The sequence below is a fragment of the Schistocerca cancellata genome, chromosome 3 (genome assembly GCF_023864275.1).
Source record: "Schistocerca cancellata isolate TAMUIC-IGC-003103 chromosome 3, iqSchCanc2.1, whole genome shotgun sequence".
NCBI classification, from domain to species: Eukaryota; Metazoa; Arthropoda; class Insecta; order Orthoptera; family Acrididae; genus Schistocerca; species Schistocerca cancellata.
The window spans coordinates 956,489,296-957,642,728 of NC_064628.1; the positions used below are offsets into that span (position 1 = coordinate 956,489,296).

A 1,153,433-nucleotide genomic window follows, 5' to 3' on the forward strand; every position below is an offset into this window, starting at 1 on the left:
TATTACCAAGCAACAAACCTAGGAACCAACACAACTGGATACAGATCACAAGTATACACAACATTTATTACCAGATACCCGGAATTAAAATTTTTAACAGAACAACGACTAGCTGATCAGATCCGTGTAATAATAAAAAATAACAGGATACCCCAGTCAGAATTAGAAAACATCAAACAACAAGTACAACAAATACTGGAACAAAATAATGTGCAATCAGAAGAAGAAGAAAACACAGTAATGGACTCAAACATCCCAGAGCAAACAAACAAAGACCAACACGCATCAATTAAACAATCAGAGGAAAACGAAATCTTAAGACAGCCACCAGAACAAGCACAAATAGAACATGAAGAGACACATGTGTTAGATATAGAAGAGAAATTTCAGCTGACATATATAGAATACAAAGACACAAATACAGACATTAGACCATTCTTGCATAGACCACCAAATAACCCACAAGTCGAAACAACAATAAAAACTATCAACACAATCATACACAACAAAATAAATGAAAACACAACTATGGAAGAGTTACAACTACTGGTTTATATAGGAGCACACACTACACTAAGTATACACACTAGGCAGAGATCAGAACAAACCAACACACAGAAGAAACGCACAAAACCAGCATGGCAACACAGGTTACAGATCAGAATACAAAAACTGAGAAAAGACATCGGACAGCTAACACAATTTATAAGAAATGAAATATCAGACAAAAAACGAAAAAGGTTAGGTAAAATCTCACAACAAGAAGCAATAGAGCAATTAGATGAAAAAAAGCAGAAATTGCAAGCATTGGCCAAACGACTTAGAAGATACAAAAAAAGTGAAAATAGAAGGAAACAAAACCAAACATTCAACACAAACCAAAAGAGATTCTACCAAACAATGGATAACACACACATTAAAATAGACAATCCACCAAACATAACAGACATGGAACACTTCTGGAGCAGCATATGGTCAAACCCGGTACAACATAACAGGCATGCACGGTGGATACAAGCAGAAACAGACACATACAAGACGATACCACAAATGCCTGAAGTGATAATTTTGCAACATGAAGTCACCCGAGCAATTAATTCTACACACAATTGGAAAGCCCCTGGAAATGATAAAATAGCAAATTACTGGCTAAAGAAGTTCACCTCAACACATTCACATCTAACTAAATTATTTAACAGTTACATTGCAGACCCATACACATTCCCTGATACACTTGCACATGGAATAACCTATCTGAAACCTAAAGATCAAGCAGACACAGTAAACCCAGCTAAATATCGCCCCATAACATGCCTACCAACAATATACAAAATATTAACTTCAGTCATCACACAGAAATTAATGACACATACAACACAGAACAAAATTATAAATGAAGAACAAAAAGGCTGCTGCAAAGGAGCACGAGGATGTGAAGAGCAGCTGATAATAGATACAGAGGTGACATATCAAGCGAAAACTAAACAAAGGTCCCTACACTACGCATACATTGATTACCAAAAAGCCTTTGATAGTGTACCCCACTCATGGTTACTACAGATATTGGAAATATACAAAGTAGATCCTAAATTGATACAGTTTCTAAACACAGTAATGAAAAACTGGAAAACCACACTTAATATCCAAACAAATTCAGATAACATCACATCACAGCCAATACAGATTAAGCGTGGAATATACCAAGGAGACTCATTAAGTCCTTTCTGGTTCTGTCTTGCTCTGAACCCACTATCCAACATGCTAAATAATACAAATTATGGATACAATATTACTGGAACATACCCACACAAAATCACACATTTGTTATACATGGATGATCTAAAACTACTGGCAGCAACAAATCAACAACTCAACCAATTACTAAAGATAACAGAAGTATTCAGCAATGATATAAATATGGCTTTTGGAACAGACAAATGTAAGAAAAATAGCATAGTCAAGGGCAAACACACTAAACAAGAAGATTACATATTGGATAACCACAGCGACTGCATAGAAGCGATGGAAAAAACAGATGCCTGTAAATACCTAGGATACAGACAAAAATAGGAATAGATAATACAAATATTAAAGAAGAACTAAAAGAAAAATATAGACAAAGACTAACAAAAATACTGAAAACAGAATTGACAGCAAGAAACAAGACAAAAGCTATAAATACTTATGCTATACCAGTATTGACCTACTCATTTGGAGTAGTGAAATGGAGTGACACAGACCTAGAAGCACTCAATACACTTACACGATCACAATGCCACAAATATAGAATACATCACATACATTCAGCAACAGAAAGATTCACATTAAGCAGAAAGGAAGGTGGAAGGGGATTTATAGATATAAAAAACCTACATTATGGACAGGTAGACAATTTAAGAAAATTCTTTCTAGAACGAGCAGAAACTAGCAAAATACACAAAGCAATCACTCATATAAATACATCAGCTACACCACTGCAATTTCATAACCACTTCTACAACCCTTTAGATCACATAACATCAACAGATACAAAGAAAGTAAATTGGAAAAAGAAAACACTACACGGCAAGCACCCGTATCATCTAACACAGCCACACATAGATCAAGACGCATCCAACACATGGCTAAGAAACGGCAATATATACAGTGAGACGGAAGGATTCATGATCGCAATACAGGATCAAACAATAAACACCAGATATTACAGCAAGCATATTATTAAAGATCCCAATACCACAACAGATAAATGCAGACTTTGCAAACAACAAATAGAAACAGTAGATCACATCACAAGCGGATGTACAATACTAGCAAATACAGAATACCCCAGAAGACATGACAATGTAGCAAAAATAATACATCAACAGCTTGCCTTACAACATAAACTTATAAAACAACACGTTCCCACATACAAGTATGCACCACAAAATGTACTGGAGAGTGATGAATACAAATTATACTGGAACAGAACCATTATAACAGATAAAACAACACCACATAACAAACCTGACATCATACTCACCAATAAAAAGAAGAAATTAACATAACTAATCGCAATATCCATACCCAATACAACAAATATACAAAAGAAAACAGGAGAAAAAATTGAAAAATACATCCAACTGGCTGAGGAATACAGTTGGCATCGGGATACAGTTGACATTATACCGATTATATTATCAACTACAGGAGTCATACCTCACAATATCCACCAGTACATCAATGCAATACAGCTACATCCAAGCGTATATATACAACTACAGAAATCCGTAATTATTGATACATGTTCAATGACCCGAAAGTTCCTAAATGCAATATAACATATACCGTACAGTTAAAAGGAAGTCACGCTTGATCAAGGTCCACGTCACTTTCCATTTTTAATCAGACCTAAGGTCTGAGAAAGGAAAGAAGAAGATAATAATAATAATAATAATAATAATAGCTTTATTCAACATCGAATGATACACTGCACATGTGCAAAGCAGCAGTAATGATTAAAGTTATTTGTACAATACACAAGACACATTATTCTGAATATGTCATTAATTTACAACAAAATTACAATAAGAAGTTTACTGATTTCTATTCACATAATTTCACAAAGCATTTGTTTTCCTTCGTATAAGTATGGTACTCTTCTAATATATAGCAAGTGTGTTTTACTAAAAATTTCTTAAGGTGATTTTTCAGTTTAATTGTCGGAAGAGCCATGATTGCACTAGGCAGTGCATTAGCTAATTTTATACCTGCGTACTGAGCCCCTTTTCGTAAAGTGCTGTTCTGTGGCTGCCAATGTAAAATCTTTCTTTATTTATAGTATTGTACTGGTGGAAATCTGAATAAGTGTTTAGGTGCAGTCTTTTCACAAGCAATATTGCTTTTAGAATGTATGTGTTTATAACAGTTAAGACCTCTGTGTTTGGAAAGGAGTTGTGACAAGATTCCCTATATTTTGCTCCACAGATTACTCTCACACCCCTTTTTTGGAGAATGAGTAGCTTATCTAGATTAGCTTTGGTTGTTGCTCCCCACGTTTCAATACTGTATTTCAAGCGAGAGGAGAAAAGAGCATGGTATGCCGTCTTTAGGACTTCAGTGTCTTTACAGAACTTGCTAATAGTACTGATTGCAAATACACTCCTGGAAATGGGAAAAAGAACACATTGACACCGGTGTGTCAGACCCACCATACTTGCTCCGGACACTGCGAGAGGGCTGTACAAGCAATGATCACACGCACGGCACAGCGGACACACCAGGAACCGCGGTGTTGGCCGTCGTATGGCGCTAGCTGCGCAGCATTTGTGCACCGCCGCCGTCAGTGTCAGCCAGTTTGCCGTGGCATACGGAGCTCCATCGCAGTCTTTAACACTGGTAGCATGCCGCGACAGCGTGGACGTGAACCGTATGTGCAGTTGACGGACTTTGAGCGAGGGCGTATAGTGGACATGCGGGAGGCCGGGTGGACGTACCGCCGAATTGCTCAACACGTGGGGCGTGAGGTCTCCACAGTACATCGATGTTGTCGCCAGTGGTCGGCGGAAGGTGCACGTGCCCGTCGACCTGGGACCGGACCGCAGCGACGCACGGATGCACGCCAAGACCGTAGGATCCTACGCAGTGCCGTAGGGGACCGCACCGCCACTTCCCAGCAAATTAGGGACACTGTTGCTCCTGGGGTATCGGCGAGGACCATTCACAACCGTCTCCATGAAGCTGGGCTACGGTCCTGCACACCGTTAGGCCGTCTTCCGCTCACGCCCCAACATCGTGCAGCCCGCCTCCAGTGGTGTCGCGACAGGCGTGAATGGAGGGACGAATGGAGACGTGTCGTCTTCAGCGATGAGAGTCGCTTCTGCCTTGGTGCCAATGATTGTCATATGCGTGTTTGGCGCCGTGCAGGTGAGCGCCACAATCAGGACTGCATACGACCGAGGCACACAGGGCCAACACCCGGCATCATGGTGTGGGGAGCGATCTCCTACACTGGCCGTACACCACTGGTGATCGTCGAGGGGACACTGAATAGTGCACAGTACATCCAAACCGTCATCGAACCCATCGTTCTACCATTCCTAGACCGGCAAGGGAACTTGCTGTTCCAACAGGACAATGCACGTCCGCATGTATCCCGTGCCACCCAACGTGCTCTAGAAGGTGTAAGTCAACTACCCTGGCCAGCAAGATCTCCGGATCTGTCCCCCATTGAGCATGTTTGGGACTGGATGAAGCGTCGTCTCACGCGGTCTGCACGTCCAGCACGAACGCTGGTCCAACTGAGGCGCCAGGTGGAAATGGCATGGCAAGCCGTTCCACAGGACTACATCCAGCATCTCTAGGATCGTCTCCATGGGAGAATAGCAGCCTGCATTGCTGCGAAAGGTGGATATACACTGTACTAGTGCCGACATTGTGCATGCTCTGTTGCCTGTGTCTATGTGCCTGTGGTTCTGTCAGTGTGATCATGTGATGTATCTGACCCCAGGAATGTGTCAATAAAGCTTCCCCTTCCTGGGACAATGAATTCACGGTGTTCTTATTTCAATTTCCAGGAGTGTTTATTTTTTGACAACTCAGTTACTAGGGACTCAATGTGTGTGTCCCATTTCAGATTGCTTTGGATTGTTACGCCAAGGAATTTTACAGTAGACTCTTTCTTTACCAATTCGTTCCCAATGTATAATTTAATTTCATTATTCAAACTACTTTTGTTAAACTCCATCAGACATGTTTTACTGGTGCTTACATTTAGGTGGCTTTCATTAAAAAAACTGAACAATTTTTTTTGTCACATTAAGACACTCGGCCTCTAGTTCATTACATGATTCCTTTTTACACACAATGGACGTGTCATCGGCAAACAGAACAATTTTGGAATTTATAGTACAGTATTTAATATCATTTACATAGATCAAGAACAGAAGGGGGCCCAACACCGAGCCCTGGGGCATGCCATATTTTATGCAAGTGATCTCTGATTTTTAGACAGCACTTTCCGTTTTAAGCAGAACAAGCTGTTTTCTATTGCTCACATAACACTTTATTAAATAATAAGAGCGCCTCTAGTGCCTATGTTCCATAGCTTGTCTAATAGTATGTCAACATTCACACAATCAAAGGCTTTTTCCAGGCCTAGGCATACACCTGCCGCATGTTCCTTGCTTTCAATACCCCTAACACCTCTTCAATTAGTTGAGCAGCTTCAGTGCTAGTTGATTTACCTTTTTAGGAATCCATTTTGATTTTCAAACATCAGGTTGTGTTTGTTAAGTATGTTTATAATCCTGTTGTATATAACTTTCTCAACTATTTTGGAAAAGACAGGAAGGATTGAGACTGGTCTGTAGTTTTCTGTGTTGTTGTTGTCACCTTTCTTAAAAATGGGTGTTATCTGTGCTATTTTTAGTCTGTCTGGAAAGGTGCCTGATTCTGTTATATTATTGACTGCTACAGACAGAGTTACAGAGACATTTTGGCTACAGGCTTTTAAGGGGAGCCGGAGGTGCCTATGCTGCCCATGTTAAAATCACTAAGTTTGAGGAACATTTATGAATAAACTACCCAATAGAAAAATTTGAATTTTTTTTACGTATAGAGTGGTTTAGTATTGCAGTTATGACAGAGGGATTTTGGAGTATCTTTTCTAGTTTCCTTCCAATTATTATTTTTATTAATGACCCAAATTTTTTTTACAAATAATTGCTTTATATTTAAACTGAAATGAAACTACTGAACATATTGCCAAATTACTGTGTTACAATGTAAGTTTGACAACTAGGAGTGCTGTATAAAAATTTCATCCCTCTAGCTTGAGTGGATTTTGAGAAAATGTTCCTTATATTCGAAAAATTCTAATTTACGGGAAATGGCTATCAAAGTTTCTCAATATATTCCTGCAATACAGGATGGATTATCGGGGTCCTCTTCTTCATCCTCCAAAAGCTTCCTCTTCTGACCTGTTGTTCCATCATACTTCATATGCCTTTCTCTTCTTTCTGCTCCTCTTATACTTTCTCTGTCAATATTTCTTAGTGCTCGTACAGTGTTCACCCCAGCTGTAAATCCTAATGCCTTCAGAACTTCCCACTGTTCCCTTGGTTGTACGTTGCTATTGCATCATAAATGCCAAAGTGCAGTGTTTTTATGCTTGCAAACGCCCTTTTAGGAATCACTTTCCAAATCAAATTGTTTACGCTCTCATTAGGATTCTGCATCTTTCCGTGTGATTATTGCACTTATCACAGCTGCTGGCAAACCATGTTTGTGATCATAGTCCTTTTTTGCATTATACAACAGGAATCTTTTGGGCACAGGCTGTGTTGAGGGTATTCATTGGAAGAGGCAGTATGAAGGAACAATGCCCACACTGCTTTTTGCAAGTCACTAACATTACTAGTATTTTGCCTTATAGCATACCCATAGTATCTCTGTAGACGTTCAATCACCTCATCAGTAAGCCTGTCTCTCCCTCCTATTGTCTTTCCATCACTGAGCTCAGTTGAACCCAAAGTTTGAGAGCCTTCGAAGCCGTGCACCCATACGCTTTTGCACATGCCCAATGCATTACAACTTTTCAACTACAAATTCATTTCCATATGGTTTCAGTTCCCCTATAGTCTTGAAACCTTTGGAGTCACCATCCTCAAGGTAGTATTTGTACCTAACGTTGTATCTGGGAGCTGAATGTTCAAAAATTTGTTTCACTCCATCCACTTCCATTGCTCCACTTGATCCACTAAAATTTACCTCACAGGTTCCACTGTGCTCTCCTTTGATTTTATTTTTGAACCTACAATGTTTCGATAATATTGCAACATCTATCACTTTTGCACTATCACCACAAGTAGCAGTTACAACCCCATTCAGGGATTTATGACCCCTCTTTTGCGAGGAACCATCTAATGCCACTACCAAATCCCTAGAACCACCGTTCATTTCTACAGATTCCTCCACTGCTTCCTTCATGATTTTCAAAGCCACATCTTCAACAGAGGATCCTACCAGTTCACAGTAGTACCCAAATTTGCTTGGAGGCGATGGCAAGTTCATAATACCACAAAACAGTTTACCAGCAGCAGACCCTTTTCCAATGGATCGAAGACCATACACAAGTCGAACATTCACATCAAACACTCTAGATCGTCCATTTTCACCAAAGAGACTGGCATGTGAATTGTAGAAAGTCACTTGATACTTGCAACATGCACAGATTATCTTCATCTCACAAGCTAAACCAAAGTGCTTTGTTATCTCTAGTCCCACTCCTACACTTGAACACATTTTGCACAGAACACTATCTTTCAGCACAGAAGATAATAATCCAATATTCAGTACTTCATTAGTATCATCACTGTCACTAACATATTCACGAAATCTGTCACTACCACCAGACAGCTTCTTGATAGAAGATGTCACAGGGCTATGGCCGGCCATGTGTTGCTTAGCAGAAGAACGCACTGTTTCAGTAATTGTAGTATCGCAACTTGGTATTAGTGTTAATTTTCTTTTCCCTATATTCTTCCTCTTCTTATATACACGTTTACTAAAACGTGGCATCGTAACCAGAACAACGCTTTACACAAGAAGTATAATACTACCAACAACAGGCGCAACACTGAACTAATTCGAAGTGGTAAACAGCAGAGAGACGATGTTCCGCGCTCTTAGCGCTTCATTTGTCACAGAAAACAATGTAGGCAACCCTTGCACACTCGCTGTATGCGTAACTCAAAGACCTTGTAAATAATAACTAGACTCACTGATGGCGCTGCAGTCGCGGGATAATTTGAACCTTCGGCTGGACGCCATTATAGTGGTTGTAGTCTGATGTGTCATGTAGTGTTGTTGTTTGTGAAGACCCTGATTCAACGTTCTATATTTGTTGGGGCGTACATACAGTATTTGTTACCCCTAATTCTAATGTCTGTACGTTCCAATCAAAAGAAGTACAATGGTGAAGAGTTGTGCAGCGATGAATTGTACAAATAAATTCGAGAAAGGAACGAATATTACATTTCACAGGTATGTGGCTATTTTAAGTTGTTTTGTATGTCAGTGCACTTGCTTAATAAATGTTTTTGTAACGCGGTATTAGCATAATGACTGTGCATCTATTTGCAGGTTTCCTTTCTCAAAACCACAGCTGTTCCAAAAATGGTTACACGCTGTCAGGAGGCAAGATTTCCGACCGACAGAATACCATTTTATATGTTCCGATCATTTTGAAGAAAGTTGTTTCCTTGCAAATTACGTAAATCGCAGAAAGCTGAAAGACGATGCTGTTCCATCCATCTTTCGTTTTCCAAACCATGTACAGCAGAAGGTCAGTTTTTCTTTGTGAACCATATTTTATTTTAATTACAAAAGTTTTAAAGAGGTTGAGTTGCAAGCAACACGAAATTTGAGTTAGCAGGCTTTTTATCGTTATAAAATGCAACTGAATGTGTGTAATTGTAATCTGACTTAACAACTTCTCTCGATGGAAGTTTTATTTTTTCATGCATTTTCTGGTACAAATGGAATTTAAACACAATAAGGAAAACACAATTTAGGCGCAGAATCATCAATTCACTGTCTGAGAAATCTGTAAAATAGTTGGATACAATATGATCCATAGCCTACTAAGTGTAACAGTGTGCTTCGAAGTAAATATATTACCAAATACCTTATCTTCATAAGCTATTTGGTAATAACTTTAAACTCTCTGTAGTATAGTTCTGAACAAAAAAGTAAGTGTGGGTGTTTGTGTGTGTGTGAGTGTGTGTGTTTGTGTGTGTGTGTGTGTGTGTGTGTGTGTGTGTGTGTGTGTGTGTGTTTTGAAATGTGCTTTTTTCTGTAAATACTCAGCATATAGTTTAAGTTACAATCATATGTGTAGTATAACCCTTATACTGTGCTTATCATGATCTTTATTTTGTTTAAATCATGAAACAAGCAACTAACTAATTATCATAAGACTGTTTTGTTCTTCATTCTCCTGTTTTAGTAATGTTGATAAATATTTCTGTTTTAGAGAAATACACCACGTACCTCAAAAACTTCTACTAAAGCAGCTAGTTCCACTGCCACAGCTGAACAAGAAATGGAAGCAGAACCCACAACAAGTACTTGTAGTGTTAACAACGATCACATTTATTCGCTGCAAAAAAGTCCAAGGATGTACAAAAGACAGTGTAGTGAAACAATAGAAAAGAAGGATTGTGTGATTAGAAGCATACGAAAACAATTGTATGGAAAGAAAGTGAAGTGTGAAAGACAAGAAGAGAAAATAAAGTGTTTAAAGGAGCTTGTGACTGATTTGCAAGCCAAAAACTTAATCAGTGAGAGAACTGCTGGCCTAATTGAGGAGACTTTTTCCGATGTCTCTGTAGAATTATTTAGGAGAATGTTTTCTAGCAAGAACACTGAATACTCTGAAAAACTGAAATCATTTTCATTAACTTTGTATTTTTATTCTCCATGTGCATATGAATACGTGCGTAAATCATTAGACTTAGCTTTGCCACATCCAAATACACTAAGATGTTGGTACAACTCTGTAGATGGAAAGCCAGGGTTTACTGCTGAAGCATTTTCAGCAATTTCAGAAAGAGTATAGCGGGTAAATGGTGATGTTTACGTTTGTTTAACATTTGATGAAATGTCGATTAAAAAAAGACTAGACTGGGATGGGAATCAGTTCATTGGTTATGTTGACAGAGGTTTTGGGGTTCAGAATGAAGAGTTAGTGGAAGCCAAAGAAGCATTAGTGCTTCTTGTTGTGGGTGTAAACACTAATTGGAAAATCCCAATTGCATATTTTTTAGTGAATAGCATGTCCTCTGAAGAAAAGTTTGGTGTGGTGCAGAATGCACTCAGACTCTTGCACGAAGTTAATGTGAAGTGTGTGGGCCTCACATTTGATGGTCTAAACACTAACTTGACACTTGCCTCAAAACTAGGAGCAGTTATAAATGTTAACCATTTGCAGCCTTACTTTTTGCACCCCAGTACTGCTGAAAAAGTATTTACATTGCTTGATGCCTGTCATATGTTAAAATTAGTAAGAAATTTATTTTCAGATATGAAAGTGATGATAGATGTGCATGGAAATGTCATCAAGTGGGAACACATAGTTGCATTAGAAAAATTACAGTGTCAGGAGGGCCTAGTTTTGGGTAACAGATTGAAAAGAAATCATGTTACATTTCAGAGACAAAAGATGAAAGTAAAATTAGCTGTACAAGTGCTTAGTTCCTCAGTTTGTACAAGCCTAAGGTACTTAAGTGAAGACCTACAACTTGATACCTTTGAAGATGCTAAAGGTACAGCAGATTTTTGTGAAATGTTTGATAGGCTATTTGACATTTGCAATTGCAAAAGTCCATTAGCAGTTGGTTACAAATCTGCTTTAAGGGTCTCAAACAAACCCATCTGGGAGCCTTTTCTATCAAAGGCAGAGTCTTATTTATTGGGATTGAAAGATATTACTGGAAAAGAGATCTATAAGACACAGCGTAAAACGCCAATAATAGGATTCTTATGCATCATTCACAGTATTAGGGGGCTGTTTGTTGATCTTGTTGAGACTGATTACCTCAAATATTTGTTAATGTATAAATTCAGCCAAGATCATATAGAGATGTTTTTCTGCATGATACGAGGTAGGTTTGGTTGGAATAATAATCCTTCTGCTTTGCAGTTCCATTCTGCTTACAGGCAACTATTAGTGAGGAATGAGATAAAATGTAAAAGCACTGGGAACTGTTCATCAGAATCTGTAACTCCATTATTGTCTTGGAAAAAGGATATGTTTCAAGAAATATGGTTTGATCCCGTTATATTTTCAAAAAGTGGAGTGAATGATATTGATATAGGCCTTGTATCTGACTTGAATGAAAATTGGTCTCACATACCAGACCATGACTATATTCAGTCACCCTCCATCCTGACAGAATATTCAGAAAATATTGTAGTGTACATAGCTGGCTATGTTGTGCAGCATTTGAAAAATGTTGTAATGTGTTCAACATGTGTTTCTTCCCTTTTTGGAACTTACGATGATTTAATGTATAACAAGTTTTTAAGAAGGAAAAATAATGGAGGTTTGACAATACCTTCACATAGTGTTGTAATAATATGTTCTCAGTGCGAAATTATTTTAAGAGAAATACAAGCTGTAAATGGAGGAAAGCCACCTAGAGGCAATGTTAAACTTGTAGTGGAAATTAAAGTATTGGAGAAACTACAGCACTCCAGTGTATTTGAAGAATTAAATGTCCATGCCAGAGACAATTTACTGCCAGAAAATCATATTGTACTACTATTAAGGGCCATAATTTCATGTTATATGAAAATCAGATTGCATCATGTAGCAGGTAGTTACAATTTTACTCTTCACAAAGAAATGCTAAGGCAACACTTAAATAAATCTGTTTTGTTCCTTAATCAATAATAAAGTGGTTTAAAATTAGAATGCTTTTCATTTGTAAACTTTGAATAAAAAATCTTGAAGTTTCATAAGACAGCTTGCTGCATTTGGTTGGAATATAATACAAACTTTTGACTGAAAACTACAATAAAATTTTGCTGGTTATAACTTAGGAGCAATAACAGCAAGGTTAATTTTTTGCTGGTTGAACTTTGATTCATTATTCAGAGCAGTCACTTTTCTGTAGAACTGTCAACTACTATTTGATAACCACTGTGGGTGACCTTTCTTTTACCTAGGTAAGTGTGATGTTATCATGCAGTTAAGAAATGAAAATTTTTCGTAAGCTAAAATTGGATAGCCTTCATAGGGAGGAGGGTAGTACTATTCTTCAGGGACAGTAAAAAGTAAATATTGCTTGTGTACTGTAAGTCTAACCTTCATAGAGGGGAAAATATGTTCATGTATAACAGAAAGAGTAAATTACTCAACATGCTGTAACTCTAGATTAGATCAGGGACTTACATTTTCAGAAGTGATACGTTACTGCCTTTACATTTTTGAACAGTACCTGTTATTTTTGACAGTACTTGTGCAACTGTTTGTTTATTTCACATGTTTCATTCAGTGGGGCTGTGAAGTTGCTCAGAAACTGATGAAAAAATCCACACATACAAACTGAAGTGTACATCTTCAAAAGTAAATGTTGTGACTAGTGCGATACTGGATGCCTGCCTGAAGTCTTGTTTGATGTAGCTGGCTGATCGGTAGTGTTTTCATGGTCTATGTTAGGTTGAAACTTGATAATTTGGTCGTGAGTTGCCAAAGCACAATGGCATATATAACGCACTTCTCGTCATAAAATGTAAAGCAGGGTAGAGTCAGAAAATATCTATTAACATAGTGGGCAAATCTTCGAGTATTTTGATACATTTTGCGTACATCTATCATGAATGAACTACGAAAAATGCTAGGGGGCCAGTTAACTTTTAGCTACGGCAAATTCCATGTAATACGTAAGATAAATTCGTAAACAGTGACTAGTTGCTGTTTGTGACCTAACTCGAGGGAAGGCATTTTATAACCAAAAGCGATGTATAAACATTCGAACTCCGCGCGTCAGTTTACCACTCTAATGGCCGCCGCCCAGCTATTCAATTTGTCCGCTCTTCACAGTCGACCACTCGTTCGGTTGTGGGGGCCTGGCGTAACATAAGGCGCTGTATGCGTAACAGGCCGAGAAAATCCCAAGCAGTTCGCCAGGAAGTCACGAGAGGGTGTTAGATGCAATCAGCGGCCGCCCATTTCCTCTGCAGGCGTGGGGGAAAATGGTAATAACTTCACTTCTAGGGCGAGTAGATCAATAATTCAAAGTTTACATTAAGGAGGAATGTTCCAATTAATTTTCGGTAGCAAAAAAAAATCGTAATTTTTTGGATTTGACCACCTCCGGCTTCCCTTAAAACATTAATATTTAGGCCATCATGCCCAGCTGAATTAGAGGATTTTAGAGAGCAAATGATGCCCATTATTTCTGCACAGTTTGTGGGGGCTAGATATATACTATGGTCGCGTGTATTACCTTTAAAACTGTAGTGCATGTTTTTATGTTTGTCATTTATGGCTTCCCCTACAGAAGAAAAATATTCATTAAAAATATTTACAATTTCCAGTTGGTCTTTTATGAGCATGCCATTGTGGTTAATAGTAAAGTCCATACAGGATTTGTCATTGCAGGTTCTAAAACTGTCCAGACACCAGCGGTCATTGTCATTTATGGCTTCCCCTACAGAAGAAAAATATTCATTAAAAATATTTACAATTTCCAGTTGGTCTTTTATGAGCATGCCATTGTGGTTAATAGTAAAGTCCATACAGGATTTGTCATTGCAGGTTCTAAAACTGTCCAGACACCAGCGGTACATTGTGTGAGTTTTGAAGCTTATTTGCAACATAGTTGCTCCTGGTATGTGTGAGTAAGTCCTCATAGTGTGCCTTATAGTGTGCTTGATATATTTTGAAGACTTCCTTTAGCTCAGGAATCTCTCTATTATTCAGCATTGCGCTGTGGAGTAGTGTTAATTTTTCCCTAGCTTCAGTGACATTACTATTTACCCAAATATTTTTGTTTATATTTTTTGTTTGTTTCATTTTTGTGATTACAACCGGGCATGTTGTATCAAAGCAGTAATCGAAGTCAGCAGCAAAGCTATCATATGAAAATCTGTTATTTTCAAGCCAGTTTAAATGTGCTAGCATGCAGTTTAGTCTATTTATGTTCTCACTATACATTATTCTTTTAGTTACAAACTGTTGTTTTGTGCTGACAGCGGGGGCATCATGGAGCTCCAATTTAAGCTGTACTGCATGGTGATCTGAGATGGCTAGTTTTAAAACAGATGCACTGTGGGATAGGTGGGTCATGTTTGTTATTATGTTGTCAAGACACGTTTTACTATTGTCATTTTCTCTAGTGGGTTCCCGAATGAATGGGGTCAGGTTAAATTCATTACACAGGCGATGTAACTTTTTGGTGCTGACATCATTTGTTAATAAATCTATATTTATATCCTCTGTAACTATAATATTTACATGACCACTTGGCCTAGAAAATGTTGTGTCTATATACAGAAGCAAGTCAGAAAGGTATCTGTATTTGCTGCATGTGGCCTGTAAACACCGATAACTTTTATGTTATCTGTACCCCATTTTAGGTTTATTGCAGCAAATTCTGAGACTCCTTCCATGCAGAAGGCACTCACATCAATAACATTAAAATTACCTTCATTTACAGTGATAATTGCTACACCTCCCCCAGTCCTGTCTTTTCTACTGAAGGCTGTGCAGAATTTTTTAAGTTTAGTTTCTAGTTTTTTGTTTAGGCCTACAGTCGTTCATCAGGCGCCGTTGTTCAAATTCACACACCTTCTTATTTAAGAGAGTAACTTCAGTCTTTAGGCTCTGGATTTCACTTACCATATCGCCGACTAGTCCAGATAATTCACACCTACAGTCACAAATTTTTCCTTTATGGTAATTATCTGAGTTCTTAACGCAGCACTGATTACAATTCCAGCATGTTATACATTCATTATTTTCTTTCACAGATGTGTCCACTTTTGCACATCAAAAATGATAGGTGTTAATTACATTCCTTGCACGTGATTCCGGCTTTCAGTACGTTTCCACATTTTTTACACGTTTCCCCGTCAAAACACGAGTTTTTACGTAAGCTAAGAACTTTACCATTACTATTTGCCGCCATCTTGTGCTGCCACTCCCAAAATTCAGCAGAAAAGATTACACAACAACTGTCAACTAACGACAGTTATTATATTAAGATTATCGGACATGCAAATCACTGTTTTTTATTGTTACCCAAACATGTTTCAGCACATCTGTGTCAGTAGGTTTTATTTATTGGACAACTGTAGAAGAGAACGTATTTTAAGTTCTAACTTTACTAACAAAATGACACCTAAAGATAGTTTTTGTTCATTTTTCTTCTTATCTTGTTATGGTCTTGCAGGACAGTCTGAATATCTGATGGCTTGTCATCTGCAAACCACATTATTCAAATATGAAATTCATCAGCGATTAAACGTATTCCTTGATTTTTGAAAACGTGATTTTGGTGTAGCAACACGTTTTTTGTACATATTTGTTGTTACTTACGTTTTGTTGTGACTGATCATTCTTCTTCGCGTCCGAGGGTACCACACAGACATATTAAACGACGTTACATTGCTTATTTTCGGTTTTGCAATTCCCTTTCACTTCACAAAACGCGATGTACACTATGTTGTCATGTGTCGTAACTTCATCGGCATTAATTTGTTTCCGAGTGAGCTTGATGCGGAATTTGAATTTTGTTTACCTTTAATGTCTTAAATAATGTGCCTTTACAGAGTGTAGTGAATTCACTTAAAACTTGTTAGCCATCTGCTATTGCCTTCTGCATGTGGAAGTTTTCTTCTATTGTTAGTTTGCTGTATAGGCTGTGGCTGGATTTCAGTATTTTTAAGTCTGTTGCTATTGTAGTGGATGTGCTATGGATGCTGCTACTTTTCAGGGTTCTGAGGTATTCTGAATATCTTGTTTTAAAGTTCCAGTATGTTTGTCGTATGTTTACAGATTGGCAAGTGTTGCATGTAAGTTCATATATTCCTGATCTGTTGAACTTATCTGTGGTTCTCTCCTGTGTTTTTTCTGAGTTGTATGCCATTTTGTTTTGTGGTTGGTTTGTTGCACTGTTGTGTCTTGTATGAAGTCATTGTTCATGTGTTGTGTAAGATTTTGTGTGTGTGTGTGTGTGTGTGTGTGTGTGTGGTATGTTCATTCTTTTTCCGTTTATAAATTTGTTGGTTTACTTTCTCCATCGCATGGGGCTTGTAACCCTTTTCCTCTGTTATTTCTTTAATTGTGTTTAGCTCCTGTGTGTAATTCTGTTTGCCTATGGGTGTGATGTTCAATCTGTGATGCATGAATCTGACGTTTGCTTTTTTGCTTCTTTGTGTGCCAGGAAGTCAGCAAATGTGCTATGGCTGCTGTTACTTTTTAGGGCTCTGGGATGTTCTGTGTATCTTGTATTAAAGTCCCAACATGTTAGTCCTGTGGCTGCTGACTGACAAGCATTGCATGTTAGTTAATATATTCCTGACTGTTGAGTTTACCTGTGGGGTGTCCCCTGTGTTCTGACTTTTTTCTGTGTTGTGTTATCGGGCATGGGAATATTACCGTGATTGTGAATGAGAAGGAGCACATAGAACATCCCTGAACGACAAGAACATCACCAAACTGACCAGTGACCCTACAGCAAGGTTCTAGAGAAACATTCAACAAACACTGGAATACCTCAAAAGTATATTCTCAAAAGGCCAGATAAAAAGAATGACACAAAAACTCTAAAATCCTTACCAAAGGTGCACAAAGAACATACCCCTATAAGACCAGGCATGAACTTCAGAAATGCTCAATCATACCATCTAGCCCAACATATACACCCATTACTAAAGAAAATATAGAAAATATTCACTTCTGAAAACAACAGGAACCTAGAAAACTCAAAGGAGCTAGGATAATCAAAAACATAGACATACCAGAACCAGCAAGACTAATATCATTTGATATCACATCAATGTACATTTGCGTCCCAATTAATGAAACAATTAACACCACCATCCAAAGACTAAACCAACCAGGAAATACACCAGATTCTGTGCAATATCTAACAACTAGCTCCCAATATCATACCTTTTATTTTTTGTTATTAATTTCTTTTCCGCATTAATATTAAGAAGTTTGAACATTGCTGCAGAAGGGTAACACAACTCACACATTAATAAAACAGCAACTATACCCAAGGCCATAACAGCTCAAAATTACTTCATGTTCGACAAATAATTTTATTTCCAGCATGAATGACTGCCAATGGGATCGCCAATTAGTGGCCTCCTGGCTAACATATTCATGAATAACATAGAGAACAGTATATTCACACACACATACGGGGTGACAATTGACAATTGTTGAACTATATAAAAAACGTAATAAAATCCTGGAAACGTAAATTAGTTACAAAATGTGGCATTTACACACTTTATTCAGCACGCAAACGTCACTCCAGATAATCGGATATAGATTATGACACGTTTGATATGCCTGATATAATTGGCAATGATGTGGCGGTGACGAATAGCGAAACTCTGCATGAACTGCTGAAGTGTCAGAACATTGATGCTGTTGATGACCTCCTGAATGTCTATTTTCAGCTCAGCGATGGTTTTGGTGTTATTTCTGTATACATAGCCTTTAATATAGCCCCACAAAAAGGAGTCGCCTGTGTTCAGATCGGGAGAATATGGCGGCCAATCGAGGCCCATGCCAGTGGCCTCTGGGTACCTCAGGGCCAGAATGCGGTCAACAAAGTGCTCTTCCAGGACATCAAACACTTTCTGCCTTCGATGGGGTCGAGCTCCATCTTACATGAACCACGTCTTGTGGTCACTTTGGATAACATGGATGAAATCATCTTCCAAAACCTTCACTTACCGTTCAGTAGTCATTGTTCCATCAACAAATGTCACACAGATTATTCCGTGACTGGAAATTGCACACCACACAGTCACCTTTGAAGGTGAAGAGTCTCGTTGCTAGACGAAACCATACAGAGCATACTTATTCCCATCATGCCCCACAGCTAACAGTGCAGTTTGAAAGCCCTAACGCAAATTGTTCGGAAGTTATGACGATTTTAGTTCCTTTAGTTCAATAACTTTCACCTTGTAATACAACAAAGAAAGATACAAAGTTATATATTGGTACCATTACGTCGATGACATAATATGCCTGACTGCTGAACCACACACACACACACACACACACACACACACACACACACATATATATATATATATATATATATATATATATATATATATATATATATAACAGCTACGCAATGAAATTAAAAACTTACATCCAAAAATTCACTAAACATTAGGATCAAACACAGAGAATACACTAAATTTTCTGGATCTCACCATACCAGAAACAAGCACCCATGACTTTATCATATCCAGGAAACCAATAACCAGGAGCATCACTACTCACAATCTATCAAACCAGCTGATAGCACACAAACAAGCAAGCTTCAGATTCATGCCTTATAGATTGAACAGCATACCCTTAAGCAAACAGAATTACACACAGCAGCTAAACACAATAAATAGATAGCAGAGGAAAAGGGTTACAAGCCCCATGTGATGGAGAAAGTAAACTAAAAAATTTATAAACGGAAAAAGGATGAACACTCACACACACACACACACACACACACACACACACACACACACACACACACAAACACAGTAAAACAGAGATAAATGTAAAAAAATTCTAATTCCGCGCCAAGCTCACTCGGAAAGAAATTAATGCTGGTGGGGTAACAACACACAACATCATGAACACTGCGTTTTGCTAGGTGAAAAGGCGATTGCAAAACCGAAAATATGCAAAGTACCACGCACTTAATATGTGTGCAGTGCTCCCAGAACAAAAAGAAGAAGGATCAGTCACAACAACACATAAGTAATAACAAATATGTACACAAAACGTGTTGCCACACCAAAATCACGTTTTTAAAAGAAACAAAGGATAGGTTAACTCGCTGATAAAATTTTCATTTACATCATTTGGTTTGCAGATGAAAAACTGTAAGTGCAGGAAAATTCATGGTATACACATGAATAAAAGAGACAAAAACACTATCAGCAAATTAACTGTCGAGGAAATTATGCGAAATTCTCCACAAAGCAGTGTAAGTAAATACATTGCCATGGAATGGCAGAACCCACCAAATCAGAATCTGGGACAGAAACAGCCACTGTAGGCAAGCCAGGGAAACTTGCAGAGCCTGCTGGATAATTTGGTAGACCTAAATCATCCTGTATAGTCCATCAGGAGAAATTCAGACTTAATGTCATACATCAGAATTTCGGTAGTCTTAAAAACAAGCCCAATGATCTGGATATTATAAATATCTTGATAAATCTGAAAATATAGTCATAAATGAACATTGGTACACTGAAGATCTAATTAGCATTTGTCAACCACTCCCCATGAAATTCTGTTCTGCCTTTAGTAGAAAAAACAATTCTGGGGGTAGCACAGCAATCTTCACTGTTAAAGCAAGTAATTTCAGTGTTACTGACGTAAGTGCATTCTGCACAGGAGTCACAAAATTTGCTGTGATATATCTAAAATGGGGTAGAGAAAATATAGCAATTTTCAGTGCGTATAGCCCATCTGGGGCATGTATGGATATATTTTTCAAAACTCTATCGGACTTGCTGATATATATAGACAGCAAATTTTCTGGGTTAAATGGCGATGTAAATACTATAATAACAGGGGATCAAAATATAGATCTATTAACCTAACATCTACATTTACTCTACATCTACTCGATGATTTCAGTATGACTGCACTTATCCTTGAGCCAACTAGAGAGACTGGCAACAGCAAAACGTTCGTTCTAACACTAGCCAACCCTGATCACCAAGCAGCATGCAGCAAAACTTCGATTGGAGGCAGATGAGATGCACTTTGTCTGTAGAAAGATACTATATATAAGCAAAAAAAAGTATCATGATAATATCAACATCAACACAACATACCACAAAAGTTAAACAAACTAAAAATATAAACAAAAATATCTGGATAAATAATGATGTCACTGAAGCAAGGAAAAATTAAAATTATTCTTTAGTGGAATGTTGAATAACAGACAAAATCTCAAGCTGATGGAGGCCTTCAAAACTTATCAAGACTATTGTCAACATTATTAATACATACCATGAGTAACTATGTTGAAAAAAGTCTCAGGATTCACACAGTGTTACTACTGGTGTCTTGGGAGTGAGAAACAGTTTTAGAACAGACAGAGTCAAATCCTGTATGGACTTTATTATTGACCACAATGGGAAGGTAGTGAAAGATCAACTTGAAATTGTTAGTATATTCAACAAATATTTTTCTTCAGTAGAGGAAGCTATCAGTGACAAACACGATAACCTACAGTTTAATTCTAAGGACAATCCATCTGAACATAGCACATATCTAGACCCCTCAAATTGCAAAGAGATAATTAACATCATTAGTTCTCTAAAATCTTTCAGTTTTGCAGGGCATGATGGCGTCATTATTACTGTATTAAAATTGTACATACAAAATGTCTGTAGCAGTAAATAATATAATAGAATCAGGGATCTTCCCAGATAGGCTAAAAATATCTCAGGTAACACCAATCCTTATAAAAGTTGACAAACTCAAACTTTAGAATTACAGACCACTCTCAATACTTCCTGTCTTTTCCAAAATACTTGAAAAAATCATATACAACAGAATTCTAAACATTCTCCAGATGCACAAGGTAATGTTTGAAAATCAAAATGTGTTGTTAAAATGTAAATCAAATAGCACAGCAGCTGTTCAGTTAACTGAAGAGATAATAACTGGCACTGAGAACAAGCAACATGTTGGAGGAATACACATCAAACTTGAGAATGCTTTTGACTATGTGAACACTACTATCCTATTAGATAAGCTATGGAACATTCGCATCTGAGGCATTGCTCATGACCTAGTAAAATCTTACATGAGTAACCGAAAACAATCGGTACTGCTTAAAACTAAAGTGGTGTTCACAAATCCAAAATCACTAACATAAAATATGGAGTGCCCCAGGACTCAGTACTGGGCCCTCTTTTGTTTTTGATCTATATAAATGATAAGATAATATGCTCATAGTGCCAAAATAATTCTGTATGCGGACGATACAGGCATTGTATATAAAAAAGAAACACTTAACCAACTAGAGATTCAATGTAATAACGTGACAAATGAAACTGTTCAGTACTTCAATGAAAGCCACTTAAATGTAAGCAATAATACAACACATCTCATGCAGTTTAAAAACAGAAGTTTCAATCATGAAATTAAACTTTACACAGGCAATGAATTAGTAAAAAAACAATTTAGTGTAAAATTTCTCAGTATAACAATTCAGAGCAATCTAAAATGGGACACACACATTATCATGTAAGCTATCTAAGAACATATTTGCACTTAATATGATTAGCAAGTTCTGCAAAGACTCTGTTGTCCTAAAGATTGCATACCATGCTCTATTTAACTCTCACTTGAATTATGGAATAGAAATTTGGGGAGTAACAACCAAAGTAAATCTAAATAGGCTATTGCAGTACAATACCAGAAATAAAGCAAAATTTTACATGAGCAGCCACAGAATAACACTCTGTGAAAAGGTTCCACAATGTGCACGTTTGAAGTTAGCCAATGCACTGCCCATAAAGTTATGAACATACTCGCAAAGAAGCTTAAATTTCACCTAAAGAAATTCCTGTTAGAAAATTCCTTTTACACATTAGATGAACATCATACTTATATGCCGAGTAAGAAGTGCTTCGAAACAATATGTAAACAGTGTTAAGCAAACCATTTTATTTGTAATTTAATCATTTTGTTAGTTAATGACATATTCAGAAGAAAGCATTGTGCTATGTATCAAGAATGGTAACCTGTTTTTGTACATATACAATGAATCATTTCATGTTTAATAAAGTGTTACTATTATTATTATTATTACAAATGGTCCTACAAAACTACACTCCTGGAAATGGAAAAAAGAACACATTGATACCGGTGTGTCAGACCCACCATACTTGCTCCGGACACTGCGAGAGGGCTGTACAAGCAATGCACGGCACAGCGGACACACCAGGAACCGCGGTGTTGGCCGTCGAATGGCGCTAGCTGCGCAGCATTTGTGCACCGCCGCCGTCAGTGTCAGCCAGTTTGCCGTGGCATACGGAGCTCCATCGCAGTCTTTAACACTGGTAGCATGCCGCGACAGCGTGGACGTGAACCGTATGTGCAGTTGACGGACTTTGAGCGAGGGCGTATAGTGGGCATGTGGGAGGCCGGGTGGACGTACCGCCGAATTGCTCAACACGTGGGGCGTGAGGTCTCCACAGTACATCGATGTTGTCGCCAGTGGTCGGCGGAAGGTGCACGTGCCCGTCGACCTGGGACCGGACCGCAGCGACGCACGGATGCACGCCAAGACCGTAGGATCCTACGCAGTGCCGTAGGGGACCGCACCGCCACTTCCCAGCAAATTAGGGACACTGTTGCTCCTGGGGTATCGGCGAGGACCATTCACAACCGTCTCCATGAAGCTGGGCTACGGTCCCGCACACCGTTAGGCCGTCTTCCGCTCACGCCCCAACATCGTGCAGCCCGCCTCCAGTGGTGTCACGACAGGCGTGAATGGAGGGGCGAATGGAGACGTGTCGTCTTCAGCGATGAGAGTCGCTTCTGCCTTGGTGCCAATGATGGTCGTATGCGTGTTTGGCGCCGTGCAGGTGAGCGCCACAATCAGGACTGCATACGACCGAGGCACACAGGGCCAACACCCGGCATCATGGTGTGGGGAGCGATCTCCTACACTGGCCGTACACCACTGGTGATCGTCGAGGGGACACTGAATAGTGCACGGTACATCCAAACCGTCATCGAACCCATCGTTCTACCATTCCTAGACCGGCAAGGGAACTTGTTGTTCCAACAGGACAATGCACGTCCGCATGTATCCCGTGCCACCCAACGTGCTCTAGAAGGTGTAAGTCAACTACCCTGGCCAGCAAGATCTCCAGATCTGTCCCCCATTGAGCATGTTTGGGACTGGATGAAGCGTCGTCTCACGCGGTCTGCACGTCCAGCACGAATGCTGGTCCAACTGAGGCGCCAGTTGGAAATGGCATGGCAAGCCGTTCCACAGTACTACATCCAGCATCTCTAGGATCGTCTCCATGGGAGAATAGCAGCCTGCATTGCTGCGAAAGGTGGATATACACTGTACTAGTGCCGACATTGTGCATGCTCTGTTGCCTGTGTCTATGTGCCTGTGGTTCTGTCAGTGTGATCATGTGATGTATCTGACCCCAGGAATGTGTCAATAAAGTTTCCCCTTCCTGGGACAATGAATTCACGGTGTTCTTATTTCAATTTCCAGGAGTGTATATAAGGTAAAATCAAAGTAGGGACAAAAACAAGCAAAAACTGTCTTTACACCTCATTTTGTTAGATCAGTTACAACCTAAAATATGTTCACTTTTACAGTTGTTCAACAAACAAAATCCACTGATAATGACACAGGTGCCGAAACATATTTGGCTAACAAGAAAAACTAGTGTTTTGCATAAAGGGCAAAACCTATATCCAATAATTTAAACTGCAAACATGGAATAAATACAAGAGCTGAAAATCCAAAAGACGAATATTACGTTAAGAACTGGTTCAGTCATTGAAGTGCAGAGTTATTAATTCATAAACTTCTTTCACACAAGAAAATTCCACCGCCACTAAACTGAGTTCATTTGATGACTCTATAGCATTATTTCTGTGGTTCCACTGAACTCCATGACATAATTATCTAATGATGTGATCTCTGCATCTCCAAGTAAATATGCTAACTACATTCCTTAAAAAGCCTTTGTGTCATACTGTAAACACTTTAAACATTTACAGCAGCACACAGATGATTTTTAAGAAATGCAGTTAGCATAGTTACAAATTGTCTTTATGGTCGAGTTGTGGCATTTATATCTTGCTCACTGATTTGTTCTGTATGTCGTTAAGACTGCAGCTAGATCTTCTTTCAGTCATGTGTATCACACAAAAATTCATTTTCATGCGCTAGATTTGTTGTGATTTGAGCTTTAAATGAAAACGTGGTTCTGGTTTGTTACTAAATAACCAACTTTTGTTAGTTCACAGAGCGAAAATAGCTCGATTATACTCAAAACGAAAAATAAAGCAAAACATCACATATATAAAAGCGTCCATAGCAGCTGCACTAATGATGAATGTTCCAGCAGAGGCATTGGTTCTAAATAAAATTTCCTACACCCCCACTACAGGGAATATCTCTCAGTACTTCAGCTTCATAGTTCAATCCTTGTATTAGCTGATTATGTCTGGTTCTTGGCAGTGGCTTCAACATCATGTCTGCAACCATCCCTCTCGTTGAAATCCACTCCACTGTGATTTCTCCTGAATAAATTTTTTCTCTGAAGAAATGATGTCTGCTGTCAATGTGTTTAGTGTGGCCTTTGTATCCACTTGTGTTTGACAAAGCAATTGCACCTTTGTTGTCACAAAACAATTCAACTGGACCTTATTTTGGGAAAAGCAATATTTCTGTTTGCAGCCAAAGTGCTTCCTGACATGGAGAAGTTAATGCCATGTACTCTGCTTCTGTTGTTGAGAGAGTTACTGTAGTTTGTTTTCTGCTATTCCATGAAATTGCTGCACCTTGTGACTTAAACAAGAAGTCGGTAGTTGATTTTGTATCTTCAGGATCCCCAGCCAGTCAACATCAGTGTATGCTTTGGTATCATTGTCCTCATCTTTAGAAAATTGTAGTTTGAAGTCCTTAATTTATTTTAGATATCGTAGGATTCTCTTTACAGCTCGCCAGTGGGGTACTCCTGGGTAAGTATAAAATCGACTCAGCACTCCAACTGCATATGCTAGATCTGGCGTTACTTTAATGTTACCCAGCAGTGTGGATACCAGGTGGCAATCTTCCATGTTACAGTTTTGTAAAATCTGATTTATGTAATAGATCTGTACCAACCATAAAAGTCCATGCTTGCGATCTCTTGTTACTTGGATTCTTAGACAATTGGATACATCTCCAAGATTTTTTAGTTTAAAACGTTTTTCTAATTTCACTTTAAATGCAATTTTTTTGTTGCAGATTTATGGAAAAAATTAGCATGTCACCTACATAAATTGCTACTGTTAATATATTGCTTCCTTCATTTTTGTAGTAAACACAAGTGTCAGCTGTGGATCTACTTTGTCAGGTTTAATGTTGCAATAGCGACTTCCCTGTTGAAGTCCACAGGCTGCTTTCTTAAAGTCTTTTTATGCCTTCATCTTTAACTGTCTTGTCACGTAGACAACTGTGGGAATTTTAACATAAATTTCTTCTTTTAAGTCATCTTATGAAAAAGCTGTCACTATATCATAATAAGCAATGTCCAAGTCATATTTGGCAGCTAGACTAAATAAATATCTGAGTGAATTGTGTTGTAATACTAGCGCATAAATTTCTCCATAGTCGAAACCTCTGACTTGTACACATCCCTTGACTATCAGGCGATGTTTATGACAGGTTATTTGCTCTTGTAAGCCTCTCTTTCTCATAAAGACCCACGTGAAATAGATAGCTTCTTTGCCTGGAGGCACGATTGCTTACTCCCAAGTTTGATTTTCTGCATGCGAATTTAATTCTTCCTAAATTGTTTCAGTCCATGTCTGTGAGTCGCTAAATTGCAATGCTTCTTCCAAAGTTGATGGTTCTGATTCTTGTGAATCTTTAGTATGACAGGACACCCACCTTCTTCGGTCTTGGTATTTGGGAAGAGCTGAGTACTTTTTGAGGTGGTTTAGAGTCGTCGTTTGTTTCGACTGCGTCTGATTCTCCTGAAAAACTATTATTTGCCGTGCCGTCCCTTGAATAGTCTTGCGCCTCAATGTTCTCCTCCTTGGTTGTGAATGGAATAAATTTCTGGTTTATACGATATTGCAGTGCCTGTTTTATTCTAACGACGATGCACTGCAGCGACCACCGCTGTTAGAAACACATCAGACGAAATCGGAATTGTGCATAATGGAATGACGACAATGAAAATTTGTGTCATACCGAGACTCGAACCCGGATTTCCCCCTTAGCGCGAGTGGTTCCCCTACCATTTGGCTATCCGTGCACAAGTCACGGCCAGATCCAGACTTCCAATGTCACCAACCATATGTATACGATCTGTACTCGCACATCCATTATGCATATTCCCGTAGAGATCAGATGTTGCGCCTGAAAGTCGCTTAAATTAGCATTAAGTTTCATACGGCACTTGCCCTGCAGTGCAGCGGTGGTCAGCTCTCAATGTAACCTCCACCAACTACTGCTGTACCTGCTCTGGTGCTGCCATCTGCGTAGTTGCCAGACAGTTTACTGTATGTGATCAGCTCATACTGCAACACGAACTAAAATACTGTAGGACAGAATAATGTTTGATTTGATTTGATTTGATTTACTTTCATTCCAATTGATCCGTAGTGAGGAGGTCCTCCAGGATGTGGAACATGTCAGAAAAATAACAATACATGACAAATATTTACAACTAAAACAAATAACTAATGTACCATTCCACAGGTCCCAAGTGGAATGATCGTCATTTTTTAATGAACACTAAGAGTCATTTTGCAAATACTAATGCACTGAATTTAAAATAAAAAAGTTTTTTATTTATTTATAAGGTAATAAACATGTAATACAACTACTGTAATACTTATTTACAATACATACATTAGTGCACTGAAATGGTGCAGAAGTTAGATTATACTTACACACACACACACACACACACACACACACACACACACACACACACACAGCCACAGACACAGACACACAAATTTTCAGTGAACACATTACTGCACTGAAATTGTGCAGAAGTTATGTTGTACTTATATACAAATCAGTTGGTTTTACTAAGAAATTCATCAATGGAGTAGAAGGAGTTGGCCACCAATAAATCTTTTAGGCTTCTCTTAAACTGAATTTCATTGGTTGTTAAGCTTTTTATGGCTACTGGCAAGTTATTGAAAATGTGTGTTCCTGAATAATGCACACCTTTTTGTACAAGACTAAGTGACTTTAAATCCTTGTGAAGATTATTCTTATTTCTAGTATTGATTCCATGAATTGAGCTGTTGGTTTGAAAAAGTGATATATTTTTAATGACAAATTTCATTAAGAAATAAATATATTGGGAAGCTGTAGTTAGTATCCCTAGTTCCCTAAACAGGCTTCTGCAGGATGGTCTTGAGTTCACACCACATATAATTCTTACTGCACGTTTTTGTGCCCAGAAAACTTTAGCTTGGCTTGATTAATTACCCCAAAAAATAATCCCATATGACATTATGGAATGAAAGTAAGCATAGTATGCCAGCTTTTTCATTTTTATATCCCCTATGTCTGACAAAATTCGCATTGCAAACAGAGATTTGTTAAGACGCTTCAGCAGTTCTGTGGTGTGCTCCTCCCAGTTGAATTTATTATCAAGCTGTAATCCCAAGAATTTAACACTGTCCACTTCTTCTATCTTCTTGTCATCGTATGTTAGACATATACTCTTGGGACACCCCTTACAAATTCTGAACTGCATGTAGTGTGTTTTTTCAAAGTTTAGTGACAAAGAATTGGCTAGGAACCAGTGATTAATGTCCACAAATATGTTATTGGCTGATCTTTCTAAGACTACACTTGATTTGCTATTTATTGCAATGTTTGTATCATCGGCAAACAAAACAAACTTGGCATCTGGTAATGTTACTGATGAAAGGTCATTGATATACACAAGAAAAAGTAAGGGCCCCAAAATGGAACCTTGTGGGACCCCACATGTAATTAGTTCCCAGTTGGATGATGCCTGATAGCTTGATACATGTCTCTTTCCTAATAACACCCTTCGTTTCCTGCCAGAGATATAAGATTTGAACCATTTTACAGCATTTCCTGTTATGCTATAATGTTCTAGTTTTCTTACAAGGATATTGTGATTTACACAGTCAAATGCCTTTGACAGATCACAAAATATACCAGTTGCCTGCAATTTTTTGTCTAATGAATTAAGCACATTTTCACTGTAAGTGTAGATAGCCTTCTCAATATCAGAACCTTTTAGAAATCCAAACTGTGACTTTGACAGTATGTTATTTGAGATAAGATGGTTATAAAGACGACTGTACATTACTTTTTCGAAAATTTTTGAGAATGCTGGCAACAGTGAAATTGGACGGAAATTTGATGCTATTTCTTTATCTCCCTTCTTAAACAGTGGCTTAACTTCAGCATATTTCAGCCATTCAGGAAATATTCCACTGATAAACGACTGGTTACACAGATAGCTTAATATGTTACTTAGCTCAGAATCACATTCTTTAATTAACTTTGTTGATATTTCATCATACCCACTAGATGTTTTTGATTTTAAAGATTTTATGATGGACATTATTTCTGTTGTGAGTGCCTCATTTATTTAATTTTTGAATGAATTAGAATTTAACAATGACTTATTACACAGCTGACTGTCCTTGTGTATAAACTCATGTACAGCATTTCCCTAATGGCCATGCAAACTAACTATGTGGTGTATCTACATAACCAGTTCTACAACAGACCTCACCAGGCGTAAATCAGTTATGTATATGAGCCTTCATTGGATGGCAAATGGAGAGAGAGATTACACATTTTTTAACACTCAGTTAGATATAACTAATCTGTGAGATTATTATTATTATTATTATTATTGTGTGTGTGTGTGTGTGTGTGTGTGTGTGTGTGTGTGTGTGTGTGTGTGTGTGTGCGTGTGCACAAGTGCTGAAGACTATAGGTGAGGTGGCGTAAGGAGTCCCTGGTAGCTTGCAGTGCTATTATCAGCTTTCATCTGTGAAGCACTAACAGCTGCAGACGAAAACAGTAGCCATCTACAGTGCTGTGGCAACACTAGACTTTTACAAAAATGCTTTCCATATTGGCTGAGGTAGGCCTGCGACACAGCCATGTGCAGCCCACCATAAGTGTCAGGGAGAATTTTACACTCACTCAGCTACAGAGTTTCCTGTGTCTTCTTGTAGCCTTACTGTTGGTGATTCTTGAATTTCCCAAAATTTTCTTGGTGTTTCTTTTTTAAATACTGTAGCTACAGTTGTTAATGTATGAACAGTATTGTTTATAAAATGTTTGAGAAGCACTGAATTGTTGAACATAAAAATCTGTGTAATGAATAGTGCCCATAAATGATAATGAACAAAATATTTGCCATAATATGCCATCTGTTGGTCTTCAAACACTTTCTTCTTTTATGAAAAACCAGAAAAAGAAAAAAAACATGTGTGCAACATCCAACTTCAGTCAGGGCAGAATGAAAATGTGATCCTGTTTACTGACAGATAAGTTATTAGAAAAGTCGGAAATCCTAGGCTATATTTCTAACTGCAGACTTCTTTGTGTTAATTTACCACGAATATCAGATGGGCAGTGGCATAAACTAACGCAATTCTACTTTAAAATGAGACTGAGATGGCTACGTTATTTTAAAAATGAGCCACATTAGGGACATGTAAAATTACTTTGACGAAACCATGACTTATTGGGGCACAAATGATGTACGTAAATTAGCATCCATTTCAGAGATATTCTTAGAGTAAAAAGGTAATTAGAAAGTAAAATATAACATTTTCAGATCAATGAGTAGACTCAAATAAGGTTTCCCTTAAGTTTAAGCGATAGTTAATTCTTAATCTCAAGAATGAGTTGCTCCAAAACATGCTAGGAAATGTATTGTGCCTGGACAAAGATTATTGTATAACAGAATGATGGACTGTATAGGAACTGCTAACAACAGGTAACATGTTAAAACAGGGGCTATTTAGTATTATGAGTTAGCATAATTGCTTGAATAGCTCATATCAATAAACTGTCAACAGTCAATAAGCAACTTGTATGGCAGCAAACAACTCAAACAAGTGCATTGACAACAAAACCTTATCAGTCAAATGCACAGGACAAGATACCACAAGAACTTCCCTGGCTTGGGAAATGACAACTGGCTGCCGACTCTCTTTCTTACTACATAGGAATAACACGAAGTCCCTTCAAAAGTACCTACTATTGTTAACCTGCAAATGTTTTGTATTTTAATTCCAGCAGTTAGAAATAGATTTTTTTGGTTCTGATATAAGTGAAATGGCAAATAATTCTGGTATGGAGATATGTTCACATTAAAATAAGTCTGTGTATATTGAGTTGGCTGAATTTTCTGGCTTCCCTCCCCCCTGGTGATGCAACCTCCGAGTGGTGCACACTTTACATGCATCGTCCCTGTGACCCTGGAACAGAGTGCAGTCACAAGCTATAGGGAAAAATATAAGTGAGAAAATTAAACCCGGGGAGAGAGAAGTTGAAGTATATAATTTAGTGCGAAGTCTCATGCCAGAGAGACAAATCATTTCTTTTCAAGAACTTGAATTTGTGCTTTGCTCTCAGTTGCTCTGTTCTGTGTCCTTTTTTTGTTTGTTAAAAGTTGTATTTTTCTGCTGTTCTCATAACTAAAGCAATAAAAATGATCTTAAGCCATCGTAGTGCCAGTGACATGCAAGAAGAAACAACTTTGTCTAACATGATTTTGGAATCAGCTCCTGTCGCCAACAGGGATTGATAATGTAATATAATATGTACCAGCATGAAGAAAAAATGCTGCTATCATAACACACAAATGGCGAATATGCCCTGGGCAGAGTTGGGGTTGCAACAGAAGGGAGCTAGCTTCTCCACTTCTCTGACAGTTTTAATGACATTTAAATCAAAACATCATGCATATTCACGCCTTTTTATTTGTTGGTATTAGTGCCATGTCATGTAGTATAATGCACAATGTCAAGTAAAGTAACATGGTATATAATGTTACGTCATATAACATGATACATGCCATCACGTCATCCAACATGGCATCTGTTACATCATGAAATATGACACAATGTATCATCAAAGTTCAGGATGCATGCATCGCCATTCTGAAATACTTCCCATTGTATATGCACCCCCACTCCCAGATACTTCCTACTGTAGATATGTCCCACTCTCTAGAAGCACACAAATTTGTGTCTAGTTCCTCTTACACCCCTCACCATATGTGTAACAGGTGGTGGATTTTAGGGAGAAATGGTCCCCTAAGGGGAAGAAAATTAACCTTTCTAACCAGAAGTAAAAAAAATCGTTTTAGCATTCCCCCAGGAATATATCCACCCCCCAGAAATTTTATCCCTCTTCAGAGAAATGTTTTTATCAATTAGATTCTGCTCTTCAGCCATATAATATTATACAGGGTGATTAAACTTTCAAACCGCTGTAGAAATAACGCCACTGGTCAGAATGACGTCAAATTGCAACGAAATATTATCAGAGAAGGGGAAAAACGTATTGCAGAAGAAAAATAAATAGTTACAAAATGTAGCAATAGTTGGCGCTGTAAGCATCATAGTTTAATAGTGATCGACTACAAATGACAAATGAATCATACAACAATATCTACGTTTGACGTTAAACTGCTCAGTGTGCGTGGGTGTACAGGTGTGATACTGTTAGTTACGTAAACCCATACACCATGGCAAGGTCATATCACATTGGATGGGAAAAATCTATTTTTAATTGTTCTGAGGCCAAACACCACATAAAAAGCATTACTCACATCGGTGTTTAATTGTCCTGAGGCCAAAAACCACATAAAAAGCATCAATCACATCGGTTTTTAATTGACATGAGGTCAAAAATCGCATAAAAAGCACCAATCAAAATCAAATCAGATTATTAATTTCCGTGTGACTGGCGTAAAACGTTTTCAATATGCTGTCCACCGTTTTCTGCAACAAATTGAGATCGATAAACAGCATATTCCACAACTGATCAAAGTATTGCAGTAGTGCAGGAGCAGTGCAGTAGGGAGTCGCATATTTAGCTTTCATATTTGTTTTGTAGTTTGATTCTTAATTTCTTTCCGAGTGTTTGTGCGCTTCCATATTTAATTACATAAAATCCTTGCGTATTCTCGTATTTGAGAGGAGTTATATTGCTTATTAATAGCTATAAAGTATAAATTCGCGGAGTCGTTAGTCAGTTGTTTTGTTTTGGACAGCCACTGCTTTCTGTCTATTTCGTAGAGTCAGTTAGCAGCAGACAGAGGCCAGTGCAGTTTCATCTGTGCTTGCAGAGTGAAGTGTGCGAGCAGCAGTAGCAGAAACTAATCGTATATTCAGTTTTTCGTATTAGTTCCGCAGGTTTAATTCAAATTACTTTGTGTGTTTGTGTGCTTTCGTGCTGAGATTTTTCGGATCTTTGCATATTTTCGAATTAGAAAGGGGTAGTATCAAATTTTAATAATGGTAGAGTGTAACATCGCATAGGCGGTTGTCATTTGTACTAAGACAGGGGTGAAGATCAGTATCAGCCTGAGACAGAGCCTGAAACCGGTTCGTCAGACAAACTGGAGAGGCCTTCCGTTCAGCCCTCCGGAATGTCTTTCGCCCCCTGCCACACCTTGAGACGACCTCCCACTCTACCACAGGTGAGGGATCAGCCTCAATGCGGGCAGTATCCCGGGCAACCACAGTCGTAGTCCGATCGGGGGATGCGTGGGACGAGCTGGCCGTCCCCGACAAACCCCCATCCGGACCCCCACAGTGATGCCCATTGGCAACAGCCTCAAGCTGTGTGACCGAAGCCAACACTGCCTGAAGCTGGGAGCGAAGGGATGCCAACTCAGCCTGCATCCGAACACAGCAGTTGCAGTCCCTATCCATGCTAAAAACTGTTGTGCAAAGAACGTCTGAACTAATCTACAGAGAGCGCAAACAAAACGACACAAAATTGAAGCGGTTGTTAAAATACAAGATTGCCTAGTAAATGCAGTAAGGCTGCCACTTGTGCACTGCTGACACACTGCTCGGCGGCGGAAGGAGACTACGCGATTTAACACTATTCGAGTACTAAAACGTGATGCTACAACCCTCAAATACTATAATACGCCCGAAATTTATGAATTAAACAATGCAAGTACCAAAAACACGCAAAGAAATTAAGAATTAAACTGTGTAACAAATGAGTGAGCTAGGAGTATACGACTTGCTGCTGCAGCTGCTTATCCAACGGCGGCAGGGAGCACACTGACTGTGACCAACCGACACTGGCCGTTCAAAACAAAAACAGATGACAGACGACTACGCGAATTTACACTATTCAGGTACTAAAACGCGATGCTACAACTCTCAAATACTATATTACGCCCGAAATTTATGAATTAAACAATGCAAGTACCAAAAACACGCAAAGAAATTAAGAATTAAACTATGTAACAAATGAGTGAGCTAGGAGTATACGACTTGCTGCTGCAGCTGCTTATCCAACGGCGGCAGGGAGCACACTGACTGTGACCAACCGACACTGGCCGTTCAAAACAAAAACAGATGACAGACGACTACGCGAATTTACACTATTCAGGTACTAAAACGCGAAGCTACAACTCTCAAATACTATAATACGCCCGAAATTTATGAATTAAACAATGCAAGTACCAAAAACACGCAAAGAAATTAAGAATTAAACTATGTAACAAATGAGTGAGCTAGGAGTATACGACTTGCTGCTGCAGCTGCTTATACAACAGCGGCAGGGAGCACACTCCCTGTGATGTCGTTAGGTTAGTTAGGTTTAACTAGTTCTAAGTTCTAGGGGACTAATGACCTCAGAAGTTGAGTCCCGTAGTGCTCAGATCCATTTGAACCATTTTGAGGACAGGCAAAAGTTAGTAGAGATTCGTGCTGCTGTAAAACGAGCGATGCGTGAAGCATACAGCTACTACCACCGTCATACCTTAGCAAAAGATCTTGCTGAAAACCCAAGGAAATTCTGGTCTTCCATAAAATCGGTAAGAGGGTCGAAGGCTTCCATCCAGTCACTAACTGATCAGTCTGACATAGCAACGGAAGACAGCAAAACGAAAGCTGAAATTTTAAATGTAGCTATTGATAAATCTTTCACGCAGGAGGATCGTACAAACATACCGCCGTTTGAGTCTCGTACAAAATGGTTCAAATGGCTCTGAGCACTATGGGACTCAACATCTTAAGTCATAAGTCCCCTAGAACTTAGAACTACTTAAACCTAACTAACCTAAGGACATCACACACACCCATGCCCGAGGCAGGATTCGAACCTGCGACCGTAGCAGTCCCGCGGTTCCGAACTGCAGCGCTAGAACCGCTAGATCACCGCGGCCGGCCAGTCTCGTACATATTCCCATATGGAGGACATAGTGATAGACATCCCTGGGGTTGTGAAGCAGCTGAATGGGTTGAAAATAAATAAATCGCCAGGTCCTGATGGGATTACAATTCGGTTTTACATAGAGTACTCTACTACATTGGCCCCTTACTTAGCTTGCATTTATTGCGAATCTCTTGCCCGACGTAAAGTCCCGAGCAACTGGAAAAATGCGCAGGTGACGCCTGTATATAAGAAGGGCAGAACGATGGATCCTCAAAATTACAGACCAATGTCCTTAACATCGGTTTGTTGCAGGATTCTGGGACATATTCTCAGTTCGAATACAATGAATTTCCTTGAGACAGAGAAGTTGCTGTCCATGCATCAGCACGGCTTTAGAAAGCACCATTCCTGCGAAACGCAACTCGCCCTTTTCTCACATGATATCTTGCGAACCATGGATGAAGGGTATCAGACAGATGGCATATTTATTGACTTCCGGAAAGCGTTTGACTCGGTGCCCCACTGCAGACTCCTAACTAAGGTACGAGCATATGGGATTGGTTCCCATATATGTGAGTGGCTCCAATACTTCTTAAGTAATAGAATCCAGTACGTTGTCCTCGATGGTGATAGTTCATCGGAGGTGAGGGTATCATCTGGAGTGCCCCAGGGAAGTGTGGTAGGTCCGCTGTTGTTTTCTATCTACATAAATGATCTTTTGGATAGGGTAGATAGCAATGTGCGGCTGTTTGCTGATGATGCTGTGGTGTACGGGAAGGTGTCGTCGTTGAGTGACTGTAGGAGGATACAAGATGACTTGGACAGGATTTGTGACTGGTGTAAAGAATGGCAGCTAACTCTAAATATAGATAAATGTAAATTAATGCAGATGAATAGGAAAAACAATCCTGTAATGTTTGAATACTCCATTAGTAGTGTAGTGCTTGACACAGTCACGTCGATTAAATATTTGGGTGTAACATTGCAGAGCGATATGAAGTGGGACAAGCATGTAATGGCAGTTGTGGGGAAGGTGGATAGTCGTCTTCGGTTCGTTGGTAGAATTTTGGGAAGATGTGGTTCATCTGTAAAGGAGACCGCTTATAAAACACTAATACGACCTATTCTTGAGTACTGCTTGAGCGTTTGGGATCCCTATCAGGTCGGATTGAGGGAGGACATAGAAGCAATTCAGAGGTGGGTTGCTAGATTTGTTACCGGTAGGTTTGATCAGCACGTGAGTGTTACGGAAATGCCTCAGGAACTTGGGTGGGAGTCTCTGGAGGAAAGGAGGCTTTCTTTTCGTGAATCGCTACTGAGGATATTTAGAGAACCAGCATTTGAGGCTGACTGCAGTACAATTTTACTGCCGCCAACTTATATTTCGCGGAAAGACCACAAAGATAAGATAAGAGAGATTAGGGCTCGTACAGAGGCATATAGGCAGTCATTTTTCCCTCGTTCTGTTTGGGAGTGGAACAGGGAGAGAAGATGCTAGTTGTGGTACGAGGTACCCTCCGCCACGCACCGTATGGTGGATTGTGGAGTATGTATGTAGATGTAGATATTTCCAGTGTCACGTTCAGAATGTGTTGCAATATGTGCCTTCAATGCAGCTATGCTTGCAGTCAGAACACTGAACACATCTTTCAGATAGCCCCACAGTCATAAGTCACACAGATTAAGATCAGGTGATTGGGATGACCAGGCTGTAGGGAAATGGCTGGCGATAATTCTAGCATTTCCGAAATAACGGTTCAGCAGCTGCTTAACTGGATTTGCAACGTGTGGAGATGCGCCATCTTACATAAAAATGATTACTTCCACGCATCCACTCTGTTGGAGAGCTGGAATGATGTGCGTGCGCAAAAGACACTCATAGCGCTTACCAGTGACGGTACAGGTAACAGGACCAGAAGCACCTGTCTCTTTGAAAAAATATGGCCCTATGGTAAATGGTGGCGTAGGCCCACACCATAAAGTGACATTTTCAGGATGAAGTGGTACTGGATGATTTGCGTGTGATTTTCCATTGCCCATCTTCAACAATTCTGTATATTGAGATATCCTGTCAGATGGAAATCTTCCACGGCCAGTCATTGTCCACTTCTATGCGAGCAAGAAATTCTAAAGCAAACGTCCCTCTTGCTGGCAGGTCAACAGGATGCAACTCGTGCACATGGGTATTTATGAATGGATAGCAAAGAAGGATGTTTTGTAGGGTTTTATGCACCGTGCTCACGGGTATGTCCAATGTTCGGGCAATTCTCCATGCACTACACGTTTGCACACCACCATTCGACCACTCCTGCATTGCTGTGGCCACGGCTTCCACTGACGTCGGATCAGTTTGTTTCCTCCCTCTACCAGGTTGCACACCAAAAGAACCTGTCTTTTCGAATTTCCGATTTATTTTCTCCAGATACACGGCAGTCATCCGAACCACGCCTTTTTGCAAACCCTTCTGTGTCGGGAACTTCAGCAGAGAGACGTGTGCACAGTCCTGGCGAACATCGCAGACGCGAAAGTAGGAAAAGCCGAGTACCCGGCGTGTTTATACTAGGTTCTATGGGTAGTGCACATGACAGGAATGTTCATTTACGCACTCTGACACATACAGCGCCATATGTTGATCAATTTTCACACTGTTTTTTTCCTCTGCCATACGTTTTCCCCCTTCTCCGATAATATTCCTTTGAAATTTGACGTTATTCTGACCAGTGGTGTTATTTCTACAGTGTTTTGAAAGTTTATCTTTAATTATAATCAACCCGTGTATTGTTCACTATGGCTGGCGAATCATCTGGATTTTGGGCACAGGATCAGGGCCTTTAGCATGTCAACATCTACATGTACACAAATACTGAGCAATCCACCGTGCATCGTTTTGTGGCGGCGTTCGTAGCGACAAACACTTCGCTGTAGAAACGGCTTACGAAGTCACCGCCACACTTTTAATAGCGGGCCGACCGGTCCGCTGGAACAGTGAACAGAAAGATGAAAACCCAAACACTCTGATTAAATAAAAGTCGGTACTTATCTTTATTAATGAAGATACAGAAACACAGTAGTGAACTCCGTGTCTACAGAAATCTGTCTAGTTCGAGTCGGAGCGGCTAGGTCAGCGACGGCTGACGACAAACAACTACTCTGCTGCGATGAACACACAACTGACTAGCAAGTACACAAATCGGTGGCGAGTATACCACCGAGCGGCGAATACAGAACTGTCCTAGCGCTCGTGACTCCAGCGCTTAAGAAGCCAGAAGCCAGCGGTGGCGCGCGCAGACTTGCGGCGATTTCCTGTATCGCTGGCGCTGCTTATGCGGACGGCGTCCGGACTTTGATGCTGCCAACCTTTTGGCAGCGGGCTCGGTTGGCATTACTGGCTAGGATATAACACATCGCCTGGCAGATGGTACCAAAAAACGACTATCTATACAGGGCTATTCAAAAAGAAGGAACAGATTTCAAAATTTATTGCTCCCCAAGTACATAAGAGAGGAACAGAATTCCAACTTTCGTGGAAAGAGTAAAGTTCAAATTTTTATCCATTCAATGTCAGCAGCATGTGTTACGTGACAAATACGAAGCTACTCTCGTTATCGAATTCACAGCTTCAACAATGCGATGTTGCGCACTTTCAATAGTGTCAGGCACAGAGGGGATGAAAATGCTATCTTTTATTTAACCTCAGAGGTTAAAGTCACAACATGACCTGGGAGACCACCGACGATGAAGTTCATCTTCTGCTCCTCCTCTTCCAATCAAACATCTTGGAATGGTGTCGTTAAGGTAACGACGGACGTGCTTAGAGAAATTCCCACTTGAGCAGTACCCGAGAACAGGTCACACTAGTGTCCTATATGCGGTCCCCTTTACAGATGAACCACATTTCCTAGAATTCTCCCAATAAACTGAAGTCGACCATTCGCCTTCCCAACCACAATCCTAACATGCTCGTTCCATTTTGTACTGCTCTGCCTAGGTATTTACATGCTGTGACTGTGTCAAGCAGTATGTGTATGCTGTATCCAAAAATTGTGGGGTTTGTTTTTTGTACTCATCTTCATTAACTTACATTTTTCTACATTTAGAGCTAGCTGTCGTTCATCACATCAACTAAAAATTTTTTCTACATCATCTTGTATCCTCAACAGTCCCAGTAACAACCTATAAACTGCAATATGCAAGTCTGCGAACAACTTGCGGCTAAGAGAGCTCACTGTGCTGGGGAAATAGGCTTAACTTTTAAAACAGTGGACATATGTTAAGAGAATGTCTTTGAAGCTGCCAGATAAGTCGAAAAGCTAGTGCCCTTTTTTTTACTTCTCTAACTCTGTCCAGGGCACATCTGCATTTTTGTGCTATGATAGGAGTTTTTTCATTCTGGTTCCCAATTTTTACTCTGCCATAATTTTGAATTTAGACTTCCATAGCTTGGCAACCGATGTAGATTTTTGTTGACTCAGGCAACGGCTGACTGAGGATAGGTGTTTTTATTGTCTTAGGAACCATGTTGCTTATGTTCTGACAAACGAATAAAGCTTTCAAAAAACCAACAGGGGACCATTAATTACGTGTATTTATCCCCCCTCTTGCAAAATTTGAAACGATTTGCCCAAGTCTGAAACACAGAAGCGCTGTGCATAAAAAAACCAAGAAACGTGTTTTTACACATACAAGCCGAATGTAGCTAGATTTTTTAAAGCAAGTTTTCAGTTGTATTGTAAGAATACATTTTTATTTATTTGATCACTTTAAACTGTATCTGAGAGTTCAGCTCATGTAAGAACGAATTTTGTGTGCTACATTTAGCTCGACTTTAAACTATCGTACATCAACAACAAGTAAATATTACTGGATTAAAAATCCGTTTTGACTTTATCCATTCATTACCTTCGTAAAAAGTTTGAACTGATTCGTACAAGATCAAAGTAGAGAAGTGCCGTGCTTCAAAAACTCCCAGAAAAACGTGTTTTTTGTATGTTTTGCACTTAAAATCCGACCAGTACGCATGCAAATTGTACCATCAGTGCTATTTTTCTGGGGGGACGCTGGGGGTTGCGTACCCCTAAACTTTTTCGTCGACAAAGTAATTTTTTTACTATGTTGAGAATTTGGAAGAGTGCCAAAGATTTATTTCATGGATGTAAATTTTTTATTTATTTTTTTCGTGTTGGTAATTGCAATGCGAACGATACCAGTGCAGTTTTTGGTGGGAAAAGCGATGTCATTGACTTTCAAGCTTTTCGAAGCTGCAGCAACCGTTCTTGACAACTGAATCGCTGGCAGCCATTGTACGATACCATTTTCTTTTATTGCTCAGGGGTTGATGGGAATTGCATGCTGCATTTGAGGTGATGTAAACTGAAGTGTTCGATACCACATTCTCTTGTATGTTTGGGTGTTTCTCGGTATCGCCTGCTTCATTTGACTGTCAACTGATGAGTCTGATTCCATTTTTTTTCGTAGTTCGACATGTTGATAACGTCATGGCTAAAAGCAGACGAGTGGCATTCCTTGCTTCAGTTATAAGTAATTTTCGCTGCATTATATCCAATCTCGGAGTACCCTCAAACCTTTTTTTTTTAGAAAAAAAGCACTGTGTACCATTATTTATGTATTAGTTTTAATCCAATGCAAAAGGAATTAATCGAATTGCACAGTCTGCCTGGGCGCCAGCTCTGGCTCGTCGTTCAAACTTTGCTCAATATATAACACAGCTACAGTAAGACAGATGTTCGAATGGCTAGGCAATGGCCGCTGATCTGGATTATAGCAAAAACTTGTGACCCCATTTTCCTAGCTCAAATAGGAACCGAGCACCATGACGCTCTCCCCTCCTCCTCCCCCACTCCCGCCCCTCCCCCCTCCCCCACACACAACACCGATCACCGATCCTGAGGTCGAAGATACTTTTAGAGCGCTTTCGCGCTGTAGCGATAATAAACCGCTTTTCTTTTACGAATGTAATTAATTTCAGTTCTTTCAGTGACACTACTATGTACTTGTAAACATCAAACTGACTTCATATTGTGGGTCACAAGAAGATCACATAATTGGTATTTTTCCTCTCAAGCACTGTTTACTTCATAAACCAGCATCTGTGTTCGATGTTCGCTAAAGGATGTAAAACACCACAAATAAAACTTCTGCACCCTGCAGCTGGCGTAAAAGATTGAAAACTTATCTCACGGCACGAGAAAATACAGGGCGACGTGAGCAGGAGTTACTATTTACGTCGTTTCGACAGAGGATACCTGTTCTTGATACAGCCACCATGGAGGTAAGAATAAGGGGAGATGGCGCTACATATCCCAGCCGTACTATGTTTTGAAGCCATGGGGGCGTGGCTCGCTGCCATGACACTCTGACCAAAACATTGCCAGTGTGCTATAGCACTGCGTGTATTACAGTCGCTAATTGCACCATATACGCATGTAACGTCATCAGATTGGTTGTTTCAAAGTTTTTGTTTAAAATAAAATCTCGTAAAGGCGAAATTCCGCGTTTCTTCTGATTAAAAATAGTTTTTAATGTAATATTACGAATAGCTAGCCTTCAATGTAAACGATACAGTTTTGTTAATTCAGTAATAAACGTGTATCACAAACTAAATAATAGAAACTGAAAACTAAGTTAACTATACCCTCCCTCCAAAGCCCCATAAATACATCTTGTTTGTAGTATGTACTGGGACATTACAGTTACGTTACACTACTGGGAAACACTGTTCATTACCACCAATATTTACTGAAATATGGTACATAGAATGGCAAATCTACACAGTGTCCTGTTTAGGCCTATACTTTACGCCAGTTAATGTAGTGTTAGCTTTTAATTTGATACATGATGAAGACAAAGTGAGTTACTCAACACTTCGATTATCGACGATACGTACGTATTATACTGAAACGTGAACTTGAAAACTAAGAATTTAATTCTTTGAATTAACATACCTTTTGCAAATGTTTTGGGTGTGTAGGGAAAACTGATGGTACAGCATTTTCTCGGAGCCTTACTGTTGAAAGGGAAGTTCGGTCTATGTCCTCTTCTCGGAAATGCTGAGAACATATAGTGCTCCATTTAGACGCACGCCAATTCTTCCTCCTCACGGCATTCTCCCACAGAGCTTTCCGACTTTCATTTTTAGGAAATCTAAAATCATACAGGAGAAAAACATGCTATAGTACAAGTACCGATGTAGCACACGTTCATTCACAATGAAGTTGTAAAATCACACTTAACAATAATAATAATGATAATAATAATAATAAAGATTTTATTGTCTTTAGGCCATTACAGCAATTGACAACGTCAAATGAAGTCACAATTTATAATACAGTGTGATAAGGAATTGACTACTGAAATATTTTAGCTTATATTACAATAAATGTACAGTGGGTCATCTGTTGGATTACTGCATTTTACAGTTGAAGAATTCATTGATATCATAGAACGGGTGGGCAATAAACCATTCATGCAGTCTTTCTTTGAATGTATGTTCAGGAAGATCCTGTATGGCATGTGGCAGCTTATTAAATAGTTTGTGCCCTGTGACTTCATAGCTATTTATTGATTTTGATAGTCTGTGGTAAGGCGTATATATGTGTTTGATGCTTCTTGTGTTGTAACAATATACATTTTCTCTACGTTTCACATCTTGTAGGTTCTTCTTCGTAAAGATTAAGACATTGTGTATATAGAGGTTTATTACAGTCATAATTTTTTGTTTGGTAAATAAGGGTTTGCAGTGAGCCTTATGTGAAGAATTTGTAATTATCCTAATGGCTTTCTTCTGCAATAATAGGATGTCATGTATATGACTACAGTTACCCCACAAGATAATGCCATAGGATATTATACTTTGGAAAAATGCAAAATAAGATGATCTGATGTATGTTTCAGGTACACAATTTCTGAGTTGTCTTAATAAATAAATTACTCTAGATAGCTTACTACTAATATAGTTTACATGTTGGCCCCAGGATAACTTTTCGTCTAAATAAACTCCCAGGAATTTAACAGAACTAGGGTCATCAGATAGTGGCTTGTCTCTTAGAGTGAAGATTATCTGCTGAGTTTTATTTTCATTTAGCAGGAAACCATTTGCTCTGAACCAATATGCTGCATGAGTGAGTGTATTTTCAGCACAGGTTTTAAGATCATTAGGATTGTTACTGCTATGAAGAAAAGTCGTATCATCTGCATACAATACAGTGGTGGATGTAATAAACGAGGGGAGGTCATTGATCATTATCAGAAACAGGAAGGGCCCCAGTACAGATCCCTGAGGCACACCTACTTTAACATTTTCTATGTTTGACATTTCCTTACCAACACAAACTACCTGTTTACGGTTGTTGAGGTAAGCTTTTAATAGTCTGAGACTGTTTCCTTTGATGCCGTAGAATTCTAGTTCCTCTAGTAGTGGCGTGTGCTCAACACAGTCGAAGGCCTTGCTTAGGTCACAGAATGAGACCTGAGCAAAGCCTTTGTTCTCAAAAACTTTGAGGATGTAACTGACTACCGTGTTGATTGCATCAATGGTTGACAGATTCTTCCTAAACCCATATTGTGTAGCATTAATTATTCCTAGATTCTCAAAGTGAGATGATAATTGTTGGTACATGATGCATTCTATTACCTTGGAGAATGCGGGTACTATTGAAATAGGCCTGTAACTAGATGGAGAGTCTTTATCTCCCTTTTTGTATACTGGAACGACCCTAGACAGTTTTAACTCATCAGGAAAATATCCCTCAAGTAAGCACTTGTTTATGCAATGGGTTAAAGGGTATAGAATGCAATCACACACTTTTTTTAGCAGGTTGCATGATATGCCATGTATATCTAAGCTATCAGATGATTTCAATTGTTTTATGACCCCTTGTACATATCTAGGCATTACTTCGGAGAAGGTTAGCATGCTTGTATTTAGTGACTGTCTACCCCAATTTTGGGAGAGTATCTCTGATGGACTAATGTCTGGTTTGATAATTGCGTCTCCTATTTCTTTCACTGAATTAGTAAAAAACTCATTGAGTGTTTGTGGTGGGATATTAATTTTGTCTTTTTTAGTATCTGTGGCAGCACTGTTAATTACTTTCCAAGTGGTTTTGCATTTATTGGTGGAATTATGTATGCTGCTGGCATTGTATGTTTTTTTTGGCCTGCAGGATGGCTTTTTTGTATTCATTCCTGCATTCCACATAGGCTGATTTGGCACAGTCAGACTTCATACTATTGTATATGTTGTACAGTAACAAAACTTGTTTCTTTAGATCTGTCAGCTGTTTAGTGTAACATATATTTTGTCTGTTTTGAGATCTGAATTTGTGGCTGCTGTCCATTATTTTGATTTTCTTTATGGAAATACTATAGTTAAATAGGGTCAAGAATGCATTAAAAAATCTATCAAATATTATTTTGGCTGGCAGGTCATTACTTGAAGTGTAATGTCGATCGACACTAAAATGGCTAAACCAGTCTCTGTCAACAAGGGAATTACGAAATGTGTTGATTTTATCCTCAGTTATGGGTCAACTTACACATGAAATGTTATTCCCTTCGATTTCGCATCACAATCAGAACGATTCGTACATCCGAACACCACACAAGTCACCATAATAGCGCAAAATCCTTCCAAAAGCGAGCGACAAGCCTATGCACACAAGCTTACAGCAGCAATGTTTTAGTCGGATTGAGATGGCTCCCCTCGGCTTCACAGCTGTGACGTCACGGCGTCTCCCTCTATTCTTACCTCTATGACAGCCACGGCCGCTTCCATCAGGTTGTAACTTGCTTGCGAATGTCTTTGGAATCGGAACTGATTTGATTTGTCTAATTGAATAATGACATACTTGTTAAAAGCGCAGTCAAAAGTCAAGCCAAAATAAGCGGTGGAAGGTGTGAGAGGATTTATATGACATTGTTTCAGCCAAAATAAGCGGTGGAAGGTGTGAGAGTATTTACAAGACATTGTTTCAAAGTATCTGTCATTCAGATACGCCTTGAAAAGGATGTGCGTCTGGAAAAAGAGGAATTTCAGTTCTTAAACCGTAGCAGAGCGGAAGTAGACACAAGTATAATTTATTAAAGAGCAGTCGTGAAACAGCTTTTGATTACACTTAGTTTCCAATGTCCTGCATAGTTTTGTATTTTTCCTGAAGCAACTATGACAGTACAAAGGCAACATTACGTGCCAACTTACGTGTGTTGGTAGGCTGAGGAAGACGTTTGAAGATTGGAGGAGGAATAATTTGGTGAGTTTATATTTAAGCTCTGTTTGAAATTAAGCCTCAAGATATACAGTATCAGTGTGGTAAATGGACAAAATAAATCGACATACAAAGAATTTATTGAGTAAGATATGTAGCAGTATGTAATACTGCGATTCGTACCTGTCATGTAACGCTGTTATTTTGAAAATGTATTTATTTGCCTTTCAAACTTAGTCCTAAAGCAGCCTACAGTAATGATTAAGTTAGTGTGGGTTGGAGTAATAGTAATTTACTTAATTATGGCTGTATTGGTGGCTACTAGTAAGCAATTCCTTGTATTTGCAATTGTTCCCGTAGACGTACCCTTCCGCATTGATTGATTGACAACGTTGTGCTAAATATTCGGACGCGATGAAAAAGAATCGTATTGTAAATTTACTAGAGAAATATTCCGAAGCTAGAGAGCTGAACGCTTCAAAGTCCGCAGTAGACACTCAGACACCCCAACTTCACTTCCACTCCTCTTGTTGAACAATGTTGATGGTAGCTGTGTATTCAGTTCAACTCATTATTTGCTGTTTGCACAAATAATCGTTTTCAGCATTGCCTAATTTAGCATGGTTTTTCCCATCCCACTCCATTAAATTTTCTGTGAAACCTAAATTAATTGATTCCACAATTCCCCCTTTTATCGATCATAATTGTGGCTGAAATTCATTATGTCCACAATTACGCAGTTTTTCCCAGTGCCTGTCATTAGCTGTCAAAGAAGGAACAGTGGGTTTGTAAAGACTGCCGTTAAGATCCTGGCCAGTTGCTATATTGTTTGGCATATTTTTATTTTGTTAGATAGAAGTAGAAGATAGCAAAAGGAAGGCTGAAGTTTTAAATTCCATGTTTAATAAATCGTTCACATGGGAGAATGGTGTAAAGTACCGTCATTTGACTATCGCACAGAGTCCTGTATTGAAGATGTAGGGTCCCAGATATGTGACTGGCTTGAAGACTTCTTAAGTAATAGAGCCCAGTATGTTGTTCTTGATGATGAGCATTCGTTGGAGACAGGGGTAACATCAGGAGTGCCCCAGGCAAGTGAATACATAAATGATATGGCAGACAGGTGGGCAGCAATCTGGCAGTTCTTCATTGATGATGCTGTGGTGTACAGGAAAGTGTTGAAGATAAGTGATTGTAGTTCTATTGTATTTATTGGTCCAGTAAATCTTACATGTACAGTACAGCACATCAGATATTGGACAGGTCAAAGTATATCTTACAATTAAAACACTTTAGAAACTAGAAAATTATGTTCACAAAATTTTACAGCACTTCATATACTGGGCAAGTCAATGTGTAAGTTATAATTAAACCACATTAGAAACTTGAAGTTTACAACTGAATAGCCTACATGTATAAGCCAATATTAACGATTACAGTATTTGCATGATCCTCACTTAAGCTCTAAGGATTTTTGAGGAACTCTTCTACACTATGAATTGAAATGTACACTAGAGAATTACATTCACAGAATTTTACTTCATATACTGGGCAAGTCAGTATACAACTTATACTTGAACCCCATTAGAAACTTGAGAATTACATCTGAATGTATTTATAGGCCAATATTAATGGTTACAGTATTTGCATAATCATCACTTAGACTCTCGAGGATTTTGGAGGAACTCTTCCACACTATAAAAGCAATGTGTCAACAGATATTCTTTTAATGCTGCTTTAAAACTTTTTACAACAGTCTTTACTTTAATTTCTCTTGGCAATTTATTGTAGATAATTTTTCCATGGTGTAATGTTCCTTTTTGGCACAAACTGGTTTTTGTATGGAGTACATGATAGTCAGTTTTCTGTCTTGTATTATGATGATGAACATTTTCATTTTTGGGGAGGATACTAGGATTTGTTATTGTATATTTCTTTATAAACATTGCACTTTCAAATAGGAAAATACATGGAAGGGGAAGAATCCCCATCCTTTTAAATAATGGTCTACATGGTTTGTTCCTTTTTATTCCAGCCATGATTCTCACTATTCTTTTTTGCATCCTGAAGAGTTTTAGGCAGGATGGTGAGTTACCCCAAAAAATGATCACATATTTTAGGACGGAATGTATATTAGAATAGTAAACTGTCATTAGACAGTCCTTATGACAGCAGTTTTCTAGCACTCTCATTAAATAACACATGGTACTTAGCTTCTTTAATATGTTGTCAATGTGAGTTTCCCATTGATACCAGATAAAATTTCTAGTTGGTGTGATGAATGGCAGCTGGCTCTTAATGTATAAAAGTGTAAGTTAATTTTGATGAGTAGGAAAAATAAACCTGTAATGTTCAGATACAGCATTAATAGTGTCCTTATTGAGACAGTCACATCATTTAAATATATAGGCATAACGTTGTGAAGCAATGTGAAATGGAATGAGTATATGAGGATTGTTGTAGGGAAGGCGAATGGTCAACTTCGGTTTATGGAGAGAATTTTAGGAAAGTGTAGTTCACCTGCATATAGGATCCTAGCGTGACCTAACCTTGAATATTGCTAGACTGTTAGGGATAGACACCAGGGCAGATTGAAAGAAGACATCAAAGCAATTCAGAGGTGATCTGCTAGATTTGTTACCGGTATATTCAATCAGCATCCAAGTGTTATGGATATGCTTTGGGAGCACAAGTGGGAATCCCTGGAGGAAAATGACATTGATTTTGAAGAACACTACTGAGAAATCTTTAGAGTACCAGCATTAGAAGCTGACTACAGAATGATCCTACTGCTTCCAACATACATTTCTCATAGGGACCATGAAGATAAGATAGACTACGTGAAATTAGGGCTCATATGGAGGCATATAGAGAGTCATTTTTCGCTCACTCTGTCTGGGAGTGGAACAGGAAAGGAAACGACTAGTTGCAGTACAGGGTGCCCTGTGCCACGTACTATATGCTGGCTTGCGTAGTATGTATGTAGATATAGTCTTATCAGTAGAGATGAGATCTCTGGAGTGATCTCACTTTGAAATGTTTCATACTCAATACTTTACCTGCACTTTTTAGTAAGGGTTCACGTATTTGTTAGAGGCTTGGATGTTTGACAGAAAGTGCTTTACATTGACACGTGTATGCTTAGTGTTTTGTCTGTGCCACAGTGCTGACCTGTGGAATATGGATGACATAGTGAAGACCTTAGGGTCATTCCATGTCAAGTCATCCAGACCTTGACATCCATTATCTAGTTGTGAACAAAGATTTTGTGTACTGCTTTTGTATCTAATATCATGAAATTTTGCCAATTTTTATTGCTTTATATACATTCTGTTGGTAGCAGTTGCTGAAAGTGGGATGCAATGTGTTACTTCAAAGCAAACTAAAAATCTGAAAATTGGCTGCAGTTTTTAAACAAAATAAGGTATGCTGACAGTTTTTTCCCTGAACATCCTTTTGGACATGTAGTTTCTGAAAACATGTTAGAATTGTCCAATTAGATTTTTGTAAATTAATTTTATTTAGTTTTATTTTTAAATTAGAAAAATATTTTGAACAATTGCGCCCTCCCCCCCCCCCCCCCCCCCCCGCCCCCCGCCCCCCAGTGGGAGATAACACAGGACGAATCCCATACTTGCATTACTGTGTTACAGAATCTTTGTTTTTAGATATATTTCTCCCATGTGGAATGTTTCCCTGTGAGGGAAAAATATATCTAAAAACAAAGATTCTGTAACTTACCAAACGAAAGCATTAGTACGTTGCTAGAGACAATAACAAACACACACACACACACACACACACACACACACACACACACACACACACAAATTTCAAGCTTTCGCAACCCACGGTTGCTTCATCAGGAAAGAGGAAAGGAGAGGGAAAGGCGAAAGGATGTATGTTTTAAAGGAGAGGGTAAGGAGTCATTCCAGTCCTGGGAGCGGAAAGACTTACCTTGGGGGGAAAAAGGGACACACACACACACACACACACACACACACACACACACACACACACACACACACACACATATATATAAAGACACAAGCAGATATCTCACTTTTGATAGATTGTTTCTTTCATCAAATATTAAAGCAGGTTATGCAGTTATCACAGTCATACTGTATATTTTGCACCCAATGTTTTGCTACCAGTGTCATCGTTACAACCACACTCTAGGGTCCTGTCGAGACCCAGCCAAATGCGTAACCTGTGTTAGGGATGCTCATGAGGACGATTGTCCACCTCCTCCTCGCTGTTGTATCAACGGCTGTGGTGACCATGCTGCCTCCTCCTTGAGATTGTCCCATGTGTCTCAATGAGTGGGCTGTCCAGGAGATTTGGGTATAGGAAAAAGTGCCTTACTCAGTCGCTTACAAGCTACTGGCTAAATGCATTCCCTGCGTTCCAACATCTGGCACTTAAAGTACTGTTCTTGCTACATCTTGCTCCACGAAGGACATGGACTCACAGACATTCAACCTAAAATTCAGCCCTGCGGTTGTGAAATTATCCAGTGTCATGGTAGCATCTCCGTCTCCTCGTCCAGCTGGGCAAAAAGCCGCCAAACCTTTGCCTCACAGAGCGAAGTCACCAGCTACATGACCGGCAGGGCAAAAAGGACAGAAGGAATACTCCAGTGAAGGCTTCCACTGTCTCCCAAGCCAACAAACATCAGAGTCTTTCTCTGCCAACTGGAAAGGCTCCAAGAAGTCAAACAAAGGCAAACCATTTTCTTCTTTGCCGGCTTGGAGAACTTCTTTGACTGTGTCACCATGTGATACCCTCACCTGGCCAACCTTCTACATCTACATCCATACTCCGCAAACCACCTGACGGTGTGTGGCGGAGGGTACCTTGAGTACCTCTATTGGTTCTCCCTTCTATTCCAGTCTCGTATTGTTCTTGAAAAGAAAGATTGTCGGTATGCCTCTGTGTGGGCTCTGATCTCTATGATTTTATCCTCGTGGACTCTTTGCGAGATATACGTAGGAGGGAGTGATATACTGATTGACTCCTCGGTGAAGGTATGTTCTCGAAATTTCAACAAAAGCCTGTACCGAGCTACTGAACGTCTCTCTTGCAGATATTCCACTGGAGTTTATCTATCATCTCCATAACGCTTTTGCGATTACTAAATGATCCTGTAATGAAGCATGCTGCTCTCCGTTGGATCTTCTCTATCTCTTCTATCAACCCTATCTGGTACGGATCCCACACCGGTGAGCAGTATTCAAGCAGTGGGCGAACAAGTGTACTGTAACCTACTTCCTTTGGTTTCAGACTGCATTTCCTGAGGATTCTTCCAATGAATCTGTCTGGCATCTGCTTTACCGACAACATAATTTTATATGGTCATTCCATTTTAAATCACTCCTAATGCCTGCTCCCAGATGATTTATGGAATTAACTGCTTCCAGTTACTGACCTGCTTTATTGTAGCTAAATTATAGAGGATCTTTCTTTCTATGTATTTGCAGCACATTACACTTGTCTACATTGGGATTCAATTGCCATTCCCTGCACCATGTGTCAATTCGTTACAGATCCTCCTGCATTTCAGTACAGTTTTCCATTGTTACAACCTCTCGATATCCTATAGCATCATCCACAAAAAGCCACAACTAACTCCGATTTTATCCACAAGGTCATTTATATATATTGTGAATAGCAACAGTCCTACGACACTCCCCTGTGGCACACCTGAAATCACTCTTACTTCAGAAGACATCTCTCCATTGAGAATGACCTGCTGCACTCTGTTATCTAGGAACTCTTCGATCAAGTCACACAATTGGTCTGATAGTCCATATGTTCTTACTTTATTCATTAAACGACTGTGGGGAACTGTATCAAACACCTTGCGGAAGTCAGGAAACACGGCATCTACCTGGGAACCCGTGTATATGGCCCTCTGAGTCTCGTGGCCGAATAGCTCGAGCTGGGTTTCACACAGTCGTCTTTCGAAACGCATGCTGATTCCTACAGAGTAGATTTCTAGTCTCCAGAAAAGTCATTATACTTGAACATAACGTTCTTGTCGCCGGTGTACACCATCAACGGTTTTTCTGCCTTGGACTCCACAGATCGACAGAAGGAGAACGCTGATGCCTCAGTAGATCTGATGGAAGAGGAGCCCCCAGCCTCTGTGCCCTGTAACAGTGAGTTTTTGAAGGTTGGCACTTGGCATCCATCTAGTGACACCCTTTCATTTTTTTTTTCTCTCTCTTCCCCTCTCTTCATTTTTTTTCACTTTCTAGGTCCTATCACGTGTCTTACCTGGCAGCTCGCTGGATGTGGCTCCTCAATGTCCTATGTGCTCTCAGGGGGAGTAGATTGTACCACCCTTTTCATGTTGTACCAGTCCTTTGTCCATTCAAAACTAGATTATGTGTGTTTTATTTATGCTTCTATACGTCCGTCCCTCTTACGCCGTCTCAATATTATCCGCCATCGTAGCATCCGTTTGGCCACTGGTGTCTTCTACACTAGCTCAGTTGAGTGTCTGTATGCCACCCATCCCGTGCCGCCTCCTTCGATGACTCCTTTGAATGCAAGTATGGGATTCGTCCTGTGTTATCTCCTGGAGAGCACTTTTGGCTTCTGCTCCAGCAGCTTAACTTCACGCTATCTGCTACTTTTCCGATGGGTGTGAATCCTTCACCACCTTGGCTTTGTGCGGCAGCCCGTGTTCACCTTGGCTTTCATTTGCTTCCAAAGGACACTACTCCAGCCTCACTCTATCGCCATAAGTTTCATGACCTCTGCACAGAACTTCGCAGTAGTGACTGTGTGTACACTGATGGCTCTCGGACTGACCGTGTTGTCAGATGTGCCTTCGTCATTGGCACTAATATTTTTCAGTATCTGCATTCGGAACACTGCTCACTATTTACAGCAGAGATCTTTGCCCTGTACCAGGCAACTCAGTACGACCGGCTACACAGGCTCTGACTCTCACAGTGCCCTTCAAACCCTCTGTGTGCTGTACACCGTCCATCCCTTAGTGCAGTGGGTCCAGGAAAGCTGTCACTTGCTCACTCTTAATGGAGCCACTGTGATGTTTATGTGGGTTCCTGGTCATGTCAATCTGACAGGAAATGAGGCCACTGCCGCTGCTGTCGAGGCTGCAGCCCTTGTACCCAGTCTGCTAGTTCTTACATTCCCTCCAGTGATCTCTGTGTTGCCGTCTGTCAGCAGATGGCGTCACTTTGGTATTGCCACTGGTCCTCCCTTCATGGGAGTTATTACGGCTCTGCCAGTGGCTTGGACGAGCACCCCTCGGCCCTCTCACCATGAGGAAATCATTCTAGTTAGATTGCCTATTGGGTACTGTCATTTTAGTCATTGCCATTTCTTAAGTGGTGCATCTCCATCATTTTGTACTAATTCCATTCAACCTTTGACGGTCCACCATTTACTGACAAAATCACTTTTTTTAACCACTTAAGTTGTCGTCTGTGTTTGCTGTCTGAGCTATTGGCCATATTAGTGAACACACATTTTACTTTTTATCTGTTGTAGCAATATGTCGAAGGACATTTAATTTTTAGTTCAGGACTTCTGTTTCTCTGTGGTATATTTTATAGACATTTCTCAACGTCCCTGTTTTTAGTTGTCTTCTCTTCCATCAATTGGGATTAATGTGTCATTTTTAACTCCTCTCATTGTCTTCGTGTTGTACAGTTCTAACATGGGTGCGTATGACCCTAGTTGTTTTTGTGCCCTAAAACAAAACAAACAATTTTAAACTTTCAAGTCCTTCTGAATCACATTAATGCTGGTTTCTTACACTTAAATGTTTGCCAGTAATTTGCAAACCTGTTGAGTTTAAAGCGCAAAAGGTATGGTCACACTACAATCGCATGTAACGATCATGTTACTTGTCGGAACTGTGGCTGAGCAGCTCGAGCCAAGTGCAGAATGTATGCCTCTACCGGTATATGTTAACTGCTCCATTACACATCCAGTTTGGAGCAGAATGGATGCATGTTAATTACGCTAAAGCAAAGAAATTATTTAAGCCTTACAGCCTCCGTCATTTGTTAACTCATTTGCTTCAGTGATGAAACAGCTCACTCTTAATGTGAGCATCTCAACATGGACAGACACCAGCAGTAAATGCCATTACCGACATCCCTTCATGTTGCTGCACATGCCAGATCACAGGCTCCAGTCAGCTTGCACCTGCCAGTGGATCAGCTTCACAGACTTGTAAGACTGGCAGCATGTTGTCATTACTCTAAAAAGACAGTCACCCACCTGCACTATTTGGTTCACTAAGTCACAGTCCTTCATGTGTTTTTACCCAGAACGGGAAAGGCACTGCAAAGAGCAAGTCAAAGTCCAGTAGAATGGAAACTAAAGCAACAGTGATGAAATCCACAGCCACCTCAGGTGCTGAAAATTTGGAAATGAAAGTGGTCACTTTAAAGGACCCACCAAATTCCACTACTCCACTTCTAACCTTGGTCTTGCTGCCAAGGTACAAGAGAAAGGAAAGACAAATGTCACCAACAGATAATGGACATACTACAGTGGAATTTAAATGGCTTCAGAAATAACATGGATGAATTAAAGCTCCTGACACACTCTAGGCCTGCGTCTATATGCCTCCAAGAAGCATTGTCCTGCAGGACTGTCACCTACATAGAAAAGTTGACCTAAAAGACAAAAGGATTAAGGGAGGAGTTGCAGCGTTCATCACTAATGCTCTATACTCCTCACATGTCACACCAACTACCACTCTACAAGCCTTCACTGTACACTTTGTAATTTCAGGCTGTAGTACTCCATTTACCTCCCACCACGAGACTTACTGGATAGCAAAGCACTATTTGCACTCAACAACTAGCTTTCCCTGCTGTTCCCCCCTTTTAAGAGATTACAATGCCCATAGTGCTCCCCCCTGCGGGTTCGGGGGTTAGAATAGGCCCGCGGTATTCCTGCCTGTCGTAAGAGGCGACTAAAAGGAGTCTCACATGTTTCGGCCTTATGTGATAGTCCCCTCTCAGGTTTGACCTCCATCTTTCTAAATTATTCCGAAGAGCGAGCCAATTGGGGAAGGGCGCCTTACGTGGTGCACTGTATCCGTCGTGCATTGAGACCTTTAGCCGGCTTTTTCGTCGTTGCAATGGTGTCCCGCTCGTTTTCCATCTCTTGGGCGAGGATACGTCCCTGGGTGCGATACCCACGCTGCACTCTGCAGTGTTTCTTTTAACTGCAACGACGACCTTGGACAGTTTTGCACCTAAGATCCAGCACGGTAGCCAGTCCGTTGTGGTGGGGCCGCCATGTACCCTCTTGGTTGTAGCCCCCTGACAACACAGGGATCGCTCTACTGATGCCTGCGCCGTTAACTCCCCACGTATGCCAAGGAGTAGATGCCCGTCTCCCTGGGGCATCAGGACTCCCGGCAATGGACATCCTGCCAGGTGGCTATTGCTGCGGCTGGGTGGCGCCCGTGGGGAGGGCCCTTGGTCGGAGTAGGTGGCATCAGGGCGGATGACCCGCAATGAAGCGTGGTACATCATCTCTCACTGGCGGCCAGCTGCCAGCAGTCTCTAAGCGTTCTCGGGCTCAATTTAATGCTGAAAAGTACAATCCGAAAACGTTCCCCTCTCTGGCCACGCCGTGGGAGGAGCGTAAGTCTCAGGATGAAGGTAATAGTTATTCGCCCCGATTCTTAGTTTGTACGAGAGCTGATGGGGAGTCTTTTCTCTCCACAAAGCCTCAGTTCTTCGTCGAGCATTTAGAGGACAAGTTTGGGGAGGTGGAGGGCTTGTCAAAAATGCGCTCTGGATCGGTCCTGATCCAAACGGCATCCTCTGCCCAGTCACGACGTTTGCTTGCTTGTGACAAGTTGGGGGATGTTGCTGTTACGATCACGCCGCATAAGAGTTTAAATATAGTTCAGGGAGTTATTTACCATAAGGACCTTCTTTTGCAGTCTGATGACGAGCTGCGCGCCAACTTAGAGCGCAGGGGTGTACATTTCGTCCGGCGCGTTCATCGGGGTCCGAAGGAAAATCAGATAGCTACCGGTGCCTTCATCTTGGCCTTCGAGGGTGATACGTTACCGGACAAGGTCAAGGTGATGGTCTACCGATGTGACGTCAGGCCCTATATTCCTCCCCCGATGCGGTGCTTCAAGTGCTGGAAGTTCGGCCATATGTCTTCCCGCTGCACTTCCAGCCTCACATGTCGAGATTGCGGACGCCCGTCTCATCCCGATACTCCATGTGCCCCGCCTCCCATCTGTGTCAACTGCGGGGAGCACCATTCACCTTGCTCGCCTGACTGCAAAGTCTTTCAGAAAGAGCGCAAAATTATGGAATATAAGACCCTGGACCGGCTGACCTATACTGAGGCCAAAAGGAAATATGACAGACTCCATCCTGTGCGAATGACATCTTCTTATGCAGCTGCTACGACAACTGTGCTAGCCCCATCAGTTTTGAGACTTCCAGCCAGCTCGATAAGCAGTAAGACTCCTCCTGCCCCCTTGCCTGTGGGGGGCTCTACCCAACCGGGTGCTCCTGCACCACCTACCTCAGGAGCAACCTCCTCCCACCCGTCGGGGACGTCCATCCCCGCTTCTCAGCCGGAGAAGCGTCTAACTTCTTCGGCTACTCTCGCCCGTAAGAGTTCCCTTGGGACCCTCCCTTCCCAGGGTTCCACCAGCGGGAAGGATGACGGCCGCCAGTGGCATAAGTCCTCACCAGCGGCCGGGCGTAGGGCTTCACGATCCTCCTCTGTCCCGGAGACTGAATCGGTGAAGCCTTCCCAGCCGGTGCAACCCAAGGTTCAGCGAGAGAAGTCCAAGAGAAAGACCTCTAAGGCCAAAGAACTTGCGGTGGCGCCAACCCCACCGCACCTTTCGCGCTCTGCGTCTGAGGATGCAGTCGAGATTCTAGCGTCCGCTGAGGACCTTGATCTCGCTGGTCCCTCAGACGCCATGGATGCCTCTCGTACGGGTACTGAATCGGTGGCAGTGAGTGAACAAGCGGCGTAAATTGCCTTCGCAGTCCTTTCACGCCTTTCTCAGCCATGGACAATATCATCCTCCAGTGGAACTGCGGCGGTTTTTTCCACCATCTAGCTGAGCTCCAACAACTTATCAGCCTTCACCCTTTCTTCTGCATTGCTCTTCAGGAAACTTGGTTTCCAGCAATGCGAACCCCCGCCCTCCGTGGCTATCGGGGTTATTATAAGAACCGGGCAGCATATGAAAGGGTGTCGGGTGGCGTCTGCCTCTATGTCCTTCACACTCTGCACAGTGAGTCTGTCCCTCTCCACACACCTTTAGAGGCTGTCGCTGTTCGGGTGTGGACGCCACAGGCTGTTACCGTCTGCAGTCTTTACCTTCCACCGGATGGTGATGTCTCGCAGCATGTCCTGGCTGCGCTGATAGCCCAATTGCCGCCACCTTTCTTGCTATTGGGCGACTTCAACGCCCATAACCCTCTGTGGGGTGGGTCAGTGGCAACAGGTCGAGGCACCATCGTCGAGCATTTATTGTCGCAGCTCGATCTCTCGATTTTAAATGATGGTGCCTTCACACACTTCAGTGTGGCGCATGGCACATACTCCGCCATTGACCTTTCAATATGTAGCCCTAGCCTCTTACCGTCCGTCCAATGGAGTGTGCATGACGACCTGTGTGGTAGTGACCACTTTCCGATCTTTCTGTCACTACCACAGCGTCACTCTTCTGGGCGCCCTAGCAGATGGGCTATGAATAAGGCTGACTGGGACTTGTTCTCCTCCACTGCCGCTCTTGAGTCTCTCTCTAATGACGACATTGATGCGGTGGTTCAATCGGTCACCACCGGCATCGTTACTGCCGCCGAATCTGCCATTCCCCGTTCTTCTGGGTCCCCTCGGCGGAAGGCTGTGCCTTGGTGGTCGCCTGAGATCGCTGAAGCGATTAAAGATCGCCGGCGGGCACTCCAGCGTCACAAGCGACATCCCTCCTTAGACCACCTTATCGCCTTCAAACGGCTGCGTGCACAGGCCCGCCTCCTTATCCGCCAAGGCAAGAAGGAGTGCTGGGAGCGGTATGTGTCCACCATTGGCCTCCATGTCACTCCTTCGCAGGTCTGGGCCAAGATTCGACGCGTCTACGGCTATCGGACCCCTGTCAGCGTCCCTGCGCTCTCACTGAATGGAGCAGTTTGTACTGACTCCGACGTCATTGCCAATCGCTTAGCAGAGCATTTTGCTATGAGTTCCGCTTCTGCGAATTACCGCCAGGCCTTCCGCTCCATTAAAGAGCGGATGGAACGTCGGAGCCTTTCGTTTCGCACCAACCACCCAGAATCTTACAATGCTCCATTCAGTGAGTGGGAATTTCGCAGTGCCCTAGCTGCTTGCCCTGATATCGCTCCTGGGCCAGATGGCATCCACTGTCAGATGCTGAAACACCTTTCAGTGGACTGCCAGCGGCGCCTTCTCGATCTTTACAACCGTCTTTGGGTCGAGGGGGTGTTTCCGTCGCAATGGCGGGAAGGCGTTGTCATCCCCGTTTTGAAACCTGGAAAGACCCCTCTGGAGGTGGACAGCTACCGCCCCATTAGCCTCACCAACGTTCTTTGTAAGCTTCTCGAACGGATGGTGAGCCGGCGCTTAAATTGGGTACTGGAGTCTCGGGGCCTTCTGGCTTCGTCTCAGGGTGGGTTCCGGAAAGGCCGCTCCGCCGCCGACAATCTGGTGAGCCTGGAGTCAGCCATCCGTATTGCCTTTGCCCGCCGTCAGCACCTGGTCGCTGTCTTTTTCGACATGCGGAAGGCGTACGATACGACATGGCGTCATCACATCCTTTCTACGCTTCATGGATGGGGTCTTCGGGGCCCTCTGCCGATCTTTATCCGCAATTTCCTGTCGTATCGTACTTTCCGCGTGCAAGTCGCAGCCTCCTATAGTTCCACCCACGTCCAGGAGAACGGTGTGCCACAGGGTTCTGTTTTAAGTGTCTGCCTGTTTTTAATAGCCATTAACGGGCTCGCTGCGGCCGTGGGAAATTCTGTCTCTGCTTCCCTGTATGCTGACGACTTCTGCCTTTATTACAGCTCTACTGGCATTGCAGCTGTTGAACGTCAGCTACAGGGCGCTATCCATAAGGCGCAGTCTTGGGCTGTAGCGCATGGGTTTCAGTTTTCGGCAGCCAAGACCCGCGTTATGCATTTCTGCCGGCGCCAAACAGTCCATCCTGAGCCGCGGCTTTATCTTGCCGACGAACTCCTTGCTGTGGTGGAGACCCACAGGTTTTTGGGGGTGGTTTTCGATGCCCGGTTGACTTGGCTGCCTCATATCCAGCAGCTTAAACAGACGTGTTGGCGGCATCTAAACGCTCTGAGATGCTTGAGCCACACCCGCTGGGGCGCCGACCGCTCTACCCTCTTGCGGCTCTACCAGGCGTTAATCCAGTCCCGTCTGGATTATGGGAGCCTGGCTTATGGCTCAGCATCCCCATCTGCGTTACAGGTGCTGGACCCAATTCTCCACAGCGGGATACGCCTTGCCACTGGTGCTTTCCGCACCAGCCCTGTGGACAGCGTACTAGTGGAGGCAGGTGTACCTCCACTGCGGTTCCGGCGCCAACGTTTGCTGGCCGCTTATGCTGCCCATGTTCTAAGCTTGCCCGGGCATCCAAATTATCGTGTCCTGTTCCCGCAGTCAGTCGTCCATCTGCCAGACCGTCGGCCCCGGTCGGGTTTTCCGATCGCCGTACGCGTCAAGGAGCTTCTCTGCGGGCTTGGGTTTTTCCCTGTTCCACCTCCTTTCCGGGCGCCTCTGCGTACACCCCCGTGGTGTGTTCCTCGCCCTTGCCTTCGGCTCGACTTGGCACAGGGCTCGAAGGACTCAGTCCCTCCAGAGGCCTTCCGCCGCCGCTTTTATTCCATCCTGGCCACGTATCAGGGCTCTGGAATTGTTTACACCGACAGTTCGATGGTTGCTGGTCGTGTCGGGTATGCGCTAACTCTAGGGGACCATTCCGAACAACGGTCCTTGGCGGCTGGCTGCAGTGTTTACACTGCTGAGCTAGTCGCCATCTTTCGAGCCCTAGAGTATATCCGCTCCTGCTCAGGTGAGTCCTTCGTTATCTGTAGCGATTCCCTGAGCGGTTTACGAGCTCTCGACCAGTGTTTTCCTCGTTCTCGTCTGGTGATGGCTATCCATGAGTCCCTGCATACTCTTGCGCGTTGCGGCCGCTCTGTGGTCTTTGTGTGGACCCCCGGTCATGTCGGTATCCCGGGCAATGAACATGTTGACCGCCTGGCGAAAGAGGCCACGAGTAAACCATCTCTGGATGTTGGCCTCCCAGAGGCTGATTTGCGGGCAGTCCTCCGCCAAAAAGTTTTTGCGCTTTGGGATGCTGAATGGCGCGATCGGATTACACCCAATAAACTCCGTGCCATTAAGGAGACGACGACTGTGTGGCGGTCCTCCATGCGAGCCAACCGCAGGGACTCAGTCGTCCTTTGTCGGCTCCGCATTGGCCACTCCCGGCTAACACACAGTTATTTACTGCGCCGGGAGGACCCTCCTGTATGTCGCTGCGGGGCGGCTTTGACGGTGGCCCACTTTCTGTTGGCCTGCCCCCTTTTAGCTGTGGTCAGGCAGACATTTGCGCTGCCTGATACACTCCCTGCCGTTTTATCTGATGACCCTGTTATGGCTGCCTTAGTTTTACGTTTTATTAGGGCAGGGAGTTTTTATTCTTTCATCTGAGTGTTTCTGTTTTATTTTATTTTTTGTGTTGATTCTGGCCTTTGGCCTATGATTTTACACTGATCTTTTAATGTGTTTCTCAGTGGTTGGCTTTTCCTTTTTTATTTCTATGCTCGGCCAACCACTGTCACACTCTGTGTGGTTTTAGTTCGTTTTGTCTTGTCCTTGTCTCCGTTTCTCTTGTTCTGAATCGTCTGTGATCTATTCTGTTCCTTGTTTTTATTCTCTGTGGGTGTTCTTTGTATTTGGAAAAAGGGACCGATGACCGTAGCAGTCTGGTCCCTTTCATCCCCCAAACCAACCAACCAACCCATAGTGCTCTGTGGCACAGTAACTCAGCATGTACAGCCCCCCTGCGGGACCGGGGATTAGAATAGGCCCGAGGTATTCCTGCCTGTCGTAAGAGGCGACTGAAAGGAGTCCATCCCCCTCACAGGGGTAGTTAGCGCCTGCGTCCGGAGACGGACGGTTCCACGACCTATAATTGTGGTCTTTTTGGTTTTTCACTTCTCATTTCTTCCTTCCTTTTGTTGGTTCCTTTCTTTGCTCTTCTCCACCTCACTGTCTTCCTTACTCTTTCCCTTGACTACTCCTTGTCTTCTCATTGCCTTCTTCTCCTTGCTTTCTCATTGCCTTCTTCTCCTTGCCTTCTCATTGCCTTCTTCTCCTTGCCTTCTCATTGCCTTCTTCTCCTTGCCTTCTCTGGTCTCCGCCTCGGCGTTTGAGACAGTCTGTCCTCTTTCTCCCTCTCTCTCTTCTTTTTCCTCTTCCTTCCTTCCTGTGCGTGCCTGAAGGCCGACCCACGCGTTGGCACGCGTAGCCAGTGACGGGGTAACGCGTAATTCCCCGCCCTGGGTAGACATGTAAGGCACGGGCGTACCCCCTGGTAAAGGCCAGGCCCGGGGAGGGGTGATTGCCTGAGCTGATACCTTCTGACCATGCCGATTGGTCCCTCCGTCTGTTTCTCGGGAGGTGTGACCTGAGGTGTAAACATTCACCTAAGGCGGGAGTGCCATCTGAGAGGGTCCCCACAAGGAAGGAGCGTGCCATCGGAGACGCTGGCAATCATGGGGGATTCCTCCGCAATGGATTCTACTCCATCTCTCTCGACTTCTGCCCAAAAACGGAAACGTGACCAGCCACCAGTGACAAAAGTACTACCGCCTGCCCCACAGTTCCTTGTCGTTTCTCGATCTGAGGACGGAAAGGATTTTTCCTCTGTCAACCCTTTCGTTATCCAGAAGGGCGTAGATGCCATAGCCGGATCTGTCAAATCTTGTACCAGGTTGCGTAACGGTACCTTATTACTAGAAACTGAGAGTGCCTTTCAGGCACAAAAACTGCTTCGGGCCACACTCCTGTACACGTTCCCTGTCTGGGTGGAGGCCCACCGAACTTTGAATTCGTCTCGTGGTGTAGTCTATACTAGCTCCCTCGACGGATTGACTGACGAGGAGATTCAATCTTTCCTCGCTGAGCAGGGCGTGACAGCTGTCCATAGGGTCATGAAAAAGGTCAATAATGACCTTGTACCAACCCGGACACTTTTCTTGACCTTCGATAGTGTTAAGCTGCATCGCGCATCAAGGCGGGCTACGAGGTTATTTCTGTTCGCCCCTATGTCCCGACACCTACGCGCTGCTACCAGTGTCAGCGTTTCAATCACACTCGACAGTCTTGTTCCAATGCGGCTAAATGTGTCACTTGTTGCAGGGATGCCCATGAGGGTGACTGTCCACCTCCGTCTCCTCATTGTGTGAACTGTCAGGGTGACCATGCCGCATCCTCCCGCGACTGTCCTGTCTATAAGGAAGAACGCTGTATCCAAGAAATTCGGGTCAAAGAGAAAGTGTCCACCTCGGCTGCTCGCAAGCTATTGGCTAGTAGGAAGCCCGCACTGCTCCCAGCGGGGAAATACAGTACTGTCCTCGCCTCTCCTCGGACTACCAGGGAGGTAGCAATCCAGACATGCGATCTGACCTTCAGCACCACGGTCGTCCGTTCGGCCAGTGCTAAGATCGCACGGTCGACGTCTCCTCTTCCTCCCGTCACCCCACAGACACCAGCCCCTTCATCAGCTTCTGCTAAGACGAAGACCCCGAAGTCAGATGCACGGGCCTTCAAGAAGGAACCATCCCGTGCAGACTTCCTACGTACCTCGACCTCCCAGCCTTCGACCGGTACTTCCAACAAACGTCCTTCCAAAAAGGCTCATAGGAAGCACAGTTCTCCTCCTCCGCCACGGCGCATTTCTTCTCCTGCGCCACCCAGCGGTTGCCGCCCCAGGCCGTCATCCGTTTCGCCTGGCCGCACCGCTGGTAGCCGTACATCTGGCCGTTCAACGGTGGAGGAAGCTCCCCCTCCCGGCCATCCTCCCGAGATGGCCGATGAACCTATAGACCCCATGGACGATGACTGTCCGCCTACTGATAGCGGCGGCAGTGCTCGCTCGAAGCCAGGCCCTCAGCGGCCTTCGAGGTGACCCCTTCTTTCATCTTCCTTTTCTTACGATGGCACTTATTCGCTGGAATATTCGCAGCATTCGCTCCAACCGAGAGGACTTGAAGTTGCTGCTCCGCTTGCACCGTCCGCTCGTCGTAGCCCTCCAGGAAACGAAGCTACGCCCATGCGATCAAATTGCCTTTGCACACTACACCTCTGTGCGTTTAGACCTACCCCCTGTGGTAGGTATCCCAGCTGATGGAGGGGTTATGTTGCTGGTCTGGGATGATATTTACTACGATCCCATCACGTTGCACACCGGCCTGCAGGCAGTTGCCATCCACATTACTCTCCCCACTTTTACATTTTCCTTTTGTACCGTTTACACTCCATCGTCATCTGCCGTTACCAGGGCAGACATGATGCAACTTATTGCTCAGCTACCTGCACCATTTTTGTTAACTGGAGACTTCAATGCCCACCATCCCCTTTGGGGCTCTCCAGCATCCTGCCCGAGGGGCTCCTTGTTAGCAGACCTTTTCAACCAGCTCAATCTTGTCTGCCTCAATACTGGCGCCCCTACTTTCCTTTCGGACACATCTCACACCTATTCCCATTTAGACCTCTCTATATGTACTCCCCAACTTGCACGCCGGTTTGAGTGGTATGCACTTTCTGATACGTATTCGAGCGACCACTTCCCGTGTTCCCCCTGCGGGTCCGGGGATTAGAATCGGCCCGAGGTATTCCTGCCTGTCGTAAGAGGCGACTAAAAGGAGTCCATCCCCCTCACGGGGGTAGTTAGCGCCTGCGTCCGGAGACGGACGATCTTCACGACCTATAATCGTGGTCTTTTTGGTTTTAAACTTCTCGTTTCTTCCTTCCTTTTGTTGGTCCCTTTCTTTGCTCTTCTCCACCTCACTGTCTTCCTTACTCTTTCCCTTGACTTCTCCTTGCCTTCTCATTGCCTTTTTCTCCTTGCCTTCTCATTGCCTTTTTCTCCTTGCCTTCTCATTGCCTTTTTCTCCTTGCCTTCTCATTGCCTTTTCTCCTTGCCTTCTCATTGCCTTTTTCTCCTTGCCTTTTCTCCTTGCCTTCTCATTGCCTTTTTCTCCTTGCCTTCTCATTGCCTTTTTCTCCTTGCCTTCTCATTGCCTTCTTCTCCTTGCCTTCTCTGGTCTCCGCCTCGGCGTTTGAGACAGTCTGTCCTCTTTCTCCCTCTCTCTCTTCTTTTTCCTCTTCTTCCTTCCTCCCTGTGCGTGTCTGAAGGCCGACCCACGCGTTCGCACGCGTAGCCGGTGACGGGGTAACGCGTAAGTCCCCGCCCTGGGTAGACATGTAAGGCACGCGCGTACCCCCTGGTAAAGGCCAGGCCCGGGGAGGGGTGATTGCCTGAGCTGATACCTTCTGACCATGCCGATTGGTCCCTCCGTCTGTTTCTCGGGAGGTGTGACCTGAGGTGTAAACATTCACCTAAGGCGGGAGTGCCCTCTGAGAGGGTCCCCACAAGGAAGGAGCGCGCCATCGGAGACGCTGGCAATCATGGGGGATTCCTCCGCAATGGATTCTACTCCATCGCTTTCGACTTCGACCCAAAAACGGAAACGTGACCAGCCAACAGTGACAAAAGTACTACCGCCTGCCCCACAGTTCCTCGTAGTTTCTCGCACTGAGGACGGAAAGGATTTTTCCTCTGTCAACCCTTTTGTTATTCAGAAGGGCGTTGATGCCATAGCCGGATCTGTCAAATCTTGTACCAGGTTGCGTAACGGCACCTTATTACTAGAAACTGAGAATGCCTTTCAGGCACAAAAACTGCTTCGGGCCACCCTCCTGTACACGTTCCCTGTCCGGGTGGAGGCCCACCGAACTTTGAATTCGTCTCGTGGTGTAGTGTATACTAGCTCCCTCGACGGATTGACTGACGAGGAGCTTCAATCTTTCCTCGCTGAGCAGGGCGTGACGGCTGTCCATCGGGTCATGAAAAAGGTCAACAACGACCTTGTACCGACCCGGACACTCTTCTTGACCTTCGATAGTGTTAAGCTGCCATCGCGCATCAAGGCGGGCTACGAGGTTATTTCTGTTCGCCCCTATGTCCCGACACCTACGCGCTGCTACCAGTGTCAGCGTTTCAATCACACTCGACAGTCTTGTTCCAATGCGGCTAAATGTGTCACTTGTGGCAGGGATGCCCATGAGGGTGACTGTCCACCTCCGTCTCCTCATTGTGTGAACTGTCAGGGTGACCATGCCGCATCCTCCCGCGACTGTCCTGTCTATAAGGACGAACGTTGCATCCAAGAAATTCGTGTCAAAGAGAAAGTGTCAACCTCGGCTGCTCGCAAGCTATTGGCTAGTAGGAAGCCCACGCTGCTCCCAGCGGGGAAATATAGTACTGTCCTCGCCTCTCCTCGGACTACCCGGGAGGTCGCCACCCAGACATGCGATCTGACCTTCAGCACCACGGTCGTCCGTTCGGCCAGTGCTAAGATCGCGCGGTCGACGTCTCCTCTTCCTCCCATCACACCACAGACACCAGCCACTTCCTCAGCTTCTGCTAAGTCGAAGACACCGAAGTCAGATGCACGGTCCTTCAAGAAGGAACCATCCCGTGCAGACTTCCTCCGTCCCTCGACCTCCCAGCCTTCGACCGATACTTCCACCAAACGTCCTTCCAAAAAGGCGCATAGGAAGCACAGTTCTCCTTCCCCGCCACGGCGCATCTCTTCTCCTGCGCCCCCCAGCGGTTGCCGCCCCAGGCCGTCATCCGTCTCGCCTGGCCGCACCGCCGGTAGCCGTACATCTGGCCGTTCACCGGCGGAGGAAGCTCCCCCTCCCGGCCATCCTCCCGAGATGGCCGATGACCCTATAGACCCCATGGACGATGACTGTCCGCCTACTGATAGCGGCGGCAGTGCTCGCTCGAAGCCAGGCCCTAAGCGGCCTTCGAGGTGACCCCTTCTCTCATCTTCCTTTTCTTACGATGGCACTTATTCACTGGAATATTCGCAGCATTCGCTCCAACCGAGAGGACTTGAAGTTGCTGCTCCGCTTGCATCGTCCGCTCGTCGTAGCCCTCCAGGAAACGAAGCTACGCCCATGCGATCACATTGCCTTGGCACACTACACCTCTGTGCGTTTTGACCTACCCCCTATGGTAGGTATCCCAGCTCATGGAGGGGTTATGTTGCTGGTCCGGGATGATATTTACTACGATCCCATCACGTTGCACACCGGCCTGCAGGCAGTTGCCATCCGCATTACTCTCCCCACTTTTACGTTTTCCTTTTGTACCGTTTACACTCCATCGTCATCTGCCGTTACCAGGGCAGACATGATGCAACTTATTGCTCAGCTACCTGCACCGTTTTTGTTAACTGGAGACTTCAATGCCCACCATCCCCTTTGGGGTTCTCCAGCCTCCTGCCCGAGGGGCTCCTTGTTAGCAGACCTTTTCAACCAGCTCAATCTTGTCTGCCTTAATACTGGCGCCCCTACTTTTCTTTCGGACACATCTCATACCTATTCCCATTTAGACCTCGCTATATGTACTCCCCAACTTGCACGCCGGTTTGAGTGGTATGCACTTGCTGATACATATTCGAGCGACCACTTCCCGTGTGTTATCCATCTCCTGCAGCATACTCCCTCTCCGTGCTCCTCTAGTTGGACCATCTCCAAGGCAGACTGGGGGCTCTTTTCTTCCAGGGCGACCTTTCAGGATCAAACCTTCACAAGCTGCGATCGTCAGGTCGCACACCTCACGGAAGTCATTCTCGCTGCTGCTGAATATTCCATCCCTCACCCTACTTCTTCTCCACGTCGCGTACCGGTCCCCTGGTGGACAGCAGCATGTAGAGACGCTTTACACGCTCGTCGACGTGCTTTACGCACATTTAAACGCCACCCTACAGTGGCGAATTGTATCAATTATAAACGATTACGTGCTCAGTGTCGTCGTATTATCAAAGAAAGCAAGAAAGCCAGCTGGGCTGCTTTCACAAGCACCTTCAACAGTTTTACTCCTTCTTCTGTTATCTGGGGTAGCCTGCGCCGGCTATCTGGCACTAAGGTCCACTCACCAGTTTCTGGCTTGAAGGTCGCGAATGACGTCCTTGTGGCCCCTGAGGCTGTCTCCAATGCCTTCGGCCGCTTTTTCGCAGAGGTTTCGAGCTCCGCTCATTACCACCCTGCCTTCCTCCCCCGCAAACAGGCAGAGGAGGCTAGGCCACCTAACTTCCGCTCCTCGAATTGTGAAAGTTATAATGCCCCAATCACCATGCGGGAACTCGAAAACGCACTTGGACGATCACGGTCCTCCGCTCCAGGGCCTGATTCTATTCATATTCAGATGCTGAAGAACCTTTCTCCTGCGGGTAAAGGTTTTCTTCTTCGTACATACAATCGCATCTGGATTGAGGGACATGTTTCCGCATGCTGGCGCGAGTCTATTGTTGTCCCGATTCCTAAGCCGGGGAAGGACAAGCACTTGCCTTCCAGTTATCGACCTATCTCACTTACCAGCTGTGTCTGTAAAGTGATGGAGCGAATGGTTAACTCTCGATTGGTTTGGCTGCTCGAGTCTCGACGCCTACTTACCAATGTACAATGTGGATTTCGTAGGCGCCGCTCTGCTGTTGACCATCTGGTTACCTTGTCGACCTTCATTATGAATAACTTCTTGCGGAAGCGCCCGACTGCGGCTGTGTTCTTTGATTTGGAGAAGGCTTACGACACCTGTTGGAGGGCGGGCATTCTCCGCACCATGCATACATGGGGCCTTCGCGGTTGCCTCCCTCTTTTTATTCGTTCCTTTTTAATGGATCGACAGTTCAGGGTACGTGTGGGTTCTGTCCTGTCCGACACTTTTCGCCAGGAGAATGGGGTGCCACAGGGCTCAGTTTTGAGCGTCGCTCTCTTCGCCATCGCGATCAATCCAATAATGGATTGCCTCCCAGCTGATGTATCAGGCTCCCTTTTCGTGGATGATTTTACCATCTATTGCAGCGCGCAGTGTACACGTGTCCTGGAGCTCTGTCTTCAGCGTTCTCTTGACCGTCTTTACTCCTGGAGTGTCGCCAATGGCTTCTGTTTTTCTGCCGAGAAGACGGTCTGTATTAACTTCTGGCGCTACAAAGAGTTTCTCCCACCGTCCTTACAACTCGGTCCCGTTGCTCTCCCAATCGTGGAGACAACCAAATTTTTAGGCCTTACATTTGACAGGAAACTTAGCTGGTATCCACATGTGTCATATTTGGCCGCCCGTTGTACCCGTTCTTTAAATGTCCTCCGTGTTCTCAGTGGTATGTTGTGGGGAGCGGATCGAAGCGTCCTACTTCGTCTATATCGGTCGATCGTCTGCTCCAAGCTGGATTATGGGAGCTTCGTATACTCCTCTGCACGGCCATCCATCTTACGCCACCTCAACTCCATACAACATCGGGGTTTACGACTTGCGATCGGAGCATTTTATACTAGTCCCGTAGAGAGTCTTCATGCTGACGCTGGCGAATTGCCACTCACCTACCGGCGCGATATACTGCTTTGTCGGTATGCCTGTCGGCTACTGTCAATGCCCGACCATCCGTCTTATCGTTCCTTTTTTGATGACTCTCTCGACCGTCAATACGGGTTGTATGTCTCTGCCCTGCTACCCCCTGGAGTTCGCTTTCGTCGCCTCCTTCAACACCTTAATTTTTCACTCCCTGCAACCTTTCGAGTGGGCGAGAGCCACACGCCACCTTGGCTCCAGGCTCAGGTCCGCGTTCACCTTGACCTCAGCTCGCTCCCAAAAGAGGTCACCCCCGGTTCGGTCTACCACTCCCGTTTTTTGGAACTTCGTTCGAAGTTCATCAACATGACTTTCATTTATACAGATGGCTCTAAGACCAATGACGGGGTCGGGTGTTCCTTTATTGTCGGGGCACAAAGTTTCAAATACCGGCTCCGTGGCCATTGTTCGGTCTTCACAGCTGAGCTCTTTGCCCTCTACCAGGCTGTTCTTTACATCTGCCGCCACCGACATTCTGCTTATGTCATCTGCTCCGACTCCCTGAGCGCCATCCAGAGGCTCAGTGATCCGTACCCGGTTCACCCTTTCGTACACTGGATCCAACGCTCTCTTCAGCAGCTGGTGGACGTCGGTTCTCCGGTTAGCTTTATGTGGGTTCCTGGCCATGTCGGTATCCCTGGGAACGAAGCTGCAGATGCCACGGCCAAGGCTGCGGTCCTCCAGCCTCGGACAGCTTCTTGTTGTGTCCCTTCGTCCGATTTTAGCAGGGTCATTTGTCGGCGCGTTGTGTCGCTGTGGCATGCCGATTGGGCTGCACTTACAGACAACAAGCTTCGGGCCTTAAAACCTCTTCCCGTGGCTTGGACGTCCTCCTCACGCCCTTCTCGGCGGGAGGAGGTAGTTTTGGCCCGGTTAAGAATTGGACACTGCCGGTTCAGCCTTCGTCATCTGCTGACGGCTGCGCCGGCGCCATTCTGCCCATGTGGGCACTTGCTGACGGTTCGACACATTTTAATGTCCTGTCCAGATTTTAACACACTGCGTCTAGATCTTAACCTGCCAAGTACTTTCGATGCCATTTTAGCGGATGACCCACGAGCAGCTGCTCGTGTTCTTCGTTTTATCAATTTGACAAACCTCTCTAAGGACATTTGATGATGCTGTTTTTTAATTATATGCCTGTCAGTCTGTCTTTTATTGTGTTTTCCCTTTTAGTTGTTGTTTTAAACTTGTGCCTGGCGGTGCATTCCTAACGTAGCCTGGGCGCTAATGACCATTGAAGTTGTGCGCCCTAAAACCACAAAAAAAAAAAAAAAAAAGAGCATGCACAGGGGTTGAGTGAAACAGAATGTATTAAGATCTGTCTCTGGAAATGTGGACAATAACAATTTTTTCACAGCAACTTGGCCATTCTCTGACTTCGATCTGATGGTGTGCTCTTCTGCTCTGATGGATTTGGTCCACTGGGTTGATGACCTCCACTCCAGCGATCACTTCCTTCTTTCTGTCTGCATAGTGCAAAGAAGAGTATTAGATGGGAGCACCTCACAAGTGGATGCTATGCAAGGCAAACTGGACATATTTTAGCTAGCTGACTGCACTTCAGCAGCAAGATAGTGTTAGCAATTTGAATAGATCGCATTACCATCATGATCCGCTCTGTTGCTGATGTGATGAATCTGTACCAAAATTCTCAGGCCATAACAGTAGGCAACCTCTTCCATGATGGAATGATCAATGTTGTGCAATAAGGAACAGGTAGGCAGTGCTGCAAAATTTTCAAGGGTAATCCATTGGCAGGAAACCTCGGAGCCTTTTGGCTAGCGACAGCGAAATCCCGACGACAGTGAAGGAGAGTGAAAAATGATCATGGCATGAGCTTCTGAAGTCCATTAACTGGTCAGCTTCCACCAGTGTAGTATGGGAATAAGTAAGGGAGATCTTTGGAAAAAGGACGTCTTGTGCATTAGCTGCGTTATGGGACAACGAACTTCTGAGAGTCACACACATGAAGACAGTACAGACTGTGACATTGTTCAGATGTCCAATAACCAACCCTTTCCCATGTGGGAATTGAACACATTGCTATCTACAGCTCACTAGACTGTGCATGGTCTGGACTTGGGACCGACTTGGGACCTTAACGTTGTATTGAATGGAGTCCCACTTGCCATTCCACCACAGGGCTCACAATTCTTTTGTAAGTTCGTGTGTGATGCACGCAGGGCCCCAACCTGTTGCAGCCCAGCCTTCCTCCCTGGGCTGCATTTCCTTCCCTTGCCTCTCCCTCCCTGTCCTTGCTTATTCCCCTCTGCCCCCTCCTTCGCCTCTCTTGGTGTTCTTACATGTCAACCTAGCTACCACCTGGTTTCTTTTATTCCTTGCAGTTTTGTTCTCTTTACCTTCTCTCTTTCATCCTTCCTTTTTGGTTTTTTTGGACACCATTTGGGGTTCGAACGCCACTCTTAAATTTTTTATTCATAGTGTGAGCCATTTGGGCAAGAACTGCCTCTTTAGCATCTACGGCATGGATTCCTCCCCTCCCCCCCCCCTTCCTTCCCCTCTTCCTTCCCTGCTGCAGACCACCTCTGCTATGCTAGATCATCAGCACGTGTAGCCAGTCTGTGTGGTGGGGCTGTTAAGTACCCATCTGGCTTAGCCCCCTGACAACTCGGGAATCACAATTATGATAACAGAGCTGTTGCTCCCCATGTATGTATGGGTGTGGTTGCTTGTCATTCCAGAGTATCGAAACTCATGGCAATGCCCACCGTGTTAGACAGCCCTTCTTGTAGCTGGGTGGCTCGCGCCCATGGCGAGAGCCCCTGATTGGGAGTGGGTGATACCAGGGCAAATACGTTGCACATGAAGCGTTTCATGTTCCAAAAATCTGGCTGTCTCCTAAGGCCATCTCTTTGACGTAGTAACGGATCATTGAATGCTACTTCATATGTCCATGTGGTCTCTTCTCCCCCTCCCCCTCCCCCTGCAGATCCAGGGGTTAGAATAGGCTCGAGGTATTCCTGCCTGTAATAAGAGGCGACTAAAAGGAGTCCACACGTTTCGGCCTTCATGTGATGGTCCTCTGTAGACTTTGACCTCCATTTTTCAAAATTTTCCCAAAGAGCGAGGGCGCTTTACATGGTGCATAGTATCCATCATGCACTGAGACCTCTCGTATCCTTTGTTGCAATGGATCTGCACTTCCAGTCATTCTCCAGTAGTTGGGCGAGGTCACCCTCCAGGGTGCAATTTCCTCCATTCTCTGTGCAATATCGCTTTCTGGCTGTTGATGATAATGGATTTATTAGCTCCTTTGTGCCTGATATCCAGGACAGTCGCCAGTCCGTTGTGGTGGGGCCGACATGTACCCTGTGATTGTAGCCCCGTGACCACACAGGAATCGCTCTGCTGATGCCTGCGCCATTAACTCCCCACATATGCCAAGGAGTAGATACCCGTCACCCTGGGGCATTGGGGCTTCCGACAATGGCTATCCTGCCAGGTAGTCTTTGCTGCAGCTGGGTGGCGCCCATGGGCAGGGACTCTGGTCGGAGTGGGTGGCATCAGGGCCATGACACGCCATGATGCGCAGTATGTCATCTCTTACCGGTGGTCAAACACCAGCAGTCTCTAAGCAGTCAATGTCTAACTTCAGTGCTAAGAAATATGACCCCAAATCAGTCAGGGTCGGTCTTGATCAAAACAGTATCCTCTGCCCAGTCACGGGCACTACTCACCTGTGACAGGCTGGGGGATGTTTCTGATTCCATCACGCCCCATAAGAGCTTAAATATGATCCAGGGTATCATATTTCACAGGGACTTTCTTTTGCAGTCTGACAATGAGCTGCGCCAATTTAGAGCGGCGAGGTGTCTTTCATCCAGCGCGTCCACCAGGGTCAGAGGGATAATCAGGTTGCCACCGGTGCCTTCATCTTGGCCTTCAAAGATGACACATTACCTGGGGAGGTCAAGGTGATGGTCTACTGCTGTGACGTAAAGCCATATATCCCACTCCCAATGTGGTGCTTTAAGTGCTGGAAATTCAGCCATATGTCTTCCCGCTGTACTTCCAGTGTCACCTGTCGGGGTTGTGGATGTCCTCCACATCCCAGTACTGCATGTGCACCACCTCTCACCTGCGTCAACTGAGGAGAGCACCATTTGCCTTGCTCACCAGACTGCAGGATTCTCCAGAAATAATGAAAAAAATGGAATACAAGACCCTGGACCGATTGACCTACACAGAGAATAAGAGAAAATATGAGAGGCTACATCCAGTGCATATGACGGCAACCTATGCCGCTGGTACTGCAACGGTTCTACCATCTTCTGTTCCGCTGCGTACAGTTAGCTCTCAGAGCTGTCAGACTCCACCTACCCCCTCGATGGTGGGGGCAAATCCCTCCCTGTTGCTCCTGCACAACCTACTTCAGAAGCAACCCCCCCCCCCCCCCCACAGCTCCCCCCCCCCCTGCCCTCGATCATTGGGAACATCAGTCCCCACTTCTCAGCTGCAGAAGCGTAAGTTCTTCAGCTCTTCTTGCCAGGAAGGGATCCCTGGGTTACTCCCTTCCCAGGTTCCTACTAGTGGCACCCGCCTGTGGCTGAAGCAACCACAGGTTGCAGGGCTTCACAGTCCTCCTCAGCCCCTGAGACTGAATCAGTGAAGCCCTCCCAGCCGGACAAACCTAAGGAGCAGTGAGGAAAAACCTAGAAAGAAAAAGACCCCCAAGACTCACACCACCACTACCTGCAAGCTCTGTGTCTGAGGACCTAGATCTCGCGGGGCCCTCAGACACAATGCATGTTGATTGCACAGGCAGCAGGTGACCCTGAGGCATAGACTGCCTCCTTGAGTGTTTCATGCCTTCCCAGTCTCACGATCACGTAATCCTCTAGCGGAATTGTGGCGGTTTTTCCACCATGTGGCGGAGCTATGGGAATTGTTAAGCTTTACACCTGTTTTCTGCATTGCCCTCCAGGAAACCTGGTTCCCGTCAGTGGGGACCCCTGCCCTCCGCAACTATAAGGGATATTACAGGAACCGTAGCAACTATAATAGTGTGTCAGGTGGAATTTGCGTCTATGTCCTGAACTCAGTATGTAGTGAACCTGTGCCCCTTCAAACCCCTCTTGAAGCTGTGGCTCTCAGGATAAGGACGACGCAGGAAATAACTGCAATGTTTATCTTCCTCCAGAGGGCTGCACTGATTGATCAACTCCTAATACCTTTCCTACTTGTGTGAGATTTTAATGTCCATAACCCCTAGTGGGGTAGCACCATGCTTACTGGCTGTGGCAGAGATGTCGAAAATGTGCTGTCTCAACTTGACCTCTGCCTCTTAAATACTGGGGCACCACACATTTCTGTGTGCCTCATAGTAGTTACTCGGCCATTAATTTATCAATTTGCAGCCCAGGATTTCTCCCATCTATTCACTGGAGAGCACATGATAACCTGTGTGGTAGTGACCACTTCCCCATCTTCCTGTCACTCCCCTGGCGTCATTCCTACGGATGCCTACATAGGTGGGCTTTGAACAAGGCAGAATGGGGAGCCTTCACCTCTGCTGTCACTGTTGAATCTCCCCCACATGGTGCCATCGATGTTGTGATTGAGCAGGTCACTACAACCATAACTTCTGCAGCGAAAAACATTATCACTCCTTCCCTAGGGTGCCCCTGACAAAAGACAGTCCCTTGGTGGTTGCCGGAAGTTGCTGTGGCAATTAAAGATTGTCGACAAGCTCTACAGTGACATAAATGGAACACTTCCCTAGAGCACAAAAAAAAAATAGTGCTTAAGCGGCTCCGTGCCTGCATTCGCGAGCTTATAAAATGATGCAAACAGCAGTGTAGGGAAAGGTATGTGTCGACCATTGGGTGCCATACGTCACCTTCCCAAGTATGGACAAAGGTCTCGGTTCTCTCGCAGGGAATTAGTTGTCCTCTACGGGCTCCACATTGGCCGTTCGCGACTAATGCATCGTTACCTCTTCCGTCATGAGGACTCATCTCGGTGTCGTTGTGGCTCACAAATGACAGTTGTCCACATCTTGCTGGACTGCCCACTTTTAGCCACTCTGCGGTAGACTTTTAACTTTCCCAGCAGTCTACCTTCGGTGTTGGGCGACAATGCCACAATAGCAGTTTACGTTTTATTCATGAGGGTGGGTTTTATCATTTAATCTAAGTTTTGGCACATGTCCTTTGCCCCTGTGTCCTTGACCCTAGTGCTTTAAGGGTGGAGGTTTTAATGTGTTGCAGAGCGGCTGGCTTCTCCTTTTTACTGTCAGGGTCAGCCAGCTATGGTAATCTGATCTCTTATTTTGATCTCTGTTTCTTGCATCTCTCTGTGGTTTTCTTGTCTGATTTTGTCCATTTTAGTGTTTGTTGCCCTTCTGTCATTCTTCCAGCTGTGTTTTGTATGTCTCCCACCTTTGTGGAATTATTTTAATCGGAATGAGGGACCTATGAGTAGCAGTTTGCCCCCCCCCCCCCTCCCGTTTTTAAACCAACCAACCAAGCCTCTCCTCCCCTGACTACATCATGCGATGTGAGCCAGGTTCTCAGGCTTGGGGTGAAACACTTTCCCCACTACCTGGGCTATGCTAGGACAGACGGGGTCACATGCACTGACACAAATTACTTATTTTTTGAAACTTCCTGGCAGATTAAAACTGTGTGCTGGACCGAGACTCAAACTCGGGACCTTTGCCTTTTGCGGGCAAGTGCTCTACCAACTGAGCTACCCAAGCACAACTCACACCCCATCCTCACAGCTTTACTTCTGCCAGTACCTCGCCTCCTTCCTTCCAAACTTTACAGAAGCTCTCCTGCGAATCTAGGAGAACTAGCACTTCTGAAAGAAAGGATTTTTCTGAGACTTGGCTTAGCCACAGCCTGGGGGATGTTTCCAGAATGAGATTATCACTCTGCAGCGGAGTGTGCGCTGATATGAAACTACCTGGCAGATTAATTTTGGTGAAATGGAGTCTCTCAGTAAGATCAGGTCGTGTTCCCTGTTGATCAAAACTTCTTCTGCCACACGATCCGCAGCTCTTCGTGTTTATCATCTTGGTGACATCCCTGTGTCCATTTCACCTCAGTTATCTTTGAATGTGGTCCAGGGAGTCTTTTTCATAGGGGTCTCATCCTTCAAACTGATGAGGAACTCTGTGCCAATCTGGAACGATGGGGCATTCATTTTGTTCGGTATGTGCAGAAAGGTTGTAAGGACATAAATATCGGTGCCTTTGTTCTCGCATTTGAGGAAGGTACCCTCCCAGAGGAGGTCAATGTGAAGTGTTGTTGATGTTGTCGTGCCACCTGTGAAGCACTTTTGGTGCTTGTGTTTTGGGCACTTGTCTCCCAGATGTACAGCTGTCCCTCTACGTGATGACTGTGGACACATACCCAACGAGGGGGGACCCTGGCGTTCCGCCACCTGTGTGCGTAAATTATCACAACCTCCACTCTCCGTGGTCACCAGACTGCCTGGCTTACAAGGAAAGAAAAGGAGATACAAGAGCATAAGTCCCTAGATCGTTTATCTTACACTGAGGCTAGTCAGAAATTGGACCAACTTCAACCTGTGATGACGACTTCTACTTTTGCCTCTGTTATGTTTTTTCTCCCTCTTCCTTATCTCACTCCCATCCCCCTCTCCTCTCCCAAGTGGTTCCCACACCCTGCTGTTTGGGTGCTGCTGCCCTCTGCACTCCTCCCCCTGGCATCTCTCAGGCTGGAGGCCTGCTACCACAACTTGGCCAGGGGCACACAGTCTGTGCACCTGAAGGTCTCCCACTCTCTTTTGGTTCTGTATCTTGCAGATGCCAGCTCTCCCTCTGTGCTGTGCCCTCCTCAACCTATGAAAGAGGAGGTGGAGCACATCTTACTTACGGATGTCATCTCATCGTCGTCGGTGACGGATGGTGACCTGGTGCCATAATTGGTTCCAGTCCATTTGCCTCACATTTGGATACCTGTTCCACGATTATTCAGCCCAGTCTGTGATTATTCGACAGAACTGTAATGGATTCTGTCGTCACCTCACAGGTTTACAGTTCCATATTGGTTTTTACTCGGCAACTTGAGTCATTCTCTGGGAATCTCATTTTACTGTTTCTCACTAACCGATTGTTCATGAACTTCGCGATAGTACCTTTGTGTGACGGCTCTCGGACTGTCTGTGGTGGTCGGGTTTGCCTTCGTCATTGGCACTGGTGTTTTTTGATATTGGCTTCAGGAACTCTGCTCGGTATTTACAGAAGAGCTATTTGTCCTGTCTCGGGTTACGCAGTACATCTGGCGACACAGGCTTTTCAGGTGTGTCATCTGCTCCAACTCTCTTGGTGCCCTCGAAAGCCTCTGTGTGCTGTACACCGTCCATCCCTTTGTGCGACGGATCCAGGAAAGCTGTCACTTGCTATATCTTAATGGAGCCACAGTGATGTTTGTGCATTCCTGATCGTGTCGGTCTGACAGGAAACGAGGCCACTGACACTGCTGTCGAGGCTGCAGTCCTTGTACCTCAGTCAGCTAGTTCTTAGATTCCCTCCGACGATCTCTTGTGTTGCCGTCTCTTAGCAGGTCGTGTCACTTCGGCTTCACCACTGGTCCTCCCTTCGTGGGAACAACCTCTGGGTTATTACACCTCTCCCAGCAGCTTTGATGACCACCTCTAGACCCTCTCGCCGTGAGATTGTATTAGCTGGATTGCATATTGGGCACTGTCTTTTTAGCCATCACCATTTCTTAAGTGATGCTCTCCCACCACTTTGTACTGATTGCTCTCAACCTTTGATGGTCCCCCATTTCCTGACTGGATGCCCTTTTTTTAACCACTTATATTGTCATCTGTGTTTGCTGTCTGAGTTACCAGCCGTCTCAGTGAATGATGTGCGGACTGTTGACCACGTTTTACTTTTTATCTATTGTAGCAAAATGTCGAAGGATGTTTAATTTTTAGTTCGGGACCTCCTTTTCTCTATGGCATATTTTATAGACATTTCTCCACGTCTCTGTTTTTAGTTGTCCTCTCTTCTGTCAGTTGGGATTAATGTGTAGTCGGTTTTAATACCTCTTTGTCTTCGTTTCCTACATTTCTGACACGGGCGTGTATGACCGTATTTGCTTTTGAACACTAAAACAAAACAGACAGATGACTCTTTGTGTTCAGAGCCAGGTCGGCCCTTTGAGGGCTTCCAGTGGTATTTGCACATTGGTCTGTATGGATATTGTTAGTATGTGGATCCCACTTCGTACCACAGTGGAAGCAGTTTCTGTCTGGGTCCACTTGGACTTTGCAGTCACGATTTGCAGTCTGTACCTCCCTCCTGACAGGCCACCTACATCTGCCGGCCTGACTGTCTTGCTTCAGCATTTCCCCTCTTCCTTTCTCCTACTTGGAGGAGATTTTAATGCCCATCACACTTTGTGGGGAAGTGCTTTTTCATCTAGTCTGGGGCTCTTCATTGGCCAATTTTTTGCGGATCACAACCTGTGCCTTCGTAGTAATGGTTCTTCTACTCATTTTCTTCCCATGATTGAGCTTCTGGCCCTGACTCCATTCGTAAGCAATTGCTTCAACACTTTAATCCTTTACGATGACAGTATCCCTTCAAGGTGTTTAACTGTACGTAGCTCTCAGGATTTTTCCCATCTCTATGGAGGGACAGTATTGTAGTTCCTGTCGTTAACCTGGCAAGGATCCATTATTCCTTGATATTTACTGGCCCATCAGCCTGACAAATGTCCCCTGCAAGTTACTAGATCAGATGGTGGCTAGTTGGCCCAGTTGGGTCCTTGAATCTTGGGACCTTTTATACCTGTACCAGTACAGTTTCCAGGGGGGTTGGTTTCCAATCAGTCATCTGCTTCAGTTGGAAACCACAGTTCAACAGGCCTTTTCTCAGCACTGCCATCTTGTCTCAGTTTCATTCGACCTTCGTAAGGCCTACAACACAGCTTGGCACTGTCACATCCTCCTTACACCCAATTAGTGGGGTCTTCAGGGCCCCCTCCCGATTTTTATTTGCCAGTTCCTGCCCCCGGTTGGCACTGTTCTCAGCTCTCCCTGTATTCAGGGCTCTGTATTAAGTGGCCTTCTTTTTCTAGTCACTATTGGTGAACTTGGGGTCTCTGCTGGACAGTTGGTCACCCCTGCTCTGTATGTGAATGATACCTGTATTAGGGCTAGCTCCCACTTGGTGGTCTCTGTGGAATGACAGCTCCAGGATGTCATATGGTGTGCTTCTACGTAGACACTCTTGTATGGTTTTCAGTTTTCTCCCCGTAAATGGAGGGTCATTTCTGTCACTGTACAACAGTCCAGCTTGATACAGAGCTCTACCTTGGTGCCCAACACCTTACTGTGATCCTTCAGTTCCATTTCTTGGGTTTTATTTTTGACAACAAACGTACTTGGTTGCCCCATATCCGTCATCTGAAGATTGGCTGTTTTCGTAAACTCAGTGTTCTTCGCTTCCGTGCCCACACCTCTTGGGGTGCGGATCGTACAACCCTTCTCCACCTTTACGGGGTGTTAGTTTGGACTCGTCCGACTGTGGTTGTCAATTTCATGGATTAGTTGCCCCTTCCACACTGCTCCTCTTGGAGCCATTTCACTATGTGGTATCCGTTTAGCCACCAGCACCTTTTGCACTAACCCTGTTGATAGTCTTCTTGTTGACACTAGGATCTGTCCCCTTTTGATTCGACAGTCCCAGCTTCTGTTTTCCTAAGTTATCACTATCTGCTCTTCCCCTGCTCACCCCTACTGTTCTATTCTTTTTGCAGCTTCAAGTCATTGCTCGCCCGCTGCCCACGCTGAACCAGTTGGGTTCAGTCTCACTTCTCTCTACTGTGACGTCCATGTCCCCTCCTCGTACTCTTCTCCAATTTCTCTCCTGACCAACCCCCTTGGTTAGTTTCTCGGCGATGGTTTTGGATGGATCTCTTCTGGAGTCTGAAAGCCTTCATCACTCCAATGGTGTCCCATTCTTTGTTTCGAACACTCCTACAGGAGTTACAGGTTGCCATTGTTTTTTACAGTTGCACTGTGCTTACTGACCAAGGCAGAGATGTCGAAACTTTACTGTCTCAGTTCAACCTCTGCCTCTTAAATACTGGGGCCACTACACATTTCAGTGTGGCTCATGGTAGTTACTTGGCCATTGATTTATCACTCTGCAGCCCAGGACTTCTTCCTTATATCCACTGGAGAGCACATGACGACCTGTGTTCTAGTGACCACTTCCTCATCTTCCCGTCACTGCCTCAGTGTCATTCCCATGGACACCTGCCCAGATGGGCTTTAAACAAGGCGAACTGGGAAACTTTCAACTCTGCTGTCACCATTGAATCTCCCCCACATGGGAACATTGATGCAATGTTTGAGCAGGAGACTACAACAATCAATTCTGCGGCAGAAAATGCGATCCCTTGCTCTTCAACGTGGCCCCATTGAAAGGCAGTCCTGTGGTGGTTGCCAGAGGTCGCTGAAGCAATTAAGGAGCTTCTGCAAGCTCTACACCACCCTTCCCTGGAGCACCTCATAGCCTTTAAATGGCTCCGTGTCTGCGTTCGCCAACTTATCGAATGATGGAAAAGGAGTGTTGTGATAGATATGTCTCGACCACTGGGTGCCATACGTCACCTTCCCAAGTCTGGGCTAGGATCAAACGTATTTTCGGGTACCAGACGCCAACAGGTGTTCCTGGTCTTAACATAAATGTCTTATTATCTACCGACGCAATCGCGATTGCCAATCTCTATGCTCTAGCCTCTGCATTTCAGAATTACCCCCCAGTCTTTCGCACTCTCTTATGGCAGCTGGAAGGGAAAGTCCTCTTGTTCACTACATTCCACAGTGAATCCTGTAATGCCCCATTTACAGAGTGGGAGGTCTTCAGTGCCCTTGCACATTGCCCCGACACTGCCTCTGGGCCAGACCGGATCCACAGTCAAATGATTAAACATCTCTCTTCTGACTACAAGCGACATCTCCTCATCATCTTCAACCGGATCTGGTGCGATGGCATCTTTCCTTCACAATGGCGGAAGAGCATCATCATTCCAGTGCTCAAACCAGGTAAAAACTCACTTGATGTGGATAGCTATTAGCCCATCAGCCTCACCAGCATTCTTTGTAAGTTGCTGGAATGTATGGTGTGTCGGTGGTTTGGTTGGGTCCAGGAGTCATATGGCCTACTGGCTCCATGTCAGGGCAGCTTCCGCCACGATTGCTCTACCACTGATAATTTTGTATCCCTCGAGACTTCCATCCAAACAGCCTTTTCCAGATGCGAACACCTGGTTGCTGTCTTTTTTGATTTTACGAAAAGTGTATGACACGACCTGGTGACATCATATCCTTGCCATATTGTATGAGTGGGTCTCAGGGGCCTGCTCCTGAGTTTTATCCAAAATTTTTTGTTGCTTCATACTTTCTGTGTCCAAGATGGTGCCTCCCATTTTTCCCCCATATCCAGGAGAATGGGGTCCCGCAGGGCTCTGTATTGAGTGTATTTCTTGTTTTTAGTGACCACTAATGGTCTAGAAGCAGCTGTAGGGCCGTCGGACTTGCCTGCTCTGTGTTTAGACGACTTGTGCAATTCGTACTGCTCCACCAGTACTGGTTGCTGAGCGGCACCTACAGGGAGCCATCCACAAGGCACAGTCGTGAGCTCAAGCCCACAGTTTCCAGTTTTCAGCCACAAGTCATGTGCTATACACTTCTGTTGGCGTCATACTGCTCATCCGGAACCAGAACTTTACCTTAATGACGATCCACTCTCTGTAATGAAGACATATTGATTCTTAAGACTGGTTTTCAACACCTGACTGACTTGGCTACATCTCCTTGGTGAGCTTAAGTGGAAGTGCTGGCAGCACCTCATTGCCCTCCATTGCCTGAGTGACACGAACTGGGAATCAGATCGCTCTACACTTCTGCAGCTGTACAGAGCCCTTGTTCAATCCTGCCTTGACTATGGGAGTTAGGTTTATGGTTCGGTGGCGTCCTCAGCATTGCATTTACTCGACCCAGCGCATCACTGTGGCGTTCGCCTAGGAGCTTTTCAGACTAGTCCGGTGACCAGCATTATGGTGGAGGCTGGAGTCCCTCCATTGCAGGTTAGGTGTGCATAACTGCTCACCAGTTACGTTGCACACTTTCGTAGTTCTCCTGCGCATCCTAATTATTGCCTCCATTTCCACCCACGGCGATTCATCTCCCGCATCAACGACCCAGGTCAGGGCTTCCAATTGCACTTCGTGTCCGATCCCTTGTTTCCGAACTGGAGTTCTTGCCTTTACTACCTATACTTCAGGTCCATACATGTAAACCTCCATGGTGTACACCTAGGCCGCAGCTTCGCCTGGTCCTTGCTCATGGCCCTAAGTACTCAGTTAATCCCGTGGCTCTCCGCTGTCACCTTCTCTCAATTCTTGACATGTGCCGAGGCCATGGAGTGGTTTACACCAACGGCTCAATGGCTGATGATCAAGTCGGCTTCACGTATGTCCCCGTGCAGGACATACTGAACAGCATTCCTTGCCCAAAAGCTGCAGTGTTTCCACTGCTGAGCTGGTGGCTATATGTCATGCTCTTGAGCACATCCTTTCATGCCCTGGGGAGTCGTTTCTTCTGTGTACCGACTCCTTGAGCAGCCTACAAGCTTTCGACCAGTGCTACCCCTGTCATCCTTTGGTAGCGACCATCCAGGAGTCCATCTATGCCCTGGAATGGTCCAGTCGTTCAGTGGTGTTTGTCCGGACCACAGATCACGTCAAAATCCCAGGCAATTAACTTGCCAACAGGCTGGCCAAACAGGCCACACAGAAACCGCTTATGGAGATTGGTTTCTCTGCAACTGACCTGCGTTCAGTATTACATCACAAGGTTTTGCGGCTTTGGGAGACAGAATGGCATAACCTCAGTACGCACAACAAACTGCACGCCATTAAGGAGACTACAAATGTGTGGATGATCTCTACGTGGGCTTTTCGCAGGGTCTCTGTGGGCTCCACATTGGCCACACTTGGGTGACACACGGCCACCTCGTGCACCGTGATGAGCCCCCTCAGTGTCCGTGTGGCACCAGGCTGACAGTGGCCCATATCTTGGTGCGCTGTCCTTCTTTGGCTGTCCTGCGATGCTTTGGGTGCCCTGTGATGGACTCTTCAGGTACCGGACTCGTTGCCATTAATTTTAGCTGACAACACCTCATCGGCTAATTTAGTTTTGCGTTTTATATGTGACAGTGGATTTTATCATTCTATATAAGTTTTTGCACATGTCCTTTTGTCACTTTGCGTTCTTGACGCTAATGCTTTTAGTCTGGGTGTTTTTTATGTGTCGCAGAGTGGCTGGCATTTCCTTTTTCTCCTCGTGGTTGGCCAGCCACAGTCATCTGCTCTCTTGTTTTTATCCCTCCTACGTGTTTCTTGCTTCCCTCCGTGGTTTTCTTTTCCTGTTTTGTCCTTAGTAGTATTGGTTGTCCTTCTGTCATTCTTCAGGTTCTTCCATCCTCCTGTTATTGTGCTGTGTCTTTCTTTTTCTTCTTTCACTTGTGCAATTATTTTACTAGGAACAAGGGACCGATGACCTCGCTGTTTGGTTTTTCACTTCTCGTTTCTTCCTTCCTTTTGTTGGTTCCTTTCTTTGCTCTTCTCCACCTCACTGTCTTCCTTACTCTTTCCCTTGACTTCTCCTTGCCTTCTCGTTGCCTTCTTCTCCTTGCCTTCTCATTGCCTTCTTCTCCTTGCCTTCTCATTGCCTTCTTCTCCTTGCCTTCTCATTGCCTTCTTCTCCTTGCCTTCTCCTTGCCTTCTTCTCCTTGCCTTCTCATTGCCTTCTTCTCCTTGCCTTCTCATTGCCTTCTTCTCCTTGCCTTCTCATTGCCTTCTTCTCCTTGCCTTCTCATTGCCTTCTTCTCCTTGCCTTCTCTGGTCTCCGCCTCGGCGTTTGAGACAGTCTGTCCTCTTTCTCCCTCTCTCTCTTCTTTTTCCTTCCTCCCTGTGCGTGCCTGAAGGCCGACCCACGCGTTCGCACACGTAGCCGGTGACAGGGTAACGCGTAATTCCCCGCCCTGGGTAGACATGTAAGGCACGCGCGTACCCCCTGGTAAAAGCCAGGCCCGGGGAGGGGTGATTGCCTGAGCTGATACCTTCTGACCATGCCGATTGGTCCCTCCGTCTGTTCCTCGGGAGGTGTGACCTGAGGTGTAAACATTCACCTAAGGCGGGAGTGCCCTCTGAGAGGGTCCCCACAAGGAAGGAGCGCGCCATCGGAGACGCTGGCAATCATGGGGGATTCCTCCGCAATGGATTCTGCCCAAAAATGGAAACGTGACCAGCCACCAGTGACAAAAGTACTACCGCCTGCCCCACAGTTCCTCGTCGTTTCTCGATCTGAGGACGGAAAGGATTTTTCCTCTGTCAACCCTTTCGTTATCCAGAAGGGCGTAGATGCCATAGCCGGATCTGTCAAATCTTGTACCAGGTTGCGTAACGGTACCTTATTACTAGAAACTGAGAGTGCCTTTCAGGCACAAAAACTGCTTCGGGCCACACTCCTGTACACGTTCCCTGTCCGGGTGGAGGCCCACCGAACTTTGAATTCGTCTCGTGGTGTAGTCTATACTAGCTCCCTCGACGGATTGACTGACGAGGAGATTCAATCTTTCCTCGCTGAGCAGGGCGTGACAGCTGTCCATGATGGTCCATGATGGTGACTGTCCACCTCCGTCTCCTCGTTGTGTGAACTGTCAGGGTGACCATGCCGCATCCTCCCGCGACTGTCCTGTCTATAAGGAAGAACGCTGTATCCAAGAAATTCGGGTCAAAGAGAAAGTGTCCACCTCGGCTGCTCGCAAGCTATTGGCTAGTAGGAAGCCCGCGCTGCTCCCAGCGGGGAAATACAGTACTGTCCTCGCCTCTCCTCGGACTACCAGGGAGGTAGCAACCCAGACATGCGATCTGACCTTCAGCACCACGGTCGTCCGTTCGGCCAGTGCTAAGATTGCGCGGTCGACGTCTCCTCTTCCTCCCATCACCCCACAGACACCAGCCCCTTCATCAGCTTCTGCTAAGACGAAGACCCCGAAGTCAGATGCACGGGCCTGCAAGAAGAAACCATCCCGTGCAGACTTCCTACGTACCTCGACCTCCCAGCCTTCGACCGGTACTTCCACCAAACGTCCTTCCAAAAAGGCTCATAGGAAGCACAGTTCTCCTTCTCCGCCACGGCGCATTTCTTCTCCTGCGCCACCCAGCGGTTGCCGCCCCAGGCCGTCATCCGTTTCGCCTGGCCGCACCGCTGGTAGCCGTACATCTGGCCGTTCACCGGCGGAGGAAGCTCCCCCTCCTGGCCATCCTCCCGAGATGGCTGATGAACCTATAGACCCAATGGACGATGACTGTCCGCCTACTGATAGCGGCGGCAGTGCTCGCTCGAAGCCAGGCCCTCAGCGGCCTTCGAGGTGACCCCTTCTTTCATCTTCCTTTTCTTACGATGGCACTTATTCGCTGGAATATTCGCAGCATTCGCTCCAACCGAGAGGACTTGAAGTTGCTGCTCCGCTTGCACCGTCTGCTCGTCGTAGTCCTCCAGGAAACGAAGCTACGCCCATGCGATCAAATTGCCTTTGCACACTACACCTCTGTGCGTTTAGACCTACCCCCTGTGGTAGGTATCCCAGCTGATGGAGGGGTTATGTTGCTGGTCTGGGATGATATTTACTACGATCCCATCACGTTGCACACCGGCCTGCAGGCAGTTGCCATCCGCATTACTCTCCCCACTTTTACATTTTCCTTTTGTACCGTTTACACTCCATCGTCATCTGCCGTTACCAGGGCAGACATGATGCAACTTATTGCTCAGCTACCTGCACCATTTTTGTTAACTGGAGACTTCAATGCCCACCATCCCCTTTGGGGCTCTCCAGCATCCTGCCCGAGGGGCTCCTTGTTAGCAGACCTTTTCAACCAGCTCAATCTTGTCTGCCTCAATACTGGCGCCCCTACTTTCCTTTCGGACACATCTCACACCTATTCCCATTTAGACCTCTCTATATGTACTCCCCAACTTGCACGCCGGTTTGAGTGGTATGCACTTTCTGATACATATTCGAGCGACCACTTCCCGTGTGTTATCCATCTCCTGCAGCATACCCCCTCTCTGTGCTCCTCTAGTTGGACCATCTCCAAAGCAGACTGGGGGCTCTTCTCTTCCAGGGCGACCTTTCAGGATCAAACGTTCACAAGCTGCGATCGTCAGGTCGCACACCTCACGGAAGTCATTCTCGCTGCTGCTGAATATTCCATCCCTCACCCTACTTCTTCTCCACGTCGCGTACCGGTCCCCTGGTGGACCGCAGCATGTAGAGACGCTTTACACGCTCGTCGACGTGCTTTACGCACATTTAAACGCCACCCTACAGTGGCGAATTGTATCAATTATAAACGATTACGTGCTCAGTGTCGTCGTATTATCAAAGAAAGCAAGAAAGCCAGTTGGGCTGCTTTCACAAGCACCTTCAACAGTTTTACTCCTTCTTCTGTTGTCTGGGGTAGCCTGCGCCGGCTATCTGGCACTAAGGTCCACTCACAAGTTTCTGGCTTGAAGGTCGCGAATGATGTCCTTGTGGCCCCTGAGGCTGTCTCCAATGCCTTCGGCCGCTTTTTCGCAGAGGTTTCGAGCTCCGCTCATTACCACCCTGCCTTCCTCCCCCGCAAACAGGCAGAGGAGGCTAGGCCACCTAACTTCCGCTCCTCGAATTGTGAAAGTTATAATGCTCCATTCACCATGCGGGAACTCGAAAACTCACTTGGCCGATCACGGTCCTCCGCTCCAGGGCCTGATTCTATTCATATTCAGATGCTGAAGAACCTTTCTCCTGCGGGTAAAGGTTTTCTTCTTCGTACATACAATCGCATCTGGATTGAGGGACATGTTCCCGCATGCTGGCGCGAGTCTATTGTTGTCCCGATTCCTAAGCCGGGGAAGGACAAGTACTTGCCTTCCAGTTATCGACCTATCTCGCTTACCAGCTGTGTCTGTAAAGTGATGGAGCGAATGGTTAACTCTCGATTGGTTTGGCTGCTCGAGTCTCGACGCCTACTTACCAATGTACAATGTGGATTTCGTAGGCGCCGCTCTGCTGTTGACCATCTGGTAACCTTGTCGACCTTCATTATGAATAACTTCTTGCGGAAGCGCCCGACCGCGGCTGTGTTCTTTGATTTGGAGAAGGCTTACGACACCTGTTGGAGGGCGGGCATTCTCCGCACCATGCATACTTGGGGCCTTCGCGGTCGCCTCCCTCTTTTTATTCGTTCCTTTTTAATGGATCGACAGTTCAGGGTACGTGTGGGTTCTGTCCTGTCCGACACTTTTCGCCAGGAGAATGGGGTGCCACAGGGCTCAGTTTTGAGCGTCGCTCTCTTCGCCATCCAATCCAATAATGGATTGCCTCCCAGCTGATGTATCAGGCTCCCTTTTCGTGGACGATTTTACCATCTATTGCAGCGCGCAGTGTACACGTGTCCTGGAGTGCTGTCTTCAGCGTTCTCTTGACCGTCTTTCCTCCTGGAGTGTCGCCAATGGCTTCTGTTTTTCTGCTGAGAAGACGGTCTGTATTAACTTCTGGCGCTACAAAGAGTTTCTCCCACCGTCCTTACGACTCGGTCCCGTTGCTCTCCCAATCGTGGAGACAACCAAATTTTTAGGCCTTACATTTGACAGGAAACTTAGCTGGTCTCCACGTGTGTCATATTTGGCCGCCCGTTGTACCCGTTCTTTAAATGTCCTCCGTGTTCTCAGTGGTATGTCGTGGGGAGCGGATCGAACCGTCCTACTTCGTCTATATCGGTCGATCGTCCGCTCCAAGCTGGATTATGGGAGCTTCGTATATTCCTCTGCACGGCCATCCATCTTACGCCGCCTCAACTCCATACAACATCGGGGTTTACGACTTGCGATCGGAGCATTTTATACTAGTCCCGTAGAGAGTCTTCATGCTGACGCTGGCGAATTGCCACTCACCTACCGGCGCGATATACTGCTTTGTCGGTATGCCTGTCGGCTACTGTCAATGCCCGACCATCCGTCTTATCGTTCCTTTTTTGATGACTCTCTCGACCGTCAATACGGGTTGTATGTCTCTGCCCTGCTACCCCCTGGAGTTCGCTTTCGTCGCCTCCTTCAACACCTTAATTTTTCACTCCCTGCAACCTTTCGAGTGGGCGAGAGCCACACGCCACCTTGGCTCCAGGCTCAGGTCCGCGTTCACCTTGACCTCAGCTCGCTCCCAAAAGAGGTTACCCCCGGTTCGGTCTACCACTCCCGTTTTTTGGAACTTCGTTCGAAGTTCATCAACATGACTTTCATTTATACAGATGGCTCTAAGACCAATGTCGGGCTCGGGTGTTCCTTTATTGTCGGGGCACAAAGTTTCAAATACCGGCTCTATGGCCATTGTTCGGTCTTCACAGCTGAGCTCTTTGCCCTCTACCAGGCTGTTCTTTACATCTGCCGCCACCGACATTCTGCTTATGTCATCTGCTCCGACTCCCTGAGCGCCATCTAGAGCCTCAGTGATCCGTACCCGGTTCACCCTTTCGTACACCGGATCCAACGCTCTCTTCAGCAGCTGGTGGACGTCGGTTCTCCAGTTAGCTTTATGTGGGTTCCTGGCCATGTCGGTATCCCTGGGAACGAAGCTGCAGATGCCGCGGCCAAGGCTGCGGTCCTCCAGCATCGGACAGCTTCTTGTTGTGTCCCTTCGTCCGATTTTAGCAGGGTCATTTGTCGGCGCATTTTATCGCTGTGGCATGCCGATTGGGCTGCACTTACAGACAACAAGCTTCGGGCCTTAAAACCTCTTCCCGTGGCTTGGACGTCCTCCTCACGCCCTTCTCGGCGGGAGGAGGTAGTTTTGGCCCGGTTAAGAATTGGACACTGCCGGTTCAGCCTTCGTCATCTGCTGATGGCTGCGCCGGCGCCATTCTGCCCATGTGGGCACTTGCTGACGGTTCGACACATTTTACTGTCCTGTCCAGATTTTAACACACTGCGTCTAGATCTTAACCTGACAAGTACTTTAGATGCCATTTTAGCGGATGACCCACGAGCAGCTGCTCGTGTTCTTCGTTTTATCAATTTGACAAACCTCTCTAAGGACATTTGATGATGCTGTTTTTTAATTATATGCCTGTCAGTCTGTCTTTTATCGTGTTTTCCCTTTTAGTTGTTGTTGTCAACTTGTGCCTCGCGGTGCATTCTTAGAGTAGTCAGGGCGCTAATGACCATTGAAGTTGTGCGCCCTAAAACTACAAAAAAAAAAAAAAAGTGCAATGTATAAAAAGTGTGTGATTGCTATGACCAGTTTTTTAATATTTTAAGTGGGACTTATGTGTCCCATTAGTCATTAGGTGGGAGTATTGCAAAGGTTTGGATAAAAAGAGAGCATAAGAGAGAACATTCAATTTCAGCTGCAACTTTTACAAAAAATAATTAATTTTTGTGACCAGTTTATACAAATACAAGGGTTATATTGCAAATGATGATTGATGTTGATTTTACCAACGCCGATATCAGTAACATATATTTCCTATGAAATTCTTTGAAGCAGCTGTGCCCATAGAGAAACTTTGCATTGTATGCACATCGTGTTGGTTCGTACTTCCTTTCGCTTTGTGCTGCAGAACCTGCAGCGTTTCCTTGTGTCTTTTACTGGGAAATGTTTTCCAGTTTGAAGGCGAACTTCATCTGGTTTGCTCTTGACACCCGGCTTGTTTGTTTTTTCTTCTTAGGAAATTTGGTCTTCCTCTTCTTTTGATTTCATGACCTGCTGTTGTCTGATAAGTGAAAGGCAAAAGGATAACTGCTTATGTCCTCCTCCATGCTTACAGTTCCACATTATGAAACTGTTAACAATTGCCAGGTCAATTACGAAAATGAAAAGACGATGCCACCACTTAAGAGATCGCCTTCCAATTGCATATCTCTCGTGCACCTGATCAAAGTGATCCACACATGCCATAAATGTATTATACTCTGAAACTGCTTTAGGACAGAAGACCTCTGATGAAGTACCATCTCTGTTTTTCCTATTGACAAAGGTTACATCTTTTGGGCTATGATAATTACTTTTGTTTTGAACATAAACTTCCCCCATTGTAATTTGTCTTGTTTCTTCATCATACCAGGAAGTCCCTTCTTGTTTGTCCTCACTGTTCCAACTACAAAAAGTTCTCTTTCATTTAGCGACTTCATCAGATTGTACGACGTGAAGAGATTATCGAACACAATTAGTCAGCAAGACTGCGTATATGACTCAGTAAGATGGAACACAACATTTTCTCCCAAACTGAACAATGAGTCTTGGGTGTTCTTCTTTCCAGTATACACCTCAAACTGGGTTCTGAAACCTGTTTTTGAATTGGCAAGACACCAAATTTTGTAAACTCATTTTACAGGTTTCATTAGAAGGTACTGCTTTATAGAACAACACCCTTTGAATGGGACCATACTTTCATCAACAGCCATAATACTTGATGGAGTGTATACATCTTTCAGATTGTTATTGACAGCATCAATTATTGGGCGTAATTTGTATAGTCAATCACAGCCAGCTTCACCTCTTGGTACTGCTGTAGTATTGTAATTGCAATGAATGTTTTCAGTCAGTTTTTTGAATCTGGTTTTACCCTTTAGTTGATAAATTGCACTTACACCTAAAAGTGGGTCGGTGGACCACTAGTGACTCAGCTCAGGCCGCCTATGTCTTCCCATTAGAATGTAAATGCCAATAAAATATTTTATTTCTTCAACATAAATATCTTTCCAATTGCAGCTGGCCTGTCTTACCCTTTTACCTCTAGTAATGTTGTTACATATTTGAATTGCATAGAGGTTAGTCTCATCTTTGACCTTCCTCAAACAATCATCAGTAAAAATTGTAAAAAATAATCTATTTCTTTATCATTTTGTCCAAAATCTAACTTTATATCTGCACTTCCATCAAGAGATGCCGATAAGTTTTCAGAATAAGTTAAGTCGTCAGTCCACTCTGTTTCAGTTTCATTGACATGTTCAGCCCCATTCTCTTGTTCTGCACACATAATAACTTCATTTGTAGTGTCATTGGTAATTTCAGTGACATTTTCTTTTACTGCACACACAATACCATCATTTTCAGCCACCTCCATCTAGCACTGTCACCATTGTCGTGACGATCGTAAGTAGGTGACTCAGCCAATGTCCTAGATGGTGTAGTATCAATAGATGCACTATTGGATGCATCAAAATGGATGAGTTCATCTGCAGTTTTATCATCACCTCCTTCCTCGAAAAATTCTTCGTTATCAGGAAGCAAAAAGTAAAACTCAAGAAGTTCTTCATCTTCCAGACGTGACATTTCTAAAAAGGTCTGCAATTGGGCTAGCACACTGTATTGTGCAACAAATTATTGTTATTGTTATTATTATTGTTGTTATTTTTATCATTATTTTATGAAGACTTTAATGATCCAAGTGATGTAGCATCACACAGAAAAAGAAAGAAAGCCAAAATGTCTAATGTGTAACGAAATTATAAATAATATGTGGAACAAATATGTCCCACTTGCCATGTGACTGATATTTCATGCAGTCAAGAACTAAAAACTATTTACCAAGTCATTCAGATACATTTTACACTGAAATTCCACCTAATATTTACAAATAAATGATGAGAAACACACTAAATATGGTTATTATGCTTACCATGATTATTAACAAAAGAAAAGTTGAAAAATATGCAAAAACTTTCACAGAAGCGATTAAACAAGTGCACTGCATCGAAAAAATTCCAGCAGAATGCAGCTGTTTGGCGGGAAGAAGTCTGTAATGGTTTCAAGTTGAAGTAGAAGTTTATTGTCTCACAACATACAATTTCAAGCCATTGACTTACAAGTACAGCAGACTCTTCAAAACACAAAAACTTATTTACAATTTTCCTTGTAATACCAATAATATACAGTACTGAATAATTACTTAATTAAGCAATTAATATTTTTTCTTCAAAGTAACAAACTTTTAAGATTAACAGTCCTAAGTATTTGCTCTCTCCTGCTCAAATTTTCAGGTTGTCATTTATGAATTCTTCTACTGAATAGTAACATTTCTGCACTAGTTTCTCATCTATGGATTTTTTCAGTGTTTCTAAATTTATGGTGAGTAATTCTCTTCCTTTCACTTTGTTATAAATTTTAATACCCGTATAATGTGGAGTTTGAGTATAAAGTTTTAAACGGTGGGTGAGCAGCATAAAATTACTTTGATTTCTGGTGTTCTAATCATGTTGAAAAAGATTTGCTACAAATAAATCAGCGTTACTGTGTACAAAGATATTCAGCTCATATATGTATAATGAGGGAACACTTAGTATACTCAGATTTTTTAGGAGTGGGTGACATGATTTTCTTTGCTGTACATTGTGCGTATTTCTAATGATTGTTTTCTGAAGTTTTAGTAATCGACAAATATGGATTAAGTTACCCCAAAATACAATTGCATACCTTATTACTGACTGAAAGTAGCTGTGATACACTACTTTTCGTATGCCCATACTGATAGCATTGTACAATTTATACTACGTACTTTTCTTATGCCCTTACTGGTAGCATTGTACAATATTCTCATTGCATATGCTAGCCTATTTAATTTATTTGCAAGGTACTGTATGTGTGACCCCCATGATAGATTTTTATCTAGTTGCATTCCTAAGAATTTCACACAGCTAGCTTCCTGCAAATCCTGGTTTCTGTGACTGGCCTGAATATCATTTAATTTTACCAGAGAAGGAAAGTTGCTACTCTCCATATAGCGGAGATTCACACAGTTATAGCTTTTGGCCATTAAGGCAGTCAGCAGCGCGCACACACACACACACACACACACACACACACACACACACACACACACACACAACCCCCCTGCGGGTCCGGAGATTAGAATAGGCCCGAGGTATTCCTGCCTGTCGTAAGAGGCGACTAAAAGGAGTCCATCCCCCTCACGGGGGTAGTTAGCGCCTGCGTCCGGAGACGGACGGTTTCACGACCTATAATCGTGGTCTTTTTGGTTTTAAACTTCTCGTTTCTTCCTTCCTTTTGTTGGTCCCTTTTTTTGCTCTTCTCCACCTCACTGTCTTCCTTACTCTTTCCCTTGACTTCTCCTTGCCTTCTCATTGCCTTTTTCTCCTTGCCTTCTCATTGCCTTTTTCTCCTTGCCTTCTCATTGCCTTTTTCTCCTTGCCTTCTCATTGCCTTTTTCTCCTTGCCTTCTCATTGCCTTTTTCTCCTTGCCTTCTCATTGCCTTTTTCTCCTTGCCTTCTCATTGCCTTTTTCTCCTTGCCTTCTCATTGCCTTTTTCTCCTTGCCTTCTCATTGCCTTTTTCTCCTTGCCTTCTTCTCATTGCCTTTTTCTCCTTGCCTTCTCATTGCCTTCTTCTCATTGCCTTCTTCTCATTGCCTTCTTCTCATTGCCTTCTTCTCCTTGCCTTCTCTGGTCTCCGCCTCGGCGTTTGAGACAGTCTGTCCTCTTTCTCCCTCTCTCTCTTCTTTTTCCTCTTCTTCCTTCCTCCCTGTGCGTGTCTGAAGGCCGACCCACGCGTTCGCACGCGTAGCCGGTGACGGGGTAACGCGTAAGTCCCCGCCCTGGGTAGACATGTAAGGCACGCGCGTACCCCCTGGTAAAGGCCAGGCCCGGGGAGGGGTGATTGCCTGAGCTGATACCTTCTGACCATGCCGATTGGTCCCTCCGTCTGTTTCTCGGGAGGTGTGACCTGAGGTGTAAACATTCACCTAAGGCGGGAGTGCCCTCTGAGAGGGTCCCCACAAGGAAGGATAGCGCCATCGGAGACGCTGGCAATCATGGGGGATTCCTCCGCAATGGATTCTACTCCATCGCTTTCGACTTCGACCCAAAAACGGAAACGTGACCAGCCAACAGTGACAAAAGTACTACCGCCTGCCCCACAGTTCCTCGTAGTTTCTCGCACTGAGGACGGAAAGGATTTTTCCTCTGTCAACCCTTTTGTTATTCAGAAGGGCGTTGATGCCATAGCCGGATCTGTCAAATCTTGTACCAGGTTGCGTAACGGCACCTTATTACTAGAAACTGAGAGTGCCTTTCAGGCACAAAAACTGCTTCGGGCCACCCTCCTGTACACGTTCCCTGTCCGGGTGGAGGCCCACCGTACTTTGAATTCGTCTCGTGGTGTAGTGTATACTAGCTCCCTCGACGGATTGACTGACGAGGAGCTTCAATCTTTCCTCGCTGAGCAGGGCGTGACGGCTGTCCATCGGGTCATGAAAAAGGTCAACAACGACCTTGTACCGACGCGGACACTGTTCTTGACCTTCGATAGTGTTAAGCTGCCATCGCGCATCAAGGCGGGCTACGAGGTTATTTCTGTTCGCCCCTATGTCCCGACACCTACGCGCTGCTACCAGTGTCAGCGTTTCAATCACACTCGACAGTCTTGTTCCAATGCGGCTAAATGTGTCACTTGTGGCAGGGATGCCCATGAGGGTGACTGTCCACCTCCGTCTCCTCATTGTGTGAACTGTCAGGGTGACCATGCCGCATCCTCCCGCGACTGTCCTGTCTATAAGGACGAACGTTGCATCCAAGAAATTCGTGTCAAAGAGAAAGTGTCCACCTCGGCTGCTCGCAAGCTATTGGCTAGTAGGAAGCCCACGCTGCTCCCAGCGGGGAAATATAGTACTGTCCTCGCCTCTCCTCGGACTACCCGGGAGGTCGCAACCCAGACATGCGATCTGACCTTCAGCACCACGGTCGTCCGTTCGGCCAGTGCTAAGATCGCGCGGTCGACGTCTCCTCTTCCTCCCATCACACCACAGACACCAGCCACTTCCTCAGCTTCTGCTAAGTCGACGACCCCGAAGTCAGATGCACGGTCCTTCAAGAAGGAACCATCCCGTGCAGACTTCCTCCGTCCCTCGACCTCCCAGCCTTCGACCGGTACTTCCACCAAACGTCCTTCCAAAAAGGCGCATAGGAAGCACAGTTCTCCTTCTCCGCCACGGCGCATCTCTTCTCCTGCGCCACCCAGCGGTTGCCGCCCCAGGCCGTCATCCGTTTCGCCTGGCCGCACCGCCGGTAGCCGTACATCTGGCCGTTTAACGGCGGAGGAAGCTCCCCCTCCCGGCCATCCTCCCGAGATGGCCGATGATCCTATAGACCCCATGGACGATGACTGTCCGCCTACTGATAGCGGCGGCAGTGCTCGCTCGAAGCCAGGCCCTAAGCGGCCTTCGAGGTGACCCCTTCTCTCATCTTCCTTTTCTTACGATGTCACTTATTCACTGGAATATTCGCAGCATTCGCTCCAACCGAGAGGACTTGAAGTTGCTGCTCCGCTTGCATCGTCCGCTCGTCGTAGCCCTCCAGGAAACGAAGCTACGCCCATGCGATCACATTGCCTTGGCACACTACACCTCTGTGCGTTTTGACCTACCCCCTATGGTAGGAATCCCAGCTCATGGAGGGGTTATGTTGCTGGTCCGGGATGATATTTACTACGATCCCATCACATTGCACACCGGCCTGCAGGCAGTTGCCATCCGCATTACTCTCCCCACTTTTACGTTTTCCTTTTGTACCGTTTACACTCCCTCGTCATCTGCCGTTACCAGGGCAGACATGATGCAACTTATTGCTCAGCTACCTGCACCGTTTTTGTTAACTGGAGACTTCAATGCCCACCATCCCCTTTGGGGTTCTCCAGCCTCCTGCCCGAGGGGCTCCTTGTTAGCAGACCTTTTCAACCAGCTCAATCTTGTCTGCCTTAATACTGGCGCCCCTACTTTTCTTTCGGACACATCTCATACCTATTCCCATTTAGACCTCTCTATATGTACTCCCCAACTTGCACGCCGGTTTGAGTGGTATGCACTTGCTGATACATATTCGAGCGACCACTTCCCGTGTGTTATCCATCTCCTGCAGCATACTCCCTCTCCGTGCTCCTCTAGTTGGACCATCTCCAAGGCAGACTGGGGGCTCTTTTCTTCCAGGGCGACCTTTCAGGATCAAACCTTCACAAGCTGCGATCGTCAGGTCGCACACCTCACGGAAGTCATTCTCGCTGCTGCTGAATATTCCATCCCTCACCCTACTTCTTCTCCACGTCGCGTACCGGTCCCCTGGTGGACCGCAGCATGTAGAGACGCTTTACACGCTCGTCGACGTGCTTTACGCACCTTTAAACGCCACCCTACAGTGGCGAATTGTATTAATTATAAACGATTACGTGCTCAGTGTCGTCGTATTATTAACGAAAGCAAGAAAGCCAGCTGGGCTGCTTTCACAAGCACCTTCAACAGTTTTACCCCTTCTTCTGTTGTCTGGGGTAGCCTGCGCCGGCTATCAGGCACTAAGGTCCACTCCCCAGTTTCTGGCTTGAAGGTCGCGAATGAAGTCCTTGTGGCCCCTGAGGCTGTCTCCAATGCCTTCGGCCGCTTTTTCGCCGAGGTTTCGAGCTCCGCTCATTACCACCCTGCCTTCCTCCCCCGCAAACAGGCAGAGGAGGCTAGGCCACCTGACTTTTGCTCCTCGAATTGTGAAAGTTATAATGCCCCATTCACCATGCGGGAACTCGAAACCGCACTTGGCCGATCACGGTCCTCCGCTCCAGGGCCTGATTCTATTCATGTTCAGATGCTGAAGAACCTTTCTCCTGCGGGTAAAGGTTTTCTTCTTCGTACATACAATCGCATCTGGATTGAGGGACATGTTCCCGCATGCTGGCGCGAGTCTATTGTTGTCCCGATTCCTAAGCCGGGGAAGGACAAGCACTTGCCTTCCAGTTATCGACCTATCTCACTTACCAGCTGTGTCTGTAAAGTGATGGAGCGAATGGTTAACTCTCGATTGGTTTGGCTGCTTGAGTCTCGACGCCTACTTACCAATGTCCAATGTGGATTTCGTAGGCGCCGCTCTGCTGTTGACCATCTGGTTACCTTGTCGACCTTCATTATGAATAACTTCTTGCGGAAGCGCCCGACCGCGGCTGTGTTCTTTGATTTGGAGAAGGCTTACGACACCTGTTGGAGGGCAGGCATTCTCCGCACCATGCATACATGGGGCCTTCGCGGTCGCCTCCCTCTTTTTATTCGTTCCTTTTTAATGGATCGAAAGTTCAGGGTACGTGTGGGTTCTGTCCTGTCCGACACCTTTCGCCAGGAGAATGGGGTGCCACAGGGCTCAGTTTTGAGCGTCGCTCTCTTCGCCATCGCGATCAATCCAATAATGGACTGCCTCCCAGCTGATGTATCAGGCTCCCTTTTTGTGGACGATTTTACCATCTATTGCAGCGCGCAGCGTACACGTGTCCTGGAGCGCTGTCTTCAGCGTTCTCTTGACCGTCTTTACTCCTGGAGTGTCGCCAATGGCTTCAGTTTTTCTGCCGAGAAGACGGTCTGTATTAACTTCTGGCGCTACAAAGAGTTTCTCCCACCGTCCTTACGACTTGGTCCCGTTGCTCTCCCAATCGTGGAGACAACCAAATTTTTAGGTCTTACCTTTGACAGGAAACTTAGCTGGTCTCCACATGTGTCATATTTGGCCGCCCGTTGTACCCGTTCTTTAAATGTCCTCCGTGTTCTCAGTGGTATGTCGTGGGGTGCGGATCGAACCGTCCTACTTCGTCTATATCGGTCGATCGTCCGCTCCAAGCTGGATTATGGGAGCTTCGTATACTCCTCTGCACGGCCATCCATCTTACGCCGCCTCAACTCCATACAACATCGGGGTTTACGACTTGCGATTGGAGCATTTTATACCAGTCCCGTAGAGAGTCTTCATGCTGACGCTGGCGAATTTGCACTCACTTACCGGCGCGATATACTGCTTTGTCGGTATGCCTGTCGGCTACTGTCAATGCCCGACCATCCGTCTTATCGTTCCTTTTTTGACGACTCTCTTGACCGTCAATATAGGTTGTATGTCTCTGCCCTGCTACCCCCTGGAGTTCGCTTTCGTCGCCTCCTTCAACACCTTAATTTTTCACTCCCTGCAACCTTTCGAGTGGGCGAGAGCCACACGCCACCTTGGCTCCAGGCTCAGGTCCGCGTTCACCTTGACCTCAGCTCGCTCCCAAAAGAGGTCACCCCCAGTTCGGTCTACCACTCCCGTTTTTTGGAACTTCGTTCGAAGTTCATCAACATGACTTTCATTTATACAGATGGCTCTAAGACCAATGACGGGGTCGGGTGCTCCTTTATAGTCGGGGCACAAAGTTTCCAATACCGGCTCCATGATCATTGTTCGGTCTTCACAGCTGAGCTCTTTGCCCTCTACCAGGCTGTTCTTTACATCTGCCGCCACCGACATTCTGCTTATGTCATCTGCTCAGATTCCCTGAGCGCCATCCAGAGCCTCAGTGATCCGTACCCGGTTCACCCTTTCGTACACCGGATCCAACGCTCTCTTCAGCGGCTGGTGGACGTCGGTCCGCCGGTTAGCTTTATGTGGGTTCCTGGCCATGTCGGTATCCCTGGGAACGAAGCTGCAGATGCCGCGGCCAAGGCTGCGGTCCTCCAGCCTCGGACAGCTTCTTGTTGTGTCCCTTCGTCCGATTTTAGCAGGGTCATTTGTCGGCGCGTTGTGTCGCTGTGGCATGCCGATTGGGCTGCACTTACCGACAACAAGCTTCGGGCCTTAAAACCTCTTCCCGTGGCTTGGACGTCCTCCTCACGCCCTTCTCGGCGGGAGGAGGTCGTTTTAGCAAGGTTAAGGATTGGACACTGCCGGTTCAGCCATCGCAATCTGCTGACGGCTGCGCCGGCGCCGTTCTGCCCATGTGGGCACTTGCTGACAGTTAGACACATTTTAATGTCCTGTCCCGATCTTAACCAACTGCGCCTCGATCTTAACCTGCCTAATACTTTCGATGCCGTTTTAGCGGATGACCCACGAGCAGCTGCTCGTGTTCTTTGTTTTATCACTTTGACAAACCTCGCTAAGGACATTTGATGTTGTTTTTTAATCCTATGCCTGTCAGTCTCTTTTAGCGTGTTTTCCCTTGTAGTTGTTGTCCACTTGTGCCTTGCGGTGCATTTTTAGAGTAGTCAGGGCGCTAATGACCATTGAAGTTGTGCGCCCTAAAACCACACAAAAAAAAAAAAAAACAAAAAAAAAAAAAAAACAAAAAAAAGAAACACAAAAGCACGTGTGCACGTGCACGCAAATGCAACTTGCACACTTGTATGTGTGTCTACTGCTGACAAAGGCCTTAATGGTCGAAAGCTGTAATTGTGTGAATCTTTTTGTTGTGCCTATCGAGACTCAGCATCTCTGCTATATGGTGAGTAGCAATTTTCCTTCTCTGGTATTATTACATTCCATCCTGGATTTTCCATTGTTTGATATCATTTAATTTTGCTTCTTTTGTTTTAAATTGCATTAACTCAATCTTTTCCATGTTTAATTTTAACCCTTTTAAATCAAACCAGGTATCTAAGTTTTCTGAAGTATTTAATACAGTTTGTGGAATTTGATCTGTAATATGACTTTTAATGATTGAAGATATCATCTGCAAATAAAACTGAATGACGCTTAATATTAAGTGACAGATCATTTATGTAGAACAAAAACAGAATGGGACCTAATACAGAACATTGGGGTACTTCATGTGAAATTGTTTTCCATTTTGAAGTATAAATTCCTCTCTCTGATGTTATAACTACTCTTTGTTTTCGGTTGGTTAGATAGGATTTAAACCATTCTAATACCGTGCCCTTAATTCTATACTTTTCCAGTTTACAGAGTAGCAAGGAGTGAGTCACACTATCAAAGGCCTTTGATGGGTTACAACAAATTCCTGTCATGCAGTGAATTGTCTAGAGACAAGCTAATTTTATCAACAAATTTATTTATAGCAGATATTGTGGTTTTGCCTTTTTGAAATCCATACTGATTTTTTGAGATTATTTTAAATTTTTCTATGAAATTTTGAACTTGTGTGGTGACTACCTTCTCAAATATTTTTGACAGTGATGGAAGAAGTGAGATTGGGCGATAGTTTCTCATGTGTTCTTTTGTGCCTTTTTTGAATAGTGGCTTAACTACTACATACTTCAGTGTGCTTGTAAAATAACCTTCTTGAAGGGACTGGTTAACTATTGTAGTTAGTGGCTGTGCTATTATTTTAGAGACTGTTTTTAACACTTTTGTTGGTATGTCATCCCATCCTGCTGATGTTTTACTTTTTAGTGACAGTATTACATTTTCTATATCTTTTACTGTAGTTTTTGTAAATGCACTGAAAGATTCACCATCAAGTTGCTCACTGTTGAAGAAATTTACCGTGTCTGGATACTCTGCTACATTGACATTAGATTTGTTTACATTTATAAAGAATTCATTAAACAATTCAGAAATTTTAGCAGGATTTACAATAGTTCCATCCTCTGTCTCGATGGTTCCATCCTCTACCTGTGGCACCTGTTTCAGCTTCGATCACTGACCATAATGCCTTTGATTTCGTTTCACTATCCAATATAAATCTATTATTTGCCAGTTCTTTGGCTGCCTTTACAACATTTTTAAAAAATGTTTTTGTAATCTTTTACATAGGTAACAAAATCAGGACTTTTATTATGTTTTAGTTCCCTATGTAGCAGTCTTTTTCTTGCACTCAAGATTTTTATTCCTTCGTAATCCAATTTACTTTATTTCCTACTTTTTTATGATGTACAGTAAGGGGGAAAGTTTCATTAAAAGCGGGCAAGAATTTTTCCAGGAAAGTAGCAAAATTTTCAGAGCATGAAATACTATGATTTATAGACCACTCCACCTTATTTAATCTATGATAGAATAAGTTTATTTATTTATTTTTCTGAACTGGTGTTTGGTGTAGGTTTTTATCGAGCAAGGGTCTATTGTCCATAAACTCCATAAACAGAGCGCAATGATCGGAAAATCCTAAATCTGAACAAAACTTATTTGCCTCATTTTAAGTGTAATTGGTTAAAATATTATCTATACATGTTGCAGACACTTCGCTTACTCGAGTGAAATCAGTGAAATTTGCGCTGAAACCTGATGTTTGAATCATACCAATGAATTTTGTTGAGTTATTGACGTCACTGGCTAGATCTATATTGAAATCAGCGGTTATTATGACTCTTTCCTTGGTTTCTTTTTGGAGTTTTTGCAATAGACATTTCCAGTATTTTGCCCTAACTCTACGCAGCAGCTTTCAAATATACATTCTTCCTTAATGGAATCGAAATTGAGTCTTGCTCTACATTCCATCGATCTTTCTACTAGTATGCACGATCCTCCTCGAGTTAAATTACTTCTACAAAAGCTGCTGGCAACATAAAAATTATAAAGGTTATTTAAGCTTTTGATCTATCCTTTGTAAGCCAGTGTTCATTCAAGCATACAATCTTGATCTTCGATATATCTGACAAAATGATTTTCAAGTCGTTAAGTTTTGTTTCTCTGCCATTTGTGTTATTTGAACTTAACCCATTTATGTTAAAGTGCATTACGAATGTATTGTTACTTTTTTGAATATTCCTAATGGCATTTGGTTTGAAACGCTGTTTGTGTATTTTTGTTTCAACTTCGTTATCAATTTTTACAACCCCATCTTTACATACTAGTTTCCCTTATTAAGTATGATCTTACACATGTCACTATACATACTGCTGAATGTTGCCAATCCTAGTGTGTTTAGATGCTTCTAGTATATGGCAGCACACTACAGATGTGAGTTTCTATTGTCCCCTCGGTCGTGTAGCACAAAAAAGTGAAGTGGGACACACATGTCCCGTGGGTTGTGAAAGGGTTAATAAGCCAGTCAGTGAGGCTCCAACTCTCGCCTGATAAACATCTACAGAGCGGCGAGTTAAGCGTTTCTTTTTCTGTCTTTTCATCATAGTATGTTTATTAAATTTTATGCTTGTTTCCATTTAGGAGGTGTAAGCTTGCATTTTGTAAGTGTAAATTTGGGCAGTCTGTAGCACAGTTTTCGTTTCTTCTGATCACCCAGCTACATAGCTCATTAAGGCATCATCATTGCAAGGGTAGCAAGATGTGTATCTATATCTGCTTTTATAGTTTACTTCTTCAGTCAGTCTTGCTGGGTTGAGTGGGGCACATGCATGCTGTGTGCAGATGCAGGGGGAGCTGGCCACAGTTTGCGAACAGCCGAAAGCACTTTTGGCTACAGTCACATTCAGGCTGCTGCCTTTGGGCGTAGCTGTAGCTGAGAATCTGCCGCATTGCACGGGACACCTCAGGTGTCACTTGTTTTGCCCAGGGGCTCTGTTACTGAGGCAACTCGTAGTGTACTGGATGCAATGGATTTGCGCTCACAGCAGAGTAAGGGGTGAGTGGTAATGCATACATATCGCTGGAGGTGGAGGGCCAGTGTTTGAGACTCGTTATCTGGCCTTGCTCGTTCACTGTGTGATTGGACAGGTCGTCTCTCCTTCAGCAGGGTCCAAGCAGGCACACAGGGGAGGAGTTTACTACTTACCGGGAGCTCCAGTGATAGGCACATTATGGAGCCGCTTAGGCAGATAGTGTTCAGGGGTGGAAAGGAAGCCAATGTACACTTGGTATACCTGCTGCTGGCCTCGTGTGGGGTGCAAACAGAGCTCCCAATTTGTAGCACTTTTGCCAGGGGCCCTTTGTTTGGAGACAAGCAGAGTGTCTCAACCAAAGGATTCGTCGACTCTGAGACAGTCTTGTCTGCAGATTTCTAACATTGCATTATTGCCTGGGGATTTGTAGGACTCCTCTTGATAGGTCAGGAGTGCACTACATAAAGGAAGCAGCAACTTGGGTAGTAGAGTACTTGGGGAGTGCATGTGAGGGTTTCTTATGCTATGCAGTAGTTTGAAGTATTCTGATGAAAACTCGCTGGTTGGTATGCAGCATTCAGACTAAAGACACTTTGACTGTCAAAATTGTGTTAGTAAATTGAAGTATTTGCAACAAAGTTCCCGAATTTACTGTCCTCCAGGACTGTCTTCTCTTGAGACCGAGAACTGGCTGAAACCTGAAGTGGAAAGCTCAGAGATATTTAGCGAGTCATGGAATGTATATCAGAAAGACAGATAAGAGACCCTAGGAGGGGGAGCATTCGTCACAGTTGGCAAAAATGTTGTCTCTATTCAGGTCGAAGTTGAGTGTAACATTGAAGTCATCTGATTGTGTATAACAGGTCTAGGTGAAACCGAGCTAATTGTTGGGTGTTTTTACCAGCCACCTGATTCTGCTGTGGCAGTTCTAGAGTCATTCAAAGAATGTCTATGGTAAATACCTGGATCATGCATTACTGATTGGAGACAACTTGAACTTATAGTGTGTAGACCGGTTGTATATGGATTCATTGCAGGGTACATACACATTCAGACCAAGTACTTTCGAACACAGTTTTCTGAAAACTTTCTTGAGCAGCTAGTTTGGCAGCCCACACACAATGGAAATGTCGTAGACTTTGTAGCTACAAGTAGGCCAGACCTTGTCAACAACGTCATCATAGAAAAGGGAATTAGTGAATGTGATATTGTAGCAGCTGTGGTTATGAAGGTTTAGAAATTAGTTAAGAAGGATAGGAGAGTGTTTCTGCTAGAAAGAGCAGATAAGCATTTGTTAGCACCTCACTTAGATAGTGAATTGACATCACTTAGTTCTGATACCCTGAACTTAGAGGAGTTATGCGCAAAGTTTAAGCAGATTGTAAATCGTGGTCTGGAGAATTATATACAAGTTTCCATCATGTTGGAGTAGCTTGGGTCAGCAACATCTGTTAATCAATAGAACTAAAAGCCAGTCCAGGTGGCAAATATTTTACTTTTTTTTTTCATTTGATGACTAGTTTCGGGCTGTAACCCATTTTCAAATCAACGTAACGAAGTCAGAAAGGGAGTTTCCAAAGATTTAAAGTACATTATATATTTTTTGACATCTTCATGCTATTTTCGACTATGTTATGTTGATTTGAAAATATATCGCAGTCCAAAACTAGTCATCTAATGAATAAAAAGTAAAATATTTGCGACTTGGACTGGTCTTCTGTGCTGTTGGAGACTTATATGCCTAGTAAGTGGATTAAGGACAGCAAAGACCCATTATAGTTTAATAACAAGAGTTGTAAAATGCTAAGGAAGCAGAGGTTGTTGCACTCTCTCGGTTCAAAAGAGAACAAGCTAGTAATGACAGGCAAAGGTTAGTAAATCTTTTCATGCATCTATGATAGATCGATGTGTGAAGCATACAACTACTACCACCGTCATACTTTTGTAATAGCTCTGGCAGAGAACCCGAGAAAATTCCGGTCCTATGTAAAGTCACTGAGCCGGTCTAGGGGTTCCATTCAGTCACTTATTGACCAGATTGATGTGGCAGTTGAAGATACCAAAACGAAAGCCAAAGTTTTAAATTTCACATTCATTTGCACAGGAGAATTGTATAAATATACTGTTATTTGACCACTGGACAGACTCCCATATGGATGACATAGTAATAAGCATTCCTTGCGTAGAGAAACAACTGAAGGAGTTGAAAACAAATAAGTTACCGGGTCCGGATGGAAACCCATTTCTGCTGACCCCACCAGTCTGCCTTGGGCTCTCTCCCCATCCATACATCATCCCTCCCTGCCCCATCCTGATTGCTGCTTGCATCCCAGGTGTTGTTGCATTCCAGCCAGAGATGCTGGATTTGGCAATTGTGTGATGACGTGAGTGTGTGTGTGTGTGTGTGTGTGTGTGTGTGTGATGAAAGCTGTGGCTGAAAGCTATATGTAAGTGACTTTTAATTGTGTCTGTCTGCAACTTGACATGTCTTCTCTACTACAAGTAGCAATCTGTCTTTCCCTGCATTGTTGTTATTCTTACTTGTAGTTTCCATTGTTTATTAGAGATAACTCCTCTTCATTCAATTGAGCTACAGTTTCTTCTTTCTATTAACAGCTGTGAAAAAGTTTACTTGAATTCCTAATTGGAGGCTGAGGAGAAATGCTGATTGATTATGCAGATATTACCAAAACCATTGAAACACAACTTTGTGCTAGCAGCAGTCAGTCGATATTTAGTTCCCCTGCATCCAGCTCTAAGTATTTATGTAAATAAGCTATGGTCAGTTTTTCTGAATCAAATTGCAGCTTGCTTTCGGCCATTATCGTCTTTTGTTGCATCTGTGTGAAATTGGTGTGTGTGTGTGTGTGTGTGTGTGTGTGTGTGTGTGAGAGAGAGAGAGAGAGAGAGAGAGAGAGAGAGAGAGAGAGAGAGAGAGAGATTGAGATTGATTGATTTCCAACATATATGTTCTTACTTTCTTTCACTTTTACTTCTCCACTGAGTTAGAACTGTTTTGCAAAATGCTACTGATTTTACCCTTATGAAGCGCCTGTAATATTTTGTTGACCACTGACATTGATAAGATGATAATCGTTACATGAGAATACAGGGATTTAAACTTAGCCTTGTGTTAGGTATGTCATATGGTTTGATTTCTTATTAAGATAGCATTATCACCAATACATTATCACTTACAACACAAGTAACTTGCTGCTTTCTGAAATACCTTTTTTTCCTATCTGTTTAGCACGTTATCAACACAATGGCGAGTGAAGATGGTATTGAGTGGCTGTATGAACTTCTCCAGGATGTCCAGTTGGAACAGTTTGCGTCAAGAATCAGAGATGATTTGCAGGTACAAATTAATCACTTTTTCTGCTGAATGCCATTTGTTTTCAGATCAGTTACGTGAGTGCCATTTATTGAAGATCTTTAATTTGTACCATATTTACTTGAGTATAAGATGACCTGCCCCTTTTTTTTACTAAGAGGGTCCTAGAAAAAAATTTTAATGTATTCTAACTAAAAAAAATTACAAACTTTTATTGATGCAATGGATAACACTTTTCTAAATTTGTCATTTATTGATTGTCTACATTTTAATAATACAAGGTGAAATAAACTAAAAGAAATTGTTTGCATTAGGTTTTTCTTCACTGCCTTTCTTGTTTGCTTAGCCTGTTGTCTGGTATCTCTATTTTGATTCATCATCGTCGTGATAACAGGACAGCTGTAAGCCTCATATCTCTGTTGTTACAAATATTTGGCTTTCTTTTCCAAATATGTTGCTATTTCTGAGGTAGTGGTTACGGTGGGACTCGAGAACATAACTACCCCCCCCCCCCCCCCCTCCCTGCCCACTCTTGCACCTTACAGTGAGCAGCGACAGTATTTCTGTACGAAACATGCAAGAATAACACTGCCCCCCATGTAGCCTTTAGCATGTTCTGCAGAAATGTATGCTGTCATTGAGTATTTGTCCAATTTGAAAGTCAGTTTGATTCTGAGTGCAAAGGGATTCAGGCAATTGGCAGTTTAAACATGCTGAATGTTCATAAAAAATGAAAGTACACAGTATACAGTCTCTATTTGGCTGCACAATGAAATTTCTGCCTGCTCAACATTCCACTCCACTCCCCTCCCCTCACTCACCATAGTTCTCGGCCAAGCTGGGTCACTGTTTCTCTTCCAGTTTTCTGTAGCTAGGGATATGCTTGAGCGATAGTGAAACAGGGGTGGCAAAATCTTCTAGGGTGCAGATCGTATGTAACAGCAACAACTAATAGATAAACAAAAGTTCAAACTCCCTTTTTAGTCCAATTGTTGAAGTTTTCATCGTCCTTCGATGTAGTGATTTCTTTTTGTACTCTCTCCACAACAGGTCTTACTGCTGTAATTTATTCCATGACAATTATTACAGTCTATTTTATATGATTTGCTTCATTCTGGAATAATTTTCCTTTTCGTTTAACCTGAATGTTGTCATCTTTCTCTAATGCTGATTAATGAATGGTAACAATTTTCTCTGGCATTCTAATATGTGTAGAGTTACTGGATTTCTCATTTGCAACCCAGTTAGTAAATCATTAGTTTCTCTTAACAAAATAAAATATTTACTTGGGTTCAGAATCAAGTAATGGTTTTTGAATCACAAGATTTTTGCCTTTACCTACTTAAAAAGCAGCACAAATTTGTGCATACAGAATCCATACATATATGAGAAATTTTGTTGTAAACCCATTTAAATACAACAAAGGTTTGTAGATTGATAGAAGTTGCGACCGAACCGCTGAATCTTTCCATCAGTAAATGGGGTATGTTCTCCACTAACTCGGTTGTTTTAACCCCCTCCACTGACGGAATGACCCACTTCCCAATTCCGTATGTATAAAACCAATACGGACTTTTAGCTGTCACGCCTTTGCACTTACTGCTACGTATTTTAGCTGTAAATAGCTCAGTCCCAATGGTAAGAGGCAGTAGTGAATTCATGTAGTTAATATTTGAATCCAGCACAGCTGCCACAAGCTCAGCTCACTTTTACTCCACTCCTACCCTCGCCATTGCACCACATTAACTAGGTGCTATGTGGACCTTGCTAAATTCGCTTGCGTATACATTTTTGACCGTTACTCGCCAGTATTTACCTAATGAATAGTACACTCCTAACCGGACTATTTCCCTAAGAGCTGTGATGATTGAACGGGTTCGATCCACGGCCTACAGTGCCCTACAGTTCACACGGTAACACTGCCTACCTGACCCACTTAACTTGGTAGTGAGCTTATGTATCCAATCACCACTGCTAGCAGCAGTGGATAATCCTATCAGCACGACGAGAGCAGCAGACTTACTGTCGAATCCTCCTGAAAATACTTATAACTACGGTCGCCAGCTCTGAAGGAGCAAAAGAATAAATCAATTTTTGGGCTCGTTTCAAAGTGAAATGGCTTGAGTTGACTTTAAACTTAATTCTGAATATTACTATTTCTGATCATTCTAGATGATTCTACAAAGCAAATACTCTCTCAATTTCTGTGAGTTAGCTTGGTAATTACTACCAAGACAGGTTATGCAACTTCGGTTAACAAAATTCTATCCTTCAACTTATTTAATGATTTTGGATATTACTCTTTGGACCATTGATACAGAATTAGTTAAGTGACTTTACTTGAAAGGTTGCTCAGAAAAATTTAAGTAACTGTAAATAGGCGACTCATTCTGGTGTGACCATTGCTCTTTTCTACATTCTTATACGCTAAAGTATTCTACAACCAAAAGAATTGTAAATGAAAGAGGCGGTGGTGGCCTCAGTCTGATTTCACTATACTATGTTTGAGGTTACTACACTTTACAATGAACAACATGCGTCGTAATTTTACTCATTACTATATTCTGTCCTCTGCACTTGCATAAAAGAAAACTGGTATTCTCCTTTTACATGTATACAAAGTTCGACTTAACAATTGCAAGCAGTCTTGCCTTGGGTAGACGTGTCGGTGCTGGTGGTGAGATGCCGGTGGCTAACGCAGCTCTTCACGCCTCATGCCCTTAATGGCGGCTGGAACTACGAGCTGTAGCACTCGTATAAGCTACTGCACGTCCGCCATAAAATCTGGGCGCAGGAACTCTTACAATCAGCCCCAGTGGCATAGAGGCGGCTTCAACAACCATTCGTCGCGTTTTACTCCAAAACGGCGACGATATTCGCCTCTTCGCTGTTGCACAATTACTTTTGCGTGAGCACAGTTACGCACGTCCGATCACGTCAACACTCCCCAGGCCATTCCATTGTTCAGTCCCTGTGTCTCCAGCTACCCCTAGCTACGCTCGTATCACCAAGAGTGGGGGCGTTCCCCTACCACCTTTTTACCGAAATCATTTAGTATTTAAGAATATTTATATTTACTACCCTGGAGTCCATACCAGTCATAATAATTTACTACTAGCGTTTTACAACATTAAATTATACAGTAATAACTTATAATTACCAAGAAAAAGAATACATTTGACTCTGAGAGCTTAGTGCATTGTCTGACAGGCCGCGCTAATTCCCAGTTTCGCCAATAGATGGCATCAGGGTGCACTCCCTGGCAGTCTAACACAAGCGCGCCCGTTTCAGACGCGCGGGCTCCAAATTACTGTCAGCCCACCATCATTTCAGTTCCGTTACAAAGTTAATTTTATTTCCTCCTGTGTTTCACAAAACTTGTCCGTTTTTAAACGGAACATTATATCGTTGTAGTGGCTAGTTCATAGTTTCTCGCGTATCCCTTGCTCTAGTGCCGAAAGTCAAATGTCACCTGATTGTTCGATCTAAGTCGATACTTTATGTAGCACTTTGGCATATCGATGAATCTCGAGCCTGTTTGAATGCAAATATTGTTTAGTATGTCCTATTCTTTGGGACTGTTCAAAATAAAATTGTACAAAACCTCAGTACCCAAATCTTCATCTTGAATGTAAGATGAACGCTAATTTATTGGCTCTCACATGCTCAATATATTTTCAAACTGGCAATACATTGACCATCTGAGGGTGCATATTGTTGTATTGTCAATCCTACAAATATTAATGACCATTATTGATGGACCTCAAAATATTCTCAGTCTTGTCAAACCATGCTGAACATGTGAAGTCAAATATTGACAGTTTGATAATATCCTCCATTCAGGAACCATCCACACAGCATTAGTGTTGACCATTTATCTTTTCAATTTGCCGCATTGTATATCATACATTAGATTTAATTTTTAAGGAGTCTTTTAACACAAAAGAATTTTAAGACGCCTATACAAGGGTAATCTTGAGGATTCTCTATGACGTTGCTTACTTCTTTAATTTGAAAATCTGGTATAGATTGTTATGTTACATAGCAGTTTTGAAAACACTTCCATTTAAAAAAAAATATGTCGTATATCTGCAGTGATTAGTAAGACATCTACGAAATGTGTATTAGTTTCACCAGGTTATCACAAAGCATAAAAAAGGTTAATGTTAATTTCCGGAACAGGTGGATATAGTTACTTCACAGGTTTCCACAGAATTTTGCTAATTGTGCATGCTTATGTTGCAGAACTAAAATTTGAGCATTAGGATGACATGTCTGTTGCCAGACATGTCTAAGTTACTCCTAATCTCTTGTGAATGTGATTGCCTCTCTCCCTAACGTATTTTGATTCTCTGTTTTATCTCATGTCAACACTAATAACTTGTACAATGCAGAACTCATTGGAAAGTGATATATCAAAAGTTTTGGGTCTGTGATTCTGATTTGTCAGTAAATTAAAATGTGATCAGTCATTTCTTTTTAGCTATGGCTGATATAACTGCAGCACATGATTTCTTTTGGGTGTTTGAAACCTTAACTTTGTCAAACCATGTTGTCAGCTGACAGTTTTTGTCAATATTATTGATAGTGTGACATCACTTCAATATATTTAAGTTTTGACAAACCAGTTTTCTCAATAAATACGGAACATGTAGAGGTCCCTTTAATCTTTTAGATGCCACTTAGATTGTCATCTGTGGAGAGAGAAATGAGACGTCAGGACAATAGTAGATTTCTTCAGTTAACTTCTTTATTCAAGTCCTCGACCACAGTACATCCGGAACAGTTAGGTGGAGACATCCAGTTGTGTCTCATGCGAAACAATAACATCCGGCATTGCTGATAGTGGAGAGAGAGGGACTGAGCATGGCACCACTTGAATGCCGTTGTCAGTGACGTCTCCAGCTGCAACTGTGATGACACCGTGGTGGTGCATCTGATGCTGGCTATTACCTCTCTTCAGCAAGCAGATGGCTCCCTGCTCCAGCTGTGGCTTGTCATGACTCGAGGTAGTCTGTCCTATCTCGTGATCAAATAGCCGACCCTGTACTGCATTCCAGGGTGTCGCTCTGGGTGTCACAGGCTTGTTGTGTAGGCTGTGATACTGAGAAGAGAATATTTTAGTACATGAATAGCTGAGCAGTTGTATGCTCCAGAGTATGATTGCTTAGGTCTCAAGGCATGTACTCTAAACACTGCAAATGTTAAGTGTGTGCTATTGCTTTTCAGTGCTCTGAAGTGTTCATTATATCTGGTTCTGAAGGTCTTGCATATTTGGTCCACATATACAGATTGACAGCAGTTGCAAGTAAGTTGGTAGATGCCAGACTGGCTGTATTTGTCAGTGTTGGTGGTAATTCTTCAGAGTCTGCTCTATATTGTGTTGTTGGTTCTGTATGCTATGTTGAGTGCTTGTTTCTTTAGTATATTACCCACCCTGTGCGTGACTTTGTTGTTGTAAGTCATTATGTGCCATTTGTTGCTTACTGTCTGCTGATTTGTTATGTGATGAGTTGTGTTTGTATGTGTGTGTGTTTCATGGTTATGTGCTGTTTGTTTTTGTATTTTATGGTTTATTGTGTCTATTCTCTTTGCGTCATATCCATTCTCCTGTGCAATTTGTTTTATTGTGATCAGTTCTTGTGTGTAGTCATGCTTATTCATGGGTATTTTGTTCAACCTGTGAAGTAAATATCTGAAGCTGGCTTCTTTGTGGGTTATGGGGTGATTGGATTGGTTATGAATAATGGTGCTGGTGAGTGTGGGTTTTCTGTAGATTGTGAATTCATGTTTGTTGTTTCTCTTGTGTATAGAGAGATCTAAGAAATTAAGTTTTTCATCTGTTTGTGTTTCTATGGTGTTTCACACAAACAAATCCCCCCCCCCCCCCCCTCTCTCTCTCTCTCTCTCTCTCTCTCTCTGCCCCAGTACTCATCACACACACGCAAACCCACATAAACCACTCACCACTAACACCAAATACAATGCAAACTCACGCGCCTCACCCAGCAGAACACGCTACGAAACAAATGAACGCCACACAGCCACAACAACACGTAATGGCAGTGAAAACTCTGCCTATGTTTTGAGTAATCAAAAAACTGCATTGCCACGCAAACACAGGCAAAGAAGTAAGCCTATTTACTTCGCCAACAGCACAAGAAAACGTACCACAACTTCAAAGCTGTAAGTTACAGAAAGAAAACGTGATAGTCTTATTTCTGTTCGTAAATGCACAACATACAGAAAATAAATTATGTATTGCTGTTTGCAGATGACATGTTGTATATTGTGTTGCATAACAGCTACCAAAACAAGAGGACAATAACATAATGTAAGGTATGTTACTTTTCGCCAATTAAGTTATAAATGCAACTTTTACATAATGTTGTAAACGATGCAAAGTCAGTGGGTTTTATTTTTATTTTTAACTGTAAATTTGTTGTTGATATATATTAACAACAAATTTACAGTTAAAAATAAAAATAATATATATTAACAACAAATTTACAGTTAAAAATAAAAATAGAACCCACTGACGATAGCACAAAAGTGCTGAAACATGTATGGGTGAAACAAAAAAAAAGGTGTCTTGCATAAGGCGGAACTTCTCATCTCATTTTCTTAGCAAGCACGGATACAACAAGAACAACTGCACCACAAGATGATTATTCAGGTGAGTTATCTCTGATATCATGGGGGGCAGGAGGAAAATAGGCACCAGAATCTTGCATGCTCTTCCATTTAATAACAAACCACTGCCATTTAGTTCTAATCTCCTTGCTGATGTAACCTATTCTGCTGCTTGAAAAACTAGCCAATACTATCATTAAAGACAGAGTACAGCTAATGCACCCCACCTGCTGAAAGTACAATTCTGGCCTGATCACTTCTTTATTGCATTCTCTTACCTCATTTTGTCCCATTAGCAATTTCATTGTGCAGGAATTGTGCCCCTCTCGTATTAGTATATTTGGACAGACTGCGATTTCCCGTAGGCATTTATGTAACATTGCTTCCTCCATTTCTACATATCTTCCCTTGTCTTTTGCAACTAATAATAGTCACTGCGTTTTTACTCCTGCAAAATTCTTCAGTATCCGTCACTGGAAAGGATACACATGACCTATGTAGCACTTATGATGTACTTGTTTCCTTGCTACTGGTATTGAAATGGAAATGCAAAGCTTCACTCAATCAGTTGCCCCATTGCTGTGGCCACTTTGTAATGAAAAGGTAAGTTTTTGCACTTGGGTTCTAAACCGACCTGTTTTTCTTTACTTTCTTTAGACCGTATAAATGCTGATCCTGCAACAACAAGTGTACACCTGGCTGACCTCTTACAGTCTATTGTATAGCCAACAGCATATTGCCAAGCAATATCTTTAGGGACTGCAGCCATTTTGTCATTGCTGCTTCCCTATCAAAGATTTCTATTGTAGGCTGTAATTCCCTCACATTGTGATTAACTGCCTCTTCTGGCATACGGTATTACTTCTCCAGTCAGTTGTCGTAGCAGTTGTGTGTTGTTCAATATGTCCTCCTACAAACTTGCAGTCGGTGTAGTGTACCAATCACTTGTGGCTTTGTTTCCTTTTGCCCACTGCTTAACCTATTCTATGGTGTTGTACACTCTTCGAATGTCTTAGTCATCAGAAGCACCAAATATTGTTTTCATAAGTGTGTGTGGAATAACTGCCAGTACCTGAGTCATCTCACTCCTTAATTTCTCGCACACTCCATGTTGTTGTTGTTGTTGTTGTTGTTGTTGTGGTCTTCAGTCCTGAGACTGGTTTGATGCAGCTCTCCATGCTACTCTATCCTGTGCAAGCTTCTTCATCTCCCAGTATCTACTGCAACCTACATCCTTCTGAATCTGCTTAGTGTATTCATCTCTTGGTCTCCCTCTACGATTTTTACCCTCCACACTGCCCTCCAATGCTAAATTTGTGATCCCTTGATGCCTCAAAACATGTCCTACCAACCGATCCCTTCTTCTAGTCAAGTTGTGCCACAAACTTCTCTTCTCCCCAATCCTATTCAATACCTCCTCATTAGTTACGTGATCTACCCACCTTATCTTCAGCATTCTTCTGTAGCACCACATTTCAAAAGCTTCTATTCTCTTCTTGTCCAAACTAGTTATTGTCCATGTTACACTTCCATACATGGCTACACTCCATACAAATACTTTCAGAAACGACTTCCTGACACTTAAATCTATACTCGATGTTAACACATTCCTCTTCTTGAGAAACGCTTTCCTTGCCATTGCCAGTCTACATTTTATATCCTCTCTACTTCGACCATCATCGGTTATTTTACTCCCTAAATAGCAAAACTCCTTTACTACTTTAAGCGTATCATTTCCTAATCTAATTCCCTCAGCATCACCCGACTTAATTTGACTACATTCCATTATCCTCGTTTTGCATATGTTGATGTTCATCTTATATCCTCCTTTCAAGACACTGTCCATTCCGTTCAACTGCTCTTCCAAGTCCTTTGCTGTCTCTGACAGAATTACAATGTCATCGGCGAACCTCAAAGTTTTTACTTCTTCTCCATGAATTTTAATACCTACTCCGAATTTTTCTTTTGTTTCCTTTACTGCTTGCTCATGTATTCTCTCAAATACCCCAGCAGTTCCTTTGAGGAGTCCGTGCCTTTTCATTTCCTGATGGAATTTGTCAAATTTTTATTCCAATCTTCTCACTTTTTTAAGCATCTCCCTTGTGCTGAATACCATCTCTCTCACCCAGTGATGACTGACAATCACAAAGTCTTCCTGCTTGGTGAACAGCACTCCCCCTCGCAGGTGCTGCCACATCTCCTATCCCTGGAATAACTTTCAGACTCCCTCAAAAAGGTTTCAGCCATCCTACATGCACAATTGTCGTTCTTGTCGGCAATTGAATCTTTACTTTACTGTTGATGTAGTCTGTACCACTTCGTTATAGCCCCTCATACCGTGTAAAAAAACTTCTTTGTCTTTCCCTCTTCGGTGCGCTTCTTCCTCTCTCCAGAGCTCATGTATTGATTGCGCCCCCCGCCCCCCCCTCGCCACCCGTACTCTGTTCCAAATTTTCCTAACCGCTCTGGCAAACTCCTTTCTTCTTCATTTTCAATATGTCGAACAGTGATGGCGTTTTACAACCATATACTGCTCTGTATAGTCATAATTTTGTATTCATATGCTGCCTTTAGTTGTAGGTGGAAACAACATACATCAGACGGACATCCCAGTTGGCGTGATTAGAGTTAACGTAGTATCTGAGCATCTTCCTGAATGTCCTATGCACTTTCCCAGTTCTTCCATTGGCTTCTGGATGGAGAGAACTTAACCTTAACTTCTTCACATTCAATAATTTACATAATTCCTCAACAAGATCTGACATGAAGTTCATTCTCTGGTCTGTTAGTATTGTTTCAGGCACTCCAAACTTCAGCATAGAATTATTCACAAATGCTTGTGCCATTGTTGCTGCCTGCTTATTTGTCATCACGACCATTTGTGTGTATCTTGAAGAATGATCTATGATTCTGAGTAGGTACTTATTCCTTGCAGGTGTTTTATTGAAAGGACCTAAAATATCAACCCCAGACATTCGACTGTTGCTAATGCTTCAGGTAACCTCTGCAGTGGTACTCTTGTTAGACACACATCCACTCTCAGTTCACACTGTATGCAATTCCACACATACTGGTTTATGTCCGTCTGCCTATTCCTCCATGAATACCTGTTCGCTAACCTTCTGTTGGTAGAGCTGCAATCTCCGCCAATATGTGATTGGGAACTGCTTGTAGCACTCTATTCCTTAGCTTTATTGGTGCCACTACCTGTGATCCCTACTTGGTTTCTCTGCATAGCAACCCACCCTGTGTACAGAACTATGACTGCTTAAAGAACTGCTTATGTTCACAATCTTCTCCTTGTGCAGTTTGCCATACTTCATGCTCATTACACCCAAGGGGTAATACTGGTACGTTTCTAGTTAAGGCATCTGCATTTCCGTGCTTCATCCCAGATTTATGCATGACATTGAAATCAAATTCACTTACTCTTACTGCCCATTCTTTAACCTGAACAACCATTTTAATGCAGGATGATCTGTTATTACTCTGAACTTTTTACTGGACCGATAACATTTGAAACAGGTAATTCCATAAATAAGGCTTAACATCTCTTTCTCCATTGTGGAATACTTGCTTTCCACAGAATTTAGTTCTCTTAATGAGTAAGCTACTGGATGTTCTACATATTCCACCTCCTGTGACAACACACAGCCTAGTGCATGGTTTGATGCATCACATGATAAAACAAATTCTCTATTAAAATCTGAAAATACCAATATCGGACAAAATGTTAAAGAATCTTTTTGCTCCTCAAAAGCTTGGTGACACTCTTTTGACCACCCAGATTTAGTAACTTTTAAAAAAAATTGTGTCAGTGGTCTAGCAATATTGTTAATTGATCCATATGATGTTCCATATCACTCAGTGACACAGGCAAAAAGGAATACAAACGTCTCAAAAATGAGATCGACAGGAAGTGCAAAATGGCTAAGCAGGGGTGGCCAGAAGACAAATGTAAGGATGTAGAGGCTTATCTCACTAGGGGTAAGATAGATACTGCCTACAGGAAAATTAAAGAGACCTTTGGAGAAAAGAGAACCGCTTGCATGAATATCAGGAGCTCAGATGGAAACCCAGTTCTAAGCAAAGAAGGGAAAGCAGAAAGGTGGAAGGAGTATATAGAGGGTCTATACAAGGGCGATGTACTTGAGGACAATATTAAGGAAATGGAAGAGGATGTAGATGAAGATGAAATGGGAGATGTGATACTGTGTGAAGAGTTTGACAGAGCACTGAAAGACCTGAGTCAAAATAAGGCCTCAGGAGTAGACAACATTCCATTAGAGCTTAGCCTTGGGAGAGCCAGTCCTGACAAAACTCTACCATCTGGTGAGCACGATGTATGAGACAGGCGAAATACCCTCAGACTTCAAGAAGAATATAATAATTGCAATCCCAAAGAAAGCAGGTGTTGACAGATGTGAAAATTACCGAACTATCAGTTTAATAAGTCACAGCTGCAAAATACTAACACGAATTCTTTACAGATGAATGGAAAAACTGGTAGAATCTGACCTCGGGGAAGATCAGTTTGGATTCCATAGAAATATTGGAACACGTGAGGCAGTACTGACCCTAAGACTTATCTTAGAAGAAAGATTAAGGAAAGGCAAACCTACATTTCTAGCATTTGTAGACTTAGAGAAAGCTTTTGACAATGTTGACTGGAATACTCTCTTTCAAATTCTGAAGGTGGCAGGGGTAAAATACAGGGAGCGAAAGGCTATTTACAATTTGTACAGAAACCAGATGGCAGTTATAAGAGTTGAGGTGCATGAAAGGGAAACAGTGGCTGGGAAGGGAGTGAGACAGGGTTGTAGCCTTTCCCAGATGTTATTCAATCTGTATATTGAGCAAGCAGTAAAAGAAACAAAAGAAATAGTTGGAGTAGGAATTAAAATCCATGGAGAAGAAATAAAAACTTTGAAGTTCGCCGATGACATTGTAATTCTGTCAGAGACAGTGAAGGACCTGGAAGAGCAGTTGAAGGGAATGGACAGTGTCCTGAAGGGAAGATATAAGATGAACATCAACAAAAGCAAGACGAGGATAATGGAATGTAGTTGAATTAATTCGGGTGATGCTGAGGGAATTAGATTAGGAAATGAGATGCTTAAAGTAGTAAAGGGGTTTTGCTGTTTGGGGAGCAAAATAACTGATGATGGTCGAAGTAGAGAGGATATGAAATCAGATTGTATACGACATGGGACAACCGGGAAATCCGCTAAAAACTCGGGAATTTTTTCGTACGGGAGAAAACCGGGAAAAACCCGGGAATTTTTCATTGTTTTAGCTTTCAGTTAAATTTTTGTAATTTTTACTGCAGAATTGATTCTCTAGCAAAGAATGTTATTGTATCCTGCTACTTGAGAATGATACTGCAGCACTAAAATTTAAATGAGAGGGAAAAAAATAAAGCTTTAATGGCAAAGGAAATGTGCAATTTACAACAACAAAAAACTGTGCACGCACAAGCGTCTGCAAATAGCAAAAATATGTCGAAGACCGTAGGGCGCAGACTGTAATTCTTCGTAACAATAAACTGCTTGCTATGAGCATGACGTCACAACTGTTCACATTAGGTTCGTTTGAACAATTGCCAGCGGTGTGTTGCGCATGCGCATTTGACTCGCATATAAGCAGTACCTTCTCCCGCTACTTGAAGTTTGGCTGTTAGCTGTATGGGTAGTAGCAGCAAGCAGCCAGATGCAAACGAGAAAAATTTTTCTCGCGCGCCCTAGCTGCCAGATGACGCTTGCACAGAGTTGTAGTGGGGATGGGGTTAACCTCCAAGTGACCCGTGTTTACGTTAAGTGATTTCGCTGCTTCTCTTCGTGTACAGCTCCCACGTCAAATGAAAACAAAATGGTTTTCTGTGGCCGGGAGCTATCAAGTGAATCAAAATACATTCACATAATTACGGAGGGCAAAAATATATTATTACTTTCAGTTTTCTGATTTGATTTTATTTCCAAGTTAGTAGCAGTCAAACATTAATCGCTTTGCAGAACAGTGAAGTGATTTTTGCAAGTTAGCCAAAGAAACTTGGCTTTATTAATCTTTCCGCCGAGGCAATCATTTTATTTCAAGTGCACAGTATCATCTTCTGCCATATATGGCATTATGACATAATAAAGAACTAAAAGTGAGATCGTAGAGTACTGGTACTCCAAGAAAATGTATATCCCAAAAACCACACTGAAACGCTTATTATCAGATGGGGCCTACTTTATTGTGAATCTGGAAAAAGCCAATTTGCACTTCAAGTCAAATTATGCATTTTAGTATGGTCTACGAAATTCCTATGCTCTTTGGAGTATCCTCTGATGCCCTGTTTCTTTTATGGTGTAATGTAAGCTCTCTATGTGCTTTATACACACGAACATACTGGCTGCCTACACCACTGCAGTTACACACGCACAATAATGTCTGTTTTCTGGCACTCTCTGGCAACTGGTAAATCGAACCCATTTCTAACAGTCTCCGGATAGTATTGCGAATGGTGGTTAGAAAAGCGTTACTTTCAAAGTAAATTTCTTTTTACGCAAGATGAATTATGTTACGTGTGAGAAAGTGGGATGGATATGTAAATCACAGAGCGTTCGAAACTGAACAGTTTGAGGACCAGCCACTTACAAGAATTTCGAGCCGAGACATTTATGTCATAATTTTAAATTTACTGGCACATTTGTGTGATGTGTCTTAACCCAGATAATCCTGAATTATTTGTTTTTCAAAATTGATTTATATCTTATCTACATTCATTCACAAGGTCATAAGGAAGAAAGTAAAAACAATTTTGAGTATTTATTTTTGTTTAGTATTTCCAAAAATGGGCGTCCTTCCAGAAGGACGTCAGGACAATAAGAGAACATGTTTTTAAAGTATATGACCCTGCACAATTAACTTGTTTTGGTTTTTATACTTTCAAATAAACATAAATAAATTTGAAGTATGGGCTAAAACAGCTAATAAATACAAAAAAAACAAAGAAAATAACCTATACACATATTTTATGCACTAGTATGATTAGACAAAAAGCAACAAACATGAAGTGGTACGTCACATTTTATGCACATACGGCTAGTAGTAGTTTTTTTTGTGGCAAGTTCGACATTTCAGCTGCTTCTTGTTTTTTGTTATCTCGTCCGTTGGTAATTCAGCAACACAATACTCTCTTCCATCAAATCTAGAATCTAGTTTTGCCCTCTTACTAGGACGTCCTCTGCTGGTAGTGACTCTTTTGTTACTTTCAAGAATTGCAGTGACAATTCGACGACGAAATGTCTGATGATCTATCGGTTATTCGTTGTGCTTGTAAAGATCCCAGGCATTTTGCTCTGCAATGTCTATAAAATGTGCAATGATCGGGAAATACCACTTTTTCCCTCTTATAGAACATCTATATAGGGATTCATTTTGGTCAGTTCGATCTATGCCTCCCATATGAGTATTGTAGGAGTGTAATAAGTTAGGTTGAGGCACACTAATCCTTTTCTTTTGTTCCCTGGAAAATCTTGCTGTAGAGGGTAGTGGTTGCACTCTGTCAAAGTTGGTGGGTACAGTAACAACATTGTCATTCCAACGTACAATGGAAATCCCGAATGCTGAGCCAAAACAAATTTCATATGATCCTCTATTTTCTCTTATCATTTTATCTACAAATGATAGATTACAATTCTTAACTCTGTTTCCCCTTATTATTCTTGTTGCTTCCACGCCCCTCTTTTTTAGGTCAAGTAGCGCAGTAGCTTTGAGCTGACTTGCTGGTAATTTATCTACAGTTGGATTTTCTTCAGCACCCGAATATTCACCTGTTACGTCATCAGTTGAATTTAGAGGAGGGTGTAATGTTACATTCACACCAGTATTAGGTATTTCCTCATCTTTTGATTCTAACATGTCCAAAAGTTCCATCAGTGTACATCGTTTTCTGTGAATACAAAATGACAACGTATTACTCTGACGTCCTTCTGGGAGGACGGTTGAAAACATCATTGAATTACAACTGACGAAAACTTTCAATCGTAATATGAGCCCATAAATAATATAGGTTAATTCTTTAAGATATTATATGACAAGTTTCAGAATTATTGACGCAATATGAAAGAAAATATATATACCCATCGGTGACCAGGTCAGTCAGTTCGTCCATGGTAAAATCGGCCCTATTTTCAAGACACAGGTTCTCACTCACTGTGAACGACAGCGTCAAACTGACTGTCGCAGCGCGCAACTGACTCTGCCTATGTCATATAACAATGCGTCACAGTCCGTTGCAACAATGCGTTATTCGCAAAAATAAATAATTTCTACAGTGAGTGACGTCGTCCTTCCAGAAGGACGTCAGGGTTATCTGGGTTAAAGTATAACACACGCAAAAAAAGATCAATATTACATGTGAAAGCTTAGCTTCTGTTGTAGCGTGTTAATCTTAGAGACTAATATTATATGTGAAAGCTTAGCTTTCCTTGTAGATATACGGTACTGTGTACATTAATGTAACCGTTAACTTTTGTGTGTTCGCGCTATGTAACCAGTGAGCTTGCTATTGGCTGACTATAATACGTGTCCTATGCTCTGAATAGCTGCTGTCATCGGCTGACGAGATCTCGTGCCTTGAGATATGACTCGCTTACGAAAGGACATCGCAACCTCGGTTTCAACGCTCCGGAAACTAACGCGCTGTGTTTGGTGCAATCCGAATTTATACTTTCGTAATACGAAAATATGCAGCGTATATGTTGCTGCAAATCAAAGGTCTTTCCAAAACTTCTCTACTTTTTTATATTAAGTCTCTCCAAAACTTCTTTGCCCCGTCTTTTCTTTTTTTCCGGGAAGTTCTACGCGATTGTATAAAACGTTAACCATTCAAAGGATTGATAAGTTCTATAGTTCCAAGAGAAAATCTACGGAAAACCTACTGTCACTTAGCACAGAAAAAGTGTATTTTCGCCCGGGAGAAAGCATATTTTTAAACCGGATATCTGGGAGAAATCCGGGAATAATCCGGGAATTTTTTTTCCTTGTCCCCGTATACACCCTGAAAATGTAGACTGGCAATGGCAAGGAAAGCGTTTCTGAAAAAGAGAAATTTGTTAACATCGAGTGTAGATTTAAGTGTCAGGAAGTTATTTCTGAAAGTATTTGTGTGGAGTGTAGCCATGTTTGGAAGTGAAACATGGAAATGTGGTGCTACAGAAGAATGCTGAAGATTAGATGGGTAGATCACATAACTAATGAGGAGGTATTGAATAGAATTTTGGAGAAGAAGAGTTTGTGGCACAACTTGACTAGAAGAAGGGATTGGTTGGTAGGGCATATTCTGAGGCATCAAGGGATCAGCAATTTAGTATTTGAGGACAGCGTGGAGGGTAAAAATTGTAGAGGGAGACCAAGAGATGAATACACTAAGCAGATTCATAAGGATGTAGGTTGCAATAGGTACTGGGAGATGAAGAAGCTTGCACAGGATAGAGTAGCATGGAGAGCTGCATCAAACCAGCCTCTGGACTGAAGACTACAACAGCAACAGCAACAAAACAACAACAACAACAACAACATCATTCCCATGGACGATTATGTCATTGAGATACACTAAGCAGTGCAGTGGTTTTAAACCTCTTAAGTATTCTGTCCAACAATATCTGTAATGTTGCAAGTGCATTTTTTAATCCGTATGACATTCTTCTGAATTGGTAGTGGCCTCAGGGTGGCAAAAATGCTGCTGTGTGTCAATCCAGTGGTGCAGCAAGACAAGAAAATGAAATAAATTAAATGAATTCTTGTGTCTAATCAGAGCCTGGCACTACCTAGCCATATGCCCCCAGTGATTACACGTGTAACATTTCACTGGAACTGATTTTGTACATGCAGCTGAGTGACCGTCAGTGTTAACACTGTGCTCATCTAACACGCACTAACCAATCGTGACTTCCATTGTCTAGGCAAATCCTCTGGTTCTTGCTTATACAAAATGCATGGCCATCAAATCTCTTCTCCATGATTGAAATACAATCAGAATTTTCTGTACTCACTGTAATGTAGGCTGTAGGTTCAGACATCCCTCTTAGAAGGAAATGTCTATGTTCTGACACCAGTATTAGATGCCTCTTCGACTGTCACACTTAAAAAGTGAAATGAGATATCAGGACGATAATAGATTTGTTCAATTAACTTCTTTATTCTGGCCCTCAGCTGTGGTACAGCAGAAAGAGCTTTGTGGAGGCGTCCAGTTGCCTCTCATGCGAAACAAATGACATCCTGTATTGCTGACACTGCAAAGATGGGGATCGAGCAAGGAGTCATTTGAATGCCGCTGTCAACGCCATCTCCAGATGTGCCCATGATGACAGTGTGCCAGTACAGCTGATGATGGCTGTTACCTCCCTCCAGTGACCGGGGAGCTTTCCTGCTCTGGTGGCAGCTCTCTCGTAACTCAGGTCAGGTTTCCCCTGTTTTGTGGTCGAACAGTAGACCCTGTACTGCATTCCAGGACATCACTTTGGGTGTCATAGTGGAAGCTGCAATATCGACACCAGAATGAGTGGCTGAGTACCTACATGCTCCGTACTATGTTCATTTAAGGCTTAAAGCATGTACTCCAAACACTTCTGTGATGGAAAGTGTGGAAAGGCTTCTGTCCTGCTCGCATATTGCAGCATCTGTAGTTGCTATACTGCTTCCAGCTGGCTATGCTTTGTAACATCTGTCGGCTATGTTTTGCTTCAGCTGCCTGCAGCTGACTCTGTTGGTACTCTCTTCTGCTCTGGTGTATTTTTTGACTGAATACAGTTGATACATAACAAATATGTTAAACAATGTAAAAACGTTGACCTCGACAGTAATTGTTAATTTGTGAATATTAGAGGACCTTGTATTTTTTGTGACAAATTTGGGGAAAACCTCGTCTTATAATTACCCAATTATAAGACGAGGTTTTTCCCAAATATGGTACTTCAGTTGTAGTCAACAAACGTCATTGTGCAAAGAAGTTGTGATCTATGAACTGAGGTCACACATAATGTAGAAAAAAAGAAAACGTATTGAACCATACATTAATCTATATTTATTATTTATTTGAAAATAAATTCTCAGCGAGAATAGCAAGACTTATTAAAAAAACAGGCATATTTAAGGCAAGGATCAGGTGACACTGAAAATGAAATAAACTACATTTTATCAAATAATAATAGCAGCAAAAAAATTTGGCGAAATTTCCACACAAACTTAGTTATGTATGTAGATAGTTCACCCATCCCGAGAATCAAGAATTTTCATTCTTGTCTGTTACTGATATTAATACTTAACAAGTGAACAGACAGGCAAATAAATAACAAATGAAAAAAATAAACACATAAAAAAAACATTTCGCATCACCCCGATTCCGAGAGATCGGGAACCTGTACAGAAAATTGGAATAGAGATCAACATAAACATCATTTCTGCCCTTTTTATTGCTCATGAAAATCACACATTGCATGTTGTACCACCATACAGCGAGACCTTCAGAGATGGTGATGCAGATTGCTGTACACACCAGTACCTCTTAATACCCAGTAGCACATCCTCTTGCATTTATGCATGCCTGTATTCCACAAGTTCATCGAGGCATTGTTGGCTCAAATTGTCCCACTCCTCAACGGCGATTTGGCGTAGATCCCTCACTGTGGTTGGTGGGTCGTGTCATCCATAAACAGCCATTTCCAATCTATCCCAGGCATGTTCGATAGGGTTCATGTCTGGAGAACATGCTGGCCACTCTAGTTGAGCAACATTGTAATCCTGAAGGAAGTCATTCACAAGATGTGCTTGATGGAGGTGGGAATTGTTGCCCATGAAGACAAATGCCTTGCCAATATGCTGCCAATACAGTTGCACTATCGGTAGGAGGTGGCATTCATGTATTGTACAGCCATTACGGTGCCTTCCATGACCACCAGCGGCATATGTTGGTCCCACATAATGCCACCCCAAAACTGCAGGGAAACTCCACAGTTGCAGCTCTCGCTGGACGCTGTGTCTAAGGTATTGGTTTGCTGTATGCCACATATGTATTGGAAGAATTTCTACTGTGTCTAAGGCATTCAGCCCAACTGGGCTGCCTCCAAACATGTCTCCGATGAATGTCTTGTTGAAGGCATACGCGACATTCTTCGTTGAAGAGAACGTGATGCCAATCCTGAACGGTCCATTCAGCATGTTGTTGGGCCCATCTGTACCGCGCTGCATGGTGTTGTGGTTACAAAGATGGACCTCGCCATGGACGTCAGTAGTGAAGTTGTGCATCATTCAACCTATTGTGCATAGTTTGAGGCATAACACAATGTCCTGTGGCTGCACGAAAAGCATTATTCAACACAGTGGCGTTGCTGTCAGGGTTCCTCCGAGCCATAATCCATAGGTAGCGGTCATGCACTGCAGTAGTAGCCCTTGGGCGGCCTGAGCGAGGCATGTCATTGACAGTTTCTGCGTCTCTGTATATCTTCCATGACCGAACAACATCGCTTTGCTTCACTCCGAGATGCCTGGACACATCCCTTGTTGAGAGCACTTCCGGCGCAAAGTAACTATGCGGGCACGATCAAACTGCGGTATTGATTGTCTAGGCATAGTTGAATTACAGACAATATAAGCTGTGTAATAGGCGCTGCTCATGAATGGTTGTGTACATCTGTGGGCAGGTTTAGTGACATCTCTGAACAGTCGAAGGGACTGTGTCTGTGATAAAATATCCAGTCAACATGTATCTTCAGGAATCTGGGAACCGGGTTGATGCAAAACTTTTTTTGATGTGTGTATATTTAATGAAAACATTATTATGTTGAGTTGCAGATAGGTACAACAAAAAGACTCTCACAATTAAAGCTTTTGGCCATTAAGGCCTTTGTCAACAATCTACACATATATGCATGCACACAGACTCGTGCAAATGCAACTCACACACACAACTGCAGACTCAGGCAACTGAAACTACACTTAATGAAAATATAAAACTTAATGAAAATATACTTAATGAAAAAAAATTTTTTTTGTGTAAAATTTTCAGATTTTTTTCTTTTACTTGTTCTCTTGAAACCTTTCTTGTCAAATTTCATGATTCTAGATCAATGAGAAGTACCGTATTTACTCGAATCTAAGCCGCACTCTAATCTAAGCCGCACCTGAAAAATGAGACTCGAAATAAAGGAAAAAAAAATTCCCGAATCTAAGCGGCACCTGAAATTGAGACTCGAAATTCAAGGGGAGAGAAAAGTTTTAGGCCGCACCTCCAAATCGAAACAAAGTTGGTCCATTGCAATATGAGACACAATTTAGGTCGAATGAATGACGATACAGCTACAGTAGTTTGGTTCGAGTCGTAAGCTTAGCAGTTAAGCTTTACCAGGTAGCCATTGCTATGCGTCAGGCGCTCCGTCAGTATTTATACGGGTACCCTTCCTTTTTCACGTGCTTCGTCTGGTTTGAATCGATTGCTTATTTTGCTTTGATCTGATAAGTGCCGTTTTCTTTGTTATAGGTGTTTACGCCACTGTAAGCTGAAAATGCATTACTGTACTGTGTCATGCACTGTTTGTCGCATTTTGGTAGTGCGTGTTTACGGCCTGTCGCCGCTCGCGGCGTGGCTTGCTTTTGTGCGCGCTACCGCCGCTTACAATCTAAAAAAAAATGTGAGGAATCGTCTCATTAGCGAAACAATGGCAAGAGACTGCTATTTGTTGTTACTTACACTGCTGCTTTCTTTGATAATGATCAACAAGAACCAAATAATAGACTGCGTATGATATAACATGTTCTGAACGAGAGTTAGACGAAAATTTTTCTCCGTTTGAAAATCTTTGCGGCCGCTTCTTTAGTACATCAAATTCTGTACAGAAATTAGTCATCTTAGATTTAAAAATCTAGTCAGTTGCCGTGCTTCATTTCTGACTGTATCACTATTAGGTATAAAAATAATACGAATATAAACATGACACGATACGTATATTCTTCCGCGTTTGCTGTTGTCTCGTTCTAGTTTCGTCGTTTATTAGGCAGATAGGATTTAAATGAGATAGCAGAAAACATGAAAGAATACATGGCAAAATGTTTATATTCGATTTATTCTTATGGTGAAGAGAATAGTGCATGTGATTCACATTTCATCAGGTTCCTATTAACAACCATCTCTCCTCACAGGTAGGAAAAAATTCAGTACGTAGAGTTGGCCATATTGACAAACATCCCAGTCTTCAGTCTTGCCAGTCGTATTTTCGTAGTACATTGAAATGCTGCTACATTCGAAGAGGAACAATACTGAATTTGTATTTACTTCGTTGGATTATGTATGAAAATGGTCGAAACTCGGGACGGAGAAAAAAGGCTCGTCTTCCACCTTTTTTTAAAATTTATTTATTGACGCAGTGTCTACAAAGCATGCTACATATATTCGACGGCAGGAGTTAGTTGTGGCGGCACCTACTAACATTTTTCAGAACTTCCGCTTGCTTTGCACTCAATTCTAAGCCGCAGGCGGTTTTTTGGATTACAAAAACAGGAAAAAAAGTGCGGCTTAGATTCGAGTAAATACGGTAGCCTGTGGGTTTTTATGAGTGACTTTTGCAAGTATCAAAATGTGACATAGGTGACAATATCTTTTGATTGCACCGACTTAGAAGCTTAACTTTCTTACGCCACCAAGGTATCATAGACCTTAGTACGTAATTTTAACTTCAACTTCATATGTCTACCATGTTCTAAGAAACATGGATCTTAACAGATTGATAAATAGACTGATGGACAACAAAGTAATTCTATAGGTATTCCATTTCTACCAGTCAGGGTATGAAACCCTAAAAACTGTACAAGATGTGATGGTGACCCTGTAACTTTACAGCGTATCGAGTGACCATAAATAAAAAAAAAAAAAAAAAATCTGGCAGGATGTTGTATAAAAATATTTTGAGAATTTATTCAGAAATGTTGAAAGTACATCAGAATAATTGACACTAATCACATCTCTGAGAAAGAAAGGTGTACGAGGACACCAAAAAAAGTGGAGTTATTTAATAAAGATACCTTTGCAAACAGCAAAGATGTTGTAGATACAAGAAAGTTAAAGGAAAAATCTCACAGAATTCAACAATATATTGATAAGTATGAGAGATGAAGGGGGGCGGTTAAAGTACGAAGGAAACAAAATAGAAACTGAAATTTGGTGCATGCTACATTTCATAAGTTAAAATTGCAGGTGGCACAATAACAGGCAAAACTTTGCAAGTAGTCAAAGATTTCTTTAAATATTTCACAATATGAAAAAGAAATAGAATAAGTTAAGGAAGAAAAAGATCATATTCTGGAAGTAATAACAAATGAGCTGGACACATTAATTTGACTGATGAAAAAAGAAAGGAGCTATGACATAGTGGTATTTTAGTTGCTATTTGGATGGCTTGCAAAAAAAGTAGTACAAATAGAACTCACAAAATTGCTTAAAAATATTATTGTGCAGGAAAGCCGTTCCCCAGGAATGAAACAGTGGTGCAATTATTATATTAATAAAAAGGAGACAGGTAAAAAAATAAATTATAAGATAGCCACTGAAGTTATCAGAAAAAAGTCCACATATTAAATTTTAATCAAGCAAAGTGGTAAGCTAGCTTTAGAACTGGATACATCACAGTGGACCATTTGCTACAAATAAACAAAATTCTATAAAGAAACAATGAAAATAAATTGACCCTCTCTTTGGGATCAACAGATTATTTTTTTAAAAAAGTAAGTTTGTCATTCAACCAAACCTGAACAAACAATTCTCAACAAAGAAAATACTAATTAAAACCACATTAATGCATTGAAACATTTTTATGACAGTGCTATAGCTTAATCAGGACAGTGGGCAATGCAGAACTAGTGGAGAAACGAGTTGTAGAGAATGTACCATCAAAGCCCTTTTCTAAAGTCATAAAGAGCGTTCTCAGACCCTTACACTGGATAAATGATGATGTGTTGCCATGTGCCTCTCATGTAGATGGGCTTTGACTGTGAATGGAATAACTTCACAGAGAAAGTTTGAAAGCTGGCCCGGGACCTGGTAATTTATTTGATTTCTTCACAATGACACATTTAGTGCCAGTTAACTGTATCAGTATTACCATAGAATTCTCATGTATACAATGTCACGGTTGTATGGCACAGTTGCGAGCCTTGACAAAGGACATTGAACCTGACAGAGAGCTGTTGTGCAGAGAGAACCTTTGTGTTAGAGTAAACTTTGTGGTCTGCACAAGCTGTCTCCAGTGTAAAAGTCACCTCAAGATGGCAGCACGCACGTCAGCTGAAAATTGCAGCAAGATTTCGACATTGTCTGATTGGAATCCTGGAATCTCGTGTAATACTTATAACACCCAGAAAATTTTGAGAAATGCATGGGTCCTGAAAAGCATTGTAAATTTTTATTTTAAAATGTGATTCAGCATTACTTTTGTATTTTAGATTAATAATGAATTTTGTATTTAGGGCTGTCGAATCTGGCAACTTTGTAGAAAGAAGAGGAAGTAAACAGAATAGTAAAACTGATAAGGAGTACTTCAGGTAACCAAATGTGGCATTGCAGTATTTACTGCAATGCAGCTCTCTGCACTAGCACATTCTGCGCACAAGTACTGCAGCGTATATCCATTTGAACGTACTTACTGTAGTCAAGCCTTGGTGTCCCTCTACAATTTTTCCATTTCAAACGCCCCTCCCCCATGCAAATCCCACCTTCTTCCCTTGTCAAATGGATAATTCCTTGATGACATGGCATGTGTCCTATAAACCAGTTTCTTCTTTCATTCAAAGTTTGCCAGAAACATCTCCTCCCTGCTCTGCCTCCTCTCCCTCCCTATTCGATTCAGTTACACAATATACCCGTGTAAAAAACAGTATTTTTCTCTTGCGTCACAGTTCAAAATTTTTTCTTCTCTTCTTGTCTGAACTGTTTATCATATATCTGAACTGTTTATCATACATATTTCATTTGTGTGCAAAGATAACACTCTAAACAAATACCTTCAGAAAAGACTAACACTTAAAAGTGTTAAGGACTTTCTCTCTTTCAGTAATACTGTTTTTGCTAATGACTGTGCAGCTTTCCTGTCTCCTTTGGTGATCATCAGTCAGTTACTGTTCATATAACAAAACTTTTGTTTCCTAATCTAAATCCTTTAGAATAAGCTGATTCAATTCGACTATGTTTTGTTCCCATTGTTTCACTTTTGTTGTTATTCACTTTATAACCTCTTTCCAAGATACTATCCCTTCAACTGATATTCGAAGTCCTTTACCATCTCTGCCAAATTGACAGTGTCACTGGTAAACTTTGAAGTTTTTATTTCTCCTCCCTCAATTTTCATTCCCTTTTTAATTTTTTCTTTGTTTTGCTGTACTATTTGCTCAGTGTATAACATAGATTGTCTGACATTGGGGAAAGGCTGCACGTTGTAACATTATGTGATTGCCTCATCATTTTAAATCATTCACTAATCGAGCAGTCGCTCGGCAACAGCTACAGTTAGCAAATAATGTTGCGAGAATGTAAAAGGTGAACAACCTGTGACGTAACTTGTTTATTGTCGAAGCGCCGTCAGAGATGCAGTGAGTTATTGACTTTGAAAACCGCGGCGCGAAAAACGGACAGAAGAAGAACACTTTTACACATTTTTTTTTGAGGTACGAGATATTCTCGATGAACAGTTACTCATTCTTCTCTTGTCTCCTGTAACTTGTGTCGGACGCGCATGTCTTGCCGCCGTATTATTATTGTTAAAATTAATATTGTTCTAGTGTAAAGTAAATGTGTAATACTAAAAGTGCCTAGCAGTAGATTTATTGTGCGACGTGTATGTGAAAACATCAGAGGAATTGTTTTCATTAAGAGAAGTGCCAGTCAAAACGGCATCCATGTTAAATCCGTCATTGCAGTGTAAGTTTGTCTATTACTTGCCATAAATTCAGAGTTAAATGGAACTGGTGTATGGACTATTCATTTACTATAGAATCTGTGTCGCACTTCTTCATGAAATTATTTAATTTTTTATATGTTTCTGCCAAATAGAGAGTTCACAGTCACGAATTCTTTCGTCGAGTTCGGACGGAAGTTGCATGCGGCGAAATATTTTCTCCGCGCCATATTCTACTGGTAAAGGCATGATAAACTACGGTCCCTTAGGAAATTCATGTTGAGCTATCCAAAATAATTATATTTTGAATAGGCATTTACTCTCCTATGCAATGCAACTTCCGACTGATCAGACGATCCAACAAGAAATAGCCGCACACGGTCGGCGTTCGCAAATATGTTTCCACCGCTGATTATAGCTATATGTTACAGCACAAAAGTAACATATTGTTATAATTAGAGACTACGAACGGGGGCATTTATAACTGTATGTTTATGTATACACATTACGTAAACATATCGTTATAACGTCTGCTGCACTATCTTCTCAACTACTCCTTCCCTTTCATATCCTTCAGCTCTTATAACTGCAGTTTTGTTTCCTGTACGTTGTTGTTGTTGTCGTCTTCAGTCCTGAGACTGGTTTGATGCAGCTCTCCATGCTACTCTATCCTGTGCAAGCTTCTTCATCTCCCAGTACCTACTGCAACCTACATCCTTCTGAATCTGCTTAGTGTATTCATCTCTTGGTCTCCCCCTACGATTTTTACCCTCCACGCTGCCTACCAATACTAAACTGGTGATCCCTTGATGCCTCAGAACATGTCCTACCAACCAATCCCTTCTTCTGGTCAAGTTGTGCCACAAACTTCTCTTCTCCCCAATCCTATTCAATACTTCCTCGTTAGTTATGTGATCTACCCATCTAATCTTCAGCATTCTTCTGTAGCACCACATTTCAAAAGCTTCTATTCTCTTCTTGTCCAAACTATTTACTGTCCATGTTTCACTTCCATACATGGCTACACTCCATACAAATACTTTCAGAAATGACTTCCTGACACTTAAATCTACACTCGATGTTAACAAATTTCTCTTCTTCAGAAACGCTTTCCTTGCCATTGCCAGTCTACATTTTATATCCTCTCTCCTTCGACCATCATCAGTTATTTTGCTCCCCAAATAGCAAAACTCCTTTACTACTTTAAGTGTATCATTTCCTAATCTAATACCCTCAGCATCACCCGACTTAATTCGACTACATTCCATTATCCTCGTTTTGCTTTTGTTGATGTTCATCTTATATCCTCCCTTCAAGACACCATCCATTCCGTTCAACTGCTCTTCCAAGTCCTTTGCTGTCTCTGACAGAATTACAGTGTCATCGGCGAACCTCAAAGTTTTTATTTCTTCTCCATGGATTTTAATACCTACTCCAAATTTTTCTTTTGTTTCCTTTACTGCTTGCTCAATATACAGATTGAATAACATCGGGGAGAGGCTACAACCCTGTCTTACTCCCTTCCCAACCACTGCTTCCCTTTCATGTCCCTCGACTCTTATAACTGCCATCTGGTTTCTGTACAAATTGTAAATAGCCTTTCGCTCCCTGTATTTTACCCCTGCCACCTTTAGAATTTCAAAGAGAGTATTCCAGTCAACATTGTCAAAAGCTTTCTCTAAGTCTACAAATGCTAGAAAGGTAGGTTTGCCTTTCCTTAATCTTTCTTCTAAGATAAGTCGTAAGGTCAGTATTGCCTCACGTGTTCCAGTATTTCTACGGAATCCAAACTGATCTTCCCCGAGATCGGCTTCTACTAGTTTTTCCATTCGTCTGTAAAGAATTCGTGTTAGTATTTTGCAGCTGTGGCTTATTAAACTGATAGTTCGGTAATTTTCACATCTGTCAACACCTGCTTTCTTTGGTATTGGAATTATTACATTCTTCTTGAAGTCTGAGGGTATTTCGCCTGTTTCATACATCTTGCTCACCAGATGGTAGAGTTTTGTCAGGACTGGCTCTCCCAAGGCCGTCAGTTGTTCTACTGGAATGTTGTCTACTCCGGGGGCCTTGTTTCGACTCAGGTCTTTCAGTGCTCTGTCAAACTCTTCACGCAGTATCGTATCTCCCATTTCATCTTCATCTACATCCTCTTCCATTTCCATAATATTGTCCTCTAGTGCATCGCCCTTGTATAGACCCTCTATATACTCCTTCCACCTTTCTGCTTTCCCTTCTTTGCTTAGAACTGGGTTTCCATCTGAGCTCTTGATGTTCATACAAGTGGTTGTCTTGTCTCCAAAGGTCTCTTTAATTTTCCTGTAGGCAGTATCTATCTTACCCCTAGTGAGATATGCCTCTACATCCTTACATTTGTCCTCTAGCCATCCCTGCTTAGCCATTCTGCACTTCCTGTCGATCTCATTTTTGAGACGTTTGTATTCCTTTTTGCCTGCTTCATTTACTGCATTTTTATATTTTCTCCTTTCATCAATTAAATTCAATATTTCTTCTGTTACCCAAGGATTTCTACTAGCCCTCGTCTTTTTACCTACTTGATCATCTGCTGCCTTCACTACTTCATCCCTCAAAGCTACCCATTCTTCTTCTACTGTATTTCTTTCCCCCATTCCTGTCAATTGTTCCCTTGCGCTCTCCTTGAAACTCTGTACAACCTCTGGGTCTTTCAGTTTATCCAGGTCCCATCTCCTTAAATTCCCACCTTTTTGCAGTTTCTTCAGTTTTAATCTACAGGTCATAACCAATAGATTGTGGTCAGAGTCCACATCTGCCCCTGGAAATGTCTTACAATTTAAAACCTGGTTCCTAAATCTCTGTCTTACCATTATATAATCTATCTGATACCTTTTAGTATCTCCAGGGTTCTTCCATGTATACAACCTTCTATCATGATTCTTAAACCAAGTGTACAAGTTGAAATAATTTTATGTTCCCTGTATTTTATCCATGCTACTTTAAAAATTTCAAAGTGTGTTTTCAGTCAACATTGTCAAAAGCTTTCTTTAAGTCTACAAATGCTATAAACATAGGTTTACCTGTCTGTAACCTATTTTCTAGGATAAGTTGTAGGGTCAGTATTGTCTTGCATATTCACTGGAGCCCAAACTGATCCTCCAAGATCTACCAGTTTTTTTTGTAAATAATTAGTGTCAGTAATCTGTTGCAATCACTTATTAAAGTGACAGGTCCTTAATATTGACACCTGTCAGCACCTGTCTTCATTGGAATTGAAATTACTACTTTCTACTTGAAGTCTGAATGTACTTTGACTGTTTATGTAGGTACAGTATGTCAACACTTGTACCATTAACTAGTTTCCAAGCCACTGCAGGCTCATCATCAGATGGAGGTGTTACAGGAACATAGTTCTCTGGATCTTGTGCACCTAGACTAGGATTATGATGCTAACTTCTAGCTCCACTCAGCCCAAAAAATAATATTCCTGTAATACCCCCATCTGATGATCACCCTGCATTGGCTCACAAACTAGTTAATGCAATAAATTTTATCAAATTCAAAAAGTGACTGGTATCATTTTGTACCTATGTCACAAACTATCATTGGCCGCAGTTTTGATTGACCATGGATGTAACAATTTGAGAATATTTTATCTGTCTCGCACCAGGTGAAGTAGTTTTGTTATGGCTGCCTCTCTCAAGGATACCAGCTGTTCTGAGGGAATGTATTCTACTCCAGGGGCTTCTGTAGACTTGTATTTGGCTTGCAGCCATTCCTGCTCAGCCATCTGGCACTTTGTCAATCTCATTTTTTAGACATTTGTTCTCAGTTTTACCCTGTTCATTTGCTGCATTTTTATATTTTTTCCTTTGTCAGTTAAATCTGATATCTCCTGTGATAGCTGAGGATTTCTGCTAGGCCTCATCTTTTTACCTATGTGATCCCCTGCTGCTTTCCTATTTCATCTGTCAAAGGTGCCCATTTGTCTTCTACTGTATTCTCCCCCTTTCACTCAATCATTGCCTAATGCTCCCTTTGAAACTCTCAAAAACCTCTGGTTCATTCAACTTGTTAAAGTCCTGTCTCCGTAATTTCTGACATTTCTGCAATTTCTTTAGCTTTAATCTGCAGTTCATAATCAGTAAATTATGGTCAGTGGGCACATATGCCCATGGAAGTGTTAGCTAAACAAGATTTTCAAAACTTAGTTTCCAAAATTTCCAAAAAGGAAAGTGAATGATTGGTATATTCTTTATTGAAGTGAAAATTTGTTTGGGAAAATTAAAGAATGACGAAGAGAACAGAACAGCTTACCTGCATCTCTCCTCCAGATGATATGATGGGCATGCTTCCTGCCCTTCCTCAATCTGGTCCTTCTTCCCTAGTAATTATCTAGAAGCTCTCCCTGGCGACAGTGATGGAATTTCTCCTCCTGAAGGTACGCACAGGTCACGCAGCGTCTCTCTTTGTATTCTGTATAGAATAGCAGTTATGACTAATAATAATGGGGTGAGAACTTTTAAATACAAAAACCATTCAAAATGTAAGGAATGATCTGTGAGCGACATGGAGATGTGTGTCGGAATTCGGAAAGCTGAGAAAATGAATGGTCTGATTGGGGAACAGTCTGGTGTGGAGGACATAACTCTAAAGGATATTAGAGGTGATCAGGACTCGTAGCAAAGTGAATGGACTTTAGATGGACCAAGGAAGTTGTTTGACAGATATCCAAAGGTATTAAACGATGTCTTGAACTGAGATCAGCAGATGACATTTGAAAATGTGCAGCAGCAATGTGGTTGCATATAGCTGTGGAAATGCTTGCAAAAGACTGGAGGAGGACTCTAAGAAGCAATGGATGTCAAATGGTGATTTTATTATTATTATTGCACATACAGTTTATTGCACAGGTTCAGACAACACACACGTATTATGGAGATGCTTTCGGAACTCAGATGCAAGTCCTGGAGGGAAGGCAGCATTCTTTTTGTGGAACACTATTGAAAAAATTGAGAGAACTGTCATTTGAAGCTGATGGCAGAACGATTCTGCTGCCTCCATGAAGATAAGATATGAGAAATTAGGACTCATATGGAGGTTTATAGATGGTCGTTTTTCTTCCATTCTGTTGGCGAGTCGAACAGGAAAGGAAATGATTATTAGGGGTATGGGGTACCCTATGTCATGCGCTGTATCGTGGATTGTGGAGAGTCGATATAGATGAAGAAATGAGTTGACTATGCTGGATTTGGTATTTTATCAGTATGTTAACGGACTCTTCTGTCGGTTCTTGGTAGAACAACATTATAATAGTTTGCTTTGGAACAAAAGCAAACTAGTGCTGTTTATTTATTTCATCAATAATTGGACACTTTCCAACTGTCTAGGACTGTGTGAGGTATTGGCGGATGAGTCATGTTGATCCCAGTAAAGTGGCTTTTCCTAGTTGGCAGACACATATTTCATTGATGCTGGTGATTTTTGAGTGCCCCGTGAAACGTTTTGGCACTGCTCCCAGTGTCCTGATAGCCACTACGATCACTTTCATAGGCTTACACCAGAGTTGCTGTATTTGCATTTTGTATTCCTTGTATCTGGAAGTTTTACAGCTCTTTTCTGGTCGATTCTGTTATCTCCTGGGGTGGCAATGTCAATGATCAACATTTACTCTCTCTCCACAGTTGTGATGTGTGGTGTATTGTGTTGTTGTTGTTGTTGTTGTTGTTGTTACAATTATCCATAAATTGAATAATTGTTGAAGCTGATCCCCAGTCAGTCTCGTTGTCTATGTGGAGGCATTGTTAGTTAGTTAGTTAGTTAGTTGGTTGGTTGGTTGGTTGGTTGTGTGTTCCATTGATCAGTCGCACGGTACAGTAGCCGTTACGATGTGGAACATGTCAAGTGCACAAGAAATGTACATATGAAAAAAGATTTTTAAAATTTATTCCTATTCATTCATCTATGCTATAGAAAGAGTTGTCAAGGAGATATGATTTCAGTTTATTTTTTGAAGCTATTACTGCTGTCTGTCTACATTTTATTTCATCTGGTAGTTGTCGAAAAATTTTATAGCAGCATATTTTACTCCTTTCTGTGCCAAAGATAGGCTGGGTAAAGTATGGTGTAAGTCTTTCTTTTTTCTGGTATTATGATCATGAACATCACTGTTCTTTTTAAACTGGTCCATGTTGTTGTGAACAAATTTCATTAGCAAGTAAATGTACTGCGAGGCTGTTGTAAGAATTCACAATCTTTTAAAAAGATGCCTACAAGATGTGCGACTATGAACCCCACACATTATTCTAACCACTTTCTTTTGAGCAGTGAATACTGTTTGTCTAAATGTTGAGTTACCCAAAATAGTTTACTAGTTTCTATATCCTCAAAATTGGCAATTATTCTGATTACAAAAGTTGCTGAACCTAGTCGCTTTAGAAGATCCAAAATATGAATTTTTCCAATTAAGATTCTCCTCTATATGTACACCCAAAAACTTAGTATGCTCTACCCTGTCTACTTCCTTCTGTTGATGTGCTATATTTACTGAAGAACTGTACTTTTTGCAGCAGAAAATTGGATGTACTGTGTTTTCTCAAAGTTTAGAGCAAGCCCATTTGCAGAAAACCAATTAATGACTTTTCCAAAGACCTTATTGGTATAATTTTTAATTGGAGTTTCTTTTACTGGATTAATAATGATGCTTGTATCATCAGCAAACACTGTCAGTTCGGCTTCCTGTTTCAGATAGAAAGGGAGGTCATTCACATATAGCAAGAACAGAAGGGGACTGTTGATTGAACACTGTGGAACTCCTAATGTAATTTCACCCCAGTTAGATGAAGTGGCAAGCTTATTTAAATCATTTGACCCATATAAGGAAACTTTTGCTTCCTGATCTGTAGGTATGACTTAAACCACTCATATGCTATTCCGTTTATACCATAGAATTGTAATTTCTGTAACATAATGTCATGGTTCACACAATCAAATGCTTTGAACAAGTCACAGAAAATTCCTGTTGGAGACATTTTACTATTTAAAGGCTCTATTACGTGGGCAGTGAAATTGTATATTGCTGTCTCAGTTGAACAGCATTTTTGAAATCTGAATTGTGATTTACTAAGTATCCCATTACTGTTGAGATGGCTAACCACTCTTGAGTACATAACTTTCTTGAAGATTTTTGAAAATGCTGTAAGCAAGGATACTGGCCGATAATTATTGACATCTGTGGTGTCCCCCTTTATAGAGAGGCCTGAAAATGGCGTATTTTAAACTGTCTGGGAAAATACCTAGAGTTAGTGATGCATTACATATGTGACTCAGAATATCAGCTGTAATTGCTCCACATTGTTTTAATGTCTTATTAGAGATGTCATCTATTCTGACAGAACATTTATTTTATGTCATCTATTCTGACAGAATATTTATTTTTCAGAGATTTAATAATTTTACTTATTTCACAAGAGGTTGTTAGGTGAAACTTAATCTGACTAATTTTTTTCAAAACACTCTTCCATGTACTGCCTGGCTTTTTCTTTTGAGCTGTTCTCACCAATTTTTTCTCCTACACTTAAGAAATGGTTGTTAAATACATTAGCTACTTGTGCACTGTTGGTTAGGATGGTCTCGTTCTCTTTAATAGTAATACTATCTACCCCAGTGGTTACTTTTCCTGTCTCCCTTCTAACAACATTCCATATTGATTTCATTTTTTTGCTGGAGTTGTTAAGTTCTTCTCTAACATACATATTTCTTTACTTCCTTACAACTTTTCTCATTATGTTACAATAATTTTTATAGTGTAAAACTACTTCTCGATCTTTACTAGTTCTTGCTGTCTCATACAGTTTTCTTTTTTTTTTTCTGAAGATACTTTAATACCTGTAGTAAACCAAGGTTTCTTTGAAAAGTGTGTGGTGTTACATTTAGTAATTTTCTTTGGGAAACAATGTTCAAAATGGGATATAAATTTATCAAGAAATATGTTGCATTTATCATTAGCATTTGGCTCATTATGTACATCTTCACAATTAACATTTCGTAAGCTTTCTCTGAAGTGCTCTATAGATACCGGGTTGAACGACCTCACACTTTTACTTAAGGGTTTCCGAACTGTACACCCTGTTAGGTTTTGTAAGTCAATCAGTTGTGCATCATGGTCTGACAATCCATTTACCACAGGGAAAGAATGTGTTTGTTTTAAATCCTCTTTCTGTACAAATACCTTATCTGTTAGCGTGCTACTATCTTGAGCTATATGTGTAGGGAAAATGATCACTGATTTTAAGTTATATGTTGTTAATAACACTACTATTTCACTTTTCCTATCAAAATTACTTAGAAAGTTTACATTGAATTCACTACAGATCTTCTTTTTGTCTGACAGACAGCATAATAGGGAGTCAAACTTTATGAACAGCTCCCAGTCTCCTAATGGGGACTTGTACACTGTTGCTAATATCAATACTACATTATCTAGCTGAAGTTCACATACACAAACCTCAAAGTGCTGATCAACACAAAATTTGCTTACTTCTACAGTTTTGCATTTATAACCTTGTTTTATGAAAATAGCAACTCCTCCTTTATCCATCCTAGATCTAAAAGTGTAAGATTCTAAATTATACCCACTTATACTGACCCTATCCGTGCCCACAGTTAGTGTGTTAACTGTGAGACGGCAGAGTTGTGAGGGGAGTGCGGGGAGAGGAGGCAGCAAGCATTGGCTGGCGAGGGGAGAGGAGCCGTTGGGGGGGGGGGGGGGGGAGGGGGAGACAGTGCACGCCTACCAGTTGCAGTGCTGGCATTACAAATTGCACGTCATTCTTACATGAAAGCAGACAAAAGGCTTGGAAGTAAAACTTGAATTAAATGTTGTTCGTAAACGAAACTGAAATCGTCATGTACATTAGTATGTTTGTCTACTATGCGCTCACAAACCATTCATCTGATTGCAATGAAACTTTGGTGAGTTGTTCTGCGAACGCCCGAAAAGAGTAATGGACAATGTTTCAACAGTCACTGGAGCATGCGTAGCGCAATTGATTGCCGGCACGGTAGCTCAGTGTGTTTGGTCAGAGGGTTAGCAGCCCTCTGTAATAAAAAAACTGAGTTAATCGATCAACAACAAACTTAAACGGATGTCTTACGATGTCCGCCCCGAGCGGATGCAACGAATGAAAGCGAACAAAATGAGATAAAAAAAAAAAAAAAAATAGGTAACGGCTTGTCATGCAGCGGACCTGGGTTCGACTCCCTCTGCACGCAACTTTTTTTTTTTTTCATATTATTTCATTCCCCGCAATGTTAAGCTATTAATTATAAAATTTATGAATATAATAGAGGGAAACATTCCACGTGGGAAAAATATATCTAAAAAGAAAAGAAAGATGATGAGACTTACCAAACAAAAGCGCTGGCAGGTCGATAGACACACAAACAAACACAAACATACACACAAAATTCTAGCTTTCGCAACCAACGGTTGCCTCGTCAGGAAAGAGGGAAGGAGAGGGAAAGACGAAAGGATTTGGGTTTTAAGGGAGAGGGTAAGGAGTCATTTCAATCCTGGGAGCGGAAAGACTTACCTTAGAGGGAAAAAAGGACAGGTATACACTCTCTCGCGCGCGCGCGCGCACACACACACACACACACACACACACTCACTCACTCACTCACTCACTCACTCACTCACTCACACACACACACACACACACACACACATCCATCCGCATATACACAGAATGTCTGCTTGTGTCTGTGTGTATATGCGGATGGATATGTGTGTGTGTGTGCGAGTGTATACCTGCACACCTGACTTTATTTCAAACGATTTTGAGAGCTCTCCTCCTAGACTTTTTATCTATCCTACGAAAAACCAAAGTTCATGACAAACATTTGTGATGCTCCTCGAAATATTGCAGTTGACAACAGTACAATACACAAAACAAGAGTCCTTTAAATACCTAGGAGAGTGGATTACATACAATGCAAAAGAAACAACAGCTATCGAAACTAGAGTGCGCAAAATGGAAATACTGCTTCATATAACCAAAAACGTTTATAACAAAAAAATCCATGTCCTGGAACACGAAATTAAGACACTACTAAACAGTGGCCAGACCTGAAGCTCTGTATGCGGCAGAAAAACTTAATCTAACAAGAAATGGAGATCTTGAGGAACTAGAGATGGTCGAAAGAAGAATTTAGGGAAAATACTGGGAGCTGAAAGAAACGATAATGCTGAATACTGGTTAAGACCAAACAGAGAGCTATACTTGAAAACTGAAAAACTAACTGCTGTAATGAGGAAGAGAAGACAACAGTTTTTTGGGCATATATTCAGAATTGATAACAACAGACTAACCAAGTGGATATTCACATTACTCAATAGCTACAAATCCTAGACCACAGGGTTCATAGAGACTGAAAAGGACATGGAAAATGCTGGAATTACAATAGACACAATAGAAAACAGAACACATTTCAGAAAGGCAGTTCAAAAGGCAGAATTTCAGAACAGAAAGAAAACAAGTAGACGAATGTGGACTCAGGAAGAAAGGGAACAATACTCTAAAAGGATGAAGGAAACTTGGAATCTGAGGAGATCTAATACAATGAAGAGTAGCCAAAGTTGGTTGATCGTACCCTCCAAATGGGTTATTCGAAAGAAGAAGAAGATAGAAAGTCTACTCACCAAGCGCTGGCAGAATATGCACATAAAAGACTGTTGTGATTGGCAAGCCTTTGGAGACAGTGGCTCCTTCAGGCAGAAGGGTCGAAGGGGAAGGAAGAAGGATGAAGGAAAAGGACTGTGGAGGTCTAGGAAAAGGGGTGGATTTTAGGAAAGTCACCCAGAACTTCGGGTCAGGGGAGACTTACTGTACATGGTATGCCCCAAGATTGTCTGCACCTCCTTACAATCTACTGAGCCTATATAAATGTATATATGCTGCATGATGAGTGTGCTGTGTAAAAGCATTTCCACTATTATTCCATTATTCAACATTATCTATGAAAGAAACATCCACAGGACAGCTTTTACATGCATTTGAATAAATTTCATTGAAGGTATGATGACTAACCTCTACAGAAATCTTTGTTACTTGCCATGAACAACGATGTCTTTTCTCTTTGAAGAAAACAAATGATATTCATCTGTTTTGATTCTTACATGCCCTATTGTAGCAATAGATATCAGAATCAAGGGATGAGAGAGAGAGAGAGAGAGAGAGAGAGAGAGAGAGAGAGAGAGAGAGAGAGATAGTGTGTAACAAAACTTTCGTTACCTACCAAGAACATAATGTGATTCAGACTTAGTGTTCAGCCAATTATTCGTTAAACATTGTTAACTGATAGCTTTCAACTGCTGTGTGGTTAACTTCCTTGCTCTTACATGGCCACATTCCTAATCCTGACATTACTGAAGGATAATCCTTTTTGGCAGACAGTATGGGAGTTGATAACCAATTTCCTTGCATTACTGCCACAAAAAATTAGTAATTCCATTTCTTATTTATCTTCTTTAAAACTAGGTAAATATTGGAAATCTTAATGATTTTACATTTCATATTTAAGGTCTATTGATTGAAGATACTTCGTAATCTCACTGGCATAATTCTACAGGTAACTCGACTGTCACACTTTGATTATGTACGAACAGAAGACCTCGAGAAAATTGGCATGGGGAAGCCAGGCATCCGCCGCCTGCTGGAGGCTGTCAAGAAGCGCAAAGCGGCACAGTGGAAGCGCAATTTGCTGGCCAGGCTGGGGGCAGCTGCTGGCAGTGGAGGTGGCGGTGGAGGCAGCCGTCGTGGGGGGGAGGACTCGGCTCCCCTTCACCTCACGTGCCTGATCCGCGAGAAAGACGTCAGGTTTGTGTCTCTAATACTGTCCATACAATTTCCGTACCGTATACAAACTTTAAGCTGCAATAGCATTGTGTTCAAAAGTTTGCATTCTCCAATGAGAGAGAGAGAGAGAGAGAGAGAGAGAGAGAGAGAGAGAGAGAGAGAGAGAGAAATATCGTTCAGCTACCACCATAGATTTTTTTGTACTGCAGCCTTCAGATACATCAGAATATTTTGAAACTGATATCACAAATTTTGAACATTTCCTTTGAATTTCTTTCTTAACTGTATGACACACACTAAAAAGTATGTTGTGGAAGTTAATATGAAGTTCTGTATATGTAGAACTTGAAAATAGGAGTGTTCATTGTGAATATAATCAGTTGGATATGCCTCATATGCCCTTGTGTTGCAGTGTTACATATAATGTCTGACTAGTTGTGCTGTGGAAAATACACTGTGTTCCACTTGTGAGGCAGAACGACAGCACACATGCCACTGTTGGTTTCAGTGGCATCTCAAAACAGCCTCGGGTGGTTGTTATATATGCCATGCTTCAGAGTGCCAGCTGGACAGCTTGGGTCGCTGTCTGCCTAGACTCATTTATTGGATTGAAATTGATGGTTGTTAGGTTCTAAGCTGTGTGACCTGTTTCCTTGTATGCCACTGTTATCCATTTTTAGGGTTCCATACCTCCATATTTAACCCTTGCAGCAGTGGTTTTCAAACTGAGTATGTGGCTCCTCTGACCAGTTGTGTACTTTCCGTGGCTCTGCTATAGGATACCGAGTAAAAACTGAAATAATTGACAAGAAGTTCTTGAACTTGTCAAATTCTTGTTGTTGTGGTCTTCAGTCCTGAGACTGATTTGATGCAGCTCTACATGTTACTCTATCCTGTGCAAGCTTCTTCATCTCCCAGTACCTACTGCAACCTACATCCTTCTGAATCTGCTTAGTGCTTTCATCTCTTGGTCTCCCATACTATTTTTACCCTCCACGCTGCCCTCCAATATGAAATTGGTGATCCCTCGATGTCTCAGAATATGTCCTACCAACCGATCCCTTCTTCTGGTCAAGTTGTGCTTCAAACTCCTCATCTCCCCAATTCTATTCAATACCTCCTCATTAGTTATGTGATCTACCCATCTAATCGTCAGCATTCTTCTGTAGCACCACATTTCCAAAGCTTCTGTTCTCTTCTTGTCCAAACTAGTTATCGTCCATGTTTCACTTCCATACATGGCTACACTCCATACAAATCCTTTCAGAAACGACTTCCTGACACTTACATCTATACTCGATGTTAACAAATTTCTCTTCTTCAGAAACGCTTTCCTTGCCATTGCCAGTCTACATTTTATATCCTCTCTACTTCGACCATCATCAGTTATTTTGCTCCCCAAATAGCAAAACTCCTTTACTACTTTAAGCATCTCATATCCTAATCTAATTCCCTCAGCATCACCCAACTTAATTCGACTACATTCCATTATCCTTTTGTTGATGTTCATCTTACATCCTCCCTTCAAGACACTGTCCATTCTGTTCAACTGCTCTTCCAGGTCCTTTGATGTCTCTGACAGAATTACAATGTCATCGCAGAACCTCAAGTTTTTATTTCTTCTCCATCGATTTTAATACCTACTCTGAATTTTTCTTTTGTTTCCTTTACTGCTTGCTCAATATACAGATTGAATAACATCGAGGAGAAGTTGAATAACATTGAGGAGAGGCTACAACCCTGTCTCACTCCCTTCCCAACCACTGCTTCCCTTTCATGTCCCTCTACTCTTGTAACTGCCATCTGGTTTCTGTACAAACTAAATAGCCTTTTGCTCCCTGTATTTTACTGCTGCCACCTTCAGAATTTGAAAGAGAGTATTCCAGTCAACATTGTCAATCCAATATATTGACTTCCATTGGCTCCGGGAATGGTACCGATGATGCGGGGCACACATGTGCTGGATTCAGCGGGGACTGCCCGTCCAGACAGGGATGGAATCTGAAAGTGCAAAGCCTGCAGCAGGAGCGTGCAGTTCACAAGAATGAATTTGATTCTGACAGTGCTGCAGCAGTCCTCTGTCTGTGCAGGAGAAATGTAGAATGTTCAATACATTGTACAGTGTTGCACCGCTCCCAGCACCTCCATCTGTAAAACAATCTCTAAGAGATCGAATCGAATTGCCAGTTTGGTGCTGGAGGCAGTGCAAAACTGTTTAACCCTTTGAGCACTGTAGACATGAAATCCCACCGCGCTCCGTCTTTCTGCAGGGCTATGGACAGCATTAGCTGCTGCACTGGTGTTGCCTATGGGTGCTGCAGACAGCATTCGCTGTCATGGCCTCGCCAGTACTTGAGTCCTAATGACTGCTTTTACCATCAGCTGGTTCTGCTACCTGTGGTCCTGCAGAAGTCTAAAGCCGCTCACTAGTATTTCCATTGGATTTCACAGTTGCAGTTAGACATTAATCCTAGCTGATTCGTGTGATCATCTGCATTCTGCTTCTGTGGTGTTGTTTAACTTTCTGCTTATTCATAATGATTTTTAGAGTGCTATCACTTTTAAGTTCCACAAACAAATGGCATGTCGGCATGGTTGCACTGACAGAGATACTGGAGATATTCACAAGGAGTGACAGTGACAGTCAGTGTGGCATCTTCAGGGACTGTCGTGATGGTTCTTCAGAATAATCTTGTAGTAATATGCGTCCATGTACCTCGCCCAGTAGAGCTGACCAAGGTAGTTCTTCTTCAGATCCTGAAAGTGAAGACTAATTGGTCCATAAAAGGCCATGCCTTAGTGACAAATTTGATTGGCAAAAGCTTGATTTCATTCCAGCTCTGAATGCGTTTGATGACTCATCTTCAGGACATAATTGCCAACAAATGCGTGATTCAATGTTCTATCCTTTTTCATGCTATTTCAGTCAGAAAATCTGATGAAATTTATAGGACTTGAAACAAACAGATTTTACAATTTCACCATGGCAAATGTGTTGGAAGCAGTTCATTTGCAACTGTCCACCAGGTAAGATACTAGTTTTGAGGAACTGTATTACTTCATTGCTATTTAGCTTTTCATAGCCCATATTAAAAAGTTGAGAATAAGGGAACATTGGTCCAAAGATATACTTCTGAGCACTCAAATTTTCAATGAAGTTATGTGCTGTGGCCATTTTATGTTACTTTTGAGAATGTTGCATTCTTGGAGATGACAGTTGGTTCAAAATTAGAAAAATAATTGATACAGTTTATATGGCATTCCACAGTGCATTTAATCCATACAAAAAGCTCTGTGTTTATGGAAGCCTATTGTTCAAAGGTCACTTACCATACGAACAATTCATTCCTTTGAAACAAAGTAGGTTTGGAATCAAGACATTTGTGTTGTGCGACTGTATACTGGATACCTCTCAGATTTCATTGTATATACAGGCACAACAACAGAAGTCCATAATTTGGGGATATGTGGCGATATAGTGGCAACTTTAATGAAGCCATATTGTGAATGTGAACATACCCTCTATGTCGACAGTTGGTATAAAAGTCCAGCCTTATTCCTCTGGCTCCACAATCCTAGAACAGCAGCATGCGGTACTGTACATAGCAACAGGTGGGTAATTCCACGGAAATGCGACATTTTTGTCATAATTAAAATTTTCTTCCACTTAATCATGTAGCATGTCATATTAAAGCTCAGAATGTGTAGTTTCTGAATTTGGCAACACTGCAACAATAAACTTAGTGCGAGCTATGCAATAGAAGCCCGAATATAAACAGTAACAGTGCCTTGCACAAAAGCCATTATTGGCAGTTTTCAGTGAACTAAATCATAAGTCTTTACTCCTATATTAAACATATTTTACATGTGGCATGCTATATGGTGAACTCCCCTGTCAATTAATGTAGGTTTTCACAACCCATTGACTATTATGGTGTGTGCAGATAATAATCATAGTAGCTTTGACGTCGGTGTTATGTTAGTCACCAAACACGCAATTTTTTCACATTTGTACTGTGATTTCAGTTTTTTGAGCTATTGTATCCATACACATTAGGACAGACATTCAATATAGCATATTGAGAAAGGGGATGCGTAATATGCTTCTACAAACTCTAATAGTAGGCGTGACAAACGTAACAGGTATTTTGTGACTCACGTAACCTCCATTATTTGTTACGTTAGTCACTGGCTATACCGACATTTTATCTGCCTCACTGGAAATAACAGCTTAATTTTACGATTTAATTTCAAAGAGACAATGTTAGTGTGTGTCAAAAATAACGTATAAAATATTTATGACAATTAATAGTCTACTTTTTTTGGTAGGAAAATTAGTTGAAACATGCATCATTGGCCACAATGGCTCCAATGACACCAGCAGAACGGAAAAGAAGAAGTCGAGCTGAGCAAGGTCCACAGAAGAAGGAAATGGAAAGACAGAAAGCACGTGAAAATATGAAGAAACTCCGAGAAAGTAGGAAAGGTAACAAGAAAATTCAACAAAAGGAGAGGGAAGCTTCAAGAATCCGTATGAAAAGTGAGAGAACGCCGAAAACAGGCTTCTGAAGAAACAGCATCCCCTACAATGCCAAGTTCGTCTGAAATATCACCATACAAAAGTGCTCGGTCACTACAAAGAGCTGTCAGAAAAGTGAATGAAGCTTTACCCAGCAGTCCTAGAAAACAAAGAAAAGTGATAATGAAGTTATTTTCAACAAGTTTATGTAGCGTCTCTCTGTGTGACACAGTGTCAAGACATAGGTCAACTGCAATCACTGAAGAAACGAAACAACTTGTGCAAGTTTTCTTATGCAGTGATACAATGTCACGCCAGCTGCCTGGTAAGAAAGATGTGAAAGTTGTCAGGGATGCACAAACAAAAACAAAGACAAGCATGCAAAAGAGGCTGATGATGTTTAGTCTGAAGGAGGCCCACTTTTTGTTTAAAGAAAAGTACCCTGATGTGAAAATAGGATTGTCAATGTTTTGCCAACTGCGTCCATCGCATGTTGACTTGTTTGGCTCTTTGAGACAAGAAGTGTGTTGTTGTTTATACTGTGAGAACTTTGAATTCCTTCTTTGCCATATCCATTTGTACACAAGTGCAGAAACATCCACAAATGGCTTTGTACATTCTATTGTTTGTGATGTGCATAACAAAAACTGTATTATAGGAATGTGTCACTTGTGCTTACCTTCCGAACAATTTGTAGACACCTTGGAGTTCAAAGTGCAACAGTCAACTGAAGAACTTGAGAACTGCAAGATTCAAGTCACTCAGTGGGATAGAAGAGGTGCAGTTGTGAAGCAAGAATGGAATCTTCTTGAAGCAAGAGATGAACTAACATCTGAACTCCAGAAAGTAAAATTACACCTATATAACATATACCAACAGGCATCAGAATTGCAGAAACAGGAAGACTCTTTCCAGCCAGGAAGTGTGATACTACAAACAGACTTTGCTGAAAACTGTTGTATAAGACACCAGAATGAAGTAATGGCAGCACACTGGAACAACGATTGTGCTGTAACAATATATACTGCAGTCGTACATCATCGACCAGATTCTACCGAGGGTGTCAAGCATCAGTGTTACGCTGTGATTTCAGATTGCACCAGTCACACATCTGCAGAAGTACAGGCCTTCAACAAAGCCATCATAACACATTTTGAAGAGCACTTTGAGACAGTTGAAAAAATTACAGTATGGAGTGATGGAGCAGCCAGTCATTTCAAGAACAGGTATTCCATGGCAGCTATGTCAGTGTGCCCAAAATATTCTGCTTGGAACTTTTTTGAATCGTATCATGGTAAGGGTGCACATGATGGTGTGGGTGCTGTCGCAAAAAGATATGTGTGGAGGCGCGTCCTCCAAGGTGACGAGCATATTTCGAATGCTAGAGAGTTCTATGATGATCTTGTTGCTGGTAATTTGGATATGCAGGTACTGTTTGTCGCCGAGAGTACATACAAGAAGAAAAACGTGAACTGAGTAACTTTTTTAAACATGTAGCTCCTGTCCAAGGTATCAAGCGAGCGCATTGTGTGAAACTAGTAGGAAATTTGCAGGTTTTGTTGTATGAAAACACAGAAGATGTGGTTGCCATATCTGATAGTGTAAAATTTTACACTGTCAGTCTTCATAATAGCAATGATGATTCAGATAGCAGTATTCCCCAAGAAAGTAGTGAAGACTTTAGTAATTGGTAATTCTGATTCTATAGAACTATCTGTGCATGACTGGTGCATTGTTCAGTATGATATTCAGAGGTATCCTGGAGAAGTTGTTGGAGTGGATCCTGAGAATTCTAATTCTTTTCAAGTGTCTGTAATGATTCCTGCTGGCACATCTACATATAAATGGCCTGACAAAAAGGATCAAATAATTTATCACAAGACTGACATTGTGAAGAAACTGCAATCACCACCATGTCCACTGAATCATCGTGGTCATTTCAAGTTCAGTGGGGCTATATGAGATTTATCCAATGCTGTATGCTTTGTATTTAAACATGTGCTTCAGTCATAAGGCTGTAGCTTATTTTGAAATAAAGTTAATAGTTATGACCATTGTGTTACGTTTGTCACAGCACCTTACTGATAAAATCTTCCTACTCCACCTAATAATTAGCCACACAGCAATAAGCAGCTGGTAAGTAGTAAGGTAGAGTACAGAGGTCAAAGTCATATATCAAGGGTAAAACTAAACAGCATTGGCACTTTACAAAAGCTGTTACAACATCAGTTGGTTTTTAAAGTGTCGCGCAAATGTTAAGTTTGTCACACTTTTTTAAATTTTATCTATAAATGGGCTATTGTATTTATAGGCAATTTGTGAAACTCTCAAAGACGCCTGGAAGTCGACCTATCATGTGTAGTATAAAGGTTGTGAAAAAGTAATCATTGTTGCCAAAACGGAGGGGTTAAAATGTCTGTTGTCGCTGAAAAATATGACGTTAGTCACCATGGAATGACCCAGGTGCGGTTTGCTGAAGCTACAGAAGGAATTGAAAGAAGGGGAAGTTGAATTTAAGTCAACTGACACAATGCTTGCCATAAAGTGGTGCGACAAGAGAGAAGTGTCGATGTGCATGACCTGGGGAAAACAAACATGAAGACTGGCGAGAAAGTAATGAAGCCTCAATGTGTTGTTGATTTCAGTGCAAGTATGGGCGCAGTAGACTACTCTGACATCCTATTAAGCTCAGTTGGATCTGTGCATAAATCTGTTAAATGGTACAAAAATTTGTTCCACCAGTTATGCAAAACACCATTTTTTCCAAGTTCCCGAACATGTTTTAGCACCTCTGTGCCATCATCAGTGGGTGTCTCTTTTATGCCAGAGAAATGAAATATGAATGCAAAACATGTAACATACCCTTGTGTATTATATCATGTTTTGAAAGATACCACACAAAGAACAACTTTCCGCTATGTTGCTACATCTGGAAGATAAAGTTAAGCCCTTACTTCTGAAAAAAATATTTAAAAATAAAAAATGAAAAAAAATAATGAAAAAAAAGTATAAAAAAACTAACTTTGCCGTTTCCAGTCCAAAGCCTGGTTGAGAAAAGAGGATGGGAAATATAACAGTGCAAAATAAATAAATAAATAGATAATTAAATAAATAAAAAACAGAAATATCTTATATTGCGGAGCCTCTCCAGATGAATTACTATGCTGACAAGGAGCTTACGCACAAACATGTGAAACATCCAGTCTGTGCTGATAAACACAGGCTGGATGCTCCAAGTCTAGAACCCTAATGGAAAAAAAAGAATTATTCATATCAATCGTTCAATTGTGAGTTACAAACATCGTGAAAATCTCGTAGAAAAGAGCTCTTTCAGTATTTCCAGAATTTTCCAATTTTCTAAGCAACTTTTCCGAACTATTCTTTCTGCAAACCTTGCCTTAACAATTACAAATGCAACAAAAAGAGAATCATCCAAATTTGTTAAGCCATTTTTGAGTTTTAGTGAGAGACACACACACACAATAATTCATTTTTATATATAGTGGTGTTATGAAAGTTTCTGAGGCACAAAAGGTCATTAGGAGTTAAAGGTAACTCATAATTAGGTAGTGTACAAACTTTAGTATTTCCTTATAAAATTCTTAAACAAAAGTTATATATCATCATTTATTTGTATTGTATAATAACAATTGCATCTAAAAAAAAAATCAGAAACATTGACCTTTTTGAATTTCCCCTGAGGATAATTTATTTGAGTATTGAGCTCAAAATATGCTGATTAACTTCAAAAGTGTGTCTCGGCATCTAGACACTTCCCTCTAAAGTTGTGTGCGGGTGAATTAATACGCTAACACAAACGAACGTCAACATTTGATCATTAGGAATTCTCCAGCATTTATGTCTTAAGTTACGTACAAAAAGCTGATAATTAAGTATTAATATGTCAAATAAAACTTACAACATATACAGAGAGACCTTATGATGATTCCCAAGAAAAACTGCAAATGAAAGAAAGACTTCGATGAGGAGTTACATGTTAGCAGCGTTAGCAGTTTGTCTGCATTGACTATGGATGTGAAAATGGAAACAGATTGATACTTGCTTGAATAATTGGAAAAATTGATTGGGAAGAATAGCTGAGAAAATTTTGAAAGCAATTCATGAATCTGTGTACAATCTTGTGTGAACTTTAATTGGTACCTTTATCAACAGACCTTGAATATCATTGCATTCAAGGTCAAGAAACATAATTTGCATTATGTACTGCTGCTTCCAGTATTGTGCGGTACCAAATAATTACCGCAATCATTGAAATTGTATCAAATAATTACAACCGTTGACATTGTCGATCTGTCTATAAGTTCTGAAACACACGAAGTACAATATTTTTAGCATAAGTAAACCAAGTTAAATAGGTATCTGTCAAGTTTGAGTCATTACCTTCATATTAATTCCATTGTGTTTAGTCTTCAGTGTGACAATATCAATGCAGGAATGCTCCTCAAGATACGGCGTTAATTATTCTTGTCTGCACCGAACCTCTTGATGCAGGATCTCGGCGGTGAGTCAAATGATGAACAGGAGTGCGGCAACGCTCCAACAGGTCGTGGTGAGCGGGCGCGGACCGCAGGGGGGAATGCTTGGTACCCCAGACCGTAGACGAAACCCCCAGGAGCAGGTTTGGTGGGCGCGGACCGCAGAGGGAACACCTAGAACCACAGCGGACGGAAAACGGAGCAGCAACGCTCCAGCAGGTCGCAGGGAATGGGCGCGGACCACAGAGGAAGCGCCTGCAGCCGTTGGTGGAAGGGGAAGGCCATAGGCATAAATACTGGACCAGGTCCACTCGAGGAGCAGTCTCAGGTCGCACCTGATGAAGGTCACCAGCTACGTGACCGAAATATCGTGCAAGTACGACGCTGATATCTGGCAGAACACCCGACAACCCAAGATGTCGGGAGTAGTTCAGCTTATAACCATGCAAATAAATATTCCTTTCCTAATAACTTCTTTTAATGAACGGTTAAAATACACATCTTTAACAATGATCAAACAATGCAAATCTTTAAAAATGCTTGTACGATGGATCCAAGCATATGTCCGTATGCTACCACTTCCTGAAACAAAAGGGTGAAGATACATGAATTAATAAATTGAAGAGCGTATTTATTACTTTGTCTCATACAGATATTTAACAATGTATCAAAACATTATCCTTGCCACAAAACAACTCATTAATTTACTTTTGGCGATGTCTTTGGTTTGAAGCTCATTCAGTTTACATATAGGTTATATATAAGAAAAGAAAAGAAATAGGTTATATATAATACAAGAAAAAGAGAAATAGTACTATTCAATACAACATTATGTCTGTCAAGCAATTTATCTCCAGATTCAAAGCTATGGAATAAGTATCCAGATACACTGCGTTTATTTGTAATGTCATTGATCATACTCGGCACAGACGTCTGCAGAGATGGTTGTTAGCACAAGTAAACGGACTAGGCTACCTCAAGGGCGTGCTCGACATGGCCAGCCGGACGTGCAGATGCCAAAGGGCTAAACTCGGCAGTGACAAATTGAGGTCCATTGTCAGACACAATCACTTCAGGTAGCCCCTTGGGGCAAAAGATTGACGACAACACTAGGATTTTGGAATGATCTGTAATAGAGTGCGTAGGAACCATGAAGGAAAATTTGCTGAAAGCGTCAATGATGATGAGCTGACATGTTTTCAAATGAGGACACATGAAATTAAAGTGCAAATATTGCTGAGGTGCTTGAGGTTTGAGTCATTGAAAGAACTGCTGAGATGGGGCTGACCGATGTACAGCACAGACTTGGCAGGGCTGCTGTCGCTGGCTCACGGAAACTTGCAGTTCCATTTCTATGACACTTGTGGGATGGTATCGATACAAATCAGATCTCCCAAAAGTCAGCAGTTAAGACAATGCTGGGTTCTTTAAAACTTATAGAGCTTTTTTGGTTTTATATTTTTATTTTTTAATTGCCATGGTATAACAGGTTTAATAGGGACGTTTCTCTCTTCTCCTTTAGGAGAAATACATGTGATGCATGATACCAAAAATGTAAAGCAGTTGTTAGTTATATTTTCATTTTTCAGAACACCTTCTTTATGCGTAAAACATATTTTCATGAAGAAAGAATTTTTCCAAAGCCTTTTTTCAGTTAGAAAACCCTAGGGAAGTAAATGCATCTTCTTCTTATTATTCTTCTTCTTTTTTTTAAGGAAATTGTAATAGATTTTTAGCAGGTTTTGCAAAAAACTTTTTCGGTTGATTCACGTTCTAGCCATGTATATTTGATCAACCAAGACGTCTGAAATGATCTTCCCTTACCAGATTGTCCAGGTTTTGGCTGTGAACAGTTATCGCCTGAAGACGATGAAGCAATTGACGACACAATAATTGTTGGAGGTTGACTTGCAGTATCATCAACTTCCAAGTGCGCCTTTTTGGTAACAAATTTATCAATTGCAAACTTAATTCACAATACACAAAGTGACTAAAGTAAACGAATATAATATCGTTATATAAAATAGTCCACTAGACACTAAAGTCTGAAAACTAAACACTTCTGCAGCATGCACTGAATGAAACTGCGACAGCAGGGCGGCCTTTATATAGCTACGGCATCGTAATGTCTCGAAGTGTCAATGCGATGTGAGGCGGAGGGTTCCAGGCGCTTGTGCACCAGTCCTTTTTATGTTTCCGCGGCCGCAGCGCTGGCCCGCCACCGACAGGCTTTACCCGAAGGTTCACGCACTGGGACGAATTCTAAGTGTGCGCGCAGCACCGTAACATTATCGTGATTCACACCACTCGTTTTCAGTTAAGCTTTATACTACTATAATAATTATTTGTTTTAACTCATTACTTAATGTATTTTAAAAGGTAACTATCATCAAACAAGGAAAAAAAAATTCCAACATAATTTTGTGATTTTTACATAGCATAACTCATAATTTTCTTAAATTATTGGAGGGCCTGTGCCCCCCCCCCCCCCCCCCCCCCCCCCTTCCGCACCCACCAAACAAAATATTGAGGGGGGTTCGGTCCCCTTCAGGCCCCATGGAGTCAGCGCCTGTGAATGCAACACCTAAGACTTTATCAGGAAAGCAGGCATGAAATGTTACGTCAGAAATTATGTGAAGCACTTTCCAGACCAACTTGTTCTTGAATAAATTCCAAACGATGAGGTCAGACAATATGCTGGGATTCAGTCAATAAAAAAGTATTCAGGCTTTTAGATAGTGATATCGGGAGACCTGAGTCAGACAACTTGTAAACATCAGAACTAGGAACATTTATGCATTGCGTGATATTGTGTAAAGGCACTGAGGTGTTTAGGTAAAGAAACATCTAAATTTCTGGTCAAAATTTACCATTATTTTAATGTCTGCCCTATTCGCTGGAAAAAATTTGAAGAAATTCAGGCTTAGTGTAACATTCCTCATCAGAAGTTTTGCCAAAAGGTGACAAGGTGACTTACTTTAGCACCTGCAGCTAACAGGAGTTTGGAACAGTGTGATGGTATTCAGTATTACTTTCTGAAGCATATAACCTCAAAGAATAACAATAATAATAATAATAATAATAATAATAATAATAACCAACACTACCCATACATTGATTACCAAAAAGCTTTTGATAGTGTACCCCCACTCATGGGTTACTACAAATATTGGAAATATACAAAGTAGATCCTAAATTGATTACAGTTCCTAAACATAGTAATGAAAAATTGGAAAACCACATTTAATATCCAAAACAAATTAAAAAAAATATCACATCACAGCCAATACAGATTAAGCGTGGAATATACCAAGGAGACTCTTTAAGTCCTTTCTGGTTCTGCCTTGCTCTGAACCCGCTATCCAACATGCTAAATAATACAAATTATGGATACAATAGTACTGGAACATACCCACACAAAATCACACATTTGCTATACATGGATGATCTAAAACTACTGGCAGCAACAAATCAACAACTCAACCAATTACTAAAGATAACAGAAGTATTCAGCAATGATATAAATATGGCTTTTGGAACAGACAAATGTAAGAAAAATAGCATAGTCAAGGAAAACACACTAAACAAGAAAGATTACATATTGGATAACCACAGCGACTGCATAGAAGCGATGGAAAAAAGATGCCTATAAATATCTAGGATACAGACAAAAAATAGAATAGATAATACAAATATTAAAGAAGAACTAAAAGAAAAATATAGACAAAGACTAACAAAAATACTGAAAACAGAATTGACAGCAAGAAACAAGACAAAAGCTATAAATACTTATGCTATACCAATATTGACCTACTCATTTGGAGTAGTGAAATGGAGTAACACAGACGTAGAAGCATTCAATACACTTACACGATCACAGTGCCACAAATATAGAATACATCACATACATTCAGCAACAGAAAGATTCACATTAAGCAGAAAGGAAGGAGGAAGGGGATTTATTGACATAAAAAACCTACATTATGGACAGGTAGACAGTTTAAGAAAATTCTTTCTAGAACGAGCAGAAACTAGCAAAATACACAAAGCAATCACTCATATAAATACATCGGCTACACCACTGCAATTTCATAAGCACTTCTACAACCCTTTAGATCACATAACATCAACAGATACGAAGAAAGTAAATTGGAAAAAGAAAACACTACATGGCAAGCAGCCGTATCATCTAACACAGCCACACATCGATCAAGACGCATCCCACAAATGGCTAAGAAAAGGCAATATATACAGTGAGATGGAAGGATTCATGATTGCAATACAGGATCAAACAATAAACACCAGATATTACAGCAAGCATATTATTAAAGATCCCAATACCACAACAGATAAATGCAGACTTTGTAAACAACAAATAGAAACAGTAGATCACATCACAAGTGGATGTACAATACTAGCAAATACAGAATACCCCTGAAGAAATGACAATGTAGCAAAAATAATACATCAACAGCTTGCCTTACAACATAAACTAATAAAACAACACGTTCCCACATACAAGTATGCACCACAAAATGTACTGGAGAATGATGAATACAAATTATACTGGAACAGAACCATTATAACAGATAAAACACCACCACATAACAAACCTGACGACATACTCACCAATAAAAAGAAGAAATTAACACAACTAATCGAAATATCCATACCCAATACAACAAATATACAAAAGAAAACAGGAGAAAAAATTGAAAAATACATCCAACTGGCTGAGGAAGTCAAGGACGTGTGGCATCAGGGTAAAGTTGACATTATACCAATTATACTATCAACTGCAGGAGTCATACCACACAATATCCACCAGTACATCAAAGCAATACAGCTACATCCACACATATATATACAACTACAGGAATCCGTAATTATTGATACATGTTCAATTACCCGAAAGTTCCTAAATGCAATGTAACATATACCGTACAGTTAAAAGGAAGTAAAGCTTGATCAAGGTCCGCGTCACTTTCCATTTTTGATAACAACAGGTTTTTTGGGTGGCTCAGTGCCCTGCTGGAAAACTTTCAGTTGCACTTAGTTCAGTAACTTGTGTGCTCGCAACACTTACATCTAATGAAAAATCTTCTAAGTAACATAATTAAGGTCAAACTGTTGGACATTTATTTACAAGTTCAGATTTTGAGAGAAAAAGAAAGTCTTGACACATTCAGTACAATATTCTGAGCAACACTATGTTGTATTTAGAAACAAAGATATCATGTGAAATAAAATTCCTATTGGAGAAAGGGGACCTATAGTTTAATGTGGGAATCTGAAACACGTCATTCCTGGTAAATCTTAAAGTATTGTGAACTTCAGACTAGGATGCAGACAGACTGAGATATTCCAATATTGGGATCTGATCCTGCTATCTTTTGGTTCAATTGTAAAATGTAAACTTTCACAGCTGGAAATATCACAATTAATAAAAATATTTTGAGGTATTATGCCATGGTCGATGGATTTCCTTTTAAAACCCAACATTTCGTTCCCATCAGCAGAGGACAGTTTCAAGAAGGGTGATAGCTTCTTTGAGTGTCTGATTCACTCTTTGGCTCGCTACTGACTGCAGCAAAATTCGGCTGGCATATGCTCTTGCGCAGTGGCGTGACATCACATTCTTCAGATACACAATGTAATCAAAAGTATCTGGACACCCCCAGAAAACATAAGTTTTTTATATTAGGTGTATTGTGCTGCCACCTACTGCCAAGTACTCCCTATCAGTGACCTCAGTAGTCATTACACATCGTGAGAGAGGAGAGTGGGGCACTCCACCGAACTTGTGGACTTTGAACGTGCTCAGGTGATTGGGTGTCACTTGTGTCATACGTCTGTGCACAAGATTTCCACACTCCTAAACATCCCTAGGTCCACTGTTTCCGATGTGACAGTGAAGTGGAAACGTGAAGAGACACGTACAGCACAGAAGCGTACAGGCCGACATCGTCTGTTGACTGACGGAGGCCATCGACAGTTGAAGAGAGTCATAATGTGTAATAGGCAGACATCTATCCAGACCATCACACAGGAATTCAAAACTGTATGAGGATCCATTGCAAGTACTATGACAGTTTGGCGGGAGGTGAGAATACTTGGATTTCATGGTTGAGAGGTTGCACATGAGCCCCACACCATGCCGGTAAATCCCAAAGGACGCCACACTTGGTGTAAGGAGCGTAAACATTGGATGATTGAACAGTGGAAAAACGTTGTGTGAGTGACGTATCATGGTACACAGTGTGTGGCACTATCACAGCACGGGCCTACACTGATGTTTTAAGCACCTTCTTGATTTCCACTGTTAAAGAGCAATTCGGGGATGGCGATTGCATATTTCAACATGATCAAGCATAATGCACGGCCTGTGGTGGAATGGTTACACGACAAAAACATCCCTGTAATGGACTGGCCTGCATAGATTGTTGACCTGAAGCCTATGGAACACCTTTGGGATGTTTTAGAATGCTGAATTTGTGCCAGGCCTCACCGACCAACATCGATACCTCTCCTCAGTGTAGCACTCCATGAAGAATGGATTGACATTCCCCAAGAAACCTTCCAGCACCTGATTGAACGTATGTTTGTGAGAGTGGAAGCTGTCATAAAGGCTAAGGGTGGGCCAACACCGTATTGAATTCCAGCATTACCAATGGAGGGTGCCATAAACTTGTAAGTCATTTTCAGCCAGGTGTCCCGATACTTTTGATCACATAGTGTACCTGGGCTCAGTTGCTTGTTGTTGCTTGCCATTGTCCACTGTTGCTATCACCTCATGGTGGAAGACTCGTGCATTGAATTACATCTGGATCCCAGTGCTGAAGAATATGTGTAAGACTCTGCCACCACAAGGGGACAGTAACAGTGGAGAAGAGCAACCGACAACAGTTAATTGCACCAGGCTACTCAGAGCATGTGATGCCACACCACTGCGTGAGAGCATGGGTAAAAGGAGTTTTGCTGCAGTCAGTAGCGAGCCAGGGTATGAACCAAACATTCAAAGAGGCTCCGATGTCCTCTGCAAATGGAGACAAAACGTTGGGTTTTCATGGGACATCCATCTGACAATGACATAATAGCCTGAAATATTTTATTAATTGCATCTTTTGTTTTCTGGGCCCATGTTTTACCATAAGACTGCCAGGCCTGTCTATTCTTCAGCTGATTTCCCAAGCTTCTGGGAAATGAAAGAAATCTGAGTATTGTGCAAGGTATGGGCTGTAAATTGGTTGAAATCTCCTTGGAGGGAAAAATTCCACATGGGAAAAATATATATAAAAAACAAAGATTCTGTGACTTACCAAACGGGAAAGCGCTGATAGATAGAAAAAATAAAAAACCACACACACACACACACACACACACACACACACACACACACACACACAAATTTCAAGCTTTCGCAACCCAAGGTTGCTTCATCAGGAAAGAGGGTAGGAGAGGGAAAGACGAAAGGATGTGGGTTTTAAGGGAGAGGGTAAGGAGTCATTCCAAACCTGGGAGCGGAAAGACTTACCTTAGAGGGAAAAAAAAAACAGGTATACATTTGCACCCACACGCATGCGCGCCCACCCACCCACCCACCCTCCCACCCACACAGACGTATGTAAACGCAAAGAGGTTGGGCTTTTTGTAACACTCTGCCAAATATGACTGACGAGTTTGGTTTTTGACAACATTATATTTGTATTTGATAATTTTCTTAGCGCCATAAAAGTGGGTAACTTTGTGACAACAGTGCACTTCAGTTTTTTATTCTTAACTACTGTAATTCAGGTTAACATTTGGTAGACAGCTCTGTGGTAGGATATTCCTGCATAATACTACTATTAGTGATGGAAGCTACAAGTATGTGTATTACATCTGAGCTGGTAACAAAGCCAATTTTTTTTGTGAGGTGGAGAAACCTGTTCATAGATTTCTTGGGTGCTTTGTGCTACTGTCGAAGAGCTAAATAACTGAGGGTATGTTAACATGAGTAAGTTAATTGTGTAGATCATTCTACAGAAAGTGAAATTTTACAAAAACTCCTTCAGCTATTGGTAAGTGAGAGAAGTTACTTCCTTAGATTATAGAGATAAGTTTATAACAATACACATACCTGCAGAAACAAGTGTGCCAATTAAAATTTTAGAAAACAGGTTCTGTTAATGAAATTGGGGACATTTGTGAGGTTTAGTAGAAAAGGCAAAGTTGTATTTCACATGATAACTTTGTTTTTAAATATAACCTACTGTTGCTCAGAATATTGTACTGAATGTGTCAAGACTTTATTTTTTTTCTCATAAACTGAACCCTTAAGTAAGTGTCCAACAGTTTGGTCTTAATAATGTTATTAGAGGATTTTGTGTTAGATGTGTTTGACCTATTTTTTCTTACACGGTTTCACTGAACAGTTGTGTAAATAATTGTATAAATGTTTTATTACATTGCATAATGCAGACTACTTTCTTCCCCTCTTATAAAGGCCTATAATTTGTATTTTAAGAACATCAGAAAAGTAAGACACATCGAACTGACAAACTTTGTGACATTTCTATCTGTGTATAGATTAAACAAAACTCATAAAATGTGGCATATTTGTAACAAAGTTGTAAAGAAATGCAAGGTCAGCCCATTGCTGTGATGATGTATGACTTCATCTGCTTCCCCTGTTTTGGATTTCATGTCACAGTGTTGTCCTGAGCTGGGGATAACCTTGTGACAATTAATGTACCATATTCTAAATACCTCATTGCAGATAAAAAACTTCATTTCTGTCAAAATTAAAGGATAAAGGTTAAAAAATTCCATATATATGTGGAAACTACGTGGTGTGGTACATACTCGTACAAATTGTTACAAAAAGTTCTAAAAGTGTCACAGACTTGTCCTCTTTTACAATATCATTTTGTTAGTCAGTCATGTATAACAACCTTCTGTTTGAAATGTCTTTTATGTGCTCAAATGCAACATATTTTTCAATTTATAGCCTAATGTCAAAGCTCGGCGATGGCTCATTTGGAGTAGTTCGACGTGGAGAATGGACGACACCGTCAGGTCATGTACATCCTGTTGCAGTTAAAATACTCAAACGTGATGCACTAGGACAGCCAGGCATCCTGGAGGATTTCGTGCGTGAAGTGCAAGCAATGCATGCTCTGGACCATCCGAATCTTGTGAGGTAAGGCTGCAAATGCTGTTTAGAGATTATTATTGTATGTGAAAGTTTTGACTGTTAATAAGTACACAACTGAGATATGAATGAAGTTCATCTCAGGAGATCAGTCATAATCACACAGCAGAAATAACTTTTGCTGTTTGTGTTACAGTTGCTGCAATACTGGAGTAGTGTATTTTGTATCACTATTCTCGTCACTTTTATAGGCCTGTCAATAAGTTTCCTCACATCAGTTAACAGGAATAATTTTTTTGCTTTGTTACAATTAGAAGAAAATTTGATCAGAAAATATAATAAGGGGTTAAATATAAATCTAACAATCTGTTTCTCACAATGAAATGTAATGGGCGACTGCTGAGTTTTTCACACCTGAGCCTGGCATTGTGCATGACATTTTACTCGAATTGTCTGTCATTAGATTGTCGTTGAGTTCCAGTTTGGAGGAAATGAAAGTATGTAGTTTTATTAAGATTTTGTTTTCATAATGTGTTCATGTAAACTTGATAACAAAAACGTTTCCTGCATGTCTCAAAATTGGCAATGTCATCAGGAAATGTGTTTTCATAAATGTCCTATACTTTGTCTTAAAAATTTGTTACTGTAAATAAATGGAAATGAAAACATAGTGTAGCTTTTCCATAGCACATTAATACCAGTTACAACTTTGTACATTTAATAACCAATAGTTTTGAGCAAGTCAAATGAAATGTAAGACTACACTTGTGCTTTGTGCCAGTCTCGGAAACTCTGTTTTGCACCTCCTGTGTTAGTCCTGAAGTAATTTTAAACAGACTGTCGATACTGGATAGCAGTGCTTTTCAGTACTCGAATTCTTACGTATGGAAAATGTGAGCTACCAGGTACCAAAGTTACATGGACTAGGGTGAGCTTCTGGTAACTTAGAAGCTGTGCTGTGTCTGGGAGTAAGAGTTCTTGTATTTACTGATGTGGTTGGGAAGTTATTTATTTGTCCTGTTGTCAGTGAGGAAGATAGTTCAAATCCTGTTCAGATTATTATGAAGAAAGTCTTGTCAGAGTCCCTTGATTGTATTGCTGAATACAGTGTGATTCCTGCATTCTGTTCATATCAGAGCCAGTGGTCTGTATCTAAAGACTTCCTCAATTCCCTGACGCGCTCACTTCTGTGACATGTACAAAAAACAAGAGGTACAATCAGTATGCAAAGTAACTGATCAGAGTTATGCTAGGTGGTAGTTGTTGTTACATAGTGGTTGTTGCCGTTTGGTAGGTGAGTAATTGTCATTGTAGTCTTGTGTTGACACAATATTGTTTGCATTGGTGTTCTTGCCGTTGCTCTTGCAGACTGTTTGGTGTCGTTCTGTCTCAGCCCATGATGATGGTGACGGAGCTGGCACCACTGGGAAGCCTTCTAGATTACCTACGCAAACAGTGCCAGCACATGTCAATCACTAGTAAGTTTTATCTTAGTTTTTGCCCTCCTTTTTTATTTTTTAAAGAGAAATATTTTTTCATGCAAGGAAAAATTTTATAAGTAGAACATTGTCTGTGTGTAGGCTACTAAGTAACAAAACTTCAATGACTAAACTGTAGTTAGCAACTCCTTTTTAGGGTGCCTATATGTTACTCAGTGATGACAAGAATTGGCCTTCCTTTGTACCGATAGTCATATTCCACATAGGATTTTCCATTGTCACTTTACCACATGAAGCTACCTATACATTCAAGTTTCAAGCTACTGTTCAGATTGTGAATACTTACAAGCACTTCATACAGGGCTATTACAAATGATTGAAGCGATTTCATAAATTCACTGTAGCTCCATTCATTGACATATGGTCACAACACACTACAGATATGTAGAAAAACTCATAAAGTTTTGTTCGGCTGAAGCCGCACTTCAGGTTTCTGCCGCGAGAGCGCATTGAGACAAAATGGCGACAGGAGCTGAGAAAGCGTGTGTCGTGCTTGAAATGCACTCACATCAGTCAGTCATAACAGTGCAACGACACTTCAGGACGAAGTTCAACAAAGATCCACCAACTGCTAACTCCATTCGGCGATGGTATGCGCAGTTTAAAGCTTCTGGATGCCTCTGTAAGGGGAAATCAATGGGTCAGCAAGCAGGGAGCTAAACGTACCACAGCCGACAGTTTGGAAAATCTTACGGAAAAGGCTAAAGCAGAAGCCTTACCGTTTACAATTGCTACAAGCCCTGACACCCGATGACAAAGTCAAACGCTTTGAATTTTTGGCGCGGTTGCAACAGCTCATGGAAGAGGATGCGTTCAGTGCGAATCTTGTTTTCAGTGATGAAGCAACATTTTTTCTTAATGGTGAAGTGAACATCTGGGCGGTAGGGAATCCTCACGCATTCGTGCAGCAAATTTGCAATTCACCAAAAGTTAACGTGTTTTGTGCAATCTCACGGTTTAAAGTTTACAGCCCCTTTTTCTTCTGTGAAAAAAACGTTACAGGACACGTGTATCTGGACATGCTGGAAAATTGGCTCATGCCACAACTGGAGACCGACAGCGCCGACTTCATCTTTCAACAGGATGGTGCTCCACCACACTTCCATCATGATGTTCGGCATTTCTTAAACAGGAGATTGGAAAACCGATGGATCGGTCGTGGTGGAGATCATGATCAGCAATTCATGTCATGGCCTCCATGCTCTCCCGACTGAACCCCATGCGATTTCTTTCTGTGGGATTATGTGAAACATTCAGTGTTTAAACCTCCTCTACCAAGAAACTTGCCAGAACTGCGAGCTCGCATCAACGATGCTTTCGAACTCATTGATGGGGACATGCTGTGCTGAGTGTGGGAGGAACTTGATTATCGGCTTGGTGTCTGCCGAATCACTAAAGGGGCACATATCGAACATTTGTGAATGCCTAAAAAAACTTTTTGAGTTTTTGTATGTGTGTGCAAAGCATTGTGAAAATATCTCAAATAATAAAGTTATTTTAGAGCTGTGAAATCGCTTCAATCATTTGTAATAACCCTGTATACCGTATTTACTTGAATCTAAGCCGCACTCGAATCTAAGACGCACCTCAAAAATGAGACTCGAAATAAAGGAAAAAAAAATTTCCCGAATCTAAGCGGCACCTGAAATTTGAGACTCGAAATTCAAGGGGAGAGAAAAGTTTTAGGCCGCACATCCAAATCGAAACAAAGTTGGTCCATTGTAATATGAGACACAATTTAGGTCGAATGAATGATGATACAGCTACAGTAGTTTGGTTCGAGTCGTAAGCTTTACCAGGTAGCCATTGCTATGCGTCAGGCGCTCCGTCAGTATTTATCCGGGTACCCTTCCTTTTTCACGTGCTTCGTCTGGTTTGAATTGATTGCTTATTTTGCTTTGATCTGATAAGTGCCGTTTTCTTTGTTATAGGTGTTTACGCCACTGTAAGCTGAAAATGCATTACTGTACTGTGTCATGCACTGTTTGTCGCATTTTGGTAGTGCGTGTTTACGGCCTGTCGCCGCTCGCGGCGTGGCTTGCTTTTGTGCGCGCTACCGCCGCTTACAATTAAAAAAAAAAAAAAAAAGAGAGGAATTGTCTCATTGGCGAAACAATGGCAAGAGACTGCTATTTGTTGTTACTTACACTCTCGCTTTCTTTGATAATGATCAACAAGAACCAAATAATATACTGCGTATGATAGAACATGTTCTGAACAAGAGTTAGGCGAAAATTTTTCTCCGTTTGAAAATCTTTGCGGCCGCTTCTTTAGTACATCAAATTCTGCACAGAAATTAGTCATCTTAGATTTAAAAATCTAGTCAGTAGCCGTGCTTCATTTCTGACTGTATCACTATTAGGCATAAAAATAATACGAATATAAACATGACACGATACGTACATTCTTCCGCGTTTGCTGTTGTCTCGCTCTAGTTTCGTAGTTTATTAGGCAGACAGGATTTAAATGAGATAGCAGCAAACACGAAAGAATACATGGCAAAATGTTTATATTCGTATTATTCTTATGGTGAAGAGAATAGAGCACGTGATTCACATTTCATCAGGTTCCTATTAGCAACCATCTCTTCTCACAGGTAGGAAAAAATGCAGAACGTAGAGTTGGCCATATTGACAAACATCCCAGCATTTCCAGTCGTATTTTCATAGTACATTGAAATTCTGCTACATTCGAAGATGAACAATACAGAATTTGTATTTACTTCGTTGGATAATGTATGAAAATGGCCGAAACTCGGGACGGAGAAAAAAGGCTCGTCTTCCACCTTTTTTTAAAATTTATTTATTGACGCAGAGGTTTTGGCGCCAGTATTTATCTTTGTGTCTCCAAAGCATGCTACATATATTCGACGGCAGAAGTTAGTTGTGGCGGCACCTACTAACATTTTTCAGAACTTCCGCTTGCTTTGCACTCGATTCTAAGCCGCAGGCGGTTTTTTGGATTACAAAAACAGGAAAAAAAGTGCGGCTTGGATTCGAGTAAATACGGTATATTGTACAAAGTGCAGCTACTCATTGCGATAGCAGCAATATTCTGGGATTACTTGACACCACGTCCGCCACCAGTAGCTGACTGGTCAGTGCGACAGAATGTCAATCCTAAGGGCCCGGGTACGATTCCCGGTTGGGTCAGAGATCTTCTCTGCTCAGGGGCTGGGTGTTGTGTTGTCCTAATCATCATTTCATCCCCATCGAAACGCAAGTCGCCAAAGTGGCGTCAAATTGAAAGACTTTCACCTGGTGAATGGTCTACCAGATGGGAGCCCGTAGTCACACGACATTTACATTTACTTCACACCACCACAGTCCTCCAATTAGCTTAACTTGTTACCAGATATACGAAGTGCGTGTAATTATTCATTTTCTGTTGATGAACCTGCAGTAATTCGAAAGCTGATTAAGTGTATAAACATTTGAAAAGTATTTTGAAATGACTAGTCAGTCTCTATACAAATTGTCTTCTATGAGAATTGCACTTATCTAGTTATACATGGGTCTAACATTCCAAACATCAACATAATAATACAGTGAAATCCCTATTTTATGTTGTCATGCGGTCCAGACTTAAAAAACACGAAATTGAGGAAAATCAAACAATGGAAAATACAGGCTGGAATGTAACAATATTATGAAAAGGAAAGTTGCTGCTCACCATGTAGCTGAGATGCTGAGTCACTGAGGAAAATGCAGAATTGAGGAAAATGTTAAAACCCCCACCCCAAAATATGAGCAAAAACACATGTAATTTGCATATATAATTAAAAAATGCAACCCCCTCCAATACATTGTATAAAATGTGTCCAAGTGTAGGAAATTAAATGTACAATACAAGGAGTTCATACAATAATTTGTGGTATTAATTTCAATAGTTCTTAAAAAATTGCAGATATGTAACCGCAAGTAAAAACTCGTACAAAATTTGAAATTTTGGATCTGGGTACTAGATGGTTGAGCTATCTCCTGATGTGCTACGATTGCCAATTATACGTTCAAAGCATATGTTTTTCAGGGATCGTACTTTGTGCTTTTCCAGAAAAAAAAAAAAAAAATTGATGAACATCTTGAATTAAACCAAAAACATAACAGCATCTAAGTGGTTAAACCATGCATTAATGCAGACATCTGCTTCATGACATACTTTGTCACCATTGTTATTGTTTTTTAATGCTTTTCTTATGAGCTGCACTTCATATGCTCACCACTGTTATAGTGTTATCTTAGGCTTGATGAGAGAAACAGACGTGACAAAATGAGTTTACTTACCCAGTTGACGTTACAAACTTATTAGAAGTCAGCTCAGTGTATTTCTGTACGTTATGTAAAACTTAAATTTGAAAGCAAGCTCAGGTGCTAAAATTTCGCATCATGCCCTCTATCACTGTTGTCAATCTATACGATCTACATTGTGTGGTGTGTATCGCAAAACCCTTGTTCTATTTCTGGGTGAAAACTCTGTCATAGCTCACCACCTGCAGAAAAGTATATTTGCAGCACTTCACAAAATGCTTTCACCCCTGCCAGCATTCCCGTCGCTGAAGGGCTAATCCCCTTTTCCACACGTCCAGTAGGCAAGCTCAGTTTACATGTGTGACGATGGTGTGGTGGCTGCGCTGGCTATTGGGTGACTTAACAAGTCACCGGCCAATAAAAGTTCATTAGCCAGGAATGGGCAATGTTTCCTTGACTATGACCAAGCATATTTGTCGAGCCTAAATGTTTGAAATTAAAGGGTCAATGATTAATATTGTTGCTGAATACAGTACATCAGAAGTACATTCAAGAAAATGAAACCAGGTGGCACAAGAAAAGGTGTTGGCTGGTCCCCTTCATCACATATTGGCTCAGTTCAGAACAGTTTGCACAGACTTTCTTGTTTTTGCAGTACTGGTGCCAAATAGCAGTTGTTATATCATAATTGCGCTGTGAAGCTAAATGTTGCAAGTTGTATTGGCAACACTGGCAACACTGATTGTGGATTACATTAGCATTTCCTCTCTAACTTCTCCCCTCTCCACAGTGGCTTAAAATATTCTCTTAACTCTGCCAACACCTGTGGTGTGTCCCCCACCCCCCCTGCCCCCACCCCCTGCCCCCACCCCTCTCCCCCCTCCCCCCTCCCCCGGGGGCTCGTCTTCGAGGATTCGTGCTTGGCTACCATGGGGCCCCAGTCTTTGCAGTATCTTACCCCTTCCGTGCTGCATGTGTATCCTCTTGCTATTCTTTTTCCCTTAACTCTGTGGAACATGTCTGGGGTGCCATTGGGAATGTTCTGCATTGTCGCTGATGTAAGAACAGTCTCGTCCCTAATATTCACTCCCTTTTCCTTCCTTTGTTTTCCTTCTCCTCTCATTCCTCAACTTCGGTGTTTGAGGTTCCTGTATCTCTTCTTCCTCCCTGTGCACTCCTGAAGGCCAGCTCGTGTGTCTTAACTCATAACAGGTGACTGGGTAATGCATAATTCCCAGCCCTGGGTCAACAGGTAGGGCTTGCTTGCATCCCACGGTTCAGCCCAGGCCCAGGGAGGGATAATTGCCTGAGCTGCAACCTTCCCAAATTGCTGATTGGTCCCTCTGTGAGGTGTTCATGAGGTGTGACCTGAGGTGTGAACAATCACCTACGGCTGGTGCGCCCTCTTGTAAAGGGGGCCCCCAGTTGGAAGGTGCGCGCCATTGGAGACGCTGGCAATCGTGGGGGATTTTCTTGCAATGAGCCAATCATCTTCACAGTCAATGTCTACATAACGTAAACGTAATGAAGCTAATGATTCAAAGACCCTTCCCACTGCACCTCGGTTCCTCATGGTCTCACGCACTGAAGACTGTCAGTCTTTCACTGTGGTAAATCCATTTATTATGCACGAAAGGTGTTGATGAAAGTGCTGGCCCTGTGAAATCCTGCTCTCATTTACATAATGGTACTTTGCTTTTGGAGACTGCTTCTGATTCTCAAGCACAACAACCGCTTGCTGCCCCCCTTCTTCACAGCTACCATGTTTGCATCAAGGCCCATAGAACTTCGAATTCTTCCCGCGGGTTATTTATGCTAGGCTGCTCAATGGTCTAACTGAGGCCGAAATCCATTCTTACCTCTCTGATCAGGGTGTCATTATTGCCCGTTGGGTGATGAAAAAGGTAGGTTCCTCCTTAGTGCACACCCGCAGTCTTTTTCTCACCTTTGACAGAGTGGTGCTTCCGTCCAAGACAAAAGCAGGCTATGAAATCATCACAGTATGGCTGTACATTTCGAATCCGATGCGCTGCTGGCAGTGTCATCATTTTAACCACACTAGAACATCTGGTCGACACCCACCCAAATGTGTAACTTGTGGTAGGGATGCGCACAAGGGCAATTGTCTGCCTCCTCCTCCCTGCTGTATCACCTGCAATGGCAGACATGCCGTTTGCTGTTGGGATTGTCCCGTGTATCTTAATGAGCGGTCTGTCCAAAAGGTCTGGGTAAAGGAAAAAGTGCCTTACCCAGTCGCTCGCAAGTTATAGACTTGTCTTAAACCCTGTGTTCTTCCATCTGGCACGTGTAGTTCTGTCCCCTCACCCCATGAAGGACAGGGCCACTCAGACATGCGACCTCAAATTCAGCTCTGAGGTTGTGAAATCACCCAGCGTCAACAAGGTAGCAGCTTTTCTGCTACTCTGTGACTTGAATGCACATCATCCCCTTAGGGGTTCTCCCAGAACCTGTCAGAGAGGCGCCCTCTTGGCTGATCGTCTTAATCAACTCAACCTCTTCTGCCTTAACAACCAACTTTCCTTTCCGACTCCTTGCACACCTATTCCCATTTGGACCTATCGTACTGCACTGCCCAGCTGGCCCATTATCTTCAGTGGTCCGTTCTTTCTGATGCCTGCTTGAGTGACCATTTTCTATGTACTATCCGTTTGCTGACTCCTACCCCACCTGCATGCACACCCAAAAGCAACTTACTAAGGCCGACTGGCAGCTTACTCCTTCCTGGTGACCTTCGAAGAACAAGATGTCCCCAGTTGTGATGACCATGTGGAATACCTCACAAACGTTCTCCTTACTGCTGCAGAATGTTCCATTCCTTGCACTCCCTCTTTACCATGCTGTACCCCAGTCCCTTTGTGGACTGAGGCGTGCCGCGATGCAATTCGCACCCTGAGATGTCCTCTCTTCGTTTTTGAAAGTCATCCTACCATGGGAAACTGCACTCATTATAAACAGATGCATGCAATGTGTCGTCGCATTCCTCAGGATAGCACCAAAAAGCTAGCTGGATTTTATTCACTAGTTCTTTTAGGAGTTCCACACCTTCCTCTGTTGTGTTGGCCAACCTCCAACAGCTCTCTGGGACCGAGATCCATTACCCATTTTCCAGCCTGACAGTAGCAGACGATGTTATTATGGATTCTGTTGCTATCTCCAGCACCTTGGGCCACCATTTTGCGGAAGTTTTGAGCTCTTCCCACTATCGTCCTGCCACTATCACCCCGCCTTCCTCCATCGGAAATGAGCAGAGCAGAGCCCGGCGATACCCTTCCTTTCTCAGAATCGGGAGTGCTACAATGCCCCCTTTACTATGAGGGAGCTAGATCATGCTCTCAGTTCATCTTGATCCTCTGGCCCAAGGCCATACGCTGTCCACATTGAGATGTTGCAGCACCTTTCTCTTGCAGGCAAGCACTTTCTGCTTAACATGTACAGCCGCACCTGGGCAAGGGCACATTTCCCGGACTTTGGCATGAAGCCACCCATCATACCCATACCTAAGCCCAGTAAGGACAAAAACCTTCCTTCTAGCTACTGCTGCATCACTCTCACCAGATGTGTTTGAGAGGTGATGGAACATATGATTCATGCCTGGCTGGTATGCTGGCTCGAGTCTCGCAATTTACTAACGAATGCACAGTGTGGATTTCGAGCGCAGCGTTCTGCAGTTGACCATCTTGTTATTTTGTCCACCCATGTCATGAATCGTTTTCTGCAGAAATCCCAGACTGTGGCTGTGTTTCTTGATTTGGAGAAGGCCTACGACACCTGCTGTAGAACTGGTATCCTCTGTACTCTTTACACGTGGGGCTTCCATGACTGCCTGTCCTGTTTTCTTCAGGAATTTTTAAAAGACCAGGTTTTCAAGGTGCATGTGGGTTCTGCCTTGTTGGACACCTTTATCCAGGAAAACGGTGTGTCTCAGGGTTCCGTCCTGAGCATCATCGTCTTTGTTATCATCATTAACCCTATAATGGCCTGTCTCCTGCCAGGCATCTCTGGATCCCTTTTTGTTCACGATTTTGCCATCTATTGCAGTTCACCCCGGCCCTGTCTCAGTAAGCGGTGTCTTGATCATCTTTATTCCTGGAGCATCGACAATGGCTTCTGTTTTTCCACTGACAAAACTGTTTGTATGAATTTCTGGCAGTGCAAATGGTTTCTCCACCATCTTTACATCTTGGGCCTGTTGTCATTCCATTTGTTGAAACTACGATATTCCTGGGGCTCATGCTTGATAGGAAACTCTCTTGGTCCTCCCATGTGTCTTACTGGCAGCCCGCTGTACATGGTTCCTCAATGTCCTACGTGTCCTCAATGATATTTCCTGGGGAGCTGATCAAACCACATTCCTCCATTTGTACCAGTTCCTTGTCTGTTCGAAACTCGACCATGGGTACTTTGTATATGTGTCTGCACGTACATCCCTCTTATGCCACTGCAACACTATCCACCATCATGGTAATCGTTTGGCCACTGGCACTTTTTGTACAAGCCTGGTTGAAAATCTGTATGCTGAAGCTGCTGAACTACCACTGTCCTACCACCGTGACTTTCTCGTCAGCGGGTATGCATGCCATTTGTTTGCTATGCATGGCCACCCATCCTAAGTCGCCTCCTTCGATGATTCCTTTGATCGCCAGTATAGGTCACGTCCCTCCTCTCTGTTATCTCTTGGAGTCCGCTTTCGTCACTTGCTACGGCGGCATAACTTCATACTACCTGCAGCTTTCCTGGTGGGTGTGAACTTTTCACCACCTTGGCTTGATGAAGCGGCCCATCTTAACCTTGGCCTTCATTTGCTTCCTGAGGATACTACTCCAGCCTCACCCTATCGCCTTCAGTTTCACGACCTTTGCATGGAACTTCGCAACAGTACGTTTGTATACACTGATGGCTTTCGGGCTGACCGTGGGGTCAGGTTGTGCCTTCATCATTGGTGCCCACATCTTTCGATATCTGCTTCTGGCACACTGCTCAGTATTTACAGCCGAAGTCTTCGCCCTGTATCAGGTCACTGAGTACATCCGGCAACACAGACTTTTCAATTGTGTCCTCTGCTCATACTCACTCAGCACCCTTCAGAGTCTATGTGCACTGTACACCGCCAATCCCTCAGTGCAATGGGTCTAAGAAAACTTGCTTACTCTTGGTGGAGCCACTGTGATGTTTGTGGGTTCCTGGTCATGTCAGTCTGCTAGGAAACGAGGCTGCTGATGCAGCTGCCCAGGCGGCAGTCCTCGTACCTCAGCGCGCTACTTCCTATATTCCCTTGGATGATCTCTGTGTTGCATCTGTCAGGAGATGGCGTCCCTTTTGGCATCGCCAACTGTCCTCCCTTCACGGGAATAAGCTCCAACTTATTAAGCCTCTCCCAGTGGCTCGTTCGACCTCCTCTCGGCCCTGCTGCCAGGACAAGGAAATTTTAACTAGGCTGCATATCTGCCTTTTTAGTCATTGTCATTTGATGTGTGGCACTACCCCACCACTGTGTACACTTTGCGCCCAAGTTTTAACTGCCCATATTTTAACCATTTACGTTCCCACTTGGGTTTGTCGTCTGAGGTATTGGCTGTTTTAGTAAATGACATGTGGGCTGTCAACCTCATTTTCATTTTATCTGCCAAAGCAATAATGTGAAGACAATTTAATTTTTAGTTCTGGACCTCCATTTCTTTATGGCCCTTTCTCCGTGTCCCTGTTTTTATTTGTCTTCTGTTATGTCAATTGGGACTGATGTATAGCCTTTTTTAACTCCTCTGTGTCTTTCATGTTCTATAGTTTGACTTGCACGCATATGACTCTAGTTGTTTTTCCACCCTAAAGCAAATCAAAAGCAAAACCTGTGGTGTGAACCACCTCTCTTTTCTGTCACTCATAACTCGGTCAGTCACATTAAATGTCAATAAGAAGAAAATGGGAGGAAGCTGAGCAAAATGTCAAGTAAGAACATAGTCGAGGTCAACCTTACTAGGAAAAAATGTGAATGGGGGAATTTTTAACACTGATTGTATGGTTTTTCACAGTGGCTACAAATTTACGGTGTAGAATTGCGAAAAGTGTAAAATCGAGAATGTAAAATCAAAGTTCCACTGTACTAGCAACGAAAGACTGGCAGCCCAATAACATTACAGATTTTGTGCAGAACTTGTTCGTATGAAGCAGGAAGGTGTTCCACATGACGTGCCAGTGGTGTCTCTTTGTTTTTTGTTGCTTTTTGCATCTGAGCAGATGTGTCCCAAATCTCATACATTCTGCCCTTCTTAGAAGTACAACTTGATATATTGCTGCAATTATTTGATTTGCTAAGTTAGGATTAATGTGCAAATTCTCGGCTTATTTCAAATTCTAAGGTATTTGTGCCAGAACAAATGCACCGGTCGACTCTCATACATTATCCACGCAAAGACCCCAGCCACCCGTAACCTGTGCCTGACTTGCCCCACCCCATTCCTGCTTTCCTGCTTTGAAAACACAAGGGGGTAAGAAGTCTTTACAGTAAGAAGCATCTGCAATAGTGTAGTTGAAGTATCGCCGTGTCTGTATTAAGATGTGGAACTCAGATATTTTTCTTGTACATATCACAAGTTGCTGTGCCCTCATTTAGCGTGAATACACCAGGTGCATTCTCTGTTGAGGCAGCTTACACAGGAGCTTCAAGTTTCAAATTCAGTCTGATTTTATGTAAGAGACATGTGTGGGGAGGGCTAGCTGAAAAAGAATGACAAGTGGAAGAGTGCAGTGGTCTAAGATATTTGCTGCTGCTGTTGTTGTTTTCAATGTGAAGATGGGTTCAATGCAGCTCTCCACACTAGCCTAACCTGTACAAGTCTTCCTCTCTGCATAACTGCTGCAACTTACATTCATTTGAACCTCGATCTCAATCTAAAATTTTAACCTCCACAACTCCTCTGTTACCAAATTCATGAGTCTTTGATGCCTCACAATATGTCCTATTAACTGAGTCATTGTTAATCAAGTTGTGCCATACAGATATTTTTTACTGAATTTGGTTTTTCAGTGCCTCGATTTACGTGTTTAATATCTAGCATTCTGCTGAAGTTCCATATTTCTAAAGCTTCTATTCTCCTTGTCTGAACTGTTTATTGTCCATGTTTCACTGCTATGCAACACTTCATTTCAGACAAGTACTTTCAGAAAAGCCTTCCAAACATTAATATTTATATTTGATACTAACAGATTTTTGCTTTTTCAGAAATTCTTTCTTGCTGTTGCCAGCCTGCATTTTATATCATCCCTACTTTGGCCAACGTAATTTACTTTGTGCCTGAAAAGCAAAAAGGAAATCTCACTTACTACTTTTAGTATCACATCCCCTTGTCTAGGTTCCTGCTTTAATTAGGCTAATTTTGACTACCTTTAAGAAGTTCATTCGTGTGGCAGCAAGAACAGAAATATTTGTTTTGTAAATAAAAAACATCTTCTCTTGCTGCACTGTATTTTATTCTACCAGATGCGTTTTGCCTTTTTTCACTTTAAGGCATTGTCAGTATAATCTATAATGATACAGTTACAATACACTTTTGTTTGATATGTTATTTGTAGATTATGAAACAGTTCACTTCTGGTTTTGTTTGTAAATAAGTGATTATTTTCTACCATTCAACAATCAGTGCTGCACAGTGTTTTCTCAGAACATACTTGGGTTAAACCTATAATTTGGTGACAATATCATTCAACATTTCTTTTACATATAACATTTTTTTATACAGTCTCCATCATGTTCTATGGCCTTAAATTGGTGTTAATACATATTTGATATTGATAAAATTGTCCTGAGATTGTAGCCATACTTTCCCTGCATTCATTATGCTCTCATAATTTTCAAAGTGTGTCCCTACATAGAAAATCTGTAAGTAACCCAAACAGATGGAAGTCCATGGGTGCCAGCTCTGGTTTGTAAGGTGGAGTCAAGAATGACATCCAGCACTGTTTTATGGTGTCCCTGGTTGTGAGGCGTGTTGTGTGTGTGTGTGTGTGTGTGTGTGTGTGTGTGTGTGTGTGTGTTGTCATGTTGGATTCTTGTCAGACTGAACATGTGGGAAATGGTTCTTGTGTTTGTTCAGTCTTCATTCATGACTCTGAATAAAAGGGTAACACCTTTAGCAACACATCCACGAGAGTGACATCATCACTATCCCAAAAGACTATCATCATGACTTGGCTGCCTCAAACTTCTTTTTGTGTTGCAAGTGGTGCCATTCCAGTGACTGCTTTTTGTTGCTGACAGAAAAACCCAGGTTTCACACACACACACACACACACACACACACTCACACTCACACTCTTCCAATGCTCACTGATTGCATAAGAGCCAATTGTTGAGTTGTGATGCTGTGCCAGTCTGCATAAATAATGGCAACGTGCGATGTCATGTCATGAGCAGTGGCTGTGACTGGACATCCTAAACGTGACTTATTGTGCAGCTCAGGCTGCAGACGCAGACAACTGGAATCTTCTTAACCATTGCCCAGCAGTACTCTTATCAACTGCATCATTACCATCTACTGCATGTAACTGGTTATGGATGTTCACTACAGTTTCTTTTTGCACAACCAAGAATTCTGTTACAGCACATTGCGTGTAACGAGTGTCATGCATAGACACCATTTTCGTGGATCACTACAGCTATGTTGGAATGACTTTACGCATGTGCAGGAGAAACACCAAATTTGAAGCACCTAAAAAGACTTCTTCCTAAATATAATGGCTGCAAAAAATGGAGCTTTATTTATTGAACAATACTTTTATAATGGATAGATGGAGACTCCAAAATCTGATTTTGTACTGGAAAAAAAAAAAAAAAAAAAAAAAAAAAAAAATTCAAAGGCCAGATGGAGATTTTGACTTAAATAAAGTGACTTGCAAATTAAAACTCGAATTGTGGAAAGGTAAGAAATAAACTAGCTGGAACATGCATAAGTTGAAACAACTTGTTTGTTGAGAGTTTCGCAGTGAGCATTAGCAAATGTCTGACAGAAATAAGTGAAAGAAATAAAATAGTAGGTAAATGGGTTGAACTCTACCAGTGCAAGAAACTGCTCCATTAGTCTTGTGCTTAGGCCATGACTCTCCATGGCCTTAGTAAAAAATGCCACTTTGTCATGTCAAAGTGAAAGGAGTCTTTTGTGCACAATGTGGTTTGTGATGTTATAATCTGTTCTGCCCACATAGGGAAACACAGCAAAAGCCCTCCAATTAGTAACCATTCCTTCAACAAATTGTCCATTGCCCAGTTGTATGAGGTCTTGCATGCCACTGGTCAGCAGCTGGAAGCACGGTGCAACACTGTGGTACTGCAGTGTGACATGGCTGTGTCCACTGTCTCTGGGAAGGATGACGTAGCAGCAGTGCGAGCCGGCTGATTCGGCAGCTTCCACACAGTATGTAAGAAGTGTTGCAGCCGTGGCTTCCTGTTGTTGTCATGTGCATCTTGTTACTCCCATCATGATAGATCAAAGTGTCCCCAGCATCCGGCCATCTGTTGTAACTGTCAGAAAAAAGTTCACATTGTGGTAGTCTGCCAGGTAACAGCGCAGAATGCAGTATCAGAGAACATAGATATGGATATCCAGAAAGTGTCATTGTCAGGACCAGTTGCCAATCAGCAGTCCAACAAGCTTTTCACTGAGATTTTGACTCTCCCATGATACACTCCTGGAAATGGAAAAAAGAACACATTGACACCGGTGTGTCAGACCCACCATACTTGCTCCGGACACTGCGAGAGGGCTGTACAAGCAATGATCACACGCACGGCACAGCGGACACACCAGGAACCGCGGTGTTGGCCGTCGAATGGCGCTAGCTGCGCAGCATTTGTGCACCGCCGCCGTCAGTGTCAGCCAGTTTGCCGTGGCATACGGAGCTCCATCGCAGTCTTTAACACTGGTAGCATGCCGCGACAGCATGGACGTGAACCGTATGTGCAGTTGACGGACTTTGAGCGAGGGCATATAGTGGGCATGCGGGAGGCCGGGTGGACGTACCGCCGAATTGCTCAACATGTGGGGCATGAGGTCTCCACAGTACATCTATGTTGTCGCCAGTGGTCGGCGGAAGGAGCACGTGCCCGTCGACCTGGGACCGGACCGCAGCAACGCACGGATGCACGCCAAGACCGTAGGATCCTACGCAGTGCCGTAGGGGACCGCACCGCCACTTCCCAGCAAATTAGGGACACTGTTGCTCCTGGGGTATCGGCAAGGACCATTCGCAACCGTCTCCATGAAGCTGGGCTACGGTCCCGCACACCGTTAGGCCGTCTTCCGCTCACGCCCCAACATCGTGCAGCCCGCCTCCAGTGGTGTCGCGACAGGTGTGAATGGAGGGACGAATGGAGACGTGTCATCTTCAGCGATGAGAGTCGCTTCTGCCTTGGTGCCAATGATGGTCGTATGCGTGTTTGGCGCCGTGCAGGTGAGCGCCACAATCAGTACTGCATACGACCGAGGCACACAGGGCCAACACCCGGCATCATGGTGTGGGGAGCGATCTCCTACACTGGCCGTACACCACTGGTGATCGTCGAGGGGACACTGAATAGTGCGCGGTACATCCAAACCGTCATCGAATCCATCGTTCTACCATTCCTAGACCGGCAAGGGAACTTGCTGTTCCAACAGGACAATACACGTCCGCATGTATCCCGTGCCACCCAACGTGCTCTAGAAGGTGTAAGTCAACTACCCTGGCCAGCAAGATCTCCAGATCTGTCCCCCATTGAGCATGTTTGGGACTGGTTGAAGCGTCGTCTCACGCGGTCTGCACGTCCAGCACGAACGCTGGTCCAACTGAGGCGCCAGGTGGAAATGGCATGGCAAGCCGTTCCACAGGACTACATCCAGCATCTCTACGATCGTCTCCATGCGAGAATAGCAGCCTGCATTGCTGCGAAAGGTGGATATACACTGTACTAGTGCTGACATTGTGCATGCTCTGTTGCCTGTGTCTATGTGCCTGTGGTTCTGTCAGTGTGATCATGTGATGTATCTGACCCCAGGAATGTGTCAATAAAGTTTCCCCTTCCTGGGACAATGAATTCACGGTGTTCTTATTTCAATTTCCAGGAGTGTATTTTGTGTTGTACCGTCATCTCTCAGTCATAGAACTGAGTCCTCCTCTTCCTCCTTCTCCTTCTCCTCCTCCTCCTTCCTTCTCCACTCCACAGATGATGCTGCTCCCAGGGTGGTCGTTCCTGGGAGTTTGTGATGAGGGTCTCTACAGCTGTGCTTGAGGGTCACGTTTCCTGCACCGAAGCCTTGGCTCATAGTATTGTGTATTGGCCTGGCACTAACCAGGCGCTGGATCATTTGGTGACTGGGTGTCCTCAGTGCACTAGGACTGGGTGGCTTCTGAGGCTTCGTTTTCCCATTTTCCCCATGGCCTCCGGCAACCCAACCCTGGTAACACATCCGTGTAGGTTTTGCAGGCCTGTCTCTTGATGTATTTTGGCTGCTTGTTATTGATACATTTTCAAATTTGCCATACATAGTCTGGTGTTCTTTAGCCACTGCCAAGGTTACTACTCAGGCACTTTCAAAAATTTTTTCTGTGGAAGGTCTCCCAGTTATTCTCATTTCTCACAACCAACCTCAGATGCTATCCCAGGCACTTTGTGATTTCTGCGTGGAGCCATGTTTGCTCCCTTCCTTTTTGCCCTCAATCTAATGGGGAGGCCAAGGACACAGTTCACACTTTTAACGCCTAGATTTAAAAAAAATCTGCAGGACTCCCGCTAGGGAGACAGTATACTGGTTTTTCTGACTGCCTACCTGACAACTCGTACTGGTTCCTGTAGGACTGCTGAACATCTCCACGGGCTCCAGGGGCAGACACTGCTCCTCCTCCTCCATCTGGGTTATCACCTGCCATCACATTCCACAAAACCGTGCTTTCCACCAGGGATGGCAGTATGGGCATGTGGTTTTGGTCGGCACTCCTGCTATTTACTGGCAACCGTCATGCGTCAGAATAGTCGCCATATCTACACTCTTCAGATGGGATACTGGGAGGTTGGGTGCTATCAAAATCAGCTCAGAGTCTGGATTGTCCACCGCCCCTTTTTCTCAGTGCCTCAATATGCTGGAGTTCCTGCCACACTTTCTGCCTGCATCTCTGCTTCCTGGTGAGCCTTCAATGTCGCTGCCTCTGACAACTACTCCAGTGTTTTCATCTGACGGACATATCCCTCACTGGTTCAATGTCTCCTGCACAGCCTCAGCCTGCAGTGGAGTTGTCTCCACATTCACCACTGCTGCCGTACTTCACAACGGATTTCAGCTCGAATTGTCCATCGTTGGTCCTGTCGTCTTCTGCTCCCACGGGAGGTATCGTGATGCTCTTCACACTGGGCATTTTCATCCGTATTAAGAATTCTTTGCCGACTGGGAATTGTACTACCCTCGTGCCAGCACCTGGAGAGATTTCCATTCACAGATGCACGCACTGCCTCTACTGGCCAACTATCGGCTTGTACTGTCGGGTCCAGCAAGCCTCGCATGCATTCTGATGTTTACTTCAGCAGATGTGATCAGGAGTAAAAGTACAGTCACAACATGACAAGTGTTTTTTTCTGTATCAAGTACTTGAAGTAATAAAGTGTTGTGTTTGTTATTACCTCTGTATTCTTGTTGTCGGAACAGCAGGTGCTGCAGATGTGAATATTTAAGTACCATCTATTTAATAATTTATGGTTACAAAATATTGGTGTAAATTATTTACAGAGGAATGGGGAAAAAACTGGAAGAAAGTAACCCTGGGGAAGATAGTTCTGGATGTGAGAGAAATATAGGCTATACCTATATTACAACTTACAGGCTAAAGAAAGGCAAACGTATTAGGATTTGTGGACATAGTGAAAGCTTTTGACAATGATGATTAGAATACTTTTTTTGAAATTCTGAGGGTAGTAGGGATAAAACACATGAAGTGAAAGTTCATCTACAACTTATACAGAAACAAGACCACAGGTACAACATTTGAAGGATATCAAAGGGAAGCAGTGATGAAGAAGGGAATGAGACAGGGTTGGTAGCATACCCCCTGTGTTGTTCCATTTGTACAGTGAGAAAGCAGTAAGGGAGGAAATATAGGAGAAATTTGGAAAGGAAATTAAAGCTCAGGGAGAATAAACAAAGAATTGGAGCTGTGGTGCTAATAGTGTAATTGTGCCAGGGATGGCAAGGGCTTGGGAGATCAGTGAAATGAAATTTGTGTTGTATGGAAATGCGGTTTCTAGATTAAGAAGCCTACTAACTGATGCAAAACAAGGATAATGGAGTGGATGGGCTTTGCTGTTTGGGCAGTAAAATAACTGCAGTAGAAATGAAGAGGATATAAAGTCATGTCTGTCAGCAGCAAGAAACACATTTCTTTGAAACAGAAATTCATTAACATCAAATATAAATTTAAATGTTGGGGAGTATTTTTGAAGGAATATGTCTAGTGTGTAGCCTTGTGTGGAAGTGAACTGTGTATGATAAGCAGTTTAGACAAGAAGAAGATAAAAGCTTTTGGTGTGCGACTCTGAACCAACTCTGAATACCATATTTACTCGAATCTAAGCCGCACTTTTTTATCCGCTTTTTGTACTCCAAAAAGCCGCCTGCGGCTTAGAATCGAGTGTAGAGTAAGCGGAAGTTCTGAAAAATGTTGGTAGGTGCCGCCACAACTAACTTCTGCCGTCGAATATATGTAGCGCTACACAGGCATGCTTGTGCAGACTCAAAGATAAATACTGGTGCCAAAACCTCTGCGCCAATAAATAAATTAAAAGAAAAGGTAGAAGAATGTAAACATTATGCCATGTATTCTTTCGTATTTGCTACTATCTCATTTAAATCCTGTCTGCTTAATAAACTAGGAAACTAGAGTGAGACACCAGCAAACGTGGAAGAATATACGTATCATGTCATTATTATATTCGTATTATTCTTATGCTGGATAGTGATACAGTCAGAAATGAAGCACGGCAACTGACTAGATTTTTAAATCTAAGATGACTGTAATTTCTGTGCAGAATGTTATGTACTAAACAGACGTCTGCAAGGATTTTCAAACGGAGAAAAATTTTCGCTAAACTCTCGTTCAGAACATCTATCATATGCAGTCTATTATTTGGTTCTTGTTGATCATTATTAAAGAAAGCAGCAGTGTAAGTAATAACAAATAACAGTCTCTTGTCATTCTTTCGCTTATGTGACAATTCCTCTCTTCTTTTTATTGTAAGTGGCGGTAGCGCGCACAAAAGCAAGCCATGCCTCGAGCGGCAACAGGTCGTAATCACTCATTATCAGAATGCGACAAACAATGCATGACACAGTACAATAATGCATTTTCAGCTTAGAGTGACGTAAACACCTATAACAAAGAGAACAGCACTGATCTGATTAACGCAAAATAAGCGATCGATTGAAACCAGACAAAACATTTGCAAAAGGATGATCTGATTAAAGCAAAATAAGCGATCGATTGAAACCAGACAAAACATTTGCAAAAGGAAGGGTACCCTTATAAATATGGACTGAGCGCCTGACACATACCAATGGCTACTTGATAAAGCTTAAATGTTGAGCTAATGACTCAAACCAAACTACTGTAGCTGTATCTTCATCCATTCAACCTAAATTGTGTCTCATGTTACAATGGACCAACTTTGTTTCAATTTGGAGGTGCGGTCTAAAACTTTGCTCTCCCCCTTGAATTTCGAGTTTCAAATTTCAGGTGCGGCTTAGATTCGGGAAAATTTTTTTCCCGTACTTTCGAGTCTCATTTTTCAGGTGTGGCTTAGATTCGATTGCGGCTTAGATTCGAGTAAATACGGTATAAGACGACTTATAACACCTATGTACGTACGTTGTGCCAAATGTGACCTTAACATACAATAAGTGTAACCCTCTGGGAGGAATTTCGAAATGTTTGACCGTGAATTAACCTAATGGACAGAGGGCATTCAACATGAATTTCATGATTATAACAATTAATAGAAAGCTGAAAGACTTTACCTTAGGAAATAATGAAAGTAGTAAAATTTACGTAAATGAAATACCAAATGGTCGCCAGCCCAATTCAGTATCATAATTTGAAACATTAAGCTCAAAGAATTTAAATATAATTTTGCAAATAGGGGTTCATTCTTTCTCTCTTGGTAAGGTGCAATGAACACACACAAATACCAGACGAACTGACCCGTGGTAAACAGTAACATTTGCATAAATTGGCAATCACGGAAAGATAATTAGCACTTTACTCCTATTGATAATAATCACCACCTCATCCATTAACGAATTCATCACCAAAAGGTTATCAAAGACCTCACGAGGCTAAATGAAGTATGGCAAGAGTCCTGGTTTAACTAACACACACATCACAAATGCAGATAAATAACAATGTACAAACACTTCTTTACCCTCTCTTATTTATGGAAATATTTCAGATTTCTTTAGCAAAACAATCTTTAGTTTAACTTTCTCATAATAGAAAAGAAAATAGTCAGGACCCATAAACAGTCACTTCCTTTTTATGCAAACTATGCACACATTTCAAACAGTTTGCATCACATTAATACCGATTTCCAACCCCACTTGAAATTATTTATCTTTCAATGCTTTATAGCAATTTATACTAACAATATTCTTAATTAACTTCAGAAATAAGTTCAAGGCAAAGTTAAGTTTCAAGTAGGTGCAAGATTGCATGCCTCTTACATTACTTGTGAAGCAAGTGATTTTAACTAACAACATTTATGCCCTTTAGCATTAAAACTTTTTCACATTCAAAGTAGAAACAATTCAAAGCAAAATAAACTTTTTTATAAGTTCCAAATCATGTGCCTCTCTCTTTACCTGTGAAGTAAGTAATTTGACTAGCAACATTTATATGCTTTAGCACTGAAACTTAGGCGCATTCAAATAGAAACAAGTTAGTGGTTCTTCATAAAAAGGATACTCGGTCTTTAGCACGTTTAGGATAGGACCCTGCTTGGTTTCATAAACAGAACAGTTTCAAAGTTCAAACACGAATTTTTTATCATTGAAATTATTATTGAAAAACACTCACATCAATATACTGATCCACACTGTGATACATACCTGAACTCCTGCAGTTGGTGGAGCAGTGTCGCAATAGTGGTAGCAAGCAGGTGGTGGCAAAGTGGATCCATGCTCTTGAAGTTGAATGCTGTTTATAAATTCTCCTTGGCGATGTATTTCCTTCTTTTCAGAGCCATTCCATGATAACAAGGGCACCATACAACAGCCAGAACCACATCTGAGGCAATTTCAACATAAATTGGCTTCCAAATGCCTTACTTGGCACCCGTGTTGTTAAAGGTACAATGTCTAGCTAACAGTACAATGTCTAGCCACTGACTGCTAATGGGCTCTCTCTCTTGCCACCCAGATTGACCACCAATTCCACCTTTCCCTGCGTGCCTAGCTCCTTCCGTAGTGGAGGGGGTTCCCGACGTGTTTTAAATTACATCATACAATTTCCCTAAGTGTGAACCAGTTTCTCTATTGCGAGCATACATATCGTATAAATTTTCATTATTTTTACACACTGTTAAATATTTTCAAAATATCCATCACAAACTTCCACTTCCCTCTGGCAATTCAAAGACATTAATCAGTAAAGAGCAAACAATTCATAGTTGCATACATAAAATTACACAGTATAAATTATTTATAATCAATCTTGGTGTTATAGATTCTCCTTTTTTTACATGTTCTCACTAATCAGAATTACAAACTGTTTTATTGACATTAAGTATCTGTCTAAAACGTTTGTGTTATACCTATTTAAAACTTGGGCCATTTATTGACTGTCTACATTTTGATGATAAAAGAAGAACGAACATAAACAAAAAGTAGTTGTTTGAATTAACTTTGATCTTCGTTACCTCCTTTGCTTACTAAGCCTGTCATCCATAATATCAGTATTTTTAATCATCACCATTATCCTAATAGCACTTTTGTGAAATTCATGTCTTCATTGTCACAAATGTTTTGCTATTTGTTTAGAATACATTGAAATATCTGAGGTTGTGGTTATGATGGAACCTGAGAACACAGCCTTTTTTGCCCAATATATATTGGATTTCACTTCTATACTGAAGTGACAACATTATAATGTTTCTTGTATCCAAGCATATTGTATGCCCACTACTACCTCATTGACTCTGCAGAACCAGCTGCTGACACAGCTGGTCACAACTGCAGAATACTAACGTGAATTCTTTACAGATGAATGGAAAAACTGGTAGAAGAAGACCTCAGGGAAGATCAGTTTGGATTCCGTAGAAATATGGGAACACGGGACGCAATACTGACACTACGACGTATCTTAGAAGAAAGATTAAGGAAAGGCAAACCTACGTTTCTAGCATTTGTAGACTTAGAGAAAGCTTTTGACAATGTTGACTGGAATACTCTGTTTCAAATTCTGAAGGTGGCAAGGGTAAAATACAGGGAGCAAAAGGCTATTTACAGTTTGTACAGAAACCAGATGGCAGTTATAAGAGTCGAGGGACATGAAAGGGAAGCAGTGGTTGGGAAGGGAGTGAGACAGGTTTGTAGAGTCTCCCCGATGTTATTCAATCTGTATATTGAGTAAGCAGTGAAGGAAACAAAAGAAAAATTCGGATTAGGTATTAAAATCCATGGGGAAGAAATAAAAACTTTGAGGTTCGCCAATGACATTGTAATTCTGTCAGAGACAGCAAAGGACTTAGAAGAGCAGTTGAACGGGATGGATAGTGTCTTGAAAGGAGCATATAAGATGAACATCAACAAAAGCAAAACAAGGAAAATGGAATGTAGTCGAATTAATTTGGGTGATGCTGAGGGAATTAGATTAGGAAATGAGATGCTTAAAGTAGTAAAGAAGTTTTGCTGTTTGGGGAGCAAAATAACTGATGATGGTCGAAGTAGAGAGGATATAAAATGTAGACTTGCAATGGCAAGGAAAGCTTTTCTGAAGAAGAGAAATTTGTTAACATCGAGTGTAGATTTAAGTGTCAGGAAGTAGTTTCTGAAAGTATTTGTGTGGAGTGTAGCCATGTATGGAAGTGAAACATGGACGATAACTAGTTTGGACAAGAAGAGAATAGAAGCTTTCGAAATGTGGTGCTACAGAAGAATGTTGAAGATTAGATGAGTAGATCACATAACTAATGAGGAGGTATTGAATAGGATTGGGGAGAAGAGAAGTTTGTGGCACAACTTGACCAGACCAAGGGATCGGTTGGTAGGACATGTTGTGAGGCATCAAGGGATCACCAATTTAGTATTGGAGGGCAGCATGGAGGGTAAAAATTGTAGAGGGAGACCAAGAGATGAATACACTAAACAGATTCATAAGGATGTAGGTTGCAGTAGGTACTGGGAGATGAAGAAGCTTGCACAGGATAGAGTAGCATGGAGAGCTGCATCAAACCAGTCTCAGGACTGAAGACCACAACAACAACAACAACAACAACAACAACACCACCACAACAACAACAATAGTAAACTGCAGGAGTGTCTATAGAAAGGTCTTAGAACTGCTCTCATTAAAGAACAGTCACAATGCCCACATAGTACTAGGGACAGAAAGTTGGCTGAAACCATATGTAAACAGCAATCAATTTTAAACTCAGATTGGAATGTATACCGCCGAGACAGGCTGGACAGGGAAGGGGGAGGCGTTTTTATAGCTATAAAAATTGCAATTGATGTAGATCCGAAATGTGAATTTGGGTGGTCACGGTTAAATCAGGCTCAAACATGGTAATTGGATGTCTCTAAAGGCCCGTGGCTCAGCAGCTGTTGTGGCAGAGCACCTGAAGGAAAATTTGGAAAATATTTTGAGTAGATTTCCCCCCCCCATGTTATAGTTCTGGGTGGAGATTTTAATTTACCAGATATAGACTGGGAAACTCAAACGTTTATAATGGATGGCAGGGACAAGGAATCCAGTGAATTTTTTTTAAGTGCATTATCTGAAAACTACCTTGAGCAGTTAAACAGAGAACTCAAGGCGATAACATATTAGACCTTCTGGTGACAAACAGACCCGAAATAATTGAAACAGTTAACGCAGAACAGGGAATCAGCGATCATAAAGTGGTTACTGCAACGATTATTTCAGCCATAAATAGAAATATTAAAAAAGTTAGGAAGATTTATCTGTTTAGCAAAAATGACAAAACGTAGATTTCCGTGTACTTGACGTCTCAACACGAAAGTTTTGTCTCAAGTGCAGATAGTGTTGAGGATCAGTGGACAAAGTTCAAAACCATCGTACAATATGCATTAGATAAGTACAGGGTTATTACAAATGATTGAAGCGGTTTCACAGCTCTACAATAACTTTATTATTTGAGATATTTTCACAATGCTTTGCACACACGTACAAAAACTCAACAAGTTTTTTTAGGCATTCACAAATGTTTGATATGTGCCCCTTTAGTGATGCGGCAGACATCAAGCCGATAATCAAGTTCCTCCCACACTCGGCACAGCATGTCCCCATCAATGAGTTCGAAAGCATCGTTGATGCGAGCTCGCAGTTTTGGCAAGTTTCTTGGTAGAGGAGGTTTAAACACTGAATCTTTCACATAACCCCACAGAAAGAAATCGCATGGGGTTAAGTTGGGAGAGCGTGGAGGCCATGACATGAATTGCTGATCATGATCTCTACCAAGACCGATCCATCGGTTTTCCAATCTCCTGTTTAAGAAATGCTGAACATCATGATGGAAGTGCGGTGGAGCACCATCCTGTTGAAAGATGAAGTTGTGGCATGAGCCAATTTTCCAGCATGTCCAGATACCCGTGTCCTGTAACGTTTTTTTTTTGCAGAAGAAAAAGGGGCCGTAAACTTTAAACCGTGAGATTGCACAAAACACGTTAACTTTTGGTGAAATGCGAATTTGCTGCACGAATGCGTGAGGATTCTCTACCGCCTAGATTCGCACATTGTGTCTGTTCACTTCACCATTAAGAAAAAATGTTGCTTCATCACTGAAAACAAGTTTCGCACTGAACGCATCCTCTTCCATGAGCTGTTGAAACTGCGCCGAAAATTCAAAGCGTTTGACTTTGTCATCAGGTGTCAGGGCTTGTAGCAATTGTAAACGGTAAGGCTTCTGCTTTAGCCTTTTCCGTAAGATTTTCCAAACCGTCGGCTGTGGTACGCCTAGCTCCCTGCTTGCTTTATTCGTTGACTTCCGCTACGTGTGAAACTTGCCCGCACGCATTCAACCGTTTCTTCGCTCACTGCAGGTCGACCCGTTGATTTCCCCTTACAGAGGCATCCAGAAGCTTTAAACTGCGCATACCATCGCCGAATGGAGTTAGCAGTTGGTGGATCTTTGTTGAACTTCGTCCTGAAGTCTCGTTGCACTGTTATGACTGACTGATGTGAGTGCATTTCAAGCACGACATACGCTTTCTCGGCTCCTGTCGCCATTTTGTCTCAATGCGCTCTCAAGTGCTCTGGCGGCAGAAACCTGAAGTGCGGCTTCAGCTGAACAAAGCTTTATGAGTCTTTCTACATATCTGTAGTGTGTCGTGACCATATGTCAATGAATGGAGCTACAGTGAATTTATGAAATCGCTTCAATCATCTGTATGTGCCAAGCAAGATCGTAAGAGATGGAAAATAGCCACCGTGGTACAACGACCAAGTTAGAAAACGACTATGGAGGCAGAGGGTATTTCACAGCAAACAAACATAGCCAAAGCCTTGCAGACAAACAAAAATTACACGAAGCGAAATGTAGTGTGAGGAGGCTATGTGAGAGGCATTCAACAAATTCGAAAGTGAAGTTCTATGTACGGACTTGGCAGAAAATCCTAAGAAATTTTGGTCTTTTGTCAAAGCAGTAGGTGGATCAAAACAAAATGTCCAGCCACTCTGTGACCAAAATTGTGCTGAAACAGAGGATGGCAGACTAAAGGCTGAAATACTCTGTCTTTTTCCAAAGGTGTTTCACAGAGGAAGACTGCACTGTAGTCTCTTCTCTAGATTGTCACACAGATGACAAAATGGTAGATACCGAAATACATGACAGGGGGATAGAAAAACAATTAAAATCACTCAAAAGAGGAAAGGCTGCTGGACATGATGGGATATCAGTTCGATTTTATACAGAGAATGTGAAAGAACTTGCCCCCTTCTGGCAGCGGTGCACTGTAGGTCTTAAGATAGGAAAAGGGCACAGGTCATCCCCATTTTCAAGAAGGGACATCGAACAGATGTGCAGAACTATAGACCTATACGTCTAACGTCGATCAGTTGTAGAATTTTGGACCACATACACTCCTGGAAATTGAAATAAGAACACCGTGAATTCATTGTCCCAGGAAAGGGGAAACTTTATTGACACATTCCTGGGGTCAGATACATCACATGATCACACTGACAGAACCACAGGCACATAGACACAGGCAACAAAGCATGCACAATGTCGGCACTAGTACAGTGTATATCCACCTTTCGCAGCAATGCAGGCTGCTATTCTCCCATGGAGACGATAGTAGAGATGCTGGATGTAGTCCTGTGGAACGGCTTGCCATGCCATTTCCACCTGGCGCCTCAGTTGGACCAGCGTTCTTGCTGGACCGTCAGACCGCGTGAGACGACGCTTCATCCAGTCCCAAACATGCTCAATGGGGGACAGATCCGGAGATCTTGCTGGCCAGGGTAGTTGACTTACACCTTCTAGAGCACGTTGGGTGGCACGGGATACATGCGGACGTGCATTGTCCTGTTGGAACAGCAAGTTCCCTTGCCGGTCTAGGAATGGTAGAACGATGGGTTCGATGACGGTTTGGATGTACCGTGCACTATTCAGTGTCCCCTCGACGATCACCAGTGGTGTACGGCCAGTGTAGGAGATCGCTCCCCACACCATGATGCCGGGTGTTGGCCCTGTGTGCCTCGGTCGTATGCAGTCCTGATTGTGGCGCTCACCTGCACGGCGCCAAACACGCATACGACCATCATTGGCACCAAGGCAGAAGCGACTCTCATCACTGAAGACGACACGTCTCCATTCGTCCCTCCATTCACGCCTGTCGCGACACCACTGGAGGCGGGCTGCACGATGTTGGGGCGTGAGCGGAAGATGGCCTAACGGTGTGCGGGACCGTAGCCCAGCTTCATGGAGACGGTTGCGAATGGTCCTTGCCGATACCCCAGGAGCAACAGTGTCCCTAATTTGCTGGGAAGTGGCGGTGCGGTCCCCTACGGCACTGCGTAGGATCCTACGGTCTTGGCGTGCATCCGTGCGTCGCTGCGGTCCGGTCCCAGGTCGACGGGCACGTGCACCTTCCGCCGACCACTGGCGACAACATCGATGTACTGTGGAGACCTCACACCCCACGTGTTGAGCAATTCGGTGGTACGTCCACCCGGCCTCCCGCATGCCCACTATACGCCCTCGCTCAAAGTCCGTCAACTGCACATACGGTTCACGTCCACGCTGTCGCGGCATGCTACCAGTGTTAAAGACTGCGATGGAGCTCCGTATGCCACGGCAAACTGGCTGACACTGACGGCGGCGGTGCACAAATGTTGCGCAGCTAGCGCCATACGACGGCCAACACCGCGGTTCCTGGTGTGTCCGCTGTGCCGTGCGTGTGATCATTGCTTGTACAGCCCTCTCGCAGTGTCCGGAGCAAGTATGGTGGGTCTGACACACCGGTGTCAATGTGTTCTTTTTTCCATTTCCAGGAGTGTATTATGTTAGAGTATAATGACTTTTTTGGAGACTAGAAATCTACTCTGTTGGAATTAGCATGGGTTTCGAAAAAGACGATTGTGTGAATCCCAGCTTGCTCTTTTCGTCCACAAGACTCAGAGGGCCATAGATACGGGTTCCCAGGTAGATGCAGTGTTTGTTGACTTCCTCAAGGCGTTTGATACAGTTCCCCACAGTCGTTTAATGAACAAAGTAAGAGCATATGGACTATCAGACCAATTGTGTGATTGGATTGAAGAGTTTCTAGATACCAGAATGAAGCATGTCATTCTCAGTGGAGAGAAGTCTTCTGACGTAAGAGTGATTTGAGGTGTGCCACAGGGGAGTGTTGTAGGACCGTTGCTATTCACAATATATATAAATGATCTTGTGGATAACATCGGAAGTTCACTGATGCTTTTCTCGGATGATGCTGTAGTATATCAAGAGGTTGTAACAATGGAAAATTGTACTGAAATGCAGGAGGATCTGCAATGAATTGACGCATGGTGTAGGGAATGGCAATTGAATCTCAATGTAGACAAGTGTAATGTGCTGCGAATACATAGAAAGAAAGATCCTTTATCATTTAGCTACAATATAGCAGGCCAGCAAATGGAAGCAGTTACTTCCATAAATTATTTGGAATGACCATATAAAATTAATTGTTGGTAAAGCAGATGCCAGACTGAGATTCATTGGAAGACTCCTAAGGAAATGCAATCCGAAAACAAAGGAAGTAGGTTACAGTACACTTGTTCGCCCACTGCTTCAATATTGCTCACTGGTGTGGGATCCGTACCAGATAGGATTGATAGAAGAGATAGAGAAGATCCAACAGAGAACAGTGCGCTTCGTTACAGGATCACTTAGTAATCATGAAAGCATTACGGAGATGATAGACTCCAGTGGAAGACTCTGCAAGAGAGATGCTCAGTAGCTCGGTATGGGCTTTTGTTGAAGCTTCAAGAACATACTTTCACCAAGGAGTCAAGCAGTATATTGCTCCCTCCTAAGTACATTTCGTGCAGAGACCGTGAGGATAAAATCAGAGAGATTAGAGCCCACACAGAGGCATACCGACAATCTTTCTTTCCACAAAAAATATGAGACTGGAATAGGAGGGAGAATCGATAGAGGTACTCAAAAGTACTCTCCGCCACGCACCTTCAGGTGGCTTACAGAGTATGGATGTAGATGTAGGTTTTTGAAACCTGTCTTGCGACTCCAAGGAAATGCGTATTTTTGTCACGAAATGTGTTTTGTTGTATTGAAATTGAAATAAAATAACATCATTGGTCTTCATGAAAGACATACATCATTTGGCTTGCTTTCTTCAACTGAAAACAGTTCATTACAAACGATGTTGATGTTGAAACTTAAGATTTTTACTCACATAAGGAAACGCCATCTGCTTGCAAGTTTTTTAAGAGTTTTTTTAGATATCTGCTTGTTTGGCACAATTGTTGCTTGTAGCATAGTCGGAAAGATGGATTTAAAATACCTTCAGTTATTATAAAGAAGCTACAGACAATATGGTCACACAAATGAAGAATTTTTTTCTGAAACTTCACTTCACATTTTGTAGCTTAGCGTTTGTTACAGCACTATGGTCAGAGTTGGAGTACTGTCTAGAAATTTATCAACTCTCTCTCTCTGTATGCCCTAATTTTTACATTCTTATTTGTGTAATGCTCATGTCTCAGTTTTTCAGACAAGGTATTTCACGGTAGAATTGTATGTTTTTTTTATATGGCCATTGGTCCAGCCCCTTCATTACTTATGTAGCAACTAAAACTTGCTGCCTCTTAAAAACCACTCACTCAGAAGTGGCAAATTTAGAGTTACAGCTACATTTTTCTTGTTTCCTTATTAACATTTACTTCCTGTGGCAAAACAAAGCAAAGTTTGCACAATGTCACCTCGCTAACATCCTAATGCACTCACAGTTGTGACAGAATCCTGGAACAGTGGTTTATTAAATGAGGAAATGTGGTCAGTCCATATCTAAAGTTAAAAAAAAAAATCTCATTTTCGGTATAAAAACAAATATGTAATTTCTTAACTTATCTTGTTGCAAAGCCACACTAATTCTGGTTTCAGCAGCTATCGTAGACTTAAAAAAATTACATCATTCCATTACACGAGTTTACAGTTACTCATGCAGCATGGTAGATAAGAAAATTCCACACGCTTACCATGTAGAAAAAAACTCAAATATTTCCATGCTATCATTTGCCAAAATCTTGTTTCGATAACTCAGACCATTTATGAGGCATGAGGGACACTGTGAAAATTTTATTCTCACATTTTGCGATTACAGTCTCAAGACTGGGCCTCCACAAACACACAACAGGTAGGGGATGCAGGCATCAAAGAATCTGTTGGAAATATCTGTGACTCATTGGGTAAATCCATTTTCTGTATGGCACTCACCTTTAAAGGCGCACCAGCTTTTGATTGTTGCAGGAGTGTATTTTCATCCGAGAGAAAGTGTGTTTTCAACTGTCCTCATATACACCCTGGAATACAATCGAAGGCCCAGGGCCTGAGCAAGCTTAAGATCTGACATGATGGACACATCACTATCAGTAGGGTCGAATATCAAATTCTCTCTCTCTAGACGCACTAAAATGAGTTTAAAGGCATTTTGAATTACCTTCTGCAACTTATAAACATCTAGAGCACTAAAGAGATGTGCTATTTTGTATCAACGTAGTGGTACTTTCAAAGGTAGTACATATTTTCCACATTCTCTGGTTGTTTCAGCATTGTGGGAGTATGCAGTTCAAGTGGCCACAGGCATGGCATACCTGGAATCGAAACGATTCATCCACAGAGACTTGGCATGCCGTAATGTGCTGCTCGCCTCAGTTGATCGTGTCAAGATCGGAGACTTTGGCTTGATGCGAGCCCTCCCACACCATGAAGATTGCTACATCATGACTGAACACAAGAAGGTTCCATTTCCGTGGTGTGCACCCGAGAGCTTGAAGAGTCGGCAGTTCAGCCATGCTTCAGGTATAGTTCAGCAGCCAGTTTCATCATCTGTATTTTTCTTTAAAATTTAATGAGTTAGCACATTTAAGATTTTATATTATGAACTGATTTTTTGTTTAGTCTTTCGGTAAACATATGAGGGCTGAAAATATTTAATTCCTCTTTATGCAGAGTGTCTGATACAACCTCACTTTGCTCTGAGCTGTTACTGTGATTAGCTGCATAGTTATTGTGCCAGAAATTGGACAGTGCCTGGGTGTTCGCTACAGTGATATGGTACAAGCTGTGCAGTTATTGTGGCTGAAATTGAACAGTGTGATGGGAGTTTACTACAATGATTGCTGGGAGACTCTGTGTAGTTACTGTGGCTAAAATTGGACTGTGTAATGGTAGTTCACTAGAGTGATTGATGGGACGAGCAGTGTAGCTATTGTCACTGAAATTGGACTTTGTGACCAGAGCTGTATGGAGGTGATTGTGTGCTTTTGCCAAAACTGCCAAAGATTTTAACAAAAATGCCAAAGCTCTCTTTTCACCCCTCCTCCCCTCCGCCTCCCTCCATAAAATTACTTTTTTACAGTTGTCTCTATGCAGAATTAGCAACCTTTATCAGTGAAAAATATTGCACAGAACATATTAAAAGTATCACTTAAGCAAATAGTTTCAAAACACTCAGGGGCATGCATCTCCTGCGGCGAGCACGGGTCCCCAGTCCTCCTGCGTGTGCAGGGTTAAGAATAGGCCTGAGGTATTCCTGCCTGTTGTAAGAGGCGATTAAAAGGAGTTTCACGTGTTTTGGCCTTTATGTGATGGTCCCCTGTAGGGTTTGACCTCTGTTCTTCAAACTTTTCCCCAGATAGGGGCTAACGATTGCGGTTCGCATGTGGTCCCTTCTCTCCCAAATGGAGTCCTTCCCTTTACCACTTCTACTTGTGGTCCAGTCATGTACGCCTCCATGGTGTACACCTCGGCCACAGCTTTGTCTGGGCCTTTTGCATGCCCCTATTGACTCCATTAATCCTGCTGCTCTCCGCTGTCATTTCCTCTCGATTCTTGACGTGTTGTGGGGCTCTGAAGTGGTTTACACCGGCGGCTCAATGGCTGATGGTCACAAAGGCATCGCATATGTTCATGGAGGACATATTGAGCAGCACTCCTTGCCAGTTGGCTGCCATGTTTTCACTGCAGAGCTGGCAGCCATATCTCGTGCTCTTGAGTTCATCTGCTCATGCCCTGGCGAGTTATTTCTCCTGTGTATTGACTCATTGAGCAGCCTACAAGCTATCGACCAGTGCTACCCTCGCCACCCACTGGTAGCGTGCATTCAGGAGTCCATCTATGCCCTGGAACAGTCCCACTGTTCTGTGTTATTTGTGTGGACCCCAGGACACATTGAAATCCCCGGCAGTGAACTTGCCGACAGGCTGGCCAAACAGGCGACATGGAAACCGCTTCTGAAGATTGGCATCTCAGAAGCTAACCAGCGTTCTTCCTTACACCGCAGGGTTTTCGGGCTTTGCGAGACGGAATGGCATAACAGCACGCACAACAAACTGCGTGTCATTAAGGAGACTATGAATGTGTGGAAGTCTTCCATGCAGGCCTCTCCCAGGGAATCAGTTTTTCTCTACCGGCTCAGAATTGGCCATACGTGGCTAACGCATGGTTACCAACTCCGTCGTGAGGACCCACCTCAGTATCACTGTGCTCCCAAACGACAGTCGTCCACCTCTTGCTGGACTGCCCACTTTTAGCCGCTCTGCAGCAGACTTTTAACTTTCCCAGCACACTGCCCATGGTGTTGGGTGACAATGCCTCCACAGCAGATTTAGTTCTACGTTTTATCTGTGAGAGTGGGTTTTATACTTCTACATAGGTTTTAGCGCATGTCCTTTGTCCCTCAGTGTCCTTCACCCTAGTGCTTTTAGGCTGGAGGTTTCAATGTGTTGCAGAGTGGCTGGCTTTCCCTTTTTATTCTCGTGGTTCCCCAGCCACTGTAATCTGCTTTCATGTTTTACTCTCTTCTGTTTCTAGCATCTCTGTTGTTTTCTTGTCCTTTTTTGTTCCTTTTAGTGTTCTTTGCCTTCCTTTTGTTCTTGTGGTTTTTCCTTTCTTTCCGTTTTGTGTTATATGTTTGGTCCGTTTTATTCTCACATTTGTGGCATTGTTTTATTAGGAACAAGGGATCGATGACCTCGTAGTTTGGTCCCTTCTCCCATCTTTAAACCATCCAAGCAACCATGGACTTCTTTGCGCTTGATATCTAGCACGGTAGCCAGTCCGTTGTGGTGGGACCACCATGTAACCTGTTGGTTGTAGCCCCCTGACCACACAGGGATCACTCTGCTGATGACTGCGCCATTAACAACACCAGCAGTCTCTAAGCGTTCACGAGCTCAATTCAACGCACAGAAGTACGACCCCAAATCATTCCCCTCCCTGGCCACGCCATGAGAAGAACACCAGGCTAAGGATGTCAGCGGATCTTGTATGTTAGAGAGCTGATGGGGAATCTTTCATGGCGATGAAGCCTCAGTTTTTTGTTGATCATTTAGAGGACAAGTTTGGGAAGGTGGAGGGATTGTCAAAAATGAGATCTGGCTCAGTCTTGATCAAAACAGCATCCTCTGCCCAGTCACGGATGTTACTTCCTTATGACAAGTTGGGGGATGTTTCTGTAACCATCATGCCCCATAGGAGCTTATATATGGTCCAGGGTATCACATTTCACAGAGACCTTCTTTTGCAGTCTGACGATGAGCTGTGCGCCAATTTAGAGCGGTGAGGTGTAAGGGTCTGGTGTGTCCATTGGGCTCAGAGGCATAATCAGGTTGTCACCAGTGCCTACATCTTGGGCTTCAAGCCTTCAAGGGTTGCACATTACCCAAGGAGGTCAAGGTGATGGTCTACCGGTGTGATGTAAAGCCCTATATCCCTCCCCCGATGTGGTGCTTTAAGTCCTGCACGTTTGGCCATATGTCTTCCCGCTGTACTTCCAGTGTCACATGTCGAGATTGTGGACGCCCATCACATCCCAGTACTCCATGTGCCCCACCTCCCATCTGTCTGTGTCAGCTGCGGAGAGCACCATTCGCCTTGCTCACCAGACTGCAAGATTCTCCAGAAAGAAAGGGAAATCATGGAGTACAAGACCCTGGACCGACTGAACTACACTGAGGCTAAGAGAAAATTTGAATGCCTGCATCCTGTACACATGACATCATCTTACACTGCCGCTACAACAGTTCTGGCACCATCAGCTCTGCCAACCCCAAGCCGGAAGACTACACCTGCCCCCTCGATTGTGGTGGTGGCGGCGGTGGTGGCGGTGCATTTCCCTCCCTGTTGCTCATGCACCACCTCCTTCGGGAGCAACACCCCCCCCTCCCCCCCATCCATTGGGGACATCTGTCCCCACTTCTACGCTGGAGAAGCTTAAGTCCTCTTCGGATCCTCTCGCTAGGAAGGGGTCCCTTGGGTCACTCCCTTCTTCTGGTTTCTGCCAGTGGGAAAGATGAAACTCGCCAGTGACTAAAGAGCTCAAAAGCAGAGGTCCTCTCATCAGGTAAACCCAAGGACCAGCGAGATAAATGTAAAAAGAAGACCCCCTAAGACCAAGGAAATTGTGGTGGCACCCACACCACTGCTACCTACAAGCTCTGCATCTGACATCCTCAGATGCAGATTCTGGCGTCTGCTGAGCACCTAGACCTCACCAGACCCTCAAACAGTGCATATAGACTGCTCAGGCAATAAGTCAGTGGCAGCAGGTGACCCTGAGGTGTAAACTGCCTCAATGAATGTTCCGTGCCTTTCCAGTCTTGTGATGATGTCATCCTCCAGTGGAATTGCGGCAGTTTTTTTCACTGCCTGGCTGAGCTACGGCAACTGTTAAGCTTCACATCTACTATCTGCATTGCCCTCCAGGAAACGTGGTTCCTGGCAATGCGGACCCCTGCCCTCCGCAGCTATAAAGGGTATTACAGGAACCGTAGCGACTATAATCGAGTGTCAGATGGAGTTTTCGTTTGTCCTAAACTCAGTCTGTAGTGACACCGTGCCCCTTGAAACCCCTCTTGAAGCTGTGGCTGTCAGAATGAGGACAGTGCAGGAAATAACTGTCTGCAATGTATATCTTCCTCCAGATGGTGCAGTACCCCTGAATGTATTAGCTACACTGATTGATCAACTCCCTAAACCTTTTCTACTTTTGGGAGATTTTAACGCCCATAACCTCTTATGGGGTGGCACAGTTCTTACTGGCCGAGGCAGAGATGTTGTAACTGTACTGTCTCAGTTTGACCTCTGCCTCTTAAATGCTGGGGCCGCCACACATTTCAGTGTGGCTCGAGGTAGTTACTCAGCCATTGATTTATCAATTTGCAACCCAATACTTCTCCCATCTATACACTGGAAAGCACATGACGACCTGCGTGGTAGTTACCCCTTCCCCATCTTCCTGTCACTCCCCCGGTGTCACGCCCATGGACGCCAGCCCAGAAGGGCTTTAAGCAAGGTATACTGGGAAACTTTCACATCTGCTCTCACCGTTCAATTTCCCCTACATGGTAACATCGGTGTAATGGTTGAGCAGGTGACAACAACAATTGTTTCTGCGGCAGGAAACGCAATCCCTCACTCTTAAGGGTGTTGCCGGCTTAAGGCAGTCCCTTGGTGGTCGCCGGAAGTCACTGAAGCAATTAAGGAGCATTGGCAAGCTCTACAGTGGCAAAGCAACACATTTCCCTGGAGCACCTCATTGCCTTTAAACGGCTCCATGCCTGGATTCGCCAACTTATCCAACAATGGAAGCTGGAGTGTTGGGAAAGAAAAGTCTCGACCATTGGGTGCCATACATCACCTTCCCAACCCTGGACACAGGTCAAATCTCTGTCGGGTACCAGACCCCAAGAGGTGTTCCCGGTGTTACCATAAATGGCGTGTTATCTACCGAAGCAAATGCGATTGCTAAGCACTTTGCTCGATCCTCTGCGTCTGAGAATTACCCCAACCCATTCACACTCTCAAACGGTGGCTGGAAGGGAAAGTCCTGTCATTCACTACAGGCCACAGTGAATCCTAAAACGCCACATTTACAGAGTTGGAGCTCCTCAGTGCCCTTGCACATTGGCTCAGACACAGCTCCTGTGCCTGATCGGATCCACAGCCAGATAATTAAACTTCTTTCATCCGAGTACAACCGACATATCCTCATCATCTTCAACTGGAACTGGTGCGATGGCGTCTTTCCATCTCAATGGTGGGAGAGCACCGTCATTCCGGTGCTCAAACCTGGTAAAAACCCACTTGATGTGGAGAGCTATGCCTCACCAATGTTCTTCGTAAGCTGCTAGAATGTGTGGTGTGTCGGCGGTTGGTTTGGGTCCTGTAGTCATGTGGCCTACTGGCTCAACATCAGGGCGGCTTCCGTCAGGGCTGCTCTACCACCGATAATGTTGTGTCCATTGAGTCTACCATCCGAACAGCCTTTTCTAGACGCCAACACATGGTTGCCGTCTTTTTTTAATTACATAAAGCATACGACATGACCTGGCGACATCATATCCTTGCTACATTGTATGAGTGGGGTCTTCGGGGCCCACTCTCAACTTTTATGCAAAACTTCCTGTTGCTCTGTACTTTTTGTGTGCAAGTTGGTGCCTTCCATAGTTCCATCCATATCCAGAAGAATGGAGTTCCACAGGGCTCTGTATTGTGTGTTTGTCTATTTTTAGCAGTCATTTCCGGTCTAGCTGCAAGTGTCGGGCTCCCCGTCTCACCTTCTCTGTATGCAGACAACTTCTGCATTTTGTACTGCTGTTCCAGTACTGGTGTTGTTGAGTGTCACCTACAGGGAGCCATCCACAAGGCGCAGTCATGGGCTCTAGCCTATGGCTTCCAGTTTTCCGTTGTGAAGACGTGTGTCATGCATTTCTGTTGGCATCGTACCACTAATCTGGAACCAGCACTTTACTGTCGATTCTTAGGTCTGGTTTTTGACGCTCCTTTGACCTGGCTTCCCCATCTTTGTCAGCTTAAGTGGAAGTATTGGCTGCACCTCAATGCTCTCCGCTGCCTGAGAAACACCAACTGGGGTGTAGATCGCTCCAGGCTGCTGCAGCTTCACAGAGCCCTTGTTCAATCAGCCTTGACTGTTGGAATGTGATTTATGGTTTTGTGGCACCCTCACCATTGTGTTTGCTTGACCCATCGCACCATTGCGGAGTTTGCCTAGCGACAGGAGCTTTTAGGATGACTCCGGTGACAAGCGTATTGGTGGAGGCTGGAGTACCTCTGTTGAAGATCAGACATGCACAACTGCTCACCAGTTACGTTGCACACATTCATAGCTCTCCTGAACATCCTAACTACCATCTTCTTTTCCCAACCATGGCAGTTCACCTCCCGCATAGGCAGCCCTGGTCAGGGCTAAGGATTGCAGTTCGTGTGCCATGCTTCTGTCTGAACTGGAGTCCTACTCATCACCACCTCTCCTTGAGGTCCATTCATGTACACCTCCATGGTGTAGCTGTAGGCCGAAGCTTTGCCTAGACCTTATCGTGGCCCTATGTCTCTGTTAACCCTGCGGCTCTCCAGTGTCACTTCCTTCTCAATTCTTGAAGTGTTCCGGGGTTCTGAAGTGGTTTACACCGACGGCTCGATGGCAGATAGTAATGTCGGATTTGCCTTTGTCCACAGAAGCCATATTGAACAACATTCCTCGCCCGATGGCTGCAGTGTATTCACTGCAGAGCTGTGGCCAAAAGCTTCATGTAGTGTCTTTTTAATTGTGCCTGCCTGCAGCTTGACGTGTCTCGTTTACAGTAAGTTTCCATTGTTTGATTTTTTCCATACAGCTTTCTTCCATTCTGTGATGTCTTCCTTTGTTACTCTTCTCTATAGCTTTACTCTTCTCAGTGACTGTTCTATTCCTTCCTTCCTGTGTTTATTCAACACATTCCAAACAACATCGATTTCCAAACTACAATGTGTCAATGATAGTCGACGTACAACACAGGCTACGTGACTGCGTGGATTGTTGATACAGGAACTGGTGGCCCCGATTATTTCCTCTGATAGTTATAATTAATTTATTCCTGTTGATCCCACTTCATCCCTCATCCAGGCATAGTTTAGAGTCTTGTTTTCCACACTCGCTCATGTCACACAAGTGTGTAATCCCCAACCTAACACCCCTGCCCCTCCTCTTCCCTTACTGCGATATGCACTCACTCCCATACCTCATCCTTTCCTTTCCTTCCAAGTTTTTGTACACTTGTAACATATTTATGCATATTTTTCACGGTTTCATACAGTTTCATGCATTTTTCCATATTTTTCCATATCTGTGTATATTTTTCCATATCTGTGTGTACTTTTTCATATCTACGCATGTTTCTGTGCGTCTTTATATATTTCTTACATATCTCTTTGCGTCTTTTTGCTGATCCAGCTCCTCTCACAATCATCAACACCTATTTTGCCCATTTATGCATCATTCTCATTTCCTTTACTCCAGTCCTGCTGCAGTGGATCCCTGCTCCATCTTTCTGCACCATTTCAGAAAAGTATCTCTTTTCTTGGCTTAATGCCAGTCCCACATTCTACTTCCAAAATGCTGCATAAACCATGGAATCTCCCCAAACAGCATAACCATAAAAATTCCTTTCTCTGTATCCCACTCTTCCTTTCACTGTGACCTTCACATTTTCAGATTCTGCCAGTCTCTAGCCCTCACAAACCTGGCACTGCAAATAGATTTTGTGGCAAATATATGTGTGGGGGCCTGAATACAGGCTGTATTATGGGTAGGTGCAAGCTGAAATACGGATGCATTTGAAGAAGAAACTACACACTTGAATTTCACAGCAAAGGGGCAGAATATTTATGTTAGAGTTCCTAGCATTATTTGCATGATCCTAAGTCGAATTGAATTTTGAAAGGTCAGTTATGAAAGATGTTATCCTGTCTACTTTTGGAGGTCTATAGAGTATGCACACTAGGCAAATTTTTTTTAAAGGGATTTGATATTCATGAACATTCATTTGTCTTGTTTGTCATCACTAGTATTGGATGTGAGTAGCATGGTCTTAAACAAGTCAGTGTTTGTATACCAGTACTCCAATTCGTCATCTGTTACTTCTGTGATGTTGTAGGACAGTGGAGTCTATATTTAGGGAACTGGAGAGCACACTTGGCTTGAGCCAGGTTTCCAAGTTTGTTAGAAGAAAGACATAGATGTCAATATTCTGAAATATATGGCAGAGTTCGTCAAAGTGAGTTGAAAGTGATGGTCTACTATGTTCTACAGAAACAATACAAACATGATGGTAGAAATAGTGGCTGTATGTGTAGACAAGTTCGTAGCTCCTAAAGCACAAACTTTTAGAGTTCATTTGCACTGCTTTTTTCCAGCCTTTATCCACACCATTATCGTGTGATCTCTTGTTCACATGCTATGTAACCCAATATTGGGGTATCACATTATTCAAAACTTTTATCTTTCAGCAGCGAAATCCTCGTATATTATCAGGCTTGTCTTCGGAAGTTTCTTAATCACTATGACTGTTCAGACCTTTTCATATATAAATAATAATTAACTGAAACCTTCAGCTGCTGACAGGTGTTGTTGATATACCTTGATGGGGACAGCTGAAAATGTGTGCCCCGACTGGGACTCGAACCCGGGATCTCCTGCTTACATGGCAGATGCTCTATCCATCTGAGCCACCGAGGACACAGATGAATTGCGCGACTGCAGGGACTTATCCCTTGCATGTTTCCTGTGAGACCCACATTCCCAACTGTCCACAAGCTACATATGTAATGCACTCATTACTCGCACACACGAAGGTGACGATTCCCGTAAGAGTTCGGGCAAGCTGTGCACATACAAACTTTATGATTGTGGCTCTGTGTTTTGCAGATCACAACTTCCAACATCCTACACATTAACTTCTGATTATATAATGTGCTATGTTAATAGCAGATGTTTTAATTTTACTTGTGTACTTTCAGTTCTGCACAGCAGTGTGTTATCCACATGGCCTTCACTTAGAAGAATTAAGAGTGATGTTTGGTACCATTTTACCAAAATGGAAGAACAAGGAAAATGCCGTCACTGTCAGCAGATGATTGTTGTGGTTTCTGTTTCATCATCAAACCTGAAGAGACATCTAAAATCAAAGCATCTTACAGTACCTCTGAAACAATGTGGATCAGTAAGCCAATCAAGATCGCTGTTAATCGATGCAGACATTCGAGAAATCATTTCTGATGAACTGTCCTTACCAGTGTCTGCTTCCACCTCGGGTAGAGGTATCCTCCCAAAAAGGCAAATTGAGTCTCGAGCATTCTCCAGCCCATCAGTGTCGTCAGGTTCTGGACCAAGTCCTGATTTATCTCCTTTGTGGTGCCCTCACCCTCAACTGCTTTTCATTTACAACAACCAGTACGTAGTTTTTTTAATATTATAAAGCTGTTTGATGTGTTGGCAAATGTGCCAACACCTTGTAGATAGAGGAGGCCGAAATGCACGCTATAATCTAACGCAGACGGGCGTGAGGTCTGGAACAGGATACGTAATGAATGCTATAAAGAAAAGTACGTAGCTGCTGGAATACTTAACTTTTAATCCATCATTTGTATGCAGCGTTCTTGATGATACAAGTGAGACTCTGTATAGAAATGGTTAATGGCGCCTTGCTAGGTCGTAGCCATGGACTTAGCTGAAGGCTATTCCAACTGTCTCTCGGCAAATGAGAGAAAGACTTCGTCAGTGTAGTCGCTCGCAAAGTCGTCGTACAACTGGGGCGAGTCCTAGTACGTCTCTCTAGACCTGCCGTGTGGTGGCGCTCGGTCTGCAATTACTGACAGTGGCGACACGCGGGTCCGACATGTGCTAATGGACCGCGGCCGATTTAAAGCTACCACCTAGCAAGTGTGGTGTCTGGCGGTGACACCACACTGTTTACAGTGAGTAAATGTATGGCATTAGATGTACAGCTTTTAAAAATGATTTGCAGTAAAAATTAAAAATTTTCTGGCCACTGAAAAGGCCGTCCTCCATACATCTGATGCATGGCCGAGTGAATATAACATTGGTTTGAGAAGGGTGAACTAAAGGAATACCTTTTAGAGTGCTCACAATTTGAAGACAGACAGATTGCAAAATACATCTCAAACTGCAAACTGGGTAAAGACTGTTATCCCAAATACAATATCAATTTTTTTTTCTTTCTTTTTTTTTTTTTTTTTTAAATATATATATAAAGGCCTAAGACACTTGATGGAGAACTGGTATCCTCCGCACTCTTTACACGTGGGGCTTCCGTGAGTGCCTGCCCTGATCCTTTCAGGAATATTTAAAAGACTGAGTTTTCGAGGTGCTTGTGGGTTCTGCCTTGTCGGACATGTTTATGCAGGAAAATGGTGTGCCTCAGGGTTCCATCCTGAGCGTCATCCTCTTTGCTGTCGCCATTAACCCTATAATGACCTGTCTTCCGCCGGACATCTCCGGCTCCCTTTTTGTAGATGATTTTGCCATCTGTTGGAGTTCTCCACAGATCTGTCTCATTGAGCGGTGTCTTCAGTGATGTCTCGATCGTCTTTACTTGGAGCATCAACAGTGGGTCTCTTGTTTCCACTGACAAAACCATTTGTATGAATTTCTGGCAGTGCAAATGGTTTCTCCCACCATCTTTACATCTTGGGCCTGTTGCTCTTGCATTTGTTGAAACAACAAAATTCGTGGGGTTCATGCTCTATAAGAAACTCCCTTGGTCCTCCCACGGTCTTACCTGACCGTCCGCTATACACGGTCCCTCAATGTCCTCAGTGATACTTTTCGGGGTGCAGATTGAACCACCGTCCTCTGTCTGTACTGGTCCCTTGTCCGTTCGAAACTAGACTATGGGCGCTTTGTTTATGCATCTGCACATCTGTCTCTCTTATGCAATCTGGACACTATCCATCATAGTGTCATCCATTTGGCTACTGGCACCTTTTACACTAGCCCAGTTGAGAGTCTGTATGCAGAAGCTGCTGAACTACCACTGTCCTCTGCCATGACTTTCTCCTCAGCAGGTATGCATGCCGTTCGTCTGCCATGCATTGCCATCCATCCTATGCCTTCTTCTTGGATGACTCCTTTGATCACCAGTATTGGGCGCATCCATCTTCTCTGCTACCTCCTGGAGTCCACTTTTGGCACTTGCTCCTGCGGCTTAACTTTACACTACCTGCAAAATTCCCGGTGGGTGTGAACCCTTCACTACCTTGGCTTTGTGCAGTGGCTTGTGTTCACCTTGGCCTTTGTTTGCTTCCTGAGGGCACTCGCTCTATTACCATAAGTTCCCTGTTGTTAGCTATCTTCTCTTATGTCATTTGGGATTGACATGTAGTCATCTTTTAACTCCTCTCTGTCTTTGTGTTCTATAGTTTTGACTTGCCAGTTTTTGGCCCTAGTTGTTTTTGTACCATAAAACAAAACAAACAATATTTCCACTGTGAGTGTGGTACCTAACTGTGTGTTCCAGCTAGTTTTCAGAGAAGGTGGTAAGTAATGTTTCATAGGATGTCTCACCACATTCAGTTGCTTAACCAAACCTAAAACCTGTAGCAATGATTACAGCATGATTGTACATGCAAACTGAGGATTTCTCTAAAGTTTTCTGTTACATCAGGAGATGAATCTGGTGGACGATAGAAGGATCCAATTACCATTTTTATGCCCACCTCTGGTAGTGGCAAGGAACCCCTTGAATGTTGGGTTGGAAGTTCACTCTTTAATAAGGTTCATACGAAAGTATTGTGTTAACAGTTATGACAGGAAAAATATTAGCTACTAATGACTCACCATGTGCATCAGGAGGGGGACAGAAAATGAGTGTCCAGGGATGGCAGAGATCAACCTTCTATGGGATGTACATGTTGTTGTTGTTGTTGTTGTTGTTGTTGTGGTCTTCAGTCCTGAGACTGATTTGATGCAGCTCTCCATGCTACTCTATCATGTGTAAGCTTATACATCACCCAGTAGCTACTGCAGCATACATCCTTTTGAATCTGCTTAGTGTATTCATCTCTTGGTCTCCCTCTATGATTTTTACCCTCCACACTGCCCTCCAGTACTAAATTGGTGATCCCTTGATGCCTCAGAACATGTCCTACCAACCGATCCCTTCTTCTGGTCAAATTGTGCCACAAACTTCTCTTCTCCCCAATCCTATTCAATACTTCCTCATTAGTTATGTGATCTACCCATCTAATCTTCAGCATTCTTCTGTAGCACCACATTTCGAAAGCTTCTATTCTCTTCTTGTCCAAACTATTTACCGTCCATGTTTCACTTCCATACATGGCTACACTCCATACAAATACTTTCAGAAATGACTTCCTGACACTTAGATCTATACACGATGTTAACAGATTTCTCTTCTTCAGAAATGCTTTCCTTCCCATTGCCAGTCTACATTTTATATCCTCTCTACTTCGACCATCACCAGTTATTTTGCTCCCCAAATAGCAAAACTCCTTTACTACTTTAAGTGTCTCATTTCCTAATCTAATTCCCTCAGCATCACCCGACTTAATTTGACTACATTCCATTATCATCGTTTTGCTTGTGTTGATGTTCATCTTACATCCTCCTTTCAAGACACTGTCCATTTCATTCAACTACTCTTCCAAGTCCTTTGCTGGCTCTAACAGAATTACAATGTCATTGGTGAACCTCAAAGTTTTTATTTCTTCTCCATGTATTTTAATACCTACTCCGAACTTTTATTTTGTTTCCTTTACTGCTTGCTCAATATACAGATTGAATAACATCGGGGAGAGGCTTCAACCCTGTCTCACTCCCTTCCCAATCACTGCTTCCCTTTCATGCCCCTTGACTCTTATAACTGCCATCTGGGTTGTGTACAAATTGTAAATAGCCTTTTGCTCCCTGTATTTTACCCCTGCCACCTTCAGAATTTGAAAGAGAGTATACCAGTTAACATTGTCAAAAGCTTTCACTAAGTCTACAAAAGCTAGAAACGCCGTTTTTTCTTTCCTTAATAATTCTTCTAAGATATGTATTTCCTCACGTGTTCCAACATTTCTACTGAATACAAACCGATCTTCTCTGAGATCGGCCTCTACCAGTTTTTCCATTCGTCTGTAAAGTATCATATCTCCCATCTCACATTCATCTTCATCCTCTTCCATTTCCATAATATTGTTCTCTAGAACATCGCCCCTGTATAGACCCTCTATATACTCCTTCCACCTTTCTGCTTTCCCTTCTTTGCTTAGAACTGGATTTCCATCTGAGCCCTTGATATGCATACAAGTGGTCCTCTTTTGTCCAAAGACCTCTTTAATTTTCCTGTAGGCAGTATCTATCTTACCCCTAGTGAGATAAGTCTCTACATCCTTACATTTGTCCTCTAGCCATGCCTGCTTAGCCGTTTTGCACTTCCTGTAGATCTCATTTTTGAGACGTTTGTATTCTTTTTTGCCTGATTCATTTGTGTATTTTCTCCTTTCATCAATTAAATTCAATATCTCTTCTGTTACCCAAGGATTTCTACTAGCCCTTTTCTTTTTACCTACTTGATTCTCTGCTGCCTTCACTACTTCATCCCTCAAAGCTACCCATTCTTCTTCTACTGTATTTCTTTCCCCCATTCCTGTCAATTGTTCCCTTATGCTCTCCCTGAAACTCTGTACAACCTCTGGTTCTTTCAGTTTATCCAGGTCCCATCTCCTTAACTTCCCACCTTTTTGCAGTTTCTTCAGTTTTAATCTACAGTTCATAACCAATAGATTGTGGTCAGAGTCCACATCTGCCCCTGGAAATGTCTTACAATTTAAAACATGGTTCCTAAATCTCTGTCTTACCATTATATAATCTATCTGAAACCTTCTAGTATCTCCAGGGTTTTTCCATGTATACAACCTTCTTTCATGATTCTTGAACCAAGTGTTAGCTATGATTAAGTTGTGCTCTGTGCAAAATTCTACCAGGTGGCTTCTTCTTTCATTTCTTACCTCAATCCATATTCACCTACTATGTTTCCTTCTCTCTCTTTTCCTACTGTTGAATTCCAGTCACCAATGACTATTAAATTTTCATCTCCCTTCACTACCTGAATAATTTCTTTTATCTCATCATTCATTTCATCAATTTCTTCATCATCTGCAGAGCTAGTTGGCATATAAACTTGTACTACTGTAGTAGGCGTGGGCTTCGTGTCTATCTTGGCCACAATAATGCATTCACTATGCTGTTTGTAGTAGCTTACGTGCACTCCTATTTTTTTTATTCATTATTAAACCTACTCCTACTCCTGAACAATAGGATAAGTTTGTTTATCTCATGTGCGAATGTTTGAACCCTTTCCACAGTTTGCTGCACATCGTTAAGTTGATGCTTTGTTTGAAAATTTTTCTTACATCTTCCAGTTTTATAGCACAGTTAGAAGCTATACAATTATCCACTGCTTCCCTCGAAATCACGATAATCTATGTCACACGCATCCTGTAAATTGTATCGAGCATCCTTGAAATGCACGAACACCAGTTTTTGTAACAAGTGCTCCTTGTCCACCATTGAATATCTGTAGTTTTTCCTCATGCACTACTTCAAAATCTGATCATAGTTGTGTTTTCACTATGCTGCAGATGATCTTCCATGTACATAATGTTTAGTACCCACTCCTTGGCCAGCACTTGTCATTTACTATGTTTCACTTGGGATGGGATTTATAATTCTGTGTCTGACAAGGATGATGACCTTGCTTGATGCCTGATTTGGTATCACTTTCACTTGTTAGGCATGCTCTGTCTTCATTCTACTCATCATGTACATATTTCGCACAGTCAAGTGTACATGACACTGCACCTTCAGCTGACTTATCCTGCATTATCATTAATATTTCATGTGCCACTTCTTTCTCACTTTTCGAAATTCATTTGGTTCCTTTCTGATGAAATTTCAGCTTTGGCAACTGTTATTGTAGATCTACCACAATGTTACTTTATCATAGCCATTGCTCTGCTTTGTATCTACACCACTAACACTGTTGTGAGTTACCCACCACTAAGCAGGTCCCCCGACCTCCCAGGAGGTGGCTCACGGTTCTTTCGTGAGTACGTGCGTGGTGAGCATGGGGCCTCAAGCTATTGCAGCCTTCCTTCCTTTCCAGGGATGCATTTTCTTGCCCTTCCCCTCCTTTCCTCTCCTTGCTCCTTCCTCTCCTCTCTCTCTCTTCGTGTCCTTGTTTATGTTGGCCGCGCTATCCTCCTGGTTCTGTTGGTTTTGTTGCATAATAACCTCATCCTTTTGGCATTCCGTGGTCCCCCTCTGGGGTTTGACCTCCATTACTAAATTTCTGTTCCATAGTGTGAGCCATTTGGGGAAGAGCACCTTACCTAGTGTCTCCGATGTGTGCCCTCCTAGTTCATTCCACCTTTTCTTTCACGTTGTTGTCTGATGCTAGGGTGCATAGCCAGCATGGTAGCCAGCCCATGTGGTGGGGTCGCTATGTACCCTTTCGGTTGAAACCCCCTGAACACACAGGGATCACACTTCTCATACCTGAGCTGTGACCTCCTCAGGTAAACCCAGGAGTGGTTGCTTGTCGTCCTGGAGCATCGAAACTGCGGCAATGGCTGCCGTGCCAGACGGCCCATGCTGTAGCTTGGTGGCATCCATGGGGAGAGCCCCTGATCAGAGTGGGTGGTATCAGGGCAGACGCTATGCAAATGAAGCACACACCAGTCCAGAACTCTGGCCGTTCTTCTGTGGCTGTCTCTCTCTTTTAGTGCTACTTCTCCTGCCCCTTCGGCCTTCCGTTCCATGGCTACCCCCTGGTAGGAGGGTCAGGCTCGTCGTCTAGGGGCGAAACCTTTCCCCTGCTATCTGGTTTGCACCAGGACTGATGGGCATACTTTCACCAATACCAAACCTTTATTTTTTGTGGAACACATTGAAGACGAGTTTGGCGAAGTGGACTCTCTGAGCAAGATGCGGTCGGGTTTGTTGCTGATCAAAACTGCTTCAATTGTATTGATACTGGTGCTTTTATCCTGGCCTTTGAAGGGGATACCCTCCCTGAGAAAATAAAGATTATGGTTTATCGATGTGACATGAAGCCGTATATCCCACCACCTATGCGGCGTTTTAAGTGCTTGCGTTTTGGACACACGTCTTCCCGCTGTTCACAGGCCTCCCTCTGTGGTGACTGTGGCCGTCCACTCCATGAGGAGAGTTCCTGTGTTCTCCCTCCTGTGTGTGTTAATTGTCATTTCAATCATTCTCCACATTCACCAGATTGCTCAGTTTATAAGAAAGAAAAGAATATACAGGAGTATAAGTCCCTTGATCATTTAACCTACACTGAGGCTCATAAGAAGTATGCACATCTTCACCCTGTGTCCATGACGTCTAGTTATGCTTTAGTTACATCTTCACCCCTTCCTTAACCCAGTCCCAAACCCCTTTCTCCCTCCCCCCCCCCCCTCCCCTGCGGCTCCCACACCCTCTCCTCCGTGTGCTGCTCCCCCTCCCCAGCCAGAGAAGTGTCCCACTTCTTCGGCTTCTGCTGGTCAAGGGCTCCCCTCCGGGGATACCCCTTTCCAGCACCTTCCATGCCAAAAGTCTACTGCCACGTGATGACCGCAAGAACCACGGTCTTGGGCCCCCAGGTTGCCCGATCTCTTTCTGTTCCCGATCTTGCTGCAGCTGGCTCCTTTATGTTGCACAGCCCTCCTCGATCTCAAACAGAAAAGAAGAAGAAACATAAGTCCTGGGACAAGGAGCCTCTTGTGTCACCAGAGGTTCTATCCCTGTCTTCGCAACCTGATTCTGACCTGTTGTTCGTGGATGTCACCCCCTCCGTGGTGGTGATGGGTGGTGACCCAGCGGCATGACTAGTTTTAGCCTGTTCAACCCATTCTGTGGTTATCCAACGGAATTGCAATGGATATAACCATCACCTTCCGGAGTTGAAATCCCTTATTTCGTCTTACTCTGCAGCTTTTGTGGTTCTACAGGAATCTCATTTTACTGATGATCACTCACCGACCCTCGACGTTTTCTGTCGAAATTGGGTTGTCCCCCTGCGGGCCTTTGGTGGCGTTTGTACATTGGTGTGTATGGACGTTGCTAGCACGTGGATTCCTCTTCAAACTGCATTGGAAGCAGTTGCTGTTAGGGTCCACCTGGACTCTGAGGTCACAGTTTGCAATCTTTATCTCCATCCTGACAGGACTCTTACACCTGCTGCCTTAACTGCCCTTCTTCAGCAAATTCCTCCTCCCTTCCTCCTTCTCAGGGATTTTAATGCTTGTCATCCCTTGTGGGGCAGTGCATTTCCATCTAGACGATGTCTTCTCATAGACCAGTTTCTTGCAGACCACAACTTGTGCCTTCTTAATGATGGCTCCCCTACCCATTTCAGTGCTGGTCATGGTACCTTTTCTGCCATTGATCTTTCTCTTTCCTCTCCCTCCCTCCTCCCTTCATTACACTGGTCGCCACACGACGACCTTTGTGATAGTGACCATTTCCTGTTGATTCTCTCGCTCCCTTCCCTCTCCCCAATGGACAGGTTACCTCGTTGGTCTTTCCAACGTGCCAATTGACCTCTATATACTGCACAGATCGTTAGTTTGTATTGATGATGTCTTACATGATGTGTCTGACATGATTGTTCGCACTGCTAGCCTTGCTGTAGCATGCTCATCTGGACCATTTCACTGCAGCCAAGTCCCGTGGTGGAGTACGGCCATTGCCATTCCCATCCATGATCGCCGTTGAGCTTTACAACACATTAAGAGGAACCCATCCATTGCCAACCTTATTACCTTTAAACGCCTTCACGCTAAAGCCCGTTACTTAATCAGGCAGAGCAAACGGATGTCTTGGAAAGTTTTGTTTCTTCCCTCGGTTCTACTGTCCCTATATCATGGGTATGGGCTACACTTCGCTCTCTCCGAGGTTGCCATTGGCAGTCTACCCTCCTGGGCATTCTCCTCCCGGATGGCCTTCGCACGGACCTGTTGATTCTTGCGGAACATCTTGCGACCCATTTTGCAACAGCATCAGCATCCTATCTGGCTGCTTTCCTTCACCAGAAACAGCGGGCCGAAGCTTCTGCCTTATGTTTTACCCCTTGCCAGTCAGAATCTTATAACATACTTTTTACTGAATGGGAACTTCTTTCCACACTTTCTTCTTTTCATGATACGGCCTCTGGCCCAGACTCCATTCATAATCAACTGCTTCAACACATCAGTGCTCCACAACAGCAACATCTTCTCCGGGTGTTTAACTGTATTTGGCTCCAGGGTGACTTCCCTTCTCAGTGGAGGGATAACATCGTGGTTCCTGACCTTAAGCCTGGTAAGAACCCCCTGTTTGTCGAAAACTATCGGCCAATTAGTCTGACAAATGTTGTTTGCAAGTTACTTGAAAGGATGGTAGCCCATCGGCTCAATTGGGTCCTCGAATCTCGGAATATATTGTCCCCTTACCAGTGTGGCTTCCGAGAGGGACAGTCTCTGATCGATAATTTACTTCGCTTGGAATCCACAGTTGGCAGGCTTTTTCCCGGCACCGCCATTTGGTTGCAGTATTTTTCAACCTTCGCATGGCGTATAACACGGCTTGGCGCCATCACATCTTACAATTCGTGAGTGAGGTCTTTGGGGCCCGCTCTCGATTTTTATCTGCTGGTTCCTGTTCCATCAGTTGTTCAAGGTTCGGGTTGGTACTGTTTTTAGTTCTCCACAGACCCAGGAGAATGGCATCCCACAGTGTACTTCTTTTCCTTATTGCTATCGATGGTCTTGTGGCCTCTTTCAGTCCTCTGATCACCCCTGCTCTGTATGTGGATGATTTCTGCATTTGGGTTAGTTCCTCTTCAATGGCCTCTGCAGAGCGGCAGCTCCAGGGAGCTATATGGCGTGCCTCTGCATGGACCCTCTCACACGGGTTTCAATTCTCTCCTTTAAAATCGCGGGTGGTACACTTCTGTCGCCGTACTACGATCCACCCTGATCCAGAGCTCTATCTCGATGCACAACGATTACCTGTGGTCCCACAGTTTCGTTTCCTGGGTCTTCTTTTCATCAATAAGCTGACTTGGCTGCTTCCTATCAGACTTCTGAAGGTAGGATGTTTCCATAAACTCAATGTTCTTCGCTTCCTTGGCCACACCTCTTGAGGTGTGGACCGCTCCATCCTTCTCTGCATTTCTCGGGGTTTAGTGCTGTCTCGCGTGGACTATGGTTGTCAAGTTTATGGTTTGGCTGCTCCTTCCACACTGCACTTCCTGGATCCAGTCCACCATCGTAGTATCCGTTTGGCCATCGGTGCCTTCCCTACTAGCTACTAGCCCTGTTGATAGTCTCCTGGTTGAAGCTGGGATCCCCCCCACCCCACCCCTTTTCTGTTCGGCGGTCACAGCTTCTGGTTTCTTATGCACTCACTGTCTGTTCCTCTCCCACTCATCCTTCTAATTCTATCCTGTTCCCAGCCCATGGACGTAACCCACCTGATTCCCCCCTCGGGCAGATTTACCAGTTGGGCTCCGCCTTGCGTCTCCTCGCTGTGATTTTCAGCTTCCTTCTTTGTCCTGTCTCCCATGCTCCCTCCCCAATACCCATACCCCCCCCCCCCCCCCCCCCCCCCCCCCCGCCCCTTGGTTAGTTCCTCGGCCCCGAATTCGGATGGATCTCTGCCGAGGTCCGAAAGATTCCATTCCCCCGATGGTGTTCCGTTGTTTTTTCTGCCGAATTTTATGGGAGTTTCTGGATGCTGTTGCTTTTTACACCAATGGCTCTAAATCTGCTGATTGTGTGGGATATGCCTTCACGTCCTCTGTGTCATTTCCTGCCACCTACATGTGGGTTGTTTAATGTGGAATTGACGGCAGTTTCTCAGGCCCTTACCTTTATTAAACAGTCCCAACACAACCACGTTTTGTTATGTATGGACTCAATGAGTGGCCTTCTGACTATTGACCGTTGTTTTTCCCGCCATGCCTTGGTCTCGGCCATCCATGACCATCTCGCTGATCTTCACCGTGCTGCTTGTTCCGTTAATGTCCTTTGGGTCCCTGGCCATGTGGACATCCAAGGTAATGAGCTTGCTGATCGTTTGGCTGGGGGAGCAGTCACTTACCCCCCTTCTCTATAACCCCTCCTGCAGTGGGTTTACAGCTTCACATCAAATCCCACTTCGCACAATCATGGGCCAACTCTTGGGAGGCTGCCTCCCTGTCTAATAAATCTTTGTGCAATTAAGGTGACACCAGTCCTGTGGCATTCTTCCTCCTGCCTCTCCTGAAAGGCCTCAGCCACTCTGTGTCATCTCCACATCGGCCATACCAGGCTGACCCATGGTTTTCTTTTGCGCAATGAGCCACTCCCACTTTGTGGTTGTGGAGCCTTCCAGTCAGTAGCCCGCATTTTGGTGGAATGCCCCTTCTTTCGGCTCTGCATATTAAGTACATACTTCCCCGCACTTGACCTTTAATGTTGGCTGATGATTCCCGGATGGTCGAAATGGTTCTCAGTTTCCTCCTTGAAAGTGGTTTTTATTCTGTTTTGAGGTTTTTAATCTCACTCTGGTTTGGGGCAGGGCGGTGAGGGTTGAGGTGTCTCCCACTGTAAGTGTGTTTGGAGATTCCCGACTCCCCTCCCTGGCCAATATCCTCTTTTCTTTCCCTTTTACTCTGTTGTTATCACTTTTTAGAATTTTTTAGTCTCCTTTTTGCCTACGCACTTCTACATTCTAGCGGTTGAACGCTTTTAAATGACAGGTGGTCTTGCCTCTGCTGCTTCAGAGGTGAGATATTTCCTGCCTCTAACATAGCCTTGGGTTTGCTCTCTTGCTGACTTCCCTCATTTTGTTTTTACCATTGACGACACGACTGCTCTTTTACGATTTTTAACCACATTTGAAACAAGGGACTGATGACCTTGCTGTTTGGTCTCTTCAACCCCTATAAACCAACCAACCAACCAACTAACCAGTTCAGCTATGCTGTGTGTAGTGGTTCCACCTATTTTATTTATTTCTTCGTTTGTTGTCTTCAGTGTCGACGTACTGCATTACTTCACTGGCTGAGAAATGGGTTGCGGAGGTACAACACAGACTACTTTAAATGATGTAGCCGACAGAGGCACAGTTTAAATGATGTAGCCGACAGAGGCCAGTTGCATTTCACTGTATTTTACTTTCATTTTTCACAACCTCCAATGTTACACACTTATGGTCAGTGCACTATTGTTTAACTTTCGATAAGCCTCATTAATAGTTAGCAGGTGAACCGTCCACATACTGCTACAATAGTTTACTGTTGAAGATCTATGAACAGTAAAAGCCTAACCACAAAGTTCACAGTTCTTGAAGATTAATCAGGTATGTATTGAGCAGACACTGTCACTGTATTAACACCCTGCCTAATTGTGTAACACTTATTACACTGTTAAGTTGAGGCATTGTTGTCACTCTAACCAACACACATTCCTCGTCTGAAACTCGGCCGTGTACTGACTGTGTTGTGACAAAACACCGGCCGGGCCCTTATATACTCTCACAATAATAGGTACTGAACTTGCACATTGTTTGAAGTTAAATTTACAGAAATTACAATTAAAACTTACCTCAAACGATTAACTGAATGCATTGAAAAATTGGTTCTTTTTAACAGTTTCTTCTACTACAAGGGTTAAGCCAAATTGTCTGTTTAAGTCATGAAATTAACAAATATAGTTATGCAAACAATTCTGTTAATTACTTTAGAATTAATAGTAATTGGTGATCTAAATGCACAGGTAGGCAAATAAAGGCTAAGGAAGGAGGTGATAATTGGCCCATTTGGATATGGGAGGAAAAATGAGGAAGGAGAGGAACTGGTTTGATTTCTGTTAAAGAAACGGCCCGATTGTGGGCAACATGTGGTTCCGCAAAAAGAATAGCCAAAAGATAACAAGATATGGATGGGATGATAGACGGACAAACACAGTCATCGATTACTTTCTGATGGAAAAGAAAATCAGAGACAGTTGACGGATATAGCTACGCTCCCAGGAGAGGCTTTTGATGGAGACCATTGAGTGGTGGTGGCAAAGATGAGATTTGATGAATTGAAAGACATAAAGGAAGAAAGGGAAAGGAAAATAAAAGTGTGGAAACTAAAGGATGGCATGGTACAAGAAAAGTTTAAGGAGTTACTTAAGCGTAAAATCCCAACACCAAGTACGGCAATGTAGAAGAGGAATGGGGTAAGTTCAAAGAAGTGTTTGTAAGCTCTACTGAGAAGACCTGTGGCAGTGTGTCCGGAAGGGTAAAGGAAAAGGTGACACCATGGTGGAATGAGAGGGTGAAGGAGGCAGTAAAAGAAAAGAAGAAAGCCTCATATGAATGGGACAGAGACCGAACAGCTAAAAGTAAAAGGAAATTCCAGGATAGTAAAAATAAGTGTAATAAAATGGTAGCAGAAGAAAAGAGGAAAAGGTGTGAGAAATTCATCCGAGAGTTGGAGAAAGATGTCACTAGTGGTAAGAGAATGATATATGTAATTACAAAGAGTATGAGGAAGGAAAAAAACATCCACAAATGTAGTGAAAGGGGAAAGCGGAGAGCTATTAATGCAACCAGAGGAGATAAGAAAAAACTGGAAAGAGTATTTTGATAAATTACTAAATGTGAAGAACGGCAATGGAAATGGAATAGAAGTACAGCAGGGGGGCAGGGGTCTGGAAGAAGAGGAAGATATAGCGATGTTAGAATTGGAACTAGCTCTGAGAAAAATGAAAACAGGAAAGGCACCTGGGATAGATGAAATTACTGCGGAGATGACAAAGGCAGCTGGACTAATTGGGCTACAATGACTGTATAGACTAATAAGATGCATTTGGACCCAAAAATTTGTACCTGAAGAATGGGGAAAGGGAATAATAATCCCAGTTTTCAAGAAGGGTGAGAGGAAAGTATGTGACAACTATTGAGGGATCACACTCATATCCCAAGTAGCAAAAATAATGGAGAGGATACTGGAAAGGAGAGTGAGAGAAAAAGTGGAAGGGCAGTTAGAAGAGAAGCAGTATGGCTTTCGTCATGGTAGATCAACAGTGGACCCAATCTTTAGAATGGGAGAGTTGATGGAAAGACATTGGGAGTATGGGAAAGATCTGGTGATGACATTTCTTGACCTAGTGAAAGCATATGACAGTGTTCTCAGGGAAAAGGTATGGGCAACCTTGAAGAGAAAGGGAGTTGAAAAGCAGACACTTGAAGTCGTCCAGGCAATGTATGAAAAAAGCTCTAGTTGTGGGCAGACATCAGTTGGAAGAACTGAATGGTTTAAGAATGTTACGGGACTAAGACAAGGAAGTGTGATATCACCACTGCTATTTATAATGGCGATGGATGAAATAGTCAAAGAGAGAGAGGAAGGGGGATGAAGCTGTTACTACTTGCTGATGATATTGTGGTGTGGGGAACAAGCAGTAAGGAGGTACAAAAACAGACAGACATCCTAAATGATAAGGTCGAGAAATATGGAATGAAATTTAGTGTGAGAAAAGCAATACCATGGTTGGTAACCAGAGGGGATAGAGAGGGCAAGGGAAAAATTCATATTAAGGATGGGATACTGAAAGAGAGGACAACTTTAAATATTTGGGAAGTGTGTTAATGGGGAATGCTCATTTGGAGACAGAAATTAGCAAAAGAATACAACAGAGTAGTACATTTTACCAGTGTGTGAGGGGCTTGGTGTGGGGAAGGGAAGTGTCACTGGGGTGCAAGCTGGTGTTATACAAGACTTGCTTCATACCCATACTAATTTATGGCTCAGAGACTTGGACTATGACTAGAAGAGAGGAGAGTAGGATACAGTCCAGGGAAATGAAGTTTCTGAGAAGTATGCTAGGGAAGACAAGGAGAGACAGAGTGAAAAATGAAGATGTTAGGAAGGAAATTGGAGTGGAGAAGTTGACTGAGAAAATTGAAAATAATTGATTAAAATGGTTTGGGCATGTGAGGAGGATGGGAGAGGGAAGAATACCAAGAAGAATGATGGAGTTCAAGATTGAGGGCAAGAGGCCAAGAGGAAGACCGAGAACAAGATAGATTGATACAACATAGATGAGTTTAAGGAGGAGAAACCTGCTATGGAACCAAATTCTGGAAGAAGAATGGTGGAAAGACCGAGTAAAGTGGTGAAGTACCATTGATACCCCCAACCCGACCAGTTGTTGGATAGAGGGGAAACGATGATGATGATGATGATGATGATGATGGTGGTGATGAATTAAGGGCTCACATTCAAGGGTTTCCTTGTGAGTCTTGCCAAAACAATCTCACCTGCAACTTCAATTTTTATGTCGGTGGGACTGAGTTTTTTGTATATTGTGGCAAATACACTAGCTCAGTACGCCATCTCCATTTCACATTAGCCTCCATTTCACTTCAGTTGCACATTTGAACTGCCAACAATTTAAAGACCTCTACCCTTTGGCATTTGCCCTCTCTTGACATGGGACAAAACACGTTTTCCCCAAAACAGGTGAAGTGAGTCCTACTGGCTCAGTTTGTTTCAGTGAAAGAGAGCACTTTGAACGTGTCAGTTAGAAGGGTCGGTATAACACACTAAGCCCTGCCTGGTCCCTGTCCACCCTATACAGGATTGCTAGAGCTACCATTCAGCTGCCACTCACAACCAAGCGGATGAGTAGTGATGGATCATCACGTACTTTCTGCAGAGAAAACAGGATGCACAGGAGAGGATAGTACTTAAGGTACCTTTAGTACTAGTTCCACAGACACAGGGCTCTTAAGAGTTCTTCCAACACACCAATTAGCAGCAGCTGCCAATTGTTTGACTATAATCACGGTGATTCCCAGCTGCTTATGAACGTCAACCAACTCGTTCCATGTCAGGGAACAGCATTCAGAGGGGAGGATGTATTTTGGCTCGTGCCATGTATTATGGGACAGTGAACACACAACTTGAACTATGCGTGCTGATTATTTTTTAATCTGTAGAGCTAAAAAATTACTAATTCCTTATAAGAACTGAACCGTAACACAGACTGAGTTTTCAATTAAGGCAATAGAAATTACTATTTTCTTAAAACTTTGTGAGGTTAATTATAGTTGTTAGAAAACATGAAAATAAGGTTAATTTACAATTTAACAGAAAACTAGATGTAACACAATATGTTGTTACAACATTAGCTACAGAAACTAAATCACAGATGCTGATTTACGACAAACTAGGCTATCCACAGACAATAGTCTCAAAAATGTATATTTATTTGTGTTAATGTACTATGAAATTTGCGGTGATTTATTCTTTGGCAGTAATATGGTGATTAAAGTGATGTAGCAAAGGATTAGAAATTTTAATTGTGTAAAAGTAATGATGAAACATTTGCATAAAGATAAATAAAAGTATTTGATGCACCCTATGGGATTTGAGCCCACAATATTCAACGTACTAATGTAACGACGAAGCTGTGGTTCCATTCCAAACTTCATGCTATTTTTAAGGCTCTAGAGGATGGCAAGAAAGTATTCAGTTCCTTTTCGTCTGTGAATAATATTAGGAAATAACAGAGTGCTACTGACTGTAAAGATGGCCTGCTGAGTTGCAAGGAAGGACCAATCACTTGCACTATACATATTTTTGGGTAATTAAGAGAATTTAGTGGATAAATTTTGTTTTGTTGTATATGATATACAGGTAATTAATTTTGCAGACACGTGGATGTTTGGTGTGACTTTGTGGGAAATGCTGACTTTCGGAGAGGAACCCTGGCCAGGCCTGGATGGTGCGCAGATTTTGCGCAAAGTAGACCGTGAGGGTGAGCGACTGCCGCAACCTAATGCCTGCCCCCCAGAAATGTATCGCCTGATGCTCCAGGTACAGTGTCTTCAAACTATAAATAGATTTTAGTGTACATACTAATTGTTTTCACCCACTTTCTTGACACTGTAGCAATACTAAAAATTACATGCAGCTCTGGATATTCTGTCTCTTGTGCTGCAATAACAAAATAGGATACTTTTGGATTTATGTTCTCACAAATTGTACGGTTTATGATGGAACCTTTGAAAAGTGGTGCCTCATAGTTTATAATTTATATAGTGCGACATGACTTTACAGCCTCACAATGGTACTGTTATTGACATTTCCATGAAACAGTGATGTATCACTGAGAGTATAAGGTAAATAGATGAAAGTAGAACAATCTCTTTCCAAAATAGAGAGAAAAAAATACCATTTACAACGAAACTATAATAAATGCAAGAAGGCAATTCTGACAGAGACACCACTAGCTTTAGCGCTACTGATCCCTTCCTTGTTTAACTCTCTTTGTCTCGATAATGTGAAAATAAACATAATTTCAAACTTTTTCTTAAAATTAATCTTTATCATCATAGTAAGCAACAAATACAAGAAGAAATTGGCAAAAACAAACCCATAATAGAATTAAGAATGATGTTTTACTTTGGAACTGTTAGGACATGCGGTTTTCATCCACTTTCTATAAAGAATAACATGGAGGTTTCAGGCAGATACCACTGGGTACCCAGGTACATCCTTTCACACACATATCTAAAGACATCATTCATTCATCAGGTCATTTAGAACTCGTCAAGAAAGAAAACTTTCAGGAGTGTTGAATGGATCAGCCCACATGCTTCAAATTTTATTTTAGCCTCTTGTGAAATCGAAGAATTCTTCGTAGTATGAATAAAAGCTAATAGGCCAGAATTTGTCTATTAAAAGTAGTGGAAGAAAGGCCACATGATAAAAATTCATTGAGTAATGTGCAACATGTTACAACTAAGAAACGAGTTGTGAAACACTCGACTACTTGGCTGATTGTGTGTATGATCTTAGTTTATAATGTTCCTCCACAGCGAATTGTCGTATTTTTAATTATCAATATGAAAAGGTGCCGTTAAAGAAGTAAGACTTCAAAGCCTTCTTCTGAGAACTGAACTAACTAGATATGAGTTGATTTGTTGCTATATTTGTGTACACAAAACACATTGCTTGACAGTATAAGCCACTGAGTTACAAGAAAGTGAAAACCAACACCATTATTGCTGACTTCACAGCGGATATAAAACACCGTGTTAGAATTCAGTTTTAAGACAGAAAATCTGTATGAATGTGAATGATTGTGATCTGTTTTAACAGTAGTATGGAAAAGACCTCTCCATCTGCAGTCCCGACCTTCTTCCCTCCATTGAGTGGGGCGTCTATGATGACTTACGTGACAGTGACTATTACCCAGTTGTTTTGACCCTCCTTCAGTGTCTCTCACTCCATCACCCTTCCAGGTGGGCCCTATCTAAGGCTGATAGGGATGTCTTCTCCTCTGCTCCCATCCCCCCTGTATTGCCACACAACAGTGTTGATGAATCTACTCAGACATTGACTGCCCCCATCCTTTCAGCAGTTGTTTCAGCAATCCATTCTACTTCAGGTTCCCCCCCACCCTTTGGTGGACTCCAGAAATTGCTGCGGCCATAAGAGACTGCCTTGCTCTTCAACACTTCAAGCGGCACCCTTCTACTGCTCTTCTTCTGGTCTTTAAACGACTCTATGCCCGGGCCTGCTACCTAATCAAATTTCAGAAACGAATTTGCTGGGAACTATGTGTAGCTTCCATAGGACCCCACACCCCTTCTTCACAAGTCTGGGCGAAACTCCGGTGAATTTTTGGCCATTGTTCTCCCACCGGGGTTGCGGGAATTTCTGTACATGGTGTTGTCGTTACCAATCCAGACTTTGTGGTAGAAAATTTCGCTCAACACTTTGCTCAAGCTTCGGCATCGGCTCAGTATCCGCCCACATTCCTTCTCCTGAAAGAGCGTTCACAATGACTGCTTTTGTCTTTTGTTTCTCGCTGCTCAGAGCCATATAATGCCCCAGTTAGTGAGTGGGAATTTGCCAGCACCCTCGCCCTTTGTCCTGACCCGGCTCCTGGACCGGATCGGATACATAACCAAATGCTCCAACACTTATCGGTGGCTGGCCACTGTCGTATATTGACCCTCTTTAACTGTCTGTGGGGTGAGGGAGTATCTCCTACCCAGTGGCAGGAAAGCATTGTTGTTCCGGTGTTGAAGCCAGGGAAGCCGCCTCTTCAGTTGGATAGCTACCATCCAATTAGCCTTACTAACACCCTCTGCAAGCTCCTTCAACGCATGGTGAGTTGGCAGCTGTTTTGGATCCTGGAATTCTGCAACCATTTGTCATCGTCTCAAAGTGATTTTCGCTGTGGCCGCTCTACGGTGGATAAATTGGTGCACCTAGAGTCTGCTATCCGGTCGGCTTTTGCACCTCCTTGCAGTCTTCTTTGATCTGCATAAAGCCTATGACACCACATCCTCACCACATGAATGGGGCCTTCATGGCGCTCTGCCCATTTTTATCCGTAATTTTCTTTCTTGTTGTTCTTTTCGGGTCCAGGTTGGCTCCTCCTACAGCTCTCCCCATCGGCAAGAAAATGGGGTTCCACAGGGTTCCGTGCTGAGCCTCCCTCTCTTTCTCACAGCCATTAATGGTCTAGTGACAGCTGTTGGGCCGACAGTGTCCCACTCTTTGTATGCTAACGATTTTTGTACCTACCTCGCCTCCTCCATAATGGGCACTGTAGAATGCCATTTATAGGGGCAATCTGTCGGTCCCACTCATGGGCTCTCTCCCATGGCTCTCAGTTCTCGGCAGCCAAGACTTGTGTCATGCATTTCTACCGTCGCCGTACAGTCCATCCCCATCCGGAACTATTCCTCTATGGCCAGCCCCTCAAGGTGGTGCACACGCATAGCTTTTTGGGTCTGGTCTTCGATGCCCGGTTGACACGGCTCCCTCACCTTTGCCAGCTGAAGAGGCCGTGCTGGTCCCATCTCAGTGTTCTTAGGTGTCTCTGTAATACCACCTGGGGTGCAGACCACTCTGTTCTCCTGCGACTGTGTCGAGTGTTGATCCAGTTTTGTTTAGACTATGGAAGTCCTGTCTATAGTTCTGCGTCACCTTCGACACTGTGCAGATACTAGACCCCATCCACCACTGTGGGGTCCAACTTACAACTGGTGCTGTCCGGACTAGCCCCGTACTTAGCCTTCTCACAGAGACGGGTATTCCGCCACTGTGAGTTTTGCACCAGCAACAGCTGATATCTTATGCGCTCTGCATTCGCTGCACCACAAAGCACCCTAATTATGGTCTCCTTTATCCAGACACGGAGATCGCCCTGCCACAGCGGCGGCCACGATGTGGGCTTACCATGGCTGTCCGCATTCAGCCACTCTCTTCTGAGCTCCAGCAATTGCCTTTACCACCTCTCTTCTCCGCTCACACACGTACCCCTCCATGGCGCATCTCTTGGCCGTAACTCTGTCTTGATCTCTCAATTGATTCAAAGGATTCTGTCCCTCCGATTGCTCTTCACCATCAGTTCTCCTGTCTCTTCAGTTCCTGTCAGGGTTCAGAAGTGATCTATACTGATGGCTCCATAGTTGCTGGCCGCACTGGTTTTGCTTACACCTATGCACGACGCACGGAACTTCGCTCCTTGCCAGATGGATGTAATGTTTTTACTGCAGAATTGGTAGCCATCTTGCGCACTTTGGACCATATCTGCTCCTGCTCAGGACTATCCTTCACTATCTGTAGTGTCTCATTGAGCGGTTTGCACGCTATCGGCCAGTGCTTCCCTCGCCACCCTTTAGTCATCGCTATCCAGGACTCCCTTTCTCTCCTTGCTCAATGAGGATGCTCGGTGGTTTTCATTTGGACCTCATGCCATGTTGGGATTCGTGGGAATGAACTTGCCAATCGACGGGCTAAATTAGCTACTACCAGGCCATCTCTCACTATTGGCATTCCAGAAATAGACCTTCGCTCGGCATTACGTCGTCAGGTTTTGGGCCTTTGGGATGCAGAATGGAGCACTCTTTCTTCGCCGAACAAGCTCAGGGCAATTAAGGATTCTACAACTCCATGGCGGTCCTCTGTCGTTCTCTGCTGGCTCTGCATCGGCCATACTTTTTTGTCTCACGGTTATCTCCTCCGTCGTGAGGACCCCCCTCTCTGTCGTCGTGGATCGATGTTGTCTGCGGCTCGCATCTTATTGGACTGCCCCAACTTGGCCACCCTATGACGGAATCGCTACCCCTGGTGTTGGCTGACGATGCCTCAGTGGCGGATCTCGTTTTACATTTTATTCGTGATGGGGTTTTTATCACTTTATTTAAGGGAGGGGCCTACGACCTTATCGGTGAGTGGAGGGGATGGTAGGCTTTCATGCTCCCCCCTTCACCCCGACTGGATTGGCTTCAACTGGGGTTGGTGGTTCACCCCAGCTCTCTGCCTTTCCACTCCTTTCCTCATGGGGTCTGCTATGTCCTGAGCATCTCCCTTGTCTCCTGTGCTTCTTCCTTCATGCCCCTGTCATTAGTCACTTTCTTTCCCTCACCTCGTCTTCTGTCCTTTTCCTTCCTTCCCTGTCAATAGTTTATCATTTTATGAATGTGGGATTTTATCGGTTTTAGTTAATCTCAGGTCGGTGGGACTGATGACTGCGTAGTTTGGTCCCTTCTCCAACCAACCAACCAACCAACCAACCAACCAACTTGCATTCAGGAGGAGAAAAACTCAAATCCCCATCTGGCCATCCAGATGTAAGTTTTCCGTTATTTCTCTAAATCACTCCAGGCAAATGCCAGGATGATTCCTTTGACAAGGCACAGGTGATTTTTTTCCCCCATTCTTAACACAATCTGAGCTCGTATTCTGTCTCTAATGATCACGATGTCAGTGGGACATCAAATACAAACTTAGTTCCTTCCTTAACTCTACAGGTGTGCTATATGCTACAGAAAGTTCCAGATTTTAAGCAGTCATACACTGTGTGTTTCGTGAAAGACTGCACATTCCATTACTTCTATTGGTTTTGTTGGTAACGTATGCAGTTTCTATGTTTACTTAAAAATAATGTTGGGGACAGAAGATAGCTAGTGTGCTGAAATTCATTTCTAATTTGAGGCAATGGGATAGGCAATTTGTGATGGGTGTGATTATGCCAAGGATCATGCTTGTTGTTTGTGGGAAATGAATTGAAGGCTGATGTGGTAGAAATCTTTAACATATTGCAGCGTGTCAGCAACTGTGAAATGTACAGCAAATAAACAATGTTTTCAGCCTTCAGTTGCAAGGTAATTTTATTCGTTTACCTAGGTTTCGATTCCAGTAATGGAATCTTCTTCAGAACAACAATGAAATTATTTTGTGAGCCAAACACTGGCCATGTCACAGATTAAAAATTAAAACATTAAAGACGCATAATCATAAGAGTATGTCAGTCAAAATTAAAACCATTAGGGCGAACGTAGACGGAGCTGCGCCGGCCATAAATCAGGACCACACGTAAGCGCATGCGCATGCGCTTGGCCGCGGCCGAGCCTCGCCACGTAACGGCTCACGACGCCTAGTTTTCGAGCCGCTTACGTGTGGTCCTGATTTATGGCCGGCGCAGCTCCGTCTACGTTCGCCCTAATGGTTTTAATTTTGACTGACATAATCTTATGATTATGCGTCTTTAATGTTTTAATTTTTAATCTGTGACATGGCCAGTGTTTGGCTCACAAAATAATTTCATTGTTGTTCTGAAGAAGATTCCATTACTGGAATCGAAACCTAGGTAAACGAATAAAATTACCTTGCAACTGAAGGCTGAAAACATTGTTTATTTGCTGATGTGGTAGAGGTGTTGAGAACAGTTGGTGGACAACTAATACATTTATCATGTCAGTGAGTTGGTGTGTGTCCTGTTTGTAGTTATGGAAAACAGTAATGTTAGTGGAGTGTGTTAGACTGCAAATCCAGAGATAAAGATCTCGATCCCTGGACTGTCCTAGGATTTCTCATCACTTATGACTTCCTCTACCTCTCACAGTGATTTGTTGATATGGAAAATGTTAAGTTGCACTGTGGTTCCAAATTCATATTAAACACTAATCACCCAGATTATTGGCTGGGTATGTCAGTTTTAAAGCAAAGGAATTCCACCTCTTATAGGACTGAGCCCATGAAAGCATTGTAGTGCAGAATTAGAAAAATCACTAATGAGTCTTTTCATTCTCATCCTTATGGTAAGTCTCCCCTGACTTGCAGTTCTGGGTGACTTCCCCAAAATCTACCGCTTTTCCTAGCTGCTCCCAGTTCTTTTCCTTCACCTTCTTCCTTCCCCTTCAGCCCTTCTGCCTGAAGAAGGAGGCGCTGGCTCAGAAAGCTTGCCAATCACAACAGACTTTTATGTGTGTGTTCTGCTGCCACTTGGCAAGTAGATTTTTTATTTATCCAATTAAATAATTTCAGAAAAATTAGTACCTTAGATTGAAGGCCAAATATGCAGCAAATCTAAGAATCCATAAAAGAAGGATAAAATGTAAGAACGTATAGAAAAGGACAGCATACTGTTAAAACTGACAAAAGTATCAGTGTCCTCTAATCTGTACACACAGGTACATAACAAGTGGTAGTGATGGCTCATGTGCATCCTGTATATCCACATACATGAACTGTAAGCAGTGGAGGATGGAATGCTGAGATATATAATTAATCGGCATCTTAAATTCACTAACTTGGACAAGAATATTGATAATTGTTAATTAAAATGATCTTACATTGTTGAACTGTGTGTCTAACAATAAAACATAAAATAAAATACAATACATAGGAGTAAAATCCATATTTCAAATACAACTAAATGTATAAAAAGTGAGGAACAATCTACTAATAGAAAACATCCAAGCATGACAAATTAAAAAAAAAAAAAAAAAAAAAAAAAAGACATGGCTTTGTGTGAACATTGAGTAACTGAAGTTATGTAACTATAAATCTTAATGGTCGACAGCGTGTTCAGAAGTCTCTCCAACTGGCACTGCCTCGTGTCCTCTCTGAAATGTTCTGTTTTTTCTGTAGTGATGTGAGCAGGAGGAGGCCATTGGCCAGAGCATGTAGCTCTGTGTCGAGCCACTATGGCTGTTGGTCCTGTTCATACTGGTTTAGTAACTTCCTCGAGTTAAACTGACTCTGTTCAGTAAGCAATAACTCTGGTTGCCATTTTCTGTGTATGAAGATCTCTATTTCATGCTGTAGGTTTAATAATTGTCCTTTCACTGCTCTTTGCTACACTTCAGAGTTATCCAACATATTTTCTGATACATGTTTTTCCTTATCCAAATATGTACTGAATGCCATCTTATTTTGGCTATCCATGTATTCTCTGAAGCAAGTCGTAAAATTCCTCCCAGTGTGACTAATAGAAATCCTTTCACAGTCCTGGCAGTTAATCCTGAAGGCCCCAGGTTCCAAATTTAAGGCTCTTGGAGCCTAAATCCAATTGTACCTATTGTCTGAAATGCAATTTTAACTTTATTCTTCTGAAAGAGCAGTTTTATTGTAAAGTGCACCATAGTATGACATAACAACAAATCTCCTCTTGTGTGGACGTACTCTTCCTCATAATGTACTTTTGACATAAATTTGTTACGTAAGTTTGCCCCATGGTAGTCACTATACCCATTTGCCCTGGCTACTTGTTTCATAATGTTCAGTTCATCTCTTTTGTCATTTCAGTCAACTGGCAGCATTAAATCCTGTTAATCAGGGTTGTAAAATATGCACATCTCTACTTTTGACAGTGACAGGATTTTGTATTTATGTTGGCTTCAAAAATATGCTAATTTTTTATCTTCCATCCTTTTTAGTTACAATACCAGACTAGGAAAGTTGCTACTCACCATATAGCAAAGATACTGAGTCGCGATAGGCACAACAAAAAGATTCATACAATCATAGCTTTCGGCCATTAAGTCCTTTGTCAGCAGTACACACACACACACACACACACACACACACACACACACACACACACCCCTTGCACACTGCACATACATCTGCAGTCTCAGAGAGCTGAAACTACACTGCGAGCAGCAGCACCAGTGCATGATGGGAGTGGCAACTGGGTGGGGGTAAGGATGAGGCTGGGGCGGGTAGGGGGAAGGGTTAGTATGGTGGGAGTGGCGGTCATTGAAGTGTTGCAGTTTAGACAGAGGGCAAGAGAGAATGTGGGGAGGGGGGTAAATAGTGGAAAGGAGAGAAATAAACAGAAAGAAATAAAAAAAAATTAAGACTGGGTGTGGCGGTGAAATGACGGCTGTGTAGTGCTGGAATGGGAACAGGGAGGGAGCTGGATGGGTGAGGACAGTGACTAACGAAGTTTGAGGCCAGGAGGGTTACAGGAACGTAGGATGTATTGCAGGGAAAGTTCCCACCTGCGTGATTCAGAAAAGCTGCTGTTGGCGGGAAGGGTCCATATGGCACAGGCTGTGAAGAAGTCATTGAGATTAGGGTTATCAGGTTTGGCAGCGTGTTCAGCAACAGGGTGGTCCACTTGTTTTTTGGCCACAGTTTGTTGGTGGCCATTCATGCGGACAGACAGCCTGTTGGTTGTCATACCTACATAGAATGCAGCACAGTGGTTACAGCTTAGCTTGTAAATCACATGACTGGTTTCACAGGTAGCCCTGCCTTTGATGGGATAGGTGACATTACTGACCGGACTGGAGTAAGTAGGTGGTAGGAGGATGTACGGGACAGGTCTTGCATCTAGGTCTATTTCAGGGGTATCAGCCATGAGGTAAGGGATTGGGAGCAGGGGTTGTGTAAGGATGGGCGAGTACCAGGTGATCAAAAAGTCAGTATAAATTTGAAAACTGAATAAATCACGAAATAATGTAGATAGAGAGGTACAAATGACAACACACATGCTTGAAGTGACATGGGGTTTTATTAGAACCAAAAAAATACAAAAGTTCAAATAATGTCTGACAGATGGCGCTTCATCTGATCAGAAAAGCAATAATTAGCATAACAAAGTAAGACAAAGCAAAGATGATGTTCTTTACAGGAAATGCTCAATATGTCCACCATCATTCCTCAATAGCTGTAGTCGAGGAATAATTTTGAGAACAGTACTGTAAAGCATGTCCGGAGTTATGGTGAGGCATTGGCGTTGGATGTTGTCTTGCAGCATCCCTAGAGATGTCAGTTGATCACGATACACTTGAGACTTCAGGTAACCCCAAAGCCAATAATTGCACGGACTGAGGTCTGGGGACGTGGGAGGCCAAGCATGACAAAAGTGGCGGCTGAGCACACGATCATCACCAAACGATGCGCGCAAGAGATCTTTCACGCGTCTAGTAATATGGGGTGGAGTGCCATTCTGCATAAACATCGTACATTCCAGCAGGTGTTTATCAGCCACGCTGGGGATGACGCGATTCTGTAACATATCGGCGTACCTCTCACCTGTCACTGTAGCAGGTTTGTCGTCCAGCGCCATCTGTCGGACATTTTGTGAACCTCTTTTTTTTTCCCCCCCCCTTCCTTTTCTTTTTTTTTTCCTAATACAACCGCACATCATTCCAAGCATGTGTGTCAATTTTTACTGCTCTATCTACATTATTCCATGGTTTATTAAGTTTTCAAATTTATACTGACTTTTTGATCACCCGGTATATTGTGTAGGTTCGGTGGATGGCGGAATACCACGGTAGGAGGGGTGGGTAGGATAGTGGGCAGGACGTTTTATATTTCAGGGCACGACGAGAGATAATTTGAACCCTGGCGGAGAATGTAATTCAGTTGCTCCAGTCCCAGATGGTACTAAGTTACAAGGGAATGCTCCTCTGTGGCAGAACTGTGGGACTTTGGGAGGTGGTGGGAGACTGGAAAGATAAGGCATGGGAGATTTGTTTTTGTTCAAGGATGGGAGGATAATTACAGTCAGTGAAGGCTTCAGCGAGTCCCTCGATACATTTTGATAGGGACTGCTCATCACTGCAGATTCGATGACCACGGATGGCTAGGCTGTACGAAAGGGATTTCTTGGCATGGAATGGGTGGCAGCTGTTGAAGTGGAGATATTGCTGGTGGTTTGATATGGATGGAGGTGCTGATGTAGCCATCTCTGAGGTGAAGGTCAACATCTAGGAAGGTGTCTTGTTGGGTTGAGTAGGACCAGGTAAAGCAAATGGGGGAGTTGTTGAGGTTCTGGGGGAATGTGAATAAGGTGTCCTCACCTCCAATCCAGATAGCAAAGATGTCATCAATGAATCTGAACCAGGTGAGGGGTTTAGGATTCTGGGTTTTTAGGAAGGTCTCCTCTAGATGGCCCATGAATAGGTTAGCATAGGATGGTGCCATGCGGGTGCCCATAGCCGGACTGCGGATTTGTTTGTAGATAATACTGTCAAAGGAGAACTAATTGTGGATGAGGATATAGTTGGTCATGGCGACTAGGAAGGAGGTTGTTGGTTTGGAATCCATAGGGCGTCTGGAAAGATAGTGTTCGATAGCAGTAAGACCATGGGCATTAGGAATGTTAATGTACAGGGAGGTGGCATCAGTAGTGATGAGCAGGACACCGTGTGGTAAAGGGACAGGAACTGTGGAGAGCCGGTCGAGGAAATGGTTGGTATCTTTTACATAGGAGGATAGGTTCCGGGTGATAAGTTGAAGGTGTTGGTCTACAAGAGCAGAGATTCTCTCAGTGGGGGCACAGTAACTGGTCACAATGGAGCATCCTGGGTGGTTGGGTTTATGGACTTTAGGAAGCATGTAGAAGGTGGGACTGCAGGGAGTGGTAGGTGTAAGTAGAAAGATGGACTCTGGGGAGATGTTCTGGGATGGGCCTGCTGGATTACTGGAATGGGATCACTGTGGTATGGTTTGTAGGTGGAAGTATCTGACAGCTGACGGACTCCTTCTGCCATGTAATCCGTGCGGTTCAAAACAACGGCGGTGGAGCATTTATCAGCAGGTAGGATTTTCGGACGTAATTCTACTTTCTTACATAATTTTTCACATTTTTTGCACCACCGTGGATCCTTGCTCCTTCCATCTGCGTCAATACAGAAAAGTTTCCTTATCCGTATCCAGATCCCAGTCCCACATACTATTACTATGTTGTTGCTTGGCTCATGAGATCCCCCCTAATGGCCTTACCATCAAATTACCCATCTCTGCCTGTGCATGGTTGGGAACTAACCACATTTGTCCCACAATGTTGGTAAATATTATGTACAACCACATTATCAATATCAGCAGCAGTAACAATATAATTCACAAATTTTGAGTTACTGCGATCATCAGAACAGTTACATAAACAGAAAGAAACACTAAAGTCACAACAGTAAGTTCAATAGGTTGAAGGCCAAATATACAGGGAAACTAAAACCCACAAAAACACACAGAAAACGATAACATAACATTAAAGTATTATTATAAGAATCAACATTCAATAATCTGTACACATAGGGACATAACAATTTAACAATAAGATTTTTTTATGAAAAGGACAGATTCACAATGGGCGACAGATTTGGAGGCAGTTTAGCTGAAATGTTCATAAATAAACTGGAAAACTTGTTTATCCAACAAAATCCCAACATATGCAAAAAAACTGATGTATTACAGAAAGTATGTAGAAAGCAACATACTAATGCAGAGGTGACAAAAAAGAAACATATGAGATAGCACAAAGAATTAGAACAATTTTTTTTTCTTTTAGACAGCATAGTTGTATGGAGATAAGCAGCGATTAATTTACTGATAGTCAGTTATTCAAAATGACAGTCACAATCACATTATTTATTTTGCCGCCAACCAGTTTCAACCCACGATGTGGTCATCTTCAGGGCAATTTACACCATTCGGTCGGTCGCTGGAGTCATCACCCTGCCTGTGCACGGTTGGTCGAACTACCGATTCATGGTTGAGTGCCAGCCTAAATAGTGTTGTCATGCATTGCTGGCAGGCATGTGACATGTGGTAGGAAAACAATGCCCACAATTGCAACATTATGGAAGCACGCTCTGCTAGCCGCGGACTTGGCGCCTCTCATGCTGGCTGCGACTTAGCGCCTCTCGTGGTGGCTGCCAGTGACTCCATGGACACATAATCGACGTGTTGTTGTTGTTGTTGTTGTTGTTTCTGCTGCTGATGTGGATAATGTTGATGTACATAATATTTATCAACATTGTGAGACAAATGTGGATCAATGCCGCGCAGAGTGACCGCGCGGTCTAAGATGCCATGTCACAGATTGCACGACGCCTCCCGCCGAAGGTTTGAATCCTCCCTCAGGCATGGGCGTGTGGGTTGTTCTTACCATAAGTTAGTGTAAGTAGTGTGTAAGCCTAGGGACTGACGACCTGAGCAGTTTGGTCCCTTAGGAAGAACTCACACACATTTGAACATTTTGTGGATCAGTGTAGTAGTAGTAGTAAAAGTAGTAGTAGTAGTAGTTGTTTCTTTTTTTCCTCTCTCTCTGTGTGTGTGTGTGTGTGTGTGTGTGTGTGTGTGTGTGTGTGTGTGTGTTTTTATTTTTTTTATTTTGTATTTTTTTTATAGTGAAATGAAGTGAAGTGCTGGAGTTTGCAAGCTTGCTAAATGCAAACTACAAAGGAAGTGAGCTATTGGAAGTACACCAACAGTGTAAACTAGAGCTGTTGATAAAATATCGGTATTATTTTGCAGAAAATATTTATATATATAGGTGATACTTTTTCCACCGATATCTTGTTGTTGTTGTTGTTGTTGTTGTTGTTGTGGTCTTCAGTCCTGAGACTGATTTGATGCAGCTCTCCATGCTACTATATCCTGTGCAAATTTCTTCATCTCGCAGTACCTACTGCATCCTACATCCTTCTGAATCTGCTTAGTGTATTCATCTCTTGGTCTCCCTCTACGATTTTTACCCTCCACGCTGCCTTCCAATACTAAATTGGTGATCCCTTGATGCCTCAGAACATGTCCTACCAACCGATCCCTTCTTCTAGTCAAGTTGTGCCACAAACTCCTCTTCTCCCCAGTTCTATTCAATACCTCCTCATTAGTTATATGATCTACCCATTTAATCTTCAGCATTCTTCTGTAGCACCACATTTCAAAAGCTTCTATTCTCTTCTTGTCCAAACTATTTATCGTCCATGTTTAACTTCCATACATGGCTACACTCCATACAAATACTTTCAGAAACGACTTCCTGACACTTAAATCTGTACTCGCTGTTAACAAATTTCTCTTCTTCAGAACACTTTCCTTGCCATTGCCAGTCTACATTTTATATCCTCTCTACTTCGACCATCATCAGTTATTTTACTCCCCAAATGGCAAAACTCCTTTACTGCTTTAAGCGTATCATTTCCTAATCTAATTCCCTCAGCATCACCCAACTTAATTCGACTACATTTCATTATCCTCGTTTTGCTTTTGTTGATGTTCATCTTACATCCTCCTTTCAAGACACTGTCCATTCCATTCAACTACTCTTCCAAGTTCTTTGCTGTCTCTGACAGAATTACAGTGTCATCGGCGAACCTCAAAGTTTTTATTTCTTCTCCATGGATTTTGATACCTACTCCGAATTTTTATTTTGTTTCCTTTACTACTTGCTCAATATGCAGATTGAATCGCATTGGGGAGAGGCTACAACCCTGCCTCACTCCCTTCCCAACCACTGTTTCCCTTTCATGTCCCTCGACTCTTACAACTGCCATCTGGTTTCTGTACAAATTGTAAATAGCCTTTTGCTCCCTATATTTTACCCCTGCCATCTTTAGAATTTGAAAGAGAGCATTCCAGTCAACATTGTCAAAAGCTGTCAGTAGTTCTAATGGAATGTTGTCTACTCCTGGGGCCTCGTTTCGACTTAGGTTTTTCAGTGCTCTGTCAAACTCTTCACGCAGTATCATATCTCCCATTTCATCTTCATCTACATCCTCTTCCATTTCCATAACATTGTCCTCAAGAACATTGCCCTTTACGTACTCCTTTCACCTTTCTGCTTTCCCTCTTTGCTTAGAACTGGGTTTCTACCTCAGCTCTTGATATTCATGCAAGTGGTTCTCTTTTCTCCAAAGGTCTCTCTAATTTTCCTGTAGGCAGTATCTATCTTACCCCTCGTGAGATAAGCCTCTTAACCTTACATTTGTCCTCTAGCCATGCCTGCTTAGCCATTTTGCACTTTCTGTCGATCTCATTTTTGAGACGTTTTTATTCCTTTTTGCGTGCTTCATTTACTGCATTTTTATATTTTCTTCTTTCTTCAATTAAGTTCAATATTTTTTCTGTTACCCAAGGATTTCTATTAGCCCTCGTCTTTTTACCTTTTTGATCCTCTGCTGCCTTCACTACTTCATACCTTAAAGCTACCCATTCTTCTTCTACTGTATTTCTTTCCCCCATTCCTGTCAATTGTTCCCTTATTGTCTCCCTGAAACTCTGTACAACCTCTGGTTTAGTCATTTTATCCAGGTCCCAGTTTTACAGTTTCTTCCCATTCTATTGAATGACAGTGCGCGCACAATAATGATTCTAATCTTATCATCACAACCCCTATTGCAGCAGTATGTAGGGGGTGGTTGTATATTTATAGTCATTATTTAAAACCTTTTATTGAAGCTTTGTTCATAAGCTTTCTTGGGATGGTTTATGTTGCACTTCCCTAAAATTTCTGCAGGTGACGATGCTAAACATTTGTGAACCATTTTTCATCAGGACAGATATCTATACTGAACATCTCGAAGAAAATGCTCAGCAGAGGTGAATTTCATATTTTATCAGGAAATAACATTGAGCACCTCAAGTGGAAGAAGAACAAAGACATTCTTTTAGTGACCTCCAACTCTGAATGGCTGACGCAGTCAGCACATTGAAATGCAGAAGAAAATTGTGCCACACTAAGAAAGTAGAAAACTGTCCTGTGTTTTTAGACTATCAGGGGAGAGTGAGAGTTGTGGATTTTGAAGACAAAATCACAGCTATATTTTCAATACAGTCTTATTCTGTGAAACTCTACAGAAAAACCTTTTTTTACGTGCTGGAAATATGTATATTCAGTACCTGCATTTTGTACCACAAACTCATAGACCCGAAAAGGAAAATGCCCTCAGAGGTGGTCTCCCCATTTTTCTGAGTGTGATTGATTAATGGTGTACTTCTGAGTGCTCTGTGAAATTGTCAGACTGACCTACTTGTCTTCCTCAGGTGCTTTTGTGAGTTTTTGCTGTCACGTGTACTCACTGCCTGGAGTCTGGTCCGAGTCCAGGCAGCGAGTGCACGTGGTGGCAAAAACTCAGAAAAGCACCTGCAGTAGACAGGTAGGTCAGTCTGCAAAATGTAGTGCATAAAATGAAAATGGCAACGTAACAGAGCACTTGGAAGCACTCCACTAACCTTGTCAAATACCCATATGAACATTGTGGAACAGCTGCTACAATCAGTGCATCTACCAGAATATGGAACAGCGCAACAGTGTGTCTCGTGTTCTACATCACAGGAACTGTGAGCAGATCATTGGGCTCAGCTTCTGATGTATATTCTACTGATGGAGAAGAAAAAGAATTCTAAGAGAGGGTGTACTGCCTGCAACAGCAGAGGAAATCAAAACAAAATATCATGGCAATGCAAAAAAGAAATGCACTATAACTCTCCACGTATCAGTGTTTCGTGGTCTGCTGCACTGAAACATAGTTTTGAACCTAAATTGATTATAAGCAAAGGGTACTTGAGATACACATATGAAACTTGAATGCAGAATATTTAAAAATTAATTAAAAAAAAAAAGTATGTGCGTGTACTGATCATTTGTCCATTTAAATCTTGTTGCTAAACTGTCACTAAATTTAAACCAAAAGCAAATGGACTGATTGAAATAAAATTCCAGATGTTATCTGTTGCAGTCATGTGGCACTTGGCAATAATTAAAGAATTTAGTGATTATCACATAGTGGAACATTATATGACAATGCGATAGGCAGAGGACAGGTACATCTGTATTCTACAAGCAACTGCACAGTGTAAGGCCAAGGGTGCTTTGTGCAATTGCTAGTAGTTTTCTTTCCTGTTCCATTCACAAATGTGGTGAGGAAAAAAAGATTCCTTGTATACCTCTCATTTAATTTCTCTCATTTAGCTCTTGTGTGAGATGCAAGTTGTAGGCAGTATTACTGTAGGACCAGTTGTCAAAAATGCTGGTTCTCATACGTTTTCCAATAATGACAAAGAATTTTGTCTTCCTTCCAAGAATTTTGATTTTAGGTCACAAAGCATTTCTAACATACTGTCTTATTGACCTTGCTGATCTGTTAGCACCATTCTGAATTGCTGTGATGTCTTTCTTTAAGCTTGTCGGTTGAGGATCCTGAACACCGGAGCAGTACTTGTGACTGGGTGACATGAGCATTATTTACCCTGTTTCCTTTGTGGGGCTGCTGCACGTCCCCAGAGCTCTCCCAGTAAACTGAAGTAGGTCTTTCATCTGTTCCACAACTGATCTGATGTACTTGTTCTATTTCATATTATTGCAGCTAGGTATTTATTTGATATACAGCATACCTAAAATGTCACTGCAAACAGACCATACCGACTATGTCAGTAAAAAGAAAGGGACTAGGGACCTCGATGTTATTTTACAATGACTTTTAGTCAGGAACTCCATCCTAAAGCCTATGAGAGTTTTTGCGATCAACAGTGTGGCAAAGAGTCATTAGCATCCTACTTGCAATACAAGTGGATATTAAATAGACAGTCACTCCAATTGCAAGTAGAGTAGGAAGGGAAATGACTGGTATAGGATGTTTGATGGAAATTGTCTTCAATGATTAATTTTGTCATTTTATGCTCCTAACATGCCTTTTTCCACTTGACTTTCAGTATTCTTCTATAAAGGGAGTGAAATTCAAATAATTTGAAAGTTTGTTGAAACACTCCATTCGAGTTGTGATATCTGTGATGTTACTGGCTAGCTCACTGCTCCTACTGTCATAATGCTAATTCACAGTGATGTCTTTGACCCCAGTTGTTTTTTGTGCCCTAAAGCAAAACAAAACAAACAGCGATGTCTTGTTTTGGAATTTACGTTTTGGAAAATGGTTACAAATGGTGTGCAGTACCGTATTGTACAATTACATCTATAACACCTACTGAAAAGTTGTTTTTGAGTGTTCCAGAGAATTATATGATGTGTAAAATGTGGTTGCACTGTACAGTCAGATTGCCATGACGACGACGCACAAGTTGACTAACATAATTAAAAATGTGTTGCACTGTGAAGTAACATTAATTTACCTCTGAGATACGCTCTCCCACTGTAGCAACGGAGGATAGCATCAGTCAACAAAATTAAACTCCTAGTGAAAATTGACGTTTTGCCCAACTACGCATCAGTTATTCAGTAGCTCAGTTGTTAGAGGGGTAGACCGTTAAATTTTACAAGATAATGTCCATAGATACCTGGTTCGAATCTAACCCAAAATAATGCTTTAACTTATTTGTGAAATGGCTCAACAGTCCTCTCATATGAAAACATCATCAAAATTACAAAATTTCACTACACTGATCAGGAACAGAACATTACTGTGTTTTTCTTGCTGTTTACATGTGTTTACATTTGCAGTAACTGTTCAGACATCACGTTCAAAAAGATATTTTCTGGTTAATGTGATCACATACTTTTTACTGTATTAGAAACATTGTTTTTATCTTCGTACTGCCCAGCTAGGATCCAAACGTTTGCAGTTTTATCATCTTACATAAAGATGAAGTAAGTCTGCTTCAGACACTAACATTAGTTACAGCTCTTATGTTTGTGCCATCTGCACGTTGTACACACTTTTTCTCTCTCCTTATAATCTCATTGTCCAACACCTCGTTGTACTGTTGTATTGTAATGACTCTTCACTACCAGCAATGCTTTCCAAAAAAGTGAACTGTTTGCAAAGTAGATGCATTTATCCTCTGCTGTCCATTTCTCACATTAAGACTGATGTGAAGCTATATACAATATATCCCACAGTTGAAATAACTGCTACAATCAGTTCTTGCTAACCCTGGTTTTATATTTTGTGTAAAACTTTAAAAATATGTGACCCTTCCAGGATTTGAACATATGAACTCTTTAACTATAATCAAATGTGCTACCCATTGTGCCACCACACACACATTGGATGCCGTTTTTCAGCTAAGTATCTTCTTCTGACCAAATCAGCACTAAGTTTTGCCAAGAATAATTTTATTGTGTTATGGTTCGCAGCTCATGACTGATAGTCAATAATCTAGTTACAATAAATGGACTAATCTGCAAACATTCTACAAATCCTTAGTTTTGAACGTGTTTACTGATGTTGCAGGGAGTATGGAAAAGATGGTCTGTCATTGCACGTGCTGCCGCTCTAAATGAGGGGAGCATAAGAAAATCAGTTTTTGCAAGGCTTCTACTATCAACGTTCACAAATTCATTTCTACTTCACAAATTCATTTCTATTGTTACTTAAAAGTTTTAACTGCATTCTCCATAACTAAATAGTTAAACTGTTTGCAGACGTAGTATGTAAAAACCTTTTAACTTAGGCTGACGCTCCTGTGACACATGTATAGCTTTGTCTTACTTCTAGTCTCTGATGTCACCAGAGCGTCAGCCAGCAACACAGCATTTTTGATCACGTGAGCAGATCTTGATATTTAATGATTTTTAAGCTTTAATTGCATAAAAATAACAGATATTTTGTGAGAATATTGACTGTAAATGCTGGTTAAATGTTATAATCAGTCAGAATAACAACAATCCGAAACATATTTTTAACATAGGAAAATAGCCTATTGTATGAGGTATCCACTGCTGTGTACCATATGAGGGATTGCAGAGTATATATGTAGATTATGTATATTCTGGAAATTGAAGAGTTTTCAGTAGTTCTGGATATGCAACTTCAAAAACATAAATGACTGCAAAGTGCAAGTTACTTGCTGCAATCCATAATATCATCTGATGCAATATTGTCTGCACTAGAAACTAAGAGCTACTATCAGTTTTGGTCATCTACTGGTTATTTGTTTTAGTTCTCATTATAATTTATTTTTTAGGGAGAGACTTTGCAGCGGTCGAGAAAAAAGGTAGCATCGCAGTTCAACTCTACGTGTTCAAAAGATAAAATACTTGTAATTTCTATGTATTAATGTTTGTCCCCTGCTCACATTTATTTTGTTAATTACATTACTGTGTACTACATAATAAATTTGAAGAATGAGTGTTAAGTGAAGAATCTAGAGATATTATTCAGACCCCTATGTTTCATTCCTGTAGGAGCACAAAAACAAAATTAGATTAATTAGAGCATGCACAGAGGCATTCCTCCCCTCTCTGCATATCTGACTGGAACAGGAAGAAATCCTGACTTCCTTCATGCTAACTACCCCTGCCATGCACTTCAGTATGCATGTGGAACTAAAGTATTTTTGGGTACAAGTAGCACATTTATTGAGCAACACATTTGTGTTTCCAGTGCTGGGCTGCTGTTCCTTCAGACCGACCAACATTTCTTGCATCCAAAGAATATCTCCTTGGGTCATTTCCAGCAGTCATGAAAGCATTGCAGAAATTTGAGGAACCAGAAAAGATGACTGTTGAAAGAGGTGACACTGTTGTTGTCATTGATGGCAGGTTAGTTATTCTGGAAATTTGTCTGGTAATGTAAGAACTTTTACAATACTACAATATATTTCATTGATACATTCCTCTCTGCCTCCCCCCCCCCCCCCCCCCCCCACTACTGCCCCCCCTCTCTCCCCCCCCACTCTCTAATTACTCAAGTTCATAATAGCCAAATTGTTTGTAAAATAATAGTTGATACTAGTACAATTTTGATGCAGTAGAAACCAAACAAAAATTACATCACCTACCAGTTTATCACAAAATCACTTTTTCAGCTAGTGAACACAGTGAAATGAGTGATCTGCCTTGGCTTGGTTGGCATGGGTAGCACTAAGTATCTACGGCCAGATGACGAGTCTGGCGTAGTGGTAATAAATTATTCATGTATGTATATTTAAAAAGAAAGATGATGAGACTTACCAAACAAAAGCGCTGGCAGGTCGATAGACACACAAACAAACACAAACATACACACAAAATTCTAGCTTTCGCAACCAACGGTTGCCTCGTCAGGAAAGAGGGAAGGAGAAGGAAAGACAAAAGGATATGGGTTTTAAGGGAGAGGGTAAGGAGTCATTCCAATCCCGGGAGCAGAAAGACTTACCTTAGGGGGGAAAAAGGACAGGTATACACTCGCGCGCACACACACACATATCCATCCGCATATACACAGACACAAGCAGACATTTGTAAAGGCAAAGAGTTTGGGCAGAGATTATATTCATGTATGTATATAGATATAAAATGTTTAGTATGGAATATAACAATATTATGAAAAGAATAGTTGTTCTGACTTCAGCTGCCAGAGACTGTGGTCATGTTTATGGGACTTGCGTGCTCGTGTGTGTGTGTGTGTGTGTGTGTGTGTGTGTGTGTGTGTGTGTGTGTGTGTATTTTTGACAAAGGCCCTGTTGGCCGAAAGCTAACTTTCTACAGGTTTTTGTTGTGTCTATCTCCGACTCAATATCTCCTATGTATGTTTACTAGCAACTATCCTTTTCATAATGTTGTTATAAAATTGTCTAAATTTTCAGAATACAAGGAGACTTGTTTGTTTCGCCATAAGCAGTATTACAGGAAAGAAGTGCGCTCAGAGATGGACCTGATGCTTCTGTTCACATGTAAAGAGCTGCAAGATAAATGTTGATTGCAAGAGTGTGCAGTGTGTCCTTGCTGAAGTGATGACTGTTGAAGCATTGCACCTTAAGGATACTGATGATGACATAACCTATGCATTGTGGGAGGGAGGAGAGTTGGTGAAGAAGACAGCAGACTCAGCGAAGTTTGCTGCAGAGGTTAGGCATTGGGTCATGAAAGGAATAGCTTACCATCATATCTGGAGGATTCAGAGACAGGCCATAGCAGAAGTAAAATCTGCTGCATCCCAGAATACTGACTGACGTTAAAGTAACCTCTGGCGTGCCACAGGGGAGTGTTATGGGACCATTGCTTTTCACAATATATATAAATGACCTAGTAGATAGTGTCGGAAGTTCCATGCGGCTTTTCGCGGATGATGCTGTAGTATACAGAGAAGTTGCAGCATTAGAAAATTGTAGCGAAATGCAGGAAGATCTGCAGCGGATAGGCACTTGGTGCAGGGAGTGGCAACTGACCCTTAACATAGACAAATGTAATGTATTGCGAATACATAGAAAGAAGGATCCTTTATTGTATGATTATATGATAGCGGAACAAACACTGGTAGCAGTTACTTCTGTAAAATATCTGGGAGTATGCGTGCGGAACGATTTGAAGTGGAATGATCATATAAAATTAATTGTTGGTAAGGCGGGTACCAGGTTGAGATTCATTGGGAGAGTCCTTAGAAAATGTAGTCCATCAACAAAGGAGGTGGCTTACAAAACACTCGTTCGACCTATACTTGAGTATTGCTCGTCAGTGTGGGATCCGTACCAGATCGGGTTGACGGAGGAGATAGAGAAGATCCAAAGAAGAGCGGCGCGTTTCGTCACAGGGTTATTTGGTAACCGTGATAGCGTTACGGAGATGTTTAACAAACTCAAGTGGCAGACTCTGCAAGAGAGGCGCTCTGCATCGCGGTGTAGCTTGCTCGCCAGGTTTCGAGAGGGTGCGTTTCTGGATGAGGTATCGAATATATTGCTTCCCCCTACTTATACCTCCCGAGGAGATCACGAATGTAAAATTAGAGAGATTAGAGCGCGCACAGAGGCTTTCAGACAGTCGTTCTTCCCGCGAACCATACGCGACTGGAACAGGAAAGGGAGATAATGACAGTGGCACGTAAAGTGCCCTCCGCCACACACCGTTGGGTGGCTTGCGGAGTATAAATGTAGATGTAGATGTAGATGCACATTAGTTCTTCATTTTCCTGAGAACTGGTCTATTGCTTTGCAGAACAAAATTCAAAGTTACGACTGGCACGCATCACAGGTATCAATATTCACATGTGTTGCTCACTTTCTTGGAACATCACACTGTTTTGCTGATGTCAGTGATGATCTCATTCATGACAATGCTAATGTGTGTTACGCTGTCAGCATCGTAGTTGATGACATAGCATTTGGAGGCACTTTTTAAAGATATATATGTCACTGATGGTGCAGCATCTCGTTATAAAAACCACTTTCAGCTTTATGAGCTCCATCAGCACTGCAGTACACAGGGTGTATACGACCCGGGACAACCGGGAGATCCGGGAAAAACCTGGGAATTTTTTCATCTGGGAGAAAACCGGGAAAAACTTGGGAATTTTTTAGAACTCTGGGAAGTTTTTATTGTTTTAGTTTTCAGTTAAATTTTTGTAACTTAGATTAGTAAGAAACAATACTCTAATGAAGAATATTACTGCATCTTGCTACTGTAGAATAATACTGCAGCAATAAAACACGAACGAGAGAAAAAAGCGAATATAAAACTTAAGTTGCAAAAGAAATGCACCATATACAACAATAAAACACAGTCCTTATACAAGTGTCTGCCAACAACAAGATGTGTCAAAGGCTTTAGGAAGACTATGCAATGTTTAATAACAACAAATTGCCTCCGTTGAGCGTGACGTCACAACTGTTTACCTTCGATTTGTTCGAGCGGTTGCGAGAGAGCTTATGCACATGTGCAGTTGAGTCGTGTATGAGAAGTACCTTCTCTCGCTTCTGGTTACAGAAGTGTGACAGTTAGTTGTATAAGCAATAGCAGCAAGCAGCCAGATGCTATCCGGAAAAATTTTACTGCTGCGCCTAAGCTGCCAAATTCACGTATGCGCTAAAGGCCTGGAACTAGGGCTATGGGGCGAGGGCAAACGGGGTATCTACCCTGGGTGGCAGTTTCAAGTTGGGGGGAGGGGGGGAGGCAAATTCATATTATTGTGGAAAAATACCTTGTTTCACAAAGCGCCTAGCATCCAGCGCACGTTGGTCTATCGATTACTCGTATGATTTTTAACGCATCTCTGTTGGTTTTTTAACATTTTTGATCAAATTCTAAGTTGATTTCTGAATGAATCGTAACTTGATTTTTGAATGTGTGCATAGTGTACATGATGTGTCTCCCACGGGAATCCCCGTCGCATCTACAAATAAACTTACCTCCAGACAAAAGAGGACAGGGCTATACGAGCTGAGTGAATACAGCCGAACGGTTAAATGGCAATCACTGTTTATGTGGTTGAGTGGGTTTGCAAATGATCATGATTATTATAATTACTAGCGAATTCCATAGATTCAGACTACCAGAGTGGAAATAAATGACTAACAGAAATAACAGGCAACAAAGATTATGTATTGTCTTCTCCGGGTATCCAAGGAAATGAAATTTTGACAGAAAATTTTTGGCTAGACTGCTACACTACTAAGGGCCAGTTATACAGTCCCCAGATAACAGCCGCTAAAGTTCTATTCTGGGAGTCGCGTGGTAGACATGTTGTACAAACACGTAATAACGCCTAACTGGAGAATAAATGTGGGATAACTAAACCGGTGACTGTGACAGAGTTAGTGAAGTTAACCAGAGAATAAGTTTTGACACTGGCAGGAATAGTTACAGAGTTAGTGATGACAAGGTTGTCCGTTAGAATGAGGAAGGAGAAGAAAAGGCGACTCACAGAAAATACAGAAGAATATGACGATTCAAAATGTATATAAAAACTTCGTAGTACTACTTTTCAATATCATGCTTCATAAGCTAGAGAGTATGAATGAAATGTGAAACTGTTTCCTAACATAAACCTTTTTGCTTGTAGTGGGCCTAATAGGCATTTGATATTGGTACTCCATGAATTATATTCTGTCGTGTTAAGAAACTGACCATTTATGCCAAAACAGTCTTGTTTATTTGGTGTGTGTAACAATTGGTCCAATATTAGCCAGGCTTATTGTGTTTTATCTAGCAGACAGTGATAAAATACACGTAATCAGATCAAGAAACCACACCAGTTTTGGGTACTATTTGTATTAACAAAGTTTCTAGTATTAGACAATGACATTTCATTTTTTCATGTAGCAAAATATTGATGAACTTTGATGAGGTAATAGATTCTTTCCCAGAAAGGAAAGTACGCCATATAAAGCTGTGTCAAGATTAGAGAGAAAAAAAGCTAGTACTTAAGGATTGAAGAAATGTGTACTGTCTTGCTTGTCTTTTGTTTTTATCTGTTTTATGTATCCTATTTTTAATTTTATGCCACACAAAACAGTTCTTAGCTGACAGGCAGTAAAAACCGCAAATTTTTTGAAGAGCTCTTGTTCTGCCAGTTACAAATAATCCCATTCAGTAGTAATTGCAAGATTCTTTAAAAGAGGGGCAGGATGTCAAACTGGCCGACTGGGAGCAGGAGAGGCACCACAGGACAAAATATTGCACGTTTGAATTCCACAGAGCAAAATACAGAGACGTGTGATGGAAGAATGCTGAGTGAAGAGGCGTGGCACTGCACTTTGGCACACTTAAGACCAAATAACATGTATTACGTTCCCTAGAACATATACGTTTTATGTAACAGACTTGTCAGAATGATGAGTGCTAAAAAATGAAGATATCTTTGAAAAGTCGATTTTTTTAAATTTTTGGCGTGCTACCTCAAATGCTCGAGGGAGGGGAGTGCCACTATCTAATATTGCCCCGGTTCAGAAATATTGTAGATCCGGGGCTGATGCACAGAGCAATCTGAGTTGTAGTGGGGAGGTGGTAGTCTCCAAGTGACCAGTGTTTACGTTAAGTGATTTTGCTGTTTCCTCTTCGTTTATTGCTCTCACATCAAATGAAAACAAAATGGATTTCTGTTGGCTGGGAGCTGTCAAGTGAATTAAAATACAGTCACATAATTACGGAAGGGTAAAATATGTTATTAGTTTCAGATTGTATTTTGTTTCCACCTTTCTGACAGTCAAGCGTTGCAGAACAGTGAAGTTATTTTTGTCGCTTTGTTGCAGCCAATTTATTTGAAACAAAGCGTTTAATTCAGCACTATTTGCTAGTTTCAACTGTTCGCTGCATTTCATGTTCACGTTTTCATGTTCTAGCACGTATGGCGTTATGCCATGATAAAGAACCTAACATGAGATAATACAGTACTGATACTCCAAGAAAATTTACATCTGAATCTGGACATACAAATGTGCACTTTAAGCTGAATTTATTATGGCTCACAAAATTCCCATGTTTTGTTTCTTTTATGACATAATGTAAGAGCTTTTAATGTTTTATACGTACGAATGTACGGACTTCCTGCGTCATCGTAGCTGTGCAAGCGCAGCGACGCCTGTTATCTGGCACTCTCTGGCAACTGCTGAAACGAACCTATTTCTAACAGGTCGCGGGAAAATATTCTGAATAGTTATATGAAAAGCGTTACTTTCAAAGTAAATTTCCTATTTCGCAAGATGAACTCTGTGCTCGAATGTCCGATGAATTTCTAAAATCACAGAGTGTTCAACTCTCATTCAAAAATCAGATCTTTGAGGATGACCATTTAGAATATTTTCGAGCCCATAAGATCAGACATTTATGTCGTTGTTAAAATTTTACTGGCACATTTGTGTGATCTATCTGAAAGTGTAGCTCGCGCAAAAAAGATCAACTTTGTGTGACAGTATAGCTTCTCTTGCAGCTTATTAACCTTAGCGACCAATATTATATGCGAAAGCTTTGCTTTTCTTGTAGCAATACTATGTATATTAATTTAAACCATTACCTTTTTCTATTTGTGTGTTCGCGCTTAGTAACAGTGATGTTGCTATTGGCTGACTACATCACATGTCCTATCCTCTGAATATTCGCTGTCATTGGCTGGCGAGATCGCATGACACGAGCTACGACTGGCTTACAAAAGCGCATCGCAATCTTGATTTCAATGTTTCGGAAAGTAACATCTGGTGTTTGGTGGAATTCAAATTTATACTTTTGTAATACGAAAATATGCAGTGTACATGTTACTGCACATCAGACATCTTTCCAAAACGTGTTTTTTCGCCTGAGTTTCGTTTTCTAAAGTGCTGGGAAATTCTACGCCGGTGTATAAAACCACTATCATTGAAAGGACTGATAAGTTTAACAGTTCCGAGGAAAATTATACTGTTACTTACCATGGAAAAAATGTATTTTCATCCGGGAGAAAGTGTATTTTTAACCGGGAAATCGGGGAATTTTTTTTCCTCGGCCACGTATACACCCTGAGTATAGGAATTAAGACAAAAATGTATATTTTCAGCAATAGGTCATGGAAAAAGTGCTTATGATGGGGTAGGAGGTCTCTGTAAACAACTTGCAACAAAATTTAATCTCCAGGTTGAAGCTGTAGATGCTATAAGACATGCTACTGATTTATACACACCATATGAACATTGGTAATGAATATGAAACTCTTAATTCTAAATGGAATCCTTCCTAAACACCCAGAATCCTAAACCACTCATCTGGTTCAGATTCATTGAAGACATCTTTGTGATCTGGATCGAGGGTTATGCCACCTCTCAGTACTACACAGAGATGGATAATTACATTCTCTGTCAGGGTTTTTACTACCTCTCGTCATGCCCCAAAATGAGAAATGTCGTGACCACTATCTTTCCCACCCCTCCCACAGTGGTATTCTGCCGTCTATCGAACCTACACAATATACTCTTCCATCCCCACACAGCCCCAATCCCAACTCCCCAACTCCTTACCTCTTGGCACATTGCCCCTGTAATAGAGCTAGATGCAATACCTTTCCCGTATATCTTCCCATCACTACCTATTCTAGTCAGGTCACAAACATCACATAACCCGTCAAAGGCAGGGCTACCGATGAAATGAGTCGTGTGGTCTACAAGCTGAGCTGCAATGACCATGCTGCTTTCTATGTGGGCATGACAACCAACAAGCTTTCTGTCTGCATAAGTGGCCACTAACAAACTGTTGCCACTAACAAACTGTTGCCAAGAAAAAACTGGACCACCTCGATACTGAGCACGCCACTCATCACTTTCTTCATTTCAATGAATGCTTCACAGTCTGTGCCATATGGATACTGCCCACCAGCTTTTCAGAATGTGTAGGTCGGAGCTCACCCTGCAATATATCCTGTGTTTCCATAACCATCTTGGCCTTAACCATCATTAATCATTCTCCTCGCCCCTCTAGCCCCTTCCCTGTTCCAATTCCAGCACTAAACAACCCTCTATTCCACCAATGCACCCAGTCTTTTTACCTCTCTCCTTTTCCACCCCTCCCCACCTCACCTCTGCTCCCTATCTAACCTCCTGACTGCACATAGTTGCCCTAACGTCTCTCCACCTCGACCGAGCACGCTCCCCAGCAGCACTGCACTGTCCTCCACCCTACCCTACTATCCCTCACCCTCCCTGACACCAATCGTTCCTGCAGCAGAAAACATGATCCCTCGCTCTTTAGGGTGCCCTGGCGACAGACAGCCCCTTGGTGGTCACTGGAAGTTGCTGAAACAATTAAGGGGCATTGGAGAGCTCTACAGTGGCATAAGCAGCACCCTTTCCCGCAGCACCTCATAGACTTTAAACAGCTCCGTGCTCATGTTCACCATCTTATCAAATGACAGAAGTAGGAGTGTTGGGAGAGATATGTCTCGACCATTGGGTGCCATATGTCACCTTCCCAAGTCTGGGCAAAGATTAAACGTCTTTTCAGGTACCAGACCCCAGCAGGTGTTCCCGGGATTAACATAAAGGGCTACTAATCCAAACGTGATTCTGAGCACTATGCGTGAGCCTCTGCGTCAGAGAAATAACCCCCCCCCCACCCCCCCCCCCCCCACCCCTACCTTTCGCTCTCTCAAATGGCGGCTGGAAGGGAAAGTCGTCTCATTTACTACACGCCACAGTGAATCCTATAACGCCCCATTTACGGAGTGGGAGCTCCTCAGTGCCTGCCCAGACACAGCTCCTGGGCCAGATCAGATCAACAGTCAGATGATTAAACATCTCTCATCTGACTGCAAGCAACATCTCATCATTTTCAACTGGATCTGCTGCAATGGCATGTTTCCATCGCAGTGGTGGGTGAGCACCATCATTCTGGTGCTTAGACTCGGTAAAAACCCACTTAATGTGGATATCTATCGGCCCATCAGCCTCACCAACGTTGTTTGTAAACTGCTGGAACTTATGGTGTGTCGGCGGTTGGATTGGGTCCTAGAGTCATGTGGTCTACTGGCTCCATGTCAGGGCGGCTTCCGCCAGGGTCGCTCTACCACTGATAATCTTGTGTCCCTAGAGTCTGACATCCAAACAGCCTTTTCCAGATGCCAACACTTGGTTGCCATTTTTTTTATTTATGAAAAGCTTATGACACGACCTGGCATCATCACATCCTTGCCACATTATATGAGTGGAGTCTCCGAGGCTCAATCCCGATTTTTATCCAGAATTTCCTATAGCTTCATATTTTCTGTGTCAAAGTTGGTGCCTCCCATAGTTACCTCCTCACAGCCAGAAGAATGGGGTCCTGCCGTGCTCTGTATTGAGTGTCTCTGTATTTTTAGTGGCCATTAATGGTCTAGCAGCAGCTGTCGGGCCCTCCGTCTCACCTTCTCTATATGCAGACGACTTCTGCATTTCATACTGCTCCACCAGTACTGGTGTTGCTGAGCGGCACCTGCAAGGAGCCATCCAAAAGGTGCAGTCATGGAGGCTAGCCCACGGTTTCCAGTTTTCGGCCACAAAGTTGTGTGTTATGCACTTCTGTCGGTGTCATATCATTCATCCAAAGCAGAACTTTACCTTAATGACGATCCACTCACTGTAGTGGACACATATCGATTCTTAAGACTGGTTTTTGATGCCCGATTGACTTGGCTTCCTTGCCTTTGTCAGCTTAAGCGGAAGTGCTGACAGCACCTCAGTGCCCTCTACTGCCTGAGCCACACCAACTGGGGTGCAGATTGCTGTACGCTGCTGAGGGTCTACAGAGCCCTTGTTCAGTCCTGCCTCGAGTGTGGGAGTGTGGTTTACGGTTCATCGGCACCCTCAGTGTTTGTTTACTCAAACCAGTGCACCACTGTGGCGTTCGCCTAGCAAAAGGAGCTTTTAGGACTAGTCTGGTGACCAGTGTCCTTGTGGAAGGTGGAGTGTCTCCATTGCAGGTTAGGCGTGCACAACTGCTGGCCATTTATGTACCACACATTCGTAGTTCCTCTGCATATCTGAATCACCACCTCCTTTTCCCACCCGTGGCAGTTCATCACCTGCATCAGCAGCCCAGGTCAGGGCTTCCAATTGCAATTTGTGTGCAACCCCTTCTTTCTGATTTGGAGTCCTTGCCTTTACCACCTATACTTTAGGTCCATTCACGTACACCGCCACGGTGTACACCTAGGCCACAGCTTCGCCTGGACCTTTCACATGGCCCTAAGGAGTCAGTTAACCCCACGGCTCTCCACTCGCTGCCACTTCCTTTCGATTCTTGACAAGTACTGAGGCCACGAAGTGGTTTACAGCAATGGCTCGGTGGCTGATGCTCACGTCGGCTTTGGATATGTCCGTGGAGGACATACTGAACAGCATTCCTTGCCCAAAAGCTGCAGTGTTTCCACTGCTGAGCTGGTGGCTATATCTCACGCTCTCGAGCACATCCGTACGTGTCCCGGGGAATCGTTTTTTGTACGTACTGACTCCTCGAGCAGCCTACAAGCTATCGACCGGTGCTACCCTCGGCATCCTTCGGTGTCGTCTGTCCACGAGTCTATCTGTGCCCCGGACCAGTCCCGTCATTCGGTGGTATTTGTGTGGATGCCAGGTCACGTTGGCATCCCAGGCAACAAACTTGCGGATAGGCTGCCCAAACAGGTTACACGGAAACCACTTCTGGAGATGGGCATCTCTGAACCTGACCTGCGTTCTGACTTACGCTGCAGTGTTTTTCGGCCACGGGAGACCGAATGGCATAACAGTACGCACGACAAACTGCGTGTCATTACGGAGACTACGAATGTGTCGAAGTTTTCCGTGTGGGCCTCTCGCAGTGAATCAGTTGTCCTCTGCTGGCTCTGCACTGGCCGTGCTTGGGTGACCCACCTCAGTGTCGGTGCAGCGCCTGGTTGATAGTGGCCCGTATCCCGGTGTATTGTCCAACTTTGACTGCCCAGCGATGAAATCTTGGGTTACTGGACTCGTTGCCACTCATTTTATCTGATAGCGCCCCATTGACTGATTTAGTTTTACATTTTATTCGTGAGGGTGGGTTTTATCAGTTGATCTCAGTTTTAGGGCATGTCTGTTGTCTCTCTGTGTCCTCCACCCTAGTTCTTTTAGGGTGGAGGTTTTAATGTGTTGCAGAGTGGCTGGCTTTTCCTTTTTATTCTCGTGGTCAGCCAGCCATTGTTGTCTGCTTTGTTGTTTTACTCTCTTCTGTTTCTAGCATCTCTCTGTCTTCTTGTCCTCTTTTCTTCCTTTTAGTGATACTTGCTCATTTTGTGTTATCTGTCTCGTCTGTTTTATTGTTAACACTTGTGGCATTGTTTTATTAGGACCGATGACCTCATAGTTTGGTCCCCCCTCCCCCCCCCCCTCCTCTTTTAAACCAACCAACCAACCAACCAACCAACCTCCCTGCTCCAGCCTCCTCCTTACCCCCACCCACATGCACTCTCATCATGCACTGGTGCTGCTGCTCACAGTGTGGCTACAGTTGTCCAAGACTGCAGTTATGTGTGTGCGAGTTGCGTTTCCGCTCGCCTGTGTGTGTGTGTGTGTGTGTGTGTGTGTGTGTGTGTGTGGACAGGGTGGGCGTTGTCTGTCTGTAGTCTATGGCAACTTTCCTTTTCGCAATATTGTACAAATATTTTGACAGTTTAAGAATTTCATGCATTAATGTCAAAGCTGAGTATTAGCAGTCCTTCCACTTTATCATTTCTCAAGACAGTTAATGCCCTGTGGCTATTCATATTTTCAAAACATAATTTTGAAATTCCCAAAAGTTACAAATTTTCATAGTTTATTTTTCCAAAAAGAAAGAAAAAGAAAAAATGAAAAAACGTTTAGGAGTGTATATGAATTAATCATGTCTCATAATATTGGGAACAAAGTATTTATTGAAAATAAATTCAGGTATCTCTCACTTTTGGTTTCTTCATTACAGTTCTTCAATTTTCCCTTTCATTACAACATTTTTATAAATACTCTCATTTATTGAGGTCTGCAGTGTTTTAACAAATCATCAGAAAATCAAACATTGTAGTTTTGGGGAAGTATCATGTGGAACTTCAACATACATTTTTTCAGGTAACTTTGAAATAGTAACACATTCACTCTTGACCTGTATGATTTGAATGAAATCACTCTGGAATATTTTCACCTCTGCTACCACTATTAGCTGCCGACCACATGGAGATGATGATGGGGCAGTAAAGAATACAACTGCAGCCATTTTTTCAGTAGCTGATTTGGATATCACCTGTTCCTTGTGCCTGTCTATGATGAGACAGTACCTTGGTGATCATCAGAAATTGCAGGGCTCTCCAGCGTATAAGCTGCACCCATTGATGGAGCACCTCAATGCCTATAAATGGCTCTGTACCTGGGTATGCTGCATAATAAAATGATAACAAGAATGCTGGGAACAGCATTTCAACCAACGGTCCACATACCTCCCTTCATCAGTTTGGGCAAAGGTCAGGCATCTCTACAGATACCAGACACCTGCAGGTGTACCTACTGTTACCTTGATGATGCTGTCTGCACAGACCCAGATGCCATGGGTGGAGTGAAACCCATTGTTTTATTGTACGCCACCTGGAGCCGTACAGTGCTCCATTCAGTAACTGGGAATACGTCAGTGTTCTAGCCCACTGCCCTAATACAGCCCCAGGGCCGGACCGCATCCACAACCAAATGATCAAGCACCTCTCAGTGGATTGTTGATGTCATATCCTTGCTATCTTTAACCAAATCTGGAGTGAGGAAAGTTCCCATTGAATGGTGAGAAAGCGTCAGTACAGAAAATGGGTAAACACACTCTATAGAGGTGGGCAGTTACCATCCAATTAGTCTCTCCAATGTTCCCTGTAAGTTGCTTGAATGCACGGTCTGCCGGTGGCTGTGTAGGCTCCATGAGTCTTGGGTTCTTCTTGCTCCGTCCCAGGGTGGTTTTGGCCAAGGCTGTTACATTACTGATAATGTGGTTTACCTAGAGTCGTCATGCGAACAGCTTTGTTGCTACCTGACACGAGTGGGTTCTTTGGGGTCTGCTCCGAATTTTTATCCGGAACTTTGTGTTGCACCATACTTTCTGGATTCGAGTTGATACTTCCCACAGTACCCCTGTATCCAAGAGAATGGTGTCCCGCAGGGTTCTGTACCAAGTGACCCTCTCTTTCTAATAGCCATCGAAGGTCTAGCAGCAGCCGTGTGGTCCTCAGTATCACCCTCCTTGTATGATGATGAGTTTTGCCCCCACTATCACTCCTCTAGTGTGGGTGTCACTGAACTTGGCAGAAAATCCTAAGAAATTTTGGTCTTATGTCAAAGCGGTAGGTGGATCAAAACAAAATGTTCTTTAGTTCCTTCTCTAGATTGTCGCACAGATGACAAAATGGTAGATATCGAAATAGACGACAGGGGGATAGAGAAACAATTAAAATCACTCAAAAGAGGAAAGGCCTCTGGACCTGATTGGATACCAGTTCAATTTTACACAGAGTACGCGAATGAACTTGCCCCCCCTTCTTGCAGCGGTGTACCGTAGGTCTCTAGAAGAGCGTAGCGTTCCAAAGGATTGGAAAAGGGCACAGGTCATCCCCGTTTTCAAGAAGGGACGTCGAACAGATGTGGAGAACTATAGACCTATATCTCTAACGTCCATCAGTTGTAGAATTTTGGAACACGTATTGTGTTCGAGTATGATGACTTTTCTGGAGACTAGAAATCTACTCTGTAGGAATCAGCATGGGTTTCGAAAAAGACGGTCATGTGAAACCCAGCTTGCGCTATTCGTCCACGAGACTCAGAGGGCCATAGACACGGGTTCCCAGGTAGATGCCGTGTTCCTTGACTTCCGCAAGGCGTTCAATACAGTTCCCCACAGTCGTTTAATGAACAAAGTAAGAGCATATGGACTATCAGACCAATTGTGTGATTGGATTGAGGAGTTCCTAGATAACAGGACGCAGCATGTTATTCTCAATGGAGAGAAGTCTTCCGAAGTAAGAGTGATTTCAGGTGTGCCGCAGGGGAGTGTCATAGGACCGTTGCTATTCACAATATACATAAATGACCTGGTGGATGACATCGGAAGTTCACTGAGGCTTTTTGCAGATGATGCTGTGGTGTATCGAGAGGTTGTAACAATGGAAAATTGTACTGAAATGCAGGAGGATCTGCAGCGAATTGACGCATGGTGCAGGGAATGGCAATTGAATTTCAATGTAGACAAGTGTAATGTGCTGCGAATACACAGAAAGACAGATCCTTTATCATTTAGCTACAAAATAGCAGGTCAGCAACTGGAAGCAGTTAATACCATAAATTATCTGGAAGTACGCATTAGGAGTGATTTAAAATGGAATGATCATATAATGTTGATTGTCGGTAAAGCAGATGCCAGACTGAGATTCATTGGAAGAATCCTAAGGAAATGCAATCCGAAAACAAAGGAAGTAGGTTACAGTACGCTTGTTCGCCCACTGCTTGAATACTGCTCAGCAGTGTGGGATCCGTACCAGATAGGGTTGATAGAAGATATAGAGAAGATCCAACGGAGAGCAGCGCGCTTCGTTACAGGATCATTTAGTAATCGCGAAAGCGTTATGGAGATGACAGATAAACTCCAGTGGAAGACTCTGCAAGAGAGACGCTCAGTAGTTCAGCACGGGCTTTTGTCAAAGTTTCGAGAACATACCTTCACCGAAGAGTCAAGCAGTATATTGCTCCCTCCTACGTATATCTCGTGAAGAGACCATGAGGATAAAATCAGAGAGATTAGAGCCCCCACAGAGGCATACCGACAATCCTTCTTTCCACGAACAATACGAGACTGGAATAGAAGGGAGAACCGATAGAGGTACTGAAGGTACCCTCCGCCACACACCGTCAGGTGGCTTGCGGAGTATGGATGTAGATGTAGATGTAGATATTCACTGAAAGGCACCATAGAAAATGCACAGACATGTTCCCTCACCCATGGGTTTCGAACTTCAGCCCCCCCCCCCCCCCCCCCTCTCCCCCCTCCTCCAGGCTCACGTCATGCACTTCAGTCAGCTTAGTACTGTTCGCCCACTACCAGAACTTTATCTTGGTGACCAACTACACAATGTGGTGGACACTTGCCACATTTTAGGAGTGCTCTTCAATGCTCAGTTGACGTGGTTTTCCCATCTCCACCACCTTAAACGAAAGTGCTGGCTGCACTGTAGTACACTTCGCTGCACTGAGTAATACCAACTGGGGAGCACTACCCTTCTGCAGCTTTAGGAAGCCTTGATACAATCCCATCTTCGTTATGGGAGTCTGGCATACAGTTGGGAATTACCCTCAGTATTGAGGATACTCACACTACTGGGTTCATCTTGCGACTGGAGCCTTTCAAACTAGCCCTTGAACAGCTGGGGTCCCTCCATTGCGGATCAGGCACCAGCAACAGCTTGTCAATAGCAACAGCTACCCACATCAGCAGCTCATCCAAGCATCTGAACTACTGTCTCCTCATTCCAAACATGGGAATCCAGCTCCTGTAATGGCGACCCACATCAGGTATTATGATTGCAGTCTGCATCTGGTCTAGTCCCTCGGAATTCCAGTTGTTTCCTCTTCCATCTCCGCGCCCACTCAGGCACGCCTCAGTGGTGCATCCCTTTGCCACAGGTTCATCTTACCTATCACAAGGTCCAAAAGACTTGATTCCTCCTAAGGCCATCCACTACCAATTTTTATCCATCCTGGGAACATCCAAGGGCTCAGAAGTAGTCTATACTGATGGCTTGATGGTTGCTGGTTATGTGGGCTTTGCTTATACTCACTTGAGACATTGAATTGCGCTCCCTGCTGGATGGCTGTAGTGTTGGTAGCCATCTTTCGTACTCTTGAGCATATGTTCCTTCACTGGTGTGCTCCTTTCTCATCTGCAGTGACCCTTCGAGCAGTTTTCAACCTCTCGGCCAGTGTTACCCTTGCCATCCCTGCCGTCCAGGATTCCCTATATGCCATTGAACAATGTGGATGTTTAGTGACCTTCATCTGGACCCCGGGCCACATAGGCATCCCATGGAATGAACTTGCTGATCCTGGCTACCAGTAAACTGACTCTTGTGGTGACAGTCCAGAAACAGACCTCCGATCAGTATTACAACATTGTGTATTAGGACCCTAGAATACAGAATGGCTTACTCTGACTTCACCAAACTAACTACGGGTGATAAAGGAGACTACGAATCTGTGAAGGCCTCCATGCAGATTTCTCACAAGGACTCTACTGTCCTAAGCCTTCTGTACATCAGACATACTTGGTTGACTCACAGTCATCTCCTCCATCATGAAGACCCACATCACAGTCCACATGGTTCTTGCTTGATGGTGATCCAAATTTTAGTGGACATTCCCAACCTAACCGCCCCGCGGCAGACTCTTAACTTCCCTGACTTGTTACCCCTGTTGTTAGGAGACAATGCCTCAGCGGCTGATTTAGTTTTGCATTTTTTTCATGAAGGGTGCTTTTACCACTCCCTTTAAGGGAGAGCCACTGAAATGCATCAGCCCATTGAGGAATTGGAAAACAATCTGTTGCCTCGACTGTTGCAACTGGGCTGTGGCTGTCTGAACTTTGTGGTCCAGCTCAGTCCTCTTACTCTTTTTCTCCCCCTCTTGTGTGGTTTGTTACACTTGTTCATCTTTCGTCTCACTGTGCTTCTCTTGCCCTCCTAGGCAATTTCTGAGTGAGGTACTCTGGTAAGTGGCGGAGGCTGTGAGATTTATGTCCCCTCATTGCACTCTGCTTTCGGGTACTTCTGGTTGCTACCTAGATGGGGCACCTTGCCGCCTGTTCTTCTTCTTGTCCTTCACCTTCGTTGATCTTTCATAGAGCTTGTGATTTTCTTCTTCTTCATCGGCCTTTTGTGTGGTAGATTATCTCTGATCTACAGTCATGTAGACCTGTCTTTTCAAGGAAAAAGGAACTGATGACCTAGTAGTTTGGCCCCCTCTAACCATATGACCAACCATCCAGCCATCAGAAGGAGCACATCATTGGAGACGTTGGCAATCATGGGGGACTTTTTTTTTTTTTTGCAATGAGTCAATCATCGTCCTCTTAGTCTGGGTCTGCTAAACACAAACAGAATGAGGCTAAAGATTAAATGAGTCTCCCACCTGGACCTCGGTACCTCACAGTGTCACATACTGAAGGAAGTCAGTCTTTTGCAAAAATCAATCTGTCTGTTCAGAAAGCTGTGATGCTGTAATTTGCAGGCCCTGTGAAATCCTACACTTGATTACATAATGAGACATTGCTTCTGGAGAACACTTGTGATTTTCAAGGCCCACAACTGCTTACAGCTTCACTCCTCCACAGATATCCTGTTGGTGTCGAGGCCCATCGTATGCTGAATTCTTTGCCTGATGTTATTCACACTTGGCTGCTTGGTGGTCTGAGGGGAAATCCAACATTATCTCTCTGATCAGGGCATCACTGCATTCCTTCGCATAATGAGAAAGGCTGATGCACTCTTTTTCTCACATTTGATTGAATTGCTACCAGTGTCAGTGTTACAACCTTACTCACGTGTCCTGTCAAAACACGGCTAAATGTGTTACTTGTGGTATGCTCATAAGGGTGATAGCCAACCTGCTTCTCTCCGCTGTATCAGTTGTAATGATGGTCATGCCACCTCATCCCATCGTGTGTGTGTGTGTGTGTGTGTGTGTGTGCGCGCGCGTGCGTGCGTGCTGCATGTTTCTCCTACAGCTTGAGAAAGGAATTACATTCCGAAAACTAGCAAAGCTTATGTTCCTGTATCTGTTGTTGCTTCTGTCTTTTGCTGAGTCATCTCTTTATTCCTAAATAATTTGTCATTATCAACCAGAACTTTCCGTGCATTGTGATTTACAGGGATGAAGGAAATAGTTTATTGTTATGAGAGTTCTGGAAGGACTTCACTGCAAAATGAGTGTGAAATTTAGAGCATGATCTTAGCAGTGGCACATTACGCAAGTCTGCTACAAACTGTTTTCTTTCTATGAAGCCATTTCAATTGAATATAATGAAAATTGCAGATACACTCCTGGAAATTGAAATAAGAACACCGTGAATTCATTGTCCCAGGAAGGGGAAACTTTATTGACACATTCCTGGGGTCAGATACATCACATGATCACACTGACAGAACCACAGGCACATAGACACAGGCAACAGAGCATGCACAATGTCGGCACTAGTACAGTGTATATCCACTTTTCGCAGCAATGCAGGCTGCTATTCTCCCATGGAGACGATTGTAGAGATGCTGGATATAGTCCTGTGGAACGGCTTGCCATGCCATTTCCACCTGACGCCTCAGTTGGACCAGCGTTCATGCTGGACGTGCAGACCACGTGAGACGACGCTTCATCCAGTCCCAAACATGCTCAATGGGGGACAGATCCGGAGATCTTGCTGGCCAGGGTAGTTGACTTACACCTTCTAGAGCACGTTGGGTGGCACGGGATACATGCGGACGTGCATTGTCCTGTTGGAACAGCAAGTTCCCTTGCCGGTCTAGGAATGGTAGAACGATGGGTTCGATGACAGTTTGGATGTACCGTGCACTATTCAGTGTCCCCTCGACGATCACCAGTGGTGTACGGCCAGTGTAGGAGATCGCTCCCCACACCATGATGCCGGGTGTTGGCCCTGTGTGCCTCGGTCGTATGCAGTCCTGATTGTGGTGCTCACCTACACGGCGCCAAACACGCATACGACCATCATTGGCACCAAGGCAGAAGCGACTCTCATCGCTGAAGACGACACGTCTCCATTCGTCCCTCCATTCACGCCTGTCGCGACACCACTGGAGGCGGGCTGCCCGATGTTGGGGCGTGAGCGGAAGACGGCCTAACGGTGTGCGGGACCGTAGCCCAGCTTCATGGAGACGGTTGCGAATGGTCCTCGCCGATACCCCAGGAGCAACAGTGTCCCTAATTTGCTGGGAAGTGGCGGTGTGGTCCCCTACGGCACTGTGTAGGATCCTACGGTCTTGGCATGCATCCGTGCGTCGCTGCGGTCCGGTCCCAGGTCGACGGGCACGTGCACCTTCCGCCGACCACTGGCGACAACATCGATGTACTATGGAGACCTCATGCCCCACATGTTGAGCAATTCGGCGGTACGTCCACCCGGCCTCCCGCATGCCCACTATACACCCTCGCTCAAAGTCCGTCAACTGCACATACGGTTCACGTCCACGCTGTCGCGGCATGCTACCAGTGTTAAAGACTGCAATGGAGCTCCGTATGCCACGGCAAACTGGCTGACACTGACGGCGGCGGTGCACAAATGCTGCGCAGCTAGCGCCAATCGACGGCCAACACCGCAGTTCCTGGTGTGTCCGCTGTGCCGTGCGTGTGATCATTGCTTGTACAGCCCTCTCGCAGTGTCCGGAGCAAGTATGGTGGGTCTGACACACCGGTTTCAATGTGTTCTTTTTTCCATTTCCAGGAGTGTATATTCATAAATTTGTAACTACTGCAATCTATTCTAATTCTGACTGAAAATGTGTGTGGAAATGAGAAATGTGAATGCAGAAGATGTGCGCAGAAAAAAAAAATACCTACTGCAGGCAGGAAATTTAACTTTCAGTGTCAGATCTGTAATAAGGAAGTCTGTCTTTCTGCACATCCATAGAGAAACAATGGTATTCATTCGTATACCTGAAAGCAAGTAAAGAAATTTCAAGAAGACATTCTGTGACTTATAACAAAGCACTGACTTCAGAGGTTCATTGATTGTGTGGTAAGAATAACAACTGAATCAAAAGCATCAACCCCTGAGGGATGAAGACAGACTTTTATATAGAAAACAAAGCATTTTATTGATAGGTAATGTTTATGGGCATGTCCTGTACGACATGAGAAAAATTAGGATCAGTTACCCTGTTACACCTGTACTTAAGCTTCCTGCTCTGCGTCTGAAAACTTCACACAGTTTCTTCAGGGGTGTCTGCTTTCTCAATACAAAGCAATAACAAATCAGAGTCTGAGTAATTTCCTTGAATGTTCACGGTCTCTGTAATAAAGAATAGCACTGCATCCAACATGCATCCAAGTGCTATGAATTTTGCGAGCAGTATCTCAGGCACTGTATTGTACCATAGTATAAATTTCACGTTTGAATGTATATTTAGTGTTAAATAACAAATTAAGATTATCTTATATTTCAGTCCAATGAATATTTTTTTGTGTATCTCCAGTGTTCCTCAAACTGTGTTATGTTTAAATCTTGTGAAACCTTCTTTAAAATAACAAGAGGATAGGATTGCTGTATTTGGATGTGGAGCCCAATCGTACATCCTGCCCTCGGCCCAGTCCTGGCTTTCAGTGGCCCTTCAGCATACCATAGTTATTGTGCATTTCCTATTTGCTGAGAATTTCGTATCTCTTGCAATGTATCACATGTGCACCCTTGGATGGTGCATAGTGACAGACTGTCGGAAAGTGAGCTTTTGGCTAAAAATGTCTTTGTCGAAAGTAGGCAAAACACACACACACACACACACTAACTTGCACACACATGACCACAGTCTCTACCAGCTGAAGCTAGACTGCGAGCAGCAGCACTTGATGGGAGAGGCAACTGGTTGATGGGAGGAGGAGGAGGAGGAGGAGGAGGAGGAGGCTGGGGGCTTGGGTGGGGTTGGGAAGGTGAAGTGTAGCAGGCGTGAGTGGGGACAATGAAGTGTTACTTGTGGGAGTGTAGAGGGACGAGGGGGACTGGGAGTAGGGCAGCTAGGTGCAGTAAGGAAGTTAAACGGGAGGTGGGGGGAACAGAAAAGGAGAGAAGTAAAGAGACTGAGTGTGCGTCGGTGGAACAGAGGACTGTGTGGTGCTGTAATGGAAACAGGGAAGGGGCTAAATGGATAAGGTCAGTGACTAACAAAGGTAACGAAGGTTGTGGCCAGAAGGGACACAGGAATGTAGGGTATATTGCAAGGAGAGTTCCCACCTGCACAGTTCAGAAAAGGTGGTATTGCTGGGAAGCATCCAGATGGCATAGGCTGTGAAGCAGACATTGAAATGAAGGATGTCGTGTTGATTGCAACTTAGCTTGTAGATCACATGACTGGTTTGATGGGACAGGTGATGTTTGTGACTGGAGTGGGTTAGGTGCTGGTGGGAGAATGTATGGGACAGGTCTGTCGTCTAGGTCTGTTATGAGCCATGAGGCAAGGGTTGGGAGCACAGGTTGTGTATGGATGGACGAGGATGTTACGTAGGTGGTGGGTGGGCAGTGGAATACCACTGTGAGAAGGGGTGGGAAGGATACTGAGTAAGACACTTCTCATTTCAGGGCACGGCGAGAGATAGTCAGAATCCTGGTTGAAAATGTAATCCAGTTGCTCCAGTCCCAGGTGGTACTGAGTCATGAGAGGAATTCTCATCTGTGGTTGGATGGTGGGATTTTGATAGGTTGTGGGTACTGGAAAGATAAGGCAGATGTACTTCTTGTACAAGGTTGGGTGGGAAATTACAGTATGTGAAAGCAACACTGAGACGGTATATTTTGAAAGAGACTGCTCATCATCACAGATGCAACGGCCATGGGTGGTTCATATTCCTGTAATAGACCTGGATGAAAGACCTGTCCCATACATTCTCCCATCACTGCCTACTCCAGTCTGGTCACAAACATCACCATCCCCCAACACTACCTTGCTATCTCTTCCCCTTCCTGCACCAGCTGCCTCCTTAACCGCACCACCTGGCTGCCTCTCCCATCATGCGCAGCTGCTCGAAGTCTGGCTTCAGTTGCCATAGACTGTGGTAGTGTGTGTGTGTGTGTGTGTGTGTGTGTGTGTGTGTGTGTGTGTGTGTGTGTGTTTTGTCTATTTTCGACAAAGCCCTTGATGGCCGAAAGCCCACTTTATGACTGACTTTTTGGTGTGCCTGTCTGTGACTCAGCATCTCCACTATATGCTGAGTGGCAACCATCCTTTTCTTAATATTGTTAATATTCTATGTTGGATTTGTCTGTTGTACCTATTTACTTGCAGCATATCCATACTATCAAATACAGTATTGTATTACTCCACTGTAAGAAACATTCTTAGGCACTTGGTTCTGTGTTTTACTTCTGTGTTTTCTGTGTTTCCCATGGATTTTCTTACTCAGTTATGTGCGTGTAAGATTTTCTGTATCAGTGTACTTTGTTAAAAGTTTCTGTAAACGGGTTTATATGAGCAATGCATTTTGTTACTGGTTGACAATGCAATCATCACTATTACTGCATCCATTTATTTATTGCCAACTTCTTTATGGCACTATTTTGTGTTTTCTGTGTCTTACTTTTTTCATGTTCCATCTCTTAGGATTATACTTCATAATGGCATGTTGTTGTTGTGGTCTTCAGTCCAGGGAGTGGTTTGATGTTTGTAAAGCTGTTCCAGCTACACCTGAAGATATGCGAGAGAGAATTGTCAGAGCATGTGCTTCCATAAGTGCTGATGTGATAACGAATACCACTCCATCCGTGATAAGAAGATTGCAGCACTGCATTGATGGTCATCACTTCGACCACCTTCTGTAAATGGACGTTCATGCCACCTTTGGACCTTCGTTGACCTTCAAAGACCTTACTGTTATACATCATTGGATTTGTCTCAATAGCTGCTACCAGAAAATAAGTAACAAACTATAGCATCCTACTTAAAAAAAAAAAGGTTGACCTTCATATCTCTGACGTGATTGTACCCAGCAACAAAACACCATCATCATATTATGGCCCCCGCTGTCCCCAACTTTCAGGCTCCTATCACACTTTTGGAGCTATTCTAGGTGGCAATAGTTAGTGACTCATGCTGTATAATGGTAAGACAAAGATTAAGGAATCACATTTTAAATTGTAAGACATTTCCAGGGGCAGATATGTACCCTGACCACAATTTATTGGTTATGAACTGTAGATTAAAACTGAAGAAACTGCAAAACAGGTAGGAATTTAAGTAGATGGGACATGGATAAATTGAAAGAGCGAGAGGTTTTAGAGAGGTTCAAAAAGAGCATTTGGGAATGGTTGACAAGAACAGGGGGAAAAAATACAGTAGAAGAAGACTGGGTAACTTTGAGAGATGAAATAGTGAAGGCAGCAGAAGTTCAAGTAGGTAAAAAGACAAGGGCTAGTATAAATCCTTAGGGAATAGAAGAGATATATAATTTAATTGATGAAAGAAGAAAATATAAAAATTGAGTAAATGAAGCAGGCGAAAAGCAATACAAACGACTCAAAAATATGATTGGTGGGAAGTGCAAAATGGCTAAGCAGTGATGGCTAAAGGACAGGTGTATTGGTGTTGAAGCATATATCGCTATGGGTATGATAGATACTGCCCACAGGAAAATTAAAAAGACCTTTGGAGAAAACAGAACCATTTGTATGAGTCTTACGAGCTCAGACGGAAAATCAATCCTAACCAAAAATGGGAAAGCAGAAAGGTGGAAGGAGTATGTTGTTGTTGTTGTTGTTGTTGTGTCTTCAGTCCAGAGACTGGTTTGATGCACCTCTCCCTGCTACTCTATTATGTGCAAGCTTCATCATCTCCGAATAATTACTGCAACATACATTCTTCTGAATCTGCTTAGTGCATTCATCTCTTGGTCTCCCTCTACGATTTTTACCCTCTACACTGCCTTCCAATACTAAATCGGTAATCCCTTGATGCCATAGAACATGTCCTACCAACCAATCCCTTCTTCTAGTCAAGCTGTGCAAGAATTCCTCTTCTCCCCTATTCTATTCAGTACCTCCTCATTAGTTAAGTGATGTATCCGTCATGTGAATTAAAAAAAAGTGCAGACTCAGTAGGCATAAATTCTACATATAAATGGACAAGTGGAAAGTTCAAGAACAAAAGACGCCATTGTATGAGAAGTGTAGCTGAAAATGAATTTCTCATAATTGGCGATTCCATGTTGAAAAATGTCATAGTGCCAACCTGTGAAGTTGAAGTCCGTCCAGGAATTAGGTCCCATCAGCCCACTAACTGTTGCAAAAATATTACAAATTCAAGATAAAACATTGAAATGGAAGTGAACAAAAATTACAAAGCCGTTTTCATTCTGTTGGGACAAATTACCTCCGAGGATACAGTGAGGAGGATATTATTAACAAATCAAAAAATGTAATCCAATCAGCCAGAAAAATTTACCCTGCTTCCAGGCTAGTGATCAGTGGAATCATAAACAGGTGGTTGGTGGGCGACAATTATATCAATCAAATCAACTGCAGAATTAATGAGTGTTGTGACAAACTAGGTGCAATATTTATAAACTCAAATAAGTTTTTGGGCAAGGAATGTCTAACCAAGGATGGACTGCATCTAAACAGACTACCGTATTTACTCGAATCTAAGCCGCACTCGAATCTAAGCCGCACCTGAAAAATGAGACTCGAAATCAAGGAAAAAAAATTTTCCCGAATCTAAGCCGCACCTAAAATATGAGACTCGAAATTCAAGGGGACAGTAAAGTTTTAGGCCGCACCTCCAAATCGAAACAAAGTTGGTCCATTGTAATATGAGACACAATTTAGGTCGAATGAATGACGATACAGCTACAGTAGTTTGGTTCGCGTAGTAAGCTTAGCAGTTAGGCTTTACCAGGTAGCCATTGCTATGCGTCAGGCGCTCCGTCCGTATTTATACGGGTGCCCTTCCTTTTTCACGTGCTTCATCTGGTTTGGATCGATTGCTTATTTTTCTTTGATCTGATAAGTGCCGTTCTCTTTGTTATAGGTGTTTACGTCACTCTAAGCTGAAAATGCATTACTGTACTGTGTCATGCACTGTTTGTCGCATTCTGGTAATAATCAGTGTTTATGGCCTGTCGCCGGTCGCGGCGTGGCTTGCTTTTGTGCGCGCTACCGCCGCTTACAATTAAAAAAAGAAAAGGAGAGGAATCGTCTCATTAGCGAAACAATGGCAAGAGACTGCTATTTGTTGTTACCAACACTGCTGCTTTCTTTGGCGATGATCAACAAGAACCAAATAATAGACTGCGTATGATAGAAGATGTTCTGAACGAGAGTTTAGCGAAAATTTTTCTTTGTTTGAAAATCTTTGCAGACGTCTCTTTAGTACATAACATTCTGCACAGAAATTAGTCATCTTAGATTTAAAAATCTAGTCAATTGACGTGCTTAATTTCTGACTGTATCACTATTAGTCACAAGAATAATACGAATATAAACATGAAATGATATGTATATTCTTCGGCGTTTGCTGTTGTCTCACTCTAGTTTCGTAGTTTATTAAGCAGACAGGATTTAAATGAGATAGCAGCAAACGCGAAAGAATGCATGGCAAAATGTTTATATACGTATTATTCTTATGGTGAAGAGAATACTGCATGTGATTCACGATTCATAAAAGTTCCTATTAGCAACCATCTCTTCTCATAGGTAGAAAAAATTGAGAACGTAGAGTTGGCCATATTGACAAACATCCCAAACAGTCTTGCCAGTCGGATTTTCGTAGTACAGTACATTGAAATGTTGCTACATTCGAAGACGAACAATACGGAATTTGTATTTACTTCGTTGGATAATGTATGAAAATGCAGTGGTCGAAACTCGGGGCGGAGAAAAAATTTCGTCTTCCACCGTTTCTTATTTATTTACTGGCGCAGAGGTTTTGGCGCCAGTATTTATCTTTGTGCCTGAAAAGCATGCATGTGAATCGCTACATATGCTCGACGGCAGAAGTTAGTTGTGGCGGCACCTACCAACATTTTTCAGAACTTCTGCTTACTTTGCACTCGATTCTAAGCCGCAGGCGGTTTTTTGGATTACAAAAACCGGAAAAAAAGTGCGGCTTAGATTCGAGTAAATACGGTAGTTTCGATGACCTCCAGCAAAATGTTTATGGATATTTGTAAGATCATTAAAACTAAGGGAAACTAATATTATTGGAGGGGATGTAAAAGAAAAATGCCTGTTAGCTGAAAAGAAATCTGCTAAGGAGTGTCTACGAAAATGTACGCTTAATACCATTAAAACAAGCAAAAGTTCGTATTTGATGCTCTGGAATATAAATGGCCGAAGTTCTAAATCTTCCAGCAGCCTAAGCTACAAACTCGATGAGTTACAAATTTTTCTCTCACAATGTAAAAAAATAAAAATTATTTGTTTACATGAACACTGGCTTAGCTCTAATACAGTAAATATTTTAAATAAAATTGATGACTTCTATATTGCAAGCAGATATTGCAGGGAGGAAACATGCTGCATACTCCTTGACTCTTCTATAAGCTATGAAGTGAAAACAGATATTAATTGTTTAAATGAAGATTGCATATTTGAAAATTGTTGCATAGAGCTTAAAGACCTTAATATGTTGATCATTCCAATTTATAGAATTCCAGTAAAGGCTTTAGTCATGCCATTCCTCTCAAAATTCCAGTGCTTGCTAGATAAACTAAAGAAAGAAAGAAGAAAAAAATTGTAATGGCAGCTGATTTTAATATAAACACTACAAATGACAATAAAGCATCAACAACATTTATTGATTCCATTAAAAAGTCTGGTTTTAAACTAAGGCTTTTTTTTGGAGATCACCAGAGAAAATTTTCATTAAGCAAATGCATCAACCACATTGTAACGAATTACTACTTTGATAAGGTACATAAATTCTGTCTAGACTTAGGACTCTCTGCCTTATTTGTCTTACTACCAAAAACTGATAAAGATAATATAAGAAAAACATATATCAAAAGAAGTTTCAACAAAACAAACATTAAAATATTCTATGAGAAACTAAGTAAAGTATTCTTGAAGGATATAATGAAGCTTTCCCGCCAAGATCATATTGAAACAAAACATCAAGTGAGATAAGATGGACCACACCAGGAATAAAAATATCGAGTGTGAGGAAAAGGAAGGTACACTATCAACTGAAGTACAACAAAGAACCTGATTTTGTAAAATATGTTGGAAACTATAAAACAATTTTTTAAAAACTTTTGAAAGCTTCAAAACAAATGGCAAATAACAAATTCATTCTAGGGCAGAAAAATAAAACAAGGGCAGTATGGTCTGTAGTTAAGTCTTAATGAGGTGTCCAAAATCATAAACAAGACATTTCAGAAATCAAACTTAAGGAAAAATCGGTTGTAGATCCAGCTCAAATATCTGAGTGCTTCAATGAGTACTTCATAAATGTTGCAAAATCTGATTGAGACATAGCAAATTATGAGCAGGAAGTAAATAGTTTTGGGTTAAAGGGCAATACCAGTGAATGTCTCAAAAAATTCAACACAGTCTCAGCAAAGTTTGTTGAAAATATCATACTCTCTGTGAAAGACAAAAACTCTGCTGGCTGTGGTGGGATACCCACCAAAATAATTTAAAAAGTTTACAACATAATAGCTCATCCTCTCATAATAAACAAATCCTTTGAAGAAGGTCACTTCCATGATCTCTTGAAATACGCGGAAGTAAAACCATTGTTTAAAAAAGGTTCAAAAGATGTTATGGGAAATTATTGCCCCATCTCTATACTCCCTGTCATATCAAAAGTATGAAATAATTGCTGCTTTACAGATACAAAACTTCATCACACAGAATGATATCATTCCACATAGCTAATTTGGCTTCCAACGAGGTAGAAACACAGTAGATGATAAATGAGTTTATCGAAAAAATTACTTCATCACTAGATAGGAAAGCTAAGGCCGCATGAATATTCTGTGATCGTACAGAATCATTCAACTCTGTAAACCATGCCCTGATGCTTTTCAGACTCAACAGGTATGGAATAAGGGATATTGCTTTGAAATGGTTTGAATCATATCTCTTGGAAATGAAACAAAGGGTAGTAATCACATCAAATGGAGCAGATCACTTCTCTGAGTGCAAAACTGTGTCACAAGGTGTTTCTCAAGGCTCAATCCTTGGACACATTTTATTCCTGTACTATGTAAATGACTTGCCTCTCAATATAATTACTCATTTAACTTTGTTTGCAGATGATACTTCTGCCCTAACTGAAAATGAAAATTCTGACAATATACCACGGAGTGTCATGAATATGTTAAATAACCTGGAAACATGGTTCAGTCAAAATGGCTTAAGACTAAACATTTCAAAAACCCACATGATGAATTTACAACCAAACATTCAGAAACTGAAGAAATCTGTGTCACTCACAACAATCAAAAAATGGGAGAACTTGACTCAGTCAGGTTCGTGGGAATAAACTTAGACAGAACTTTGAGTTGGAATTGTCATATAGAATATCTAGCAAATAAATTAAACAGCCTTGCATTTGCAATGGAAATTTTAGCCTGTGCCACTGACACGGCCACCAGGAAAATAGCATATTATAGCTACTTTGAATCGGTTATTCGATATGGCATAATTTTTTGGGGAAACTCGGGAAATGTTACATGTTCCAAAAAGAATCATTTACAACATATGCTCTGCACAGCCGAGGGCATCATGTTGACCATTATTTTAAGACCTAAAAATATTAACTGTCCCCTCTTTATACATCTTTGAGATGGATCTTCCCTACACAGCAGAGCTGATCTATTAAAAAAAGAAATCATTTTGAACACTCATATGACACAAGACATAAAGAGAACTTTTTGCTCCCCTCTCATCTCTTAAAACTGCATGCCCAGACTCCTGTGATAAATTCGCAACACAATAAACGGGTGTGACATAATGAATATGAAGATAAATATTTTAAAAAGCAAGTTACACGATTTTCTAATTCAACAATGCTACTACTCTGTGGAAGATTTCATGAAGGACAAAGTGATACTTTGAGCTGGATCCCTAAAATGGAATAAAAATTTATGATAGTTATAGTAGATGTAAACACTGTAAGTTTGACAGATTTAAAGTAAGTAAACGCTCCACATAGTATTATTGCATGTGTGACAAAATTTTAAATAACCAAATTGTAACCTTGACATGTCTCATGTATATGAGACATATGTTCTGAAATTGTGTACATTATGGGATGAATAAAACACATCTTCAGCATTCTTCTGTAACACCACATTTCGATTATCCATGTTTCACTTCCATACACTCCATACAAACGCTGCCCACATGAACCATGGGCCTTGCCGTTGGTGGGGAGGCTTGCGTGCCTCTGCGATACAGATAGCCGTACCGTAGGTGCAACCACAACGGAGGGGTATCTGTTGAGAGGCCAGACAAACGTGTGGTTCCTGAAGAGGGGCAGCAGCCTTTTCAGTAGTTTCAAGGGCAATAGTCTGGATGATTGACTGATCTGGCCTTGTAACAATAACCAAAACGGCCTTGCTGTGCTGGTACTGCGAACGGCTGAAAGCAAGGGGAAACTACGGCCGTAATTTTTCCCGAGGGCATGCAGCTTTACTGTATGATTAAATGATGATGGCGTCCTCTTGGGTAAAATATTCCGGAGGTAAAAATAGTCCCTCATTCGGATCTCCGGGCGGGGACTACTCAAGAGGATGTCGTTATCAGGAGAAAGAAAACTGGCGTTCTACGGATCGGAGTGTGGAATGTCAGATCACTTAATCGGGCAGGTAGGTTAGAAAATTTAAAAAGGGAAATGGATAGGTTACAGTTAGATATAGTGGGAATTAGTGAAGTTCGGTGGCAGGAGGAACAAGGCTTCTGATCAGGTGAATACAGGGTTATAAACACAAAATCAGATAGGGGTAATGCAGAAGTAGGTTTAATAATGAATAGGAAAATAGGAATGCGGGTAAGCTACTACAAACAGCATAGTGAACGCATCATTGTTGCCAAGATAGATATGAAGCCCACACCTACTACAGTAGTACAAGTTTATATGCCAACTAGCTCTGCAGATGACGAAGAAATTGAAGAAATATATGATGAAATAAAAGAAATTATTCAGATAGTGAAGGGAGATGAAAATTTAATAGTCATGGGTGACTGGAATTCGGTAGAGAGAGAAGGGAGAGAAGGAAACGTAGTAGGTGAACATGGATTGGGGCTAAGAAATGAAAGAGGAAGCCGCCTGGTAGAATTTTGCACAGAGCACAACTTAATCATAGCTAACACTTGGTTTAAGAATCATGAAGGAAGGTTGTATTCATGGAAGAACCCTGGAGATACTAAAAGGTATCATATAGATTATATAATGGTAAGACAGAGATTTAGGAACCAGGTTTTAAATTGTAAGACATTTCCAGGGGCAGATGTGGACTCTGACCACAATCTATTGGTTATGACCTGTAGATTAAAACTGAAGAAACTGCAAAAAGGTGGGAATTTAAGGAGATGGGACCTGGATAAACTGAAAGAACCAGCGGTTGTACAGAGTTTCAGGGAGAGCATAAGGGAACAATTGACAGGAATGGGGGAAAGAAATACAGTAGAAGAAGAATGGGTAGCTTTGAGGGATGAAGTAGTGAAGGCAGCAGAGGATCAAGTAGGTAAAAAGACGAGGGCTAGTAGAAATCCTTGGGTAACAGAAGAAATATTGCATTTAATTGATGAAAGGGGAAAATATAAAAATGCAGTAAATGAAGCAGGCAAAAAGAAATACAAACATCTCAAAGATGAGATCGACAGGAAGTGCAAAATGGTTAAGCAGGGATGGCTAGAGGACAAATGTAAGGATGTAGAGGCTTATCTCACTAGGGCTAAATTAGATACTGCCTACAGGAAAATTAAAGAGACCTTTGGAGAAAGGAGAACCACTTGCATGAATATCAAGAGCTTTGTTGGAAACCCAGTTCTAAGCAAAGAAGGGAAAGCAGAAAGGTGGAAGGAGTATATAGAGGGTCTATACAGGGGCGATGTTCTTGAGGACAATATTATGGAAATGGAAGAGGATGAAGATGAAGATGAAATGGGAGATATGATACTGCGTGAAGAGTTTGACAGAGCACTGAAAGACCTAAGTCGAAACAAGGCTACGGGAGTAGACAACATTCCATTAGAACTACTGACAGTCTTGGGGGAGCCAGTCCTGTCAAAACTGTACCACCTGGTGAGCAAGATGTATGAGACAGGCGAAATACCCTCATACTTCAAGAAGAATATAATAATTCCAATCCCAAAGAAAGCAGGTGTTGAAAGATGTGAAAATTACCGGACTATCAGTTTAATAAGTCACAGCTGCAAAATACTAACGCGAATTCTTTACAGACGAATGGAAAAACTGGTAGAAGCCGACCTCGGGGAAGATCAGTTTGGATTCTGTAGAAATGTTGGAACACATGAGGCAATACTGACCCTACAACTTATCTTAGAAGAAAGATTAAGGAAAGACAAACCTACGTTTCTAGCATTTATAGACTTGGAGAAAGCTTTTGACAATGTTGACTGGAATACTCTCTTTCAGATTCTGAAGGTGGCAGGGATAAAATACCGGGAGCGAAAAGCTATTTACAATTTGTACAGAAAGCAGATGCCAGTTGTAAGAGTCGAGGGACATGAAAGGGAAACAGTGGTTGGGAAGGGAGTGAGTCGGGGTTGTAGCCTCTCCCTGATGCTATTCAATCTGTATATTGAGCAAGCAGTAAAGGAAACAAAAGGAAAGTTCGGAGTAGGTATTAAAATCCATGGAGAAGAAATAAAAACTTTGAGGTTCGCCGATGACACTGTAATTCTGTCAGAGACAGCAAAGAACTTGGAAGAGTAGTTGAACGGAATGGACAGTGTCTTGAAAGGAGGATATAAGTGAACATCAATAAAAGCAAAATGAGGATAATGGAATGTAGTCGAATTAAGTCGGGTGACGCTGAGGGAATTAGATTAGGAAATGGGACACTTAAAGTAGTAAAGGAGTTTTGCTATTTGGGGAGCAAAGTAACTGATGATGGTCGAAGTAAAGAGGATATAAAATTCGACTGGCAATGGCAAGGAAAGTGTTCTGAAGAAGAGAAATTTGTTAACATCGAGTATTGATTTAAGTGTCAGGAAGTCGTTTCTGAAAGTATTTGTATGGAGTGTAGCCATGTATGGAAGTGAAACATGGACGATAAATAGTTTGGACAAGAAGAGAATAGAAGCTTTCGAAATGTGGTGCTACAGAAAAATGCTGAAGATTAGATGGGTAGATCACATAACTAATGATGAGGTGTGGAATAGAATTGGGGAGAAGAGGAGTTGTGGCACAGCTTGACTAGAAGAACGGATCGGTTGGTGGGACATGTTCTGAGGCATCAAGGGATCACCAATTTAGTACTGGAGTGCAGCATGGAGGGAGACCAAGAGATGAATACACTAAGCAGATTCAGAAGGATGTAGGCTACAGTAGGTACTGGGAGATGAAGAAGCTTGTACAGGATAGAGTAGCATGGAGAGCTGCATCAAACCAGTCTCGGGACTGAAGACAACAACAACAACAATCTCTTCTGTTACCCAAGGATTTCTACCAGGCCGCGTCTTTTTACCTACTTAATCCTCTGCTGCCTTCACTATTTCATCTTTCAAAGCTACTCATTCTTCTTCTACTGCAATATTCACCTACTAATTTTTCTTCTCTTCCTTTTCCTACTATTGAATTCCAGACCTCCATGACTATTAAATTTTCGTCTCTCCTCACTCTCTGAATGGTTTCTTTTATCTCATCATACAATTCTTCAATCTCTTCGTCATCTGTGGAGCTCGTTGGCATGTGGTAGGCGTGGGCTTCATGTCTATATTGGCTACTATACTGTGCTCACTATGCTGTTTGTAGTAGCTTTCCTGCGCTCCTATTTTTTTTATTAATTATTAAACCTTCTGCTGTATTACCCCTGTTTTATTTTGTATTTACAACCCTGTATCACCTGACCAGAAGTCATGTTCCTTGTGCCACTGAACTTCACTAATACCCACAACATCTAAATTTAACCCATCCATTTTCCTTTTTAAACTTTCTAACCTACCTGCCCGGTTAAGGTATCTGACATTCCACACTCCGATCCGTAGAACGCCAGTTTTGTTTCTCCTGATAATGACGTCCTCCTGAGTAGTCCCTGCTGCAGATCCGAATTGGGGACTATTTTACATCTGGAATATTTTACCCAAGAAAGACCATACAGTAAAGCTGCATAGCCTTGGTAAAAATTATGGTTGTAGTTTCCCCTCGCTTTCAACTGTGTGTGGTACAAGCAGAGAAAGACCATTTCGGTTGATGTTATTAGGCCAGATATCATCCAGTCTGTTGTTCCTGCAACTACTGAAAAGGTGCTGCCGCTCTTCAGGAACCACATGTTTGTCTGGTCTCTCAACAGATACTTCTCCATTGTGATTGCACCAGGCAGGCAAGCATCCCACAATGACAAGGTTTGTGGTTCAAGGGAGGGGGGGGGGGGGGAGGGGGAGGAGCATATAGAGGGTCTATACAAGGAAAATGTATCTGAGAGCAATATTACGGAAATGGAAGATGAAGACGAAAAGGAAGATATGATACTGTGTGAAGAATTTGACAGTGCACTGAAAGACCTGAGTCGAAACAAGGCCCCGGTGGCAGCGTTAGAACTACTGATAGCCTTCGGACAGCCGTGACAAAACTCTTCCACCTGGTGAGCAAGATGTGTGGTACAGGTGAAATACCTTCAGACTTCAAGAAGAATATAATAATTCCAATCCCAAAGAAAGCAGGTGTTGACAGGTGTGAAACTGGCTGAACTATCAGTTTAATAATTCATGGTTGCAAATAGTAACACAAATTCCTTACAAATGAACATAAAAACTAGTAGAAGTTGACCCCAGGGAAGATCAATTTGGATTCCGTAGAAATGTTAGAACACACGAGGCGATACTAACCCTATACTTCTCATAGAAGATAGGATAAGCAAAGACAAGCCTACATTTCTAGTATTTGTAGACTTACAGAAAGGTTTTACAATGTTGACTGGAGTACTCTCTTTCAAATTCTGATGGTGGCGAGGCTAAAATACAGGGAGCAAATGGCTATTCACAATTTGTACAGAAACCAGATGGCAGTTATAAGAGTTGTGGGGTATGAAATGAAAGCAGTGATCGGTAAGGGAGTAGGACATTGTTGTGGACTATTCCTGATGTTCAATCTTTACATTGAGCAAGCGGTGAAGGAAACAAAACAAAAAGTTGGAGTAGAAATTAAAATCCATGGAGGAAAAATAAATACCCTGCAGTTTGCCAATTACACTGTAATACTGTCAGAGACGGCAAAGGACCTGGATGAGTAGTTGAATGGAATGGCCAGTTATTTGAAAGGAGGATATAAGATGAACATCAACAAAAGCAAAACGAGGATAATGGAATGTAGTCGAATTAAGTTAAGTGATGCTGAGGGAATTAGATTAGGAAATAAGACACTTGAAACAGTAGATCGAGTTTTGCTATTTGGGGAGCAAAATAACTGATGACGATCAAAGTAGAGGGGATATAAAATGTAGAGTGGCTATGGCAAGGAAGGTGTTTCAGAAGAAGAGAAATTTCTTAACATCGAGTATAGATTTAAGTGTTAGGAACTCTTTTATGAAAGTATTTGTATGGAGTGTGGCCATATGTAGAAGTGAAACATGAACAATAAACAGTGTCGACAAGAATAGAATAGAAGCTGTCGAAATTTGGTGCTACAGAAGAATGCTGTAGATAAGTTTGGTAGATCATGTAATCAATTAATAGACGTGGGGAGAAGAGGAATTCTTGCACAACTTGACTAGAAGAAGGGATTGGTTGGTAGGACACATTCTGAGGCGTCACGATATCACCAGTTTAGTATTGGAAGGCAGTGTAGAGGGTAAAAATCATAGAGGGAGACCAAGAGATGAATGCACTAAGCAGATTCAGAAGAATGTATGTTGCAGTAATTATTCGGAGATCTACATCTACATCTACATCCATACTCCGCAAGCCACCTGACGGTGTGTGGCGGAGGGTACCTTCAGTACCTCTATCGGTTCTCCCTTCTATTCCAGTCTCGTATTGTTCGTGGAAAGAAGGATTGTCGGTATGCCTCTGTGTGGGCTCTAATCTCTCTGGTCTCTTCGCGAGATATACGTAGGAGGGAGCAATATACTGCTTGACTCTTCGGTGAAGGTATGTTCTCGAAACTTTGACAAAAGCCCGTACCGAGCTACTGAGCGTCTCTCCTGCAGAGTCTTCCACTGGAGTTTATCTATCATCTCCGTAACGCTTTCGCGATTACTAAATGATCCCGTAACGAAGCGCGCTGCTCTCCGTTGGATCTTCTCTATGTCTTGTATCAACCCTATCTGGTACGGATCCCACACTGCTGAGCAGTATTCAAGCAGTGGGCGAACAAGCGTACTGTAACCTACTTCCTTTGTTTTCGGATTGCATTTCCTTAGGATTCTTCCAATGAATCTCAGTCTGGCATCTGCTTTACTGACAATCAACATTATATGATCATTCCATTTTAAATCACTCCTAATGCGTACTCCCAGATAATTTATGGTATTAACTGCTTCCAGTTGCTGACCTGCTATTTTGTAGCTAAATGATAAAGGATCTATCTTTCTGTGTATTCGCAGCACATTACACTTGTCTACATTGAGATTCAGTTGCCATTCCCTGCACCATGCGTCAATTTGCTGTAGATCCTCCTGCATTTCAGTACAATTTTCCATTGTTACAACCTCTCGATACACCACAGCATCATCTGCAAAAAGCCTCAGTGAACTTCCGATGTCATCCACCAGGTCATTTATGTATATTGTGAATAGCAACGGTCCTATGACACTCCCCTGCGGCACACCTGAAATTACTCTTACTTCGGAAGACTTCTCTCCATTGAGAATAACATGCTGCGTCCTGTTATCTAGGAACTCCTCAATCCAATCACACAATTGGTCTGATAGTCCATATGCTCTTACTTTGTTCAGTAAACGACTGTGGGGAACTGTATCGAACGCCTTGCGGAAGTCAAGAAACACGGCAATTACCTGTGAACCCGTGTCTATGGCCCTCTGAGTCTCGTGGACGAATAGCGCGAGCTGGGTTTCACATGACCGTCTTTTTCGAAACCCATGCTGATTCCTACAGAGTAGATTTCTAGTCTCCAGAAAAGTCATTATACTCGAACACAATACGTGTTCCAAAATTCTACAACTGATGGACGTTAGAGATATAGGTCTATAGTTCTGCACATCTGTTCGACGTCCCTTCTTGAAAACGGGGATGACCTGTGCCCTTTTCCAATCCTTTGGAACGCTACGCTCTTCTAGAGACCTACAGTACACCGCTGCAAGAAGGGGGGCAAGTTCCTTCGCGTAATCTGTGTAAAATTGAACTGGTATCCCATCAGGTCCAGAGGCCTTTCCTCATTTGAGCAATTTTAATTGTTTCTCTATCCCTCTGTCGTCTATTTCGTTATCTACCATTTTGTCATCTGTGCGAGAATCTAGAGAAGGAACTACAGTGCAATCTTCCTCTGTGAAACAACTTTGGAAAAAGACATTTAGTATTTCGGCCTTTAGTCTGTCATCCTCTGTTTCAGTACCATTTTGGTCACAGAGTGTCTGGACATTTTGTTTTGATCCACCTACCGCTTTGACATAAGACCAAAATTTCTTAGGATTTTCTGCCAAGTCAGTACATAGAACTTTACTTTCGAATTCATTGAACGCCTCTCGCATAGCTCTCTTCACACTACATTTCGCTTCGCGTAATTTTTGTTTGTCTGCAAGGCTTTGGCTATGTTTATGTTTGCTGTGAAGTTCCCTTTGCTTCCGCAGCAGTTTTCTAACTCGGTTGTTGAACCACGGTGGCTCTTTTCCATCTCTTACGATCTTGCTTGGCACATACTCATCTAACGCATATTGTACGATGGTTTTGAACTTTGTCCACTGATCCTCAACACTATCAGTACTTGAGACAAAACTTTTGTGTTGAGCCAACAGGTACTCTGAAATCTGCTTTTTGTCACTTTTTCTAAACAGAAAAATCTTCCTACCCTTTTTAATATTCCTATTTACGGCTGAAATCATCGATGCCGTAACCGCTTTATGATCACTGATTCCCTGTTCTGCGTTAACTTTTTCAAATAGTTCGGGTCTGTTTGTCACCAGAAGGTCTAATATGTTATCGCCACGAGTCAGTTCTCTGTTTAACTGCTCAAGGTAGTTTTCAGATAAAGCACTTAAAAAAATTTCACTAGATTCTTTGTCCCTGCCACCCGTTATGAACGTCTGAGTCTCCCAGTCTATATCCGGCAAATTAAAATCTCCACCCAGAACTATAACATGGTGGGGAAATCTACTCGAAATATTTTCCAAATTATCCTTCAGGTGCTCAGCCACAACAGCTGCTGAGCCAGGGGGCCTATAGAGACATCCAATTACCATGTCTGAGCCTGCTTTAACCGCGACCTTCACCCAAATCATTTCACATTTTGGATCTCCGTCAATTTCCTTCGATACTATTGCACTTCTTACCGCTATAAACACGCCTCCCCCTTCACTGTTCAGCCTGTCTCTGCGGTATACATTCCAATCTGAGTTTAGGATTTCGTTACTGTTTACGTCTGGTTTCAGCCAACTTTCTGTCCCTAGTACTATATGGGCGTTGTGATCGTTTATTAATGAGAGCAGTTCTGGGACCTTTCTATAGACGCTCCTGCAGTTTACTATTAGCACATTAATATTGTTATTCCCTGTTGCATTTTGCCTACTCCTATCTTGCCGCGTCTCAGGAGGCATCTTGTCGGGCCTAGGGAGGGGATTCTCTAACCTAAAAAACCCCCATGTGCACTCCACACGTACTCCGCTACCCTTGTAGCCGCTTCCGGCGTGTAGTGCACGCCTGATGTATTCAGGGGGACCCTACATTTCTCCACCCGATAGCGGAGGTCGAGAAATTTGCACCCCAGATCTCCGCAGAATCGTCTGAGCCTCTGGTTTAAGCCATCCACTCGGCTCCAAACCAGCGGCCCTCGATCGGTTCTGGGAACAATACTACAAATAGTTAGCTCTGATTCCACCCCGCGAGCGAGGCTTTCCGCCTTCACCAATTCCGCCAACCGCCTGTACGAACTAAGGATGACCTCTGAACCCAGACGGCAGGAGTCATTGGTGCCGACATGACGAAGCTTGCACATAATGGAGAGGTGCATCAAACCAGTCTCTGGACTGAAGACACAACAACAACAACAACAACAACAACAACAACAAACTCCTTCCACCTTTCTGCTTTCCCAATTTTGGTTAGGATTGGTTTTCCGTCTGAGCTCGTAAGACTCATACAAATGGTTCTGTTTTCTCCAAAGATATTTTTAATTTTCCTGTGGGCAGTATCTATCATACCCATAGTGATATATGCTTCTACACTATTACACCTGTCCTCTAGCCATCACTGCTTAGCCATTTTCCACTTCCCATCAATCATATTTTTGAGTCGTTTGTATTGCTTTTTGCCTGCTTCATTTACTCAATTTTTATATTTTCTTCTTTCATCAATTAAATTCTATATCTCTTCTATTACCTTAGGATTTATACTAGCCCTTGTCTTTTTACCTACTTGAACTTCTGCTGCCTTCACTATTTCATCTCTCAAAGTTACCCAGTCTTCTTCTACTGTATTTCTTCCCCCTGTTCTTGTCAACCATTCCCCAATGCTCTTTTTGAACCTCTCTAAAACCTCTCGCTCTTTCAATTTATCCATGTCCCATCTACTTAAATTCCTACCTGTTTTGCAGTTTCTTCAGTTTTAATCTACAGTTCATAACCAATAAATTGTGGTCAGGGTACATATCTGCCCCTGGAAATGTCTTACAATTTAAAATGTGATTCCTTAATCTTTGTCTTACCATTATACAGCATGAGTCACTAACTATTGCCACCTAGAATAGCTCCAAAAGTGTGATAGGAGCCTGAAAGTTGGGGACAGCGGGGGCCATAATATGATGATGGTGTTTTGTTGCTGGGTACAATCACGTCAGAGATATGAAGGTCAACCTTTTTTTTTTTAAGTAGGATGCTATAGTTTGTTACTTATTTTCTGGTAGCGGCTATTGAGACGAGTCCAACGATGTATAACAGTAAGGCCTTTGAAGATCAACGAAGGTCCAAGGTGGCATGAACGTCCATTTACAGGTGTATTGCAGGAATGTGGTGTACTTTCTACCATTAAGATTTCCTTCAATGAAATAGGGGCCTATAATTGCGTCCTCCAGAATCCCACACCATACATTCACCGACCAACCTTTTTGGTGTGCAGCTTGCCGCAGTCAACATGTATTTTCAGTTGCCCAATAATGCAAGTTATGGAAATTAACATTGCCATGGTTCATGGACGTAGCCATGTCGGTATATAAATAAAAATTAATACATGTGTCATCCCTCTGAATCTGACTGTGTGCCCATTGGCAGATTTCAGTGTGATGCATACAATCCGTACCAGTTAATTCTTGGTGGAGACTGATATGGTAAGGATGATATTTGTGGCGATGCAAACATGAACAAACTACTCTGGCTCATGCCAGATTCCCTTGCAATTTGATGCGAACTAACACAAGGATCTCGAACCACAGTGGCAATAATACCAATTTCTGTTTTCTCATTAGTAACTTTCCTTTGCTGGATATGTTTCTGATTCATTAAAGATCCAGTTGTTCTCAATTTATCATACACATATTTAAATGTACGACATGTATAGTGAGTACGTTGAGGATATCTTTTAGTGTATAAGTCTCTAGCTCTCTCTGAGTTTTGTTGGCATTCTCCATAAATTAGAAGCATATCGACTTGTTCTTCGAAACAATATATCATTCACATTTGGTTGGTTCAATGATACCAGTCTTAACATTCCTATTAGTGTTGTATTGCGAAACCATTGAATGGTGTTTACATGTCAATGGCACACTAGATGGATATGCCATATTTGGCGAATATTTACTATTTGCAAAATATATGAGAGAGAATTGTCAGAGCATGTGCTTCGATAAGTGCCGAAGTGATAAAGAATGCCACTCAAACTGTGTTGAGAAGATTGCAGCACTGCGTTGGTACCAATGGTCATCACTTCGAACATATTCTGTAAATGGACGTTTGTGCCATCTTTTGACCTTTACTGACCTTCAAAGACTTTACCGTTACACATCATTGGATTTGTCTTGATAGCCACTATCGGAAAATAAGTGCCAAATTGTAGCATCCCATTTAAAAAAAAAAGAACAAAGGTGATCTTCATATCCCTGACGCGACTCTACCTAGCAACAAAAAACCAACTTCATATTATGGCCCCCATTGTCCCAAGCAACATTTGTCCCACAAACTTTTTAGCTACTGTCACTCTTTCAGAGATATTCTAAATGGCAATAGATAGTGACTCACCGTTTATAATCCATCTGAAACCTTCCAGTGTCTCCAGGCCTCTTCTTTGTATACAGCCTTCTTTCATGACTCTTAAACCAAGTTATGCTCTTTGCAAAATGCTACCAGCCAGTTTCCTCTTTCATTCCTTACCCCTAGTCCTGATTTACCTACTACTTTTTCTTTCTTCCTTTTCGCACTATCGAATTCCAGTCTTCCAGGTTTATTAAATTTTAATCTCCATTTCTTTTATCAAATCATGCATTTCTTCAATCTCTTCGTCACCTGCAGAGCTAGGCGGCATATAAACTTGTACTACTCTGGTAGGCGTGGGCTTCATATCTGTCTTGGCTACAATAACGTGTTCACTGTGCTGTTCATAGTAGCTTATCCTCATTCCTATTTTTTTATTCATTATTAAACCTACTCCTGCATTAAAGTTATTTACTTTGTGTTTATAACCATGTATTCACATGATGAACAGTGTTGTTGCTCCTGCCACCAAACTTCACTAATTCCAGCTACATGTAATTGTAACCTATCCATTTCCATTTTTAAATTTTGTTAACCTACCTGCCCAATTAAGGGATCTGACATTCCACACTGCGATCTGTAGAACACAATTTTTTTTTTTCCCTGATAACAATGTCCTCCTGAGTAGTCCCCACCTGGAGATCCGAATGGGGGACCTCCAGAATATTTTACCTGTAATTTTTCCTCCTATCAATGTAGTTATATAGTTCTCAATTCGTTCGAGCAGTCAGTCATTCATAATATGAAACACAATCATAGCTCATTCACTCAAATGATTCAGAAATTTTACTTGTTAGAATTAAATCAGGCAATGATTCTTCTTCTCTGCAGGCTCGTGCTTTGCGGCAGTTTGCCAATCTGTACAAATAAAATGCCTCGTAATTTTGGGAGTGTTGTATAATCAGTCGGGAAACATCAGATCAAGTGGATATTTGGCTTTGATGAAGTTTAACCTTCCAAAGAAGTAATGGAGCTTTTGGATTATTAAATGCAGGTTCGTATCCAGTCTTTCGGAAGTTCCCTTCTGATTAACAACTACGCAGTATATCAATGAATATCATTAATTCTCAAATGTCAAATACACACCTTTTGTATGAAGGAGCAATATATATATATTTCTCTTTTAATCGTACAGTTCGTCTCAGTTATCTTCTGTCATAAATCTCAATATTCAGATTACAATTCTTCAAACAATGCTCAGGCTAATCGGCACGAAGACAATCTCGGAAGCTTTTTTTCTAACAACCATCAGAGAGAGTACTACAAAGAATAATTATGGGCTCATGGCATAGCTATTGTATGAAACTACTTTGCGCATGGATTCTGCGAGTATGAAGATAGAAAATTAGTAAACGTCATTCAAGGGTAGAATTGTGTCAGAATAATTCATCGAATATAAAGAGATATTACAATTGCCCCTCGCAGCGAGCAAAGTTAATGGTAATACACTTTGTGTGCTAACAGGAAAAATTTGTTGGGTTGTTTATTCAAAAGAGGAATATTTTGAATTAATAGAATTTTACTATAGATAGTATGGGTATCACGTTAAGACAGTAAGTTACGAGAATACCTGAGCTGTAGGTTTTACATGTACCGCATCCCGAGTACATAACCAGGGAATATGTAGATTGGTGTAATTATGAAAAAGGTCTACCCATTTGGGAACTGGCCTTCACAGGGAAACCCTGGAAATTCCGGAAGAATAGACCCCAGCTCAGGTATTAAAGAAAATAGGAAAGCCTAAATCCAGTAATTTTGAAATATATAGAAGCTCCATAGATTAGATCAAAGAAAAAGTGCCTCATACCCAAAAAAATTTACAATATTGCTAAAAAAAATTGTTTTTAATTCTTCTTTCGATGATGTAGCTGGCGATCTTGTTGTGAAGTCAATGGAACAGGAACACTGGGTACGGACAGCGGGTAGGCGACATACAGCGTTTGGTGGAGGCGGCACGGAGGACAGGCGATGGCTTAACGTACAGGCAGAAGCTGGTAATGTGCTGTAGAAACAACAAGATGATCTCAGGAACAGATGGTCAGGGATGTGAACATGGAACAGGTTTAAAGTGGAATAAGAAAAGGTTCTGACTGAAGAAATCCCTGGAAGAGAGTGGATTAAGGCAACAAAGTCCATATTTCATCGTTGAACTCAAAACCGGAGTGGATTCTTATATTCTTCCATCTGTACTAGACTGGAACATCCATCAGTCCTGACAACTGCGAATTTTTTTGTAGTCCTCAATACCAATTACAGCTGCTGATTGTCCAAAATATTGCCATATAGACTGTGGGCATTTAAATTTTGTTGTAGCTCATATCGAATGTATTCCTCTCAACAATTTTTTTAAAAATCTAATCTTCGTTTTGTTATAGAGCAGGTGGAAGTAGAGCATTGAATCTGTCCAAGGTTTGCTTTCAATTACAAAATTATGGATAAAATTTAAGTTTACACCTGATGAAAAATTTTAAACATAGGCATATGACACTGACTCCACAAAACGAATAATTTCTAGAAAAAAAATTTCTTTGAAAAATTTTCATTGTTCTTATAATTAATTGATTTATAGATCCACCTTCAAATAAATATCATTAATGATGACGTATGTTCATTTAACAAATCATCCACTCGCAGAATCTTCTTCATCCTCTCATGAACATTTATGGAAATATATTTCAACAATTATGTCCATAATATGAAACACACAAACTGCCATTCTTAAAATGTTAATTAAAATTCTTAAATTAATTCTCCTGGTAGAGAAGGCATAATGAAAAATCTAAAAATTATAATAATTTTCTTTCGCGCAACCAGAGAGTTTCTTCAATTGTTTGCAACAGTGACATTATCGACTGTTGCTTCATTTCACAGTTCATTTGTTTTCTCGCGCGAACAGCCCACATCATACACACAGCGTATTTACCTACGTATCCCGCACTGTTCAAGTTTCACACGCAATTCTCACATAAGTGCCGTGTCTTGAGGAAATGTAGATGCACTTTCATTGTATATCGCTGTGACTTCTGCTCATAGTCCACACTTACAAACACTAGTCATTAACAATTTCTTCTACCTATCTTAAAATTTTGTGCTAAACTATCACAGGAGTAATCTCACTGTCTCTTATCCTATCACAGGAGTAATCTCACTGTCTCTTAACCTATCACAGAAGTAATCTCACTGTCTCGTAACCTATCACAGAAGTAATCTCACTGTCTCGTAACCTATCACAGGAGTAATCTCACTGTCTCGTAACCTATCACAGGAGTAATCTCACTGTCTCGTAACCTATCACAGGAGTAATCTCACAGTCTCGTAACCTATCACAGGAGTAATCTCACAGTCTTGTAACCTATCACAGGAGTAATCTCACTGTCTCTTACCCTCTAAACAACATAAACATTTTGATATTTATATATACATTCGACTCATAATCAAATTCCGCTCTAAATTCTTCTCCATATTTGGTATCACAGATCTACGATCCTTCAAAAAATTTCTTAATATCATTATGTGGGAATAATCCCTTCTTTTCGATTCAGGATATGCCAACAAGTATGATCCAGGATTTGGTATATTTACAATAACATATAGTCCGGTATAAATAAGATTCCATTTCTTTATGTTCTTCATCAGTTTCGAGGAATGGATGTGTTGCCTCAATAAAACCTTTTCTCCATATTATTTTATTATTCTCTCTCGCATCCAGAACTAATCTTACGTTGCCTCCAGGTTTTGGAACTACTAAGAGCGGAGAACAATATTGTAGTAACACTGTTCACGTTTACATCGCACTTCACTTAGCGTAGCCCGATGTTAACTGACTGGGCATGGCCCGTGCTGCCGGAGTTGTTGTTGTTGTTGTTATGCCGGCAGAGGTCGCGTTCGAATTCTCGCGTGCCCTCTGGTGGACGGGACTCTACTTGCGGCAACTACCGTCCGTGACGCGCCGTGCCAATGTGCGCCTCCTGCGATCTTTCTGGTGGATACTGCACTCCTCCTCCTTCGGGGGGTGAAGCCACTGTGATCCACTGCGTCGGAAGTGGAGCGTCGGGCAGGAGTGATGACCTCCACATCCATTGGAAGGCCGGAGTAGAGGGGATCTGCCAACCCTCGAGCCGGAACCTTCGAATACGGCTGGAAGTGACCCACATGAAGAGGCCCCCGTCGTCCCACAACCGGAGCCCGGGACAGAACGGGTGACAAGCTGTCGAACTCTGGATCCTGTTCCACCTCGGGAGGGGCAAGACTCAGTGGCGGGGACGATGGGGAAGGGACGACCACAGGCCTGCTAGGGGGACCGGCTCTCGCTGGGGCATCTCGAACGATCCCGATACAGGTGCAGGAGCTACTGGAGGCTGCCAAGGCTGAGAACCATCGCAGTGCGGCAGAGTCACAGTGGGGAGAGGAGCTAACATTCCCTGCGAAACCAACACAGGTGCCGGCAATGGAGAAGCCGGTGTCCGAGAGGTCGGAGGGTGGGTGCCTGAACGTGGACGTAGCTAATTATGGTGACGACGTACCACCCGGTCCCCTGCCTGCAAGGTATAGAGCCGGCGGCCATTTCGGTGCAGGACCACCACCGGTATCCAACGTGGATTGCGACCAAACCCATAGGCCCAGACCGACATACCCAGTGGATAGCCAGGTACTCCGTTTTGCGAAGACTGGCGAGGACCAGGCCGGAAGAGGTGCAGCAGAGTCCTAGGTTGACGCCCATGGAGGAGCTCTGCGGGGCTGTGTTCTCCCATTGGTGTGGTCCGGTATGCCGTCAAGAAAAACATCAATGCTTCCTCCGCTTGAAATTCGTGCACATACTTTTTCATCTGCGTCTTAAATGTGCGCACCATGCACTCGGCTTCCCCATTCGATTGTGGATGGAAGGGGGGAGAGCAAACGTGCCGAATACCGAAGCGCCTACAAAAATCCTGGAAGGTCTGCGAAATGAACTGCGGTCCATTGTCCAAGACCAGGGTGATTGGCAGACCTTCCACAGAAAAGATTTTTGCTAGTGCCTGGATTGCAACTTCTGAAGTGGTTGAGGAGCAGCGAACCACATATGGGAATAGGGAATAAGCATCAATGACAATGAGCCAAAAGCCATTGAGAAACGGGCCCGCAAAATCGATGTGAACACGTTCCCACGCTTGGGTTGCCGGCGGCCATGAAGAGAACGCTGCCCTGGGAGATGCCTGTTGGTTCGCACACTGGGAACAGGCGGCCACCAAGTGCTCAATTTCTCTGTCAATACCGGGCCAGTACACATGTCTGCGAGCCAAGGTTTTAGTACGGGGAACACCCCAGTGCCCCACATGTAATAACGTGAGGACCTCCCTTTGTAAACTTGCAGGAACAGCCACACGAGGAGCTGTATCATCGGTAGTCAGAAGGAGAACTCCTTCTAAGACCGAGAGGCGGTCTCGTAGAAGAAAATAATTACGAAGAGGGTCCGAGGCCCGGCCCGGAGGGCGGGATGACCACCCCTGCTGAATGAGGCGAACTACTTGCCGGAGAACCGGGTCAGCTGCCGTTTCCCTGGCGACTTGAGAACTAGTGATTGGGAAGCCATCAACCGCTTGGCGGGACGCCACATCCAAATGAAAACACATAATCTCCTCTCGATCGAACGTAGGATCTGGGCCCACCGGAAGACGGGAAAGAGCGTCGGCGTTGACATGCTGTCCTGTAGGGCGAAAATGAATGTCATAATGGTACTTAGAGAGGAACAAGGCCCAGCGCTGTAGTCTGTGGGCCGCCCTATCCGGAATCGGAGAGGCGGGACCAAATAACGATATTAATGGCTTATGGTCAGTGATTAACTGAAATTGCGTGCCGTACAAGAAAGGGTGAAACTTGGTAACAGCGTAGACAATGGCCAAAGCCTCTTTTTCCACCTGGGAGTAATGGGCCTGCGCGGGACTAAGCGTTTTAGCCGCAAACGCCAGTGGTTGCTCGGAACCATCTGCGTTGCGATGGGCCAGGACCACCCCCGCCCCATACTGCGAAGCATCTGTAGCCAGGACCAACGGCTTATGGGGATCAAAAGTAGCCAAACAAGGGGCTGAAGTGAGGAGGCCCTTCAACGAGGTGAACGCTCGCTCGCATGCAGGCGACCAATCAAAAGGAACACCCTTGTGCAGAAGGCAGTACAGGGGGCGGGCTATAGTGGAAGCCCTATGAATGAACCGGTGGTAATAGGCCATCTTGCCTAAAAAAGCTTGTAACTCTTTCAGCGAAGTGGGCCGAGGAAGGTCGACGATACCTTGGACCAAACTTCCTAGTGGCTGGATGCCTTGCCGAGAGATGGTGTAGCCCACATACTCAATGGACGGTTGGAAGAAGGTTGATTTATGCAGGTTGCAACGCAAGCCCACAGACCTGAATTTGAGAAAGAGGGTGCGAAGGTTGTGCTGCGGCCTGTGACAATTATGTCATCCAGGTAATTAATACAATGAGGGATTGTCGACGTGACATGCTCAAGATAACGCTGGAATATCGCCGGGGCACTGGATATTCCAAAGGCCAACTGCTGGTATTGGTAAAGGCCAAACGGGGTGTTGACGACCGCCAGCCGTTTGGAGTCATCATCAAGTGGTATCTGATGATAAGCCTCCGACAGATCGATTTACGAAAAATATTGGCCTCCCGCCATGGCGGAGAACAATTCATCAGCACGAGGCAAAGGATAGGTGTCCACCACCAATTGGGAATTAATGGTGGCCTTGAAAGCGCCACAAAGACGTAATTTTCCCGAGAGCTTCCTTACAATAACGAGGGGCGAAGCCCACTCACTGGAAGAAATGGGAAGAACGACCCCTAGGGCTGTCAGCCGGTCTAGCTCTTCCTTTACCTGAGGGCGGAGAGCCAAGGGGATCTGCCTCACGCGTAAAAAACACGGGCGAGCCGACGCCTTCAATGTTAAGTGAGCTCCAAAGTCTGAAACACGCCCCAGGCCCTCCTCAAAGATATCTGGAAAGTCTGAGATCAAAGATTCCAATGATTGATAGGGAATGTCTTCGGAGACCAACTGTATGGTGTCAGCGATAGAAAAACCGAAAGCTTGAAAGGCATCCACGCCAAAAAGTTTAGCGGAGCTCGCATCACTGACAACGATAAAAGTAATATGCCGAGTGACTGATTTGTAAGTCATGTCGGTAGTGAATTGACCCAGTAGGGGAATGAACTGTTCACCATAACCGCGTAGACGCCGGTAAACTGGCGTCAACGGGGGCGATCCAAGGTTGGAATAAGTTTGTGCATTCAACAAAGAAACTGCCGCGCCCATATCTACTTGCAGTTGTAATTGGTGGGACCGAACCGACACCTTGATAAAGAGTTTGTGTGCCGATGCGTAGGGAGCCTGGCCCGATGAAACTTCCTGAATGTCAATGTCCATGTCCTCTGTACCTGCTTCCTTCGATTCTTTTGAGGCTGAGCGGCAAACTTTAGCAATGTGACCTTTTTTATTACATTTGCGACAAACGGCCCAACGCTGGGGGCACTCTGACTGATCATGATGTATATAGCACGACGCACAGGACGGCAACAGGGGCCGGTGGCCGGAATTCTGTTTACGCACCGTGCGGGAGCGGCCGTAACGGCCGGATTGTACCGCTCGCACGTCGTCCACCCCGGACACAGTGGACGCGGCCGCGCCGCCCTGAACCGCCGCGACGTCGCACCACGCTTCCAGCTGTTGACCTGCTGCGTGAGAGACTTCATATGATTGAGCAATGGACAGGACTTCCTCGAGGGAAGTGTCTTCTAACTGCAGGGCCCGTTGCCAGACCTCCCTATCAGGGGCCGAACGAACAATGACGTCGCGTACCATAACGTGGGCATACGACTCTCGCGACTGCTCCGTGACAAAATGACACTTGCGACTAAGACCGTGCAGGGTAGCGGCCCACGCCAGGTAAGACTGATGGGGCTGTTTCTTACATTGATAGAACTCGACCCTAGCCGCAACAACATGCGTGCGGCGGCGATAATATGAAGACAGCAATGAACACAATGCGTCAAAAGACATGGACGAGGGTTCCTGCAATGGCGCTAGCTGCCGCAAAACTTGATACAGCGAGGGAGATATCCAACACAAGAAGAGAGCACGACATACCTCCGCATCAGCAACATGAAACGCCTGGAAATGCTGCCGAAGGCGATGTTCATATGCGTCCCAATCCTCCGCCGTCTCGTCAGACGGGGGAAAGGGAGGACGGAACGGCGCTGAAGCAGATGGAGTGGAGAGTGTGGTGTCACCGCCAGACACCACACTTGCTAGGTGGTAGCTTTAAATCGGCCGCGGTCCATTAGTACATGTCGGACCCGCGTGTCGCCACTGTCAGTAATTGCAGACCGAGCGCCACCACACGGCAGGTCTAGAGAGACGTACTAGCACTCGCGCCAGTTGTACGACGACTTTGCTACCGACTACACTGACGAAGCCTTTCTCTCATTTGCCGAGAGGTAGTTAGAATAGCCTTCAGCTAAGTCCATGGCTACGACCTAGCAAGGCGCCATTAACCATATCTGAGAGTCTCACTTGTATCATCAAGAATGCTGTATACAAATGATGGATTAAAGTTAAGTATTAAAGAAGCTACGTACTTTTCTTTATAGCATTCATTACGTATCCTGTTTCAGACATTACGCCAGCCGGCGTGTGTAACGCGTGCATTTCGGCTACTTCCGAGTGGCGTGGCTGTCTTGCTACGCCACAACAGAGAGCAACGCCGGAAGCACTTGTTTCATGGTGGCCATGAGCTCCGTCTGCTGCTCAACCGAAACCCGCACCAAATCCTCCATACCATGGAGAAGCTGTGAAACCAGAACGACGACGCAACACGCGAAAGAACGACCCTATTCGTCGCCAATTGTGTAGTAACACTGTTCACGTTTACGTCACACTTCACTTAGCGTAGACCGGGACTGTGTCCTAGGCATGCCCGATGTTAACTGACTGGGCACGGCCCATGCTGCCGGAGTTGTTGTTGTTGTTGTTGTTGTTGTGCCGGCAGAGGTCGCGTCCGAATTCTCGCGTGCCCTCTGGTGGACGGGACTCTACTTGCGGCAACTACCGTCCGTGACGCGCCGTGCCAATGTGCACCTCCCGCGATCTTTCTGGTGGCTACTGCAAATATGGACTAGTTGATGGTCAATCAAGTTCCATTCTAACATTCTATTTATCTCCCTTTGAATGGATTGTTTTAAACACCAGGGGATCGGATAGTGTGTGTAACAGTAAGTCTGATGTGGCTTCACTTGTAGGTGACAAATATACCCTTTAATAATTCCTGGTTTCTGATCAAAAATCTCTTCATATGCCTCTAACAAATAATGAAGCTGCTGCCTTTGTTCTCTGGTAAGCTGATTTGATTCACTAGCTTTTATCATTGTTGTTTGGTTAAAGTCCTCCTGTTGTATCAAATCCTTTGAAAGCTCATTCCAACGACCGTTTGTAGTGTCAATTAATTGAACTATGGCACTGCGACAATATTTCTCATGCAGCGTTTCCTTTCTATTTACAGCCAGTCTCTTCTCCATTTAATCTAAATTTAGCTATTCCTTCCAAAAAATCAATCTGACAGTCCTATTGGACTGGTCCGATTGGTATTTGTCTCTTCAGCTACTTCAGTGATTATCGGTTGTTGTGGTGAATTCGGTCTATATTGTCTTGCTTGATTCGTGTAATTATTGTTGTTGTTCTGCTGGTGTTGGTAGAACTGTCCTGTGTTGCCATACATTGGATTATATCAATTAAAATTCCTATTGTTCCTAAAATAGCCCCTCGCTGCACCATTACTAAAGTTTCCACTATGGTAATAATTATTGTTTGCATTTTGTCCATTTCTAAGTCTCCTCGGAGAGTGTAGTTGGTTATGATTATTGTTACTGCTACCATTACTGCCATTCCCATTCGAGTTGCAGCTCGGATTCGCTTCTATTACTCTTCTTTGATATGACATTTCTCTTGCCCTTTTATTGTCCTCCTCAATTATATCAATATGATCAAGCGTAGTCATAAATGAGTCTATATCCTTATCATTTATATATAACAGCTGATTCCTTATACTGGTGGGTAGTCTGGACTTGAGTATCCTAAGTATATCCGGCAAAGGAATCGGTACATCCCAATACAAAGATTTATTAATGTATTTCTCAAAATATCTCTTTAGAGATCCTCTAGAAAATAAGAAAGACTCAGGATATAATACTTCCTGCCTAAGTCTTTCTTGTATTCCAGCAGACCAATATTTTGCTAGAAAAGCCTGCTCAAATTCTTTATAACATTTACAAGAAGATGTTTGTTTGGATGCCCACAATGCTCCTGACCCTTGTATATATACAGATACAAAACTAATCTTTTGCCATTCTGTCCAAGATCATGGAATTAGACCTCTGAAACTTCGAATGAAGACTACAGGATGAACATTCTTTTTGTCAGGGTTAAAGATTTGAAATTGTCTCTGTTTAATCATCTTTTCCTCAATGGTACTACGATTCCAAAAATCATCCTGTTCGACTTTTCCCTGTGGCTATCCGTTATATCGAATCTAACTTGTGACGTTCCAGTTCTGTCTACATCGGATCTTGACATGGATGGAATGTCACGCGCAGATTGAGAATTTTGTTTCCTACTTCTCGCTGTTTCTAAATCCTCTGTGAGAAATTTAGTGATCTATCTATATTTTCTTTCCAACGCGAGAATTCTTCGCCAAGTTGTACACGAACTTCCTTTAACCCTTTGTTGAAAAAATTCTCCTCGGAACTCTCTGAAATTGACTGTAAAGCTACTTTCACAGTTTCTTCTGTGGTTTCCGAAGGAAAATTTTGCCGCTCTAATGTCATTTCTGAAAACTTTCCCGCTAGTACATTCATTCTATGTTCCACTGTCGTCTGTTTTTCCTTCACTTCCTCAAATTGCTTCTTTAGATTATCTTGGGATTCTATAATTTCTGGTATCATAGCTACAGAACACTGTATGTCCTCTTGAGCTTGTATTACTTGAGGAAACAGTTCTACTTGTTTTTGTATCGTGTCAATTTTGACGGATACATATTCGGTTAGTTCCGCTTTTAATTTTCTATTGTTTTCTTGGCATTGTTGGCGGACCTGCTCAATTTGAGCAATAAGATTCTGTTTTGTCCTTTGTGCCTGTTCTTTTATTTCCTGTGTCTGGGTATTTAATCTCTGATCTAATTCGGTAAAGGTTGCTCTTCATTGATTTTGTAATTGTGTTTGATTTTCGGCTAATTGATTTTGGAGTTCATTTTGTATAACGGATAAGTCTCGTTTTACCTCCACTTGGCCTTCGGCTAATAGAGACAACTGTTGCATAATAACAACTAATGTGTCAACAACACACTGATCAGCTGTTGTATGAATGTTTTCTGAACCAGCAGGATTATTTATATTGCTACTGCTAGCCACAACAGTCTCAGAATTGCTATCCGTGGCCTCTGCTTTTGCGCAAACAGCTGAAGGCTGTTGCACGTCTCATTGCTGATTCAATGACATTTTAAATGCCGCTCTAGTCAATACCATTAAATAACTGTCAATACCAGGTTCTAGTCACTAAATACAGTTTTAAATTTACTGTTGTAGACACACTTAACTTTCAAATTACTTCACAGATGGTATAAAGTTCAATGTCCAGATACGAAAATCACACAATATACAGTTCTACAATCTAACTACTATCTGGAAAAAGTTCTTTCTAAATTGATTTCAAACTATTTTAACTACAGGATAAAAAAAATTAGATTTCTCTGGCCTTGTTCCTTAGTCTCGTTGTTGTCCAATAGCTGAAATCGTTTCTTGGTATCCGCAATCTTTTACTAGGGGCACCGTATCTCACTTCAGGTTCGTTACCTCTCGTTCTCGTTGGTTTTCATGAAACAAAAAAATACATATATTATATAATAATCCAAGAGAGTCCTGTCACACTGGCACCACTGTAATTTTTCCTCCTATCAATGTAGTTATATAGTTCTCAATTCGTTCGAGCAATCAGTCATTCATAATATGAAACACAGTCATAGCTCATTCACTCAAATGATTCAGAAATTTTACTTGTTAGAATGAAATCAGGCAATGATTCTTCTTCTCTGCAGGCTTGTGCTTTGTGGCAGTCTGCCAATCTGTACAAATAAAATGTCTCGTAATTTTGGGAGCGTTGTATAATCAGTCGGGAAACATCAGATCAAGCGGATATTTGGCTTTGATGAAGTTTAACCTTCCAAAGAAGTAATGGAGCTCTTGGATTATTAAATGCAGGTTCGTATCCAGTCTTTCGGAAGTTCCCTTCTGATTAACAACTCCGCAATATATCGATGAATATCATTAATTCTCAAATGTCAAATACACACCTTTTGTATGAAGGAGCAATATATATATATTTCCCTTTTAATCGTACAGTTCGTCTCAGTTATCTTCTGTCATAAATCTCAATATTCAGATTACAATTCTTCAAACAATGCTCAGGCTAATCGGCACGAAGACAATCTCGGAAGCTTTTTTTCTAACAACCACCAGAGAGAGTACTACAAAGAATAATTATGGGCTCATGGCATAGCTACTGTATGAAACTACTTTGCGCATGGATTCTGCGAGTATGAAGATAGAAAATTAGTAAACGTCATTCAAGGGTAGAATTGTATCAGAATAATTCATCGAATATAAAGAGATATTACATACCCAAGAGGACACCATCATCATTTAACCATACAGTGAAGCTGCATGCCCTCGGGAAAAATTACCACCATAGTTTCCCCTTGCTTTCATCTATTCTTAATTAAGTGACTGAAGTTTCTTCACTATACCTATGGTATCTACTTCTAAATTACTTATGTTGACAACTGTTCTTGATTTGTAAATACCATTGAGAGACTTAGAAGAGGCAGGTATAATTGATCAGGTCTGTCAGTCTGTTAGACATTATTCAAGTCATTGTAGAGAGGATCCAATAATGGGAGCATGTACCTCAGTTACTCCAAGAACATCTGGTACCATTTCCTGTCCAACTGTTCCATTTAGTTGGATTGAAACTTACCTCAAAGGCAGGTTTCCCAAGTTGATAAATAGGAAGAAATGAATAGTTGTGTGACCTCACTATTTGCCCATTATCAAAGTTGTACAGATTGCTGGAGCTCTGGAAATCTCCATGTTTCTTGTACAAGATATAATTTTGAAGTACTTAGCAACACATGTAACAGTTGACAATATTAGAAAAGTGTTTCATTTGAGACTTATCTGCGGTAATTTCACAGTGTATGACCATGCACAGGATCGCACCTTTCTAACGTATGTAGACAAATGATCTCTCAGGACAATTTAATAAACTGTTGGCAGATATGCTCTTGATGTCCACTGATATTACATTGAGAGTGTGGGGTACAATACTGCCTTTTGTGACATTTGTCTACAACATAGCAAAGAGAGTCATTTATGTTTATTGCTATTATTCCTGATCAGCAATTGGGAGGCTGAAGTGACAATGGATACTGTTTGTTTCAATATGACAGTGCTCAGGCTCATTGCACCAGATAGTAACCCAAGCTGAAGAAGCATTACAGCTGGCATGCATACGCACTTTCAGATGCCCAGGATAAGGAGTGTGCACATTGTATCACCAAACACTGACATGTAAGCTTGATATAGTGCACACTATTAGATTTGTGTGGAAGGTCAGCCAATCAGAGAAATGATTAAAGTGCTTCTGTGGCCTGTGCTGTATCCTGTGTCACTTGTTGGACGTTACCTGTGAAGCTGAGGAAACAAAAGCACAGTGAAATTGTATGTGTTGTTCAAATGAAGCTGTATCGTAGTCCTGGGTTGAAGATTGAAGGTTGGGATGTCCATTACATGGAATATGAAGGTCACATTCTCTCTCAATAATTAAATTTCTTTGAATATCAGAGAAACTTTGAGGGCTTGATAGTGGAACCAGAGCGCAAGGATGCACTACTGCTGTCATCCGTAGGACTGCTGACTGGTTCCGGGACCAGAAAGCATTACTTGACTCGAAACCAGCTGGTTGCCATTTTGTGAAGGAGGAGAGCAGTGCTGCTCGCGTACTGCGAGTTGTCTGACCAGATGTAATGAATGTAGTTGTTAGGTGACTGGCTCAATCATCACAACTGCAATTATAGATGTAATGGATGTAGTTGTTAGGTGACTGGATCAATCATCTCAACTGTAATTATGTAGCATTTAAAATTTGTATTATCTGGTGCGAGGGTAATCCCAAAAGTAAGGTCTCCTGTTTTTTTATAAGTACAGAACTCTGTTTGTGTGGCAGTTGGTCACACTGTTACGAAGAATGCTTCACGCACTGTGTGTAAACATGCGCGCGCCACACTGAGGTGCTCAGTCGTGCCTTGCCAGCCGTTGAGACTGGAGCTGCCATTGGATGTTACCGCCAAGTGCGAATTGCACGCAGTTATTCGGTTTTTGAATGCAAAGGGCACTGCGCCGATTGAAATCCATCGCCAATTGACGGAAGTGTATGGTGAGTCGTGCATGGATATCAGAAATGTTTGTAAGAGAGTTTGTAGCTGGTGAGACAGAAATTCATGACGAATAGCATCTCAGTGAGCTGGTATGACATGGGCATACAAAAAATGCCACAGCATCTACAAAAATGCATCGACAGAAATGGTGATTATGTAGAAAAATAGCTAAATGTTCAAGCTGTAAACTGATGTAAACCATTGTAGAAATAAACAGGTCTATGTACTTACAAAAAAAAATAGGAGACCTTACTTTTGAGATTACCCTCGTAGATTCTAGACCTTACCTTCATGGAATTTTGGAATTTATTGCAAAATTCTGTCTGTGTAAAAGTAGCTCCCTCTCTGTCGAGGCAGGCAACTCGGCTCCATCTGTACTTTTGTGTGTGCTCAGTAAGTGTGCTTTTTGTGTGAGGCATCAGTTTTTGTTGATGACCATGCTCTTGTAACTGTACTTTCATTTATGATAACATTAAAGTTATCCTTGTAGTCATTACCATCTGTACTGTAATTGTGTAAGTGATGAAGAATTGTTGACAAATGTTGTGAAACTGAAGAGTATTTGTAGACAGTAGTCTTTAAACTAATAATAATAATAATTGAAAATAACCTAAGTAGAAGTGAGTAAAGTAAGAATTTGTTCTTAATGAGAGCCAAATCCTATCGGATGAAGGGTAGTACTGTTACAAGCCGTAGTTATACAATATTGAAGGTGGGAATGTCTTTAAAACATGGTATGGTACATCCAATAAAACAGAAACACGTTCAGCTGCATTGTCATCCAGCACTTGGGATCCACTGTTGGATAAAGGCCTGCTCCAGATTTTATCATGTCTTTCAGTCTTAAGGTGCACTGTCCTTGTGTGTTTTCTTACATTGTCTGCTGTTCTATGTGCCAGTACATTATACTATACTATGGGATGGCATGGTATGGTATAGTATGGTACGCATGGTCGCTTATCTCTTTGAGTGCAGCGATGTCCCCCTTGTCTCACCTACCACTCTTAACTTGACTGCATGTCCCAAGTCTTAATTACAGCCATAAATTATAGATTCCACACTAGTCTGTTGCCTGCTACATTTCTCTGGTCTTCTGTCTCTCATAGTAATTCCCACCACTAGCTGGACGACCCTATGCTTTTGTATGGTACTCACATTAATAGTCACTATTGTAAATTGGAAGTGGTGATGTGCACTCATTGCTAGGTTTCCATTTTGCACACATTGTACATTTTATTTTGAAAATACTATAATTTACTGTACACTTTGCAGGCTGATTTTACTTTTCTATGCATTATTCTTATTACACACTATCTGTAATCTTCACATTCCTTAAATACAAAGACTCATCCCTGATTTTAAAACTTCATTGCTAATTTACACCATTTTATTTTCATTTTGATCTTTTTGTGTACATCTAAAGTATGTCTGTATGTTTACTCAGCAATTAACACTCAAAGGTTTGGAAGAATTACATGACTTTCTGGCTATTTGCCTACTGTCCCACTCTGACATAACACATGATAAATGACACTAATTTTGTTATGAACCTTATTGTGTAACTTTTTCATGCTGTAGTTCTGAAATCCTGGAAGCTAATCTCAATTTGGTCTAGTACATTATAATCTTGTTCAAAATTCTACTTTGCCCCCCCTCCCCTCCCCCCCCCCGCCCCCCTCCAGTGTTTAACCTGTAGCCTCTAAGGCTATGGCAAACCTAAAACATGGTCATTCCTCAGAAGACACTGCACAGATTTCACTTCCCATGCACTACATGGTGATGAGTGTCTGCCCCTTTTTACTTCAAGTGCTCATGTCTCATGCAGCGAGCCAGATGAAGTGCTGATACTCACCTAACCACCAACTGAACAGGCCTGTCCTGGGCAATATGCAAATAAATTGCTGTCTTTGGGTCACCTTCCTCACAAGGTTTTTTGTGCGGCTGTTCCAATGTAAGTTGTTGTTATTGTATTCCTTAGGTTTAATTAAAAAAGCAAACTTTAAATTTGTTGATTTGATGTGTAATTTAAAATTTAATGGAATTTCTTTGTTCCACATTACTCTGGCCATAACATACCGTATTTACTCGAATCTAAGCCGCACTTTTTTTCCGGTTTTTGTAATCCAAAAAACCGCCTGCGGCTTAGAGTCGAGTGCAAAGCAAGCGGAAGTTCTGAAAAATGTTGGTAGGTGCCGCCACAACTAACTTCTGCCGTCAAATATATGTAGCGCTACACAGGCATGCTTTGTAGGCACAGAGATAAATACTGGCACCAAAACCTCTGCGTCAGTAAATAAATTAAAAAAAAAAGGTGGAAGACGAGCATTTTTTTCTCCGCCCCGAGTTTCGACCACTGCATTTTCATACATTATCCAACGAAGTAAATACAAATTCCGTATTGTTCATCTTCGAATGTAGCAGAATTTCAGTGTACTATGAAAATCCGACTGGCAAGACTGTTAGGGATGTTTGTCAATATGGCCAACTCTATGTTCTGAATTTTTTCCTACCTGTGAGAAGTGATGGTTGCTAATAGGAACCTGATGAAATGTGAATCACATGCAGTATTCTCTCCACCATAAGAATAATACGAATATAAACATTTTGCCATGTATTCTTTCGTGTTTGCTGCTATCTCATTTAAATCCTGTCTGCCTAATAAACTACGAAACTAGAGTGAGACAACAGCAAACGCGGAAGAATATACGTATCGTGTCATGTTTATATTCGTATTATTCTTATGCCTAATAGTGATACAGTCAGAAATGAAGCACGGCAACTGACTAGATTTTTAAATCTAAGATGACTAATTTCTGTGCAGAATTTGATGTACTAAAGAAGCGGCTGCAAAGATTTTCAAATGGAGAAAAATTTTCGCCTAACTCTCGTTCAGAACATGTTCTATCATACGCAGTCTATTATTTGGTTCTTGTTGATCATTATCAAAGAAAGCAGCAGTGTAAGTAACAACAAATAGCAGTCTCTTGCCATTGTTTCGCTAATGAGATGATTCCTCTCTTTTATTTTATTTTAATTTTTTTTATTGTAAGTGGCGGTAGCGTGCACAAAAGCAAGCCATGCTGCGAGCGGCGACAGGTCGTAAACACGCACTATCAGAATGCCACAAACAATGCATGATGCAGTACAGCAATGCATTTTCAGCTTAGAGCGACGTAAACACCTATAACAAAGAAAATGGCACTTATCAGATCAAAGCAAAATAAGCAGTCGATTCAAACCAGACGAAGCACGTGAAAAAGGAAGAGTACCCGTATAAATACGGCTCCGCCTGACGCATAGCAATGGCTACCTACCTGGTAAAGCTTAAGGCTAAGCTTACGACTCGAACCAAACTGCTGTAGCTGTATCGTCTTTCATTCGACCTAAATTGTGTCTCATAATATAATGGACCAACTTTGTTTCGATTTGGAGGTGCGGCCTAAAACTTTTCTCTTCCCTTGAATTTCGAGTTTCAAATTTCAGGTGCGGCTTAGATTTGGGAATTTTTTTTCTCTTTATTTTGAGTCTCATTTTTCAGGTGCGGCTTAGATTCTAGTGCATCTTAGATTCGAATAAATACGGTAGTTGCTCTTGACACATACTTTCATATTTTCTTTAACAGTTTCCCTCCACTTGCTGATATTGATCAGCACCTGATATAAACTGGCAAGATAAATGTGGAGATGATAAAATCAGGGGAACCACTCTACCCAGTAAAACACTACCTCAAGCTAGCAACAATTCTGTGATAACTGATATTCTAGAATGCAAACAAGGTACAAAATTGTGAGTTGGAGTGATGGATGCTGTTGTCACATGTAATAGTTCAAAAGAGTATACATTAAGCTTTACTTCTATAAAATAAACACACATGAAGACACACATACACACACTTCTGTGTTGCAATAGTTGTAGTTAAAAACCTCTTTAAACAGTGTCAAACAATGGAAAATCCAGAATGGAATGTAACATTATTATGAAAAGAACAGTTGCTATTCACCATATAGCGGATATGCTGAGTCGCAGGTAGGCACAACAAAAATACTGTCACAAAATAAGCTTTCAGTCAACAAGGCCTGTGTCAATAATGGATGAAAGAAAAAAAAAAAACCACACACACACACACACACACACACACACACACACAGTCTCTGGCAGCTGAAGCTATACTATTAGCAGCAGCAGCAGCAGCGCATGATGGGACAGGCAAGTGGGTGGGGGTAAGGAAGAGGTGGTTGGGGAGGGGGATGGGATAGCAAGGTAGGGGTGGGGGACGGTGATGTGCTGCTGGGGAGCGTGCAGGGATGAGGTGGAGAGAGGGTAGGGCAGCTAGGTACAGTCAGTGGGTTAGATGGAGGGTGGGGGAGACATAGAAAGGGGGGGGAGGGGGAAGCAGATAAGGAGGGAAGTAAAAATATTGGGTGCACTGGTGGAATTGAGGGCTGTGTAGTGCTGGTATGGTAACAAGAAAGAGGGTAGATGAGTAAGGATAATGACTAATGTAGGTTGAGGCCAGGAGGGTTATGGGAATGTAAGAAGTACTGCAGGGAGAGTTCCCACCTGCACAATTGAGAATAGCTGGTCTTGGTGGGAAGGATCGATACGGCACGGGCTGTGAAGCAGTCATTGGAATGAAGAATGTCATGTTGGGCTGCGTTCTTGGCAGAAGGGTGGTCCAGTTGTTTCTTGGCCTCAGTTGGTCAGTGACCATTCATGCAGACAGACAGCTTGTTGGTTCTCATGCCCACATAGAATTGCAGCACAGTGGTTGCAGCTTAGCCTCTACATCTCATTATTCGTTCCACAGGTAGCCCTGCCTTTGATGGGATGGGTGATGTTTGTGTCCGGACTGGAACAGGTGGTTTCTTCTGGTTCATAATTCCCTGTCGTATAACTTCCAACATTGTGTTACCCATGGTATTTGGGAAGGAAAAAAGAAAGAAAGAAAGAAAGAGAGAGAGAGAGAGAGAGAGAGAGAGAGAATGAGAGAGAATGTGTTTATTGTTAAATTATCTTAACAGTGCCGTATTATTGGGGAAGTACAACATATATGTTTCAGTGCAGAGCTGTATTGGTGGAAAGGACAAAACCAGCGGACTTTCCAAATTGGCATGTTCCCACGCTGCATTGTGGACCCTATGCGTAAAAAACACCCTGATGATATTAGCAAGCCTTTGCAGAATTCATTCATACACACAGGTAATATTACTGCATAGTTCTTATTTTGATTATATTTGTATTAGACATATCTCTTCCATACCAGTAGGTACAAATTGAGTATGGTGCTCATAGAAATCTAATTATTTTGTGCAGAAATCATTTTCTGGATTTTCTGTACCTACCAAACTAACAAATTACAACTTGTCTTTTAACCAATCATGTTAAAGTGTGCATCATTTACGATGGCAGCCGAGATTAGGTTCGTTCTGCGCATCTGACGACACAAAACACAAGTCAGCCAATGAACAGAGAACGACGTTGCCAGAGCTTGACTGCAGTGCAGAGCACGGACGAGTGTCTTCAGTTTTAGAAACATTTAGTCATAAATGAAGTAATTGAATAAAAGCAATGTCTTGATAGCAGACTTTCTATAAAAGAAAGTTTGGAAAAAGCATTCTTTATACCAATTGTTTCATATTCTATTAATTAATTAGACCAAACTAAGCCTCCTAATTCAGACGATAGCAAGGAAAGGTGTTTGTATCATTCTCACTATCCACTTTTTCGCAATAAACAACAGCGGCAATAGTTTATTTTCTATTGTATTTCGGCAAAACGTGAGTAATTCATAGTCACACCAATAGTGTTTGTCAGTATTTTGCGTGATGTTTTAAAGTCGTCCGGGAGTTCCCTCGAATGATGAGCTGCGTTAGCGTAATGTAGCAGCGAAAGGGTTAATGCGGCCGTGGTGGCTTTACTTCATAAACAGCGTGCTCGCCCCTAAAGTTTGCGAACTATACTATGGCGCTGCTTCTCTTGGCGCGTGCAGCAGGCAACGCAGCAATCTCTCGTGAGGGGGGGGGGGGGGGGGGGGGGCATGCGCGGGTCGCCAAAATAAAGGAATTGAACTAGAGTATTTTCTCCAGATGTTTGTTCCACATAAAGTACAATTATACCTCGATGTTCTGTTTTGTGGCAAATTATTTCATTTAATCAATTGTATGTGTATCAAATGTCAGTTATTATGAATGAGGTTTTTGCTCTGCTGTGTACTGTGCACTGATATGAAACTCCCAGACAGATTAAAACTGTGTGCTGGAGTGAGACTCAAACTTGTGACCCAAGTTCAGTCTCGATCTGGCACACAGTTTTAATCTGCCAGGAAATTTGATCAGTCACATATTTAGCACATAAATACTGGACATTTTATACCCGCTTAATTCCATTGTAACAATTTAGGCTACAGATTGTTTAGAAAATAACTGTAGCGTTCCAAAAATGCCCCTTAAATTATATCATAAGTTTTTCTCCGTAGCTCAATGCTCATAGAATCAATGTCTTTTTAGTTCTTGTTTTATATGACACAGTGACATGAAAGTTTCATACTGCCATGAGCAGATTTAACTAGCCAGTCATTTTCAAGCGGTCAGTAGATAAGAAGAGGAGACAAAGATTAATTATTAAATCTATAGAATCTACATATGTATTTATTACTGTTAGAGTATTGAATCATGATTTTTTGAACATTTTTTGCAAATTCTAAGAAATATTTTTAAATTTTAAAATCTCAACATTTTCAAAAGACAGGACAAAGAATGAATGAGTTAGCTTCATATAATGATAATTGTTTAAATTGTACATGAAATGCACACCATTTTGTGCTGTTCGGCATTGATAATTTTATCTTTCAAGTGGCTACTTTCTGGAATGGGAGGACTCAGAGCTTCAGCAATCATACTTCTGTTGGGAGAGGAGTACTGAAGGGAGGGTGGCACTGCATCCTTGCCACATTTCTGGCACCGTAACTTGTGTTCTCACTTATAGGAAAGTAGAGGTGATACACAGAGCAATATTGGTGGGACTAGGAGGCAAATGAATATCTTCCAATTAGTGCCAGTTTTCTCTGCTTCTGGCAACACCAGTAAAAAGTAGCCAATTAGTAGTTGGCACTGCATTTGTTAAGCTGCGTAACTGTTAGGACACCGTTTCCTACTGGGTTGGAGAGGGAGGCTCTCAGCAGTCACATGCTGCAGCTGGGTGCCAGGCAGTAGTAAGATGTCAGGAAGGAGCAGCAGCTCATCTTAGATGGTGAAAAAGGCATTGATGGAAAATTTCTGTTTTTTTTTTTTTTTTTTTTTTTCCCCCAGCAATGTATCGAATCCCTTTCTTCTTGAAACATCAATCTCTATTTCTTATACAATCTTGTTAAGTGCCAGCCTCTTTTATTTTCGTGTAAGATCTTTAACTGTTCTTGAGTGGGGCTGATATTATGAGCGTCCTTTGCAAAATTCTCACCTAAAACAGTTTTATTCTCAATTATGTAGCACATTATTACAGGTTCAAAATGATAAAAGTAAAATAGTAAACATGTGAAATTTGTCAGTTGTTGAAAAAGCTACAGTTTTGTGCATCAATTTGGACCTCGAGACAACTGTGTACTGGAGCTCAGTGGACAGATTTACAAGTCTGCACAGGAGCCCAGAAGTCAGTGACAAGTCTGTACATGTGGTACCCTCACTACATTTGCTGTCCTGCTGGGTGTGGCATTGTTGCAGTCAGTCTGTTCAGAAAATTCTGTTAAAGTGAATGTATACACTTCATTAAGAGTGTAGAATATTTTATGTGCTTTTGTCATTAGTGTAATTTTTAATTAACTAAAATAATTTTAAAATTTAATATTAAAAAAATTTGAAAGAATAACTGGAATGCAATAAAATGGATTAACAGTGCCCTGTAGGACATATAGGAGGTGATGTGTGCCATAAAAAATGTAGACAAACTTTGTTTATATTCCAAATAGGTTCTTCTATATCAACAATTTGTGTGTATTATGAGAAAAAAATAATACTCTGATGCACTCGAAGTTCAGAAAAAGGCAAGTATTAAATGTTTCAGCAAAATAAAACTTGAACAAGTGCAAGTAAAACAGCTTCCTGGCTGAAAATTAATGTGATTTCTGGAAATTCCGTGTGCCCAAATTGTTACTCAAAAATATTTATCATGAATCCAGGACCAGAATCATATAACCTTGTTAATGGCATTTATACTCCTAATGAGGAAGCTATTAGCAAATTGGATTTTGCTTGTTGTAATCAGCAGGTATCACCTGCTTTGAAAATAAGTAAATTGAGTAGCGAAAAAAAGAAAAGCAAGGTACAGTGTATTTCAGACAAAATTTGAAAAGACTTAGAATCTTGCTTTAATAACACAGAGAATCTTGCTTTAATCGTGCAGATACCAACAGTATTTCTAAAACAGAATAAAACCTACCTCCAGAATCATCTGACACTGAATATGTGAACTTAATTGAGAAATTAAAAAGTAAATGTTCTGTGACAGATAGAGGGGAAAAAGTTAAAATTTTAAGTTTGTCAAGAGAAAAAAATAGTTCACAAGTTCATAGTTTCTGATAGTTTGGTTAGACTAACCTGAAAATTAGTGAAAGAGCAAGGCATTCTACCAGTTTTATGAAAGAAGAAAGGAGTAGGTGTAAGTGAAGAAACAACATAAAAGATCCAGCAGTTTTGAAGACGATGAAAATGGTAGAATGTGCTCAGGTAGCAAAAGAGTTGTTATAAATGGAGTTAAAGTAATAATGCAGAATGACTATTGCTGTTAAATTTAAATGAACTTTATGTACCTCTCAAAGATGGCCATCCTGAACACAAAATTGGAAGGTCAGAGTTTTGTGACCTTTGTCCTAAGTGGTGTTTTTTGGCTGGCTCCTCAGAAACACCCTCTGTATTTGTATGTTTATATCATCAAAATATCAAACTGACGATTGCGGATGCAGAACTCAATGATTTTAGCTACAGAGAATTACTTCATTTAATGACCTTTGACACTAACAATTGTGACTGCATGATGAGTTTGTATGATAAATGCCATTGAATTCTTTAATTAATTTGAGGAGGAAATGCCCGACAATATTACCTTCAAACAGTGGGTCACAAACAACAGGGCTGAAAAGATAACAGTGATTAAATATCAGGAAGGTTTCTTTGACTCTTTAATTGATAACTTAGAAAATCTCAAAAAGTCACTACTATGTTTCTAAAAACCCAAAGTAAGTTTTTGAGAACAAAAAAGGATGAAACACAAGGATGAAATATAAGGGTACCGCAGAGTCAATGACCATACAGCAGTGCATCCATTTGTTCTGTACTTCATGAATGAGAAAGGCATAGTTTTTAGTTCTTCAATTTGCATTCTAAGTGATTACGTGGAGCACAACACTTTCGTTGTCCATGTGTTTGAAAGGTATGTAACAAATTACATAAAAGAAAAATTGCTCAGGATTGAGCAGTTCATATACTTCTCAGATGGAAGCAGAGTTCAATACAAGAACAAAAAAAGAATTTTACAAATCTTTGCAACCACAAAGTAGATTTCAGGTTGGAGGCCAAATGGCACTTTTCTGGTCCTTGCCACGGTAAAAATACATGTGATGGAGTAGGAGGTGCAACAAAATCTGAACAAGTAAAGCCAACCTACAAAGAAAGACCACAGACCAAATTCTTACAATAGGGGACATGTATGTGTTTTGCAAGGATAATATTAAAGACATGATCTATATTTTCATCAAGAAAGAAGAGGTAGATCTTAATATCAAAACAACACTCCAAACCAGATGTGAAAACTGTATAGCAATAAAAGGAACAAAACAACTCCACAAATTCCTTGGCATTGCAGAAAACTGAGTTCGATGCAATGTAACATCAGAAACCAAAATTTACAAGGATCATTGTGTCAGCAAAATTACATCTCTTTCTTCAACATTGTATGACATACTGGCATGTGTGTGTGATGGACATTGGTGGCTTACACAGGTTGAAAGAATAAGTTTGGAAAACAATGACGTTTTTGTGCATTTTTACCAGCCTGCTGACCCAAGAACATCATTAAAAAATCTACTAGTAACAATGTTTGGATACCCCTGAAAAACATATTAAGGAAGCTGTTTGAATGTACCACAGCAACTGTGAGGTCTTATTCTATATCACTAAAGCTATCTGAAGAAATGTGTTCTTAACAGTCGCTACTAGGATTAGGAAGCACAACATCTCGAAAGTACGGTAACTGAAAATATTTGTTTCAAATTTGTCAAGATAATACAGATTCTTAGTTCAGTAATTTTTCGAGTTTCTGCATATAATTCAGTACCTTAACTTCAATAATAATTGATTACAGCTTTGCAATATTACTCACGAATCAGGCAACAACCATAAGACCAATTGTAGTGTAATGTAAATTATTTCCTCATTTTCAAAAATTCATATCTTTGTTCACAGACAAATATCAATGCTGAAATTTTTATAGTACTTTGGTATCATATAGGCATACAAAATGTGCAAAAATCAAATATTTATAATCAGTCCCACCAGACATAACTAACCCCAAACTTTACAAAAAATAAACATTTTCAAATTTCAAAAATTTATAAAAAATTAAGGAACCATTTGTCAATGTTCTTGCTTTATACAGGGCTAGTAGTTTGTGACATATACTACTACTACTACTACTACTACTACTACTACTACGCGATCAGGCCCAGTGGACCGCACGCATCTACAAGTTTCCTCCTCCACTGTATTCATCTAACAATAGAAAAAAATGCGCTCTGATAAATCACTCCTTGGCATTTATTTTTGGGTCAAGAAAGTGGATTTTCTGAGATTTCGACACCAAACTTTGGAGGTAATTTTCACTGGTTAGTTTTGAATTTAGGGTATTTTGAGTAATAAACAGTGTTGTAGAGGAGACTATCCTAAAAACAATCACATTAATTGCAATGTTGTTTCTTAGCCCAGTGCAGAGATATTCAAATTAACGTTAATGTCTCCAATTTGAAAAACTGTCATGCACTTGCAAGTAAATATGGCCACCATTCAGAAATGGTGCAAGGTAAAATTTCTTTAAAAATTATTTGAGCTTCTCAATTATAGGGTAATCACACAGGGTAATCGCATATAATCGACACGCAAGTCACAAAAGTGGCGTCAACGTGAAAGACTTGCACCAGGCAAATGGTCTACCTGATGGGAGGCCCTAGCCACACGGCATTTCCATTTTATATCACATATAAGAAAACTGAAATATTTAAAAATGGTCAAGAAACCAACTTAATTTTTATTGGATCACTTCACGTTGATTGACCCACCTGCCAGTATTTCAGAAGGTTTTGGCATTGTTTTGCATTTGAAAATGAAAATTGGATTAAGTTTAGTACCGTCAGCACAACATGAAAGGACAGCAGTGTAGTGCATTTTCTCATATCCATTTGTTTTTATAGTTTCAGTTTTAGGACCTTCCACGCTGTTACTTTGGGCATCAGATGTCAGAGGAGTTTCATTCTTTATTCACTATTTGGCATAGTTCCTCACTCGTTTTCTTTCAGTGTTGAATGATAAAGCAATGGAATGATAATATTTTCTCTTCGTACTCTTATGGCATTTTCTGAGATGGTTCGCAAGCTAAGTCCATGATGCTTCATAAGCATGTACCTTCAAGCAACTCCACCCTTGAAGTCTGGAAGTTCCTCTGTAGAGCTGGTTTACAATGGTGTATTTGAATCATTTTTGTATTAATTGCAATGCCATTTTGATGGGCTCTTTGAATCCATTTCAATACATCATTATTTAGTTTTGGCCCTTTTGCATTCAGTCCTTTATTTGCACATTTAGTGTTCCTCATTTTTTTCATGTCTGCCAATCATTTTCTGGTGGTGGGGGACCATAATGCTGCTCAGTTACTCTGCTTCCATGGTCTTTTGCATATACTGTTACTCTCAGTTTGTAACCTGCATCATATATATACCTTTTATTTTTTTCTGTTATGAAACTAGCTACTAACAAAAATATTGTACTGTTACCAATAACACAAATCACTTTCAATTCAAGTTTACTGTCACCATAGACTGCGTTGGCGCGTCGTAGGCTATACATGTTCTGGGTTTGTTATGGCGCGGGCGCGAGTGAGACGGTGTTATTGAGCTTGTGAATGTCCACAACTCATGTTTGTCACATCGGTGCACTGCTGCTACCAGTTGAATCCAATGTTGCAGATAGAGATAGGCTTTCTGCGGCATATATGGCCATTTTTAGGACTGGAGGGAATTTAAAATCAAAGACTGGACTTTTTATATTAATTTAGAATATAAGATGCACCTCAAGAAAAATGTGCATCTTACAGTCCGTAAAGTACGATAACAAATCGAGCGGTAAATCTCTGAATGGCTTTAATGTCTTCCTTTAATCCGACCAATTGGGGATCACAAATGCTTGAGTGGTACTCAAGAATAAGTCACACTAGTATTACATATGTAGTGTCCATTAGGATAAACCACACTTTCATAAAATTGTCCCATCGAATAGAAGTCGGTCATTTACCTTTCCTACTACATCCTTATGTGCTGATTCCATTTCACATCACTATTCAGTGTTACATCTAGGTATGAAACTGACATGTTTGCGTCAAGCAGCACATCACTAATGTTGTATTTGAATACGCATATTTTTCCTACTTGTTTGCACAATTTGCTTTTTCTACAGTCAGAGCGAGCTATCATTTATCACCACTCAGTCAGTTACGTTCTTCTAGTATTTTAGTGTTATTTGTTGTTCTGAAGATGATTTTTATGTTGCTGTTCCAAAACATGTTCAATTTTGCTAGATGCTCGCATTGTATACAGGAGGATTCAGCTAAACTGTTTACCTATGATGTTTCTTGAACCATTTAAGGTATCGTAAGTCTTTTCTCTCTGAAAAGAATTTTAAAAAATCCTCTCTAAATAATACCTAGTCTCTTTTCATAGCCATATTTATTACACAGGTACTGGAGTCAGCTTCACATTTTCAAATGGAGCTACAGTAATTTCTGCATGTAGTATTAAAACAACGATTTTGAGTCCCTTGTATTCTCCTAAGGGGCATATAAGTCTGTAGATGTACGCTGATTAATAAAGACAATAATAAATAATGAGACATCCTGAAAGAGGTACTCGAGCTCGTTCAGAAATATTATTCCTAAAAGCTAACAAGAACAATAATATTTTATATGTTACAACCTCTTAATCAAGTGAGACAATCTTTGAACAGGGCGGACTATGGATAGTTTACAGTACTTCGTTCAGCATTGTCTGACAGCACGAGAAGACAAATGCCGAAAAGGGGGATGTCAATGCAGGGTTTCACTGGACTGGCATCTGTATGCAAGTTTCACGAATCCACATGAAAACAAGGGAGGAGGAAGTTTGAGAATTAGGCAGACTCACCTGGCAGTCAAGAGAGCCAGTAAGGTTGGAGGGAAATCTCTCTTCAGAGAGAGAGATGGTGGAGGGGGGGGGGGGGCACAGCTGAAAACTGAGTGGCCAAGAGTAATGGCAGTGTAATGTACAATGTCATGCTGAATATTCTGGGGGGCATTGGGTGACTGGATGAGGAGAGAGGAATTCTGCAAGGAGCTGAGCATATGAGCCTGAAATCTCCAACTGTTTTGCAGCAAACATGTGAAGGAACAGGAGCTACAGTGGACGGACTTACCGGAGGTACTGTTGACTAAATGACAGCTTGCTATGTCAGCCAGTAGACTGTAATGCCCAAGGAACTAGGCACTGAGTATGGGGCTGGTAATGTCCACGACTGTGAAGGTCCACACTGAAGGCCAAAATCGAGCTAATGCATAAGCAACCTATATGTAGGAAAGGCTGAGTTGGTGACAGTGGTTATGAGGAGGGGAGGGAGGGGGGACGGGGATGGGGGGGGGGTTGTAAGAGATTTAGGAGTAGTTTGCAGGAAAATAAGGATAAATCAGAGCCAGTTTTGATGAGGTAGTGTGCAGGGGAATTGGTGTCATACAAATAGCATAGGAATAAGCCCTATGGAAGGGTACACGAAATGGGCGCACCTACTGTCAGTGGCTGCCAGGGTTTGGTGACCAGGAGCACAGGGGTCTGCAATTGGGGAAGATCTCACCAAACCTTTGGTGGTACCAGCAAGCTGCGCGTAGTTCATGGTGGTCATCAAGGGGTGGTTAGAACTGAGCCGGCTGTTTTTGCCTGTGTGGCACCAATTGGGTAGGGATGATTGGCACCTGGCAGCGGGTGCTTGAGGTTTAGGCAGGAGACACTGGCAGAAGTGCTGCCATCTCGGGGCTAAGGCACGTAAGAACCTGGTAGAGGTCGAGGGCCTGCATGTTGAGCAGAGGGTCATTAGTGGCAGGTGGGGTGAGAGACAAGATAGAGTAGCATGGAGATCTGCATCAAACCAGTCTCTGGACTGAAGACCATAACAGCAACATGAAAAGGGCGTGCAAGGAAAGAAAAACCACCTTTTGGTAATGAGACTTGGTGCTTTGGGTCACGTTGAGGTCACCTGTGAAGAAATGTTTTATAGGTTCCTTTCTATGCTCATAAGGGGCATAAATAGCTATAGATTTATGCCAGTTAATAAAGACAATAATAAATAACAAGATGCACAGAAAGAGGCATGCAAGCTGGTTTGGAAATGTTATTCCTGAAAGCTAACAACTGTTACAGAGTCATCTGACAGCACGATAAGAAAAATGCCGGGAAGGAGTACATCAAAGCCAGGTTTTGCTGGAATGATGTCCTTGTGCAGGTCTCACGAATCAACAGGAAAGGAAGGGAGGAAGTTTGAAAATGAGACAGACTTGTGTGGTAGTCAAGGGCGCCAGCACGGTTGGAGTGAGAACTCTTTCCAGTGATGTGCTTGACGGTAAAGGGGTGCCAAAACAACCGGAGATGAAATAGTAATAAACAGGCCTGGTATTCTGGTGCACACTGCACTTCACCATACTAAGTACACCACATTGCACATAGTATTCCAGGTGCTGACACAGGAGGGACGAACCAGGTGTCTGGCATAAGGCTTTGTACACATGCAGTCACAGGAAGCAAAATCTTGCTATCCGTGCATGCTCCGGGAGGGTGCAGTAGGTGATGGTTCGAGCCATGTGGTGTTGCATGAGACAAGCTGCCACGAGCATGGCTGGGAGATGTTGTCTCATTGAAGTGGGCGAAGAGCGTGGTCGAGTGACGATGCGGCGTACGTAGCATCTGGAAAGTGTCACAGTGTAAGCACTACATCCAGCTGAAGTGACCAGTGAGGGTGCTGGCTAGATGCAGTGGTACCTTGGCTGATAGGCACTTTGCTGATTGCTGGTTTTTGATCTGCACAGCCCATCTTCCGCTGCTACAAGCAGAGTTGCCACATTATTATAGTTCAAAAAAGGTGAATTCAGCAGCATTTCACACTTCAACATCTGCTTAATGTTTCCAGATAAATTACAATATTTAGGTCCTAGGATTTATATACTGTGAACATGAAACTAGTTGCTGGCTTACAGGGATGTTTGTGTTGCTACAGAGAACTATTGCATCACTCTGACAGCACAGCTGAAAGGGTGCTTAAAAAAGCAGAATACTGGAGAAATGTTTAAATTATTGTTATTATTATTATTATTATTATTATTATTATTATTGTATGATATTAATTAATACAAAAATTCATTAAGGGCAATATTGCTGTATTTCATTTCTTCTCCCAAACGTGCCTATTCATAGCATCTCCTTGCATACACCACACGGCTCCATTATTTCGCTAATATGGTCTTTCCAAGAGCATGATGGCCTGCTGTATTTGATTGCCCGGTGGTTTCCATTCAGAAATTTTCTTTGGTCACTGATAATCTGGCAGTCTCACTAAATGTCCATACTAGTTTAATGATGTATTTCAATTTGTATCACAATCCTCCTAGCTATTGTTTCATCACTATTTTTTATGTAGTTCTAACATTGTGTTGGCATGAAGGACTAGCTACTACATTTTATTATTTAGTTAATCTCCTGTCACAATTGTATACATACTGCATTTTCTCAAGTATGACGACCTTATAATAAATAAGACAACCCTCTTGATCTCCCACCCCCCTCCCCCAACCAATTATTGATTGATATAAAGTCATCATCGTCACTTTCCCTTCCTTTATTATGCATCTTCATGGATTCAGCATGTTAACCAGTTTCTGCCTGAATTTATATTCAGTTCTGAATTTCGTAAATTATACAGTATACCGTATGAAAACGAAAACAACCAATTTTTGACAATTAGTGTAATAGGATGGATAAAAAATCTACTCGCCAAGGGTGGCAGTGCGCGCATGCCCCCCCCCCCTCCCCCCTCCCCCCACACACACAAAAGAATGTTATAATTAGGCAAGCTTTTGTTATAATTAGGCAAGCTTTTGGAGCCAGTGGCTCCTTCTTCAGACAGAATGGTTGAAGGGAAAGGAAGAGAAAAAGGACTGGAGGCTGTCCTCATCCTGTCCGGTAAGCCCCCCTGCCCATCGGTTCTGAGGGACTTTTCTGAAATTTAACCCCTTTCCCAGACCTCTCCAGTCCTTATCCTTCACCCCTCTTCATTCTCCTTCAACCCTTCTGCTGGAAGATGAAGCCGCTGGTTCCAAAAGTGGCATTTCGGTCCTCCACCAACAGAAAAACTATTCTCCTTTTATGTGTGTTTCCTGCCACCACTTGGTGAGTAGATTCTTTGGTGCCAGTGAACTTGAACTGAAAGTGATTTTTGTTATTGGTAACAGCATAATATTTTGCTAGCGGCTAGTTTTGTAATGGAAAAAGTAAAATGATGTGGGTTATAAGTTGAAAGTAGTAGCATATCCAGAACAACATGGAAACAGAATTGCTGAGCGGCATTTCGGTCCTCCACCAATGGAAAAACAATTCACGATTGGCGGGCAGGTGAAGAGGAAATGAAAAAAAATGGGGAAGACTGAATGTGCAGATAGAAGACTGAATGTAAACAGGCCAAAACTAGAATATAATGTATTGAAATGAGTTCATGGACACCGTCAAAATGGCATTGAAATTAATACAAAAATGATTCAAATATACGCTCTTAAGTTAGCACTACAGTGGAATTTGACAGACTTAGAGGGTGGAATTTGTTGGTGCTACAGGTTTATGAAGGATCATGCTTAAAAACCGAAACCAAAATATCTCAGAAAATGCCACAAGAATATGAAGAGAAAATATTATCTTTCCATTGATTTATTATTCAACAAACAGGAATCTTGGACAAAACTCCTGTGACATTTGATGTGTTGAGTAACAGAACTGTTGCCATGTGCTAAAACTGTAAATATTAAAACAAATGGACATGAAAAAAATGCAGTACACTGTTGTCCTTTCATGTTGTGCTGACAGTACTAAACTTAATCCAATTATCACTTTCAAGTGCAAAACAATGCCAAAATCTTCTGAAATACTGCCAGGTGGTGGTGTTCACGTACATGACAAGTGCTGTATGGACAAGGCTGGTATGAAATTATGGATTAACAGAGTATGAAAAGAGAAGGGAAAGTGATTAATTGAAGAAGAGTTCTCTTCTTTTATTGGATTAGTTTATTAATTATTTGAAAAATTTTGTGAAAGTGAAATTGGGACAGGGAAATACAGAGCTTGCTGTTATTCCAGAAGGACTTACTTCATAACTGCAACCTCTTCATGTCTTGATAAGTAAACCATTTAAAATGTATATGAGAGAGGAATGGAACAGACGGATGATAAATTAAACCCAACATGAATTCACGCCGAAGGGAGCCTTAAAATGAACTACTGTCAAACTAGTATGACAGTGTGTAAAATAATCATGGTCTAGAATGAGAGAAGACATTATTGTTGAATCTTCTAGAAGTGTGGCATAAGTAATGCTCTCGATGGCAATGAAGGCCATCTTATGCATGAAGTGGACAACAATGACAATGAAGAGGAGGAGGAAGAAGAAGAAGAAGAAGAAGAAGGGAAAGAAGAAATTCAGATAATGATTTTCAGGGATTTTAAAGCTCTGTTCAGTTTTATAAACTTTTTCTTGTCTGGCGTTGCAGTCCAGTAATAAAAATCATAAAAACATGTTTTTCTTTAAAAAAAAAATGCTGAAAAATTAAGTCTTATAGTCAGTAGCGTTTTATAGTCCATAGAATATGGTAAGAAAAATGATAGATTTTTACTCACTGTAAAAATGACACACTGGCTTGCAGACAGCCACATTGAAAAATACGTTCATTGGTTGATTTTAAAATTATATATTCATTTGTTTAAGCACATTGCAGAAACATAATACAACAAGGTAAATAAAAAGTAATTAATAATTTAAGCAAAAGAGTGTGTAACTTGTGTGACTGTGTGGTAAAGGGAAAGGAACTGTGGAGAGTCGGGGCTGGTATTTTTTATATAGGAGGATAGGTTCCGGGTAATAGGTTGAATTGTTGGTCTACGAGAGCAGAGATTCTCTTTGTGGGGGCACAGTAACTGATCACAATGGGGCGTCCTGGGTGGTTGGGTTTATGGACTTCAGGAAGCATATAGAAGGTGGGACTGCAGGTAGTGGTAGATGTAAGTAGAGAGATGGACTCTGGGGAGAGGTTCTGGGATAGCCTAAGGATTTGAGTAATGACTGGAGATACTGTTGGATTGCTGGAATGGGATCACTGTGGCATAGTTTTTAGGTGGAAGTATCTGACAGCTGACAGATTCCTTCTGCCACGTAATCCTTGCAGTTCAAAACAACAGTGTTGGAGCCTTTGTCGGTATGTAGGATTATAAGATCAGGATCAGTTTTTAGATACTGGACTGCAGTTCTTTCTGCAGTTGTAAGGTTAGTATGCATGTTGAGGGATTTGGGAAATGGTGGAGGGGCAAGGTTCGAGGATAAGAAATTCTAGAAAGTTAACAGGGGGTGGTTTGGAGGCAGGGGGGTGGATCATGGTTGGATGGAGGAGTGAACTGAGTTAGGCAAGGTTCAGTATTGGTCTTTGGTTGAATCTGATGGATCGGCTTGGTGGCAAAAAAGTCTTTCTACTATAGGGACCGGGATAAGGAGAGTTCTTTAACTAGTCCTGAAGTTTCAGCACTCTGAGACTTCAGACGAGTGTGCAAGTTGTGTGTGTGTGTGTGTGTGTGTGTGTGTGTGTGTGTGTGTCTACTGCTGACAAAGGCCTTAATGGCTGAAAGCTATGATTGTGAGAATCTTTGTACTGTGCCTATCGCGACTCAGCATCTCCACTATATGGTGAGTAGCAACTTTCCTTCTCTGGTATTGTTACATTCCATCATGGTTTTCCCATTGTTTGATTTTTGCCTGATGGTTTTCCTTTGAACCTAACCCTGTGCTGTTTTCCTTTGTAACTACTTTCTTTTGCGTCACTATACTGAATGTGCATCCTTCTTTCTTTTCTTTCCTGTGTCCCTCTTGTTGTCTTATGAACCGCACTGCACACTCTACTTATGAGCCACACATTATCAACTGACTCTGCCGTGTGCAACAGATGGCCTCAAGACCACACTGATTGTTGGTGCAGCATCTTATGTTCCACATTACTCCCGCCGATATAATTAAGCCTATACCTTCAAACTGATCACGCTCCCTGTGTCAGGTCCCGTATTTTTGCGTGTTATCTCCCGCGCTCTTCTGATGCCAAAACGATCTTACATCTCTAACTACAAACCCCTTCCCACCCCCCACCCGTTCTATGTTCTATCCCTGCTTGCACTCACTAAATCCACCTCATCCAGTCACATCTTCCGTCCCCCTTCTTTACGTTTATCAGCCCTCAAACTTGCTACCCACAGTAATATACAGGGCTATTACAAATGATTGAAGCGATTTCATAAATTCACTGTAGCTCCATTCTTTGACATATGGTCATGACACACTACAGATACGTAGAAAACCTCATAAAGTTTTGTTCGGCTGAAGCCGCACTTCAGGTTGCTGCCACCAGAGCGCTCGAGAGCGCAGTAAGACAAAATGGTGACAGGAGCTGAGAAAGCGTATGTCGTGCTTGAAATGCACTCACATCAGTCAGTCACAACAGTGCAACGACACTTCAGGACGAATTTCAACAAAGATCCACCAACTGCTAACTCCATTCGGCGATGGTATGTGCAGTTTGAAGCTTCTGGATGCCTCTGTAAGGGGAAATCAATGGGTCGGCCTGCAGTGAGCGATGAAACGGTTGAACGCGTGTGGGCAAGTTTCACGCGTAGCCCGCGGAAGTCGACGAATAAAGCAAGCAGGCAGCTAAGCGTACCACAGCCGACGGTTTGGAAAATCTTACGGAAAAGGCTAAAGCAGAAGCCTTACCGTTTACAATTGCTACAAGCCCTGACACCCGATGACAAAGTCAAACGCTTTGAATTTTCAGCGCGGTTGCAACAGCTCATGGAAGAGGATGCGTTCAGTGCGAAACTTGTTTTCAGTGATGAAGCAACATTTTTTCTTAATGGTGAAGTGAACAGACACAATGTGCGAATCTGGGCGGTAGAGAATCCTCACGCATTCGTGCAGCAAATTCGCAATTCACCAAAAGTTAACGTGTTTTGTGCAATCTCACAGTTTAAAGTTTATGGCCCCTTTTTCTTCTGTGAAACAAACTTTACAGGACACGTGTATCTGGACATGCTGGAAAATTGGCTCATGCCACAACTGGAGACCGACAGCGCCGACTTCATCTTTCAACAGGATGGTGCTCCACCGCACTTCCATCATGATGTACGGCATTTCTTAAACAGGATATTGGGAAACCGATGGATCGGTCATGGTGGAGATCATGATCAGCAATTCATGTCATGGCCTCCAAGCTCTCCCAACTTAACCCCATGCGATTTCTTTCTGCGGGGTTATGTGAAAGATTCAGTGTTTAAACCTCCTCTACCATGAAACGTGCCAGAACTGCGAGCTCGCATCAACTAAAGGGACACATATCGAACATTTGTGAATGCCTAAAAAAACTTTTTGAGTTTTTGTATGTGTGTGCAAAGCATTGTGAAAATATCTCAAATAATAAAGTTATTGTAGAGCTGTGAAATCGCTTCAATCATTTGTAATAACCCTGTACATATATTTCTTAATGATTAGTTATTGTCTACTTTGACCTTTCTGACTTCTCACCAATTGTAGTGTGTGTTCGCCTTCCACTATCGTCGTCTTCCTCAGATTGCATCCCCCCCCCCCCCCCCCCTGCCCCCCCCCCCCCTCCTTTTCATGCTTTTCACATGTATATTTTGGGTGTATTTTTGCGTAGTTTTTCGGACGTAATTTTACTTTCTTATATAATTTTTTGAATTTTTGCACCACCATGGATCCTTGCTCCTTCCATCTGCGTCAATACAGAAAAGTTTCCTTATTCCTAGCCAGATCCCAGTCCCGCATACTGTTCCTGTGTTGTTGCTTGTCTCATGAAATCCCCCCTAATGGCCTTATCATCAAATTACCCATCTCTGGTTCCCACCCCCTCCTTCCACAATCGCCTCCATCTGTTCAGATTCCGCCAATTCTTAGCCCTCAGCAACATAGTCCTGCAAAACCATATGAACCAAACCCAATCCTCCTTGCAGTACCTTCTGTAAATCCGCAAAATTATCCTGCTATGCAATCCCAAATTCCTGGAACCCATAACACACATTGAAACCCTTGCCCTGCAGGAATGTGAGCAATATGCACAACGCCACCTCAAAAAGCTCTCCATCCTACTCCCTTCCTACTCTCGCCTCGGAGTACCACTGTCCACTACTTCTACATCCACCTCCAAAACACCCCCCCCCTTTCCCACGCCCCCTCATAGCTGACAAACCCTGTCTCGCAGACCTACAACATTTACCCCACCCTCCAAAACTCCCTCCCACCACCACACAGAACCCAGAACCTAAACAGACCTGCAACACAGTCATGGACCTTTCCTCCAGAAGCCTTAACCCCCAGAAATATCAGTCCTTTCCAAAGGCCTCTCCTTTTTGCCCCACTTCCAAATTCAGCCATACAGGACTAATTGAAGACCTTCTCTCCTTATCCCAGTCCATACAGTGGAAACAATTTTTCGCCACCAACCCGACCAATCAGACTCAACCAAAGACCAATATTGAACCTCCTCCATCCAACCATGATCCACCCCCACTGCTTCAAAACCACCCTCTGTTAACTTTCCAAAATTTCTTATCCTTAAACTTTGCCTCACCATCATTCCCCAAATCCCTCAACATGCATACTAACCTTACGTCCGCAGAAAGAACCGCAGTCCACCATCTAAAAACTAATCCCAATCTTATAATCCTGCCTGCAGACAAAGGCTCCACCACCATTATTTTGAACCGCAAGTATTACGTGGCAGAAGGACTCCGTCAGCTGTCAGATACTTCCACCTACAAACCATGCCACAGTGATCCCATTCCAGTAATCCTGCAGGATCTCCAGTCACTACTCAAATCCTTAGGCCCATCCCAGAACCTCTCCCCAGAGTCCATCTCTCTATTTATCCCTACCACTCTCCCCGCACTCCCACCTTCTACATGCTTCCTAAAGTCCATAAACCCAACCACCCAGGACGTCCCATTGTGGCCGGTTACTGCGCCCGCATGGAGAGAATCTCTGCTCTCGTAGACCAAACCTTCAACCTATTACCCAGAAGCTATCCTCCTATATAAAAGATACCAACCATTTCCTCGACCGACTCTTCAGTTTCTTTCCCTTTACCACACGGTGCCCTGCTAGTCACTATTGATGCCACCTCCTGTACACTAACATTCCTAATGCCCATGGCCTTATTGCTATCGAACACTATCTTTCCAGACGCCCCATGGAATTTACCCAACAACCTCCTTCCTAGTCCTCATGACCAACTATATCCTCACCCACAATTACTTCTCCTTTGAAGGCATTACGTACAAACAAATCTACGGTGCGGCTATGGGCAGCCGCATAGCACCATCCTATGCCAACCTATTCATGGGCCATCTAGAAGAATTCTTCCTAAAAACCTAGAATCCTAAGCCCCTCACCTGGTTCAGATTCATTGATGACATATTTGCTATCTGGATTGAAGGCGAGGACAGCTTATTCACATTCCCCCAGAACCTCAACAACTCCCCCATTTGCTTTACCTGGTCCTACTCAACCCAACAAGCCACCTTCCTAGATGTTGACCTTCATCTCAGAGATGGCTACATCAGTACCTCCGTCCATATCAAACCACCTTCCTAGATGTTGACCTTCACCTCAGAGATGGCTACATCAGTCCATATCAAACATACTAAACACCAGCAATACGTCGACTTCGACAGCTGCCACCCATTCCATATCAAGAAATCCCTCCCGTACAGCCTAGCCACGCGTGGTCGTCGCATCTGCAGTGATGAGCAGCCCCTCTCTAAATATACCGAGGGTCTCACCGAAGCCTTCACGGACGGTAATCATTCTCCCATCCTTGTACAAAAACAAATCTACCATGCCTTATCTTTCCAGTCTCCCATCACCTCCCAAAGTCCCACTGTCCGGCCACAGAGGAGCATTCCCCTCGTAACTCAGTACCATCTGGGACTGGAGCAACTGAATTACATTCTCCGCCAGGGTTTCGATTACCTCTTGTCATGCCCTGAAATGAGAAATGTCCTACCCACTGTTCTTCCCACCCGTCCTACAGTGGTATTCCACCGTCCATCGAACCTATACAATATACTCATGCATCCTTACACAACACCTGCTCCCAATCCCGTACCTCATGGCTCATACCCCTGTAATAGACCTAGATGCAAGGCCTGTCCCATACATCCTCCTACCACCACCTACCCCAGTCTGGTCACTAACATCACCTATCCCATCAAAGGCAGGGCTACCTTGATACCAGTCATGTGATTTACAAGCTAAGTTGCAAACTCTGTGCTGCATTCTCTGTAGGCATGACAACCAACAAGCTGTCTTTCTGCATGAATGGCCACTGGACCACCCTGTTGTTGAACACGCTGCCAAACGTGATACCCCTTATCTCAATGACTGCTTTACAGCCAGTGCCATATGGATCCTTCCCACCAACACCAGCTTTTCTGAATTGCGCAGGTGGGAACTTTACCTGCAATACATCCTACGTTTCCGTAACCCTCCTGGCCTCAACCTTCGTTAACCACTGTCCTCACCCATACCCATCCAGCGCCCTCCCTGTTCCCATTCCAGCACTACACAGCCGTCATTTCACCGCCACACCCAGTCTTTTAATTTATTTTTATTTTCATTTCTCTCCTCTCTGCTACTTACCCACTCCCCCCCTCTGCACCTTCTGTCCTGCCCTCCGTCTAAACTGCAACACCTCACTGTCCGCCACTCCCACCATTCTATCCCTCCCCCTCCCCACCCCAGGCTCTTCCTTACCCCCACCAAGTCGCCACTCCCATCATGCAGTGGTGCTGCTGCTCGCAGTGTAGTTTCAGCTCTCTGAGACTGCAGATGTATGTGCAAGTTGGGTTTGCATGAGTGTGTGTGTGTGTGTGTGTGTGTGTGTGTGTGTGTGTGTGTGTGTGCACGTGTGGATGTGTGTCTACTGCTGACAAAGGCCTTAATGGCTGAAAGCTATGATCTTTTGAATCTTTTTATTGTGCCTATCGCGACTCAGCATCTCCGCTATATGGTGAGTAGCAACTTTCCTTCTCTGGTATTGTTACATTCCATCATGGTTTTCCCATTGCTTGATTTTTGACTGATGGCTTTCCTTTGAACCTAACCCTGTGCTGTTTTCCTTTGTAACTACTTTCTTTTGCATCGCTATATTGAATGTGCATCCTTCTTTCTTTTCTTTCCTGTGTCCCTCTTGTTGCCTTTCGAACCGCACTGCACGCTCTACTCATGAGCCACACTCTATCAACTGATTCGGCCGTGCGCAACAGACGACCTCAAGACCACGCTGATTGTTGGTGCAGCATCTTATGTCCCACATTACTCCTGCCGATATAATTAAGCCTATACCTTCAAACTGATCACGCTCCCTGTGTCAGTTTCCGTATTTTTGTGTGTTATCTCCCGCACTTTTCCGGTGCCACATGATCTTACATCTCTAACTACAAACCTCTCCCCACCCCCCACATGTTCTCCGTTCGATCCCTGTTCACACCAGCTAAGTCCATCTCATCCAATCACATCTGCCGTCCCCCTTCTTTACACTTATCAGCCCTCAAACCTGCTACCCACAGTAATATTCATATACTTATTAATGATAAGTTATTCTCTACTTTGACCTTTGTGACTTCTCGCTAGTTTTAGTGAGTTTTCGCCTTCCATTGTCGTCGCCTTCCTCTGATTACATACATCCATCCTATTTGTACGTTTCACACGTATTTGGGTGTATTTTTGTGTAATTTATCAGACATAATTCTACTTTCTTACATAATTTTTCGCATTTTTGCACCACCATGGATCCTTCCATCTGCGTCAATACAGAAAAGTTTCCTTATACCTAGCCAGATCCCTGTCCCACATACTATTCATGCGTTGGGGGGGGAGGGGGGGGGGGGGGCGGAAAAGGAGAGAAGTGAAAAGACTGACTGTGATGGTGGAATGAGGGCTGTGTAGTGCAGGGAAGAGGCTGGCATTATGAGATCGTAGGATGTATTGCACGGAAGGTTCCCACCTGTGGAATTTGGAAAAGCAGGTTTTGGTGGGGAGGATCCTTATGGCACAGGTTGTGAAGCAGTCATTGAAATGAAGGATGTCATGTTTGGCAGCAGGGTCAGCAACAGTGTGGTCCACTAGTTTCTTGGCCACAGTTTATCGGTGGCCATTCATGCAGACAGACAGCTTGTTGGTTGCCATGCCCACAAAGAATGCAGCTTAGCTTGTAGATTACATGACTGGTTTCACAGGTAGGCCTGCCTTTGATGGGATTGGTGATGGTTGTGACCGGACTGGAGTAGGTGGTTAGTGATGGTCAGATTCTGCCAGTCCTTAGCCCTCACTATAATAGTCCTGCAACACCATATCAATCAAGCCAAACCTCCTAGCAGTATCTTCTTGCCATCTGCAAAATTCTTCTGCTATGCAATCCCAAATTCCTGAAACCCGTAACACACACTGAAACCCTTTGCCCTCCAGGAACTAGAGTAACATGCACAATGCCACCTCAGAAATGTATCCACTCTGCTCACTCATACTCCCATACTGGAGTCCACTGCCTACCAACTTTGCAACCAGCTGCAAACTTCTCCCACATCCCCTCATAGCTGACAAATCCTGTCTCGTAGATCTACTACACGTACCTCACCCTACAAAACTCTCTTCCATCACCACACAGAATCCAGAATCCAAACAGACCCATAACACACTCATGATCCTTATCTCCAGAAGTCTTAGCCCCACTGAAATATCAGTTCTTTCCAAAGCTTCACCTTTTGCCCCACTCTCAAATTCAATCGTGCAGGACTTCTTAAAGACTTTCTCTCCTTCTCACAGTCCCTACAGTGGAAACACTTTTTCGCCAGCAACCCTATCAATCAGATTCAAGCAGAGCCCAATATTGGACCCTGCCTAACTCTGTTCACTCCTCCATCCAACCATGATACACTCCCACTGCCCCCAAATCACCCTCTGTTAACTTTCCAAAATTTCTTAACCTCGAACCTTGTTTCACCGTCATTCCTCAAACTCCTCAACGTTCAAACTAACTTTATATCTACAGAAAGAACCACAGCCAACCATCTAAGAACTGATCCCCACCTTATAATCCGACCTGCGGACAAACACTCCACAATTGTTTTGAACAAAAAGGATTACCTGGCAGAAGGGCTTCGCCAGCTGTCAGATACTTTGACCTACAAAACGTGCCACAGTGACTCCATTCCAGAAATACACTAATATCTCCAGTCACTACTCAGATCCTCAGGCCCATTCCAGAACCAGAAACCCAACCACCCAGGATGCTCCAATGTGGCCAATTACTGTGACCCCACTGAGAGAATCTGTGCTGATGTAGACCAACGCCTTCAATCTATTATCCAGAACCTACCCTCCTGTATGAAAGATATCAACCATTTCCTCCTCCATCTCTCCACAGTCCCTGTCCCTGTCCATGTCCCTGTCCCTGTCCCTGTCCCTGTCCCTGTCCCTGTCCCTGTCCCTGTCCCTTTACCACATGGTGTTCTGCTCGTCATTATTGATGCCATCTCCCTTTACACTAATATTCCTAATGCCCATGGCCTTACTGCTCTTGAGCACAACCTTTTGCAATGCCTGGCAGATTCCAAGCCGACAACCTCCTTCCTAGTTGCCATGACCAACTATATCCTCATCCACAATTACTTCTCCTTTGAAGGCATTACCTACAAATGAATCTGGGTACTGCTATGGGCACCTGCATGGCGCCATCCTATGCCAGTCTATTCATGGGCCATCTAGAGAAATCCTTCCTAACCACCCAGAATCCGAAACCCCTCACCTGGTTCAGATCCATTGATGACATCTTTGTGATCTGGATCGAGGTTGAGGACACCCTATCCAAATTCCTCCAGAAATTCTCTGCCGTTTGCTTCACCTGGACCTACTCAATCCAACAAGCCACCTTCCTAGATGTTGACCTCCACCTCAGATATGGCTACATCAGTACCTCTGCCCATATCAAACCTACTAACCACCAGGAATACCTCCACTCAGTCAGCTGCCACGTGTTCCATACCAAGAAGTCCCTACCATGAAGTCTAGGCACCAGTGGTTGTCGCATCTGCAGTGACGAGCAGTCCCTTTCAAAACATACCGAGGGCCTCACTGAAGCTTTCACAGACAGTAGTTATTCTCTCAACCTTGTACAAAAACAAATCTCCTGTGCCTTATCTTTCCAGTGTCCCACCACCTCCCGAAGTCCCACGATCCGGCCAGAGATGAGCATTTTCCTCATAACTCGGTACCGCCCAGGAGTGGAGCAATCGATTTATATTCTCCACCAGGTTTTCAACTGCCTCTTGCCGTGCTCTGAAAAGGGAAGTGTCTTGCCCACTATCCTTACCACACTTGTCACAGTGGTATTCTGCTGTCCAGTGAACCTACACAATATACTCGTCCATCCCTACACAACCCCTGCTCCGAACCCAAACCCCTTACTTCGTGGCTCATACCCCTGTAAAAGAGCAAGACGCAAGACCTATCCCATGCATCTTCACACCACTATCTACTCCAGTGTGGTCACAAACATCACCTACCTCATCAAAGGCAGGGCTACTTGTGAAACCAGTCTATGTTCTACATGCTAAGCTGCAACCACTGTGCTGCATTCTATGTGGGCATGACAACCAACAAACTGTCTATCAGCATGAATGGCCACCGACAAACCGTGACCAAGAAACAAGTGGACCACCCTGTTACTGAGCATGCTGCCAAACATGACATCCTTCATTTCAGTGACTGATTTACAGCCTGTACCATATGGAACCCTCTCACCAACACCAACTTCTCTGAATTGCGCAGATGGGAACTTTCCTTGCAATACATCCTACACTCCTGTAACCCTTCAGGCCTCACCCTTAATTAGTCACTGTTCTCAACTATCCAGCCTCTTCCATGTTCCCACTCCAGCACTACACAGCCGTCATTCCACCATCACATCCATTCATTTTATTTCTCTCCTTTTCTGGTACTTCCCCCTCACCAAAATGATGAAGAGTGTCAGTATGGAAAGCTAAAGGAACAGAAAATACCAACATAAAAATACAGAATTATCCAGAAAATAGATGTAACAACAAAAGGATGAAAACCATTCCAGGGGAACTTCACAGCAATATGCCCCTGCAATTAGAAAAAAGTTTTGGAAAATAAAAAGATAGACATCATTTCCAATTAACAATATAAAATTTCATGAAAAATATAGCTTGAGAAGACTGTATGACAAATTTGATGGCTGTAGGGTGAATGAAGTAATGCAGTAAATGAAGCAGGCAAAAAGGAATACAAACGCCTCAAAAATGAGATCGACAGGAAGTGCAAAATGGCTAAGCAGGGATGGCTAGAGGACAAGTGTAGGGCTGTAGATGCTTATCTCACTAGGGGTAAGATAGATACTGCCTACAGGAAAATTAAAGAGGTCTTTGGAGAAAGAGAACCACTTGTATGAATATCAAGAGCTCAGATGGAAACCCAGTTCTAAGCAAAGAAGGGAAAGCAGAAAGGTGAAAGGAGTATATAGAGGGTGTATATAAGGGCGATGTACTTGAGGAGAATATTATGGAAGTGGAAGAGGATGTAGATGAAGATAAAATGGGAGATACGATACTGCGTGAAGAGTTTGACATTGCACTGAAAGACCTGAGTCGAAACAAGGCCCTGGGAGTAGACAACTTTCCATTAGAACTACTGACGGCCTTGGGAGAGCCAGTCCTGACAAAACTCTACCATCTGGTGAGCAAAATGTATGAGCCAGGCGAAATACCCTCAGACTTCAAGAAGAATATAATAATTCCAATCCCGAAGAAAGTAGGTGTTGACAGATGTGAAAATTACTGAACTATCAGTTTAATAAGTCACAGCTGCAAAATACTAACACGAATTATTTACAGACGAATGGAAAAACTGGTAGAAGCCAACCTTGGGGAAGATCAGTTTGGATTCCTTAGAAATATTGGAACGCGTGAGGCAAAACTGACTATACGACTTATCGTAGTAGAAAGATTAAAGAAAGGCAAACCTACGTTTCTAGCATTTGTAGACTTAGAGAAAGCTGTTGACAATGTTGACTGGAATACTCTATTTCAAATTCTGAAGGTGGCGGGGGTAAAATACAGGGAGCGAAAGGCTATTTACAATTTGTACAGAAACCAGATGGCTGTTGTAAGAGTCGAGGGACATGAAAGGGGAAACAGTGGTTGGGAAGGCAGTGAGACAGGGTTGTAGCCTCTCCCCGATGCTATTCAATCTGTATATTGAACAAGCAGTAAAGGAAACAAAAGAAAAGTTTGGAGTAGGTATTAAAATCCATGGAGAAGAAATAAAAACTTTGAGGTTCGCCGATGACACTGTAATTCTGTCAGAGACAGCAAAGGACTTGGAAGAGCAGTTGAACAGAATGGACAGTGTCTTGAAAGGAGGATATAAGATGAATGTCAACAAATGCAAAATGAGGATAATGGAATGTAGTCGAATTAAGTTGGGTGATGCTGAGGGAATTAGATTAGGAAATGACACTTAAAGTAGTAAAGGAGTTTTGCTATTTGGGGAGCAAAATAACTGGTGATGGTCGGAGTGGAGAGGATATAAAATGTAGACTGGCAATGGCAAGGAAAGCGTTTCTGTAGAAGAGAAATTTGTTAACATTGAGTATTGATTTAAATGTCAGGAAGTTGTTTCTGAAAGTAATTGTATGTGGTGTAGCCATGTATGGAAGTGAAACATGGATGATAAATAGTTTGGACAAGAAGAGAATAGAAGCTTTCGAAATGCGATGCTACAGAAGAATGTTGAAGATTAGATGGGTAGATCACATAACTTATGAGGAGATATTGAAGTGATTTGGGGAGAAGAGGAGTTTGTGGCACAACTTGACCAGAAGAAGGGACTGGTTGGTAGGACATGTTCGGAGGCATCTAGGGATCACAAATTTAGCATTGGAGGGCAGCATGGAGGGTAAAAATCGTAGATGAATACACTAAGCAGATTCAGAAGTATGTAGGTTGTAGTAAGTACTGGGAGATGAAAAAGCTTGCACAGGATAGAGTAGCATGGAGAGCTGTATCCAACCAGTCTCAGTACTGAAGACCACAACAACAACAAGGGTACGTGTTATTGATTGCAATGACAGTGATAAGTAGTTAATTGCCTGAATTGACCCCTTTTTTAATGTGAGATTTAAGGAGCATTTACAGTCACATAACGAAACTTCCATGGCATTACATTTAGCAGATATGGATTGCAGTATAGGGAGCATTGAGAATAGCATGTGGATCCTGTACAAAGATATAAAGTGCTGTGCTGTAAATTTGTTGGAGGAGCTTGAAATTTATGGGACCAAGAAACAAGAGCCAGAAAGAGTGCTCAATGGACAGAGCGATTTTGTGCCCAATGGCTACTTTGCTTTCTGTGACACTGCCCTACATTAACCATCTTACACCTTTATTACGTAGACCTGCCCTGGTCATAACCTCGTATACAGTGCATTCCGGGTCTGTTTTATTAGGTTATGCTGCTCATGTCAACCTCCTTTTAGAACGTCAAATATCTGTTGTTATGATGTGTTTCTTGTTAACTGAGGGGAACAGTAGTTCATGTTCCTTTTCTTGACGCGGCATATTGCGAGTTAAGAGAGGTAGTCTGCTGATTGTGTTTTTGTGGTCAATATTTAACTCTGCTGCACTATGGAGGTTACATTAACAAAGGTTGCTGATAACTTACTCCCATCTTAGTTTTGTTCCTTTGATGTATTTGCATTAGTTATTTTATAATTTTTTTGTAATTATGTTAGCTCCTCAACTTGTCCCTTTGGTATATCTTTACTGTCTTATCTAAAATTAGAATAAAGGCGTTTCAGCATTGCTTGTTGTCACTAATCCCATTCATTGTTAATAAATTTAAAGAAATGTACATTTGTGTTTTTAATGTATTTTTACTTTATCACTGTAAAATCTTACAACACCTTGTAATTCCAGGTTTGTTTCTATCTTATTTTATGTTTGTATTTAGTTGCATATTAGCTACTTGTTAATATATGTACTGTTTGTGTGTGTTTTTCCCCTTCACAACTGCACCCCAGTTTCCTATGAACTGTAGTGTCAATCACGTAGATTCCATTCGTACTGTGACCTAGTTTGTACTACATTATTATTTTTTGTTTGTCATGCACATGCTAATTTTGTTTTATATATATTAACGACATGACACTTTATTATAGTAGGACGTGTTTTAAAAAGATTTTTCAATTTTTTTAAGTCCATGTATTTTGTACATATGCTGTTTGCACCTTTATATCTATATCTGCAATCTCTTTCCATTCAGGTTTACTTCAGTTTTTGAGTCCTGTATATTCCTTTCAGCATTTCCTTGTTTGGTTAGTACTGGCTTCCCATCTGAGCTCTTGATGTACATTCAGTTCCCCCCCCCCTCTCTCTCTCTCTCTCTGTCCTGGGATGTGAAGCAGCCATTTAAATCAAGCATATTGTACCACAGGGTGGTCCACTTTGCTTTTGGCAACAGTTTAGCAGTGGCCATTTACATTAGCAGACTGCTGGTTGGTAGTCATACCAATATGGAAAGCTACGCAAAGACTGCAGCAGAGTCCGTATGTGACATGACTATTTTCAAATATGACCCAGCTGTTGATTGGGTAGGATAAATCTCTGACAGGACTGGAATAAGAACTGCTGGTTGGGTGTATTGGGTAGGTCATGGCAAGAGTTGGGATTGGGAGTGGCATAGGGATGGACTGAGATGTTGTGTAGGTTCAGTGGGTGATGGAACATCACTTTATGAGTTGTGGGAAGGATTTTGGGTAGGATGACCCTTATTTCTGGGCATGAAATGGATAATGAAAGCTCTGATGATGAATGTGATTCATTTGTTCTAGTCGAGGTAGTATCGGGTGCTGAAAGGTGGTGGGGGCTCCTTTGTAACTGGTTCTTCGGGTGGTGGTAGGATCGGGTGTGTGTAAGGATATAGCACGGGAAATCTGTTCGTGGGCTGGGTCTGGGTGATACTGCCTGCCTGTGAATACCTTTCAAAGTCCTTCAACATACTAAGCAAAGAGTTCTCATCACTACAGACACTCCATCCTTGGGTGGCCAGACTGTGTGGGTGGGACTTTTTGGTGTGGAAGGGGTGGCAGCTGTTGAAATGCAGGTACTGTTGGTAGTTGGTAAGTTTAATGTGGACAGTGGTGTGCATGGAGGTATGAGAGAGGAGGAGGTCAACATTGATGGTTCAAATGGCTCTGAGCACTATGGGACTCAACTGCTGTGGTCATAAGTCCCCTAGAACTTAGAACTACTTAAACCTAACTACCCTAAGGACAGCACACAACACCCAGCCATCACGAGGCAGAGAAAATCCCTGACCCCGCCGGGAATCGAACCCGGGAACCCGGGCGTGGGAAGCGAGAACGCTACCGCACGACCACGAGATGCGGGCAGGTCAACATTGAAGAACACCATTTGTCTCGCTCATATGTTGCTTTGTCTGTGCCATTCATTCAAGGAGTCCACTTTTGATTGCTCAGTGGAATTCTTGGGAAGCAATCTGTATTTATTATAATTTGCAGCTGCAGCGCATTTCGGCTTCTGCCCCTGGAACATGTGTAATCTTTCTTGTGAAATGTGGTTGTTACATTTAAGTTATTTTTTATGTAATTCTTAGAATGAGAAACAGTGTATTTGGATTATTCCTTTTCTTCTGAAATGACATGTAGGAAAGTACTGTTACATTTGGCAGGAGTGATGCACATACCACACACACATACACCTTGTCTGTAGGTCACGGTGCACCATGTGGAGAATCCTGGGGCAGCCCCGCAGCTATTGATGAAGTCTACTTACGTAATCCAATGGATCCACCAGATGTTTTGGGTTTGGCAAATACATCACCACATGGAAACCTTCCTATGCCTAAGTTGCCTGACAGAAGAAAGCGTAAGTTTATTTTTTGAGTCACTTGATTTCCTTCTCATTGTCTAGTTTTTATCATCTAATAATTTATTGTCTTGAGAGCTTTTACCTTGAGAGTATTAAACCACACCATTTGGTATTGACAAATTACAGTAACCCTGTTCAATTTTTAGGCATTATATGCCCCCAAAATAGAAACTTGTATGCCTTGTAAAGTTTCCTGCAGTCAGTGATGGTCGATGCACTTTTAAGATACCAACTGACAGGTTGTTTGTAATCTTCGTCAACCCCCAACAACAGCCATTTGTCTTCAGCTGCTGGATAATGGTGTTACCATAGAGGTTTGGCATGCATTATGGTCTTCAGCTATGTATGGGGGGGGGGACCACTTTTTAAGTTATATATTTTCTAATTGTTTACAAAACAACCTTATCCCATTAAAAATACTTACCATTACAACTAATACATTTGTCCCACCGGTGCTTCCACTGTTCAAGACATTTCTTGTATTCATCTTCAGAAATGGCTAACTGCTCCTCCTTCATTTTTTTCTTGAATTCTTCAGTGTTGCCAAATCAGTGTCTTTTGTGCCCCATTTTATGCATGGAAATAAGAAACAGTCTCACAGAGCCAGGTCAGGCAATTAAGGTGTATGTGGCAGTGGAACCATAACTTTTTAAAGCAAAAACTGTCTAACAGAGATGGCTGTGTGCAGGTGTGTTATCATGATGGAAGAACCAGTTTCCTGTCTGCCACAAGTTGAGCCTTTTGTAACGAACACAGTTGTGCAGTCTTCTTAAAACTTAATACATCTCAATCTGTATAAAACTACCCAACATATAAAGTTTAACAATACTTGCAGATCAAATAATATTATACCTAAATATATTAATGTACAGATTAAAAACAAATCTGCCAGTGCACAAAAAACAAAACAAATAGCTCAAAAAATTTGGCTACACAATGAAATCCAGTCTCTTTATGCCAAAAAGCAAATCCTAAATTGTTAACTATATAAATCACATCTTAATCTTATGAGTGTTCTGAATAATACCGCTGTTTTCTACCATCTTGTTAGCGAGATTAAAAATCATACATATGCAGTGACAGAAAAATGAAAAAAAAAAAAATCACAAAAGAAAGATTGCAAATTTAAAAGCTAAACACACACCCAACACAGCCACACATGACACCCAGTATAACAAAAAGCACCAGTTCTATCCAAGACTGGTCAACCTCACTGGGATAATTTGCATACAGAAAAAATGAAACTACCCAAAAAGGTCTCAAACACAATGTCAGCACGTGCCTAGATGAAAATTACATAGAACACCTCATTGTTGAATCAGAAAGCAATCTCACACAGGAAAACAGAAATGAAATAAATGAGGTAAACATTAGTCTGATGAGAGAGCTAGTCAGTAATGACATCAAAAACATAATGACAGAGATGAAAGAAAACAGAAGAAACTGAAACAATACAGATTCTATAACACTGACAAAACTTAGAAAGAAACTACAGGAAAACATCATCATCATCATCATCATCATCATCATCACAAAGGCAGATAAAGGAAACACAGTGGCTCTCGGGGATAAAGAGTAATACATCAGTAAGACACAAGAGTTCACCACAAAAAATAAAATTATAAATTTAAAATTGGACCTAACAAACAGATTCCAAATGAATCTGAGAAACACTCTGAAAGACATTGAACATACAGTAGAAAACAATGAAAAAGGAAAACTGATCCAAACAAATCTCAGTGCACCTTCCATCCGATGCCAACCAAGGCTACACAAGAAAGGTCTCCCTGTCAGAGCTGTTGTGAAGTATAGAAACGCTCCCACTTACCCACTTGCAAGATCCATCTTATCAGAAAACTACAAATTACAAGAAGACAGGGACTATAAGAAACACCAATTGATTCAGTACATAAAAGATACAAGTTCCAGACACAGCCACGCTCCTATCATTTGATGTAGAGAATATGTATTCCAATATACCAATAACTGAAACAATAAACATTATAGAACAGAATCTTAAGAGACACAGTACACTCCCAGATGAATACATCAAAGAAACAGTCAGGCTTCTAGAGCTAATAACATAACATAATTATTTATGAATAATAGCTGGCTTCACTGCTATATTTAAGTTGTTTATATTTTATCTCATTCACAATGAGCCCATTTCGGCAAGTTGCCAACATCAGGTGCCTGTAAATACATAGATAAACGATGGTCTTAATATATTGGTTGTAACTATGATCTGAAAATTTAATATATCATTACGTGTTTTACCTTACACGTAACACCGTTGCTGTCATGTCCTGTCTGTTTTGGAATTATTACTTTCTCTCAGCTATAGAGTGGAGATGTATTTCAGATGTTACTTGATATGCTACTTTTCTAACAGTTGGAACAGTGGGTCAGCGATGTTACATGTTTACATAGTGTAAATTATAAATAGTATAAATAGTATAAATTATAAATCATAGTATAAATTATAAATCTAGTGGCATAAAAATTGCCAAAAACTGAAAGGGATAGAGTAGAGGAAGAGTGGAACCTTTTTAAAGCATCAATAGTTAACAGTGCCGTGCAGATATGCGGCAAAACAAAGGGTAAAGTGAAAGACAAAGAAACCATTTGGTGGAATGATAGAGTAAAAGATGCAATTAAAAATGTAATATGGCAAAGGAAAACATGGAGTTTGAAAAAAGAAATTGGAACCAGGGCCTGACACCAAAAGATGAACACAACGTGACAACACTGAAGTAGGAATACTGACAAAAGAAACTCCAAGCAAAGTGAATTGTGGAAGAAGAAAAGTGGAAGAGCTGGGAAATATTCACCCAGAAACTAGAACAGGATAGCAAAGGGAATCAAAAACTGCTATATGGGTTATTGAAAAGTAAAAGATCTGATAGAGAAGACATAAAAGCAATTGATACAGAGGATGGGGATATTATCAGGGACATGGTTGGTATCAGAGAAGAGATGATGAATTATTTTGAAATCTTACTGAATGGGGAAGGTGCACAAGACAGTGACACTGAAGTCATTGAATTAGAGGAAGAGCAGGATCCAGTCTCTTCATTAGAAACTGAGAATTCCCTGAAACAGATGAAAAGTGGGAGGGCAGTTGGAGTAGATGGGCTGACAGCTGATATGATTAAAGCCACAGGAAGCCATGGAATACAGTGGTGACACTGGGTGCTGGGGGTGATATGGAAAGAGAACACCAAGTGCTGGATGAATGGAAAAAAGGAATTATAATACCATTGTTCAAGAAATGTAGTAGAAAGAAATTCATGAACTACCAAGGAATCACATTGTTATCACAATGCCTTAAGATAATGGAAAAGGTCATAAAAAAAAAAATTGCGGAAAATTCTAGAACACCAATTAGAGGAACAACAGCATGGGTTCAGAAGTAATAGGGGAACAAAAGATATCATTTTCTCCCTCCGTCAGTTAATGGAGAAATATTGGGAAAAACAAAAGGACTTGATAGTAGTATTCGTGGATTTGGAAAAAGCATATGACAATGTACCAAGGGATAAAATATGGAAATGCTTGAGAAAACAATGTTCCTGATTCATTAATTAAAAAAGTCCAGATGCTGTATGATGGTTGTGAGAGCAGTGCACAAGTAGGAGATGGAAGATCAAAATGGTTTAAGACAAAGAGTGGTGTTCAACAAGGCAGTTCACTCTCCCATTTACTCTTCATTACATTTATGGACACAGTCATGAAAGAAATCAAGGAAGAAGAAAATGAAGATCTCAACGCTTTTGTTTTTGCTGATGACATCGCCATTTGGGGAGAGGTGGAAATGGAGGTTGGTTCAGAGGAGACTAGATTACTGGAACACACAATTTAAAAAATTCAAGTTAACTGTGAGTAGGAACAAGACAGTGGCAATGAAGATGAGCAGGACACCATACCTTGTCACATCATACTGGAGGGGGAGAAGGTTGAATGTATGAAAAGCTTCAATTATCTAGGTAGCATCATATCATGCAATGGAAGTTCCAAACTAGAAGTCTTAAACAGAATAACATAAGGATCTAGCTTCTTCCACCAAGTACAAAATCTAATCCAGGACAAGGAAGTAGAGCCAAACAGACCACGTATAAAACTTATCTCATGATGTCTAGTCTAGAGGCCTGTGTCATAAATAAGAGAGAAGAAAGTCAAATACAAGCATGTGAAATGAAGTTCCTTAGATAAGCTCTACAAAAAACTAGGAGAGACAGAGTCGGGAATGATTATGTAAGGAGAGACCTGCAGGTGACATTGACTGCAGAGGAGAGAATGAATGCTTTGAGATTGAAGTGGTTCGATCATGTGAAGCGAATGCACACAACTCGAACTCCACGTCAGTATTTGGAGATGGAGGTACCAGGAAAAAGACCAATTGGGCAGTCTAGAAAGAGATGGGCAGACCAAGTTAAGGAAGATCTCAAGAGGACAGGAATAACATGGGATGTAGTGGAGAGGGAAAAGCTATACCAGGACATAAACCAATGGAGGCATATTGTTCACAAAACTCCTACCCAGCTCGCTGGAAGGAAATCCTGATGACGATGATGATGATGACCATGATCATGATGATTATGGTCACTGATGTTGTTATTTTTTTTTACCCGTTTTCCTGATATATAATGTGAATAAAGTTTTCTGTATACTTTTTGTGCTTTAGGTCAGTTTGTTCGTTCAGTAAATTTGTTGGGTTGCTGTATGCTTGTGAATATATCTCTGTTTGTCAAGGATGTTCAACAATGTTCTCTTTTGCGTAATATGGAGGATTTCTAGTGATTCGTTTATGAGTTTTACGTAGTGTTTCTCTGCAGGCTCCAAAGAACAAAAGAACAGAATTATTTTCAGTTCAACAATGAATTATATTTACAAAGTGAAGAATTAGCAATCGGATCTCCAGTGTCTGGAACCATAGCAAACATATTTATGAACCATGTAGAACAGATTATATTTTAACAAAATAGTGCCAAATAGGTACAACGTTCTATACTGGATTAGATAAACGGATTATATCTTTTGTGTGATAGATGAACCAAACAACAAAATTGACCACTTACACACAGACATAAATTCTGTTTATGATAAGATACATTTTACATTAGAGAAAGAGCAAAATAAACAGTTAAATTTCTTGAACATCACCATATAGATTCAAAACTACCAACACACATTTGCCATATACCAGAAACCGACAACAGCAGACACAAGTATACATGAGACATCACAACACCCCAATTCTTAAAAGCAGGTTGCACTTAGGTACGTGCTCCACAGACTTAACACAGTACCATTAGATACAGGCAATTACAAAAAAGTAATGAACACTATAATACAAATAGTCACAAACAATGGATACAAAGAGAACTTGGTAACAAAGCTGAACAAGAAAATCAAGAAACAGAAAACACCCATCTGTCACTAACACAAGGACAAAATCACACACAGTCACAAACAATGGATACAAAGAAAACTTGGTAACAAAGCTGAACAAGAAAATCAAGAAACAGAAAACACCCATCTGCCACTAACACAAGGACAAAATCACACACAAATAAATACGCAAAATACAAGGAGAGAAACAACGCAAAGTGTGAAAGAAACAGAAAATAAAAGATGGTACACAGTGACATACAACCACAAATACCCTCACAGAATATCCAATATTTTCAAAAAACAAGGCATAAAAATAACACACCAAACCAACAACTCAGTTCAGAAATACTTCACAAAAACAATAGGAAAAATTGATCTGTATCAGAAATCAGGAATATACTACCTGAAGCATACATGTGATGCAAGAATATACCACCCACGGTGGTCCCTGACATCCTTGTCAATGGTGTCATCTGAACTGATTCCATGGTACTTGCTGAATGTTTTGCGGCACACTTAGGTGAAATGTCTGCTTGCACTAATTACCATCCTTATTTCTTCATCCAGTAACACCTTATTGAGTGAGTGCCACCCACTATGCTTCCATGTACATGGCTCTCTATCATACAAATTCCCTTTTAGTGAATGGGAACTCTGCAGTGCTTTGTCAGTGTGCCGAATTACGGCCTCTAGACCCAACAAAATCCAGAACCAAATGCTCAAACATCTTTTTGTCGACAGCATGATGTATATCCTCGTGCTTTTTAATCATATTCGGTGGGAAGGAGAATTTCCCTCTCAATGGCAGGAAGGTGTTATTATTTCTGTCCTGAAACTGGGAAAGAACTCATATATTTGAAATAACTACCAGCCAATCTCTCTGATGCACAAGCTGTTGTAAGCCATTCAAACGTATGGTCAGTCACTGTCTTTATTGAAGCCAGAGGCCATATGTCATGATTCCCAAGTGGCTTTCAGGCTTTCCAGTTCATCACAGATCACATGTGTTGTTTGGAATGTGCAGTGCCCAGTGCTTTTGCACATTGCTGACATGTGATTGCTGTGTTCTTCGCCCTACAGAAGGTATACAATGCCACCTGGTGACAGCACATCTACATCTACATCTACATCCATACTCCGCAAGCCACCTGACGGTGTGTGGCGGAGGGTACCTTGAGTACCTCTATCGGTTCTCCCTTCTATTCCAGTCTCGTATTGTCCGTGGAAAGAAGGATTGTCGGTATGCCTCTGTGTGGGCTCTAATCTCCTTGATTTTATCCTCATGGTCTCTTCGCGAGATATACGTAGGAGGGAGCAATATACTGCTTGACTCTTCGGTGAAGGTATGTTCTCGAAACTTTGACAAAGCCCATACCGAGCTACTGAGCGTCTCTCCTGCAGAGTCTTCCACTGGAGTTTATCTATCATCTCCGTAACGCTTTCGCGATTACTAAATGATCCTGTAACGAAGCACGCTGCTCTCCGTTGGATCTTCTGTATATCTTCTATCAACCCTATCTGGTACGGATCCCACACTGCTGAGCAGTATTCAAGCAGTGGGCGAACAAGTGTACTGTAACCTACTTCCTTTGTTTTCGGATTGCATTTCCTTAGGATTCTTCCAATGAATCTCAGTCTGGCATCTGCTTTACCGACGATCAACATTATATGATCATTCCATTTTAAATCACTCCTAATGCGTACTCCCAGATAATTTATGGTATTAACTGCTTCCAGTTGCTGACCTGCTATTTTGTAGCTAAATGATAAAGGATCTATCTTTCTGTGTATTCGCAGCACATTACACTTGTCTACATTGAGATTCAATTGCCATTCCCTGCACCATGCGTCAATTCGCTGCAGATCCTCCTGCATTTCAGTACAATTTTCCATCGTTACAACCTCTCGATACACCACAGCATCATCTGCAAAAAGCCTCAGTGAACTTCCGATGTCATCCACCAGGTCATTTATGTATATTGTGAATAGCAACGGTCCTATGACACTCCCCTGCGGCACACCTGAAATCACTCTTACTTCGGAAGACTTCTCTCCATTGAGAATGACATGCTGCGTCCTGTTATCTAGGAACTCCTCAATCCAATCACACAATTGGTCTGATAGTCCATATGCTCTTACTTTGTACATTAAACGACTGTGGGGAACTGTATCGAACGCCTTGCGGAAGTCAAGAAACACGGCATCTACCTGTGAACCCGTGTCTATGGCCCTCTGAGTCTCGTGGACGAATAGCGCGAGCTGGGTTTCACATGACCGTCTGTTTCGAAACCCATGCTGGTTCCTACAGAGTAGATTTCTAGCCTCCAGAAAGGTCATTATACTCGAACACAATACGTGTTCCAAAATTCTACAACTGATCGACGTTAGAGATATAGGTCTATAGTTCTGCACATCTGTTCGACGTCCCTTCTTGAAAACGGGGATGACCTGTGCCCTTTTCCAATCCTTTGGAACGCTACGCTCTTCTAGAGACCTTTGGTACACCACTGCAAGAATGGGGGCAAGTTCCTTCGCGTACTCTGTGTAAAATTGAATTGGTATCCCATCAGGCCTTTCCTCTTTTGAGCGATTTTAATTGTTTCTCTATCCCTCTGTCGTCTATTTCGATATCTACCATTTTGTCATCTGTGCGAGAATCTAGAGAAGGAACTACAGTGCAATCTTCCTCTGTGAAACAACTTTGGAAAAAGACATTTAGTATTTCGGCCTTTAGTCTGTCATCCTCTGTTTCAGTACCATTTTGGTCACAGAGTGTCTGGACATTTTGTTTTGATCCACCTACCGCTTTGACATAAGACCAAAATTTCTTAGGATTTTCTGCCAAGTCAGTACATAGAACTTTACTTTCGAATTCATTGAACGCCTCTCGCATAGCCCTCCTCACACTACATTTCGCTTCGCGTAATTTTTGTTTGTCTGCAAGGCTTTGGCTATGTTTATGTTTGCTGTGAAGTTCCCTTTGCTTCCGCAGCAGTTTTCTAACTCGGTTGTTGTACCACGGTGGCTCTTTTCCATCTCTTACGATCTTGCTTGGCACATACTCATCTAACGCATTATGTACGACGGTTTTGAACTTTGTCCACTGATCCTCAACACTATCTGTACTTGAGATAAAACTTTTGTGTTGAGCCAACAGGTACTCTGAAATCTGCTCTTTGTCACTTTTTCTAAACAGAAAAATCTTCCTACCCTTTTTAATATTCCTATTTACGGCTGAAATCATCAATGCCGTAACCGCTTTATGATCGCTGATTCCCTGTTCTGCATTAACTTTTCAAATAGTTCGGGTCTGTTTGTCACCAGAAGGTCTAATATGTTATCGCCACAAGTCGGTTCTCTGTTTAACTGCTCAAGGTAGTTTTCAGATAAAGCACTTAAAAAAAATTCACTGGATTCTTTGTCCCTGCCACCCGTTATAAACATCTGAGTCTCCCAGTCTATATCCGGCAAATTAAAATCTCCACCCAGAACTATAACATGGTGGGGAAATCTACTCGAAATATTTTCCAAATTACCCTTCAGGTGCTCAGCCACAACAGCTGCTGAGCCAGGGGGCCTATAGAGACATCCAATTACCATGTCTAAGCCTGCTTTAACCGTGACCTTCACCCAAATCATTTCACATTTCGGATCTCCGTCAATTTCCTTTGATACTATTGCACTTCTTATCGCTATAAACACGCCTCCCCCTTCACTGTCCAGCCTGTCTCTGCGGTATACATTCCAATCTGAGTTTAGGATTTCATTACTGTTTACGTCTGGTTTCAGCCAACTTTCTGTCCCTAGTACTATATGGGCGTTGTGACCATTTATTAATGAGAGCAGTTCTGGGACCTTTCTGTGGACGCTCCTGCAATTTACTATTAGCACATTAATATTGTTTTTCCCTGTTGCATTTTGCCTACTCCTACCTTGCCGCATCTCAGGAGGCATCTTGTCGGGCCTAGGGAGGGGATTCTCTAACCTAAAAAACCCCCATGTGCCCTCCACACGTACTCCACTACCCTTGTAGCCACTTCCGGCGTGTAGTGCACACCTGACCTATTCAGGGGGACCCTACATTTCTCCACCCGATAGCGGAGGTCGAGAAATTTGCACCCCAGATCTCCGCAGAATCGTCTGAGCCTCTGGTTTAAGCCTTCCACTCGGCTCCAAACCAGAGGACCGCGATCGGTTCTGGGAACGATACTACAAATAGTTAGCTCTGATTTCACCCCACGAGCGAGGCTTTCCGACTTCACCAATTCCGCCAACTGCCTGTACGAACTGAGGATGACCTCTGACCCAGACGGCAGGAGTCATTGGTTCCTACATGAGCAACAATTTGCAGTCGGGTGCACCCAGTGCTCTCTATCGCCGCCGGTAGGGCCACCTCCACATCTCGGATGAGACCCCCCCCCCGGCAAGCAGACAGAGTGAACACTGGCCTTCTTCCCTGACCTTCCCGCTATTTCCCTAAGGGGCTCCATCACCCGCCTAACGTTGGAGCTCCCAATAACTAATAAACCCCTCCCCCCGTGTGCCTGCACGGACCTTGCTGAAGGAGCAGCCACATGTCCACTCACAGGCAGAGCGGGCGATGCCACACGGCCGGCCTCCACATTGACCCTGTCTGCACTGCATGAACACGGTTTCTGAGATAGTTTACCCATTTTTATCCAGAATTTCCTCTCTCTTCAGCTTTTTGTGGCCTGGATCGGATCGACTCTCAACAGCCAGTATGTACTGGAAACTGGAGTCCATCAGGGATCGGTTCTGATCATAATGCCGTTCGCTATCACCATCGGTGGTATCGTAAATGGAGTGTGCCCCACAGTCTCTCTGTCACTGTGTGTGGATGGTCTTTGCCTGTACTACGCCTCTGCATCACTGCGCACTGCTGAGCACTAACTTTAGGGGCCTGTCTGGAGAGTACATGACTTGACTGTGAATCACAGCTATTAATTTTCTCCTGCAAAGTCAGAGTTGTGCTTACTTAAAGTTGTTGAAATTTTTCAATTATTAGGTGTTTTATTTGACAACAAGCTAACTTGGGTGCCATATGTCTGCAGGCTCAGGGTAATTTGCATAAGAAGCTAAATGCTCTCTGTTGTCTTAGTAACTCCTCATGGAGCATGGATAGCATAGTTCTTCTGAGATTCTGCACAGCGTTGGTTTTATCTCGCGTGGACTATGGACGTGTTGCCTATGGTCCAGTAGCACCATTTATACTAAGTTTGCTGGACCTTGTTCACCACACTGGCTTGCACTGGCAACTGGGGCCTCCTGCACAAGCCCTGTTGACAGCCTCCTGATGGAAGTTGGCGTCCCACCGATGTGGGTCAGATGACAGCAGCTTCTGGGAAATTTGCAGTCACAATCTGTCAGATTCCTACTCTCGCATGTCACTCAACTCTATTCAACAACCATCATTTGACTGTACATCGCCCAAACCTGGATAGACCAGCTGGAATCCGACTCAGTACTCTACTGAAGAACCTTCAATGACCTCCTATAGCCTGTGTTCCTAGAGATACCTCTCGATTTCCCCATGATCTGTATCCTGTCCTGTGATACAGATGGACCTCTTTCGTTGTCCCAACAAGGATGCTGATCCTACCCTTCTCAGACATCTGTTTTGTTTGATCCCCCACAATCATTCTAACTTGGTATGCAGCTACATGGATGGTTTGAAAGTCAACGACAGGGTCAGTTATGCTATAGCCCGTGCAAGGGGACACGAGAGGGTCTCTCTGCAGTGTATACACTGCAGGATTGGTTGCCATATCTCAGGCTTTGCAGATCCCCAGCCTTAGCAAACTTTCTGATCTGTAGCGATTCCATGAGTTGCTCAAAAAGCATATCCCCGTTCCATCCCAAAAATCTTTTGGTTACCAATCTCCAGGACCTACTGTTAGACCTCTACAGCCCTGGAAAGACAGTGACCTTCATCTGGACACCAAACCACATAGGCATTCCAGAAAATGAACTTGCTGACCGCTTTGCTAGAAACGCAACTGCAGGAGATCAACGTGTTGTTATAACACCAACTTCAACACAATATTTTGAGGCTCTGGGAATTGGAATGGCAGGCTATTGTCACCCAAAACAAGTTGAGAGCAATTAAAGGATCCACTAAGGTGTGGCATCATCTGTCCAGGTCTCTTGGAAAGATACCATTGTGTACTGCCAACTGCACATCGGCCACATGAGACACACACGCAAGTGGCAGCTCAGATGCCAACTGCTGAAAGCGCATGCTCTTGTCGAGTGTACCCTGCTGGCCGATCTGCGGCATGCTCTCAGCATGCATACCTCATTACCTCAGATGCTTGCGGATGCTGAGGCGTCCACTACCCAAATGTTGTTGCATTTCATGTGGGAGAGCAGGGATGAGAGGGGGGGGGGGCTGTGGTAGATCCCCCCATGCAACTGTAGGTTACTTTCTTCTCCCCTCACCTTGTTGTGCCTTTAGTCCCTCTTGTGCGAGATGCTGCCTGGCTTATCTCTATTTTCTTTTACGTATCATGTTACAACTACTGTCTCAACATTTTTCAAACTCTTTGACTTGCTTATAGAGTTGGAGTACCCAAGTCTTGCTTATATAGTTGGAGCAGCCGAATCCCTACGTTTTTCGCTTTTTACCATCTTTTTACGTATTTGTCTCATGAAATGGAGGGACTGATGACCCAGTGGTTTAGTCCCTTTAAACACATAATCTTTATTGTCTTCTTCATCATCACATCATCATCATCATTGTCATTTTGGAAGTGACAGTCGCCCGATGTTTGACTGCATGGAAATGTGAGGGCAGACATGTTCATCATTGTTCATGATAGACCACCAAAAGGGAGGATCCCCCTATTGTGCACCAAGCACACTGTAACCCTAATACATCTTCACCTCCCCATCCAAGAACAAGTAATGGGCTCCTTGCAACATTCTGTGTTATCCTGCATTATGGTTTGGAGACAAGCAGCAGCTGGTAATTACTGTCCCATATGTAGGCTCCCATTAACACCTCTACAGAAACGCCTGCATTTAGAGTAGTGCCACGATTGTGAAGCATGGACCCACTAATAAATTATGTCACATTGCATTCAGGTATGATTTGTGGTTTTGCACTACCTTTGATGACCATCATCAGCGAATATGGTAATGATCTGCAGAGAGATCCCATTCTTATAATGTTTTTAAGAGGAGCAGAGGTGTTTCTCCTGATGTCGTGGTGCGGGAAGCCGTGTGGTATGACTTTTGGTCATGGCTGATAGCGATTGAAGGAACTCTGATGGCATGGACATCTTTTATCCTTGTGTGTTACCTCTTGTGCAACAGTATCCATGTGCCAGTTTTTAACAGTCCATTTTTAACAGCATATCCACACATGCCATGTGTCTGTGTGAACAGTTTGTGTGATATTGAGATACTCCAGTGGCCAGCAAGGTCCTCAGGTCTGTTCCCAGGAGACTGAGTGGAACCAGCTCAGATGCCAACTGCATCCCAAGGCCAGTATCTGGGATACTGGGGACCAGTTGCAACAGCTGTTAGCCAACTTGCCTCAGTAGAGCCTGCAATGGCTTTGACACCCTTCCCAAGCAAATCACTGCAAGGATTCAGGCCAGAGATACACATCACAATGCTGATAAGTGGGCTCATACTGCCAAGTTCTTTGTAATTGTTACTCAGTTTTCTAATGCTTGAAATAGTGTAACACCAGGCACCCTCTCAATCTGTGAAGTTTCATTTTGTTTCCTCCTCCACTTCTTGATGGGTCACTTTTTTTGTCAGGTAGTGTATGTTGGCAGAACACCCTCAAGAATCAAGTTAAGGCCTGCAGGAATTTCAAGCCTTCTGATTGGTAGTGCCCATAACCCAATACTAGTGAAATGCCAGGTGAAAATCGAGATGTTGTGAAATGATGTTAAATAGGCAGTTTCAAGAAATGAAAAATTCAAGCCAACTTATAAGAACACATGGCAAAATTTAGAACCACAGATAACAGGTGTGAGACTTAGATTAATAAAGGAACAACAAAAATGTAATAATGTCCATTAGAAATGAAAAAGCTAAAGAATCAATGTTCATATAAATTCATTTGGCTACAAAAGGATTGATGCACAAACCATACAACAACTTCCAAGATTAGATTAGTGAAATCCCTTGCTGAGAACTCGAGAAAATTCTGTTCCTACGTAAAGCAGCTAGGCGGGTTGAAGGATTCTGTTCAGTCTTTGGCAACCGATCTGGTGCTGCAACAGGAGACAGCAAAAGGAAAGCTGAAGCTTCAAATTCCGCATTAAAAAAAAGAAAAGAAAAAGAAAGGATAAAATCTTTCACACAGTAAGATCATACAGCCAGACCATTGTCTGAAAGTTGCACACACACGCTCGCATGTGGAGGGCATAGAAGCAGGCATCCTTGGCATTGAGAATCAATTGAAAGAGTTGAAAACAAATTTGTTGCCAGGTCTGGATGGAATCCTAGTTGAGATTTACAGAGAATGCTCTTTGACATTGATCCCTTACGTACCTCTCACCCAGCACAAAGTTATCAAGTGACTGGAAAAAAGTGTAGGCGACTCCCATATATATATATATATAATAGAGGTAAGTGAATGAACTGGCAAAATTACAGACCAGTATTCTCAATGTAGGTGTACTACAGAATTCTTGACCATATTCTAATTTTAAATTTCCTTGAGGAGGAAAAAGCTTTGGTCCAGAAATCATCATGGATTTAGGAAGTATTACTAATATGAAACTCTATTTGTCCTTTTCATGCACAATATCCTGTGAATCATTCATGAAGAGCAATAGGCAGATACCACATTTCTGTATATGTGGAAAGCATGTGACACAGTGCCCCAGTGCAGACTACTAACAGTGGTCCAATGTTACGAAATAGGTTCTCCGATATTTGTGGCTTGAACATTCCGTAAGTAATAAAACGTGGAAGATGAGAGTTCATCAGGGACAAGGATATTCTAAGGAGTGCCCCAGGGAAGTTCAGTAGGACCATTCTTGTTATATAAATGATAACAATCTGATGGATACGATGAGCAGCAGTAAGAAAAACAATTCTATAATGTATGCGTAGCTTATTGATGATGTGCTGCTTGACACAGTCACTTTGATAAAATCTCTAGTGTTAACAGTGCAAAGCTTTATGAAATAGAACAAGCACATAAGATTTCCTGTAGGGAAGACGACTGGTCAACTTGGATTGTTTGAGAGAATGACAGAAAAATTTAGCTCATCTATTCAGAAGACAGTGTACGGAACACCTGTGCGAGCCACTCTTGTGTGCTGTTTGAGTGTTTATGATTCTCAGTGGATGAGATTAAAGGATGACTTGAAGCAATTCGTGAGCATTTTGCTAGATATGGACCAGTTGGTTTGATCAACACACGAGTGCTATGGAAATGCTTTGTGAACTTAAATGGAAATCCTTGGAGGGAAAACGGCATTCTTTTCTTGAAACAATGCTGAGAAAATTAAGGGAATCAGCTTTTGAGACTGATGCCAAAATGATTCTACTGCTTCCAACATACATTTTGCTTAAGGGCTGCAATGAAAAGGCAAGAGAAATTAGAGCTCATATAAATAGGTTTACAGATTGTCATTTTTCCTTCACTTCATTTATGATTGGAGCAGGAAGGGGAATGACCAGCAGCGGTAAAAGCTACCCTGCACCGTGCACTGTATTGTGGCTTGTGGACTATGTATGTGAAGTAGATGTAGATAAAGATACTGGTTCCTTCATTAGGAAGGAGGCTGCGGAGGGTTACATAGGAAGGGCAGGTCATTCAGTTCCAGGGTGAGAATGACCCACATGTAATGAGTACAGGGGAAGACAAAAATGAAGAGGAATGTATTAGATGGAGGCCAGAGATGGTATATTGTTAACCACTGTACCAACTTCAGTCCAGACTAAAGCACAGCGTGAGATGATGGAAACTGAGGAATCATTTGAGTTGCACTTGAGCAGCCTCACGAAATACAAATGGAAGCAGGGAAGATCGATAACATTTAAGTGCTGCCAAAAGGTTCTCAGAAACGTAAGTCGTAAAGTTATTTGCACCTGAGTGTTGGTTGAAAAATTTCCTTATATGAAGTGCACGAAGTGTTCAGATTGCAGAAAAGCACTGTGTCTGACACTAAATTTGACTTGGTCCTGTACTTCAGACCCAAAACTGGTAAACGTGTACTTCAGACCTAAAACTGGTAAACATATCTAAGTCAAAACATTAGTAGCAGAAGGGAAGCACACAGCTAAGGAGGTTAGTATACATACAATGTCATAACAGAAGCTAACTAAACCAGGTATATGTGATGACATGTTGAGTAGCATACAGGCACGACAAAGAGACTATTTCACATTAAGCTGCCTGGAATGCTGCAACCTGACAGACTGTGTTGAACTATTTTATTTTTTCCCTGTATTACTCCACCAATTGCAATAGAAACAATTTAGGGAAACTGTGAAAAACGTGAATCTGGATAGCCAGATATGGATTTGAATTTCCTTCCTCCCAAATACTTGGTGATTTCCTTAAAGACAAATGGAAAAAAATGTACAGATGTTTCACTGACTGAGACGTATGTGGACTGATGTTAACACACCCAAGTTGGATCCAAGTGAGATGTTTGATGATATCGTGAAGGTGCAGAAGTAAGGGAAGTCACTTACAGGAAGTCTCTGTAGCTGTAGTTGTGCAAAGGTTTACACTGATATAAGTTGTTTTCTCTCAGCCAAGTCTTGCAGCATTTACCAGCTGGAATAACAACTTAATGGAAGGAAAAAGAATACTCCTTACCAATTCTTTCCACTTTGAAAAGCAAAAGACATTTTTTAAGAGACTTTCCTATATATTTAGGTTAAAATCAACAGTCAAAATTGCAATAATATTTGTTTATTTACTGGTTTCAGCTTATGTTAAAGCCATCTTCAGAATTTTGGCCCCCTGTGGCTGGTGCTGGCGGCTCCTCGGTTTTCTTGTAATACCACGATCATACTCTGTGTCCTACATTTTTCTGGTCGTGTGGCATTAGTTCAGTAAACCAGTTTTTGGAAATTATGATATCTTATTGTTTCTTGATGCGTTCTTTAAATGAAGGCAAAATATCTGAGCAGTACTTTAAATCAGCTTCTTCTTTGAGACAATACCAGACAAGGAAAGTTGCTACTCATCATATAGCGGAGGTGCTGAGTCGTGACAGGCACAACAAAAAGATTCACACAATTAAAGCTTTCGGCCATTAAGGCCTTTGTCAGCAGTAGACACACACACACACACACACACACACACGCGCGCGCGCACACACACACACACACACACACACACACACACACACACACACACACATGTAAACGCAACATGCACACACGTCTGCAGTCTCAGAGATCTTCTTTGAAACACTTAGAAAGTGTTTGCTCTCTTCGCATATGTACATTACAGATTTTTTGGTTGCACCAAGTTCTTTGCTTTGAGTCTAGAACCAAGGAATTCAGTCATTTTGTTCATTAGGACTACCTAGTCAAGCCATTTAGCATGATTTGTGGAGACAGCTTGACTGCTAAATTGTCCACAGTGCAGTGAAACGCATGAGCTTGGGTTGTCTGCACCAGATTTACTATCATTGCAGATATCCAGAATATTGTCACCAAAAACACGTGAGGCTTGTGGAAGACAAACATCTGCACTGTGGCCCACAGGCCGAATGGCAGACAGAAGATTAGGGTAGCATATTACTTTTTTATTTTCAAACAACGGAAAGGCCAGAATGGAATAATTACAACATTATGGGAAGGAGGATTGCTCCTTGCCAGGGAGTGGAGGTGTTGAGTCACAGACAATGAAAAGAACATCAGGAATTTCAAATCTGTTGCACAAAGTCCTTCAGAATAAACCCATCCTCACACACACACACACACACACACACACACACACACACTCTCGCCCACTGTCTCTGGGCACTTTTCTTCACATTTTTACACAATACTCTAATGAGCACTTGGATTGACATAGGCTATATATTTTAATGCGTATTATACTATATGTGTAATATATAAAGGGGAAGTGTTGTTAGTGAAAACCTCAAAAAATTCAGATTTTCACATGTCTAGCAAACATTTAGATGAACAAAGGCTATATGTTGTTTTAAATGACAGTGTACAGTTTCAATCGCTTTCTCGGGATTGAATTTTAACTATGATAGGAGGGTATGAAAACCATTAGACAACATGTTTCTCCCATGTATATTCTATCTTCTTGCACATATTTTCAGATGAAAATTGTGTACACAACAATGTGATGTTTTGTTTTCTTCTTTGCTGTATGCTTTATAGAAAACAAAACTGTTGTATTTACCACCATTGGCTTATGATTAGAATAGTACTTCATAAATTAAGTCACCCAAAACTTTATAATTAATATTTGAAGGTTGCGACATCCGTAATCGTGCTTTAAGGTAATTCAGTGGCAAAAAGTTGAAAATTTGTGTTAGACCATGACTAGAACCTGGATTTCCCACTTTACACAAGTGGTCACTTTAACCATGTTGTTGTCATAGCATGTGTTCTAGCTGATCCAAATTGTCAGCTAATCAATGACTATGAAGTAGTGTCCTTTTCCATTTACTTCAAGCAAATGAAGTAAATGGACAAGGATGCTAGCGTGTGAAAGTTGAGACTTTGGATTGACCAGTAAGTGTGCTCGGATAGTCAAAGCATGAAGTGGGAACCTGGGGCTTGATTCCCTCTTGGCGTGTATTTTTTTACTTTTTTCATCGAATTATTTCCATGCCTAATTGCGGATGATGTTGGTACCACCCTCAAAATGTTGATATTTATGGCTTCTGTATTAAAAAAAAAAAAAAAATGGTGTCCGTTGTGTCAGACTTTATACCCATCCACAGATTAAAACTATGTGTAATACAGTCACCAAAGTTTCTATCCAGCAGTTCGAGAGGTATCTGTTGTATCCTTATAGCAGTGATACCTACTGATTCACCTTCATTTTAAGCAACTTCAGTTCCCAGTCAGGGTTTAGTTTCCAATAACAGTAAATGAGACTCATTGTCAGAAGAGGGGCAATAGGACAAAGGGAGGGGTAGGGGATGGACATACAGAGAGAGAAGCAATAATGCACAGAGAGAGGGCCGGAGGAGGAGGAGGAGGAGGAGGCAGCAGTGGGGCACAAAGAGAGGGAGAAGGAGATTGGTAGAGAGAAGGTGGCGAAGGAGGTGAAGGAGTTTAGGATGTATATTCGGTTACCATTCCTACTTGGCACTTGCAAAGCATTGCCAGGTTTGCTAGTACATTATCTGGCCAACAATGAAAGAATTCTTTTAAGTCTTTTCTCTCTCTCTCTCTCTCTCTCTCTCTCTCTCTCTCTCTCTTTCTCTCTTTCTCTCTCTTCCCCCCCCCCCCCCCCCCCCCTTGTGGTTTCTAGTGTGCTGCATACTAATATGATTATAAAAGACCTGTACCAGCTGACATTTTTTCACAATCAACACGGTAATACTTCATACACTATTTCATTTAATAATCGAAATTTTGGTGACAGTGACTACATTGGTTAGTATATATTGTAACTACAGTTAAAAGTTCGTTGGCTATTCTTTATTGATAGCTGTTCATTTTGTAATAATGTAATCTCACTTTCTTACATTGCATTGCATTTACTTAAAACAGTGGTTAGGTGGTGGTGTCAAAACTGTCCTGAAAGTTTTTATTGCAAGTGTGGTGGGTCTGTTATTAAGATACATAAGAACTGCTTTATAAATTTCCCAAAGAAAGTATACTTCTCACACTTAGAAATAAACTTTGTCAGCAGGGTAAGTAGTGGTTCCATATGATGTTAAAATCTCGAAAAATCATAAAAAACATCCTTTTACATTTCCTGCTACAGTGATATGACAGGAGCAAAGAAATCATTCTAGTAACTTTTGCTTATGTAGCACTAAAGCTACAGTTACAACTCGAAAAATAAAAAAAAGTAACAGTATTGTGGAAAGGTCAGGTTGATGCTCATCTCCCGGAGGAAGACCTGAGTTTCAGGCAGGCACAATGAAGAAAATACTAGAAACATTTTGAATCTTTCGGACAAGGTCCTTTTTCAGAAGTATAGCTCTCACATATTCACACAACAGCTCATACACACGTGACCAGTATCTCCGGACACCAGTACTTTTTAAGATGTTTGGAAACAAAATTAAACAACGGCATTTCCCCGTATAGTAGCATCGATAACCAAAATGTCAAATGGAAAACAATAACAGTTGAGTTTTTATGTGTAGAACAGTTTCAGACACTGGCTGGATATACAGTGAAAGAAAGAAACGAAAGGAATAAAATTGCTGTGTAGTACATGTATTAAACTAAATTGAGGATTTCAAAACCGAGCTTTTGATTTGTCAGAGGAAGTTTACAGTATATGTGTTACATTGACTTTGAATCTCAAAAACAGTAAAATAACTAAGATTTACCCTGTGATTAATGAAGAGATACAAGTTGGAAATTACTAGGAGGCGCAGGAAAACAAACAAATAGATTGATTATAATGAAAGTGAATGTTGGGGAACATATGCAGTTAGGCAACTAAATGGAACATGGGTTGTCCAGCAGTGAGTGTCTGATGATTGTTGTTGTTGTTGTTGTTGTTGATGATGATGATGATGATGATGATGATGATGATGAAGTTGTGTGGATGTTTACATAATGGATGACTCATACCACTTGTCCGATTTGAACTAAACTTAGCGCACAAATACGAGGGCAGTTCAATAAGTAATGCAACACATTTTTTTTTCTGAAACAGGGGTTGTTTTATTCAGCATTGAAACACACCAGGTTATTCCCCAATCTTTTAGCTACACAACACTATTTTTCAACATAATCTCCATTCAATGCTACGGCCTTACGTCACCTTGAAATGAGGGCCTGTATGCCTGCACGGTACCATTCCACTGGTCAATGTCGGAGCCAACGTCGTACTGCATCAATAACTTCTTCATCATCCGCGTAGTGCCTCCCACGGATTGCGTCCTTCATTGGGCCAAACATATGGAAATCCGACGGTGCGAGATCGGGGCTGTAGGGTGCATGAGGAAGAACAGTCCACTGAAGTTTTGTGAGCTCCTCTCGGGTGCGAAGACTTGTGTGAGGTCTTGCGTTGTCATGAAGAAGGAGAAGTTCGTTCAGATTTTTGTGCCTATGAACACGCTGAAGTCGTTTCTTCAATTTCTGAAGAGTAGCACAATACACTTCAGAGTTGATCGTTTGACCATGGGGAAGGACATCGAACAGAATAACCCCTTCAGCGTCCCAGAAGACTGTAACCATGACTTTACCGGCTGAGGGTATGGCTTTAAACTTTTTCTTGGTAGGGGAGTGGGTGTGGCGCCACTCCATTGATTGCCGTTTTGTTTCAGGTTCGAAGTGATGAACCCATGTTTCATCGCCTGTAACAATCTTTGACAAGAAATTGTCACCCTCAGCCACATGACGAGCAAGCAATTCCGCACAAATGGTTCTCCTTTGCTCTTTATGGTGTTCGGTTAGACAACGAGGGACCCAGTGGGAACAAACCTTTGAATATCCCAACTGGTGAACAATTGTGACAGCACTACCAACAGAGATGTCAAGTTGAGCACTGAGTTGTTTGATGGTGATCCGTCGATCATCTCGAACGAGTGTGTTCGCACACTCCGCCATTGCAGGAGTCACAGCTGTGCACGGCCGGCCCGCACGCGGGAGATCAGACAGTCTTGCTTGACCTTGCGGCGATGATGACACACGCTTTGCCCAACGACTCACCGTGCTTTTGTCCACTGCCAGATCACCGTAGACATTCTGCAAGCGCCTATGAATATCTGAGATGCCCTGGTTTTCCGCCAAAAGAAACTCGATCACTGCCCATTGTTTGCAACGCACATCCGTTACAGACGCCATTTTAACAGCTCCGTACAGCGCTGCTACCTGTCGGAAGTCAATGAAACTATACGAGACGAAGCCGGAATGTTTGAAAATATTCCATAAGAAATTTCCGGTTTTTTCAACCAAAATTGGCCGAGAAAAAAAATGTGTTGCATTACTTATTGAACTGCCCTCGTAGCTCTCCATCAGGCAATGATCACTGTGTGGTTAAGATCCAGCTGCCTATCATAGTTCAGGAGATATGGTGCCATAAGCATTGAGTTGCTTGAAAAACTGCCACATAATGCATGATATTTGAATTTATTACTTCTGTGCTACTACCTCTATTCGCAATTAATTCCACACATGCAGTTCACATATGCCACTGAATCCACATACAAAACTATATCATGGTATCACACATAGTTCAAGAGGTATTATGTCATAAACACTGAGATGTGTGAAAAACTGCAACATTGTGCACAGTATTTAAATTTATTACTTCTTTGCTGCTGACTCTATTTACAACACATTTTTCAGACAGTATACACATATGCTACTGAATGTACCTACAAAATTATGTCACTATGACACGTATATCAGGAGATAAGATGTCATAAACACTGAGATGCATGAAAAATAATGCCACATCATGCATGAAGTATTAATATACAGTATTTATTCTTTACTGCCAAGACAGTCCTACTGTTCAGTCAGTTTAAGGATATCTCTGACACCTGGCAGCACTTTTGGCAGCTTTTGACTGCAGAGTGCAAATGGCTTTAGGTGAAAACAGTCTATAGAGCTACAAAGAGATATTGGCATAAAGACATTTACAGTATCCTTGTTGTAGACACGCCAAAGCAGCTGCGACCAACTGCATGGACATATAACTAAAAATATTGTTTGTAATCAAGTTCTGATTTAATAAACTTTATGGATACTTACATTGTCATTATACCATCCTGGATTTTCCTTTATAGATAATTTGTACTTTGCATACTATTTTTCTTAATTTGGATACTGTATTTATATGTTTGTACATTATGCATATTTCTTCCTATGTGTTTCATAATTTCAAGGGCATTTTCACAAATACATGGAAATGATTTTTTTCTTTATGACACAAGAAATATCTCTCTCTCTCTCTCTCTGTTTGTTTTTTATCTTATTTATAATGAGTACCTGGACAGTGTCGGGTTTATCAGCTATTGTGTTAGTAAATGGTTGTACATGTCAGACGTAGATGTCAGATAAGTTACGTATGTTTCCATTTTATTTTTAATGCTCACATGTAATACATCTACATCTACATATGTTCCACACAAGCCACTGTATGCTGGATGTACCACTACTAGTCATTTCCTTTTATGTTCCAGTTGCAAATGGGGTGAGGGAAAGACAACTGTCAATATGCCTCCGAATGAGCTCTGATTTCTCTAGTCTTTATTATCCTCACACAAGATGTAAATTAGTGGCAGTAGAATCGCTCTGCAATCGGCTGCAAATGCCTGTTCCCTAAATTTTCTCACTAGCGTTTTGTGAAAAGAAAGTTGACTCCCCCCCCCCCCCCTTCCATTTTCCCACTTTGATAATGCATGATGGTTGAATCCACTGATAACAATTCAAGCAAACTGTCTCTGAAATGCTTCAGCGTCTTACCTGATGGGGATCCCAAACACTCAAGCAGTACACAAGAATGAGCCACATGTGTTCTGTATGTGGTCTCCTCTGTAGATGAGCTATATTTTACTAAAACACTCCTGATAAACCAAAGTGACCATTTGCCTTTACTACTGTGGTTCTTATGTGCTCCTTCCATTTCATATCACTTTGCAACAATGTATGTAGATATTTAATTGATATGAATTTGTCAAGCAGCAGCACCATTGCTACAGTATTGGAACATTATGGGATTATTGTTTCTACTCGTCTGCATTAACTCACATTTTCTACATTTAGAGCAAGCTGCCATTCATCACACCAAATAGAATTTCTGTCTTAGTCGTTCTGTATCATGCCATAGCCACACCACCACCACAACAACAACAACAACAACAACACTTTCTTGCGTGCTGTAGTGTCATCAGCAAACTGTTGCAGATTTCTCCTCACTCGATCTGTCACATCATTTATGTATATGAGAATAGGAGAACTCCTTTCACATTTCCCTGGGGCACTCCTGATGACACCCTTGTGTCAGATGAACACTTGCCATCGAGAACAACACAGTAAGATCTGTTACGAAGACTTGAGCCACTCGTACATATTGAAACCTATTCTGTATGCTCAGGCTTTGTTAACAAATCTTAAAATGCCTCATGGAGTGCCAGATTTTATTCTTGATTGAGATGTTTTAAATCTGTACAATTTATAATTGGATTACATATTAATCACAGGATAATTCTTCAGTTTTTTAGATTGACATGCATTTTATATTTCTTGAAGTTTCAGTGGTATCAGCAACGTGCTTTGTCAAAAGCTTATGCTAATGTAAAGAGTAAGTCATATCTAATATTGAGAATATGTGAACATTGGTTAATTACAGTAGCCACAATTTTTGCAACCATTAATATAATGATAATGAGTCAGTTCTTTCCCTCACAGATTTCATATCCCGATGGGCAGCTGTGGACATACTTTGTGTCAGCAGTGACTTCCTTATCTAGGCTGAATTCCTGGTGCTCCACTGATTAACAGACTTGTACACAAATTATAAATTTACTTATGTTTAGCAACAAAGAGCATTAATATTTCCTTAGGTGGATCTAACTGCTTCAGATTAACATTGACGATATTACACTCCTTGTACATGTGTTAGGTGTTCAAAATTTTCTGTGGAAACTGATGGTTAATTGAGATCGTACTGCACCCTCACAACAAATAAGTAAACTGGTAGTAATGTGTGAATGCTGAATAGGTTACTTATTGGGCAGTTGATGTACTGCAGAAAAGTGTTTTACTAAATGAGTCTGATTTATGTAGATAAGCTTTCTACCATTTTATTTGTAGTTATTGTACATTGCAGCTTTATTTATTCTGCATGTTAGTTATCCTTTTCAGTTTGTCCTAAGCACACTTCAGACCTCGGTCTACACCATTTCCGTGTCATATTACAGGTCGAAACCAGCAGAAACAGTTCAACTATTCCAAACTGACGGATGAGCCGACGACACCAGTGAGCACCGGCTTGGGCGGCAGCTCTACCGGAGTACAGCTGCCCTCCCTGTGTGACCCTGGAGGGGGCCTGGGGCCTGGTGATTCTCCACTCTTGCTAGACCTTGCACCTCCATCTACAGCTGCTCCTGCTGAGAGAGTGACTTCTGCTGTGTCTCTGCTGGATCAGCCGATAGATGTGTACGAGGAGACTGTGGGTGAGTGTCACACCTGCCAGTCACTCGAGTTGAAATGCCTTTGCCTCAAACAGGTTGCTGTGTTTTGTTTCATGTGCAATGATTATTGTTATCTTTGCCACCGTGGAAGTTTTTGTAAAATAGCTTTTAAGTATTTCAAGTTGTTGAAATTTTTTAGATTATTGATAACTATGCATCTGCACTCCAAAAGCCTCCTCACGTTGTGTAGCAAAGGGTATTTCTGGTAGCACTGTCAAGTACAGGTGACAGAAGGGGCATCTGACCACCCTTTACCACTAACATTGCCACATTCGGGTTAACAGGCCAACCCTGTTTCCATACACAAGAAGGACCACAAAAAAGATGGAGACTTGCCATACTGACTTAGAATTAAAATTTCTTACATTATACTAATCTGCAGATGCAACGCTCATTTCCTTCGTTTTCCTAAATCTTCTCTCTGTTATTAACTGCAGTGCCAAAATTGCATCTTGGGTGCACACACTTCTCCTAAATTTTTGATGGATATTTTGCTAGACCGAATGTGCAATAACTTGTACATTTATTTGCTCTTGTCTTCTTATGAATTGTGTTAATTATGTTCTTTTTAAGAGCTTATGCAACTGGCAGTTAGATGAATTTCATGCATGAGCTCTTACAGTTATTAGGCTGCACACAAAAGTTCTGCTAGCTTGTGTATTTTTTCTTTCAAGTTCAATCAAAGCTTTTGGAAATTCCGGATGGAGTATCGCTTCACTCTTATCATTACTGTCTTGCACTGTGTTCTCATTTTCTCTTGACCTAATTTCTCCTGTGCAACTGTAAAGGTTCCCCAAGTTTTCTTTCCATGTTCGTGCCATATTTTCTGCTTCCGCTATCCGATCTCTGGTTATTGTGCTCATTAGTCTCTATTCACTAAAGTGGTTAGTTTGAGTGCAGCACCTTTACACTGTTTCAGATTTTTTACTGTCATGTGACACCTTTCCTGTACTCATTCTTCTTTAGCTCTTCTGTGTTACCATATAATTTCATTTCTGAGTGACATCTTTACATTTTTCTCATTACTGTATTAATTGTAGTATCTCCTCTGGTACATGTTGTTGTTGTGGTCTTCAGTCCTGAGACTGGTTTGATGCAGCTCTCCATGCTACACTATCCTGTGCAAGCTTCTTCATCTCCCAGTACCTACTGCAGCCTACATACTTCTGAATCTGCTTAGTGTATTCATCTCTTGGTCTCCCTCTCCACGCTGCCCTCCAATACTACATTGGTGATCCCTTGATGCCTCAGAACATGTCCTACCAACCGATCCCTTCTTCTGGTCAAGTTGTGCCACAAACTTCTCTTCTCCCCAATTCTGTTCAATACCTCCTCATTAGTTATGTGATCTACCCATCTAATCTTCAGCATTCTTCTGTAGCACCACATTTAGAAAGCTTCTATTCTCTTCTTGTCCAAACTATTTATTGTCCAAGTTTCACTTCCATACATGGCTACACTCCATACAAATACTTTCAGAAACAACTTCCTGACACTTAAATCTACACTCGATGTCACCAAATTTTTCTTCTTCAGAAATGCTTTCCTCGCCAACGCCAGTTTACATTTTATATCCTCTCTACTTCAACCCTCATCAGTCATTTTGCTCCCCAAATAGGAAAACTCCTTTACTCCTTTAAGTGTCTCATTTCCTAATCTAATTCCCTCAGCATCACCCGACTTAATTAGACTACATTCCATTATCCTAGTTTTGCTTTTGTTGATGTTCATCTTATATACTCCTTTCAATACACTGTCTGTTCCGATCAACTGCTCTTCCAAGTCCTTTGTTGTCTCTGAAAGAATTACAATATCATCGGCGAACCTCAAAGTTTTTATTTCTTCTCCATGGATTTTAATTCCTACTCCGAACTTTTCTTTTGTTTCCTTTATTGCTTGCTCTATATACAGATGGAATAACATCAGGGATAGGCTACAACCCCATCTCACTCCCTTCCCAACCACTGCTTCCCTTTCATGCCCCTCGACTCTTATAACTGCCATCTGGTTTCTGTACAAATTGTAAATATCCTTTCGCTCCCTGTATTTTACCCCTGCCACCTTCAGAATTTGAAACAGAGTTTCCCAGTCAACATTGTCAAAAGCTTTCTTTAAGTCTACAAAAGCTGGAAATGTAGGTTTGCCTTTCCTTAATCTTTTTTCTAAGATAAGTCATAGGGTCAGCATTGCCGCACGTGTTCCAACATTTCTATGGAATCCAAACTGATCTTCCCTGAGGTCGGCTTCTATCAGTTTTTCCATTTGTTTGTAAAGAATTCGCGTTAGTATATTGCAGCTGTGACTTATTAAACTGATAGTTTGGTAATTTTCACATCTGTCAACACCTGCTTTCTTTGGGATTGGAATTATTATATTCTTCTTGAAGTCTGAGGGTATTTCGCCTGTCTCATACATCTTGCTCACCAGATGGTAGAGTTTTGTCAGGACTGGCTCTCCCAAGGCCGTCAGTAGTTCTAATGGAATGTTGTCTACTCCGGGGGCCTTGTTTCGACTCAGGTCTTTCAGTGCTCTGTCAAACTCTTCACGCAATATCGTATCTCCCATTTCATCTTCATCTACATCCTCTTCCATTTCCTTAATATTGTCCTCAAGTACATCGCCCTTGTATAGACCCTCTATATACTCCTTCCACCTTTCTGATTTCCCTTCTTTGCTTAGAACTGGGTTTCCATCTGAGCTCCTGATATTCATGCAAGCGGTTCTCTTTTCTCCAAAGGTCTCTTTAATTTTCCTGTAGGCAGTATCTATCTTGCCCCTAGTGAGATAAGTCTCTACATCTTTACATTTGTCCTCTAGCCATCCCTGCTTAGCTATTTTGCACTTCCTGTCGATCTCATTTTTGAGACGTTTGTATTCCTTTTTGCCTGCTCCATTTACTGCATTTTTATATTTTCTCCTTACATCAATTAAATTCTATATTTCTTCTGTTACCCAAGGATTTCTACTAGCCCTCATTTTTTTACCTACTTGATCCTCTGCTGCCTTCACTACTTCATCCCTCAGAGCTACCCATTCTTCTTCTACTGTACTTCTTTGCCCCACTGCTGTCAATTGTTCCCTTATGCTCTCCCTGAAACTCTGTACAACCTCTGGTTCTTTCAGTTTATCCAGGTCCCATCTCTTCAATTTCTCACCTTTTTGCAGTTTCTTCAGTTTTAACCAAGTGTTAGCTATGATTAAGTTGTGCTCTGTGCAAAATTCTACCAGGCGACTTCCTCTTCCATTTCTTAGTACCAATCCATATTCACCTACTACATTCCCTTCTCTTCAGAAATGAAGAGTGGATGCCGAACTGACAAGTGGTGGAAGTGAGATAGAAGAATCACAAATGAAGGAATAAGACTCTTAATTTGATGTAAAATTAAAAAGAGTCAGTGTCGTCAGAGTAGAACTGACCTAATACTAATGGTGCAGTTCAAGGTATTTAGTCACTTTGGTATTTCATAATATGCGTGTAATGGCAATAACTCGGCTGAGCATCTGGAAGTACACTATTAATCAATCACACTGAACAAACCTGAGAGATCACATGACATTTTATGGTGCTATGTTGAAAGAGTAAGGAAAACAAGTGTTAGTAGTAAGAAATCATATAACGTTCTTGTTGAGTCTTGCCTGCTTGTCTCATATAGCGTGCCTAAGGGATACTGTGTTCTCAGAATGCTATACAACAATTCAAGCAAATAACATTAGTAGTTTTATTTCTATAAAGCAGATTGACAATATTTAACTTTAATGCACAAAGGTGTTGCAAGCGGTGGGCAACATGTGACATCAATCGGTTGTTGCTAAACACAATGTTCATGTAAGATTGATACACGGTTTGTGGATCACAACTAGCTGATATTGTAGCACACTCTGCTAGGCCATGCTAATACTCTGCGAATCTTGTCCACTAATGTCACTTCTGAGTACTAATGTCCGACCAAGGCTGGCAGGAGTGCCATTTCTTGCAGAGGTTGCTCCTGCCGTCACGCGGTCCTTGTCAGCAGGCTATTGACTGACATCACTGCACCGCCTTCTGTGGTCTTGCATTTTTTCCTCTTCGTTCTGGCACTTGTGGTTATGCCAGAACCATATAGGATGTACTTTGATGGAAGTAGTCCAGATTGAAGACAAGTGATACAAGCGGAACAGTTTCTGACAAGTTTTGGAATCAGAACAGCTAATAACGTAATGTGACACAGTAAAAGTAAAAAATAAAACTTGTAGGCATAATGCCTCATTTCTCTTATTTATTTATTTATTTACATATTGTAAGCTGCTCCACTCGTTCTACCACTGGATAAAATTCTGATCGCCGTCCTAAAGAATGGGCTGCACAGCAAGTTCAGAGACCTTAATTAGTGGTAGAGTCCTGTTTCAGGAAAGATCATTGACAGTCACAGATTAACTAAGCAGTTGACAAAAATAGAAAAAAAGACTAACTTTGTTTTAATGATTCCATCTAGTTTTCATGAAACATTCATCATGACAATTGTTTATTTCTGTTAAAGACCGTGCAACACTGATATACTGACATTCAAGCCTTACATGTAATGCAGCTCATACAGCATAGAAAAAATGCCAGACCAGTGTGGCCTGCTGTCTCCTGAGCATGTGTTCAAACAGCATCTCATTCATTCGTACATACATACATACATTGTCTTCTGTAGATCCCCTTAAGAAGAGCCTTCAGGGATGTGAAACTAGTCAAGGCTTATATTAACATAGGATGAAGACATCACAGAAACAGTGTCTCCTGTATTAACGATAAACAATTACTACATTTGTTATGTCCTTTAAATTTAACTTTGTGGATTAATAAGGAAGCTGCTACTTTAAAAGCAAGCAATAAGACAAGCATTATAGTTAGAAGCTCATTTATATCACTAGTAAATACCCATTTCTCAAAATACTCAAACTCCCATACATATAACAACTTCACAAATGGGTTAATTTAGTAAATATTTGGCTTTAAGCATTTAAGTGAGAAAAGTTCGGGAAAGGTCTTTATTTACCTGAAAGTTTGTCAGAAGTCACTGAGCACCCTCATTGTGAAACATTGGATGAATAAATTTGGGATGGTTTACACTCAGTTTTAAGTAAAAGCTAGTTTTTCAAGCATCTCAGTGTTACGGGGTTATAGCTCCTAAACCATATCTCGTACAGTGATATAATTTTAGGATACATTCAGTGATATATGGCTGCAAAGTGTGTTGCGAGTAGAATTATCAGCGTTGTTGTTGTTGTTGTTGTTGTTGTCTTCAGTCCCGAGACTGGTTTGATGCAGTTCTCCATGCTACTCTATCCTGTGCAAGCTGCTTCTTCTCCCAGTACCTACTGCAGCCTACATCCTGCTGAATCTGCTTAGTGTATTCATCTCTTGGTCTCGTCCTACGAATTTTTACCCTCCACACAGTCCTCCAGTACTAAATTGGTGATTCCTTGATGCCTCACATGTCCTACCAACCGATCCCTTCTAGCGAAGTTGTGCCACAAACTCCTCTTCTCCCCAGTTCTATTCAATACCTCCTCATTAGTTATGTGATCTACCCATCTAATGTTCAGCATTCTTCTGTAGCACCACATTTCAAAAGCTTCTATTCTCTTCTTGTCTAAACTATTTATCATCCATGTTTCCCTTCCATACATGGCTACACTCGATACAGATACTTTCAGAAATGACTTCCTGACACTTAAAACAATACTCGATGTTAACAAATTTCTCTTCTTAAGAAACGCTTTCCTTGCCATTGCCAGTCTACATTTTATGTCCCCTCTACTTCGACCATCATCAGTTATTTTGCTCCCCAAATAGCAAAACTCCTTTACTACGTTATGTGTCTCATTTCCTAATGTAATTCCCTCAGCATCACCCTACTTAATTCAACTACATTCCATTATCCTCGTTTTGCTTTTGTTGATGTTCATCTTATACCCTCCTTTCAAGACACTGTCCATTTCGTTCAACTGCTCTTCCAAGTCCTTCGCTGTCTCTGACAGAATTACAATGTCATCGGCGAACCTCAAAGTTTTTATTTCTTCTCCGTGGATTTTAATACCTACTCTGAACCTTTCTTTTGTTTCCTTCACTGTTTGCTCAATATACAGATTGAATAGCATCAGGGAGAGGCTACAACCCTGTCTCACTCCCTTCCCAACCACTGCTTCCCTTTCATGTCCCTCGACTCTTATAATTGCCATCTGGTTTCTGTACAAACTGTAAATAGCCTTTCGCTCCCTGTATTTTACCCCTGCCATCTTCAGAGTTTGAAAGATAGTATTCCAGTCAACATTGTCAAAAGCTTTCTCTAAGTCTACAAATGCTAGGTTTGCCTTTCCTTAATTTTTCTTCTAAGATAAGTCGTAGAGTCAGTATTGCCTCAAGTGTTCCAATATTTCTACGGAATCCAAACTAATCTTCCCCGATGTCGGCTTCTACCAGTTTTTCCATTTGTCTGTAAAGAATTTGTGTTAGTATTTTGCAGCTGTGACTTATTAAACTGATAGTTTGGTAATTTTCACATCTATCAACACCTGCTTTCTTTGGGATTGAAATTATTATATTCTTCTTGAAGTCTGAGGGTATTTCACCTGTCTCATACATTTTGCTCACCAGATGGTAGAGTTTTGTCAGGACTGACTCTCCCAAAGCTGTCAGTAGTTCTAATGGAATGTTGTCTACTCCCGGGGCCTTGTTTTAACTTAGGTCTTTCAGTGCAATGTCAAACTCTTCACGCTGTATCATATCTCCCATTTCATCTTCATCTACATTCTCTTCCATTTCCATAATATTGTCCTCAAGAACATCGCCCCTGTGTAGACCCTTTATATACTCTTTCCACCTTTCTGCTTTCACTTCTTTGCTTAGAACTGGGTTTCCATCTGAGCTCTTGATATTCATGCAAGTGGTTCTCTTTTGTGCAAAGACCTCTTTAATTTGTCTTTAGGCAGTATCTATCTTACCCCTCATGAGATAAGCCTCTACATACTTACATTTGTCCTCTAGCCACTCCTGCTTAGCCATTTTGCACTTCCTGTCGATCTCATTTTTGAGACGTTTGTATTCCTTTTTGCCTGCTCCATTTACTGCATTTTTATATTTTCTCCTTACATCAATTAAATTCAATATTTCTTCTGTTACCCAAGGATTTCTACTAGCCCTCATCTTTTTTTACCTACTTGATCCTCTGCTGCCTTCACTACTTCATCCCTCGGAGCTACCCATTCTTCTTCTACTGTACTTCTTTGCCCCACTGCTGTCAATTGTTCCCTTATGCTCTCCCTGAAACTCTGTACAACCTCTGGTTCTTTCAGTTTATCCAGGTCCCATCTCTTCAATTTCTCACCTTTTTGCAGTTTCTTCAGTTTTAACCAAGTGTTAGCTATGATTAAGTTGTGCTCTGTGCAAAATTCTACCAGGTGACTTCCTCTTCCATTTCTTAGTACCAATCCATATTCACCTACTACATTCCCTTCTCTTCGTTTTCCTACTGTTGAATTCCAGTCACCCATGACTATTAAATTTTCATCTCCCTTCACTACCTGAATAATTTCTATTATCTCATCATACATTTCATCAATTTCTTCATCATCTGCAGACCTAGTTGCCATATAAACTTGTACTACTGTGGTAGGCGTGGGCTTCGTATCTATCTTGGCCATAATAATGCGTTCACTATGCTGTTAGTAGCAGCTTACTCGCATTCCTATTTTTTTATTCACTATTAAACCTACTCCTGAATTACTCCTATTTGATTTTGTATTTATAACCCTGTATTCAATTGACCAAAAGTTTTGTTCCTCCTGCCACCGAACTTCGCTAATTCCCACTATATCTAACTTTAACCTATCCATTTCCCTTTTTAAATTTTCTAACCTACCTGCCCGATTAAGTGATCTGACAGTCCACGCTCCAATCCGTAGAACGCCAGTTTTCTTTCTCCTGATAATGACATCCTCCTGAGTAGTACCCTCCCGGAGATCCGAATGGGGGACTATTTTCCCTTAGGAATATTTTACCCAAGAGGACGCCATCATCATTTAATCATACAGTAAAGCTGCATGCCTTCAGGAAAAGTATTAGTAAAGAAGTAATAAACTAAAATGTCATGTGTGATCCTGAAGTTTTACTGCTCAAATAGCAAAACCATTGTAAGTGAAATACTGTATTCTTTTAATCACTTTGTGGGGGAGGTGTCAGCGAGAAATAATTTTCTGAAGTTTGGTACCCGTACCTGCCAATAATACCGTGGCAACGAACGCAGTACCATTGACACCAGCAGCCGGCAAAGTGGTCATGGTATTCGATGAAGGGACGCGCCCGTGAAGTGTGTGTCAGGAACTAGCTGCAGTGACAGAGGCGAGAGTGTAAGGTGACCACAGACTCAATTCACTCACCTGTTTGCTAGTTTGGAAACCAGACCTGCTAATGTTCTACTACACACAGACAGTTGTTCAGGGGTACCTTTGCTGCTTTCTAGGGTTTCTCACAAATCACTAAGTGTTCTCATTCTGAAATGCTGGAGGAATATTGTCGGAGTGTTTGCACGCCGTCATTTACAGTGCATTGAGATATGCAGTTTCCAACTGTAATACTTGTTTTATTGTGTGAACTATAAATATAATATTGTATTTCTTAAAGATCAGATTATGACAGCATTTAACAAATTTTAAATTCTTTTAATAATTTAGTGAAATACTGAAAATTAAACTTTCTTACCGCTGGATGCCATTAGATGGGCAAGTTGCAGTACTGGGCTCTGAGATACTGCTTTAGTAGACCGAGCGAGGTGGCGCAGTGGTAACACACTGGACTCGCATTCGGGAGGACGACGGTTCAATCCCGCGTCCGGCCATCCTGATTCAGGTTTTCCGTGATTTCCCTAAATCGCTCCAGGCAAATGCTGGGATGGTTCCTTTGAAAGGGCACGGCCGACTTCCTTCCCCATCCTTCCCTAATCCGATGAGACCGATGACCTCGCTGTTTGGTCTCTTCCCCCAAACAAACCAACCATACTGCTTTAGTAATGTAGATAATGCTACGATCTATGCTGCATGCAGTGTGGCACAGCACGGCTTGTGAGCTGCAGGGCACCAGTTGTTTGTTATTTAGTATTTGTCATTTTTTGGAAGGTTTCTGAAGTATTGGATGTTTGAATAAACAGCACTCTCCATCCAGAATTGCAGTTGCATTCTCACTGTACATAGCTGTTTGTAATAAAAGTACTTTCAGTAGTAAGTGTTTTACTTCATTCACAACTATGCTGTCAGATTTGGACTCCAGTGTGGTTATTATGTGACAGTAAAACTCCTGTTTATCTTGTGGTAATATTAAACATTTACTTGATTACAGTGTTGTATCAGCAAGTAACTAACAGAAATTTTCAGTCAGTGAATATCGGAATTCAGATAATATGTAGATAGAGTAGCTAGTTAAGTATGTTTCTGATTTTTCTTTTGAATTGTTAGGGATTTCCAATTTATTGCTTTGATAGGCAAGAGCTTCTTGAATATCTTATCACTGGAGTACAGAACACCAATTTGAACTGTGTTTGAGGAGACAGAGTATGTGAAAATTGTTTTTATGTCTTGTATTTTGAATGTATATTTTAGCTCAGTTGAAACTGATTATCAACACCGGCACATCCATGTATTACCTCCCTATTAACTTGTTATCCATTTGGAAACCAAGGTGTCTTACACATTGGGCTTCATTCAGGAAGAGTACAGGGAGCAGCCAATTCCGGGTGGTGGCTCATGTCAGCACCAATGACGTGTGTCACTTTGGATCGGAGGAGATTCTCTCTGGTTTTGGGTGGCTATCAGAAATGGTAAAGACTGCAAGTCTTGCTTGCGAGTTTAAGACAGAGCTCACCATCTGCAGCATCATCATTAGAACCGACTGTGGTCCTTTGGTGCAGAGCCGAGTGGAGGGTCTGAATCAGAGGCTCAGGCAGTTCTGTGACCATATACATCTACATCTACATCTACATCCATACTCCGCAAGCCACCTGACGGTGTGTGGCGGAGGGTACCTTCAGTACCTCTATCTGTTCTCCCTTCTATTCCAGTCTCGTATTGTTCGTGGAAAGAAGGATTGTCAGTATGCTTCCGTGTGGGCTCTAATCTCTCTGATTTTATCCTCATGGTCTCTTCGCGAGATATACGTAGGAGGGAGCAATATACTGCTTGACTCTTCGGTGAAGGTATGTTCTCGAAACTTCAATAAAAGCCCGTACCGAGCTACTGAGCATCTCTCCTGCAGAGTCTTCCACTGGAGTTTATCTATCATCTCCGTAACGCTTTCGCGATTACTAAATGATCCTGTAACGAAGCGCGCCGCTCTCCGTTGGATCTTCTCTATCTCTTCTATCAACCCTATCTGGTACGGATCCCACACTTCTGAGCAGTATTCAAGCAGTGGGCGAACAAGCGTACTGTAACCTACTTCCTTTGTTTTCGGATTGCATTTCCTTAGAATTCTTCCAATGAATCTCAGTCTGGCACCTGCTTTACCGACGATCAACATTATATGATCATTCCATTTTAAATCACTCCTAATGCGTACTCCCAGATAATTTATGGTATTAACTGCTTCCAGTTGCTGACCTGCTATTTTGTAGCTAAATGATAAAGGATCTATCTTTCTGTATATTCGCAGCACATTACACTTGTCTACATTGAGATTCAATTGCCATTCCCTGCACCATGCGTCAATTCGCTGTAGATCCTCCTGCATTTCAGTACAATTTTCCATTGTTACAACCTCTCGGTACACCACAGCATCATCTGCAAAAAGCCTCAGTGAACTTCCGATGTCATCCACCAGGTCATTTATGTATATTGTGAATAGCAACGGTCCTATGACACTCCCCTGCGGCACACCTGAAATCACTCTTACTTCGGAAGACTTCTCTCCATTGAGAATAACATGCTGCGTCCTGTTATCTAGGAACTCCTCAATCCAATCACACAATTGGTCTGATAGTCCATATGCTCTTACTTTGTTCATTAAACGACTGTGGGGAACTGTATCGAACGCCTTGCGGAAGTCAAGAAACACGGCATCTACCTGTGAACCCGTGTCTATGGCCCTCTGAGTCTCGTGGATGAATAGCGCGAGCTGGGTTTCACATGACCGTCTTTTTCGAAACCCATGCTGATTCCTACAGAGTAGATTTCTAGTCTCCAGAAAAGTCATTATACTCGAACACAATACGTGTTCCAAAATTCTGCAACTGATCGACGTTAGAGATATAGGTCTATAGTTCTGCACATCTGTTCGATGTCCCTTCTTGAAAACGGGGATGACTTGTGCCCTTTTCCAATCCTTTGGAACGCTACGCTCTTCTAGAGACCTACGGTACACCGCTGCAAGAAGGGGGGCAAGTTCCTTCGCGTACTCTGTGTAAAATTGAACTGGTATCCCATCAGGTCCAGAGGCCTTTCCTCTTTTGAGCGATTTTAATTGTTTCTCTATCCCTCTGTCGTCTATTTCGATATCTACCATTTTGTCATCTGTGCGACAATCTAGAGAAGGAACTACAGTGCAATCTTCCTCTGTGAAACAACTTTGGTAAAAGACATTTAGTATTTCGGCCTTTAGTCTGTCATCCTCTGTTTCAGTACCATTTTGGTCACAGAGTGTCTGGACATTTTGTTTTGATCCACCTACCGCTTTGACATAAGACCAAAATTTCTTAGGATTTTCTGCCAAGTCAGTACATAGAACTTTACTTTCGAAATCATTGAACGCCTCTCGCATAGCCCTCCTCACACTACATTTCGCTTCGCGTAATTTTTGTTTGTCTGCAAGGCTTTGGCTATGTTTATGTTTGCTGTGAAGTTCCCTTTGATTCCGCAGCAGTTTTCTAACTCGGTTGTTGTACCACGGTGGCTCTTTTCCATCTCTTACGATCTTGCTTGGCACATACTCATCTAACGCATAATGTACGACGGTTTTGAACTTTGTCCAATGATCCTCAACACTATCTGTACTTGAGACAAAACTTTTGTGTTGAGCCAACAGGTACTCTGAAATCTGCTTTTTGTCACTCTTTCTAAACAGAAAAATCCTCCTACCCTTTTTAATATTCCTATTTACGGCTGAAATCATCGATGCCGTAACCGCTTTATGATCGCTGATTCCCTGTTCTGCGTTAACTTTTTCAAATAGTTCGGGTCTGTTTGTCACCAGAAGGTCTAATATGTTATCCCCATGAGTCGGTTCTCTGTTTAACTGCTCAAGGTAGTTTTCAGATAAAGCACTTAAAAAAATTTCACAGGATTCTTTGTCCCTGCCACCCGTTATGAACGTCTGAGTCTCCCAGTCTATATCTGGCAAATTGAAATCTCCACCCAGAACTATAACATGGTGGGGAAATCTACTCGAAATATTTTCCAAATTATCCTTCAGGTGCTCAGCCACAACAGCTGTTGAGCCAGGGGGCCTATAGAGACATCCAATTACCATGTCTGAGCCTGCTCTAACCGTGACCTTCACCCAGTTCATTTCACATTTCGGTTCTCCGTCAATTTCCTTCGATACTATTTCACTTCTTATCGCTATAAACACGCCTCCCCCTTCACTGTTCAGCCTGTCTCTACGGTATACATTCCAATCTGAGTTTAGGATTTCATTACTGTTTACGTCTGGTTTCAGCCAACTTTCTGTCCCTAGTACTATATGGGCATTGTGACCGTTTATTAATGAGAGCAGTTCTGTAACCTTTCTATAGACGCTCCTGCAGTTTACTATTAGCACATTAATATTGTTATTCCCTGTTGCATTTTGCCTACTCCTACCTTTCCGCGCCTCAGGAGGCGTCTTGTCGGGCCTAGGGAGGGGATTCTCAAACCTAAAAAACCCCCATGTGCACTCCACACGTACTCCGCTACCCTTGTAGCCGCTTCCGGCGTGTAGTGCACGCCTGACCTATTCAGGGGGACCCTACATTTCTCCACCCGATAGCGGAGGTCGAGAAATTTGCACCCCAGATCTCCGCAGAATCGTCTGAGCCTCTGGTTTAAGCCTTCCACTCGGCTCCAAACCAGAGGACCGTGATCGGTTCTGGGAACGATACTACAAATAGTTAGCTCTGATTTCACCCCACGAGCGAGGCTTTCCGACTTCACCAATTCCGCCAACTGCCTGTACGAACTGAGGATGACCTCTGACCCAGACGGCAGGAGTCATTGGTGCCTACATGAGCAACAATTTGCAGTCGGGTGCACCCAGTGCTCTCTATCGCCGCCGGTAGGGCCACCTCCACATCTCGGATGAGACCCCCCCCGGCAAGCAGACAGAGTGAACACTGGCCTTCTTCCCTGACCTTCCCGCTATTTCCCTAAGGGGCTCCATCACCCGCCTAACGTTGGAGCTCCCAATAACTAATAAACCCCTCCCCCCGTGTGCCTGCTTGGACCTTGCTGAAGGAGCAGCCACATGTCCACTCACAGGCAGAGCGGGCGATGCCACACGGCCAGCCTCCACATTGACCCTCCGCCTCGTGCACCGCGAACGCCGCTGAACCCGGCACTCCCCTTGGGGAGAGGGTGGCCCAACCGCGCCCGCTACCCGCGAAGGTGTCTCGAGAGCAGGGACAGTGTGTGAAGCATGTAACACCTGGGGTGTACCCTGCGACGCACCAGACTCCCCACTGCCGCTACACTCCGAGGCAGCAGCCTGAAGACGGCTGAACGCGGCCATCAACACGCTCAGCTGTTCGCGAACAGTGGCCAGCTCCTCCTGCGTCCGTACACAGCAGTCACACATCCTATCCATCCTAAGGAATCAATTTACTGAAGAGAGTTGTTCAACCTTTAACTAGACTGCTAATTCACTAAAGGCGGCTGTTTATTCACTAAACTGGGGTTGCTAGCCACTTCTTGTAGAAAACAATGAAAATTGCACTACCTGTCTCTGGACTGTATTGAAAACAAACACTAGCACTACTGGCACTATGGTTGACTAAAGGGACTCTCTCTGACTGTATTCAAAACAAACACGAAATCTATTGAACACTATTAATAGCACCAGACAATTAAAGCTTCCTAAAAGCAAATACACACGGAAGAAGAAGTGGAAAGTAAGAAAAATACAGTTAATACTTAAATTAAGGTAGCTCGCTGCACAGCAGACGTGGAGCAGACGGCAGTTACGACGACACTCATATAGGGTGCAGATTCCTTGACTAGCAACATTGGATGGTTCCGCTTGGTAGGTCAAGAGTCTACTTCACACCAGAAGCGGCTACACGGGTAGCGGGGGCTGTGTGGAAGGGACTGGATGGTTTCTTAGGTTAGAAGGTCACAGGAAGCGACAGAAAGGTCGTCTGTCTAAAAGGGGGCTGGTAAAACACAGTAAGGTAGTTGTAGAAACAATTGGTATTGTAGTTGTAAATTGTCGTAGCTGTGTTGGGAAAGAACCAGAGCTCCAAGCCCTAATAGAAAGCACTGAAGCTCAAATAGTTATAGGTACAGAAAGTTGGCTAAAGCCGGAAATAAGTTCAGTCAAAATGTTTTAAAACGGTCCAGTGTTCAGAAAGGATAGATTAAATACAATTGGTGGTGGAGTATTTATTGCTATTAGAAGTAGTTTACCTTGTAGTGAAATTGAAGTAGATATTTCCTGCGAAATAGTATGGGTAGAGGTTATACTGGCAATCGGACTACACTATTAAATGGATTGTTTTACCAGCCCCCCAACTCAAAAGATATAGTTGCTGAACAGTTCAAAGGAAACTTGAGTCTCATTTCAAATAGGTAGCCCACTGATACAATTATAGTCAGTGGTGACTTCAATCTGTTCTTGATATGCTGGAAAAATCATACATTTAAAGCTGGTGGCAGGCATGAAACATCATCTGAAATTGCACTGAATGCTTTTTCAGAATATTGTTTTGAACAATTAGTTCATGAGCCCACTCGAAGCATGAATGGTTACAAAATCATACTTGACCTCCTAACAGCAAATAATCCTGGACAAATACGGAGTATCGTGACGAATACAGGGATTAGCAACCACTAGGCAGTTGCTGCTAGACTGAGTACCATAATAGTTGTCTTGTGACAGCCAGAGCGAGAGCACCAGCAGCAGCGAGTACTGTTTGTATAAAGCGTTTATTTTGCATTTTGTTTACGACCTTCCACTAAGGAAGGGATTCTATTTGTGTTTATCTGCTCTGCATAGTAACTAACAGTTCTTGATAAAACTTTACGTAGTTTTCGTGTTAGATTTCTTAGTGTTTTCTTGATCGTTTAGAACAGAAAGCGCCCTAAAACCGTCTTTTGTTTGTTTCGCGGCCGTTAGCCACTAGTCACTTGAATCAGCAGTTGTCTTGTGAAAGCCAGAGCGAGAGCACCAGCAGCAGCGAGTACTGTTTGTATAAAGCGTTTTTGTACTTATTTGCTGCGCTTAGCTTTTAAATAGTTTTTCTGGGAAAACCTAGCGTAGTTTTCGCGTCTCGTATTTCAGTGAGTGTTTCTTGATTATCAGAGTAGCTCATCAGAAGATTATCTTGGGAATTTGTCATCGTATAGAGTAGGGTAAACATAGTCATGTGTAGGGACTGTGGTTGTTGTGAGCGGACGCAAGGAGAATTGGCCACTCTTCGGGGGCAGGTGGAGGCTTTGTCTGTTAGGCTCATCGAGCTCGAGGCGCAGGCGTCGGCTCGTAGTGGCATTGGGGCAACTGTGGTGAGACCTATGCCTACTTCGGTGGCCTTGGAGTCGCATGGAACCCTTGATGTCGCTGCGTCTTCCGGCAGTGAGCATCTTACCGGTCAGCCATCACTCCAGGGTGAATGGCGGACAGTGGTGGGCTCGCGCGTGCCTGGCCGAAAGGCGAAGGTGGGATCTGGCCGCGTGGCAGCTGCCTTACCCTTTCCAACAGGTACGGGGTGCTTCCTAGTGGTGATGACATTGTTTCCGAGCCACCACAGGATGCCTTGCCTGTTGGGCCAGTGGCCGATTCTCCGGCAAGGTCCCGACAGTCACAGAGGGCGGGCCTATTAGTTATAGGGAGCTCCAACGTTAGGCGGGTTATGGAGCCCCTCAGGAAAATAGCGGGTAGGTCGGGGAAGAATGCCAGTGTGCACTCGGTGTGCTTGCCGGGGGGTCTCGTCCGTAATGTGGAGGAGGCCCTTCCGGCAGCTATTGAACGCACTGGGTGTGACCGGCTGCAGATAGTAGCACATGTCGGAACGAATGACGCCTGCCGCTTGGGTTCTGAGGCCATCCTTGGTTCCTTCCGGCGGCTGGCTGACTTGGTGAAGACAACCAGCATCGCACGCGGAGTGCAAGCTGAGCTTAATATCTGCAGCATAGTGCCCAGAGTCGATCGCGGTCCTCTGGTTTGGAGCCGTGTGGAGGGTCTAAACCAGAGGCTCAGACGACTCTGCGACTATAATGGTTGCAAATTCATCGACCTCCGTTATTGGGTGGAGAACTGTAGGGCCCCCCTAGACAGGTCAGGCGTGCACTACACACCGGAAGCAGCTACTAGGGTAGCAGAGTACGTGTGGCGTGCACACGGGGGTTTTTTAGGTTAGAGGGACCCCCCCTTGGGCGAAACGATAAAATACCTGACGGCTTACCAGAGAGGACATTATCATCGTTGATAAAGAACGTCCGTCCTCAGAGACCAAAAACAGGAAAAGTTAACGTAATATTGGTAAACTGCAGGAGTATCCAGGGCAAGGTTCCTGAATTAGTATCTCTTATTGAAGGAAATAGTGCACATATAGTATTAGGAACGGAAAGTTGGTTAAAACCGGAAGTGAACAGTAACGAAATCCTAGACACAGAATGGAATATATACCGCAAGGATAGGATAAACGCCAATGGTGGAGGAGTATTTATTGCAGTAAAGAATTCAATAATATCCAGTGAAGTTATTAGCGAATGCGAATGTGAAATAATCTGGGTTAAGCTAAGTATCAAAGGTGGGTCAGTTATGATAGTCGGATGCTTCTATAGACCACCTGCATCAGCAACCGTAGTAGTTGAACGCCTCAGAGAGAACCTGCAGAACGTCGTGAAGAAGTTTCGTGATCATACTATTGTAATAGGGGGAGACTTCAATCTACCAGGTATAGAATGGGATAGTCACACAATCAGAACTGGAGCCAGGGACAGAGACTCTTGTGACATTATCCTGACTGCCTTGTCCGAGAATTACTTCGAGCAGATAGTTAGAGAACCAACTCGTGAAGCTAACGTTTTAGACCTCATAGCAACAAATAGACCGGAACTTTTCGACTCCGTGAATGTAGAAGAGGGTATCAGTGATCATAAGTCAGTGGTTGCATCAATGACTACAAGTGTAATAAGAAATGCCAAGAAAGGAAGGAAAATATATTTGCTTAACAAGAGTGATAGGGCACAAATCGCAGAATATCTGAGTGACCACCATCAAACGTTCATTTCTGAGGAAGAGGATGTGGAACAAAAATGGAAAAAATTCAGAAACATCGTCCAGTACGCCTTAGATAAGTTCGTACCGACTAAGGTCCAAAGCGAGGGGAAAGATCCACCGTGGTATAACAATCATGTACGAAAGGTACTACGGAAACAAAGAAAGCTTCATCATAGGTTTAAGAGTAGTCGAATCATAGCTGATAAGGAAAAGCTGAACGAAGCGAAAAAGAGCGTAAAGAGAGCAATGAGAGAAGCATTCAACGAATTCGAACATAAAACATTGGCAAACAATCTAAACAAGAACCCTAAAAAGTTTTGGTCATATGTAAAATCGGTAAGCGGATCTAAATCCCCTATTCAGTCACTCGTTGACCACGATGGCACCGAAACAGAGGACGACCGAAGAAAGGCAGAAATACTGAATTCAGTGTTCCGAAACTGTTTCACTGCGGAAAATCGTAACACGGTCCCTGACTTCAGCCGTCGCACAGACGCCAAAATGGAAAATATTGAAATAAACGATATCGGAATTGAAAAACAACTGCTATCACTTAGTAGCGGAAAAGCATCCAGACCAGACGAGATACCCTTAAGATTCTACAGTGATTATGCTAAAGAACTTGCCCCCTTTCTATCAGCAATTTATCGTAGATCGCTGGAAGAACGTAAAGTACCTAGCGACTGGAAGAAAGCGCAGGTCGTTCCCATTTTCAAGAAGGGTCATAAATCAGATGCGAATAATTATAGGCCTATTTCGCTTACGTCAATCTGTTGTAGAATAATGGAACATGTTTTGTGTTCTCGTATTATGACGTTCTTAGATAATACAAATCTCCTTCATCATAACCAACATGGATTCCGCAAACAGAGATCATGTGAAACTCAGCTCGCCCTATTTGCCCAAGAAATTCACAGTGCCGTAGACACTGGCGAGCAGATTGATGCCGTATTCCTGGACTTCAGGAAGGCATTTGATACGGTTCCGCACTTACGTTTAGTGAAAAAAATACGAGCTTACGGAATATCGGACCAGGTTTGTGATTGGATTCAGGATTTCCTAGAAGAAAGAACACAACATGTCATTCTTAACGGTTCAAAATCTGCAGATGTAGAGGTAATTTCGGGAGTACCGCAAGGAAGCGTGATAGGACCTTTATTGTTTACAATATACATAAATGACTTAGTTGACAACATCGGTAGCTCCGTGAGGCTATTTGCAGATGACACGGTTGTCTACAAGAAAGTAGCAACATCAGAAGACTCGTACGTACTCCAGGAAGACCTGCAGAGGATTAATGCATGGTGCGACAGCTGGCAGCTTTCCCTAAACGTAGATAAATGTAATATAATGCGCATACATAGGGGCAGAAATCCATTCCAGTACGATTATGCCATAGGTGGTAAATCATTGGAAGCGGTAACGACCGTAAAATACTTAGGAGTTACTATCCGGAGCGATCTGAAGTGGAATGATCACATAAAACAAATAGTGGGAAAAGCAGGCGCCAGGTTGAGATTCATAGGAAGAATTCTAAGAAAATGTGACTCATCGACGAAAGAAGTAGCTTACAAAACGCTTGTTCGTCCTATTCTTGAGTATTGCTCATCAGTATGGGACCCTTACCAGGTTGGATTAATAGAAGAGATAGACATGATCCAGCGAAAAGCAGCGCGATTCGTCATGGGGACATTTAGTCAGCGCGAGAGCGTTACGGAGATGCTGAACAAGCTCCAGTGGCGGACACTTCAAGAAAGGCGTTACGCAATACGGAGAGGTTTATTATCGAAATTACGAGAGAGCACATTCCGGGAAGAGATGGGCAACATATTACTACCGCCCACATATATCTCGCGTAATGATCACAACGAAAAGATCCGAGAAATTAGAGCAAATACGGAGACTTACAAGCAGTCGTTCTTCCCACGCACAATTCGTGAATGGAACAGGGAAGGGGGGATCAGATAGTGGTACAATAAGTACCCTCCGCCACACACCGTAAGGTGGCTCGCGGAGTATAGATGTAGATGTAGATGTAGATACCTACAACCATCGAAAACAAAACAAAAAAATGCAAAGTATATCTATTTAAAAAAGCTGATAAAATGCTCTTAACACCTTTTTAAGAAATAATCTTAACTCCTTCCGATCTGATCATGTAAGCATAGAAAAGATGTGGAATGATTTCAGAGAGATAGTATTGATGGCAATTGAGAGACATATACCACATAAATTAATCAGTGATGGTGCTGATCCCCCATGGTACCCAAAATAGGTCAGATCACTGTTACAGAAGCAACAAAAAAAACATGCCAAATTTAAAAGAACACAAAATCCCCAAGATTGCCAAAGTTTTGCAGAAGTTTGAAATATAGCACGTACTTCAATGCGAGATGCTTTTAATAATTTCCACAATGAAACTCTGTCTCGGAAACTGGCAGAACACCAAAAGAGATTCTGGCTATACATCAGTGGCAAAAAGCAATCAATACCTTCAGTGTGTGATAACGACGGGGAAGTCACTGATGACAGTGCCACTAAAGCAGAGTTATTAAACATGGTTTTCCGAAACTCCTTCACCAAAGAAGATGAATAAATATTCCTGAATTCCAATCAAGAACAACTGCCAAGATGAGAAACATAGAAGTAGATATCCTCAGTGTAGCAAAGCAGCTTAATCACTTAAAGGGAAGTAGGAGTAATCTGCTGAATTACAGGCCCATATCACAAACGTGATTTGCAGTAAGTTTTGGACAATATACTGTGTTCGAACATTATGAGTTACCTCGAAGAAAATAAGTTACTGACACAAGGTCAGCACAAATTCAGAAAATATTGTTCTTATGATATACAACTAGCTCTTTATGATAATGAAGTAATGAGTGCTATTGACAGGGGATGTCAAATTGATTCTATATTTTTAAATTTACAGAAGGCTTTCGACACTGTTCTTAATAAGCATCTCCTAATGAAACTGCGTGCCTATGGAACGTAGCTTCAGTTGTGTTACTGGATTCGTGATTTCCTGTCACAAACGTCACAGTTCATAGTAATAGATGGAAAGTCATTGAGTAAAACAGAAGTAATATCCGGCGTTCCCCATGGAAGTGTTATAGGCCCTATATTATTCCTGATCTATATTAACGATATAGGACACAATCTGAATAGCCATCCTAAGTTGTTTGCAGATGATGCTGTTGTTTACCATCTTGCAAAGTCATCAGATGGCCAAAACAAATTGCAAAATGATTTAGATAAGATATCTGTATGGTGCAAAAAGTGGCAATTGACCATGAATAAAGAAAATAGTGAAGTTATTCACCTGAGTACTAAAAGAAATCTGCTAAATTTTGATTACGCGATAAGTCACACAAATCCAAAGGCTGTAAATTCAACTAAATACTTAGGGATTACAATTACAAATGACCTAAAGTAGAATGATCGCATAGAAAATGTTGTGGGTGTTGTGGGTAGAGCAAACCGAAATGCTTAGAAGGTGCAACAGGTCTACTAAAGAGACTGCTTACACTATGCTTGTCTGCCCTATTCTGGAATATTTCTGTGCAATGTGGGATCCACGTCAAGTGGGACATCGAAAAAGTTCATAAATGGGCAGCTCGTTTTGTATTATCGCAAAATAGGGGAGATAGTGCCACAGACATGATACATGAATTGGAGTGGCAATCATTAAAACAAAGCCATTTTTCATTGCGATGGGATCTTCTCATGAAATTTCTATCAACAGCTTTCTCCTCCAATTGCAAAAACATTCTGTTGGAACCACCTACATAGGGAGAATAATCATCATGATAAAATAAGAGAAACCAGGGTTCTTGCAGAAAAATTTAAGTGCTCACTTTTCCCGTGGGTTGTTCGAGAGTGGAATGGTAGAGAGACAGGTTGAAGGTGGTTCATTGAACCCTCTGCCAAGCACTTTATTGTGAATAGCAGAGTAATCACATAGATGTAGATGTATGACCATTCATGTCTACTTCTGATGCTAAACGCTCATTATTGCTCTTCTGAAATTGCATAATATGAATGTTTGTGAGGTTAAGACTTAAGTGTTAGCTGTGGATTACTTGTAAGTCTGTTCAATTATCATCTGAGCTGTGGCTGCAAGGGTTAAGTTTGGAAAAAGAAACAAGACTGGGCCCAGAATGGATCCCTGTTACCCCGCATATAATGTTCTCCTATTTTGAGTTTCTTTTTTCCCCCTCTGCCTGAGGTACAGTATATTAATGGAACCCTTTGCTTATGAAGGTAAGTTTCTATCCGTGAAAAAGACTTGTTTGCTAAGAAGAATTTTGTGAAACACAAAATCAGATACCTTGACAAGGTCACATAATTTATCAACAGGATATTTTTTCTTGTTTACTTCTGCTAGCATTTCATTTGTGACATCTTGTATCACAGTCTGTGTGAGAATCTTTTACTAAAGCCAAACTGAGAGGCAGTTAACAAGTTTTCTGCTTATTTAACAAGTCAGGATCCTATCATGGCCCATTTTCTCAAACACTTTTGAAAGTATAGGAAGAAGTGATGTAGGCCAGCAATAGAAGTGGTTTGCTTGTCTCCAGTTCTGTAGATAGATGTTACAGAATAATTTAATCTCTCACACTATATGGCCCAGTTCATTGATTGATGACAAAGATTGTAAGGATAATCCCATCAAATCAGCACAATATTTTAATTTTCTGTTTGACACTTCACCATAGCCAGCAGAATTAATACTTTTTAGAGACCTGATGTATTGTTGAAATTAATGACTGGTGGTGGAGCATGCAGTGTATTCATAAGTAAATCTACCACCTCTGTATTTGTCTGCTCATTGCTGTGCTCACTGTTGTTGGCCCCCACCATAAGGAAGTGATCTTTTAATTTGATGACAAGTGTTTTAAAGAGTGTTCCCATATTTACTAGAAATATTTTCTGGGGGGCTAAATTTCATGAGGGGTCACACTGTTTGATTGTTTCATCTTTAATAATGTTCCAAATAGTTTTGCCTTATTGTTAAATTGTTTCATTTTTGAACATTATGCTTGTTTTTTGCATTTTTAATGAAGGAGTGGACTGGTCGATAATACTGATGGAAATGGAGTTTCACTCTTGACTAAAGATTTTCCACTGAATTACATAGTGCTCTCTCTTTGTAAACTCACCAATCTGACTTTTGTAGTATGGTGCCACACCTTCAATAACACCCCAATCCATTGTCTTGGCACTGAAAATCTTCTTGTTAAATAAACAGTCTAGACTGCATAAAATAATTTATTTTAATTTTAAAAGGTGACCAGTGTTGATCTGGGTAAGATCATCTTCAGACCAGTTTCTTCATGATGGCTGTTGGGTTTGGTGTGCGGGAGTGGGAATCACTCTGGGAAGGTGCGAAGATCTTTGTGTCTTCCTAGAGCAATTTCTCCTCCATTCCACTGAATCCAACAGTCATCATGGAGAAACTGGTCTGAAGAGGATCTTACCCAGATTGAAACAATTCGCCTTTTAAAATAAGAAAAAATTATTTTGTGTGATTAAAACTGTTTTTCAATTTTAAAAAAGTTTTAATAGTACTTTCTGATCACTGTTATTTCCAAGAACAATGTTTCAAAAATTGGCAAATTAGTTGTTGTTTGCTCAATCATGTACACAATAGCACAATTTTGATTTCATTCTACCACATATTATTAGCCACAAAGTTCTATAATTTTAATGATGACCGGTTTTTTAACTATATAAGTGTAATATCACATAATTAAGAGTACAGTGACAGAGTTCATTGAATAAATTATAAAGTCATTGAAACACAGTTCTGTTAGTAACGCTGACCTAGGATCAGTTGTAGCAAAAACAAGTCACTAAACAAAGTGATTAAATGTGGCACAAAACACAGTTCATATATACAGCGTGGTCCATTGATAGTGACCGGGCCAAATATCTCACAAAATAAGCATCAAATGAAAAAACTACAAAGAACGAAACTCATTTAGCTTGAAGGGGGAAACCAGATGGCACTATGTATTGTTGGCCCGCTAGATGGTGCTGGCATAGGTCAAACGGTTATCAACTGTATTTTTTTTTTAAATAGGAACCTCCATTTTTTATTACATATTCGTGTAGTACGTAAAGAAATATGAATGTTTTAGTTGGACCACTTTTTTCGCTTTGTGGTAGATGGCACTGTAATAATCACAAACGTATAAGTACATGGTGTCATGTAACATCCCGCCAGTGCGAATGGTATTTGCTTCATGATATATTACTCGTGTTAAAATGGACCATTTACCAACTACGGAAAAGTTCGATATCGTGTTGATGTATGGCTATTGTGATCAAAATGCCCAACAGGTGTGTGTGCTATGTATGCTGCTCGGTATCCTGGATGACATCATCCAAGTGTCCAGACCGTTATTTAAGGAAACAGGAAGTGTTCAGCCATATGTGAAATGTCAACCACGACCTGCAACAAATGATGATGCCCAATTAGGTGTTTTAGCTGCTGTCGCAGCTAATGCGCACATCAGTAGCAGACAAATTGTGCAAGAATTGGGAATCTCAAAAACGTCAGTGTTGAGAATGCTACATCAATTGCACTCTGAGCATATTTCTATTCACCAGGAATCGCATGGCGACGACTTTGAATGTTGTGTACAGTTCTGCCACAGGGCACAAGAGAAATTACGGCATGATGACAGATTTCTTGCACGCGTTCTATTTAGTGACGAAGTATCATTCACCAACAGCAGTAACGTAAATCAGCATAATACGCATTATTGGGCAATGGAAAATCCACAATGGCTGCGACAAGTGGAACATCAGCAACCTTAGCGGGTTAATGTATGGTGCGGCATTATGGGAGGAAGGATAATTGGCCCCCATTTTATCCATGGCAATCTAAATTGTGCAATGTATGCTGATTTCGTACGTAATGTTCTACTGATGTTACTACAAGATGTTTCACTGCATGACAGAATGGCGATGAACTTCCAACATGATGGATGTCCAGCACTTAGCTCGCATGCGGTTGAAGCAGCATTGAATAGAATATTTCATGACAGGTGGATTGGTCGTCGAAACACCATACCATGGCCCGCACGTTCACCGGATCTGACGTCCCCGGATTTCTTTCTGTGGGGAAAGTTGAAGGATATTTGCTATCGTAATCCACTGACAATGCCTAACAACATGCGTCAGCGCATTGTCAATGCATGTGTGAACATTACAGAAGGCGAATTACTCGCTGTTGAGAGGAATGTCTTTACACATATTGCCAAATGCATTGAGGTTGACGGACATCATTTTGAGCATTTATTGCATTAATGTGGTATTCACAGGTAATCACGCTGTAACAGCATGCATTCTCAGAAATGATAAGTTCACAAAGGTACATGTATCACATTGGAACAACCGAAATAAAATGTTCAAACATACCTACGTTCTGTATTTTAATTTAAAAGACCTACGGTACCTGTTACCAACTGTTCGTCTAAAATTGTGAGCCATATGTTTGTGACTATTAGTGCACCATCTATTAAAAAGCGAAAAAAGTGGTACAACTAAAACATTGATATTTCTTTACGTACTACATTAATAAGTAATAAAAAATGGGGCTCCTGTTCAAAAAAATGCAGTTGATATCCATTTGACCTACGGCAGCGCCATCTAGTGGGCCAACCACAGCGCCATCTGGTTTCCCCCTTCAAGCTAGACAAGTTTCGTTCTCTGCAGTTTTTTCATTTGAAGCTTATTTCATGAGATATACATATTAAGTATCACATTTTGCGTATTGTCTTGTAGTAATCAACTGGATAAAAGTACACTGCAGTAGTTCACAGTTCAGTCCTTCATGAGAATCACCACAGTGAAGAACAGCATGTACAAATGACAATGGTAGTTCACGCCTCCTATCGATGACATTACTATTCAATCAAATTATTCATAAATGTTTTTTTAGATATTGACATTACTGAGTTTTCGTGGATACTGATTCACGCATTTCGATGAACTACTTGCACATAGCTATTGATTGAGCAGATACCAGAGCAGACTCAACAGAAATGTTACATGTTTGTCAGCTCAGCTTGCAGTGGGCGCAGGCTGCCGACTTCTGAGTGACATTAGATTAGATTCAGTTTTCATTCCATAGATCCAAAAATGAGATGATCCTTGGGAGTGTGGAAAATGTCAGACACAACATAGGAAACCTGGAACATTTGATATAATACTCACTTCCCTGATCATTTGTCAGGAGATTTTCAAAATATGTGAATATATTACAGTAAACTGGAACTGTTTATATTAACAGAATTAATACACTGTTACATAGTTATGAACTTTTGATAAATTTATCATACACAAAATACCTAACTGATGTGACTAATTGCTGTCAAAACCAAACTCTGACAGACATTTTTACCTGTGTGGATCTAACAGTCCCTGTCAAGTTATTCATCTATAGAGCAGATGTTGCCTACCAAAAAGTCCTTCAAACCCTGTTTAAGCTGTGCCTTATCTGAAACCAAGTTTTTAATGGTTTGCTGGCAATTTGTGGAAAATTTGTATTCCTGAATATTGGATCCCTTTTCAGACCAAGGTAAGTGATTTTATATCCATATTTTGATATGCAGCTCCTTGTATTGGCCATGTTTGCAGTTAAAATTTTTTGTATGTGAGGTCTGCCAGTTATGCAAAGCACCATTTTTCTCAGTTCACAAACATGTTTCGGCACCACTGTGCCATCATCAGTGGGTTTTTGTTTTTTTATTTATTCTTTACATTTGGTGTGCATGAACTTTCTGGATCACTTTTGTGTTAATTACTACAGGTATCTTGTCATGTTTTCGTGTGGCAAGCTCTTGCATTCTCCACGTCATGCTGAGATGTTGCGATGCACAAATAACGTAGTAAAATACTAGTTTTCCAAACCACTTGCACTTCTTATCGCTATAAACATGCCTCCCCCTTCACTGTCCAGCCTGTCTCTGCGGTATACATTCCAATCTGAGTTTAGATTTTCATTACTGTTTACATCTGGTTTCAGTCAACTTTCTGTCCCCAGTAATATGTGGGCATTGCGACCGTTTATTAATGAGAGCAGTTCTGGGACCTTTTTATAGATGCTCCTGCAGTTTACCATTAGCACATTAATATTGTTATTCTCTGTTGCGTTTTGCCTACTCCTACCTTGCCACGTCTCAGGAGGCGTCTTGTCGGGCCTAGGGAGGGAATTCTCTAACCTAAAAAAACCCACATGTGCACTCCACATGTACTCCACTACGTTGTAGCTGCTTCCTGCGTGTAGTGCATGCCTGACCTATTCAGGGGGTCCCTACATTTCTCGACCGAATCGCAGAGGTTAAGAAATTTGCACCTCATATCTCCGCAGAATCATCTGAACCTCTGGTTTAAGCCTTCCACTCGGCTCCAAGCCAGAGGACCATGATCGGTTCTGGGAATGATACTACAAATAGTTAGCTCAGGTTCCACCCCGCGATTGGGGCTTTCTGCCTTCACCAACTCCGCCGACCACCTGTATGAACTGAGGATGACCTCTGAACCCAGACGGCAGGAGTCATTGGTGCCGACATGAGCAACAATTTGCAATCGGGTGCACCCAGTGCTCTCTATCGCCACTGGCAGGGCCTCCTCCACATCTCGGATGAGACCCCCCAGCAAGCCTTCTTCCTCGACCTTTCCGCTATTTCCCTAAGGGGCTCCATCACCCGCCTAATGTTGGAGCTTCCAATCACTAATAAACCCCTCCCCCTGTGTGCCTGCTCGGACCTTGCTGAAGGAGCGGCCACATGTCTACTCACAGGCAGAGTGGGCGATGCCACACGGCCAGCCTCTACATTGACCGTCCACCTCGTGCGCCGCGAACACCGCTGAACCAACCACTCCCCTTGGGGAGAGGGTGGCCCAACCGCGCCCGGTACCCGCGAAGATGTCTCGACAGCAGGAACAGTGGGTGAAGCATGTAACACCTGGGGTGTACCATGTGACACACCTGACTCCCCACTGCCGCTACACTCAAAGGCAGCAGCCTGAAGATGGCTGACTGCGGGCATCAACACGTTCAGCTGTTCGTGAACAGTGGCCAGCTCCACCTGCATCCATACACAGCAGTCACACATCCTATCCATCCTAAGAAATCAATTTACTGTAGAGAGTTAATCAAGTTTTAACTAGACTGCTAATTCACTAAAGGCGGCTGATAGTTGACTAAACTGTGGTTGCTAGACATTTCTTTTAGAAAACAATGAAAAGAGCACTACCTATCTCTGGACTGTATTCAAAACAAACACTAGCACTACTGGCACTATGGCTGACTAAAGGGACTCTCTCTGACTGTATTCAAAACAAACACGAAATCTATGTAACACTTCTACTAGCACTCGACAATTAAAGCTTCCTAAAAGCAAAAACATACAGAAGAAGAAGTGACGAGTAAGAAAAATACAGTTAATACTTAAATTAACGTAGCTCGCTGCAGAGCAGACGTGACTCAGACGGCAGTTACTACGACACTTGCGATAATTTTGTTCCAAACGTTTTTGCAATTAAAGAATTGATATGTAGTTGCTACCACATTCACTTGTTGGTCATAGTAATCATTTAATGAAGTTATTACGTGTTCATGAGACAGTGCACTTGAAGTGGCATTAGGAAAAAGTTTTTGTAGGAGCCTAAACACTGCACTTCCTTCTGTTGGTAATACATAGGGAAGTTTCACAGTACCTCGTACATTGTGAGCGATGAGGTGCGCTTCAAATTGGGACAACCACTTGAGCCATTCCTCTTCTTGTTCACTAAACTGTCAAAAAGGTGGTATAGCAGCTGTAGTAGGTGGTGCTTGTTCCATTGGGCACACCGTGGTGGCCAGTAGGTGCTGCACTGTGTTGAGTAATGTGGAGATCTGTTGTGTCTGGAACTGAAACATCTGCATTAGCTGTGTGGCTATGGCACATGAGCAGGGGGTGGGACGGATGGGGTGGGCATGTTGGAAGACACAAACGCAACAAACAGACTAGGCAAGCAAGCAAAGAAAATTTTCTGCAATGCCCACATGAAAACATTGATTAGCAAAAACGACAAAAAATGGTTAAAGTAAAGAAAATGCCCTGCAAAGTAAAAAAAAGAAAGAATTAAGGCTCCAGCAAAAACAGAAAATTTCGTGGTCGTCTGGCACTGGGTTCAGCCAATACTCGTCACCAAATGTGGAGTCCAGGCCCACTCGTCTCATATAGGGTCCCTAAAGGATGCTGTGTTAACGGAATGCTACACAATAATTCAGTCAAATCACATTAATAGTTTTTAATACAATAAAGAAGATAGACAATACTTAACTTTGAATTTACAATGATGTCGCAAGCGATGGGCGACGTGCAAAGAATCAAAGTCCTCTGCTGTATACAAGGTCCATGTAAGCAATTGATATGGATAGCACGTCACTGCTAAGGTAGTGCTCTCCTATTAATGGGCGAATGCTGTCCGGCTGAGGCTGGCAGGAGCGGCGCTTGTGTTCTTTTCAGCTAGAGGGCACTCCTGTCTGGTGTGGTCCTTGTCGGTGGGCTATTGGCTGACATCGGCTCACCGCCTTCTTTGCTCTTGTGATCTCCATCTTTGTGCCGGCACTTGTTGATATGCCGAAACAGTGCGACCAGATCATGGCGGCACTATGATTGTGTTTATCAACTGTCATTTTCTAATGTGAAGTTCCTTTATCTGCCAGTTACATATTGGATTTTGCACACTCATAACTTATGAACTTTGTCCAAGGGTTGTAAAATAGATATGCAAGTGTAAACAAGTCATACATTTACTACATATGGTTTGCTCTGGGTTTAAAAGGTGTGAAGGCAGCAAGGCAGGTTGGAACACTTGTGCTGTGTGTGGACCATGTGCTTTTGGACAAAACTCATCAGTAAAGAATCTTACTGTTTCAAGAAACATTGTTCATTCTATCATGACTCATTTTCTACATTCAAGAAGTCTCAATAACTGACATGTGACAAAATAACTGTGGTACGCCATTTGCATTCAATAGACAAGGTTCATGCCATCATGTCACTCATTAAGTATTCCTACGTGGTATTGCTACTGATGTCTAGTTATGATGTCTTTATGTTAATATCTTAAGAGGAAATTGATGACTGAGCCGTAAGAGAAGACATCTCCTCCAGGAAAGGGTGGTGTGAACATAATATTTTGCCAGTGGATGTTGTACACTATGAAAACCTCCCCAGGGCTGTGCTTCGCAGCTGGTGTTTGTTGCCAGCAACTAAGAACTGTAATTCGTCATGCCATGGTAACCTTATGACAAAACTGTATTTGAATAAAACAGAAAGTAATGTAACATGAACATGCCCACAACAGTACGAATGAATGAGATATTATTCATTCTAGACTTCAAAACACTCTGTGTTTATTTGCTGTCCTATGTCAAACTGAAACAGTATGCAATATGGCATTAATTAGTTATAATTTATTTATTGATTTTGGCTCTGACTACCTGTAGCTCTGTTAGGAAATGGCTTTCAGTGAGACTGGAATGCTGACCCAAAACAATCCTTGCTTCAGAAGCAAAGACTGTAACTGAAGTGCTGCTGTGAGTGTGTCTTCTTTATTGTCCCAGTGGTGGTTAGAACTGATAAACTGCAATGTAAAAGATGAGATTAGTTGCAATTTCCACATGAAATGACCTCCCTAAACTCAAAAGCACAAATTGACACACTGATGTCACAACTTTAAGGAAAATAACCCATATTATTCAATCAAGCTGACAAGGAAATAGAAAGTGAATTTGTCACTGTTTTTACACGTCATCCACGAAGTAAATCGGCAGTTACACTGTTGCCATACATATTCTATGTTGTTACTAAGTTTCCGTTATACTACGAGCAGGAAGAATTCGTTACACCAGACAATGTGAAGCCTGGTGCGGAAGTGAGTACCTCTTGTGTATGAAAGATAAAGCGAATGAGTGACTGAATACCAAATGTTTATGTCAATGAGTGAGTTCTATTCCTGTTTCTGAGCTACAGCATGGTTACTATTAATACTCAGATGTTCTGACTGCAGATTAAACATCATAAATCAGCAACTGCCACAATTATTTCTTTTTTTTCTGTTGTAAGCACATTGAAAACTGACAAGCTAATTCACCAAATGTGATTCGCTTACCTGGAGTGTCTGGAGTAGTTGTACTGCACACATTATCTTTTTATCATTATAGATCTTGAAAAATTTTTCATAAGAATTCTGTCATCAGCAGTTCAAGGGGATGTTTGGTAAGCTGCGAATAAAATTAGCTGAAAAGCTGGCTCGAAACAACTGTGTAAATATTGACATCAGCAAATATGTGTAGTATTAGATCAACAGAAGCTGCTGCTAATGTGGAAGGAGAAGCAGTTGTCACTAGGACATGGAATAAGGAACAAAAAATGCAGACAATAATGTATGAAATAAGTCATTCTTAGCAACACTGCCATTAAGCATATAAATACTGAAAGAATGATAAGTATCTACTCATAATGATTACAGTATACTCACTGCTGATGTTTTGTCAGTAAAAGCGATGGGCATCCGTGATGAAGTCCTTCGCAACTTGCATTATGGTTAAGATGGATAGATACCAAGATGACAATATGCCCATGCTGAGCATTGTTCTAATTTTCTATGCAGTACTACACAGTTGGTGCACAGTGTAACTGAGTTCCTGGTGGTATCATTTATAAACTACACTTCTATCCTACCACAATATTCAGATGGGAATTGTAAGGGTGTAATTGGCGGCACAGGTGGACAGACAGTTCTAGCACCTGCAGAGAGCCCATATACTGCTGATTCATGAAGCTGAACCACACAGTTCCGTCATCACTCAGTCTTAATTTCTGCTCATAATAGAGTTGCTCAGCAGTGGGTGAATAGCATCCATAAGCTGGTACCCCACACATTATATGCCATTTAATCGCAGTGAAATGTCATTTTCAGGCAGCATCTCAACCCCCCCCCCCCCCTCCCCGTCCCTACCTGGGTAGACTGTCATCACATTTTAGAAGTGATAAACAACTGTTACAGCCTACCACACCATAATTCACACCCACTCCCTCTCCGTCCGACAACAACTACTATGGATGTTTCTTACAGCATGATACTGGACGCAGTTTGATGTCTACCTTATCGGCTGCTTGTTGTCATCTTCTTTGAGTGGTCATTCTGCTGTTACTCAGAAGATGAATATGTCAGATAAATACTAATATTTTACTGTGGTGAACAACCAATGTCCCCATTCTTCCAGCTCAACCATTCGAGATGTAATGAAAATGAGTGACATATATGCACTTACGACTTATAAACAATATTATAGTAGTAATTGGCAATGTGCGGTGAATTCCATCACTCATCTGATGATTATAAACTCAAGTGTTTAGTAGGATTCCTTTAGCTGATTTTATTGTGGTTGTTTTCAGTTAAAATAGGGGAAGAGGAAGAATATCTGGCTTTAAACATACATTTGTAGTGAGATCTGAACGTATGGCTGCAGTTGCAGCAGTACACAGCTACTGAGATTTCATCAACAATGTGAACATTTTCACAATATTTTAGTACAGTCTAAGGCATAAATTAGCTGCTATAATTATTTGTTTTATGTTTAATTTAACATATGGCAACCTACTCCAAGCATATTATGCACATTATTACCGTATTTACTCGAATCTAAGCCGCACTTTTTTCCGGTTTTCGTAATCCAAAAAACCGCCTGCGGCTTAGAATCGAGTGCAAAGCAAGCAGAAGTTATGAAAAATGTCGGTGCGTGCCGCCACAACTAACTTCTGCCGTCGAATATATGTAGCGCTACGCAGGCATGCTTTGTGGGCACAAAGATAAATACTGACGCCAAAATCTCAGCGTCAGTAAATAAATTTAAAAAGAGTGGGAGACGAGCTTTTTTTTCTCCACCGCGAGTGTCGACCACTGCATTTTCATACATTATCCAACGAAGTAAATACAAATTCCGTATTGTTCATCTTCGAATGTAGCACAATTTCAGTGTACTAAGAAAATCTGACTGGCAAGACTGTTTAGGATGTTTGTCAATATGGCCAACTCTACGTTCTGAATTTTTTCCTATCTGTGAGAAGAGATGGTTGCTAATAGGAACCTGATGAAATTTGAATCATATACAGTATTCTCTTCACCATAAGAATTATATGAATATAAACATTTTGCCATGTATTCTTTTGTGTTTGCTGCTATCTCATTTTAATCCTGTCTGCCTAATAAACTACAAAACTAGAGTGAGACAACAGCAAACGTGGAAGAATATACGTATCGTGTCATGTTTATATTCGTATTATTCTTATGCCTAATAGTGATACAGTCAGAAATGAAGCACGGCAAGTGACTAGATTTTTAAATCTAAAATGACTCTAATTTCTGTGCAGAATTTGATGTAATAAAGAAGCGACCGCAAAGATTTTCAAATGGAGAAAAATTTTCGCCTAACTTTCGTTCAGAACATGTTCTATCATACGCAGTCTATTATTTGATTCTTGTTGATCATTATCAAAGAAAGCAGCAGTATAAGTAACAGCAAATAGCAGTCTCTTGCCATTGTTTCGCTAATGAGACGATTCCTCCTTTTTTTTTAATTGTACGCGGCGGTAGCGCGCACAAAAGCAAGCCGTGCCGCGAGCCGCGACAGGCCATAAACACGCACTATCAGAATGCGACAAACAATGCATGACACAGTGCAGTAATGCATTTTCAGCTTAAGAGTGACGCAAACACCTATAACAAAGAAAACGGCACTTATCAGATCAAAGCAAAATAAGCAATCGATTCAAACCAGACGAAGCATGTGAAAAAGGAAGGGCACCCGTATAAATACGGACGGAGCGCCTGACGCATAGCAATGGCTACCTGGTAAAGCTTAACTGCTAAGCTTAGACTCGAACCAAACTACTGTAGCTGTATCGTCATTCATTCGATCTAAATTGTGTCTCATATTGCAATGGACAAACTTTGTTTCGATTTGGAGGTGCGGCCTAAAACTTTCCTCTCCCCTTGAATTTTGAGTCTCAAATTTCAGGTGCGGCTTAGATTCGGGAAATTTTTTTTTCCTTTATTTCGAGCCTCATTTTTCAGGTGCGGCTTAGATTCGAGTGCGGCTTAGATTCGAGTAAATATGGTAGGCCATCACGATTTTCTCAATGCTTGCTTGTGTCAGTCTCCCTCATCAACCGACACACAAGTTACAAAACTAATATTTCCCCACCTTTGCCCTGCACATTGTGTGCTTAAATTTGTGTGGAATGTGTTACTTGTGCAGTAAATTTGGCAAAGACAGTGTGTTCTGGATGTTGTGACTCGAACAAGTGCATGCAGTGATAAGTGCCCAATGTGTGTATGTTGACTGACTGACAGCCATGCCAGCACACAGTGAGACATAAAGTGGAAGACATCATCTTGGCTCTGAACGCAGTATGCCGATGTAACTATCTGCACATTCTTTGCATACCCAAAGTGAAAGTATGTTCCCACATCCGATGGAGCATGTGGAATCAGTATCATGTCATTAGGCATCAGAATATTAATAAGTGATTGACAACACTCTTATTACCCCAACAGGAAGAGTGCTTACTCGCATAGTAAGATGACATGACATCTAAATTTATAAAACACGCAAAAAGGAACCAAAGAGCATTTCTGCACTCGGTGTTGTTGTTGTTGTCTTCAGTCCTGAGACTGGTTTGATGCAGCTCTCCATGCTACTCTATCCTGTGCAAGCTTCTTCATCTCCCAGTACTTACTGAAACCTACATCCTTCTGAATGTGCTTAGTGTATTCATCTCTTGGTCTCCCTCTACGATTTTTACCCTCTACACTGCCCTCCAATGCTACATTTGTGATCCCTTGATGTCTCAGAATATGTCCTATCATCCGGTCCCATCTTCTTGTCAAGTTGTGCCACAAACTCCTCTTCTCCCTAATTCTATTCAATACCTCCTCATTCGTTATGTGATCTACCCATCTAATCTTCAGCATTCTTCTGTAGCACCACATTTCGAAAGCTTCACTTCTCTTCTTGTCCAAACTATTTATCATCCTTGTTTCATTTCCATACATGGCTACACTCCATACAAATACTTTCAGAAACGACTTCCTGACACTTAAATCTATAGTTGATGTTAACAAATTTCTCTTTTGCAGAAATGCTTTCCTTGCCATTGCCAGTCTACATTTTATATCCTCTCTACTTCGACCATCATCAGTTATTTTGCTCCCCAAATAGCGAAACTCCTTTACTACCTTAAGTGTCTCATTTCCTAATCTAAACCCTCAGCATCACCTGATTTAATTCAACTACATTCCGTTATCCCCGTTTTGCTTTTGTTGATGTTCATCTTATATCCTCCTTTCAAGACACTGTCCATTCCCTTCAACTGCTCTTCAAAGTCCTTTGCTATCTCTGACAGAATTACAATGTGATCGGCGAACCTCAAAGTTTTTATTTCTTCTCCATACCTACTCTGAATTTTTGTTTTGTTTCCTTTACTGAATGCTCAATATACAGATTAAATAACATCAGGGAGAGGCTACAACCCTGTCTCACTCCCTTCCCAATCACTGCTTCCCTTTCATGTCCCTCGACTCGTATAACTGCCATCTGGTTTCTGTACAAATTGTAAATAGCCTTTCACTCCCTGTATTTTACCTCTGCCACCTTTAGAATTTGAAACATAGTTTCCCAGTCAACATTGTCAAAAGCTTTCTCTAAGTCTACAAATGCTAGAAACATAGGTTTGCCTTTCCTTAATCTTTCTTCTAAGATAAGTTGTAGGGTCAGTATTGCCTCACATGTTCCAACATTTCTACAGAATCCAAACTGATCTTCCCCGTGGTAGTCTTCTACCAGTTTTTCCATTCATCTGTAAAGAATTCGCGTTAGTATTTTGCAGTTGATAATTATTAAACTGATAGTTTGGTAATTTTCACATCTATCAATACCTGCTGTCTTTGGGATTGGAATTATTATATTCTTCCTGAAGTCTGAGGGTATTTCGCCTGTCTCATACATTTTGCTCACCAGATGGTAGAGTTTTGTCAGCACTGGCTCTCCCAAGGCCGTCAGTATTTCTAATGGAATGTTGTCTACTCCCGGGGCCTTGTTTCGACTCAGGTCTTTCAGTGCAGTGTCAATCTCTTCACGCAGTATCATATCTCCCAATTAATCTTCATCTACATCCTCTTCCTTTTCCGTAATATTGTCCTCAAGTACATTGCCCTTATATAGACCCTCTATATACTCCTTCCACCTTTCTGCTTTCCCTTCTTTCCTTAGAACTGGGTTTCCATCTGAGCTCCTGATATTCATGCAAGTGGTTCTCTTTTGTGCAAAGACCTCTTTAATTTTCCTGTAGGCAGTATCTATCTTACCCCTAGTGAGATAAGCCTCTACATCTTTACATTTGTCCTGTAGCCATCCCTGCTTAGCTATTTTGCACTTCCTTCCGATCTCATTTCTGAGACATTTGTATTCCTTTTTGCCTGCTCCATTTACTGCATTTTTATATTTTCTCCTTACATCAATTAAATTCTATATTTCTTCTGTTACCCAAGGATTTCTACTAGCCCTCATCTTTTTACCTACTTGATCCTCTGCTGCCTTCACTACTTCATCCCTCAGAGCTACCCATTCTTCTTCTACTGTACTTCTTTGCCCCACTGCTGTCAATTTTTCCCTTATGCTCTCCCTGAAACTCTGTACAACCTCTGGTTCTTTCAGTTTATCCAGGTCCCATCTCCTTAAATTCCACCTTTTTGCAGTTTCTTCAGTTTTAATCTACAGTTCATAACCAACAGATTGTGGTCAGAGTCCACATCTGCCCCTGGAAATGTCTTACAATTTAAAACCTGGTTCCTAAATCTCTGCCTTACCATTATATAATCTATCTGATACTTGATAGTAGTTAACAAATAAATAGCGTTTCTCACAAAAATATTTTTTCGTTTACATCTCTTGTATCACAGCAAGAGTTTTATTTGTGAGTGGACCTTGTGTCACCTTACTCATTATGGCATGGGGACATGTAAGGATGGTGAACAGACTTCCAGGTCTCCCTTACTATAGTGAAAATATCTGCACATGTGTGCATTCAGCACTGACTCACCGTTGCCATGACACTTTACGCAATTCACTCCTGACACACCACAGTTGTCAGATCATTCAGACAGCATTCAGTAAGTCAAAAGGATTGTCGCTTTCAAAGTCATATTCATCCCAAAATGGAGTATTAGTCGAAGCAGTTGAGTGTTGCAGCAGTTATACTTAGATAATTACCATACAAATAACTTGATAGCCCAAAAGGGCGTGTTAGTGTGAAACTGTAGGGAATTTATTAAGATCAGACTCAAGAACTGAGGCACACTGAAAATATAAATTCTCATCCACAAGGTGCTTTTCACATTTCTTTGCAAAGCATTAGTAGCAGTTACATTGTAACCATCGGTAATAGATGATAGTGACATCTGTGTAATCAGACTAAGGCTGCTCAGAGAAAGATACAGCATCGCACTGTCCTCTGGCTTTGCACAACATTAGTGTTGGTGCACTTAATATAGCGCTGACTATTAAATAAAGGTAGCATAGTATTATCTTCCCTTCCTATGACCAGCAGCTCTTATGAGGCTCTGCCTGCATGATCCTGCTACATGAGGTATGCACTGCTGTGTGACTATGAACACCTTCGCTACCATACCACCTCACATTTCCATCAAGAACAAGCACAGGATGGAACCAAAAACCCATAATGTTTGAATGGAAATATCCGTCAATTTGCTCAGTCCAGTATGCAAGACACCTGTCATAACCTTTAATCACCAATAATTGCGTGGATATTCAAACTTAGAAACAATAGCTGGTTACATGATAACAACTCAGTATCTGTCATTCGACTGCTGTGCCATGACATGCGGCCGGCGCCGTTTGTAGCTAGGTGGCGCACCCGCACTCAGCCGAGTTGCGGAGCGCCTCTATCACCGTTTGCGCATACTGTCGTGGCAGCACTGTTAAATGTCGTGGCACTGTCACAACACTTTTCCCCTCTTGGGGGAAAAAAAAAACTCGCTTCCTTGGAGACATGGATAGAGCGGAGACATCCATGGCCTCTTGTGAGGCCCCGAGAAGATCCCACAGAGAGACACGAGAGTATGGTCGAAAATTTCCAGGACGGAAGCTCGTGCGTGGAATGTGCCTCCTGGATGAGATGATGGGTGAAAACTCCGGAGCAGCATCCCTAGGTGTCGTGGACCTGGGGGTGTGCTCCAGCAAGATGGGTCCCAGAGAAGGCGGCGTCGTGACTGAGGCCGGTTCCGGCGTACTCGGAAGCGGTAGCGACGTCGGCTGCATCAACACGTACAGTAGATCGGCAGCAGCGACAGGACTGGATCTCGGGCTGGTGGAGGCAAAGGAAGGGGCAGTGGCACCGGCGTGGCCACCACTCATGGGCGCATCTGGTCGTAATGGCGAACAACCATGCCGTCGTCCGTACGTATTTCACAAAGCCGGCGGCCGCGAAGAGCCTTGACCACCCCTGGAATCCATTTAGGGCGAGATCCATACCCTCGTGCCCACACATCGGTGCCCACCGAGTATTTTCCCGCACTAGGGGACACAGCACAAGGCCTGACAGGGTGAAGCAGGTGCAGTAGAGTGCGCGGTTGGCGGCCTTGCAAGAGTTCAGCAGGGCTGCGATCACCCAGAGGCGTGAAGCGATAAGAACTCAAATTGCAGCAGAGCATCATATGTGGAAAAATCTGGCTTTTCAAAGTGCGGACAAGGAGCTCGACCTCCCCATTCGATTACGGATGGAAGGGCGGTGCTGTAATATGATGAATCCCTTGTCCAGTAAAAAAATCACGGAAGGCCTGCGAAGAGAACTGAGGGCCATTGTCCGTGACGATCGTGGATGGAAGACCTCCTAGTGCAAAGATTTTGGACAAAGCCAGCGTCGGCGCCGCAGTGGTGGGCGACGGACATCGAACAACAAACGGAAACTTCGAGAAGGCGTCAATCAACAGTAGCCAATAAGTACCGAGGAAGGGGCCGGCAAAGTCAGCGTGCACCCGTTCCCATGGCTGTGCCGGATCAGGCCACGGAGAGGGCATTGTACGAGATGCAGCCAGTTGTTGAGCACACTGACCACACGCAGCAACCATGTGGGCGATGTCCGAATCAATACCGGGCCAATAAACGTGCCTGTGGGCCAGGGACTTAGTCCGAGAAATCTCCCAGTGGCCTTCATGCAACAGTTTGAGAACATCTTTGCGAAGAGAGGCTGGCACCACGACCTGTGGAGATGCGCCATCCATGGCCAGAAGAACATCATCATCACGAACAGACAGACGAAGGCGCAAGGTATGGTAGTAGCGAAGGGGATCCGATGCCCGGCCCTTGGTCCTGTCCGGCCAACCCCATTGAACAAAACCGATCAACTGACGCAGGACCGAGTCCCGTACAGTAGCCGGCGCGACCTGCCAACCTGTAAGTGGAAAACCCTCGACCGCACAATGTTCTTCCTCATCAATGTGGAAACAAGAGTAGTTCATCACAATCGAAAACTGGGTCGGGGCCCATCGGCAATCGCGACAATGCATCAGCGTTGGCGTGCTGGGCCGTGGGGCGGTAGTGAATCTCATAGTGAAAACGAGACAAGTATAAGGCCCAACGTTGCAGGCGGTGAGCTGCCTTATCTGGAAGTGACGCCGATGGGCTGAACAGAGAGACCAGCGGCTTGTGGTCGGTGATGAGGTGAAACTTAGAACCATACAAAAAACCGCTGAACTTTTTTAGAGCATAAGTGATAGCGAGCGCCTCCTTTTCGATTTGAGAGTAATGCCGTTACGCATCGTTGAGGGTCTTGGAAGCATAGGCGGTGGGTCGTTCCGACCCATCCTCATACCAATGGGTGAGAACAGCCCCTAGACCATACTGTGACACGTCAGTCGCCAGAACCAAGTGCTGACCTGGACGGAATGTGGCAAGACAAGGTGCCGACTGCTAATGAGCCTTCAAGCGGACAAAAGCCTGCTCACACTCGTCGGACCAACAGAAAGGGACGTTCTTGCGTAACAGCTGATGCAGAGGATGAGCTACTGCCGCGGTTGGAATGAATTTGTGATAATAAGCAATCTTGCCTAGAAACGCCTGAAGTTCTTTGACCGTAGACGGCCGGGGTAGAGCGTTAATGGCCGCAACGTGCTGACGTAGAGGATGTATACCCTCACAGGACAAGTGGAAACCAAGATACACAATGGAGGGTTGGAAGATCTGTGACTTGTCCAGATTGCACTTCAACCCAGCCGAATGCAAAACCCGAAACAGTGAGCGCGAATTGCGAAGGTGCTCCTCAGTGGAGGCCCCCGTGACAACAATGTCATCCAGATAGTTTATGCCGGCGGGAACAGAAGCCGTGAGCTGTTCCAAAAACCGCTGAAAAATGGCCGGCGCGCTAGCGACGCCAAAGAGTAACTGCTGGTACTGATACAACCCACAAGGAATGTTGATGACGAGAAATTCCTTGGAAGAAGCCATCCAACGGCAACTGATGGTACGCCTCCGATAAGTGAAGTTTGGAAAAGAACTGGCCCCCAGCGAGCTTGGTAAATAACTCCTCAGGACAGGGAAGAGGATAAGTGTCAATGAGCCTCTGAGTGTTGACGGTGGCTTTAAAATCACCACACAATTGCAGACTCCCGTTTGGTTTAGAAACCACCACGATTGGCGATGCTCATTCGCTGGAGGTAACAGAAAGGAGAATCCCTGAAGCTGTTAACCTGTCGATCTCAGCCTTGACAGATGCACGCAACGCCACCGGAATAGGGCGTGCCCAGAAAAACTTAGGGCGAGCTGTAAGTTTAAGAGTAATGTGGGCTTCAAAATCCTTGTCACGACCCAGACCAGCAGAGAACACGGACGTAAATTCAGAACACAATCCATCCAGCTGTTGATATGGAATATCCTCAGATATGAGGTGCACATCATCATCAATGGAGATCCCGAACAAGTGGAAAGCATCATAACCGACCAGGTTTTCAGTGCCCGCATGATCCACCACATAAAACGTGAGGCGCCTAACAACAGACTTGTACACAATGGAAGCATCAATCTGACCAATGATAGGAATTTTCTGTTTATTATAAGTTCTCAGATTTCGCATAACTGGAGACAAGGGAGGGGAACCCGACTCCAAATACGTGTGAGAATTAATGAGAGTTACTTCAGAGCCAGCGTCCACTTGCATGCGAATATCTTCATCCAGAACACGAACAGTAACAAATAACTTATTTGTTGGAGAAAGCACACAGTTAACATCCATGTCCGATGACTCGTCCTCATCGACAGGAACTTTAGGGGACTGACACACAGAAGTAATGTGGCCTTTTTTCCTACATGAATTACACGTGGCCCAATGTTTTGGACATGCGGCCCTGTCATGCTGTATGAAACAACGTGGACAAGAAGGAAGTGCGGAACGAACCTGCTTCTGTGGTTGCTGTTTTTGCTGCGAGCGTGGCGGCCCAACACGACGTTGTTGATGCGAGTGAACTGCCGCCACATCTTCGTTCTCCTGTGAAACAGGCAAATTGTCCATGTCGAAAGTTGACTGTACAGTGCTTACATCACACCATGCGTCTATTTGCGCGCCAGCAGCGTGAGACACTTCAAAGGATTGAGCGATGCTTAGAACTTCCGACAACGATGGGTTTGGCAGTTGTAGGGCACGTTGCTGAACTTCTTTATCAGGAGCAAGCTGTAGAATAGCATCCCTAACCATTGAATCAGCATAAGACTCATGATGAGTGTCCGTGGCAAACTAACATTTCCTACTCAGACCGTGTAGTTCCGCTGCCCAAGCCCGGTAAGATTGATGGGGCTGTTTACGACACTGGTAGAACGCCACGCGGGCGGCAATGACATGGGTGTTTTTGCGGTAATAGTTAGACAATAAGTCACACATCTTTTGGAAAGACAGGGAGGCAGGTTCCCGCAGAGGGGTTAACTGAGATAGCAGCTGATAGATCCTTGGGGAAATCCAAGATAGAAATAACGACTTACACATAGGAGTGTCGACAACGCCGAAAGCCAAGAAGTGTTGCCACAAACACTTCTCATAATCCTCCCAGTCTTCAGCGGCCTCGTCGTAAGGAGGGAATGGAGGCGGAGAAGAGGAAGACAGACATTGAGTAAGCGACGTCAACAACACCTGAATAGCAGCCGTCAGTTTGTTGTGCCTGAATAGCAGGCGTCAGCTGTGTTTGTTGTTCAATGAGCGCTTGCATAAGCTGTTCCATGTCTGCCCCGTCACGAACACACAAATCCACAACGCAGTGAAAAAAAAAATTCCATCCTCGTCGCCAAAAAGTGTTATAACCTTTAATCACCAATAATTGCGTGGATATTCAAACTTAGAAACAATAGCTGGTTACATGATAACAACTCAGTATCTCTCATTTGACTGCCGTGCCGTGACATGCGGCCGGCGCCGTTTGTAGCTAGGTGCAGCTCCCGCGCTCAGCCGAGTTGCGGAGCGCCTCTATCGCCGTTTGCGCGTACTGTCGTGGCAGCACTGTTAAATGTCGTGGCACTGTCACAACAGCACCTTTCTCATTAGTACTAAGTAGACATATAATTAATTCTTACGGTAAATACATAAATTCAGCAGATAACTGCTTAGGCAAATTACTGTCTGCTACGCAACTGAAATGACAGTCATTACACAGGTTCTATATGTTACAGTTTGTTAAGTAATCAGTTTGCTGCAGTATTGCTTCCACTGTTATGAAATATACTGCCCATAGGTTATTTGACTCAATAGACATTTCACTTTGAGTCACAAGTATATGACATGTTTTAGTTGTATCACAAGACAATGACAAACGAAAGGATGCCTGCCATTAACATCTCATTACACGCATTGTCTGAAAAACAGTTATGTATAAAATTCCGTCTGAAAAGTTTTTGGCAACCCAGTCATAGTCGATAGACTTTCAGGACTGGAGCTGAATTTCCATATCCCAGTAGATATTTGCTTGGAATTTTGATACCTAAATAAATCGTACATTATAAGCAACAGAGTGTTGGAAAATTAATGTTTTTGCCTAGCCTACAAGGTGGCCATTTTATGAGTAAATTACGAAGTCTTGTGTAATTTACTGTACAGAAAACCACCTTTTTCTCTTAATTCATTCTTGCAGGCTTAGGGACCGCAACTGTGTGGAATAATTATATCCAAATCAGTCGGATTAAGCAGTTCCATGATGTAATGTCATAGACCACTCATCCAGTATGCCGTGGATGCAGACAAAGTGTGGGTTGCCAAAAATGTAAGTGAACAACTGGCTTATAAAAAGTGTACCACATGATATCGCACCACAACATCAGAAGAAACATCTGCCACCCGCACAGGCCATAATTTCAATTGCAACTGTAACATTTGTGATACTAAATGTAACACTTCTGTCACTAAATGTAACTGGGTTTTCTCTTTTGACGCTGTCAATTGTCAGGATGAGCATTCTAAAGCATTCTGTCAGGGTGAAAATCTTAAATTAATCAATTTTTCTCTCTTAACAACATGTGGGCAAGGTGGGTTCTTCCTTGGCTCGGGTATGAGGTAGAATGAAACAGCATTTTTACATAAGATAACTTTTATTGCAAGTTTCGTACAACGGTTTTCTTACTGGATTGTACTGGCTCGGAGAGCGGCAGCTGTGTCGTTTGCGTAGCCTTCTTCTGCGGCAGCGGCGGTGGCGTCGTCGTCTGATTACGCGTAGCGGTGTGTATCTCGTGTCGCCGTCTCGCTCAGCTGACTGGAGACGTGCAGCGCGAGGTGGCCCGTTTAATTATTGCGAGCGAAGTCGTGCATCGGATGGTGATACCTTGGATGTGGCGTCCCAGTGTTTCTCTTCTCTAAGCGGCCGCGTGTGTTGTGCATCGGCCAGCGGAGCGGCGCGGCAGGGGAAGGCCAGTGTCCCGGACTCGAACAACGGACTCCCGCTTGCCAGTCTTCAGCTGTCAGACCTTCATCCCAGCTCACAGGTGACTGCTGATGTGAGGCCGTCTCCTTCCCGTCCTTACGAGTCACTCGGGTACTTAAAAATCAGACTTCAAATACCTTTTAACTTCTGTCTTCTGGCGCCGAGGCTGCTGCTTGCTATTCCATTACAGCGGTGGACTTGGTGCGTCAGTGCATGATGTAGTCTCTTCTTGCAAGACGGTCTTCAGCACCAAAACTGACTGAAAACAACTGCTACTCTTCTCTTCTTCCTTCTTCTTCTCTCGTCTCCGTCCGTCGGGCCCACTGCGTCTCGCGTATTTATTCACTTCAGTTTACTGGAGGTGAACGACTTCACGGTCATTGCCTCTTCTGTCACGTTGAAAAGCTTCTCGAAGAATCTTCTTAACGTCGGTCATTGGCTCTTATAATGTAGGCGAGGGCCTTTGATCACATGTGAAGACTGAGAAACATGTGAGCCGGTCATTGCCTCTTCTGTCATGTTGAAAAGCTTCTCGAAGAATCTTCTTAACGACGGTCATTGGCTCTTGGAATGTAGGCGAGGGCCTTTGCTCACATGCAACAACTGAGAAACACGTGAGCCGGTCGGGCGATGGCCTGTTGGCTGAATCGACAGCGCCCGCTTATGTGGAACTTGCTGATTTCACGGCCATTGTCTCTTCTGTTCTGCTGTTTTGCCCGCTGTTTGCCAGTATGTAACTCTGTAAACTAAACCAAGTTTTTCATTGATATTCTAATTTTTACTTCACTTTGATTTCACTAATTTATCTACTTAAGTACCACTCAACACAACAAACGATGAGATACAGCTGCACGTTAACAGAAGGCACCATTGCCGATCAATTTCTGGCCACTCACTGGCACCGCTTCCCTCTCAAGTACTCCAACAGCCATCCTAGCAGCTAACAATGAACAAAACAGTTCTACATTAAGACAATTTAGCTTTAAGTAACAATGTTCAGTATGAGTAAATGCCTGATGATGACCAAAACATACATGAAATGGGTTGAAATATGTTAAATTACACATAAAATAAGTAACAATTAATTTCTGCCTGAGCCTGTACTAAAATAATGAGAGAATGTTCAGTCTCGATGATATGTCACTAGCTGTGTACTGCTGCAACCATAGCCATACATACAGATCTCACTACAAACATGACGCGAGACATGTCCTCTTCCTCTATTTTAACTGAAAATGACCACAACGAAATCAGCTAAAGGAATCCTATCAAACATTTGAGTTCATAATCGTCAAGTGACTGATGGGAGTTTCTGCTGTAATTAAAGCAGAATTTCTGGTTTGATAGTGCTTTTGTAAAGTAAAATTCATAAAACAGCTCCAAAAATGTGTAAATAAGGTGAATAATTTTTATTACATTTGTGGTGAAATGACATTTTCCTCACAGAAATGCAATCTGACGCCTCTTGTGAAGACTGTCTATCAGCATTATTTCTGTGTGAAAGTAGGGTACCAGGATAAGTCTTGGGCACCACATATATGTTGCAATGCAATTTCAGTTAGACTGCGAGAACGGTTGAAAAATAAGAAATAATCTATCGCTTTTGGTGTGCCTATGGTTTGGTGGGAGCCAACAGACCATACAGATGACTGCTATTTCTGCTTGCCTCCACCTATAGAGGCAGGATTGTCTATAAAGAAAAGAAGAACAGTTCATTACCTGAATCTTGGATCTGCCAATTGATCCAGTCCACATTCAGGTAGTTTACTAGTTTCCACTTCACTGAAAATTGTGTGTTTCAAGTAGAAAATGAAGAGAGAGTGGAACAAAAAACCAAACAAACCTTCCACATCTGTGGCCATGATTTTGAGGGGAAAGATGATAAACCACAAAGACTGAGTCTAGTGGAATTGAGTGATCGCATTATAGACCTTAACCTGTCAAAGGAGAAGGCAGAAATTCTTGGGTCTCGACTACAGCAATGGATATTTTATTGTAAAAATACAGCAACCAGCCACTTTTTAATGCGTTTTATTTACGCCAATATGCATTTCGGGTTTGCACCCATCTTCAGCTGGCAAATTACATGGATCTTCAGCTGAAGATGGGTGCAAACCCGAAATGCATATTGGCGTAAATAAAACGCATTAAAAAGTGGCTGGTTGCTGTATTTTTACAATAAAATATCATTATCCACAGCCACGGAGCTCAACAGTCCAAATATAATGGACAAATTGTTACAGCAATGGAATCCTCTCGAATGTGATGTCACAATGTTACAGTACCAAAAGTGTCACTGACTCCCTTTTTGAAGAAGAAAAACAATCTTGTTGTTTCCTGCGACATTAATGGCCGGGTGAAATCTTTAAATTTTAACAATGATCCAACTGAACGGAGACTATTCAAAGACTCTTCCAAGATCAGGTTGGAAGCTGAGTTACTTCACAATGACAACCATCTTTCTTCTATTCCTGGTTGTCATGCAGTTCACAAGAAGGAGACATGCAAATATGACAGCCCTCTTGGACTCAATCAAATGTCATGAATGCAAATGGAAAATCTGTGGTGATCTAAAAGTCATAGCCATACTTTTAGGAATGCAATTGGGTACACAAAACATTGCTGTTTCTTTGGGACAGCAGGGATATGAAATCGCATTATATTAAAGCAGATTGGCCTGCAAGAAATCTGAACTCAAATGAGAAAAATGTCGTTGCCAAGCCTCTCGTGGACCCAAAAGATGTTCTTATCAGGCTGGGTTTGATGAAAAATTTTGTCAAAGGTATGAAAGAGAAGGACACACCTTCAAGTACCTAAGATAGAAATTTCCGAAATCAAGTGATGCAAAGGTGACACAAGGTAATTTTATCAAGCCATAAATTCGAGAACTTGTAAAGGATCTCGCATGTGACCAAGTTTTGGAGGGGAAAGAAAAGGACACTTGGGAAGCCTTCAAGAGAGTGGTTTATGGATTTTTAGGCAGCAAAAGACCTGATAACTACACTCAGTTGGTGGAACTGCTCCTGCAAAAACACCACCTACACTCAGGTGGTGACAGTGATCCTGGAAAAGTACCATAACCTTAGGTTCAACATGTCCCTTAAAATCCGTTTTCTCCACTCCCAACTAGACTTTTTCCCTTCTAGTTGTGGAGCTGTCAGTGATGAACATGGCAAAAGATTCCATCAGGACATTTCTGTTATGAAACAAAGATATCAGGGCCATTGTAATGAAGCAATGCGTGTGGATTTCTATTGGTCTTTGCGTAGAGTTGCTCCAGAACTCTGTTACAAGAGGCAAGCTAAAAGATTTCACTCCAACTATCTGCAAGATATTCTTCCAGCAATTTAGATCTCTTAAAATGTAACTACCATTTAAAAAAATTCAAATACACTTTCAATGTTGTTAGCATATTTAATTAAAATTTTCTCTTAATCCGTTAATATGAAATACTTTCACCTAGTGTGTAACACAGAACTAGAGCTAAGGAAATTTTTCATTGTCGTATTCACTTTTCTTTATCCAAAATGAGTAAGAATTGACTCACGAATTGCAGGAAACATTCAGAAATTGCTTTTTGTTGGTGAGTGCTAATTATCCTCAAACAGAATGCTGTAATTGCATTACAACAAGTTTGATATAATGTGAAACTGACAGATTTCTGTACACACAATCTTTATATACAGATAACACTTTCAATTTATGCCAGTACTATTTGACGTGTCTAACTGAGTACTGTGAAAGTGTTCTGAGACAGTAATTTTATATCGAAACTTTTTTGTACAAAGAACCCCACCCCGTAGGGAACTCTCATATCGATAAAAGCATTAGGCACTGGAAGGACAGTATCACGAGCACTCACAGTATTCTTTACTCGTGTATTTGTTTCTGTACGTACATTCCCTCAGTTCTCCCCACTCGGTACACGCGACTTCCGCAGTCGTGCCGTTCTCAGTTTATACAAGCACATTATAGAATAAGTGTGGCGTGCTATTTCAGGTGGTTCACCTATGTACGCCAACTGCCCTGGCCTCGACGCCCGTAACGAAAGGCCAGAATCTCCCGACCCTTTTGACACGTCGCGCACCTACTGCTCGGGTGGTGAGGCCGGGAACGGGGCCGGGACCTTCTACTACGGCAGCGGCAGCAACGGCGGGGGTGCCTTCTACTCGCCGGGTGGCAGCAGCAGCGGTGCCTTCTACTCACCGGGTAGCAGTGGTGGTGGTGAGCCGGCCGGTGCCTACTACTCGCCCGTGCCTGCAGAGTCCCCCTCCAACTACACAGGGATGCTCGGGGTGGCTGCAGAGTTTTCACGGCTCTCTGTTGCCAGTTCTTCACTTCCAGTAGCAGATGCCAAGTAGGTACTCTCATCAGTTCAGCTCAGTTAAGTTTGTTTGCCCGTGCAACAGATCGTAACTGCGATCCACAGGTAGGATATGGAATGAATGCATTTGAAGATTATAGTACAATATCTCCGACAAATATTTAGAAACGTGATGACCATTTAGACGATTGTCTTATGCTATCTTTTTTTGACAATTTATTTTTATTTATAATAATGTACAGGAACTTCCGGTTGCAAATTACGAATTATTTAGGCACAGACGAGTCGCCAAAAGGCAGAAGTGCCGTGTCATCGATAGGCTTACAAACGAAAGGTACGGAGTTTTGTTAGACTTCAGAATGCTCTTCATTTTTCTAACTGTAGAAAGAACATGCAGTCACACACACACACACACACACACACACACACACACACACACACACACACAAACTATTGGGTGGGTCAGTGAGTTATCTCAGGTTAGGTTAGAAAGGTTACTGTAGTGAAGGATGTTCTGTAGGGATAGCTCCCATCTGGTGGTGGAGAAGATTCAGATAGCACAGGTTGTGTTATGCTCTGCTGCTTGTTGTGCCACCTTGTTTTTGGCAACGGTTTGGCAGTGGTCATTCATTCTAGTTGACAGTTGGTCGGTTGTCATACCGATGTAAAATACTTGGCATGGTTGCAGCTGAAACGGTATATAACGAGGCATCTTTCACAGGTGGCCCAGCCTCAGACGGGGTAGGATAAGCCTGTGACGGGACTGGAATACGTGGCACCAGGTGGATGGATTGGACAGGTCTTGCATCTCGTGTTCCACGGGGATACGATCGACACCACCTAGAGAAGAGGCTGCAGCACACTCTTATGACGTCACACGAAGTGGGCCTATGTTGGCGTGGTATGGTGCCGAAAAACTTGAGAAGCCCGGCCTGCAAGTCTTTGTCAGACAGTTTTACCGAATCTGTTCCGTAAAAAATAATTGATTTCTGAAATACTTATAGCTTTATATGCCAGATTTGTACTGAAGTGCCCGTCATTTCGATAATGGTCATAACTATTGTTGTATTTCACATACGAGTATCAAATTCGAGAACATTGCAATCAAAAATAGGGGTCGCTATGAATTCGTGTTTGGCGCATATTACAGTGCCGAGTATGAAATACGGGTGAGATTTTGAAACTTTCGTGAAGCTTAGGATCGATATCTTCCTCTGGTCTCGAAAATATTGAGCATCTGCAGAACTTCACTTCCGATTGCCGGCATGCGGGAATGAAATTTTTGTAACACCTCTCATATCTCGTAAACCACTGGAGATATCAAAACGAGATTTTGGTAAATTATATAATGCAAAGAGGAGAGTACTTTGCCATACAGTTAAAATATGGAACTTTATCTATCGTGGTATAGCAGAAGCTGTAGTTTAATGATATATATATATAATAGAGGGAAACATTCCACGTGGGAAAAATATATTTAAAAAGAAAGATGATGAGACTTACCAAACAAAAGCGCTGGCAGGTCGATAGACACACAAACAAACACAAACATACACACAAAATCTAGCTTTCGCAACCAACGGTTGCCTCGTCAGGAAAGAGGGAAGGAGAAGGAAAGACAAAAGGATGTGGGTTTTAAGGGAGAGGGTAAGGAGTCATTCCAATCCCGGGAGCGGAAAGACTTACCTTAGGGGGAAAAAAGGACAGGTATACACTCGCACACACACACATATCCATCCACACATACAAGACACAAGTCTTTCCGCTCCCGGGATTGGAATGACTCCTTACCCTCTCCCTTAAAACCCACATCCTTTTGTCTTTCCTTCTCCTTCCCTCTTTCCTGACGAGGCAACCGTTGGTTGCGAAAGCTAGATTTTGTGTGTATGTTTGTGTTTGTTTGTGTGTCTATCGACCTGCCAGCGCTTTTGTTTGGTAAGTCTCATCATCTTTCTTTTTAAATATATTAATTCATGCTTATTTAGACTGTGGCTAGCAGAAGCTATGGTTTGGTGTTCTACATTATTTAGATATATATATATAAAAAAACAAAGATGCTGTAACTTACCAAAGGAAAGCGTTGGTATGTTGATAGACACACAAAATTCAAGCTTTCGCAACCCACGGTTGCTTCATCAGGAAAGAGGGAAGGAGAGGGAAAGACGAAAGGATGTGGGTTCTAAGGGAGAGGGTAAGGAGTCATTCCAATCCCGGGAGTGGAAAGACTTACCTTAGGGGGGAAAAAGGACAGGTATACACTCGCGCGCGCGTTCGCGCGCGCGCGCACACACACACACACACACACACACACACACACACACACATACAGACACAAGCAGACATTTGTAAAGGCAAAGAGTTTGGGCAGAGATGTCAGTCGAGGCAGAAGTACAGAGGCAAAGATGTTGTTGAATGACAGGTGAGGTATGAGTCGCGGGAACTTGAAATTAGTGGAGGTTGAGGCCTGGTGGGTAATGGCAAGAGAGGATATACTGAAGGGCACGTTCCCATCTCCGGAGTTCTGACAGGTTGGTGTTAGTGGGAAGTATCCAGAAAACCCGGACAGTGTAACATTGTGCCAAGATGTGCTGGCCGTGCACCAAGGCATGTTTAGCCACAGGATGATCCTCATTACCAACAAACACTGTCTGCCTGTGTCCATTCATGCGAATGGACAGCTTGTTGCTGGTCATTCCCACATAGAAAGCTTCACAGTGTAGGCAGGTCAGTTGGTAAATCACGTGGGTGCTTTCACACGTGGCTGTGCCTTTGATTGTGTACACCTTCCGGGTTACAGGACTGGAGTAGGTGGTGGTGGGAGGGTGCATGGGACAGGTTTTACACTGGGGGCAGTTACAAGGGTAGGAGCCAGAGGGTAGGGAAGGTGGTTTGGGGATTTCATAGGGATGAACCAAGAGGTTACGAAGGTTAGGTGGACGGCGGAAAGACACTCTTGGTGCAGTGGGGAGGATTTTATGAAGGATGGATCTCATTTCAGGGCAGGATTTGAGGAAGTCGTATCCCTGCTGGAGAGCCGCATTCAGAGTCTGATCCAGTCCTGGAAAGTATCCTGTCACAAGTGGGGCACTTTTGGGGTTCTTCTGTGGGAGGTTCTGGGTTTGAGGGGATGAGGAAGTGGCTTTGGTAATTTGCTTCTGTACCAGGTCGGGAGGGTAGTTGCGGGATGCAAAAGCTGTTTTCAGGTTGTTGGTGTAATGGATCAGGGATTCCGGACTGGAGCAGATTCGTTTGCCACGAAGACCTAGTCTGTAGGGAAGGGACCGTTTGATGTGGAATGGGTGGCAGCTGTCATAATGGAGATACTGTTGCTTGTTGGTGGGTTTGATGTGGACGGATGTGTGAAGCTGGCCATTGGACAGATGGAGGTGAACGTCAAGGAAAGTGGCATGGGATTTGGAGTAGGACCAGGTGAATCTGATGGAACCAAAGGAGCTGAGGTTGGAGAGGAAATTCTGGAATTGTTCTTCACTGTGAGTCCAGATCATGAAGATGTCATCAATAAATCTGTACCAAACTTTGGGTTGGCAGGCCTGGGTAACCAAGAAGGCTTCCTCTAAGCGACCCATAAATAGGTTGGCGTACGAGGGGGGCCATCCTGGTACCCATGGCTGTTCCCTTTAATTGCTGGTATGTCTGGCCTTCGAAAGTGAAGAAGTTGTGAGTCAGGATGAAGCTGGCTAAGGTAATGAGGAAAGAGGTTTTAGGTAGGGTGCCAGGTGATCGGTGTGAAAGGAAGTGCTACATCGTAGAGAGGCCCTGGACATGCGGAATATTTGTGTATAAGGAAGTGGCATCAATGGTTACAAGGATGGTTTCTGGGGGTAACAGATTGGGTAAGGATTCCAGGCGTTCGAGAAAGTGGTTGGTGTCTTTGATGAAGGATGGGAGACTGCATGTAATGGGTTGAAGGTGTTGATCTACGTAGGCAGAGATACATTCTGTGGGGGCTTGGTAACCAGCTACAATGCGGCGGCCGGGATGATTGGCTTTGTGAATTTTAGGAAGTAGGTTGAAGGTAGGGGTGCGGGGTATTGGTGGGGTCAGGAGGTTGATGGAGTCAGGTGAAAGGTTTTGTAGGGGGCCTAAGGTTCTGAGGATTCCTTGAAGCTCCGCCTGGACATCAGGAATGGGATCACCTTGGCAGACTTTGTATGTGGTGTTGTCTGAAAGCTGACGCAGTTCCTCAGCCACATACTCCCAACGATCAAATACCACGGTCGTGGAACCCTTGTCCGCTGGAAGAATGACGGTGGATCGGTCAGTCTTCAGATCACGGATAGCCTGGGCTTCAGCAGTGGTGATGTTGGGAGTAGGATTAAGGTTTTTTAAGAAGGATTGAGAAGCAAGGCTGGAAGTGAGAAATTCCTGGAAGGTTTGGAGAGGGTGATTTTGAGGAAGAGGAGGTGGATCCCGCTGTGACGGAGGACGGAACTGTTCCAGGCAGGGTTCAATTTGGATAGTGTCTTGGGGAGTTGGATCATTAGGAGTAGGATTAGGATTATTTTCCTTCATGGCAAAGTGATATTTCCAGCAGAGAGTATGAGTGTAGGACAGTAAATCTTTGACGAGGGCTGTTTGGTTGAATCTGGGAGTAGGGCTGAAGGTGAGGCCTTTGGATAGGATAGGGGTTTCGGATTGGGAGAGAGGTTTGGAGGAAAGGTTAACTACTGAATTAGGGTGTTGTGGTTCCAGATTGTGTTGATTAGAATTTTGAGGTTTTGGAGGGAGTGGAGCTGGAAGTGGGAGATTGAGTAGATGGGATAGACTGGGTCTGTGTGCAATGAGAGGAGGTTGAGGTTTGCTGGAAAGGTTGTGGAGGGTGAGTGAGTTGCCTTTCTGGAGGTGGGAAACCAGGAGATTGGATAGTTTTTTGAGGTGGAGGGTGGCATTCTGTTCTAATTTGCGATTGGCCTGTAGGAGGAAGCTCTGAATTGCCGGTGTGGATGTGGGAGAGGAAAGATTGAGGACTTTTATTAAGGATAGGAGCTGACAGGTGTGTTCATTGGCTGAGTTGATGTGTAGGTGAAGGATTAGGTGGGTGAGGGCAATGGATTGTTCAGTTTGGAACTGGTATAGGGACTGATGGAAAGAAGGGTTACAGCCAGAGATGGGAACTTTAAGGGAGAGTCCTTTGGGGGTAATGCCAAATGTCACACAAGCCTGAGTAAATAAAATATGGGAGCGTAATCTGGCTAGGGTGAAGGCATGTTTGTGGAAGGAATGTAAATGAAACTTAATGGGGTCATTGTGGGGATGTTGTGAGGGTGACATGGTATTAGAAGGTGGAAAGTGTAACATGAAGCTGAAATGAAAATGAAAATATATGGGGAGAGATAAACTAGAAAGCAACTGGAGATCTGGTGTGAAAAAAGTCGAAAAAATGTTGGTTAAAGCTTTAATACTCTGACTGTTTATGTGGTAGCTGTTTATAGAGCTCCCTCAGGAAAGCTGAGTACATTCACCAAGCAAACAATCACTTTTAACTCACCTGTTCTCAGAAACAAAAATAATCATGCTTTGTTATTGTAATGTAAATTTTCTTTCTTGTAAAAATGCAGCAGATTTTGAGCGTGTAATGAACGGAGTGCACTTGTTGACTGTCTCACAAGAGTTGCAAAGAACTTCATGAGCCTGATTGACAGTACTCTGTAGATACAAGAATTAGCAACATATGTGTAAGTGAAATTTTAGATGTCTTCCTGACCATGATGGTCAGGTGTTCAAAATGCTTTCTGTAAGCCATGCAAATAACAGTAGTTTTATCAAAAGGACGTGTATATAAAGCAACAGTGAAAATATGCAAACCTTCAGCAGACATTTGCAGCAGTTGGAATGAGACAATGTATCAAGTTAAAAAGTCAACAATAAATTTAACCTATTTCTAGATTAATTTATTCCATTGTTTGAAGCTGTATTTCCTAAGAGAAATTCATAAAGTGTCTACCTAAGTGACTGCAGGAAACAGTGACTCACTAAGGGAATCAAAGTATCCTGCAAAACAAAGGGAACGCTGTATATGATATGAAGAATTGTATTAAACTTCAGGACAAGGGACACTGCAATTCACATTTGCACTTTAGTAACTCCAGAGATAGATCAGAAATCACTGCTCGTGACTACAGCAAGTTTAATTCTTTGTAATATGTACACAGATTACTGTAACATGAGAATTGTGGTCCTCAGCATGCTTAAAATAATATAATTATTAACAGTTTATGTTAATGTAGGATGTATAAAACACTAGAAGTAATAAACAATAATTTATTTAAGTCAGACATACGTACATGTACTTCCTGAAAAAGCAGTTACAAAATCCAGGTCACAACATGAAAAATGACACAGTTGCAATACATGTCAGATGCATATAACATGCTGTGAGGATCACTCCAAAAGAAATGCTCACTATTTTTTTTAATCCATCTTTTATTTTACATGTTTGAAAGTTTTACAGTGTGTAGATACATCCTTTAGGAACAGTATTTTCATTTCTCCACATAATTTCCATCCCTCAACTGCCTTATGCCATCTTGAAACCAGCACCAGTATATCTGCACAGTAAAATTCTGGACCAGCCTGTTGGAGCCACTGTTTGGCAGCCTGCACAAGGGAGTCATCATCTTCAAACCTTGTTCCACGAAGAGAGTCTTTCAGTTTCCAAAAGAGATGATAGTCACATGGAGCCAGGTCTGGACTGTAAGGCAGGTGTTTCAGTGTTGCCCATTCGAGTTTTGTGATTGCTTCCATGGTTTTTTTGACTGACATGTACCCGTGCATTGTCGTGCAACAGCAAAACATCCTGCTTTTGCTGATGTGGTCAAACACGACTCAGTCGAGCTTAGAGTTTCTTCAGTGTCGTCACATATGCATCAGAATTTATGGTGGTTCCACTTGGCATGATTTCCACAAGCAAGAGTCCTTCAAAATCAAAAAACACTGTAGCCATAACTTTTCCAGCAGAAGGTGTGGTTTTGAATTTTTTTTTTTTTCCTTGGGTGAATCTGCATGATGCCGCTCCACTGATTGCCTCTTCGTCTCTGGTGAAAAATAATGGAGCCATGTTTCATCACCTGTCACAATTCTTCCAAGAAATTCATCTCCACCATTCTCGTACTGTTCCAAAAGTTCGCTGAATACCATTTTTCTTGTTTCTTTGTGAGCCACTGTCAACATCCTGCGAACCCACCTGGCACAAACCTTTTTTAACGCCAACATTTTCAGTATTCTGCAAACACTTCCTTCCCTTATCCCAACATAGCTTGACAATTCGTTCACTGTGATGTGTCTGTCAGCAGTCACCAGTACGATAACTCTCTGCACATTGTCTGGAGTGTGTGCAGTACAAGGCCTGCCACTGTGAGGACAATCCTCAATATTGCCATGCCTGCTTTCATCACGTAACCTGCTTTCCCACTGACTAACTGTACTGCAATCAACACCAGCATCCCCATACACCTTTTTCAACCTTTTGTGGATGTTTCCCACTGTCTCGTTTTCACAGCACAGAATTTCTATGACAGCACGCAACGCACGCACGAACATCAAGTGTAGCAGCCATCTTGAAGACATGCTGTGTCGGCGCCACTCACGGGAACAGGTTGAACTAAGTTTGTGAAAACAAGGGGGAGGGATGTATCTACACACTGTAAAACTTTCACACATGCAGAATGAAAACTGTATTTTTACAAAAATAGTGTGCATTTCTTTTGGAGTGATCCTCGTACTTTACCAATCTTACTGTCTATAAAATTTAATAATTGTGACTAAGGATGACTTACGTTGCTGAAAAATCTAGTAATTCAGACAGAGTAATAGAGCAACAAACAGTTTTTGGAATGTATGCACCGTGATATAAAGGTGCCACTGGGATGATGCACTAATGAAGGACACTCAACAAGGTGAAAATGTAGCTAGACATTGGAAACTAATAAGCGATGGCAATACTGAGTATGACGCCATATCAGAGCAACCTCACATTACAGTTGAATACATGATCCACAACTGAAACAACTCTTTTATATCGTTACTACACAGCTACACAACAGTTGTTGAAGCTAGAAGCTGGCTAGTTTCCTTGTAATGAACTTATGTGTAAACAAAATAAGTCAGAGGAACTAACTCTGGGATTAGTTAAAGATGTACAACATAAATCAAAACTGAAATGATTTTACATTGATTCCAAATTAAACTGAATGGTGCATGGTATAACGTCCTAGACATTCAAATAAAATGCAGCAACATGACACTCCTTAATGTTTGCAAGAATACTCTCCATGTAAATAGGTGGGAAGAACCTTACCTTAATTACTATATAAACACAACCTTAAGAAAATAAATTGTAGCACTCTTTCACTTTATTCCTGCTGCATAAATCTTAGAATAAACTGTTTCGATTAAACTGAGTGTATGGAACACATTATCTGTATTTTAATGCTGTGAAGTGATTTTCTGTAACACAAGATTCTACAGTTACTGGCAGAAACTGCACTCATGTTCATAAATTAAGGATAATTAATGCAGTTACTGGCAGAAACTGCACTCATGTTCATAAGTTAAGGATAATTAGTAAGTGTGCAGACGTTTTCAGACATGCTATTAGTGACTGTGTGTTGAAAATGACTCAAAGAACAGATATTGATTTCGTTATGAGGGGTAGAATACTAGGGCGGCTGGAGGCTGGTCAAACACAGCAGGTCATAGCACGGGCCATCCGTGTGCCAGAAAGTGTGATCTCAAGACTATGGCAACGATTTCAGCAGACAGGAAACATGTCCAGGCACTACAGTATGGGATGTCCACAGTGTACAGCACCACAAGAAGACCGATATCTCACCATCAGTGCCTGCAGACAGCCATGGAGTACTGCAGGTAGCCTTGCTTGGGACCTTACCACAGCCACTAGAACAGTTGTCTCCAGACACACAGTCTACAGACGACTGAACAGACATGGTTTATTCGCCCAGAGACCTGCAAGGTGCATTCCACTGACCCTGGCCACAGGAGAGCCCATAAAGCTTGGTGTCAAGAACACAGTACACGGTCACTGGAACAGTGGTCTCAGGTTATGTTCACGGATGAGTCCAGGTATAGTCTGAACAGTGATTCTCACCGGGTTTTCATCTATTGTGAACCAGGAACCAGATACCAACCCCTTAATGTCCTTGAAAGGGACCAGTATGGAGGTCGTGGGTTGGTGGTGTGGGGTGGGATTATGATTGGTGCACGTACACCCCTGCATGTCTTTGACAGAGGAACTGTAACAGGTCAGGTGTATTGGGACGTCATTTTGCACCAGTATGTCCACCTTTTCAGGGGTGCAGTGGGTCCCAACTTCCTCCTGATGGATGATAACACACGGCCCCACCAAGTTGCCATCATAAGATATCAGGCGAATGGAGTGGCCTGCCTGTTCTCCAGACCTTAACCCCATCAAGCACGTCTGGGATGCTCTCGGTCGACATATCGCTACACGTCTTCAAACCCCTATGACACTTCAGGAGCTCCGACAGGCACTGGTGCAAGAATGGGGGGCTATACCCCAGCAGCTGCTCGACCATCTGATCTAGAGTATGCCAACTCCTTGTGCGACCTGTTTACGTCTGATATTAAACTATTCCAAACTGTGAGTGGAATAAGCAACTACCAGAATGTAACTGTGTCTCAGTAAAATAATATAGGCACAGCAATAACTAAGTGTTACCTGTATGCAACAATACTGACAACCTGTATCAAAATTTAGATGAACAGGTGTTATGAGAAGTAACTACTTTAGGAAACACCCTGGTGTCATTCTGACGGAGGAAAATAGGAGCACTCCGTTTTTGGCTTTCCCTGTGTAGCATTGTAATATGCTACTGTAAGTTTTATAGCCTCTAATTACGTACATAGTTATAATGAACTACATGAGGTTTAATACAGAATTACCTTAACAGATTTCTTCTTGTTGGGCAGAACAGGCTCAACAAATTGAAAGGAAGATGTAAATATTTCTGCACAGAATAGCTGGAAGACATAAAGACTTTACTAGGAAAAACTGGCCCAGTTTAAACCTTAGGCCAATATCAAGGGCACAGATGGATGTGTACACAATCTGATAACATTTGACAATGATGAGATTGAAGCTAGCCATTAGTGCTGGACAAAGTATTTACTTCATCTGAATAGCTTGCACAGAAACAGTTATGACTTTTTGACATTTGAAACTGTTGGAAGCAAATTATCCAAAAACTACAGGCTATATGGACCAAATGACAATTTTTGTGCATTCAGACGAAGGTACTACACCAATATGAATTATAGGACCTTCCTCTGCTTTCACTGGACCAAATACAGTTTAAGTGAATGTGTGACACTTAGAAATTTCCTGTGACATCTGATAAATGTCCTAGCATGTAAGTGGTTCATAAATTAAAATGTGCTATGCTTCCGTTTCCTAAAAGAAGCAGTGAAGATGTCATTCTTTTTCTTAATTTAATTGTTTAATAATACATTGGTGGATGCGTTGACTAACAACTTCAGTATTTTGTCTGTCGAATGACCTTTACTGCAGAAAAAGTCTGTTAAGAAGAAACTTTTCTCTTGAACAGTATTTGTGGTTACATTTTGAACAAGCACCTTTTGACTGTTGGATGACAAAAATTTCTTATCATTAGGGGCAGATATTAATTTCTGTACAGTAATATAATTATAAATAACAACATTCACATCAAGTTCACAGGAGAGCTTCTGTAAAGTTAGGAAGGTAGGAGACAAGGTACTGGCAGAAGTAAAGCTGTGGGGACGGGGCGTGAGTCGTGCTTGGGTAGCTCAGTTGGTAGATCACTTGCCCACAAAAGGCAAAGGTCCCGAGTTCGAGTCTCGGTCCGGCACACAGTTTTAATCTGCCAGGAAGTTTCATATTGGCACACATTGCAGAGTGAAAATCTCATTCTGGAATCATTCACATCATCAGGCTGAGGGGAAAAAAACAGACCACCCCTGTCCAAATTTTTGATTAAACTAAGTTGTTGTTCAACATGCAGGCACATTTCTTTGTCTAAGAGAAGGTATTTGCTGCACACCTCACACTGCTGTTTCTTTAGTACACAATATCCTGCTAAATATGTTAATATTGGAAGGTATGTATCTGCCTGCCTGTCATCTTCCTCCAAATACGTAATGTCAACCATAAACTCAGAGTCTGTTTGTGTAGTCTCTTTTGTGTCATCATTACAATTAAAGGTAAGCCCTTCAGCAACAGACAGTTTACAAAAGTACTTGAATTCCACATGAGTGGTAACATGTTCTGCATCCTCATATTTGCTTCTACCTCAAATATCTGTCTCACAGATATGAGATACTGAGAGCCAGCCGTTGATCGGTAACTGCTAAACCTTGCTTTCAGAGAATCAGTTTGAATTTTTCCAGGCAAAAAATAAGTGAAACCAAGCTCTTCTGTATAGTACCTTGCCATCTCAATCAAACCATAGGTTGTGTGTGTCAGAGCTATACGAGTTTCCTTTGAAAGGGTATTATTTTTCAGGCCAAAGTCCTTCCACCTATCGAGCCACACAAGAAACTTTTCCAGAAAAACTAATTTTTCATCATTATTACTTAAAGACAGAGGGCACTGAAAGGGATCATTTAGTTGAACACGTTTGTGAACTGTCTTAACATATACAATTTTCCACCATGTAAGTATAATTTTAATAAATTCTGCAGTTGTCTGGTAATGTAATAAGTTTTTCTGTTCCCTTACTGTTGAAACGGCTTCAGCTGTATATTCATTGAATACCTACAAAACAAGGATCACATTCTTTTTCTCAAGAGAAGATGGATAGAGAGACTTCAAAGTAGGGCCATAAAAGTGCTTAAGTAGACCATTACATTCAATCTTATGAAGCTGCCCCAGTGGTTCAAAAGATGCCATTAACACCTGACAACCATCACTGCTTCCGTCAAATTGTGGATATTTGAGCAAAGCTTGAGAGTCCTTTTGATTAACCCATTTATTATGTATACACTTAAGGATGTGGACAGAATCAATTATAAAAAATAGTGGCAGCGTTAGATTAGCTGGCTGTGGGTAAACGATACTGAGTGCCATAGATTTCCTATTGATAGCATTGTTGTCACTAACTACACAAATAACTCTGAAACCAATGTCATGAAGGCCACATAATATTTTCTTCACATACAAAAATTACTGTTCGGCTACAAGGTTTCTCATTGGAAGGACATGCACTGCTTCTTTACAAGAAGGCAACAATGATTGTATCATAAAGACATATGCTGTAGTAGCAGCCTTGTCATTATCCAATGCTACCCCCATAATGTTTCCTCCATTATAATCAAAATAAGGTTTAATATGAATTTCATCCATCATTAAAGAAATGATACAATCACTTTCCTGCAAAGATTTAAATCTTTCCTTAATATACAGGAGCATAGCACCTTCACTTTGTTCATTATGAGGACCATTACTATATGAGGAACATATTTTCTGTAAAGTTCTTGGATGAGGAAGAATAAGATTGCCAGAAGACCTGAAAAATTTGTAGGCACGAGGGGAGATAGAATGCAGGATACAACAATATACAGAAAAATGAGGATTGAACCTATAGTTTTCCTCACTGCTACCATAGCAACTTAACTTGCTGACTTAAGAATTTAATTTGTTTCTGTTTTTCTTCATCTACAGAACTGCACATATCATTTAAAATGTCCTGTATAAGAAGGCACTGGCTTTTTAATGAATTTTATTTTGCACTTACTAATTTTTTCACTTTGTCTAATACTGTAAACAAATCATTGTTATTTGAAAGTTTGTCTGATTTTTTGCTACTGCCTATCTTTGTTATTTCAGTGTTACTTCGATAAGCGGACGTCTTAATGATGTTGGGAGAGGTAGTGTTCAGTAGTGGTAAGACCATGGGCTTGAGGGATGTTGATATAGAGGAAAGTGGCATCAACAGTGATTAATAGGGATCCTGGAGGTTAAGAGGTGAGAATGGTGGAGAGTTCATGAAGGAAGTGGTTGGTATCTTTGACATGGGGGGCTAGGTTTTGGGCAGTTGGTTGGAGATATTGTTCAAAGAGGGATGAAATTCTGTCAGTGGGTGCACAATAACCAGCTATTGATGGTGTGTCCAGGATTGTTAGGTTAGGAATTTTAGGGAGTATGTGGAAGGTGGGTGTGCTGGTTTTCATAGGGGTAAGGAGAAAAATTAAACCTGGAGGAGGTTCTGGGTAGACCCAGGAAGACCCAGGTGCAAGTTCTGCCCAGTCCACCCACCAAGCACTTTCTATTCCAGTCCTGCTGAATGCTTATCTCTACCTCTTCAGATTCTGAACCACCTGTGAAAGCAGCCAGCTCTTCTGCAGTCATTGCTAAGCTCTTTACATTTATATGAATACCAACCAGCTGTCTACAAGGTTGAATAGCCATCACCAATCTATAGCCAAAAAAAATAAATAAATAAATAAATAAATAAAAATGTTGACCACCCTGAGGCACAGCATGTAGCTGAATGTAACATGCTCGATTTCAATGGATGCTTCACAACAAAGGCCATCTGGGTTCACCCTTCGACCACCAGCTTCTTTGAACTGCAAACCTACTGCCTCCACACCCAACAGTTCCCACCTCCTCTGTTTTATCAGCTCCTCCGAATTCACATCTCCCATCCTCATCGTGCTCCACTCTTTGCCAGCATTACTGATCTTTTCCCATCTCTGCTGTTCCCATTTTCTACATCTTCCGCCCCTTTCCCCACCCCACCCCACCCCATCTCCATCACAATCTCATGACACCACACTATGCAGCCTTGTCTCGCCTCACTCATCTAGCCCCGACATACTCTTGTCAGGCAGCACTGACTCCCCCCCACCTATACCCTGCTACCCCTCCCTTTTCCCCTCCCACTCCAGATTGATGCTTCTTCTCAACACAGCACCTTTGCATTTTGTTTGGCTGCAGCAACCCAAGAGAGTGAGTGGTCATATTATTCTTTTACACTCTTGTGTGCAACAAAGACTTCCTTCCTCAGTGACACATTACTTCACATGTGATTCCTTAAGACAGTATCGGATGAAAATATAGAAACAAGTGATTTTCAGTTCAGGTTCTAAGCAGTATTAATACCTAAGACTTAAGAATATTTTGTATTGTTTATTGATGTAGTGTCAAGCATTATTTCTAATTGTTTGTTCATAATTGCTTGTATTTTGTTTTACCCAAGTCCAGTGACAGTCCATTTGCAGAGAATAACACATTAATTTTCAATAAAATATTATTTACAATTAATGGTGTTATATCTCATTATAAAGATGCTGTTTTATCGTGTACACTCCCAGGGCTTCTTAATGAAACAATCTGCATGCTCGTACACTACGTCGTCTCCGGGACGTGGAAAGAAGTTAAAGACATACTTTTAATTTAGGTTCAATACAGTGAAAAAAGATTAATAATAAATTGTACTAATTCTGATTATAAATTAACAAAAAATATTAAACTTAAGTTACTCTTCAATATGGTAGGAGGAATTGTCAAACAGAAAATTCATACATTATGTACATGACATTTAATGTGCTCTTGTAGTTTGTTGAATACGAATACCCTTGCATCTGACTCCCAAATGTACTAGTATTAAGCTGTTTGAAGTCTCAATTATTGCTTCAGGTTCTAGTCTTATATTCATGCTTTTTGCAATTTTTTGTAAAAATAAATAAATATTTTTGATTAGAAAGGGGATAAATGAATGTATGTAGTGTGAAGTAGTTGTCAAAATATTTTGTTGTTTTTTTTGGTGAATCACTTGACATGGAAAACTAGTTTGAAGATTTTTTGTCAATGTAACTCTGTGACTAGTACGTGTAATTTTTCAAGTCAAACTAGTGTGTCAGTATTGAAGGTGCCAATATATGTGTGAATTCTTGAAGGCCGTAGATTTCAGAGTTTCTCTGTATCCCCATAGTTTTTGTGGTTCCTTCAGAATCCATGTGACTGGTTGTCGTCCAGTTGTGGGCGCATTGGTTACTGACTGGGGTAGTGTGTTCTTTACTCTCACAAACTGTGACAGTTTGTGATTGATTGTCCAATGGTTCCATCAGTTACTTAGAACTGGGGAGTGTGTCAGTTCCCAGAGCAGACAGGCAACAGCACCCATTGGGTGAAAAGAGATTGACTGAGATCCACACCCGGGCTCATTTGCTGATTTTGGTCTGCTCTAAGTACTTTATTCCTCTGGTACCTGTCATATCTGGTGGGCACTCCCTTGTCCACCATCTGAGGTGATTTATGAAAACTGTTGTCCATTTGAGAAGCTATCTGCAAGAGGTTCTAGAATGCACACCGCACCACCTATTATTGCTTTTACACACTTCTGTGCAATCAACACATTTTTCCCTTGACAATGTGTTACCCCTGAATATGTCGTAAGACAGTAGTGACTGTAAATAGAAAAAATAACTTGACTCTATTACGTTAGCATCTCCAAAACCTGACTTTCATCTATAAGGCAGAAGTTGCAGAACTCAAATGTGGAAAAGATCTCTAACTAGTCACTTCCATTTCAGATTATTAAAAGTATAAACACTGAAGAATTTATAATATTCTGTCCCATTTATTGATTTATCTTCGTGCATTATTTCTAATGAAGTGGTAGGGACCTGCATGTAATCTGCATCTATTTCTATGTTTGTTCTGCAGTCAACACTCGAGTGATTGTCAGAGGGTTCATAGACCACTTACAGAATATTTTTCTACTGTTCCACTCTCAAATAGCATTTGGGAAAAATGAACATGTAAATACTACTATGCCATCTGTGATTTATTTTAACGAGGTCATTTCTACCTATATAGGTGGGAGTCAACAAAGAGTTTTGACATTCATAAGAGAAAGTGGATAAGTTGTGGGTATTTATCTCTTTACTGGATCTTTATGTGCTTCTTCCCGTCCATTTATGTATGGAGCACAGGACAAAGGACTGCTTACATGCCCCTGTTTTGTGCAGTAATTAGCCTCGTGTTTTCTGTCTGGCCCCTATGGGAGCGATATATATGAAGCTGTAGTGGGCTCCCAGATTCCCCATTTAATACTGTTTCTGGAAACATTGTAAGGAGGCCTTCTTAGCATAGCTGGCATCCATCTTTGAGCATCCGGTATTTCAGATTTTTCAACTTCTGTGTGACAGTGTCCTTAACATCAAAGGTATATTTCACCATTTGTGCTGCCCGTTTTTTTCTCTTTACATTCAGTATCCCTGTTGGTCCTACCTGGCACAGTCCCATACACTCGAGCAATATTCTCAGACAGGATGCACAAATCTTTGGTGAAAAGTCTTGTTCATAGACTACTGTATTTAATAGCCGACGGCAATTCCCGATGACATGACATGCCTACAAAATAGTGCTGATCCCTCTGTAGTGTTCACTGCTCTGCTGGCAGTTGTCTGTCTGCTGAATCAGGGAATATTGCTTGGCTGCATTGTACCTCAAACCGGTCAGTTATTAGGAATAATTTTTATCTCGACCTGCCCATGTGATTTTACATTTAGCTTGTTGTGCAGTGGGATGATTCCTCGCTGTGCAGTACTTATGACACCACAATCACAATATATCACATTTTAACAGACTGCCTTTTGATTTTAGACATTAAGCAGGGACCTGCTACATATATATTTTAGATGATGGTGATGAAAACTGTTTAAAATTCTATCTCTTGTCCAGACTCCTGTTTAACACTTACAGCACGGTGCCCGTACGCCGTACGGGCGCGTCCGCCCTGACGTTGGCGATGGCGCCCGTAAACCGTATGGGCGAGCCTTTGCTTGGCTCCGTAAGCGCTTTTAGTGCGTCTCCAAAGCAGTTTCGTCAACTAAAGTGGAGGTATTTCATTCTTCTTCCGCAAGAGGCAAGCACTTACCAGCTATCTCATCCTGGGAGCAGCTTGAACACTGCAAAGACGTAGTTACCTGCAGTTCATTCACAGGTGTTTACGATCGTGAAAATATCGCCCAGCGAGTTGACGGAGACAGAGATCTTAGATATTCTTTATGGAGACGCAGGATCTGAAATTGACGATTCTGACAAAGAGGATTCGTACTCACCAAACAAAAGTACAAGTGATGATTCAGGTATATATATGTCTCATATTCATGAAGTGAAGAGTTCATTACCGCATTTTGTATTGTGAGTAATGTTCATTACTTCACTTGTATTTAGTACCTTTTAGTACCAATCTTAGCATTTTTTTTCTGTGCAGACTGTGGTACAGACCATCAGTCACTATCTGTGGTATCTGGTCGTATGTGCCTCACTGAGCACAAAGAGCAAGGTTGGTCAGAACTAGACGATCAGCCAGCACTGCCGGATTTCCAGGAAGTAGACGGCGTAGCATTGCATTCTTCAGATGCCACTGAGGAGCTTCGATATTTTAGATATTTCTATGATGATGACGTTATTCGGCTCATCAAAAGTGAAACGAATCTGTACGCTGGTAATGTTATTACAACAATGAAACGCAAAGGTAGCCTGAAAATAAACTCTGTTTGGCATAAGTGGTCTGCAGTAAAATTGCAAGAGATTGACTGATCTCTCAGTATTATTTTGCATATGTGCATCGTCAAATGACCGAAAATCAGTGATTATTGGTCAACAGACCCGTTTCCGCAGACTGGATTTGCGAGTAAATTGTTCAGTCGCGATAGATTTTGCGCTACATTGTCGATGTTACACTTGAATGACAATGCTATGTTCATTAGCAGAGGCGAAGAAAAGCCCTACCCACTTCACGAAGTGAGGCCTTTGTTTCATTTCTTTGTGAATAAAAGCAAAATTAGTTTTTCTCCAGGCATGAATCAGACAATAGATGAGGCAATGTGTCAATTTCGTGGTAGAACAAGCATCAGAGTATACATGAAAAACAAACCCAATAAATATGGAATAAAATTGTATGCTCTCTGCGATTCATCAACTGGTTATATGCTAAACTGTGATGTATATGCAGGTTCTGCAGGCAGTGCTGACAACAGTATCCAGGGCCTTGTAAAAAGGTTGTGTACACAGTACTTTGGCAAAGGACGTTGCATTTATATGGATAGGTACTACACCAGTCCATCTCTTTTGGACATGTTGTGGGAAAATAAAGCTCCTGGAGTGGGAACTGTAATGAAAAACAGGAAAGGCTTGCGACGAATATTCAGAACACTAAAACTAAAAAAAAAGATAGTTTTTCAAAGGAAACACCATCTCTTGGCAATGAAGTGGGAGTCAAAACGAGATGTTTTTTGTCTTTCCACAAAGCATAAGTCTACCAGCACTAGTATTCAAGTGAAGGTCGAAGGTGGAATAACAGAAATTGTAAAGCCAGACGTTATTATTGGTTACAATAAGAATAAAGCTGGGGTTGACAGGGCAGATCAGTTCTCCAGCTATTATCCGTTTGCCCGAAAAACTTGGAAGTGATAGTAAAAGCTGTTTTTCCACTTGTTTATCGTGTCAACAGTTTTATTTTATATAAAGAGAACACTAGGAAGAATGTATCCCTAGTAGACTTTATTCACAGAGTGGGGAACAAATTGGCTGAGAAGGGCGGAAATATTTTTCAGCAACAAGCCGCTTCTTCCTCACAAATTGAGAGGACATTTGCAAGGCACTTTCCAGAGAAGGTCCCACCCACCGCAAACAAGGTGAATAGTACTAGGTATTGCAAAGTATGTTCAGTCAGGGGGAAGAAAGAGACGGGTAAGCGCATGAGGAAGGAAAGTAGATGATGGCACAAGGACTGTGGCATTGGCGTTCGCGTCCCACAGTGTTTCCAGGATTTTCACACAAAGGCTAACTACATCTGAACTATTAAAATACTCCAGTTTACAGGTACCTGCAGTTAGACAGTCCACTGATATTTTGTTTTAAATTTAGATACAGTAATAATGGCATTACTCAAGAGAGAGATCATGTAAAACTTTTTTATCCGCGATATTTTTGTGTTTTCTTTTTCTAATTATAACGCCCATTTGTATTTTATATTGTAAAATAAACTCACATTTATGTAAAGCTCTTAAGTTTTCCTTTTAAATGATGCAAGAACCATATTCCTATCAATTTTCTGTTCTTTGCAATCTAATTTCAAACATCCATTAAATATGCCAGTTCACAGCCAAGTGCCGGGTGTAAAGAGGGCAGTGTTGAAAGTGTTAAGCTTTTGGGCCTCAGATTTTAATGTATAGTGGGAATCTGTCTCGTCCTTTTGTTTTAGATCAGTGAAAAGCCAAGTATGTTTTTTCCGCTGTACTGTTTTAGAGCATACTCTCTCAACTCTCTCTCTTGAATCAAAAGCTTTAGAAGCAACATAAAATATATATTTAGCTAGAATTTAAGAATAGCCACACAAGCATGTGTGTCTGTGTTTGTGTGTGCATATCTGACTTTGTTAAGAGAAATGTTAAATTTTCTTTGTAGAAGAAATGTAATTTTTTATCACTGTTAACCACACTTGGCTCATAAAATTTAAATACTAGTTCAAAAGACCTAGTTGTCATGCACCCTGACACCACCACCACTAGTCACACCCTCCAGATACTTGGAATGTAAGAATTGTGTTTTCATGTTTTATTGCAAGTGTGACATACTATCTGACTTAAAACTTCCTTAAGAGTGGACTCTGTACAGTACAAAAGAATGACTTTCAAAGAGTTCAGTGTCACTGCTTTTCTTCTCTCCAGTGTCTTTCACTGTGTTAGGTAATTCTGTGTACAACACCTGAGAACACTTGAGTGGCCAATTGTAGTTGTGTTCACTGTAATAAAAGTCTCCAGTAAATTGTTTTTTAATTATCCATGAATTTCTAGTTTGGATTGTTATTACTGTTCAGATTTGCTGCAGACTTGGAGAAGCACTTGGGCCAGAAAGAAGCGAGCGCCAACACGCACATGGAGGGGACGGCACCCAGACTGCGGCTGCGGCCCCCACCGCAACAGGTGGCTCGACGCCCTTCATCACGGAGTGCTGCTCTGCCTGCCGGCTGGTCTGCCACTGTGCGCAATGTGCTCTACTCAAAGACTGTCAATTTAGAATGGCAACAGCAGCAGCAGCAGCAGCAGCAGCAGCAGCAAGAACCTCAGCAAATACAGCAACACCATGTACAACAACAACAACAACAACAACAACAACAAGGCTGTCCAGACTTATTGCATTTTGGTGTATGTAAGCAGGTAGGGTGGTTGTTGATTTTTCCTTTTTTTTCATATAGACAATGCTGTCTATTTCTGTGTCAACTTTTTCCAACCACACTTGGAAAATTTCCTGCAAAGGGAACTAAAGAAGTAGAAGCATATTTGTATGTGATACATAGTGAAGTACGTAGCCCTCCACAGCCAGTTCCATTATATGTAAAATGCCATTTTGGCGTTAAGTGCTCCATTCTGTAAAACAAAATAAAAACAGTAAGACAGAGGCTCTCAATTCAACTGAGTTTCATTGGTCCTCTTTGGAGTGATAAAACTGCTGGTCACCATGAAGAGTACTGCTGTCAGTACTTTTTATGTTTGTTGGCTTTTGTTTTATTCATATTATCTAATTTTGCAGGTTCTCACAGTTTCATTAAGAAGGATTTTATGAGAAAGATATATACTCTGTGTGAATTCTTGGCAGAAATTAAATTCATTGTTCCATTTTGAAATATAATAGCTCTGATATGCAGACATTTACTGTGCAAAAATAACTTTCGTAGTTTTCTCCCATACACCATTTTCACATTCTGACTTTGCAGCACTTCAAACTTCTTTCTCCTTTTCTTCCTTCATTAAATTAGGTGTTGTTTCAAGATTCACAGGTGCAAGAGTGTCCTGTTTGGAAATCCATATTCCTGTAAAAACTAAAACTTATCTAATGGTGTTATGGTGTCATTCTCTGGAACCATGTTCAGTAATTCTTCTGAGATGGTAATATGTTTTAACTGTGAAAAGATAAATCATTAACAACACAGTATCTGAAACATTGCTTGATTTCTTCTGCCAAATAAAATGCAGTAATATTTCATGTAACAGTTACAATTTTTTTCTGTAAATTATTGCCTATTCTTTGACTCTTTATGTTGCACACCTAAACAGAAGAGACAAATTACCCGAAACTCAAATTTACTCAAACACATCAGATCTGTTGCAGACATTGAATCTATTTTTACAAATTCTTCTTCTGAAAATATGTAACATTTTGGCTACATGTGTATTACTTCCCCGTCTCCTGATCCAATACTATTTGTCCAAAAACAAATATATTTTTATAGTGAAAATAAAGTCTCTCTGTTTCCATTCAATTAATTTTTTTTTTATGACTGATTTTCCTGTTGATTTTTTGCACCTCTGACTTGTGCTCTTTCCATTCGAAGAACCCACCTTTGATCCAAAGATGGAAGTGACTGTAGCAATTCTAAAAACTGAACTCTCCCACAGAATGTAAAATTCTGAGATATGCACCTACTCTTCAGATTGCGTCACATATCATATACAGGTTTGGACATACTGTGAAGGAAGTAACATTAGGGTATGACCGCTTCGCTAAAATATTTCTGCCTTCACCATTATGCCTCATGTCTCCTCCTCCTCCTCCTCCTCCTCCTCCTCCTCCTCTCCTCCCCTCCTCCCCCCACGTCCCCCACTACAGGGTTAGGCCTAGGCCCTGTTTCAGTCTCACCACCTCATCTGTAGTCTTCCCATATTTCTCTTTCCCAGTGGTTTATAAAGCATTGCTAGCTTAGGATGTCTTTTTGGTGACACATGAAATAGATATTCTCACCATTTTTGTTTGTATTGTTGTTTGTATTGGATTGCCTTTAGGGTTATTGATTGCATCCATAATTCTTCCCATATTACTACATTTCTAATTTGGTCTTCCCTAGTGCAGATGTGGTGTCAGATAGCATCTTGCATGTGTTAGATTTCTAAATCCTATGAGTATATAATTTAAATATTGTTGTTTATGAATACCATAGCACAGCACATCCACCCCATAATGCAGATTATCATCATCCTAAGTCCTTTACAAGACACCTTAAGTAATGGTCATGCAGATAATGATTTAATCAACTTATTGACAGCAGTATGTAGTTCTGACCTATGTGAGGTTTCTTGAGTGTATCATACAGAGGAGCACAGGAGTAATGTCCAGAAACAATGTCATGAGACAGGGAAAACACCATATTTATGCAGTTCGATTGTACTGCAGTCTCTCAGTGTCATGTCACATTTACATTCATGGACGCAGAATCAAACAATATGGAATTTGTGTAGGAACATTTTAAATATTGTCACATATTTTATTTTTTGTTTGGTATCAAGCTGTTTGGAGAGAGGTAGTGGTGTTTGATAAATCAGTAAAGGAATTTTTATGAAGCACGTCAGGTGAGGAGTACTTGTAAAGTTTTGACTATCATCTCTAAAAATAATGTTACATAATTCATTTTTGTTTATTTACAGGTACTTATCTTTAAATGTGAATGTTTAAGGTTAGGCTCTACTGTGACAGCTATTGACATTGAAATGGAACAACAAATTTACTGTTACCGGTCACCACTTATTTGTCCCCATGACATGTTTCAAAGGTGTAAACCTCAATAATCAGTTGGATTATTTCCATTTGTTAGTGTGACGTGTGTGTTGTTACCTCTTTTTTTTAGGTGGGGGGGGGGGGGGGTGGGGGGGGCTTGTGCCATTGGGCATTGTCTCCAGTGGTCACAGGTTCCTTTCACTGTTGTAACACATAGCATGTATAGTGTCATATTTTCTAAACAGATGCCATCTTTGTTCGCAAAATATGACACTACGCATGTGATGTTATGACAGTGAAAGGAATCTGTATTTGGTCTGTTTTGTGCACTTGCTCTTGTCCATTCTCATTTTCTTTCGCATTTATTGACTGGTTATGTACTGGTAAACCCTTGATTCTTTAAAGAATTGAGATCCCATGTACAAAACAGCTTCAAACTTTGGTTACTTGGCAAATCAAATAATGAGTTAAATATTTGCCTTTAAGCATGTAAGCAAGAAAAAGTTTAGGAAAGGTTTGAATTGAAGTTTAAATTTTGTTTGAAGTAACTAAGAGCTCTCATTATGAAAGTAGATGAATATAAAGTGTGTACTTTGTGCTCCTTTTTAAGCAAAAGCTAGTTTTTCACATCTATACTCTGCAAACCACTGTGAGGTGCAATGCAGAGGGTGCATCCCATTGTAGTAGTTTTTAGGGTTTCTTCCTGTTCCATTCATGTACAACACCTGAGTAATTATTGTAATCTTATCTTCACGGTCCCTGTGTGAGCGATACGTAGGGGGTTGTAATATATCCCTAGAGTAATCATTTAAAGCTGGTTCTTGAAACTTTGTTAATAGACTTTCTCAGGATAGTTTACATCTACATTCAAGAGTCTTCCAGTTCAATTCCTTCAGTATCTCTCTTGACACTCGCCCATGAGTTAAACAAACCTGTGACCCTTTGTGCTGTCCTTCTGTGTATATGTTCAATATCCCTTGTTAGTCCTATCGTGTACAGGTCGCAAAACCTTGAGCAATATTCTAGGATTGTATTCCAACAGTGACTCATTGATATTGTAGTCATAGGATACTATGTTTTCTCATTTTGTGAGGTGCAAAATTTTACATTTCTGAGCATTTAGCGCAAGTTGCTAATCCCTGCACCATGTTGAAATCTTATCATCATCTGATTGAATATCTATGCAGCTGCTTTCAGATCATACTTCATTATGGATAACTGCATCACCTGCAAAAAGCCTGGATTTTACTATTAATATTGTCTGCAAGGTCATTAATATACATCATCAACAGAAAGGGTCCCAACAGCTGGGACACACCCGAAGTTACTTGTACATCTGACGGTGACTCTCCATCCCAGATAACATGGTATATCCTTGCTACAGGTGCAGTACTGCGTCAGATGCTTTTTTGGAAATCAATAAACATGAATTTACCTAATTGCCTTGATCCAAAGCTTTCATTATGTCATGTGAGAAAAGTGGAAGTTGGGTTTCACATGATAGATGTTTTTGAAAACCATGCTGGTGGGCATTGAGGAGGTCATTCTGTTAAAGCTACCTCATTATGTTTGAGCTCAGAACATATTCTTAGATTGTACAATAAATCGATGTAAAGGATGTTGGACAGTAGTTTTGGGGATCACTACTACTACCGTTCTGTGCCATTTTACAAAAACAGGGTATGGTTTTTGTTCAAGGGATCTGTGATAGCTTATAGTGAGAAGAGGGACTAACTCAACCACAAATTCAGTATAAAATCTGACAGGGCTACCATTATGGCCTGGAGCTTTGTTCAATTTTAATGATTTCAGCTGTTTCTCAACACCACTGACACTAATACTTATTTCATTCATCTTTTCAGTGGTACAAGTATGAAATTGGGGCAGTTCTCCTGGGATTTCCTTTGTAAAGGCACATTTGAAAATGGAGTTACGCATTTCGGCTGTTGATTTGCTACCTTCAATTTAAGTTGTCTCATTCGCTAGGAACTGGACACTTTGGTGCCACTTACAGCCTTAAAAGCTTATGATGTCACATATCTGGAACTGTTTGTCTTAAAATGATGTAATTTTGAGGGGATTTAGTGGTATAGGTGGATTCTTTCTGAAAAATGTGTTGCGAGTAATGTTAGTAGTAAAGAAGTAATAAACTAAATCAGTCCTGGTACTGAAATTTGATTGCATGAGCAGTGAAAATGTAGTAAGCAACAATCATCTTTCCTTTCATCATTTTGTGTGGGTGTCAGTGAGAGAAAGTTTTGTAAAGGTTTGAAATTATGTGTAATCTTCATTGGAAATCACTAAGTGCTCCCATTCTCAAATACTGGTTGAATGAAGTGTGTGTATTTTTGCGCCATCAGGTACTCTGCCTCAAGACAAGCACAAGTTAACTGTGCTAACCTTTTAACATAAGGTTGTTTTTCATAATGAGTAGATTATGATAACATTTTACAATTTCGGCGAGAATTATGCAAAATATTGAAAATAAAATTTTTATGGCCCCTATACTGAAACTGGTACTAGGTCCTGGGGTACCATTTTAGTAATATACATACTCGAAGTGTTTATTTTAAATTATCTGCACCCATATATGTTACTTTTGGTTTTTAACATTTTTCCATTGTTTGATTTACTTTTGGTTTTGTTTCTGTGAGTATTTCTGTATGATATTTGTCTCCTTTTGATCCATTCGAAAATAAGGCAGTAATCCAAAGAGAGATTCTCAGACTATGCTGTCATATCCTTTTCCTTTCTTTTCTCTCTCTCTCTCTCTCTCTCTCTCTCTCTCTCATTTAATTACAAATGTTATGACAGAGCCTATGTTTGTTGTGTTACAGAAACTTGTCATTGAATTCTTCATATTAAGAATTTGTTCTATGCGCAGTTGCACTTCCTGGAATCCACACTGATATTTGCCAAGTTGAAGAGAGCTAATTGTAGCAATTCCCAATTGAGGAGAGCTTTTGGTAGGATTTTGTAAATTGTAAATAACTGAAAGATTTGATGGGGGGGGGGGGGGGAGAATTTGGTGTGTGTGTGTGTGTGTGTGTGTGTGGTGTAAGTGCTAATTGTTTATTAATGTACCACAGTGCTGTAGGGAAAATACAAACAAACAATTTGATATGAAACACTTGTGTTCTATCGGGCTGGGAAACAACCTCAAGTTGGATTAGAAAAGCCACCTAATCTGTAGCACATGCATGATGCGTGACTGTTTAATGTCATTTCTTCCTCTTAGGCCAGCAGCTTCCAGTAACATTAGTAAGCTAACCTTTCCTGTGACAATAATGAAAGAAAGAGACATTTACAAACATTATGCAAAAACTGTATTTCCAGTTTGATTTAGACTTAATACTTACAAGCACAGTCATCTCTTAGTAAGAAAGCCAGAGAAACAAAAGATTTGAGTCTTAATTTTATGCTGTTAAAAGACACCAAATTGTGCAGTAATATGTAGCCCCCCCATGAACCATGGACCTTGCCGTTGGTGGGGAGGCTTGCGTGCCTCAGCAATACAGATGGCCATACCGTAGGTGCAACCACAATGGAGGGGTATCTGTTGAGAGGCCAGACAAATGTGTGGTTCCTGAAGAGGCGCCTTTTCAGTAGTTGCAGGGGCAACAGTCTGGATGATTGACTGATCTGGCCTTGTAACAATAACCAAAATGGCCTTGCTGTGCTGGTACTGCGAATGGCTGAAAGCAAGGGGAAACTACAGCTGTAATTTTTCCTGAGGGCATGCAGCTTTACTGTATGGTTAAATGATGATGGCGTCCTCTTGGGTAAAATATTCCGGAGGTAAAATTGTCCCCCATTCGGATCTCCAGGCGGGGACTACTCAAGAGGACGTTGTTATCAGGAGAAAGAAAACTGGCGTCCTACGGATTGGAGGGTGGAATGTCAGATCACTTAATCGGGCAGGTAGGTTAGAAAATTTAAAAAGGGAAATGGATAGGTTAAAGTTAGATATAGTGGGAATTAGTAAAGTTTGGTGGCAGGAGGAACAAGACTTTTGGTCAGGTGAATACAGGGTTATAAATACAAAAGCAAATAGGGGTAATGCAGGAGTAGGTTTAATAATGAATAAAAAAAAAATAGGAGTAAGCTACTAAAAACAGCATAGTGAACTCATTATTGTGGCCAAGATAGACACGAAGCCCACACCTACCACAGTAGTACAAGTTTATATGCCAACTAGCTCTGCAGATGATGAAGAAATTGATGAAATGTATGATGAGATAAAAGAAATTATTCAGATAGTGAAGGGAGATGAAAATTTAATAGTTATGGGTGACTGGAATTCGAGTGTAGGAAAAGGGAGAGAAGGAAACATAGTAGGTGAATATGAATTGGGGGTAAGAAATGAAAGAGGAAGCCGTCTGGTAGAATATTGCACAGAGCATAACTTAATCATAGCTAACACTTGGTTCAAGAATCATAAAAGGCGGTTGTATACATGGAAGAATCCCGGAGATACTCTGACTACAATGTGTTGGTTATGAACTGCAGATTAAAATTGAAGAAACTGCAAAAAGGTGGGAATTTAAGGAGATGGGACCTGGATAAACTTACTAAACCAGAGGTTGTACATCGGGGAAGATCAGTTTGGATTCCGTAGAAACATTGGAACACGTGAGGCAATACTGACTTTACGACTTATCTTATCTTACTAAACCAGAGGTTGTACAGAGTGTCAGGGAGAGCATAAGGGAACAATGGACAGCAGTGGGGCAAAGAAGTACAGCAGAAGAAGAATGGGTAGTTCTGAGGGATGAAGTAGTGAAGGCAGCAGAGGATCAAGTAGGTAAAAGATGAGGGCTAGTAGAAATCCTTGGGTAACAGAAGAAATATTGAATTTAATTGATGTAAGGAGAAAATATAAAAATGCAGTAAATGAAGCAGTCAGAAAGGAATAAAAACGTCTCAAAAATGAGATCGACAGGAAGTGCAAAACGGCTAAGCAGGGATGGCTAGAGGACAAATGTAAGGATGTAGAGGCTTATCTCACTAGGGGTGAGATAGATACTGCCTACAGGAACATTAAAGAGACCTTTGCAGAAAAGAGAACCACTTGTATGAATATCAAGAGCTCAGATGGAAACCCAGTTTTAACCAAAGAAGGGAAAGCAGAAAGATGGAGGGAGTATATAGAGGGTCTATACAAGGGCGATGTACTTGAGGACAATATTATAGAGATGGAAGAGAATGTAGATGAAGATGAAATGGGAGATACGATACTGTGTGAAGAGTTTGACAGAGCAGTGAAAGACCTGAGCCGAAACAAGGCCCCGGGAGTAGACAACATTCCATTAGAACTACTGATGGCCTTGGGAGAGCCAGTCCTGACAAAACTCTACCATCTGGTGAGGAAGATGTATGAGACAGGCGAAGTACCCTCAGACTTCAAGAAAAATATAATAATTCCAATCCCAAAGAAAGCAGGTGTTGACAGCTGGGAAAATTACCGAACTACCAGTTTAATAAGTCACAGCTGCAAAATACTAACACGAATTCTTTACGGCCGAATGGAAAAACTGGTAGAAGCTGACATCGGGGAAGATCAGTTTGGATTCCGTAGAAATATTGGAACACGTGAGGCAATACTGACTTTACGACTTACCTTAGAAGAAAGATTAAGGAAAGACAAACCTACATTTCTAGCATTTGTAGACTTAGAGAAAGCATTTGACAATGTTGACTGGAATACTCTCTTTCAAATTCTAAAGATGGCCGGGGTAAAATACAGGGAGCGAAAGGCTATTTACAATTTGTACAGAAACCAGATGGCAGTTATAAGAGTCGAGGAGCATGAAAGGGAAGCAGTGGTTGGGAAGGGAGTGAGACAGGATTGTAGCCTCTCTCCAGTGTTATTCAATGTGTGTATTGAGAAATCAGTAAAGGAAACAAAAGAAAAATTCGGAGTAGGTATTAAAATCCATGGAGAAGAAATAAAAACTTTGAGGTTCGCCGATGACATTGTAATTCTGTCAGAGACTGGAAGAGCAGTTGAAGGGAATGGACAGTGTCTTGAAAGGAGGATATAAGATGAACATCAACAAAAGCAAAATGAGGATAATGGGATGTAGTCGAATTAAGTCGGGTGATGCTGAGGGAATTAGATTAGGAAATGAGACACTTAAAGGAGTAAAGGAGTTTTGCTATTTGTGAAGCAAAATAACTGATGATGTTCGAAGTAGAGAATATATAAAATGTAGACTGGCAATGGCAAGGAAAACGTTTCTGAAGAAGAGAAATTTGTTAACATCGAGTATAGATTTAAGTGTCAGAAAGTCGTTTCTGGAAGTATTTGCATGGAGTGTAGCCATGTATGGAAGTGAAACATGGACGATAAATAGTTTGGACAGGAAGAGAATAGAAGCTTTCGAAATGTGGTGCTACAGAAGAATGCTGAAGATTAGATGGGTAGACCACATAACTAATGAGGAGGTATTAAATAGAATGGGGGAGAAGAGGAGTTTGTGGCACAACTTGACAAGAAGAAGGGACCGGTTGGTAGGACATGTTCTGAGGCACCAAGGGATCACAAATTTAGCATTGGAGGGCAGCGTGGAGGGTAAAAATAGTAGAGGGAGACCAAGAGATGAATACACTAAGCAGATTCAGAAGGATGTAGGTTGCAGTAGGTACTGGGAGATGAAGAAACTTGCACAGGATAGGGTAGCATGGAGAGCTGCATCAAACCAGTCTCAGGACTGAAGACCACAACAACAACGACATGTAGACCGGTGCTAATTTTCCAATTGGTAAGTTCATGGCACTTAGCTTTCGAGACTCATGTAGGGCTGTTTGAGGCTGTTTCCCAGCTCGACAGACCACAAGTGTCTTAAGTTCAAATGGTTTGTCTTGACTTCCCTTTCACCACTATACAGGGTGGTCCATTGATAATTACTGGGCCAAATATCTCACAAAATAAGCATCAAATGAAGAAACTACAGAGAACAAAATTCATCTAGCTTGAAGGGGAAACCAGGTGGCACTATGGTTGGCCGGCTAGATGGTGCTGCCATAGGTCAAATGGATATCAACTGCATTTTTTAAAATAGGAACCCCCATTTTTTATTATATATTCGTGTAGTACATTAAGAAATATGAATGTTTTAGTTGGACCACTTTTTTCGCTTTGTGACAGATAGTGCTGTAATAGTCACAAACATATGGCTCACAATTTTAGGCGAACAGTTGGTAACAGGTAGGTTTTTTAAATTAAAATACAGACTGTAGGTACATTTGAACATTTTATTTCAGTTGTTTCAATGTGATACATGTACCTTTGTGAACTTATCACTTCTGAGAACGCACGCTGTTACAGTGTGATTAACTGTAAATACCACATTAATGCAATAAATGCTCAAAATGATGTCCGTCAACCTCAAAGCAGTTGGCAGTATGTGTAACGACATTCCTCACAACAGCGAGTAGTTCGCGTTCTGTAATGTTCGCACATGCATTTACAATGCGCTGACGCATGTTGTCAGGGGTTGTCGGTGGATCACAATAGCATCGGTAATAATGGAATTCAATATGGTTTTAGCCCACCCTTAGCCTTCATGACAGCTTCCACTCTCGCAGGCATACATTCAATAAGGTGCTGAAAGGTTTCTTCGGGAATGTCTGCCCATTCTTCACAGAGTGCTACACTGAGGAGTGGTATTGATGTCGTTCGGTGAGGCCTGGCATGAAGTTGGTGTTCCAAAACATCCCAAAGGTGTGCTATAGGATTCAGGTCAGGACTCTGTGCAGTCCAGTCCATTACAGGGATGTTATTGTCATGTAACCATTCTGCCACAGACCATGCATTATGAACAGGTGGTCGATCATGTTGAAAGATGCAGTTGTCATCCCCAAATTGCTCTTCAACAGTGGGAAGCAAGAACATGCTTAAAGTGTCAACGTAGGCCTGTGCTGTGATAGTGCCTCGCAAAACAACAAGGCGTGCAAGCTCTCTCTATGAGAAAGACACACCACACCACAGCACCACCGCCTCCAAATTTTACTGTTGCCACTACACACGCTAGCAGATGACGTTTACCAGGCATTCGCTATACCCACACCCTGTCATCGGATCTCCACATTGTGTGCCGTGATTTGTCACTCTACATAATGTTTTTCCACTGTTCAGTCGTCCAATGTTTAAGCTCCTTACACCAAGCAAGGCGTCGTTTGGCATTTACCAGTGTGATGTATGGCTTATGAGCAGCCGCTCGACCATGAAATCCATGTTTTCTCGCCTCCCGTGTAAAAGTCATAGTACTTGCAGTGGGTCCTGTTGCAGTTTGGAATTTCTGTGTGATGGTCTGGATAGACGTCTGCCTATTACACATTACGACCCTCTTCAACTGTTGGCAGTCAACAGACAAGGCTGGCCTATACGCTTTTGTGCTGTATGTGTGCCTTCACGTTTCCACTTCACTACCACATCAGAAACAGTGGACCTAGGGAGTGTGGTAGTCTCACGTACAGATGTATGACACAAGCGACACCTGATCACCTGACCACATTCAAAGTCTGTGAGTTTCGCAGAGTGCCCCATTCTGCTCTTTCACAATGTCTGATGACTGCTGAAGTCGCTGATATGGAGTATCTGGCAGTAGGTGGCAGCACAATGCACCTAATATGAAAAATGTATGATTTTGCAGGTGTCGGGGTACTTTTGATCACATGGTGCAGTATAGGAAATATGTCTTTGTCTGCAGGAGAAACAATCAAAGCTCTGATTCTCATATGCCAAGGGAGTGTGAGTTCTGTAAGGAGGATTATCTCAGTGGTGACAGGGCAAAGGATATGTCTGTCTGTAACTCTGACCTCCTCAGCCACCATCATTAAAACTTCGTAACCTTGCTCACTTGGTGTTAACCTTTTAGTAGCCTTGTACTTGCTCGGTGGCATTTGTCTTCTGATAAAAGTATCTCGTATAACTCTGCAGTATTTAATTTTCAATCTCTCCATTTTTGTGTTAATCATTGTTCCCTGTCTAACAGCCACTTTTGTCACAAGCGAGAGTCTACATATTTGAAACAGGTTTGCAAACCACATTCATTAGTACCACATCACACAGTTATCTAGTGGCAGCCTAACAGAATAATTTTTACTTTTCGCTCACAAAAAGTACACTTTGATGGTTACATTCTGATTTATACAAACCAGCTAACCTAGTCATGTGTTGTTGATGTCTTGATATCCAATTGCAGACTGAGACAGAAGTTTACATTTTGTGTGTGTGCGTGCTGCTGACTGACTGAAAGTAAATATAAACATTTTTTTAAATCTTCTGACAGGTCTGATGTGGCCCAGCACAAATGCCACTCCTGTGCCCAACTCTTCATTTCAGAGTGGCACTTGCAACCTCCATCCTCAATTACTTGCTGTATAAATTCCAATCTCTGTCTTGCTCTACAACTTTTACCCTCTACAGCTCCCTCTAGCACCATAAAAAGTTAATCCCTGATGTCTTAACACATGTCCTGTCATCTTGACTCTTCTTCTCGTCAGTGTTTTCCATTTATTCCTATCCTCACAGATTCTGCAAAGAACCACCTTATTCTTTACCTTATCAGTCCACCTAATTTTCAACGTTCTTCTGTAGCACCACATGGCAAATGCTTTGATTTTCTTCCAGTCCAGTCTTCCCACAGTGCATATTTCACTACCATACAATTCTCTGCTCCAGACATACATTCTAAGAAATTTCTTAATCAAATTAAGGCCTGTGTTTGATACAAGTAGATTTCTCTTGGCCAGGAAGGCCCTTTTTGCCTGTGCTAGTCTCCTTTTATATATTCTTCTTGCTACATCCATCATTGGTTATTTTTCTGCCGAGGTAGCAGAATTTCATCTGCTTCGTGATCATCAACTTCTCACTGATCCTCGTTACTTTCATCTTTCTTTGATTTAGTCACAGTCCATATTCTGTACTCATTAGAATGTTCACTCCATTCAACAGATTCTGTAATTCTCCTTCACTTTTGCCTAGGATAACAATGTCATCAGCAGTTCTCATCATTTATATCCTTTCATCTTGAATTTTAATCCAATTCTTGAACCTCTGTTTTATTTCTGTCAGTGCTTCTTGGATGTATAGAAGACTACTTTTCTGTCTTACACCCTTTTTAATTGAATACTTTGTTCTTGTTTTTGAACTCTCTATCGTTCCCTCGTGGTTCTTGTTTATAGTGTACATCACCCTTCTTTTCCTATAGCTTATCCCTATTTTTCTCAGAACTGCAAACATCTTGCGCCAATTTATATGCTTTTTTTTCAGGTTGACAAATCCTGTGAACGTGTCTTGATTTTTTTTTTTAAGTCTTGCTTCCATTATCAAATGCAATGACAAAACTGCCTCTTTGCTGCCTTTGCCTTTCCTATATCGAAACTGATCATCTTCTAACAGATCCTCGATTTTCTTTTCAATTCCTCTGTATATAATTTTTGTCAACAACTTGGATTCATGAGCTGTTAACCTGACTTTGCGATAATTCTCTCACTTGTCGACTGTTGCATTCTTTGGAACTGTATGGATGATGTTCCAAAAGTCTGTTGGCATATAACCAGTCTCATACATTTGACTCCAACATGAATAGTCATTTTGTTGCTACTTCCCCCAATGATTTTAGGAATTCTGATAGAATGTTTCTATCTGTTCTGCCTTATTTGATCTTAAGTCCTCCAAAACTCTTTTAAATATTGATGCTAATACTAGATCCCCTTTCTCTGCCCTTTCAATTTGTTTCTTCGTCTATCATGTCATAGAGGCCTTTACTGCATTCCTTTTACCTGTTCAATCTCTCATTTGCATTTAACAGTGGAATTCTCATTGCACTCTTAATGTTACCTCAATTGCTTTTAATTTCACTAAATGTGGTTTTGGCTTTTCTGAATGTGAGTCAGTCCTTCCAACAATGATTTCTTTTTCAATTTCTTCATATTTTTCATGTAGCCATTTCACTTTAGCTTCCCTGCACTTCCTATTTACTTCTTACCTAAGTGACTAGTATGTATGTATTCCAGAATTTTTGTGCTTCATTCTTTTGTTGATCAGCTAAAGTATTTCTTAAGTTATCCATGTTTTATTTGCAATTGCCTCCCTAGTACCTATGTCTTTCTTTCCAGATTCTGTGATTTGCTGTTTTGAGAGATTTCCATTCTTCAACTGAAGTGCATACTGAGCTGTTCACTATCACGGTATCTATAGCCTCAGAGGACTTCAAGCATATCTCTTCATTCCTTAGTGCTTTTGTATCCTGTTTCTTTGCACAAGGAAGCTTCCTGTTTAATCCGTTAAACTTCAGCCTACTCTCCATCATTACTAAATTGTGATACGAGTCTGTATCTGCTCCTTGGCGTGCCTTACAATCCGGCATGTAATTTTGGAGTCTCTAACTGAAATCTTCCTGTATTTCCTGGCGTTTGCCAAGTATACCTCTTCCTCAAGTGATTCTTCGAACAAGTATTATCTGGTTACCAACTATATAATATTGATTTAATGGAAGATATCATTTGACTGACTCTCAAAGTAGTTTACATCTTGATAGGTGGATACAAAATTACTGTGGTGCTGTTTACCATGCCTATTCATAGGCAAATGTAAAATGAAAAATTGCAAAATGTTAAAATACTAACCTATGATTGAATATTAACATAAAAATCAGGGAAATTAAAAGGGATAACGAGGCCACAGGCAAGTGAACAGTCTATTTAACTTTAAGCTGTATAACTAAAAAAAATCACAAAATTATAGGTGCTCTGTGTACGTGGGGATTACCAAAGCTCACAAAAAAGTTTTGAGAAAGTTAAATTTTCTGAATTTATTAACAGACTAACAAGTAATTCTAGTGAAAGTAGACATATTTGGGATCTGAAAAGTCAGGGCTACGAAACCATGGTACTGAAGTTTGGGAATAATCATTATTTAAGATTAGGCATTTCTAGAGCACAAAATGTTTCCATATGAATAATGTTTGGAGTACAAAGTTTGTGGAAAAGGTAGTATGTGCGTTACGAAGAAGAGAATGAGGGCGTTTAAATGAGCTATGTTAATTTAAACACAAACAACGATTTATTGACAGAAAATTTGTCAGATAGCTTTCATTTATTGTAAACCAGGAATATTTCATTGAGGTCAATGCTTACTTCAAAGTCCAATATACCATTATCATTAACAGCCAAACACTATGCTGTGAATAATGTACAGGATGATTAAAAAATAATGACCTGATTTCAAAACTCCATATTTATTGTTAAAAACATACTAAAAGATGGGTGAATTGCAAAATACAAAATCTTTGCTATTACAGATGCTCTGTGTGTCCACCAGCAGCAGCACAAACAACATATAGACAATAACTAAATTCATCATAAACTTAACAAGATGTTTAGACTTTGACAGAAGTAATGGTATCTGTTATTCCGTCCTTCACTTTTTCTATGTCGTTGGATAACGGGGAGCTGAACACATTTTACTTCACATATCCCCCACAAGAAAAAATTGCATAGGACCATGCCTGGCGATCTTGGAGGCAAAGTATACAGGGCAGTGTGTCAGGTCCCCATGCATCCTATCCTGTGTTGAGAAAGAGTGTCATTGAGGAACTGAAGTACAGTGTGCCAGTGTGGTGGAGCTACATCAGGGCATTGCCAGTTCTCTACTTTCGTAGTGAGTAGACTGTCGTGAACTCTGCTCCAACATTTGCCAAATTCTTTCCACCCTGTCATTGGAAGTGCAAGGTTGACCTGGACTCTTCCCTTCGCACAAGCATCATTTCTCTACATATTGGCAATACCTGTGATGAATGTTATTGGGTACATGTGGAACAGTGCCAGAATGCTGATGAAAAGCTTACTGGACCAAAATAACTGACTCACTCTTGACTGAAATCACCGACTCATTCTTTGCAAACTGCAGCACACAAAACCCCTTTTATTGAGTGGACACCACCTTACTTCTGACTGACTGCAAACTGAGAAGACGCATTGACTGACATCTGAAGGTGGTAAAGGATAAATACAGGTAATCAGAGTAATAAATAGTTGTGAATGACAATATAATGTCGTAGCTTGAGGATCAAAATCGGTGTGTGAAATCATAAATGTATACATATTGTTATACAGTCTATACTTGTAAATGTCTTCCACACTATTTGCTAGTTGTTCATACAAACTAATCTGTGTACATAGAAGCCTAAGAGATTCATTTACAGTTGCTCAAAAAAATATATACACTGTGTGTTGAGATAAGAAAATTCTTTGAAATGTATGACTACTAACCTAATAGTGCTTAATTTTATCAGATTCTGATAATTACTTACAACATGGTTCATAGAATGCACTCTTGAACTACTTAAAGTTTTCACATAACGAATCATGAGTCATAAAAATTAACCTTTTACAGCATTATTTAAAGTAACATAATGTGTTGTGAAGTTAATCCCCTACTTGAAAAAACATAGATTTATGTGGAATAACACTCTCCAAGGCAGTGACGACTTTTCTAAACAAATAGTTCCGTGAGTTCTTGATATAGGATAATTTCTTGGCTAACAATTTACAAATTTCAGTCACAACACTGATGTAGTTGACAGCACCTATGACCTCTTGTAAGCTGACTGGAGCAGCAAGGGTGCACCCATATAGGAGTGTGGGAGTGGATCCACCCACAACTTTCAGTTTCCTTCCTAGATTTCTCATCACAAGCTCCAACGGATAGGTAACTTCCTATCTAGCTTTCACATTAGATCCTGGAAAAATGTTTTGTGCATTAAGTATGCTGTTCAATACCTCTCTCACATCACACAGCATATGCTCTGCCTATTTACATTGAAAAAACAAGTATACAGGGTTTATGTCAGAATGGATTAAAAAGTGTTCACATATGAAACTTTTATAAACAGAGCTAAATGTAATGAAAAAATGAACTAGTATAGTGAGATACACGGATGTACTAAGATACTATTCCTATTTTTTATAGTACATATAAATAAAACAAGTTTTCACTCAATTTACCAGAACATCCATGCCTTTACACTAAAGAGTTCATGACAAATTTAATTATTTTCTGCAGAGTACACAGGAATAATAATAATAATAAAATAAACCAATCAACAAACCTAGGAACCAACACAACTGGATGCAGATCACAAGTATACACAACATTTATTACCAGATACCCAGAATTAAAATTTTTAACAGAACAACGACTAGCTGATCAGATCCGTGTAATAATCAGAAATAACAGGATACCCCAGTCAGAATTAGAAAACATCAAACAACAAGTACAACAAATACTGGAACAAAATAATGTGCAATCAGAAGAAGAAGAAAATAGAGTAATGGACTCAAACATCCCAGAGCAAACAAACAAAGAACAACACGCATCAATTAAACAATCAGAGGAAAACGAAATCTTAAGACAGCCACCAGATCAAGCACAAATAGAACACGAAGTGACATATGTTAGACATAGAAGAAAAATTTCAGCTGACACATATAGAATACAAAGACACAAATACAGACATTAGACCATTCTTGCATAGACCACCAAATAACCCACAAGTCGAAACAACAATAAAAACTATCAACACAATCATATACAACAAAATAAATGAAAACACAACTATGGAAGAGTTACAACTACTGGTTTATATAGGAGCACTCACTACACTAAATATACACACTAGGCAGAGATCAGAACCAACCAACACACAGAAGAAACCCACAAAACCAGCATGGCAATACAGGCTACAGATCAGAATAGAAAAACTGAGAAAAGACATCGGACAGCTAACACAATTTATAAGAAATGAAATGTCAGAAAAAAAATGAAAATGGTTAGGTAAAATCTCACAACAAGACGCGATAGAGCAATTAGACAAAAAGAAGCAGAAATTACAAGCATTGGCCAAACGACTTAGAAGATACATAAAGTGAAAATAGAAGGTAACAAAACCAAACATTCAACACAAACCAAAAGAAATTTTACCAGACAATAGATAACACACACATTAAAATAGACAATCCACCAATCATATCCCACGCCCGGGTTCCCGGGTTCGATTCCCGGCGGGGTCAGGGATTTTCTCTGCCTCATGATGGCTGGGTGTTGTGTGCTGTCCTTAGGTTAGTTAGGTTTAAGTAGTTCTAAGTTCTAGGGGACTGATGACCATAGATGTTAAGTACCATAGTGCTCAGAGCCATTTGAACCATTTTGAACCACCAATCATAACACACATGGAACACTTCTGGAGCAACATATGGTCAAACCCGGTACAACATAACAGGCATGCACGGTGGATACAAGCAGAAACACACACATACAAGATGATACCACAAATGCCTGAAGTGATAATTTTGCAACATGAAGTCACCCAAGCAATTAATTCTACTCACAGTTGGAAAGCCCCTGGAAAAGATAAAATAGCAAATTTCTGGCTAAAGAAGTTCACCTCAACACATTCACATCTAACTAAATTATTTAACAGTTACATTGCAGACCCATACACATTCCCTGATACACTTACACATGGAATAACTTATCTGAAATCTAAAGATCAAGTAGACACAGCAAACCCAGCTAAATATCGCTCCATAACATGCCTAACAACAATATACAAAATATTAACTTCAGTCATTACACAGAAATTAATGACACATACAACACAGAACAAAATTATAAATGAAGAACAAAAAGGCTGTTGCAAAGGAGCACGAGGATGTAAAGAGCAACTGATAATAGATGCAGAGGTGACATATCAAGCTAAAATAAAAATTGGAAATATACAAAGTAGATCCTAAATTGATACAGTTCCTAAACATAGTAATGAAAAATTGGAAAACCACACTTAATATCCAAACAAATTCAAATAATATCACATCACAGCCAATACAGATTAAGCGTGGAATATACCAAGGAGACTCATTAAGTCCTTTCTGGTTCTGCCTTGCTCTGAACCCACTATCCAACATGCTAAAAAATACAAATTATGGATACAATATTACTGGAACATACCCACACAAAATCAGACATTTGCTATACATGGATGATCTAAAACTACTGGCAGCAACAAATCAACAACTCAGCCAATTACTAAAGACAACAGAAGTATTCAGCAATGATATAAATATGGCTTTTGGAACAGACAAATGTAAGAAAAATAGCATAGTCAAGGGAAAACACACTAAACAAGAAGATTACATATTGGATAACCACAGCAACTGCATAGAAGCGATGGAAAAAAGAGATGCCTATAAATATCTAGGATACAGACAAAAAATAGGAATAGATGATACAAAGATTAAAGAAGAACTAAAAGAAAAATATAGACAAAGACTAACAAAAATACTGAAAACAGAATTGACAGCAAGAAACAAGACAAAAGCTATAAATACTTACGCTATACCAATATTGACCTACTCATTTGGAGTAGTGAAATGGAGTAACACAGACCTAGAAGCACTCAATACACTTACACGATCACAATGCCACAAATATAGAATACATCACGTACATTCAGCAACAGAAAGATTCACATTAAGCAGAAAGGAAGGAGGAAGGGGATTTATTGACATAAAAAACCTACATTATGGACAGGTAGACAATTTAAGAAAATTCTTTCTAGAATGAGCAGAAACTAGCAAAATACACAAAGCAATCACTCATATAAATGCATCGGCTACACCACTGCAATTTCATAAGCACTTCTACAACCCTTTAGATCACATAACATCAACAGATACGAAGAAAGTAAATTGGAAAAAGAAAACACTACATGGCAAGCACCCGTATCATCTAACACAGCCACACATCGATCAAGACGCATCCAACACATGGCTAAGAAAAGGCAATATATACAGTGAGACGGAAGGATTCATGATTGCAATACAGGATCAAACAATAAACACAACATACTACAGCAAGCATATTATTAAAGATCCCAATACCACAACAGATAAATGCTGACTTTGCAAACAACAAATAGGAACAGTAGATCACATCACAAACGGATGTACAATACTAGCAAATACAGAATACCACAGAAGAAATGACAATGTAGCAAAAATAATACATCAACAGCTTGCCTTACAACATAAACTTATAAAACAACATGTTCCCACATACAAGTATGCACCACAAAATGTACTGGAGAATGATGAATACAAATTATACTGGAACAGAACCATTATAACAGATAAAACAACACTACATTACAAACCTGACATCATACTCACCAATAAAAAGAAGAAATTAACACAACTAATCGAAATATCCATACCCAATACAACAAATATACAAAAGAAAACAGGAGAAAAAATTGAAAAATACATCCAACTGGCTGAGGAAGTCAAGGACATGTGGCATCAGGATAAAGTTGACATTATACCAATTATACTATCAACTACAGGAGTCATACCACACAATATCCACCAGTACATCAATGCAATACAGCTACATCCAAACCTATATATACAACTACAGAAATCCCTAATTATTGATACATGTTCAATTACCTGAAAGTTCGTAGATGCAATATAACATATACCGTACAGTTAAAAGGAAGTCACGCTTGATCAAGGTCCGCGTCACTTTCCATTTTTGACCAGACATAACGCGTGAGAAGAGAAAGAAGACTACTACTACTACTACTACTACTACTACTAATAATAATAATAATAATAATAGTAATAAAAATATTTAACCCATGAACCATGGACATTGCCACTGGTGGGGAGGCTTGTGTGCCTCAGCGATACAGACAGCCATACTGTAGGTGCAACCACAACGAAGGAGTATCTGTTGACAGGCCAGACAAACGTGTGTTTCCTGAAGAGGGGCAGCAGCCTTTTCAGTAGTTGCAGGGGCAACAGTCTGGATGATTGACTGATCTGGCCTTGTAACACTAACCAAAACGGCCTTGCCATCATTTTTCCTGAGGGCATGGAGCTTTACTGTATTGTTAAATGATGATGGCATCCTCTTGGGTAAAATATTCCGGAGGTAAAATAGTTCCTCATTCGGATCTCCGGGTGGGGACTACTCAGGAGGACGTTGTTATCAGGAGAAAGAAAACTGGCAGTCTACAGATTGGAGCATGAAATGTTAATTGGGCAGGTAGGTTAGAAAATTTAAAAAGGGTAATGGATAGGTTAAAGTTAGATATGCTGGGTATTAATGAAGTTCGGTGGCAGGAGGAATAAGACTTCTGGTTAGGTGAATACAGATTTATAAATACAAAATCAAATAGGGGTTATGCAGGAGTAGGTTTATAATGAATAGGAAAATAGGAATGCGGGTAAGCTACTACAAACAGCATAGTGAACGCATTATTGTGACCAAGATAGATACGAAGTCCACGCCTACCACAGTAGTACAAGTTTATATGCCAACTAGCTCCGCAGATGACAAGGAGATTGATGAAATGTATCATGAGATAAAGGAAATAATTCAGATAGTGAAGGGAAACGAAAATTTAATTGTTATGGGTGATGGGAACTCGATAGTAGGAAAAGGAAGAGAAGGAAACATAGTAGGTGAATATGGAATGGGATTAAGGAATGAAAGAGGAAGCCGCCTGGTAGAATTTTGCACAGAGCATAACTTAATCATAGCTAACACTCGGTTCAAGAATCATAACAGAAATTTGTATACATGGAAGAACCCGGGAGATACTGGAAGGTGTCAGATAGATTATATAATGGTAAGACAGAGATATAGGATCCAGGTTTTAAATTGTAAGACATTTCCAGGGGCAGATGTGGACTCTGGCCACAATCTATTGGTTATGAACTGTAGATTAAAACTGAAGAAACTGCAAAAAAGTGGGAAATTGAGGAGATGGGACCTGGATAAACTGAAAGTACCAGAGGTTGTACAGAGTTTCAGGGAGAGCATAAGGGAACAATTGACAGGAATGGGGGAAAGAAATACAGTAGAAGAAGAATGGGTAGCTTTGAGGGATGAAGTAGTGAAGGCAGCAGAGGATCAAGTAGGTAAAAAGACGAGGGCTAGTAGAAATCCTTGGGTAACAGAAGAAATATTGAATTTAATTGATGAAAGGAGAAAATATAAAAACACAGTAAAAGAAGCAGGCAAAAAGGAATACAAACGTCTCAAAAATGAGATTGACAGGAAGTGCAAAATGGCTAAGCAGGGATGGGTAGAGGACAAATGTAAGGATGTAGAAGAACATATCACTAGGGATAAGATAGATATTGCCTACAGGAAAATTAAAGAGACCTTTGGAGGAAAGAGAACCACTTGTATGAATATCAAGAGCTCAGATGGACACCCAGTTCTAAGAAAAGAAGGGAAAGCAGAAAGTTGGCAGGAGTATATAGAGGGTGTATACAAGGGCGATGTACTTGAGGAAGATATTATGTACTTGAGGACAATATTAAGGAAATGGAAGAGGATGTAGATGAAGATGAAATGGGAGATGTGTTACTGCATGAAGAATTTGACAGAGCACTGAAAGACCTGAATCAAAACAAGGCCCCGGGAGTAGAAAACATTCCATTAGAACTACTGACAGCCTTGGGAGAGCTAGCCCTGACAAAACTCTACCATCTGGTGAGCAAGATGTATGAGACAGGCAAAATATCCTCAGACTTCAAGAAGAATATAATAATTCTGATCCCAAAGAAAGCAAGTGTTGACAGATGTGAAAATTACCAAACTATCAGTTTAATAAGGCACTGATGCAAAATACTAACACAAATTCTTTACAGATGAGTGGAAAAACTGGTAGAAGCCGACGTCTGGGATGATCAGTTTGTATTCCGTAGAAATGTTGGAACACGTGAGGCAATACTGACCCTACGACTTATCTTAGAAAATAGTTTACGGAAAGGCAAACCTACATTTCTAACATTTGTAGACTTAGAGAAAGCATTTGACAATGTTGACTGGAATGCTCTCTTTCAAATTCTAAAGGTGGCAGGGGTAAAATACAGGGAGCAAAAGGCTATTTACAATTTGTACAGATAGCAGATGACAGTTATAAGAGTCGAGGGACATGAAAGGGAAGCAGTGGTTGGGAAGGAAGGGAGACAGGGTTGTAGCCTCTCTCCGATGTTATTCAATCTGTATATTGAGCAATCAGTAAAGGAAACAAAAGAAAAATTTGGAGTAGGAGTGAAGATCGATGGAGAAAAAATAAAAACTTTGAGGTTCGCCAATGACATTGTAATTCTGTCAGAGACAGCAAAGGACTTGAAAGTACAGTTGAACGGAATGGACAGTGTCTTGAAAGGAGGAGATAAGATAAACATCAACAAAAGCAGAACACGGATAATGGAATGTAGTCGAATTAAGGCAGGTGATGCTGAGGGAATTAGATTAGGAAATGAGACGCTTAAAGTAATAAATGTGTTTTGCTATTTGGGGAGCAAAATAACTGATGAGGGTCCAAGTAGAGAGGATATAAAATGTAGATTGGCAATGGAAAGGGAAGCGTTTTTGAAGAAGAGAAATTTGTTAACATCGAGTATAGATTTAAGTGTCACGAAGTCGTTTCTGAAAGTATTTGTATGGAGTGTAGCCGGATGTGAAACATGTACGATAAATAGTTTAGACAAGAAGAGAATAGAAGCTTTCGAGATCCGGTGCTACAGAAGAATGCTGAAGATTAGAAGGGTAGATCACATAACTAATGAGGAGGTACTGAATAGAATTGGAGAGAAGAGAAATTTGTGGATTTGTGGCACAACTTGACTAGAAGAAGAGATTGGTTGGTAGGGCATATTCTGAGGCATCAAGGGATCACCAATTTAGTATTGGAGGGCAGTGTGGAGGGTAAAAATAGTAGAGGGAGACCAAGAGATGAATACATTAAACAGATTCAGACGGATGTAGGTTGCAGTAGGTACTGGGAGATGATGAAGCTTGCAAGGATAGAGTAGCATGGAGAGCTGCATGAAACCAGTCTCTTGAAGACCACAACAACAACACTGTATTCTAAGATAAGAAAATTTATTACTAGATTTTTAATGGCATTGTCCCATTTCAAAACTGTAAATGGATCTACTTATTTAGTCTCATGCCACATACATATAAAATTCTAAAGCACAAATCAATTATAAAACATAATTATATAGTTGTATGCACCTGGAAATATAGTGTGGCACAGATTTAAACGCAGTCTATAGATGAGACAGAACATTAGAAATCACATCATCTTACATACTACATTTCTGACAAACAGAACAGAATTATATAGTTGTATGTACCTACAAATATGGTGTATATTTTCTTCCAGAGTAGGGATCATTATGCATCCATGTTCAAAGATCTTGTCTTCTATACTAAAAGTCCATAGTACCTGAGATTTTACCAATTTTCTTTGCTTACCAGTAGCTTCTCTTATCTTTACACATACAATGAACAGTTACACAAAATTCTTACGGTACTGGATCTTGTCCCTAAATTGTTCATATATATATGGGCTAACTGTATCAGTCAAACAGTTACTTGATCAGTCTTAATTTTAACATAGGTTGATTCTTACAAAGTAGAAGACAGCAACCTGCCACTACTAATACTGCTATTTATTTAAGTAAATAACGCCGTAAGATTTTGAACTGACAAGTTCATCATCAGATGGCTGTTCACAACACACCATGAATATTTTTCTACAGTGGAAGAATAAAAATCGAAAACTAACGATTATGTAAAGTGCATCTTGTAAATCTTGTGAACAGCCAGCTGATGATGAACTTGTCAGTTCAAAATGTTACGGCACTATTTACTTAAATAAATAGCAGTAGTAATAGTGGCTGGTTGCTGTCTTCTTCTCTGTTGTCACACACTTCATGCAAAAGATCACGGTCAGTTTCATAAAATGCTACATCCACACTGTCTTCACAGGGTTTTATCAGTTTTACAGGTATCGTAACAATATTTTGGCTACTCATATTGTCAGGTAAAGACTGAACACAATGAATAGATTTCATGACACATCTAACATCATTTTTTGTAGAAGGAACACGAAACATATTACTGTCAAAATTACCCTTCTTGCTTAGATCCTCTTTCACTTCATTCCACCATTTGGGATTTAAATTCCGACTAATCACAGCTAACTTATTTCAGAATCCACTTTTATCTACATTCTCATCAATCTGGTCCCAAACAAACTTCATAAAGTTTTCACCTGTATTCTCCAGGCTCACAGACACCTCACCTTTACTGTGTGGATCATTACTCTGCATGACATTAATGAAAAACTGCTTTGACTGGACTGATATTTGATGACTCTCACGTATCACATAAATCTCTTACCTGTATTGTCAACATCATTCCAAATAACTCTGAAACTTAATTATTCTTAAACTCCACAAATACCTGTACTCATCTTCATCACAAAATTACCTCATTGACATCACTAACAGTACAGGTTTGTAAGAAAAGTTTCATCTCCATCAAAGTAATTTAGCTCATCTATATTCATCTGCAATAAGCTCAGACTTACCAGTCTCAGTTATTTCACAGCTCTCATTGACATGTAGATAAAAATATCACCTAGTTCTAATTCAGTACAGTCATCACCTGATTTACATATATCAACAACACTGTTTTCTGGTCAAAAGAAGAAATAATTAGTACATACTACATCAAAAATTCCTCAACTGTCATTCTGATTCGTGATTAGCACCTACATTACCTAATTAAACATATTATCCCAAGGCTTATGATCAAAATATAAATGAGGAATCTGATTATTTCAGATACTTGTGTCATATCATTAACACTGTTATTATTGTCTAATTGCAAGTGTAACTTAAGGGTCCTGTGCTTGTTATGTTTCCTCGCCCCAAAATTGTGGACCTTCATTGAGGCGAACTGCTGTTTCCCGAGTAGTTACATCTCTGATTGTTTCTGCTATTAAATTGCCCATCGTTATCCCCATTATTCCTATCCTGCTGATGTTCAAAATTTCTCTCTCTCTTGACACTTTGATTCTGATAGAAGTTACCATTATCTCTGTTTCTGTAATTACTCCTGTTGTGATTTCTACTATTCAGATTACTATGGGACATACTTCTTTCTACTGCCCTATCCAGCCTGTCAACGTAGTGTAAAAATTGTTCAAGACAATCGTCAGGTCCAAGTAATTAATCCCACTGCAGTCTTTCTGGTGATCCCCTTTTAAGTGCGTCAGTGAAGCTCATTTTGTCAAATTATTTGTAAAGGTATGCTTATTTTTTAAGTTGGTTCTTACGAAACTCTTTCAAAGTGCTGTCTTTATTCCTATATTTAGGACCGTTCCAAAATTCGCTTTTGTTTCTCCCCTATTCAGTTTCTGAAGAAACTTAGACAAAAAACGTTTCTCAAAACTCTTGATATGTTTCCCACTGACTTAACTTTAAATTTACCCATGACATAGGTTCGCCTGCAAGACATCTTTTAACAAATTTAATTTTTTGATTGTCATACATGCCTGACACAAAACTCTCTCTGCAGTTGTACAGAAAATCCACTGCATGTAAATTATCTTACCATTGTTTGCACACATACTTTGGTTCAGACAAAATTTCATAAACTGGTGAAATTTTTTGATATAAACCAGTTACATTAGTTCACATATTGTTTTCAACATTTGAAGTTTTTTGGTTTAAACTGGTGATATTTTGTTCGTTTTTTCCACTGTGGCTTTCTATTCAGCTCTGACATCGCCAACATTCATTGATTGTTTCACTGACTCAGCTACAAACTCATTTCCCAAAACAAAAAATTTATTTTCTAAAACATCACCTTTTTCATTCACACTTTTTATCCCCTCTGATAACCCATTTTTTAGCTCCAAAACTTGATTAGTAAGTTGGTCCTGTGATTGACTATCGTTATCTGTCTTCATTTCCTCTATTTTTTCCAAAATTAACTGCAAAATATCAGTTTTTACTGTTTTCTTTACTGACTACGATTTCACCCGGCTCAGACCTGTCCTGACTGGATCCTACAGCTTTTGTTTCTACCTTACTCCTGCCCTTGTCCCTATTCATTATGTTAACAAGCACACGAGTCCACAAAAAAAATTAACTTCACAGATAGTTTGTACTTATCTTTCCTTTTTTATGTCCCTGGTTGTAGTTGTAAAGTCCTCTTTCATTCAATCCGGTCCGTCATTATTGGTAGTACATTGTTACTGTTGGTATGATTTGCTTTGGTTTTTTTGTTTCATGTGATCAGAAATATATTCACACATAAATTGTAAATTAAATAAATCAAGTAATTTACAATTTTCTTTTCTGCAACACATAAAACTGCATTATTAGTCAATTAATCCCATACGACGCCCACACTTGTTATCTACCCCTCCCTTTCTTGTTGTTGCTACTGTCCACAGTGGCGAAGTTTTTTCAGAAGATTTGAGAGGAGTAAGATTTACAGTAAACTTTTTACTTATCTTTTCTTGCACAGTTGGCTCCAGTTCTTCTCACATTTTAGGTTCTCATGGTTCAATTGACCTAAATAATTTTGAAGAATGTCTTTGCAGAACTTTTGTCTTCATGATAATTTACTGTCTCACAGTTTACTATATCACACTGTATCTTGAATTTTGGCACTACGAAAGCTGAAATTACATTGTTCATCCAAAATACAAAAATACGTCCAAAGCATGTTTACTACTACTTCACTCTGTGGTAATAACAATATTCCAAAGAATTTACAATTTTTCTTGACAAATGAATTTCTATTAGTTTGGAATGAAAATGAAGTCCCATGCTTCTTGACGGAGCATAGGGGAACGATGCGGAAGACCCACACTGCTGTACTAGGCAAGGTCCTAATGGAAGTGGTCTGCCATTACCTTCCTCCATCTACACCTACATCCATACTCCGCAAGCCACCTGACGGTGAGTGGCGGAGGGTACCTTGAGTACCTCTATCGGTTCTCCCTTCTATTCCAGTCTCGTATTGTTCGTGGAAAGAAGGATTGTCGGTATGCCTCTGTGTGGGCTCTAATCTCTCTGATTTTATCCTCATGGTCTCTTCGCGAGATATACGTAGGAGGGAGCAATATACTGCTTGACTCTTCGGTGAAGGTATGTTCTCGAAACTTTGACAAAAGCCCGTACCGAGCTCCAACCATAATGGGAATGAATGATGATGATGATGATGATGATGATGATGATGATGACACAACACCCAGTCATCTCAGGACAGTTAAAAATCCCTGACCCCGCCGGGAATCAAACCCGCGACCCCATGCTCGGGAACCGTGAACACTACCACGAGACCACGAGTGGTGTGCTTCTATTAGTTTAGATGACGATTTTATAAATGAATCCAGAAATATATGTAATAAACACTACTAAATTGCATAATTGATAATATAAATTTTAAGTGTGCCAAATACAAGGCGTGTTTTTTAAGTAAGTGAAATTCAGCAACTGTTTTATTTGTGGGTCTGCATTTTGGTGAAACGTCTTAGCATGCAAACTTGAGAGCTAACAGATCTTGATCTTTCATTTTTGCAGGGCTTTCATTTAGTACCTATCTGAATTCAGTTACACTTTGATGGCTCTGCAAGGCAGGCATAACTAAACTTGGTGGACACTGTTGACAATGAGGACATTAGTCAGATAATTTGTGCCTGCTGAACTGGCATGACATCCTGCACATGTGCTGAGGCTGGTGACCCACTGTTTTTTATTGGAATGTCTCCTCTCAGAATGAGAACTGCTCTTGAAGTCATGTATCTACTGCAGTCGTTATGATACAAAACACTCACTAAAGCATCTGCAGAGTGGCTGTTAGAAACACGCCGCTTACAACGAAACCACCCAGTGCCTGAAAACAAAATGCCTTGTGGGATTATAACTTCTAGACATTAAAATTTTGTGTTGGAATTAGAGAAGGTCATCACTGTTGCTACGTAAATCTCAATCTGATTTTAAAAATAACATAGCCATGAAACAATATACCTCTGATAACATTTTTAACTATGTTCTGTTGTACTGTGTACAGGTGGACTCAAGCAGCCAATGTATGTGGTTGTCCTGTTGTTCTTCTGTATCAAGTCTTCGAAACATACATTTTAATTTTTGTGATGCTAACAAATTTCCCTTTTTTAGGAACGTGTTCCTAGCTATTGACAATTTGCAATTTATTTTCTTTCTACTTCATGAGTTATTTTGCTCCCAAATTTGCAAGACTCCTCTACAGTGGCTGATTTCGTAATCAGATTCCCTCGGCATCACCTCATGCATTTGTCTGGCATTGCCTAATGCTCCATCTAGTTATCCATGCCCCATCACCTTAATTCCACCCCTCCCTGTGAGTCCGGGGGTTAGAATAGGCCCGAGGTATTCCTGCCTGTCGTACAAGGTGACTAAAAGGAGTTTCACACATTTTAGCCTTTATGTGATGGTCCCCTGTAGGGTATGACCTCCATTCTTCAAAATTTTCACTAAGAGCGAGCCAATTGGCGAAGGCCGCTTTACAAGGTGCATTGTATCCATCGTGCTTTGAGATTTTTTGCCTACTTTCTCGTCGTCGCATTGCAGTCCTCCCCATTCTCCATCTCTTGGGTGAGGACACCTTCCTGGGTGTGTTTTCCACCATGCACTATGCAGTGTCAATTTCTGTGTCAACGATGACCATGAACTTCTTTGCACCTGATATCCAGTACGGTAGCCAGTCCGTTGTGGTGGGGCCGCCATGTACCTGTTGGTTGTAGCTCCCTGACAACACAAGGATCGCTCTGCTGATGCCTGCGCTGTTAACTCTCCACTTATGCCAAGAGGTAGATGCTCATTCCCCTGGGGCATCGGGACTCCTGGTAATGGCCTTTGCTCCGATGAAGCATAGTCCATCATCTCTTGCTGGTGGTGAAACACCTGTAGTCTCTAGCAATCACGAGCTCAATTCAACTCACAGAAGTATGACACCAAATGGTTCCCCTCCCTGGCCACACCATGGGAGGAACGTCAGGTTAAGGGTGGCAGCGGATCTTATTCGCCCTGGTACTTTGTATGTTTGAGAGCTGATGGGGAATCTTTCATGACGCTGAAGCCTCAGTTTTTTGTTGAGCATTTAGAGGACAAGTTCGGGGAGGTGGAGGGCCTGTCCAAAATGAGATGTGGGTCAGTCTTGATCAAAACAGCATCCTCTGCCCAGTCACGGGAGTTACTCGCTTGAGACAAGCTGGAGGATGTTTCTGTAACCATCACGCACCATAAGAGCTTAAATATGGTCCAGGGTATCATATTTCACAGAGACCTTCTTTTGTAGTCCGATGATGAGCTGCGCGCCAATTTAGAGCGGCGAGGTGTACATCTTGTTCTGCGTGCCCACCGGGGTCCGAATGACAGTCAGGTTGCCACCGGTGCCTTCCACTTGGCCTTTGAGGGTGATACATTGCCCGAGAAGGTCAAGGTGATGGTCTGCCGGTGTGATGTAAAGCCCTATATCCCTCCCCCAATGTGGCGCTTTAAGTGCTGGAAGTTCGGCCATATGTCTTCCCGCTGTAGTTCCAGCGTCACATGCCGAGATTGCGGACGCACGTCATATCCCAATACTCCATGTGCCCCGCCTCCCATCTGTGTCAACTGCGGCGAGCACCATTCGCCTTGCTCGCCTGACTGCAGGATTCTCCAGAAAGAAAGGAAAATCATGAAGTACAAGACCCTGGACAGACTGACCTACACTGAGGCAAAGAGCAAATTTGAACACCTACATCCTGTGCATATGACATCGTCTTATGCCGCCGCTACAACAGTTCTGGCACCATCAGTTCCGCCAACCCAGATCACCTCTCAGAGCTGGAAGACTACACCTGCCCCCTTGAGGGCGAGGAGGGGGGGGGGGGCCATTTCCCTCCCTGTCGCTCCTGCACCACCTACTTCGGAAGCAACGCCCCCCCACCCCCCGCCTCCCAGCCATCATCCGTCCCCACTTCTAAATTGGAAAAGTGTAAGTCTTCTTCGGCTTTTCTCACTAGGAAGGGGTCCCTTGGATCACTCCCTTCCCATGTTTCTTCTACTGCAAAAGACAACACGCGCCAGTGGCTGAAGAGCCCAAAAGCAGCTGGTTGTAGGGCTTCACGCTCATCCTCAGTCCCAGCCAGAGACCGAGCCAGTGAAGTCCTCCCAGCCAGGGAAACCCAAGGAGCAGCGAGAGAAATCCAAAAAGGAACCAACTAAGACCAAGGAAATTGCAGTGTCACTGTTACCTACTAGCTCAGTGGCGAAGGATGGGGTGGAGATTTTGGCGTCCGCTGAGGACCTAGATCTCGCCACACCCTCAGACATAATGGATAGACTCCTCAGGCAATAAATTGATGGCAGCAGGTGACTCTGAGGCCTAAACTGTTCCATGCCTTCCCAGTCTCATGATGTCATCCTCCAGTGCAATTGCGGCAGTTTTTTCCACCGCCTGGCTGAGCTACGGCAACTGTTAAGCTTTACACCTGCTGGTTCTCAGCAGTGCGGACCCCTCCCCTCCGCGGCTATAAGGGATATTACAGGAACCATAGTGACTGTAATCAAGTGTCACGTGGAGTTTGCGTTTATGTCTTAAACTCGGTCTGTAGTGAACATGTGCCCCTTCAAAACCTTCTTGAAGCTGTGGCTGTCAGAATATGGACGACACAGGAAATAACTGTCTGCAATGTATATCTCCCTCCAGATGGTGCAGTACCCCTAAATGTGCCCGCCCGGTTGGCCGTGCGCTCTAACGCACGGCTTTCCGGGTGGGAAGGAGCGCCTGGTCCCCGGCATGAATCCGCTCGGTGGATTTGTGTCGAGGTCTGGTGAACCGGCCAGTCTGTGGATGGTTTTTAGATGGTTTTCCATCTGCCTTGGCAAATGCGGGCTGGTTCCCCTTATTCCACTTCAGTTACACTATGTCGGCAATTGCTGTGGAAACAAGTTCTCCACGTACGCGTACACTACCATTACTCTACCATGCAAACATAGGGGTTACACTCGTCTGGTGTGAGACATTCCCTGTGGGAGGTCCACTGGGGGCTGAACCGCACAATAACCCTGGGTTTGGTGTGGAGTGGCGGAGGGGTGAAATGGACTGTGGTAGTCATCGTGGGGTTGTGGACCACTGCGGCTGTGGCGGGGACGGAGCCTCTCCGTCGTTTCTAGGTCCCTGGTTAACATGCAACGTACCCCTGAATGTATTAGCTGCACTGTTTGATCAACTCCTTCTACATTTCCCACTTCTGTGAGATTCTAATGCCTATAACGCCTTGTGGGGTGGTACCGTGCTTACTGCTGAGGCAGAGATGTCGACACTTTACTGTCACAATTCGACCTCTACCTCTTAAATACTGGGGCCGCCACACATTTCAGTGTGGCTCACGGTAGTTACTTGGCCATTGATGTATCAATTTGCAGCCCAGGACTTCTCCCATCTATCCACTGGAGAGCACATGACGACGTGTGTGGTAGTGACCACTTCCCCATCTTCCTGTCACTGCCCCAGCGTCAGGCACACGGACACCTGCACAGATGGGCTTTGAACAAGGCGGACTGTGGAACTTTCACCTCTGCTGGCGCCGCTGAATCTCCCCCACATGGTAACATTAATGTGATGGTTGAGCAGGGGACTAACACAATTGTTTCTGTGGCAGAAAAAGTGATTCCTCGCTCGTTAGGGTGCCCGAGGCTAAGACAGTCCCTTGGTGGTCACCGGAAGTTGCTGAAGCAATTATGGAGCGTCGGTGAGTTCTACAGCGGCACCCTTCCCTGGAGCACCTCATAGCCTTTAAATGGATCCATGCCTGTCTATGCTACCTTATCAAACAAGGGAAGAAGAAATGTTGGGAGAGATACGTCTCCACCATTGGGTGCGACACGTCACCTTCCCAAGTCTGGGCAAAGATCAAACTTCTTTTCGGGTGCCAGGCACCAACAGCTGTCCCCGGTGTTACCACAAATGGCGAGTTATGTACCAATGCAAATGCGATTGCCGAGCACTTTATCGAGCACTTTGCTCGAGCCTCTGTGTCGGAGGATTACCCCCCAGCCTTTCGCAAACTCAAAAGGCAGCTGGAAGCGAATGTCCTCTCATTCACTACACACTGCAGTGAATCCTATAATGCCCCATTAACAGAGTGGGAGCTCCTCAGTGCCCTTGCACATTGCACTGACACAAGTCCTGGGCCTGATTACATCCACAGCCAGATGATTAAACATCTCTCATCTGACTACATGTGACATCTTCTCATCATCATCAACTGGATCTGGTGCGATGGTGTCTTTCCATTGCAATCATGGGAGAGCACCATCATTCCGGTGCTCAAACCTGGTAAAAGCCTGGTTGATGTGGATAGCTATCGGCCTATCAGCCTCACCAATGTTCTTTGTAAGCTGCTGGAATGTATGGTATGTCAGCAGTTGGGTTGGGTCGTGGAGTCACATGGCTTGCTGGCTCCATGTGAGGGCGGCTTCCGCCAGTGTCGCTCTACCACTGATAGTCTTGTGTCAATCAAGTCTGCCAACCGAACAACCTTTTCCAGACGGCAACACCTGATTGCCATCTGTTTTCACTTACGTAACACATACAACATGACTTGGCGATGTCATATCCTTGGCACATTGTATGAGTGGGGTCTTGGTGACCACTCCCGATATTTATCCAAAACTTCCTATCACTCCATACTTTCCATGTCCAAGTTGGTGACTCTCATAGTTCCATCCATATCCAGGAGAATGGAGTCCCTCGCAGGACTCTGTATTGAGAGTCTCTGTATTTTGAGTGGCCATTAATGGCCTAGCATCAGCTGTCAGGCCCTCCGTCTCACCTACTCTGTATGGGGAGGACTTCTGTATTTCGTACTGCTGCTACAGTACTGTTGTTGCTGACCAGCGCCTCGAGGGAGCCATCCACAAGGTGCAATCACGGGCTCTAGCCCACTGCTTCTACTTTTCAGCCACAAAGTCGTGTGTCGTGCACTTCTTTCGGCATCGTACCATTCATTCAGATCGTCGTAGCATTCATCCGGAACTCGCACTTTACCTTAATGATGAGATACTCACTGTTGTGGAGACATAACGATTCCTAGGACTGGTTTTCGACACTCGATTGACTTGGCTCTCTGATCTCTGTCAGCTTAAGCAGAAGTGCTGGCAGCACCTCAATGCTCTCCATTGCCTGAGCAATACCAATTGGGGTGCAGATCGCTCTATGCTGATGCAACTCTACAGAGCCCTTGTACAATCCCGACTTGACTATGGGAGTGTGAATTATGGTTCGGCTGCACCTTCGGCATTGCATTTACTCGACCCTATGCACAACTGTGGTGTTCGATTAGCGACAGGAGCTATTAGGATGAGTCTGGTGACCAGTGTACTCATGGAGGCTGGTGTCCTTCCACTCTAGATCAGATGGGAGCAACTGCTCGCCAGTTACGCAGCTCACATACATAGTTTCCCTGAGCATCCGAATTACCGTCTCCTTTTCCCAGCTGCTGCAGACCATCTCCCGCATCAGCGACCCACATCGGTTCTAACGATTGCGGTTCGCATGCTGTCCCTTCTCTTCGAACTGGAGTCCTTCCCTTTACCATCTCTACTTGCGGTATGTTCACGTATGCCTCCATGGTGTATGCATCGGCCGCAGCTTTGTCTGGACCTTTTGCATGGCCCTAAGGACTCCGCTAACCCCGCCACTCTCCGCTGTCACTTCCTCTTGATTCTTGATGTGTTCTGGTGCACTGAAGTGGTTTACACCGACAGCTCAGTGGCTGATGGTCACGTAGGCTTTGCATATGTTCATGGAGGACATTTGGAGCAGCACTCGTTGCCAGTTGGTTGCAGTGTTTTCACTGCAGAGCTGGCGGCCATATCTCGTGCTCTTAAGTACATCTGCTCATGCCCTGACGAGTCATTTCTCCTTTGTACTGATTCATTGTGCAGCCTACAAGCTATCAACCAGTGCTACCCTCACCACCCTCTGGTAGCGTCCATTCAGTAGTCCATCTATGCCCTGGAACAGTCCTGCCATTCCGTGGTGTTTGTGTGGACCTCAGGACATGTCAGAACCCCGGCAATGAACTTACCGACTGGCTGGCCAAACAGGCGACGGAAACCACTTCTGGAGATAGGCATCTCCAAAGCTGACCTGTATTCTGTCTTACACCGCAGGGTTTTCCAGCTTTGGGAGACGGAATGGTATAGCAGCATGCACAACAAACTGTGTGTCATTAAGGAGACTATGAATGTGTGGAAGTCTTCCATGCAGGCCCCTCACAGGGAATCAGTTGTCCGCTGCCGGCTCTGCATGGTTACCTACTCCATCGTGAGGACCCACCTCAGTGTCACTGTGCTCCCAAATGACAGTCGTCCACCTATTGCTGGACTGCTCACTTTTAGCTGCTCTGCAGCAGACTTTTAACTTTCCCAGAACCCTGCCTTTAGTGTTGGGCAACAATGCCTCCACAGCAGCTTTGGTTTAACGTTTTATCCGTGAGAGTGGGTTTTATACTTCTATGTAGTTTTTAGCGCATGTCCTTTGTCCCTCTGTGTCCTCCACCCTAGTGCTTTTAGGGTGGAGGTTTTAATGTGTTGCAGAGTGGCTGGCTTTCCCTTTTTAATCTTGTGGTTGGCCAGACACTGTAATCTGCTTACATGTTTTACTCTCTTCTGTTTCTACTGTCTCTTTATTGTTTTCTTGTTCTCTTTTGTTCCTTTTTAGTGTTCGTTGCCTTCCCTTCGTCCTTGTGGCTTTTCCTTTATTTCCATTTTGTGTTATATGTTTCGTCCATTTTATTCTCACAGTTGTGACATTGTTTCATTAGGAACAAGGGATCGATGACCTCATAGTTTGGTCCCTTCTCCTGCCTTTAAACCAACAAACCTTAATTTCACACATTTCTAGAATGTTTCCAGTTTAATGCACAGTTCACAACTAATAAATAATGGGCAGAGTCCGCATCAGATCCTGGATCTTTTTTCAGCTTAAAATCTTGTTGTGAGTATAAACAGTGTTTTGTTGGTGATTAAATTTGCTGTATGCAAAATTGTAACAGCTAGCTTTCTCTCTCATTATTTTCATCCATTGTATGTTCTGCTATTTTTTCCCCTTCTCTTCCCTTTCCTGTTATTGCATTCCAGCCTCTTGTCACAAAAACTTGATCCATTCATGTGATGGATAATTTATATATCTTTTTATACATTTCTTCAATCTCTCCATCAACTGTAGATGTAAGTGCATACTTTGTGTCTGTATTGACTATGATAATGTGGTGTCCTTCTCATTCGTCTCTTATAGGGTGCCTAAAGGATGTTGCTTTCTCAGATAGATATACAACAATTCAAGTCAATCACATTAATCATTTTTATTTCAATAAAGTGGGTTTACAATACTTAACTTTGAGTCACAAGTATTTGACAATGTGCAAGTAATCAATTGCTATATACAATGTACATACAAGTAATTCACACAAGTTCCTCAAAGTGCATTGCCATCAAGAAACTGCGACAATGGAGGGGGAGGCAGGAGTGAGGGCGCATTGCTGGACTGGAAGCTGTAGCTGCAGGGGAAGGCAAGCTTCTGGTTGTATCCCGTCATCCGGCCTTCGCTCTGGCAGAAATGTCCCCCGGAAAACAAACAGAAGGGTACGCGTCCACCTCCTGATGCCGTGAATCAGATGAAGAAGGTGGCGACTGCTGTGGTGTGGGCAGATCCAGCTCCATTGGTAGGACGAGTGGAGGCACAGGAAGTGAAGGCTCTATCTTTATGGGGTCGTCCCATGGTATCGTGATAGCATCCTCTGGCAGCTGCCGGCTGCTGTGGCTGCTCTGTCCTCAGGATTCCTGAATTTGGGATAAGACACACTGAAAGATCACCATGTACATGACAGTGGTGAAGCTGATTGTGATGTCGACGCTACATGCTGTCTGGACCTGAAATAAGATACGTGCTAGCGCCAAGTCACGTATGATCTGGCATCAATCCCAACCATCTGCTGCTGCTAAAAACCCTGTAAAATGCAATATCAGGTGGCGCAAATTGAAACTTGCGGTTCTTCTTCAGCGCCAGATGCTGCGGAGGGTGGAACAGCGTTTGACAGCGGCGGCCGTGAAGCAATTCCATCGGCAATGTTCCATCTCTTGGGTGCGAACGATAGGAGGGGAGAAACGGTTGCAATGCTTGAGCCCTGGTGTGTGCGGAGTGATGTTTGGCCATCTGCTGCTTGAAGGTTCTGACAAAACATGCCGCTTTGCTGTTTGACTGTGGATGGAACGGTGCACTGGTGAGATGCTGTATGCCATTGCATTCACAGAATGTTTCAAATTGTGAACTGAGGGCAGTTGTCTGACACTGTAACTTCAGGTAAACCTTAGAGGCAAAAAATAGAGGACAAAGGCTGAACCATGCTATATGATGCTGTTAAGTTCATTGGCACAGCGAAAGGAAACTTGCTATAAGAGTCTACCACAATCAACCAATGAGTGTTCCAAAAAGGTCCCGCAAAGTCCCTGTGCACTCATTTCAATGGTGATTGCAACTTAGGCCAAGCAGAGAATGTTTGTGGCAGAGTGGACTGATTTTCCACATATGCGTGAGATTGTGACGTCATCTGTTCTATTTGGGCATCCATACTCTGTGAAGTACAGTGTCGACACACTCTCTGTTTCGTAAGAAAAACCCCCAGTGTTGATGAAGTAACTGCACCAATTCATTTTACAAAGCTTTAGAGATCAACACACCTGACTGCCCTCTGTCATTTTGAACAAGAATCACACCTGTCAGTACAGCGAGGCTATGCCTATGGGCAAAGTATTGGCGACTACAGAGTTCTTTATGCTATACAAGGAACAAGGCCAAGATGTACAAATGTATTTTAGCAAAATGTTCAAATCTGAATCAGCTTCCGTGGCCTGTGCTATTTTCCTACAGTTCAGCAGAAGCAATTCAGAGTCCTGAGCATCGATGTGACAACAAGACACAGCAGAAGTGTCAGAGTAAGTGTCAGAGCCAATCAGAAGACAGGAAAGTGTGTCTGCAACACCATTTGAGCTGTCAGACTATACACTATCTTGTACTGGTATTGAGACAACAACAAAGCCCATCTTTGCAATTTTTGGGCAGTTTCTGCAGGAACAGATGTTGTCAGATGAAACAAGGACTCCAGTACTAAGTAGAATTTTCCGCCATACAAATAGTGGTGGAATTTGGTGACACCATACTCAATAGCCCGAGCCTCTTTCTCAATTTGTGAATAGTTACACTGAACTTTGGACAACACTTCAGATGTGAAAGCAATAGGCCTGTCATTATCACCAGTTCCGTGCGAAAGCACTGTGCTGATTCCCTTAGAGGAAGCGTCAACTTGCAATACAGCTGGTTGAGAAGGATCAAAGTGAACTAAGCATCGGTCACTGAGCAATGCATCTTTAAGTTTTTGAAAAGCTACTTGGCACTCAGCTGTCTAAACAAAGGGAACATTCTTTCAACACAAGTGATGCAATGGAGCTGCGATTTGTGCAGCATAAAGTATGAACTGAATATAATAGTTCATTTTCCCTAAGACAGACTGCAATTCTGTGAAATTGTGAGGAACTGGCAAATCTCTTATGGCTAACAAATGTAACTGAAGAGGATGTACACCTTGACTATTTGACATGACCAATACCCTGCAACTCATTTTTTAAAAAAATCACACTTGTTCAGTCTACACTTTAGTCCTGCATCAGACAAAACATGAAACAAAGCACACAAATTTGCAATATGTTATTCAGGTGTATGACCTGCAACGATAATATTGTCCAAATAGTTTGAACAGTTTGGCACTTGTGCAGTCAGCTGTTCCAAATACCTTTGGAAAATAGCAGGTGCAGAAGCACTGCCTAAAGGCAAACACAAATATGAGGTTTGGAACTTTAATAGAGGCAACTAGTTATTTACCACTTGTACACAACAGATACGTGTTTCAATATTTTACTGACCTTCAGAGTAGTCACCAGCATTGTGTATGACCCATTTCCAGCGATGTAGAAGTCATAGGATACATTTACCATTTCCAGTTGTGTTGACAGTTCGAGCAGCGTGGTCTGTTGTCCAACGAATTTGTAGCAGTTCCGAAGTGAATGCCATCAAGTGTTTCCTTCAGTTTAGAAATCGAGTTGAACTCACGAGGGCTTAAGTCAGGGGAGTGCAATAGGTGGTATAGCACTTAGCAACCCCATCAGTCAAACAAATCAGTAACAGTAATCATTTCTGTCTCTAAGCTGGTCGTAGGTTGTGTTCCAAAAATGAACAGCATAGAGACAGAAGTGATGACACTTTCTGCAGGACCTGACCATCATTTTGCAGGACAATGCTCAATCACGTACAGTCTACTGTTACTGATTTGTTTGACTGATGGGGCTGTTCGGTGCTAGACCACCTACTGCACTCACCTCACTTAAGCGGAGTGTGTGCTGATATGAAACTTCCTGGCAGATTAGAATTGTGTGCTGGACTGAGATTCGAACTCGCGACCTTTGCCTTTTGTGGGCAAGGGCTCTACTATCTGAGCTATCCAAGCACGGCTCACACCCCATTCAAATGTGTGTGAAATCTTATGGGACTTAACTGCTAAGGTCATCAGTCCCTAACCTTACACACTAATTAGCCTAAATTATCCTAAAGACAAACACACGCACCCATGCCCGAGGGAGGACTTGAACCTCCGCCGGGACCAGCCACAGAGTCCATGACTGCAGCGCCTTAGACCACTCGGCTAATCCCGCGAGGCTCACGACCCGTCCTCACAGCTTTTCTTTTGCCACTACCTCGTCTCCTACCTTCCAAACTTCAGAGAAGCTCTCCTGCGAACCTTGCAGGAAAGAAAGGGTACTGCGGAGACATGGCTTAGCCACAGCCTTGGGGGATGTTTCCAGAATGAGATTTTCACTCTGCAGAAGTGTGTGCACCGATATGAAACTTCCTGACAGATTAAAACTGTGTGCCAGATCGAGACTCGAACTCGGGACCTTTGCCTTTCGTGTGCAAGTGCACTACCATCTGAGGTACCCAAACACGACTCAGGACCAATCCTCACAGCTTTTCTTCTCCCAGTACCTCGTCTACTACCTTCCAAACTTTACAGAAGCTCTCCTGCGAAACTTGCAGAACTAGCACTTGTGTAAGAAAGGAAAGGATACTGAGGAAATATGGCTTAGCCACAGCCTAGGAGATGTTTCAAGAATGAGGTTTTCAATCTGCAGCGGAGTGTGCGCTGATATGAAACTGTGAGAATGGGATGTGAGTCGTGCTTGGGTAGCTCAGATGGTAGAGCACTTGCCCGCGGAAGGCAAAGGTCCCGAGTTCGAGTCTCGGTCCGGCACACAGTTTTAATCTGCCAGGAGGTTTCAAGGCTTGATTCTGTTCGCCTGTGTAGCCACGTGTTTAGTGACTGCTTTTGTGCCGTGGAGGGTTGTTTACTTGACGTGGCTAGCACAAGCTGTTTCCACCACAGATTGGGCTGAAACAAGGGACTCAACCCGACAAATAGCTGGCTGCCGAGATTTATTGGCTGACAGGGCAACTGAATTTGCACTACCTGCTGAAATGATGGATCAGACAGTTTCAAAATCTGTTCTCTGAATTTGACATCAGGGATATTGTACACGATTGCATCATGCAACGTAACATCTGAATATAAAGCAGTGCAGGCACATTTGAATTTGAATTTCCTTGTCATACCTTGCAAATTTGTTGCCCACTCACGATAAGTTTGTTCTGACCATTTTTGCAATTAATGAGTTGATTCGTAGCTGCTATGACATTGACTTGTTGGTCATAATAGCTAGTTAGCAACTGTACCACATGTTCATAAGTAAGTTCACTCGAGTGGCAATAGGAAATAACTTCTGAGTTAAACGGAACACTGCACTTCCTACCGTGGATAAGAAATAATGGCTTTTCACAGTACCTGCTCCGTTGTGAGTGAGGATGTGTGCTTTAAATTATTGTTATTACTCAAGCCATTCCTCTTCTCGTTCACAAAACTGTCAAAAAGATGGTATAGCAGCAAGTGGTGCTTGTTGCATTGTGCACGCAGAGTTGGCCAGTAGCTCCTGCACCATGTTGAATAATGTAGATATCTGCTGCATCTGGAACTGAAACATCAGTGTAAGTTGCATTGCATCTAATGCTTGCAGCTGTGGCGCTTGAGCAGGGGGCAGGATAGGCGGGGTGGGCATTTTGGAAGAGACAAATGCAAAACACAGACAAGGCAAGAAGAAAAAAAAAAGTACAAAAGCACAGAAAATTTCTGCACACCCACCTGAAAACACTGATTAGCAAAAACGATAATAGAGTATTAAAACAAGGAAATGGCCCTGCAAAGTAAAGATAAGAGAGAATTACGGTGCCAACAAAACATAAACGAAAATTCCATGGCTGCAGACACTGGGTTTGTCGTATAACTCGTCGCCAATGTGGTGTCCTGCCCACTTATCTTTTTATAGGGTCCTAAAGGATGCTGCTCTCTGAGATAGCTATACAACAGTTCAAGCAAATCACATTAATGGTTTTTATTACAATAAAGGAGATCGATAATATTTAACATTGGGTGACAAGCAAATGGTGACACGCATATGATTAATGTGCCTCGCTACACACAATGCCCATACAAGTGATTCGCCCAAGTTCGTATGGATCACTGATAACGGCCATTCTAGTGCTTCTCTTCTAGTGCATGGCTTCTAGTCCACGTCTGCTAGTGCTTTTGCTAGTGCACGTCTCCTATTATCTGACTGAGGCTGGCAGGAGTGGCGCTTATATTCTCTTCAGATAGAGGCTGCTCCTGTTGTGGTGCGGTCCTAGTAAGCATACTACTGGCTGACGTCTCACAGCCTTCTCTGTGGTTACATTCCTAATCTTCGTGCTGGTGCTTGTTGTTATGCCGGAACTGATAAAATGTTGACTGTGCTGTTTATAGTAATTTAGCCACCTTCCTACTCTCTTCTCTTATTCAGCTAAAATTGGTTTGTCAAGTTAGACAACTTTCCATTTTTAAACTTTCCAGTACTTGTAGTACTAATAATTGTTTTGTTTTGCTAAGAATAAAAAATACTTTGATAATTTTTGTTTACCACAATTTTTTGGGTCAGTCCACAGTTTCAATAAGGCTTCAGTCCTTTTTCAGCATGCTCTCTTTTTGTTCATAGTTCCTGTTTTATTTGGGTATGGCCTTGAGATATTTCTTTTTGAATTAGTTCTGAAATATGTACCTCATAACAAGACAAAATGATTAATGACTTTTGTGACTGTACTCGCATCATAAAGAGCAGTGATATGCATGTGGAACTGTTATTGTATATATGCGAGTGCAGGCTTTCTTGGCGAATTTCATGTATGAAGTCTTCACAGGTTGTCAGCCGAGTAGCATTGTCATCTCGTAGCAACGTTTCGATGGAAGGCCTGAAGGTGATGGAGACGCATTCCATCGAAACATTGCTACGAGACGACGATGCTACTCGGCTGTCAACCCGTGAAGACTTCATATATGTTAATGTATAATTTAACACTCTAATGATAAGCTTTTGATTGTTCAGCTGTTGTTGTTTCTCGCTGTTCTACACAATATTGAGAAGACTGTATGGACTCTAACCAGACTGAGAAGTATTTCTAGTGTCATACAGCTGTTTATAGTAGAGTGCCTGCTAAGCCCTCTGATTTTCATTTGCTGCTCTTTGTGTATTTGAGCCCAAACTGTGATAATGTAAGACATGCATTCTCTTAGCATTTTCCAGCTTTGATAAAGAAGATGACCAACAACAGCTTAAAAAATTGAGTACCAGATTCCAAGCTAAAGTCTCCAGTCCATAGACTTCGAATTGTGTGAGGTGAGGTGAGGTGAACAAAGCCTCACCAAAGAATTACATCATCTACAAATAATATTCCAAAGGAATGGGTATTGAGATTGAGAAATTCAGTTAATGCTATAGTGTGAATCAGCAGTACCTGAAAAGAGTGTGTATGGCGGGCAGGAGGAGGGGGGTGGGAGGCGTGGCTTGTAGGGAGACAATAATCATTATTGTCTTGTGCTGGCTCAGTGTCCAGGAAGGTTAGTAGAATCGTATAGAAACACGGCAAAGATAAAAAAGTCTTACTAATGTTAAAGATACTTCAGGTGTTCAAAATGCAGATATGAACTGCATTCCATATGAATGTGGCCTACCTTGCAGGTGGCTAATGGTTAGAACAGTTGAGGGGAGCTGCAAAGAACATCATTGACATACCTGACCAAAGTACTATGGAGGAGTCTGTTGAAGCAAAGATGTCGGAATGAGACAGATGTTTCAGTTCAAGCAAGGCTCATGATCTAGTAGTCATCTTAATAAGATCTCACCAGTCATCTCATCTGTCACCATTTGAAATCACCAAGAGAATGTGTGTTTCACAAATAACAGTGTGGGTTCTGAACAACAAATGACCACTCTGGGGTGTAGTGGGCATCGGTAGTCAAACTTGACAGTAAATGAAACTTCCTGGCAGATTCAAACTGTGTGCCGGACCGAGACTCGAACTCATTCCTGAGTTCGAGTCTCGGTCCGGCACATAGTTTTAATCTGCCAGGAAGTTTCATATCAGCGCACACTCCTCTGCAGAGTGAAAATCTCATTCTTGACAGTAAATGATGACATGACATCTACAATACTCACAGTACAGGCATAATGATACAGTTCTCAGCATCGAGATGACAGGGTCGGTAGTCAAAATATCATCCAGAAGAATGGAATTGACAACTTAGCCAACCGGATCACCTGAAAGCATGCCGTTAATCACTCATGAGGTCACATTGACCGTGCCCTCATTTGCCTGTCTTAATTTGAAGTGTTTCTTCCATCTTTTCATTGTGTATGTTGCTTCAATCAATCTACAACTGTGCTGTATAATGAACTAGTTTCACCCCCTCTATTTATACCATACTGTTCATCACTGTCTATATTCACAGCTAACTTTTACTTGGTTGTAGGCAATAAAAACTGATGGAAGAAGCTACAGTGTTTCTCCCTCAACTGCAGAAAATGAAGAAGAGTCTCTCGCAGCTTTGACAGCATCAGGTTGGAATGTAGATGTCGCATCACGTAATCTTAAACTCAATTCCCTACTTAGGTGAGTAACACCATAATTACTGGATCTGAGGATGAATTTTAGTACTTTTGCTGCTGTGTTAAGGAGAGGTAAAGCTGTCATCATTGTGAAAGCTGATTTTTAACACCACAGTACCTTACTAGTCATGTCCTGTTGGAAGTGGCATGCTCCTGCATTGTTCTGATCTCTAACTTAACCTGCTAGTTTTAGGGAGGCCTACAGTTTGACATGGCATTTGGACCACAACACTGTTTAGCAGTTTTCACATACAAAAGTCATTGCCTCAAGGTAAAGGAGTGATGAATTACACACACAGGGAAAAAAAAAAGTATCCTGGGGCTGCCCCAGGGATCGGTGTTGGTGCCACTCATGTTCCTTATTTATATAAATGATATGCCCTCTAGTATTACGGGTATCTCTAAAATACTTCTGTTTGCTGATGACACTATCTTGGTAGTAAAAAATGTTGTGTACAACATTGGCTCTGTGTCACATAGTGTAGTTCATGGCTTGTAGAAAATAAACTAATGCTAAATCACAGTAAGACTCAGTTTTTACAGTTTATAATACACAATTCAACAAAACCTGACATTTTAATTTCACAGAATGGGTGTATGATTAGTGAAACTGAACAGTTCAAATTTCTAGGTGTTGATATACGAGGTGCATTCAAGTTCTAAGGCCTCCGATTTTTTTTCTAATTAACTACTCACCCGAAATCGATGAAACTGGCGTTACTTCTTGACGTAATTGCCCTGCAGACGTACACATTTTTCACAACGCTGATGCCATGATTCTATGGCAGCGGCGAAGGCTTCTTTAGGAGTCTGTTTTGACCATTGGAAAATCGCTGAGGCAATAGCAGCACGGCTGGTGAATGTGCGGCCACAGAGAGTGTCTTTCATTGTTGGAAAAAGCCAAAAGTCACTAGGAGCCAGGTCAGGTGAGTAGGGAGCATGAGGAATCACTTCAAAGTTGTTATTATGAAGAAACTGTTGCGTAACGTTAGCTCGATGTGCGGGTGCGTTGTCTTGGTGAAACAGCACACGCGCAGCCCTTCCCGGACGTTTTTGTTGCAGTGCAGGAAGGAATTTGTTCTTCAAAATGTTTTCGTAGGATGCACCTGTTACCGTAGTGCCCTTTGGAACGCAATGGGTAAGGATTACGCCCTCGCTGTCCCGGAACATGGACACCATCATTTTTTCAGCACTGGTGATTACCCAAAATGTTTTTGGTGGCAGTGAATCTGTGTGCTTCCATGGAGCTGATTGGTGCTTTGTTTCTGGATTGAAAAATGGCATCCACGTCTCATCCATTGTCACAACCGACGAAAAGAAAATCCCATTCATGCTGTTGTTGCGCGTCAACATTGCTTGGCAACATGCCACATTCGTGGCACCCACCTGGATGACACTTTTCGCATTTTCAGGTCGTCATGCAGGATTGTGTGCACAGAACCCACAGAAATGCCAACTCTGGAGGCGATCTGTTCAACAGTCATTCGGCGATCCCCCAAAACAATTCCCTCCACTTTCTCGATCTTGTCGTCAGACCGGCTTGTGCGAGCCCGAGGTTGTTTCGGTTTGTTGTCACACGATGTTCTGCCTTCATTAAACTGTCGCACCCACGAACGCACTTTCGACACATCCATAACTCCATCACCACATGTCTCCTTCAACTGTTGATGAATTTCAATCGGTTTCACACCACGCAAATTCAGAAAACGAATGATTGCACACTGTTCAAGTAAGGAAAACGTTGCCATTTTAAGTATTTAAAACAGTTCTCATTCTCGCCGCTGGCAGTAAAATTCCATCTGCCGTACGGTGCTGCCATCTCTGGGACGTATTGGCAATGAACACAGCCTCATTTTAAAACAATTCGCATCTTTCTATCTCTTTCCAGTCCGGAGAAAAAAAATCAGAGGCCTTAGAACTTGAATGCACCTCGTAGATAGTAAACTGTCGTGGAAAGCCCACATTCAGGATTTTGTTCAAAGACATAATGCTACCATTTTGACTATTCGAACAGTATCTGAAGTGAGTGATTGTTCGACATGAAAATTAGTCTACTTTACTGATTTTCATTCACTTATGTCGTATGGTATTATATTTTGGGGTAACTCCCCCTATTTTAAAAGGATATTTTTGTCTCAGAAACAGGCGGTTTGGGCAATAAGTGGTGTAAGTTCATGAACCTCTTGTCGACCTCTGTTCATGAGAGTGTGTATTTTGACATCGGCCTCTCAATATATATGTTCCTTACTGTCATTTCTTGTTAACAATTTTACTTATTCCCAAGAATAAGTAGCTTTCACTCAGTTAATACTCAGCAGAAATTCAACCTTCATTTGGATTGGACTTCCTTTACTCTTGTGCAGAAAGGTGTGCAGATACTGCTGCATCCATTTTCAATAAACTACCACTCGAATTCAAAAATCTTAACAGCAATCCACACAAATCGAAACTGAAGAGTTTCTTCATGGGTCACTCTTCCTATTCTGTGGAGGAAGTCTGTAAAAAATTAAGCTGATTCTTGTTGTATTGTTGATTGTGTTTACTTAGACTTATGGATTGACTTTTTTCAGTTTCATAAATGTTTTATTTTTATCTGTTATTACTTTTATGTTGCAATTTCATGTACTGACATGTTCCATGACTTTGGAGATTTGCTCCTCAATTTGATGGTATTGGACTTGACATGTAAATATAAATACAAAAAATAACCTAGGATTGAACTCCAGCCATTGAAATCTGTAGGCTAAACATAGCCAACTAACCACATATGTAACTGTTTGTTGTCATAGATATCAAAATTTAGTTCTCCTCATGAACTGTTTGCTTTCATTTCTGATGAATCCATTATTACCTCTACTCTTTAATCTTACCTCGTCTGTTCAAGTCAGTGAAGTTGCACAAAATTTTTGCTTAGTGAGGTATGCCTTTTGATGGGTGGACTAGTTAATGTTATGAGAACAGGGAATAGCTAAAGTATTCTACTTCCTGAGGAAACATGGCTACATGTTAGATATTGTAATACTTTTAACAGTTTAAGAGTTACCGGTATATAAAGTGGCACCAGAGAATTCACAGAAAGGTTTCAGTGATACTGACATTGACCACAGAAGCGTACATTTTTATATCATTGAATATATTATTCCATTTTTCGATGCTGAACTGTTTTTTGTAATCCATGTGTAAGCTGCAAGGTAAGCAACTGGGATAGATATTGTGGTACTTCTGGTATTATCAGCACACCATCCACTTTAAGTAAAATGGCAGTTTTATCATGTGAATGTTGAACCTACTGAGCAAATTTCAGTATTTGGATCAATGTTCAAGTTTTGGTAATAATTGGGTCTTTTGAATATCAGGCATGGTATTATAGTAGAGGAAAGTAAAATTCTGAAAATGCAGAAGTGAGCAAACTCATTGTGTCTATCAGATTATAGTCACTTGCATCATCTAAATTTACAAGCACTCTGCAAGGTGTATGGTGGAAAGTATTGTGTATCACAGTCACCCACCCCTTCCTTTCTTTTTTAATCCTCTTGCAGGCTGGTCTTGGAAAAAATTCTCTAGTTTTACCATTGGGTGCCTTTTTTCCCATAATGCTCTCCTGTGGGTCAAATAAACCTCAGACCACTTGTGCCGCACTTCTTTGTATACATTCAATATCACCTATTAGTCCTATTTGGTATAGGTCCCATGTATTTAACCAGTGTTTGACAATGTGTCACACACAAGCAATATCCTTGCTAGACTGATTGCATTTTGTGACCTTCCCATCAGTAAACCTTCATCTGAAATATACAGAAACACTATTCACAATAAAAACAGTACATCACTGATACAGATGAAAGAAAGCAATTTATTTGTGCACTCTTTCAAAAGCATTCACAACACGAGAAGAATATAATATGCTGACCAAATTAAAGGAAACAAATAGAGTGAACAAAGATTAACAGGTAAAAAATATCACACACTGTTATCATGCAGCAATTGTCTTCAGTTTCCAGTTGTTGCCACACAGCTTCTCCCCTCCCCGTTTGCCGACTCCCCCCCCCCCCCCCCTCCAGTTCCTCCATACAAATGTAGAGCTACAGGTACAAAGCGGTATTGGTAGTGTACCACTATTCAGTCCAGGTACATCTGGAGATTGTTCTAGTAACACCAACAAAGTGTCAGATTGCAGCAAGAACTGTTTCCGGGGAAGGTGAAATCTCGACCTCACCTGTGTCTTCCAGTGAAAGCCTCAAGTGACGGTTGTAATTCTGGTCCATAGTAACATCCTCTTGCAGCAGATAGGCAGGCTTTTAACCCGATCCAAAAATACAATCATGGGCTTACTATTTAGTAGTATATCCAGAGTGGCTCATACCTTGCCAAAACAGGGTATGTAATGGTGCATCTCTTAATAACATAACATCAGGATACAAATTGCTTAACACAAGTGTGTATGAAAACATTAGTGTCTGTATGCCAAGGTACTGATAGTGGGTGAGATTTAGAGATACAAAGTGTTACTCGTCGAAGGAGAAATGATGGTTCTTATAGAGGACAGCCACGTCATTGCACGAAGAACTCCAGTGGAAGACAGAGGGGAGTGTCATAAATGAATTCTGCAGCAGAAGCTCTGATGTCTGCTATAATGGCCACATTCTGTCCAAATAGCCCTAGAGGTAAAGCAAATATCCACATAGTGCAGTGACACATCATAGAAGATTTCACAGTATTATCTCACAAGTCAACCATCCTGTTACTGGCTGTTGGTTTTTGAAACTACAGTGGTTGGCAAGTTCATGGAACAGTACCAATTCAGATCGTCATCCTCAATTAGTAGTGACTTTAGCTGATTGGCAGTTCTTCTCGGAACAGATAGTTGCATCAAAATGCAGTCACTTTTGTCATTTGCATAACTGCAAGAGAGCTGAATTTCCTTGCTTATTTGCCAGCATCGGATGAAACTGTGATGATATTACATGCTCAAGATACCGCACTGACATTGCGTTTTGTAAAATTCGATGCATTTGATCCACCACATGCAACTGTGAATATATGCTGTTACTATTGTTTGAAATCATAGAATTTTTAACAGTGAATAGTAGTGTATTTCAACTTCCCTAAGTAATGTTTAAGGTGACAGTAAAAATCGGACAGTGATTTGTTGTCAATAACCTTACTATTTAAGAACTCTCGCAAGTGTCAGTCCCTTGATTTACAAACACATGGAAGTACATTGTCCTTGTGGTGTTGACATTTACTCACAGCTGTGGTGGTACAAATGATGTCCGACAACAACAGTAAACTCCGAGCATCCAGTGTGCCAGTGGCTGTAGATCATTCACATGAAAGTTCCAGCATTTTGAACCATAAATGTGGCTTTCGTGCACAATCACGACTTTGCTGCTTGACACAAATGATATGATTCTGTGAGCCGGCAAATTTCTGTCAGTCAGAGGCATTTGAGAGTGGATATGGTAGTCATGTTGTTCAGTTCACTTACTGAGTATTCTGGTAAAACAGCATTTGTTGTAACCGGCATTGTAGGTTCACACTTGCTGTGCTGCTTGTTTTCATTGTTACACTGTTATACAACACTGGCCACAGGGAAGGGAACAAAAAGAGTAAACAAAGAACAACAGAACAACATATGACACACTATTCTCATTCAGCGATAGTCTTTAGTGTTTGATCAATTCTGTTTCTACACATGCTTTCCTGTAATTGAACATATATAACCATTCCATTTCACATTCCTTCAAATTGTTACTTACACCTAAATATTTGTCTGAGTTGACTAAATCCAGTTGCTATCTGTTGAAAGCAAGTTTTCGGTCTTTGCACCAATGGTATAGCTAGGTAGTCAGGCACCCAGTGCAGAATTTTAGCTTCTCAACCACTTCCCACCCACCTACACCAACCCCGCAAAAACATCAGATAATTTTTTGAAGTAAAGCAGTTATTCATACAAGTGGTTGAGTAAGAATAGCATGAAGTTTTATTTTGTAACTCATTTTTATGATTGGAAACAAATTTAAAAAAATATATTTAAATAACATTGTTGCTTTAACAATGAAGAAGTGCAAATAACCAAATATGGTTATGATAGATGACCTTAAGAAGTAGAATAGAATATTTTAGAATATTTTTTTTATTTGCCTTTCAGTATTTTTCATACAATTGGCTTCATCAAAGTTTACAATAGAGTACAGTTAAGCACAATAAACACTTACATACATACATACATACATAGAATTATTTATCTTATTTAAGAATTGAAAACATTTCTTTATCACTTATTAAAAGCTTATATTATAATGAGTATTTCCTAGGAATTCTTCAATTGTATAGAATTAATTGCATTTTAACCAATTTTGCAATACACTCTTCAATTTTTTAAATGGGGCTGTGCAAGCTGATGCCTAAATGTTTATAGTTATTATGGACAACAGCTAGCCTCAGTTATTATGGACAACAGCTAGCCTCAAGAAAGGAAAATCCAACAAGTGACTATTTCTGGTATTGTTTGTGTGTACATCACATCTCGTGCTGAATTTCTCCAGATTTTCTTTAGCATACATTAAACAGTTATGTATGTATATGCTAGGTACTGTCATCACACTAAGATATTTAAAGTGGTTTCTGCAGGAATCTTTGGTAGCTTACAATAACTTTGTATCGACTTTTTTGTATCAAATTTTGGAACTGCAACGTCAAAGTTGATATCCTCACCTACTCTTATTTTTGATTGACAAAATTACTAACAGACACAACTTGACACTTACTAACATTGACTTCATTACTTTCTGCTGCAAAGTCAGTGTCTCATCTGCAGCCTTGTATTCAGGCATCATTTTTCTCTTTCTGATAGTTTTACTTTCTTCCCGTAGGAATGCCCATATTGTCAGATATGTCCTTCACAAGTCATAGTGCTTTGTCAACAAGATAATTTCTCATCTTTCAAAAAGACTTATCATCTTTGTAAAATACATTCTAAAGCTGACTCCAACAATCTTAAAGTACTTCTGAACATGATTGATGTCTTCTAAGACCATACAGCATAAAAAAGGGGCGGGGGAGAATGATATAATATAGGCAACAGAATCTGAGCAGCTTCTCTGGTTCCTGAAGAATCAGACATTTCCTAAGTGGCATCCATAATCTTTTTAATGCACTGAAATAAAGGATGAAAAGCTCTGTAATGAGCATGCCATTCTATATGTAGTAGTCTCTTAACATTGACTCGAACACCTTTTGAGAAGGGTCATTCATCTCTGGGTAGAAGCTGAGTAAAACATGAACAAACTGCCTACTTTCTGCACAGATTGAGAGACGTTTTTATCCAGGGTACAAACAAAGTGTTAGGCTTACGATAACAGATTATTGCTTGAATGCACTCCAGCCATTGTGGAAGCATTGTGGTATCCTAGTCCCCTACACATGGTTATATCCAGACCATCATATTCAATAACAACTAAAGTATCCGCCATTATGTTAATGGCTTTCTTTACATTTCACAGAAATTACCATGTTGTTGTTGTGGTCTTCAGTCCCGAGACTGGTTTGATGCAGCTCTCCATGCTGTTCTATCCTGTGCAAGCTTCTTCATCTCCCAGTACCTACTGCAGCCTACATCCTTCTGAATCTGCTTAGTGTATTCATCTCTTGGTCTCCCTCTACGATTTTTACCCTCCACGCTGCCCTCCAGTACCAAATTGGTGATCCCTTGATGCCTCAGAACATGTCCTACGAGCCGATCCCTTCTTCTAGTCAAGTTGTGCCACAAACTCCTCTTCTCCCCAATTCTGTTCAATACCTCGTCATTAGTTATGTGATCTACCCATCTAATCTTCAGCATTCTTCTGTAGCACCACATTTCGAAAGCTTCTATTCTCTTCTTGTCTAAACTATTTATCATCCATGTTTCACTTACATACATGGCTACACTCCATACAAATAGTTTCAGAAACGACTTCCTGCCACTTAAATCTATCTGCAACGTTAACAAGTTTGTCTTCTTCAGTAACATTTTCTTTGCCATTGCCAGTCTACATTTTATATCCTCTCTACTTCGACCATCATCAGTTATTTTGATCCCCAAATAGCAAAACTCCTTTACTACTTTAAGTGTCTCATTTCCTAATCTAATTCCCTCAGCATCACCCGATTTAATTCGACTACATTCCATTATCCTCGTTTTGCTTTTGTTGATGTTCACCTTATAGCCTCCTTTCAAGACACTGTCCATTCCGTTCAACTGCTCTCCCAAGTCCTTTGCTGTCTCTGAGAGAATTACAATGTCATCGGCAAACCTCAAAGTCTTTATTTCTTCTCCATGGATTTTAATACCTACTCCGAACTTTTCTTTTGTTTCCTTTACTGCTTGCTCAATATACAGATTGAATAGCATCGGGAAGAGGCTACAACCTTGTCTCACTCCCTTCCCAACCACTGCTTCCCTTTCATGTCCCTCGAATCTTATAACTGGCATCTGCTTTCTGTACAAGTTGTAAATAGCCTTTCGCTCCCTGTATTTTACCCCTGCCAAGGGGTACTTCAACGGCAGACAGCAAAATGTCATTATCCACAGTGTTGAGAATGGCTATGATTGGGGTGGAGGGGAGGGGGGTGGCAGAGATCAGCTCTGTTCCTTATGTATGTAAATGATATGCCCTCTAGTAATAAAGGTGATTCTAAAATATTTCTGTTTGTCGATGTCACTAGCTCGGTAGTGAAGGATTTTGTACACAACATTGGCACTGTTTCAAATAGTGCAATTCATGACATAAGTTCATGGATTGTAGAAAATAAACTAATGCTAAATCACAGTAAGACACAGTTTTTGCAGTTTGTGATGCACCATTCAACAGAACCCACTGTTTTAATTTCATAGAATTGGCATATGATTAACGAAACTGAACAATTCAGGTTTCTAGGTGTTCAGATAGTAAAGAGGAAAGCTCACATTCTGGATTTGTTGTTTAAAGATGTAATGCTGCCATTTTTACTATTCGAATGGTATGTGAAGTAAGTGATAGTTTGACACAAAGAATAATCTACTTTGCTTATTTTCATTTGCTTATGATGTATGGCATTATAGTTTGGGTAACTCTTCCCAGTCTCAAACGATATTTTTTTAAGAGACGAGCATTTCATGCAATAAGTGGTGTAAGAGTGCAAACTTCTTGTCAACTGCTGTTCATTAGTCTGTGTAGTCTGTCGTTGGCCTCTCAATATACATATTCTTTACTGTCATTTCTTGTTAACAGTATCAGCTTATTACCAAGAATTAGCAACTTTCACCCAGTTTATACTAGGCAGGAATCCATTCTGCATTTGGATCGCTCTTCTTTGACTCTTGTGGAGAAAGGTGAGCTGTAGGCTGCGGCATCCATTTCAAATAAGCTACCACAAAAATTCAAAAATCTTAGCAGTAATCCACGCGCTTTCAAATCAAAACTGAAGAGTTTCCTCACAAGTCACTCCTCCTATTCTGTCGAGAAGTTCCTTGAAAAATTAAGCTGATTCCTGTGTTATATTGTTTATTGTGTTTACATAAAGTTATGGCTTGTGTTCCTTTGGGTTCATAAACATTTTATTCTACCTGTTATTACTTTTATATTGTTATTTCATGTACTGGAATGTTCCATGACCTTGAAGATTTGCTCTTCAGTTTGGTCCTATAGAAGTAGACATGTAAAATAAATAAATATATAAATAAAAATCTACTACTTTAAGTGTCTCATTTCCTAACCTAATTCCCTCAGCTTCACCTGATTTAATTCAACTGCATTCCATTATCCTCATTTTGCTTTTGTTGATGTTCATCTTAAACTCTCCTTCCAAGACACTGTCCATTCCATTCAACTGCTTTACCAAGACCTTTGTTGGCTCTGGCAAAATTACAGGTCAATGGCAAACCTCAATGTTTTTATTTCTTGTCCCAGGACTGTTATTCCTATTCCAGATCTTTCTTTTGTTTGTTTTACTGCTTGCTCTATGTATAGATTGAATGACATCGGGGATAGGCTACAACCCTGTCTCACTCCCTTCTCAACCACTGCTCCCCTTTCATGCCCCTTAACTCGTATACCTGCCATCTGGTTCTGTACAAATTGTGAATAGCATTTTGCTCCCTGTATTATCTTACCCCTGCCTCCTTTAGAATTTGAAAATAAGTATTCCAGTTATCAGTGTCAAAACTTTTTCTAAATCTACAAATGTTATAAATGTAGGTTTGCCTTTCCTTAACCTATCTTCTATGGGAAGATTTTCCCTGAGGTTGGCTTCTACCAGTTTTTCCATTCTTCTTCTGTAAAGAATTTGTGTTAGTATTTAGAAAACGTGACTCATTAAACTGATAGTTTGGTAATTTTCAAACCTATCATCACCAGCTTTCTTTGGAATTGGAGTAGTTATATTCTTCTTGAAGTCTGAGAGTATTTCGCCTGTCCCATGCCTCTTGCTCACCAGATGGAAGAGTTTTGTCATGACTGGTAATTCTAATGGAATGTTGTCTGCTCCTGGAACCTTGTTTTGACTCTATCGAATTCTTCGCGCAGTATCGTATCTCCCATTTCATCTTCACCTATGTCCTCTTCCATTTCCATAATATTGCCCTCAAGTACATCGCCCTTGTATAGACCCTCTGTATACTCCTTCCACCTTTCTGCTTTCCCTTCGTTGCTTGGGACTGGTTTTCCATGTGAACTCTTGATATTCATGCTGGTGGTTCTCTTTTCTCCAAAGGTCTCCTTAATTTTCATGTAGGTGGCACCTATCCTAGTGATATATGGTTCTAAATCCTTACATTTGTCCTGTAGCCATTTCTGCTTAGCCATTTTGCACTTCCTGTCGATCACATTTTTGAGATGTTTGTATTCCTTTCGCTTGCTTCGTTTATTGCTTGTTATATTTTCGTGTTTCATCAATTACATTCAATATCTCTCCTGTTACTCAAAGATTTCTACTATCCCTCATATTTTTACCTACTTAGTCCTTTGCTACCTTCACTATTTCATCTCTCAAAACTACCAATTCTTCTTCTAATGTATTCCTTTCTCCTGTTCTTGTCAGTCATTGCCTAATGCTCCCTCTGGAAGTCTCTACAACCTCTGGTTCTTTCAATTTATTGAGGTCCCGTCTCCTTAAATTTCTACCTTTTTGCTGTTTCTTCAGTTCCAATCTACAGTTCATAATCAATAAATTGTGGTCATAGTGGACATCCGCCTCTGGAAGTGTTTTACAATTTAAAATCTGGTTCAGATCTTACCATTATATAATCAATCTGAAGCCTTCTGATGTCTCCAGGTCTCTTCCACATATGCAACCTTCTTTCATAATTCTTAAACCAAATGTTAACTATATCTGAATAATTTCATTTATCTATTCATAAATTTCTTCAATCTCTTATCATCTGCAGAGGTAGTTGGCACATAAACTTGTACGCCATAGTGGGATGTAAATACTGTTGATACAAAATGTATGCCAAATTAACAGCTTTTATTATTAGGGTCCCATGTTATATTTCTATGTGGGCTAACAACATTATACTGTGGCCGAGCTCAAGGCTTGACTAACTGTACTGGCAGTCCCATATTTTGGCCTGTACTGCCAGTTCTCATCTTGGTCTGGATGTTCCCATACCTGGTCCTCAACGTTGTTGAGGACCAGAATGTGGAAGCTGGAGACCTGGCCTTACCCTGTCAATATGGACTGGGATGTGCATGGTGGTGGCTAAGTATGTGTGAATGAATGTAGGTGGGGCAACATGCCGAGAGCCAGGTTGATGACAAGTGTGCAGTATGAGAACAGTGCCCATCCAGGATGGTTGGAATGTTAGAGGCAGAAGTTGTAGCAGAGGGCTCAAGAAATTCTGGATATCCAAAGAGACTCACATTGGACAGCTCAGCTGCTGAGGTGTCAAGATCCCATCTCGAAACTGGTGCAGAAGCCAAGAAGCAGCCTTTGAAGTGTGATGCCATTGCTCGATCATAACGTTGCTGACCGGGTGGTTTGTGGTGGTTCAGTGATACTGCTTTGTCAGAGATGGGGAGGGGACTGACAGTGTCAATGTGAATATGGGTAAACAGCGCTGTATCCTTAGGGAAATCACCAACAGGGTTTTGGATGTGCTTGTCAGCTATGCTACCCTGACAAGTGACACAGCAGCGGGGCCAGCTGCAGCAGTCTGAGAAGATTCCAAGCCACATGTAGCAATAGTAAACAAGCCTGGAAGTACTTTTAATGCCAGAGTGGAACAAAATGTGAATGCTATCAAAGGACTGCAATGCAGAAAGAATCCAGTAGGAAAGGTCGCAAGTTGCCAGTGGGGGTGTCACATGTATGTCTGTGCCGGAGTTAGAGACCAACCTCCAGTTTGAGGCCAGAGTTTGACTCTTAGCAGTGAAGAGTCCAGCTCCGTATCGACCTCTTGTGCTGCAGCAAGTGTGGGAAAATTGATGCAACTAGTGATCCCAGCAAGTCATAACAGACAATGGCAACAGTGTTGCCCTTTCCTGAGATATGCCAAATGTCTGTTCTTAACTGAGAGATATATTCCAGTTTGTTGAACTAAGATAGTGAACAGTGGTTGTTGGTCTGCTGGAAGGCATACGTGATAAGCTTGTGATCGATACATATCATAAAGTTCCTGGCCTTCAGAGATGGGCAAAAGTAATGAATCACCTCATTGATTGCAAGCCAATCCCTGTCATAGACAATCAGTTGGTATTGTGTAGGTGTAAGCTGCTTTGAAACGAAGGCCAACAGTTACCAGCAACCATTGAAGTGTTACCAAAGCTGCACCGCCAGTGCATGTGAAACCGAAAGTGCAGCATTGACAAGGCTGTTCTTGGCAACAGTGAAGGTAGCATCCGTTTGGTCTGTCCAAGGAATGGTGTTGTTGCCCTTAATGTTCGGACTAACAGAGCATCTATAAGTTGTTTTTGAATGGAGACTGAGCCAGGGGATGATGGCAGTAATAGTTCAGTATTGCAAGAAACTGGCAGAGTTCTCGAAAAGTTCTTGGGCACAGAGTTTCCTAAATAAACTTTTTCCTAAATACTCTTTTTCCATGGAGGGGAGTGGTGCTGTCCGAACAAATTTGATACAGGAGTGTTATCTGAGAGACATCAAAGATGAATCTGCAGGGATCAGTGGTAACCCTGAAACAGTTTAACTGTTGGAACTCTGCTGAGAGATGTTCACAGAGTTGTTATGGTGAAGAAGATACACCAATATCTAGCTGAGATAGATGAAGAAAATAAGTAGGTCACATAGCACACTGTCGCTAAATTGCCGCCATGTCTGTGCAGCAGTTGGAAGACTAAATGTCATGTAAAGTAATTCAAAGAGGGCAAAGGGCATTGGGATGTATTCTGTGCAGCTGGTATCTGCATGAATCGCTTCATGCAGCTGAGGACACTGAACACTGAAGCACCACTGGGGGCATCATTGAAGTCATAAAGGTTTGGCATCAGATATCTGTCAGGGACAGTGCATGCATTAAGAACACAATAGTTTCTGCAGGGTCACCAGGATGTGTCCTCCGTCAGTACAAGGTGAAGAGAAGAGGACCAGAGGCTGTCTGAATGGTGAATTATGCCATCATGAAGCATAATCTCTCAAATTTGGTTGGAGGAGCAGCAAGTCACTCCAATGTGAGGCATCCTGGTTGTCTGCTAAAAAGCACAGGGTCAGGCATGGTGTGGATGTAATTGACTGTGCTACACCATACTTCTGTTGCTGTTCCAGATGGGAGTGGGATGGCCAGAAAATGGTCGAGCATGGACGAACTTCAGGGCGTAAAGTTTTGAACAACACAGTGGTACGCAACGGTTGTGTGACTGATGTTCTTGTCGATGAGCTGAGAGCCAGCAGCATCAGGGATGAAACTGTGCTAAGAAATTGGCATCAGTGATTGGTTCTGTGATTTCTGCAATGGTCACTTTTTGGCTGAAGGTGCAGTGCAGTCCTCAGTCCAGTTCCATCAGGTAGACACACAGGTGGCCAGAGACAAATTTTTGACAACTGACAGTCGAAACGGTGTCATCGGTCGATGTCCAGGGAGCAGCACGTGTGGACAGAAACATAGGTTTGACCCTTTGTCTTCAAGCAAACAAACCACACCTTCTCTCTGAGGTGATCACCTGTTTGTGGGCAGTGTGGAATCAGTGCACTTGCAGATGCCACTGACGTTTGGGTTGTTGTGCAATGGGTGGTACTGGGAAACTTGCTTGCCAAATGTGTGATGGTACCAACACGTAGTGAGTCAGTCTTCAGCTAGGTGACATTCATGAGAGCACCAGCAAGGATGTGGCACTGTGTGAACAGCAACTGGCTGGGCACGAAGTGCACACACTTGAGGTGTGAAGGCTTCAATCTGCCTGATAGCAGCTGAAACTCCTGGTTCGCCACAGAGGGTGCCAAAGTATTGCAGTGCACTATGTGGGAAGGTGGTGTAGCTGTCGTCTAAGAGGAGCCATAAAACAGGCCAGTAGCGACATTGCGAACTGGGCCAGAAGACTGGGCTGCAGCAAGGGCTTCAGCTACACTGTCGGTAAGCTACACTGTGTCAATATTGACCGTGCTGTGGAGATGGCACAGGAACTACGAAAGAGCTTTGTGACAATGTTGTCATCAGTAATCAGCTAAAATATGCCTTTGGCTGGGCACATAGCGTGCGCACAGGAAGAAAGGCTACCTGCGCAGGAAGAGAGAGGGCGGGGGGTCAGTGCGAGACAGTTTGAACCAGAACAGAAAATGTCCCAATGTTATTAACGGAGCTGCCTCGTGGTGGTGCCAACTGACGCAGTCTCACAGCACCCAGTGAGTCGGAATGAATGACATTCTTCGCCCACTTTTGACTCACTGGTTAATAACAGTCTATGCTTGCGGAATCAAGGCGTGTATCCTGGAATCTTTCTCAAACTTTTTATAGAAACTATTGAGTACAAAAATGATTTTTATGTTGCTTTTATCTTTGTGTGTCAGCTTCGTGGTGAAATGCCTATCATCCTCCTAACAGTCCCACTTATTGTGATCTGTGCACTTAAGTCAGACACTTCACGAAATTGAAAAAGTTTGCTGTTAAAATGTGGGTTCTCTAATTTTACGTATTACACCACATGTTGCTGTATATAAAATTCAGCTAACATATTGAATTTTTCTTTAGACTTGGGAGGTGGTCCCTATGTGCCTCTAATCTCGGAAAATGGATTTTATGTAACGCATTCACTTGCAATCACATCTGAGAGAGAGTAGTATATTCATAACATTCCCTATATTTCCTAAACCATTTGAGACACTGAAACAAGATTTTGGCAGTGATAGCACATAAGAGCAGGGTATTTTGCCATGTGGTTAACATACATAACTTTCTTATCTACATCAATATGGGTGAAACTATAGTTTTTTTCCGATCAGTTACTGTAATTTTTAAAAAGTTGTTGCTAGCTAATGGAAAGAAAATTTGCTAGTATGAAAATAAACGTGAAACTTCTTCCCTTATGTTACTACAAACAGACACAGTGAGGTTTTCTGTAAGGTATTGATGTCTCTGGTTGCCTATTACATGCTTAATAAGACACTGTTTCAAAATTTTGATGCAATGGTTATTGCAAGACGAGTTTGTGCAATTTGTACTGTGCTCTGGGAAAAAGAATAAAAATCAGGCAAAAAAAGAACAAAAAAGAAATGTAGTTTTTACTCATAATTAATGATGATTGGTTAACAATTGATGATGAATGGTTAACAATTCAAACAAAAATATGTTGCCAACTCTGTTGCAGTTTTGTGGACTCCTGTAACCCACTGTACAATTCCGAGAAATAGACTGTTCGTGTAAAGGCAAATCGCCAGGCCATTCACAAGTGTCTGACATAGATGTTTAACGCTTCCGCCATAGTTTCACAAGGAGTCTGCAAAAATCCATTCTCTGTGCAGCTCAACAGCTCAACATGCCCCTGATGTCCATCTGGTGTGCATTGCATCAACATTTACTCATAAAGCCATAGAAAATTCAGTGACTTAAAGCTCTTTGTGAAGGTGATAACATGTGGAGTTCTGTAATTTCATTCTTGACAAGACGGAGGATGACAGTTTTCTTCCATGTTTACTGTTTAGTGATGAGGCGACATTCCAGTTAAGTGGAAAGGTGAACTGTCATAATGTGAGAATATGGAGTGCAGAATATCCACATGAAGTTGTTCTACATGAAGAGGGACTCTCCAAAATTTAATATGTTTAGTGCAGTTTCGTGAGAAAAGATGTATGGCCCAGTTTTCTTTGCTGAGAATACTGTTACAGGAAACCCATACCTCGATATGTTTGAGAACTTTCTTTTCCCATAGTTGGAGACTGATTTGAATGACTTCATTTACCAACAGGATGGGGTGTCGCTGTTCTGGCATCTGGAAGCATGGGAATTTTTAAATCAAAGGATTACTGAACGATGGATCGGTCGCACTGGACCAAATGATTCACCATCACATTACTGTCCTCTAAGGTCACCACACCTGGCTGTATGTGATTATTTATTGTGAGGCTTTATAAAAGATTCTTGTTTATGTGCCTCCATTACCAACAACAATGAATGAAGTGAGACATCGTATAAAAATAGCTGTGGAAGCTATAACTCAAGACATGCTAGCTGCAGTGTGGGAACAATCTGAATACCGCATTGACATATGCTGTGCATCTCGCGGGGAGAGGGGGGGGGGGGGGGGTAATTGAAAACCTATTAAAAGATATGAAAAAAAAAATTTAGTCAATGACTGGAATGGAAACTTATCAAAGAATTTTCTCCTTGCTGTCCGTACAAGACATATGAAAATAATTCTCGGCTGGTAGTTTAGCACCGTTTTGTTCCTATCCCATTTCAGAGTGGAATGGTGAACTTCTTCACCATAATTATCTTTTGACTTGTTAAAGATAAATTATGTGTGTTTATAATCTATTTAACCTTAGTGAGTAGTCTCAAGTGATTCATAAAGTAATGACTATCATGTTTTCGTAACCTTGTTACCTATGGATAAATCTTTTCTTCCTTTACGTGATCAGGCTCAGTGGACGGCACGTTACTACAAGTTTCCTCCTCCATTGTACTCTGTCCATTGCTGCTATCCGCCATCCGTCCACATCTATTGATGCTTGGTCTAAATCTTCATGGAGGCCATCCCTCCAACACTTCTTGGGTCTCCTTGGCGTCTCTTTCCTGTAGGTGTGAAATACAGGAGTTTCCGAAGCCATCTGTGATCTTCCGTCTGGGCCCCATGGCCAGTCCACTGCTTTCATTTGGCTTTGATAGTTCCTTCTATGTTGGGCTGCTGGTAGAGTTCCTCAAGCTCTTGGTTGTGACTGATCCTCCATTCCCCTGTGTCTGCATCCAGAACCAGACCGAAGATCTTCAAAGCACTTTTCTCTCAAAAATGAGGAGTTAAATGGAAGTCCGGTTTCCGGATACTCCACATTAAACAGCCATATAGAATGACAGGCTGGTTCAGGGTTTTTTATTGCTGAATCTTGAACTGTCTGGAGAGATATCTGGACCGAAGAAGTTGTGCTAGGCCGTGGTAAGATCGATTTCCTGCTTGTATTCTGGCATTGATCTCTGCTTCATATGATGAGTTCTCACTGAAAAGTGCCCCTAGGTAATTAAATTCACACACTCTTTTGTAGGACTGGTCTCCCACCTGCAGTGATTGTAGATGAACAGCAGTCTGACTTTGACCACGCATCATAACGAGATATTCTGTCTTGACTTCGTTTATGTTCAGCTCAAATTTGCTGGCAGCCTTCTATAGTGCTCTGGTCATTTGCTCCAACTTCTCTTCAGACTTAGAGAGTAAACAGATGTCGTCTGCATAGGCTAAGTATTCCAGTATCTTTCCATCAATTTCAATCCCTTCATTCTTTTGGAAGGTCTCGCATCAGATCTTCTTGAGGGCAAAGTTGAACACGGTGGGGGACAACTCATCTCCTTGCCTGAGTCCTGTTACAATTTCAAAATCCTCAGTTACGTGATTTCCCATCTTCACCTTTGCACGTTTCACTCAGACAGATTTTTATCAGAATGGTAGAGCACTTGCCCACGAAAGGCAAAGGTCCCGATTTTGAGTCTTGGTCCAGCACACAGTTTTAATCTTCCAGAAAGTTTCAGATCTTTATCAGATTGATTAGTTTCACTGCCATGCCAAACTCCCTTAAACAGTTGTGCAGGCTCTTGTGATATATACAATCATAGGCCTTCTTAAAACCAACGAATAAAACAGGCAAATCTTTACCATATTCACCCAGTTTCGCAGTGAACTGCAGGAGGCTGAAGATGTGATCTACTGTTGACCAGAAACCTCCCTGGTATTTCCCAAACACCAATTCTGTCACATTTTAGTTTGTTGCCCTTTTTATGTATTGGAAAAATCAGAGCAGTTTTCCATTTTGTTTGTAGTTCTTCTTTAGTCCGTATTGCCAGTATCAGTCAGTGTATTCTTTCTGTAAGTTTCTCTCCTCCTGCAGGATCATTTCAGCCTGTATTCCATCTTCAGTGGGACTCTTATTCCGCTTAAGGTGTCTGATTCTAGTTTTTATCTCATTCATGGTAGGTGGGGGATAATCTGCATCGGCTGTAATTAGATACTGGAAATCCAACTGCAATTAGGGTTCATCACAGTTTAGAAGCTGTCGAAAGTACTCTTTCCGTCTCTCAGCTATATCGCTATCGTTTATCAGGATCTTATCATGGGTATCTTTGACGAATTTCTGTTTGGCCTGATGACCTTTTCAGGGGTACTTCACCTTCAGAAATATTTCCCGTAGTCTTTTGTTCTCTGAAGTCTGTTTCTACTTCAATGTTGATATCACTTATATATTTCCTCTTTGCTCTTCTCGATAGACTGTCTTTCCATTTGTGCCTATAATCACAATTTTTCTTCTTTTTTTTTTTTTTCAATTTCCCTTTTGGTTTGGCAAAAGAGTGAAATGTAATATGGAATCTAGATAAATGTACCGTATGGACTTGTCGCTCTAACGAAGTAGGCGAGTGTCAGCAATATGTGTCGTGGTCTTATCGTGGCGTGTTTATCTTCTGCCGACGATAGAAATGCCACTTGCACGCTTAGAGTAGCAGATTGACGGTGACCAGCTTTAAACAGAACTTGATTAATTTTCACGCACATTTATTGAAATAATAAAAATCATAGATATTGTGTAACTTGATTCTGGATGATATTTACAATTGACAATCTGAAGTTCCTTTGGTCTTGGTACATTAATCTTATTCTCACATATCTCTGATACTTGACAAAGGGTCTATTCATTTCTCTTCATGGCTATGTACAGGAATATGGTAATCTTACTAGGCGCAGACTGAAACTTGACTATAGACTGGTACAGACAAATGCAGACTAATGCAGACTGACTAATTGGAGGTCTGTACACTTGTTATAATGCCTCGCGTGTTCAGGTATCACTGCGCGAGTGCGATCCGCGAGGAGAAAAGGTTCTACGTTAGCAGCAATTTCATTGGCTGCGTTACGTATTAATACGCGGATCGGCGGAAGCAGAATTTGGACCATCTTTATGGCAGCGCCATCTCGTTGAGCGGAGACGGATGAGCGCTGCGCCTTCGCTGTTGTGCTTAGCGGGGCGCGCTCTAGTGGGAAAGTTGTGTGCATGCTGACTATGTGGAACTATGTACACAACAGTTACTCAAAACTCATCACTGATGACAGTTCTGAACAAAAAAAGTTAACAAGTCAGATGAAAATAAATCACCAATTCTGTTGCAATTCCAGGGTAATTCTGTTACTCATTGTATCTGTATTGCTGAATAGCTGTGCCTGAAACTTACTGAAGGATTTTCTTTCTACACCTCAGTTATATTTGACATGTAAGAAAGTACTGCAAATAGTGTACCATCTTTTCATTCCTATCCCTGTACATAGTGAGGAAGAGAATCTTCTTTCTATAACTAACTTTTAATTCTTCTGTGATACTGACATTGACAAATAGTTGGCAAGGTTCTGCAGATAGGCAAGGTTCTGCAGATAGTCAGTGCGTTCACTGCATAAGAGTTACAAAATAGTGCAGCAAAATGCAGCATTGTTTTATTAGAAAAACAAATTTAATACTTATCTGGGGATAACAAAGTTACAAGAACATGACAGTTATTACTTTGTGAACAGTGTGAGACTACTCATTAAGGTTAAAATAAATTATAAATATATGAGGTGTGTGAAAAAAGTAATGAGACTGATTTTTTTATGTGCCAAAGTTTTTATTTTTTCAAATAACAGTATTATCCGCTTCAAAGTAGTTCTCTTTGGCAGCTATACACCAGTGGAGTCATCGTTCCAGGCTTGGTAGCAATGCTGAAAGGGCCTTTAATATGTCAGTCACATTCTTTTGAATGTTTTCTAGAATCCCCAAAGTGAGGTCCTTTTAAGACATTTTTCAATTATAAAAAAGTCACATGGACTCAAATCATGTGAATAGGGGTCTAGGGAACAACAGGAATGCCTTTTAAGGTCACAAATTCCATGATGGAAGTAGATGTGTGACATGGGGCATTGTATGATTCAGCATTCACTTGTCTGCAGTGTCCGGTATCACTCAAATCACCCTTTTTGTGAGCCTCTCGAGTACATTTTTATAAAACAATTAGTTGACAGATTATCCTGGAGGAACAAATTCTTTATGCATGGCATTCCTACTGTCTAAAAAGCAAATAAGCATTGTTTGGATCTTTGGTCATTTGAGCTTTTTTCGGTTGAGGATATGTCTTACTGTCCACTTCCATCCCTGTTGCTCCTGCACAACCTACTTCAGGAACACCACCCCCACCCCTCACCCCCCAACCCCCTCGAACCATCAGGGATGTCAGTCCCACTTCTCAGCCAGAGAAGGGGCAAGTCTTCTTCGGCTCCTCTCGCCAGGGAGGGATCCCTTGGGTCACTCCCTTCCCAGGTTCCTACCAGTGGCAAAGCTGACAACCAACAGTGGCTGAAGCAACCACAGGTCGTAGGGCTTCACGGGCCTCCTCAGTCCCTGAGACTGAGTCAGTGCAGGCCTCCCAGCCGGACAAACCTAAGGAGCAGCGAGAAAAAGCTAAAACGAAAAAGACCCCCAAGAACCAAGGCACTGTGGCGGAACTCACACCAACACTACCTACAAGCTCTGTGTCTGAGGATGAGGTGGAGATTCTGGTGTCCGCTGAGAACCTAGATCTCGCTGGGCCCTCAGACACAATGGATGTTGATTGCACAGGTAGTCATCTGATGACAGCAGGTGACCCTGAGGCATAGACTGCCTCGTTGAGTGTTTCATGCCTTCCCAGTCTCACGATCACGTAATCCTCCAGTGGAACTGCGGCAGTTTTTTCCACTACCTGGCTGAGCTATGGCAACTGTTAAGCTTTACACCTGCTTTCTACAGTGCCCTCCAGGAAACATTGTTCCCAGCAATCCAGACCCCTGCCCTCTGTGGCTGTAAGGGATAGTACAGGAACAATAGCAACTATAATAGCGTGTCAGGTGGAGTTTGTGTCTATGTCCTGATCTCAGTATGTAGTGAACCTGTGCCCCTTCAAACCCCTCTTGAAGCTGTGGCTGTCAGGGTAAGGATGACATAGAAAATAAACTTTCCTACTTGTGGGAGATTTTAACGTGCATAACCCCTCGAGGGGTGGCACCATGCTTACTGGCCGAGGTAGGGAGGTTAGAAATTTACTGTCACAACTTGACTTCTGCCTCTTAAATACAGGTGCCTCCACACATTTCAGTGTGGCACATGGCATTTATCTCTCGGCTTGCAGTCCTGGCCTACTCCCATCTATCCACTGGAGAGCACATGACGACCTGTATGGTAATGACCACTTCCCCATCTTCCTGTCACTCCCCCAGTGTCATGCCAACGGTCACCTACCCAGATGGGCTTTAAACAAGGCAGACTGGGAAGCCTTCACCTCTGCTGTCACCGCTGATTCCCCCCATGTTGTCGTTGAGCAGGTCACTACAGCGATCGTTTCATGCGGCAGAAAATGCAATCCCTTGTTATTTAGGGTGCCCCCGGCTAAAGACAGTCCCTTGGTGCTCGCCGGAAGTTGCTGAGGCAATTAAAGACCGTTGGCTCTACAGCAACATAAGCAGTACCCTTCCCTAGAGCACCTAATAGCCTTTAAGCAGCTCTGTGTCTTTGTTCGCCAGCTTATAAAACAATGGAAACAGGAGTGTTGGGAGGTATGTGTTGACCATTGGGTACCTGTATCCTTCGCAAATCTGGACGAAGATCAGACATCTTTTTTGGTACTAGACCCCAACACGTGTCCCTGGCATTAATATCAATGACGTGTTATCTAGTGATGCAAACGTGATTGCCGAGCACTTTGCTGAACACTATGCTCGAACCTCTGCATCAAAGAACTAACCCCCAGCCTTTCGGACCCTCAAACGGCAGGTGGAAAGGAAAGTCCCCTCATTCACTACACACCACAGTGAACCCTGTAACGCCCCATTTACAAAGTGGGAGCTCCTCAGCACATTGCCCAGACAAATCTCCTGGGCTGGATCAGATCCACAGTCACTCATCTGACTACAAGCGACATCTCCTTGTCATCTTCCACCGGATCTGGTATGATGGTGTCTTACAATCGCAGTGGCGGGAGAGTGCCATCATTCTGGTGCTCAAAACCCGGTTAAAACCCACTTGATGTGGATAGCTACTGGCCCATTCGCTTCACCAATTTTCTTTGCAAGCTGCTGGAACGTATGGTGTGTCGGCAGTTTGGGTTGGGTCATGTGGCCTACTGGCTCTACGTAAGGGTGGCTTCCGCCAGGGTTGCTCTACCACTGATAATCTTATGTCCTTCAAGTCTGCCATCCGAACAGCCTTGTCCAGATGCCAACATCTGATTGCCATCTTTTTTGACTTACGTAAAGCATACGACACGAACTGGCAACATCATATCCTTGCCACATTGTATGAGTGGAGTCTTCGGGACCCGCTCCTGATTGATTTTTATCCAAGTCAGTGCCTCTCATAGTTTCCCCCATATTCAGGAGAATGGCATTTCACAGGGCTCTGTATTGAGAGTCACTCTATTTTTAGTGCCTATTAAAGGTCTAGCAGCATCTGTAGTGCCGTCGCTCTCACCTTCTCTGTATGGGGACGACTTCTGCATTTCGTACTGGTACTCCAGTACTGGTGTTACTGAGCGGCACATACAGGAAGCCATTCACAAGGTGCAGTCATAGGCTCTAGACCACGGCTTCCAGTTTTCAGCCACAAAGTTGTGTGTCGTGCATTTCTATCGACATTGTTCCATTCATCCAGAACCAAAACTTTACCTTAATGATGATTCACTCACTGTAGTGGAGACATATCGATTCTTAGGGCTGGTTTTCAACACCCGATTGACTTGGCTATCTCACCTTTCGCTGCCCGAGCAACACCAACTAGGGTGCAGATCACTCCACACTGCTGCAGCTCTACACAGCCCTTCTTCAATCCCACCTTGACTATGGGAGTTTGGTTTACAGTTTGGCGGCACCCTCAGTGTTGTGTGTACTTGACCCAGCGCACCACTGTGGCATTCACCTAGCGACAGGAGCTTTTAGAACGAGTCCGGTCACCAGTGTGCTGGTGGAGGCCAGAGTCCCTCAATTGCAGATCCGACGTGCACAACTGCTCGCCAGTTACGTTGCACACATTTGTAGTTCTCCTGAGCATCCGAATTACCCCCTCCTTTTTCCACCCGCGGCAGTTCGTCTCCCGCATCGGCAGCCCAGGTCAGGCTAATGATTGCGATTTGCATGCGATTCCTTCTGACTGAACTGGAGTCCTTCCCGTTACCATCTCCCATCCAGGTCCATCCGCATACATTTCCATGGTGTACACCTATGCTGCAAATTCTTCTGGACCTTACCCATGGCCCTAAGGACTCCGTTAACCCTGTGGCTCTCTGCTGTCACTTCCTCTCGGTTCTCGACATGTACCAGGGTGATGAAGTGGTTTACACCGATGGCTCGATGGCTGACGGTCATGCAGGCTTTTCATATGTTCATGGAGGACATACTGAACAGCACTCCTTGCCAGTTAGTTGCAGTGTTTTCACTGCAGAGCTGGCGGCCTTATCTTGTGCTCTTGAGCACATCTGCTCGTGCTCTGGCGAGTCATTTCTCCTATGCACTGACTCCTTGAGCAGCCTACAAGATATTGACCAGTGCTATCTTCACAATTTTTTAGTAGCGTCCATTCAGTCCATCTATGCCCTGGCATGGTCCCATTGTTCAGTGGTGTTTGTGTGGACCCAGGACACTTTGGAATCCCAGGCAATGAACTTGCTGACAGTCTGGCCAAACAGGCTACACGAAACCGCTTCTAGAGATGGGCATCTCTGAAACTGACTTCCTTCTGTCTTACACTGCAGGGTTTCTCGGCTTTGGGAGACGGAATGGAATAACAGTACACACAACAAACTGTGTGACATTAAGGATACTACGAATCTGTGGAAGTCTTCCCTGTGGTCCTCTCACAGGGAATCAGTTGGCCTCTGCCGGCTCTGCATTGGCTATGTGTGGCTAACACATCGTTACCTCTTATGTTGTGAGGACCCACCTCAGTGTTACTGTGGCTCACAAATGGCTGTAGTCCACCTCTTGCTGGACTGCTTTTAGCCGCTCTGCAGTGGACTTTTAACTTTCCCAGTGCTGGGCGACAATGTCTCAACAGCAGCTTTAGTTTTATGTTTTATTCGTGAGGGTGGGTTTTATCATTTGATCTAAGTTTTAGCACGTCCTTTGTCCCTCTGTGTCCTCCACCCTAGTGCTTTTAGGATGGAGGTTTTAATGTGTTGCAGAGGAGCTGGCTTCTCCTTTTTATTCTCATGGTCAGTCAGCCGTGGTAATCTGCCCTCTTGTTTTGATCTCTTCTACATGTTTGTTGCGTCTCTGTGTGGGTTTTTTGTCTGATTTTGTCCATTTTAGTGTTCATTGCCCTTTTGTCATTCTTGTGGTTTTCTCCTTTCTTCCAGCTGTGTCTTGTATGTCTCACATATTTTATTCCCTCCCCTGTGGAATTATTTTGAACAGAACGAAGGAATGACCTAGCAGTTTGGTTGCCCCGTCTTTAAACCAACCAATCATCACATGTGACAAAAGACTGAACAATTCATGGTCACTGGCTATCCCCTCAGGGAGATCAGCATACACACATTTCTTCGATTGTTCTTCTGCTCTGATGTGAGGTCTTTCAGCACCATTTTGGCACAAACCTTTCACATATGCAAAGCTTCAAAGTTTGACATATATTAGAAGTGTTGAAGTTTTAACAGGTCATCCCTCATATTTGTTGGTAAAAGTCAGTCTGATCTCACAAGAGTTTGCACACATTCAGTGTTTTCTTTTGGTTTTTGAAGTTGAAGGTCTCCTGAGCAAGGTTAATCTTCAACATGTTCCCTGCCTTCGGAAAATGATTTGTGCCAGTGAATAAATTGTGCTTTTGACAAGGAATCTTTCCCTTAGGCCTGTTTCAACTTTTCTAAGGTCACACTTGCAGAATCCACAAGTTTGATACAAGACTTAGTGGCACAACTGTGCTCTAAATTCCACTGTTCCATTTTCGTAATACACAACAAAGACACAACTTCGCTGATGGTGCTCTCAGAAATATGTGATGGCTGTATAGTGCTGACTGAGTATCTGGAAGGGATGAACACACTGGCATACACAAGTAGAATAAAACAATGTTCAAAGATTGCACACAGTGTTCTCAGAGTCATTACTTTTCTCACACACCTCGGATATGTCATTAAAACATCAGAAGGTATTCATGGTCAAGACATTCACCACATCACTCTGAAAGGGGATAGGAACAAAAATATGCTACACTGTTTGTTGCTATTGATTTCGGTATTTTTGAGATGAATAACAGAGAGAAAATCCTTTTGTAATATTCCATTTCTGTTGCTCATTATTAGAAATATGATGGGTTACAGAATTTCTGCAAAACTGCAACAGTACTAGCAATTAATTTTTGTCTGAATTGTTAACCATTTTTCATTTGAAGAGGCATCATCAATTACAAGTAATAGCAACATTTCTCTTGTTGACAGGTTTATTTTTGCTTCTTTTGCCAAAACGCAGTAGAAATTGTACAAAATCACCTTTTGATAGCCATTGCGACAGAATCTTGAAACTGCGTTTCTTGCTAAACAAGCAGTAGCTGATAAGAGAGATCAATACCCTAGAGAAAAATCTCCGTGTGTTAGTTTGCAGTACCATAAAACAAGAAGTTTTGCATCTATTTTTATACTAGGAAAAACTAATGACGTTTTAAAAATTACATTACTCAATTGGAAAAAAAAAGAAAAGAAAAAAAATTAAATAAAAGCTATAGCATCAGCTATACTGTTGTAGGTAATAAAATTCTATTTGTTATCCATGTGGCTAAATACTCTCCTATTCACATGCTTGCTATTCTCATGCACATGCGATTGGAAGTGAACATGTTGTGTAAAATCCATTTTCTCGAGACTGGAGGCAGATAGAGACCTGTTTCCAAGTTTACAGAAAAATTCAACATGTTAACAAAATTTCATATACAGCAACATGTGGTGTACTATGCAAAATCATAGCGACCTATGAAGCTGACATAGAAAGCTATACATAACATAAAAATAAATGTTTTTTGATGAAAAGGTTTTCTAAAATTTTGTGAGGAAGACTGCAGAGATAATGGAGCACTCGTGACATTCTGCTTCTATTGGCACTGCTGCATCTTGACTATCAGGCTAACCAGTATTCTCTCTGTACATCTGTAGGCGTGTATAGGTGCGCTTGACAGCATGGTGATTTGGCTCGCAGACTACTGGTTTTCTTTCTGTTCTTACACATAGAGAGGCGATGTATGAGCTCCCTCTTGCGGTGCTGGTATGATTTTGTGGATGCTGGTGCAATGATGTTGATGACCTCAGCGGCATAGTACTAGTCAAGACAGCTGTCAGCATAAGCACGTTTTGTAAGCTCTGGTATTATACCACTGCAGTGGAAGCTTGCCTCAGTCTGCTTGAACCAGTGTGTTGGTCATGCAGGCCAGAAGGGTGGTAGTCAGACTGTGATGCAGGAAGCTGTGGGCTGATGCGTGCTGGACAATGATGAAGCAGCAATATCAGCAGCAGTGATGCAGTCAGTGGGAAGGTTTCAGAGGCAGAACACATTTAATGTACGGGCCACATCCAGAAAGTAAGTTTTCCTACTTTTTTAAAATAGACAACATAGTTATATGGAAAACTTTACTGGCAACAGATAGAGCAATGTTTGAGCTATTTCTTGACATAGTCACCAAAAGAATTGAGACACTTGTCATATTGTGGACTCAGTTTTTGTATTCCTGTGTCATAGAAGTCTACCACCTGTGAATAGAAGTAGCATGTGACAGTCGTCTTCAGCTCTTCGTCGTTGTCAAAATGCTGGCTGGAGGACAGGAATTTCTTGAGGTGCAAGGAAAGAAGGTTCACTGGGAGCAGGATCAGGACTGTATTCTGGTTGATCAAACAGCTCCCAGCAGACAGCTAGTAATAAAATATCGTATATTGGCATTTTTTCAAAAGTGTGTGTGTGTGTGTGTGTGTGTGTGTGTGTGTGTGTGTGTGTGTGTGTGGTCCTCAAATGAGAAGTAAGAAAGGAAATAAATAGAAATGGTTCCTAAGATTGGAGAAGAGAAAGAAGATAGCCCCAAAGACAGGAAACCCTTCCCACCCCCCTTCCCCTGGATCCCTACCTTGCAGGTACCTCAGTGAGACGGCGGAGGAAGTTTGGTGTTAAATCGCCTCCTACAGAATGGACATTCCCACCTTCACCCTTGAGGTCCCCGAAGGAAATCTTAGCAACCCTATGGAAACGGCAAATGGTGAAGAACTTGTGCACACTTGTTTGTTAGGGTTGTTTGAAAGGTGTGGTGTGTGTTTTGTGTTAGTCATGATTTACGTGTTCTCGTTAACCATGCTTTCGTCCACAACACCCACCCCTTTGAAAACTGATACATACCCACCCATCTACATCACATCTCATGAAAGTATAAAATATTCTGTAAAAAGTAGAAAATTTATATACTAAAGTATCACAGTTGTTTAATTAGTCACCCAATATTGTATCTTCTGCTAACTTAATATTTCCTTCAGCTCACTAAGAAAAATATCCATCAAGAAGTATAAATTGGAACTTTGGCCCGATTATATTACATTCAGTCTGAGAATAGTATTCTCATGAATTCAGAAATTATTTCAAGTTATGTGCCAGGACACGCTTCTCCATATTTACACAGAAATATGTGACAAATGAAGAGATTACTAGGCAGCTTTCAAGAAAACCAGTGTTGGAGTCATCATAATGACACCTTATATCAATAGAACATACAAAATTGACGAGGTTGATTTCACCAAGACCTCTACACACAGGTTTGCAAAGAAACTGGTGAAGACATTACATACAAAGAACATTTCAAGCAAAAACATGACCTAAATATACATGGAGGCTGAACTGATTGAAATCGAGGGAGAGAAGAACTGACCAGGCAGACTTAATATATCTTGTCCCATACACGTGCCAAATGACAGGGATCGGAGGCAACATGTGTGCAAATTTCCACTTCATGCTGCAGCCGAGCAAAGTTGGGACGATTCGGGGTGAGGTGGGACTGAAAGGGCCTAGGGACAGGTAGGTGCAAATGCACTGTGCAAATCTCTACCTCATGCGTGCTCTTGAAAGGCACATAAGAGTAGTACCAGGCGCACATATGCAGAAGCTTCTTTAGTTCCACGAGACGTTATATAAGGAGCCAGAGGTTGTTGGTAGTCTAACTGAATGGAACAAGGAAATCCCCCACCAGGAACCCTTATGGATGACATAATCACAAATCCTAGCTGGTACGATGTCTCTCTCTCTCTCTCTCTCTTCCTCCCCCTCCCTCTCCTTTTCCCCCATAGTATCTCTGAGTGTGGGATGATAGAATAGTTTAAGATTTGGAGGGAATTCGGTGCCGGAAAACTGTTATAGAAGAAACACCGAAAACAACTCGGGATCCGACGGTCGTCACTCCGCCCATTAACTCAGAACGTTAACGTCCCTGGGGGTTATGTACAGCTTTGCATCTTTTACATCGTACTTCCCCTTCTCTGATCCAGTTGTAGCGTCTTCTAAAACTAATGTTTTAGGATGGATTACCGTTTGCACCCGGTATGGCCCTTCGTATTTTTGAAAAAAATTGTGTCTCTTTCTTCAGGGCAGAGCTTTGTAGATGTTGTTTTACTAGAACTAGATCATCGACCTTGTACTGATTTTCAACAGCTTTTTCAATATGTTTACTTACTCTTTGTTGCGCTTTTTCAATTAAATTCTTATAAACTATTTCCTGATTCAGTTTGTAATCGACAGTAGGTTGTCCAGGCCAATTAAAACATTTAATTAGATGTTCACCTACAAAGGGTTTGCCTATTCTAAAGGTGTCAACCCAGTCAATAAATGTGGTAATTCATTTAGAATAAGTTCAAAGTCTTTAATTTTCGTTGCCCATAAAGTGTGTTTTTCATGGCAGTAGGTACGGCGTAGTTTTCCAATTTCCTGCATTACTCATTCATATGGATTTTAGGATGGGTCATAGTTGGATATCAATATTTGACAAATACCTTCCCACGCTAGAAATTCTTTAAATTCGTTACTCATGAATTGCGGGTCATGATCTGTAAGAAACCGTTTTCGTTTACCTACTTCCAGAAAGTATTGTTGTGAACAGTGTATAACTGTCTGTGTAGTGGCTCTTTTGATTGGATATAGTCTACCATATTTTGACCAACACTCTATGATGACCAAAATATATGACACTCCTCCCTTTCCTTTTCGAACTGGTTCAAAAAAATCTGCTGCTGTGAGATTGTGTAACGACTTAGGAATAATCGGATACATTTTGTATTTCACAGTAGTGTTGTTCTCTTTCACCTTCTGACAGGTTTCACAAGTTCTACTCAAAGATATCATCTTACACCCTAACTTCTTAAAACAATAGAACTTATTCATATGGGTTATACACATTTTGATTCCGAAGTGTCCATATCCTGTATGAACATACCACACAAGTGCGTCTTCCATTACCTTTGGAATGCCTAAGCGACAACATTACGATGTTATGCTCTCTCTCCGAAGCAAATTATGAGCTATAATTTTCCATTTTCCTACTTGATTAGGAGGGAAGAAATTCTGGATACACATAGAAAACATTTCTGTAAAATAAGGATCATGATGGATATTTTCTTTTATTCTTTGAGCCATCTCCTGTACTCTGATGTTCAGATATTCTACTGACATAAAATTAATTGCAAAATAATGCTGGGTACTTCCATATGTTTTAATTTTTTCACTCCTATGGGTAAATTAGACAAATAATCTGGTACAATATTCTCGAAACCTTTTACATATTGTATCCTAATATTATATTCCTGTAGGAAAAGTATCCTTCGCATTAATCTACTGTGTAAGATTAGAAAGGATAGAGCTTGATGATGTGTATAAACATGGATTTCTGACCCCCATACTAGTGTTTAAAATTTTTGGATACTCCATACAATTGCCAATAGTTCTTTTTCAGTAGCCGTGTAATTTAATTCATGCTTATAATAGAGGGAAACATTCCACGTGGGAAAAATATATTTAAAAAGAAAGATGATGAAACTTACCAAACAAAAGCGCTGGCAGGTCGATAGACACACAAACAAACACAAATATACACACAAAATTCTAGCTTTCGCAACCAACGGTTGCCTCGTCGGGAAAGAGGGAAGGAGAAGGAAAGACAAAAGGATATGGGTTTTAAGGGAGAGGGTAAGGAGTCATTCCAATCCTGGGAGCGGAAAGCCTCGCTCCCGGGATTGGAATGACTCCTTACCCTCTCCCTTAAAACCCATATCCTTTTGTCTTTCCTTCTCCTTCCCTCTTTCCTGACGAGGCAACCGTTGGTTGCGAAAGCTAGAATTTTGTGTGTATATTTGTGTTTGTTTGTGTGTCTATCGACCTGCCAGCGCTTTTGTTTGGTAAGTCTCATCATCTTTCTTTTTAAATATATTAATTCATGCTTATTTAGACTGTGGCTAGCAGAAGCTATGGTTTGGTGTTCTACATTATTTAGATCCCATGCTCCTTGGAAAAGTTCTGCTGCAATACCGTAATCAGATGCGTCTGTTGAAATTTTAGTGGTTCACCCATAACTGGATGATGTAACATGGGTGATTGAACAAGCACACTTTTGACGTTTTCAAACGCATCATTTGCCTCTGGATCCCAAATCCATGGTACTCCATTCTTTAATAAACGTAAAATTTAGTTCATGACCTCGTGTGTACTGTCGATAGTATCCAGCCATTCCTATAAATCCTTTCAACTGTCTTACATTTCTAGGGTGTGGACATTCCTTAATAGCGTTGATGCGTTCTGGGTCTGGTCTAATTCCCTGCACCCCTACAATATGACGTAGAAACTTAAGCTCTTGGCGCGCAAACTACGATTTAGACAGTTTCACCATAATATCTTTTTCTTTAAATTTTTTCAGGGTTCTGCATAAGGTGAGACAATGCTCTTCCCAAGTAGCTGATATTATTAGGATATCGTCTACATATATTATTAAATCCTTCAATAAATCTCTCCCTAATGCCTCATCCAGCGCACGTATAAATACGGATACAGAAATATTAAGTCCGAATGGCAATACATTGAAATGATGTGATTTACCATTAAACAGAAACGGTGTATACTTTTTGGATTCTGGGTGTAATTTTATTTGCCAGTATCCCACAGTCAGGTCGATTCTTCTAAAAAAACTTTGCTTTTTCAAATTTGGATAACAATTCGTCAGTATTAATTGGTCTGTCTCTTTCTGTGTCTATATGCTTATTCAATGTACGAGCATCTTAACAATAATCGTACCCCACCTGTAGCTTTTCTCACCATGACCAAAGTGTTATTCATTACGCTGGAACTACATTCTATCATATTGTTATCAATCATTTTGTTGATTTCCTTCCTAACTGCTTCTTTCAAACTTATGGGTATTGGATATGGTTTGCAAAAGAATGGGGGTGTCATCTTTGATTTTGAATTAACATATGTAGTCGCTGATATTGCCTGGACATTCGGAAAACACTACTTCATATTCCCTTAGAATTTTATATGTATCTCGTCTTTGTTGTTTGGTTAATATTTGAGATTCATTGATTTTGTCTTGTATATCAGTTCGACGTGTTCCTGGATCTACATTATTGTTCTTTGGTGAGAATTGTGCTGTAACTGTTAATTGCAGACACTGACACTCCGTTGTTTGTATATCAATGTAGGTGTCTGTCTCAAATGGTATCCAGCATCTACTGTTACGTTTACCAAAACAAAGAAGATTTTCCTCAAAGTTTAAGATGACTTCAAATTCTAATAACCAATCTAAACCAAATAATACATCTCTATTAATATTTTATACTGTTAAAAGTGTTTGACAATATAGGATATTTCGAACACTGCAGTTCACTTGGGTTTCATGTTTCACAACCTTACTTTTCGTTCCTGTTATACCGACTATGTAAACTCCAGTTACTGGCAATAGCAGTAAGTGCCGTTTAGTCTGTAAGGAGTTAAAGAATCCTCTAGATATGAGAGTTACTTCACTACCTGAGTCTATAAATATGTTCACTTCAGAAGTCTCGATGGTCCCTGCTGTTATAAATTGTGGAATGTTGATAGTTATATTTGGTTCTTCTAGCAGTAACCATTCTTTTGTAGATATTCTGTGTGTGAAATTAACATAGTTAGTATGTACTAAGGCCTCCTAGTGTATTTCCATGACCTGGGCCCCAGTCCTGGATCCAGATTGCACTATGTTTTCTCATTATTAGTGATCACAGGTTGGTTACCGAATCCAGATGTTACATTACCATTTTGTGTTGTATTATTACTCGTTACAAATTCCTCTGAAGTTACTGGACCTAAATTCGAAGGTGGGTGCTTCTTTTGATAATTGTTGTTACCACTTCTTCTGTCGCACTGGTTTACTCTAGCTAGGTTAGCTCATGGTTTTTTTTTAATTATTACCACTGTTCCTTTTGTAGTTCAGGCTATCACTTTGGTATAAGTTTTCATTGCGGTCCTTATTTAATGCATCCAATGTGTCCACAAAGGACAACAATTCTTCTACTGTTATTAAAATTCTCACTAACCCTTCTTCTTCTCTCGCCTTATCTAAGTACTTTGCCCATGTTAGATGCCAGTCGAAATACTTTCTCATAGTACCCCATGTATTATTGTAATATTTCAGGTCCCACAAGTCTGATATTAATTCCTCTTGTGCACTAGCAGACCAATATTTCTCTTTATATTTCCTCTGGAAGTCTCCCCAAGAAGAAAAGTTCTCAATATTTACAATACCCCATTCTGAGGCTTCCCCTACAAGGTACCCCACAGCAAATTCAATCTTTTTAGAATCCTCCCAGTTAGTTGGCAATGCCTGGTTGAATATTTTTAAAAAATGAGTTGGATGTACATCCCTATCTGGCTTAAACTTAGGGAATTGCCTGGATAATTCTGAATTGGTCCCCATTGTAAATCAGATACCATGTTAGGAGAAGTCACCCTCTTGTCTACTTTATCCTGGATAAGTTTAAATTCTTTCCATAAATCACCTATATTCTTTCGGGTATCTGAAAGTTCAGAAGAAACAATAGGCGATACATTCCCAGAGGTTACTCTCGTAGCAACTTTGATTTATATGTCATCTACTTGTTCCTCCAAACTATTTACACTTAAGATGTCTAAGTTTGCTAGTTTCTCTTTGAAGTTTTCTTTCCACATTATCTACTCACGTACTAAAGCCTGTAATTTGTGATTGGATTATTGGCATTAACTAATCTTGGTTCCAACACTTTTAAAATAGGCAATCGTTGCTTTACAGCATCAAACTTAACATTACATACATTTTCAAATGATCCTAACTTTTCACTGATTTTGGATTCTACCATATTACATTTTCCTCGATATTAAATTCTAACTTTTTTTGTAAAATCCCGAAAATTATCATTCTGTTTTTGGTTGAATTCAGTAAACATTTGATTTGCACGAATGTTCAAAGAATTAGTTAGTTCATTCTTTAAATCTAATTTCAGATTTTCAACTTTACTATTTAGGGTATCAAATTCAGTCTTTAAAGCATCCACGCATTTGCACAGATTACTAAATTCTCTACTCTGTGCGTCAACCTTGGCATTTAGTAGACCTGTATTTATTGCTCGACTATTCAAGTTTTCAATTTGGTTATTTAGAACTTCACTCTGAGCATTTAAAGATGTACCCTGATCACCTAATTTATCATTTAATTGAGTATTTACTGAGTCTAATTTAGGACTTTGATCTTCTAATTGAGAATTCATTAAGCCTAATTATATGCTCTGAGCTTTAATTAGATTTACTAACTCTGACCAGTCAGACCCTCCTTTGGTAAATTTCATAGCTACAGTCGGTTCCGAAGTTTCTCCAACTCGCTGAACCTTATCCGTGATTTTACGAGCTTTAGACACTGTAAGCATTTAAAAAATAACTTTAAGTATAATAACTACGCTAATAAAGTTCGCACAGTAATTTGTATCAATTCTCGCTAAGGTACTAAAGTTTCGTTTTGCGCTCACCCGACGTAGACTTCTCGCAGCACAGGCGAGCGGATGTGATGGCAGGTCGGCACCGGTGAACAGCAGGTGGTGCTGGTGATGTCGGACGTAGGCCGGTTTTCGCGTAGGTGCCAGTGAGCAGATGTGAAAGTAGGTCAGCACCGGCGAACAGCAACTGGTGCCAGCGGCGTCGGATTTTGGTTGCCGTGTCTGCGTACCCGCAAAGTGTGTGAGAGCTGTATACTCCCTACACCATCTTCTTAGTCGTATCATTCTAGGCGTATCTCTTCTTAGTCTAATTCGTCAAGATCTTCTCTCCGGTTTCTCAAGTTGTGACTTTCTCACGTCTTCTCCCTTATTTGCATTTACAAATTTTCTCTTTCATATACTGCGGCATACTCCACCTTCTCTTAATGGTTCTATTGTCTTGTTATGCTCAGTTGCTATGGCAACACAATAGCTTTTTCTCTCATTTTTGTCTCAAAATTCCTTTTTTCCTTTGGTTCTTTCACACTTGTCTTCTTTGCTGCTTAGACAGCTACTGGAATCTCTAAAAACTTCTTCTCTGAAGAATGGTGCTAGTTAAAGGGACATACAAGATTCTCTCTATCTCTCTACTCGTGAAATAAGTAGCTACTTGAAGAAATACTTCTAGTTTACTCTCGGTATATTTCAACTTCCGTAAAGAACAACTGGTAATTTCTCACATAAATATTTGACTTCTTGTAAGTTGCCTATGTCATCTCCCATTAGACACCATTAAGTTACATTTACAACGGAGTTGATTTAACAGTGACGTCTCTATTACACAGGTATCAGAAACGTGTCTTTCCTCTAGCAGTCAAAGTTAAGAGTTACTTAATAGTCTTCTCAACTCAACTGTTCTTTTGTCACCAACAGTAGTCACCATTACAAAACAGCGCAGAATAACACAGAAGTTCCTTGGTTCTTCTGTGTCCTTTCACTATGACTTCCGTGGATCGACTGACAAATACTTGTCGGTGCCGTTCGACCGAGGTCAGTGATGCACCGTCCGTTTGCTGATGATGATCTGCCCGTAGACCTGACAGAGCTGACGATGAATAGGGTGCTATATTTTGTGCACTAAGGAACCTTGTCACTGACCGAACCTCACAGTCAGTGAGAGAACGAATAAGAGGCACCATTTCGGGGAACTGCTGCCACAGTACTGCCACACGGCAGGACCTATCTGGTTGGCATTTGATTGTCACATAATAGATCCATCGTGCATGCACAATTTTCCCCATTAAATGCATCATCATCGGGAAATTTACTTTCTGAATGTGTTTAATTTATTATAATTTATTTTCTATCTTATTCAATACATTGTCAGTTTTTACAGTGTACCATAAAGCTGTAGAGGAAGTCTGTAAACTACCTCAGATTGGCCTACAAATGCTACCTAAGGTACAGTGCATGTGCGTCATGCAAGATTTACAGTATTCCTTTTGCTCTCTCTGTGCAAACCGTTAGTCCTAGAGAAAAAATGAATAGGACCTTTATTGTAGCAAACTTAATGTAGATTTAATGTTGTACTGCGACATGTTTCTGCTGGGAGCCCAGGTTTTAATCCTGCTCAAGAAAAATATACAAAAGTGTAATTAAATGTATTCTTTCTCAAAAACAATTCAGAATAGAACATAGGTCCATATAAAGTTTTAGCATCAGACGATCATTTATGTCTTATCCCTGAACATTGACCATATTTCCTGGGATAACCTGTATATAGTTGCATATCTGTATGTGCGAAAGGTTATCATTGTAATTACTGATGGTGTACTATTTTTTTAACAAGAAAATTACTTGTAACTGTGTTCACATAAACAAGAGTGCTATGGTGGCAATAATGAGCAGCAATAATAAGTATCACTATCCACAATTATGTCTGCCAGTGCCAAAAGGGAACAGGTGTATCAGCACAAGTAGGTGACATTGAAATTGGACTTCAGCTGCACAACTGTGAGCACAAGAAATAAACTCGTGTTGCTGATTTTTCAGACTATAGTTGTACCTTCACTCCCTGTAATTTGAATATTGGCTGTGCTAGTGCCTACTTTACCTGCAACACTTTGGTATATCCTACCAATAAAGCAGTTTCTTCATTGCTATGTTACTATCATTCATAGTGACTAAAGTTTGATGTCAAATCGATGATAGCGTTGATTAGCAATATTCACTATATCCTTGCATTATTTCTTTCTTTCATGTGGTGTAACCTTTTCATATTTGACATTCTGAAATGGTCGAACATCGCTGAAAAGAACATTACAGTAATTTTGATCATATTTTTGTAATTACAGTTGTATGCATAATTAATTTGTTGTCTCATCTGAAATTCTCTTTTTCTTCTGTAACATTGAATATGTACTGCACCTTCTTTAGTATAATAACAGTAAACAATTATTTTCCAAAAAGTAACATTGAGTAATGATAGAGAACTCTACCATGATTGAATTCAGTTTTTTAGAAATGTTTATTCAGTCGACAAAATTGCTGTTTATTACTGGTATCAGTTGTCGTGTGTAGATGGTGACAATCAGATCTAGTAACACACTGCTATGACTTCGTTGTTTTGTTGGCTAAATAAAAATTTCCGAAATAAATGCACACACATCATGAGTGACACCTAAATCACTGAGAAAAAAAGGACACAAATCAGTTATAATCAGGGTCCATGGTTGGAAAGAATGTCTTCTGTATGTGAATTATTGGATAGGAGGATGTGAGAGACATTGCAGTGCAAGTGTTTGAACATATAAAATAAAACTTTCCATGACTGATGTGAGAGTGGCAGAGAGGAAAAACCAGTTCTTGTTGCTGGAAATTACTAGAAATAGCAGCTTATGTTCTTTCTATATGTTTATTCAAGGCTTTCATGAAGCCAACAATGTAGGAAAAAATGGATTGCTACTTACCCTAAAGAAGACACTTGAAATTGCAGACAGGCACAATTAAAGGACTCTTACATACAGGTTTTGGCCACAGCCTATTCATACAGACAAGGAAGCACACCTTACGCACACATGAGTGCCAACTCCAGCATCTTGGACCGGAATGCAACTATTATGTGGGATCTGGAGATTGCTGCTTGCATCACATGTTTTAGCTGCATTCCGGCCCGAGATGCTGGAGTTGGCGATCATGTGTGCATGAAGTGTGCTTGCTTGTGTGTATGAATGGTGTGTCTCTCTCTTTTACAGATGAAGGCTGTGGCCAAAAGCTTTATGTAAGTGTCTTTTAATTGTGCCCTTCTGCAACTTGATGTGTCTCCTTTACAGTAAGCAGAAATCTATCTTTTCCAACATTGTTGATATTCCTACATAGTGTTTTCATTCTTTCATGAAGTCAATAACATGGTGAAATAGCGGGAGAACTGGTTTCCCTTTCCATAGTGTCTGGAACGAAATTTATATACAGTGTGATTATAATTAAACTTCAAAACTGCTGTAGAAATAACGCCACTGATCAGAATGATATCAAATTGCAACAGAATATTATTGGAGAAGGGGGAAAACGTATGGCAGCAGAAAAACAAATAGTTAGAAAATGTAGCAATAGGTGACGCTGTAAGCATTATAATTTAATAGTGGTGATGTTAATTATGTAAGCCTATCCACTATCGGATGGGAAAAATCGGTTTTTAGTTGTCCTGAGGCCAAAAACTGCATAAAAAGCATCAATCACATCGACTTTTAACTGTACTGAGGCCAAAAACTACATGAAAAGCATCAATCACATTGGTGTTTAATTGTCCTGAGGCCAAAACTGCATAAAAAGCATTAGTCAAAATCAAATTAGATTATTAATTTCCATGTGTCTGGTGCAAAACATGTTCAATATACTGTCCACTGTTACCTGCAACAAGTTGAAATTGAGAAACAGCATGTTCCATAACTGATTGAAGTGTTTCTAGGGTCATGTTTAGAAAGTGTTGCGCAGTGCATGCCTTAAATGCAGCAAAGTTTGCAATCAGAACACTGTACACGAACATCTTTCAGTTAGCTCCACAGCCAGAAGTCATGTGGATTAAGATCAGGTGATCGGGATGGCCAGGCTGTGGGGAAATTGCGGCTGATAATTGTGGAATTTCTGAATTGGCACTTCAGAAGCTGCTTAATTGGATTTGCAATGTGCGGAGGTGCACCATCTTGCATAAAAATGATCCCATCCACACTGTTGGAGAGCTGGAATGACATGGTTGTGCAAAAGAAGCTCATAGCACTTACCAGTGACAGTACAGGTAACAGGACCAGAAGCACCTGTCTCTTCGAAAAAATATGGCCCTATGATAAATGGTGCCGTAAACCCACACCACACAGTGACCTTTTCAGGATGAAGTGGTAGTGGTTGATTTGCGTGTGGATTTTCTGCTGTCTGTATTCGACAATTCTGTGTATTGACATATTGTGTCAGATGGAAGTGGACTTTATCTGTCCACAAAATCTTCCACGGCCAATCATTGTCCACTTCCATGGGAACAAGAAATTCTAAAGCAAAGGCCTCTCTGCTGGCAGGTCAACAGGGAGCAACTCATGCAGATGGGTAATTTTAAACGGATAGCAAAGACGGATGTTTCGTAGGATTTTAGGCACTATGAATGTTCGTACAATTCTCCATGCACTACATATTTACACACCACCACTTGTCTCCTTCTGCATTGCTGTGGCCACTGGTTCCACTGGCGTCGAATCAGTTTGTTTCCTCCCTCTACCAGGTTGAACACCAAAAGAATTCGAATTTCCGAATCATTTTCTCCAGACCCACAGCAGTCATTGTAATACATCTTTACAAGCAGAGTGCGATCCTGCATTGAGATAGTCATGGCAAACATTGCAGATGTGAAAGGAGGAAAAACCGTGAACCTAGCGTGTTTATACTAACTTCAATGGGTCTTAGGCATGACAAGTGTTTTCATTTACATATTCTGACACATACAGCACCAGCTATTGATCAATTTTCACACTATTTTTTTCCCCACATCTCCAATAATATTCTGTTGCAATTTGACATCATTCTGACCAGTGGCATTATTTCTACTGTGTTTTGAAAGTTTAACTTTAATTATAATCACCCTGTATATATGACAATTTTTAAAACTGCACTAAAGTACTTATCATTGCATGTAGGCTTAGCTATAGACCTATCAACCTCTCATAAAGTTAATTAATTACTAAACTTGCATCCAATAACATACTAAATTGAAAACGATTTGGTTACAGTTGTTTAAGGTTGTAAAATTAAATGTTAAATTGACAAATTGTACAATGTAGTGTTTAAAATTTCAAGAGTGCCACAAATCAAGTAAACCAGTTTTAGAGGGATACTTGTATGCTTTTTTTTCCATGTTTTTCATGTAAGTCCTGACTACAAGTATGCGTAACCATCAAGTATATGGAATTCCAGTGAACTCGGAGGAATACTGATTGCATGTAAGTCACCTGTTGAATTTGCTTAATGTTTGTGCAAGCTTGACAGCTTATTAACTAGCACTGTGTGCATGAATGCTTTCTGCAGAGAGTTGGGACTGTAGGAAGGAAAGAACATATTAGGATATGTGGCAATTAATATTAGTGTTAAATCAATTGCTGTTTGAATCTCATGCTAAAAATAATTTTCTTCTATTCTCACCGATTGAGTTTTACGCTGCAGTTTTGGGCTGCCAGTCATTGGGAATATAAGGAAGTACTTAGAGGTAAAACATTTCATGCGATGCAGGAGTGAAAAGTCTGGTAGAAATTGTTTTTCAAAATTCACTCATGAATGTTTTGTCCCATAGCATTGAAATTATATGATAAAGATTTATACCAGTAATCTTTGAAATGTATAGCATAGTTCTGATAATCTGGAAAATGTTAAAACATATGTTGCTTAATTTGGATGTGTGTTAGAAGCAGGCCAACAGTGTTCCATATTTTCACTTTAACTTGTTGTAATAAAACTTTGGTGTTGTTGGCTAGAACAGTCTTGATTGCCATTTTATCAACAAAGTTTGGTTACTTTTTGTACTTGTTGTGGTTTCTCAGCTTAAAATTAATGCAGCCAATTCATTGGACATACGTTTTGAGAGCACAATTAGTTGTCAGAAGTATTGTATTATTGTACAAACACAATGTCAGAATTCCCACCAACCAACTTTCATTCCTCTTCCACTTGAAGAAATGCACCAAGACACTGACTGGAGTAGGAATCGGTACAGTCGCACTTAACCATAGAAAACATTAAAGCACAGTCTAACATATGAGCATACAATCGTCACATAAACATTAGTCTGACGAAGGGTCCTACGCGCTGGCTTATATAAGGCTGTTTTGTGCATAACAGTGTGCTTGCCAGTGTTAGGTGACCTCTTTAGTGCGACCTTGGAGGCGTGTACTGTTCGATTAGGCATGCTCCCTCTACAGGGTTCTCCTCAGGGGAAAAGTGTTCACAGTGGAAATGTCCTGTCTTCATGGGAAAAGGATGATTGCTGGAGCAGGTGTTGTGCCATCACAGGAGAATACGGTCCAAAATGGCACAGGCATGGGCAGGGATGGTACCCTCTCTTCTGCAAGAGACACTAAGGGAGCACTGGTGATGGAGGCACTGCATCCATGTCCACATCCAGGCAGGCACTCGACAGTGGAGGCAGCAGAAAAAATAGACAATTCGTTAGAGGAGACAGGCATGGCAACATCCAAAGATATAAGTTGATCTAATTCTAATTTGAGTGGCTCCTGTAAAGCTATTGGGGTTGGGCAGGCATGAAAAAAACAGGGATTGCGCTGTCCGTTTCATTGTAATGTGAGCCTCAGAAATTGGGAGTACACCCAAACCTTCTGAAAACAGGGAGGAACATTTCGAGCCATGCATGTCCAGTTGTTGGTACAGAACTTGATCCAATAACAGATGCACTTTATCCAAAGTAGAGAATTCAAACATTTTGAAGCCATTCTAACCTATATAAGTTTTCAATGTTGACATCATCTACCACTAGAAAGGTCAAAGAGCTGCTTTATAAAATACGAGAGTAGAAGACTGCCCCAATATGGGTATCTGTTGTTTGCTGTAACTCACAGGTAACTCCACATAGGGTTGAGAATTTAACAAAGTCATTGCTGCACCCGTGTCCACATGCATTTTGCGCATAACACATACATCATTATAGAATTTGTTTGGGACTACCACCATATGGAAAGCACTGTTACGTCTATGCTCATGTCCTACAAAGGAGATTCCGAGTTGCACATGGACACAATATGTCTTCTTTTTTTACAAAGGTTGCAAGTCACCCACCACCTTGGGCAAGCTGCCTGCTGATGTTGAACAAAACAATAAGGGCACGGCAGGAGAGGAGCACACGGCCATTGTTGGGATGCTGACTGCTGTTGCTGCTTGACACAGCACTGCCCCATGCAGCATGGAGGCTGCGATGTCATCTTCCCCCATGAGCTGACAGCAGTTAAGGAGGAGGAGAATAACCAACTGTGGCTACCTCACACTAAGCTTCTATCTGATTTTCTGCTGCACTAGATACTTCAAATGACTGGGAAATGTTCAAAACCTCTAAGAGAGGGATTTTCACATTGTAAAGTATGTTCATGAACTTCCCTGTGAGGGGCCATGTGTATTACAGCATCACAAACCACTGAATCAGCATATGAGTCCTGATGAGATTCAGTAAGAAATGGGCCTACAGTAACAAACTCCTTGGGGCTTTCGAGGCCGGCTGCCCCTTTTTCTTCGCGAATTTATGGCAGAGCGCACATTTAGGGTGCGGGTGAACACTACTCTCTCCCGTACTTTCTCCCAAGAAAACGGGGTACCCCAGGGTTCCGTGCTGAGTGTTGTCCTGTTTGCCATCGCCATAAATCCAATTATGGATTGTCTCCTTCCTGATGTCTCGGGCTCCCTCTTTGTGGACGATTTTGCGATCTACTACAGCGCTCAACGGACCAGCCTTCTTCAACGACGTCTTCAAGGATGTCTCGATCGCCTCCACTCGTGGAGCATCGAAACTGGCTTCCGTTTCTCACCCAGTAAGACCGTTTGTGTCAATTTTTGGCGACGTAAGGAGTTTCTTCCGCCCTCCTTACATCTAGGTCCTGTCAACCTTCCGTTTTCAGACGTCGCTAAATTCTTGGGTCTTATGTTTGACAGAAAACTATGCTGGTCCTCCCACATTTCCTATCTTTCGGCTCGCTGTCTGCGATCGCTTAACACCCTCCGTGTCCTGAATGGTACCTCCTGGGGAGCGGACAGAGTGGTCCTTCTCCGCCTCTATCGCGCCTTAGTGCGCTCGAAATTGGATTATGGAAGCATAGTCTACTCCTCTGCTCGGCCGTCTATTCTTCGGCGTCTCGATTCTATCCACCACCGTGGATTACGTTCAGTGTCTGGAGCTTTTTACACTAGCCCTGTGGAAAGCCTTTATGCTGAGACTGCTGAACCTCCGCTGTCCAATCGGCGAGCAGTCCTCCTGAGTCGTTATGCTAGCCATCTGTCTTCCATGCCTGCTAATCCAGCCCATGACCTTTTTTTCGACGCCTCCTTTGATGTAGGGTATGCAGGCCGCTCCTCCTCCCTACTACCCCCGGGAGTCCGCTTCCGTCAATTGCTCGATTCTCTTTCCTGCCGCTTTCCGAAAACCTTTTTGACAACTTGGGGTACAGCACCGCCTTGGCTCCGTCCCCGGATCTGCCTGCTCCGTGACCTTTGTCAATTTCCCAAGGATGGTACCCCTACACTTGTTTATCGTCGGGCATTTGCTGCTCTATGTGCACAAATGACGGACGCCACGTTTATTTACACCGACGGCTCGAAAACATCATTAGGTGTAGGGAGTGCCTATATTGTTGGCGACACCCCAAATCGCTTTCGACTTCCTGACCAGTGTTCGGTTTATACTGCGGAGCTTTACGCTGTTCTCCAGGCTGTCCACTACATCCGCCGCCATCAGCGGATACAGTACGTTATCTGCTCAGATTCTCTCAGCTCTCTTCTCAGTCTCCAAGCTCTTTACCCTGTGCACCCTCTGGTCCACCGGATTCAGGACTGTCTGCGCTTGCTCCACCTGGGGGGCGTCTCGGTGGCGTTCCTCTGGCTCCCGGGACACGCTGGTATCTGTGGGAATGAGGCGGCCGATATGGCGGCCAAGGCTGCAGTCTCTCTTCCTCGGCCAGCTATTCAGTCGCTTCCCTTCACCGATATACGGAGCGGTTTATGTCGCCAAGTTGCTCATTTATGGCATGCGCATTGGTCAACACTTCCCCGTAATAAATTGCGGGAAGTGAAAGCCCTTCCTTGCGCTTGGACTTCTTCCTCCCGAACGCGTCGTCGGGAGGAGGTAATTTTAGCTCGACTCCGGATAGGGCACTGTCCTTTTAGCCATAGACATCTTTTAAGCGGTGATCCTCCTCCACTCTGTCCCCACTGCTCTCAGCCGTGGACGGTCAGACACCTTTTAATTGAATGCCCCTATTTTAATCCGTTACGCTCCCGTCTACAGCTATCGCCTGATCTATCGTCGATTTTAGCAGATGACACGCGCTCAGCCGACCGCGTTCTCCAGTTTATTAATGACAGTGAAATGACGTCAGTCATTTGAAGTTTTTTTTTTTTTTGGGGACAACCACCCCCTGTCTGTACTGGATTTTTAAGCATTCTTTCTACTTTTAGTTTCTCCAATTTTATGAGTTTGTTTCCATTGCTGCTGGTTTTCAATTTCGGTTTTTTACTGTCTTAAGTCACGGGCTGGGCGCTAATGACCATAGAAGTTTTGCACCCTAAAACCACAAAAAAAAAAAAAAAAAAAAAAAAAAAAAAAAAAAAAAAAAAAAAGTAACAAACTGGCAATGATTGCTGACCACTTGAAGTTCTGCTGCCCAAGCTCTGTATGACTCCATTAATTAAAACTTCCAGGCTGAATTGCCGTGGTCCATATATAAAACTACTACTCCTTCCTGATGTTTCGTTGCGTACTGTGAGCAACATCTTCTGGGGTGAGTCGGCGACTGGCTGCTAGGCTCTGGAGGTTCCGCTTATATAGAGTGCTTAGATGGTGCCACCACTCATCACGTGCTTTCGACTTTAAAACTATCTCTGGCTAGTGCCATCTCTCTCGATTACAGGTAATCGATTGGCACTTCGTTGGTACAAAGTCAACCGCCATATCTTGTCTCGTTTTAATCCTTCTTCTTTTTTATTAAAATTATTTTCATGCTTATAGATCTCTATAGCTTCTCTATACATGCGGGTATAATAATGTGAGGTCCTAGCTATCACGTTTGTCTCACTAAATTTTATTTTGTTATCACCGTCTTTGAAAATGTGTTCCGCTACAGCTGATTTGTCAGTTTGTCCCAGTCTACAGTTCCTTTTGTGTTCAGTTAGGCAGGTATTAACACTCCTTTTAGTTGTTCGAATATAAACCATGCCACAGCTACATGGAATTTTATACACGCCTGGGGTAGCTAAGGGGTGTCGTGCATCTTTCACCGATCTTAAACTTTCACTAATTTTCTTGGTAGGTCGAAAAAGCCCTTTGAAATGGTATCAATACGTGGATGACACCTTTGTGATATGGAATCATGCTGAAGAGGAACTGAGTGATTTTTTGGTGCACATGTTACGACTCTGTACGACTGGTGTGGCCACTTTTTACAATACAACAATTTGATGCGAGTGGCAATAACATGAGTATGTTTGCAGTGATAAGTAGAGAGCAACTGGCACTTCATCAAAAGAGAGATTGGCAGGTTCCTGGAGAGGAGCTAGCTAACACAAAAGGTGATAAATCGATGGAAAAAAACCGTACACATATTGGGGTCAGTGACTAAGAAATCTTGAAAATGTTGCTGAAGATGTTTTTCATATGCGTTACAATCTTTCACACAAGCATCATATGAAGGAAACAATGGGTTTTGCGTCAACGGTGGTGAACAACCACATCAACAGTGAGAACTGACTGCTGTTCAACATTAAGTGAAGAATTTGTTCCACTGACATATTACCCACAGTGAACGGAGAAACAAAACACATGAAGTTGAATACTGCACTCTTTGCCAAAAGTATTGTAATGTTGTACAAACGTGATGACAGAATTCCCACCAGCCAACTTTTATCCCGCTTCCACGTGAAGGGATACATAAAGACGCTGAATGGAGTAGGAATCTCTACAGTCACACTTAAGCATAGATCACATTTAAGCACAGTCTAACAGTTGAGCATAGAGTTGTTGCATTGACATTAGTCTGGCTGAGGGCATGCTGGTTTATATAAGGCTCTTTTGCACATAGGTCAACGTTTGCTGTGCCATATGTGATGATGCAAGGCGACCTCTTTAGGTTGGCCATTGAGGTAGGTGCTGTTTGATTACACTCAATCACTCTGTATGGTTACAAGAAAACATAGTGATTGTGTCATCTATAAAAATATGAGATAAAATTACTGGGCAGTACTTACTTTCTAGAGGCTTGTTTCTAGATGATAAGGTCCCATACTCCAAGGAGCGTAGGGGATGATGCGGGAGACCCACACTGCCAGCTAGGCAAGGTCCTAGCTGAGGTAGTTTGCCATTGCTTTCCTCCAACTGTAATGGGGATGAACGATGACGGCACAACAACACCCAGTCATCTTGAGGCAGGGAAAATCCCTGACCCCACCGGGAATTGAACCTGGGATCCCGTGCGTGGGAAGCGAGGACGCTACTGCAAGACCACGAGCTGCAGAAAGGGTGTGATAATTTCACTCTAGTAAGGAAAATATTTAATGCTCTCTGGAGTAGGAATCATGGTGTGTGTGTGTGTGTGTGTGTGTTAGTTATTGCATGTGCCAAGGATTGTAATTGAAAGCTGCTATTGTGTTGTAGGATGAGTCAGTTTTCTGTTTACAGTAAACTTCCTCAGCAGAAACTATGGCAACAAGTCGACCATTTACATGATTTCCTCCAAACATAAGCTAATTCCCCCCCCCCCCCCCCACCCCCACCCCCCCGGTTATGTATAGCACATTACAGTTAAAATGAGAGCTGACTCACCTTGCATAGAACTCAAACAGGTATTTCATTGAGCCTTGAAGGCTGTTTAATTGTACCTGTTACTTGATGACAACAATTTATTAGACCCCTACCGGTTACCCCCCCCCCCCCCCCCCATGAACCATGGACCTTGCCATTGGTGGGGGAGGTTTGGATGCCTCAACCGTACTGTAGGTGCAACTACAATGGAGGGATGTCTGTTGAGAGGCGAGACAAACATGTGGTTCCTGAAGAGGAGCAGCAGGCTTTTCAGTAGTTGCAAGGGCAACGATGATTGACTGATCTGGCCTTGTAACATTAACCAAAATGGCCTTGGTCTGCTGGTACTGCATATGGCTGAAAACAAGGGGAAACTATGCTGTTCGTAACAGCTGACACACGCTCCTATTTTTTTATTTACTATTAAACCTACTCCTGCATTACACTATTTGATTTTGTATTTATAACTCTGTGTTCACCTGACCAGAAGTCTTGTTCTTCCAGTCACCAAACTTCACTAATCCCCGCAATATCTAACTTTAACCTATCCATTTCCCTTTTTAAATTTTCTAACCTACCTGCCCAATTAAGGGATCTGACATTACACACTCCGACTCATAAAATCATAAAATGCCAGTTTTCTTTCTCTTGATAACAACATCCTCCTGAGTTGTCCCTGCCTGAAAATCCGAATGGGGGACCATTTTACCTTGGGAATATTTTACCCGAGTGGACGCTATCATCATTTAACCATACAGTGAAGTTGCAAGCCCTTGGGAAAAATTACGGCTGTAGTTGTAGCCAAGATAGACATGAAGCCCATGCCTACCACAGTAGTACAAGTTTGCATGCCAACTAGCTCTGCAGATGACGAAGAAATTGAAGAAATGTATTATGAGATAAAAGAAATTACTCAGACAGTGAAGGGAGATAAAAATTTAATAGTCATGGGTGACTGGAATTCAATAGTTGGAAAAGGAAGAGAAGGAAACATCTACATCTATATTCATCTACATTTATACTCCGCAAGCCACCCAACGGTGTGTGGCGGAGGGCACTTTACGTGCCACTGTCATTATCTCCCTTTCCTGTTCCAGTCGCGTATGGTTCGCGGGAAGAACGACTGTCTGAAAGCCTCTGTGCGCGCTCGAATCTCTCTAATTTTACATTCGTGATCTCCTCGGGAGGTATAAGTAGGGGGAAGCAATATATTCGATACCTCATCCAGAAACGCACCCTCTCGAAATCTGGCGAGCAAGCTACACCGCGATGCAGAGCGCCTCTCTTGCAGAGTCTGCCACTTGAGTTTGTTAAACATCTCCGTAACGCTATCACGGTTACCAAATAACCCTGTGACGAAACGCGCCGCTCTTCTTTGGATCTTCTCTATCTCCTCCGTCAACCCGACCTGGTACGGATCCCACACTGATGAGCAATACTCAAGTATAGGTCGAACGCGTGTTTTGTAAGCCACCTCCTTTGTTGATGGACTACATTTTCTAAGGACTCTCCCAATGAATCTCAACCTGGTACCCGCCTTACCAACAATTAAATTTTATATGATCATTCCACTTCAAATCGTTCCGCACGCATACTCCCAGATATTTTACAGAAGTAACTGCTACCAGTGTTTGTTCCGCTATCATATAATCATACAATAAAGGATCCTTCTTTCTGTGTATTCGCAATACATTACATTTGTCTATGTTAAGGGTCAGTTGCCACTCCCTGCACCAAGTGCCTTTCCGCCGCAGATCTTCCTGCATTTTGCTACAATTTTCTAATGCTGCAACTTCTCTGTATACTACAGCATCATCCGCGAAAAGCCGCATGGAACTTCCGACACTATCTACTACGTCATTTATATATATTGTGAAAAGCAATGGTCCCATAACACTCCCCTGTGGCACGCCAGAGGTTACTTTAATGTCTGTAGACGTCTCTCCGTTGATAACAACATGCTGTGTTCTGTTTGCTAAAAACTCTTCAATCCAGCCACACAGCTGGTCTGATATTCCGTAGGCTCTTACTTTGTTTATCAGGCGACAGTGCGGAACGCCTTCCGGAAGTCAAGAAAAATAGCATCTACCTGGGAGCCTGTATCTAATATTTTCTGGGTCTCATGAACAAATAGAGCGAGTTGGGTTTCACACGATCGCTGTTTCCGGAATCCATGTTGATTCCTACATAGTAGATACTGAGTTTCCAAAAATGACATGATACTCGAGCAAAAGACATGTTCTAAAATTCTACAACAGATCGACGTCAGAGATATAGGTCTATAGTTTTGCGCATCTGCTCGACGACCCTTCTTGAAGACTGGGACTACCTGTGCTCTTTTCCAATCATTTGGAACCTTCTGTTCCTCTAGAGACTTGCGGTACACGGCTGTTAGAAGGGGGGCAAGTTCTTTCGCGTACTCTGTGTAGAATCGAATTGGTATCCCGTCAGGTCCAGTGGACTTTCCTCTGTTGAGTGATTCCAGTTGCTTTTCTATTCCTTGGACACTTATTTCGATGTCAGCCATTTTTTCGTTGGTGTGAGGATTTAGAGAAGGAACTGCAGTGCGGTCTTCCTCTGTGAAACAGCTTTGGAAAAAGGTGTTTAGTATTTCAGCTTTACACTTGTCATCCTCTGTTTCAATGCCATCATCCTCCCGGAGTGTCTGGACATGATGTTTCGAGCCACTTACTGATTTAACGTAAGACCAGAACTTCCTAGGATTTTCTGTCAAGTCGGTACCTAGTATTTTACTTTCGAATTCACTGAACGCTTCACGCATAGCCCTCCTTACGCTAACTTTGACATCGTTTAGCTTCTGTTTGTCTGAGAGGTTTTGGCTGCGTTTAAACTTGGAGTGAAGCTCTCTTTGCTTTCGCAGTAGTTTCCTAACTTTGTTGTTGTACCACGGTGGGTTTTTCCCGTCCCTCACAGTTTTACTTGGCACGTACCTGTCTAAAACGCATTTTACGATTGCCTTGAACTTTTTCCATAAACACTCAACATTGTCAGTGTCAGAACAGAAATTTTCGTTTTGATCTGTCAGGTAGTCTGAAATCTGCCTTCTATTACTCTTGCTAAACAGATAAACCTTCTTCCCTTTTTTTATATTCCTATTAACTTCCATACTCAGGGATGCTGCAACGGCCTTATGATCACTGATTCCCTGTTCTGCACTTACAGAGTCGAAAAGTTCGGGTCTGTTTGTTATCAGTAGGTCCAAGATGTTATCTCCACGAGTCGGTTCTCTGTTTAATTTCTCGAGGTAATTTTCGGATAGTGCACTCAGTATAATGTCACTCGATGCTCTGTCCCTACCACCCGACCTAAACATCTGAGTGTCCCAGTCTATATCTGGTAACGTAGTAGGTGAATATGGAATGGGGTTAAGAAATGAAAGAGGAAGCCGCCTGGTAGAATTTTGCACAGAGCATAACTTAATCATAGCTAACACTTGGTTTAAGAATCATGAAAGAAGGTTGTATACATGGAAGAGGCCTGGAGACACTGGAAGGTTTCAGATAGATTATATAATGGTAAGACAGATTAAGGAATCAGGTTTTAAATTGTAAGACATTTTCAAGGGCAGATGTGGACTCTGACCACAATCTGTTGGTTATGAACTGTAGATTAAAACTGGAGAAACTGCAAGAAGGTAGGAATTTAAGGATCTGGGACCTGGATAAACTGAAAGAACCAGAGGTTGTACAGAGTTTTAGGGAGAGCATAAGGGAACAATTGACAGGAATGGGAGAAAGAAATACAGTAGAATAAGAATGGGTAGCCTTGAGGAATGAAGTAGTGAAGGCAGCGGAGCATCAAGTAGGTAAAAAGATGAGGGCTAGTAGAAATCCTTGAGTGACAGAAGAGATATTGAATTTAATTGCTTAAAGAAGAAAGCATAAAAATGCAGTAAATGAAACAGGCAGAAAGGAATAGAAATGTCTCAAAAATGAGATCGACAGGAAGTGCACAATGGCTATGTAGGGATGGCTAGAGGGCAAATGTATGGATGTAGAGGCATATATCACTAGGGGTAAGAAACATACTGCCTACAGGAAAATTAAATAGAACATTGGAGGAAAGAGAACTACTTGTATGAATATCAAGAGCTCAGATGGAAAACCAGTTCTAAGCAAAGAAGGGAAAGCAGAAAGGTGGAAGAAGTATATATTGGGTCTATGCAAGGGCAATGTACTTGAAGGCAATATTATGGAAATGGAGTAGAATGTAGGTGAAGGTGAAATGGGAGATATGCTACTGCGTGAAGAATGACAGACTACTGAAAGACCTAAGTCGAAACAAGGCCCTGGGAGTAGACAACATTCCATTAGTACTACTGATAGCCTTGGGAAAACCAGCCCCGACAAAACTCTACCATCTGGTGAGCAAGATGTATGAGAAAGGCAAAATACCCTCAGACCTCAAGAAGAATTCCAATCCTAAAGAAAGCAGGTGTTGACAGGTGTGAAAATTACCGAACTATCAGCTTAATAAGTCATGGCTGAAAAATACTGACACGAATTCTTTACAGCTGAATGGAAAAACTGGTAGAAGCTGACCTTGGGGAAGATCAGTTTGTATTCCGTAAAAATATTGGAACATGTGAGCCAATACTGACCCTACGACTTATTGTAGAAGAAAAATTCGTTTCTAGCATTTGTAGACTTAGAGAAAGCTTTTGGCAATGTTGACTGGAATACTCTCTTTCAAATTCTGAAGATGGCAGGGGTAAAATAGAGGGAGCGAAAGGTTATTTACATTTTGTACAGAAACCAGATAGCGGTTATAAGAGTCCAGGGGCATGAAAGGGGAGCAGTGGTTGGGAAGGGAGTGAGATAGGGTTGTAGCCTATCCCCAGTGTTATTCAATCTGTATATTGAGCATGCAGTAAAGGAAACAAAAGAAAAAGGTGGATTAGGAATTCATGGAGAAGAAATAAAAACTTTGCGGTTTGCCGATGACATCGTAATTCTGTCAGAAACAGCAAAGGACCTGGAAGAGAATTTGAACTGAATGGACAGTGTCTTGAGAGGACGATATAAGATGAACAGCAACAAAAGCAAAACGAGGATAATGGAATGTAGTCTAATTAAATCAGGTGGTGCTGAGGGAATTATATTAGGAAATGAAACACTTAAAGTAGGAGATGAGATTTTGCTGTTTGGAGAGCAAAATAACTGATGATGGTCGAAGTAGAAAGGATATAAAATGTAGACTGGCAATGGCGAGAAAAGCATTTCTGAAAAAGAAAAATTTGTTGACATTGAGTATAGGTTTAAGTATCAGGAAGTCTTTTCTAAAACTATTTGTATGGAGTGTATCCGTGTATGGATGTGAAACATGGACAATAAATAGTTTAGACAAGAAGAGAATAGAAGCTTTCAAAATATGGTACTACAGAAGAACACTCAAGATTAGAAGGGTAGATCACGTAACTAATGAGGAGGTACTGAATAGAATTGGGGAGAAGAGGACTTTGTGGCACAACTTGACCAGAAGAAGGGATTGGTTGGAAGGACATGTTCTGAGGCATCAAGCAATTGCCAATTTAGTATTGGAGGGCAGTATGGAGGGTAAAAATTGTAAAAGGAGACCCAGAGATCAATACACTAAGCAGATTCAGAAGTATGTAGTGTGCAATAGTTACTCAGAGATGAAGCAGCTTGCAAAGGATAGAGTAGCATGGAGAGCTACATCAAACCAGTCTCTGGACTGAAGAAGAAGAAGACGACGATGACAATGACAACAGCAACAACCACCTGTTCCTGATGGCCTCCCCTCACTGTGGGGCATGACAGGATTCACAACAGGTGAAGTGAGTCTTACTGCCTCAGTTTCAGTGGAAGACAGCACCTCAAACTTCTCAGTTAGGGGATGAGTGCACCACCCTGAGTTCTTCATGGTCTTGTCACCCCTGTACAAGTCTGTAGGCATACCACTGAAATGACACTGGCGAGTGGAAAGTGGTGATAGTTCCTGTAGTTCCTATACAGGAGACAATATTCACAGGAGAGGAAAGAACTTGAGGTACCTTTGGTATCTGTGGTACATATCTCAGTAGTCCTCCAAACAATCCCGTTTGCAGTAGCTTCCAGTTGTGTGACGTCAGTCGGGGCAATTTCCAGCTGCTTATTAATGGGAGGCACTTATCGCATGCCTGAAACACCATTCGCAGTAGGGCTGTTTTACAGAATAAACAAATGTCTTTGGATTAAATTTTCAAATTCTCTTTTAATTTGTGGATCTGTTATGCTTTGATGATCAGAACTTCCATTATACGGATGTAAAATATGGACGATGAATAGTAGAAACAAGAATAGAATAAAAGCTTTTGAGGTGTGCCATAGAAGAATACTAAACATTTACTGGGTAGTTCAGTTAACTGAGGAAGAGGTACTGAATGAGTTCAGGGAGAATATAAATGTGTGGCACAGTTTGAATAATAGGAGGAATAAGTTCATAGGATACATCCTGAGGCATCAATGAATAGTTAATTTGGTAATGGAGGGAAGTTTGAGAGACAAAAATAAGAGAGACCTAGACTTAATTCTAGTAAACAGGTTAAAGTTTACGTAGAGTGCAGAGATGAGGATTGTACATGATAGCCCATTATGCAGACCTGCAATAAACCACCAGCCACATTTCTTCGGTGATTATTTTAGATTTTGTGTTAGTTGTGCTGAGTCTTTGTGTCAACTTCACAGAGCCCACATCAATTCGTGCTGTGTGTATGTATGGAGTGCTAACTTACTTTGAGGGGCTATTGTCTGTGGGGGGTCAGCAAGCTGCTCTGTATTTACAGTGCCATCAATTTTAATTGGTATCTTTGTGTCATTGAGAATGTAATGTTGTTGTTGTTGTGGTCTTCAGTCCTGAGACTGGTTTGATGCAGCTCTCCATGCTACTCTATCCTGTGCAAGCTTCTTCATCTCCCAGTATCTACTGCAACCTACATCCTTCTGAATCTGCTTAGTGTATTCATCTCTTGGTCTCCCTCTACGATTTTTACCCTCCACACTGCCCTCCAATGCTAAATTTGTGATCCCTTGATGCCTCAAAACATGTCCTACCAACCGATCCCTTCTTCTAGTCAAGTTGTGCCACAAACTTCTCTTCTCCCCAATCCTATTCAATACCTCCTCATTAGTTATGTGATCTACCCACCTTATCTTCAGCATTCTTCTGTAGCACCACATTTCGAAAGCTTCTATTCTCTTCTTGTCCAAACTAGTTATCGTCCATGTTTCACTTCCATACATGGCTACACTCCATACAAATACTTTCAGAAACGACTTCGTGACACTTAAATCTATACTCGATGTTAACAAATTCCTCTTCTTGAGAAACGCTTTCCTTGCCATTGCCAGTCTACATTTTATATCCTCTCTACTTCGACCATCATCGGTTATTTTACTCCCTAAATAGCAAAACTCCTTTACTACTTTAAGTGTCTCATTTCCTAATCTAATTCCCTCAGCATCACCCGACTTAATTTGACTAGATTCCATTATCCTCGTTTTGCTTTTGTTGATGTTCATCTTATATCCTCCTTTCAAGACACTGTCCATTCCGTTCAACTGCTCTTCCAAGTCCTTTGCTGTCTCTGACAGAATTACAATGTCATCGGCGAACCTCAAAGTTTTTACTTCTTCTCCATGAATTTTAATACCTACTCCGAATTTTTCTTTTGTTTCCTTTACTGCTTGCTCAATATACAGATTGAATAACATCGGGGAGAGGCTACAACCCTGTCTTACTCCTTTCCCAACCACTGCTTCCCTTTCATGCCCCTCGACTCTTATAACTGCCATCTGGTTTCTGTACAAACTGTAAATAGCCTTTCGCTCCCTGTATTTTACCCCTGCCACCTACAGAATTTGAAAGAGAGTATTCCAGTTAACATTGTCAAAAGCTTTCTCTAAGTCTACAAATGCTAGAAACGTAGGTTTGCCTTTTCTTAATCTTTCTTCTAAGATAAGTCGTAAGGTCAGTATTGCCTCACGTGTTCCAACATTTCTACGGAATCCAAACTGATCTTCCCCGAGGTCGGCTTCTACCAGTTTTTCCATTCGTCTGTAAAGAATTCGCGTTAGTATTTTGCAGCTGTGACTTATTAAACTGATAGTTCGGTAATTTTCACATCTGTCAACACCTGCTTTCTTTGGGATTGGAATTATTATATTCTTCTTGAAGTCTGAGGGTATTTCGCCTGTCTCATACATCGTGCTCACCAGATGGTAGAGTTTTGTCATGACTGGCTCTCCCGAGGCCATCAGTAGTTCAAATGGAATGTTGTCTACTCCCGGGGCCTTGTTTCGACTCGGGTCTTTCAGTGCTCTGTCAAACTCTTCACGCAGTATCTTATCTCCCATTTCGTCTTCATCTACATCCTCTTCCATTTCCATAATATTGTCCTCAAGTACATCGCCCTTGTATAAACCCTCTATATACTCCTTCCACCTTTCTGCCTTCCCTTCTTTGCTTAGAACTGGGTTGCCATCTGAGCTCTTGATATTCATACAAGTGGTTCTCTTCTCTCCAAAGGTCTCTTTAATTTTCCTGTAGGCAGTATCTATCTTACCCCTAGTGAGACAAGCCTCTACATCCTTACATTTGTCCTCTAGCCATCCCTGCTTAGCCATTTTGCACTTCCTGTCGATATCATTTTTGAGACGTCTGTATTCCTTTTTGCCTGCTTCATTTACTGCATTTTTGTATTTTCTCCTTTCATCAATTAAATTCAATATTTCTTCTGTTACCCAAGGATTTCGATTAGCCCTCGTCTTTTTACCTACTTGATCCTCTGCTGCCTTCACTACTTCATCCCTCAGAGCTACCCATTCTTCTTCTACTGTATTTCTTTCCCCCATTCCTGTCAATTGTTCCCTTATGCTCTCCCTGAAACTCTCTACAACCTCTGGTTCTTTCAGTTTATCCAGGTCCCATCTCCTTAAATTCCCACCTTTTTGCAGTTTCTTCAGTTTCAATCTGCAGTTCATAACCAATAGATTGTGGTCAGAATCCACATCTGCCCCAGGAAATGTCTTACAATTTAAAACCTGGTTCCTAAATCTCTGTCTTACCATTATATAATCTATCTGATACCTACTAGTATCTCCAGGATTCTTCCAGGTATACAACCTTCTTTTATGATTCTTGAACCAAGTGTTGGCTATGATTAAGTTATGCTCTGTGCAAAATTCTACAAGGCGGCTTCCTCTTTCATTCCTTCCCCCCAATCCATATTCACCTACTATGTTTCCTTCTCTCCATTTTCCTACTGACGAATTCCAGTCACCCATGACTATTAAATTTTCGTCTCCTTTCACTACCTGAATAATTTCTTTTATCTCGTCATACATTTCATCTATTTCTTCATCATCTGCAGAGGTAGTTGGCATATAAACTTGTACTATTGTAGTAGGCATGGGCTTTGTGTCTATCTTGGCCACAATAATGCGTTCACTATGCTGTTTGTAGTAGCTAACCCGCACTCCTATTTTTTTATTTATTATTAAACCTACTCCTGCATTACCCCTATTTGATTTTGTATTTATAACTCTGTAATCACCTGACCAAAAGTCTTGTTCCTCCTGCCACCGAACTTCACTGATTCCCACTATATCTAACTTTAACCTATCCATTTCCCTTTTTAAATTTTCTAACCTATCTGCCCGATTAAGGGATCTGACATTCCACGCTCCGATCCGTAGAACGCCAGTTTTCTTTCTCCTGATAACGACGTCCTCCTGAGTAGTCCCCGCCCGGAGATCCGAATGGGGGACTATTTTACCTCCGGAATATTTTACCCAAGAGGACGCCATCATCATTTAATCATACAGTAGAGCTGCATGTCCTCGGGAAAAATTACGGCCGTAGTTTCCCCTTGCTTTCAGCCGTTCGCAGTACCAGCACAGCAAGGCCGTTTTGGTTAATGTTACAAGGCCAGATCAGTCAATCATCCAGACTGTTGACCCTGCAACTACTGAAAAGGCTGCTGCCCCTCTTCAGGAACCACATGTTTGTCTGGCCTCTCAACAGATACCCCTCCGTTGTGGTTGCACCTATGGTACGGCCATCTGTATCGCTGAGGCAAGCAAGCCTCCCCACCAGCGGCAAGGTCCATGGTTCATGGGGGGAATGTAATGTTACCCTTTGTAAACAAAGTACTCACTTTGGGTGATACAGTTCCTCAGCAAATAAACAGGCTATGGTCTACTTTTAGGACACAGTGAAAATCAAGTTACTCAATTGGTTTGTGAAAGTCTTACATTGTAGCAGCCTGGTGAGTGGTGGTGGTGGTGGTGGTGGTGGTGGTGGTTGTTTGGATTATGTTGTGTGGCCCACCACAAATTTTTCTCCTGTTTTCATCTCAGAATAGCACTTGCAACCGATGTCGTCAGTTATTTGCTGAATATATCCCAATCTCTGTCTTCCTCTACAATTTTTACCCTCTGCGACTCCCTCTAGTTCCATGGAAGTTATTCCTTGACGTTTGAACACATGTCCAATCATCCTATTCCTGTTTTCCATACATTCCTTTCCTCACCATTTCTGTGGAGCACCTCCTCATTCCTTACCTTATCAGCCCATCTAATTTTCAGCATTCTTCTGTAGCACCACATCTCAAATGCTTCTCTTCTCTTCTGTGCTGGTATTCTCACTGTCTAGATCTCACTGCTGTACAATGCTTCATTGACCTGGTGGTAGGGGCAGTGGATGAGGCTTGTTTTGAGTCCCAACTGATGCTGCTTGAACCTAATATGTGTTATTCTTCTGAACTAGCCTGTTTGAGTGGTGGTACTATTACTTAAGGAGGAAATGTTGCACTAGAATCGTTTATAATAAAGTAGGATCTAAATTACCTGTCCTTTGCTTATCTGACAGTCAGTATTAACTGCCAAAATTTCAATACAAGTTGTGCCTGTGTTGTGGTCTCAAGAGTGAGCAGCACAACCACCTTGTTCCATCACAATGAACCACCAGTGGTGTACAGTGTTCAGCATTATGTTTGTTGGGTATGGCCATTTTTGTTTTCACATCTGATATTAGCATGACGAGTAGAAGGAACAAAGTGGTTCTTTCCATGGAAAACACGTTGAATGTATTAAAGAGAATGGGAAGTGGGAAGGAATTGATGAAAACTATGCTGCCAGAACATGTGGCACACTTAAAATTAGAAAACTTATTAAAACATGTATTTCTAAAAATGTGTTCAAATCCCGTATGTCTAGCTCAAATCATCATCATAATCATCATCATCATCATCATTTAAGAGTGATTATGCCTTTCAGTGTTCAGTCTGGAGCATAGTCCCCCTTATACAGTTCCTCCATGATCCCCTATTCAGTGCTAACATTGGTGCCTCTTCTGATGTTAAACCTATTACTTCAAAATCATTCTTAACCGAATCCAGGTACCTTCTCCTCAGTCTGCACCGACTCCTCCTACCCTCTACTGCTGAATCCATGAGTCTCTTGGGTAACCTTGCTTCTCCCATGCGTGTAACATGACCCCACCATCTAAGCCTGTTCGCATTGACTGCTACATCTATAGAGTTCATTCCCAGTTTTTCTTTGATTTCCTCATTGTGGACACCCTCCTGCCATTGTTCCCATCTACTAGTACCTGCAATCATCCTAGCTACTTTCATATCCGTAACCTCAACCTTGTTGATAAGGTAACCTGAATCCACCCAGCTTTCGCTCCCATACAACAAAGTTGGTCGAAAGATTGAACGGTGCACAGATTACTTAGTCTTGGTACTGACTTCCTTCTTGCAGAAGAGAGTAGATCGTAGCTGAGCGCTCACTGCATTAGCTTTGCTACACCTCGCTTCCAGTTCTTTCACTATGTTGCCATCCTGTGAGAATATGCATCCTAAGTACTTGAAACCGTCCACCTGTTCTAACTTTGTTCCTCCTATTTGGCACTCAATCCGTTTATATTTCTTTCCCACTGACATTACTTTCGTTTTGGAGATGCTAATCTTCATACCATAGTCCTTACATTTCTGATCTAGCTCTGAAATATTACTTTGCAAACTTTCAATCGAATCTGCCATCACAACTAAGTCATCCGCATATGCAAGACTGCTTATTTTGTGTTCACATATCTTAATCTCACCCAGCCAGTCTATTGTTTTCAACATATGATCCATAAATAATATGAACAACAGTGGAGACAGGTTGCAGCCTTGTCTTACCTCTGAAACTACTCTGAACCATGAACTCAATTTACCGTCAACTCTAACTGCTGCCTGACTATCCATGTAAAGACCTTTAATTGCTTGCAAAAGTTTGCCTCCTATTCCATAATCTTGTAGAACAGACAATAACTTCCTCCTAGGAACCCGGTCATATGCCTTTTCTAGATCTATAAAGCATAGATACAATTCCCTGTTCCACTCATAACACTTCTCCATTATTTGCCGTAAGCTAAAGATCTGGTCCTGACAACCTCTAAGAGGCCTAAAACCACACTGATTTTCATCCAATTGGTCCTCAACTAATACTCACACTTTCCTTTCAACAATACCTGCGAAGATTTTACCCACAACGCTGATTAAAGAGATACCTCTGTAGTTGTTACAATCTTTTCTGTTTCCATGTTTAAAGATTGGTGTGATTACTGCTTTTGTCCAGTCTGATGGAACCTGTCCCGACTCCCAGGCCATTTCAGTTATCCTGTGTAGCCATTTAAGACCTGACGTTCCACTATATTTGATGAGTTCCGACTTAATTTCATCCACCCCAGCCGCTTTATTGCACTGCAATCTATTGACCATTTTTTCCACTTCCTCAAATGTGATCCTATTTCCATCATCATTCCTATCCCATTCTACCTCGAAATCTGAAACATTACTGATCGCATTTTCACCTACATTGAGCAACTCTTCAAAATATTCCCTCCATCTGCCCAAGGCATCCACAGGATTCACCAGCAGTTTTCCTGACCTGTCCAAAATACTTGTCATTTCCTTCTTACCTCCCTTTCGAAGACTGCTAATTACACTCCAGAATGGTTTTCCAGCAGCTTGACCCATAGTCTCCAACCTGTTTCCAAAGTCTTCCCACGATTTCTTCTTCGATGCTGCAATTATCTGTTTGGCTTTGTTTCTTTCTTCAACATAACTTTCTCTGTCTACCTGGGTTCTGGTATGTAGCCATTTTTGATACGCCTTCTTTTTCCTTTTACAGGCTGCCTTGACTGTATCATTCCACCAAGCTGTTTGCTTCATCCTACTTTTACACACTACTGTTCCAAGATGTTCTTTAGCCACTTCTAGTACTGTGTCCCTGTACCTTGTCCATTCCTTTTCCAATGACTGTAATTGACTACATTCAACTAGCTGGTACCTTTCTGAGATCGCTGTTATGTACTTGTGCCTGATTTCCTTATCCTGAAGTTTCTCCACTCTTATCCTCCTACATATGGACCTGACCTCCTGCACTTTCAGCCTCACAATCCCAATTTCACTGCAGATTAAATAATGATCAGTGTCATCAAAGAATCCCCTGAATACACGTGTGTCCCTCACAGCCTTCCTGAATTCCTGATCTGTTATTATATAGTCAATGACAGAACTGGTTCCCCTGCCTTCCCAAGTATACCGGTGAATGTTCTTATGTTTTAAAAAGGAGTTTGTGATTACTAAGCCCATACTGGCACAGAAATCCAAGAGTTGTTTCCCGTTCCTGTTGGCCTCCATATCCTCTCCAAATTTACCCATAACCTTTTCATACCCTTCTGTTCAATTTCCAATCCTGGCGTTAAAATCACCCATGAGCAGAACACTGTCCTTGTCCTTTACTCTAACAACTACATCACTGAGTGCCTCATAAAAGCTATCCATCCTATCTTGATCTGTCCCTTTTCAATGCGAATATACTGACACAATCCTAATTTTCTTGCTAGACACTGTCAAATCTATCCACATCAGTCGTTCGTTTACGTACCTTATTGCAACTACGCTGGGTTCCATTTCTTTCCTGATGTAAAGCCCTACACCCCATTGTGCTATTCCTGCTTTGACTCCGGACAGGTAGACCTTGTATTTTCCCACTTCCTCTTCTTTCTCACCCCCTTACCCGAATGTCACTAAGAGCTAAAACGTCCAGCCCCATCTTACTTACAGCCTCTGCCAGCTCTATCTTCTTCCCAGAGTAGCCCCCATTGATATTAATAGCTCCCCATCTTATTACCATTTGTTTGCCAAGTCGTATCTTAGGAGTCCCTGGTTTGTCAGTTAGAGGTGGGACTCCGTCACCTCCAAAGGTCCGAGGCATTTTGCTCTGATTATTGCCAGCATCATATTTAGAGTACCAGGGAAACAGGTTGCTAGCCTTACTTGCCCTGAGTCCCATTGGGTTTTACCCCTAACGGCTGAGGGACTAACCGGTGGATTTGGTAGTCTTTGCCGTATGAGCACAAAGGTGACCACGACTCAGAATATGTCCAAGATGCCTAGCCTTATTCCAAGGTAAGTGGTATCCCGACTGTCGGGACCACTTACTTGGCCACTCATACGTTGCCCGTGGTTCATGAACTAGGACATGACTACAGGAACCCACACCATGAACCACTCTAGCTAAAAAAAAAAAAAAAACTTGCTGCTAAGTGACACTAGTTATCAGCACTGTACCAAGGTGCTCCTTTCCCCTGACAGTACTGCCAAAGATGCATTCATCTGCCCACCCACCACCTCCACCCCCCTCCCTGGCCTTCCAGAAAACTACCTTCCTGCAATTTTTTTCAATACAGATTTAGATAATTTTGTGTTTTGTAATGTAGGTTTGATAAAATGATAAAGCATTATTGAAAACAAGATTATTGAAGTGAACTACAAACTTACAGATTCTTTGTGGCAGCGTGATATATAAGAAAGAACTGATTTTATTTGCTTCTCACAAATGATTAATAATGCATTAATCAGAAATAAAATGAGAAAAGGCTATTATTAAATGTTGAGAACACATTGCTTTCCAAGAACTGCATTTTTATTATAATTTTATATTCTGTTTGCTTGCTTTGAGTGAAGCAAACTCATTGATTATGTCATTGAAGTCAAATTTAGCAGTGGTATCACAACACAAGACAGATGAATTTCACAGTGAGCTTTCACCCGTTGCTTGACCATGAGTAGTCCTTATATCATCTTTGTTTCATTGAAATTGCATTGACAAGATGCTAGTCACTGAAAGTATCATAGATGTCCTAAGAGCTTCTTCAATGTTTGGATAAGCATCTTGTAACCCATAGTTTGAAAGATATCTTCAAAATATTTAAATAGGAAACTGTTTCAGAGCTTTCAATCAGCTCTCCCTACTGGAATTTGAAAACTACTGTTTTGTTTACCAGCTCAGCTTTATCAATGTTCCTCCTATATGTGACACCGAAATCTACTACACATTGATAAAAATAAGACACACACCTCTCATTTAAGGCATTCCTGACAGCAAATTAAACTGAGATGAAATGATGTTATACATAAGATTGAATCAATTGCCGCATCAGTATAGTGATAATTCTGCAAATTATCAGCTGCACTAGGAAGACATGTTAACGCGCACATAAGCTGTTGGCATATGTGATGTACTCCATATTGGGCAATAGCTTAAGTTTCTTATTTCTTACTGACATTCTTGCCTGATAGAATGTAAATACTTTTTGGATTAAGGAAGATGACTCACCAAATCCGATAAGCATATACAGCAGTAATAAAACCTGCTAGCTTTTGAAGCAATCCTTTTTTGAGGTAGAGTCAAATACACACATGCAACCCCCCCCCCCCTCCAACACACACACACACACACACACACACACACACACACACACACACACACACACACACACACACACCTGCGTGTTCCACACGCGAATAGTGTGGGGGGAGAATGATTGTCGGTAAGCCTGTGTATTGGCTCTAATTTCTAAAATCTTCTCCTTGTGGTCAATACACGAGATGTATTTGGGGGGAAGTAAGAAAGTAATATGTTTTCTGACTCCTCCTGAAAAGTGCTGTCCTGAAATTTCAATATTAACTCTCTCCCTGCACAATGCCTCTCTTGTAACGTTTGCCAGTGGAGTTTATGTAGCATCTCTGTAACGCTCTCTCGCCAGCTAAACAATCCCATGACAAAATGCACCGCTCTTCATTGGATCTTCTCTTTCTGCTCCTTCGGTCCTACCTGGTAGAGATCCCAGTAGATGAACAATACTCAAGAATCGGGCGAACAAGTACCTTATAAGCCACTTCTTTCGTAGATGAGTTACATTTCCTTAAGATTCTTCCGATGTATCTGAGTCAGGTGTCTGCTTCTCCCACTATCTGTTTTATATGGTTGTTCAACTTAAGGTCACTGTGGATAGATACGCCTAGATATTTTACGGCAGACGCTGTCTCCAGCTGTTTCTTGTCAGTAGTGCAGCTGTACAGTTGTGGACTTCTTTTCTTATGTATGCGCAATACATTACATTTATTTACGTTCAGGGTCAACTGCCAGACCTGCATCAGTCATCAATTCTCTGCAGGTTGTTCCACAAATTATTATTATCTTCTAGCGTTGCTACTTTGGTATTTCCTGCATCATCTGTGAATAGCCTTAAAGAGCATCCGACACTTTCTACTAAATCATTTATATATATTGTAAAAAGCAATGGCCATATCACACTTCCCTGCGGTACTCCGGTATTACCTTTACATCTGTCAATTTTGTTCTGTTAAGAGTGACATGTTGAATGCTATCTGCAAGAAAGTCTTGAATCCAATCACAAGTCTGCTCCAATACTCCATAAGCTCATATTTTTGTCATTAAACGGCAATGTGGGACAGTGTCAAATGCCTTACTGAAATCGAGAAGCATGGCATCAACCTGAGCACTGTTGTCCGCTGCGCTGTGGATCTCGAGGAGGAACAGAGAGAGCCGAGTTTCGCAGGATCTCTGTTTGTGGAATCGATTTTGATTTTTATAGTGGAGATGGTCATTTTCCAGTCATAATTCTTGAGCATAAAACATGTTCCATAATTCTACAACAGAGTGGCGTCAATGATATAGGTCTGTAATTGTGTGGATCTGTCTTACGGCTTTTCTTAAAAATGGGAATGAGCTGTGCTTTTTTCCAGTCATTTGGTACCTTTTATTGCTCAAAAGATCTACCATAAATTACTGCCAGAAGGGGAGCAAGTTCTTTTGCGCAATCTTTATAGAATCTTATAGGTATCTTATCTGTTCCTGATGTGTTTCCATTATTAAACAATTGTAGCTGCTTTTCAATTCCGCGATTGACTGTCTCGATATCTGCCATTTCAACATTTGCATGATGATTGAAAGGAGATGGCATCTTATGATCTTCCATGGTGAAACAACTTCTGAAGACCGAATTCATTATTTTGGCCATCTCTCTGTTATCTTTTGTTTTGTAGCCAGTTGTGGTTGCTGAGAGAATGAATACATGATATTGACCCTCTTACTGATTTTACAAATGACCAAAATCTCATCACCTAGGTTTTTACTTCTCTTGAATCCGAGATGAAGTGCTCATTGTTTACGTAGCGCTTTTCTAACATGGCTATTAAACCATAGTTGATCTTTCCAATCCCTCAAAACCTTACTCGGAACATACTTGTGTAGGGCATATTGAACAGTGCCTTTAAATTTTTTCTCCACATCTTCATCCTCATCTACGAATATTTGATGCTGACTGCTGAGGTATTTTGAAATTTGTATCCTGTAACTCTTGCTGAGCAAATATATCTTCCTACATTTCTTAACATTCCTTGTAGGATTCGTCATAATAGATGCTGTCACAGCCTTATGATTACTGATACCTTCCTCTACATTAGCTGATTTGATAAGTTCAGGTCTGTTTGTTAGCTGGAGGTCTAAGACATTATTCATTACCCTCTCGAGTTCATTCTCTAACAATCTGCTCAAGGTAGTTTTTGGACAAGACATCCAGAACAATGCCACATGAATCCCTGTCTCTGGCACCAGTTTGGTGGCATAACACTCCCAATCTCTACCTGGTAAGTTAATTCACCCCCCTATTACAATGGCATGATCAGGAAAATTGCGAATGACATTCTGCAAGTTCTGTCTGAAGTGCTCTACAACTACAGATCCTGACCCAAGTTAGCTATAAAAGCATCCGATCACCATTTTTGATTGTTCTTTGCATACACACCCCTATGCCCCCACAAGCTGCCAGCTGAACAGACAGTGCCAGTGCTGCGTTCCAGCAGGTGGAACGGACTGTGGGGCAGGTAGAGGAAGCAAGAAGCAGGAGGCAGGGAGAGTGAGTAGTGGCTTGAAGGGAGGCAGCATGTTTCCTGGCTAGGATTGTGAAAGGGAGAGATGGCATGTACATGGGCTGGGTGTGTGATGTAGGGTTGTTGGGAGCATGCACAGTGAAGGTGGTATGAGGACATGAATACGAAGGAGAAACTGTTGGCTGGAGGGTGCAGGAGCAGTGAATTACCGGAGATTGAGGCTGGGACAGTTAAGGAGCAAAGGCTGTGTTGCAAGCATAACTTCCATCTGAGTTGTTCAGAGAAGCTCCTGGTGGAGGGAAAGATTCAGATGGTCTGAGCTGTGAAGCAGGCATTGAAATTGTCAACTTTGTTCTTGGCAACAGTTCGGTGGTGACCATTAATCCTAGTATACAGCTAGTTGGTAGTCATACCGATATAAAAAACTGTGCAGTGTTTGGAGCAGAGCTGGTGTATGACATGGCTGCTTTTACAGGTGGAACCATCTCTGATGGTGTAGGATAGGAAGTGCTGGATGGGTAGATAGGACAGGTCGTGCGCCTTGGGCTTCAGAAGGGATTGTTATCTGTGTGGCAAGGGGTTGGGAGTAGGAGTGGTATGGGAATGGAGTGAAATGTGTGTGTTGGCTGGGCAATAGAATACCACCTCAGGAGGGCTGGCAGTGATCTTGGATAGGATGTCCCTCATCAGTCATCGTGCCCAGAAATGAGGGATACTGATGAGCCAAAACATTGTGACCAGCTGCTTAATAGCATGATGATCCACAGTACAGCAGCAGTTGTGCCTGGCATGGAATCGATAGGGGTTTGATAGATTTCTGGAGCTACGCGACCCCAGGTGCTTGTGCACATATCACACAATTCCCATAAGTTAAGGGACAATGGTTTCTGGGCTCATAACTGGTGGGCAAAAGGTTTCCAAGTGTGTTCTGCTCCATTGGGTTCAGATAAGGAAAATTTGGTTGCTCAGACATCAATGTGAGTTCATTATTGTGCTCCTCAAATGACTGTAAGATTATTCTCATGTTGTGACTGGACAGCTATCCTGCTGATGGCATTGTCATTGGGGAAGACATTGAGTGTGATAGGATGCAGGTGGGCCGCAATAATGTCCGTATAGTTCACAGCTGTCATAGTACCGTTCATTACTGTTACATATCCCATGGAAGCCAGGGGAATGTTGTTCATAATTTAATACTGCCATCTCTGGCATGTGTCCACTGAGCAATGTAAGTTACGAGCTGTCTTTCGCCTGGATGAAAGTGTATTCAAACACAACCATGACCTGCTGTAACATGGTTTGTCTGATCGGGCAGCACATTTCTATTGATTCATGGCCCAGTCTAGATATTCCCACAGTAATTGTAATTCATGATGTTGTCAAGTCAACGTGATAATGGGTAAGAGTCGTCTACTGCGGAGCCCCGTGTTGAACATTTTCCTCCTAAACACTAGTGCCTGCACCAGTGCAGCATTCTGCTGTCAAGAGTGCCACAGATTGCCCCATTTTGCTTTACAGAGCAGGCAAGCCTATAATATCCACATTATTTGATGAAGCACAGCTGTCCAACACCTTTTTGCTTGCACATGATTTCACTGTCCTTCAACCACTTTCCACAGATATTCATGAAAGTTGCTGTGCGCCAAGCTATAACAGTCCCGTATCTGTGACTACCATCAGATGGGAGACACCCACTAACATGCAGCCGACTTGAGAGTGAGAGTGGGATACTATGATGTTGGTTCACAGGAGAATGGGGGGGGGCTAAATGAGAAGAGAAGAGAGAATGAGTACAGCAAAATGGGCATAGCATAGGGTGCTGGTGGAAGGCTGGGCTAATACTTCCCTATCTATTACTGTCCTCTCCGTGTTGCCAGAATCCCCTTCCCCTCTTTTCCATCTCCCACATCTATCTGCCCAGAAACTGACTCATATACAATCAGCACTGATGATGCATTTGTGAAGGTGAATGATGTTTGTACTTATCATTCATCTGCAGGTGACTGGATGATGTCTTTTTCCTTCCATAACAGTACAGATTTCTCACGTAAGTTTGTGAGAAGCTGAAAAGATACAATGCAAATTGTAGGTTATCTTCCTACTCCTCATAAGTGTCTCATGAGCAAGGGGTTTGTTTTGGAATTTGCCTCAATCCAGTGTGTCTCCTGGCTGCAGTACACGTTATCTTTCTCAAGTGCATCTGCACATTTTTTGGACTTTTATGTTTTTCATCCATCCCTATTGAAATGATTTGTAGATCTCCCCACTGTGCCTTAGCTGCTCTCTGTTGATGACCATAACAATATAGTGATTGGCTTCATGCGGACTTGTTGGTTCTACCTATAAAGTCCATCTGAAAAAAGGAAAAAAAGAATGTACCCTTGGTGACACACCAGTGGAATGTGCTTTGAATGAAAGACAGTAGGCTGAGGGGCATTGGTAGAGTAAAAGTAAAAATCACATACAAACTTGGCCATTATAGCACTAATGGTGTATGCATAGTGATGCTATCTATAGAATGCGAATCTTTTACATAAAATTTTATCAATGTCTGGTAAACAATGAATTCATAGTGATGGGGATTTTACTAGCTCCAGTAAAAGATGACAATGATGATGATTTAAGGTACATCCTAACATGAGTTTCGTTCAGTATGTATTAGTGACTCCTGACTTATAAAATATCATTCTTATTGTCACAGTGATACTTTCGTGTGTAGTGAGACCCAATTGGTAATTTATCGATAGTCAGTGCTGGTCGAAAACTATTCAGGTTCAGGTGCGGGACAGGATTTCTGTGTGTTGGAGTTCGACAAATACAATGTGCTGCAGCTGTTCAATGGATGTTTAGAACCACCAATAAGGAAGGTCTTTTGCCACTGGCAAAGCAAATTTGTTAAGACGGGTTGCTTGTGCCCTGCAAAGAGAAGCGTGGGTACTTGAACACAGAGCTGCCGCATTGATGGATCAGCAGTGCTACAGAAGGGGACAGCTGTTTCATGAAATGGCCTCCCCGATCACAAGATCTCACTCCATGTAACTTTTTTCTGTGGGGACACATTAAAGATCTAGTGTTTGTACCGCCTCTACCACGTGATGCAACAGAGCTTTGGGAGAGAATATAGGAAGCGACTGCCACAGTCAACAGTGCGTAGCTGGGACGGGTATGGAAGTATTCGATTACCGTATTGAGTCTGCTGGGTCACTCATGGTTTGCATATTGAATGTTTGTACAAAAAACGGCCAGAGTTTCTCTTCAAAAGCCAATATGTATGACAACTGTACAATTTTTAGTTCTTGTGCAATAAATAATTGAAAGTGTTACCAGACTTCATGTACTCACACACACAGACAGACAGACAGACAGAGAGAGAGAGAGAGAGAGGGGGGGGGGGGGAGGGGGGGGGGGGATTACTTATCTGATGTAACAGTAATTTTGTTTATGGGCCACTACAGGGAGCTAGGATTAAAATTCAGAGAGCAACATCAGTTAAGTGAGTGAGTATCATCATTATCATATTACTTAACAATTTAAACAGCACATGTGAAGAATGTTCTCAGCAGATGTGAGTGTTCTGTTCTGTATTTAATTGATGTTTGGAATAATATCTCATGGCAGTAATGGAGCTTCAAGCTCAACTGTAGTGCCAGCTTGTCTGGAGCTGCAACCATTTGCTGGCTGATTGATTGCAGTGCCAGTACAACCCAATCTGCCGAGTCGCTGTGGAGTTCGTTGTGAGCTAAGGCCACAATACCTGATATGTCCTGCATTGGGCATAATTTAGGAAGTTGGTGGTAGCTCATGCTAGCCCGGTGTTGAAGTTGGGTAGCCTTACACCTGTCTATTGTGTGCAAAAATGTTCCTCATGAATCAGACATAATTGTGAGGAGTTCTGTCATTCACTGCTAGATGTCAATGGCATTATTTTCACAGTATTGGGGTACTTCAGTTGATCATAATTCTACCAATTTGCACAAAATACTTAATATATTATATACCCAAACTTTTATTTTGAATATATTTTCAATATATTTGTGAGAACCATATCTAAATCCCTGCAGTAGTTCCTGAGATAAGACCAAAAATACAAAAAGAAAACGCAGTGGGACTTCAATTTACATATGTACCAGCTGAGAAATGAGAAAATGTCCTCCTCCTTCCCCTCTGCCTTCCCATCTCATCATCCACTTCTACCCCCCAGCCCCTATCCCCTTTTCTCTGACTTACAGAATCAGTAGATGTGTCATTTTGTAGCAAATAATCTCAAGTTTGATTCATGTCATGCAACAGCACCCCATTACACCACCAGGATTATGAACATAGTGCACAGTTAAATTGGTTTTAGCATCTTGCTGTGTTTTCTTTTTTTACGTCAAGTGAATTCTGCAACAAATGTTCAGTGTAAATTTCACACAGAATACATTAAATAACCTCCAAGTAGGCTTACAGTTAACTCTTAGCAGACTCACTTGAACTTTATTCAGACGGATTGTTCACTGCGACACAGTAACGCATGTTGATGATTATGTCAAACAGGTTAGGGAGAGCTTTGCCCGCAGTCCACAAAACTCAACCAAATGTGCATCTCATGAGGCTAGCATTCAACTTGGGATGTTTGGAGAGTACTGTGTTGTCATTTACACTGGAAATCATACAGATTTACAATGGAACAGTGCATTAGTGATGCAGATAAGGTTGACTCATAGGAAATTCTGTGCATAAATGTTGCATCGGATAGAGGACGTCAAGACATTTCTGAACAGAGTGATCTTCAGTGATGAGTCAACATTTCATGTCAGTAGTGTGGTAAACACCCACAGCTGCAGAATACAGGGCAGTGAAAATCCATATGTAATCCTGGAATATGTTTGGGACAACTCCAAAGTTAATGTGTTTTGTGCCCTTAGTAAATTGAAAGTGTATGACCCTTTCTGCTTCACAGAGAAAATTGTCACTTGCATTGTAGATCTGGATATGGGATGGATTACTACCAGCAAGATGGTGTACTACTTTATTTCCTCACAGAAGTTCAAGGTTTCCTCGATAATCACTTCCCAGTTCAGTGTATTGGCTGTTAAGGGCCAATCACATGGCCACCTTGCTCCACAGACTTGACACTACTGGATTTCTTTCTCTGGGATTTCATTAAAGACCACATGTATGTTCCTCCCCTACCAAGCAATTTGGCCGACCTGAAAGATGTCTGCTGCCGTTGCACAAGTTATGCCCAATTTGCTGCAATGAGTGTGGGAAGAAATTGATTACAGATGAAATTTTTGCTGTATCACAAATGGTTGTTGCATCAAACCAAAATTCCACTTGACACTTTTTTGTGAAATTTGAGGTTGTTCGCTACAAAATAACACATTTACCAATTCTGTAAGTCATTTCAATAAACTTATATATCTATTCAAAGTTACAAAGTCCGTTTTGAGTCACCCTGTACATTGCACAGATTTACAGGGGGTGGACAAATATATGTAAATGCTCAAAAAAACAGCGCAGTACCATGCCTATTAGGAAAACCATTGGCATTTGAAACAATTTCCTGTCATCTTGAAATAGATAAAAAAACAGGTTGTGTAAGGGAACCTTGTACCACACTTACTGTAAAATAATGACAATTTCAGTTAATGATGATGGAGGTGGATCAGGCACCCTTCTCTCTAACATAGGCAGCAAAGGATAATTTTATTGAGATCTGGTGACTGTGGTGGTCTTGGAAGACAAAATAATTCATTCTCATGCTCACAAAACCAATCCAGAATGATGCAAGTTGTGTACAGGGGTCCTGTCATCTTGGAAAACATCATTACTCTTGTGGAATAAACATTGTACCATCCATGGGATGGACCTGATCAGCCAAAATGGTCATATAATCCTTAGTAGAAAGTGACCTTGCAGGCAAACCACTATATATCAATGGTATCCTTTTCACAGTATCAGGATACTTCAATTCATCAGAGTTGGAGTGATGGGAGCTGTGAGCCACCCAGTCGACCCATCTGCGGTGCCTGTTTGACATGAGCTGGCCATTTGCCGTATATATACCATATACCACAATATGGCTGCCCTAATCACCACCAAGCTCCCACCATGTTTCACTTTTGGAACATATACATAGCCAGAAGTCGGGAACAGTGTGAAACAAGTCTCATCTGACCAAATGACATTCTTTCAGTACTCCATAGTCCACACTTTATGGCTTTGGCATCAAATTTTTCTTGCTACAGGCATTTGCGTCACTGATGAGTGGTTTCAGAATCTTGGCACCTTCCAGCCAGTTTCCTTTTTCTGGAGTCTCAGGTGCCCCCCCCCCTCCCACACACACACACACACACACACACACACACACAGAAGGGTTCATGAGTGTGACATTCATTTCAGCAGTTGGTTTTTCTGTTTTCATCCTCTTATTTTTAGTCACAATCCTCTTCAATGAAAAGTCTGTCACAGTTACTCAGCACACACTTTATCACACTGTGACTTAGTGTACAATGTTTTTCTGCTTTTTCTGTATGCGATATACTTCTTTGATACAGTCACTCGTGAAACGCCGAACATGTCAGATACCTTAGTTGTGGAAATACCCACTATATGGGCACCAGTTTGCCCAAGTTTGAATTAACTTAGCTCCAACATAGTGTACTCACAGTTACACAGAGCACTGTTGTGACCATGATTGACACTTATAGGATGTTGAGGTCATTGTCCAGATACTGTTTGTGGTCAGATACAACAGTACAACCTTTGACCTTGGCAAGCATCTGCGTGTATGTTCAAGCACGCATATCTTGTGGTTTTTCCATATTTTTAACATCCTCCTATATGTCTGATGCTCTGCTGTTTTACAGCATACAATACCAGAGTGGATGTTAGATTTGTATATGGTATTCAACTATATGGTGTGATCTTTGCCAGCAAACTGCATTGACAAAATTATTGGCTTCCTGCGGTGCTCATTCTCACCAAATGGCACAAATAAAAGACAAAGTGTACATCATACATTTAAAAGTATTCAGCGTTAACTAAATGCAGAAAATAAATACCAAATAACGCTACCCCTTCTCGTCCATCCCCCCCTCCCCCACATGCCCCTTAGTGACAGTGGGGAATCTTATTCCCATAGAGTTAATAGTAATGAAGTAATAAATTAAAATATCTTGCCTGTTGCAGCCCTTTATTCCTTGAACAGTTAAATGCAGTTATTTGTAACTTTTTCCATTCATTATTTTGTGAAGGGTGTTGGCCAAAAAAATTTTGTAAAGGTTTGAAATTTTGTATGAAGCTGGTTGCAGGACAGTAAGTGCCGTCATTCTCAAATACTGGATAAATATAGTCTGCAAATTTCCATGTGCTGTGTTAAACTTCTTTGCCATCCACACCCCATCCCTTCAAGAAGCAGTCAATTTTAACCCCACCCCCAGTCCCCTCCCCACCCGGATAGCAAGTCATATTATTTAGCAAGTTTGGTTGAAATTGATCCAATAGTTTAGGAGACGTCGCACACACTCATTTTTTATAAGACACTAGTGATCTACCCCAGCTTCGCAAGGGGAGCACTAAGTATCGGAGGCCAGACGACTTGTCTGTCATACCAGTAATTTTGTTTGTGGGGGCACTGTGTATGTTTATGATTAAAAATTGGAAAATGACTACAAGTAACTGAATGCCATCACCTTCATATAAATTAAATGATTTTAGCATCACATACCACTTGCCAGCACACTGAAGGTGTGAGCAGACTGCACGACTGCAACATACTAACAATTAGAGACATTCTGAAGGGCATTGCACTTCCAATGTTGCTCATTTATCAGTGGGGCTGTTGCACCAGTCTGCTGAATGTGTCAGAAGAACTGGAGTAGTTCCTGAGAGAGGCCTTCACAAACAGAAAGATAAAAACAATATGAGGACTGTAATTCACCAAGTGTTGAGCCAACTAGCACAAATATTTATAAATTATATAAACAAACTTCCCTTGTGGCATACCAGTCCACCCACCAAGAAAAAATCTTTGACAGTACCAGGAATTGAAGGGTCCTCTACATGGCAGCCATTTACACTGACCACTCAGCTATGGAGACAGACTTCAAAGGTTACTGCTAGGTTAAAAACCAGAGATAAAAATTTGTAGTCACTCCAGGATTTGACCCTATGACACAGTCATTGAACTACCAGATGTTACACAGTTTGAAACTTTGTATTGTTCACAAAATCGAATAATACCACTTTAATACCTCAATGGAAGATTCAAAAATGTTACTTAAGATGAAGTGAGAGAGTAGTTTGGAGAACAAGCAGAGCAAAAGTGAAAAGGAATATATACATCATGGTCACAGTAAAGAGAGAGAGAGAGAGAGAGAGAGATTAGTATGAATATAGGATCCACAGATGAAACATCATAGCTTGTAATAAGGTCTAATTCAGTAATAAGGCATCAACAGCAAGTGCTGTTTGGTGTTTCAAGCAGTTTTAGTTACAGTTTAGCCCATCCATAATGCAGGTTTGCATATATTTCCAATTTTTAATTCACTTTGTGTTCAGTAGACTCTTAATTAAAATTGCAAGTTGTATCCTATCTTGTGATGAAACCCTGCTTGAAATAAATAAATGTGCAAGAAATCATGGTTTGGAATTTGAGTTTTGGCTCTCATCAGTTTTTCCTGCCATACAATTTACCAAACTATGCCTCTCTCTCCTCCATGGTACATGATATAAACTAAATGACTGAATACCCTCGCCTATCATTCTTCTGTCTTTCGCATTTGAAATAAATTGGATGATTTGGTGATCAGGGAGCTGTGACTCAGTTGTTTATTAGTGACTGGGGAGAACCGATAGAGGTACTCAAGGTACCCTCTGCCACACACAGTCAGGTGGCTAGCGGAGTATGGATGTAGATGTATATGTAAACTGGTCAGGAGACCTATCTTCTGTCATGAATACTGTTCACTCATTGTTTCTCATATGTGTATGACTATCACATGCAAAGTAAAATGAAAATTCTGTTGTGTGTGAAGTTGGCAGTAGTAGGATGGTGCTCTTTCTTTTTTCTTTTTCCCTCCTGAAATCTGAAGTATGCTAAGCTGTGAATCACAGCAATTTGCAGACACATTAGGTACTGTCAAGCAGTCTATAGCCATTGAACTCAGAACACTTCATTGTGTAAAACTTCAATTTCTTTTCGTTGCTGTATGTTGCAAGTGCATTTGTGAAATAACTTTTGGATTAACATGTCATTGTGACTGGATTAACTAGTAAATGTGTACATTTATTGCATTTTAACTTTCACATTGTGCAACTGGGAAATTTTTTGAGATAATCATTAGACGAGAACTGCAAAAGAGGTGGGCACGTCACAGTACGTAAAGTGAGAGGGGGTGGGGGGATGCGGTGGCGGCAGATATGTTTAGCCCCAGCCTAGAGGGATTATTTATAAATAGAAGCTTTCACTCTGCAATGGAGTATGTGCTGTGAGTGAAAATTTGCAATGTATCACAAATATTTGTATGAGTTCAAATTTGGATCCTTCACAGGACATCCCACCATCTACTGGCAGTGTCTTTTAGCCAATTTGTACAGCCTTCTGAGGCACTGAACATGTAATGAATATTCTTTTGGTTTTAGCTGGTTTTGCCTCTACCTTCTCATTACTTTGTCATTCTAGTGAAGACTGTTGATATTTCTTGCCAGCTGGTAGATGGGTTTACAGGAGGTTACTGGTAGGTGGGTTTACAGAAGGTTAGTGATTGCACGGAGATGAATGAAATTTAAGCCAGATGATGTGGTGTGCACTGGTTAAATTGTTAGCAGTTTTTAATACCCCTTTACACTGAAAACGTGTTTTTCGGCACTCACCGTATTTACTCGAATCTGAGCCGCACTTTTTTTCCAGTTTTTGTAATCCAAAAAACCGCCTGCGGCTTAGAATCGAGTGCAAAGTAAGCGGAAGTTCTGAAAAATGTTGGGAGGTGCTGCCAGGACTAACTTCAGCTGCGAATATATGTAGCGCTACACAGGCATGCTTTTCAGGCACAAAGATAAATACTGGCACCAAAACCTCTGCACCAGTAAATAAATTTAACAAAAGGTGGAAGACGAGCTTTTTTCTCCGCCCTGAGTTTCGCCCACTGCATTTTCATACATTATCCAACGAAGTAAATACAAATTCCATACTGTTCTTCTTCGAATGTAGCAGCATTTCAATGTACTACGAAAATTCGACTGGCAGGACTGTTTGGGATGTTTGTCAATATGGCCAACTCTTCGTTCTGAATTTTTTCCTACCTGTGAGAAGAGATGGTTGCTAATGGGAATTTGAATGAATTGTGAATCACATGCAGTATTCTCTTGACAAGTGAGACAACAGCAAACGCGGAAGAATATACATATCATGTCATGTTTATATTCATATTATTCTTATGCCTAATAGTGATACAGTCAGAAATGAAGCTCAGCAATTGACTAGATTTTTAAATCTAAGATGACTCTAATTCTGTGCAGAATGTAACGTACAAAAGAGGCATCTGCGAAGATTTTCAAACAGAGAAAAATTTTAGCTAAACTCTCATTCAGAACATCTTCTATCACACACAGTCTATTATTTGGTTCTTGTTGATCATTATCAAAGAAAGCAGCAGTGTAAGTAACAACAAATAGCAGTCTCTTGCCATTGTTTCACTAATGAGACAATTCCTCTCATTTTTGTTATTGTAAGCGGCAGTAGCGTGCACAAAAGCAAGCCATGCCACGAGCGGCAACAGGCTGTAAACACTCAATATCAGAAAGCGACAAACAATGCATGACACAGTACAGTAACGCAGTTTCAGCTTATAGTGACGTGAACACCTATAACAAAGAGAATGGCAGTTATCAGATCAAAGAAAAATAAGCAATTGATTCAAACCTGACGAAGCACGTGAAAAAGGAAGGGCACTCGCATAAATACGGACAAACCGCCTGACGCATAGCAATGGCTACCTGGTAAAGCTTAACTGCTAAGCTTATGACTCGAACCAAACTACTGTAGCTGTATCGTCATTCATTCGACCTAAATTGTGTCTCATATTACAATGGACCAACTTTGTTTCGATTTGGAGGTGCGGCCTAAAACTTTTCTCTCCCCTTGAATTTCGAGTCTCAAATTTCAGGTGCGGCTTAGATTCGGGAAATTTTTTTTTCCTTGATTTCGAGTCTCATTTTTCAGGTGCGGCTTAGATTCGAGTGCGGCTTAGATTCGAGTAAATATGGTACATGGCATAGCTTTAAGCAATTCAAGGTGCTACTGCACCAGTTACCCCATCGGCACATCTACTTGGTTCGTTGATGCAGGGTACAGAGTAAGATAAATCGTATATGAGGTAATAAAATATTGCCTGTCACCTTCTGTTTGAGTGTCATTGATACAGTAAATTTGAATGTCATCAACCTATTCAGTTTTGGCCTGTATGCTCTCCTTTATATCCCCAGTTCATCTTGAGATCAGAAACAATTTGATCTTGGTAGGGTGATACCTCTCATTAAGCAGGTTAACATAATCATGCCATTTTGTATAGTGTATGCTGAAAGTGTTCATTTCCCCCCTGTAGGAACATTGTGTCAATTGAAAAATGGTTCATGTCAGAGACAGACATGATGAAAAAGATTGTTTAACATATTAAGCTTTCGGAAGAAGTTGTCCTTTAATAGAAAATACATGCACATTCATACAACCACAGCTGACACACACGTGGCCACTGTCTGCTGTGGAGAAGGGAGGAGGAGAGGAGAGAAATCAAGAAGCGGAAAGGGATAGAATTAGTTCTGGGATGGGAGCAGGGGTGTGTGTGTGGATGATGGAATCTAGAAAAGTTGAGAACAGGGGGTTATGGGAACAAAGGATATCTTGCAGGGAGAATTACCACCTGTAGAATTCAGAAAAGCTGGCATTGCCAGGAAGAATCCACATGCCACAGCAGTCACTAAAGTAAAGCACATCATGTTGAGCAGCAAGTTCAGTAACTGGGTGCTCCAGGTGCCTATTGGTCACAGTTTAGAGGTGGCCACTCATGCACGCTTAGAAAGCCAACTGTGGTTGCAGCTTAGTTTGTAGATAACAAGGCTGCTTTGACAGTTAGTACTGTCTTTGATGAGGTAGGAGGTGCATTTGACTGGATTAGAGTAGTTGGTCGTGGGTGGATGTATGGGACAGGTTGTGCATCTAGATGTATTGCAGGGATATGAACTATGAGGCAAGCGGTTGGGAGCAGGGGTTGGAGTAGGGATGGACAAGGATATTATGTAGGTTCACTAGGTGGCAAAGTACTACTTAGTGAAAGCCCATGGAAGTTCTTGGAGAGCCTGTGGTAGAACAGGACAACCACAGACATGTCAGGCATGTATCACATACACACAATGCTGTTTAGTTCAGGACTCACAGCTACCCCATTACTACAATGTATAGACTTTGCACAACATCCCTGCTGACACCTGCACATAAGCTATGGCATTAGGAGTAATTCGAGACATCTTGGTTGTAAGGTCCTTGTTACCTGTTCATTACAGTCTGATCAGACAGAGCAGCTCCAGTGACCCTTCTGTGATCATCTTGCAGAGCTCTTGATGTAGCCGTATGATGCCGCATGGGGTAGTAATATATGGGCAACCTTGTCCAACTTGACTTAAACACTCGCTTGACCCATCTGTGAATATTGTTAGTTTGTGTGGGACCCATACAAAGCAGGACCAAGAGAAGATATTGAACATAAGCAAAGAAAAGCTGTACATGTATTCACACGTTTCTTTAAACCACAGGAGAGAAAATTTCAAGAAAGCCAAACTGGCAGATGTTAAAAGATAGATGCAAACTGCACCAAGAAAGTAGAGTGCCAGCATGAAGTTAAAAATCTAAGAACATACCATAACAACCTACATAGATATGTTGAAACTTAGATAGTGGCAACACTACTGTGGAGACACTATGCAATGGAATCTACTACATCTACATCTACATCTATACTCCGCGAGCCACCTTACGGTGTGTGGCGGAGGGTACTTATTGTACCACTATCTGATCCCCCCTTCCCTGTTCCATTCACGAATTGTGCGTGGGAAGAACGACTGCTTGTAAGTCTCCGTATTTGCTCTAATTTCTCGGATCTTTTCGTTGTGATCATTACGCGAGATATATGTGGGCGGTAGTAATATGTTGCCCATCTCTTCCCGGAATGTGCTCTCTCGTAATTTCGATAATAAACCTCTCCGTATTGCGTAACGCCTTTCTTGAAGTGTCCGCCACTGGAGCTTGTTCAGCATCTCCGTAACGCTCTCGCGCTGACTAAATGTCCCCATGACGAATCGCGCTGCTTTTCGCTGGATCATGTCTATCTCTTCTATTAATCCAACCTGGTAAGGGTCCCATACTGATGAGCAATACTCAAGAATCGGACGAACAAGCGTTTTGTAAGCTACTTCTTTCATCAATGAGTCACATTTTCTTAGAATTCTTCCTATGAATCTCAACCTGGCGCCTGCTTTTCCCACTATTTGTTTTATGTGATCATTCCACTTCAGATCGCTCCGGATAGTAACTCCTAAGTATTTTACGGTCGTTACCGCTTCCAATGATTTACCACCTATGGCATAATCGTACTGGAATGGATTTCTGCCCCTATGTATGCGCATTATATTACATTTATCTACGTTTAGGGAAAGCTGCCAGCTGTCGCACCATGCATTAATCCTCTGCAGGTCTTCCTGGAGTACGTACGAGTCTTCTGATGTTGCTACTTTCTTGTAGACAACCGTGTCATCTGCAAATAGCCTCACGGAGCTACCGATGTTGTCAACTAAGTCATTTATGTATATTGTCGCTGATAGGACACATTGTTGACATACCCACCTTACCTCCGAGCAAGTGGACTCGCCCGTCCCACATCACCAGTGTGCGCACTATTGAGGGAAACACAGTCACTTGTGAGCGAGCGGTCCAACATAATGGTGTCACTTTGTTTTCGAAACAGGAACAACGGAGGTGAATCAAAATTGAATGTGTCAGAGGTCATACAGCATGACAGTGTCATCAAGGTCTTCAAGAGGCATGTGGAGGATTGGTATTACCGTCCAGAACAGTGGCATGTTGGGTAAAAGTCTTCAACAAAGGTCGGCAAACTGTGGCAGATGTGCATTGGGCAGGTCGTCCTAACGTCTCTGAAGAAGTAGTGCATGTTTTTGCCACATTAGTGGACAGTGAATGATGCCATATGATTCGTGAGCTCACCCACGAAACCGGGTTAGCACATACGACTGTGCTTCGCATCCTGAAGGAACACCTCGGCATGCAAAAAATTGCATCACGATGGGTTCCGCATGACTTTACGTAAATGCAGAAATGGATGCGTTACGATGCTGCTCGGACACACTTGTAGTGCTAAGAGTGCAAAGGAGAGGATTTCTTATGCCGTATCGTAACACTGGATGAGACATGGGCCACATTGTACGAGCCGAAACTGAAACGCCAATCCAATGAATGATGTCATTATGGGTCGCCGCCATAGTGGAAAGTGCGTCAGAGCCCCAGCATCGTGAAAGTTATGATGATTCTCGTGTAAGACTGTGATGGTGTTATCTTAATGCATTACGTTCCTCCATGGCAGTCCATCAGTGCCCAGTATTACTGTTTATTTCTGAAGCATCACCTGCAACCAGCTTTGCAAAAGAAGTGGCGACATGTTCTGCACAACCCACCCATCATTTTGCACGACAATGCATGGGTGCATACAGCACAAGCTGTGGCTGCTCTGTTTGGTTGATGGGACTGGGAGGTACTGTACCATCCACCATACTCCCCGGACTTAAGTCCTTTGATTTGATTCCGAAGATGAAGGAACCACTTCGTGGCATTCGCTTCAGAACGGTTCCAGAGATTCGACAGGCAGCAGACCACTCCATTTGCACCATCAATAGAACAGGCTCTGCTAACGGTATACTGTGCCTTCCACATCACTGGCAACAGGTTCTAGCCAACGCTGGTGACTACTTTGAAGGACAGTAACAGGTGCAAACATGTAACTCTGTTATTGTATCGGTTGCGAATAAATAGTTGCCACTATTTAAGTTCCAACCCTCGTATTAGTCATGTAGGGGCTGTAAAGGTGAAATTAGAATTGCGACAGCATTTGAGCAGTCAGTCTTATTTCATTCCTTATACAACTGCAAGGGGAAGAAGACTAACATATTTTACAATGGAATGTACCCTCTGCCGTGCAGAGTACAGTTACATGTGTAGAAATACAGAAAACTCTGCACAGTTGAATTAACTATCAGCAGCTCTTGCATAGAGTGTGCATGGGGGGAGGGGGGGATAAAGGAATGCTTGAGGTGCAACAGCAAATAAAAGCTCACGCTTACCTCAGTGGGTAATGTTCATGCAGTGACAACTGCTACAGTCACAACAGATTAATTTCCATCTCCTTCTAAATGTGTTACTGCTTTCAAAGTGGGATCAAGCTCAAAAATATGTGGATGGCCTTGGTGCTTGGAGAATCATTCTAATGACAATATGGGTCACAAATGGGGATATCTACTGATGTAAGATTTTTATGGGCCCCTACCTGGGAATGAGCATCTGAGAAACAGCAGATCTGGTAAGATGTTTGTGTGCTATTGTCGTGAATATCTGTGGAAAACATTTGCCAGATGGTCAAATCACAAGTAGATGATGAGGTGTCAGATGTGTGCGCTTAGCCACAGAATGTATAGGTCAGTCGATTGCCCACTAAGTTCACGATTGTGTTGTGATGCAGTGTCATCCGGGTGAACTGCCAGCTGCTTGAAAGATGTGTAGTACTGGTTGGGGCAGTATTATTCTGTGGGAGACATTCGTCTGGGCTTCTGTGGGACCTATGGTGGTAACCGAGGGCACATTGACAGCTATGTGAACATTTTTTAATAACTTCCAATGCTTGGGCCACACAGTCAGAGTGAAGCTTTTGACAGACATAGTCTTTCAGGTGTAAACTGTTATATTTTGTTTTTCAATACAAAATTCACTTTTAACACCAGACCATTGTCAAGTGCTTAAAATAGAGCTTTAGCACAAGCCAAAAACATCTGACCTTTATACAAATATTATATCTTGATGATGACCTTGTATATTCAGTTTTTTTTATAATGGCCATATTTTTACTTACAGTATGGCACTGTTTAAGCCATGTTCTGAGCATCAAAATTGGAAGCACCTATTGAAAAATAAAACATTACACTCTACAATGGAAAGCCAATGTCCTTCACAAAATATGTGCACGTTGTTGAAGACCCTTTGCATCCCATCATGCTCAATATATTCTCTGATGGTGATTGCATCTTTCAGCAGGATAATTGTCCTTTTCACAAGACAAGAATTTATGCTATAACAGTTTGAGGAACACAATAGTGAACTCACATTGATGTCTCAGCCACCAGATCCGCCTGATTTGAACCTGACAAAATACCTGAGCTCTTAAAAACCACCACCCTCTAATTTACAGAAATTGCATGACCTGAGCTTGAACATCTGGTGCTACATATCTCCAGAAACCTACCAATGCCTTGTCAAATCATTTCCATGCAGAATTGCTGCTGTATTGCTTTCCAAGTGTAAATCAACACACTGTTAAGCAGATGGTTGTCGTCGTATTATGTATGTATGTATTATATATGTATCGATCTACTACATTTTTTGTCGATAAGTTTGTCTTTCATCTTAATCACACATTTCTGGTTCCTTTATTCCAGACTTGGTTTAGCATCACGACACCAGTGTGAAATGGCCCTTACAAAGTGCGAATGGGATGTTGATCGAGCTGCTTCTTATATCCTTGATGTGGGAGATGCAAATGTGTAACATTGTTGCCGAGCCTATAGAAAGTGCAGTATTGTGTGCTGGCACTAAATCAAACTTCAGCAGTTTGTGTAATTTTGTAATATGTGCTGTAAATTGCACGTTACATTCTGCAAAAACAAATGTGTTGTACATATTATGGCAAATTGTAGAACATACCCAAACTGTTTTGTTTAAAAAGTATCTGCGTCAATGATATGAGCATATCTCTGTATTTTATACTGAATGTGTTTCCGATTGAAATAAATTAAGTATTTATTTTGTGTCATTATTCCTCTTAACACCATGTTTATTCAAATGAGTCATCCTTCTTATCCTCCGTCAAACTTGAAGACATATGAATGAGAAACACATTTCAAAGTGGACAGATGCTTTCCACCATCATATAATCAGAAATTATAACAAAATTTCCAGTAAATGAGAACTAATGAAATGTCATTCTGATTCTGTCATTCCTTGGACATACTCATTTGTAGAGATTTCGTGTGGGAAATTCACTTTGATGCTTGATGTTGTCCAAAGAATGTATATGTTTTTGAAGACAATATATGGATTATATAGATGAGGGGAGTCTCGTAAGTATTCAAGAAAAGTAGAAGTCGAAATGTTACATTTCCTTTCTGGACTAAGAAAGCAAGAAGGGTATGAAGTTCACATTGCCGCATTCGAGACAATTGTTGAGTATAGTGAGAGGAAGAGAAGAACTAAATCTTCATCAGTTAATTCAGCCGGCCGGTGTGGCCATGCGGTTCTAGGCGCGTCAGTCTGGAACCGCGAGACCGCTATGGTCGCAGGTTCGAATCCTGCCTCGGGCATGGATGTGTGTGATGTCCTTAGGTTAGTTAGGTTTAAGTAGTTCTAAGTTCTAGGGGACTGATGACCTCAGATGTTAAGTCCCATAGTGCTCAGAGTCATTTGAACCAGTTAATTCACGTCTAGCATAACTGGAAATGTGCAGTGGTGAAATAAGTACAAGCCATCCTCATTGTGGGAGAAGCCCATCTGAGAGACGGCACATTTGCAGATACTTTCACAACACACTCTTTGCCTGGGAGGAGGAAACCTGCCCCTGAAGGTGGAAAACTGAGCAGATATTTGAAATTACAGCATTTAACCCTTTGAGTGCTGCTCTGACGCATGTGGCTGGCCATGTCAAGCCTGCCCTTGGGGCCACCTAATCCGTGTACCTGCGCTGGCAGCCACTGCCGCGGACTATTGTGTGTGCTTGAGCTCTCCGCTCGGCTGTCTTCACCCTGGCCTGGATATTTCTGGAACCGCGGCGCTTCTGACAGTCTCGCAGTTAGTGTGATTGCTGACATTACAAATAAATGCAGGATATCTGGATACTTATTCCATAGCTTTGAATCTGGAGATGAATTGCTTGACATACTTAATGTACACTGAAACTACTTACACTGCTAACATGTTACTCCTCATCAAAGGTTTTCTTTCATTTACAATTAGTTCATGAGAGTCGTCATAATGTCTCAGTATACATCTGTGCTTTATTTGGCATACGGATACTTAATTATCAGATTTTTGTATGCGACTTACAATGTAAACACTGTAGAATCCGTAACAACCAAACGTTGACGTTCTTCTTTACTAGTGCAATAATTCACCCACAGACAACCTTCGAGGGAAGCATCTGGAAGCTGAGACACACTTTTAAAGCTAATCACTATATTTTGAGAGCATTAACCCAATAAATTGTCCCCAAGGAAACTTCAAAATCAAAAATTCAACATTTCTTAATTCTTTTTATATAGGATGCAATTTTTACTGTACAGTAGAAATAAACCATGATTTATAACTTTCGTTTAAGAACTAGATAAAGAGACACTCAAGCTTCTAAACTACCTAATTAAATGTCATATTTTATTCCTAATGACATTTTGTGCTTCAGAAACGGGGAGTGTGGGCAAATGACCAACGTGTGCTGAGGCGCCTTTTCCAAGTGTAGGCCTAGAATTTTTTCAAAAATCCAGTGTCCTGGAAAAATAGGACAGCAATCCGTTACTGAATATTACTTGAAAATTGTAGCCTGAGTTGCGGTAAAAGATATTTATTTAAGCGGGGACTAGTTTCGAAGCCCGTTTTCAAATAACCGTGTCAAAAAGGAATGTGACAAACACATTATATTTGTTAATAAAACCTTAGAATATCGATAACTATCCATCTTCTATGGTCTTATTAACAGCTATGATGTGGTTGTCACAGTCTTTGTTTTACATGCTAGTTTGAAAATGGGCTTTGCCCGAAACTATTCGCTTAAACTTAAATAAATATCTTTTACTGCAACCCAGGCTAAAATTCTGTAATAATAATAATAATAATGCTAAAATTTTCGGTTTAATTAATGATATTTGCACTAAGTTTAAGGTTTAACTTCTACCAAGAAGTTATGGAACAACCGATAAATTTGTACTAAGTTTTTATTTTTGCACCTTCTGTATGAACATTTGAATCATCCAGTCCGTGTTTGTCAGCACAGACTGGATGCTTCACATGTTCATACTTAAGGTGTTTATCAGCAAAGTAATTCATCTGAAGAGGCTCTTCAAGTTCAGATAATTCGGTGTTGCTGGTGCTGGTCCCCCCCCTCCCCTCACCATATATATATTTCCCATCCTCCTTTCGCATTCAGGCTTGTGGGACTGGCAATGAATATCTGCTAATGATATTTTGCTCCCTGTCACCGATCTGTGAAGAGTGTGAGCATTCAAAACACAAAGGTCCACAACATAAAAAAAAATAAACACTTTTTGTACTACTTAACAGGTTTACGCACAGATGCAACAGAGCTTAATAGCATATTGAAGTGGTCTACTGCTCCCAGATTTGCACTGTAATCAACAACACATTGCGGCTTCATTACTTTTTCATCAGTCGTCCTGTTGGTCTTTCCTGTGTCACGCATTTCTGTAGTGTTGCAGGTAGTCAGCATGAACACTTCTCTCTTGTTGAACCACTTTATGGAAAGCATTGCGTCAGTTGACATAAACTCAACTTCTCCTCATTCAGTTTCTTTAGTGGCTTCAGAAAGTTGCACCTGTTCCTACATACAGTACCGCATGCTGCTGTTCTCTGGTTGTGAAGCCAGAGGAACACGGCTGGACTTGTATACCAATTGTCGACATACAGAGTATATCCACATTCAAGGTATGGCTTCATTAGTGTTGCCACAATATCACCAGATTTCCCCAAATTATGGACTTCAATTTCTGTTGTTGTGCCTGTGTATACAATGGAATCCAAGACGTATCTAGTTTTACAGTCGCACAACACAAATGTTTTGATTCCAAATCTACTTCATTTCGAAGGACTGTATTGTTTAAAAAATAAGTGACATTTGAACAATAATAGGCTATCATCAACACAGAGTTTTCTGTATGGATTAAATGCACTGTGGAACACCACACGAACTGTATCAATTATTTTGCTAATTTTAAACAAACTGTCATCTCGACGATTGGCCGAGTCGTCACTAAAATGCAACATGCACAAAAGTAACATAAAACGGTCACGGGACGTAACTTCGCCAAAAATTGAAGTACTCAGAAGTACATCTCTGGACCAATATTCCTTTATTCTCAACTTTTTAGCACGAGAAGCCAAATACCAATGAAGCAAAACATTTTCTCAAAACCTGTATCTTTCCAGGTGGATAGTCAAGAACAAATTGATTCCGACGTATTTGCCATGGTGAAAATGAAAAATCTGTTTGTTTCAAGTACTATAAATTTCAACAGATCTTCTGATAGAAATAGCATGAAAAAGGACAGAATGCTTGAATCAGGCACTAGTTGGCAATTATGTCCTGAAGATGAGTCATCAAATGCATGAAGTGCTGGACTGAAATCATGTTTTTGCCAATCAAATTTCTCATTCTCACTATGGCTTGACCTTTTACGGATTGATTCGTCTTCACTTTCAGAATCTGAAGAAGAACTGTCCTGGCGAGCTTTACAAGGTGAAGTATGTGGAGATTCTTCTGATGACTCTTCGTCATCACTACATTCATTGAAGATGCCACACTCACTGCCACTGTGACTGTCAGTCCTTGTCAGTATCTCCAGTATAACTTCATCAGTGCAATGACGCCAATGTGCTATTTGTCTGTGGAACTCAAAAGTGACAGCACTCTAAAAATCCTGATGAAATGGCAGATAGCTAAACGAAACCACAGAAGCAGAATGCAGAAGATCACATGAACCAGCTAGCATGAATGTCAAACAGCAACTGCGAAATTCGTAGCAGAGTGTTTCCCAGATAACAGGGACAGGGACACAGAACAATAAATAGAGTACATCCATCCCAGGGAGTGCATGGGACAAAAGAACTTGCGACGGGCCGCTGGACCTGATGGGATACCAGTTCGATTTTACATGGAGTACGTGAAGGAACTTGCCCCCCTTCTTGCAGCGGTGTACCGTAGGTCTCTAGAAGAGCGTAGCGTTCCAAAGGATTGGAAAAGGGCATAGGTCATCCCCGTTTTCAAGAAGGGACGTCTAACAGATGTGCAGAACTATACCTATATCTCTTAACGTCTATCAATTGTAGAATTTTTGGAACACGTATTATGTTTGAGTATAATGACTTTTCTAGAGACTAGAAATCTACTCTGTAGGAATCAGCATGGGTTTCGAAAAAGACGATCATGTGAAACCCAGCATGCGCTATTTGTCCACGAGACTCGGAGGGCCATAGACACGGGTTCCCGGGTAGATGCCGTGTTTCTTGACTTCTGCAAGGCATTCGATACAGTTCCCTGCAGTCGTTTAATGAACAAAGTAAGAGCATATGGACTATCAGACCAATTGTGTGATTGGATTGAAGAGTTCCTAGATAATAGAACGCAGCATGTCATTCTCAATGGAGAGATGTCTTCCGAAGTAAGGGGAGTGTCGTAGGACCGTTGCTATTCACAATATTCATAAATGACCGTGTGGATGACGTCGAAAGTTCACTGAGGCTTTTTTCGGATGACGCTGTGGTATATCAAGAAAATTGTACTGAAATGCAGGAGGATCTGCAGTGAATTGACGCATGGTGCAGGGAATGGCAATTGAATCTCAATGTAGACAAGTGTAATGTGCTGCGAGTACACAGAAAGAAAGATCCCTTATCATTTAGCTACACTATAGCAGGTCAGCAAGTGGAAGCAGTTAATTCCATAAATTATCTGGGAGTACGCATTAGGAGTGATTTAAAATGGAATGATCATATAAAGTTGATCGTTGGTAAAGCAGATGCCAGACTGAGATTCATTGGAAGAATCCTAAGGAAATGCAATCCGAAAACAAAGGAAGTAGGTTACAGTACACTTGTTCGCCCACTGCTTGAATACTACTCAGCAGTGTGGAATCCGTACCAGATAGGGTTGATAGAAGAGATAGAGAAGATCCAACGGAGAGCAGCGTACTTCGTTACAGGATCATTTAGTAATCGCGAAAGCATTACAGAGATGATAGATAAACTCCAGTGGAAGACTCTGCAGGAGAGGCGCTCAGTAGCTCGGTACGGGCTTATGTTGAAGAACATACCTTCACCGAGGAGTCAAGCGGTATATTGCTCCCTTCTACGTATATCTCGCGAAGAGACCATGAAGATAAAATCAGAGAGATTAGAGCCCACACAGAGGCATATCGACAATCCTTTCCACAAACAATACGAGACTGGAATAGAAGGGAGAACCGATAGAGGTACTCAAGGTACCCTCCGTCACACACCATCAGGTGGCTTGCGGAGTATGGATGTAGATGTAGATGTAGTGTAGATGAAGCCCTGCGCAGCTATTGATGTCCTTTAGGCCCACAGGCAGCGGAACTGGCTGCAGTATAAGCAGTCATTAGGATTCAAGTACTGGCCAGGCTGTGCGGTGAATGCTGTCTGCAGCGCCCCCAGGAAAGACCACTTCAGCAGCAAACAATGTCTGCAGGCCCCGTGGCAGGATGGAGCACCACGGCATATCACGTCTGCAGTGCTCAAAGGGTTAAAAGCACAAAAAGTGTTCACACAGGACTTGCAGTTATCTGAAATAATCATTTGATGGTCACTTGCATTATTGAGAAAGATGTAGTGACAGGTGTTGGCATCATTACTAATAGGAATGTTGGTAGTAGAGTTGGTTACTGCAGACTGAAGCAAAATAAAATGCTAACTGCCTTTACCATTGCACATACGCTATTTGCACATCTACAACATGGGCTGAGGAACCAATGGTTGACTGCATACCATTTAGTGTATGACCCAACAGTAATGAAAAAAGAGGATGAAACTCGGGACAATAAAGGAGTAGCATATGAGAAAATGGAATAACAATAAATAGGAAATGTGAGTTGAAATTCATTTAACTTTGACCTCTTCATTAAGCAAGTGAATCAGTTGACAAATTTTAGGAGAGTTTGAAAGGGACTAAGCATAGAGGTCCCTTTTTTCCCTTTAATAGTCGAACCCTAAAGTCTTCCAGGACAGGAAAAGGATAGACTTGGAACATAACAAGCTAGAACCACCCCAACAGCTATGATTGCACTCATGATAATATTTAGTCTGTCCATACAGTCACCTACACTATATATATCAAACCAGTAACTAGGTAGAGATTCACTTAAATTCAGTGCTTATATGGTTACTGTGAATATGCTGTTTCCATTAATATACACACTTCTTATGAGATTTCTGATAATCACAAAATACAACTAATTGAAATTAATACTCCGTCATATACGATATGGTGAGCTAATCATTGAATCAAGATAAAGTAACTTACACCATTAAAAAGTCTGGAAGTTGAAATTTTCAATAACATACTTTAAATTACCTGAAGCTAATTAATTTGCAAGGTAAAACCAAACAGTGGAAACTCCAGACTGAAACTTCAACAGAATAAGAAAAAGATAGATAGCTATTCAATGTAAAGGTGACATACAGAGTAGCAGATTCTGAACTTCGACACTGTACTCTTTTCAACACAGTTTTTATGAACAAGGTGACATACTCCATAAATTAAGATTTTGCATAATTTAACATAATGCAAAATAAGTTTGAAGATGGCAACCATACTGATAAATAGAGTATTCCACAAGCAGATACTTAGGAAGGTTCTACCTAATTTATAGTAAGACAGTACAGTGGTTTGTAAGATACCCGAAGGCTCAAAAATTATTCAAGGTACATTCAGAATAGAAAGATCTAACCTAACCACTTTTGAATACATTACGATATAAAATTGTTCATAAGCCAGTCTTCATAAGGTCAGCCCCAACCCCCAATCAGCAGCTGTGCCTCAAAGTCACATGAAAACAATTATGTCAGTTTGCACATAATCAGTCTGTGGGGTCTAGTCATTGTGTTAACATCTCCATGAAAGTCTGTGGATGGGAAGTGACTGTATAACATGCGTGTAACTTAGTGTCGGGTGAGCTAGTAGTAACTGTAAAACATCTCGTTAGAGTCCCATGTGAGATAGCAAACAATCAATATGTCATTGTAACTGCCCCATGAAACCTGGAAATTTTAATTATGTTGTCGACTACCTACATTACAAAATAGTGTGTACTCTTTCTTTTACTGTCTTGCCACTGTGTCAAGTAATCACTGTTTTAATTCATTGTTGCGTCACTTCACTGGGATAGTGTTATCAGACATACATTTGGAGACAAAAGTATGAAGTATACCTGTATATGACTTGCACATATGAAACTGAACCTAGTCATTGCATAACTTACAGTGCTAATAAATTTGGGAAGAGCCACCTGTAACAATGGTGTTCTGTATGTCTTTTGCATGGTCCTAGAAAAACAGTTGTCGTGCATTGAGACACATTGGACACATCACATACCGGTGATTTGATGTCTGTGGCATATAGAGGGAAGAAAAGAAAACATCTAAAGGTGAGGAATTTCAATGAAGTGTGCTGAACTGAAACAGTCAGATGCCCCCATGTTTAGTCTGCAGTGGGAGTTAAATTTCTACACCAGTCTGGCAGCCCCATTCATTAAACGAATGTATACAAGTGTAAACTCTTGGATAAAATGTAAAACCAGATCTACTGTTTTTATGTTGTTAATGAACCACTAGCTTCAGTGTTGGAGCAATGTATCAGCCATTGATATAGGAGTATCAAAATGTCAGGGAGTAGAGGATGTGACCGTGACACAGCCAGGTACACCCGACATAAAGGATATTAGATTCTCTTTGGAAGGGGTGAAGGGAAGAATGCCATGCAGCTGTGGACACATTTATGGTGTGTGGCTTGTTTGTAGTGGCCATGTTCTGCACCTCCAAAAGCTGGAGATGTGACGTTGAGCACAGATCAGATCCTGGTATCCCTATCTGTCAGGTTTCCAACTCTTCAATTTTCTTTGCCAACTGGTTTACAGGATCATTTTCTGGAATCTTTACATGACTTGGTGTGCAGAGGAATAGACTTGAGCTCCCAGGCTGTTAAGTGAGTCACTACAAATTACGAAATTTTTGTGATGGAGAGTGCAAGTATAATGGAGGACTTGGATAATGGCCATTAATTCCTGTCTAGAAACACTATACAGAGACAGTAGTGAGTAGTGTTGGTGGCCCCAGAGTGTGTGGAGGCATAGCCAATGTGATTCTTTTTGAACTACCAGTATAGATGAGTCAAGCAAGGAAATTCACCAAGAACTGAGAGAAACATGCACTGAAATTCATAGGTGTCTGTCATTTTCATTTGGACCAGTGGAAAGGTCCAACTAGATATTTATGTGAGATACACAGAATGGGAAGGGGGGAGGCTTGGAGGGGTGGGTCCTAAAGGGAATCTGGGTTACGGAAGGAGGCGGAGGTCAAAGCTACTGGAACACGAGACATTGGTTGTCTTTGTGGGAGATAATTCCTTGTTGGGGAATAGAATATCGTGATTCGGATGTTCAGGATAGCTGTGTACAAAGGATAATTTAGTAGCAATTGGTGACACTGAAACCATAGAGGAGGAATCCATCCAGGCTGTGCACTGGCCCATCTGAAAGGTATCAGTTCTGAGCCAGTTTCCATAATGATGATGAACTGGGACCAGTAACTGTAACACTGAAGAGGCAAGCAAGGAAGATACCGATAATCCAGTGGGATAAAACAAGGGTATTGAAAAGATGCAATACAATAGACCAGTCCACACCCCAGGAGGTGTGACCGAGGCAGGGGAGTGCATTGAGTTTAATCTGGCACTTCGTTTGAAGCTGGCAAATATGTGGCAGCTACGTCAGTTGAGCATTAAAGGATGTCCCAAAAAAGTACATGGTGCTATCACATTCAACATGTCATTATGAAGGTGTAGTTCTGATTGTGGATGAGCAGCTGTAAGTCAGAAGAAGTACATAACATGGTGACTGAATATGTCATTTTCCCACTTACGCTGTTGTTTATTTAATTTTCTGTCTTCTCACAACCAGTTTCAACTTGTGAAGCCATTTTCTGCTGATTTTCTTGCCATAAATGCGCATACCAAATGTCGAAATATCAAGTACAGATTAATATTTATTTGTTGAAAGGGCAGATATCCATCCGAATTTATTTTCGGGTATGAAGAAAAAAAAAATTTGTTATTACATTTCATGAGTTTTCACTGAATTTTCCATTCCACAACAAAGTACTACCACTCTTAATGAGTGCAGTTGATCAGAAATCTTGTGTGATGATGTTATCACGTTTCAAACACTTGTAACAAATTTTGAAAACTTTATACTCTGGACCTGAGGCCAGGACACTTATCCTCATTCCTCTACAATCTCCACACCTTCTCTCCCATCCACTTCACCCGGTTCTCCTCCACCCATCGTGCCACTTTCCTAGACTATGATCTCATCCTCTCAAATGGCTCCACCCTCACCTCGGTATACATCAAACCTACCAATCACCAACAGTACCTGCACTTTGACAACTACTACCCCTTCCATACCAAAAAATCCCTCCCATACAACCTGGCCACCTTTGGTAGATGCATCTGCAGTGGTGAGAACTCCCTTGCCCAGTATGCCAAAGGCCTGCATCAACCTAATGCACAAACAGATATCCCATGCCATATCCCCACACAAACCTGGTCCTCACAACTATCCCAAGAACCAACCACAAGGAAGCACCCCTTCTTGTTGCCCAATGCCACATGGGACTCAACCACGTCCTTCGTAAGGGCCTTGATTATCCACCATCGTGCCCTGAAATGAGAGACATCCTACCCAAGATACTTCCATCCCCTCTCGAAATGGTGTTCTGCTGCCCACCCAACCGCCCCAACATTCTAGTCCATCCCTACACCACTACCACCCCCAACACGCCCAATCCCCTGCCACAGGGATCGTACACTTGTGGAAGACCCAGATGCAAGACCTGCCCAATGCATCCACCCGGCACCACCTACTGTAGTCCCATCACTGGCTTATCCTACCCCATCACAGGCTGGGCTACCTGTGAAAGCAGCCGTGTTATATACCAGCTCTGCTGCAACCACTGCACAGTGTTTTACATTGGTATGACAACCAACCAGCTATCAACTAGAATAATGGGCACCACCAAACTGTTGCCAAAAATGAGGTGGACCATCCAGTGGCACAACATGCAGCACAGCACCTGAGATTTCAATGGCTGCTTCACAATCCGGCCATCTGGATCCTCCCCGTAACCACCAGCTTTCCTGAGCTGCGCAGATGGGAGCTATGCTTACAGCGCATCCTTCACTTCCATAACCTCCATGACCTAAACCTAAGGTAACTCACTGTCCCCCACTCCCAACCCAATAGTGTGTGTGTGTGTGTGTGTTTCCTACACGTCTGAAAAAGGAAGTTCATTCCGAAAGCTAGCAAAGTTCTGTACCTTTTGTTTGTGTGCCTATCGACTAGACAGCACTTCTGCCTTTTGATGAGTTATCTCCTTTATTCTTAAATAATTCATAATTCTCGACCACAACTTTCCGTACATTATTGAATTAAGAAAAGGCTACTTTATTGGCCTTTTAATGCTTGTACATGATCCCACTTTTTATTAAGCTTGGAAAGAAAATTAAAAAGGAAAACATGTTTAACATGTTCATATTAGTCCTCTAATCAAGTATTGTCTTCCACCAAAGCATCCTTCAGAATGTTGACATAAAATTCACTGTAGCTGTCTTCCCAATACTGAATGAGTATGTGTAAGTCCTTCTTTCACTTTTGTATGGGTGGTTCACCAGAAGGATAGCATACATTTCTAGATAGTTCATCTTGCTGAAGATACTTTGACCAGACCATTGATGAACTGCAGTCCCACAATATAGCCATGGTTGCTGGCATCATATATGAAGTGTTGTACTGAACGTATGCCAAAATCAATTCAGGGAGATGTCTGTCCTCTTGTAGAACTTGGGCCACCAGTATTTAACATTCAAAACTTCTTTTGATAATTAATGGAAAATCTCATATAAAGATGTGAAACAAATACTAACAAAGAGATAGAGGGGCTGGCCAGTACTTACCTCAGCTCAGTACAGCCGATAGATACACATAAAACAGAACCGAAAATTACATTCCTAGCTTTCGGAACAGATGTTCCTTCATCAGGGAGGAGAGAGGGGAAAGAAAGGGAAGAAGGGAAAGGAGATTCAGTTACTCACAACCCAGGCTATGAAGCAACAGGGAAAGGAAAATAGGGATGGTAGCAAGGATGGAGGCATGGTTTCTTTTGAGCTGTCTACTTCTTTTACTGTGAACTTACACGTGGAGCTGCTTTGTATTATTAATTTAGTCAACTGGTGCACGGTATAAGTGGTGTCTACCTTCCTTAACCTTCTTGTTGCCATATGAGTGCCACAATACCAGGGAAGAAAACTGTGGCCGCTTGTGGGGAGAAGTGCTAAATCTGTTTAAAGCTTCTCGTGTTGTTTAATGCTAGAAGCAGCTGCGACAGAGTGAGATTTTTATTTTACCCAGCACAGTTGTCACTGAACAAGTGGACTTCATCAGTATGGGTTAATCTATTATTTTGCCAAATGGCCATAAAAAAGGAATAGAACAGGGCCTTTCTTGGCTTGAGCTTCAAGATATAAGTGAAATACAGATTTGTTTTTCTTTATATCTTGTATGAGGGGTTACCCAGAAGAAACCAAACAATTTTTTTCTTTGGAAGAGCTTTTTAGTATCATGTTTTGCTGCTAAGAGTGCATAGAGCAAACATTCCAGACTAATTCGGCATAGTTTATAGTGACAACTATTTAACATGATTGTCTTTCTGCAATGGCTGATTTTTGTGAAAAGTGTGCAGTGGTGAATTCTGCTTTTTGCTCAGGAAGCTCATGAAATGTTAAAAATGTCATACAAGGACAATACTATGGGAAAAGCTCAAGTGTTTTTCCCATTTCAAAAATGGTGAAATGTCAGTTAATGATAAACATCATTCTGGTTGTCTTTCCACGGCCTGAACATGCGAAAATGTTGAAAGCATACATGCACTCATCAACGAAGATTGACAAACCATTGAGGAACACTTGGAGCTTTTTGGGAGTGACTTGGAGTTCAGTGCAGTGAATTGGGACACAAAATTTGAAAATGAAAAGTGTGGCTGCCAAATTTGTGCCACATCTCCTAACTGCTGAACAAAAATGAGGTAGTGTGGGAGCTTGATGTGCTTTGAAAGAAGAGTCCCAAAATGATCCAAATTTTTTGCAAAAATTATGATAGGTGACAAAACTTGATACTATGTGTACAATTCTGAATCAAAGCAACAATCAAGCCAGACTTCAAGTTTGCCTCACCCCAAGAAAGCTCGTCAGGTGAAATAAAACATCAAGACAATACTGATTTGTTTTTTCGATGTGAGAAGAGTCGTCCTTTCAGAATTTTTTTTCACAAGATTAGACAGTTAACCAGGCTTTCTACTTGGATGTTTTGAGAAAATTGTACAACAGTATGTTGCGGAAGTAGCCTGATTTGTGGCTGTCGGGTGCCTGGTTTTTCCGTCATGAGAATGCCCCTGCTGTCACAGCCCTATCTGTATGACAATTCTTGACTGAAAATGGTATAACCCCTGTTCCTCACTGCCCATACTCATCTGTCCTTACCCTGTGTGACTTTTTTTTGTTCCCTAGAATGAAAAAAAGACATGAAAAAAAAGTGTTTTGTTGATGTTGCTGGCATGAAGAAAGAAAAAGACAGAGATGCCATGAAACAATGGAATAAAGGATTAGACAAGTGTATTAGTGCAAGTGGAGAGTACTTTTGAAGAAGGCTGAAGGTTTATGCTAAAAATGTGAATATGTAAGTTAAAAAAAATAAAACAGGGTTCCGTTTAATCTGGGTTTCCCCTGGTATGCAGAACAAAGTAATTGCCAACTTGTAACACTACCAGCTTTTACTAAATTGGCAACTGCTGATAATGCTAACCTTCTGTGATGGGTTTTAGCCGGACCGTGAGTGTACCCAGTGACAAGAAATTGGACTATAATTTTGTAATCACCAAATCCAGCTTTTCCAGTACTGCCAAAGTACTTCCATAGCGGCGGGGATTTACAACGGGTTTTACATTTAGCTTTCTTACTTATGGACCAGTAAAATAACATTCACAAAGTATTACATATGAAACCAGAGGTATAGTCACAACATAATTTCTTAAATCATCAAAATAGTCAAAATAATTGTTTCATATTTACACAACCAACGATCTTGACTATGTGGGTACACTAGTGTGCAATGTCAGCAGAGAAATTATATGAATTACACATAAATCTATTGGTTATTGGACTTACATGAGCCCTAATGTTCATTGATGTTTCCTGTTAAGGACACATCAATGAAACATCTGTAACACCTAAGCAAAATCCAACTATAGGCAAGCATAAAAAAAAAAATCATTACAAACACTTTACATAAATATCAATGAAGAACAAGGAATAACTTTGGCGTATCTACCACTTAAGCATTATATTATTTACACTTATCAAAATAATTATCATTTATGGAAAAATATCTGTATTACAAAGGAAATAGGGTAACACAGGATACAAACATAGGATAAGGACACATATAAACACATCACACTATACAAGAGGAGAAATTTACATTGCTTACCTCTGCATAAGCATGGCATACAATGTTTTTGACAATCAAAACTGTTAAAAGGATCCTTACATGGTTCTATTACTTTGCTAAGACATCATTAAATACACTACTGGCCATTAAAATTGCTACACCACAAAGATGATGTGTTACAGACGCAAAATTTAACCAACAGGAAGAAGATGCTGTGATATGCAAACGATTAGCTTTTCAGAGCATTTACACAAGGTTGATGCTGGTGGTGACACCTACAACGTGCTGACATGAGGAAAGTTTCCAACCAATTTCTCATACACAAACAGCAGTTGAGCAGCGTTGCCTGGTGAAATGTTATTGCGATGCCTCGTGTAAGAAGGAAAAATGTGTACCATCACGTTTCTGACTTTGATAAAGGTCGGATTGTAGCCTATCGCGATTGCGGTTTATCGTATCGCGACATGGCTGCTCGCGTTGGTCGAGATCCAATGACTGTTAGGAGAATATGCAATCGGTGGGTTCAGGAGGGTAAAATGGAACGCCGTGATGGATCCCAATGGCCTTGTATCACTAACAGTCGAGATGACAGGCATCTTATCCGCAAGGCTGTAACAGATCGTGCAGCTACGTCTCAATCCCTGAGTCAACAGATGGGGACGTTTGCAAGACAACAACCATCTGCACAAACAGTTCGATGATGTTTACAGCAGCATGGACTATCAGCTCGGAGATCATGGCTGCAGTTACCCTTGACGCTGCATCAAAGACAGGAGTGCCTGTGATGGTGTACTCAACGATGAACCTGGGTGCACGAATGGCAAAACGTCATTTTTTCGGATGAATCCAGGTTCTGTTTATGGCATCATGATGGTCGCATCTGTGTTTGGCGACGTCGTGGTGAACGCACATTGGAAGCGTGTATTCGTCATCGCCATCATGGCGTATCACCCGGCGTGATGGTATGGGGTGCCATTGGTTACACGTCTCGGTCACCTCTCGTTCACATTGACGGCACTTTGAACAGTGGACGTTACATTTCAGATGTGTCACGACCCGTGGCTCTACCCTTCGTTCAATCCCTGTGAAACCCTACATTTCAGCAGGATAATGCACAACTGCATGCAGCAAATCCTGCACGGGCCTTTCTGGATACAGAAAATGTTCGACTGCTGCCCTGGCCAGCACATTCTCCTGATCTCTCACCAATTGAAAACGTCTGGTCAATGGTGGCCGAGCAACTGGCTCGTCACAATACACCAGTCACTACTCTTGATGGACTGTGGTATCGTGTTGAAGCTGCATGGGCAGCTGTACCTGTACACTCCATCCAAGCTCTGTTTGACTCAATGCCCAGGCATATCAAGGCTGTTATTACAGCCAGAGGTGGTTGTTATGGGTACTTATTTCTCAGGATGTATGCACCCAAATTGCGTGAAAATGTAATCATATGTCAGTTCTAGTATAATATATTTGTTCAATGAATACCCGTTTGTCATCTGCATTTCTTTTTGGTGGAGCAATTTTAATGGCCAGTAGTGTATTTATAGGCTTCAAGTAATTAAATCTTTGTTAATAAAGATATTTGTGGCTGCTTTGAGTGTAGGGCAGTGTAGGCACACAGAATTTAGAGTAGACATAGACTGTTTTCATTGCTTGTGTTTTAAATTAGTCAATTCATTTTTAAAGACAAAACTAAAGACACAAATCTATCTAAAATAAATATAGAACTTCCTTGGTGCCTTTAAATTAAATCTGACAGTCAATTTCCACTTTTCTTATTATTTTCTGCATCAAATTCAAACACTTTGCTGTCCACTCAGGGTTATGGCAGTCCATGTTACATGTTTTGTCCTTGCTCCAGTCATTTAGCAAGAACTGAATGACTTTGGGAAAGAATATCTGGCAAACCTGATAACCAAGGAAATAAAAATCCACAAAAATGAATTCAAAACCAAAATGATAATTGCATCACCATTGCCAGATTTCATAATGAGAGCACTTCAAAAAGAGGTAAAAGTATTAGAATCATCATCAGCACCAGCAAAGCATGTAAAAAAAGGCGAAGTGTTAACAGAAAGAACAGTGGACAGCAATTTGAATGACAAGAGAACTACAGTTCCTCATCATCCAAACGGGAAAGCGCTGGTAGATAGACACAATAAAAAAACACACAAACACACACACAAAATTTCAAGCTTTCGCAACCAACGGTTGCTTCATCAGGAAAGAGGGAAGGAGAGGGAAAGACGAAAGGATGTGGGTTTTAAGGGAGAGGGTAAGGAGTCATTCCAATCCCGGAAGCGGAAAGACTTACCCTAGGGGGAAAAAAGGACAGGCATACACCGCGCACACACACACACACACACACACACACACACACACACACACGTACGGGAAAGTGCTGGTAGATAGACATAATAAAAAAACACACAAACACACACACAAAATTTCAAGCTCTCGTTTTAAGGGAGAGGGTAAGGAGTCATTCCAATCCCGGAAGCGGAAAGACTTACCTTAGGGGGAAAAAAGGACAGGTATACACCGCGCACACACACACACACACACACACACACACACACACACACACACGTACGGGAAAGTGCTGGTAGATAGACATAATAAAAAAACACACAAACACACACACAAAATTTCAAGCTCTCGTTTTAAGGGAGAGGGTAAGGAGTCATTCCAATTCCGGGAGCGGAAAGACTTACCTTAGGGGGAAAAAAGGACAGGTACACACACACACACACACACACACACACACACACACACACACACACACACACACATATATCCATCCACACATATATATTTATTTCAGAGATGCAACAACTTCATTAAACCAAGAAGGTGGTGGTAAGTCGACAGGGGCTGTGGAGGCGGCGGCGGTGGGTGAGGCGTTGGCAGAGGCAGGTCGGCAGGGAGCGGTGAGAAGTGGCTCGGGAGGGACCACACAGGCTTTAAACATTGTACCGAAACTGTACTCGGGTGGCCATTGAGCAGAATCACGAATGTATTGAACCCCCCCCCCCTCCCCCCCCCCAGTGTAATACGCGGTGCAGGCCGGAGACGGAGGTTGCAGCACCGTGCGAACCGGTCATCCCGTAACATGATGAAACCGCAAGAATTCAAGTCCTTATGAACAAACACCTGTGGCGTGTGCGTGCGAGGTAGAAGCAAGACATGTGAGCTCGCACTCATTCAACAAAGGCCGGCAGGTCGGTGGCGTCCATTGGAGAAGTGTTCTCAATGAATTCGGCAGGTGGCACAAGTGGTTCACCATACAGGACCTTCGCCAACAAAGCATTGAGGTCCTCCTTGTGCGAGGAATGGATTCCCAGCAATACCCGTGGCAGAACCTCAGACCAAAGCCCACCATGGCACATGAGTGCAGCTTTTAATGTTCTGTGCCATCGCTCGACTAGTCCATTGGCCTGCAGATGGTATGCAGTCATGTGAAATTTCACCACATCGCACAACTCACCCAGATGAGCAGAAGGCGACGTCTCGAACTGGTGGCCCTGGTCCATGGCAAGTGAGAGTGGGCAACCGAATATAGCCACCCATGCTGAAATGACCGGTCTAGCGATTGTCTCAACTGTAATGTCCACCATGGGTACCGCCTCAACCCAAGAGGTGACACAGTCGATCAAGGAACACAAGCACTTGACCACAAGTGGCAACCGTTCTGCACGCCTGGCCAGACAAAATCTTCGTTTTCGAGGCGTGTTGTTGCCCATGTTCTGGGGTAACGCGTCGACAATCCCACGCCGAAGGGGGGAAGGTACCAAGGGGTTGGACGAACCAGTAGATATGTCACAGATAAGAGGAATTGATGACCCATGAAAGGCAACAGGTCTGATGATGAGCAAAGGACTGTCGTCTGAGAGCAGACGTTGAGTGTCTGCATCTTCTGCCTGAAGTCATGCCAGTTTCTCTAAGTTCAACGGGGCAGAGATCATCAAAATGCGGGAGAGGTAGTTGGCAACTATGTTTTCCATGCTGAAGATGTAACAAGTGTCCGAAGAATGTTGGCAAATAAAACCCATGAGCCAGAAGTGGTGCAGTGGGAGATCTTTCACTGTTTTGCGCATCAAGTCAATAAGAGGTTTATGATCGGAATAGATAGTGAAAGCATGTCCTTCAACATCGCTCCTGAAATGTTTGACAGCCTCATAAACCATGAGGAACTTGTGGTCGAAGTCCGACCATTTACACTGACTCCTCATAAGCTTTTTTGAGAAGAAACGCAGCAGCTGCACTGAGTCTGCAGTGTGCTGTTGGAGGACAGCACCTACCGCTGACTCACTACCGTCAGTAGTTGTAGAAATCTGTGCCTAGGGGTTGGGGTGTGGGGGAGTGACAGCCAGCATGATGATTGATTGCTAATTGTTGAAAACGTCCAGCATGGGCCTAGTCCATTCCAGTTTATGCTTTCCAGTTGTATTTTTACTGGAGAGGGCATTGGTTAGAGCCAACAGGATGGAGGCAGCTCGAGGTTTATGTCGCCGATAAAAGTCCACCATCCCTAGGAAATGACATAGTTGTGTGTAATCCTCGGGGAGAAGCAGAGAGAGGATGTTTGCGATCTGAGTCAGTAGGGCAGAGGCCGAGACCGTATGGCCAAGGAAAGTAACAGATATGGAACAGAGCTGTGATTTGTCGTTGTTAATAACCACGCCATCGGCCGCAAAAGCCACATGAACTGCGTCTGCACATCGAACCAGCCAGAAGGCAACTGCTTAACCGGAGGATGAAACACAACATCCATCACACTATTATCATTCACTATGTCAGTGAGCAGCGTGCACTGTCCGGGTGACAGGCCCTGCTGTGTAGTAGCATTTGATGGTGGACATGTTGGGCCGGCGATGGTGAAGTGGCCTCTGGCACGGAAGGGACCAGAAAATTGTACACTTTTAACCAACTGTATATTAGGAACACTATTAAAAACACAAGCACAATTGCTAGGGTGTGATGTACTTGCACAAAACGACACTGGTAGATCCACTGTTTTCAAGACAATTTGGGCCGACACACGGAGTTCTTTACTGATGAAAGTAAGCACAAAATAATTCCCGAATGCACGATGTAGAATTCGGGGTCACCACTGGGGGTTTTATGGGGCGTAGAGCTGTAATAACACACTTTTAGAGTCAAAATGAACATTTATTTCTGCACTGAACAGAGCAAATACAGAAATGGACGTCAAACATGGCACGAGAGCCCAAAGACCAAATGAAAAGCCAAAGAGAGTAATCAGACAAGTGTCACTTTGCATCAGAGATGACACAACCATAAGTTACTAAACTGAAATCAGCATGGCTTCCAGGAAGGTAAAAATACAGAAACAGCACTAATGTGCTACACTGAACAAATAATCATAAATCTACGAAAAGATAATTGCATAGTAGGAATAAATTTAGACCTCTTCAAAGCATTTCACACTGTCAATCATGGCATTCTTTTAGAAAAAATGGAAGCACTAGGTATTCATGGAAAAGGGATTTTGTGGTTTGAATCATACCTACAAAACAGAACACAGACTGTAGCACTGATGTCAGTTTACTCAGGCCACAAAATAAATTTAGTATCAGATGCAAAAAAAGTGGAAATAGGAGTGCCGCAAGGCAGAATTCTAGGACACTTATTGTTTCTTGTCTATATAAATCACATTCAACCTCAGATGGAGCAGCAAAGGCCATACTATCGCAGATGACACTAGTGTGATAACAGGTGCACCACAGCAAATGCTACAAACAACTACTGATCAGGTAATAAAGAATGTCCACACTTGGTTCAATACAAACCGGTTGACATTAAATGCAAATAAAACAAATTATACAATGGAAAATCCACGATGGAATGTAACAATACCAGAGAAGGAAAGTTGCTACTCACCATATAGCGGAGATGCTGAGTCACGATAGGCACAGTAAAAAGATTCACACAATTACAGCTTTTGGCCATTAAGGCCTTTATCAGCAGTAGACACACACACACACACACACACACACACACACACACATAAACGCAACTTGCACACACATCTGCAGCCTCAGAGAGCTGAGACCACACTGCAAACAGCAGCACCAGCGCATGATGGGAGTGGCGACTGGGTGGGGGTAATGAGGATGCTGGGACGGGGAGGGGGAGGGATAGAATGGTGGGAGTGGCGGACAGTCAAGTGTTGCAGTTTAGACGGAGGGCAGGAGAGAAGGTGCGGAGGGGGGGCGGGGGGGCGGTAATTAGCAGAAATGAGAGAAATAAAAGAAATTAAAAGACTGGGTGTGGCAGTGAAATGACAGCTGTGTAGTGCTGGAATGGGAACAGGGAGGGGGCTGGATGGGTGAGCACAGTGACTAACGAAGGTTGAGGCCAGGTAGACCTGCCTTTGATGGGATAGGTGATGTTAGTGACCGGACTGGAGTAGGTGGTAGTAGGAGGATGTATGGGACAGGTCTTGCATCTAGGTCTATTACAGGGCTATGAGCCATGAGGTAAGGGATTGGGGTTTGTGTAAGGATGGACAAGTATATTGTGTAGGTTTGGTGGATGGCGGAATACCACGGTAGGTGGGGTGGGAAGGATGGTTGGCAGGACATTTCTCATTTCAGGGCACAACAAGAGGTAATCAAAACCCTGGCGGAGAATGTAATTCAGTTGCTCCAGTCTCAGGTGTTACTGAGTTACGAGGAGAATGCTCCTCTGTGGCCGGACTGTGGGAGTTTGGGAGGTGGTGGAAGACTGGAAAGATAAGGTAAAGGAAATTTGTTTTTGTAAAAGGATGGGAGCATAACTACGGTCAGTGAAGGCTTCAGTGAGACCCTCGGTATATTTTGAGAGGGACTGCTCGTCACTGCAGATGTGATGACCACGGGTGGCTGTATGGGAGGGACTTCTTGGTATGGAATGTGTGGCAGCTGTCGAAGTGGAGGTATTGCTGGTGGTTATTAGGTTTGATATGGGCGGAGGTACTTCTGTAGCCATCTCTGAGGTAAAGGTCAACATCTAGGAAGGTGGCTTCTTGGGTTGAGTAGGACCAGGTGAAGCAAATGGGGGAGAAGTTGTTGAGGTTCTGGAGGAATGTGAATAAGGTATACTCACCTTCAATCCAGATAGTAAAGATGTCATCAATGAATCTGAACCAGGTGAGGGGTTTAGGATTCTGGGTTTTTAGGAAGGATTCCTCTAGATGGCCCATGAATAGGTTAGCATAGGATGGTGCCATGCGGGTGCCCATAGCCGTACCATGGATTTGTTTGTAGGTAATGCTTTCAAAGGAGAAGTAATTGTGGGTGAGGATATAGTTGGTAATGGAGACTAAGAAGGAGGATGTTGGTTTGGAATCCATAGGGCATCTGGAAAGGCAGTTTTCAACAGCAGTAAGGCCATGGGCATTAGGAATGTTAGTGTACAAGGTGGTGGCATCAATAGTGATGAGCAGGACACCGTGTGGTAAAGGGACAGGAACTGTGGAGAGTCGGTCGAGGAAATGGTTGGTATCTTTTATATAGGATGATTAGTTCTGGGTAATAGGTTGAAGATGTTGGTCAATTAGAGCAGAGATTCTCTCAATGGGGGCACAGTAACTGGCCACAATGGGGCATCCTGGGTGGTTGGGTTTATGGACTTCAGGAAGCATGTAGAAGGTGGGAGTGCGGGGAGAGTGGTAGGGATAAGTAGAGAGATGGACACTGGGGAGAGGTTCTGGGATGGGCCTAAGGATTTGAGTAGTGACTGGAGATCCTGCAGGATTACTGGAATGGGATCACTGTGGCATGGTTTGAAGGTGGAAGTATCTGACAGCTGACGGAGTCCTTCTGCCACGTAATCTTTGCAGTTCAAAACAACGGTGGTGGAGCCTTTGTCAGCAGGTAGGATAATAAGGTCAGGATCAGTTTTTAGATGGTGGACTGTGGTTCTTTCTGCAAATGTAAGGTTAGTTTGCATGTTGAGGGATTTGCAGAATGATGTTTAGGCAAGGTTCGAGGTTAAGAAACTGTGGAAAGTTATAAGGGGTGAAATGGAGGCAGTGGGGGTGGATCACGGTTGGGTGAAGGAGTGAATGGAGTTAGGCAAGGTTCAATATTGGTCTTTAGTTGAGTCTGATTGGTCGGGTTGGTAGCGAAAAAGTGTTTCCACTGTAGGGACCGGGAGAATGAGAGCAGGTCTTTAACTAGTCCAGCATTGTTGAATTTGGGAGTGGGGCAAAAGGTGAGGCCTTTGGTAAGGACTGATATTTCTGTGGGACTAAGGCCTCTGGAGGAAAGGTTCATAACTGTGTTACGGGTCTGTTTAGGTTCTGGGTTCTGTGTGGTGGTGGGAGGGAGTTTTGGAGGGTGGGGTAAATGTAATAGGTCTGCGAGACAGGGTTCGTCAGCTATGAGGGAGCGTGGGAGGGGGGGTTTGGCGGTGGATGTAAAGGTGGTGGACAGTGGTACTCCGAGGCAAGAGTAGGAAGTGAGTAGGATGGAGAGCTTTTTGAGGTGGCGTTGTGCATATTGCTTAAGTTCCTGCAGGGCAAGGGTTTCAATGTGTGTTATGGGTTCCAGGAATTTGGGATTGCATAGCAGGATAATTTTGCGGATTTAGAGAAGGTACTGCAAGCAGGATTGGGCTTGGTTCATATGGTTTTGCAGGACTATGTGGGTGAGGGCTAAGGATTGGCGGAATCTGAACAGCTGGAGGTGATTGTGGAAGGAGGGGTGGGAACCAGAGATGGGTAATTTGATGGTAAGGCCATTAGGGGGGATTTCATGAGAGAAGCAACAACACAGAAACAGTATGTGGGACTGGGATCTGGCTAGGAATAAGGAAACTTTTCTGTATTGACGCAGATGGAAGGAGCAAGGATCCATGGTGGTGCAAAAATGCGAAAACTTACGTAAGAAAGTAGAATTACGTCCGAAAAATTACGCAAAAATACACCAAATACGTGTGAAAATTACGAGAAGGATGAAATGGATGCTGAAGGGGGAAAAAACGAGATGAAATCTGAGGAAGACGACGATTGTGGAAGGCGAAAACTCACTTCAATTTGCGAGAAGTCACAAGGGTCAAATTCGAAAATAACTTATCAATAATAAATATATGTATATTACTGTGGGTAGCAGGTTTAAGGGCGGATAAGCATAAGGGGGATGGGAGATGTGACTGGAAGAGGTGGATTTAGTGGGTGCGAACAGCCATAGAATGGGGAAAGTGTGGGGGGTGGGGAGAGGTTCGTAGTTAGACATCTAAGATTGTGTGGCACCGGAAAAGTGCTGGAGTTACACACAAAAATCTGGGAATTGACACAGGGAGAGTGATCAGTTTGAAGGTACAGGCTTCATTATATCGGCGGGAGTAATGTGAGTCCTCCAGAAGCTCAACAACTTTTCACCCATTTGTTTTACCTGGTCCTACTCAACCCGAGAAGCCACCTTCCTAGATGTTGACCTGCACCTCAGAGATGGCTACATAAGTACCTCCGTCCACATCAAACCTAATAACCACCAGCAATACCTCCACTTCGACAGCTGCCACACATTCCATACCAAGAAGTCCCTTCCGTACAGCCTAGCCAGCTGTGGTCGTCGCATATGCAGTGACGAGCAGTTCCTCTCAAAATATACGCCTTCACTGACTGTAATTATCCTCCCATCCTTGAACAAAAACAAATCTCCTGTACCTTATCTTTCCAGTCTCCCACCACCTCCCAAAGTCCCACTGTCTGGCCACAGAGGAGCATTCCCCTGGTAACTCGGTACCATCCAGGACTGGAGCAACTGAATTACATTCTCCGCCAGGGTTTTGAATTACCTCTCATCATGCCCTGAAATGAGAAATATCCTGCCCACTATCCTTCCCACCCCTCCTACCGTGGTATTCCGCCGTCCACCGAACCTACACAATATACTCGTCCATCCTTACACAAACCCCAATCCCTCATGGCTCATACCCCTGTAATAGACCTAGATGCAAGACCTGTCCCATACATCCTCATACAACCACCTATTTCAGTCTGGTCACTAGCATCACCTATCACATCAAAGGAAGGTCTACCTGTGAAATCAGTCATGTGATTTACAAGCTAAGCTGCAACCTCTGTGCTGCATTCTATGTAGGCAGGACAACCAACAAGCTGTCTGTCCGCATGAACGGCCACTGACAACTTTGGCCAAGAAACAAGTGGACCATCATGTTGCTGAACACGCTGCCAAACATGATATCCTTCATATTAATGACTGCTTCACAGCCTGTGCCATATGGATCCTTCCCACCAACACCAGCTTTTCTGAATTGCGCAGATGGGAACTTTACCTGCAATACATCCTATGTTCCTGTAACCCTCCTGGCCTCAACCTTTGTTAGTCACTGTCCTCACCCATCCAGCCTCCTCCCTGTTCCCATTCCAGCACTACACAGCTGTCATTTCACTGCCACACCCAGTCTTTTAATTTCTTTTATTTCTCTCCTTTCCACTACTTACCCCCTCCCCCCCCCCCCTTTTCACTCCTGCCCTCCGTCTAAACTGCAACACTTCACTGTCCGCCACTCCCACCGTACTATTCCTCCCCCTCCCCGCCCTAGCCTCCTCCTACCCCCACCCAGTCGCCACTCCCATTATGCACTGGTGCTGCTGTTCGCAGTGTGGTCTCAGTTCTCTGAGACTGCAGATGTGTGTGCAAGTTGCGTTTATGTGAGTGCATGTGTGTGCGTGTGTGTATGTGTGTCTACTGATGACAAAGGCCTTAATGGCGGAAAGCTTTAATTGTGTGAATCTTTTTACTGTGCCTATCGTGACTCAGCATCTCCGCTATATGGTGAGTAGCCACTTTCCTTCTCTGGTATTAATAAAACAAATTATATGCAGTTTGTGAAAATATGTCAAAATGTAAATCTTGATCTGTTGTTGGGTGATGAGGCCACGGACAGAGTAGCACCAATAAAATTGCTGGGGATTCATGTAGATGAATATCTTAATTTTAATGATCATGTAATGAAACTTGTGCAGAAACTTAACTCAGCCTGTTTTGCTCTTAGAATTATTGCTAATGCTTGTACTGTGGAGGGTGCCAGGTAGGGCCCACCTTGCAGATTTTCATAAAAATGCTAACTTGTATAACTATAATACCTAAAAGAGCACAGCATTCCATACTCAGTGAACAAAATAACACACACAAAGGCATGTGAGCCATATTGATACAAAGCTCTACAACAGACTGCCAGCCAACATCAGAAAGTTAGAAGATGAAAACAAATTTAATCTAGAATTTAAAGAATTTCTACTTGAACACTGTTTTTAATCAATAAATGACTATTTAGGTCAATAAATAATTCTGATAATGTTTATATTAAGGCAAAACTGAAAACACTGTCTTTCGTCCCCTAAAGTTTCTGCTAATTTTCTATATCTGATGGATAGTTGTTGAGTGTGGTAAAATGTTTACTGAATTATTGTAGTGAATGTAAGGGCTTCCTGTTTAGGGAAAACAAAAGTAAAGCCTTAGGGCAAACAGACTATTGTAACATCCACGAGATAAATTTTAGCTACAGTGCAACGAGAGGAAATTATGCCTCTAACAGTTATAAACATTATCTATTCAACATATGGAAAAACACTGAAATAAAACAAAATTATGATAAATATTAATTATTTATGTAATATTGTATGATGTAATTGGACATATCAATGTGTATCATACAAAGACAATGATATTTGTAAATTCCTTTTATGATCTGCATTCGTCTTCCATTGTTTTTACTTTTTTTTGATTGGCTTTTGTAGGTTGCGGACACAAGATGCATATCAGAATTTGTAATTGTATTGTTACATTCCATCCTGGATTTTCCATTATTTAATTATTTCTTAATTATTACTTTAGAACAGAGTTCATTACTATTATAAATATGAGTGAATAATAATTTGCACTTTAATTCCTCTCTCAATAAGCATTATCTGTGTTAATTATTTCTTTCTGCTGCAAGTAGCACAGCCATTGATGATAGCGATTTGTATCGCATTTTTATCTGTGTTTCTTACGAAAGTATCAAAGGTTTGTTTAATGAAAATTAGTCTAAATAGTACACAATATAAAAGTAAAGTTTTATTGGCATTAGTTCAGATACTTATCCTGTTAAAAGGAAATTTTCTCTAACAATAGAAAGTCTTTGTCAATTGTCTGCCACCATCTTAACAATTATCTCAGCGGCAAATTCAAATTATGCAACTTTGCAGACATAAATGCCGAAGGTAATAAAAATGTGTAAAAATAAATGTGCACCGGTGGTCCCAAACTCATTTTAATGAAAATAATTGGAGTCAGATTGCTTCTTTAAAAACAGTGCTCATAGCACGATCCACATAACAAACTTTTTCTTGCTGAAGAATATTGTTTCAGGTAACATACGTCATTGTTGTGCGCGGCTGATATTTGGTGGTTTTAATGATCATTTTACTCAAGATAACTGTTTCCATCATAATCAATAGTTGTATAGAATCTGTTATATGAACTATGATTTAGTGACACTTAAACAAGTTACAGACAACACTTTAACACAACGTTAACTTGGATTTCTTTAGCAACTTGACCAAATCTTTAGCCAGGAGAAAAAATTATTTTGCAATTACTCACTATAATGAAATAACATTATCATTTTCATTTACAAATTAGTTAAATACCAAACCACTGAATAACACAGCGAACGCCATACTCGCACCAAACGTAGGGCCACCAATGCACATTTATTCATTTCAATAATTGAAATTGTGATCTATTACAGGTACAGGGTACCAAAACAAACTATTAATCATTGTATATTTACTTGTTTCATGAGCATTGACATCTTCCTACCAAACTGCTGTCCGAATCTGTATCTGCGCTGGTGCGACAGATACGAGTAACGTCATATAAGCAGTGCTCTCCACCACTCACAATCAACAAAGGTAGGAACAGACGTTCATGTTCAGTAATTACATAGCAGCACATGATCAACAACCGTTGCGTGTGACATTTAAAGTTGAAATCAGTACCTGCAGCCATATGTAGTAATAATTGAATATTCTGGCTGCGAGAATAATATTTTGAAGTGTAGCAATTCTACATAAGATTTTGTGCCCAGAGTGAATTATTTAGATAGTGTTATTTGTGTATATGTGTTAGTTATAAGATTATTTTGTGTCAATTGGTGCTTGTCAATGATTTATATATTTGTTGTGATATATTGGTGATACAGTGGTCAAGCAAAAGAAACAGATTAAACTGAATGAGCATATTGCTGCAGAAATGACATCAGAGTCTCAGGTAGAACAATTTACCCATACTTCTGTCAAATTATTAGAAAATTGAATTATGAATGATAATTTAGTAACTGATGTCCCGAGTGATAGTAATACTGAGGAGTTGCCAAAACAAACATACACTCCTGCAGTCAACCAGTTAGGAATTAATGACACTAGTTCTTCTGGGCAAGGGGCAGAAGTTAGCAATGCTCAAGCTATGCTGATACCGGATATTATTTGAAAAGTTTACTATTAAAGAGCAAGAGCGTGAAAAACAATGTGAGCTTAAACAGCAGGAGTGTGAAAGACAACGTCAGCAGGAAAAGGAAAAACGTAGACAGGAAAAGCTTATAGAAAAACAGCAACAGGAGGTCAGGGACCAAGAAAAGGGAAAGAAATTTATGGAAAACACAAACAAAATTTTTCTGGAAAGACATAAAGAAATTGTCCGTAGGATAAATCAAGTGTTGGTCGATCATGATAATGCTACTATTACCCATTTTAAGCAGGAGATTCATGCAGTAAAATCCACTATTGAACCATTAACAAACATTCCAGTTCACGTCAGTAGCCTTCAAACTGAAGTAGATAGACTAGAGAACCAATTCAAGGCTTTGGCTACCACTGTGGAAACAATACAGGAGGACATTCCCTCGGAAACCTGAAAGCAAGTCAGAACAGAAGTAGCCAGGGTGGTGAACTCTGAAAATCAAAGCTTTGAAAATGTGACTGTATGCAGTAATGACAACACTGATACTGACAGGCAAAAGATCACAGATAATCTAACGGCAAATGTTAATGCACCACAAGGAAGACCAAATTTTGGTAATCAACTGATATTACCAGAGCAATATGTGACACCAAGGAACAATAATTGTGAAATAGAATGTACTTGCAATAAAGTAACCACACCACCTGCGAATGATAGCAATTCCGTGCACTTAACTACTTTGATGCATGAAGAAAGCCTGATTAAGCATAGACAGTTTCAAATATTTAATGGAGAAAGCAAGAAAAGCATACATCCAGTAGTTTTCATTCAAAACTTCAAAAGTGTTCTTCCAAAATCATGGTCAGTAGAACAGAAAATACAGTTTGTGGTTTCACATATTTCTGATGATGCATTGCTCTGGGCATTAAATGCAGCAGAAACTTGCAACACTTTCCACAACTTTGAGAAGGCATTCCTTGATCAAGTCTGGTCAGCGTCTACTCAAGAGTGACTCCGTAAAGTTGTTTACAATGCAGAAATGTACAATGCAAAGTCAGGTTCCTTAAGGAAATACTTTGAAAAATATATTAACATGACCCGGTACTGGGATGAGCCAGTAACCACCAGAGACTTGTTGCAAGTGTTAAAAGCTAGATTACCATTACATATTAGAGAAACATTATTTAATGTTACAGACACCAATCTGAAAGAATTTCTGTCTGTAATTGATTCTCTGGATCTAGTGCAAGAAGACGCCAGAAATAATTCTGATGTGATCAGCAATACCAATAGTCCTAATGGAAAAAATTATGGAATGGAAACAATGGAAACAGGGGTGAAGGTAGTCCAAAGAAAAATAAAAGTAAAGCATATAGTAATGGAAAATACAATAATAATAATAATAATAGTAGGAATCCATACAACCAAAATTTTGGATATCCTAATAATAACAGTAATTATCAAAAAGCCAAAGAACAACAACCACTAAATGGTAATCAGAGGCAGTACCACAATGAAAATCCAAACAATAATAGCAACTGAAAGAGACAAAATGACAACAGGTCAGACAGTCCATATAAAGACAAGCCTAAAAATATGGGGGCTGACAGTGAATATTGGCAACAGCCAGGGCCAAGTCATTGACAGCCACAGCAAAATTCTATCAATTCGGGTCAGTCAATAAATTACCTACAGGCTATACCTATGCCAAACAATCAATATCCACCGTGGTGTGATCCAAGCAGGCCACCTCCGACTGGAAACCCACAAAATGTTAGAATAGTGGAGGTACCTTCAGAAGCAAAACAAAACACTCAGACACCAATAAACTAATTTCGGTCCCTGTAGGCCTTCACCAGGTGACTGAGGCCAACAATGAAAGCAATAGGTCAACGAAACAAAAAAGTAAACATGATACGGTATCAGGATGGCAACAGGATCGGAGATGAGCTATATCAGGAACCTGCTGTCTCTGATAAGCCACAAAGGGAAAATATCCAAACAAGTGTCACCGGAACTGTAAATGGTGTAACACTACTATTCTGCTTGGCACAGGTGCAAATGTATCAGTTATGAATACACAGTTTTTCAAGAAGGTATCGGAGATAAGAAGACTGCTGATTTTGTCTGTTGCAAATTGTAAGGCTATAGGGGCATTGGGAAAAAAGGCACAGAGTATAAAATACCAGACACAGGTGGAAGTTTCCTTGGGAAATGATCGCTTATTATGCACATTCCTACTAATGGATAACTTGTCAGTACCGGTGCTTCTGGATCTTGAGTTCCTTCAGGAAAGGGAAACTGTAATTGATCTTCCCCGTGGGACATGTGCACTTAAGTACCAACAGTGACCGATAACATTAATGCTGCATCAGGAGTTCGGTACGAACCTTCCGCTGATGAGAAAAATAAATCTTTCTGTCACCAGACAGAATTTGTTAGTGTTTGATCATAAGCACCCACAGATGTGTCACAAAAATCGAAATAACGATGCACCCAGCAACGTGAGTGACATCGTCACAACAATAGAAGAGAAAGTACGGGAGGCAACTTGCATTAATGCTTCAGAGGCTAGACAATTAACAGAATTATTATCCGGCTACCTCGAAGTATACATTGAATGCCCTGGAATCATAAAAGATTACCAGTATAATATGAAAGTATATCCACACAAGACCTATTGCAGAGCATCTTACTTGGTCCCCTGGACTAAGAAAAACGAAGTGAAGGACCATATAAAATAGTTAATATCCCACATGATGGGTGCTATATACTAGAGGATGTCAATAAAGGAAAGAGGAAAGGACTGTATTGTCTTAAAGACATAAAAAAAAATTTGCAATAGGAAAACCAATTTAAATGTTGGAATATACAAAGGACCAATCAGAAGTGCAAGTGCACTATCCCATAACTGTAAATATAATATTTATGGTAAAATAATTAGCAGTAATAATGTGATACTATTATGTATGTATTAGTTTACAAGCTTTTATGTCAAGTATTACGCTGTAATATTCTTGAATTATCTCAACAAGGAGCAGCGAATCTCCATAATAATTTTATTTTTACTCTAAAAGGGATCAATAACTTGATAAAAGTTCACTTGAGTGTTATTGCATTAAATGTGAGGAATTTTACCTTTCTATACGTAGGATAGAAATGATTAAAATGCTTAAATAATATATTTGTTCATGTGTAAGAAATTTTCTTTCTAGTTGCAGCCCATTGCGTTCAAAATGGTTCAAATGGCTCTGAGCACTATGGGACTAAACATCTGTGGTCATCAGTCCCCTAGAACTTAGAACTACTTAAACCTAACTAACCTAAGAACAGCACACACATCCATGCCCGAGGCAGGATTCGAACCTGCGACCGTAGCAGTCGCGCGGTTCTGGACTGAGCGCCTAGAACCGCTAGACCACCGCGGCCGGCCCCATTGCATTACAGTCATCTCAACATACATATAGTGTTTAAAATATGAAAATTACAGAAACGCTTTAGCAAATTTACAGTGGTAACTATAATTTTACAATAGTATAGTGATGTTGACAACATGCAATGAATAGTAATATGAATTTTACAAAATAGGTACACCTCTTTCAAAATAGGTACAGTTTTTTCCAGACTTGTTTCTGAATGTATCTATACTTTTCAATTCTGTGGACATGTGGTTTAAGATCTACTGTGTTACAAAAACATAGGGGTTTCTTTGATTTTGGGTACATCAGATAGTAGGCATTATTGTGAGCGATACTTTGTACTTTAAATGGGTCATGGTTCAGTTTGATGGATTTCTCATGAGTTTTTATGAGTACATAATCTCCAACCATGAACCTAGTAACCTTGAAGTTTTTGTCACGTCAGCAATATACTCAAAAAATGACTGGGAGACAGCACTGACCTGTGAACCAGTATCCATGAGTACTTGTAGTCTAATGTTATATATGTGAACAGGAATAATGATCTGTTTAATGCTTAAATTTTCTGTATTGTTTTGCTCTTCCCACAACAAATTTTGGTCAACCATAATATCGTTCCAAGAAATGCTGTTAACCTGCATATTATCTGTGTCTGGATATTTTTCCTGTTTTTGGAGTTCAAAATTTTAATTACTTGTACTTACTGATGACTGTGTATTGTATCATCCGGTGGTTCCTACTTTTTGATTTCAGCACCTATTTCAGATTTTGTATGGAAATTTCATCATCAAGTGGTACAAAATTACTCTTAGTTACACATTCATTGGTTTCAGGGATACCAAAACGTCCGTCTTCCAAACTATCTTCTTATTCCAACCATTCTGGGTTGCTCTGGCACTAGTTGGAAAGCTTTTCTAAGACAGACACTAAGTTATTCTTCTGCCATTTCTACAGGCTTTAAATTGAACTCACAATTCTCTTCAAACTGTATTGGTTCCTGTTGATTTACTGCAGGCTCTTCTGTCGAGCTGTCATCCTATCAGCTTCAGTAACTTCCAAAGCTACCACGTATTTCATATAATCTTCATAGATGTCTAGGACATGTAGACAACTGTCTGTTTTACATTATCAGGCCTTTTGACAACAGTCTGTTATGTTTGTGAATTGTTAATAGAGATGGCTTCATTATCAATGCAGACGATTTCATTTTCCAACATACTCCTGTGCCTAGCGACCACATTATTGGCGGCACACATAGTGTGCATGGTGGCTTTTATCTCTCAGCCTACTACCCACATAGTAACAGCATGCAAACTCTGCGTGGCATTAATTACCTTCCTCTCCTCTTGATGCTCATTCTTCTCCTCTTATCACCACTAGACTTCTCGGTCACATAATTTTTCTTAAAATCCTTCCACTTGAATTGTTTTAAGCCCCAGTACAGTTCATCTATCTGTACACACCAAACCATAACCTCTGATAACTCATTTTCACCATCTACACTTTCATTGGCAATTTCTCCTCCACCTATCAATATGTCCACATTTTCTATGACTACACAATTAATATTCACTGTAGCAGGTTCATTGACTTCTGCTGTGACATCTTCACTGGGTTCCGCTGCCCTACTTGTGGCTTGCCTCAGAACAGCTGATTGATTTGCACCATCTGTTGCTAGTGGAATTTCTGCCCGTCTGCTAACACATACCAGTAACATACTGCTTGCAGGCAGTGATTCAAATCTAGGTGCATCTAATGCTTGACTGGCTGTGGCATGCCATGCTGCACAATTGCTCTCCTGCGTTCTAACTCTGTTGTGTCTACTTCGGTTTGGCTTTCTACATCTGGGCCAGTTAAATCGGTCCACGTCAGTTTGGTCCTTAAGGAAAGTGGATTTTGGTTTTCAGTGCTATTGTCATTCTTTTGGCGGAGAATCTTCTACTGCACCCTGCAGAGATGCCTCAACCTCTTCTCCGGCCTCTCTGAAACGTATTGACACCGTATCTATCACCATCATTTTGTTCATTACTATTACTGTTGTTGTGATGACTCCTGTTATTAGTATTCTGTGATCATCATCACAGTTTCCTGCCAGTGGTATTCTTCTCTTCACCTCTTTCTAGAAATGTGGAGAAGCTTCTATGGTTGCTCCCCACATCTCTCTTAGAATCTTCTGGATGTTTTTCCATAATTCCCAGATAATTTCTGCTTTGATTTGTCTGGTTCTTAAATGAGTCTGTTTATAGTACCAATATTTGCAGAAATCCTACAAAGAGTTCCTGCCTTTGTTATCAGGAAGTTTAGCCATAATAAACTCTTGCCATAAGCAATCTTGTTTTTGCTCTGACCAATACTCTTTGGTAAATTTCTGTTTGAATTTGTCAAGAGTCATATGATCAGTGTTCAGGTTCAGTCACCTTACAGTGGCAAGTAACCAGGAAAATTTCTTTCCCAGTTCTTTATAAAATCTAACAGATGCCAACCATTATGTTTCTTGGAGGGATCGAAATGTTTCTCTCCTTCCAATAATTTAGTAATTGGTGACCATTACTGACAACACCAGGTTTATCTCTCATCTTCTTTTCGAGGTCAGAAAGTTTGCCTCGAATTTGCTAAATGTTTTGGTCACAAGTCTGTTCACAATCGGTAACTTGTTTACCTAAAACTTTTTTGCTGTCAGAAACAGTTTTCCTCAAGTGTGAGATTTCAATTTGGACATGTCAACAATTTCTGTTTGCAAATGAAAAATTTTTTGGCCACTTTTGTGACTACTAAAGGTTCTACTTTCTCTTAGATACTTATAATTTCAACTTTGGACCTTTCAACATAGTTGTCATATTTGCATTTATAGTGTCAATATCATTTTTCATATCATTTACTGCATTACTCAAAGCTCCCATTTTTCCGTCTACTTTCTCAATCTGCCTGCTAATTTTAATTCCTTGTGTCTCAAGTTTACTAACTTCCCCACTAACTTGAGTTTTGAGTTAACTGTAAAGACCACTAATTTGAGTTTTGATACTGCCAACTTGCATTGCAATTTGTTTGCATCCACCAACTTGAGTTTTGAGTTGTCTATCAAGACCACTAATTTGAGTGTCAATGCTGTCAATATGCTCAGCAATTTGTTTGGATAAAAGTTTAAACAGGCCATTTGTGCTTGACGTCTTTTCGCTGTGCTGTTCTACCGAACTGTCATTTTCTGAATCTGTATCATATGCTTCATTCTGTCCTTTCTTTATTTGTAGCAAACTAAACATGTCAAGTGGTTTGTACATAACTGCTATCATCTACGAAATCCTCATCACTTGCATTGTCTTTCATTTCCTGTTTAACATGGGAGGGCTTCAACATTGGGATTTGTTCATCTACATACTCATGATGATATGTGTATGTTAACAGTCTTCTGCTGGTGCCATCTGTTATATGATCACCCCTGGGTTTGATTCACACCCTGGTTGTGGATTTTCTCCACCTGAGGACTGAGGGTTTGTGTTGTCCTCGCTATTTCATCATCATTCATGCAAGTGGCAAGATTGGTGTAATATTGGGAATTTGTATGGGCCTTGATAACTGTTTACATGAGTGCTCCACAAACCAAACATCATCATCATTATCATCATAGTCATCATTATACACACATCAAAATAAGTTTTGCATCACCTCCTCACCTCGGTTCTGAGAGTTCCAGAACCTGTGCAGAAAATTGGAATAGAGATCAACATAAACACCATTTCTGCTCTTTTTATTGCTCATGAAAATCACACATTGCATGTTGTACCACCATACAGCGAGACCTTCAGAGCCGGTGGTCCAGATTGCTGTACACGCCGGTACCTCTAATACCCAGTAGCACGTCCTCATGCATTGATGTATGACGACTATTTTGAAAGGTCTGAAGTTGAAATTATAAGTATCTAAGAGAAAGTAGAACCATTAGTAGTCATAAAAGTGGCCAAAAAATTTATCATTTGCAAACAGAAATTGTTGACATGTGCAAAAATGAAATCTCACACTTGAGAAAAACTCGTGGCATACTATCCACAAGTTCATCAAGGCACTGTTGGTCCAGATTGTCACACTCCTCAACTGTGATTCCTGTGAGATCCCTCAAAGTTGTTGGTGGGTCACAGTGTCCTTTTCAATCCATCCCAGGCATGTTCGATAGGTTTCATGTCTGGAGAACATGCTGGAAACTCTAGTCAAGTGAAGGAACTTGCCCCCCTTCTTGCAGCGGTGTACCGTAGGTCTCTAGAAGAGCGTAGCGTTCCAAAGGATTGGAAAAGGGCACAGGTCATCCCCATATTCAAGAAGGGACATCGAACAGATGTGCAGAACTATAGACCTATATCTCTAACGTCGATCAGTTGTAGAATTTTGGAACACGTATTGTGTTAGAGTATAATGACTTTTCTGGAGACTAGAAATCTACTCTGTAGGAATCAGCATGGGTTTCAAAAAAGACGGTCATGTGAAACCCAGCTCGCGCTATTCGTCCACAAGACTCAGAGGGCTATAGACACGGGTTCACAGGTAGATGCCGTGTTTCTTGACTTCCGTAAGGCGTTCGATACAGTTCCCCACAGTCGTTTAATGAACAAAGTAAGAGCATATGGACTATCAGACCAATTGTGTGATTGGATTGAGGAGTTCCTAGATAACAGGACGCAGCATGTTATTCTCAATGGAGAGAAGTCTTCCGAAGTAAGAGTGATTTCAGGTGTGCCGCAGGGGAGTGTCATAGGACCGTTGCTATTCACAATATACATAAATGACCTGGTGGATGACATCGGAAGTTCACTGAGGCTTTTTGCAGATGATGCTGTGGTGTATCGAGAGGTTGTAACAATGGAAAATTGTACTGAAATGCAGGAGGATCTGCAGCGAATTGACGCATGGTGCAGGGAATGGTATTGAATCTCAATGTAGACAAGTGTAATGTGCTGCGAATACACAGAAAGATAGATCCTTTATCATTTAGCTACAAAATAGCAGGTCAGCAACTGGAAGCAGTTAATACCATAAATTATCTGGGAGTACGCATTAGGAGTGATTTAAAATGGAATGATCATATAATGTTGATCGTCGGTAGGGCAGATGCCAGACTGAGAGTCATTGGAAGAATCCTAAGGAAATGCAATCCGAAAACAAAGGAAGTAGGTTACAGTATGCTTGTTCACCCACTGCTTGAATACTGCTCAGCAGTGTGGGATCCGTACCAGATAGGGTTGATAGAAGATATAGAGAAGATCCAATGGAGAGCAGCGCGCTTCGTTACAGGATCATTTAGTAATCGCGAAAGCGTTACGGAGATGATAGATGAACTCCAGTGGAAGACTCTGCAGGAGAAATGCTCAGTAGCTCGGTACGGGCTTTTGTCAAAGTTTCAAGAACGTACCTTCACCAAAGAGTCAAGCAGTATATTGCTCCCTCCTATGTATATCTCACGAAGAGACCATGAGGATAAAATCAGAGAGATTAGAGTCCACACAGAGGCATACCGACAATCCTTCTTTCCACGAACAATGCGAGACTGGAATAGAAGGGAGAACCGATAGAGGTACTCAAGGTACCTTCCACCACATACCATCAGGTGGCTTGCGGAGTATGGATGTAGATGTAGATGTAGAAGCGATGTCATTATCCTGAAGGAAGTCATGCACACGATGGGGGCGGGAATTGTTGTCCATGAAGACGAATGCCTCACCAATATGCTGCTGATGTGGTTCCACTATCAGTCAGAGGATGGCATTCACGTATTGCACAGCCATTACGGCACCTTCCATGACCACCAGTGGCATATATCAGCCCCACATAATGCCACCCCAAAACATCAGGGAACCTCCACCTTGCTGCACTCGCTGGAAAATGTGTCTAAGGCATTCAGCCTGACTGGGTTGCTTCCAGATACGTCTGTGACAATTGTCTGGTTGAAGGCACATGCAACACACATTGGTGAAGAGAATGTGATGCCAATCCTGAATGTCCATTCAGCAAGTTGTTGGGCCCATCTGTACCCACTCTGCATGGTGTCATGGTTGCAAAGATGGACCTTGCCTTGGACGTTGGATGTGAAGTTGCACATCACGCAGCCTATTGTGCACAGCCTGAGTCATAATATGAAGTCCTGTGGCTGCATGAAAAGCATTATTTAACTTCGTGGCGTTGCTGTCAGGGTTTATCAAAGCCATAATCCATAGGTAGCAGTCATCCACTGCAGTAGTAGCCAGTGGGCGTCCTGAGTGAGGCATTTCATTGACAGTTCTTGTCTCTCTGTATCTCCTCCATATGCAAAGAACATCACTTTGGTTCACACGGAGACAAGTGGACACTACTCTTGTTGAGAGCCCTTCCTGGCACAAAGTAACAATGCCAATGCAATACTGCAAACTGCAGTATTGACTGTATAGGCATGGTTTAACTACAGAATGCGCACCATATACCTCCTTTCTGTTGGAATGACTGGAACTGCAACTGCTGTGTTCGGATGCAGGCTGAGTTGGCATACCTTCGCTCCCAGCTTCAGGCAGTGTTGGCTTCAGTCACACAGCTTGAGGCTGTTGCCAATGGGCATCACTGTGGGGGTCCAGATGGGGGTTTGTCGGGGACGGCCAGCTCGTCCCACGCGTCCCCCGATCGGACTACGACTGTGGTTGCCCGGGATACTGCCCACATTGAGGCTGATCCCTCACCTGTGGTAGAGTGGGAGGTCGTCTCAAGCTGTGGCAGGGGGCAAAAGACATTCCGGAGGGCTCAACGGACGGCCTCTCCAGTTTGTCTGACGAACCGGTTTCAGGCTCTGTCTCAGGCTGATACTGATCTTCGGCCTGACATGGCTGCTTGTCCTGTTCCAGAGGTTGCCCCTCAGTCTGCAAGATCCCGGCGGTCGCAGAGGGTGGGCTTACTGGTAGTTGGGAGCTCCAACGTCAGGCGCGTAATGGGGCCCCTTAGGGATATGGCAGCAAGAGAGGGGAAGAAAACCAATGTGCACTCCGTGTGCATATCGGGGGGAGTCATTCTGGATGTGGAAAGGGTTCTTCTGGATACCATGAAGGGTACAGGGTGTACCCATCTGCAGGTGGTCGCTCATGTCAGCACCAATGATGTGTGTTGATATGGATCGGAGGAAATCCTCTCTGGCTTCCGGCGGCTATCTGATTTGGTGAAGACTGCCAGTCTCGCTAGCGGGATGAAAGCAGAGCTCACCATCTGCAGCATCGTCGACAGGACTGACTGCGGACCTTTGGTACAGAGCCGAGTGGAGGGTCTGAATCAGAGGTTGAGACGGTTCTGCGACGGTGTGGGCTGCAGATTCCTCGACTTGCGCCATAGGGTGGTGGGGTTTCGGGTTCCGCTGGATAGGTCAGGAGTCCACTACACACAACAAGCGGCTACATGGGTAGCAGGGGTTGTGTGGTGTGGGCTGGGCGGTTTTTTAGGTTAGATGGCCTTGGGCAAGTACAGAAAGGGCAACAGCCTCAACGGGTGCGGGGCAAAGTCAGGACATGCAGGGACCAAGCAGCAATCGGTATTGTAATTGTAAACTGTCGAAGCTGCGTTGGTAAAGTACCGGAACTTCAAGCGCTGATAGAAAGCACTGAAGCTGAAATCATTATAGGTACAGAAAGCTGGCTGAAGTGTTCATCGCTGTTAGTTGTAGTTTATCCTGTAGTGAAGTAGAAGTGGATAGTTCCTGTGAATTATTATGGGTGGAGGTTACACTCAACAACCGAGCTAGGTTAATAATTGGCTCCTTTTACCGACCTCCCGACTCAGCAGCATTAGTGGCAGAACAACTGAGAGCAAATTTGGAATACATTTCACATAAATTTTCTCAGCATGTTATAGTCTTAGGTGGAGATTTCAATTTACCAGATATAGACTGGGACACTCAGATGTTTAGGACGGGTGGTAGGGACAGAGCATCGAGTGACATTATACTGAGTGCACTATCCGAAAATTACCTCGAGCAATTAAACAGAGAACTGACTCGTGGAGATAACATCTTGGACCTACTGATAACAAACAGACCCAAACTTTTCGACTCTGTATGTGCAGAACAGGGAATCAGTGATCATAAGGCCGTTGTAGCATCCCTGAATATGGAAGTTAATAGGAATATAAAAAAAGGGAAGAAGGTTTATCTGTTTAGCAAGAGTAATAGAAGGCAGATTTCAGACTACCTAACAGATCGAAGCGAAAATTTCTGTTCCGGCACTGACAATGTTGAGTGTTTATGGAAAAAGTTCAAGGCAATCGTAAAATGCGTTTTAGACAGGTACGTGCTGAGTAAAACTCTGAGGGACAGGAAAAACCCACCGTGGTTCAACAACGAAGTTAGGAAACTACTGCGAAAGCAAAGAGAGCTTCACTCCAAGTTTAAACACAGCCAAAACCTCTCAGACAAACAGAAGCTAAATGATGTCAAAGTTAGCATAAGGAGGGCTATGCGTGAAGCGTTCAGTGAATTCGAAAGTAAAATTCTATGTACCGACTTGACAGAAAATCCTAGGAAGTTCTGGTCTTACGTTAAATCAGTAAGTGGCTCGAAACAGCATATCCAGACACTCTGGGATGATGAAGGCATTGAAACAGAGTATGACACGCGTAAAGCTGAAATACTAAACACCTTTTTCCAAAGCTGTTTCACAGAGGAAGACTGCACTGCAGTTCCTTCTCTAAATCCTCGCACAAACGAAAAAATGGCTGACATCGAAATAAGTGTCCAAGGAATAGAAAAGCAACTGGAATCACTCAACAGAGGAAAGTCCACTGGACCTGACGGGATACCAATTCTATTCTACACAGAGTACGTGAAAGAACTTGCCCCCCTTCTAACAGCCGTGTACCGCAAGTCTCTAGAGGAACGGAAGGTTCCAAATGATTGGAAAAGAGCACAGGTAGTCCCAGTCTTCAAGAAGGGTCGTCGAGCAGATGCGCAAAACTATAGACCTATATCTCTGACGTCGATCTGTTGTAGAATTTTAGAACATGTTTTTTGCTTGAGTATCATGTCATTTTTGGAAACCCAGAATCTACTATGTAGGAATCAACATGGATTCTGGAAACAGCGATCGTGTGAGACCCAACTCGCTTTATTTGTTCATGAGACCCAGAAAATATTAGATACAGGCTCCCAGGTAGATGCTATTTTTTTTTACTTCCAGAAGGCGTTCGATACAGTTCCGCACTGTTGCCTGATAAACAAAATAAGAGCCTACGGAATATCAGACCAGCTGTGTGGCTGGATTGAAGAGTTTTTAGCGAACAGAACACAGCATGTTGTTATCAATGGAGAGACGTCTGCAGACGTTAAAGTAACCTCTGGCGTGCCACAGGGGAGTGTTATGGGACCATTGCTTTTCACAATATATATAAATGACCTAGTAGATAGTGTCGGAAGTTCCACGCGGCTTTTCCCGGATGATGCTGTAGTATACAGAGAAGTTGCAGCATTAGAAAATTGTAGCAAAATGCAGGAAGATCTGCAGCGGATAGGCATTTGGTGCAGGGAGTGGCAACTGACCCTTAACATAGACAAATGTACTGTATTGCGAATACATAGAAAGAAGGATCCTTTATTGTATGATTATATAATAGCGGAACAAACACTGGTAGCAGTTACTTCTGTAAAATATCTGGGAGTATGCGTGCGGAACAATTTGAAGTGGAATGATCATATAAAATTAATTGTTGGTAAGGTGGGTACCAGGTTGAGATTCATTGGGAGAGTCCTTAGAAAATGTAGTCCATCAACAAAGGAGGTGGCTTACAAAACACTCGTTCGACCTATACTTGAGTATTGCTCATCAGTGTAGGATCCGTACCAGATCGGGTTGACGGAGGAGATAGAGAAGATCCAAAGAAGAGTGGCACGTTTCGTCACAGGGTTATTTGGTAACCGTGATAGCGTTACGGAGATGTTTAACAAACTCAAGTGGCAGACTCTGCAAGAGAGGCGCTCTGCATCACGGTGTAGCTTGCTCGTCAGGTTTCGAGAGGTTGCATTTCTGGATGAGGTATCGAATATATTGCTTCCCCCTACTTATACCTCCCGAGGAGATCACAAATGTAAAATTAGAGAGATTAGAGCGCGCACGGAGGCTTTCAGACAGTCGTTCTTCCCGTGAACCATATGCGACTGGAACAGGAAAGTGAGGTAATGACAGTGGCACGTAAAGTGCCCTCCGCCACACACTGTTGGGTGGCTTGCGGAGTATAAATGTAGATGTAGATGTAGAACTGATCAGCTGTCGGACCCCCTCCATCTAACAGGCACTGCTCATGCATAGTTGTTTGTATCTTTAGGCGGGTTTAGTGACATCTCTGAACAGCAAAGGAAGTGTGTCTGTGATACAATATCCACAGCCAACATCTATCTTCAGGTGTTCTGGGAACCAGGGTCATGCAAAACGTTTTTGATCTGTGTATGATCGCCTGACCTACTACTGCCTGCAACATTCCGCATCGCATCCTGCGCTGTGTTCTGTTTGCTTGGGTTTGTTACTGTCGTGGAATATTTCTCCGTTTTAAATATAGATTACAGTTTAATTTAATATGTAATGTTTACTGTTGTCTATCTTATTGAAGCTGTTGCAAGCTCACACTACTGGACATTCAGTGTTTGTATCACACTAGGTCATTGCTTATTATTTACGCTATTTACTGCATTATGTTAACGAAAATCTATTAAAGGAACTGCCATGCAGCACCATGTGTAATTCTACTCCTCTTTACCAAATTGGCAATTGCTGATAATGTTAATCTTCTCTGAAGGGTCTTAGCCTGACAGTGAATGCATCCAATGACAAGAAATTGTCTCACAATAACACTTCTGGTCAAAAACTACAGTGTGGTATAATGAACAAATGCAGCAGGGCACATGAACCTACTATCAAAGTATGACTGGCAATAGCATGAACTACTATTATTTTAACTAACTATCACAAAAAAGATCATGATTTTGTAACAGTCTGATCACTATAGGCTTCTGAAATCTGCACATGAGTATACTCAATGCAAATGGACAGCACAGTTATTATTTATAAGAAAAGTTTTGATGCAGAATAAATAATTGTACTGGTTGCTGCACTTGCTCAGAAAGAGCCTTTACTTTCATGTATCACATAAATTAAGTAGCATATGGGACCCATGGACTCAAAGTCAAACTGGCTTTGTAAATGACTACACAACTTGAAAAACTACTTTAAAACAAAGTATACAAAGGAACAAGCAATTACGAGTTTACAAAACTGTTCTAAGTGAAATAATAATGCTGTCTTCTTATAACTTTTATTTACAGACAGATATAAACCCTTCATATTTTTGTCATTGGTTATATTAATGGCAGCTTCTTATTTAATGAAAAGCTTTATTTATGAACACACTTAAGGAAATGTTAAAATGAAAAATTATGTGGAGCAAATCATTTACTACTGCACAGGAAACTAATCAAACCTCATATTCCACACAATTAATAAAATTACAAAAAACAGGATACTTGGACTTAATTCACTTAGAACAGACACTGTCTGGGAATGTGATGAGGGACATGTAAGTTATGACTTCCACAAAAAGTTAGTATTTAATACACAATACCTGGATCATTGGATGTAGGTATTTAGATAACAGTTTGGCAGAAGGTGGTGGCACTTGTGACAAATTATAGTGGCTATAAAAGTGCAGTAAAGCAACCATGGTTTGTGATGTTAGCCATGGCATGATATAACTCTTTTTGGTGCTGTAAGTTTAACCAAACAGGGCCAATAATGATCAAATGATCCATAGGTCATTTTACCTTCCATCTGAGGCTAATTTACAGCTTCCAGGCTCTTCTTGCCTCAATTTAGACATCCAAATTAACCACAATAGCTCATCAAGAGCTGCTTCTGACCACTCAGTGTCACAGTTAGAACTCGACTCTGCCACTCACCACAAAGGAACCAAGTGCCTTGAGTGCCAAGTCCATCTGTTCCAGTCCCACAAAACTACTTCCATAGTGGTGGTGCTTCAATATGGGTTTTACATTTAACTTCCCTACTTATGGACCAGTAAAATAGACACAAGTTTTTGCAAATTATTACCTTCACAGAGTATTACATACAAAACCAGAGGTACAGTTACAACATAATTTCTTAAAATGCCAAAATAATTATCATAATTATTTCATATTTACATGGCCAAAGATCTTGATTATGCAGATACACTAAAGAATGTCAGCAAAGGACTTATACGAAATATACATAAATCTACCAATCATTAGTTATATGAACTGTCACAGACAAAAGAGCTCCCTTAGAGAGTGAAATGTTCATCACAAAACAATATGACAATAAAAGCACATAATAATTTATTCCTTTGTTTTCATCTTCTAATTCAGTTTTAAGTATCTTGTAGAATTGTTTACTTTTTTGTTATGTACAACAAGTTCAGCTACAGCATAATGTTTAGCTATTTCCCATAATATGGGGAGATTTCATTTTCAGCTTTAATTCCTTGCAACTACAACAGCAATCCCCTTGTTGCTGACCAAATTTATAGTTGAAGTTTTCCCTAAATATTTTACAGAAGCTACTGTAGCTGACTCTCATATTTCTGCTCAAATATGTCATACATAATTTTGAGATTAAAGGATCATCTCCTTCTTCTTCTTCTGTCTCTTCAGTCTTCAATCACCATGTTGGTTAGCAGCAGTTTCCAATGCAGTTCTGTTGCTGATTTTCCTCTTGAGAGCGATATGTAGTGCATCTGGTATCCTCAATAATCTGGTTGATGTATTCTAGTCTCAGTCTGTCTCTTGCACTCTTCCCTTCTACTTTTCCTTCAATGATAATTCTGATGATACCATCGTGTCTCAGCAGATGGCCAATCCATGTGTCCCTTCTGTGTTTGATGAGCTTCAGGAGGTGAGGCTTCTCTTCTTCCACTCTGTGGAGAACCTCTTCATTTGATATCTTGTCTGTCCAGGAAATCAAAGTCTGTTGTTTTATGTTTTTCTGTTTATCTGAGTGTCCATCTTTCACTTCCGTGCTGCAGAACACTCCAAACAAACCTCTTTATGAGGTCTTTCCTGAGATATTTGTCTATGCCGCGAATGGAAGAATCATTGTCCCTCCTACAGAAAGCTATTAGCTACAGAATCCCACAGTTATCTTTACCTCCAGTTACTGTAAGTGAAGTCATGAGAGTAATTAGATCATTAAAAAATAAAAATTCTGCTGGTGTGGACAATATTTCTAGTAAAATACTGAAACACTGTTATAAATTTGTTAGTCCCATCTTATGCAACATATACAATACATCCCTACAAGAAGGGATTGTCCCTGACAGACTAAAATTGACTGTAGTGATTCGTCTCTCTAAAAAAGGTGATAAAAACAATGTTACAAACTATCGCCCAATATCCCTATTAACTACCTTCTCGAAAATTCTTGAAAAACTCATGCACAGGAGGATTGTAGACCATCTCAACTTCCACAGTATCTTAAGCAAAAATCAGTTTGGTATTCGTGCTGGTCTTTGTACTGGACAGGCAATATTCTCTTTCAGCAACCAAGTTTTGTAAGCCATTAACAAAAAAAGTCTCCAATGGGTATTTTTTGTGATCTTACAAAAGCCTTTGACTGTGTACACCAAGAAATTCTTTTGAAAAAGGCAGAATACTATGGTTTAGGTGGTACTGTTGGCTTGTGGCTACAATCATATCTAAAGTATCAGAAGCAGACTGTAATGCTAAATGGCTCTTCTGGAGAACCTGCGTCGTCTGAATGGGGCACGATAATGTGTGGTGTCCCTAAAGGCTCCGTTTTGGATCTACTGCTTTTCCTCATCTTCATTAATGATATTCCTCTTTGTTCTTAGACAAACACCAAATTTATCCTCTTCGCTGATGATACCACAATTCTAATTGACAATTTGATAGATCACAATCTTGAACAAACTACAAATACTGTTTTCAATGACATCTTAAATTGGTTCTCCTCAAATGGTCCTTCACTCAATGCAAATAAAACTCATTATATGAGGTTCCATACATCACAAAGTAATCTTGATGAAATTAACATAAAATGTAGAGATCAACCAATACAGAAAGTTGAAGATACAATTCTTGAGTTTCTCCCGGCGTATTTGATAATCAAAATATCCACGGGTATGCTGCCGGTCTATAGTGTCCAACGGGCACAATATTTCGGCGATCAAACATGTCGCCATCATCAGGTGAACTGACGGACTGAGCTCCTGTGAACGTGCCGGCACGGAGATCCGTACGCTATGGCTGCTCAGAGGGAACTGGGTTTGGTCGCGGCGGCGGCCGATTTAAATACCCTCCGCCCGCGGCGCGCTCCCTCCGCCGTCCGCGCCCAGCGCCACGGTCGCGCGGTGGAACAGATTGCGACGGCGTCTGAGATGACGTCGGTGTGATGGCTCTGTCCGCCGTGGTCGTCACAACTATACGTCTGCTCGATTTACTCTTGATTAACCCGATCGCTGGTTCCCAAGCCTTGCTAAGATTATAGCCACCGTCCCGGTTTATGAGGTCGTCATTGGTGCGAATTTCGATGGCCTCTCTAACAACGCTGTCCCAGTATCTCGACGTCTGTACCAGAATCCTCGTGCGGTCATACTCCATGGCGTGATTTTCCGACAAACAATGTTCAGCGACCGCCGACTTGCTCGGATACATCAGTCGAGTGTGCCTCTGGTGTTCACGGCATCGATCCTCGACGGTACGCATCGTCTGACCAATATACGACTTGCCACATTGACACGGAATCTGGTACACGCCGGCCTTCCTCAAACCGAGGTCATCTTTGGCGCTCCCCACCAGTGCACGAGTTTTATTTGGAGGACAAAACACAGTTCCGACCCGGTGTTTCTTCAGAATGCGGGCGATTTTCCCCGAGAGTGCGCCTGTGTATGGAATAAATGCAATGCCTACCTCCTCCCTCGTGACTTCATCCATCTCAACAGGTTGTGCTGCAGTGGGTGGGCGGAGAGCACGTTGAATCTGCCACTCTGAGTACCCATTTTTTCGAAATACAGTTCTCAGATGTTCCAATTCCTGGGGTAGACTCTCTGCGTCAGAGATAGTGCGCGCCCTATGTACTAGAGTTTTAAGTACCCCATTCCTCTGTGAAGGGTGGTGGCAGCTGTCTGCATGCAAATACAGATCAGTGTGCGTAGCCTTCCGATACACCCCATGACCTAGGGTGTCGTCCGCCCTTCTCTTGACCAAGACGTCAAGGAAAGGTAATTTACCCTCCGTTTCAGTCTCCATAGTGAATTTGATGTTGGGGTGCATGGAGTTTAGATGTGTAAGGAAGTCAAGGAGTTTATCCATACCATGTGGCCAGATGACGAACGTGTCGTCCACGTAACGGAAAAAGCAAGTAGGTTTCCATACGGATGACGACAGGGCTTCCTCCTCGAAGTTCTCCATGTACAAATTCGCTACCACCGGTGAGAGTGGGCTACCCATGGCGACTCCCTCCGTTTGTTCGTAGTATACTCCATTAAAAAGAAAATACGTGGAAGTCAAGACATGCCTAAAAAGTTCAGTGGTCTTCTCATCAAACTTCTGACTAATCAATTCTAGTGACTCTCGCAGGGGTACCCTCGTAAACAAGGAAACGACATCAAAACTCACCATGATATCTGACTCATCCAACCTGAAGCTATCAAGGCGTTTAACAAAATCCACGGAATTACGGATGTGATGAGGGCATTTACCCACATAAGGACTTAATATTCCCGTCAGGTATTTGGCCAACAAATATGTAGGTGCCCTGATGTTGCTGACAATGGGGCGTAATGGTACCCCCTCTTTGTGAACCTTCGGGAGTCCATATAGTCTAGGCGGTACCGGACCTTGGGGTAACAATTTCTTAGCGTCACCCTCCGGTAAATCTGCGTCTTTGAGAAGCGCCCTCGTCTTGTTCTCCACCTTCTTTGTAGGGTCAACGCTGATCTTCCGGTAGGAATCGTCATTTAGCAGGCTCTGCATCTTATCAGTGTAGTCCTTATGGGAGACAACAACTGTAGCATTGCCTTTGTCAGCTGGTAAGACAACAATTTCAGAGCGCTCCCTCAGATCACGAATGGCCGCCCTCTCTTTACTGCTGATATTTGACTTCATCGGCTTGGATTTCGTCAACGCACGACAAGTTTCACGACGTATTTCTTCGGCTGATTCTGGCGGAAGTCGAGCTGCAACCTGTTCAACAGCACTAACAATTTCTGCGACCGGAGTGAACTTGGGGGTGGGAGCGAAGTTGAGACCTCTCTGCAAAACCGAGACCGCATCATCACTCAACACCATGCCACTCAAATTGATGACAGTCTTGCACGGAACTTGCAGGGATGGTTTGTCAAGGAGACGTGAGAACTTAGCTGTTTGACGTCCTGTAGCCTTCTTATGGGCGGAATCAGCAGACACCCAGGTGACACCATCAATCCAATCCCAGGAACAAGAAGTGAACTTACTAGCTAGTTGCAAATGTAGTTTGAGTAATTCCTGTGAGATAAACTCAAGGCTCCGGCGGGTGAATTGCACTCTCTCACGTACCAATGCGAGGCTGGCTCGTTTCTTGATTCTTTTAGCTGCTGCAGAATCGATGTGATGCATAACCTTAGCAAAATTTGGAACAACATTCTCGGAACGACATCTCTTTAGAAAGGCAAGAGTACTTAGCAAACGACATCTACGGTGGCGCAACTTTTCAAATTTCTTCATGCTGCGATACATCTCCTCCCCGTAAAGGTGTATGATGTGATTCTTGAGTTTCTCCCGGCGTATTTGATAATCAAAATATCCACGGGTATGCTGCCGGTCTATAGTGTCCAACGGGCACAATATTTCGGCGATCAAACATGTCGCCATCATCAGGTGAACTGACGGACTGAGCTCCTGTGAACGTGCCGGCACGGAGATCCGTACGCTATGGCTGCTCAGAGGGAACTGGGTTTGGTCGCTTTTTTTTTTTTTTTTTTTTTTTTTATTTATTTTTTTTTTTTTTATTTTATTTTTTTTTTTTTTTAGCACATTTCATTCCCTTCTCGGATGGAGAAGGGCGGGCTGTTTTAGAGCATGCGATGGGCTCTTTTCAGCCATGGGTTTTGGTAATTCTGTTTTGGCACAATTTATTTTGTTTGTTGCTGGGGTGCTGGGAAAGGGGTGGATATCTCCCAATTGGGAATTTATTTGCAGGAGTTTGTTGGGGACAGTTCCGGTATTCACCTTAGCGGCCAAGGAAAACCTGCAAAACCCGGCCAGAACTGCTTGTCATGGACCTTCTCTTTATTTTCCGAGACGGAGCCGCCATTGTAGTTGGCGCTGCCGTTCCCGGTGGGCAAGGGCGGCTTCGTGTTCCGCCTCTCGCTCTCTTCTTCTTCTTTCTTCTCTCACTCTGAGGTCCTCTACCTCTGGGGAGGGAGAACTCGGAGTGAGAGGTTTGCTGCTCGTTGTCGTCTCGATTTTGTGCAGCTTCCATGGAGACCTGGTGGGCTCCGTGGCTGCCACCTCGGTTTGCGTGCCGATGGACGCCGCATCCGTCGTCTCGGTTTGGGCGCTTCGATGGCGCTTGCACCGTTTGGACGACGTCTGGGTGCCCTCATCGACACGCACGTTGGCTTCTGTGGGGATGGTTGAGGCGCCGTCGGTGGTCTGACTGGCGCGGTTGATTACCATCCTCTTCTTCTTTGTGGTGGTGTCTTCGGTCTGCGTGGCCGCGGACGCGCTGGTGTGTGCCGTCGGCCCATCACATTGAAGGCGGAGAGCCAAGGCTTCCCTCAGCAGGTGGCAGGCAGCCTCCATCTCCGCGTGGAGGGCCATCCGGAAGCGTGACTCCGCTTCCTCCATCAGCGCGGCGATGTTGTCCACACCGCTGCTGCCTGCTGAGTGGCGTCCCTCCTGCTCGCGCGAGGGCCCCCCCCCACCACCTCTGCCACTGGCGGGTGGAGGGGCCGGCCGCGCGTTGTGGCGAGGCGCTGCTGCTTTGTTCGGCGACTCGGGGGTTTCAGCGCTGGCGCGCTTCCGCCTCCTCCTCCTTCTCCTCTTCTTCGTTGTCGGCTTCTCGCAGCGGCCGTCTTCTGTGTGGGCAGAAAATGCCCGGCAGCCACGCCAGCTGGCAACATGGTCGCCGCCACAGCGAACACATGTTGGCTTCTCGTTTCGAAGCAAAGTGCACTCGCGGGTGTCGTGACCAACACCGCATTTGGCGCACTTTGCTTCGAAGCGGCAGTGCTTCGCCACGTGGCCCTCCCTCTGACACTTAAAACACTGGGGTTTCGTGTCGAGGTCAGGCGGAAGTGGCTCGATCGTAACGTCGAAACCTGCTAGGGTGGTTAACCCGCAGATTCCGACGTCTTTGCCTCCTTCCCGGCTGGAATCTTCCTGGGGCGACTCGACAGCCAGGATGAAGAGTGGCGGCCTACTCCTGTTCGTCCTGTTGTGCAGCTTAACTATGGCCTCATAGTTATGCTGCAACAGGACTTTGCGCACCGATTCCGCCGTCATGATCCACGGTAGCCCCCTCAGTAGGACCTTAAGAAGTGGTTTACTCTTCTTTGGTCCGCTGTAGGTAGGTGGCTCCATGAGGTACGCCTTCAGCCGGTCGCAGAGAATCTTACGATCCTCCTGCGAACGTGGCTGGATGGACAGAGTGGCCTCGTTGTCCAGCATCTGCACTGTTGGCTGGTAGCGTAGTTCCATTGCCACCTCGTCGTAAGTCTCCACCCAGTCTCGACCCGTGTAGCGTATGCACACAGGGAGAACTTGGGCGGAGGGTCGACAAGGTGATGGTGCTACCACCTCTTCTTCTGCGTGTGTGGTCGGTGCGACGGAGCAGCTGCGTCGATCTGAAGAGACGCTGCGCTCACTGCCGTCCGATCGCAGAAAGTCTGCGCGAGTTGGCATCTTTGCGGGAGAGTTGCGCTTCCCGCGTTTCCCTTTGCCCATGGCGAGTGCGGCGTCTCTACACGACAATTTGCTTTCGGCAACACGACAATCTTGCCGAGACGCGCACACTCACCACGGAACCGCCCTCTCTAACTCTTCACGCGGCAGTTACGGAGCGCCCTACTACATGCACCCGCACGCCACCGCTGCCCAACTCGGAATGGGGTTTGGTCGCGGCGGCGGCCGATTTAAATACCCTCCGCCCGCGGCGCGCTCCCTCCGCCGTCCGCGCCCAGCGCCACGGTCGCGCGGTGGAACAGATTGCGACGGCGTCTGAGATGACGTCGGTGTGATGGCTCTGTCCGCCGTGGTCGTCACAACTATACGTCTGCTCGATTTACTCTTGATTAACCCGATCGCTGGTTCCCAAGCCTTGCTAAGATTATAGCCACCGTCCCGGTTTATGAGGTCGTCATTGGTGCGAATTTCGATGGCCTCTCTAACAACGCTGTCCCAGTATCTCGACGTCTGTACCAGAATCCTCGTGCGGTCATACTCCATGGCGTGATTTTCCGACAAACAATGTTCAGCGACCGCCGACTTGCTCGGATACATCAGTCGAGTGTGCCTCTGGTGTTCACGGCATCGATCCTCGACGGTACGCATCGTCTGACCAATATACGACTTGCCACATTGACACGGAATCTGGTACACGCCGGCCTTCCTCAAACCGAGGTCATCTTTGGCGCTCCCCACCAGTGCACGAGTTTTATTTGGAGGACAAAACACAGTTCCGACCCGGTGTTTCTTCAGAATGCGGGCGATTTTCCCCGAGAGTGCGCCTGTGTATGGAATAAATGCAATGCCTACCTCCTCCCTCGTGACTTCATCCATCTCAACAGGTTGTGCTGCAGTGGGTGGGCGGAGAGCACGTTGAATCTGCCACTCTGAGTACCCATTTTTTCGAAATACAGTTCTCAGATGTTCCAATTCCTGGGGTAGACTCTCTGCGTCAGAGATAGTGCGCGCCCTATGTACTAGAGTTTTAAGTACCCCATTCCTCTGTGAAGGGTGGTGGCAGCTGTCTGCATGCAAATACAGATCAGTGTGCGTAGCCTTCCGATACACCCCATGACCTAGGGTGCCGTCCGCCCTTCTCTTGACCAAGACGTCAAGGAAAGGTAATTTACCCTCCGTTTCAGTCTCCATAGTGAATTTGATGTTGGGGTGTATGGAGTTTAGATGTGTAAGGAAGTCAAGGAGTTTATCCATACCATGTGGCCAGATGACGAACGTGTCGTCCACGTAACGGAAAAAGCAAGTAGGTTTCCATACGGATGACGACAGGGCTTCCTCCTCGAAGTTCTCCATGTACAAATTCGCTACCACCGGTGAGAGTGGGCTACCCATGGCGACTCCCTCCGTTTGTTCGTAGTATTCTCCATTAAAAAGAAAATACGTGGAAGTCAAGACATGCCTAAAAAGTTCAGTGGTCTTCTCATCAAACTTCTGACTAATCAATTCTAGTGACTCTCGCAGGGGTACCCTCGTAAACAAGGAAACGACATCAAAACTCACCATGATATCTGACTCATCCAACCTGAAGCTATCAAGGCGTTTAACAAAATCCACGGAATTACGGGTGTGATGAGGGCATTTACCCACATAAGGACTTAATATTCCCGTCAGGTATTTGGCCAACAAATATGTAGGTGCCCTGATGTTGCTGACAATGGGGCGTAATGGTACCCCCTCTTTGTGAACCTTCGGGAGTCCATATAGTCTAGGCGGTACCGGACCTTGGGGTAACAATTTCTTAGCGTCACCCTCCGGTAAATCTGCGTCTTTGAGAAGCGCCCTCGTCTTGTTCTCCACCTTCTTTGTAGGGTCAACGCTGATCTTCCGGTAGGAATCGTCATTTAGCAGGCTCTGCATCTTATCAGTGTAGTCCTTATGGGAGACAACAACTGTAGCATTGCCTTTGTCAGCTGGTAAGACAACAATTTCAGAGCGCTCCCTCAGATCACGAATGGCCGCCCTCTCTTTACTGCTGATATTTGACTTCATCGGCTTGGATTTCGTCAACGCACGACAAGTTTCACGACGTATTTCTTCGGCTGATTCTGGCGGAAGTCGAGCTGCAACCTGTTCAACAGCACTAACAATTTCTGCGACCGGAGTGAACTTGGGGGTGGGAGCGAAGTTGAGACCTCTCTGCAAAACCGAGACCGCATCATCACTCAACACCATGCCACTCAAATTGATGACAGTCTTGCACGGAACTTGCAGGGATGGTTTGTCAAGGAGACGTGAGAACTTAGCTGTTTGACGTCCTGTAGCCTTCTTATGGGCGGAATCAGCAGACACCCAGGTGACACCATCAATCCAATCCCAGGAACAAGAAGTGAACTTACTAGCTAGTTGCAAATGTAGTTTGAGTAATTCCTGTGAGATAAACTCAAGGCTCCGGCGGGTGAATTGCACTCTCTCACGTACCAATGCGAGGCTGGCTCGTTTCTTGATTCTTTTAGCTGCTGCAGAATCGATGTGATGCATAACCTTAGCAAAATTTGGAACAACATTCTCGGAACGACATCTCTTTAGAAAGGCAAGAGTACTTAGCAAACGACATCTACGGTGGCGCAACTTTCCAAATTTCTTCATGCTGCGATACATCTCCTCCCCGTAAAGGTGTATGATGTGATTCTTGAGTTTCTCCCGGCGTATTTGATAATCAAAATATCCACGGGTATGCTGCCGGTCTATAGTGTCCAACGGGCACAATATTTCGGCGATCAAACATGTCGCCATCATCAGGTGAACTGACGGACTGAGCTCCTGTGAACGTGCCGGCACGGAGATGCGTACGCTATGGCTGCTCAGAGGGAACTGGGTTTGGTCGCGGCGGCGGCCGATTTAAATACCCTCTGCCCGCGGCGCGCTCCCTCCGCCGTCCGCGCCCAGCGCCACGGTCGCGCGGTGGAACAGATTGCGACGGCGTCTGAGATGACGTCGGTGTGATGGCTCTGTCCGCCGTGGTCGTCACAACTATACGTCTGCTCGATTTACTCTTGATTAACCCGATCGCTGGTTCCCAAGCCTTGCTAAGATTATAGCCACCGTCCCGGTTTATGAGGTCGTCATTGGTGCGAATTTCGACGGCCTCTCTAACAACGCTGTCCCAGTATCTCGACGTCTGTACCAGAATCCTCGTGCGGTCATACTCCATGGCGTGATTTTCCGACAAACAATGTTCAGCGACCGCCGACTTGCTCGGATACATCAGTCGAGTGTGCCTCTGGTGTTCACGGCATCGATCCTCGACGGTACGCATCGTCTGACCAATATACGACTTGCCACCTTGACACGGAATCTGGTACACGCCGGCCTTCCTCAAACCGAGGTCATCTTTGGCGCTCCCCACCAGTGCACGAGTTTTATTTGGAGGACAAAACACAGTTCCGACCCGGTGTTTCTTCAGAATGCGGGCGATTTTCCCCGAGAGTGCGCCTGTGTATGGAATAAATGCAATGCCTACCTCCTCCCTCGTGACTTCATCCATCTCAACAGGTTGTGCTGCAGTGGGTGGGCGGAGAGCACGTTGAATCTGCCACTCTGAGTACCCATTTTTTCGAAATACAGTTCTCAGATGTTCCAATTCCTGGGGTAGACTCTCTGCGTCAGAGATAGTGCGCGCCCTATGTACTAGAGTTTTAAGTACCCCATTCCTCTGTGAAGGGTGGTGGCAGCTGTCTGCATGCAAATACAGATCAGTGTGCGTAGCCTTCCGATACACCCCATGACCTAGGGTGCCGTCCGCCCTTCTCTTGACCAAGACGTCAAGGAAAGGTAATTTACCCTCCGTTTCAGTCTCCATAGTGAATTTGATGTTGGGGTGTATGGAGTTTAGATGTGTAAGGAAGTCAAGGAGTTTATCCATACCATGTGGCCAGATGACGAACGTGTCGTCCACGTAACGGAAAAAGCAAGTAGGTTTCCATACGGATGACGACAGGGCTTCCTCCTCGAAGTTCTCCATGTACAAATTCGCTACCACCGGTGAGAGTGGGCTACCCATGGCGACTCCCTCCGTTTGTTCGTAGTATTCTCCATTAAAAAGAAAATACGTGGAAGTCAAGACATGCCTAAAAAGTTCAGTGGTCTTCTCATCAAACTTCTGACTAATCAATTCTAGTGACTCTCGCAGGGGTACCCTCGTAAACAAGGAAACGACATCAAAACTCACCATGATATCTGACTCATCCAACCTGAAGCTATCAAGGCGTTTAACAAAATCCACGGAATTACGGATGTGATGAGGGCATTTACCCACATAAGGACTTAATATTCCCGTCAGGTATTTGGCCAACAAATATGTAGGTGCCCTGATGTTGCTGACAATGGGGCGTAATGGTACCCCCTCTTTGTGAACCTTCGGGAGTCCATATAGTCTAGGCGGTACCGGACCTTGGGGTAACAATTTCTTAGCGTCACCCTCCGGTAAATCTGCGTCTTTGAGAAGCGCCCTCGTCTTGTTCTCCACCTTCTTTGTAGGGTCAACGCTGATCTTCCGGTAGGAATCGTCATTTAGCAGGCTCTGCATCTTATCAGTGTAGTCCTTATGGGAGACAACAACTGTAGCATTGCCTTTGTCAGCTGGTAAGACAACAATTTCAGAGCGCTCCCTCAAATCACGAACGGCCGCCCTCTCTTTACTGCTGATATTTGACTTCATCGGCTTGGATTTCGTCAACGCACGACAAGTTTCACGACGTATTTCTTCGGCTGATTCTGGCGGAAGTCGAGCTGCAACCTGTTCAACAGCACTAACAATTTCTGCGACCGGAGTGAACTTGGGGGTGGGAGCGAAGTTGAGACCTCTCTGCAAAACCGAGACCGCATCATCACTCAACACCATGCCACTCAAATTGATGACAGTCTTGCACGGAACTTGCAGGGATGGTTTGTCAAGGAGACGTGAGAACTTAGCTGTTTGACGTCCTGTAGTCTTCTTATGGGCGGAATCAGCAGACACCCAGGTGACACCATCAATCCAATCCCAGGAACAAGAAGTGAACTTACTAGCTAGTTGCAAATGTAGTTTGAGTAATTCCTGTGAGATAAACTCAAGGCTCCGGCGGGTGAATTGCACTCTCTCACGTACCAATGCGAGGCTGGCTCGTTTCTTGATTCTTTTAGCTGCTGCAGAATCGATGTGATGCATAACCTTAGCAAAATTTGGAACAACATTCTCGGAACGACATCTCTTTAGAAAGGCAAGAGTACTTAGCAAACGACATCTACGGTGGCGCAACTTTTCAAATTTCTTCATGCTGCGATACATCTCCTCCCCGTAAAGGTGTATGATGTGATTCTTGAGTTTCTCCCGGCGTATTTGATAATCAAAATATCCACGGGTATGCTGCCGGTCTATAGTGTCCAACGGGCACAATATTTCGGCGATCAAACATGTCGCCATCATCAGGTGAACTGACGGACTGAGCTCCTGTGAACGTGCCGGCACGGAGATCCGTACGCTATGGCTGCTCAGAGGGAACTGGGTTTGGTCGCGGCGGCGGCCGATTTAAATACCCTCCGCCCGCGGCGCGCTCCCTCCGCCGTCCGCGCCCAGCGCCACGGTCGCGCGGTGGAACAGATTGCGACGGCGTCTGAGATGACGTCGGTGTGATGGCTCTGTCCGCCGTGGTCGTCACAACTATACGTCTGCTCGATTTACTCTTGATTAACCCTATCGCTGGTTCCCAAGCCTTGCTAAGATTATAGCCACCGTCCCGGTTTATGAGGTCGTCATTGGTGCGAATTTCGACGGCCTCTCTAACAACGCTGTCCCAGTATCTCGACGTCTGTACCAGAATCCTCGTGCGGTCATACTCCATGGCGTGATTTTCCGACAAACAATGTTCAGCGACCGCCGACTTGCTCGGATACATCAGTCGAGTGTGCCTCTGGTGTTCACGGCATCGATCCTCGACGGTACGCATCGTCTGACCAATATACGACTTGCCACATTGACACGGAATCTGGTACACGCCGGCCTTCCTCAAACCGAGGTCATCTTTGGCGCTCCCCACCAGTGCACGAGTTTTATTTGGAGGACAAAACACAGTTCCGACCCGGTGTTTCTTCAGAATGCGGGCGATTTTCCCCGAGAGTGCGCCTGTGTATGGAATAAATGCAATGCCTACCTCCTCCCTCGTGACTTCATCCATCTCAACAGGTTGTGCTGCAGTGGGTGGGCGGAGAGCACGTTGAATCTGCCACTCTGAGTACCCATTTTTTCGAAATACAGTTCTCAGATGTTCCAATTCCTGGGGTAGACTCTCTGCGTCAGAGATAGTGCGCGCCCTATGTACTAGAGTTTTAAGTACCCCATTCCTCTGTGAAGGGTGGTGGCAGCTGTCTGCATGCAAATACAGATCAGTGTGCGTAGCCTTCCGATACACCCCATGACCTAGGGTGCCGTCCGCCCTTCTCTTGACCAAGACGTCAAGGAAAGGTAATTTACCCTCCGTTTCAGTCTCCATAGTGAATTTGATGTTGGGGTGTATGGAGTTTAGATGTGTAAGGAAGTCAAGGAGTTTATCCATACCATGTGGCCAGATGACGAACGTGTCGTCCACGCAACGGAAAAAGCAAGTAGGTTTCCATACGGATGACGACAGGGCTTCCTCCTCGAAGTTCTCCATGTACAAATTCGCTACCACCGGTGAGAGTGGGCTACCCATGGCGACTCCCTCCGTTTGTTCGTAGTATTCTCCATTAAAAAGAAAATACGTGGAAGTCAAGACATGCCTAAAAAGTTCAGTGGTCTTCTCATCAAACTTCTGACTAATCAATTCTAGTGACTCTCGCAGGGGTACCCTCGTAAACAAGGAAACGACATCAAAACTCACCATGATATCTGACTCATCCAACCTGAAGCTATCAAGGCGTTTAACAAAATCCACGGAATTACGGATGTGATGAGGGCATTTACCCACATAAGGACTTAATATTCCCGTCAGGTATTTGGCCAACAAATATGTAGGTGCCCTGATGTTGCTGACAATGGGGCGTAATGGTACCCCCTCTTTGTGAACCTTCGGGAGTCCATATAGTCTAGGCGGTACCGGACCTTGGGGTAACAATTTCTTAGCGTCACCCTCCGGTAAATCTGCGTCTTTGAGAAGCGCCCTCGTCTTGTTCTCCACCTTCTTTGTAGGGTCAACGCTGATCTTCCGGTAGGAATCGTCATTTAGCAGGCTCTGCATCTTATCAGTGTAGTCCTTATGGGAGACAACAACTGTAGCATTGCCTTTGTCAGCTGGTAAGACAACAATTTCAGAGCGCTCCCTCAGATCACGAATGGCCGCCCTCTCTTTACTGCTGATATTTGACTTCATCGGCTTGGATTTCGTCAACGCACGACAAGTTTCACGACGTATTTCTTCGGCTGATTCTGGCGGAAGTCGAGCTGCAACCTGTTCAACAGCACTAACAATTTCTGCGACCGGAGTGAACTTGGGGGTGGGAGCGAAGTTGAGACCTCTCTGCAAAACCGAGACCGCATCATCACTCAACACCATGCCACTCAAATTGATGACAGTCTTGCACGGAACTTGCAGGGATGGTTTGTCAAGGAGACGTGAGAACTTAGCTGTTTGACGTCCTGTAGCCTTCTTATGGGCGGAATCAGCAGACACCCAGGTGACACCATCAATCCAATCCCAGGAACAAGAAGTGAACTTACTAGCTAGTTGCAAATGTAGTTTGAGTAATTCCTGTGAGATAAACTCAAGGCTCCGGCGGGTGAATTGCACTCTCTCACGTACCAATGCGAGGCTGGCTCGTTTCTTGATTCTTTTAGCTGCTGCAGAATCGATGTGATGCATAACCTTAGCAAAATTTGGAACAACATTCTCGGAACGACATCTCTTTAGAAAGGCAAGAGTACTTAGCAAACGACATCTACGGTGGCGCAACTTTCCAAATTTCTTCATGCTGCGATACATCTCCTCCCCGTAAAGGTGTATGATGTGATTCTTGAGTTTCTCCCGGCGTATTTGATAATCAAAATATCCACGGGTATGCTGCCGGTCTATAGTGTCCAACGGGCACAATATTTCGGCGATCAAACATGTCGCCATCATCAGGTGAACTGACGGACTGAGCTCCTGTGAACGTGCCGGCACGGAGATCCGTACGCTATGGCTGCTCAGAGGGAACTGGGTTTGGTCGCGTGGTCGCGTGGATCTTCACGGAGATGACTGATCCTCCGATGTGTGATGGAGTTCACAGCAGTTAGTGCTTTGCCTCCCATGCATGTTGGTGTTGCGTCTTCATATGTGGATTGTCTTCTGGGGTGCCTCCTCAGCACAGGTCTGCAGAGCTAGCTATGCAGCGAGCAGGTGTGGCCAGCGGGTGGTGACGTTGCGCTGCAGTTGGCGGCCCAGCGTCCGGATTTGGGCATTGTGCGACCGGCCAGCACGTTCGTAAAAGGTGCGGGCGGTCGTCTGGAAAAGGTCACGGAGCAGAGGTACTTCCGCGACGTCATGTAGATGAGCGGTGGGAAAATCATAAGGCAGGTGTAAGGCCAGCCGAAGGATGCGGTTCTGCAATGTCTCCAGCTTCTTCAGGTTCGTGTCGGCGGCGTTCCCCCAGACGACAGCGGCATATTGGAGTACAGGGCGGAGCAGCGCCTTGTACAGGGTGATGCCCAGCCGCGGTGGTAGTTGGGAGTCGGGATTCAGCACCGGGTACAGGGTGCGGAGCCTGTTCCGCACTTTGGCCTTTACTTCGCGGATGTGCGGAACCCACGTGAGGCGGCGGTCGATGGTGACGCCGAGGTAATGCGCCGTTGGGCGCCACAGGACAGGGCTGCCACCGACGGTGAGCGGTTGCAGACCCGCAGGTACGAGTCGCCTGGTGACGATCAGGAACTGGGTCTTGGCACCGTTGAATTGGAGACGCCACTTGACTGCCCAGGCTGCCAGGGTGTCAACGGCGAGCTGCAAACGGCGGCGCATGACGGCGGCATTGAGGCTCCTGGTATAGAGAGCCGTGGCATCCGCGTACAGGGCGAGCCGCACACGGTCGATCTTCGGTGCATCAGACGTGTACAGCGAGTACAGGAGAGGCCCCAAGACCGAGCCCTGCGGCACGCCGGCGTTGACGCGGCGGACGGAGGACAAGCCCTGCGCGGCCCGCACATGGAAGGTCCTATCGGCAAGATAGGAAGCGATGAGACGGACGTGCGACGTCGGGACTCCAAGTTCAAAAAGTTTGAACAAGAGGCCGCGGTGCCACACACTGTCGAAGGCACGCGACACGTCCAGGAACACCGCGCCGAAGAACTCGCGCTGCTCGAGGGCGACGAACGCATCTTCCACTAGCCGAAGGAGTTGGTGAACTGCCGAGTGGCCCCTGCGGAATCCGAACTGCTCTTCGGGCAGGAGGCCTTCCTCGTCGACGTGGCGCTGCAGCCGCCTGATGTACACCCTTTCAAAGACCTTGGAGACGGCCGGCAGTAAACTAATAGGTCTGTAGTTCACTGGCTGCCGCAGATCCTTCCCCATCTTCGGAATCGCCACGATTTCCGCATGCTTCCAGGACTGAGGAAAACTGCAGGACCGGAGGATGACATTAAAAACGTCGGTAAGATGAGTGACGGCCACGGGTGGCAACTTCTGCAGTAGGGCGTTGGAAACGGCGTCTGGGCCCGCAGCTTTCCTGGGGTTTAGGACACGCAGGATGGACGACACCTCCTCCGCCGTCGTCTCTTCAATGACGTCGTCGTCGTCGCGTGCCTCCAGGTAGCGAGGGAGCCGGTCAGCAACCAGGTCGTCGTGGACAGCGTCGATCGGGTCTGCGATAGGCGTAAACGCAGCCTCGAAGACGTCCGCGAGGGCATCAGCCTTCGCAGCCGGTTCGCAGACAGCCTGACCATGTACCAGCAGCGGAGGGATACGTTGTGTGCGTCGTAGAAGGCGCTTCGTCGTCTGCCAGGCTGTGCCGTCTTCAAGACAAAGGGTGGCGACCTTGTTAGTCCAGTCGCGGTTGCGATGGTTGTCAATGGCGGCCCGGATGTCCCGACGCATCCTGTTGAGGAGGCGCTTGGTGTTGGCATTTCGCGTCCTCTGCCACTCCCGGTAGACCCTGTTCTTCTCGGTGATGGCGGCTAGGATGTCCGGCGGCAGCTGTCGGGAGTAGTCTGGCGGAGGGCGAGGTCGGGGCGGCGTCGCCATGGTGGCAGCGTCGATCGTGGCGGCCGCGAAGTGCAGAAGTGCTTCGTCCGCTCCAACTTCCGCAGGGGGCGGCGCGACGGCGAGTGAATGCGTCACGGCTGCTTGGAACCTGTCCCAGTCGATGCCAGCAAGTGAGATACCGCGCCTGGGCTGTTGGAGGGCGTCGAGGTCGATATCAAAAACTACAGGGACATGATCCGAAGACAGCGCCGTCCTCGTCGTGGCGGTGATCTGATGAGGGACGCCCTTGACGACCGCGATGTCAATTATATCTGGGAGCCCACGGGCAGGGAAGATTGTCGGGTCGTACGGCCCCACCACCAGCGCATTGTGACGTTCCACTACCCGGAGCAGGCAGCGGCCAGCGGCATTGGTGATCCTGGAGTTCCAGGAGACGTGTTTGCTATTGAAGTCCCCGGCGACGAACACCTGCCCCCTCAGGGAGAGCAGAGCATCGATGTCAGCAGGGACCAGGGGACGAGACGGCGGCCGGTAGGCCGCGATGAACGTGATGGCGCCCGCCGAGGTGTGAACAACGACACCAGTGGCCTCCAGCGTTGCCAGCGGGGGAAGTTGTATCACATGATGACGAATGCCGTTGCGGACGTAGACGGCTGTTCCGCCACCCGCCGTCGGTCGGTCGGTGCGATAGCTGGAATAGTTAGCCGCCCTGACGTCGACCCCAGGCTTGAGGTGTGTTTCATTAATAAGGCAGACGTCGACGGCTTCGTCACGGAGAAATTGGCGAAGTTCGCCAGCTTGAGTGCGGACGCCATTGGCATTCCACGCGACGACTGTGAGCCCTCTAACGCTGCCCATGGTGCGGCTGGGGAGTGTGGACAGCGGTCGGGGCCGTAGAGGCCATCGGCACTGCAGCGGTGAGTTGCTGCGACAGGACGTCAATCAACTTCGTAGCACTGGTCACCAGAGCCGTGAGCTGCGCGACGAGGTTGGCCAGGTCAGCGGTGGAGGCAGCCGGCGCGGCCCCGGCGCTGGAAGGGGGAGGCGTGGCTGCTTCGCTGTGAGAGTCCGTCTGGGGCTGCTCGACGGATGATGCCAAGGGCTGGGTACCCTCAGGGCGGCGACTCCCGCGCCGGCGGTTAGCGGGGCGTGGCCTGGCCGACGTCCCGGGAGAGGCAGCAGCCGGTTCCGCCACTAGCAGCTGCGCTGGAGGCGCAGGAGCATCAGGTGGCAGGACGGCCTCGGATGCGGCTGGAGCAGGAGCAGCCGGCGCAGTTGGAGCGGCGGAGGGCGCCCCTGACGTTGCCGCCGCGAAAGAGACGCCTGGCCGTCGCGTTGCTGGCCTCTTCTGACGTGGCGCCGGTGTTTGGCCACGTTGTCGAGCGATGGCACGCTTCCACACCTCACACCCACGATAACTGGCCACGTGAGCACCGCCACAGAGTGCACATGTGGGCTTCTCGGTGGGCGGACGGGGGCACGCACGCCCCGCATGAGCGCCGGCGCATTTAACACACCTGTCCGGCATGGAGCAGTGGCGCGCGACGTGATTGATCCCCTGGCAGCGAAAACACTGCACAGGGCCTCTCCGGGAGCGAAGATCTTCGGTCTGAACCGGAACGTCGGCGACCCGCGTCAATTGATAGAGTTTGCGGTTCTCCACGGTGTCAGAGCAGACGACCAGGAAGAGCGGCATATCTTCGCGTGACTTCGGCGACTTCATCTTCACGACCGCTCTGATATAGAAGCCCAGGTCAGCGAGTTCCCGATGCAGGTGATCGGCTTCCATGTTGAACGGGAGGTCGCGGAAGACAATCTTCAAGACCTTGTCAGGCGCTGAAGCGTGGGTATAGAATGGTATACCACGATCAGACGCCTCCTGAGTGACCCGTCGATAATCTTCAGTAGAGCGCAGTGTGACCCTGTACAGGTCGCGCCCCGCAGGCTTCACGGTGTACACTGCCGTTGTCCAGCTGCGCAACAGCTTCTGCAGTTCCCCATACGGCGGCCGAAATTGGAGGACCACCGGCGGGAGATGGGAATCTCTCTTCGGCGCAGGAGCGCGCGGCGGCGGGTCCGGCGCGTCTGCAAGCGCGTCGAATGAGTTGGCGACGGCAGTTGGAGGCGCCGTCGATGACAGCATGCGTCTTGCAGTGCGCCTGGCTGGAACGAAACCGTCGGCATCAGGGGCGTAATCCTGCTTGGATCGCTTCTCGAACGGCGGGCTGCGAGCAACGGACGTCGCGACAGTTGCCCTCCTCTTCTGTTTCCCGCTGCGTCCGCGTGGCTGGGGCGCGGTAGTGCTCTCATCGTCTGAATCAGGCAGCGGAGTAGACAGCGCAGTCTTCAACGTTTCCGGAGTTGTGTCCGTCAAATCCATAGCCATAGCCATAGCACCGGTCGTCATAAGTGGGGGGCCAGATGGGGCCGCCGGCGGCGCAAGCGCGGCCGGTCGGCGATCTGCCACACCCTTCGCAGTACGTAGCTCCGTTCGCTTCGACATCTCAAGCGCGAATGTCTGGCTTTGGGTTTGGTCGCGGCGGCGGCCGATTTAAATACCCTCCGCCCGCGGCGCGCTCCCTCCGCCGTCCGCGCCCAGCGCCACGGTCGCGCGGTGGAACAGATTGCGACGGCGTCTGAGATGACGTCGGTGTGATGGCTCTGTCCGCCGTGGTCGTCACAACTATACGTCTGCTCGATTTACTCTTGATTAACCCGATCGCTGGTTCCCAAGCCTTGCTAAGATTATAGCCACCGTCCCGGTTTATGAGGTCGTCATTGGTGCGAATTTCGACGGCCTCTCTAACAACGCTGTCCCAGTATCTCGACGTCTGTACCAGAATCCTCGTGCGGTCATACTCCATGGCGTGATTTTCCGACAAACAATGTTCAGCGACCGCCGACTTGCTCGGATACATCAGTCGAGTGTGCCTCTGGTGTTCACAGCATCGATCCTCGACGGTACGCATCGTCTGACCAATATACGACTTGCCACATTGACACGGAATCTGGTACACGCCGGCCTTCCTCAAACCGAGGTCATCTTTGGCGCTCCCCACCAGTGCACGAGTTTTATTTGGAGGACAAAACACAGTTCCGACCCGGTGTTTCTTCAGAATGCGGGCGATTTTCCCCGAGAGTGCGCCTGTGTATGGAATAAATGCAATGCCTACCTCCTCCCTCGTGACTTCATCCATCTCAACAGGTTGTGCTGCAGTGGGTGGGCGGAGAGCACGTTGAATCTGCCACTCTGAGTACCCATTTTTTCGAAATACAGTTCTCAGATGTTCCAATTCCTGGGGTAGACTCTCTGCGTCAGAGATAGTGCGCGCCCTATGTACTAGAGTTTTAAGTACCCCATTCCTCTGTGAAGGGTGGTGGCAGCTGTCTGCATGCAAATACAGATCAGTGTGCGTAGCCTTCCGATACACCCCATGACCTAGGGTGCCGTCCGCCCTTCTCTTGACCAGGACGTCAAGGAAAGGTAATTTACCCTCCGTTTCAGTCTCCATAGTGAATTTGATGTTGGGGTGTATGGAGTTTAGATGTGTAAGGAAGTCAAGGAGTTTATCCATACCATGTGGCCAGATGACGAACGTGTCGTCCACGTAACGGAAAAAGCAAGTAGGTTTCCATACGGATGACGACAGGGCTTCCTCCTCGAAGTTCTCCATGTACAAATTCGCTACCACCGGTGAGAGTGGGCTACCCATGGCGACTCCCTCCGTTTGTTCGTAGTATTCTCCATTAAAAAGAAAATACGTGGAAGTCAAGACATGCCTAAAAAGTTCAGTGGTCTTCTCATCAAACTTCTGACTAATCAATTCTAGTGACTCTCGCAGGGGTACCCTCGTAAACAAGGAAACGACATCAAAACTCACCATGATATCTGACTCATCCAACCTGAAGCTATCAAGGCGTTTAACAAAATCCACGGAATTACGGATGTGATGAGGGCATTTACCCACATAAGGACTTAATATTCCCGTCAGGTATTTGGCCAACAAATATGTAGGTGCCCTGATGTTGCTGACAATGGGGCGTAATGGTACCCCCTCTTTGTGAACCTTCGGGAGTCCATATAGTCTAGGCGGTACCGGACCTTGGGGTAACAATTTCTTAGCGTCACCCTCCGGTAAATCTGCGTCTTTGAGAAGCGCCCTCGTCTTGTTCTCCACCTTCTTTGTAGGGTCAACGCTGATCTTCCGGTAGGAATCGTCATTTAGCAGGCTCTGCATCTTATCAGTGTAGTCCTTATGGGAGACAACAACTGTAGCATTGCCTTTGTCAGCTGGTAAGACAACAATTTCAGAGCGCTCCCTCAGATCACGAATGGCCGCCCTCTCTTTACTGCTGATATTTGACTTCATCGGCTTGGATTTCGTCAACGCACGACAAGTTTCACGACGTATTTCTTCGGCTGATTCTGGCGGAAGTCGAGCTGCAACCTGTTCAACAGCACTAACAATTTCTGCGACCGGAGTGAACTTGGGGGTGGGAGCGAAGTTGAGACCTCTCTGCAAAACCGAGACCGCATCATCACTCAACACCATGCCACTCAAATTGATGACAGTCTTGCACGGAACTTGCAGGGATGGTTTGTCAAGGAGACGTGAGAACTTAGCTGTTTGACGTCCTGTAGCCTTCTTATGGGCGGAATCAGCAGACACCCAGGTGACACCATCAATCCAATCCCAGGAACAAGAAGTGAACTTACTAGCTAGTTGCAAATGTAGTTTGAGTAATTCCTGTGAGATAAACTCAAGGCTCCGGCGGGTGAATTGCACTCTCTCACGTACCAATGCGAGGCTGGCTCGTTTCTTGATTCTTTTAGCTGCTGCAGAATCGATGTGATGCATAACCTTAGCAAAATTTGGAACAACATTCTCGGAACGACATCTCTTTAGAAAGGCAAGAGTACTTAGCAAACGACATCTACGGTGGCGCAACTTTCCAAATTTCTTCATGCTGCGATACATCTCCTCCCCGTAAAGGTGTATGATGTGATTCTTGAGTTTCTCCCGGCGTATTTGATAATCAAAATATCCACGGGTATGCTGCCGGTCTATAGTGTCCAACGGGCACAATATTTCGGCGATCAAACATGTCGCCATCATCAGGTGAACTGACGGACTGAGCTCCTGTGAACGTGCCGGCACGGAGATCCGTACGCTATGGCTGCTCAGAGGGAACTGGGTTTGGTCGCGGCGGCGGCCGATTTAAATACCCTCCGCCCGCGGCGCGCTCCCTCCGCCGTCCGCGCCCAGCGCCACGGTCGCGCGGTGGAACAGATTGCGACGGCGTCTGAGATGACGTCGGTGTGATGGCTCTGTCCGCCGTGGTCGTCACAACTATACGTCTGCTCGATTTACTCTTGATTAACCCTATCGCTGGTTCCCAAGCCTTGCTAAGATTATAGCCACCGTCCCGGTTTATGAGGTCGTCATTGGTGCGAATTTCGACGGCCTCTCTAACAACGCTGTCCCAGTATCTCGACGTCTGTACCAGAATCCTCGTGCGGTCATACTCCATGGCGTGATTTTCCGACAAACAATGTTCAGCGACCGCCGACTTGCTCGGATACATCAGTCGAGTGTGCCTCTGGTGTTCACAGCATCGATCCTCGACGGTACGCATCGTCTGACCAATATACGACTTGCCACATTGACACGGAATCTGGTACACGCCGGCCTTCCTCAAACCGAGGTCATCTTTGGCGCTCCCCACCAGTGCACGAGTTTTATTTGGAGGACAAAACACAGTTCCGACCCGGTGTTTCTTCAGAATGCGGGCGATTTTCCCCGAGAGTGCGCCTGTGTATGGAATAAATGCAATGCCTACCTCCTCCCTCGTGACTTCATCCATCTCAACAGGTTGTGCTGCAGTGGGTGGGCGGAGAGCACGTTGAATCTGCCACTCTGAGTACCCATTTTTTCGAAATACAGTTCTCAGATGTTCCAATTCCTGGGGTAGACTCTCTGCGTCAGAGATAGTGCGCGCCCTATGTACTAGAGTTTTAAGTACCCCATTCCTCTGTGAAGGGTGGTGGCAGCTGTCTGCATGCAAATACAGATCAGTGTGCGTAGCCTTCCGATACACCCCATGACCTAGGGTGCCGTCCGCCCTTCTCTTGACCAAGACGTCAAGGAAAGGTAATTTACCCTCCGTTTCAGTCTCCATAGTGAATTTGATGTTGGGGTGTATGGAGTTTAGATGTGTAAGGAAGTCAAGGAGTTTATCCATACCATGTGGCCAGATGACGAACGTGTCGTCCACGTAACGGAAAAAGCAAGTAGGTTTCCATACGGATGACGACAGGGCTTCCTCCTCGAAGTTCTCCATGTACAAATTCGCTACCACCGGTGAGAGTGGGCTACCCATGGCGACTCCCTCCGTTTGTTCGTAGTATTCTCCATTAAAAAGAAAATACGTGGAAGTCAAGACATGCCTAAAAAGTTTAGTGGTCTTCTCATCAAACTTCTGACTAATCAATTCTAGTGACTCTCGCAGGGGTACCCTCGTAAACAAGGAAACGACATCAAAACTCACCATGATATCTGACTCATCCAACCTGAAGCTATCAAGGCGTTTAACAAAATCCACGGAATTACGGATGTGATGAGGGCATTTACCCACATAAGGACTTAATATTCCCGTCAGGTATTTGGCCAACAAATATGTAGGTGCCCTGATGTTGCTGACAATGGGGCGTAATGGTACCCCCTCTTTGTGAACCTTCGGGAGTCCATATAGTCTAGGCGGTACCGGACCTTGGGGTAACAATTTCTTAGCGTCACCCTCCGGAAATCTGCGTCTTTGAGAAGCGCCCTCGTCTTGTTCTCCACCTTCTTTGTAGGGTCAACGCTGATCTTCCGGTAGGAATCGTCATTTAGCAGGCTCTGCATCTTATCAGTGTAGTCCTTATGGGAGACAACAACTGTAGCATTGCCTTTGTCAGCTGGTAAGACAACAATTTCAGAGCGCTCCCTCAGATCACGAATGGCCGCCCTCTCTTTACTGCTGATATTTGACTTCATCGGCTTGGATTTCGTCAACGCACGACAAGTTTCACGACGTATTTCTTCGGCTGATTCTGGCGGAAGTCGAGCTGCAACCTGTTCAACAGCACTAACAATTTCTGCGACCGGAGTGAACTTGGGGGTGGGAGCGAAGTTGAGACCTCTCTGCAAAACCGAGACCGCATCATCACTCAACACCATGCCACTCAAATTGATGACAGTCTTGCACGGAACTTGCAGGGATGGTTTGTCAAGGAGACGTGAGAACTTAGCTGTTTGACGTCCTGTAGCCTTCTTATGGGCGGAATCAGCAGACACCCAGGTGACACCATCAATCCAATCCCAGGAACAAGAAGTGAACTTACTAGCTAGTTGCAAATGTAGTTTGAGTAATTCCTGTGAGATAAACTCAAGGCTCCGGCGGGTGAATTGCACTCTCTCACGTACCAATGCGAGGCTGGCTCGTTTCTTGATTCTTTTAGCTGCTGCAGAATCGATGTGATGCATAACCTTAGCAAAATTTGGAACAACATTCTCGGAACGACATCTCTTTAGAAAGGCAAGAGTACTTAGCAAACGACATCTACGGTGGCGCAACTTTCCAAATTTCTTCATGCTGCGATACATCTCCTCCCCGTAAAGGTGTATGATGTGATTCTTGAGTTTCTCCCGGCGTATTTGATAATCAAAATATCCACGGGTATGCTGCCGGTCTATAGTGTCCAACGGGCACAATATTTCGGCGATCAAACATGTCGCCATCATCAGGTGAACTGACGGACTGAGCTCCTGTGAACGTGCCGGCACGGAGATCCGTACGCTATGGCTGCTCAGAGGGAACTGGGTTTGGTCGCGTGGATCTTCACGGAGATGACTGATCCTCCGATGTGTGATGGAGTTCACAGCAGTTAGTGCTTTGCCTCCCATGCATGTTGGTGTTGCGTCTTCATATGTGGATTGTCTTCTGGGGTGCCTCCTCAGCACAGGTCTGCAGAGCTAGCTATGCAGCGAGCAGGTGTGGCCAGCGGGTGGTGACGTTGCGCTGCAGTTGGCGGCCCAGCGTCCGGATTTGGGCATTGTGCGACCGGCCAGCACGTTCGTAAAAGGTGCGGGCGGTCGTCTGGAAAAGGTCACGGAGCAGAGGTACTTCCGCGACGTCATGTAGATGAGCGGTGGGAAAATCGTAAGGCAGGTGTAAGGCCAGCCGAAGGATGCGGTTCTGCAATGTCTCCAGCTTCTTCAGGTTCGTGTCGGCGGCGTTCCCCCAGACGACAGCGGCATATTGGAGTACAGGGCGGAGCAGCGCCTTGTACAGGGTGATGCCCAGCCGCGGTGGTAGTTGGGAGTCGGGATTCAGCACCGGGTACAGGGTGCGGAGCCTGTTCCGCACTTTGGCCTTTACTTCGCGGATGTGCGGAACCCACGTGAGGCGGCGGTCGATGGTGACGCCGAGGTAATGCGCCGTTGGGCGCCACAGGACAGGGCTGCCACCGACGGTGAGCGGTTGCAGACCCGCAGGTACGAGTCGCCTGGTGACGATCAGGAACTGGGTCTTGGCACCGTTGAATTGGAGACGCCACTTGACTGCCCAGGCTGCCAGGGTGTCAACAGCGAGCTGCAAACGGCGGCGCATGACGGCGGCATTGAGGCTCCTGGTATAGAGAGCCGTGTCATCGGCGTACAGGGCGAGCCGCACACGGTCGATCTTCGGTGCATCAGACGTGTACAGCGAGTACAGGAGAGGCCCCAAGACCGAGCCCTGCGGCACGCCGGCGTTGATGCGGCGGACGGAGGACAAGCCCTGCGCGGCCCGCACATGGAAGGTCCTATCGGCAAGATAGGAAGCGATGAGACGGACGTGCGACGTCGGGACCCCAAGTTCAAAAAGTTTGAACAAGAGGCCGCGGTGCCACACACTGTCGAAGGCGCGCGACACGTCCAGGAACACCGCGCCGAAGAACTCGCGCTGCTCGAGGGCGATGAACGCATCTTCCACTAGCCGAAGGAGTTGGTGAACTGCCGAGTGGCCCCTGCGGAATCCGAACTGCTCTTCGGGCAGGAGGCCTTCCTCGTCGACGTGGCGCTGCAGCCGCCTGATGTACACCCTTTCAAAGACCTTGGAGACGGCCGGCAGTAAACTAATAGGTCTGTAGTTCACTGGCTGCCGCAGATCCTTCCCCATCTTCGGAATCGCCACGATTTCCGCATGCTTCCAGGACTGAGGAAAACTGCAGGACCGGAGGATGACATTAAAAACGTCGGTAAGATGAGTGACGGCCACGGGTGGCAACTTCTGCAGTAGGGCGTTGGAAACTTCGTCTGGGCCCGCAGCTTTCCTGGGGTTTAGGACACGCAGGATGGACGACACCTCCTCCGCCGTCGTCTCTTCAATGACGTCGTCGTCGTCGCGTACCTCCAGGTAGCGAGGGAGCCGGTCAGCAACCAGGTCGTCGTGGACAGCGTCGATCGGGTCTGCGATAGGCGTAAACGCAGCCTCGAAGACGTCCGCGAGGGCATCAGCCTTCGCAGCCGGTTCGCAGACAGCCTGACCACGTACCAGCAGCGGAGGGATACGTTGTGTGCGTCGTAGAAGGCGCTTCGTCGTCTGCCAGGCTGTGCCGTCTTCAAGACAAAGGGTGGCGACCTTGTTAGTCCAGTCGCGGTTGCGATGGTTGTCAATGGCGGCCCGGATGTCCCGACGCATCCTGTTGAGGAGGCGCTTGGTGTTGGCATTTCGCGTCCTCTGCCACTCCCGGTAGACCCTGTTCTTCTCGGTGATGGCGGCAAGGATGTCCGGCGGCAGCTGTCGGGAGTAGTCTGGCGGAGGGCGAGGTCGGGGCGGCGTCGCCATGGTGGCAGCGTCGATCGTGGTGGCCGCGAAGTGCAGAAGTGCTTCGTCCGCTCCAACTTCCGCAGGGGGCGGCGCGACGGCGAGTGAATGCGTCACGGCTGCTTGGAACCTGTCCCAGTCGATGCCAGCAAGTGAGATACCGCGCCTGGGCTGTTGGAGGGCGTCTAGGTCGATATCAAAAACTACAGGGACATGATCCGAAGACAGCGCCGTCCTCGTCGTGGCGGTGATCTGATGAGGGACGCCCTTGACGACCGCGATGTCAATTATATCTGGGAGCCCACGGGCAGGGAAGATTGTCGGGTCGTACGGCCCCACCACCAGCGCATTGTGACGTTCCACTACCCGGAGCAGGCAGCGGCCAGCGGCATTGGTGATCCTGGAGTTCCAGGAGACGTGTTTGCTATTGAAGTCCCCGGCGACGAACACCTGCCCCCTCAGGGAGAGCAGAGCATCGATGTCAGCAGGGTCCAGGGGACGAGACGGCGGCCGGTAGGCCGCGACGAACGTGATGGCGCCCGCCGAGGTGTGAACAACGACACCAGTGGCCTCCAGCGTTGCCAGCGGGGGAAGTTGTATCACATGATGACGAATGCCGTTGCGGACGTAGACGGCTGTTCCGCCACCCGCCGTCGGTCGGTCGGTGCGATAGCTGGAATAGTTAGCCGCCCTGACGTCGACCCCAGGCTTGAGGTGTGTTTCATTGATAAGGCAGACGTCGACGGCTTCGTCACGGAGAAATTGGCGAAGTTCGCCAGCTTGAGTGCGGACGCCGTTGGCATTCCACGCGACGACTGTGAGCCCTCTAACGCTGCCCATGGTGCGGCTGGGGAGTGTGGACAGCGGTCGGGGCCGTATAGGCCATCGGCACTGCAGCGGTGAGTTGCTGCGACAGGACGTCAATCAACTTCGTAGCACTGGTCACCAGAGCGGTGAGCTGCGCGACGAGGTTGGCCAGGTCAGCGGTGGAGGCAGCCGGCGCGGCCCCGGCGCTGGAAGGGGGAGGCGTGGCTGCTTCGCTGTGAGAGTCCGTCTGGGGCTGCTCGACGGATGATGCCAAGGGCTGGGTGCCCTCAGGGCGGCGACTCCCGCGCCGGCGGTTAGCGGGGCGTGGCCTGGCCGACGTCCCGGGAGAGGCAGCAGCCGGTTCCGCCACTAGCAGCTGTGCTGGAGGCGCAGGAGCATCAGGCGGCAGGACGGCCTCGGATGCGGCAGGAGCAGGAGCAGCCGGCGCAGTTGGAGCGGCGGAGGGCGCCCCTGACGTTGCCGCCGCGAAAGAGACGCCTGGCCGTCGCGTTGCTGGCCGCTTCTGACGTGGCGCCGGTGTTTGGCCACGTTGTCGAGCGATGGCACGCTTCCACACCTCACACCCACGATAACTGGCCACGTGAGCACCGCCACAGAGTGCACATGTTGGCTTCTCGGTGGGCGGACGGGGGCACGCACGCCCCGCATGAGCGCCGGCGCATTTAACACATCTGTCCGGCATGGAGCAGTGGCGCGCGACGTGATTGATCCCCTGGCAGCGAAAACACTGCACAGGGCCTCTCCGGGAGCGAAGATCTTCGGTCTGAACCGGAACGTCGGCTACCCGCGTCAATTGATAGAGTTTGCGGTTCTCCACGGTGTCAGAGCAGACGACCAGGAAGAGCGGCATATCTTCGCGTGACTTCGGCGACTTCATCTTCACGACCGCTCTGATATAGAAGCCCAGGTCAGCGAGTTCCCGATGCAGGTGATCGGCGTCCATGTTGAACGGGAGGTCGCGGAAGACAATCTTCAAGACCTTGTCAGGCGCTGAAGCGTGGGTATAGAATGGTATACCACGATCAGACGCCTCCTGAGTGACCCGTCGATAATCTTCAGTAGAGCGCAGTGTGACCCTGTACAGGTCGCGCCCCGCAGGCTTCACGGTGTACACTGCCGTTGTCCAGCTGCGCAACAGCTTCTGCAGTTCCCCATACGGCGGCCGAAATTGGAGGACCACCGGCGGGAGATGGGAATCTCTCTTCGGCGCAGGAGCGCGCGGCGGCGGGTCCGGCGCGTCTTCAAGCGCGTCGAATGAGTTGGCGACGGCAGTTGGAGGCGCCGTCGATGACAGCATGCGTCTTGCAGTGCGCCTGGCTGGAACGAAACCGTCGGCATCAGGGGCGTAATCCTGCTTGGATCGCTTCTCAAACGGCGGGCTGCGAGCAACGGACGTCGCGACAGTTGCCCTCCGCTTCTGTTTCCCGCTGCGTCCGCGTGGCTGGGGCGCGGTAGAGCTCTCATCTTCTGAATCTGGCAGCGGAGTAGACAGCGCAGTCTTCAACGTTTCCGGAGTTGTGTCCGTCAAATCCATAGCCATAGCCATAGCACTGGTCGTCATAAGTGGGGGGCCAGATGGGGCCGCCGGCGGCGCAAGCGCGGCCGGTCGGCGATCTGCCACACCCTTCGCAGTACGTAGCTCCGTTCGCTTCGACATCTCAAGCGCGAATGCTGCTGCAGTCCTGGGTTTGGTCGCGGCGGCGGCCGATTTAAATACCCTCCGCCCGCGGCGCGCTCCCTCCGCCGTCCGCGCCCAGCGCCACGGTCGCGCGGTGGAACAGATTGCGACGGCGTCTGAGATGACGTCGGTGTGATGGCTCTGTCCGCCGTGGTCGTCACAACTATACGTCTGCTCGATTTACTCTTGATTAACCCGATCGCTGGTTCCCAAGCCTTGCTAAGATTATAGCCACCGTCCCGGTTTATGAGGTCGTCATTGGTGCGAATTTCGACGGCCTCTCTAACAACGCTGTCCCAGTATCTCGACGTCTGTACCAGAATCCTCGTGCGGTCATACTCCATGGCGTGATTTTCCGACAAACAATGTTCAGCGACCGCCGACTTGCTCGGATACATCAGTCGAGTGTGCCTCTGGTGTTCACGGCATCGATCCTCGACGGTACGCATCGTCTGACCAATATACGACTTGCCACATTGACACGGAATCTGGTACACGCCGGCCTTCCTCAAACCGAGGTCATCTTTGGCGCTCCCCACCAGTGCACGAGTTTTATTTGGAGGACAAAACACAGTTCCGACCCGGTGTTTCTTCAGAATGCGGGCGATTTTCCCCGAGAGTGCGCCTGTGTATGGAATAAATGCAATGCCTACCTCCTCCCTCGTGACTTCATCCATCTCAACAGGTTGTGCTGCAGTGGGTGGGCGGAGAGCACGTTGAATCTGCCACTCTGAGTACCCATTTTTTCGAAATACAGTTCTCAGATGTTCCAATTCCTGGGGTAGACTCTCTGCGTCAGAGATAGTGCGCGCCCTATGTACTAGAGTTTTAAGTACCCCATTCCTCTGTGAAGGGTGGTGGCAGCTGTCTGCATGCAAATACAGATCAGTGTGCGTAGCCTTCCGATACACCCCATGACCTAGGGTGCCGTCCGCCCTTCTCTTGACCAAGACGTCAAGGAAAGGTAATTTACCCTCCGTTTCAGTCTCCATAGTGAATTTGATGTTGGGGTGTATGGAGTTTAGATGTGTAAGGAAGTCAAGGAGTTTATCCATACCATGTGGCCAGATGACGAACGTGTCGTCCACGTAACGGAAAAAGCAAGTAGGTTTCCATACGGATGACGACAGGGCTTCCTCCTCGAAGTTCTCCATGTACAAATTCGCTACCACCGGTGAGAGTGGGCTACCCATGGCGACTCCCTCCGTTTGTTCGTAGTATTCTCCATTAAAAAGAAAATACGTGGAAGTCAAGACATGCCTAAAAAGTTTAGTGGTCTTCTCATCAAACTTCTGACTAATCAATTCTAGTGACTCTCGCAGGGGTACCCTCGTAAACAAGGAAACGACATCAAAACTCACCATGATATCTGACTCATCCAACCTGAAGCTATCAAGGCGTTTAACAAAATCCACGGAATTACGGATGTGATGAGGGCATTTACCCACATAAGGACTTAATATTCCCGTCAGGTATTTGGCCAACAAATATGTAGGTGCCCTGATGTTGCTGACAATGGGGCGTAATGGTACCCCCTCTTTGTGAACCTTCGGGAGTCCATATAGTCTAGGCGGTACCGGACCTTGGGGTAACAATTTCTTAGCGTCACCCTCCGGAAATCTGCGTCTTTGAGAAGCGCCCTCGTCTTGTTCTCCACCTTCTTTGTAGGGTCAACGCTGATCTTCCGGTAGGAATCGTCATTTAGCAGGCTCTGCATCTTATCAGTGTAGTCCTTATGGGAGACAACAACTGTAGCATTGCCTTTGTCAGCTGGTAAGACAACAATTTCAGAGCGCTCCCTCAGATCACGAATGGCCGCCCTCTCTTTACTGCTGATATTTGACTTCATCGGCTTGGATTTCGTCAACGCACGACAAGTTTCACGACGTATTTCTTCGGCTGATTCTGGCGGAAGTCGAGCTGCAACCTGTTCAACAGCACTAACAATTTCTGCGACCGGAGTGAACTTGGGGGTGGGAGCGAAGTTGAGACCTCTCTGCAAAACCGAGACCGCATCATCACTCAACACCATGCCACTCAAATTGATGACAGTCTTGCACGGAACTTGCAGGGATGGTTTGTCAAGGAGACGTGAGAACTTAGCTGTTTGACGTCCTGTAGCCTTCTTATGGGCGGAATCAGCAGACACCCAGGTGACACCATCAATCCAATCCCAGGAACAAGAAGTGAACTTACTAGCTAGTTGCAAATGTAGTTTGAGTAATTCCTGTGAGATAAACTCAAGGCTCCGGCGGGTGAATTGCACTCTCTCACGTACCAATGCGAGGCTGGCTCGTTTCTTGATTCTTTTAGCTGCTGCAGAATCGATGTGATGCATAACCTTAGCAAAATTTGGAACAACATTCTCGGAACGACATCTCTTTAGAAAGGCAAGAGTACTTAGCAAACGACATCTACGGTGGCGCAACTTTCCAAATTTCTTCATGCTGCGATACATCTCCTCCCCGTAAAGGTGTATGATGTGATTCTTGAGTTTCTCCCGGCGTATTTGATAATCAAAATATCCACGGGTATGCTGCCGGTCTATAGTGTCCAACGGGCACAATATTTCGGCGATCAAACATGTCGCCATCATCAGGTGAACTGACGGACTGAGCTCCTGTGAACGTGCCGGCACGGAGATCCGTACGCTATGGCTGCTCAGAGGGAACTGGGTTTGGTCGCGGCGGCGGCCGATTTAAATACCCTCCGCCCGCGGCGCGCTCCCTCCGCCGTCCGCGCCCAGCGCCACGGTCGCGCGGTGGAACAGATTGCGACGGCGTCTGAGATGACGTCGGTGTGATGGCTCTGTCCGCCGTGGTCGTCACAACTATACGTCTGCTCGATTTACTCTTGATTAACCCTATCGCTGGTTCCCAAGCCTTGCTAAGATTATAGCCACCGTCCCGGTTTATGAGGTCGTCATTGGTGCGAATTTCGACGGCCTCTCTAACAACGCTGTCCCAGTATCTCGACGTCTGTACCAGAATCCTCGTGCGGTCATACTCCATGGCGTGATTTTCCGACAAACAATGTTCAGCGACCGCCGACTTGCTCGGATACATCAGTCGAGTGTGCCTCTGGTGTTCACAGCATCGATCCTCGACGGTACGCATCGTCTGACCAATATACGACTTGCCACATTGACACGGAATCTGGTACACGCCGGCCTTCCTCAAACCGAGGTCATCTTTGGCGCTCCCCACCAGTGCACGAGTTTTATTTGGAGGACAAAACACAGTTCCGACCCGGTGTTTCTTCAGAATGCGGGCGATTTTCCCCGAGAGTGCGCCTGTGTATGGAATAAATGCAATGCCTACCTCCTCCCTCGTGACTTCATCCATCTCAACAGGTTGTGCTGCAGTGGGTGGGCGGAGAGCACGTTGAATCTGCCACTCTGAGTACCCATTTTTTCGAAATACAGTTCTCAGATGTTCCAATTCCTGGGGTAGACTCTCTGCGTCAGAGATAGTGCGCGCCCTATGTACTAGAGTTTTAAGTACCCCATTCCTCTGTGAAGGGTGGTGGCAGCTGTCTGCATGCAAATACAGATCAGTGTGCGTAGCCTTCCGATACACCCCATGACCTAGGGTGCCGTCCGCCCTTCTCTTGACCAAGACGTCAAGGAAAGGTAATTTACCCTCCGTTTCAGTCTCCATAGTGAATTTGATGTTGGGGTGTATGGAGTTTAGATGTGTAAGGAAGTCAAGGAGTTTATCCATACCATGTGGCCAGATGACGAACGTGTCGTCCACGTAACGGAAAAAGCAAGTAGGTTTCCATACGGATGACGACAGGGCTTCCTCCTCGAAGTTCTCCATGTACAAATTCGCTACCACCGGTGAGAGTGGGCTACCCATGGCGACTCCCTCCGTTTGTTCGTAGTATTCTCCATTAAAAAGAAAATACGTGGAAGTCAAGACATGCCTAAAAAGTTCAGTGGTCTTCTCATCAAACTTCTGACTAATCAATTCTAGTGACTCTCGCAGGGGTACCCTCGTAAACAAGGAAACGACATCAAAACTCACCATGATATCTGACTCATCCAACCTGAAGCTATCAAGGCGTTTAACAAAATCCACGGAATTACGGATGTGATGAGGGCATTTACCCACATAAGGACTTAATATTCCCGTCAGGTATTTGGCCAACAAATATGTAGGTGCCCTGATGTTGCTGACAATGGGGCGTAATGGTACCCCCTCTTTGTGAACCTTCGGGAGTCCATATAGTCTAGGCGGTACCGGACCTTGGGGTAACAATTTCTTAGCGTCACCCTCCGGAAATCTGCGTCTTTGAGAAGCGCCCTCGTCTTGTTCTCCACCTTCTTTGTAGGGTCAACGCTGATCTTCCGGTAGGAATCGTCATTTAGCAGGCTCTGCATCTTATCAGTGTAGTCCTTATGGGAGACAACAACTGTAGCATTGCCTTTGTCAGCTGGTAAGACAACAATTTCAGAGCGCTCCCTCAGATCACGAATGGCCGCCCTCTCTTTACTGCTGATATTTGACTTCATCGGCTTGGATTTCGTCAACGCACGACAAGTTTCACGACGTATTTCTTCGGCTGATTCTGGCGGAAGTCGAGCTGCAACCTGTTCAACAGCACTAACAATTTCTGCGACCGGAGTGAACTTGGGGGTGGGAGCGAAGTTGAGACCTCTCTGCAAAACCGAGACCGCATCATCACTCAACACCATGCCACTCAAATTGATGACAGTCTTGCACGGAACTTGCAGGGATGGTTTGTCAAGGAGACGTGAGAACTTAGCTGTTTGACGTCCTGTAGCCTTCTTATGGGCGGAATCAGCAGACACCCAGGTGACACCATCAATCCAATCCCAGGAACAAGAAGTGAACTTACTAGCTAGTTGCAAATGTAGTTTGAGTAATTCCTGTGAGATAAACTCAAGGCTCCGGCGGGTGAATTGCACTCTCTCACGTACCAATGCGAGGCTGGCTCGTTTCTTGATTCTTTTAGCTGCTGCAGAATCGATGTGATGCATAACCTTAGCAAAATTTGGAACAACATTCTCGGAACGACATCTCTTTAGAAAGGCAAGAGTACTTAGCAAACGACATCTACGGTGGCGCAACTTTTCAAATTTCTTCATGCTGCGATACATCTCCTCCCCGTAAAGGTGTATGATGTGATTCTTGAGTTTCTCCCGGCGTATTTGATAATCAAAATATCCACGGGTATGCTGCCGGTCTATAGTGTCCAACGGGCACAATATTTCGGCGATCATCATATGTACTAGAGTTTTAAGTACCCCATTCCTCTGTGAAGGGTGGTGGCAGCTGTCTGCATGCAAATACAGATCAGTGTGCGTAGCCTTCCGATACACCCCATGACCTAGGGTGCCGTCCGCCCTTCTCTTGACCAAGACGTCAAGGAAAGGTAATTTACCCTCCGTTTCAGTCTCCATAGTGAATTTGATGTTGGGGTGTATGGAGTTTAGATGTGTAAGGAAGTCAAGGAGTTTATCCATACCATGTGGCCAGATGACGAACGTGTCGTCCACGTAACGGAAAAAGCAAGTAGGTTTCCATACGGATGACGACAGGGCTTCCTCCTCGAAGTTCTCCATGTACAAATTCGCTACCACCGGTGAGAGTGGGCTACCCATGGCGACTCCCTCCGTTTGTTCGTAGTATTCTCCATTAAAAAGAAAATACGTGGAAGTCAAGACATGCCTAAAAAGTTTAGTGGTCTTCTCATCAAACTTCTGACTAATCAATTCTAGTGACTCTCGCAGGGGTACCCTCGTAAACAAGGAAACGACATCAAAACTCACCATGATATCTGACTCATCCAACCTGAAGCTATCAAGGCGTTTAACAAAATCCACGGAATTACGGATGTGATGAGGGCATTTACCCACATAAGGACTTAATATTCCCGTCAGGTATTTGGCCAACAAATATGTAGGTGCCCTGATGTTGCTGACAATGGGGCGTAATGGTACCCCCTCTTTGTGAACCTTCGGGAGTCCATATAGTCTAGGCGGTACCGGACCTTGGGGTAACAATTTCTTAGCGTCACCCTCCGGTAAATCTGCGTCTTTGAGAAGCGCCCTCGTCTTGTTCTCCACCTTCTTTGTAGGGTCAACGCTGATCTTCCGGTAGGAATCGTCATTTAGCAGGCTCTGCATCTTATCAGTGTAGTCCTTATGGGAGACAACAACTGTAGCATTGCCTTTGTCAGCTGGTAAGACAACAATTTCAGAGCGCTCCCTCAGATCACGAATGGCCGCCCTCTCTTTACTGCTGATATTTGACTTCATCGGCTTGGATTTCGTCAACGCACGACAAGTTTCACGACGTATTTCTTCGGCTGATTCTGGCGGAAGTCGAGCTGCAACCTGTTCAACAGCACTAACAATTTCTGCGACCGGAGTGAACTTGGGGGTGGGAGCGAAGTTGAGACCTCTCTGCAAAACCGAGACCGCATCATCACTCAACACCATGCCACTCAAATTGATGACAGTCTTGCACGGAACTTGCAGGGATGGTTTGTCAAGGAGACGTGAGAACTTAGCTGTTTGACGTCCTGTAGCCTTCTTATGGGCGGAATCAGCAGACACCCAGGTGACACCATCAATCCAATCCCAGGAACAAGAAGTGAACTTACTAGCTAGTTGCAAATGTAGTTTGAGTAATTCCTGTGAGATAAACTCAAGGCTCCGGCGGGTGAATTGCACTCTCTCACGTACCAATGCGAGGCTGGCTCGTTTCTTGATTCTTTTAGCTGCTGCAGAATCGATGTGATGCATAACCTTAGCAAAATTTGGAACAACATTCTCGGAACGACATCTCTTTAGAAAGGCAAGAGTACTTAGCAAACGACATCTACGGTGGCGCAACTTTTCAAATTTCTTCATGCTGCGATACATCTCCTCCCCGTAAAGGTGTATGATGTGATTCTTGAGTTTCTCCCGGCGTATTTGATAATCAAAATATCCACGGGTTTGCTGCCGGTCTATAGTGTCCAACGGGCACAATATTTCGGCGATCAAACATGTCGCCATCATCAGGTGAACTGACGGACTGAGCTCCTGTGAACGTGCCGGCACGGAGATCCGTACGCTATGGCTGCTCAGAGGGAACTGGGTTTGGTCGCGGCGGCGGCCGATTTAAATACCCTCCGCCCGCGGCGCGCTCCCTCCGCCGTCCGCGCCCAGCGCCACGGTCGCGCGGTGGAACAGATTGCGACGGCGTCTGAGATGACGTCGGTGTGATGGCTCTGTCCGCCGTGGTCGTCACAACTATACGTCTGCTCGATTTACTCTTGATTAACCCGATCGCTGGTTCCCAAGCCTTGCTAAGATTATAGCCACCGTCCCGGTTTATGAGGTCGTCATTGGTGCGAATTTCGATGGCCTCTCTAACAACGCTGTCCCAGTATCTCGACGTCTGTACCAGAATCCTCGTGCGGTCATACTCCATGGCGTGATTTTCCGACAAACAATGTTCAGCGACTGCCGACTTGCTGGGATACATCAGTCGAGTGTGCCTCTGGTGTTCACGGCATCGATCCTCGACGGTACGCATCGTCTGACCAATATACGACTTGCCACATTGACACGGAATCTGGTACACGCCGGCCTTCCTCAAACCGAGGTCATCTTTGGAGCTCCCCACCAGTGCACGAGTTTTATTTGGAGGACAAAACACAGTTCCGACCCGGTGTTTCTTCAGAATGCGGGCGATTTTCCCCGAGAGTGCGCCTGTGTATGGAATAAATGCAATGCCTACCTCCTCCCTCGTGACTTCATCCATCTCAACAGGTTGTGCTGCAGTGGGTGGGCGGAGAGCACGTTGAATCTGCCACTCTGAGTACCCATTTTTTCGAAATACAGTTCTCAGATGTTCCAATTCCTGGGGTAGACTCTCTGCGTCAGAGATAGTGCGCGCCCTATGTACTAGAGTTTTAAGTACCCCATTCCTCTGTGAAGGGTGGTGGCAGCTGTCTGCATGCAAATACAGATCAGTGTGCGTAGCCTTCCGATACACCCCATGACCTAGGGTGCCGTCCGCCCTTCTCTTGACCAGGACGTCAAGGAAAGGTAATTTACCCTCCGTTTCAGTCTCCATAGTGAATTTGATGTTGGGGTGTATGGAGTTTAGATGTGTAAGGAAGTCAAGGAGTTTATCCATACCATGTGGCCAGATGACGAACGTGTCGTCCACGTAACGGAAAAAGCAAGTAGGTTTCCATACGGATGACGACAGGGCTTCCTCCTCGAAGTTCTCCATGTACAAATTCGCTACCACCGGTGAGAGTGGGCTACCCATGGCGACTCCCTCCGTTTGTTCGTAGTATTCTCCATTAAAAAGAAAATACGTGGAAGTCAAGACATGCCTAAAAAGTTCAGTGGTCTTCTCATCAAACTTCTGACTAATCAATTCTAGTGACTCTCGCAGGGGTACCCTCGTAAACAAGGAAACGACATCAAAACTCACCATGATATCTGACTCATCCAACCTGAAGCTATCAAGGCGTTTAACAAAATCCACGGAATTACGGATGTGATGAGGGCATTTACCCACATAAGGACTTAATATTCCCGTCAGGTATTTGGCCAACAAATATGTAGGTGCCCTGATGTTGCTGACAATGGGGCGTAATGGTACCCCCTCTTTGTGAACCTTCGGGAGTCCATATAGTCTAGGCGGTACCGGACCTTGGGGTAACAATTTCTTAGCGTCACCCTCCGGTAAATCTGCGTCTTTGAGAAGCGCCCTCGTCTTGTTCTCCACCTTCTTTGTAGGGTCAACGCTGATCTTCCGGTAGGAATCGTCATTTAGCAGGCTCTGCATCTTATCAGTGTAGTCCTTATGGGAGACAACAACTGTAGCATTGCCTTTGTCAGCTGGTAAGACAACAATTTCAGAGCGCTCCCTCAGATCACGAATGGCCGCCCTCTCTTTACTGCTGATATTTGACTTCATCGGCTTGGATTTCGTCAACGCACGACAAGTTTCACGACGTATTTCTTCGGCTGATTCTGGCGGAAGTCGAGCTGCAACCTGTTCAACAGCACTAACAATTTCTGCGACCGGAGTGAACTTGGGGGTGGGAGCGAAGTTGAGACCTCTCTGCAAAACCGAGACCGCATCATCACTCAACACCATGCCACTCAAATTGATGACAGTCTTGCACGGAACTTGCAGGGATGGTTTGTCAAGGAGACGTGAGAACTTAGCTGTTTGACGTCCTGTAGCCTTCTTATGGGCGGAATCAGCAGACACCCAGGTGACACCATCAATCCAATCCCAGGAACAAGAAGTGAACTTACTAGCTAGTTGCAAATGTAGTTTGAGTAATTCCTGTGAGATAAACTCAAGGCTCCGGCGGGTGAATTGCACTCTCTCACGTACCAATGCGAGGCTGGCTCGTTTCTTGATTCTTTTAGCTGCTGCAGAATCGATGTGATGCATAACCTTAGCAAAATTTGGAACAACATTCTCGGAACGACATCTCTTTAGAAAGGCAAGAGTACTTAGCAAACGACATCTACGGTGGCGCAACTTTTCAAATTTCTTCATACTGCGATACATCTCCTCCCCGTAAAGGTGTATGATGTGATTCTTGAGTTTCTCCCGGCGTATTTGATAATCAAAATATCCACGGGTATGGTGCCGGTCTATAGTGTCCAACGGGCACAATATTTCGGCGATCAAACATGTCGCCATCATCAGGTGAACTGACGGACTGAGCTCCTGTGAACGTGCCGGCACGGAGATCCGTACGCTATGGCTGCTCAGAGGGAACTGGGTTTGGTCGCGGCGGCGGCCGATTTAAATACCCTCCGCCCGCGGCGCGCTCCCTCCGCCGTCCGCGCCCAGCGCCACGGTCGCGCGGTGGAACAGATTGCGACGGCGTCTGAGATGACGTCGGTGTGATGGCTCTGTCCGCCGTGGTCGTCACAACTATACGTCTGCTCGATTTACTCTTGATTAACCCGATCGCTGGTTCCCAAGCCTTGCTAAGATTATAGCCACCGTCCCGGTTTATGAGGTCGTCATTGGTGCGAATTTCGATGGCCTCTCTAACAACGCTGTCCCAGTATCTCGACGTCTGTACCAGAATCCTCGTGCGGTCATACTCCATGGCGTGATTTTCCGACAAACAATGTTCAGCGACCGCCGACTTGCTCGGATACATCAGTCGAGTGTGCCTCTGGTGTTCACGGCTTCGATCCTCGACGGTACGCATCGTCTGACCAATATACGACTTGCCACATTGACACGGAATCTGGTACACGCCGGCCTTCCTCAAACCGAGGTCATCTTTGGCGCTCCCCACCAGTGCACGAGTTTTATTTGGAGGACAAAACACAGTTCCGACCCGGTGTTTCTTCAGAATGCGGGCGATTTTCCCCGAGAGTGCGCCTGTGTATGGAATAAATGCAATGCCTACCTCCTCCCTCGTGACTTCATCCATCTCAACAGGTTGTGCTGCAGTGGGTGGGGGGAGAGCACGTTGAATCTGCCACTCTGAGTACCCATTTTTTCGAAATACAGTTCTCAGATGTTCCAATTCCTGGGGTAGACTCTCTGCGTCAGAGATAGTGCGCGCCCTATGTACTAGAGTTTTAAGTACCCCATTCCTCTGTGAAGGGTGGTGGCAGCTGTCTGCATGCAAATACAGATCAGTGTGCGTAGCCTTCCGATACACCCCATGACCTAGGGTGCCGTCCGCCCTTCTCTTGACCAAGACGTCAAGGAAAGGTAATTTACCCTCCGTTTCAGTCTCCATAGTGAATTTGATGTTGGGGTGTATGGAGTTTAGATGTGTAAGGAAGTCAAGGAGTTTATCCATACCATGTGGCCAGATGACGAACGTGTCGTCCACGTAACGGAAAAAGCAAGTAGGTTTCCATACGGATGACGACAGGGCTTCCTCCTCGAAGTTCTCCATGTACAAATTCGCTACCACCGGTGAGAGTGGGCTACCCATGGCGACTCCCTCCGTTTGTTCGTAGTATTCTCCATTAAAAAGAAAATACGTGGAAGTCAAGACATGCCTAAAAAGTTCAGTGGTCTTCTCATCAAACTTCTGACTAATCAATTCTAGTGACTCTCGCAGGGGTACCCTCGTAAACAAGGAAACGACATCAAAACTCACCATGATATCTGACTCATCCAACCTGAAGCTATCAAGGCGTTTAACAAAATCCACGGAATTACGGATGTGATGAGGGCATTTACCCACATAAGGACTTAATATTCCCGTCAGGTATTTGGCCAACAAATATGTAGGTGCCCTGATGTTGCTGACAATGGGGCGTAATGGTACCCCCTCTTTGTGAACCTTCGGGAGTCCATATAGTCTAGGCGGTACCGGACCTTGGGGTAACAATTTCTTAGCGTCACCCTCCGGTAAATCTGCGTCTTTGAGAAGCGCCCTCGTCTTGTTCTCCACCTTCTTTGTAGGGTCAACGCTGATCTTCCGGTAGGAATCGTCATTTAGCAGGCTCTGCATCTTATCAGTGTAGTCCTTATGGGAGACAACAACTGTAGCATTGCCTTTGTCAGCTGGTAAGACAACAATTTCAGAGCGCTCCCTCAGATCACGAATGGCCGCCCTCTCTTTACTGCTGATATTTGACTTCATCGGCTTGGATTTCGTCAACGCACGACAAGTTTCACGACGTATTTCTTCGGCTGATTCTGGCGGAAGTCGAGCTGCAACCTGTTCAACAGCACTAACAATTTCTGCGACCGGAGTGAACTTGGGGGTGGGAGCGAAGTTGAGACCTCTCTGCAAAACCGAGACCGCATCATCACTCAACACCATGCCACTCAAATTGATGACAGTCTTGCACGGAACTTGCAGGGATGGTTTGTCAAGGAGACGCGAGAACTTAGCTGTTTGACGTCCTGTAGCCCTCTTATGGGCGGAATCAGCAGACACCCAGGTGACACCATCAATCCAATCCCAGGAACAAGAAGTGAACTTACTAGCTAGTTGCAAATGTAGTTTGAGTAATTCCTGTGAGATAAACTCAAGGCTCCGGCGGGTGAATTGCACTCTCTCACGTACCAATGCGAGGCTGGCTCGTTTCTTGATTCTTTTAGCTGCTGCAGAATCGATGTGATGCATAACCTTAGCAAAATTTGGAACAAAATTCTCGGAACGACATCTCTTTAGAAAGGCAAGAGTACTTAGCAAACGACATCTACGGTGGCGCAACTTTTCAAATTTCTTCATGCTGCGATACATCTCCTCCCCGTAAAGGTGTATGATGTGATTCTTGAGTTTCTCCCGGCGTATTTGATAATCAAAATATCCACGGGTATGCTGCCGGTCTATAGTGTCCAACGGGCACAATATTTCGGCGATCATCATATGTACTAGAGTTTTAAGTACCCCATTCCTCTGTGAAGGGTGGTGGCAGCTGTCTGCATGCAAATACAGATCAGTGTGCGTAGCCTTCCGATACACCCCATGACCTAGGGTGCCGTCCGCCCTTCTCTTGACCAAGACGTCAAGGAAAGGTAATTTACCCTCCGTTTCAGTCTCCATAGTGAATTTGATGTTGGGGTGTATGGAGTTTAGATGTGTAAGGAAGTCAAGGAGTTTATCCATACCATGTGGCCAGATGACGAACGTGTCGTCCACGTAACGGAAAAAGCAAGTAGGTTTCCATACGGATGACGACAGGGCTTCCTCCTCGAAGTTCTCCATGTACAAATTCGCTACCACCGGTGAGAGTGGGCTACCCATGGCGACTCCCTCCGTTTGTTCGTAGTATTCTCCATTAAAAAGAAAATACGTGGAAGTCAAGACATGCCTAAAAAGTTTAGTGGTCTTCTCATCAAACTTCTGACTAATCAATTCTAGTGACTCTCGCAGGGGTACCCTCGTAAACAAGGAAACGACATCAAAACTCACCATGATATCTGACTCATCCAACCTGAAGCTATCAAGGCGTTTAACAAAATCCACGGAATTACGGATGTGATGAGGGCATTTACCCACATAAGGACTTAATATTCCCGTCAGGTATTTGGCCAACAAATATGTAGGTGCCCTGATGTTGCTGACAATGGGGCGTAATGGTACCCCCTCTTTGTGAACCTTCGGGAGTCCATATAGTCTAGGCGGTACCGGACCTTGGGGTAACAATTTCTTAGCGTCACCCTCCGGTAAATCTGCGTCTTTGAGAAGCGCCCTCGTCTTGTTCTCCACCTTCTTTGTAGGGTCAACGCTGATCTTCCGGTAGGAATCGTCATTTAGCAGGCTCTGCATCTTATCAGTGTAGTCCTTATGGGAGACAACAACTGTAGCATTGCCTTTGTCAGCTGGTAAGACAACAATTTCAGAGCGCTCCCTCAGATCACGAATGGCCGCCCTCTCTTTACTGCTGATATTTGACTTCATCGGCTTGGATTTCGTCAACGCACGACAAGTTTCACGACGTATTTCTTCGGCTGATTCTGGCGGAAGTCGAGCTGCAACCTGTTCAACAGCACTAACAATTTCTGCGACCGGAGTGAACTTGGGGGTGGGAGCGAAGTTGAGACCTCTCTGCAAAACCGAGACCGCATCATCACTCAACACCATGCCACTCAAATTGATGACAGTCTTGCACGGAACTTGCAGGGATGGTTTGTCAAGGAGACGTGAGAACTTAGCTGTTTGACGTCCTGTAGCCTTCTTATGGGCGGAATCAGCAGACACCCAGGTGACACCATCAATCCAATCCCAGGAACAAGAAGTGAACTTACTAGCTAGTTGCAAATGTAGTTTGAGTAATTCCTGTGAGATAAACTCAAGGCTCCGGCGGGTGAATTGCACTCTCTCACGTACCAATGCGAGGCTGGCTCGTTTCTTGATTCTTTTAGCTGCTGCAGAATCGATGTGATGCATAACCTTAGCAAAATTTGGAACAACATTCTCGGAACGACATCTCTTTAGAAAGGCAAGAGTACTTAGCAAACGACATCTACGGTGGCGCAACTTTTCAAATTTCTTCATGCTGCGATACATCTCCTCCCCGTAAAGGTGTATGATGTGATTCTTGAGTTTCTCCCGGCGTATTTGATAATCAAAATATCCACGGGTATGGTGCCGGTCTATAGTGTCCAACGGGCACAATATTTCGGCGATCAAACATGTCGCCATCATCAGGTGAACTGACGGACTGAGCTCCTGTGAACGTGCCGGCACGGAGATCCGTACGCTATGGCTGCTCAGAGGGAACTGGGTTTGGTCGCGGCGGCGGCCGATTTAAATACCCTCCGCCCGCGGCGCGCTCCCTCCGCCGTCCGCGCCCAGCGCCACGGTCGCGCGGTGGAACAGATTGCGACGGCGTCTGAGATGACGTCGGTGTGATGGCTCTGTCCGCCGTGGTCGTCACAACTATACGTCTGCTCGATTTACTCTTGATTAACCCGATCGCTGGTTCCCAAGCCTTGCTAAGATTATAGCCACCGTCCCGGTTTATGAGGTCGTCATTGGTGCGAATTTCGATGGCCTCTCTAACAACGCTGTCCCAGTATCTCGACGTCTGTACCAGAATCCTCGTGCGGTCATACTCCATGGCGTGATTTTCCGACAAACAATGTTCAGCGACCGCCGACTTGCTCGGATACATCAGTCGAGTGTGCCTCTGGTGTTCACGGCTTCGATCCTCGACGGTACGCATCGTCTGACCAATATACGACTTGCCACATTGACACGGAATCTGGTACACGCCGGCCTTCCTCAAACCGAGGTCATCTTTGGCGCTCCCCACCAGTGCACGAGTTTTATTTGGAGGACAAAACACAGTTCCGACCCGGTGTTTCTTCAGAATGCGGGCGATTTTCCCCGAGAGTGCGCCTGTGTATGGAATAAATGCAATGCCTACCTCCTCCCTCGTGACTTCATCCATCTCAACAGGTTGTGCTGCAGTGGGTGGGGGGAGAGCACGTTGAATCTGCCACTCTGAGTACCCATTTTTTCGAAATACAGTTCTCAGATGTTCCAATTCCTGGGGTAGACTCTCTGCGTCAGAGATAGTGCGCGCCCTATGTACTAGAGTTTTAAGTACCCCATTCCTCTGTGAAGGGTGGTGGCAGCTGTCTGCATGCAAATACAGATCAGTGTGCGTAGCCTTCCGATACACCCCATGACCTAGGGTGCCGTCCGCCCTTCTCTTGACCAAGACGTCAAGGAAAGGTAATTTACCCTCCGTTTCAGTCTCCATAGTGAATTTGATGTTGGGGTGTATGGAGTTTAGATGTGTAAGGAAGTCAAGGAGTTTATCCATACCATGTGGCCAGATGACGAACGTGTCGTCCACGTAACGGAAAAAGCAAGTAGGTTTCCATACGGATGACGACAGGGCTTCCTCCTCGAAGTTCTCCATGTACAAATTCGCTACCACCGGTGAGAGTGGGCTACCCATGGCGACTCCCTCCGTTTGTTCGTAGTATTCTCCATTAAAAAGAAAATACGTGGAAGTCAAGACATGCCTAAAAAGTTCAGTGGTCTTCTCATCAAACTTCTGACTAATCAATTCTAGTGACTCTCGCAGGGGTACCCTCGTAAACAAGGAAACGACATCAAAACTCACCATGATATCTGACTCATCCAACCTGAAGCTATCAAGGCGTTTAACAAAATCCACGGAATTACGGATGTGATGAGGGCATTTACCCACATAAGGACTTAATATTCCCGTCAGGTATTTGGCCAACAAATATGTAGGTGCCCTGATGTTGCTGACAATGGGGCGTAATGGTACCCCCTCTTTGTGAACCTTCGGGAGTCCATATAGTCTAGGCGGTACCGGACCTTGGGGTAACAATTTCTTAGCGTCACCCTCCGGTAAATCTGCGTCTTTGAGAAGCGCCCTCGTCTTGTTCTCCACCTTCTTTGTAGGGTCAACGCTGATCTTCCGGTAGGAATCGTCATTTAGCAGGCTCTGCATCTTATCAGTGTAGTCCTTATGGGAGACAACAACTGTAGCATTGCCTTTGTCAGCTGGTAAGACAACAATTTCAGAGCGCTCCCTCAGATCACGAATGGCCGCCCTCTCTTTACTGCTGATATTTGACTTCATCGGCTTGGATTTCGTCAACGCACGACAAGTTTCACGACGTATTTCTTCGGCTGATTCTGGCGGAAGTCGAGCTGCAACCTGTTCAACAGCACTAACAATTTCTGCGACCGGAGTGAACTTGGGGGTGGGAGCGAAGTTGAGACCTCTCTGCAAAACCGAGACCGCATCATCACTCAACACCATGCCACTCAAATTGATGACAGTCTTGCACGGAACTTGCAGGGATGGTTTGTCAAGGAGACGCGAGAACTTAGCTGTTTGACGTCCTGTAGCCCTCTTATGGGCGGAATCAGCAGACACCCAGGTGACACCATCAATCCAATCCCAGGAACAAGAAGTGAACTTACTAGCTAGTTGCAAATGTAGTTTGAGTAATTCCTGTGAGATAAACTCAAGGCTCCGGCGGGTGAATTGCACTCTCTCACGTACCAATGCGAGGCTGGCTCGTTTCTTGATTCTTTTAGCTGCTGCAGAATCGATGTGATGCATAACCTTAGCAAAATTTGGAACAAAATTCTCGGAACGACATCTCTTTAGAAAGGCAAGAGTACTTAGCAAACGACATCTACGGTGGCGCAACTTTTCAAATTTCTTCATGCTGCGATACATCTCCTCCCCGTAAAGGTGTATGATGTGATTCTTGAGTTTCTCCCGGCGTATTTGATAATCAAAATATCCACGGGTATGCTGCCGGTCTATAGTGTCCAACGGGCACAATATTTCGGCGATCATCATATGTACTAGAGTTTTAAGTACCCCATTCCTCTGTGAAGGGTGGTGGCAGCTGTCTGCATGCAAATACAGATCAGTGTGCGTAGCCTTCCGATACACCCCATGACCTAGGGTGCCGTCCGCCCTTCTCTTGACCAAGACGTCAAGGAAAGGTAATTTACCCTCCGTTTCAGTCTCCATAGTGAATTTGATGTTGGGGTGTATGGAGTTTAGATGTGTAAGGAAGTCAAGGAGTTTATCCATACCATGTGGCCAGATGACGAACGTGTCGTCCACGTAACGGAAAAAGCAAGTAGGTTTCCATACGGATGACGACAGGGCTTCCTCCTCGAAGTTCTCCATGTACAAATTCGCTACCACCGGTGAGAGTGGGCTACCCATGGCGACTCCCTCCGTTTGTTCGTAGTATTCTCCATTAAAAAGAAAATACGTGGAAGTCAAGACATGCCTAAAAAGTTTAGTGGTCTTCTCATCAAACTTCTGACTAATCAATTCTAGTGACTCTCGCAGGGGTACCCTCGTAAACAAGGAAACGACATCAAAACTCACCATGATATCTGACTCATCCAACCTGAAGCTATCAAGGCGTTTAACAAAATCCACGGAATTACGGATGTGATGAGGGCATTTACCCACATAAGGACTTAATATTCCCGTCAGGTATTTGGCCAACAAATATGTAGGTGCCCTGATGTTGCTGACAATGGGGCGTAATGGTACCCCCTCTTTGTGAACCTTCGGGAGTCCATATAGTCTAGGCGGTACCGGACCTTGGGGTAACAATTTCTTAGCGTCACCCTCCGGTAAATCTGCGTCTTTGAGAAGCGCCCTCGTCTTGTTCTCCACCTTCTTTGTAGGGTCAACGCTGATCTTCCGGTAGGAATCGTCATTTAGCAGGCTCTGCATCTTATCAGTGTAGTCCTTATGGGAGACAACAACTGTAGCATTGCCTTTGTCAGCTGGTAAGACAACAATTTCAGAGCGCTCCCTCAGATCACGAATGGCCGCCCTCTCTTTACTGCTGATATTTGACTTCATCGGCTTGGATTTCGTCAACGCACGACAAGTTTCACGACGTATTTCTTCGGCTGATTCTGGCGGAAGTCGAGCTGCAACCTGTTCAACAGCACTAACAATTTCTGCGACCGGAGTGAACTTGGGGGTGGGAGCGAAGTTGAGACCTCTCTGCAAAACCGAGACCGCATCATCACTCAACACCATGCCACTCAAATTGATGACAGTCTTGCACGGAACTTGCAGGGATGGTTTGTCAAGGAGACGTGAGAACTTAGCTGTTTGACGTCCTGTAGCCTTCTTATGGGCGGAATCAGCAGACACCCAGGTGACACCATCAATCCAATCCCAGGAACAAGAAGTGAACTTACTAGCTAGTTGCAAATGTAGTTTGAGTAATTCCTGTGAGATAAACTCAAGGCTCCGGCGGGTGAATTGCACTCTCTCACGTACCAATGCGAGGCTGGCTCGTTTCTTGATTCTTTTAGCTGCTGCAGAATCGATGTGATGCATAACCTTAGCAAAATTTGGAACAACATTCTCGGAACGACATCTCTTTAGAAAGGCAAGAGTACTTAGCAAACGACATCTACGGTGGCGCAACTTTTCAAATTTCTTCATGCTGCGATACATCTCCTCCCCGTAAAGGTGTATGATGTGATTCTTGAGTTTCTCCCGGCGTATTTGATAATCAAAATATCCACGGGTATGGTGCCGGTCTATAGTGTCCAACGGGCACAATATTTCGGCGATCAAACATGTCGCCATCATCAGGTGAACTGACGGACTGAGCTCCTGTGAACGTGCCGGCACGGAGATCCGTACGCTATGGCTGCTCAGAGGGAACTGGGTTTGGTCGCGTGGATCTTCACGGAGATGACTGATCCTCCGATGTGTGATGGAGTTCACAGCAGTTAGTGCTTTGCCTCCCATGCATGTTGGTGTTGCGTCTTCATATGTGGATTGTCTTCTGGGGTGCCTCCTCAGCACAGGTCTGCAGAGCTAGCTATGCAGCGAGCAGGTGTGGCCAGCGGGTGGTGACGTTGCGCTGCAGTTGGCGGCCCAGCGTCCGGATTTGGGCATTGTGCGACCGGCCAGCACGTTCGTAAAAGGTGCGGGCGGTCGTCTGGAAAAGGTCACGGAGCAGAGGTACTTCCGCGACGTCATGTAGATGAGCGGTGGGAAAATCATAAGGCAGGTGTAAGGCCAGCCGAAGGATGCGGTTCTGCAATGTCTCCAGCTTCTTCAGGTTCGTGTCGGCGGCGTTCCCCCAGACGACAGCGGCATATTGGAGTACAGGGCGGAGCAGCGCCTTGTACAGGGTGATGCCCAGCCGCGGTGGTAGTTGGGAGTCGGGATTCAGCACCGGGTACAGGGTGCGGAGCCTGTTCCGCACTTTGGCCTTTACTTCGCGGATGTGCGGAACCCACGTGAGGCGGCGGTCGATGGTGACGCCGAGGTAATGCGCCGTTGGGCGCCACAGGACAGGGCTGCCACCGACGGTGAGCGGTTGCAGACCCGCAGGTACGAGTCGCCTGGTGACGATCAGGAACTGGGTCTTGGCACCGTTGAATTGGAGACGCCACTTGACTGCCCAGGCTGCCAGGGTGTCAACGGCGAGCTGCAAACGGCGGCGCATGACGGCGGCATTGAGGCTCCTGGTATAGAGAGCCGTGTCATCCGCGTACAGGGCGAGCCGCACACGGTCGATCTTCGGTGCATCAGACGTGTACAGCGAGTACAGGAGAGGCCCCAAGACCGAGCCCTGCGGCACGCCGGCGTTGACGCGGCGGACGGAGGACAAGCCCTGCGCGGCCCGCACATGGAAGGTCCTATCGGCAAGATAGGAAGCGATGAGACGGACGTGCGACGTCGGGACCCCAAGTTCAAAAAGTTTGAACAAGAGGCCGCGGTGCCACACACTGTCGAAGGCACGCGACACGTCCAGGAACACCGCGCCGAAGAACTCGCGCTGCTCGAGGGCGACGAACGCATCTTCCACTAGCCGAAGGAGTTGGTGAACTGCCGAGTGGCCCCTGCGGAATCCGAACTGCTCTTCGGGCAGGAGGCCTTCCTCGTCGACGTGGCGCTGCAGCCGCCTGATGTACACCCTTTCAAAGACCTTGGAGACGGCCGGCAGTAAACTAATAGGTCTGTAGTTCACTGGCTGCCGCAGATCCTTCCCCATCTTCGGAATCGCCACGATTTCCGCATGCTTCCAGGACTGAGGAAAACTGCAGGACCGGAGGATGACATTAAAAACGTCGGTAAGATGAGTAACGGCCACGGGTGGCAACTTCTGCAGTAGGGCGTTGGAAACGGCGTCTGGGCCCGCAGCTTTCCTGGGGTTTAGGACACGCAGGATGGACGACACCTCCTCCGCCGTCGTCTCTTCAATGACGTCGTCGTCGTCGCGTGCCTCCAGGTAGCGAGGGAGCCGGTCAGCAACCAGGTCGTCGTGGACAGCGTCGATCGGGTCTGCGATAGGCGTAAACGCAGCCTCGAAGACGTCCGCGAGGGCATCAGCCTTCGCAGCCGGTTCGCAGACAGCCTGACCATGTACCAGCAGCGGAGGGATACGTTGTGTGCGTCGTAGAAGGCGCTTCGTCGTCTGCCAGGCTGTGCCGTCTTCAAGACAAAGGGTGGCGACCTTGTTAGTCCAGTCGCGGTTGCGATGGTTGTCAATGGCGGCCCGGATGTCCCGACGCATCCTGTTGAGGAGGCGCTTGGTGTTGGCATTTCGCGTCCTCTGCCACTCCCGGTAGACCCTGTTCTTCTCGGTGATGGCGGCTAGGATGTCCGGCGGCAGCTGTCGGGAGTAGTCTGGCGGAGGGCGAGGTCGGGGCGGCGTCGCCATGGTGGCAGCGTCGATCGTGGCGGCCGCGAAGTGCAGAAGTGCTTCGTCCGCTCCAACTTCCGCAGGGGGCGGCGCGACGGCGAGTGAATGCGTCACGGCTGCTTGGAACCTGTCCCAGTCGATGCCAGCAAGTGAGATACCGCGCCTGGGCTGTTGGAGGGCGTCGAGGTCGATATCAAAAACTACAGGGACATGATCCGAAGACAGCGCCGTCCTCGTCGTGGCGGTGATCTGATGAGGGACGCCCTTGACGACCGCGATGTCAATTATATCTGGGAGCCCACGGGCAGGGAAGATTGTCGGGTCGTACGGCCCCACCACCAGCGCATTGTGACGTTCCACTACCCGGAGCAGGCAGCGGCCAGCGGCATTGGTGATCCTGGAGTTCCAGGAGACGTGTTTGCTATTGAAGTCCCCGGCGACGAACACCTGCCCCCTCAGGGAGAGCAGAGCATCGATGTCAGCAGGGACCAGGGGACGAGACGGCGGCCGGTAGGCCGCGATGAACGTGATGGCGCCCGCCGAGGTGTGAACAACGACACCAGTGGCCTCCAGCGTTGCCAGCGGGGGAAGTTGTATCACATGATGACGAATGCCGTTGCGGACGTAGACGGCTGTTCCGCCACCCGCCGTCGGTCGGTCGGTGCGATAGCTGGAATAGTTAGCCGCCCTGACGTCGACCCCAGGCTTGAGGTGTGTTTCATTAATAAGGCAGACGTCGACGGCTTCGTCACGGAGAAATTGGCGAAGTTCGCCAGCTTGAGTGCGGACGCCATTGGCATTCCACGCGACGACTGTGAGCCCTCTAACGCTGCCCATGGTGCGGCTGGGGAGTGTGGACAGCGGTCGGGGCCGTAGAGGCCATCGGCACTGCAGCGGTGAGTTGCTGCGACAGGACGTCAATCAACTTCGTAGCACTGGTCACCAGAGCCGTGAGCTGCGCGACGAGGTTGGCCAGGTCAGCGGTGGAGGCAGCCGGCGCGGCCCCGGCGCTGGAAGGGGGAGGCGTGGCTGCTTCGCTGTGAGAGTCCGTCTGGGGCTGCTCGACGGATGATGCCAAGGGCTGGGTGCCCTCAGGGCGGCGACTCCCGCGCCGGCGGTTAGCGGGGCGTGGCCTGGCCGACGTCCCGGGAGAGGCAGCAGCCGGTTCCGCCACTAGCAGCTGCGCTGGAGGCGCAGGAGCATCAGGTGGCAGGACGGCCTCGGATGCGGCTGGAGCAGGAGCAGCCGGCGCAGTTGGAGCGGCGGAGGGCGCCCCTGACGTTGCCGCCGCGAAAGAGACGCCTGGCCGTCGCGTTGCTGGCCTCTTCTGACGTGGCGCCGGTGTTTGGCCACGTTGTCGAGCGATGGCACGCTTCCACACCTCACACCCACGATAACTGGCCACGTGAGCACCGCCACAGAGTGCACATGTGGGCTTCTCGGTGGGCGGACGGGGGCACGCACGCCCCGCATGAGCGCCGGCGCATTTAACACACCTGTCCGGCATGGAGCAGTGGCGCGCGACGTGATTGATCCCCTGGCAGCGAAAACACTGCACAGGGCCTCTCCGGGAGCGAAGATCTTCGGTCTGAACCGGAACGTCGGCGACCCGCGTCAATTGATAGAGTTTGCGGTTCTCCACGGTGTCAGAGCAGACGACCAGGAAGAGCGGCATATCTTCGCGTGACTTCGGCGACTTCATCTTCACGACCGCTCTGATATAGAAGCCCAGGTCAGCGAGTTCCCGATGCAGGTGATCGGCTTCCATGTTGAACGGGAGGTCGCGGAAGACAATCTTCAAGACCTTGTCAGGCGCTGAAGCGTGGGTATAGAATGGTATACCACGAGCAGACGCCTCCTGAGTGACCCGTCGATAATCTTCAGTAGAGCGCAGTGTGACCCTGTACAGGTCGCGCCCCGCAGGCTTCACGGTGTACACTGCCGTTGTCCAGCTGCGCAACAGCTTCTGCAGTTCCCCATACGGCGGCCGAAATTGGAGGACCACCGGCGGGAGATGGGAATCTCTCTTCGGCGCAGGAGCGCGCGGCGGCGGGTCCGGCGCGTCTGCAAGCGCGTCGAATGAGTTGGCGACGGCAGTTGGAGGCGCCGTCGATGACAGCATGCGTCTTGCAGTGCGCCTGGCTGGAACGAAACCGTCGGCATCAGGGGCGTAATCCTGCTTGGATCGCTTCTCGAACGGCGGGCTGCGAGCAACGGACGTCGCGACAGTTGCCCTCCTCTTCTGTTTCCCGCTGCGTCCGCGTGGCTGGGGCGCGGTAGTGCTCTCATCTTCTGAATCTGGCAGCGGAGTAGACAGCGCAGTCTTCAACGTTTCCGGAGTTGTGTCCGTCAAATCCATAGCCATAGCCATAGCACCGGTCGTCATAAGTGGGGGGCCAGATGGGGCCGCCGGCGGCGCAAGCGCGGCCGGTCGGCGATCTGCCACACCCTTCGCAGTACGTAGCTCCGTTCGCTTCGACATCTCAAGCGCGAATGTCTGGCTTGGGTTTGGTCGCGGCGGCAGCCGATTTAAATACCCTCCGCCCGCGGCGCGCTCCCTCCGCCGTCCGCGCCCAGCGCCACGGTCGCGCGGTGGAACAGATTGCGACGGCGTCTGAGATGACGTCGGTGTGATGGCTCTGTCCGCCGTGGTCGTCACAACTATACGTCTGCTCGATTTACTCTTGATTAACCCGATCGCTGGTTCCCAAGCCTTGCTAAGATTATAGCCACCGTCCCGGTTTATGAGGTCGTCATTGGTGCGAATTTCGATGGCCTCTCTAACAACGCTGTCCCAGTATCTCGACGTCTGTACCAGAATCCTCGTGCGGTCATACTCCATGGCGTGATTTTCCGACAAACAATGTTCAGCGACCGCCGACTTGCTCGGATACATCAGTCGAGTGTGCCTCTGGTGTTCACGGCATCGATCCTCGACGGTACGCATCGTCTGACCAATATACGACTTGCCACATTGACACGGAATCTGGTACACGCCGGCCTTCCTCAAACCGAGGTCATCTTTGGCGCTCCCCACCAGTGCACGAGTTTTATTTGGAGGACAAAACACAGTTCCGACCCGGTGTTTCTTCAGAATGCGGGCGATTTTCCCCGAGAGTGCGCCTGTGTATGGAATAAATGCAATGCCTACCTTCTCCCTCGTGACTTCATCCATCTCAACAGGTTGTGCTGCAGTGGGTGGGCGGAGAGCACGTTGAATCTGCCACTCTGAGTACCCATTTTTTCGAAATACAGTTCTCAGATGTTCCAATTCCTGGGGTAGACTCTCTGCGTCAGAGATAGTGCGCGCCCTATGTACTAGAGTTTTAAGTACCCCATTCCTCTGTGAAGGGTGGTGGCAGCTGTCTGCATGCAAATACAGATCAGTGTGCGTAGCCTTCCGATACACCCCATGACCTAGGGTGCCGTCCGCCCTTCTCTTGACCAAGACGTCAAGGAAAGGTAATTTACCCTCCGTTTCAGTCTCCATAGTGAATTTGATGTTGGGGTGCATGGAGTTTAGATGTGTAAGGAAGTCAAGGAGTTTATCCATACCATGTGGCCAGAAGACGAACGTGTCGTCCACGTAACGGAAAAAGCAAGTAGGTTTCCATACGGATGACGACAGGGCTTCCTCCTCGAAGTTCTCCATGTACAAATTCGCTACCACCGGTGAGAGTGGGCTACCCATGGCGACTCCCTCCGTTTGTTCGTAGTATTCTCCATTAAAAAGAAAATACGTGGAAGTCAAGACATGCCTAAAAAGTTCAGTGGTCTTCTCATCAAACTTCTGACTAATCAATTCTAGTGACTCTCGCAGGGGTACCCTCGTAAACAAGGAAACGACATCAAAACTCACCATGATATCTGACTCATCCAACCTGAAGCTATCAAGGCGTTTAACAAAATCCACGGAATTACGGATGTGATGAGGGCATTTACCCACATAAGGACTTAATATTCCCGTCAGGTATTTGGCCAACAAATATGTAGGTGCCCTGATGTTGCTGACAATGGGGCGTAATGGTACCCCCTCTTTGTGAACCTTCGGGAGTCCATATAGTCTAGGCGGTACCGGACCTTGGGGTAACAATTTCTTAGCGTCACCCTCCGGTAAATCTGCGTCTTTGAGAAGCGCCCTCGTCTTGTTCTCCACCTTCTTTGTAGGGTCAACGCTGATCTTCCGGTAGTAATCGTCATTTAGCAGGCTCTGCATCTTATCAGTGTAGTCCTTATGGGAGACAACAACTGTAGCATTGCCTTTGTCAGCTGGTAAGACAACAATTTCAGAGCGCTCCCTCAGATCACGAATGGCCGCCCTCTCTTTACTGCTGATATTTGACTTCATCGGCTTGGATTTCGTCAACGCACGACAAGTTTCACGACGTATTTCTTCGGCTGATTCTGGCGGAAGTCGAGCTGCAACCTGTTCACCAGCACTAACAATTTCTGCGACCGGAGTGAACTTGGGGGTGGGAGCGAAGTTGAGACCTCTCTGCAAAATCGAGACCGCATCATCACTCAACACCATGCTACTCAAATTGATGACAGTCTTGCACGGAACTTGCAGGGATGGTTTGTCAAGGAGACGTGAGAACTTAGCTGTTTGACGTCCTGTAGCCTTCTTATGGGCGGAATCAGCAGACACCCAAGTGACACCATCAATCCAATCCCAGGAACAAGAAGTGAACTTACTAGCTAGTTGCAAATGTAGTTTGAGTAATTCCTGTGAGATAAACTCAAGGCTCCGGCGGGTGAATTGCACTCTCTCACGTACCAATGCGAGGCTGGCTCGTTTCTTGATTCTTTTAGCTGCTGCAGAATCGATGTGATGCATAACCTTAGCAAAATTTGGAACAACATTCTCGGAACGACATCTCTTTAGAAAGGCAAGAGTACTTAGCAAACGACATCTACGGTGGCGCAACTTTTCAAATTTCTTCATGCTGCGATACATCTCCTCCCCGTAAAGGTGTATGATGTGATTCTTGAGTTTCTCCCGGTGTATTTGATAATCAAAATATCCACGGGTATGCTGCCGGTTTATAGTGTCCAACGGGCACAATATTTCGGCGATCATCATATGTACTAGAGTTTTAAGTACCCCATTCCTCTGTGAAGGGTGGTGGCAGCTGTCTGCATGCAAATACAGATCAGTGTGCGTAGCCTTCCGATACACCCCATGACCTAGGGTGCCGTCCGCCCTTCTCTTGACCAAGACGTCAAGGAAAGGTAATTTACCCTCCGTTTCAGTCTCCATAGTGAATTTGATGTTGGGGTGCATGGAGTTTAGATGTGTAAGGAAGTCAAGGAGTTTATCCATACCATGTGGCCAGAAGACGAACGTGTCGTCCACGTAACGGAAAAAGCAAGTAGGTTTCCATACGGATGACGACAGGGCTTCCTCCTCGAAGTTCTCCATGTACAAATTCGCTACCACCGGTGAGAGTGGGCTACCCATGGCGACTCCCTCCGTTTGTTCGTAGTATTCTCCATTAAAAAGAAAATACGTGGAAGTCAAGACATGCCTAAAAAGTTCAGTGGTCTTCTCATCAAACTTCTGACTAATCAATTCTAGTGACTCTCGCAGGGGTACCCTCGTAAACAAGGAAACGACATCAAAACTCACCATGATATCTGACTCATCCAACCTGAAGCTATCAAGGCGTTTAACAAAATCCACGGAATTACGGATGTGATGAGGGCATTTACCCACATAAGGACTTAATATTCCCGTCAGGTATTTGGCCAACAAATATGTAGGTGCCCTGATGTTGCTGACAATGGGGCGTAATGGTACCCCCTCTTTGTGAACCTTCGGGAGTCCATATAGTCTAGGCGGTACCGGACCTTGGGGTAACAATTTCTTAGCGTCACCCTCCGGTAAATCTGCGTCTTTGAGAAGCGCCCTCGTCTTGTTCTCCACCTTCTTTGTAGGGTCAACGCTGATCTTCCGGTAGTAATCGTCATTTAGCAGGCTCTGCATCTTATCAGTGTAGTCCTTATGGGAGACAACAACTGTAGCATTGCCTTTGTCAGCTGGTAAGACAACAATTTCAGAGCGCTCCCTCAGATCACGAATGGCCGCCCTCTCTTTACTGCTGATATTTGACTTCATCGGCTTGGATTTCGTCAACGCACGACAAGTTTCACGACGTATTTCTTCGGCTGATTCTGGCGGAAGTCGAGCTGCAACCTGTTCAACAGCACTAACAATTTCTGCGACCGGAGTGAACTTGGGGGTGGGAGCGAAGTTGAGACCTCTCTGCAAAATCGAGACCGCATCATCACTCAACACCATGCTACTCAAATTGATGACAGTCTTGCACGGAACTTGCAGGGATGGTTTGTCAAGGAGACGTGAGAACTTAGCTGTTTGACGTCCTGTAGCCTTCTTATGGGCGGAATCAGCAGACACCCAAGTGACACCATCAATCCAATCCCAGGAACAAGAAGTGAACTTACTAGCTAGTTGCAAATGTAGTTTGAGTAATTCCTGTGAGATAAACTCAAGGCTCCGGCGGGTGAATTGCACTCTCTCACGTACCAATGCGAGGCTGGCTCGTTTCTTGATTCTTTTAGCTGCTGCAGAATCGATGTGATGCATAACCTTAGCAAAATTTGGAACAACATTCTCGGAACGACATCTCTTTAGAAAGGCAAGAGTACTTAGCAAACGACATCTACGGTGGCGCAACTTTTCAAATTTCTTCATGCTGCGATACATCTCCTCCCCGTAAAGGTGTATGATGTGATTCTTGAGTTTCTCCCGGCGTATTTGATAATCAAAATATCCACGGGTATGCTGCCGGTTTATAGTGTCCAACGGGCACAATATTTCGGCGATCATCATATGTACTAGAGTTTTAAGTACCCCATTCCTCTGTGAAGGGTGGTGGCAGCTGTCTGCATGCAAATACAGATCAGTGTGCGTAGCCTTCCGATACACCCCATGACCTAGGGTGCCGTCCGCCCTTCTCTTGACCAAGACGTCAAGGAAAGGTAATTTACCCTCCGTTTCAGTCTCCATAGTGAATTTGATGTTGGGGTGTATGGAGTTTAGATGTGTAAGGAAGTCAAGGAGTTTATCCATACCATGTGGCCAGATGACGAACGTGTCGTCCACGTAACGGAAAAAGCAAGTAGGTTTCCATACGGATGACGACAGGGCTTCCTCCTCGAAGTTCTCCATGTACAAATTCGCTACCACCGGTGAGAGTGGGCTACCCATGGCGACTCCCTCCGTTTGTTCGTAGTATTCTCCATTAAAAAGAAAATACGTGGAAGTCAAGACATGCCTAAAAAGTTCAGTGGTCTTCTCATCAAACTTCTGACTAATCAATTCTAGTGACTCTCGCAGGGGTACCCTCGTAAACAAGGAAACGACATCAAAACTCACCATGATATCTGACTCATCCAACCTGAAGCTATCAAGGCGTTTAACAAAATCCACGGAATTACGGATGTGATGAGGGCATTTACCCACATAAGGACTTAATATTCCCGTCAGGTATTTGGCCAACAAATATGTAGGTGCCCTGATGTTGCTGACAATGGGGCGTAATGGTACCCCCTCTTTGTGAACCTTCGGGAGTCCATATAGTCTAGGCGGTACCGGACCTTGGGGTAACAATTTCTTAGCGTCACCCTCCGGTAAATCTGCGTCTTTGAGAAGCGCCCTCGTCTTGTTCTCCACCTTCTTTGTAGGGTCAACGCTGATCTTCCGGTAGGAATCGTCATTTAGCAGGCTCTGCATCTTATCAGTGTAGTCCTTATGGGAGACAACAACTGTAGCATTGCCTTTGTCAGCTGGTAAGACAACAATTTCAGAGCGCTCCCTCAGATCACGAATGGCCGCCCTCTCTTTACTGCTGATATTTGACTTCATCGGCTTGGATTTCGTCAACGCACGACAAGTTTCACGACGTATTTCTTCGGCTGATTCTGGCGGAAGTCGAGCTGCAACCTGTTCAACAGCACTAACAATTTCTGCGACCGGAGTGAACTTGGGGGTGGGAGCGAAGTTGAGACCTCTCTGCAAAACCGAGACCGCATCATCACTCAACACCATGCCACTCAAATTGATGACAGTCTTGCACGGAACTTGCAGGGATGGTTTGTCAAGGAGACGCGAGAACTTAGCTGTTTGACGTCCTGTAGCCCTCTTATGGGCGGAATCAGCAGACACCCAGGTGACACCATCAATCCAATCCCAGGAACAAGAAGTGAACTTACTAGCTAGTTGCAAATGTAGTTTGAGTAATTCCTGTGAGATAAACTCAAGGCTCCGGCGGGTGAATTGCACTCTCTCACGTACCAATGCGAGGCTGGCTCGTTTCTTGATTCTTTTAGCTGCTGCAGAATCGATGTGATGCATAACCTTAGCAAAATTTGGAACAAAATTCTCGGAACGACATCTCTTTAGAAAGGCAAGAGTACTTAGCAAACGACATCTACGGTGGCGCAACTTTTCAAATTTCTTCATGCTGCGATACATCTCCTCCCCGTAAAGGTGTATGATGTGATTCTTGAGTTTCTCCCGGCGTATTTGATAATCAAAATATCCACGGGTATGCTGCCGGTCTATAGTGTCCAACGGGCACAATATTTCGGCGATCATCATATGTACTAGAGTTTTAAGTACCCCATTCCTCTGTGAAGGGTGGTGGCAGCTGTCTGCATGCAAATACAGATCAGTGTGCGTAGCCTTCCGATACACCCCATGACCTAGGGTGCCGTCCGCCCTTCTCTTGACCAAGACGTCAAGGAAAGGTAATTTACCCTCCGTTTCAGTCTCCATAGTGAATTTGATGTTGGGGTGTATGGAGTTTAGATGTGTAAGGAAGTCAAGGAGTTTATCCATACCATGTGGCCAGATGACGAACGTGTCGTCCACGTAACGGAAAAAGCAAGTAGGTTTCCATACGGATGACGACAGGGCTTCCTCCTCGAAGTTCTCCATGTACAAATTCGCTACCACCGGTGAGAGTGGGCTACCCATGGCGACTCCCTCCGTTTGTTCGTAGTATTCTCCATTAAAAAGAAAATACGTGGAAGTCAAGACATGCCTAAAAAGTTCAGTGGTCTTCTCATCAAACTTCTGACTAATCAATTCTAGTGACTCTCGCAGGGGTACCCTCGTAAACAAGGAAACGACATCAAAACTCACCATGATATCTGACTCATCCAACCTGAAGCTATCAAGGCGTTTAACAAAATCCACGGAATTACGGATGTGATGAGGGCATTTACCCACATAAGGACTTAATATTCCCGTCAGGTATTTGGCCAACAAATATGTAGGTGCCCTGATGTTGCTGACAATGGGGCGTAATGGTACCCCCTCTTTGTGAACCTTCGGGAGTCCATATAGTCTAGGCGGTACCGGACCTTGGGGTAACAATTTCTTAGCGTCACCCTCCGGTAAATCTGCGTCTTTGAGAAGCGCCCTCGTCTTGTTCTCCACCTTCTTTGTAGGGTCAACGCTGATCTTCCGGTAGTAATCGTCATTTAGCAGGCTCTGCATCTTATCAGTGTAGTCCTTATGGGAGACAACAACTGTAGCATTGCCTTTGTCAGCTGGTAAGACAACAATTTCAGAGCGCTCCCTCAGATCACGAATGGCCGCCCTCTCTTTACTGCTGATATTTGACTTCATCGGCTTGGATTTCGTCAACGCACGACAAGTTTCACGACGTATTTCTTCGGCTGATTCTGGCGGAAGTCGAGCTGCAACCTGTTCAACAGCACTAACAATTTCTGCGACCGGAGTGAACTTGGGGGTGGGAGCGAAGTTGAGACCTCTCTGCAAAATCGAGACCGCATCATCACTCAACACCATGCTACTCAAATTGATGACAGTCTTGCACGGAACTTGCAGGGATGGTTTGTCAAGGAGACGTGAGAACTTAGCTGTTTGACGTCCTGTAGCCTTCTTATGGGCGGAATCAGCAGACACCCAAGTGACACCATCAATCCAATCCCAGGAACAAGAAGTGAACTTACTAGCTAGTTGCAAATGTAGTTTGAGTAATTCCTGTGAGATAAACTCAAGGCTCCGGCGGGTGAATTGCACTCTCTCACGTACCAATGCGAGGCTGGCTCGTTTCTTGATTCTTTTAGCTGCTGCAGAATCGATGTGATGCATAACCTTAGCAAAATTTGGAACAACATTCTCGGAACGACATCTCTTTAGAAAGGCAAGAGTACTTAGCAAACGACATCTACGGTGGCGCAACTTTTCAAATTTCTTCATGCTGCGATACATCTCCTCCCCGTAAAGGTGTATGATGTGATTCTTGAGTTTCTCCCGGCGTATTTGATAATCAAAATATCCACGGGTATGCTGCCGGTTTATAGTGTCCAACGGGCACAATATTTCGGCGATCATCATATGTACTAGAGTTTTAAGTACCCCATTCCTCTGTGAAGGGTGGTGGCAGCTGTCTGCATGCAAATACAGATCAGTGTGCGTAGCCTTCCGATACACCCCATGACCTAGGGTGCCGTCCGCCCTTCTCTTGACCAAGACGTCAAGGAAAGGTAATTTACCCTCCGTTTCAGTCTCCATAGTGAATTTGATGTTGGGGTGTATGGAGTTTAGATGTGTAAGGAAGTCAAGGAGTTTATCCATACCATGTGGCCAGATGACGAACGTGTCGTCCACGTAACGGAAAAAGCAAGTAGGTTTCCATACGGATGACGACAGGGCTTCCTCCTCGAAGTTCTCCATGTACAAATTCGCTACCACCGGTGAGAGTGGGCTACCCATGGCGACTCCCTCCGTTTGTTCGTAGTATTCTCCATTAAAAAGAAAATACGTGGAAGTCAAGACATGCCTAAAAAGTTCAGTGGTCTTCTCATCAAACTTCTGACTAATCAATTCTAGTGACTCTCGCAGGGGTACCCTCGTAAACAAGGAAACATCAAAACTCACCATGATATCTGACTCATCCAACCTGAAGCTATCAAGGCGTTTAACAAAATCCACGGAATTACGGATGTGATGAGGGCATTTACCCACATAAGGACTTAATATTCCCGTCAGGTATTTGGCCAACAAATATGTAGGTGCCCTGATGTTGCTGACAATGGGGCGTAATGGTACCCCCTCTTTGTGAACCTTCGGGAGTCCATATAGTCTAGGCGGTACCGGACCTTGGGGTAACAATTTCTTAGCGTCACCCTCCGGTAAATCTGCGTCTTTGAGAAGCGCCCTCGTCTTGTTCTCCACCTTCTTTGTAGGGTCAACGCTGATCTTCCGGTAGGAATCGTCATTTAGCAGGCTCTGCATCTTATCAGTGTAGTCCTTATGGGAGACAACAACTGTAGCATTGCCTTTGTCAGCTGGTAAGACAACAATTTCAGAGCGCTCCCTCAGATCACGAATGGCCGCCCTCTCTTTACTGCTGATATTTGACTTCATCGGCTTGGATTTCGTCAACGCACGACAAGTTTCACGACGTATTTCTTCGGCTGATTCTGGCGGAAGTCGAGCTGCAACCTGTTCAACAGCACTAACAATTTCTGCGACCGGAGTGAACTTGGGGGTGGGAGCGAAGTTGAGACCTCTCTGCAAAACCGAGACCGCATCATCACTCAACACCATGCCACTCAAATTGATGACAGTCTTGCACGGAACTTGCAGGGATGGTTTGTCAAGGAGACGCGAGAACTTAGCTGTTTGACGTCCTGTAGCCCTCTTATGGGCGGAATCAGCAGACACCCAGGTGACACCATCAATCCAATCCCAGGAACAAGAAGTGAACTTACTAGCTAGTTGCAAATGTAGTTTGAGTAATTCCTGTGAGATAAACTCAAGGCTCCGGCGGGTGAATTGCACTCTCTCACGTACCAATGCGAGGCTGGCTCGTTTCTTGATTCTTTTAGCTGCTGCAGAATCGATGTGATGCATAACCTTAGCAAAATTTGGAACAAAATTCTCGGAACGACATCTCTTTAGAAAGGCAAGAGTACTTAGCAAACGACATCTACGGTGGCGCAACTTTTCAAATTTCTTCATGCTGCGATACATCTCCTCCCCGTAAAGGTGTATGATGTGATTCTTGAGTTTCTCCCGGCGTATTTGATAATCAAAATATCCACGGGTATGCTGCCGGTCTATAGTGTCCAACGGGCACAATATTTCGGCGATCATCATATGTACTAGAGTTTTAAGTACCCCATTCCTCTGTGAAGGGTGGTGGCAGCTGTCTGCATGCAAATACAGATCAGTGTGCGTAGCCTTCCGATACACCCCATGACCTAGGGTGCCGTCCGCCCTTCTCTTGACCAAGACGTCAAGGAAAGGTAATTTACCCTCCGTTTCAGTCTCCATAGTGAATTTGATGTTGGGGTGTATGGAGTTTAGATGTGTAAGGAAGTCAAGGAGTTTATCCATACCATGTGGCCAGATGACGAACGTGTCGTCCACGTAACGGAAAAAGCAAGTAGGTTTCCATACGGATGACGACAGGGCTTCCTCCTCGAAGTTCTCCATGTACAAATTCGCTACCACCGGTGAGAGTGGGCTACCCATGGCGACTCCCTCCGTTTGTTCGTAGTATTCTCCATTAAAAAGAAAATACGTGGAAGTCAAGACATGCCTAAAAAGTTCAGTGGTCTTCTCATCAAACTTCTGACTAATCAATTCTAGTGACTCTCGCAGGGGTACCCTCGTAAACAAGGAAACGACATCAAAACTCACCATGATATCTGACTCATCCAACCTGAAGCTATCAAGGCGTTTAACAAAATCCACGGAATTACGGATGTGATGAGGGCATTTACCCACATAAGGACTTAATATTCCCGTCAGGTATTTGGCCAACAAATATGTAGGTGCCCTGATGTTGCTGACAATGGGGCGTAATGGTACCCCCTCTTTGTGAACCTTCGGGAGTCCATATAGTCTAGGCGGTACCGGACCTTGGGGTAACAATTTCTTAGCGTCACCCTCCGGTAAATCTGCGTCTTTGAGAAGCGCCCTCGTCTTGTTCTCCACCTTCTTTGTAGGGTCAACGCTGATCTTCCGGTAGGAATCGTCATTTAGCAGGCTCTGCATCTTATCAGTGTAGTCCTTATGGGAGACAACAACTGTAGCATTGCCTTTGTCAGCTGGTAAGACAACAATTTCAGAGCGCTCCCTCAGATCACGAATGGCCGCCCTCTCTTTACTGCTGATATTTGACTTCATCGGCTTGGATTTCGTCAACGCACGACAAGTTTCACGACGTATTTCTTCGGCTGATTCTGGCGGAAGTCGAGCTGCAACCTGTTCAACAGCACTAACAATTTCTGCGACCGGAGTGAACTTGGGGGTGGGAGCGAAGTTGAGACCTCTCTGCAAAACCGAGACCGCATCATCACTCAACACCATGCCACTCAAATTGATGACAGTCTTGCACGGAACTTGCAGGGATGGTTTGTCAAGGAGACGTGAGAACTTAGCTGTTTGACGTCCTGTAGCCTTCTTATGGGCGGAATCAGCAGACACCCAGGTGACACCATCAATCCAATCCCAGGAACAAGAAGTGAACTTACTAGCTAGTTGCAAATGTAGTTTGAGTAATTCCTGTGAGATAAACTCAAGGCTCCGGCGGGTGAATTGCACTCTCTCACGTACCAATGCGAGGCTGGCTCGTTTCTTGATTCTTTTAGCTGCTGCAGAATCGATGTGATGCATAACCTTAGCAAAATTTGGAACAACATTCTCGGAACGACATCTCTTTAGAAAGGCAAGAGTACTTAGCAAACGACATCTACGGTGGCGCAACTTTTCAAATTTCTTCATGCTGCGATACATCTCCTCCCCGTAAAGGTGTATGATGTGATTCTTGAGTTTCTCCCGGCGTATTTGATAATCAAAATATCCACGGGTATGCTGCCGGTCTATAGTGTCCAACGGGCACAATATTTCGGCGATCAAACATGTCGCCATCATCAGGTGAACTGACGGACTGAGCTCCTGTGAACGTGCCGGCACGGAGATCCGTACGCTATGGCTGCTCAGAGGGAACTGGGTTTGGTCGCGTGGATCTTCACGGAGATGACTGATCCTCCGATGTGTGATGGAGTTCACAGCAGTTAGTGCTTTGCCTCCCATGCATGTTGGTGTTGCGTCTTCATATGTGGATTGTCTTCTGGGGTGCCTCCTCAGCACAGGTCTGCAGAGCTAGCTATGCAGCGAGCAGGTGTGGCCAGCGGGTGGTGACGTTGCGCTGCAGTTGGCGGCCCAGCGTCCGGATTTGGGCATTGTGCGACCGGCCAGCACGTTCGTAAAAGGTGCGGGCGGTCGTCTGGAAAAGGTCACGGAGCAGAGGTACTTCCGCGACGTCATGTAGATGAGCGGTGGGAAAATCGTAAGGCAGGTGTAAGGCCAGCCGAAGGATGCGGTTCTGCAATGTCTCCAGCTTCTTCAGGTTCGTGTCGGCGGCGTTCCCCCAGACGACAGCGGCATATTGGAGTACAGGGCGGAGCAGCGCCTTGTACAGGGTGATGCCCAGCCGCGGTGGTAGTTGGGAGTCGGGATTCAGCACCGGGTACAGGGTGCGGAGCCTGTTCCGCACTTTGGCCTTTACTTCGCGGATGTGCGGAACCCACGTGAGGCGGCGGTCGATGGTGACGCCGAGGTAATGCGCCGTTGGGCGCCACAGGACAGGGCTGCCACCGACGGTGAGCGGTTGCAGACCCGCAGGTACGAGTCGCCTGGTGACGATCAGGAACTGGGTCTTGGCACCGTTGAATTGGAGACGCCACTTGACTGCCCAGGCTGCCAGGGTGTCAACAGCGAGCTGCAAACGGCGGCGCATGACGGCGGCATTGAGGCTCCTGGTATAGAGAGCCGTGTCATCGGCGTACAGGGCGAGCCGCACACGGTCGATCTTCGGTGCATCAGACGTGTACAGCGAGTACAGGAGAGGCCCCAAGACCGAGCCCTGCGGCACGCCGGCGTTGATGCGGCGGACGGAGGACAAGCCCTGCGCGGCCCGCACATGGAAGGTCCTATCGGCAAGATAGGAAGCGATGAGACGGACGTGCGACGTCGGGACCCCAAGTTCAAAAAGTTTGAACAAGAGGCCGCGGTGCCACACACTGTCGAAGGCGCGCGACACGTCCAGGAACACCGCGCCGAAGAACTCGCGCTGCTCGAGGGCGATGAACGCATCTTCCACTAGCCGAAGGAGTTGGTGAACTGCCGAGTGGCCCCTGCGGAATCCGAACTGCTCTTCGGGCAGGAGGCCTTCCTCGTCGACGTGGCGCTGCAGCCGCCTGATGTACACCCTTTCAAAGACCTTGGAGACGGCCGGCAGTAAACTAATAGGTCTGTAGTTCACTGGCTGCCGCAGATCCTTCCCCATCTTCGGAATCGCCACGATTTCCGCATGCTTCCAGGACTGAGGAAAACTGCAGGACCGGAGGATGACATTAAAAACGTCGGTAAGATGAGTGACGGCCACGGGTGGCAACTTCTGCAGTAGGGCGTTGGAAACTTCGTCTGGGCCCGCAGCTTTCCTGGGGTTTAGGACACGCAGGATGGACGACACCTCCTCCGCCGTCGTCTCTTCAATGACGTCGTCGTCGTCGCGTACCTCCAGGTAGCGAGGGAGCCGGTCAGCAACCAGGTCGTCGTGGACAGCGTCGATCGGGTCTGCGATAGGCGTAAACGCAGCCTCGAAGACGTCCGCGAGGGCATCAGCCTTCGCAGCCGGTTCGCAGACAGCCTGACCACGTACCAGCAGCGGAGGGATACGTTGTGTGCGTCGTAGAAGGCGCTTCGTCGTCTGCCAGGCTGTGCCGTCTTCAAGACAAAGGGTGGCGACCTTGTTAGTCCAGTCGCGGTTGCGATGGTTGTCAATGGCGGCCCGGATGTCCCGACGCATCCTGTTGAGGAGGCGCTTGGTGTTGGCATTTCGCGTCCTCTGCCACTCCCGGTAGACCCTGTTCTTCTCGGTGATGGCGGCAAGGATGTCCGGCGGCAGCTGTCGGGAGTAGTCTGGCGGAGGGCGAGGTCGGGGCGGCGTCGCCATGGTGGCAGCGTCGATCGTGGTGGCCGCGAAGTGCAGAAGTGCTTCGTCCGCTCCAACTTCCGCAGGGGGCGGCGCGACGGCGAGTGAATGCGTCACGGCTGCTTGGAACCTGTCCCAGTCGATGCCAGCAAGTGAGATACCGCGCCTGGGCTGTTGGAGGGCGTCTAGGTCGATATCAAAAACTACAGGGACATGATCCGAAGACAGCGCCGTCCTCGTCGTGGCGGTGATCTGATGAGGGACGCCCTTGACGACCGCGATGTCAATTATATCTGGGAGCCCACGGGCAGGGAAGATTGTCGGGTCGTACGGCCCCACCACCAGCGCATTGTGACGTTCCACTACCCGGAGCAGGCAGCGGCCAGCGGCATTGGTGATCCTGGAGTTCCAGGAGACGTGTTTGCTATTGAAGTCCCCGGCGACGAACACCTGCCCCCTCAGGGAGAGCAGAGCATCGATGTCAGCAGGGTCCAGGGGACGAGACGGCGGCCGGTAGGCCGCGACGAACGTGATGGCGCCCGCCGAGGTGTGAACAACGACACCAGTGGCCTCCAGCGTTGCCAGCGGGGGAAGTTGTATCACATGATGACGAATGCCGTTGCGGACGTAGACGGCTGTTCCGCCACCCGCCGTCGGTCGGTCGGTGCGATAGCTGGAATAGTTAGCCGCCCTGACGTCGACCCCAGGCTTGAGGTGTGTTTCATTGATAAGGCAGACGTCGACGGCTTCGTCACGGAGAAATTGGCGAAGTTCGCCAGCTTGAGTGCGGACGCCGTTGGCATTCCACGCGACGACTGTGAGCCCTCTAACGCTGCCCATGGTGCGGCTGGGGAGTGTGGACAGCGGTCGGGGCCGTATAGGCCATCGGCACTGCAGCGGTGAGTTGCTGCGACAGGACGTCAATCAACTTCGTAGCACTGGTCACCAGAGCGGTGAGCTGCGCGACGAGGTTGGCCAGGTCAGCGGTGGAGGCAGCCGGCGCGGCCCCGGCGCTGGAAGGGGGAGGCGTGGCTGCTTCGCTGTGAGAGTCCGTCTGGGGCTGCTCGACGGATGATGCCAAGGGCTGGGTGCCCTCAGGGCGGCGACTCCCGCGCCGGCGGTTAGCGGGGCGTGGCCTGGCCGACGTCCCGGGAGAGGCAGCAGCCGGTTCCGCCACTAGCAGCTGTGCTGGAGGCGCAGGAGCATCAGGCGGCAGGACGGCCTCGGATGCGGCAGGAGCAGGAGCAGCCGGCGCAGTTGGAGCGGCGGAGGGCGCCCCTGACGTTGCCGCCGCGAAAGAGACGCCTGGCCGTCGCGTTGCTGGCCGCTTCTGACGTGGCGCCGGTGTTTGGCCACGTTGTCGAGCGATGGCACGCTTCCACACCTCACACCCACGATAACTGGCCACGTGAGCACCGCCACAGAGTGCACATGTTGGCTTCTCGGTGGGCGGACGGGGGCACGCACGCCCCGCATGAGCGCCGGCGCATTTAACACATCTGTCCGGCATGGAGCAGTGGCGCGCGACGTGATTGATCCCCTGGCAGCGAAAACACTGCACAGGGCCTCTCCGGGAGCGAAGATCTTCGGTCTGAACCGGAACGTCGGCTACCCGCGTCAATTGATAGAGTTTGCGGTTCTCCACGGTGTCAGAGCAGACGACCAGGAAGAGCGGCATATCTTCGCGTGATTTCGGCGACTTCATCTTCACGACCGCTCTGATATAGAAGCCCAGGTCAGCGAGTTCCCGATGCAGGTGATCGGCTTCCATGTTGAACGGGAGGTCGCGGAAGACAATCTTCAAGACCTTGTCAGGCGCTGAAGCGTGGGTATAGAATGGTATACCACGAGCAGACGCCTCCTGAGTGACCCGTCGATAATCTTCAGTAGAGCGCAGTGTGACCCTGTACAGGTCGCGCCCCGCAGGCTTCACGGTGTACACTGCCGTTGTCCAGCTGCGCAACAGCTTCTGCAGTTCCCCATACGGCGGCCGAAATTGGAGGACCACCGGCGGGAGATGGGAGTCTCTCTTCGGCGCAGGAGCGCGGGGCGGCGGGTCCGGCGCGTCTTCAAGCGCGTGGAATGAGTTGGCGACGGCAGTTGGAGGCGTCGTCGATGACAGCATGCGTCTTGCAGTGCGCCTGGCCGGAACGAAACCGTCGGCATCAGGGGCGTAATCCTGCTTGGATCTCTTCTCGAACGGCGGGCTGCGAGCAACGGACGTCGCGACAGTTGCCCTCCTCTTCTGTTTCCCGCTGCGTCCGTGTGGCTGGGGCGCGGTAGAGCTCTCATCTTCTGAATCTGGCAGCGGAGTAGACAGCGCAGTCTTCAACGTTTCCGGAGCTGTGTCCGGCAAATCCATAGCCATAGCCATAGCACTGGTCGTCATAAGTGGGGGGCCAGATGGGGCCGCCGGCGGCGCAAGCGCGGCCGGTCGGCGATCTGCCACACCCTTCGCAGTACGTAGCTCCGTTCGCTTCGACATCTCAAGCGCGAATGTTTGCTGCTCTGGCTGGGTTTGGTCGCGGCGGCGGCCGATTTAAATACCCTCCGCCCGCGGCGCGCTCCCTCCGCCGTCCGCGCCCAGCGCCACGGTCGCGCGGTGGAACAGATTGCGACGGCGTCTGAGATGACGTCGGTGTGATGGCTCTGTCCGCCGGCTATAATCTTAGCAAGGCTTGGGAACCAGCGATCGGGTTAATCAAGAGTAAATCGAGCAGACGTATAGTTGTGACGACCACGGCGGACAGAGCCATACGTCGTGAAACTTGTCGTGCGTTGACGAAATCCAAGCCGATGAAGTCAAATATCAGCAGTAAAGAGAGGGCGGCCATTCGTGATCTGAGGGAGCGCTCTGAAATTGTTGTCTTACCAGCTGACAAAGGCAATGCTACAGTTGTTGTCTCCCATAAGGACTACACTGATAAGATGCAGAGCCTGCTAAATGACGATTCCTACCGGAAGATCAGCGTTGACCCTACAAAGAAGGTGGAGAACAAGACGAGGGCGCTTCTCAAAGACGCAGATTTACCGGAGGGTGACGCTAAGAAATTGTTACCCCAAGGTCCGGTACCGCCTAGACTATATGGACTCCCGAAGGTTCACAAAGAGGGGGTACCATTACGCCCCATTGTCAGCAACATCAGGGCACCTACATATTTGTTGGCCAAATACCTGACGGGAATATTAAGTCCTTATGTGGGTAAATGCCCTCATCACATCCGTAATTCCGTGGATTTTGTTAAACGCCTTGATAGCTTCAGGTTGGATGAGTCAGATATCATGGTGAGTTTTGATGTCGTTTCCTTGTTTACGAGGGTACCCCTGCGAGAGTCACTAGAATTGATTAGTCAGAAGTTTGATGAGAAGACCACTGAACTTTTTAGGCATGTCTTGACTTCCACGTATTTTCTTTTTAATGGAGAATACTACGAACAAACGGAGGGAGTCGCCATGGGTAGCCCACTCTCACCGGTGGTAGCGAATTTGTACATGGAGAACTTCGAGGAGGAAGCCCTGTCGTCATCCGTATGGAAACCTACTTGCTTTTTCCGTTACGTGGACGACACGTTCGTCATCTGGCCACATGGTATGGATAAACTCCTTGACTTCCTTACACATCTAAACTCCATACACCCCAACATCAAATTCACTATGGAGACTGAAACGGAGGGTAAATTACCTTTCCTTGACGTCTTGGTCAAGAGAAGGGCGGACGGCACCCTAGGTCATGGGGTGTATCGGAAGGCTACGCACACTGATCTGTATTTGCATGCAGACAGCTGCCACCACCCTTCACAGAGGAATGGGGTACTTAAAACTCTAGTACATATGATGATCGCCGAAATATTGTGCCCGTTGGACACTATAGACCGGCAGCATACCCGTGGATATTTTGATTATCAAATACGCCGGGAGAAACTCAAAAATCACATCATACACCTTTACGGGGAGGAGATGTATCGCAGCATGAAGAAATTTGAAAAGTTGCGCCACCGTAGATGTCGTTTGCTAAGTACTCTTGCCTTTCTAAAGAGATGTCGTTCCGAGAATGTTGTTCCAAATTTTGCTAAGGTTATGCATCACATCGATTCTGCAGCAGCTAAAAGAATCAAGAAACGAGCCAGCCTCGCATTGGTACGTGAGAGAGTGCAATTCACCCGCCGGAGCCTTGAGTTTATCTCACAGGAATTACTCAAACTACATTTGCAACTAGCTAGTAAGTTCACTTCTTGTTCCTGGGATTGGATTGATGGTGTCACCTGGGTGTCTGCTGATTCCGCCCATAAGAAGGCTACAGGACGTCAAACAGCTAAGTTCTCACGTCTCCTTGACAAACCATCCCTGCAAGTTCCGTGCAAGACTGTCATCAATTTGAGTGGCATGGTGTTGAGTGATGATGCGGTCTCGGTTTTGCAGAGAGGTCTCAACTTCGCTCCCACCCCCAAGTTCACTCCGGTCGCAGAAATTGTTAGTGCTGTTGAACAGGTTGCAGCTCGACTTCCGCCAGAATCAGCCGAAGAAATACGTCGTGAAACTTGTCGTGCGTTGACGAAATCCAAGCCGATGAAGTCAAATATCAGCAGTAAAGAGAGGGCGGCCATTCGTGATCTGAGGGAGCGCTCTGAAATTGTTGTCTTACCAGCTGACAAAGGCAATGCTACAGTTGTTGTCTCCCATAAGGACTACACTGATAAGATGCAGAGCCTGCTAAATGACGATTCCTACCGGAAGATCAGCGTTGACCCTACAAAGAAGGTGGAGAACAAGACGAGGGCGCTTCTCAAAGACGCAGATTTACCGGAGGGTGACGCTAAGAAATTGTTACCCCAAGGTCCGGTACCGCCTAGACTATATGGACTCCCGAAGGTTCACAAAGAGGGGGTACCATTACGCCCCATTGTCAGCAACATCAGGGCACCTACATATTTGTTGGCCAAATACCTGACGGGAATATTAAGTCCTTATGTGGGTAAATGCCCTCATCACATCCGTAATTCCGTGGATTTTGTTAAACGCCTTGATAGCTTCAGGTTGGATGAGTCAGATATCATGGTGAGTTTTGATGTCGTTTCCTTGTTTACGAGGGTACCCCTGCGAGAGTCACTAGAATTGATTAGTCAGAAGTTTGATGAGAAGACCACTGAACTTTTTAGGCATGTCTTGACTTCCACGTATTTTCTTTTTAATGGAGAATACTACGAACAAACGGAGGGAGTCGCCATGGGTAGCCCACTCTCACCGGTGGTAGCGAATTTGTACATGGAGAACTTCGAGGAGGAAGCCCTGTCGTCATCCGTATGGAAACCTACTTGCTTTTTCCGTTACGTGGACGACACGTTCGTCATCTGGCCACATGGTATGGATAAACTCCTTGACTTCCTTACACATCTAAACTCCATACACCCCAACATCAAATTCACTATGGAGACTGAAACGGAGGGTAAATTACCTTTCCTTGACGTCTTGGTCAAGAGAAGGGCGGACGGCACCCTAGGTCATGGGGTGTATCGGAAGGCTACGCACACTGATCTGTATTTGCATGCAGACAGCTGCCACCACCCTTCACAGAGGAATGGGGTACTTAAAACTCTAGTACATAGGGCGCGCACTATCTCTGACGCAGAGAGTCTACCCCAGGAATTGGAACATCTGAGAACTGTATTTCGAAAAAATGGGTACTCAGAGTGGCAGATTCAACGTGCTCTCCGCCCACCCACTGCAGCACAACCTGTTGAGATGGATGAAGTCACGAGGGAGGAGGTAGGCATTGCATTTATTCCATACACAGGCGCACTCTCGGGGAAAATCGCCCGCATTCTGAAGAAACACCGGGTCGGAACTGTGTTTTGTCCTCCAAATAAAACTCGTGCACTGGTGGGGAGCGCCAAAGATGACCTCGGTTTGAGGAAGGCCGGCGTGTACCAGATTCCGTGTCAATGTGGCAAGTCGTATATCGGTCAGACGATGCGTACCGTCGAGGATCGATGCCGTGAACACCAGAGGCACACTCGACTGATGTATCCGAGCAAGTCGGCGGTCGCTGAACATTGTTTGTCGGAAAATCACGCCATGGAGTATGACCGCACGAGGATTCTGGTACAGACGTCGAGATACTGGGACAGCGTTGTTAGAGAGGCCATCGAAATTCGCACCAATGACGACCTCATAAACCGGGACGGTGGCTATAATCTTAGCAAGGCTTGGGAACCAGCGATCGGGTTAATCAAGAGTAAATCGAGCAGACGTATAGTTGTGACGACCACGGCGGACAGAGCCATCACACCGACGTCATCTCAGACGCCGTCGCAATCTGTTCCACCGCGCGACCGTGGCGCTGGGCGCGGACGGCGGAGGGAGCGCGCCGCGGGCGGAGGGTATTTAAATCGGCCGCCGCCGCGACCAAACCCAGTTCCCTCTGAGCAGCCATAGCGTACGGATCTCCGTGCCGGCACGTTCACAGGAGCTCAGTCCGTCAGTTCACCTGATGATGGCGACATGTTTGATCGCCGAAATATTGTGCCCGTTGGACACTATAGACCGGCAGCATACCCGTCGATATTTTGATTTGAAGATACAAAATTCCTGGGTGCTTATATAGACAACAAATGTAATTGGTCAGTTCACATTCTTCATCTATGTAAAAAACTTAGCTCAGCAACATTTGCATTACGGGTAATTTCTTCAGTGGCTGAAGTTGACACCATTAAGGCTGTCTACTTTGGCTACTTCCACTCATTGATGTCATATGCTATCATATTCTGGGGGAACCAACCACTTGCAAAAAAAGTTTTCACCGTCCAAAAAAAAAGCAATCAGAAAAATGTGTGTAGTCCATCAAAGACACTCTTGCAGGCACTTGTTTCGAAAGATAGGTATCCTAACAATTTTTCCTTGCTGACCTTTGTGTGCAAAAATTATTCTATCTAGCAAGACAATAGTAAATTCCATGGCTATAACACCAGAAACAAAAACAATCTACGAAACGTCTCACTCTGGTACAAAAAGGAGTTTACTACTCCAGCATTAAGCTGTTCAATGCTCTCCCACTACATATCAAATGTGTTCATACAGGACTGCCAAAATTTAAACAAGTTCTCAAATATTACCTGACAGATAAATCTTTTTATACTGTGGATGAATATTTGAAAGAAAATGTATACCATCACTAAAGTTATTGTGTCTAGAACTAGTTCAATTGATTTTATTGAGCAGTATCACACTTTTTGTAACAACAGATTGGCTGTACCTGCATAGTGTAAAAAAAGTTAAAATTTCACCGATAAAACAGCGTGTGTATGAATTGTAGTGATGAAATCAGAAAGTTAAATGATCGTGTAAGTAGTCATAGATATTTTTTATTCTGTTCTATTTTACATTTAGAAGCGAATTTATTTATTACCTGTATAAATAAAACTTGTGATTTCTTTTTCACTCACTATCGTGAAAGTTTTGAATGACAAAATCTGACTGAAGAAAATTACATATAGTCTTTCCCCATGGCAGTGTAACATGGTGTGGAGAGCAGAGGAGAGGAGAGGAGGAAGATTACGGTAGCCTCAGGGTGAGGTGGGAGAGGGGGGAATGTTTTATCTTTATTTTGCATTGTTATCAACTCGGGCGCGACGCAACCATCAGCTGCTATGGTACAAAAAGCACACGGAATTAACGTTTCGTGAAGACGTGGGAAATCAGAATCGTACGAGACCCAGATGGAGCAGGAATATCTACATCGTCATTAACCGCTAAATGCCTTGTTGATTAATATTGAACACACGTTCATAGAGCAGCTACAAAGCAACTGTTCGAACGTTGTTGCTGGCTGCATTTGGAAACATGACGTCATAGTCACGAAGACTACCGACTTGTGCCAAGACGTATGAAGCAGAACTATGGAAAAAAAGTGACACTGGTACGGCGGCAGGCGGTGGCAGCTGTTGTTTATATTGGGACCTTGTGGTGTTATGTTTTTGATTATAAGATATTATGGTTTAAAAACCTGAATTTCAGAACAGTATTTTCTAAAAAAATGATTTCTCATTATAAGTCTTATCACAAGTCTCTCTCTGTGGCCGGTGGAGGGGGGTGGGGTGGGGGAGGGGGCAGTGATTTACAAAATGTACATAGTTTTTTTAACTACTGTCCAAGACCTAACTTAAGTGTATTTGCTATTCTGAATGGTGCTTCTGAATCACACTAGATTTTATATGTATTTTGTATCTGATTCGTTTCCTTTTCTTATTGTTCTATAACAACCTTTTTTTTAGTTTCTTTGTTCATTTACTCGGTTACATCAACAATCAGTAAAATATACCCTCTTTGGCGTGCCGAATAGGTCACGTTCAAAACTCCATCTAATAGAAATCGGGAAAATTATTCATATTTCCTAGGCTGCTTTTGCTCATAACAAATCAGATTTACATCACGTTTCGATAAGTACTGCAGATACGCATTAGCCACGATCGTCAATACACACAATATACAGGGTTGTCCATTGATCGTGACCGGGCCAAATATCTCACGAAATAAATGTCAAACGAAAAAAACTACAAAGAACGAAACTTGTCTAGCTTGAAGGGAAAAACCAGATGGCGCTATGGTTGGCCCGCTAGATGGCGCTGCCATAGGTCAAACGGATATCAACTGCGTTTTTTAAAATAGGAACCCCGATTTTTTTATTACACATTCGTCTAGTACTTAAAGAAATATGAATGTTTTAGTTGGACCAATTTTTTCGCTTTGTGATAGATGACGCTGTAATACTCACATACATGTGGCTCACAAATTTAGACGAACAGTTTGTAACAGGTAGGTTTTTTGAATTAAAATACAGAACGTAGGTACGTTTGAACATTTTATTTCGGTTGTTACAATGTGATACATGTACCTTTGTGAACTTATCATTACTGAGACCGCATGCTGTTACAGCGTGATTACCTGTAAATACCACATTAATGGAATAAATCCCCAAAATGATGTCCGTCAACCTCAATGCATTTGGCAATACGTGTAACGACACTCCTCTCAACAGCGAGTAGTTCGCCTTCCGTAATGTTCGCACATGCATTGACAATGCGCTGACACATGTTGTCAGACGTTGACTGTGGATCACAATAGCAAATATTCTTCAACTTTCCCCACAGAAGGAATTCCGGGGACGTCAGATCAGGTGAACGTGCGGGCCACGGTATGGTGCTTCGACGACCAATCCGCCTGTCATGAAATATGCTATTCAATACCGCTTTAACCGCACGCGAGCTATGTGCCAGACATCTATCATGTTGGAAGTACATCGCCATTCTGTCATGCAGTGAAACATCTTGAAGTAACATCGGTATACATTACGTAGGAAATCAGCATACATTGCACCATTTAGATTGCCATGGATAAAATGGGGGCCAATTATCCTTCTTCCCATAATGCCGCGCCATACATTAACCCACCATAGTCGCTGATGTTCCACCTGCCGTAGCCATCGTGGATTTTCCGTTGCCCAATAGTGCATATTATCCCGGTTTACGTCACCGCTGTTGGTGAATGACGCTTCGTCGCTAAATACACTTCTGGAAATGGAAAAAAGAACACATTGACACCGGTGTGTCAGACCCACCATACTTGCTCCGGACACTGCGAGAGGGCTGTACAAGCAATGATCACACGCACGGCACAGCGGACACACCAGGAACCGCGGTGTTGGCCGTCGAATGGCGCTAGCTGCGCAGCATTTGTGCACCGCCGCCGTCAGTGTCAGCCAGTTTGCCGTGGCATACGGAGCTCCATCGCAGTCTTTAACACTGGTAGCATGCCGCGACAGCGTGGACGTGAACCGTATGTGCAGTTGACGGACTTTGAGCGAGGGCGTATAGTGGGCATGCGGGAGGCCGGGTGGACGTACCGCCGAATTGCTCAACACGTGGGGCGTGAGGTCTCCACAGTACATCGATGTTGTCGCCAGTGGTCGGCGGAAGGTGCACGTGCCCGTCGACCTGGGACCGGACCGCAGCGACGCACGGATGCACGCCAAGACCAAAGGATCCTACGCAGTGCCGTAGGGGACCGCACCGCCACTTCCCAGCAAATTAGGGACACTGTTGCTTCTGGGGTATCGGCGAGGACCATTCGCAACCGTCTCCATGAAGCTGGGCTACGGTCCCGCACACCGTTAGGCCGTCTTCCGCTCACGCCCCAACATCGTGCAGCCCGCCTCCAGTGGTGTCGCGACAGGCGTGAATGGAGGGACGAATGGAGACGTGTCGTCTTCAGCGATGAGAGTCGCTTCTGCCTTGGTGCCAATGATGGTCGTATGCGTGTTTGGCGCCGTGCAGGTGAGCGCCACAATCAGGACTGCATACGACCGAGGCACACAGGGCCAACACCCGGCATCATGGTGTGGGGAGCGATCTCCTACACTGGCCGTACACCACTGGTGATCGTCGAGAGGACACTGAATAGTGCACGGTACATCCAAACCGTCATCGAACCCATCGTTCTACCAACGATAGCGCCATCTGGTTCCCCCCTTCAAGCTAGACGAGTTTCGTTCGTTGCAGTTTTTTCGTTTGATGCTTATTTCGTGAGATATTTGGCCCGGTCACTTTCAATGGACCACCCTGTACACACGTCAAGTAGTTTTAACCAATTTCCAAATTTCTTCCCCTGCCGGATAAGGTAGAAAGGTAATAATGCTAAAGAAGAAAACTACAACAGGATAATGTAAAGAAATAAAAGATACGAAGATAGATAATAGGTGAAATAATCAGTTTAGCAAATTCATTCTTCGGCTCCACCGCTTTTAGTGTCATCCACGCGGCGTAACTTGACTTCAGTATTGAAATGTCGCACAAATCCGCTTCCAAAGCATCGTCAAATATATCTCAAAATCACGCCACGTTGACACAGCAGTAGAATATAAGCAGATTATCTCAGTCCTGAAGTAGGTATCTGAGTATTGAAGGTTTCTATATGATACTCGTGGCATAGGAAAAGTCTCTCTAAGTTTCTCGAATACAGGACCTAATTATCATTAGAAATGCATATTTCTGGACCTGGTTGACTCATAGTGATAAATAAATTAAAGTTGCTCTCCAGTTGCGAGTACCATCACTCATTTCTTTGTATATTAACTATATGTTGCTGCTTATACTCGGTGTAATCTACAGATTGTATTAGTTTTGCATCGTACATGGTTCTAGCGACTTAAAATATCAATCCTTTCAAAGCTTAACTTAGGTTATTAATTCACATATACGGACATTCTGGTCTGAATGAGCCGGCCGGAGTGGCCGAGCGGTTCTAGGCATTTCAGTCTTGACCTGCGCGACCGCTACGGTCGCAGGTTCGAATCCTGCCTCGGGCATGGATGTGTGTGATGCCCTTAGGTTAGTTGGTTTTAAGTAGTTCCAAGTTCTATGGGACTGATGACTTCAGATGTTAAGTCCCATAGTGCTCAGAGCCATTTGAACCACAGGTCTGAATGAGGGATTTAAAGAAAACCTTTACTACTTGGTAAAAAGGAGATTTGCCATAACTTAAAACTAAAGCAGCAGGTGGTACTTCGGCACATCGCTTACTCAATTCAACGAATGCAACCCTCTATGGCTCAAGAAACTTAAAACTACCTTAAAACTAAGGCAAATCTTATTTTCGAAATACTTAGAGCACCTTCTTCAATCACTTCATATCCTTCAAGCTCCATCATTACTTTGCGTCCACCTCACTCAAATGATTACGTCACCTGCAGAATGCATGTACATGCTGTTGACTCACATACTTTCTAAACAGATCACACTCTTGTTTCAAGTTGCAGCATAACATACTAAATTATTTTGTAAATGTTTTTCATGGTACTTCTTTAGGTCTACGTGGTAAAGTCCTTTTACTCGTCAACTAACTGGATCTGCCAACACATAAGAACCAATATTTGGCTTGCTGTCTCTAACAAACGGTCCTTCGTTACGATTTTTACGTAAGATGAGAGATCGTTTGAAGTGTGTCCTCAGAAGAACACACTCGTTCAAGCGATACGACAGAACTTTATTGACATGCTTGTCAAATGCCTTTTTTAAAAATTAGCATGAGTTGTGAGAGAGATCAGGGCTTTTCTTAACTTATTATCTAGGTTGACTTCTGGACCTTGTGAGGATAGGATCAGTCCATTCATTGCTTTCCTTTTGCCTGGAGATTAGTTCTGAAGGTGTGAAACCGGTCGAACTGTGCGGAAGGTTATTTACAATTTCTTCAACTGGAGTAACGAAATCGACCAACCACGTTTGCTGGTTCGGTACATATGTGCGAATAAAACGATTAAATTCTTTGAAGACTCGTACTGTCGGGTTACTTTGGGGTCAAAATATTGAAATTAGAATCTGTCTAGTACCATAACAGGCAAGAAACTGTCTCCACTCTTTTCCAACGAAGTTTGAAGCATTATCAGACAACATGGTTTCCGGCTTACCAAAACGAGGAAAATAATCCTTTTCTCTTCGTCTTATTAAGACTTCATCGCGTATAAACGCACGTGCTTAGTGAAGCTTAGCAGTTTATGAATTCGCTTATGCAGATTGGGTACGTAGCAATAGGCAGAAATCTTTCTTTTACACTTCTCAGGATAGGTGAGTGTACCATATGAGATATTCATCATACTCCTCAGGAATACAAACACACCACTGCTCCGTCAACATAGATGTACGATGAAATAAAACACCATTGTGTGATTTATAAAATTTCGAAAAACGGTGATTAGGGTTGTCTTGTAGAAGCTAACTCGCTTCCATTTACGGTCACTTTCTTGCAGAGTGCCCATCTGTCGGCAAAGACGTAGAAAATAACTACGATTCAACGGATCTTTCATAAGGAGTATCTTGTGATTAGAAATATGTTCTAAAAGTTCCGTAGGCTCCGGCATACGTTCCGACATGCGTGACAATGCACCTGCAACGATGTTGTTCTTGCCTTTCACGTAAACAATTTCGAAATTGTACTCCTGTAGAAATAGGCACCAGTCTCGGGTGATACAGCTTACACGAAAGGAGAAAGCTAAGAGCTTTATGGTCGGAATACACTTTGATCGGATGACCACAAATGTAACAACTGAAACGGCGGAACGCCCATACGACTGCCAATACTTTTAACTCCGTAACAGAGTACGATCTCTCGCGCGCCCAAGCCTTGAAATGAGGCGTCACAAGAAATGTAGAATTCTGAGTTCATATCCGGATGACTGAGGATATTGCTATTCAGAAGAGCTTGTTTGATTTTATCAAAGGCTTGCTGACATTCAGAGGTCCATACCCAATGAACGTTTTTCTTTAATAGATTGTGCAACACTGGATTGTTCATGGATTTCAAAAGAAAGACGTTAACCCTAGAAAACCTTTTAATTGTCTTTTGGTGGAGGGCACAGGTAAATTCCTTATAGCAGACAGTTTGTTAGGATCGGGAGAAATTCCCTCAGGAGAGATAATATGATCAAGGTGTTTTACTTCTTTTTTTACAAACTTTGATTTCTGTAAATTGGCAGTAACGCCAAAGTGACCAAACCTCTCGAAGATTTTCCGAATCAAGTCAAGATGTTCCTCCCATGCAGTCGAGGCTACTAAGAGATCATCGACATAGACAGTTATTTTGCCCTGTAAATCATGACCTAAGACACGGTCAAGTGCGGCAATAAAGATACCTGAACTAATTTTCAAGCCAAAGGGTACGACACAAAATTGATATGACCGACCTGCAAAGATAAAGGCCGTGTACTTCCCTGAAGTTGGCGACAACTTCACCCACTAATAGCTACTTCGAAGGTCGATTGAGGTTAGAAATTTGACACCATAAAACCTTTGTAGTTGCTCCTCCAATGCTCCCGATCGGGTACACACAGGAACAATAAATTTGTTGACGTTCCTAGCGTCTAGAACAAGCCTAACACTTCCGTACTGTTTAAATATGGACAATAATGGGCTCGAATATGGAGAGTCAGAGGGCTCAATTATTTTCCAGTTTAACATTTTGCGGATTTCCTGTCGAACTGCTTCCTTGCGGGATTGCGGAACTGCATAAGTGGTTTTACAGTAGGTGCTGTGGGGCTTAACCTTCATGTCGAATACATAGTTGGCTATTATTCCCGGTTTCTTAGAAAACACATTGATTAATTGTGTCAACAGGTCTATGTCGGCCACCTAATACGTCAGATTGATTAGCCTTCGTCAGTAATACTTGATGTGTCGGTAATATGTCTTCGTCCGCGTCTCCTGACTCGTCTAAATAATTGAAATATTGTTGTCGATATGTGAGCTTGCGGAGCTTTACTTTATGTTTTTGGCTGGACAACTTAACTTTGGTCCTCATAAGTCGAATCACTATCCTCTTATCACTGCATCTGAGAATACATGTACCTTCATACAAATCTATGATGACACGATTCTTACGTAGAAACTCCATTCCTAGGAGTCAAGGTACTGACAGATTTTTAACAACGAGAAAAGTACATGGTACGGTGTCTGCTGGAAATCTCACTGGTACATGAATTTTTGAACTAAAGTGCCTACAGCTCTGGATACAGTACACCCTTGTACTGGCAGTGACAGAACTTTTGCTACAGAACACACTTTCTTATACACACGTTAAGGAACTACCTTTCCCCGAACCAAATTTTAACCTAAGACATGATGGTAAATTTCAAAAGGAAAACTACTCCAGGAAGTAACCAATATTCCATCGCTATTCATGGCGGTGCAACTAGGCCTTTGGATTCTGGAGAGCCTAGAACATCATGTAAGGAAGAGTCGGAGCTTCCTAGTACTTCTTTAAAGATAAGACCCAATAAAAAACATCTACTGGGGACTCTGAATATCAACACACTTATGAAAGTTGGAAAACTAAAACACCTAACGGACACTCTCAATCAACGCAACATACTTTAACTCTTCAAGAAACAAGGTATCTGGATGAAAATGCATTTGAATCAGGTGGGTACAGGATCTACAAAGGAAAACCAGCCATTAAAAATTTCAATAATACGAATATATTAGGGACCGCATTTATATTCAAACAGCAACTTACGGAATCAATAACTAATTTTAGCTCCCAATCAGAACGAATTTCATTTCTGACGTTCAAGTTAGGCAATAAACGTTACACTATTATAAATGCACATGCACTTATTAACCAACATAACAGAAAAAATGCTGAAAAAGAGGAAGACTTTTGGGGAATGCTAGAACACGAAACATCCATATTACCAAAAGAACATATAAATTTTTTAGTGGGAGACTTTAATGCACAAGTTGGCAAAGAAATAAAATTTAAATCAGTAGTTGGAGATTATCCAGCACATGCAAGAACCAACAGAAATGGGGAAAGACTCATAGATTTTTGTAGACAGTTTAATCTAAAATTAATGTCGACGTGTTTCAGGAAACTTGCAAAAAAGAAAGAAACGTGGGTATCACCTAATCCAAATCAAGGTGAATATCAGTTGGACCATGTGGCAATAACGACTCGCAACTACAAGGAAATCTTGGATGTCAGAGTAAGGAAGGGCCTAAACATAGACTCAGACCATTATCTGACAGAAATAAAGACCATGTTCCAACCAAACAAACCTAAACCAAAACCAAGAAGATTTCCAAGAGTAAACGCTAAATTTCTCCTGCAAAATCAGGACAAATTCTGTCATATACTAAACACAAGAAAAATGGATAATTGGGAAGAAATTAAAGAAACAATGCTAGTGTCAGTTAAAGAAATGGGACAGCCACGAATAATACCAAATCACAGATGGTGGAACGAGCTGTGTGATGAAGCAATTGACAATCGACTAAAGGCATGGAAAAAATGGAACAGTAATAAGAAACACGAATACTGGGAAGAGTTTAGAGAAGAAAGGAAAAAGACAGCAAAAATCATCAGATCAGTGACAAGAAAATATGACAAAGACAGATTAGAAGAAATGGATTCTGACTTCAAAAGGAACAACACTAGAGACTTCTATAAGACTTTCAGAGAAGTTTTAACAGGATTCCAGTCACCAAGTTTAAATTTTAAAGATAAAAATGGAAAAATGGTTTTAAGCAATAAAAAGAACTGCCAAATTTTAGCTGAATACTTTGAAAATCTATTAAATTGTGAGGAGCCTAATGACAGGTTACAATTTCAAAAACCACAACATGAAAATCCACCATCGGAACCACCTACAGTAGAAGAAATAGAAAAGATTATCAAAGCATTGAAGAATAAGAAAGCACCAGGTGAGGATGGGATAGTGGCAGAAATGTGGAAACTAGGGGGCTTATCCGCATGTCAGAAAATTCACAAAGTACTTAAAAACATTTGGACAAAAGGAATCATATCCAGTGACTGGAAACAAGCATTGATTCACCCTCTCCATAAAAAAGGAGATAAAACAGACACCAACAACTATAGGGGCATATCCTTGTTACCAGTGACATACAAAATACTTTCTAAAGCACTTTTAAATAGAATAGAGGAACAAGCAGGACCTAATATAGGAGATTATCAAGCAGGATTTAGAAAAGGTAGATCATGTGTAGAACAGATTCTTAGTTTAAAAACAATTTTGAGAGTGAGAGCTATACAAAATAAAAATACAGTAATTACTTTCGTAGACTTCAAGAAGGCCTACGACTCAGTTGACAGACAAACACTGTTCCAGATACTTTATGAATCAGGGATAGATGAAAACACCAGAACACTTGAACAAACGCTCACAGATACAACATCAAGAATTAAGTTTCAAGACGAAAAATCTGAACCATTCAAAATCAAAACAGGAGTTCCACAAGGAGACGGACTGTCCCCAATTCTCTTTAACTTGGTTTTAGATAAAATAGTAAAAACGTGGGAAAACACATTAAAAAACAGAGGCACAAAGGGTATAAACATGGGCCAAGGAAATAACAAATTTGAAGTGAAATGTTAAGTCTTTGCGGATGATATGGCATTGATAACTGAAAACCGAAGAGACGCAACAGTTATGCTTGATCTGTTACACGAGATTACTGAAAAGACTGGGCTAAAAATATCCTATGAGAAAACAGGGTATATAGAACACAAACATAATACAGAAAAATTTATGGAAACAAAGTATGGAAAAATTAAAAGAGTTGATAGAGTCAAATACCTGGGGGAGTGGATCCAAGCCAATGGACTGGATAACACAACAAATAAAGAAAGAATAAAAAAGTTAGAATTTGCATATAAATTAACACAAAACTACTACAATAAGAAATCAATATCCATACAAGCAAAGATTAAACATTATAATTCAGTTATTAGGACACAAGCAACGTATGGATCAGAGTGCCTAACATTGAATAAGAAAGGCGAATTAAGAGAACTAGAAAAGAGAGAGAAAAAAATATTAAGAAAAATTCTAGGTCCTGAGAAAAACAAGGAAAATAGGTGGATTAAAAGGAGAAATGAATACCTATACAAAAATACAGAAAAGATCACAGATACAATGAGGAAGAGACGGCTAAAATTTTAGGGACATTTAAAAAGAATGGAAGAAACACGGATTACAAAGAATATTATTAATTACGTTAGTAAGCTGAAAAAAAAACTGTAGGATGGATAGAAGCGGTAAAGAAAGACGCCAACAAAATAGGTGTTACAGAAGAAATAATACGTGACAGGAATAATTTTAGGCTACTTATAGAAAACGCAAACTATGGAGAAGATGAGCTAAAACCTCGACCCAAGAGAGTGTGAACAGATGAGCAGAGATGAGCAGTTGGCGAGAAAATGAAGAAGTACTGGGAAGAACGGAAGAAAAAGAAACACCATAAGTCTTAAGTTGTATCCGGTCCATAGCTGGCCAAATTCATAAATAAAAACAAAAAGAAATAAAGACAAAACATTGATATTGGCACCAGTATCTATTATAGTGACAAGTGGTACATCATGAATATGAATCATAGTGAATGCCTGAACCTGGTTTTCTCATAAATCCTCACCATTCAAAACGTCATTCTGCTTCAACAAGTCATCCCGTAAGTCACAGTCATTGTCATATCGTATAAGGTTGATTTGTCCTCTAATGAAATCGTCCCCAACGTGTTCCGCAGCTTATACAAGCAGGCAAGAAAAAGAAGCTGCTTTTAGTTTTCCACATGTTTATTAGGTTGAATTTCGCTCACAATTACCTTTGAAGTACCGGGCGGTACGCTCGGTCCGAAATTTGCTTCCGTATTCCACCTAAGATGCGGGCTATTTGCCGGAATTTCAGCCAAGATGGTGTGTGTTGGCTGGTTTGTTGGGGCATAATAGATGCGAGAATTTTGAGGTTCGTGATTTTCAACTTGATTGTTAGTAAAAGATGGCGAACTATTCCTAAAGTTGGGAACACACCGTTGTTCGTATTGCTTGGAAGGATCTGGAGCATTTCACCCTTGAGAACAGTGCTGGAGTCTAGACTGGTTACCGTACCGTTGTTGACTGTTGGTGTTAATCCAACGTCCTTTTCCATTGAAATTATTATTATTATTATTACCTTGGGGATCGTTATTGTAGAGATAGCGATCATTGTAATTAACTGGTGAATTACCGTATTGCTGTTGTGTTGTCTGGTATATGGGGTGGTACCTGTTTTGATTCTGGAATTTATGTTTCTGCTTCCCTTTGCGGCGATAATAGTTGTTATTACGAGGTGCATTCAAGTTCTAAGGCCTCCGATTTTATTTCTAATTAACTACTCACCCGAAATCGATGAAACTGGCGTTACTTCTCGACGTAATCGCTCTGCAGACGTACACATTTTTCACAGCGCTGACGCCATGATTCCATGGCAGCGGCGAAGGCTTCTTTAGGAGTCTGTTTTGACCACTGGAAAATCGCTGAGGCAATAGCAGCACGGCTGGTGAATGTGCGGCCACAGAGAGTGTCTTTCATTGTTGGAAAAAGCCAAAAGTCACTAGGAGCCAGGTCAGGTGAGTAGGGAGCATGAGGAATCACTTCAAAGTTGTTATCACGAAGAAACTGTTGCGTAACGTTAGCTCGATGTGCGGGTGCGTTGTCTTGGTGAAACACCACACGCGCAGCCCTTCCCGGACGTTTATGTTGCAGTGCAGGAAGGAATTTGTTCTTCAAAACATTTTCGTAGGATGCACCTGTTACCGTAGTGCCCTTTGGAACGCAATGGGTAAGGATTACGCCCTCGCTGTCCCAGAACATGGACACCATCATTTTTTCAGCACTGGCGGTTACCCGAAATTTTTTTGGTGGCGGTGAATCTCTGTGCTTCCATTGAGCTGACCTGCGCTTTGTTTCTGGATTGAAAAATGGCATCCACGTCTCATCCATTGTTACAACCGACGAAAAGAAAGTCCCATTCATGCTGTCGTTGCGCCTCAACATTGCTTGGCAACATGCCACACGGGCAGCCATGTGGTCGTCCGTCAGCATTCGTGGCACCCACCTGGATGACACTTTTCGCATTTTCAGGTCGTCATGCAGGATTGTGTGCACAGAACCTACAGGAATGCCAACTCTGGAGGCGATCTGTTCAACAGTCATTCGGTGATCCCCCAAAACAATTCTCTCTACTTTCTCGATCATGTCGTCAGACCGGCTTGTGCGAGCCCGAGGTTGTTTCGGTTTGTTGTCACACAATGTTCTGCCTTCATTAAACTGTCGCACCCACGAACGCACTTTCGACACATCCATAACTCTATCACCAAATGTCTCCTTCAACTGTCGATGAATTTCAATTGGTTTCACACCACGCAAATTCAGAAAACGAATGATTGCACGCTGTTCAAGTAAGGAAAACGTCGACATTTTAAGTATTTAAAACTGTTCTCATTCTCGTCGCTGGCGGTAAAATTCAATCTGCCGTACGGTGCTGCCATCCCTGGGACATATTGACAATGAACGCGGCCTCATTTTAAAACAATGCACATGTTTCTATCTCTTTCCAGTCCGGAGAAAAAAATTCGGAGGCCTTAGAACTTGAATGCACCTCGTATTACATGGCACGTCGTGTCCTTTACTGTTGTTGAGTTGGCATGACATACCTGAGTCTGCGCCAACGGCGTGCTGCTGCGTAGTGTGCGGGCCAAGATTACAATTACTCCGCGCACTAGCACGCACGTCTTCTTGAATCATGTCAAGGTTGTCAAGTACTGACAGAAAAGTCTCCGTTTCGTCGTCACTGATATTTGCTAACTTCTCCCTGATTGATACCGGTAGCTTTGACTTAAGGATCATAATTACGTCCTTCGTGGAAATGGGCGTGTCCCAATATTGCATTTTTCGCAGGCATTTCTCAAAGTACCTACGGAGACCAGCACTTATCGTATTAAACGCTTCAGCATTATATACTTCATTTCTGAGGCGTTGTTGCATGCCTGAATTCCAGAATTTGTTCAGAAATTGTTTTTCGAAGTCAGCGTAATTATTTCATCTGTCAATCACTTCTGTTCCCCAGGCAGAACCCTCTCCTTGACTGTAAGCTACTATAAAGCGTATACGTTGCTTGTCATCCCAGCTCTCAGGAAAAACACCCTTAAATGACTTCAGAAAAACCATTGGGTGGATGTTGCGTTTCTCTGGCAGAAAAGGCTGGAACACGCGGTGCTTGAGAACGCTTTCTTGTTTCATGAGCTCAACAAGAACTGAACATTCTGGTTGCGTACTGGCTCTTACTGCTGTGACCATGAACAAGTGGAGAGAATTTTATACGAGGCATGGGATTTTTATTGTATTCATATTCTGAAGAAAGCAAGTGTGAATACTAACTTCTATTGTCATTAGGAAAATCATTTACTTGTTGTTTCAACTGCTCGATTTCCTCAGTGAGGTGTCATTTCCACTCGTGAAGTTCTCGGTGAAAAACTCTACAAATCTCTCCTAAATCACTGATAAGCGTATCTCCTGATGTACCTGGAGCAGCTAAAACTATATTTTGTGTTTCATACTAGAATGTCGTATTCCCAGTTTGGCACAGCTTTGCCACAGGAAACACGAAGGCTAGTTTTTGATTACGCAAAGGCTTCTATTATTTGGAAAAGAACAACCCGGATTTCTTTACGTAATCAGTATGAATTTTATAATTACCTAAGGGACCTTTAACAATGAACAATAAAAAAATTGCATTTGAAAATGAAATCATTAATAAATGGGGCAGCTATGAGTTGTATAGAAGACAAGGAGCGGCCTTCTGTCTACGACCAGGATGCCGCAGTATTCTCTGCTGTAGTAAAGGCTGTTTGACATTTATAAAAATAATATCGCATGGAGGTAAAAAAAAATAAAGGAAAAGAATAGAATAAGCAATCTGGCAAACACTAAATATATTCAAATAATTGTCACAAGCAATTAGAGCTTATTTATAAACAGTATAACTTACATAAGTAATTTTCTGACTGTACGGTGCGATCAGATTTCAGCCTGTCCTGTGCTAACTTCTTGGTTCACGTTTTTTGTCACAAATTACAGTCATTACTTTTCTCCTTCCTTCGAGACAATTCTTGCACCGTTCAACACCTTCATAACAATAACTTGCCGATTTACAGTATCGAACATAAATTACTTGAATTTTATTAATCGAGACCGCTCACTTTTGCGGCTTAAAGACGACTTACTTTACGCTTTCACATTACAAGCAGAAGTACGATAAAATCTGAAGATCTACAAAGGCTTTATACCATCATATTTCTTATTTAGATTGAAGTTCAGTTCAGCTTCTGTTAAAATGTTTCTTTGAAAATCGATGTATTCGAGTTCGCGCTAGATGCGCATCTTTACAGTTACGTAAATTATGTAAAACAAATGTCTCATCTCATAAGTTGATCATTTAATACACAGCTAGGTGAATGCCTTTCCAAGGGTACCCACAGCTTTCATACGACGGAAAGCCCAATAATATTACAGTGTCAGAATACTGAGCAATTTAAAAAGGCTTTCTTAGGCAAGTATTGGTCACCGAATATTCAAGAGAGATTAAGAAGTGAAGCTTGAACAGGAAAGCTCTAGAGGAAAGGGGAATGAGAAGTAGCAGGGTGAAAACAGAGTATATGTTTACAAAGGATGCCAAAGACCTATATGTTAACCTGCAAGGAGAACAACTGACGCTGTTCAAGAAATTTAAATACCTAGGCTCTTACATGCAAAGTGATAGAGGACTGGAGGCCGAAATACAGCACAGGATAAATAGTGGATAGATGAACTGGAGGAATCTGAGCGGAGTACTGTGCGATAAGAAGGTTAGCTGCAGAAAGGAAAGCTTTAGAAGTCTGTGGTGAGACCTGCGATGCTGTATGGTGCAGAAACTTGGCCAATTACAAAAGCCCAAGAGAATAAGATGGAAGTGGCAGAAATGAGAATGTTAAGGCGGATGAATGGGGTGACACGAAAGGATAGACTAAGGAATGAGTACATCAGGGAACAGTGAAAGTGGGGCCCATAGGGAAGAAGATCCACGAAAGTAGGCTAAGATGGTATGGACATGTGGAAAGAAGAGGGGAGTACTACATGGGGAGAAGAATTGAAGACCTAGAAATTGAAGGACCAAAGAGAAGAGGAAGACCGAAACTGAATGGAAATATACCGATGTCTCTTCTTTTCTTGTTTCTTGATCCCGGTTTCTTGAGATCAAATGGTTCAATGGCCCTGAGCACTATGGGACTTAACTTCTGAGGTCATCAGTCCCCTAGAACTTAGAACTACTTAAACCTAACTAACCTAAGGACATCACACACATCCATGCCCGAGGCAGGATTCGAACCTGCGACCGTAGCGGTCACGCGGTTCCAGACTGTAGCGCCTAGAACCGCTCGGCCATTCCGGCCGGCTTCTTGAGATCCCTTGTGAAGAGTCACGATAAAAGTTTAATAGTGGCGTGGGACAATCTGTTCTGGGTGAATTCGTTTCCGACTATTAATCTGTCCAGTTAATGTGAAATAATAATGTATGATAGAAGTGTTCAGCTCAACCTTATTACACTTCCACAAGATTTTAATAATTCCACCTGGTACAGTTTATCCTAGAATTGGAAACTGATTGCTCTGTTTTAATTAAGTAATACCCATTCAGTTATATTGGCATTTATTACTGGTTGTGATGTGAACTGCTGCTTGGCGGTGTTGATGAGCATTTAAAATCTGCTTGCAGTTAATGTTCATTTATCAAAAACAATAGTGTTCGTCACTGAAATGTAATATAAATGAAGTTACACAACAGTTGGTAATTTAACTTTTGAAACCGCTGGTTTATTGCCATTTCTGGAAAAGAACACTCTTATACTCTCACTCGATCAGCAAATTCCGTGTAACAATTTGTAAGTATAATGGGACTTATTACGCCGCAAATCGTTCTAATGAATTAATTTATTTGCATTACAGTTTTGCTAAGCAAAGTGATCAAGAAGATATGTCTCCAAATTAAAACACAACCTCCATATTTTGAATAAATTTTCGGTTCGTTTTCATCAAAAATCAGTATTTGCCTCGAAAAGTAATTTCAGACTTCGTGCATTAAGTTCAAGTACGTTTGCAATTATTATGCCCGATTTAATGGACAGCTCATTCACGCGCTAGCGTGTAACGTGTTTCAAATCGAGCGCGCAGGTTTCAATTTTTCTTGGCGGGCAAAACGACTTTTTGTAATAACGTGATGTGTCTATCTCACTAAAGTCTGGATTTGTCTCTGTTCGGCTCAAAATCACAAAACGAAATTCACCGCACTGGTCAGCGAACGGTACACGCGCACTTTTAGCCTCTAAGTGGTAACTCGTCTAAGAGTAAAAGCTGCTCATAAATTCACACTTTTTACGTGCATACAAAAATCAAAACCCTTTATGTTAAACAGATAAATTATGGCATGCAGTTACTAATTAAACATTTCCTATTCTAAATAAACTTCAAGAACTTGTATCTCATAATCAATAAAATTTTAACCTGTGAAAGAAACTATTAGTCGGCCAAAACGGTTTCAGATTACTGTCAACTCGAATCTGGACGATGACGTCACGAATTGATACTTGCTTGGAATGAACGGAATACCTTTACTGAAAAATACTATCAGTTGAGAAATTTACATACTTTTATGACAAATTTGGTATCTCTTGCACCGCTACAGAAGGACAAGGTAGTAGAGGACCTACGGGAGAGTGGATGGCTCAGAGAAGCACTGGATAGACATTTATGGAAGAGAAGGATCGAGCAAAGCAACGCCGATCCTACATGACATGGAAAAGGCTGAGATGATGATGATGATGGTGATGATGTATTAAGAATGGAGTCTATTGTCCAGAAATGTATAATCCCAGACACAGTAGAGTACGGAAATATTTTGAGAAATACATTAGTAAGACCAGGTTCTGATATGAGCCAATGATGTGATCCGGCTGCTAATGTTGAAGCTGCCCAGACATATCAAAGATAAGTTAATTAATGTTGACGAGGAAGAATTAGACGTATACCTATCAGTATTAGACAAGATTGATTTGGCACTATAGGAGACGAAGGAAGAAAAAAGAGATGCAAATTATTCGTCTTCTGCGCAGAAAAATGGCAATAGAAATAACAAACAAGGCCACAATAACAACAATGGTAAAGGTTATTATCAGCCAATTAGTAATGGAAGGCAAGTGAATGGCGATTGTTATCCGCAATTGAATAGATAATGAAAGTGGGATGACAGACCCAACACCGGATACCAAACCAATTCGAAGTGACGAAACAGCAACAGTAATAACCGAAACCAGTGGTAGAGTATTTCTGGCCACAGTGGAATCAAAACAAAAGTCCCCCACCGGGACCGAACTGTGAACAAAGAAATGAAAATCGCGGAGGAAACGTAAATCGGTAACATTGATCAGCACAGCAATCTAATATTAGGATAGTGGAGGTGTCAGATGGCAACCGTCCAGGCCCCTCCCAGACAACAAACTACACTTCTGGAAATTGAAATAAGAACACCGTGAATTCATTGTCCCAGGAAGGGGAAACTTTATTGACACATTCCTGGGGTCAGATACATCACATGATCACACTGACAGAACCACAGGCACATAGACACAGGCAACAGAGCATGCACAATGTCGGCACTAGTACAGTGTATATCCACCTTTCGCAGCAATGCAGGCTGCTATTCTCCCATGCAGACGATCGTAGAGATGCTGGATATAGTCCTGTGGAACGGCTTGCCATGCCATTTCCACCTGGCGCCTCAGTTGGACCAGCGTTCGTGCTGGACGTGCAGACCGCGTGAGACGACGCTTCATCCAGTCCCAAACATGCTCAATGGGGGACAGATCCGGAGATCTTGCTGGCCAGGGTAGTTGACTTACACCTTCTAGAGCACGTTGGGTGGCACGGGATACATGCGGACGTGCATTGTCCTGTTGGAACAGCAAGTTCCCTTGCCGGTCTAGGAATGGTAGAACGATGGGTTCGATGACGGTTTGGATGTACCGTGCACTATTCAGTGTCCCCTCGACGATCACCAGTGGTGTACGGCCAGTGTAGGAGATCGCTCCCCACACCATGATGCCGGGTGTTGGCCCTGTGTGCCTCGGTCGTATGCAGTCCTGATTGTGGCGCTCACCTGCACGGCGCCAAACACGCATACGACCATCATTGGCACCAAGGCAGAAGCGACTCTCATCGCTGAAGACGACACGTCTCCATTCGTCCCTCCATTCACGCCTGTCGCGACACCACTGGAGGCGGGCTGCACGATGTTGGGGCGTGAGCGGAAGACGGCCTAACGGTGCGCGGGACCGTAGCCCAGCTTCATGGAGACGGTTGCGAATGGTCCTCGCCGATACCCCAGAAGCAACAGTGTCCCTAATTTGCTGGGAAGTGGCGGTGCGGTCCCCTACGGCACTGCGTAGGATCCTTTGGTCTTGGCGTGCATCCGTGCGTCGCTGCGGTCCGGTCCCAGGTCGACGGGCACGTGCACCTTCCGCCGACCACTGGCGACAACATCGATGTACTGTGGAGACCTCACGCCCCACGTGTTGAGCAATTCGGCGGTACGTCCACCCGGCCTCCCGCATGCCCACTATACGCCCTCGCTCAAAGTCCGTCAACTGCACAAACGGTTCACGTCCACGCTGTCGCGGCATGCTACCAGTGTCAAAGACTGCGATGGAGCTCCGTATGCCACGGCAAACTGGCTGACACTGACGGCGGCGGTGCACAAATGCTGCGCAGCTAGCGCGATTCGAATATTAAAAAGGGTAGGAAGATTTTTCTGTTTAGAAAAAGTGACAAAATGCAGATTTCAGAGTACCTGTTGGCTCAACACAAAAGTTTTGTCTCAAGTAGAGATAGTGTTGAGGATCAGTGGACAAAGTTCAAAACCGTCGTACATTATGCGTTAGATGAGTATGTGCCAAGCAAGATCGTAAGAGATGGAAAAGAGCCACCGTGGTACAACAACCGAGTTAGAAAACTGCTGCGGAAGCAAAGGGAACTTCACAGCAAACATAAACATAGCCAAAGCCTTGCAGACAAACAAAAATTACGCGAAGCGAAATGTAGTGTGAGGAGGGCTATGCGAGAGGCGTTCAGTGAATTCGAAAGTAAAGTTCTATGTACTGACTTGGCAGAAAATCCTAAGAAATTTTGGTCTTATGTCAAAGCGGTAGGTGGATCAAAACAAAATGTCCAGACACTCTGTGACCAAAATGGTACTGAAACAGAGGATGACAGACTAAAGGCCGAAATACTAAATGTCTTTTTCCAAAGTTGTTTCACAGAGGAAGATTGCACTGTAGTTCCTTCTCTAGATTGTCGCACAGATGACAAAATGGTAGATATCGAAATAGACGACAGAGGGATAGAGAAACAATTAAAATCGCTCAAAAGAGGAAAGGCCTCTGGACCTGATGGGATACCAGTTCAATTTTACACAGAGTACGCGAAGGAACTTGCCCCCCTTCTTGCAGCGGTGTTCCGTAGGTCTCTAGAAGAGCGTAGCGTTCCAAAGGATTGGAAAAGGGCACAGGTCATCCCCGTTTTCAAGAAGGGACGTCGAACAGATGTGCAGAACTATAGACCTATATCTCTAACGTCGATCAGTTGCAGAATTTTGGAACACGTATTGTGTTCGAGTATAATGACTTTTCTGGAGACTAGAAATCTACTCTGTAGGAATCAGCATGGGTTTCGAAAAAGACGGTCATGTGAAACCCAGCTCGCGCTATTCGTCCACGAGACTCAGAGGGCCATAGACACGGGTTCACAGGTAGATGCCGTGTTTCTTGACTTCCGCAAGGCGTTCGATACAGTTCCCCACAGTCGTTTAATGAACAAAGTAAGAGCATATGGACTATCAGACCAATTGTGTGATTGGATTGAGGAGTTCCTAGATAACAGGACGCAGTATGTTATTCTCAATGGAGAGAAGTCTTCCGAAGTAAGAGTGATTTCAGGTGTGCCGCAGGGGAGTGTCATAGGACCGTTGCTATTCACAATATACATCAATGACCTGGTGGATGACATCGGAAGTTCACTGAGGCTTTTTGCAGATGATGCTGTGGTGTACCGAGAGGTTGTAACAATGGAAAATTGTATTGAAATGCAGGAGGATCTGCAGCGAATTGACGCATGGTGCAGGGAATGGCAATTGAATCTCAATGTAGACAAGTGTAATGTGCTGCGAATATACAGAAAGATAGATCCTTTATCATTTAGCTACAAAATAGCAGGTCAGCAACTGGAAGCAGTTAATACCATAAATTATCTGGGAGTACGCATTAGGAGTGATTTAAAATGGAATGATCATATAATGTTGATCGTCGGTAAAGCAGATGCCAGACTGAGATTCATTGGAAGAATCCTAAGGAAATGTAATCCGAAAACAAAGGAAGTAGGTTACAGTACGCTTGTTCGCCCACTGCTTGAATACTGCTCAGCAGTGTGGGATCCGTACCAGATAGGGTTGATAGAAGAGATAGAGAAGATCCAACGGAGAGCAGCGCGCTTCGTTACAGGATCATTTAGTAATCGCGAAAGCGTTACGGAGATGATAGATAAACTCCAGTGGAAGACTCTGCAGGAGAGACGCTCAGTAGCTCGGTACGGGCTTTTATTGAAGTTTCGAGAACATACCTTCGCCGAAGAGCCAAGCAGTATATTGCTCCCTCCTACGTATATCTCGCGAAGAGACCACGAGGATAAAATCAGAGAGATTAGAGCCCACACAGAGGCTTACCGACAATCCTTCTTTCCACGAACAATACGAGACTGGAATAGAAGGGAGAACCGATAGAGGTACTGAAGGTACCCTCCGCCACACACCGTCAGGTGGCTTGCGGAGTATGGACGTAGATGTAGATGTAGATGTAGACGGCCAACACCGCGGTTCCTGGTGTGTCCGCTGTGCCGTGCGTGTGATCATTGCTTGTACAGCCTTCTCGCAGTGTCCGGAGCAAGTATGGTGGGTCTGACACACCGGTGTCAATGTGTTCTTTTTTCCATTTCCAGGAGTGTAGTTTCGACCGCAATAAGCTCCCTGTTGTTGGTTGGCAGGCGAAGTGGGGGCACACCAAAACAGACTCGTGAAACCGTTTACCTGCTACTGTATAATGATGATATAACAATGCAGGTTGAATTATTAAACGAACCTAGTAAGTGCAAAAGCAGCAATCTAGAACAGATACACTCTGTGATTAAAACGCAGCTAGAAGATATTCCAGTCGACCAGTAAATTGATATTGGCGCGACTACTAGTGTGCTGAGTTTGGAACTGTATAAGGCATTATGTGAGACAAATAAAAGAGCGACGTATCCAGTACAAAACTGTCGGGTTTCTGGAGCTATTGGGGGACAGGCACAAATAGTTAAATTCCAGGTACAGGTTGACCTGAAATTTGGGGAAGGAGCGATCAAATGCTCTTTCCTAGTAGTTAAAGGTTTATCAGTAGCTTGTATCGTGGGTTGTGATTTCCTGAAGAGCAGAAAGGCAAATATTGACCTTTCCACCAGGGAAATTACTTTAACGTATGGTGGAAGGAGGATTGTACTGGACATGCTCAGAACGAAAGAAGTACATGGCAAGTATTGCCAGAGTATTCGAATCGAATGCCACGGGTTAAAGATTTTACAACTTAGCTGTGATTTCAAAGGGAAGGAATACCATTATCCTGAAAAGGGAATAGAGAACACTACGGAAATACAGGAAATGGTTTACAACAAGATTAACGAATCAGATTATCCTAACAGTGGCCAGCAACATCAGCTTACTCGTTTGCTGTCAGATCATTTTAATGTTTTCTCGAAGAAATCTAGAGTAATAAAGGGGTACGAATACAACATAGAGGCGTTGCCCCATGAAACTTTGTGACACGCTGCATTTTCGTACCGTGGTCAACGAAAAAGGCAGTTACAAAAGAAATAAGAAATAATAAAAAATATGACCAAAATATATAAAAAAAGATAGTGCAATATAAAACTGGAGACTTTCGCTATTGAAAAAGACAAACGAGAAATGGCAGATGGTATACATTGGGCTATACAAAATGATTGACATACGACATAATTGTAGCTTTCTCTTGTCTAACATATACGAAGACAAGATTAAAGGACTATACCCTCATATAGACATAAAACTGTTATAAAATGATTCATAATGACAATTTAGATATAAGATTTTCTTTTAGATTTTTCATGTATATAGTAGTACAGAAGTGTTTTCCGTGGTATATTTTTCTGTATTTAGGACATAGAAAGTGTCATCCATGTGAGTGTACTTGACAAAAGAACAATATTACTTGCTTTTCAAACATGCATAGGACAGACATTAGTTACTACTGAACAGTGTAACGAAGAAACACAAGTTCATGAAATTGAAGTGGAATAGTGAATATAAACGGATATGTATTTTTTTAATGAGAACATTTGATTTAATTCCATACTGTAATGTAAAGTTAGGAGTATTATTTGATTGGAAGGTTCAGCTTGCGAAAGATTTAGTAGAGATGTAAGTTTAATTTTCTTAAATATATTTATTTGGTAATATTTCAACTACTAGGGTAAAAAGGAAGATGACCATGAGTAAACCCACGTTATAGGGAGACACCAAGGATCATCAGATTTCGATGAAACAATTTCAGAATCAATCGAGAAGGTATATGTCATGCCATTTTACCGCATGACTTCGCTAGAGCTTTGGATCCATGGCTAAACCTAGATTCGGCTTGAGAAACGCGTATTTGACACTGTGTAATACAGGAAAATGCACGGCAGTCCTGAGAAAATATAAAATTGTAGGCAATTTGTTGAGTATAATGTGATAAAGCCATTATTATTGTAAAGGCAGGCCAGAGTTTGAGTACAAGTCCTGATGATCTATTGGTCAGACAAACGTGACGTGGGGTGCAGGAACGTAAACAATGAATTGTGTAATTCACAAATTGTAACACCTGCCTCTAAACGAAAAGACAGGTAATGTAAGTGACAGAATCTGTGATTAACTTGTTCTGCGGAGAAAATTTGTGGAGTCACTGAGACAGTAAAAACCGTGACTTGAACTGTACGGAACAGTTTAATTCGCAATCTGTAGTATAAGAAAGTGTTAAATGAGCGATCGCCGTACTTTGTACAGCCTTTGGCGGACGCCCTTAACAAACAGATGTTGTTAAGCGCACACAGTGGGACGAGTATGTAAAAACTGTGTAATTTTATCTCGTGTAAGCTGTGCGAACGATGTATTTGGAATAGACAGCGTTTCACGCGCAGCAACAACCAACACTCCATCGCGAAGCGGTCACTTTGTCGGCGAGTGACGTTCCGCGCTCAGAGTGATATTTTGGAAAAAGTTATAAACAGTGAATAGTCATCGTTCTAAGACACGGTGAAGTGTAGAGCGAGTGACGAGTTTAGGACGCTTATATAGCGCGAAACGTTAAGAATATAAAAACAGTGAAAAAAAGCAACAATGCTTGCAGGACTATGTTCTTATTGGAATTAACGCACGTGCGGTGTAATAAACAGTTACGAAACTGCCCTGAACAAAAAAATGGTTCAAATGGCTCTGAGCACTATGAGACTTAACATCTATGGTCATCAGTCCCCTAGAATTTAGAACTACTTAAACCTAACTAACCTAAGGACAGCACACAACACCCAGCCATCATGAGGCAGAGAAAATCCCTGACCCCGCCGGGAATCGAACCCGGGAACCCGGGCGTGGGAAACGAGAACGCTACCGCACGACCACGAGATGCGGGCTGCCCTGAGCAATGCAGTAGCAGTGATTAATAAAGTGCGCATTTTTTCCCATAGCGAATTCCCTTCTGTGTGTTAAAGAAATAATACTTCGTAATCGAACTTGTTTCATGGTCACTCTTAAGCGTTACGAGCGGTTTTGGGGAGACGGCAGTGCGGGAGGCGATGCCGATACAGCCTTGGCGGACGGTAGCGCGGTTAAGCGTCAACGCGTGGAGAGGTGCGTGCCTCCACGCAACGTCCCACGAACATCCGACGGCGCCTTCCAGCTGGCGACACCACCGACCAACGGCATCTTCGTACAACTGTCAAATTATGTATCTACTCGATCAAATGCAAACTTTGCAAATCAAGAATGCAATAACAGATAATATTTGAAACGTTAATAACAGACTGAGATGAAGAATACTTTGTTTCGCTCCACCCAGGTTTTCTGCGGTTTCCCTTAGGGTCCGCGTCCGAATGGAGAGCGATGAAAAGTAAATGTCCGCAGCTTCAGTTAATAACAGACTATTCTTGAAAACTAAAATACACTCCTGGAAATTGAAATAAGAACACCGTGAATTCATTGTCCCAGGAAGGGGAAACTTTATTGACACATTCCTGGGGTCAGATACATCACATGATCACACTGACAGAACCACAGGCACATAGACACAGGCAACAGAGCATGCACAATGTCGGCACTAGTACAGTGGATATCCACCTTTCGCAGCAATGCAGGCTGCTATTCTCCCATGGAGACGATCGTAGAGATGCTGGATGTAGTCCTGTGGAACGGCTTGCCATGCCATTTCCACCTGGCGCCTCAGTTGGACCAGCGTTCGTGCTGGACGTGCAGACCGCGTGAGACGACGCTTCATCCAGTCCCAAACATGCTCAATGGGGGACAGATCCGGAGGTCTTGCTGGCCAGGGTAGTTGACTTACACCTTCTAGAGCACGTTGGGTGGCACGGGATACATGCGGACGTGCATTGTCCTGTTGGAACAGCAAGTTCCCTTGCCGGTCTAGGAATGGTAGAACGATGGGTTCGATGACGGTTTGGATGTACCGTGCACTATTCAGTGTCCCCTCGACGATCACCAGTGGTGTACTGCCAGTGTAGGAGATCGCTCCCCACACCATGATGCCGGGTGTTGGCCCTGTGTGCCTCGGTCGTATGCAGTCCTGATTGTGGCGCTCACCTGCACGGCGCCAAACACGCATACGACCATCATTGGCACCAAGGCAGAAGCGACTCTCATCGCTGAAGACGACACGTCTCCATTCGTCCCTCCATTCACGCCTGTCGCGACACCACTGGAGGCGGGCTGCACGATGTTGGGGCGTGAGCGGAAGACGGCCTAACGGTGTGCGGGACCGTAGCCCAGCTTCATGGAGACGGTTGCGAATGGTCCTCGCCGATACCCCAGAAGCAACAGTGTCCCTAATTTGCTGGGAAGTGGCGGTGCGGTCCCCTACGGCACTGCGTAGGATCCTTTGGTCTTGGCGTGCATCCGTGCGTCGCTGCGGTCCGGTCCCAGGTCGACGGGCACGTGCACCTTCCGCCGACCACTGGCGACAACATCGATGTACTGTGGAGACCTCACGCCCCACGTGTTGAGCAATTCGGCGGTACGTCCACCCGGCCTCCCGCATGCCCACTATACGCCCTCGCTCAAAGTCCGTCAACTGCACATACGGTTCACGTCCACGCTATCGCGGCATGCTACCAGTGTTAAAGACTGCGATGGAGCTCCGTATGCCACGGCAAACTGGCTGACACTGACGGCGGCGGTGCACAAATGCTGCGCAGCTAGCGCCATTCGACGGCCATCACCGCGGTTCCTGGTGTGTCCGCTGTGCCGTGCGTGTGATCATTGCTTGTACAGCCCTCTCACAGTGTCCGGAGCAAGTATGGTGGGTCTGACACACCGGTGTCAATGTGTTCTTTTTTCCATTTCCAGGAGTGTATATTGTTTGTATGTACCAATGCTGCTGAAATTTTGTAATCTTGTTGAACGATTTAAAGTGTATTGATGTGAACTCAAACTATCAGACAATCATAGAAATCTATGGTTGGATTTATGTTAAATATTGTGATGCGAAGTGAAAACTTCAGTGAAAGTGCTTCATGTCATGTAATGTGGAATGTCATGCCCGGACATCAGAACATGTGAACATGGCATTCCAGGGGGTCTTACGATGCCCCATGGCCCAGATTAAGAGAACCAAAAATTATTAAATATTTTTCCACGATATTAAGCAATTATATTTGTCATATGTAAAAGAATTCTACTGAAAGTCAATGAATAATGCGATTATACAGAAAAACTGTTATCTGCAACATAAGTATTATTATTATCTTCGTTATTTTTGGTATCGGCGAGAAACAAAATGCTCCAGACGGACACTCTCTTGCTTGGTCTTGTTCAGATAGGAAGCCATTGTTTGCAATCTACATAATAAAGTGTGCACATGTTTTATTATTTGAGCAGTCAGCTACAATATATGTGTAAAGAATTGCTGTTGTTAATTTTAACTGTAACCTGCACCACATATTCCGTTTGCTTGTACCATCATTTTTAAGGGAATTTCAGACGCCGCGCCGGAAACAATCTGACCATCGCTGGACGGCGACAATTGGCCGCCATTACGCGGCAATTTCAATTTATCGTAATTATTATCCCGTTTTTTCTACAAATGACGCTAGAGGTCGGCGATATTATTTCTTTCATTCATGATCTATAGGAAACTGACATTTTCAAAGTACTTAACGATTTATTCAGCCTATTTATGGAACGCACAATAGGACACAGACTTGGCCTACACTAAGACGTCATTAAATCACATATAGGGCCTCACGTATTGAAAATGGTGAAGTACTTTTGTGTGTGTGTGTGTGTGTGTGTGTATGTATATAGCCTATAACTGTTTTTGAGCACGGATTCGTCTAAGCAACTTTAATAATTATGCAGGATCCCACGCTACATTTTTGTGTCAGTAAAATCTAAGAACGATCGGTGCCTTCGCATATCTTTGGAGTGAAACGAAAATCAAATTAAAAATAAAAATAAAATATAAATTAAATGAAATAAAATAATAGAACCCCACATTCACGTTTCATTCAACAACACATACTTTGATAGGTTTTATATTATATATGAGTCCCTTGCGATTTTTTTTTCTATTTTAGCCGGCTGCTGACAATGCATTGGCGTGAGATTCGTGATCAATGCGAGATAAGTAAGGAGTCAGCATCTCAGAGTACTAAGTTGCTTCTCTGCGCGAGGTATCCGCATTACAATGTCCTCCTTATGGGCATTCGTGCGATGGTCAAATGAGGTGTGTACGATCGTCCTGCGTGGATAATCTTAAACGCGGGATTTAAAACTTCGGCTTCGGCTTTGGTTTGCTCTTTTCTGTTGCCACACCAGCCTGTTCAATGAGTGACTGGATAGGTGTCTTCGACCCACTTAGCGATTTTACATAGGACCAGAATTTTCTCAGGTTCTGGCTAAAGTATTTTGCTAATGTATAACGGTGGTTGCAGTATGCTTAGCGCATCGATCTTTTACAGACGCACGAATTCGAATTTGTACTAACTTTTGTCAGTTGTCATTTGTGCGTTGTCTTTTGAGTCGAAAGTGCAACAGTCTCTGCTTCCTCAGCTAACAGTAACAACATTCAGCACTCATTGTTTCTGAACTGTGCTTGCCCTTCCCAGAAAGTTGTTTGTATCGTCAGCTATTTCCGTATTTTGTTATTAAACCACGGAGGTCTTTTCCGTCCTGATCCACTTACTCGGTCCATATTTCTGTAGAGCGCGATTAAAAATCTGTTTAAAGTTTCCCTATAATTCCTCTATACCCATCATTTTGGAACTAAACAGCGTCTGTTCATTGTCTCGTTAGGATGATAACTACGGTTTATCTGCCCTTTTTAGGAGAAGTACTTTCCTAGCCTTCTTGGTTGATTTATTAACTTTAGTAACCATTGTCGCTCTGATTAGGCATGATCACTAACCCCTGTCTTTGTACCAACATCGTTGACAAAGCCGATCCGTGTATGACACCATCGACAAGTATGGCCTATTTGAAGCTACAGGATCTAAAATAATTCCATTGTGTGTTTGCATAAAATAGTGTGGATGTCCCACACTGGGAGGGAGGGGGGTCTCTTCTGTCGGTGCCAGCCAGCAACTGGGGAGAGGGGAGGGGGGGGGGGGGCTTGACCACGCCACTGTCACCACCTCCATCACACAACTGCAGACTTTAACAGTACTTAAATTTCTTACATTTAAGTCACAGAGGTCCACAAATAAAATCATACATTGACTCTCACATTTGAAGAGTTGCACTCTATATTTGTCTCACAACTTTCATCTGCACATTATATAGCCATTATACAGATATGTCCATAAACTTGAGCGTTTCTTAATACACTCCTGGAAATTGAAATAAGAACACCGTGAATTCATTGTCCCAGGAAGGGGAAACTTTATTGACACATTCCTGGGGTCAGATACATCACATGATCACACTGACAGAACCACAGGCACATAGACACAGGCAACAGAGCATGCACAATGTCGGCACTAGTACAGTGTATATCCACCTTTCGCAACAATGCAGGCTGCTATTCTCCCATGCAGACGATCGTAGAGATGCTGGATGTAGTCCTGTGGAACGGCTTGCCATGCCATTTCCACCTGGCGCCTCAGTTGGACCAGCGTTCGTGCTGGACGTGCAGACCGCGTGAGACGACGCTTCATCCAGTCCCAAACATGCTCAATGGGGGACAGATCCGGAGATCTTGCTGGCCAGGGTAGTTGACTTACACCTTCTAGAGCACGTTGGGTGGCACGGGATACATGCGGACGTGCATTGTCCTGTTGGAACAGCAAGTTCCCTTGCCGGTCTAGGAATGGTAGAACGATGGGTTCGATGACGGTTTGGATGTACCGTGCACTATTCAGTGTCCCCTCGACGATCACCAGTGGTGTACGGCCAGTGTAGGAGATCGCTCCCCACACCATGATGCCGGGTGTTGGCCCTGTGTGCCTCGGTCGTATGCAGTCCTGATTGTGGAGCTCACCTGCACGGCGCCAAACACGCATACGACCATCATTGGCACCAAGGCAGAAGCGACTCTCATCGCTGAAGACGACACGTCTCCATTCGTCCCTCCATTCACGCCTGTCGCGACACCACTGGAGGCGGGCTGCACGATGTTAGGGCGTGAGCGGAAGACGGCCTAACGGTGTGCGGGACCATAGCCCAGCTTCATGGAGACGGTTGCGAATGGTCCTCGCCGATACCCCAGGAGCAACAGTGTCCCTAATTTGCTGGGAAGTGGCGGTGCGGTCCCCTACGGCACTGCGTAGGATCCTACGGTCTTGGCGTGCATCCGTGCGTCGCTGCAGTCCGGTCCCAGGTCGACGGGCACGTGCACCTTCCGCCGACCACTGGCGACAACATCGATGTACTGTGGAGACCTCACGCCCCACGTGTTGAGCAATTCGGCGGTACGTCCACCCGGCCTCCCGCATGCCCACTATACGCCCTCGCTCAAAGTCCGTCAACTGCACATACGGTTCACGTCCACGCTGTCGCAGCATGCTACCAGTGTTAAAGACTGCGATGGAGCTCCGTATGCCACGGCAAACTGGCTGACACTGACGGCGGCGGTGCACAAATGCTGCGCAGCTAGCGCCATTCGACGGCCAACACCGCGGTTCCTGGTGTGTCCGCTGTGCCGTGCGTGTGATCATTGCTTGTACAGCCCTCTCGCAGTGTCCGGAGCAAGTATGGTGTGCCTGGTGGCGGTCTGGCAGGATGGAGCCGCTGTGTGGGTGGGCTGCAGCGAGTGTCCTGCATTCCTCGAGCATGTGTGAGTTCTCGTGGAATGTTGCCAAGACAGAGTCGTAGGTTTTCATCGTCTAGGCAAAGAGTCCCTGCTTCTTGATGAGTGTCGAGGTACTGTTGATGTGTCATTGTGATTGCATCGATGACCTTTGCAATTCTTGAATGATAGCTGGGCATTCGTTGTCGGCATTGTTAGTTGGACCAGCGGACTCTGAGGGAGAGTGCGCTGCTGGTGGAGGCTCCAGGAACGAGGCATCGTGTCACGTGATGCATGACGGCTGCTTGTTCGAGGTCAACTGACGAGTGAAAATGTTGAACAAAGTCCACACCTAGCGCCGATTCATTTACGTCAGTAGCGAGGAAGGCCCGTGGGCAGTGAAGATTTTCGATTCGTAACACATGAGTAATCATCCCATGTGTCATCTGCAGCTTGGAGTTGAATCGACCAAGTGTCTTTAAACTTTATGAACTTGTCCTTAGGAGCAGCCGGACGAATTCAGTCTGTTCCAGTGTGGGTTTAATGCCATTGGCGTTTAGAGTGCGTCCGAGGAAGGTTACTTCTGATCTCCGCAGTTGCGATTTTTCTTAATTGATGACGGTTACGCTCACAGTGCCTGTTGTTGTAGAAATACTGATTTTCCTGTAGCGTATTTATCATGACAGGGAGCGCAAGGATGACAATTATCATGCTGGCATGTTCAGCCAGGTGGCAGATGAATGTGACAAGCTTGGAACCGTCGTGCAGCATCCACAGTGATGTGAACACACATTCCACTGATGTGAATCATAAGGATAATTGCTCAGGGGGGAATGGAGGCAGCTTAGTTAGATTGGTTGGGAAGTCTTCAGGGGCAGACATGTTGTCGTTCCACATTAAATGAATCCATAAGGACACTCATAGATATTTTATAGAAGTAACTGCGACAGTGCTTCTCACCCAAAGCTGTGCTCCTCTTACATTACTCATTTTATCACTTCCAGCTCTTCATCAACAAAATAACAGCTTATAAAAACATCCCACTGACATGGTCTGGATGGATTACTACTCAAAAACCGTATACTGTGTTCTCTTTACTCATTCCTGGACCTTAGCACATGTGTTCTAATGATACCATCGCAACTTTGTCGGATTTCTTAAGTTTGAAATCAGACTGTGCGTGTTATTATCTTCCGAATTTGTCACGAGATTTACTTATCGAACATTGACACTGCCAATTATAATTTAACTCGAAAATAATGACCACAAACAGATCTCTATTCACAAATATCTACTGCTAACCTATCTGACTAAATACCTGTTCTTAAAGTTATTCCCGTTTCCTTACTTAAATCGATCGTAAATTAGAAATACCGCAAACAGTTTTACATGTTTTGACTATTTCTCTGCCATTTTTCACATTTATCAATACGTATGGTTAAGAACAAACTATTACAAACTCTCCGACACCACACCTATATCCGATTTCGTTTTCCGTTTAATCATTAATGAATTTCGTCAGCCAGTGGCCATCTCGGCCGCGGCTCACTGCCCTATTGATGCTTTCTACGTATGACTTTATATTTGGCGTCGAATCGCGCTTCCTTGTGTCCAAAAATTACGAGCCCTCGGGCATGTGCCAATTTAAATTTACCACTCGGTTTTTATGGTGTGTATGAGCCGCTGTTGTTTACGTCCTTTGAGCAGCTCATCTCGTCAATCTCACCTGCAATTTCCGATATTACTTCGCAGATGTCGCACGTTATTTGCTCTCCTGCATCTCGCCTCAAGCGAAGCTTTTGTATTTGTGTGCTCTATTCTCCATGTCTCTCTAAAATGTGCATCGTCCTTCAGCATTATACACTACTGCGATAATATTTTGTTCCATATCAGATTTTTGGTTTGACTTGTTTCTTCAATGTTTACTCCTCTTCTCTCAGTATACTTTGTCTAAATCTTAGTCACATATCTTTTTGAACTCCCCACTGTACAATTAAATTCAATGCTTGCGTTGTCCGAATGCACCTTCATTTATTACTGACTTCAAAATATCAACTAAATTCACTTGTCAATCCCACTAATCTGTCGACTAAACAACAAACTAATCATAATTTCTCACAGTGTAAGACAACAACAAAATCAGCACAACGCTTATAATGCAATGCCAAGACGACCTAACGACAAAGACTATGAAACACAGAAACTCACAATTGAAACAGCACTTGAAATAATAGCCGACTCGAACCTGAAAGAGCCAGTGGGATAAAAACTCACGGATAAAAATCAGAAGGGGGCCGCGAAAGCCCCAGTTATGGAGGTTAACTAAATTGTGACAGCGCCAAGCCGTGTCGTATGCCTTATGGAGGTCAAAGAGCGCGACAAGGTGTCGGCAGCTAGTAAAAACCTGCTGGATTGTTGTTTCCAATCTGAGTAAATGGTCAATTGTAGGTAGTCCCTTCCAGAAGCCACACTGATGTGGGGATAAGAGGCCCCGAGATTGCAGTACCCAATGTAATCGGAAGCTAGCCATCCTCTCAAGCAGTTTCCAAAGTACGTTGGTCAGGCTAATCAGTCGGTAGCTGTCGTGAGACATTAGGTTCTTCCAGGACTAAGGAGGGGGTAATTATACTGTCTCGCCATTGCGAGGGGATGGCACCCATGAGCCCAATGCGGTTGAAGATGCTGAGTAGATATTGCCTCTGGGTAACGTCCAAGTGTTGGATCATGTGGTTGTGGATCGAATCCAGGCCTGGGAGAATTTTCAGATAGTGAAGGGTTCATTATAGGGGCTGAAAAGGAGGACGATTTCTTCAACTTGTCGTTTCTGCCAGAGAGGTAGCAGGATAGGAAGAAGAGCTGACGCTGTCACAAAGTGTGTCTGAGGCTTTCTGCAAGGACCAATGGATCACCACACAGAGCAGGACCCTGGCCAGTAGATTGTCGCTGGCGACCCAGAAGGCTACTGAGCTTGGACCAAAACTGTGATAAAGAGGCATACATCCCCAGAGAGGAAACACAGCGCTCCTATCATTCCTTTTTACTTCTATTAATAAGGTAGCTAGTCTTAGCAGGGAGACGCTTAAAAGCAATAAGGTTGGTCTGTGAAGGATGTGACTTAAATCGTTGCAGTGTCCGTTATTGCTCCTGGATAGTGACTGCTACATCCGTGGTCCACCATGGTACCAATCGACGACGAGAGGGACTTGTGGATAGGGGGATAGCAGTACTACCGGAATGAAGATAGTGACAGAGACGTCTTGCATGAGATCAATGCAATCAGAGAGAGAGAGAAATGTCGAAGTGCACAGCAGACGTATATAAAGGTCAACTGGCTCTGCAGAATGCCCAACGTGGGGGTCCGTCTACCTAGCGAAAGCAGGGGAACGATAGAATCATGGGAAAATGGTAACTGTTGCAATGATCATCATGGGGTGACAAACGCAGGGAAACCACGAGAGCAGGGGAGAAGATCGTGAGATCGACAGCAGAAACGGTGCCACGAATGGAACTGATGAGGGTAGGGCCACTGTCACTGAGGAGACACAAAACACAGTAATAAGTAAGTTAGTATGAAGACGCCTTCCCATCGAAGTCGCACCCCCCCCCCACCTCCCTCCCCCCCACACACACACAAGAGGTAGTTTGCACTGACGTCCCCGTGTAGGAGATATGGGGGCAGGAGTTGCTGTATTAAGGTAGCCAGAGCAACATAAGGAAGAGTCCTACCTGAAGAGAGTTAGACACTGTAGATGGTGATTCGTTCGCACACCGATATTGCTTCCAGGTTGGTATGAAGGCGGATCCAGTCACTAAAGACATCAATGTTAACCAATGTGCAGACCCTTCCAGAGGCTATCCCGTGCAGGAACAGTTCCCACAGAAGACCCGATAACCGCAAAATGTTGCCGAGTGGTCGTCACGGAAGTGGGTTTCGTGAAGAGCAAGACAAGACGCAGAATAAAAGCGAACAAGCCTAAATAGTCTCCACGGGTTTGCCGTCGGATCACGTAGTGCAAATTCCACAATATTTGCTCGGAGCAACTGTCCGACATCTTCGGGTGGTTCAACAACCATGCAGGTGGCTACGTACGACTGACGGTATCCGCACGTCGACGCCCCGTTTCTCGAAATGCGCGTGAAGAATGCGCAGGCGCGGAAATCGCGCATGCGCAGTGATTTGCAGATAGATGGTGCCATATTCAAACTCCTTCTGCCGGGATTTCAACTGAGTACAGCCTGGAACCATGCATTGTCTGCTATTAAATCACGACGCGAAAATCAAGATTCTTCGCCGGCCGCGGTGGTCTCGCGGTTCTAGGCGCTCAGTCCGGAACCGCGCGACTGCTACGGTCGCAGGTTCGAATCCTGCCTCGGGCGTGGATGTGTGTGATGTCCTTAGGTTAGTTAGGTTTAAGTAGTTCTAAGTTCTAGGGGACTGATGACCACAGATGTTAAGTCCCATAGTGCTCAGAGCCATTTGAACCATTTGAACCAAGATTCTTCGGTAACAGACCCGTCACAACATTGGTCTGGGTCAAATGGCTCTGAGCACTATGGGACTTAACATCTATGGTCATCAGTCCCCTAGAACTTAGAACTACCTAAACCTAACTAACCTACGGACATCACACAACACCCAGTCATCACGAGGCAGAGAAAATCCCTGACCCCGCCGGGAATCGAACCCGGGAGGTCGAAGTAGAGAGGATGTAAAATGTAGACGCAATGGCAAGGAAAGCGTTTGTGAAGAAGAGAAATTTGTTAACATCAAGTATGGATTTAAGTGTCAGGAAGTCGTTTCTGAAAGTATGTGTATGGAGTGTAGCCGGAAGCGAAACATGGACGATAAATAGTTTAGACAAGAAGAGAATAGAAGCTTTCGAAATGTGGTGCTACAGAAGAATGCTGAAGATTAGATGGGTAGATCACATAACTAATGAGGAGGTATTGAATAGAATTGGGGAGAAGAGAAATTTGTGGCACAACTTGACCAGAAGAAGGGATCGCTTGGTAGGACACACTCTGAGGCATCAAGGGATCACCAGTTTAGTATTGGAGAGCAGCTTGGAGGGTAAAAATCGTAGAGGGAGACCAAGAGATGAATAGACTAAACAGATTCAGAAGGATATAGTTTGCAGTAGGTACAGGGAGATGAAGAAGCTTGCACAGGAAAGAGTGGAACGGAGAGCTGCAGCAAACCAGTCTCTGGACTGAAGACAACAACAACAACAACAAGTGTATTGCGTGAAACGTAAAGCAATAGGCAGAAGTGTTTTTAAAACTGTGGAGCGAGACGGGTATCGATAGTTGTCGGGACGAACAGTGTGGCAGACAATCTCGGATGGCGCATGAGCGTGACGGTAAGGAAAAAGTATTGTGTGTAGTAACGGTGTGCGTTTAACGCGGTATTAATACCGGACTTTCATGTGTTAGACACGGTTTGAAATTTGAATTTATGATGCACATTCCAAACAGACGTTGTATTACGCGAACGCTGTTGGTTTTTGCAGAATGGTGCTCGTGGCAGTGACAACACTAGCGAACATACAGTATTTTCGTCGGTTTAGAATTGAACTGCATTACATAAACTGTGAATTTAAGATTGCTCATTTTTCTTGACAACGAAATATGACGTATGCTAAAACACTAACAGCCAATGTGCAAACTGTGAACTGTGTTGCTATTTGACTGTTTTCGCGGGAACAGTGTTATCATGAACAATGAATATTACCACCAGATCGATTGTCAAACTTCTCAGTTGGCAAATTATAGCAAATGGAATGATAATTTAAACACGATGTATGGACTGCGCCAAACTATCATGTGTGAAAGTTACTGAAGAACTAATACGACCTTCGAGTGCTGCATAAGCAGTTACTTTGTTCCGGCCTATGACAAATGGATGCCATGCAACTTATTATCACCGCCAGCCGAAACAGTATGTAAGGAACAAGACTGGATGAACTTACAGGATTCACATCAGCAACTTTAAACTGCTTCCACCACCGTCGCCACGTCAAGTCCACCCAGAACAAATAAGACTAAAGACAATTCCTACCTTCGACAAAGACAATTGTAACCGATTTAATCTCTTTTTGCTTTGTGACAGACTATATCTTAATGTTTTTCTCCGCAAATAAAAGTAGTGTATTGTAAAGACTGTTCACCTTCAGTGATTTTTGAGTCCACCATTAACAGCAGTTCTTGCCATCATTTATTTGTTTTTCCTTTTAGTGGATTTGTACTAGTCGTTGCATGTGCTGCGTGTGTCTTTTGGAGAGGAGTGCTTCGACATGTATATACAGTAGTTTAGGCAGGAGAATTTATGTGTTGTACTGTGAAATGTGGCCAGGCAAGTAAGTTGAGGCATTCGTCATTTAAGTTATTTACACAGACCTATTACAAAGAAGTTGCTTACTCGCGATTGATTCAAGTTATCTAACAGCTGTCAAAGTACGCAATCTTTGTTTGCATGCCACTTAACGTCATATTTCCATCAATTCATGTTTAGATGCAAATTTATCTGTGTTTAACTGTTAGTGGCAAGCAAAATTACAGTATACTGTGTACTTATTTATCAAATTAGCTTTAGAGTGTTTTACTGTTTTCACTATGAGAAAGGATTTTATCAGAAATTTAACAGGATTGAATAACTTGTCATACATGGTTTGCTTTTGAAGTTCCCGGAAGTAAAACGGGTTCTTGGGGTTTATACAATGTTAATTTACTTCGTGCAGTCTTTCTTTAAGCATTTTCTCATTACAAATTCACGGTCATAGAAAATCTCCAGGAACCGTTTTCTTCACAACCTCTGTAAACGCCCACATAAATGATCAAACATTTTATCAAACTTAACTATGCTTCCGAAGTATTTGACTGTATAGGGCACTGTTTATGTTTATCAAGGATAGATCGTGTTTGATGTATTTGCCAGAAATTTTGATTGAAGGAAAGTTTGACATGACGGCAGAGTTTATTTGTGACGATGTTTCGCCGCATTAGTTAGCGAAAAATTGTTTTGTTACAATTTATCTCATTCTGTTGTGAGTTTCCACAACCATGGAAACTACAGTAAAGCACTGACAATCACCAAAATGGTTGAGGCATAGCGTCTTTCCCAGCCGTATATTACGCATGAAGAGGTTATGAACAAAATCAATATTTTACTCATACGGTCACAAACAAACGAAAGTTGAATGGAATAAAAGAAAGTTCCATGGTTCTCCCATGGAAGATGTGGGTTATATGTTCTTATGTTGTGTATTTTAATGAACTGTCATTGGAAAAATAAGCAGAAGATAATAAATTTTAGCATACTTGTGTCTTCTTTTTCAGTGTGGAGGCGACGTAGCGCTGAACAAGTTATTGAACGTTTCTCTGTCCATCCGTAGAAAGTTGATATAATCATCAGGTACCGAATGTAAAATTTCCTTTTACCGGTTTTCAGTTGTATATTTCTCTCTCATTATAAACAATTCCCTGGACCAGCATCTTCTTTTCTCCCCTTGAAACATAGTGCCAGAGCCAGTGTTGTTTTGTGGTCTTCAGGCCGAAGAGTGGTTTGACGCAGCTCTCCGTGCTACTGAAAATGCTTTATCTGCATTTGTAGCCACTCCTTCTAATGCCAAAATACAGCATATACGAAAAGCTTCTGCATCAAAAGTAAGGTTAAATTGACAAGCTTTGTTTGCACGTGTACAGGGCTGTTTGACACATCCGTGGCTAGATAAGAGCGAACTCCTCCTAAACAGGGCCTTAACAAGTTTTTAAAAAAATCGTTACCCATTTCAAGAAAGTCATCGGGTTCTGAGGGTAATATTTCCTTTATCAGATATTCATGGTCAAATCTCTCATTCCTGGCCCAGAGATTTGTTTTCTTCTTCTGCTTCTTCTTCTTCTCATACAGTGCAAAAGTCAATTCCAGGACTCGTTTGTCTGTATTTGTGGCCATTCTCAATACTGTCACAGTACTTACGAAGACCAACAGCGACTGCTTCAAAGTGAGAGTAAACTGACAAACGTTGTTTTTACGTGTACGGGCTTGCTTGGAAAATCCATGCCTAAATAAGAGCAATTTTGTCAAACGCGTTTAATTGTTTACGGTGGCCTTAACAGTTATCTGTGACGTCACTATGGGGATCCGCTGACCGTCATGTGATCAGGAAAGATCTAGCTGCTGAATTGCACGAGTTCGACCAAGCAACAAGACCTACCAACCTTATACATGACAGATCGCATTTCTCCAACATTTTATAATCATCTATTAATATAGGTTTACGAACTGCATCTTCTACTGGAATGCGTAAATTTATACCAAGACAGATTTTCAAATGAATTTTACTTTAGAGTAGCACTACATTGTTTACGTAACGTGTACAATCAAGGCAGTAAACAACTCGGTTTCTTCACAACCTGTGTATTCTTTATCATTTACATGTCTACGTTTTATTGACAAAAGTGGTGCAGTGTGATATATTTTTGAATATCTCTTGGGTGAGCGTATTCTTGAATGGAATGTACATGGTTCCAGTTCAATAATTTAATCTCTACGCCGTGTTTCCTGCATCTGTGGCGATGCATAAAACATGTACCCTCAGCAAAAACTACCCAACGATGTTAGAAGGCGATGGCTGAAACAATCAGAAAAGGTTAATTCGGATGAGCAATATAAATACGACACCCTGTATATGTGCACTCTCTCTGTGGACGTATCTTTATCATACAGTGCGGTTTGTGGATCATACAGACAGCTTCCCTCACTTTACACCTGGATTCCCACTTCTCTGGTTAGGAGGCTTGAAGCAGTCCGCAGTTAAAAAGGATGCTTTTTAGAAACAGTGCATAAAAGGAAGTAGTGACAAAAAATTACATTTGTTTAATTACAGCATGTGGTTCATGGTGTGGGTTCCTGTAGTCATGTCCTAGTTCATGAACCACAGGCAACGTATGAGTGGCCAAGTAAGTGGTCCCGACAGTCGGGATACCAGTTACTTTGGAATAAGGCTGGGCATCTCGGACATATTCTGAGTCGTGGTCACCTTTGTGCTCATACGGCAAAGACTACCAAATCCACCGGTTAGTCCCTCAGCCGTTAGGGGTAAAACCCAATGGGACTCGGGGCAAGTAAGGCTAGCAACCTGCTTCTCTAGTACTTTAAATATGATGCTGGCAACAATCAGAGGAGAAGGTACCTGGATTCGGTTAAGAATGATTTTGAAGTAATAGGTTTAACATCAGAAGAGGCACCAATGTTAGCACTGAATAGGGGATCATGGAGGAACTGTATAAGGGGGGCTATGCTCCAGACTGAACGCTGAAAGGCATAATCAGTCTTAAATGACGATGATGATGAGTAGCTTGTGATTATACTGGAATTACAGACTAAAGTTCGATAAAATAAGATCGGATAAACGCACATTTTAGTTGGATAGGAACTTTTCTGCTACACAGTCTTTATTTAACAGAAGATGCTCAATGGAAGACGACTTTTTACGTTACTTTTTGCGCATTGCCATTTAAGATATTTATTATGCTGACAAATACATTACATTTATGAGAGTCTCACTTTTACTGCTTATTATATTAAGCTACGAACGAGCTAATTAAAATCGTCCCACATCATGAAATTAATTCTAGACAAAGAATGTGATATAAAAATTCATGAGAATCAGTGTAAAACTTACCACAATCATAACAGAAAAGCAACCTCCTCTCTCTCTCTCTCTCTCTGTCTCTCGCTCTCCCCCCACCCTCTCTCTCTCTCTCTCTCTCTCTCTCTCACACACACACACACACACACAGAGAGAGGGAGAGAGAGTACTCAGAGAGAGAGAGAGAGAGAGCACTCAGAGAGAAAGAGAGAGAGAGAGAGAAAGCTCTTAGTTGACAGTCAAAATGAAGAAAGCTAACTAAAACTGGCTCAATAAATTACTGCAGAAACAGACCACTAAATAAACTTAACTAGATTCGTGAGCAAAATAACTAGCAAATGGAACGAACAGTCAGTACTCTCCATACCAGTGTTGGGCTGGTGCCTGCTTTCGTGCGGCATGATCAGCCCCAGTTGAGCCGCTCCGTCAGGAGGGTAAATATGGCGTTGGGTAGGGCGGCCACTCTGCCAGACATTGGATTGGTTCCTGTCGAGACTATTGATAGGGGGGATTTCATAAGGCATGGCCTACACTTCAATAGGAAAGGGAAGGGTAACCTGGCAGGGTTGTTAGCGAAATCCGTAAGGGGGGACACTAGTACTCATGGATGTACCTCTTTTTTAGACTAATATCAGTGTGGATTAAAGAAAAAAGTATATTCTCACAAAAGTAAAGTAAAAAATAATGTTACCAATTTTCACCAAAATATCCCGGGACTGAAGAATAAAGAAGATGAGCTCCTGGCTTGTTTAGATGACAGTGAATCTTATAATGTAATATATATACTATGCCTGTCTGAGCATCACATTGTGTCTGATATGGAAAAGGTAAATATCAGTGGTTATAAACTAGCTGCACATATGAGTAGAGAGACTAAGGTGAAAGGAGGAGTTGCCATATATGTCATAAGTTATCACTGTGTACATTCATTCCTGGAAAACTTGGAGGCCTTGTTGTGCTATCTGTCAGATAGGGGAAAGCAAATTATTATTTCTGGGGACTTCAGTGTTGATTCACTGAAAGAGTGTAATAGGAAGAGTGACCTGGAAGTGTTGCTTGGTTCTTTCAATCTGACATCTGTCATTAATTTTCCTACTCGGGTAGTAAAGGACAGCAGCACATCGATAGATAACACTTTTATAGACCAAGATAGGTTAGAAACATAAATTCTTGTCCTGTTGAGAATGGCCTTTCTGATCATGATGCTCCGCTAGTTACAGTATATGACATAGCTCCATTCAGTAATTCAAAACTACCCTCCAAAGTTGTGTGTTCAATTAATGAGTCAACGATTAGAAATTTCAGAGAAAATCTTCAGTCTAACGACTGAGATGAGGTGTACAATGAACCCGATGCTAATTTAAAATATAGCTTATTTCATGATAAACTTGTAAGAGAATTTGGAAACTGTTTGCCTAAGAAAGTAATTAAATCTAATTATAAGAAACCATGCAAAAAACCTTGGCTTACTAAAGGAATAAAAATATCTTGTAACCACAAAAGGGAACTATATTTAACAACAAGAAAGAGTAATGACCCATAAACAGCCAAATATTATAAAAACTACTGTGCTACATTAAGAAAGGTTATTAAAAAGTCCAGAAGCATGTGCATCATGTCTGAGATTAATACCTCTGATATCAAAATCAAAACAGTTTGGAATATTATTACAAGGGAGACAGGGCAACCAAGAGTACAGGATGATGGCATCACCATCAAAGCGAATGGAAACTTGATAAACAACAAGCCGGAAGTCGAAAACATTTTGAATAATCATTTTTTAAATGTTGTAGAGAAAATTGGATCTAAATTTTCATTACAAGAAGCAAGGCAGTTAATGGAATAGGACTTACCCACACCATTTGATAAAATTGAAATTCCACACACCCCTCCTTCTGAAATTAGGAAGATAATAAACTCTCTGAAGAATAAAAGCTCACATGGAATTGATGGCATTTCCAGTAGGATAATAAAAGCTTGTTCCCAAAAAATAAGTGGGATTCGTAGCCACATATGTAATAGCTCTCTGAAGCAAGGTATTTTCCCAGATAGACTGAAGTATGCCATTGTTAAACCACTGCATAAAAAAGGGGATACGTATGATGTCAACAACTACCGCCCAATCTCTCTTCTGACTGCCTTATCCAAAATTCTTGAAAAAGTAATGTATTGTAGAGTAGCTTCACACCTTTGTAAAAATAAAGTTTTAACAAAATGTCAGTTTGGTTTCCAGAAGGATTTTTCAACGGAAAATGCTATATATACTTTCACTAATGAAATATTAAATGCTCTGAGTAACAGGAAGTCACCTGTTGGGTTTTTTGTGATCTATTGTGTAAATCATGGAATTATTCTAGATAAACTCAAGTACTGTGGTACGAATGGAACAGTGCCCAAATGGTTTAAATCATACCTAACTGGAAGAGTGCAGAAAGTTGAAATAAGCAGTTCACATAATATGCAAAAACTAGTGATTTCTCAAACTGGCAACCTTCAAGAATGGGGTGCCGCTAGGTTGGGTCTTGGGTCCTCTGATGTTCTTAATATATATTAATGATCTGTCATTCTATATTCACGAAGATGCAAAGCTGGTACTTTTTGCCAATGATACAAGTATAGCTATCGCACCCAACAGACAAGAATTAACTGGTGAAATTGTAAATGATGTTTTCAGATAATAATTAAGTGGTTCTCTGCAAATTGCCTCTCATTAGACTTCGACAAAACACAGTATATACAGTTCCATACAGTAAATGGAATGACACCATTAATAAATATAGACTTCCATCAGAAGTCGGTAGCTAAGGTAGAATATTCAAAATTTCTAGGTGTATGCATTGATGAGGGGTTGAACTGGAAAAAACACACTGAGAAGATGCTGAAACGTTTGAGTTCAGCTACTTATGCTACTGGGATCATTGCAAGTTTTGGCGATATACATCTCAGTAAATTAGCTTACCACGCCTATTTTCATTCTCTGCTTTTGTATGGCATCATATTCTGGGGTTACTCATCATTGAGTAAAAGAGTGTTCATTGCACAAAGCGTGTAATCTGAATAATTGCTGGAGCTCATCCAAAATCATCCTGCAGACACTTATTTAAAGAGCTAGAGATCTTCACTGTAGCCTCAAAATATATATATTCACTTATGAAATTTGTTATTAACAATCGAAACGAATTCAAAAGTAATAGCAGTGTACATGGCTAGAACACTAGGAGAAAGGATGATCCTCACTACTCAAGGTTAAATCTAACTTTGGCTCAGAAGTGGGTAAATTATGCTGCCACAAAAGTCTTTGGTCACTTAACTAATAGCGTCAAAAGTCTGACAGCCATATAGCATTTAAAAGGAAATTAAAAGAATTTCTTCATAAAAATTCCTTCTACTCATTAGATGAATTTTTGGATATGGTAAGTGGGCAATTTCCTCAACGCCCCCTCCCCCCCCCCCCCAAAAAAATTAAGTGTCATGTAATATTTTGTGTAATGTAATATCTTGTATAGACACCTTTTATTAACCTGACACGTTCCACATCATTACGAAGTGTCATATTCATGATCTATGGAACATGTACTAATCTAATCTAATCTAATCTGATAGTCGTAAGAAGAAGAGTTGTTTGTAACTTGGCAGCTTTGCCTTGAACAGTTTCCTCAGCATGAGGTCACAGTTCTTAATTCCACCCAGTTAACATGAATTATACAATTTCTGATGTAAATCTACATCTTTCTTATCGCTAAGGAACAGATAGAAGCGACCAAACATCTGCATTATTCTGTTCTTTTTTGAGTTTGAGACCTGGGGATAAAATCTCTTCTGTAGTATGCATCTATTCTATTACTAACTGGGTGAATCTCTGACAGTCTCTAGCTCTTTTTGCATAATGTAGTAGACCATTACCTACAGTTTTGCAAAACACAAAATAATAAAGTTACCAAACATAATATCACTTCAAGATCACACCACCCATAGATACCTTGATTAAGAAGCCACCTGCTGATGCACAGGAATGTAAACAGTGTTGTATGGAGGGTAAAACTGTCACTTTAGTTACTATTATTCTTCTGCATCTAACAAAATCCCTGACTAAATAATGAACAAAGATTCAAAACAGGCTGCATGTGCTAAATAATGTAAACCAGTGGCCTACATAGGTGATGCCCCTAAGGAAAGAGAATTATTAAACTGCACAACATTAAACTAATTATCTGAGTGTTTTATACAATAGTACATTATGCTCGACAGACAATGAATATTCTCTTGAACAGGGGACAGTACACAATACTCAGCGTTCCTTCTATGAGAAAAGAGGGTTGGAGGGGGGGTGGGGAGATACGGTAAGAAAAAGCACTCTACAAAACATAATTGAAAGTAGTGCATTATGGGTTGGATATACATACAGTACGAATTTGTTCTCAAAAGACAATATGGCAGTTAGGTACAAGCATACAGTAAACATTTTATATCTGCTTATATGAATGTACACTTAAATTTCTAGAGTTTTCTTGATTTACCTTTAGTATCTGTCCCTTTGTCATTACACATTTTCTCAAATTTATTTAGCAAGATTTTGGATGTTTTGGGTGTCCATACAATGTTACATTCTAATTCACATGATAGAGTGTCATACAGTAAACATTTACATTTAGCATCAATCACTGTGGAATCAACTAGTCTTCTGAAACTCAGGTTGTGAGCAACTGGAAGCTGCTTCCCACATGCTATGAACTGCTGCAGGTATTTTTCCAGTAGCAAGGATTCTGTGTGTCATATAGTATAGATTGCCTTCTCAGAGGGCATAGTCAGTTAACCTGTGTTCAACTTTTACAAAATCATGAGAACAGTCCAACTGCAACCATGCAGTGTATCTGTCAAACTGACACTTCTGTAAAGCTTTCATAACTGCATAACCTCCAATGTAAGTTAAAATAGGCAAAGTATCAGAGGGTATGTCTTGTAACGTAAACTTTAAATTCAGGAGATCTGAAAACATAAGTAAATCAACGTTTTCGTCTTTACAATGATAAACAGGAATTAAGGTTTCCAGGAGTACATTTTCACTGTTGGCATCAAACAATACATGATTCTTAAATCAAAGATTCCTCTCATTTTCTAAAACTTGAACATAGCTTATGTAGCATCTGGTAGGGTACAAACCGACACTCTAAATTATCAGACTAAAATTTGGCTAGCAGAAAATAATCCATTTGATATTTGTCAAATAAGTAGGGAATTACTTCCAGGAAGGATTCTGTAGTCAAAATGAAAGACTGAAATGTTTGTGCTATGACATTTGATGAGACGGTCTCAAAATTTTAAGCCAGTGAAGCACAGCATTTAGAAAAACAATGATTTGAAGGAAGACAGCAGCCTGATTCATCTGTTCAAAAATCTTATGGAAGTTTCTTGTTGTATGTTTCAGTGCTACTGGGTTATTATCAGCGAAAAGTCTCAGAGTTATTTTAACATTTTGCTTTTATATAGTCGATGGATACAAAACCTTGGTTGAAAATGTGTGGCCAAAGCTGACCAATGAGTTTTTTTTTCTCATACAGAAGTTCCATATGCTTATACTGTTCTGACAACATGACAGAATGTTTAGTCACATCAGGAAACTGCAGTGCCTTGTTCACATTTCTTTTTGTTTCCCAGTTATTTCTGACGAATTTCAGTACATCCACAGTGTCAAACATAATAAACAGCTTCCTAGAAGCATCCACAGAATGTTTTATGCTGTGTTGCATAATTTTACTTGGACTGATGGGTTGATAAGCGTTTCTGTTCACATTATTATTACTTTATCTGCTACAAGGCCGACATCTGTGAATCTTGTACTTCCTAACATGGTAAATACTTTTTCTGTTAAAGACTTCAACTGTTCTGCTGTCATATTGCTACTGACACAATAGCTACAACATCAACATATTTTGACAAAAGAGAGGAAACCATAAATACTTGGGCTGTCTTGGCACATCTCAGGATCAAAATCACTACTTCCATATATTTCACCACACTTAAAGGAAATCTGTGATGGACATAAATCTCATACTTAACAGAGAGACTATCAGTTCATGTGGATTTAAATAATTAACTCTATTTTTCAGGTAATGACAACTTTCTTATGGTGAGTTGACTAGCTGATAACTTCAAATAAGTTTCTAAAGGGTAAGTGGGTGTGGAAGAAAAATAACGTCACATTTTCGGAGAGCATTGTAGGGAGAAATTGAATGAACATATAAACAGCATACAAGTATCACGTTTTATTGCCATAATGCCTGTTGTTTTTTGATATTCGTGACAGGTTAAATTGTTCCACACAAAATTTTAAATATTCGTTTTCTTCGTAACTGGATGTAATTTGCAGACACTGGATGACATATTCTAATTTATTTTTTACACTTGGAACTAAACCCTTTTTTTCATTTGTAACACAGTTTATAAAGTGTTTATAGAGTTAAGTATCTTTGGATTATCTGAAAAAGTCTTGACAACAAGTTACATTTACACTGTAACTCAAATCAGAATATACTGTGATGAAGGAAGTGACACAAGGAGCTCCAGATTCAAGTCCCAAGAGACAAACATGCATTTTATAGTCTTCCTTTATCACAGACCACATTCTGCCATCAATGTTTCTGTTCTCTAAAAGTGAAGTTATGTCGCCGAGACTTTCCAATGAATCCTGCTGAAGATGACATACGTTTCAGTACTCTCCCGAATAGCCTTTTGCATGTTGTCTTCATCTATACCTGCAAGACGTTTTACTTTAGGCAGAGATTTCGAACAGTACCGGTACGATGGCGGTTTTGGAAATATTTGGGGCACAACATCGTCTGTTAGTTTAGGGATTACTCTTGGAAGGCTTTTAATTCTCCCTTATCCATAATTTTTTCTATTCTAATTGCATACGACTCGTCGAAATGTTTTATGCAAACACCTCGTTGTTTCACTTTGGAAAAGTCAGTTGGAATGTGTCTAAGCCAAACATTAAGTTCGTGGTTCTTCGAAATTCCTCCAAATCCAGAGATAAACCGAAACGCATATTAACATCTCTTGAAAGTAACTACCAAGATTTTTGTTCAAGGCTTATTTTACTCCTACCTCGCGACTGTAACCTCAGAACTGTAATTGCAGAACGGGTAGTATCGACATTCCTCTAGATCCCTCACATGTATGTATAAATCCTTTCTCACACTTCAGTACGGAATTCTTAATGGAATACCATGAACTCTCAGACACACTATACAAATAAGCTTAAAACTCACACTGAAATACAATAGATGCGTACGTGAAATCTGTGAGGTTAATTTGCTTGCTTCTGCAGTACCACGTATTTCGAGTATAAAATCCTTGTGTGATCGTACGATGACTTCGTTACGTAAACAGCAAGAAATTTAGTAGAAGTAGCTCACACAATGGAGTGCAATTCACTGAAAACTAGCACAGAAAAACAGTCATTGGCCACCACGAATCACAACCACAATAACAAACCTTGGCACGGCCGATCTCTTGAGCCGTGAGGCCTGCCCGAGGTGCTGACGTCACGAAAACTGGCCGCCGTGTCTTTCTCGTGGATCTCCTTTATTCCGACCATCATCAGTTATTTTGCTCCCCAAATACCAAAACTCATTTACTACTTTAAGCGTCTCATTTCCTAATCTAATTCCCTCAGCATCATCCGATTTGATTCGACTACATTCCATTATCCTCGTTTTGGTGAAGTTCATCTTATATCCTCCTTTCAAGACACTGTCCATTCCGTTCAGCTGCTCTTCCAGGTCCTTTGCTGTCTGTGACAGAATTACAATGTCATTGGCGAACCTCGAAGTTTTTATTTCTTCACCATGGATTTTAATTCCTACTGTGAATTTTTCTTTTGTATCCTTTACTGCTACAATACACTTAATAAAAGTATTTGAAAGATCACCAGAAAAAACGTAAGTCCTTTCGTAAGGAACTCCTATAGAAAACAACAAAGTAAACATAGTCACACTTCATATTCTACACTATATAACCAAATGAAAAATATTATTATCTCGTTATCAGTCATAGAATCTCTGGCTACTCCCGCGTCATTCAGTCAGCCGACTGTTGCTTTCAGTGTACTTACGCCATCTCAGATTATTCTAATCTCTTTGGGTAGACATCACATCTGCGGTATCACATTTCGGAGAATCTGTGTAAACTCTGGGAGTGAGCTAGGCGTCCAGAGCTGTGTAAAAACACCTATCCTGCAAGGTAAGTGTCATGGACAAATCACAGTCTAGACCTAAATTTGAAATTTTGGTCTGAAGATACCTTTCTCATTATTGTTTATATTAACAGGGCTTACGTATTCCAAGACTACAGACATCAGAAAGGCGTTTAATAAACGAGAGAAGCCCAGAGATCACGCAAAAAGTCGGTGAGTACCGTTGGGTTTGTTATTATCTTTCAGCACAGACATACATTACTAGACTGGCAAAGGCCCCTGAAGCCTGAGGTTTGGCGGTGCCAAGAAGTTTGTGTATGGTACTATTACGATATTTTGAAACTAAATGACGTTGTAGGCTTTACTACGTTGTTTAAACAAGTTCTGCAAACATTTGCGTAGTACTTGAGTTTAACTCATACATTGTAGAATCGTGTTACAGAAGAACATCAGTTTATATGTACACACGTTTAAAGCATAGTGCAGTTTTCGTAAAAGCACTTAGATGAATAAAAATACACTGTTGTGAACGACAAATAGTACATTCTGCTTACAGTAACACTTTCATAACGAGCATACTATTCGAAGAAAAGTCGAAGATGATAAAAAGTGGCTAAAAACATAATGAAGCTAATACTAGATTTATTAAACCACTTAAAACACACAAACTATTTAAACGATGCCGGTATTTCAGATAAGACAAACCGCAATGTAATTATTTAGGCTTACATACAGTACAATTGCAAAAATACGTAGGTTATTTCTAATTATGCTGGCACTGAGATATATTCCTTTCCTTGTACCTTCCGTCTGGTATATGAAAAATTACAGCCAAAAACGAGACACGTATTGACCATTACGTCAAAGCTCTAAATGTAATGCAGTTATGCCAGGTCATCCCAATTTCTTACTACTATTTTATCAGTAATTTAATAGCTTTTCGCACATCTTTTGCAGTTGCCGCCATACTGCGATTCTAAAGTGACACTGTATACGGTATTACGGAATATGTGTGTGTGTTTCTCACTTAGAGGATAAAAGAGGGGAGTTATTACCTCGCAGATTGGAAGCCGACGTCCGGCATCTTACATAGCCTCAAACATTGGGTTCACCATACTTGTACCTCCAGAGTTCACTGCGGTGATATTTCCCGATGATGTCATTCTGAAGTGCCCGTGCGCAGTTTCGACCGTTGGACATACCTATCAACTTTGTGGTCGTATCCTTAATAGCATCTGGTGCTTTGATTGTGTGGAGACGTATCTGTTCCATCAAAAATCTCAGTTTCTACGTTTAAGGGTATACTAATCTATCCGATCGTAATCTAAAGTTTTAGACGGATCATATCTCATTCGTAAGTGCAGCCGTTCAAGCAATTTTTTTTGTGTAGATGAATTATGGTTGCACTGTTTACTTTAATTCTTTTCTGTATTTTTTAGAGTGTCGCAGACACTCCGACATTCGAGGCACACTGTATCAACGGTCTCGCCGCCACACAACACGCGGCTACATGACCGCACTGCAGCGTCTCGTGCCTTAAATACCTGCCGCCTATAATTATTCATTGTTCACATCTCCTCCCTCTTTAAAAATATTCTTACACAAATACTGCGGTAGACAGTGGACACATGTGTGAGTTTTGTGTGTATGGTGTGTGTGCGTATGCACGCGTGCTTTTCTTCCTTTCTGACGAAGGCTTTTCCCGGAATCGTATATGAACACACACATGTCTGCCTGATGTATAATGTTGTACATAATAACAATACGCCTGATTAACGTTGTCTGTAACACAAGCAGGGATTCACAATGCTGCAACCAAAAGTTTTGATCACTTACCTAGTGATACAAAATTCTTGACAACTAGCAAAGTAAAAGTTGAAACTAAACTGAAAACGTTTCTCTTTGACAATTTTTCCTGTTCCGCCGAAGACTATCTATTATTGTACTGTGTAAATGGTGATGGGTAGGAATTACTTACTAACATCTGTCTCTCTTTCATTAAATATCAAAAAACGAATAAATTATCGGCATGGAGGCACATTTACCATAAAATTTATGTTGATATAAAAGGACTCATTCCATATCATTACAATTTATCGTGTGATGGTACACGGAACATCAAACTTCCTTATTAACTATTGGTGTACCCAAAGTCTTGTAAGTCTTATATAGTCTTATAACTCTTGTATACTCTTATATACGTTGAAAACGACACTGAAGTTCAAAAGTAAAATGAAGCTTATGTTCAGAGTAGACGTACATTCCAATTGTGATATGTTTGGTTATTCCTGAAAAACTGACAGGATTACTGGGGAGAAATATTCCAGGAAAAGAAGCAATTAGGCTACTGTTGGAAAGTGGTTCCATATATTACACAAGTTAAGGTATCAGTACTAAAGAATGACCTGCATACCTGTTAAAGAAAAATATCCATTTTTTACAGGTTCTAAGCGTTTGAGACCATTTCCTTAGTCACATTTATAGTACTAGACACTGCTGGAACGTATTAAAAAAATTATATCGTCTTTTTACCCTGTGAATTCCTATTATTGGCCACACACTGAATGACGCGTCATGGGTAAGATTTCAAAGTGAGAAGATGCATAAACCACAGTGAAATTAATGCACCGACAATCTAATAAAACAAGAACTCTGTTCTGCATTAAGGTAATCCTCTATGCAGTTCTGTTTCAATAATCGTTCACATGTACGAGATACGATATCAGGCTTTGCTTCTTTCTTCATTGCTCACGTTTATGTGCTAAAAAATCACGTAAGTTTTTTGCAAACAAGAACATTAAAAATTGTGCGTACGAGTTGAAAGCTGAAAGGCAACGAACAAGAAGTAGTACCAGGCATCAAACAAGGTTTAGATTCGAAGTTCCAGCTTCATTGGATATCGATACAAATACGGTAAAAGTGGAATTAAATGGATTGCGGAAACATGCTTTTCACATCACTTCCTACCGTTCACGGTTATTCGAAATATACTGGCACAAAATAAATTACACTGACGAGGCCAAATCTGCCGTATTACTAGAGCAAATAAGCACTCGGTAACAGAAAAACTTTCGAAATTGGCTTCCTGACTCTATGTTGTTCATGTAAACACTATAATTTTTAGAATTTAAAATAGTTGTTGCATGCGTACGACAGAAATAATGAACAAGAAGCAATCGTAAACTGTAGTCCGCTAATGTTTTGGGCTATTTAAGATGACGGAATGCCCAGTCAATCCTGGCTTCAAAGCAATGTACAGCGTAATTCTATAGCATCATCTCCCTTTTTACCGCCATGGTTTCTTAGCTTTTCATTATATCTATATGTGGAAGTATAGAAAAGAACGAATTTATGGAACACAGTAGAACCCCTGTTATTGGACCTTGGATGGTCCGTCCCTCCGGTTAGTACGACCATGCTGAGGCTCGCGAGCCTGTGCCGACTTGTCACTGACTGGACGCCTGTCAGGCCACTGTTGCGGTGTCCATCGCTGTGCAGATTGTTATACTGTACGTTATTGTGCAGTTTTATTCTTTGTTGGGATTAAAAAAAGTCTTTGCTTTATTCCGTGTTCTCTACAGTACTGATTACTGTAAATTCATTGTGTGTACAGTTGTCTGTTTTTCAACATGTCTGGATTCAAACGTAAACACTTAACTCTTTCACTAAATGAAAAATTAGCAGTGCTATAAAGACTGGAGGAAGGAGAATCGCTCCAAAAATTGCAAAGGAACTCAATGTAGATGTTACTACAATTAAGAATTGCAGGAAGAATCGGAAAGACATTGAATCCTATACAGCTACGATTGATGGTGAAAACGCACTGAAGAATCGCAAAACATTAAAAAAGCCTAAACTTCAACTGCTTGATAACGCATTGTGGATGTGGTTTTGTCAAGAAACCCAAATGTCCGGGCCAGTTCTCAAAGAAAAAGCGATAGTTTTGCACAAAAACTGGAAGCCGAAAGTAAATTTGCTGCCAGTGAAGGCTGGATTGATCGTTGGAAAACTCGTCATGGTGTCCGATTTGTTTCTATTTCCGGTGAAAAACTATCTGCCGACGCCGCAGCTGCTAAGGAGTTTTCTGTTAAGTTTCAAGAAATTTTAGAAGAAAATGAACTGTTACTCTGCCAAGTGTGTAACATAGACGAGAAATTTTAGAAGAAAATGAACTGTTACTCTGCCAAGTGTGTAACATAGACGAGACAGGGCTGAACTTTAAAATGTTGCCAACAAAAACGCTCGCAGCTTCAAATGAATCCGTGGTAGGAACGAAACTTATAAAAGATAGAATAACAGTTATTTCTTGCAGCAACGCAGATGGCACCCACAAGCTCCCCTTGTTCGTCATTGGCAAATCTAAGAAGCCAAGGGCATTCAAAAATATAAACTTATCTTCCTTGCCGGTTTATTACCGCAATCAAAAATCTGCTTGGATGGGCTGCAACCTTTTTAAATCCTGTTTTTTCGATGAGTTTGTGCAATCGGTCGAAAAGAACTTGAAGCAAAAAAATCTGCCTGTTCGTGCTCTACTGCTGTTGGATAACGCACCATCACATCCATCTGAGGAAGATTTGGTGAAAGGGGACATAAAAGCTCTCTTTCTGCCTCCTAATGTGACCTCACTCATCCATCCAATGGATCAGGGCGTTATCGAATGGTTAAAAAGGCGATACCGCAGACAGTATATCAGCTCAATCTTGGAAAAATCTGAAGGAGGTCATAACTTATTTGAGGCAATGAAATCCTTGAACATCAAAGATGCTATCTACACAATCGCTGCAGCATGGAATGAACTGAAACCTGACACACTGCGGAAATCGTGGCGTAAGCTTTGGCCACAAGTTATGACTGAAAATGAGCATACAGAAGATGAGCAAAACAACGACGCACTGGAAATCGTTAAAGATCTACAAACTTTGGAGCTGAACGTCCCTGCCAATGAAGCTGAAGAGTGGATCAACGAATGTGACAAAGACTGTGACACTTTTGAAGAATTCAATGACGACCAGTTGTTGCCGCTGTTAGCCAGGAAACTGTGAATGAGGGCTCGGACGGATTTCACATAATGATGCAAAAAACGCTTTTGACATCGCCCTTCAATACATCGAGCAGAATCCAACTTCAACTCCAATGGACGTTTTGTGGATAAAAAAATGGAGGGACACTGCATATAAATCTAAAATAACATCTGCTAAACGAAAATGTATCACTGACCTTTTTTCCAAGTAATTTGTTTTTGTTTTTACTGTAAAAACAAGGCATACAGTATAATCATTTCTTAGTTTATACCTACAGTAGTTTATTTCTTTGTAAATAATTTATTTTTGTATACAGTGCTATAAACCTTTTTTAGTTTACAGTATATATCGTTTATATGTTATTAAGTACAGAACAGTACTGTAATATGTTTGTCGTTTTTCATTTTAAAATCAATACATATTATAGTGTGGGTAGACGTTTTTTAGTTAATATATTGTTTAACACTGCGTAAAAAACATCTTTTTATATTACTATAGACGCCTTTTAGTTCTCAAATCGTTTAATTTTTTTTACTAAATGTCTTTTTATATTTTTTGCAATAAATACTAGATTTTTCGGATAATCTGGTCTTTTTTTCGTTCCGACCATGGTCCCGATCCCGAAGGCGACGAATTAGAGGGGTTCTACTGTAGGTGACGAAGGGTACTGACTAGAGCAGTGGATCACGGATTTATTTCAAACTTTGCACACCTTTAGTGGACCATAATGTGCAAGTAGCAAGGCAATCCCGAGAAAATCGCAGGAGAAGTTTTACGCATCTGTTATACCCATACACCTTGATCGAATGTAAAGAGGATCTGTTCGTCACCTCTTCTGCCGCATGCTTCATTCACGAATAGGACGCGAAGTAATAAAATAGTCGTAATTTCCGACTAAACTAGAGTATGGAAGGGAAATTGGCAACGGTAAAGTGTAGTATAGCGCCTCTTATGGATGGTCCACGAACTAGTTTCGAATAGTTTCTCGCAGAGAATATATGAAATTGGGATATCATTTCCTAAAATAACAAGGGCCTACTCGTCATCGCCGATTTAGTTCAGATTTATGGCATTTGCAGGTCTTCGCCAGAAATGAGAAACTGACATAAGTAGGCACTCCAGATGGTTAGGCGTTAAGAAGAAATAGCCTTTTTGGAGCCGATCGGATGTGGCATAAGTCACCGTAGTGCACTCGTAGTGGCTGGTGTAGCGGAGAGAGTGCAAAATAATAATCGGATGGCTTTGAAGCCGAGTTCCTGTATGGAAACCTTTCGTTATCTTCTACTTTTACTTTTCTTACACTGCAAGTAAACCGAAGAAATGTCCAATACATGTATTTATTAATATATTCATAAAAGGTATGATAAGGAAAGGCACTGGGAAATTTCTGACTGCAAATAAATTTCCAGGAAGTGATTGTAAGCCGTACACGAGAGCTTCATGTATAAAATTAGATACTTTTGTTGCTTTTTTTGTTGTTGTATTTTTTGTTGATGATTTACGGATGCTGCGGTGATATTCATTGCAAAAATAGGGAAAGCAGTAATTATATTGATATCGTGTACTCGGTATAAATGCTGCATTTTTACAATTGTGCGGTTGTTGTAAAGTTGCTATAGTAAAACAAACGTAGTTTACATACATAAAGAGGTCCTCGCTCATCACACAGTCTGGTAGCAAACCTCCCGTAATGCAACATTTCGCCAAATGTTGGCGAGGATTGCTTGCGACGTACAGTGCCATGTAATTTGATGGCTTCCTTTCTTTTTGAATCTCGATGGGATACGAGCAGCTTTGAAGCTTTCTAATCAAATCTTTACCTGACGACAAATATAGACCCAGCAAGGTTGCACTAGCAGAGTGCGTTTGAGCGTAACCACCTTAATATTGCACGTTCCATACCCTTCAATTTGAGAAACCATGTTGTTTAATTGTGGATTTATTTGCACATTCCCCACGAGTAAATTACCAGAAGAAATTTGTACTCCTGCACGCAGAGAATCATGTGCAATTCAAGATTTTCCCTTGTCTTTCCATTTCATACCTTTTATGAAAATATTAGCAGTATCCGGCTTGCGTTGTAATGCCGCGGAAAGAAGAAATAGCATTGCCCATCCGAGCGGTTTCCACTCTTGCGTCTCGCTGAATGTCTGTTCTAGATGAACAGGTTTGAGCAACACCTATTCTACATCTACATCTACATTTATACTCCGCAAGCCACCCAACGGTGTGTGGCGGAGGGCACTTTACGTGCCACTGTCATTACCTCCCTTTCCTGTTCCAGTCGCGTATGGTTCGCGGGAAGAACGACTGTCTGAAAGCCTCCGTGCGCGCTCTAATCTCTCTAATTTTACATTCGTGATCTCCTCGGGAGGTATAAGTAGGGGTAAGCAATATATTCGATACCTCATCCAGAAACGCACCCTCTCGAAACCTGGCGAGCAAGCTACACCGCGATGCAGAGCGCCTCTCTTGCAGAGTCTGCCACTTGAGTTTGCTAAACATCTCCGTAACGCTATCACGCTTACCAAATAACCCTGTGACGAAACGCGCTGCTCTTCTTTGGATCTTCTCTATCTCCTCCGTCAACCCGATCTGGTACGGATCCCACACTGATGAGCAATACTCAAGTATAGGTCGAACGAGTGTTTCGTAAGCCACCTCCTTTGTTGATGGACTACATTTTCTAAGGACTCTCCCAATGAATCTCAACCTGGTACCCGCCTTACCAACAATTAATTTTATATGATCATTCCACTTCAAATCGTTCCGCACGCATACTCCCAGATATTTTACAGAAGTAACTGCTACCAGTGTTTGTTCTGCTATCATATAATCATACAATAAAGGATCCTTCTTTCTATGTATTCGCAATACATTACATTTGTCTATGTTAAGGGTCAGTTGCCACTCCCTGTACCAAGTGCCTATCCGCTGCAGATCTTCCTGCATTTCGCTGCAACTTCTCTGTATATTACAGCATCATCCGCGAAAAGTCGCATGGAACTTCCGACACTATTTACTAGGTCATTTGTATATATTGTGAAAAGCAATGGTCCCATAACACTCCCCTGTGGCACGCCAGAGGTTACTTTAACGTCTGTAGACGTCTCTCCATTGATAACAACATGCTGTGTTCTGTTTGCTACAAACTCTTCAATCCAGCCACACAGCTGGTCTGATGTTCCGTAGGCTCTCGCTTTGTTTATCAGGCGACACTGCGGAACTGTATCGAACGCCTTCCGGAAGTCAAGGAAAATAGCATCTACCTGGGAGCCTGTATCTAATATTTTCTGGGTCTCATGAACAAATAAAGCGAGTTGGGTCTCACACGATCGCTGTTTCCGGAATCCATGTTGATTCCTACATAGTAGATTCTGGGTTTCCAAAAATGACATGATACTCAAGCAAAAAACATGTTCTAAAATTCTACAACAGATCGACGTCAGAGATATAGGTCTATAGTTTTGCGCATCTGCTCGACGACCCTTCTTGAAGACTGGGACTACCTGTGCTCTTTTCCAATCATTTGGAAGCTTCCGTTCCTCTAGAGACTTGCGGTACACGGCTGTTAGAAGGGGGGCAAGTTCTTTCGCGTGCTCTGTTCAGCCTTGCTTCTCGCCGAACGTTTGTTTCAGACGAAAGGTGTTGAACAGTGCATTCTCTAACGGTTTCCAGTCTTATCTCCGTTGTTCGTCGGTTTCTGAAGCTCCTAATGCCATACGCCTTTCTGCTTTAGCTGTAGATCGGCCAATCGCTTTTCGTCTTTACATACCATTCCGGGATAATGAATAAAACATCTTTTCTTTGCACAAAATAAACGATATTACGACAATAACACTGTTATAAGTAACTTATAACCTCGAGGTCACTTCACTTATGTCATGCTTTAATTGAATACGCGAGAGGACTTACACAAAAACTGGTACACAAAAACTCGACTGCAACGTTGTGTCAAAATTTCAAATCAATCGGTCAAGAACTCTCCAAGATTTGCTATTAAGAACAAACGAATAGAAAATGTAAATGTTCCTAATCGCAAATCACGGATAGTTCTTGACCGATTGAGTTGGAATTCTACACGTTTGCAAAATGTAATGTGAATAGATTTAATAGTAAAGAAGTAATAAAAGAAAATGTCCTGCCTGACGCGCCAGTTTCGTAACGAAGTAATCGCTCCAATTTTGATATCGAATTGATATGCTAATTAATTAAATTGATCAATTAATTACCCCCACCCCGCCCCCGAGCCGCCCATCCCCGCTCCCGGGTGACATCAAGTGTTCTTCTTAGCCTCCACATGGGTCCCAGCGATGCCCTTTCAGGGACTCAAATCCTGGTTCTACTGGATGGAAAGCCCCCCCCCCCCCCCCCAAAACACATAGAAACTCTCTAGATGCAGGAGAGGAAGCTTAGGTTAGTGTACTTTATTTATTTTGATGAGGAAAATTAAGTAAAGACAGGCCCTAATTATGTAATTAATCGTAAATATCAGGTCCAATTACACAATTATATGTGTAGCACTACTCAAGGACAGGCTAAATAGCAACACAGCTCAAAAACTGATGATACCATACAAGTGGTGTTAACCTGATGGGAAAAAAATTTTCAATACCACTCAAAGCTAGTGACAGACACACTCAAACTCTAACCTTCACCTACAAGATGGCAGGAAAAAAGGCAGGGGTGTAAGGCACTACCTTTAAACCAAAGCCAATACACACTATCACAACTGATGGACAAAATGCATCACAGTTCTAATTACACTTCAAAACTGTCATGAAAAAACCAGCACTCATAATGAATGGGTCATGATGCAACACATGTATTGAGGAAAGTCATTGTCCCAAAAGACTGAACGGGGGGTGGTAACTGAACGTGTGTTCCCCTGGGGAAGCAACCACAAAATGCCGAATATCAAGACCCTCTCACATTCCTCCTTCCCTCCATCCATCCGCATACGAGGACGACACAGGCTTCTTCAAACAGCCAGCTTCTCCACCGTGCTTTGCGCTCTACAGCCCTTCCACCTCCGCCGCGGCCGCTAACCACCTTGAGGCGACGCTCCTCTGCCAACTCAGTAGCATGTATAGTCAACTAAACAATAGGAGATGAAAAGATGGCCACCCCAATTGCAACTTATTCATCTAAAATATAGCAACAGTGCCTCCACACTTCGCCCGCATTGTCAGAGCATGACTGTGGCCGGTGACCATCCCCAGTATACATGCCTCCCTCGTCCCCAATAGCCCGCCTTTCTGCAATGGAGAACCATTCTTGAATCTACAGGCACACGTGAGTTGCTGATAGCATCACGCTCTGTGATAGAACCCTGTCTGCGATTTGGATTCGAGTCTGTCCATGCTATGGCATACTTGCGCCGGATCCTGATTCGCAACAAGAAACACCACTGTAACTTCTCATACTATCTTTTCTACTACTTCATGTTGCAGGGGAAAGCTTCGGGTTGCGCTGGCCTTACACATTGTAAATGGTTGATGGGACTATGACAACGTGTTCCGATTTCCACCGAGTGGTCAAAATGCTGTCCTGTCGCATTAACTCAGCTTGTCCTGTTTCTTCACGTGATGCAGGTCTTAGATATAGGGCTCTCTGACTTCCGTTCAGGTCCAGCTTACACTGGCGAGATCGCTTGGACGAAGCTGCAGAAAGGCGGGGCAGAATCAGAGGACAGTTACAAGTGAAGAGAGACGGTCTAAAAATGGCGCTGGAATTTTTGCTGTATGGGATGCTTAGCAGCTAGGTCTGAAAAAGGTGACTGCTTTCGAGATATGAGAGTGGCTCGAATATGATTCACTAGTGGTTGTAATAATTAAAAGACGTCTCTACAGGATCCAACACAAGTATGCAGTAGAATCGATAGACTCGATTCCAAATTACAGAGAGTGTTTCTATTACAGGGCGTAATGCTATCAGCAACTCATGTATGCCTTATGCTCAAGCTCGCTTTTTATGCAGGGTGATGGTAACATAGTCACAACGATCGTGTTTTTAATAGCGCAGTCCTTACACGAAGTGCATGGTGTGAACTGTATCATCCTTCTTCCCTCCATGGATTCCCATTTGACCTACCTGGTGAATGTATTCCGACTACTGAAAAAAAATTACTCGTCGTGCAAACTGACTCTCACGATCAATTTAATTAGTTATCCTATCAAACTCATATTTTGCTCTGATTATTGCCAGCATCATATTTAAAGTACCAGGGAAGCAGGTTGCTAGCCTTACTTGCCCCGAGTCCCATTGGGTTTTACCCCTAACGGCTGAGGGACTAACCGTTGGATTTGGTAGTCTTTGCCGTATGAGCACAAAGGTGACCACGACTCAGAATATGTCCGAGATGCCCAGCCTTATTCCAAAGTAACTGGTATCCCGACTATCGGGACAACTTACTTGGCCACTCATACGTTGCCCTTGGTTCATGAACTAGGACATGACTACAGGAACCCACACCATTAACCATGTTTCAGATTTCGAGGTAGAATGGGATAGGAATTATGATGGAAATAGGATCACATTTGAGGAAGTGGAAAAAATGGTCAATAGATTGCAGTGCAATAAAGCGGCTGGGGTGGATGACATTAAGCCGGAACTCATTAAATACAGTGGAATGTCAGGTCTTAAATGGCTACACAGGATAGTTGAAATGGCCTGGGAGTCGGGACAGGTTCCATCAGACTGGACAAAAGCAGTAATCACACCAATCTTTAAACATGGAAACAGAAAAGATTGTAACAACTACAGAGGTATCTCTTTAATCAGCGTTGTGGGTAAAATCTTCTCAGGTATTGTTGAAAGGAAAGTGCGAGTATTAGTTGAGGACCAATTGGATGAAAATCAGTGTGGGTTTAGGCCTCTTAGAGGTTGTCAGGACCAGATCTTTAGCTTACGGCAAATAATGGAGAAGTGTTATGAGCGGAACAGGGAATTGTATCTATGCTTTACAGATCTAGAAAAGGCATATGACCGGGTTCCTAGGAGGAAGTTATTCTCTGTTCTACAAGATTATGGAATAGGAGGCAAAATTTTGCAAGCAATTAAAGGTCTTTACATGGATAGTCAGGCAGCAGTTAGAGTTGACGGTAAATTGAGTTCATGGTTCAGAGTAGTTTCAGGGGTAAGACAAGGCTGCAACCTGTCTCCACTGTTGTTCATATTATTTATGGATCATATGTTGAAAACAATAGACTGGCTGGGTGAGATTAAGATATGTGAACACAAAATAAGCAGTCTTGCATATGCGGATGACTTAGATGTGATGGCAGATTCGATTGAAAGTTTGCAAAGTAATATTTCAGAGCTAGATCAGAAATGTAAGGACTATGGTATGAAGATTAGCATCTCCAAAACGAAAGTAATGTCAGTGGGAAAGAAATATAAACGGATTGAGTGCCAAATAGGAGGAACAAAGTTAGAACAGGTGGACGGTTTCAAGTACTTAGGATGCATATTCTCACAGGATGGCAACATAGTGAAAGAACTGGAAGCGAGGTGTAGCAAAGCTAATGCAGTGAGCGCTCAGCTACGATCTACTCTCTTCTGCAAGAAGGAAGTCAGTACCGAGACAAAGTTATCTGTGCACCATTCAATCTTTCGACCAACTTTTGTTGTATGGGAGCGTAAGCTGGGTGGATTCAGGTTACCTTATCAACAAGGTTTAGGTTACGGATATGAAAGTAGCTAGGATGATTGCAGGTACTAGTAGATGGGAACAATGGCAGGAGGGTGTCCACAATGAGAAAGTCAAAGAAAAACTGGGAATGAACTCTATAGATGTAGCAGTCAGGGTGAACAGGCTTAGATGGTGGGGTCATGTTACATGCATGGGAGAAGCAAGGTTACCCAAGAGACTCATGGGTTCAGCAGTAGAGGGTAGGAGGAGTCGGGGCAGACCGAGGAGAAGGTACCTGGATTTGGTTAAGAATGATTTTGAAGTAATAGGTTTAACATCAGAAGAGGCACCAATGTTAGCACTGAATAGGGGATCATGGAGGAACTGTATAAGGGGGGCTATGCTCCAGACTGAACGTTGAAAGGCATAATCAGTCTTAAATGATGATGATGATGATGATGATCAAACTCATATCAGTGACGTGCCACCTGGTGGGTGGAGGATACGTCTAGGGCACCACAGAATGATTCTTGACAGGCATATCCTTTTTTTTTGTTGCAGTGATATCTTTTAATGAAATTTGTCTCAAACCAACACAGGGCAAACAGGCTCTCATGATTTATTTCATAAATGCTAATATGTTATAGCACTGCATTGTTAAAACAGGACCTGCCATAATGTACAAAACAGCTAAATCCTCTTGAATTATAGCTTCTTGTTGTCGAATGTAAGATGAATGTGATTTTTCCGACATATAAGATGTTGGCATGAAAGATTGTATTCTCTAATGTTATTTCATGTATCTGAAATGTTTGTAGTACACACGGCATGACAGTTTATTTATAGTAACTGAACACGAGAGATGCTCTCAGGTCCTGTAATTTGTTCGGTGTGAGGCTGCAGTCAATTTAGGTGGTATGCTTTCTGTTTTCGCAAACAGCCAACTGTTGAAATAGCCGTCAGGAGTGTTCTCTGGAATTTAATTGTTTTTCGAGAAGGCTCCAGTCTTTCTGAGAAATACATTTAACAGATTGCATGAAAGAGTTGCGTTGATGTTAAGTGCAATTGTTCTCTGTCACAAAATGGCGAGTTGCTGGTGCGAGGGGGCATATCTACTGTTGGTGGATGCCGGACACAGCAATGCTCTTAACATGGTGGCTAAGTGTGGGGGCTGTGTCGCTATATTGTAGATGAACAAGTTGCACTTGGGGCAGCCGTTCTTTAATCTCCTATTGTTTAGTTGACTATACGTGTTATTGTGCCAACAGAGGAGCATCGCCTCAAGGTGGCTAGTGGCCGCGTCGGAGGCGGAATGGATGTAGAGCCCAAAGCATGACGGAGCAGCTGGTTGTTTGAAGAGGCCTGTGTTGTCCACGTAGCTGGATGGATGGAGGGAACGAGGAATGTGAGAGGGTCTCAGTTTATGGCAGTTTGTGGTCGCTTCTCGAGGGGAACACACGTTCAGTTAGCACCCCCTGTGCAGTCTTTTGGGACAATGACTTTCCTCAGTACATGTGTTGCATCATGACCCGTTAGTACCTTACATCCCTGTCTTTTTTCCTGCCATCTTGTAGGTAAAGGTTAGAGTTTGAATATGTCTGTCACTAGTTTTGAGTGGTACTGTTAATTTTTTTCCCAGTAGGATAACACCAGTTGTAGGGTATCATCAGTTTCTGAGCCGCATAGGGAATACAGGCTATTCTTGTGTAGTGCTACGCATATAGTTGTATAATTAGATCTGATATTTATGATTAATTACATAGTTAGTATCTGTCTTTACTTCACATTTCCCACGAAAATAAATAAAGTACACTAATCTAACCTTCGTTACCCGCATCTAAGTAATAGGGCAGAGTTCGTATGACTGCATTTTGTTGGTGTGCTTTGCCTACATCAGGGGCAGGTATGCATTCAGTTGCAAACCTGTTGTTCTCCTTTGATTGACAGGTACTTAACCTATTGCTCCACCTCCCCCTCCCACTCGCCTCCCCCTCCTCAGGAAACTTCACCCCACGCTGCGACTGGAACACTTTCAGGTCTGAGTTATTGGAAAAGCCCCTCTCACTCTTATCAATTTGATTGACTACTTAATTAAATTAATCAATTAATTAACCTCTCACCCACTGGTAAATGCCCTCTCCTTCCCAGAAGATGGTGGGAAGTTCAGATTCCATCAGGACAATGCAACACACCATGGCTGTCTCCACTAACCTAAGAAAATGGCAGAAAATATGGCACTTTGCCCAACTCCACTAACCTAAGTTATTCGACTGCCACCTCTTCTAGGAATTCGCTGGAAAAGGACTCAGCCTGTGGTGGATAGGATGGACATAAGTCTTTATTTTAAATCTTTATTTAAGCAATTAGAGGCAGTGCTGTCATCAAGTGTGTTCACCCCAAGATCCAGTGTCAAACTGACCTAGTACACAGTACTGCCACCAGAGGGCACTGTCGTCCCTTCCGTGATGTAATCCAAGAAGGCGGTCTGGTGGTGGAGAGCTAACAGGAAATTCGAGGGTACATTGTTTATTTAAAAAAGTCAATTTGTGTGGGTTGGATTTCTCTTGCTCATCATTCTCTCATGCACACCCTCCCCTTTGCTATTGTACCACTAACACCACATTGATAGTTATACTGATGTCACATGGCTATGTAAAATAAGAACCAAGTCGACCTCTCCAAAATTGTATAGTGTCCCAGAAATAGTTAATACTCGCTTTTGTTGGAGTTTCCGTGATGTCTCAGTTTGTCTGCATGGAATTTCTTGCTCTAACATAACATTTTTACGACAATAGCGCAGAATAACGTCGAATGCATTCTTCCTCACGGTCCTAACATGGCACCCTTTCCATAATGTGTTATCCTTCCTGCTTTCAACATATGCAAACATTCTTACCACTATGCAGACTCCTATATCCCAGCTCAAAGAATGTCTTTTGAATGAATGAACAGAGCGTTATGATTGGCTCTTATAGAATTTTCCCGCCTTATTACTGATGCCGTGTGGAAGCACCGTCCGCCATTTTTTTCCTGTAGGCAAGGCTTTCAGCGCCGAAAAACTATTTTACACAGATCGCTATATTACCCCAGACAATTAAACCCTGCAAAAGTGTCATACAGATCGTCAAATATGGAAAGAATATTACTCAATTACACTGCTCTGCCACTGAGGACAGAAGCTTAAATATTAGAGCATGAAACCGATCTCCAACCCAGCAATATATCACTGCGTACCGTGTCGGTTTAGTAAACGTACAATACAAATTTGTATTGTATAGCGATCAAATATATGTGTAGCCAGTTTCATAGGACGATTCTATCTAGGCTATGTGAGCTTTGCATGCAGTGCCGGTGACCTGTGGTGGGAATAATTCGCTATTCCCATTAACGCTAGGAGTCGTCCGAATGGAGGCCTTGTTGGAGTATACTATACAATACAAACTCATATAGCTATCATCCGCCAGACACTCATATATATAACACGAAAACAGACAACACTGTATATACTCCTCACTGCAGTAGATATTTGCCATGAGGTCGTGCAGTTATCCACTCCTGATGCGTGACCAGAACACCCTCAGTGGACCGAAGTCACTCTCAGAACTGTTGTACAAATGCTGGGTGGGCTACCCTCAACATAAAGACGTTACTGTTTCTGGTCCCAACCTGCTTGCTTGCTTTTCTACACCCATCTCCAGACTCTGTGATTACAAGAACACATGAATTTTCGCATGGTTTTCCATAATATTATACCAGTTTCGTGGTACTTCTCGATATCAAGCACACAGCAGTAGACTACTGATTGCTCACGCAACATAATTCCGAAGATACAGACTGGAAATTATTTCTCTAGAAACCCGAAACTTTTGCATGGTGGAGCATGGTGTAAACCACTGAGTAACTAGAAGCTTATCCCGTCTGTGAAGACCTTCACGTGAGAACTCGAAAAAAATATTTCCACTTGCGAATACCAATGTCGGTGATGTAGCAGATTCCAAATCACTCGTATAATTTAAAAAGTCTACTTAGGTGTTTCTCATGTCTAGAGAACCAGCAAAAGTGTCTTTCACCTGCTAGATTCACACACCACAATCGATGTTCCCTCAACTAAATAAAGGCGCGAAATGTGCAGACGCAGTTAACCAAACAATTTATGTGGTAGGGAATAACATTCCAGCTCAAACACACGTCCGTATTGAATCTTCTCAAATTTCCACGCGATTACGAAAGTTATCCAACATATACTAAGTATCAGTTCGCTATTTGGCCATCTATAGGACGACGTGGTTAAGCCAGCTACATTCCTACACTCCAACAAGGCCTCCATTCGGAAGGCTCCTAGCGTTAATGGGAATAGCGAATTATTCCCGCCACAGGTCACCGGCGCTGCATGCAAAGATCACATAGCCTAGATAGAATCGTCCTATGAAACCGGCTACCTATATACACTCCTGGAAATGGAAAAAAGAACACATTGACACCGGTGTGTCAGACCCACCATACTTGCTCCGGACACTGCGAGAGGGCTGTACAAGCAATGATCACACGCACAGCACAGCGGACACACCAGGAACCGCGGTGTTGGCCGTCGAATGGCGCTAGCTGCGCAGCATTTGTGCACCGCAACCGTCAGTGTCAGCCAGTTTGCCGTGGCATACGGAGCTCCATCGCAGTCTTTAACACTGGTAGCATGCCGCGACAGTGTGGACATGAACCGTATGTGCAGTGGACGGACTTTGAGTGAGGGCGTATAGTGGGCATGCGGGAGGCCGGGTGGACGTACCGCCGAATTGCTCAACACGTGGGGCGTGAGGTCTCCACAGTACATCGATGTTGTTGCCAGTGGTTGGCGGAAGGTGCACGTGCCCGTCGACCTGGGACCGGACCGCAGCGACGCACGGATGCACGCCAAGACCGTAGGATCCTACGCAGTGCCGTAGGGGACCGCACCGCCACTTCCCAGCAAATTAGGGACACTGTTGCTCCTGGGGTATCGGCGAGGACCATTCGCAACCGTCTCCATGAAGCTGGGCTACGGTCCCGCACACCGTTAGGCCGTCTTCCGCTCACGCCCTAACATTGTGCAGCCCGCCTCCAGTGGTGTCGCGACAGGCGTGAATGGAGGGACGAATGGAGACGTGTCGTCTTCAGCGATGAGAGTCGCTTCTGCCTTGGTGCCAATGATGGTCGTATGCGTGTTTGGCGCCGTGCAGGTGAGCGCCACAATCAGGACTGCATACGACCTAGGCACACAGGGCCAACACCCGGCATCATGGTGTGGGGAGCGATCTCCTACACTGGCCGTACACCACTGGTGATCGTCGAGGGGACACTGAATAGTGCACGGTACATCCAAACCATCATCGAACCCATCGTTCTACCATTCCTAGACCGGCAAGGGAACTTACTGTTCCAACAGGACAATGCACGTCCGCATGTATCCCGTGCCACCCAACGTGCTCTAGAAGGTGTAAGTCAACTACCCTGGCCAGCAAGATCTCCGGATCTGTCCCCCATTGAGCATGTTTGGGACTGGATGAAGCGTCGTCTCACGTGGTCTGCACGTCCAGGACGAACGCTGGTCCAGCTGAGGCGCCAGGTGGAAATGGCATGGCAAGGCGTTCCACAGGACTACATCCAGCATCTCTACGATCGTCTCCATGGGAGAATAGCAGCCTGCATTGCTGCGAAAGGTGGATATACACTGTACTAGTGCCGACATTGTGCATGCTCTGTTGCCTGTGTCTATGTGCCTGTGGTTCTGTCAGTGTGATCATGTGATGTATCTGACCCCAGGAATGTGTCAATAAAGCTTCCCCTTCCTGGGACAATGAATTCACGGTGTTCTTATTTCAATTTCCAGGAGTGTATTTGATTGCTATACTTACAATTAAATGTTATGATTGCGGCCTCAGTTGAAAGACATTCGACAATGAGCAAAGTATCGGAAATACACCATGCTGACAGTTGTGGCTATGGAAATGATATAATGTACCATTCTTATTACCTGACATACTCTGGTATCACAGTATTCCACGTCAAATCCATACCTTACTTACGACTAGACATAGTCATTTGCTTTGCATATGCTGGAACACAAACAAATACTTTATAAGCCTGATGCTCAAAGCGAACCTATCATGCATCCCCTACTATTAAGTATAATACTTTGCCAATAAATGATGGCAGACGATACGAAATAATACTGAGAGAAAATCAGTGATGGATGGACATGTCTCATAAGTTTTCTTGCTAGTGGTAGCACAGTGTCTTAGAAAGAGATGCGTAATCGTCTTACAAACCGCTATATGTTAAAGAAAAACACAACTATAATACCATCACAAGCGGTCTTGGTTCTACATGTGCACACAAGTATCCATGTTAAAAGCTATACCGGCTTTATAAATCCATGTATGATATTACTTACGAATGATGTGGTTTTTCCAGACAAATACCGTGACACTGAATATAGACAGTGATCGCTGGAGTGTATATTATCAGACCAGCAGTGCTATTATACATCATTGACGGTGCACCCTCGCAATAAAATTACCGAATTTCGAAAGTGAATTGGCTAAGGAGTGTGGTATGAAACTGGTGTTTGCAACTCCCTCACGTCGTCGCCACTGGATATTTCTTCAGTGTTTGTAACTCATTCTGTCTAGATGCCAATGTCAGAGGTTCTGCGATAAGTCCACTGAGTTATAGGCGACGATTGATTGAGAAGGATCACAAACAGTAGTAGATGGCGTGATGACTGAGGTAGAGAGAAATGTACACTAGCTTTTTAGATCTCTAGTGATAAACTTTCGGTAGAAATGATGTCTATGATTTGGAATTAATTCTTTCTATTCAACCACACACCTGCGTAAAATCCTATGGAGAAGTCCTTTAATGATTACAGCCAATAGTGAATCAGATTTCTGGCAGTCTCATATCTCGAAATGATCCGTCTTTCCCGAACCTATCTGCTACAGTAAAATTGCAACATGGTTGTAGGTAGCCCCTACGCACCTTGCAACTACCCCCGAGACTTTGCTCTACTGTTCCTGTATCTTTACACCTGTGATCGTTCCAATGTAAGTCGGAACTGAATAGAAGTTGGAGAAAGTTATATCTACCACCTTCTGCAACCCCTGAAGAAACAGTCGAAGCTGAGTTACTGTGACAGAACGGTGCTTTGACCATTCGACGGAAACGAAGCATGCTCATGCAACACAAGGTACTATAATAGACAGTACGGGAACTGGGGAAGGATGTGGATTTTGCTACTGCATTTTGGTGCTCCTCCAAAGTATAAGCAGGTACTACGTATCCACGTCCCTCAGGGCCCATTCACGTCTATCACCCCAACATTCTATCATCATTATTCTGTACCATCTACCAGAGAAAAATTACGTACTATAAAAGCTCCACTAACTTCACTCGATAGAGAACTTGATAAGATTTTTACCGCATCTCTCTCCTCCCATATATTGAAAACAAATACCACATGCATGCAGGCATCGAGCACATGTGACGATCTTATTAACTATACAGGTATTGATCCACTGCACAGACCAGTTTAAAATTTCATCACCTGTACTGTAGGAGGATGACCGTAAGTTGCAAGAGACGCTCCCTGTGACTCTGTGTCATTGTTTGAAATATTGTTTTTTGCACTACAATACGTTTTGTTTTTCCGCCACAACTTCAAGGTCTGTGTCAGGTTCTAAACTGACATTAACACCTTCTGATCCATTGCATCTCGCAGGAAACTAGACGTCGCACAGTGTAAATCATGTTGTTACTGCAGCTACCGTAAGATGCCAACACATACTGGACGATTTTAAATAAAAGACAGTTACAAAATAAGGAAACTGGAAGAGTTCGCCAGTGTGGTGGAGAGTTTCCTAACTGCAGTCCGAAGGTGATTGACGACCTCTAAATTTAAAATCATCTGTCACAGTGACAGAATAGCTGATGACTCTGCGTTCCATTCCAACTGATTCCTCATGCACATGATCACTGTTTCAGTGCTAGCCATCCCCAGAAGGTTTGCCCCTCCACCTAAACTCTTTCTCCAACTCAAACAAGCGATGTCAGTGAGTCATTATGTGGTAACAAGCAATGTGCCAGTGGATAGATGGGATGGAAAAGACACCGTCAATGTACTGTAACAATAAGCATCACCGATCGCAAGTAGACACTGCTCTAAGACCCACACAGAACAAGCTGTTGTATAAAAGTCGAACGCAGGCTATGTCACACAACTGATACATCCTGATGGAACATCAGCAAAAAATGGTCAAATTACCTGCAGCAACTTCTCCCTCCCTTTCTCTCTCTAGAATGCATCATCAGTCTACCATTAAATTGTACCTCGTTACAACTCCATCTCAACCGACCAATCCTTCCACTCTACATCATCATTTAACGCAGGTGCACATAAGTTTAGAGACAAATGGTTCTCTGTCTTCCTGAAAAGCATCAGATACAGTAGTCAACTCGCGTGTATCACTGTTACATCAATAGACATGCAGTAGAATGCTGCCTCAAGGGAAAAAAGTGACTGTTTCCCTGGTTCCCCTCGCTTCCATGTCGATGTTATCTCAGATACCTCTACCTGTCGCATGCTTGTTCCCATGTAGAAATTGTTCTGCACCAAGCAGACGCCACGCAAGTACTTCCTCAACTTCCCTGCATTTCGGTGTATATTCCATCAATAAATATGTATTTTCCGCAATTCTATCGATTTTTATGTTGGTTCTACCCATGCGATCATGACATAACCTCTCATCCTGTGTTCTAAAATTTTTTGTAAATGTAGTACACCTAGCGCAAATCCAATGATCGGGAGGTATAGTATAGCACTGTACTTGATTGTATCCAGTCACCTCCACACACTTATTCCACATTTGCTAGGCGTATGGTCTATTTCCTGTACATTTCGCACCTGAAGATCAATTTTGATGTGTGCATCTAGCAGGTGAAAAACACGTTTGCTGGTTCTCTAGACATGAGAAACACCTTAGTTGACTTTTTAAATTATAGGAGTGATTTGGAATCTGCTACATCACTGACATTGGTATTCGCTAGTGGAAATATCAGTTTCCTCTACGTAAAGGTCTTCGCAGACGGGATAAATTTCTAGTTACTCAGTGGTTTACAGCATGTTCCACCTCGTTAAAGTTTCGGGTTTCTAGAGAAATAATTTCCAGTCTGTATCTTCGGAATTATGTTGCATGAGCGATGCTGTGTGCTAATCACAGGGTCTGGAGATGGATGTAGAAAAGCAAGCAAGCAAGCAGTTTGGGACCAGAAACAGTAACGTCTTTGTGTTGAGGGTAGCCCACGCAGCCTGTATACAACAGTCCGAGGAGTGACTTCGGTGCTCTGGTCACGCATCGGGAGTGGATAACTGCCCGACCTCGCAGGAAATATCTACTGCAGTGAGGAGTATATATAGTGCTGTCTGTCTTTGCGTTATATGTACGAGCACCTGGCGGTCGATAGCTATATGAATGATGTAAAAGGGGCGATTTTGTATGGCGCAGGTTAAGAATTATATGTCTACTACATCGAAGCAGTATGCGGTGATATATTGTCGGGTTGGAGATTGGTTTCACGCTCTAATATTTAAGCTTCCATCCTCAGTGGCAGAGCAGTGAAACTGAGTATGACTATCTGTCTGACACTTTGGAGGGTTTAATTGTTGGGGTAATATGGCGATCTGTGAAAAATAGTTTTTTGCTGCTGAAAGTCTTTGTTTGCAGAAAGAAGAAAATGGTGGACGGTGCTTCCACATCGGCGGCATCAGTAATTCGGCAGGTAAATTTGGTAAGAGCCAATCATAATGCTCCATTCATTCATTCACAAGACATCCTTTGTGCTGGGATATACGAGTCTCTACATAGTGGTGAGAATGTTTGTGTATGTTGAAAGCAGGAAGGGTAACGCATGATGGACAAATTGCCACGTTAGGGCCACAAGGAAGAATGCATTCGACGTTATTCTGTGCTATTTTCGTAAAAAGGTTCTGTTAGGGCAAGAATTTCCATGCAGACAAGCTGAGACATCAGGAAAGCTCCTACAAAATCAAGCATTAACTATTTCTGGGACACTATACAATTTAGGAGAGATCGACTTGGTTCTTATTTTATGTAGCCATGTGACATCAGTATAACATTGAGAACCTTGTTTGATGCACTTGCGGTGGTGTGTAGCTAAGCGTGTGGACCTTGTGGTGATGTCTCAGCCATGCTGGACAGGTAAGCATGGCTAGACTCAGCTTGAATGTCCTGTTAGGATCGCTAGGATGAGAAAGCAGCTTGAGCTGTTATGTGAAGCAATTGAAGGTATTTCTGCAGCATCTGCAAGGTGAGTTGCTCTGCAAATAGGTGTTCGCTCCCACCTGGTTGTGTCAGCAATGGTGCCTGGGTGAACATGTAATTCGAGAGTATTTATTCAGGTGTCAAGTATGAAAGGGATGCCACAACTTCAGGCTTGCAGGACCCGAACTGACACCTACACATGGTTTGGCAGCTGATGGCCACGTCGTCACTTTGCAGGGACTGCTGGTGCATCCCAACTCCTGGGGGCATGTCCAAAGTTGACGGCGTCGGCTTCGGTCATCGAGTGGTGGGATCTGTTTTTTACTAGCGATCTTTTGTTTAAACTATATTCCATCGATTTCACCACCAGTATGATGCTATGAATTAAAATAAACGGCTCCATACATGTGAAGAATATATAATTAATTAATTAATTTGCATGATTTTTTTTATATCAATGTGGTGTTAGCAGTGCTATAGTTAAGGGGAGGGTGTGTGTGAGTGGTGACATGGAGCAGAACAGCAGGTTAAGTCCAGAACGCTGGGTTAATTTGTATAATTTTTTATGTAAAACGCAGTACAATAATTTAAGGGGGTGGATGACAAAGAAGAATGCGCAAGAAATGGCGTTCAAAAGCATGTGAAATTCGAAAAGTGTAACACAAAATGGTGGGAGGACATAACCAATCAAAGGAGAACAATATGTTTTGCAACTGAATGCATACCTGCCCCTGATGTAGGCAAAGCACACTAACAAAATGCAGTCGTACGAACTCTGCCCTACTACTCATCTAGACAGTTTCCATGTGTTTGGGGGCGGGGGGGGGGGGCACTGTACTTGGGCTTTCCATCCAGTAGAACCAGGATTTGAGTCCCAGAAAGGGCTCCGCCATTTTTAATTTCCTGCCAATTCCCAGTTCAAGGGGTGGGGTGGGAGGTCAGCACAGCCCTTGAACAAAGAAATTCCCACCCATTGGGCCAGTGTGTGTGGGGAGCAGTTGTTTCGTGACAATTGTCTGCTTTGAATGACTAACCGATCTAGTGTTGCTACTATATACGGTGCATGTGTTGTGTTTTTGGGATCTGTGTCTCTTTGTGGTATATGTATGATGGCCGATAGCTGTGTGCAAGATGCAGAAGTGATGATTTTGTATGGTACAGAATATGAACAGTGTATCTACTGCAATGATATGGTATGGTAGAAGAATCGTTTGTGGTCATATAGTCTGGTTGGAAAATTCAAGCTTTCCTCGACAGGAGCAGAGCAGTGTAATTGAAAAAGTGTGTTAGGCGATAGTTTCCGTATTTCATGATCCGTAGCCCACTTTTGCAGGGTTTACCTGCTAGTGGAATATGAGTGCTGTATGTTTTTCGATCTGTACAAAATAGTTTTCCGTTGAAATTGTGGTAATTTGTCATCTGTGAAAAATGGCAGCCAGTGCTACCACACCACCAGCAGCGATTTGGCTGGTAAATTCAGTAAGAACCAATCAGAATGCTCCATTCACAAGATATTTTATGACGTTATAGAGTCACAAGACACCTTTTATGGGAGGCACAGACCGGTTAGAACAAGAGATGGGCAAAGCAAGGTATCTATGCAAAATTCCGTGACGTCTGAGAGACACATGATGTCTTTTTTGTTCGAGTGTTCAGAGACAGGTCCAAACAGACCAAACCTCCTCCTCCAAGGCGTCTCGCCTTGTCCCACCCGCTATTGTGGCTTTAGAGCATCTCCAGACCACCAGTTCTAGGACATGGTAAATTCCTTCCTCGACAGGAACAGAGCAGTGTAATTGAAAAAGTGTCTTAGGCGATAGTTTCCGTATTTCATGATCCGTAGCCCACTTTTGCAGGGTTTACCTGCTAGTGGAATATGAGTGCTGTATGTTTTTCGATCTGTTCAAAATAGTTTTCCATTGAAACTGTGGTAATTTGTCATCTGTGAAAACGTCAAAATTCCAGCCATTTTTCTCGTCTGTAGGACAGTGTTTCGAATTCTGTGTGTGTGTTTTTTTTCCCAAATTCGTCACGAACTTCCTGATTTTCCTATCTGTGCTCAGACACTAGTGCGTGCTTCGAAAAGTGAGGAAGATAAAACGTAGGAGCCTTAACATCCCCGACTCCAGCGGCAGATATAAACTAATCCCACTCAGCGTTACAGTAAAGTGATGATCACTACAGCAGATACAGGTCTTGGAAATTTTTCTCTCTCTGACAGGGCCTTCAAACAAGCACATAAAACTCTAAAAGTGGTGAGCATCCTATTTAGAGCTAAAGAGATATTTGTTTATTTATTTCGAGTTGTAGGTGCAGCACTCTATGTATAGTTTGAATCTGCATGCTACTAGTTTCGAGTGGTACTGCGAATTGTTTTAACACCAGTCGTGTGAGATCGTCAGTTTCAAGCTGTACTGTGATTTTAGAAATAAATAAACTGTGTGGAATCCACCCCTGCAAACCATTTAAATAAACAATGATCTACACTGTCTTGTACGCTCCAAACTGTTTAAACAATACCCCAATGCCTTACATTGTTCAGTGCAATGCAGACTAGTCACCAATTCTTCCAGTCCAACACAGACTGAGCGAGATTTCATGCCATTTTTTCCAGAAGGGTGGGACATCCCCTGGTGGTGGATTTCTAATTTTCGAAATAAATAAAAACTGGGTGAAACTGTTTAAATAAATACTATATTGATCCTGCCAGTCCAGCAGCTCTACAAGAACTGGGAAAGTTTCCTGCCATTTCCAGGGATGGGGTGGTGATGGGGGGTGGTAGTGGAAGGAGAAAGGGGGGTTTAGAGGTGGAAGGGATGAGCGAGGGACAGTGGTGGAAGGTAAGCACGTGCTGGCAGTGGAAAATCCATAACGTCATCAAGTGGTGGGGGTATTCATTAATTTATTTGCACAATTCAATCATTTTTACATCAAAAGTGCACCAGAACGAACAGCATCCTACTACTGTAACAGATTGTCAAAATAAAACCTGCACTGGAGATGTTTCTTTTGTTTGAAAGTAATTCAATCAATCGAGCCAGAGGTACTGTACATTTGCCAAATGCTTTCTTATACTTCTTTCTTTTTGGATCAGTTCCATGGTATATTTTTTAAAATCCACTAAGTAACTCATTTTAATGTTTACGCACCATGCATTGTACCCAAATCTAATGGATTTTCCTTTCAGAAATTGTTTGCTTCCATGCCTGCAAAAATACTTGATCATTCTCTCATCATCTGCATCTTGTTCAGGTTGAAAGAGGAGAGAAAACACTTTTTAGGATATGTATTAACAAACGAAGTTTCCACATTTTATCAGTTACATTTAATTGTGTGTTATCATTTGAGTCAATGAATCTCATAATTGTTTCAAATCTGTCTCCTCTCATCATGTTGTGTAGTGTTTCATTTCGCATGGCCAACCATGAATACCAGTAACATATTCTGCTAGAATTAGAATTTCTAGAAAATCTTTTATTCATTCATTTGTTAGTTTGAGATCTGTGTAGTTCTTGAACAATGCCTATTTTGTTGATTCAGTGATGACAAATTTAATGATTTCATCATTCGAAAACAATTCAAAGCACTGAACTGGAAATTCTGTATTTACTATGATCACTGTCAGGAAATGTAGCGTCATCATTTTGCAGATCCTCAGTTCTCCATTTATGATTATGGGTTTTATGGTCTGAAGTTTTCCTGTATCTTCGGAATTGACATTTTCTGGTTTATCATCATCAGAGGACTCAGTCTCAGATTCACCACTTGACCTGGTAAAACCGCTTCTGCACCTGTTTTTGTTGGTGAAACCACTTGGCCCAAGATTATTTTTCCATCCCTATCTTCACTAGAATCTTCACCCGACACCACATTACCTTCAGAAGGCCCAATAAATATTTCTGTTGCAATTTCTTCCTCCTACTCTGCAAGAACAGCCTGGATTTCATGTACAGGCAGGCTTCTGAGAAAGAAGGAATCATTATATTGAGTGTTCTGCCTACCATAACTGCTTTGGAACACAGAATTGAAAACTGCATTTTGTGGCTAACCTGTATAATAAATTTCAGCACCTTTAATATTATAATAAGGGGTCATTCCATGTGAAGTGTCCTAGGGCCCCTAGCTCGACCATATTTAATTTTGATGAAATTTGTACAGGATGTACAAAAGAGCTAGACTCTTTCTTCTGGGTATAGTGGTACAACTTTGTGTGCTCTACACACAAATGTTGCACGTAGAGTTCAGAAAGCAATGCATTTGGCATAATCTCATTTCAAAGTGGGCAACAAATCATGACGCGAGAAAATTGCCCCATAGTTTGACGAGGCGTAAGGAGTGGAGAAAGTGCGCTGTAGACCTGGTCTGTTGCCAAACTACTGTCTGATGAGTGTTTAGTATATCACAAATTTTGGCTTGGCTCATGCAAATTTGTTAAAAAACATGAATGTAACAAAATATACCCATTTTCAAAGTCATGTATCTTAAAATGGACACCTACCACATCCCATTCATTAACACCATTTAACAGAGCGCATTTCATTCTATTAGAAAAACTTATTTTCATTTTGGTGTCTCTTTGGGCCTGGTGCAAAAATGTCGCCTAAAATTTGGAATTTTGTCGATTATGTCTTCATTGTTTAAATATTCATTTTGCTGTTTATTCGGTGATTTTAAACCTGTTTGTGACAGGTTCATTGCTAAATTTAACCATTTAACTGTACTAGAGACTGCTACATAATTTTTGGGAAGCTGAATGCTAATTAATTTTATTTCTTTTCTTTATTTAGTACTCGACAGTTTGATTTTGTTGTCTGAAGCACATCAAGTTGTTGCTAAAAATGAAGTACAAGATCAAGTTAATGTATCAAGTTTTGGAAATACTAATTCCCCATGCCATTTAACGACATACAGTGCCTTAAAAGGACTGAAAGCTGTAAAGCAACTTTCCTTAGAAGAACAAGAAGAATTACTTACTAGACGGAGTGGTTTCCACTCTACTGAAAATACTCAACTATGCTTCTGAAGCTTTACTCCTAAAAAGATTTGAATTTTTCAAAGATCATGCTGTAACCCATTTGACAAGAAAATCCACACTGCACCAAAAAGCTTGCGCTCAATCAACATAGAAACAACTGACCTAATAAAAAGGATAACCATGTCTGATATTAAACCAGGCCAAATAACGTGTCTTTCCTGTAGAAAAGAATTTAATACACTGAAATATTGACAAATGGACGTTACATAATAGTCAGGTGAAGAAGATTAGACTAATGTTGGTCACAATTTGAATCAAATTTAACATTTGTTGGAATATCACCATTAAAATTTCAATGAATTGGTGCAAGGGATACAAAAGGATATGCAAAGAGCAAAATACATCAAGTAGAAGGTGCAGTTATTAAGAAAATTGCAGAAGTTGGAGGACTTGATCCCAGTGAATTGGAGCAACCATCCACAAGAAAGCAATGCTTGACTTGTTCAGATTACATTGAGCTGACCCAAGACTTGAAAAAAAATTACTTATATCAAGTAATAACGAAAAAATTCAAATTTTGACCTTAGTTCCCCAAAGCTGGTCTATCAAACAGATTATGGAAGAATTTTGTGTTTCAGAAAGAATGGTAAGGAAGGCTAGAAAGTTAAAAGCTTAACAGGGAATATTGGCACAGCCTAAAGGTAAATGTGGCAAAAAGCTTTCTGAGGATGTGAAGGCAAGAGTCATAGAACATTTCTATGATGAAGAGTTTAGTCGGATTCGTCCAGGAAAAAAGGGCTGTATTACTGTTTGGATGGATGGAGAAAAGGTTAAAAAACAGAAATACTTATTACTGAGCGACTTAAAACAAATGTTTGTTGTGTATCGCATTAAAAATGGACCAGAAATTGGATTTTCCAAATTTTGCAAATTAAGGCCAAAGTGGTGTGACTGTAGGCACAGCTGGTTCCCATTCAGTTTGTGTCTGCACAATACATCAAAATGTGAAACTAATGTTGGCACATAGCCCAATAAAAGAAGATTACAAAATTTTGCTAAGCAAAATTGTCTGTAATTTGGAAACAAAGGATTGCATGCTTCGTCACTGTGAAGGATGCCCAGGAACAGAAGCTCTAAATGAATATTTGGAAACCGCTTTCGTTGCAGATATTGATCCTGAGGATACAATTCAGTTCAAACAATGGACTCGCACTGATAGAGATACACTTGAAACCAGAGTAATGACAGTTGAAGAATTCATTGAACTGTTAGTTACAAAACTGTTGGCCCTTTCTACTCACCACTACATTGAAAAGCATCAGAGCAAGCATTTGCAGTTCACTAAAGAAGGTCTCAAACCAGGAGAATTGATTATAGTAGGGCTAATGGATTTTGCAGAAAATTACTCCTTTATTGTCCAAGACGCAGTGCAGGGATTCCATTGGGAAAATAATGAAGGTACAATACATCCATTTGTCATTTACTACAAAGGTAATGACGACCTAAAGAGTGTCAGCTACTGCATAATCTGTGACTGCCTCTGACATGACACAGTTGCAGTGCATGTGTTTTTAACGTACTTGATCCAATGCCTTAAGTGCATTTTTAAAGAAATTACGCATATTCGTTGTTTTAGCGACGGTTCTGCAACACAGTACAAACATTTTAAGAGCTTCCTATAAATCTTTGCCATCACGAAAATAGCTCTAGCACCTCAACCAAGTTACAAGTGAGCCTGAAACTTTGCATATGTTCATGTAGGGCCCTCAGGTACATCCTGTGAAATTTTATTCAAACTGGGACACTTGGCATTGAATGACCCTAAGGTAAAAGTTTTAAAAATTGTTTTATATAATGCGACAGAAAATAATACTCATTTCTTATGTTGTTGTTGTTGTGGTCTTCAGTCCTGAGACTGGTTTGATGCAGCTCTCCATGCTACTCTATCCTGTGCAAGGTTCTTCATCTCCCAGTACCTACTGCAACCTACATCCTTCTTAATCTGCTTAGTGTATTCATCTCTTGGTCTCCCTCTACGATTTTTACCCTCCACGGTGCCCTCCAATACTAAATTGGTGATCCCTTGATGCCTCAGAACATGTCCTACCAACCGATCCCTTCTTCTTGTCAAGTTGTGCCACAAACTTCTCTTCTCCCCAATCCTATTCAATACTTCCTCATTAGTTATGTGATCTATCCATCTAATCTTCAGCATTCTTCTGTAGCACCACATTTCGAAAGCTTCTAACCTCTTCTTGTCCAAACTGTTTGTCGTCCATGTTTCACTTCCATACATGGGTACACTCCATACAAATACTTTCAGAAATGATTTCCTGACACTTAAATCTATACTCGATGTTAACAAATTTCTCTTCTTCAGAAACGCTTTCCTTCCCATTGCCAGTCTACATTTTATATCCTCTCTATTTTGACCATCATCAGTTATTTTGCTCCCCAAATAGCAAAATTCCTTTACTACTTTAAGTGTCTCATTTCCTAATCTAATTCCCTCGGCATCACCCGACTTAATTCAACTACATTCCATTATCCTCGTTTTGCTTTTGCTGATGTTCATCTTATATCCTCCTTTCAAGACACTGTCCATTCCATTCAACTGCTCTTCCAAGTCCTTTGCTGTCTCTGACAGTATTACAATGTCATCGGCGAACCTCAACGATTTTATTTCTTCTCCATGGATTTTAATACCTACTCCGAATATTTCATTTGTTTCCTTTACTGCTTGCTCAATATACAGATTGAATAACATCGGGGAGAGGCTACAACTCTGTCTTACTCCCTTCCCAACCACTGCTTCCCTTTCATGTCCCTCGACTCTTATAACTGCCATCTGGTTTCTGAACAAATTGTAAATAGCCTTTCGCTCCCTGTATTTTACCCCTGCCACCTTTAGAATTTGAAAGAGAGTATTCCAGTCAACATTGTCAAAAGCTTTCTCTAAGTCTACGAATGCTAGAAACGTGGGTTTGCCTTTCCTTAATCTTTCTTCTAAGATAAGTCGTAAGGTCAGTATTGCCTCACGTGTTCCAGTGTTTCTACGGTATCCAAACTGATCTTCCCCAATGTCGGCTTCTACTAGTTTTTTCATTCGACTGTAAAGAATTCGCGTTAGTATTTTGCAGCTGTGGCTTATTAAACTGATCGTTCGGTAATTTTCACATCTGTCAACACCTGCTTTCTTTGGGATTGGAATTATTATATTCTTCTTGAAGTCTGAGGGTATTTCGCCTGTTTCATAGATCTTGCTCACCAGATGGTAGAGTTTTGACAGGACTGGCTCTCCCAAGGCCGTCAGTAGTTCCAATGGAATGTTGTCTACTCCGGGGGCCTTGTTCCGACTCAGGTTTTTCAGTGCTCTTTCAAACACTTCACGCAGTATCATATCTCCCATTTCATCTTCATCTACATCCTCTCCCATTTCCATAATATGGTCCTCAAGTACATCGCCGTTGTATAGACCCTCTATATACTCCTTCCACCTTTCTGCTTTCCCTTCTTTGCTTAGAACTGGGTTTCCATATGAGCTCTTGATGTTCATACAAGTGGTTGTCTTATCTCCAAAGGTCTCTTTAATTTTCCTGTAGGCAGTATCTATCTTGCCCCTAGTGAGATAAGCCTCTACATCCTTACATTTCGCACTTCCTGTCGATCTCATTTTTGAGACGTTTGTATTCCTTTTTGCCTGCTTCATTTACTGCATTTTTATATTTTCTACTTTCATCAATTAAATTCAATATTTCTTCTGTTACCCAAGGATTTCTACTAACCCTCGTCTTTTTACCTACTTGATCCTCTGCTGCCTTCACTACTTCATCCCTCAAAGCTACCCATTCTTCTTCTACTGTATTTCTTTCCCCCATTCCTGTCAATTGTTCCCTTATGCTCTCCCTGAAACTCTGCGCAACCTTTGGTTCTTTCAGTTTATCCAGGTCCCATCTCCTTAAATTCCCACCTTTTTGCAGTTTCTTCAGTTTTAATCTACAGGTCATAACCAATAGATTGTGGTCAGAGTCCACATCTGCCGCTGGAAATGTCTTACAATTTAAAACCTGTTTCCTAAATCTCTGTCTTACCATTATATAATCTATCTGATACCTTTTAGTATCTCCAGGGTTCTTCCATGTATACAACCTTCTTTCATGATTCTTAAACCAAGTGTTAGCTATGATTATGTTGTGCTCTGTGCAAAATTCTACCAGGCGGCTTCCTCTTCCATTTCCTAGCCACAATCCATATTCACCTACTACGTTTCCTTCTCTCTTTTTTCCAACACTCGAATTCCAGTCACCCATGACTATTAAATTTTCGTCTCCCTTCACTACCTGAATAATTTCTTTTATTTCATCATACATTTCTTCAATTTCTTGGTCATATGCAGAGCTAGTTGGCATATAAACTTGAACTACTGTAGTAGGTGCTGGCTTCGTATCTATCTTGGCCACAACAATGCGTTCGCTGTGCTGTTTGTAGTAGCTTACCCGCATTCCTATTTTCCTATTCATTATTAAACCTACTCCTGCATTACCCCTATTTGATTTTGTGTTGATAACCCTGTAGTCACCTGACCAAAAGTCTTGTTCCTCCTGCCACCGAACTTCACTAATTCCCACTATATCTAACTTTAACCTATCCATTTCCCTTTTTAAATTTTGTAACCTACCTGCCCGATTAAGGGATCTGACATTCTACGCTCCGATCCGTAGAACGCCAGTTTTCTTTCTCCTGATAACGACATCCCCTTGAGTAGTCCCCGCCCAGAGATCCGAATGGGGGACTATTTTACCTCCGGAATATTTTACCCAAGAGGACGCCATCATCATTTAATCATACAGTAAAGCTGCATGCCCTTGGGAAAAATTACGGCTGTAGTATCCCCTTGCTTTCAGCCGTTGCAGTACCAACACAGCAAGGCCGTTTTGGCTATTGGCCTGATCAGTGAATCATCCAGACTGTTGCCCGTGCAACTACTGAAAAGGCTGCTGCCCTTCTTCAGGAACCACACGTTTGTCTGGCCTCTCAACAGATACCCCTCCGTTGTGGTTGTACCTACGGTACGGCTATCTGTATCGCTGAGGCACGCAAGCCTCCCCACCAACGGCAAGGTCCATGGTTCATGGGGGGGAGGTCATTTCTTTGTAATTGAAGCACAAGACACTGTCCTCTTTCTGCTTTCTACTAGCAAACACCCGTATAAATGTCAACAATAGAGCTTTCTTATCTCAGAGACATACAAAAATAGGCATTCCAAACGCATGCATTGTCGCCAACATGATAAAACTATGGCAGAATGTTTCGTGACATATATGTCACGCTAGGCAGAAACAGTTTAAAGGAAGACATCGAAGCAGTGCAGAGGCGGACTACTACATTTGTTACTGGTAGGTTCGGACAATACAGAAGTATTACAGAGATACTTCTGCAATTAAAATGGTAATCACTGGAGGGAAGGCGACGTTCATTTCGACGAGCACTACTGAGAACATTAGAAAACCGAATTTTGAATCTGACTGCTGAACGATTCTACTGCCGCCAACGTACATTTCGTGTAAGGAGTACGAATATAAGATTAGGCCTCGTACAGATGCAAATAGACAGTGTGGGGATCGAGGTGTTACGTACGGTAATATCGAACCGGACATTAAGTATTCGCTCGTTTATAATGAATTACGTTTATTTTGATCATGTCGGTACAAACACATCCGCTCGAATACAGAGTTCGGAACACACTGACTATGAGATCAACAGTTTTCAAAGAAGTTCGTTCTGAAAGATGAGGCGGACGACTCATGCAGTCGATAACCGCCACGGAGCCCCGCCGGTAGTGCGGAGCACGGTAAGGATGATGAGAGGCGTGTGTGCTGATGATGCAGGTGCGCGTGACCGATCGTGACGTCGCAGGCGCGATCGGACCGTTTCTCGATGTCTCGGTAGGCACGACCAGCGGAGTGCAAGAGGCGCGGAAGGCGTCCACAGGTTGACCGTACCACGCTGCTGATGGCACGGTCGAAGCAGAAGGCGGCGGCGTGTCGGTGGGGAGAACATCGTCGTGCCGAGGCCGTGTGGCGCAGCGGAGTTTCGATCCGATCAAAGGCGCGGAGTGCGTCGAAGATGCGATGCGACGTATTACCAAAGTATTTGCCGGCGAGCGCCGCGGTAAGTGCAACGTGTCCGGTAACAGTTTGTTATTGGCCGTATGACATAAAGGAACGAGCATGATGTGGCTTAACAGGTTGCGTAAGAGATGCTGGATGAGCAACACTCGCGGTAATGACGGAGTTACACAGGCGCTCGATGTCACAGCAGGGGAGAAATCAGCAAGCTGCACACGACTGACCGTGGCGGCGGATGACTTCGATGTAGACGGAAGCGTCACCTCAGAGTCCGTGGACGGTGAGTTTGTTACAGCGGTAGATGGCAGGATGTTCCGAGCGGAGTTGACAGTGTCGGTGTTTGGATGTGCGGAACAGCCGTGGTCGAAGGATGGGGGGCGTGGCTGTGAGCACTGTGCACGAGGCATGGCGACGGCGAGAGGTGGTGGAAGGCGGACGTGGTCGGCGAAACCGTGGTCGGAGCAGGAAGGCGATGAGACGTAATGTGAACGTGAAGAAGTCCAATCGGCGGATGAACTACTGGTCCGTGGCGGAGAGGCGTATGTGCTGTCGCAGTCGGCGCTGCGGTCGAGTCGTAAGGCTGCAAGCTGCTCGCAAGAAACTGCTACACGGTCGTGTGTCGGAGCGGACAGATGATCACTCGTCGAAGCAGAAACGGCAGATGTGTCGGTCGTACATTGCGGAGGTAGTGAAGAGGGCGGCAAAGCAGCCGGCTCTGGAATGCGGCTGGTTATGCCGTGTTACAGAAACGAAGTGTCTGGAACTACCGAGGAAAGGTGGCAGCGGCGTAAATAAGTTGCTTGTATCGCATCAGTAACGTAGAATTTCCACTTGAGGTGGCGTGATGACGACAGTTGTGACATCTGGGACATAGACCCATGTATCGTGATTGTTGTGGCGTTGCAAGACAGCCACGCCACTCGGAAGTAGCCGAAATGCACGCGTACACACACGCCGGCTGGCGTGAGGTCTGAAACAGGATACGTAATGAATGCTATAAAGAAAAGTACGTAGCTCCAAGAATACTTAACTTTAATCCATCATTGTGGTACATCGCTCTTGATGATACAAATGAGACTCTCTCCAGAAATGGTTAATGGCGCCTTGCTATGGTCATAGCCATGGACTTAGCTGAAGGCTATTCTAACTGTCTCTCGGCAAATGAGAGAAAGGCTTCGTCAGTGTAGTCGCTAGCAAAGTCGTCGTACAACTGGGGCGAGTGCTAGTACGTCTCTCTAGACCTGCCGTGTGGTGGCGCTCGGTCTGCAATTACTGACAGTGGCGACACGTGGGTCCGACATGTACTAATGGACCGCGGCCGATTTAAAAGCTACCACCTAGCAAGTGTGGTGTCTGGCGGTGACACCACAGTGATCGTCAGGGTATTAGATGTAGCTGGTAGTAACGGTGAAGGATCGTCAGCAGTCGGAGGCGAAACAGTGACACCGACACGCCGCCGCCGATGCATGCCGTTCTCGGCTGGTGTCGGCTGCAGCATGTGTAGCTGATCTTGTACCAAGTTGTATGTCGCAATTTGCTCACGTAGCTGTTGCAGTTGTTCAGGCGAAATGTATGTCGTGAAGCAGTCTGCTGTGTATCACTGAGTAAGATAGGTTCGAAATCAGAAACTGTCGCTATCAAAGGGTAACCTGACTTACAAGACAAGTTCGGCGGCACAGTAGTGACGTAACAGTTCGAGTAGAAGAGATCGTGTGTGCGATCGCGAATGTGAAACTCAGTACTCGGCGGCGGCGGAGTGAGAACACGTTCACTGCTGTATGAAGCATAGGCACGGCTGAAATCGTCTTCTGGGGTGGGTGAACAAGTTGCAGGCGCGATCGAGTAGTGAACGGCCAGGCCCAGGCGGTAAGCGTGCGTAGTGTCGGCGAGTTGTTGACAAGATGCGGGTGCGGTAGCCGTCGCCCGCATGTCGCGCAGCTGTCTGTTTTGACTGGGTCGAGGGTCAGTGAGCCAGCAGGCGGCGGCCTCGACGTCGCTGTCGGTAGCGGTCGAGCAGAGTCGGTGCGGCTCGGGTGCTGCGTAGAGGGAGGCGTGGCACGTCCAGTTGTAACGCCGGAAATGCATATTCTTCTATTTCCATTTATTGCACTGCAAATTTTTTTCCTTATTTTGTTACCTGAAGATATAACATTTCTGTGTCTTTGTGTATTGTAATTGTTTTACTATTTGTATATATTTATGAATTTATGTCGATGTATAATTGGTTTGTTTTGTGAATATTATTTGTATTTTTACGCTGGGTCTGGGCTAGGGAAAACTATGCTATCGAACAAATACATCGATAGGTCGTGTGGAGAACAAAAGTGTTTAGGATCTTTGGTAGTGTGAACTCTGTCGCGTGGAGCGTGGGCAGAGGGACTCTGGCTGAGGTGGTGCAGTGGAGCCAGTGTGTTGTGTGACGCTCCTGCGAGTAACCGCACTTTCGGGGTTTGGCAGCATGTAATTGTGCTCGACTTGCTATGATAGTTTCTGACACGGTGTTGCGGACGGGAAGCATTAGCTGGCGCACATGAAGAGCCCGTTTCGCCTGGTGACGGTGTCGAGAAGAAGGCGCGCCAACATCCAGCTTCTGCAACAGCGACGGCCAACAATGAGTGACTGTCACCACCTCCTCGATCAACGGCTTCAAACCTTCAATCAACCAACAAGGAAGACTGGAAGCACGTAAAGTTTTAGAACTGTATGGCAGACCTCAGCTTTTCAAACTGTTCCATTTTCATAACTAAACCAACAGCAACGTAGCATGAACCTTTGTTGCTCATTGTCCCAATTGAATTACCAAGCAGGGTCCCTTCCTTTCCCAGAATGAACCCGAGTGTCGTTGAAATTCAAACGCCAGCATCATTCGATTTCACTGCTTTAATTTCAAAGTTCAGTTAAGGTATTTATAGCTGGCTACAATATTTAGATTACACAAGCACAAATTAAGAGTGCGAGTTTTGTTAGCATATTTTAGCTTACCTGTGTCTGCAGCTCAGCTTGGTACGTACTAAATGTTACTATTGTTAATTGTCCAGAATCATTTAATTCAAGTTCAAAGTTAAATCTCTTATTTCTAAATTGCGTAGATTCAAGTAGATTTTGAAATGATTGTTGAGGTAGCCCAAGACTAACCTTATTTTACTGAATTTCGTAGTGCTTCAGAAACAAATCTCACTATTAATTTCAGTCACTAAATTAACTTTCAATTTTCCGGTTTTATTAATTCTTTTGTTAATTTAAGTCAGAAACTTTCTAAATTTATTACTTCTGACAAACTTTCAACCTTCAGTTGCCACGCTTTTAGTGCTAATTATATGTGCAATAACCTTTCTTTTTCAGTTATTACAGTAGTTGTCCATAGGACTGGCGACCATAATTTTCCCCAAATCTCAAATATCTTATTACCGCTAGTTAATTGTTAATGTGACGGCCGCACATTTATTTTCTTTATTAACTTTACCCCTTTTCAAAATTAATTTCCACCAGTTTCATTTGCATTTTTCCTTTCATTTAGATGTAACCCTTTCCTCCCTCTTTACCGACAAATTAACTTCGGTGACGGTTGCTTTTCCCAAATTTCCATTAGGTACACGCAGTTTAATTTTTCACTGTCATTAAGGTCGATAAGTGAGGGGGACGTTACACATGGCGACCTGGTGACAGGACAATCTTCGGATTTGAGGTTGTTCTGGACACGAATTTGGCATTGTGCAAATCTCGTAACAAAGTACTGGTTACGAAATGGTCGATACGTCAGCGAGAATATTAGTGTGAGAAATCCTAATTAGATTTGAGATTTGGCATTTATATTGAAAATTATTAAAATGAGTGAAGGCAACAATTACCAAAATTTGGTAGACTTGGATACGGAACAACCGGTCGAACAGTGGGAAACGCGCACCGCGGTACCCATTGTTCAGGGGCAGGCGGCTAGCATGAAAGACGCGACCGCCGAAACGCAACAAAGAGCAGAAATGGAATTCCAAACTTTAGAAAATGTTTCGGAATCGGGAGTGAAAATCAAATGTGAATCCCTTGATGACGAATACGGTGAGACAATTAAAGAGGAAGCCGCTACGGAAGTAAAACCGGTAGTTTCCGGGAATTTAACTGATTTATTGAATGTTTTGATTAACGAAATCACGTGTCAGTCTGAAAAATTGAACGGAAGCTAGACAATCAGAACAAAGCTATTAATGTTGTTATCAACAATGTTGGAGTTGTTAACACAAAAGTTGATAAAATCAAAGAAGATATTGTTGTGATTAATACCGAAATCGGTAATCTTAAACAGGAAATGATAGGCGTTCAGGCGGAAGTTGCGAGCATAAATACTCGTTTTTATTCCGAAATTAGCAGAATCGAGAAAAGTGTAGGAGAAGCAGTTGCTCCGATCATCAAGAATAAGGTGATGGAACAAATTCAATTAGTGAAAAAAGAGGATCAAAAGAAGATGGAAACTTCTAAGGCTTTAGTATCCGTAGTAGATACCAAAGTGACGAAGCAGGCTAATACCTGCGAAGAAAAAAAAGGGAAGTAGAAACGCTTGCGCCAACCACTTGCCAAGTAATTACGAGAGTGTCGGAATTAGAAAAGAAACTTGACGAAAAACAGAGCTATGTGCCAATCTGTGCACGTAGTTCGGAATTGTTGACGAAAGAGGAGCGGTTCGACCCCTTGAAAAAAGGCGGTATACACCCGACGGATTTCATTAAAAATTGTGAAAGAGTTTTACCCAGATCATGGACTAATGAGAGAAAAATTAATGCGGTTATTGATGTGTTGGCTGGTGATGCCAAGCGTTGGGGCTTAAACCTCAACATTACCAACCTGACTTTTGACGAGTTTAAAAATTTGTTTCTGGCTGAATACTGGTCAGAGCAAAAACAGCAAAGTGTCTGGCGCGAATTTGTCGTATCGAGGCCTTTCGATGCGAATTCGCGCGGCCCAATGAAGGAGTTTTGTGAGGGCTGGATCCGCAAGTTGGAATATTTGCGTGATCGCCGCACGGAATCCGAAATAGTCTGGGAACTCTACAAGAAGCTTTCAGATGATACAAAACGCTACATAGGAAGCAATTACAGGACAATCAATGATTTCCTGGAAAGAGTTGAGGACGAGGACAATTGGCGCAATAATCGCGATAGTGGTAGAGGCCGTGGTAGCAACAACGGGTACCACAGCAACCACAACAACGATAACCATGGGAATAATGCATACCGCAACCATGGCAGCAGTAACAATAATGGTTCGGACCGTAATAACAATCGGTACAATGCAAATAATAACAGGAATGACGGAAACCAGTATCATACTAGCGTGATACGGGCTTCGCAGAATAGTAATAACGTCAGAGGGTGTGATCAGCCGCCTCAGCAGCATCCGGGGAGCAGATCTGCTGGGACGAGACAGGGAAACCATTAGCCGCGCCGGTGAGGGGCCCGCCGGGCGTGGAGATATTTTGGAGGCCCAATAACAGGAGAAAACCCAGGTGTCGTCGTTATGAAAATTCTGTATGGAATATTCAACGGCGGGAGAGTGTGCCAGTGTTAGGAGAAAGGAGTGCGCCCACAAGTAGTAGATCATCTGTAGACACGGCGGTAGAAAATACATTCACTGTCAGTGAGAACAATTTAAGTAGTGTTTCGGAAAACGATTATAAAGTGGCAGCTGTAACACCCACAGCAGAAATGGAGATTGAGTTTAAGAATGATTCGCAATTGTTGAGAGATCAGATGTCGGATAACACGCTCGTCATTGAGCGAGGGGTGCAGAGAGGGATGAGGTCTGGTTAAGGCAGTTCAGTCGCTTATACAACGAACTAAGAGATTATAGGGGCCTGTACGGGAGAAGTGTTTATGGGGAGCGCGGGCAGGATTTGCCACGTCTCGTCCCACAGGAAGATAGTATTTGTGAAGTGATAGAAAGTTCTGGCCCTAACCGGCAGACTTTACTAGAAATAGTTGATGTTAATGGAGAGCACGAGCAAGATTCGTCGTGTTTCGTCCCGCAGGAGTTGGATGTTGAAATAGTAACGGAAAGATCTGGCCCTAACCGGCAGACTTTACCGAAAGTTATAGTGGTAGAAATAGCCGACCCATCCGACGCAAACCTCCAGTTTAAACATTGTAAGAGTATTAAGGAGAAAGATTGCGAAAATTTTAGTGATAGCCGGACACGATTGGTAGAAAAGCAAATAGATTACAGCGTGTATGAGGTTAGAGCTGACATTATACGGTCAGACGATAGCAGTGTGGGTTGCGCAGATCTAGAGGAAGTAATTGCAGATACTACTGGGCACATTCCTCCAGGTAGATTGGCAGATGAGATCAACCTGACCAAAGAGGAATCAACGAAGGTGACAATTAATGAATTGATAGCAAAGCAACATTCACTATACTCCATTCGCCGAAACAAGAGACGTACTGTAAACACGGCAAGGCGCGTGACCACAGCGCTGCCGTCGAGGGGTGTACAAGGCAGGGGCGACAGAAATTAAAAAATGAACGTCGTGTTTTTTATAATTTGGCAACTGAACATGATAAAGTGATCCGAGAACTACCTTCCGACACCTTTATTTACATTACATTAAAATTTATTGTCACTCAAAAAGAGAAATATTTAAGCTTTCAGGAAAAGTTGTTTTTTCGCGTTACTCTATATTTATCACGCCATATCTCCTAAACTGTGTGTCGCACAGCAAAATAATTTTATAATTGCCTTCAGTACTATATGTTGATGACGTCTGCAAATTTTCTGTCCAATAGAGTCTGTAATAGTGAAGTAATGAATTAAAATCTCACGTCTGATATAGAACTGTTACCAAATCAACATCCGAAATATAGTAAGCGACAAACTTTTCACCTTTAAATTTTTTTGTGGGGGTGTAAGCAAGAAAAGTTTCAGAAAGGTTTGAATTTAATTTTGTAGTTTGTTTGAATGCGACGGGTGCAACCGTTTGTCCTTTATGAGCGATACATTGTGCGGTTCGCAGGCGCGGCGCGCATTCAGTGTGGCCGTCTCAGTTGCAGGTGTGAGTTCGTTAGTGGGTGTTGTACAGCGGCGATTTCAGGATATCTTAAGTTCATCTGTAAAGACGCTTGAAAGACTCTTTGTTGATTATTAGAGTAACTATATGTGTTTGTAGTCACGCTGAGCATTCACTATTTATGTGCGCATCCAATAGCATCGCATGGTTTCTTATTTTATATATTCACTTATTTCATTAGCGTCACATACTGCTGTCCTCATTATGTCATCCACGGATTCAGCGAGCGAGGTCGGCGTGTCAGTTCTGAGTCCACCAAAGAAGCGAGCAAAGAAGAAATGATTAAGTTCTTCTGAGAAGCACATGGTGCTTAATGTGTATAAAACGGAACTTTTACATGCAGAGCAGTCGATGAGTGACATTGTTTCGAAAACAGCTGTAGCTACAGGTGTTGGACGTTCTTCAGTGCATCGTGTGATAAGTGAGTACAAGGCCACACACTCTTTGAAGTCTCCCAAGAAAGGAAAATTACGACAAACTTTCTGAAAATGATGATGACTTCGATAGAAATGCGATACGAAGGAAAGTACACGAATTTTTTTTTTTCGTAACGAATTGCCATCAATTGACAAAGTGGTTACAGTCGTGAACGAAGATGCAGATCTGGGCAATTTTCGGAGAACTACATTTTATAAGGTATTGAGAGAAATGAATTTCAAAGATGTGGGCGCGATAGCATGCTAATAGACAGGGATGACATCTTTTTATGGAGGCGGCGTTATCTTCGAACCATTAAACGGTTGAGAGATGAAGGCAGACCCATTTACTATTTGGACGAGACGTGGGTGAACGCAGGACATACCCGAAGTTACATAGATGACACTATAAATTCCTCAAAACAAGCGTTTCTGTCTGGGTTATCCACCGGAAGCAAGGGCCCATCAGGTAAAGGGAAACGTCTGATTATAGCACACATTGGCAGCAAAGCAGGGTTCGTTGAAGGATGTTTGTGGACTTTCGAATCCAAGAAAAGTGGAGATTATCATGAGGAGATGTGCGCCGAAACCTTCGAGAAGTGGTTTCAAGATGTTCTTCCTCAGCTTCAGGAAAATGCAGTTATTGTTCTTGATAACGCGCCGTACCATTCTCGGAGAAAAGAGAAAGTTCCCAATGCGAATTCCAATGAGCACGAAATATCAGAGTGGCTAAAATCTAAAAACATCGATTTCGAAGACGGTATGTTGAAGAAAGAACTTTTAGATATAGTTAAAAATCGCAGAACAGCGCACAACGAATGCGTAATAGATGAAATGGTGAAGAATGCAGGGAAAACTGTTCTCAGAATTCCTCTGTACCACTGTGAATTAAACGCCATCGAGTTAGTGTGGGCCAGAATCAGAGGCTACGTTGCAGCGGAAAACAAAACATACAAAATGCCCAAGTTAAAGTACTGCTAGAAGAAGCAGTAAGAACAGTGACTGCAGAGGATTGGAACACGTGCGTCCTCCATGTCGTAGAAAAAGTGGAAACTCAAATGTCGAAATTAGATTGCATTATAGAGGAGAGAGAGGAGCGGTTTGTTATAAACCTCAATGAAAACAGTTCAAGTTCGACAGAGTGAACCTTGTTTCGTCATTTCTCATTATTAGTACTGGTATTGTTATTAAAATTAACAATTAATTGTGTTTTAAGGGAGCGTTTTGTTAGCAACCTGAATGAAAACAAATCTACTTTGACAGAATGAACTCAGTTTAACATTATTTTAACATTGTTGTTAAATTTATTTCGCACATTGTTGCCCAGGTTTCTCACGGTCCACTGTGACAGCTCGGCAGCCAGCCGAACGCCGCCAGCTCTAAAGCGTGCGCCAAGGATTTTCCACACCCCTACGTATCACGTGAACACCGAATGCTTTCTCTGGAAACGAGCGTAGTCGCTCACGTGACACTGTTTATGTTTCGTCCCAGCTCTCAGTGAATAGACTATAGTTGACGAGTTACAGGAAAAGGTTTCGGTATTGGAGGCGAAGCTACAGACTAAGCCTCAGGACAAACGTGTTGAAATTAAAACTGTATGTGAACAGAGGCTGAAAAAGCCGCCAGATAAGCCGGATTTACGATCAAAGCCGGATGGTTTTTTCTGGAATGACCTGGATATAAACGAGGATTTATTGTGAGAAAATAAAGAAACAGTCGAGGATAAGTGTAGACAGATAGTAGTGTATGTTAATATGCACGACCTACAACTAAACGTGTTGATTGACACTGGTGCAGAATTGAGTGCTGTATCTGGGAAAATATTTGAGTTACTGAAAGACAGACCTGGATCGTAGTTATGCCAGGAACAGGAGTGAAAATTATCAGTGCTACTGGGAAGGGCAGTAAACCGGTCACAAAACAGATTTTTGTCAACTTCAAGATGTGTGGGGCACGATTTGAACAAGAGTTTGTCGTCATGCCAGACTTAACTACGGAAGTAATTATCGGGTTAGATTGGCTATTAAAGTACTGTGCAGTGATTAATTGCGAAAGCAAAACTGTGACATGTACGTCACAAGATAAAACAATAGTAGTTAATTTTGACGAGGCAGGAGACGGTGTGCATAGGCAATACCAGCCTATACACATTGTTAACTGGCCGGATGGTATTGACTTAGGTATGAATTTGAACTACTGTAATGTGAGGAATCTCGGCATTGACAATAGTGTAGAAAGTGAATTGGAAAGTAATGGGGTCGAGGTGATCCATATTTCAGCTTATTGTTCGGCTGGGAATCCCGCTGAGTGGTATATGCGCGAGCTACTCTGACTTTGCCGTACCTATTGCCATCACAACCATAGGGCATGGGGCAAATATGTAGCAGTATTTGAGAGAATTATGAACACCTTGAGACATGAATCGACGGGATTTTCTCCAGAGGAAATCCTGTTGGATGACAGAAGTAAAAGTTTAGTGGAAGAGATAATCAAATTCCCTCCACGGATTGACATTAATATTGGTGTGGAAAAAGATCGTTTGCGAGAAGTAATGAAGCTAAGAGCCGATGCACGCATATGTCATCATGACGCTAAAGTGCGTTTTGCTAAGTTTGCAATCGGAGACTTAGTACTTGTAAAAGCTCATGAGAAATCGAGCGAGATAGACAATGAAGTCTCTAAATTTAAGTTTGTTTATAATGGACCATATAAAGTCATTGGTATACCTCACACAAATGCTTATTGCTTAGAGTATCCAAGCTCTGGAAAACTATTAGGTATACGGAACATTGTAAACTTGAAATTGTACCAACCTAGGATTGATTAATACCACAGAATGGGTAATTTGTACAGTATGTAAATATAGAGTGTAAGATTTAAACGATTTGCTAGATCGCCATGCTTTTGCCTGACCAAGAGGACATTAAAGAAGTTGCAATTAATAAGTAATTAATTTTACTAAATGATTTAAGAGAGAGAGATTATTTGTCAGTTGAAAAATCCAAGCTGCTAGTTTAAGTTTTTAGCTGAGTCACAGTAGATTAAGCAATGTAAATATGATTTTGTAACTAGCTGTAAGATTTCATGAATGTGTGTTTCACTAGTCATTGCCGATGTACTTAGACGCTGTTTTAAGTTTCTGGCTAGTACATGCGTGTGATGATGGACAGTGTTGAGTTATCCACTGTGATAGTGTTAATGGACTCCTTGAGATTACTCGGGAGTGAGTTTTGCCGAAAGAATTCAGTGAAACGGACGTTCTGGAAATGCCGTTACACAGGCAAGTGAGATCAAGAGTGCCGCACAGGCGGGCGCAACAATACTGGCCAGGCAGAGCCGCTGTCTGCTCTTGTGCCGCTGCCGGCTCTTATGCTGCTGTCGGCTCTTGTGCCGCTGTCGGCATTCTTTGTACTTGCGGGTACGGAAGGCGGAGTTGTTTTTCTTCCCGGACAGCTGATGTGAAAGAATTCTGTTGTCAATATTTATGTTTTTGTCGATCTGCTGTATATTATTTTCTTGTTTAGCGTTAAGTGGACTCTCATGATGAGAATATTAATTATGAAAGGGTTATATAAAATGTGTATTCTATGTAATTAATTATTAATTTGCGTATTTTGATATATCTGTTTTCTATGACCATGTACCCTGATTAATTTTGTAAACAGTATTCCATTTCTTGATACTGTTAGGAATTTTAATGATTTTGGAATAGCTAAACCATTTTCTATGTTTTCTATGAGTTTTAATATGTTGTCAACCTGTTTTATTTTGTGCAAAATGACAGAGTGGAATAAGATTAGGAGTGTCTCCACTCGATTATTATGGTCTAAAAATTGATTTATGGTTAATTAGACGAATGCTAAATTTTGTTGATGTTTTGAGCATATGCATTTCCGCTGTTTCTTTTTTGGGACATTTTCTGAGTCTGTTTAGGTTACACGAACATCCTCAGACAATGTGGGGCACATGTAACCCCAGAAATGCATATCCTTCTATTTCCATCTATTGCACTGCAATTTTTTTTCCTTATTTTGTTACCTGAAGATATAACATTTCTGTGTCTTTGTGTATTGTAATTGTTTTACTATTTGTATATATTTATGCATTTATGTCGATGAATAATTGGTTTGTTTTGTGAATATTATTTGTATTTTTACGCTGGGTCTGGGCTAGGGAAAACTATGCTATCGAACGAATACATCGATAGGTCGTGTGGAGAACAAAAGTGTTTAGGATCTTTGGTAGTGTGAACTCTGTCGCGTGGAGCGTGGGCAGAGGGACTCTGGCTGAGGTGGTACAGTGGAGCCAGTGTGTTGTGTGACGCTCCTGCGAGTAACCGCACTTTCGGGGTTTGGCAGCATGTAATTGTGCTCGACTTGCTATGATAGTTTCTGACACGGTGTCGCGGACGGGAAGCATTAGCTGGCGCACATGAAGAGCCCGTTTCGCCTGGTGACGGTGTCAAGAAGAAGGCGCGCCAACATCCAGCTTCTGCAACAGCGACGGCCAACAATGAGTGACTGTCACCACCTCCTCGATCAACGGCTTCAAACCTTCAATCAACCAACAAGGAAGACTGGAAGCACGTAAAGTTTTAGAACTGTATGGCAGACCTCAGCTTTTCAAACTGTTCCATTTTCATAACTAAACCAACAGCAACGTAGCATGAACCTTTGTTGCTCATTGTCCCAATTGAATTACCAAGCAGGGTCCCTTCCTTTCCCAGAATGAACCCGAGTGTCGTTGAAATTCAAACGCCAGCATCATTCGATTTCACTGCTTTAATTTCAAAGTTCAGTTAAGGTATTTATAGCTGGCCACAATATTTAGATTACACAAGCACAAATTAAGAGTGCGAGTTTTGTTAGCATATTTTAGCTTACCTGTGACTGCAGCTCAGCTTGGTACATACTAAATGTTACTGTTGTTAATTGTCCAGAATCATTTAATTCAAGTTCAAAGTTAAATCTCTTATTTCTAAATTGCGTAGATTCAAGTAGATTTTGAAATGATTGTTGAGGTAGCCCAAGACTAACCTTATTTTACTGAATTTCGTAGTGCTTCAGAAACAAATCTCACTATTAATTTCAGTCACTAAATTAACTTTCAATTTTCCTGTTTTATTAATTCTTTTGCTAAATTAAGTCCGAGTGTAGCTAAATTTATTACTTCTGACAAACCTTCAGTTTTCACACAAGACGTGTCAACCTTCAGTTGCCACGCTTTTAGTGCTAATTATATGTGCAATAACCTTTCTTTTTCAGTTATTACAGTAGTTGTCCATAGGACTGGCGACCGTAATTTTCCCCAAATCTCAAATATCTAATTACTGCTAGTTAATTGTTAACGTAACGGCCGCACATTTATTTTCTTTATTAACTTTGCCCCTTTTCAAAATTAATTTCCACCAGTTTCATTTGCATTTTTCCTTTCGTTTAGACGTAACCCTTTCCTCCCTCTTCACCGACAAATTAACTTCGGTGACGATTGCTTTTCCCAAATTTCCACTGTCATTAAGGTCGATAAGTGAGGGGGACGTTACACAGTGTTGCACTGAGAAACAGCCGGCATTGTCGTCGGTGTAATTGGTGTATTGTCGTTGATCGGTAGGATGTCCTTGATGAAATTGTTCCTGTGATGTTGGTGACAGGTGCTGAATTAAAGCGGCTTTCGCTCTGGTGTACAAGTGCGGAAAAGTGGCGGAAAAGTTGGCGCGAACATTCAAACTCTGGAAGACGGCTGTGCGGAAACCGGGTCGATCCAATTTGCACGCGGCGCGGAAGACGCGGTAGCTGTGACGGGAGTTTGTGAATTCGACCAGGCATGCGATTTAGCCGTAGTTCGGAGTTCGTGCGAACTGGGTTTTGTAACATAGTCCCCGTTTGTTGCAGTCCATTGTTTGGCGTGATTGTCCGATGTCGAAGCACTGCACAAAGTTAATTCATCACAGAAAAGCAAGTCAAGATGTTGTTGTTGTTGTGGTCTTCAGTCCTGAGACTGGTTTGATGCAGCTCTCCATGCTACTCTATCCTGTGCAAGCTTCTTCATCTCCCAGTACCTACTCCAACCTACATCCTTCTGAATCTGCTTAGTGTATTCATCTCTTGGTGTCCCTCTACGATTTTTACCCTCCACGCTGCCCTCCAATACTAAATGGATAATCGCTTGATGCCTCAGAAGATGCCCTACCAACCGATCCCTTCTTCTTGTCAAGTTGTGCCATAAACTTCTCTTCTCCCCAATCCTATTCAATACTTCCTCATTAGTTATGTGGTCTACCCCTCTAATCTTCAGCATTCTTCTGTAGCACCACATTTCGAAAGCTTCTATTCTCTTCTTGTGCAAACTATTTATCGTCCATGTTTCTTCCATACATTGCTACACCCCATACAAATACTTTCAGAAATGACTTCCTGACACTTAAATCTATACTCGATGTTAACAAATTTCTCTTCTTCAGAAACACTTTCCTTGCCATTGCCAGTCTACAATTTATATCCTCTCTACTTCGACCATCATCAGTTATTTTGCTCCCCAAATAGCAAAACTCCTTTACTACTTTAAGTGTCTCATTTCCTAATCTAATTCCCTCAGCATCACCCGACTTAATTCGACTACATTCCATTATCTTCGTTTTGCTTTTGTTGATGTTCATCGTATATCCTCCTTTCAAGGCACTGTCCATTCCATTCAACTGGTCTTCCAAGTCCTTTGCTGTCTCTGACAGAATTACAATGTCATCGGCAAACCTCAAAGTTTTTATTTCTTCTCCATGGATTTTAATACCTACTCCGAATTTTACTTTTGTTTCCTTTACTGCTTGCTCAATATACAGATTGAATAACATCGGGGAGAGGCTACAACCCTGTCTTACTCCCTTCCCAACCACTGCTTCCCTTTCATGTCCCTCGACTCTTATAACTGCCATCTGGTTTCTGTACAAATTGTAAATAGCTTTTGGCTCCCTGTATTTTACCCCTGCCACCTTTAGAATTTGAAAGAGAGTATTCCAGTCAACATTGTCAAAAGATTTCTCTAAGTCTACAAATGCTAGAAACGTAGGTTTGCCTTTCCTTAATCTTTCTTCTAAGATAAGTCGTAAGGTCAGTATTGCCTCACGTGTTCCTGTGTTTCTACGGAATCCAAACTGATCTTCCCCGAGGTCGGCTTCTACTAGTTTTTCCATTCGTCTGTAAATAATTCGTGTTAGTATGTTGCAGCTGTGGCTTATTAAACTGATTGTTCGGTAATTTTCACACCTGTCAACACCTGCTTTCTTTGGGGTTAGAATTATTATATTCTTCTTGAAGTCTGAGGGTATTTCGCCTGTTTCATAGATCTTGCTCACCAGATGGTAGAGTTTTGACAGGACTGGCTCTCCCAAGGCCGTCAGTAGTTCTAATGGAATGTCTCAGGTCTTTCAGTGCTCTGTCAAACTCTTCACGCAGTATCATATCTCCCATTTCATCTTCATCTACATCCTCTCCCATATCCATAATATTGTCCTCAAGTACATCGCCCTTGTATAGACCCTCTATATACTCCTTCCATCTTTCTGCTTTCCCTTCTTTGCTTAGTACTGGGTTTCCATTTGAGCTCTTGATATTCATGCAAGTGGTTCTCTTATCTCCAAAGGTCTCTTTAATTTTCCTGTAGGCAGTATCTATCTTACCCCTAGTGAGATAAGCCTCTACATCCTTAGATTTGTCCTCTAGCCATGCCTGCTTAGCCATTTTGCACTTCCTGTCGATCTCTTTTTTGAGACGTTTGTATTCCTTTTTGCCTGCTTCATTTACTGCATTTTTATATTTTCTCCTTTCATCAATTAAATTCAATATTTGTCCTGTTACCCAAGGATTTCTACTAGCCCTCGTCTTTTTACCTACTTGATCCTCTGCTGCCTTCACTACTTCATCCCTCAAAGCTACCCATTCTTCTTCTACTGTATTTCTTTCCCCCATTCCTGTCAATTGTTCCCTTATGCTCTCCCTGAAACTCTGCGCAACCTTTGGTTCTTTCAGTTTATCCAGGTCCCATCTCCTTAAATTCCCATCTTTTTGCAGTTTCTTCAGTTTTAATCTACAGGTCATAACCAATAGATTGTGCTCAGAGTCCACATCTGCCGCTGGAAATGTCTTACAATTTAAAACCTGTTTCCTAAATCTCTGTCTTACCATTATATAATCTATCTGATACCTTTTAGTATCTCCAGGGTTCTTCCATGTATACAACCTTCTTTCATGATTCTTAAACCAAGTGTTAGCTATGATTAAGTTGTGCTGTGTGCAAAATTCTACGAGGCGGCTTCCTCTTTCATTTCTTAGCCCCAATCCCTATTCACCTACTACATTTCCTTCTCTCCTTTTTCCTACGCTCGAATTCCAGTCACCCATGACTATTAAATTTTCGTCTCCCTTCACTATCTGAATAATTTCTTTTATTTTATCATACATTTCTTCAATTTCTTCGTCATCTGCAGAGCTAGTTGGCATATAAACTTGTACTACTCTAGTAGGTGTGGGCTTCGTATCTATCTTGGCCACAACAATGCGTTCGCTATGCTGTTTGTAGCAGCTTACCCGCATTCCTATTTTCTTATTCATTATTAAACCTACTCCTGCATTACCCCTATTCGATTTTGTGTTTATAACCCTGTAGTCACCTGACCAGAAATCTTGTTCCTCCTGCCACCGAACTTCACTAATTCCCACTATATCTAACTTTAACCTATCCATTTCCCTTTTTAAATTTTGTAACCTACCTGCCCGATTAAGGGATCTGACATTCTACGCTCCGATCCGTAGAACGCCAGTTTTCTTTCTCCTGATAACGACATCCCCTTGAGTAGTCCCCGCCCAGAGATCCGAATGGGGGACTATTTTACCTCCGGAATATTTTACCCAAGAGGACGCCATCATCATTTAATCATACAGTAAAGCTGCATGCCCTTGGGAAAAATTACGGCTGTAGTATCCCCTTGCTTTCAGCCGTTGCAGTACCAACACAGCAAGGCCGTTTTGGCTATTGGCCTGATCAGTGAATCATCCAGACTGTTGCCCGTGCAACTACTGAAAAGGCTGCTGCCCTTCTTCAGGAACCACACGTTTGTCTGGCCTCTCAACAGATACCCCTCCGTTGTGGTTGTACCTACGGTACGGCTATCTGTATCGCTGAGGCACGCAAGCCTCCCCACCAACGGCAAGGTCCATGGTTCATGGGGGTGGGGGGGGGGGCAAATCAAGATAGTCCAAATTAATTCAAGTCGGATAGTCCAAATTAATCGGCGAAGGAACACTGCACTGTCCGAAAGTGAAATTACCGACGAGTTGAGCGGGCTTCGACGGACGACGTGTGCGCCCCGGTCGGATTGGCGATGTGTGAGAAGGTGACGAAAATTACCAAAATGCACGATTCACACAAGAGTCGGGAATTTAAACACTAATCACACTTCTTGTACACTGCATCCAGATGCGGCGCGATGCGAAGTCGATGGACATAGAAATCCGACAAAGGGTTGCTGCATTATTTGTCCATGTCGATGTTCCAGTACACATTTCTGGCGTCGTAAGCGGCGTTCGTGAGCGTCGGGGTCACCAGTGTGGGGATCGATGTGTTATGTACGGTAATATCGAACCCAACGTTAAGTATTCGATCGTTTATAATGAATTACCTTTATTTTGATCATGTCGGTACAAACACATCTGCTCGAAGACAGAGTTCGGAACACACTGAGATCAACAGTTTTCAAAGAAGTTCCTTCTAAAAGATGAGGCGATCGACTCTTGCAGTCGATAACCGCCACAACATGATACGAAGTGACTAGTAGTGATATAGGGTGCCCTCCGCTAAAAACCATACGGTGGCTTGCGGAGTATGTATATAGATGTAGATGTATTGAGTCGAATCTTGTCCCTGCCCCCATATGTCTGGTAGTAGCATATTCCTAAATACCTCACTTAGAGATGGTTCTTCAAACTTTTCACCGGCAGGTTCCGACAGGCTGCTTCACGCGAGCAGACCACGTGAGAAGGCTGTGGACGCGTCTCTGCGTCGCACATGAGTCCACCAAATCTGTGACAGAGTCCTGCTCACTGGTTTTGTGTATGTTCGGTATCAGTTGTTAGTAAGGCTGGTTCGAGAACGTTTTTCCACACAAGCGACAGGTCACTTGTCAGCCCTGCCCCTTCCTGCCTCAAACATATTTGCCTTTCTGTGGGCTCTTGGAAGACATTTAAAAACAAATGTAAATGTAGTAATCGTGTAAACTTTTTTCTTCAAAATAAGCACTACTTTGATATTCCTCTGTACCACAAATTAAATTTTTGTGTCTTACTCCATTGGTAAACATGAAAAGAAGAAGCAATTCATTTACATTTAACGGAGTTGCCTCAATCAGTACGAATCGTGGTCACACCTACACATGGGCGGCCCCACGCCATGCCGTCAGGAAAATGACACTGTGCCTCACGAAAATCTTCAAAATACGGAAGTTCTCCCTAAATCGCGGCCATATTCGCTGATGACGGTCATGCGGATGGTGCGCAACCATAAAGTATCTCAACTCGCTCCTCATCAGTAGCTCAAGAGACGGAATGTTCCGCGCCCATCGAAGCTTTTAATGACAAGGGAAAGAACTAGGCCCTATTATGTTGCCTTACCTTCAATAAACATGTGCTATCTATTAAACAGGATGGAAAGAATAAAAATGTAAAATTTCTGTTATTTTTTAATTTAGTAATAGAACTTCTTCGTGGGAAAAGTGGGACAGAAATACAAAAAGTTTGATCTAATTTTATATTGTCGTGTTAAACAAAAGACACTGTTTCGTAGCATGAGTTTTATGCCACAAGTGAAGATAATTTGCCATTATGTTGTTGAAAATTGATACTTTTATATGTGCAACGAAGAAGGAAAACCGAAATTTGTGATAGGAAAGAGAAATATTCTATTAACAAAAGTAATGTTCAGTTCCTACAGTAGTTCAATAACTTTAGTGACAATTTTTGTCTCGGATCCAAAATTATATTGAAAATTTTCTAGCCATTAAATTACCAAAAACTTTCGAAATACAATCTGAATCTACTAAGTTCAAAGTATCGTTTTCAGTGATTAAAATGGATCGTCCAAACAGTCGTTCGTTCTTAAGAAAAGGTTGACTGAGATACCTCTTTACCGACTGAGATTTGAAAAAACCATTTCGACACATGTAACGTGTTGAAGTAACATTGCATTTCTTGTTAAGGCGGGCCTTGAGTGAAATTTGAGCCCAATTAGATGGGGACCCATTCTGAAAGCTCTCATTTCAAATACATTTATTCCATATAGAACAAGTAATATTGGTAATTTCGCCTCAGAAACATTAGTATACGCTCAATAATGGCCTGATGGCCTGAAGTTATCAAACAATAGTAATGTAAAAAAATTAACCGTGTCATAGCAGCCACAGAATCTATTACTCTTTATCTTTACTGCTCCTCTATGTAAACGTATCGATTAATGAAATAAAAAGAATTCTGTTGTTTCAAGACAAATGAGGCCTTGAGCGCTGCACCTGTTACTGTTTCTATTTCATGAAAGGCGGACGCGGGATTTGCTGCGTTCCGCAATCTGTGTTTAATAATTTGTGGATAATATTCTGTAAATGTGCTAATTGTCTTCTCAATCAGACAACATATATGTTTACGTAATTAATTACTAGCAGGCATCATCAAGAGGACATTAATCTCAAATATTGCCTGTATTGCAAAGCTTTTGTTAACACGCCCAGCTATTGTAACTGTAATATAAAAAGGTACGTAGCATTAAAAAAACCTGTCTTATATGAAGTGTGCTTATTTAGACAAATTATCCATAAGAATCTGAATCTCCTCATTACTTGTCTGTTAATCAGTTTGTATCAGTTTGACTCCAGAACTTACGATCACGCCGATGGACCGAACGCAGCATTGAGGCAGGAGGAACATTATCGTTTTCCTATCATTTCTGAATCAATCCTTTTTTTAATTGTGTGGTGTTGTTTTTCTTTTAAAGTCAGTAAATCTTTTTGCCCCTTAGTGTCAATCCGGGTATGACTGCATCGCGGCCATAAAAGGCGCGGAAATGATAATGTTGCTTCCTAGCAATCTCAAATAAAATAATCTGCTGCTCTATGTCCAAAGAATGTGAGGTATTAAAAAAATATTGATCAGGTGAAATAATCATTACAGTGACTTGTTACTATAAGACAATACAATCAATCTCTGATTCTGTTGCCAAGTTATACACAAAATTTCATTATTACATTTTTTATAACACTACAAACAGTATTTCATACTGGCGTCAATGGTGGTTCGTAACCAGACATTCATTATCATATGACAAACGGGTGGTTGGCGGATTCACGTTTACCAGGAAGTTTTGGCTACTGTAATCATATACTTTCACCTGTTTCCGTTTTCGCTACTAGTTGTGGTACACGTTGTACACAAATTACGCACCTGGATAGCTCGGGGCCCCTCCAAGGTTGGCTTCCCAAGCGGCTACTTGTGTCGCTTGGGCCCTAAACCGGCCCAGCCTGTTAGTGCTATTTGGTACATGTCCCACACACTGAGAATAGTAACCGGAATCGGATACGACCAGGAGACGCTGGCCGACCAACCGAGGGCATCAACAGAATGACGAGACCAGAGAGTAAACCAAACCGAGAGCCTAGACGTAACAATATCCGGAACGAACAAAAGCTGAGTACAAGGAACGATACGAGAGCACTGTCGGAACACGGCCGAGGTCCGGACCGGTGCGCTGCTAGATTGACAGCGCCGGCGTGAGCGGCGCTAGGCTGTCGCGTGGCGCGTCGCCCACGTCCAGCGCTGAGGCGGCGGCAGCAGCGCTCGCAAGCGCTGGCCAGTGGTCGTCAATCTAGGTCCGTCCGTTCTGGAGGGCCTTTCAACTCGTCGTGCCGGAATACCAAACTTGAGCAATGTTATAGGACCGGTCACACGAATGTTTTGTAAGCAGTCTCCTTTGTAGATTGACTGCATTTCCATAGCATCCTGCCAATGAACTAAGGAAGTCTGCCTCCTGCTTCACTTGCGACTGAGCCTATGTAATCTTTTTACTTCATGTCCCTACTCAGTGTTACACCCAAGTACTTGTATGAGTTAATTATTCCAGTTATGACTCAATATTGTATTCATAGGATGCAATTTTTTATTTTTACTTTTTATTTTTTTGTGGAGTTTACAACTTCACATTTCTAAACATTTAATGCGAATTGCTAATCTTGGTCTCCTCTAGAAACCTTACCAAAATCTGACTGAATATTTGTGCAGGTTTTTCAGACAGTACCTGATTATTGATCTCTGGCATTATCTGTGAAAAGCCACAGGTTGCTATTAACGTTGTAGTAAGGGCCACAGCATTGTTCCCTAGGGCATACATGAAGTTACTTTTATGCTTACCGATGACTCTCCATGCAAGATAACATTTTATGTCCTTTCTAGGAAGATATCCTCTAATCAGTAACAACTTTTGTTTGATACACCCTATAATTGTACTTTGGTCAATCAACTTTGGTGACATACAGAGTCATATGTGTTTCAGATCTCAAGAAATGTTAATCTACGTGACTGCCTTAAATCATTCACATTACCAATGTTTTCACAACAAATACACTTCTTCCACTTCCATTTAGGCACGAATCCCAAACAGGAGTTTGGGAAGGGGTAATAGTGGGGTGACACCCCACCTCCCGTGTTGTTTTTGGTAGTAGTGTTTAATATTTTTACATACAGGGACTGTAGGAAACTTAAGGGAAATTTTAGATTTCTAAGAAGAATTTTATTTATTCACCTGTAACAGTGTTATCCTCTTAATAATAGGTAGCTCTGCTGGAGCGGTGGCGTTACAATTCGTGAGTACATGCTTCATGAAGGTCTTGGGTTCGATCTCAGGTTGTTCTTTTATTTTAACTGACTCAGTTATAATTCTGTACACTAAATTTTACGTATACTGCTTACACTGCATTGCTAAGTATATTTTTAAGGTCTTACCAAAGAACTTGATCTTTAAATGTATACACAACTATCCCAGTAAATCACACACTTTAAATCCCTAATAAATTATAATGAACCACGAAATTTAACAGATATTTGATGTTGTGAATGTAATGTATCGGTAGTCAGTGTTAAGGCCAAGCGTTTCAATTAATCTAAATAATCTATAAAAGTAAAGCATACAAAATTTTTGAAAAGAAAGTAAAACGTTTTGTGTAATGATTTGTGTAAGAGTATGAAACAAAAATTATTTGGGAAACGTTTGGTGCACGTCATTTTCTGTTCGTGATGTTGAACATCATTGAAAGGTACATAGAAAGTTTCTCAGATCTACTTATTTCTTTTACACAAATCATTTCATATAATAGTTGACTGATTTCTTTCATTTTCTTATTTTCAAGTTTTATTCAGAAAGCATGATCTTACTGACTCCTATTTTGCCTTCCTAACGTACTTGATTCGAAGGAAGCCATTTTGACATTTAAATACTGCAGCCAGTGTATCTTTTTATGTCCAAAGTAGCTAGGCCTTGAACACATGAAATTTTTGACACTTCATTTACGTAGCTTGGCAGCATCTTTTCGTGAAATATTACAATTTTTCCTCAACTCATTAATTAAGTTTTCGTTAATTATCCTGATAACGTTGCGAGGGGTCGGGGCAAGCAGTGTATTTAACACTAAATTCTTCTAGAATCTTCATATGGAAATGACACTCTAAGCCCCCTCTTTTCTATCTCCGACTTTTGCTGTTGCACATGTATTAAGAAGAAAGTGACTGTAATCGACCCTGCAAGTGGAGTAGAAAAGAGTTTGGCACCTCCAATAATTTAATTTGATAGAAATTAATCTAATAAAGGAAAGTTTCATTAACATAGTGAGAAATGAAAGGGTTGCTCTACCGATCTACATAATGAAAGTACTGTCCAAAATAACAATTTGATTTATTATGACTAAATTCAAAATAATAAACAAAACACATCAAATTTGATACTCAAATAAATGCTGTGAAGGTGAAGTGGTCCATAAACTAGCTTGTGACATTTATGTGGTATGTGGAGCCAATTCCTTGCAACTCAAATCTCAAGATAAACACCCAGCCAACCCAACAGTAGTGCGAACTCACACAATGAACACTCAAGACAGAAACACGTTAGAAAAGACGGGAACAGGCGTGCTCTGCTGAGCTCTGATTATCACATACCAAAATTCCCTAATCTGCCGGTGCTGTGGACATACATTACCAAGCTGTCTTCTTAACTGCAGCGACACGATCTGGCGTACCGGAGGCAATGGCTGGTTTCTTCGACATCCCATTGTGGTGATGATAATGTCGTGAGTATAGCCCGAACCAAATTATCCTGGTCTGGTTGTTCCAGACTAAAGACTTCCTTGCAATACAAATGCGCCTCAGGCGGAGAAAAGCGAAGTCACACAGTAACTCCAATACAGTCAACTTTAGCCAAAATTGCTCAAGATGGACAACATAGGTCGCTTGTACGCAGAACGCTCAATTGCCAACTGTACTCGGAAAGTTACAATGAAATCGAAACTTTGTACTCGGAAAGTTACATTGAAGTCGAAACTTTAGCAACTTAGTCAAACAGTTACAATTAAATGAAAGTACATTACCCAGTGAACAGAAGGCAGGTTGTCCAGAGCAGCGAGAGCTCAGTCTTGTAACCTACTCTGAGACTCCATACCACCAAGAGCACCCGTACAGGCCGAACACAGAACATTCCCGCCCCCATCATAGTGGCCGTGGTTAATCGTGCCAATCGGCAACTCGAAAACTGGTGGAAAAATTCCCCTCTATTGTCGAAGCACTACACCAATGAAGATACTTGGTGCCAATTTCTGGGCCAATTTTGCTACGTCACGGAGTTGTCCCCTGATCAAAGTTGTCCCCTGATCAAGCTAATTACAGTTATGGTTTTGCAGAAAACGCGGGAATTTGTCCGCCAAGACTGCCTGGGAATACAAGTCATTCCCACGCCTCGCTCGTAGCCCGTCAGAAAGCGTTTTCACTAAGTTTCTGCGAAATAATGGAATCTCTAACCCCAGCCGCACCTTCAGGCCCCTGTGGGCATGTCGCCCCCGCTCTTATGACAATGTCGGCGTCTGGACAGCATCCACTCGGCTCCCTCCCTCGCACCCATCGGCATAACTCTTTCAAGATCAGCAGAGCCCGCCTTTCACCGGACCACCCAGGTGACCAGAGATGCTGCGTGGGAAGTCCGCTTGTGAAGGAATAGCAACTTTTCACTGCATGCAATTAGAGAGGAAAATATTCATATTGTCAATACTAGCCTTGTAATGACGGTACTCGGCTATACTTCCCCAAATCGAATTACTCAGAGTAAGATATAAATATGAGAGCGGGCAAGTCACTGCGTGTATCATAAAGGCATGCCACCTCTCAACTTTCAACCAGTTAAATATTTTAATGCAAAACTAGTCCTCATGCTGGTCACTTTGATACCCCGTTTACTTGTTTCTCTCCCTTCCTTTGGCTATGAAAATTCGGGCAAAACCTCATGTGTAATTTATAGGGAGTCTTGTTTTTGCTTTGCTCACGCGTTTACAAAAACGTATCGAGTATTAACCATACGATAAAATAGTCCTTTCTGTGAGCTGTCATTTCCAAAAATCGTTGTTTCGTTACCTTGAACCGTTTATGAGATACGATGATTATTGCGACCACTGATTCCCAAAGCGCAGGAAAGGTTCGGAAACGCCGCGAGCAACCCGTCCAAGGATACAACAACCAATGTCTCCAGAATGAAAAGAGATATTATTCCTGTCCCAACTTTAAATCGAATTTAGATATATTGGTTACATTGCATATGCAATAATGTATCGCCTTAAATGAACTATACGGGAAGTCTACGCCATGTGATTTTACCTCTGCAAATTCTTAAAAATTTCGTGCAGCCGTGTACTCAATTTCGTGCAGCACAGTAACTATGATGAATAACGAAAATAAATTCAGACCTTGATTGTTTAAAGATATGCAGCTATAAGATACGGAAGAATCAAATTTTTTTCACTGAATAGGTTTCTTAAAATCGGATGACAAATATTTCATAGTTGCAGTCGCGTCCGCTCCACTGATTTGCCGAGAAGAAACGTGGCTGTCACTCTATGTCGCACGTGTAGCAGCTTTAAGATTCGAATACGGTTGAATTCAAATGTCGCCAGTTGCAGCGGGAGATAGGCAGCGAGCGACACAGATGTCGCTCACATAAGACACTTCCGAACTATACTTGCGGTTGTGTTTTGTCACCGAAGCTGTCGCATGCTGTCGGTCACTTCTGTCGCTTAAGGACGCGGCCTTAATTATGACTTCATATTCGTAAACGAATGTTTCATCACGCATTATGACACCTTCCTCTAGTTCAGCTAGCGACCCCTGAGCAACCTGCATTCGCCATTATTTTTGTTCAAACTTAAACATCTTTGGAACAAATGTTGCTGTCATACCCAAAGCATTCGAAAAATATTTCACGGCATGAGCAAACTGATTTGTCAGCGTCACCAACGACTTCTCTGGCCGCGGTCTGGCGATCATTCCTAACCATTTCTTTCTGTTTTTCCACGGTTTCTTCGGTTGATGGAGTGCTGGGGCGCTAAGGACACTCACTGCTTTCAACGTCATCACGGCTTTTACTCTTTGCAGTCTCAACAAAAATAATGTTAAACACTTCTAAAACTTTGATGAACTTTATTTCGTTCTATAGCAAAATTTATACAGATTATTTGATCAATGTTACACAAAATAAATAATAACCAATACTAGCAAAACACATGTGCTGTAATCTTCTCCAAAGTTGACAACAGACTAAATATACGATAAGGCTAACACTTTGGACTTTGGAGAAAAGAGAAGCAGCTGTACGAATATCAAGAACTCAGATGTAGCACCAATACTAAGCAAAGAAGGGAAAGCTGATAGGTGTAAGGAGTTAATGAAGAGTCTCTACAACAGAGGTGAACTTGAAGACAGGGGAACAGGACGTAGATGAAGATGAGATGGGAGACATGATACTACGAGAACAATTTGACAGAGCACTGAAAGTCGATACAAGGCCCCAGGAGTAGACAACATTCCGTCAGAACTATTCAATTCCGTATGGTGTCGAAGACGAATGAGACAGTAGAAATACCGCCAGACCTCAAGAAGAATACAATAATTCTAGTTCCAAATAAAACAGGTGCTGACGGGTGTGAATATTACCCAACGATCAGTTTAATAAATCACGGTTGCAAAATATTAACACGAACGGAATAACTAGTAGAAGCCGAACTCGGGAAAGATCAGTGTGGATTCCGGAAAAACATAGGAATGCGCGGGACAATACTAACAGTACGACTTCTTTTAGAAGATACATTAAGTGAAGACAAACCGAAGTTTGTAGTATCCGTGGACTTAGAGAGAGCTTTTAACAATGTTGACTGGAATACTCTCTTTGAGATTGCGATGGCAGAAGGTGTGAAGTACAGAGTTACATGAAATGTATTCACATTTGCGAGTACGGACAACCATCAGCTGTATAACGAAATGACAACAATAAAGATTTGTGCCGGACTGGGACTTGAACCCTGATTTCCTGCTTACTGCGAGCGGTCACTTAACCGTTAGACTATTCGAAGACGACTCACGCCGAGACGCAAACTTCCGTATGTCCGTGAACCATTTGTTTGGATCTGGCCGTAAGTCGCGATCGAATAGTCTGACGGTAAGACGACCGCTCGCGATAAGCGGGGAATCCGGGTTCGAGTCCTGATCCGGTAGAAATGTTCCTTGTCATTCCATTATACAGCTCACGGTTATCGATGTTCACAAATACATTTCATGTATTTCGTAACGCTGTACTCGCTGCAGTGGTGCGTCTCCGAAAAAACTTTGCCTTGTAATTCTGAACAGCACAGCCGTTGCAATATCTTAAAATAAAGGGAGCGAAAGGCTATTTACAACTTATACAGAAACCAGACGGCGGTTATAGGAGTCGAGTGGCGCTAAAGGGAAGAGATGTTGAGAAGGGAGTGAGTCAGGGTTGTAGCCTATCTTCGATGTTATTCAGTCTGTACATTGAGCAAGCAGTAAACGAAAGCTAGGAAAAATTTGGAGTCGGAATTAAAGTTCAGGGTGAAGAGATAAAAACTATGATGTTTGCTGATGACAATGCAATTCTGGCAGAGACGGCAAAGGACATGGAAGAGCAGTTGAATGGAATGGACAGTGTCTTGAAAGGAGCATATAAGACAGACATCAACAAAAGCTAAACAACGATAGTGGTATGTAGTCAAATTAAATCAGGTGATACTGAGAGAATTGGATTAGCAAACGAGACACCAAAAGTAGCAAGTGAGTTTAGCCGTTTTGGCAGCAAAACAGCTGATGATGGTCGAAGTAACGGGGACATAAAATGTAGACAGCCAATGCAAGAAAAGCGTTTCTGAATAAGAGAAATATGTTAACATGGAATATAAATTTAAGTGTTAGGAAATCTTTTCTGAAGGTATTTATCTGGAGAATAGCGATGTATGGAAGTGAAACATGACGATAAACAGTTTAGAAAAGTAGAGCGCAGATATTGGTATGTGGCACTACAGAAGAATGCTGAATATTAGATGGGTAGATCACATAAGTAACAAGGAGTATTGAACAGAACTGGGCAGTCAAGATGTTTCTGGTACAACTTGACTGAAAGAATGGTTCGGTTGATAGTTTAACGATGTGGACGATAAGAAGCGGTATGAAGTTGGATTGCAAATTGATCTCTCACATCGGGTGACTTACTTCATCTGCACAGCCGACTTTTTCTCTGGATTGCCGGCTCCTTCGATCTCCAAAACCTTCTTCTCCAAAGAATGTTGCTGATTAACAGGAATTTATAAGACTCTCTCTCTCTCTCTACTTTTGAAATAATTTAGTACTCGAAGAATACTTTTAGTTCAGTCTTGGCATATTTCAACTTACACAAATAACATATTCACCATTTCTCACATCAATATTCGAATGTATACACTTCAACCGATGTGTCTCGCGTTAGACTCGATAAAATACATCTGCAATAAAGTTGGTTTAACAACCACATAATTTATGAACCCGTTTTGCCTCTAGCGAGTCCAATACGTGAATTACAATTGACAATGTTTCAACTGTTCTTCTCTTTACAATAGTCAACGATATAAAACACCATAAGATACATAAACACTCCTTGTTCTTTCAATACGGCTTCCGTGGCGCTAGCGGCAAACATTTGTCGATGCCGTTCAACCGTCACGTCTACCTCATGCTCATGACTCCATTCCAGCCTACACACGCAGTATGTACGTTCTCTCACACTTGTTTTTAAAATATCTTGTGTTCGAGACGATAGAAGGGCGAGTGACTCTAGAATTTACGCGGAAATTTCTCGAATCACTACATATGCCCCCCCCCCCCCCCTCAGATCGATCACGCGTTATTTTATACATACATTTATGTACATTATATTACATATAATAACAATTCATATCTCCTTAGTACACATTCCACTTTTTTATTAACCGTGCATAACTCTTTTATTTACTATTTAGCTCTTCTTTTTTCATTCTACTTGAGCATTTCACCTAATGTTGGAGTCAGTTCTTTTATATCTAGGAGTCGTGCAGATAGCATTTCTGATTTTCAATCGTATACTCCAGGTGTCATAGACACTTGATTATTTCATTCTTTCTTCTAATTCTTTGTACTATTTTTTTCTTTAGCACGTACTAGTTTCATTGTTAACAGTAGTTTGTAGACTGGACGAAATTTGGGCAAATGAAAGTGTTCTTTCCGACACTCATAACACATAATAATGCCAGTGGTATATAGAATTCAAAGTTACCAGAATAATTCCCATAAAATATGTGACTTCTGTCACGATACTGACCTTTTTCTCTAGGATTAGTACCTATACGTTACATGTTGGTTGACCTTATGAGTGAATTTATCCTTACGTTCGGGTAGTTACGCCTCTTTATAACAAGTCCCTATCCTTCAGGCCACAGGTCGTCCTACCTCTATGTAAGTACGCCTGCCATATGTCCTTAGCAAATGCCTGGTACTCTCCCCTTATCCTTTGTGAGTAGGCCACATGGTTCAATCCCCTAGTTACATCTTTATGTATACTATAATTAAATATTTCCTGGAAAAAATAAAAATCTATTTTACACTTCTCTCTCACTTCTTGATACTTCATTGTTCCGTGGAGTTCTCCTCTACTTTACGACTTCTTTACTCTTAACAGATACTGTCTACCTATACTTCGACTCGACATTCCTTAATAATCATCACAATCGATTCCCCTCAGGTTTATACTGTCTTTCCTTACTCACGCCTTCTTCTTATATACTCGACGTGGAACACTTCTGGTGTTTTCATATATATATATATATATATGCGACATTGAATCGTCATAGTTCTTATATATATATATATATATATATATATATATATATATATATATATATATATATATATATATATATATACGTGCGACGTAAAACCGTCACAATAAACAACAATGTGTGCATATTTCCCGCTGTACACATACCTTCCCCCTCCAACACTTAACAGTTCTCTCCTTTTGACAGTAGTTTCATTGTTTGCGTACCCGTGCATCTTTGTGTGTATGATGATGTGTGTTTGTGTAGTCTGATTCTTCAGCCTTCTTGTCTGAAGATAAGTTGTAGGTTATTGGAAACTACGGAAACCAGGAAGGACTTCTGCGATAGAAGTAGATAAATATGGAAAGAGGGAAAAATGGATAGGTACTCAAAGGAGAAGTAAGAAAGGAAAAAAGAGAAATGGTTGCTAAGATCGAAGAAGAAAAAGAAGATAGCCCCAAAGACAGGAAACCCTTCCCACCCCCTTCCCCAGAATCCCTACCTCGCCGTTACTTTTAAGTGAGAAGCCAGAGGAGGTATGTTGTTAAATCGTCTCCTACAGAACGGACATTCTCACCTTCACCCATGAAGTCCCCGAAGTAAATCTTAGCAACCTTATGGAAAGGGGAAATGGTAAAGAATCAGGCACACTTGTTTGCGAGGGTTGTCTGAAAGGTGTGACGTGTGTTTAGTGTTAACCATGACTTATCTGTTGGTGTAAATCATGCTTTTATCTGCACTACCCATTCCTCTCAAAACTGATACAAACCCTTCCGTCTGTATCATATCTCATAAAAGGTATAAAATATTCTATACGAAATAGAAAATTATACACTACGATAAAATAGTTGTTCTGTTCGTCACATTATATTACATTATCCATAAATATAATATTCTACTCGTTTCATGTCTAGAGATCACTGTCTATCCGTGGTTCTCTTACGCAAGTCTTTACGTTAGTGTCATTTCCAGTTTGCTAAATACTAAAATTATAGGATAGTTTAAGAATTCAGTAATAGACTATAGAATAGTTTAAGATTTGAAGGGAATTCGGTGCAGGAAAACTATTTTGGAAGGAACACGGAAAACGACGGTCGTCACTCCGCCCGATAACACAGAACGTTAACGTCCCTAGGGGAATAGATGACTCCGCCCGTATCCCATACATCGGATATTAACTTCACTTGCGCAAGCGCAGACCAATACTTCTCGTTAAATTTTGTGTGAAAGTCTCCCTACAGCAAACCAATCACCACTTCACTCGTTAACACAACATTAGGTATAGTTATTATGTTTTCTACTATGTCCTGGATAAATTTGAATTTTCCGACAAGTTAAATTGCTGGTATTATTAAGTTTGGCAGAAGCAATAGTCGAAACGTTTCCGGAGGTTACGCTCGCGGCAACTCTTCGAACTATCATCTCTTCGAATGGTTCTGCCAAACTACATACATTTATAATATCAAAGTTGGATATATTCTCTTTGAAATTATGTCCTAAATTATTTACTCGTGCTCTGACACTTGTAATTTGCGATTCAATAATCGACATTAATTCCTTAGACTGATCTACAGTCTCTTTCGAAGTACTTAAACCTTGTCTTACATTATTGTATTCGTTATTGTATACGTCTTTTAAAGGTTCTAAGTTTTCAGTAGGTTTTGATTCTACATTATTATGTTTATCTTCAATATCAAATTCTAACTTTTTCCTCAAATTCTGAAATTGATCCTTCTGTCTCTGATTAAAGTCAGTGAACAGTTGATTTACGTGACTGCTTAAAGAGCTAGTTAATTCACCTTTCAAATCTATTTTAAGATTTTCTGCTTTAGTAGTTAAAGTGTCAAATTCAGTCTTCAAATTTCCCATACCTTCACATAAATTACTAAAGCCTGTACTTTGTGAATCTACCTTAGTCTTAACAATCCTAAAGTTTTATTCTGAACATCCAATTTATTATTTAATTGAGTATTCACTGTGTCTGTTTCCCTACTTAAATTAGCACTCTGTGCGAGTTTTTCACTTAAAGTTGCACTTAATTCATTTCTCAAAGAAGCACCTTGGTAATCTATTTTATCATTTAATTGAGTATTTACTGAGTATAATTTAAGACTTTGAGCGTTTAAAGTTGTATTTAGTTCCTTTCTTAAAGAAGTATTTTGAGCAGTTAGCTCCTTTCTTGAAGCTGCTGAATCTGCACTTTGGTCATCTATTTTATCATTTAAAGCTTTGATCAAATTAACTAATTCAGACCAGTCTTCCTTACTCACTTTCATTGCCATGGGTGGTTCTGAAGTTTCTCCAATTCTCCGTGTATTATCCATATTTCTCTTAGTTTTTGATCTAGTGATCATTTAACGAATTAACACTAAGTATTATAATTACACTAATACAGTCTAGTGACCAGTTTCTTCGACTTTATGCTCGAACAATTATTGTTTTTTCGCTCACCCAGTGTAGCCTCTCAGGCTGCTTCGGTGAGCAGGTGTGGAATGAGCAACTGGTGCCGGTGGTGTCGGATGCTGCTTCCGCGCCTGCGCCCCCGCGATGCGCGTCAGAGCTCTACACTCCTCAAGCCGGATCTTCTCACTTGAATTATTTTCGTCGTATCTCTTCTTAGTCTAACACGTCGAGGTCTTCTATCCGTTCTTTTAAAGTTATTACTTTCGTACGTCTTTCCTGTGTTGCATTCACAATTTTTTTCATTTGATTTTTGGACTTAATCCAATTACGCGAAACAGTTCTCTTGTCTTGTTATACCTGATTGCTATGGCAACACATCAAATCTTCTGCTTCGATTTCGTCTCAAAATTCCAGGTTTTTCGAGTCCTTTTCTCTGGTCACCACGTTGTAACGCTTTTTGACGATAGAACGTGTGGAGTACATATACACTCCTGGAAATTGAAATAAGAACACCGTGAATTCATTGTCCCAGGAAGGGGAAACTTTATTGACACATTCCTGGGGTCAGATACATCACATGATCACACTGACAGAACCACAGGCACATAGACACAGGCAACAGAGCATGCACAATGTCGGCACTAGTACAGTGTATATCCACCTTTCGCAGCAATGCAGGCTGCTATTCTCCCATGGAGACGATCGTAGAGATGCTGGATGTAGTCCTGTGGAACGGCTTGCCATGCCATTTCCACCTGGCGCCTCAGTTGGACCAGCGTTCGTGCTGGACGTGCAGACCGCGTGAGACGACGCTTCATCCATTCCAAAACATGCTCAATGGGGGACAGATCCGGAGATCTTGCTGGCCAGGGTAGTTGACTTACACCTTCTAGAGCACGTTGGGTGGCACGGGATACATGCGGACGTGCATTGTCCTGTTGGAACAGCAAGTTCCCTTGCCGGTCTAGGAATGGTAGAACGATGGGTTCGATGACGGTTTGGATGTACCGTGCACTATTCAGTGTCCCCTCGACGATCACCAGTGGTGTACGGCCAGTGTAGGAGATCGCTCCCCACACCATGATGCCGGGTGTTGGCCCTGTGTGCCTCGGTCGTATGCAGTCCTGATTGTGGCGCTCACCTGCACGGCGCCAAACACGCATACGACCATCATTGGCACCAAGGCAGAAGCGACTCTCACCGCTGAAGACGACTAGTCTCCATTCGTCCCTCCATTCACGCCTGCCGCGACACCACTGGAGGCGGGCTGCACGATGTTGGGGCGTGAGCGGAAGACGGCCTAACGGTGTGCGGGACCGTAGCCCAGCTTCATGGAGACGGTTGCGAATGGTCCTCGCCGATACCCCAGGAGCAACAGTGTCCCTAATTTGCTGGGAAGTGGCGGTGCGGTCCCCTACGGCACTGCGTAGGATCCTACGGTCTTGGCGTGCATCCGTGCGTCGCTGCGGTCCGGTCCCAGGTCGACGGGCACGTGCACCTTCCTCCGACCACTGGCGACAACATCGATGTACTGTGGAGACCTCACGCCCCACGTGTTGAGCAATTCGGCGGTACGTCCACCCGGCCTCCCGCATGCCCACTATACGCCCTCGCTCAAAGTCCGTCAACTGCACATACGGTTCACGTCCACGCTGTCGCGGCATGCTACCAGTGTTAAAGACTGCGATGGAGCTCCGTATGCCACGGCAAACTGGCTGACACTGACGGCGGCGGTGCACAAATGCTGCGCAGCTAGCGCCATTCGACGGCCAACACCGCGGTTCCTGGTGTGTCCGCTGTGCCGTGCGTGTGATCATTGCTTGTACAGCCCTCTCGCAGTGTCCGGAGCAAGGATGGTGGGTCTGACACACCAGTGTCAATGTGTTCTTTTTTCCATTTCCAGGAGTGTACAAACTTTATGTTTTCACCAATTAACGATGTATTGGATTATGCAGAATAACATTGTCGCGGTTCTAGGCGCTTCAGTGTGGAATCGCGCGACCGCTACGGTCGCAGGTTCGAATCCGCATTTCACATGCAATTATATCTGTTTTCTCGTATTTGACTTGTATTTCGAGCTTTAGAAACGCATTAAATTAACATTCATAAGCGAATTGGTTTAAGAACCACTCGTAATTTACGAACCCGTCTTGCCTCTACCGAGTCCAATACGTGAATTACAATTAACAATGTTTCAGCTGTTGTTTTTTCTCGTTACAATAGTCAACGATATGAAACACCATAAGAGACATAAACACTCCTTGTTCTTCCAATACGATTTCCGTGGCGCGAGCGGCAAACACTTGTTGATGCCGTTCGACCGTTACGTCTACCTCGTGCTCATGACTCCTTTCCAGCCTGCACACACAAACACTTGTCGCGCAGTATGTACGTTCTCTCACACTTATTTTTAAAATATCGTGTGTTCGAGACAGTAGAAGGGCGAGTGGTTCTAGAATGTACTCGGAAATTCTCGAATCATTACAATAGTACACATTCTGGAACATCAAGGAATCACCAGACTATATAATATTGTGCCCTGCCCGCGACGTAATAACATACTATTTTCTTTTTCTATCGGAATATTAGGGTTTAAAGATATCATTAAACCACTTAGTCAAGGAACTGCGCTGCAAGTCAGCGAATATGTACGCCCAGAATAATGAGAGCGGCGTATCATTATCATGTGTATGTTGTTCTATATAAGAATGCGCGCTCGTCTTTTCTCTTCTCTTCTTTAATCGATCGCGCACCTTTCCGACAGCATCTTACGCAATCAGACTCGTATTTCCTTCCATTTTATTCGAATGAACTAAACTTGTATTCCTGCTTGGAATTTACATCTACATCTACATGGTTACTCTACGATTCACACTTAAGTGCCTGACAGAGGGTTCATCGAACCATTTTCATACTACTTCTCTACCATTCCACTCTCGAATGGCGCGTGGGAAAAAGGAACACCTAAATCTTTCCGTTCGAGCTCTGATTTCTCTTATTTTATTAAGATGATCATTTCTCCCTACATAGGTGGGTGTCAACAAAATATTTTCGCATTCTTTAGTGGGTTTGTCTCATCTTCTAAGTGTTCTGCCAACAGCGCGCAGTCTTTGTTTCGCCTTCCCCACAATATTACCTATGTGGTCTTTCCAATTTAAGTTGCTCGTAATTGTAATTCCTAGGTATTTAGTCGAATTGACAGCCCTTAGATTTGTGCCATTTATCGTATACCCAAAATTTATCGGATTTCTTTTAGTACCCATGTGGATGACCTCGCACTTTTCTTTGTTTCGTGCCAATTGCCACTTTTCGCACCATACAAGAATTCTGTCTAGATCATTTTGTAATTGGAATTGATCGTCTGATGATTTTACTAGACGGTAAATTACAGCGTCATCTGCAAACAATCTAAGGGGGCTGCTCAATTATCACCTAGATCATTTATGTAAATCAGAAACAGCAGAGAGCCTATGACACTACCTTGCGGAACGCCAGATATCACTTCTTTTGTACTCGATGACTTACCGTCTATCACTACGAACGGTGACCTCTCTGAGAGGAAATGACGAATCCAGTCACACAACTGAGACGATACTCCATATGCACGCAATTTGGTTAATAGTCGAAACTTCCTGGCAGATTAAAACTGTGTGCCGGACCGAGATTCGAACTCGGGACCTTTGCCTTTCGCGGGCAAGTGCTCTATATCCTTTCTTTCAGGAGTGCTAGTTCTGCAAGGTTCGCAGGAGAGCTTCTGCAAAGTTTGGAAGGTAGAAGACGAGGTACTGGCAGATGTAGAGCTGTGAGGACGGGGCGTGAGTCGTGCTTGGGTAGCTCAGTTGGTAGAGCACTTGCCCACGAAAGCCAAAGGTACCGAGTTCGAATCTCGGCCCGGCACACAGTTTTAATCTGCCAGGAAGTTTCAAATCAGCGCACACTACGTGCAGAGTGAAAATGTCATTCTGATTAATAGTCGCTTGTGAGGAACGGTATCAAAATCCTCCTGGAAATCTAGGAATATGGAATCGATCTGAGATCCCTTGTCGACGAAACTCATTACTTCATGGGAATAAAGAGCTAGCTGTGTTGCACAAGAACGATATTTTCTGAATTCATGTTGGTTATGTATCAATAAGTCATTTTCTTCAAGGTGATTCATAATGTTCGAGTACAGTATATGCTCGAGAATCCTACTGCAAATTGAGGTCAGTGATATGGGTCTGTAATTCGATGGGTTACTCTTATTTCCTTTCTTGAATATTGGTGTGACCTGTGCTACTTTCCAGTCTTTAGGAAGAGACCTTTCGTCAAGTGAGCGGTTGTATATGATTCCTAAGAAAGGCGCTATTGTGTCTGCATACTCTAAAAGGAACCTAACTGTTATACCATCTGAACCGAAAGACTTGCCTTTCTTAAATGATTTGAGTTGTTTCACAACACCTAAGATATCTACTTTTATGTCACTCATGCTAACAAGCTGTTCTGGTTTCTAATTCTGGAATATTTACTTCGTCATCTTTCATGAAGGACGGTACTGACTTTTTTTGCCACTGGTGTACGTTACATACGACCTGAATCTCTTTGGATTTTGTACCATATTTTGAGACAGTGTTTCATTGTCGAAACTTAAAATCATCTCGCATTGACGTCCACACTAAATTTCGAGCTTCTGTGAAACTTAGGCAGTCTTGGGGATTTTGCGTTCTTCTGAATTTGGCATGCTTTTTTCGTTGCTTCTGCAACAGTGTTCTGACGTGTTTTGTGTATCATGGTGAAACAGTCCCGTCTCTTATTAACTATCTATTGCTGTCGATACTGTATCTTTGAATTTGAGCCATATCTGGTCTACACTTACATAATTAGCTTAGAAGGAATGGAGACTCTTTCTTAGGAAGGCATCAAGAGGGTTTTTATATGCTGTATAAAATAGGTATATATTGGTTTTATTTTTAGTGGTTTTGGTTGATATGGTTTTGAGCCTCGCTACAATGACCTTGTTATTTAATCATTATATTATTACCTCCAATTGCGAGTGCTAATATGACATTATTATGAATGCTTTATTCTTTCGCTGCAGAGTTGAGCTAAGATTATTGTAATTTCCAAGCATTTCGCAGAAATACGGCACAATTCTTTGCTATGTTCAAAACTGTGACAATTATTCACAAAATGTTATATTTCTGTACAAATTATTTACTTCGTTAAATAATAATTGTTTAATTTAACATTTCTGCTTTCATTTCGTAACAGCAGTTCCAAATTTCCAATTTACAGATGTTATAGATATTTCTTTACTACATTTTTTTTCTTACGGTGCCAACGCGATACTCACAAGATTAAATAAAATTATTCTGAATTTCTTGCGAGGCGAGAAGAGAGTCAGAAATTTCCCTGAGATTAAAAAAAAATACAAATTAACCAATTTTTAGCACGCTGCTTGCCTACTGATGTTCACTTCAAGCAAAAAAGGTAAAAGGAGTAAAATAAATTAAGAAGTGAAGTGATAATATTGTGCGTTCAATAGTATTGTGTGGATTTTCTGATAAAAATAATTTTTATTATAAAGTGAAAAAAGTGGCATGTGTGTGAAATATCTAATTCATTTGCTTTTAATAAAAGATAAGAAGTGATATCTCTAATTATTCCATATGTTAATAGTTGTGTGTGAATATTCAAGTATTAAACCTAACTAGTCTCATTCATATATTTAAATAATAGTAGAACAGAAAATTTAATTGGGGTATATTAAGTTTTTGCTTAACAGTCATTCAACTACTGAACTATTGCCAATATATGAATATACTATAAGCTTAGGTTACATTTACGCTAGCCAAAGCATAAATTCCATAGCAATATTCATCCATATTTATAAAATATGCCACAGTAAAAAATAATCAGTGTATCTACTATATGGGGTAAGCGTGCTGGAAAAAAATCGTAGAGATGAGTGCAGTAAGCAGATTCGTGAGAATGTGGACTGCAGTAGTCACTCGGAGATGAAGAGGCTCGCAAAGGACAGAGTAGCGAGGAGGGCTGCATCGAACTAGTTTTGGACTGAAGGCCACAACAACAACAAAAACAGCATAGCTAACATTGTAAATACACTTATCAGCCACGTTTGCCTTCAACAACGAAAAAATCGCTCACATCGGATTCATCCAGTATGTGATACTACAAAATTCCAATTACTTTTGAACCTCGCGCTGCATATCAGTTCCCAAATTTCACAACTAATTTTTGAGAGAGTGGAGCTGCATGGAAACTATTTATCGAAAATGAGTTCACAAGGGGAACCGGAATACCACATGGAGATGAGTAATGCGAGAACGAAAGGGGGGGGGGGGGAACTGTCTTCCTACGTGCAGCCGGAAACGGCGATAGTTTGGAGGCTAGTGGTGTCAGTCGCAGTGCTGTGTGAAGTAAATTAGCTTACTACGCCTATTTTCACTCATTGCTTTCATATGGCATCATATTTTGGGGTAATTCATCACTGAGGAATAAAGTATTTATTGCACAAAAGCGTGTAATCAGAATAATAGCTGGAGTCCACCCAAGATCACCCTGCAGACATTTGTTTAAGGATCTAGGGATATTCACAGTAGCTTCTCAGTATATATACTCTCTTATGAAATTTGTTATTAACAACCAAACCCAATTCAAAAGTAATAGCAGTGTGCATAACTACAATACTAGGAGAAAGGATGATCCTCACTATTCAAGATTAAATCTAACTTTGGCACAGAAAGGGGTGAATTATACTGGCACTGAAGTCTTTGGTCACTTACCAAATAGTATCAAAAGTCTGACAGATATCCAACAAGTATTTAAGAAGAAATTAAAAGAATTTCTGAATGACAACTCCTTCTACTCCATAGAGGAATTTTTAGATATAAATTAAGAAAAAAAAATATTAAAAAAATTAAGAATAAAAATAATAAAAAAACACAAAAAAATAAAAAGTTGATATATTAACTTAAGTATGTTGTTAAATTAAATTAATTATGTCATGTATTGGAAACTTTGACTCGTTCCACATCATTACGAAATATCGTATTCATGATCCATGGAACTAGTATTAATCTAATCTAATCTACTGCAGGTGACTGTGAGGTCACAGACCGATTTTATGCTGAGTAAATTGTGATGTTATCGAAACTGTGATAGTTGGTCGCTATTATAGATGTTAAGTTAGTTGCACGATACACATTGAACGGCCGCGGCCAGCCCTGCAGTCTCTGCCCTGCCCTGCCCTGCCCTGGGCTCGAGTGCGAGGGCCGTCGCCTGCCCGCCGGCCACCCGCTTCACAAACGCTGCTCCACGCTCGTGTGCGATCGTTAATAGAGTTTTGACGACTGGTTGCCTACCTACAGGGTGTTTCAAAAATGACCGGTATATTTGAAACTGCAATACAAACTAAACGAGCAGCGATAGAAATACACCGTTTGTTGCAATATGCTTGGGACAACAGTACATTTTCAGGCAGACAAACTTTCGAAATTACAGTAGTTACAATTTTCAACAACAGATCGCGCTGCGGTCTGGGAAACTCTATAGTACGATATTTTCCACATATCCACCATGCGTAGCAATAATATGGCGTAGTCTCTGAATGAAATTACCCGAAACCTTTGACAACGTGTCTGGCGGAATGGCTTCACATGCAGGTGAGATGTACTGCTTCAGCTGTTCAATTGTTTCTGGATTCTGGCGGTACACCTAGTCTTTCACGTGTCCCCACAGAAAGAAGTCACAGGGGTTCACGTCTGGCGAATAGGGAGGCCAATCAACGCCGCCTCCTGTATGTTTCGGATAGCCCAAAGCAATCACACGATCATCGAAATATTCATTCAGGAAATTAAAGACGTCGGCCGTCCGATGTGGCCGGGCACCATCTTGCATAAACCACGAGGTGTTCGCAGTGTCGTCTAAGGCAGTTTGTACCGCCACAAATTCACGAAGAATGTCCCGATAGCGTGATGCAGTAATCGTTTCGGATCTGAAAAATGGGCCAATGATTCCTTTGGAAGAAATGGCGGCCCAGACCAGTACTTTTTGAGGATGCAGGGACCATGGGACTGCAACATGGGGCTTTTCGCTTCCCCATATGCGCCAGTTCTGTTTATTGACGAAGCCGTCCAGGTAAAAATAAGCTTCGTCAGTAAACCAAATGCTGCCCACATGCATATCGCCGTCATCAATCCTGTGCACTATATCGTTAGCGAATGTCTCTCGTGCAGCAACGGTAGCGGCGCTGAGGGGTTGCCGCGTTTGAATTTTGTACGGATAGAGGTGTAAACTCTGGCGCATGAGACGATACGTGGACGTTGGCGTCATTTGGACCGCAGCTGCAACATGGCGAACGGAAACCCGAGGCCGCTGTCGGATCACCTGCTGCACTAGCTGCGCGTTGCCCTCTGTGGTTGCCGTATGTGGTCACCCTACCTTTCCGGCACGTTCATCCGTCACGTTCCCAGTCCGTTGAAATTTTTCAAACAGATCCTTTATTGTATCGCTTTTCGGTCCTTTGGATACATTAAACCTCCGTTGAAAACTTCGTCTTGTTGCAACAACACTGTGTTCTAGGCGGTGGAATTCCAACACCAGAAAAATCCTCTGTTCTAAGGAATAAACCATGTTGTCCACAGCACACTTGCACATTGTGAACAGCACACGCTTACAGCAGAAAGACGATGTACAGAATGGCGCACCCACAGACTGCGTTGTCTTCTGTATCTTTCACATCACTTGCAGCGCCATCTGTTGTTGAAAATTGTAGCTACTGTAATTTCGAAAGTTTGTCCGCCTGAAAATGTACTGTTGTCCCAAGCATATTGCAACAAACAGTGTATTTCTATCACTGCTCGTTTAGTTTTTATTGCCGTTTCAAATATACCGGTCATTTTTGAAACACCCTGTACATCGTCTGCACCTTCACTCACTTCCAGCAAAGAGCTACTCGTCCAACCTTCCCAAAGTAATGCCCTGTTATACGAATGTACTACACTCTTCTTGTCCAGTTTGTAATTCGGACCTGAATATTTATTTCTAATAATTTTTGTTGCGTGAAAACTCAATAAAAATACCTTTTAGTAAACATTCTTTACGACACATTTTGAGTTTAGATAGTTCTTTTATGTCTTTGATATCTTTTTGCTGTCTATGGTGACACCATGTAAAACATGGCGATTCGGGAATGAACATTATTCTTTCTATCGAGACACAGGCAATGGCTATTCATGGTTTGGTGATCGTGATGAAACTATTGGTTAGGTATTCCTGAATGCTTCTGCGTGTACAAACTGTAGTTTGAAGTATACAATGACTTGGAATTATCAAAATATCAATTTTTTAAGGAGCTCCAGAAAGTGAGTCATATGTGGCTCTTGTTTATTAGTCTGACAGCTTGTTTTTGCAGTTCCAACACATTCCATATTTGAGCATTTGCAACCCAGAACATTGAGACATAAATGATGATAGATGGTATATGTACAATATATGTTATTCTTACTCGTGAGGTATTACATGCTAAGGTTTATGTTTGTAGCGCTTATCATACTCTGCTAATTGTGTTTCTAATTACTCTGAAATGTTCAGTACATTTCACACTGAAGAGTCAAAGAAACTAGTACACTTGCCTAATATCGTTTAGGGCTCCCACGAGCACGCAGAAGTGCCACAAGACGACGTGGTATGGACTCGCCTGATGTCTGAAGTAGTGCTGGAAGGAATTGACACCATGACTCCTTTATGGCTGTCCGTAACTGGGGGGTGAGTGGGGGGGGGGGGGGGGCGTGGAGATTTCTTCTGAACACCACGCTGTAATTCATGCCAGATATTCTCAATAATGTTCATGTCTGGCGAGTTTGATGGCCAGCGGAAGTATTTAAACTCAGAAGAGTGTGTTTAAACTCAGAAGAGTATTCCTGGAGCCACTCTGTATCAATTCTGGACTGTGGGGTGTTGCATTGTCCTGCTGGAATCGTTCAGGTCCGTTGGAATGCACAATAGACAGGAATGGATGCTGGTGATCAAACAGGATGCTGAAGCACGTGTAACCTGTGAGAGTCATATCTAGACATATCAGGGTCCGCGTATCACTTCAACTGCACACGCCCCACACCTTTGCAGAGCCTCCATCAGCTTGAACAGTCTCCTGCTGACATAAAGCGCCCATGGATTCATGAGGTTGTTTCCATATACCCGTACAGGCCCAACCACTCTATGCAATTTGAAACGAGGTTCCTCCGACAAGGCAACGTGTTTCCAGTCATCAACAGTCCAATGTCGGTGTTGCTGGGCCCAGGCGAGGCGTAAAGCTTTGTGCCGTACTGTCATGAAAGGTACACGAGTAAACTTTCTGGTCTGAAAGCCCATATCGATGATTATTCGTTGAATGGTTCGCCCGCTGACACTTGTTGACGGCCCAGAATTGAAATCTGCCGCAATTTGTGGAAGGGTTCCACTGCCGTCACGTTGAACTACTCTCTTCAGTAGTCGTTGGTACCGTTCTTGCAGGATCTTTTTCCGGCCGCAGCGATGTCAGAGATTCGATGTTTCACCGGATTCCTGACATTCACGACACACTCGTGAAATAGTCGTACGGGAAAATCCCCATTTCGTCGCTACCATCGCTCGTGCGCCAAATGTAACACCACGTTCAAACTCATTTAAATCTTGATAACCTGCCGTTGTAACAGCAGTAACCGATCTAACAACAGCGCCAGACACTTGTCTCATATAAGCGTTGCCGACGGTAGTACCGTATTCTGCCTGTTTACATACTGTATTTGATCTGTATTTGAATGAGCATGCCTCTACCAATTTCTCTGACGCTTCAGCGTAATTGCTGATCGAATTACATACATAAACTTTTTATGTTCCACGGTCTCATTCTGTATTTTAAATTCCGGTGAATTACGTCTTTTGGTCTGTATTTGAATGCGCATGCCTGTACTAGTTTCTTTGAGGCTTCCGCTTAATTGCTGATAAAATTACCTCCCAAACTTATTATGTTCCATGGTCTCGTTATACACTCCTGGAAATTGAAATAAGAACACCGTGTATTCATTGTCCCAGGAAGGGGAAACTTTATTGACACATTCCTGGGGTCAGATACATCACATGATCACACTGACAGAACCACAGGCACGTAGACACAGGCAACAGAGCATGCACAATGTCGGCACTAGTACAGTGTATATCCAACTTTCGCAGCAATGCAGGCTGCTATTCTCCCATGGAGACGATCGTAGAGATGCTGGATGTAGTCCTGTGGAACGGCTTGCCATGCCATTTCCACCTGGCGCCTCAGCTGAACCAGCGTTCGTGCTGGACGTGCAGACCGCGTGAGACGACGCTTCATCCAGTCCCAAACATGCTCAATGGGGGACAGATCCGGAGATCTTGCTGGCCAGGGTAGTTGACTTACACCTTCTAGAGCACGTTGGGTGGCACGGGATACATGCGGACGTGCATTGTCCTGTTGGAACAGCAAGTTCCCTTGCCGGTCTAGGAATGGTAGAACGATGGGTTCGATGACGGTTTGGATGTACCGTGCACTATTCAGTGTCCCCTCGACGATCACCAGTGGTGTACGGCCAGTGTAGGAGATCGCTCCCCACACCATGATGCCGGGTGTTGGCCCTGTGTGCCTCGGTCGTATGCAGTCCTGATTGTGGCGCTCACCTGCACGGCGCCAAACACGCATACGACCATCATTGGCACCAAGGCAGAAGCGACTCTCATCGCTGAAGACGACACGTCTCCATTCGTCCCTCCATTCACGCCTGCCGCGACACCACTGGAGGCGGGCTGCACGATGTTGGGGCGTGAGCGGAAGACGGCCTAACGGTGTGCGGGACCGTAGCCCAGCTTCATGGAGACGGTTGCGAATGGTCCTCGCCCATACCCCAGGAGCAACAGTGTCCCTAATTTGCTGGGAAGTGGCGGTGCGGTCCCCTACGGCACTGCGTAGGATCCTACGGTCTTGTCGTGCATCCGTGCGTCGCTGCGGTCCGGTCCCAGGTCGACGGGCACGTGCACCTTCCGCCGACCACTGGCGACAACATCGATGTACTGTGGAGACCTCACGCCCCACGTGTTGAGCAATTCGGCGGTACGTCCACCCGGCCTCCCGCATGCCCACTATACGCCCTCGCTCAAAGTCCGTCAACTGCACATACGGTTCACGTCCACGCTGTCGCGGCATGCTACCAGTGTTAAAGACTGCGATGGAGCTCCGTATGCCACGGCAAACTGGCTGACACTGACGGCGGCGGTGAACAAATGCTGCGCAGCTAGCGCCATTCGACGGCCAACACCGCGGTTCCTGGTGTGTCCGCTGTGCCGTGCGTGTGATCATTGCTTGTACAGCCATCTCGCAGTGTCCGGAGCAAGGATGGTGGGTCTGACACACCAGTGTCAATGTGTTCTTTTTTCCATTTCCAGGAGTGTACAAACTTTATGTTTTCACCAATTAACGATGTATTGGATTATGCAGAATAACATTGTCGTGGTTCTAGGCGCTTCAGTGTGGAATCGCGCGACCGCTACGGTCGCAGGTTCGAATCCGCATTTCACATGCAATTATATCTGTTTTCTCGTATTTGACTTGTATTTCGAGCTTTAGAAACGCATTAAATTAACATTCATAAGCGAATTGGTTTAAGAACCACTCGTAATTTACGAACCCGTCTTGCCTCTACCGAGTCCAATACGTGGAGAGAGTCAGAAATTTCCCTGAGATTAAAAAAAAATACAAATTAACCAATTTTTAGCACGCTGCTTGCCTACTGATGTTCACTTCAAGCAAAAAAGGTAAAAAGAGTAAAATAAATTAAGAAGTGAAGTGATAATATTGTGCGTTCAATAGTATTGTGTGGATTTTCTGATAAAAATAATTTTTATTATAAAGTGAAAAAAGTGGCATGTGTGTGAAATATCTAATTCATTTGCTTTTAATAAAAGATAAGAAGTGATATCTCTAATTATTCCATATGTTAATAGTTGTGTGTGAATATTCAAGTATTAAACCTAACTAGTCTCATTCATATATTTAAATAATAGTAGAACAGAAAATTTAATTGGGGTATATTAAGTTTTTGCTTAACAGTCATTCAACTACTGAACTGTTGCCAATATATGAATATACTATAAGCTTAGGTTACATTTACGCTAGCCAAAGCATAAATTCCATAGCAATATTCATCCATATTTATAAAATATGCCACAGTAAAAAATAATCAGTGTATCTACTATATGGGGTAAGCGTGCTGGAAAAAAATCGTAGAGATGAGTGCAGTAAGCAGATTCGTGAGAATGTGGACTGCAGTAGTCACTCGGAGATGAAGAGGCTCGCAAAGGACAGAGTAGCGAGGAGGGCTGCATCGAACTAGTTTTGGACTGAAGGCCACAACAACAACAAAAACAGCATAGCTAACATTGTAAATACACTTATCAGCCACGTTTGCCTTCAACAACGAAAAAATCGCTCACATCGGATTCATCCAGTATGTGATACTACAAAATTCCAATTACTTTTGAACCTCGCGCTGCATATCAGTTCCCAAATTTCACAACTAATTTTTGAGAGAGTGGAGCTGCATGGAAACTATTTATCGAAAATGAGTTCACAAGGGGAACCGGAATACCACATGGAGATGAGTAATGCGAGAACGAAAGGGGGGGGGGGGGGAACTGTCTTCCTACGTGCAGCCGGAAACGGCGATAGTTTGGAGGCTAGTGGTGTCAGTCGCAGTGCTGTGTGAAGTAAATTAGCTTACTACGCCTATTTTCACTCATTGCTTTCATATGGCATCATATTTTGGGGTAATTCATCACTGAGGAATAAAGTATTTATTGCACAAAAGCGTGTAATCAGAATAATAGCTGGAGTCCACCCAAGATCACCCTGCAGACATTTGTTTAAGGATCTAGGGATATTCACAGTAGCTTCTCAGTATATATACTCTCTTATGAAATTTGTTATTAACAACCAAACCCAATTCAAAAGTAATAGCAGTGTGCATAACTACAATACTAGGAGAAAGGATGATCCTCACTATTCAAGATTAAATCTAACTTTGGCACAGAAAGGGGTGAATTATACTGGCACTGAAGTCTTTGGTCACTTACCAAATAGTATCAAAAGTCTGACAGATATCCAACAAGTATTTAAGAAGAAATTAAAAGAATTTCTGAATGACAACTCCTTCTACTCCATAGAGGAATTTTTAGATATAAATTAAGAAAAAAAATATTAAAAAAAATTAAAAATAAAAATAATAAAAAAACACAAAAAAATAAAAAGTTGATATATTAACTTAAGTATGTTGTTAAATTAAATTAATTATGTCATGTATTGGAAACTTTGACTCGTTCCACATCATTACGAAATATCGTATTCATGATCCATGGAACTAGTATTAATCTAATCTAATCTACTGCAGGTGACTGTGAGGTCACAGACCGATTTTATGCTGAGTAAATTGTGATGTTATCGAAACTGTGATAGTTGGTCGCTATTATAGATGTTAAGTTAGTTGCACGATACACATTGAACGGCCGCGGCCAGCCCTGCAGTCTCTGCCCTGCCCTGCCCTGCCCTGGGCTCGAGTGCGAGGGCCGTCGCCTGCCCGCCGGCCACCCGCTTCACAAACGCTGCTCCACGCTCGTGTGCGATCGTTAATAGAGTTTTGACGACTGGTTGCCTACCTACAGGGTGTTTCAAAAATGACCGGTATATTTGAAACTGCAATACAAACTAAACGAGCAGCGATAGAAATACACCGTTTGTTGCAATATGCTTGGGACAACAGTACATTTTCAGGCAGACAAACTTTCGAAATTACAGTAGTTACAATTTTCAACAACAGATCGCGCTGCGGTCTGGGAAACTCTATAGTACGATATTTTCCACATATCCACCATGCGTAGCAATAATATGGCGTAGTCTCTGAATGAAATTACCCGAAACCTTTGACAACGTGTCTGGCGGAATGGCTTCACATGCAGGTGAGATGTACTGCTTCAGCTGTTCAATTGTTTCTGGATTCTGGCGGTACACCTAGTCTTTCACGTGTCCCCACAGAAAGAAGTCACAGGGGTTCACGTCTGGCGAATAGGGAGGCCAATCAACGCCGCCTCCTGTATGTTTCGGATAGCCCAAAGCAATCACACGATCATCGAAATATTCATTCAGGAAATTAAAGACGTCGGCCGTCCGATGTGGCCGGGCACCATCTTGCATAAACCACGAGGTGTTCGCAGTGTCGTCTAAGGCAGTTTGTACCGCCACAAATTCACGAAGAATGTCCCGATAGCGTGATGCAGTAATCGTTTCGGATCTGAAAAATGGGCCAATGATTCCTTTGGAAGAAATGGCGGCCCAGACCAGTACTTTTTGAGGATGCAGGGACCATGGGACTGCAACATGGGGCTTTTCGCTTCCCCATATGCGCCAGTTCTGTTTATTGACGAAGCCGTCCAGGTAAAAATAAGCTTCGTCAGTAAACCAAATGCTGCCCACATGCATATCGCCGTCATCAATCCAGTGCACTATATCGTTAGCGAATGTCTCTCGTGCAGCAACGGTAGCGGCGCTGAGGGGTTGCCGCGTTTGAATTTTGTACGGATAGAGGTGTAAACTCTGGCGCATGAGACGATACGTGGACGTTGGCGTCATTTGGACCGCAGCTGCAACATGGCGAACGGAAACCCGAGGCCGCTGTCGGATCACCTGCTGCACTAGCTGCGCGTTGCCCTCTGTGGTTGCCGTATGTGGTCACCCTACCTTTCCGGCACGTTCATCCGTCACGTTCCCAGTCCGTTGAAATTTTTCAAACAGATCCTTTATTGTATCGCTTTTCGGTCCTTTGGATACATTAAACCTCCGTTGAAAACTTCGTCTTGTTGCAACAACACTGTGTTCTAGGCGGTGGAATTCCAACACCAGAAAAATCCTCTGTTCTAAGGAATAAACCATGTTGTCCACAGCACACTTGCACATTGTGAACAGCACACGCTTACAGCAGAAAGACGATGTACAGAATGGCGCACCCACAGACTGCGTTGTCTTCTGTATCTTTCACATCACTTGCAGCGCCATCTGTTGTTGAAAATTGTAGCTACTGTAATTTCGAAAGTTTGTCCGCCTGAAAATGTACTGTTGTCCCAAGCATATTGCAACAAACAGTGTATTTCTATCACTGCTCGTTTAGTTTTTATTGCCGTTTCAAATATACCGGTCATTTTTGAAACACCCTGTACATCGTCTGCACCTTCACTCACTTCCAGCAAAGAGCTACTCGTCCAACCTTCCCAAAGTAATGCCCTGTTATACGAATGTACTACATTCTTCTTGTCCAGTTTGTAATTCGGACCTGATTATTTATTTCTAATAATTTTTGTTGCGTGAAAACTCAATAAAAATACCTTTTAGTAAACATTCTTTACGACACATTTTGAGTTTAGATAGTTCTTTTATGTCTTTGATATCTTTTTGCTGTCTATGGTGACACCATGTGAAACATGGCGATGCGGGAATGAACATTATTCTTTCTATCGAGACACAGGCAATGGCTATACACGGTTTGGTGATCGTGATGAAACTATTGGTTAGGTATTCCTGAATGCTTCTGCGTGTGCAAACTGTAGTTTGAAGTATACAATGACTTGGAATTATCAAAATATCAATTTTTTAAGGAGCTCCAGAAAGTGAGTCATATGTGGCTCTTGTTTATTAGTCTGACAGCTTGTTTTTGCAGTTCCAACACATTCCATATTTGAGCATTTGCAACCCAGAACATTGAGACATAAATGATGATAGATGGTATATGTACAATATATGTTATTCTTACTCGTGAGGTATTACATGCTAAGGTTTATGTTTGTAGCGCTTATCATACTCTGCTAATTGTGTTTCTAATTACTCTGAAATGTTCAGTACTTTTCACACTGAAGAGTCAAAGAAACTAGTACACTTGCCTAATATCGTTTAGGGCTCCCATGAGCACGCAGAAGTGCCACAAGACGACGTGGTATGGACTCGCCTGATGTCTGAAGTAGTGCTGGAAGGAATTGACACCATGACTCCTTTATGGCTGTCCGTAACCGGGGGGTGAGGGGGGGGGGGGCGTGGAGATTTCTTCTGAACACCACGCTGTAATTCATGCCAGATATTCTCAATAATGTTCATGTCTGGCGAGTTTGATGGCCAGCGGAAGTATTTAAACTCAGAAGAGTGTGTTTAAACTCAGAAGAGTATTCCTGGAGCCACTCTGTATCAATTCTGGACCGTGGGGTGTTGCATTGTCCTGCTGGAATCGTTCAGGTCCGTTGGAATGCACAATAGACAGGAATGGATGCTGGTGATCAAACAGGATGCTGAAGCACGTGTAACCTGTGAGAGTCATATCTAGACATATCAGGGTCCGCGTATCACTTCAACTGCACACGCCCCACACCTTTGCAGAGCCTCCATCAGCTTGAACAGTCTCCTGTTGACATAAAGCGCCCATGGATTCATGAGGTTGTTTCCATATACCCGTACAGGCCCAACCACTCTATGCAATTTGAAACGAGGTTCCTTCGACAAGGCAACGTGTTTCCAGTCATCAACAGTCCAATGTCGGTGTTGCTGGGCCCAGGCCCAGCTTTGTGCCGTACTGTCATGAAAGGTACACGAGTAAACTTTCTGGTCTGAAACCCCATATCGATGATTATTCGTTGAATGGTTCGCCCGCTGACACTTGTTGACGGCCCAGAATTGAAATCTGCCGCAATTTGTGGAAGGGTTCCACTGCCGTCACGTTGAACTACTCTCTTCAGTAGTCGTTGGTTCCGTTCTTGCAGGATCTTTTTCCGGCCGCAGCGATGTCAGAGATTCGATGTTTCACCGGATTCCTGACATTCACGACACACTCGTGAAATAGTCGTACGGGAAAATCCCCATTTCGTCGCTACCATCGCTCGTGCGCCAAATGTAACACCACGTTCAAACTCATTTAAATCTTGATAACCTGCCGTTGTAACAGCAGTAACCGATCTAACAACAGCGCCAGACACTTGTCTCATATAAGCGTTGCCGACGGTAGTACCGTATTCTGCCTGTTTACATACTGTATTTGATCTGTATTTGAATGAGCATGCCTCTACCAATTTCTCTGACGCTTCAGCGTAATTGCTGATCGAATTACATACATAAACTTTTTATGTTCCACGGTCTCATTCTGTATTTTAAATTCCGGTGAATTACGTCTTTTGGTCTGTATTTGAATGCGCATGCCTGTACTAGTTTCTTTGAGGCTTCCGCTTAATTGCTGATAAAATTACCTCCCAAACTTATTATGTTCCATGGTCTCGTTATACACTCCTGGAAATTGAAATAAGAACACCGTGAATTCATTGTCCCAGGAAGGGGAAACTTTATTGACACATTCCTGGGGTCAGATACATCACATGATCACACTGACAGAACCACAGGCACATAGACACAGGCAACAGAGCATGCACAATGTCGGCACTAGTACAGTGTCTATCCACCTTTTGCAGCAATGCAGGCTGCTATTCTCCCATGGAGACGATCGTAGAGATGCTGGATGTAGTCCTGTGGAACGGCTTGCCATGCCATTTCCACCTGGCGCCTCAGTTGGACCAGCGTTCGTGCTGGACGTGCAGACCGCGTGAGACGACGCTTCATCCAGTCCCAAACATGCTCAATGGGGGACAGATCCGGAGATCTTGCTGGCCAGGGTAGTTGACTTACACCTTCTAGAGCACGTTGGGTGGCACGGGATACATGCGGACGTGCATTGTCCTGTTGGAACAGCAAGTTCCCTTGCCGGTCTAGGAATGGTAGAACGATGGGTTCGATGACGGTTTGGATGTACCGTGCACTATTCAGTGTCCCCTCGACGATCACCAGTGGTATACGGCCAGTGTAGGAGATCGCTCCCCACACCATGATGCCGGGTGTTGGCCCTGTGTGCCTCGGTCGTATGCAGTCCTGATTGTGGCGCTCACCTGCACGGCGCCAAACACGCATACGACCATCATTGGCACCAAGGCAGAAGCGACTCTCACCGCTGAAGACGACTAGTCTCCATTCGTCCCTCCATTCACGCCTGTCGCGACACCACTGGAGGCGGGCTGCACGATGTTGGGGCGTGATCGGAAGACGGCCTAACGGTGTGCGGGACCGTAGCCCAGCTTCATGGAGACGGTTGCGAATGGTCCTCGCCGATACCCCAGGAGCAACAGTGTCCCTAATTTGCTGGGAAGTGGCGGTGCGGTCCCCTACGGCACTGCGTAGGATCCTACGGTCTTGGCGTGCATCCGTGCGTCGCTGCGGTCCGGTCCCAGGTCGACGGGCACGTGCACCTTCCGCCGACCCCTGGCGACAACATCGATGTATTGTGGAGACCTCACGCCCCACGTGTTGAGCAATTCGGCGGTACGTCCACCCGGCCTCCCGCATACCCACTATACGCTCTCGCTCAATGTCCGTCAACTGCACATACGGTTCACGTCCACGCTGTCGCGGCATGCTACCAGTGTTAAAGACTGCGATGGAGCTCCGTATGCCACGGCAAACTGGCTGACACTGACGGCGGCGGTGCACAAATGCTGCGCAGCTAGCGCCATTCGACGGCCAACACCGCGGTTCCTGGTGTGTCCGCTGTGCCGTGCGTGTGATCATTGCTTGTACAGCCCTCTCGCAGTGTCCGGAGCAAGTATGGTGGGTCTGACACACCGGTGTCAATGTGTTCTTTTTTCCATTTCCAGGAGTGTATATTTTAAATACCGGTGTATTAAGATTTTTCTATACCAAGAGTTACTTCCGTTCGATAACCATTTTTTTTTCAGGCTAGCCGGCCGAAGTGGCCGAGCGGTTCTAGGCGCTACATTTTGGACCTGTGCGACTTCTACGGTCGCAGGTTCGAATCCTGCCTCGGGCATGGATGTGTGTGATGTCCTTAGGTTAGTTAGGTTTAAGTAGTTCTAAGTTCTAGGGGACTGATGACCTCAGAAGTTAAGTCCCATAGTGCTCAGAGCCATTTTTTTTCAGGCTACTTACCGTAAAGATTGACGCGGCCTTCGTCGGAAAAAGAAAAACACACACCATTACGCACAAAAGCAAGCAGATCTCTCACACACATGACTGCCAACTCCGACAGCACGGGCCAGAATTCCATCTTTACGGTAAGTCGCGGGAATTCATTAATGTAAATGAGAAACACTACTATTGTGCCTAACGCATTCCTTTGAAGTTCAGATATTCTGGATCTGGAACATGTTTCACTATACATATTGGGAACCTGGGAATTCTGTAGATTTCTACCCACTGCTCTTCCGTTGCTAGGCAAGACCTGAATTATTTATTTATGTCGCCACCCCCCCCCCCTCCCCCCCGCTCCTCCCTTACTTTTACTCCCAATGATGCATCAGTTTCACGTAGAGATAATTCACGATCAGCTATGCTGAATGCTTCACTCTTATTTGTTTTATGTTTTCTTTTACCCAGGGCATCTAAAATTATCTTTGAAGACCTTGCTACTGTAGTTTCTGTTTCCTTTACAGGTCTTAAACGGAACTGTTCTTTGCCCCCAACTTGGCATTTATTTAAATAATTCGTAAGTCTGTTTTCATAATAGTTTCTATCATTTTTCAAAAAACAAGACACTAGTGAAACTGGTGTGTAATTTAAAAGCGTCTCTAACAAACATTATCAATTAGTCAATCAAATCCATTTGCTTCACTGATTACTTGTAGTATGCAGAGCTTTTGCAGTGAAACAACTATAAGTCAATGAATAATTTAATTAGGAGATGCTTTTATGCTGCTAAGTGCTACTGCGGTCTTTTAACAAACACAATGGAAGCTTGACCAGTTCTTTCGATATGATACTTTTAGATTTATGCACGATCCCATTGTGTATTTTCTGAAGCTTTTTTTGCGTTTTGATTGCTATATTACTAATAGTAATTTACGAAATTGGCCAAGCCCTCAGGGTTATCTATTAAACTATAAGTATTTCTGATATCTGTATTTATTTGTTGTTCATTTTTGGTAACAGTTTCTTGCTTTACTGTATTTCAAATTACTTTGCTTCCGTTGCCAATTACTTTGCTTTCGTTGTTTCAGATGTGTATCGTCTTGTTATTTTCGATTCTTTCTGCATCGTACAGCAGTGTCCTATTCTTATCTAATCTATTTTTGTATCCGAGGAGAAAGTGGAAGAACGCCGAATCCCTCTCAATACCTCTGACAGAGCAGAGATATTTGAACGTTTCGAAGGATTTTCTGATACTTTTTGTTGTCCAGTTCTTTCCATTAGGTTCTCCAATGAAATATGAGTATATTATTCTAGGAAATGTCTCCTCAAATTTTATTTTGAATATCTTCGCGATGCTGTTGAATTTTTCATTTACGCGTATTCCTAAATAAACCTCATCTTGCATTCCAAACCAGTACTTTTTTATGTAGAACATAGCTTTCTCTGACTACTAACTGTATGTGCTTTTGTATTTTTCTTTGCAGATATTTTAAGTCTTGTAGCTTGTCCAAGACCGCAGGGTTTCAACAGCAACCAAACAACCTTTTTTTAAAATTAATATCAATAACTGAAGATGAAAGTTTTAATGTTGTTATTTCACCTGTTACCCATAGTGACGTACCACGAGTGTACAATATATTCAAAAATCTGCTGCTGACTTCATTTAGTTTCATCAATGGATATTTAGATTTCCACAAGTAAGAATATGTCCTTTAGAAGTACATATCTTGTCTAGGACTGATACTAATTTTGTGAAAAAGACATCGACATTGCCATTGGGACACGTATGCCCTCTGCGTGAACGCAATCTTGCAAAGGCACAGAAACGTTTTCAGTGGCCGCCGGAACATTGTTGAACTCCTGAACAATCGTTTCACACAGGTGCTGCTGACTGGTGATGCGGTTATCTACAGCTTATAGTTAAGGTAACACGTCCGGTGGGGCGAAGGCGGGAGATCGTGCTGGCCCGTCCACAACCAATCTAGCGCTCGGGAAACATGACCTACAAGAACGCTCGAAGAGTTTTGACTCCATTTGCTGCCACCACAGCTCATCAGAGTTCGATCTATTATGAAGTTCTGGTATGACAATATACCTCAGTAACTCAAGAAATATTTCCCCTGTAACGCGACTTTCCAGGAAGAAAGGGCCAGTCAATCATTTTCTTCGCCACTGCGTCAATCCTGGGAAATCGTACTCGAGGTTGACACTGTCGTTCTCTCACCGCCAGAACACGCAGGTGTGTCTGTTTACTGAGCCTAATGTGTGGAATTCTATCTCGTCAGTCCGGTCAACATTCTGCATGAGGTCAGAATCCTTGAAAAGCTTGGCGAGCTTAGCCTCAGATAACTCGAGTCACCTGTCGAAATCGTCCACATTTAAGTCCACGAAAGCTTCAAGTCACGCAAAAGGCTTAACAAACTTGTCCTCGATATGTTCAGAATGACTAACGAACGACAGGTAGAATTCGATTTGTCAAGAGAGTATGGCAGTTCCACAGCAATACGCGCTTGTGTGTCTGAAGCTCGGACAGTTCTCGGATAATCGGGATGTTTGGGATTTACAGCACTGGCATTTGCATCAAACTGCTTGTTTGTTCGAGGGATTGTGCCCCTATGGACTGAGGGCGGTCCAAATTCTACCAACAATCATGGATGGACTTCTTATAAAAGGTGAACACATTTTACACGCTGCTCGGCAGACATTCTTCTTCCTAGTACTATGCCCACTAACTGAGGCGTGCAGGCAAATCAAGATGCTGCTATCAATCGACAACTCAAGGTACTTTTCCCTTTTCTCTGTGAGTGGTTATATTATTACCTAATTGAGTATTGCCCACCTTGTACACGAGCCCGCACCTTCCTTTAATGATCTTCTATAGTCAGACGCCGATTTATAACACGTACTCGTACGTATTCAGTTTCATTTCTTTTGTACCAGTTGTCAGTAATACAGCCAACTAAACTGTCTATAGCGTCCAGTTCAGTTTCTAACGGTTGCACTTTCTTTTCTTATTGAGGGAACATTCTAGTAAAAGACTGTTAAATAATTGATTGAAGGTACTTATCACTGACGTTTCTTCTTCCTTTCTCCTATAAAAAATCCTTCAAATTGTAAGGAGGTACTGTACTTCTTTTACTCACACTGCTACACTCTGATTCTACTTTCTTTTACTCACACTGCTACATTCTGATTCTACTGTTGATGCTGCCGCTACTAGCTGTCGATTCGGACTTTCTATGTGTTAAAGTTGCTGCTCGTATTACCAGTGTTCCATCTTGGTCATCTTCCACATGAGAAGGGGACATTGCCTTCGTTTTGCATCCTAGCTCTTCCGTTGTTAACGTTACTCTGTTGTTACTGCTGTTGCAGCGGTTGTTGATGTTGCTGAGTGTAATTATACTGCTGCTGAAGTTGGTATTTCTTCCTTTGTCAGTGTAATCAAACTTGTTCCACTGCTGCTGCTGTTTCTGCGGCGTCTACGTGTAGGAGGGCACCCTTTTCTTCAGTATCCGTTTGTTGCTTGTGTACTTCAGTGTGGTGTCTTCTGTCTCTGTCTACTGCTATCTCTAATCGAATGAACTCTCCGTGTTTTTTTACATTTTTTATATAAATAGGATTTGTCTCTTTTAGTACATCACGTATTTTGTGAAGCACATTATATCCAGAACAACTGTGTCAAGAAAGAAAATATTATTCTCAAATTTCGAGATTTTTAGGTGACACATGATCATTACGTTAGATCATACCTGTGAGTTAGGTCTGTGACAATAATTTCTTGATTCTTTATTCTATTTAATACTGTCTTCAGTGTTCGAGCTGTTTCCGTAAGCTGGTTTTTATAGGGGACGTTTGCACCATCAAATATTACTTTGCTCCAGTTTTGAAATATTGGCTTACTATATCTGAACTTTAGTGGAGGTTACGCCCACTAACAGACTCGTGTATTACCTCTGTCTCTCTTTCTCTGTCTGTCTGTCTGTCTCTCTCCGTCCGAACAGGTCTCGAGAGGTCCAGCGGAACCGACCGACCGCCGTGCCATCTTCAGGCGATATGCGTCACTGGATGCGGATACGGAGGGGCATGTGGTCAGGACACTGCTCTCGCGGGAGTTGTCAGTTTTGCGACAGGAGCCGCTACTTGTCAGTCAAGTTGATGCTCAGTTGGCCTCACAAGGGCTGAGTGCATTCCACTTGCCAACAGCGTTCGGCAGACTTGGACGGCCAAGCCAGACAGCGCTAACTTCGGTGATCAGGCGGGAACCGCTGTTATCATGTAGAGCATCAAAGGCAGCGCTTAAGCGTTAGACAAATGTTGTGAGCAATTTGTTGAAACGGGATATTAAGTGGAACAGTATGTGACGTGTAATATGTGGAGAAGCACAATATTACAACGCTGCACCCGAATTAATAAGAGCTAAATCTACAAGAACACCTGAAAATTTCAAACACTAACAGGTCCAAGGGCGCACGATTTTCTGTAAAGATACTGCTACTAAAGTTTACAGAACACACAACTGTATCTCACAATTTACTACGAAATACATTACGCACAACCGTCGAAAGTGTCCGAAAATTCTGAAAAATTATCACAAAATGCACAATGAAATTAGGAACCATTATTTCAGAACAAGGTTCCTGTTGCCACAGATTTCTAAGAAGCGGATATTTAGTTTATAATTGACGGTATCGCACGAATTTTTCGCCTCTCTCGTCAAAGTTCGAAAACACGCAATGAAGGCTATTTCAGGTGCGATAGTACTTTTTTTGTGACGTCGTCGTGTAAGTTAATCTGAATAAAACAGTCTATATGACGTTGTTGCTGTTTATTTGCAACATGCTCCATTACAACTTTCTGTGATACTGCATTAATGCGAACAGCACTGAGGGGCTGCCAAGCTCAACGTCACCATCCGACGAACTGTCGACCATCGTCAGTGTCACGTGCCGTCGCTTCACGAGTCACTGCGGAGAGGTTTTGGTATTTAAACCGCGACAGTGGCGCAAAGTCTGATGATCAGGGAATTTGTCACCACCTATTCTCCCCTTGCCAACCAAGTACCAGCAGTGAAAATGTTTTCTACCGTCACGATTCGAACTAATTTACTCCGGATCCAGCGCCACCGCATAAGCGTGGGTTAGCGACCATGGCCACTTTTTTTTTTTTTTTGTCGCTTCATATACGCTCGTCTGGCGTAGCTCTAAGCTAACCACTTTCTTTTCCTTTAGCGACATTTTTGACACCATAACCACTCCTTTTGTCGCCCTAATCGCTTTTTTGCCCCTTGGCCACTGTTCTTTTTTGTTTCCCCGAGGAAAGAAGCGACGCAGGAGCAGGGCGGCGGGGAGGGCAGGGGCCGACACGCGAGGCCAGGCCTGCCGTCCCGTCGCCACACCCACCAAACGTGCTGCCTAGTGACGGCTTCAACTTTGTTTTCTCTAGGAATTGGTTTCCATAGAGTCCACAATCATATCCTTACTGTCCTGTGCGTCTTTCTCCAGATTTAGTTTACTATTTTCTGCTTGAGCAACTTGGAGCGCACTACTCACCCGATGATGATGATGAGCGTTTGGCGTCATTGGCCGGGAGGCCCCTCGCGGGGCAGGTCCGGCCGCCTTGGCGCAGGTCTTATTACATTCGGCGCCACATTGGGCGACCTGCACGCCGGATGGGGATGAAATGATGATGAACACAACACAACACCCAGTCCCTGAGCGGAGAAAATCTCCGACCCAGCCGGGAATCGAACCCGGGCCCGGAGGACGGCAATCCGTCACGCTGACCACTCAGCTACTGGGGCGGACACTCACCCGATGGAGCAACTTGAATTTCCATCGTCGTTGCTCCAGATTAGACTTGGCCACTGTTTCTATGTTTCGATACAGTGTATCGATACATGGAACTGTTTCAGTGTTTCGGAACGGTTGTGGTTTACTGTTTCGAAACAGTGGTGTTTCATTCCGCCCCTGTCTCGGACCAGATTCGATCTCGAGCCAGACACAGAAACTGTATCGTTGTTTCAAAATAAGGCTGTTTCAGTCTACCTGTGCCTGGAACGGACTAATTGTATCGAAACAGTGATGTTTCATTCCACTCTGTGTCGGACGAGATTCGGGCTCGGCACAGGTACTGAAACACAACATACCACTTCATGAAACTCTTTCAAGAGTGTCGAAATCTTTTTGACAAGCAATAGCATGAAACTTAAGATATCCGAAAATAAAGCTTCCTTTCTAGCTGTTTCGAAATGGCGTAACATCTGCTTTATAAACACTAACCAAACAATAAAACAACGGATACTATTCACATACAAAATAATAAATATGTGAAAATCATTCAGTTAAATTACACTTTCTTATAACATACGCTTCTCTGTTCATGTACAGTAATCATATTAAGAAACGCAAGTAAGCCTACAACATTTTGAATAAAAAAAGGCGTAGAGTGACAGCTATTAGACATATACATAAATTTGATGTAGGTATAATTGCAAGCAATCTGTTTGACAAATCACTGATGGTGTAATGGTGTACGGGAAGGACTGGGAAGCATGGTGAATTTATAGTAACGGTTCGAAACACCTTGAAAGACAAAAAAATTTTCTGTTATATTTTGTTATTTATTCGAATTATTTGGCGTTATTTGTGAGTCTATAGTCACTGTGCCTATTATCCACAATGATTCCCTTTGTGTAGATGGAAATTAGCAGGATGGGTATATTACCCATACTAACGGAATGTGTGTTTCTGCAGTTTGCTCCCACCTCCAGTTCCGTTCGTGGTGGTTCTTCTGTCTTCAGCTATGGTTGTCCTCAACCAATTGAAAAGTATGAAAGTCACGCGACACGAAAGCAGCGCATTTGCTGCAGGAAATACGAAACTGCCAAGACGCCTAAGTGATAGTTTCATACTTTCTGTGACATGATTAGCGCTCTCGCACCTCATTTGTGTTTATATAGACATGCTTATACAGTAGACATTCAAGATGATAAAATGTGTAGGTTTATTAGAATACAAAACACAAACTGTTTCACTGTTTCGAAACAACGTATCGGAACATTACATTGTACTGTTTCATTTGTTTCGAAACAATTACGTGTTTCAGTTTGCCCATCTCTACTCCAGATAATAAGATTTTTTTAAGAATGAAACTCAAATGGTACTACAACAATTAAACAGAAGTGTTGGTTTCAGGCATGACTGTTGCCTCACAGCTGAAATGTGCCTTTATATTTCTCCAAAGACAAAACATATTCTAAAGGCATTAACCGTGTGCCGTGCACTCTTAAATAAACGATGTTTCTGAAAATTTAAACGTAGACGTACTTGACAAGCCGATCTTCAAGAGATGCTCATTTGCGCTTACGGTGCTGTATAAAGCGCGATACTGCGTGGCTCGTACGTGTGACGGAAATGTTGTTACATGAATGTTTTGCCAAACTGTACTCCAACTGATTGTGGGGAATTTCTTCCCTAATTTGAATATACACTTATCTTCCGTCAGCACTTCATAAACTTTCTTGCTTGTATCTGCTCCAGGTAACAAGGTGCCAGTTATGGTCGGCCACATAAATTATAGGTTGTCACATGTTGAAACATATACAGGGCTATTACAAATGATTGAAGCGATTTCATAAATTCACTGTAGCTCCATTCATTGACATATAGTCACGACACACTACAGATACGTAGAAAAACTCATAAAGTTTTGTTCGGCTGAAGCCGCACTTCAGGTTTCTGCCGTTAGAGTGCTCGAGAGCGCAGTGAGACAAAATGGCGACAGGAGCCGAGAAAGCGTGTGTCGTGCTTGAAATGCACTCACATCAGTCAGTCATAACAGTGCAACGACACTTCAGGACAAAGTTCAACAAAGATCCACCAACTGCTAACTCCATTCGGCGATTGTATGCGCAGTTTAAAGCTTCTGGATGCCTCTGTAAGGGGAAATCAACGGGTCGGCCTCCAGTGAGCGAAGAAACGGTTGAACACGTGTATCTGCACATGCTGGAAAATTGGCTCATGCCACAACTGGAGACCGACAGCACCGACTTCATCTTTCAACAGGATGGTGCTCCACCGCACTTCCATCATGATGTTCCGCAGTTCTTAAACAGAAGATTGGAAAACCGATGGATCGGTCGTGGTGGAGATCACGATCAGCAATTCATGTCATGGCCTCCACGCTCTCCCGACTTAAGCCCATGCGATTTCTTTCTATGGGGTTATGTGAAAGATTCAGTGTTTAAACCTCCTCTACCAAGAAACGTGCCAGAACTGCGAGCTCGCATCAACGATGCTTTCGAACTCATTGATGGGGACATGCTGCGCCGAGTGAGGGAGGAAGTTGATTATCGGCTTGACGTCTGCCGAATCACTAAAGGGGCACATATCGAACATTTGTGAATGCCTAAAAAAACTTTTTGAGTTTTTGTATGTGTGTGCAAAGCATTGTGAAAATATCTGAAATAATAAAGTTATTGTAGAGCTGTGAAATCGCTTCAATCATTTGTAATAACCTTGTATTACTGAGAACAGCTGCATCAGACAAAGGGTAAGGAAGTTCCATTGAAATGTATAATTTATTGAGTGACAGCATGTACTAGAAGATAAGCAGGGATCCCACAAATCGAGTGGCGAAGAAAACTGCTTCGCTTATGAATGATTCTTCCTTCCCACCAGAAGTTGTTCGGAGATTGAAACCAAGTGGTGCCGTGCCTCCTAGATTTTATGGACTGCCAAAGGTCCACTAGAAAGATGTTCCTCTCCGCCCCATAGTGAGTAACATAGGCTCTCCGACCTATGACGTTCCCAAACACCTGGCATCGTTGTTGAGGTCCCTTGCTCACCGCATAAGAAACTCTGCTGATTTCATTAGTAAACTGAAATCGTTGAAAATGAACCCTTCTGATATATTAGTTAGTTTCGATGTGGTGCCATTGTTCACAAAGGTTCCCCTTCCAGAATCCCTACAACACATTGAAAAAGTTTTGACAAAGAGATTTCAGCTTTATTCAAACATGTTCTAACCTCTACATACTTCTTATTTAACAACGAATTTTTTGAACAGTCGCCATGGGTAGTCCCTTATCCGCTCTGGTGGCCAATTTATTTATGGAAGACTTCGAGGAGAAGGCGCTTGAATCTGCTGACTTGAAAACCGCGGTATACTGGAGGTATCTTGATGATACCTTGTAGTTTGGCCCCATGGTGAAGATAACGTGCAAGACGTCTTAACACATCTGAACTCCATCCACGATCATATAAAGTTCACAATGGAAATTGAAAAGGAGGGATGCCTTCCATTCTTGGATGTTCTGGTTAGGCGCAAAGAGGATGGCACTTTGGGATATGAAGTGTATCGGAAGCCGACGCACACGGATTTGTATTTACGTGCAAATACCTGCTACCATCCTGCCCAGACGATGAGTGTTCTCCGAACTTTGACCCATAGAGCGCATATTATTTCTGACGAAAGTAGTCTGCGAGATGAACTTTCCCACTTACAAAGAGTGTTTGAAGACAATGGGTACTCCTCACAGCAAATACAAAAGGCACTGAAAATGAAACCGAAAGAGGCCACAAAGAAAGCAGAAGAAGACGAAGATACCTTTAAATCGATGACCTTCCTGCCATATGTGGGTAGCCTCTCATCAAAAATAGGATGGATTCTCAGCAGACACAAAGTAAAAGTGATTTTTCGTCCTCCACCCAAGACAGCTGCACTTGTGGGCTCCGTCAAAGATGATTTGCTGCTCCAAAAATCTGGAGTTTACAAAATTCCATGTGAATGCGGCCTTTCTTGCATTGGACAAACAACTCGTACTGTCCAAGAAAGATGTACAGAACACCGGAGGTACACACGACATTTACAACCTAACAAGTCGGCAGTGGCAGAGCACTGTATTGACACTGGTATGTTGTATGACAACGTCGAAATTTTGGCAACTATATCACCTTTTTGGGACTCGATAGTGAAGGAGGCAATTGAGATTCGCTTGACGACGAACTTAATTAATAGAGATAGTGGTTTCAACCTTGATAAATCATGGAATCCAGCATTCGGTGTAATAAACTCACAATGATGTCGTCAGAGTGGAGCGCACAAGAATATATCGTCATACCAACACAGATCGACTGCGGAATCATAGATGCAACTCGCGCATTGTGCACGTCTCTGCCGCCGACCAACGTCTCTGGCGCATTTTCATCTGTGGCCGCATGCGCAGTGGCGCGGTACACGAGTATAAAGGGACGAAGCGAGCACTGGAGCGGCTGAACCCCCTCACCCCCTGGTTGCTCCTCTGCTCACCCATCCCCTCCCCCTGCCACGTCTTCACCGTTGTGTCCCCCCTACCCTCCATCTCTACACCCTACATCTCCTTTCCCAAGGTGGCTTCCATCAACTCCCCCTCCCGGACGATGCCCTCTCTCCCTCCATTTATCCTTCCTATCAACTCTGATCCTCACTCCCCCTCCTTTCCTCTGTCCTTTCCCTGGGCTCCCTCTCCCCCCCCCTTCCGTCCTGTTTTCTCCCCACTAAACCTCTCCCTACCTCCCTTCTCCCCCCCCAAGTCCTTTTGTATTCCCCTCCTCTGCCTACCCCACTCCCTGTCGCGTCTGCCCCCCACCCCTCTTATGGGTCCTCATCCTCCATCAGCTCCTTTCCCGGTTCCCCCTTCGCTTTTACTCTCATTTCCCCCCTTTTTTGTTTTCCCATCTTCTGTCCAGTTTCCCCCCACCTGCTCTCGACTGTGGTATGTCACATTTGTCAACTTTTTAGTGCAGTGTTCCAGTGACTATTCAGTGTTGTTTGTCTTTCTCGTGTTGCGAACAGAAACCATGCTGTCGCTAGGTGTGACTTTTATGTCTTTTGCGAACAGAATCCAGACTGTCGCCATGTTTTTTAATTGTCTGTCTATTGTTTTCCCTGTCTGCTTCGTATGTATTTTATTAGCATCATCATCCCTCTGTTCTTTGTTTTAAGTTCCACGATTTCTTTTCGCCATGTTACTTTAAGTCTCCGATTTTATCGCCTGTTTTTTATTGTTTATTCTCTTGATCTTTCTCACAAAGTCTGTAGGCTGAAGAGCGGCATACTAAGCTGCTGCCAGCCCCTTTATTGAAATTCAATAAAGAAAAAAAAAAAAACTGGAGCGGCAGTCTTGCAGCTCACTCTGAACGTTATACAGCCGAAATATTAGAAGAAGAAGGAGAATTCTTGCGACTGCAGATCCGAAACTTAATGGAACTTCCTTACCCTTTGTCTGATGTAGCTGTTCTCAATAATATATGTTTTAATATGTGATAACCTATAATTTATGTGGCCGACCGTAACTGGCACTTTGTTGTCTGCGCTCTCAACGTAAGCTGTGAGATTTCCATCACCTGCTGCTAGGACCTTTGCCGTCCTAGATATCAATATAGCTCTGCATTTGTCTCTAACGTTGGTGAGACCTAAACCACCTTTTGTGTCAGGTAGCGTCATGGTTTGATAATCAACCTTAAGGACTCACCCTCTCCAAATGAACCACGCTAGAGCAGATTCAATTCGTTTCCCCATTGTCTAAGGCAAAGGGAAAATACTCGCGAGGTAGTATACCTGAGGAAGTATATAGCGAGATTTACGTATGTGTGATTTTGTGCATCATATCGAGAGAACGGGTGGAGTTCTGTCGTAAGAGAAAACTGAGCTTCATTTTCCAATTCCAGGCCGCTGTCTTGATGGGACATTTGCCTAAACCGTATCCCCAGAAGTTTGATGTTGTCTGCTTGTTCAACTGGTCGTGTTTCAACGAATCCTATCCCACTGCCTAACTGTAAAATTCTAAATTTACCTACATTAATTTTATCTCCAGAACAAGAACTACATGTCTGAATCGCGTCCTGTATCTTTATAACATTGGTTGGATCAGTCATGTACACGGCCAGGGAGCTTGACAAGTAATGATCGTAGCAATGATAATGAGAACTGCAGCATCGAGGTGGGGTAGTGTAGTATCGACTGTATGATGGCAATTCCTGCTGTTCCTTGTCCACTGACAAGAATTCTTGAAGCTGCATGGGTATATAATCTCCTGATGATATTGACAAAAAATAGTTTAGTTCCCATTTTCGACATGACACGTATCAGGTAGTTGTGACGGACCCTGTCAACTGCTTCGTCTATGTATCCATGTTGGCCACTCTGTAATTGGACGCGGAGGCGACAGCCGTTACATCCCGGTATTCCTCCAACGCTTGCTGTATTGTCCTCCTTAGGGCGGCACATGACTGATATTGACCGATGAGGCGGCCAGCAATGATCTTCAATCGATGAAGCAATATCCCAGCAACGAGCTTGTGGTCAGGGTTTAGGAGCGATATAGGACGCATAGTCTGCAAATCGTTAGTGCCTCCACGTTTAGGAACCAACATTATGAGTCCTCACAGGGAATGGTGGCAGACGTATGTATTTCGTCGAGCACTGCAGTCAACGTACTTCCGACTAAATTCCAGTATTGTAGGTAAAACTCTACTCGTAACCCACCGGGTCCAAGTAATTTGTTCCTCGGGCTTCCTTGCAACGCTTCGTACAGTTATTCTGCAGTGATATGAGCTTACAGATCTGCGTTTTCTGCATACGTCACGGTCAAGCCAACGCAGTTTTTTTAGGCCTCACAATTGTCGTTGTCGTCAGTGTCCCCTTCAGCATACAGTCTCGTGAAATAATCATGGACAAACTTTGTTGGTGGATAAAGTGACTTTCAGCATCATTTTGGAGGGAACCTATGTGCAGTCGACGCCCTCTTTTTAATTCGACCAGAAGGTGGAAAAGCGCAATTTTTTCATTCTCAAGGCTGCTCTTATCTCTCGGTCTTATTTTAATTCTCTCTATTTGCTGGCGTTACAGAACGGTTATTTTGGCTTTGATCCGTTTTATTCTCATGATGTGACCTGCTACATTGGCGGATCTGCATAGGCCTATAGTTGCCTTAGACACAGGAAGTAGGATTCCATTGTGTGTCTTTCCCACCGCTTTCAAAAACGTAGCATTTGACTGTAAGGATGGTATTTTAGGTTTTGCATGTGTTACCCACCATTCAACTCGTGCTCAAGCCTAGTGTCCATCAGATGTGAGATAATGAATTTACAGACATCTCCACCCCTAAGTGTCCCTTGCCTGAGCATGTTAATCTTAGCCACAACTGCCAAATGGTCAGAATAACTTACTGGGTAAATTTCGACGTTTAGAACACTATTTTTCAGGCGACGAGAGGAGTAGATTCGGTCTATCCTCATGGAATGGCTAGTAATATCAGTGAACGCTGGATTCACTCTTGGCTGGCTGTGCCAGGTGTCGATGAGGTGCGATCCTTTCACTAAGCCTCCCAGTTCCAGGCATATGTTAGGATTGAGCGTTTGGTCCGCGGCGGAAAGAACACAGCTGATATCAGCAGCAAGGATGGTGCTCTTGTCCGCGGGATTGATTGATTCAACTGTAATTTCTTGAAAGAAGGTAGATCTATCCAGCCTGGCTTTCGAACCGGACGGAGTATAAATGTTAATAAGCTGAGCTGTGTCTGTTTCGACAGAAATACCTCTTCCACTTGCTAACTTTTTAACACCTCTAGGATTATAATCCCGTCCTTGACTAACGTGGCAGTGCCGCTTTCAGGTCCCCTATTGAGGATAGCAGTGTATCCTGCTATATGTTCCACTCTGTTTGTACACACTTCTTGTTACATGACTATGCCTGTATCGAAAGCATGTATAAAATCTCGTAAGCACTCAGTTTTAGTCAAACAAGTAATTTTGTTAATGTTAACTGTAGCTATACTACACAACTGTAAATCAGTGCTACTACACATTTGTGCCAGGCTGTGTGTTAATAGAAGTTGTCTTCCATGTCCGCATCAGTCCCACCGAGTTTCAGCGTATCGCGTCCAGCACCGTGTGTTGCCGGCGGATTACACATCTTATCTTCATGCCAAGGCGAGTTATCGTGTGGTGTTGCAGATGCGTCCGTACTGTTAGAAGCGAGATTGTCAGTACGACTATGACTGCATTCCGAACCAACAATTGCGGATTCGTTGCTTTGCGGTTTGTTACGAATCGTTTCTCCAGAGTCGGTAGATTCAGCATCTGCTGCTTGCGATGCGGGCTCTTTGACGGAGTCTCTCTCCTACGATTCTTCGTGCTTTGTCTTCTAGCGTTGGCGCCATTGCTTGGTTTGGAATACCTGATTCCTTATCTTCCTCCCGTGCTCCTGGATCGCTGGCTTTCCGTGTTCCTTTTTTCCCCTTCGGTGCGTCCGTAGGTTGGTTGTTCATGTTTGCTGCACCATTTTGAATCACTGTGGTGTTTCTGGATCCCTCGAATTCTCCAGTCCTCGGTCTGGCAGTACTGGCGTTCGTGATTTCTTCGACTTTTGTTGATGTTCTTCCTGGCTGTCCTCTGGCGTGATATGTAGTTTCTGTTGCACCTGTTTCGCTTTTTGTCTCAAGGAGGGCGCACTTTTTCCAGCTCCGCATGGGCATTCCTGCGTTTTTTGTTTTCGTTTCGTTGGTGGAGCTTGCTGTTGTTTCGCCGTTTCTCATCTGTGCTTCAGTCTCACGTGAAGACTGTTTTTCATTGTTCGGAGATACGGTTGTGCCACCGTCGTTTGCGCTGCTGAGCGCAGTATCTGCCTCGCTGCCTCATTCAGTGTCACAGGGGTGAGCTGTAACTCTATCTGCTAGAGTATCTTCTGCATTGGTCGTTCCCATTCGCGCGACCTCTTCGACGTGGCCCGTAGTGTTTTCAATGACTGCCTCTGATGCCGTAGCTGGGGTTCCACGAGCTGCTGCGACGTGCGTTGTCGGTACCTGAGGCGCAGTGGGTGGGACAGCTGGCTCCACCGTCGGCAGTTGTCACTCGGCGCTGCAGACACTCAGCGCGCACGTGTCCTGTGGAACCACGTCCAGTGCACGTCCGTGGCTGCCCCTCATAAATAACAATAGCTCTATATCTACAGGCGCTACTATGTGGGGGAATATGCTTTATTGTGTCGAGTTCATATGCACCGCACCACTTCTCAGCAATGTTGCTTGGAATGTTGCCGTTAGACATTACCGTCAGAATGTTTGAACTTTAAGTTGTTCCCATATAATTCTACAATTTGGTCACATTCTTCGGGATTCTTTAACCTAAGGTAGACGGCACTACTAGAGATGGGCAAAACTGTTCTTTTCAGAGATCGGATCAGAACTGTTCACTCCCTGAAATGAATTAGCTCTTTTTCATGACTCACCACTCATTTACAATAGAAAATAAATGGAAGGCACATTGCCCTTTAAACTTGGTTTATTCCAGTACTATACCTGTATTTTGATCTTATTTGATCCTATTTTGAAGTAACACAGATAATGAGTAAGAATTTTGTATTGTTTATTGAAATTTCCACGATATGACAAAGTTTTTGATTATTGGTTTATTTTGCACTATCGTGGTTTTTTGGGTGATCGGAAAATGTTGTAACTTGAGATTTACATTAACAATATTTTTGGCTATAATGTATTAAAATTTCATTAACCTCATACAAATACATCGCATGCCATATATTTTTAAAGTGAACGTTTCCTTCCGAAGACGCCTAAAATCGCAAAATCCGTACCAGAATAAGAAAAAAATATAAATTTGACTGTAAGACGAAAGTGCTGCATATAGCCTTACGCAGAATAAAACAAGGAAAATATTGGTGTATCACATTTTGCGATACGTTTATCAGTTCGCTCGTAATTAAAGCGTAAATTCGAGTGTCCATAATAAAAATCCTATAGTAAGAGGAGTCGTCAGGAACCTAATCTCATCAGTTTAAACAAATAAAAATAAAATAAAAATAAATGATGTATACATAACATAATAATGTAACATACATAGCGGTATTACTACGAAGAACAATATCCAGTAGAGACGAACTCCGATGCAGAAGCACTGAGTCGAGCAGGTTGATCCGCGAGCTGTATTACTGCGTGAGCTAAGACCACAGAGACCAAAGTGACACCTGAGTCGCTTTGCTCAACGCTCTCGCTAGCGTCGAGAACGGTGGGGTGAGCGTTGAGCGGGCGAGTTCCGAGGGTGGGGGGAGCGGTGAACGGCCACCACTCACCCGCTCCGAGACAAATCGTCCATTCTCTTGCGAGCAGGTTGTTGCAAGTAGTTCCTATGTTCTCCGCTAGGAGGCTCTCTGTCCTGTTGCTTGCATAAACTGCCCAGAGGTCAGGACGTGCGACTGAAACGATCGCCGACAGAGTGCGATGCTAAGTTAAGCTGCGCCAGACACTGCACGCGGCAGACAACGCACAGAGATGGCACGGCATATGTGAAACACAAAATCCAATGGGGCACTGCACAATGCAGGCAGCCAAGATAGAAGCAGGGCAGAGGCCGGCGCCGGCTGTGTTGTGTGGCGTGCACTGTGCTCTGACCAGCAGAGGCGCCGCTGATATGCTCCGTCTCTATCTCTCTCTCTCTCTCTCTCTCTCTCTCTCTCTCTCGCTCTCTCTCTCTCTCTCTCGCTCTCTCTCTGCCGTGGGAAACGTTTGGAGCTACCGTTCCTTTTTTCTGAATCACTGATTGTTCACTCCTTTGAAAGATTCAACTCTATGTATCAGTTCAGGAGCGGATCCCCCATCTCTAGGTACTACTACTGATCGACAGATGAATTCCCATTAACTTTACTACTTCTTCTAGAAAGTCCTCTCCTTCCAACAATTTGTGTCGTGCACAGTTATTGTCAAACAGAAACATCAAAGTGTCTTGTTTTTACAGGTTCTGCCATTAGAAAGCCAATCTGATCTGTGCTAATAAGTTACGCACGCTCTACGACGTCACACTCAACGACGACAATAGCGCACTGTCGCACGTGCCCTTAGCGCTAGGATTTCACCCGGAACAAGTCCCGCCCATTTACCCCCTCCACACCTATCCATAGCGTAAGGCCCTCCCCTAAACAGCCGCTAGTTCAGCAAACTGGAAGCTAAATCAAAGTTTTTATCGTCACAGTTCAACACATGTCACACTGTGATGAAATTCAGTAATGATAAGAAATTTAAGCTTTTCTGGATAGTAATTTACTATGAATTTGCATTATTAAAGAAATAAAAATATTTATAGAGAATTGAATCGCCAGCAATGGAAAACAAAAAATAACGTGATGTTATTTAAGGGCAATAAGGAAACTTTTCATTATCTAATTCACTATTTATAATACGTTTGTTTGAGCAAGCATACATTGCGAAAACAATTTTCTTGAATCTGTCATGACGGTAGTAAAGCCACAGATGTAGTCGACTAACTCTGTTGTCTAAAATCAACGTTATATAGAAATAAGTGAAAGTCGTTTTGTTTATATAGCCTCTCATAGTAACTCACGAAAATTAAAGAATATAAGAATGCCATAAAGTAGAAATGCCTAATGAAAGCAGTAAGATATTTGCTTATATGACATATTTCGTTAGTGTTTGCATGGGTAATGGGTGAATTTTAACTTGTAAATTCTTCCAATACCATATCTGCGCATTATAAACGAGGTTATAAAGAATTGTGGCTCTTTCTGTGTGATTAATGCCCTATATGCTGTTGCAAACGTCTCAGGAGAATAATCTGTCGTTATTATTTGTCCTGTCTATTTTTAACCAAAAGATTTATTAATTTCATAAATGTCATTCAAACCATTTTTTAAAAATAATAATGATGATGTGTATGTTTGTCACAGAGCAGTTATGGAGGAAATAAATGCGGCAGTGTTTCGCGGCTGTAAAACGTCCTTCATGCTGTGCTAGCTCTTCTTCCACCCCTAAAACGTTTCAGCAGAACTATTCAGTGATTAACACGCAAAAACAGCCTGGATCGATCTAGCAAGAACAAAGTAATTTTGATGCTCTCTGGAATTATAGTGAGCACTGGTACTTGTTTCGCGTATACTGTATGAGTTCTGAAACTAGAGTGTCAAGCATACCGTGGTTCCTCTTTCTCCGAGCAAATTATTCTTTGAGGGTAGGTTTTTCCTGTTTTAGCTTTGGGTGCTTTTTCTCTCACAGAAGTATGGTTCTTCATAGGCTATTCATCTGAATTCTGAGTTCTCGTATTTAAAGAATTCAGTGCTAAATTGTTTTCTCTTATGTTTGCTGTGGCACAGCTGAGGCCAATTGTGCACGTTTTTTGTAACGTGTCTTTTAACTATCTGGCAAAATTTAAGCCCTAGCAAGATATTAATTTAACATTCACTCCGAGTGCAGCCGAACGCGGTAAATCACATGGGTCAACTGAAACGATGCTCAGGCGCCAAACAAAGACCGGGAAAACCGGGGGTGGGTGGGCGGAACTTGTTCCGGGTGAAATCCTGGCGCTAACGATTCCTCACTGTCGCCAGCAGCGGTTGGCTCACTTCCGCACGCCACGGCCGCCTAGGGCCGGCTGCCACTCAGGCGGGTGATCTGTATAACGTGTGTCCTGTTTTTGTTGGTTACAGAGTGTAGCCCAAACAAATTAGTTACTTACAGAAAATGTCGAGCAAAGGCAAGAAACTAATGTCAAAGGTAATGGAACTCTCCAGTGGCTTCAGCGGAGTCTGTTTTCATTTTAAGCATATTGTTTGGACAACCATTGCAGTCGTCTTCTCCAGTTGCCGCAGCTTGTTCGGTTACGTACTATATTTCCTGCCTGGTTGGGGTCCAGGCAGCAAGACTGCGTCGGTTGTCGGAAGGCTGTGCGTAAAATGGAAACCCGGAAGTATATTATTAATCACTTCTTACGCCGAGAAGAACTGAGAGATCAACTTCAAACTTGATTATAATAAGTTCCGTCTCCGATTTCAATGCACTTTCGAATTCTCTTGACGGCATCACGTCTAGCTCTTCTGTGGTCATAGTGGCTTCCTTTTCTGTGGACACCACTGCTGATAATCCGAACAATCACTCTGTGAAAACTTGCAGAAGTTTTGGATGTGCTTGTTAAAAGACTATGGTCTACGAACTGACGTCTTCTACTTGTTTTCTCAGCACAGTGGTCCATTTACACATTCAGATCAAATTCTCGTACGACTGCTGGGTACTGCTCCATTCTCACGCTGTTTTGTGTAAAACAACAGTAAATATTCTTGAATCTCGTAATTTGCGATTAGGAAACCATCTACAAACAGCAGCAGTGTTTCCATCACAAAACTCGTACAGAAATACCATATCGCCAGCTCACCATTTGTAAATACGTCCGTCATACGTAAACGATACACAGTCCCAATTGATAAATTCAGTTATGCAAACAGAACATCTGAGAACATAACTTCACAACTAAAATAAAAAAAAAAAAAGATTACAACTTGAAACAGAGCAAGCTGGCGCCTCCCATTGCTCCGTTGCTCTTGTAACACTGTCAATACTCCTCCTTCTCCTACTACTACTACTACTAATATTAATAGTAATAATAACAATAATAATAACTTTCTTTGTCACTTTTCGGTCTTTGAGTGTTATTTGGTTCTGCTTTTCCTGCAACATGAGTATCTGGTGTTGGCATGAGTCTATCCATTTCTTATTTAGGTCAGACTTCATTCTGTTTCATTATTACAGTTCCAATCGCAGATTCTCTGATTCCAAAAATGTAATTAGTTTTGTTTAAAGCAATGCTTACTAGAAATTATACCTTATTAAAAATTCTACTACAATACCTCATGGTGAAAACATTTTGAGCTAATACATAAATTTACTTTTCAGTAACGTAGTTAACAGTCTGGGGAAATAATCAACTTACGAAATAATTAATAATAAAATTAACAAGAAGCCATATTTTTCATTGCAGATTTTGCCTCTGTGCATATTAGATTTCAACCTTTGTCATTATTGCCCTGTTATCGGTAAACTAATTTTAATACCCAAGGTGGGATAATTAATTAATCAGTTAAGCCATTAATTAAGATCTTTTCATCTAGATGGCGTTTGTACGTGTAAATAGGATATTACTGATGCATAAAATTAATTTTTCTAATTACCGAGACCACCACATATCCAGAAACTAAATTTTTATCAGTAGTTATAGTCCGTAATGAGTAGCAAAATTCAACTTATCAGTTCTTTGCAAATGATTGCGCAGTTCACGAAATAACAGTTTGTTCTGACGCCAGACTTTAAATAATTGAATGTCGCCAAAAACAGTCAATGTGCGACCGGTAACACCAGGTAACAGCTATGAGAAAGTCCTGGTTGTGTGAGTTAACGCCTACGCCAGTTTCCCCACGCTCTGCCCCTCCCCCGTGTCCACCCAACCTACAGCTATGTCCCCTAAAATACGCAAACCGGCATCCGCGGAAACTTGTAAATTGGTCCCTAATAATTTACAAGTGTTTTATTGAGTCAAGTTTGAGAATATTTTGACTAAATGGAGTTGGAGTTGGTCACACGGTCTGACCCTTTGCTGAGAGTGATGACTTTCATTACATACTGAACTAAGTGAACTACTAAGGTATACTTTTATCTGATGGGTTACTACAAGGCAGCTTTGGAATTGTGATGTATAGTGCAAATATGAGCAAAGTTCTGTACCAGACTTTATCGTTTTGATTTAGTGTCTGTTTAGGGCTGCTACTGATGGTTGCATAATGTTTCTGAAAAACTGTGCTTCAACAACTTTGCAATTTATCTGCTGAATTCTGTCATGAGACTTTTTTCTTCATTTGTGAGCGCCAACCTAGTTTATGCACTATTTGTCTTGCAAAGTTAAAAAACCTGGTGATTGTCCAAACAATAGGACCTTGAGGATCATAAAGGTGTGAAAAGTGAAACCAGAATTATGATGTGTATATTTTTAAACATACACACTCTACCACTGATAAAGATTTCCAGTTGACGAATGCAGACTGGCTTGCTGCCAAAGAGGAGATGGAACGAAACTCAGGTTGGTTGACTTAAAAACTTGAATACAACCTGTAAACTGAAACTTATCTCTGTAACGAACCGTAGTTCTGTTACCAATAAAATTTCGACATTTGTCGTATACAATGTTTAAGTCGAATTAGTCTGCACTACAACCTCATGAAATATTTATCATTCGTCCTGAAAGAGCATGTGTATCAAGATGGACACAAGCCTGCACCAAATACATGGAAGATTATGAGGACACGACACGAACAGTAAAATACTGAAATCTAGAATTTCGAATCGGACCAGTCTGGCACAGTCGGTCTCACACGAAGGAAAATCCGGAAGCTGACTTACATGTGAAGACGAAAGTGCGAAATGCACTTTTTTTTTATTTAGTTGATTTTGTGACACTTTCTACATTAGCGCGCCAAAAGATGAACAGTGTAGCACTCTACCAAGTGAGATGGTGCAGTGGGTAGCACACTGGATCGCACTCCGGAGGACGACGGTTTAAATCCCCATCCGGCCACCACATTTCAAATTTTCTGTGGTTTCCCTATAGCGCGCAAGGCAAATGTCAGGACAGTTCCTGAAAACGGTGCACGGTCAGCTTTCTTCAGCATTCTACCCTAATCCGAACTTGTCTTCTATCTCTGATGACCCAATTGTCAACTGGACGTTAAAATCTTCCTTCTTCTTTCTTGTAACATTTCATTTGTTTCTCCAATACGAACACCTGTTACTAAGCCAATATGTACAAGAAACTTCTAGTTGATTAGCACCATAAATTCTGCTTATGTAACGTCTGATAAAGTGCACTGGTGTCCAAAGTTAAAGGAACAAACGGAAATTTTGCAATGTTGCTTTCATTTTGCCACAAAACACTACAAACAGGTGATAGTGAGGAAGAAATAATGTAAAGAATACAGAATGCAATCAACTACAACATGCACAACGGTAGACAAAAATGTTCTTCTCTTTTCGCGACTCAACGGATTTGCACGCACGTTCTAACAACAGGTTAAGGGGCTCCGGAACGCCCTATACATGCAATGTTAAAATAACGCTTATAAATTACATCTTTCCTCACAAAGTATTTGAGGTAGGAAGTTGAACTTTTTACAGGTTATTTATTGGAATATGGGCTACAATTTAACACAGGGATTTTACAAAATTTTAGTTCAGTTATTAAAGATGATTTTTTTTTCAATTGTAATGAAAATTCACAACATTTTTTTGCAATTTTTTATTTATATATTCAAAAATATACAGTTTTTTGGAAAAAGGCTGTGTTAAATTATGCAGAAGGTACTGTGTAACATTTACTGAAAGTTTGAAACAAATATGTTTGGAATATCCTTAGAAAACATGTAATTAGTATGAGAAAATAAAAGTTTTGGGAATCGAGCGACAAAGATTGAATTAACTTTTTAGAGCATTCCAGGTCCATAGGATGGATTATCTTCATCCTATGCAAACTCCTCCTCCAGCTTCCTCTTGTTCCTCCTCCTGTTTACTCTTGCTTGTATTTCTAGACTCTTTACAGCCCTGTCTGCAGCCCGAAGGCGTTCCTTGTCTAAAGCAAGCATCGCTCGTACCATGTTAGAACCTATCTTCATTCCCATATTTCTAAATACCTTGCACCTTACAATGTTGCCATCATTGAAAGTCGCAACAGCATCATACACACCAAAGTGAAGTGTTTCTATTCCAACAAATACAGTCTTGGGGATTCTCGACTATATAACACTATTTACACTTTCATTGGGGTTTTGAGTTTTTCCGTGAATACACTTTTTCAACAGTTCAGGTGCTGCTAAGTCTCTGAAAATAGGTTTTATCACCTCCATTATTACATGAGGCAGACTATGCTTATGAGTTTACACTTCACCAGTTAGCAATCCTTTGTTATATTTACACCAACTGTCTTCTTCTTTGGGACACAAGCTATGTTGGGGATTTTCATCGGTTGAAGAAGTACGAAAAAAAAGAGCCCAAACAGCCTTCTTCATTTCGTCGACACTTTGTGTATTTTGCATAATAGCCATTCCATAATAGTTCTGTATTTTGTCAATTACACTGTCAGTTAACCTTCCCTTCCCATCCAACCCTTTACCATCACTGACTTTTTGTTTTTTGTACGAAGCTTTCAGTCGCCGAAGCCTTGTTCCCATTCGCTTCTGTACGTGTCCAATACACTCAAATTTCTGCACTACAACATCATCACCATAGGACTTCAGTCCTTGAACATGTTTGAAACTTTTAGAATCACCGTCACCAAGGTAATTAACATATCGCACAGCGCCACAGTGGGTCACGCCCATATAGAACACATTTCAAAAAAAATTTAAAAATAGTTGTAGTCTTCGGAATTGAATAAATTATATATCTATTAAAAGGTAATAGTCTGCAGATTCAGAAAACGCAAAAAAGTAAAAATTGAACTTTTCATGATTTTGAGCCTTTCCGGAGCCCCTTAATGAGATCAGTATGGGGTGTGACCAGCTCTGGCACCAATACAGGCCTCACAACGACGCGACACGCTGTGAATGACGTCACCAACCTCATATTGAGGCAGTACTGCCCATTCTTCCAGCAGAGCAGCTCGCAAGTCTTGGAGAGTGGTTGGTCGTTGCTGACGTGATGCAACCCGTCTGTCTGGTGCATCCCAGACATGCCCTACGGTATTCAAAACGAGAGCACGAGCAGGCCACGCCATGCACGCAATATCTTCCGTTACCAAAGAAACATGTATGAGGTCGAGCATTATCGTCCATCAGTACGAAGTCTGGGCCCACAGCATCTCGCAACAAACGCGCATGGGATCGCAAGATCTCCTCACGGTACCTGACAGAAGTTAAATCTTGCTAATTCACCCGTACAATTTCGTGAAGACGTGTTCGAGTGGTCAACGTAATCCCTGCTCACACCCTTCTCGATATCGGTCTCTTTCCACAATGTTTGGGTCTCGACATCGTGTTCCACCTGCCCTCCAGATGCGAATCCGTCGAGAGTCACTCTCCAGATCAAATCGGGACTCATCTGTGAAAAGAACATTGGCCCACCATTCGACCACCCAGGTGGCATGTTGACGGCTCCACTCGATACGTTCACTTCTGTGAAGACACGCCAGAGTTCAACAGACAGCAGGTCTCCAGCAATAAAGGCCACTCTGCTGTAGTCTTCTGTACACCGTTTGCCTCGATACGACACGTCCAGTGGATGCTGCGAGGTCAGTTGCCAATTACAATGCGGTACCAAGTAGTGTCCTTACACCCAAATAACGGTCCATTCTTTCTGATGACACACGTGGTCAGCCCTGTCCTGGTCCCCGGGATACAGTTTCGATCTCTATAAACTGTCGCTTCGTCCGAGAAACAACCGAACGATTCACGTTATGCCATCGAACCACATCAGTTAGCGACTCTCCTGTTTCCACTCCTTCTACGGCCCTCCACAGCAGAGTCTGTAGGCGTCTTCTCTGTGCCACACCGCACCGTCTGTTACTATGTACACAGCGATTGTCGATGTGCGACTACCCTACAAACACTACCCCGCTTGATAAGTCCCCTTATGTCATTGCTGGCATAGTTGCCCGTTGATCGGAATGCCATCTTCTGTGCAGTGAAATGGACACAGGAAGTGGAAATAACAGTTTTTTGCTTTAATTTTGGACACCAGTCTAATCTGGTTACACATATATATGAAACAAACGCTAATGATTGCAATTCTAATAACTACTATTCAGTTTCGTTTCTAGTCGATGAAATACGCATTTAATGTTTTTCTGTGAGCTGGACCCTCTGGCAAACTGTGGGAAAGCGAGTGACAAGCTTTTAGCGACAAGCATGTCATAAAAGTGTTCCTAGATGAAAGGCTGGCTCTGGAGGTAGGTATTCTGGACAGACAGGCATTGTCATAGAGAATTCCCACTTTCCAAGGAAAGCCTCACAAGGGCCTGAATCTTCCATTGTGAGAAGCCGAGTAGAATGCTTTCGAAAAAGATACGAATCTGGGAAAGGAAACACAATGCACTCAGGGCGTGAAGAATGTACTAGACTCAAAGGAAGTCAGCAGGAATTAATGTTTAAATTTTGTAAGACAGTCGTGCGTTTATTCACAAAAAATATTTTCGTAGTGGGAAGGAAGACTCTCGAGAGCATACATACAGCCCATATCATTGACTGTAGAGTGAAAGCGCTCTCATGGTGGGAGAGAAGTTCTGCTTTCCGCCTCACTCTAAGAGAGAAATGTGTATTACTGGTTAATCACGACGGATTCTTTAGGAGAAGGGAAATTCTTATTATTGTTGTAAACTTTTCATTGGTCAGAGCTCAGTCAGTTCATCATGAGTGGCCAGAGAGACTCTGGTGCTAGCAGGACCATCAAGATTTTTGTGTACTAGAGCAGATAGACACTTCGCCTTCGAGTTGCAGAGAGGAAATACTTTTTCTCGGATTTCCATAGAATGAACTCGTCATCTTTTGTCTTCAGAGAGAGACATATCTACCCTGGAGCTGATCGTAGATGCCGTGGCTGAACTTAAAGCTTCAGTTATCACAGCGGCCATCCACTGCATCTGAATCTTAGAGTCGTGGTAAGCACATGCTGCATTTCCATGCATCGTGACAGGGGTCGACTAATTAATTCGACAGTCATTGGGGGCTTACGTGGACATAGTTAACTATATAATTTCATTTGCAGTGTCTACTCACAGTTGCGATAATAGTCATTTCTTTCTGATGGCTAGTTGGATAATAATATCCATTTTCAAACCACGGTTTAAGATCTGAGTGTAATTATATAGTTCTCACTAATTTACATGTATAAAATATGCGTTATTCCTCAGCTTTAACCAGTGCATGGAAACAACATGATAAACCTCATATGAGCATACTGTTCTTTCCATTTGAACGCAGCAAACAATTATTATTAATTGCTTTGTCTATTCGAATCCAGTAAATGCATCTCAGCAATATACAGATTTTATTGTAATCTTTGGTTTCGTTGCGTAGTTCCATTAAAGTCCCTTATTACCTATCTCAGTTATGGTAGCCACATTTCATGTAGAATTTGGCCATCAAAGTTTAAATGCAGGTAGTTATTAGTTTCTGTTGCATGACTTTTTTCTTCTGTTTCACATGGTCTTGTTGTTGGTGTGGTCTTCAGTCCAGAGACTGGTTTGATGCAGCTCTCCATACTACTCTATCCTGTTCAAACTTCTTCATCTCCCAGTACCTACTGCAACCTACATCCTTCTGAATCTGCTTAGTGTATTCATCTCTTAGTCTCCCTCTACGATTTTTACCCTCCATGCTACCCTCCAATACTAAATTGTGGATCCCTTGATGCCTCAGAGTATGTCCTACCAAGCAATACCTTCTTCTAGTCAGGTTATGTGATCTACCCATCTAATCTTCAGCATTCTTCTGTAGCACCACATTTCTCAAGCTTGTCCAAACTATTTATCGTCCACGTTTCACTCCCATTCGTGGCTACACTCAATACAAATACTTTCAGAAAAGACTTCCTGACGCTTAAATCCACACTCGATAATAATAAATTTCCCTTCATCACAAATGCTTTCCTTTACATTGCCAGTCCACATTTCATATCTTCTCTACTTCGACCATCATCAATTATTTTGCTCCCCAAATAGCAAAACTCATTTACTACTGTAAGTGTCTCATTTCCTAATCTAATTCCCTCAGCGTCACCCGACTTAATTCGACTACATTCCATTATCCTCGTTTTGCTTTTATTGATGTTCATCTCATATCCTGCTTTCAAGACACTGTCCATTCCGTTCAACTGCTCTTCAAGTGCTTTGCTGTCTCTGACAAAATTACAATGTCATCAGCGAACATCAAAGTTTTTATTTCTTCTCCATGGATTTTAAAACCTACTCCAAGTTTTTCTTTTGTTTCCTTTACTGCTTGCTCAATATACAGATTGAATAACATTGGGGAGAGGCTACAACCCTGTCTCACTGCCTTCCCAACCACTGCTTCCCCTTCATGTCCCACGACTCTTATAACTGCCATCTGGTTTGTGTACAAATTGTAGATAGCGTTTCGCTCCCTGTATTTTACCCCTGCCACCTTCAGAATTTGAAAGTGAGTATTCCAGTCAACATTGTCTAAAGCTTTCTCCAACTCTACAATTGTAGAAACGTAGGTTTGCCTTTCCTTAATCTTTCTTCCAAGATAAGTCGTAGGGTCAGTATTGCCTCACGTGTTCCAATATTTCTATGGAATCCAAACTGATCTTCCCCGAGGTTGTCTTATACCAGTTTTTCCATTCGTCTGTAAAGAATTCGTGTTAGTATTTTGCAGCTGTGACTTATTAAACTGATCGTTCGGTAATTTTCACATCTGTCAACACCTGCTTTCTTTGGGATTGGAATTACTATATTCTTCTTGAAGTCTGAGGTAATTCCGCCTGTCTCATACATCTTGCTCACAAGATGGTAGAGTTTTGTTAGGCCTGGCTCTCCCAAGGCTGTCAGTAGTTCTAATGGAATGTTGTCTACTCCCAGGGTCTTGTTTCGACTTAGGTCTTTCAGTGCTCTGTCAAACTCTTCACGCAGTATCATATCTCCGTTGTCACCTTCATCTACCTTCTCTTCCATTTCCATAATATTGTCCTCAAGAACATCGCCCCTGTATAGATCCTCCATATACTCGTTCCACCTTTCTACTTTCCCTTCTTTGCTTAGAACTGGGTTTCCATCTGAGCTCTTGATATTCATGCAAGTGGTTCTCTTTTCTCCAAAGGTCTCTAATTTTCCTGTAGGCAGTATCTATCTTACCCCTCGTGAGATAAGCCTCTACATACTTACATTTGTCCTCTAACCATGCCTGCTTGGCCATTTTGTACTCCCTGTCGATCTCATTTTGAGACGTTTGTATTCCTTTTTGCCTGCTTCATTTACTGCATTTTTATATTTTCTCCTTTCATCAATTAAATTCAATATTTCTTCTGTTACTCAAGGATTTCTACTAGCTCCCATCTTTTTACCTACATGATCCTCTGTGGCCTTCCCTATTTTATCGCTCAAAGCTACCCATTCTTCTTCTACTGTATTTCCTTCCCCCATTCCTGTCTATCGTTCCCTTATGCTCTCCTTGAAACTCTGTACAACGTCTGGTTCTTTCAGTTTATCCAGGTCCCCTCTTCTTGAATTCCCACCTTTTTGCAGTTTCTTCAGTTTTAATCTACAGTTCATAACCAATAGATTGTGGTCAGAGTCCACATCTGCCTCTGTTTCAGACCTGGTTCCTAAATCTCAGTTTTAGCATTGTATAGTCTTTCTGAAACCTTCCAGTATCTCCAGGCCTCTTCCATGTATACAACCTTCTTTCATGATTCGTGAACCAAGTGTTAGCTATGATTAAGTTATGCCGTCTGCAGGATTCTACCAGGCGGCTTCCTCATTCATGTCTTACCCCCATTACATAATCACCTACTACATTTCCTTCTCTTACTTTTCCTACTACCTAATTCCAGTCACCCATGACAATTAAATATTCGTCTCCCTTCACTATCGGAATAATTTCTTTTATCTCATCATACATTTCATCAATCTCTTCGTCATCTGCAGAGCTAGTTGCCATATAAACTTGTACTACTGTAGTAGGCATGGGCTTCGTGCCTATCTTGGCCACAATAATGCGTTCACTATGTTGTTTGTAGTAGCTTACCCGAACTCCTATTTTTTTATTCATTATTAAACCTACTCCCGCATTACCCCTATTTGATTTTGTATTTATAACCTTGTATTCACCTGACCAAAAGTCTTGTTCCTCCTGCCACTGAACTTCGCTAATTCCCACTATATCTAACTTTAACCTATCCATTTCCCTTTTTAAATTTTCTAACCTACCTGCCCGATTAAGGGATCTGACATTCCACGCTCCGATCCGTAGAACGCCAGTTTTCTTTCTCCTGATAACAACGTCCTTCTGAGTAGTCCCCGCCAGTAGATCCGAATGGGGGACTATTTTACCTCCGGAATATTTTACCCAAGAGGACACCATCATCATTTAATCATACAGTAAAGCTGCGTGCCCTCGGGTAAAATTACGGCTGTAGTTTCCCCTTGCTTTCAGCCGTTCGCAGTACCAGAACAGCAAGGCTATTTTGGTTAGTGTTACCATTATATGATCTATATGAAATCTTTCAGTGTCTCCAGGCTTCTTTCACGTGTACAATTTTCTTTCATGATTCTTAAACCAAGTGTTAGCTATGTTCCATAAAAACACGGGAGAACTGCCGGATATCAGTAACGTCCTGCCACGATATTTCGGCGCAGAGTCTTCTGGCCATCTTCAGGTGAGTGCCACTGTAGTAGTACTGGCGAGCACGCACAAGCATGGGGCCCCTCCACGCCCACGCCAACGTGGTGACCAAACCAAAAGTTCTACTGTCACCTCCGTAAACATGTTAGTTTTTGAATCAGGCGTCACAGGATCCGGGCTGTGATGTTATCCATGCGTCTGAGTAAGATTACTCATTAACATGGTCCATCAGGAGATAGAAGTGGTCGAAAACGATTGAAGGGTAGCGGTTGTAAGGGCAGAGGAAAAAAAAAGTGCCAAGGCAAGAGCCAAGGGAAAAAAAAAAACCTCTGCGACAGTAGGACGGGTAGTAAGGGCAGTAGCGGCTTGCTAGCTGCGACAGAGCATGCAAGGTACGGTTATGTTAGTTCGAGGTATCGTGCATCGTTACCTTTGTCGTTGCTGGAGCTTGTTGCGGCGCTTGCTGCAGTTGCTGCGTCCCTGAAACAGTTCAAGGTCGTTGTAGATTAGTGGACGATCGGTCATATATCGGCTCACGGACGGTGTAGGGGGTGTGTGTGGCTGGTTTGCGTGCTGTGTACAGTACGGCTTCCCTGCGGTTGCCTGTTTTTCGGCTGGTCGCACATCTGGGTTTCCAGTAGTAACTGTATTGCAGGGGCTCGCCAGTACTGTCGTGTTAGCATTCTATGGACCATAGATGTTTAGTTCTTAGCCAGTAATGTCTTTGGTCTGTTATGCTTCCATCTATGGTTGTGGTCGTAGTTACCCAGAGAAAGGATAAACGGGTTGCGCGAGTGTCTCGTGTTATTGTACAGTCGCGTGGAGAGTTTTTGGAATACCTGCAAGATAGTATCTAGCCGGTATTCCCGGTGAAGGTCCGCGATGCGTGTGTAGCGCGGAGCGTTGCTTACGATTTTGAGTACTTTGTTCTGTATGAGCTGCAGGCGGCGCAGGCGAGTTGGCGCAGCGTATCCCCAGACAGGGGCTGCGTACGTCATCAGGGGTCTAATAAGTGTCATGTACATGGACCTAGACACCCTCCTGTTCAGTGTGCTACGCCTGTTAAGCATAGGGTAGAGTTGTTTGAGCCTCGCGTTAGCTTTGTTGGTCACGTGTTGAATGTGGTCCCCCCAGAGTAGTTTCCTGTCCAGCCAGACACCGAGGTATTTGACCTTCTCGCGGAAACGTATTGGGCGTGTGTGTAGTGTTATTGGGTTGCAGTGCTGATGTTTGCGCAGTTGCTTCGGTCGTCTAGTGAACAGAACGGCCTCGCACTTGTCGACGTTTACTCTAACACGCCATTTCACCAGCCAAGGCTCCGCCGTTCTGAGTGCAGTCTGGAGTCGTGAGTTAATGTTAGACGGCTTCCAATCTTGCGCAAGGATGGCAGTGTCATCCGCGTAGATTGCTACCGTCGTGTTATGTGTAGCTGGGAGGTCGTTAATGTAGAGGTTAAACAGTAAGGGCCCCAGGATACTTCCTTGGGGGACTCCTGCCTGTATACCATGTCGTGTCGATTGTTTGCCCTGCACGTCGGTGTTGAAACTCCTGTCCGTGAGGTATGAGTGTATGAGACGTACGAGCCCGTCGGGGAACCCTGCGTCGCTAAGTTTGCGTATTAGGCCGTTGTGCCATAGACGATCGAAAGCCTTTTCGATGTCCAGGGACACCGCCCCAGTTGCTTTGTTCGTGTTGTATCCGTGTGTTATGTATTCAACTACGCGGAGGAGTTGTTGTGTTGTTGAGTGGTGATTCCTGAAACCGAATTGCTCCGGCCTCAGGGTGTCGTTTGTGATGCAGTGCCTGGTGAGTCGTTTTAATATTACCTTCTCAACGATCTTGCTGAGCGCGCTCAGCAGACTGATGGGTCGGTAATTTTGTGGGAGAGAGTGGTCTTTCCCCGGCTTCCTGAACATCAGGACCTTGGCCGTCTTCCAATAGGCGGGGAAGTGTTGGTGCTTGAGTATGGCATTCGTGATGTGTGTTAGGTAGTCTACAGCTTTGTCCGTGAACTCCTGGAGGACACGGTTTTGAATGCCATCGTGACCAGGGGCCTTCCTAGCGGTGGTATGCATGATGGCCCATTTGACTTCTGATGTACTAGCTTGTCGGATGTTGTAGCGCGCTGGTTGGGCCAGGATGCGTGTGACCTCCTGGTCCGTATCAAGTGTGAACGCTGGGTCTGAGGGATCCAGGTTCGGTGTGAATGACGCTGCGAGTGTGAGGGCCATCAGTTCCGCTTTTTCTTCCGCAGAATATGCTGGTCCGTCGGGCCCTTGTAACCTGGGGGTGTACAGTTTCTCCCTGGTGAAATGTCGGGCTAGCTGCCACACGCCAGGTCGCGTGGTGTCCAGCCCTACGAGTTTCTGGTCCCACTGTTGTGTCCTGAATGTTTGTATTTTTTCCCGGATTATACCCTGGAGCCTGTTAATGTGCCGTTTGAAGTGCTGGCGCCTGGTACACTGCCAGTGTCTCCTGAGGCGGTTCCTCATTGAGATTAGGCTCAGGATTTCCTGGGGCAGGGCAGCACTGTGTTGTTGTGGTGTGCGGATTGGTATGGTGTCGGCTATTGCGTCGTGGACGGCGCCGGTGAGGGTTTCAGCTGCCTCGTCAATTTGGGCTGTCTCGTTAATCGCGTGGGTGGGTGGGATGCGACTGTCAAGCGTTTCCTTGAACTGGGTCCAATTCGCGCGCCTGTAGTCTAGCATCCTACGTTGTTCCATGTGCTGCAGTGTTTCTTCCATGTACAGTATAACGGGTTGGTGATTTGAGGGCAGATCGTTTTCAACGGCAACGTTGAGTGTCGTTGTTATGCCCTTGATGAGGGCCATGTCTAACACGTCTGGCCTGTGTCCCCTCCGGTAGGGAATGTGCGTCGGTTCGGTCGGCGCTAGTGTGATGTAGTTTCGTCCTAGTGCGTGTTCGTATAGTTTCTTGCCGTTGGAGTTTCGTATTCGTGAGTTCCAGTCCGGGTGTTTTGCGTTAAGATCTCCAGCGACTATTACGCGCGGTGATATGTTGAGTATTGTGCTGATGTCGCGTGTTCTAATGTTTTTAGGGCTGTTGTATGCTGACACCAGGGTAGTGTAGGCACCGTTGAACTTGACCCTGACGGCGGTTGCCTCTAGTTTTTCAAGTTCAGGGAGCACTATGTTTGTGTGTTCTGTGTCTTTGTGTATGATGATGGCTGTTCCGCCGTGACCGGAGCCGTCCGGTCGGTCGGTACGATAGACGCAGTAGCCGGTGAAGTTTAGTTGGTTGCGTGGTTTGAGCTTAGTTTCGCTCAGCAGGGCGATAAGGATACCCTTACGCTCCATGAGCGCGGCAAATTCCGCCCTTTTGTTGTTCATCCCGTCTGCATTCCAGAACAGGATCTGTGTCAGTGTCTGGTTGTTTGCGATGGGGACGGGGTGTGGCGTGTTATCCATGTATGGGTGTAAACAGTGTGGTGAACGCTGTTTGTATGGCGGCCCAGCGCTGCCCAGGTTGAGCATTGAAGAGCTGCATGAGGACTGTGGTGACGACCACCGTGATCTTCTTATAGATCTGAGCGGTCGTGTGATGGGGGAATATTGCTTCCAATATGCCCTCGAATGTTGTTTTGGTGTTGTGTGTGTCGGCCTGTGGCTCGGTTGTGGTGTTGGCGGCCGCTGGTGCGGGTGTTGGCGTTATGTGTGGGCTGGCGCTTGTGTTGTTGTTATGTGGAACATTTTGAAGTGCCTGTGTGTCAGACGTGGTGGTGGGGGGGGGGGTGGAGTAGTGTGTGTGCTGGTGTCGCTGGCTTGCTGACTGTGTATCTGTGTGTCATTGTTTTGTTGTCGCTGGGTATTTTGTTGTGGTGCACGCGTGTTCCCGCTCCTGTTTCCTCGTGTTCGCCTACGCCTTCTCTGGGTTTTCTGTTCTGGGGTTCTTTGTGTGAGTGTGTTTTCTTGTGTGTCATGTGTAGGTTCGCAGGCAGTGGTTTCAGGGGGTGGGGTTGTGTTGTTTTTGGGGGCTGGTGTTGGTACCGGTGTGGTTGCAGTGTCGTGTGTTGACTGGGACGACTGTGTTCTTGTCGCAGCGGTTGAGTTAGGTGCGACGGCGAGCACGCGCTGAGCTCCGCTATTTAAAGCCTTCTGAGGTGACATTGCGCATGCGCTGCTCAGCGTGTGCGTTCATAACGGCTCCGTGCACTGCGCCTCGCGCCCTCCACGGTGAAAGCCTGGCGTATCGGTGTCAGGTCGATTTCCATCTTTATGCAGATAACTACGTCGACTACGGTTTCTCTATAACAGGATTCCAAGCAGAGTTTAGCTGATAACCTTTATCTCGATTGATGAGAGTCTCGTTGTCAGACGATCTTATTTCCACAGAGTCATTGATAATCGAGCCGCAAAATTTTGATGTATGGACCAAAATTTTTGTGTCGTTGTAATTCATGGAATGGTCTGTGGAAATACAATGTTCGGCGATTGCGGTCTTGGTGGGTTGGAGAAGGCGAGTATGCCGTTGGTGTTCCACAATGCGTTCCTGCACAGTTCGTGTTGTTTGCCCTATATATGATTTGCCGCATTCACACGGAATTTTATGGAACAATCAGTACGCCGGAAAAGCTTTAAACATCACAAGTGTTAGCTATGGCTAAATTATACTATGTGCAGACTCCTACCAGGCAGCTTCGTCTTTCATTCCTTACACCCAATCCATTTTCACCTACTACTTTTCCTTCTCTTCCTTTCCCTACTATCGAATTCCAGTCCCTCATGAGAATTAAATATTCGTCTCCCTTCACTATCTGAATAATTTCTTTTACCGCATCATACACTTCTTTAATCTCTTCACCATCTGCAGAGTTAGTTGGCATATAAACTTGCACTACTTTGGTAGGTTGGGCTTCGTGTTTATCTTGGCTACAATAATGCGATCACTATGCTGTTCGTAGTAGCTTATCCGCACTCCTAATTATTTTATTGATTATTAAACCTACTCCTGCTAGCGTTTGATAGCTATTAGATTTTGTATTTAGCGTAATCCTGTGAGATTTTTTTTTTAAATTAAAAAACACTAATCATTATCATTGATGGGTGCAGGAGTACTGACTCTCAGGGAGGTGGGTGGGTTTACATTCATTGATGTGTGCGCCGCCATTTTGGCGGGTGACCTTGAACGAGCTTCGCTCGGCCGCCACTAGGCCGCGCAGGATCGCGCTTTAGTTTTAACATCAGGGGACTGTATATCTCACTCGTGAGGCAACAGCATGCTCATTCCCATCGAAGCAGCCGCACTCAGCACACAGCAATGCCTTACAGGAGGAGAAGAGTATATCGACGTTCACGTATGCCCGTGTACAAAACAGTTGACAGCTTTGGTTTTACACCGAATCAAGTGGCACAACAGGAAATGCTAACTGATCCACTTCCATTTGTTGGTTGTAAGATTAATTTCTCTTGTACAACTAACGAGGTTGTGGCTGGTAATTCTTGGATGACCTTGGCCATAGTACGAGGAAATGAAGAACCGCTTGCTGGATTGGAATCATATTATGACAGAGACATTATCGCCTACAGGACCTTCGCTCTTGGAGTTGTTGCTGACAGGAATTATGGAACTTGTGGTGTTACTACAGACAAGCCATTCTTTATTCATACTAGGAACAGGAGGAGAATCAACGCTAATTTTGTATTTTGTATTTATGACCCTGCATTCATCTGACCAGTAATTTTGTTCCTCCTGCCAGAGAACTTCACTAATTCCCACTATATCTAGCTTTAACCTATCTATTTGTGTTTTTAAATTTTCCAACCTACTTACTCGATTAAGGGATCTGACATACCATTCTTCGTTCTGTAGAATGCAAATTTTCTTTCTCCTGATAAAGACGTCCTCTTGAGTAGTCCCCACCTGGAGATCCGAATGGGGGACTGTTTTACCTCTGTTCAAGAGGACACCATATAGTAAAGCTGTAGTTTCCCCTTGCTTTCAGCCGTTCGTTCGCAGCACCAGTGCAGCAAGGCTGTCTTGGTTAATGTTACAAGGCCAGATCAGTCAATCATCCAGACTGTGGCCCCTACAACTACTGAAAAGGCTGCTGCCCCTCTTCAGGAACCACACGTTTGTCTGGCCTCTCAACAGATACCCCTCCGTTGTGGTTGCATCTACGTTACAGCTATCTGTATTGCTGAGGAACGCAAGCCTCCCCACCAACAGCAGGGTCCATGGTTCATGTGGGGAGGCACATGGTCTTATGGGGAGCAATCTGTTCACTGTATTGGTCATCGGAACCAGATCTTGTTAAATGTTCAATCGTAGTCTCTGATAATAATTTTGGGACTTCTTGTCTAGTATTTTTCCAGACATTGAAGGTTTTCTAATACATGCAAACACATAAAATTAAGAATATTAATGATTAACCTGTATGCTCAATCACAGTATTGAGACTTGATGCAGTATTTCAACGAGATGGTGCGGGGTAATCAGTTTCTGCTTGCACTTTACAAGCAAAAGGAATTAATAAAAATTTCTCAAACGAAATTACCACATGTGATTCAGACAGGTATCATGAAGCATGAACAACATTAATGCATTCCAGTACTTGTCACATGAACTTGGGTTCAGACAGGGTAGCAGCGTAAGTGAGCTGGTACCCTTCACAAAAGCTCACCTCGAGCCAGGACTGTATGATTCAAGAATTACCACTATTGATCATGGGGGGCACTGTACCAACCAGATGACAAACTCAATAACCAAGGATACAATGATCGGCATACGAATGGTGTAGAGGTTATTGAGATTCGGATTCCAGATCCACGAAAAAACCAGAGCGGAAAGTAATATTGAGAGACATGACTGATTGGTAACTTCCACTCTGGAAAGCAATGCCCAACATAAAAGGAAACAAAGAATACCATATGTCGATTTTTAGGAGCACAGAAGACTGTGCTGGGAGAGGAAAAGAATGTAGTTAGTTTTAGTTACCCTGTAATCAATGTAGAAACAGACAATAAAACTCTTGAGTGTGTGCTAGATTCTGGAAGCCAAATATTTGTGTTAGATAAGTACGTTTTTGATGTATGTGACTGAAAACGAGATTGGCAAGTCCGTGTTGATTTAACATGTCATGGGCATGAATATAGTTCCAATTTCAGGGTCATATGGGGAATAACCATCAGCGCCTTATTAGACCTCGATTTTATACTCAAGTATAATATGGATAATATGGCGAAGCACCTAGCAGATAGATTCAGTGTAGCGAAAGGTGCAGATCAATAAGAGAGCTTGCATTTCAACCATTACGTTGATTGAGGCAAAAGATCGAATTACATAGCTCTGGTGTATAATGATAAAGTACAGAAAGAGATTTCAGATATGGTGCATGAAGGTGTTACTGGGGAAGCAGTTACCTCTTATAATAATCGCATCCTGTATCATCCGATATATTACCAAGAAAGACTGTTCTGTTCAGCTGGTTCATGGTTCATGGCAAATTAACACCATGACTGAGACTGAGACTGACAGACCAGAAAAATTACAAGAATTTTTCTATGGTGTACATCTGCAGACAAAAGTAGATTTGAGCCATATTTACTAGCAGGTTGGAGTGTACCATGTGTGTTGACAGTATACACTATTCTATGCTTTGTGTAGTCCTATCAATTCAAGAAGTTACCATTTCGACCACATGTGTCATCAGCTGCCTTCATTGACGGGCTGAGTTCCACGATCCAAGAATCATTAATGCAAGACACATAATGATGTATGTTGATGATGCACTTATCGTGGAAAAGGTATGGGAATCCACAACACGATTTTAGACTAGTTGCTTAGTGCTTCTAAAGGTCAGGGAATTATGTTCAAGTTAATGAAGTTGGAGTTCAGACATAAGGAGGTAGGACTGCTAGGTCACGTAGTTTCTACAGATGGCAACCGGCCAGATTTGGATGAGCTTGAGACCGTTGAAAATTACTCAGAACAAAAAAGCATGTACATCCATTTCTGGGACCCTTCAGTTGTTAAAAGCGTTTGATGAAGGGTACAGTAATGAGAACAAACTGGTATTGTGGAGTTGGACAGAAACTGAACAGAAGGAATTTGTACATGTGAATGAAGTCCTGTTGAAAGTTCGACTTTTGTTCCATACTGACTCTAACAAAAAACCCGTGCGTCTCTGGCTGTCTCATAAACTGGTCTTGGGGTCTGTCTGTTCCACGAGGTGGAACAATATCGATATGTCGTCAACAGATGATCACGTTTGACAATTGCATTCTGAGTAAGGCTAAAAGGAACTCAGTGACCAAGCTGCAGACAATGGCAGTGGTTTGGGATTTACCAAGTTTGGATGCTTTTTAATGACAAGAATCACAAAAGTTTATGGTGACCATAAAAGTCTGGAATTTTTAATGAGTGCATGACTGACACACGGAAGAATTGCATGCTGGTCACTGGATCTGCAAGAATTTTGGTTCCATTTGTACAAGTGCTAGGGAAAGACAATGTTATGTCTTACACCTTATCACATACACTCATTCGGTTAACATGTGAGAATGGGGACTAACATGTGAGAATGAACTTAAGGAGACAAGTTTTGATGTATTATGTACGAAAGAAGAAATGTTTGAAACATTTGTAGGGCCGCACTTGTAGATATTGGCAAAGAAAAAGACAAAAATCCCACCTTAAAAGCCATCAGACTGAAGTGGCAAGATAATGAACTAATCTGTAGCAGGAAATACTACCTAATTAGGTACAACATATTGTTCAGGTGAACAAATCTTAGTGTGTGTATCAGACAAGTTTGTCAACAAGCTCGTATGGTACACTTAGCTTAGTTGTGCAGGTTTGGGGTATGAAAATGTTACAAGAAATCAAGAAAATACGTATCTTTCAATAATATGGACAGATGTGTTAAGGAAGTTAAGTAGATATGTGGCCCACCGAAAGCCAAACGAGGTACAGTCACTCACCAAGCACCTATGTACTCCATAATATCAAACAATTTGCAGGATTTGCAGGATAGCGCGCCTCGGGTCATTTTGGCCCTATCCACAGACTCATAGGTGACGCCTATACATCGTCAATAGAACTCACCTCGAAGGTCGTTATACTCATACCTCTGAAAACTGCCACTGGCAGGACAGTTATGAAGGCGTCCAACAGGCATGTTCTACATGTTATGTGGTCGCAGGAGTTAAAAGGATCCTATCTGGCAACGGGCAACAATTTCATTCTCGGTCTCTGATGACAAGGAAGAGGCTAAGGACTCACTATCACTGAGAGAATCATCAAACTGTGCTGTTCATATTGTCACATAAACATACGTCCTGGGACAAGCTATAAACTGCAATTATTGCACCGAAATTAGTATTGCCGAGTAAAAAGCCTGCAGGCAGAATGAGGGAAATAATTGATTATCCATCTGTCTGACAAAAGTGCCATCAGGAGGTCGTGGAGTTAGGACTAGGAAGAATAATAGAAAAGGATAAGAGATGCCATTAGAGTCAGAAGGGCACAATAAAGCAACAAAGAGGGTCATAAAGTTTTATGGAAGACTACAAAAAGATCACAGAGAGGCTAGTTACTATGTCACAAATTATTATATATCTGCAGTGGACTGTATCGGGTAAGGTTAATTACCCACGAGAATTCCGTAGCAATTGAAACACGATTTATTGAATAAAGAGAGTCTGAAACAACACACCAAAACTTCCATCTGTGGAAGGAGGTACAAAGGAGCGGGAAAAATAATTTAATCTGTGTGTATCTAGGATCTGAGTTTTGGTAAAGCAACGTTTGCCTGACTTCCCACAAAAATTGGAATAATTCTAACGGTGTGGAAGAGAAATAACAAGAATGTGTTGGACGAACTATTGGATGGATGCGCCCAATAAGAATGTTTTCTGTGTCAGAGTCTCACCTGGACCAGATTGTGTGATGCACTGTGTCATGTTTTGCTCGTAGTGAGGAAGCACCGAGCCTTTTTCAATATGTTGGTCTTCAAGTAGTGTTGTGCCATTAGGGATTTTTTTTTAAAAGAGCTAGTGGCAGGGTGCCCTAAGCCGTTGAGAATATGACTGGGAACCAGACACGCCACTTTAGCTACAGATACATGAGTCGCGTAAACCAAAGGTGTGCGATTGTCTTTATCTTTACGGTACTGTTCACATGGAGTACTACTGATATCCGGGAGAAGTCCATACGTGAGGTAATTAACAAAAAAAGATGACATGGATAAAATAGAGGCACAACCCATGGAGGGAGTAAATAAAGAAAGGAAGAATTATAATGTTTGCAGGGTGGGAACGATAAATACTGAAAGTCCATGGGCATGAAGCTAGACTTATGATAGTAGAATTATTGAAATGATGATCTTTATGAAGTGTTTTGTATTCTTTTGCCCTGAACGCTGTATGTTATGCGTATGTACATTGGGTGCTTCAGATAAACAACCTTATCGCTTACAGCAATAAATATGAATTCAAGAGTTAGAAAACAAAAACATAATAAACATACTTACAATAATGACGAGGATCTGCCATGGTGAAAGGGAATACAGCCACACATACTGCATATGCAGTAGCTGTTCTTATGGTGCCCCAAGAAATATGATAATTGTACATATATATTAGTAAAGGGAGACATCTGTCTGTGCTACAACTGGCCACTTCCTAACCATCCCTCCAGGATGGGTGGAATGAACTTTGTATTTTGTAATGGGAACACAACTTTTATTGCATATCCGGACTCTGTGCCAAACATATGTACGGTTTACTCAAACCATTGTTTCCTTTTTGTGGTAGGCGACTCTGTAATAGACGAATGTCAAGTGCTCCTGTTTTCGCAGTTAAGAAGCGACACATTTGATCCTAAATTTCATTTACGATGTAAATCTAAATATTTGTGTTGTAACAATTCATACTGATCTTAGCAGTTTACTTTTGTGTTGCAAATGTGATTTTACAATACAGATAATATGGCCAGACGTTGACATTTCTGGCAAATAAGCTACTTGCATGCTAACATGGTTTTCTTTTCCCTATGGGCGCGATTGTAGTGAGTCCCCAAACCATCGGAATGCTTTGTTTGTGTGACCACCCTCGAACCATACCATCAGGGTGACTGATTTTAATGTCTGTTTCCATCAAACCGCAGTACCTCTCACTCTGTCCGCTACGCAGCTACCGGCGGAATACGAAACAAAACTATTGTGATAAGATAAAACGCCCATAAAGTTACAGTGACACGTGCGCTTGTCATGACTCACCAAAATCAAGCATGGCGGGAGGCAAAGTGACTCATCGATACCAAATTCACAAATGGTGAGAGACAAGGGAACTCACCAAACTCAAGCATCCTGACAGTGAGAGGCAAGAGGACTCATTGAGTTCTTTCTCCCCAATGGGAATTTTTAACTAAATATTACGTAAGTTGAAGTTGGAGGGGGGAGAATGGAAAGGAAAGGGAAGGAACTTTTGATGTGAGTTATATCGTTATGTGGAATCAGTGGTGATGAGCGATAAGGTGTGCTGCATACTAGGCAGTTGTGTTAACCACTACACCAAACAGACACTACACCACCAGACACAGCTTATCGCACCTGTGCGGACTATCTTCGCCCGCCTCATGGCCAACCCACACTCCTACCTAGCGCCACGTGTCCACAATCCCCATTCATGTCCTCTATGCTCACTACTTTTAGAATCCCACAGGAGAGCGAACGTAACTGTACTTCTGCACTGAAGGTGGTGGATTCATTGTCCACCGAGGCGAATCAGCTGTATGAATGTATACTGTCTGTTTTTTCAGACATGCCAAAAGAACAGACACCACACACTTATATAACCAGATATTGAAATGGCTAACCATATTGAACGGTATAATCAAATTTACAACTCTAATGTAAATTTCAAATATACACTCCTGGAAATTGAAATAAGAACACCGTGAATTCATTGTCCCAGGAAGGGGAAACTTTATTGACACATTCCTGGGGTCAGATACATCACATGATCACACTGACAGGCACATAGACACAGGCAACAGAGCATGCACAATGTCGGCACTAGTACAGTGTATATCCACCTTTCGCAGCAATGCAGGCTGCTATTCTCCCATGGAGACGATCGTAGAGATGCTGGATGTAGTCCTGTGGAACGGCTTGCCATGCCATTTCCACCTGGCGCCTCAGTTGGACCAGCGTTCGTGCTGGACGTGCAGACCGCGTGAGACGACGCTTCATCCAGTCCCAAACATGCTCATTGGGGGACAGATCCGGAGATCTTGCTGGCCAGGGTAGTTGACTTACACCTTCTAGAGCACGTTGGGTGGCACGGGATACATGCGGACGTGCATTGTCCTGTTCAAACAACAAGTTCCCTTGCCGGTCTAGGAATGGTAGAACGATGGGTTCGATGACGGTTTGGATGTACCGTGCACTATTCAGTGTCCCCTCGACGATCACCAGTGGTGTACGGCCAGTGTAGGAGATCGCTCCCCACACCATGATGCCGGGTGTTGGCCCTGTGTGCCTCGGTCGTATGCAGTCCTGATTGTGGCGCTCACCTGCACGGCGCCAAACACGCATACGACCATCATTGGCACCAAGGCAGAAGCGACTCTCATCGCTGAAGACGACACGTTTCCATTCGTCCCTCCATTCACGCCTGTCGCGACACCACTGGAGGCGGGCTGCACGATGTTGGGGCGTGAGCGGAAGACGGCCTAACGGTGTGCGGGACCGTAGCCCAGCTTCATGGAGACGGTTGCGAATGGTCCTCGCCGATACCCCAGGAGCAACAGTGTCCCTAATTTGCTGGGAAGTGGCGGTGCGGTCCCCTACGGCACTGCGTAGGATCCTACGGTCTTGGCGTGCATCCGTGCGTCGCTGCGGTCCGGTCCCAGGTCGACGGGCACGTGCACCTTCCGCCGACCACTGGCGACAACATCGATGTACTGTGGAGACCTCACGCCCCACGTGTTGAGAAATTCGGCGGTACGTCCACCCGGCCTCCCGCATGCCCACTATACGCCCTCGCTCAAAGTCCGTCAACTGCACATACGGATCACATCCACGCTGTCGCGGCATGCTACCAGTGTTAAAGACTGCGATGGAGCTCCGTATGCCACGGCAAACTGGCTGACACTGACGGCGGCGGTGCACAAATGCTGCGCAGCTAGCGCCATTCGACGGCCAACACCGCGGTTCCTGGTGTGTCCGCTGTGCCGTGCGTGTGATCATTGCTTGTACAGCCCTCTCGCAGTGTCCGGAGCAAGTATGGTGGGTCTGACACACCGGTGTCAATGTGTTCTTTTTTCCATTTCCAGGAGTGTAAATGTCAACTGTTAGAACACAAAGCTTCACCATTACATCATGAAGGAACTTTAGAATTTAATGTGTTGTTTCTTAATAACTGCAGAAAAGGTGTACTTGACATTCGTAGATTACAATGCCATCTATCACTGATGGAAAACAATGGTCTGGGTAAACCATACATATTTTTTGGCGTAGAATCGGAATATGGAATGAAAATGGGTTGGGGGCATTTGAAAATTCGAAATTGACCATGTGCATGCATAAGGTGTGGTTAGGAGGTGGCCACTTATAGTATTGGTAGATGACCCCTTTAGTGATATCATATTTTCACTTAGAACATTACCTTTGTACAATGTGTTGCCTTTGAGATACTTGATTGTTTCAAGTTAGAACAAATACCAAATATATTCCATATGTACCATATCTGCTGTAAGCCAACTACATTATGCTTCCAGCAAAACATCTTCACCATGCGGGATGCTTACCCTCCAGAGACTATTTACTAATACCACAAGAGCATCGCCCATTGTGACCACCGTACTGTGCACAAACAGACTGCAGATACTCCACTTGTTATAAGCGCCACCAGGAGGCACCAGTCACCCATACAAGCAGTGCAGGCATTAGGAAACCAATGGCACTGCTATTAAGGAAACAAGTACTGTAAGAACATTGAATGGTCACAGACATACTTCCACCTCCTTTATACTTGAGGTGAAGCACAACATCCAGCAGCAGCATTCTACTGTTCGCTCAATTCCACGACAGGAACAAGCTACACTCACAGCTCCTCAATCGGAACTCTCTAAGACCAGCTTGGATGCTCCACCCTACATCGCATCATCTTAACACTGCTTCATGGTACTCCACATGGTGAAGCCCCTAAAGACATTCTCTTACAGTTGCTTGGGATGAGGCTTCCCTCAGACTTGGTATCATGTCAATGCATTTCAAGTCAACCTGCTGCATCTGTTGGGGTTATCAGACATTGTAGTCTAGTCTGGCTGCTGCACCCCTCCTTCAGCTGTGCCCAATGCTGCTTTGCCACTTCGAGCACTAGCTACTAAGATAAAATCGTGGCCAGTCTTCCTCATGAGGGTGGCACAGCCCAGGGCACATCATCTGGTTGCTTCGACACAATGCCATTCTCGCTGCATACAGCCTCACCTTCCACCCACTCATTGCTCCCGCTGGACGCGAGCCAGTGCTGCTTCCATCTTCCTGCACCTATGCCATGAGGATGCAGCCATGGCCGGCCTCCCTCAGTGATGTGCATCACATCTTTTGGCACTGAGCTAACTGCATACAATCTCTCCTACTGTGCCCAGCATGACATCCATGATAATGACACTATGGTGGGCTCTCTGCACACAGCACCCCAACACGACTGTCACACAGCCACTGTCCCTTCCTGGCCATACCTGATACTGTTCATTTCTAGCGCCTTTGCTTTGATGCAGCCATGACCAGACTCCATTTACAGGGAGGCGCTACACCTGCATTGGCGCAGAGCATGCATTCTGCTCTCCCTGCATCATCCCCACTTCCGCTATGGCTGAAACCAATGCCTCCCATTTTGGAGCCTGACACTGCCTGTAGACAATCGCCATCACTTCCAGTCAATGGTGTCATGGTCAACCACCTTCTATAAAGGACTGCACAGCAGTAAGTGCTTCTACTTCTTTGCAACTTGGATTATTTCTTACAGTGTAGATTCCTTTCATGCTCTTGTGCATTCTCCAGTGATGAACCTTTCACAACCACTGGCCACCTCGAGCCAGCGTCTTTCTGTGCTCCTACACATGCCATGCCAATATCCATTCTGCCACTTGCTGGATTCCCTCCATTCCATTGCTCCTATTCTTCTTCCACCCTGGGCCTCCTTTTGGCCCATGTTCTTTGTTTTTCACTTGTGCTTTACGTGGCGACGACCTTCCCACCACCCCCGGCCACTCTCCAACCAGTTTCTCCCTGTGCCTTTGTGCACTCAATATTCGGCGACATCACTCTGGTCTGTCTGCTTTCGATACTTATTTTCATTTTTATGGCGTCTCGTCACCTTCCAAGTTACACCCTACACTGACACACTCCTAATGCTCAACGAGATGCTCTTGCTAAATGCTGATGTGCACCACTGCGCCCTTATCAGGTAGTGACATCTGTCTATTGTACGCCATTGGGCTTGCCACACCCATCGCTGCCATTATACCATGCCTTCGCTTCTTCTCACGAGCTCACCCTTCACCTACTTTCGCTTAGCTTTGACCACTGTCTGCAGGTTACACCAGCGCCCACCAATACCGCATCTGTCACCACCACCATAGCTTTTGCAGCACCAGCCTTGATCGAACCGTGTTTCCCAGTGCCCTGAGCGCCATGTGCCACTGGACCCCTTTGGCCACCATCATCTTCATATCTCGCACCATGGCACCATCTGGTCCTCCATGGACCACTTGTCAGCTGATGCCTGTTTGCACTCCATGCTACCACTAATTTCCCTGCATTCTCTTTTTGCAGCAGTGTCACGTTCCTCCATACCCTTGGTAGCACCCCCTTCACAACGTCCTGGGACTGGTTCAGAGCCGCTATGAGCTCCTTGTCCTGTTGGATCACTCCAGATGGCTGGGGGAAGAACCTCTCCTGTGGGACATGCATCAGCATGTCTTCCTCACCGGCTTCATGGCCCCCCTCACGGTAAAAGTGATGCAGAATCCTTGATCTTCATTGAGAAACTATTCCTATGAGGGTATCACCTGCTGTGGACATGTTACTGTACACAAATAATCTGTTGATATTCCAGTTGTACAGGCGCCAGCACAGGGTACCAGCAATGCTTCCAAGCTGTATACACATCAGGAAACTGACGCTGCTCCTATCGAGGATATACATACCGCCTACACTTCATGTGACAATGGACACTCTTCTACCTCACAGATGTTTAAGATGAAGCACAACCTTCAGCAGCAGCATTCAACTACTGACTGAGTTCTGGGGTAGTAGATGGCTACACTCGTCACCCATGAATGAGATCTCGCAAAGACTAGTGTGATTGTTCTGCTCTACAACACACCTACTTTGCACTGCTTACTGGTACTCTGCATGGCGTGGCCTTCATGGACGTCACTCCAAAGTCCTCTTGGGGTTAGGGTTTCCTCGGACTTTGTATTAAGATAGTGTACTTTCTTTACTTCAAACTGGGAATCATTATTCGCTACTGCACGGAACTACCAGTACAGGGCTTAACAGTAACAACGAGAACAAACTCTCATTATAACACCATCTACACACCCACTTTCGGTATAGAAATAAAGTACTAATTATTAATGCACAACAGTCTGCTCATGGCTGCCAGTCAAGCTAGGATAATTGAAATCTGAATATGTAGCAGATAAGACTAGAATTCCATATGTTAATATGTGTTCATTCACTTAATGCATTCGCTTGCTCTAACAAGGGCAGGCCATGACGTTGGGATCACAGATTGACTTCAAACTATACACGCCTATAGTAGGGTGCTAAAATAGCATAATATGCAAGTAATAATGTACCACTACTCTGACAATTCTGAGAAAATCTCAAGAGAAGTTTTATGCGCCTGTTATGTGTGTTATATATCTGCACATACGTGCTGTATGTCAGAGTTCACGGTGGTCTAGTGGTTAGAGTTCGAGCTTCATATGACGAACGTGCGTGAGGCGACAGTTCGACACTCACTCAGACCTCATTATTACTCCAATTTCTTTTTCATCACTTGACATGTTATTTAATTTTTATAACATTTGAGAGATAATATAATGAAAACTAACTATGTGTATTTGAATGAAGTATTTGTATGAAGTTTCATTTCATAACTTCCATGTCTATATGATAAATACTGTCTTGAAACATGTGGTGTCGAGAGCATGTGTGACAAGTAATTGTGCATTACTCTTATAATCCGACACGGGGTGCACTCAGCCTCGTGATGCCAATTGAGGAGCTACTCGACCGAATAGTAGCGGCTCCGGTCAAAGAAAACCATCATAACGACCGGGAGAGCGGTGTGCTGACCCCATGCTCCTCCTATCCGCATCCTCATCTGAGGGTGATACGGCGGTCGGATGGTCCCGTTGGGCCACTTGTGGCCTGAAGACGGAGTGCTTTGCTAGTGCTTTTAATCTGACACATTGTCACTTACTATATCATTGATTGTAAATAATGCCTTTCGCATCATTATTTATTGAGGTCTGACTTGGCCTTTCCTAGCCTGTCTGTCGTCCTTGGAAATTTAATTACAAATAGTAGTCAAAAAAATATGAAATTCACAACATATTCATGAAAATTCACATTTTTCATTACATTACCTCTCAAACGTAATATAAATTAAATAATGTGACCAGTGATGGAAAAAATATAGACTAATAAGTTAATGTCAGCGGTATTCGAATAGTCACCTCGTCCACAATCATCTTGCACAGGGCCAACGCTAACCACTTGACCACTATGACTTGCTGCAGTCCACATCTTAGACAGGTACATCTATATCTACATCTACATCCATGCTCCGCAATCCACCATACAGTGCGTCGCGGAGGGTACCTCGTACCACAACTAGCATCTTCTCTCCCTGTTCAACTCCCAAACAGAACGAGGGAAAAATGACTGCCTCTGTGCCTCTGTACGAGCCCTAATCTCTCTTATCTTATCTTTGTCGTCTTTCCGCGAAATGTAAGTTGACGGCAGTAAAATTGTGCTGCAGTCAGCCTCAAATGCAGGTTCTCTAAATTTCCTCAGTAGCGATTCACGAAAAGAACGCCTCCTTTCCTCTAGAGACTCCCACCCGAGTTCCTGAGGCATTTCAGTAACACTCGTGTGAGATCAAACCTACCAGTAACAAATCTAGCAGCCCGCCTCTGAATTGCTTCTATGTCCTCCCTCGATCCGACCTGATAGGGACCCCAAAGGCTCGAGCAGTACTCAAGAATAGGTCGTATTAGTGTTTTATAAGCGGTCTCCTTTACAGATGAAGCACATCTTCCCAAAATTCTACCAATGAACCGAAGACGACTATCCACCTTCCCCACAACTGCCATTACATGCTTGTCCCACTTCATATCGCTCTGCAATGTGACGCCCAAATATTTACTCGGCGTGACTGTGTCAAGCGCTACACTACTAATGGAGTATTCAAACATTACAGGATTCTTTTTCCTATTCATCTGCATTAATTTACATTTATCAATATTTAGAGTTAGCTGCCATTCTTTACACGAATCACAAATCCTGTCCAAGTCATCTTGTATCCTCATCTCGTGTCACCCAACGACGACACTTTCCCGTACACTACAGCATCTTCAACAAACAGCCGCACATTGCTATCCACCCTATCCAAAAGATCATTTATGTAGATAGAAAACAACAGCGGACCTACCACACTTACCTGGGGCACTCCAGATGATACCTCACCTCTGATGAACACTCAACATCGAGGACAATGTACTGGGTTCTATTACTTAAGAAGTCTTCGAGCCACTCCCATACTTGGGAACCAATCCCATATGCTCGTACCTTGGTTAGGAGTCTGCAGTGCGACACCGAGTCAAACGCTTTCCGGAAGTCAAGGAATATGGCATCCGTCTGATACCCTTCATACATGGTTCGAAAGATATCATGTGAAAAAAGGGCGAGTTGCGTTTCGCAGGAGCGATGCTTTCTAAAGCCGTGCTGATGCATGGACAGCAACTTCTCTGTCTCAAGGAAATTCATTATATTCGAACTGAGAATATTTTCGAGAATCCTGCAAGAAACCGATGTTAAGGATATTGGTCTGTAATTTTGAGGATCCGTCCTTCTACCCTTCTTATATACAGACGTCACCTGCGCTTTTTCCAGTCGCTCGGGACTTTACGTTGGGCAAGAGATTCGCGATAAATGCAAGCTAAATAAGGAGCCAATGCAGTAGAGTACTCTCTGTAAAACCGGATTGGAATCCCATCAGGACCTGACGATTTATTTATTTTCAACCCATTCAGCTGCTTCACAACCCCAGGGATGTCTATCACTGTATCCTCCATACGGGAATCTGCACGAGACTCAAACGGCGGTATGTTTGTACGATCCTCCTGCGCGAAATATTTCTCAAAAGCTAAATTCAAAATTTCAGCCTTCGCCTTGCTGTCCTCCGTTGCCAGACCAGACTGATCATGAGTGACTGGATGGAAGCCTTCGACCCGCTTACCGATTTTACGTAAGACCAGAATTTCCTTGGGTTTTCAGCAAGATCTTTTGCTGAGGTATGGCGGTGGTAGTGGTTGAATGCTTCGCGCATCGCTCTTTTTACAGCAGCACGAATCTCTACTAACTTTTGCCTATCCTCATTCTCCCGATCTTTCTTGTACCGCGAGTGCAACTGCCTTTGCTTCCTGAGCATTCTCCGAATTGCGCTATTAAACCACGTTCGGTCTTTTCCGTCCGTAACCCACTTTTTCGGCACATACTTGTCCAATGCGTGATTTACAATGTGTTTGAAATTTGCCCATAATTCTTCCACGTCCATCGTACCGGAAATAAATGAAGTCGATTCATTTACTAAGTGGGATGCTAACAACTGCTTATCTGCTCTTTCTAGTAAGAATACTCTACTAGCATTCTTGGCCGACTTTTGAACTTTCGTAACCATAGTCGTAATGACAACATCATGATCACTAATCCCTGTCTCAACACTGACACCGTCGATGAGGTCTGATATGTTCGTGGTTACCAGATCTAGAATATTTCCATTACGCGTTGGCTGTCGATTTAGCTGCTCAAGACAGGTTTCGGATAATGTGTTACATGTTTATGTGTTAGGTACATCAGTTACCTAATAGACGCGTAAAACGTCTCTTACAATCTTCTCGGAATTGCCAGAGTAGTGCACCTTACTTCTTGCACATGACGTTTTGTACTCCCCAAACAAGTCAACATCATGTCAGTGAACAAAAAATATCATGTGTAACAACCACACTGAACTTTTAGATTGAGGTACACATGATATGATCTGTGAGCAACAAAAGTGTGACAGACATTAAAAATGTTATTTATTTTGTTTGGTGTCACGATGAACATTGCTAGGCAACTAGCTCAAGCATCAATTCTTTGTGGAGACAAACGTAATATAATAGTTTGTTACAAGTGAGCGATGGACGTGAACTGTAAGATCAAACCATACATGTGTGGCTGATGAGCCAATGGAAATCTTAAACCACACTCCCAATCAGGCTGCACTTCCGCGAAAAGAACTATAAAACTTTGCTAACATTATCCCTTCAAAAATCGTCACAATTCTCATGCCAGACTTTCGTTCAGAACTGTCCGAGTGTTGGCCAATGTGTGCTTGCTTCGAAACAGTGCAGTATATTTGTATAGATTTTTATGATGTATTTTCAGGGTCCAAATATAATTTTTGTAAGTGTACTTGTATTTTATCTAGCTATATTATCAGCAACTGTCCTGTAGACCCATCCTCGCAGACACTTGAAAATATGTGTTCTTCTACGACCATCTGTTTAGTGACAAAACGTTACCATCTTGCATGTTTTATATTTATGCTAACTCATAATGTCTTTATCATGTGCTTCTTTTATGTGAAACTCATTGTATGTTGAATATGTTCTTTTTATGTGTTGTGTTATTTAAGCGGCGCACCAATGACAATATTTTACAAACTGGTATTTAAATTTTCTGGTACAGTGACACAAATGATCTTACATACAATTTTTGTGGTATTTTGAATATTACTGCTGTATTTGACAATATATATTCAAATAACTCAATGTCAATACATTTAGGTGTATATGTTCATTGTTTTTATCATGAGCAATAGTGATAGCTGTAATTTAATGAAATATGAATGATATCCAATTGTAACACATTAAGGGCTAATGTCTAATAACTAATTGCCCTATTGACTTCGAGTATGAGTGAATTTTGATTACTAAGCCATCCACATATCAATGAAATATCGAGGCAGCACTCTTTTCTGTAACTATTATAAACATAATTTGTGATTGTGAATGGAATGTTGTGAGCTGGTTCAAAATGGTTCAAATGGCTCTGAGCACTATGGGACTTGACTTCTAAGGTCATCAGTCCCCTAGATCTTAGAACTACTTAAACCTAGCTAACCTAAGGACATCACAGACATCCATGCCCGAGGCAGGATTCGAACCTGTGACCGTAGCAGTCACGCAGTTCCAGACTGTAGTGCCTTTAACCGCTTGGCCACACTGGCCGGCTGTGAGCTGGTGCTCCCTTGGTTACATATAACCCAAATAAAAGCTTACCCTGAATCGTGTGGAGGCTAATGTTTAAGTGTGAGTGTGAATTTAAAATAAAGTTATGGTCTGGGAAACAAGATAACCAAATTTATTCAATAATTAACATCACAAAGCAAATCAGTCAAATACTAACAAAAACAAAATGAAAGAAACATAACCCAGAGCCCAAGGAAAATTCCTTTGATGTACTTCTTCTATGGACAAGCCCCAGCACAAATACATTGGCATTAATTTTAAAACCAATGAAGGAGAGATGTTACAGATCAGTTTTTCCAAAACTGCTCCATAACCTAATTAATAATTCACTACCCCAAGTTAGGCTACCAATTTCATTCAGGTTACTAGTGTCACATGAAAATGCAGATGTGAGTGAAACAAACACCAATGATTGCAAATTAATAAGTACTTCTCAGTTTCATTTATATTCGATAAAAGAGACATATAAAGTTGGTCTATAAGTTGTGCCTGCTGGTATAGTGTAGAAAAGTGAAGGATGCAGGGTTCCAGTGGCAAGTGTGCTGTGGAAATGTTCCTAGCTGGAGGGTCAGGTATGGAGAGACAGTTGCTGTCCGAGACTATCTCCCACATTCCATTAAAAGCCTGGCAAGGGCCTGAAAGAAGCATTTGACAGACCGTAAACTTCCGTTGTGAGAAGCTGAGTGTAGAAAGCTTTGGATACAGAAACGAGTCTGCAACGGGGTGGGAAAAACAACACATTATGCTTGGAGGAACATTTCCTTCCAGGTAGTAACATTACGACAGCACACTTGCCATTGAAATCCTGCATCCTTCACTTTCCTACAGTATGCCAGCAGGCCCGACTTATAGAGCTCATCACTTTTGCTGAAGGGGATTGAATTAGGCGTGATACAATGCAATTACTAGGTAACAACTCGAAAGGAATCTTAACAAAACATCCATTCTTGTGGGGTTGCAAGCTAAGTCTAATTTATGAGACTCCTGTAGAGACAGAGGAAATGTACTGGCACTTGTTCTAGCCACTGTATTAGAAACTGAAGAGACTCAAGGTGGGTGGAAAAGTGTGTGACAGAAATGATTTGTAGGTACAATGCTTGTAACAATATTGGTGGTCACTCCATCAAGCTGCTGTTGCAATACACCAGTACTGTTCTGTATGTGCAGTAGGCTGGGCTATTTTTTATTTTGGACTAATATAAACCTACAAAGTTTACGTTTAAACACAAAAAATTGTGTTTAAGTGATAAGTGGGTGTTCCATCATATTTCCTTTCGAGTCATTACCTAATCACTGTACTGTGTCAAGCCTCATTCAGTTTCTCAAGCTCAAGTGGATGAGTTAAGAATCTGAACTGAAACCATCATAGCACTGAAATGATACGTTTCTGGTCATGGGCTCCTGTTCAAAATATTATGTATTCACTTCCATCCATACGTCCTAGAAGTATTTAATGGGAATTTCCGAGTCCCTGTATTTAAATCTCCATATGAGCAAATACAAATTATAAAAAAAATTAGACAGAAGCATTAAACAATGAATAAAATACCGAAAATAGTTTATAAATAAGGAATAAAGAAAGTAATTATATAGAGTCATTTTAAGATATGGATAAACAAAAGTAGTTGAAAGATTATTACCATGAGAATGAATTATGGAACTCTGGCTACAGAGGCTTATAGCAGATACACAGTCAGAACAAACTAAATAGAAAATAACAAAAATTATCATACATCATTAATAAGAATAACACACATTAGTAAGAATACATATGCTATTTTGAAAAACATGTCAGCTTACCAAAAAATTCGAAAAGTAAAGGCCTGATATATTTTAAATTTTTACACTACAGTATAATAAACATTCAGACAGACATAGGATATATGTTTTAAATATATACAGTGTGTAGTACATATGCAGTATATGAATTGGCAATATTATTCGCAAATACTGCAGTAAGTTCTTGAATGATATAATTCAGATTTTTACTGAATACTCTGATAAACCTACAGACAGCCATAGGCTACATATTTTTAGTGTGAATACTACATAAATATACATTTAAAAACTAAAATCTAAAGAGAATTTAATTTTGTTACTAAAGGTCTAAAAGTTCTTCACCTATTTACTTCAGATTTCCACACAATCTGATGAAAATTTGGATGGATCTAGGTTATATACTTTAATATATTCAGTATATAAATAAATATGCAAAATGTATGTAATATATAAAGGGAAACGTTGTTACCAAATATCTCTAAAAGTTCTTTACCAATTTATTTCCAATTTTTACGTGATACTCTAATAAGCATTCTGGCAGATGACTATGAGATACAAAATACTATCAGATAGAAATACTATCAGATAGAAATTACTGTGCTGTGAAAATGTGTGATTTCAGGTTCTTTGCCTTGGTTTCAACTATGATACAAGGGTATGTAAACTATTAGACAAATTGTTTTTCCTATATATAGTCTTTCTCTTTATATATATTTTCAAATAAAGATCATATACACAACAATGTGCCATTTTGTTTTCTTACTTGCTGTCGATTTTACAGAAAACAGGAAAGTCATATTTATGGCTTATCAGATTACGATTATAATGTCACTAATCTGAAAGCGCCTAAAACTTTGTAATCTCACCCATCCACAAATTAAAATTATGCAGAATACTGATATTACAACTATGAGCCTCAGATATCCAGCATCTGGAATAGTGTATCTCATATCTATATACCAATGATCGAAACTGATTCACCCATTCATTGTAAGTGACTTAAATTCCCAGTTAAGGTTTCGTTTACAATAACAATTAACAAGCTTCAAATTGAGAGAAAGGCTTAAGATGGCACAGAGTGGAGGATGGAGGGGGTGAGGGGTGTGATTGACATTTTGAGGAGAGAGGAGGAGATGAATGAGAGAGTAAGTAGAGGTAATCCACAGAAGGAGGGGCAGGAGGAGGTGTGGGACAAAAAGAGAGGTTAGATGGAGATGGACACAGAGAAGGTGGTAAAGGAGTTTATAATGTGTATCCAATTCTCATAAATATTTACCAACTGCAAAGCGTTGGCACACGTGTTAGTGCTAAGCATAGAAATAAAAATATATCTGATCTCATTAAAACTATTAATAAATGTTTTCATTTTGACAAATAACGTAAAGATTAACAAAATAAACCCACAAAGAAGAAAAAATAGAGAACATAATCATCACTCAATATAGTTTAAAATATGCAAGTCTTGTAAACTGCCTGCCAGAGTGGCGGTGCGGTTCTAGGTGCTACAGTCTGGAACCGCTCTGGTCGCAGGTTCGAATCCTGCCTCGGGCATGGATGTGTGGGGTGTCCTTAGGTTAGTTAAGTTTAAGTTAATTCTAAGTTCTAGGCGACTGATGACCTCCGAAGTTAAGTTGCATAGTGCTCAGACCTATTTGAACGATTTTCTTGTAAACTGGAAATAAATTAGACTGGGTCCCACTTCTAAAAGTTCCAGGATATGAAAATATTCTGCAAAACCTGAAATGATTGGAAGAGTAACACTATCAAATGTAAGAAATATTAATTCAGTTACATGGAGACATACTGTATCAACAATACTTTTTAGTATTTTGCGAACTTTCCTTATTGGTTTAATAACAGGATCAATAATAATGCAAAGATTTCGATTATCACCTTTTTTTATTTTTAACATTTTTCATGGTATATTAGCTCTGTTTATTTACGTTACAAAAATTGCATCAAATGAAATTAAATTTTGTTAATTGCAAAATCTGGTGAACTGTAAACTACTTAGAACTATATTAGTATAAATATTTTTCTTATTTTCTTCATGTGCTGGCTGAGGGCCTGTCTTCGTTAATTTGATGTCACTCTTCTGAGTGTGGATTCAGGTGTTGGATAGAAAATTTTCGCTATTGATCAGTAGCCTGAAGTTTTTTCCTGTCATGTATGGCATCTTCTCTAATTTTACATCTTCTTGGTCACATTCTTGTATTATTTAGCTACCCTGTGTAGTTTTTTAATTTCGAAATGAAATTGAAAATTTGCTTGGTTAGCCTACTGTAATTCATGATGAGTATTTACGTTTCTCTTTTTCCACTTTTTCATATTCATCTCTTTTATATAGTGTAAACCATTCATAACTGCTATGTGGTGTCCTCTCTGCAGCTATAATGATCCTTTATTAGATCAGCTTTAGGTGAGTTTGTGTATTAATTCCATTTTCTTTAATCTTTCTCTACTTATAATGTTATGTAATCCATTTGATTGTATTTATTATTGAAAATGCTTGAACACATCGACACTTTTGAAGTTTCTGTATTATTTTTATATATAGTCTTGCCTGTTGTGCTTATATTCAATGTACCCATTTTATTATACAATATTTACAATCCAGTTTTGGCTGTAATGTTGTTAAGTGTTTATATCACTATTTTTGCATCTGTTTTGACCTTAGAAATTATTGTAATATCATTAGCAAAAGAGATTCATTTCACCTTAATCTTCCTCCATGTCCCAGATGAATTATTTCGATGTTCTTCTCTTGGTGTTCTTTCTCCATATCTTTTACAGTCAGTTGCATATAATGTGTTGGTCATTTTTATTCTCATAATATTTTTAACAGTTATTACAGATGATACAATATTTATAGGCTTTGCACATTGATAATTCAAGTAACTATCAAGTAAGAACAATATTTTGAGAAAAATTATATAATCATCCAATATTTATTTTTACAATAATAATAAAGTTTCATCTATTTTGCTATTATTAGCAATAGATAAAATTTCTAACACTGAACAAGGTTCTGATAATGAAGTATGATATACTGTAGGATGAATCCTTATGATTAAGACGCTCTTTATTTGAAATTATTAACAACTCTTTGACTGATTTACCAGCAACCCAAAAATATTTCATTCTGATGACGTTTTGGATGACTGATAGAATTACATCTAGAGAATTTTTTCTACTTGGATTTATGTTAGCTATACATGACACCTAAAATTTGGATGTAGCACTGAGAAACGTAGTTCACAATTCTTAGTATATAAATATTGGTTTAATCATTCGAATTTCACTTGTAAATGGAGCAGTTATTTTTTATCTACATTTATTGAATGTGGGATGACATTTACTCTGGCTCACATATATATATACATCCACACACATATAAATGTATATGAATAAATAAAAGCGTTAGTCTAGTGTCAGTTATAATAAATGCGTTTATAAGATATGTTTTACCTTGAGGTCAAAGTAAAGCCTGTCAGTGATTCCTTATTTAGGAAAAGATCTGGAATGTTTAATGTCTCATTAAATCGATTTTTCTCATTCCATTTTATATTGCTATTTGTTATTGCACCTATAGCTGCAAGTCCTTTATTCTTTATACATAAAACTGGATGAAACAACCCTTTAGGAATTAATGGAGCTATTGAAAAAATTCCATTATATAATTACCTTACATTTAAGGATTCATTTAATAACTATGAATTAACTTTCAGTCACATTTAATCTGTTGGCCATATTTACTCTATGTGCTATTTTCCACTGGTCTCAGTATATATGATTTATCATTTGTGCAGTGATAGAAAGGAGGGACTGTACTACAGAAAGCAGTATTCTGTATTTTTAACTTCTGTGTGTAATCGTCTGTTTCGGTGTCAGCAAGACCACAATCCACTGCACTAACGGGTTTGAACCTCCTTTGCTGGTTACAGCGCGGTGCACTGCAACATGTCGCGTGCCTACCCATGTGCCAGGCAGCGCCGTCTACATCTGCCGCTGGAGGTGGAGCCACAGCTAGAGCGCCACCAGGTGCTCGAGCTGATGTACGACCTGGCCGCAGCCGTCGCCGTTGCGCGCCCTGAGGACCCACTCATCTTCTTCCTGCAATTTCTGCAGGCCTCACAGGTAGACAAAAGCGCACCTGTGTTATCGCCAACATTCTTCCTGATCCCTGTAATCTAGAAATTATATACAATATGAGCTCCGGTCGCTGCTTGTTGTATCAATTTTATCAGAACTAGACAAGTTAGGAGTAGCCTCGAAATGAAGGTCAAGGAAATCATTGCAACATTTCATACTTTCTACTGGTGTGTCGTTAGCATCCGCGCAAAGAGCTGTGCAGAAACTCATACAGAAACTGCTCCTGTCTCAGGTTCCTTGGCTGAAGTTTGATGATTTATCGGACGTTTCAACAGCGTGGGTGACTGACGTTGTCAAAGCTTCACTCTTTATTGCTGGTCGTGGACTAGAGTGGAGCTCGTGACCGCAGATTATATGTTCCTGGCGCGCCAACGTCCAAGAGCTTTTCTGTGGTCATTTCCGGTGTTGTTCAAAAATGGTTCAAATGGCTCTGAGCACTATGGGACTTAACATCTGTGGTCATCAATCCCCTAGAACTTAGAACTACTTAAACCTAACCAACCTAAGGACATCAAACACATCCATGCCCGAGGCAGGATTCGAACCTGCGACCGGAGCGGTCACGCGGTTCCGGACTGAAGCGCCTTTAACCGCACGGCCACACCGGCTGGCCTCCGGTATTGTTCTCCCCTTGCTACGTGGAGCTGTCGTCCGCCGCAGCACAGGGATCCATGATCCGTTCATCTAGAGGCATTCTTCTTTCTTGTTGAAGCTATTGTCATTATTGTGTATTTCTATAGCTTCTCGGGACAAGTACGTATGATAGCTTTCTCTACCGCAAGATTTTCCACATCGGCGAATTTTACTACATGGTCGGTGCTCTGCTACAGCTTATTTCTCCACCTGCCCCAACACGCAATGTCGTTTATGTTCGGTGATCCTGGATTTGACAGATTTTCCAGTTATTCCAACACAGGATCTTCCACATGTACACGGTTTACAGATTGTACCAACGCCTTGACCAACGACAGAAGAAGAAAGTACTATTGGTGTCCTATATCGCCGTTTGTCGCAGTGCGGGGATGAAGGTGCAACACTAAATTTCTTGATATGTAAACGCCTATTCCCTACCACCCAAGCGCATCGTATATACACTCCTGGAAATGGAAAAAAGAACACATTGACACCGGTGTGTCAGACCCACCATACTTGCTCCGGACACTGCGAGAGGGCTGTACAAGCAATGATCACACGCACGGCACAGCGGACACACCAGGAACCGCGGTGTTGGCCGTCGAATGGCGCTAGCTGCGCAGCATTTGTGCACCGCCGCCGTCAGTGTCAGCCAGTTTGCCGTGGCATACGGAGCTCCATCGCAGTCTTTAACACTGGTAGCATGCCGCGACAGCGTGGACGTGAACCGTATGTGCAGTTGACGGACTTTGAGCGAGGGCGTATAGTGGGCATGCAGGAGGCCGGGTGGACGTACCGCCGAATTGCTCAACACGTGGGGCGTGAGGTCTCCACAGTACATCGATGTTGTCGCCAGTGGTCGGCGGAAGGTGCACGTGCCCGTCGACCTGGGACCGGACCGCAGCGACGCACGGATGCACGCCAAGACCGTAGGATCCTACGCAGTGCCGTAGGGGACCGCACCGCCACTTCCCAGCAAATTAGGGACACTGTTGCTCCTGGGGTATCGGCGAGGACCATTCGCAACCGTCTCCATGAAGCTGGGCTACGGTCCCGCACACCGTTAGGCCGTCTTCCGCTCACGCCCCAACATCGTGCAGCCCGCCTCCAGTGGTGTCGCGACAGGCGTGAATGGAGGGACGAATGGAGACGTGTCGTCTTCAGCGATGAGAGTCGCTTCTGCCTTGGTGCCAATGATGGTCGTATGCGTGTTTGGCGCCGTGCAGGTGAGCGCCACAATCAGGACTGCATACGACCGAGGCACACAGGGCCAACACCTGGCATCATGGTGTGGGGAGCGATCTCCTACACTGGCCGTACACCACTGGTGATCGTCGAGGGGACACTGAATAGTGCACGGTACATCCACACCGTCATCGAACCCATCGTTATACCATTCCTAGACCGGCAAGGGAACTTGCTGTTCCAACAGGACAATGCACGTCCGCATGTATCCCGTGCCACCCAACGTGCTCTAGAAGGTGTAAGTCAACTACCCTGGCCAGGAAGATCTCCGGATCTGTCCCCCATTGAGCATGTTTGGGACTGAATGAAGCGTCGTCTCACGCGGTCTGCACGTCCAGCACGAACGCTGGTCCAACTGAGGCGCCAGGTGGGAATGGCATGGCAAGCCGTCCTACAGGACTACATCCAGCATCTCTACGATCGTCTCCATGGGAGAATAGCAGCCTGCATTGCTGCGAAAGTTGGATATACACTGTACTAGTGCCGACATTGTGCATGCTCTGTTGCCTGTGTCTATGTGCCTGTGGTTCTGTCAGTGTGATCATGTGATGTATCTGACCCCAGGAATGTGTCAATAAAGTTTCCTCTTCCTGGGACAATGAATTCACGGTGTTCTTATTTCAATTTCCAGGAGTGTACGACAGAACAGTGAGTGAATTCATGCAACATGGAGGTACTTGACAAGAACAGATGAGGAACTTTTGAACATTTTCTATTAACTAAGTAGCAGAATATTTCGAGACGTCTGGGATAAGATCGACAAAAACACTCACACAGACATGCAGAACGAACTCGAGCACTACCCTGAGCGACATATGAAAAAGTTTGCAAGATGTGGGAAATAGATTGACACGGCGATTCCAGACATGTCGCTCACAGTGGTGAACCTCACTGAATGACAGTTGACCAAAGAGCAACAGTCTATCCTTCAAAAAGGAGTGAATTTCGATATCATCCCTGGAAATATACCTGTGGAGGACATCATTGCTTATAGCGAAGCGGCCGTTGTGGTAGTGCATTGACTGATCAGTTCAGATACTGTCGCTCACTCTCTGTACTACAACTGTATATTTTAGTTTATTTTTGATGGGGGGGTTGAGCCTTAATTCGTCTTTTATTACATTAAATGCTTAGAGTTGATACCCAATGAAAAGACACTGAATCAAAATGAGGAGAAACTAAATTCGTAGCACCAGTTGACCAGAAGTAGGGATCTGTTGATAGGACACATCCTGAGGCATCAAAGAAGAGTTCATTTGATACTGGAGAGAATGGAGAGAAGTGTGCATACATTTTCATGGTACCTTGAACCAAAATGTCTGCTTACTGGTAGGATGACAAGTACCCAACACACACAGTGCGATGTCTAGAGCACCACAGTCTATCATAATGCTTCCCTTGTTCAGGCAGCCGATGGACTTGCGCCAACAGTGGTGTGCCGAAAGACAACAGTGGACACAGATGTGGTACCACATCCTCTGTTCAGATGAATTCTGTTCTGCATATGTCATTATGACAGATTTATCCACATGTGTAGATTCTGAGAAGAACATCATTGTCAGACTCCATTCCTCATCATCATAAGATGTGATGGTGTGTTGTGCCAAAGGGTCCGAGTAGCCAGTAATTTGGACAGTAGTTGTATAACTGTGGCCTGTCCTCGAGATGTGTGTGATGTTATTTTCCAACAAGGTAACGCAAGGCTGCACGGTGTCCCTGTTGCCCAGACCAGCCTCAATATAGACAATATTCAATGGTTGCATTGGTTAGCACATTAAAAAATCTGGCCATACATTGCTGAAAGCCTGACACCCCATGACTCTTCAGTCAATACAAATTATGAACTCTGGACGAGGGTTGAACCAACTTGGAATAAAGAGATACACTATCGAAGATCGGCTCCACCTAATGTCCAGCCAATTTAGAGCAGTTGTTGCTACTGAAAGTTATACATCTGTGTACTAAATTTGACGCTATGTAAACCTGCAAATCATTTACAATTTCTTCACACTACACAGTATACGCTCAGTAAGTAAATTTTCGTTACTTACTATCATGACCGAAACTGTAATTTTAATGCACAGCAGTAACTTTTAAAGCAATATGTGCCTATAAGTCTTTGCACAACAAAAAAGGGTTCAAGTACTTCGTTGTGACTGGCATAAAGTTTGTCTAGATTGTTTAATGGGCTGATTGTTGATACTGGTACTACTTGTTCATCGATTAGTAAACCAAACAATGGAAAGGCATCTACCACATATATATTTTTAGCTGCAGGTGAGCTGCCTACAAGTGTTCGTTCTGCTTGCTTATAAATCGGACCTTGTTTGACCAATTGATGGGATCTGCTCACCACTGTAGGAGAAAACTTGCCATTTTGTCCTTTTTAGCCTAGTGACACAAAAGTTTGTGTACAAGTTGATTAACGATATGTCTCCCATGTGTCCAGTTTAAATTCTTCCTGATGGTCGTTGACACTCTGCTGAACCATTAGCATGATCAGAGTATCATATAATGGTGACACTGGGTTCATGGTGTGTAGTGAAACGTTACACGATATGAACTGTGACGATCACTTTCTCTCTAGGTGGCCCAGCTCTTTCTAGCATCCCAACTCTTGTTTTCTAGAACAATCCATATAAATCACTGTAAACGGCTCGTTAAGTTTATTGGACGTTTTATTTTTCATTAGTCTGACTAGTCTGATTTCACCTTCTGATGGAGATCAGAAGTATATGTTTAGCTGTGTGTTATCGTCACCATATTGACAAAATGAATAGATTCTCGCAGTTCTACAACGTATTTCTTTGTACCTACATTTTCACAGCTTAAATGATGGTAATCGATCATTTCTTAAACGAAACTAAGTTGCCAACACACGAATGTGTCTGTCTTTTCTGTATTTTCGTGGGTCACCCTGAACTAAACTATTTTCTTAATTTTAGTTAATTCTGGCCATTTTTATGTATGCTATTCCCTAACTTTTTCTTTACTGGTTTCCACACATTACCACCGTTTTAGTATCGCCTTATATTCTTGCATAGACCTTCAATTTCCTCTTTTTCTGTTACTACTTTCAGAAAAAATACCCACAAATATTCCTCTATAACCTGTATTTCATCTTTCTCATCTCAACTTGTTGGCTATCTGGAAAACACACTAGTAATATTTTTGGATTGCTGTAATGCATTTAATTTCAGATTGAAATAAGGAGAGTATAATGTTCGTCGAGTTAATCTATCATAAAACAACTAAACTTCTTGAAAACAATTAATACTCATTAACCAGTGTGCATGTATTTCATACAGTATCAGACATATAGTCTAAATGTCTCAAAAATACAAAATATGACTAAGGCCATATGCTCTGAAACATCTCATTGTGTACTTATTCATAGTCTAACACTTGTTTTTATTTTTATTTATCAAGAAAATCCTCTGAACAACTTTCAGAAGTTTCAAATCTTTCTGGAATATCTGCATGCCAATCTAAACTACCACCTCCCAGATGCACTAGCTATCCTTAACTTGTTCTTTTCTGCCCAATCTTCAGTAAACTGATTGTTTAATCTATAAAGGAATGGTATGGGACATTTTAATTCACTGGGTTCAGAGCTGATATGATTAGCACAGCCTGTATGTCTTACATGTATGATCATGGCCTGTACTGCAGTATCCCCTCATTTAACTTATTCTTCTAGCATTTCTGTACCTTTCTTTACATGAGAGATGGTGATCTCTAATATGACTTCCACCTCCTCGGTAACTTGCCTCTTGGAAAACCTGACCGCAATAATTCTCCACTTTATCTTGGTTTTGCCTAGACTCTTTGACTCTGCGCTTAATATATGCATTCAAGCCTTTTAGTTGCCTGTCTACTGCAAGTCTGAGTTTAAAAAGTTTATTTTGATCATAGTTTGTAGCTTCTAATATTACTTATCTGACCTCATTTTTAAATTCTACTATTTCCTCATTTTCTTTCAGAGCTTTCGACATGTGATTTTCAACTTCTTTCTTTGTATCTAGTTTAAGTTTTCTTTATTGATCTTTGGTCCTGTCAGCTGTTTGCTTCATTCTTTCATAGATTTTTCCTGGTTGCTTTGGTTTCTTTGATTTCATCCTTGACTTTTCAGTTGACCACTTTGATTTGATACTTGATCTCCATAGCTTATTTTACCACTGATTTGACTTCTTTGATTTCTATAAGTAATATATTTAATATGTCATGCATTATCTCTAACCGTTTCCTCATCATATTTTGTGCTATCTGTAATACTGTTTCTAAATTTTTACCATTAACTTTCTAGTCAACTCATGGTTGCTTGATGCATACAACCTGAAGACCAGCTCCTCTCTTCCACACTGGTAGCCATTTTTAATAACAAATGGAACAACAATCAGCTACTTGTTTCTGTGCCCCTATAAGATTACATGAATATTCGCCATCATATACAGGTTCATCATCCTCGAATAAAATATTCTCATGTTTCGTCATGAAACAGCACTATGTGTAACATGAGGGTTTGAGCAATAAAATTTTTATAAGAATAGTTGATCATATATGTAAGTGGTGTCCTAAACTTGTCTTCATAGGAATGTTGTTATTCAAATCCGTTAATGAAGAAATGGCTCAAATTTTCTCTGAAACAGTACAAAGAAATGGCTCAAATTTCCTCTGAAACAGTACCGATAGAGTGGATTTAATTCATTGCAAACTTATTTATTAACCCTCTTTTCTTTTAGGATGACTGGCAGGACATTTGATACAAGATATAAAGAGCTCATCAGGGCACAGAAGTATAATACAAACCATTCAACATTTGTAGACCACCTTAAACAGGAAACCCCACATATCAAGCACTATTGGAAAAGTTATGAACATCGAAAAAGACCTTCTACATTTCCAATAAGACTTGCTAGTACACAAAGTATTAATGCACAAAAACAGTTGCTCAAAGGGCAAATAAATATTGGAAACCAGATACTGTACTGGGTGATTTTAAAGCAGTGAAAGTTGCCAGACAAGCTGTTCATAATGCTTGATGAAAACACGAAATTAAGTACATTTGTAGGTAGCACAAAAATTAAACAAACCTGCTGTTTTCACTTCCATCATCGAAAAAGTCGAAAGCTGCACATGCAGAGCAATAAATAAAATGTGACTTAAGTGTAAAAAAAGTTAAAAATGTTAAGTTGCACCACACAAAACCTCATAACATCAAGCACACCCACCCACCCACCCACCCATCCACACCTATAGCCCCCCCCCCCCCTCACACACATACCGTTTCTATCCAAAGGTTATCAAAGTTATAAGCGTAACACTAAGTGAAAAAAAGCAGCAGCACAAAAAAGCGTTAATACACAATACTTATTCACTAGAATATGAATAAAAATATCTTATTATGGAGTCCTTATACATTCTCATCACAGAAGCAAAAATGTGCATAATAATGTAAATACAGCTCTAACTAGGGAATTAACAAAAGACGAAATTAAAGACACATTAACACAGATTAAGAGAGCAGAAAAATTCAAAGATAATTGTGGTGAATCAAAACTTACAAGCGTAAACAATAAATTGCAAGCATAAAGTATTATGACCACAGAATCTGACAAAGGCAGTAACGTTCTGTTCATGGAAATGAAAGAATCCATAGGAAAAACAGAGGAATTCATTACCAAACACAACATACAAAAGTTAAAATCAAACCAATCAAACATTTTTCACACATGTGTTAAAAACACGCTCAAAGACTAACCTCTTCGTTCCAGCAGTCCCCAAATGTGGACCTACGTTTGTTATTTTTTCTCCGCAAATGCGCGTATTTTTCTGCTTACAGACCGTTGGTCCACCAGCGTGGACCTTCTATTTCTCAGTTTCAACACGAGAGCGCAGCACCTCGCAAGGAACGACTGATGTATTTGTTTACAGCTGGTTGTGCACTCAAAATGGCTGCTACTAGAAGTTGGAAAGGTATGTAAATAATTGTAATGCTCAAATATTAGTCTAAAATGCTGTGATTTTTTTCTAAAGTTTGTCAACTCTTCTAGATGTTGAGAGTTAGTTCCGATTTGAATATATTTTGTTTATTACTATGAAACAACTCATTTTCTGAAGGTCTTCGTATGTGGACCTCAGGTCAAAATATGAATTTGCTGACTTCAATTTCGTCTTCGACAGTAGAGTACTGAAGTAATTCTGCTTTTTATACTTTACAGATATGAAGCGCTTCTGAACGACAGTAATGGGGAATTATCAGATGGGGAAGATGACGAATTTTCATTTTTGATTGGAGATTTTCCTGTTGAACCTGAAGCCAATGATGAAGATAAAGCAACAGTAGATGAGACTGTGGATTCTTCTGAAGAATTAGTCAATGGAAATGGTAGGTTCAATCCAAATAGTAATGATCAATAATATTATAAATTATGTAGTGAACTTACTCATGTTTTTTTCTTACAGTTTTGTTTATTTGTAGATCCCCAAGACGAAATTCTTGTTCCACAACACCTGCCAGTGCGATCTATGAAGTGGAGGAAGAAGGAAACGCCGTATTCGAATCCTTGTGAAAGCGAAATTCATCTTCCAGATTATGAAGAAGAGAAAGGAATTTTTGAATCTTTCTTGGTATACCTTCCTCTAACTTTCTGGGAAGAATATGAACAACAAACCAATTTGTATTCAGTTAAAAAACGACAACATAAATCTGTTAACACCAGTGGAGAAGAAATGTTGCATTTAACTGGAATACATGTTGTTATGGGAGTTCTGGGCTATGCACAAAGTAAGCTGAACTGGCAGCAAGATACGCAGGTTCCAGTTATTGCTAAGTGTATGACAAGAGACCATTTCTATGAACTGAGAAATTATATGCATTTTGTGGATAACACAAGTGAGCACAATGAGAAGCTTTGGAAGGTAAAACCTTTTCTTGATTGTGTGCAGAAGAAGTGTCTGACCCTTCCAAGATCACATCATCTTTCCATTGACGAACAGATGGTGCCATTTTCTGGTAAATGTGGCTTTGTGACTTACGTACCATCAAAACCTAATCCATTCGGTTTAGAATGCTTCATTCCGGCTGCACCTGATGGCCTTGTGTTGGACTTCATGTTTTATACTTGGTCAGGTACTGTGTCAGCTTAAGATATGAAAGAATATGGTCTCGGTGCAGCAGTTGTTAAGATGATGACAGAAAGTGTTCCTAGAGACAACCAGCATTGTGTATATACTGATAGATTTTTCGCAAGTGTAAAATCTGTAGACAAGTTGCTGGGAAGGAAAATTTATCAGACAGGTACAGTTATGAAGAACAGATTGGGTCCAATAGTGAAGAAATTGAAAAATGACAGGCCATTTCAACGAGGGGAATGGAAAGAATGGGTTAAGGAAGATGATAAAATTTGTCTTATTAAGTGGAAAGACAATAAAAGTGCCCTAATAGTCTCATCATGGGTTGGAAGCAGCCCTCCAACCACATATAAGAGATGGTCAAGAGAACAGAAAAAGAAGATAGATGTTCCTCAGCCAGTGGCAGTGAAGCTTTACAATGAAAACATGGGAGGTGTTGATCTTTGTGATAGATTTTTGTCATATTACAGATGCTACATTCGCACATCAAAATGGCCTGTAAGAATGTTTAATCATTTTATAGATCTTGTGATTGTCAATTTTTGGGTGATGTACTGCAGATGGTGCACAGAAAATGAAATACCCAAACAAAGAAGGTTGTCACTGATGGCTTACAAAATGCACGTAGGCAAAGCTATGATTAATTTCAAATATGTTGAGCCTGTAGCTAGAAGAAGAGGGTGCCCTTCTGTAATCAATTCCTCTGATAGTGAAGATGTAGATGATGTACAAAATATGGATAAAAAGCCAAGAAGAGCTCTGTCACAAGCAATTGCAGAAGTTAGGATTGACAATGTAGGCCTTTTACCAAAATTTGTTGAGGCAGAGAATGCCTCAAAATGCAGGAATCATGGCTGCAGTTCCAAGACAAGGGTCATCTGCATCAATGTGAAATGTATTTGTGTGTCATGAAAAATAATTGTTTTGAAGCCTATCACAAAAAGTAAAGATTCATTTATGGGCAATATCAAGTTATTATTTGGCAGAAATTGTTGCATGATTTTTTTTATTTTCTTTCATTTGTGGAGTATCAACAGAAACCTGTATTGGAAACACTGTATTTAAAAATATTGAAACTAAAATACTTATTTTCTGTGTAAATTAACGTATGTACTTAAGTTTACAATAAAATAATTATTTTTTGAAAAAAAAGTGTTTTTACTGAGGAAGAGAGAGAAAAATGTAATCAAAGACAAGTACATTATCATGATAACTGTGACCCAAGGTCCACACATGTGGACCTCCATTTATGCCCTAGTGAATGACCAATTTTTTTTCTTTGGCATATGTGTCATTCTTGTGTACTAGTATATGAAAAGAAAAATTTCCTGTAAATTTTTTTCATCTCAGGAGTGAAGAGGTTAAGAGCATATATTATCAGACAGAAAAAAACAGAGACACTCATCATCATCATCATCATTTAAGACTGATTATGCCTTTCAGCGTTCAATCTGGAGCATACCCCCCTTATAAAATTCCTCCACGATCCCCTATTCAGTGCTAACATTGGTGCCTCTTCTGATGTTAAACCTATTACTTCAAAATCATTCTTAACCGAATCCAGGTACCTTCTCCTTGGTCTGCCCCGACTCCTCCTACCCTCTACTGCTGAACCCATGAGTCTCTTTGGTAACCTTGCTCCTCCCATGTGTGTAACATGACCCCACCATCTAAGCCTGTTCACCCTGACTGCTACATCTATAGAGTTCATTCCCAGTTTTCTTTGATTTCCTCATTGTGGACACCCTCATGCCATTGTTCCCATCTACTAGAACCTGCAATCATCCTAGCTACTTTCATACCTGTAACCTCAGCCTTGTTGAAAAGGTAACCTGAATCCACCCAGCTTTCGCTCCCATACAACAAAGTTGGTCGAAAGATTAAACGGTGCACAGATAACTTAGTCCTGGTAATGACTTCCTTCTTGCAGAAGAGAGTAGATCGTAGCTGAGCGCTCACTGCATTAGCTTTGCTACACCTCGCTTCCAGTTCTTTCACTATGTTGCCATCCTGTGAGAATATGCATCCTAAGTACTTGAAACCGTCTACCTGTTCTAACTTTGTTCCTCCTATTTGGCACTCAATCCGTTTGTATTTCTTTCCCACTGACATTACTTTCGTTTTGGAGATGCTAATTTTCATACCATAGTCCTTACATTTCTGATCTAGCTCTGAAATATTACTTTGCAAACTTTCACTCGAATCTGCCATCACAACTAAGTCATCTGCATATGCAAGACTGCTTATTTTGTGTTCACATATCTTAATCTCACCCAGCCAGTCTACTGTTTTCAACATATGATCCATAAATAATATAAACAACAGTGGAGACAGGTTGCAGCCTTGTCTTACCCCTGAAACTACTCTGAACCATGAACTCAATTTACCGTCAACTCTAACTGCTGCCTGACTATCCATGTAAAGACCTTTAATTGCTTGCAAAAGTTTGCCTCCTATTCCATAATCTCGTAGAACAGACAATAACTTCCTCCTAGGAACCCGGTTATATGCCTTTTCTAGATCTATAAAGCATAGATACAATTCCCTGTTCCACTCATAACACTTCTCCATTATTTGCCGTAAGCTAAAGATCTGGTCCTGACAACCACTAAGAGACCTAAACCCACACTGATTTTCATCCAATTGGTCCTTTCCTTTCAACAATACCTGAGAAGATTTTACCCACAACGCTGATTAAAGAGATACCTCTGTAGTTGTTACAATCTTTTCTGTTTCCATGTTTAAAGATTGGTGTGATTACTGCTTTTGTCCAGTCTGATGGAATCTGTCCCGACTCCCAGGCCATTCAATTATCCTGTGTAGCCATTTAAGACCTGACATTCCACTGTATTTGATGAGTTCCGACTTAATTTCATCCACCCCAGCTGCTTTATTGCACTGCAATCTATTGACCATTTTCTCCACTTCCTCAAATGTGATCCTATTTCCATCATCATTCCTATCCCATTCTACCTCGAAATCTGAAACATTACTGATCATATTTTCACCTACATTGAGCAACTTTTCAAAATATTCCCTCCATCTGCCCAAGGCATCCACAGGATTCACCAGCAGTTTTCCTGACCTGTCCAAAATACTTGTCATTTCCTTCTTACCTCCCTTTCGAAGACTGCTAATTACACTCCAGAATGGTTTTCCAGCAGCTTGACCCATAGTCTCCAACCTGTTTCCAAAGTCTTTCCCAGATTTCTTCTTGGATGCTGCAATTATCTGTTTGGCTTTGTTTCTTTCTTCAACATAACTTTCTCTGTCTACCTGAGTTCTAGTATGTAGCCATTTTTGATACGCCTTCTTTTCCCTTTTACAGGCTGCCTTGACTGTGTCATTCCACCAAGCTGTTTGCTTCATCCTACTTTTACACACTACTGTTCCAAGACATTCCTTAGCCACTTCTAGTACTGTGTCCCTGTACCTTGTCCATTCCCTTTCCCATGACTGTAACTGACTACATTCAACTAACTGGTACCTTTCTGAGATCGCTATTATGTACTTGTGCCTGATTTCCTTATCCTGAAGTTTCTCCACTCTTATCCTCTTACATATGGACCTGACCTCCTGCACTTTCGGCCTCACAATCCCAATTTCACTGTAGATTAAATAATGATCAGTGTCATCAAAGAATCCCCTGAATACACGTGTGTCCCTCACAGCCTTCCAGAATTCCTGATCTGTTATTATATAGTCAATGACAGATCTGGTTCCCCTGCCTTCCCAAATATACCAGTGAATGTTCTTATGTTTAAAAAAGGAGTTTGTGATTACTAAGCCCATAGTGGCACAGAAATCCAAGAGTTGTTTCCCATTCCTGTTGGCCTCCATATCCTCTCCAAATTTACCCATAACCTTTTCATACCCTTCTGTTCGATTTCGAATCCTGGCATTAAAATCACCCATGAGCAGAACACTGTCCTTGTCCTTTACTCTAACAACTACATCACTGAGTGCCTCATAAAAACTATCCATCTTATCTTGATCTGTCCCTTCACAATGCGAATATACTGACACAATCCTAATTTTCTTGCTAGACACTGTCAAGTCTATCCACATCAGTCGTTCGTTTACATACCTTATTGCAACTACGCTGGGTTCCATTTCTTTCCTGATGTAAAGCCCTACACCCCATTGTGCTATTCCTGCTTTGACTCCTGACAGGTAGACCTTGTATTCTCCCACTTCCTCTTCTTTCTCACGCCTTACCCGAATGTCACTAACAGCTAAAACGTCCAGCCCCATCTTACTTGCAGTCTCTGCCAGCTCTACCTTCTTCCCCGAGTAGCCCCCATTGATATTAATAGCTCCCCATCTCATTACCATTTGTTTGCCAAGTCGTATCTTAGGAGTCCGTGGTTTGTCAGTTAGAGGTGGGACTCCGTCACTTCCAAAGGTCCGAGGCATTTTGCTCTGATTGTTGCCAGCATCATATTTAAAGTACCAGGGAAGCAGGTTGCTAGCCTTACTTGCCCCGAGTCCCATTGGGTTTTACCCCTAACGGCTGAGGGACTAACCGGTGGATTTGGTAGTCTTTGCCGTATGAGCACAAAGGTGGCCACGACTCAGAATATGTACGAGATGCCCAGCCTTATTCCAAGGTAAGTGGTATCCCGACTGTCGGGACCATTTACTTGGCCACTCATACGTTGCCTGTGGTTCATGAACTAGGACATGACTGCAGAAACCCACACCATGAACCACACAAAGACACTTGTATCAAAAAATCATCAGGTATCCAACATGAGATAGCAGCCAAAAATCGACAAGAAAAATATTCCTGCCTGGCTGGTAGTAAATTTTAGAGCATACTTGCAAAGCAAATGCAGTCACATCTCACCCAATACTATCAGCCTGAAAATGATGGGAGATAAGAAGTAGTATTCAATTTGGAATAAAGCCAAAATAATCCTAATTCACAATAAATGTAGCACAAAAGCAGTAATGGACTATCAACCTATTAGCCCTGTGTCCATACTGTGAACATTTTACTGGAATTTTGACTACGAGGCTAAGTACTATGCTTCACCTTGCTCAACCCATTGAACAACCTGGGTTCTGCACAACGTTTAGTGCAACTGATCATATCCTCATCTATGTGAAACGATTGGTAGAACAATTAACTCTCTCCCTTGACTTTATAAATTTTGAAAAGCATTCGATTCAATCAGTCACCCACCTGGGTTTGAGGCTGTAACAGAATGGGGAATAGAATGATCCTGTGTTAAAGTCGTATACAACATATATGAAACCTTTACATGTTCGTGAATTTTGTTGAAGAAGTCAATGCATTCGCCACCAAATAGGGCGTGAAACAATATGTATATATATCTCCAAAAATCTTTTCAGCTGTGCTAGAAAAAGCTGTGACTAAATTTCATTGGAAAACAAAGAGAGTACAAATTCTGGGAAAGAGATTAAATAACCAGATGTTTGATGATGATATTGTTCTATTCGAAAATGTTATAGGTTAACTTCGAATACGGATTAGCAAACTAGTCTGCTCAGACGTTCCTCTAAAAATGAACTATGATAAAACCAAGATGAATGAATGCACACTGGAGGAAAGTATGTTGTTGTGGTCTTCAGTCCTGAGACTGGTATGATGCAGCACTCAATGCTACTATATCCTGTGCAAGCTTCTTCATCTCCCAGTACGTGCTGCAGCCTACATCCTTCTGAATCTGCTTAGTGTATTCATCTCTTGGTCTCCCTCTACGATTTTTACCTTCCACGCTGCCCTCCAATACTAAATTGGTGATCCCTTGATGCCTCAGAACATGTCCTACCAACCGATCCCTTCTTCTAGTCAAGTTGTGCCACAAACTCCTCGTCTCCCCAATTCTATTCAATACCTCCTCATTGTTATGTGATCTACCCATCTAATCTTTAGCATTCTTCTGTAGCACCACATTTCGAAAGCTTCTATTCTCTTTTTCTCCAAACTATTTATCGTTCATGTTTCACTTCCATACATGGCTACACACCATACAAATACTTTCAAAAACGACTTCCTGACACTTAAATCTGTACTCGCTGTTAAGAATTTTCTCTTATTCAGAAACGCTTTCCTTACCATTGTCAGTCTACATTTTATATCCACTATACTACGACCATCATCAGTTATTTTGCTCCACAAATAGCAAAACTCCTTTTTTACTCTAAGTGTCTCATTTCCTAACATAATTCCCTCAGCGTCACCCGACTTAATTCGACTACATTCCGTATTCGCCCTTTTGCTTTTGTTGATGTTCATCTTATATCCTCCTTTCAAGACACTGTCCATTCCGTTCAACTGCTCTTCCAGGTCCTTTGCTGTCTCTGACAGAATTACAACGTCATCGGCGAATCTTAAAGTTTTTATTTCTTCTCCATGGATTTTAATACCTACTCTGAAGTTTTCTTTTGTTTCCTTTACTGCTGGCTAAATATAGAGATTGAGTATCATCGCGGATAGGCTACAACCCTGACTCACTCCCTTCCCAACCACTGCTTCCTTTCATGTCCCTCGACTCTTATAACTGCCATCTGGTTTCTGTACACATTGTAAATAGCCTTTCGCTCCCTGTATCTTACCCCTGACACCTTCAGAATTTGAAACAGAATTGTCTAAACAACATTGTCTAAAGCTTTCTATAAGTCTACAAATGCTAGAAACGTAGGTTTGCCTTTTCTTAATCTAGCTTCTAAGATAAGTCGTAGGGTCAGTATTGCCTCACGTGTTCCAATATTTCTACGGAATCCAAACTGATCTTCCCCGAGGTCTGCTTCTACCAGTTTCTCCATTCGTCTGTAAAGAATTCGCGTTAGTATTTTACAGCTCTGACTTATTAAACTGATAGTTCGATAATTTTCACATCTGTCAACACCTGCTTTCTTTGGGATTGGAATTATATTCTTCTTGAAGTCTGAGGGTATTTCGCCTGTCTCATACATTTTGCTCACCAGTTGGTAGAGTTTTGTCAGGTTTGGCTCTCCCAAGGCTATCAGTAGTTCTAATGGAATGTTGTCTACTCCTGGGGCTTTGTTTCGACTTAGGTCTTTCAGTGATCTGTCAAACTTCACGCAGTATCATATCTCCCATTTCATCTTCATATACATCCTCTTCCATTTCTATAATATTGCCCTCAAGTACATCGCCCTTGTATAGACCCTCTATATACTCCTTCCTGCTTTCCCTTCTTTGCTTAGAACTGGGTTTCCACCTGAGCTCTTGATATTCGTACAAGTGGTTCTCTTTTCTGCAAAGGTCTCTTTAATTTTCCTGTAGGCAGTAGCTAACTTACCCCTAGTGAGATAAGCCTCTACATTTCTTCTGTTACCCAAGGATTTCTACTAGCCCTTGTCTTTTTACCTACTTGATCCTTTGCTGCCTTCACTACTTCATCCCTCAGAGCTACCCATTCTTCTTCTACTGTATTTCTTTCCCCCATTCCCGTTGCGGTGGCCCGGTGTAATGTTAAGCTCTCTCTATACAGCTTAAGCATTTTCGTGTACTTACTTGTTGAAGAATGCTGGTTCTGCTTTCTTGCAGCGCCGATGTCTCCTGCTAGTAACGGGCGCGTCTCCGAAGAATTCACTCCTAGGAAGGGGAAATTTTCACTCTCTCACCCTCTCTCTTCTTATTTAAAAAATACGCTACTCTTGGAATATCATTCAGTGCACCAGAACATATTTATCTCCATTTTGTACAAAAAAACAACCAAACTTTATGACGTAAGCCCTCACATTACCGGGCAGAATCTGTTAATTACACATTTTTGAACACAATTAATACATAAGCTTTTATCGCGGCTGACTATCGACGTCCAGTCCACGTACTCTCAACAGCAGTTCAACGTCTAATAAACAGTCACTATTTCGAGTCTCTCCATTTGTTTTTTAACAATACAGTGCTACGTTACTCTTTGCAGCCGGCCACGGAGCTTCCGGGCCATGTTTGCTTATTCTTGGCAGGTCGCGCTGAACACTCGCCAGCGCCGACGAATTATCTCCATTCCTGTTTCGCCTGCACAAACAATAAATAGGTGCAGTATCCCATGCACATCCATACGCCCTGCTTTAAAATAACGCTTGTTCGACATGGCTGGAACACAAGTGTCTCCAGACATTCGTAAAATTCTGGGGGCACTACATATCCCTCCCCTTAGTTCGAACACTCGTTATTTTGCACACAACATATGTTTTATTAATTTTTTTTCTTAACACTTATCTTGTTAATTTTTACTACATAAAAACATTAGGTACAAAAACTCTCTTCCATCTCCGGTATTTCATTAAGCTGTTGGTAATATCTTTCATAGACATAGTAGTGTGATAAACTAATAGTACAACAAGTATTAGCTATTTCCAATAGATTTATCTACTCTTGCTTCCAGGATTGTGCCAAAATAAATCCCTCCCCTTAGCCAGTTTTAAAGTTCAGGCTTTATTCTGAGTACAGTCTTAACTTTTTTTTAAAGAAGCTGTTGCAATGATAACCACTGGTTATCACCATCGGGTCTGAAAAAAATTAGTTGTACTGGGGGTTTTCTCTTTTTATTCTGTCTCCTCGCGCAGGACTCGTCTTTTCTATTTAGAAAATTTTAAAAATTCAAATTTACCAGGAGATACTTTCTACTACAATCTGAAAAAAATTAGTTGTACTGGAGGTTTTCTCTTTTTTCTATCTCCTCGCGCAGGACTCGTCTTTTCTATTTAAAAAATTTTAAAAATTCAAATTTACCAGGAGATACTTTCTACTACAATCTCAGGTCACTATACCACCCATCCCCTTTGGGTTCCAATCTACGTAAGGGTTGATACTATGAAAACATCTTCTTCCTCATCCTTGGGTAGGTACGCCCCTTCCATTTATACTAAACTATGGTACAGGTCAATTCCCTTTTTGGTGCCCCTGCCCGCACAGTATAGGTCAGCCTCCTCTGGGACTGCCTACCTGCCTCTCTTTCTCTCATTTCATCTATATCGGATGCGCCCTCCCTATCTTCTCTAACAATTATTCATAGTCTTGCCTCTTTCGTACTCCTCTGCACACTATTTTATTTAAAATTTCCTGGCAAAATTTCTATCTACCTCTCATTTCCTCCTCCTGAGTCCTTCATCCAACCTGCTTAAATTCTTCGCTTATTCATTGCTTACAGCTCACTTATACAGCCTTAATAACTAAATATGTTTTGTCCATGGTTGTAGCTGTATTTCTTTTTTTTTCGGGCTATTCGGTCTGCACAATCCTCTCATTCATCAGAAATTTATTTGACTCAATACCTCTGGCTTAATATCTATTTCTTTTTATCTCCATTCATATTACTTTGTACTACTATAGCTATGAACACAGGTGGATATACACTTCGTGCCCCCTTGTTCCTTTAGCTTAAGTTTACTATACCATTTCACCTGAGATGTGCAACCGTCACTACTTAGCACATGTGCTCGAGCCCTTCCTGAGCACTACCTCCCCCCTTATCTGTGACGGTTGTTACATCTCCCTGTGTATTGCTTGTCTGCGTCTTTGTATTTTATTGTTTGAGTGTGGAAGTGTGATCGTGCGTCCTGATTATTCGGCCCACTAAGGTTCTTAGTTGAAGATTTATAGAAATCACGGAGAAGAGAAGGATTTCAGCGATAGAAGTATATGAATGTGGACAGAGGGAAAGATAGATTGGTACTCTTAAGAGAAGTAAGAAAAGAAATAAAAGAATTGGTTGCTAAGATCGAAGAAAGAAAGAAGACAGCCCCAAAGTCAGGAAACCCTTCCCACGCCCCTTCCCCAGGATCCCCACTTCGCCGGTATGTAAGTGAGAAGCCGGAGGAGGTATGATGTTCGGCGTCTCCTGCAGAACGGACATTCTCACCGTCACCTTTGAAGTCCCCGAAGAAAAGATCTTAGCCACTCCTAAGGAACGGCAAATGATGAAGAACCAGTCACACTTGTTTGTGAGGGTTGTATGAAGGGCGTGGTGTGTAGGTCGTGTCTGTGCCTATGCTATACACCCCTTTCAAAATTAGATACAAACCCTCCCCAATCACATCACACTTTACAAAATATATAAAACATTCTATAAAAATAGAAATTATATACACTATAATCAAATAGGTATTCAGTTAGTCACTTCACTCCATATTTCATACACATGTTCAGTTTATGTCATCTAGGTATCATTCTTCCAAAACAGTCCCATCATATTATATCTCCTGTTAGAATGTTACCCAGTTAGTTTTATCTCATGCTTAGAGGTTTCTGTTTATTGTGACTCCTTCAATTAGTCATAATCGTGTAGTCATAATTGGTCTCTTTCAATACTAATATGATAGGATAGCTTAAGGGCTATAAATAGATTACAGAATAGTCGAAGATTTGAAGGGAGTTCGGTGTAAGGAAAACTAATGTGGAAGTAACATCGAACCCAATTCGGGAACCAGCAGACGTCACTCCGCCCGTTGACACAGAACATCAAAGTCCCTGGGGGTTTTGCACATATCGTTTTATATCCTTAATATTATACATTCCCTTTTTCTCTCCCGTCACAGGATCTACTAAATATAGGTTGTTTTTGGTGATTGACTGAATACGATAAGGTCCTACGTATTTCAGAAAAAAAATTGTGCGTTTCTTTTTTCAGTGCTGAACTTCGAAGGTGTTGTTTTACTAATACTAAGTCATCTCGTGGTATTCTGGGTCAGTTGCGGTTGCATTGTATTTATCTACCCTTTGTTGGGTTCTCCTGTGTAAGTTTCTACCGTGCGGCTGATCCCGGCGGAGGTTCGAGTCCTCGCTCGAGCATGGATGTGTGTGTTTGTCCTTAGGATAATTTAGGTTAAGTAGTGTGTAAGCTTAGAGACTGATGACCTTAGCAGTTGAGTCCCATAGGATTTCACACACATTTGAATATTTTGAAGTTTCTACCAACTCTTTCCTGAATTGCTTGGTGATCAGTAGCTTTTTGCTCCGGCCATGTAAAACACTTAATTAGAGGTTCTCCTATAAATTGCTTGCCAATGGCTTGTACGGGCGTCATTCCTGTAGACAAATGCGGCAGTTCGTTTAGAATAAGCACAAAATCTTTAATTCTTTCTGCCCATGAGGTATGAGTGTCGTGGCAATAAGTGCGGCATAGCCTACCAATCTCTTTCATTACTCTTTCACTAGGGTTCGAAGATGTATTATAGTTGGATATTAAAATGTGTCGTATATTTTCCCGGGCTAAAAATTCCTTAACTTTATGGCTGGTAAACTGAGGTCCATTATCACAAAGAAAACACCCCTGTTTACTTGTAGCTATAAAATGTTCAGGAAAACACTTGATCAGGGTTTGCGCATTAGCCTTCTTAATACGATACAGTCTTAAATATTTTGACCAACATTCTATAAGTACTAATATATAAGCAACGCCTCCCTTCGCTTTGGGTATGGGTCCAAAAAAATCGGCAGCTGTGAGGTCTTGTAATGCTTTAGGAATAATCGGATACATCTTATACTTCACATGGGTATTATTCTCCTTAGCTTTCTGACAGATTTCACACGTTTTAATAGTAGCAGTTACCTTACGTCCTAATCGCTTAAAATAATAAAACTTATTCATGTGTGCTATACACTTTTTCACTCCAAAGTGGCCATACCCACTATGAATGTACTGTATTAATTTAGACTCTTCTATTTGTGGTATACACAGCCGCCAATAGCTTGACTCTTTGCTGTTTCTCCAGAACAAGTTGTGGTTTGTTACATCTACATCTACATCTACATCTACATCTATACTCCGCGAGCCACCTTACGGTGTGTGGCGGAGGGTACTTATTGTACCACTATCTGATCCCCCCTTCCCTGTTCCATTCACGAATTGTGCGTGGGAAGAACGACTGCTTGTAAGTCTCCATATTTGCTCTAATTTCTCGGATCTTTTCGTTGTGATCATTACGCGAGATATATGTGGGTGGTAGTAATATGTTGCCCATCTCTTCCCGGAATGTGCTCTCTCGTAATTTCGATAATAAACCTCTCCGTATTGCGTAACGCCTTTCTTGAAGTGTCCGCCACTGGAGCTTGTTCAGCATCTCCGTAACGCTCTCGCGCTGACTAAATGTCCCCATGACGAATCGCGCTGCTTTTCGCTGGATCATGTCTATCTCTTCTATTAATCCAACCTGGTAAGGGTCCTCTACTGATGAGCAATACTCAAGAATCGGACGAACAAGCGTTTTGTAAGCTACTTCTTTCGTCGATGAGTCACATTTTCTTAGAATTCTTCCTATGAATCTCAACCTGGCGCCTGCTTTTCCCACTATTTGTTTTATGTGATCATTCCACTTCAGATCGCTCCGGATAGTAACTCCTAAGTATTTTGCGGTCGTTACCGCTTCCAATGATTTACCACCTATGGCATAATCGTACTGGAATGGATTTCTGCCCCTATGTATGCGCATTATATTATATTTATCTACGTTTAGGGAAAGCTGCCAGCTGTCGCACCATGCATTAATCCTCTGCAGGTCTTCCTGGAGTACGTACGAGTCTTCTGATGTTGCTACTTTCTTGTAGACAACCGTGTCATCTGCAAATAGCCTCACGGAGCTACCGATGTTGTCAACGAAGTCATTTATGTATATTGTAAACAATAAAGGTCCTATCACGCTTCCTTGCGGTACTCCCGAAATTACCTCTACATCTGCAGATTTTGAACCGTTAAGAATGACATGTTGTGTTCTTTCTTCTAGGAAATCCTGAATCCAATCACAAACCTGGTCCGATATTCCGTAAGCTCGTATTTTTTTCACTAATCGTAAGTGCGGAACCGTATCAAATGCCTTCCTGAAGTCCAGGAATACGGCATCAATCTGCTCGCCAGTGTCTACGGCACTGTGAATTTCTTGGGCAAATAGGGCGAGCTGAGTTTCACATGATCTCTGTTTGCGGAATCCATGTTGGTTATGATGAAGGAGATTTGTATTATCTAAGAACGTCATAATACGAGAACACAAAACATGTTCCATTATTCTACAACAGATTGACGTAAGCGAAATAGGCCTATAATTATTCGCATCTGATTTATGACCCTTCTTGAAAATGGGAACGACCTGCGCTTTCTTCCAGTCGCTAGGTACTTTACGTTCTTCCAGCGATCTACGATAAATTGCTGATAGAAAGGGGGCAAGTTCTTTAGCATAATCACTGTAGAATCTTAAGGGTATCTCGTCTGGTCCGGATGCTTTTCCGCTACTAAGTGATAGCAGTTGTTTTTCAATTCCGATATCGTTTATTTCAATATTTTCCATTTTGGCGTCCGTGCGACGGCTGAAGTCAGGGACCGTGTTACGATTTTCCGCAGTGAAACAGTTTCGGAACACTGAATTCAGTATTTCTGCCTTTCTTCGGTCGTCCTCTGTTTCGGTGCCATCGTGGTCAACGAGTGACTGAATAGGGGATTTAGATCCGCTTACCGATTTTACATATGACCAAAACTTTTTAGGGTTCTTGTTTAGATTGTTTGCCAATGTTTTATGTTCGAATTCGTTGAATGCTTCTCTCATTGCTCTCTTTACGCTCTTTTTCGCTTCGTTCAGCTTTTCCTTATCAGCTATGATTCGACTACTCTTAAACCTATGATGAAGCTTTCTTTGTTTCCGTAGTACCTTTCGTACATGATTGTTATACCACGGTGGATCTTTCCCATCGCTTTGGACCTTAGTCGGTACGAACTTATCTAAGGCGTACTGGACGATGTTTCTGAATTTTTTCCATTTTTGTTCCACATCCTCTTCCTCAGAAATGAACGTTTGATGGTGGTCACTCAGATATTCTGCGATTTGTGCCCTATCACTCTTGTTAAGCAAATATATTTTCCTTCCTTTCTTGGCATTTCTTATTACACTTGTAGTCATTGATGCAACCACTGACTTATGATCACTGATATCCTCTTCTACATTCACGGAGTCGAAAAGTTCCGGTCTATTTGTTGCTATGAGGTCTAAAACGTTAGCTTCACGAGTTGGTTCTCTAACTATCTGCTCGAAGTAATTCTCGGACAAGGCAGTCAGGATAATGTCACAAGAGTCTCTGTCCCTGGCTCCAGTTCTGATTGTGTGACTATCCCATTCTATACCTGGTAGATTGAAGTCTCCCCCTATTACAATAGTATGATCACGAAACTTCTTCACGACGTTCCGCAGGTTCTCTCTGAGGCGCTCAACTACTACGGTTGCTGATGCAGGTGGTCTATAGAAGCATCCGACTATCATATCTGACCCACCTTTGATACTTAGCTTAACCCAGATTATTTCACATTCGCATTCGCTAATAACTTCACTGGATACTATTGAATTCTTTACTGCTATAAATACTCCTCCACCATTGGCGTTTATCCTATCCTTGCGGTATATATTCCATTCTGTGTTTAGGATTTCGTTACTGTTCACTTCCGGTTTTAACCAACTTTCCGTTCCTAATACTATATGCGCACTATTTCCTTCAATAAGAGATACTAATTCAGGAACCTTGCCCTGGATACTCCTGCAGTTTACCAATATTACGTTAACTTTTCCTGTTTTTGGTCTCTGAGGACGGACGTTCTTTATCAACGATGATAATGTCCTCTCTGGTAAGCCGTCAGGTATTTTATCGTTTCGCCCAAGGGGGGTCCCTCTAACCTAAAAAACCCCCGTGTGCACGCCACACGTACTCTGCTACCCTAGTAGCTGCTTCCGGTGTGTAGTGCACGCCTGACCTGTCTAGGGGGGCCCTACAGTTCTCCACCCAATAACAGAGGTCGATGAATTTGCAACCATTATAGTCGCAGAGTCGTCTGAGCCTCTGGTTTAGACCCTCCACACGGCTCCAAACCAGAGGACCGCGATCGACTCTGGGCACTATGCTGCAGATATTAAGCTCAGCTTGCACTCCGCGTGCGATGCTGGTTGTCTTCACCAAATCAGCCAGCCGCCGGAAGGAACCAAGGATGGCCTCAGAACCCAAGCGGCAGGCGTCATTCGTTCCGACATGTGCTACTATCTGCAGCCGGTCACACCCAGTGCGTTCAATAGCTGCCGGAAGGGCCTCCTCCACATTACGGACGAGACCCCCCAGCAAGCACACCGAGTGCACACTGGCATTCTTCCCCGACCTACCCGCTATTTTCCTGAGGGGCTCCATAACCCGCCTAACGTTGGAGCTCCCTATAACTAATAGGCCCGCCCTCTGTGACTGTCGGGACCTTGCCGGAGAATCGGCCACTGGCCCAACAGGCGAGGCATCCTGTGGTGGCTCGGAAACGATGTCATCATCACTAGGAAGCACCCCGTACCTGTTGGAAAGGGGTAAGGCAGCTGCCACGCGGCCAGATCCCACCTTCGCCTTTCGGCCAGGCACGCGCGAGCCCACCACTGTCCGCCATTCACCCTGGAGTGATGGCTGACCGGTAAGATGCTCACTGCCGGAAGACGCAGCGACATCAGGGGCTCCATGTGATTCCAAGGCCACCGAAGTAGGCATAGGTCTCACCACAGTTGCCCCAACGCCACTACGAGCCGACGCCTGCGCCTCGAGCTCGATGAGCCTAACAGACAAAGCCTCCACCTGCCCCCGAAGAGTCGCCAATTCTCCTTGCGTCCGCTCACAACAACCACAGTCCCTACACATGACTATGTTTACCCTACCCTATACGGTGACAAATTCCCAAGATAATCTTCTGATGAGCTACTCTGATAATCAAGAAACACTCACTGAAATACGAGACGCGAAAACTACGCTAGGTTTTCCCAGAAAAACTATTTAAAAGCTAAGCGCAGCAAATAAGTACAAAAACGCTTTATACAAACACTACTCGCTGCTGCTGGTGCTCTCGCTCTGGCTGTCACAAGACAACTGCTGATTCAAGTGACTAGTGGCTAACGGCCGCGAAACAAACAAAGACGGTTTTAGAGCGCTTTCTGTTCTAAACGATCAAGAAAACACTAAGAAATCTAACACGAAAACTACGTAAAGTTTTATCAAGAACTGTTAGTTACTATGCAGAGAAGATAAACACAAATAGAATCCCTTCCTTAGTGGAAGGTCGTAAACAAAATGCAAAATAAACGCTTTATACAAACAGTACTCGCTGCTGCTGGTGCTCTCGCTCTGGCTGTCACAAGACAACTCCATTGTAACCTTTTGTTTACCGGCAATGACTCTCTTATACACATGGCATAGATCTCTGTAAAATAAGGGTCATGTTTAATATTTTCCGTTATCGTTTGGGCTAACTCGTGTACTTCCCTTGCTGGATATTCTGTTGTTATAAAATTGATCGCGAAAACTACCCCAGATCCTTCTGTACGTTGTAGATCTTTCATGTTTTGAGTTAGTCGTGACAAAGTATCGGGTACTATATTCTCTGATCCTTTTATATATTGTATTTTAATATCATATTCTTGTAAAAACAACATTCACCTCATTAGTCTACTGTGTAATAATCTACTACGCATTAGGAATGACGAAGTCTGGTGGCCGGTATAAATGTAGATTTCCGAACCCCATATCAAAGTTTGGAACTTTGTATACTCCACACTATCGCTAGCAATTCTTTCTCTCTAGCAGTATAATTTCGTTCATGCTTATTTAAGCTTCGACTAATAAACGCTATAGATCTATGATCATAGATTTCTATCCCCCATTCCCCTTGGAATAATTCTGCTGCAATACCGTAATCTGTGCTATCTTAAAAGGTTCATTCATTACGAGATGTTGTAAGATAGGCGCATTTACTAAAACTTGTTTTAGTTTGTCAAAGGCTTCTTGGGTCCCTTGGTCCCAATTCCATGATATATCTTTACGTAATAATCTTAATAGTCTAGGGTCGTTCATTTCTTGGCGTTGCACATAGCGTCGATAATCTGCCATTCCCAGAAACTCTTTTAGTTGTTTAACGTTTCGAGGATATGGACAGTTTTTAATAGCCTCGATTCAATCGGGTTGTGGTTTAATGCCTTTTACTTCCACGATGTGTCCTAAAAACTTTAATTACTGCCTCGCAAAGTGAGATTTGCTTAACTTTTCCTTAAATGGCTCCAAAACTTTTTTCAATGTCCTACAATGTTCTTCCCAAGTAGGGATGTCATCCACATAAATAACTAGTTCTTTCAATAACTCTTGTCCAATAGCTTTATCAAGTGCTCTTACAAATACCGATACTGATATATTTAGTCCAAAAGGTGGTGCATTAAAGTGGTAAGATTTTCCGTCGAACAAAAAAACAGTATACTTTTTTGAATCGGGATGTAACCGGATTTGCCAGTACCCACCCGTCAGATCAACGGAGCTAAAATACTGGGCATCCTTAAATTTAGTTAATAATTCATCTATATTAACCGGACGATCTCTTTCGGTTTCAATATGACGGTTGAGAGTGCGTGCATCTTGCACCAACCTCACTCCACCTGTAGCTTTTTTCACTACTACTATGGGATTATTGTAGACACTCATACTCCTTTCTGTTATATCTTGATCAACCATTTTATTAATCTCCTCCCTAACCGCTTCTTTAAGACTTTTAGGTATAGGGTATGGTTTGCAAAAAGACGGAGTCTCGTCCTTAATCTTAAATTTGCAAACATAATCCCTAAAGTTACCCGGGTTCTCTGAAAATACTGAATGGTGTTTGGACAAAATTCTCAATAAATCCGTTTGCTGTTCAATATTTAACACTTCAGATTCACTTACCTTTTTGTGAAAGTCATCTTGTGGACATGCAGTGTTAGTTAACTATATCTCTGGAGACAGCTGAGCTGACGCGGTTAATTGTAATCTTTGGTGTTCAGATGTTTGTTTATACCAATCGCTATCCGTCACAAACTTAATGCAATGTTTATTCTCGGCTTCCCCAACATACAGTTCTCGCCGAAATTTAGTATAACATTAAAAACGGTTAACCAATCTAAACTAAACAATACGTCTCTATTTATGTCCTCCACTACTAGCAAAAGTTGTCGAAACGTCATATCACTTATACGGCAGTGTGCCAAGGTTTCGTATTTAACAACCTTACTCTTCTTTCCAGTTATACCAACTATGTATAGCCCAGTTACTGGTTGTTGTTGTTGTGGTCTTCAGTCCTGAGACTGGTTTGATGCAGCTCTCCGTGCTACTCTATCCTGTGCAAGCTTCTTCATCTCCCAGTACCTACTGCAACCTACATCCTTCTGAATCTGCTTAGTGTATTCATCTCTTGGTCTCCCCCTACGATTTTTACCCTCCACGCTGCCCTCCAATACTAAATTGGCGATCCATTGATGCCTCAGAACATGTCCTACTGGTAAAACAGGTAAATTACTTTTAGTTTTTGGTGTATTAAAGTATTCCTTAGAAATAAGTGATACATCAGTACCAGAATCGATGAATATGTCTACTTTGTGGTTTTCTATCTCTTCTGTTATAATAGGTTGTGGTGGCGTAGGTATTTTGTTCGTTTCCTCCAGTAGTAGCCACTCCTTGGTAGATACTTTATGCATAAAGGAAACCCGTACCCTCTTATTTAGGCCTCTCAATGTATTTCGGTGACCTGGGCCCCGGCCCTGGGTCTAGATCGCTCCAAGTTTTCTTCATGGGTAGCAACCATGGGACGATTTCCAAACGTCGAACTGCGTTACCCCCTGTTCCACAGCTGATGCTAGGCACGAATTCCTGCGTAGTTACCGGACCGAGGTTGGACGTTAATGGTCCTCGTGAGCAACCCCCTCTATTTACATTTCTGCTAGGTCGGTGGACTCGGGCAAGATTGGATTCATAATGCTTTGAATGATTATTATGATTCATATTATTCCTCCTAAAATTCGGATTTTCTTGCGCCTGCAAGTGCTCGTACCTGTCTTCATTGAGTGCATCGAGTGCATCTACAAAGGATAACAGTTCCTCCACCGTTTTCCACTCACTGCATAGAACATCTTTTCTAGCGTAAGTAGGTAGACTTCTTATTGAAATTCTAACTAATCCCTCTTCTTCCATAGATCGATTGAAATATTTCGCCCTTGTCAAATGTCAGTCAAAATACTTGCGCATTGTACCCCCGGCATTACTATAGTATTTAGGATCCCACAAATCTGAGATCAACTTCTCTTGTGCACTTGAAGACCAATATTTTTTCTTAAACTTTCTCTGAAAATATTCCCAGGATGTGAAATTTTCAATATTTACTGTGCCCCATTCTGAAGCTTCAGCCTCCAAACAGCCTACCGCAAACTCTCTTAGCATCCTCCCAACTTTTAGGTATGGCTTGGTTAAACCGTTTTAAGAAATGGGTGGGATGTACATCCCCGTCTGGGTTGAATTTAGGAAACTGCGTCGACAAGACTGAATTTGATCCTCATTGCAAATCAGTTTCATGTCCATATTTAATATACTATTTTGGGAAACTGTGCCTTTCTCTAGTTTCGCCAGCATAAGCTTGAATTCTTTACTCAAAGTTTCTAAGCCTTTCTTGGTGTTATCTAAATCGGAAGTTACTATAGGCGAAGAGATATCAACACTTAGTTTCTCTTCAACCTTTCGTCCTATTAATTCTTCTACTTATTCTTCCAAGCCATTCAAATTTATAAGCTCTGCAGTCATTAACTTTTCTTTGAAGTTCTGTTCTACGATTTCCACGCGTGATTTGACTCCTGAAATTTGCGCCTGTACTAGGGGGGAGCAACTTATCTTGTTTCTGGACATTGGTTTTTAGCGTAGTTAATTCTCGTTCGACCACATCAAATGTAACATTACATACATTTTTCAAAGAGTCGTATTTTTCGTTAAATTGTGTTTCCAAATTACTACATTTACAGTCTACATCATATTCTAATTTTTGAACGAACCCTTTTAGATGAGCTTCATTTCTTTGTTCTAAATCCTTAAATAAAGTATTTGTCTGTTCACTCAGGGAATCGGACAATTCTTTTTTGAATTATTTTTTCCATTCTTGCATCTGATTACTTAGGATATTAACTTGAGCGTCTAGTTTTTTGTTTTGAAAATCCAACTTAGAGTTTAATTCTGCCCTCAGTTCGTCCTGATGTGTGTTCTGTGATTCAAACGGCGCTTTGATAAACCTCATTAATTCGCCTAAATCTGGCTCCTGTTTTTCAATTCCCATAACCCGAACAGACTCTACGGATTGATGTTCTTTTTCCATTGTGTTTTGTTTTGCCTTTAATCTAGTTATCATTAAAGGTACACTCGCTGATCTCCACAACACCCCCACAGTTCACAAACGTCGGTGGAAGGCGGCGTCGGCGTAGGTGGACCACGGCGTCGGCTTTTGTGGACAGGTGTGTCGGCGTTGGTGTGATGCGGCGTCGACGTTGATGTGCGGCGGCGTCAGCTTTTGTAGACGGCGGCGTCAGCGATTTGAGACTAACTGCAGCGTTGTGCGATTTTCTTGATTCCCTTAATCATTTCACCATTTATCAACACGATATTTCTGGATAAGTATCGTGGAATCGCTCTTCAGCCTCGCTGTTATCGGTTGCTATGGCAACTCCCAACTTATTTTTTTTTCTTATAGCTTCTTCTTTTAATATTTCCCCTTTTTTCTCAGGTCCTGTCACGCTCGCCACGTTCTTGCGGTGGCCCGGTGTAGTGTTAAGCTCTCTCTATACAGCTTAAGCAATTTCGTGTACTTACTTATTGAAGAATGCTGATTCTGCTTTCTTGCAGCGCCGATGTCTCCTGCTAGTAACGGGCGCGTCTCCGAAGAATTCACTCCTAGGAAGGGGAAATTTTCACTCTCTCGCCCTCTCTCTTCTTATTTAAAAAATACGCTACTCTTGGAATATCATTCAGTGCACCAGAACATATTTATCTCCTCTTTGTACAAAAAAACAACCAAACTTTATGACGTAAGCCCTCACATTACCGGGCAGAATCTGTTAATTACACATTTTTGAACACAATTAATACATAAGCTTTTATCGTGGCTGACTATCGACGTCCAGTCCACGTACTCTCAACAGCAGTCAACGTCTAATAAACAGTCACTATTTCGAGTCTCTCCATTTGTTTGCTTATTCTTGGCAGGTCGCGCTGATCACTCGCCAGCGCCGACGAATTATCTCCATTCCAGTTTCGCCTGCACAAACAATGAATAGGTGCAGTATCCCATGCACATCCATACGCCTTGCTTTAAAATAACGCGTGTTCGTAACGTCTGGAACACAAGTGTCCCCAGACTTTCGTAAAATTCCGGGGGCACTACACTGCCAATTGTTCCCTAATGCTCTCTCTGAAACTCTGTACAACCTCTGGTTTAGTCACTTTATCCAGGTCCCATCTCCTTAAATTCCCACCTTTTTGCAGTTTCTTCAGATTTAATCTACAGTTCATAACCAATAGATTGTGGTCAGAGCCCACATCTGCCCCTGGAAATGTCTTACAATTTAAAACCTGGTTCCTAAATCTCAGTCTTACCATTATATAATCTATCTGAAAACTGTCAGTATCTCCAGACTTCTTCCATGTATACAACCTTCTTTTATGATTCTCAACCAAGTGTTAGCTATGATTAAGTTATGCTCTGTACAAAATTCTACCAAACGGCTTCCTCTCATTTTTTACTCCCAGTCCATATTCACCCACTACGTTTCCTTCTCTTCCTTTTCCTATTGTCGAGTTCCAGTCACCCATGACTATAAAATTTTCGTCTCCCTTCACTATCTGAATAATTTCTTTTATCTCAACATACATTTTTTTCAATTTCTTCGTCATCTGCAGAGCTAGTTGGCATATAAACTTGTACTAGTGTAATAGGCGTGGGCTTCGTGTCTATCTTGGGCACAGTAAGGCGTTCACTATACTGTTTGTAGTAGCTTACCCGAACTCCTATTTTTTTAATTCATTATTGAACTTGCTCCTGCATTACCCCTATTTAATTTTGTATGTATAAACCTGACCATAAGTCTTGTTCTTCCTGCCACCGAACTTCGCTAATTCCCACTATAGCTAACTGTAACCTATCCATTTCCTTTTTTAAATTTTCTAACCATCTGCCCGATTAAGGGATCTGACATTCCACGATCCGATCCGTAGAACGCCAGTTTTCTTTCTCTTGATAACAACATCCTCTTGAGTAGTCCCCGCCCGGAGATCCGAATGAGAGACTATTTTACCTCCGGAATATCTTACCCAAGAGGACGCCAGCATACAGTAAAGCTGCATGCCCGCGGGAAAAATTACGGCTGTAGTGTCCCCTTGCTTTCAGCTGTTCGCTGTACCAGCACAGCAAGGCCGTTTTGGTTACAAGGCCAGATCAGTCAATCATCCAGACTGTTGCTCCTGCAACTACTGAAAAGGCTGCTGCTGGGGGAGGAAAATATATCTGTTGGAAATACTCAACTGCAAACGATCACACAATATTTCTTTCTGGATCAACTTGTAAATATGAAAGGAGACCTAACACCAGAAATATTTTGATGTATTAAATTAGGCTGGCAATCTTATGGAAGATGCTATTCACTTTTGAAGTCCAAGAGGCAGGCCAAGCTGGAGAAAACAGTTTTTGTTCAATGCATACCGCCAGTAATTAGTTATGGGTGTGAAACACGGACATAAAATGAATTCATTGTTAGAAAACTAATAATAATCCAAAGAGAAATGGAAAGATTAATGTTGGGTTATGCAAAGAATGACAGAGAGAACGCAGTTCATTTCAGACATACAACAAAGGTGGGGACATAATGCAGAGAGTGAATATGTTAAAATGGCAGTGATGTGGTCAGGTCACTAAGAAAAGATGGCAGATGATCAAAAAAAGTACTATATTGCAGCCCAGTTTTCAAAAAAATACCAAGGGAAAGAGCTCCAGACAGATGGGACAGAGACTTAAGAAAGACAGCTGGACTGAATTGGAAACAAGAAGCTCAAGATCTGCAGAAATGGAGAAACTGCAGGGACCCTATGTTGCATGCCATCTGAAAGAGGCCACATCACAAAGTGATCGAATTGACATGATGATGATGATGATGATTATGATGATGATGGTGATGGTGACTCAGCTAACAGAACACGTAAGTGATATAAAAATCCCATGCATAGCAAAATTCCTTTCCTCGACCTAGGGAGCAGGTACAGTTACATCCCAGTTAATAAAACCGTTAAACTAATTTAAAGATCCTGAAAACATACAAACAGCTTCCTCATGAACACACAGGTGCAAAAGTAGAATTGTTGCAGTTAATAGAGCTGTGTAATTACCCGGCATAATCAGCAAGGAGACACTGATCTGTAACCTTGAATGTTTTGTACTTTATTAAAAACTTTATTTTGTTGAGATTGCCAAGCAGTGGGCAATCATTTGTAAACTGAACTGCCTACATGGTCACCTTTAGATTTGTAAAGTGCTGTAAAAGATCACAAGTCAAATATATTTCGAAATACCATGGCTTTAACAACAAAAGCTGCGACGATCTTGTGGTCTTGTGGTTAGTATTGCTGTCTCTCGATCTCAGGGGCCCAGATTTAATTCTTGGCCTGGTCAGAGATTTCCTCCACTCAGAACTGGGTGTGTGCATTGTCATCATCATCATCATCATCATCATCATCATCATCATCATCGATGCAAAAGACACTTACACCAGGTGGCCACGGATGTCTTACACACATTTCATTTTATGTGAAAGCTGTTAGGAGTAAATACAGGGATACAAACATGTGGTGTCTAAATGGAGAGAATAAGTAAGATATCATTACAGAACTGTCAAATCAACTACAGAACAAAACAGAATAAAATTACAATGACATGGTATGAAGCCAATAGCACAAAGCTACATGGAACAAAATTCCTCTGAGACATGCATTCCATTCGTATTTACAATAGACATACTTAAGACATATAGGCATGTGACTGTTGTAATGGATACTATTGCGTAGGTTAGTGAATGATTTGAATAGGTGAATGAAGTTCAGCCCTTGCAGTAATTTACAACACGTGCTTAACTGGAGTGAATAGTCATGTGACTGCTGTAATGGATGTTACTGCATAGCTTAGTGGATGATTTGATAATGAGGTTAGGTTCAAAGCTAGTCATTAAGTAATGAAGGAAATTACTATTGCAAGTTGGACGGCTTTTTGCCATTTATTGCATAATTTGGTAAATCAAACAGTTGCTGACGTCATGCATTCCGGAATCTTCGAAATAAGTAAATGTATATAGAAGTGCGATCTAATGTAATGCAGTAATTAAAAGTGGGAAAATACTAATTTAAAAACAAATAATATATTCAAAACTTGCATAATGAAACTGAAGCTGCACGTGTTGAAGATGTCTACATTTGGCGTGACGATAAGAAAAACTAATAATATTACAGATGTCCTAGTCATCTAGCATTAATTTCGGCGTTGAGAACTGACTGCAAAGATGAATAACTATTGATGTTGCTTAAGCTCATGTTGGCTTGTCGTCCAGCACAATGCTATTCCACTAAGTCTATTCTCTAAACATAAGTCTATGAAACATATACACCATTGACAATTAAGCATCTTATTCTGAACCTAGACATGTAGCATCAGTTTGATTTGCAGCTCCTTGTGTTGGCCGTGTATGCAGGTAAAATTGTTGGATGTGAGGTCCGCCAATTACGCAAAGCACCATTTTTTCTCAGTACCTAAACATGTTCCGGCACCACTGTGCTATCATCAGTAGGTTATCGTTTTTATTTATTCCAAAGCATACTGACGCGTGGCACATAGAGATACGTAACAGAAAACAGTTAACAAGCTCTTACTCTTTTTTCTAGTAACAGTACACACATTCACATACCAGCCATACAGATACCCATGGAAGCGGTGAGACTGATTATTGAATGTCATTCTCATCATATACACATATCACCCCGGTTCCCAGAACTCCTGAAGATAAGTGTTGACTGTGGATATTGTATGACAGACACAGTCCCTTTGACTGTTCAGAGATATCTCTAAATCCGCCCAAAGATGTAAACGACCATGCATGAGCAGCGACTATTACATAGAGGGAGTCCGACAGCCGATCAGTTCCAGTCATTCCACCCGGAAGGAGGTCCACGACTCGTGTTGTCTGTAGTTCAACCATATATAGACGGACAATACTGCGGTTAGATCGGGTCCGCATTGTTACTTTGTGCTAGGAAGGGCTCTCAACGAGATAAGTGTCGAGGCGTCTCGGAGGGAACCAAAGCGATGTTGTTCTGACATGGAGGAGATACGGAGACAGGAACTGTGAATGGCATGCCTTGCTCAGGCCGCCCAGGGGCTACTACTGCAGTGGATGACCGCTACCTACGGATTATGGCTCGGAGGAACTCTGACAGCACACCATGTTGAATTATGCTTTTCGTGCAGACACAGGACGCCGTGTTGCGGCTCAAACTGTGCGCAATAGACTGCATGATGCGCAACTTCACTCCCGATGCCATGGAAAGGTCTATCTTTGCACTTACGACATTATGCAGCGCTGTGCAGATGGCCCCATCAACATGCCGAATGGACCGCTCCGGATTGGCAACACGTTCTCTTCACCGATATGTGTCGCATATGCCTTCAACCAGACAATCGTCGGAGAGGTGTCTGGAGGGAGCCCAGTCAGGATGAACGCGTTAGACGCACTGTCCAGAAAGTGCAGCAAGGTGGAGGTTCCCTGTTGTTTTGGGGTGGCATTGTGTGGGGCCGATGTACGCCGCTGGTGGTCACGGAAGGTGAAGACTGTACGATACGTGAATTCCATCCTCCGATCGATTGTGCAGCATATTGGTGAGGCATTCGGCTTCACGGACGACAATTCGCACCGCCATCGAGCACATCTTGTGAGTGAGTTCCTTCAGGATAACGACATCGCTCGAATAGAGTGGCCAGCATGTTCTCCAGACATGAACCGTATCGAACATGCCTGGGATAGATTGAAGAGGGCTGTTTATGGACGATGTGACCCATCAACCACTCTGAGGGACCTACGCCGAATAGCCATTGAGGAGTGGGACAATCTGGACCAACAGAGCCTTGACGCACTTGTGGATAGTATGCCACGACGAGTACAGGCATGCATGAATGCAAAAGGTAGTGCTACTAGGTATTAGAGGTACCGGTGTGTACAGCGAGCTGGACCACCACCTCTGAAGGTCTCGCTGTATGGGGATACAACATGCGATGTGTGTTAGAGGTACTGTAGTGTACAGCGATCTGGACCACCACCTCTGAAGATCTCGCTGTATGGGGATACAACATGCAATGTGTGGTTTTCATGAGCAATAGAAATGGCGGAAATGATGTTTATGTTGATCTGTATTCCAATTTTCTGTACAGAAATTTCGGAACTGAGGTGATGCAAAATTTGGTTTTGATGTGTGTATATTACATTACATTATACTGCACAACAACATTATTTCAGGATCTACTTTTTGTATTTACAAAGCCACTAATTATATTTAGAGACTATTTGTTATTTTCTAAATTTTAGATGGTGTTTGGTGAGAGTTTGTTTTTGAGCACTTACGTTACAGTACCTTTTATAAATTTGACGTTAATATTTGTGCATGGCTTTGTAATTAATCTGTCATTGGCTGTGTAAGATGGGCACACCTGCATGCTGTTCGCACTAGTTTTCCTGCTTCGATTACACTGTTCTACAAAAAAAACTTTTTTTCTATTTCTGATAAAAAATATTGAGATTCTAGTTGTATTTTGAGTGCTGAATTGAAAACCGGTTTTGTTTTTTTTCTGTTAGGGATAGTTTATGAGTAAACGCAATTTTGTTTCTCTTTTCAGTTTCTGATATAGCACAGCAAACGTGAGATGAAATTCGACAAACAAATGCACATCTTTATGATGTTATAAGTTCATCACATTAATGGAGGGTGGGATCTAACATATAACACAGTAACCTTTGGTATACACTTTGAAGCATTTATTTGACATTAGAAATTACAGAAAATTGACAATGAGCAACTGCCTTGTAATACACATCAATTTTTTCTCTTGTATTGTGAATCTTTCTTCTTTCGAATGATATTCCAGCAATAATCTGGTAACATAGACGGTACCCACTTCCCTTCATAGCGCCTTACTATGGTAGAAATGTCTTTATGGAATCTTTCCCCATGTTCATCCGATACGTCACTACAACTCTCTGTGAAGTAGTCCAGATGAGAGTCCATCATATGTACCTTCAAAGACATATTCCACCCCAAATCCTGATATGCTTTGATCATATCCTTCACCATTGCTTTGTAGTTAGTAGCTCTTCTTCTTACGAGGAAGTTTTCCGACATCATCTTGAAACAGTCCCATGTGGTGTTTTCTTTATCAGTTAAACATGCTTCAAAATTTGCATCTTTCTGCAGCTCCCTGATTTGTGGGCCCACAAATACACCTTCCTTTAATTTTGCAGCTGAAAGACGGGGGAATTTGGTAGCTAGATATGCAAACCCACAGCCTGTTGGATCCATGGCCTTCACAAATTGTTTCATCAGGCCAAGTTTGATGTGAAGCGGTGGAAGTAGTTTATATTCAGGAGCTACCAGACTTTCACGTTATACATTCTTTTCGCCAACTTTCCATCTTCGCCTAGGCCATTTCTTTTTCACGTAGTGCGAATTTCGGTCTCGACTATCTCACTCGCAAAGAAAACAGGCATACTTTGTGTAGCCTTGTTGCATTCCCAGTAGCATAGCAATTACCTTGAAATCTGCACATATTTTCCATTTGTGTTCATTGTATTTTAATGAATTTAGCATCCTATGTACGAATTCGTAATTCTCTTTTGTCAAACTAGCGTAAGCTACTGGAACAGAGGGTATTTTATTTCCGTTATTGAGCAAAACACCCTTCAGATTTGTTTTCGATGCATCTATGAAAAGTCTCCGCTCCTGTGAAATATAAGTGAAGTTCAGCACTTTCATCAGGCCAGCAACGTCATTGCAAAATGTCAGTGCTTCGTCAGTTGAAAAATGAGAAATAAAGGCATGTTCTCTGTGCCTGAACACACTGATTTTAGTACTTTGGTGCAGTAGATTATGCTCTTGTAATCTTGAACCAAGCAACTGCGCCTTTTGTTTACTTAGTCCTAGACCTGCCTCTGTTAACAAATTTGGCTATGACTCACTTGTGCATTGATATAAAGAATCATCATCTGTGATTTCTTCAGTACTACTTATTTCACTGTCACCTCGAGCTCTTGAAGATACTGGAAGGTTGTCGGAATGCCGCACTGGCATTGTCGCTGAAGGCAGATCTGGGTAAACAATGTGCCTCTTCGACTTTTTGTTTGTAAAACCCAGAATTTTTGTTAGCCAGAAATAACAATCAGTAACATGGTCCTTAGGCTCCCTCCACACCGCCGGCCGTGGTGGCCGTGCGGTTCTGGCGCTACAGTCCGGAACCGCGGGACTGCTACGGTCGCAGGTTCGAATCCTGCCTCGGGCATGGGTGTGTGTGATGTCCTTAGGTTAGTTAGGTTCTAAGTTCTAGGGGACTTATAACCTAAGATGTTGAGTCTCATAGTGCTCAGAGCCATTTGAACCATTTGAACCCTCCACACCATGGGAACAGAAAACAACGTCACATTCTCTTTACCTTTCCACCACTGAATTAGTTTGCAGTAACATGTATCACAACAGAAATATGGTGCCCATTCTTTATCTTGGTGTCCTACTCGTTAAGACTGACACAAATTGCGGCTAACACCACTGTTGTAAACTCGATGCACCTGCCCCTACGAGGCGTGAAGCTTTACTGCCGAGGCAGCGACCGACTGTCGCCGTTCGAGTTAATGAGATGTTTCAGGTGGTCTTAATGACATAGGTGTGCCGGTGGATAACCTAATGATGTTTGATTCTTCCCACCTGCTGTTGCACAAGAAATTATCACTTTCTATCACTACTGGATGCGGCAACATACCCGTATTTCTCTATAACGTCTCTGTGTTTGCCATGAATTGTGAATATACATATATATATATATACATATTACATAAAAAGTATCCCTGACAACGATATTTTGTTTACATATTTGAATTTCCCACCATAAAATGGTCTAGAAGCACATATTTTAATACCAGAAATAGAACCCATGTCGAATAGTGTTATTATTCTATTCTATGTTGCACTGCAGAACATCAAATTCTGCCCACGGATCATGCTCGTCCCTTCGGACGACACGTCACGAAGTTTCGCCGACGTCGCGGCACTGATGGCGAAGGTGGCGGGTCTGGAACTACTGAGCCGAGAGGACCTCGTGCGGGAAGGTGTCCTTTCTAGCGACGGCGTATCACGAGCAACAGAAGAGGAGGAGGAAGAAGCAGAGGAGGAGGCAGAGGCTGAAGAGCAGGCGGAGATGCAGGGGGAGGCAGAGGTGGAGGAAGGGGAAGAGGTGGAGGAGGAGTCAGAGAGAGAGGCGGCGATGGGCAGCCTTCTGGTGGAGGGGCCGGTGGCGGAGGCGGTGGCTGTGGTGGCGGCGGCGCGCAGCACCCTGTGGCGCGTCGTCGAGGCAGCCGTGGGCGAGGCGGCGGTCGGCGCCGGCGAGGCCAGCTCCAGGCGAGTGGACGGCATCGTGCTCCAGTCACAAGTGCTTCACTTTCTTCTATTTCTGCGTTAGAGCCTCCCAGCTACTTAAGGGGCTCCGGAACGCCCTATACTTGCAATGTTAAAATAACGCTTATAAATTACATCTTTCCTCACAAAGTACTTGAGGTAGGAAGTTGAACTTTTTACAGATTATTTATTGGAATATGGGCTACAACTTAACACAGGGATTTTACAAAATTTTAGTTCAGTTATTAAAGATGATTTTTTTTCAATTCTAATGAAAATACACAACATTTTTTTGCAATTTTTTATTTATATATTCAAAAATATACAGTTTTTTGGAAAAAGGCTGTGTTAAATTATGCAGAAGGTACTGTGTAACATTTACTGAAAGTTTGAAACAAATATGTTTGGAAGATCCTTAGAAAACATGTAATTAGTATGAGAAAATAAAAGTTTTGGGAATCGAGCGACAAAGATTGGATTAACTTTTTAGTGCATTCCAGGTCCATAGGATGGTTTATCTTCATCCTCTGCAAACTCCTCCTCCAGCTTCCTCTTGTTCCTCCTCCTGTTTACTCTTGCTTGTATTTCTAGACTCTTTACAGCCCTGTCTGCAGCCTGAAGACGTTCCTTGTCTAAAGCAAGCATCGCTCGTACCGTGTTAGAACCTATCTTCATTCCCATATTTCTAAATACCTTGCACCTTACAATGTTGCCATCATTGAAAGTCGCAACAGCATCATACACACCAAAGTGAAGTGTTTCTATTCCAACAAATACAGTTTTGGGGATTCTCGACCATATAACACTACTTAAACTTTCATTGGGGTTTTGAGTTTTTCCGTGAATACACTTTTTCAACAGCGATATATATTGAACCATCACAGGTTAGCCACAACACATACTGTATCTCACATCACTAAAATGTACCTGATGATCACGAACGTTAATAATAACACCATTTGACAGCAGTTTAACAGCGCCACAGTGGGTCACGCCCATGTAGAACACATTTCAAAAAAAATTTAAAAATAGTTGTAGTCTTCGGAATTGAATAAATTATATATTTATTAAAAGGTAATAGTCTGCAGATTCAGAAAACGCAAAAAAGTAAAAATTGAACTTTTCATGATTTTGAGCCTTTCCGGAGCCCCTTAACACATTGTCATGTCATTACTTTTAGATTGCATTACTGCTGGTCTGCTTTTCGTAGCGGCTGTGGAGAACTGATGTACAGAGAATTAAAATTTACACAGTAAGAACATCGATTTAAAGCATTACTGTAGGGCTGGCTCACCCTAACGTTATTGGGGCAGTGAGCAGCTGCTTCCCGGACAGTAGCAGTGTGAGCGCTGATGGACGGTGGTGCACCTAATCCCAGTTGCTTGCACTGCCCAGTGCAAGTGTCCTTCTTCCCTCACAGTACTGCACTGCAACGAAGCTCTAGAGTGTTGCTACAATAGACATGACTACAGAGGGAGTGTGTATGAGACAGGTGAAATACCCTCAGACTTCAAGAAGAATATAATAATTCCGATCCCAAAGAAAGCAGGTGTTGACAGATGTGAAAATTACCGAACTATCAGTTTAATAAGCCACAGCTGCAAAATACTAACACGAATTCTTTACAGACGAATGGAAAAACTAGTAGAAGCCAACCTCGGGGAAGATCAGTTTGGATTCCGTATAAATACTGGAACACGTGAGGCAATACTGACCTTACGACTTATCTTAGAAGGAAGATTAAGGAAAGGCAAACCTACGTTTCTAGCGTTTGTAGACTTTGAGAAAGCTTTAGACAATGTTGACTGGAATACTCTCTTTCAAATTCTAAAGGTGGCAGGGGTAAAATGCAGGAAGCGAAAGGGTATTTACAATTTGTACAGAAACCAGATGGCAGTTATTAGAGTCGAGGGGCATGAAAGGGAAGCAGTGGTTGGGAAGGAAGTAAGACAGGGTTGTAGCCTCTCTCCGATGCTATTCAATCTGTATATTGAGCAAGCAGTAAAGGAAACAAAAGAAAAATTTGGAGTAGATATTAAAATCCATGGAGAAGAAATAAAAACTTTGAAGTTCGCAGATGACATTGTAATTCTGTCAGAGACAGCAAAGGACTTGGAAGAGCAGTTGAATGGAATGGACAGTGTCTTGAAAGGAGGATATAAGATGAACATCAACAAAAGCAAAACCAGGATAATGGAATGTAGTCGAATTAAGTCGGCTGACGCTGAAAGTATTAGATTAGGAAATGAGACACTTAAAGTAGTAAAGGAGTTTTGCTATTTGGGGAGCAAAATAACTGATGATGGTCGAAGTAGAGAGGATATAAAATGTAGACTGGCAATGGCAAGGAAAGCGTTTCTGAAGAAGAGAAATTTGTTAACGTCGAGTATAGATTTAAGTGTCAGGAAGTCATTTCTGAAAGTATTTGTATGGAGTGTAGCCATGTATGGAAGTGAAACATGGACGGTAAATAGTTTGGACAAGAAGAGAATAGAAGCTTTCGAAATGTGGTGCTACAGAAGAATGCTGAAGATTAGATGGGTAGATCACATAACTAATGAGGAAGTATTGAATAGGATTGGGGAGAAGAGAAGTTTGTGGCACAACTTGACCAGAAGAAGGGATCGGTTGGTAGGACATGTCCTGAGGCATCAAGGGATCACCAATTTAGTATTGGAGGGCAGCGTGGAGGGTAAAAATCGTAGGGGGAGACCAAGAGATGAATACACTAAGCAGATTCAGAAGGATGTAGGTTGCAGTAGGTACTGGGAGATGAAGAAGCTTGCACAGGATAGAGTAGCATGGAGAGCTGCATCAAACCAGTCTCAGGACTGAAGACCACAACAACAACAACAGAGGGAGTGCTACACTAGCGACTGAAGTGACGAGTGTGATAGAACCTGATCGCTTCACGGGGCTGCACATTATAACAAATTATTCTTCGAGTAACATTCACATCCAGTCACTACAATCCACCAGGATTGGCCTTCTTGGCACTGTAATTACTCCAGTAGTACATTTACACGGCGTGGGAAGACAGTTCATATTTCTTGCATTTCGCTTCGACTTACACATTTGGTGAGTCACCGTTACCCTTACGTGATATGCTCATGCGAATACACATCACTGTGTACATTTTTGTATCAAAAGTAACATCCTTCCGCAACCGATTTTGAGTGGTTCCGTCGCGTGCGCTCCCCATTTACCAACGAATTTTATTTTCACTTCGCACGAAACAGCTACGAGCTGTAACCTAACAAAACCGAAGCAACGTGTACCGATGTAACTACCGTTCTGAGCGATGCGCACACACACTGAGGGCTTCATTGTTTCGCCGTTCAAATTCACATGTCGAGTACCTCTTCCATCACCTCGTTCGCGCTACATTTTTGAAGAGCAAAGGGCAGTTGCAGTACCATATCTCACATACTGGAAATGAAGTGAACAAAATGAGATGATGAGAGAAAGGAGTCCGCAGCTCGTGGTCGTGCGGTAGCGTTCTCGCTTCCCGCGCCCGGGTTCCAGGGTTCGATTCCCTGCGGGGTCAGGGATTTTAGCTGCCTCGTGATGACTGGGTGTTGTGTGATGTCCTTAGGTTAGCTAGGTTTAAGTAGTTCTGAGTTCTAGGGGACTGATGACCATAGATGTTAAGTCCCATAGTGCTCAGAGCCATTTGAACCATTTTTTGACAGAAAGGAGATACATGTTACATCTTACTAGTAATATTCAAAAAACTTAATTGAAATTTCGAGAGCAAGGGGGTCAAGTTTTAGCCACAAGTACAGTAGAAAAATGGACAAAGCAGAAAAATATCGAGGTACGTGAAGCGAGGCGACAGGCTGCTACAGTGTCAGAGGGAGACCATCCGGAATGTGTGCAGGGCTTCACGTAACTAGCCTTCAGATTAGACTGTACACAGACACATTTCAACAGCAAAAATTATTTTCACGTCAAACAATACGAACGTTCGATTAATTCGGGCAACGGGGAAACATTTTTCGCAACAGTACTTTCCTTTACCATTATGATAGCTCTAAAGAGAAGTCGGACATGATACGCTTAAGAATAATACGACTGTCAGATGCCAAAGGTACCGTGGAGACCCCAAGTGTAGAACAACTGACTGGGCGCATGGAAATTTCAAGGTTCCTGGGGCTGTATTAAAGTCCTTACCGGAATGTAGGTAGCCAGAATGTGAAGATGGAAACCGACAAAAATATACTGACTAGGCCGTTGTAACGCGGGACATTGGTTCTACAGAGAACTGAGAAAAACAGCTCCGATTTGGAGTGAAAGCAGCAGAAGAAATACTTCGCTTTGAAGGCAGAAGAAAGGTGCGATAAACACCTGAAGGGCTCTGGTAATGAATTCTGGAACTTTCGACTATTTCCATACCAGAACAAAGCATTAGCAACTAATCTTGAACTCTGACATACAGCCGTACTGAAAGCAAACCATTGCCTACTGGAAAATGTGTTCAGATCCGTTTGTTTGTTAACGTCTGTGCACGCTAAAGAGCCAAACCATTATGAACACTTCCTTAAGAGTGTACTGCTCCAGCTTTGCGACGCAATGCAGCTGCGATTCTGCGTCGCACGGTTTCGACAAACCCGAGGTATGCGGCACCAGTTGGCTAAGCAAAGGGCCTAGCAATTCCCGTAAATTACCCCGCGGTGGTTTGTAGGCGCGGATTATCCCCGATAGCTCCCGACGAGTTGTCCGTTGGGCAGGGATTTTGCCAACCCATGCGAAAATTTCGAGCGCTTCCACCTCCCCCACCCCCACCACGTCCGTGCATTTTCCATTATGCCAGTCACTCGTGACGTCTTATTTTCACGTATCACACTTTCTCATACATCTTTCTGGTGCGAATAAGTCTTTAAGGCTACACGCAGGCATGGTGTACAAGCCAGTGAACCAGAAGTGAAACGTTTAGAGTGTAATACATTTTGAGTTATAACTGCTAAAATAATTGTCAAACAAAATAAAGCTACACCAGTCGCAGAATATATAACTAAAATACGTTCTTTTTTGTCGTTCTCTGAGGAGACGTGAGCGTGTGGTGCTGAGGAAGGAGCACCGAGACCGCTGAAGGAGACCAACAAGCAGGCAGTAGACTTCTCGCAGTACTGCCGGCATTCTGGTGTAAAAGATGTGGGAGTAGCAGGTTCCGTAAAAGCGCCCACTTACATGGACGTTTATATTCGTACGCGGTACTTGTTCATAATATACCACAGAGACAAAAAGACAAAGGCACACCTGTTCACTGCACAGAACGGCTGTTCAACGTAGTGACGATCAGTGACGGATCGCATACATTGGCAGAAGTTGCAAAACGTCCAAAATTACATCAGCAAGTTCCGATCAGATCTACGGGTCTCAGCAAACAAGAATAAGTGAATAGACTACAGTGCGTGAAATAGCACCTCCAACATTGGGCTTGCACAAATCTGTGACATCTGGCAACGTATTCCGCCATTAGACAAAATAATATAGGTCTTACCTACAACAAATCTTTATTAAGTCAATGAACCACTGTAAGAACATTCCGGTGTTGTGACATGCTAAGAGTTATCCTGCTGAAAGTTCGCTTCATCGTTGTCAAAGATATTGAGAGCGAACTGGTCGTCACATTTAGTCGCAATTTCTTCCTTGACAGCTGTGAACCTATCTTCCAATTTGTTAATCTGTTCCCTTAATTCACAAACACTGTCCTTCTGTTGCTCTTTCAGCTCTCTAGAGCTAGCCCCCACAAGTTTCCTTTATTCCTTCTCCCTCTCATGTTTCTCCAAAACTAGTCTTTAATTGTTCTTATAACTAGGTTTGATCTCCTTTGATTCTTTCAATTCTTCCCTTATGGAATTCGTTATTGTGTCAAATCCACTTTCTGTAAGAGTACACTCAGAGGTTAAAGCAAGACCACATGCACTCACCTGATCACTACTAGACTGCGTGTCCACAAAAACTAACTTTGACAAGTACCCCTGGCTGCTATTGTGTCACATTCGGCTGTGATGTTCTGCATTTCCAGAAGAACCACTGCAAATAAACTAACCCAACGTAGTTCCATCAATGGTGCCAGACGTAGTGCCCATTTGCCTAGGTTCCTCCTCATGTACAACACTAAACGCAACTGAGATAATCACCTGCGGTACAGGTACAGTCACAGTTCGATCTCACTTCAAGCAAGTAGCTACGCACTCACTCAGCACTCTTACTGTATTCTCTGTCTTACGTGTGAAGTTCCCCTCTACACATTTACAGAAAGTTTTAATAATTGTATATGACCTAGACCACAAAAAAAGGAAGTTATTCACCATTGTTTCACAGTAGTAAGTACCACAATCAAGGAAAGGTGCAGATAAAGTGAACAATTGCATGATTCAACCAGGATAGAATGAGACATCTACCACCCACAAAAGAAAATTCGAAACAAATCTCGATCAGATAAATCCCGACATAACTCTCATGAAACGGTAGAATATCATAAACTCATCACCATAGATCAGAAATACTATGTATCACACAAGATAAAGAGGAGACAGGCCTTGCGGAAGACCGACGAAAACACAAGGAAGCGTGAACACAAGAAACTCTTCTGGTCTGTTGTTACTGACTCAGAACCCAAGAATACCATCTCACCATGCATCAAAATTTATTCAAAGTCACAGACTCTCCAAAATTCACAAAAGAATCCAAAATTACAAAATTTCATTAATTCCAAAGCGTTTAGCAATAACAAAACATCTGAAGTCGACTATACAGTTTAATGTACAGAAGAGTTACACTTGACCCTGATGGTGGTTTTTGTCCATCACATTTCCTGGAAACACTACTGACATTTCTGAACCAAACTTTTCTGATCTGTGGTTACTGACTCCACTGCAACACTAGAAGAACAATCAATCAGGCGGACCCACACAAATAATATAAATATTCACACTGAAATATGCGACGCAGTATTACTGAAGGAAAGCGTTCAGAATGTTTAGATAAATCCCCGAACTTCAGCACGCACCGCAGTCTCACTATGTACAACTACTATGTTTCCATATAAAATAAAACTGTCGTACTTACAGGGCGTGCTACCACATAATTTCAATATAACACTCAAAGCCGGAACTACAGCAAAGCATCCACATATGAAAACCAGCTTTCTCACAGAAATAAAGAGATACTCTGCCTCACAGCCAAGCAACAAGAGGGAGAAATGAAACTGCCTAACACGGCTACTGCCACAAAATGAATTCAGTGTTTAAGATTACTTCTTACGCACACAATCCGTACAAAATTTTTACTGATCGTTACTAAGCAGAAGCAAGCTGAAGGATGGGTACGATCTTTCAAAATTATAGTACCTACCCTCATGAGTAGACCAAATGGACTTTTTCCGGTTCTATTCTCTGTCACCAAAATGTTACACTCACAAATCACTGATAGCACGTATACAAGCAAGAAATATATTTATCTAGGCCCATCGCCAAAAGCCACACAACAGTTCTCACACAGTTCAAAATGTGTGAATTTTTTAATAGCAATGAAGTCAACTTCCATCAGCACTGATGCAACATGAGAACACAAGACTCGTAATTTTTCGCTTAAAGAAAATACATGGATAAATGCTCTCATCAGCACTTGGCAGTCCAGAATGTGAATCTCAAAGCTTCGTTATACACAAATCTCTTTCCTGCGGCAGACTGTAAGAATAGTTCAGAGTACGGGTCAGCTCCACTAAAAGTCGTAGGTTTTGATACTCCAATTAACACACGGTTTTAGAAAACAGGCAGCACACAAACTGCGCCAGGCCGACGGGAAAGACACATTTGATAATTTGCAATTAAAGGGAAAGTTGATATGCATAAAACTGCAATCTTGGAATTCCTTACTATCACGCAAATGGTGTCCACACAACTGCCAGCTGGGGCTGACGGTACAACACATTCCAGCCAGCAGCTCGGCACTGACCTCGTGTCCCACGGCGGCAGGAGAAAGAAGTTGCGATACAGCTCAGAAGGTGCTCACATGCCTTCGGTGCGACCGCGAGTGGCCCGCGAAGCGCAACTGCCGCCTCTGAAACAGTAGCACGCCTGCCTCAGTGATCTGCAACCGCCATCCTGGCACCCTAAACCACCAACAACTTTCCCAATTGGGATTCTTTCGACTCTGTTTGTCCCTAACGTAGAGCTATCTTTAAGGAACACTTCATTACAATTTGATATTTATGTATTGATAATTATAGTTGGTACTAATTTTTAAATGGAACACTAAGTGCTGTTTATCCTCTGATATCTCCATTCAGTCATCGCTGTACCGTTATTAATTTACCTGAAATTTTGTACGTCGTATTGCTTTAATACACAGAATGTTGTGCTCATTCTAGCTTATACCTAAATAGCTGATACCTAAATAACATGTTGCTCTAATTTTTGATCTGAAATTTACATTTCCTACAAAAACTTGAAAATTGTTCAAGTTATCTTTACAGGACATTTGTACATCATATTTTTACGGTTCGGCACCTCATTCTGTAAAAACGGAACCCTTATTGGGACCAATTTGTTGTCCGTCTGTTCTTTGTGTCTGCCTTTCCGACTTTTTTTCAGGAAAGGGTAGTCGCACGAAGCTCACATTTGTGTCGCACATTAAGGTCTATGGTCCCTTGGCGATGTAAAAATTTTAAGCTTCTAAGTCAATGCAGTCAAAAGAACAAATTTCCTTTACTTTACGTCCATGGTCACAATTTTTTTTGTCATTAGACTACCGCTCTCAGTCTATAATGACCGTCTTCAGACCTGTTTTATAAAATTATGTCCTAATGTATTGGAGACATAGTGGCTTCGTCAAATCTTAAAGAAAAAATCAGCACCAGAATCGTCAAATATGTATAAATAACAGCATATGCAAGAATCATCTTGCCAGTTTTTTGTCACCAGACTACCGATTTCGGTCTATAATGACAATCTTCAGATCTGTTTTATAAAAAACATGTCCTAATTTTTGTTTTGAACGGTAGTGTTGCTGACAAGACGACTCTTGCATATGCTGTTATTTATATATATTTGACGATGATGGTACTGATTTTGTGTTTAACATTTGACGATGCCACTATGGCTCCAGTACATTAGGACAGTTTTTAAAAAACAGATCTGAAGATGGTCATTATAGACCGAAACTGGTAGTCTGATGACAAAAAAATTTGTGACCGTAGACGTAAAGTAAAGGAAATTTATTCTATATTTGGGACACTGTTTTATTCGAGACCATTTCGCAGCTTGTGAAAGCAGTCAAAAGATACGGCCATTTGTGTCTCATATTTTGATACTCGAAAAGTCACTCATCAAAACCTTTAGAGTACTTCCCTTTGACTTAGGTTCATAAAATTTTCCAAGAAGCAAGGTTTCACAATACAAACAAAGGAAAAGAATCAGCAGATTGTTAATTTGTAATTATGTGACACGAAAAATTTTTTTTCATTTGTTATTCGACTTCAGACTTAAAATGAAAATGTTTTCGAAAGTCTTGGAAACCCTTGGACAGACAACTTGCCAGTACCAATGGGGTTTGTGATACTTGCACGGAGTGGCACTTGTACGGAGAGGGAGCGTGTTGAGACCAGGACACAGCAGGTAGTGGACAGGGTGTTCCAGAAGTAGGATAAACCCATTTGCCGCACCAAGTTCCCTGCCCCGCAACAGTTAGAAGTGTGAGTGTTCAGTACTGTCTGCCAAGTAGTGTTCCGTCGTTTAGTGCTCAGGTACTGGAGACCACCAAGAGGAAGCGTTTACTGATTTACAAAATGGTTCTGAGCACTATGGGACTTAACATCTATGGTCATCAGTGCCCTAGAACTTAGAACTACTTAAACCTAACTAACCTTAGGACATCACACACATCCATGCCCGAGGCAGGATTCGAACCTGCGACCGTAGCAGCCGCGCGGCTCCGGACTGAGCGCCTAGAACCGCTAGACCACCGCGGCCGGCTACTGATTTACAACGGGCACCAGTGTATAGTGGGCTATACAGACGGACAAGAAGTGGTGTGTAAACTTCAAAAAGAATAAATACGAAGGAAGACAATCCACAAGAAATAACAAAGTTTTAGGGAAAGGTATTCCAGATAAGCAGATGAAGTGCGAAAACATTTGGCTAGTGCAAAGAAGCGAGAAAAGTAAACAGTTTCATCAGTTTACGTTGAAAAATTAGGGCAGCTCTTCAATCGAGGCTACGGCTTAGTAACGTCATTACCATCACACAGAAGTACGAAAACATCGTTACATCGCATTAGGCGAGAATATGGGAACTACACAAGGTCCCACCTATTCCGAAGAAAAATTCTCCCAAGAAAATAATTTACTGATGAATGATTGAAGCAATATTTTACTTGCAGATGATAACAGGGGACAGAATAGCAGAATACTGGTGTTCACCAGCGAAAAGGGTATAGCGTGTTTATCAAACTGCAAATCATTGTTTGTGGCTGGAACGTTCAGGTATTCGAGTAAGCAATGTGGACGGTTGTTTATACGCCACACCGACCTTAATAGTACTGAGGAGGAAACAAAAACCATTTACACTCTACCGACAAATAAGACATGAGAAACATACGAACTTTTTTAAAGCTTATAAAACTAACGTGCATGGATGGAGCTCTGTATCTCTCATGATGGACTTCGAACCTGCAATCGTCCAATCAGGTAACAGTTTGTTTCCTGGAACAGAGGTTATTAGTTCCAGTTATCATTTTAATCACTATTTGTGGAAACAAGTTCAATGTTGCGGGTACGTTCTAGTCTGTAAGGAAAACGAAAAAAACACGCTGTCAAACACGAATGTGTTGTGCTCTGGAATAGCTCCCCCTGGACATGTTGAATGATGGTTGGCTGTGTATTCAGGAGAGCACGCTGAAAATCAAAAGCTTCAGGACTCTTATGGCTATTTAGTGGACCAGTGGCTCGATAACGAACACATGCAAAGAGAGATGTGGAATTGCAGTGGAAGGCGCCATCACGCTAAAAACGCCCCAGAAGAATGGAACCGAAGAACATTAATATTGAAAGTTCATCCGAATGTTTGCCCATTAGTGAAAAATCTTCGAGAAGATGTAGAGTACGACGGACACCAGTTTGACCACCAATTTTAAACTTTGATGGGAAAAGAGGAAAAATGTCAGCAATGGAAACTGACAAAACGATTGAATAGGCTTTCAAGAAACTTCTAACTGATGGGGACTTATTTGGTCTCCGCACAGAAGTTACAGTGACGACTAAAACGCCAGAATCATTGAAAAACCTGTTAATATTTAAAAATAGTATAATGTAATCCTTGGCAATATTGTAAATAAATTTATTGGGGACGGAAAGAGACTATATTCTTGTGTTGTTCCCTGGAACGACACGAAGTGGGCGAAATGTCTTTTGAAATTTGTAAAATATTCTCAAAGTCTCAAAGAGAAAGCCTTTTCCAGGTAATAATTCTAGCATTCGCCTTTACAGATTCTTAAAAGTCAAAATCTGTACGGACAGACACCAGATACAAAATCTTAGCAGGAGAACTCAGGCAAATGACAAGCAGTTAAATCCATACTTTCTCCCTCCGTTAGAAGATGAGCAAATCAGCATCAAACTGTTGGAGACAAAAGAAATTATAATAAAAAAGTGACTGGTCACAGTTTTGCAACCTTTCAATATATGTTAAAACTAATTTCTAGCACATACTGTGTTAATGTTTTGGCAGTTCGTTACTGATTTAGAGCTGCATATATGAGGTTTATTGCTGTCTAAGCCGAGTTGCTCATAGAAATCCAACAAGGCATTGTGTTTAGCAGTTTTAGATATTTAGACCTGTTAGCTTTTCAGCATGTTTACCATGCAGTTGGCTGTAATTTTAAAGCATTCAGGGAAAGTACTATCGTCAATAATTTTATCAAAAAGATAAAGCATTGGCATTCTAATTTACACAATTATGCATTTTAGAACATTATTGATGAGCTCATGACAGTCCTCATTTCAAGCCAATAGGTGTATATAGGTATGGAGACAACCTCATAAATCCATGGCGCCTGCATGTGAGCAGGGGACTGTTCAATCTGGTTAAGGCTCTGTAATGGTGCAGTTGGAGTGATATGGGCCCCATGATATGTGTAGATACGACTCTGAAAGGATACTCTTGCGTAACCATCCTGTCTGATCACCTGCATGCATTCATGTCCGTTGTGCATCCTGACGGACTTGGACAATTCCTGCAGGACAATGCGACACCCCACACGTCCCGAATTGCTACAGACTGGCTCCAGAAACACTCTTATGAGTTTGAACACTTCCGCTGGCCTCCAAACACGCCTGACATGAACATTATTGAGCATATCTGGGATGCCTTGCAGCGTGCTGTTCAGATGAGATCTCCACCCCCTCGTGCTGTCACGGATTTATGGATAGCCCTGCAGGATTCATGGTGTCAAAATTGCCTCCAGCACTACTTCGGATATTAGTCGAGTCCATGCCACATCGTGATGCGGCACTTCTGTATTGCTCGTAGGAGCCCTACTCGATGTTAGGCAGGTCCACTGCTTTCTTTGGCTCTTCAATCTACTCGTAGTTCATAAATATCTACCAGAAATATTTATAAAATATAATATTCAGCATTTACAAATACGACAGTTTCTAAAAAACTATTTTAAACTAGTACTTCAATAATATTAGTTCTTCTTTATTAAGATCATGGTAATCGGTTCTGAATAATTACATGTGGGTTATTATTATAGGTGTGTGAGCAACATTTTCACCCTCGTGAAATTATAAGAATATCTCAATATAACAGAAGAAATGAGGAAGTTCCTCGCCAACTCATCAGACCAAGTCTGATTTCAACATCACTTTCATCTTTTTTCCCTCACTATTTGAGCAAACCTGGAAGTTACAGGGTTGGTCCTGAGGTAAAGAGATAGAAACATGAAGACTAAAATATTCAGGCAACTGTTCAGGAGAGTCCGAAGGAAAGGGAAATAGATTTAAAAGCTCAGTCCATTGCATCAGTGTGTGAGATTAAAGGCCAAATTGTCAGTGTTAAAATTATTTGATTTCTGGAGTATCATTAGAAATTCTACATCTGTATTGTTTGCTAAATTCAAACAGTTCCTGTTCCAGTACTTGCTGGTTAAACTCTTGATGCATCAGTATTTGTTTTGAACAAGCAAATAAACAAGTTAGGACAAAATTGGGATAAGTTTTTAACGAACATTTCAAGCATTGTTGAACTAGGTAAAGTGTTAGACCGTGGAAAATGCTGATATGCAGATTAGTGCAGCAAATAATACTCAGAAAATTTTGAGTTTTGTGTGTGACATTCTGCATACACTTCAGTTATCTGAGCATGAAATGATCGGAAACATACACTTTATCATTGAACAGCTGAAGCTACTGTCATCAAAAAAACTTTCACGTACTCCCTCATTCATGATACGTTCTTGTTTATCTTACAGAATTTCTTCATGTGCTTATAGGTATAATAGGGATTAAGTTTTTTTTTGTAGGTCCTCATCCATCAAAAGTTTAAGGAGTGTGGTCTCGTATTAGCTTAGGTCCCTGGAAAGAGCAATGTGAAAATAATTTTTCGTCATATACAAGAGCTAAATGTAACCACATGAATATCATGTCAACCTTTTAATAGACAAAATACACCCGAAAGAATATTTTGACTATAAAGGATAAAGTGTTGCTGGTATGGTTAATGGTGAATGTTCAACAGCAAATTCAGCATATAGTTTCATAATCACCAGTATACTGAGTAATTTTAAAGATGTTCATATTTTACCAGTCAAGAAACTAACAGGATGTCATCATTTTCAAATCCCCCTTCAATCTCTTATGTATACAACCGTCATAAAGATTAAACAAGACCTTTGTGTTTTGTAACTGACTCTGTACACATTATGAAGTGCATCTGGCACAACTGGTTAAAGCAAAAAATAATTCTTCTGTGATTTACTCCACATTTCAGAAGAATGATTCTTGCATGCACTATGCGTGTTTTGACTCCTTACTGTAGCTGTACCACCGTGAACATGAAAAATTGGCAAAATATTGTTATGGTCTGACTATGAAAGCAATGAGATCAAATAACTTTGAAAAACAAAATGCTAAACTCGCTCTGCAAATTTTCAGTGCTGGCACAGTGAATAACTTTCAAACCCTGGGTCCAAAGCCATTCTTACTCATTGTGTAGCAGCAGCAAATTACATTGGTTAGCTTGTCAAATGGTGGAAATGGCTAATGTGAAAACACCACTTAAAGGTAACAGGTTAAATGATGAATTCATAAGCCCTATAAAACAGTGAACAGTAGCTAACTCCAATATGTATATCTTAACAGAATGTTAGAATGGCTAAGCAGATGGGGAAAATAAATATTAGATATCCTGAGGACTCACTGACAAACGAAACATGTTCAGCATTAATGCAAACAGCACAGGCGTTTACGAAACTATCGGAATATTGCATTAATGAGTTGCAGATTTCTTTCTTTTTGCCTGGAATGCTTCAGAGACATTTGGAAAGTATAGGTGATTATGTGGAGGTCAGTGCAATCTCAGTATCAGGCAGGTGTCTCAAAGTAGAAAAGAAGCTTCGTTTGCAGTTTGTAATTAAGCAAAATTTAAAACCAACTGTTTTTGGCGAGATCAGCACACAATCCATACAGTAAATTTTCTCTGAGGTACCAAATACTGGCACTGAGATTTCTTCCCCATATCATAAAATAGTAGTTAATCCATCACAAATTACTGTAAACTGTAATGAAGATTTGCCTGTTCTGACATACATAGCTGGTTATTGTTGCTACTCTGTTTTGAAACATACAAAACGACAGTTTTGTAAAGATATCCTGGTGTTAGAAAACATTTTACATGATCAAAAAAACTATTCTCTTATACAGAATGTGAGTAGAAGAAAATTACTCATTCCTTGCTCTCAAGTTATCAGTGTGGTTGTCACTACTTACATGATGGTTACGAAGTTGCATGATAAATTTGGAACTAAGTCTCTTAAAGTACCGAACTATAGAGAACTGGTTTAAAACCTGGGTTGGAATATAATCTTAATGAATGAACTGCTTTGGGAAAGAGAATGTGGTAGTCTTAGTGCTCAAGATATTTGAGAAAAAAAGTAATATGGATTTCGACAAATGTTTTTCTTAATAGTTTCACTAGAAAGAAGAAGAAAAGAAGTTTGAAAGATGCTGTTCCTAGAAAGCCTGAATTAAGCTTCAGTTTTACAGAGTTTGCAGAATTTATGTGCTGGAATATGGTTGCAATACATTATGTACATATAAGTTATAACAATATTGTTATTCATTATCACCCTGTATTCCTCATGATTATTATAATTAGTAAAACTTTTAATTAAAAAAGACTGACTAATGGGTCAGTACATGTCAAATCAGCCAGTGGTGTGGTTCTTGATACCTTAGATTTTGATATTTTTATTTACATTATCTTCATGTATCTTCCAACTATCATTACTTTCACATTTTGATGAACTGTACAAATGCAAACAGTGTGAGTCCCACTAGCTCCAGCTATAATACAATTGTTTGGTCTTAACATAGTGAATTTTGAGAATTCAATTTGATCTGAAAAATTTGTATGCTTCTCTTAGGTTCCCAAAAACTAATCTGTTTGGAACATATGTAGGCTTGCCATCACTATCTTTCCCTACAGAAATATAATCCAGTTTATCAGGCATTCACCTGAAGGAAAGGGAAAAATATTTAAAAGCTCAGTCCATTGCATCACTGTGTGAGTTAAAGGCCAAATTTTCAGTGTTATAATTATATTATTTCTGGAGTATCATTACAAATTCTATATCTGTATTGTCTGCTAACATTCAAACGGTGCCTGCAATAAAACTCTTTCACTAACAGAACTGTTTTAGCAGACAATGACTGTCCAGGTTTATAATCAGGAGTAGAGTACACACTCTTCACTTCTACTACTTTGTCTCTTATCATTATATCGCTTAGTTCAAACTCTTTTTACATGAGTGCAAGGTCAACTTTGGTTAGGGAAGCCAACATTAAAAATTTTTCACTTTTACCAGAAATGTGAAACTTGCCTTTAAACTAGACAATTATTTCTGATTGTGTATCATAACAGCTACATATTTTCTGATATTCGCCTGTTTTCCCTGAAAGACGGTTTCACTGATACATTTCTTTATTACTGAGGATTTCTGTACGGAAGCCAAAGAGTAGTTCAGCAAATGCAAGCCTTCAGCATCCACAAACTCAGGGTCACAAGTTGTATCTTTCCCTAAGATTCTTTAGTTTCAGTTATTCCCTTTACAAGAAGTGCAGATTTTCATTCTTTCTTCAGTACCCAGGTTTAGGTCAATCATCCAGTGTGAGTTTCTTTCCAAGGGATTTTAAGAAGTATGTGTTCTTAGAGAATTAAAGAAAGATAAATCGCAAGCATAAAAAAGATGACACTTATAAGAGGTACAAAAACGTAAACTTTTATTAGCTGCAGTTGTAATTCGAATACAACCAAACCGGTTTGGAATCTAAGAGTAAACACTCCAAATATGTGAAATAGCTATTTCAAAAAATGTAATTTTAGGGTGGAGTCTCCCCTTAAAATGGGGAGTAGCTGCTTTTAAAGGGAAGGCAAGTAGCATGGTGGTTGTGTTAAGAACTTCAGAGCGGTCAGACACATCAGCATCCACATAGCAGTGCAGGATCTCTAGTCTATGTGTTCATTGCATGCGATGGTGTTTTGGTATGCTTAGTGTTTTATTAATCTGCTTCAAAACTTCGAACATTATGAAAAAATATAGTTTACAACATTACAATATATTTCCATTCAAAAGATTATGGGTACTTGTTAGGCGAATGGTGACAAGCCGATGTGGGGAGAAAAAAAATACATTTTTCTATATTTGTTTTCAGAAGGAACTCTCAGTGAATGAATCTACAGTTTGATCAAGTTACCGTACTGCTTTTCAGGTTGCAAACTGCGGAAATTTTGCTCCAGCTAGGACTTTGCACCTACAGTGTGACGTTTGTGTATTTGTTTCATAGCAAAATTAGTCTCTTAAATTTTCGTTACTTTAGAAGTCTGTAGCCGCTATTGTGTCGATGTTCAGATTTACAAGTACTTGCTGCCTTTTCACGCAATGAAGAGAACTAAATCTAGCCACAACGCCCACTGGTAGACTTCAACTGAAGAGCTTCACTTCGAATTAGCGTTACTCGAAAAGAGGAAACAGACATTGATCATTTAGCGAAAAGCAAAGTAAGTAATGTTGATTGACATTCTGTGTTTTTACATTTAACGGTTAGATAAAATTTTAAGGAAATATGAATTTGCCAATCTAAATTTCGTCCTAAAACGGCAGCCACTACAGTCTTAAAAGTAAATTCGCCACAAAACGCGTTAATGAGCCAGCCTGAAGTGATACACGATTGCTCACTGCTATGATGTCAACGCATGCCAGCTTGCAGGAGCTGCTGTGCTGAACTGCCAGATTTCTTAGCTTGCCTGTACCTATGAAAAACTGGTGAGTTGAGCAAAGGCCCTAGGCTCTGTTCAGGTATGACTCCATGCAAATGGCACTCAGTACAAGTTTCCAGCCCTATACCAATGTCGATAAGAACCAAAAATGGTCGAGATCCTCTATTGCAGGAATGGATGAACTGTCTATACATATTGTGCAATTAATACCATCACAAAATTGACATCAACATAACTCACTGCATATAATTACACTGTTAAAAACCTTATGATTGTGTATCAAGTGCAAGGAAGACGTGTGAGGAGCCATGCCAACCGGGACATTGCATCTATGCATGCTTCTTCACTGGGATGCACCATGCAATGGTGTCCGAGCTGGCCAAGGTGCCGCACTACAGCCGCTCGGGCCCGTGACCACTGTTGGCTGCTTTCCACCAGCTGTCACGTGATATTAGCACACTTCAAGCGGCTGATTCCTATTGTGTGCTGCTGCTTGGAGGAGTTCCAACCAATCAGTCGAAACCATCAGACCATGGTGTCTCAAAATAATGCATTAATTTTTTTGTGTCTGTCCATTATTTGTGGGTGATTTTTTGCAACCTCAGGTGGCTACTTCCTGTTCGTGTGTGCGTGAAACAACCTGTCCAAACTTCTCAACCAAGGTATACTAGATGACAGCAATCTAACGGGTTCCTGCCAAATTAGTGGGCAGAGCTTGAGTCCATATAAAACCTATCCTCTCCACTCCAGCCTGATTCTGCTATTGTTTGTGGCTGGGTCAGCTTTATTAGTCTGTTTGCTTTGTCATCGCCTTCTCTGTACCTACATGAAGCGTTCTGCAGCAGCATAATGCAATTGCAGAGGAATGCCGGTGGTGGAAAACGCCTGAAGAAATAGGAATTACCTGGTAAGTTAATATCCAAATTAGCGCTGTAACTTTTTCATCCACTAAGGATTTCATAGTGGTGATATTAAATACATTTCGTCTTATCGTTTCAGCATACATCCACTGAATTGTAGATGACTTGGAGGTGCAGTGGTTGCAATGGCAATGTCAGCAGCAACAGCATCGTAAATAGTACAAATGGTTCAAATGGCTCTAAGCACTATGGGACTTAACTTCTGAGGTCATCAGTCCCCTAGAACTTAGAACTACTTAAACCTAACTAACCTAAGGACATCACACACATCCATGCCCAAGGCAGGATTCGAACCTGGACTGTAGCAGCAGTGCGGTTTCTGGCTGAAGCGCCTAGAACCGCTCGGCCACAGAGGCCGACTAAATAGTCCACATAATCTTCCTTGTATACATTATATGATGCTGTTATTAAGTGGTCAGTCAGTGAGTCTTTGCTATTGTACATGATTCCAAAATCGATAACTGTAACGTTTTCGGTAAGAATTTAATAGTATTGAATACATGTCACTTTACTGTTTCATTATGCGTCCAAGATATAGGTGGTGAGCTGGCTGCTGAAAGCCGGCAACAGCAAAAGCAGTAGCATCAACATTGTAAGTAGTACATATATTTTTCTTCTTCAGAGTACTGTATGTATGTAATTTGTCGCTGTTTGACAAAAAATTTCTTTGTATATGTAATATGGTGCATATTCTTTGTTGCTGTTGTAGACTATTTCCTGGCGGAGGAACAGGAACAAGGAGGAGTATGTGTCAAGGAAAGCAGGAGCCGTATCAGGTCTCCTGCAAGTGTATATTAAAAAAAAATATTTTTTGTCATAGCGTTTTTTATGTGTGTATGTTTTCATTATTAAAAAACTAATATGGGATTTAGGTTATGTCTGTGAGATGGAGAAAGGACTCTTCCCCGTTTGAGCAGAGGACGAAATACCATAGTGAGTGGAGGAGATGGAGAGAGACCTTCGTTACCGCGAAGAGATGTTGGATGACCAGAGGGAGATACCAAGGAGCCAGAGAGAAACAGTTAATTTATACAGGGCGAAGAAAAATTCGCGCACATGACTTTGCAGCTTGATTCCTCACATACTAGCAATACAAAAATGTCTGTCACAAAATTTCGTCCTGTGCGTATTTCCGGCAGCAAATGGGTATTAAAGATTTGCAAGCTGACAACACTGTAATCATATGTATGGTAACTACCTCTGTCAGATGGTACTATTCGAGCTGTACAGTTGGTGCAGTTGGTAGCGTTTTGGGTTAGCAGGAAGGAGGTTGAGGGTTCGATTCTAGGAGGAGGCGTATCTGTTTTTATTTGCTAATTTCATTCTGCCATATAATACTGTGCTGAACACCATTTGTTAAGCCACACGTATCCGACATTTACACACTGTAATGCAGTGTTTTTTAAAGGTGAACATAACAAAAACGTGCTCAGACAAGTCAGAAATAGACAGTTGAAACAAATGACCTGTTATAGCACAGAATAACTACAAAAACAATGTAAATTTCCAGATACTAAAGGTGATTGCTTAAATAACTCAGTTATAGTACATGCAGTACCTCTGCTCAAATGTAACACATTAGTAACCAGCGACATTAATAATTTCCATATTAATGAGCGCGTAAGGCTTACAAAAGAATATGTTGTCCTCAGAACACATGCTTATTTCTATAAGCACCATAAGTACTCTCTTTAAAATTAGTCAATTGTTTCACATAAATATTGCTTCTTCATTTGTCTATCATAAGTGCTCATGCATATTCATATTATCAGTCAAACGGGAATTAACATTGTCCATTAACAGGAATCTCCTTAAAACCGCCTTTCTATATCTGTCATTTTCATCCTCGTCACTACCACTACTACTACTATTATCTTTTTCGTAACCACTACTGCCACTTTCCATCTTTCTTTTTGCTCCTTTCTCCGATACCTCCAGCTTGTCTTTCACCTTTAGCTCACAGACGCTTGAGTCAGTCACGACCTTGGACACACCTGTAAATATGTCTTCCCCCGCGAAATCCAGCTTTTGTCCCTCTCCCGGCCAACAGGTAGACGGAGCGCGCTCGGTCCTACAGGCGGCCACAATGGGACGGACCGGTTCCGGCGACGGGCTCTTTGTGGCCCACGCGAACGCGCAGTCGCTAACGGCTCACTTCGACGAGTTCTGTGACCTGTTCTGCCAATCGCTGTTCCATGTTATCCTCGTCTCTGAAACTTGGTTGAAACCAAACATTTCTTCCGACGCTATCCGAATCAATGGTTACTCTCTCCTAAGGGCAGATCGTGAAACACGACGCGGAGGTGGTGTGTGTGCCTATGTTCGCTCTGATCTCAGACCTACTGTACTATGCACATCGGATGCAAAGGGCGAAGGAGAAGCAGAGTTCTTGTTTTTCGAAATAAACACATCAAATCAGAAACTGCTAATTGGAGTAATCTATAAACCTCCAAACGTCGGTGCTATGTCCTCCTTTCAGTCTGCCCTGTCCTCGCTCGTTACACTGTATGAACACATAATCATTATGGGCGACACAAACATCGACTTACAGTTAAAATCTCCCTCTGCAGAAAAACTAAGGAGACTGTTCCACTCCAATGATATGAGTTTAACACCGCTGGACCCAACTCATCACACGCCACACAGCCATACACTCATAGATATAATAGCAACAAAGCGACCAGATAAAATAATTCGCGCCAATCAGACATCCGCTCCAGGACTCTCTGCTCACGACGTGATATTCTTAAATTACTCAGTGCATACTACCAAAGAAAAATCTCACCTGGTAACCTACAGAAACCTAAAAAATGTTAACCATGACGCTCTTCAAAAGGATTGCTCAGACATCCCTTGGCATGATATAAGCAATGAACCGACTTTAGACGGAAAAATTCGGGGATTATGTCGCAAAATTATTACACTGTATGATAAACATGCTCCTCAACGCACTGTCAAGGTAAAGAGAGCTCCCGCTCCGTGGCTCACCACTGCATTACGCCAGTTAATGAATAAACGTGATGCTGCACATAGGGCCTTCAAGCGTAACCCAACTCCCGAGGCGTACGAAGCTTATAGGAAACTCCGAAATAGAACCAAGCAAAGCGTGAGGAATGCCAAAATCAGACATGCCCGCTCTGTCGTATGCGGTATAACAAAACCTGCTGCACTGTGGAAAAAGCTGCGCAGTTTCGGTATAGGGAAGCGAAGATCTGACGCTGTTTATCTAGCGTCTGCAGAAGAATTCAATGATTTCTTCTCAACAGCTATAAACTGCCACGCAGCGACAAATTACCAGCCCCAAGATATCTATCTCTCGAGAGACAAGTTTTACCTAAAACATGTAACTACTGGCACAGTACACAAGGCAATTATGAGAATCTCTTCCGAGGCAGTAGGAAATGATGGAGTGAGCATTGGCATGATTAAGAACGTCGTAGACACTATTACTCCAGTTATCACAGACATCTTCAACCTGTCTCTTGTCAGTAGTACATATCCTACTGAGTGGAAACAAAGTTTAATTCAGCCTATACCCAAGACTGACAACCCTAAGTCGCCAGGTGACTACAGGCCGATCAGCATACTACCTGCAATATCTAAAGCCCTAGAATACATCGTCCATGAACAGCTGACGGATTACCTCAAAACTCATAACATCCACAACAAATATCAGTCAGGCTTTCGAAAGCACCATAGTACAGCAACTGCATTAATCAAAGTAACTGATGACATTAAACATGCTATGGACAGACGTGAAGCTACCATCCTAACACTGCTTGACTTTAGCAAGGCTTTTGATACAGTTGACTTTGATATATTACTAATTAAAATGAAACAGCTGAATTTCTCAAACAGCGCTATACACTGGTTCGACAGCTACCTCAAAAACAGAAGTCAACAAGTCATTTGTGGGTCGGAAAAGTCATCATGGAAAAACGTGCGCTCTGGAGTTCCCCAAGGCTCCGTCCTTGGTCCATTACTCTTCTCACTGTACATTAATGATATTTCTTCAGTGATTCACTCCTGCAACTACCATCTATATGCCGACGACATCCAACTGTACATAAGTGCAAGCCCCAAGAACATTGCTGACGCAGTAGCGAGTATGAACGCAGATCTTTGCTCTGTTTCTCGATGGGCACAGAACCTAGGTCTGAAACTAAACCCCAAGAAATCCCAGGTCATACTTATATCTCATCCAAAGTTAATCAGTCGGTACTTTCGCGAAACAGTCCCTCAAATACTCCTCAATGGTACCCAACTACCATACCAAAAAACAGTAAAAGACCTTGGAATAATCTTGGATGAACACCTAAACTGGGAAGAACAAACAGTCACAGCTTGCCGGAAATCGCTCTCCTCCCTACATGCAATTCAAAAATTTTGAAAAATATTTCCAACCCATGTTAAACAAAAATTAGTCCAAACACTAGTCTTGCCTAATCTTTACTACTGTGATGTAGTTCAACACGGCACAAATAGTGAAAATTCGAGATGCCTCGAGCTAGTGATGAATGCTTGCGTTAGATACGTATGCAATATACGGTTGTATGATCATATCAGTCCTTCATACTCCCAGCTAGGTTGGATACGCCCACATAAGGCACGCGATCTCCACACGATGTGCTTACTTCAACGATTTCTTAGCCACTGGTGCCCCCAATACTTATCTTCTCACATTAAACACCTATCATCATTCCACAACCGCAATACCAGATCGGATACATCTAGCATCTTGGCTGTACCTTTACATAACACAAAATCTTTCTCTGTGTCATTCTCCATCTCAGCCATACGACTATGGAACGCGCTCCCCTGTGATCTGCGTCTTATCCAGAACCACTTAACATTCAAGAGGGAACTCAAGACTTACATATTAGGGACGGTATAGCCACCATTGTCATGCCCCTCTCATCTTTTTCTTTCTCCTCTCCATCATAGCTTCGAATTTTACCATTCTATTTCTCCTCCTCTAACTTATCTACCTTTTCTATATCTCTTTCACCCCATTCTATCGTCTTATGTCTCTGCTTGATGAGAATAACTCACAAGCTGCAAGAATATAACGAGAAAATTTCCAACTAGCAATAGGACTGACATTCATAAAAGAAAAAATATGTTCACTTTCCTATACATAGTCATTACTATTATTATTATTCTTGATTATTATAATTACTTTTTGATTGTTATAATTATCATTGTAGTACTTTTATAATCTCTAATTTTTTCTGTAACATTAATACTGTATAACATGTTATATGTCCTTAATGTTCTGTAGAAACTGAAATTTGTTGAATCTGAGTATGCCTGGTTAGGTGTAAGAGAGGGCCTGAAGGCCCTAATCTTGCCAGGTAAAATAAATGCATAAATAAATAAATAAATAAAAGCGAGCTCTCTGCACGTTCCAACATTACACGACTCGCTGGATTATGAAGCCCTGGAATCTTCGCAACATGACTGCATCCACATATACAAGAGCACCATGAAGACGTGAGATGTCAGTTCTTTCACATGTGTCGGCAGAGAAGAACACATGTGCTCCCTCAAGGTTCCCCCACAGGAGGAAACCCAGGGGACTTACGTCAGGTGAACGCGGGACCATGCAGCTGCAGCTGGACTTCCCCGTACGAGCCATTTCCCTGGAAATTTTCTGTCTATATATCGTCGCACATTCCGAAGTGTGGAGGTGCTCCATCATGTTGGAGCATGAAATGGAACATGTTACAGTGCACCAGGCAAATAGTTTCAGAGGAATGCATGGAGGCGACTTTCATCTGCCGAGTATAGACGTGGATGTCTATGGATTAATTCTGGGGACACAGACAGTCATGCGAAATACTTTTGAACACGTTTTCTGAAAACTGTCTTGAGTAGCTAGCTAGGCAACCCACACGCGATGGAAATATCTTCGACTTCGTAGCTACAAATAGGCAGAATATTATCAACAATGCCACTATAGAAACGGGAATTAGCGATCATGATGTCATTGTAGCAACTATGATTAAGTTAACAAATCAGGTAAGAAGACTAAAAAAGTGTTTCTGCTAGATAGAGCAGATAAGCAGTTGTTGGCATCCTCATTCAGACAGTGAATTCTTATCACTTTGTTCCAGTAAAATTGATGTAGTGGAATAATTTACAAAGTTTAAGCAGATTGTATATCGTGTTCTGGAGAGTTATGTGCCTAGTAAGTGGATGAAGGATGGGAAAGACCCATTATGGTTTAATAACGAAACTTGGAGGAGCCGAGGAAGCAGAGGCGACAAGCGAATGTTAGTAGAGATTCGTGCGTCTGTGAAAAGATCTATGCGGGAAGCATACAACAACTACCCTTGTCACACCTTAGCAAAAGTTCTGGCAGAGAACCCGAGAAAATTCTGTTCTTACGGAGAAACGCTAAGCGGCTCTAAGGTTTCCATTGTTGACCAATTCTGGTGTAGCAGATGAAGATAGATGAACGAAAGCCGAAGTTTTAAATCTCACTTTCGAGAAGTCGTTCACACAGGAGGATCCCAAAAACATACCGTCGTTTGACCATCGGCAAATCCCATATGGATGATATAGTAATACGCATCCATGGCGTAGAGAAACAACTGAAAGATATGAAAGCAAATAAACCACCAGGACCAGATGGAATCCCAGTTTGTTTTTACGGCATTGGCCCCTTACCTAGCCTGCATCCATCGTGGATCTCTCGCCCGGCACAAAGTTCCAAGCGAATAGACAAAGCACAAGTGACTTCTTGTTGTTGTTGTTGTGATCTTCAGTCCTGAGACTGGTTTGATGCAGCTCTCCTTGCTACTGTATCCTGTGCAAGCTTTTTCATCTCCCAGTACCTACTGCACCCTACATCCTTCTCAATCTGTTTAGTGTATTCATCTCTTGGTCTCCCTCTACGATTTTTACCCTCCAAGCTTCCCTCAAATAGTAAATTGGTGATCCATTGATGCCTCAGAACGTGTCCTACCAACCGATCAGGTTGTGCCACAAATTCCTCTGCTCCAAAATTCTGTTCAGTACCTCCTCCACCTAATCTTCAGCATTCTTCTGTAGCACCACATTTCGAAATCTTCTATTCTTTTCTTATCTAAAGTATTTATCGTCCATGTTTCACTTTAATACATGGCTACACTCCATACAAATACTCTCAGAAAAGACTTCCTGACAGTTGTAATATTGTTCCTTCTTTACGTTTGGTATGCTGATGTGTAAGGTTTAACTTTAATTTTGGTATGCTGATATTGGAGCTAATAGACAATGAAAGTGGGTTAAAAGCCGTGATCTGTCTGGGGACGTTAAACGTGGATTACTGGGCAACTGTTTCATCAGATATTTAGTCTAGGTTTAGCAAGCAGACTAACATTAATAATAATCTTTTAATAGTCATACAAAACCGGTAATATAGATATATAAAAAGGAGAATTTAAATAAAAAGAAAGAAATCAGTTTATACTTGGAAATTTATTTTAAGATTGTTCATTGGAATTTCAGCATATTATACGTGAGTTATAACTGAGCTGGTGCCTTATTTACGATTGAAAAGAATGTGAGATTGTAATCTTACGGAACACATAAACTATGGAGCCAAGATTGGGAGACTGGATACAACACTGCATTCATAAAATAACACACGAAGAACATTGAAACATAAGCAAGAAGAAATTAACCACAACCAACAGATTCAGTTTTTTTACCCAAAGAAATTACGTTCATACCACAATCCTGTCCGTCATGTAATTACCACACACTGGTATACTAAATTCATATTAACTCTTTGTGAAGTCTTCGCAAAAAGAATAGCTGAGGGCTACTTTGATGATTACACCACATGCTCCACGTGGTCAACTTGGTTTACACAAAGCGTACAACTCCACAATAATTTTGATAATTAAAATACATTAGATCGAAAAGCACTTGACAAAAGAAAAACCTTGAACTGGTTACTAACGTCTTACTATTAACCTGATGGGTCAAACAGTTATATAAGCACGTGGTAGTGGTCTCGCAAAGTACACCCCACGTGAGCTGAACATAAAGAAAAGTTGCTATATTGAAAATATAGTCAAGACGAGACGTTATAATCACACAAACATTCGCATTTAAGATTGATGAACTTAGTTAGAGTTACTGATCAACACGTGGTTCCACTTTACTCACAAAGTAGTAACAAAGCAACTACCGCAAAATAATCTGAATTTAACACGAGAATTACACTCCGCTGCACTTTAAGATAGCATTAGATATTTTAGAGCTAAACCTGAAATCAAGGTGATTAAATTTTCAGTTAGGCTGAACTTAAGAAATCCATTGTCCTACGGACTTAACAGACACGCGCTTAGCCGGAGATCTTACCACTTCAGACGCTCGCCACGGCCACACAGCAACTGCCCTACTTCCGAGCGTGCTTCCTGAGGGGTGGCTCACAAAGACCAACGGAAGTGGCCAGAGGGGCAGCTTCCTATACCAACATGACAACGGACGGACAGGACCATACTAAGAGTAGAAACCTCTTTGCTTTTAGGAAGCGTAGCTACCTGTTCCGACGTTGGTCCTACTGTTCTCTAGCAGACAGCCTTGTCTGCTACCCTCAAGCATGCAACTAGAAATACATATGCTCATTCATCCTCTCACACAAAAGGGAAGGGGGATGACAGTATCTTATCATATGTAGTATATAAAAGAAAGCGGATGTAGGTTCCGTATGAGACTGTGTGACATGAATTACATATAAGAATTACATATAAACTGTGCTGTAGTAGTGTGACAGATCGTTCTTGTTTATGTGTAAAAGTAACACGTTCCACTGCTCAGTCTCCTCCTAGATAGTCAGAAACGCCACAGTACATTTAGAAGAGGAATTTATTCCATAAATGGCAACAGATTTAAGAATTTAAACATGAAAGGAATCTAACAGACCTTTCATAACCCCAACGCTCCGGGAAAAGACTGTGCAGGGAATTTTCTGGCCATGCTAGGACATTCCCAAGCAGGCTTCTCACACCCTACTTAAACCAAAAGTGTAAAAGAAAAGGCAAAAGGACACCAGCTACTTGCTAAAACACAATAATTTCAACACATCTTTAGAATCTACCAATTTCAAACAGAAAAAAAAGAACACAATCTGTGACACCTATTTAAAAGGTAGTGTAGACCTAATTCGGTCAGCAAGTAAAAACAATGGTTCCTGTGTCATTAATATGAAAACAATTTCTGGTTGTTACCCTTATGGAGTTCACCAGTATTTGCTCATTGCAAGAGCCAACTGATCACAGGAAATTTATGACTGTTTATTAACAAGCAAAATTTATGAGAATAGCAAAGGTGCCACAGCAATAAAAAAAGAACATCAAATAACATCGGTATTAAAAAGCAGAACATAATGCACAATCTGCAAAAGCAACTAAATGATAAGAGAAAAAAAACATGTTTTACAAAGTGGTTATCGCAAAAAAATTCTATATCGTATAAAACTAATAATTTGTAGAATTAAAATAACTATGTGGCACTCATTTAATCATTCTACTATATTTCAATTAGCTAGCAAACAATGAGCACTGTGTCATTATACTGAAACTACAATAATTATGTGATTGTTACCCTTAAGGGGTTCCTCACAGTAAATATGCCCCATGCAAAGGCTAATCGATCACAGTTCAATGAGAATAAAAAGCTATCTGACTGATAAACGAAGCAAGGCCACAGCAATGAATTTATGAAACAAAATATCACAAATCTAATACATCACACAAAAACAAACATTGATAAATAAAACAGTACAATAGTCAACATCTAAAACAAAAAAAACACCTATAAATAAAACACCTGCAAAATACAAGAGTCAAAGTCTAAAAAAGATAAATAGAACACCTGCAAAATACAAGAGTCAGTCTAATAAACACCAATAAATCGAACTCCTGCAAAACACACGAGTCAGAGTTTCTCTGACAGAAACACACGTATATGCACTGGACTAAGAACCGTATAATCACTGTTCACTGACACACTCAGTACTTCCACTGTTCCGAGGCACAATATAGGGGAAAGAGGGGGGGGTTCGTCGCCGCAGCTGTCAGTAGGGATTTTTCTGTCCATCTGTTGCGTGCGATCCCGCCGTCTCTGCCCTCTCGTGAAGTTTCTCCCGTGTCACGTCATCTCGATTTGGTTCCATGTTTGTGTTGTCAAATTCGTGCGGTATCCTCGTTTGATACGCCAGGTTGATATTCTCGGGCAAGGATGACACTTAATGGCTCTTCTTTTGTGCCACCCTTAGCGACCAGAGAACATCGCACCAAGATTTACTGTCGCTTGACAGTAGGCATCCATCAGGAAATGTCGATAGGCGTCGTAGACGTCTGAAAGTTTCTCTGGGCAGTACCTGTCAAAAGGCTCCACGCCCCTTGTGTTGTTTCACCGCGGCCGTCTCGTCACGGTCGCGTGCGTGTGGTGCGTTGCCAGCAGATGGATTTCCGCGCGGTGGACCGCTCGCCCATCTCAGGTCATCGCCTCGAGGAAGGGTCGCCCGGGGCGGCCGCCCATTAGCTCCAGGTACAAGGGAAAGTATTTGCCGCTTACTCTCCTTTTGTTGTCGGCCGCGCTCCCAAAGTGGCCCGGATGACAGCGTGTCCTGCTGGGAAACCCGCCAGTTTACAACTAGTCCGGCTGCTCCCGCTGTCTCTTAAGCGTTTTGCCGGTTCGCTTTCACGTTCTCAACTGCATTCACAGAAAGTTTTCATCATCCTTATGTGATTACACAATGTCATACACAATTTTTAAGAACAAAGTGAGACTTAATATTTTTTTTTAAATAAAAAAATTAGATGAATCGACAATATAAAATAAAATTTAAATGACTTGACAATGTAAAAAAAATAAAAGTGAAATGACTTGACATATAAAAAATAAAAATTTAAATGATCTGACAATATAATATTTAAATCCACATCACTAATGTGGTTCACTTACGTTTTAATAAATAAAATGCTATTTATTAATTCACTAAAATGAATAGGATTATGCCTTGTGCAAGTATAGGTCAGGACAGCATAGGGTTCACATGTTATTTACACACACATACATGCACACCTGTTGTCTATTCTACAAACTAACTACCCATAAACATGCATTACTCAATATTCTACTTCTATCCACTACTAGTTAAGCCAATAAGCTACTTCAATGCTACTTCAACAAAGTGTTTACACCACTACAACATTGTTCTAATTCGTCCTCTTCTTGACGCTCGCGGCATACGTCTTGTCACATGATAAATATAGAGAACTTTCCTTAAACATACACATTAAAAAGAACAATGGTTATTTACACGCCAAAACATTTATACCAGTTCGCACACCTGAAAAGAGACTCGCAATTATACATTTATCATACTCATATATTCACACATAAAACAGTAAGAAAATTTCACCTAAAATTACGTTATCACAACAATTAATCACGCAGATGACTCTGAGAAGGTTAAAAATGTTTGCATTATACAGGCTATATTACATTTTCTTACCCATTTTGCTGCGATTTCGTTCCTTCTTTACGTTACCTTTCGCTTCCAAATCAGTTATTTCGCCTGTGGTGGTTATTCTGGATTCATTTCTCATGAATGGCAAAATTGTGGTCACCTCTATTCTGTAAAACAGTATTATCTTAACATATTGAACTTACAACAGACACAAAAGATCCGAATCCTCCTGTAGTTTAAATGACAAATGTTTTGCTTTATCCTTATTACTTAAAACCAAGCATTCCTTCGTTCCCATAATCAAAATTATTTAATCATCCTCTACCTTCACGAGGGAAATTTCCTCAGTACAAATCATATAGGCTGCAGTGCATCCCGCACCAGCGAAAACAGTAAGCTGTAATGCTCACAGCATCAGCAAAACACATAAACGTCGCTTTTCTAGGAGAAGTATTAACGCAGAATAATTTTTTAGGCTTTGGCTCAACATCAATCAAGACTACAAAAAGGATCCATATTTCCGTTCCATTCTCCATTTGCTGAAAAGCTGCTCGTATTTGACTATCACAATAATATTTCAGAGCTACGTAAATTATACGAACCACAATTCTTCTTTCACCTTGAAGGGAATCAATATACTTACGAAATCCACAGACAGCACTTTACGTACTCAGCTATAAAGAACAAAAAAGACATATATCATCAATATTAACATATCATCGCATATTGGAAGCCAATGGTTCAACAATCGTATTATTGCATCCTGTTTTCAAGATTCCAAACTTACTCATTCCTTTCTCAGAGTTCTCCTATCTTAAAATATTCATACAGCACGCATACTATAGTAAGAGATCCTCATTTATACTGACAGATATAGAATAGTAATAGATAGATAGTAGCACTGAAAGCAGAAGATCGGAAACAAGGCTACTAACAGCTGGGGACCTGGGTTTGCCAGACCCATAATACCCACAGATCGGATATTCCCCTGAGTTTATGCACTAATTCAGCAACGATCTTGCTTCTCTCAGGAGCGACTCCATTCAATTTACACACAAAAAAAAAACATAAACAGCATTTTACTCGTTCACAAAGAAACCTTTTATCTTCACATTTGAATCAAACTAAATCCTAATTGCACAAAAAAAAATTTAAAACATCACTTCGATCCATCACATAGAAACATCTTTATCACTATTTTTACCAACATATTATTCAAAATGCATGTTATAAATTTAAACTAATCAATTGTCTCTCTTCGCCGTCCTCTCTACTTCTCACTGTCCTTTCTACTCATTTGCCATGTCGCTCATTTGTTCCGATTGGGCGCCTTCTGCGCTGATCGTTTGTCATTGCCGGTTTCGTTCATTTCCATTTGCTGGATTATGTCTAGGGTTAGCCGGCCGAATTTCAACATCATGAGGTGCTCCGCCTACAGTCCTATTCTCACCGTATTCATCATAGTGTCGATTCTGGTTGCCGTACCTGTAGCGTTCACGATCCTGTCTACGTCCTCGATCATTTCTGTTGTTCCACCTGTGTTCGCGACTGTCACCCCAGTTTCTATACGGCCTGTCCCGATTATTGTTCCGTTCGCGTCGCGACGACCAGTCACGCCGTTGATTAGTACTACGGCCACGACTGCGATCGCGCTGCTGTGCCCCGTAATAACTTTGTGCCTGATTAGGCGGGCATTCTCCTGTATTGTATTCCAACTCTTGGAGAAGCGTCTTGAACGTTTCCACGTCCTCTTTGCATCGTCCCGCAAGAATGACGTGCCGCAAGTGCATCGGCAATTTGGTGATGCATATCCTAATTAGTTCCGCAGGCCCGTATGGGTCGTATAGGAATTGATTTGCCTGCAGCATGTGGTCGAATAGGCGTGCAGGGCTGCCGAAACCAGACTGGTCCAAATTTGGCAGCATAATTATGCCATGTTTGACCCTATCTTGTGCCGCTTCCGATCAATAGGCGGACAGAAAGGCTTGTCGAAACTCCCGAGTGGAGTTGCAGTGACGCGCTGCCGACCTCATGCGAATCGCCGGTTCGCCTTCCAAATAGCCACACATATATTCTATCTTATGTGAACTTGCCCAGTCGGGGGGAAGACAAAACTCAAATTGCTCGAGCCATGCACGTGGATGTATTCCTTTTTGCGAATTTCGGAATATCTCAAACTTTCTTACCGTAAGGAAATGTTTGAAATCAAATCCCCGCATTTCCTCCTGGCGAGGCCCTTGAATGTTTCTGTTTCTCTCATGTCTGCCCCTTAAATTACATTCTTCCCTGTCGTCAAAATCTCCCTCGTGGCCGGAGTCCCTCTCTGCACTGTTCGTACGGCTATTTTCAGTGCTATTGGCGAGTTCGGAATCACACGCCATGCGGTTTTCCAGATGCGCCACGCGTTCTTGTAATTCGCCTGTTACAGCTTTGTGTTGTCTGTTCACTTCAAACTGTCCCTTCTGAAATCTAAGAAGCGAACGCACTTCTTCGGTCTCTGCGGCCGCTACCGGTGTAGTATTGTTCTCGCTTTCCGTCAGCTTCATCGTGCCTACAGTGTCCGCTAATGCCGCAATCTTATCATCAATTTGTCTCTTGTCCTCCGCCCCAGTCTGCTTCAATTGTTCTATTTGCTGTTCCAACGCGTGGATCGCTAAACTGTTGTCCGCTACTGTGTTGCTAACGGAAGTGGGACAATGCGTTTCCGCCTGCTGGACCCTCGAGATTACCTGCTGGTGTTCCCTTTGGCATTCTTCGCTCAGCTCTTGGAAATTCCTAAGTAGCCGTTCTTCGCTTTCTTTAGATTCGGTATCGCCCCTCCGCTTGCTCTGTTCTAAAGCTTGCAGACGATCATCGATTTGTTCAAATGTACGGCCTAATTCTTTCATAATATCACTTTTTATCTCACTTGCCAGATTGTTTATTCTTTGTGAGATATCATCGGACACTCTCTGCATCGACTTGTCGACTTTATTTGTCTGCTGGATTAGTTTATCGTCTATTTGTTCGCCTAGCTCTCGGATCGATTTTTCGGATGATTCTTTTTGTTCTCGGAACGATTTTTCAAATGATTCTTTATTTTGTTGCAATAAGGCTTTCATGAGTTCTGCCAAATCAATTTGGTTAGTTGGAGGCAAATTAATTTGTGGCTCTGATGTGAGCCCGTTCGTCCTGTCTTGCATTTCGTCTGAAGTATTCCCCATTGCATTTTCGGAACCGCCCGACGCGTTAACATTCGAAATTAAATTATCCCCTTGGTCCATGTTGCTTAGGTTGTCGGACCGCTTACTTTTAGTTTGGTTACGTGTCTGCATTAGTTCAATTTATGCCCGGTACGCAACACACTAATCAGAATAAATGTGTCCCACAAAAATTACGACAGTCACACGAAAGATACCCAACCTAGTACGCACTTTTTCCCACGCAAAACAAATTTTTTATCTTAGATCGAAACAGTGGAATTTACAAGCGAGAATAAAAAACACACAGACATATAAAACACACAAGTATAAAAAACAAAACAAGACAAACAACGCAACGCCGATCAACAACGCCGTGAATCTTTTGAAAGTCTGCTCGGAAACAACACAGAAGTTGTTTGAGCGCTGTAGGAAAAAAAATTAAGATTATAACGCGCTCGCAATCTAACGTTTCAGAGATTCCAGAGTCTAGCGGAATCACAGAACAGGGTCGCCATGTGTAACGTTGCTACTTTAATTTTGTTAGCTGAGGTGTAATATTGTTACTTTAATTTGGTATGCTGATATTGGAGCTAATAGACAATGAAAGTGGGTTAAAAGCCGTGATCTGTCTGGGGACGTTAAACGTGGATTACTGGGCAACTGTTTCATCAGATATTTAGTCTAGGTTTAGCAAGCAGACTAACATTAATAATAATCTTTTAATAGTCATACAAAACCGGTAATATATATATATATATAAAAAGGAGAATTTAAATAAAAAGAAAGAAATCAGTTTATACTTGGAAATTTATTTTAAGATTGTTCATTGGAATTTCAGCATATTATACGTGAGTTATAACTGAGCTGGTGCCTTATTTACGATTGAAAAGAATGTGAGATTGTAATCTTACGGAACACATAAACTATGGAGCCAAGATTGGGAGACTGGATACAACACTGCATTCATAAAATAACACACGAAGAACATTGAAACATAAGCAAGAAGAAATTAACCACAACCAACAGATTCAGTTTTTTTACCCAAAGAAATTACGTTCATACCACAATCCTGTCCGTCATGTAATTACCACACACTGGTATACTAAATTCATATTAACTCTTTGTGAAGTCTTCGCAAAAAGAATAGCTGAGGGCTACTTTGATGATTACACCACATGCTCCACGTGGTCAACTTGGTTTACACAAAGCGTACAACTCCACAATAATTTTGATAATTAAAATACATTAGATCGAAAAGCACTTGACAAAAGAAAAACCTTGAACTGGTTACTAACGTCTTACTATTAACCTGATGGGTCAAACAGTTATATAAGCACGTGGTAGTGGTCTCGCAAAGTACACCCCACGTGAGCTGAACATAAAGAAAAGTTGCTATATTGAAAATATAGTCAAGACGAGACGTTATAATCACACAAACATTCGCATTTAAGATTGATGAACTTAGTTAGAGTTACTGATCAACACGTGGTTCCACTTTACTCACAAAGTAGTAACAAAGCAACTACCGCAAAATAATCTGAATTTAACACGAGAATTACACTCCGCTGCACTTTAAGATAGCATTAGATATTTTAGAGCTAAACCTGAAATCAAGGTGATTAAATTTTCAGTTAGGCTGAACTTAAGAAATCCATTGTCCTACGGACTTAACAGACACGCGCTTAGCCGGAGATCTTACCACTTCAGACGCTCGCCACGGCCACACAGCAACTGCCCTACTTCCGAGCGTGCTTCCTGAGGGGTGGCTCACAAAGACCAACGGAAGTGGCCAGAGGGGCAGCTTCCTATACCAACATGACAACGGACGGACAGGACCATACTAAGAGTAGAAACCTCTTTGCTTTTAGGAAGCGTAGCTACCTGTTCCGACGTTGGTCCTACTGTTCTCTAGCAGACAGCCTTGTCTGCTACCCTCAAGCATGCAACTAGAAATACATATGCTCATTCATCCTCTCACACAAAAGGGAAGGGGGATGACAGTATCTTATCATATGTAGTATATAAAAGAAAGCGGATGTAGGTTCCGTATGAGACTGTGTGACATGAATTACATATAAGAATTACATATAAACTGTGCTGTAGTAGTGTGACAGATCGTTCTTGTTTATGTGTAAAAGTAACACGTTCCACTGCTCAGTCTCCTCCTAGATAGTCAGAAACGCCACAGTACATTTAGAAGAGGAATTTATTCCATAAATGGCAACAGATTTAAGAATTTAAACATGAAAGGAATCTAACAGAGACCTTTCACAGTTAAATCTGTACTTGATGTTAACAAATTTCTCTTCTTCAGAAACGCATTCCTTGCCATTGCCAGTCTACATTTTATATCCTCTCTTCTTCGACCATCGTCAGTTATTTTGCAACCCCAGGTAGAAAAATTAATCTACTACTTTAAGTGACTCATTTTCTAATCTAATTTCCTCAACATCATCTGATTTAATTCGATTACATTCCATTAATCTAGTTTTGCTTTTGTTGATACTCATCTTATATCCTCCTTGCTTTTCCAGGTCCTTCGCTGTCTCTGACAGAATTACAATGTCATTGGCAAACCTCAAAGTTTTTATTTCTTCTGAGTGGATTTTAATTCCTATTCGAAATTTTTCTTTCGTTTCCTTTACTGCTTGCTCAGTATATAGATTGAACAACATTGGCAACAGGCTACAACCCTGTCTAACTCCCTTTTCCCGGCCCCTCCAGCCAGAGGCTCGGGTCCTCCCTCGGGCAGGGGTGTATGCGTTGTTCTTAGCATAAGTTAGTTTAAATAGTGTGTAAGTCTAGGGACCAATGACCTCAGCAGTTTGGTCCCATAGGAATTCACACACATTTGAACTTTTGAATACTGACTTTTCAGTCAGTTTCCTTTTCGTGCCCCTCGACTCTAGTTTCTGTACAAATTGTAAATAGCCTTTCGCTCCCTGTATTTTATCCCTGCTACATTCAGAATTTGAAAGAGAGTATTCCAGTCAACATTGTCAAAAGCTTTCTTTAAGTCTACAAATGCTGGAAACGTAGGTTTGCCTACCCTTAATCTGTCTTCTGAGATATGTCGTAGGTTCAATATTGTCTCGCGCCTCGCGTGTTCCATCATTTCTACGGAATCCAAGCTGATCTTTCCCGAGGTCGGCTCCTACTAGTTTTTCGATTCGTCTCTAAGGAATTCGTGTTAGTATTTTGCAGACGTGACTTATTAAACTGACAGTTCAGTAATTTTCACACCTGTCGACACCTGCTTACTTTGGGATTTGTATTATTATATTCTTCTTGAAGTCTGAGGGTATTTCACCTGTCTCATACATCTCGCTCACCAGAGGCTATCAGTAGTTCTAATGGGACGTCGTCTACTCCTGGAGCCTTTTTTTTGACTTACACTCGTGCTCATAAATTAAGGATAATGCTGACACATGGTGAAACGACGCTCTGGTGGGTGGGCTGCGGGTTTAAATCACCTCGGGGTGTGACCATGCGTTGTATCTGACCTGCGGTCGTCGCACGATGGCGAGTAAGTGTGCAGACATTTTCAGACGTGCTAATGGTGACAGTGTGTTGAAAATGATACAAAGTACACATATTGAGGACGTTATGAGGGGTAGAATACTAGGGCGACTGGAGGCTGGTCAAACACAGCAGGTCGCAACATGGGCCTCCGTGTGCCACAAAGTGTGATCTCAAGATTATGGCAACGATTCCAGCAGACAGTAAACGTGTCCAGGAGCTACAGTACGGGACGTCCACAGTGTACAACACCACAAGAAGACCGCCCACGGCCGTGGAGTACTGCAGGTAGCTTTGCTCAGGACCTTACCGCAGCCACTGGAACAGTTGTCTCCAGACACACAGTCTACAGACGACTGAACAGGCATGGTTTATTCGCACAGAGACCTGCAAGGTGCATTCCACTGACCTCTGGTCATAGGAGAGGCCGTAAAGCCTGGTGTCAAGAACGCAGTACATGGTCATTGGAACAGTGGTCACAGGTTATGTTCACGGACGAGTCCAGGTATAGTCTGAACAGTAATTCTCGCCGGATTTTCGTCTTGCGTGAACCACGAACCAGATACCAACCCCTTAATTTCCTAGATAGGCACCTGTATGGGGGTCGCGTTTTGATGGTGTGGGGTGGGATTATGATTGGTGCACGCACACCCCTGCATGTCTTTGACAGAGGAACTGTAACAGGTCAGGTGTATCGGGACGTCATTTTGCACCAGTATGTCCTCCTTTTCAGGGGTGCAGCGGGCCCCACCTTCATCCTGATGCATGATAACGCCCTGCCCCATCTAGCTGCCATCGTGGAGGAGTACCTTGAAGCAGAAGATATCAGGGAATGGAGTGGCCTGCCTGTTCTCCAGACCTAAACCCCATCGTGCACGTCTGGGATGCTCCCAGTCGACGTATTGCTGCACGTCTTCAAACCCCTAGGACACTTCAGGAGCTCAGACAGCCACTGGTGCAGGAATGGGAGGCTATACCCTAGTAGCTGCTCGACTACCTTATCCAGAGTATGCCAACCTGTTGTGCGGCCTGTGTACGTGTGCATAGTGATCATATCCCATGTTGATGTCGGGGTACATGCGTAGGAAACAGTGGCGTTTTGTAGCACATGTGTTTCGGGACGGTTTTCTCAACTTACCACCAATACCGTGGACTTACAGATCTGTGTCGGGTGTGTTCCCTATGTGCCTCTGCTATTAGCGCCAGTTTTGTGTAGTGCCACGTTGTGTGGCACCATATTCGGCAATTACCCTTAATTTATAAGCATGAGTGTAGATCTTTCAGTGCTCTGTCAAATTCGTCACGCAGTATCATATATCCCATTTCATTTTCATCTATATCCTCTTCCATTTCCATAATATTGTCCTCAAGTACATCGCACTTGTGTAGACTCTCTGTATACTCCTTCCACCTTTCTGCTTTCCCTTTTTTGCTTAGGACTGGTTTTCCATCTGCGCCCTTGATAATCATGCAGGTGGTTCTCTTTTCTCCAAAGCTCTCTAAGTTTCCTGTAGCCAGTATCTATCTTACCCCTAGTGATATACGCCACTACGTCCTTACATTTGTCCCATAACCACCCCTGCATAGCCATTTTGCACTCCCTGTCGATCTCATTTTTGAGGCGTATGTATTCCTTTTTGCCTACTTCAGTTACTGAATTTTTGTATTTTCTCCTTTCATCAATTAAATTCAATATCTCTTCTGTTATCCAAGGATTTTCATTAGCCCTCGTCTTTTTACCTACTTGATACTCTGCTGGTTTCACTATTTCATCTCTCAAAGCTACCCATGCTTTTTCTACTATATTTCTTTCCCCCACTCTTCTCAATCGTTCCCTAATGCTTTCGCTGAAACTCTCTACAACCTCTGGTTCTTTCAATTTATCCAGGTCCCATCTACTTAAATTCCCACCTATTTGAAGTTTATTCAGTTTTAATCTACAGTTCATTACCAATAAATTGTGGTCAGAGTCCACATCCGCCACTGGAAATGTTTTACTATTTAAAAACGTGGTTTCTAAATCTGTCCTACCATTATATGATCTATCTGAAATCTTTCAGTGTGTCCAGGCTTCTTTCACGTGTACAACCTTCTTTCATGATTCTTAAACCAAGTGTTAGTTATGTTCCATAAAAACACGGGAGAACTGCCGGATATCAGTAATTTTGTTCCTCCTGCCAGAGAACTTCACTAATTCCCACTATATCTAGCTTTAACCTATCCATTTGTGTTTTTAAATTTTCCAACCTACTTACTCGATTAAGGGATCTGACATCCCATTCTCCGTTCTGTAGAATGCAAATTTTCTTTCTCCTGATAAAGACGTCCTCTTGAGTAGTCCCCACCTGGAGATCCGAATGGGGGACTGTTTTACCTCTGTTCAAGAGGACACCATATAGTAAAGCTGTAGTTTCCCCTTGCTTTCAGCCGTTCGTTCGCAGCACCAGTGCAGCACGGCTGTCTTGGTTAATGTTACAAGGCCAGATCAGTCAATCATCCAGACTGTTGCCGCTGCAATTACTGAAAAGGCTGCTGCCCTTCTTCAGGAACCACACGTTTGTCTGGCCTCTAAACAGATACCCCTCCATTGTGGTCGCATCGCTGAGGCACTCAAACCTGCCCACCAACTGCAAGGTCCATGGTTATGGGAGCTCCAGAACATAAAAGTGTAAGGGAACAAGCCTGCAAAATTACTAACCAATATCCACAACCTCTGTTTGCTGCAGAATCCTTGAACGTATTCTTAGTTAGAATAGCTTATGTCCACGATTCAGCATGGTTTCTAGAGCGCATTGCTCATGCGAAACACAGCTTGTCCTTTTCTCACATGATATACTGCGAACAGTGGTCAACAGGCAGCTTATATGTTTCTAGATGTCTGGAAAACATTTGACATGGTGCCCCATTACAGGTTTTTAACGAAGGTACTAGCATATGGGATAGGTTTGCAGATACGAAGACTTCTCAAGTAACAGAATCCAATATGTTGTTCTCGACGGCGAGTGTTCATCAGAGATAATGGTATCGCCAGGAGTGCCCCAGAGTAGTGTGATAGGACCGCTGTTGTTCTCTGCATACATAAATAATTTGGCAGTCAGCATGGGCAGCAATCTGCGGTTGCTTGCTGATGATGGTGTGGTGGACGGAAAGATGTCGAAGCTGAGTAACTCTAGGTAGATACAAGACGATTTACACAAAATTTCTGGTTGGCGTGATGAATGGCAGCTAACTCTGAATGTATAAAAATGTAAGTTGATGAGGATGAGTAGAAAGAAAAAACCAGTAATCTTTGTATACAGTATTAATAGTAGCCTGGACACAGTCAAGTCGTGTAAATATATGAGCGAAACACTGCAAAGCAATATGAAATGGAACGAGCATGTGAAAATTGTGGCAGGGAAGGCGAATGGTCGACTTCCGCTTATTGGGAGAATTTTAGGAAAGGGTGGTTCATCTATAAAGGAGATTGCATATAGGAAGCTGGTGCGACCTATTCTTGAGTACTGCTCGAGTGTTTGGGATCTGTACCAGGTTGGATTGAAGGAAACCATTGAAACAATTCAGAAGCGGACTGCTAGATTTGTTGCCAGTGGGTCTGGACAACATGCAAGTGTTAGATGTTTTGGGAACTCGAATGGGAATCCCTGGAGGGGACTCCTTTCCAGAAACACTCTTGAGAAAATTTTGAGAACCGGCATTTGGAGCCGATTGCTAAGCGATTCTACTGCTGCCAACATACACTGCGCGTAAGGACCATGAAGATAAGATACGGGAAACTGGGGCTCATTCTGAGGAATACTGACAGCCGTTTCTCCCTCGCTCTCTTTGCGAGTGGAACAGTGAAGGAAATGACTAGTAGTGGTATAGGATACCCTCCGCCACTCACCGTACGGTGGCTTGTGGAGTGTCAGTTAGCCAGACAGGCAAGAAGTAGGGACCGAAACACCTGTCTCGCAATATTGTGACACAGAGGTTGATATCAAAGCAAATTTGATACCCATGGTCGTCGGTGAAGTGTGAGTTAACGTCGCAGCAGCAGTGTATATTGAAGACACCTTCACTAGTGAACGCTACCTCATTCGACCATGTTACAGTGTTCATTACACATGTGCAGACGAACGCTTACTTGCGGATGGTTTCAAGAAATTCCTGAGTCTATGCATGTCCATGTATTCTCTGGATCCCGCCTTTTATTACACAGCACCTGGGTTGTAGTGGGGCACTATCCTCTAAAAAACGAAGCATAACATCGAACTACTGACTGATTCCAACATGGTTTTTCTCTTTGAGCAAAGGATCCATGGGGGCCTTGGCCAGTGTTTTCATAGGCACGCCAAGGCAAATAACCTACAGACGGGTGAGGGGTTAAACACATGCCTTGATGCGAGTTACATCCCGTACCTGGTTCTAAATAACTTATAAAGGCATGCAACGCAACGATTGTTGCTGATCGCCGGCAGAACTCACATACCCTATTAGTTTGCATGATGTGCACGCCAATTTGCTTCTGTCTCCGGAGCAATTAGTTCTGCAAGGGAGCTTCCCCACAAAACTGATGATAACGATGGGAAATAACTGGAGAAACACAATTCACTATCACAATCTACAGCAGTGTCTCAGCTTGGGGATGGACCCACACTATCTCCTTCAGCATTCCCTCTGGTTGAAGGAGTATAGTGATCTAAATACGAGACTGAGAGCTTCTGTGACGTATGACTTTGAGAATTTTTTTGATAAGTTAATGAATAATTCAATGTTTGGCAAAACAATGGATAATCTGAGGGAATGGCGTGAAATTTTGACTAGCAGCAAATTGGATGGGCGTTGTGGCGTAAGAAAATGTATCGCCAGATCAAATATTAAGTGGGTCACTGCATCAATGAGAACTTAGTTGCTATGGAGATGGTGAAAAATGCAGTTGAATTTACGAAGCCTATTTATGTGGGGATGTGCATAATAAACTTATCCAAACTCCACATGTACCACGTTCATTATGAGGTTGTTAAAATTCATTTCGCAGATCGAAAGTTATTTTATATAGATACATATAGCTTCATCTATTGGGTGAAAGACTGTGATACATATGAACTAAATTGCCGAAATGCATGGTGTTATTGTCCGTCATTTGTGTTTCTTGAAGTGCTAAAACTTGATTCTTCTCTTGCAAAAATGTTTGTATGTTGTGTGTTGCAAAAATGTATTTGTTTTGGTTTTAAGTTGGCCAGAGGACTCCAACTTCCTCTGTTGAATCGCAATGCATTTTAACCTGACCGCCCCAGAATCCGAAAGACCAGTTGCGTCAGTAATACCGGTGGTGGAGTGACCACATGGGGTAATATTGTGATTACCAGAATGCTCCATGATGATTGCACCTCGAATCAGTTGGGGTTCAGACTCACTGAGTGAACTCAGAGTATTAAGACTGGAAGGGTAAGTTCCAGAATATAAATTTTAGCCACACCACTGTTGAACAGACTGACCACTTTGCTGCTTGCTACAAAACAGACGCAATGTGGATTTGGTTTCATTTTGCCTTGGTCTGGGGCAGTCCCAGTATTCGCAGGTGTCCATCATATCTGATGGAAGTGTCACTATCCGCCACCTGTGTCCCGACCAATACCCTAATCAAGGTCGGATTCTTAAACTTTTAGTTACAAAGTTTGGGTTGGGGTTGTTTTGGGGAAGGAGACCAGACAGCAAGGTCATCGGTCTCATCGGATTAGGGAAGGACGGGGAAGGAAGTCGGCCGTGCCCTTTGGAAGGAACCATCCCGCCATTTGCCTGGAGCGATTTAGGGAAATCACGGAAAACCTAAATCAGGATGGCCGGACGCGGGATTGAACCGTCGTCCTCCAGAATGCGAGTCCAGTGTTTAACCACTGCGCCATCTCGCGCGGTACAAAGTCTTGAAGCCTGGAGTGACATGTATTATTTGTCAAATAATTCCAAGTGTACATTTTGTCATTTCAAAGTTCCAATAATGTAAACGTAACAAAATTCAATCATTTTACAATGATTTACTCAACTGTCTCTATCTCGGGAAGTATTCAGTCTATAAGACTGCAGTTTTCATTTATTTGTTCCTTGATTTAGTGGTAATGTTAAGAGATCGGTTGTGCTGTGTAAACAGAAGTGGTGGTATTCCACATGCATCTGTTACTTTTTAAGTTGACTTGTATAGATAATAAAGTTTACATGTTAATGGAAAATTTACGGTTAAAACATTGATGAATTCCAGCATTACTATGGAATGGCAGTAAGATACATCCATATGACCTACAAGAAAAAAAATAAAGATATGAGTGAAGTAATGGTATTTGGAAGAGAGAAAGGGATCAACGGAAATGTTACCTTGAATGGAGAACCCCTCAAAGTGGTAGAAAGTTTCACTTATTAGGTGGGTTGGTCAAAGAGCCTTAAGATGGTGTAATGTAACACCGAAACTGGTTGTGTAAATAAATGAAATGCAAAAGAGAGCGTACAGTACTTTTAATCTTCATTTCAGACTGAACAGCTGATACCTCTATGCCCATCTAACGCAGCGATAGACATACAAAAATTATTTCCAAATGTCTCCATGATGGAACGCAAAACCTGAATAAGTCTTTCAATAATGACATTTGGAACGACTGTGTTTGTAGGCGTGAGAACTCTATATCTGTATGTTTGCGATGCTGTAATAATGTTTACCAATGATGGCAAGGGAAGAATTAGGATACTAGAGCAGCTCAACAGCACTCCAGGAGCCAACACACTTTAAGTTTTCAGGTGGTAAATAATCAAGAAGCAAGAGGTAGGAAAAGAAGGAAGCACGTAGGGTTACAGCATGATCGAGAAGAGAATACACAGCCTGTCTGCTTCTAGGAGCTGTCATGTCTTCAGAGACTTTGAATTTCATTTTTTTAAAATATTTGACCCATTGTTCTCAAGTACTATTACAGATATTTGTGCCTAATTTTGCACGTTCTTACCTCTTAGTACCCTGCAGCTACTGAACCACCTGTACTTGTAACAGGTTCTTACTTATACAGGGGAAAGTGGAGTTTTTAAAGAAAACTGGAACATAATTTTAAAAATTCGTAAGTAATTAATTATTTAAGTGTATGTTTTGAATCTGGTTGTATTGGTTGGGGAGAGAGATCTGCATTAAATAACGAGAAGCGGCACCAAAAGTTGCGCGTCCAGAAACGCGTGCATGCACAGATGCATTCTAAAACATTAGATACACATTAATCTCGTAGTTTTGGTGTGCAGCTTGGTAATTTACCTTTCGACCCCAACGATGTACAATGGCTGCGGCGGCTATTTTCTAGACGCAAATAACTTCGTCCCCGAATGTGTCCATTTAAAAATGATTTCTTGTGTTCTTATGTCACGTAATATCTTTCAGTTTTTACGTTATCATTTTCATCGTATTTTACTCACAGTCATTAAACCTTTTGAATGTTTATTTGTGAGCAGTCTGTATTCACAGTCGCATCACACTTTAACGTTATACAGTTTGTCGTTTTTTTCAATCTCAATTTCCAGTATTGACAAAATATTTACATGCTACATTATCACATGATGTGCATACGTTTTGTGTTCATACATCGCACCTCACGAGAGTATCCATCTTTACAGATGCTGAGGAAATAAACCTTCATAACATGAAATTGCGATAAGCCTACAAACTATGTTGAGTTGAGCCTCCGACAAGTTTACCGTACTCTGTCGAGAGAAGAGCTCTGACAGCTGGCGGAATTGGACACGGGCGGGCAGCGAGAAAGCAGGGGGGTGGGGGGGTGGGGGGGGGGACAGGGTGACAGACCTTCCAGTCCCACCATTCGGCCCGCGGCAACACTCGCCACCTTCAGAACCTAACAACCCCGCGTCATTCATTGCAGCATTCTTGTAGGGCAGCATTCTGCTGACTGATGTGTTCCTTGATGGAATATTTTTTCACATGCGCTACCAGTGTTCGTCACCTTACACAAACACACACGAATATTTTCTTTAATGCTGTTGCAGCCATTTGACTGCAACAATTTTTATTTTATGGTTATACGGTTTAGATTCCGCTGTATTTCATACCAGTCTGATACCTCTTGACATATAAATAAGTTACTGCTCTGGATCGTATAACAATAAAATAAAAATTATTGCCGTCACACGACGGTAACATCATTAAAAAAATTACCATGACTATAGTTCCAGCGAAAATCAAAATTACATATCCTCAGATTTTCAACATTAAGAGGGTAAAGCAAATTGCAAAAATGTTACGTGTAAGATATCGAAAAAGGACATTACCTCTATTTTTCGTCCGGGAGAACGGAAACCCCAACATCATCGTCATCTGATTGACCATCTCTCATCATGACCACATAGGCTTCGGTATCTTCGCTGTGCTGTCCTCATCGCCTGGTAACGAAATTACAATATTATGAGCGGAGTCTTCTCTTACACCTTCTTCTATGTTTGACCGTGTAATCTCTTTCCACACGCGGTTCAAGATGTTTTTCCAATTTTCTGGTGTTATTATTGTGACAGCTTCATTTACCAGCCTCATTGTGCCTCGCGACGTAAAGGTTTTGTTTCGCTCATCTGCTTTTATTTGAGCCTAGATGAGTTCAATGTGTGGCCGTGGTTCTCAGCTAATGTATCAATCACATAATGCGTCTTCTGTCGCTTGTATCGTTTCACTAATTCCAGAAGTTTCGCTTTCCGCATATTCTGTTCAAAGCCTATTTTACTGTCTTTCAACCAGCTGGTTATATCGTCTCTCCTTGAAGCAACCATTGGTGCCTAATTTAATTGTACAGTGTGCTATGGCGCTTTGTACATTATAAAAAGGTTACCAGAACTGACGTTCGTTAGTAAACGAATAACGAACCAGTCTTGTACAGAAACCAAATGGCAGTTATAAGAGTCGAGGGGTACGAAAGGGAAGCGGTGGTTGGGAAGGGAGTGAGACAGGGTTGTAGCCTCTCCCCAATGTTATTCAATCTGTATATTGAGCAAGCAGTAAAGGAAACAAATGGTTCAAATTGCTCTGAGCACTATGGGACTTAACATCTATGGTCATCAGTCCCCTTGAACTTAGAACTACTTACATCTAACCAACCTAAGGACATCACACAACACGCAGTCATCACGAGGCAGAGGAAATCCCTGACCCCGCCGGGAATCGAACCCGGGAACCCGGGCGCGGGAAACGAGAACGCTACCACACGACCACGAGCTGCGGACGTAAAGGAAACAAAAGAAAAATTTGGAGTTGGTATTAAAATCAATGGAGAAGAAATAAAAACTTTGAGGTTCGCCGATGACATTGTGATTCTGTCAGAGACAGCAAAGGACTTGGAAGAGCAGTTGAACGGAATGGACAGTGTCTCGAAAGGAGGATATAAGATGAACATCAACAAAAGCAAAACGAGGATAATGGAATGTAGTCGAATTAAGTCGCGTGATGCTGAGGAATTAGATTAGGAAATGAAACACGTAAAGTAGTAAACGAGTTTTGCTATTTGGGGAGCAAAATAACTGATGATGATCGAAGTAGAGAAGATATAAAACGTAGACTGGAAAGCGTTTCTGAAGTAGAGACATTTGTTAACAACGAGTATAGATTTAAGTGTCAGGAAGTCGTTTCTGGAAGTATTTGTATCTAGCGTAGCCATGTATGGAAGTGAAACATGGACGATAAATATTTTGGACAAGAAGAGAAAGGAAACTTTCGAAATGTGGTGCTAGAGAAGAATGCTGACGATTAGATGGACAGATCACATAACTAATGAGGACGTATTGAATAGAAGTGGGGAGAAGAGGAGTTTGTGGCACAACTTGACAAAACGAAGGGACTGGTTGGTAGGACATGTTCTGAGGCATCCAGGGATTACAAATTTTAACACTGGAGGGCAGCGAGCAGGGTAAAAATCGTAGAGGGAGACCAAGAGATGAATACAACAAGCAGATTCAGAAGGATGTAGGTTGCAGTAAGTACTGGGAGATGAAGAAGCTTGCACAGGATAGAGTAGCGTGGAGAGCTGCATCAAACCAGTCTCAGGACTGAAGACAACAACAACAACAACAAAAACATGCTTTTAATAGTAGCTTACCTACATTTCCTTTTCTTATTCGATATTGAAATTGTTAGACATTCCGCAGGGCAGATGTGGACTCTGACTATAGTTTGTTGCTTGTGAACAGTAGATTAAAACTGAAGATATTGAAGAAAGGTAGGAAATTAAGTAGATGGGATCTGAATGAGTTGACTCGTCTTTGGTCACTTACCTTCTTACTCGTCTGAACTTCGTAGTTAGTGTTCCCGAAGAATGTCGGGGCATGTTAATATAGTTTTACGTAGGATAGTCGAATACACACATATTTAGCAATAAAAGTGGTTCAAATGGCTCTGAGCACTATGGGACTTAACATCTATGGTCATCAGTCCCCCAGAACTTAGAACTACTTAAACCTAACTAACTTAAGGACAGCACACAACACCCAGCCATCACGAGGCAGAGAAAATCCCTGACCCCGCCGGGAATCTAACGCGGGAACCCGGGCGTGGGAAGCGAGATCGCTACCGCACGACCACGAGATGCGGGCATTTAGCAATAACAGGCACGTTTATTTCCATCGAAGATAAGTAATCGAGCCTGTGTGTTCAGCCAGAGCCGTCCCCATCTTCCTTTCAGACCTACAACGTGGAACAATCGCACCGATACAAAGTGCACCTTCCCGGACTCTGTCAGAATACTGTTCCACCGTGACGCGGACTGTTTGGCGGTGTGCAGCAGCGACGGCGGTTCGGCGGCGGCTGAAGCGGCGGCGGCGGCTGCGGCGGCGGCGGCGAGGGCGGCGGCGGGGGCGGCGGCGCGGTGCTGGGGGTGCGCGCGCCAGAGGGCGGGGGCGGCGTCGCGCCGGCTGCTGCCGCCGCGCCGGCAGGCCTCGGGCTGGCTGCTGGCGGACGCGCCGGCGTCGCGCGCCGAGGCGGAGGCGCTGCGCCGCGCCGGCCTGCTGCCCACGCACCTGCTGCAGATGCGGGAGCTGCTGTGCCCCCGCCACTACGAGCCGCCACGCGGTGAGTGCCAACACAAGAGGCGGCGAATACCCTACACCTGACAACAGTGGGCAACCACCTGCCTCACTCCTCACTCGGCCTCGCTCAGAAATAATGGAGAAGTGTTATGAGTGGAACAGGGAATTGTATCTATGCTTTATAGATCTAGTAACGGCATATGACCGGGTTCCTAGGAGGAAGTTATTGTCTGTTCTACAAGATTATGCAATAGGAGGCAAACTTTTGCAAGCAATTAAAGGTCTTTACATGGATAGTCAGGCAGCAGTTAGAGTTGACGGTAAATTGAGTTCATGGTTCAGAGTAGTTTCAGGGGTAAGACAAGGCTGCAACCTGTCTCCACTGTTGTTCATATTATTTATGGATCATATGTTGAAAACAATAGACTGGCTGGGTGAGATTAAGATTTGTGAACACAAAATAAGCAGTCTTGCATATGCGGATGACTTAGTTGTGATGGCAGATTCGATTGAAAGTTTGCAAAGTAATATTTCAGAGCTAGATCAGAAATGTAAGGACTATGGTATGAAGATTAGCATCTCAAAAACGAAAGTGATGTCAGTGGGAAAGAAATATAAACGGATTGAGTGCCAAATAGGAGGAACAAAGTTAGAACAGGTGGACGGTTTCAAGTACTTAGGATGCATATTCTCACAGGATGGCAACATAGTGAAAGAACTGGAAGCGAGGTGTAGCAAAGCTAATGCAGTGAGCGCTCAGCTACGATCTACTCTCTTCTGCAAAAAGGAAGTCAGTACCAAGTTATCTGTGCACCGTTCAATCTTTCGACCAACTTTGTTGTATGGGAGCGAAAGCTAGGTGGATTCAGGTTACCTTATCAACAAGGTTGAGGTTACGGATATGAAAGTAGCTAGGATAATTGCAGGTTCTAGTAGATGGGAACAATGGCAGGAGGGTGTCCACAATGAGGAAATCAAAGAAAAACTGGGAATGAACTCTATAGATGTAGCAGTCAATGCGAACAGGCTTAGATGGTGGGGTCATGTTACACGCATGGGAGAAGCAAGGTTACCCAAGAGACTCATGGATTCAGCAGTAGAGGGTAGGAGGAGTCGGGGCAGACCGAGGAGAAGGTACCTGGATTCGGTTAAGAATGATTTTGAAGTAATAGGTTTAACATCAGAAGAGGCACCAATGTTAGCACTGAATAGGGGATCATGGAGGAACTGTATAAGGGGGGCTATGCTCCAGACTGAACGCTGAAAGGCATAATCAGTCTTAAATGATGATGATGATGATGATGATGATGATGCCAACATATTCGCGCTACTTGTACGCAGAACAATCTAAATCCCTTGGTCCAGTCTCTTTTTGTAGTGATGGCACCGTACTCGGCATACCCCTCTCACTGCTACTGTCTGCTATACGTATCTCTCTTGTCAACTTTTTCCTCTTTCTGCCACTGGCGCTTTCTGACGATTCTCTCCCCATGCCAAGTTCGTCCCTTTCTCTCGCTCTTCCCTCTCCTTGTCTGGCATCTTCGCTGTCTCTGTATCCACTATCACTAATCTTGTCCCGTTCTTTTTGTCGGCTGTTGCCACAGTCTCTTTCTTTCTGGCTTACAGTCACCTGTCTTAACTTCAACCGTGGTCTTCCCCGACACACAGCTCCTCGAGTATGGTTTGCTCGGGGTTTTGACCTATGGAAAAGAAAAATCGCGATCCGAGTCAAAACCATTTGAGAAGCTGAGGAGTTAGGAGGCCGCACTCCGTCGCAATTGCTGCTCCGGTTACGAACACCAGCGAGCAAAGACGTTATTAAAGACATTCTAAAGAACACCTGGCAGTCACGTCTTCCTCCAGACGTGTAGAAGACCCTTACAGTAAGCGCGGAAGACCTCCACGCATTAGCGCAGATCGTGGACTGTATAGCGATGTACCCGTCTGCAATAGTAGCGACTGTTACCTCAACTGCCCAATTCTGTTATACCGTATGTAGACGCAGATTGCGGAGCTCACTGCGAACACGACATTCCGGTCGTCAACCTCGTCGACACCGCTCACCAGGAAAACGCAGCCAGTCACCTTTGGCAAGAAAATCAGGTGGTACCACAGGAGATTTCGATCTCTAGCACATAAATGCACTCAGCCATGCGAGATGGAAAACGTGACAGGGTGTCGGCAATCAAGGTGACTGCCTTTCCGAACAGCAGCGGTCGACTGTTCGTCACCGATCTCCATACCGTACCTTAGTTGGTCGTCGATACCGGTGCGGCTGTATCTGTTTATCCATCCATTCCTCTGCCTCGTCGTAACTGTGGCAGTTGTCACCTCCTCAATGCAACCGATCTATGATAAAGACGTACGGTCGTGTGAAACGTGCACTAAACCAATGTGACTTATAGGAGCCGACTTCCTGTGGTTTCGTGGCCTACTACTCGACCTCCTTCCCGCCACGAACCGTGGACCTTGCCATCCGAGAGGAGACATGTGTACTTCAGCTATACAGGTAGCCGTACCGTGGGTGCAGCCACAACGGAAAAACGTATGTTGCTGAAGTGGGGCAGCAGCCTTTTCAGTAGTTACAAACAGTGTGGATAATTGACTGATCTGGCCTTGTAACATCAACCAAAACGGTCTTGCTGTGCTGGTACTGTAAACAGATGAAAGCAAGGAAAAACTACATTCATTACTTTTCCTGAGGGCATGTAGCTCTACTGTTTGGATAAATGATGATACCATCCTCTTGGGTGAAATACTACGGAGGTAAAATAGTCCCGCATTCGGAGATCTGGGCGGAGACCATTCAGGAGGATGTCTTTATCAGGACAAATAAAACTGGCGTTCTACAGATCGGAGCATGGAATATCAGATCCCTTAATCGGGCAGGTACATTAGAAAATTAAAAAAAGGGAAATGGATAGGTTAAAGTTAGGTATAGTGGGAACTAGCCAAGTTCAGTGGCAGAAGGAACAGGACTTCTAGTCAGCTGAATACGGGGTTACAAATAGAAATTCAAATAGTGCTAATGCAGAAGTAGGTAATAAGTAAGGAAATAGAAATGCGGGTAAGGTACTATGAACAGCGTAGCGAACGCATTGTCATAGCCAAGGTAGACACGAAAACCACCCCAACCACATTAGTACAAGTTTATATTTCAACTAGTTCCGCAGATGAAGAGATTGAAGAAATGTATGTTGACATAAAAAAAATTATTCACATTGTTAAGGGAGATGAATATTTAAAAGTCATGGGAGACTGGAATTCGGCAGTAGCAAAAAGAAGAAAAGGAAAAATAGTAGGTGAATATGGACTGGGGAAAAGGAATGAAAGAGGAAGTCGCCAGCTGGAATTTTGCACAGAGCATCATTTAATCATCCCTAACACTTGGCTTAAGAATTATGAAAGAAGGTCTTAAATGTGGAAGAGACTTCGGAACACCGAAGATATCAGATTGATTATATAATGGTAAGACAGAAATTTAGGAACCAGGTTTCAAATTGTAATACATTTCTAGAGGTAGATGTGGACTCTGACTACAGTTTATTGGTTGTGAACAATACATTAAAATTGAAGAAATTCAGAAATATTGGAAATTAAAGAGATGAGACCTGGATAAACTAAAAGTACCAGAGGTAGTTGAGATTTTGAGAGGGAGAATTGGGGAACTATTGAAAGAACAGGGGACAGGAATAAAGTAGATGACGAATGGGTAGCTTTAGAGATGAGATAGTGTAGGTAGCATAGGATCAAATAGATAAAGGCCTAGTACAAATGCTTGGGAAATGCAAGGGATATTGAATTACATTGATGAAAGGAGAAAATATAAAAATGTAATAAATAAAGTAGTCATATGGGAATACAAACGTCTAAAAATAAGCTGGCATATATGGAACACAAACGTAAGGATTTAAAAGCATAAATCACTAGAGGTTGGGTGGGTTGTTTGGGGGAGGAGACCAAACAGCAAGGTCATCGGTCTCATCGCATTATGAAAGGATGGGGGAGGAAGTCATCCGTGCCCTTTCAAAGGAACCATTCCGGCATTTACCTGGAGTGGTTTAGGGAATCACTGAAAACCTAAATCAGGCTAGCCGGACGCGAGATTGAACCATCGTCCTCCCGAATGCGAGTCCAGTGTGCTAACTACTGCGCCACCTCCCTCGGTATATATCACAAGGAAAAGATAGATACTGCCTATACGAAAATTAAAGAGGCCCTTGGATAAAAGACGAACAGCTGTTTGATTATCAACAGCTCAGATGGGAAACGAGTATTACACAAAGGAAGGAGAAATGAAAGATGGAAGGAGTATATAGAGAGCCTGTACAAGAAAGCTGTACTTGAGGGCAGTATTATAGAAATGGAAGGGGACATAGATGAAAATGAGATGAGAGTCATGAATTCCAGGAAGAACTTGACAAAGCAAGTTGAAACAAGGCCCTGGGAGTAGACGAAATTCCGTCAGATATACTGAGAGTCTTGGGGCAAGACGAATATAATGATTCAATTCCAAACAAAGCAGATGCTGACAGGTGTGAATATTATCGAACTATCAGTTTAATAAGTAATGGTTCGAAAATAATAACATGAAATTTTTACCGAAGAATGGAAAAACTGTTAGAAGCCGACCTCGGAGAAGATTAATTTGGATTCCAGAGAAATGTATGAGCATGCGAGGCAATACTGACCTTACAAATTCTCTTAGAACACAGAGTAAGGAAAGGCAAACCTACATTTATAGCTGGAACAGTCCACGGGTATACTGCCGGTTCATAGTGTCCAAGGGCACAATATTTCGGTGATCAGACATGTCGCCATCGTCAGGTGCGCTGACGAACTGAGCTCCTGAGGGCAGGCGGCCAATTGAAATCCCTACATTTTCCATTCCTGAGTTATGTATGTGTTGAGCTGAGAGGTAAATTCCTGTTACTGGAACTGGTGTGAAGAACAGTGATTGCTGATCAACTGCAATATGTGATGGAATTGTGGTTGGTAGTTATAATAAAGTTCGTGGCCTTCAGTGCTGGAGAAAGTGGCATATCACTGCATAGATGTGGAAGGCAGCTCCCTGTTATAGTCGCTCCATTTGACTTTTGTAGGCATGAGCTTCTACGAAAAGGAAGCCAGTTGCCAAAAACCATTGAAGCGTTGCTGCAAAACTGCAGCTAAGGTTTGCATCGACCATTAGTGCCAGCTCTGTATCATGTGCTGAGTGAGCCAGAACTGCAGTATCGGCAAGGCTGTTCTTGGTAGCAGTTAATATGTCATCCATTTAGTCCATTCGAGGAAAGGGATGGTTTGTATTGGGATCACAAAGCGTATCTGTCAGTGACTCTCGAATGGTGGTAAAAGTTCGGCATTTGAAGGAACTGGCAGAGTTATTGGAAGGTTAGTGCGCACCGAATTCCTCGAATCGTCTGAACTTTTTCAGGGAGGGAAGCGATGTCATTTGCACAAATACTTGTGTAGTGGCCTAAGAACGTCACCTGGGAGGCACAAAAGGAACATTTGAAGGATAAATGGTATGCCCATAAAATCACTGAACCGTTTAAACTCTTCAGTCAGGTGGTCATTGGGTTGATGCAGTGAAGAAGAAAATACCAAAACGTCATCAAGGTAGGCGAAATAAAAGAGCAGGTCATGTAGCACACAGTCAATGAATTGCTGTCATGTATGTGCAGCATTTTATAAAATTTCAGGTAAGATGATTTAAAGAGACGAAAGAACATGGTGATCGCTGTCTTTGGGATGTCTTCCATGGCAACTTGTGTTACACGACTGTCCTATCACTTACGTAAAATGTGTAAGAAGGAGTCGAGTCAAATCAGAAAAATTAAATTTCATTGGATAGAGAAATGTGAGTTAATATCAGTGATTGTCAGCACTTAACAACTTATAAAAGGATTTGCTATGTTAAATATAGCTAAATAAAAAGCGCCGGGACTAGGCTGTGAACTGTGGAACGACAGTTAGAAAGAAAGCCGTCCTAGCGCCGAATGTCTGAAGTCAGACATTGCAGATTACGTCTTCAGTATGTGCTGGAAAACATAGTTGTCTTTCACAAGTTCTGTGGCCATAGACACAAGCCACTTAACAGCAGAGTCCAGGAACAACAGTCATTGTAGAAGGAAACAGTGGTCAGCCAAATTCTGCTGAGAAACGCGTGCTGTCAGGATAGCATCTTAGAAAATGTAATGGGAACAGAAAGTTTGGGGTTACTTTGAAGATCGTGGAATGCTGACACCTGCCCAGGTGCTGCCAAACCAAATGTTTAAGGATATGTAAAAATGGCTACCAGTGGTTGGTGTAAGGAGTGCGACCGTACTTACAGAGGTTCTACCATACCGGCCACTGCAGAGAAGTAGGACACATTTTGGAGTGCTTAGTGCAACACGATTTTTAACTGGTTAACCGTCTTACAATCTTAAATATGAATTACATAATTTCTTCTGCTTGGCATTCACAAGAACTAGTATTCAGGCAATTAAAAGACGCAATGCCAATAAACAAAAAACTCCGAGTCCTCATTGTCGGAAGCAATCTCCAGACAGTTACTTTTGGGTGTGGACCTTCTAACAATACCACCACTTGAAAAGTAGGTTAGAAATCAGATTAATAATGTTGCTCACGCTGCATATGTTCGCTTTATCGGGCAACAACGAAGTTATTGACTGTGAATGGTATCGTCAGAATGGAAATAATGAAGTCACTGTAAAAAAGTCATTAATTTTGGCACTTATCTTGAATGGATTCCCACGTCGATTTCGTCGAAGTTGTTATTCTAGGGTGATTCCACTTTGACTGCTAGAAGGTCCAGATCTGTATTTTAGCAATATTTGAAGACCTAACAGATGCGTTTTTCAGGAGATTCTTAATGATCAGACAGTCCCAGATCAGAACAATGGTATGGTAGAAATAATTTTTGACTTGGTGTTCACGATCCACATTTTTATTAAACTGTTTGTAAATTCACATATACTACTTCTTCATTGTCACATCATCAAGAAAACAGTTTTGTATCAATCTTCATATATTTAATTTCCACTTTAACCAAACACAAGACTTGACTGTTCTTTTACAAAGCGAAATAACAACTTAACCTCTGCAACGTGAAACAATGACTGCTCTGTGCGCATTCGCGCCAAAACGGTTACAAGTAAGTGAAAGATTATGACAGTATCACAGAAATGAATACACACAAGAACCGTATCACTGTAATATGTCGATTTATCGGAGTACCTATATATTAATAAAACCAAATGTGAATATTGTCACAAAAATATGTCTTTTACTTCGCAGAAAAGTAGTACGATATTACTGGTATCGAGAACTGGGGTTGGAGTGCCGTAATGGTCACGTAAATAAAAAACCATTACAACCTCCTTGGGCAGACTTCAGTTCTAGATGGCTACTTCAGGCTCGTTTGAGATGAGGGGTTCTGATTCTGGCTGAATTGAGCTTCGACGCTAACAGAGACGAGTGTTTGATCCAGAGCCAATGATTGATTTAACAACCACTTCATCCGCCATTTTCTGATTATGAATGTGATGAGATCCAGCAGAAACAGGAAAGTGAACTATAGGGAAAAGTGAATCATTTTTAACGATTTCAGTAATTGCAGTCGAGGACACTGAGCACTGAACTGGGGGCACGGTTCAAGTCGTGGAAATTGAGGACCAAGTAGCTGTGTGCATCAAGAGCACAGTACGAGTATTACCATGTTGCATCCTGCTTTGGTACGAAGTGGAGAGGAGAATAGTGGGACAAAGCCAGTTCTGCAGCACTTCTGATAGCAAAATGATATCACATTAATTATGCAAATTAATTAATCGATCAATTAAATACTCCCACCCCCCTTGATGATGTCATGGGTTTTCCCCAGAAGGCATGTGCCTTCTTCTCAGGGAATATCAAATTTTGTGTGTTCACCTTGCGGTACGGAGACCAACTGACCTAGTTCAGAACACCACCACCACCACCACCACCACCGCCACCACCACCACCACCAGAGGGCGCTATTGGCCTTCCCCCTCTCCTGTACCAAATATGGAAATTGGTGGGAAGAAGACACAGTCTACGTTGGGCTGCCACACAGGACAGATGTGAGTCTTCATTATTTTGTATGCAGTGCAGTATATTGTTTATTTAAACAATTTGAGTCGCCATTGATCGATCACTAGACAGTAGCTCCATCCTGTTTCATTAGTAACTGCAAGATGTGGAGTGGATAATTTCCCTACTGATTTAGTTACTCCAGCCAGTCTATCCAGTAGCCTTATATGGGAAGGATGGATGTTGGTGGTAATAGGACAGCTTGCTATAACTGAAGTTCAGGGGCGTTGCCTCCTGCAATCTACAAGCTAGGAGGAACATAAAAATGGGCAATAATAACATTAGAACAGCGACCCACTGTTCCAATGTGCTAGTTCTTTCCTTTTTATTGTAACTTCATTCCCTGGTCTCATATGGGCAGGGGAGGGCTGTCAGTGGCACAGTCTGCTGCTCTTCATCTGAGAGACAAATAGTGATAAAAAAGATGAAACAAAACATACAAAAAGGCGATGATAAAGGGGAACAGGAGAACATAATAAGGGGGGAGACAATGGGTGTTAAAATATCTGCTTACATGGAGACATTTGTTGTGGGACATAGTTAAAAAAGTTCCACATAAAGAAAGAAAACGCAGTTGGTGATGTGTATAGCATCTAAAATACACAGAAGACACATGCACTAGACAAAAGTTGGTCACAATATTAAAAACACATCACAATGACGACACTTTAAAATCACTGCACGAGGTGGAGCACATACAACAATGAGCAAAAACTGTCAGGAGGGACCAGCCAAAGGAAGGATGTCCTGAGAGGAGACAAGTGAGGGTAGAGGAGGGGGAGCGAGGGAGTGGGTGCTGGAGAGGGGGGATAAAAAATTGGGGAGGTGGTGCACTGAGGGGCAGGAGATGGGAGGGGTGGAAAAGGGAAGACAAGCCAGGACAGAGTGCAGAAATGCGAAAGGGAGTCCTCTGGAAAGGAAGGGAGCGTAGTAGGAGAGAGGAAAAACCCACTCAGGGGGTAGGGAAAAGGAGGTGAGAGGGAACGCTGAGGATGGATAGATATCAGGGTGAAGCTCATCACCTGGAAGGGTAGGCGCTGGAAGGTGCATTGGTAAAGGAGGCGAAGGGCGTGGAGATGGAGTGAGAGCAGAACACAACAGTAAAGGCACAGCATCGTGAGTGTGTGTGTGTGTGTGGGGGGGGGGGGAAGGGGGCAGAGAATAGGAGGGACCAGAGGATGAGGGGATCGAGTCTACAGATGATGTAAAGGGCTTAGATGTGTTTGAGGAAAAGGAGAAGATGGGGGAAGGGAATGAGGTCATATAGGATCCAGGTGGGGGACAGGAGGCCGATATGGAAAGTGAGGTGCATGGTGTTCGAGGATATGGAGGGCTTTATAGAATCCAGGTAGGTGGAAATCCCAGCGATGATGGCATAGCCAAGGGTGGTTCAAAAGTGGCTCTGAGCACTATGGGACTCAACATCTTAGGTCAAAAGTCCCCTAGAACTTAGAACTACGTAAACTTAACTAACCTAAGGACATCACACACACCCATGCCCGAGGCAGGATTCGAACCTGCGACTGTAGCAGTCCCGCGGTTCCGGACTGCAGCGCCAGAACCGCACGGCCACTGCGGCCGGCAGCCAAGGGTGGGATGGATCAAAGATTTGTAGATGTGAAGGATGGTGAAAGGATGCACGCCCCATGTCTGGCCAGACAGGAGTTTCAGGAGGTGGAGTCTGTTGTGGGCTTTGTGTTGGATTGTAAGAAGATGGGGAGTCCAGGTGAGATGACGGTCGAGGGTGAGGCCAAGACAATTCAGGGTAGGAGTGAGGTGGATAGGACAACCATAAATGGTAACGTAAAAATCATGGAGCCAGAAGGAGAGGGTGCTACAAACTATGATGATTGCCTGGGTCATGGAAGGACTGATGTGAAGGAGCCACTAGTTGCATCAAGCAGTGAACTGGTCAAGGTGGGTTTGAAGGGTATGTTGGGACCATTGGAGAGGCCAGGAAGGGGGTGTCATCAGCGAATTGGAGCAGGTGAACAGGCGGGAGAAGTTGGGGCATATCTGCATTATACAGAAGATAGAGGAGAGGGGAAAGAATGGAGCCTTGGGGCATGTTCGTGGTGGGATAAAAGGTATGGAAGTTGGTATTGCAGATAGTGACAGGGAAGGGACGATGGGAGAGGAAGAAAACAATGAGTCAGACGGAAGGTTGGGTGGAGTGGATGATGTTAAACAAGGTAGCAAGGACAGCCATAAAACAGGGGGGGGGGGGGATTTTTGGGGTGGCAGTAGGTCGTGACCAGGGCTGATGTTGCGTTTGGAATGGAGTGCTTAAATCTGAGGGGATAATTGATCCAAGTACTGGAAACTAGGGCGAGAGGCACAACGCAGGTATTTGTGCATTCAGGGAGTCAGGGAAAGAGAGAGTAATCAAAGTGGGGATCGTCAGGAATGGAGAAGAGCTCAGAGAGGTGGGAAGCAAAATAGTTAGCCTTACTGAGGTTGTCAGGGAAGGGGGTAGTGCGGGGTGCGATGGCTACCAGTAAGGCGATGGAAGGCAGACCAGTACTTGGAGGCATTGACAGGGAGGGTGGCGTTGAGTGTTGTACATGTCTGGCACCAGTCCTGGCGTTTCTTTGCTGTTAAGAGATTAAGTTGTACCATTACAATTGCTGGTGGTGGAGAAATGTATCCCAGTCACAGGTGCAGAGAAAGGAGCGGTAGAGCCTATGGGATACATGGAGAAGGACGGCCTGTGGAGGAAGAGTAGAGTGGTGAGGGTGGATAAGTTTGGTAGAAAAGTGGGCCTCCATGGCGTCAGTAATGGTCTTTTGGAGGATGTCACCGGGATGTTGAAAGGTAAGTGGGTGACTTTCGACCTGGGAGGCAATGGATTCCTGGCAGGCATCCCACTCTGCTCGGCGGTAGTCAAGGATGGACTTCTGAAGGGCAGGTGGCCAGGGGGGCGGGAGGCCGGGGGGCAAGAGGTGGTCGATGGGCTGAGGAGATAGTGAGAAGGTCTGGGAGGTGATCGCTACCAGTGGAGTATATTACTTCTGCGGCATACGAACAAGGAGGTTAGGGCAAGCGAGTATGGCATCAGGGGCTGAGTTTACTTTCGGGATGGGTGTGCTGTCCCACTGTGCTTGTAACAGCCTGCCCCTTTATATAGGACTCCTGTAGCAATATCTTTCGAAAACGAAACATTTGTGCCTATTTACTAGCCAACAGAAACATTGGAAACATGTAATCTGATGAAATTTCCTGGCAGATTAAAACTGTTTGCCGGGCCGAGACTCGACATCGGGAGTTCGAGTCACAGTCGGGCACACAATTTTAATTTGCCAAGAAGTTTCATATCAGCGCACGCTCCTCTGCAGAGTGAAAATCTCATTCTGGAAACATGCCCAGGGCTGTGGCTAAGCCATGTCTCCGCAATATCCTTTCTTCCAAGAGTGCTGGTTCTGCAAAGCTCGCAGAAGAGCTTCTGTGAAGTTTGGAAGGCGGGAGACGAGGTACTGGCAGAATTGAAGCTGTGAGGACGGATTGTGAGTAGTGCTTGGGTAGCTCTGTCGGTACAGCACTTGCCTGCGAAAGTCCAAGGTCCCGCATTCAAATTGGGTGTATTATGTACCTGAAGAGCCGACCAGCCGGCAAATGGCGGTTCGCCGGAGGCCAGGCCAGTCCTCTGCTTCTGACCGCTCGGACCAATTCACCGCCAGTCGCGGTACAACGCGGCTCAATTCAGGCTAACTGGTGTCCCATCCCTGACAAGGGGTTCTCAGTTCAGAAAATATGAAATGGGGATGTTGTTTTGTCAGTACGCCTAGAATTCCTGATGCGAAATGCAGATTCCTCTCGTTTATATGAGTTATTTTCGAAGAAAATCGGACCATACACGCGTTTTCACATCGCTAAGATATCGTTACTTGTGAAAATCCTGTACAACACTATGGCATAGGCTATACTTTCTCTATTGATTCTCTCATCCTGTAAAAAAGATACTGTTCTTTTCTGCTGCGCCCTACATCACAAAACTAGATATTACAGTCGTTTTTGCCTCGTTATAGAGTGCTAAGAGCACCTCTGTCACAAGATGCCTCCTCACTTCGGAACTCTCTCTTAAAGTAACGAAATGCTTAGCCACATACGAAATCTCTTAAGATAACGGCATAGTGAAGTTGTAAACACCAGATTTATACTATGTATATGCCACTTTATAAATTAGATAATACAGCAGATTTTATTACGATGATCATCTCACCCTCTACAGGTTACGTTAAAAGGTTTCACCACAACGGAAAAACGCCAGATTAATACCGCCTTACTTTCAATGTCTCTCATCACATACGAAGTCTCTGAATGTAACAGCACAGAGCAGTTGTGAATATCAGGGGCCGGTCGAAGTGGCCGTGCGGTTAAAGGCGCTGCAGTCTGGAACCGCAAGACCGCTACGGTCGCAGGTTCGAATCCTGCCTCGGGCATGGATGTTTGTGATGTCCTTAGGTTAGTTAGGTTTAACTAGTTCTAAGTTCTAGGGGACTAATGACCTCAGCAGTTGAGTCCCATAGTCACCTGAATATCAGGTTTTTGCTATATGTCACTTTATAAATGCGATAGTATATCTGATTTTATTACGATGATCATCTAGCCCTGTGTAGGTTCTGTTAAAAGATCTCACCACAACGACAAAACGCCTGATTAACGCCCCACCTCTCGAATCATATCCTTGGTGTTCTCATCCTCGCATCCACCCACCCCTGATAGGCTAAATAATAAATTGATCATGAGAGACGCTTTGCATGGCGAGTAATTATTTTTCGTGCAGTCGGATAACAGTCGCCAGGCAACCGTTACAGATGCTTCTGTGACGTCTCTGGACGATTACCATGGGCTAGGTAAATACTTCCTCCGATACCAAAATGGGTGGCAACTATCGCCAAATAGCTGAAAACGTGCAACTGCGTTTGAGTTCTGTCTCTTGGTTGTCTTGCCATGCTGGTGGAGGTAATTCACTGAGAATTCTGGTATACTGCTCCCGCTGAGACTTGTCGCTCTAGGGGATAATAGAATGTTTCTCTCTCGCTGCCACTCCCGGATTGCATGTGAGCAGCCGTCACCTGCGCGCGAACTCCCACCCGCACGTCAGGGCTGTACTGCCCACGGCCGCCAACCTACCACTCGCTCTGCCTGACAGCTGTTAATGATTCCAGACTCGTAAAAGTTACCTTATATTGCAAGAACTGGGAGCGTCAATGTCGCTGCGATAAAAACCGCGATGTTTAACAATATGCCTCCACTCATTCGATATGCAAATCGATACGTTCTAAAATTTGTTTTCGAAATCAACCGGAAAGGCAAAACAAAATACCAATATACTGACCGCGACATCTCAGATGTGTACAAGTCTGCAGACGTAGGTTTCCCTCAGAATACAGCCCTGTAGAAGCATTCCTATTGGCTCCTGCCAAATTAGTTGACGGATGATTCGAGAACTAGAATGGGAATCCTTGGAGGAAAGACAATGTTCTTTTCGAGGAACACTATTGAGAACTGGCATTTGAAGCTGACCGCAGCAGGATTCTACTATCACCAACGTACATTTAGCATATGGACCACGAAGACAAGACACGTAACATTAGCGCTCACAGGAGACGTGTAGGTGGTCTTTCTCCCAAGCTGTACTTGCCCCGTGGTGTGCTGGCACCAGCTCACGCCAGCACAGAATCCATCTGATTTCGACGAGTAGGAGGTGTCATCCCGCCCCAGCCACGTTATACGTAGATCGCTACTAATTCTCTCGAAATCCTATCACTTTCCCGCAGCACTGTTCCATTAGTTAGAGAGCTATCACGAGGAGAAAAATAGCACACTAACGTACAGGAGGAAATTCATAAGCATGTAAAGTATACATGGGCTGCACAAAGAAATTCAGAAGCATAACACCTACAATTCATCGATATCGAATGACTGACTATAAATATCCCTCCTGCCCATGACCTAATGACCTTTATCATATTTGTATGATTACAACGCTACAAATACGATAGAGATACGACAGTGTAATGGTGTCCGAATCTTCCTTGACAGCTCAGTCTCTCTCTCTCTCTCTCTCTCTCTCTCTCTCTCTCTGTCTCTCGGTCTCTCTCGTCGCTATTTTTGTAACGCACAGCTGAATAAAACTACGAACTTCGCTAAGGTCACCTGGTAGAGAACTCAATAAGATTTTACCGCATTTCTCTCTTCCGATATATTGGGAAACAAATACCATCTACGTGTTGGCATCAACCATATATGGCGATCCTATTAAATATACATGCATGCCTGGAGCAGGGGACCAGCAATCGGAGTGGCTTTCATGGACCTGTTTAAAGTTTCTTTGCTTGTACTGGAGGAAGATAATATCAACTATCAAATGTACAAAATACTATGACCAGTACACTGGCTATTCAGATCTATAGTGTTATGCTATCTGGAATCATGTTTCTCCATTCAACCACAGGCTTGCATTGGATCCTATGGAGATGGCTTTTAATAATTACACTATTGGTGAATCCTATTTGTGGTACTCTTATATCTATAAACGGGTCACCTTTTTCGAACCTATCCGCTAAGGATCCATACAGCAAAACTCCAGCATTGTGTTAGACAGCCGTTCTGCATCTTGTAACCGTTCCTCAGTCTCTGCCTCGCCTCGCCCCCGCCCCTTGCCGCCGCCCCCCCCCCCCCCCCCCCGCCCTGCACCTGCAGCTTCTCGCATGTGATTGTTCCAGTTTAAGTCAGAACTGAGCATAAGTCGGAGAGTGTTGTATCTAAGTCCTTCTACATCTCATAGAGAAACTAGGTGAGTGAGCTGATGCAGCAGGACTGTGTTTTTCTCGGTGGAAATGTGAACATGTTGCCATAGCTCCGCCAACAGTGTACAATGTTTAAGTCTAGTGCCAAACGAAGCTTGCTCCTGCAACACAAGGTAGTGGAAAAGACAGTACGAGCAGTTACAATGGTGTTTCTTATCGGCAAAATTAGGAGGACTCCATGTCATACAAGAACTGGAAGAGGGACGAGGAATTTGCTACTGCATTGTGATGCGTCTCCAAACTTCATATACAGGGCTATTACAAATGATTGAAGCGATTTCATAAATTCACTGTAGCTCCATTCATTGACATATGGTCACGATACACTACAGATACGTAGAAAAACTCAAAAACTTTAGTTCGACTGAAGCCGCACTTCCGGTTTCTGCCGCCAGAGCGCTCGAGAACGCAGTGAGACAAAATGGCGACAGGAGCCGAGAAAGCGTATGTCGTGCTTGAAATGCACTTACATCAGTCAACCATAACAGTGCAACGACATTTCAGGACGAAGTTCAACAAAGATCCACCAACTGCTAACTCCATTCGGCGATGGTATGCGCAGTTTAAAGCTTCTGGATGCCTCTGTAAGGGGAAATCAACGGGTCGGCCTGCAGTGAGCGAAGAAACGGTTGAACGCGTGTGGGCAAGTTTCACGCGTAGCCCGCGGAAGTCTACGAATAAAGCAAGCAGGGAGCTAAACGTACCACAGCCGACGGTTTGGAAAATCTGACGGAAAAGGCTAAAGCAGAAGTCTTACCGTTTACGATTGCTACAAGCCCTGACACCCGATGACAAAGTCAAACGCTTTGAATTTTCGGCGCGGTCGCAACAGCTCATGGAAGAGGATGCGTTCAGTGCGAAACTTGTTTTCAGTGATGAAGCAACATTTTTTCTTAATGGTGAAGTGAACAGACACAATGTGCGAATCTGGGCGGTAGAGAATCCTCATGCATTCGTGCAGCAAATTCGCAATTCACCAAAAGTTAACGTGTTTTGTGCAATCTCACGGTTTAAAGTTTACGGCCCCTTTTTCTTCCGCGAAAAAAACGTTACAGGACACGTGTATCTGGACATGCTGGAAAATTGGCTCATGCCACAACTGGAGACCGACAGCGCCGACTTCATCTTTCAACAGGATGGTGCTCCACCGCACTTCCATCATGATGTTCGGCATTTCTTAAACAGGAGATTGGAAAACCGATGGATCGGTCGTGGTGGAGACCACGATGAGCAATTCGTGTCATGGCCTCCACACTCTCCCGACTTAACCCCATGCGATTTCTTTCTGTGGGGTTATGTGAAAGATTCAGTGTTTAAACCTCCTCTACCAAGAAACGTGCCAGAACTGCGAGCTCGCATCAACGATGCTTTCGAACTCATTGATGGGAATATGCTACGCCGAGTGTGGGAGGAACTTGATTATCGGCTTGATGTCTGCCGAATCACTAAAGGGGCACATATCGAACATTTGTGAATGCCTAAAAAGACTTTTTGAGTTTTTGTATGTGTGTGCAAAGCATTGTGAAAATATCTCAAATAATAAAGTTATTGTAGAGCTGTTGAATCGCTTCAATCATTTGTAATAACCCTGTAGGTACTACAGTCTGAAGGAGATTGCGTCCCTCAGGGTGCATTCATGTCTGTCACTCAAACCATTCTCTCTATCCTTTTTATTTTGTACCATCCAATGGAGAAAAGCTACGAACTGTAATCACTCCACTAACGTCACTCGATAGAGAACTCGATAAGATATTACAGCGTCCCTCTCTTCAGATATATCAAAAAGAAATATCGTCTGCATGCTAACGTTGAGTATATGTGGCGATCCTATTAAACATACAGTATTGCTCCATTGGAGCCTAACACTTCCCTCCCTGGGCTGTACTCCATCTTCATGACCACTGCTCACTCTATCGTTCCTTCCTCTCGTCTAGTGACTGGGATGCATACTTTCACCAGTGGCAAATACAGAGACACATCCGTAACCTTCTGACAGCGAAGAAACGCCGGGACTGGCGTCAGACCTATGCATGACTCAAAACCACCCACTTCTCCAAGTACTGCTCGACCTTCCATCACTTTACTGCTAGCAACTCTGCCCCGTATTACCCACTCCTCCTTGACAGTTGCTCCTTCCCTGATACCCTCAATAAGGATAATCATTTTGCATCCCAGCTCTCCAACTACTTGTCTATCCCTGAAGATCCCCACTCTGAATACTGCCTGTTTCCCGCCGTCCATGAACATACTGATACCACTGTCCTGCTGCTTGCTCCTAGCTCCCAGTACATAAACCATATGCTGCAGAAAGAATTAAACACTCTCATTACACCACACAACATGCTACTCATCCTCCACATCACCACACCATATGCAACGCTACCCCTAGTCACGATTGCACCACCTACAACCAGCCGGCCGGGGTGGCCAAGCGGTTCTAGGCGCTACGGTCTGGAACCGCGCGACCGCTACGGTCGCAGGTTCGAATCCTGCATCGGGCATGGATGTGTGTGATGTCCTTAGGTTAGTTAGGTTTAAGTAGTTCTAAGTTTTAGGGGACTGATGACCTTAGAAGTTAAGTCCCATAGTGCTCAGAGCCATTTTTTGAACCTACTACCACTTGAAGGACTCTCCTCCCTCCTTCCTCGCCACACTTGCCACTCCATACAACACCATCCTCTCCACCGTCTTTTACTCTGACCTGTGGAAGCCCTCCCGAATCCTGCTGTTCCCTAAACCTAACAAACTCCTTCTGACACCTCCTCCTGCCGTCCCATATGCCTCACTTCAGTGTTCACCAAGGTTTTCAAATTATCCTCTCCTGCCATATCCATTACCACCTACATCTGCACTACCTCCTTACTATTACCCAGTGTGGCTTAAGAACCTCCTTCTCTACCGAAGACCAGCTCATGAACGTCACCTATCTCCCCTCCCTCAAACTTAACTCCTGTCACTCTGCCATTTTTGTTTCCCTGGATCTGAAGAGCGCCTATAGCCGTGTGTGGCATTCCAGTCCCCTTTTCAAACTGGATACATACACCCTTCCTATTAGCTGCATCTGTCTCATTGCATCCTTCTCTTACACCGTCTTTCCTATGTGTCGGCGGCTTAGCCTTTTGACATAATTTGCATTTGGCAAGAACAAATCGAATACGTTTTTACATATTATTGAAGTAGCAATTTTCTCGTAATTTATGAAAGCATTTTCTGGGAGCAAAGTGTGCATAACTGAAATGCGTATACCAAATCAGCTTATTAACCCACTCATCAGGAATACAAACTAACCAAACAGAGTTGTCGACCGATTTTCGTTTAAAAAGTATGTCATTGCGAACTAAATAATGCTGTCTAATCGCTACGCTTTCCTTTCTCTTCCACTTCTCCTTAATGTCCTTCCAGATTGGATCCTTATTTTGCTCCTTAGCGATGTCCTGGAGCGAAGACGAAATAAAGTTCTCAAACGCAACACCTTGAATATACATCAAACAATAATTGTTTTCCTTGCAGTCCTCTTCAGCACTTTGTTTCAAACCCATAGGTGCACGTGATAAAGCATCAGCAACAATATTTGAAGAACCCTGTATGTAAACAATACTAAAATCAAAATCCTGTAAGTACAACGCCCATCGTGACAATCTGCCATGAGTTAATTTTGTCGACATAAGAAACTCCAGAGCTCGATGATCGGTGTAAACCTTAGTATGTCTGCCCAACAAAAATATGCGAAATTTTGTAAAAGCCCAAACAACAGCCAAAGCTTCAAGTTCCGTAATCGAATAATTCTTTTCTGATTTAGAGAGAACACGACTTCCAAATGCAATAGTCTTTTGTACTACAACGCCGTTTCCTTCTATCTCTTGAAATAAATGTGCACCTAGTCCTTTGTATGATGAGTCCGTCGCCAAACAAAAATCTTTAGATAAATCCGGGTGTGAAAGAAGTGGAGCAGCAACTAAAGCATCACGAAGTTGTTCAAATTCTGACTGAGCTTCCTCATCCCAACACCAATTAGATTTCTTTCCAGATAGTTCACATAAACGAGGTGTGGCCAAATCGTCCAACCTAACAAAGCGTCTAAGAAAATTACAGACACCAAGAAAACTACGAACATCACGTTTTGTGGTAGGAACAGCATAATTACGAATAGCGTCTAATTTTTCTGGATCAGGAAGAATACCTTCTGTAGAAATAATGTGACCGAGAAACTTCACCTGAGAACGACCAAATTCAGATTTTTCTAAGTTCACCGTAATGCCAACTCTTGCAAAAATACGTAATAATGAATCCAAAATTTTGTTGTGCTCACTCCAAGAATGTTTAGCAATAAGAATGTCGTCAACATATGAAGTAATATTGTCACGAAGATAAACAGGTAAAATTTCATTTAAGCTGCGAATGAATGCTGCTGAAGATACAGTAAGTCCAAACGGTAATTTCCGAAACTGGTAACAGTTACCAAAGGCTAAAAAGGCAGTATATTTTCTACAATCAGGGTGGAGTTTTATTTGCCAAAAACTTGCGCGCATGTCAATCGTGGATAAAACTTTAATTCCATGGAAATGTTGAAGAAGTTCATCTAAATTTTGTGGGCGGTCAGTTTCAGGAATGATGATATTATTTATCTGTCTGGAATCCAGAACCAAACGAATTGACCCATCCTTTTTAAGAACAACGTGTAATGGGCTAGTATAAGGACTGACTGCAGGCTCAATAATGCCCTGATCTAACATGTACTGAAGTTCATTCTTAACCTTGTCTCTGTAAGCCAAAGGAATAGCGTACGTTTTCCCCCGAAATGGTGTGTGTTCTTTTACTTTAAATAAATATTGTAAGCCTTGTATAGTTCCCGTGTGATGACTAAACACTGTAGCATGTGAAGTCAAAATTTGGTGCAGCTCTTCTCTTGCAACGTCATCTGGCACTTCAGCTTTCTTAACCTTTTCATTAATCAGTTCTTCGCTATTAATTATATCATCCATCGCGTCTCTGTATCTATTGTCATTGTCATGAATAAACACATTGTCGTCATAATGCTCAACGAAAACATCAGAAGTAAGAAACCTTAAACATTTTGTATCTGACTCAGATCTTGTTAAACACTCGAAAAATTTCAAACATTTCGGCATTCCGGCAACAGTCAAATTCACACTTCCCTCTTTAAAGTTCAAAATTGCCTTATGTGCGTTAAGAAACTCCATACCTAATATAATTTGTGTACTGAGTAATGGAACAATAATAAAATTAGCAGAAAATTCGTATCCTTGACAATTGAAATTTAGGTTGGTCTGTTGTTTAACTTCTACACCTTTTCCAGAAATCGCTCCTCGAATTGTAGTTTTAGAAATAGGTAACACAGGACAGGCAATAGTCCTTTCACATATACGAAAAACTGATTCACTAATGACGTTCAATGGGCTCCCAGAATCTAAAACTGCAGTGAACTTATTCTTACCCACACATACTTCAATAACAGGATGTAAAAATGCGTCTACATTATTTTCCTTTTCGTCTAACAAAATGTCTCTCATGTCTTCCAGGCGTACGTAGTGTAAAGCCGTAGTGTCATTACTATCTGAACCGTCTATATTGCTGCCAGAAGCCGAAGCTGCTAGTCATTGTCGATTGTTTGCGTCACGTTTTTGATTATTCGCGTCATTTCGCGGATCCATTTCTACGATTTGCACTTGTCTCTCTGAAGTTCTGTCACGTGGAGGATGCCAATTAGGTCCCTCCTGTCTGTTAGATACAAATTCTTGGTTGTGTCTGTTATTAAAATTTCTGTTTTCCTGTCTGTCTGCATAGCTACTTGTTGTATAATTTCGACTGTCACTTCTGAAATTATTGTTGTATCTACTACCCTGATTATTTCTGTAGTAAGAATTTCTATTACTGTTTGAATAATTTCTGTCTTGATAATACCGATTACTGTTTCCGTATGATTGATCATTCCGGTACGAATTACCGTTATTATAATTGTCTGTGTAATTTCTGTTAGAACGTCTGTTATTGTCACAAGGCTGGTATCTATTGTCCTGTCTGTTACGTCTGTCATTGTCAAAATTACCCATATAACGCCCGTTCCGATCACTATTCCTTTTCTCTGAAAATCTATTGTAATTACTGTTACTGAGAAAGTTACAAGAAGTCCCGTCGTCGTTGTCATACTCAAGTTCTTGCAACAAAATCTTAAAAGTCTCGATGTCGTCTTTACATCTTCCAGCTAAAGCAATTTGTCTTATGGATTGTGGCAGCTTAGTTAAACAAATGCGAATTAATTCAGTCGGGCTATAAGGGTTGGAAAGGAACTGATTCTTTCGAATCATGTCTTCAAAATATTCCGCTGGCGTGCGGAACTCAGACTGTTTGAAATTACGCTGCATAATAAGACTGTGTTTGACTCTGTCTTGCGTGTTTTCGGACCAATATGCCGATAGAAATGCATGATAAAAATCATTCAGATTATTACAATCTCTAATGAGTGCGCGCATCCGCGTCGCCGGTTCGTTTTCTAAATATCCACACATAAATTCCAGTTTGTGACTTAGTGGCCAATTTGGTGGAAGTGCGTACATAAATTGATCTAACCACGAACATGGATGTATGTCATTCTTAGAATTGCGGAAGATCTTAAATTTCCGAACAGTCAAAAAGTGTTTATAGTCAAAGTTTTCGCCTCGTGGCGACAAAGACCTACCGCGTCTGTCCCAGTCCCAATGTCGATTATTGTCAAGTTCGCGCGCCTGGCGCTCTCTTGTTGCATCCCGTAAATGAAACAAATTATTTTCTTCAAACCGCTCTGGTATCTGTGATTCTAAATTTCTTTTGCCGTCTTTTCCTACGATTTCGCCTTCAATTTGTTTGACTTGCTTTTTTAATGCCTCAAATTCCCTTTTCACGCGTTCATTAAATTTTCCCTGATTTTCAACATGTTTACTTATGCTCTGGTACTCTTCGGTTTCTGAAAATGGCAATGGAGCTGTGTCATCTGAATCTCTGTCCCCATTTAAACTAAGATTTGTCAATTTATCTGAAATCTCCTCCACTCTTTCCGATAAGTCACCAATTTGTTCTTTCTGTTTATTTACGTCTTCCGTAAGTGTCGCGACTCGCGTTTCAGTATTAACGCATTTAGTAGTTAACTGTTCATACTGTTGTGTTAGGTTATTTAATCTGTCATTTGGTACGGATTCCTCGATTATCTCAAATATTTCTTCCTTATCTTTTGCACGTTGTAAATTTAACTCTGAAAATTTCTGTACTATCACGCGATCTCTTTCTTCCTGTTCTCTATCCTGTTCCCTTTGTCTAATCTCTACTGCACTTAATCTATTATTGTGAGAATTCAAAATGGGTTGTACTTCTTCTCTGATTTCTTTCTTTAATTCATCTTTCATATTTTTGAAACATGTCCCTATTCGTGAGTCTAACCGTGTTTCCATTGTTCCCATCTGTGTTTTTAATTCAGATCTAAACTGTGTTTCCATTGTTCCCATATCATTTTTTAATTCAGATCCCAAAGTTCCCATCTCAGTTTTAATTGTTCCTATCTCTGTTTTTAATTCAGATCTAAACCGTGTTTCCATTGTTCCCATATCTGTTTTAATTGTTCCTATTTGTGATTCTAACCGAGATCCCAAATTTAATATTGCACTCATCAACTGCTCCGTGTTAAGTTGTTCGAAATTCTTTTCGCCCCTAACATTTCTCACAAAACTAACTTCCTTCTGCATAGCTGTAAGGCTATCTGTGTTCGATACTATTTCAGAATCCTCTATCGTTAATCTCGTATTCTGTGAATTTTCTGATTGAGAAAAATTTTGAAATGGTTCTGGACTATTTTCCCGACTTATTACATTGTTTTCCACTTCATTATCCATCATACTGTTGTCCTGTGTTGGCGAGTTCGCCATGTCAACAATTTCGTTATTCTCACTATTCATCATTTTTGCCTTTTTCATTGATCGCGTAATCATTTACAAAATATACAAAACTCGTCACTATATGAAATTTATACACAATGACACTTTATCACCAAAAATATCAATCACACGAAATGCTTCCTTCAAACACGATTAACGAACAATAGAAGAATGACAATCACCAAATCACACATGCAATACAAACTACAATTACTAAACTACAAATTACTACAACAATACTACTGTCTACTATTTTTCCAATCAGAAGAATTCCAAGGGACGATCCGAAGCAGCGGTCGCCACGTGCATGAGGGCTTAATTATAATAAAGATATAAGAATGCAATGCAAATACTTTTTAATTTTCTGTCGCTGTATGTCCGATTACGCAAGTCTCGTAAACGGATGGCCCTAAGTAGTATTATTACGCTATCTGACTGCATAGAACAACAACAAAGAATGAAATGAAAATTTCAGTTAATACAATTAATTAATTAAGTCCCCAGCAACTATAAAATCTACGAAGCCAACAAAGCACAAGTGTAGCTGTTCTGTGTGTGGTAGTGTGACTCAACGCACATCTGGCACGGTTCTTCTTCAACAAGACAATAAATTTTAAATACCATTTATACTGACGTGATAAAAGAAAATTAGAAATACTATAATTGTGCAAGAAACCCAGAATTACACTCTAATACAAGAACACACGCCAGATGCTTTGTTGACTGAACCTGTAATGAAGCATTATTCAGGACACACAAATAATAAGAAATTAAAGAACAGTAGTTAGTTACCCTAATTTAAATTGACGAAAAGCACTCAGATCATTACAATATCTCCACTGGAACAACATCTGCTATCTCTCCCATCAAATAACTGCATAAACATGGAACCACACTCTCCACTACCACATCTCACTCTGACTTCACGACATGCAGTGTCCACCACAACTTCTCGGCCAGCACTGCCTGCCGCTACGTCTCAATAAGCACTGCCAGTGGAGGCGGCGGAACAATACTCTCTGGCGCTATTTCTGGCGCTGTGGCTCAGTGTAGCCACCTTTCAACAGGTACATTATGTGGGCTGCATGCAAATCAGGCGAAGCCCAGTGTAGGTTGGTCGGATCATTTTGGCCATGGTAGTACTTGTTTTGGTGCTCCAGGTAGGCCTGTGATGACGGGGAAACGGAGAAGAAGATCCTGGCATTGCTCAGCATCGACAGCATGGACGAGCTTCAGTGGAAGTTGTATACCCGATGGTTGAGCGACCAGAGTCCTTGTCAATGAGAGCGGAGCCAACAGTGTCAGGGAGGAGGCGGAAGTGTGCTAAGAAATTGGTATCTGTAAGTGGCTCTGTGATGTCAACAGTGATGAATTGCCAGCTGAATCTACGGTGCTGGCGTAGATTAATTTCCAGTGGGTGGATATCATAGGTTGGAATGGTCGAGTTGTTATCAGCTGAAAGCAAGAACTGCGTTGTCGGTGGATGCCCAGGTAGCAGCATCCACGAGTAGACACACAGATCGGACACAGTGTGTACGAGGAAATGCCGCCCAGACTTTCCGTCCGCGATGTTCAAATGTTCAAATGTGTGTGAAATCTTATGGGACTGAACTGCAGAGGTCATCAGTCCCTAAGCTTACACGCCACTTAGCCTAAATTATCCTAAAGACCAACACACACACCCATTCCCGAGGGAGGACTCGAAGCTCCGCCGGGACCAGCCGCACGGCCTATGACTGCAGCGGCTGAGACTGCTCGGCTAATCCCGCGCGGCCGTCCGCGATGAACAAACATTTAAAAGCAACATGGCGTTCATGTGTGCTCACTTGCATATGGCGCAGGCTTTTAGGTGTTTTGTTGATTGCACAGGAGGCAGCAGGGGATGCTTGCTTGTAAAACGTGCAGTGATATCTACTCATAGTGGGTTGTTGATGCTAACTGGTGCACTTGGTAAGGAGTGGTGGTATCGGAACAGTAGCTGGTTGGCACGAAATGCAGGAACTTGAGTATGAGGGCTTTGATCTGGGCCGAAAGCAGCAGCAATTGGCGGCTGTCCGCTGTCAGTGGCGAAGCACTGTGGTCTGCAATGCTGGCGGGTGGTGTAGTTTTGTCAGAGGCCGTGTGATTAGGAAAGTACCGGCGACAGGAGACGGGCTGGTAGATGCAACCCCCGATACTGACACGACCATAGTGCCTGCGATTGCTGACAGTTGTTGCAGCAGAAGTGTGAGCTGAGTTGCAGGGATGGCACATGACTGGGTGGTCAGCCTGTTCAGTCACGCGATTGGTGCAACTTGCTGGGAATGGCGCCTATGTCGACCTTGCAGCAGACGTGGCACAGGAGCTGAGACTGTGTCCAGTCACCAGTATCCGTCGTCAGTAATCATCTGATATGTGGCTTCAGTTGAGGACAAGAAGATGTGGCGTATGAGGTCCCTATTCGAGTGCTCATATGTCTTCGTGGATGGTGGTGCAGCGATGATTTCAGAGACGTCGGCGGCGTAGGTATTATTAAGTGTACCAACGTAAGTTAAGTGTATTTCATATGTTATGATGATAAACCTCTGCAGTGGAAGTGGCATACACCTGATGGGACTAAATTGCTGGGCAAATAGGCCTGGAAGGTGGCAGGAAAATGGCGATGGAGGGGATCATAGAATCCAGCATGCACAGTGATGATAATCATGATGTACTTCGTAAGCAGTCCTCATAGTGCTACCAGACAAAAACTTACGCAGACACGATTTTGACGTGGAATGACCGTCGACACAATCCCAGAGAAACACATATATTATACACATTCATTCAAAAGTAAATTACTAACAAATAACGCTTTTAATGCTTTACATAAATTTTCAAATGACATTGGCGGTGGCATGCAACAAACGCTATTGCTCTAAACAGCCCTTATGGCCTTGCTGACCCCTGTCTTCACGGAATACATTAGCACATTTTGCGTCCAGGCGAAATCTCAAACGTATATACAATTAAAAATTACAAAACATATACGGACAAATAATCATGCAACGTAATCAAAGGAAACCTGCTTGAAGCTAGCGCAGCCATTCTTGGGGTGAAAATCAAATAAAATTAGGTGAGTTTAAGAACCAGTAACAATATTTAATATTCACCAAACGCGTTACGCCCAGGAGTGTGAACCAAATTTTTGACAGAAAATACACTTTGCCTTCAGGTAGAATTTCATATCTTGCGAGTTGGGCAAATTCCGTTTTGACTTAGTATAACCAGCTGACAGAGAACCCCAAGACCAAACTAGCTAGCCGTAATCTTTTGTAACTCGCTTCAAGCATTATAATGATTTAAATTCAAAATAACTAGAGGAAGTTTAAGCCACTAAAATGAATGGGCCCACAGAATAAGAACATTCAAAAGGTATTGTGTCCACAGACACAGAACAAAATTTAATTAGTTTACACCTATACTTTAAACAAGAAATTCTTAAACCAACAAAAGCCTTAGGCCCACTTAAATTCAGCAGCCTCAAAGCCCAGACACACACATCCGAACGTTCAGAACACAAATGAGCCTCTTGTCCTAATGCCAGTGAAAAAACTATTTGCATCCAAACGTGACGCTCACCATATTCTGAAACGTTGCTTTGTCCTCCATCAGCAAACATATCTCGGGAAGCATCCAGAGTATGCCACTAATTTGGGGAGTAGCTGACCTGTCTGCCTGATGCGCAGCACCTCTATTAATAGACCATCCAGTATGGCTGCCTCATTTCATACCAGCCTTCTCTTTAAATACTATCTTTTAAGAAGTACATGATGAACATCAGTAGCAAAAATAAACACCGTCCATTCTGTATTGTATCAGTTAACTATTGTGGCTGAAATCTTCCCATAAGTATGTTTTATTCTTCTTTCTTTTTATACTCTATCGCTTCACACTTGTTTTATTAGCCAGTTCCATTAAAAGTGGCTCCAACAAACTCGATTTATTTTACGGCTACAATCAGGCAATGCCTTGGATTTCGAATATTTTGCGTGTTCTCAACCAGCAATAATTCTGGTAAAAGTTCAGACTGCTACTGCAGTTAAAACAACTGAACTCTACTAACATTAGTTAAAACATAGTAAGTAGTTTTACATTACTCTCTTTCATGAAGTAAATAAATAAATAAGTAACAATGGTTAGCTCACCTTACTTAATAACAAAACACAAAAAAATTAGCTGATGGCTTTGAAATTAATGAAGGAAATTTTTTTCGTTTCATGTCACTGGTTGATGCAGGAACAACCAATATGTAATGTTTTTTTATGACCTCCATTCAAAAAATTACTGGCCCCACAAGAGCCCAGGCAACAGACAAACTTTAGACATCTCCCTTCAAAATTTTCTTCAATGGAGCTATTGCTCTACAATGCATCTAGTAGATCTAAATACTCTAACAAACCCTGTACATTACTGAGGTCTCTGCCAATTACATTGTCTCTTACTGAGAAAGGCAGTTGATTTATTAAAGTAAATACAAGATATTGGTTTATTAAAATATGTACAACGTATTTGCAGCTTAATGGATCAGATCGAAATTCATCAAATGTTTAGTAATTATTTTGATACATACATAAATTATTTTGATACAGAGTCACCTCTTAGATAGCCCACAAAAAAACTGATTTTCCAATCATCTGACCATCTTAGGTAGTAAACTCTCAAGCAATTTTAAAAATATAACTAAACATAAATCACTAGCTTGGTACTACTGATACAAACTATGTGAGTTAAGTCATCCGCTTCCATCATAACATACTCACAGTAGTACCATTCAAACGTTGTTCCTTTACTGCACTTAACTGTTGAATTATCCAATGCCTAGTTTGGGACATACCATTATTTAAAGAAGCAACCTTATTCTCCAATAGGTTTACTCTCTCATTCAGTTCAGACTGTACTACTTTGATCTTATAGACATATGTGTTAGTTTCTGTACAGGATTTCACTTCATTTGCTGGTTATCACAACTTATTACGTTTCTGAATCCGTCAATTCTCCTTTGACTATTTGACTTAAACTAACTACTAGATGTGCTTTCAGTTGGTATACATTACTTTTTTATACTGTCTCACAAAATCAGCTTCCACTTGTGCCCTTTATATTTCATCCGTGGTGGTTCAAATGGCTATGAGCACTATGCGACTTAACGTCTGAGGTCATCAGTCGCCTAGAACTTAGATTTAATTGAACCTAACTAACCTAAGAACATCAGAAACATCCATGCCCGAGGCAGGATTCGAACCTGCGACCGTAGCAGTCCCGCGGTTCCAGACTGAGCGCCTAGAACCGCTAGACCACCGCGGCCGGCCACCCGTGGTGGTCCTACTCTTAATACTTCACCTGTTTATTTTCTTATGCATTACTGTTAAATCTGCAACTGCTTCTTCCTTAAACTTAATAAAGTTTTCACGACAAGTAGTAATTGTTTATTACCTAGTTCTTTCAAGATAATTTCTTAATTGTCTATTCTCAGACCTTAGTTCTCTGTGAGTAGATCTAATCTGGACACTCAGTTTTTTGAACATTTCCTTAAACCTACAAAGAGATTTATCGTCTATCAAATCACTACCATCACTCCTGCTGGAGTCTTCCTCCTTATTTTGTGATTATTCTTCGCCAACTTCAAATTCATCACTGTCACCTTACTTCATTCTGATAATAATATCAGATAACTGAAATATTATTGTCTGACTCTTCTTTTCTGTGTTACTACTGGATGCTAATTAAATAAATGTATCTCTATTTATTATATCCTGCTATGCTGCCATGGTACAATGGCTGCGTGGATCTGCCATTGGGAAGAATGTTAGTGCTGACGTGGGAGACCCATCAGAGGAAGACGTCCAAGTTGCACCCCTCGGTTTCGAAGGTACCGAGATGTCAGTCGATCTCTCGGATGATTGAGAGTGTAGTCTGCCGGCCACAATGTTGCTGTCTACAACGAGCTGTCAGCAACTCACTACTGTGGGTATGAGAGGCCATAAAACGCCGCTTATAGTCGCAACAGACAGTGAAAACCCTTGTGACAAAAGAGTAGCTTCCAAATCATCGCATGAACTTGAGCGTGCCAGCCAAAAAAAGGTTCAAATGGCTCTGAGCACTATGGGACTTAATATCTTAGGTCATCAGTCCCCTAGAACTTAGAACTACTTAAACCTAACTAACCTAAAGACATCACACACATCCATGCCCGAGACAGGATTCAAACCTGCGACAGTAGCAGTCCTGCGGTTCCGGACTGAAGCGCCTAGAACCGCACGGCCACCGCGGCCGGCTGCGTGCCAGCAGGCTCACACCGAGTTCCAAACACTTAATAGTTGAGGTGCCTTTGCCTGCCTCGAAGTAACTGTAGTCGATCACTAGATTTCCGTCTGGACAGTTGGTGTCAAATATTTTTTCGTAATTGACAGTTGCCACAGCAGACGGAGTGAGAGGTGAACAACGATCACACATCTGACATTCAGCTTGTACTTGCAGTGTCAATTCCACGTCCTGAACCATATCCATTTAACACTAGAATCGCTCATATCTGGACATACCGAGAACCGCTGCTGGGTCCCCAAAGACCTGCATATCTTTCCCTTTTATTATCCTGTGTCAGTGGGTTATTGTTAATACTAATGAATCTACTCTTTTAGTGTTGAAAATTTTCTTACGAAATCAACAAAAATAAAGTAGTTTTTCAATAATTAACATTTATTGTTTTAAAACATTTACACACATTTGCTGCGTGCCTTTACTGGCTACCATCACATAATGAGAACAAATAATAGTCTTTTGATCTACATTTGTTGCAGACAGTTTTCTTGCACCTACGATACTTTACAAAAGATGTGTCTCCTTCACAGTTAGACTTTATAAGGCAACGTTTTCGCTTTTCTTGTCTCTCAGGAATGTCTTCGGGTGCCACATAGGTAGAGGTCTTTCTGGTTGTGTAACCTTCCTACCTCTCTGGCTAATTAGGCTTTTGTATATGACCGTGTACCTAAAGTCCCTAATCTGTAGGAAAAAGGCATCTACTCCGAAGAATAATGCATACCCGGGAGAAGTAGATAAAGTTATAACCGAACCGCCACTGCTCACTGCTTTAGCAATGACGATCAGAAACAAAGTTCTGTTGCCTTTATATATTTTTATTACGTAAACTAATTTTTAATTAACAGTAGTTAGTGGAAAATTTGGAAGAAAGTGTTCCAAAGTATGTCATTAATGAAAATAACCAACGGTCGCCATTTCCTCGCCTGAACAAGAATAATTAAATTGAAACTGAAATTTATACTCGTAAGCAATCTTACGTAAGAATAGTTATTGGCGTCTTCACGTAGCAATGGTATGCAACGCACACTTTCAAGTACTTCACACCACACATGTCAAAGTAGTCAAATAATAATCAAATAGCAAACGCATACAACCTATTATATTAATTTTCATTGTTCAATTGAAGGAAGATTGTTTACTGGGTGTGGACAGAAACTTTTTCTTCCGTTACTCGCCGTAATACCGACTGTCGTAATTGTAGCAAGCAGAGGGATTGTTTGAATTTAGTCAGTGGTAAGAACTGTCATTTACCTAGCAGTTACTCTGATGTTTCTTTGTAATAAAAGTTATAAATTATGCCACAAGCTATAAATTAAAAGCTGTGCTTTGACAGTGAAATTCAGTGCCCATGTTTCGTGAAGTTTGACTACTAATTTTTTATTATGAAAGTTACTCTTCATCAGCAAGTGAATAATATTAATACTGGCTTTTGCATCATTCTATTTCTAACATTATTCATACTACAGCCAAAGATTGCATTACTACGTAATTGTTCAAAGTTGGGAAAATTATGTTTTGATAATCTAATAAACTAATGTTCACTTGATTTTCAGTTTATTTTCTAATTTTCTCGGTTCGTACAAAGGGATAAGATGGATACTACTTGGATAACGACATAGGAAAATTATTTACGTGACAATATCCACGAAAAAAATGTTATTTAGCAATAAAATTCCAATTACGCTAGTCAGCCTATTACACTTCTGTTTATAAAAAGTCTAGATATTATTCAACTTTATGGTGCCGTTGGTTTGTCGAGCGGCTACATTTAGCCGGACAATGGGGCACAAGTTGATCTTATTGCCACACCATAGCCAGTAACAAGGGTCCCCAGTCCTCTTGATGTTATATGAAGTACTCTTTCTGCATTTGTACTGTGCCCAATAAATCCATGCTCATAGCTTGCCCATATTAAACTTTCTTTACTCTTTTCACTGCTCCGCACTTCGGAAACAGGCTTTTTATCTCCGCACTTTTGCGTAGGCACACCGCCGAATACACACAACCAACGACAACAGTCTCCTCGTGACTCCGAAATGCTAACTCTTTTGCGCGCTCGCACGCCCAGCGATAACGCATTTACAATTTATTATACTCTTTGACAATAGCTTTTCCCTGACTTGACCAGCATGTCTACTTACAAAATGTTAACATTACATGCGTATTCTCTTTCTTAAATAACAAATAGCATTTGTAACTTATTTACAAGAATGATATTCAGCACAATAAACTTCGTAAAACAAATAGAAAATGCATGATCATCCACAGAGTTGTAGTGTTGTCATTGCTGCGTACTTCTCAGCCAGATCCTGTCCCAGCCCAGTCCCTATGTTTCAACTTTCATTGTTTAGAGCATAGCACAATACTCAGGCATTTATCCCAGCCAAATTGAGCAAGCTGTAAAATGTGTGAATATGCCGACGTCTCGACTGTGCTTTGACAGAGTATTTGCGAGACATTTGTCGGACCATACCCACATCGTATTTAGAGATGCTATAAAATGAAACTGTATCTGGCTCCTTTTTCAAACCATCTTAAATTTTAAGATAAGGATGCATAATCAGGACATTCTTGTTGCTCTTTCTCTGGTAAACTGTCACTGTGGTATTACTCTTCTTCAACGATACTGTGCTGTGTAACTTTTTTTTTTTTTTTTAAACAGATGAATTTTCCTACGAGATCGATTCATGATGTCCGCTAGACTTGTCGCATTTGCTTTCAAGGTTTCAGAGAGAGCCAAGAATGTGAAAAAATTGTAACGTGTGACATTTCTTCCTTTATTGAGGTATGGTTGCATCAATTTTTCGAGAAAAAAATCACCAAGGCGCTCATCATCGTCCTAGTGTCATCCTATCCTAGATAAATGAAAGATTTCACAGCATATTTGGAGTCTTTATCGGCTGCCAGCCAATACTTTTGCTCGTATGTTTCCGACTTTTGGGCCATGAACAGTGTGGACCTACAAAGGTACATTGAGAGAAAGATGTTCGTCGCTTGTTAAATGTGACCCCGATTGTAGCTACACTGTGCGTTCGCAATGAACTCATAGGAGATTTCTGACACGAAAGCAAACTTGTCTTCTTTCAGTCGTTCTGATCTTGTGGATCTAATGTCAAATCTGAGATAACGCATCGTCCCTCTGAATCTGTCACGAGCCGTTATTGACTTTACAAAATTATTTCCCCACTTCATTGACGACAGCTATAAAAATGGTTGAAATGGCTCTGAGCACTATGGGACTTAACATCTATGGTCATCAGTCCCCTAGAACTTAGAACTACTTAAACCTAACGAACCTAAGGACATCACACAACACCCAGCCATCACGAGGCAGAGAAAATCCCTGACCCCGCCGGGAATCGAACCCGGGAACCCGGGCGTGGGAAGCGAGAACGCTACCGCACGGCCATGAGATGCGGGACGACAGCTATAGAAGCTTCCAGTTTTTCAATGTTCATGGTCCAATAATCGGTCTCAGTGCATTTTACAATGTGTTTCAAAATACGCCAGGGCGACAGCCGTGACGCAGTGGATACACTGGTTCCCGTGAGATCACCGAAGTTAAGCGCTGTCGGGCGTGGTCGGCACTTGGGTGGGTGACCATCCGGGCCACCTTGTGCTGTTGCCATTTTTTAAGGGTGTACTCAGCCTCGTGATGCCAATTGAGGAGCTACTCGACCGAATAGAAGTGGAAACGTGAAGGGACACGTACAGCACAAAAGTGTACAGCTGTACCTCATCGTCTCTTGATTGACAGAGACCACTGACAGTTGAAGAGGAGACATCCACGCAGACCGTCACACAGGAATTCCAAACAGCAGTAGGATCCACTGCAAGTACTATGACAGTTAGGTGGGAGGTGAGAAAACTTGGATGTCATGGTCAAGCGGCTGCTCGTAAGCCACACATCACGCCGGTAAATGCCAAACAACACTTCGCTTGGTGTCGGGAGCATAAACATTGAATGTTTGAACAGTGGAAAAATATTGTGCGGACCGACGAATCACGGTACACAGCCTCAAGCCTGGCTTCGTACTAGAGCCATATACAGTCTTCTGTAAGGATGCTAACGAATTTAACGGAACACAAGTGACACCAACATCGCTCATCTAACCTATCAATTACCTAAGTACTTAATTCCATTTCCATTCCAATCATGTTCAATAAGTGAATTTACAGTTTCAATAACCGATGATCAAATGAGCAGTTCCCATTTTCCCACTAGTACAGCGGTGTACCTTCATGACCTAACACCTCCCACCCCTAGAATGCAGCACTCCTCTTGGCTACTGCATTACTCATGTGACTCGACTTCATAGACCCTAGGACTTGGAATCAATTTTCACCAATGCCACACCCACCTGGACTTGGAATCAAATAGTTAAACTCTCCACCACCATACGCATCCGAGGACCACGCCCCCTACTGACCCATGTTGGCGGGCTAACGTGCTCCAACGTGCACTAACCTGACTAACGCGCACAGCACATGTCATCATCCAAGATGGTGGGGCGAAATGCCGGGAAAGCAGATCTGAGCACAAGTCTTTATTTTGCACATGGTGTCTTCACCACGATATTTACTGTCCAACTAACATAGTACACACTATTGCCATCATATCGTACTGTCATCCCTCGTATGACCTAATCCCAGATGGAGGTTTGTAGGGGCGAGAATTATCTTAAAATTACTCAGGCTGCGCTAGGCTGCTGGGGAGAGAAAGGAGGGAGTCCACTCTATTTACTTTCGAACATTTTATTTACAGATCGAATATATTTATCACACTAAGGCAAAACGGTCTTATGCTTGCGCTCACAATACACTGTCTGCAGATACGCAAGCAACTCCTAATTTACACGTATAATTTGATTACAGACTTTCAGACTCCTCCTAACTAATTCAGCACAGATAGGTCTAGCTACGCTTAGTACTTTCTCCAAATACCTCACAACACAGCCTACACACCTGTTCGCAAAATAATTCAGTCAATGCCCACAAGCACCCTCTTCCAGTAGAGCGCACAGGCAACCCCAACGAGTTGGGGCGGCCGTCAGCTGTGAAACTACACACGGGCCCCCGCCCCTTGTCCCGCAAGCGGCCGCACCCCTTTCATACTTCATTTCTGAGAAGGTGCTATCGCAATTCGTGTTCACCCAGACGCTGATGATGACGCTATCTGGCGGGAGCGAAGACATATTTACAGAGCGCAAACAGTAGAATCTCATTCGCGCGCGCATGCAGCCGATGTGGCCGTCAGCTGTCAAACCACACTCACACGCCTGTTCAGGACTGCGCTCCTCACACCCCCGAGCCGCGGCCGCCTAACGCAGGTGAACATTGCGTGCCTCTCTCTATACAGTCACGGTTATACTGAGGACGTAGCATGCCAAGGCGCGCTCACGCCGGTCTCATATGCACGACATATCCAGGCCCCACTTGTCTCTACCATTGAAGGCAGAATAGCACAGGGCGCGTTGACACACGCATTCCGACCTACGTACCCGCCCCAACGTGGCCCCCACCTCGCCACGTGGCGACTCAGCATTCTAAAACTTTCTCAATGTTTTTCTTACGTCACATGACTTTGTGAAAAAATAACAACCAAGTCGACCTCTCGGGAAATGTATAGCCCACCAAAAAAATTTAACGAACGCTTTCTTGATGTCTCAGTTTGTATGCACAAAAATTCTGACCCTAACAGAATCTGTTTACGTAAATAACATCTAATGCACTCATCCCAGCGCTCCTAATGTCTTTCCCCTCCAGTTTTCAACATATGTAAACGTTCCCTCTCCTATGTACAGACCCCTATATCCCAGCACAAACGGTGGAGCATTCTTATTTGCTCTTATCGAATTTACACGCCGAATTACTTATGCCGCCGGTATCGAAGCACCATCCACCTGTTCTTTCTGGTGCTTTCAGCTGTTATATTACACAGATCGCTAAACTGCATTCATAGATAAACCCGCAAATTTGTCTACACATCATCAAATACATACCAGACTCACAAGGATATTGCAAGTCAGGAACATAGTTACCACTGTAGCTACAATTAAGTATTACAATTGCTACTACAGTCTGACACAAATCAGTGTACATGTAATCTCTCCCCTTGACTACTGTACTTCAGTATTTATAGCAAATATAATTTTCCACTTAAAAATTCTCACTCATACCCTCGTCGTTGTCAGTTTGGTCAATCTATATGTCCCTCACGATAGGACACACAGTCATTCTCTCTAGTCATGCCATAACATAAACCATACTAACTTTACAATTCAATATATACACATTGTAGACAAACAGTGCAGATATCTTTAATATCTGTAGAGCACCTGAAAAAACTATCATATGCCTACACTCATACTGGGTATATGTTACGATGCTCCCCAGTTGTAGGGAAGCACCATCGGCCTTTTCTTTCTTTCTATAGACGTGACTTTCAGGGGAAATAAACTACTTTATAGCGATCTCCACTTCGGACCAACAACTAAACCTCACAAAGTGTCATACATATTGTCAAATACGTAAACACACCTACTCATTTACACTCTCCTCCCACTGGGGCCAGGAGCTTGAATATTAATGCGTGAAACCTGACGGGATACCAATTCGATTCTAGACAGAGTACGCGAAAGAACTTGCCCCCCTTCTAACAGCCGTGTACCGCAAGTCTCTAGAGGAACAGAAGGTTCCAAATGATTGGAAAAGAGCACAGGTAGTCCCAGTCTTCAAGAAGGGTCGTCGAGCAGATGCGCAAAACTGTAGACCTATATCTCTGACGTCGATCTGTTGTAGAATTTTAGAACATGTCTTTTGCTCGAGTATCATGTCGTTTTTGGAAACTCAGAATCTACTATGTAGGAATCAACATGGATTCCCGAAACAGCGATCGTGTGAAACCCAACTCGCTTTATTTGTTCATGAGACCCAGAAAATATTAGATACGGGCTCCCAGGTAGATGCTATTTTTCTTGACTTCCGGAAGGCGTTCGATACAGTTCCGCACTGTCGCCTGATAAACAAAGTAAGAGCCTACGGAATATCAGACCAGTTGTGTGGCTGGATTGAAGAGTTTTTAGCAAACAGAACACAGCATGTTGTTATCAACGGAGAGACGTCTACAGACGTTAAAGTAACCTCTGGCGTGCCACAGGGGAGTGTTATGGGACCATTGCTTTTCACAATATATATAAATGACCTAGTAGATAGTGTCGGAAGTTCCATGCGGCTTTTCGCGGATGATGCTGTAGTATACAGAGAAGTTGCAGCATTAGAAAATTGTAGCGAAATGCAGGAAGATCTGCAGCGGATAGGCACTTGGTGCAGGGAGTGGCAACTGACCCTTAATATAGACAAATGTAATGTATTGCGAATACATAGAAAGAAGGATCCTTTATTGTATGATTATATGATAGCGGAACAAACACTGGTAGGAGTTACTTCTGTAAAATATCTGGGAGTATGCGTGCGGAACGATTTGAAGTGGAATGATCATATAAAATTAATTGTTGGTAAGGCGGGTACCAGGTTGAGATTCATTGGGAGAGTCCTTAGAAAATGTAGTCCATCAACAAAGGAGGTGGCTTACGAAACACTCGTTCGACCTATACTTGAGTATTGCTCATCAGTGTGGGATCCGTACCAGATCGGGTTGACGGAGGAGATAGAGAAGATCCAAAGAAGAGCAGCGCGTTTCGTCACAGGGTTATTTGGTAAGCGTGATAGCGTTACGGAGATGTTTAGCAAACTCAAGTGGCAGACTCTGCAAGAGAGGCGCTCTGCATCGCGGTGTAGCTTGCTCGCCAGGTTTCGAGAGGGTGCGTTTCTGGATGAGGTATCGAATATATTGCTTCCCCCTACTTATACCTCGCGAGGAGATCACGAATGTAAAATTAGAGAGATTAGAGCGCGCACAGAGGCTTTCAGACAGTCGTTCTTCCCGCGAACCATACGCGACTGGAACAGGAAAGGGAGATAATGACAGTGGCACGTAAAGTGCCCTCCGCCACACACCGTTGGGTGGCTTGCGGAGTATAAATGTAGAATGTAGATGTAGAAACCGATCTCCAAGTCAGCAATACATCAACGCATACAGTATCGATCTAGTAAACAAACAATTCTACACCGTACAAAATAGCCCATGTTACATCTGTGAGCCCTCAGTGTATCGAAGTAACTCTCAGAACTGATGTACAAAGACATACTCGTCGCCCCATCGGTACAAACAAGCTACTCTTTCTGGTGCGGACCTGCCTGCTTGCTTGCGTTTCTACAGGTGTCTCCAGACTCTGAGTTTAAATGAACACACCTGTTTTCACCATAATATTATATCATTTTTGCCGTACTTCTCGATATCAAGCACACAGAAGTAGCCTACCGATCGCTAGCGCAACGTAATTCTGTAGATATACACTGGAAATTATTTCTCTACAAACCCGAAACTTCAGCTACGTGGTGCGTGCTCTAGACCACTGAGTAACTAGAAACAAACACATTAAAAATCATATTTCGACCCGCGAATACCGATCCTGCTGATGTAACCCATTCCATATCATATCTATAATTTACAAGCCAGCTAAGGTCTTTCCCATGTCTAGAGAACAGGCTAACATGTTTTACACATGGCAGATGCACACACCACAGTCGATCTTCTCTCAAATAAATAATGGCGCCAAGTGAACAGAACAAATTACATCGGACTGAATAACGCTCCACCGCAAAGACACCATCTTCTCAAATTTTCACTTGATCACGAACGCAGCTCAACACATACTAAGTATTAGTGCGCTATTCAGTCGTGTAGAGGACTCCAAAGTTAACTCTTATACACTACATGGGAGAGAATAACACTGCAACAGGCCGCTACATTAGGAAAACTGCTGCTGTTAACGGCGAACGTCAATCAATACCACAAGAGACTTTGCATACACTGGAACATTCTAGAAAGCCAGCCACATATATCTTCTATCTTTATACTTAGAATTAAATGTTACGATCGCGGTCTCAATTGAATAGCATTCGGCAATGAGCGAAGTATCGGAAATACACCCCGCTGAAGGCTGTTGCTCTGGAAATGGAAATATCTGTACCTTCCTTACTACTGGACATACTCTTCCCTTTGCCATTGCAGTACCCCAAGTCAAATCCATACCCACCTTACGGTTGAAAATAGTGATTTCCTTTACACAAAAACAAACTTTGTAAACCTCATGCTCAAATACGAACATATCACGCACCCAGCACTAATAATGTTTATAATACTTCGTCAATAACTGTTTGCCTACGATACGAAATAATACTGACCGAAAATCATCGATCTGTGTGCATGTCTCTTACGTTCTTCCTACGAGTCCTTACCACCCGGTCATAGACGTAATCGACCAGATGTTAAAGCAAAAACACGATCCCAACCACTACTGCATGTTACTATCACAAGTGCTCTTTGTTCTACAAGTTTGCACAAGTATCCATGTTAAATGCTACACCCACTTTACAAATCGATGTACGACATTACCTCTGAATGGGGTGGTGTTTTCCAGACAAATATCGTGACGGTAATCATACGAATACGTATTATCAGCCAACGATACATCCTCGTCATAAAATCAATGGACTCTGAAAGTGATTCTGCTAAGGAACGTGGTATGTAAGACGTATTTGCGACTCCCTCACATCGGCCCAACTAGAAAATTCTTTAGTATTTGCAACGCATTCTGTCTCGAGAGGTTCCGTGATACATACGCAGAGCTATAGCCGATGACTGATTGAGAAAGAGCACAAACAGTAGTAGTAGTAGATGATGTGCCGATTGAATTCCTAAGGAGAAACAATGTACAGATGCTTCCTAGATCTCTAGTGTTACGCTATATGTTAGAAATTATGTCCATCACTTGGAATCAGGTCTTTCCATTCAAGCACGTAAATGCATAGGCTCACACCCACAAGTGAATGATATTTCTTTCACTCTCATATCTCTAAACGAGGCACCTACATCTAACCTATCTGCTTCAGTAAAATTACAACCTGCCTTTAGTCACACCCTACAATACGTCCCCAAACTAGACACAAGTAGGCCTACTACAGATCCCTGTCCATTCAAATCAATCATCGTTATTCTCTACACAGAAAAATTACACACTATAAAAGCTCATACTCACGGCCCCAGTGGAAGGAGAGTGTAAATGAGTAGGTGTGTTTACGTATTTGACGATATGTTTGGCACGTTGCGAGGTTTAGTTGTCGGTGCGAAGTGGTGATCACTGTAAAGTAGTTTATTACCCCTGAATGTCGCGCCTGTAGAAAGAAAGAAAAGGCTGATGGTGCTTCGCTAGAACTCGGGAGCATTGTAACAAAATGGTTCAAATGGCTCTGAGCACTATGGGACTTAACATCTGTGGTCATCAGTCCCCCAGAACTTAGAACTACTTAAACCTAACTAACCTAAGGACATCACACACATCCATGCCCGAGGCAGGATTCGAACCTGCGACCGTAGCGTTCACGCGGTTCCGGACTGAGCGCCTAGCATCGTAACATATACCCGGTATGAGTGTAGGCATATGATGGTTTTTTCGAACGCTGTACAAATATCAAAAATGTCTGCACTCTTAGTCTAAAATGTGTATATACTGAATTGTAAAGTTAGTATGGTTTATGCTATGGCATTACTAGAGAGAATGACTGTGTGTCCTGAGCAGATTGATAACTATGAGTGAATGAGTGAGAATTTTTAAGTGGAAAATTATATTTGCTATAAATACTGAAGTACAGTAGTCAAGGGGAGAGATTACATGTACACTGATTTGTGTCAGACTGTAGTAGCAATTGTAATACTTAATTGTAGCTACAGTGGTAACTATGTTCCTGGCTTGCAATATCCTTGTGAGTCTGGTATGTATTTGATAATGTGTAGACAAATTTGAGGGTTTATCTATGAATGCAGTTTAGCGATCTGTGTAATATAACAGCTGAAAGCACCAGAAAGAACAGGTGGATGGTGCTTCGATACCGGCGGCATAAGTAATTCGGCGTGTAAATTCGATAAGAGCAAATAAGAATGCTCCACCGTTTGTGCTGGGATATAGGGGTCTGTACATAGGAGAGGGAACGTTTACATATGTTGAAAACTGGAGGGGAAAGACATTAGGAGCGCTGGGATGAGTGCATTAGATGTTATTTACGTAAACAGATTCTGTTAGGGTCAGAATTTTTGTGCATACAAACTGAGACATCAAGAAAGCGTTCGTTAAATTTTTTTGGTGGGCTATACATTTCCCGAGAGGTCGACTTGGTTGTTATTTTTTTCACAAAGCCATGTGACGTAAGAAAAACATTGAGAAAGTTTTAGAATGCTGAGTCGCCACGTGGCGAGGTGGGGGCCACGTTGGGGCGGGTACGTAGGTCGGAATGCGTGTGTCAACGCGCCCTGTGCTATTCTGCCTTCAATGGTAGAGACAAGTGGGGCCTGGATATGTCGTGCATATGAGACCGGCGTGAGCGCGCCTTGGCATGCTACGTCCTCAGTATAACCGTGACTGTATAGAGAGAGGCACGCAACGTTCACCTGCGTTAGGCGGCCGCGGCTCGGGGGTGTGAGGAGCGCAGTCCTGAACAGGCGTGTGAGTGTGGTTTGACAGCTGACGGCCACATCGGCTGCATGCGCGCGCGAATGAGATTCTACTGTTTGCGCTCTGTAAATATGTCTTCGCTCCCGCCAGATAGCGTCATCATCAGCGTCTGGGTGAACACGAATTGCGATAGCACCTTCTCAGAAATGAAGTATGAAAGGGGTGCGGCCGCTTGCGGGACAAGGGGCGGGGGCCCGTGTGTAGTTTCACAGCTGACGGCCGCCCCAACTCGTTGGGGTTGCCTGTGCGCTCTACTGGAAGAGGGTGCTTGTGGGCATTGACTGAATTATTTTGCGAACAGGTGTGTAGGCTGTGTTGTGAGGTATTTGGAGAAAGTACTAAGCGTAGCTAGACCTATCTGTGCTGAATTAGTTAGGAGGAGTCTGAAAGTCTGTAATCAAATTATACGTGTAAATTAGGAGTTGCTTGCGTATCTGCAGACAGTGTATTGTGAGCGCAAGCATAAGACCGTTTTGCCTTAGTGTGATAAATATATTCGATCTGTAAATAAAATGTTCGAAAGTAAATAGAGTGGACTCCCTCCTTTCTCTCCCCAGCAGCCTAGCGCAGCCTGAGTAATTTTAAGATAATTCTCGCCCCTACAAACCTCCATCTGGGATTAGGTCATACGAGGGATGACAGTACGATATGATGGCAATAGTGTGTACTATGTTAGTTGGACAGTAAATATCGTGGTGAAGACACCATGTGCAAAATAAAGACTTGTGCTCAGATCTGCTTTCCCGGCATTTCGCCCCACCATCTTGGATGATGACATGTGCTGTGCGCGTTAGTCAGGTTAGTGCACGTTGGAGCACGTTAGCCCGCCAACATGGGTCAGTAGGGGGCGTGGTCCTCGGATGCGTATGGTGGTGGAGAGTTTAACTATTTGATTCCAAGTCCAGGTGGGTGTGGCATTGGTGAAAATTGATTCCAAGTCCTAGGGTCTATGAAGTCGAGTCACATGAGTAATGCAGTAGCCAAGAGGAGTGCTGCATTCTAGGGGTGGGAGGTGCTAGGTCATGAAGGTACACCGCTGTACTAGTGGGAAAATGGGAACTGCTCATTTGATCATCGGTTATTGAAACTGTAAATTCACTTATTGAACATGATTGAAATGGAAATGGAATTAAGTACTTAGGTAATTGATAGGTTAGATGAGCGATGTTGGTGTCACTTGTGTTCCGTTAAATTCGTTAGCATCCTTACAGAAGACTGTATATGGCTCTAGTACGAAGCCAGGCTTGAGGCTGTGTACCGTGATTCGTCGGTCCGCACAATATTTTTCCACTGTTCAAACATTCAATGTTTATGCTCCCGACACCAAGCGAAGTGTTGTTTGGCATTTACCGGCGTGATGTGTGGCTTACGAGCAGCCGCTTGACCATGACATCCAAGTTTTCTCACCTCCCATCTAACTGTCATAGTACTTGCAGTGGATCCTACTGCTGTTTGGAATTCCAGTGTGACGGTCTGCGTGGATGTCTCCTCTTCAACTGTCAGTGGTCTCGCTTGTGGGCTGCTGATGCGGCGTGTGTCCAGTTATAACACGCAAAAGAGAGAGACTAGACGACCATGTGTCTTCACCCGACTTCACGGTAGTGCCATCTGTTGGCTACGATATGAACGAAGTCAGTTGGGCTCTGGAGCTCGCGGTGAACACAGTGTGTGCCATCATCTTGAATACCGGTACTTGCGTCATGATCTGATGTCAGGAGAGCGCCATCTGGTGGCACCTATATGAACTAAGCCAGTTGGGCTGTGGAGCTTGCGGTGAACACACTGGGTGCCGTCATCTTCAATACCGTTACTTACGTCATGATCCGATGTTAGGAGAGTGTCCTTTGGTGGCACCTATAGGAACTAAGCCAGTTGGGCTCTGGAGCTCGTGGTGAACACAATGGGTACGGCCATCTTGAATAATGCTACTTGCGTCATCAACTGACGTCACGGTGTCGTTCTCTCGTGGCGATGATATGAACTAAGCCAGTTGGAGTCCAGACCCAGTGGAGAACACAATTGCATTAAATTGGTTAAATAATAAAGACAAGTTTCTTTTTTCTCACCATTTTCTTTGCTTAGTAGAGAGAACTAGGACATGGTGGATTATCATGATGGAATTTGAACTTCGCGCCATTTTTATGGGGGGAGGGGGGAGGGGGACGTGGTACTTTCCCGCCAAATCAATCCCCTCCAAAATCCGCCATCTTAACTGACGTCATCGTCACCATCTTCATTGACGTCATCGCCGCCATCTTGGATAGTGGTACTTTCCCCCAACTGGCCTTGTTCCAATACTCACCTGTCCATAATGGACGGCCTGACAATAACATCCCTGTAGTGGACTGGCTGTACAGCGTCCTGACCTGATCGTATAGAACATGTTTTGGGTGTTTTGGAATGCCGGCTTCATGCCAGGCGTCACCAACGGACTTTGATACCTCTCCACAGTGCAGCACTCCGTGAAGAATCGGGTGCCATTCCCCAAGAAACCTTCTAGCCCCCGATTGAATGTATGTCTTCGAGAGTGGAAACTGTCATCAAGGGTAAATGTGGACTAACACCATATTGAATTCCAGAATTACCGATAGAGGGCGCCACGAACTAGTAAGTAATTTTCAGCCAGGTGTCCGGATACTTTTGATCACATAGTGTATATCTCCCAGTCTAAGGTAGTTCCATCTGGTGCTACAATACCTCTACCTATAGTTCACAAACTAACTAACTCCTCCTCCACAAGCCAAGAAGGCCCAAAGGTACCGACTGGCCGCCATGTAATCCTCAGTCCACAGGCGTCACTGGATGTGGATATGGAGGAGCATGTGGTCAGCACACCGCTCTCCCAGCCACATGTCAGTTTCTGAGACTGGAGCCGCTACTTCTCAATCAAGTAGCTCCTCAGTTTGCCTCACAATGGCTGAGTGCACCCCGATAGCCAACAACGCTCGGCAGACCGGATGGTCACCCATCCAAGTGCTAGCCCAGCCCAAAAGGGCTTAACTTCGGTGATCTGACGGGAACCGGTGTTACCTCTGTGGCAATGCCGTTCGCTATAGTCCACAACCTTGCTCATTTCGTTGCCTACCACGCACATGCTCACAAGTTAATGTGGGCTCTTTGACAACTGCTCCTGTAATAGTAGTAATTAGTATTACAGCATGTATTGGTACTTAATGTTGTTGTCGTGGACTTCAGTCGTGAGACTGGTTTGATGCAGCTCTCCATACTACTCTATCCTGCGCAAGCTTCTTCATCTCCCAATAGCTACTGCAACCTACATCCTTCTGAATCTGTTTAGTGTATTCATCTCTTGGTCTCCCTCTACGATTTTTATCCTCCACGCTGCCCTCCAATACTAAATTGGAGCTCCCTTGATGCCTCAGAACATGTCCTACCATCCGATCCCTTCTTCTTGTCAAGTTGTGCCACAAACTTCTCTTCTCCCCAATTCTATTCAATACCTCCTCATTAGTTATGTGATCTACCCATCTAATCTTCAGCATTCTTCTGTAGCACCACATTTCGAAAGCTTCTATTCTCTCCTTGTCCAAACTATTTACCGTCCATGTTCCACTTCCATACATGGCTCCACTCCATACAAATACTTTCAGAAACGACTTCCTGACACTTAACCCTCTAACCGGAACATCGTTTACTCGGCGGTAAGATGGAACATCGGTCTGCTAGACCGCTAGGACATTTAAAGTGTATTTTTCTCTATTTTTATGACTTTTCCGCACTTCTACGTTGCTTCTCTCTCTCTTTAAGGTGTAATTAAACATAATAATAGGTTTTTGAACCATAATATTTGTTAAAATACCAGTAAATTCAAGTTTATTACTAGGAAAAACTTTAATTTGCAGTGTTTTGTTGTTTACACATTACTCCTTTAGAAATACTTTTTTTTACATTATTATAGTTACAACACAAAGAAAATGAATACTAAAATGTAATGCAAAGAAAAAATTTAACTTTTATTTTTAATTGCACAAGTCTTGCACACTTTTCGTGAACACTCCAAGCACGTTGGTTCTTCGCAAGAAATACACTTGTAGGCAGTTTTCCTCTTTTTTTGATATGGACAAAATCGACAGGTTTTTCTTTTACCAAGTGTGTCCGTCGGACACTCATCAACTCGAACAACAAATTTATTCCGTTGGCTAACGATTTGCTTTTCTTTTGCTGCCTCTTCTTCTAAAGATGAAATAATACTTTGTAGCTCTTGAGGCAGATTGGAGATTGCCAGTCGGGATTTTACGAAATCGTAGACCAAATATAGAGAAACTCTTTTCAGGAAATCAAAACGTGATACGGTTTTCTTCTCTCCAAAAAGTCCATAAAGTATACTTGCGTTTGATCCAGCCATGGCCACCATGTGGTAAAAAATAGCCAACGGCCACCTTCTTGTTTTGCGATTAGTAGAATAAACACTGCACTTCATATCTAGCGTGTCTATTCCACTTTTTGTGGCGTTATAAAAAGATATGATTTCAGGTTTATCATTTGAAACGTCAGTGTAATTGGAATGATGCATTGACGAAAGAAGTAGGACTGCCTTATTCCTTTTTGGGACATAAGAAAGCAGAGTCATTTCTTTCGTAAAGCCATAAAGGCTGGACCCAATTTCACGATCGCTTCTTGCTTGAAATTCTGCTGGTATCTGGGGTCTGTTTCTTTTTAGTGTCCCAACTAATGTCAAATTGTGAGCTAGTAGCTCCTGGGCAAGTTCCACAGAACAAAACCAATTGTCGCAACTAATATTTCTGTTTGTGCCATACAGCCCTTTAGATAGGCGGATTACAGACTGCGTGGGAATGCTCTTTTTCTTTTCTGCTGTAGAAAGTGTGGCTCCATCACAGCCTTTGCCGGAGTAGATGTAGGCATTGTAAATATATGCATTGTGTGCATCTGCCAGACCCATGACCTTAATGCCATATTTAGCCGGTTTATTCGGCATATATATACGAAATTTAACCCTCCCTCTGAAAGGCACCAAAGTTTCATCAACTGTCAAATGCGCTCCAGGGCTATAAATTTGTTGGCAGTTCCAAATAAACTTATTAAATATGTCTGTAATGGCAGCAGCTGGGTCATATTTTTCCCTCTGTTCCCTCGTGCTCGAGTCATCGAATCTAAATGCCCTAAGCAATATTCCTAATCGCTTTTCTGTTATTATTGATCGAAAAATTGGCCTCCCCAAGACCGAAGTGGAAAACAGCGAGGTCATAGGCTCCCTCGCAGATTTGAATATGCTGCAAAGAACTGTGACTCCAATCACAGCGTTCACTTCCTGCACAGTAGTGTCTCTGTAAGCTACACTTTCTTTTAGTTCAATAACAGAACGAATTTTGGCCAACTTTTCATTAGTATGCTTTACAATCGTCTCAATCATGTCGTCAGTAAACAAAAGGCGCCACACTTCACCTGGGAGTGGGTTTTTCCCCACGGTAAGAGCAGGCCCTTGTATCTTTGATAGCCGTACCTTTATTATATTGGATGCTGCTGTTCGCGTCTTAGAGCGAACAGGAGTTGATGACCATGTGAAACACTTGTTTCTTCCGTAGTAAGAAACTGGAAGACGACTCTCATCTAGAGTGTCATCAGAACGCGTAGATGAGCTAGCAACATCAGCAGGCTTCTGTGGAGTGATTAGTCTGCTTCCACCAGAAGTTATGTCAGACTGTGGTTGCTCTCCAGTTTCTTCGCGAACTGCGGTATTTTCGACTTCAAATATTTCTCGAATAGTTTCATCATCGCGATCATCATCATTGGGAGAGTCATCGTCATTATCTGTTTCATTGCGAAGATCTTGGATAGTAAGGTCCTCATCTGGAATGCATGATTCATCTGAATCCACTTCCGAGTCTGATTCTTCAAGGTAATTTTGAGAGCGTGCAAGGGCTACAATTCTTTTCGACCGATTTGAAACATATTTCGGACCTTCCATTGTAAACCTGCAAGGAAAAAGGGAAAAATGAGTTTTAACGAAATTTAATGGGGATAATTCTATCGCTGTAATAAGTTTGCGCGGTAAATTGGAGAATGTGTGTGAAAAACGGAAAGAGGAAAAATTAAAACGTTAAATACGAGTTGTTACACTTTTTTCTCGTTCTTCTATGAACACAAAAGTATTAAGCATCGTGTGGTGGCAAAAATTTCAATCAAATAGATGAAATGTTGCTACACAGAAAACAGAAGAGTTCAAAGAGTGGAACATCGGTCATACAGACCGACAAATGCGTGATACTTTAGGAACACCGGTCTGGGAGACCGGCAAAAATTTGACACTTTTAGGAACACCCGGTCTGTCAGACCGGGAGGGGAATGCATTTTTTCGGAACACGGTCTCACAGACCGACAATACGTAACAAAAATTCTACTTACTTGAAAACAATGCATGCGCCGACAATACGTTGTTGGCCAGCTGCGGTTCGGGACCCGACTGAAGATTACTGGGCTTCTCCCCACCCTCACGAACAATGCAGCGCCGTTAGCATTGTTAATGTCAACTATGGCGGTATCTCAGACCGATGTTCCGTTCAAAGGGTTAAATGTATACTCGATGTTAACAAATTTCTCTTCTTCAGAAACGCTTTTCTTGCCATTGCCAGTCTACATTTTATATCGTCTCAATGTCGACCATCATCAGTTATTTTGCTCCCCAAATAGCAAAATTCCTTTACTACTTTGTGTCTCATTTCCTAATCTAATACCCTCAACATCACCCGACTTAATTCGACTACATTCCATTATCCTCGTTTTGCTTTTGTTGATGTTCATCTTATATCCTCCCTTCAAGACACCATCCATTCCGTTCAACTGCTCTTCCAAGTCCTTTGCTGTCTTTGACAGAATTACAATGTCATCGGCGAACCGCAAGGTTTTTATTTCTTCTCCATGGATTTTAATACCTACTCCGAACTTTTATTTTGTTTCCTTTACTGCTTGCTCAATATAGATTTAATAACATCGGGGAGAGGCTACAACCCTGTCTCACTCCCTTCCCAACCACTGCTTCCCTTTCATGCTCCTCGACTCTTATAACTGCCATCTGGTTTCTGTACAAATTGTAAATAGCCTTTCGCTCCTTGTATTTTACCCCTCCCACCTTTAGAATTTGAAAGAGAGTATTCCAATCAACATTGTCGAAAGCTTTCTCTAAGTCTACAATTGCTAGAAATGTAGGTTTGCCTTTCCTTGATCTTTCTTGTCATGTACTCAATATATTGTGGAATATTAGAATAAAAAACAGAAGTTCATAAAAGTATAACATGAGTGTTGTAATTGTAATATGTAATTATGCAGCACATACGTAAACAATAATTGTTATAAAAACAAATACATAAACCTGAATACCTTCCTCATCAATATTAGTAGAACATCCTGAGGAGTAACATCATCTTCTGATGAAAAATCTGGAACTATAGGTGGTGGTATTTGTTCCTCAGATGAAGACTCCAGCGGCTCGCCGTCAGATTCATGACCCAAAATCTCATTTATCACCTTTATAATGTCCTCTTCTAATCGTAGACGTGTATAGCCATAATAAATCTGTATGGTGCAAGCACTATTTGCGCAGTTACAGTAGAATGCACTACTAAACCTGTCTCTTATAAGACAAAGCACCAGCAGCACACTAGCTGCGTACACGATCAGACGTTGCTCCAACCTGCTCTCCCTCTCCTCCCCTGTTGGATACACGCGGCGGCATCAGGCACTGAGATAAAAGGAAGCTCTAAGAAAAATGCGATTGTTATAGCGCGTGCAGCAGAGGGGTCAGGACTGACCCATCCGCAGTTCTAGGTAAATCTTGGTGTTTCTCTTTTAAGCTTTCTACATAAAATGCAAAAGTAAGTATAATCGCTAATTATCTTATTCCATAAAAAGGCAGAGAAATTCAGCACTCTAGGTAATAATTTAAAAAAGTGGCAAACGAAAGAATTAAGAAGTGACCCACCTGCGGTTCCAGTGTTAAAACTCACGTAAGCTAAATCAGAACAATCCACTCTAATTGAAGCTGAATCCTGACATGGTCACCAGTGTGGCAACTCTCTTTCTTAAAAATGGAAGGAGACCGGGGCGACGTATGGGATCCGTCCGTGCCTCTCAGCCTGCCTACCCACAACTCCACAGCACACACTTCCGTTTCCCTCATACTGCATTCCCTGGAGCTCGATGACAGCTGGCGGAACCGTCGTTTTTAGCGTGAAACAATTTTCTTTACGCAAATTACATATTTTTGCACTTGTAGTGCTCCTCCCATCGCTCCGCAACGGTTCCAAAATTCATCATCCTCTCCTTACATTTGCAGCTGATATCGTAGCGCAGAATTAAATAAAAAAAAACTTACATAACTGAAGAGTTTCTGCGCAGCTGTGTGAGGAGAATGTACTGAAATAACGTGTCACCCGATGACTTACAGGACTTGCTTCTCAGTCAGTTCACAGCTAGTCTATTCTCGACTAAAACCGATATGCTGCTTACCAAAAGCAGATCCACAGCGCACCACGTGTGCATTGAACGTGTCTACAATACCAGTACGAGTGCTGGTCACGGCACTTGTGCTGAGCGCCGACTAATAGTAATAAGGTGGCTGAAGAACGACTTATTGTATAAAGAAAAGACAGGAAAGAAGAAGAAGGAGACTGCAGACCCGCCCCTCTGCTAACAGCGAACGACAACGCGACGGCGGCGGCAGCTGCGGCGTCGATGCCGGCGTCGTCGGTGGAGTGGGCCGCGGCGCGCAGCCGCGACTCCTGCCTGCGGCCGCAGGGGCGCGCGCCTAGGCACGAGCGCGCCGACCGCCAGGGCCCGCTGCTGGACGAGGCGTGCGCCGACGCGGAGGCCGTGCTCTCCGTCTTCCGCCACACGCCGCTCATCAGGGTGCGTAAAGGCGCTCCAGTCCTTCTCTGTTTTTCTGCCGATTCGACAACTGAGTCGGCTGCCGCTTTAACCATAATTTATTGCAGAAACTCTCCAGTTATGTAATTTTTTTTATTATTATTATTATTTTTTTTAATTCTGCGCTACGATATCAGCTGCAAATGTAAGGAGAGGATGATGAATTTTGGAACTGTTGCGGAGCGATGGGAGGAGCATTACAAGTGGAAAAATATGTAATTTCCGTAAAGAAAAGATTGGATTCCGTAGAAACACTTGAACACGTGAGGCAATACTGACCTTACGACTTATCTTAGAAGAAAGATTAAGGAAAGGCAAACCTACGTTGCTAGCATTTGCAGACTTAGAGAAAGCTTTTGACAATGTTGACTGCAATACTCTCTTTCAAATTCTAAAGGTGGCAGGGGTAAAATACAGGGAACGAAAGGCTATTTACAATTTGTACAGAAACCAGATGGCAGTTATAAGAGTCGAGGGGCATGAAAGTGAAGCAGTGGTTGGGAAGGGAGTGAGACAGGGTTGTAGCCTCTCCCCGATGTTATTCAATCTGTATATTGAGCAAGCAGTAAAGGAAACAAAAGAAAAATTCGGAGTAGGTATTAAAATCCATCGAGAAGAAATAAAAACTTTGACGTTCGCCGATGACATTGTAATTCTGTCAGAGACAGCAAAGGACTTGGAAGAGCAGTTGAACGGAATGGACAGTGTCTTGAAAGGAGGGTATAAGATGAACATCAACAAAAGCAAAACGAGGATAATGGAATGTAGTCGAATTAAGTCGGCTGATGCTGAGGGAATTAGATTAGGAAATGAGACACTTAAAGTAGTAAAGGAGTTTTGCTATTTGGGGAGCAAAATAACTGATGATGGTCGAAGTAGAGAGGATATAAAATGGCAAGGAAAGCGTTTCTTAAGAAGAGAAATTTGTTAACATCCAGTATTGATTTAAGTGTCAGGAAGTCGTTTCTCAAAGTATTTGTTGGAGTGTAGCCATGTATGGAAGTGAAACGTGGGCGATAAATAGCTTAGACAAGAAGAGAATAGAAGCTTTCGAAATGTGGTGCTACAGAAGAATGGTGAAGATTAGCTGGGTTGATCACATAACTAATGAGGAGGTACTGAATAGAATTGGGGAGAAGAGAAGTTTGTGGCACAACTTGACTAGGAGAAGGGATCGGTTGGTAGGACATGTTCTGAGACATCGAGGGATCACCCATTGGAGGGCAGCGTGGAGGATAAAAATCGTAGAGGGAGAGCAAGAGATGAATACACTAAACAGATTCAGAAGGATGTAGGTTGCAGTAGGTATTGGGAGATGAAGAAGCTTGCACAGGATAGAGAGCTGCATCAAACCAGTCTCAGGACTGAAGACCACGACAACAACAACAAGAATTTCCAAAATGAAATGTCTCATGCACCTAGCTCAAATTACCATCTCTGTTCGAGGGTTTCCCTACGTGATAACTGCTTGAAAGATGTTGTGTTGGGTGGTGTTATGGGAACTACACAGTATTTCTACGAGACAAGTATTCGTCATCTTCAGGTGCGCATATGGGTGGTAATCGTGCCTTGAAAAATTATATGTTGTCTCGTTAGATAGTCTCACATGCCAGTGGGCGGTTATCATAAGGGACATTCACATCCAGAGCCTCCTGCGGCTGTGGTAGAAACGAGCCGCGGCGAGGGAAAGCCCAACTTAGCTGTTCTGGTTTCGATTCACTATCGTTGAATATGTTTGCCTGCGCCTGACGATACGTTACGGGCAACAGTGCCCATTCCAATCCTTTACTGCGACGAAATCCGATGCCTCAGTTAAGTAGTTAGCTTTGTAAATACTCTGCACACCAAGGAACTATCTTTTTTTCTACGAACCACGACATCCACATGCGGGATGTGTGCATTTTTCTCCACCTTCCTAACGAAACAATTGCGAAGGAAGCCTTCTGGGCTCCTGTAGTCATACCATAAAGGTATGGTCTGAAAACGACGATAATTGTGAAAACCAGTCGTTTAGTTCTAGTACTTCAGATGTATATGAACCAAGTGATGGTGCCTCTCAATCATCAAATGGTAAGTGGATTTTAATAACGTGATACTTTAGTTTATCGATTAAACTCATTAATTGGAGGTTATGTTGTTTACCTCACATGCCAGAATGAACCATGACCACCAGTAGTAAATCTACGGTCACTTCACAATCGATAGTGAGTGTATGTCGATATTTCAGGCAGTGCTGCCATAAATAATGAGGAGAGAGAAAAATTGAACCTGTGGAAAGAAATACCTCTTTATTTAGGGCGGGAAATGCGATTTAATGTGGAGATGGTTCACTCTCGCAGAAGAGTACCTGAAACAATTGTATTTCGGATATTCGTCAGCTACCAAAGTAGTGGAATGGAATATCGTAACTTCGTCTCATGATTGACATTCTTAATAAATCAGTGTTGAAAACGAATTTGTAGGTCTAAGTAATTTGTTTTTCAGATGAACAAGAAATTTCTGGCAATAAAAGAAAAAAAGGAAACAGGGAACAATGGAAGAAACCTCTAAGGAACAAGAAGCGAAATAGGGGGGAAACCTACGTTAACAGTAAAGAGGACACTGGCCCAATTGAATTTAATTGTTCATGTAGACAAAAATGCTGGCAAAAATAAATTGTGAGGAGAAAAGAGTTTTTTGGCACATGTTATGGAAGTGGGTCTAGGGATGTGCAGACATCAATAATATATGGTTAAGTTAAAAATGTTCCCATCAAAAGCAAGCGTTCTAAAACCGACAAGAAGTAGTTTTCTACGAACTATTATATTCCCAGTGCGGATGGAAATGATGTGAAGGCGTGCAAAGAAACTTATCTAAAGACACTACAGACTTCTAGCAGCAGGGTGCATCGAGCCATAGCCAAAGCAAAGACAAGCTCTTTATGTGACCAGCGTGGAAAACAGGTACCTCGTAATAAAAGTTAATAGTTTTCCCAGAACATCGAGTCACTAGTGCAGAAGAGATTCGTCAAAAAAGTGCTTGGACAGTAGACTTAATCTTAGTTTGATGTACAGATTATTCATTGATAAGCTGAAAGAAGAAGATCCCAATGTTAAGTCTCCCAGCCAATCACTGTACACAAAAGTATTTAGACGAGACTTCACTCTCCGTTTCAAGCCTCTTCAAAAGGATACATGTCAAACATGTGACAGGCTAAAACGCTAATTACAGCAGAGGAGATACTTAGAGCTGGTGAGGCAGACACTGAGAAGCCACGAAGATTAAGAAAGGAGCAGGAATTGCACCACAGGAAGGCTGAACCTGCAAGAGATTGTCTGAAAAGGGATATGGAGAACTCCAAGACAGATGACAATCTTACAGTTTTTTCATTTTATTTGCAGAAAGCATTACTGCTGCCAAAACTGACAACAGGTGTTGCATACTATAAACGTCAACTCTCCTGCTTTAAGCTTGGAATTCATGACTTTAAAAGTGGAAAGGCAGTAATGCATTGCTGGAATGAAACTATTGCTTCAAGGGGAACTCAAGGGGTAGGCTCTTGTGTACTGAAGTATTTTGAATCTCATGATGTTGGTTCAAGTATATGGGGAGCAAAACAGGAATTTTAAAATTATGACAAATTGGATGTATTTGGTTCAGAGTGACATTGAGGAAATTACGCCCAGATTTGCTGAACCTGGTCACTTGTATCTTCTGAATGACACTGATTTTGGGGATATAGAGAGGAAACTGCGGCATTATCCAGAAATATTTGCTCCACAACAGCTTTATTGTATTATTGAGAATGCCAGAGTGAAGAAAGGTAAATTTGAAGTGGTAAAAATGGATTGTAGTGACTTCAAAAGTACTATGCTATTCGAAAACTCTATGACTAACATAAAAGTAAATCTTTCTAGAGAAAAGGTTGAGTGGCTTAGGATTAAGGAAATGAGATTTTCAAAAGAGAAGCCTGGGATAATGGAGTACAAATATAGCCACAACGACATGGAAGAGTACTCTTCAGTGGATTTAAATAAACGCTTAAAAGCTCGCCACTGTTCTCTCAGTCAGATTACACTACCTATTCTGTATCCATTAGGGCGCGCTCTATGCCCTGAGAAACTGAAAGATATTTAGAGCCTTCTAATGTACGTACCCACCATATACCATGAATTCTATAAGGGTCTCAAAATGGCTAAAGTATCAGAAATGAGCAGTGACAGTAATGAAGAAGATGAGTAATGGGGAAGCATAATCATCGCCTTAAGTATATTCCAACGTTCTCTCCTAATTACAAAAATTGCTTAATAATGCTGTATTACATAAATTCTGAAATTATATCTGTGTGTTTCAGTTGCCAAATAGATCTATATATGAATATAATATAAAAACAAGATAACTTTACTTTATATTTCGTACTGAAGTGCATTAATGTGATGTGACAACAAAATAACCCGACGTACATGGATATTTTACATTGTTTCTCTGTGGTTTTAAGTTACAAACTGTAATTAAATAATGTGCTGCAAGGCTCAAAATGCTTGTAAAAGTTTTTCACACCAATTATGCACCAGACCATATGTATATTCATAAATATTTTTGAATAAATATGTTTCTGTAAACACATAACTTCAGTCCTTTATTTCTCAATACTAACTAAATGTCACTTAGTTCATTCTGGCAAAAGACCACTCATCTTTCATACACACATAAAGTACTCCATTCAGTTTATGACGTCTAGCTATCACTCTGCTTGAATAGTACCATGATATTATCTTTACACTAGTACTATTTTCTATTCGTTTCCTTCTACGTTTAGAGATCACTGTTTATTCGTCATTCTCTTAAATTAGTCATATTCGGTCACTTAAATACGAACATGATAGGATAGTTGAAGAGGTTATGAATAGATTACAGAAGAGTTGAAGATTTGAAGGGAATTCGGTTTAGAAAAACTAATGTGGAAGTAACACCGAAAACAACTTAGGAACCGACGGTCATCACTCCGCGCGTTATCACTACTACAGTACTATATGTACTCCTGTTACTGGTACTATAGATAAGTCATGCTTAGTTCTTAATGTGTTAAAGAAACCCCGAAAAATAAGTAACACTTCACTACCCGAATCTATAAAGATGTTAACTGCAAGATCTTCTATTCATCCAATTATAATTGGTTGTGGATTAATGTTGTTATCGGTTTGCTCTTCCAGTAACAACCACTCGCTGGTGGGTACTTAATGCGTAAAACAAACATATTTCTTATAATTTAGGCCTCCTAGTCTATTTCTGCGACCTGGGCCCCGGCCCTGGATCCAGATCGCACTACGTTTTCCTCACTATTTGTAAGCATGGGCTGGTTACCAGACCGAGGTATGGCGATACTACTTTGGGCTCTATTATTACTCGGTACAAATTCCTGCGACGTTGCTGGGCCTATAGTTGAAGGTGGATGTTTCTTTTAAAAATTTTCACTACCATCATTCCGGCTATGCTGATGTACTCTCACTAAATTTACCTCTTGTCTCTTAAAGTTACCACTACTATTATTATTTCTTCGGTGATTTTGACTTTCATTTTTAAGTATGATCTTATTTCGGTCCCTATTAATGGCATCAATTGCATCTACAAAGGATAATAATTCTTCTACCGTTTCCCATCCACTAGACAATTTATTCTTTCTAGCATAAATGGGTAAACGTCTTATAAGAATCCTAACCAACCGCTTTTGTTCCATGGGCTTATCTAAGTATTTCGCCCTCGTTAGATGCCAATTAAAATATGTTCTCATTCTACCACAGGAACTACAGTAATATTTTGGGTCCCACAAATCCGATAGTAGTTTCTCCTGGGCACTGGCTGACCAATACTTTTCTTCTGAAAGTCAATGTTTGCGGTACCCCTCTCTGAGACTGCTCCCAAAAGATACCTCACCACAAATTAAATCTTTTTTTGTGTCTTCCCAGGGCTTGGGTGATGCCTGGTTAAATCGCTTCAGGAAGTGAGCTGGGCGTACGTCTCCGTCTGGCTTAAATTTTGGAAACTACCTGGGTAGCCCTGAATTTGCTCCCCATTGTAAGTCGGTTATTGCCTCACTGGTTAACACTACGTTAGTAGAAGTCCCTCTGTTCCCCACTCGGTCCTGCATAAATTTGAATTCTTTCCATAACTCACCAACATTTCTGATAGTGTCATCAAGTTCATGGGATAGCTTTGTAGACACGTTTCGCGGCAACTTTTCTATCTATTATCTCCTCTACCTGTTCCGTCAGACCGCTTATATTTATAGTGTGAGACGTAGCTAGTTTTTCTTTAAAATTTCTCTCTACGTCATCGACTCGAGTGTTGAAGCCTGCAATTTGCGATTGTACAAAAGGAATTATCATATCTTGTTTCTGAATACTATCCTTCAGGGTGTGCAACCTCTGATTTACCACATCGAAGGTAACATTGCATACACTTTGGAATGATCCTAATTTTTCAAAAATTTCCTTTTCGACATTACTATATTTATCCTCAGTGTCAAATTCTAATTTTTTAGTTAAATGTTGATGTTGCGCATCTTGTTTCTGGTTATGTTCAGTAAACATTTGATTCATCTGGACAGTTAAGGAATTCTTAATTCATCCTTGAAATGTAATCGCAAATTTTCCACTTTATCGTTTAATACATCAAACTTAGAATCTAAAGCTTCATCCTGTGTTTCTAAATTTTCACTTAAAGTAACACTTATCCCATTTCTCAAAGAGGCAATTTGAGCAGTTGAAGTTAAACTTTGTGCTTCTAACTTAGCATCTAATCTAGTTAGAGGTTCACTCTGTTATTGTCTCTGGTTATCTAGTTTAAGGCATAGTGCTCTAATTAAATTTGCTACCTCAGTTCAGTCTGGCTTTTCCTTTGTTACAGTCGTTGCCACGGCTGGCTCTGAAGCTCCCACAACTTCCTGAAAATTATCCATCTCTCTACTTTTGTTTTACCTCGTAATCATCTAACCTAAAATACAATATTGTGTACAATAACTACACCCACAGTTTATTGTCCCGCAGTTCTTTCAGCTTTACCAAACAGTTATTGGTTTTCGCTCACCCGTCGTAGAGGTCTAGGCTGCGTCGGCGAGCAGGTGTAGAATCGGCACCGGTGAACAGCACGGGCGCCGGCAGCGTCGAACGGTGGATGCTGCGTCGGCGTCGGCGTCGACGAGCGGACGAAACTTGAGCAACGGTGAACGGCAGTTGCAGACGGCGACGCGGCTGGTTACCGCGTCAGCATCGTTGGCAGGATATTGCGTTGACGTCGGCCGGTTACTGCGTCGGCGTCAGCTGGGTCGACGTGTGTGTGAAGGCTGCATACTTCCCCAACCCAAATCTTCTCAGTCGAACTATTCCTTGCGTCTTCCTCTGTTCGGAGCTTATTAACATTTTCACCTTTTTTCTTTTGGGCAGAATGCAATTCAGCGTAACAGTTTCTTTGTCTTGTTACTCTCAGTTGCTATGGCAACTTAATATCTTCTTATCTCGATTTCTGTTGTAAAATTCCTCCACTTCGAGTTCTGACGACGCCGGTCGCCACGTTCTGGCGGTTTCCGGCGACCAGAGGGGTCAGTGGGGTGCCTGTGTGCAGGACTCACACTCAGGATGGCCGGCTGCGACCATCTGCCCAACTTCTTCTCCGAACGTACGATGCTGTTTGGAGGAATTTTCTCTACTCTTTAAATGATTGCGTGCACTCAGGATACTTTTAAATCAACCATAATACACTCCTGGAAATTGAAATAAGAACACCGTGAATTCATTGTCCCAGGAAGGGGAAACTTTATTGACACATTCCTGGGGTCAGATACATCACATGATCACACTGACAGAACCACAGGCACATAGACACAGGCAACAGAGCATGCACAATGTCGGCACTAGTACAGTGTATATCCACCTTTCGCAGCAATGCAGGCTGCTATTCTCCCATGGAGACGATCGTAGAGATGCTGGATGTAGTCCTGTGGAACGGCTTGCCATGCCATTTCCACCTGGCGCCTCAGTTGGACCAGCGTTCGTGCTGGACGTGCAGACCGCGTGAGACGACGCTTCATCCAGTCCCAAACATGCTCAATGGGGGACACATCCGGAGATCTTGCTGGCCAGGGTAGTTGACTTACACCTTCTAGAGCACGTTGGGTGGCACGGGATACATGCGGACGTGCATTGTCCTGTTGGAACAGCAGGTTCCCTTTCCGGTCTAGGAATGGTAGAACGATGGGTTCGATGACGGTTTGGATGTACCGTGCACTATTCAGTGTCCCCTCGACGATCACCAGTGGTGTACGGCCAGTGTAGGAGATCACTCCCCACACCATGATGCCGGGTGTTGGCCCTGTGTGCCTCGGTCGTATGCAGTCCTGATTGTGGCGCTCACCTGCACGGCGCCAAACACGCATACGACCATCATTGGCACCAAGGCAGAAGCGACTCTCATCGCTGAAGACGACACGTCTCCATTCGTCCCTCCATTCACGCCTGTCGCGACACCACTGGAGGCGGGCTGCACGATGTTGGGGCGTGAGCGGAAGACGGGCAAACGGTGTGCGGGACCGTAGCCCAGCTTCATGGAGACGGTTGTGAATGGTCCTCGCCGATACCCCAGGAGCAACAGTGTCCCTAATTTGCTGGGAAGTGGCGGTGCGGTACCCTACGGCACTGCGTAGGATCCTACGGTCTTGGCGTGCATCCGTGCATCGCTGCGGTCCGGTCCCAGGTCGACGGGCACGTGCACCTTCCGCCGACCACTGGCGACAACATCGATGTACTGTGGAGACCTCACGCCCCACGTGTTGAGCAATTCGGCGGTACGTTCACCCGGCCTCCCGCATGCCCACTATACGCCCTCGCTCAAAGTCCGTCAACTGCACATACGGTTCACGTCCACGCTGTCGCGGCATGCTACCAGTGTTAAAGACTGCGATGGAGCTCCGTATGCCACGGCAAACTGGCTGACACTGGCGGCGGTGGTGCACAAATGCTGCGCAGCTAGCGCCATTCGACGGCCAACACCGCGGTTCCTGGTGTGTCCGCTGTGCCATGCGTGTGATCATTGCTTGTACAGCCCTCTCGCAGTGTCCGGAGCAAGTATGGTGGGTCTGACACACCGGTGTCAATGTGTTCTTTTTTCCATTTCCAGGAGTGTATATGTCACTTCCACAAACAGAACACCACATAACAGTTTCACATCAACATCACAGAAACTATTGACTACTTTTACAATAAAAACAGTTCTAAAAATCTCTGAAGGTTCTGACAAGTCCACCATCCGCAACTCTAGAGAGTCAGTATCTAAGTAAGTAAAAGTGAGTGTCTTTTCTTTTCTTTTACACAGTTCAACTGTTTACAATAGTGACTGACATAGCACCGTCACGAAGTAAGGCGCGCTTGCTCCTAGTGCTGGTCCTGTAACTTCTGTGAGGAGCGAGGCAACCAATTGCCCGCGCCGATCGACCGTCAATAGTGCCGTATTGTCTAGACGCACGACCACCCTGCCCTGCGCACACAGGAAAACGGCGCGAGCTAAACACTCTCCCGTTCCTCACGCTCGTACGCAAAATATCGGGTGTTCGAGACGGTGGAACGCCGAGGGTCTCTAGAATTTGCGTCGAAATTCTCGAGGCACTACAGACTATAAAAAGTAAATAATAACCAAAACACTGCTTTACACAATTACGAAGATAGAACTTACTACTGAAGGATACGCCGAGTGTCTACTGGGCCACAGTCGGCGTAAGTATTGGCCGGAGCTGTTCTAGCTGCAGCTACACACTGCCGCTCTGGCTCTGCTGTCATGCTTATAACGCCGATTCGGCGGAGTGCTACACGTCGTCACCTTAGTTACAATTGGTGGATCTCTGTCACATGGCTTTTCATTAACTGGTTCCGTGTTTATGCGGCCCCTCTAACTGATAAAGAGCCGCTACGACATTTATGTAATACAAAATACTGCACGATAAGATATCCCTAGGAACACTACTCGTTGAGGGATGAGGATGACATGTAAAAATAATCAGCAGTGACCAGTAGTAACATCGATTCGACAGCTCTCATTGTTGCTCGACTGACGAGTGACAGTTCCAATTATCTTTCTGCTGTGAGAATCTGAATACTCCATATATATTTTACACAACAAATTGATGAATAATGTGACACAATACTCCAGTGTGAGCAAAGCCCACAACGGTATTTCCTGTTTGACCGAAGTCGAATGGATTCAAATTTAGTTCTCTGTCGCATTGGTTGTTAGTCCCTACGACTTAACCTCAGTGCTAGACAATTGTATTCGCACTGCAGATTGTTGACGTTATAGTGAGAGGATAAAACGGGAATTTTGGAAGCCGCTATCAGTTAAGTACACTTTTGAAGACGAGACGTGAAAATCCAGACGGCCGGCACCATTGAGTCGGCAGCAGAGCCTCGGGGCAGGGCAGGCTGCCGGCCGCCGGCCGCCGCCTGGGTGCCTACTCTGTACCTTTCCGCCATTGTGCCGATCGTTTCGGTACTCAAGAGCACCGAACGGTCTAGTACTCGAATTGAAGTCCCATCATTATTCAGTATGCATTTCGGTAGCGATACCGTTCGGGTCTAGAGAACCGAAGCGCTGTTGTCGGTTCGCGCCGCGCAAGCCAATCAAAAGCAAGCGGCCGCACATCGGCGCATGCGCACTGCAGCGCGCACAGCGCCACGAACACAAGGCGGCTGGCAGACGTCATCTACATCTACATCTACATCTACATCCATACTCCGCAAGCCACCTGACGGCGTGTGGCGGAGGGTACCTTGAGTACCTCTATCGGTTCTCCCTTCTATTCCAGTCTCGTATTATTCGTGGAAAGAAGGATTGTCGGTATGCCTCTGTGTGGGCTCTAATCTCTCTGATTTTATCCTCATGGTCTCTTCGCGAGATATACGTAGGAGGGAGCAATATACTGCTTGACTCTTCGGTGAAGGTATGTTCTCGAAACTTTGACAAAAGCCCGTACCGAGCTACTGAGCGTCTCTCCTGCAGACTCTTCCACTGGAGTTTATCTATCATCTCCGTAACTTTTTCGCGATTACTAAATGATCCTGTAACGAAGCGCGCTGCTCTCCGTTGGATCTTCTCTATGTCTTGTATCAACCCTATCTGGTACGGATCCCACACTGCTGAGCAGTATTCAAGCAGTGGGCGAACAAGCGTACTGTACCCTACTTCCTTTGTTTTCGGATTGCATTTCCTTAGGAGTCTTCCAATGAATCTCAGTCTGGCATCTGCTTTACCGACGATCAACATTATATGATCATTCCATTTTAAATCACTCCTAATGCGTACTCCCAGATAATTTATGGTATTAACTGCTTCCAGTTGCTGACCTGCTATTTTGTAGCTAAATGATAAAGGATCTATCTTTCTGTGTATTCGCAGCACACTACACTTGTCTACATTGAGATTCAATTGCCATTCCCTGCACCATGCGTTAATTCGCTGCAGATCCTCCTGCATTTCAGTACAATTTTCCATTGTTACAACCTCTCGATACACCACAGCATCATCTGCAAAAAGCCTCAGTGAACTTCCGATGTCATCCACCGGGTCATTTATGTATATTGTGAATAGCAACGGTCCTATGACACTCCCCTGCGGCACACCTGAAATCACTCTTACTTCGGAAGACTTCTCTCCATTGAGAATGACATGCTGCGTCCTGTTATCTAGGAACTCCTCAATCCAATCACACAACTGGTCTGGTAGTCCATATGCTCTTACTTTGTTCATTAAACGACTGTGGGGAACTGTATCGAACGCCTTGCGGAAGTCAAGAAACACGGCATCTACCTGTGAACCCGTGTCTATGGCCCTCTGAGTCTCGTGGACGAATAGCGCGAGCTGGGTTTCACATGGCCGTCTTTTTCGAAACCCATGCTGATTCCTACAGAGTAGATTTCTAGTCTCCAGAAAAGTCATTATACTCGAACATAATACGTGTTCCAAAATTCTACAACTGATCGACACAGGCGCGCTATTCTTCCGAGTACAGAAAACTGCGTTTACATTGCCGTAACGCATGACGCCGCATTACATCGAGCTGACGTGCCCGCCTTCATCGCTCTTGCCTCCTCCATAACGGTATAAATCGCAGTATATCCATTTCCATGATTCTCAGTTGGAATGCATAGAAATTTTTAGTTTCCCTGACAGCATGTTTCCATGTATGCATAATAACGATAGCGTTTTTGACTGTATTCTGCAGATTGTCGTGAATTCCGCATTATGTCATCTTATTCTCATTCACACTGACATCGTGTTTTGGATTTTTCGTTTCGGAAAATGAGCTAGGAATAGTCTGTAGTACCGCATTGCACTGATACATTTATAAAAACACCCGAAATATTGATTGAGGGTTTCAAAGAATAAGAAGACAAACAGAGCGTTGTTATAGCTCGCTCCTAGAGATCCAAATGATTAAGTAGCCCATTTCCCTATATGATACGTCAACGATTTCGGTCTTAAAAACAAAACTGAAAAAACGCGTTTTCGAGAGCTCCTGTAGTTCGTCGAAGTTTGTAACATGCATCTCATGAATGAAAATGTCTCGCATATGGCGCTACAGTCTAAAAATATTACGACGGAGATCTTTCATCTCTGTCTACTGTTGAGGATTCGATCGCAGATAAAGACTTGCGACAAGCAAGATTATGAAGATGACTGCTGCTAGTTACATTCCCAGTAATTTAAGGTGTACTCTTAGATTCTTGTCTAACCACATACTCAGAAATCACTACATATTCGGAAAAACTGGTGAATTCCTTCTGAGAAGAAAAAATATAAAGGTCAGTGTCGGTTGTTTCACAGCAATTTCATCTCCAACAATTTCATATTTCGTATTTTAAACACACAGAAATCACGAAATCATTACTGAGGAAGTGCGCTCTTACATGTAAGTAATATTGCAGAAAAATCTTAACTTACACGAATAATAATGTCTCAGAACGTGTTGCATATATGAAGAGGAAAAATAAGTTTTTGCACCCATCCGTGCGCGAAAGCGTGTCCTTTCGTATAGCAATCCCGCGCGCTAACTACTTGATTTCGCTTTTTTAAATAAAGCATTTATTAAAAAAACAATGTTACACATTCCAAATACATACTATTCATGTACTAACCATGTACACATGCTATACATGAAGTTATTTAAACAAAACTGTTTGATCATTTCAATTACCCTGATGTTAAAGAAAGACAACAGAAGATTGTGTTACTGACTAAATTACCAGAAAGAATTAAGTTAAACATCAAGAAAAGTTTTTTTAAAGACATTCAAACTTCAACCTGAAGAAACAAAATCTGCACTTTGAATTACATGAGCTTCAATCTTTACAGAAGCATAATTAGTTCTTTATGATGGCTATCGGCAAGTTGGTGGGATAATTTTAAATATAAAACAATTTAATAATCACATTAGACAATCAGTCTTTCACTGCGGAACTGACTTACACATCACAGTGCAAAAATGAACAGGGCAATGTGCCAGCCATTGAATGTTACATTATATCAGATAGAATCTTATGGTTTTAACCAACCGATAAGGACATTTCTATAAAAACTTTCTATTTCCAGATTTCTAATATAAGCCAATAATGCACCTTTAATGTTTTGTGTTTTGACACTATTAGACACACAATCTAAATGTCACATAAGTTCTGTACATTAGCTTATAAATTTCTAAAACTACTCTCTGAAGTAGAAAAAGCACACATCATAATATACTGTAAAATCTTAAATAATATCCTTAAGGTAACTACAATACATCACTGTCAACACAGTCTTCTTTTTTATATTAACCAATGCCCATTCTTTCAAATACAATTTTTAACATATTACCGAACTTTTTCTTGTGATTGGAATACCTTCTAATTTTGTGGAATTCACACAGCATGTGTACCTGGAACTCTATGATGCTATCGGATCCTAATTTGTTAAGGACGTAATTAACAAAATTTCCCAGCAACCAGTATACAGCGTTATTTTTTGCTGCTGGGAAATAGTATGCTTCAGGCATGTTTATCAGTGAGAGCGATATATACTAAGGGGATGTTCTTGTAATCAGAGCTATTTGCTCCCGTATCCACTTCCAACCATTCATGTGACCACTGCAAGTATATCTATGAATTATTGTGTCAACTAGATGTCATTGTTGACATAAATTTGTTTCACAGAGTCCGATTGCGTGCATTCTTTCATTGGTGCTAACTATGTTGTTAACTGTCTTGTACCATGACGTTTTTATATTAGACGTGAGCACATTAGAACTAATGTTTTTCCATATCTCAGTCCACTCAACGTTTGGAAACTGTCGTTCTATTTTGTTCCTTCCTTCGCTTTTTTTTCGTTCTCGCATTATGACTCTCGATGTTAAGTGTCGTGACTGCCAGAGTTCGACACTGACATAACTAAACTCAACATAGAAAATCCTCACATGCTGTAAGCGACTGTTGATATTCTGTACGTCAATCGGGAGAAGCAGGCTTCGAGGTTTAATGGTCTCGAAAAGTTAGCTGGTTATACTTTCTCACGAGTCTCTTATTAAATTAACTTGCCTTTTGATAAAAAGTGCAGAGGCTTTATCCGTTATATCAGTTAATCCTAGTCCACCATTTTTAGGATCTAAAGTGGCTGCTTTAGCAGGTACTCTGAACACTTCACCTCTCCACAAAAAGTTGGTGATTTTGGATATTATTCTCCTCGCTATCATTCTCGGTATTGGGAAGAGCTGGGCAGTATAATAAGGTTTAGCAAGGATGCATGACTGGATATACTGTGTTCTTTGAACTTGGTTCATATATCGAGTGAAATTCTCTACAATGGCTCCTTGCACTTTATCTGCTGCAACTTTCCAATTTAAAGCCGTCATTTTCATAGGGCATGCTGTCAGGGTGATCCCAAGTGCTTTATGTTGTCGGACTAATTTTGCCCACTCGACGTTGATATTATCAAAACCTCTGAGATTTAACATCTTACTTTTTTTTTTCGTTTGCATTGGCTCCAGATGCTCTACAGTGCGAATCAATCACTGTTGCTAGCGTGGTTACCTCGTCTTTATTCCTTATGATGACCCCTATATCGTCATTTCCTGATAATGTTAAGCCTTTTAATCTAGAACAGACATGTCAGAGGAAAAGTTCCTGCGAAATGGTGAAGAACGACATGGACAGAGGACTTCCTGGAGGAACACCTCTTTGTATTTGCTTCATCCTGGATTGTTGACAATTCACCGCTAGTTTAGCATTTATTCCAATTGTTATGTTCTTAATCAACTGTATGACCCTATCGTTGTAACCTATTTTCTTCAATGTCTGTAGAAGATATTCATGATTTACTACATCGAACACTTTATAAAAATCTAAAAACAATACAGCACACTTTACGTTTGTTACAGAAGTTATTGCAACGCTAAACATCTTCACACTGCTGAATTCTTGTACTATTGTGGAGGAACGTAGGCTGACTTCGTTGCCAAACGATGCTGCGTAAGTCACAAACGCGTAATAGTTTGGAAGGTTTCTAATATCAGGTTTCACATAACTGCTTTACATTGTTACTTGAAAGTTGTAAACTCGTTTCGATAATTACTAACTAAACCATTTGTGGGAAAAAGTACACAAAGTCACTAGTAACGTCAGTTCACACTCATGTAATATACGTAAGCAGAGCCGATGTATTGCTATTTAGTGATTTGCATTAAAATAACACGTATTTTGAAAGAATATTGACCGAAAACGTTTTATATTTGGATGTAATCATTCACAGTAACAACCTAACCTAACCATATTTCTAACAAAGGAAAATAGTCTATTGTGAACTCACTTTCCAACCGGATGCGTCTTCTGTTGATTCTTCAGTGACACAATCACTAAAACAAAAGCTAAAACCACTAAATATGTTTAAAGTAACAAAGTATAGGTGTACATAAACCACAGCTCACCGATCGACGGGGCCACACCGAAATCTAAAACCTCTCGGTACAATTGTCGTAAAATCGGTGGGAGGACCGTTCGGTAACAGGTCTCAGAATCTTACTGAATAGCATATTTCGATAAAGAACCGAAAATGACGTCACTACCGAAACGAACCAACTACACCGATCGACATGAACGATACGTAATAGGGCCCCTGTTCCTGGCGGAGCCCCCTTCCCCCCCCCCCCCCCTACCCAGCAACCAGAAACATCTCTCCTGTGCCTCCAGTTGCGCTTTTCTTGCCCTCTGTTTGACCCCAGTGGCGAAATGGTTTACTTCGCAGGGGTAAATGACGAAAGGCACAAAAATTATGCTTGGTACCGGCAAAAACTTAAAAAAAAATCTGTGAGTCGTATATAAACAGCAACTACTCGTATTGGACTCATTGGCTTTACAGTGCAAATGATAAAATTTATTGACACACTACTGTCCACCGACTACTCGTGAGTCACAAGTGTTTTCTCTGACGCCTGGAGTAGGGATTGTGAAAAGCCAAAAAGCAATTTTGCCACAGTATCTTATGATTACTGATCTATTTGCATTTTTCCAGTACTGTCCAAGTCTTTAGAATATATGCCCTCCCAGAAAAACTACTACTTAACGACAAACAATCTGCTAAACGAATACCAATGAGGTTTTCACAAACATCATGGCTCAAATGGCTCTGAGAACTATGGGACTTAACATCTGAGGACATCAGTCCCCTAGACTTAGAACTACTTAAACCTAACTAACCTAAGGACATCACACACATCCATGCCCCACGTAGGATTCGAACTTGCGACTGTAGCAGCAGCGCGGTTCCGGACTGAAGCTCCTAGAACTGCTCGACCACAACTGCCGGCCCAAACATCATAACACGACCTGTATTTTAATGAAACTATCAGACGTTCTGAAACTAGCAATAGAAAGATGAGAGGAGATTATCGTCTACTCTTTGGATTTTAACAATTCACCTTTGCCGCATTCGACGTCGATATTTTACGGACTAAACTCTGCAGCCTTCATTTCTCTGCAAGTGCAGTATTCCAATAGTTTGGCTCGTACCTGACTCCAAGCAAAAATGCATCATCTGTATTACCACAGCGTACAGTGCACATAGGTGGTGTGACGCGTTCACCAGTGTTCGCCATTAAGTCCGATACTTCTCGCTAAACGTCAGTGACGTGTTATCCCTTCTGTCCAACGTAAATTCCACACTTACAATTGTAAGTTCTGACCCTAGATGCATGTGTGATCTCAGCTGTTCAGCGACGGCTCGTCACTGCACTCATCTTTATATTTATGCCTTCCCTTACCAGTAGATATTTTTATGCTGTAAATTAATCTACCCGCTTCAGAGGACTTGTAAATGCAGGTGACAAATGGCTTGCAGTAATGTAATACATCATTAATTGTACAGTTGGAAATAATGAAGGCCAAATAAACGTTATTAAGTATGTCCTCTTACAAATCCTCAAGTAGATGGTAGTTCGGATTGTGTCAAGTTCCGATTACAGAAGTTGATTTTGATACTCCTAGCGGCCATAGTCTTGGACGATATCTTACTGTGCAATATTGTGCATGTTCAGCCAACCAGTTTCCATATAGTGCAGTACACCAGCACCAAGTAACAATCGCCCTGATTGGCAAGATGATTATATACCACAAGAATCTAAACTTCACTTTTGTTCTCTCGCTCCGAATACAGCCCAGACGGAACCATCCCTTCAGCATAAATGTTGCCCATCTCTTAAGTCGAGCAGTTGTGCCTATATGTACGTCGTAAGTGAGGTACTCGCGAAAATGTCTAACTTGCAGTACACGGCGAGACGGCGAAAAGAAGAGTCTGCCGCCTGTCTCACTCAGTACCTTTATTGGCTTCCAGGACGGAAACTCTTCCGGCACTGGGCGGTGTGCACTGCTCCACGAGCGAACGCATTTAGGTCCCGAGACGTTATACGCTCGATTCTATCCTGCTAGTGACTTGCATCAAATGACCGGCCAAAAATTTAGAAAATATGTTTCAATATACACAATTATTACATCAGGCTTACTACAACAACTTTTCCATCACTCCACGCCGATCATTTTGTGACCCCACAACAGTTGTAAATCAGCTGGTTCTCTTCCACTCAAAAGATGGTAAATCTACCAGTCCATCGAAAACTACATCGAACGAAGAAATATTCCAACATTATTCTACTGATTAATTTGGAATGTCATTTATTTGAATATTGTCAATGCTATAAAACTTTACATGTGCTGAACTGCTATTGATTTACAGTCACAATTTCAATTAATATCAAATTTTACTATCGAATCAGCTTGATATCTAATATATTTTCAGATTTGACGGTAGGTAATGTGTATCTTCGTATAGTGTTGTTTCTTTACCATGTCTATGCGTCTAAACTACATTGTTCTCACTGCTTCTGCGTACTTCCTACATTTTACTTGTGTTGTATCAGTAGTAAGTGGCGTTCTAGGACACTTCTGATACAAAACTATATGCTAATTGATTAAACTGATATCATATTGATCTCCTCCTTATTAAATTGGTGATGTAATCCCTTAACCTACTGTTACGCTGGCCGGAGTGGCCGTGCGGTTCTAGGCGCTACGGTCTGGAGCCGAGCGACCGCTACGCTCGCAGGTTCGGATCCTGCCTCGGGCATGGATGTGTGTGATGTCCTTAGGTTGGTTAGGTTCGATTAGTTGTAAGTTCTAGGTGATTGATGACCTCCGAAGTAAAGTCGCATAGTGCTCAGAGCCATTTGAACCTACTGTTACGCTAACTGATTTTTGACCCCCTGGCGGTAATTGATCTTTCTGGCCTAGTTAAATGGTGGCCGTTATTTGAAAGTTTTCTCAGAAGTTTTATTAGTGTTTTGTGTCTCTCGTAATCAAATGATTTTATGTTGTCATTTTCAAAGCGTGCACTCTATTAATACAGTTGTCCATGTGTAAAATACTTAAGGTCAAAGTGCCGATTTTGTCAGTATTGTAACGTGTTCCTTTACTCGCTTACCCATATATCGGGTCAAAGGTTCTGCCGAGTGTTTGTAGGTTTCAGAGTTATTGGAATGTCTTTGTGATTCGGGTAGAAACTTTTGATTGTGCCAGCGTCTTGGCAGGGAGTGAAATGTCGTCAGATGTCCAGGCCTGGCAGTGTTTAAGAACCTGGCCAGTACCTGGAGTTTTTCACACATCCCCTTCCAAAGTTTAGTATTTATCTTCCTTCCGCCTTCCTTAAATACTACCGATTGGCAACTGGCTAAACCTTAAACTGCATAGCATCCGCTGAATTCCTTGTGCAGCTCTTTCTGGTAATTTTTTCTATTAACACGTCTGAGCACGTGAACATTTATTTTTAAGGATCAGTGTCTCTGGTGTAGTTTTTTTATGTAAGTGGTTCTAACATGTTATATAATTGGATCTTAGATTGACACTAGTGTGCAAGTGTCATTAAGTCACCCTTTACTAGTAATTCTTTTTATTACATGTATTTTGAGCGAAATCCTATATGGCAGTTCGAATTTCTCAGGTTTCTCAGTAATTCTGTTTTCTTAATAAGGGACTGTTTATTTGAGTACCGAGTACTTTGGGTTTCTAACTGTATTTGCAAAGCTTTATCTAGTGGCTTGTCCACAATTTGTCGTTGTCAAACTCCTTAAAAGGCGTAATGTCAATAAATTGTCTTAATTATAAATTGTGACTACCAACCATGATTCCATCCCGCTTCCTCTTTTTATGGCATTTAGGATATGGTGTGTAAGTGTGGCACTATTAAGGAAATCACATAACGCCACTCTTACCGATTGGTGGATGCTGATGCAGTCGATCAAAATTCTTTACTGCCTTGATGCCACACTCCTCTGTTCCCCACTCCCTTCTAGAAATGATGACACACATTCGATTGATAGACTCGGCTTGATTGATTGCTACAGCTCATTTGCATATTTGGCAGGAAATATCTCATCAAAGTGATTCATTATTATGCATGCAAAAAAGGTCGTCAACCACCACTAAACGTATATGGAGAAAAAAAACCACACTTGCATGATCGCATCACTATCTACTGGCTGCAGTACTGGAAACCATACCCGCCCAATCTCCCCTTGGTTCACTAGATCAATGCCGCTGGCTGGGAGAGGTTAGAAATTGGCGAGAACACAGCAGTCCCCACTCGCCCTCTTTGTGGAGAAGCTAGCATATCATCAATTAAAAAAGAACACCTACCACACAAAACAAAAGTGACACCTACCCTACTGCCCTGGTGCTTCGAACACACACAGATAATGGTTCAACACTCACTACCGTAAGTGACGGAAAATGCTTCACTGCTCGAAATACCCATCATAATTGTTGTGAAAAAAACCATCACTCATAAACAATGGATCACAATGCAACAACACATGCACTGGGAATTGAGAAAAATCACTGTAAGAACAACACCGCAAAAACCGACCTCAGGAGAGAGCGCAGGCAGCTGTCTGTGTGTTCAACTCGATGTGTGGATACAGAGTAAGCAGCTTAGAACTAGTCTTACTTCCCCTCCTACATCCCCTCCTCCCTCCCTTTCCTCACCCAATAGGTGGGGATACTGGTTTTCCAGGCCTGTTCTAATCTGTCGCTGATGGTACACAAAGATATCTTTCTGCTGACAGTGATATACTGTTCCGATCTGTAGAAATAAGTCACCGATGGACAAAAGACTCAAGAGCAGGAAACTTCCCACAATGTGGTAAATTGGAAAGACTGGCCCGCCTGTCAGAACAGCGAAGTGCCTTAGTCTTTGTCGCAAATGAAAAAGTAAATGGTCAACATTGGCATGCTTTCCAACATTCTGGATGTCACAACACGTTCTGAATATGGGCCTGGACTAAGTAAAATCAGTCTCATATGGCACGTCCTGCGTAAATGAGAAGCAAATGGATCTTTATACTAGTCATTTCACTGTGCCCCAATCTGCCCGTTCTACCCCTGGCAGTTGTTTGCTGCTGTATGCAGTTAAAAACAGTCATTGCTTGCGTTTGTCCTATTACTTCATGTACACTCTCTGAAGGCTGTCTGCTAGAGGTTTCAGATGCTCCACAGTACCGAATGACGGCTTTCTGTGTGTGTGTGTGTGTGTGTGTGTGTGTGTGTGTGTGTTCTCATATACTGTGGAAGAAAGAGATATTGCGCTCGCTTCACGGAATGTCGTCTTTATCTCTGTTATTTGGTAACATCCACCTAAGTAAAGTGTCTCGTTGACAATGCTCTTGGTACTTCCATGGGTGGTTGAAACGTGCACTGAAAAGAATACACACCCACAGCTACTGAAGGGTGTTCGTGTAGAAAGGGAGGCATTCCTGCAGTACAGATAGTAGAGGAATAGAAGGCGGGGGAATTTTATGCCGGTTACTTGCTCCTTGTGGAGTAACACACTGAGTGCCTGCCGAAAGTGTTCCGTTATTAGCAGCTCAGCTGCTGAAATGTCAACTAACTCATTTAAATAAAGTGACTGAATAAACATGAACACTTATTTGCTGTGTGAAGTATTAATTAACATCCTATATTCTCCAGTAATCATTCTTATGCTTGGTGTAATGAATATTGTGCCGACAGACCTCACCTCACATCGTGTAGATGGTGCAGTCTTTTGCTTTTAATCCGAATACTGTTGTGGCAACCATGCAGATAGTATACATAGTGCTATAATCAATGAAATATCCAGCTAAACAAGTATAAAGTCACTCTCCAGGTGTTTTTCTTATACTTGCCACAATACGTGTTACATGGACAGACCTCACCTCGAGTCATGCTAAGGGTCTAGTGTTACACTTTTAAAATAAATACAGTGATGCCGGCGGTGCAAATAGCGGACATAGTAATAAAATAAATTCAATTTCCAGCTGAATAAGTGTAAACTCGCTCTTACTACAATGAATAATGAACCAGGAACATTGAATCTAGTATTGAATATACTACAAAATAAGCCCATAACACCATCCAACAGCCCTTAAACATATATTCAGCTAGCAAGTTCCACATATTATGGTGCGTGGAAGACTTCACCAGTAATATAATGATGGTTGGCCCAAACAACAACAAGATAACCAATGTTGAGTGAACATTACAGGATGGATGGACATGTTTTTCTTGTGAGTGGTATCAGCGTGTAGGAGGAGAGACACAGATAACCGTCTTATGAGCTAGCAACTATAACAAAAAAAAGAAAAACACGTCAGCAATCAATGACTATGTTATGTTACAAGTGCATCCCTGCCTTGGTTCTACAGGAAGATGCGAAACTATAATAACATCACACAACTATCAAAAAAAAACTTCCACCAGAAAAGTGCATGTATCTTCATCTCATTGTGTGGATACGGACTAAGCAGCTTAGAAAAGTCTTCCCTTCCCTCCTACTTTCCTCCTCCCTCAGTCTCCTCCCCTCGTAGGTAGGGATGCCAGCTTTGCAGGCATGTTCTAACCTGTTGCTGATGTTACACAAATAGCTCTATGTACTGCAGGTAATCTGCTTTGGGCAGTGCTGAGATGACAGTAATATACTGTTTCAGGACCGCAGAAATCAAATGTGTTTCTAGAAAATGACGTCCCCTGGAACAGAATCGAAATATTTGACTATTCATCACAGATGGGGCAAAGATGAGTCACCAGAAGAAGAACAGCCAACGACGTGCTACAGTCCTCGGTTATGTCTCACAGTACGGTGAGATGAAGGTCGCCACGACCAGTGACCATAGAGTTGACTGTGGGTGGTAGCTGTTCAATACATTGGCCCAAGGCTGCTCCCAGCAGATTACCATAGCCTCCTACCCTCCAAGCAATAAAACTGTGTCTGTGGAAGTGTTGTAAATAATCTGTCACGCATGTGGCCAGTACATATATTTCAGACACACGGTTGTCGCCAACACTGGAAGAAGACCATGTCCCACAGACAGTAAACTACAATAGTGGGTTCTTATGTTGTTACTTCATGAACAGTCTGAAACTTATTTTTTGCTATAAAGCATTTAAGTAGTTTATGACTGTAGCTCTGTACATTCCTTTTTCTATCATAACTTTAGGTCTGTGTCGATCCATTGGCTCTCGCAAAAGCTAAACATTGCATGCTATAAAGTAAGCTGTTTGCAGAACACACAGAATGATTGAAACAAAAGAGACGGCAATATTTCTTATTGACAAAAATGTGGAAACTAGAATAGTTTGCACCGTTGTGGAGCGCTTTCAAACAGTTCTCTGAAGGTGATAACCTCATTACTTAATCTCATGTTTCCCAATGATAGGGTAGCGGATGTGTCAATGTTCCATTTTCGAAGAGACCAAGAGCATTGATTCCTCACATTGGTGGTCCATATAGCACTCAGGCATATGATCACTGTTTTGGTGTTCAGGTAGCGGTCATTTTGACCTCCAAATCTTTGAACACTGTGTCTTTCATTTTTAAGACTTACAATGCATAACCACATGTGAAACAAGGTGATATTCTGCAGGATTGTACCCACAATCAGTTGTCAATAGTAACAGTGGAGGAATGGAATGATTTTCATACATCTAAGCGAGCATGTAAGTACCATAATTCCTCCATATTTTTGTCGTATTTTCCCCAATTTTAAGTATTATGCATCAATTTTTCCCCATTTTACCAGATTTTCCGTAATCTCAACGCATTTTACTCAATTATTCGAGTTCAAAACCACTGGTCTAGACGACTTGTCACGTCAACACTTCGATCTCGTTATGCTATCAGCCAATGACATTGCAGTGTGGTTATCAATTTCCGTATCATTGATAAATTACCCCCTCCATTACTTTGCGAGTGCTATATACATGTGCACATATCGTCAAATCTGTTACACTGCCTGCATCCAGTGACACAAATACCGTTTCTTAGTGTTGGAAATAGCCAGAAGCAGGCAGGAGTTGCAAAAACTTCGTTCCTTAGTCAAAACACTTCATAAATTCGGTAAGATTTTATTTTAGTACAATTGGTCATTTCCTCCTACGTGGAAGGGAGTCATACAGCATTCTCGAATCTTGGAGATCGAAAAATCTCACCATCACTTCAGATGTTTACAACCCAAACAAAAGATTCATTTCCATTGCAGCACTCTGCCCTCTATTTTGAAACGAGATATCCCTTCTTGGAATCTTACGAGCAAGAATCCCGAGCAAAACTCTAGTTGGTCTCTCTATTTATCTGCTAACGTTCCTCTGTCTTAACCGACTCTCCCCGCACCACTGTCTCCGATTTAATTTAGAACTAACCAGAAGTAAGAGAGCACTATAAACGCGACATTCTACATCTCGTGAAGGAACAGAACAAGTTGATTTCCGCCAAATCGATAACGTTCGACATTTTGATTTCAGAAAGGGCAAAACATGTATTCCAAACATGTAGAACTGACTGAGGCTAGTGATTCAGACTGGTATTCTCATTCCAACACTGCAATTGTCGTCCTGCGAAGACTGTTCCATAACAATCTTACTCACATCACTCATTCAAGTAAAAACGATCTCTCTTTCCAGATGCATATATGCTGAGGAGGTTAGCACTCCTTATCGGTGAATAGCAAATACGAGCCTGAAACATTTGAATATGTTCTGGTGGCATAACAGGTGGTTAACTAGACGAAATGTACGATTTAAGCACGATGGAACTTGAGACGGAAAGAGTTTCAAGGGTGTTGTGTTGTGGTCTTCAGTCCTGAGACTGGTTTGATGCAGCTCTCCATGCTACTCTATCCTGTGCAAGCTTCTTCATCTCCCAGTACCTACAGCAGCTTACATCCTTCTGAATCTGCTTAGTGTATTCATCGCTTGGTCTCTCACTACGATTTTTACCCTCCACGCTGCCCTCCAGTTTTAAATTTCTGATCCCTTGATGCCTCAGAACATGTCCTATCAACCAGTCCCTTTGTCTTGTCAAGTTGTGTTACAAACTCCGCTTCTATTCAATACCTTCTCTACCAGTTTTTCCATTCGTCTGTAAAGAGTTCGCGTTAGTATTTTGCAGCTGTGACTTATTAAACTGACAGTTCGGTAATTTTCACATCTGTCAACACCTGATTTCTTTGGGATTAGAATTATTATATTCTTCTGGAAATCTAAGGGTATTTCGCTTGTCTCATACATCTTGCTCACCAGATGGTAGAGTTTTGTCAGGACTGGCTCTCCCAAGGCTGTCAGTAGTTCTAATGGAATGTTGTCTACTCCGGGGGCCTTGTTTCGACTCAGGACTTTCAGTGCTCTGTCAGACTCTTCACGCAGTATCGTATCTCCCATTCCATCTTCATCTACATCCTCTTCCATTTCCATAATATTGTCCTCAAGTACATCGCCCTTATATAGACCCTCTATATACTCCTTCCACCTTTCTGCTTTCCCTTCTTTGCTTCGAACTGGGTTTCCATCTGAGCACTTGATATTCACAGAAGTGGTTCTCTTTTCTTGAAAGGTCTCTTTAATTTTTCAGTAGGCAGTATCTATCTTACCCCTAGTGAGATAAGCCTCTACATCCTTTCTTTTGTCCTCTAGCCATCCCTGCTTAGCCATTTTGCCCTTCCTGCCAATCTCATTTTTGAGACGTTTGTAATCCTTTTTGCTGCTTCATTTACTGCATTTTTATATCTTCTCCTTTCATCAATTACATTCAATATTTCTTCCTTTACCCCAGGGTTTCTACTAGCCCTCGTCTTTTTTCCGTTTTGGTACTCTGCTGCCTTCACTACTTCATCCCTCAGAGCTACCCATTCTTCTTCTACTGTATTTCTTTCCCCCATTCCTGTCAATTGTTCCCTTATGCTCTCCCTGAAACTCTGTACAACCTCTGGTTCTTTCAGTTTATCCAGGTCCCATCTCCTGAAATTCCCACCTTTTTGCAGTTTCTTCAGTTTTAATCTACAGTTCATAACCAATAGATTGTGGTCAGAGTCCACATCTGCCCCTGGAAATGTCTTACAATTTAAAACCTGGTTCCTAAATCTCAGTCTTTTGATTATATAATATATCTTTCATTTCTTCCCCCCAATCCATATTCACCTACAACGTTTCCTTCTCTTCCTTTTCCTACTATCGAATTCCAGTCACCAATGACTAATTAAATTTTCGTCTCCCTGCACTATCTGAATAATTTCTTTTATCTCATCATACATTTCGTCAGTTTCTTCATTATCTGCAGAGCTAGTTGGCATATAAACTTGCACTACTGTAGTAGGCGTGGGCTTCGTGTCTATCTTGGGCAAATAATGCGTTCACTATGCTGTTTGCGGTAGCTTACCCGCGCTCCTACTTTTTATTCATTATTAAATCTACTCCTGCATTACCCCTATTTGATTTTGTATTTATAACCGTGTATTCATCTGACCAAAAGTCTTGTTCCTCCTGCCACCGAACTTCAATAATTACCACTATATCTAACTGTAACCTATGCATTTCTGTTTTTAAATTTTCTAACCTACCTGCCCGATTAAGGGATCTGACATTCCACGCTCCGATCCGTAGAACGCCAGTTTTCTTTCTCCTGATAACGACGTCCTCTTGAGTAGTCCCCGCCCGGAGATCCGATTGGGGGACTATTTTACCTCCGGAATATTTTACCCAAGAGGACGCCTTCATCATTTAACCATACAGTAAAGCTGCATGCCCTCGGGAAAAATTACGGCCGTAGTTTCCCCTTGCTTTCAGCCGTTCGCTGTACCAGCAGAGCAAGGCCGTTTTGGTTAGTGTTACAAGGCCAGATCAGTCAATCATCCAGACTGTTGCCCATGCAACTACTGAAAAGGCTGCTGTCCCTCTTCAGGAACCAGACGTTTGTCTGGCCTCTCAACAGATACCCCTCCGTTGTGGTTGTACCTACGGTTCGGCTATCTGTATCGCTGAGGCACGCAAGCCTCCCCACCAACGGCAAGGTCCATAGTTCATGGGTGGCGTAATTCATTACCTGGAGTAATTTTAGTTTGTTGCACAGTATGGGTAATTCGACAATTTTTGTTGTTTGCTACTGACGACATTCCTTCGCGAGTGCTCGTGTTGGTGCTCTGCCGTTACTTTGTTGCCCAAAATTGGCTAATGTACAGCGTGAGGCATGTCACTGTTGCTGCGCATCAGCCACTGCTGCGGCTGACTGTTTCTGTTTATGTTCGGCATATTGCCATCCGATGGTGGATTGTAATTCGATCGTGCTTTGAAACTCTGTAATGTTACTGGTAACTTCAGTAACTATTTCATGCTTTTCCTGTTTTTTCACATGACTCATTTTTTCGTCGATTTCAGTGTGAACAATTTTAGCTGAGTCACTGGACTTGTGTAAGACCGTACCTTGCAAACCCTTGAATACTTGTTTTTGTTCTTGTTTCATTGTATTTAGATCTTGTGCAACAGCGTTTTGTTGCTGTTTTGCCATGTTCATATCTTGTGTCAAATTACCAATTATGGTATTCATATCCTGTTTCATATGAATGAAATTGGTGTTGATAGTATCTAATTTCGTGTTTATGTTATATAATAACTGCCACAGCCGTGCGTTAGTTGTACTACTATGGTTGCTGTCAGCTGAACTTTCCAAGTTAATGTTTGTAACGTGTTGTGAAGATTCATATTTGTATCGTTCTTCAATGTGTCATTCATGAGAGGTGTTTCACTATGGGAGATGCGTCACTTGTCTCGTCAATTGTAAACATTGTGTCATCAAGGTTATTCTCCTGTGTAGTGTCGCTATCATCTGTCACACCTGCGAGACTCATGTCTGACCTACTTTAACTTTCTGCAGTAGGCATGCATGGCTCCTGAACTTCAGTTGGTCGATCGCGCATTTCTATTGATTGATTGCGGTTTCGCTATTGCTATCAATAATGGACATATATTTTCGTGCCATGTTGTATGAATATGCAAAATAAAAATTTCACAAAAAATTCTAAAATTTCATATGCTAATTATTACAGTCTATTATGATACACAAACTATTTTGTCGCAATTCTTTATGTTGTACTGACAACGCGTATCACACAAAAAGATTCCTGTAAATTTACCAAAATAGAATTGAAGGAAGTGAATAATGAGGAAGAGGCGCTGCCAAGTGCAGCCGGACAAGCAGCTTGCATAGAAGTCCTTCCTTTGCCTTGCCAAACAAAACAGCTTACTGTGGTCCAATTCTTATTTCTTTCCTCAATTTTCTCCTCAGTTTCTTACTTTTTGCTTTACTTGCCCGCCCCCTCCCCCATTGTGATAACATGTAAACAGAAAATACAGTTTTTATGACTAATAACAATGTCATAGAAATTTCTTACTATAACCATAGTTAAGAAACCCTATCTACAACCGGTGCCCTGAATTGCTATCACGGTCGCCAGTTACATTATAATAATAAAAAATAACGACATAAAAATGGAAAAAATGAACAATTGCATTATTAGTAAATGTTCTGCGTGTACGAAATCGTGCTACTCTTCATTCACTTCTTTTTTTTGCGAGTGTGTCCGTCACTATACATATTTTAATTATATTTGTCATCTTCTGAAAGCTCTTATACTTCTGTTGATCTTACGAAATAGAACGTGGACTTCGTCTCTTACATTTCAATTGTAGATGCAGGTAGACGACTCCAAGGACACCATTGTCTCTCATGATGAAGAAAATCCTCGAAACATGACTCCACTTCAGTTCAATAAAAATACTTAATACTGTTATTAAGTATTCTCTTATGCAGAATCACATATAATGCAAAATACTCGTAGCACGTCATACTTCGAACAATACGTCTTAACCATCCTTCAAACTCATGTACAACGACAATGATGTTTTCCGTTCATTTGTCTGCGCCTTAACGCCCATTCATAATAAATGTCTTTGCCGACACTTACGGTCGGTCTTTGCGTCTGTCATTATCGCTGTTCCATTTTTTAATTAATTTTAACTTTACCATATTCATGGGGTCTTTCACCAATTTATAGCGCCCATTGTTCACGTCCGATTACGGTTCGAAAATTATGCTTTGCTCACATGATCGTCAGCAGCGGAAAATGCTTGAAACAACGAAACCTTATGAGGAAATAGAAAAATGAATTGCAGTGATGTTTGACATGTAAAATTACACGCCATGCTGCACTAACTCTGTAAACAGAATACAGTCTCTTTCACAGGCCACACCTGTCAAGCAAACGTATACGCAGTGACTGAAGTACCTCATAAACCCCTGTCCCTGACTTCATGCAGCAAATGTGTGTTCAGTTTTATTCAGTCGCTTTTTTTAGATAAAAGAGCTGATATCACCGCAGTTGAGCTGTTAAGAACACTTTAGGCAGATGTGCAATGTGTTACTCCTCCTGCGTAAAATTCCTCCACTGTTTATGTGGTGTCACCGCCAGACACCACACTTGCTAGGTGGTAGCTTTAAATCGGCCGCGGTCCATTAGTACATGTCGGACCCGCGTGTCGCCACTGTCAGTAATTGCAGACCTAGCGCCACCACATGGCAGGTCTAGAAAGACGTACTAGCACTCGCCCCAGTTGTACGACGACTTTGCTAGCGACTACACTGACGAAGCCTTTCTCTCATTTGCCGAGAGACAGTTAGAATAGCCTTCAGCTAAGTCCATGGCTACGACCTAGCAAGGCGCCATTAGCCTTACAGTGCTTGTAATTAAAGTCTCATTTGTATCGTCAAGAGCGATGTACCACAAGGATGAATTAAAGTTAAGTAAACAGACGATACGTACTTTTCTTTATAGCATTAATTACGTATCCTGTTCCAGAATTCACGCCAGTCGGCGTGAGTTGACGCGTGCCCTTTCGGTAACCCGACCTTGTGTCTAGACTGTCTTGTCTCGACACAACAGTTTATACTGCAGGAATCCCTCTCTTTCAATACCAACTTCCCTCAAGGGTAGTGTGTGCTTATTCGTTGCCGAGCAGGTTTCAATCACCCACAGATGTACCAAGAGCATTTTCAACAAAGCCTTTTACTTGAGTGGATGTTCCTAAATAACAGAGATAAAAACAACATTCTTTGAGGCACGGAATATCTCATTCTTGCACAGTATACGAGAGCACACGGACATATACACAAAAAAACACAAACCTAACAGACAGCCTTTGGACAGTGTACATCAAGAAGTAGAATAACGGGAACAACAACAAGCTATAATCGCATGCAATGGCACACACTGCTGTCCATCTGTTGGAAGGCCGCGCGGGATAGCCGTGCGGTCTCGGGCGCCTTGCCACGGTTTGCGCAGTTCCCCCCGTCGGATGTTCGAGTCCCCCATCGGGAATGGGTGTGTGTGTTGTCAGTCCCCTAGAACTTAGAACTACTTAAACCTAACTAGCCTAAAGACATCACACACATCGATGCCCGCGGCAGGATTCGAACCTGCGACCGTAGCGGTCGCGCGGTTCCAGACTGGAGCGCCTAGAACCGCTCGGCCACTTCGGCCGGCGTGGGCCGATCGATGCACAGTGAGATGACTAGTATAAAGATATGTGTATCCCATTTATGCAGGACATATTTCATTGTTTTTCCTATACGAGACTGGTTCTACTTAGCCGTGGACCACTTTCAGTCCGTGCTGGAAGAATGTTAGAAAGCATTCTGCTGTTGACTGTTCAGTTATTCATCTGTGATAGCTGGTATGGTATTTCGCTGTTATTCAAGAAACACGTTTAACAACCTGCAGAAAGCGCCCTGTTATTGAGTCTTTTGTCCATCTGTAACTGATTTCTACAGATTGGTAACAGTATATCACTGTCAGCAGATGAATCTCTTTGTATGCCACCATCGATAGGTTAGAACAAGCCTGTAAAACTTGTATCTCTACCTGCACGGGGATGAGAGTGAAGGAAGAGGGGATGTAGGAGGGGAATTAAGACTGTTTCTAAGCTGCTTAGTCTTTATCAGCACACAGGAATCTGCTTGCACTCTCATCTGGCGACATCTTTTGGGGTCGATTTTTGAGGTGGTTGTATTATTGCAGAGATTTTTCTCAATTCCCAGTTCTTGTGTTTCAATATGATCTGTTGTTCATGAGTGATGACTTTTTCACGACAAATTCATTGAGTAATTTGAGCAGTGAAGCATTTTCCAACAGTTGTGGTAGCGTGTACTGAACCATGATCTGTATATTTTTGAAGCACACAGGGTAATTGTTACTTCGGTTTTGAGTGCTATGTGATTTTCTGCAAGATTTTCCCGCGAAGGGGACGGGGGAGGAATGCTGTGTTCTCTCCAGTTTCGAACCTCTCCTGACCAGCAGCAGTGGTGCACGGTGACTAGGGGAGACGGGCCTTTCCCAGCAGGTGCTGCAACAGTTCCTCTCCTGCAGTCAGCGGCCGGTGCATGCCATGGTGCAGGTGTGGTTTTTTGTCCCTGATATGTATACTGGTGGGGGAGTTTCAGAGGGCTGTTTTCTCTGCATGTTATCAATCAGTTTGATGAGATATTTCCTGCCAAATATGCAAATTGCAATCAATCCAGCTGGGTATTTCAATCGAAAGTGTGTCAATAGTTTCAGAAGGGGAGTTTCAGAGGGCTGTTTTCTCTGCATGTTATCAATCAGTTTGATGAGATATTTCCTGCCAAATATGCAAATGCAATCAATCCAGCTGGGTATTTCAATCGAAAGTGTGTCAATAGTTTCAGAAGGATTTTGACTAACTTCACCAGTATCTACCAATAGGTAAGAGTGGTGGTACCTCAGTTGAGCTATTTCCTACAAATTTCTTTTCTTTCTGTACCAGAAGTGGGACAGGGTTTCTGGGAGGGATGGGGGATCGTTGGGAGAGATGAAGGCAGGAGGACTTCCCAGAGGGGAAAAGTTGTTCAGAACTTAACTGTGGAGAGGGTGACAAAAACGTGTCCCAGGATCAGCATCCCTTTTTCCACAGGTGTGGGAGAAGTGGAGGGGGAGGAGTGGGCTTTCTCAGAAGGACGGATTATATTCCCAAGGGATTATAAATCAGTTAGAAAAACAATAGGTTAAGGGGTTACATAATATGTTTCACGGGTTTGCAAATCAATTTGATATCAAAGGTTTCCTAGTACCCTCTTACCCCACTACTTGTAGCATCAGCCCCACTTAATAATCATAACTATTTGGGTCAAATGTTGCTGTTGACGTAGCTAACTTTTAATGTAGTGTACGATTTTTTAGATAAATGGATGACACAGTAATTAAAGTCATGTTGATTAACGTATTGGTGTATTTACCACCGTTGTAGAGATTGTTGTGAAGTAGCAATGATCTCGTCTAACTGATATCAATATGAATTTATGCTTATACACTCCTGGAAATTGAAATAAGAACACCGTGAATTCATTGTCCCAGGAAGGGGAAACTTTATTGACACATTCCTGGGGTCAGATACATCACATGATCACAGTGACAGAACCACAGGCACATAGGCGCAGGCAACAGAGCATGCACAATGTCGGCACTAGTACAGTGTATATCCACCTTTCGCAGCAATGCAGGCTGCTATTCTCCCATGGAGACGATCGTAGAGATGCTGGATGTAGTCCTGTGGAACGGCTTGCCATGCCATTTCCACCTGGCGCCTCAGTTGGACCAGCGTTCGTGCTGGACGTGCAGACCGCGTGAGACGACGCTTCATCCAGTCCCAAACATGCTCAATGGGGGACAGATCTGGAGATCTTCCTGGCCAGGGTAGTTGACTTACACCTTCTAGAGCACGTTGGGTGGCACGGGATACATGCGGACGTGCATTGTCCTGTTGGAACAGCAAGTTCCCTTGCCGGTCTAGGAATGGTAGAACGACGGGTTCGATGACGGTTTGGATGTACCGTGCACTATTCAGTGTCCCCTCGACGATCACCAGTGGTGTTCGGCCAGTGTAGGAGATCGCTCCCCACACCATGATGCCGGGTGTTGGCCCTGTGTGCCTCGGTCGTATGCAGTCCTGATTGTGGCGCTCACCTGCACGGCGCCAAACACGCATACGACCATCATTGGCACCAAGGCAGAAGCGACTCTCATCGCTGAAGACGACACGTCTCCATTCGTCCCTCCATTCACGCCTGTCGCGACACCACTGGAGGCGGGCTGCACGATGTCGGGGCGTTAGCGGAAGACGGCCTAACGGTGTGCGGGACCGTAGCCCAGCTTCATGGAGACGGTTGCGAATGGTCCTCGCCGATACCCCAGGAGCAACAGTGTCCCTAATTTGCTGGGAAGTGGCGGTGCGGTCCCCTACGGCACTGCGTAGGATCCTACGGTCTTGGCGTGCATCCGTGCGTCGCTGCGGTCCGGTCCCAGGTCGACGGGCACGTGCACCTTCCGCCGACCACTGGCGACAACATCGATGTACTGTGGAGACCTCACGCCCCACGTGTTGAGCAATTCGGCGGTACGTCCACCCGGCCTCCCGCATGCCCACTATACGCCCTCGCTCAAAGTCCGTCAACTGCACATACGGATCACGTCCACGCTGTCGCGGCATGCTACCAGTGTTAAAGACTGCGATGGAGCTCCGTATGCCACGACAAACTGGCTGACACTGACGGCGGCGGTGCACAAATGCTGCGCAGCTAGCGCCATTCGACGGCCAACACCGCGGTTCCTGGTGTGTCCGCTGTGCCGTGCGTGTGATCATTGCTTGTACAGCCCTCTCGCAGTGTCCGGAGCAAGTATGGTGGGTCTGACGCACCGGTGTCAATGTGTTCTTTTTTCCATTTCCAGGAGTGTACTTTTGGTAGCATTAACTCATCATACACCAGTTGACTGTCGTTACATGCAATAGGCAGCCCTAACAGTCGTAGTTACCTGAACGTTTCTCGCTCCGCCTGCTTCAGCCACTACCAAAGAGGCCCAGAGTGCACTGCCGAAGCCCTGCCTCAGTCTCTGGCCAGCTGTCAGTCATACCTGATCGACCGGAGGAGAGCTATCGACAATGTGGAAGCTGGTCTGCGTGTATTATCGAAATGACCATACAACATGGGATTAAATATGAGTCCACCCAAAATCCAGGTGCTCCCTTTCCGTCATTTTAGACTCATTAGCCCGAAATTTTGGAATCTGTACTACCTGTAATCCTAGAAGACAGAAATGTAAATTTCACTCCCTCTGCCAAGAACACAGCGGAAACGCTCGTTTCCATCAGAGCAAAATCCTTCCTTCTGTCACTCAGTTATTTTCAGTAGCAGGAACCCGGCTGTAAAACGATATTTCTCATTATTTGCGAGAAGTGAAAAACACCTCCAGCTTCAAAGGGCAACTAACATGATTCACTAAAAGAGCAATGATGTCAGTCTTTGTTCTGAACGCTCCACTTACCCCATTAGAACTAACTACTCTTCTTCCTCCCCAAAACAACTTCATTTCCCAGAGCGTATATCTGTTCCAGTACATCTGCATTTCTATCCCTCCAAAACTGCTATGTTACTTTTGTACACTAATAAACACGTATTATTCCTATAAACAGTAGTAGTGATCTTGCTGTTAGTTGTTGGCCAGTAATGTTATCTGAAATGGGCTGTAGAATACTGAAAGTCTAGTCCATTGTAAGAGTAATCCTTAAGGCTGTAATGTGATTAGGTTAAATATTTAAATGAATAAAACATTTGGTAAATACAGCAGCTCTTTCCCCATTTTTATTGTTTATTGCGAGTGGTTCCTGCTCCTTTTCGCCCAGTAGGTGGCAAACTTTGATGTAGACTGCGCCACAGCTCAACTCTGCCAACAGTAATGGCGGTTGCTTGTGCACGGTAGCTGGCTGGTGGTTTCGCGTTGAGGCGAAGCGGCAGGCGGCAGCAGCGGGCTGGTAGACAAGTTGATATGGACGAGAGAGCCGCACATCCAGACGTAGAGAGAGCGGTGCTTGCTTCAGTCATAAAGCGCTGTTCTACTCAAGAATGACTCACAGCAGGCGGCGACTGCACAGCCCCAGACGCCTTGGAGCACTCGAGAGTCGGTTCACAGGCGTTCCCATTACAGACAAACGGGATTCTTGTCTTTCAGCAGCCATCTCGACAACGGGATCAGACTGTCAGCTACAGTATTAAGGCTCAAAAGAAGAAATTAACTTTTTTAAGCTGGTAATATTACACTCGTTGTTATTGAACTAGTGTGTGTAGTGTCTCTGTTTGTATGTCTGTGAAGGACAATATCAATTTCCAAAGCGACGTCGACTACTCCAATGGCGTACGTAATTTCGTACACGTAGACAAGTTACTCTCGTCGTGTAGAAGCAGCTACCGAATCCGACGGTCGCCTGTAAAATCCTTGAAATGTAATAGAAAGAAAACTTCTATAGGATCTTCTTGAATTGGGATACTGCCATTCGAATTTGGTCATTCGATGATTGCCTGGAGTGAAAAGAGTTTGTTTTAGCAGAGAAAACTTTCTCATGCTTTTCACCGTGTTATTGAAGAAGGTTCTACAGCAAACATCGACCATCAATGTTCGTAGTCCTATACAAGCTTGCCGTACATTGCAGTTCATCACAGAATCTTTTGATCAAAAATAAATACGTGAAATTACGTTTGAAACGCACCAGACTGTGTTGTGGCTGTTACTGAACTCTACATTAACGTTACATATCGCTAGTGAATCTCAAAAAACACAAATTATACAATATGGCGGCTAAAAATGACTGTTTCATTGCACACACTTTACACACGTCCTCTCGTTATCCTGTCTCGCCACCAAGTCCGGTCACATATCGCTTTTCTTACATTTCTTGCTCGCCATGGAGCACCGCTAAGTCGAGGAATAAATATTTTACCCGCGCAGGAGAAAAGCGCAGCCTCGCGATATATCTTAACTTTGAACCGATAAATACATTAAGGTCGTTTAACTGACCAGCTGATCGATTTACGACTCGCAACCGCTAGTACGGTCCAAGGGATATTATACAGCGAGTGAAGCTCTAGGATCATGGAATAAAGAGCATTGAAGACCATATTAAGGTACTGCATCATGCTGAGAAAGGTGGATTTATGAAACTGCTTGAAGAAACCGAGATGTATATACATCAAAGCAAATCATCACAAAGTCTCCCCAATGAACAGAATGTGTCAGCCAATGCAGCCTTTCTTCAAAACTAAATTAACTTGCTTTCCAGTTTCAAATAAACAGTATTCCATTTGATTATAAAATGCAGACACTAACTCAGCATGAAATCGTGCATAAAATAGAACAACTTCCTTGGCCATACAATGTCTTCAGCTAGCTATAGAATTTTAATATAATGTAATATTTATTTATGTACATCTGTCCCTCATCATTTTCTTTGCTTCCAGTGTTTATCATAATACTCACATTATGTTTTTGCAGTAACACTTTATAACTAACTGACTGATCTATTTGTTTTTCTCAATTGTAATCAGTTCTCGTATAACATAAATTCTAAGCAATGGCATGTCTGTACTTTGTAAATTGCTACTGTCATGTTTGGTTGGTTGATTGATTTGGGCGAAGGTGTAAGTAGGCTGTTTAAGTTTTTATGTTGGTAACGCCACGTAGTGCTCTGTAAGAAAATCGCTGACTGCACTGTGTGCAGTCTATGGCTGGTTGGACTCGTTGTTGGAATATTTGCTTGTGTAGTGTTGGGCTGTTGGATGTGAACAGCGTGCAGCGTTGTGTAGTTGGAGGTGAGCCGCCAGTAGAGGTGTATGTGGGGAGAGAGATACCAAAGTTTTGAGATAGTAATATGAGCGGACGATCTGGACATGTGTCCGTCAGAAAAAAAGGAAATTTGTCAAACTGGATGTCACGAACTGATATATGTATTATGACTTTTGACCATTATTAAGGTAAATACATTGTTTGTTCTCTATCGAAATCTTTCATTTGTTAACTATATGCTTATCAGCAGTTAGTGGCTTCAGTATTTAGAATCTTTATTGCTGTAGTTCGAGTCATGAAGATTTTTGTGAGGTAAGTGAATCATGAAAGGTATAGTTATTGTTAGTCAGGGCCATTCTTCTGTATGGATTATTGAGTCAGATTGCATTGCGCTAAAATATTTTGTGTCAGTTTAGTGATGATCAGAATAAGTATAGATAAAACTATCTGAGTACGTTGAGTTTTGCTCATGTATTTTCAAATCTAATAATGTAAGAGTTTTTCCAGCACAGTCGATCATAATAAATTTTCAAAGTGGAAGATTCATATGGTGACCCTGCCAGGGAATCTTATGATTTTTTCTTGTAGTTTGAGTAATTAGATTAATTATTGTTTATTGCTAGTGCATAATTGTAGAGATAATTTCTTTTGTAGCTGCAGTTTTTCATTGTTGTACTGCAAAACAGTTGTGGCATGCATGTAGATTTGTACCAAATATTTCAGAGCCATGCTTGCAGTTAATTGTATATTATTTTCAGTGCTATGTTAATGTGTTTTCTTATTTTTGCTCTTCAAATTGTGCTTTTCTGTGTTATCATGTGAAATATTGTGACAATAATGGTATGTGGAAAACGTAACAGTAGGCTCCAAAGTAAATTGAGAAATGATAGTCATGACGAGTGTAGCTAGTCAGCACCACCATGTAATTAATTAACAAATATTCATATTAGTAATTTGGTAACTGTGCGTAGGGTAATGGAACAGGCAGTAAATAATGATGTAGACAGTGAAACAATTAGTGAATAGGAAAGTATTGTAGATCGATCGGTCGGCAACAGCTTGCCCCAGGAATCCGAAATGAGACGACAGAATCTTGCAAATACTGTAGATTCAGGTTTTGCGTCATTACCCTTTCCTCATTTAACTCAAGACACATTTTCTGCTTTACAAAATGCGAATGTTGCCGGTGCAAATGTACTGCCAAAAAGCATGGAGCAACATGTTTCAGACACCAGTGCATTGTTATTACAATAAATGCAACAAATGGAAAAACAGCTTCAAAATTTAGACACAACAGAACAAAATCAGAGACAAACACAGCAACAGCTTCAAAAGTTAGCCGCAATGGAACAAAGGCTTGGACGAACACGTGAAGATTTAACTGAAAATTTACATAAAATCGAATCTAAATGTCAAAAAGTCTGTAAAAACACAAATTTGTAGCGTTTTACCCTATTCTTTGCGTCTTGAAAATGCATTACAGAATCACGAAGCAGCCATAAAGGAACTGCAAACTATTGTTCATGAAAATCACGACACCTTGCAAGCTAAAACTGACTGATTTGCATCTATCAATTCGGTTACGCAACTTGCAAAAACTCAGGAAAAGTTAAAGGACACAGTAAATACGCTTTCAACGCAAATCGACACTGAAACTTGGTTCAGAAAAACACTCTGAATGAATCAGTTCATTATCGGAGAAAGTAGCCGAACTTTCGGGTCAGTGCACTAACTTATCTACTGAGGCAGATGATGATCTGAATGACACAAGACCACTAGCCTTTACTGGCACAGAAGAGAATGAACAAATTAGAAAATTCAAACAAAATCAGAATCAAATTAATACACAACACAAAAGAGAAATACTGGAAGTACAAGATTAGTTGGAACAAGTAATACAAGAATTATATATTTCAGAGGCGACCCACCCTCCGACACAGGAAGAGGGATTCAGAAATAAGGAAAAGTCACAAAGTAACAACACAGGGTATTTCGGAAATTTTGAAAGAAATTAGTAAGGTGCACCAAATTTTGAGATGGAACCACCGACACGACGTAACAATGACCGACATGCGACTCGCCGTCATAATGACTTTGACTATAAGCTGTTCATTACCACACGTAAATTCAAAACATTTAAGAATTCCGGCAATGACATTCATCCACAAGCATGGCTTCATCAATCCTCTCATTTTTTTCCTCCCAACTTGTCGTTAGAGCACAGACTGGAGTTTATATGTGGTTATTTGGAAAATGAATCTGCTGTAAGAATGCGTTCGATCATTCACGACTGTGAAGGAGACTTTTATCATGCCTTCCACTCAGCGTATTGGTCTCAAGCTACTCAAGACTGACTAAAACATAGCATCTTAATGATGAAACACTTCGACCAATCTGAATTTTCAGTCTCATCAAATATTTTGAAGACATATTGCACAAGAATCAGTACCTGTCAAACCCATACAGCCCCTCAGAACTCATCCGCATTTGCTTAATGAAATTTCCTGAATATTTCAGACACATTATTTTTGCAGGACGTTGCAAAGACGACATCGAAGCATTTCAGGGACTGTTACAAGAATTGGAAATTGACACTGACATTCGTGGAATGCGAAGACAGGAACACAACAATTACAGGTCGCATCCGTCACAATTTCATGACGACAGAAATAATAACTGGACATGACAAGACTACTTTCATAACGCAAATCGTGGCGAAAACAGACAGCACCCATATGACAACCGTTTGCAGAGTAATAATAATTACAGGGAAAGGTAATGACTATGAGAGAGACACACAGAGAAAAATACAATTTGGCAACCAAAATAATTATTATCAAGGGACACAGAATAACCTCAGACGTGTAGTTACGATTCCGGGAGTAATTCTCCACCATGTGACCAACAAGAAAGAAAGTAAGGAAACTACCGACAAGACGACAAACAATATAATCTTAACAATAGACCAGAATTTAACCAAAATTGGTGTGATTCAAACAGGGCAGGGCCCTCTCGACAAGTTGAAATTGTAGAGGTTAGATCTCCAAATCCCAGTAATGATGCGTGACAACAAAGAGACAGTAGACAATGACTCACACCGCTGGCAGCCACAAAATGTACTTATGAAGTTGACGATGTAGCTGCCGTGGCTATTAATTACGTAAAAATGGAAGACATTCGGGACATCTTACTCCAGGAATACGGTGTAGAAAAGAACAACATTGCATATCCTGTAATTCAAACTACAGTAAATGACGTAAAATTTATGGCAGTACTTAACTCTGGCAGTCCCATTTCAGTAATTAGTGAAACATCTTTTAGCAAATGCAACAAATCGAACAAATGCCTCACACTTCCGTTACGTACGATTAAATTAGAAGGTGCAATTTTTGGAAAAAGTGTAGGTGAACGCCAGCAAACTAACTTAGAATTCTTTTGTCAAAGCCACAGATTCTCTATGAACTTCTTTATTCTTCACATTATTGTCGACGGAAATTATGGTGGGAGTAGACTTTTTGAATCTTAAACTTTCACGACGCTGAAATAAGTTTAGATAAAGAAGGTAAGTCAATAGCTTTCAAATTTCAAGGTTGGCTCTCAAACCATGACAAGGAATTAACCGGCTTTACATCTTGCAGAGAACAGTGCGGAACTTTCGACGGGACTTGCATTTACAATGGCTCTGCATGTATTGACAGGGATGATATCGACGGCGTATTTGATACTGATGACTTAATTAAGAATAAAATTCAAACAATTGAGAACTGTAATGACACTGACAGGTAGGACCTTTTTGACATTGGACAAGCACATTCCACAGTTTTCACTCACAAAACAGGAACAATCATGGGATTTCAATACCAGTTTCGAGTTCGTGAGCATACTAAATTTTGTTTTAGATCATACGTAATTCCGGCACATTATAGGGACTATCAGAACAGAAATAAAATCTATGCTCAACGACGGCATTATTCAACCTGCAGTAAGAACATAGAACAATCCATTACATGTTGAGAAAAAAATGGATCGATCAGGTTTGTCTTAGATTCGAGAAAAAATAAATACTATTATCATTCCTATAACAGACAGACCGCAAACGTTGGAACAACTTCTTCAAAATTTTAATTGTGTAAAAGTGTTGTCCTCTATTGATCTCAGATCCCGCTTTCATCAGATCGAACTTCATCCAGAATGTAGAAAACACACAGCTTTTCTTGGTTTCGGCGTTTGTTATCAATTTCGAAAACTTGGTTTGAAAATTTCTTTGGCAGCATTCATTCGTGGGCTAAATTCCATATTTCCTGAGTTCTTAAAGCGTCATATCACCTTATATGTGAACGATATTCTAATAGCAGAAGCCTCGTGGGAACAACATAATCGCATCCTCAACAGTGGATAACGTATTTTTGCAGAATCTGGAATTACAGTTAACTCGGAAAAGTCTGAATTCGGTAGGACAAAGGTGAAGTTTGTGGGAAACATTATCTCTTCTGAAGGCATTCAGCCGGATTCTGAAACGTTAGAAGCAATCAGAGCCTTTCCAGTTCCATCCACAAGAAAACAAGTCTGCAGTTTTTTAGGTCTTGTAAATTTTTACCGTCGTTTTCGGAATAAGCAAATTCTAGTAATACGAAAACTTTGTTCTCTCACTGGAAAGATACTATTTGGAACTGAGACGAACAGGCACAGTTGGAATTCAATTCTTTGGAAGAAGCGCTACTTAACGCGCCAATACTAGCTCATCCAGATCTGTCACAAGATTTCTGCCTTAGTACAGATTCTACTTAAGTCGGTCTTGGTGCCCATTTATTTCAAGAAGCGATAGAAATTGACACTAATGATCAGAAAACCATTGCTTTTGCTAGCTGCATGCTAACAAAATATGAAAAAAATTATTCCGTCACTGAATTAGAAGCTTTAGCTAACATTTGGGCATTTAACAAATTCCGTTTCTTTCTTTCTAGTAAACATGTAAAAGTATACAGTGATCATTATGCATTGCAAATTCTTATGTGTTCCAAATTAAATCATTACAGGTTAAAACGTTGGGCATTGTTTCTGCACGAATTCAATTTCACAATAGTCTACATTCCCGTGCACTGGCTGGCCTTGAGAAAAGCAAATTCTGCTGCAGACAAAAGTAGAAAACTACAAGGTAAAGCAAATGCAAAGAAACTATATATTGGTCTTAAAGTACTCATTAAAACTCATTCATTGTCACATAAGAAGAAACACTTCAGTCACAAATTCATTCTGATTTACAATGGACCTTACAAAATCCTACATATACTACATGATAATTGCGCTGAAGTTGAAACTCTGCGTACTAGGAAGAGTAAAGGATTACACCACATTTCACATGTAAAACCATTTATTGAGAGATAATCTGCTTTTTAACTTAGTCTTTGCCATAAGATTTCTACTTCACATTACTAGTACGCTTTGTCAGCCTTAGAAACTGTTAGCATGCAACAATGTTTTGAAGTCAACTATCCAGTCAAGAACCTAGGGAACTTATTTAGACCGTAATTACGAATGCATTGTTATAGTGAACAGACGACACAGTGTTATTATGTGTACAACGTTGCGTGTTTGCTGCACGATTACGTAACGACTATAAGGGTTACATATTTGGAACATATACTGCTAATGAGACTTTAATGCAACATTTTGGTTTACTTGAAAAGACATTCTGGATTTAAAGTACTTTCTGAGGGGTGACAGATGACACAGTGGTTAGTTTGTTTGACAACTACACGATTATATCACGGTGCTATTAATGAGTAACACAATTTACATTATTACTTTTGCACTGTATCTGTTTTATATCTGCACAGTTTTTCTACATTCTTATGGAAAGTAAAACATGCTTTAGTAGTACCTTTTGTGGTTAGCTACAGTGAGACACCGTTTTCTGTAGCACAACAATACATTACAGTATAGTACTTTCTTGATCACGGCAATGAGCATAATGACTACCATATCTATATGCATAGCATTTCACTTTTGTTTATGACAAGATATGTACATTGACTTCTGCAGAACTTTGTTTATGGACGACGATAACTGCGACACTTGGCACGTTTTTACCATCAAGTAATGACTGAAATTATCTTACAGCAAGACACACAGTTTAGCGCTACAGGAAACGCATTTGAGTGATTAAATTTTTGTACTTGGAACATTTTTAGAAAGGTTCTTGAATTACAAAGATACAAAGAAGGTTGTCGGTGAGACATTTCATTCCGTTGCTGTAATCTGTAACACCTGAGGATATAATTACATTAATCCTTAGGGGTACACGCCTACTTTGTGTGCTAAGCATGTGGCAAGCGCTAGGAGCGCTAGCTAATATGGTATTTGCTTATACAACTGAACACATCAGTACCATATTTATCTAACACAGAATCATATAGCTATCTGATCATTTAAGAGAGACAAACATTTTTTTTTTACTATGTCAGTGAATTCACACTTACAAAATTGTATTTTTTCTGTACTCTGTGAACTGTTCATATTGTTTTGGAAACATTCTGATACTATGTGATACTGTAGGGATACTACGAGGGATACTATACTGGATCATGATCTTTGAAGTACATTTGAGGTAAATGACACTACTGAAACGAGCAGATAAGTTTTTTTAGGTTTTGAAATTATTGAAAGAAGATACGACGATTTTGAGATGATGAAATTATTACGACGACGTTGTGTATTATGCTGTTGAGGTATGTTTATGATCAACATGATGATGCTATATGAGGGATGTGATTACGTGTTTATATGTATATGAATAATGAGTAAAGGTTAGAGACTCTGGTTTGTGAAAAGGATGCTGGAAACCAAGAATCGCACTTTAAGAGTTATGAAATGTGTGTGCATGTGTGAATGTGAGTACCACTATGCAGACAGAAATTTTTGGAGAGTTATATTGATGGGATTTTGTTTCTACACATTTGTAACATAAATTTTCAACCTGTGAAATTTTTTATGTAAATGAAACTGTCACTGTAGCAGAAACTGCTGTCACAAATAGTTCGTAAGGAACGTAGGTGACCTTGACATAATGCACTGTGGGCTTCCAGTTGTGTGACACTTGCATGGAAAAAAGTCGTTAGTGTGTGCCTTTCAGAGGCACAGGTGGAGAAAACAGAGGCCATTAACCTCGCTATTGACATTTCTTTGCAGAAAGCACGCTCATACATGAAAACATATGATTACAGTTTGGAGCTCGTAATTTATGATATTTACTGAAATGCCTACTGAAATGATGAGAAATATTTTATGCCTATTCACCTGATTATGACTACCGTCTTTCTAGTTGAGAGATATTTTTACTGGCTTATGAAATGCGATATGGCTAGTGAATGACGTTTCATACCTTGCTTTATGTATATATTTGCTCATTTTGTTTAATATCTAATTTCTAGCTGCACTGCAGCATTGGTTAAAATAAAATTTAATAGATGTACTAATGTTAATATATTCTGTCTACAGATCCATTAAATAATAATTTTATGATCTACTTTCATAAAAATGGGAGCACAAATAGACATTTCCCTTCACAGGAATTGCATACATAACTTTTTACAATGACTTGATAACTTGTTTGGTAGAGTAAGTTTTGTGATGCATCACTCTAGTGTTGAGATGTGACATAGGTATATTAAGGTGTAAATAGACATTTGCTTTATCTGTATTGCTATCTTTAATGTAACATTTTTTCTGCTTGAGCTTTGTCATGTATAGGTATTGTTTATTGTTTTGCTGCTGCTGTTTGTCAAGCATTGTCCTACTGAATTTCACTTTGTATATATATATATATATGCTGCTGTTTGTCAAGCATTGTACTACTGAATTTCACTTTGTATTACTCTGCTAAGCTAGTGCTGAGCTCAGTAGATTTAAAATTAGCTTAAGAGATACTGTATAAGAAACTAAGTATGAAGGATGGGGAAAGAATGCACTGAGAAGTAATATGAAAAAGTTTGGCCAAAAAAGTAGTGTACAATGAAGAATAATTATTCTGAAAGAGGATATAAATAGAAAACAGAAAGCAGGCATAGATAGGACTTTTTGGGAATAATGATAAACTAAGGGAGATCTCCAAGAAGTAAGGAAAGTTTTGTTTGCAAATGAAATACTATAAATACTGCAGTACCAAATGTTACATTGAAAATAAACTCTGTCCTTTCCTTTTGTGTGATTCTGCTATGTGTTTATATGTACCCTTGTGTATTTGTGACCTTCCTATCTTTATGTGTTTAGCTGATAAGAGTTATGTTGTAGAACTTTCTAATACTAAGCTACATTTATTATGATGAGGAATACAGTTAACCTCAAATGTAATTTTCATTAATAATATGTTCTTTACTTTGTAAAGATCTTTAGAGATTATTTATTCTGTTCTGTTTTAATGTTCATGTGTGAAGTTAATGTTTCGAAATCTATTCTCATTTTTTTTATTTGTTTACTTATGTCGTAATTCCTGTAACACTGATGTATGTGTTTATTTCTATTCTTTTGTAAAGCCTATATTACTACAAATGTTATGTATATTATTATGTTCTTTAATGATGTATTTTGTACGTTGGTAATTTTGTTCTCATGTCATAAAATTTGACACCAGTTCTTCAAATTAAGTATATACTAGGGTTTCATTTCACTGCACACGTTTCTGTTGGTCATCGTATATGCACAATATGTGAATTTTTTTTAAGGACTGTTAGTGTTCACACATGTGTTGAGAACTCAGCAAGGGACTGGTTAATAGCATTGCTGGTTCTAAGGACACTCCAGAAAGTTTGTGAGTGCACAAGTGGTGGTTCATGGACTTGCTATATTATCCGCATGACTCTTCAATGGTGATTGTTTACCTGCACATTTGCAACAGATTGCTGCTGGCCATCTCTACAAGGACTAGAGTGGGTCTGCACCTTTGGTGGCCCACCAATACCGTTACCTCTACAAGAATAGAATGGGTGTGCGCCTTTGGTGGCCCATCAATACCATAATCTCTACTAGAACTACAGTGGGTCTGGACCTGTGATGCCCCACTAATACTCTACAAGAAATATTGTGGGTGTGCTCTGTGATGACCTACCTACCAATATTCTTAAAAACTTTGACTGAATCTGCTGTGGGTTTGCTCTGTTGTGGCCAATTACCTGTCTGCATTTCAAGAGTTAGCATTGTTTTTTCGTTGGAAGGACAACATTACTTCTTCAAGACTGCACAGAAATCACTACATCCATATGCACTCTCTTTTATTGCTCAGACTTGTGCATAAAACTATCATTCTTACTGTGATGAATGATCAGGATTGTCATTATGGACAGCGAGGACAATTTTTGCTGTTGACCAACACTGAATCAATAAGTGTGCGGATTTGATATCTTTGTTATTGTAATTATGAAAAATTTTATCAAATCAGTATTGTCCACTGGCCAAAACAATTTGTAAAATTTTTTGTGGGGAGCATGGGGGCTATGTAAGTAAGCTGTTTAGGTTTTTATGTTGGTAACGCCACGTAGTGCTCTGTAAGAAAATCGCTGACTGCGCTGTGTGCAGTCTGTGGCTGGTTGGACTCATTGTTGGAATATTTGCTTGTGTAGTGTTGGGCTGTTCGGTGTGAACAGCGCGTAGCGTTGTGCAGTTGGACGTGAGCCGCCAGCAGAGGTGGATGTGGGGAAAGAGATGTCAGAGTTTTGAGATATTATTATGAGCGGACGATCTGGACGTGTGTCCGGCAGAAAAAGGAAATTTGTCAAACTGGATGTCACGAATTGATATATATATATATATATATATATATATATATATATATATATATATATATAATGACTTTTGAACATTATTAAGGTAAATACACTGTTTGTTCTCTATCAAAATCTTTCATTTACTAACTATTTGCCTATCAGTAGTTAGTGCCTTCAGTAGTTTGAATCTTTTATTTAGCTGGCAGTATTGGCGCTCGTTGTGTTGCATTAATTCGAGTCACGAAGATATTTGCGAGGTAAGTGATTCATGAAAGGGATAAGTTATTGTTAGTCAGGGCCATTCTTTTGTAGGGAATATTGAAAGTCAGACTGCGTTGCGCTAAAGTTTTGTGTGTCAGTTTAGTGATGATCAGAATAAGTAAAGATAAAACTGTCTGAGTTTTTCTCAGCTGTTTGAAAATCAAATAATATAAGAGTTTTTCCAGCACTGTCATTTATAATATTCAAAGGGGAAATTTCAAAGGGACCAAACAGTGTGGTCATCAGTCCCATCGGATTAGGGAAGGAAGTAGGCTGTGTCCTTTCAAAGGATCCATCCTGGCATTTGCCTGAAGCAATTTAGGGAAATCACGGAAAACCTAAATCAGGATGGCCGTCATGCTCCAGAATGTGAGTCGAGTGTTCCCACCACCGTGCGGTTAAAGGCGCTTCAGTCTGGAACCGCGTGACCGCTACGGTCGCAGGTTCGAATCCTGCCTCGGGCATGGATGTGTGTGATGTCCTTAAGTTAGTTAGGTTTAATTAGTTCTAAGTTCTAGGTGACTGATGACCTCAGAAGTTAAGTCGCATAGTGCTCAGAACCATTTTTTTTTGTTCCCACCACTGCGCCACCTCGCTCGGTCTACTGTCATGTTAGCGTATATATTGAAACATATCTGAGAGAGAAATTCTTTGAAATTTGTATGGTTCTGATACCGCCTGCTTTGAATACATTATCCGTGTGGCAAACCTTTTTGTGTTTTGCCAGATTGCCACTCTTTAACTTCATTTTCCTGCGGGATGTATTAGCCGGACGAAGTTTTGTGACAGACAGTTTTTTATCGCTGGCGTGTGAGGAGCGGCGCTGCGAAGCATGAGTCTGCAAATTTCGCTTCACCCAGTACACATAGGAAGTGCTTCATATTGTCATCACTATTGAATGAAAAAAAGCAGTCAGCAACATAATTGTATGCAAATTTCGACGTAAGTGACAACACATACACTTTAAAAATTTGTCTCAATCGTTTGAAATCGTTGAGATACAATTAGAGCTAAACAGATAGTTTCTCACGTCATGTTTTGGTTGTAGGGAACAACTACCATAAGGAATTTTCATAATACAGGGAATAAAAAATGAAAACTAATGTAAACTATAACAGAAACGTACTTAAAAGTGAACAAGCTGTCTGGTGATAAATCTATTGTTTCTAAACCGGTAAAAAGTGTTTGTTGCTGTTATCTTCTCTGCAAGAATCAACCTGTACTTCTTGTTTTATGATATTTGTCACTCTCTTCTGGGCGGACTCACATAGCATAATCTGAGAAGCCCTCCACTGAAATGTTCTGTCTCAACCGCTTCAAGTGAATGAACAGATACTCCACGTTGTTCTTTTACGTCGACTATCGGCTTCTTACCTGGACTAGAATAGAGTGTATTTCAGTTGACACTATTTTTATTGCTCGTCAACAGTCAGTTTTATTGTGTGCATCCCTACTCACTGTAATTTAACTCGTTGCAGTAAAATCTCATAATCCATTAGTATTACTTGAGTAAGAACAACCAGATTTGGTTATAGCCACCGAAGTTAACCGTTGATGCCAATGCCTACAGGATCTGTGTACCCACAGTCTTCAGCATAATGAACGGTTTTAACACTTTACACTTGGCACAATCAACTGACGATTGTCATCCACTACCTGGCCACAATATGAGTTGCCACTACCCTGGAACACACAACTGCCATGAGCACTCGATTTAAAAACAAAATCGCTCGTGTAAAGCAGACTCAAATTTACAAAACGAGCCACGGATCTTGTCGAGGTGTGGTGGAAATATTTAGAAAAAAAAAGTTTATTTGCTGTATATTTCTCCTTTATGCGATACAAACAACATAAATTACATATCTGAAAAGTGTTTTCTGGCTATTAGTATTCAATCTCACATGTCATAAACAATATATATGTATGTTATATGTGAAATTATCGAATATGTAGTTCATCAAAATGTATGGAGTATAGCAGAATTTTGGTAAGCAGTACCTATGCCACTCAGAGTTTCTTCTCATGGTGGCTGGCTGTTCACATCTGTAATGTTTTCTATCAATTCACTGTTATATTATGTCACTTGTAGAATGTGCAGAAGTTTTATAGTTTCACTCCTGCTATAATAATATCTCTCCAGATAAAGAGTACTGTGGACACCCAATGTATTGTTGGCAATAATTAACCTGCAGTTGTTGTATGGAACCTTGAAAACAATTTGCCAAACATGGGGTAATGCAGATATTTGAGTGTCATTTTCCGAGATACGTGGGGATGTAATTCCAACACAACTTTCCAAAAAGGTCCTTCCTATTTGAAGGAAAACATGAGATCAAAACTATGGATGCTGTTGCTCTTCTGAATAGTGACACTTCTCCTGGTGGTTTTGCATTGAATGAACTGGCTTCATTTAAACATTCGAGACTGACAACATTTCATGTATACTGCATTTTTTCTGGTTATTATACTGGTGCTTTGCTTTCTAATTTTTGAAAGGTATTGTACTGAATGGAATTGATTGAACAAGTGGTTTACAAATGGCAGTATGTAGGCGCCAAAATGCAGTGAAAAGATTCTGGAAATGAATGTTTAATGATGCTGTTTGACTTGGGCCCTAAATGTGCTATGACATTAACCAAAAAGTGGCAGGCAGATGGAAATGTTTACATTTATTATCATTCAACATGGCAAATATAATATCAGGGCAAATTTCTCTAGACAGTGACGTGACTTAGTAATAGGGCATGGAGGAGGGGAGGCGAATACATAATGTCATCTCACCATTCGACATCGTCAGTGTCACTTGTTGTTATGTGTGGCTCTTGCGTAGTCAGCATGACGTGTTGACCTCCTTTCGCATCGTATGGCTGCAGATTGACAGTCAGCATGCTATAGCGCACATGTTGTGTGACTGTGAGGTCTGAATCCAGGACAGCACAACTCCTTTCTTGTTCCAGCCTGATGCCTCCACACAGAACAAAGTTGGCTGGCAACTTCGTGCAAGACGCCTGTTGCCTGAAGTGATTTATTCTTAAAAGTGGTGTCACTTTGGTGTTTGTAGCAAATCACCACAAAATCTCCTAAATAAACAGACTGAGTCAGCCAGTGTAGCCTTTCTACAAAACTTCTTCACCTGCTTCCCAGTATAAAATAAACACCACTCCCTTTGGTAATAACAACATGCATACACTAATCCAACATGAAATACTAAAGTAAACTCCTCCCAAACAGTCCATGAAGGCCCAACAGTACCGACCAGCCGCTGAGTCATCCTCACAGGCGTCACTGGATGCGGATATGGAGGGTCATGTGGTCAGCACACTGCCCTCCAGGCCGTATGTCAGTTTGCGAGACCGGAGCCACCACTTCTCAGTCAAGTAACTCCTCAGTTTGTCTCACAAGGTTTGACTGCATCCTGCTTGCCAACAGCATTCAGTAGACCGGATGATCACCCATCCAAGTACTAACCCAGCCTGACAGCGCTCAACTGCGGTGATCTGGCGGTAACCAGCAGCCCAACATGAAATAGTGTATAAAATGTAATGACTTGCTGCAACTGACTATCAAAATTTAATATAATGTCCACTGTTGTTAGTTTTGTTCATCTATCTCTCATCATTAATTTCCTTACAGTGTATATCACAATAGTCATATAACAAACTCATTGTTTCATTTGTTTATCTTAATTCCAGTCAGTTCTAATATGATATGAATTGTAAGTAGTGGCAAGTGGCACATTTGTACTTTGTAAATTACTACTGTGTTATCAATGCATATGTTGAAAGAATCTCTGAGAGAGAAATTCTTTGACACTCTTATGGTTGTGATATCGCCATCTTTGTATACCTCTCCATGTGACAAAATTTTTTGATGTGTATGAATGGTGTTTACATTATATATACGAAAGGCTTCATATAGGCATGTTTTCGTTCCGCAGTGAAGCATATATAACACAAAGTGTTTCATATAGGCTTGCCTATGGAATGAAAACAGTCAGCATAGTAACATAAATTTCCACGTAAGTGAATAAGACATTTTTACTTTAGTAATTTGTTTACATCGAAATCGTTGAGACACAATTACAGTTATACAATTTATCACATCGTATTTTAATTGCAGAGGGCAACAAAGCTCAGGAATTTTCATCAAATGGGGGGAATAAAAAATGATCTGATGTTGAACTTGTCAGTTCGAAATCTGTAACGGTGCTATTCATGCAAATGAATAGCGTTCTAAAAAGTGACTGTTAGCTGTTACCTTCCCTGCAAAAATGTATTTTGTACATAGCCATGGACTCGAAATGTCAGTTTTCGACAAAATAGCAAACAAGAAGTGATTCAGAATTTACAGTTCCTGGAGAAAGGGAAAGCCTAGTCTTTGCGTTAACAGTAACGTTTATTTGTTTGCGTGGACATCATCCAGAGTAAGCACAGAAATATTCGTTTTGTAAATAAAAGCCACCTTTCCTTGCTGCAGTGTATTTTATTTCTTCCAGGAGCGTTTCGCCTTTTCCTGTAAGGCGTTTTCAGCGGCACCTACAATGATGCAGTTTTGTTTTGATATGCGGTATACATTGACTATAAAATATTTAATGTCTCCTTTTTTATGTAAATAAGTGATTACTTACAGTTCTTCGCGCTTTTGGTTGGCATCTGCGTTTTCTCTCATCTGGTCACAAGCTGGGCATCCCACTTTAACTTCATTTGCAAAACATATCCTCGTTTTCAAGTTACAAACTTTTTTCTTCGCAATTTTCATGTTGTTCACCCCATATTGCTGTGGACCACTATTAGTCCTTTGTCACTAGTAGTAGATATTTTACCGAAAAATGTGATTTAAAGTCGTAGCTACCGTGTGTTCACTTTATGGCTCAACCTGTTTGATTTGCTTACGTACATGTTGCCAGCGCAACGAAGTGTATGCTGAAAACTAGCACCTGTTCATTTCAGTTCTGTTTATAGCTATACATGTGTGTGTGTGTGTGTGTGTATGTGTGTGTGTGTGTGTGTGTGTGTGTGTAAGAGAGAGAGAAAGAATATATATACATATAGGTTATTATCTATGTGTGTGTGTGTATTGTGTGTGTGTGTGTGTGTGTGTGTGTGTGTGTGTGTTTGTGTGAGACTGTAAAAAAAGATATCTGCAATATAATAACCAACATGAAAACATAACACATAAACAACACAAAACAGAATGTGTAACACGCAGAAAGGTAAGAAAAAAATTTCAGATTGAAAATGTCATCATTTCAAAGGCAGACAAAGGGAACACAATAGTACTTATAGACAAAGAACAATACCTTGAATAAGCATGACAGTTCATTTCACACACGACCGTTATAAAATTAAGACACAACAAACAGATAGCAGACAAAAGTAAAAATGCTGTGAAAAATATAGACATCATACTGGATAAAACAGATAATCCCTTTACATCTGTCCTCCAAAGCCAAGCAAAGATACCGGAACCAAATCTCCGTGTGAGCTTACAAGCCTGCAGGATGGCTGTTAAAATTACTGCCTGTAAATTTCAAAGTACAAGAAGACAGAACCATTAAAAACGCCACTGAGCTAATATAACAAATAAAAGATAAAAAAATCCCAAACACAGCAACACTCTTATCATCTGAAAAAAATCATGTATTCCAACATACCAGCACCAGAAACAATAGACTACATAGATAAGAAACTGAAAACATTAATAAAGCTCATAGCAGAACAATATTACTTCCAGTTCAATAACAAATTTAATTAAAAGAAGTTGGGTTACCAATGGAATCCCCAGTTACCGACCCTTAGCTAATATTTTTATAAACTGTGTTGAACAGATCACTTTGACAAAAATAGTAGCAAAATTAATAAAATATATTATACTGTTTCAGGTACATGGATGACATCCCCTTTTTAATAGACAAACCACAAACAAAAATTAAACAATTGCAAACTGACATTAACCAGGTACATAAAAATATAAAATTTACAATTGAAAGAGAACATAACAAACATAGAAATTTTCTGGATCCAACAATAAAAAACAAAACAATAAGCATAAGTTTCAATTGTACTGTATACAAACAGCAAAGGACATTATTGTTCCTCTACTCTCAAACCACCCACATTCACAAAAGCGAGCAGCACATCAACACATGCTCCACGTACTCAATACAGCGCCACTCAAGAAATAAAACCACCAGAACGAACGTGACATAATAATGCAGATAGCCAAACACAATGGTTACAATAGTAACATAGTTACAAAACTTAACAACAAAATTAAAGCTAAAATAAGAACAGAAACCACAAAATCACAGACAGCAACACACCAGAATCAAACACAATCACAAAGACTCAGTACCACAACAACTAAACAGAATAATCAGGAAAATATAAAACACAAGTAGGCACACAGTGACATACAAACACAAAGTCACACTTAAAATCACCAACATATTAAAAAGACAATGCATACTCAACAAACAATTCTATCAAAAATACACTCAAAAATTAACAAAAGACATAGATATATACAGGAAAACAGGTATATATCAATTCCAGTGTAACACTTGTCACGGCAAATAAATAGGACAAATAAGCAAAACATTTGATTTCAGGCACAAAAAACACATTAGAGCCAAGAAGTATAAGAAAAACCACTCCACATTTGCAGAACAACTAAAAGAACACAATCAGAAACCAACCTCTACAGAGGAAGACACGAAAATAATTATAATTAACAATAAAAAACCTCTGAACACTGCAGGAAATATACCATACACAAAAAACCAAAGCAGAAAATAAACCATGTTGAATGATCAAGTGCACATAACAAGCAACTCATCGTTTAAACTAATAGAAAAAATAATGGTATAACACTTCAACAGAGGATTATTATCATAATAATAACACTATACAACCACTTTCCCATTATTTGTCCGCAAAACCATCCACAAAACATTTAAACCAGAACTCAGGTCAGCTGAACACCAAAACTTCCAACCACTCTGTGGCAGATCTTACTTTATATTCAACTTTTGTAACTTGCACTGAATAACCCCCCTCCCCCAAAAAAACCACACAGATAATAATCTATATATACACAAATCCTTTCTTCCTCTCTTACCCATGCACACACACACACACACACACACACACACACACACACACACACACACGGGCATATATAAACTGAAATGAATAGGTGTTAGTTTTCAGCATATAGTTCGTTAGATAGGCAACAGGTACATACACAAACCAAACAGGATGAGACACATGGTAGTTACGAGTTTATATCACAATTTTCGGTAAATTATCTACAACTAGTGACAAATGACAAATAGTGTTTCATAGCAGTAAGGGCAAACAATATAGAAATTGTGAAGTTCGTAACACGAAAACGAGGTTCTGTTTTTTAAATGAAGTTATAGTGCGATCTCCAGCATGTGACCAGATTAGAAAAAACCCAGATGCTAACCAAAAACGCAAACAACTTATTTACATAAACAAGGAGATGTCAACTGTTTTACAATCTACGTATATCGATTATCAAAACAAAACCGTATCATTCTAGATGCCACTTGATATGCCTTAAAGTAGAAGGCGAAACGTGTCTGGAAAAAATCAAATGCGTTACAGCGAGGAAAGCTGTTGTTATTTACGAAACGAATAACATCAGTAAAAGAAACTTGTGACCACATCGAAAATGTCAGTAACGTTGAGGAGAAAAATAGACATGGATATTAGTCTGTATTTAAAAAGGAAATAACTCACAAGTGATAAATTACAGATGCTGTATATGCTACTTTTAAATGTTATTGATGGGTATGAATGCATATATTGTTTTAGGAAAATAAATTTTGACGTGCTCCAGTATTTGGAGTGCATCTTTCTTGTTTTTTTGTTCTCAGTATTGTGGAGAAGTTACCGAACAACCTTTGTCACGATCATCCACTACAAATGCTGAGTCTGTTACTAATATACTCTATTACTACTGGTAATTCCTTACCTCTATTTTCATACATGAAATTTCTGTGAGGGAGATCGTCTTCCATGCATCACATTCACAGCATACACATCACACTCTACAAATATTTTTCGGTGGCAGCATATACAGGGTGTTTCAAAAATGACCGGTATATTTGAAACGGCAATAAAAACTAAACGAGCAGCGATAGAAATACACCGTTTGTTGCAATATGCTTGGGACAACAGTACATTTTCAGGCGGACAAACTTTCGAAATTACAGTACTTACAATTTTCAACAACAGATGGCGCTGCAGTCTGGGAAACTCTATAGTACGATATTTTCCACATATCCACCATGCGTAGCAATAATATGGCGTAGTCTCTGAATGAAATTACCCGAAACCTTTGACAACGTGTCTGGCGGAATGGCTTCACATGCAGATGAGATGTACTGCTTCAGCTGTTCAATTGTTTCTGGATTCTGGCGGTACACCTGGTCTTTCAAGTGTCCCCACAGAAAGAAGTCACAGGGGTTCGTGTCTGGCGAATAGGGAGGCCAATCCACGCCGCCTCCTGTATGTTTCGGATAGCCCAAAGCAATCACACGATCATCGAAATATTCATTCAGGAAATTAAAGACGTCGGCCGTGCGATGTGGATGGGCACCACCTTGCATAAACCAAGAGGTGTTCGCAGTGTCGTCTAAGGCAGTTTGTACCGCCACAAATTCACGAAGAATGTCCATATAGCGTGATGCAGTAATCGTTTCGGATCTGAAAAATGGGCCAATGATTCCTTTGGAAGAAATGGCGGCCCAGACCAGTACTTTTTGAGGATGCAGGGACGATGGGACTGCAACATTGGGGCTTTTCAGTTCCCCGTATGCGCCAGTTATGTTTATTGACGAAGTCGTCCAGGTAAAAATAAGCTTCGTCAGTAAACCACATGCATATCGCCGTCATCAATCCTGTGCACTATATCGTTAGCGAATGTCTCTCGTGCAGCAATGGTAGCGGCGCTGAGGGGTTGCCGCGTTTGAATTTTGAATGGATAGAGGTGTAAACTCTGGCGCATGAGACGATACGTGGACGTTGGCGTCATTTGGACCGCAGCTGCAACACGGCGAACGGAAACCCGAGGCCGCTGTCGGATCACCTGCTGCACTAGCTGCGCGTTGCCCTCTGTGGTTGCCGTACGCAGTCGCCCTACCTTTCCAGCACGTTCATCTGTCACGTTCCCAGTCCGTTGAAATTTTTCAAACAGATCCTTTATTGTATCGCTTTTCGGTCCTTTGGTTACATTAAACCTCAGTTGAAAACTTCGTCTTGTTGCAACAACACTGTGTTCTAGGCGGTGGAATTCCAACACCAGAAAAATCCTCTGTTCTAAGGAATAAACCATGTTGTCTACAGCACACTTGCACGTTGTGAACAGCACACGCTTACAGCAGATAGACGACGTACAGAATGGCGCACCCACAGACTGCGTTGTCTTCTATATCGTTCACATCACTTGCAGCGCCATCTGTTGTTGAAAATTGTAACTACTGTAATTTCGAAAGTTTGTCCGCCTGAAGATGTACTGTTGTCCGAAGCATATTGCAACAAACGGTGTATTTCTATCGCTGCTAGTTTAGTTTTTATTGCCGTTTCAAATATACCGGTCATTTTTGAAACACCCTGTAGAAAAAGTGACCACTTGTGACACATGAGCATCATATAGTACAGGAACAATGTGCGAGGAAAACTGCAATAGACTCACTTGCCGGTAGTAGTCAACTTACAAAAGAGATTGGCTCACGTCAACACTCTCTTGTTACGCCCTGACCAACAGCCATATGATGTGCAGGTGGTGGAGGTGCACGGGGGCGACCACGCGCAGATGGCACTAGCGGCTCTGGGGCACGCGTTTGCTCGCCGGAGGCCGCGGGGTCACGCTTGGGTGCCTCGCCTCGTGCTCTTCGGGCCCGAATGTGCTGGGCTGCACTGGCACCAGGAGCGACTCAGCTACCAGTTCGGCCTTTGCCCCATCGACTTCCTCAGTCTCCTCAGGGAGGTAAGCCTGCCCCGTCCAACTCCAGCCTGCTGCTCTATTAGGTGTTACACAAAATAATGTGGCACTTGTGCAGAAGAGCGTCTTTCACCTGAGCGCTGGTCGAGACTTCTTCAGTATGCCGAAGGGCAGGTCACCTTAGTTGACTGCCACCTTCTAACCAGCGCGTTTTCACGCTTCTCGTTGCTATCTCGTCACTATACTACATGGCACCGCAGTGTCCGAGCGCTACAGGTGCAGGGAAAATACAAAATACCGTTATCTATCTGCATTAGATTAAAATCAGAAGAGGCAAACTAGGAAGTAAAAAATCTCGTTGAAGCTATACTCCAGAGGGACAGCTATTTGAAATCATACAGTACAGGCAATGAAAAAGGGATAATGGAAACACGCCTGCAAGTACTTGCGTAGGCTACACTGCTTTGGAAAAATGTGAAGGAAGCGGATGAAAACTTTATTTTGAGTCAGTATTGCTAAACAGGTCGTCTGGAGCTTAATAAAGTGAAGCCCCAAGGAGACTGGTATAGGTATCCGTATACAAATACAGAGGTACGTAAACAGGCAGAATACCGTGCTGCGGTCGGCAAGGCCTATATAAGACAACAAGTGTCTGGCGCATTTGTTGGATCGTTTACTGCTGATACAATGGTAGGTTATCTAGGTTTACGTGAGTTTGAATGTGGTGTTATAGTCGGCGCACGAGCGATGGGACACAGTATCTCCGAGATGGCGATGGGGATTTTCCTGTATGACGATTTCACGAGTGTACCGCGAATATCAGGAATCTGGTAAAACATCGCTGTGGCCGGAGAAAGATCCTGCAAGAACGCTACCAACGACGACTGAAAAGAATCGTTCAACGTGACAGAAGTGGAACCCTTCCTCAAATTGCTGCAAATTTCAATGCTGGGACATCAACGAGTGTCAGCATGCAAACCATTCAATGAAACATCATCGATATTAGCTTTCGGAGCTTTCGTTTATCCCCGGTGTCTGCATGACACAAAGCCTCGCCTAAGCCCGTCAACACTAACATTGGACTGTTGATGACTGGAAACATGTTGCCTGGTCGGACGAGTCCCCTTTCAAATTGTATCGAGCGGATGGACGTGTATGGGTAAGGAGACAACCTCATGAATCCATGGACCATGCAGGTGAGCAGGGCACTGTTGAAGTTAGTGGAGGCTCTGTAATGGTGTGGAGCGTGTGCAGTTGGAGTGATATGGGACCCCTGATAGGTCTAGATACGACTCTGACAGGCGATATGTATGTAAGCATCCTGTCTGTTCATCTGCATCCATTCATTTCCATTGTACATGCCGACGGACCTGGGCAATTCCAGCAGGACAATGCGACATCGTACACGTCCAGAATTGGTACAGAGTGGCTTCAGGAACACTATTCTGAGCTTAAACACTCCCGCTGGCCACCAAACTCCGCAGACATGAACATTATTGAGCATATCTGTGATGCCTTGCCATGTACTGTTCAGAAGAGATCTCCATCCCCTCGTATTGTTATGGGTTTATGGACAGCCCTGGAGTGTTCATGATGTCAGTTCCCTCCAGCACTACTTCAGACGTTATTCGAGTCAATGCCACGCCGTGTTGTGACACTTTGCTCGCGGGGGCTCTAAATGATATTAGGCAGGTGTAGCAGTTTGTTTGACTCTTCAGTGTACCATTTCCATGTGACGCTTGTTCTTTGTTTTATGTTGTCCTCTGTGTATGTAACTTTTCCTGTTTTGGTATTCTTGTGACAAACTGATGACACTGAACATCACATCTTCCGAATTATTGTTCATACTAACATAACCTGTTAATACAATTATTTACAGTCTTAATACTTCGAACTTACAGATTGTGTGCACATATAACAAAATCGAGCTACCTCCAGAGCGAAGTCCAGTGCAAGATGCAGAGAATCTTCCCTTGTATCTAATGGGGCAGCACCCAGCGGCAGCCAGGTTTTAGCGGACATGCACCTTCTGGCGAGCCAGCATCAGTGTCGCCAGGAGATGACACAATGCGCTGACAAAACCGAAGGACACACTGTGCAATCTTTCTCAAACGACTTTACAGAAAGTGTTTTGTAGCAAAATCATATTTTTTCATTACTTGTAGCTTTATATGTCAGCTCCATGACGAAGAGCCTGTCATTTTGTTAATGGTAGAGTTATTGTGTATTTTGCGATTAAATAACACACTGCACGAAATTTGTATGGCTTAGAGTGAAAAAGACAGGACAATAGTACGAAAGCTGTGTCGATATTGGCCTATTGATTTATAACCATCTGTCACTGCTATCGCCCCCAAAGTCACTGCCTGGCTACCACTCTTTTCGAAGCCAACTGTCTTTCGTATACATTGTGGTTTGTTATCCTATTGGTTGGTTGCCAAGTGTGAGTGTTAATTTTGGATATTTATTGCAAAATTTACCACCAATTTTGGATGAGCTTTTATCATAATAACTGGGAAAAGATAAGGCTGTTTATTTAGCATCATCAGAATAAAGTATTACTCAATTTACCATCCTTATTACTATAATTTTTATGCAATTAGGATGCCTTTATTACCCTCTGTTCCTTACCTCTATCATTTGTTACTCAGTAAGGTTACCATGGATCCTTATCAACCGAATTTATTACTCAATATGTCGTGTAAGATGCCTTTATGACATATCACTCAAACATGGTGGTGCAATGATTTTTCGCTTCCATTCTCATGACGCCACTATGGACAGAGCCCTGTATGAAATGGCGAGAAATTAAAAAATACAAGTGAGATGTATTGTTTAATAGTTTCAAGTTGTATCGATTATTTACTTAACCAGTTAATAACACTTGCAACACTTAACAAGATAAGTTGATGGCAGTTCAAAATGGTTCAAATGGCTCTGAGCAGTAAGGGACTCAACTTCTGAGGTCATCAGTCCCCTAGAACTTAGAACTACTTAAACATAACTAACCTAAGGACATCACACATATCCATGCCCGAGGCAGGATTCGAACCTGCGACTGTAGTGGTCACGTGGTTCCAGACTGAAGCGCCAGAACCGCACGGCCACACCGGCCGGCGTGGATGGCAGTATTTTTGAGACCTTTGCAAGTTGCAAGTCACAAGACTTGTTACAATAATATTTTTATGAGTTTGTACCTATGTGGCCAATATACCCATCTATTATAAAGCGCTAAACGATCAAGGCCACCGCAGTCTTATCTATCTTTCACAGCCAATCCTGACTTATGATCCCTAACTTCCACTCGGGTGTGTAGGTGCAGAATGTGTATTTCGTTCAGCATCGTCACACATTCTGGTTGCAAATTGCAGAAGTAATCATCATTTTTATCTGTTTCCCGTCTTTCCCTTAGTTGCTCTAAAATTGTAGAGGTATGTACCGTCTATGCAACCAAATGTAGGTAGTTTGTTTACCGCCATACGCGTTTCTCTTCCTTTAATTGGGAAGCAACATCAGTAGCGATATCAAACGCTGTTAACACATGTGTGTGGTCCTGGAGATGTATTTGTTAGTTTTCACACTGCAGCTGGCCGATATCTGGGCGTTGTTTCATCCACACTTGTCACATCGTATGTTTCACTTTCACTTTCCATTTGATGATCAACATATCGCATGTTTCGCTTTCAAATACCATTTCGTGATCAACATATGTTGATCGCCAAATGGAAAGTGAAACATGCGATGTGGCAAATGTGGATGAAAGAACGCCAGAAATCGGCCAGCTGAAATATGAAAACTAACAAATAGATCTCCATGTGCACACACATGTGTTAACAGCGCTTGAAGTCGCCACTGATGATGCTTCCCAAATAAAAGAACCAAAACGCCTATGGTAATAAACAAACTGTCTTCATTTAGTTGCATAGCCGGTACATACCTCCACGAATGGAGAAGTAATGTTAAGATCTCACCAAGAGACTAGGCAATCAGGAAGCGAATGCCGATATGTCAAGAACAACAAAGTACATCTGAAAGAGCCAACCTGTTCACAACAAATCACACTATGCTAGCCTTACATCATGGATCAGTCAACTCAAGCGAACAGGAAAATTTGGTTTTCTGCCGATAGACCGCGTAGTACTTGCACCATATTTCGACAGCGTAACAAGGAATCCTCATCAGATGCCATCTCATGTTGGTCCAGTGACTCCCATCCCAGCACACTCCACGGAGGTGGAGGGCGGGCGGGCCTTAGCATAGGTCGCAGTGTTCCTATTTTGCAGTCAATGGATGAGGGTTTGTTATTCTGTTTTGTACCCGTATTTTTTTGCATGTAGTGGTGAGGTAATGAGGGGTTAAACTTATGTGCCCCTATTGGGAATGCTGGAGCAGTTGCAAGGAGCAGTTCTGACATCGTCTTACGGCCAAGAGAAAATCTCCAAAAACCTGGCTATAACTGTTGCTGTCTCGATCTATGTGTCTCACACATATGGACATGAGCGGAACAGAATAGAGCAACTGTCCACGTACCAATAGTTCATTCGAACAAGCAGGTACCGGACCGCCATTGTCGTCCATCCTGGTAGAAGAAAGCATTCTGAAACATCGACAATTCCAGGTGTATGTGGTCGAGAAAAAAATCCCACATCCAGTTGTGCTTATAAGAGGAATTACATTCATAAACAATTTAAAGAGTAATCCTGGCAAAGGCATAAGCCAGCCAGTGGCATCCGGTAACACTCGAAACATTCAAATTAAAAGCGGCAGCTGATGCGGCAACAGACATCGGGTCTGTACTCGGTAGACATAAACGTGCCGCTGAATCAAAACAAGGCGCGGCACTTAACAGGAGAAGGAAAAATGGCTTCATGTATAACCTTGTATTTAATAATTATCAATGTGGTAACGGAAACCCGAACTGGCACACCAGGACACGTAATGCATGGGGGAAGAACCGAGTAAATAACGCACGTCCACTACATCTAAACAACACGAATACAGAAGACAGCTGAAGGCCCAGTAATTACAATCACAAGAACTAATATGACTACGAATTCTTCCGCGACGGAGTCCTTGCATAAAAAGTTCTCGGTTTACTTGCAGCGTCAAATCTGGATAAAATCCTGAGCTTTCGATGACTACTTCCATCATCTTCGTCAGGAGAAAAACTGACAGTCGTGGACCGTTTTTTTTTCTTTATTGTTATTTTAACACCTTACATAAAAAGGTGGGCCGGCAGCGCCAATAGTACGCCGCTCTTCGGCCACAGACAGTACAAATAGAATCAAGGCAGACACGGAAACACAAAACATAACTGTGGACAAAAACAGTAGCCACAATAGCAAAAAACACAAAGCCGTTCACAGGCGTAGAAAATTAAAAAACTGTCAGCACTGTACACGAACACTGATGATTGAGATGAGACACGTGAACGATGGAGCGTGGGCGGCGGAAACACTAAAGCACTAACACGACGACACACACACAGAACCGATGGCGATGATCTCTGGCGCGTGAATGCTCACGTGACGTGTGCGTGTCCGGGGACCTTCCAAAAGGGGAAAGGTGGGGGAGGAGGGAGAGGGGAGGGTGTAGATGCCAGTGTCAGAGGAGATGGGGGGGAGGACAGAAGTTATGGGGGGAGGTGAAGCACAGGGGGAGGAGGGGGGAGGAAGGGAGGAGGGAGAGAAGGGAGAGACGGTGCTCTAAGGAAAAAACACAGGATGTGGAAGATGAGGATCAAAGTTGGTAGGAGGGGTAGATGGAGGGGTGAGGGCATCATAAGGGAGGGGGAGTTGGCGGAAGTCACCTTGGGCGAGGGTATAGAGAGTGGAGAGATGGAGAGCAGGTGGGATGTGGAAATACAGGCGCAGCAGCAGACGGGACTGGGAAAGGATGGGAGAGACAAGTGGGTGAGGGGGATCAAGTTCACAGGAGGTGTAGACGATCCGTATCCATTCGAGGGAAAGGAGGAGGTGTGGGAACGGAATAAGGTCATACAGGATCTGCGTGAGAGAGGGGAGACGGATGCGATAGGCGAGGCAGAGAGCATGGCGTTCTAGGATTTGAAGGGATTTGTAAAAGGTAGGAGGGGCAGAGATCCAGGCAGGGTGGGTGTAGCAGAAGATAGAGCGGATGAGGGATTTATAGCTATGGAGGATGGTGGAGGGGTCCAGACCCAATGTAGGGCCAGAAAGGACCTTGAGGAGATGTAGTTGGGAGCGTGCCTTGGCTTGGATTGTCCACAGATGGGGGGTCCAGGAGAGGCGACAGCCAAGGTGCTTGAGGGTGGGGGTGAGGGCGATAGAACGGCCATAAATGGTACTATAGAAATCAAGGAGACGGAAGGAAGGGGTGGTCTTGCCTACAATGATCGCCTGGATCTTAGAAGGATTGACCTTGAGCTACCACTGGTAGCACCAAGTGGTGAACCGGTCAAGATGGGACTGGAGAAGGTGTTGGGAATGTTGCAGGGTGGGGGCGAGGGTGAGGAAGGCGGTGTCATTGGCATACTGGAGAAGGTGGTCGGGGGGTTTAGGCGGCGGCATATCCGCCGTGTACAGAAGATAGAGAAGAGGGAGAGGACGGAACCTTTGGGCACACCGGCGGAGGGGTAGAAGGTGTAGGAATCCGTGTTATGGATGGTGACATAGGAAGGACGTTGGGAAAGAAAGGACCTGATCAGACGGATGTAATTGATAGGAAGGGCGAAGGTTTCGAGCTTGAAGAGGAGACTGGAATGCCATACACGGCCGTAAGCACGCTCAAGGTCGAGGGAGAGGAAGATGGCGGACCGACGGGAGTTGAGCTGTTCGGAGAGGAGATGAGTAAGGTGAAGGAGAAGGTCATCAGTAGAAAAGGACTGTCGAAAGCCACACTGGGTAGTGGGAAGGAGGCGGTGCTGTCGGAGATGCTGGTGGATGCGTTGGGTAAGGATGGATTCCAGGACATTGCTGAAGACCGAGGTAAGGCTGATGGGACGATAGGAGGAGTCAGCGGATGGCAGTTTGTCAGGTTTAAGGAACATTAGGATACGCGAGGTTTTTCACAGGTTGGGGTAGTAGCCGCTGGACAAGACCACATTATAGAGCCTGGCCAGGGTAGAGAGGAAGGAGGTGGGAGCTTCACGGAGGTGGCGATAGGTAACACGGTCATGACTGGGAGCGGTGTTGTGTTTCGTGTGGAGTGTAAGGTTGATATCGAGAGTGGTGATGGGGGGCATTGAGTTCATTGTGTGTAATGTTGTCCAAGTACTGGAAACCAGGAGCGAGTGGAGGGACAGAGGTGTCAGTTCGATCGTGGACATCTGGGAAGAGGGAGTAATCGAACTGGGGATCGTCAGGGAGGGTAAAGAGATCGGAAAGGTAGGAGACAAAGTGATTGGCCTTACTAAGGTTGCCAGGGAAGGTTTGGTCATCATGAGAGGACGACATCTGGAGTGGTTTTGGATGCAGGGCAGGTGTGCTGGGGAATGGGAACGAGGTCGCCTTGGAGGGAGGAGAGGAACTGATGCCACCGCCGTAACTGGGCGACGGAACGACTATGGATGTTGAGGTGGGCGGCGATCACGTAGGTGGAGAAGGTGCAGACGATGTGGGAAAGGAAGTCAAAAGGAATAGGGGCGTGGCAAAGATGATGGTAAGGCCAGGGAAGAAGAGACTAAGGATCAGGTGTTGTGTGGGGTTGGGAAGGAGGGGTTGGAGCCGAACAGGGATTTGGCGGTGGTGGCTGATGGCTACTCCACCTCGTGCTATCGGGAGGGGATTGTCGGAGTGGTGAAGGAGGTAGGGCGAGGCGTGTACGGTGTGTTGGGGCTGAAGAAACCGTTCATTGAGGAGGAAGGCATCCACGCGATGGCTTGTGAGTATGTGCAGGAGGAGGTTCTTATTTGCTGGAAGGGATCGGATGTTAGTGAACAAGATATGGTGCTGTTGCACCATGACAGGAATTAAGACAAGGGTGTCAAGGTGGGAGAAGGTGAAGTGGTCTTGGTTATGGGGGTAGGTGGCATAGGTGTTAAGGTGGAAGATGGACCGGGCAGCAAGGGATATCTGCTGGAGGGTGTGAGGGCACTGGAACAGGTGGACTTTCTGGAGGACGATGGTTACAAACCTGATGATGTCATTGGCAGTGGTAGGGGGACAGAGGGAGTTGCCAGGAGGGGTGGGGGTGTCCAGAGGGCGGACAGGGATGGTGAGTTCAGGAGTGGTGGGGGGGGGGGTCGGCCCTTGCATTTCTGGGAGTAAGTGGGACACGAGAGGTTGCAGGTGTTGCAGGAAGGAGGAGACTGGAGGTTGGGGCACTGCTGGAGAAAGTGCACCTGTTTACAGTGCAGGCAGATGGGGGCCTCACGGCACTCAGATGTTGGGTGTGCGTTGTAGTGCAGACACCTCTGGCAGCAGAGGGATTGAGGAGGGGAACGGGAGGGGTCGACTTCGTACTGAACGGAGTCTTGGCGGGAAGTGAGGAGGGAGATGGGGGCACCGGGAAAGTGCTGGCGGAAGAGCAGGGCGAGGGTCCGGGCTTCGAGGAGTGTGGGATCTGGACGGGACAGGAGCTATTTCTAGGAGGAGGGTGAGGAGGAAGAGGAGGTGGTAGAAGGGACAGGCAAGGAGACATCCATGGCATCCATGGGGGTGGGAGGAGGAAGAGGCTGGGACTTTTTGGGAATTGAGGAGGCAGGGGTACCACTGAGACGTTTAACCACTACAGAAGGATGAAAGGGGGCATGGGGGATGGGAGCAACAGGGAGATGGCGGGAGGTGGCGGGTCTTTTTGCGGGCACTGGTACTGGCGACAGTGAAGGCGACGGTGAAGGCGATGATGAAGGTGATGGTGACAGTTGTGCATGAGCCGTGGCCCTCCTGGCCACCACCCTGGCGGGTGCCACTGGGACAGTGACAACAGCGTGAGGGAGGGGAGGGAAGGGATCAGAGGAGGAGGCTAAGGGGAAAGGAGTCGAGGACGGGGCGACGAAAAGTGCAGGAGAGGGAAGGTTGAGAAGTGTGGGGATGGAATGAGGGGCTGGGGACTGGGAACACCACGTAATCGTGGTGGCGGTGGCGAACGGTGATGTATAGATGACAGTGGTGGTGGTGGATGTGGTGGTGGGCTTAGTCATGATTACAATGGGAAAAGAACAGGACAGGACTGGACAAAACGAAAGAAGAAAACAAGTAACTCACGAAGACGGACGAAGAAGACGGACGAAAACGGACGAAGACGGACGAAACGCTGACCGGGGCTGAAGCCCCATTCCGCTGCCGCTAAAGGGAGGCGACCACAGAGGCTGCTGGGCTGCTGGGCTGCTGGGCTGCTGGGCTGCGCCGCCGCTGCTGGCTGGACCACTGCTGCTGCTGCTGGCTGGACCGCTGCTGCTGCTGGCTGTATTGCTGGCTGACTGACTGGCTGGCTGGCCCTGGAACACCTAACACTATGAAAAGTGGCTTTGCCGCTGTCGAAGGGCGGTACTGTTTCGGGTTACCGCTGGAGATGGTCGTGGACTGGTGAGGCCCCTGCTTTTATAAGCAGTGGACGGTTTCTCATTGGCTGGATGACGCTACCGTGAAAACGGCGCGTGCAGAGGTGGCGGCCTCTATATCCATAGATTTTGTTTGCGCACTTTATCCAGCGTTGCTTCCAGCGCCATACATCGCAACAGGCAGAGAACTGTGATGAATGTAAGACGTCTCCCTCTGCGCTCTTTCTTTATCAACTGCGCTCTTCCATGCATTGCTGAGTGCATAACCGGAGTGCCGGACGGTGTGGTTCTAGGCGCTTCAGTCTGGAACCACGTGACAGCTACGGTCGCAGGTTCGAATCCTGCCTGGGGCATGGATGTGTGTGATGTCCTTAGGTTAGTTCGCTTTAAGTAGTTCTAAGTTATAGGGGACTGATGACCACAGATGTCAAGTCCCATAGCGCTCAGAGCCATAACCAGAGTCTTTGTTGAAATTATTTTCACATAGTCTAATATCAACTGCTTCCCTGATGACAGAGTCCCAATAGTTTGAAGCGTGAGCACATATTCTTGTTTCATCGAATAAAATCTTATGTTTATTTAACATACTGTGCTCAGCCACCGTTGATTTTTCTAGATACCTGTATTTCAGGTGACACTGATGTTCCAAAAAGCGATCGCCAACAGTTCTTATAGACTGCCCAACATAATTTTTGCCACACTCTCAAGGAATGCTGTAAATTCCCGGTGCTCTCAGGCCGAGATTATCTTTCACGGGTCGCAACATTTCATTAATCTCCCTGGCGCTGCAAGCAATGCTGGATAAAGCGCGCAAACAAGATCTATGAACATAGAGGCCACCATCTCCGTACGCGCTGTTTTCACCGTGACGTCATCCAGACAATGAGAAGCTGTCCACTGCTTATAAAAACGGAAGCCTCATCGGTCCACGAGTCCTTTACACTTCCCGCAAACTTGCTCTCCCTCACCCGCTTGTTTCACCCATCCTTTCCCACTCCTGTCTGCTGCCACGCCTGTACTCTCACATCCGACCCGCTCTCCTTCTCGCCACACTACATACCCTTGACCAAGGTGGCTTCCGCCAAATCCCCCTCCCTGATGATGCCCTCGTCTCCTCCATATACCCCTCCTACCAACTTTGATCCTCCCCCTGTGTTTTCCTCTAGGGCACCCTCTTTTCTATCGCTCCCTCCTCTCTTCCTCCCTCCCACCCCTCCCCCCTCACTGGGCTTCCACATACCACCCTACCCCCTCCCCTCCCTTCTCAACCCTGGCATCAACCCCCTCCCCCTCTCCCTCCTACCCTCAGCTTTTCCATCTGGCAGGCTCCCGCCTTTTTTGTGTGAACTGTGCGTCTTCGTGCACTGGAGATAGTTGCTGCAGCGCTCGTGTTTGTCGTCTCATCGGAGCATCAGTGTCTCTCCATCCGAGCTCCTCTGTTCACGTGTGACATTCTGTATTCACCGTTGTGTGAAGTGTTGAACGTCTTTTTTATCCGAGCAGTACGTAGGTGAACGACTTAACTTATTTTTACTATATTTGTCTCCCGTTTTTGTCCTCCCTGTATGTTTGTTTCTCTGTATTCCTGTTATACTGTGTGTCTTTTCTATGGCCGAAGAGCGGCGTAAATAGGCCACTGCCAGCCTACCGTTTTTGTAAGTTATCAAAATGACAATAAAGAAAAAAAAAGAAACGGTCTACGACAGTCAGTTTAACCCATGACGAAGATGCGGCAAGTAAACCGAGAACTTTTTACGTAATCACAAGAACTGGTCGGAACCGAGCAACCAAAACTGGTCGCCGACTCAAAACCAAGTCGTTCGCAAGGTGGAAGTGAAGGTTAGTCACGATCCACTCGCCCCAAACGGATCAAAAGCTTGATGCGACTGAACCTAGCCCTACAGTGCATGTTGCGGGATGGGATGACGACAATAGCTGCAATAACAGCGTAAACATTTAACAATACAATGGAAGTTTTACATGTTCGAGAGGAATTATGTACTGACATTAGTGCATGTAAGGAATAAATGGAAGAGATAGTGCTAGCCGCTGTCACTGTGATTGTGGAAGGAAGTCCGACTATTGTTACTGCGGACACAGCTGCCATGACAAAAGTTACAGATAAAATCTTTTATAATAAAATTAGTGAGGAAAAGTGTATATCACCTTATCAGTGCAGAACTGCAGGAATTCGAGAGCTATTGGCGCGAAATCGCAAAATGTTTTGTGGCTGGTGCAGGTCGAGTTAGATTTACGGAAAAGAGCAATTCCTGTTAGTGAAGGGACTATCTGTGTCCTGCATAATAAGTTAGTTTTCTTGCATGACGGGAATAGTGTAACTGACCTCTCTTGCGGAAATTCGATTTTGACAGTTCATGACAGAGATATCATTGTGGAGCTGTTAAAAACGAAAGCACAGTATGGCAGATACTGCCATGTTATCTCCCTGCAGTTCCAGGTGTTAGAATAGGCCTGAGGTAGTCTTGACTGTCGTAAGAGGTGACGAAAAGGATTCTCAAACGTTTCGTCATTTCTGTGACGGTCCCCTGTAGGGTTTGACCAACATTCTCCTAAATTTTTCTGAAGAGCGAGCCAGTTGGGGAAGTGCGCCATGTAAGTCATCGTGCCCATCGTGTACTGAGATCTTTAGCACACTTTACCGTTGTGGATTTGCAGTTCCACTCATTCTCCTGCTGTTGGGCAAGGACACCTTCCTGTGTGCTTTTTCCTCCATCCACTGTGCGCTGTCTTTTTCTGCGCCAACGTTAGTCGTGGACTTCTTTGCACCCCATAACCTGGACGGTAGCCAGTCCATTGTGACGGGACTGCCATGTACCCTATTGGTTGTAGGCCTCTGACTACACAGGGATCACTCTGCTGATGCGTGCGCTGTTAACTCCCCACGTATGCCAAGGGGTAGATGCCCATCTCCTTTGGAGCATTGGGACTCCCGACAATGGCCATCCTGCCAGGTGGTCATTGCTGAGGCTCTGTGGCGCCCATGGGGATGGCCCCTAGTCGGAGTGGGTGGCATCAGGGCGGATGACGGCCATGAAGCATCACTTTCTGGTGGTCAGACACCAGCAGTTTCTAAGTGCTCAAGGGCTCAGTTTAATGCAAGGAAGTATGACCCCAAATCGTTTCCCTCCCTTGCCACACCATGGGAGGAATGCCAGCACAAGGGTGGCAGTGGATCTTATTCACCCCAGTACCTTGTGCTAATGGGGAATCCTTCATGTCAATGAACCCTCAGTTTTTTCTAGAGCATTTAGAGGACAAGTTTGGGGAGGTGGAGGGATTGTCCAAAATTCGATTTGGGTCAGTCTTGTTAAAAACAGCATCCTCTGGCCAGTAACAGGCATTCCTCGCATGTGACAAGCTGGGGGATGTTTCTGTTCCCATCACACCCCATAACAGCTTAAATTTGGTCCAGGGTATTGTATTCCACAGGGAGCTTCTTTTGCAGTCTGATGAAGAGCACTTACAGCAACGAGGTGTTCATTTCATCCGCCGCATCCATCGGGGTCCGAGGGCTAATCAGGTTGCCATCGGTGCCTTCATCTTGGCCTTCGAGGGTGACACATTACCCGAGAAGGTCAAAGTGATGGTCTACTGATGTGATATAAAGTCATATATGCGGTGCTTTAAGTGCTGGAAGTTCGGGCATATGTCTTCACACTGTACTTCCAGCATCATCTGTCGAGGTTGTGGGCGTCCTTCACATCCCAATACTCCATATGCCCCATCTCCCATCTTTATCAACTTGCTCGCTGGACTGCAGGATTCTACAGAAAGAAAGGAAAATCATTGACCGACTAACGTACAAATCCTTCGCATATTACATCCTCTTATGCCGATGCTATGGCAACTGTTCTAGCCCCATCAGTTCCGTCATTTAGAGTTGACTCTCAGAGCCACAAGACTACAGATGCCCCCTTGATGGTGGGGACACTCCTATCCCTGTTGATCCCACACCACTTACTTCAGAAGCAATGCCCTCCCAACCGTCAGGGACATCAGTCCCCTCTTCTCAGCCAGAGAAGCGTCAGTCTTCTTCGGCTCCTCTTGCTACGATGCTGTCCCTTGGGTCCCTCCCTCCCGAGGTTTCTACCAGTGCAAAAGAGGACAGAAGTGTCCAAAAGCGGTGGTACTCCTCAGTCCTGAAGACTGAATCAGTGGAGCCCTCCCAGCCAGAAGAACCCAAGGAGTAGCGAGAGAATTCTAAAAATAAGACCCATAAGAACAAGGAAATTGCAGTGGCATCCACACCACCTCTACCTACAAGCTCTGTGTCTGATGATAAGGTGGAGATTCTGGCGTCCACTGAGGACCTAGATCTCGCTGGACCCTCAGACACAATGGATACCGGATGCTCAGGTACTCAGTCGGTGGCAGCAGGTGACCCTGAGGCGTAAGCTGCCTCCTTTATCGCTTCATGCCTTCCCAACCTCACGACGACCTCATCCTCCAGTGGAATTGTGGCAGTTTTTTGCACCACCTGGCTGAGCTACGACAACTGTTAAGTTTTACATCTGCTTTCTGCATTACCCTCCAGGAAACCTGGTTGCCAGCAATGCGTACCCCTGCCCTCCATGGCTATAGGGGATATTACAAGAACTGTAGCGAATATAATAGAGCATCAGGTGGAGTTTGCGTCTATGTCTTGAACTCAATATGTAGTGAACCTCTGCCCTTTCAAACTCCTCGTGAAGCTGTGGCTTTCAGGATAAGGACGACACAGGAAATAATCGTCTGCAGCGATGGTGCAGATGGTGCAGTACCTATCAACATATTGACTGCACTGATTGATCAACTCCCTAAACCTTTTCTAATTGGGGGAGATTTTAATGCCCGTAACCCCTTGTGGGGTGGCACTATGCTTACTGGCCGAGGTAGGATGTCGAAAATTTACTGTCTCAGCTCGACCTTGGCTTCTTAAATACTGGGGCCCTAACACATTTCAGTGTGGCTCATGTTACTTACTTGTCCACTGATTTATCACTTTGCAGCCCAGGACTTATCCCATCTCTCCACTGGAGAGCCCACGATGACTTTTGTGGTAGTGACCACTTCCCCATCTTTCTGTCGCTTCCCTGGAGCCTTTCCCGCAGACACCTGGCCAGATAGGCTTTAAACAAGGCAGACTGGGAAACTCTGACCTCTGCTCTCACTGTTAAGTCTCCCCCACATGGTAACACAGATGTGGTGGTTGAGCGAGTAGCCTGAACGATCGTTTCTGCGGCGGAAAATGTTCCTTAGGGTGCCCCCCCCCCAGCGAAAGACTGTACCTTGGTCGTCGCCGGAAATAACTGAGGCCATTAAAGGGCGTAGGAGGGCTCTACAGCGACATAAGTGGCGCCCATCTCTGGAGCACCTAATAGCCTTTAACTAGCTTCATGCCCATGTTGGCCAGCTCATAAAAAGATGGAAACAGGAGTGTTGGAGAGGTACATCTCAACCATTGGGTACAACAGTGCAGGTTTGGACGAAGATCAGACGTGTGTTTGGGTACCAGACCCCGACAGGTGTCCCTGGCATTAACATCAATGGCCTATTATCTTCCAACACAAACGCAATTGCCGAGTACTTCGCAGAGCACTATACTCGAGCCTCTGGGTCAGAGAATTACCCCCAGCCATTCGCACCCTCAAATGGCAGATGCAAGGGAAATTCTTATCATTCACTGCACGCCACAGCGACCCATATAACGCTCCATTTACTGAGTGGAAGCTCCTCAGCGCCCTTGCACATTGCCCCGACACAGCTCCTGGGCCAGTTCGGATTCACACTCAGATGCATAAACATCTCTCGTCGGACTACCAGCGACATATCCTCGCCATCTTCAACCGCATCTGTAGCGTTGGCGTATTCCCATTGCAATGGCGGGAGAGTACCATCATTCCGGTGCTTAAACCAGGTAAAAACTCGCTTGATGTGGATAGCTATCGGCCCATCAGCTTCGCCAACGTTCTTTGTAAGCTGCTAGAACGTATGGTGAGTCGGCAATTGTGTTGGCTCCTTGAGTAAAGGGGCCTACTGGCTCCATGCCAGGGCGATTTCTACGCTCTTTTGTAATGGCAGCCATCAAGTCTATATTCAGGAGAGTGGAAATTAAAATGACCTGTGGTCTCTGTCCTGCTCCCAGTTGGATGGTTTGACTTCCCACCTCCAGAAAAAAAACCCTCACAATTATTGCTATAGGCTTCTGCAAACCAGTTTACTTATCAAAATGCGCAGACACATTCTAACATGAATGGTAATCATAACATCACGTACACGACGGGCGGTAATCCAAACAAGAGGTTCCGAGACAACAGTGGTAACAACAGGAACGGAAACAACTGGAACTGGAATATGAACAAAAACAACTGTCAGCCAAGACACAACCAACAGCAAAACTGGAACACTAATTACGGAAATGCGTACCAAAGCGCTGGTCCACCGCCAAAATACGTCAACAACAACACGTCTGTGGCAACTGCCGCCACAACCAAAGCAAAACCAAAACAGGACTTTGTCTGTAGGATGATGTTGTATATGCTCCACCAATTATTCTGACTACACGCTTCTCTGCAATGAACACTCTTTTACTCAATGATGAATTACCCCAGAATATGATACCATACGAAAGCAGAGAATGAAAATAGGCGTGGTAAGCTAATTTACTGAGATGTATATCGCCAAAATTTGAAATGACCCTAATAGCATAAGTAGCTGAACTCAAACGTTTCAGCAGATCTTTAGTGCGTTTTTTCCAGTTTGACCCCTCATCAACGCATACACCCAGAAATTTTGAATATTCTACCTTAGCTACCGATTTCTGATCGAAGTCTATATTTATTAATGGTGTCATTCCATTTACTGTGTGGAACTGTATGTACTGTGTTTTGCCAAAGTTTAATGAGAGCCTATTTGCAGAGAAACACTTAATGATTTTCTGAAAAACATCGTTTACAATTTCACCAGTAAATTCTTGTCTGTTGGGTGTGATAGCTATACTTGTATCATCAGCAAAAAGTACCAGCTTTGCATCTTCGTGAATATAGAACGGCAAGTCATTAATATATATTAAAAACAGCAGAGGACCCAAGACTGAACATTGTGGCACCACATTCTCGATTGTACCCCAGTTTGAGAAATCACCAGTTTTTTGCATATTATGTCTACTGCTTATTTCAACTTTCTGCACTCTTCCAGTTAGGTATGATTTAAACCATTTGAGCGCTCTCCCAGTCATACCACAGTACTTGAACTTATCTAGAAGTATTCCATGATTTACTCACTCAAAAGCCTTTGAGAGATCACAAAAAATCCCAATGGGTGACTTCCGGTTACTCAGAGCATTTAGTATTTCATTAGTGAAAGTATATATAGCACTTTCCGTTGAAAAACCTTTCTGGAAACGAAACTGACATTTTGTTAAAACTTTATTTTTACAAGGGTGTGGAGCTATCCTACAATACGTTACTTTTGGATAAGGCAGTCAGAAGAGAGGTTGGGCGGCAGTTATTGACATCAGACGTATTCCCTTTTTTATGCAGTGGTTTAACAATGGCATACTTCAGTCTATCTTGGAAAATACCCTGCTTCAGAAAGCTATTTCATATGTGGCTAAGAATCTCGCTTATCTCTTGGGAACAAGCTCTTATTATCCTGCTGGAAATGCCATCAATTCCATGTGAGCTTTTATTCTTGAGAGAGTTTATTATCTTCCTGATTTCAGAAGGAGGGGTGAGTGGAATTTCAGTTGTACCAAATGGTGTGGGTAAGGCCTCTTCCATTAACTGCCTTGCTTCTTCTAATGAACATTTAGATCCTATTTTCTCTACAACATTTAAAAAATGATTTTTCAAAATGTTTTCGACTTCCGGCTTGTTGTTTGTCAAGTTTCCATTCGCTTTGATGGTAATACCATCATCCTGTACTCTTGGTTGTCCTGTCTCCCTTGTAATAATATTCCAAATTGTTTTGAATTTGTTATCATAGGTATTAATCTCAGACATGATGCACATGCTTCTGGACTTTTTAATAATCTTTCTTAATGTAGCACGGTAGTTTTTATAATATTTGTCTGTTTCTGGGTCATTACTCTTTTCTTGTTGTTAGATACAGTTCCATTTTGTGGTTAGAAGATATTTTTATTCCTTTAGGAAGCCAAGGTTTTCTGCATGGTTTTTTATAATTAAATTTGACTACTTTCTTGGGGGAAACAGTTTTCAAATTCTCTTACAAACATATCATTAAATAAATTATATTTTAAATTAGCATCGAGTTCCTTGTACACCTCATCCCAGTCTAACTGCTGAAGATTTTCTCCGAAATTTCTTATTGTTGAGTCATTAATTGAACGCACAACTTTGGAGGGTAGTTTTGAATTGCTGAATGGAGCTATGTCATATACCACAACTAACTGAGCACCATTCTCAAGAGGACAAGAATTTGTTTTTAAACTTATCTTGGTCTGTAAAAGTGTTATCTATCAATTTGCTGCTGTCCATTACTACCCGAGTAGGAAAATTAATGACAGATGTCAAATTGAAAGAACCGAGCAAGACTTCCAGGTCATTCTATTACACTCTTTCAGTGAATCAAAACTTTTCTATTCTCACCCCACAAAAAAATATTTAAGCACTTTTCAGATCTCCATATTACAGCTAAACTTCCGATTCTGACGCAGAGTGATATCTTTCTGCTTCTGATAATGTTCAACTAGCAAAACTGATGAACTTGGGCACTTCTTTACCTTCTTCGTCTAGCATATGGAACAAGGGTAGCCCCAGCCCCTGAGATGAGGCATCTGTGCATAGACAAAAATCCTTGGACATGTCATGGTGGCTAAGAAAGTTTGCATTGACTAATGCCTGCTTAATATTATTAAAGTCATCCTGACACTTATCATCCCATAACCAACGCCTGTTTTTTCGTAACAAGTTGAGTAATGCTTCACTGCTGTGGTACGAATTTACGAAAAAAGAATGCTAGTCCTAAAAAAGAATTTAGTTGTTTTTTTATTTCTTCGAACTCGACAATTGCTTATGGCATCAAGGTTTTTTTTTTGATCAGGTAATATACCTTGTTCTGACACAACATGTTCTAAAAAGATGACTTGCTCCTTATCAAAACTAGGCTATTTTAAAAATAGTTGTTACTCTGCAATCTGCAAATCGTTGAAGTACCTGTTCAATCAGCCTGATATGTTCTAACCAAGGGGGTGTGGCTATTAGTATGTCGTTTATATAAACAACGGCTTTGCTAAGCATTTCTTGTTTTAAGATCTTGTCCAGTGCAGATATAACATGCCTGCCCTAATATTCAGTCCAAATGGTAGAACACGGAATTCGTAATTTCTGCCACGACAAACAAATTCTGTATATTTTTTACTTTCTTCATGGAGCTTTCTTTGCCAGTAGGACGCTTTGAGATGGAGTATACTGAAGTATTTTGTGTTGTAAAACTGTAAAAGCTGTTCGTCCAAGTTATCTGGTCTTATGTGTACTGGTACTAAAATCTTATTGATACCTCTAGTATCGAGAACTAATCTTACAGAACTGTCTGGTTTACTTACTGGTAATAAATGACTACAATAGGATGAAAATGAGGGTTGTATAATTCCCCATGTTACCATATGATTGACTGCCTCTCGTTTTGCCTTTGGAATAGGATATTACATTACACAAAATGTTTATGTGGATGGACTACAAATTTATATTCATAGTCTTTGATTACTCCTGGATTCTTACTGAAAACATTTGCATACTTAAATATCAAGTTAGAAAGATCTTGTCATTGTATATCATTTAGTCATTTAGTATCTGTGATTGACTTGGTTTCTGCTCTACCATTTCGTAACTATCCTCAGTGTTTCCATCTTGTTCAGTATCAAATTTGTTTGTGAAGCAGACAGTTGTAAAAGAATATTGTACTATTACATTTGACTCTGGTTTGTTTTTGTTACTTTCATCAGGTGTTTTGACTAAATCAACAGAAAAAATCTGATCCCTTATGTAAAGGTGGCATTTACCATTACCTATGTTAATCTGTGTTTTTATGTTCTAAACTTGTCCATGCCAATACGACAATTAACTAAGTTTGTCAATTATAAGAAAATTACACTTCACTGTAAAACGTTCAATTTTTAATGGAATAAGAGCCTGATGTTTCACCAATTTAGTCTTTCTGCCTGTAGCTGTTTGCACCTTGTAATTTTGCCTCTCTTCTTCAATTCACATAATAATGCCTTTGACTTTACGTTGGTAGTTGAACCTGTATCTAAAATTAACTGTGTGTCAATGTTAAATATTTAATCCTTAATGATTGCTTGTACTTGTTCTTCGTTGTATCTAACTCATGCTGGTACAGATCATCCTTGATGTCACGTTGTTTGTCAAATCTTATGAAATATGTTTGTCGTTCCACTTTGCCCCCACTCCCAGAGAGGTAAATAGTCTGGGGCTTAACTGCGACTGGTTGGTGTTTTCCGACGGAGTAGGGTGATTTAATTCATTACCTGGAGTAATTTAAGTTAGTTGCACAGTGTGGATACTTAGCCAATTTGGGTTGTTGGCTGCTGTGCCGTTATTTTGCTATTCAACGGTCGGCTGCGGTGCAGCGGTACAGCGGTACAGCGAAAGGCCGCGCGTTGGCCACGCTGCGGCTAACTGTTTCTGTTTATATTCGGCATATTGCCTTGTGATGGTGGATTGTAATTCGATAGTGTATTGAAATTATTCCTGTTGTTTTGAAAATTTCTTTTAAATCATTTGTTCTTTCCGTTCCCATTACCGTTCTCGTTACCTGTGGGTATGTAACTTTGCTGTTGTTTCTACGATCCTGCTATGTGTTTAGATCTCGTTTCACTGACTGATTTACATAACAATGTTGTTGTTGTGCCCGATTTTCTGTTGCTCTATTCGGTACAGGTCTTTCCTCACAGATTATGTCGATAGAATCAAGCATTGACAGCTGGCGTTTTTCTATAATGTGCGATTGTAACTGACTTTTCAAAATTTTTAACACGTTTGCCTGTGATATTGGGTTCGTACAGTAGCGTGTCTTCTTCAGGTATTTTTCAACGTATTCGCGTAACCTACAGTATTTGCCATTCAGTGGTGCGGGGTTCAAAACCTTGCGACTGAGTCTTTCTTGTACTGCCTAAGACCACCAGTATTTGTTGAGGGAAGCTCGTTCAAACTGTATATAAGTGCTGCTTCGTTCGGCCACTTCAGTTGCCCATGAAAGAACTTCACCTTGTGTATATCCCACAATTTTCTGTGCTTCCGTCCAGTTGCGTGGAAATACATGACGAAAAGCACTGATAAATACAGGGCTATTACAAATGATTGAAGCGATTTCATAAATTCACTGTAGCTCCATTCATTGACATATGGTCACGACACACTACAGATACGTAGAAAAACTCATAAAGTTTTGTTCAGCTGAAGCCACACTTCAGGTTTCTGCCGCCAGAGCGCTCGAGAGCGCAGTGAGACAAAATGGCGACAGGAGCCGAGAAAGTGTATATCGTGCTTGAAATGCACTCACATCAGTCAGTGCAACGACACTTCAGGACGAAGTTCAACAAAGATCCACCAACTGCTAACTCCATTCGGCGATGGTATGCGCAGTTTAAAGCTTCTGGATGCCTCTGTAAGGGGAAATCAACGGGTCGGCCTGCAGTGAGCGAAGAAATGGTTGAACGAGTGCGGGCAAGTTTCACGCGTAGCCCGCGGAAGTCGACGAATAAAGCAAGCAGAGAGCTAAACGTACCACAGCCAACGGTTTGGAAAATCTTACGGAAAAGGCTAAAGCAGAAGCTTTACCGTTTACAATTGCTACAAGCCCTGACACCCGATGACAAAGTCAAACGCTTTGAATTTTCGGCGTGGTTGCGACAGCTCATGGAAGAGGATGCATTCAGTGCAAAACTTGTTTTCAGTGATGAAGAAACATTTTTCTTAATGGTGAAGTGAACAGACAATGTGCGAATCTGGGCGGTAGAGAATCCTCACGCATTCGTGCAGCAAATTTGCAATTCACCAAAAGTTAACGTGTTTTGTGCAATCTCACGGTTTACAGTTTACGGCCCCTTTTTCTTCTGCGAAAAAAACGTTACAGGACACGTGTATCTGGACATGCTGGAAAATTGGCTCATGCCACAACTGGAGACCGACAGCGCCGACTTCATCTTACAACAGGATGGTGCTCCACCGCACTTCCATCATGATGTTCGGCATTTCTTAAAGAGGAGATTGGAAAACCGATGGATCGGTCGTGGTGGGGATCATGAACAGCAATTCATGATATGGTCTCCACGCTCTCCCGACTTAACCCCATGCGATTTCTATCTGTGGGGTTATGTGAAAGATTCAGTGTTTAAACCTCCTCTACCAAGAAATGTGCCAGAACTGCGAGCTCGCATCAACGATGCTTTCGAACTCATTGATGGGGACATGCTGCGCCGAGTGTGGGAAGAACTTGATTATCGGCTTGATGTCTGCCGAATCACTAAAGTGGCACATATCGAACATTTGTGAATGCCTAAAAGAACTTTTTGAGTTTTTGTATGTGTGTGCAAAGCATTGTGAAAATATCTCAAATAATAAAATTATTGTAGAGCTGTGAAATCGCTTCAGTCATTTGTAATAACCCTGTACTACTGGGTCTATGTTTTACTTTCAGTAGTGAATATAGGAAACTGTCGATGTCTCAGCAAACCTTCGTCTGCAAAATTAGTTGATAGACACGTGGAATTTTCGGTAATGTTTATTTTGTTATTGTAGTTACCTGTAATTCCGGTTAGTCATAGCTCAGGTGTTGGGGTTGTGGATAAATTTACATTTTGCATTCTACAACTGTTTCTTCTCTCTCTCCTTCTTAGCACATCACGACACGAGTCAACTCCTAATGTTGCTACCCTTAAAGTAAGCTCTTTTACAGCTAGAGGTACATCCTCATAGTCTTTGTTCAGTTTGTTAACGACAGTGGTTACCTGTTTACTGTCGAATACAACTGGTTTTGAGTGGCTTCAATATTTGTGTTCGCATCTGTGATTTTCTTTATCTGTTGCTGTATTAGATCATGATGGTCATTAAAAGAATCTACCTTCTGTTTTAACTACATAATGTTACTCTTAATTTCAGAAAGTACTTCATGCTTTACTTGTTTTTTTATATCATTCAAATTTTCGTCGATTTTAGTACGAAAATTTTTGGCTAAGTCATTCAACTTCTGTGAGACCGTGTCTTGCAAATCCTTCAATACTTGTTTTTGTTCTTGTTTTATTGTATTTAGATCTTGTGTACAGTATTTTGTTGCTGTTTTACTATGTTCATACCATGCGTCAAATTATCAAGTTTGTTATTCACATCTTGCTGCATATCACTGAAATTTGTGTTGATAGTATCTAATTTCGTTTATGTTAGATAATATCTCCCATAGCAGTGCGTTAGTTGTATTACTGTGGTTGCTGTCAGCTGAACCTTCCAAGTTAATGTTTGTGTTGTGGATAAGTGGTGTATGTAACGTGTTGTCAAGATTCATATCCGTGACGTTCTCCAATGTTTCATTCACGAGCTGTATATCTCTCTGGGAGATGCGTGACATTGTCTCGTCAATTGTAAACATTATGCCATAAGGTCATTCTGTTGTTTAGTGTTGCTGTCATTTGTCACACCTGTGACACTGATCTCTGACCTATTTAAACTTTCTGCAGTAGGCATGCATGGCGTCTGAACTTCAATTGTTGGATCGCGCAATTCTGCGTCATCTTGGGTGATTGCGTTTTCGCTATTGCTGTCAACAATGGACATATGTTTTTCTGCCGTGTTGTATGAATATCCAAATACAAAAATATCACAAAAAATGTTATAATTTCATATGCTAATTATTGCACTTGCTAATTGTAATTTACGCGATGTCAAAGCCTGTTTTACGTCTATTATGATACGCAATTTATTGCGTCGCAATTCTTTATGTTTTACTGACAACGCTTATCACACTGAAAAGTTTCTGTAAATTTTCCACCTAAAATTCAAGGAAGGGAATAATAAGGAAAAGGTTTCCATCTACATCAAAAGGGGCACTACCAAGCGTAACCATGCAAGCAACTTGCGTAGCCGACCTATCTGTGCTGCGTCGAACAACACAGCTTACTGTGGAAAATTTTACCTAAACTGTTTCCGATTCTTATATATATCCAAAATTTTCTCCCGCTTTTTGCTTTTCTGTTTGCTTGCTCCCCGTTGTGATTCATGCAAGCAGAAAATGCAATTAGTTTTTATGACTAATAACAACCTCAAAGAAAATTATTACTGTAACAATAGTTAACAAGCCCTACTTACAACCGGTATCCTGAAGTCGTGGCACTTAGGTCGCCAGATGTATTATAATAAGTAAAAAATATGTATAAAAATTGGAAACAGTTTAAGTACAGTGCAATTGCATTATTAGTAGTGTTATGCGTATGCCAAACTGTGTTATTCGGACTTCCTCTCTTACAGTTCAATTGTAGATGCAGACCGCCGACTCCATGGACACCAGAGTGTCTCAAAATATGAAGAAAATACTCCCAACTTGGCTCCACTTCACTTCAATAAAAATACTTAATACTGTTGTTAATTCTTCTTTTATTCAGAATCACATGTAATACATAACACTCGTAGCACGTCATACTTCGAGCAATACATCTTAACCATCCTTCTACATACGTGTGAGTGAAACAAAATCATCTAAAATGCCTTTGTCGACGCTTACAGACCATCGCTGTTTCTTATCTTGCTTTCTTCTTTTTTTTTTTTAATAAATTTTAACTTTATCGCATCTGTGGTAGGGTTTCACCATGTACCTACACAAAGACAAGGTATCAGATCTATTTTCTGACCTCCCAAGAAGGTAAAGGAGATGATACGCCCTGTTAAGGGACAGTCTCGACCACAGGATTCCTATGATTTACATCATCCTTTGTGAGGAAGCCCTCCTCATAAGACGCGGAAACACGGCGGGTCAGTTCAGTGGTCGTATGCATTCGCTTCAAGTTGTTGCTGTATTTAGCATTCTATGCTCGAATAAATTACCATTGTTATTCTGGAGATATCCTGGTGTATGTGTTGTTCCTGTAGCAGGTGTAATAAAGTCTCAGGGCCTGATACTCATACACAGAGGCCACATTGGTGACCCAGATGTTTTTATCCGCCTGCGCGTACGTAACAGAATCAAAGTCGGGAGACTGTGAAGAGAACTTTGTCCAGACTAGCCGTGACGCTACCGCCGTTCTGGTCGCACAACCCAGCCTTGTGGATCGCCCGCCTAGAGGCAAACTTTTTTCGATTCTGGTGAGAGTGCAGATGACTCTAAATTCGCATTGGTGATGAGCCAGTTGAAATAGCAATATGCGGCATAAGTTAAGGATATCGTTGTCGAACCACCTGAAGCGAAAGCATACGACCTCTTGGATTCGGAACTGATCCCCCGTGTTTTCGGAGTAAAAGGAGCACTTCCTCACAAGGGATACTGTAAATCCCAGAAATCCAGTGGCCGATACTGTCGTTAACAGAGCGTAGCATCTCCTTTATCTTCTTAGGATGTCGGAAAATAGATGTGATATCATATCTTCCCAGGACTATGCGTACGTTTCTGGGTGTAGCACCGCAGAAGCGAAGGAATGCAATCAGTGGCTCATCAAGTGAATGTTCAACATCGGTCACGCCATTTGCACCGTTTCCGACCGCTGTGGAGAACATCAGATATTAAAAATCGAGAACTTAGGTGTTCGTTTTTCCCGCGCACTGTTCGGGAGTGGAATGGTAGAGAGATTGTATGATTGTGGTTCGATGAACCCTCTGCCAAGCACTTAAATGTGAATTGCAGAGTAATCATGTAGATGTAGATGAACTGGAGAAATATGTAGTTGCGCAGCACAGCCTCCCAAACAAACAGAAAATGCTGTTTGATGAAGCAAACGTTTTCTGCCTGGCTTCCAGATACCGAGACAGTGTAGTTAAAGAGGCAGTAGAAATAACAATATGTCAGGAAATCTTCCACTGTGGCAACGGATATAGTCTGAGCGATGCATAGAAGCAAGCTGAGAAGAGCCAGAAATATCCAGTGCAGTGTTAACGCTATGGCGGGAGCGTGATACCACCGTAGCAGACGTTGACACCATCTGCGACAGCAGTTTTGACAGTCAGTCACTCCTGACGAAGACGGCGGAGGTAATCGTCGATAGCTCGAGGTTTTACCGTGAATTGACATGGCAAGAACTCCGAGAATATTTTGTACAACAAAGAATATGCAAACTGTATTTTATAAATAAACGATATATCCTCTACAATACAACTGGCATTGATTTCAAGTTTGTGTCATGAGATCCTTCTCGTTCAACATCTCGGCTGAGACTGAGCCATTTCTCCCGCCATTTGTTTCCGAGAAGGGTGAGGGAGGGGGAAAGGGTGGGCATGGCTCGGGGTTTCCAGAGGGGTCCCAAAAGGGGAGGGGTAATTTACTGATCAGAAGGCAGGGTGAGGGGAAGGTCCGCCGTCTTTAATAAATCAAAAGTGGCATATAATGAACATTTTCCCCCTACTTATATACACTTAATATATAAAACATTTTTTATTTTGAACAAATGAGGAATTATTGTTTAAAGCTTATCATTTTATGTAATTGTTCATGAACAAACTTTGTAATCGGAAACTGTGAGTAATATAAGAGTCTGAAGCGTCATATCGGGGTGTTCTGGCCCATTTTCCCCGCGATCACAAAGCTGAATTTTTTAGGACCACGGCTAATACAGTTCTGGAATTCCTGAGATAGCCACTAAACGCTCAAAACCTGCTGCTCAAAAAGTCGCTTTCGTCAATTTGTAAAACAGAGTAGAGCTGAAATAATACGTTTGTACTTAAAATAAAACACTATGCCCCATTGCTACATTTTTGAATTATTGCTAAATTCTGGAAGCGAGATGTTTGCGAACCATAATTTTCAAAATTAAACGGGGCAGTTAAGCATATCTTACATAGAAAATGTAAATTTTTACATTGTTTTGTTTATGAATTGCAAACATAAATTTAATGTCAGTCACAGGATGATTTAATTCACAAACTGTATGTAGCGAAAACCAGTCAAGATTATACCTAAATAATTTTTTTTCATTCTTTTAAAAATAAAGTGGAAAAAGTATGGAGTTCCTCTTGTGATCTTCACTTCTTGTTGTGTTGGATTAGCGTGTCGAGACATGTGTAATTGCTCTGCGTAATTTGTATTTATTAATGAATCATAACGCAGTTTCTTACAAATGTCTCTTAACTCATTCGTAGACTCCTTTGCAATCATTCATTTTATTTTGGTTTACGAGTTTTAACATTTCAAACCTGTGTATCAGGACTGTGCACACATTATTTGGAAGCAAAACGGCCGATAGCATTTCAGGCCCCGGAGCTGACAGCCATACAGTAGTTAGATATCAGCAGGATTAATGAGAATCTTGACTCCACCTCGCGGGTCAAAATTAGGCTGATAAATGTAATTTAGACTGATTTGATAGGATGGTAGTGTCGAATGTTAACCAGAATCTGACAATAAACTGTGTATGCACTCATTATGTGTGTCCCCTGCGTTCGCCATGCAACATATAAATAAAGAGCCGTCAATCACGCCACGTAGACAAAATTAACACCACGTCAGGCCCTCCAGTCTACCATAAAGCACACAGGCTTTCACCAGACAGACCACAAGTGGGCCGGCCGAAGTGGCCGTGCGGTTCTAGGCGCTACAGTCTGGAACAGCGTGACTGCTACGGTCGCAGGTTCGAATCCTGCCTCGGGCATGGATGTGTGTGATGTCCTTAGGTTAGTTAGGTTTAGGTAGTTCTAAGTTCTAGGGGACTGATGACCACAGCAGTTAAGTCCCATAGTGCTCAGAGCCATTTGAACCACAAGTGGCTAAAACTGTTATCTACGAATTGCTGTAGGCAGGCATGGTCAGGCAGTCGGATAACCCGTGAGTTTCACTCATACATTTAGTTTCTAAAACATATGTAGCTATGTGGTGACTGATGAGCCCTAAATACTCGCACAGTACGTGACCGTTACCCCATACCAAAAATCGAAGACTTTATTCACACACTGACAAGTGCTTCCATGTTCAGCATTCCAGACAGTTAAAAAACATCTCTGAAAATTCTTATTGCTACCCATAGCTTCTGAGGACACGCTCTTATCTCCTCTAATAAAACCAATTTTGCTGTATGAATTCTTTTTCATGTCTTATGGTTTAAAAAATGCAGCCCCAACATGTTTCCACTTCCTCAAATTTCCGTTCTGCTTTTCATAAGTGGACGACGTTTTAGCTTTTCAGCATCATCATAAGAACATGAGGAACAACTTGGACTTATTCTCGAGAACCCTGAACATTTCGCTACGGTCACAGGTTCCAATCCTTCCTCGGGCATGGATGTGTGTGATGTCCTTAGGTTAGTTAAGTTTAATTAGTTCTAAGTTCTAGGCGACTGATGACCTCACAAGTTAAGTCGCATAGTGCTAAGAGCCATTTGAACCATTTGAACCTGAACATTTCGGACTAGTGATGAATGAAGACAGATGCCAGACTGGACAAACGGAAGTAATATTTCTAAGATCCTACATGAGTTAAGCTGGCGTTTGACCAGCAACCCAGATGACAGAGCTTATAAGTCAGTTCTCACAGCCAAGGAACCATCGGTTTTTATGGAAATTTCTTGGCATGATTATTTTCTACAGATGTCAAATAAAACGTGTGGCACCCAACAGGCATCATTCACAGGCGCACTGGCTATGCAAAACACACGCAAATGAAGCAAGTTAATTTGCAATCAGTGCAGTTCTTCAGAACGCAGTTCTGGGCGAGCAACAACCATTGAGTTTGTTTTCACCGAAGATGAACGACTCTCAATGTGAGATGTTGGGTTACAATTATGAACTACTAGCCATAAGAGCGGCAATGCAGCAGTTCGTATAAGCCTTCAAGGGGAGGCCGTTAACACTTTACACAGACCACTGACTGTTTGCGGGGGGGAGGAGGGGATCCACAAATAGAAATAGGACTCTTCGGCGACGATACGATATGAGTTTATCCCTCTTGCAGGGAGGAATATGTTTGGCACTTTAGCCATTGGCGGTTCTCTTTATGTTGTATTGTTAATAGTGAAATTCGTGTTATCTTTAGCTTCAATCCGCATAACAGGGGACTTTGTGTTAAGTAATGTTATCTGCAAACGTGACCAATACAAGAGCAACTAATCAAAATGTCGAGTAAGCTAGAAAATTTGTACTGTTTGTGACAACATCAGCATTTGCACATATATTTCTGATAGTGTTAGTGTGAGGGAGAATGATATTTCCATTTCTATATACGAATATGTTAGCAAAGCATTAAATGGAAAGACAACAAAGATGCGAAACTGAAACATAAGGAGGAAACCTGTATCTTCCGGGATACGAAACCCGCAGTTGAAGCAGACATTTTATGAATACAACAGCAGTATTGGTTCTGTTCTTACGTTCCAAATTATACAACAACTCAGTAATGATATCTCGAGTATGTGTTTCTCCTTCTCTGCAGACGAAACTTTCGGCAAATTTTATGCATCATGTAAATCGTGGATATTACCTACACTTACGAAACGTTCTTGTAACTGGTTTCACGAACCTTAACAAAAATGCCTACAATTAGTTCAGAATTAATAATTTTGTACAGAATACTCTCTTTCAAATTCTAAAGGTGAAAGGGGTAAAATACAGGGAGCGAAAAGCTATTTACAATTTGTACAAAAAAAGCACATGGCAGTTATAAGAGTCGAGGGACATGAAGGGGAAGCAGTTGTTGGGAAGGGAGTAAGACAGGGTTGTACCCTCTCCCCGATGTTATTCCATCTATATATTGAGCAAGCAGTAAAGGAAACAAAAGAAAAATTCGGAGTAGGTATTAAAATCCATGGAGAAGAAATAAAAACTTTGAGGTTCGCCGATGACATTGTAATTCTGTCAGAGACAGCAAAGGACTTGGAAGAACAGTTGAATGGAATGGACAGTGTCTTGAAAGGAGGATATAAGATGAACATCAACAAAAGCAAAATCAGGAGAATGGAATGTAGTCGAATTAAGTCGGGGGATGCTAAGGAAAATAGATTAGGAAATGAGACACTTAAAGTAGTAAAGGAGTTTTGCTATTTGGGGAGCAAAATAAATGATGATGGTCGAAGTAGAGATGATATGAAATGTAGACTGGCAATGGCAACTAAAGCGTTTCTGAAGAAGAGAAATTTGTTAACACAGAGTATAGATTTAAGTGTCAGGAAGTCATTTCTGAAAGTATTTGTATGGAGTGTAGCCATGTATGGAAGTGAAACATGGACGGTAAATAGTTTGGACAAGAAGAGAATAGAAGCTTTCGAAATGTGGTGCTACAGAAGAATGCTGAAGATTAGATGGGTAGATCACATAACTAATGAGGAAGTATTGTATAGGATTGGGGAGAAGAGAAGTTTGTGGCACAACTTGACCAGAAGAAGGGATCGGTTGGTAGGACATGTTCTGAGGCATCAAGGGATCACCAATTTAGTACTGGAGGGCAGCGTGGAGGGTAAAAATCGTAGGGGGAGAACAAGAGATGAATACACTAAGCAGATTCAGAAGGATGTAGGTTGCAGTAGGTACTGGGAGATGAAGAAGCTTGCACAGGATAGAGTAGCATGGAGAGCTGCATGAAACCAGTCTCAGGACTGAAGACCACAACAACAACAACAACAGGATACTTTGCACCTGAATGAGAACAGTAGATATGAGCGCATATCACAACTGGACAAATATGTCAGGAGGGAAATGAAATTAAAAGTCATTCTGTAGGCTTACTGGATTTGGGATGGGTGAGGATGCTGTACAACACACTGGCTTCCAGGAGGCGCGCCCGCCCCGGACGTCGGTGGAGCGCCTGTCGCGCTCGCTGCCCGCGGCGCGCGCGGCGCAGGTGGTGGCGGCGCGCCTGGCGCAGCCCGACTGCGTCCTCAGCGGCTGGGTGCTGGTCGGCTTCCCCAGGGACGCCGACGACCTGGCGCAGCTCGACCGCACCACCTACCCGCCCAACAGGGTCTTCCTCTTCAAGGTTAGTGCCGCTCGACACTCGTCATCAGGCGACCTGTCTAAAACGAAACGGGAAGGGGCAACAGCAAAGTAAATGGAAACTGAATTACAAAGTAAAATTGACTTATGCACACAACGAGTCTACTAGTGTTACAGAAAGGGCCGGCCGCTGTGGCCGAGAGGCGCTTCAGTCCGGAACCGCGCTGCTGCTACAGTCGCAGGTTCGAATCCTGCCTTCGGCATGGATGTGTGTGATGTCTTTAGGTTAGTTAGGTTTAAGTAGTTCTAAGTCTAGGGGACTGATGACCTCAGATGTTAAGTTCCATTGTGCTTAGAGCCATTTGGACCATTTTATCACGTTGTTGTTGTTTTTGTTGCTGCCTTCAGTCCTGAGACTGGTTTGATGCAGCTCTCCATGCTACCCTATCCTGTGCAAGATTCTTCATCTCCCAGTAGTTACTGCAACCCACATCCTTCTGAATCTGCTTAGTGTATTCATCTCTTGGTCTCCCTTTACGATTTTTACCCTCCACGCTGCCCTCCAATGCTAAATTTGTGATCTTATCTTATTTTGTTTTTATTTTTCGGAACAATAGCCGCTTTCATCCCGACCTCTTGTCCTTCGGCGTCCATTGCACCTCTATGGCTCTTTCCCACCAGTAAAACATTCGCCCTTCTCACGACTTGTGGCTGTACTCTACTTACACTTGCGTTTCGGATCTGCGCTTGCATAAAACATACGCACACAATATGTGATCTTACCTGTACCACTACTACCATAAATTAAGGTTTGTTTCATCGGTACAGTAGAAAGGAAGTGGGACATGTTGTGTCTTGAATAACAACGTGTACCATCACAGATCTATGTAAGATCAAAGATGTCGTTTACAATAACTTAAATAACTAGTCGCAATATTGTACACCTTTGGCTTTCCATAAATTACTGTTTATTCCACATCAAAAACCTCTTACGACAAAGCCTTAGTACCATTCTTTCCACATTCAAATATTTTCAATTAAGTAGATTCAGAAGATGTAGGCTGCAGTAGGTACTGGGAGATGAAGAAGCTTGCACAGGATAGAGTAGCATTGAGAGCTGCATCACACCAGTCTCAGGACTGCAGACCACACCAACAACAACAACAACAAGTTTTTCCGTTCATGGGGTTCATCGGGTGTAAATGTTAATCTCTTTATATCATTGTATGGTGATTTTTATTTCATAATTTATGCTAATTCCTCACGAGGTATGCCCTCCTTGACATACCTTTCTCTTTCAACATAATATGTCACATTCTACATGCCAGTGAACGTAGTCCTAAACAGAATATTGTCAAATATTAATGAACGACTTTAAAAGAAAATTCTTAAAAGGACCAATTACTTTACTTCAAAATACGTTCCTAGTCATAAAAACCAATGAGACTGTTCATGACTGTTTACGCTCTCTCTCTTTTTAGTTACAAATCTGTCGATTATGGGTAATCTCTTGTAACTGCTTTGCCACAAAAAAGTTCCCTCAGGTAATTTGGTACACAACATTCCAAATTTTTAGTTACCGTAAAGAGTTACATGTTTGAATTATAATTTACTGTACTTCTCCTTTCTTCAAATCTCAGACTTACGTTCGTATAACATGCATGGAAGATCAAAAGAATCAGCATTGAGCAGATAAGTCCATAAGCAGAGTCAGGAAAAGAATGTGCTTTGTCTATATTATCAAATTGTTCAAGAGAGCAATTTCAAAGATTGAAACCGAATTTCATAGATACTAATGGACAAAATTAATGAATACAAACTCATCTGGAAGGACATGTCATTTACATTAAGTTTAATATTAATTGATTCCTTAAATATTTATATTGTGGTTTCATAGCATAATATTTAAAGCAATGCCACGCATCACAAGTAAAAAATGTGATACTTTTATATAGCTGAATAGAAGATACTGGAAGTAAAAATGTACTTTTTTTAATATGTGATGTGTCAGATTATTTTTTAAAGCAATCATTGTTTGAAATAATAAAGATACTTCTTGGTAAGCAGTTTCTCTTTGCTGTTTTAACTACATATATGACAAAATACTAAAAGAATAAAGTATAATGTCACTTTGTCCCACCTTGAAGTTCTCAGCCTAATTTACAAGGTTTGTGTAAAACACACTAGCTTCTTGTCTCCAGTACTCCATTAAAACCTGTAGGTACTGATACTTCTCTTTTGATTTTGCTGGAGGACTTATAAAGACAAATTACTGCTAATATTGTTATTATTATTTCTTTCTATTCTCAGACGTTCTGTCTGGTCAAAAATGGACAGTGACACGGACCTTAATCAAGCGTGACTTCCTTTTAACTGTACGGTATATGTTATATTGCATTTAGGAACTTTCGGGTCATTGAACATGTATCAATAATTACAGATTTTTGTAGTTGTATATATATATATGTTTGGATGTAGCTGTATTGCGTTGATGTACTGGTGGATATTGTGTGGCATGACTCCTGTAGTTGATAGTATAATTGGTATAATGTCAACTTTATCCTGATGCCACATGTCCTTGACTTCCTCAGCCAGTTGGTTGTATTTTTCAATTTTTTTCCTGTTTTCTTCTGCATATTTGTTGTATTGGGTATGGATATTTCGATTAGTTGCGTTAATTTCTTTTTTTTATTGGTGAGTATGATGTCAGGTTTGTTATGTGGTGTTGTTTTATCTGTTATAATCGTTCTGTTCCAGTATAATTTGTATTCATCATTCTCCAGTACATTTTGTGGTGTATACATGTATGTGGGAACGTGTTGTTTTATTAGTTTATGTTGTATGGTAAGCTGTTGATGTATTATTTTTGCTACATTGTCATGTCTTCTAGGGTATTCTGTATTTGCTAGTATTGTACATCCACTTGTGATGTGATCTACTGTTTCTATTGTTGTTTGCAAAGTCTGCATTTATCTGTTGTGGTATTGGGATCTTTAATAATATGCTTGCTGTAATATCTGGTGTTTATTGTTTGATCCTGTATTGCAATCATGAATTCTTCCGTCTCACTGTATATATTGCCTTTTCTTAGCCATGTGTTGGATGCGTCTTGATCGATGTGTGGCTGTGTTAGATGATACGGGTGCTTCCCATGTAGTGTTTTCTTTTTCCAATTTACTTTCTTCGTATCTGATGATGTTATGTGATCTAAAGGGTTGTAGGAGTGGTTATGAAATTGCAATGATGTAGCCGATGTATTCATATGAGTGATTGCTTTGTGTATATTGCTAGTTTCTGCTCGTTCTATAAAGAATTTTCTTAAATTGTCTACCTGTCCATAATGTAGGTTTTTTATATCTATAAATCCCCTTCCACCTTCCTTTCTGCTTAATGTGAATCTTTCTGTTGCTGAATGTATGTGATGTATTCTATATTTGTGGCATTGTGATCGTGTAAGTGTATTGAGTGCTTCTAGGTCTGTGTTACACCATTTCACTACTCCAAATGAGTAGGTCAGTACTGGTATAGCATAAGTATTTATAGCTTTTGTCTTGTTTCTTGCTGTCAATTCTGTTTTCAGTATTTTTGTTAGTCTTTGTTTATATTTTTCTTTTAGTTCTTCTTTAATATTTGTATTATCTATTCCTCTTTTTTATCTGTATCCTAGATATTTATAGGCATATGTTTTTTCCATCGCTTCTATGCAGTCGCTGTGGTTATCCAATATGTAATCTTCTTGTTTAGTGTGTTTTCCCTTGACTATGCTATTTTTCTTACATTTGTCTGTTCCAAAAGCCATATTTATATCATTGCTGAATACTTCTGTTATCTTTAGTAATTGGTTGAGTTGTTGATTGGTTGCTGCCAGTAGTTTTAGGTCATCCATGTATAGCAAATGTGTTATTTTATGTGGGTATGTTCCAGTAATATTATATCCATAATTTGTACTATTTAGCATGTTGGATAGTGGGTTCAGAGCAAGGCAGAACCTGAAAGGACTTAATGAGTCTCCTTGTTATATTCCACGCTTAATCTGTATTGGTTGTGATGTGATATTATTAGAGTTTGTTTGGATATTAAGTGTGGTTTTCCAGTTTTTCATTGCTATGTTTACGAAATGTATCAATTTAGGATCTGCTTTGTATATTTCCAATATCTGTAGTCACCCTGAGTGGGGTACACTATCAAAAGCATTTTGGTAATCAATGTATGCGTAGTGTAGTGACCTTTGTTTAGTTTTAGCTTGATATGTCACTTCTGTATCTATTATCAGTTGCTCTTTACATCCTCGTGCCCCTTTGCAAAAGCCTTTTTGTTTTTCATTTATAAATTTGTTCTGTGTTGTATGTGTCATTAATTTCTGTGTAATGACTGAAGTTAATATTTTGTAGATTGTTGGTAGGCATGTTATGGGGCGATATTTAGCTGGGTTTGCTGTGTCTGCTTGATCTTTAGGTTTCAGATAGGTTATTCCTTGTGTAAGTGTATCAGGGAATGTGTATGGGTCTGCAATGTAATTGTTAAATAATTTAGTTAGGTGTGAATGTGTTGAGGTGAACTTCTTTAGCCAGAAATTTGCTATTTTATCAGTTCCAGGGGCTTTCCATTTGTGCGTAGAATTAATTGTTCGGGTGACTTCATGTTGCAAAATTATCACTTCAGGCAATTGTGGTATCATCTTGTATGAGTCTGTTTCTGCTTGTATCCACCATGCGTGTCTGTTATGTTGTACCGGGTTTGACCATATGTTGCTCCAGAAGTGTTCCATGTCTGTTATGTTTGGTGGATTGTCTATTTTAATGTGTGTGTTATCTATTGTCTGGTAAAATTTCTTTTGGTTTGTGTTGAATGTTTGGTTTTGTTTCGTTCTATTTTCACTTTTTTTGTATCTTCTAAGTCGTTTGGCCAATGCTTGTAATTTCTGCTTCTTTTCATCTAATTGCTCTATTGCTTCTTGTTGTGAGATTTTACCTAACCTTTTTCGTTTTTTGTCTGATATTTCATTTCTTATAAATTGTGTTAGCTGTCCGATGTCTTTTCTCAGTTTTTCTATTCTGATCTGTAGCCTGTGTTGCCATGCTGGTTTTGTGGGTTTCTTCTGTGTGTTGGTTGGTTCTGATCTCTGCCTAGTGTGTATATTTAGTGTAGTGAGTGCTCCTACATAAACCAGTAGTTGCAACTCTTCCATAGTTGTATTTTCATTTATTTTGTTGTGTATGATTGTGTTGATAGTTGTTATTGTTGTTTCAACTTGTGGGTTATTTGGTGGTCTATGCAAGAATGATCTAATGTCTGTATTTGTGTCTTTGTATTCTATATATGTCAACTGAAATTTTTCTTCTATATCTAACATGTGTGTCACTTCATGTTCTATTTGAGCTTGTTCTGGTGGCTGTCTTAAGATTTCATTTTCCTCTGATTGTTTAATTGACGCGTTTTGTTTTTGTTTGTTTTCTCTGGGGTGTTTGAGTCAATTACTGTATTTTCTTCTTCTTCTAATTGCACATTATTTTGTTTCAGTATTTTTTGTACTTGTTGTTTGATGTTTTCTAATTCTGGCTGGGGTATCCTGTTATTTTTTATTATTACACGGATCTGATCAGCAAGTCGTTGTTCTGTTAAAAATTTTAATTCTGGGTATCTGATAATAAATGTTGTATATACTTGTGATCTCTATCCAGTTGTGTTGGTTCCTAGGTTTGTTGCTTGATAATAACAGAACAGTTTATTATTATTATTATTATTATCATCTTCTTTCCTTTCTCAGACCTTAGGTCTGGTTAAAAATGGAAAGTGATGCGGACCTTGATCAAGCGTCACTTCCTTTTAACTGTACGGTATATGTTATATTGCATTTAGGAGCTTTCGGGTAATTGAACATGATCAATAATTACGGATTTCTGTAATTGTATATATAAGTTTGGATGTAGGTGAACTGCATTGATGTACTGGTGGATATTGTGTGGTATGACTCCTATAGTTGATAGTATAATTGGTATAATGTCAACTTTATCCTGATGCCACATGTCCTTGACTTCCTCAGCCAGTTGGATGTATTTTTCAATTTTTTCTCCTGTTTTCTTTTGCATTTTTGTTGTATTGGGTATGGATATTTTGATTAGTTGTGTTAATTTCTTCTTTTTATTGGTGAGTATGATGTCAGGTTTGTTATGTGGTGTTGTTTTATCTGTTATAATCGTTCTGTTCCAGTATAATTTGTATTCATCATTCTCCAGTACATTTTGTGGTGCATACTTGTATGTGGGAACGTGTTGTATTATACGTTTATGTTGTAAGGCAAGCTGTTGATGTATTATTTTTGCTACATTGTCATTTCTTCTGGAGTATTCTGTATTTGCTAGTATTGTACATCCACTTGTGATGTGATCTACTGTTTCTATTTGTTGTTTGCAAAGACTGCATTTATCTGTTGTGGTGTTGGGATCTTTAATAATATGCTTGCTGTAATATCTGGTGTTTATCGTTTGATCCTGTATTGCAATCATGAATCCTTCCGTCTCACTGTATATATTGCCTTTTATTAGCCATGTGTTGGATGCGTCTTGATCGATATGTGGCTGTGTTAGATGATATGGGTGCTTGCCATGTAGTGTTTTCTTTTTCCAATTTACTTTCTTCGTATCTGTTGATGTTACATGATCTAAAGGATTGTAGAGGTGGTTATGAAATTGCAGTGGTGTAGCCGATGTATTTATATGAGTGATTGCTTTGTGTATTTTGCTAGTTTCTGCTCGTTCTATAAAGAATTTTCTTAAATTGTGTACCTGTGCATAATGTAGGTTTTTTTTATGTCGATGAATCCCCTTCCTCCTTCCTTTCTGCTTAATGTGAATCTTTCTGTTGCTGAATGTATGTGATGTATTCTATATTTGTGGCATTGTGATCATGTAAGTGTATTGAGTGCTTCTAGGTCTGTGTTACTCCATTTCACTACTCCAAATGAGTTGGTCAATATTGGTATAGCATAAGTATTTATAGCTTTTGTCTTGTTTCTTGCTGTCAATTCTGTTTTCAGTATTTTTGTTAGTCTTTGTCTTTATTTTTCTTTTAGTTCTTCTTTAATATTCGTATTATCTATTCCTATTCTCTGTCTGTATCCTAGATATTTATAGGCATCTGCTTTTTCCATCGCTTCTATGGAGTCACTGTGGTTATCCAATACGTAATCTTCTTGTTTGGTGTGTTTTCCCTTGACTATGCTATTTTTCTTACATTTGTCTGTTCCAAAAGCCATATTTATATCATTGCTGAATACTTCTGTTATCTTTAGTAATTGGTTGAGTTGTTGATTGGTTGCTGCCAGTAGTTTTAGATCATCCATGTATAGCAAATATGTTATTTTATGTGGGTATGTTCCAGTAATATTATATCCATAATTTGTACTATTTAGCATGTTGGATAGTGGGTTCAGAGCAAGGCAGAACCTGAAAGGACTTAATGAGTCTCCTTGTTATATTCCACGCTTAATCTGTATTGGTTGTGATGTGATATTATTAGAGTTTGTTTGGATATTAAGTGTGGTTTTCCAGTTTTTCATTGCTATGTTTACGAAATGTATCAATTTAGGATCTACTTTGTATATTTCCAATATCTGTAGTCACCCTGAGTGGGGTACACTATCAAAAGCATTTTGGTAATCAATGTATGCGTAGTGTAGTGACCTTTGTTTAGTTTTAGCTTGATATGTCACTTCTGTATCTATTATCAGTTGCTCTTTACATCCTCGTGCTCCTTTGCAAAAGCCTTTTTGTTCTTCATTTATAAATTTGTTCTGTGTTGTATGTGTCATTAATTTCTGTGTAATGACTGAAGTTAATATTTTGTAGATTGTTGGTAGGCATGTTATGGGGCAATATTTAGCTGGGTTTGCTGTGTCTGCTTGATCTTTAGGTTTCAGATAGGTTATTCCTTGTGTAAGTGTATCAGGGAATGTGTATGGGTCTGCAATGTAATTGTTAAATAATTTAGTTAGATGTGAATGTGTTGAGGTGAACTTCTTTAGCCAGAAATTTTCTATTTTATAATTTCCAGGGGCTTTCCAATTGTGTGTAGAATTAATTGCTTGGGTGACTTCATGTTGCAAAATTATCACTTCAGGCATTTGTGGTATCATCTTGTATGAGTCTGTTTCTGCTTGTATCCACCGTGCATGCCTGTTATGTTTTACCGGGTTTGACCATATGTTGCTCCAGAAGTGTTCCATGTCTGTTATGTTTGGTGGATTGTCTATTTTAATGTGTGTGTTATCTATTGTTTGGTAAAATCTCTTTTGGTTTGTGTTGAATGTTTGGTTTTGTTTCCTTCTATTTTCACTTTTTTTGTATCTTCTAAGTCGTTTGGCCAATGCTTGTAATTTCTGCTTCTTTTCATCTAATTGCTCTATTGCTTCTTGTTGTGAGATTTTACCTAACCTTTTTCGTTTTTTGTCTGATATTTCATTTCTTATAAATTGTGTTAGCTGTCCGATGTCTTTTCTCAGTTTTTCTATTCTGATCTGTAGCCTGTGTTGCCATGCTGGTTTTGTGGGTTTCTTCTGTGTGTTGGTTGGTTCTGATCTCTGCCTAGTGTGTATATTTAGTGTAGTGAGTGCTCCTACATAAACCAGTAGTTGCAACTCTTCCATTGTTGTATTTTCATTTATTTTGTTGTGTATGATTGTGTTGATAGTTGTTATTGTTGTTTCAACTTGTGGGTTATTTGGTGGTCTATGCAAGAATGGTCTAATGTCTCTATTTGTGTCTTTGTATTTTATATATGTCAGCTGAAATTTTTCTTCTATATTTAACATGTGTGTCACTTCATGATATATTTGTGCTTGTTCTGGTGGCTGTCTTAAGCTGTCGTTTTCCTCTGATTGTTTAATTGACGCGTTTTGTTCTTTGTTTGTTTTCTCTGGGATGTTTGAATCCGTTACTGTATTTTCTTCTTCTTCTGATTGCACATTATTTTGTTCTAGTATTTGTTGTACTTGTTGTTTGATGTTTTCTAATTCTGACTGGGGTATCCTGTTATTTTTTATTATTACACGGATCTGATCAGCTAGTCGTTGTTCTGTTAAAAATTTTAATTGCGGGTATCTGGTAATAAATGTTGTGTATACTTGTTATCTGTATCCAGTTGTGTTGGTTCCTAGGTTTGTTGCTTGGTAATAACAGAACATGAGGTGTCGATTAACTTCATCTGACCATCTCATCCTCTGTCTTTGTTTTCCTTCTAGGGTGGTTGCAGTAAGCATATCCTGCAAAACACCTCTATTTGGATTTAAATCATTTTCCAGTTGGCTAGCAGTGTTGTTACCATTGTGGGCGGGCATAGGGTTCAAGCGTCGTCCCCGACCATGACGGCGCTTGTCCGAGGCTTCTTTAGTTCCGTCCTGAACCAAGTAATCACACTAAAAGGGGGGTTAGCCCTATTAGTGATTTGTTCTTTTCGTCGCCTTTTACGACTGGCAGAACATACGGGAGGCCTAATTCTTTTCCCGGGCCTCCACGGGTTTCATTATTATTATTATTATTATTATTATTATTATTATTATCAGCAGTATACAAAATATTCTAAAATAATAAAATATTATATTTTTATATTTTACTTCTGTAAGCTGGGGAGTGTTGTACTCCAGACTGCTGCTCTTAAAGTTGCTGTGAAACTCTCACCACTGATAGAATCCAAACTCCCTTATCAGTTCCTCAACACTGAATGACGCTGGGATGATTTTTGTGGCGACTACCTCTCTGAGGAGTGTTGTTGCAAAAGGACGTTTCTTCAAATATTTGTTCTTCAGAAATGACCCACAATTTTGTATCATGTCTTGACTGACCACGACGACATCAAAAGGATGGGTTAACATAGAGCTTCAACTATGATTTTCATCCAGTCCATTAAAACTTCTGCTACTGCTTAGGAGTTAATCAGTCCGATATTATTATCAAACTCCATCAAAGTACATCATGTAATACGTGGAGTTACTTTCACTGCCCCCAAAAGTTTCAGTTGACTCACAAGATAATTAAGATACCTTGGTACATTGTAATTCGTGTTCTGCCTTGAACACGAATTGCAAAAACCTCCTTAGGTGTTTTACTTTCTTGAGCAATAATTCTGTCACAAGGCAACTTAAAAAGGAAACATTTTGTCCCTTTTGTTCCAATGTCTTCAGTGTAAGTGTAGAACACTGAAGTAGCATTTGAAAGTTGATGAATATTGTAACAGTAAACAGTCAACTACCTTTTGTAGTGGACACTGTTAATACTTACATTAAGTAAGTATACACTTTTTTGGCGTCGATGTAGATTGCTTCTGTGTGTTAGACTTATGTCTTCTTAAACGAGCATTTCTCTTTTAGGTAGAAACTGTGTCAGCTTTCACTTTGTCGAATTTCTGATCAAAGGTGATGTTATTAATTTGTTTCAAGACTTGTTCCTTCATGTCATCATCTAAATAAATTTGCAGATAACATTGCACTCAGAACTTTCATCTCAGCAGTGTACTTGCTATATGATGAGCATGTATCGTTCCCTGGATACCACAAACCTGTATTAAAGTTGGTGTTGAATGCTGTTCTGTGCCTTTCACATGAAATTTCAAAATCCAGGCATTTTTTGTGGAACATTTGATCCAATTCTGTTCATAAAAAGTTCTTCTGGAGGATACAATTTCTTAGTCTTGTCATTGTTGTAACGATTTGATCTACTTTTAAATTAATGAATGTGATCATAAACTGCCATTCATACTGCCTCCTTAATTTTCCATAGCCTGCTTCTGTGCTAAACCCTTCCAGAATGAGTAGACTTGTGCAACTTCAGAAATTTCTGAACTGCTATTAATCATCGCCTTTTAACTCCATATCCTACTATGAAGACTTTTCTGCGTATAGGTATTTAACGTGCGACTCCTTCCCTTTTTACTCTTACTCTGTAGTTGAAATTACACTCTCGAAGCTGTGCTTCATCTTTATTATTCCGTGATCACCTTCCAAGAAGTAGAAGTATTGTAATGAGGCCAGTCAGATACAGTGATTGGTCATTGCAGACTGTGGTGTTGCTACATTTTCATATGATACTTGCTCCTTTTTCATTGCTTAGCGTCTCAAAACACTTTAACTTAGAGTTGCAGTCTTCTCATAGTTCGTGTGACTGAACGCTTAATTTCTTCATGGCTGTACTAATTCACCTTCATACTTGCCTATTCCTATCACTGTTAGAATCTGATGGTTTGTCTTTCAACCTCAGATGAAGGATTCAACATTCAATGTAAATAATAAAACAATGCGAACTCCAGGATGCAATATGACAATGTTATGAAAAGCATAGTTCCTACTCAACAAACACCAGAGATGATGAGTCAAAGATAGGCACAACAAAAAGACTGTCTAAAGTAAACTTTCGTCCAGCAAGGCCTTCAATAGAAATAGACAACACACACACACACACACACACACACACCCACACCCACACACACACACACACACCCATACACACACACACACACACACACACACACCACCACAATGTGTGGTTGTAAATAATAAACTACTAAAGCTGAAATGTATCACTTACAACACCTACATTACTAAAGACAAGATCCCAAACTAAAGTAATAGTTGTCACTAGTACCTACAATGAGCAGTAAAGGAAAATTCTATGTTTCTTACTTCAGCATTGTTTGCTAACCCACAAGGAATCTAAAACTTTATACACAGAATTGGACAAAGCATATTTATTGCCTGTAGTGAGAGACGTTAGCACGTTCTTCTCCTGCATGCCTAATCTAAAATGGGTTATAGAACACGGACTGTTCATATTGTCACGCTGGATGATTACCAATATTAAACAACACAGAATCCTACATCTCATGGCATACATAACTCGCTTTTGAAAAAAAAAAAACATGGACAACGAGCATTCTTTTCCTATGCTCTTCATACGGTTTACCTACTCTGGAGAACACTTCTTTAAATTTCCTTACTGTTACTTTACAGTTTCATACTTTCAAAATGAATTTACTGTCATCTAATTCTCCAGAAAGATACTGGGTACATACCTTATTATATCTGTGAAGCAAGTCTCCCTTCAATATTTATTCCCTGATTGGATTCACCTGACCATGGGTAATACTGTTCCTTGATGTTAGATCTGCCTATCCCTTATTTCCTAACTCCCTAGAGATCTCGATATATTTCAACTAAGTTCAGTTTCTCCCTTTCCACTTCACTATCACCAACATTGAAGTTTCTCCTTAGCACAGTAACATAGTGACCTTACCAGTCTATAAAACATACCAGCTTTTTTCTACACTAAGAAATGATAACTGCAATATTCCTACCTCCTATATAATAGTGGCACATTCTTCTTATTAGCCAAGCAACAAGTGTTGCCATATACCTCTGCACTATGTACCTTCTCTCCTGTATTTACATTTTAGGATATCATACAATATGCTTTGCTGGAGTCGTGCATAGTACTCCTCCTCTTCTCCCTCTGTAATCTGACGTTCCTAATATGTGCCCTAAATTCAGTTAATTGAATTGAATTAATTCTAACAACTGAATTAATTCTAGCTGTCCAAGTCATTTGCCCATGTCCACGCATTATGTTTGTAATGTCATATATCTCTGCCTTATTCCTGTGTATACAGGTTGTAGTCATCGCTATGTGGTATAAGTAGAGGAAGGATTACAACGCCAGGAACTGCATATGAAAAGAATATTGGTACTCGTATCTGAGAAGAAAGAAAGAGAAAGGAAAAGAACAGGCATGTGAAGATCTGAGAAAGAGAGATGACAGACCACCTTCCCACCCCCCATTCCAAGGTCCCCTACTTGGTGAGTACTTCACCATAATGCCAGAAGACCAAGAGTGCTCGGCATGCCCTGCAGAACAGACTTGTCACGGTTTCACTAGTACAAGCCCCGGAAACTAATCTTAATGCACCCTTATTGACAGTCTGCAGAGCTGTTGTAGTCATAGGTAAGTTGTCAAACATTTGTAGTCGGGCATTGTAATGTTGATGTCAGTTACATATTATCATGTGAAGCATGTGTATGTATTCAAGTGATTACACAGTATATTCTATATATGTAATTTATAGTCATTTACTTAATGTTTTATAAGATTTATTTCTTTGCACTGTAGAGCAATTATGCACCCTTAGCTGTTTATTACCACTGCACTTGACAATGTATAGTAGCTGTTGTAGGGAATTCAGTTCCTCTACAAATCCAAAGGTTCTGCAGCGGTTTTGAATTTTTTTAATATATTGGTATTGAAAAAGTCCTTTTTCTTGATATGTACTTGGGTCCACCGAAAATACTGCTTTATGATATACCCTCCCCACTGCCCAAAAAACTCAAATATAACTAGGAAAAAACTTACTCATTTGCTTTTTTAAGTTCGAGCTCTAACAGAATTCTTTGACTAGAACTAAGCCATTTATCAGAAATGAGGGCATTTGTGCTGCCTCATTCCACTTCCTTACTCATAATTCTTCCTGCCTATGCAGATGAACATCTACTGTCTTATGTTGTTCTTTTGATCACATACCTATTACAGTAGGCCATTTAAATAGTTCTAATAATAGCTCACCGATAAAATCCTTATTCATTACTTCTACAGGACATAGATTACATGGAATTTAGGGATCACCTAAAACCAAGTTGTATGTCCAACAGATCGATATGTCCATTTGATGACATGTTAATGTGGGTTTGATTTTGGGTGTCACTTTGACATACAATGTCCCTGCTTCTTCCTATGATAAGAATTATTCGAAAATATTATTAGTAATCTGTGACCCTTTATCTGTTAACATTCTCCATGGTTTTCCTACATCCACAAAATATCCTTCTAAGCAGTTTATTATGGCGACTTGTAGCCTGCTTAATTGGCTATAACTTTATGCATTTAGACCAACATTCCATCAAGACAAAAATTTATGACTCCTCCTCTTCCTTTCATTAACTCTCCAAAAAAAATCAGCAGCTGTTAGATCAGGTAGTGCCTTTGGAATTATAGGATACATTGTGTATGAGACTTTAATGTTATTAATTTGACTTTCTGGCATACCTCGTATGCTATTAATATTTTTCTTATCTTGTTAGTTAAATTCATAAAATAATAGACCTTCCTCACACTTTTAATACAATTATGCATTCCAAAGTGACCATGGCCTTTATGTATAGACAATGAGGTCACTCTCCACAGTTTGTGGAATACATAGCCTCTACTATGCTTCATCATCTTGCAATACAGGAAACATCAGATCCCTACCTAGCACCCTCATAGCTTTGTCTTCTTATGATAGAGAAATCTGTTCACATATATCTCGCTCATAACCAAAACTTCATCGGTTTTAACATATTCTTTTATTCGTAGTGCTAGTCTCCACAGTTCATCATTTGTGTAGCTTATGTTCAGAAAATTAATTGAGAAGATAATTCTTGATCTGCCGGTATTCATAATGTCAGTCATTGCCTAATGACAGAAGTGACAATGCATCTAGTACTACTTTCTCTGAACCTTTCCTATAGTGTATTCCTTTTTGATTTTCTTGTAGAAATATGACACAACGCATTAATCTACTGTGTAATAACCTGCTTTCCATAAAAAACGCTATGGCTTAGTGGTCTGTATATATTACGATCTTAATCCCCAAATGAGCGCTTGAAATTCTTGTATGTTCCATATAATTGCCAACAATTTCTTCTCTGTCGCTGTGTAATTAAGCTCATACCTGTTGCGACTCCTGCTAGCGAAAGATACTGTCCTATGATCTTCTAGCGTAGAAGTCCACTTTATTCGAAACAATTCAGAAGCGGTACCATATTCAGAAGCATTGGTCCATAACTTAAATGTTTCATTCGTCAATGCATGTTTTAAGTCACGTGAATTTAATAACGCTACTTTAACATTACTGAATGTTTCTGGCGCTCCTTCATCTTTATCTATGTTGCTTTTTGTCTGAACAATGATAATAGCCTTGTGTTACTCACTGGTTGGCCATTTGTGTAGCGACAAAAAAGATCATAACTATTCGACATTTTTCGGTTCTGGGCAATATTTGATGGTTCTTATTCTTTCTGGATTTGGTCTAATTTCTTTTGTTCCTAGCAGGTGTCCTACAAATATTAGTTCTTGCCTTTCAAAGTGCGATTTTAAAAGTTTGATAGTGATGCCTTTTTCATACAATTTATCTAAAGTTTTACTTAATAACATACAGTGTTCTTCCCAAGACTGGGATACTAATAGTAGATCAGTCATGTGTATAATTCATTCCTTCAATAATTCCTCACCTAGAGCTTCATATAGTGCTCGTATGAATACCGAAACAAATATGCTTAAGCCGAAAGGTAATACTTGAAACTGATAAGATTTAGCATCGAAGGGAAAAGTAGAACATTTTCTCGAGTCGTTATGAAATTTTGCCTGTCAGTACCCAGCCCTTATATGCAGCGAGCTGCCATATATTCCTCCTCAAACTTAGCTAACAAATCATCCACACATATTGGTTTGTTCCATTCTATTACTATATGTTTTCTCAATGTACGAGCATCTAAAACTAAGTGCACACCTCCTGTGGCTTTCTTCACAGTTAGTAAATGGTTATTATATACTCCTGGACTCCTTACTATTATCTTATTTTCTGCCATCTTATTTATTTCTTCGTTTACAGCTGGTCTTAAACTTGGTGGAAATGGATACGGCTTACAAAAGAATGGCTCATAATCTTTTATCTTAAAGCTAAAAATGTGAGCCCATAGCCACTCCTCGTATATCAGAGAGCACACTCCAATGCTCAAATAAAATACTGTATAAACCATTTTGTTACTCCTTCCTTAACAGACATTATTCGTGACTTTAAACCTTACCTATGCTATTGGCACATAAATGTCTTCCCCTGGTTCCTCATTACTTACTATTTGAGCTGTGTCATCTATTGGGTAGTATTTAATGATTAGTCAGTATTCTTTTCTACTAGATTTGCCTTCAGTGCTGCGACGTAATTCTGACAGTGTGATTCCAGTATAATTTTTATTGTTGGAATCCATTTTTACTTTACACTCTACTAACAAATCGATAACTAATAATATCTGTAAAGTGACATTACATACCACAAACAAAGTTTGCATAAACTTAAAATGATTTATTACTATAGGGGATTGTGTCTTTGTTTTCCTTCACTGTCCGTGATTGCTATAATGTATACTCCTGTCAGCAGTAGAGCGAGACACATATTTCTATTTCTAATTGTTTCGAGGTATTCCTGTGGTATTAATGAAATTCCGCTTCCAGAGTCTATGTATACGTTTACACCCTTTGTTTACACTTTTTTCCCAAAAATTCCCTGTTATTAATAGTTTCACTTGTTCCTCCTCCTTTATTTTATTCTGTTGTAATAGCCACTCCCTTGTAGGTATTTTTTGAGTAAAGGCTATTAATCGATCAGTATACGGTCCTGTTACTGGTCTGCTAGATCTTGGATTCTGGCCCACGTTCCAGTCTATTGGGTGTTTTCCATCACTACCACAGGATATGTATCCATTTACGTGTTATGTTTAGAGTAAGATGAACGGTTTGTTAACTCCATTATCATTGGTGTTCACGTTACTCATTACAAATATCTGTGAATAATTACTTCCTCTCGTCTTTATTTTTCGATTTTCCTAGCGTTAGGCCTCCTATCTATTTCCTTTCCGTCTTTGAAATTTCGGTGAATAGAGGTCGCCTTCATTGTTCTCTGGACGTTTAACTCCAGTGTTCCGGTGTTCTCTCTGATTATAATTTCCTCTTTCTTTATTTAAAGTATCTGACCCTTCAGCGAACGTTAATAAATTACCCATATTAGTCCATCCACTATACAATATCTCCTTTCAACGTAGTAGGGTAATCGCCTCACAAGAAACTGTACTAAATGTTTTTCATCTAGTGGGTTGTCTAAATATTTTGATATGGATGAATACCTTTCAGTATACTTTCATATGTGCTATTATAGTGCTTTAGGTCTAATAGTTCTAATGATAATTTCTCTTCTCTACTCGCCAACCATCATTTTCTCGTAAATTTTTCCTGAAAGTTCTCCTACTATTTAAAATCCTCAGAAAGGGCTGTCCCCCATACTGTGGCGTCAGCTGCTAAATATCCCTGCGCAAAATCTACACTGGTGTCCAAAATAAAGCAACAAACCGAAATTTTGCAAGGTTGCGTTTATTTTGCCACGAAACAGTATAATCAGGTGGATAATAAAGTAGAAACAATATAAAAAATACAGAACACAAACAACTGCAACGTGCATAGCTGCAGACAAAAATATTCTTCATTTTTTTCCAACTTAACGGATTTGCACACACATTCCGACAATTTATTAATGCGCTCGGTGTCAGGTGTGACTACCTCTGGCAGCAATACAGGCATAAAAACTACGGGGCATGCTGTAAATGATGTTGAGGCAATAAAGCTCATTCTTTCTGCAGCTCTGCTCGGAAGTCTTGGAGAGTGGTTGATGGATGCTGACATGATGCAGCCCATGTCCCTAGTGCATCCGACGTGCTTTATGGGATTCAGATCGAGAGAGCGAGCATGCTGCGCCACGCGTACATGATCTTCCGTCTCCAAGATCAACCACGCGTGCTTTATGAGGTCGAGCATTATTGCGCAGCAATACGAAGTCTGTGACCACAGCCCCTGGCAATAATCGCTAATTAGGGTCCAAGATCTAGTCAACATACATGACAGCAGTTTGACCTTGCCGATTTAACCGCACAATTTCATAAAGTGGTGTTCGAGTTGTCAACATGATCCATGCCCAAACCATTAAGAATCATCCTCGATATCAGTCTCTTTCCACAATGATTGAGTCCCGAAATCGTGTCCCACGTTCCTTCCTGATGCCAATCCGTCGACAGTTACTGTCCAGACCAAATCGGGACTCATCTGTGAAAAGAACATTGCTCCACTGTTCGACCGTCCAGGTGGCATGTTGACAGCTCCGCTCTGGACGTTCCCTTTTGTGAAGGTGCATCAGACGTGCACATACAGCAAGTCTCCGACAGCAAAGGCCACTTCGGCGAAGCCTTCTGTACAACGTTTGGCTCGCTACAACACGTGCAGTGGTTGCTCCGGGGTCAGATGCCAGTTGCCGTGCATTGATAAGGTGGTACCGTCGGGTGCTTACAGCCAAATAACAGTTCTCTCTTTCTAATGTACACGTGTTCAGCCCCTCCCTGATCTTCGGGATACAGTTTCGATCTCTATAAACTGTCGCCACATCCGAAAAACAACAGAACTATTGACATTAAGCCTTCAGGGCACATGAGCTTGCGACTGTGCTGCATCGTCTCTTACCTTGGCCCACCACTGCAGACAGCTTGGTAGGCGTCTTCCCTGTGCCGTACCGCACCGTCTGTGACTGTGGACACAGGGATTGTGGATGTGGGACTACACGGCAAACACTATCCCTTTTGATAGATGCCGTGATGTCATCATTTGGTTGTCCGTTGACCAGAATGACATCTTCCGTGCAGAACATGATAGTACGGACATTCGTTGACAGTTTGTATGACTATATCGTAAATTAGACAGAGGACAAAGAAACACTGGTTTGTTGCTTTAATTTAGAACGCCAGTGTATTTTCTTAGTCATTCCATTTCTTGAGCATAGATCAGGAAAATACTATGAAGAGAATCATCGGATGTAGCTACCTTTGGGTTTAAATTTAGGGAACTTTTTTGACCAATTTAATCCTTTTCTTAATTGTAATTTCTGTAATAGCTCTTTCAATGTTTGACGCATATGTTTTACTCCTAAATTCCTGTTTAGTGTATTTAACTCTTGTCACAATTTTGAAATCCATTCTGATGATCAACAATGTCGTCCATAGAATTATAAATACCGCTAGCAGTGTCTACTACACCTTGCACTTTCTGTCCTGCTAATTCCTGTATACGCTTCTTCATATTAGTTAAAGTATTTGGATCGCAATCTAATTGAATAAACTTTCTATATAATTCCAGCACTTCAACTCTGTTTTCTGTATCTCAGATTTGGGTTGTTACAATTTTGAAACCATTCGTAGTTGTATCTTCTAATTGTTCGATTTTATCATTGATATTATTAAAATTTTCCTTCCTCCTCCATAATCGAATCACAACGTTTCTTCATATTTGTTTTGAACGCCTTATGTAAGTTTTCTAAGCTTGTCTCAATTTTTTGAGAAATTCTAGCTACTGTAGTTTTAAGTGTTGTTATATCATTATACATGTCTCCTAGCCTATCCATCTGTTTCAGCTTATCTGTTTGAGATCTACTGGCCGTTTTGAGTGCTGCCATGTCATTTGAAATTGTTGTTGTATTGTGAGACAGTTCATCTAAGTTACAGAAACTTTTCAGCTTATCTAAAATCTCAATATATATTTTTATCCATATTCCTAGCGATGTTGTTGTTGTTGTTGCTGTTGTCTTCAGTCCTGAGACTGGTTTGATGCAGCTCTCCAAGCTACTCTATCCTGTGCAAGCTTCTTCATCTCCCAGTACTTACTGCAACCTACATCCTTCTGAATCTGCTTAGTATATTCATCTCTTGGTCTCCCTCTACGATTTTTACCCTCCACGCTGCCCTGCAATGCTAACTTTGTGATCTCTTGATGCCTCAGAACATGTCCTACCAACCGATCCCTTCTTCTTGTCAAGTTGTGCCACGAACTCCTCTTCTCCCCAATTCCTAGCGATAGGCATATACTAAAGTGTTTCAATAATATTAAATGTTTTGAATAGAAGTTTTACTCCCTTCAGACTAGTACATAGCACTGCTGATAAAATGTGTCACAACATGCAACACTGCACACAAGAGTAGACAGTCCACATTACAGCTCATCTAGTTTGTTGTATTTGTGCTGCAGCACAAAGCCAACGCAGTCGTATATGTGTCGTGCGACGTGATGCCTGGATCAGGTGTCTTATAGCCAACACGACCATCTTTCATCGGCAATGCAGAAAGGAATTAAGACATGTTGCTACCTTGAGTAGCGTTCTCACCAATGCCAGATGATTACTGAACGCAGGCAACGATAATTTTCAAAGTATTAAAGTACAGTTTACCAAAAACTACTGAAGACAGAACCGTGAAGCTTGGAAAGCAGATTGTTCGCAGTCATCGCTTCATTCTAGTGTGGATTCAGATCTATTAAACTGTTGAGATCTGTTGAAATAGTTTGAAGGTTTGGTTACATTAAAAAATATACTTTTATCTTGAAATAGTAGTACACTCAGTGCGAAATAGGCTTATATTTGTTCATTGGCAGACTAGGAAAAACAGCAAGATATCTGACCTACTTCTGATACATAGTTTAAGTTACAGTTTTTCATCATGATTTTCAGAGTGTTTATTTCCTGTTCCATGCCCAACTTCGTCTCCCTCTTTAGTCTTCTTCGATAACTGACTTCCAGTTGACAACTTTCTGCCTCAGAGACCCTTGAAAATCTGTCTCGAAATCTGGCAGAAAACCCAAAGAGATTCTGGTCATACATAAAGCACACCAGTGGCAAGACGCAATCAATACCTCCACTGCGCGATAACAGCGCTGAAGTCACTGATGATAGTGCCACTAAAGTAAAGTTATTAAACACGGTTTTCCGAAACTCCTTCACCAAAGAAGACAAAGTAAATATTCCTGAATTCCAATCAAGAACAACTGCTAAGATGAGAAATATAGAAGTTGATATCCTTGGTGAAGCGAAGCAGCTTAAATCACTTAGTAAAAGCAAGGCTTGCGGTACAGATTGTATACCAGTCAGGTTCCTCTCAGAGTATGCTGATAAAACAGCTCCATATTTAGCACTTACATACAACCACTCGCTCATAGAAAGATCCGTACCTTAAGACTGGAAAATTGCTCAAGTCACACCAATACCCAAAAAGGGAAGTAGGAGTAATCCGCTGAATTACAGGCCTTTATCATTAACGTCGATTTGCAGTAGGTTTTTGGAACGTATACTGTATACGAACATTATGAAGTACCTCGAAGAAAATGACTTATTGACACATAGTCAGCATGGTTTCAGGAAATGTCGTTCTTGTGAAACACAACTAGCTCTTTATACTCATGAAGTAATAAGAGCTATCTACAGGGGATGTCAAATTGATTCCATAATTTTAGATTTCCCGAAGGTTTTCGACACCGTTCCTCACAAGCGTCTTCTAACCAAACTGCGTGCCTATGGAGTAACGCCTCAGTTGTGCGACTGGATTCGTGATTTCCTGTCAGAAAGGTCACAGTTCGTAGTAATAGATGGAAAGTCATCGAATAAAACAGAAGTAATATCCAGCGTTCCCCAAGGAAATGTTATAGGCCCTCTGTTGTTACTGCTCTATATTAACGACATAGGAGACAATCTGAGTAACCGTCTTAGATTGTTTGCAGATGATGCTGTCATTTACCATCTTGTAAAGTCATCAGACGATCAAAACGACTTGCAAAATGATTTAGATAAGATATCTGTATGGCGCGAAAAGTGGCAATTGACCCTGGATAAGGAAAAGTGTGAAGTTATTCACATGAGTACTAAAAGAAATCAGCTAAATTTCGATTAGGCGATAAGTCACACAAATCTGAAGGTTCTAAATTCAACTAAATACTTAGGGATTACAATTACAAATAACCTAAATTGGAACGATCACATAGATAATATTGTGGGTAGAGCAAACCAAAGACTGCGATTCATTTGCAGAGCACTTAGAAGGTGCAGGGGTCCACTAAAGAGACTGCTTACACCAAGCTTGTCCGCTCTCTTCTGGAGTATTGCTGTGGGGTGTGGAATCCACATCAGGTGGGACTGACGGATGACATCGAAAACATACAAAGAAGGGCAGCTCGTTTAGTATTATCGCGACATAGGGGAGATAGTGTCACAGACATGATACGTCAATTGGAGTGGCTATCATTAAAACAAAGGCGTTTTTCGTTGCGACGGTAACAGTAGGACTAATAAAAGACAAAGACAAGATCCAGTAAGGATTGGCGCGTTTCGTCACGAGATTGTTTCGTCAGCGCAAGAGCGTTACACATATAGTCCATTAAATTTCGATCATGCAGCCGCGCAAATAAAATTTCCTCCACTGATATTTCGGCCGCGTATCGTCCGGCCATCCTCAGACTAAGTCACAACACTGACGACAAGATGCCAAGCGCGGCCTTATATGGTCCACCGCGGCGGTACTGCGCATGCGGGTCACAGATCCTGGTCTGCGGCAGAGAAATACGCTGTCGCGAAGGCGTACAGACATTCGGTTCGCTTATCAATGTATGATCGGCGGCGGTGACATCATGACGACCTCTCTGAGGTTTAATTACCGCATGAGCCGGATTCCATGCTTTGTCCAAATTGAAACCATTATCTCTATTTATTAAATTATTAGCTAATCTAAGCTCTATAGCTCCTTGAAAAAAGATTCCCAAAAAGAAGAGGTGGAAGTTAAAATCTTCACATCACTGTAATTCATGGAAAGCCCTGTATCAATACAATGTTCGGCCACAGCTGACTTGTCTGGCTGTAATAAGTGTGTGTATCTTAGATGTTCCACACACCTCGGTGCATGTTGTTTGACCATGTACGACTTCTCACAATTTCCACAATGAATCTGATAGACACTCGCTTTACGAAGCTGTAAATCGTCCTTCACAGAGCCGAGTAAAGCTGCAATCTTCATGGGGGGCCGGACGATCAGCTTCACACAGTATTTCTCAAGAATCTGGCCTATCTTCGAGGAAAGAGCACCCACCTAGGGCATGGAAGGCTTCGAGGACAAGGCACTAGGCTCATTGCTGTTGTTGTTGTGGTCTCCCGTTACGATTTTTACCCTCCACGCTGCCCTCCACTGCTAAATTTGTGATCCCTTGATGCCTCAGAACACGTCCTACCAACCGGTCCTCCACGCTGCCCTCCTTTTCGGGCGCTGATAACCACGCAGTTGAGCGCCCCATAAAACCAAACATCATCATCATCACGCTGCCCTCCAATGCTAAATTTGTGATCCCTTGATGCCTCAGAACGTGTCCTACCAACCGGTCCCTTCTTCTTGTCAAGTTGTGCCACAAACTCCCCTTCTCCCCAATTCTACTTAATACCTCCTCATTAGTTACGTGATCTACCCATCTAAGCATCAGCGCTTTTCTGTAGCACCACATTTCGAAATCTTCTATAATTGTAAGACATTTCCAGGGGCAGATGTGGGCTCTGACCACAATCTATTGGTTATGAACTGTTGATTAAAACTGAAGAAACTGCAAAAAGGTGGGAATTTAAGGAGATGGGACCTGGATAAACTGAAAGAACCAGAGGTTGTACAGAGTTTCAGGTAGTGCATAAGGGAACAATTGACAGGAATGGGGGAAAGAAATACAGTAAAAGAAGAATGGGTAGCTTTGAGGAATGAAATAGTGAAGGCAGCAAAGGATCAGGTAGGTAAAAAGACGAGGGCTAGAAGAAATCCTTGGGTAACAGAAGAGACACTGAATTTAATTGATGAAAGGAGAAAATACAAAAATGCAGTAAGTGAAGTACGCTAAAAGGAATACAAAGGTCTCAAAAATGAGAACGACAGGAAGTGCAAAATGGCTAAGCAGGGATGGCTAGAGGACAAATGTAAAGATGTAGAGGCTTATCTCACGAGGGGTAAGATAGATACTGCCTACAGGAAAACTAAAGAGACCTTTGGAGAAAAGAGAACCACTTGTATTAATATCATTAATCTATACTCAGTGTTAACAAATTTCTCTTCTTCAGAAACGCATTCCTTGCCATTGCCAATCTACATTATATATCCTCTCTACTTCGACCATCATCAGTTATTTTGCTCCCGACATAGCAAAACTCCTTCAGTACTTTAAGTGTCTCATTTCCTAATCTAATTCCCACAGCATCACCTGACTTAATTCGACTACATTCCATTATCCTTGTTTTGCTTTTGTTGATGTTCATCTTATATCTACCTTTCAAGACACTGTCCATTCCGTTCAACTGCTCTTACAAGTTCTTTGCAGTCTCTGACAGAATTACCATGTCATCGGCGAACCTCAAAGCTTTTATTTCTTCTTCATGGATTTTAATACCTACTCCGAATTTTTCTTTTGTTTCCTTCACTACTTGCTCAATATACAGATTGAATAACATTGGGGACAGGCTACAACCCTGTCTCACTCCCTTCCCAACCACTGTTTCCTTTTCATGTCCCTCGACTCTTTTAACTGCCATCTGCTTTCTGTAGAAGTTGTAAATAGCCTTTCGCTCCCTGTACTTTACCCCCGCCACCTTCAGAATTTGATAGAGAGTATTCCAGTCAACATTGTCAAAAGCTTTCTCTAAGTCTACAAATGCTAGAAACGTAGGTTTGCCTTTCCTTAATCTTTGTTCTAAGATAAGTCGTAGGGTCAATATTGCCTCACGTGTTCCAACGTTTCTACGGAATCCAAACTGATCTTCGCCGATGTTGGCTTCTACCAGTTTTTCCATTCGTCTGTAAAGAATTCGCGTTAGTATTTTGCAGCTGTGATTTATTAAACTGATAGTTCGGTAATTTTCACATTTGTCAACACCTGCTTTCTTTGGGATTGGAATTACTATATTCTTCTTGAAGTCTGAGGGTATTTCACCTGTCTCGTAAATCTTGCTCACCAGATGGTAGAGTTTTGTCAGGACTGGCTCTCCCAAGACCGTCAGTAGTTCCAATGGAATGTTGTCTACTCCGGGGGCCTTGCTTCGACTCAGGTCTTTCAGTGCTCTGTCAAACTCTTCACGCAGTATCATATCTCCCATTTCATCTTCATCTACATCCCCATCCATTTCCATAATATTGTCCTCAAGTACATCACCCTTGTATAGACCCTCTATATACTCCTTCCACCTTTCTGCTTTCCCTTCTTTGCTTAGAACTGGGTTTCCATCTGAGCTTTTGATAGTCATACAAAAGACTCTCTTTTCTCTAAAGGTCTCTTTAATTTTCCTGTAGGCAGTATCTATCTTACCCCTAGTGAGATAAGCCTCTACATCTTTACATTTGTCCTATATTACTAACTTCTGTTTATGATGTTTATACTGTGTGTGTGCGTATGAGTGAGAGGGAGAGGGGGGGGGGTAGAGCCGATTTCTTTCGGGGGGGGGGGCGGTGGTGGTTATACTACCTGTTAGCGAGTGGCTGAAAACTTTGGTGAGAACTGTTTTGACTTTTCGTTTCAGTATTCTGGGGATGGTTCATGGATGAGTGAGTGTTAAGATGGGTTCTATTATTATTACATTGAACAGTATTATTATATTTCTCCTTTTTGCGAACATTATTCTATTATTTTATCTATTAGTGTAAATAAAGAATTATTGGGCATGTGTACTTGGTCATTCAACAGGATACCACACATTCCAAACATTAATAGGTTACATAGATATATTTTCGACAACACATATTAATAGGTTATATATATCGAATGGAATGTGAATGTGGGGTTTTATTATTTTCATATATGGAAGGGCACAGATCATTCTTATATTTTACTGACACAAATATTTTAGCATGAGATCCTGTATGATTATTGAAGTTACTTAGACGAATCTGTGTTTAAAAACATTTAATCATTGTAGTCAATATACACACACAAAAAAGTATTTCACGATTTTCAATACATAAGGACCTACGAGTGATTTCATTTCGTCTTACTGCAGGCCAAGTCTGTGTACTATTGTAGTAACATAATCATCTGAATAAATCGTTAAGTACTTTGAAAATATCACTTTCCTATAGATTAGAAATGAAAGAATTAATATCGACAATCCCCAGTGTTGTCTGTGGAAACAATGGGATGATAATTACGATAATTTGAAATTCCCACTTAATGGCTGTCAATTGTCACCAACCAGTGATGTTCAGCTTGCTGCCAGCTTGGTGCCTGAAATTCTTTTAAAAATGATAGCAAGCAAACAGGAAATGTGTTGCAGGTTACAGTTAAAATTAACAACTGGAATACTTTAGCCATATGTCGCAGCTCACTGCTCAAATAATAAAGTATGTGCATACCTTATTTTGTACTTTGTGCACAATGGCGTCCTATTAGAACAAGTGAAAGCAAGAGAGAGTACGGCACTTTTTGTTTCCTGTCAATACCAAAAAGAACAAGACACTAATACTAGTTATGTTACAGATAATAGTTTTCCTTTGTAATCGCATTATTCCTTGACTTTCAGTAGAGTTTCTTTTACATACGACAAATATAATTGCTTTATATCACGGAAAATTATTTAATAATTTATAGTTCTCAAAATCTGTGCCATCTGACGTCATAATGAACAGTAATTCATGCTGAAGAATCAGTTGGAAATAAAAATTGTCATGAGCAAGTTGACATAGCACAGACATTAACAAATAAATTTAGTGAAATCATAATCGATAATCAGAAAGGAATTCCATATTTGATTTGATTTTTGAAAAAAAAAATTACAATATACACTTTGTAAATGTGAAAAACATGGTAAAGGACAAGTGTGAATTGGGGTTTAAATAATTTACCAATACCAGAGATGCACATACCACAATATTCGTATTGTAGACCTTTCACTGGACTAGAAAAAACATTAATTAGAGAAGATCAAGGAATTTTTCCACTAGACAAATCATGTAAAGAACATGATACTTCTCTTATAGGTAATATAGAATTAGGAAAAAAACATGAAGCTGATAAAAAATTTCAGTTAGCTGCAAAATAAGGAATGCATGCAAGTGATGCTTGATTTTGAAAGCAATTAGCTACAACTTCAGTTAGAGGAAGAATGTAAAGAAAACAAAAGTTAGGAATGGGCATTGAACTAGACAAAAATGGTTGGGGTTTATATAATGTTGGTAGTCTCATTTCATTACTATCTAAAAATATTAATCCTTAAAAATTTTTATCTATGTAAATGAATAACTTTTCAATTCGTTATTGAGCCATACGTGGCTCATGTTCCTGCTGTCATGTATTTTGCACTTGGTTTTTAACGTACTTCCGCCTTACTACGTTAATTTAAATTACTACTGTCACTGAGTTGCTGCTTTGCCTGACCATGAGCAGTGTTAGCAGCGCATATCGATATGTCCCCTCACATAGTATCTTTGCTCGACTGCTAGATTTCCTGGTCGTTGTGTCTCATATGCCAGTTCAGTTCAGGTTGCGAGTTCGGGTCTGCCAGTCAGTTGGAACGCATCTGGAGTGCAGTCTGGACCTGCCAGTCAGGTAAGTTATCTCCATGTGGTGCAGTTGGCTGGGTCCGCTGGCAACCCCTGCGCAGTATCGGAGCGTGTATGGATCTGTCCGGTCGCTACCAGCTTCGTGGTTCACCGACCAAGGATGTCAAAGCTGAGTAGTGGTTTCATCTACCAAACCATGTCCATTCATGTTTTGGTGGTTCGTTTCGGTGGTTTGCTGTTTGGAGGTTTTCCTGTGAGCCACACCGAGTGTTTCTACTTCTGAAATTTAGCAGCCATATGGTGCAATTAACTATTTTGCACCAGTGGAATTTTCTGCCTTGTGTATGTCAGTGTTCTGGTTACCTGCCCTGGGAACTGACGTAAATTAAGGCAGTGTTCGTTTGGGTGAAGTTAACTATATTACCATGTTTCAAATTCAAGTGTACCAGCGGAATTTTCTGCCTAGGGGCCATTAGTGTTCCGATTACCTGCCCTGGCCACTAACATAATTTCAGGCAGCATCCTTTCCTCACCTGTTTCCGATGTCCAACATGGTGTGTAATTTTGACAGCTAATACATACTCTATTGTGGATTATCACGTTTGTAACATTTTCTGTTTGAGTTCTCATGTACTGATTCATGGGAAGCAAGTCGTTGTGTCAGTCAGTCTGTGGCTGTCCCCTGGTTGGCTTCTGACGGTTCATGTGTAGTTGGGCTCAACAACCGCTCTCCCTAAGTGAACGAGGGCATGGTTCTTTTCCTTTTTCTTAAAAATTTTTGCCAAACTAATTCTCAAATTTATCTTTCAAGCTTAAACATTGCGGCCTTCTGCCTTTAAGGGCTAATGGTAATCTATTTTAAGAGTTTGAAACTTAATTGTGGCCTTCAGCCATTGGTATTGCACCTTGCATATGTTGGTTCTATCTGCTTTCCTTGAGGCTTTACACTTAGCCGGGATATGTTTTTTTATTTAGTTTATTTGCCTTTTAATTGCATTTTTGTCTTGCTGATTTTGAAGATTTATTGTTTTTTTTAATGTTATGGCCTTCTGGCTACAAAAGTCTATGGTAATATATTCTAAAATTTTGAAACTTAAATGTGGCCTTCAGCCTTTGGTATTGCACCGTGCGTATCTTTGTTCTATCTACTTTGCTGTGATGTTTTCTTTAATTATTTTATTGCTATCTTAACTGGATTTTTATCTTGTTGATTTTTTAAGATTTCTTGTTTGGAGGACTTCAGCCATGAAAGAGTTGCATTCAATAAAGGTGCCACTTTGGTTGTAAAAGTGTTATTAAATTACAATAAATTCCAATTAGAAGGTGAAACTGACCCAACCTTATTTGGCCCTTTCCACAATCCTAATTACCTGTTCTGCCCAGCGGGTTAAGTCGGCATATCACTGTTTTTTTTTAAACCAAGTGGCAAAACTAAATGAAAATCAGACATATTTAAACTGAATAATTAACAATTAAATAGTATTAAACCACTTTTGTTGGTGCACAAAAAAGAAAGGGAGATAAAAGAACTGGTGGACCTTACTTATTTCATTAAGTATTTCAGTTGTGACAAAAATTATTGAATATCTCACATAAAATGAGGTAATGGACTAACACAACATGAAGGTGAATTTCTTCCATTACTATTAGCTCCATTACCACATGTAGCAACTATTGGTTCACTTGCTGGTGATTATGCAGCAATTGCAGATGCAGTTATAAACGGGAGAAAAGGTGATGCAGAATTAGACGGCAAAAAAAGAATAATTTGGAAATGGCAAAGAAATTAAAAGAGTACAAAATTTTCGAAAAAATAAACCAAAATATAATAATCCTTTATATAATGTTGAAATATAAGACTTAGTCAAACAATTACAATTAAATATTTTCATGGCGTTTTTGTGATTGATGAATTACCTACTGGACCAAAAAATTTAGAATGTGGAATAGTCAATATAGATACATCTGATCATCTTTGTACGCTTTGGATCTGTTATTAAAAGTATAATAATAAAAAATCCCCCCCATGAACCATGGACCTCGTTCTTGGTGGGGAGGCTTGTGTGCCTCAGCGATACAGATGGCTGTACTGTAGGTGCAACCACAATGGAGGGGTATCCATTGAGAGGCTAGACAAACGTGTGGTTCCTGAAGAGGGGCAGCAGCCTTTTCAGTAGTTTCAGGGGCAACAGTCTGGATGATTGACTGATCTGGCCCTGTAACAATAACCAAAACGGCCTTGCTGTGCTGGTACTGCAAACAGCTGAAAGCAAGGGGAAACTACAGCCGGAATTTTTCCTGAGGGCACGCAGCTATACTGTATGGTTAAATGATGATGGTGTTCTCTTGGGTAAAATATTCCAGAGGTAAAATAGTTCCCCATTTGGATCTCCGGGCAGCGACTACTCAAGAGGATGTCGTTATCAGGAGAAAGAAAACTGGCGTTCTAGGGATCGGAGTGTGGAATGTCAGATCCCTTAATCGGGCAAGTACGGTAGAAAATTTAAAAAGGGAAATGGATAGGTTAAAGTTAGATATAGTGGGAGTTACTGAACTTGGGTGGCAGGAGGAACAAGACTTTTGGTCAGATGAACACAGGGTTATAAATACAAAATCAAATAGGGGTAATGCAGGAGTAGGTTTAATAATGAATAAAAAAGTAGGAGTATGTGTAAGCTACTACAAACAGCATAGTGAATGCATTTTTCTGTCCAAGATAGACACGAAGCCCACGCCTACTACAGTAGTACAAGATTATATGCCAACTAGCTCTGGAGATGATGAAGAAATTGAGGAAATGTATGATGAGATACAAGAAATTATTCAAGTAGTGAAGGGGGACAAAATATAATAGTCATGGGTGACTGGAATTCGAGAGTAGGAAAAGGGAGAGAAGGAAACGTTGCAGGTGAATGTGGATTGGGGGTAAGAAGTGAAAGAGTAAGCCATCTGGTAGAATTCTGTACAGAGCATAACTTAATCATAGCTAACACTTGGTTCAAGAATCCTAAAAGAAGGCTGTATACATGGAAGAATCCTGGAGATACTAAAAGGTATCAGATAGATTATATAATGGTAAGACAGAGGTTTAGGAACCAGGTTTTAAATTGCAAGACATTTCCAGGGGCAGGTGTGGACTCTGACCACAATCCATTGGTTATGAACTTAAGGTGAAGATATTATAATACTTAATTATAGTCCTAATTCAGTTAATTTAATTGTAAACATGATATTACATCTCATTTTAATTTATCTTTGACTTCCCTAATAAAAATTTTAGATAAATTTTGTATGACAGATATATATTCCCAATTCAACCTGTCTTCCAATGCTCTAATAAAGTCTTCAGAAAAATTGAATGTAATTGATAAATCTCCCAATTTAATCTTCCTTTAAAATCTCTTATAAAATTTTCAGGAAGATTTGGGAACACTGATATTGGAATAAAATTTATTTTATCTTGGAATCCTGTGATAAAGATTTCTGATAATTTTTTACATAATGATATAAGTCCCAACAAACTTAATTTAGAAATTCCTGAATAAAAATATCATATCTAGTTTTTTGCCTTATTATACCATCCGAGTTTCATCTCTCTTGAAATTTTCTCATAAAATCTTGAGCTAAATTCCTTTTCGATACAATGTTCCAGTTACTTCGTTTGGATAATCTCTAATAAATTTTTCAGGCAAGTGATCTTTACTTCATATAATATTCAATTCTAAATTGTCTTGAAAATGCATGATGAAAATTATAGTCAATATATGTTGTGATGTAAATACCCTATCTAATCTGTCTTGAAATTTTCTTATGAAATTAATATTTAATATATGAGATGATAATGTATTCCAGTTTACTTTATATTGGAAATCTCTCATAAAATTTGAAGACAATGATTGTCAACTGATATAATAATAATATCTAACTTATCCTTAAATTCTCTCACAAAATCTACAGATAACACAAAAAGCCCTGATATAAATTCCCAATCTTCTTCACCAAGTGGATTATTATTTTCAATGCAGTCACCAATTTTATTTTGTATGTTCCAATTTTTCTTGAATACGTTTAATATGAATCCTTAAAATTTGTATTTTCAAAATTATAATTCATCTATGCATAACTTTTTCCTTTTTCTACTTCGGAATAATCTTTAAGTCCAAATTTGTTTGCTCTAGCTTTCAGTACACAGACTTTTTGAAATCTTAGTAGATTTGTAAAAAAATGTTAATTTTTAGTCAACTACAATGATATAGATTTGTAATATTTAAGGGGTGGGAGAAATCCCATACCTCTAACTCCAATATAAATTACTCACGTGTGGAATGTTTTAAAAATATATTGTTAGCAAATGATATTTTATCTATTCTATATGGAATTCGAGGAGGGAAATTTTAAACAATTGAAAAAAATTGTGATGAACAATAATGTTATTTTATGTTTTCTTTATGGAATTCCAGGTCAAATATATTCTGTGCCTGAAAATTTTAAAGAAATGTTAGTTTGTATTTCACTGAATATGATATTTCAGGACATATGAGCATAGATCCTGAAAAATTAATTAAACGAAATGGTCTTTTATTCATTATGGAATTTCAGAGTCGATGACAACAGGTGCTGAAAAAATTAGAAAAATAGCATTTTACAGAGTAATCCAAATACCCCTGTGAAAATTTTAAGTTTATTCATTATATTTCAGGATCTACGAAGCTGGACCTGGAAAACTGAATAATATCAAACTAATTTCATTCAAATCCTGTGAACATCTCTGCAGGTCTTAAACAAATGAATTTGGTCACTAACGATATTTTGTTATTTTTATATTACAATATACCCACAGTCAATTACCTCTATACTGAAATTTTTTTACTTTATTTATGAAGATTTTCAAAACTAGTTACCCTTTTGTAATAATATTACTGGGCATCTTAGGGACGCTTCTAACATAAACTATGTATCATGTTTACTATGTAATATTCTAGGTGGAAAAGATTTGGAGTCTGAACTTTTAAACAAATTAAAAAAGATTAAATTGATTACTACATTTTATGTTTTATTCATTATGGAATTACAGGGTGCACAAATATACTCCCTGGAAATATCAAAGAAATGATATTTCATATTTTATTATAAAGATTTTCTATTATGTAAATATTTACAGAATTGGAATAATACAGATTTCCGGGTGTGTGAACATTTAGCAATCTGGAATAACATATATTCTAATAATTCAGGTATATTGATGAAGATGGCTGCACTTATATTCAGATAGCAATTTCATGCACTGAAAATGAACATACTAATAAATATTAGTTATTAATAAATGACAGCTACTGCAAGTATATCTAATGAGGCTGTATCTAGTTCAGAAATAAATATGACAAAATTTTTAAATTTATTCAAGAGCAGAAAAATATTTAAAATGTGGAACATGGTTTAAAGATATTAGGGCTCCTTTTCTGATGAGCAAAAAGGTTTAAATTTCTATTGATATTTTATCCCTTATTTATGAAGATTTTCAGGGGATAAAATGTACAGCCTCCTGTAAAAACACAGATTCTCAGAGGATTCAGATTTTGCACCTTATAAAAATGTAGATTTTCATTATCATATAAGAAATTGTAACACTTTTTTTTTACAGAAGAATGGAATTAAGTTTGAAATAGTAGATTATTACACTAATATATTGAGTAACTCTTGTTTTCTTGAAGTGGATTTTCTTTCTATAGGATAGATAATTTAATTCAGATTACAAAGTAAAAATTATCAGTTGAAAATTTTAAATTATCGATCATGTTTATGAACCACAAGGAAAGTATATATTTTAAGAAATTTTATATTACTCCTAAAATATTTTATGATTATTTAAAATATACAAAAGAATATGAAACTCTATAAGCTAAACAACTAGCCATTTATCTGAACAATGAAAATCAAAATTTCAATAACAAAATAATGTCAAAGATTAAATAGTTAGATAATTACAACCTGCATGTAGTTACACCAACTGAAGATATTAATTGGTGACATGTTTATTCGATGATGAGAGTGAAAATGGTTCTTATTTCATTAGAATAGAAAGAAGAAACTTACAAAGTTGATTTATAAATTTAGAATGTCTATCGAGTAGAATACCTTTTAATACACAACTAAATACAAAATTGTCAATGATCGATTTAGCAAAATTTTCAGCCAGGAGCATGTTTCATATAAATGTCAAGTTTTAGTCCATATTGATTATAAATATTGTTTTTTATCAGTCACATTTTGCTACTATTGAAAACTTTTTATATTGTAATTTATCTTCAAACAGCTGAATATGGATGTATTAATAAAACGACAATATTTATCTTCATCAAACGAAATTAACATAGTTTTAATCCTGATAATTTACTGGGGTTAATTTAAAAAATAACATTAATTTTATTTACCCAGCTACACTTAACCTACTTTCTTTCTCAAAACCTTTTCAACAATTTATACTTCAGGATATTTTGTTTTCAGTAATCCATACTCATAAAAATTTCCATTTAGTTCTTCACCATCTTTTTATTTATATGTTATTGGATTTGAATGTATAACAGATGCAGTTTCAAAAATTTCTGTTGACCAGTTAGCAGTATATGTTTTCTCGAATAATTCTTTTAATTTACATATTCCAACTTAATCACCTTTTTTGAATTTCGTTTTGTCATCAGATGTTAAACCCCTCTGGGAGATGGGTGTTAATTTTTTTTCATTAAGTAGTGTTAGTTAATCTTATTGTTGGATTGTTTTCTATTACTGTATTCATCAACTAGATTTTCAGGTAAGTCAACCCATTTATAATTTCCATGAATGTCAAATTTTTTCCACATCTTGTGTTAAAGAGTTCTGTTAAATGTTTCAGCAACACATGCTTTCAATACAGTAACCGTTGAATAATGATTAATTTTATATATTTTCATAAATTCTGGAAAATCTTTATTATAATATTCTTGACCATTATGTTTGTAAGTTATTTGTATTTCTATTTTTTTCAAAAGCATCAACTACCATTTTACGTATTTATCTGTAACAGGAATAGCCCAGACATATTTTGAAGAAAAATGTAACACAGTTAATAAATATTTGTATCCTTGACTAATTTTTGAAATTTCTTTCAAACTACTTGAATCCATTTCAACCATTTCAGCTTGCCATAGATCGTGAATAACAAAAAAAATTACATGTCTTCTTTCGAAATATTTTCTCATTGGTTTATATAATCGATTAATTTCTTCACGAATATTAGGAGTCAGAGATTTGCTCACCGTTTCACCTACAATTCTTTTAACAAACTTGCTCATTTTAGGTTTACATATAGCACAAAGATTATTTGTCTTCCATTTTTAGTAGTTACTCGGTGAGGATTATCTGTTTCAGTATATTTTTTACATTTCAAACAGTATATGTGATTCTCCATTCATATAGGTGAAAAATTTTGTAAGATTTAAATTATTATCTTATTCTATCATTGTTATTTCGTGCTAAAATAAGTTCACTGAACATGATCAATTCATATGAAACAAGTACAGTACTAATTGATAGATTTAGAGTTATAAATATTTTATCTCTCATTTTCAGTTCAAGTAATAGATTGTTGAACTGATTTGGATATAATAATTGTAATTCATCATTATTATGTTTTTATCTCTATTTTAAAAGCAGTAGCTATATTGGCCCAAATAAAATAATTCGTTTTACTAGTACATCAAATTAAAACATATGTTTCATACCCACATTCTTTTCTGAAGATTTAGTGTTAAATTTGCCTTTGAGTAATAATCTGCAAAAGATTCTTCTATTTCACTTTTTGTAAAGTAATTACATCATTTTTTGTTGATTTTTAGTTTACTTTAAGATGATTAATGTTCTCCAGTATGCTGCTTAGTATTGACATAATTACAATGTTGTGTTACTATAATTTTGTTTTCAGGTTTGGTAACAAGATTGGTTCAGGATCATAACCATTTACTTCATCTCTGATATCTACTATTCTTCTGCCTTTAAAATCAATATATAATTTATTTCCTTTAAGAATGTTATGTAATTCATTATGAAATTCTTTTATTAAACTTACTATTTCTGGATCAATTTTGGCATCTAGTTCATTTTTTATGTTTTCTAAATTTATCATACCACTAATCATATGATCTTTAGACTGCAACTTATTTCCAATAATGCCCATTTAGTAGATTCAAAATACAGTTAAATTTATAATTATCTCTTAACAATTTTGAAACAAATGGACACAAATTCTGACAAATTGCTTCATTGAACTTCTGTATTCTCTTGATACTGTAGAATAGATTACTTTGTCCCAAATAGTTAAATAGCTTTTTTGGTATATTTCTTCAAATGACTAAACACAAATTTCAAATTTTTTGGTTTTATAATAACAAATCAAATGAGTAGTGCTCAATGCACGCTCAGATTTAAATTTAATATTTCACAATCTAAATTTTTTTGTTCATTATGTAAGTCATCAATCATAGAAACGTCTCTAAAATATTTAAATTTTCGCAGATTAAAACTGTGTGCCCGACCGAGACTCGAACTCGGGACCTTTGCCTTTCGCGGGCAAGTGCTCTACCAACTGAGCTACCGAAGCACGACTCACGCCCGGTACTCACAGCTTTACTTCTGCCAGTACCTCGTCTCCTACCTTCCAAACTTTACAGAAGCTCTCCTGCGAACCTTGCAGAACTAGCACTCCTGAAAGAAAGGATATTGCGGAGACATGGCTTAGCCACAGCCTGGGGAATGTTTCCAGAATGAGATTTTCACTCTGCAGCGGAGTGTGCGCTGATATGAAACTTCCTGGCAGATTAAAACTGTGTGCCCGACCGAGACTCGAACTCGGGACCTTTGCCTTTCGCGGGCAAGTGCTCTACCAACTGAGCTACCGAAGCACGACTCACGCCCGGTACTCACAGCTTTACTTCTGCCAGTACCTCGTCTCCTACCTTCCAAACTTTACAGAAGCTCTCCTGCGAACCTTGCAGAACTAGCACTCCTGAAAGAAAGGATATTGCGGAGACATGGCTTAGCCACAGCCTGGGGAATGTTTCCAGAATGAGATTTTCACTCTGCAGCGGAGTGTGCGCTGATATGAAACTTCCTGGCAGATTAAAACTGTGTGCCCGACCGAGACTCGAACTCGGGACCTTTGCCTTTCGCGGGCAAGTGCTCTACCAACTGAGCTACCGAAGCACGACTCACGCCCGGTACTCACAGCTTTACTTCTGCCAGTACCTCGTCTCCTACCTTCCAAACTTTACAGAAGCTCTCCTGCGAACCTTGCAGAACTAGCACTCCTGAAAGAAAGGATATTGCGGAGACATGGCTTAGCCACAGCCTGGGGAATGTTTCCAGAATGAGATTTTCACTCTGCAGCGGAGTGTGCGCTGATATGAAACTTCCTGGCAGATTAAAACTGTTTTAATCTGCCAGGAAGTTTCATATCAGCGCACACTCCGCACATTCTGGAAACATTCCCCAGGCTGTGGCTAAGCCATGTCTCCGCAATATCCTTTCTTTCAGGAGTGCTAGTTCTGCAAGGTTCGCAGGAGAGCTTCTGTAAAGTTTGGAAGGTAGGAGACGAGGTACTGGCAGAAGTAAAGCTGTGAGTACCGGGCGTGAGTCGTGCTTCGGTAGCTCAGTTGGTAGAGCACTTGCCCGCGAAAGGCAAAGGTCCCGAGTTCGAGTCTCGGTCGGGCACACAGTTTTAATCTGCCAGGAAGTTTCATATCAGCGCACACTCCGCTGCAGAGTGAAAATCTCATTCTGGAAACATTCCCCAGGCTGTGGCTAAGCCATGTCTCCGCAATATCCTTTCTTTCAGGAGTGCTAGTTCTGCAAGGTTCGCAGGAGAGCTTCTGTAAAGTTTGGAAGGTAGGAGACGAGGTACTGGCAGAAGTAAAGCTGTGAGTACCGGGCGTGAGTCGTGCTTCGGTAGCTCAGTTGGTAGAGCACTTGCCCGCGAAAGGCAAAGGTCCCGAGTTCGAGTCTCGGTCGGGCACACAGTTTTAATCTGCCAGGAAGTTTCATATCAGCGCACACTCCGCTGCAGAGTGAAAATCTCATTCTGGATTTAAATTTTCATTCCTTTGCCAGATGTTCCACATCAAAATTAGATTAAGAATTTTTATATCTTTTGACTATTTTTTCGTAATTTGTTTTCTACATCCACTTCCTTTCTTTGCCATTGCTAAATTGTCTCTACTCTGTATTTCTAATTCTTTCCCAACATTTGTCATGTTAATTAACGCATTTGTGACTGCTGCATAACCACTAGCAAGGGAACCAATAGCTACTACATATCTAATGCAGCTGATAATAATGATAAAAATCCACATTCATGTTTTGTTACTCTGTAGCCTTCTTTGTTTTTGGGTTAGACAATCCATAATTTCTTCACAACTGAAGTAACTAATATAATTTTCAACTAGTATTTGCCCTCGCTTTATTTTTTGTGCACCTTTTAAAGACTGATCAAATCCATGTAATTGTTCATTATTTTGTTCAATTTCAATTGATTTCGGTTTAGCTTTGCTACTCGATACCGTTGTACAATCAGCAGTTAAGTTACACAAGTTGTTGTTGTGGTCTCCAGTCGTGAGACTGGTTTGATGCAGCTCTCTGTGCTACTCTATTCCGTGCAAGTTTCTTCATCTCCCTGTACCTCCTGCACCCTAAATCCCTCTGAATCTGTTTAGTGTGTTCATGTCTTGGTCTCCCTCTACGATTTTTACCCTCCAAGCTGCCCTCCAATACTAAATTGGTGATCCCTTGATATGTCCTACCAACCGATCCCTTCTTCTAGTCAAGTTGTGCCACAAATTTCTCTTCTCCCCATTTCTGTTCAATACCTCCTCATTAGTTATGTGATCTATCCATCTAATCTTCACCATTCTTCTGTAGCACCACATTTCGAAAGCTTCTAATCTCTTCTTGTCTAAACTATTTATCGTCCACGTTTCACTGCATTACGTGGCTACACTCCATACAAATACTTCCAGAAACGACTTCCTCACACTTAAATCTATACTCAATGTTAACAAATTTCTCTTCTTTAGAAACGCTTTCCTTGCCATTGCCAGTCTACATTTTATATCCTCTCTACTTTGACCATCATCAGTTATTTAGGTCCTCAAATAGCAAAATTCATTTACTACTTAAAGCGTCTGATTTTCTAATCTAATACCCTCAGTGTCACATGATTTAATTCGACTATGTTCTATTATCCTCGTTTTGCTTTTCTTGATGTTCATCTTATATCTTACTTTCAAGACACTGTCCATTCTGTTCAGCTGCTCTTCCAGGTCCTTTGCTGTCTCTGACAGAATTACAATGTCATCGCAGGACCTCAAAGTTTTTATTTCCTCTCCATGGATTTTAATTACTACTCCTAATTTTTCTTTTGTTTCCTTTACTTCTTGCTCAATATACAGATTGAATAACATGGGGGATTGGCTACAGCCCTGCTTCACTCCCTTTCCAACCACTGCTTCCCTTTCATGCCCCTCGACTCTTGTAACAGTCATCTGGTTTCTGTACAAATTGTAAAGAGCCTTTCGCCCCCTGTATTTTACCCCTGCCACCTTCAGAATTTGAAAGAGCGTATTCCAGTCAACATTGTCAAAATCTTTCTCGAAGTCTGCAAATGCTAGAAACGTAGATTTGCCTTTCGATAATCTATTTTCTGAGATAAGTTATAGGGTCAGTATCGCCTCATGTGTTCCAACATTTCTATGGAATCCAAACTGATCTTCCCCAAGGTCAGCTTCTACAAGTTTTTCCATTCGTCTGAGAGTTCGGTAATTTTCACATCTGTCAACACCTGCTTTCAGAATGAGATTTTCACTCTGCAGCGGAGTGTGCGCTGATATGAAACTTCCTGGCAGATTAAAGCTGTTTGCCCGACCGAGACGCGAACTCGAGACCTTTGCCTTTCGCGGGCAAGTGCTCTACCATCTGAGCTACTGAAGCACGACTCACGTCTGGTACTCACAGATTTACTTCGCAGGACAGCTTCTGTAAAGTTTGGAAGGTAGGAGACGAGGTACTGGCAGAAGTAAAGCTGTGAGTACCGGACGTGAGTCGTGCTTGCGTAGTTCAGATGGTAGAGCACTTGCCCGCGAAAGGCAAAGGTCCCGAGTTCGAGTCTCGGTCGGGCACACAGTTTTAATCTGCCAGGAAGTTTCTACACCTGCTTTCTTTAGGATTGGAATTATTATATACATCTTGAAGTCTGAGGGTACTTTGCCTGTCTCATACACCTTGCTCACCAGATGGTAGAGTTTTGTCAGGGCTAGCTCTCCCAAGACTATCAGAAGTTCTAATGAAATGTTGTCTACTTGTGGGGCCTTGTTTCGACTTATGTGTTTCGGTGCTCTGTCAAACTCTTCATGCAGTATCATATCTCCCATTTCATCTTCATCTACATCCTCTTCCATTTCCATAATATTGTCCTCAAAAACATCACTCTTGTATAGACCCTCTATATACTCCTTCCACCTTTCTGCTTTCCCTTCTTTTCTTAGAACTGGGTTTCCTTTTGAGCAGTTGATATTCATACAAGTGGTTCTCTTTTCTCCAAAGGTCTCTTTAATTTTCCTGTAGGCACTATATATCTTACCCCTAGTGGTATATGCCTCTACATCCTTACATTTGTCCTCTAGCCATCCCTTCTCAGCCATTTTGCACTTCCTGTCGATATCATTTTTGAGGCGTTTGTACTCCTTTTTGCCTGCTTCATATACTGCATTTTTGTATTTTCTCCTTTCATCAATTAAATTCGCTCTCTCTTCTGTTACCCAAGGATTTCTATTAGCTGTCGTGTTTTTACCTACTTGATCCTCTACTGCCTTCACTATTTCATCTCTCAAAGCTACCTATTCTTCTTCTACTGTATTTCTTTCCCCCATTCTCGTGAATCGTTCCCTAATGCTATCCCTGAAACTCCCTACAACCTCTGGTTTAGTCAGTTTATCCAGGTCCCATCTTCTTAAATTCCCACCTTTTTGCAATTTCTTCAGTTTTACTCTATAGTTCATAACCAATAGATTGTGGCCAGAGTACACATCTGCCCCTGGAAATGTCTTACAGTTTAAAACCTGGTTCCTAAATCTCTGTCTTACCATTATATAATCTGTCTGAAACCTTTCAGTATCTCCAGGCTCCTTCCATGTATGCAACCTTCTTTTATGATTCTTGAACCAAGTGTTAGCTATGATTAAGTTATGCTCTGTGCAAAATTCTACCAGGTGGCTTCCTCTTTCATTCCTTACTCGCATTCCATATTCACCTAATATGTTTCTTTCTCTTCCTTTTCCTGCTATCGAATTCCAGTTACCCATGACTATTAAACTTTCGTCTCCCTCAATAATTTCTTTTATCTCATCATACATTTCATCAAACTCTTCGTCATCTGCAGAGCTAGTTGGCATATAAACTTGTACTAGTGTAGTAGGCATGGGCTTCGTGTCTATCTTGGGCACAATAATGCATTCACTGTGCTTTTTGTAGTAGCTTACCCGCACTCCTTTTATTCATTATTAAACCTACTCCTGCATTACCCCTATTTGATTTTGTATTTATAACCCTGTATTCACCTGACCAGAAGTCTTGTTCCTCTTGCCACTGAACTTCACTAATTCCCACTATATATAACTTTAACCTATCCATTTCCCCTTATAAATTTTCTAACCTACCTGCCCGATTAAGGGATCTGACATTCCACACTCCGACCCTTAGAACACCAGTTTTCTTTCTCCTGATAACAATGTCCTCCTGAGTAGTCCCCGCCCACAGTTCCTAAAGGGGTTCTATTTTACCTCTGGAATATTTTACCCAAGTGGTCGATATCATCATTTAACCATACAGTAAAGCTGCATGCCGTCAGGAAAAATTATGGCTGTAGTTTCCCCTTGCTTTCAGCCGTTCACAGTACCAGCACAGCAAGGCCGTTTTGGTTAGTGTTACAAGGCCAGATCAGTCAATCATCCAGACTGTTGCCCCTGCAACTACTGAAAAGGCTGCTGCCCATCTTGAGGAACCACATGTTTGTCAGGACTCTCAACAGATACCCCTCTGTTGTGGTTACACCTATGGTATGGCTATCTGTATTGTTGAGGCACGCAAGCCTCCCCACCAACGGCAGGGTCTATGGTTCATGGGGGGGCAGGTACACATGAATATAGATTGAGAAAATTTAGTATTAACCCTTTGGGTGCTGCATTGGCGCGTGTGGCTGGCTTTGTCAATCCCCCTAATCCGTGTACGTGCTCTGGCAGCCAGTTCTGCAGACTACTGTGTGTGCCTGAGCTCTCCACTTGGCCGTCCTTGCCCTGGCCTGGCCTGAGTATTGGTGGAACCATGGCGGTCGTGACAGTCTTGCAGGTTGTGTGATCGCCAACATTACAATTAAACACAGGATATCTGGATACTTATTCCATAGCTTTGAATCTGTAGATGAATTGCTGTACAGACCTAATTTGCACTGAAACTGCTTTCGCTGCTAACATACAACTCCTCGTCAAAGGCTTTCTTTAATTTGCAATTACTTCTTGAGAATCATCATAAAGTCTCACTATACATTTGTATTTTATTTGGCATACTGATACTTAATTATCAGATTTTTGTACCCAAAAAACCTTTGAGGGAAGTGTCTGGATGCCAAGACACACCTTTGAAGCCAATAAGCATATTTTGAGAGAATTAACGCAATAAATTATCCCCAAGGAAACTTTAAAATCAAGAATTCAATTCTTAATTCTTTTTATATGGAACGCAGTTGTTATTGTACAGTAGAAATAAACAATGATTTATAACTTTTGTTTAAGAATTAGATAAGGATATACTCAAGTTTCTAAACTACCTAAGTAAATGGCACCTTTAATTCCTAATGATCTTGTGTGCTTCAGAAACATACGAGAGTGTAGAACTGACCAATGTGTGCCGAGATGCCCTTTCCAAGTGTAGGTCTAAAATTTTTTAACAAATCCAGTGTCCTGGAAAAATAGGACAGCAATCCATTACTGAATACTACTAGAAAATTATAGCCTGGGTTGTGATAAATGATATATATTTAAGCGGCGACTGTTTCAGGCATAGCCCATTTTTAAACAAGTTACACCACTAAAATGAGATGTAGATATTAGTCCATATAATGTAATAATGAATTATCCGATCTATATCATTAATAGGAGTCATAGAAAGAATATTGTACATTCACATAAAAGATAATGAAACTTTGTGCAAATTTCAGTGATCAACTTCCGAATGACAAACTTGCTTATATACTTACGAATGGTAAGAAAAATGTAGCTGATGATGCACAGCAAAGAATACTTAGTGAACATTTTTAATTATATAAATTTTCTGTCATTTAAATGAATAAAAATTAGAAAAGGTTACAAAAGTGTTAACTTCATGTTTATAGTTCATTTTGAAGTATTTTAGAAATATAGAAAAAATAAAAACTGAAAAATTTATTACGTCAGTTAGAAAATTATATCCAATATTATTTATTATAATTTTTTCTGAATAGTTCTTTTTATGTAGATTATGTTAGCAATTTTGAATTTTTAAAACCAGTTAATATTTGGCTGAGAAAATCATAAGCCCAAAAGTGCTGAGTAACGAAAATCGACTTTTTTGTTTATTAACATATTTCAATGAAATTCGGTATGTAGCCTATTATGGTGACGATTCAGATGTACTTGATGAAAAACTTGGGTTCTCGATGACTGTACACTAGACACGTTTTGCATGTATCAAACTATTCCCTAGATGCATTTTAAATGTATGAGACTGTACATACTGTAGAGTGGGACAGAGGAGAGACAGCTTGAAGGTGATTCATTGAATCCTCTACTATGCACTTTATTGTGAATAGCACAGTAATAACATAAATGTAGCTGTATGTATAGTAGAGACATCTGCTAGACTAGACTAGATTAGATTCAAACTTCCGTCAACAGATGACACTGATGTTTGTTCCATCTAAATTAATAGAAGTAATTCTTGATTTTAAATTTTCAATTACGTTTTGTAATGTTGATTTGAATATTGTGATTATCGTTACATACTGTTTTCATATCATAACTTCAAACAAAATCCGAAAATATTAAAAATGTAATTTGTTTACAACCAAAATAAATATGAGAAAATAACAAAATTTGTCTGTCGAAATATCAACTGCATATACAAAGATGCAAACAGCTGCCTGTGGTCCCAGTTGCCTTAGGTCAGGAGTGGGTTGGCCACCTAAGCAATGGGGATCATCAAACACAAAGATGCTGTTGAGGGATCTCTGTCCCCTAATTAAAGAATACCGTGACATATGGAGAAGAAGAGCAACTTTCAGGAAGTTACTGAGAAGTATTGGGAAAGAAACCTCGAGGATGAGAAAATGAGAAAACAGAAAAGTTAAAAATTTCCCTCTCGTGATTTCCTTCAGATGGCACGAAAGGTTTTGTACTTTTTGAAGATGAATTAATTTATTTATCTATTTACTTTCTCAGGTTTACCGAAATTCATTTTATTTATTTTCTTACATTAACATTTCATAAAAGAATTGTTTTCTTATGTTCACCCTTTGTATGAAACAGTAATTATTTTGTTGTAGGTGAAAGTGATAAGAGAAAAATATTCATGTTTATTAGTTTTTCAAAGTAATTTATGCTAATATAGGCTTTTTTAAATGAAAATATCTAAAAATCCATAGCAGAAACATTTAACTAGTCCCGGTTACCTCAGGTCAGTCCTCGGGTGAGCCATTACCGAGCCAAGTGTGTTAGGAGCGGTTAAATACTTCTACTTTGATGTGATGTGGCCTAATTGATAAATGCTGATTAGATTTCTGTCGTCTGCACATAGATCACAAAACAGTATAAAATCTCTAGTGAGTCGAGTAATTACGTTTCTGCATTTTCCTAACCCTCCCGTTCTTCTTCCCTAATACGAGGGCAAGGAAGTTAAGTCAAATCTATAATGGAACCCCTTCAACTGGAAAATTTTTGGTTTAAAGTTAGCAAATTTCCACATCTTGCGCCGCCAGTTCATTGGTTCACAATACTGTGGTAGCCGTATTTTTAGAGTAAGGATCATCTCTCATAAGCACACCTTCATGGCCATACTTTCATCGACAAACAGCAAGGCAGACAACATTCCTGAACATATGGTTTCGCCACTTACGAATTAAAACTGAGGGATGTGCAGTTGACTTACAGTGCAGTGTGCTCTGTTGTGCAGAACAGCGCCGAGTGGTGCCTGCGGCACACACAGGGTGGAGCACTACTTCGCGAAGCGCGCGTCGCAGCCGCCGGCCAGGGTGACCCCAGCGTGCGAGAGATGGTGGCTGTGGCGCGGCGCCAGGGCGCGCGCGGCGAGGCCGCGCTGCGGGACTCCCTGGACTACGTGCGCCGCGTGGCGGTGCTGCGCCGCCTCTGCGCGGGCACCGCCTTCGAAATCGACGGGGAGCGCGGCCGGGCACTCGTCTACCACCAGCTGCGCGCTGCCCTCGCCCAGGCCTCTCCGCCCGTGCCGCCTCGAGAACCTGCCAGGCGCGCCGCCGGGCAGGTGCACGCCCACTTCCCAGCGGATCTGCCACGACTGGAGGTCCCGGTCTCACCGCCACACACCACTCGTGCACCGGCCCGGGATAACGCGACGTCTACTGTCCCCTCAGCCGCCAGTGTTCGCTCGAGGCTCGTGGCTGCCACGCCCGTTCCGGAAGAGGACGCGGACGAAGATGTCAGGGAGGACACTCTGCATACTTCCTTGCTGCTGCAGTAACCTGTTCGCTGTGGCATTGAAGAGCAGCGTGTGAACCAGCTCAGTCCTTCTGTTTGCATTTACCGACGCCAAATTTGTCTTTTGTTGCCACTTTACAGTCTCGAACAGTATTGAAATGCTTATAAAATTTGTTTCGAGTTTAAACCGAATTATTAAACCCTTCTTATTTTTTCCTAGCAAGCCTCAACACTTTACTTCAGGTGTTGACATGGGAAAAAGCATACAACTAAAAACAGATAGTTGTTAAAGGATGAGCCGGCTGAAGTGGCCGTGCGGTTAAAGGCGCTGCAGTCTGGAACCGCAAGACCGCTACGGTCGCAGGTTCGAATCCTGCCTCGGGCATGGATGTTTGTGATGTCCTTAGGTTATTTAGGTTTAACTAGTTCTAAGTTCTAGAGGACTAATGACCTCAGCAGTTGAGTCCCATAGTGCTCAGAGCCATTTGAACCATTTGTTAAAGGATGAGGAAAACCATTGTGACAATTTGAAAAATTGGTTTTGCTTTTATTAACTGATTGTAAAATGAGCAAAAACTTTTGTGGAAATAGGAAATCTAGTGATATGAGTTAGACAAGCGTACTCTGAAATCAGTACACCACTAAGTTTGAGATGTACTTGAGCAATATATCTACAGGTAGTCCAGTAGATGGTTTGAGTGTGTGACGCTAGTTAACACTGTCATGGCAAAAGTGCAGTCGTAGTTGGTGGTGACAAATTTAATAATCCGAAACGGCACTCACACGAAATTTAAAACTCATGCTACCAGAAAATAAGATCCAAAGTACATTGTTGATGTTTTCATTCTTAGGCCTACCTTCGTGTAAGGCGCAATGGTACTCGAAATTAAATATTTCCACATCTAAATTCTCCCATGGTACTTCTCAATTGTTACAATGTTCTAATTCAACATCTAAAATGTGTGCGAAAAGGTATTAGCAACACTAAAATGCAATTGTTACAATGTTCCCCCCCCCCCCCATACACGCACACACACACACACACACACACACACACACACACAAACACACACACACACACACATGTTCGACACTGAGTGAGGTAGGACAGTGATTAGCACATTGAACTTGCATTCAGAAGGACGAGTCTCCAAACGCACGTCTGGCCATCCTGATTTAGGTTTTCTGTGATTTTTCGAAATCGCTTTAGGCAAGAGCTGGGATGGTTCCTTTGAAAGGGCATAGCCGAATTCCTTCCCTAATCCAATGGGACCGATGACATCGCTGTTTGGTTCCTCCCCCAAATCAACCAACCAACCAACGAATTCGTTAAACTGATGTCTGAAACATCACTGTGGACTCTCAAAGTATGTGCCCTTCTGCTACTTCCATGTCTCAGTTGTTATAAAACACACGTGGCTAAAAACTAACGTCATAAACAGCTAAATTACGCTACTAAATAAGGCAATGTACTAACACAAACTGGACCAAGCCCCAAACAGCACAGAATACTCATTGGATAAAATAGTATGCTAAGCAGGGAAGCACGTAAACAAACAGGCAGTCTGAATTACTGACAGCTGCTATAAGAATTAAATTACTTTCATTTTACGCCTACTCCTACTGTGATGCACAATGGACACTCAATCGAATATTTCCACATCTAAAATGTTTTACCGAGTACAGGAAATCTGTCAAGTACCACAGTGTTAGTTCAGCATCTAAAGTACTTGCAAAAATAAGTCAGCAACACGAAGATTGCGCCAATGTTATTTCCACATCGTGTCAAAAAACACCTCAGCAACACACTGCTTATGTCAAATGTCACGATGGTATCTCCACGTCTAAAATATGTAAAGGGTGTTGAAAGTACGATCTGAGGCTTTTTTATTGGTGGTTCATAGAACGAATTGTCATCACTTGATCTTTTTACAACTTTTTCAATATATGAAGCACCAGCCCTGGGGGGAAGATGACGTTGCATTGTGTTGTACACCGTAAAAATATCATCGACAACATTCATTACTAATTACTGGTTTCAATACAAATTAATTGGAACACACACACACACACACACACACACACACACACACGTTTCACATCGTACTAAGGAAGTAAAATTACAAATATCTAAAAATTCGAACAGTGCACCAATATGGAACTGTTTCAGTTCTCAAAATATTTAAGATCACGAGCACAAAACACATACGGCACTACCGTCATATCTTAATTGTTCTATAAGGTTAAAAGAATACATGGCTTGCATATTGAGACTACGAATAAAATTTACGGCTTAAGCAGCACTTATAAACAACCAAAGATCGATATGCATAACACTCTTTGCACACTCAATGGATCCAGGAATTAAATATTTCGAAATGCAAGTTGTTTGTATGACTTACCAAAGTATACATGGCTTGCTTATTAACACTAACGAAATAAACTATGGGTTAGTTGGTGAGCATAACTCGATCATTATACCACACATTAAAATAGCAAAATACTCAATAATTTGTTCTATAACATTATAAGTTATGCATCGATATTGTGGATGATATAATTACAGCTTAAAGTGCATTTAACGATTATAATAATTTGATCTTTGCACCAGAATAAACAATCTTACTCCCTCATATAAGTAGTAAAAAACTAGTCTTCAGAGCTTCCTTCTAACCAGCACAAGGTCATCACTGGCACCAAAGCAGAACCAGCTTTCATCAGAAAACAAAAGAGACCGCCACCGTGCCTCCAACGAGCTCACGCTTGACACTACTGAAGTCGCAAATGGTGGTGGTGTGGCGTCAGTGGAATGCACGCTACAGGGCGTCTGGCTGGGGGCTGCCCTTGAAATAAATGATTTGTAACAGTTCGTTGTGTCTCTGTGCTGCCTCCTGCTCTTAAAATTGCTGCTACAAATGCAGTTCGATGGACCAGAGCCGTACACCGAGCAGGGTGGTCTTCCGTGTCAGTAACGCCATGTCCTATCCAGAACCAGATCTTCTCGCGACCACCGCTGCCAGCAGTCCTGTACAGTGGCCACATTCCTGCTACGTCTTTATGCAATATTACAGAAGGAACATCCATTGCCTCGTAGACCTATTACACGACCCCAGTCAAAGTCGGTAAGGTGGCCTTAAAGGCATTTTCGACTATCGTCAACCCACCACGTCCAACATCAAAGGTAACTAAATGCTGACTTGGGTTATATCTGTGGAGTGCGGCCAGACTAGAGGATACACACCAGACGCTGCACGTATCTACCCCACTGATCTCTCTGTTTACCTGTTGCTCTACAACATACAGTAGTGTTTAATCCGCCGAGTCGATCACAGAAGCGTTAATCAGTCTTGTTTCTATAAGGAGACATTTATGAGATCCTTGTGATACTGTTGTACAAGAATAATATCATTAACAGGAAAATCCAGAAAGAAGAATATTCGACATAATGTAATGGTGTACAACTATTACTTATAATTTTAAATTATAAATGATGTTCTAGGTTCACTTCGCAACTTTATATTTCAGAACTTATTAAGTAAAATACATAAAATAACACAACGTGACATTTAACACCAACTTTTAACATTATTGACATAGTTCATTAAGAATTATATTGCATCTGGTTTCTCATTAATGACCTAACAAAATAGTTACAAGTCAAAAGACACCAATTACTTTGGCAGGTACGTTTAATGATAAGGTATCAAAAGACACACTTCTCTATATACTCATGTATAGTAAGTAAAAACTTAGATGGGAGTCTCAACACAGAATACCTACTGAAAATATCTAAACAGAATAACTGCATATCTATGGTACCCAATTTTATTCATTATTATTTTTCTGAACATCCATTTTCATAAAGATTATACTAGAATTTTTGAATTTTTAAAACTGGTTAATATTTGGCTGAAAAATCAAAGGAAATCGATTAATTCAGCAGGCTGGCTGGCGTGTCTCACTCAAATTCTGATCGCCATCCGGAGTGGCGGGGAGGCCGCGCCGTGCTGTCCAGCCACAGCTTCCTGGACAGCCTTAGCAGCTGGAGCTGGACCAGGAAACCGCTAGCAGATGTCTCATTTTTGTTCTTCAATCAGCTTTGTTCTCAAATACTAACTGTATACACAACTTGTAAACGTTATTTCCTTGCCCTGTGGGGACAGCTGAATAGCTCTAGGTTTTATTTGCTTGGCCAATACTATTATTTGTTTGAGCACATCTAGAAGAAAATGAGGACATCTGTTATTAGCAACTGAACCATCTACAGAAATAGTTGCCAAGAGGCTGCCAGAAGAAGAAGAAGAAGAAGAAGAAGAAGATGGGTGAGTCGCAGTCCAAAAGCGATACTGACTAAAAGAAATTAGTGGGCTGAAATGAAATAGAGTACCACCAGAAATAAAACCCTGATACGTTTCCTATCAAAAGGTTTTGCTGAAAATTTGTTGACTGAATATAAAAGAATATTTAATGATTTCGAACATCAAATTATTTTTTTTTAAAATTCTAGTTCGCTCAGGATGGCCAACATTTACAAATAACTTATTTTCATTTCTATATAGATTTGAATTAGTATGCTCAAAATTGGCTTTGATTTTTATATTTAGGAGTAAGTGGGTATGGAACACATTAGGTGCGAATTTAATGCACACACTTCTTACAAATTATTTAAATTAATTGTATTACATTATGCAAATTAAATTCACTCTATTATATTACATTTATAATTTTTTATATAATCCAATATAATGAATTGGTTTTATTAACATAATACAGTATAATTAATTTAATTAATTCATAAATGAAAGCTGGCTAGTGCACTTAACGTACCCACTTGCTACACCTGTTCTTTTATGAATTCTTTAATTCTGTAGATATAAACTGCACTCCAATGGTAGATGTAACCTCTCAGGTTTCCCAACTTTAGATATGGAATGTCTATAGAAAATCCTTTTAACAGTTTGGCCAGTAGCAGCTTTGACAGGATGTAATTCAAGGAACTTAGACCATATGTACACTGTAACTATAATTTAACATATAACATCTATTCTGCCAGCCTGTGTGGCCGAGCGGTTCTAGGCGCTTCAGTCTGGAACCGCGCGACTGCTACGGTCACAGGTTCGAATCCTGCCTCGGGCGTGGGTGTGTGTGATGTCCTTAGGTTAGTTAGGTTTACGTAGTTCTAAGTTCTAGGGGACTGATGCCCTCAGATCTTAAGTCCCATAGTGCTCAGAGCCATTTTGAACCATCTATTCCTCTCGGTAACTGCCAAAATGTGTCAGTTGAAGAAATGTCAGCAAACTTCCTAGGTATAAATGGAAAATGAGTACCAGCCTAGTATCTAATGCGTACTTGGTTTGTTGGCATAGCTTGCATGTACTTAATTTCTTTCTGATCATTCGATTAAAGCTTTTACAATAGTGATATCACCTTAAGTGAGCTATATATTTCTTAATACCAAAATGACCATAAGTCCAGTAGATATACCAAATGAGTTCACATCTTTAATCCAAAGGAATACACACTCTCCATCGTTCTAAACCATATATGCATGCATTAAAAGAGATAACTTTGTGTAGAACCCACTGGTCTTTCCATCTATTTACATTATCACCGTTACGCAATTTATTTCGTTACCATTCAACCACCTGTCGTTCAGTTGTATACTCACCAAATTCCTCTGCAGTTGAACTAATTCTCGTTCTCTTTCTAAATTCGTCTGTAGCTAAGCACCACAGAAGCCATTCATGATAGGAATAGAACAGCAGAGAGCAAAGTTTTTGGGTAAGGCCCGACACCCACCTCGTGGGATGAGATACAATGACACAAACTCTGTCTTATTTTTGTCGTCAGGAGGGAGTTTCCAGAAAGGACTGAGAGACGGCAATGACGAACTTAATTTTTTACTCATTGTAAAAGTCTCTGATGTGGATGAGGAAAGATAAAAGGGACAATAATTCGCGAGAATATGAGGCGCAGGTAGATAAATTAGGTTTCTGAAGATGCTAGAATAGACACATGCCATTAAAATCTACCGTAGTCATTGGTGCTGAATCGAGTAGCTGGAAATAATACAAAGTTTAAATTCAGTCGATCAAGGAAGCTAGGACCGTTCTATAAACTACAAAGAGCGGATCAACAGTTGTTAGCATTCCACATAGACTATAAATCAACGGCACTTAGTTCCAATACGATAAGCGTAGATGCATCATGGGCCAAGACTAATCTGGCTGCAAATCGCGCTCTGGAGTAGCATGTGGCGACTAAGCGCGTAAGACCCATCGTGGTTTAATAACAACATTCAGAAAATGCTCAGGATTAGAAAGAGAAGGCGGAAATATCAACAGGCAAAATTAGCAATTCGTGCATGTAGAAAAAGGTCGAGCCACGAAGCATACAACAATTTCCATCGTCATATAGTAACCACTGAGCAAGTCGACGGTTTCTTTCGAGATTGAAATTTTATTTTTCGTTTAAAAATCATTCATTCAGGAGAATCGTATGAGCGTCGCACAGACTCCCGTGAGGATGATAGTGAAACATACGTCCTGAAAGAGTTGAAAACAAGGCGCCTGGACCGGGTAGAAACACAATTTATTTTTATAGCAAGGACTGTTCGGCATTTGACATTTGCTTAGCTTGAATTTATTGCGAAACCCTCCCTTATCTGGGATCAAAGATCGAATGGCTCATGTGACTAAATGAATGGAGCCGGAAAATTACTGGTCAATACACTCAATATCAGTTTCCTGCAGAATTCTTGAGGATATTCGCAGTAAGAATATAACAAATTTCTTTGAGGCAGAAAAGCTACATTCCGCAAACCAGCACCGATTTAGGAAGCAACGCTCGTGCAGAACACGGCTTACTGGTTTCTCACACGATTTCCTGCAAACCATGGGTGAAGAGAAACACACAGAATCCATATTCCTAGATTTTCGGAAACCGTTTGGTACAGTGTCCACTGCAGAATGATATAGTCCGAGCACGCGGATTATATTCTCACATACGTGACAGGCTCAAGGACATCTTTAGTAATAGAACACAGTGAGTTGTCCTCAACGGCAGGTATTCGTCAGAGGGAGGGTGTCGTCAGGAGTGTGACAGGAGCGCCCTCATTCTCTATATATGTAAATGATCTTGTGGACAGGGTGGGCAGAGATCTGCGGCTGTTTGCTTGTGATGCTGTGGTGTACATGAAGGTGTCACCGTTAGGCGACTATAGTAGGAAACAAAATGAATTGGCCAGAACTTCACGGCGGTGTGCCGAATGGCAGCACGTTCTAAAAGTTGAAAAATGTAAGTTAATGCGGATGAGAAGGAAAAACAATCCTGTAACATTCGAATACAGCATGAGTGGTGTGCACGTCGTTAAAATATGTAAGGGTGACGTTAAAAATCTACACTCCTGGAAATTGAAATAAGAACACCGTGAATTCATTGTCCCAGGAAGGGGAAACTTTATTGACACATTCCTGGGGTCAGATACATCACATGATCATACTGACAGAACCACAGGCACATAGACACAGGCAACAGAGCATGCACAATGTCGGCACTAGTACAGTGTATATCCACCTTTCGCAGCAATGCAGGCTGCTATTCTCCCATGGAGACGATAGTAGAGATGCTGGATGTAGTCCTGTGGAACGGCTTGCCATGCCATTTCCACCTGGCGCCTCAGTTGGACCAGCGTTCGTGCTGGACGTGCAGACCGCGTGAGACGACGCTTCATCCAGTCCCAAACATGCTCAATGGGGGACAGATCCGGAGATCTTGCTGGCCAGGGTAGTTGACTTACACCTTCTAGAGCACGTTGGGTGGCACGGGATACATGCGGACGTGCATTGTCCTGTTGGAACAGCAAGTTCTCTTGCCGGTCTAGGAATGGTAGAACGATGGGTTCGATGACGGTTTGGATGTACCGTGCACTATTCAGTGTCCCCTCGACGATCACCAGTGGTGTACGGCCAGTGTAGGAGATCGCTCCCCACACCATGATGCCGGGTGTTGGCCCTGTGTGCCTCGGTCGTATGCAGTCCTGATTGTGGAGCTCACCTGCACGGCGCCAAACACGCATACGACCATCATTGGCACCAAGGCAGAAGCGACTCTCATCGCTGAAGACGACACGTCTCCATTCGTCCCTCCATTCACGCCTGTCGCGACACCACTGGAGGCGGGCTGCACGATGTTGGGGCGTGAGCGGAAGACGGCCTAACGGTGTGCGGGACCGTAGCCCAGCTTCATGGAGACGGTTGCGAATGGTCCTCGCCGATACCCCAGGAGCAACAGTGTCCCTAATTTGCTGGGAAGTGGTGGTGCGGTCCCCTACGGCACTGCGTAGGATCCTACGGTCTTGGCGTGCATCTGTGCGTCGCTGCGGCCCGGTCCCAGGTCGACGGGCACGTGCACCTTCCGCCGACCACTGGCGACAACATCGATGTACTGTGGAGACCTCACGCCCCACGTGTTGAGCAATTCGGCGGTACGTCCACCCGGCCTCCCGCATGCCCACTATACGCCCTCGCTCAAAGTCCGTCAACTGCACATACGGTTCACGTCCACGCTGTCGCGGCATGCTACCAGTGTTAAAGACTGCGATGGAGCTCCGTATGCCACGGCAAACTGGCTGACACTGACGGCGGCGGTGCACAAATGCTGCGCAGCTAGCGCCATTCGACGGCCAACACCGCGGTTCCTGGTGTGTCCGCTGTGCCGTGCGTGTGATCATTGCTTGTACAGCCCTCTCGCAGTGTCCGGAGCAAGTATGGTGGGTCTGACACACCGGTGTCAATGTGTTCTTTTTTCCATTTCCAGGAGTGTATTTGAAATGAAACGAGCACGTAAGGGCTACATAAGTAAAGGAAGACAAAGTCTTCTTACTGTCTACGTTTTGAGCCTTTCCTGTGAGACCAGTTTAAGGTACCGATGCTTCACCTCAGGTTTACAGTATCCCTTGGACCTCCACATTGACGTTGAAAAACAGAAATTGCATCGGAATTAAATACAAACTGCATAATGCCGACTTAAGTACATGAAGGCTGAGTCTTCTTACCGCCTATGGTTTGAGCCTTTCCTGTGAGACCAGTTTCAGTTTCCGATGCTTCTATTCAGGTTTCCTGTATCCCTTGGACCTTCACTTTGAAGGTGAAACACAGAAATAGCATCGGAATTAAATACTAAAGCCACAATGCCGACTTAAGTGCAAGAAGACTGAGTCTTCTTACCGTCTATGTTTTGAGAGTTTCCTGAGTGACCAGTTTTAGATTCCGATGTTTAACTTCAGGTTTACTGTATTCCTTGGACCTTCAAATTGATGATGAAATACAAAAAATGCATTGAAATTAAATACAAAATGCACAATTCCGACTAAAGTACAAGATGACTGAGTCGTCTTACTGTCTATGTTTTGAGCCGTTCCTGTGAGACCAGTATTATATTCCGCTGCTTCACCTCAGGTTTACTGTATCCCTTGGACCTTCACTTTCACAATGAAACACAGAAATTGCATCGGAAGTAAATACAAAAGTCACAATGCCGACATAGGTACAAAAAGATTGACTTATCTTAGTGTCTATGTTTAGAGCCTATCCTGTGTCACCAGTTTTAGATTCCTATGCACAGCTGCAGGTTTACTGTATCCCTTGGACATTCACATTGACGTTGAAACACAGAAATTGCATCGGAATTAAAAACAAAAGGCACAATGCTGCCTTAAGTACAAGAAGAATGAGTCTTCTTACTGTCTTTTGCTTTGAGCCTTTCCTGTGAGAACAGTTTTAGATTCCGATGCTTCACTTCAGGTTTCCTGTATCACTTGGACCCTCACATTGTCGAAGAAACACAGAAATTCCAACGGAATTAAATACAAAAGGCACAATGCCGACTTAACTACAAGAAGACTGATTCTTCAAACAATCTATGATTTGAACCTTTCCTGTGAGACCAGTTTTAGATTACGATGCTTCACTTCAGGTTTTCTGTATCCCTTGGTCCCTCACTCTGTCGATGAAACACAAAAATTGCGTCGGAATTAAATACAAAAGGCACAATGCCGACATAAGTACAAAAAGACTGACTTATCTTAATGTCTATGTTTCGAGCGTTTCCTGTGTCACCAGTTTTAGATTCCTATGCACAACTACAGGTTTACTGTATCTTTTGGAACTTCACATTGACGTTGAAACACAGAAATTGCATCGGAATTAAATACATAAGTCACAATGCCGACGTAAGTACAAGATGACTGAGTCTTCTTATTGTCTATGCTTTGAGCATTCCCTGTGAAAGCTGTTTTAGATTCCGATGCTTCACCTCAGGTTTACTGTATCCTTTGGACCTTCACTTCGACGATGAAACACACAAATTGCATCGGAATCAAATACAAAGGGCACAATGCTGACCTAAGTACAAGAAGACTGTGTCTTCTTACCGTCTATGTTTTGAGCCTTTCCTGGCAGACCATTTTTAGATTCCGATGCTTCACTTCACGTTTACTGTATCCTTTGGACCTTCACTTCGACGATGAAACATACAGATTGCATCGGAATTAAATACAAAAGTCACAATGCCGACATAAGTACAAAAAGACTGACTTATCTTAGTGTCTATGTTTTGAGCCTATCCTGTGTCACGCGTTTTAGATTTCTATGCACAGCTGCAGGTTTACTGTATCCCTTGGACATTCACATTGACGATGAAACACAGAAATTGCATCGGAATTAAATACAAAAGTCACAATGCCGACTTAAGTGCAAGAAGACTGACCCATCTTACTGTCTATGATTTGAGCCTTACCTGGGAGACCAGTTTTAGATTCGGATGCTTCACTACATGTTTACTGTATCCCTTGGACCTTCAGTTCGACGATGAAACACAGAAATAGAATCGGAATTCAATACAAAGGGCACAATGCCGAATTAAGTACAAGAAGAAGAGTCTTCTTTCCGTCTATGCTTTGAACCTTTCCTGGGAGGCCAGTTTCAGATTCCGATGCATCACTTCAGGTTTACTGTTTCCTTTGGACCTTCACATTGACGATGCAACACAGAAATTGCATCGGAAATAAATCCAAACGCACAATGCCGACATAAGTACAAGAAGACTGAGCCTTCTTACTGTCTATAAATTTTTGCCTTTCCTGTGAATCCAGTTTTAGATTCCGATGGTTCACTAGAGGTTTACTGTATCCCTTGGACCTTCACTTTGACGGTGAAACACAGAAATAGCATCGGAATTAAATACAAAAGGCATAATGCCGACTTAAGTACAAGAAGAAGAGTCTTCTTTCCGTCTATTCTTTGAACCTTTCCTGGGAGGTCAGTTTTAGATTCCAATGCTTCACTTCAGGTTTACTGTATCCTCTGGACCTTCACATTGACGATGAAACACAGATATTGCGTCGGAAATAAATACAAAAGGCACAATGCCGTCTTAAGTACAAGAAGACTGAGTCTTCATAGAATCTATGATTTGAGCCTTTCCTGTGAGACCAGTTTTAGATTCCGATGCTTCACTTCAAGTTTACTGTATCCCTTGGACGTTCACATTGACGAAGAAACACAGAAATTGCATCGGAATTAAATACAAAAGTCACAATGCCGACTTAAGTGCAAGAAGACTGACCCGTCTTACTGTCTATGATTTGAGCCTTACCTGGGAGACCAGTTTTAGATTCGGATGCTTCACTACATGTTTACTGTATCCCTTGGACCTTCAGTTCGACGATGAAACACAGAAATAGAATCAGAATTCAATACAAAGGGCACAATGCCGAATTAAGTACAAGAAGAAGAGTCTTCTTTCCGTCTATGCTTTGAACCTTTCCTGGGAGGCCAGTTTTAGATTCCGATGCATCACTTCAGGTTTACTGTATCCTTTGGACCTTCACATTGACGATGCAACACAGAAATTGCATCGGAAATAAATCCAAACGCACAATGCCGACATAAGTACAAGAAGACTGAGCCTTCTTACTGTCTATAAATTTTTGCCTTTCCTGTGAATCCAGTTTTAGATTCCGATGGTTCACTAGAGGTTTATTGTATCCCTTGGACCTTCACTTTGACGGTGAAACACAGAAATAGCATCGGAATTAAATACAAAAGGCATAATGCCGACTTAAGTACAAGAAGATGAGTCTTCTTTCCGTCTATTCTTTGAACCTTTCCTGGGAGGTCAGTTTTAGATTCCAATGCTTCACTTCAGGTTTACTGTATCCTCTGGACCTTCACATTGACGATGAAACACAGATATTGCGTCGGAAATAAATACAAAAGGCACAATGCCGACTTAAGTACAAGAAGACTGAGCCTTCTTACTCTCTATAATTTTAGCCTTTCTTGTGAGACCAGTTTTAGATTTCCATGCTTCACTTTAGGTTTACTGTATCACTTGGACCTTCACATGGACGAGGAGACACAGAAATTGCATCGGAATTAAATACAAAAGGCACAATGCCGACTTAAGTGCAAGAAAACAGAGTCTTCTTACTGCATATGTTTGGAGCCTTTCCAGTGAGACCAGTTTTAGATTCCGCTGCTTCACCTCAGGTTTACTGTATCCCTTGGACGATCACATTGACGATGAAACACAGAAACTGCATAGGAGTGAAATACAAAAGGCACAATGCCGACTTAAGCACAAGAAGTCTGAGTCTTCTTACCGTCTATGTTTTGAGGCTTTCCTGGGAGACCAGGTTTAGATTCCGTTGCTTCACTACAGGTTTACTGTATCCCTTGGACCTTTAGTTCGACGATGAAACACAGAAATAGCATCGGAATTAAATACAATGGGCAAAATGCCGAATTAAGTACAAGAAGTCTGAGTCTTCTTACCGTCTATGCTTTGAACCTTTCCTGGGAGACCTGTTTTACATTCCGATGCTTCACTTCAGGTGTACTGTATCCTTCGGACCTTCACATAGACGATGAAACACAGAAATAGCATCGGAAATAAATACAATAGGCACAATGGCGACTCAGGTACAAGAAGACTGAGCCTTCTTACTGTCTCTAATATAAGCCTTTCCTGAGAGACCAGCTATAGATTCCGATGCTTCACTTCCTGTTTACTGTAGCACTAGGACATTCACATGGACGATGAAACACAGAAATTGCATGGGATTTAAATACATAATACACAATGCCGACTTAAGTGCAAGAACACATAGTCTTCTTACCGTCTATGTTTTGAGCCTATCCTGTGAAACCAGTTTTAGATTCCGATGGTTCACTACAGGTTTACTGTATCCCTTGGACCTTCACTTTGACGATGAAAGACAGAAATTGCATCGGAATTAAATACAAAATGCACAATGCCGACTTAAGTACAAGAAGACTGAGTCTTCTTACTGTCTATGTTTTGAGCCTTTCCTGTGAGACCATTTTTAGATTCCGATGCTTCACTATAGGTTTACTGTATCCGTTGGACCTTCACTTTTGACGATGAAACACAGATATTGCAACGGAATTAAATACAAAATGCACAATGCCGACTTAAGTACAAGAAGACTGAGTCTTCATACTGTCTATGTTATCAGCCATTCCTGTGAGACCAGTTTTAGATTCCGATCCTTCACTTCAGGTTTACTGTATCCCTTGGACGCTCACATTGACGATGAAACACAGAAAATGCATCGGAATTAAATACAAAAGGCACAATGCCGTCTTAAGTACAAGAAGACTGAGTCATCTTACTGTCGATGTTTTGAGCCTTTCCTGTCAGACCAGTATTAGATGCCGATGCTTCACTTCACGTTTACTGTATCCCTTGGACCTTCACTTTTGACGATTAAACACAGATATTGCATCGGAATTAAATACAAAAGGCAAAATGCCCACTTAAGTACAAGAAGACTGAGTCTCCTTACTGTCTCTGTTCTGAGCGTTTCCTGTGAGACCAGTTTTAGATTCCGATGCTTCACTTCAGGTTTTCTATATCCCTTGGAACTTCAGTTTGTCGTTGAAACACAAAAATAGCATCGGAATTAAATACAAGGGGCAAAATGCCGACTTAAGTACAAGACGTCTGAGTCTTCTTACCGTCTACGCTTTGAACCTTTCCTGGGAGACCAGTTTTAGATTCCGATGCTTCACTTCAGGTTTACTGTATCTTTTGGACCTTCACATAGACGATGAATTACAGAAATTGCATCGGAAATAAATACAAAAGGCACAATGCCAACTTAAGTACAAGAAGACTGAGCCTTCTTACTGTCTATAATTTTAGCCTTTCTTGTGAGACCAGTTTTAGATTTACATGCTTCACTTTAGGTTTACTGTATCACTTGGACCTTCACATGGACGAGGAAACACAGAAATTGCATCGGAATTAAATACTAAAGGCATAATGCCGACTTAAGTGCAAGAAAACAGTCTTCTTACTGTATATGTTTGGAGCCTTTCCAGTGAGACCAGTTTTAGATTCCGCTGCTTCACCTCAGGTTTACTGTATCCCTTGGACGACCACATTGACGATGAAACACAGAAACTGCATAGGAATGAAATACAAAAGGCACAATGCAGACTTAAGTACAAGAAGTCTGAGTCTTCTTACCGTCTATGCTTGAAGCTTTCCTGGGAGTCCAGTTTTACATACATTCCGATGCTTCACTTCAGTTTTACTATATCCTTTGGACCTTCACATAGACGATGAAACGCAGAAATTACATTGGAAATAAATAGAAAAGGCAAAATGTCGACATATGTACAAGAAGACTGAGCCTTCTTACTGTCTATAATTTGAGCCTTTCCTGTGAGACCAGTTTTAGATTCCGTTATTTCACTACAGGTTTACTGCATCCCTTGGACCTTTACGTTGACGATGAAACACAGTATTGCATCGGAATTAAATACAAAAGGCACAATGCCCAGTTAAGTACAAGAAGACGATGTGTTCTTGCACTTAAGTCGGCATTGTGTATTATGTATTTAAATCCCATGCAATTTCTGTGTTTCATCGTCCATGTGAATGTCCTAGTGCTACAGTAAACATGAAGTGAAGAATCGGAATCTATAGCTGGTCTCACATGTTTTGAGCCTTTCCTGTGAGACCATTTTTAGATGACTATTCTACTTTTCACGTTTACTTTATTCCTTGGAACTTCATATTGACGATGAAACACAGAAACTGCATCGGAATGAAATACAAAAGGCACAATGCAGACTTAAGTACAAGAAGACTGAGTCTTCTTACCGTCTATGTTTTGAGCCTTTCCTGTGAGACCAGTTTTAGATTCCGATGCTTCTTTTCAGGTTGACTGTATCACTTCAACCTTCACATTGACGATGAAACACAGAAATCGCATCGGATTTAAATACAAAATGCACAATGCCGACTTAAGTGCAAGAACACATAGTCTTCTTACCGTCTATGTTTTGAGCCTATCCTGTGAAACTAGTTTTAGATTCCGATGGTTCACTACAGGTTTACTGTATCCCTTGGACCTTCACTTTGACGATGAAAGACAGAAATTGCATCGGAATTAAATACAAAAGGCACAATGCCCACTTAAGTACAAGAAGACTGAGTCTTCTTACTGTCTATGTTTTGAGCCTTTCCTGTGAGACCATTTTTAGATTCCGATGCTTCACTATAGGTTTACTGTATCCGTTGGACCTTCCCCTTGACGATGAAACACAGATATTGCAACGGAATTAAATACAAAATGCACAATGCCGACTTAAGTACAAGAAGACTGAGTCTTCATACTGTCTATGTTATCAGCCATTCCTGTGAGACCAGTTTTATCCTTTATTTCAGGTTTACTGTATCCCTTGGACGCTCACATTGACGATGAAACACAGAAAATGCATCGGAATTAAATACAAAAGGCACAATGCCGTCTTAAGTACAAGAAGACTGAGTCATCTTACTGTCGATGCTTTGACCCTTTCCTGTCAGACCAGTTTTAGATTCCGATGCTTCACTTCAGGTTTACTGTATCCCTTGGACGTTCACATTGACGACGAAACACAGAAAATGCATCGGAATTAAATACAAAAGGCACAATGCCATCTTAAGTACAAGAAGACTGAGTCATCCTACTGTCGATGTTTAGAGCCTTTCCTGTCAGACCAGTTTTAGATGCCGATGCTTCACTTCACGTTTACTGTATCCCTTGGACCTTCACATTGACGATGAAACACCGATTATGCAAGGGTTTAAATACAAAAGGCACAATGCCGACTTAAGTTCAAGAAGACTGAGTCTTCTTACTGTCTATGTTATGAGCCTTTCGTGTGAGACCAGTTTTAGATCCCGATGCTTCTCTTCAGGTTTACTGTATCACATGGAAACTTAAGTGCAAGAAGACTGAGTCTTCTTACCGTCTATGTTTTGAGCCTTTCCTGAGAGACCAGTTTTAGATTCCGATGTTTCACTTCATGTTTACTGTATCCCGTGGACCTTCAAATTGACGATGAAACACAAAAATTGCATCGGAATTACATGCAAAAGGCACAATGCTGACTTAAGTACAAGATGACTGAGTCTTCTTACTGTCTATGTATTGAGCCTTTCCTGTGAGACCAGCTTTCGATTCCGCTGCTTCACCTCAGGGTTACTGTATCCCTTGGACCTTCACTTCGACGATGAAACACAGAAATTGCATCGGAATGAAATACAAAACGCACAACTCCGTCTTAAGTGCAAGAGGACTGAGCCTTCTTACTGTCTATGATTTGAGCCTTTCCTGGGAGACCAGTTTTAGATTCCGATGCCTCAGCACAGGTTTACCGTAACCCTTGGACCTTCAGTTCGACGAATAAACACAGAAATATCATCGGAATTCAATACAAAGGGCACAATGCCGACTTAAGTACAAGAAGTCTAAAGTCTCCTTTCTGTCTATGCTTTAAACCATTCCTGGGATGCCAGTTTTAGATTCCGATCCTTCACTTCAGGTTTACTGCATCCTTTGGACCTTCACATTGACGATGAAAGACAGAAATTACATCGGAATTATAAACAAAAGGCACAATGCCGACTTCAGTACAAGAAGACTGAGCCTTCTTACTGTCTATAGTTTGAGCCTTTCTTGTGAGACCACTTTTAGATTCCGATGGTTCACTGCAGGTTTACTGTATCCCTTGGACCTTCACTTTGACGATGAAACACCGATTATGCAAGGAATTAAATACAAAAGGCACAATGCCAACTTAAGTACAAGAAGACTGAGTCTTCTTACTGTCTATGTTATGAGCCTTTCCTGAGAGACCAGTTTTAGATTCCGATGCTTCATTTCAGGTTTACAGTATCCCTTGAACCTTCACTTTGACGATGAAACACAAAAATTGCATCGGAATTAAATACAAAAGGCACAATGCCGACATAAGTAAAAGAAGACTGAGTCATCTTACTGTCTATGTTTAAAGCCTTATATTTATATTCCGATGCTTCACATCAGATTTACTGTATCCCTTGGATGTTCACAGAAAATTGCATCGGAATTAAATACAAAAGGCCCAATGCCGACTTAAGTACATGAAGACTGAGACTTCTTACCGTCTATGTGTTGACCTTCCAGGAGAGACCAGTTTTAGATTCCGATGCTTCACTCCTGGTTTACTGTATCCCTTGGACCTTCACACTGATGATGAAACACAAAAATTGCATCGGAATTAAATACAAAACGCACAATGTCGACTTAAGTGCAAGAAGACCGAGTTTTCTTACTGTCTATGTATGAACCTTTCCTGTGAGACCAGTTTTAGATTCCGCTGCTTCACGTCAGGTTAACAGTATCCCTTGGACCTTCACATTGACGGTGAAACACAGAAATTGCATCGGAATTAAATACAAAAGGCACAATGCCGACTTAAACGCAAGAAGACTGAGCCTTCTTACTGTCAATGATTTGAGCCTTTCCTGGGAGACCAGTTTTAGATTCCGATGTTTCACTCCAGATATACTGTATCCCTTGGACCTTCAGATCGATGATGGAACACAGAAATAGCATCGGAATTAAATACAAAGGTCACAATGCCGACTTAAGTACAAGTAGTCTGAGTCTTCTTTCCGTCTATGCTTTGAACCTCATGGAGTCCAGTTTTAGATTCCGATGCTTCACTTCAGTTTTACTTTATCCTTTGGACCTTCACATTGACGATGAAACACAGAAATTGCAACGTAAATTAATACAAAAGGCACATTGCCGACTTAAATACAAGAAGTCTGAGCCTTCTTACTGTCTATGTTTTGAGAATTTCCTGTGAGACCAGTTTTAGATTCCGATGCTTCACTCCAGGTTTAATGTATCCCTTGGACGTTCACATTGACAATGAAACACAGAAAATGCATCGGAATTAAACACAAAAGGCACAATACGGCCTTAAGTACAAGATAACTGAGTCTTCTTACTGTCTATGATTTGATTGTTTCCAGTGAGACCATTTTTAGATTCCGATGCTACACTTCAGGTTTACTGTATTTCTTGAACCTTCACTTTGACGATGAAACACAAAAATTGCATCGGAATTAAATACAAAAGGCACAATGCCGACTTATGTACAAGAAGTGTGAGTCTTCTTACCGTCTATGCTTTGAGCCTTTCCTGGGAGACCAGTTTAGGATTCCGATGTTTCACATCAGTTTTACTTTTTCCTTTGGACCTTCACATTGAAGATGAAACACACAAATTGGATCGGAAATAAATACAAAAGTCATTTTGCCGACTTAAGTACAAGAAGACAGAGCCTTCTTTCTGTCTATGTTTTGAGCACTTCCTGTGAGACCATTTTTAGATTCCGATGTTTCCCTTCAGGTTTACTGCATCTCTTGGACCTTCACACTGACGATGAAACACAGAAATTGCATCGGAATTAAATACAATAGGCACAATTCCGACTTAAGTACAAGACGACTGAGTCTTCTTACTGTGTATGAATTTGGGGCTTTCCTGTGAGACCAGTTTTAGATTCCGATGCATCACTTCAAGTTTACTGTATCCCTTGGACCTTCACATTGTCGATGAAACACAGATATTGCATCGGAATTAATTTCAAAAGGCACAATACCGACTTAAGTACAAGATGACTGAGTTTTCTTACTTTCTATTTTTTTGAGCCTTTCCTGTGAGACCAGTTTTAGATTCCGATGCTTCACTGCAGGTTTACTGTAACACTTGCACCTTCACATGGACGATGAAACTCAGAAATTGCATCGGAATTAAATACAAAAGGCACAATGCCGATTTAAGTGCAAGAAGACTGAGTCTTCTTACCGTCTATGTTTAAGCCTTTCCTGTGAGACCAGTTTTAGATTCTGATGTTTCAATTCAGGTTTACTGTATCCCTTGGAACTTCAAATTGACGATGAAACACAACAATTGCATCGGAATTTAATACAAAAGTCATTCTTGCTGTCTATCTTTAAGCCTTTCTTGTGAGACCAGTATTAGAATCCGCTGCTTCACCTAAGGTTTACTGTATTCCTTAGACCTTCACTTTGACGATGAAACACAAAAATTGTATCGGAATTAATTACAAAAGGCACAATGCCGACATAAGTACAAAAAGGCTGACCTACCTTAGTGTCTATGTTTTGAGCCTTTCCTGTGTCACCAGTTTTAGATTCCTATGCACAACTACAGGTTTACTGTATCCCTTGGCCCTTCACATTGACGATGAAACACAGAAGTTGCATCGGGATTAAATACAAAAGTCATAATGCCGACTTAAGAACAAGAAGACTGAGTCTTCTTACCGCCTATGTTTTGAGGCTTTCCTGTGAGACCAGTTTTAGATTCCGATGCTTCACTTCAGGTTTACTGTAACACTTGCACCTTCACATGGACGACGAATATCAGAAATTGCATCGGAATTAAATACAAAAGGCACAATGCCGATTTAAGTGCAAGAAGACTGAGTCTTCTTACCGTCTATGTTTAAGCCTTTCCTGTGAGACCAGTTTTAGATTTTGATGTTTCACTTCAGGTTTACTGTATCCCTTGGAACTTCAAATTGACGATGAAACACAAAAATTGCATCGGAATTTAATACAAAAGTCATTCTTACTGTCTATGTTTAAGTCTTCCCTGTGAGACCAGTATTAGATTCCGCTGCTTCACCTAAGGTTTACTGTATTCCTTAGACCTTCACTTTGACGATGAAACACAAAAATTGTATCGGAATTAAATACAAAATTCACAATGACGACATAAGTACAAAAAGACTGACTATCTTTGGATCTATGTTTTAAGCCTTTCGTGTGTCACCAGATTTAGATTGCTGTGCACAACTGCAGGTTTACTGTATCCCTTGGACCTTCACATTGACGATGACACACAGAAAATTCATCGGAATTAAATACAAAAGGCACAATGCCAACTTAAGTACAAGAAGACTGAGTCTTCTTACCGCCTATGTTTTGAGCCTTTCCTGGGAGACCAGTTTTAGATTCCGATGCTTCACTCCAGGTTTACTGTATCCCTTGGACGTTCACAATGACAATGAATCACAGAAAATGCATCGGAATTAAATACAAAAGGCACCCTGCGGACTTAAGTACAAGTGGACTGAGTCTTCTTACTGTCTATGATTTGGGCCTTTCATATGAGACCAGTTATGGATTCCGCTGCTTCACTTCAGGTTTACTGTATCCCTTGGAGCCTCACATTGACGATGAATTACAGATATTGCATCGGTATTAAATACTAAATGCACAATGCCGACTTAAGTACAAGAAGACTGAGTCTTCTTACTGTCTATGTTTTGAGCCTTTCCTGTGAGACCAGTTTTAGATTTCGCTGTTTCACCTCAGGTTTACTGTATCCCTTGGACCTTCACTTCGACGATGAAACACAGAAATTGCATCGAAATTAAATATAAAAGGCACAATTTCGACTTAAGTTCAAGAAGACTGACTATTCTTAGTGTCTAAGTTATGAGCCTTTCCTGTTTCACCAGTTTTTGATTCCTATGCACAACTGCAGGTTTACTGTATCCCTTGGACCTTCACATTGACGATGAAACGCAGAAATTTTACCGGAATTAAATACAAAAGGCACCATATCGACTTAAGTACAAGAAGACTGAGATTTCTTACCTTCTATGTTTTGAGTCTTTCCTGTGAGATCAGTTTTAGATTCCGATGCTTCACTTCAGGTTTACTGTATCACTTGGACGTTCACATTGAGGATGAAACACAGAAATTGCATTGGAATCAAATACAATAGGCACAATGAGGACTTAAGTACAAGAAGACTGAGTCTTCTTTCCGTTTATGTGTTGAGCCTTTCCTGTAAGACCAGCCTTAGATTCCGATGCTTCATTTCAGGTTTACTGTATCCCTTGGACCTTCACATTGACGATGATACACAAAAATTGCATCGGAATTAAATACAAAAGGCACAATGCCGACTTAAGTACAGGAAGACTGAGTCTTCTTACTGTCTATGTTTGAGCCTTTCCTGTGAGACCAGATTTAGATTCCGCTGCTTCACCTCAGGTTAACAGTATCACTTGGACCTTCACTTCGACGATGAAACACAGAAATTGCATCGGAAGTAAATACAAAAGGCAAAATGCCGACTTATGTACAAGAAGTCTGAGTCTTCTTACCGTCTATGCTTCGAGCCTTTCCTGGGAGACCAGTTTTGGATTCCGATGTTTCACATCAGTTTTACTGTATCCTTTGGACCTACACATTGACGATGAAACACAGAAATTGCATCGGAAATAAATACAAAATGCTCATTGCCGACTTATGAGCCTTCTTACTGTCTTTGTTTTGAGCACTTCCTGTGAGACCATATTTAGATTCCGATGCTTCCCTTCAGGTTTACTGCATCCCTTGGAGATTCACATTAACGAGGAAACACAGAAACTGCATCGGAATTAAATACAATAGGCACAATGCCGACTTAAGCACAAGAAGACTGAGTCTTCTTACCGCCTATGTTTTGAGCCTTTCCTGTGAGACCAGTTTTAGATTCCGATGCTTCACTTCAGTTTTATTGTGGTAGGGACGGAAACGCTCCTGGTATCCCGGAGCGGCTAAGTGGCCGGAAGGAATTACATAATTGTTAATTAGAACATTACATTGCATGTAAAACACTGTAATTGTAATAAAGTAGAATTGTTTAGTTATTACTACCCACTTAGTCTAACTAGATAGTGGGTCAATGTAAAATAACAATAAATGTAAAAAAAAAAAATGTCCCTATCTACTATCTAGCGAAATTACTGCCAAGGGAACGGGCTTGGAAAAATTAGCGGGGAAAGAAGACCCTGTTGAGCTTGACTCTAGTCTGGCACAGTGAGGTGACATGAGAGGTGTAGCATAAGTGGGAGATGGCAACATCGCCGGTGAAATACCACTACTTTCATTGTTTCTTTACTTACTCGGTTAGGCGGAGCGCGTGCGTCGTGGTATAACAACCCGGCGTCACGGTGTTCTCGAGCCAAGCGTGTTAGGGTTGCGTTCGCGCCGCGGCTCCGTCTCCGTGCGCCACAGCGTGCGGTGCGTGTGGGTGCAAGCCTGCGCGTGCCGTGCGTCCCGTGTGCGTCGGCGCGTACGCGTGTGCGGCGCAGTTTACTCCCTCGCGTGATCCGAATCGAGGACACTGCCAGGCGGGGAGTTTGACTGGGGCGGTACATCTGTCAAAGGATAACGCAGGTGTCCTAAGCCCAGCTCAGCGTGGACAGAAACCTCGCGTAGAGCAAAAGGGCAAAAGCTGGCTTGATCCCGATGTTCAGTACGCATTGGGACTGCGAAAGCACGGCCTATCGATCCTTTTGGCTTGGAGCGTTTCCAGCAAGAGGTGTCAGAAAACTTACCACAGGGATAACTGGCTTGTGGCGGCCAGGCGTTCATAGCGACGTCGCTTATTGATCCTTCGATGTCGGCTCTTCCTATCATTGCGAAGCAGAATTCGCCAAGCGTTGGATTGTTCACCCACTAATAGGGAACGTGAGCTGGGTTTAGACCGTCGTGAGACAGGTTAGTTTTACCCTACTGATGACTGTGTCGTTGCGATAGTAATCCTGCTCAGTACGAGAGGAACCGCAGGTTCAGACATTTGGTTCACGTACTCGGCCGAGCGGCCGCTGGTGCGAAGCTACCATCCGTGGGATTAAGCCTGAACGCCGCTAAGGCCGAATCCCGTCTAGCCATTGTGGCAACGATATCGCTAAGGAGTCCCGAGGGTCGAAAGGCTCGAAAATACGTGACTTTACTAGGCGCGGTCGACCCACGAGGCGCCGCGCCGTACGGGCACAACGTGTTTTCCGGACGGGGCACTCGGGCGGCGCTGTCTGGGATCTGTTCCCGGCGCCGCCCTGCCCCTACCGGTCGACCATGGGTGTCTATATTTCGATTTCGGGACTCGGAATCGTCTGTAGACGACTTAGGTACCGGGTGGGGTGTTGTACTCGGTAGAGCAGTTGCCACGCTGCGATCTGTTGAGACTCAGCCCTAGCTTGGGGGATTCGTCTTGTCGCGAGACGAGACCCCCACGGCTGGGCGCCAGGGGCACGTGTGCCCCCCCCCCCCACCCTATCTTGTATCTTGTATTTTGTTTCTTTGTGCGTCGCATCTCTGGGCGCATTGGTCCGGCCGGGCGCACCGCACCCAGGGCGCTGCATTGGGCGCGGCGGACTCAGGCGTATCGGTTTGCGGGCCCCTTGCCGCTGGCGTGGGTGCTGCGATGGGTGCCGCCTCCGTGCGCGCGGGGGAGGCGGCGGCGGCCGGGCGCTTTGTGGTCCGCCGCGCTACAGCGTATTGCTTTGTCAGCCGGTGATGGGTGCCAGACGGGCGGTGTCGGCCCACCGGTCGGAGCGTCGTGTGGAGGCGGCGGTGTCGGGTGGGTGGCGTGCGGCGGTCGCGGTGCCCGGCAAGCAACGGTGAGTGTACGCCGGCTCAAGCGCTGTGCGGTAACGTAGCGTACACCACAGTACGGTGAACTACGATACCTCTAAACTATGGATGTGAAATAAAATATAATAATAAGGAAATAGACTTGGGAAAGGGTGTGTCGTTGGCAAGTCCCCGGGGCGGCTAGTGTGGGTGGTGATAAGTCTGTAGGGCGCGATGTGTAGAAGAGCAATAAATAATAGGTGACTCAACCCTGTATACGCGTTGCCGACCGCAGCGCTGTATTCTGTTTACATGTCTTTGTATTAGTATACGCCTGCCTATAGCAGTGTCTTTGGCGCTTCAGTGACTTATTATGATTATTATTACTGTTTGTCCCTTCGGACAGACGCGCTGAGCGAGGGCACGAGAGATGCACCAGATGTGAACATCATTTCGTTGAGGGCGTTTTGTATTTGTATTTATTTGCAACGCTGGGCAGTGTTATAGATCTACAACGAGTAATAGGAGAGTAGGAAAATATTAAGAAGTGTTCTTGCGTGAATAACGCATGGTCAAAGATTCGCGCGCGCCCTCTGGTCCCGACGACATCAACGTCCACAATAAACAGACCATACCGCCCTCTATGGGACGATGTTGACAATGCCACCCACAGGCACAACACAGCCATCTATGGGAATGTGACCAAACTACATTGCCATCCGGCCCAGAAACGACACCTCCATCTACAGCAATCCAACGAAACTACGCCAACCATACTGCCGAAACACAGCGTCGCCATCTATGACAATATGACGAAACCACATGCAATACCCCCATCTACGCGAATCTGACAACACTACGTCCACCATGTCGAGCGCACCACAAAAAATACCGCCATCTGCAGGTCTCCCGCAACATGACCTACTGCACCGACGATACCGCCATCTATGAGACGCCAAGCCGACTACGACATCGCTAGGTCCCACAGTGCCCATTTTCCGACGCCACCCACAAAGCCTGCATCATCTGTCCACCACAGGAGCCCCAACGCCAGTGCCTGCGCCGCACGAAGTCGTCGACCGACAATCACTCCGCACGTGCCCCACCCCAACCGCCCAAATCGCAACCCCAGCGGATGAACGGCGGACTCTTCCCGCCTATATCTTGCGTTTCATGAAGAGTTACATCCATTGGAGAGAACTCTGCTTCAATCCGTCCCCCCTCCCCTGAGACCCTGCACCCCCTACCTGCCCCTCTCCTTCCCACCCTACCTGGCCCTCTCCCGTGCGCCCCCCTGCTCACCTCCCCCATCTCTTCCACTCCCTCCCTTCTTCAGGTCTCCCTCATCTCCTAGCGCCTGTATTGCTCATCATCAGTGTGCCACATTAGTGTTGTGTTTAGTGCTGTTACTCGTGTGCGTCAAGAGATGTGATTTTAATTGTGTCCTGCCTTGAGGTTCGCCGTCAGTGTTACGTTATGTGCTATGCCATCCGTCGCTACTTTTATGCTCCAGTCATACTGTGCCTTGTGTTCTTTTAACCGTCGCCGTGTGTGGCTTTTTATATGTGCTACTTTTAAACAGTTTTTTTGTTATCTCCATTTTACAGTCACCCCGTTTTGTTTTGTTTTGTCTTCCATGCTGTTCCCCCTTTTTTATATCTATGTTCACCTTATTCTCTCTTTTGCTGTTTTTCAGTGTCTTCTATTGTTTTGTTCTGTCTTTCGGCTGAAGAGCAGCGCCTATGCTGCTGCCAGCCCGCCCCGATGGGGAATTGAAACACAATAAAGGAAAAAAAAAAGAAAACTCTGCTTCAAGGGTAGTGAAATATTGCTGGAGAAGTGGCTGCCCATCTTGAATGATGGGACATATATATGATATATGTCCCTATACATGTACCTGCTTCCCACAGACCTGACTCCTTTGAAGCAGAGTTCTCTCTCATTCAAGATGGGCAGCCACTTCTCCAGCATTATTTCACCACCCTGTTGAATAGGACTAATGGATTAACTGTCATCATCCAGTGTGACATGTTCTGCATCTGTTTGACGATTAACTTCTTTCCTTGGGTCTGCAACACCTTCTCTGTGTATACTAATACACTTCTTTACAGTCTCTGACAGCGCAGCAGGTATTCTTCCAAAGGCTGTATGTGTATTTACAGTGTAAACACGTTCTCGTACAAGTTCTGGACGAAGAGACTTAAATAAGCCCAGTAACGCTTCGATGTGATGTGCTCCTGACTGTTTGAGGTTGCATCTAAATAATGTTACAACCCTCGCTCTTGTAACGTCATCTCGTGTAGTCAACATATATACAATTTTAGAAGCCCACCGTGCCAGACTTTCAACAAATAATAAAAAAATTAATTTGATGATAAAAGCGGTCATTCGCTTGTCTGTCTGCGAGCTCATTCTCCAGCAAAGCAATGAGCCACTGGAGGACAGCAATACTCTTTTTAGGTGGTTCATATACGTGTCTCACAAGCATCCGGATGACAACAGTTTGTATGTGTTCTTTCTGCACAATTGTCTCTGGCACAACACAATGCAGAAGTTTCTGGAAACGCTTTATAGAAAGTGTGGCTCTTGTTAAAACACGGAGGAGGATAGTAATTTCAACATCACTCAGACCAGTCTCTTTTTCTGATAGTTCTTCAAGTTTCTTGTCAAATTCTGTTGCCACGTACTTGTATCCTGCACCTGAAAGTCCTGAAAAATACTTAGCTGCAGAGCATACAGTTTCCATTTTGACATTAAACGAACCGAACGCGATTAACCCACTGGTTAATCGCGTTCGGTTCGTTTAATGTTTAATAAAATAATGTTTAGCTGCTGAACGACGCATTAAGGCTAGGCCGTGTGCCTGCAGTGTGGAAAGCCTCTAGGGCGGTCATCATCAAGAAAGCACCAGACAAAGACCCCTCAGAACCCAAATCATACAGACCCATACGCCTCATCAATACACTCGCTAAAACACAAGAAAAACTCCTTTGCAAAAGACTCCAAACACATCGCACACTTCGGGGACTGACACCACACCAATATGGCTTTCGGGAAGGAAAGTCTATTGACGATGCAATCAACAAAGCACTTCAAATCGTACACAATACACCTGCAAAGTACACACTAGCCATCATGATTGACATCTCGGATGCATTTGACAATCTATGGTGGCCGGCCCTCTTCAAGAGGCTCAGACACCTGCAGGTACCGGAATCCCTGTACAACAGTCTTGTAGACTACTGCAGGGACAGAGCAGTCGCTTGGCACATGGACGACAAGAAAGTAATCAAACGCATTACCAAAGGTTGTCCACAAGGATCGATCTGCGGCCCCATCTTCTGGGACATAATGTTAGAACCGCTCCTAGAATTACTTGAGGAGCACAATGCGACAGATGGAGTTGTCGCTTACGCTGACGACCTGCTTGTGGCAGTGTCAGCAAACAACCGTGCCCAGCTAGAAGACAGAGCCAATGATAGACTCAAAACAATAACACAATGGTGCACAGACAACAAGCTCAAGGTAGTAGAAAATAAAACCACTTACACACTACTAAAGGGCATCCTGCATAGGAACCCAACTGTCAAAATCGGGGACACAAACATTAAAAGATCAAAAGTAACACGCTACCTTGGAGTCTACATAGACGAACGGTTGAACTTCCACGAACACATACGAATATCCACGGACAAAGCAGAAAAAATACTGCACAAACTGGCAAGGCTAAACTCGGAACAATACAGACTACCACTGTCAGTCATACGAACATATCACTGCGCTCTCTTCGAGTCGGTACTATGTTTTGCTGCCAGCACGTGGGCCCATAGACTCAGCCTCTCCACTAACAGAACCGCCGTACGGCGGGGGCAAAGAAGCATTCTGCTTCGACTAACAGGGGCCTTCAACACAACCTCAGTCGACGCACTTTGCGTCGTGATGGGAATCTTCCCAATAGACATAACCATAAGATACCGTGCGGCAAGGTACTGGCTTAAGATGGGGAAACTAGACCAGATTCGGCAGATCACTGGTGTACCATATGCTACATCACGTCAACTCAAAGCATGGCGAGTGGATACCTGGCAGAGCGAGTGGGCTAACAGCGATAAGGGCCGACGAGTCTATAGCTTTTTCCCTGACATCAAAGAACGATTAAGACTAAAGCATATCGATGCTAGTCGCGGTATGGTACACTTTCTGACAGGCCACGGCCCTTATCCCACGCACCAGAGACGCGTGAGTCTGCAACAGACTACCAGATGCACATGTGGGGAAGAAGGCTCCCCAGAACACACTGTCCTATTCTGCGGGCAACGCACAAACACTAGACACACACTACACATTACCCGGCAGAATACCCAAGATGAAATATACACCATTTTACGAGACCCAGACCTATGCGACAAACTTAATACACTAACTGACGAAATATCCAGGACCCTGTATACCGAATATCTGAACAACAGACCATTCAGAAGGCAAGGCCGGGGACGCAGACCACAGAGTGCCCACGAGATGGATAGCAGTACAAACACCTCGGGCGAAGACACAGATGTTGAGGTAAGTCATGTCGACGACCCATTGTGGCAACCTGCGTATGAGTAGTCTAGGTACCTGAACAACATCCAACACTAAAGAACACACACTTGCACACAAAAGTCACAAAATTGAGTAATAGTCAAAGCCAGGCACTTACCCCAGGGACCTACGCATCCTGACGAGAAGCAACACCCAGCTTGGATGGAAGGATCTTAATTGTGGTTCCCCTTAGCTGGGCCCAACCCGACGGATACTTAACGTAGATCGGGGAAAACCACCGTCCAGGCTGAGTTGCCGTGTAACCAGGAGGCGGGAACTGGTCTTACATGCACATGTACACACATACACACACACGCACATAGCACATAACATACAAGAACACACACAAGAGGATATGCAGTCAAAAGGTGACATGACACCTGTAAACAAGGGTTAGCTCCAAGATAGGCACCTACCATACGAACCTACGCCTCCCGACAAGAGGCAACACTGGGCCTGGATGGAAGGATCTTAATTGCGGTTCCCCTTAGCTGGGCTCAACCCGACGGATACACAATGTAGATCGGGGAAAACCACCGTCCAGGCTCAATTGCCATATAGCCGGGAGGTGCCAATCATTCATCAAGCAAGAACTGGTCTGACACGCTCACATACACACCCACAACCACACATAATGACACACACACAGACCTAAACAAAATTCAATAAAATCACTCCAGACTAGACTAGTTAATATTTAATTTTGCACTATGTAAGTAGTAATAAGTAAATCAAGTATACAAGCATATATGTGAACTGTGAGTGGCGGCCAGCGCCTTGAAGGTCACTCCAAGACCCTGACTGCAACCCACACACAGGTGGTGGTAATTTCTCTATCCTTTTCTTTCCTATCTTTCTATTTACTCCTTCTTAAATTCAAAATGAAATTGTTTTCCATTTCAGTATTATTTATATAATTTGTAATGTATCTAAAAGCTGCACAACGAGTAAAAACGAACAAATAACGCAGAAGCCCGCCTCCACGAGGCGGGACACGGGCAACAGTGTGAGTGGGATCGAGAACAGGGGAGGTAACTCACATAACCACTCCTGGGCCCGAGCCCAGTCACAGTGGCTAAGAGGCTTAATACGACCCACCATAAGCAATTAGAAGGTGGGTCAACAAATAAAGAGCAGCAAGGGAAAAAATAAAAAAAAGTGTCCCTACACATGCTCAAAAGCCGCTCGCCCGAGCCGAGTGCTGTGGACCCTGCTATCCGCAGGGGAAACGTGCGCCGGCCGATGCCCATTGAAAGCAAATGCTACAGCAGCACCACCTCCACGCGGCTCCCTGGGGGCACTGGACGGCAGGCCGCGAGACCTGACGCCCAGTGACATACAGTGCTCCTCTCAGAATATACACTGTCCGTACCCCGCACAATGGTGACGGTGTGGGAGGAGTTTTCCAAGACCGCTTCCTGCGGTGCCAACGCTGTGGTAGAGTCGATACTCCATCTTTGGTGGAAGGCAACCATTTTGCTGTACAGCAGTACTTCACTGGTAGTTCAGTCGCCTCACAGCACTGCTTAGTAAACTATGCAGGGCCACATAGATGATATACGCAAATGTCCCTATGCTGAAAGTCTGTGCACACAATATGAAACACATCTCAGCCAGACACTCTATCACACATTACTCTCTGCCTGTAAAAGACACAGATACAATATGTAAGCACCAGCATGGACCAACATCCAGTGCATCGTCTCCGCCACAGTACACCATCCACACTATGATAAACAGACCGGGAGATCCAATCATAAAACAGAATATCCCACTCTTCCGACAACCACAATTGCTCAGATACGCCACCAACACCCACACATGTCCTACACAGGAGTGCACCCAACATCACCACACTGCCTCGTGTTACAGCACAGAAACAATGGCAGGAATGAAACACACAGGTCTGCCACTCCCTTGCCACAACCACGGATCTGGCGCGCCCCCTGTCACGAGCGAAAAGCGCATCCTGACGTCACATACCTGATGTGACATATGGACGCTGCCTCGGGCATCCACTTACAATGCTCACTATCAACGAACCTCGGCGCCCCCCCCCCCCTTCACATCATCCCTTACCACAATGTGTACTGTAACCTAACCCAGTTTGTACCGTAACCTAACCCAATTTGTACCGCAATGTAACCCAATTTGTACCGCAATGTAACCCAATTTGTACAACGCAATTTGTACCGCAATCTACCCCAAGTTGTACCGCAATATACCCCAAGTTGTACCGCAATCTACCCCAAGTTGTACCGCAATCTACCCCAAGTTGTACTGCAATCTACCCCAAGTTGTACCGCAATCTACCCCCCGTTGCACCACAATCTAACCCAAGGTGTGCCTTTACGTACCCCCTCGTTGTGCCTTAACCTACCTCACGTTGTGCCTTAACCTAACCCATGTTGTGCCTTAACCTAACCCACGTTGTGCCTTAACCTAACCCACGTTGTGCCTTAACCTAACCCACGTTGTGCCTTAACCTAACCCACGTTGTGCCTTAACCTAACCCACGTTGTGCCTTAACCTAACCCACGTTGTGCCTTAACCTACCCCATGTTGTGCCTTAACCTAACCCATGTTGTGCCATAACCTAATCCACGTTGGGCCTTAACCTAACCCACATTGGGCCTTAACCTAACCCACGTTGGGCCTTAACCTAACCTACGTTGGGCCTTAACCTAACCCACGTTGGGCCTTAACCTAACACACGTTGGGCCTTAACCTGCTCTGTAATTGGCATATGACACGTTACATTCATTTAGTGTTGTCTAACTGCAACCCTCTCAATATAGTTCGCTACTCGCACTGCCCGGTCCCCTGTGTATCGTTTCATGTTCAACACTTCGCAAGTGTTGCTTGCTTTTTACATGCACCCACTATACACGGTAATGTGGACGCCAGCAGGACGTACATCGCCCCCCCCCTTCCCCCCTGCCGTCGCAAGCTGGTCGGTCAGGTGCTTGCTTGTTCAATGCCCTTCGCAGCTGTTCACTGGCATTCACATGCCGAAGCACTCAGTCTACGTCGTGGTATGGTCTGTGTCCACTGTCCACTGATGTCGTACGCCTAACCCACACAATGTACTGCACATCGGTCCTTATGTACCGACATGTGGCACATGTGTGACCGTACAACGGCTGCGCCCAACAACGGCGAACCATACTGTCCAAATGTTGTGCACTCAGCTACGTGTCATCTCCCCATAACAGCTGCATTGGAGTGTGGTACGCCATAGAGATGTGTGGGCGTAACGGACGCCCTGCATGAGCCGTCTGTTGATGTAGTGTGGCGCGTGTATGCAGACGTAGTAGTCCCTTCTCACACAATGTGATAGCATGGTGCCTCACGTTCCACATCCGCGACATGCTGCAGAGGCCGGTTGACAGTTGGGCGCGCAATGGACATCGCATACGTACGGGGGCCACCTTCCACGTGTCCCCTAGTCGGGCACATTTTGTTGCGTGGATGTGGGCGGATGTAGTGTGTCTTGACGCGTAACAGACAGGCATGCAATAATCGTTGAATTTGCAAACGGGGATGGACGTGTACGTTTACTGGTGGCGTTACGCAAATGAACAACTGGTAACCCGTTGTGGTGCGGTTGTTCTTGCTGGAGGTAAATCTGTGAGGGCAACGATCGGTACAGCTACGAAGCGGTTGTTTCCGTGATACCCACCATACCAACGAACGTGAATGGGAATCCGGATGTGAAGCGATACGCGGCTGTGGGTGGGTGGGACTCTCGCCGGCCGGTGAGGGGGGGGGGGGGCCGCCCGGCGTGTTGGCCGCGCGGTGCGTGGGCGCACGCGCTACACCCAGCTGGTGGGGGCGCCCAGTGGCAGGCGCGCCGGCCGACGGACGCGGCAGGCGGTGCAGCTGCGCGCCGGCGCACACTGCGCGCGGCGCCGTGCGGCCAAAGTGGGTCCTCGCGGACCCGGTGCGAAGCGCGGTGGACATCTGCAGTGTGCTGGTCCGATTGAGGACTGTGTGCGTTGAGGATGCGCCGCCGCCCGGCACTCGGCGCCGCGACGCCGTCTGCTGCTCGGTCGCCCCAGCGGTTCTCGCTGGTGGTTTGTATCGCAGCTGTGCGGACGTGTTGGCACGTACGCTGTGCTGGGAGAGTTCGCTTCGGCACCCACGTGGGGCTTTTGGCCTTCTGTGGCGCTGGCGTTGGAGCTGCCGGTCACCGTAGGTGGCGCGTGTTGCCTCCCGCCGGCAGTGCCACGACAGCACGCTCCCGGGCCTCTGTCGGCAGCGGCAAGCTCAGTTGGGAGCACGGGTGGTCGCACCTAAAGCGTCTACCCGCCTAACTCCGGGCGATTGCGCCTCTCTCGAACCCGACCGAGTACTTAGGACGGCGCTGCGCGCCGCCGGGACCTGAGAGGGTTTCGAGGTGTATTGTGCAGGGGAGCTCAGCCTCCTCCGGTTTGCAGAATAATTGAGTGGACGCTTGCGTGTTCGCGCGGGCCCCTGGGACACACTCCCGGGCGGCCGGCTGCTCAGCTCTAGTTGACGCAGCTCCCGGGTTGATCCTGCCAGTAGTCATATGCTTGTCTCAAAGATTAAGCCATGCATGTCTCAGTACAAGCCGCATTAAGGTGAAACCGCGAATGGCTCATTAAATCAGTTATGGTTCCTTAGATCGTACCCACGTTACTTGGATAACTGTGGTAATTCTAGAGCTAATACTCGTTACCAAGATGGCTGAAACCGAAGCGAGTGATACGAGTGCGCCTTTACGGGCTTCTATGATGTCTGTACCCTCACCACAGGACGTGATGGGACAGGCAGAGGATGAGAGCGTTGTACAAAGACACGCAAGAATTACCATGCTCTTAGAGCAAAATGTTAAGAATGGTAAAATTAGTCAAGCGGCTCTTAATACCATCAGAAATGAGCTATCGGCATGGGCCATAGCTCATGCAAGACTGGAAGGCCGCGTATTGGAATTAACCAAAGAAAACGAAAGACTAAGAAAACAACCTAGTAAGACTTGGGCGGCTGTGGCTGCACAGGCGCCAGCTAAACAGACCTCAACAAGGGACACAATAGAAAAAGTCGCTAAACGGTCAGACACGGCAGTCTTCTTGAGGACCCTGCCTGGCCAAGATACGAGCGTTAAGAAAATACAGGAGCTGCTAACTAAAACTGTAGACCCAGTGAAGGATAAGATCAAAATCAAAAGAGTAAAACCCAGTAGAAACTCAGTTATTGTGGAAGTCGCTAGTGAGGAGGACAAGGAGAAGCTTTTAAACAATCAAAAACTAAATGCAGTAGTTAAGTGCGAACCCCCCAGAAAAAGAAACCCTTTAATAATATTATATGATGTGCCCACGATTATGACCAATGAGGAGCTTCATGAAACAGTTAGATCACAGAATTTTGAAGATATCAATGAGCAAGAATTTAAAAATTCCTTTAAGCTGAAGTTCAAAACAGGACCTCGAGATCGCTATGTGGTACATCACGTGGCTGAGGTCTCGGCACAATTATGGAGAAAAATAAGATCAATGGGCAGATTATATGTAGGCTTTCATGCCATTAACACAAGGGATTATATCGTGGTACCTCGCTGCCACAACTGCGGCGACCTGGACCACATCCTGAGGCACTGTACCAGGGGGTCGGCTTGCTCCAGATGCGGTGAAAGTGGTCACAACCGCAAGGAATGCAGAACGACAGGGGTCTGCATTCCGTGTAAAAATCGGGGGAAGAAATCCTGTGGTGCCACGGGACGGAACTGCCCCACTTACCGGATGCTTGAACAACGCCTGATCTCAAGAATCGACTATGGCTGAGCAGAGCACAGCTAACAGGATGCTCAAACACAAGTCCCCGAGTAAGAGAAGGAGGGATGCTGTGAGGGCTAATAAATTTAAGGAATTTCTAAGGTCGCTCTCGGGCACCTTATGCATCACAACAGTTGAGAAGGAAATACAAACAGATCCCTTTATGGTGGATAGAGGCATACAAACCGATCCTCCGGACAGAAACACAGCTCCCCCTCCCCTAAATCGGGGAGAAAGGCCGAACAACAACATCCAACGGCAGAAGCATCCTGTAGTGGTGGCGGCCTCCCGGGCCCCTGCACAAAAAGTTGAACAAACAAAACAACCACTTCAAGAAAGTACAGTCACCAGCACCAACCCAACTGAGGCAGAAACTCCAGTAATCAGGCTACCGCCTGTAGATCCAATCAGGGTGTATCCCAATTTAGAATTCACCATGCAATTGGCAAGATTGGAGCAGCCGGCTATCCTGACCACTGCCTTACGACATGTGGTCCGGGTAGGACACGAAGACGGAAGAAAGGTCACCTTCTCGGTAATGGAGGCTGTGGACAGGATACAATTAAAGTCAGTGAATCTTCCCACCGACTTCGGGGCCCTGCGGGACTTACTTAAGAAAGTGTTCGACAGACGTGGGGAGAAATTTGACCTGAATGACATCTACACTCAATCAGTCCTAGCTCATGGTCGAATCGCCTTTGATTGGAGCAAGACTTGGCCTGATGACAGATTACATACTTACTTCCCATAATGACAAAACTAACTGTTGGACAGTTGAATACGCATAACAGCAGACTCGTGATGCAGGAGCTCCGAAGAGAGGTGGAGGAGAAGAGGCTTGACGTACTCTGCTTGCAGGAGCCGTACTCTCAAGCTGGAAAACTCTCATTTGCAGCCGCTACATGGCAGATAGCTTGCAACGGGGAAGCCCCCAAAGCGGCAATTGTAATTACAAATCAGTCCATACGAGCAACAACACTTGAACAATTTTCCACCACTCATTGCAACGTCGTGGAGGTGCAGGCTCCCATGGGAATTATAACTTTTATAAACATGTATTTCCAATACGGGGATAACATCGAACAACATCTGGATCACCTGACCAGAGTAGCCACGGCGTTGCGAGGTCGCAAGCTGATAATAACAGCAGATATAAATGCAAAATCCCCCCTGTGGTACAGTGGCACAAGAGATGAAAATGGAGAAAAAGTAGAGGAAATGATTATGGCTCTGCAACTTGTGGTTGCAAATAGACCTGGCAACCCTCCCACTTATGCAGCGGGAGGGGGGCGCGGCACCAACATAGATGTAACGTTAGTTACACCAAATTCTGCTAACATCATTCAGAATTGGGAAGTAAAGGAGAATGCGACAACAAGCGACCATAATCTAATAATGTTCAGCTTAGGGAACGGAGGCTGTCACTGGGCCACGGGGTGGGAGTTGCAACTGAACTTCAAGAGAGCTGACTGGGAGAGACTAGCGAGAGAGTGCGACATACCTCCATTGCCTGAAGGTGAAGCACGACAGGACCTGGACATTGACAAGCGGGCCGAAGAACTGGTAGACGCAATAACCAGAGCGGTCAAGGCAGCTGTTCCAACCAGGAGGAGAGCCATGGCGGCCTCCCCGTCACCATGGTCAGCTGAACTTCAGGAAATGCGTCAGTCTGTCAGAAGGCTGAGGAGGCACTACCAGCGCAGTGTCGTCTGGTGGGAAAAACAGCGATGGTTACAGCTATACCGGGAGGCAAAAGACGAATTTCAAAAAGAACTAAAAGAAGTCAGGCTACGTAGCTGGGAAAGATTTGTGATGGACCAGCTGGCCCTGGACCCATGGGGAATACCTTACAAATTAGTGAGGGAAAAGATACGGTCCCCAATGATGTTATCAACAGTTAGACGCGGGGATGGGATGACAGAATCTTGGCAGGAGACTGCCGAGGTTCTTCTCCGGTCCCTGCTGCCTGATGACGATGAGGCCAGCGACACGGAGGGACAGTCCCAGTTACGAAACCAAGATATGGACAGAGTTGCTAACGACAGGGCGGTCTACCCCTTCTCTGAGGAGGAGGTGGCTGGCCATATTAAAGCAATGAAAACTGGAAAAGCCCCCGGCCCAGACGGCATTGTGGCGGAGGTGGTGCAGTTCCTGGCACCTCAACTGGTGGCACCATTAACCCAGTTATACAATGAATGCCTTAGACAAGAAAAATTTCCGAAAATCTGGAAAGAGGCAAATGTTGTTATAATAAAAAAGGGACCCAACAAGGACCCAGCGGACGTTAAGTCATATAGGCCAATTTGCCTATTGAACATCCTTGGGAAATTATTTGAGAAACTGCTAGCTGACAGATTGACCGCACACCGAGTGCTGTGTGGGATGAGTGGCAGGCAGTTCGGCTTCAGGCCGGGCAGATCGGCAACTGATGCGATCGCTCTGGCGGCCGAGGTCTGCGACTCTACCCCATACAAGTACGTTGTTGGCATCATGGTTGACATCAGTGGCGCCTTTGACAACCTGTGGTGGCCTTCGCTCTTCTCCTGCTTGCGGGAGAAAGAGTGTCCAGGGTCGCTATATGGTTGCCTGAGGAGCTATTGTGAAGGGCGGGAGGTCTGGCTATCATCCCCTAGCGGCAGAGTAGGAAAATCCATAACTAAAGGATGTCCCCAGGGCTCCGTACTAGGTCCCCTGTTCTGGGACATCCATATGGAACCACTTTTGGACAAATTAGAACAGAGCGAAGATGTGCTAGAGGTGATAGCCTACGCGGATGACCTCCTCTTGCTGGTCGGCGGCCGAAGCCGCGAAGACATCGAACCAAAAATAGACAGAGCGATGACCGAATTACAACTGTGGTGCACAAACACTAAGATGACGATCTCACCGACCAAATCGACGTACTTATTACTGAAAGGACAGCTGGCGAGGAACCCTACAGTCAGAATAGGAGGCTCACCAGTAATAAGACGACAAGAGACTCGCTACCTAGGCGTCATCATCGATGAAAGGTGGAACTTTGGAAAGCACATTGAGTCCGTATCCCAAAAAGCATTACAATTATTAAACAATCTCATATCAATAGGCCATAAACGATTTCATCTTCCACCTCACCTAATCAAGT

The 1,153,433-nt window shown here is 42.6% G+C and overlaps 2 protein-coding genes and 1 pseudogene across 4 annotated transcripts; all 3 read left to right on the forward strand.

Moving 5' to 3' along the window:
* Positions 1–8,815: 8,815 nt before the first annotated feature.
* LOC126176022 (THAP domain-containing protein 1-like) lies at positions 8,816–12,353 on the forward strand. The gene is made up of 3 exons (XM_049923149.1): positions 8,816–9,024; positions 9,124–9,325; positions 10,016–12,353. The coding sequence occupies exons 1-3, from the start codon at positions 8,954–8,956 to the stop codon at positions 10,598–10,600; spliced, it is 858 nt and encodes a 285-aa protein (XP_049779106.1). The 5' UTR covers positions 8,816–8,953; the 3' UTR covers positions 10,601–12,353.
* Positions 12,354–44,691: 32,338 nt separating this feature from the next.
* LOC126176021 (activated Cdc42 kinase Ack) lies at positions 44,692–542,403 on the forward strand. Of its 3 annotated transcripts, XM_049923148.1 has the most exons (16): positions 44,692–45,160; positions 104,460–104,567; positions 140,708–140,955; positions 158,939–159,130; positions 160,451–160,560; positions 190,366–190,617; positions 216,361–216,524; positions 236,036–236,193; positions 295,671–295,810; positions 324,060–324,215; positions 348,650–348,904; positions 396,384–396,741; positions 416,580–416,919; positions 460,186–460,325; positions 500,367–500,437; positions 542,030–542,403. In XM_049923148.1, exons 2-15 carry the CDS (start codon positions 104,475–104,477, stop codon positions 500,386–500,388), a joined length of 2,628 nt encoding a protein of 875 aa, XP_049779105.1. In that variant the 5' UTR covers positions 44,692–45,160; positions 104,460–104,474; the 3' UTR covers positions 500,389–500,437; positions 542,030–542,403. The 3 variants fall into 3 exon arrangements, with proteins under 3 accessions (XP_049779105.1, XP_049779103.1, XP_049779104.1); XM_049923146.1 differs by lacking the exon at positions 500,367–500,437; XM_049923147.1 differs by lacking the exons at positions 44,692–45,160; positions 500,367–500,437 and adding an exon at positions 81,868–82,004.
* A 424,575-nt stretch (positions 542,404–966,978) lies between these two features.
* On the forward strand, positions 966,979–967,096 carry LOC126177564 (5S ribosomal RNA; annotated as a pseudogene).
* The last annotated feature ends 186,337 nt before the right edge of the window (positions 967,097–1,153,433 follow it).

Bases quoted from the DNA above. Each gene is read 5' to 3' on its own strand.
- LOC126176021 (XM_049923146.1), top strand. From the start codon at position 104,475: ATGGCGAGTGAAGATGGTATTGAGTGGCTGTATGAACTTCTCCAGGAT. The intron at 104,568-140,707 runs GTACAAATTAAT...ATAATTCTACAG, and splicing joins GAATCAGAGATGATTTGCAG to GTAACTCGACTGTCACACTT. The intron at 324,216-348,649 runs GTAAGTTTATTT...GTCATATTACAG, and splicing joins GTTGCCTGACAGAAGAAAGC to GTCGAAACCAGCAGAAACAG.
- LOC126176022 (XM_049923149.1), top strand. From the start codon at position 8,954: ATGGTGAAGAGTTGTGCAGCGATGAATTGTACAAATAAATTCGAGAAA. The intron at 9,025-9,123 runs GTATGTGGCTAT...ATCTATTTGCAG, and splicing joins ACGAATATTACATTTCACAG to GTTTCCTTTCTCAAAACCAC. The intron at 9,326-10,015 runs GTCAGTTTTTCT...TTTCTGTTTTAG, and splicing joins CAAACCATGTACAGCAGAAG to AGAAATACACCACGTACCTC.